Source organism: Periophthalmus magnuspinnatus, chromosome 20 (genome assembly GCF_009829125.3).
Source record: "Periophthalmus magnuspinnatus isolate fPerMag1 chromosome 20, fPerMag1.2.pri, whole genome shotgun sequence".
NCBI lineage: Eukaryota > Metazoa > Chordata > Actinopteri > Gobiiformes > Gobiidae > Periophthalmus > Periophthalmus magnuspinnatus.
In genome coordinates this window covers 18,763,452-19,898,136 of record NC_047145.1, presented here as the reverse complement: position 1 = coordinate 19,898,136, position 1,134,685 = coordinate 18,763,452, and the positions used below count along the sequence as shown (strand labels likewise).

At 39.9% G+C, this 1,134,685-nt stretch overlaps 22 protein-coding genes and 1 pseudogene across 38 annotated transcripts; 8 read left to right on the top strand and 15 right to left on the bottom strand.

Moving 5' to 3' along the window:
* Positions 1-182,353: 182,353 nt before the first annotated feature.
* hnf4g (hepatocyte nuclear factor 4, gamma) lies at positions 182,354-201,633 on the bottom strand. 2 transcript variants are annotated; one of them, XM_033986149.2, is made up of 11 exons: positions 201,299-201,633; positions 194,472-194,637; positions 193,592-193,686; positions 193,076-193,185; positions 191,178-191,327; positions 191,008-191,095; positions 189,455-189,607; positions 189,076-189,125; positions 186,196-186,382; positions 184,787-184,906; positions 182,354-183,241 (listed from the first exon to the last, which is right to left on the bottom strand). In XM_033986149.2, exons 1-11 carry the CDS (start codon positions 201,327-201,329, stop codon positions 183,120-183,122), a joined length of 1,272 nt encoding a protein of 423 aa, XP_033842040.1. In that variant the 5' UTR covers positions 201,330-201,633; the 3' UTR covers positions 182,354-183,119. The 2 variants fall into 2 exon arrangements, with proteins under 2 accessions (XP_033842040.1, XP_033842039.1); XM_033986148.2 differs by lacking the exon at positions 201,299-201,633 and adding an exon at positions 195,134-195,458 and having other exon boundaries at positions 182,360-183,241.
* A 635-nt stretch (positions 201,634-202,268) lies between these two features.
* Positions 202,269-205,503, bottom strand: LOC117388577 (probable G-protein coupled receptor 141). Its single transcript, XM_033986152.2, has 2 exons — positions 205,319-205,503; positions 202,269-204,596 (listed from the first exon to the last, which is right to left on the bottom strand). The coding sequence occupies exon 2, from the start codon at positions 204,594-204,596 to the stop codon at positions 203,691-203,693; it is 906 nt and encodes a 301-aa protein (XP_033842043.1). The 5' UTR covers positions 205,319-205,503; the 3' UTR covers positions 202,269-203,690.
* Positions 205,504-206,000: 497 nt separating this feature from the next.
* Positions 206,001-215,294, bottom strand: pign (phosphatidylinositol glycan anchor biosynthesis, class N). The gene is made up of 28 exons (XM_033986147.2): positions 215,012-215,294; positions 214,595-214,829; positions 214,393-214,514; positions 214,224-214,322; positions 214,051-214,157; positions 213,849-213,973; positions 213,224-213,354; positions 213,008-213,127; positions 212,893-212,933; positions 212,723-212,782; positions 212,552-212,644; positions 212,392-212,447; positions 211,679-211,757; positions 211,417-211,599; positions 211,195-211,334; positions 210,785-210,884; positions 210,606-210,698; positions 210,388-210,479; positions 210,067-210,281; positions 209,763-209,865; positions 209,580-209,682; positions 209,044-209,130; positions 208,863-208,918; positions 208,607-208,682; positions 207,097-207,170; positions 206,915-206,957; positions 206,779-206,831; positions 206,001-206,677 (listed from the first exon to the last, which is right to left on the bottom strand). Exons 2-28 carry the CDS (start codon positions 214,819-214,821, stop codon positions 206,554-206,556), a joined length of 2,802 nt encoding a protein of 933 aa, XP_033842038.1. The 5' UTR covers positions 214,822-214,829; positions 215,012-215,294; the 3' UTR covers positions 206,001-206,553.
* A 333-nt stretch (positions 215,295-215,627) lies between these two features.
* Positions 215,628-241,803, top strand: relch (RAB11 binding and LisH domain, coiled-coil and HEAT repeat containing). Of its 11 annotated transcripts, none has more exons than XM_055230324.1 (31): positions 215,628-216,157; positions 220,014-220,103; positions 221,703-221,774; positions 221,913-221,968; positions 222,086-222,199; positions 222,333-222,527; positions 222,766-222,860; positions 223,219-223,342; positions 223,440-223,594; positions 224,396-224,471; positions 224,551-224,646; positions 225,196-225,219; positions 227,090-227,202; positions 228,182-228,272; positions 229,585-229,656; positions 231,214-231,354; positions 231,438-231,602; positions 232,027-232,174; positions 232,247-232,403; positions 232,484-232,607; positions 232,702-232,750; positions 233,136-233,215; positions 233,377-233,483; positions 233,580-233,679; positions 235,520-235,602; positions 236,483-236,546; positions 236,632-236,770; positions 237,467-237,583; positions 239,227-239,315; positions 239,661-239,731; positions 240,786-241,803. In XM_055230324.1, the coding sequence occupies exons 1-31, from the start codon at positions 215,704-215,706 to the stop codon at positions 240,904-240,906; spliced, it is 3,582 nt and encodes a 1,193-aa protein (XP_055086299.1). In that variant the 5' UTR covers positions 215,628-215,703; the 3' UTR covers positions 240,907-241,803. The 11 variants fall into 11 exon arrangements, 9 of the variants coding, with proteins under 9 accessions (XP_055086299.1, XP_033842035.1, XP_055086302.1 ...); XM_033986144.2 differs by lacking the exon at positions 235,520-235,602 and adding an exon at positions 234,682-234,764; XM_055230327.1 differs by lacking the exons at positions 221,703-221,774; positions 235,520-235,602 and adding an exon at positions 234,682-234,764.
* A 5,018-nt stretch (positions 241,804-246,821) lies between these two features.
* Positions 246,822-262,440, top strand: tnfrsf11a (tumor necrosis factor receptor superfamily, member 11a, NFKB activator). Of its 2 annotated transcripts, none has more exons than XM_055230122.1 (10): positions 246,822-247,110; positions 252,904-252,979; positions 253,222-253,347; positions 253,435-253,569; positions 253,650-253,740; positions 254,908-254,984; positions 255,150-255,257; positions 255,359-255,408; positions 256,279-257,098; positions 261,431-262,440. In XM_055230122.1, the coding sequence occupies exons 1-10, from the start codon at positions 247,036-247,038 to the stop codon at positions 261,721-261,723; spliced, it is 1,851 nt and encodes a 616-aa protein (XP_055086097.1). In that variant the 5' UTR covers positions 246,822-247,035; the 3' UTR covers positions 261,724-262,440. The 2 variants fall into 2 exon arrangements, with proteins under 2 accessions (XP_055086097.1, XP_055086099.1); XM_055230124.1 differs by having other exon boundaries at positions 253,656-253,740; positions 261,431-262,419.
* Positions 262,441-264,582: 2,142 nt separating this feature from the next.
* Positions 264,583-269,300, top strand: si:dkey-73n8.3 (uncharacterized protein LOC100150965 homolog). Its single transcript, XM_033986088.2, has 7 exons — positions 264,583-264,643; positions 265,151-265,266; positions 265,333-265,488; positions 265,582-265,686; positions 266,470-266,679; positions 266,950-267,142; positions 269,072-269,300. The coding sequence occupies exons 1-7, from the start codon at positions 264,612-264,614 to the stop codon at positions 269,172-269,174; spliced, it is 915 nt and encodes a 304-aa protein (XP_033841979.1). The 5' UTR covers positions 264,583-264,611; the 3' UTR covers positions 269,175-269,300.
* A 583-nt stretch (positions 269,301-269,883) lies between these two features.
* On the top strand, positions 269,884-281,206 carry zgc:112332 (uncharacterized protein LOC553712 homolog). The gene is made up of 7 exons (XM_033986087.2): positions 269,884-269,958; positions 270,634-270,749; positions 275,835-275,990; positions 276,057-276,161; positions 277,754-277,963; positions 278,080-278,272; positions 280,976-281,206. Exons 1-7 carry the CDS (start codon positions 269,948-269,950, stop codon positions 281,076-281,078), a joined length of 894 nt encoding a protein of 297 aa, XP_033841978.2. The 5' UTR covers positions 269,884-269,947; the 3' UTR covers positions 281,079-281,206.
* A 1,248-nt stretch (positions 281,207-282,454) lies between these two features.
* sec61g (SEC61 translocon subunit gamma) lies at positions 282,455-284,431 on the top strand. Its single transcript, XM_033985961.2, has 4 exons — positions 282,455-282,563; positions 282,968-283,073; positions 283,181-283,283; positions 284,258-284,431. The coding sequence occupies exons 2-4, from the start codon at positions 282,980-282,982 to the stop codon at positions 284,265-284,267; spliced, it is 207 nt and encodes a 68-aa protein (XP_033841852.1). The 5' UTR covers positions 282,455-282,563; positions 282,968-282,979; the 3' UTR covers positions 284,268-284,431.
* Positions 284,432-284,494: 63 nt separating this feature from the next.
* Positions 284,495-393,595, bottom strand: tpk1 (thiamin pyrophosphokinase 1). 4 transcript variants are annotated; one of them, XM_055230126.1, is made up of 9 exons: positions 393,529-393,595; positions 391,313-391,397; positions 380,446-380,520; positions 366,187-366,256; positions 347,463-347,535; positions 339,536-339,631; positions 328,743-328,889; positions 319,024-319,135; positions 284,495-284,843 (listed from the first exon to the last, which is right to left on the bottom strand). In XM_055230126.1, exons 2-9 carry the CDS (start codon positions 391,353-391,355, stop codon positions 284,698-284,700), a joined length of 762 nt encoding a protein of 253 aa, XP_055086101.1. In that variant the 5' UTR covers positions 391,356-391,397; positions 393,529-393,595; the 3' UTR covers positions 284,495-284,697. The 4 variants fall into 4 exon arrangements, with proteins under 4 accessions (XP_055086101.1, XP_055086100.1, XP_055086103.1 ...); XM_055230125.1 differs by lacking the exon at positions 393,529-393,595 and adding an exon at positions 393,147-393,225; XM_055230128.1 differs by lacking the exon at positions 393,529-393,595 and adding an exon at positions 393,147-393,225 and having other exon boundaries at positions 319,024-319,132.
* A 109,666-nt stretch (positions 393,596-503,261) lies between these two features.
* On the top strand, positions 503,262-992,003 carry cntnap2a (contactin associated protein 2a). Its single transcript, XM_033985829.2, has 26 exons — positions 503,262-503,568; positions 692,076-692,186; positions 721,698-721,891; positions 751,640-751,787; positions 763,268-763,320; positions 763,807-763,957; positions 766,213-766,397; positions 773,073-773,216; positions 775,455-775,716; positions 795,450-795,599; positions 809,587-809,749; positions 816,544-816,650; positions 821,214-821,333; positions 826,046-826,161; positions 828,250-828,334; positions 893,649-893,805; positions 895,622-895,749; positions 918,097-918,267; positions 936,725-936,943; positions 946,385-946,621; positions 957,299-957,529; positions 958,407-958,540; positions 970,752-970,845; positions 985,761-986,036; positions 986,794-986,865; positions 987,896-992,003. The coding sequence occupies exons 1-26, from the start codon at positions 503,475-503,477 to the stop codon at positions 988,093-988,095; spliced, it is 4,002 nt and encodes a 1,333-aa protein (XP_033841720.1). The 5' UTR covers positions 503,262-503,474; the 3' UTR covers positions 988,096-992,003.
* On the bottom strand, positions 880,422-994,952 carry LOC117388392 (lipocalin-like). The gene is made up of 7 exons (XM_033985933.2): positions 994,787-994,952; positions 994,396-994,535; positions 994,238-994,317; positions 994,067-994,174; positions 993,896-993,997; positions 993,788-993,820; positions 880,422-880,431 (listed from the first exon to the last, which is right to left on the bottom strand). Exons 1-6 carry the CDS (start codon positions 994,880-994,882, stop codon positions 993,801-993,803), a joined length of 546 nt encoding a protein of 181 aa, XP_033841824.1. The 5' UTR covers positions 994,883-994,952; the 3' UTR covers positions 880,422-880,431; positions 993,788-993,800.
* A 9,239-nt stretch (positions 994,953-1,004,191) lies between these two features.
* Positions 1,004,192-1,005,467, bottom strand: LOC117388738 (lipocalin-like). The gene is made up of 6 exons (XM_033986322.2): positions 1,005,262-1,005,467; positions 1,004,864-1,005,003; positions 1,004,718-1,004,797; positions 1,004,541-1,004,654; positions 1,004,370-1,004,471; positions 1,004,192-1,004,305 (listed from the first exon to the last, which is right to left on the bottom strand). The coding sequence occupies exons 1-6, from the start codon at positions 1,005,355-1,005,357 to the stop codon at positions 1,004,286-1,004,288; spliced, it is 552 nt and encodes a 183-aa protein (XP_033842213.2). The 5' UTR covers positions 1,005,358-1,005,467; the 3' UTR covers positions 1,004,192-1,004,285.
* A 1,594-nt stretch (positions 1,005,468-1,007,061) lies between these two features.
* LOC117388508 (lipocalin-like) lies at positions 1,007,062-1,008,537 on the bottom strand. Its single transcript, XM_033986067.2, has 6 exons — positions 1,008,384-1,008,537; positions 1,007,923-1,008,062; positions 1,007,761-1,007,840; positions 1,007,570-1,007,683; positions 1,007,399-1,007,500; positions 1,007,062-1,007,331 (listed from the first exon to the last, which is right to left on the bottom strand). Exons 1-6 carry the CDS (start codon positions 1,008,477-1,008,479, stop codon positions 1,007,312-1,007,314), a joined length of 552 nt encoding a protein of 183 aa, XP_033841958.1. The 5' UTR covers positions 1,008,480-1,008,537; the 3' UTR covers positions 1,007,062-1,007,311.
* A 1,023-nt stretch (positions 1,008,538-1,009,560) lies between these two features.
* Positions 1,009,561-1,012,309, bottom strand: c8g (complement component 8, gamma polypeptide). Its single transcript, XM_033986065.2, has 7 exons — positions 1,012,065-1,012,309; positions 1,010,484-1,010,632; positions 1,010,232-1,010,302; positions 1,010,027-1,010,146; positions 1,009,848-1,009,952; positions 1,009,724-1,009,759; positions 1,009,561-1,009,643 (listed from the first exon to the last, which is right to left on the bottom strand). The coding sequence occupies exons 1-7, from the start codon at positions 1,012,236-1,012,238 to the stop codon at positions 1,009,624-1,009,626; spliced, it is 675 nt and encodes a 224-aa protein (XP_033841956.1). The 5' UTR covers positions 1,012,239-1,012,309; the 3' UTR covers positions 1,009,561-1,009,623.
* Positions 1,012,310-1,012,447: 138 nt separating this feature from the next.
* msrb2 (methionine sulfoxide reductase B2) lies at positions 1,012,448-1,014,505 on the bottom strand. The gene is made up of 5 exons (XM_033986066.2): positions 1,014,277-1,014,505; positions 1,013,657-1,013,754; positions 1,013,099-1,013,175; positions 1,012,804-1,012,951; positions 1,012,448-1,012,726 (listed from the first exon to the last, which is right to left on the bottom strand). Exons 1-5 carry the CDS (start codon positions 1,014,386-1,014,388, stop codon positions 1,012,604-1,012,606), a joined length of 558 nt encoding a protein of 185 aa, XP_033841957.1. The 5' UTR covers positions 1,014,389-1,014,505; the 3' UTR covers positions 1,012,448-1,012,603.
* Positions 1,014,506-1,014,768: 263 nt separating this feature from the next.
* armc3 (armadillo repeat containing 3) lies at positions 1,014,769-1,019,698 on the bottom strand. Its single transcript, XM_055230121.1, has 17 exons — positions 1,019,638-1,019,698; positions 1,019,344-1,019,461; positions 1,019,128-1,019,253; positions 1,018,982-1,019,050; positions 1,018,732-1,018,907; positions 1,018,457-1,018,651; positions 1,018,182-1,018,365; positions 1,017,940-1,018,092; positions 1,017,757-1,017,865; positions 1,017,408-1,017,657; positions 1,017,193-1,017,329; positions 1,016,825-1,016,993; positions 1,016,626-1,016,729; positions 1,015,987-1,016,073; positions 1,015,725-1,015,904; positions 1,015,065-1,015,227; positions 1,014,769-1,014,992 (listed from the first exon to the last, which is right to left on the bottom strand). Exons 1-17 carry the CDS (start codon positions 1,019,683-1,019,685, stop codon positions 1,014,813-1,014,815), a joined length of 2,448 nt encoding a protein of 815 aa, XP_055086096.1. The 5' UTR covers positions 1,019,686-1,019,698; the 3' UTR covers positions 1,014,769-1,014,812.
* Positions 1,019,699-1,020,311: 613 nt separating this feature from the next.
* Positions 1,020,312-1,042,593, top strand: pip4k2aa (phosphatidylinositol-5-phosphate 4-kinase, type II, alpha a). 2 transcript variants are annotated; one of them, XM_033986063.2, is made up of 10 exons: positions 1,020,312-1,021,232; positions 1,029,935-1,030,032; positions 1,030,996-1,031,092; positions 1,033,516-1,033,668; positions 1,033,737-1,033,883; positions 1,033,990-1,034,028; positions 1,037,755-1,037,868; positions 1,037,943-1,038,183; positions 1,038,268-1,038,371; positions 1,039,177-1,042,593. In XM_033986063.2, the coding sequence occupies exons 1-10, from the start codon at positions 1,021,092-1,021,094 to the stop codon at positions 1,039,255-1,039,257; spliced, it is 1,215 nt and encodes a 404-aa protein (XP_033841954.1). In that variant the 5' UTR covers positions 1,020,312-1,021,091; the 3' UTR covers positions 1,039,258-1,042,593. The 2 variants fall into 2 exon arrangements, with proteins under 2 accessions (XP_033841954.1, XP_033841953.1); XM_033986062.2 differs by having other exon boundaries at positions 1,038,265-1,038,371.
* A 3,379-nt stretch (positions 1,042,594-1,045,972) lies between these two features.
* On the bottom strand, positions 1,045,973-1,048,156 carry LOC117388737 (sperm-associated antigen 6-like; annotated as a pseudogene).
* Positions 1,048,157-1,054,946: 6,790 nt separating this feature from the next.
* Positions 1,054,947-1,058,450, bottom strand: spag6 (sperm associated antigen 6). The gene is made up of 11 exons (XM_033986068.2): positions 1,058,409-1,058,450; positions 1,057,584-1,057,679; positions 1,057,336-1,057,502; positions 1,056,999-1,057,182; positions 1,056,715-1,056,920; positions 1,056,322-1,056,495; positions 1,056,089-1,056,241; positions 1,055,766-1,055,957; positions 1,055,574-1,055,690; positions 1,055,114-1,055,259; positions 1,054,947-1,055,010 (listed from the first exon to the last, which is right to left on the bottom strand). Exons 1-11 carry the CDS (start codon positions 1,058,431-1,058,433, stop codon positions 1,054,947-1,054,949), a joined length of 1,524 nt encoding a protein of 507 aa, XP_033841959.1. The 5' UTR covers positions 1,058,434-1,058,450.
* Positions 1,058,451-1,059,726: 1,276 nt separating this feature from the next.
* On the bottom strand, positions 1,059,727-1,066,181 carry bmi1a (bmi1 polycomb ring finger oncogene 1a). Its single transcript, XM_033985861.2, has 10 exons — positions 1,065,807-1,066,181; positions 1,062,924-1,063,057; positions 1,062,709-1,062,805; positions 1,062,551-1,062,606; positions 1,062,345-1,062,392; positions 1,062,156-1,062,264; positions 1,061,676-1,061,715; positions 1,061,446-1,061,544; positions 1,061,246-1,061,326; positions 1,059,727-1,060,873 (listed from the first exon to the last, which is right to left on the bottom strand). The coding sequence occupies exons 2-10, from the start codon at positions 1,063,033-1,063,035 to the stop codon at positions 1,060,517-1,060,519; spliced, it is 999 nt and encodes a 332-aa protein (XP_033841752.1). The 5' UTR covers positions 1,063,036-1,063,057; positions 1,065,807-1,066,181; the 3' UTR covers positions 1,059,727-1,060,516.
* A 695-nt stretch (positions 1,066,182-1,066,876) lies between these two features.
* On the bottom strand, positions 1,066,877-1,069,246 carry commd3 (COMM domain containing 3). Its single transcript, XM_033985862.2, has 8 exons — positions 1,069,082-1,069,246; positions 1,068,287-1,068,398; positions 1,067,829-1,067,892; positions 1,067,711-1,067,745; positions 1,067,477-1,067,537; positions 1,067,354-1,067,410; positions 1,067,232-1,067,288; positions 1,066,877-1,067,008 (listed from the first exon to the last, which is right to left on the bottom strand). The coding sequence occupies exons 1-8, from the start codon at positions 1,069,218-1,069,220 to the stop codon at positions 1,066,949-1,066,951; spliced, it is 585 nt and encodes a 194-aa protein (XP_033841753.1). The 5' UTR covers positions 1,069,221-1,069,246; the 3' UTR covers positions 1,066,877-1,066,948.
* Positions 1,069,247-1,083,227: 13,981 nt separating this feature from the next.
* Positions 1,083,228-1,117,930, bottom strand: mllt10 (MLLT10 histone lysine methyltransferase DOT1L cofactor). The gene is given in 21 exon segments (XM_033985510.2): positions 1,083,228-1,085,188; positions 1,085,520-1,085,589; positions 1,085,958-1,086,208; positions 1,086,296-1,086,342; positions 1,087,289-1,087,438; positions 1,088,293-1,088,480; positions 1,089,517-1,089,595; positions 1,091,223-1,091,304; positions 1,091,306-1,091,341; positions 1,093,798-1,093,958; positions 1,097,183-1,097,596; positions 1,097,770-1,097,982; positions 1,098,924-1,099,266; positions 1,099,452-1,099,550; positions 1,104,283-1,104,372; positions 1,106,406-1,106,499; positions 1,107,179-1,107,282; positions 1,107,761-1,107,870; positions 1,109,773-1,109,827; positions 1,111,987-1,112,066; positions 1,117,533-1,117,930. Coding segments are annotated over 21 exon segments (3,018 nt in total). The 5' UTR covers positions 1,117,696-1,117,930; the 3' UTR covers positions 1,083,228-1,084,999.
* A 5,431-nt stretch (positions 1,117,931-1,123,361) lies between these two features.
* skida1 (SKI/DACH domain containing 1) lies at positions 1,123,362-1,127,976 on the top strand. The gene has a single exon (XM_033986094.2). It carries the CDS (start codon positions 1,123,732-1,123,734, stop codon positions 1,126,012-1,126,014), a length of 2,283 nt encoding a protein of 760 aa, XP_033841985.1. The 5' UTR covers positions 1,123,362-1,123,731; the 3' UTR covers positions 1,126,015-1,127,976.
* The last annotated feature ends 6,709 nt before the right edge of the window (positions 1,127,977-1,134,685 follow it).

The window sequence follows — 1,134,685 nt, the reverse complement described above, 5'->3', positions numbered from 1 at the left end:
TAATAGCGGTTTTCTGTAGCTCAAATGACAATGAGAGGAGAGAATATTGCGGATTATTTCACGTTTTTATCATTATTAACAAGAAATCATCGGATCAATAACGTTATTTACCTTCAGTTAAAATCCCAAGTACTTTTTATCAACTATCTGGATGAATGTAAACACACAAACGTACAATTCACAACCGTATAACCGTCATTGTAGCTTAAATATCCACATTTTGTTGAAGTAACTGCACGATTTCAGGGCTAGTTTATGCGTGTTGTTTTGATTACGCAAATAAACAGCTTGAGTTTACATTACAGATCCCGTTAGTTTAGACCCAGAGCCCGTCCTGCAGTTGTAAAGTCTCACAAACGCTGACCGGTGAGTCATCGCTGCCGCCATCGATTTCCGTTTCCCTGAGTGACCCCTGTCGCCACGACGATAGAGTGACCCATATTTCACCAGACCTGCTGCTCTTTCTCTCCTTTTTTTTGTTTTTTTTTTTTTTAACATTGCGTCTATACTGGCACTCAGCGGTTTTTGTTTACCGCAAATATTACTAGTTTGTTTTTTTTTTGTTTTTTTTACATTTGTACACACTGTTTTACCATATTTAATTTCAGAAATACTTTTTTTTTTTCCCCAATTTCAATCACATTTGTAATCAGTCAGGTTAAATTTTTAATTCTGGCTAGAGTGGACATAAAATATTAATTATCGCAATTATTTATTCATTTATTTTTGTGTTGTTGCGCTGTTCGGGTCAGGTCAGGTCTCTGGAACCGATTTTAATTTTGTGAGCGAGGGCCATTGAAGATTTGAATTTTCTGCTTAAGTTTGAGCTAACGCCAACAGTGCGTCTTTATGTATTGACCCTCGTTTGTGTAACTTTTACTATTGTTGATTATCTGCATTGTTTCCACTTTCATAACACAGCACTTCAGCTCATAATAACCAAATTACGCTCATGTATTTTGAACCAAACAGCAGTTATGCAGTCAGAGAAACAGGGGTTATTTAAGTCTGGCTTTAACAGAAATCATAAATTGAACTGAACAAGTGTTGTGTTTCTGTGTATCAAAGCGTTCCTTTCAAAGCCAATGACTTCCTGTGCTACTGTTACATCAAATATGTCTTTAGATGAAAGCCTAACTATCACAGTATTACCATAATCACATTTCAAATTTTACTTCTTCTTTGTAGGCCATTTGATCTTGTTAGTCTTGTTCTTCCTGATTTGAATTGGGTTTATTTATGCGTACTTGATCCTGTCATTGAAAATCAGACAAACATTGACCGGAATAGTCACTTAAGTTGTTGTGCGCTTTTTCATTTATCCTTCAGTTTTCCCATGATGCACTACGGTGTTTTTGTGGGCCAGAAACGCGCCGGTTTGTTAGCAATTAGTAAGTACGTCTCACCTTTCCCTCTTAACATCCTTTCAAACCTCAAATCAACTGGGCAAAAAAACGAAATCGTGTGATAATTAGCACATTTTACTTTTTAGATCTGCGATTAAAAACAATTAATTTATTCCTGTGTTTTTTTCCCATGATGCATTGTCAAGTTCACAGCCAGGAAAGGTGAAAAATTTAACTAATTAACAAGGCTTTTTTTTTGCACGGTTAGCGTCTTGTCAAAGCTGGACTAAAACGCACACTTAAAAATAATATGTGATAATTACCGCCTTCAGAGATCTCTAATTAAAACCAAAGCGCTAACGATATTGTAACAGTTCTCTGGTGTCGCCCGTAGGTCTCTGCGGAGAGGCTCGGGGCTGTGTCTCTATGCGAGCACGTTGGCCCCACAGCACACTGCGCTCACTGGTAATGTATTTAAATATGGTACATGCTTCTTGTGATAAATGTCTTGTCAAAAGTTTACTCTGCACTATTAACCAATGAACTAATAAGTTGCATTCTAATAAGTTCCTGGGTGGACCACACACCTCCGCGCTCGGCAGGCGGGTGCAGGGAGAGGTAACGGAGCTGGCCTCAGGGACTCCACTCTCCTCGGGGGAAGTGGAGGTCCTCAGGGAGCCTCGGCAACACCACTGTCCCTTTGGCAATATGCTAATACTTATATGATATCTCCCACCGAGCACCGCGCCAGCCCCTCAAGACTTGTTCTGTTTCTAGTTGATGGATTTCGTGGGGGAGAGAAATAGTTTTAATTTTAACATATACTTTTCAGCAAAATCATTGAAACTATCATGTTCTGAATCTATAATATCATGCATAAAAATGTGTTTTACATTTTTACTATGACAGTGAGACACCTGGACTCAGTTTCATATGAAAATCACTTACAAAAATCTGGGGTGGTTTTGGGAGAAAAAGTTATGTGCAATAATTAATTATACATATCCAGTTCTAGTCATAACTTTGCACATGAATTTAAAACATACAGTCAGCAGTGTTTTTGGTGCTGCTCACAGTTAAACAGATTTATGATCGGACAGAACTGATAACAACGTCTACCGCAAGCTTCTGAAATTAATTTAAATCATTTATTTTTTACCTCAGAAGTACAAAACATGAAATATATTGAGCTATTAAACTACAACAATGTTAGAAGTATTTGAAATAGTGTAATCCTTCTGCGCTGTGTCAAAAAGTAATCCAAAACAAAGGGACTTTATCACTCAGTCAATATTTTTATTGTCTTCCAGAACAGCAAGAGGGCATCCAAATATGGTGTGAACTAACCAGACAGTGGTTTGACAGCTTGTGGTGCAATTAAACCAAGCATCCAAGCAGAAAAGGCCCGGTCTGGCTCAGTGTGGCACAGCCCGTGTGTTGTGCGGCTGCTTTCCTCTTCACTCATACGGCGGCACGTTCAGGAGGGCATGATGGATCCTCGGTTAGGGCACTGACTGTCACAAACGCATAGATTTAACATTGCACCTGGAGCTCTTTAAATGGCTGTGCATGTATAATACAAAGTAAGAGGAGGTAAATGAAATGGGTAAATCAGGAGGAGGCAGATGACAGGTTGAAACGCTGGGTGAGTGTGTGTTGTTTGTTGCCACCAGCGTCAACATTAAAAACATCAGATTGAAGCCAGCCTCCAGGGTAGCATCACTCAGCCAGGTGTGAGTGTCTCTGTGTACACGCTAAACTGCTTTCATCTACTTCCCCATTCCTCACTTTTTGTTTATCCACACATTTATTTAAATATTTCCATTCAAATGCCTCACAAAACACACACACACACACATTGATCTATTGATGTATTGATGTGTGAGCGGATGTCACTTTTGTATTTTCCATCTCCCTCCAATTTTTTAATTCTTTTCTGCGAGTGTAATCTCCTGCAGAGTTTTTTATGCTTGAGTTAGCGTGAGCGCTGTTGCCAAAAGCACTCAAATGCTTAAAGTTAGTTATAGGGAAAAGAAGCTTTGACACAATATCCTCATTCTCATTTGGGAAAGGTAGAAACTTTTCCAGTCCTGCAGTGCCCCTTGGAGTATTTGACATAGTTCAAAAACTTTTCTGGAAACACAAAGATACATAAGAAGTAGACTGCGGGTTCATTACTGTTAGATTGTTGTTTAGCTTGTGCCTGCACTAGCTGTTTGTGTCGAGCTGTCACCCGAGTTTGCAGTGAGCTGACAGACTGTGCCCTGGACCGAGAGTGGCAATCAGACCTAACACCGCCTCATAGACACTCTCTAGTACAACATCATTTACAATTAACTGAATTCAAGTCATGTCAAGAACAAGAACCTTTTTATGAATTAGTTTTTCCACAATGATACATTCAGCAGTATGTACATATTTAGTGACAGCTTCTGTCAAATGCGCAGATGTCACACACTCCACTCCTCTCCAGACTTGTGCTTCACACCGGAGCTTCCTCCTGCTGTTCTCACAGCCCGAGCACTGTGACATCTGCAGTGCAGCCACATGGATAAGCAGCTGCCACACTGAGAGACAGAGGGGAAGGGAGGGGGAGAGACGAGAGGGAGGGAGAATGAGAGGAAGCGGGATAGAGAGGAAGGGTGGGAGAGAGAGGGAGAGGTAGTGGGAGAGGGAGCGAGAGAGAGAAAGAAAGAAGGAGATGGAGAGAAAGGGAAAAGGAAGCAGCAGAAGACAATTGCGGCACAAGCTGAGAGGGAGTGGACCCTGATAAGCAGCAACAGTTAGACGTACAGCAGGGTGACATGGAGTGCACCTGCACGTGTGTGTGTGTGTGTGTGTGTGTGGGTGTGTGGGGGTGTGTGTGTGTGTGTGTGTGGTGGCGACGTGGCAGTGTGCCAGCTGGTGCCATCTGGCTGCTTGACAGAGCTCTTCTCATTAACAGGGGGTTAATTGCTGTGGCAGCACCCAAGCTGTGTCAAACATCACCCTGGGGACGTGAGGCAGCAGACACACTGCACAGTTGTGTGAGCTCGCGCACGCTTCTGGGAGAAAACACTTGACATTAGAAGCTCTGTCTATTCTCCATGTGTAAATGGCTGACTACAATGAGCAGTGCATTAGCTTTGCCCTGGCATGTAAAAGGGCAGAATTAAGACCAGGCTGTTGTGTATGCATGTATGCCAGGGCACGTGGATGTTTATGAATTATGCCTGCTTTCTGTAATGATGTAGAAAGAATTAGGTTTACAGAGCCAATGTCTCTAGCCCTAAGGGCAAACGCAGACACGCACACATCCATGGGACAGGGAAAAGGGGTGGCAATTTGCATGTTATTACTGCATATTCATGACTAATTTTGTTAGCCTTGCCTAATAGGCCTGAGTGACAGCTTGAAAAATCGGGAGGCTGCTTTAATATCACACACACTTATGCACACACACTTCAGTCACGTTCGCCCTGCCATCTCTGTCCACACAGTAATCATAACAGCACTTATAGCTCTAAATAGGAATTCCCTGTTCATCTGTTGGCTTGACACTTTGTCATTTGTTTACGGCCATGTACATTACAATAGGGTAAAATATATAGCCTCATTTGTTACATGCATAATCATTACCTCTCACCGCAGGCATGGCATGAATATATTTGCATTTTGACCTGCAGATAATATACATCCGGATGTATTGCATTTTAATATGCATTTTCCAAAAGAAGCTAAAACATGAAAATAAATAATAGAAATTTATCAAAAATCGTTCTGTTTTGTGAGATATGCACAAATGTTTGGCTTTATTATGTGCACAGCTGCACTTTTCAAATGAAATGAATACTTTGTCATTACAAAATGATATTTCTTATCACAGTTAGTGGGGCTTAAGCAGCCGTCTGCATGTTGACACACACACAGAGCCACTACCCGCTGTGCAGGTGAAAATAGGGATGAAATTGGCTGCAGTTCCTTTCATTCAACACCTCTTTCCATTTTCAACCTGTTCCCGTTTTAGACCATTACGTCTCAAAAAATTACTTCCAAATTTTGGCTGATTCAAGTATTTTCTTCCCCAAACTGACAGGAAAATAAGATTGGAAATAGCTAATACTCAGGCAATGTTTTTGCCCTCTGTGCAAAGAGAAAGTTAACATGTTTTGTTCTTTACAGAAGTTTTCACACATCCTTGGTAAAAAAAAACATTTTATCTGCGCAGAGTGTATTGTTTTTGTATTGTTTAGTTTATTTTGAGATCACTGCTCTGCAAAGATGTAATGTACAGTGAGAGCGGTATGCTAAAACAACAAATCAACTCCCTTTACAATGCCTCTACTACACATACGTCCCTGCTCTTGTAAAGCCAGTTTTATGTATATTCTTTCTTTCTTTCAAAGTATTTTTTTCCCCCGTTCCAGCTGAAAGATTTAACTCAGAGCCCTCTATCCAGTCACATGTCACTTTTGTCAAATCTTGCCTTTCCTTCGCTGCTTGGTTGTGTAGACACGCTTGATCAAATGTAACTTTAACATTTTTAATCTGTGCAAAGTTTCATCAGAGTAACTCATCTGGCGAGGCTGGTAAATATGAGATCTGTGTGTGTGTGTGTGTAGTTTTTAATGTGTATGTTCCATCTCGGGTGTGTGACAGCTGTCATGGGTGACGCAGAAAGGTGTCTGGGCAGAGTATTTTCACCGCTGGGAAATACACACACAGACACACACACAGACACACAAATATATATGATACACCGACGTACACACTCAAACTCATATCTCCTCCTGCTGCTGTCACTAGGCACAAAATTCACCCGGCTCAGCATCTCTTTGCTCTGTTTAAATGAGATTTTTTTCATGAATCAAATATTACATTTTACACACGCTGCACGCTTTTTGCTTATTTATTTTCTTGTTTTGAATTAGAAAACCTCAAATATATCAAGCAACATCATATTTTTTGACATCTCGTCGTAAGGGTAGGTAAGGTAAAAGATAAATTGCGAAATTACGTTGAGAGCCCCTAATGCCACAGTCGCATTTACTTCTGCCTCCATCTTGACACACACCGTAACAGATTTAAAAGCTGTGGACATTTGAATTAATAGCAGGAGGATTTGAAATATTATTGCTGTTAATCATAATAATAACTTTGTGTTTTCTGTCGTCTATAGTGAGTTTTCTTTGGCTGAAATTACGACTTCACTAGAAGCCCTTGAAGTCCAATTGCAGACCAAGGACGTGGTCATCTGTGATCTGGAAAAGAGACTGAGCGAGAATGAAGATGAGCAAAGTAAAATGGTAATAGACTTAATTTCCCTGGTTTTAAGTACGGCATATACTAATTTCAGATAAGTGCTGACTTAGTCTCACACCTGTTAAAATTGGCAGCCTTTAGTAGAAGGTAATTTTCTTTTAGTCTTTCTGAAGTTAAATGAAAAATACTCAATCTGCAGCTTCCCCCAAAATTATGAAGTTTAGTTCTATAAAAGTCAACCTGATCCAACCAAGTTCATTCTGGCACAATATTTCAGCCTAAGTCTCAGATCACCTGCAATTTTAAACAACTTTTAAAGGGAGGCGTGCTTGTTATTGTTGTCTCTGAGGTGGAGAAGTCTTATTTTACGATATTGGTTTGGCAGCTGTGCTAGGAGCGCTCCGTGTGCAGCCAGGTTTAACAGGAAGCTGAGGCGTGTGTGATGAATTACCAGCATATCTCCAGGCCCTGGGTAACAAACATGGCCTCTCCGTCCGGGATTAGAAGAGACTTTTTACAGCCTTCCCACACCTCCTTATAGGGTGTCACTAAATTATACCGACTGCTGTTTTACTATCTGCTGTGGCTTACACTTACACTCACAAACACACATGTCCCGGGCTGCGCATGTGGTAAACCCAGACTTGTTGCTTGTTTACGAGTTGGCTGTGTTCTGTTTGTTTATGCCCTTTTGGATTGACTCTTTTGCACTGCTGCTAATTAGCGGTTTGTCTGATTACAGAGTCTCCCGGGAACATGACACTAAGTAAAGCGTACTTTTGAGGAGTGTTGATATATTTCTTCATTCAACACGTGTCTCCGTTTAAGCAGTTTGTGGAGAGACTGCGAAACGGGCTGCATTTTAAGCATCTACTCTGAAGTTTATTTCGCAAATATGGCTCATGAAGGCCCAGCTCTGTGTGTTTTTGAACTTCTGATTATAAGCAGAGTAGAAATTATTAATCACATTTATCATAATTAATTAATTAGTGAATTCATTAATGGCTATTTAAATGCGGTATAATCAAGCGTTAATACTATGTGCAGGTGAAAAATACTTCAAATAGATTTGGCCGCAAAGCCAAAATGAATCAAAATTGCATAAAAATGAATGCATATTTTCTGATTTAGATGTAAAAATATTCAAACTATATTTTAGTTGACTAATCAAACATCAAATAATCACTGAACTGTTGACTTCAAATATGATTATAAGGTGCAGCCCAATTTTCTAGCTTTTTTTTTTTTACTTTTAACAATTACTACTTCAATAATATTTCATGTAATATAACAAAATACTAATATATGTCCCAAGCAAACAAAAGTGGTATTTTTTACATACGCAGTACTCTTTTTATAAATGTAATATGTATTTTTCTTTTGCCCAGGAAGGATCCGTGCTGCTGGAGAGCGGTGAGATCCTGCCATACCTGCAGACACAGCTGTCTTGTCTGCACAAACTCCAGGAAGACAACATAAAGGAGATCGCAGAGAAAGACATCTGCATCACTAAACTGCGAGCCAACATGGAGGCGCTGAAACGAGAGGAGGCACACAGGAGCGCTCAGGTAAAGTGTTCACGAGCTGGTGTTTTGTGCTGTAATGGTTAATTATAATTGATTAGAAAATAATGAGATAGAATATTTGAAATTTTAGTTTAAACTCATGTTAGTTTGTGAAATAGTGGAGAAGCTGCAGGAGAAAGTGAAGAGGGAGCGTGGAAACGAGGTTGAGGAGGAAACAGGAGCAACAGGGGAGACACAGGGGAGCAAGACAATATGGGGGAAAGGAGGAGAGTATTTGAAGAGGAGGGAACGCCTCACAATCAGACGTGCAAAAGTCCAGCTACTACGAGCACAGAGGCAGTAGTAGCTTCATTCATACAATACTCCAGAACAGGTGTAGTGGCTTAGGCTTAATCGCACTCTTACCTGTCTCGAAATGATCTTTTTCTGGGCAGTGAAATATATTCTGATCTGTCTATTTTCCCACCATTTTTTAAACATCTCTCTTTCAGCAGCATTTCTTTTACTGACGACTCCACATGCTACAGTTTTGTCTACATATGTTTACTCATACCAGGACAGAACAAAATCTTGTTCCTGTTCTGCCAGACTTGTTAAAAACAAAAACAACAAAACACTTCACCTTAATTCAGACCTCAGACACTCGCCCCCTTCTCCTCCACCTCCTCTCCTCTCTCCTTCCTGCCATCTCGCCACAACCGCTCCAAATTAATCTGCAAAATATTGATTTGAGGAGCAGGGGGCGGGGGAGGGGGGCACACGATTGCGGCCGCATATTAATACGAACAGGCCGCTCTTCGTCTCTGCTCTATACTTTAAGATCCTCATATCTTCATAATTGATTAATGTTCCTTTGTGAAGTGGGGATGAATAATACATTAGTGGGCCTGCTGCACCCTCGGGCTGATGAGAAAATGTTTAATTTCAGTAAATGTAGCGCTCCCTCTCCCTTTCTCTCTTTCATTCTGCTTCCCTGCTTATTTGTGAGAGCTGGAGTGTGTTTGTGAGCTCGCACTTGTGAGCTAAGCATGAGAGGACTGCTGGTGATTTGCCTTTTTTGTGTTTACTACATGTTAGGCGCCACAAACAAAAGGCAGCGGCTGCATATGCAAACATGAAAGAAATAAATGAGGGGAATAAACTGGCTCTTGTTTTATAAAATAAAATCATAATAATAAAAACTACTTGAGTGACTACGTGTCTGTTTACCTTTTAAGCGGATCACAATATTGGAGATTTTTGCTCTTGCTCAACCCCAGTGTGCTGTCATCTCCATGTTATCTGTCAGTAATCAATGAAAACATGCAAATGTGCCACAGAGCCACCTGATGGGGACCAGGCCTCTGCCAGGCGCAGTGAGATGACATGTGTCAAACACTGGGACTGCCACAGCGGGACTCGACTTAGCTCATCTGGTTAACAATGCTAATTATGCTAAAAACAGCTTTCTAATAATGATGAGTGATTTAAGTGCCTAGTGAGCATATGCAGTGATTTGAGAGGGTTGAGGGCGTGTTTTAACAGACACCTGATGTTTGTGTAGACAGGAGGAAACACACACAAGTCTCACGTGCACACTTAGCGGCGCCTCATTTTCATATTGAACCCGTGCCAATGATAAAAGCGCTCTAAACAAGCAGTGCTTTGTCTATGCACACAGAGCGCTAATTGAATAAATAATACTTATCCCTTAACAAGGAGGCTAATTAGTTATGCTAATCAGCCTAGATAACCCAATTAACCTCATAGAGAGACGGCTGTGTGTGTTCAGCTGTGAGTTTCTGCCTGAGAGCGTATCACACACACTTAAGAGAACACATTTGCCTAATTAGTTTTCATTGACACAGATGAGCATTTGTGTTTTCCTTGTCCTTATTGTTGTTATTGAATACACAGTAATAGGCTTTCCACACTGTTCAAAATAAGTGGTATTGAAACCGTGTCAACAGCGCTCCTCTACTTGTGCAATGGGATATATACATTTACATGCATTTGAGCCCTCTCGCCGCCTGTCTCCTAGTTAAATCGACATGGGCATGTATATTTTTACAACTATTACGGGAGTTTAAACAGAGGTTGTATTTGTACTGAGAATGTCTGCCTGTTCCATTAGTTTATGTCCTTGGAAATAGAATTTGGCCTCAAGTTCTGTGCGTTTATTTAAAACCTTCAGTCAGCGCAGCCTCCTAATAGTGAGTCGTGTTTCCTCTCGTTTAGCTCCGGCACTCATTATCCGGGCCATGTGGAAGAGACAGTGTTTGGAGAGGGAGAGGCAGGAGGGGAGGGTGAGCGACACAGGGACCCGGTGAGGGAGCCAGGGAGCCAAGGAGTGAAAACCAGAGCAAACAGCAAAGAAAAAGACAAACGGAAAAATGAGCAACGGATGTAGATCATCTTTAAACTGGCCGCAGTTTCCTTTGCTGCAAACAGTGAGCTGAGGAGGCCCACAAGAATATCATTATGCTCTCAGATGGCAGAGTGTTGAGTGAAGTGTGTAGTTTGATAGGGCTAAACACTTTAACAGGCTTTGGTTCTTATATTGTTCAGTGTAATTTAACTGATCTATTTGATTTGCTTTGATGAGTAATCTGATATATTCTCTTTCTGTTATATAATTAATGATCAAACCTCAAACGTAAATATGACTCTGAGTCTGATTTACTGTAGATGACGTTTCATAAAAGTGTGCAGCAGACAGTGTGCTGTGTCTCCTCTCTAATTGGCCGGCTGTGACACATGACCCTTGTATCCAGTTCTTCCTATATGTCACATTTGTTCTGTGAAAGACTTTAATGAAGCCATTTAAGCAAAGTACCAACAGCAGCTCTGGGTATAACACATAGCCCACGTGCTAATGGGATTCAGAGCTGAGGCCTAAACTGCAGGTTTAACATCCCGGGGCTGCGCTGGATGCTAATGTGTGCAGCTAGGTCTTGAATGGGGTGAGATGCTAATATTAGCACAGGCTCTCCTCAGCTGAGTCATCTCCTTTGTGTCCTTGGCTTATTAACTCATTTAAGGCTGATTGGATCAGTATGAAAAAGCGTGCACTTGCACTCTTAGACATAGGCTCACCAAATTTGAATATCAAAATGGAATTGCTTGACCAGTGAAAACTAGATTAATTCAAAATGGTTGCATCAAGGTGTAAGTAAAACACATGAGTCTGCATATTTTTAATGCACCTTGCAGCATTTAAAGCCATTTATAACATTAACTAAAGCTCATGTTATGCAAACACACTTTGCAAGTCAAAGCCACTTATGATAAGAATTCCTGATGCTCTTTTGCTTCTTAGCCTCAATTTGACTTCATGAGATCATCAGCATACTACAGCTATTGATTTTGCACTCCATTTGATGGAGTTTAAGCAAGCTTAAATGTGTATTGGCCCCTGTAATAGCATGTAGCCTCTTCTCTCTATCCCGCTGTAATGTTCAGGCCATGTGCTTTTCATCACAGACGCACACTCACAACTGTGTAGATTGTGATTTGTTTCTTACCACTGCTCTGTTATTTCAGCCCCCTCTCCATTAAAGTCTCTATTTAGTTTTGTCAAGGTTATGTAAACTAATTGGCCAGTGTTCTGCCTCTAACACACACTGCGCTCTCCCTTTGTTTCCTGTAGTCTTCCACTGTCTGAAGATTACAAAGTGCAGACATGTTACGTTGTTGGGTCCAAAGGGAATCATTTTATTCTTATGCAATTGTGACGGCTGCTTTATTTACCCTCCAAAATATACGGCGTATCACGTGACCGAATGACTCCTCAGACCATTAGCATAACCAGACCCAGGTAAGACACTGCAGTATAGTGACCAGTATGACACACGCACGCATTTGTACAGCTCATTCACAGCGTGCCATATATTTGTCTGAGTCCGTTTTCTCTGGAGATTTTAATTCCTCTCCTCCGTGTTGTTGTCATGGCTCCACCGGCAGTGTCTGCGCCAGGGAGACGAAGACATATTGGTGTTAATGAAAAGCCCTCCTAAACTTTCCTCCCCGCATGAATGTTTAAACACGCTTGTCATAACATTCATTCGCTCACACATGACAGCTAGCATCTGCAGCTGCCTTGCTCAGCCTCAATATTTTATCATACCATCTCCCCTAACCCCATAGTAGCACAATGGCTGGGTGTTGGCAAGCCTAATGGTAATGACTTTCTACAGCCAGCAGCCCATAATGAATTCAGCAAAGCACAGGTATACACATATAACAGTGTAATTAGCTGATGTTATAGGTGGAAAAAAGACACATTTAAAACATGAAAACAGCTAAATTACATAGGGCTGCGAGAAAAATCACAATGGAAGTGCAATTTCTATAGTTACAATCAGCAACTCACACTGACACTCATTATTTGGGTTATATAAGCTGACGTAAAACAAAAAAAAACAACAATATCTGGGGTCTTACTTTGCGTCAAACCTGCAAATCCTGTAGTTTCCAAGTCTGTTAACCTGCTTTTAAATGCTTGTTCTTAACTGCGCTGTCTTATCTCATGCTTTTTTTAATATATATAATTGTTTTTATTTACATAATTCAAGAAATGCATGTTCAGGACAGCGTAGACGGAGCAGACGAATAAAAAAAACGAATGTACACGCTCCTTTATAGACTGGACAATAGTACGATTTAAAGACGTTCTCTCCGATGTCAGTGTGTATATAAATGAATAAGCGAAGTATGTCCCGAGTCTAGCAGTACTTCTCCGGAAATATTTTAAAACGATTCGAAGCTACGCATAAAAAGAACTAATATGATGACGTATTTATAGAGCAGACATAATAGAGCCCAAGTGCAGAAATAGCAGCGAAATCATCCTTCTCATATCATGGCTTTGTGCCGTTCTGAAGTCTTGTACCTCGGCAGGTCAGCAGTTGTGACCTTGGTGGTTTTTACAGAAGTGGTTCACCATGGCAACGGTTGGTCAGCAGCCCTCAGACACCCCCGCACCCCTCATCACTCCCCAGCTGCCTCTCTGCCCATTTGATTGGACACACAATTGAAATGTCATGCCTCAGCAACACACACGCACACGCACCCGATCAGCCAGCCTGAAAAGCAGGTCACTTTGTACAAGTCCAAATAAGAGAATTCAAAGACAAAAGTGGCAAACTCAGAGGAGAGGAGGGCTTTTAGTAGCGGGGGATTCATCTCGGCTGTACTGGAGTATTCAAAAAGCAGGAAAACGTTCTGTGTAAATGCGTCTCTGTGTATTCCTGCTTATACCGTTACACCGCTGCCGGACACTGGGATTTAGCCGCACAGCTTCAAAGCACAGCGGCTTGTCATAGGCTGTAAATACAAAATCAAATGAATATTTATGTGGAACCAATTACCTGAGGGAAATGTTGTCTGTAGGTTAGTTCTGCTAACACATGTGTCTCACCTTTAGCAAAGTGGAAGCAGCGGGGGGGTGGAGGGTGGGCAGCGTTGATGTATTCGTTTTCTCCTAACAAGCTTGTCTCGGCTACTAAAATAAAAATGTCCAGTTTACAGCTTTCTCCAACAACCTTTTTCTAAATTTAAGATATAAATCATACTTTTTTTGCAGAATTACAAAATATGTATCGTCAAATACACTTCGGTATATGATAGACGGGCCGATATTTGGACTTTTTAGCATATTGGATATCGGCGTTAAATCTCCACCGCAGGCTGATATTTAGTTTTGGGCGACCTGCAGCTTAAAAATACTCATAAAGCTTTACTTGAATACTTTAGTACAAAGAGATGACTCCTCAAAATGTGACTACGCAACTGTCTTATGGGTCTGTAGTGAAAAATGGGCTGTGGGTGAGTTTTTAGTGAGTTAAAATGACATAATTTGGGGGAAATAATCAAAATCAGCCCCACATATTGGCCCAAAATTATCGGCAGAGCTCATCAGTCATCGGTTGCTCTAGATCACATGTGTCAAACTCAAGGCCCGTGGGCCAAATACGGCCCGCCACGTCATTTTATGTGGCCCGCGACAAAGTAAATTAAAAGGTATAACTGTTTTAAAATGTGAGTTTATCATTAGACACACAGTTAAACAGCCATTTTTTCATATCTATGCAAATCCATATGCAGTATTTGTAACTTGAATGAGTAATAACTATAGAAACGGTTATTTAACAAGATTAAAACGCAGTGACATTTATCTTACAGTTACATCTGGCCCTTTAAGAGCAACCATTTTGTTGATGTGTGCTCTAGATTTTAAACAATCGGTATCGGCGTCGGACTTAAAAAACAACAACAACATAACGGTCGATCTTTAATATTTAATCATGCAATGTATTCATAATATGACCTTGAACTGAACGCCGACAGATTTAAATGTGAAATAATCTGCAGACATGTCCCGTAGACGTTTGAAGTACTACAGTATACTACAGGGGAGGCTCAGTGGGCAGTGCGGGTCCCTAACTGCTGATCTACATAAACGACTGTCCCACAGTTAAAGCAGCGGCTCCTTAAAGCCCTTCTAAATCAGTGTTAAAGTCGTGATAATAGACCTCACTGACCAATTGATTGGCCTTCATATGTTTACAGCTCACTTTAATTGCCTCAAAAATACCATTTATCAACCATGTGTGTCCATGTATGTGTGTGGGCAAGCAAGCCTGTCCATCGACAAAAAGGCCTATTGATTTATCAGCATCGGGATTTGTCCCGTTCACCGTACATAAAACCCCATGCGTATGTGCTGTTCAAAATGGGAAATGGCCCCATCGATTCCCTTAAGTTGGAGCCCAAATGCTAAAGATTTTTGGATAAGCTTTCTCATTACTTAAGCTGAAATCAATAGGGGAGAGCATGGGTCTAATGAATGAACGGGCCACAGATCAGATGGGGTGTGCTCAACCCTGGCCTGTCCTGGTCGATCTGCGTGTGCGCCTGCTTTCAACACGCTTTAGGTGTTTTATAAATGTTTTGTTTATGATGATTTCTGTCATATTGAGCTCTGTTCCCTTGATATCCTCTCTTTAGATGGAGGGGTGCAGGACGGAGCGACAGAGCAAAGAGTGTCAGCTGAGGGAGAGATGTCTTTTCACACAGGCACAAGAAAAACAGATATTTTCATAACTCTATTATCGATTGTTTCCATTTGCTCGTCTTTTTACAACTTAAAATTCAACAAAGTGGATGTACGAAGGTCATACAATCAAAAGGCCTCTACCTGGATTGTCTCCGCATCCTATTGGCACCAAAGGCAGGCCGTGTTTATAGCAGAATTGATGAAAAATAAAATAACAAAGAATGCAATTTAGGAATGGTGAATACTAAATACTGATGAATCTTTCAGCATTTCAACATTCCAAGGCCTTGCCCTTAAGTTTCTTTGTGTAAGAGAAGTAATAATAATGAAACATGCTCTATGGTGTACTACTATCTGCCCAATAACCTAAACCGATTGAAAAGTGCCAACTCCGTGACCCATAAGAGATGGGCTGTAGAAGACAAATAAAGACATCAAGCCTCAATTTGTGTGTATCAACAAAACCTGAGCAGCGTAAATATCACTAACCATCACAATATTGAAACATCAGGCTCCCCTGTTCTGTCTCTCTCGCCTCTAAGGTGTCCTGCCTTTCAGCTCATAAATATGGAGGGATCATGTTGAAATTCACGGACAAGAAAGGAATTAAAATCTATTGTTGCATGTCCTTTCCCGTGTAAAGTTTGGATTAAATGTCACACATTAGCATGTGAACTTTTAAATGAGCTTGTTTGCTCGCCTCGGCGCCGGGCATGTAAATACACTTCATGGGTGTAGAATTGGGATTACTCAGCCTGTGTGGGGTCCATCAGAATTGGAGAAGGAGGAAATATTTTGGAGCCGCACAAGAAATGAGGCCACAGAGAGGGAGTGCCAAACAGTTGTATTGACTGGTGGTGGCGCGCTGGTGTGCTCACCTCGAGTGGCAGATAGTGGCGGAGGAAAGCTCCTGACGGCTCTGGCTTCTGCTGATTGAGGGAAGGGAATGATTGACGGGTTTTCCCCAAATGCCCTGATTGACATGCCCTGCCAACGCGGAGCTGCTCACAGGTGCATTCTAGTTCAAGGTGTTTTTAAGCATCAACCCCCGAAATGGGAATGGGTTCTGGGAAGGCTGACACACTCGTACTGTAGAAAAAAACGACAAACTTACGGGAATGGTCAGCAGTAAAGTTTTCCGATTGGAACCAAATAATTTTAAGTTATTTTTGACAAAGTATCACATTAAGAGCGATACGAAACACGGCATATTGAAATGATTCAGTTTGTATAAAATTGTGCGTGCCGTGCCTCCGCTCTCATCAGATTGTGAATGCGTGTTCATGTACAATATTCCATAATAAGAAAACATCACTCTCCATTCCACGTGTTTTTCATCGACTATGATTCCCTTTGTTTTAAAACGTGGGGCTGTTTATTTATCGACATAATTTCCTCTCGGTGAAGGGCCTGTGTCTGTAAAACACATTAAAATCATAATGCAATCTTTGCTAACCCAGGAGCAATGTTATTGTTCTATTATATTCAGTGAACAACAGCATCTCGGCCTGTTTATCAATCCAATATCTCATAATGTGCCCTCTGTCTGGTCATTTTGAATATAAAAAGATGCTGCAGTGTTATTGTACTATATTTCCTATATTTAGTATTAATCTCTTGTTCTGACATGCATCTCACACTTGCAATATGATATTTGATTAGTTGTTTTTTTTCCCCCTCTCTTTTCATAGTCTCCAGGTGATATTGGCTACACATACAGCGCTGGTATTATGTTTGCTGTTTCATCGGGGTATAAAAATGATTTAGTGTGTACTCAGCATGCACTGTCATTTACTAGCTTTAATTTCACTGCAAGGGTGGGCTTTATTACTCCTCTCCTCTCCAAACATGTTCTCTCTTTGTGTCAGAGAAATAGACAAGGACTATAAGGGGATAGAAAGACCCAAATCTGTATTGTAAAAAAGAACACACTCACAATGAAATAGCAGAAGTAGCTGTTTAAATTATTTATCTGTTGTTGAATTTCAGATCTCGGGTATAGCCAGTGGTCCTTTTCTCTTGAATCTTCAAACTGAGTTATTATTATTATTAGTTTGTTGATATACTATATTTAATATTTAATGACATACTATACATGTACATGAGGATGAACTCCACACAGTAAATAAAAACAACTGTAAAAGGTAACTTATGTTGAGCTATTACAGTTGTTTTCAGACTCAGAATAGCTGGGATAAACTCGAGCCTTATACAATTGGAGGAAAATGGGCTGTGTAATGTCAAATTTGTGGAATATCAACTGTATGTTTATCTAGATGCTAAAAAAAATAAAATAAAAAGGTAATTATTAGTGCAGAATTAAATGTTTACTGGGAGGTTTAGGAATATTTCAGGATCTTGCTTATTTTGCAATTACTTAAAAATAAATAAATAAATACAAGTAAAAAAAAAAAAAAAAAAAAAAAAAAAATCCAAATAAAAAAAATAAATAAATCCAAATAAAATAAATAAATCCAAATAAAATAAATAAATATAAATAAAATAAATAAATACAAATAAAATAAATAAATACAAATAAAATCAATAAATACAAATACAATAAATAAATACAAATAAAATAAATAAAAATGGTAAATGGTCACATGTTTTTTTATTTATTTATTTATTTTTTATTTATTTTGAGCACATGTATCGGACACACTTTAAGTACATTTCACAAATTCATCCTTATATAAGCTCAAAAAGGAGTGGGAAGAAGAAAACTTATTAAATCCCTCCCTGTCTTCATTTAAGACATAAATTCAATATTTTGTTTAAGCTTCATGTTTAAGTGCGTTAAGTGTCTTGCCCAAGGACGCAGCAACACAGAATCGCACCTCCGACCTGTGGGTTAGTGGATCTGACCACTCGACAATTGCTGTATGTCGAGAGCGGGATTTTAACCGCCAACCTGCAGCTCACTAGACGACCACTCTAAACAACTGGGACCTGCGATGAAACGACAAACCGCACGTCTTCCCACCGTTTAATCCTTACATCCTTACATATCCAACCTCTTCCTCTTCATAACTTCCTCTGAACTTCCATTTGGAAATATTTGATCCGTGCAGTTCTGTTCAATGGCTCGTTGTACTACTTCTGCCTCAAACCCCAGTAGATACCGAACTTACTTTGTACTTTGCTCACTCTAGCAGCGTGAAGACGAGGGTAAAATGGTAAAATGCCCCCTTTTTACTATTCCGATATGTAATTCCCAATGCCTGGTTGACTTCGGCGGACCCGGGTGCAGACTAGTCCGGTCCGCTCTGGTGGTCCCGGTTGAAGAAATAGCGTGTTTTGGCTATGCAGTGACAAACAATACTCGTGATCAAATGTTACAGAGCCATAATCATGTTTGTGCCACTGAATTCTTTAACCTTTGCATGACCCCGTTGAATGCCAGCGGCCCAATCACAGAACCCTAATTGAATCTGCTCGGCGGCGCCCCCCGACTGATGAAAAAATAAAATTGGAGGTGAAAAATGAATATCGCAAAGCAAAGCAAAAGAAGGGAAAGAGAGGGAGAGCTGGTGGTTGTAAAAGAAACAGCGCTTTTGTCAATGCACAGATGTGGTCCACGACACACGCAGTCACGCCTCTTTCTATCCCGCAGGAGAACTGAGAGTCGGAAATTAGAGCGAGAGAGTTAGAGGAGGAAGAGGAGGAGGGAGGGAGGGGGCGAGCGGTAGGACCCAGGTTTGTCATTACCCCCTCGGCCCATTCGGAGGATATTTCTATAGCATAATCTGATTTATTTGCAATTTTCCTTTAAGCGGCTTAGTGTTTACCTCCAAGATTAATATTTTTCTCTGTTATTAATATCAGAGTGTAATTAGGAGTGATGTGTCTCGCACCGTGCCGTGGCCGTGAGGCAGTTCCCTCGATGAAAACTCTTTGGGAGCGACTTTGGGATCCTGTTTCGAGACAAAAAAAAAAGAAACAAAAAAAAAGAAGGAAGTTATAAAAAGGGCTTAAGGCTGTGGATGTTAAATTACAATAGCAGGTGCGTTTGTGTGTGCGTTACGATGGGCGCAGGGTCCTATGAATATGTCAGTGGGCCTGTTGTTTGCGCGTGTGCCACTGCGATGGTCCCCTCTGATTGATAAGGTGTCGGAGGCGGCTGCAGATTGCTCTCGCTGATTGCTTCTGAGAGCTCCAGCTGATTTATAATCAGAGCAGGATGAAGGATTGAGCCGTGGATTGCTTATCTGTTTAGCCCCCCTCCACAACATAAACTGACAAATTATCATGTTGGACACACACACACCGCACACATATTAAAGAGGAGAAATGCTATAACGATTCTCATCAAGAACACAATCATATAAACATAATTTCAGTGGCATTTTCATATTTTTGTCTGGGCTCAATCTGCTGTAATCATCCTCATTTGTTTATATGATATTTTGAAGATAACTCGAGTTAACTTCTAATCAATCAAATCAACCTTTTTTTGGACTGCGCGCCCCTCAAATACACTCATCTAATTCAAATATGTGTTGACAAAAATAATGACATTGAAATCAGAATAACCACTAGAGGCTGGTCTGGGCCAAAGCTGTACCGCTCTATTGTTCCAAAGGTATGTTTGTTTTATAATCCAGCCAATAAACAAATATCAGCCATGCAAACACCGTTAATGCATCAGGATACGTGGGGTATTCAATGTAAACTATGGATATAAGTCGTGTTACAGCAGGTCATGTGGCTCACACAGGCAAACAGTGTATTGAGCCGTACATCCAGGTATGCTTATGAATATTTGTGTTTATTAAGCACTGCACTGAGGCTTTGTATTTATTTACATTACCTATGGACAGCACCTTTGATATAGTAAGTTGTGTATTTTTGTATAAAGTTACGCTGAAACGAAATGGCAAAATGCAACAATCTTTAGCTTCACTTGTATAAGGAACCTCACCAGCGCTAACCCCCGTTTTATCCGCTTAATCCAGAGGCTTTCATTTCCTCCACATTACCCCTGTCTTTGTGGACTTCCTGGTGTTTTATGGCGTTTAAACATCCCATTGTTTGTCTATAGTCAGTGTTTGTTGTTTTCAGGCACATTATGTGAGACTAATTTCAGCTGGCAAGCCTGAGTACAAGCCAGCAGCAGGCTCCCACACTGACAGCTTTAGTATGCCCCATGGCACTGTGACATCTCTCCTCCGCTCCCTCCCTCCATTTTTACCTGTCCGTCTGATTATCCATAACTCTCTCTCTTTTCACTGCAGTTGTTTGTAAATTTGCAATGACAGAATCTCGAAAGGAGCCCAAAATACAAAGTACAGGAGCAGTTTGCGCGCACACACACACACACACACATGCACACACACTGACGAATGGCAGCAATTAGACGAGGAAACCAAGCATGTGAGGACAGAGAGCTGAGGGCTGGGGCCGTACTATAGAACGACTGTGCCAACAATATGTGTGAAATGAAACTTTATTTTTTGATCTGGTCCCGCCCCTCTCTCTAAGTATCAGCACTTGTGTGTGTCTATGGACAGTGACTGCGCTGCCTGGCAATGAAGCATTAACATTTTTAATCTTGGGCCAAATAAGAAAATAATTGGGTTACAACATTATCACTTTGATAAAACTAATTGCTCGCGGGACTCAGGCAGCAGCAGAAACCACTGTGTATTTGGCAGAAACCTCATTTTTACACAAAAACAATACTTTTTCTTCTTTACAAACTCCTTTGTTGGTGTGTAGAACCTGCGTACACCAACATGGCAAACTTTCCACTACTTACGTATATACTTCATAATAACTGAATATTTAACACCATGTATTGTATTTTTCCAAATGTATCTTTTTAATAATAATTTATTCTATTTTTAGGCACCAGATCTTTGTTTAAATCATCCTAAATCATCCTGCTTTGTATCACTGAATATGTACATAAGTCACTACTGGTGTGTCTCATGTTTCCTCTGTGGCGACAGTGGTGTACTGTATATGTACTGTACTTTATATGTGTATATGTACTTTATATTTACTGTATATGAACTGTATGTACTGTATATGTGTGTATATGTACTGTTTATGTGCTGTAGATTTACTGTATATGTACTGTATAAGTGTGTATACATACTTTATACGTGTTTGCTCAGGTACAGCTGTATTTATGAGCAAACAGACATGTGTAACATGGGACACAAGGGCTGATCATGTGCTTCACTTGTGATTGCTTACATCACAAATCATGCCCCTATTATAACCCCCCATGTAAATGAGTGAGAGTGTCAGTGTGCTGATACAGAGAGCAGGGAGAGGAGGCGTGCATGTGCTTATACAAGATAATGCCTCCGTTATATACATATAAAGTAAATGTACAGCGCTCCATAAATGCAGCTCGTGTAGGTGTGTGTGTACGGGCTGTGTGTGTGGTAACCCTGTATCGCTGCTGAGCTCATTTCTCTCTAAAATCAAAGTTAAATGGGTCATCTATCATGAGAATATGTGACTGGGACACTTGTCTCTGCCACGCTCCCACTGAGTGTGTGCGAATATGCACAATCCAAGGTGTTTGTGTGTGCGCTGGCCACTTGTCTGTGCCTGTGCTATGATTAATGGTTTACATTGGGCTGTTCAGCCATGCATGTTTCTTGGTTTATCGTTTTATGCTGTCTCCAATTAAAGCTCCATAACTTGAGTGATGGCTTCACGCCAGTGTCCATCAATAGAGGCCATCAGTGGCCTATGCATTCAGGATATGGAAGCCACACACTAACTAATATCCTTTGTTGTCAAAGCCATCCGCCGCACATGTGTAAATATGTAAATGTGACAGAGCTGCTTGTCTGCGTTTTTGTAGTGTCTAAAACACATTTTGTATTGCACTGAAAAGTCATAATCCATATAATATTTGGTGCAATTAATGACACCGGAGGAAACAATGCTGAAATAGGCTCCAAAAATCAATCACTTCATCACTGTAAAGATTGGACATGTTCTCCTCTGTCTAATTTGCCTGGTGTGATAAAAAAAGAAACATCCTTTTTCAATATGTAATTTGTGTGTGTAATTTGATGTGTGTCACCTTGTGTGTGCAGGTGTGTCTGTCTGAACATGATAGTGACATATACATTAACAGTGGCTCCTTCATACGTGCACCATACGTGCACGCTGCACAATATCATTTCACGCAATATTATTTCTCATATAGCTGTAATGACATTAGGCCGATATGTTGATTATACTGTCGGCAAACAGCAGCCAGCTGATTGGGTTAGCATATTACCTTATATCACATCTCTCCATTCATCCCTGTGTTTTTTATTGCCCTCATTTTTCCAAATCACTTCCCACTTCCTCAGTTTCCTGGGCGAGGTTCCAGGCTATGCAATCAGGTGATGTGGAGTAATATGAGAGAGGGAAGCAAACAAAGCAGGTTGGAAAAACTGAAAAGTGAGAGCAGCTGTTGATGCCCTTCATATGAGTAAACAGAGGACTTCTCCTGTTGGTTTGAATGCCCCTGAGCACTTTGTGGAGAAGCCCTTATCTAGGTTAAACTAAAAATAGTGTCATTTAGTGACATAGGACTGCCATGGGGCGCTGGATGCATTTAGATGAAATTTCCACTAAAGCCATTAGACGTTGATACTGGCGATTGGCCCTGTGTACACGTCGACAAAATATGGGTTTATGATAATAATAATTACATGCTTGTTCATATTTCAGGATTATTGGGAATCATTGCATATGGTTTTCACGTGATTTGCATTTATTCGCGTTTACATTGCTAATATTGCTATTGGATGTTACTGCCACACATATAGGCAATGCTTTAGCGATGGATACTCCGCAGCGTGACACCCAGGCAATAAATGAGGCAACGATAACAACTACAATAACTCACATGGAGCACACATAGGCAGCTCCTCCATGTCACAGCGCCATGACATGGGGAGAAAAATGAAGTGCGCTTATCTGGAAATTAAAAAAGGAACTGTTTTAATATTCAGCAGCCGGAGGTGGGGGAGGAGAGGTGGACATGTGAAAGGGGGGAGGGCCGGGACAGTGAAATTAATCAGTACTTTTATCTGTGTGGTAGTTTAGCTAACCACCGACCTTAGCCATTTAGTCCGCCAATAGAGGAGGGGCTAATATTGCAGCTAAAATAACAAACCCAACCAACCCAGTGACCAAGGAAGAGTTAATAATGAACATGAACAGTTTAACCATTAGGGAAACACAGATTATATTTCATAAACTGAGAAGAAGAGAATTAGATTTGACTAAAATGTTGTAATTCCAATATGGAGTTACCAGTAAATGTATGACGTTTGTACCAACTACCGTAAATTTCGGACTATAAGCCGCGACTTTTTCCTCACGCTTTGAACCCTGCGGCCTATACAACAGTGCGGCTTATTTATAGAATTTTACTGGATAACGGCCACCGGGGGGCGCTCTCTAGCTGTAAACGTAAAAGTGAGACAGACGTGGGGAAAGATTATGCTTATTTTGAACGGTCATTTTGCACATCATGGAAAACACACGAAGAAATGGATATGATGCAGTTTTTAAGATAAAGAAGGAAATAGAGCCACTGCACGTAAGTTTGACCATTAAAGAAGGAAAGAGAGCCACTGCACGTAAGCTCAGCATCAGTGAATCCAACTTGGTCAATGTAAAAGACGACAAAAGGAAATAAAAGCAGATGGCCCGTGTTGGTGCAGCTTTACTTTCTAAACCTGCAGGTGTGTTCATCCCGTGTTGAAGGCGTGTCAGTGCCAATTTTCAGGCACAGTTTAAAAAAAAAGCGTGTCCGTGTACTGTCTTTCTCACGTTACAATATAAAAACCTGCAGCTTATATTCAGGTGCGGTTTATATATGCACAAAGTTGTTTTTCTTTTCAAATTTAGCTGGTGCGGCTTATATTCAGGTGCGCTCTATAGTCCGAAATCTACGGTAATCTCTAACAGGAAAGCACATATTAAGGAACTATTTGCTTAACCATACAGGCAAGACATTTAAGCGTGTTGCCCAAGGACACAACAACAGTCTGCACTATTTGGGAGTAGTATTTGCACCATCGACCTGCAGAAACACTGAGCTAATGTTCCGCCGAGTGCCGCACATGTCAAAGCTTTACAAACAAAAATGTAAAAGCTAATCTTTCCTGGCAGTGGGGACCTTGAAGAACAGAAGTACATATTACTGAGATGCTTTGGAGCAAATTAAAAATTACATTGCAATGTGAAGCGTTGGCTAATTTTATTGGCTGACCCCTGGGATGCTGTAAGCTAATTTAACTATGCTATCATGGCGCTTCAATCAGTTTTCCACCCACTTATTTTATAGTCTTTCAATTATACAGGTTACTAATGCTGAGAGGAGTGTATTGAGCTGTACCTCTAATTCAAAGGCACACAGGCCCGTTGAGACGCACACATACACACACACACACGCACGCACACACCAACACGCTGTACTTGATCTGCATATCATTAAGCTTTTGATCGAATGCCAAGGTTTCAGCGAGAGAGACATCACAGTCAAATGGAGCGCGATTGTACACAACACCTGTAGGATTGTGTGTGCGCGCCCTCCCAGAGCCGCCTGGGATATGTGCACCTGCTTAATTGAATTAGCCTCGTTAATGTATTCACGCCAGCTGCCAAAAAAAAAGCACAGCATTAACAAGCTCGTTAGACCAATTAGTTAATTAATTGTCTGTATAGCAGCAGCTTCCCAAAGAGCTGTGTCTTCATTATCTGATGGCGGCTGCGTGTTGGATAGAGCTGATAATGCATTTCTGTCATATTCTGAGGGCATGTTTGTGCGTGTGTGCGTGCGTGTGTGTCCGTGTGCGTGTATGTGTGCGCCTTCAAATGTCACTTTTGCATTCACTTCTGATATAACTTGTACCAGACCAACAGTGTAGCTACGATGCTTGCAGATTTTTGTTTAGGTTGAGATCTAACTTTATCCACGGGCCTTAGGCAGGGTACAGTTTGAACAATGTCTATTTGCAACAGCTGACCTAGAAACATTCAGTCGTACTTTCATTCACGAGGAGCAAAATAGTTTATTGTTTAATTTTAGTTTTCAGAATTTTCGGCCCTTTGAATAGTATGAGATATAGAGCAGGTAAGACGTGACGCCAAGTACTTTGACACACTTCTGTACAAATGGACATTATATATAAAGAGACATGCTTTTTTGAGGTACTTAGTATTGAACTATACCATAATTTTACATTTTGTTCATATTAATCTAAAATATGTTCATAATAGAAATGGGTTCAATTGATTTCCTGTTCAAAATAGTGACATTTCACTGTAACAAGCAGCAAATATTCATTAACAAAGGTCAAATGCAGGACATCTGAGGATTACTCAAACCTGCATGAACTGAAATACTACTACAATACTTTGTGTAAGTTAATGATGAGGGAACACCATTAGAAGAACGTTAAAAGTTCATTAAAGCTGATTTTGGGTAATATGAGTACTTTAAAAAACACACATTGTGCTTGCGTCGGCTCTGTAGTTATAATCTATGACACCTGTGGATCATTGTTAGACTTTGCACATTTTAAATCGCAATATTCATCTAAAACAGGGGTGTCACCGAGGGCCATATCAGCAAAATGGCTGCCATCAAAGGGCCAGATGTAAAATAAATCTAACTACTTTTTAAACTTGTTAATTAACTGTTTCTGTATTTATTATTTTGTCAAGTTACAAATATTGCATATGGATTTGCCTAGATGTAAAAATATGGCTGTGTAACTGTATTTCCTGATAAAATGATGTTTTAAGACCATCATATCTTTCAATTTATCCTGTCGAGGGCCAGATAAAATGAGGTGGAGGGCCACATTTGGCTCGCGGACCTTGAGTTTGACACATGTGCTCTAAAACGACTTAATAAAAGAAACAAGAAAGAAACAACACGAGCTGACGTCACCGTAAACATCACCGGACAGCTACAAATCACACCACTGACTCCAACTTTTTGTCCAGTTGACAGATTTTACTTTTCACTTTTACTCAAACCTGGACGACTGAGGTATTAAACAGATACTGACGAGGGTATTTTTTTCCATTTATACCAAGACGACTACACAACGCTGCCAAATCCTATGTGTATCACCAGTTAAGAAAATAAAACTGGAGAACAAAGTAAGTACAGAGCAGTAGATGTGTGTCGTTAGCGGTGAAAACGGAGACAAATCGGCAAAATAAGCGATTAAAGCCACGCGCGAATCACTCCAAAAACAACTCCGAGAGCGTAAATGAGACTTTTCAGAGCTTTGAAACACGTTATAGCTGTATATAACATGTTCCAAGGCTCTGAAAAGTCGATTTTGCGTCATACGTCTTGACTGAATAATTGTCTTATTATTGTCTTGTTGCAGATATTCCTCGCTGAATGTCTGATGATCCATATGTGTGTCTTCAAATGTCACTTTCCATAGAAATACCATGTAGGTTGTCTGTCGTAAGTCAACATTGGCAGTGAGATTCCGGTGGATTTGTCTACGCGGTGAGATCGGAATATGCCGGCCAATATCAGTGTGCATATTGCAGTGAAAAGGTTATGTGGGGGCTGTCACTCCCACAGGTAAAGACACAGCCGTCCTCCTAGCCACTTTCTAATCTGTCTTTTATTAGAAGTTAATATCTCGCCTGCTCTTTCTCACTCTACACTCCCACCTGCTTAGAAATGGCCCCGCTCCATCTTTTTAATTCAATTATATTAGCCATCCTCTCTCTCCTCTTCCTCTCGCTGTACCCATAACTCCAGAACTCACACCCAGCCCCGTTCCCACCTCAACCCTCCCTCTTTTGTCCTCAACTCTTCTATTTCTATTCATAATCCGAGATGGAGGATAGTCTCGGGCCAATGAAGGATTTGCCAAAGCCACTCTTTCTTTCTTTCTTTCTTTCTTTCTAGTGCTTTAGTGGCAAAAACACAGGACATAAAAAGATGGCGGGAGGAAGAGGAGAGAGAGAGAGGCCAGCAGACCCCAGGGGCGAAACTTTGATTGCTAAAGTAATGAGACTTGATCAGATTGAGGTTTCTCTCAATGGGGGTTCGACTAATATGAAAGTCCAAGGCTTAAGCACTCATTTGAAATAAAATCACAAATCTGATATTCTTTTTTCCGGACCTCCAGCTAAGGTCCTATACTCCCCCACTGGAGAATTAAATCTTTACTCAGGCCACATGGGAACTTTTAATCATTTCTGATAGAGAAGGGTTGGGAAATGAGAGAAAAAAATCATAGTAATGTATTAATTATGTAACAATATTATGGAGTTCTGAAAGTCGGCGTGGAGCCAGAAGAGGTTTTCTGAGGGACGGAGATTTTGAAACCAGCTGATATGTGCGTGGACTCGATGCATTTACATTGGATCCAAATAAATCTATTGTGTATCAGTTTCTCTTTAACCTTTCCTTGAGGAGCTGCCATGACAAATAATCTGCTTCTCGATAACACATTTTGAAGCACGATACATCGCTACAGAGAAATATCACGATAAACGGATCTGATACAAAGCAGGATAATCCCAGTTAACCCTTTTTTAAAATAAACTGTGATTAAAAGGCCTAAGCTGCAACAAATGAATAGCAGAAGTTATTTATTCTACCATCTACAGCTCAAATCTGACTTTCTTACATAAAAATACCTCAAATCTTCCCTTTTTTCGAAGCGATAAACTGCGATAAATTTTGAGCCCTTATATATTTTCTTCCACCTTTCACATATTGAATAATCCATGATGTAGTGATTCCTGCGTTGATTTGTCATCTTTTTTCTACCAGATGCCCTTCCTGACACTCTTCATCCCATCTATCAAGGCTTGAACCATCACAAAAAAAAATATATCTATGTATTTTAGGCTGGATTAAAAACCTTTGCAAGTTTGATACAAAATCATGTTGACATTTATTTTTATACATTTGCTCATTATTTTGTCTCCCCATCTTCCCCGTGCCTAACTTCTAAAGCATTAAAATGCATGGTTCTGGTGTTGTGAAACTTATTTAATTTCCCAATAGTAAGTCTGAGATCTGTGGAACAGTCAGATAAAAGTATAATTAAATTCGGTGTCACAACACTGGATGCCTCACAGCTTGTAATTGTTCCAGCCATTAGCTATAGTTTGGATGAGTCGAGTCCATAAAAGAGAACCTTTAGCTCAGTGCTACAATGCATTTGATGATATATGCACTTTGGTGGAGTGTCTGGAGAGCGGAGGCAGCGGCTGTGACTGTGCCAAGGCAGAAATACATACACAGATACTACCACTGCAGTGAAGTTTAAGTGGAAAAAATGTTCACTGAAAGGTCCTGTACTGCACAAAAATGACTCCTGTGAGCTTTAACATGTTATATTCCCATTACCTTCTCAAAAACATAGCTGGAGTTGTGTTTTGTTTCACTCACACATGTTTAAATAACCCTTTATCATTAGTTTATCTAGATATTCAAAGCTCAAAATGCTCTGTTCCACCTTGTGACGTCATGAAACTACCTTTTAGTTTTGTTCAGTAGTGATTGGAAATCCCTGGGCTAAAAGTATCCAAATGATTCTAGTGAAGGTGTATGGAGTTTAAAACCATAGTGGAGCACTTCCTGTATGACAAAAACACAACTCCAGGTCTGTTTGTGACGAGGAAACGACAGTAAACCGTAATATGAGCCTTTTAAAAATGAGCAATTCCTTTTATTGTTTATTTTTGTTGTGAAAAAGTCTGTTTTGCTCGTCAAATATACTAATTTTAGTGTTGTTCCAGTTATTTTTTCTATTAATTAACTTACTATTAGGGCGTTGGAACACAGATACTAATTGACAATAAAACTAGTAGCGAATCTAGACACACAAACAGTTTTCTTAACAATTTAATCTTGATCAGAACTAGCATAAGATCTAAATAACTAGCATTGGTAATGTAAAGAAATCGGTATCGGGACAATTTGTGACTATATCCTCCTGAGACCTGGCGTCCTCATCTGTGGACAACACATTTTGGATTGTTTAGGCCACAGTGCAAATTTTTAGAAGAACAGCAACAGGAGCATTTTCAATTTTGACTATTTCTAAGAGTTTAGAATATTTGTTTTTTTGTTTATTTTTATTTTTATTTTTTTATTTAATTATTTGTATTTAATTATTATTATTATTATTTTGTTTTTATTATTTTTATTGCATTTTTTTATTTACTTATTTTTTTATTATTTTATTTGATTAAATCTCAGGTCTCAGGAGGTTAAACAGTTCTTTACCACTGTCAAAGGTAATAAAGACGACTGAACTAACGCGTTTGAGTCGAGCTACCATCATTTCCACGACTAGACATGGGACGATATTGAAATTTAGTGTCACGATTAACGATTATGTCACGAATTATTACAGTTTCAAATGTTATGGATAAAATGTTATGAAATATAATGCATAAGCTCCATGTTTAAAGAGCTGTTTTGTTATTGTACTTTGTTATGAGTGAAAACAAACAAGGAGAATATTCTAGACGAGCAGGGCCGTCAACTGAAATTTGGGGGCCCGGGGCAAGACATTCTCACGTGGGCCCCCCCCTGTAATACAAATTAATAGGAAGAGCGTCCAATTTTGGGCCCTTAAACCTCGGGATAACAGACCTCTCCTGTGGATAAGTAGCGTTTTTCTTTTTTTCTGCTCATTCTGGTGATCACAGTTCTATAAAATATCCCACGAACGATTATTGTCGACCCTTTTTATCATGATAAACGATATTATTGTTTATTAAGACCAGCGTTTGCAGATCTTACGCTTTAATTTTCATTCTATTTGTTCTCGTTTCTGTATCTTTTGTTCTATTTTTTATAATTTTACATGGACACGTTTATGTTTCTCCATATCCACGGCTCACGGCGCAGTAACTGTACGTATTAATCCGTGTTGTCTGTACAAGAGGCCTCCTATCTAATCTAACACAGGACTCATTTAGAGCAGTGCTAATGAATAGAAGCTTTGATTTGGGAGAGGAGGCCACACGCGCTCGCTCGCTCTCATGGACAGGGGTGAGGAGTTCAGCGCGTGTCTGCTCCAATAATCACAAGACTCCTCATTTATTTATGTTTTTGGTTTTGAAAAGTCCAACTAATACAATGCTGAATTCAAGTCGATATTCGTTCCTCGGTCTAACCCTAACTTTTTGGTCATTTCGAGTGTTTTTATGTTGAGGTTTTGATACGATAAAGCTACAATTATGTTTTCAAAAACGAATCACAAGTTAATCGCGTGATCTCCAACCATTTCTAGATAAAATTGCGCTTTATGTGAACTGTGCGACAAACAAAATGGAGGACAAATGAGTGAAAAATGCAACTTTTTTTTAGCTTTAAACGGCTCATGAGATGCTATTTTTTGGTCTATTTTATAATGTTTCTTTATCAAAAACATACCTGGAGTTGTGTTTTGTTTGGAGACTAATATTAAAGTGTTACTCAAACATGTGAATGAAACAAAAAACACAACTCCAGGTGTGTTTTTAAGGAATTAACATCATTATAACATGACTAAAAGCTCACGAGAGTCATTTTTTGCGTAATATAGCACCATATCCCTAAGATTTTATTCACCATCTTCTCATCACGGTATCTGTTTTCTATTAACAGCTGTGGGTGGAAAAAGCCTGAGCAGAGACTTTGACTGTGTTTATCTTGTAACAAAGCCAAGATTAATATAACCACTTACTTTTTACTTAAACGGCACATATTATGCAATTTTCTATGTTCTATATCTATGTTATAATGTTGTTTCCTCTTCACAAACAGATCTGGAGTTGTGTTTTTGTTTCATTCACACGTTAAACACACAAATCCTGCATATTTAGGCTGCGTTCTTCTCTCGAACAGAAAACACTCTGTTCCACCTTGTGATGTCATCATGTGGTGATACAGGAAGTGCTCCGCTGTGTTTTTAAACTTCATACACCTTCATTTTAGAATCATTTGGATAATTTCAGCTTTGGAATTGCCAATTTTGACTGAACAAAAGGTAAAAGGAACTTGAAAACTACCACTTAATGACATCACAAGGTGGAACGGAGCATTTCGAGCTTTGGAGATGTAGACAGACGAATATTAAAAGCTACTCAAACATGTGTGAATGAAACAAAACACAACTCCAGCTCTGTTTTTGATGAGATAACAACGTTCCAACATATTTTCAAGCTCACAAGAATCAATTTTGTGTAATATAGGACTTTTAAAGCGTCTTGTCTTGTATTTATCTTTATATTTATCTTACAACATGCGCAGGTTTTCAAAAGCTTGCACATGTGACAAAGAAATGGCTAATATCAAATCATATGTGTATGAAAGAAAGAGTATTTGTATATCTAAAAGTGAGTGATTGTGTGTGAATAAATTGGTCTGGTTGTGTATGTGTGTGTGTGAACTGAATGTTTTTAGAGATGTCGTATTTGAGGGGCGAGATGTGTTGTATTTCATGTATGTACAATATGTTTACACGTCTTTCAAGCACCTACACCAAACTGTTACTCTGACTTAACATGAGCCTGTCCAGGGACGACACCTGGAAAGGAGTATTTTTGCTATAACCTGGGACTATACATCTTTCCTGTTTTTTTTTTTTTTTTAAAGGTCAATTTATTGTTGTGCACTGTCCCTGTCCAAATAAAAACAGACCAGACCAGACCATCTTCCAGTTTGGTCCTCCGGTCTGTCCCACTGATGTTAAAGATGAGAAATGTATAGGGAATGTTGTCTTAAAAGAACAATGAATCCCTAGAAATCGCTTTAACCTCCTGACACCTCAGCTCTTGCATAACATGTTTTATTAATTTCTCTTTGTTATTTGGGCTGATTGGGACCTGATGAGTGTAAAAACAAATAATTATCTTTTTTACATTTTGTAGTTTCTGAAAAAGTGATGTAAAACTAGTATCCTCATATGTGGACGTTTTAATCATTTTGATAAAATATTTGAATAATGATTTGTAAAATCTATTTATTAAGACCCTGAACACAGCAACATTTGTCCTGAATGTAAAAACAAAATGAGAAACAGCAATTGTGCCTCTTGGAACAATGTGGAACAATGTGAAGTGCTGCTGACAGGAGCAGGAAGACGTATGCCTTTACAAAAAATAAAATAAAATAAAAAATATTCTGAACATTCTAAACCCTTAAAAATATTCTAAATTTAACCTTTTTGCATTGCGATTTTTATGCAATTTTTATGCGATTTTTGTGGGATTTTTATGTGATTTTTGTGAGATTTTTATGAAATTTTTCTGTGATTTTTGTGAGATTTTTATGCAATTTTTATGTGATTTTTCTGTGATTTTTTTTGCAGTTTTGATGTGATTTTTAAGCGATTTTTGTGAGATTTTTATGAGATTTTTATTCTGAACATTCTAAACCCTTAAAAAGATTCTAAATTGAACCTTTTTGCATTGTTGCTGTTCTTGTTTGCTGTTATTCTTCTTCTAAAAAACTGCATTGAGGCCTAGACAACCCAAAATGTGAGGTTAAATAATTAATTTTGTGTAATATAGGACTTTTAAGGTATTTTGTCTTGAATTTACATAGCTTTCTACATGCATAGTTGCCTTATCTTCCAGTTTGGTATTCCAATTCTGTCCCATTGGCATTAAATATGGGAAATGTATAGGGAATGTTGTCTTAAAAGAACAATGACTCCCTAGAAACTGCCTTGTGGTGGTGTAGTTGTGGTGTGTATATATATAATCCATACAATAAAATGTCTGTCTCTCCTTGTGTGTTTTCCGCAGCTGAACGCCCGTGAAGAACATGTGAGGCGTGTGAACCAGGAAGTGGCCACTCTCCAAAGCACCCAGGACGCTCTGAAGAAGACCTTAGCCGCCTTGAAGGAGAAACACGAACACGCGCTTTCCCGGGACAATGTAGTACTCAAAGAGCGGCTAGCTACTCTACAGAACCAAGTATTCAGCTCTTACACTGGCAGACGCACACACACGGCACAGCACTACTTAAATAAGAACAGGATTGGGCAAGCTTCTCTAAATCAGATCCAGTCAGGTACATGTGGGAATTGGGCTCATTTTTTTGACTTCCTTCACAGTTAATCATTCGTCTTTCTTCCCCTCCTCCCACGCCTTCTCGTTCTCGCCCTCTCTCCATATTTAATAACTCATCGCCACCGTCTTCGCTCCGCAGAGGGTTGGCTCATTGTACAATAAAGCAGCGTGTTCATATGAATATCACTTAGCAAGAAAGAGGAAGAACAAGGCCGGGGGAGGGGTTAAAATCTGCTTTTGTTATTCGCTTTGGTTCACTCATTATTTTACTTCAAATATTTGTTCTGTGTTTTTTTTTTTATCTCGTGTCTCTCTTGTCCGGTCTGGTCCATGCTGCGATGAGACGCAATGGTAATGAATGAGGACATTAAAGAGTCATAGGCATGATGAATTGAATGGCCTTTAGGTTTCTTCTATGTCCTTCCTTTTCTTCTAATTCGCTCCCTGTGTTAGTCTCACTACATCGGCCCTGTAGGAATGCTTGGTGGAAGTGATGTGTTTTAGGCCTGTATTAACCCATTTACCGTGTCCTTGACCAATCTGACTCATTTATTTGCCATTGGTGGTTTATTGCAGCCGGCCCGGTCGACTAAATGAAATACTTTCAGTGTAAAAGCATGTAAGTTACTCGAGTTAAAGAACACCTGAACGCTTCAACAGAAACTAGGTTATTACTTCCACTAGAACAAATGAAAATAGATGGACAAAGTGATAATGTAGTGTCAGTCTTCCTGAGAAACAAGCCCGTACAGTAAATAATGTATATATATATGTATATATATATATATATATATATATATATATATATATATATATATATATATATATATATATATATATATATATATATATATATATATATATATTTATTTATTTATTTATTTATTTATTTTCTATTGTATTTATATAAATATATAAATACAATAGAACCCTGTGACTCTGTGGAGCTCTGGGCACTTCCTGAACCTGAAAGTGGGTACTTAAAGGTTCCTGAAGTAATTAGCATTGACAGCTTGAAACCAACTAATGATCAAATAGCCTGCATTTAATTTATAACACTCTCAAATAGCCTACATTAAATTTAAAGAGTCTTTCTGAAATTTCATGAACTGCTAAATTCTTAAAAAGTTTCACAGATTTTTATGCGATTTTTAATGCGATTTTTGTGTGATTTTTATGTGATTTTTAATGCGATTTTTGTGTGATTTTTATGCGATTTTTGTGTGATTTTTATGTGATTTTTAATGCGATTTTTGTGTGATTTTTATGCAATTTTTGTTTGACTTTTATGCAATTTTTGTGGGATTTTTATGTGATTTTTATGTGATTTTTGTGCGATTTTCATGTGATTTTTGTGAAATTTTCATGAGATTTTCATGAGATTTTTGTGAGATTTTTGTGAGATTTTTGTGAGATTTTTGTGGGATTTTTGTGGGATTTTTGTGGGATTTTTGTGAGGTTTTTATGCAGTTTTTCTGAGATTTTTGTGCGATTTCGGTGTGATTTTTATGCAGTTTTTATGTGATTTTTAAGCAATTTTTGTGAGATTTTTATGCATAAAACAGCATTAGTTACTACTTAGCTGGTTAATCTTGGTTTAATTATGCCTTTAAACTCTTAATATTTGTATTTATTCAAAAAGTCTGGTGAAAGTAAATGGGAATTTTACTTCCGGATCCTCGACGAGCTCCGTTGTCCAGTGTCCCGCCCTCGATTCTGTTCTTACTTCACCAGAGAGAAGTGGAGGAAGAGAAGCCTTTCTCATTTAATGTAAATATCAAATTTGAAAAAACAAAACAAAATACTAGTCAAATGCAGGAGTAAAATTCTCATGATTTTGAGATGTCTCCATTATTAGGTTTATTAAAATGATACTGTTCAGTCTCATAGAAATCTGTGTTTGTAACGAACTACATGGAAACACTTAACACAACAAAACAAAACAACAGTAACAAGGATTAACATTCCTCAGAGTAGTAGTAGTAGTAGTAGTAGCAGCAAAAGTATTAGTAGTAGTAGCAGCAGTGGAAGTAGAAGTAGTAGTAGCAGCAGAAGTATTAGTAGTCGTAGCAGCAGTCGTAGTAGTAGTGGCAGTGGAAGTAGAAGTAGTAGTGGGAGTAGTAGTAGTAGCAGTAGTAGTAGCAGCAGTCGTAGTAGTAGCAGTCGTAGTAGTAGTAGCAGTAGTCGTAGTAGTAGTAGCAGCAGTCGTAGTAGTAGTAGCAGCGATCGTAGTAGTAGTAGCAGCAAATGTAGTAGTATTAGTAGTAGTAGTAGTAGTGGCAGCAGCAGTGGAAGTAGAAGTAGTAGTGGGAGTTGTAGTTTTAGTAGTAGTAGCAGCAGCAGCAGCAACAGTGGTAGTAGTATTAGTAGTAGTAGTGGCAGCAGCAGTGGAAGTAAAAGTAGTAGTGGGAGGAGTAGTAGTAGCGGCAGCAGCAGTGGAAGTAGAAGTAGTAGTGGGAGGAGCAGTAGCAGCAGCAGTAGTAGTATTAGCGGTAGTAGTTGCAGCAGCAGTGGAAGTAGTAGTAATAAAAGACATAGTTTAAATCTGTCAACTGGACAAATCGTTGTAAGTAGTAGTAGTAGTAGTAGTAGTAGTAGTAGTAGTGGTAGTAGTAGTAGCAGCAGAAGTATTAGTAATAGTAGCAGCAGTCATAGTAGTAGTAGCAGTAGTCATAATAGTAGTAGTAATATTAGCAGCAGCGGTCGTAGTATTATTAGTAGTGGCAGCAGTATTAGTAATAGTAGTAGTAGTAGTAGCTGAACAAACTGAAATCTACTTTACTCCAATCACTTTTACCCATTACATGTACCAGTACTACGTCCTACTTTGAGCCACTGAAGATAGTGTGGTACGACTTTATGTTGTGTAGTCCTGCTGTTTTATTAGTCCTGAGACAAAGTGGTAAGTGTAGAGCTCCCCAGATTAACACAAAGCTTTTATGACGCGTCCGTTCAGCGCTATGGAGACCGGCCCGGGCCAAACGCTCCGACTTCACACCTCTCCGTCTTCTCCTCGCCAAATCCCAACCGTCCCTGTCCATTTTTGGAAAACCAGTGACAACTCGAGTATCTGTTTGTGCGTTTTTTGTTGTTTTTTTTCCTCCACTTTTAGTTGCAAACGACGACCGAAACGAGCAAATCCCTGGGACGACGTTGGACGTAATCTGGAAGACCTTCTCCTCAATGCTAACAAAGAGGTGGAGCGTCTACAGGAAGAAGAACTAATTCATTTGCGCCTGAGCTAGGTAAAAAAAAAAAAAAAAAACGGTAAATTGGTTTCTTCCCCAAGGTCTGAATTCAAATATTGCTTTACACATTCAACAGCAACGCGTTTTACATATTGAAGAAAGCAGAAAGCGTGTTTTTACAAGTCGCGAAACGGCGTCATGGCCAGAGGAAATGTTCTTTACGCTCCGCATTTTTACACACAACTTAAAAACTATACGATTTTTAGATGAAACGTAATATTCGTTTTAATGTACTGCCTTGTCTTTGCCACAATAGAGCTGATAAGAGGGGTTGTACAGGTGATGGATTCATTTAAATATTCAATTTCCCTATGCAGTATTCACGCTGACAGGCTTTGTCTAGTCCTACAATACTGCAGATAATAAGGTTTTAGATAATGTGTAATGGGATGGTCTGATATTTAGAGTCTTATTAAACGCGTACACTTTTGATGAAGAAAAGGCTTTCGATTATTTCTCTTAATTCCTCCTTTCCGTCCGATAGCGTGTACTGCGCCGCTCCTTTTGATACTACGTTCCAAAGTGTGTGTTATGTGAACAGTGGCGTGAGTTTAACCTTCAATTAGCGAAGGTTGGGCAGATACTCCTCGCGCAGACGTTAGCGACTCGATTCGTTAATTAAAATGACGGTAGTTTGTGGAGTGTTTGGATGTGCAGTACTACGGCCGGTGATTGTACAGATTCAGAAGTGTCAGGGGGTTGGATTATGTACGAGTCAGAGCGGGTATTTGATATGAATACAGGAAGAGTAGAGACTGGAGTAATGGGAGTGAATGAGTTTAATGGAAGTAGTAGTAGTAATAGATGCAGTAGCAGTAGTAGTATTGGTAGCAGTAGTAATAGTAGTATTGGTAGCAGTAGTAGTAGTAGTATTGGTAGCAGTAGTAGTAGTAGTATTGGTAGCAGTAGTAGTAGTAGTATTGGTAGCAGTAGTAGTAGTATTGGTAGCAGTAGTAGTAGTAGTAGTTGCAATAGTAATAGTAGTATTGGTAGCAGTAGTAGTAGTAGTTGCAATAGTAATAGTAGTATTGGTAGCAGTAGTAGTAGTAGTAGTAGTAGTAGTAGTAGTAGTAGTAGTAGTAGTGGTAGTGGTAGTAGTTGCAATAGTAGTAGTAGTATTGGTAGCAGTAGTAGTAGTAGTAGTTGCAATAGTAATAGTAGTATTGGTAGCAGTAGTAGTAGTAGTTGCAATAGTAATAGTAGTATTGGTAGCAGTAGTAGTAGTAGTAGTAGTAGTAGTAGTAGTAGTAGTAGTAGTAGTAGTAGTGGTAGTGGTAGTAGTTGCAATAGTAGTAGTAGTATTGGTAGCAGTAGTAGGCGTAACAGTAGCAGTAGTAGCAGTGTTAGTAGCAGCAGCAGTATTAGCAGCAGTAGTAGTAGTAGTTGTAGCAGTAGTTGTAGTAGTAGTAGCAATAGCAGTAGCAGCTGCAGTAATAGTAGCAGTAGTCGTTATAACAGTTGTATTAATAGTACCGGTAGTAGTAGTGGTAGTAGCAGTAGTAGTAGTTGTAGCAGTAGCAGTAGCAGTAGTAGCAGTAGCAGTAGTAGTACTAGTAGTAGTAGAGTAGTAGTAGCAGTAATATTAGCAGTAGTAGTAGTTGTAGCAGTAGTTGTAGTAGTAGTTGCAGTAGTAGCAGCAGTAATAGAAGCAGTAGTGGTAGCAGTAGTATTAGTAGTAGCAGCAGCAGTATTAGCAATAGTAGTAGTAGCAGTAGCAGTAGTAGCAGTAGCAGCAGTAGTGGTAGCTGTAGCAGTAGCAGTAGTAGTAGTAGTAGTAGTAGTAGTAGTAGTAGTAGTAGTAGTAGTAGCAGCAGCAGTAGCAGTAGTAGTGGTAGTAGTAGTAGAGTAGTAGTAGCAGTAATATTAGCAGTAGTAGTAGTAGTTGTAGTAGTAGTAGCAGTAGTGGCAGCAGTAGCAGCAGCAGCAGCAGCAGCAGCAGCAGCAGTGGTAGTGGTAGTAGTAGTAGTAGTAGTAGTAGTAGTAGTAGTAGCACAAACTGAAAACTCCTTTACACCAATCTCTTTTCACCATTTCATGAGCAGTATCCACATCCTACTCACTGTTTTCTCGTGGCAGTACCTTCACTTGTAGTATCTCTACTCACAGTTTTCTCGTGGCAGTACCTTCACTTGTAGTATCTCTACTCACTGTTTTCTCGTGGCAGTACCTTCACTTGTAGTATCTCTACTCACAGTTTTCTCGTGGCAGTACCTTCACTTGTAGTATCTCTACTCACTGTTTTCTCGTGGCAGTACCTTCCCTTTCGCGTTTCCTCCACTTCAAATACATCCAAACTTACTTTAATTAGCAGAAATACTGGTGGATGTGCGTTTTTTGGCCGGAGCGTGGGTTTGCGTTCCATCTCTTATGTTTGGATTGGTTAAGTCAACCTATGGATCATTACACAGTGCGGGGGGATCTGGTTTCTGCCGCACATCTGGTCCTAGTTTAAACGCCCGAGCGCCGGTCCTCTGATCTACACACACGTACGCATATGTCGGGTTTGCCATCGTTTTGGGGACATTGTATTGACTTACATTCATTTCCTGGAGTCCGATTTTAAAATGAACCATAGTTACTACTTACCTAACGTGAACTTAAACCTTAAACTCAGACTATTTTAACTCATACGTGAACTTTAAATCATATTGTTGATCTAGTTGCGTTATGAGGACCTGATTGAGGAAGGCAGGTCCCCGTATAATTTCATTTTAATCCCCACAACGTGATAAATACGCATCACACACGCTCGTTTATATGTCGTCCTGAGCCGTTGTATGACAGTACGACTGAGAGAAAAGGGAATGTTCCTGCTTCCACTTGAATTTAAGTGAAACTGAGAGAAACTCACACTAAGTATTTTTGTGTGCCGCTTCAAATGTCCTAACATTAGCACAGCTGAACAAATACTGTCAACCCGCCGCCGAAAAGCTACTAGTGCTGACTCATTCTCTCACAGACGTTTCACAGACAAGTTTCCAGAGAAGAACAGCAAACCACTTCTTTAGGGAAATATTTAACCATATTCACTCAAGCCAAACATGAATCTGAAATATTATTTGAGTCAGCCAGAATGTATCGCGCATTTAGTGTGAGGATAAGAGGTACTTTTCAACCAAGAAGTACTCGTCTTTGTTATAACAGTTATGGAATTTGGTCACAGTAACACATTTTGACGTATGATATCGTACTACAGAGAAATACCCCGATAAAAGATTATATTGAAGCTACTTTTATGCCACTGACACTAGGGATGGGACGATAATATAAATGATAATATCGTTTATCATGAAAAAAAGGGTTGATAATAATCATTTAGGGCAGTGGTATCAAACACATTTTCACCAAGGGCCACAACAGCAAAATAGTTGACCTCAAAGGGCCAGATGTAAAATAGATCAAACTACTTTTTTAACTTAATTAACTGTTTCTGTATTTATTACTTATTCAAGTTACAAATATTCCATATGCATTTGCCTAGATGTAAAAATATGTCATTTTATCAGGAGATGCGCAGTTACAAAGACATATTACAATCATCATACCTTTTAATTTGCCCTGTCGAGGGCCACATAAAATGATGTGGAGGGCCACATATGGCCCACGGGCCTTGAGTTTGACACATGTGATTTAGGAGATATTTTATATAAACGTGATATTCACAAAAACAAAGATAATCACCATTATGTCACCAGAATGTGCAGGAAAAAGCGACTTATCCATAATGTGTCTCCATTACACTATAGTTTCAATTTCAATTTATTTTTGTAAAGCCCAAAATCACAACAGCAGTCGACTCTTAGGGCTGAACATGAAACGCTGTCGCCACCAAAAAAAAAAGTTCACACATGCTAATATTTGGTTGTTCCGCCTTTAGCTTTTGCTGTGGCATTGTTTCAATTTCGCTTCTGCAATGTTACAACATTTATTTCCATCCAGTGTTGCATAAATTTTTCACCAAGATGTTGCATTGATGCTGGTCGAGTCTGACGCTGCACAAAGCTTCTCCAGCTCATCCCAAAGATTTTCAATGGGGTTAAGGTCTGGACTCTGTGGTGGACAATCCATGTGTGAAAATGACGTCTCATGCTCCTGATCCACTCACACAATTTGAGCCCGATGAATCCTGGCATTGTCATCTTGGAATATGCCCGTGTCATCAGGGAAGAAAAAATCCACTGATGGAATAACCTGGTCATTCAGTATATTCAGGTGTCAGCTGACCTCATTCTGCTGAACCTAGACCGGACCAACTGCAGCAACAACAACATATTTGCTTAGTTGAATCCAGGTGGCGACTTTATTTTTGGTCAGGCAGTGTAATTGATTTAAGAAAATCAACAATGAAACAGAAACAGACAAGCAAATTAATCAACAGAAAACAAGAAAATGGTAACTGTCCCAGAGCGCCCCCTGGCCCTAGACCCTCTCAGCAAGGAAAAAAAAACATAAAAAAGGAGAACTCTCATGGACTAAACCGGGACTGAACCGGGACTGAACCGGGACTGAACCGGGACTGAACCGGGACTGAACCCGGACTGAACCAGGATTGAACCGGGACTAAACCGGGACTAAACCGGGACTAAACCGGGACTGAATCAGGACTGAATCAGGACTGAATCAGGACTGAATCAGGACTGAATCAGGACTGAATCAGGACTGAATCAGGACTAAACCAGGACTAAACCAGGACTAAACCAGGACTAAACCATTTGCAGATAGAGTTCAAGTCTGTAGGACCAGAGCCACTTAACTAATGGACAGAGGGGCTTGTCCACAGTGGGGTATAGAGGTACAGAGTCGTCCCATCAGGTGAGACGGGAGGATCCAGGTCCATGGAACAGGACACAGGGCACAGGGAGGGCATCTAATTGTTTTCATTGATAATAAAGTACAATTATACAAAAGTTCAATATTAAAACTACAAGTGTCCATATCCAGAACATTTTTAAACTGTCAGAAACTTTAATAATCATCGTGAAATAATCGTTAATCGCAATTATTTTGGCCTTGATAATTGTGAATTGTGAAAAATTCAATATCACTGCTACACTAACACAAAGCAGGATAATCCCACTAAACCAATTTTTAAATATATAGTATCATTAAAAGGCTTGAGCTGAAACAAGTAAATAGCAGAATGAAGCAATAATTAGCCATTAAAGTGACTGATTCAACCCTGTACAGCTCAAATCTTATTATATTACAACAAAAATAACAAAAATCTCCCATTTTTGCACAGAAAAAGTCCTCACGATAAATACTGAGCCCCAAAATATATTGTTCCAGCTTTTATGTACAGTATATGATCAGGGCTGTATGGAATCTTCCTTGTTGACAGAAATTGTTTTATATAAGGAGACCCACATAAATATGGCTAATCTGCTCTTATCACCAAATTGTGAATTAAAAACACACAATGCCCTTGTTTTACATCATAGCAATTTAGCTTTTTGTCTGATATTATGCCATTTTCTATGTCTTAATGTTGTTTCCTCATCACAAACACACCTGGAGTTGTGTTTGTTTCATTCACACATGTTTAAACACACAAACCCTGCATATAACTGACAGAAAACACTCTGTTCCACCTTGTGATGTCATCGTGTGGTAATACAGGAAGTGCTCCACTGTGTTTTTAAACTCCACACACCTTCATTTCTAGAATCATTTGGATATTTTCAGCTCTGGAATTGCCAATCTCGACTGATCTAAAGGTAAAAGTAGCTGTTAACTTGAAAACTACCACTTCATGACATCACAAGGTGGAACGGAGCATTTTGAGCACAACTCTAGGTGTGTTTTTGATGAGGTAACAGCATTATAACTATCTTAAACCTCACAAGAGTTAATTTCACATCATTTAGGACCTATAAGAGCATTTTCCCTGTATTTCCCTTATGTATTTGTGCAAATTTTGACTTCCCCCAGTGCAGATATATTGCATTAGCAGCTCTTTCTGTTAAAATACGATAATCAGGAACTGTGTGTTAGCATGCCAGCTGTTGTAAATCATAAAAAGAGCTCAGAATAAACTCACAATGTCACAGTTAATCATTAGACTGCTCAAAATGCATAAGATAACTGTGGAATAACTTTTAAAATGAACTAATCAGCGCCTGCAAATATAATTATCTATGGAATCTTATATTTTTCCATGCTTAAAACTTTCATGTTAACTTTTTCTTTTCTTTGATAAATACATAGGGACGAGTCACGACGACACTTTATAGTACCCTGGTCTATACAGTACTCCATCCCTGTACATCAAATGCCAATTACAAGGAGAAGTACATGTTTTCCATTGTAGCGTTTCATTGTGTAAAGATTGCTTTTTCATTTTCAATTCTATGCCGTTCTATTCTGTTCTGCGCAACCTGGAGTTTAAATAGTTCAGTTTATTCACAATGTATAGGGATTCAACAAGTCAGATTGCGTATTATGAAAGCGGTTTGAGCTTTAAGGTCACGAAAAAAACGCAAGGAAGTGTTGTGAAGACAGGTCAATTGTGGAAGAAGGATGTCAGAGTGTTCAAGGTAGGACTTGGACAAACACGAGTCCTGCTTTACATCTATCAGAATTACTTAGCGACTCCTCTCTCTGCCTCGTTTTTTTAACTCTTGATCTCTCTTATTGCTCATTTCTTCTGGTGCCTTGCCACTCCTGCCTTTTATCCCCCCCTCTGCCTCCACCCGCCGCCCCCCTCGACTGTTCAAATATTATTTCTACCCCTTCTGTAGCCTTCTCCCCACTTTCTTTATCTTGTCATTGCCTGTCAGTGGGGATTCTATCTACGCCGAGTGTTGTGTGTGTGTACGTGCCAACACATTGAGACTGCGATACACTTAAGAGCTCATTGATTTAAAAATACCTTCGATATTGGTGGTCCCCTCCTGCAGATTCGTTCAGCGGCTTATCACAACACAGGCGTAGACATCCACGTGGAGGAGATATGCATAAACCAAAGCTCCACTCCAAAGTTTTCTTCTTAAACTTTGTGATTGACCTAGTTAGCTTGTCGTTTTGACAAGTTGTCTGTTTTGACACGACATCCTCCAGTGTTTAGCAGCATCCATTCTGCCTATCACACACTCACATTGGGAATTCGCACACACACACTTAAAGATAAATCGCGCAAAGATCTAAAAAATTGGTAGGAAGTGAGGCTTGTATGTGCAGCGGGTAAGCGAAATGACTTCTATTTGGAACAAGAAATTACGACTGGGTCAATCTTTTGTGCGTCTCGACGTGTTTGTGCTTTCCACTCTGATGTGCGTGAAATCAGCTAGTCCAGGTTATTTTTATGAAGTTTTAATTCTGATTTCGGGCCGCGCTGCGTTGATGTCGTCTGCGGAGCGTGGCGGCTGTTTTTTTATTTTTTATTTTTTTACGTCTTGTGTTTCGATGAGTTCACCAGCTTTTTCTTTACCTTGCAAAAGTTGTTAAAATGTCCTTTTCTTTTACAAATTTGAGCTGCGCTAACCATCAGTCAAATTATTGCTAGTTCTTTGCAAAGATATGAACAAAAAGGTGTTTCGCTACCGTCAAAAAGTAAGACCAGAATGAATCATTTCGTCCTTAGCCTATTATGAAACTTTCGCAAATTTAAAATCGAAATCCTGTGCATGTTAAAGCTCTCTAGTTAACTTCGCTTTTGATTTTTCCGTCTGATTGAAAACTTTCAATGACAGAACCTTCCCCTTTCGTGTCTGTCAAACGCATTGTGCTCGTTTTAACTTTGGTCCGTGCTGTAGCAGTGTTTGTTTAGTTTTTTCCACCTTTTTTTTCCCCCCCATGTTATACGTCTTGTTTAGTGTGTTTAGTAAGCCCGGCCGCTGACAACCAGAGGTGAGGGGTCAAAAAGCCACGTTAACTCCATCAATCCCCTCGGACAGTTACAAACGAGCGCTCAACTTGGGTCAAAACAATCTGTGGATCATGTCACGCTGACGTCAGCCCGTGGAGTAAGAGAGCGGGGACTTAACGATATTACAGCATCAAATTAGGGTATTAGACAAATTAGATTAAAATAAAGGGATAAGCACAGGAAGGGGGACATTTTACCGTTCCAAATTTTACAGTCAATTATGATTATTTATTGATACAAATGTTAGTATCGCTAATAAATTCCCCTTGTTTATATTTTTAATAGATTATTTTTACATGAGCTGTTCAAATCTTTAAAAAGGTGGATATTCATTTGTGACCCATTGTAATTGTCAAATACACATTACAATTAGTTCATTTCCCTGATTTATCATTCACCAAACCATGACTATAATAATCCCTACACTGTTCTTATAGTAGTTTTAATTCAAAATACTAAAAATTAATAGGTTCTTTTTAAGTAAGATGTTCTAATCTTTAAAATTATATATTTCTTTGTAAAAAATCAGCATTTTTTTTAAGCCGAAAGATGACTTATCTTGGCAAAAGGTGTTTACCCATTTGTGACCTTTGTATATGTAGAATACACATATTTATTCTCTAGTTTATCATTCAAACCATGACTATAATAATCCCTACAATGTTCTTACAGTAGTTTTAATTCAAAAGACTAGATGAGAATATTTTCTACAAATATTGCTTTTTTTTTTTACCTGAACAGGAACAAATTCCTCTTGTTTATATTTTTAAGGTGAAACTAAACAGGTTCTACTTAAATAAACTGTTCAAATCTTTAAAACGATATTTCTTTGTAAAAAATCTGCATTTTTTTTAAACCGAAAGATGACTTATGTTGGCAAAAGGTATTTACCCATTTGTGACTCCTAGTATTTGTAGAATATACATTAAAATTAGTTTTTATTTCCCTAATTTATCATTCATCAAAACGACACTATAATAATCCCTACAATGTTCCAAATCTTAAAATAAAATATGATGATTTATCAGTTTAAATGTTATGATAAAGGTAACAAATTCCCCCTTTTTTATATATATATTTTTAAGGTAAAAATAAATAGGTTCTAATTAAATAAGCTTTCTTTGTAAAAAATCTGCATTTTTATTAAACCAAAAGATGATTTATCTTGGCAAAAGGTGGATACTCATTTGTGACCCTTATAATTGTAAAAATACACATTACAATTAGTTCATTTCCCTGATTTATCATCCATCAAAGCATTACTATAATAATCCCTACAAGGTTCTTATAGTAGTTTTAATTCAAAATACTAGATGAGAATATTTACTACAAATGCAGCTTTTTTTAACCTGAATTTGGTTAGATGCCGTCTTTACCGTTCCAAATCTGAGGATAAAATATGATGATTTATCTGTTCAAATGTTATGGCACAGTTAACAAATTCCCCTTGTTTATGTTTTTAAGGTAAAAGTAAATAAATTCTACTTAAATCCGCTGTTCTAATCTTTAAAACGATATATTTCTTTGTAAAAAATCACCATTTTTACTAAGCCGAAAAGGTGGATACTCATTTGTGACCCTTGAAAATGTAAAATGCACATTACAATTAGTTTAATTTCTCTGATTTATCATCCATCAAAACATTTGTATAATAATCCATTCATTTTTTAATAGTATTGTTAATTCAAAACACTAGACAAAAAGATTTACTACGACTCGTGCTTTTTCTCATCTGAAGGGGATTAGTTATTATTAATCTACTTGAAAAATGTAAGTAATTTTGAAATCTTCAGTTAAACTTGTGTTAAGATGCTCTATTAATTTTTACAGTGTACATTAGAGCAGTCAGGGTCTTGTTCTGCTTCCCGGGGCGAGCAGTGAATATAACTTGAAGATTTAGTGAGACGTTATTGCTGTCAAAAAGTCCAGTCTCAAATTAATAACCTCTTTGGCTTAAACCATGCAGTACATATTGGCAGATAAATGGCCAATTAGAGTGACCTTGATCAAAGCTGAGCCTGGAAAAGCACATTTTAAGTCAACATAAAGGAGAAACAAAAAGGCTAGGGGAAAAAAAATATGAAACCATTTCTCTTCAGCCAAAGCTATGAAAGCAAAAAAAAAAAAAGGCACATGCACTCAAAGGTGGGTAATTAGGGAAGGTCACCACGGTAACAGACAAACACAAGCAATCAGTCGACACACTGTATGCTCCAGGAAGGAATAAACAACAGCTCCTATAAGTGTGCAGACATCCGCCCACCGCCGTATACCTTCAAGACGCTATACAATCAAATGTGCATATATATTGTGAGGTTTCGTATGACATTTCATTCCCATTCACTGATTTATCATTATCTTTCGAGTATTTCTGATCCAAAACACTAGACAAGACGATATACGACTACGAGTACTGCATTTACGCACTGAAAACGGATTACCGTAAATTTCGGACTATAAGCCGCTACTTTTTTTTCGCACTTTAAACTTTGCGGCTTGTACAACAGCGCGGCTAATTTATAGATTTTTACTGCCTAGCGGCCACTGGGGGGCGCTCTAACAGTAAATGCAAAAGTGCGACATGGGGAAAGATTATGAACTGATGCTTTTCAGACACAATAAAAAAAGAAAAAAAAAGAAAAAAGCGTTTCCTAAATTAAAACTAAAAAAACCTTCAGTGTAACATGTTTCTGTGTAAATATCACATGTTACGACACAAAAACCTGCGGCTTATATTCAGGTGCGGCTTATATATATGTACAAAATTGATTTTCTTTTCAAATTTAGCTGGTGCGGCGTATATTCAGGTGCGCTCTATAGTCCGATAGTTCTACGTATATTGTTGGTTTCCAGGTGACGTCATATGCTCAGAAGGGGAGGAGGGACAGCAGCCATTTTCTTTTATTGACTACGCTGTACTCTGTCATGAGATTTTCATAACGTAAATTCATAAATGTTTGAACTTGATCTTTTCTATTAGTGGTTATGACAAAAAAACTCGCAATATTACGGCATAAATCTGCATTTTAACACTATTATTCTCAGTATTTTCCTCATTTTCGCCGCCCCGCATCTGTGTTAAATATTATTGGCCGGTAGAATGTTGTGATGTCAACTGAGACCCGTTAATACTGTTGGGTTTCACATGACATTACAAAATATATATATAAAATCGTAGAATATTTAATGCAGAATTTAGTTGTAGTATTGGGAGTTCTAAGGCGCAGTCACTAATATAAATGATCAGGTGGAACATTTGTGGGTTTTCCTTATAGATATTTCCTTTGAGAATAGTAAATACCACACGGATTACTACACTTTTTTATTATTTTAATGTAATTTTAAATCATCCTGGATGTATAATGAAATATGCATTTCTTAATAAAAATATGAATGGTTGGAAAAGGATTAGGTAGGTCACTTATTTTCAAAAGATTATCTTGTGGTACATAAAAGTCTTTGTATATATTCTTGGCCGGTAATAAAAGGTATGTTTTGTTCTTTCAGATTCTGCAGAGAGAGACTAAAACCTGCACTTTACTGAAGGATCTCACAGACTGTAAGACGCAGGTAACAAACACAGACTTTGACTTTACATATTTACCATCTGCCAATTTAAGTTCACCATTAGAAGTGAATAATAGAAGAAAAATACTTTAATCTTTTGCCTTGACACTTGGGAAAACTCCATTGTGCTAACACCGGTTAAGTGCGTTGTTTTTGTAGATATTTACAAAAGCAGGACGCTAATTTATGAACAAAACACTTTCACATCCTCCTTATTTTCTATTTCTATGTGTCTTTTTTTCCAGTTGCTCGGTAAAGACAAAGCTTCTGACAAACTACGTGAAGAGAGGGATGAGCTCAGAGCCAAGATGGCCGACGAGCACAAAGAGCACATTCACCTGAAGCACAGCGCGGCGCGACTGGAGGCCGATTTGGCTCTGAGCCACGAGAAACTGCACACCTCACACCTGGAGGTTCTGGCTCCCCATTTTATCTACGCTTTTCTTAGACACAAATAATAAATCAGTGATGTGTGCTGGCTTTTGTGTTTGCTTATGTTCAGGTTAACAGCCGGGACCAGCTAATTCTGCAGTTGAGAGGCGAAATGAAGACGGCCGAACAAAAGCATCACGCGGCATTGGAACAGGTGCCGTAACATCTACAGTATATAAGTATCTCATTTTACAGCGTATTCACTTCTCTCCGCTCATATCTTCAACCTCACATTATAACTGCATAAAACTCTATGGTTTAAAAGCTATGACACATTTATATGAAACTGAAAAATGTAGCTGAAACCACATGAGCCCGTAGAAACCTTTAATGGACAGTTATATAGTTACACTTTTCAACAATATATAAAAATCTATAAATATATATGCATTACAGTACTGCTTAAATGAAAAACGTCACATTCTCCTGAATTAATGAAATATGAAAAGGCTTTAAAACACCAAGGTGATTTTGTTTCATTGCCAGTTCCTCCAGCTACGCTCCACGCTGCATATTACAGTTACAGTGTTAAAGATACCTGTCTCTTCTGGTACTTTTTGTGTAGCTAAGTTAGCATTTCTTTGTCTTCTTCTCCCTGTTTCCCTGCTTCACACCCACATACCCCACACCAGGGAAGTGCCCGACTGGACCGTTTTACCGTTGGAAACTGAGCAGAACTATTAGAGCAGTGGGAGGCAGAACGTCTTGCTCAAAGGCTCCTCAAAAGTCAAAGCAAAAAGGAAAGAACCAGACAGAAGAAAGAAGCAGTTTTTACTCCTTCATGTCCAGCGTTGCCCACACTCTCCCCACTGATCCTCAGACTAAACATGGAAACTGAATCATACCTGTTTGCAGTTTTTAGATGTGCGGAAGACTGGATTTGGTGTTTTTAAAGGTACACTGTGTAGCTTTTCTGGTTAGTGGTCTGTCACCTGCTCCTGTCCTTAGAGTTATCGTTCATTTGGTGTTGCTTTATTTTACTTTTACTCAATAGCATTTTTCTTTTTGTCTTGAAGAACATATTTTTGTCACCTGCTTGTCCTCATGGAGATCGTTAGGTTTAATGCTAGTCTTTGGAACATTCTAGGCAAAGGAATAACACTAACAGGTGGCATTTAACCCTTTGTTGTGTGAAAAAATGCACACTGTAGACCATTATCGCTCGTCTAGACTTTTATTCTTTTTTTAGTCATACAAATCTTTGTGATCCTAATCCTCGCTGCACCTGCGCTCTGATTCGTCATCTCCGAGGGACAACGGAGGCAGATTACCGTAATGACAGTAACATATTTAAAGAGCCCCATGCCTCTGCTTGGAGACGCCCTTTGATTTTACTTAATAGCACAATTGGTTGTGAAGTTACGGTAATGGAAAGTCCGCAACCGTGAGTCTATCGGCGATGATAGGATCCGCCGCTATAGGGTTAAGTTGCTTTTTTTTATTCAATAGCATTTTTTTTTTGTCTTGAAGAACATAGATTTTTACATTGAGCCAGATTGCCTCTCCACAGATCTGACTTGTGACTTGCTTGTCCTCATGGAGATAGTTAAGTTTACTGCCAATCTGTGGAACATTCTAGGCAGAGCAATAACTCTAACAGATGGCATTTAAAAACAAAACATAGTGCTCTTTTAAATGATTGTGTTGTATCAGAGCGGTTAATGCACTTTTTTCATTTCATTTATTTAGTTTTTCTCTCTTGCACTGCCTTGTTCTTGTTGTTTTGTGTTAGCTTTTAGTTTCTTGTGGACGTACCTCTAAATTACCCCTCGTTCCACGCTCCAAAAATGCGATTGTCCATTATTTACACCTCCGTTTTACAAACTCAGACTCCTCTAACTTAATTCCTAAAAGGCCCAAGCAAAAGTTGATGAAACAATAATGAACTTTTTAATATTTTTGCCTCACCGTACGTTTGTGTCATTGTCAGATGGAAGCCCTGGAAGGTGAGGTTAGACGTTTGAACCTAAAGGTGAAAGGACACAGAGAGGAGACCTGTCAGATGAGTGAAGAGCGCCTTAAGGAGCTGGAGAAGAAGCAGGAACGACAACAACAGCTACACGTTCAGCTGTGTACGAGCCATCAGCAGGTAAAGACGCATCCTCCCTGTGCGCCGCTCTACAGGTGGGTTCATCTATAGATCAGTTTGACCTTTGACCCGGAAGCAGAGGAACACACACGGCAGATTGATGCGGATCGGTGGAGCTAGGAGAGCATCGGGGCTTCACACATGACTGAAGCGAGAACTACTCCGGGCTGCGCAGAGTTCATCTTAAGAGGTCAGAGGTCACGAGCTGAGGGGTGAGGAGCAGAGAGCAGAAGATGGAGAAGATAGATCCTTGTATTTGCATGTGTCACTCAGCCAAGCTATGATCCATTAGCGAAATCTAATAAAGTTTGTTATCCATGAAAACAGCAGTGGCGTAATATAAGATGCATTTACTAGATCTTTGTGTGAGCGAAAACCGCATGCTCTTCAAACACATTTAAATCAAACAAGCGACTCTCTGCACTCAGACAAGCCCTATTATGTGGAATACATCATCTGAATTAGAAGTTTGAATGAGGCCTTTGTTTGTCAGCCGCTCACATCCAGTCAAACAGGAAACAAAGAGAGAGAGAAAGATAGGCGAAGCATTCTGCTAAAAAGATAAATAAAGTTATTATCAAGGCGCGCTGATTTGGACAGTCATGTGACAATTGTAATTACTCAAAGTGCAGGCCGAATGAGGATCGTCAGGTCAGGAGGGTCAAAGCGATGTGTTTTCCATCATATTTAATGAGAGTTATTTGTTTCCTCAAAGCACACGCTCCCCATTATGGTCACAAGAAAACCATGGTGTTCTTATTAAGCCTTGTTATGAAGCCTTTCATCCAGCAACAGAAAAATCTACCATTAGCGTTGACTATGGCAGAGTGTGTGCAATAATTGAAGTTACGTACTGTATACTGGCGCGTTGGACCAGTCGGTATACAGTCCAGAACACCGTGAGATGATGAAACTGCTTAATATTCACAAGTTAATTCAGTTACATAACATTCAATTAAAAGTGCGCTACACAGTTTGTCCTTTCACCTCTCGCTTCTGACGTTTTCGCCTAATTTTCTACACAGTCATGCCATCATCCACTCAGTGTTAGCCTGCGCTGGGCCTTGGCTAATCCCAGGCTAAACCAACTGCAGCGAACCACTGAAATCTAACTAGTTGGCTGTCATTAGTTTTAAAGCCACGTGTTCTGATCCAGATTACTGCTGGATTATTGTGGATGAAGTTAAGATGAGCGTTAGAGCGGGTTTAACATTTTGAACCTCTCTCCCTGGAAGGTGTGCTGCAGTGGGATTCTGTGTGTAACTCCAGGATTAAGCCTGGTTTCTCTGCTTGGTTTTTCCCTTCATTATGGCTGAGGTTACTTCACAGAGACTGAATATACTGCAATACTCTGGGAACAACACTTCTTTGTAATACTTTTATTCTGCCATTACTATTTCACATGTGTTGGGTGTCTCTTGTTTGACAGGGATGGAAAGCTAATGGATAGATTTACTCAAATAAATAATTCCATTAAAAAGTTTCGTGACATGCCTATTACAGAGGACGCAGAGTTGTTTTTTTTTTTTTTTTTTTTACAATCCTCACGCTTGGTTGAATTTTATGTTATGTATACAGTAAAAGTTATAATAAAAATATTGGGCAAAAAATACTAAAATATTCAAATATGTAAATTGTAAAGGAAAAGTACTTAATTTTAATTTTCCTTTATTTATTTATGTATTTATTTTTATGTATGTATTTATTTATTTATGTATTTATTTTTATGTATTTATTTTTATGTATTTATTTATGTATTTATTTATTTATATGTATTTATTATTTATTTTGTATGTATTTATTTATTTTTAATTTATACATTTGTATTTACTTATTTTTATATATTTATTTATTTTTATTAATTAATTTATTTTTATGTATTTATTAATTTGTATGTATTTATATGTATTTATTTATTATTTATGTATTTTTTATTTTTATGTATTTATTTTTTATTTATAAATTTTTATTTACTTATTTTTATATATGTATTTATGTTTATTTATTTTTATGTATTTATTTATTTATTTATTTATTTTTCAAGCAGATTAATGAACAAGAAGTCATTATGCATGTTTTCACTACCCTTAATCAAGTATTTTTCTTATTTAAGCTCTAAAGTTCCCAAGGTTTATTATAGTAATCATCCTTGTTAGCACAGAGTATAAAACTGTCTGTAATGACTGAAGCAGAGTCCGGGTGGAGATAGTTTAAGTAACATTTGTGGAGCAGTAAAAAAATCTGTGAGTTAGTATTTATTTTTCTATTCAATCTATATCCACCTATGTCCTTAGAATCTTTAGAATCTGACACAATGAGATAAGTTTGAGAAATTGAGTAATTGTGCACGGCAGATTATATTGTATACATTTTGCAGTAACTCGTTCAAACTAATATAACTGTAATTTGCCGACTGTACAGAGGCCAAGAAAGCATCCAGCGCCGTAACCTCAAGACACCAGCGCACAACATCTATAGAACAGTTTGTTGTCCACGTAATTCAGTGTTTGCTTTCAGCTGGAGACATCTGAGGAGAGGCTAAAGACGAAGCGCGGCGGCGAGATCGAACGCCTTCATCAGCGACTGAAAGAGGCTAAAGAACAGTTGAGAGAGGCCGGTTTGCACGCCCAGCGCCGGGAGGAAACTATAGGCATTTTTAAACAGAAGTACGCCACGGCCATTGAGAAAGTTCACAGGGTGCAAGGACAAGTGGGAGTTTTAGAAGAGGAGCTGCGCTATTCAAAACAACAGGTAGACAATAAACGGTACTTTATTTCTCCTACAGATTGTTGTTCCTGTCATTGGAGTGGATGGATACAGCGGTCAGCCATAACATTATGACCACTGACAGCACAAGTGAGCATTTTATCAAGAAAGTCAATGTAATAAAACAACAAAAGTGATACAAACTACAAAACACATACAAAAATAATGTAGTTTGGATGATAAATGGTAAAATATATATCTCGGTAACTGAACATGGAAAATAAAATGTATAAAAAAAAATTGTAAATCGCATTAAATGACCACTGTGTAATATAACTTTTCAAATTGACGTATATTTACGACCACGAAATTAAAACATTATAATTTACCTTTTAAAACACGTGTCAAACTCAAGGCCCGCGGGCGGAATGTGGCCCTCTACATCATTTTATGTGGCCCTCGACAGGGTAAATTAAAAGGTTTGATGGTCTTAAAATCTTAATTCATCAGGAGATGCGCAATTACACAGCTAGTTTTTACATCTAGGCAAATGCATAGGCAACATTTGTAACTTGAATAAGTAATAAATACAGAAACAGTTGATTAAAAAGTTACAAAAATTTATTTATTTTACATTTGGCCCTTTGAGAGCAGCCATTTTGTTGACGTGGCCCTCGGTGAAAATGTGTTCGACACCCATGTTTTAAAATATAAGAGAACAATGAGCACTGGTAGGGGGAAATTTGCTATTTGCTTGTCTCCATAGTGATGTTATTGCTTTGACTGGAATGTTCCACAGTATCGCATTAAACACTTATCTTGAATTTATAGATAAGACAAAACATTGGAGAGAGGAGATGGATGTGCAGAGCAAAAACTGACTTTTTTATGCTTCAAACTAACAGATGAGCTAGTTTTAGTTTAATTAGCGTAACAGGGCGGTGGTCATAATGTTATGGCTAACTACGTCTGTATTTTATTATTTTATTTTTTAGCTGAGCGAGTCCCAAGTTGCGGGTCAAACCGTAAGAGATGAACTTGTCGAAATGGAACGGCGCTACCATGAGAAGGTTGAGCAGTGGGACAGGACACGGGACGCTCTGGACGAGTTAACGGACCAGCTCCGGTCGTGCCGCACTCTGCTCCACCGGAACCAGAAGACGACACGGACCCAACAAGACGCCATCCAGTCCCTGCAGAACCAAGTGAACTCGCTGCAACAACAGGTACGCACAAAACAGGAGAATATAGTGGATCTCGTGTGTGTTATCTAAGCAGATTTCCATCAGTTTGCACAAGTAATGAACAGTCCTAAACATTTTATTTCACCGCGACAGAATTATGACGCATCAGAGCTTGGCACGTTTGATTAGATTTCATTTATATTCTGCAGTTCCCCGTAATTTTAATGTAACAACCAATAAATTTAGCTGGAAGATGATCTTATAAACACATGGAGGTGATTAGATCCAGCTTATGGCTAATAAAGCAGTTTCATTGGAGCCAAGCAGAGGTCTCAAACACTGGATTTGTAATGTAATGTGTATGGCTTTTCTTTGAACTGCGATGACTGCGCTCTGTAGCTGCAATCAGGTGTTGGCCCTTGACGTGTTCGTGAATTATGAGGTGAGGGCATATTTCCTTTGTGTCCACGTGCACGGTTATGTACGGGGCATGTGCACGTGAGCGCTGGTGTGTGTCACTTAATCTTTTCTCCTTTTTTTTTCTTTTCTGTTTTATATTTACTACGTCAGGCAACAAATGAATCATCTTTATTACAGAGAAATTTAATTTGGATGAACTTAACTGCTGCCGCCAAGGTCAGACGGGCAGAATGTCATTTTAATCCAATCAGCTTTAATCTGTTGGTTATAAAAGAGTTAGGCTGTTGAAGAATGGCTGTATCTCGGGCCCTTTATTACGCTGGCTAATGACTTTGATTGTGAGGCGCCTATCAAGAGGTTAGGAGTTCTTATGGAGCTTTACGTCCCACTAATTCTCAAACTCAGGGCAGTATTGGTTTCAGCTAACCCTAAACTCAGTCATTTTTACATTTTTTTTGTTTGTTGGGAAAAATAATCGTCTAGTTAACTCATACTTACTTTACTATAGGACGACTTTATGTAATGTAGTGTCTTTTACAAAATGGTGGAGGTAAATGATGTTTTTATTAGTTTTATTGGCAGGTTTTTGATGTTTTATGGCGAAATATATTTAAAAGATTGACCTGTAAATTGTGAAAACTTCTGTATCCAGTTTGTTATAACTTTTTCAAACATTATAATTTACCTTTTAAATATAAGAACAACAGAACTGTGCAAAACACTGGGACATTCATTTGAACACAATCTTTTCGAACACATTTGCATTCAGATTGTGTAATGGAGAGATAAGCGTTAAAAGTGTAAGTCTTATAATGAAGGACATCATTTAATAGAGTGAACAGTGGAAACTGCCAATGAGCTCTGCAGTGGTTTTGTCTTGTTGTTGGGCCAAGACTTTGTCTCATAATAAAAAACACACTAATAACTGCAGTCGCTTTGAAGTCTCTTTAATCTGTTTGTTACAGTTAAAGGCCATGGCGCTGTGCTTAGTGCAACAAAGGAAAAGAAAGACAATGCATCTGTTATCGTGGTGGGAAACCAACATGTCCTACTGTCTATAATGAGATGAAAAGGATTTATTACAATGCGCAAATTCTGACCGCTGATATTCGTTATGCCGTTATATTACTTTAAACGATGAATTTTAACTCACAACAAAGAGTTTCAGTCTTTTTTAATTTTCTTTTCTCAGAAACTTGTGATTGAGGGTGACCTGAAGGTTTACCAACAAAGCCGTTTATATTCTGACGATGAGTACCTAAGTCAGCTAAAACAAAGAGAGCAACTTCAAAAGGTACATTCATTACTTGTTATGCATTCTCATTTTCCCTTTTATAATCACACACAAGACATGCCATTGTGCATGTTTTGACAGTGTTTTGTGTCTCTCTGCTTGTGTGTGTGTGTGTGTGTGTGTGTGTGCAGCGCTGTGCAGAGCAGGTGGAGCACCTCACTGAGTGTGAAAAGGCTATTCTTCAGATGAAGTCAGCGCTGGAGAGACAGTAATAACAGAGTCTATAAAACTCTCATTCTCCTTTGCTCATCTTGGATTGTGTCCTTGTCTCTCCTCCTTGCCCTTCCCTTTCGCCTCCACCCCCTTCTCAACTCTAACAGTCTATTGTACAACACAAGCAAAAGTCTTCACAGTTTGCATTTTTATTCTTTTAGCTTGCCTGTTATGCAGTTTATTTATTGGTTTTGTGCATTTTTAATAGTTACTTTTTGTGCCTCCTCCACACAGAGCCAAAGAAAAGATGGAGCTGCAAAAAGAGTTTGTTGTGTTGCAGCGCACACACCTGAACAGTCGCAGGCAGCACGAACAGGAAGCAGATCGACTGAAACAGGAAGTGGCCCGTTTAGAGCTGGAGCTGGCTGAGACCCAACAGGTCCATAAGACCACACTGTCCTTCGCTTACAGCACATACGTTTGTTATTGGACACGCTTCCTCTTTTGTTCTAATTCAAACTGCACCACGCATTGTTTCAGTGAGACTCTCGAGCCAAGAACATTAACTGAAGCTTTAGCCAAACTCTTAAGGACGAGTACCCAATCCACCTACACACCCTCCACTCATGTGATTGTCCCATGATTGCCTGGCAGAAACAAATTGCTTTGCCATTAATTAAAGCACCAAACGGTGCCAAGGCTGGTGAAATTGACTCCAATTAAGAGCTCAATGGGACACTAAATATTCAAATTACTCAAAGTGGTGACTGTAGCCTGGCAAAGTGCCAATTCTGCTGGCAGTCATAGACACATAATTCAGAGTGTGTATGTGCGGCCTTGTTAGTGCGCTGGAAGTGGGAGCGTTTGATTTTACACATCATTTGTGTGTCCTCTGGCACATACAAGTGAGATACATGTGACACACCTGCTCTTTGTGATATCACAAACACACACACATGTCTCTCTACAGCTGTCAGGACGTGTCCATTCATTTAGCCCTGTCCCTGTGGAATACGGCTAATGACTGTGTCATGTACAATGTCAAGTAGCGACATATGTAGCAAAGCTACTTTTACATTTCTTACATTCATTATGCATATGTCCTTTATTAATCGTTTTCATTATGCACATAATGCATAATTTTCTAATGTTTAATAATGGAGGGTTTTCATGTTCAGCCCGACACTTTCAGTCTAAGGTCAGGGCTTTGTTACTTTTCATGGAATCACAAATACAAAAATGCAGTATGTTAATTACAACCTTGTTGAACTCGTGCCTGTGGAAAACTGTGGGCATTTGCATTATATTGTATTTGGAGGGGAAAAAAAAGACAATAACATACGTAAATATGTTCTAGTTAGTCTAAAAGAGGCCCTGAATAAAATACAGTAGTAACTGCGAGACAAAGCAGAGATCTTAAATTCCTCTAAATGACTAAAGACACATCTGAGGCTCATTTGGATTCCGTGTGTGGATTCCTATCTCTTTCTGTCTGGTCTGTCAAAGCAGCTCGCTGATTTAGTTGGCCGTGTGCCGCAGGTGCATGTGACTCTGCTGAAGTCCGAGGGGGAGCTGCGAGAGGCGCGACACGAGGCAGAGAGGAAGACCAGGGAGGTGCAGAGGCTCACGGAGAGGCTACAGGAGGAGGAGCAGAGGAGGAACAGTGACCTCCAAGACAAACACAGGCTCAACGCGTATATCCATCGACTCAGGAAGGAGAGGGAGGAGTTACGTACTAAACATCAAATGACAGGTACCAATCGCACAAAGCATCATCACTCATCTGTCCCATTGTCACTTAGGGTATCTGTCCATCACTTCTCTAGTATTACAATAGAAATATGAAAAATAAAACCGTTTGTAGGAGTCACTTTATGTAGGATGACCAAATTTAAAAACTCAAAACTAGGATAAATTGTGAAACGAGTGCGTAACATTGTGCATTCTTGACTCACTCGTGTCAAATGTTACTCAAGTAAAAGTAAAAGTATCACATTTAAAAATCAGCTGAAGTAAAACTATTTAAGTACCTGTTAAAAAAAAGTAAAAGTATTTCACATAAGTGTTGTTAAAGTGTTAAATGTTGTGTTATTGATTTAAAAAATGTACATATTTTGGTCAACAGCAGTAATACGAATCAATTTCTGATTTTTTTCTTGTGAATTTTGTGTATTTATTTTTGTTTTGCTCAAAGCTGAAGCCTGAACTCGAAAACTTTAGTCAGGATGATGTAAAAATAGCCCTTCAAATCATATGAAAAGTGCTTTTTACTTTTCATTCCTGTTCAAAAATGTAGTGTAGTAGAAAGTACAGATACTGCTCTCAAATGTAGAGAAGTAAAAGTGAAAAGTATCCACTGTAAAATGTACTTAAGATACACACAGATACCTAAAAACCTTTACTTAAGTACATTACTTTCCTACTTTTACGTGGTTACATTCCACCGCAGCTTCTTACTGACTGCATTTTTTTGCCTTTTCTCATTTTTAAGCACGTTTTTATGTATTTTAGCGAAACAAATGACAATATTTTCCCCTCTTTACTGTTGTCAGGATCAAATTGGTCAAAAATAGAGACACCTGGGACATTTCTTGTATAAAACTGGGACAAATTAATGTTTTTTTTAGAGACACTATTATATTTTTGTGCCATAGTTGCGATGGGAGCTAGACAGATTGCGGAAAAACTGACTCTTGTGAGCTTTAAGTCATGTTATAAAGCTGTTACCTCCTCAAAAACAGACCTGGAGTTGTGTTTTGTTTCATCCACACATGTTTAAATAACCTTTTATTATTAGTTTGTCTATATGTCCAAAGCTCAAAACGCTCTGTTCCACCTTGTGATGTCATGAAGTGGTAGTTTTCAAGTTAACAGCCACGTTTTACCGTTTTATTCAGTACAGATTAGCAATTCCAGAGCTGAAATTATCCAAACGATTCTAGTGAACGTGTATGAAGTTTAAATACACAGTAGAGCACTTCCTGTATCACCACATGATGACATCACAAGGTGCAACAGAGTGTTTTCAGTTTGAGAGAAGGGGTCTGTTTGCGATAAGGAAACAACATTGTAACATAGATTAGAAAATTGCGTAATATGGACCTTTTAACCACCTTTTTTTCACGTAGAACTATTTATTACATTTACGACATCTCCATAAAAACAAGGCAATCAAGTCCAGACCTCTTTGAAGCTTTTAATTCAACGTTCTAATGGGAAAATCTGTGAAAGTATCAGACCAATTAATGCCTTTCAAATATATTATTGGGACTCCTGGACCCATGCAGGTTAGGGGCACGCTTCGGCTTGTGCGTCGCGTGCCTGTTGTTAGCTCGTTAGCATCTTAGCTTCCGCGCAGACTCTGGCGGTATAGGTTTGATTTAATAGCGCGCTGCTTTGGCTGTACGGTAATGTCATTTATGTATATGTGAGTGCACAACAGTGGCCTTTGTATCGCGGTGGATCTAGCGCAGGAATGGTGATAGCTGGGTCTCTCCGGGCACAGAAATGTCTCATTAAGAATTAACGTACACATCTATGGTCACGGTAGACACACACACAAACGCACATATACAAGTACCCACTGGCTGGACTCCCTGCGCTTTAATTAGCACACACACACACACACTGCGCCCTGTGAGGTACAAACACGCACACACAAACCACCTATTGTCCGCTGAGAGATGAATCTGAGGTCTCTCTCTGTGGCAGACAGTGGCTGGCTTCTGCGCTCAACACTGCTCATTAACAAGATAGAGACAGAAGGACAACGCAGTGGAGCTTGGCCTTTGTCTGTGATCAAAACGCATTCCCTCAACTCTACGCGCCACACAAAAGCACATATTATTCAGCCGTTACCTTCGGCAAATACAATCTAGCAATGTAGAGCCCATTGTGACGACTTAAGAAGAATAAAGATGCATTATTATAACAAAGGAGACATTGTTTACCTGGATATAGCAGTGGCTTGAATGGACTGGGTGAGGAGTCAGTTTGAAGAATTGCTGTCAGGTACAAAAAGGTTTTTATGAGCGCTACGCCCTTTTTGAGAGCTCTTTTTTTGCCAAACGAAAATATTACCTTGAGTGTTGATGATTCTTTTTGTTGCTCGATAACACGACGTGGGCCTACAGTCCAGTGTCAAGTGGAATGTGGCGGTAAACAGGTTTGACGCGTATATGTGGAACTGTATGGATGCTTGCACACGCAGAAAGTTACAAGGACTGGCTTTATTCTGTGGTGTTATAGTGCACGTTTTTGTCGCTTTACGGTGACGTTCTTTGGCTTTTCTGTGTAATGGCGTTAGCTGTTAGTAAATGGGACGTCCAGTTTGGAGAAAGTGAAACTAAAGACACACACAGACACTTTAACTTTTTTATTTCTCCTAAAAAATATAGAATTATTTAGAAATCATGGTCAGACAGTGCACGTGCAGTGAAATACATTATAAAAGAAATAAATATCACTCACTTTTTTGTTATACATTCACTTTACAGTTGATTTTTGACTTTTATTGTGCATTTATTACATTAATATTCCAAATCAGAAGGTTATTACGTGAATATGCAGCAATAACTTTCAATTTATCTGTAATTTTTAAAAAGGATTTGCCACATAAACGATTAAAATATTCACATACCACAATAAAAAACAATAATTTTTCATAGAATGTTATTTTAACCTGAAATAAATGTGTTTGTCTAAGATTAACATTCGCTTCTGGGCAATTAATTTGTGATTTTAATTAACATTTTGTTGCTAAATCGTGAAATCAAGGTTTATTATGAAACAGTTTTACTCCAGACTTTACTTTCTTTCTTACAAAGCAGCGTTATTGTGCAGTTAAACAAGAAAAATCTCAAAAACATAGTAAGAAAACTTGAAATTAGATTACATATCTGTACAAATGGAATTGAAAGCAGTTTAGATTTTCTTAAATAATAATAAGATATGGTAAGAATAAGAATGTAAAGAGCTTTCTCTGTTTGAAAGACTCCAGTCCCTGCTCTGACCCCAATTAAAATGGATTAAAATCATAATCGAAATCGACGTTTTATTTTTGGCCGTATCGCTCAGCCCTGATTCTGATTAAAGCTGCTGAGAAGACCCAACATTTTCTTATAAATCTAATGGTTTTCAGTATCAGTACTTACTCTGATTAGTCTAGTTTTGATACTAAGTTTAATTTCGAAATAGCACAGTGGTAGATTTTGTTACTCGTCCTATAAAACGCCATATATATCGATACTCCGCTGCAGAGTCTTCCAGCAGATGTGATGTTGAAGCTGCTCTCTGTGGCCTGTACTGTACATGAGCCTGTCAAGTGTCAAGCGCAGAGACAAGGGCAAGAAGCAGGGAAGTGTCATAAGAGAATCCTGAAGCGTCGAGCGGCAGCTGGATTCAATCAGGCCGTGTCAGGAGCCATGACGAGACCCAAAGAAGAGGGTGATTAAAACTCAAGTGAAAATAAGTCCTTTAACTTTACCTGTGACTCAATCTGTCACTTTCAGATAGTAGCTTCTCGTCCATAGGCTTTTCAGATTAGTGCTGTTCTGCTGGAAAATTATAGGCGATTAATGTAAAGTGAGTCGCAGAGCTTCGTTTCCAGTACTTTTATTTCAGCAGACGTGATGCAAAGATTTTAAAGTTTTACGCTTTTATGCAACGGATGTTTCTATACGAGTTGTACAGGGCAAGACGCCATTTCCTCCTGGAATTATGCATCAGATATTGCTTCAGTTGAGATTCATTTTTGCTTTATTATGTCAATAAAACCTCGTATATTTGTCTATTATTTCATTTGTTTCGAAAAAAGGCTTTTTTAGGTTGTCAGATGTCAATGTAAATGATAGAACTTTAAAATATTCAGATGACATTTTAGTCAAAGTCACTGTGCATCTCTGTCAAACGCGCCGTGAGGTCGGCCTTGATGTAAAATGAATTTGATAACTGCGCTGAAACAACCGAAACAAGCGCATAAACAAAAAACTAATATCCATATTTCCACCGACAAAAACAGAAACGCGATATAAGAACCCCCCCTGCCGCTGATGTGCATCTGCCTAAAGATGATGAAACCATTATCCTGTACAGCTCCATGCGCGATGTACTAATGTGTGTACGTGTGTGTGTGTGTGCGTGTGTGTGTGCGTGCGCCGGATCCCTGGACGCACACACGCACAGGCCGCTCTCCTCCAATTCACCTCTATTACTAGCTATAATCCCATTTCACACTCTATCGATCCCCAAAACTGTTGTTCACCGGAACCAGCAGCAAACACTGGCATTTCTCCCCATCATTTCACAGGCATTGTTCTTTATTACACAAAGAAGCCCCCCTCCCCTCGTTTTTGTCTTAGAGCAAACTCAACCCCAGTGAAATATGAATTATAAATGTATGGCTAATAAAAGAGAAGGAGGGAAAGAGGGAAGAGAGACAGAGATAGAGAGAAGTGGTTGGTAGAAACATCAGAGAAAATGACTCCTTTACAAGAGTCTATTGATCAGTTTCTATCAAAGGGGGATGTCAGACATGAGATTACCTGGCAGTTTGAGCATTAGGTGCCGTGTGTTATAGCCCGGGGCCCTTGTACTGCTGCCAGAGGATTGTAAATAAAGCAAAGAAGAGGAGAGAGCAAGAGGGGAGTGTGTTGGGGTTGTGCGTACCATTTTTTGATTCCATGTGTGCGTTAAGTCTTTGTTTTTCCTCAGCCCGCCTCTGTTGTGTTACTTTATTTTTATTCGTGATGATGTGCGGGCGTCTGTGCTCCTACACCTTTTGGCTCTTACCCAAAAGCAAGTGTTGCAAGTCCGCGAAACTTCAGAAGGCGAGAGAGGGAGTCGAGGGAGGCTACGGGACGTCTCAGAGGAACACCTTAGCCTGCTTACCAATCCCCCTACAAAGCCAAAGGAAACCCTTATGAAGCCTCGTGGAGCTGTTATAAGGGGCCAAGGCACGACCAGTCTAGCCCCATCCACTGATTCAGGGTTAGCTCGGTTTTCATCCTTCTCATGTTAAAGGTTAGCCGTGAGAGTGGGCTAATCTGACTCCAGATCGGTGATTATAGGCCTGATAATGTATGGTGCGCTTTGAAGTTAGTGAAAAGGGACAGGCCAAGTTGGATTATGGACTGATGTTGTGCCTTAAGTTGTGAATCTGGTTTAAACAAGTCAAGAAAGTCAAAGTGGCAGTTCAGGATCGGAGATTACGGTCACAACATGAGCCGTAGAAGGCCCGATAAACTCAAACTCAACAGTATTTCGATTTCATTTGTTTATTAATATCATTTTATTTAAAAGTTATATTATTTTTTAGATATTGCTGCACTGAAATGGTGTTTTATCTCACTATCAGACAGCTATCCACACTTTGTAGGAGGAAAAAAAGATGGCTGCAGAGTATATTTCTCACATTTTTTTGTTGTAAAAGTCAATTCAAATACGTTTACATGTGTCTATGCGTACATATATATAATAACTTTGGTTCTAGGACGTTCTTATGTTCTTATGTTAGTATTAGCAAGCAATCGATCAAATTACAATCATGTTTTTAATGTTGTTTTGAAGGTAGAGATGAATTTGAATAGTAGCAATATCGTTTATAGTAAAAATGCTGGAAAAAAAGATGATAAAACATGAAAATGGAACAATCTTGCATCTGTCAAATACGTTTTTTTCCTATTTCCTCTGATACTGAAACCTCAACCAATAGATTACCTAAATATCCACGTGAAATTTCGCTATTGTGCCATATTTGCGTTGAATCTTTCCGCTGACACATTGACTTAGATGCACTGACCTAATTCAACTAAATACACATAAATAAAATATACTTTGATTGACTGGAATACACTCCAAGGACAAGGAAACTGGACTCGTTAGTGACACAATCGCAATTAATAATCCGCAAACGAACTGTAATACACGCACCTGCACCTGTTTTTTAATGTTTTAATGGACTTGTTTACTTGTTTTTTGTTTGTTTTTCTGCTTGTATTGTATTTTAAACAGGGCGTCTACAAAAAAAAAAAAGTCTAAGTGCTGTCATGCGCAGAAAGATCATCAAAAACCCTTTAAATTACTGTGATTTTTGTCTTTGTCTCACTCTCCCCTTCACGTTTTTGCTATTAAACTACCATTATTACCTCTTCTCTATGTTTAACTATTGTGCATATGCCATAAAAAAGTTAAATATTCACAAAATCCTAACTTTTTCACGAATTATTACCGACAAATCGCCGTCTTCCCCTGATCGACCCAACCCGGCCGCGTGCGTGCCCTTGTCTGCTCCTATTACTATGTGTGTTTTAGCATAAAAGTCCCCATATTGTAGGTCACAGAGCTGGCAGTCTACATTTCCACTTAATTTTATACCGCTGTGTGAGTGTGTGCGTGCCTACCTTGGCCCATGTGTGTAGCCGGCTAGTGCATGCGGCTAATTGCCTCCCCTGGTGGGCGGTGTCACTGGGGTCACCTCAATCTAATGCCCTAAATGTGAATTTGATCCACCTCTCAAGTTTTCACATCTCGTCGGTATTGATTATTGAGATACATAGCAAACTCTCACCTTGAGGTTGAGAAAAAGCCAAGGTAGGGCAGGTCCACACACAAATATAGTGTTTGTGTATCGTTAAATATTTAGCATTTTCAGATGTGCCTTCAATTTTCCTAAGGCTTCAGTTTAAACAGTTTGAACGCTGCAAAGGCATAAATTAATCATGGTTTCGTTACATGTAGATGTAGATTTTCTTTTTTGTATTTATCTGCTTCTGGTATTGGTTTTTAAGCTTCCTTTATTCAATCTGTCCAAACACAAGCCTCACAACATGGCGCAGCTCTCTACAGCATTACAGCAACTCTCTTAACATTTCTGTATTTTATTTCACACACTCAGCGCACACAAAGCCAAGGTCCGGCCCGTAAATATTCAACACAGCTACATATTCAGTGTGCACTTCTCAATATTCACTCGCCATGGCCACCGACGGCTGACAGTTTATGTTATATTCAATGAATACTGAATTTGGTGAAAAGGTTTTAAGAGCTATGAAGAGACATTGACTCACAAAACAGCACAGAGCAGAAAAGAGAAGAGGGAGGGGGACCAAATTTTACATTTTAAAATTTAACCTGAAAAAGGGGCCACCAAAGCAAACCAAACCAAGAAACCTGACCAGCGTTTATTATGTATCTGCTCAATGTGCTAAAGCATTAAGTGTAGGACAATGGGGTTTTATTGCATGTAGATGGAATAGACGGCTGAAAAGGCTGTGTGATTGAGGGACCAGAGTCAGCAGTATGAACTCAAGTAGCCTGCTCAAGGTAAAGAGTGCCATCTATTGACTAAGCCGGGAACAGCGTCTTTTGTCTCCCAACAAAGAGCTGCTGCTGCCGCCGCCGCCGCCGCTGCTGCTTCTGCTGCTTCTACTGCTGCCCGGCCTGGGTGCAGAACGGTGCAGGCGCGTCCTCTTTTCTGAAAGCCATTCACAGCCTCCTCTCTGTCCCACTTTCTTTGGTTTTTCTTTGAAGGCAACTTGCTGTTCATATTTTCTCACTCATGCTGAACTTGAACAGAATCGATAATCACCTCTGTGTATGCATGTTTTGTAAATCATTCTATTAACCTTGGCCCGCTGGAGGATGTGTAAACCTTATATTTACATGTATATAGCCTTCTTTCTTTGAATACAATAAATAACAAAATCTCAGCCTTCTAGAGTTAACCCAGCGCCCTTTTTCGACAATACCACAAAGAAAAGGTTGGTTTTTATGTTGCGATGTGGGTATTTAAACTGGGCTAATGAATCTTAACGAGACCGTGGCAAACTGTTGCGTTTTTTTTTTTTTTTTTTTCTTCAAATCACACTTTTTTTTGTAACTCCTTTTCTTCTTATCCTGTCTTTGCTTAGTGGAGGAGTTGGCAGCCCGTGCAGAGGAGGCGAGGCGGATGGAGGGCTGCGTGAATAAGGAACAGCTAGCAGAGGAGAAAATAAGGTAAGAAAAGGCAGGGATTGAAGCTCTTTGCCTGTTACCCCATTGTCCCCAGTGGAAGCGCTATAATCAAAAACATTTAGATTTTTCTCTGGCGTACAGTAGGCCGTTTAACTCAACATGTGTTCAACAGATCAGTCCCTTTAAAATCCGAACCATGCAAAGGAATAACACTGACAAAAACTGACATATTTTTCTTATATTAGACGATGTGAAAGTAGTTATCGTGACCGGCGTGTACGGCCCTTTAAAGACATTTCTCGAGATTTATCGTCTGGAAGCAGATGCCGCGGGTCCCGGAGTTCAAAGTTCAGGGGTGAGACCTCTCGTTGACCCCTGTGTGTCACCGAGGCTGCGGCGATGACATAAGCTAGCACGTCTCACCCAGTTTGAGTGGCTGTTTTTGTTTTTTGTTGTTTTGCATACTTGCGGTTTGTGGTTTTGGGCTTCATGACTTCACTGACTGCAACGTTCTGTTTTTTTTTTTTTCTTCCTTTTTTAGGGAGTTTCTCGGTTAAGTTCAACCATGGAACATTTTTATCCGCAACCCAGCAATTTAGGACTCGGCATGCTCCAAACTTTTATAGCCTCCCCTCGCAATGATTAGCTTTTATGACATTTCAGCTAATTTTAAGTAGTTAAACCATAGTCAAGTCTGCGCATTACATCTCTGCATTTGCTGTTAACTGGGTATTATCTAATAAGTGCAAAGACATAAAGGGTTTTTAAGCAACAACACCACGCTGATGGCTTCCATGTGTGCGCCGGGAAATCCCCATGTTTCCGCAGGATGCCTTGTCTTTTTCACCGCTTTCTCTCCACAGCTCTGTCCATCCTATCATGTTCGGTCTCTGTGGCCCTATCTATCAGACATATTCTTTCCTCTTCACTTTCGCAGCTCCAATCTCAGCTTTTTACGACTGCCGAGTTCTCCCATTGTTCTGGCTTCATTTACTTTATTGTTAAAACATGTTGCCAGTGTACTCAGTCGGGGTATATTTCTCTCTTGTTATTTATGTGGTTTGCAATAGATTTAACTGTTAAGGGTTGTATTGTACGACACGATTTAAGACAATAGTTCATATGATTTTAACAAGGTTTCCTGTTTGTTCTGCGTTTTACCTCCTTCCGTTCCTCATTAGCGCTCAAAATACTTCAATTGTACAAAGGTGTTAGGTGTATTTTTGTATTTAATTTTGTATTTAATTAATATTTCAGCTCAATTACTAATAAAAACCCAATTAACATTCATTCGTTTGCTCGTTTTAAAAATGTTTGCAGGCGCGTTCAAGGCCCAAATGTTTTTACACTCTTCATAAACTTGCAATTTTTCATTTTTAATTTTTCATCGGCGCTATAGGTCAGCAGTGGGGGTGGTTTGTTTTGCCTGCTGTATATATATATCTATAGAGTTTGTTGGTGTGCGTGCGTGTGAGCGTGCGGAGGGTTGTAGGGGATGTCGAGGCTCACTGAGACTGTGCAGGGAGGTTTGTGGAAATGGTAATCATTTGTCGTATTGATCCGGCTGTAGCCAGGGCAGCCCCGCGCGCGCTCCCCCGGCCCGGCGTGCGCGCGCATACACACTCACGGTTACCCAAGAGCACACAGGAGCACAGTTGCGTGGCAGGAATAGACCCTTTTATATTGATCCCCTTCACATTCCCTTAGCTGGCCTGCCACACACACATTTATACCAACATGCTTACACTTTCTGGTCCCACACCGAGTCCCACAGCACCGCATTTTCTCCGTATTGATGGGTAAATTAAATACTTAAATCTATTTGTTTTCATCCATGCATTATTTAAGATATTTACAGTTTTAGGCGAGCTGAATGAGAGTTTAAATAGACGGATAAGCAATAAATGTATATAAGCTACTGCCCCCATAGTTCAAATCGTATTTTTTTTCGAACCCATTCAGTAATCACCTTTGACCGCAGAGGCATTGATTACATACTCAAGTCTTACCGTGAAATAAGTTTTTGTATGTGTCAAAAATCTATCGCCGAATGAATAAATACGACAAATAAATGAATGCGTGAATAAATAGAAATATACAGACACGATTTCACCTGGTTCCTACAGAGATTTTAAAAATATCGACGGTTAAATGAAATACTTAAACGTGTCAGCTGTTATTTATGTATTATTTAAAGTCAACGCGTTTTTGTTTTTTTTTAGACCGACTGAAGGTAAAATAAATATATAAGTGTGTATGTTTGTCTCTCTACAGGTCAGAGGTACTGAAGCTGGAGACTGAGCGGGCTGAGCTGAAGAGGGAGCTTCAGGAGGCTGTCCATCTCACGCTCAAAGCACAAACAGAGAAACAGGAAACACAGGAGAAGGTAAACAACTGCGCTACATACACAACAGCATCACCAACGTGCAGTACGCTTTAATAAACTCACGATTTGTTATGTACACGCTGATAAAACGGCAGATTAAGACTCATTAAGGTTAAATACATATGTTTATAGTTTGAATTTACATATTATTTCACTAATTAACTTCGCTGAAATGAAAAGATTAGTCATTGAACTCGTTGGATTAAACCAAAGTGGCAAAGCGAACCACATTTGTCACTGTAAATCGTATGGATTAAGTACAAAGAGTCACAGATCTAGCAATAGTGGCTCAAAAGGAGTAGAGTGACAAATAAACGTCGCTCTAACCAGTTCGTACTCACTGTCGTTGTGTCCCTGAGCAAGATATTTCACGGTCTTGTCTTGTGGTTTGAGTGAGTACAGAAGCGTTTGACTCGTGTCTGTTCAGTTCTCGCTGCAGAACAGTCTATGAGTAATGGACTATAATCGTGAAGTGCTCTGAGAAGCTTGTAAAGAGCAAATATAAATGTAGACCAGTATTGCCATGGCTGAAACGCATAATTTTTGATGTACCCATGTGTACTTTTTGATTGCATTTTTATCCTGCTAAAATAGTTATATTCCCAATGAAAAAGGATCTTAAAGTTAAAGCCAATGTGGGATTAAAAGTTAAGTAACTATATAATGTAACGGCTGTACCTCGCAGTGTCATTCAAACGCCATTGTGTAATAACCGTGGTGTAATTTCCCCTTGCTTTCGGCCTGCTCCGTAGACATATATAAAGGTGTGTTGTTCTCTCTACTCCAAGGTCTCCCTCACCTCCCTCCCGTACCTTTTTGATGATTAGTGGCATATATCCCGCGCTAGAGCCCGGATTATCTTGTCCAAATGGGGGGAGGAGGGGAGGTATGCTGCGGGAACCTAAACCTGGCAAGGTGATTTGGAGCATTAATTCCGGGGTGTAATATTCCCTGTTATTCCCTAATGTTCGGGATGGGAGAGGGGTGCTCGGCAGTGGGGCGGGGGGCAGCTCTCTCGGGGGAGCGGAGTTGTCAGAGCTGAGCTGCTGCTGTACAAAGGCAGAATGGGTAATTAAGGGTAAAGCCAGGACGGCAAGTGATGTTCATTTAGAATTCGACAAACTTTGAATTCTGTCTTAAGCTCCGCTGCGCAATAGTGCTCTTTCCACTCGGATCTTGATTTTGCATTTTGTTCAATTCCATCTTAAAGTTGGTTCCGCTTCCCTCTCACCCCGACGCTCATGTTTTTTCCAGTCTTTTTACTCCATGTGTCCTCCACTCTCTCACCTTACTTTTTTTTTGTCTTTCTGTCAGGCCTTGTGAATAATACATGGCACATCGCACTGCTCCCCCTCACATTAGTGCAGTAGGGTTTGACATCAGTGATTACGCAGGGCCAGTAGACACACCGACTTTAGCCAGTTAGGTAGCCAAGTAGCCAAGACAGTGCTTTCAAAAAGATTTCTTCATCTCCAGTATTTCTCAGCTGTGGAAAAGTGCCTTCTTTCATCTTTGGGCCTTTTTGCTGGAGCCTTCTTGCCTTGGAAGTACATTTTACGATCAAACAATGATGTCAGATATGTTTCTGTCAAAACTGAGTCACGCATTAAGAGACATGCTACACCTAACAGGAATGGCGTTACAACTGTACAGCGGTTATGCTAGGGACTATTTGACGATGGTATTTGAGAAAAAATACAAGCAAATGCAATGTAAGGACCTAGTTTGAAAGTGGTTAGTATGTACAAAGCCTCAAAGTGGGTAAAAGTTAGTTTAAATGATGAAAACGCTGCAGAAAAATGTAATATTTTGAAAAAGTATTGCAAATTAAAGTGCTATGAATAGTTAGCATATTCTGTACACACAAAATGAAAACGCAGATCTCCACAAATGCATTTTTTTGTAATAGCTGTCACTGTAATCAATCAAGTATCTGCAGAATAAGATTAAAAACTCCACCCTTGACCTTTGAACTGCCAAGAATCAACCACATAAACTAGTATTACAGGTGTTTTTGTTCCCTACGTCAGCTTATCTACTTCACATTTGCTTCCATCCCACAACATCAGGGGAACTTTTCGATAATTTTGCCGAGTAGTTAAACACCAGTGTGATGTCCTGGCTGACTATAACTCCTTCATTAGGTCCCGATCGCTGTTATTGACCAGCGCAAGATGAATTATCCGCTGGTGAAAAAATCAAAGGTTTTGAAATGGTAAATGGTACACTACAGTGGCCTATAGAGGAAATCTATATTACAAATTGCCTGGGTGCACAGTAGGTGAACCTCAGATAGCTGTGTCTTGTACATCTTACTGTATATGCTGTGTTTGTGCAAAATGTGTGTCTTTGAATGCGTTTAGTATCTGGGGAAACATAGATTATAATGTTTGCAATTTGGTGTTAGCATGCACGCGCCACGTCGCTCTGGCCCGTCCCTCTGCATGACTCCAGTTCAAATACAAATAGTGGTAAACACCAGGCATGTTTTTGTGACTTGTATTTCTTCAAACAGTGATCAGATCTCCACTCTTCTCCTCTGTCCCCCCTCACTCTCTCCCCTCTCTCAGGCGCACACACACACACAATCACAGTCATTAGCAGTGTGTTGACTTGAAGCTCTTTTAGCATGGAGTGAAAGATTTCAAACAGTTTTAATGAGAATTTGCAGTAAGTTTTCTGATGGCGAAAGTTCGAATGGGGTCCGTGTTTATTAACTTTTTGTAGTTAGTCCCTCAGATCTTTTGTAACAACTGAAGTCATTTGTTTCCGATATGTGATAGTGACTTTGAATCTAAACAAACTGTTAAAAAAGTGAACTTTGGTTCGTGAAGCAGGCTTGTTGATTAGATCTTGCAATGACACGTTTTTTTTTGTTTTTTTAGTTTTTTTAGTTTGAATATTGTGAAATTAATACCACTGCAATAAATCCCTTTCAGAGCCAGTTTGCATTGTAGGATTTATGATCAAATACTGCATACATACTCAGATAACGCCATTGTGACTGTAGGAGGCAGTAGATTTATCTTAGTTATGTTCACTTAAAATATGCCAAACTTTCATTTATTTAAACGTGCACTATGGAACTTTTCAGGTGGAGGCTCCTCTTGTCTTGTCTCATTTGTGATGCTATTGCTGTGCCTGGAATGCTCCACGTTATGGCATCATTTATCTCCATGGAAACGTGCAGGTGATATGACCAGGCTGGGGATCTTCTAGTGCATTTAGACAAATTTGAATTTTTTTTTAATTTATTGTATTATATTTTTTTCTTTAATTAAATTTTATTGTATTTTTTAAAATTTATTTTATGTTATTGTATTTTTTTCTTTAATTTTTTATTGTATTTTTAATTGATTTTATTTTATTGTATTTTTTATTTATTTTATTTTATTGTATTTTTTCTTTAATTTAATTTTTATTGTATTTTTTAATTTTATTGTATTGTATTTTTTATTTTCTTTTATTGCATTTTTTTTCCTTTTTTTAAATTTTATTTTATTGTATTTTTTCTTTAATATTTAAATTGATACCTCTGCAATAAGTCAGTTTTAGGGCCAGTTTACAATGTAGGATTTATAGTCTCTTACAGCATTTATACTCAGTGACAGATAACCGGGCTAAGTTACAGGTCACTTCTGTGGAAAGGAGACCATGCTCACATTATTGCTTAAATGCTAAATAGATTAAAAATGTTTGATGCCTTACTGTGGAACATTCCAGGCAACGTAATAACATTTCCACTGAGACATTTATTCTCTTTTCAACCAGGAAAGTGAATTGAAAAGCAGGTTTTTATTTACAATGACGTCCTTTTGTTGAAACTAAAATAAATTCACTTTCGTTCTAGTGTTTCGATGTGCGTCTTATTGTATATTTCCTTCATTTCATTTTAATTTGACGCCATGTCCTTCCATCGGTCCCACTCATTACAGTTACTAAAAGCCTTGTGTCCGGCCTAATTAGCCAAGAATGACCCAAAGCAGATCTCCATTTTTTACTCTCACAGGTCTGATGAGGGGGAAACAGGGACAGCCAAATGACGCTCATTTGTTTTGGTGATGAATCGGGAGAGGAAGTGCGATCGTCTGATTGTTTAAGCGTAGAATGGACTCGCTATTTGTCCAGTGAGTGAGTGCATATGTATGTTCAGGCATGTGTGGGCCCATTGTCATCCCACACAGCTCATTAAACCAGCGCACAGAGCTTCATTTGAGATTCACACATAGAGTCATGCAGCCAACCTGACCATTGTTTGCACTGGGACAGCATTTCTTTGTCTCTCTGTGGAGAAAGACCCCCTTTGTTACCATTTCCCATTTGTGTTTTATCTTTCTGTAATTTCTGAATGTAATTTTTCATTTGTCAATAGCTTTTCCTTTTGTCCGAAGATTGTCGAATAGTCTGTTTATTTAAAGCTACACCGTGTAATGTTCTAGGGATGGTTCCTCCACCTCGGCCTGTCAAGATACTATATCCACTTCAGTGTTGTGTTATGTTTGATGGAACAATCATTTTTGGCGGTCAGTATTTATTTTTTGGACTTTTTCTTAGTACTAGTCGGGAATTTTGTTATTTTTCTTGTTTTACAGTTAGATTTAAGCTGTGGAGGGTTGAATAAATAATAACTTTTATGACTTTTTATAGATACAAACTAACTACAAAAGTGTTTCATTCTGCTGTTTATTTAATGCCGTTGTTGAGGGATTATTTTACTTTAGGACAGGGGCGTCAAATTCATTTTTAAAAAGGCCCAAATCAACAAAATGGTCGCTCTCAAAGGGCCAGATGTAACTAACTGTAAGATAAATGTCACTAAATGTAACCAAATTTAATGTAAAATAAATGCAACTACTTTTGAATCTTGTTAATTAACCATTTCTATGTTTATTACCTATTCAAGTTACAAATATTGCATATGGATTTGCATTGATATAAAACTGTTTAACTATGTATCTAATGATAAACTGACATTTTAAAACAGTCATACCTTTTAATTTACTTAGTCGCGGGCCACATAAAATGATGTGGCGGGCCGCGAGTTTGATGTGCTTTAGGATTATTGTGTCAGTGGCATAAATTCATTTCAATATTATCGTTTATTGTGTACATTTTCTTTAGGAGTATATTGTACTTCATATTTGTTTTGGTAAGACGCCTACTGCTACTTGCTTTTCTCCATAAAGATCTGCGTAGAATGTTCCACAAAATTGCACACATACAAACAACTCGCAGTAAGAATGCTAGTTTTTCAACATATTTTTAGCATAACATAACATAACACATAACTCAAAATGCTCTGTTCCACCTTGTGATGTCATGAAGTGGTAGTTTTCAAATTAACTGCTCCTTTTACCTTTATTTCAGTAGAGATTGCCAATTCCAATATCAACTGAATTGTCCAAATGATTCTAGTGAAGGTGTATGGAGTTTAAAAACACAGCGGAGCACTTCCTGTATCACCGCACGATGACATCACAAGGTGGAACAGAGTGTTTTCAGTTCGAGAGAAGACGTCAGCCTAAATATGCAGGGTTTGTGTGTTAAACATGTGAAATAAAACGCAACTCCAGGTCTTTTTGTGATGAAACATTATAACATAGATCAGAAACTAGCATAATATTGGCCCTTTAAGAGTCCGCCACCTCGTGCACGTGTGTTTTGGCAGTGTCACAAATTTGGGATACTTTGGGCAAAGAAATGGGAAAAATATTTGGGTACACACTACAGAGAACATGCATAATGATGTATTTTGGGCTAACCACTGACGCACAGTAAGAATGGTACTTTTTCAAGGTATTTTTAACACATGGGTAACTGGAGTTTTGCGATCAGAACACACAAGTCGGCGTTTGGCTCCTTGCTCTTGGTCTCACACGTTATAATACATAAAGTAGTGTAAAGTAATGTGACGTCACCCGTACAGTTTGGCTCCAGTCAAACGAAACTCATCGACGCTAGCAGTTATTGGCGCTGAGTTTCATATTAGGAATACCGACAGTGCGTATCATAGCAACCAAACAGCCAATCCAGAGCGAGGCTGTTGAAGATAACGCCATAACACCCCTTCCCGCCGGCACTGCGCGGTTTAGCACAGAGCGGACGCTTAGTAACGCTGTCAATTAAACCTGATGCTAATGCTAACATCAGCAAAATGGTTCGTCTCAAATTTGCAAAGATATAAAAACTGCATAACTGCGTAACTCCTGATAAACTGACATTTTAAGACAGTCATACATTTAAATTTACCTTGTCGCGGGCCACATAAAATGACATGGCGGGTCGCATTTTGGCCCCCGGGCCTTGAGTTTGACACATGTGTGCTAACGGGAGCGACCTTCAGGAAGTAACGCGCCTTATTTATGTGTTATTAATGTTCATATCTTGATTTATGAGCCCAACGGTGAAATAAAACTACCAGGATCATGCAGAACGGGTTAATACAAACATTTTAAGACCAAAATGAGAGCGAGGGGTGACGTTTTTTCCAATGTAAAGTGAATTGGAGCCAGAGTCGTTGGAGCTGGAAGCGCGTCCATGCTCAATTTGCTTCCTATTTGGAACGTAGCAGCTAGCACGTTAGCTTTGTCCATTTATATGTACAATCTCTTGTCTCACAATTCAAATAAATCATAAATAAACCACACATTTGATTTATTTTTGTTTAGTATTCAAATATAAAAATATATAAATGCACAAGTGAAAATCTTTCACACAGCTGTACGTTTTTCATCAAAATGCCCATTCAAATTCACGGCTATTCAAGGTTTAACCACTTCACTGTTAATAAAGCTTAAGTATGGCCTTGATCTAAAGCATTCAGTACAATGTGCCATAAAATTGTCTTTATAAAATCAGACACTCACTTGGCACATGGGAAACGCATAAAAGTATGTGAAATGCCAGTATTCAAGGTAAAGTTTTTAATCATTTCACCTCAGCTGCCCTCTTAACAGGTTTTGAAAAGAGCTTTGTAAAATGGCCTATTGAAGGTTCCTCTTTAAGAAATCTTCAAGTAAAAGAACTAGTTACCTCTAAGCGATATGATCAACAATAAAAAGAAAAAAATTCAAATATTATTTTTCAATGAATGGTCCATTTTTACAGCCAAAGAAGTGTTCATGTTGAGCTCCACAGTACAAATATTCAATTACGGACAATAGGACATTCGACTTGATTAGATATTGTGTTATTGTATTCAGTATTAAGTTCCCAAAACGTGTATTAAAGGCAATTGCTTCGTCAAATTAATACGACCAGTTTTTTAATATAAAGTTCTCTCATTTTCTCACTCGTCATCTCACTTAAAATGGACTCTTCTGAGATTTAAGTCACGTTATAATGCTGTCACCTACTCAAAAACATACCTCGAATTGTGTTTTATTATTAGTCTGTAACATCTCCAAAACTCAAAATGCTTCGTTCCACCTTGTGATGTCATCAAGTGGTAGTTTTCAAGTTAACAGCTCTTTTTTTTTTAACCTTTAGTTCAGTACAGTCGGGCAATTCCAGGGCTGAAATCATCCAAATTATTCTAGAAATGATGGTGTATGCAGTTTAAAAACACAGTGGAGCACTTCCTGTATTACCACATGATGACATCACAAGGTGGAACAGAGTGTTTGAGTGTTGTGTTGATGCACACATCTCAAAAAAGGACTATTATTTAATCAAGATATTATTGGCAGAATCAAAAAAAGCCATTACATAAGGATGGCATAAGGAGGACGCCCCCTACGCTTGACAACTGGAAGGACATTGTGGAAGAAATTCACGTTATGGAGAGACTTACACATATTCACATGTGTCAAACTCAAGGCCCACGGACCAAATGTGGCACACCATGTCATTTCATGTGGCCCACAACAAGTTAATTTAAAAGTTGTGACCGTCTTAAAATGTCAGTTTATCAGGAGATACGCAGTTAAGCCAGTTTTTTTTTTATATCTATGGAAATACATGTGCAATATTTGTAAATTGAATAAGTAATAAATACAGAAAGTTTATGAACAAGTTAAAAAAGTTGTTACATTTATTTTGCGTTACACTGGGCCTTTGAGAGAGACCATTTTCCTGATGTGGAACTCGGTGAAAATGTGTTTGACTCCCCTGTTCTAAGGCTACAAAAAAAAAAAAAAAAAATGGAAATTGTATTTAAATGACAGCTGACCAATTGTTCATTTTTCTATTGTAGTGTCTTTCAAAAACAATAAAATATAAGTAAAAAAAACAAAAAAAAAAACAGTCCGCCACGTGCTTGTGTCATTGAGATGCTTTTGCTTTGCTTTCCCTGGAATGCTCCACAATATGGCATTAAAGCAGGGGTCTGAAACTCAAATTATCTGTGGGCCGCAGTCTGGGTGAAGCTGAGCCGCATCAGGTATTCCACAAAAAAAGCTTTATTAAAATCTTCTCAAACGTCATCGCTGTTTTCAACATACATGAGGAAATACGCCAATTCTTGTGGATTTTATGGATATACGTCGTTATTTGTTGAATCTTTTATGACGCGAGTACAAACAATCGACCACAGTGCGAGCGACACGTGCGTTTGGGGTTTACAGATTTGGAGGAAGATTCTACACGCAACATGGAAACGCCACACTAACATTAAACTTTCATATTGTCCTCTGCGGGCCACAAAATGTTGTCTCGCGGGCCGCAATTGGCCCCGGGGCCGCGAGTTTAAGACTTTTGCATTAAACTTATCTATCTCCATGAAGCAAGTGGCGCTTTCCGGCCAAGTTACACGTTAGATCTGTGGAGAGATGACGAAAACTCCAGGTAAAGCAATAACTCCATCTTCATGAGACAAACTGGCGGAACAGAAAGCAGAAAATATGCGTGGTCGTTACACCAGATGCCCTGCCCGTCTTTGAAAACCACACGTTATGTTTGTGGAGGCTAGATGCAAAAGATAACTTCAATAATGGCGGGTAAACAAGCCGGCAGCGTGCGTAGGAAGGAGTGGAGAGTGAGATGAGAGGACGCCGCAGCAGACCAAGGTAATTAAAGAAGCCATCATCAGCATCATTAATATGCTAGATCTGCTGTGGCCCACTGACTGGTCTAATGGGGAACATGTCATCATCATCACCATTAGACAGAGACGCACAAACACACGCGCGGATACACACACGCACACACACGCTTTTAATGTCGGGTCACGCAGCGATTATCACCATTAGGTCCAAAGGAAGAAGGGGACCTCATCTCCACTGGCACCATAGACATCCATGTACATGTAGTATAGATCTTTAATTCAGAGCCCAGTGAGTGATAAGTACGCATATTTAAGTGCTGTCAGGCCTGTTGAGTCTTTTAATTAGACAGAATGAATGAATGTTTTATGAAATCATGTTTAACAATAAATGTGTTCATTAATTTGATGAGGGGATGTGCTCTGATGGGCTGAGTGCAACAGCGTAATGGCTCCTATCAGCTTTTCCACTCTGCTGATGATGTTTTTTAGACAAGACATTTATTTTAGTTCTAGAGGTGGGAAGAGCGGGCAAAAATGTTTGTCTATAAGCAAGGGCAGCATCGCGTTTAGCTGTGTGCGTGTGAAGAAGGCAAGGAAAGTTGAAGAAAAGAGCTTTACAGGATAAGAAAGACGGTAAAATCACAATAAAAGCAAATCAAAACTCTAATAATCATCGTAAAATTAACATTAAAAGAGTGAAAGAGTAAAAAACGTTCAGAACCGTCTTGAGTCTGGATTTAAACGTGGTCGAAGTAGCGGCCTAGAGTACCATTTCTGCACAGCTCAAAAGAAAAAGTGTTGAAATTTGATATTATTTCAATGTTACTCAAGTAGTAAAACAGAGTGTTGCATCCGATAAATCAGCCAAATAAAAGAAACGTGAACCAGTGTTTCCCAAAAAGAGGTGGGTGATATCGACAAAATGAATATCTGGAGTATTATCTGGTTGACAATATTTATATGCGCTGTATACGTGATATTCAAATGTATCCGACAACAAGTCCAAGTAATATTATGTTTTTTGATATATCAGCGTTTGCATATTGTTTTTTTGTGCCAGATGCCATTCCCGACGTGATCCTCTTCTCTCCGTGGTCTCTGCAGAGTCCAGTCAGCATCATTATAAAATGAGTCACAGATTATTATTTTAAGTGTTCCTGGCCTCACCCCAAAACTGAAAGTTGAATTATGCTTATCCCATGACCTTGGTCTGTTTTAGTGAAACCGGACCGTTAATGTGCAATGTGAAGCCTGTCCGCCGCTCTATGGAGAACAGAATGGATGGAAAATCCATTAACTGCTAAAGTCCTCAAAATCATTTTTCTCTCTGCAGGTAGGCCGCGTGCTCTGTCATGAAAGTTCATTTAGATGTATAAGCTCTGCGAAAGTGCGCTGGTCTATTGTCGGTGAATATGGACCGCACATTTTCTGGGTTTCGTGATGGAATAATCAAAATGATCACTTTTGTCCCTGCTGCTGCTGAAACTATTCCAAATTTTTTACCAGCAGCTCGGTAATCAACTCCTAGGTCCAGCCATATCACTAAACTCGGGTTTAAGTGCGTTCCCAAATGCGTTTTGTTGGCCCCGTTACCCCCCATCATCTGCTAAAATATTTGTGCTACAAAACCAATCTAAATGTTAAGCAGGTGTGCCGCCGCCGCCCCTCCTCCCCCCTCCGCGCGTCGTCCTTCTACCTTTCTTTTTCTAAATGTCCCGTTCTTGTCAGCGCCCCCGCCTCCTGTCTTCTGGCCCTCTCCGGCTCCCCTGACACCAGTGGAAACAGGCTGATGGGGTGTAATTTAGTCCTAATCACAACATCGGACTAGCACAGCGATTTACATGCAGCAGCCAGCGAGCCAGTCACACAGTCAGGAGGGACATGTTAATATGGGACCACAGGTAATTACTGTCATTACGCCCTGCCACAGATCCAGCCGCTGTGTGTACGTCCCTAAGTGTGCCCAGATGCATTGTGGGTGCAGCGTTTGATTGGTATGATTTCATTTTTGTGTATATAATTAATATTGGTGGTGTCTTTAATGTGTAGTTTGGGCCAGTTAATTTACAACGCTGGCTGCTTTGGAATGATGATTTGTATGTGGAAAGCAGAAATGAATTCAACAAGGGATTCACCAAATGTATTTCATATTGACAAATATAATTACAATTGATGCTTTGACTCAGTTAAGGATTCAGAATTGAATGAGTTGCTTGATCTAATTTCTCATTCTCACAGTGCTTCTTGATTGCTTTGTTTGTTCAAATGCGGACACTGCTCGCAAGAAATCCAATTAAAAGTGGACTTGCTATTTTAATTATTGATGTGTCACAGGCTGGGTTCGATGCACATAAAAGTATTGCAAAACAAGTGATGTAAACAACAACCCAATTTTAAAACACTGGTAGATGCTTCAGGTGTGAATTATCAATAAACGGTCCAAATAAAAAGTGGTTTTGTTGTCATCCTTCTGGGGGGATTTGACTATTGTAATCGTCTTAAAGCTGCTGTAAATAAGTTTTACGCAAGTTTTCACCTGCTTCTCAATGGAATTATAATTGCTTTGGCTGGAATGGTCCACGGTATGGCATTAAACTATGGATCCTAATGGAGTCGAGACAGTTGCACCACCAGATCGTAGGAGCGCTTTTAGGTCCGATTCACTTTACGTTGAAAGTCGTCTGTAACTCAATGTGGTCTTAAAATGTTCGTATTAACCTGCTCTACGTGATCGCTGCGTTTTTATTTTGACATTTTGCCCATGAATCAAGATATGAGCATTAATAAGAGACAAATCAGGTGCCTTCTTTCCCCCGAGGAATTATTCAACTTCTTTGGAATTGGGGTTGTAGTTTTGAGAGTCGGTAACAAAAGTCTGATATTTGTTGAAGAATTTTGAGTGATTTATGGATTTAATCTGAAGATGCAGTGACACGTTGAACTGCTGAGGTCCAGTTTGTTTTTGTTACTGTCCATAGCGTCAGGGATAGACTTATGCCACTTGTTCTTGAGTCATAAATTGTTATAATCGGTGCAAGAATGAGAGAATTTATGGTTTGACTGTAAATGGATGGATACTTGGATGTTTTTAAATTGTTTGTAACCTGTTTGGCGACTGCAGATGGAAAGTAGCTTTAGTTAAATCTGGTGTAAAGCGTCTATTTGGTCTCAGTTTGGTCTTAAAATGTTCGTATTAACCTGCTCTACATGATCACCATGTTTTTATTTTGACATTTTGCCCATGAATCAAGATTTGAACATTAATAAGAGACAAATCAGGCGCCGTCTTTCCCCGAGGTCACTCCCTCCACCAGAAAAGTTTCATAGTTCACCTTGTATAAAATTGCCTAAAATAATAAAATCAGTTAATTGGCGAACACAGTCAGTTCGTTTATAACAGAGGCGTCAAACTCATTTTCACCGAGGGCCACATCAGCAAAATGGCCGCCATCAAGGGCCAGATGTGACTGTGCGGCAGGATAAATGTGACTAAATGTAAACAAACGTCATGTAAAATAAATGTAGAACTTTTAAACTTGTTAAATAACTGTTTCTGTATTTATTACTTATTCAAGTTGCAAATATTACGTGTCTGTGTAACTGTGTATTTCCTGATAAACAGACATTTTCAAAAGTGTGTATCTGGTCAGAACCTTCAGCTCTGCTTCAAAAACAGCCTTTTTTAGCCTTTTAATTATTGGACAATTTGTTGTTTTTCTTGAAGGTTAACTTTTTCATACTTGGCTCTGTGTTTGGTGTCAAAATGTCGACGTAGATTGTACTGACGCCGCCTCATAACACAAAAAACATACAGATTTTCTCCTTAAAGCACAAACTTGTATTCACCATCAGCACCTTTCTTGAAACTGCCTTCCACGCCGACAATTTTCCTCTTCCTGAACAATTTGGGATGATTATTTGCAAATATTTCTCAATGTCACTTGTTGGGAAAATCTCACATGCACACATTAAAGTAGTATAGACTTATTTTAAAATGACACTCTAGCTTTAATTTACCTTCTCACTGGCCACGTAAAATGACGTGGCGGGCCGCATTTGGTCCCCGGGCCTTGAGTTTGACACATGTGGTTTATAATAAAAGAACACATTCATAATAATAATTCATTTGTGTCTGCGTCTAGCAAATGTATCTGTCTTTACATGATCTTGATAGCCAGCTAGCTCAGAAAGTGCTAACACAGACGGTAAAAAAACACTAACCACAAAAAGTACACAACGCAGTCCTTCATTTTCTCCCAATTTGGAAACTAAAATATGTTATTTTCACATTTCACTTTGGGATAACCGCTATGAACGGGCATTTAGGCTTGCCACACGAAGTTAGGGACCTATAAATTTGTCAGTTTGGAAATTATCGCCGGAGTCACACTAGACATTAAACGCTACAGTGTATAAAGAGCCTATCTACCCAGTATTTAGCCTCAGATTCATATCAACATGAAATATATTGGCATATACAGTAGACAGCATTCAAAGGTCACATGCACATCATTTATCGCACACAGCAGTTGATATTTTTTTTCATTTTAGGTTAATCACATGCCATTTTGGGACTCTTCAAATCACCGCTCACATATTGGAAACTTTTTCTTAAAGCGGCTGCTCAAAGCTTTGTGGCGAGATGGTAAAAGTATATCAAGGTGTTACCATGGCGATAAGAATAATGTGTCAGGGTCCTGAGAGAGTTGAGGCCCCGGAAAGGTCCCCGTGATAAGACCCTGAATGTAAAAGTCAGCAGTTTGTCCGGTGCCAGCCCATCTCACTTTTCACAACACACACACACACACCACACACACACCTCGCAACTACCTCTGCCCCCCCCCCCACACACACACCGCTTCTATCCATCACTTACTGTCTGGTTTTGGATTTCACAACCTCTCGCGACCACTAGGGGGCTCTCCAAAAGATGAACGTCCACTTCTGATCATTACTTGTCCTAAACTACTAAAGTATTTTAACACAAGAAGCCTGTAATGTGCATTTAAGATGATGATAGTGGACAGAGTTGACACCTTTTATTGCTTTTGTATCTGTTTATATGTTGTTGTTAATGTATGTGCAAGGTTCTACTGTCTGTTTTGGAGACGAGTTTGGAGCGAGTTGAGACTTCTGCTGTCGTTTTGCTCTTGTTTTGGCGTGGGTTATGGCCTTCAGTAGCCCATTTGTTCAGAAAACAATCAACCAGAAGAAATTTGCTGTTTTTATTTACTCCACAATGTTAGTATGTTTTAGTATCCATCCATTTTCTTCCGCTTATCCGGGGCCGGGTCGCGGGGCAGCAGTTTAAGCAGGGGCCCCAGACACGTCCTCCAGCTCCTCCGGTGGGACCCCAAGGCGTTCCCTGGCCAGTCGAGAGACACAGTCCCTCCAGCGTGTCGTGGGTGTTCCTTGGGGCCTCCTCCGGGTGCGACATGCTCAGAACATGCTTTATTGTATTTAGTGTAAAAAATAAATAGGCTACATGTTGATCTAATAGTGCTTCAATCAAAATAATACAAAAATAACTTAATAATAATAATAGTTAATAGCAGTAAATCCTTCATAAACTGTATCTCCTTAGAAAAAGAGCACACATCACTGTAACCCATGTGTCAAACTCAAGGCCCGGGGGCCAAATGCGGCCCGCCACGTCATTTTATGTGGATGTAAATTAAGGCTTGACTGTCATTTAAAAATAAGTCTATACTGCTTTAATGTGTGCATTGACAATAAACTAATGAGATTTTCCCAAATAAGTGACACTGAGAAATATTTGGAAATAATCACAAATTGTTCAGGAAGAGGAAAATTGTGGGCGTGGAAGGCAGTTTCAAGAAAGGTGCTAAAGGTGAATACAAGTTTGTGCTTTAAGGAGAAAATCTGTATGTTTTTTGTGTTATGAGGCGGGGTCGGTACAATCTACGTCGACATTTTGACACCAAACACAGAGCTAAATATGAAAACGTTAGCCTTCAAGAAAAACAACAAATTGTCCAATAACTAAAAGGCTAAAAAAGGCTGTTTTTGAAGCAGAGCTGAAGGTTCTGACCAGATACACACTTTTAAAAATGTCTGTTTATCAGGAAATACACAGTTACACAGACACGTAATATTTGCAACTTGAATAAGTAATAAATACAGAAACGGTTATTTAGCAAGTTTAAAAGTTGTTACATTTATTTTACATGACATTTGTTTACATTTAGTGACATTTATCCTGCCACACAGTTACATTTTGCTGATGTCGCCCTCGGTGAAAATGAGTTTGACACCTCTGCTGTAACCCCTGAAGAGTTTCCGAGGCTCCACCACCTGCTTGCCTCCATGTTGCTTTACCCGAAATGTACCGCAGCATGACATTAAACTCAACAATCTCCATGGACAGAAGCAGGAGACTAGTCACAAGTCATATCAGTGGAGAGATGACCCCGCTCACTGTAAGAAAGCATGTTTTTTGACCAGTAAAACTCAAAAAACTAAAAAAAAAAAATCATAGACAGCTTAGTTTAGCGCAGTACAGTCCATGGAGACAACCCACCACAAAAACAGATAAACATTGAACCTTTAAAGCTCTAGAAGTCTCTATTTTACCAGATTGAGGCCCCCCACCTCCACAGCATGTTGCACGTAGCCCCGGTTAAACCCGTCTCCGGCCCTGTCCCCATCTCCTCTCCTTACACTCCTCCCATTCATCTATTTATACCCTGTCTGCAAAGGCCATCTCCTCCATCCTGCATTACTCTCAATTTACCTAATTTTGCCCCTGTATTATATGCTCTATTTATGACATTCATTTTCACCCTCACTTTGCTGCATATCGATTTGAGCCACACTTATTCTGTTTTAACCTTTTTAGCTCGCACATTTATAACCAGCCCGGGACGGCGTGTGGGGCGGACTTATACATCCATGTAATATAAAGTCTGTATCTAATATAAGAGTGTTTGTGCTCGCTTTTAAGTGGGAAGTTGCTGTTTGGAAAGACATATTTTTGCATTAATGTGGTTATCTTGTGTTGTTTGTATAGGTAGACTCGCTGAGGCTGGAGATGGACGCTTTGAGGGCTAATAACGCAAATCTACGCAGAGAGAGTCAGCTGGTGATGGAGAACATAGACGAGTGGATCACGCAGCAAAAGTACGTTTACGCAATTTGGTGGTTTCGGAGAATTGTACGAGTTGGGACAAAAAAAAAAAACAGAATACAATGATTTGCAGATCCTTTTCAACCTATATTGAACTGAATGAACTACAAAGACATGATATTTAATGTTCAAACTGATAAATATTCACTCATTTTCAATTTTTAGTTCAATATAGGTTAAAAACAATTTGCAAATCATTGTATTCTGCATTTTTTTTTTTTCCCCCTAAGTCCCAACTTCTTTGAAATAGGGTTTGTAGTTTTGAGAGTAAGTAACAGAAGTCTGATATTATATTTGTTGAAGAATTTTGAGTGATTTATGGATTTAATCTGAAGTTTCCCAGACATGTTGAACTTCTGAGGTCCAGTTTATTTTTGTTTCTGTCCATAGTTTCCGGGATAGACTTATGCCACTTGTTCTTGAGTCATAAATTGTAATAATCGGCGAAAGAACGGGAGAATTTATGGTTTGACTGTAAATTGATGGATACTTAGATGCATTTTAATTGTTTGTAATCTGCCCGGCGACTGCAAATGGACCCCATCTTAAGTAAAATCGGGTGTAAAGCATCTCTTCGTTTATGAGATTATTGGTTTATTTTAACAGGGACCATGTGCAAAAACATTAAACTAAGCGAAAACTAAACTAATAGATAAATGTGTTACGACCCAGCTCTGCCAGGGTTCACGAAGTAACAAAAACCAAGATGTTAAAATAGTGTAATTAAAGTTGTAATTTAATGAGCAGGATTATAAAAAGGCAAAGGAACAAAAGTGGTGTAAAATATTCACACAAATGTATAAACAAAATGACCTAAACTAAGAAACCAAAATCGTTTAATGTCTCAAAAAAGCTCGTCACGTCAGTCTATTAAAAACGACAATATCAAACTATGAGTGTTCCAAAAGAAACACGAGTTGCATAAACCTACAAACACAACCGAGTGATGAAACAATACAAAAACACAACTAGAGACACAAAAACAGAACTAAACTAGCAAACTAACGTCTCAAATACACAAAGTTAGACACAGATACAAACGAGTGACTAACAGACTAAACAAGACAGAGACACAAAATGGCAGGTGTGTAGAAAGTCCTTAAATAGGGGAGGCGGCTGCAGGTGAGACATGGGATTGGCCAGGTGGGAAAAACAGTCCACCAATCCGCAGCGAGGACTCACACAGGTAGAACTAGACAGATTCAATCACACACAAAACAAACTGATACCAAAATATGAAAGAGCTTAAGGACTTGGGCTGTAACAAAATGTACAGTTATCTTCACTGTTCTTTTCCATATACACATTTTGATTAATAAACATTCTTTACATTTTGTGTTTCTCCTTTTTCCCATCAGAGCGGCCAACGAGAGCGTGTCCGCCCAGATGAAAGTCCAGAGCAGGGTTCTTACTCTGGTCACTGAGGAGAAAGAGTGAGTATAGTCACTTCTACATATCTTTGATGCTCTGTAACTATTGATCTTAACCAGGAAGCTGCAAACAGAATAGCTCACATAATTGATAGCAATTTAAACACATAACTTTTGCGACCTTGCATAGTTGTTTTGAAGTTTTATATAAAGTCTCCCTGTGTCTTTGTTTGAAGAATCTATAGGGGCACTCTAGTCTCTGTAATAACGTTGATGCATTATCACTCAGACGTCTCCGCTCATATCAAAGCACAAACTACCTTCTCTCCTGCTCGATTTGCCCCCACCCCCAGAAAATTATGAAGGACTTGAGTATACTTTTACCCGATAAAAATATTAATGCACATTTTAGGAAGACGAGTCTTTTGTAAAAACATACTTTCACTTGTGGTACCACCAAGTATTATCAGCATCTCTCCATATAAGCCTTGTGTTACAGGGTTAAAAACTGTCATCCTAACATTCAATAAACACGAAAGCATTACAATAACTGAATGAAATAGTTAGTGTACAGCAAATAAAACACACTTTAGCCGTAGCTCCTGATGTAGATGTTTGCATGCCCGAGTTACACGGATAATGCTCGTGATTGTAGAGCTCATTGTTTAGGCACATTTTATACAACAGGCCTTGTTAACAAGAATGTAATGCTGCTCCGTTTGCCTTTATTTCTGTGTTTAACTGTGTCCCTGTGTCAGACATCTGCAGGAGGCCAACGATGCACTGAAGGCAGAGCTGCGGCGGCTGAAAGAAGAAGCAGAAGAGGCAACGAAGGAGAGAGGGATGGAAAGCTTGAAGGTACAAGGACAGCTACATGTGAGCGGATTTTTATATTCAAGGCATGTAGTAAAGGGAGGACAGTCAACTATTGTTACTTTTATCAATGCACTACTAATAATTTTACTATTAGAAGATGCTACAACTGCTACTATTGCCATTATTACTCTAATACAGGGCTGTCCAAACGCGGCCCTCAGACCAATTTTTGTTGACCCTCATGCCAACAAAACTGGCCCAATTGATCAGGAAGTATTTTTACTACAAATTGAAGCAATTCTACCTCTATAACCTGAATAACATCACATTGCATTGTGACACAGACCTAAAAATAATCTTCCAAGTTGTAACGGTACAGTGTTTCTCTCAAACCTGTGTTAAATGCACCATTTGACTCCCTGTATCGACACTGGTCTATGGCCCTCAGTTTTAAATATATTTCAGTATGCGGCCCTTGGGGAAAAAGTTTGGACATCCCTGCTCTAATAATAAAACTGCTAATCCCTCTGCCTGTCAGATCCTCTCAGTCTTTAATGCAGTTTAAGACTAAACTAAAAACCCACCTTTTCTCCCTGGCATTTAACACTAGCTACACAGGAGACCTTGGTTCTTATGTGTCGTGTTATCTGCATATTTGTTGTTTTTTCTTGAATTTTACGTGAAGCGCTTTGTTGTTTTAAATGTTCTATACAAATAAGCTTGAACTGAACTGATTTTAATCTACTTTTTTGATCGCAGGCCCAGGTCGCAGAGCAGGGATGTTGTTGTTGCTGCGACGACAGAGCGTGAGTGATCTGACGTGCCCACCCATACAAGCACGTACACTTCACCCCACCAGCTGAACGGGGCTAAGCATTCAGATCTTAACAAAAGCGTTGGCCACCGTGCTTCGCTCTTTCACACGCAATCTCGCCCGAACAAAGCTGATGATGATAATAACAGCGGGGAGTGCCAACTTGCGAATGAGACACCCCACGGGCCCAGCCACCTGTGTGTGCGCCCCCTTTTCAGTGTGTATGCGCGCGCGTTGTGTTTCCTCGCCAATCTGTATACGTGATTCATGCTGGGCCTTTAACAATGATTACACTCCAATCAAGGGCCCATCCTCTTCTGCGTCGCCACCCCCACGGCTGTCAAATAGCATTCATCAATAGAGAGGAGATATATTTATTATGTTCATTAAGGCAATGAAAATGAATGTGGCACAGATGGGAATGGGTGTACGTAGGACCGGAGTGAGAAGGCAGAGGCGGCTGTGGGTGTGATGGGGCACCTGCCTCCAGCATCACACCTCTCATTTGACCCCCCCCCCCATCCGAGGTCCCCCCCCCCACGTTAACAACCCCCACCCCTCCTCCGCACCTCGTCACCTTTTTACATACACACGCCCGTCCCAGGACCCCTCCCCTCTCAAACCACCCAGCTCTGTTTCCAAAACGCATCAGATTTGTTTTGACTAGCAAGGGCTTTCAATGCTATTCAAAGCTGTCAGTCATTTTAATGATATCATTAAGGGGCCGCGACAGAAAGATGAATCGCTTTTCTTTGTCTTTCCTTCATAATTGGGAATGAGCGAGCGAGAGGGAGCGAGAGAGCGCGGGACATAGCCAGGAAGGCAGTTCATATAGATGTATGCATAACAGGGGTTTTGATTGAGCGAATATAATAACACAGAATGAGATAAAAACAGTGAATGAAAGCTGCTTCAATAGTGCCTCCCCATCCGTTCTCCCATTTCTTTATTACCAGAATGCCTAATTTATTTCATTTCATTATTGCAACCCCCATGCCCTGCAAACACATCTACCCCAAAATGCCATATGCATGAAAATGATACATCTATATGGCAAAAGATGTGTCATAAGATCTCATATAAATCGAGTGAATAATCTCATTACTTGTGGCAAAAAGGATATCGCCAGTGTGTCTTTCCACTGCCACTATCACTGACAGCAATCAACACGGCATGCAGGTTCTGTCTTTAGATGTGCCTTTATTAAAGAAATGTATTATCATTACTCGGCCTAGTGTTCTACGGCCGCCTCGGTGTCACGACTTTACATCACGGCGGTTATTATGCGTCAGTGAGAGCAACATAAAGGTTACGGAGAGCGAGAGGAGGGACGGCGCCTGGTGTTTTCAAAAGTCTGTAAAAAGTAGGAAACGCAAGAGAAAATGTTATCGAGACTTTGTTGAACTGGAGGAAGATATTTTGAAAGTGATTGCGATTACGTAGAGTTTTTAGTTAGCACAATGTTAAACCAATGGGATTTTAAGATGCTAAATGATAGTAATAATGATGATCAGTCAAAGGTTTTGTGATTAAAGGGTCCGTATTACGTCATTTTGTGATCGTTGTTATGTTTCCTCATCACAAACAGACCTGGAGTTGTGTTTTGTTTCATTCACACACGTTTAACACACAAACCCTGCACTTTTAAGCTGTTTTCTTCACTTCCTCTGTCGTGTGGTAATACAGGAAGTATTCTAAAGTGTGTTTTTAAACTCCACACAACTTCACTAGAATCATTTGGATAATTTCAGCCCCATCTCTACAAAACAAAAGATAAAAGATGGAGATGTAGACAAACTAATACTCCAGGGTTACTCAAACATGTGTGAATGAAACAAAAGACAACTCTGAGTGTTTTTGAGGAGGTAACAACATGAAAACGTGCAGTGACATAACAGCAGATCTGGTTGTTCTGTGGGTCTTTTATTTACTCTTTTATATTATTTTTGCTAATGCATTTCTTTGGACATTCGCCACATCTGTAAAGTTTTTGACGTTCGATCTTGAGCGCTGTACTAGGGAATGAAAATCCAATACTTACTACAAAAATGATCAGATTTTACTCCACCAAAGCAGAAAACATTGGGTTTTTTATCTAATTTACAATTTTAGCTGTAGTTTGTTACTTACAACTAAAATTTTATAGTGGAATTGTATATTAATAGTGACAATTACATTTTATAAATATAGAATTTAAATTTCAGGGCTCAAATTTCAGGCTGGTCATGTTCAAGATCTGTCATTTCTTATACTTTTCTTTTTGTAAATCTTCCTCTTTACCAGTCGTAACCAAACATCTTCTGAAACTATTAGTCATGCAGCTAAAGACACTTACAGAAACAAAAACCAAATAATTTTTCAAATCCACAAAGGCCAAATTGTAGATAATTTTTAAACGCAAAAACAACAAACTCTCACCACAAGAACCACTTTTCCTGCTAGACTCAACTAAACTAACCCTGGATTAAATCAAGTGAGATCAGCGTGAACCATCCCCACCTGAAAACACCGCTAATATTATGAGGATTTGAAAACAAGTGGAGGATGCCGAGATGAACGCTTGTTTTGCTGGCGGCACCAAACTGACTGGGTGACTGGCTGACACAAGCCATCTGGGGCTGCTCATTAGGCATTAGGCTTCATCAGTCGCACCACTAACGACGTGTCTCCAATTAAGAGCAGCCCGTGATCACAGCGGAGGATTTCTACAAACACACATACGCCGATGGAGATAAGAAAGAGCCAGCTGCGCGAGGAGAGGCTCAAGTCTTGCATAAAATTTACAGCAAAACCAAAGCAATAAATAAGAAAGATGAGAGCGAGATCGGAGGGGAAAAGGGGGAAGCGGCTTCGTAGTAGTAGTTTATTGCCTGGTTTAGAGAGCATGCCATCTCGGCTTTGACACTAATGACTGTAATTATCCACAGCCTGATTGGGTTAGCTGCTAATTACACGCATCCATGTTAGCGTGTAAACACAGAAACACATGTTTACACAGCGTCATGCCAAGCTCCCCGCGCCTCACCGCCTCTGAACTGAAAGAGCATAAATCGCAGTTGTCTCGGTAGCAGTGATGGCTCACGATGTGCCCGAGACCACATTACCAAAGTCTTTAAATCACGTCACGAATCTTTTTTATGGACTTGAAGTTTCCTGTTTCCTCGCCTTAGGAAAACTCATAAGACTTCTGTGCATTTTTAATTTAAAAGATCAAAGGAAATTTCAGCATTTCTTCTTATTAATGTGCTTTGTGTCATTATTACAGTGTGAAATTAAAATATGTTAGAGGGGTCACTCGCAATTACGCTCAGTTTATGAATGTCGTTTTAAGGAAATTAGGTTTTCTTTTAAAATTACGTACATTGGCAGAGCTTATATTACTTTCTGGTAAACGCTGCTGGTTAGATGATGTTGTGTCAGCTGCTATGATTAATAATGCTCAGGTTGGGCTGTTTTTAAACTTGGCACAGTGTTCAAACATTTACTCTGCTGTCTCACCTGAGCCAGAGGTTGTATTTATATTATACATTTATTTAATCATTTGGCAACAGCAGCTCAGTTGGTAGAGCATCAAATCCGCTGATCCGAAGCTTGGCAGTTCGAAACCTGCTCTTGACGTAAACATCGCAAGTTGACGGTGCGATCCCAGCTCCCACGGGTGAATATTATCGTTGCGTCCTTGGGCAAGACACTTATCCTCCACCTCCACCTCGCCCTCAGTGTCTACGTAGACTGGTGCGTGAACGGGTGAGTCGTTCCTTGATGTAAAGCGCTCCGAGTGTCTGGAAGGTGTATAAAAATGTGACCGTTTACCATTAACTGTGAAGAAAAAGAGCAAAGGATCATGGTCTATGTCGTTGACTCCGCTTTTATGCTTGTCCACCGCAACCAACCGATGTAGGAAGTTACCGGATTTTATAGAGGTACAGAGCCTTTTATTGTATTTTTATGTATTATGATTTAAGGTAATACTGTTTTTACTGCTTGGCTCGGTATCTGTCCTTCAGTTCTGGAGTCAGGAGCAGAGGACAACTGCCGTGTAGCGTCTTAGCGTCCATCTCCAGATCCTGAGCTCGGTTTGGTCAGCGCCCGCAGCTGGAGGTTACAGCCCTTTTTAGGTTTATCTGTGGTCAACATTGTCACATCTTTCACGAACTGGTTTTTGACCCCTGTGGCTGGATTAAACCGCACCATGTTGCAGTTAATACTATTTTTGCATTAGCATTGAAGAGGAATCCCAAAAGAGACAATTTACTTTGCCGTTTTTGGTTTTTTTTTGCCGCACACCAACGCAGTCCTTTTATTTTATTGATATTGTCTCTTAGTTGAGGTTTCACAGTTAAAAACACGGGCTCTGTGTTGTGTCTCTAATGAGTCTCATAAAGTTTTCAGACTAAAATGTCAGTTTGCATATTAGCGCCTCCCTCAAGTGTCTGCTCACATCTTAAATGTTTTAAGTTGTGGCTAATAGGGCCCAAAGTCTTTGTATATTCATGCCTTTGACTGTGCACATCTCCTCGATATGCGGGGAACAATGATGCCATTTATTAGTGTTTTGATGAGCACTTGCGTCTTCTCAACTCATGCAAAACGAGGAGCGTCTTCCCTTTCGCCGCTCTGATAGAAAATCCCAGCTTGCTCTTTTACAAGAAAATTAACATTGGGGAGGTACTGCAGTACTTTAATGGGCTAAGAAGTCTTCAATAAAGTATTTAGAAGGTTTTTCCCCTCAATGCTAACTGGACAGGTTCAGTGGGGCATGAAAGAAAGAGCGCGAAGCGGGGGCAGCAGATCCTCAGCCCGTATAGCACGCCATTATACAGCGTCGTTAATTTAATAGACATTCTTTAGTCAGCCCTGGGTCGGCAGATAGCGGACCCTAACGTTTGTTTGTCATTTCGCAAAAGCATTTTTAATAAACAGTTAAAATCTTAAATGGCTTCTTGTACTCTTAATGTTCCCTGGCTGCGTTTTGTTTTGTTTCTTAGACATTATAGGGTCTTTCATATCTAATTTAATGATTTCTGGAAGACATTTGCTAACCCATCTTTGAGTTCAGTAATAACTTATTATGTAGATGGTTATAATGAAAACACGAATCAACTTCTTTATGTTGTAGGTTTTAAGGAGATATGATGGCAACTCTTAAACTCAAAAATGCACTTCACAGCAAAAAAAAAAAAAAAAAAAATCATCTCGAAGTCAATTGTAGCTAAAGAGTGTTTTTTTTTTTTTTTTTTTTTTTCTTTATAAGCGAAGTGGTCTCAGGGACAACAATTTTGAACAAAAACTAAATAAATCAATAAATAAATATAGGGTGTATCATATGAAAAGAAGCTCGAAATATTGTGTTCTGAAATGCATTTTATTTTAGGCGAAAATTGTGACACGCTAACCTAATTAGCCTAGTGCACATGGCAACAGTACTGCAGGTAGCTTATAGTCCAAATATTCTCAAAAAGCACGTGTCGAGTCTTATTTTTCAATAAAAATGATAAATATTAAACCTCCCACCTTTAAAAACACGCACATTGTCTTGCTTTCTCATTTCAGACCCGAACAGGAGACTTGCATCGCTTCAAACCCGCGCAAGATCGAGGAGATGCAGACCAGACTACAAAACAACCTTGAGGCCGTCCAGAAGCTAAATCAACAAGTGAACGCACACACACACACACACACAGAGATACACACACACGCACACAGATACACAGTTGCACACACATTACAGGTATATAGCAGATAGTTAGATAAACAGACACAGGGTCCTGACAGTCCTTTCTACACAAACTCACACCCACGCACTAGCCCACCTGCTGCTGAGCTCGCACACTAGAGGCCCCCTTTCAAGCGTCCAACTTCAAACACACACGCACTCGTACACAGGCATCCATTTCCTCTTCCGACGATGAAAGCGCCAAAAGCCGGGTTGGGGCATACTTTGGGCACGGGGAGGGAGGGGCGTGAAATCATATCGGGACAAAGCGGTGACGTTCCTTTCCACTGGTAAATGATTACCCTTTCAAGAAAGTAAAAGAGGGATGTATATCAATACCAGGAACGCTGATTTCTTTGTGACAGCGTAGGGAAATAGCCCGCTGTGATAAGACAATCTGAGGGAGGAAAGGAGAAAAAAAACACAGAGGAATATTCGGGAAGGAAAAAGCTGACATTTTTTTAACTTCACAAGAGTCAACAAATCACCAAAGGAGAGAGGAATCAAAAAAGTACTCGGCACCCGCCCTCAGTTCTCCAAAACTACAGAGTCTGGGGAACGGCTCGTCCGACTTTTTTGTAAAGAGTAGCCCGCTGATTGACGCGCGGTGAGGAAGTACTTGTTGAAGTTTTCATATGTGTTCCAGTGAGGAGAGGTTTGAATGGGGAAGATATGAGAGGTGTTGCTCAGGTCAGAAGTGGAACGACACCTCTAGTGTTCACAATGTTTATTACAGGTATAATGTGGTATTTTATCCAGAAACGCAGAGGTGAAGTAGTTGAGTTTGTACAAAGGTATTTATTTATAGTAGTATAAAATAACACATGACAATAGAGGTTTAATTCAAGTCTTGGTTTTGCCTTGGTTCTGCCTTGGTTCTGCCTTGGTCCAGTCCCGGTCCAGCCCCGGTCCAGCCCCGGTCCAGTCCCGGGTCATTCCTCATTTAGTCCTGGTTAATCCCTCGTTTCGCCCCCGTTTCGTCCAGATTCTGCCTTCTTCAAACCTCTGTTATTCTACGTATGTATTTTTCATTTTAATCATGATGTTAAAAGCCGTGGCACATTTGCTCGCTCTATTGATTGAGCTTGGACAGGCTACACAGTTCATTTACACCCAACAGTTTCCTTCACTGTCCACCAGAGGCACATTCAGATGGATTGTGTGCATTTATCTGAGAGCGGGGCCTCTGTATACATCACCTCTGTGTCTGTGCTTCAGATCTGTCTCATTCAGTCAAACTCACACCATTTAAACTCTTCTATTCTCCACATTTGATGTATTTTCACACACAACAAAATTCTGAATTTATAGTAGACGTTAAAGATGCCTTATGTATTTTCAGATGTGTGTGCTTTACCTGGAATTTTAGATTTTTTTATTTTTATTTTTTTACAATTCCAGGTGTTTTATTGAAAAAAAAGAAAAAAAATTGAAAAAAAAAAAGGATTCTTACTGTTGTAGGCTCGTCTCTCCACGGATCTGAGCTGTAACATGACCCGCGTTCAATGCCATACTGTGTAATATTACAGGAAAAGCTAGATATAGGCGTACACTCCACCCGAAAGGTTACACAGTTCACCTTTAAATACAACAAACAACAAAATAATAATAATAATCATAAAAGTACACATTATTCCAGGTCATAATTAAAGCTCCCATGTTACACAAAATTGACTCTTGTGAGATTTAAGTCAAGTTATAATGTTGTTACCTCCTCAAAAACATGTCCAAAGTCGTGTTTCGGTTCATTCACACATGATCCGCTCCACCTTGTGATGTCATGAAGTGGTTGTTTTCAAGTTACCACCTACTTTTTACGTTTAGTTCTGTAGAGAATCCAGGGCTGGAATGATCCAAATGGTTGAGGTGAAGTTGTGTGGAGTTTAAAAACAAAATGGAGCACTTCCTGTATTACCACATGATGACATCACAAGGTGGAACAGAGCGTTTCCTGTTTGGTCGAAAAACTCTATGCTGTATTTGTGTGTTAAACATGCGTGAATGAAACAAAACACAACTCCAGCTACGTTTGTGATCAGAAAACATTATAACACATCAGAAAACAGTGTAATATGTGCCCTTTAATAATCACGTCATGTCTGAAGCAAACACAATCTTTCCGTTAACATTTTTTTTTTACGGAGATTGTGCTAATTCTGCATATTAAAGTTTCCCTCCGTGATGCATCAACTTCGCTCTGAAACTTCAACTGCGTTTCCCCGTCGGTGTTCATAATTTGTTAAAATGGAAAACACGTCTTTACAAATTAACGAAACGGCAACATGCAACATCAAAGCGCCTCCTTTCTGAGCGCTTGTGTCTGTCTTACCCCCTTTCTCCCCCCTCCTCCTCCTCCTCCCCTTCTTCCCCTTCTTCCTCCTCCTCCTCCTCCTCTTCTTCCTCCTCCTCCTCCGTACACATCCTTTTCATCCCGACATATGCGCACCACCAGTCCACCACGTGAAAGCTGAGGAGACAAGCTGCGATTTTTAATTTTCCCCCCCCGCTTCCCTTCCCTCGTTTCTCCTCCTTTTTCGCAATTAATAACACGTCCAGAGCGGTAGCCAAATGGACAAGCAGAATTAAACAGGTCTGCGCGGTTATACAGTTAATTATAAATGTCATCTTCACTGTTTTTCATGTGGAAATTTTAATTCTTTTAAATGAAGCCGGTTGGAGATACCCCCTAAGCGTCTTAAGATGGTTTTTGACACATGTCGTCGGTGTGTCAGGGTTTAAGCTGTGCTATTTCCAGTCATCAGATGCAATACATTTGGGAAGATTTATTGAACATGTGGGAAATAGTAGCTCCGGAAGCATTTCTCTCTCTCTCTCTGTTTCTGTCTGTCTCTCTTCTTTCTTTATCCCTCTCTCTTTGTCAAACGACCAGACATGTTCGTGTGACATCATTCTTAAACCGCAGACAAACACGGAGGAAAAACAGATGTTGAGGAGCGCGACTGTCACCACACCGCCTTTAATTTCTTATTTTACTTCCACTTACGGCTAAAAATACATTATTACAACCTTTTATCTGCCGTATTACAATTTTTAGACTTGGCACATTTTGCATATAATTACCACCTCGCTACAACAAATGCTTTTAGTGTTGTTTTTTTTTCCACCGCTGTTTTACCCAAATGTCCTTGTCAAAATATAAAACACCCTTAATTTAGTCGCTGTGTAATTGTGTTTTTAGTGGGGCTCCAATCATGTTCTGACAATGCCGGATTTGTTTTGTGTCACGCATGATTTTGTGTCAAATCGACCTCTAATGATAGCCCAAAATTGGTTGTTTTCATGTCGAAATTTACACCATTGCATGACTCCCACTTGTGACCGTTTCAAACTGTGAGCACAACACTATCTCGGGGAAAAAAACCGCTTCTTGCAATTTCCTCCCCATTCATATTTGTGTTTCAAGAGGCATGAAAGCAGCTGTGAATCATGAATTAAGCATTTAATCGAATGCCGGGTTGCTTCATCAACGCGATAGCCGCTTGATATTTATTCATAGCTTCAAATTAACTTTTGTAATTTGGTTGATTAACCTAAATAAATATGATGTTTGAAACTTTTCTCATTTCTTGATTTTCACTGTCATGCTTCAGTGCAACCCCAATTCACGTTGGGACACTGTAAATAAAACTGGATGTAATGATCTGCAAATCTCATAAAGTCATATTTTATACACAATAGAACATAAGCAGCGTAACAGGAACTCGGATTTTTCTACACTCGATGAAAACTTGGGGCTCATTTGTATGTGCAACGCGGCAAGTAAACGCATTTTCCAACTGCGAATTTGAAGTGTCTATTTGAATTTAATGGGGCCTCTGTGTAACTTTTCCTCCACCCGTTTGTCTCTGTAGAGCACATGTGTCAAACTCAAGGCCTGGGGGCAAAATGCGGCCCGCCACGTCATTTTATGTGGCCCGCGAGAAGATATTTTAAAATGACAGTCATGCCTTTCGATTTAAGTCTATGCTGCTTTAATGTGTGCACTGACAATAAACTAATGACATTTTCCCAGCAAGTGGAACTGAGATATTTGCAAATAATCATCACAAAATGTTCATGAAGAGGAAAATTGTCAGCGTAAAAGGAAGTTGGGAGGAAGAAAGGTGAAGGCGAATACGAGTTTGTGCTTTGCGGAGAAAAACCCGCATGTTTTTTGTGTTATGAGGCGAGGTCGACACCAAACACGGAGCTAAGTGTGCAAAAGTTAGTGTGCAAGAAAAACAATAAACTGACCAATAATTAAAAGTCTGTAAAAGGCCGTATTTGAAACAGAGCTGAAGGTCTGAGCAGATGTGTCCCGACCAGAAACACACTTTTAAAAATGTCAGTTTATCACAGAAAACATTATAACAAGTTAAAAAGTAATTACATTTATTTTACATGACATTCGGTTACATTTAGTGATATTTATCCTGCCGCACAGTCACATCTGGCCCTTGATGGCGGCCATTTTGCTGATGTGGCCCTCGGCGAAAATGCGTTTGACGCCTCTGCTGTAGAGAATGTTCCACAGTTCAGCTTTGACTCTGTCCATAACGACGCAGCATCAGGTGAAGTTGTACATAAGGATGCACCGATGCCACTTTTTCCAATACTCGCCGATACCGAGTACTGATACTGATACCAGACTAGACATGGGACGATTCTGCAATTTTGTGTGACGATTATCATGGCCAAAATAATTGCGATTAATGATTATATCACAATGATTAAAGTTGTTATGGATATGAATAATTATAACTTTAATATTATGAATGAGTTCCATGTTTAAACTATTGTTATAGTCTTGTACTTTGTTATCAGTGAAAAAAACTACGATTTAACAGAATATTATGTATGAGCAGGGCCGGACACGGAAATTTTGGGGCCCGGGGCAATAAGCTTCACATGGGCCCCCCCCTCTAATACAGATTAATAGGAAGAGGGTCCAATTCTGGTTGTTTTTTCTGCACATTCAGATGATGTAACTGCGATTATGTTTGTTGGCGATTCTCACGATTATATAAAATGTCCCACGAACGATTATTGTCAACCTTTTTTAATCACGGTAAACGATATTGTTTATTGTCCCATCCCTATAGCGGACATTATTTTTACAGGGGTTGGATAATAGTGGTACATTTTAAAAGTATAGCCTCCTTTTGCATCTTAAAATACTTATTTGAGAGGCTGAAATCACTGTAGTTAGATATAATTCCAGTATAATACTATTTATCATACTTGTATCAGTATCGGTGCATCTCTAGTTGTGGGCGAGATCTGCGGAAAGGCGACCTCACTCACTGTATGACTGCATTTGTAAATTAATAAATGAAATATAAGTTTAACGCCAAATTGTGGAGCATTTTAGGCGAGGAAATAATATCACCACAGAGACAAGCAGCAGCAAAGTTCTATGATCCACGTTTAAATTGTCTAAAGAACATGGGACAGTGCAGCTGGTGGAAGAGGCGCCGTTTTGTGGAACTTTCCAGGCAAAACAACATCTACAGGAGGATAAAAAGTATGAGACCCTCCACCAAAAACGTACATATATCGGTTTCAAAAGCATGTGTCCTGCTTAAAGGGGCTGGTATTACTGTACGCCATCGTCTAATCTATGTCATAATGTTGTTTCCTCATTAAAAAACATCTGATGCCATGTGTTAATACAGGAAGTGCTCCACTGAGATTCTAGTGAAAGTGTATGGAGTTTAAAAACACTTAGATCAGGGGTGTCAAACTCAATTTCACCGAGGGCCACATCAGCAAAATGGTTTGTCTCAAATTTGCAAAGATATTCTGTTTTATTATTATATATTTATGTATTTCGAGCACATGTATTGGGTACACTTAATTTCACAAATTCATCCTTATATAAGCTCAATAAGGAAGGGGAGGAAGAAAACTTATTAAATCCCACCCCTGTCTTCATTTAGCACATATTTTAAGCACATATTTCAATATTTTAAGCTTCCTATTCTGCTAAAAAAGAAAAAAGATATAAAAAATATGACTGTGTAACTGCGTAACTCGTGATAAAATGACATTAAGACAGTCACATTTAAATTTACCTTGACACAGGCCACATAAAATGACATGGCGGGCTGCATTTGGCCCCCGGGCCTCGAGTTTGACACATGTGATTTAGATGATTTCAGCCGTGGAATTGCCCATTTTTACTGAACTATAAGGTAAAATGTAGCGGGTAACTTGAAAACTACAACTAAATGACATCACAAGGTGGAACGGAGCATTTTGAGCTTTGGAGATGTAGATAAACTAATAATAAAGTGCTACTCAAACATGCGTGAATGAAACAAAACACAACTCCAGATGTGATTTTTGTGGAGGTAAAAACATAACACGGCTTAAAGCTCACAAGAACTAATTTTGTGTAACGTAGGACCTTTAAATGAAATTAAAATGTTGGAAAATCCTGCCTTTTTCAGTCATGAATGAAGTGTTCTGTTCTGCCTTATGTGTTTTTTTTTTCTCTCCAGTTAAATATTCTGGCCCGGGAGAACAGACATTTGCATAGGACTCTGCAGGAGGAGAGGTCCCTGAGAAGACAAGGGGAACGCGTCTTCTCTTCTTCTACCTCCCGCAAGACCTCCTCCATCCAACCACTTCCTGTCTCCTCCTCCCTCTTACTCCACCCCTCCCGAGACCAGCGCGCCAGACGGGTTTCCGACTCAATTCAAAGACGGGGCGTTCACTTCGGATAGGCCAGTAGGGTCGCAAGTTTTTTGGGTAAAGCGCTCTACGTGAAGCCCACTCAAGAGCGCCAGACTTCCCTCAAAGAAGACCGATGGAGAGAGAGAGAGAGTGTGTGTGTGTGTGTGTGTGTGGATGTGATCAAATGAAAGCCCCCTGAAGAGTTTGACCTCCCGTGACCCCCGTGACCCCCCCACGTCCCACCGGGGAGTCTACGCACTATGAGGTTAATGTCCTGCAGGTCAATGTCACGTCCCACTGCGGGTTTAGCCTAAGGGGGAGCTCCACTTTTAGAGCACGGAGGAATTTTCTTACATCATCAAAAACGGAAAAAAAAAAATGTAAAAACTAAAAAACTTCAGACTGCGAAGACATTTTTCTAAAGCACTTAAGCACCGATAGACTCCGAACAGCATGCCCATTGTTTTAAGCACTGCGATAAATTACTGTTGATTATAACGTGTGACACAAATGAAATAATTGCAGGAAATGACTAACGCTGATGACTGTCTGAGAACAGATTAGCGCTAGCACATAGACCCGAGTGTTGGTGTAACGAGAGGAGCAAACAGCTGCTTCCCATGTGCCAAGAATTAGCTGTACGTCTGCATATGTGGGTGCTTTGTGCGGCCTGAAACCTGTTGAGGAAGTACTTAAATTACACTAAAATGTTGAATTATTGTAAAAGCCACTAACGTATTTCTTAACATGTAGATTTCATCCTTCAGTTTTAAGTGTTGTCTCAGTTGTGGCATTAAACTCGCATGTGATTTAAGCATTTACTCGGTGACTTTGTGTTCATTTTTAAATACAAATTCCTGGAAAAATACGCATTCTCGCTCTGACCTGCAACAGCTCGTGTCCATGGCGATACGTTCAATCCTGTTCTGCTTTATGTCCAATTGTCCAATTGTTTGCTTCTGATTTTTAGCCTGTCCATTAGGGTTGAGCGCTAAATCCACCCATCCATTTTTTTCCCCGCTTATCCAGAGCCGGGTCGCGGGGGCAGCAGTCTAAGCAGGGACTCCCAAGACTTCCCTCACCCCAGACACGTCCTCCAGCTCCTCCAGCGGGACTCCGAGGCGTTCCCAGGCCAGCCAAGGTCTTCTACCTTAACTTTCTGAACACGTCTCTGCAACATCGCGTGGCGGTCGGGGAGGGTGCCTCTGGACGGGCAGACCGGGGTGTTGGAAGAGGGTAAAGCGGCGGGTGCGTTCCAATTACAGGGCACTAAATCAATCTATCAAATCGGTTTGTTTGGAAGAAAATTTCCCCATTTTCTTGCATTGGAAATTACATAAAAATGCAACGAAGACAGTCATAGGGAGCAGAGTTTAGCGCAGGACCACACAGCGCTGACTACTTTGAGTGATCAGTGACGCCAAATGTAATGTTGCAGCTGCACGTTTGCATTATCTCATGCATAAAGTAATAAAAAAATACATACAAATGGGTTAATTGTGATTACCGAATGCAATCTTATCAGTTTTGACCATTTTCTATAGTTGGCCGAGCATTTTTATTGAAGGAAGGGGAAAAATTGTATAGAAAATGTAACTTTTGGACTTATATTCAGGTAAAATCGCCCTAGTGTCCATTTGTTTTCGTATATACTAAAACTACAACATTCTGTGAACAATCAATCACCATTTTCAATATTGTTCTATTAAGTTTTAGATATTCAAACTTCATCTTTTTAGCCCTCAAAGTGTCGCTTGAAGAGCTCTAGTGCAAAGGCCAGAGAGGATAGCACAGACTTAAACCTAAAGATCCTTATTCCGCTCTGATAATGAGAGTTGTGGTGAAAGCAGGTCTCAGGCCACAATTGGCTTCCTCCTCATCCTCGCTCCACCTGTCTCCCGCACCCCCACCTGTCTTTGAATACAAAACCCACTTTTTATCCTCCGCTGCCTCTGTATATATACATACCAGTCGTATAGTCGGTCACGTACGTTTTAATGATTTTTGAGCCCAACTGCATGTCCTTGTTAGCTTAGTTTTCCTCATTTGCCGTGTCAGACTAAAAAAAAAAAAAAAAACCACCATTCTTTTTATGTGCAATCCCACTCACACTCTCTCACGCACACAATTGTACATTTATATTCCTCCACAAATACACACACGCGCGCACAGTCATTAAAAACGAAACCACAGGCTTTTTGAAAACTCCCAGGACTGAGGGAAAAGTCAGCGGCGCGGCGGTGAAAAGAGTCCCCCTGGAAACAATGAGGAGAATGATCATTTGTTGTTCTTGAAAACCCGGTGAGGTTTCACAGAGGTTAAGCTTCCCTTTGATGTGTTTTTAACTCGTTTCAGCTCTTGCGGAGGGATTAGTCAGCCGCGCGCAAACACACATAAGCACCTAGCGACTCTTAATTTCCACACCACGCAGCTATTCTCCACACAAAGCCGGAATAAGCAAAGAATACCAGGCGCCTTCCCCATAACCTAATTTCATCAAATGAGCATGTGTGTGGTAGTTGGCCCATGTGTGGTCCTTTGGAAAGCTGTGGTAAACCAGCGGAATATTGCCACTCACTATTTTCCTTTTTATCCCAAATTATGGATAGAGACAAAGTGTGTTTACCAGCCAGGATTTGAACTTGATTTTCACATACAAATAATTGGGTTGCTTGTATTGTTTCCTGGCTGCTATGTTGGTCTAATGTTTAGTCGGGTTACTATAAATGCTCAGATTTGTAGTAGCTGGGATACAAAAGAAATTTCATTGGGTTTTTTCCCGGAGAATTCAAAGCTGAGACTATGAAATAAAAAGTGCATGTGATTCTAAGCTCACAGAGTTATATTTTTCAAAGTGGGTTTCCTTTAGTGCCTCAGGTCGTCGCTATATTGTTCCCCGTTCTAAAAGAAATGCGTATTTGGAATCTTTCGGCTTTTAAATTTAAATATAATGTAGATGTAATGGTTTTTATGGAGTACTTTTTGACCTCAGAGCTGCTTTACTATGTGTTGTATGTTTGTTGTCCACTATATGCTTTTTTTTAATGCTTGAGCGGGTTGAAAATCATGAATATTTAAAGGGAACATATTACGGCGTATTCAGATCTATGTTTTAATGCTGTTTCCTCATCAAAAACAGACCTGGACTTGTGTTTTGTTTCATTCGCACATGTTAAAACACACAAAGTTCTTCTCTCAAAACAGAAAACACTCTGTTCCACCTTGTGATGTCATCATGTGGTAATACAGGAAGTGCTCCACTGTGTTTTTAAACTCTATACACTTTCGCTAGAGTAATTTGGATAATTTCAGCCCTGGAATTGCCAATCTCTACTGAACAAAAGGTAAAAATGAGCTGTTAACTTGAAAACTACCACTTCATGACATCACAAGGTGGAACAGAACATTTGGAGCTTTGGAGATGTAGACAGCTTGATTATCCAGGGTTATTCAAACATGTGTGAATGAAACAAAACAACTTTAGACATGTTTTTGAGGAGGTAACAACATTCTAACGTAGTTTAAAGCTCACAAGAGTCAGTTTTGCATAATGTAGGACATTTGATTTTGACATGGAAGTTCACCACTGTGTTTTTAAACTCCACACGCCTTCATTTCTAGAATAATTCGGATAATTTCAGCCCTGGAATTGCCAATCTCTACTGAACAAAAGGTAAAAAGAAGCTGTTAACTTGAAAACTACCACTTCATGACATCACAAGGTGGAACGGAGCATTTTGAGCTTTGGAGATGTAGACAGACAAATAATAAAACACAATTCCAGGTATGTTTTGAGGAGATTATAACATGACTTAAAACTCACAAGAGTCAATTTTAAGTGAGATGACGAGTGAGAAAATGAGAACTTAAAAAACTGGTCGTATTAATTTGACGAAACAATTGCCTTAAATACACGTTTTGGGAACTTAATACAATATCTAATCAAGTCAAATGTCCTATTGTCCATGATTTAATATTTGTCCTGTGGAGCTCAACATGAACACTTCTTTGGCTGACTCATCAAAAAATACTTTATTAATCACTACTACTACTACTACTACTATGTACTGATAACTTAAAAAGCTCCTACACAATAGAAGCATTTAAAAAGAGATAGAAAACATTACTTTTTGAAAATTACAGGACTCAGGAATGATTCACATGAACTGTCACGTTTTGTAGTTTGTAGATTTTCTTTTGTTTATATATCGAGTTATTTGTTGTAGAACTGATGCTGCTTTTCTTGGAATTCTTGTGCGTTATTATTAAATAGGATTAGGCATTATAAGTACTTTTTACTTCAGCTTAAACCCTTTCGGTCATGATAGATGTTATGTACAACCTTATACAAGTTGAATAATGTTTGATTTTGAATTTAATGACTGAATAAACTACTAAATTACTACTAATCGTCATCACGTTTGGAGTATTTTGCCTCCATAGCCCTAAACTCAACTCGAATACAGAAGTAGTAGCGCACACACGCAGCTGTCTTTTTGTATAGTTTGAAAATAATGTTCTGTTCCATCCTTTGGCCTTCAATCTTTGTGCAAAGATATTGACTCTGGCCTCTTCTTCCACTTCAGCACTTCGCCTCAGTACACACACACTCAGGGCCTGCGCGCGCTGACAGCCCTACCCACTGTATATGCAACACCTCGAAAGGCTCCTTTGTCACTTAAATAAAAGCTTTACCTTTTACCTTGGTCCGGCCCCGAGTTTCCGCCACGTTTCCAATGACTTTCACTGGCAGATCTGTCAAAGCGGGACTGAAAATGACAGAACGGGAGACGCGGGTGCAGAGGAAACACAAGTGACAGGAGCGCTGGCAGTGTGTCACCTTTCAAAGTTAGGTCACTGTACAAAACGACAGGTATTCGCAATGTTGTGGTTTTTGAAAGACGTTTTGTTATAGGCTTACTTTTTTATAGTGCGTACGGCTACTGTATGAAGGAGGCTGACATTAAGATTGTGGAGTTAAATTTAAGCTGGAAGATTGATTTTCAGAATAACAAAATGTCACAGTGGGAGCACTCGTTCCCCCACGCGTTCTTCTACACAGTGGGTGAAATATATTGTGTAATGTAGCTTATATCATTATACAAGAAACATATCCTAAATGTGCCTTTTTACTCATGTGCTGAATCCATACTGCTTTTTCTTCTTTGTAATTTATATATAGGATGTATAAGCTGAAGCCTTAACCAAAACATATTTATCATCAGGGTTTGTAAGTATAATGGCGTCGTGTTATAGGAAAGCAGTCTTCTGTAGTAATATGCATTTATGAGCTTAAAGAGCAGATACCAGATTTCACTAAAATGTATAATAAAATAACTATTTCTACTACATGTTTTATATATATTTAGTTTCCCCTAGTTTCATTGTCTGCAGAATACACACTTCTTCAATACTTACGAGAATGTGAGTCCGGTCAGCGCTGAATTTTGTTTTTAAATGGGCGTTATTGACAGGTGGATTAGCCAATCAGGAGCCGGTATGGTCCGTCTGTATCAGAAAAAAAGAAAGAAAAGATCATAAGGGGCTGAAATACATGATGGATTTCTGCAGAATCATTGAGTGAAGGACTAAACTGAGGTGAGATACATCTGATTTTGACCAACGAGCTGCTTTGTTTCACGTGTGTCACTGAAATGAACAAATCTGACTGGACGATCACGTTTGAGGAAGTGAACCAGACTGATATCAAATAGTATATAACAAAAAAAAAAAAAAAAACACAAAAAAACCCCCAGATATATTGTTCTATCAACTTCGATTTTGGTGAAGTTTATAATTTGGCTCCCTGATTGGACATGGGAGACAGATGTAACTTGCACAGAAGTATTTTCATAACCTATAAACAATGGCCAAATCACATCTAATTCAGTCCTACACAACAGTTACTTGGCAAAAATACAAATACTAAAATACAGACTGCACACCTTTATTTTGTCTAATGAATCTTTAAACTGTCAGACCTACATTTCAGAAACTGTACTGATCCAGAACTCATCGCTCCTTGTATTTTTCAACATTCCCCCACAACATTTCTTAAAAAAAACTGCCCCGTGTCTGATGCAAAACTATGATTAAACATTTGAATATGCACTTGAAGAAAAACGGGTTGCAGGTTCCATCCTCATGTCTGAACGCCCATACAATTTACCAAAGACTCTCATACACATACCCCTTTCTACTGATCAAAAACATGCGCAAGAGTTGGATGAATTATGCCCGTGTGAATGAGTCCTGCTCCTTTACATTAATGAGCTGTAATATTCACGTCTGATTCATGTGGCTATTTTAGTAACTGATTCATAATTGACATCCATATCAATACTGTCAACATATGTTTATGCTAAAAAATAAAATAAAAATCTATATTCATAAATAAATGCCAACGGTAATATACATTTATATTCCATTTACACAACTGTTTTTGCCGATAACTAGCTTTGCGTTCTCAGTGCAAGGTCCTATATATTACGCAAAAACTGACTCTTGTGAGCGTTAAGTCGTATTATATCAAAAACAGACCTGGAGTTGTGTTTTGTTTCATTCGCACGTGTTTGAATAACCCTTTTTTTATCAGTCTGTCAACATTTCCAAAGCTCCAAAATGCTCTGTTCCAACTTGTGATGTCATCAAGTGGTAGTTTTCCCAAGTTAACAGCTACGTTTGACCTTTTGTTCAACAGAAATGGGTAAATCCGGGGCTGAAATTATCCAAATGATTTTAATTTTAACTGTTTAAAACCACAGTGGAGCACTTCCTGTGTTACCACACGATGACGTCACAAGGTGGAACAGAGCGTTTCGGGTTTTGAGAGAAGAACGCGGTCTAAATGTGTAGGTTTTGTGTGTTAAACATGTGCAAAATGAAAAAAAAAACACAACTCCAGGTATGACTGTGATGAGGAAACAAACTCACACCACAAAAATAGCGTAATATAGGAGCTTTTTCTATATTTCGTGCGCATTTTTCACGTTTTAATGTTCCTGTATCGTCTTAAGCGTGTGTACGAGCAGAGCAGCTATTGAACCAAGTCAGTGGATAGTGTAAAGTGTTACGTGTAGGAGAAGAAAAGTGGAGGAGAGTCAACCTCGGAGGGATCTCATAAAAATAGGTAGGACAGTGCTGGTGATAAGTGGGCATGTGGGCACTGTTTGCCTGCAAGGTTTTCTGCCTTTTCAGAGTAAAAGGCTTTAGCCGTGACTTAGTAAAACATTTTCTTAACCCAAAACTTAATCTTTTTTCTAAACTTAGCACGCGGTTTTAGTGCCTTATCCAGATCAAATTCCAGCTAGAAACGTAAGGTGATGTACTTTACACGTGAAGACTTTTTGAATTGGGAGAGTTTTGACCAGTTTGACCTTGATTTTAAAATAAATAAAGATGAAAGATTGAAGAAAGAAATGGTTGAGCTTCAAGTGTGAGACAAAATGGGTCTTTTGTTCATTCCCTCATCATTTTTCCATTTCCAACTTAACTACTAGACACAACTATCCTGCGTTTTTTTTGTTTAGTTATACTGTAGTCCGACTTTAAGTTAAACATGACACAAACGAGTCACTTTAAAGTCGTGATGTGACGTTCTGTATTGAGGGTTCGTAGCGTGTGCCGAGTAGGGGAGGGGGCGTTCCCGCGATGTGTGTATCGAGGCTTGCTTCATTTAGGGGAGGAGCTGAAAATGATGACGTCCGAGGCCTCGCTGCCCGGCTGTACCATGTGACTGATTCAGTAAGTGGTTCGGATTTTGCCGCATGTAACACCTGTAACGCAGGTAACAACCTGTGGTGTCGCCTGGATGACAGCGTCAGGCACAAACACAAACAAAAACATGAAAACAGACGCAAATATTGAGGTCCAATGCTACATGATGGAGCTAAATACGGCAAGACTGGAGGACCCTTCAATACTGGGAGAGACAGAAATATGTGTATCCAGAGCCCGTGTATATGTGTGTGTATTTATATAAGTTAGCAGTGGCATTCTTGTGTACACCATCTGTGCCCTGTGGTAAAAAACTGTTGAGAAACTCTTGTTTCTGAATAAAAATTCCCCTGTCCTGTACATCATTGTCCAAGTTACACAAGCATAATCTGTGCCCTTTTCCTAGTTCCACAAGCACTTTCACCGTCCTCTGCCTGATTACGCCCTCGCCATTTTAAGATAAACAGCTTAACCTGCCATATTATGATATTACCATTTGGGGAAAATGTACACACACAGAATACATACAGAATGTATTATACACATATGTGATAATATATGTACAGATGTTATTTGATCATACATTTTTTGTAATTCATAGTCATTCCCAACAGACACAAAAATTAAATGCATCACACATTCAGATACAGCTGCCTGTGATTATACACTTGGCCTGTAGGTGGTTTCGTGCGCACATGAAGCTTCGAGAAATGAACCCTTTTTCGAACCAATTGTCTCAAGTGGTTCAATGCCTCACGAGGCTTCATCTCACCATCACTACTTTAAAGATAGTTTTGTTAGTTAAACCTGTTAATTTCTGCTATACAATGCAGTCAAACACTTCCATTTTCAGTCTTACCTGAGTCTCCACGTGGTCTTAACAAAGAGGGGGCGTGTCCAATGTCGGCCATTTTAAAATCTTTGTGTGAGGCTGTGGACTGAACCATGTGGAGGGGAGAACTAGTTCCTCGTTTCTTTTTGTGTCACAGTTTTTGCATATTTTGGTTTCAATATTTCAGAGTTTATAGTTTTATTTTTAACACTTGTGCTAAAGAGACATAGGTCATTATAAATTAAACACTTAGGTCGAGATTTTGCAAAAGTTAAAACCTACTTGGCACCTGTGGACTGAGTCGTACTTACCTGGGGGAGGTACTTCCTGCTGGAGAGAGTATAAAAGTACTTCAGTGTAGTTGTGATGCAGAGCTAATTTAAGTGTTTTTTTTTCTGTTTAATTGTGTGAGTAGTTTGTTGTTTTCTTTACTTATTTCGCATTTTTTAATAAATTACATCTGGTAAAAGACATTTTTTGCAAGTCTGCCTTCTAATTTGACCACATCAGGCCAGCTTCCCCACATGGAGTACATCGAAAATATATTCTGTGTGTACGTTTTTATATTTTATACTGTATCATATCTACTTTACTGCATTATTTCTTCCTTTTATCAATATTTTTTTTTTAATTTGAAGATTCTCACAGGTGCAACAAAAGCTCTCACAGTATCACAATAACTTCTAAATGTTTTCCAAGTCACCTGCAGTGTCTCGTCTTAAAATAAAATCAGAAATAACAACTTGTGGTTTGACCCAAGGCGGCAAACTCTAGTCTCATAGGAGCCCATTGCGTGTACGAGCCATTCATCCCTTTTCTCTGTATAGGGCTCAGCTGAGTTCCCCGTCTCCTGCAGGCCCTGAAGGCACCGGCAGCATCAGCAGCAGCAGCAGCGATAAATGGACAGCGCCTTTGTAAGTCCAGGTAAGTTGGATGATAATCGCGGTTCGTCTCCGAGGGGAGGGGCGGGACAAAGACTCGACCGGTTTCTTTTGTCAATAACGAGCCCTGAACCCAAATATCCGAGCTCGCTTCCACTCTTAAGAATATTTAGCGAAAGAAATGTATTTGAAAGCTGATATTCGTTAGCACAACAGGCTTTTGTGTTGTTTTAAGTGGAGTCACATTAGCTTAAGACTCGGAAATGCATTGGAGTGTCGTAGATTAGCGTAGCACCATTAGCCCTGACGTGAGTGAGTTTAATGAATGGAGCAGTTCCAGTGGTATTCATGTAGAAGTAAAGGTGCACTTGAACCTCCTATGACATAAACACAAACGTCCATAGTAGCTGGTTATTATAAAAGACCATTAGCTTTCAAAGTAGGAATTTCATGCTTACTGGATCTTGATGTAATTATTTGCACACTGTGAAAGGTCTCAAAAAAAAGAGAAGAAAAACTCAAAAGACAAGAAAAGAAAACTGCAAAATATCCAGCTTGGTTATTTTAATACTTTATTTAAGTTATTCCTTTATGGTTAATAGCATTTTGTTGGCTTTTCACCTGCTTATTTACATAAAAATCCCCTTTTTTTTGCCTTCTCTGGAATATTCCACAGTACGGCATTCTGTGCAACTCCTAACCTTGAAAAGTGTGTATTGTTTCTGTGGTCACCTTTCCACAGATCTGACCTGTAACTTCGGCTTTTGGCATTGTCTATCTTGTTTTCCTGCAGATAAGTTTAATGCTACACAGTAGAACATTAGGAAGACGATAACAAGACAAGCAGGTGCAGGTCCAGTACATCAGAAAAGTTACATATTGCGTCTTTAAGGAATGACAATATGGGGTTTTTTTACGCAAAATTTACTTTTTTGAGCTTTTAGCCATGTTTATAATGTTGTTTTGTTTCATTCACATGTTTGAGTAGCACTTTATTATGAGTCTGTCACATCTCCAATGCTCAAAATGCTCTGTTCCACCTTGTGATGTCATCAAGTGGCAGTTTTCAAGTTAGTTTGTTCTGTCGAGATTGACAATTCCAGGGTTGAAAAATGATCCAAATAATTATTGTGCACGTGTATGGAGTTTAAAAACACAGTGGAGCGGCAGACCAGTCCATCAGAAAAGTTACATATTGCATCTTTAAGGAATGACAATATATGTTTTTCCTGCATTACAAATATTTAAAGACACTATATTGTGCAAAATTGACTCTTGAGAGCTTTTAGCCAGGTAATGTTGTTACGTCATCAAAAACATACCTGAAGTTGTGTTTTGTTTCATTCACGCATGTTTGAGTAACAATTTGTCTACTTCTCCAAAACTCAAAATGCTCTGTTCCACCTTGTGATGTCATCAAGTGGTAGTTTTCAAGTTAACATTTACATTTTACCTTTTGTTCTGTAGAAATGAGCAATTCCAGGGCACGTGTACGGAGTTTCAAAACACAGCGGAGCACTTCCTGTATTACCACATGATGACATCACAAGGTGGAACAGAGTGTTTTCTGTTCGAGAGAAACTCAAAAAGCCTAAATATGCAGGATTTTGTGTGTTAAACATGTGCGAATGACACAAAAAAACCACAACTCCAGGTCTGTTTGTGACGAGAAAACAACATTATAACATAGATCAGAAAATAACCTAATCTTGACCCTTTAAATCCCCGAGTACCGTGTTGGAGTTTAATGCCGACTCGAATCACTGTCTTGCCGTTGTTGTAATCAGTATAAATGTAGCCTCTTGTCTCACATATGAATGATAGCAGAAGGAGTCATGTGATAGATTCTGCGTCTGTGCTCTCATCTGTTAGTGGACCACCAGACTAATTTATCAAAAAACATGGCGCGTTCCCCCAAGGTATATAGAGAGTGGTGCGAGGAAATGGGAAAAATGGTACATTCTGAAAAAGAGAACCTAGAGGGAAGAAGAGATTACGAGACAATTTTAGGGGAAAGGAAAAATGTAGTTGGGAGATTTGAACTCTTGAATGAAATATGGCTGTAAAAAAGTTACAAAGAAGAGAATATGAAAGATGATGGCGGAGTAATACTTTCACTCAAATATGTATTTTAGTGCGAGAAAATGTACTTTCTATAGCTTTTCTACAATAGTTATAGTAAAATGTGATATATAGAGTTCTGTCTATGTTCATACGGACGAAAAGTGCAAGAGGAAATACTTTTTACTGCACTCTAACTGTAACTATTACTTAAAGAGCCCATGTTATGCTATTTTCTGATCTGTTATAATGTAGTTTCCTCATCAAAAACAGACCTGGAGTTGTGTTTTGTTTCATTTGCACATGTTTAACGCACAATCCCTGCATATTTAGTTCTTCTCTCAAACTGAAAACAGTCCATTCCACCTTGTGATGTCACGTGGATGAAGCAAAACACAACTCCAGGTATGTTTTTGGTGACGTAACGACATTATACCACGACTGAAAGCTCATAAGAGTCAATTTTGTGTAATATAGTGTCATAACGAATGACGGAGGGACCAACGATACAGACTCAGGGGAAACTCTGTTGAACTATTTGCAGATACACGAATGTGAATGAAGGTAGACAGAGCAGATAGTTGGGAACGGTGGTCTGGGAGCAGGTCGTGGGTCGCAGGGTCAGAGGCTGAGGTGTTCGTACCGGACGTAGGAGCCACTCTGCACCTCCGTCTCCGACCCAGCTCTCCAAGGAGTGGGATCACGATGGATAAACTGGAAGATGACAAGACGATCTGGCTCGGCGTGTTGGATCCTCAGTCCTTTTCGTACTCACAGGTGAAGGTTTGATTGTTTTGAGGTGGTGTTAGAGTCTCCGCCCAACCTCCAGGCTCAAACAGAGAAGGGAGATTGGAAAACAGCACAGGAAACGCATAAAAAAAACAAAAATCGTGACATATAGGATCTTTAATGCACAAACCTATCCCAGTTGTTACAGTTTACAACCTAAGTTTTAAGTAATTTGTTATGGAAAATAATATTATCAGCGTAAAATTGCAGGAGGACCTAATGAGCGCCGGACACAACGGCTCAGATGGGATGGGTACAGGGAAGTTATTTGGAGAAAGTTGAGAGGAAAAGCAGGACAAATGGACAGAGGGAAAACTCAGGAGAGAGGGACAAAATGAGAGAGGGTGAGATTTGGGTTTGGACCAGAGACTCGACCAAAGAGGAGCACATTGACCTTATCGGCCTGCTCCAGAAAGCCTGCTCCCTAATAGGCCTGGTGTGAAGGGGAATGAGTGCTAGGCCTGATGCTAGCTGATTAGCCATCGACTCACATCAAAGCCCTAGAGGAGAGAGAGTGAGAAAAGGGATGGAGAGAGGGACAGAGAGGTAGAAGAGGTGTGGGGAAGGTGTACGCCAGGCTGAAGGTGAGGCGGGACTCAGCCGGGGAAAATCAGACCGTGTTTTTTTTTTTGCGATGTAGAAAGGCAAAGCGGCTCAGAATAAGATCCTCAGACGGGGGAGGGGCTAAACGGTTGGACAAAATGAGCGAGCGAAAATGGAGGAAAGAAGAGATTAGACAATTTAAAGGGAAGGAATTAATAGATTTGACTAGTTGGAGATATTGATTTTGCCAGAGGTAGACTTTAATTTGGATTCCAATTTTCTGTGCAAATGATGGAGGCAGTTTAAGTCGGCGGGATAAATGGTACCTTTACTCGAGTACTAAAAATAAATATGTGTTTTTGTTTATAATTTAAAGGGACCGTATTACTCGTTTCTGATCTTTGTTATAATGTTGTTTCCTCATCAAAACAGACCTGGAGTTGTGTTTTTTTTGCTTCATTCACACATGTTTAACACACAAACCCTGCAAATTTAGGCTGAGTTTTTCGCTCAAACTGAAAACACTCTGTTCCAACTTGTGATGTCATCATGTGGAACAGAGCATTTTGATCTTTCGAGATGCAGACAGACTAATAATAAAGGGTTCAAACATGTGTGAGTGAAGCAAAACACAACTCAGGCTATGTTTTTGACAAGATAACAGCATTATAACACGGTTTAACCCTATAGCGTCGGATGCTATCGCCGCCGTTAGCCTTGCGGTTGCGGACTTTCCATTACCGTAACTCCGCAACCGATCGTGCTCTCATGTAAAAACAAACTGCGTCTTAAAGCAGAGGCGTGGGGCTCGTTAAATATGTTACTGTCATTGCGCTAATGCGCTTACGTTGTCCCTCGAAGACGACCAATCAGAGCGCAGGTGCCGCTTTGATTCTCCCAGTCCCAGTTATTTGATGCATCAAAGGAAAAATAAGGATGGATATGTAAAATAGAGGTAGTTGTGTGGAAAAAAAAGGCAAAAGTATGTGCTGATACTTTCTTTAACATGATTTTTATGGCTAAAAACGGAAAAAAAATGTCTAGATGAGCTATAATGGTCTATAATGTGCTCAGTCCTTTTAAGCATTAAAGTGCACAAGAGTCAATTTTGCGTAATAATATAGGACCTTTTAAGTAGTAGTAATAGTACCACTTTAGTTTTCATAGTGCTGTTGTTGCATGGGTAGAACTATCATAGTAATAACAACGATCAAATTAGCAACAGATGCAAATAGCTATCCAGTGATCCTTTTTAACCACGTGTGCCAAAATATGATGACATTTTTGGACACTTCACTTACTTTTAGTCACGGACTCAACCTGTACTTAACTCGAACCAAACCAGGTGGTAAATTATTTCGTAGTAATGATATTCGCCATAGCGGTTTTAGTCGTATTTGTTAAAAAATAAGAATAAGAATCAGACATGCAGAAGGGTAAAAGGTGGAGGGAGGGAAAGGACATCAAAAAGAGTCATCCTGTCCCATATTAGAGAAATAATGAAATTTGCCTTTTAGCTAATGACGTCTCGGGACAGCTCCGTTAGTTTCCACATCAATTACTGCGCAGCGTCTCCGGCTCGCCACAAACGCACAAAGCTATCAGTCAGCAGACACACATACACACAAACCTGGACAGAGGAGCGAGGTAGATCGGCCCCTGTTTGAAATTCAGCACTCTCCAAGACCTATATCCTCTTTCTATATTCTGAATTCATTACCGTCAAACACGCCCGCACACCTATAATCATATTCATCATAGCGGCCCGTGCCTCCGCGAGCCCAAATTTCAATCCAAGAAGGCCCCTCTATGACTGCCTATGACCTTCATTAGACTGTTCCACCTCTCCAATCTACACCCCACACCCCAGTCGTGCGGTTTTTGGGCCTATTTCTTCGTCACTAACACTGTTCTTTTCAGACGAGGCGCTGCAGGTGAATAGGGGAATAAGTATAACTAACTGATAGAGCGCGGATGTAAAGTCGATAACTGGCATCAAATGAATCGATATATAATATTTAGGGGAATATATGGGAAATGTAAACTATAGATTTCAGTTGTGTGGGGAAATAATTGATAGTGCAAATGTAGTCATGATCTGAAAGCGGTGGAAAACCAAAAATAACGTGGTGCAGTACTAATCTAGAACCAATTTACTCCTAAATAGTAGCAAAAGAAAAATTCTGTTTCGATTGGACAAAGTTTTACACTGAAGATGTTTCGTCTTTTACTGTTTTTTTTTTTTACTGCTTTTACTTTGTCAAATTACTGGTGGACTGCCTGGAATTTTGCAGTATGGTGTTATACTTTTTGGCATTACTGAAGTGTAATTTTTGCTGTTTGTAATACCGTAAAAAAACATGTTACTTTGGTTGATGGTGTCACCTGTTTATCTCCATGGACATATACGTTAAAAGCAAGACAGTCAGGGGTTTTTTCATGCGTTTTTGGACTTTAAGACTGGAAATAAATAAAAAATGCAAGCGATATTTTAGAACTTCTTGCTCCTTTTAGTACCTGTACCATTTTAAATTTACTCAGGAGGTTCAGTGGTGAAAGGTCCGTGTCACGTGCCGCTTTGTCCAGAGGTGGAGGCACGTAACGAAATTATGTTAAAACCGGGTGTAGAACCAAACGGGAGTGTGGAGACGTGGTCAAAAACGAGTTGGTACAAGTAGATTTATTCTTACAAAATAGTTTTCAAAAGTAGGTACGAATGAAACAACTAGACAATATAAAAATACAACAAAAAAATATACAAAATAACAAAAAAAGAAACAAACATTGCTGCAGCGAAGGATCCAACTGGTCGCCGATGTGGTGCGCACTCCGGGCTTTTATTCCCCAGCTCCAGGTGCAGCTCAACCGGTAGGGAGGAAATGGGTGGGGCGGATCTGGGTGAGTGAGTGGATCTGGGTGAGTGAGTGGATCTGGGTGAGTGAGTGGATCTGGGTGAGTGAGTGGATCTGGGTGGGACGGATCTGGGTGGGACGGATCTGGGTGGGACGGATCTGGGTGAGTGAGTGGATCTGGGTGGGGCGGATCTGGTTGGGGCGGATCTGGTTGGGGCGGATCTGGGTGGGGCGGATCTGGGTGGGTGGAGGCAAGGCCAAACAAACAGTCCTCTACCTGTTCGTCTCGATGGATCTGTGCCTGGAATGTTACTCAATTTAGTGTCATTTTGTTGTTCAAAAATACCTTGAAAAAACTTGCTTTCTTATTGCGAACCGGGTCAGCTCTCCACAGATCTTACCTGTAACTTTCCCTGATTGTGTCACCTGCTTATGTCCATGGATATACCTACATTTAAAGGTAAACTGTGGAAAATTCCAGGTAAAACAACATCTCCGGTGACAAGAAGGTGGTGGACCCTGCATCATCAAGTTACACAGTGAACTTCATTTAATTTCATATAGATTTACAGACTACGCATGGATGAAATGGAGTACGCAGTATCTCTCTGTGTAGTATAAGTACCAGGCCTATGGGAGACACAGGAGGGGCGTATCGATAATCAGGTGTGACACATTAAGGCTCCACGACTCCGATCGCTCCTGACAACCACGTACACCCGCCATGTTTGTGCTGCGGACCGCCATCGCCAAATACGCTCTGACACATCTGAATATGAGCTTCTCCAAAACGCAGGGCTCTAATGAAGACAGCTGCTTTGTTGCGTTTACGTTGGTTTGAGGTGTGTGTGGATGTAGTGGAGCTGATTGGTTGTTAAGGCAGGAAAAAGCAGACATTATGGTACTGTTAATTGGATAACTGGGTGAAAGTTGGTGCGTGGTATTTGTAGTTTGTCCTTGGGTAATTTGTCCTGCTGTGTTTGTGATGTTTGGATATACTGGAGCTCAGGAATAGGCCGATTTGTGGTAAATGGTTGCATCTGACTTCTGTACGAATGATGGTTTTATTCGTTTTTTTATGCTGCCAACCCTCGGATCAGTGGACAAACACTCTACCGATTGAGCTTCTGTCCCCTTTTATAGCTGGAAGATTGTCACATTCATATATTTTGAGAGAAAAAGCATAAAATTGACAATAGAAAAGTTGTATATACTCCCCAAAAGCTACAAACGACATTACTACAGTCGCTATTTTGTCATTTTGTTTATTTTACAGTTTTAGCAAACCAATAGTCACAGCAATTAGATTTGCCAACACTTTCTCCGCAACATTTTCCCCCAAAACTCTTTGGTCCACACATTTAATTTGAAAACATTAGCATACATTTTTAGCTTCATTTTAACGACTGTTCTATTCTCATTACGGCCGCCGATTTTGGGCTAACGATTTAAAGAGGAAGTGGAGTGTTGATCCATTTGCATCGATGCGTTTCAACAGATGAGTCATATTATCGAGCAGAAGAAAAAAAAACAAATCCGAGTGTTTAGTTCCTCATTATCAGTGCAGTAAATGTGCGAACAGGAGTCTTTGATTGCGTGTCGTCTTGATTAGTGTTTGGGTTGCGGCGCAGCAGTGGTCACGTAACCCATTGATTTTCCAATTGTACCTTTTTTAGTTTTGGCAATTAAAAACACAGCTTTTCCGCTCACATCTTTCAAGGTTTTCTCTACTTTTAATCAGATAAAAAGCTAAGTATTAAGAAGCTACAGAGCTAATTTCACCCCGTGACCCCGACTTCCATTTACTTGTCATCTTTTGTGTCGCTTTGGGAGACGAAATTGCGATGTACCATGACACTGTAGCCAAACCCAAATCATAAGACTGTGTTGATCTGTTGATGGCACCACACTCTGCCCCTTAATTAGAAATTATACACTTATTAATATGTGTGCCCGCTTGACAAGCCAAGTGTGTCGGAACAAAGTCAATCGCACTGGGCCCAGAGAGAAGAAACATTAGTGTATGAAAAACATTGGGGAGAGATAAAAAATGATGATGAGTGCTAACACAGGGAATAGGAGTGAGAGAGGGAAGAGACTGAAGTATGAATTCCCAGGAGGAAGTTGCATTGGTGTGAGGCTGTCACTAATAGTATCCCCGGCACGCTTATGAGAGCTGGAAATACTTTGGTGCTAATAGACAGATTATGGAAAGAAACGAAGCATGTCCTGAAATCCTCTTAGCAAGACTTCACCTTTTTATTTATTTATTTGCTGCCATATTTCCTTCTCTTTCTTCCCAGCTCCCCCTCTCTCTACCTCGGTGGCCTTGGCATTGTCTCGTTGTGTGCGTTTCATGTTTTGTCTGACACTTGGTAATGTTCCCCATACTCACTCTCTCTCTTCCATTCGCTCTCTATCTTTTTCTGTCTCACACGTTTTCAAAAGGCACTTTATTTATTGTCCCGGGGGAGCTCTACATTATGCATTAACCTGTTCAATTATGCATTCATTTATGCAGCCGTTGCCTTATGTAAATGCACTTTATGATTAAACAAATTGTTTCGCTGTTTGGCCGTGTGTTCACCACATTGAGTGTTTGCTGGTGACATCATGCAGAGGAGGGAAGAGACTCGTGCTTGGAGTTTATCTGAGCGTGTGTGTGTGTTGTGTGTGTGTATGTGTGTGTGTATGTCTGCCTATTTGTGATGTGTTTAACTGGTGAAAGGGCCTTGGAGATTGCAAGAAGACTCTAAGGACTTGGCAAAATGATACTAAACAGGCAAAAGCAAAGGTTTCGCTCAGCCGGTGTCAGTAGTGGCCCCTAACTCAAAGGCTAGCCATTGAAAATATAAATACCACAGCGATCTTTTAGGTTGGGCTCCAAGTACCAGCTACGTCTAGTGTTGGAGTGTATATATAACATTTTAAAGAAACTATTTTTTATACACAAGCACACACGGGCCAGAGTTGTTGGCCCTATACCTTTTTGTAGAGGGCTTATCCAGACTTGAACTAGAGATCTGAGGGTAAATGTCATATCCACCGAGTGACAGAGCAGCTCAAAATAGGAACCATAACCTGAAATTTGGTTCACTGAGTTTTTTCCGTATACAAATGTCCACATTTTTCTATAGCGCTTTTCCACTTTCATGACAGTCAAAGCTCTTTAGATCAAGAAACCACTCACCCATTCACACTCACATTCACACACGAGTTTACGCAGACACTGAGGGTAAAGTAGGTTAAATGTCTTGCCCAAGGACACAATGACAGTATTCACCTGTGCGAGCGGGAATCGCACCGTCAACCTGTGGGTCGGTGGATGTGACCGCAGTGATGTTTATGTCGAGTGCAGGATTTGAAATGGCTAAGGCAATAGCTGGAAGATTAGCCTTTTGTGGATATTCTACCATTCATATATTTAGTTTTTTTGTGGAACGTTGGTTTTTGAGCCAAATGTGTACGTACGTTTTTGGTAGAAATAAAACACGATCTTTTCAAAATCCATAAAATTAACAATAGAAACGTTGTATATAGTCCCCAAAGCTACAAAAACATTACTACAGTTGTTATTTTGGCGTAAGTGTCCGCAATGGTGTTTATGTCACGTGCAGGATTCGAATTGGCAACCTGAGCTTCTGCCCTCTTCTGTAGCTAGAAGATTAGCCTTTTGTGCATATTCTACCATTCATATATTTTGTTTTTTGGGGTTTTTGTGGAGCGTTCTGGGTTTGAGCCAAATGTGTACATACGTTTTTGGTAGAAATAAAACATGGTCTTGTCAAAATCCATAAAACTGACAATAGAAAAGTTGTATATACTCCCCAAAGCTACAAAAACGTTAGTACAGTTGCTATTTTGGCGTAAATGTCTTGCCCGAGGACAAAAACAGCAGCATTCACCTGTGGATCAATGGATCTGACCGCGATGGGGTTTATATCAAGTCCGGGATTCGAACCACAAACCTTTGGAAAGTGGAAAAAACGCTCTACCAACTGAGCTATCGCAGTTTGGACAGTTATTCACTCGTAGCAGTTGTGTAGGGATCTATGGAAGCATGTTATAACGTTTTTAGATTATTACGCAAAGCTCACAAAGTAATTTCCCATCATGTGAAGCTAAACTTTAGACAAACTTTATCCAGCCATGATATTTAGTACATTAAACTAACCACAAACACTTTAGCCCAGCCAAATTACAAAAAGTGTCACACGATTAGATCAAAAACATGCATTCCTCTCTCGAGCTTGGGCCAAAAACAACAGCTAATCTTAAACACTTCATAAGTACTTACTACATACCAGGCCTTTTAGAAGACACTTATTGACTTGAGAATTGCTCCAGACATCTTAATCACAGCTATATATAGACTCTCCCCTATCTGACAAGAAGAATGAGAAGCCGTTTAAGACAAATGAACTGAGTGGAGATGGCAAGTCAGCTTATAAACCACAGCCACACCTTTGATCTGCTCCACCATCGTCCACACATCTGATACAGCCGAGATCTGATAGCGTAGCGGGGATGAGGGATTTCCGAGGGGTAAAGATGAATGGAATATGCATTAAGACACCTTGAATACACAGTAGCTCTATTTTTCCGCCGTTTTGCCCCCCATTCTTCAACTCCTGCGGTTACTCCAGCGTGTCTCCAGCCTACAGTTCTTTGTGTGCACCTCTGCTTCCCTGTAGCCGTGCGCCGGGCTGGGTGTGAGTGAGTGATGGGGCTTTAGTGGACCCGGCCCGCTCTCCTGTGGTTTTCAGTGCCACACATCAGAGAGGGAGCATTAGGCCGCTGCATGCTTCAAGAGTTTGGCTTGGCACCGTACCAGGCCCTAACTACCTCCTGCCCTAGACAAACTACCCGAGCCCCTTTCCCTATATGCGGCAAATCTCGCTCACATCCCACTGTTTATATTTATATTCATTAACCTTTATAAGGTCGCATGTGTGGTTTTATTATATTAATTCAGAGTGTGTATCCTGACACACCGAATGAGCCCGGCCAAGTTTATATTGGATGTTTTGAAAGGAAAGTGGGTCCCTATCTGCATAATATACAGTAAATCTTCATTATCTGAGCCAGAGGTAAGATTGTACAGACTGAATGCTTGAGGAAACAAGTGTAATGAAAAGAATATGCAGAGCAATGCAAAGTTATACTGGTAATTTTAAACATTAATAATGCTGCTACCTGACTCCCATCTCGCTGCTATATTGGTGAAACATTTTATAAAGAAAAACATAAGTGCTTACCATATTTATGAAGTTCACAATACAATCAATTAGAACTGAGTCTGTGTAAAATGGAGCCACTGACCAACTCCTGCTCAACAGAACTTTATCTGTGTCTGCGAACATGTGCTTTTGACGATTGATTTAAATGAAGTGTCCTCATATGCACAATAGCCTAGTAATGCACAAAAAGGCAGACATTAAAATGTGCTCTCACTACTGTGTTCAGTCAGGCCAGATGCTGGGAGCCATAAGCTGAGAAGTCATGACTCACCTCATTGTAAAGGTCCATCCGCCTGTACAGTACTGTGTGTATGTATCAGTCCAAAGGCCTGGAGTCCTGCCCCTGTGCAGCGCTTGCAATTTGATGAAACTGTCTAAAGACGGACGAGTCTTGCTGGAGTTGTTTTTACTGCAGGGCTACGAGAGGATAAACATTCATTCATTATTTACTGCATATTAGTGAGATCTTGTATCTGGTCAGAACTGCAGCTTTGAAATGTCAGACATTACTTGTGATTACAGATATTCTTAGGTCATGTTGCCCTTTCAATTTTAATGCAGCCGCTCTCGGAAAATGAATATTGGCTCCCACCTTTGGGCAGCAGGTCCACACAACAGGCCAGTGTCTATGTAAAACGATCTGCTACATGTTTGGTGCGGTCGTGTTTAAAGCAGCAGTGTGTGAGTGAGAGTCTGACAGAAGCATCTCTGTGAGGACCACCACACATACAGCCTGAGGCAGGGCCACAGAGCCTGCACCTCTGAGCACGTCTACTCCGCTGTACCAGAGGCCACAAAACATCTCTTTAAAAGCAGAATTTTAATTATGCTGCTTTATTAATTAATAATCACAGAAAGGCTACATTGGCATAATTGATCACATTTCTAATGAAGAAAGGGGAAATATGCACACTCCACACATCATGTTGGCGCTAATTCCTGGACATTACATGTGGCTAATACACATTTGAAATTACCCTCTATGGTGTTGCAACAGAATAATTTATCAAAACAAATGCTCTGTTTTATGGTTCTCTCCAATTGAATGTGACCAGCATTAAAAGATGCAATAGTCAGGCATGCAAAATGCATGGAATTATGCTAATGGACAACACTATGTGTGCACATAAAGTATGCCTACACTTTCAAGTCCAACATTAAGTCATTAACTAGATCTATATACACAGGCAATGGACACAAGCAGACCACAACAGACGCACTTAGCATGGTACAGCTGGACAAATGATGCTCGTACTAATTTACCATGGACTTCACTTAAGAAGTTATTTTTTGATACTTTACCCTTAACTCACACATTAACATTAGCTTAACACATTCGCTTTTTGTTCCAGTGTCATTTCTTTCTTTTTATTACAGCTTAAAGTTTTTATTATCATCTCGGCAATGACAAAGACGTTGAAGTTTCCGTTGAATTCCTGTTGTCCTTTAAACATATCCATTGTCTCCTTCAACAGGGCTTATCTATATGTGGGGACTCTCGCCTCATCAGTTTCCCATGTTGAAGCATAAAGCCACTTTGTCAAAATTAAGTTAAAAGCTGCAGCCATATACTTTTAAATGGTCTTTAAATGGAGGTGGTTTGAAAGTGCACCCCCATACAATGAATATGTATATTACAAACATTCGGTATGCAGTGACACCTCAGTAGCTATATATCTGTTCTAATGGTTACAGCGCGGGTGATCAGAGCTATTTACTTTAAATGGGTCATTATGGGTGCAAGTCTGTACCTCGGGATGGTGATGAGGCTTCTGACAGATTTATTGCTGCCGTGGTGATGGTGGCGGCAGTGGAGGAGGTGGAAGAAGAAGAGGAGGAGGAGGTACACAAGTGTATTCTGCCGTTTTCATTTTCTCCCTGTGTCTCTCCCACCTCATCGACGCTTCACCCCTTTGTCCTTTGGTTCAATTTTCAAATCACAAGTCAGGAGCAGTCAAGTGCCCCCCGTCCGTCGCCGTTTTTTCCCCGTGCAACAACAGCGGAATACTAAAACCGGAGATACATAGTGTTTTTATTGAATTATGAGGAATTTATTATAGCGATTTGACTGGGTGTCTAGGCTCTTGTTCGGCATGTTTAAGATATAGAGAAAGAGAGGCTTGGGTATCTCTTTGGGGAGTTGACAAGGAGGGCAGGAAAGCTGGTGTCTACTCTGCCAAATCACTGCGTTGAAATAAAATAGCGGGATTTCATATTTGACACGGTAATAATGAAACTACTTAAAACTATAAAGCTCTCCTCAATTCCTTCATTTTTGTAATCCTGTGTATATCTCGCTCGTTTTAATTAGTAACTGGTATTAATTTCTGCTTTTGCTTTTATCACCTATCATTTACAAGTGCGGGGATGATCACGTTATATTGCAGAAATTATGAAATACATCCCCTGGGTTAATTAGGTTGTTCTTTTTAATTAGAATATGATTGTGATGTCTGTTCAAGAGAAACTGGAGGCCACTTGGTTTTTGATGTGTCTGAGACTGTAGGCAACAGTGCCCTCTAGATGTAAAAGCGGGAATTGTCTTACTTTGAATTGGCTTTTTCTTATTTCCTTCTCTTTTCTGTGTTTGTCAGGGTTGTACTTACTTAAAAATGACTTTATAAAAATCACACTTTGACTAGAAATCCCACATTTTTGAGACAATGCCTACCGATGTAAGATTTCTGATGTATTTATTATTGCAAATCTGTATTCAAAAATTATGCATTTTATTAAAAGTATGCAATTACTGATACTTGAGCAATGGTAAAGAGTAGTGTAGTAGTTCTGTTGTTACTTAGATACAAACTTACTACATTACTACAAGTACTTACTACACTGACACATACTTTTATTACCGCCCCACATAGCGTTTACTTTGTTCCCAGCTTGAGAGGGTATTTATTTTGACTATCCTAAAGTTCCACCAGTTTCTCACATTGGTGAGCATATATATATTCTGTAGACAATTAATACTCATTCTGTTACTATTCTTTTAATAGTAGGACTACTATAAACTACTATAAACATAGACAGACTGATAACAAAGTATGGTTATAGACCAGGGGCGGGCAAACTTTGACACTCGGGCCACAGTGGGTTCTATGGGCCCGAGTGGGTTTGATAGAGGGGCGGGGCCAGGATATACATGTGTGTATATCACATTAGAGATTTGGCCTGTAACAATACGCAAGGCTCATTGTACAAATTGTTTTCCAAGTGCATTTATTAAATTAATAATTAATGTGTTAAATATCAGTTAAATAAACACAGCAGAAAAACTGACATTCACTTTCATCAAATGCCAAAAGATCAACAACTTTTGAAAAGGTAAACTGGACAAGGTTTACCATCACCTATTTTAATATATTTTGGTCATGTTTGGCTAGATTAATAAGCCCAAAGGGCCATATGTGGCCCCCGGGCCATAGTTTGCCAATGTCTGTTATAGACTGACGTACCGGAATGTATTGATTCTCATGCTATATATATATATATATATATATATATATATATATATATATATATATATATATTATATATAAAAAAAATTTTTCTCAAAATAAATGTTTTGTTTTTTTTAAATCAGTTTTGAAATCAATTTTTTATATTTTAGTTTATTTGCACAATTCCGTTTTCAGATCAGCTCAAGGCGTGTGGAGCAACAATAATGATTCTTTTATATCAGACTCATATCATAGTATCGGTTCAGTATCTTACTACACTTGCCATAGTTCTACTTGGCATCAAATCAAACAAAAACAAAAATCACTAGTATCGCCACCACTACTACTACTACTACCACTACCACTACCACTACTACTTCAACCAATCCTACTACCACGTCTGTTCTGTTCTAGCTTCAAGTTTTCCTTGGTGTGACGTGTCTTATACATATTCCTCGCGACAGCTCTCCTGCTTTGTCCAGTGTGACTTAATCATTCCAAGCAGCCTCCATCTACCCTCCCAAACAGCAAACACAGACCCCAGGTAAACAGCCCTATCTCTGGGCCAATCCTTCACGTGGAGCCAGGCAATTACAAACTCGGCATGTCACCGCGCCTACCCGACCGACATCACACATATATACCCCGGCCGTAGACACACCCCTCGGTCCATACCTGCGCACTATTTCATATCTCTCTCTTGTACCCCCTCCCTCCTCCCTCCGTTACTCACTTCCTCACCCCGCCCCCTTCTTTCGGCATGCCATTCTCTGTCACTCGGCTCGTGCAAAATTGCGTTGAGGCGAGCTGCCAGAGTATTGAGGAATCGTGTCATATACTGGCAATTTCCTCCCCAGGTGTCAGGCATACTTTACCTTAATATGTCTGCAGCGACTCTTAATAAAACAGCCTTGTCTATATACATATCTCGAGCAGTGCCGGGCCCGTGCCGCCACACACCGCACTCAATAGCGACGCGGTTAAATATTTACCTCCACTGAATGTCAATGGGAGAGGGGTAGGCTGGGATAGAGGAGGAGAGACGCAAGGGGGGGAGGAGGGGGGAGAGAAAACGGGGGAAATGTGTCCCTAGTTGGTGGTTTAGCTGTCGGCATCGGTTGCAAGGGAGTCTGGGAGAAATTCCGTATCAGCTGGTGGTGTGTTTTAGGATTATGACATCAGTGTTTGCATGAAGAGGAAGAAAAAACAAAACACACACACATGAATGGGAAATGAAAAAGTACACTGCTGTTGGAAGTCTTGGTGTACTCGTGTAAGGTTTACTCGAGTACTTTTTGTTTACTGGAGTTGCATTGATGAGATATTTGGTCGTATAATATAATTTTTAATAGAATTCACTTCTTCTCCCTGGCATTTAACACTAGCTACACAGGATATCTTGTTTTGTTTTTTAGTTGTTTTTTTTTAATTATTTTTTATTGTTTTCCTATGTTTTTTTTATTTTTATTTTTTTTATTTTATGTAAATCACTTTTTAAATGTGCTACAGAAATAAACTTGATTAAATTGAATATAACAGCTGTTTAAATATGGAACCTATTCATAATGCAAAAAAAAAAATCTATAATTATTCATATCCAGAACCTTTTTAAACTGTAACTTTCCCCATTATCGTGATATAATCGTTAATTGCAATTATTTTAGCCATAATTTCACCAAATTTCAATATGCCTCATTAATAAGCCTAAATCATTCTTAATAAACTTCTTATAAACCATTTGTTCATTATGAAGTAACCTGATTAAATTATTGCCTCATTAACGTTTACCACTAACAGAAGAGCTCACTACTATTACACGCAGTAAAAGGCCTTGATAAATATGTAAATAATTAAAAATATATCGTTTTAAATATGAACTTTGCATTGACAGAGAATTTACAGTGATATATAGATTTGAATTTTAATTTTTTTCTAGAAATAAACATATAATTTAATAACTTTTTATGTTTTTTATGATTTTTTTAACTGATTCTTTTAACGGATTTTCCTAGTGATTCTTTATCTAGGATGCACGTATGATAACTAGATCGAAATATGCACGTTTAAAATCTTGCATCTTGTAAAAACTGGGAGTGATTTTTGTATTAGAATGAGAGAGAGAAATACACTGAATGAAAGCTGAGCAAATGCATCTGTAGTTGCAGTTTGCATTGTTTACCAGGAAGTCAGACAGACACATGAGCTGCTGATATCTTTCATATATTATAAAATTGTGCAAAGTGGGAACTGAGAAGCAGCAAAGAGGAAGTGTTTGGACGGCCAGGAATGTCTCTGCTTCTTCCTGCGTTGTGTCAGACCCGCTTTCGACTCCAAAAAGAACAGCCCCCCCACCGACGTCTGGGCAAATCTTAGAAACAATATGGCTGGATGGTCGTAGCCGCAGCTCAAGTTGAGATTTATTCTGCAAACCGTTTTTATTTTTGCAACCCACATATGCACAGCTTTCCAAACCAAAATGTCATTCCCGTAATATGGAGATCCGATATGAAAATACACTAGGCAATTGACCCTTGACCTTGTGTGGTAGAAATCCCTGATCTTTGATTTGTCGTACGCTATGGGTTTTTTAGCTTAGCGCTGTCTTTTTTTGCGCGGCTGCCATTTTGAAAGCTGATAAAAATGCAGTGTGCCATGTCCTACACAGGGGAGATAAGACCAGGTGTGGTGGCTGTGTGTCTTAAAGCTAAAGCTAATCCCAATGTACATATTGTAGCTCCTCAGGAAAACCACTAATGCTACGAATTATCAATACGTCCTCAGGTATCGCTCTGATTAGCCGCATGGAACCTAATATCTGTCTGTAGAGGTACTTTAAAGGGCCCGTGTTACACTATTTTCTGATATGTGTTTATAATGTCGTTTCCTCACCAAAAACATACCTGGAGCTGTGTTTTGTTCAACATTTTTAACGCACAAACTCTGCATATTTAGGCTGACGTCGTCTCTCAAACAGAAAACACTCCGTTCCACTTTGTGATGTCATGTGGTGATACAGGAAGTGCCCCACTGTGTTTTTAAACTCCTTCAATAGAATAATTTAGATCAGGGGTGTCAAACTCATTTTCACAGAGGGCCACATCAACAAAATGTAATGTATTTGTAAAAAATATGCAACTGCTTTTTAATCTCGTTAATTTGCCGTTTCTGTGTTTATTACTTATTCAAGTTACAAATATTGTATAGGGATTTGCATAGATATGAAAAAATGTCTGTGTAACTTGTGTATCTCCTGATAAACTGATATTTTAAGACAGTCATATATCTTAATTTACCTTTTTGCGGGCCGCATAAAATGGCATGGCGGGCCACATTTCGCCCACGGGCCTTGAGTTTGACAGGTGTGATTTAGATGATTTCAGCCATGGAATTAACAATCTTTACAGAACAAAAGGTAAAAAGCAGGCGTTAACTTGAAAACGACCACTTTATGACGTCACAAGGTGGAACAGAGCATTTTGAACTTTGGAGATGTAGAGAGACGAATAAAAAAACACGACTCCAGGTATGTTTTTGAGGAGGTAACACCATGAAAAAAAACATAAAACAACATAAAATCTCAAAAGAGTCAAGTTATAGAACCTTTAAGAAGTAATCTCAGTAGGATTATTTAACGATATATATATATTTTTGCTTTTATTTTCATTAATTCTCATATAATTCATATTAAGTAACTGAAACATGCGGGTAATTCTACTGTAAGTCATTCTGAATTAGAAAGAAATAACTTTAAAACTGAATGTAGTTCACTTTTACTTACTCGGCAGTATTTCATCACAGTTTGACCACAAGTTGCTCCATTGAGTTAGAGACAGTGAGGGACTTTCCCTACAACTAAAAATGTCTGAAGACTGTACATTCAAAGAGAGGGAAGCTTGTTCACAATAAGTAGCAAATGGAAACTGGTATAACGTATGTAAATGTTGTTATCATAGACTGTGTATATAAATGGACATAGCTAACCTGCTAGCCGCTACGTTCTAAATAGGAAGCGATCATGGACGCACTTCTGGCTGCATCGACTGCCCATTTCTCTGTAACTACTGCTCTCAGACTCGTCGTTTTGGTCTTAAAATGTTTGTAGTAACCCGCTCTACATGATCCTAGTATTTTTATTTCACTATTGTTTCCATAACTCAAGATATGAACATTAATAAGAGACAAATCGGGCCTTCTTTCCCAGAAGTTGTCCCGCTAGCAACAGGTTTGCTAAGTGTCCTCTCCTTGCTAAACCAGCGGAGCGGTGGGAAGGACTTTACTTTTAACAGTCTTGCTCCAGATTGGCTCTTTGGTTGCTATGATACTCGTCAGAATTCCTAATATGCAACTTGGCTCCAACTTTGCCCCTATAACTGCTCTAAGACTGAAGGCAAACGCTATCGGTCACATTAGTCGCTTAGTTTTGCTTCTTTATACAGTCTGTGGTGGTTATATTTATTTTGCTGCACGATACCAGCAAGGATTCAGTCAGAAAGGGCATCCTAAATCGTCTAAATCCATTGCCGTTAGAATATGTAACTGCCTGCACACAAGAGGCAGATGAGTCTCATGGTGACCCTAGAACGGTTTAAAGAGAGAGATTCATTTTGAAGCAAAGTTTTGGAAAAGTGTGACTAAGTACGTGGCAGCAGATCCTGATAATAATCATGAGCTTGAATTGAGGAAAGCTAACATCTCCTTTGAGTGCAGCTCCTCAGCTCCAGGAATACTCAGAGAAGCGAAGGGGGGAGCAGAAAAAAGGCCTGAAAACGGCGGCTGGGTTTTTTAATGACTTTCTGCACATTAGAATAATCTGTCATTTCAATTAGCCGGATTGTCATCTAGGAGACGTCTCCCGCTGCATAGACACACCCTCAGCGCGCACTCTCTCTGCTATACCTTCAGGTTGTCATCTGCACCCCTCATGGGAGAGACGCGGGTGTCAAAGCAGACCCCCCTCCTCCTCCACCACCACCACCTCCTCCTCTTCCTCACTGAGACACAGACACCGCTGCCATACCACTGCACACCCGCAACACCACACGCACCAGCCACAAAAAACAAAGCAAGGTTTCAAGGGAAATTGCTTGACAGCAGCTTAAAAGCCAGTCAGGAATAACTTATCAGGCGAGGGCTGCCATCGTGCCTCGCGGGGTCATTTCATTACGATTACCTTACCCTCCTTAACTCAAAGACAGAACAGGAGAGAGGAAGAGAGGGAGAGGGGTGGGTGCAGGTGGTAGCGGTGGAGGGGGGTAAACTCTTCAGGAGAGATAGATGGAAAGTTTCAGGAAGTGCTTAACTTTGACTTTTCTTCTGCCCTCTGTGTCTTGTCTTAGTAATGAGCTTACATGTTTTTTACCTGCTCCTTACACAGCGCAATACACGTTTATTCGACGATCAATACTGTGAACGTGAATAGAGCTTTTGTCTATCCCGAACGCAACAAACTATATTTATTACAGCTTCATTTTTATAAAGAGTGACCACTGCAGTTATTACTCATTTTTACTAATACTAAAATTGTGGTCAAACCTGCTTGTCCGTGCCCAAACCCGTCAGATCTCAGAAGCTAAGCTAAGTCGCGCTAAGTCCCGGTCTGATTAGTACTTGGACGGGAGATCGCTGGGAACGCCACGGGACAGCAGTGACTTTAGTGGAAACTGTTGTCGTGTCCTCGGGCAAGACACTTCGCCGACGTTGCTTCTTCGATCCAAAACTCCGCTTTTATTTCAACCACGAGAGGAGTCTTTACGTTATGCTTGAGCGTTGTATGCCATCTACCGTTTCGTTCTTCCGAGGCGACAGACGCAGACCCAGCTTCTGAAATGGAAAAAGGTGACGTGGTTTATTTGTTTGCGCCATATTGTGTCTGTTTTTAAGGTCAACATTTATGTACAGTCCAACATATTTGACCCTTTATTTCCCTCGGGGCCTTTTTGCTTGGCGTCTCTCCTCTATTATATATTGTACTACACACACACACAGCACAACCGAGCTGAGAAATAAACTCGCCCTCACGTCCACTCCGCTAACTTCATTAAACTTTTTTGTTTATTTGGGAATTTTCGTGACCCACTTTAAACTTCTAATTAGGATTTCTAGGCTAAGGAAGCATTCTTTTTCTCCAATTTTACTCTTCTTTTGTACCTCAAGGCAATTAAGTGGGCAGAAAATAAGGGAGAATGGCATGTAAGGAGGGATGATGTTATGATTGCTAATTACACTCTGATGCGGCCCTGAGAAATGCAGCGTACTCTGGCTTTTGTCCGGCCCAGCTTTGCCAGGCATAGATAATATTTATGAAATGTAGACATTCTTGGGGATTTTTTTTATAATGGGAGACAGATGCGGCCTGCTTTGGATTAAGAACATGTACTTGTGTCTATCTGTGGGAACACCTCTTCATTTATGTGTGTGTGTGCGCATGTGTGTTTGTGTGCGTGTATATGTGTGTGCACGTGTGTGCATATGTGTTTGTGTATATGTGTATGGGTGTGTGTGTGTGTGTGTGTATATATGTGCGTGTGTGTGCATGTGCATATGTGTTTGTGCGCGTGTGTATGTGTGTGTGCACAAGTGTTTGTGTACGTGTTTGCATGTATGTGTGCATATGTGTTTGTGTATATATGTGTGTGTGTGCATGTACATATGTGTTTGTGCGTGTGTGCATATGTGTTTGTGTGTATGTGTATGGGTGTGCATGTGTGCATATGTGTGTGCATGTGCATATGTGTTTGTGGGCATGCATGTGTTTGTATGTGTGTGCGCACAAGTGTTTGTGTGTAGTGTAGTGTTAGTGTGTGTATGTGTGCATGTATGTTAGTGTGTGTATGTGTGCATATGTGTTTGTGTGTATATGTGTTTGTGTGCATATGTTTCTGTGCTTGTGTGAGTGTGTTTGTGTACGTGTTTGTGTGTGTGTGTTTGTGTGTTTGTGTGTGCATATGTGTTGGGGTGAGTGTGTGTGCGCATATGTGTTTGTGTGTGTGTGCATATGTCTTTATGTGTGTGCATATCTGTGTACGTGTGTATGTGTTTGTGTGCATATGTGTTTATGTGCGTGCATGTGCATATATGTATGTGTGTGTATGTGTGTGTGCTTGGGCATGTGCATATATGTATGTGTGTGTGTGTATATGTGTGTGTGCTTGGGCATGTGCATATATGTATGTGTGTATATGTGTGTGTGCTTGGGCATGTGCATATATGTATGTGTGTGTGTGTGTATATGTGTGTGTGCTTGGGCATGTGCATATATGTATGTGTGTGTATGTGTGTGTGCTTGGGCATGTACATATATGTATGTGTGTGTATGTGTTGGCTGTGTCCCCCTCGTGCTCCCTCATGTGCGAATGTGTCCAATTGTCTTTGTCAGCCACACTGTATTATTTTTTAATGCGTTTCGGAGCTATGATAAGTATCGGTGAAACGGCGTATAGATTTGACAGTGGAAATGGGAATAATTGCAGTAAAATACTTCTCAATAACAACAGAAAATCCCCAACAATTACATAGCACAGAGTTCATTTGGGCCAGAACTCGGCGACTGCCAATAACCACAGGCTGTGTACACTGTAAAAATATGTACTGCATTATCTTCTCTTAGTTCTTCTCATTTCCACCATATATGACTGGAACTTAAATATCTATCTCCATAACCGTGGCGGAAGTACAAGTAGTAAAGTACAGTACAATTTTCATGTATCTGGACTTTACTTGAATAAATGTTACAGCAGACACTTTTTACTTTTACTCTACTACATTTTTAACTGGACTGAAAACTAAAGATACCTGCTCTTAAATGTAGTAAATTAAAAGTAAAAAGTACTTTTCATCTAATTTGAGGGGTTATTTTTACCAAGTTCATGGTAAAATCCTAACTAAAGTTTTCGAGGTCAAGTTTTGACCTTGAACAACAAAAATAAACACACAAGTCATACGAAAAATAAATAGATTTGTGTTGCTGCTGTTGACCTAAATATGTCCAATTTAAATCAATATCACTACATTTGCAGTTTAACAAATTAACAACACTTTATCAAAACCTGTGTGAAATGCTTTTACTTTTTACTTTTAACTGTAAGATAAATGTGACTGAATGTAACAAAATGTAATGTAAAATAAATGCAGCTACTTTTTTAATTGTGTTATTACTTTTTCAACTTACAAATATTACATATGGATTTGCTTAGATATGAAAAAATGTCTGTAACTGTGTATCTCCTGATAAACTGATATTTTAAGACCGTAATACCTTTTAATTTACTTTGTTGACGGCCACAAAAAATGACGTGTCGGGCCACATTTTGCCCACGGGCCTTGAGTTTGACACAGTACATTTTAAAACAGGTACTTCAACACTTTTACTTAAGTAGATTTGTTCATGTGATACTTTCACTTTTACGTTTTTACCTCCGTATCTGTACTTTTACTTACGTAACAGAACCGAGTACTTTATCCACCACTGCTCCATAATCTCTGTATATTAGACTCAAATATTCTTAGTATTTACACGTGTTTGTCTCTTGTCATTCTGGTCTAGTCACGTTATTTATTTATTTTTTTGCATTAATTGATTCATGTTATTTATTTATTTCTTTTTTTATTATTACAGATGACAGTAGCTCAGTTTGTAGAGTATTTGTCCACTGCTCTGAAGGTTTTTGGTTCAATTCTTGACATAAATCTCCTTCCTTGATGTAAAAGCGCTATATAAAAGTTATTTTTTTAGGGCAATAAGACCTACAGCTAAACTATAAAGCATGTCTCTTTTTGAACATGCTCGTTAAACAAAACCAAACACATTTACTTAATAAAACTGTCCTTAAATACTAACGAACTAACGAACATGTACCACAATATCAACTTTAAGTGTTGTGAAGTTTTTACCTTTTTATTCACAGTTTTACGCAGCACGGCAAAAATCTTTATGACGATTCTTTCATCTTTATAAAATCCAACTTTCTGAAGTGAAATCAAATATCCGCTTTACTTATAAATTTACTTTCTGCGCTATAGACTGAAATGAAATGACTAAAAACTCTTTTGAATCCTCACAATCATCAAATAAATGAATCATCCTGACCTTCCCGCTGATGAAGTTGCATCTGTACTGTATATGAAAACACAAATACGCGCGATTCGATATTTCTGTTGTTTGTTTGTACATTCTAAGTGTTTTTTCTAGTCGTGTTTTGCATCAGAACCTTTTGAACCTGTACCTCGTTGAGATGGAGATGAGCCAAACCAATCCGAAGCCAAATTACACATAATATTCAACAGCACCTATACGTCTGAGTGCGTTGTTTACATGCTAGTCTAATGACCTGGGACCAAATCACAACACTAATGACGGAAAGATCATTTGAAAAATCATCTGGATCCAGCGAGAGAAAAAGCTGTTTGTTTAATAATGTAATTTTCTGATAGCGCGAGGGAGTAAAAGCCTTGTATGTGCGTTTGATACATGGTACATTACAGTCATATATATACAATCCATAACGTGGCGTCTGGTGCATTTCGTAGATTCTCCTGCCGTGTAATGATTCTGAAATTTGCCCGCCATGTTTTATCCGTCTCCCATCTCTGCGCTTTGAATACGTCTTCATCTGTCCATCACCACTCCTGTCTCTCACCCTTTTCCCCTCTTTTTCCTGATCTGTCTATCTCTCTTTTTCAAACACCTTGCGTCCCCGTGGAGCTGGGGTTGGCAGGATAAGAAACATGTTCCAATAAGACGGACAGCGAAGGGAAGGATTGATAGGAGACAAAGGAGGGCTTTAGTGCAGTGTATATCTATATGAATACACAAGTGTATTCTGTATCGCGGTGTTTGTCTGTGCCACAAAAGCATATCCCTACATCGTACCCGCCGCTGTCAGGGCTGTACGCTGCGGTCTTTCAGCGAGAACAGACAGAAAATGGAGTAAAAGTCGGATGATTGCATTACCATTGACCCAAGTCTCAGATTTAACCAGGAAAAAACAGCTTCCATGAAATATGTTGGCTGGAATTCACAAGGACACTAACACTCCAGACCCGGGCACAGGATATTGATGTTTCTGAAAATATTTGCTCTTGTTTCAACTACTTTAGAAGTGCATGCCTTTACTTCTCACTGTTTTCTGAAGACTTTAAGGTTGTTTTTGTACAGAAATAAAGAAAATAATTTGCACAAAGAAATTTACTGTCATCTAAGTAGATCGTTTTTAGCAATATGTTGGCTAATTTCTGCGGGTTTTACTATGTACCATTGGAGGGTTCACCCATTTCTTGTTGAAATAGAAATGTTATTGCTTTAAAGTATGAAACTAAACCTAATCTCCATATGCTATGTCTTTTGGTCAGGTCTGTGGAGAGGCAAGCCCGCACGCAGGGTTATGGTTAGCGTGTTTTTCAATGTATTTCTTAGCAATAAAAACCCTTCTGAGAGGTTTCACTTTGTACCGGTTTACCTGTTGCTTGTTGCCATGGAGATGTTGTTGCTTTCCTGGAATATTCCACAGTTTGATATTAAACCTGTCTATCTCCAGATGCTGTGTCTATTGGTCAGATCTGTGGAGAGGCAAGCCTGCACACAGAGTTAGGGTTAGCATGTTTTTCGATGTATTTCTTAGCGGTAAAAACCCACTTTGGAGTGTTTGCCTGCTGCTTGTTGTTACGGAGATGTCATTGCTTTCCTGGAATATTCCACAGTACGACAGTAAACCTAATCTCCAGATGCTGTGTCTATTGGTCAGATCTGTGGAGAGGCAATCCCGCATGCAGGGTCAGGGTTAGCATGTTTTTCATTGTATTTCTGAGCAGTAAAAACACTTGTATTGGGTAAATGCAAGATGGATACATTTAAGGCCGTACTGTGACGCATTCCCAGTGAAAGCAATCAAATTTCCATGGAAACGAGCAGACCCCCTACCAGAAAGGTTACACAGTGCACTTTTAGAACCATATACCATGAAATTATACAGTCCATATTATACAAACTGCACAAATAAGTGGACTAAGGGAATGTGACGTCACTCATAGCGTTCAGCACTAGGGGTCAATTTGGTGCAGAGTCCCATATTTAGAAGTGTGATCACAAGCATCATAGCAACCAAAGAGCCAATCCGGAGTGAGGTTGTTAAAGGTAACGCCCCTTCCTGCACGCACTACTGGTTCATCAGGAACACGGGAGCTTAGCAACGCTGTCAATCAAACCTGTTGCTAACGCTAGCGGGAACGACCTCGGGAAAAGAAGACGCCTGATTTGTCTGTTATTAATGTTCATATGTTGATTTACAGACATAACAACAAAATAAAAATACCAGGATCATGTAGAGCGGGTTAATACGAACATTTTAAGACCAAAGCGACGAGTCTGACAGCAGCAGTTACAGAGAGAGGGACGAAAGTTTTTCAATGTAAAGTGATTTGGAGCCAGCGTCGATGGAACCGGAAGTGCACCCAAAGTCACTTCCTGTTTATGATAGAACTGTTATATTTAAACCCTAAGTTTGTTGTACATGTGATCAGTACTAGCTGTGGACCGTAGCCTCACTGGTAATAAATATAATACCAATGTGTTTTCACAATATCAACAATTTTGTTACGTACTTATACTTTTGATTGATTTTAATAACCAATGCTTTCACTTGAGTGTGCACTTGAGTTAAGAGCATACTCCAGCACTGCCCTTTGCTGACAGTTTGAAAGAGTATAGAGAAACAAGGTTGAACCAATCTGTTTCAGTCCATATTAAAACTCATTCTCCGACAAATTGAGCAGATGGAAATTAAGTGAATCAGCTGAGGCCATTTTAGTCCCATTTGGGTAAGTGTCATTGAAAAGACTGGGACCAGATGACACTTTTGGCCCAATGAAATAGGCACAGTGAGGATTAGCCCACAATGGAGGTCAGTTGATTACCAGTGTTACATACGGCGTAAAATGTTTAAATCAAAAGGAGAAGAACAAGGAGGTTTAGGGATGTGAGCCCTCTGCTAAAACGCTGTGGTCAGTAAGTTTTCAGTTTGCGGAACTTTATGGCAGTTTGATTTCTATATAAACAAGGGTACATTCATTCTGTAATCATGCTTTTTGTGCTGTGGTGACAGGGGCGGCGCCAGGAAAAGGATGGGGGGACTTAAGGGGGCCCCAGCCTCCTCTAGAATGTCCAGTGTTCCTCCATAGCTCCTCCAAAGATGGTTGCTCCACTTTAACACATGCATTCTTGACTAAAAATGTTGAAATGGTTCCAGTTTTGACTTTTAAAAATTAGGCTACAATTAAAAAAAGGTTTTATAACTCACTAAAAGGGCTAACTACATTTAAACTATATTTAAACCAGTGACTCAATCATGGTTGGGGGCTCCATTGTTGGACTTGATTTTTTTTTTTTCATTCTTTTCAGGCAAATAGTTTATCAATGATTATACCAATACGGCAATAACACATTAGCCTTATAAGGACAATTTGTTTATTAATAGTTATTCCGGCTTAGTAACGACTTAATTAAAGGGTTACAGTTGGGGTTTAGGGTCATGGTATTACAATTAAGACAAGGCAAGTTTATTTGTATAGCACAATTGGTATAAAAAGTAATTCAAAGTGTTTTAAAGAATAAGAAAGACATTAAAATCACAATACAAACAAAACAAAACGATATGATAAATAATCATCATATAAATAAAACAGAAGAGTGTAGAATAAAACCCTTTTTTAAGATGATTTTTACTGTCTTTCTTATTCTGTAAAGCACTTTGAATTCCTTTTTGTACAAATTGTGCTATACAAATAAACTTACCTTGCTTTTTAGTCATATGCACAGATACAAAACAGTTTGGAGCCTGGATTTAAACATTGTCAAAGTAAAAGCCTGTCAGAAAAAGACTGTCACAGGTTGTAGTGTTAGTATCAGTCTCAATAAACTATACATTAATTATGGTTTAAGGATAGTAGACAGGATCATGCATATATAAGCCTATGTGCGTCTGAAAACATCGATTTAACAGAGAAATGTATGTACGAATTAAACATGAGTTATACATTTATACATGCACAGTAAATTGTGGTTAGAATTAAAGTCCCATATCTTGAAATCTTGCATTACTAATATTTCGAATCCATACATTTTATAGAGTCTAGTTTGTATTTTGGTCATAAGATACTAAAGCAGTCATCCTCGTCATTACATTACATTAAAAATAACTACATTTAGGTATTTAGGAGACATATTTTAAGCTGAACCAGCCTCCAACGGCTCTGGAAGTAGCTTTTTGTCTTCTGTTTCGGTCACGTTTGCATAATCTTATTTCAGTGTGTTATGTTTGTGACTCTGAATATCAAAGAGGAGAATCTTCCCACTTTCATGATCCATACCTTTTATTTCTCCACCCTTCCTCCTTCCTATCTCTGCTGTCATATCCCATCTTTTGTTGTGTGTCTGGTCTCATCCCCCTCCCAACAATGGGGGTGAAAATTACATTTGAGCTGGAACGTTTCATGTTGCAAAGCACACCAGTCGCCGTAATCTTTTTTGCAGAGGTGAAAACATGAGGCTGTATTTGCTGCATTTCATGTATGTAAATCAGAAACACACACCTTGTTTAGGCTGCTTAAGGGGGACACTGCCACGTAAGCGCTCGTGTAGTGTTTAAGTGTGCGTGCGTGTGTGTGTGTAGGCATGTTTTTATAGCCGTTAGTGACAGCCTCAACCTAATCTGGTGTGCTCTACAGCCAGAGTGGGATGATAGCTCAAAATAAGAACGGGCTAACAGACATTAGGCCGTGTAAACAGGGAGTATACTCAACATAAGCCCTTGTTTGTTTTCTAGTAGTGGGCGAAGTACTCAGTGGCCGTGGTAAAAGTACTTTCCTTTATATGTCATTTGCTAATTTGTGTTTTTCATATTTTAGACGTGTGAGGACATTATACTCCCAGATCGAGGGCAAGAACCATATTCCTAGATTGGTTACATGGTATTTACTTCACTGTTGAACTTAATCATTTCTGTAAGTGACTCTATGTATTCTATATTGCAACGACAATATTCATTTTAGCTGAAATGTGATGATAAAACCCAGTAACCCATGCATTTTTCTCGTTAATTTGTGTCTATTTCCATGTTTTTTATAGCAGAAATTGCGCAAAAAGGACAATTGTGTATGTAAAGTTACTGTTTCTACGACTCTTACTACAAGTACCATTAGGACGTACTACAGACTGTATACAGAAGTGGACAAAGGGAGTGTGACGTCACCCGTAGTGTTGAAATGAAGCGTTTTGAGGCTAGCAGTTATGGGGCGAATTTGCAGCCAAGTTCCATACAACTGTCCCTCGCAGTTCACCTTTTGCGGTCTTGCTTTTTCGTAGATTTTTTAGTGCAAATTTACATACTTTTTTACAGCATATGAACGCGTCCTGATTGGCTAAGGGATTGTAGACCATGGTCCATCAGTCTCCTCCGTGCCGTGTCTCCTGTACAGTACAGAATGTGTTCAGCTTGTCAAAATTACATAAATGTTCAATCAACACTACAGCAGAGCGACACCAGGACGAAGAGGCGCGGTCAGAGGAACTGTGGAATACACATGACTCACTATTAATTAATTAAACAAGACAGAAATGTGAGAAAATGTTAACGCCTGTGTGAGAAAAGTGTATAAAGTGTGTGGTGAGGGGTTTTACAGCCAAAAACATATAGAATAATTGTAAAAATAAAGCTGATACTTCGCGGATTTCGCTTATTATTATTTTGCGGATTATTTTTAGAACGTAACCCCCGCGATAAACGAGGGACCACTGTATTTAGAAATCCGACCACGAGTATCACAGCAACCGAGGAGCCAAACCGGAGTGAGGCTGTTGAATGTAACGCCCCTTCCTTATTGCTCGCATCATTGGTTTAACATGGGGGCGAGCACTTAGCAACGCTGTCAATCAAACCTGTTGCTAACGTTAGCAGGAGCAACTTCAGCCTAAGAACGTGCCTGATTTGTTTGTTATTAATGTTCATATATTGATTCATGGACAAATAAAAACACGAGGATTGTAAAGAGCGAACATTTAAGACCAAAATGACGAATCTGACAGCAGCAGTAGCAGTAGTTACAAGAAAGAGGCGAGAGTTTTTCAATAAAAGTGATTTGGAGCTGGAAGTGCGCCTGTGATCACTTCCTATTTGGACTGCGGTGGCTTGAAGTTTGGCTATGTCCATTTATAGCCTATATACAGTCTATGGGGCCTACCTGTACTACTCATTACACTTATATAGCCCATTACAAGTACTACTTTTACACAACCCCAGTAGTATACAGCAGCGTTTCCATGTGTTTTAGAGAGCTGAAACATTGGGACCAGCAATTATCAATTCAACTCATGCATTTTGAGGGTTACGTTACAATTTATTAACCTCTACTGTTACTTAAAATATCACTACAACTACTCCTACTTTTACTACTGCTACTTCTAGGGTTACTTCTTCTTCTACTTTTGCATTCTTCCAGTGTGCTGGCTGTCCTGTGGTGTGCCTCGTGTCCGCTTGAATGTTCCTGGAGCAGGTAGAGGGACATTTCATTGTGTGACAGTGTTTGTCATTGGGCTGTGCAGGGGCAGGTGGGAGGCAGGAGTAATGATCCTTTCGCCTTATGGTTTAAACATGAGCATGGGGAGGATGGAGCCCAGAAATAGTTTCATTTTTGGACATTTAAAATACAAAAACACATGGAGGAACTTCAACAATAATATCAGAACTTCTGCAGTTGTTTTTGGTGGCAACAGGACACAATTTGCACATTTTTTTCATCATAATGTGGGAATATGGTACAAGAATTTTAAAAGTTTTCAAAGTTTTAGGACAAAAAATGGTGCTTTTCCAACTTTTGCGTCAAATGTTTTTGTTTCCTTCCTTCTCATGCAAATAGGTGACTTGTTTCCATGTAGCAATAGTGATGTGGCATAGGTTTGACATCATTTAACCTTTTGGAAGCAGCTCGCATTTTTGGGGAATGAGACTCGCACAAAAAGCAGCGTTTTGTCCAAAATTCTCTGCAAAAATATTTTCCATCAATGACGGTTACCTCCTGCATCTGCAAATCATCGGACTCAGAAAAACCTGTGATCAACATAAAATCCCGTTCAGTTTTGATACTTACAGACGCAATGATGAATAAATAAAACTAACAAAACTCCCAGAGAGTAAAAGTGGAACAGAAACACATTGAATTTTCTCACCCCTGTGTCATTTATTTTCACTTTTTGGTTGGAGTGAATTTGATTTCATCACTCAATATGATTTATTGACATAGATTATCTGTAAAGACAGGTAACAAATCCAAATCCAACACCTTTAGCCTACTTCCCTGCACCCGTGACAGCATATATATCAAGCCCCCATATCCAAACGCCATTATTACACCTCTGAATGCATTGATGGTCAGACGGCCTGCCCAAACCGGCCTCCCATTCCTCATCATAACTCCACGCCACATTTTTTATATCTTCTCCTCGTGATAGTGTCAAAAATCACTGGCGAGACATCATTCCCACACTCCGCTCTGCCTTTTTATGATTCGCCTTTTGTGCAACATACTTTTACACTTTCTGAATCCCCTTTCTCTCACTTTCTTCTTGTCTTGGCCTGCTTTTTATCTACCACATGTCCGGCACTCTTTCACTTATTCTGTTCTTTTTCAGCACCAAGACAATAGAAACAGTCCAGATAACCGCTTACACTAGAATTAATTATGTGCCCCTTTAATTCGAGGCCATGCTGATTAGCCCTGTATGTAAAGCGCAGGATGTATTAACATAATATTTGGCTATATCTTCTCTAAGCTGGGGTCCCTTGACCTTTTCCAGCCTCCAAAGTCCACCCCTCCCTCTGTTTTTCTCGTTCTCTCTCTCTCCGTCTCTCTCTCTCTGTCATCTCGTACTCTCCGGAGGTACCTGACAGTCCCAGCCTATGAATGTGATTTGAAGAGCTAAATTAGATTTTCTCTCTTCTTTCTTTCCCTGCCCGTGCCGCCCTCCCCTCTTGTGTATGTGTGCGGAGCTAACGACAGTTCATTCCGAGGCGCGGCTATAATTACGTGTGCTTTTCTTCCTCTATCATTGACTGGTGTGATGGCGACGCTGATATGCAGTGTTAATATAAACGTTTAGCTGGGTTATTATGAGCCCGGAGAGTCGTAAAGGACAGTGGAGTGGCGCACCTGCCTTGTCTACCCGCGTGTGACGTACCCCGCTCCCCGCCGCCTGTCACCGCTACCCCCCACGGTCTTTTATTGCCATGCAGCGTCTATCTGTTCTCCTATTTATTGCCATCTTGTGTCTTTTTTACCTTTGTCTCTCTAATGTAATGTCTCTGTGGCAGGATTAAAATGAGACAGGAGAGTGCTTTTAAATCATTGCTCCTGGATGGTCGGAAAAGATAGGCCAAGATGGCGGCGGCTGGGGAAACCTCGACACCGGTTCATTCATTCTGCTTCATTCTGCTTCATTCTTTCCTCTGCTTCTTCACTGTGGGGGAATGTGACACCGAGAGACTATCGCGCCAACTATGAGCGTTGGGCGGTTAATTAGATAAGAAAACCTTTAGTTCTCTAGCTATTGGAAAATGTTAGCGTTGCGATCATAAACTGTGTAAAGAAGGACTGGACTGAGTGTGACGTCACCCATAGCGTCAAATGAAGCTTATTGAACTGCATATTAGAAATTCCGACCTCGAGTATCACAGCAAACAAAGAAGCAATCCGGAGCGAGGTGAATTAACGCCCCTTGCCGCCTGCACCGCTGGTTTAGAACGGAGCGGGCGCTTAGCAACGCTGTCAATCAAACCTGTTGCTAAGGCCAGCTGGAGCGTCCTCGGGAAAGAAGGTGTCTGGTTTGTCTGTTATTAATGTTTATATCTTCAGTTATGGACACAATAGTGAAATGAAAAAAACCCAGGATCGTGTAGAGCGGGTTAATACGAACATTTTAAGCAGATTTTTAACATTTTGCGACCAAAATGATGAGCCTGACAGCAGCAGTTACAGTGAAAGGAGCCTCAGTTTCCCAATGTACTCGATGGAGCCGAAAGTGCACCTAGGAGCACTTTTTTATTTAAATCGCGGCGCTAGCAGGTTGGTTATGTCCATTTATATGTACAGTCTATGGTTGCAATAGCACAGAAAGTACAGAGAGTGCAGCATTAGGCTAAAAAGGTAAACTAAATATATTATAGATACGATTAATCTACAACAGAACCAATGAAACATCTTTACCTTTGAATAGACCCTTAAGAGATTAGGTAAGATTAAGAGTAAAATTACATTGGTAGAATAAAAACGAATATACTGAACAGTGAAGGTTAAGGGATAGACAGAAGAGCACAAACACACTAAAAGCAAATACTACAAGCCATATATTATTTAGTTATTAAGAGTCTGATCTATGATTTGAACTTTACCTAAGTTTGATGAGATTATGTTTCTTAGACGAGAGAGGTGACTCAAGCTGTCAGAATTAACCCGTTGACCCAGCGCATGCATGTTTTCACTTATTTTGAAGACAGAATATATTCATTTTCATTTGTTTAAAAAGGCCCTTTAACAATAACTACACATCTATGGAAAAATTATGTCACTTTAATGCGTTTTGTCCGCTCTGACATTTTAAGGAGCAGTGTAAAAGCATGCAGTCCAGAGAGCGGCTGTAAGTGACATTTATTGTTCCACTGTGATGCATTATTCTGCAGAAGAACTATCCCCTTTAGTTCCTGTTTTTGGCAGTCAGCAGAGAACCTCTTATTAATGGCCAAGTCTACCTCCTCGGCGAAGATGATATTTAAATGGTGATTCTAGCACCAACCGCAAGGGGTCAGTGACGAAACGGTTGGTTAGTTTTAGAGGATTCCTTTTGTTGTTGCTGAATTTTTACTCAAATTTTAACACATTTGCATAGATCAGATGGAAGGTTGGTTTCTGTTAGAAGTCCTGCTACGATGCGCCAACCTCACCTTTATGTTTTGGGGGCAGGAAGTATCAAAGACATTGCTAGAAATGGTAAACGGTCACATTTTTATACAGCGCTTTTCCACCTTCAAGGCTCTCAAAGCGCTTCACATCAAGGAACTGCTCACTTTTGCCCAAGAAGCTGGAATCACACCCTCAACTTGGGCTCCAACCTTCAATCGATCCTTTTTTTTTTTTAGATCAGATGGAAGGTTAGTTTCTATTATGAGTCTTGCCACACTGATCACCTCACGTATATGCTTTTGGGGGCAGGGGGAATTCAGAGTGCCCATTAAACGCATTGGTACAAATGGTAAATGGCAAATGATTTTCCACCCTCAAGGCACCCGAAGCGCTTTACATCAAGGCACCGGTCACCCATTCGCACGCGCATTTATATAGTGAGTCTACGCGGACGCTGAGGAGGGCGAGGTGGGTTAAGCGTCTTGCTGGAGGACACGTGGGAGCTGGAATCGCATCGTCAACCGCTCAACTAATGACGTTTATGTAGAACCGTCAAACTTCACATCGGTGGACAAACACTCGACCAACTGAGTTACTTTTGGCATTTGACCGATCAGAATCTTGCCTGAACAGAGATGTTATTTCTATCCGAAGGTGAGCCATCTACGCGCGTTACAATTTGTTTTTGTGTTTTTTCCACGCCCTTTATTAGCAATTGCTTATAACATTTACAATAGCAGGAAAAGGAAATGGTTCTTTAATTGCCCTGGCAGTGTGTGGGAGATTGGATAGGTGTGGCCTGTCTTCTCCTCCTCCTCAGGCCATTAGATACGGCGCGTGTTGTTTCGGCCTTGCGCAGGTAAACAGTCGGGAAGACATTAGTATCCAATCAACCTCTGCCATATCACCTCAAAGTTTAATTAATTTCACTCCATAGGGCATATATAGTGTGTGTATGGCCGAGTCTGCATCCGCAACGTTGTGTCTATTTAGAATGCCTTATAACCCCTTTCACGGCTTGGTTGTGTAAAACTGCTGGAAAGGTCAAGACATAATCGCTGTCTTTAGCCTGTCTTCCATTTTAATTGACTCCCACGTGCCCCCCCACCCTCACCCTTCAACCCCCTCCTTCACCCGCTCGCATAAACACAATAGCGCGGCTCATACATTGTACCCCCCCGTCATTATAGCCGGTATGGATCTCACTATGAATTGATGATCTCCTATCTAATGCCTAATCACTCGGCAGGACCTCAGGGAGACACGGCGATCCGTTCCCCCTTCGCCAAGGCAACGGGGGGAACTCGCGCTACTCTCACGCTGGGCCTGTTGATGAGTAGAAAATGAGCATCCGTACCTGCTTTAATACTGTACTTCATCACGCAGTCCGGTGGCGAAATTGGAACGGACGTAAAATGGCCGCCGGGAGACAGCCATCAAGATCGGCGAGATTGGTGGAAAGTGAAGGATTAGTCGGGAAGCACGCAAAGCGAATTTAGATCAAAAATTGCCAGATGAATTGGCTTTTATTTGCGAGCAATCATATGTAATAAGTGCGCAGAGATGTAAGAGAAAGAGGGAGAGTGACAGAGTGACAGTGACGTATGTAGATTAGCAGGGCTTTGTTGGTTTGTCTCTTCAAAGGCGCAGTCATTTGTCACGCCTGCATATTCATCAAATAAACACCCCGTTGAAAATATATCACACCTTGTTTACAATAGACTCATTCTTAAACCTGACAAGCGTAAGTTCTTCACAAGAGCAAGTGATCTACTGCTTTGTTAAGTCAAAAGATAAAAATAAAAAATAGGTTGTATTTTTTCTCTCAAGCTGACTAAATGTTATACCTTTCTTGTTTGTGACTTTCCACCTCAGAATCCGTACAGACACTTCTTGACCTTGTACTATGCAGGCATTCATATGGGCTCGGCATAATGTTTTTGTCCAAAACATATAGACAAACATGACCTTGCAACTCCAGCTGCAGCTGTACATCTGTTGTAGGAGAGTGGTTTTCAAGACGATTGTGAATTCAATCTGTTGTGAATTCTTTCTCCTCTCTACCCCGTATTCTAAGCCCTGTATGTTCTAGGGAAATCGAGTAGTGAATTTTGCATATACACCTTTTAAAGCCCATATTTGATAGACTCCAGCCACCTGTGACTCCCACTCTAATTAAAGAAGCACTATGTAACTTTAGAGGCATTTATTTCAAACTATTCAAACTATTTCAAACATTCAAACTATCTTGCAACAGTTCAATTCCAGGTGATTTAAACAAGTTTCAAAGTCAACCCTACAAACCTTTTGCCTCTTTATTTGTCAAAACAACTTGACTTGTCTTGACTGCGCCTGCGTAAAACTCAAAATAAATGTGAAACTTAAAGGTTCACTCTAACTTTTTCTAGTGGTAGCTGGTTTTGCAGGTTTTGTTTAAAAAGACAGTGTTTTAATGCTGTAACGTAGGCTGGCCGTTAGCGGTAGGATGTGGGACAGAAGACAGCAGGGCGGGTGTGGTCCACAATTATCAAAGTGCAAAGTGCAAATGGAGGTTTGAGTTTTAAAGAGCTAATGTTATTTTTTTAAACACCCTTATTAATTAACAGTAGTTTAATCCAGTGAGTGGCGCCTGAAACGATCGTACCGTGTTCTGCTGCTGGAGACGCTGCTCCTCTAACCTCCATTTGCACTTTGCACTTTGATAACTGATTAAAAAAGTAATAAAAATTGTGGACCACACCTGAGCTGCTGTCGTTTGCCCCACATCCTACCGCTAACGCCTACGTTACAAATGCCGGAATAAAGGAATAAACTCTCCATGAAGACAAGCAGATGGTGAAAATGTTGCATAGTCCACCTTTCAAACACAAAAGGTGATTAAGCTCATCTAACTATTGAAACTATTGAAACGCTTCACATTTACCTTTGTCATATTTTGTTGTTTTGGACACTCTGGTTCTGGACAATGACCTGGTTCCCAACGAAAAGACTTAACACCTAAACAAGCCCATCACCTACTGCATGATTGACACAAAGTGATGACCATCTTGTAAAAAAAACCCCCACAGCATTGGTGATTTAATGATATAATTATGAAATGGCCCTAAGCCGTCTGGTGTAAGAGCATGGTCACACCAGTCTTATTGTAATGGCTGTTCAATAAGTGTTAAGATGAGGACTTCTGGACAGATAGACCTACTTCTCACACAGACAGACCCTGGGTGGCTGCTATTCAAAACCATCTACATAATGCCCATTGACACACCATTTCCTGGACTCGACACTCGACAAACACCGCAATAGGACCGGCCCGCCTTTGTCTCAGGCTTTTGCAAGTGCTGAAAAGACGGCAGCGCGAAAATGAGGGTGCTGCAAGAGAAAGAGATACGGGATGAGGTGTGTTATTCAGTCTCACCGCGGGGGGCTAGCACAACCAACAGGCCAGGAGAGATGTCCCATTGTCCATACACGCCACATCCTAACGTGCACACACATACACACACGCGCGTCGGCAAACACAAGGGGTGGCCGGCGAGCAGCCTCCGCCAACCACCAAACCCAATATGTTGCAACATTTGCCAAAGAAAAGTGAAAATGAGTGTAAATTGAGGTGATTTTGTGGTGTGCCTCCCTCGCCGCCTCACACTTGTTATCCCTTGACAGCGATGGGGGCGTCGTTCTTTGGCCCTTGTCTGTACATGCAGGTGCCGCCGCGAGTCTAACACTGCTATATGGGAAAACTTCAAATACTTCTTCTTATAAGAAATGCATGAAATGGTAAAAAAAGAAACACGTAGACTTTTGTGATTAAACCAAAGCCGAGATTAACAATGTAACTTTTCCGGTGGGCAGTCTGGGCTCTGTTTTCTCCATGGAGATGTTAGTGATTCGCTTGGAATGTGACGCATAATGGCATTTAACTTATCTGTTTCCGTGGAGAATGCAGGTGACGCCTCCAGGCCAAGTTACGGGTCAGGACTGTGGAGTCTGTGCGGCGAGACTACTCACAGGGAGAATGCATGTTTTTCAAGGTATTTTTGAGCAATAGGAACATAAGTAACTGAATGAATAATGATAATAGTAATGTTGTGGATTTCGTGAAGTTCTTTCATTAATTCAAGCTACTACTGAAGCCATAGCTGCCCTGGGGACGATTAATGAAAGTGAAGCTGGCAATCCACAACGTCTGCCCTGCACCATCACCAAAAACCCGCACATACAACATTCAAATATAGGCCAGGAGGGTGATGACAGCATTAAGTACTAGAGCCTCTGTTGTCCTACTGTCCTACATGCTAAGTACTACCCACGCCCAACCCTGCATAACTTCTAACTGAATAAAGAAGTGGACTAAGTGAGTGTGACGTCACCAACAACGTTCAGCTCCAGTCAAATGAAGCTCATCGAGGTGAACAGTTATAGCGCCGAATTTGCAGCCGACTTCCATATTTGGATTTCTGACTGCAAATATCATAGCAACCAAAGAACCAATGTGGAGCGAGGTTGTTGAAGGTAACGCCCTTTCCTGCACCGACGGTTTGGCCGTAGGCACTTAGCGACGCTGTCAATCAAACCTGTTGCTAACACTAGCGGGAGTGACCTCTGGGAAAGAAAACGCCTGATTTGTCTGTTATTAAGGTTCATATTTTGATTTACAGACGCAATAGTGAAATAAAAACACAAGGATCATGTAGAGCGGGTTAATACGAACATTTTAAGACCAAAATGTCGAGTCTGGCAGCAGCAGTTTTTCAATAGAAAGTGAATTGGAGCCAGAGTTGATGGAGCTGGAAGCGTAAACATGCTCACTTCCCACTGCTAGCAGGTTAGCTGTGTCCATTTTTATATATTTATATGCCAAGGTCAGACAATATTTGGCATTCTCAAAGTGCCATCGCTGATAATTGCAAAAATAAATACGTTTAATTCTATACTGTGCAATATTCCATGCAAAGTAATGACATGTCCATAGATCAAGCAGGTAACATCTATCTTTAAACTTTAACTGGAATATTTTAACTCACAATGCATGTTTAAGCTCCACAAAAATATGTATCCAACATCTGACAAGAAAATATTGCACTAATTTTGAGATGTATTGTGAAGTCCTTCGTCTTAACATAATCAGCGGTTTGTTATTTCAAGGCTAAACTCATTCTGCAGCGGGCTTACAATAACATGAATCGAAGTGTATTGATCAGGGGGCGCCATGTTAAAGTGTTTAATGTCACGACGGCAGCACTCACAGGTGAACTGTTAATCACATATTAGAGCTCTATTGAAAACCTTTGAGACATGTACATGACACACTGCAGGAGGGCCGGATGACACAAAGTGAGGATGTTTTCTTTATATGAGAAATGCTGCAGGTTTTGTCCATCCTCATGAATATTTAACCTGTATTTGTTTAAAGGTCCTATATTACACAGAATTGATTTGCGTTTTAAGCCATGTTATAATGTTACTTCATCAAAAACAGACCTGGAGTTGTGTTTTGTTTCATTCACACATGTTTTAGTAACACTTTAATATCTGTCTGTCTACATCTCCAAAGCTCAAAATGCTCTGTTCCACCTTGTGATGTCATGAAGAGGCAGTTTACAAGTTTTTATTTATCTTTTACCTTGTTTATTGCCAATTGATTGATGATGATAATGATTCTAGTGAAGGTGTATGGAGTTTAAACACACAGTGGAGCACTTCCTGTGTCACCACATGACATCACAAGGTGGAACTTGACTGTTTTCCGACACAAACGCAGGATAAATATGCAGGTTTTGTGTGTTAAACGTTTGTGAATGAAACAAAAACACAACTCCAGGTCTGTTTGTGATGAGGAAAAATTATAACATAGATCAGAAAATAACATAATATGGAACCTTTAAGTCATGTGGACAGAGAGTAGAAATCAAAATATATCATATCTGTAGTTGTCTGTCCAGTATGATCCATGGCAAAAGAAAAGTACTTAGTGTAGTTCGACAGGCCTGGCTAACAAACAAACTGTGAACAAATAGGTGTGTTAGTTTGAGTGCAGTTAGCTCCTCCCTTCAGACAGATATAAACCAGTAATCTGACCAGAACTTGGATTATCAGCAAACGTCTTCACTCTAAAACCTCTGTCCAGTTGTCAGAATTGAATTTTTCTTTTGCGATATAACTGTAGTGGTATTATCTTGTATAGTGGCCACCAGGGGAACTGTAAATACATTTCTGCAGAAGTTGTTGCTTGTAAATACTGTATTGTGTTTTCAGTACACCTCAGATACACAAAAGCACGGAAATACATTTGAGTAAAAGTTATAGAATCATCCAGTTCAGATTTCTCTTGATATCAGTTCTTTCTTCATAGGGTTGGTATCATTTTAAAGTCCTTTAACATGTATTATAATGGGGTTTCCTCATCAAAAACATATCTCAGTTGTGTTTTGTTTCGTTCACACGTTTAACACACACACCCTGCATACTTAGGCTGAGTTCTTCTCTAAAACTGAAAACACTCTGTTCCACCTTGTGATGTCATCATGTGGTAATACAGGAAGTTTTATATTGTGTTTTTAAACTCCACACACCTTCACTAACATCATTTGGATGATTTCAACCCCAGAATTACCCATCTTTACTGAACTAAAAGTAAAATGAAGCCGTGAAAACTACCACTTCATGACATCACAAGGTGGAACAGAGCATTTTGAGCTTTGGAGATGTAGACAGACTAATCAAGTGTTACTCAAACATGTGTGAATGAAACAAAACACAACTCCATGTATGTTTTTGAGCAGGTGACAGCATTATAACACAGTTTAAAAGTCACAAGAATATAGGACAGGGCTGTCAACACATTTTCACTGAGGGCCACATCAGCAAAATGGTAAAAAAATGTAACTACTTTTTAAAATTGTTAAATAACTGTTTCTGTATTCATTACTTCTTCAAATTACAAATATTACATATGCATTTGGAAGGATGTAAAAAATAATAAAGCTGTGTAACTGCGTGTCTCCTGATAAACTGACATTTTAAAACAGTCATACCTTTTAAATTTACTTAGTCGCGGGCCACATAAAATGATGTGGAGGGCCACATTTAGCCCACAGGCCTTGAGTTTGACACATGTGATATAGGACCTTTACACCTGGACTAATAGACCTTATTGTTATTGGGAGATATTAATTTTTGCCAATATTTTTTACCTTTAGTTTAGGCATACAGTATGTAGTTTATGGTGACATATGTAAAGTAGAAGAATTGATTCTATACTGTAAGAAAAATCACTTTAGGACAACGAATAGGCTCCATTTTACAAGGTGAAATTTACTGTTGCAAGACGATCAACATATTCAAACACTCTATGCTTTGCTCTGGCTATTATAAAAAGATTATATCATTTTATTCACGTAAACTTGTTTTGCGCCTCAATCTCAAGTCAAAAAGAATTTCCAAGTAGCTGAGGTGTGATAAAACTTAAAGTACATCTTGGCCTAAATAATGCATAAACTTGTACTGATTTTTGTCAACTTTCAAGTGTTTTTTTTCCAGCGCTGTCAAATTTAGTTGAAAACCAAGAGGTGCAAAGTATTGGGAAGGTGTGTCTTCTCCCAGATACGGCCTGATCAAGAGAATCGGGATGAAAGATTCTATATTGATTCACCTTTATAAACCAGCTCTCTCCAGCGACTGCAGATTTAGATAGAAACACATGGGTCAGGAACAACATTTGCGAACTGACATGACGTGATTTGCTTGAAAAAAGATGTCATTTTTAATTTTTAGAGTGCAGCGTTTTGATTAGAGGAGCTAATTTTAACTATCTTTATGATCAAGTTAAAAGACGAGCTTGCTTTTTGCCTTGCCGTACAAAGTGGGGACATGTAAGGCACCGGCTGCCTTTGAACAGGGTTGATAAGGGTTGATAATGATATAGATGAGTACTGTGGGATCTGTCATCACGCCTTCTTTGTGGAGCACCTTCCAGTCGCACAAATCAAAACTCTATACCGGAGGCTTTTCATTTGTCTGCAAGTAGTTTTCATCTTTGCGTTGTATTAATTTCAAAGGCGATATTGTACAAAATCTGACACTCAGGAGGAAAGGGAAGCGTGAGATGTTGAGATGTCTTCGTTTGCTCATTACCACTTTTCTGCCAATTTATTATGAATTTTCCAACTGTAGAAAAGTTGACTAATTATGCATTAAAACTTGTACAGTAGTTCAAGAAGTGAATTTAGTTTATTATAGCGGGGTTTCAGATGACATCACAACATTGTATATGCCAGTATTTAGTACAGATGAAGGGGCAGTTAAAGTGAATATTGTTAAAATGCAGATTGTTTAGGTTTTTGTTTAGTTTAGGTTGATTGTTAATTTACTTTTTAGAAATTTCATGGTAAAGTACAATGTAATTCATAGGGAAAACTGGGTCACAGTCTAGTACCTGACACTTCTAGGGCTAAAGTTTCAATACACATTTTACAATACAATACACAACATTACATTTTAGTGAAGTTTATGTGTATTTTTCTATTCAGTATTAATCATACATCACCCTGTACTTAGTCTCTCCTACTACTTTGGCTAGTTGGGCTTGGTTTGTACTTGGATGGGAGACAACCGTGGCTCTAGTCCAGGGCCGGTCCCAGCTTTCAGGGGGCCCTAAGCTGGATTTGTCTCTGGGCAGTGGATCCCTCCTGGCTCAGCTATTGGTGATTCACATTTGACAACATTCTGACTCTGCTCTCATCACTTCGACCTGTTGTTTTTGTGTTTACCTGACCTACATCAGACTGAAAACATCCAGAATGTCACAACTACCACAGTCACAAGAACAGACAATAGACAAACACGTAAGGAGGGTGAAGAGTTTTGAAATTTTACATATTTTTCTTTGTTTCTGGTGGATTTTAATGTGTTAGTTGGCAAAAGTGGGCTTATATTTGCATTATGTCGGGTCCTTGCGCCGGTGTGAACACATAGCTGCCCTCACCTCTGCCCGACTCAAAAACAAACCTAGGCAACAGCAGATATTTTAATACTATAGATATAAAACAAATGTAATCGTTTGCAGCAGCCTAAAAATCCCTCTGAAACAAACAAACACCTACGTCCAATGAAACTTGATATATTATTTTCAGTATAAACATATGGGCTCTTGGGGGCCCTCTGGTGGCCTCGGGACCCCACGCAGCTGCTCAGTCTGCTTATAGGCTGAACCGGCCCTGCTCTAGTCCAGTCCATACAGTCGTTGTAGTTTTAGGAATAACACTTCACGCACCTTGCTGAGTACCAGTGATGATGTTGATTGCAGGAGCAAATGGCGTAGATTTGCAGCCTCGCTTGTGCCAGTCTACCCCAGGGCAGCTGCGGCTAAAATAGGAGCTCATCACTACAGAGTATGAAGTGAACAAATAGTGTTTGAAAATGTGACTTTGAGGATCTGGAAGAGTGACTTGATTGAATGTTCTTACTATTTACTTTTAGTGGCTACTTCCTAATCTGTAGTTTTATTTGTGTTGTTTTAAAGTGTGTACCTTGCAGCAAAAACCCTATGGACAACACCGTTCCATATTAGCATGCACGCATAGTAATCCTCTTATTTTTGCATATTATAGGAAAAAATACGTAGAGCCACAATACAAATAAAATCTCCCACCTTTTCATTAATTGTCCAGGATCACATTGTGCACCCATGATGCATTGCGTGTGCCGTGTCTTGTATGTTTATGAACACACCTTAATGATAGATTCACGAGGCGCTCCCTGTTGTAACCGCCGCGCCGCTGACATTTGACCTTGAAGTCTCCAGTCGGGTTTAATGATCCAATCCACTCGCACCCTGAATATGTTACCGTGGAAACCCAGGCTTTTTAATGCAGCCCAGTTCCTCCATCCGTGTCTAATTCAGTCTCGAGCCAAGTCCGCGGCCTCTCTGGAGATGTCGGCAGTCTGGGGGCAGGCGTTCTGTTGGCCGGTCTTAAGCTCATGTTAGGATTTCTCCAGGTTAAATAATACAGTGCACATAATTGCTGGTGACCTCTCTGCCGATATGCACAACAAGGGTTTCCCAGAAGTCTTAGAGTGGCCAGAAATGTATTTAAACTAAGAAGTAAAATTGGTTTGAGATTGGATTCAGTCTGCAACCTCTTGATCTAAATTGGCACCGTAGTCCTCTTCTACCATCATCATCGAGCAGAACTATGTCACTATTAGGGCTGCAGCGATTAATCGGAATAATCGCAAGTAATCAACTATTAAAATAATCGTAGTCGTATATATAAGTATAAAACGCATCGCAAATGACGTTTTATCATAAAGACTGTAGCCTTGTTAAACCCAAATGGCAAAATAGAACATAGAAATAGACCTCTCATGATAATAAATGTCACTAATTAAGATTTAAATAAAGTCAGATAACCCCAGTGAACCATTTTTTAATAGGCTGTTTCATTAAAAGACATGAGCAGCAACCGATAAATAGCAGAATGGGCCAATAATTAGCCATAAATGGGACTTATTCACTCCTCTACATCTCAAATCTTATCGTATTGCAACAAAAATACCCAAATGTCACACTTTTACATAGAAAACCGTGAATACTCAGCCCCAAAATGTATTGTTCCAGCTTTAATATATTGAACGATAAGTAGATTTGTTGATAATTGTGATTGTGACGAAGTGCGCCTTTGTCCCTTTTAATATTACCATCATTTTGTTTGTTCACACATATGTTCATTTTCAATAATTTTCCAATATAAAACTAAACAGAACTATCCCGGGTTTGTTCTGTTTAGTTTTTCAGTTTAATCACCAAACACACTTGTTAGTTTAAAGATATTTTATTTGGTTAAATGTAGTTAATTCAGTTATTTTGTCAATTCAGTTCAATACATTCATCCACTTACCTGAATCTCCACACGGTCCAGACACAGAGGGGGCGTGTCCTATGTCGGCCATGTTTATAAGCTCGGATGTGGTCGTGGGCCTGACCATGTGGAGGGAGAACTGGGTTAAGTTTGTCAATGTTTTAAGTGTTTATAGTTTATTTTGTTAAACACTATTTAGTTAAGGGACTTGGACCCTGAGAGATAGTTTAATATGAGATACAGCTAATGTTATACCCACCGCACCTGTGGAAAATATGGTGTATACCGGGGGGGAGGTGCTTCCTGTTCACGGGGTATTCAAGCAGGGCTAATTAGACATTCGAGAGAGACATCAGGGTAGCCAGGGCACACGTGGATTTTCCCTTTAGTTTCTTAGTTTCTGTTGCTTTGTTACGTTGAGCACAGTTAATGGTTTTGTAAATATGTATTATTTTTTTGTCCACGGTGTACCACGATGCTTCAAATGGGACTTTTCTGAGTCTGCCTCCTACTTTGACCTCGTCGGGCCAGCTTCCTCACAGAGATTATTGTGACAGGCCTATATACAAAATCAGAGTTAACCACGCTTTGTTCATGAATATCTATATGTACAAGACTTCTATCACGATATTTCAACCTTTATCTGGTTAATTTGTGTTTTAAAAATGTCAAATTACAATTAAAAACAAAAAAGGGGTGATTAATCAACAACTAGTCCTATCACAAGACTTCCTCACCACCATCTTTACCCCACCTCAGCAGTAAACTCTAATTCTTACCCCTATCGGTAACGTGTCACTTTTGACCTCCACCGATACATAAACCACAGTCCTTTCTATTTCAGAACAACCCCACCTCCACCACCACCTCCCCAGAAGAAGCAGCAGAAACGGCCCACCCAATTCCATCACCGCTTATCTCCTCCATCGCCATCTCAGGTTATAAACTCAACTAATTCTCCGCCGGCGCAGCAGCAGCACTAGTTAATTTGAGTGTATTTAATTTGCAATACATCACCTATGAATTTTGTTTTGTTTAGAATATAAAGTTCTTCACGCTAATCCATGCCCGGTGTTAATAAGGTGTTTCATCATAACTATCAATGCTAATGTCCTCCAGTGCACCCCTACATTACTTCACATCTGCATATTACAGATATTCTTATTACATTCCACATTAAAATAAAAGCAATAAAAGTCAGTGTAAAGTTAATGTTAGCCAGATAAAGTTAACAGTGTATGGATTCTCTGTGTCCGGCTATTGGAGAGGAGGAAGAAATGGGCCCTTTTAATCAATGTGAGTAATATTTGTGTCTCTGAGCGGGGGACTAGCCACATTATCATGTCAAGTTACAAATTAAAATGCTCGGCCGCTAACAGACTGGGGATACAAATGGACCATCATGGCCATCTAAGTGTTCTAATGACATTTTTTGCCTGCCAGACAATTAATTCTATCAATCTGCATAACCTTTCTCAAAGCTCGGAAAAACAATGGCGTTTTTATAGCCGCAAAATGAATGGGGGTCCAGTGGAAAAAGTATGCTTAGGAAATCATTACATTATTTAACAAATGGGTTTAATTGGATTTGGATGCCTGGGTGTCTGTTTGGAAGGCCAGAACGCCGACTCCAGCCCGGGCTAATTCAATCGGCTAAATGGAATCAGTGGAAATACTCTGCAATCATCACTGCATTAGGACGCTCATTCCCATCATGTAAACATTGCTCTGAGCGCCTCACATTTATCTTGTGCTCTCTCTCTGTTTCGCCCTTATTTCCACCACTTCTAAAGACATTCTTTCATCCCTCATTTAATCAAAGTTGAGTAAGAGTTCCGTTTTCGGACTCCAGTGAATTGACAAAAAGCAATTTACCCAAAAAGCTCGCACTTGGAGACGCGTGAACTGCTTAGCTCCTCACTTTTCATAAATTAGGGGTAGAAGGCTTCCATCAGACGGGGCCTCAGAGGGATTGCGAAGGTGCTAAGCGTGTCTGCCTTTAACGGAGGTGAAAAACACGCTAATTCATTAAGCATTGATCACCACAAATGACAGCAAAGTGCTTCGACGTTTAGCGGGCAAATAACTGACAAATTGGCACACAATTTTTGTACATTTCCAACTCTTTAATGGCTAAAGTATGGAGCAGAAAGGCAATAAAAATGTTAGCAGACAACCCGATGAACCCACGCCCAGCCCATTACACTCACCACTCCTTATCACTAAACTGTCTTAATGTCTTAAACTGTGGGCAAGGGCCGCTCTAATGATGCATTTTGGTGAGTGTTTCTTACTTTTTTGATCAAAATTACATGTTTTATTTGATTCCTTTAAATGCAGTTTGTAATAGGAGACCCATTATGCAGTGGACGAATGGAGCCATTACCAAGGGTTAGGCTTAAAGTACCTGGCTCTGTGTTTGAGCAAAAGTGCTTAATCTTGGATGGACTAATATCATTTCTATCAACACTTCAGCCTGTTCCGGCCTGTGAGATGAATACCGATATGACCTCATTATTGTATTATCATTGGCTGGACTCCTTGGCTACCACGGACACACACGCACACACAGACGCACACGAATGCACACACTTTTGTCTGTAAGATGTACATTGTAAGCAAGAAAGTACAACATCAGTTTTCTCTAAGTTCATGTGTTGGTGTGTAACATGGAGCCAAAAACAACAATCTTATATATTTATTTATTTCCAGTGGACGGTAAACAACATATCAGGATGACGTTCAATAGATAATAAGTATTTTTGAACTGGATTCTTGTTAAAGTGCTGCACCACAGTATTCAAGTGTAGGAGAGTTTGAGTCCTTGTATCATTTCTATCACTTTTATTATTCGGAAAACTTAAAATAAAGACTATCCAATTATTTTTTTATATGTAGAATACTTCAATTTGTGGTCCTCTGAGGCTCCCTGTCCACTGCCTGATCTTTAAATATTTATCTTTTTAACGTGACTTTTCAAAAACTTCATAGAGATAAAATTGGACAGGAAGTAGTGATGCTAACAGCAGCCCCCGTAGAGCTTTTTAGCCGATATAACTTTGTAATAATTGGAGTAAATACGGTGTAAGATGGTCACACTTTTCATTACTGCAATCAGAAATTCTATCTCCCTGGAGACAACCACAACAGGCCAAGTTATAGATCAGATCTGTGGAGATGTGACCACGCTCTGCACAAGATTACATGTTTTTCAAGGTATTTTAACTCACTGATTGTTAACCATAGCGCCAGGGCAAAAGTAGGGCCGCAATCACGCACCTAACGCCTGCAAAATCAGAGGAATATATTACATTTTGGGCCTGACATTCAGAAAATGTCGGGCCCCAAAGTGAAAAAGCCGAAGAACCCCAGTTTTAAGCGAAATAAACCTCTATAAATGAATGCAAGATAGATACACTTAATTCCACACTATGAAACTTACCAAAGTTCCATGTAAACAAGCAGACCAGAAAAGCTGCATAATGAACCTTTAAATTACTACATGGACAATGAAAGTCATATCAGATACCATGTTATGTTATGTTTTTGTTATGCTGTTCAAACATAACACGGTGAATGCGATCACCATAATGTACTCCATTATCTATAATCTGTCAACACGGCATTCATTTCATCCCAGTGGTCTGAAGGAAAAAAAATGTGTAGAGAAAATCTTGGAGCCATTTTAAAAGTTTGACAGCGCTCCCTCAGACCTTGTTAATCACGTTCAGAGCATGTGCCACCTCTCCGTCTGGCCTAAAGACTTTGCTTGTTGTTTCCGAGTGATGCCTCGTCTTGTTTGTCTTGTTGTCTCCTCTCCCTCTCTGTGCCGAATGCCCCGCTGATAAATTTTGCCTCTGAGAAGATCAGATAGCAGCGGTGGGATTTCAAAACAATACCTCTTCAAGCAGGGGCTCCGAGAGGTGGTATAATGATTTACAGCATTGCACCTGTGGGGACCCCGACTCCTCTGTGTCTGTGATTCATCTGTTTCATCTCCTCATTACAAGGCCACAGATGGTTTGATGCCTGTTACAGTTGTCTTTAAAAAACGCCCGTCTTCTGTGCTGTCAAAAGCCACGCTCGCCTCATTTGCACTGTTTTGTGCTTGTTTGTGATTAAGCTTATGCAGCTACCTGTGGCTAGTTAGCTGCGATCCTCCGGGATTTCTCTCAGTCTATCAGATTTGTGTTTCTTTTCCATAAACATGATATTTTCCATAAGCTCCGTCTGTTCTCTGCTTTTGTGAAACTTGAAAAATGTAAACACGGTAATGTGGCTTGATGACGACGTTGCTTTGCCATCTTTTCTGCATTAGATTTAAAGATTATTCCTAAAAGCAGGGGTCCATATGGCTCATTGTGGTCTGGAAATATTCAAAAATAACATTAATATTTAATCTAATAACATCACTCGATCATCGGTGAGCCAGGGAAGTGAAAAGTACCTTATAGTCTGGCTTTATACTGTGTTTTATGCTGTCTTTTTGTCTTTTAATGCAAATTTTATGATGATTATTTATGGTTTGATTAGTTTGTACTGTGGTTTTAACATCTTTCTTATCCTGTAAAGCACTTCGAATTACTTTGTGTACGAATTATGCTACAAAAATAGACTTGTCTAACTATAAACTCTACAGCTTTGGCTGTAATATTACCCATTCACAGAAGTTACATGTGTATATTGTGCTGTAATCAAATGCAAAATCACATTTGTTAAAGGCCTTTACAGTAGTATCTTCAGAGCCGTGCCACTTTAAATCCTTTGTAAAGTTGATGGAAGTTCTGAAACACTAAAGTTATACTTAGCTGAAACTCTTCCTCCTCAATATTGCTGACGCGATTTAAAATATAGAAACCGGTGCCCCAGTGAAGCACATTTCACTCCAGGCTCTCTCCAAATGACGCAAATAAAGCTGCGACAAATGATTAATGCGATTGCGTGTGTGATTGCATGATTGACTGATAGTTGGCCCCTTTTAATGAAAAGTTCTTGACAAATAAGACTCAAGACGGAGGAACAAGAGGAGCAGGAGTGCAGCGGAGTTGGGAAGTCTACCCAGACAAGTTGGTGCAATATTGACTGTGCCATCTGTGATGTGTGTGACTTCAAAGCTACAATTACTTTGAGCGGTTTTAAGACTGATACCTGCTCATGTAAAGAGACAGCCTCTCACCTCCGGAGAGCTCGCCTGCTAGACGAGAAATAATTCATTTTTAAGAAACTGAGGTAAGGGCAAATTCTACCGAGCAGCTCTCTTCACATCCATCTTCAAAGAGGAGCTAGTTCCTATATGAAACAATGGAATATTTGGCATCTTATTCATGTCATGGGGCTTTTTTAACCAGAGCAGGCCACTTTTAATTCCTCTATTGTTACTGGCAGACCCTAGTGCGACGGCCTAAGAGGCTTTCTGGACCCCACCGGACACTCTTAAACACAGACCAATCAGAATGCACAATAACAAGTTTACGCACATGCATTCCTTAGCGGCAGGATTTTTGTATCGCAGCTGATCTCCAGCTTTAATGCAGCGATACAAAAGTCCGAGAGGCATCCTGGAGATTTCACGTGAGACCATTTTGTTCCCTGCAACTGTTTTCTGGAGTTTTTAAATGGCAGCTTTGCATCCATTAACTTGCATTCCAGTGAAACAAGTATTGTCGTTTAATTCTTACCATGAAAAGCTTCCAAAGGACAAAAAAAAGCTGCCACGATACAATGGTATGGGTGCGGGGACAGGCGGGCTCCAGGGGCCTTATTGCTTGTGCGTCGCGTTGACTTAATGGCAAATGGATGTCATTGGAATTTCAGGCGAGGCAGCAAGATCTTATCGTGCAGATAAATGAATTAATATTTTACACTTCAGCTACATTCCTTCCTCGCTACAAGACGAGGGCTAGAGTTGAGGGGGAGTCAAGTAAATTAAGGAAAAGGAAAAGAGAATGGGAAAGAATAGGAGCAGGGACTTGTGAACTCTCCTAATGTTATTCAGAGCCAGTGAGTCATGTAAGAGAAAAAGCATCTTCTCTTGTACCAGTCAAGGACATTATCTTCTCCTGCTAGCAGTTATTAGCATTAGCATTTATATATTCAATGCAATTTTGAGGTCTGGTGATACTCCGAGGGGTCAGAAGAGAGCAAAGCGAAATGAGGAAGGAAGGATAAAAAGGTCTTTTCTCTATGTGCAATTGGCGCTAACCGGGACAGAATAACCAATGAGGTAAGACACAAGGACATTTTATGCTGGAATTCAATCTCTGATCGTGGCTCCAATTTCCTCTATCAACAGGGGGAGCGCGCACTGTAGAACAAAGCCAAATTATTACGGCACACCCCAGCGCTATCAAAGAGGCGATGGTCTGATCAGTTCACGGAGATCAAAAATATTATCAAAAAACGTAATTAATGCATTTTTTTTCAACATGTGTGCATAAAAATCGGGTTTATCTCCATACATAACAAAGTGGATCAGATTGTGGCCTGGCTTTTGCTTTGAATAATTGAAGATTTTGTGCTAAATTGCATTTTCTTCGGACGTAAAAGGGGGGAGGGGTGGCGGACACACACACATACACAGAGAGAGCGTCTGGACACAGCTAATGGGATATCCCCCTAGCTCTGCGGGGTCAAAGTTCAGCAGCATAAGCACTCACATGGTTGGAGGCACTTAAATGCATCATCTGTTCAATTTAAAGACAATAAAAACTGAACCGGACCCTGCTCGTAATTGGGAAATTTGGCCATAATGATAGTGGTTATTATATATTTTTCCTCTTTTTAAATCGTTTTATTCAACCTAACCTTACTCAGTTTGGCTGTTTAGTGTTGTCTAGTAACAAATTGAGCAAAAACCTGTTTCTAGTGTATTTATGAAATGTTTAGATAAAATATTACTCGAAGTTTGGAAGATATTGAATATAGAAATAGATTGTGTTTGTTTACCTTTACGAATTTCACTTTCTGGAACCTTCCTTAGCGTCACGTGATGGTGTAGTGACGTGTCTTGTAGTGACGTGGCTGCTAAACTACGCCCCCTACTGTCAAACGCCTTCTCTAAAACTGCATCCCAGGTGTGAGATAAAGTGCACGCTCCCTTGTCTCGATTCATGCTCCTTGGATCTCGCTTGCAGATCCCCATGACCTCTCTGACCTCTTTTGTTTACAGCACGGTCCGAACCATGTAAAGCAGCCTGCAAGACCCAGCATCACTTGACGCTTCTGAGGAACGCTCCAGGAAGCTGCCGAAATATGTAAAGCAGGTAAAAAAAACACAAAAAGAATCCTTGTTTCAAAGTTTAGAGCTGAAGACAGTTATTCCCTTAATCCTACTCCACTCTTTTTTTATTTTTATTGTGTCCTGTCATTCTACAAAACGTTAAAGCCTGAATAAACATTATAATCATTAAAATAAAAACAGTGGAGCTGTAATATTCTGAATAAAAAGGACTGCGTTACAACTATGAAATCATACATTATCAGGACATTTTGAGCCTCAGTCCCAAACCAGGATAAACAGAAATCAATCAAATCAGTATTCATTTGTACGCTGACGATATACTTTAAAAAATTTTCAGCTTAAAATTAGAGAACACATAATCGTGACTATATCCCATTCTTTACCTTACATTGTTATTTAATTGACCAATAGAAAGTTACTATTTCTAAACTCCATTATGTGGCATAGTAGTCTGTCTGACTTGAAAGACAATAGGTACTTTAACGTCTGTAACAGCGGCTCGTTTCATGCTCCGGGGTTATTTTGAAGGCAGATGGGATGTAATGCCCGTCATTTTCACTGGCATTGTGCATTAAAGCAGAAAAAATACTGAAAAAACTCTGAAAACAATACAGGCTGTTCCTCTATAGACAACAGACAGAGCTGACAAAAAAAGTAAAAGAAAAAAACTCAAACAGGTGCCGCACTTCATTTGACTACAGAAAGAGAATACGAAGCTGCGATCCATCAATCTTTTATAGGCATTCATATTTTAATATAGTATTATGCGGTCCCTATTTGAAATACCACCTTTACATAAATTTGTCCCTTCTGTGTCCACAAAAGTCGTCTAATCTTAGATATAATGAGCCTCTTCATTCTCATCATCTTTGTGTTTGTTCCTGGAGTAATTTGGAGGGGCCCTAAGTGTCACCCCCCCCCCCCCCCTCCATCTCCCTTTCCCTCCTCTCGCTCCACCACTCCCCCCACCTCCCCGATCCTCACAGGCACCCATAGCCCACCTTGTCCTAGACAGTCATTGTGCGCTTGTATTAAGTGGTAGGGGGCAGGAGAGGGGGCCACGGGGGTGCACATTCTCTTCTAAGGCTGACTTTGAGATTGTTATTATCATTTTCAAAGCATCAAAGCTCCTCTCTGGCGCTTTTCTCTCACTCTCTCTCTCCATCCGAGCTTAAAGAGATGAAAGTTTGCCTTTGTTCCATCCCCTGCTACATTACCTCTATGCATTAGGCCCCGTCTTTATCCGTGAAATTACCTTTTAGCTTTCTCATTCAGCGCAGGCAGTGTGCATGCGACGGCGATGGCTGGCACTTTTTTCATATCCCCCCCCGCGCACCTCTCCTGCCACTGCCGCCGCCACTAAAAAGATTGTTGCATTTGCAGTTTGATTTTGTCTACACCTCTTTTCACCCATTTCACTGTATTCCGCTTCCTGAAGGTCCGTCCGTGGCTTCATTATACGGTTAATGTTGTTCTTTGATCGTTGCATCTCCAAACAAACATGGACGTCTGTATCGCTGTCACGTGACGATTGGTCGACGCACGGCACAATGAGGTTTAAGATTTGAATTTGGACATGTTTTAGTGGTGCTTTTTAATGCAACACAATGGCTGAACTCATAGGTTTGATTCCCAGACTGTGCACATAAATGGACAGAGCTAACCTGCTTCCGGCTCCATCGACTCCATTGGCTCCAGTTCACTTCCTATTGAAAAACCGTCACCCCTCTTTCCGTAACTGCTGCCGTCAGGCTCGTCACTTCCGTCTTAAAATACTCTTATTAACCCGCTCTGCATGATCCTGGTGTTTTTGTGTCCGTAAATCAACATATGAACGTTAATAACAGACAAATCAAGTGCCTTCTTTCCCCGAGGTCGTTCCCGCTAGCGTTGGCAACAGGTTAGATTGACAACGTTGCTTAGGGGCCGTTACCTTCAACAGCCTCGCTCCACTGATAGAAGGATGAGTGAAATGTAGACAACAAATTTCCTGTAGGGACAATAAACTTTAAAGGGACCCAGTTTTTACTCAGATGTGAAATACAAAGTTGATTTTAAACAGTTTGTAGCTGTCACTTTATTAACACATTCGTTCACATGTTTTAGGGGCCAAAGCGGAGTATGGACACCATTACACTGCTAACAAAAACTAGCATGCTAACAGCGCCCTAGCATTACTTCCCAGTTCACACACGATACAGTTATCTCACTTTGACACTAAAATCCGATTTGACGTCATATACTAGGAGAAAAATACTTTAACTCAACTACCTGGACAAAAATTGTGTACAGCCCCTTTATTTGAGGAAATCACTCAAATAATGTAAACATAAATACTCCCTCGCCATTATTGTTTGTGATTATTTCACAGCTTTAAAAAAATATATTTTACTATAATTATTATTATTTTATTATTTACATTTATCCCTCCTTTTCATTATTATTATTATTATTATTGTTGTTATTATTGTTATTATTATTATTATTATTATTGTCATCATTATTATAATTATTATCGTCATCATTGTTGTTATTATTAATGTTTTGTGCAGCTGATCTGTAGTTTGTTGTTTATGTGTATGTGGGGTAATTTTGTTATTTTTTTTAATGTTATTTGTAAAAAGTTACACAATATACGTTTTGTACACTTCACTGACACTTGCTGCCTAATAAAAAGACATTTGAAAGAAAAAAATAAATAAATAGTACAAGGTAAACTCAAGAGAACTTGCCAACTTTGCTAAGCACATGATTTTAGACCATGTTTGACCTTGGATTCTCAGTCATTCCCAGTTTGCATAAGCCACTGGACTAAACCTACACACGTCAGTCCCTCCAGTTGTTCTTTGTAGTTGTATTTTGCTTACCCCTCTGTTTATGACTCCACTGTACCTCCCTCCTCACACTGTATAAGCCCCATCTGCCGCTCATTACATGGTTAGTGTTGTTCTTTGATGGTGTCCTCTCCAAAGCAAACATGAGCCTGTGTGTTGTTCCCTGTCACACTCGGAGGTGTAGAAGTCTGTGTTCTCTGTTGTGTAAGAGCCACTTTCCCTCCTCTTAAAGCGCTCTTTGAAGCCATCAGGAAGCACTCGGCGACAGAAAAGTTACCTTATCGTCAAGCAGAAATTCACTTTTCATCTGTGATTGGTCTAATGTCCCTTTTTATGTTTCCATCAATCCATCCGTCCATGTCTGCATCATAAAGGTGTGTGTGTATAACATCACATACAAGTAACTGCTTACACGGGGAAAAAAGTACCACGTAATAACGGGGCCAAGGCTATTGCTTTGGAAACTAAAAGTGAAAAACGTTTGATAGAGTGAAAGTGCTAGTAATAGTAGTAGTAGTAGTAGTAGCGGTTGTAGCAGTTTTAGCTATTTTAGTAGGAGTAGCTATAGCAGTGAAGTAGTAGTTGCAGCTGTAGTAGCAATAGTATTGGTAGTAGTAGAAGCAGTAGTAAATATAGCAGTGTCAATATCGGTAGTAGCAGAAGCAGTGATGGTAGTAGTGGTAGTAACAGCAGTGGTAATATTAGTAATAGTAATAGCAGTTATGATAGTATTAGTAGTAGCAGTTGTAGCAGTTTTAGTTGGAGTAACTATAAGCAGGAGTAGTAGTAGTTGCAACTATAGTACAAAGTATTATAGTATTATAGTACTGGTAGTAGTAGTAGTAGCAGTAGTAAATATAGCAGTATCTGTATCGGTAGTAACAGAAGCAGTGATGGTAGTAGCGGCAGTAGTAATATTAGCAATAGTAGTAGTAATAGCAGTTATGATAGTATTAGTAGTAGCAGTTGTAGCGGTTTTAGTAGGAGTAACTATGGTAGTAGTAGTAGTTGCAGCTGTAATAGTACTGCTAGTAGTAGTAGTAGCAGCAGTAGTAAATAAAATGGTATCAATATTGGTAGTAGTAGTACTGATGTAACAGCAGTAGTAATATTAGCAATAGCAGTTATGATAGTGGTAGTAGCAACAGTAGTAGTAATAGTAGTTATGATAGTGGTTGTAGAATAGGAGTAACAGTAGTAGTAGAAGCAGTGGTAGTAATAGTAGTTTTGATAGTGGTAGTAGTATTAGGAGTAACAGTAGTGGTCTTAAGATAAGATATGCCTTTATTAGTCTTGAAGTGGGGAAATTTCAGTATTAGTAGCAGTAGTTGTTGTAACAGTAGTAGTAACAGTAGTAGTAACAGTGGTAGTAGCAGCAGTAGTAGGAATAGTAGTTAAGATAGTTGCATTAGTAGTAGTAGTGGTTTTAGTAACAGTAGCTCTCACAGTAGCTCTTGCAGTAGCAGTAGCAGTAGTAGCAGCAGTACTATTAATAGCAGTTATGGTAGTGGTAGGAGTAGTAGGAGTAACAGTATTGGTCTTAGTAACAGTAGCTCTCGCAGTAGCAGTAGCTCTCGCAGTAGCAGTAGTAGTAGCTCTCGCAGTAGCTCTTGCAGTAGCTCTTGCAGTAGCTCTCACAGTAGCAGTAGCTCTCGCAGTAGCAGTAGCTCTCGCAGTAGCTCTCGCAGTAGCAGTAGCTCTCGCAGTAGCAGTAGCTCTCGTAGTAGCAGTAGCAGTAGCAGTCGTTCCACCTCTGCAAACCCACTGAAGTAAGTCATTTGAGTTCATTCCACACTCATAAACTCTAGAGAACACTTAGGAGACTCTGTTTGGCCTGCAGACAAAATTAATACACAAATGAGTAAAAGTTTAGACTTGCAAAGAGCGTAGCCGCACTGAGACACAGCCATCCACACAGCTGGAAAGGCTCTTCTCAGGCTAATGTAATTAATAGCTTTTTATCCATGTAGAATTTGAAATGAAGATGTAAATTGTTCGTTTAACATAGCCATAGGACATGGAGGCTTCTGCTGTCAAAGTCAATTACCGACTCAGCATAGTTCCAGACTTTATGAAAACCTAATCAAGATGGTGGTCTCTGGTCTGTGTGTGTGTGTGTGTGTGTGTGTGGAGAGTGGGGGTCTTTGTCTTAATGCATGTGTGTTGGGGGCTGCGTTGGAGTGGAATTAGCAGACGCTGGGCAGTTAGACTGATTTTAAATTATCTACAAACCAAATCTTATCAGGGACAAGATTAAAGGAGTTCTGTTTTTTGCGACTGTTGCAGAGCGGGTTCTAATCTCTGAAAAGTGTTTTTGATCAATTGCTTTCTATTTCTTGCATAACTTGGTGGATTTCTGTGTTTTTAAGTATCTAGCGTGATCTCGTCTCACATTGCAAGTTAGTTTAGTGTCTTTTTGATGCGTCTTTGTGTGATTTTTATGAGGTTAACCTATATTTGGTGCAAAACTGAGCCCAAAAACACGCATGGAATTCAAAATCTAAAGCTATTTCGTGTCGGTTAATGCTGTTTTCATTCGTCGGCGGTTCGAATCCCGCTCTCGACGTGAACATCATTGGTTGAGCGGTGCGATTCCAGCTCACACAAATAAATGTCTAAATGTCTGCGTACGCTGGTGTATGAATGCGTGTGTGAATGGGTGAGTGGTTTCTTGATGTAAAGCGCTTTAAAGAGTGACTTGAAGGTGGAAAAGTCATCGAAATGTGACAATTTACCGTATGATCTCATTATAATCCGGTAGAACTTCATCATGTAGGTTTAGATACACTGCCCGGTCAAAAAAAAAAAAGTCGCCACCTGGATTTAACTAAGCAAATAGGTTGGTGTTGCTGCAGTTGGTCCGGTCTAGGTTCAGCAACAGTCCCTGGTTTTCTTCATAAAAAAGGACTTCACGCTCTATTCTGATGTTCACACGGCCGATATTTATTCCTGTTCGCTCTTTCCACAACTTCAACCCCATGAAAAGTAAAAGACAGATAAAGGAAAATGTTCTTAGCTCTCATACTTTTAATAACTTTTAAAATAAACACAAACAAATCATGTTTACCGTGGTCGTCGTTATCACCGGCGGTAGTTAAGGAGTGTATTTTGAACTCTGACGTCTTTTCTTTGCACTTTTCTGTATTTCGCTCCATCATCTCTTTACACTTTGTCAAAAAAAAAGAGTCACCACCAGGATTTAACTGAGCAAATAGGTCCGAGCGTCCTGCAGTTGGTCTTGTCTAGGTTCAGCAGCAGTCTGTGCTCAAAGAATGAGGTCAGCTGACACCTGAATATACTGAATATACTCCACTTGGCCCGGGTTGCCATTCTACATTCTGTAATTTTTTTCTTTATCTTATTTATTTATTTATCTTTTCATGTATTTATTTATTTATCTTTTCATGTATTTATTTATTTATCTTTTCATGTATTTATTTATTTATCTTTTCATGTATTTATTTATTTATTTATCTTTTCATGTATTTATTTATTTATTTATTTATCTTTTCATGTATTTATTTATTTATTTATTTATTTATCTTTTCATGTATTTATTTATTTATTTATTTATCTTTTCATGTATTTATTTATTTATCTTTTCACGTATTTCACTTTTTTATTTTTTTATTTAACTATTTATTTTTTAAATCTTTTTTATTTATTTTATGTATCTGTTTATCTTTTCATTTATTTTATCTATTTATCTTTTTATCTATTTATCTTTTCATTTATTTATTTATTAAATATTCCTCTATTTCATTCTGGGATAGTACTTTATGAACCAAATATTAACCAAAAGAATGTGCACTACCAGTCAAAAGTTTGGACAAACCCGCTCACTCACTTTTTACTACTTTCTACATTTTATATACACACAAAAAACATAAAATATTTAACTTTTTTTCTACTACATAATTCCATATATCTTGCTTCATATAACTGCTAAATACACTGCCCGGACAAAAAAAGAAGTCGCCACCTGGATTTAACTAAGCAAATATGTTGTCGTTGCTGCAGTTGGTCCGGTCTAGGTTCAGCAGAATGAGGTCAGCTGACACCTGAATAAACTGAATGACCAGGTTATTCCATTAGGGGATTTTTTCTTCCCTGATGACACGTGGATATTCCAAGATGACAATGCCAGGATTCATCGGGCTCAAATTGTGACAGAGTGGATCAGGAGCATGAGACGTCATTTTCACACATGGATTGTCCACCACAGAGTCCAGACCTTAACCCCATTGAGAATCTTTGGGATGAGCTGGAGAAGCGTCAGACTCGACCATCATCAATGCAACATCTGGGTGGAAAATTAACACAACACTGAATGGAAATAACATTGACATTGCAGAAGCGAAATCGAAAATCAGAGTGTGTGACCTTTTTTTTTTGGTGGTGACTTGTTTTTTGACCAGGCAGTGCAGCTTGAACTTCATACACTTATCACATTGTATTCAAAACTCCAACTATCAACGATCCAACTATAGAAAAAATCTTGTCAAACTTTGTAAAATAACTTGTTCTGCTCGTGGACAACTGGCTCAAATTTTGTTGACATAAATAAAAAAATCCCAAATGAGCTTGTTGGACTGAGCCATGCATGCTGCGGCCCGCTTGTGTGGAAAGTCATTTATAAACGCCAAGGGTAGTCATTCATGCTCAATGATTTAGGACTTTCAAAACACATTTCTGGCTCATTTGAATAATAATGGTCATAAAAAACATTGCCCGAGGCGCGGCGAGCATACATCAAGCAACAACAAATGCCTTGTGAAGTTGTCGAAAAGACCGCAAACACGAAAACAATTAGGAAGCACAAGTTAATTTGAGAAGGACTGCTTTGTTCTTATGGTAATAAGTTTGAAAGAGGAGTCTTGTACTTTTCACCGCAGACTGATTGGTGCGGGCAGACAGACAGCTATTACATGTATAGGCACTTAAAATATGGCTTCCTTCCATTCTTTGTACTTGACTTAATCACGCCAGGTTACAGATCAAACAAGCAGATCCACATCACAACATCAAAACTAGCATGCAATTAAGGCTGAGTATAGTCTTCATCTGTCCACAGGCTTTCATTGTCCAGCTCACTTAGCGGCAAAAACATGCGCTGGGAATCAAAAGATGAGGGCAATTACCTATCACCACAGGAAAGAAAAGCAATCAAAAAAGGCCCAATTGTTTATTTTATGATCCAATCTAGTCCTGCCTCACTCCTTGTCATTACAAACAAAAAGGTAGCATAAGATTGCTGTTATAATATTATATAATTAGCATGGCAGCAAATGTAAAAATCAAAAGGGGGAGAAAATTACAACTTGATGTGTCTCTGGCGCTGTTCCTATTGTTGTCTGAATCCTTTCTCTACACCTGTGTTGTTATGGAGGGATTTTAATGAAGCAGAAATGGATCTAAACTCAGAATTAATTAAATTGTAATTGTGCATCCAACGCTGGTTTAAAAGGAGATGCTTTTAATTATTTGGAGACAGGAAGGTAAATTGAAAACATGAAACTTTTTTTTGTTTTGTTTTTGCACATATCCCGTTACGTTTGTGTTGTTTGGAACGATTTGGCGTTTGGCGTTTGAACCACCTTCCCAGACACAACCCTTTAATTTTACAGTACTCGGAGTAAACAACAATCAAATGTTTTTGGCAATAGTTTAACCATAATGGAAGCAGACGGGTTCTAGTGCGTGCTGTTGTTGTGTCCTTGGGCAAGACACTTTAGGGGTGACGGTAGTTCAGTTGTTGAGTGTTTGTCCACCGATCTGACGTTTGGCGATTCAAATCTCACTGTTATCATTAACGTAAACGGTTCAGCGGTCAGATCCATTGATAAACAGGTTGGGAGTGCGATTCCAGCTACCATGAATTAATACTGTTGTTGTGTTCTTGAGCAAGACACTTAACCCACCTCGCCCCCAGTGTCTGCGTGCACTGGTGTATGAATGTGTGTGTGAATGGGTGAGTGGTTCCTTGATGTTAAGCGCTTTGAGTGACTTAAAGAAAGAAGAAAATTGTATCATTTACCCACTTTGTCTGTGTATAAATGTGGTGTGGAAGTGAATGTTTGGTTGATGGTTCAAGTCCCCGAATGCAAACTCACTTCCACCGTCATACAGCATGGACTGAATGAAAAATAAACTAATTCTACTGCAGTTTTGAGCATGTAAATATGTTAAATTACCTCGCTATCTTATAAACCGGGACGAGGGGGCCTTTTTACTCTCACACACCTGGGATAGTGTCTGTGTCCTGAAGAAGTCAAACTGCAGATGGCGCTGTTGTCCTGCCTCAACCATTTGGAAGATAGAACCAAAACCTGTTTAAATTAACTGACCGGACACGTCACAGCGACATCACATGACCACTCTGAGGCGCTAGTGAGCAGAACAAACTGTCAGGGATGAAAACAAACTTAAAAAAAAGCATGGAAAAAAAAAAAAAGAATATTAAAATAAATCATCAGAAGACCAGTTGTACCTCGTTGGACTAGTGTTAAATAAGACCAAAGTATTATTAGTATTTGTAGATGTTATAAATTATGTTTTAGACTGCAGATTATGCCTACTACTACTACTTTTACTACTATTAGGCCTACTACGACTATGATGAAGTACTAAATTTTGTACAGATAGAGGTAAAACGTCAAGTAAAAGTATCACATGGAAAAATCTACTTACGTAAAAGTATTTAAGTACCCGTTTAAAAATGTACTTTAAAGGTAAAAAGTAAAAGTATGTCACAAAGTGTTAAATGTAGTAATACTAAAAGTAAAAATTATACATATTTTGGTCAGCAATAACAATACTTACGACAATACGAGTCAGTTTCTTACATTTTGTGTATTTAGTTGTTGTTGTTTTTTTACACAAACTCAAAGCAAAAACTCAAACTTTAGTCAGGATGTTACTTCAGTAAAAATAACACCTCAAATCATATGAAAAATACTCAATCCTGTATTTGTAGACGTGATGAATTACATTTTAGACGCAGATTTCATTTAGTTTTTTTCCTTTTTTTCAAATTTAAGCGACATCTCAAACCTTTTTTCACCCTTTTGCTTTCTGCACAACGCGTCTTCAATAATTGTTTTTATTGTTTGCTCGTGCCTCTTCCTGCTGCCTGCCTCCACTAGAGACCGCAGACGCACACACGCTGCCACTCCATGTACAGCGCACATGAAACGCTGCACCCTGACACACATCCTGGAACAACGAGGACAATCCCCCCCCCAACACAACCGCCCAGGTGGAAGAGACACAAACAAACAAGCTCTGACTAAAAAAGCTCCCAGCAAAACAATGCAAAAGATATTAATATTTAAAGAGATCGTTTGCAAGATTGGTATAATTAGCAGCTCATATGCATGTATTCACTTCAGGGATATCACAGCAAGACATGTCGACTTATTCAAATACAATGACACAGGGCGCGTATATGCAAATTCACATATGCGGCTAATTACGCATCGCCTGTCACTAAAAACCAGGAGAAATGTTCAAAGATGTCTGTGCTCTGTGCTCCGACTGTTCAGGTCTAATTAAAACATGCTCATCCCCAAGGCCTTATCAAAACCACTGGAAATATGTACATCTCAAATAACGGAGAATTAGCTAAATAAAGGACCTCCCTGGTGCTAACGCTAACGCTAACTTGATTGAAAGTGAGAGACCGCTGCAGGGATTTGAGGATGTTTTGACCCAAGGCGGGGAAACTTTTATTTTGACACCTCGTCCCACCGGTGCGGAGCAGGATTTGTGATTCTACTTGACACTCAAGATGGCGGTGTGTGTTTTAATGAGCCAGAAATGAGAGGTAAAGCTGCTAATTAAGCGAGCGCTATAGCCTATACGGAGATGACTTATGCTTCATCTGCGGCGTGCGATTGATTAAAGGGTTTATTTTAAGAATCAAAGGGAAATCAAAGTTTGGAAAGTTTGTAGTAAAGGGTGGAGACTTTGGTGTGGTAGTTGAGAATACAGGAGCTGAAGCAGTCATTTTGTCATTGTACTACTACTACTACTAATACTGCTACTATTAGGCGTACTATCACTACTACTACTACGCAAGGCAAGTTTATTTGTATAGCACAATTTGTACACAAAGTAATTCAAAATACTTTACAGAATAAGAAACACTTTAACATCACAATACAACAAATCAAAACATAAATAATCAGAGTGCAGAATAAAAACACTACTACTACTACTACTACTGGAACTACTAGAACTACTACTACTACTGAAACTACTACTACTGGAACTACCAGAACTATTGGAACTACTAGAACTACTATTACTACTGGAATTACCAGAACTATTGGAACTACTAGAACTACTATTACTACTGGGACTACCAGAACTGTTGGAACTACTATTACTGGAACTACTATTTCTGGAACTACTATTACTGGAACTACTATTTCTGGAACTACTATTTCTGGAACTACTATTTCTGGAACTACTATTTCTGGAACTACTATTACTGGAACTACTATTTCTGGAACTACTATTACTACTGGAACTACTATTACTACTGGAACTACTGGAATTACTAGAACTACTATTACTACTAGTACTACTGGAACTACTACTACTATTACTGGTGGATGAAGTACTCAGTTTTGTGCATATAAAGGTAAAAAGTTACTCAAGTAAAAGTAAAGTATCACATGAAAAAATCTACTTAAGTAAAAGTATTAAAGTACCTGTTTAACAAATGAACACTTGTGTGAAATACTTTCTTTTTACTCTTAAAGTACATTTTTAAAGTGTTAAATGTAGTGATATTGATTCAAAAATGATACAGATTTTGGTCACAGTAATAATATGAATCAGTTTCTTAATTTCTCGTATGAATTTTGTGTATTATTTTGTTTCATCAAAGTCGAAGCTTGAATTTGAAAACTTTAGTCAGGATGTTTCCACGAACACGGTAAAAATAACCCGTCAAACCATATGAAAAGTACTTTTAACTTTTCATGTAGTGAAGTAGAAAGTACAGACACTGCTCTCAAATGTAGTGAAGTAAAAGTAAAAAGTATCCATTATAAAATTTAGTATCGATACCTGAAAATTGTACTTAAGTGCAGTACTTCACTACCCTCCTCTTTATGGTGGTAAGCTATTACATCACAAAGGCAAGATGGGTGAAGTGTCTTGCTTAAGGACACAACAGCAGCATGCACAGTGTGAGGTGGGGTTGAACCAGCACTATTCTGAGTACTGAGTATTTCATATTTTAGTGTTCTGATGTTGTTTATTTTCCAAAACTTGTAACCCACGCCAAAATAAGAGCACAACAGCAGCAGCAACAACTCACTAGAGCCAATCTCCAAAAACTGACCAGTAACTGACCAATCGAACCTTCACATCAACGTGTCGTCATAGCAACCAAGTGTCACGCACAAAAGCAACACATAAACATAAGCAACGAAAAGTGTCAACTCTGAACTAAACTCAAAATATCAGATCATTCCACTATTTATAGGTAAAAACATTCTTCAGAAACTGTACCTCAAAAGTTGCCCTAGAAAAGTCGTGCTAATTGGAGCGTATCTTCCCATTGTTGTGTTTATGGGGACACGAAGCAGAGGTAACGTTGACTTTAGCGTCTCTTATTCAGTCGACTTTATTAACATGCCGCTTATGTCCCGCTGTACGTTCTGTAAGTACGAACCGCAGCTGCACCTTTTCCCGCCAATCGCCTCCGTCAAAGGTGACATGAAACGCGGCGTCATTTTAAACACTGCGGGTGTGTAACTGCCGCCTCAGTCAAAAATGATTGCCCCAAAAAAAGGACGTTCGCGTCTCACTCTTTCGCTTTCAAGTACCCTCGCTGTATACCTGCATACATAATAGCTCGCATTTGCATTTACGCTCGCAGTGGGGCCGACCGCCGCTCTTCGTTCTGTGGTTCGCCGAGGAGCTGTCCACGTCTGAAGCAAATGTATGCAGCTCAAAATCAAAGTGATGTTGCACACGGTAATCTTTCTCTATTAAGGATGTCACTTTTCGCAATCTTTCAGCAATCCCGGGTCTAATATCGTCTCCGCCACTCCAGCTAGCAGCACGCGCGCACACTGCTACACTATATGGCCACGCACATATATGTAGGTACCAAGCTAAAGGGAAGCGGTGAAGTGTAGCGCTTAGATAGCAGGCCCAGCAAACCTTGATTAGGACAGGAAGTCATGTGTGTAAATTTTTTTTTTTCTCTTCTCATAGCGGGGAGCGTGTACTTGGAGGCTGCGTCGTGCAAGAGGCAGGGCACGTCCTATAGCGATCATAATTAACCAACGTAAAGGTAAATAGTAATATGAAATTAATTACACGCTTACAGTGAATCCCTTTGTACCTTTCCGAAGCGGGCGGCGTTCTAATTTCGAGGTAAAATAATTAGATCCGGAGCTGTTTTGGATGAAAATGAAACGCCTCTGCTATGAAAGGCAATTTATTTACACTTGGTTTGTTTCTGATGATAAAATTCAAAATGGAGGCCCGACGGTCTTGTGAACTGGAGATAAAGGTGGCTATTGTCTAATTCCACTGATCTTCCTCAGGTGATTTTTTTCATTTTTTTTTTTCATTTTGATTAAACTTGACTCGCTCTGCAATGCCCTGTTGCACAAACCTCATCTTGAAGCAATTAGCGCACAAATGCACCATGGGATAACTTTATTTACATCTTTGTATTTCAAAGCAGTGGAGGAGTCTGACGCCGTGTCCATTATGTTTTTGTTTTTTTTATTACTTTTCTATAAACAAATATAGAGACACGGCAATTAATAAACGGAATAAACATATGCAGATGAGCCAGCAGCAAATAAACATGTTGATTTCATGATGTTAAATTAAAGTTAAAGGGCCGATATTACGCAAAATTGACTGTTGTGAGCTTTTAGTCATGTTATAATGCTGTTACCTCCTCAAAAACAGACCTGGAGTTGTGTTTTGTTTCATTCACATGTTTGCGTAACTCTTTATTACTAGTCTGTCTCCATCTCCAAAGCTCAAAACGCTCTGTTCCACCTTGTGATGTCATCAAGTGGTAGTTTTCAAGTTAACAGCTACGGTTTTACCTTTTAGTTTAGTAGACTTTGGCGATTCCGGGGCTGAAATGATCCAAATGATTCTCGTGAAGGTGTGTGGAGATGAAAAACACAGTGGAGCACTTCCTGTATCACCACATGATGACGTCACAAGGTGGAACAGAGTGTTTTCCGTTTGAGAGAAGAACTTAGCCTAAAAATGCAGGATTAAACGTGTATGAATGAAACAAAAAAACAAACATTATAACATAGATCAGAAAACAGTGTAATATGGACGTTAAACCCCAAATTCTACCTTGTAAGACCATCGTAAAGACACTATGTAACTTTTCTGGTGGAGCGGAACCTGCTCGTCGCCATGGAGATGTTATTGCTTTACCTTTACATATCTATCCCACATTAGCACAGCTGATTTTATTGCGAAAAACACCTAGAAAAACTGCATTTTTTTTATTTCTGTGAGTGAGCTTGCCTCTCCACAGATCTGACATTCGACTTGGCCCCGATGGAATATGCGTGTCTCCATGGCGACAGATACTTTTAAAGCCATACTCTGAAAAGAAATATAATGGTTACTGATGGAATTAGACATGCTTTTTTTTTTTTTTTTTGTTAAATACGTAAACTTTTGATTGTGCGGTCACTATTAATATCTATTTATTTTTCGTTTTTATTTTATTTCGTGCATTTTCCTAACCCTCGTTTCATCTTATCGCTAAGACAACGCGCACTCACAGCTTCGCCAATTACTCACAACAGAACATGTACCTGTTGCCGGCGTTTTCACATTATCCCCCGTTTGTATTGTATTTGCGTCATTGGAAAAAAAAACAAAACTGCTATTTCTTGCCGTTTCGTTTTTTTCCTTGATGTCTTTAAAAATAATTGGGTTTCTTTGTTATCTATTGACAAAGTTGTGTTATTTCGCCGCCTATACGTCACATACGTTTTCGAGAAATTCTTAACCTTGGATCCTTGCGTCTTAAAGTATAAATAAAACCTTGGACCCTTATTACGCGGCGCCATCACCCCTTATGGAAAAAACACAACCCACATACGCCACGCAATTTAGAACACATTTAGTATTATCGAGCACGGCCTACGTAGGAGCCTATAATTTCAGACACCAAGTACAAATTTCACGACGGGGATTCTAATATTGTTTGGATTGAAGGTGCTTTAGTCTAACGCCACACCGAACATTAGAAGGGGTAAAAAGGTGGGCAATACCTCAATGCAGATGGAGTTATCTGAAATCATGGCTCCGCTGTTTAGTTGCCAGCGCCCTCCTCGCTCTCCACCTCATCTCCTCGCTCGCGCCTTCCTTCTCAATTGTGTCCCTCGCCTCTGGCAAATGGGAGTCATTTGTTTGTGTGAACTTCCCATAACCCTCCACGCTGCAGACACTTATCATTCAGAGTGGGCCCGGACTTGTAATACCTCTTCTGTTTGGTCTGGTCCCGCTACAGCACTGCGTCTGCTCCGGCTCACGCTCTCTCCATGCGTCATCGCCGAGCACCGCCATCTTTCTCCAAACCTTTACCTCCACTTTGGTGTTTCTTCTGCCCCAATTTACACCTGTCGAGTCTGTGTACAGTACGGAGAGAAGTTACGCCGCGTCACGTGGAGATTGGCGAAAAGATAAATGACTGTTAGAAGATAAAGGCTAAAAAAATAAATAAAAAATCATGCACAGACCACAGACAAGGCAGTGTTTATATACTGCAACAGTGAGGGTCCAGTGTAAAAACTACAGGCTAATACACACAACCACTGTATCTGTACTGTAAGTACTGTAAGTACTGTAAGTATTTATATCTCAGAAATCTCAAAGAATGAGGGTATAAGTCAACATAAATGTACCTATATTTACTATGACTACTACCAGTACTACTAGTATTACTACTACCACTACTACTACTACCACTACCACCACTACTAATATGACTGGGACTACTATTACCACTACTACTACTACTACTGCTGCTACTACTACTACTACTACTACTACTTCCAATTCCATATAAGTAGCGTAACTACCTCACACTGAATAGACACATTCTACTACTACCACTACTACTACTCCTAATATGACCATGACTACAACTACTACTACTACTACTACTACTGCTACTAGCAATTTTCATATTGCAAATAAGTAACATGTACATTTTACCAACTATTTCATACTGAATATACACCTTCTACTACTACTACTACTACTACTACTACTACTACTACTACTACTACTACTACTACTACTACTACTACTACTACTACTACTACTACTACTACTACTACTACTACTACTACTACTACTACTACTACTACTACTACTACTACTACTACTACTACTACCTTTCATATTGCATAAAAGTAACATGCATTTTACCAACTACCTCACACTGAATAGACACATTCTACTCTACTACTACTACTACTACTACTACCACTACTACTCCTAATATGACAACAACTCCCACTACTACTATTATTACTTTTACTACTACCACCACTAGCTATTTTTGTATTGCATTTAAGTAACATGTACATTTTACTAACTACCTCATACTGAATATACACATTCCACTATTACTACTGCAACTACTACTACTACTCCTACTACTACCACTACTACTATTACCCAACTACTACTACTACTACTACGACGACGACTACCACTAGTGATTTTTGTATTGCACATAAGTAACATTTACATTTTACCAACTACCTCACCCCAAATACACACATTCTACTACTATTACTGCTACTACCACCACCACTACTCCTTACTACTACCATTACCACTACCACCACAACTACATCTGCTACTTTACATACTGCATATAGTAAGTATCGTGTACTTTCCCCACAGAGTACACACATTTGTGGCTGTTCCAGTCTTTTGTTTACTGGACATTTTGTATTTTCCTCTTCTCATAATCCACCCTGTCATCTTCTTTGTCCCTTTATTTCAGACATATTCTTTTATTCTAACAAGCCCCCGCTGTCCCGAGTGCTCCACCCCTTCTCATTTTCCTAATGTACCCCACTGTGCAGACACACCCTCCACCGGGCCTCACCCCTAATGTTATTGCCCCAACCGGTCCCCATTATAATGACAGGGACCTCCACCCTCTCTATGGCACAGTACATATACTTCCTGTACGCGCTTCTATACGTGTTTATCATCTCTACGGGCAAATTTAAACCTTAAAACTGGGATAATAAGAGCTGTGATTAAAAAAGAGAAACATCGCCCCAACACAGGGTATGAATAATTCCAGATTAAGACTATTAAAGGTGCATTGTGGGACTTTTCAAGTGCTGTATCTGCTACTGCTTGTCCATGGAGATATTATGATTTGATACGTTTTGCTTCGAATGTTGTCGCCTCTCCGCAAATCTGACTCGTGACTTGGCTTGGTGGCGTCACATGCCCGTGTCCGTGCTGTACTGCGGGACACGTTCTCGTAAAAACATCTCCATGGAGACGAGATGGCGGGTCCTCGACTAGAAAAGTCTTAGTAGTAGTACTTTTACCAGCGCTTTTTTTTTTTTTTTTTCATATCTAAATGTAACTGTATCTGCTAAAATTGGTCATGTACTGTAGCAAACGTATATTAACCTATAAAATACTTCATTACGATATGTTTTTATGTTGTAATAGCTTTACTGAAGTACATTTTTGTATAATTTCTTCCACTTTGGCTTCAAAATACTAACAAAACACATTGCAAATCATCCAGTACAGTGTGTAACCGAGAAAGACATGATGGAAAGAATCAACAAAAGTCACACTTGACTGTTACTCGAGCACGTGTACTATTACATGAAGTATTTTTAGGTGTAGTATGTTATATTTTGCAAGATATTCCAGTGTCTTCCTGTTTTAAATGACTTTGATTGATTGATATTATGAAAATAGGAGGAAACAGTGATTTTAAGCCTGTTTGTCATTGAAGGCCGAGGTGAGTCTTAACCTGTATTTATGTGAACTCAACTTTGGAAATGAAGCTGTCACTGTGTTTTCCTTTCACCCATTTTACAGCAGAGTCACATGTTCTCTAACACACACACACACACCCCTACACACACATACACTTACACACACACACACGTACATATATAGGTCTGGGATGGAGACACAGAAAATCACTCAGGAGAGGTCTTAAATTCATTCCCGAGTTAGAGACAGAGATTCATAGAGCATCACCTTGTCTCCTGGAGGAGGAATCATCGGATATGTGGGAGACAGAGGGGAATTATGGGTAAATGCACTGGTGAGGAATGATAGTCGGCAATCTCCGGCACTAATCTGGCATCGCTGACACATGCCATTCATTTCAGACCTGGCCAATATTCACATATAGTAAGTTGCACAAATGTAACTTCTGTAAAATGTTTTTGTGTGTGTATATATTGTCCAACTTTATTATTTTGTACGTTGAAGTGGAAGAAATGACGCTCGCACATGCACAAAACTTCATATCATTTATTTTTGATGTTTTATAAAGTGAAAACATGAACGTAAAAATGATAACACATGTTTAAAATATTCATGCCATGACGTTGACCCGTATGCTAATGCTCACAGTATCCCAATATATTTTTTTCTAACATTTAACTTTTCAAATTCATTTTCACTTGAAATGACAGAGGAAGGGCAAAGGAAATTGATAAGAGCCTCTGAGGGGATGTATAAGCGTAGGCGTGTACTGCCATCTAGTGGTCACATGTGTTCAGAGTGAGGAAAAGCAGATGGACAAATGGATGGATTTTTTGAATAAATTTAAAATATTCACATGGAATTATTTTACCTAAAGATGTTTTTTGTTGTATTGTTGCGTATTTTAAACATAAATCAGTGTTTGTCTCAACGAACGCCACTTTAATCCCATAGTTTTTTTAATAAGAAATCACGTTTGCGTTTGAAATTAGAGCGTATTGTTTTATCCTTTATACATTTCTACATAACTTTTTTGCTTGATTCTTTTTATCAGCTGATTACGAAACTAAAAATTAACCTGTCCGTTCATTTCTTCTGTTTTATTCATGGTTGAGTAGGCGTTAAATATTAAAATAATGACAGTAATAAAACAAAACGTGCAAATTTAAGCACAGATCAACCAACGCCAACTATTTATTTCCAAACTATTTTCCCCAAAACTATTTTTTCCAACCATATTTCCTCCCCCGGTCCTATCTGTCCCCCCTCGAGCCCGTCCTCCCCTCCTCTACCCTACCCTAACCCCCCCCTAGAGGTGCAGCCAGCATCATACCGACCAGTGTGTTTCAGATGAGATGTGTGACTGGCATGCTAACACACAGTTTTATCTAAGGGACACAGCGAGTCCACATCTCCTCACTACAGACCTTTGATTAAAGTACTCCGCGCCCCAAAACACACATATAAATATATATACAGGAATGTACACAGCCCCCCCTACAGATTATAAATAAATTGCAGGTAGAGACACATACAGAATAAACCTGTAAACATGCTGCTTCTTCATTGGCGAGTGGCTGTTGTTTTGACCCCGGTCTCCTCTCTGGTCCATTATGGTGTTGATAGTGAGGATTTGGTCATGTTGATTCTACACAGCGGCGCATCCACACTCTCCTCCATAAATAACCTGCATTGTTTGAGTCATAAAACAAAGTATAGTAGGCAGTGAGAGCTCCCGGTTTGAATGGTCGGTGCAAACAGCTATATTCGGACGATAGGAGGGGTTGGTTTGGGTTTAGAGGGGGAGTTTTACGAGGGTACTTTTTAGGAATTGGGTTTATTTGCAGGTTTTTGGAGCATTTGAGGTATGCTAGATGATATAGTTGCGCATTTTTCAGCCTCTCTAAATTCAAAGGTTGTGGTATTATAGAGTAAGGTTGTCAAAAAATCTGTATCTTTTATTAATATTAAAATTAGTATTGGAAAAAAAAAAAGAAGAAAGAAATAGGATAAAACTGGACCTTTTGTAAATTGATTTTGAACTGTCTTGGTTTATTTTATCTACTGTAAGACACATGGTGATATTAAATAAACCTCTATTTTATGCTGAAAATCAAATTCAGCCTTTTCTTTGGTGTCAGAATTTGTGTTTTAAGTTTTATTATTGTGATCACAGTAATAAAATGGACCCGGTGACGCTGGTATAGAAGGACAAATTGGTGGGTTAGCATCACATAAACACATTCATTATGACAGATGCCCTTCCTGAGTGCAACTGTCTACATTTTGCATTGCCTTTTAACCCAAGAACAGCAGTAGTAGTTGTAGATTTAGCGTTTTTACTTAGTTTGTGACATACTGCACATATACACTCGTAGTTGCAGATGGTGGCTGTTTTGTTGTCTTGACCTCAGCCTTGTTGTTTGCTTTTTAGTGTTAAAAATGAGAATTTGGCTGTTATTCCAAAAATAACTTGCATTGTCTTTATGTAAACACATCATTCAGACAGTAACGCCTCCCAGTTTTATTCCCACAGTTCAATCCGCAGCTGCACGTATCACCGAGCTGCAAACAAAATCACTAATTTTGAAGCTCACTTCCAGCATACAGCTGTACATTAAGATTTAGGGGCGTTTGTATTGGACAGAAACGGTTGTAGGCAAAGCTCCTTTTGATTTTAGATGAGCAGCATTATCCAGCCGTGCCGTCTCAATAGCCTGCCAATACAAGCGCTCCATCTCGGACCAGGGAAATGGAGGGAGCATGATGACTTCCATAAACAAAGTAATAGACAAACCACACTCTGTATTATTGCCGATGGGGAGGCCATATTGAAATACGCATCGGTCAATTTGACTTTGTTTTGGTCAAATTTTTGTTGATTTTGAGAATGTGAGGAAAAAGAATGCATTTAAAAACGATTTGATGTCTGACTGGCTGCAAATTGCAATGGGACGTCTCTTTTTCGATTTCACTATTTGCAGAGTTTTGGACAAAATAACAAAACAGTTGTTAACAATCAATGAACAAAAAGAGAGAAGGATGCTCCAGGATATTGTACATATTCAAAACTTTACTCAATAAAAGAATTAGAACGACAAGAGTAGAAATTACAGATTAAACTGGTAATAAATAAATTGACTATATTAAATATTTAAAATCCTGGTTACATTGTGTGTTTTTACGTTCAGGAAATTAATCTTTAAGCTGATTATAGGAACACGACAAGAATGTGGCTCAGTTCATAAGTATAAAAACACACAGCATTTGATTAACACCTGGTTTCAAATATACACGTGATTTTTACAGATTTAAGAAGAAAAAATAATAAACAATGCAAAAATACACCTATACCTCTGTTGATTACATTAATTACAAAAAAATAAACTCACAAATATCAAAAACAGGCGTTGAAATGCTCTAAAAAAAAAGTTGTAATCTCGTTTCCTTAAAGTTAAAAGTTTATAACAACAATAAAAGTATCTTGTAGACGTATATAATAAATTACGTAAGTAGTAGTAAGTAGGATTCAGTAGTTACTGTGTACCTCTGCTGTGAGAGTGAAACTGAGACGCAGAGTAGTGTTTTAGGTTAATGAGACCACAAAAATGTCTAGCTTGTTATGTTAAACCCTGGTGAGCTGTTCCATTATTCCCCCTCATTGAAACAGTGACATGCTGAAGTTGGGAGATTGCTACACATAGAAGCTTTAATTACATTTTACTTATTGTTGTGCGCCTGATGGGAGTCGCTGCATTACGACCCCTGACCGCACTCTCCAAACTCGCTTTACTTTCATCATTTTCCGCCATGACTGGGATGATAAATGAGAGGGGGAAATATCAGCGCGTTGGCAGAGAGCAGAGGAGAAGTCAGGAGTCGGTCTGAGCGGAGGGGGAGGGGCTGGCGGAGGGACAGAGGGGCGCGGAGAAGGGCTTGTACATCTCTGCAGTCGGACCCTGCGGAGGAGAGGGGATGGGCGTGTCCGGAGAGGCTGCAACACAAAGACAGTTTGGATTTAATGACAGCGGATGGAAAAGTAAAACGCTCTCACGACTTTGGGAGGTAGTAGAGGTAATTGTGTTATTATAGGAGTTAAAAAGTTGACTTCAGTAAAACACTTCTAACTGCTATATGTATGTCTGAATTTAACGTTTTTTTGTTGAGGCTGTATCTGGTTTTACAAGATACACACCAGCCCCGGATAAGAGGAAGAAAACGGATGGAAGATACAGTATCGTCACATTTTTATACAGCGTTTTCCACTTTCAAGTCACTCAAAGCGCTTTACATCAAGGAACTACTCACACATTCACACACACATTCATACACGAGTGCACTTAGACCACATGTGTCAAACTCAAGGCCCGGGGGCTAAATGCGGACCGCCACGTCATTTTATGTGGCCCGCAAGAAGGTAAATTAAGGCTTGACTGTCATTTTAAAATAAGTCTATACTGCTTTAATGTGTGCATTGACAATAAACTAATGAGATTTTCCCAATAAGTGACACTGAGAAATATTTGCAAATAATCATCACAAATTGTTCAGGAAGAGGAAAATTGTCGACGTGGAAGGCAGTTTCAAGAAAGGTGCTAAAGGTGAATACAAGTTTGTGCTTTAAGGAGAAAATCTACGTTTTTTGTGTTATGAGGCGGGGTCGGTACAATCTACGTCGACATTTTGACACCAAACACAGAGCTAAGTATGAAAATGTTAACCTTCAAGAAAAACAACAAATTGTCCAATAATTAAAAGGCTAAAAAGGCTTTATCAGGAAATACACAGTTACACAGACATGTAATATTTGGAACTTGAATAAGTAATAAATACAGAAAGTTATTTAACAAGTTTAAAAGTTGTTACATTTATTTTACATGACGTTTGTTTACATTTAATGACATTTACCCTGCCGCACAGTCACATCTGGCCCTTGATGGCGGCCATTTTGCTAACCGCTCAACCAATGATGTTTAAGGTGAGAGCGGGATTTGAACCGGCAACCTTCTGATCGGTGGACACTCTACCAATTGAAATACTGTCGCTCTGTGGTGTCAACGAGAAACATTTTTTGTACAGGCTTCAATTTTTTTTAAACTTTTGAACTAGAAAGTAATGCTGAATGATGTACCAGCCATGATTAAAGTGCATTATTCAAGTTTTGTGTAATTATGGGCATCAGACTGGGACAGAGGGGGTACCTGGGTACTTTTTACTCAGAATTCAGTGCAGGGAGGGGCCCCTCACAAAGTCTGTACAGTCTGACGACATGTAGCGCTGATCCAGCAAGATGATTTGTACCCAGAGCCTAAATTTTGGTTCGTAGAATAATCGTTTTGTGTAATAGAAGCTAGAGGAAGTGTCTGGGGTGGGAGAAGTCTGGGAATCCATGACTAGACTGGTGCCCCCGTGACTCAGCCCAAGATAAGCGGAAGAAGATGGATGGGTTGAGGAAGTTTTGTGCAATGCCAGTTCTACTCAGAAAAAACAAATAGCTTCCCATTTTCACAGTACACGATGTTAACTGTTCAATTCTTACCGATCTGTGCAGACTGTGTGACGGGCATAGCGCTGATGACCAACGTGTGTCCCGTTACAGGGTCCTGGGCCAGCTGGGTGTGAGCCGGGTGGTGCAGATGGGCAGATTCTGTAGCAAACCCTAAAAACAAACAGGAAGTGTGCATCAAGTTATAGATAATTCATTTGTACATATAGAATAATAAAGTTTAGTCGCAAATCATAACCTTCCCAAAATGGCCGCTTGAATCTAAGATATATTAACGTATTGTAACTATGCTGCTAATTATTGTCAACATTATAAGATCTATGTCAAACTTTTCTCATTAAGGGCCACATATAAAAACACAGACAAAGCCGGGGGCCAATTAAGGGCCATAGACTGGTCACAAATATAGTGAATACTTCAAATCTGCGTTATTATTACAAATTAGACTGAACCACTAGACCTTTATTCATGTTTACATACTCAATGGGACACATTAAATATTTGAAATAGGCTCATTAAAGTAGATTTTCAGAAATATACAGTAAAAAGAACAGTTTAAGGTAAAATGGGTCAATTCACCTGGAAGCTTGAGGGCCGAGAAAAATGTGTCTGAGGGCTGCATTTGGCCCCCGGGCCCCAGTTTGGACGTGACTGATCTATGTTAAAATGTTGTTTCCTCATCACAAACATACCTGGAGTTGTGTTTTGTTTTTTTTTTTCATTTACACATGTTTAACGCACAAACCCTGCATATTTAGACTGTGTTCATCTCTCAAACTGAAAAAAAAACACTGTTCCACCTTGTGATGTCATCATGTGGTAAACTCCGTACACCTTCACTAGAATCATTCGGATGAGTTCAACCTTGGAATTGCCAATCTCTGCGTCACTAAAGGTAAAACGTAGCTGCTAACGTGAAAACTACCACTTCATGACATCACAAGGTGGAACAGAGCATTTTGAGGTTTGGAGATCTAGACAGACTAATGGTATAGAGTTACTAAAACATGTACGAATGAAACGAAACACAATTCTAGGTATGTTTTTGAGGAGATAACAACATTATAACGCGACAAAAGCCAACAAGAGTCAATTTTGTGTAATGTAGGACCTTGCGTAGGAACATGCTGTACAGGAAGACTAGAACTGGGCATCTTCTAGTTCAGGGGTAACTGCTCTGAATAGTGTCATCCAATGTAAAGTTGTAGTTTTTAGTGCAGTAACTATACAATTCACCTGTTTACATAATAACGCAGACTGTGAAAACCTATTGTGCGTGTATATGTGCTATCTCTTCCATTAGAGTATCAGAAACACGGTTAGCTGGTGGTTGTCTGCTTTGGCCTTGTCCGTTTCCATGTCAATCACCGTGGCGGTCATTAGCCGTGGGTGTGCAGCTGAAGGTCGGCCATATTTGGAGAGGTCAGAGACAGCGGGCTCACCTCCCAGCAGCATCTCCTGTAGAAGGTTGTCTATCTTGGCCAGGCCACAGAGCTTAATGAACTGAAGCTGTTCGATCATCTGCCACGTGATGCTCTGTAAGGTGGGCAGCAGCAGTAACAGCTCCCCAAAGCGACCTCTGGAGTCGTACTGCCGGTCATTAATGTAGTCTTCCAGGCTCATCTGGACCTAGACACAACAGCAACAAGGCAAAAAATGTTTAAATTGCGTAAAAAAACATTGCTGGAAACCGCACTAGTTTAGTTTTTCTGCTGTTTTTTAGTTCATTTTTCCAGGTATCCAATTTATTACTGTTACAGAATGGTTTGTGCTGGGTTTTCTACTGCGACTTTGCATCTGCAGTCCCCAGACAGGTCTACACAGCAATACAAAAATACATATTTCAGTCAATCAATCCATCGTTATTTATAGGGCCCTTTACAACACTCACGGTGACCAAAGTGGCTTTCCATTCAAATCAGCACAATATAAAAACATGCTAAATATTAAACAATGAAAACAAATTGTGCAAAGTGTTACTGCATTGCTAAGAGTTGAAAACCAGTCTGTTGTAGGGGCAGAGACAGAGAAAGCCCCATCCCAGCCCAGTGTTTTGAGTCTGGCTCAGTACCACTTTGTTACACCTACACTTTAATTAGTCTTTGTTCATGCTTTGCCTTAACAGCATGAACAAAGACTCAATTCATGATGAACAAATAGTTTATTAAGAAGTATCGAGGCTTAGAAACAACTTAATTAAGGGATTGGTGTTAGGAGACTGTAGAAAGGAGAAGGGAGTCTGACGTCACTCGTAGCATTTAGCTCTAGTCAAATGAAGCTCATCGAGGCTAGCGGTTATAGCGGCTAATTTAGAGCAGAGGTCCATATTTGGAATTCCGACCGGCAGTATCATAGCAACCAAACAACCAATCTGGGACGAGGCTGTTAAAGGTAACGCCGCTTTCTGCCCGCACCACTGGTTTAGCAGGGAGTGGCCGCCTAGCAACGCTGTCAATCAAACCTATTGCTAACGCTAGCGGGAGTGATCTTGGGGAAAGAAGGCGCCTGATTTGTCTGTTATTAATGTTCAAATCTTGATTTACGGACACAATAGTGAAACCAAAATGACGAGTCTGATAGCAGCAGCAGTTAGAGGTAGAGGAGCGACAGTTTTTCAATAGAAAGTGAATTGTAGCCAGAGTCAGTGGAGCCGGAAGCGCAGTCACGCTCACTCCTCTTCGGAACGTGGCACCTAGCAGGTTAGCTATGTCCATTTATATACAGTCTATGGTTAGGAGTTAGGGTATTGGTATTTACTAAGCCCAAAATCAGTCTTAATAAGCAATGTGTTCATGTTTATTAAGGCTAATTACTAAAACTTTGTTCAAATATAATAGCACAGTATTACAGTATAACCATTGATTTGATTTCTTACTGTTACCATGGCGCCCGTGAGTATTGGACAGTGAGAGAACATTTTGTGCTCAGTGTTGATATATGTTGAAGTGTAACAACTTTTACATTTGCCAAATTGTGATTCCTAGACAACTGCATCAGATGAGAGCGGCTCTGGAGACGCGTTCCCGCTTTGCAGTGGTCAGGATCTTTCAAACAGTGTTGAACCGAAAGCAGGTGATGTAAGTTTACTGTAATGCAAGACTGGCTCGTGTCAATAAAAAGCAACTATACAGCACGGTATAAATAATAGAAGCAGGTAATTCTGTTTCTGATATAAAAGATTGTATCAGAATCAACAGTTTTGCGTAGATATTAAAGGGGTTATATTACGCAAACATGACTCTTTCGAGCTTTTAGTCATGTTATAATGCTGTTACCTCCTCAAAAACAGACGGAGTTGCGTTTTGTTTCATTCACACATGTTTGAGTAACCCTGGATTGTTCGTCTGTCTACATTCCCAAAGATAAAAATGGTCCGTTCCACCTTGTGATGTCACAAAGTGGTAGTTTTCAAGTTTGACATCTACCTTTTACATTTAGTTCAGTAGAGATCGGCAATTCCAGAGCTGAAGTTATCCAAATGATTGTAGTGAAGGTGTGTGAAGTTTAAAAACACAGTGGAGCACTTCCTGTATTACCACATGATGACATCACAAGGTGGAACAGAGTGTTTTCTGTTTGAGAAAATATGCAGGGTTTGTGTGTTGAATGTGAATGAAACAAAACACAACTCTGAGTATGATTGTGATGAGGAAACAACATTATTTAATAAAAAACATATCAAACAGTTAGTGATTACACATAATTAGTAGTGGAAGAAGTACTTTGTTACTTAAGTAAAAACGCAGATACCAGAGCAAAAAAAAAAAAAAAAAAAAAAAAACTCAAGTAAAAGTATCACATGAAAAAAGCTACTTAAAGTATTAAAGTACCTGTTTAAAAATATACTTAAAAAGAAAAAAAGTAAACATATTTCACGCAGATTTTCAGATTCAATAAAACTTCAAATGTAGTGATTTATTGTAGTGTTGATTTTTGTTAAATTTTGTTCAACAGAAACAATTCCATCGATCTCTCTCTCTCTCTCTCTCTTTTTTTAATGGCTGTTTTTATTGGGCATATTTATTTTATTCTTTATGACTGTTTTATATTTTTGTTTGCTCAAATTATGAACATGATAAAAAAAATAAACCCTCAGCCTTTTCAGCAGATCTCAAACAATAATAATAAAATGTTCAAAAATGTAAAAATGTAGTGAAGTAGAAAGTACAGATACTGCTCTCAAATCTACTAAAACTAATAAATATCCTCTGTAAAAATGGATTAAGCACAGGTACTTCACTACTTTGTTATATTCCACCACTGCACGTCACATTTTAACCAACGGAAAAAGCCGGATGTTTGTAATGACGGCGGATATTTACCTGCAGCCTCATGGCCTTGATTTTGGATGGGTCCCTTAGAGACTTTGCATCTGCAGATTAGAAAACAACAGGTTATACTAAGGAAATAAGAAAGGATTCGCAACAACGAAACCGTAATCCGAGCTGATGCCTAAAGTAATGGGAAACGCAATGTAAAGTTAAACAGTAAACGGTCACACTTTACAGATAAGACGAGGAAGGAATAGATACTAAACACTTTGAAATCCTTGCAAATAAGGGATCTACACCGAAATCGCCAAGGAGTTTTGGATACGACGCCTATAGGTATAAACTTTAAACGTATTGTAATGTAATCTACGAAGGATCAAGATATTCACATGGTTGTAACAAATGAATAATGTTTACTCAATGCTTTTACCCGGGTCGAAGAAGACGATGGCTTTAAGTGCGGCGTATTCGTTTTCGTCTATCTGAATATCTTGGAAAGGCTGGACCAGCTCATCCAGGACTCGATTGGCCACTCGAGAAATCTCCGCTTCGGGGCTGTTTCTTTGGATCACGCAGCCGTTTCCTGCAGGAGAACACACAACGCCGGATACTACGGTGAGATTTGAACGTAAAGCTGTGGAGTTAATACAGTTTGGATCAAGATGGAGATGCAGATATTTATAATTCTCCACGATACGCTCAGGTGTTTTTAATGAAGCGTGCGACATCCAATTATCAGTCAGTAAAAGTATGTGGTTTTGGACTTCACGCTTCACTTTAAGGAATATAATTTGGCTTTTGTGTGTGTTTGCGTGTACAATACATACTTATAACTTATAATCTATGATGTTTACGTTTTAGTTTTATGGTTTTTTTTTTGGTTTGTTAAGATAAAAATGGAAATTGTGATCGATCAATATGAAAAAAGTGTCATATTTTTGTTTTGTTATATCACTCAGCCCTGGTTGATGACAGTGGTGGAACATAACCAAGTAAAAGTAGTAAAGTAGTAGGTATCTGTACTTTACTTAAGTACATTTGACAGTGGATACTTTTCACTTTTACTTCTCTACATTTGAGAGCAGTATTTGTACTTTCTACTCCATTTCATTTTTGAACTGGACTGAAAAAGTAAAAAGTTTTTTGTTATTGTTTGAGACTTGCTGAAAAAGCGGAGTTTCCTTTTTTAACACTTTTGTAATTTGAGCAAATAAAAATATACGAATAAAAAGAGGTAGGGAAAAAACAATAGATTCAATTGTTTCTGTTGAAATAAAATTCAACACAAATCGTTATTAAAATCACTACATTTCAAACTTCATTATCTCAAAAATATCTGCAAAATACTTTTAATTTTACATCTTTAAACTGTCACTTTCATACTTTTACTTAAGTAGCTTTTTTCACGTGATACTTTTACTTTTACTTGAGTATTTATTTCCACTCCAGTATCTGTACTTTTACTTTAGTACCACTGATTGATCCTTGACAATATGTTTAGTTACTAGGCTTTAAGTTGAATTTAAAAGTTGATGTACTCTAGTCAATATAATTTACGTAACAAAGACGGAATACTATGAATCTGAAATACTACTACTTCTACTTATCCAACAATACTTCCAAATGTTTAAGAAGTAGAGGTTAAACCATTCACAATAAAGTAAAGTACATGGTTGTTTTTCCCCCTAGAACTGTTTTAAAAGTGTGAATCATTTACAATTCTACTTATTTATAGACACAACTGACAAAATGAAAGTAACAGTTCCATCACAGCTAAAAAAAACAAACCTGCTTTGTCCATGTGTCAGTGTCAGTTCTGCCCACACTATGATGTTGAGTAAATAAGTAATGCGTTTTACAGAATAAACTTTCGAAGTCACGGTGAAACTTTAGGTTAATAATTTCCCAGTAGAGCAGCGCTGAAACACCTGACTCAGAACACACACACGCACAAACACGACCGTTTCCTCTCCGCGCACATACCTAAGAGCAGAAAGTCCTTGAACGGCATTGACCTTTTGGCGACCCCGAGCAAAAGGTGTTCCCCCGCGCGAGCCCTGAGCAGGCTAACCTGGAATCAACAACATAGACATACATTAACCTTTAGGGTCAACAAGCCAGTGAGAAAACAGGAGATGGCGTAGAGTGTTAACCTGGTCGTCCAAAGGTAATTCGCCAAATGTGGGAATGTATTTGGCCCATTCCACTAACACCAACAGCTGCTGCCTCATAGATTCACACACGTCTGATACTGAGGCCGACTTCTGCTCTGCCAAGTCCCCCAATACAACCGGAGCTGTGATCTGCATGATACAGTAGTACAGGAAGGTAAAAGAAGTACAAGGAGTAAAAAACTGTACTTAGTAAAATACAGATCTTAAAATTCCACTTAAGAGCATTTGACAGTGGATACTTTTTAATTTTACTTCTCTACATTTGAGAGCAGTATCTGTACTTTCTTCTCCACTCTATTTCTGAACAGGACTAAAAAGTAAAAAGTACTTTTCATATCATTTGAGTTGTTATTTTTAGACATCCTGACTTAAGTTTTCGAGTTTAAGGTTCAGCTTTGAGCAAACAAAAGTATACATACAATTCAGAAATGGATTAAGAAATGGATTTGTTTTGTTAAGGTTGAGCAAAAATACTGTATGCATCATTTTTTCCTCAATGTCACTACATTTAACACTTTACCAAATTAACAACACTTGAAATACTGTGGAATACTTTTACTTTTTATAGTAAAAGCCCAAAGTAAAATCTGTCAACTGGTCAAAAACTTGTAGGAGTGAAGACGTTTCTCTGTTCTTCAGTTCTGGTCAGATTACTGCTGGACGCTGCCTTATATCTGTCTAAAGGAGGAGGAGCTAACTACTCTGAAACTGGAAACACCTTTTGTTTACAGTTTATGTATGTAGGCTTGGTTTATTGAGCTAACTAAGTGTGCACTGTGCCTGAGTCATACTTAGCATAGTCATTCAACTTTTAATGGGTTCTTCCACACCTATTGGCATCACGACTAGCTTCATTGTTCTCTTTGTTTCCTTTGTTTACTTTGGGTCGGAGGATGGAGTTATAGATGGGGGAAAGATGATGTCTAAGATTCCTGCTTTCTGTTCAAGGAAAGATAGGAAACTTTAACTGCTCTCAAGCCATTTTTTTTCTCTGTACCTCACCGTCTTCAAAGGAGTGGTTAGTGTCTTTGAGATGGAGATGAACAGCAGACTGGGGTCTCGAGGAGCTCTTCACACCTACAACTTTATGTCCAGTTGACAGATTTTACTTTTGGCTTTCACTATGGATCAGACCTGGACGACCGAGGGAAGTACATTTTTATGGGTACTTAAATACTTTTACTTAAGTCGATTTTTTAATGTGATACTTTTACTTTTACTTGAGTAGCTTTTTACCACTCTATCTCTACTTTTACTTAAATAACAAAACTGCGTACTACACCTCTGCGATACAGTAGTTTAGGTAGGTAACAGATCATTTCACTCAATTCACACAATACTAGTAACTCATCAAATGATACAGTGCTTTTTGGACACTCAGAGACGCCTTACGTACAAAGATACTGAGCGTTAGTACTACTTGCTATTCTCCATTGACTTGTTCCTTATGGTAAAACGGCCACATTTTTATAGAGTTTTCATTTTCAAGGCTTTACATCAAGAAACCACTCGCCTGACGACACACACATAAATACAGCAGTGTACACAGACACTGAGGGAGAGGTGGGTTAAGTGTCTTGCACAAGGACACACTGATAGAATTCAACTGTGGGAGCTGGGATCACACCACCAACCAATGATATTTATGTCAAAAACTTCAGATCAACACCTGAGCTACTGTCACATCATCACATGAAACTAATTAAAACGCATTTATACTATAGAGATACTTAAAAATATACTTATCCTATAGAGATATTTGCTCTATGCTTCAACTGAGGATTCAAATTCCTCCTATTAATTTAAGGTGAATGTGCATTATCTTAGCGTCTCCAAGTATACGGCCCATCGTTTGAGGTTTGACCCGTTGAAAGTACCTGCTGTGATAGCGATTCTGCCTGTGCCAGAATAGTTATAGGTGGAATGTCTTGGGATTGGTCTTGGATGGTTCTCCTCGAGCTTATCCGGTCTCTCTCATTCTGTACAGCTGTAAACAACACAGTATAATGATATGACGAGCGCCCGCAGACACGTTATCTATATCAGAATCAATGATAAAACTGTATATGCAGTGTTAAATTTGGTCGGCCATTGTACGATAACCGAGTTTAAAGAATGGAATCACACAGGCACCAGATCTATAGTACAGTTTTACCTCTGTCAAACGTTAACCAGTGACAATCTCCAACAACATGCTTAAATAACCCATGATTAGGCTCCATAAAAGCCCGTGCCAAGGTTATACCCATCATAAACGGGCAGCGCTCAGGCACTTTTACGGCTCGCATTTTTCAGGCATCTTAAGGCAGATTTCAGATTCCCCGACAACACCCTTTTGAATAAAGAACCACTCCCAGATCTCCAACAGTCATTTCATGTTTGAGTTTCTGTACCTTCTTTTTTCATCCCGGCCCTGAAGCATTTGTGAAGTCTGCAGAAACGGCACTGGTTCCTCTTATCTTTGTCTACGATGCACTGTCGGCTGAACCTATAAAGAGATATACCATTAACACTACTGTATATGGCTTTACGTGCTGCAAAATGTACACAATTAAAACAGCATTTGTAGCACAGATGAGTTTTAACAGCTTGACTAACACTTGAGATTAACTAACTCAGACTTATTAATCATTGATTGGGTTTATATTTAACCGTCACTTTGAGCTAACCAAGCACTTTTCTGCATTAATAAACACAACCGGATCATAAACGGTGCTAAATCTTGCTAAATGATATACGTTTTCCTGATTAATACTGTGCAATTTTTATACATTTCCATATTTACTTTGCAATCAGTTTATCACGAGTCTATGCGGTATGGGTTTCAGCTTCCTGTTAAAGGCAATTTCACTATTCAAATGATTTTTTAAATTGTTAGAACGCTCGGAAAACTTGTATATAGCTTGTAATGTTGGAGTATATTTGACCGTGTATAATCCAGGGGTGGATGCAGACATTTTTGGGTGGAGGGGCAATGCAGGTGCTCTCTTAAAAAGTTAATTTAAAGCCTTTAACAATGAAGCGTACCCCCATCTTCTAATACGTTTGCTGCTTTAAAACATGATTTATATGATGATTTATACACAGTTTTAATTTGAATACTTGCATTTGAACATTTTTAGTCGAAATCTGATGTGTTATTAAAGTAGGAAGTAGTAAAATTCTTTGAGGGAGCTATGAAAGTGCATTGACCGTTCTGCAGGAGGCTCGTGCCCCCTCAAGCCTCCCCCCCGGCGCCGCCCCTGGCATAACCCCATTACGTCTCTTCCGTACCTGCACGTGTAGATGTGGCTCTTGCGTATGGACCTTCTGAAAAAGCCCTTGCAGCCGTCACAGCTGGAGGCTCCGTAGTGTTTCCCCGTGGCCTTGTCTCCGCATATGGCACAGTTACTGCTCATCCCGTCCGCACCAGGCAGCCCCGGTTCTGTCGGCATGCTGTCTGCAACACGCACAAGTCCGAGCAACGTCAGCAAACGCACATATAACAAGAAAACACCACAAAGTCTCTGAAATATGCATTCTTATGGAGGAAAAGTCTCTGTAATTGATGCACACTCAATATTGGTGCAGTACTTAAACAAAAATATAGTGTTTTTTTCATTAGTCAGTCATCAAATTAGTTGCAATAAGGTTTACTGTTGGTTTTGGTGATGCATGCAGGGTTGAACAAACTACAACATACCTATACAACTATACAACTCACCACTTTGTCCATTAAAAAAAAATACATTTACGTTTTGAACTGATTTTTATGAGATTCCTCCCTCACAAATTTAACATTAATAGGTGCGTTTATCACCCCGTAATTCCAAATAGTCCTGTGTAAATGATTGATGAAATGAACGTGGTAAAAGTAGCCTGTAAAGTTAGTCAAACCTTGCAATATCAGCAACGAAAAAGTGGAAAAAGTAGCAAATATTCTGTCTGCATCTTACCTCCTCCATAGAGAACCTCTGCATTCTCAAATCCCAGTGTGCTGTACGAGGGGTCCAGGCCTTCACAATAGTTTGCTACTTCCATATCTAACAGAGATCTACTCTGAGGAACAGGGGGATACTTCATTCCTAGTTCAGTCTCTCACTATCCTCCTCTTTCCTTACAACGTCTCCTTTCTATTACATTTCCATCTATTTTCCAGTGGGGCTCAGCCTATTGTAATTGATGCAGACATACCTGAGGAGACACCTGGTATAAAATATCTATGAAGGTGTCTGATTGGCTGACAGACGCAGAGTGGGCGGGGCTACGGCCAAGACCTCTTGCCTTATTCCAGGTTACTTATCTTGTCCTTCCACCGCCTTATCACCGAGATAGATACATGATTGTGATTCTATTTGGATTTGTTATAATCATTCTGATAAATGGCTTGTATTTATGATCAAGTGAATTGTAGTGTCACATTTTTCAAGTATTGTCTTTGTAGCGAGAATAACAGAGGGTTCTTTAAGACTATCAAAATGCATGCTGTTGTAAGAGTGCCCTGGGCCTCCTAATCTAATCAATAGTGGAGTGATAGCAGCACTACCTCTGCAGATACAATCTATAAAGACACAGAGTGAAGTGGAAAACACTGATAACTTCCATTAACTCTTCCTCAAACATAATTCTTGGAGTCACAGCTTACTACTATGTACTTGTACTTACCTTGTCTCAATCAGGGGGCCTTACGTTTTATCCTACATTATCCTCGTGGAGTATTCACGTTTTGCTGTTTAAAACTATGGCACTGTGCAATGTGCGTAAAAGAAAGAAGTTGTGATTTGGAAGCAGTAGAAGTAGAAGTAGGACCAGGACTAGACCAGAACTGAAGCAGGACTAACCCAGGACTAACCCAGGACTAACCCAGGACTAACCCAGGACTAACCCAGGACTAACCCAGGACTAACCCAGGGCCAAAACAGGACTAAAACAGGACTAAAACAGGACTAAAACAGGACTAAAACAGGACTAAAACAGGACTAAAACAGGACTAAAACAGGACTAAAACAGGACTAAAACAGGACTAAAACAGGACTAAAACAGGACTAAAACAGGACCAAAGGAGGACCAAAGGAGGACCAAAGGAGGACTAAAGGAGGACTAAAGGAGGACTAAAGGAGGACTAAAGGAGGACTAAAGGAGGACTAAAGGAGGACTAAAGGAGGACTAAAGGAGGACTAAAGGAGGACTAAAGGAGGACTAAAGGAGGACTAAAGGAGGACTAAAGGAGGACTAAAGCAAGGACTAAAGCAAGGACTAAAGCAAGGACTAAAGCAAGGACTAAAGCAAGGACTAAAGCAAGGACTAAAGCAAGGACTAAAGCAAGGACTAAAGCAAGGACTAAAGCAAGGACTAAAGCAAGGACTAAAGCAAGGACTAAAGCAAGGACTAAAGCAAGGACTAAAGCAAGGACTAAAGCAAGGACTAAAGCAAGGACTAAAGCAAGGACTAAAGCAAGGACTAACCCAGGGCCAAAACGGGACTAAAGGAAGGACTAAAGGAGGACTAAAGGAGGACTAAAAGAGGACTAAAAGAGGACTAAAAGAGGACTAAAAGAGGACTAAAAGAGGACTAAAAGAGGACTAAAAGAGGACTAAAAGAGGACTAAAAGCAAGGCCTAAAGCAAGGACTAAAGCAAGGACTAAAGCATGTCTGTAAACTAGAACTAAACTAGCACTATATCTGGACTAAAGCAGGACTAAACATGGGGAATCAGTGTTTCAGTTTTATGCAGCTAAAACCTGGAACATTCTTCCTGAAGATGTGACACAGGCCTCGACTTTGACAATGTTTAAATCCAGGCTCAAAATGGTTCTGTTTATCTGTGCATGTGACTCAAAGGGGTTTATTCTGCACTTTTCTCTTTTAATGTTAATTTTATAATGATTATTTATGTTTTGATTTGTGTGATTTGAATGTCTTTCTTATTCTGTAAAGCACTTTTGAACCGATTGTGCTGTACAAATAAACTTGCCTTGCCTAGTAGTAATAGTAGTAATAGTAGTAATAGTAGTAGTAATCGTGGTACTGTTATAACTAATGCAGAAATGTTGCATATTTATTTACAGCCGAGTGAAAAAATGGCATCAAAATATCTCAATATCAGGGCAGGAGCAACAAAGGTGTATTAACAATATCAAAAATATAAAACTAAAACAGTAATGACCCATACAATATTAAACCGAATATGAGACGTGCTTTACTTTTTTACTCCTTAAATTTCATAAAGTGTCCTAACTTTTTTTTATTTTGCGTAAAATTGGGTTTGTAGCTGATTGGATTGTAAAAATCTTAACTGCAGCGAGATGTGAGGTAGAGCCCATCTAAAGGACGATCAAGTAAACAAGTGAAACTGCTGCCAGCTAGTTGCCTCCTCTGTGTTCGCAGAGCCATAAAAGGCCTAATTTACGAGCAGAAACCAGTTAAAATGTCCCCATCACAGCCCCGGTGTCATTGCACTAAATCTTATTGTGAGGCTTAAAGGTAATCACCTCACTGCATTGTGTTGGAGGAGGCTGTAAATGATAAGAGGTTGCACTATAGGAGACTTGATGGTCTGTATCAGCCAATCACAGAGGTGTTCCCAGAGCATGTGCTAAGATAATACTATCACGTATGGAGCAGTGAGAGTAGAACTATATTAAAACTCATTATGGAGATGATATGAGCATTAAAAGGTAATTAGTTTTAAGTGTTATGCTCGCAGTGGCGGAACGTGACGAAGTAGTAAAACACTGTACTTAAGTAGAATTTTTAGGTATCTGTACTTAAGTAGATTTGAAGCTGGAAACTTTTTACTTTTACGTCATTACATTTGAGAGCAGTATCTGTACTTTCTACTCCACTACATTTTTGAACAGGATTGAAAAGTAAAAAGTACTTTTCATATGATTTGAGTTGTTATTTTTACAATGTTTGTGGTAACACCCTGACTAAAGTTTTCAAGTTTAAGTATACATAAAATTAAAAATAAAATTCAGAAATGGTTTAAGAAATTAATTTGTATTGTTACTGTCGACCAAAATATGTGTAATTTTTTTCAATTTTTTTTTACATTTTTGAACAGGACTGAAAAGTAAAAGTATTTCTTATTACTGTCTGAGACCTGGTTTATTTTTATCAATGACAAAAAAAAAAAAAAAAAAAAAAAAAAAAAATACAATACAAATACAAAAAAATCCAACTAAAAAAATGATTGACGTTGTTTCTGTTGCACAAAAAATCTGCATAATTTTTTTTTAATCAAAATCACAACATTTGAAGCTTTATAGATATCAGAATCTGTGAGAAATACTTTTACTTTTACAGCTACTTTAATATTTTTACTTATTTTTTTCATGTGATACTTTTACTCTTACTTATGTATCGTCTTTACTGCAGTATCCACACTTTTACTTAAGTAACTCCACTGTATGTTGGTAACTTTTGTGCAAATAAAATAAAAGATTATAGTTTAACTAGAGCTTACTCCTGACACATCGCTCATGTTTGGACAGAAAAACTTCATACAGTCATAACTAGGAGCAGTTTGAAGCGTTGATGTATTTACAGAACCACATTTAGATTCTGAAAGTTGGTACGTATACTTCCGATTAAGAGTCAGCGTACTTACTTCTGTATTTTCTAAGTTCCAGATTATCCGCTGAGTAATTATTGGAGGAACATGTTTTAAAGTTGTGCTATGAACATTATAAATACACCTCCAATGAAGGATCTCTGATATTAGTAGGCGTATTAATAAAGTAGTACTAATACCAGTGTATTTATTGCATAATTTATATAGTACTTGTAGATATAAGATTAAAAATGGGGTTGTATAGTAAGTTCACATTATAGACACTGTGTTTGACTTGATTTACACAAGTTGTACCTACAGCAGAAGTACAAATCTTCAGTGGTGGAAGGTAATGAAGTAAAAGTAGTAAAGTACTGTACTTAAGTAGAAATTTTAGGTCTCTATTACTTTTACTTTACTACATTTGAGAGTAGTAAAGTACTTTCTACTCCACTACATTTTTGAACAGGACTGAAAAGTGCAAGTTTATTTTTTTTTATTATTATTTGAGATCTGCTGAAAAGGTTTATTATTATTATTATTATTATTATTGTTGTTGTTGTTGTTGTTGTTGTTGTTGTGTATTTATTATTTTTATTTATTTATTTTTTATAATTTGAACAAACAAAAATATACAAATAAAACCAGCTAGGAAAAAATACCAATTTAATTCTTTGTGACGAACAAAATTCAGCGCAAATCTTTATCAAAATCACCACATTTGAAGCTTTATTAGACCTCAAAATCTGCATGATATAGTTTTACTTTTTACTCTTCAAATACATTTTTAAACATAATACTTTTAAGTAGTTTTTTCATGTGATACTTGAGTGTTTTTTGCTCCAGTATCTGTACTTAAGTAACAAATCCGAGTACTTCTTCCACCTCTGCAAATCTTTTTTACTGAAACATATCTTCCTAACTCAATTGCTAACTGTTACTTCTATATGAAAATACTTTTAAAATGTGTATAGTCCTATTTGAAGTACTTCGTCTTTGCTGTTTGACATAATAATCATAACGTGTACCTCTAAAACAGAGTGGACTTACATAAAGACATTACCAGGACAAGATTAAGGTTAGCACGAGGTCAGTATTAATTATGCTAATGTTGACCCTAGCTCTAACATTTCTAGCCGAACACAAATTGAACCATGTGACGGGTGATGAGGAAGTCTCCATAGCAACAGAAAGCTTTTGAGTGCTCATAAACCAGGTCCTGGCAAAGTGTCTGTGTGAACTGCCCACTATAGGTCCAGTGACACATCTGTTTAAACAACACGTGAGAACTCATACAGACCCAAATGTTACGGCCATGATAGGGACAGGCATTTACTGAGGTCGTTTTTGGTTTTTAATGACGATAAATAAGCCAAACTAATAATAATGCGGTTATAAATAGACCTAACTATTGGTCAACCCTGGTTAAATTCACTTTATGTGTAAATAAGTGTGTAGATATGCAATAAAATCAAAAATAAAGGACTGGAAGATGTACTATCTGGCTGGTCTAAGGCAAAACATAGTTAACCAAAAGAATATTGCATTATTTGCTGATTTACTAGTAGAAAATAGTTGTTTTGATACAGTGCACTTTTTGTCTGTGAGGTCTTTTTGGTTTTTAATGACGATAAATAAGCCAAACTAATAATAATGTGGTAATAAAATAGACCTAACTATTGGTCAACCCTAATTAAATTCACTTTATGTGTAAATAAGTGTCTAGACATGCTATAATATCAAAAATAAAGGACTGGAAGATCTATTACTGGGCTGGTCTAAGGCAAAACATGGTTAACCAAAAGAGTATTGTATTATTTGCTGATTTACTAGTAGAAAATAGTTGTTTTGATACAGTGCACTTTTTGCCTGTGAGGTCTTTTTGGTTTTTAATGACGATAAATAAGCTAAACTAATAATGTGGTAATAAAATAGACCTAACTATTGGTCAACCCTGGTTAAATTCACTTTATGTGTAAATAAGTGTCTAGACATGCTATAATATCAAAAATAAAGGACTGGAAGACGTACTATTGGGCTGGTCTAAGACAAAACATGGTTAACCAAAAGAATATTGTATTATTTGCTCATTTACTAGTAGAAAATAGTTTTGTTTTTGGTTTTTTTCACTCCACCTTTGTTACAGTGAACTTTTTGCCCGTTCAATAGTTGGAATCTCTATCCTAAACCTTTGCCAAAGCTGTGCCTTTCTTTTTTGGGTGGAAGGGGGGGTCTCTTCTTGGCAGCACCTATCTTGAAGGTGAAGTGGAGTAATTGTGCGTAAAAGTGAAACGCATGACGCTATCACATGATCTTTATAGCACCGTCTGCGTGACATCTTATCACTGTTAAAACGCTGTCTGTGCACGGCGAGCGGGGCGAGAACACTGCCTCATTACAGCTCACAAAATCTTACAAGCGAGAACTGCCGCGCGTAAAGAGAACCGAGACCGTCGCCAAATTACGCACGGCCACACCAAGGCCTATGAGGATCACGTGACTCAACAGATCACTTTTCTAATAAACCCTGATGGTAAATGTTCAAGTTGGAAATAGAAAGTCTTACCTCTTCGTCTGTTTTCTTCTGTGATGTGCATTTAAACTCCAAACTGTCGCCAAAAAGGATTGCGCCCTGGGTAGGAACGGTTTAGCGCAACAAAAGTCTCACCTACCCAACATTGAGGAGCAGTGAGTGAGTGCCAAAGGTGTGCAAGAACATTGAAAGCAAATGTTGAGAGAAGTGAGTGGTCTATAATTCATGCTGCGACACATTTGATGGCGCCAACCATAGCCCCGTCATTAGATCGATTTACTAAACAAACTCAGCGCTGGGTGGGGATGCGTTAAACAGTAACCCGGTGCCATAAAACCTAAAGGAAAAGGCACGGCAGGTGAGGGTGTGCTGTGGGAGCAAGCGTGAGTGAAAGAAGGACTCAGCTATGGTAATGTTTTACAGTGAAACAACAAGTTATGAGTTGGACAGTTATTTCACTTCATATTCTTTTGTTTGTGGTAATCATTTATCAAAAAAAAAAAAAAAATCCGTGCTCAAAAATCCCCCACGTCCAAAACAGAAAGTACTAGCCTCAGTAGTTAGTTATTTTCTGCTAGAGATGTCCAGCAGTTGAGTTGCAGTACCAGCTCTAACCACAAGATGGCGCCAAAGACACACAAACGTATTAGATAAGTGTGTCATTACATCTATATTTCTACACATATTTAATTTGATAAATGTTATTAAAATGCACGCAAATACAGGTTTAAATGGATACCCACAATTAATTCAAGCTAACATAACATAATTAGTATGATTATTAAAACTAAAATAGCCTACGTGAACATTTACAGACCTTTAATAAACACTATTATCATTAGGCATGTTGTATTTTTAAAATGTCTACCCTGGCAAAACATAAGCATCGCACCACTTCCTTTTGACACTTCCTTGCGGTGACTTTTTAATAGCAGAGACAGTTTAAATTGAAGAACTGGCTTAGGCTTGAAAAGTGGTTTGAAAAGTACCCACGCTCCTGGATGAGTGAGAGGGATTACACAGGATCTTTATTGATATTTTTACACATTTAAAGTCATAGATCGTACATTTAAAATACATCAGTTGTTCCTCGTTCTATTGGTCAGCCTCCATGATGATCTGAGTGAGTGACAGGTGGATTGAACCAGTTACAGCAAAGTGCGAAGTGAACCATTTAGCCCATATTATTTCTTAAAGCGGCCATCTGTAAGTTTATTTATTTTTACCAGTAGCATGGAGGTATAATGAAATAAGGAAGATGAACCCAAGATGGTGCACTGTTGTTTTCAGTGGCTTGTGCTCATTGGTGCATGGGCCCAAAAATAAATTTCTCTTCCTTATTATTTTCGCAGTAGGAGCTAACGCCTTCCCCCATGTGACATCAGACACGTGCGACAGCTGCTGAAGCGGAGCTAGCACCGGCTCAGAGCGGGGCTAGGCTTTTAGCTGTTTTGAGGATTGTTGTTGAAATGTTCATTTTGTGAAAACAGAAGAATCGCTTCAATATCAGAGTTTTGTGAAACCTTTTTCTCAACCGAACACGGGCAGTTTGAACTCCTAAAAATGTGTTGTGCTTCATGGGAGACGCCTTTCTGGGCCCAAGCTCCTGGAAGCTGCAGTACTTGGAGCGGCCACTAGTTGATCTTGCCCCGGGACAGAGGGGGAGTGTCCAGTTTTTATTACAGATCCATGATGAGTAGATGTGAAACCTGTTCCCCCCTCACCAGGTCCTCTCTAGTCATTTTCTGTCAGGCCAAAGCTGACACACTACCAGCCCGCAGTAACATAGACGGCCTCTAGTGGTGACATGTGAGAATACAACAGGGCTGGGTCCAACGGTAGCAGCTAGTTCCAATCCGAAGGACAGTCAGTGCGACCATTTCCGGCGTAATGTAATGTCTATGAGGTTTTTGCAGAGTCGCATTAAAATGACTAAATCTTGACAGATCAGGGAGCTGCAGATGGGTTAGAGGTCAGAGGTCAGAGGTCAGAAGTTAGGAGGTTAGAATCAGACAGTAGACAGAAAACTGCAGGTGTCTGTCACTTTACAAATGCGGGGGAAGCTTCACCGGAGGACACTTCTGCTTTTAGAACGGTCGCTGCACATCAGAGTTAACGCTAATTCTAATTTCAGAGCCTTATAAATATTTAAATTACTCCACTGACTGATATTATCTACACCTAAGTGGGTCGTCCTTACAACACGTCGAATTTTCTTATGTAACATTTAACATTCTAATAGAAGTTAGCATTAACCTTAGCTCTAACACACAAAGATGTACCTTCTAAAAGCAGAATTGTCCTCACACATTTGTAACGTGGCTTTAAAGGGACTGTAAAGCTACACCTGAAAACAATAGTGACCAAGTCTAATAAAACTGCATTTTGAATTCTTTGGCTAATAGGATGAGCACCCAGTTAGTTATTAGCATAGTCTTTTACCAAAATAGCACCCAAAACACGTTCTCGTCCCCATGAAGGTGAGTGCGTCCAAACAGTTGAACGTGGTCAGACTTAAGAACACTTCATTGATGCTCTCCAGATGAAGATGCTCTATGTAATACAATCTGAAAAGATGGTAGGGGATGAAGGAAGCCACCATGATGAGCGCAAAACACAGACTTTTCAGCTGAGCACTAAACTCCTGCTGCAACGTGCACTTCTTCCCATCCCTCTTGTACAAAACCAGTAAGATATTTGCTTGCAGAGAGGTTAGCACAGCCGTTGCCAGAATAATGAATAAACTAACAACGTAGTTAATCGCTTTGGTGGATGTCGATTCAATTTCCCCCGCGAAGGTGAAACATTCGCGTGTTTCGTTCCCTTTTTGCCCTGCTATTTTACCATAGGAAAGCGTCACCACACAAGGGGTAACAACCAACACAATTATCCACACGGCGGCGCTGGCCAGGAGAGCGTGCAGCCTCTGAATTGAACGCATATTCTGTCCTTTGTAGAAACTCAAAAGTCGTGAGATTAAGATGATTAGATAGAAAATGAAGGACATGTACATATGGATGTGAATCATGCTGCTGACCACTTTGCAAAAGTCTAGGCCCAGGTTCCAGTAGTGAGTGGAGTAGTAGTAGATCCTGAAGGGAATGGTAAGGAGGAAGAGGAAGTGTGTGAACAAGAGATTGAAGACGGCGATGGAGGTGATGGAGGTGGCTGATGATTTTAAAGCATGCACGGCCACGCTGAAACATAACATCCCGCTGACGAAAACAAGACTGTAGATGCCCAGGAGAACGTCGTGGAACTCATGACTTCTAATGGTGGAGTTTGGAGAGACATTCATGGGTAGTGTGGCCTCAAATGTGATTGGATCCATCTTAAAAAATACATAACACAATTAAAAACAACATAAAACAATGACGTTAACCTTTAAATTATATCAGAAAATAGAGTACGATAGTTAAAAGGCCCATATTACAATATTTTCTCATCTGTTATAATGATTTTCCTCATCAAAAATATACCTATAGTTTTGTTTTATTTCAGTCACACACGTTTAACACACAAATCTGTTCTTCTCGCAAACAGAAAACACTCAGTTCCACCTTGTGATGTCATGTGGTAATACAGGAAGTGTTCCATTATGTTTTTAAACTCCATACACCTTCACTAGAATCATTTGGATCATTTCAAACCTGGAATTACCAATCTCTGCTAAGCTAAAAGGTAAAACATAGCTGTTAACTTAGAAAACTACCAGTTCGTGACATCGCAAGGTGGAACAGAGCGTTTTGAGCTTTGGAGATGTGACAAAACACGACTTTGGGTATGTTTTTGAGGAGGTAACAGTATTATGACATGATAAAAGCTCACAAGAGTCAATTTAGCATAATATTGGACAAATCAGTTAGACAAAATAATGTAATCTTTAATTTGTCACAATAATACAGCGTGTAAGCTTTTGGTCCACTTATCCAGATGTTCAAAAATGTGGATCAGTAGCAAATAATTAACATTAAAACAGTTAAAAAAAAAGTAATATAGTTAAAATTATCTTGCAATACCACATGCATGCATTTATTACAAGAGCTGACGTACCTTTTGGACAGTTCCTTGCAGAAAAAAAGAGTAGAAATCCTTTACTTATTATCCGATCATTGTCAGAAGTGTGGCACAGTTACAGCGTCCATCTTAAATACTTCACATATTCAAATCTCAAACCTGCAGCATCCTGTCAGGGGTTGGCATCTGCAGTTTGGGGTCTGAAGATCCTGTTTCGTATTGGGACAGTGTGGCTTCACCGTTTGTTCTTAATACGAAACAGGAGGTGATTTCACTGACGCTGGCCAACCATGAGTCTCTTCCTCATTCTTCTTGCCACAGTGACGGGCTATAGGAGGTGACAGAACATACAAACATACACACATGCAGCACTTTGACAGCACAATACGTAATCTTAAGTGACTTTAACATCTAACGCGTGTGGTGTTGCGTGTGTACTATCAGAATCTAAATCAGTTTTATTGCCAGTGTAAGCTTTAGGGTTAGAGTTAAAGACAGGACTTGCAAGTGAAGTAGAAGGATGTGGTTATTACCTATGTTGTCAGCAGATTATTTTTAAACGCATCACTTGCTTAACATTATATATTGTTCAGTATATACTCAGGGTCATTATGTACACGCTATGTAAACTCCTGCAAAAAAACGTTCAGAAAATGTTGAAAAAAATGAAATATTGTGTGTAACATTTATGCATGTATATAATAAAAGAGAAGAAAATGGAAGTATATCTCTTACTTTATTTAATCGTAAAGTCATAAAGTTTATTATCTTAGTAAATCGTAAGTTCCTGGTTTGTGTTACTGTTGCGTAAGTACGATTTTAACATTTTAGAAGTGTCAAGTCAGTCTGACATGGTGACCTGTCATTCATACATTTATTTAAAACTACTTAACACTATATGAAGACACATTTGCTTTTTTTTTCTCACTGTCTGACATGAAATCAAACTAAACTTTTGCTGTTTTAGGTCATTTAGGATTACCAAAATTGCTTCTATTTGCTAAATGTCAGAATAACAAGAGAAGGATTTTGTTTGACATTTTTTAAAATTAATTTCATTCATTAATTGACATAGCGCAGGAATATTTTTGTCTGATTTTATGTCAGACTGTGCAAAAAAAAAAGCGCTCGTGTCTTTTTATATGGTGTATGTAAACTTCTGGTTGTAACTGTATCTTAAACTTGCAGTGTCAGTAGAAAAAAAGTCCCTTTACTCTCACGTACAATACAATATAATTTAAAACAGTACTTGGAAAAATTGAGCATGTTCTTCATGGGTAATGTATTTTGGACTTCCTCCACAAAACAAGTCTTTGCGAGGTGAGAATGTGCGTGACCACACTGAGAATCATGAGGAAGATGGTCATAGACATCACAATTACATAGTGGCTGATGCTGCAAAAGAATAAAACACTTGTAAAAGTTGAGAAATGAGTCGGAACCCGGAAAAAGTATCTCGTATTGACACGTAACACAATCAAGTGAAATGAACTCACCTCGTGCCAATATCTAACCAGCTGCCGTAGTCTTGAACCATGAAAAAGAAATGCTAAGAGGAAACAGGAAGTTATAGACTGATCAAATCATTTATAAAACCTTAAGTAACAGAATATAACGAAGCCTGAATCTTACCAGTGCCATTATATCAGAAATGACAAGAACGATGAGGAACAAACTGAAACAGAATGACATAAGGAATTAATATTAGTGTTTTAAGATGTTTATGGTCGCGTTAGTTTATTACTGAATTATTAACATAGCTCAAATTAAATATTGATGGGTATTAACTAGTAATTGACAGATTCTGGTGTTACCTTCTTGAGGAAAGCTGTGTTGTGACTTGGATGGCCTCAAATGTGCACATTACAATGATGAAGGGAATAATGACCTAAGAAGAGACAACAATTGTACATATTTAAAAGAGATAAGTGTGTGATGGTAAATGTAGCTACAGAATATATTAAAACGTAAATTAGCAAAGGCAATACAAGTACATCTCTGATATGTTAGTGCTGAATGAACCATGAACTCTGAGGAACACAGGGACCGGCCTCCTGCTGGTGGACTGAGTCAGGACTAAAACAGGACTAAAACAGGGCTAAAACAGGGCTAAACCAGGACTAAACCAAGACTAAACCAGAACTAAACCAGGGCTAAAACAGGACAAAACCAGGACAAAACCAGGACTAAAACAAGGGCTAAAACCGGACTAAACCGGGACTAAACCAGGACTAAACTGGGACTAAACTGGGACTAAACCAGGACTAAACCAGGACTAAAACAAGGGCTAAAACCGGGACTAAACCGGGACTAAACCGGGACTAAACCAGGGCTAAAACAGGACAAAACCAGGACAAAACCAGGACTAAAACAAGGGCTAAAACCGGACTAAACCGGGACTAAACTGGGACTAAACTGGGACTAAACTGGGACTAAACCAGGACTAAACCAGGACTAAAACAAGGGCTAAAACCGGGACTAAACCGGGACTAAACCGGGACTAAACCGGGACTAAAACAAGGGCTAAAACTGGACTAAACCAGGGCTAAACCAGGGCTAAACCAGGACAAAACCAGGACAAAACCAGGACTAAAACAAGGGCTAAAACCGGGACTAAACCGGGACTAAACCGGGACTAAACCGGGACTAAACCAGGACTAAAACAAGGGCTAAAACCGGACTAAACCGGGACTAAACCAGGACTAAACCAGGACAAAACCAGGACTAAAACAAGGGCTTAAACCGGGACTAAACCGGGACTAAACCGGGGCTAAACCAGGACAAAACCAGGACTAAACCAGGACTAAACCAGGACTAAAACAGGACTAAACCATGGCTAAACAATGGCTAAACCATGGCTAAAACAGGACTAAAACAGGACTAAAACAGGATTAAACCAGGACTAAACCAGGACTAAACCAGGACAAAACCAGGACAAAACCAGGACTAAACCAGGACTAAAACAGGACTAAAACAGGACTAAAACAAGGGCTAAACTGGGACTAAACCGGGACTAAACCGGCACTAAGCCAGGACTAAAACCAGGGCTAAAACAGGACTAAACATGGAGAATCAGCGTTTCAGTTTTATGCAGCTAAAACCCAAAACAGTCCTCCTGAAGATGTGAGACAGGCCTAAAGGCCTAAATCCAGGCTCAAAACAGTTCTGTTTAGCTGCATACGACTGAAATAGTTTTACTCTGCACTCTCCTCTTTTAATGTTAATTTCAGGATGATTATTCATGTTTTTATTTTTTTTGTATTGTGATTTTAACATCTTTCTTATCCTGTAAAGCACTTTGAATTACTTTGTGTACTAACGTACCTTCCACATCATGAGTCCTCCCATGATGAACGGGTTAAAAACAGTGAGGAAACAGTAAACAGATGCTGGGTCAAAACTATAAAAAGAGAAAAAGTGGTGATGAAATTTACTGTATGTGAGGTCACATTCACAAATAATAAAAAAAAAAAAAAAAAACACAAAGCATAGCCAATTATGCCACAATGATTAGGTATTTGCCTGTCACGGTGCAACAATTTAACTTCCTGTCAGTGACCACAAAACACAAACCTTTCACCTGTTTATGGAGGCGATGTTTCCTGTGCCAAAAAAAGCTGTGATGATAAAAAACACCTTAATATAGGGTCAAGGATCAAACCTATGTCACAAATAAAACACATCTTTACTTAAATATAGTAAAAAAGCCTCTAAATGTTACAGTATTTTCTTTACTGCGCAACAAATAGTTTTAAGGATACAAAAAAATACGATCTCCGGATGTCATCCAACTTCAGCTGACGAATTTTGGTGATGTCAATGTTGGCAGCAAAATCAACTGTTGAGAGCTATTAAAAAGAAAGAAAAAAAAGATATAACTTCACTAAATGGGGGTTATAACATATATTATATTGAATAATGACATTGTACCAGAGCTGGATGAAGTACAACAAATACAAAGGTAAAAAAGTTATTCAAGTATCACATGAACAAATCTACTTAAGTAAAAATGTAAGTATCTGTTAGTTTAAGAGATACATATTTTGGTCAACTGTTAAAATATAAATGAATTTTACAGTTTTCCTTTTTTTTGTTTAGTCAAGATGTTACCACAAACACAAAAAACCACAAACCACCCCTCAAACCCCTCTGATACCTGCTTTCAAATGTAGACAAGTAAAAGTAAAAGGTAGCCACTGTAAAATGTACTTTAGTAAAGTACAGGTACTTTAATAAATCTACTTAAGAGCTGTACTTTACCACTTTTACTCTATTACATTCCACCACTGCATAGTACCTCTTGTCTGCCAGATACACGTTGGGTGAGCAGTGCTTCTTGTTCCATTTTGATCCATACAAACATTAACCACGATAAAGCTGGTGGAAACAAGGCTTCAGACCTGGCAACAAAGTTTATGTCATTTAACTGCAAAAAAAAAAAGTGTTTGTAGTCAATGAGATAGTAATAGTAATACTTTACCCTGTGCTAAGTAATAAGTAAGTGGCCGTGAGAGACAGGAGTATACTGAGGAGGCGATGGAAGAGACGTGTACTGCTCAGAAGTGGAATAAGTATCGAAGAACCTAAAACGTTTGGAGAAAAGTTTTGAAAATGCATTGAACTGATACATTTTAAATAAGCACAATAAGGCCTAGACTCTAACATAAGATTGATATTTTTGATAATTTCATTCAAATCCGACCATTATGTTTTGTGTTGTTTTATTAGAGATGGTCAAACTAACATAAAGCATTATATTCTCGTTGATGTAACCAACCACACACCTAACGTGGTCCAGCTGATGATCTGACTGAGCAGAGGTAAGCCCCGTTTCTGCTGCAGACTGGAGTGTGTGAGGGAGGGGACGAACGCACAAACAGCCACATGGATCATCTGAATGAGTAAAAGTCTTGTTTCACTGTGGTGCAGTGGTGTTCTCCGTCGTGATGACCAAAGGAAACAGAAGGAAGTGAAAAGGGCTAGAAGACCTGCACAAGAGCTGTTCAAATAGAGATTATTAATAGGAAAAATACAGAATGCTATTTGTATTGCTGTAGATTTTATCAGTTAGCGATAATTATAAGTCAGAATAAATTAGCACCTACACTAAATGTAAATTTGGCTCCCGCCCGACCACCGGCAACAAGGGGAAAACGGCCAGACACAGACAACTCAAGAACCAGCTCATGGAACGAACCTACGTGGGAAACAAAGTGTTATGTTCCACATTAGTTTATTTACACATGACCTCTGGTTTAATATTAAACATATCATAGTTATAAATCATGAACTTCCTGGTTCAGTGGAATATGAAAATTATTACCTTGGCTTTTTCAAACACTTCAGAGAGGAAGGGCCACAGTGAAAGAGCAGCCAGGCCCACGGACAACATGGCACGGTGGAAGAAGCTCACCACCTGGTGGCAGCAAAGCATCATTGATATAAAAATACTATAACATTATATTTATTAAGACAAAATATAACAAATGCATATTCGATTACCAGTAACTCTATTCCAAAAGCAACTAGAACAAAATAGCCCAAGCATTTCCACAGTGGCAAAGATGGAGCAGAGTGAACCAAATTCACCAAAGTTCCAAACCTAAAATGCAAAATAGCACAAAAGATAAGGTTTTGGAAAGACACAAACTCTTTGTTCATGTTTACACGTGTCGCATTAATGGAAACAAGTACAAATGAAAGGACCTAATTAAGCTGCAGCGCTCATACACAGATAATTGTGTCTGAGGTAAATTGCATCTTGTGAAATTGTGGGCGCTCGTGCAATGGGCTGCAGTGACGTGGGATGATTGATATTTTCGTCATTTGTTGAACATACTGTATAATCCACAACCGTATAATGAACTTGTGAGTTATTCTTGGTTTTTGCTGCGATTTGATTGAGTACTTACTCCTTTAGGACAGAATACCACACTGGGACTGGGAGTAGGCAGTAAATATAGTAAGTGAGTGGACTCCTTTGAATAAATAAAAACATGGCAATCAATAGTGCCACAACAACACAAAGCCTTGACAAATGAAAGCTGGATATCTGAAAACACAATACACTGTTAGAAGATAAATTCACTTACATCACACATTAAACAAACACATAGAAGCTCTTCTGAAATTACCTGTTTAGTGAGATTGGGATTTCTGTTAAGACTGGCATGAGTTTTTAGGATAACAAGGACAACATAGGAGGTCCAGCCTACAAAACCAAGCACAACGCTGCAACCCAAGAAGAATCTGTCATACGTGTGGTAGTAAACTAGGCCTTTTAGAGAGTGAGAGATAAGAGACTGGCAGAGAGAAATCTAGGGACAAAAAAAAAAGAGAACAAAAACATGAGGTTGTGACATGCAATTATTTGGAAATGAGATTACTAGCACTCACAACATCTTCATATTTCTCCAGCTGAAACATTATTCTGATCTGATTGACACGTTCTGCTTGTTCAGAGTCTGTTAAATATCTGTTGAAACAATAAAAATAAAACAATTAACAAGCACAGAATAAAACTACCAGTGATTGATGAAGTACTCAGTTTTGTTACTTAAGTAAAAGTATAGATACAAGTAAAAGTATCACAGTATCAAAATCTACTTAAGTAACAGTGTTTATGTAACCGTTTCAAAATGTACTTTAATAGTAAAAAGTAAGTATTTCGCAAGTATTGTTCATTTGTTAGAGTAAATGTAGTGATATTGATAATAAAATGATACATATTTTGGTCAACAGCAGCATTTCAAATTAATTTGTAATTTTTTCTGATGAATTTTGATTATTTATTTTTGTTTGCTCAAAGCCGAAACTTGAACTAAAAATAAAATAGACAGGATGTTTCCACGAACATGGTAAAATAACCCCTCAAATCATATGAATAAGTACTTTTTACTTTTCAGTCCTGTTCAAAAATGTAGTGGAGTAGAAAGTACGGATACTGCTCTCAAATGTAGTGAAGTAAAAATGACAAGCATCCACTGTAAAATGTACTTAAGTAAAGTACAGATACCTAAAAATGCTACTTATGTACAGTACTTTACTACTTTTACTTTGTTACATTCCACCACTGTTGGAATGCAGTCAATGTCTAATATTGTACTTACTGATATGGGGTAAACAGTAAGGATAATGTGGTCTCTTTTTTCTGGATCATTTTCACCTGTTAGTTAGAAGCATAGCAAAAATAAAATGTATATCGTCAATAGTAGTATTATATTTTTACCTTTATACCTTTGCATTACTATAGTACGTTACATATATTACCTTGTATTGTTCCAGCACTTGAATAGCATTAGTGTACATGCTTTCAGCTTTGAACCGTTTACTGTTGTTTAGGTATCGAAGAGGCAGCACACCCTAAAGAAAGCCAATATCTTCAAAAACAAATAACGTTATGTGCAGTTTATGTGTTTACTTTTTTTTTTTTTTACTTACAACAGAATTCACTGGGAAATTAACACCAATCAGAGATGCCATAAGTGGAGCAATGTCAGCCTATAAAAATATACAGATTTTTCACATTTCAAACTTAGAAATGTGTACAGCATTTTATTTATTTTTTGTTTTAATTAAATCAATTCTTGACCATTACAGTGATACCTTACCTGATTGACATCAACTCTACGAACATGCTCCAAATTCCAATCTACAGGTAACAGAAGGAATAACTTAATAACATAAACATCTCTTAGTACATTTACCGACCGAGGTTTACCTTACCTTTTAAATATCCATCACTGAATGTTTGTGGTTCAGTAACAGCGACGGGGCGGCTGACTCCCGCTCCCCAAACGACCAGAGGCGTCAGAGTCTCAGAGGGGTGACCTGCTCCGTGTGATCCTAAGAAAATAGAGAAATAAGAAGAGACTCATGGCAACGCTACATAAAAATAATACATGCAATTAATATAAAAAGGGTATTTGTTTATTTGTTTACCCCAGTTAGTCATGCCATGGTCAGAGGTGAAGACATAGGCTGTTTTCCCATCATGTCCAAAGAAATCTTCAACCATAGAAACAAGCTCAGATACACCGGCATCTACTAAACCTATGTTGTTCAAATATTCTCTAAAGAAAACAAAGAAAACACGATGGGTTAGTAGCAAATCAAAAAACAACAACAACAACATAATGCTCAAAGATATTACAGATATAAGACCTTATGTTTTGGTATGTGTATTCAAAACAGAGATACAAAATAGTGACTTAAGTATAGGCCTGTCATGATAATTACTGTATCAACTTATCGTTCAGTACATAGAAGCTGGAACAATATATTTTGGGGCTCAATATTTATATTTAAATGTGGGGAAATTTTGAGTATTTTTGTTGAGGGTTGAATGACTAACTTCTATGGCTAAATATTGGTTAATTCTGCTATTTATTTATTGCATCTCACTCCTTTTGAATGATACGGCCTATAGGAATTATCCTGCTGTGTGTCGGTGGTATGAAGTAGTTTCAATATTATCGTTTATCACAGTATTTCTCTGTAGTAATATGTTGTGCTTGAAAAAATGTTATCGTGACAGACCTACTGAAGTGTATATCAAACATCTTACTGTGACATGGGCCGATGTGCATGTCCATTTGTATCAAGGCCCAACAAATGGAGAAAGAAAACATTCTTGTCCTCATGTAAAGTGGCATTCAGACTGGAGTTATATTTGGCAGAATCAAAGAATGACTGTAAAAAGTATAATATAATGAAAAAGTTTTATGGATTTATACATGTTGGTGAACTTTTTGAAACTATTCCCATACTTTTACTTGGGCAAAGACCCAGCTGTCCAGCCTGGAAGCATCTGTGGAAGCAAAATCCTCCTCCACGGCTGGGTAAGTGTGGGTATAAACATGACTTCCTGTTGCACCTATAAGAACAAATGCTCATTTAAACCACAATTACAGCGTTATCTAAATCCATTCATGTTTTGTACCTTTGGCAAACATTGGCAGGATGTCAGGACTGCCCCAGCTCCAGGTGTGTCTGCTCTCATTAAACACAGAGTCAAATTCTACTGGGTTTTCCTTCCAACCTGAAAACACGCAAAGCACAAAGTTAAACCAAAGTTATTTTAAGTGACGAACCTGTACTTATATACCAACCTTTGGCAACTGCACTGACATCTTCATAGAAACCAGCAATAAGAGCTACATGGCCAGGTCGAGACTCAGTGGGCACTCGCGTATGTGACACACCCCATGTACCTCTAGTCTCAATAATATTCCTAAAAGAGAAAATACATTACTTGTACAATAGTTATTTAGAAAGAGAAATGTATTTAATTTATTCAGTCAGCGTCACAACCTCATAAATGGGGCTCTAGATGAACCATTTGGGAGCAGAGTGAACAGACTGTCAGCCCTGAGTCCATCGGCCACCATCAGAACCAGTCTAGAAGCAGGTGGTTCAAGTAAAGTAGCTTGTGGGGTCATGCCATGGACCAGGGGGGATGTGAAGTAGATGTCAAAGATGGACAAGAAGAAAACCACGTGGACTGTCAGCCCAATAAGGAAAAAGGTGATCATCCTCATCTTTCACCCTAAAAATAAACAAAATTAATGAATTTCTTTCTAATCGTTAATCAGTTAAAACAATGGGCAGTTAAAGATGGTATGACAAATTATTATATATAACCTATGTCTAATTGTGCAATATATTAGGTAAAGAAGCAAAAAGGCTAACAACACTACAGTGAAACTAGCAAGCAGCTACCAGTCTTACCTGTTATAGATTATCCTCTTCACTGCATGTTAAGGATGCCGTGGACTTAGAGAATATTTTTGCCTTCCATTCATTTAACATGTATTCAGTTTGTAAATCTTAACATCTCACTGTGCACTGTACCCTCTCCGATTATAAAAGAAATACCTAAAAAGCTGATAGGTCAACGACTTCTTAAGACAAGATTACAGCAGGAGCGTGCTTTACAAAACCCGATTTAAGAAGATTAAACAAGAAATTCAGGTGCCATGAGCATCCACTTCCTTGTTTTGCTTTGACTTGTGACGTTTCCGAAAACGAAATGCATTATGGGGCTTGTAGTTGGTCGTAATAACTGTCCATAATAATTAATTTAATATTTGTTTCAATAGATATATCCATAACTGTAATATATACGACCAATTTGATCTCTGAGATGTTGATTTATAATAAAATAGATTTAGCTGCGTTTTTATCAGCTGTCAAAGATGCCACGCCCATTTTGGACTAGCTGGCACACTCATCCAATCAGATCGCAGTTCTCTGTAAAGTAGGCGGGCTTAAAGGGAGAATTGTATCATCTTTGACCAATGAGAGCTGCGTATTCCTCCCTCTTGTCATCTCTACCTACCAGAACGAGGCTAACTAACCATTCAGGAAGAAATAGGTGTGAATAGCATAGCCTGTGTTGCTAAATTCATTATAGTGCAAAAATGGCGTCAGTCAACCCATTTAATCTCAGTGATTCTGACGAAGAGGCTGAAAGGCGACACAGTGAAACAATTGACACAGAGAGGAGCCCGAGCGATGGAGCCCCGGGACCGCCACCGGGAAACCCGTTCTCGCCTCCCGCGGACGCCGAGCCTCCGCCGCCGCTGTCTAGCAACCGGACAAGCCCCAGCGGCGGGGAGGGCATCTCGGTGTCTGCCACGGCCATCTCCGCTATGGCAGGCTCCGCAGAGACTCGGATATCAGTGGATGTCATCGCCGCTCAGCTTTTACGGGACCAATACATCCTCACAGCCCTGGAGCTGCACACAGAGCTGCTGGAGGCGGGCAGGGAGCTTCCGAGGCTAAGAGATTATTTTTCCAATCCTGGTAACTTCGAGCGCCAAAGCGGCACTCCTCCTGCCAAAGACCAGGCTCTGGGACCTGGAGGACCTCTGAGTAAGTAGCAGTAATGGACGCCTGTCTATCTGCTGTATGGTTCTGTCTGTCATGTTGGTGATGCTCATTAGCCCTGGAGCTAGGTGATGCTAGCTCTTCAGACTGTCTGTGTAATAATCGATGTGGATAGATCCTCTTGCTGCACCTGGCCTCCTCTTCCTCCTGATCTGAGGCCCACAGCCAACAGGGTCAGGTGTCACACAGCACAATGTCCTGTCCACTTTGTCTTCTACAATCTAAGGAATCCCTGGCTTTACAGTACAATAGACCTCACCACCTCTTTTAATAATTTATCCTTGAGGTGTAGGCAAAGCTTCCTTATACATTATGGTAAAAAGGTAGGTCAGAGGTGATGGGAGCAGGTCTCTTATGTCTTTGAAACACACCTACAGGATAATGATGTAAAATATGCTTTCACTTTTTCTATTACAAGTAACCACTGGGTATGCTTGCTGCAAAATAACACATTTTCCTTATTGGTTTGTTATTGGATGTGTATTATTATTTGAGATGGACCGACATGGGTTTTTTTCATGGCGATACTGGTACTGATTGTGTAGAATCCAGATCAACCAATGCCAATATTTTTGAACCAGTGTGTAAAGCCAATTTTGATAGTTGTAAAAAAAAAAAAAATGTAATTAATTTTAGTAGGAACTCGCCCACAGTCCTTTTTTGTCACAAATCCATAAGAGAGTTGTGTTGTCACGTTTTGTACAGTTATTTCTTCACACTTAAATGGTCAAGTAAAGATTAAAATTAAATATCGACCTGTGCTGTAGATTCAAAGCCGATATCTGATATGTTAATATGTTAAAAAGTGCCAATATCAGCCAATTGATCGGTCTATCTCTAATTATTATGTATTAGCCGGACAGATGTTATTGTATTACTATTGACTAAAATGTAATGTATTGCTTGAACTCTGAACCACACCATTCATCGCTGTGTAATGTTTGTGGCTGGTATCTTTGCTTTCACATCTACTTTATCTTAAACAAACAAAAGGGATGCTGTTTAGGTTATAATCTACAGCTAATAATAATTGTGTACTATTATGTATACATTTTTCTGTTGCAGCTGTTTATAAACATTTAATACAGACTATGGTTTATTGAAAAAGGGTTATTTATGTTTTTATTGCACCTCATTGTTGCTCTTTTTAATTAGATACCTCACCAGTGACTACATGTCTCCAGAGATATTAGTGGAGTCTTGAGTGTGAGCCCTGGCAACCCGCCTGAAGCTAGCACTAGCATTTAGCAGATGGCAGCAAGTCATAGTCAATGAATCAATTGTCTGCCCAAATTAAAGTCCAACCGATAAGAAAACACTGTTCACAATAAAACTATGTCAGACCGTATTGGCTGTATATGTAGACCTGTCACGATAACACATGTTAAAGCATACAGAGATATACGGCTACAGAGAAATATAACAATAAACGATGATATTTAAACAATTTTTACTGCTGATATAAAACAATAACACAGCAAACCATTTTTAAACAGAAAGTCTCATTAAAAGGCCTGAGTTGCAAGAAATAACAGAATGAAGCTGCCATAGAAGTCACTTTTTCAATAATGATGTTACAACTAAAATAACAAAACCTCACCACTTTTGCAAAAATAATTGTACACACGATAAATACTCAGCCCCAGTATATATTGTTCCAGATTTCATATACTGAATGATACATCAATTATTAGTAGTAATTATTTTGGCAGGCCTATGTATACACTATTATTACTAATCATTGGCTGTTGTTTCAAATAAAAATAAGCTGAAACTAAGTGACAGTAAGTGACCATATCCAGGGACATGCTGGCTTCTCCGTGCCTATTTTGATAGCGAGTACACCTGTCATGTGATCAACATTCTTATAGCATGGAAAAAGTGATTAGTTGTACTTATAATACATAGTTTTATAAGTCCATTCAAATGAAAAAAACGCTGGCATTTGAATTCCTTTCTATGCACAACGGGACGTTTTGTCTATTAATCCAAACAAATTATTATTATTTTTTATTATGATTTGTTGTGTTATTAGTTTATTTATTTATTTGTATAGCACAATTCGTACACAAGGTAATGGCTTCCCATCTGTCATTGCCTTTATTTGGATCAGTTGTTGAAAGCAGGAGCCGTCCCACCATCACTGCTGTAAATCACAAACACAATCTCATGAGTACACCGCCCTTCATAATGACTGGTCAGGCGGCTCCTTATTCCCATCATGTGAAGGGCAGTAATTGACTTAAAACTGAACTGATGCTGTGTCATAACTTTAAAGGAATCAAAATATTTATAATAGACAAAAATCTCCTGTAGTTGCTGCATTAAATCATACAAAGCACCGTGATTCCTCTTTAAAGGTCTGACATTTGTAACGTTTAAGCCATTTTTATGATGTTGTCACCTTCTCAAAAACAGCTGCCTTTTAACTTTTGCTCAGTAGAGATTGGCAGTTCCAGGGCTGAAATTATCCAGTTGATTCTAGCGAAAGTGTATGGAGTTTAAAAACACAATGGAGCACTTTCTGTTTTACCACATGACATCACAAGGTGGAACAGTATGTTTTCAGTTTGAGAGAAGAACTCAGCCTAACTATGCAAGGTTTGTGTGTTAAACATGTGTGAATGAAACAAAACACAACTAGTCCAGGTCTGTTTGTGATGAGAAAACATTATAACATCAGAAAACAGTAACAGTTATTTTTGCAGTTTAGTCGGTGCAGATGGATGAAGGTCTGAAGTCACATTTATCAGTCTGGGCAGTTCGCTCCAGGGGCGTTGTGCTTAAAAGGTCAATTTGCTCACAAACCTTTTCATATGGTCAACCTTGTTCTAGGCTGGTTTTCTTGTTTTGTCAAGTATAAACGGATTAAACAACAATAAAACAAAACATGTCAAAGTTATCTATGGCTAACAAAAGGCTAATTCCACATCTCTGGATCGATTGATTTGAACTGTATGTGCAAAACTGCTGATCACAAGTTGAATTTTCCTCTAAAATGTTCTTCTTTATGTTACTCATTCACATATAAACACTGAATTTGTTGAAAAGTTGTGTCAGATTTAAAGGCTAACAATGAACTTTAACCTCTATGACCTTCATCTTATCATTATAAATCGGAACGCAAACAAACGGATCTACCACTTGTTTTGCACCTGGGGAAAGCTAACACCATTGGCTTAGTTTTCAGGGCAGCTGAGCTCAATGTAATAGGAGCATTAGTTCTGTCAGCTTGAACAAAGAATTCCTATTGGGATTACTCTTAAGAGCTGTGTTTTTTAATTAAACGCCATTGTGATATGAGGATTTGTGATCACATACACCATAGCAGCAGCAACATTTGCATTGGACCAGTCTATAAAAAATCTGCAAAACAAGACATAATACCTAGTGTATCCCCGCCATACTCTTATTTGTGGTAAACAGTTGTATGCTTATCACCTCCTGTGGAAACTTGTTTGGTTTCTTGTCAAAATGCCTCATATTTACACCACATATCATCGTCATCCAGTTTTGTATTGTAATTGCATGTGTTTTTTCACCTGTTTTTATGTTTTTTAACTTGTTCTGTGCAGTTTTCTTGGGTGTTTTGAAAGGCGCTCATAATTTAAATGTATTATTATTGTTATTTTTATATTTTTCACTTGCCGTTTACATAGCAAAACACTTCACATAACTCTCAGGTACAATTAACATACTGCCTTCAAGCAAAAATACCACACTGGAGTGGTAGTTGGATACAGATTGAACTCTTCGAACTTGGCTACTATCCCACTGCTATAATAATGTAATAAAGTGTAAACAAAATGATCTCGTATTGACGGATTGTATGTGTGTGCAGATCGAGCGGGCAGCATCAGCACCTTGGACTCTCTGGACTTTGCCCGTTACTCAGACGACGGTAACAGGGAGTCGGACGAGAGGGTGGCAGGTAAGATGAGCGCAACCAGCAAAACTCCAAAACAGAGACCTCAGCGGCTAAATCTAATAGAAATGATGAGGTTTTTTTTCCATTAGAAGCATTTTTCAAGACGTTCTCATTTCCATAGTACTATTAAAAAGGAATGTGCCTGGGGAGTCGGTGCCTCAGTGATATCGTTGAGTCATTTCTGGTATTTTTGGTATGGGACCTGTCTCAGCAGTGTTGGAAATCGCACCTCCATCCTCTGTGGTTTGGTTGTGACATACCATTAGCTCAGTGCTAATTCATTAACACTCGAGTCTGGCGCTTTCACTTGTTGTGTGATGTATTGCACTGTTTACTCAAAAGAAAAAGTGACCTAATGTAACCTGGTGTTTTTATTTTCTATTTTATGAATGGCATGTCATTTACATTTGTGGTCATCTATTTATAAATTAGCCCAACAAGAGACTTCATTTTAATTATTTTTAACAATGAGATACTTTATTATATATTTAAAGAAATACCTGGGGCTTTCAGTAAGTAATCCATTCATGCAGCAGAGGTAGTGGTATTAAAAAAAACAACTATATCTATGTCCCGTTTCTCTAATTGGCTCCCACACCCCTCACCACTGCACTGCCACACCTGACCTGTCTGCCCCCAGCTGTCTGACTCTGGGTTTTCTGGCTTTCTCCTGACGTTGATCAAACCCCAGTGAAACACAACTGGACAAGTCACTCCATCAAACTAGCTTCTTTTGTTCTGTTATTTCCTCCCCCTTTTCTCAGTTTTTGTTTTTTCCATTATGTCGTCCTTGCATTTTGGGCATATTTAATCTGTCGGAACTCACAGGGAAATGATAAGATCGTACAGAAATACTCGCCCACGCAGATCTGTTTGAACCGTGGAAAGGAGAGGGCCAGTTCAAATGACAGATTGTTAATGCGCAACAATGCAACCACATTCTCCTGCTCCATTGCTTCTTACCTTTGTGTGCTTTTTAAATCAAACATGTCTGAGATTTTGTGTGTTTTTGTTAATCAATGCTTATAATTATTTGTACACGTTTGACAGAGTTAAAGTCAGAGAAATCAAATATCACGATTGTTTTGTTTGAAGCTTAATTTAGTCGCCGATTTCAAATAACCGACTAAGTGATATCCAAATACAATCAGCGTTTTGGCTGTTCTTGGGTGGCTTGAAAGCAAATATGTACCTGATAGTATTTTCAGTGCAAAATCCTTTGTCAGACAGCTCCTAGTTTAAACAGCTGATTTCAATCTGGATTTGTTCTCTTCAGCAGTGCCTTTGTTTGCTCAAAGAGAATGACTAATATGACCTAAAGCTCCTGTTTTTCCAGTCCCATCAGTAATACTATTGGGAGGCAGAAGAGGGCAGGAAATCCTCACTGAAACATCCGCTGCACCATGAGCCTCTGCTGCATGCGTTCTGTAGACCATGATTTGCATGCGTTCCTCTTTTTGTTGTGTTACAAATCTTACAATCTTTTGTGTGATTTGGTTTTGTTTGTTTTTCATGCCCATTTTTGTTTTATTTGTTTCTTTCCTGTCCTTGGTTGGATGCATTTCCTGTGTGCGTATGTGTGTGATGTCACTTCCTGTCCAGTGCTGGAGTTTGAGCTACGGAAAGCAAAGGAGACCATTCAGGCTCTGCGCGCCAACTTGACTCAGGCAGCAGGTGTGGCGTTCTTTTGACTTTTTCTCCATGTGAACCCTCATTTGTTACAGCTTTTTCAGTCTATTTCTAACTGAATAACTGACAACTGAAATATGCTTCTAAAATCTAATCTGTAAATCTAATATTTTATCTTTTCAGAAAGTGAAGTGCCCTCTCAAGAGAGGAAAAACTTCAAGTCAAGTCCTGAAATTCAGGTGGGAGAGCTTGGGTTCATTTTTAATTCCTTTGTATAAATTATATGAATAACTTGTCTCCAGTGAGAATATTTCTGTGTTTCAGAATCTTCACTAGTTTTACTTCTTTCACTTTAGGAACCTATCCGCCCACTGGAGAAAAGAGCATTAAACTTCCTTGTAAATGAATATTTATTAAAAAATGAAATGAAACTCTCCTCCATCACGTTTTCTGATGAGAATGACGAACAGGTAATGATATTATTGTTTTGAAACGATTCCTTACAGTTAGAATATGTTTAGGACATGTGATATTCATTGTGGTGAACAGTGCCCTTTTCTACATCACATGTGTTTGTAGTAAAATTTGATTCTGTCTCTCCAGGACTTTGAGGTGTGGGATGATGTAGGCCTTAATATCCCAAAGCCCCCTGACCTGCTGCAGCTGTACAGAAACTGTGGCGCCCCCTCGCCTCTGTCCCGGGACATGGTGGATGTGGCCGTTGAGGTGGATTTTGGGGATCTGCCTGGAAACTGCATCGCCCCCGAGACCCTCAAGAAGCCTGACCTTTCACAACAGGTACTGCACCTCACATAGATCAGTATGCAAAATGATCAGTTTGTTTTCTTATTCTGAGTACCATGGGTTGCAAATAAATAAAAAAAATCTGTGAAATATATGAACCAAACTATTGTGTTATTAAATTGTACGTCTTGACAAAGGGTTACTGTTACTTGCTGCTGCTACAAATTTGGATACTGAGTCTTATTGATTTTCTTTAAAGATATTCAGTTGTTTTTTTGTGTCTACTTTATAGCAACAGGCCGAACTGGTTCAAGAGTTGGAGTATCAGATCAGCCTCCTCAACAACGAGAAAGAGAGTTTAGCGGAGCAAATCAAGAAACTTCAAAGGTCTGTACTTATAAAACACATCTAAATGTCTAAATTTTGGGTTCTTTGATGCTCTGCAGCTGTAGCCACCATGTTGTTCCATGAATGTTCCATACTAACCATTAAAGTGGCAAGAATAGTATCGTGCAATAAACTCATATATATCTACACCACAATAGATAATTACCATGTCTGTGTCCAATTTGTCTGGAACAAGTATAGACATTTAACATAAGCATCGCTGGTGTAGGAAACTGCTACATTTTTCCGATGGGGGTCAAGTTCAAGTCACTATTTATGGTTGTAAATTGCTGCTATTAACCAGTAATGAGTAAATCGATTGCACTCTTTCTAGTTGTTCCTCTCATTTATTTCACAGTGAAATCCAGACACTAAAGAGGACAGTGTCGTCACCTCCTTCCACTGAAAGACTGTCTTTAGACCTGGGCTCAGAAAACACGCCCAATCCTTCGTCCGCAAACACTTCTTCCTCTGACCCTCTTGTATGTGCAACACTCAAAATACTTCACCAACTTCATTTATAATATGAACACCTGTATTATAACATAGACTACATAATAATATTGTGTTTTTCTTCAGCCTCCATCAGATAACGGCCAGTATCTGGACATCCGAGGCGTTTCCGAATCAGACAACTCGAAACCTCCCATCACACAGAACACGTCACAAACACACAATGAAATACACAATACCCTTAATAAGAGGCCTCCAGTCCAGTTTGACCAGCCCAACATGTGAGTAAATCTATAAATATTAATTAATGAGTAAGTGAAATGTGAAAAAAACGCTATGAAGCATTATTAAAACATGTATGCTTATTTAAACAGTGTTGGCTACGATAGTTATAGTTAATCGATGTTCTGTTTTTTATCTGTCATAATTTTTTCACCAATTTACATCCATTTATTATACATTTTTTTTTAAAGTTCTGGTAAAATTATGAATATAGTTAAATAGTAGTTAAACCTCATGAGATTCGTTTTAAAATAAGTGATAATTTAACATATTTCTTTCTTTTAAATACATTATTTTTAAACGTCTGCAACATAATTCTCCACTAGATGGCGCCAATCATCTGTGTATTCATAAGAACACATTGGCAGCAGCTTCAGTGAATTCCATGTCTGCTCCCACAGGACACAGGGTGGTCATGGGGCGTAAACTTTTGACTTTGGGGTCATATAAAACTTTTTTAAACACTGTCCCACCCAGACTGTTGTGTATGTAGCACACTTCCAGCTCATAAATCACTCAAGTCAATGGAGGCACTGTGAAGTCTATTTACCCCCGTGTTTACCTTGAATATTTAAGTCTCGAACTCAGATGATAAAATATTGGGATCTGTCATCATGTGATATCAAACAAGTATGGCCACTGTCTCAGTTTTGTTTATCCGTGCAGTTGCTCTCTTATTTACCGCCAAAAAAAGAGAAACATTGCCGGGATATGGGAGGGTGACGAAACCAGCGTGTTGGGTTAACTTCAGTCAGTGTTTTTAATTCCTGAGGTCAACTCTCTTTTTATTTTCTGAACAGAAAGTTATCCCCAGCCTTCCAACAGGCCCTCCTCTCCTTCTGTCGAATGTGCTCGGACAGCCGTCTAGGAGCAGAGGTTTGTGTGTACAGTTGTGTTTTTTTGCTAAATTAATGTCCACAAGAACGCACTTATCTATATATTTTCTCTGTTACAGGTGTCTCGTATCGCAGACAGTGAACAGAGTGTTATGTTGATGCTAGGCCGCTGTCTTCCACACATCGTCCCTAATGTACTGCTTGCTAAACGAGAGGTAAAATGCATTCTGTAATTTGTTTATTTTTAATTTTTTCTATGGTCATGATCACATCCTTCGTGTTTAATAGGTACACACATAACAGCAGTACTAAACTGGGTGACTCAAATCTACTCCCTTCAAATTTAACAGTCTTTTAACTAAACCCAAATATTTTCTTTGTAGCCTCAGCCAAGAAAAGCATATTGGAACAAATTTAAAGTGTTGATGACTCATTCATTTACCATCTGCCTGCATGAAAAGGGCCATGTATGTTTTTGGTTTTTGGCCATCCCAAAGACTTTTTTGTGATGTGTGGCTCTCGCTGGCGCATCCCATGTATAATTTAAATTTCAAATATTTTGATCCACTTAAAACCAAAAGAGCTGTTTTGTGTCGATCTATTTATGGCAGATTTTCTTTTCTCATGCCATGTTTGTACTGGTCTCATCATTGGTTTGATCTTCTGTTTGGTTGATCACTCACATTTGCTGGCCTCATGGCTGCTGACTTTAGTTTTGATTCTTCTCACTCATTCTCTCACTCTCATGCATGCCTCTCTTCTAGAGAATGGTTGCACATCTTTGCCAGGTGAGTCTTTCACGCACTCATCTGCATGTTTCCAAACTCACCCTTAGGCCAAAGCTACAGCTAATGCCCAGCTGCCATTAGCTGCAACCACTAACACATAGACTGTCACTTTATTAACTGAAGAAAAAAATAATAAGAGAAGAGGCAGTTATACCCTTGGGCTAATGCTAGCTTCTGCCACTGTTTTATTTGTGTTTTCTGGTGTATTATTTATCATGACAATTATTTTAATTATGTTTTTATGTTAATTAACAACAAGCTAATGTGAAGTGACTGCACCCCTCTGATCCTCAGTGTTTATAGTGTTTATTCTGTGCAGCATAAAGATGACTTTATTATACTCTTTAACAGTCCCCATTCTCTGTGAGTGCATGATCTTCTTATAATGACAGTAGCAGATTTTTCTTTGTAATGGAAAAAAAATGTATGAGTTTGCACATGAGTTTTGCATATTGTAATTATTGCGTTACATCGGTTTTCAAGACGGTCATAAAAACGCATTGAAAGTTAAACATTCAGATTTAATCTTGTTTGTCTGAAATGGACTTTGTACCATGTCCGTTATGTTCATTAGACGCCTAACCACATTTTAACCACCACACGGCACACCTTCACTTGTTTAAACATGACACGAACATGAACAAAAGGTGTATGACTTGAAACACAGGAATGAAGCATTAGGCTCTGCATGCCACCTGGCTGCTTATCACTCACAACTGTCCCCACTGTAAATCATTCATGGAGTTTTTCACTGTGTAGCAATGACCTACACATGTATTCTATGTGCATAATGTAGATTTATGAGTTCACTGATTGTTTTAACAGTAAACAGAGAACCTCTCATTACCCTATTACCTTCAGTCTTATCAAAACTTTTTGAACCAATTACACATATCGGTATCGTTTCATAGGACTTCTCTGAGAAATTTAGAAACCTCTCTGAGACGCCTGAGGTTTGGCGTCTTGCTGTCCACTTCCTGACCACCATGTTTATCCTTGCTCTGCTTTAGCCTCTTAAAGGTAAAAATAGAACTGGCAGTGTATGGACATTGTATTTCTAATTTAATCTCTACTCCTAATACTTATGAAAACATGATGACTTTGATTTAACTTGACAGCTAAATTGGCTTAAACAGACATTTTTCTGCCGTATTGATGTATGAGTTATTTTACCTACATTAAACAGGTCTCATAACCGTTCTCGAAATATCCCAGGAAATCAACCTGCCATATTTTTCCTTATGAATGGAGGGCCAACATGGCACTGACTGGTCCAGCAGCGAGTGGTGACTCACTGCAGTCTATCTTTACCCCGGGCTCGCAGCCTCTTCTGGGATTTTGCTCATGCATTTCTTTGACACTTGGCAGGAACATACGATACCTTTCTGGAAAACCGAGTTTGCTTGAAAAACACACACATTTTTAACTCTGTGTGCACTCTCTAATTTGGGTGTGTGTTGTGTGTGGAATGTTGGTCTGACCACAGTTTGGCCATGGAGTCTCTGTATCAAGGACTGTAGAGCTCCCTGTCCTTTGGATGGAGGTTATGTGAACTCTGTCTGAACTTGAGAAGATAGATGTGGACTTCTGGAGAATCGTGGCAGTAGGTGTAGGCCGAAAATGCAGCTGGGTGTGCACATGGAACTTCTGTATATAGAAACGTTGTACTTCTAGTTTTGATCTATATTGTATTGTATCCCATGCAGGTTCTCCTATGACTTCACCTAAATAACCCAACTTCTACTTCCTGGTTTCCTTTTCCCCCAGCCAGCCTGATTGTTGCAAACGTCCATCCCAAGTTTCTTTCTTAAATTTTGAACTATATGTATTCTAATATTCCTAATCCCATGTTTTTGACTTTCTCCTCTAGGAGTTAATCCCCCTTATCTTATGTACCGCATGCCTTCACCCAGAGCCTAAGGAGAGGGACCAGCTCCTTCACATACTCTTTAACCTAATCAAGAGGCCGGACGACGAGCAGAGGTGCGCTTGTTACTGTATTCCATGTTTGTTCTACGTCTGTTTGATAAGAGTGGGACTAGATCTCGTGCCACAAGATCTCGCAAGACAAATTTGCCTGAAGATTGTGCACACATGAGGAAAATGAACTTGCGAGATTTAGTTCCCATGTGTTTACATTTGGATTGGACAAAAAAAAAAATGTAGTTGACAAGGCTGGAAGTTTTGGTCTGGTTTTGTTACTTAAAAGTACAGATACTGGAGCAAAAAAAAAAAACTCAAGTAAAAGTATTACATGAAAAAATTGACTATAAAGTAAAATTATTCATGTATCCATATAAAATGCACTTAAAGAGTAAAAAGTAAAAGAATTTCACGCAGATTTTCAGATCTAATAAAGCTTCAAATGGAGTGATTCTGATAAAGATTTGTGCTGAATTTTGTTCAACAGAAACAACTGAATTTCTTTCTTTCCCTGGCTGTTTTTCTTTGTATATTTTGTGTTTGTTCAAAAAACAAACGTGTTAAGAAAAAACCCTCAGACTTTTCAGACAATAATAAAAAATACTTTTACTTTTCAGTCTAGTTAAAAAATGTAGTGGAGTAGAAAGTACAGATACCTGCTCTCAAATGTAGAGAAATAAAAGTAAAATGTATCCGCTTTAAAATCTACTTAGGTAAAATATAAATACCTAAACTTTAGTACACTACTTTACTACTTTTACTTTGTTACATTCCACCACTGAGTGTTAATGAGTCACACCTCCTTGTGAGCTGTAAAAAAACACAGCGCTATAATGATAATAAAACAAAAGTATTAAATCAAATATAAATACTAAATTGTGAACTGGATTGAACAATTTATTAATTACAATCTTTCAAAATCTCACTTTGTGTCGTTCTCATGGCCCCAATCTCATGTCTTGTTTTATGGGCATTGTTTATTTTCCTACCTGTACTGCTTGAGCTTGCATATTAATTTCTTTGTTTCACTGTTTCTTAGACAAATGATCTTAACCGGGTGTGTTGCTTTTGCGAGACACGTGGGTCCCACTCGTGTCGAGGCCGAGCTGCTTCCTCAATGTTGGGAACAGGTGAGAAACTTACTGCAGGTGGTTTATTGTCTTCAAAGATGCAGTTACTCACTAGAGTTTTTACTAACGCACAATAGCATTTATATTCAAAACCTCACAATGCTCCTTATGAATATAACATGATATATTACACCGTTTAACCTTGTGCTCTTTGCCAGTAACAAGTCTGGAAAAAATAAGACCAAAGGATTTATATGCCACTATTGTGCTAAATCAATATGTGAACCATTGCAGAATAGACAGGGAAATTATTTGCTAATCTCAAATCAAAGAGAGTCAATTTAACTAGAGCTGGATACCTTTCAATATTTTTCAGTACGCAAAGAGTGATTCATATTTCTGTATTAATCATTTTGGTAAAAGGCAAAACAGAATAATCTTGTTCATAAATTCCATCAAATACAGGAAAATTCCAGTTTTTTATTATTCACAGGCACCAAAACGATCATTATTTTGATACTAACATTTTGTCAATACTGGTATAACCTTACCTTTTTCTGGTAATATCCTGCTCTGGTGCCTTTTACCAGTGAACTTCCTTAGTGATTTATGTACAGGGTTTCCAGAAAGTTTTACAATTTATTTTTTACAAAGGCAATTGATAAGATCTTAATCAGAAATGTTCTATTGTACTCAGTGGTTTCCAAAGCGGTTTAGCTCTTTTAATACACATCTCTTACACTATGGATGTTTTCCTCAGATGTTTTTGGTCACCCACTTCTTTTTTTTTTTACCTAACATTGTCTCTGTCTCCATAAATTTCTTGTACGATGCACGAATTGACAGCCGTGATGGTGCGTCTCTTCCGTACTTTGTTCTGTAGTTTCGTTGAGTCTGTGTATCCGATTTTGTCTGAATAAACCAAGATACAGACTGGGTTCATTCTAGGATGCCTCTTTAATCAATAGGAAGCCTGACAAACAAAACTGCATTGTGATTAAAGACTTTTATAACCACTGAGTACAATAGAATAAATCCAATTATTACATCTGATCACTTGCCTTTGTAATTAAACTTTATGAACACTCTGTATGTTACTATTTTATGTGTTGTTAAAAGTATTGTTTTCATTGACACTTTTCACATCGTTCAACACAATGTAACTGTTGTTTTTTTTTGCAATGCCAGCGATAACCACTGAAAACAAATTTAGAGGCTGAGAATCTGCTTAGAAAGACAAATTGTGGTTTTCACAGGGCCAGAATGTTAATAATATTTTCATTGTTTCCATTCTTCTGTGGCTGCCTCTCTGTCTGCATCCCTGCTTATGTCCTCTTCTTCTTCAAAATATCCTCCCATTTTTTTTCCACAGATTAACCACAAATATCCCGAAAGAAGATTGTTGGTGGCAGAAGCCTGTGGAGCCTTAGCACCGTACCTGCCTGTAAGAAAATGCACGTTCATCCCATTCATTCAGACTCCTTTGTTTACTATTAATACCATAATGTAATGTCATGTTATTTTGTCATTAGAAAGTAACAACATAGACAAACAAAACCAGCGCGTTGAAAAGTAATCGGACAAGAAAACACTGCATTCTGTGAACCTCAAATATATATAAAACTAATAGACTTTGTCGATAGCAGCACGCTAACTAGCTCACTGTGCCTCAAAATGAACAGTCACTTTTATTAAAATTGAAAAACATAAAATAAACAACCTACTAAGATTCAAATTAATTAAAATAAAGACTATGCGATTAGTTTTATATATAAAATACTTCAGTTTGTGGCATTGTTTTAATATCCTGAACATTAGCATTAGCATTAGCATTGAGACACAAACATCTCTCTTCGTAAACATAAAAGTGTCCTCTGGTAGTTTTTAACATTTTGTCAGTGACATCCACCCCGTCCACTGCCTTATCTTTAAATATTTATTCATTTTAGTGTGACTTGGCCTCATACAGATACATTTGGACAGGAAGTAGTGACGCTAACACTGAGGTTGCAAGGTGCTATTGTGCACAGTGGCTATTGCATTGTTACTCTACATATAATAATAATAATAATAATAATAATAATAATAATAATAATAATAATAATAATAATAATGCCTTACACTTGTCATGCGCTTTACAGGTGTGTCAAAGCCTCTCAAAGCGCTACACTATAGTTATTATTTATTCACTTCCACACTTGAGACAGACTGACTCAATCATTCACACTCACTCACACACACACACACACACACAACACTTAGGCAATAAGGACACAATGACAGAACTTCATCTGAGGGACTCTGTGGGACTCGATCCTCTGACCTTCAGGTTGGGGGACCAAAGCTCTAACCACTCAGCCACTGCCCCTAATAATGTCCCTCTTCCTCTCCCTCTTCCGCTCCCTCTCTCTCTTCCTCTCCCTCGTCCTGTCCCTCTTCCTCGTCCTCTTCCTCATCCTCTCCCTCGTCCTCTCCCTCTCCCTTGTCCTCTTCCTCTCTCTTGTCCTCTCCCTTGTCCTCTTCCTCTCCCTCGTCCTCTTCCTCATCCTCTCCCTTGCCCTCTCCCCTGTCCTCTTCCTCTCTCTTGTTCTCTTCCTCTCTCTTGTCCTCTTCCTCTCTCTTGTCCTCTCCCTCGTCCTCTTCCTCATCCTCTCCCTTGCCCTCTCCCCTGTCCTCTTCCTCTCTCTTGTTCTCTTCCTCTCTCTTGTCCTCTTCCTCTCTCTTGTCCTCTTCCTCTCCCTTGTCCTCTTCCTCTCCCTCTCTCTCGTCCTCATCCTCTCCCTCTTCCTCGCCCTCTCCCTTGTCCTCTCCCTCGTCCTCTCCCTCTCCCTTGTCCTCTCCCTCTCCCTTGTCCTCTTCCTCTCCCTCTCCCTCGTCCTCTTCCTCTCCCTTGTCCTCTCCCTCTCCCTTGTCCTCTTCCTCTCCCTCTCCCTTGTCCTCTCCCTTGTCCTCTTCCTCTCCCTCTCCCTTGTCCTCTTCCTCTCCCTCTCCATACTTGCAGAAGGAGATCCGGAGCTCCTTGGTGTTGTCCATGTTGCAGCAGATGCTCGCTGACGATAAGGCCGACATGGTCCGAGAAGCTGTAGTCAAGAGTTTGGCGATTATTATGGGTTACATTGACGACCCTGACAAATACTCTCAGGTATATGTAGTTTTAATTATTAACAACATCTATTTTACACATAATTACTATAATCTCCTTACTGTGGTCAAATGTGCGTCCAGGGTTTTGAGCTGATGCTGCTATCCCTCGGGGACCCTTCAGAGCGGGTGGTCAGTGCGGTCCACCAGGTCTTCATCCCCGCCTTCGCTGCCTGGACCACTGAACTGGGCTCTCTGCACACTGCACTTATCCCCTCTTTGCTGGCACGGATAGAGAAACTACTTATGGTAAGAACTGAAGTAGAAAATAATCACTTTGGCGAGCAGTCAGCTGTTTTTTTTATTACTCTGTTTAAAGGGCCCATATTACGCTATTTTCTGATCTTTGTTATAATGTTGTTTCCTCATCAAAAACAAAACTGGAGTTGTGTTTTGTTTCATTCACACATGTTTAACACACAAATCTTGCTTCCTCAGCCATGGCATTTCCAATTTCTACAAAACAAAACATATAAGGTGGAACAGAGCATTTTGAGGTTTGGAGACGTAAACAGACTAATAATAAAGTGTTACTCCAACATGTGTGAATGAAACAAAACAACTCCATGTATGTTTTTCCGGCGGTAACAACATTATAACACGGCTAAAAGCTGATGAGTAAATTTCACGTAATATAAGACCTTTAATTAATATTTTTTTTTATACTTTAAAGCAAGGAGAGCATAGTCTGGATGAGCACAAGCTTCACGTGTTCCTGTCGGCGCTTCAGTCTCTCATCCCTCCTCTGTTCGCTGTGGTGCTGCAGAATGCACCTTTTACCAGCAGAGCCAAACTCCACGGAGACATACCTGCCATTGAAGGTACAAAACATTAACTTTGACTAAGGTTATTTTAGTTCATTATATTTAACAGAATTCACAATTGTTTCTTAGTTACACGGTTTCCAAGGCCAGCCTCCCCACTTCAGGATGTAGCAACAATTATCGGCAGCAGAGAGATGTTGAGCGCCCTTTTGATACTTTACGACCACCAGCTTGAACATGAAGGGACCACTGGTTGGGAAAGCCTTCTCTGGGTCGTCAATCAACTGTATGATACGCCAATGGCACCGTATTTTTCATCATAGATTAAACGTAATTGTTATCTTTAATGGTTTATTCATTTTGTAGCCTTCCTCAGCTAATAGAGATTGTAGGTCGCATCAACGTAACCTCGTCAACATGCGTCCACGAGTTCTCACGGTTCTTCTGGAGGTTCTGTCGCACATTTGGAAAGATTTTTACCAACACGAAGGTGAAATTGAACTATATAAAAAACATGTTCAGCTTTTGCTCTGTGATTTGCCTTTAGGTTTGCTGATTTATTGAAAAACTCTTCCTTTTTCCAGGTCAAACCGCAGTTCCAGGAGATCTTAAGACTATCTGAAGAAAACGTTGGTAAGATACAAACCAGTCTCTTCTTACTCATAGCTGTGAGTTGTCAGTGTTACAGTAATTTGCAGTCATTTATGGTTCTCCCATCCTGCTCTAATCCCGGATGTTTATAAATTCATAGAAGCTTCTTTGTCTCCACTGTCTATAAAGTGATTGAGTGGTGGTATTGTGACCCTTTGTGAAATGTGTTTTGTATTGAAAGCTGCTTTTGGTTTTGGATAATCACAACTATTATTACATTTTTGTGGCTAATACTTGGACAGCCACAGGTATTTTGTGTACTTAAATATCAGTATTAAAGAATGTTGGTGCAATGATTATTTAGTTGATTACTGAGTTACTGAGATGTGTCATTAGTGTTTTACTGTTCTGTCTGGATTCTTTGTAGATGCTTCAGCAGGAAATGGTATTCTCACCAAAGCTACAGTCCCTATCTATGCCACAGGAGTGCTGACCTGTTATAACCAGGTATGTTACAGCTGTGAAAATCAACTGGGGGATTGGAGTGGAGCTTATGAACTGCTCACACTGCTTATAAAAATATATTTCCATGCTTGATAAACGTTATAATCCACATCATATTATTGAAATTGGCCATCAAACCCTCTTATCTGTTTGTGCTTTCACAGGAAGAAGACCGTAAATTATTGGTGGGATTTTTGGAAGACGTCATGACAACCCTGTCTCTGTCCCATGCACCGTTGGACAGTTTAAAGGCCGCCTTCGTTGAGCTGGGGTGAGAAAACAATATATTACGCAATATAATAAGTCTATGACCCATCAATCTCTTATATTAATCTGTTTAATATTAATCTGTTTGTTTTTTTCCCAGTGCTAATCCAGTGTATCATGAGCTGTTGCTCACTGTGCTGTGGTATGGTGTGGTCCATACATCAGCACTCGTCCGGTGCACCGCTGCGAGGATGTTTGAGGTACAAAACACACACAGTAAAATTAGTAACTTTATTATGCTTTAAGCACAAATGGCATGTTCATGTTTCTAAATGATTGTTATGAAACTGAATATTAATCTACTGTAGTGAAGTTTGAAAATTGAATGTCTTTATTTGCTGTGTGCTAGCTTGGCTTGCTATTGCTGCTATTAACATGCATTTAATGTCAAGCTAGTTTGTTTTGCAAATGGAAGTTTAGCCTGTCAGCCCTGTGACCCTTAATACACTGGTCCTGGTTCCAAATGCATGACTATGTCTGAGTGCATGAACTCTTGAGTCAGCACTGGTCTGGAGTAGACTAATAATGACCGTGCATAGTTACTCTGCGCTTTGGAAATTTTAAAGATTATTATAAAAATAATAATTTATGTGCATTTTTCAGTACAGTCATTGCATTTTGAAGCCAGCTATGTGAATTACTGACCATCAATTCATGAGGCCTGTGTATACTCACAGTGGCAGAAAATGCATTGGAACTAGGGCCATGTGAACTTGAGCTAAAGGGAGGAGGAGTGGAAGCATATAATCTCATCTCATTTACTTCAATTTTCCCATTTCATGGTGTTAAGTCCACCATTATAACATTACTGGGTTTTATAAAAGTTCATCACATTTCCAGATGGGCTTTGACAGTTTGCATGATCAGACCTGGAGACGGGAAAGAGCTCGTTTAGTCACATAAGTGTTTAGCCTTTTGTTTTAATGGCGTCTGTGGTATTGCGTACATATCTGTGTGCATGTGTGTGAATGTCATGCGTAAATACAATTTGAACACACTTGCTAGATTTGTGCTGTGCCGTTCCATGCCTTGCAGCTAGTGTTTTGTGTTTACCACTTTTTTCCTTTTTTTTTTTCTTGTTTTTTTGTTTGTTTTTTTCTACTTTGCTTTTCTCTCTACCTATTTGGCGGTGTTGCTCGCTCTTGTCCCAATGCCCCGCCTACCTGTGTGACATCACGGCTGGCTGTGTCCAATCCGATCAGCTGCTGGTGAAGGGGGTGAATGAGACGCTGGTAGCTCAGAGAGTGGTGCCGGCTCTCATCACACTGTCCTCCGATCCTGAAATGTAAGTGCAACTCCGCTAACAGCAGCAAACAAACCCACAGACCGCCCGACCGCGTCTCTCTCCCCCTTCTCTTCGCTGTCTGATACCACACACCTGTCTGTTCCCACCAGGAGCTCATAAAAATCTGTAATAAATACATTTCTACTTATCAAACGGTTCTCAAAGTTGCCTGAAAGCTTAAATTAGGCTAAAAGTTTATCAATATCTCAAATAATGCTAGATTAACATGAGAAATATCTTACTTACTAAAGGCTAACCCAGTTCATACCAGAATATTAACCCACTAATGAGTGATATTTGCTTTGAGACTACCAAACGAGCCATTGTAGAGCTAATAAAGCATTATGTTTAAATACTTTTCTTTAGTGCTCCTGTTCGGTGGAGGCTAGTGCGTGGGTGTATCGGCAAAACCACACTATGCAACCCAAGTCTGCGTCTCTAATGCTCTCATTCCATAATTTAACGAAACATGAATCACCGTGAAGTCTGGTAGCTTTGTCTGTTGCATGTGTCACACTCCCAGCATGCTCCATACTTCCCTTCCTCCTCTCCAGCCCACTTTATTCAATTAAAGCCCCTCCCACTGGCTGATCACGAGCGAGTGGTTGATATCTTAACCCTGGCTTCCTCCAAATTCCTCCTTTTGGGTCTCCTCTTTCTCCCTCCTCTATCTTCTGTCTTTCCTTCGCCTCTGGCCCGGCCTCTGCCTCCCCTAACCCCGCCTCCTCTCATCCTGCTGTGTGGTGGGTTTGCAGTTGATTCTCCGAGGCATGAGTGAAGCATTAGTAGATCGCCGGGCGGCTCCGGCCCTTATAACTCTGTGCAGTGGGCCTGAATTGTGAGTCATCTGACACAGAACAACCCTGTAAACATGATCATTTTCTGGGCTACATTCCACAGAAAGCCAAAATATTATTAGAATTAGTAAAGCGATCATGTGATTTGAAAGTACAGTACTTCATATAGTTCTAAAATATCTTCTGTTGGAATGCAGCCCATGTTTTCACACCATTTTCTATACCATTTTACTTCACACAGATGTAAACTTAATTTGGATTAATGTCTTCTGTCTTTATTCACTGACCAATCAAACGTGATCATTAATAATTTCGCTTCCATTTCTGTGTTATCCTATGGCTACAAATAGGTCTGTCACGCTAACAGATTTTGAAGTGTGATGCTAAAGAAGTGTTGCTAAAGTAAATACAGACAATAAACGAGAATATTGAAACAGAATTATCCTTCAAAAGTGATTATAAATGGACAATATTGTTAAAAAATATGAATTGCAATAAATAAATTAGAGCTGTAGATCATAATACAACCTTCTACAGCTCAAATCTCCTCATAATACACAAAAATAACTCAAATTTTCCCACTAGTGCTAAGGTAAAAGTCCCCACGATAAATACTGACCCTGAAAAATGATTGTTCCATCTATCATGCACTAAACGAAAAGTCGATATAGTTTTTATCGTGACAGCCCTAGCTACAAGAACGTCATGGAGTCCAACAACCGTTCACAAATTTATGTAGCGAACGAAAACACCAAGTTTATGGGTTACCATCACCAGACTTGTTGTCTATAAATAATGTCTGTGCTAAGTATAAATATAAAAAAGCCTTGTGCCAAAACTGAAGGAAAACATTTTGCTTAAACGTCACACTACAGACTTGGTCCTGAACTGTCGCATTGTTTGCTCTGCTGCTATTTTTAGCTCGGTGAGGATATCCACTATTCCAGCATTTGGGACCATCATGGAAACCGTCACACAAAAAGAGGTGAGCCGTAACCGCATTACGCTTCCATCATTTACATTTTACACGGTTTAATTATTACGTTTCTATGGTTCTTTGTCAATGCTAGCTACTGGAGCGTGTTAAAATGCAGCTAGCGTCTTTCCTGGAGGACCCTCAGTATCAGGACCAGCATTCTTTACACATGGAGATCATTAGGACTTTTGGGAGGGTCGGGCCAAATGCGGAGCCACGGTTTAGGGATGAGTGTAAGTAAACCTATTTTTTTTATTTTTTTTTTATTGTAAATGTAATATTATTTGATTTATTTATTTTTATTTTATTATTATTATTTTTGTTTATTTATTTGTATGTATTTTTATTTTATTTTATTATTATAATTGTATTTATTTATTTAATTTATTAATTTATTTTTTTAAAGGCTCATTAAACCCCTGCCATAGAACATCAGTATCTGCGTGTATCAGTGGAGTAAACCTAATCTTAGTCATGGGGTTTCAATCAAAAAAATTCTTCCTGGATTTTTAAAATTTTAAAAAACATATTCCCCAATGCCTTGTTTGTTTTTTTGTATTTTTTTTTGTATTTTCAACAGGGCCCTCACGAAAAGGAGAATGTTTTCATTAGGCTCTCCCTGTATAAATAAAGATAAATAATTAAAATAAATTAAATACGCAGTTATTCCAGACCACAGTCTCTCTGCATTGCTAATACATTTATTTTACATTTTTATCAGGTTAAGTTTGGGGTTACGATTAGAAACGGGTATTTTGGTTAAGATTGGGGCTTTGGTTTTGGCAGAACAAAAATATGTGTATTGTGATTGAACCATTCTCTTTTCAAAATATGCAATTACGACCATTACCACAACTTGAAATCCATTAATATATTTAACATGAAACTTATTTTGCCTGTTTTTGTAACTTCTCCTTTTTTGCTTTTAGTTGTGCTACCACATCTTCACAAGCTAGCACTAGCAAACAACAGCCAGACGGTGGAGAGCAAACGCATCGACATCGCCACACAGCTCTTTGAGGCCTACAGCGCCCTCTCCTGTTGCTGTATCCTTTACTGTTATCGACACTAGTTTTTCATTTTTTCCCCGAAATCTCCTCCCTTTGACATTTTGCAACTACTGAGCATTTATTCCAGTGTTTTCAGTCTAACCGTGTATTATGATTGGCCTACGCTCAGATCCATTGCCGTAATAGTGAGTCAGTAACTATAGCGTAGCTCAAACGTTTAGCTACGTCCAGGTCCGATATTCTCTGTATCTCTGGGCTTGCTATGAGTGTGTGTGGTTGAGTGTGTGTGTGTTGGCACTGTTGGCTTGTCATTTGGCAGTAGGAGAAAGGAAAAACAAACAGTCTCCATTTTCAGGGTAATTATAGGGTTGGTTAGGCGAAGGAAAGGATGAGAAAGACACTGGGAGCTTGAGACGAGCAAAGAAAGTTAACACATCGGGTTTAATCTACAGTTAAATTTGCCAGGTTTGGGTAATTTACGTTGGTCCCTGTTGTGATTCTTTCCTCTCTTGCGAACCCCCTTTTCTTACAGTACCCTGCCCCACCCACCACACACACGCACACACCCACACACAGACATTGGGTTTCCATGTTTTTGGGGACATTACATTAACTTGCATTTGTATTTCATTTCCTGGAGTCTCATCTTAACCTCAACCATAGTTACTAATTACCTAAAATTAACCTGAACTCTAACCATAACCCATATTTGAACGTTTAAATCATTTTGTTGATCTAATAATAAAGAATTCATGCCATGGGGACCTGTTTTAGGCTCCGTAAAGTGAAAGTGCGTTCATATATTAGGCCCTACAATGTGATAAATACCTACCGAAACACACAAATGTTGGGTTGTCATGCTTTTTGGAAACATTACGTTGACTTGTAATTACCCTAACCCTACATTAATTTCCTGGAGACTGATCCTAGTTTTAAACATAGTCATTATAACCTTAACCTGAACCCTAAACCTAACCTATTTTAACACATATCTTAATTAATAAAGGATTGAGAGCCTGAGAACCTGTTTTTTTGTCTCCGTAATGGAGGCAGGTCCCCATAAAGCGAGCGTGTGTACATATTTTAGTCCCCACGACGTGATAAACGCTTGCAGACACATACAAACAGGACAGCTGGGTCAAGCCTCATTCCTGTGGGTCTTTTCCAGGCTGTGATTTGACAAGAGCAGCAGTGTCCAGGAGCTCCGGCCCTAACCTCAGGGCTCTACCTCCCACTGCCACGGCTCTCTTGTAATCAGTGAGACAGTCTCTGAAATTGTACATTCCCATCGCTAAAAATATAGATTTCTTCACCCAGTGCTTCGTATAGTTTCATTGGCTGTGACAGGTGGAGAAGACGTGAAGTCATGCACGGGAGGAAAAAGTGGAAAAAGGTCTAGATTGTCTAAAATTAGTTAAGTTTTTTATTTGAGGTGGTTATACTGCAATAATTCTACATTTACTTTTCATTTTCATTTATTCAGTCTTGGAACACACACCCTGGTGCTTGAGAACTACCACAACAAAATAGTAAAATGAAATGCTACGTAGTTTAAACTTAGCAATATTGGCTCATTCTTTCTCTAAATGATCAAATGTATTACGTAATGTCTGTGTCTGTTATAAGCTTGAATATTGTTCTCATTTTGTTGGTTAAATTTATCCTTAACATACTGTAAGTTATTTCTGAAGAGGTGATGGTGAACCACTTCCTGCCTGGTCTGAGGTGTCTCCGGGCAGACATGGAACAGCTCTCCCCTGAGCATGAGGTATGAAGATAGACACAGCAGATACACGCACACACGCACACGTACACTCCGTATGGGAATATTATTACACATTTTATATCAAGTGCCATTCCATTGTCACTTACTTTAAAGGTAGTCATAAAACTCCCTCAGACAGACGGCATGACTAGACTGTTGTATACAAGAGATTCACTCATAAACACCTGAGCTATTTTTATTTATGCCTCCAAATTGCAAAACACATTTCACATGAGCGTTTTCCTTTGTTGACCAACCATCAGCTGACTTTCAGTGTGAGAATTATTCAAAGCAGTGGTTCTCAAAAACAGCACTTACAAGCAACAAAAATAATGCTTTTCTTTTTAGGTCATCCTCAGTTCTATGGTCAAAGAATGTGAAATCAAAGTGGAAAACAGAGCAATGGGAGATCCACAAGGGTAAGAAAAAGCATCCTCTAGAACTTTTAATTAAAACAACTTTTGCTTAGCATTACATCAGAGACAGAGCTTTAATCTGAAGGTTACTTAGAAGAGAAAGGTCATTTAGTTCAATTGGTATAATGTTGTGGGTTCAATTCCCTGGAGGTTCGCTCTCTGAAGATGCAAAGTGTCAGCACCGCAATCATTATGTGGTTATCTTCATAGGAACGAAATGAGAGGAATAGTTTTGGTAAAGCTTTAAGGGTCTTGAGACGGCAGCTTCATAGAGGAGATTTCTCCCATCTTGTAAACATGTGTTTCAGGCTCATTAAAAGAAGCATGTAACGTCTCCACACATAAACTCATTTTTGAGGCGTGTTCCCCTCCAGCCTCAAGTTCACAACTGTAAACTTGTGCCAGCGCATATTTGTGTCTCAGAGCTTGGTCTATTAGAGTTTTCTGTTTAATTATTAGTTCTTTTTTTGGAGCCCAAATATTTCTCATAGCTAACGGTTACTACAGGGTATATTTAAAATTTTTGGGGAGTAGAATTATTTTCTTTTTGACTCTAGACTCAAAAGTCTCTTAATATACAATTACTTGGATATTTATTTGGCCTGGGCATAATAATAAGTCTAATCCCTCCTTACCGAACCTTTGTCGTGTTTATGTTATGTTAAGATTTCACTCTCGTTGCTGTATGGCCACATTATTCTCATCTTTATGTGCATTCTAAGGTAGTAGCAATATACAAACAAATGCTAAAACTTAACAGTCACAGACCCAACATTTTGGCCGTTTTTACAAGTGCTGTGATACAATGTTTGTTCTGCTGTTAAACAATACAACCCCTTCACAGATAGTATAACTGGTCTGGCCTCACTCTAAATCCAGCCATTGCTCAAAAGAGGAACTTCTGAAGCCGTTAGACTGTAAAAGTCAGGAGGGGCTGTGTTGGCAATCACATTTCCTCAAAAACTGGAGTAAAGGCCGACAAGCTCATCAGTGGAAATTATAGGTTTGTTGTGGGATTTTGTTTTGACTACACATGTGCATTTATTTTCTTTTTCAGATCTGCGTCGATTGCTTCCAGTTTAGTGGGCGAAGATGCAAAGACCAAGTTCTTGAGCAAGATGGGACAGCTCACGACGTCAGGCGCGATGCTAGCTAACGTCTTCCAGCGAAAGAAGTGATCACTACATTGACTATCACGTATATCGAGCTGGTTGTAAGCGATTTGCAGGAAAAAAGGCTTCAAGAGCGTCGAGAAAACCGGGCGAGAAGGTGAAATTATTATCAGACGGAGGTTATCAAGTAATGGGTAAATCTATTCGTAAATTTAAAAGTGCAGTTAGGGCGGGGGCTTGCTTTGCGCTGCCAGTGTTAGCGTTTGAGGTTGCTGGTTCAAGGAAGCTTTCGGACAGTATTGCAAATCACAGCAACGAACTTTGCAGACATTAGTAGACGCTCGATGAATGAAATAACATAAAATAAGCAAGGTCTTATCTATTTCATGGTGGTTTTTGATGGGGTTTTGTTGAGATGGGACAACAAAGCAGTATAAAATCAGCCTATGTGTACAGTTAGTCTGTACGGATCCAATGTATCGCCTACTTGAAACTATAAAAATGTTATGTCTTGCCTTTATTTCTTCAGAGTTTGTTTTGTTTTTGTTTTGATAGCTTCTATTTTATAATTTATTTATGTCTTAAATGAAGAAAAACATACTTTAACTTCCAAAGAAATTTGCACTTCACTGCTGTTTTGTTTAAAATATATTCTATTCGTTTTAACGCAGTCTTATACATGGACGACAACATCACTACTGTTAATTATTATTTTGTGGTTAATGTGAAGCTGCTGGAGAAATCTTTAATCTCTTCGTTGCACCTTGTCTGTATGTGTTGCAGTGTCTATCGATAATCGTATTTTCTAAAGTGGGGTCTTACGTTTCGTTTCCATTTTTTGAATATGCCCTGAGAGGAACAGTAAATACTTGTACCATACACTGAAATGAAGGTACTCATTACTATGTATATTTGAAATTGGTGTCGCACTGTAATAAAAAAAATCAATTGTGTACTCAAAAATGTTTACGTTTTATGAGCGCGTTTGCATACCCGAGCTGTGAAGTGATAGACAGAGGGGGAGAGCACGCCGGATTGATTATTGTTCAAAGTGTGGACAGGTGCTACGGGCAGTAAAAAAGCCATCCCACAGACAAACACTCACCAGCCCCCCTGTAACTCTTTGAAGTAGTCTATTGTCTACTACGCAATACAGCCATCTACCAAAGTCCATTTTGTGGGGCATTCCCGGCTTCTTATCCCTTATAAAATAAAAGCGCAGATCTGTGTCAGAGATTACATTATCACACAGTGGAGACACGATAAACTCGAGTATCTGAGGCAAAATATTACAGTTGTACGTTTTCATGCCTGTAGTTCGGGAACATGGATAGTACTGACATGAAAGTGGCTGAATAATATGACCTAAAATAGCATCTAGCTGTATTAGACTGACGTTACCATATTGGGTCTACGTCAGGACAAAACCAGAAATGGCAGCGAATGAATGTGTTAAATATTTCTCAAGGCTAACACTGATTTGTACTGTGAATGGAATTGGGCCATAACAAAAGCCCTGTACTACTGTGGTCATTCAAAGTCTCCAGATAGTTACCGCCCTTTTGATAAGAAGTCAAAATTTGCATATTCGGCTAATATACAACCACTGCGTTTGATAACTCCAGAGGGGTAAATAAAGATTGATCTGCCTCACGGTATCACAGAACCAGCCAGAAAGTTCAGTATTCACAAGAAATATAGTTGTATATTGCAGTAAAATCACAGTACAGTGCAGTAAAGTCAAGGTTTATGTAAATATCTTTCATTTTCCCCCAGACGTTTTGAAAAAATGTGAAGAGTTTACGAGACTAGTCAGCTATGTGGTAACTGCTGTCGGTAAAATGGTTCCTTTCAGTCCAAAAAACACATTTAAACCTGAAAATTCTGTTTTGTTTTGGGTTTTTTTTTACATTTTAACTGTTTGTAAAGCTAATTTGAATTAAAATGACAGATCTTGTGGGTATTGGGTACCACATGGTTGACTCAGATGTTTAAAACCAGGGATGTAGCACCGAATTCTGGGTCCTGGGTACAAATTATTAATTATGGGCTGCAGTACATGTTGTCTAATGAAAAAAATGCTCATTAGAGACTTTGTGAAGGACCCCCTCTCTGCACTTGGCCCCCGGTAAACAGTCCCATTTACCTCCATCCATTGCGACGCCCCTGTTTACTACTATTATTTTTATTATTGTACTTATTTATATTAGTAAAGTCCATGGGAAAAATGAAACGTGCATGCAGGTGTTGTTGTTAGTGTGTGTGTCAGTGCGTGTGTGGCTACCTGCATGTGCTATAACTGAACATCTCCGGTCGTGTGGGAATCACTGGCGTTTCATTTACCAGGAGCTCTTTATTCACAGCAGAGTGACCCGGGTGACTCAGAGATCACATCTGTTTCCAAAGCAAGCAGAACCGACGCAGATCCAGGCTCCAAACCACTGGAACATGGTGGCTCGGTCTTACCTTTTTATTCCACTGAGTGACAGAGAGGGCATGTGCATGTTGTTAGAGTGTTTAGGGGAAATAGCCTCAAACTGCGGAAGCTTCCTCCTGTCCAGGCCCCAAAACGGTCTGTGGCAAGTCTTACATTAATGATAGTTTAAACAATGTTACTCGGATAGAAGTAAAAATACACATACAGTAAGTAACGCTAATCGTGCTAATGACCAGTTTTGCAAGTGTACGGGAATTATCGCCAGTTCTACTACTACTACTTCTATTAATAATAATACTGTTTTTCTTTCTTTTTGTTGCCCTCTTATAGGATTTCAAACATGCCACGGTGTATTTTTCAACCTCGATGCCATTCCAGTCCCTCCCATCTGACTCTTTTAGTTGAAATACTGTATGTTTTTGCTGGATTTGAGCAGAAATTGAACTGCCAACCCTGTAGTAAGTGGTCAACGTGTTTAACCTCTTGTCTCCGCAGTACTGCAACTTATTATTACTGCCATTTGGGGATAAATAAAGTAATACTGATTGACTGAAACCAACTTATGCTACTAGTAAATGTCCTATATTGCACAAAATGGATTCTTGCGAGATTTAAGTCATGTTATAATCATCAAAAACGTCATGTTACGTCATCAAAAACATAACTGGAGTTGTGTTTTGTTTCATCACGCATGTTTGAGTAACACTTTATTATTAGAATATCTACATCTCTAAACCTCAAAATGCTCTGTTCCACCTTATGATGTCATGAAGTGGTAGTTTTCAAGTTAACAGCTACATTTTTACCTTTATTTCAGCAGAGATTGGCAATTCCAAGACTGAAATTATCCAAATAAAGGTGTTTGGAGTTAAAAAATACAGTGGGGCACTTCCTGTATTACCACATGACTTCACAAGTTTTGCATTTGAGTGAAAAAAAAAGCCTAGATGTGCAAATTTTGTGTGTTAAATATGTGTGAATGAAACAAAACACAACTCGCCGTATATTTCTGATGAGGAAAACTGCGTAATATGGGCCCTTTTAAATAAATATCGCTGCTACTACTATTACAGGCAGGTATTATTACTATTTCAATTAGTACAAATCCGTATTACATATTTTAAATACAAGTACACGGATTTAAATTACGTCATTACACATATTCATGAAATTCTCCTTTTGTTTACTCAAAAAAAAAAAAAAAATTCAAAGTGTTCTCCTTTTTGGCTCATGACTTGTCTGCACTAGGCTTCCTTCATGAACTTTGACCTTTCACGCATAGCAACACAACCCACTCACTACAAAGCACAAGTCAAACACAGGTCAGCTCCAGTGTGACTCTTGTAAAGCAGCGTGATGTCAAGTCATTGGCCTATTCACATTTTTTTTCACTTCTGAACCTACTGCATTGTACTGTTCTGTGTTCTGTTTGAAGTACAGCCCTTAGCCACTCGTCTCTGCTTTAAGGTGAGTTTATTTGACCTCCATGTGGCCGCCCAGACCCTGATTGAGTCAAGCCCGCAGCTGCACTTAAAAAAAAACGTCCAAACTGGCACTTAATTGCTACTGTGAAAAATCTGGAGCCTCCTACCACGAAACAGCTTCCCTCAGCACGTTTTTATGGGACCACGTAGAAAGACCGCAGAAAATATTCCAGCGTTTGCTCTTTAAAAATGCGTTTTACTGTGTTTTAACTCACAGACCTTAATTAGACCAAAATTAGTCTATATAACTAAGCCAGGACTGCTAAACAAGATGCTTAAAAGAGCCATATTACGCTATTTTCTGATCTGTTTTAGTGCAGTTTACCCATCAAAAAGCTACCTGAAGTTGTGTTTTGTTTCATTCATGCATGTTTAACACACAAATTCTGCATATTTAGGCTTGTGATGTCATGTGGCAATACAGGAAGTGCTCCGTTGCGTTTCAAAACTCCACACACACACGAGAAACAGAGCATTTTGAGCTTCGGAGATGTACAGACTAATAATAAACGGTTACTAAAACATGTGAATGAAAGAAAACGCAACTCCAGGTCTGTTTTTGAGGAGGTAACAACATTAGAACATAACAGTTTTGTGTAACCTAAACCTGCACTGCACTAAATCATGTCCAAAAAGCAAAAGTTTCAGTGCATAAAAGGAAACAAACACACACCCACTGACCCACAACCAGCACGGTTTATACTAAAACAGGACTAAACAGGTCTAAACCAGCACCACACCAGGATTAAACCATATCCAACTAATCTAAACTTAAGAATTACACTATGTTGAAACCAGGACTACACAAGTGAGCAAATCTTAAACACAACCAATAACCCCTGAGTACACACATCCAGGACTTGTTTACTTATCATAAAACTCAACACTTTTTTCTTTTTTTTTTTTTACTTTCCTACAGTCTTGTTTACCAAACCTGCTGCATTCATTTTCCATTTTTCCCTGCTTCCTTCTCATTTGTCATTTATACAAAACATTCCTCTGCGTTTTCACCTGGGCTGAACGGAATTTGCATAACTGTCATTTTGAAAAGAAAGGAGAGAAAAAGCTTTGCCTCATATGGAGCTGCGGAGTGGGTGAGGCCTAATGCCATGCAAATTCAGCGGCAAATCCATCCCTCTTGGCAGGTTTTTTAATAATCTTTTCCTGGAGGCAGCTCATGTTTTTTATGGCATTTGATAAAAAAAAAAAAAAGAGGTGCACCCCCATGGTTTCGTAATCAAATTTACACTTAAAAATGTAAATATTGGAACGTCAAGAGGAATGTTCCCTTTACGAAGTCGTGATATCATCGGGTAATCATTAAAACGTGACGGCGCAATGAGCAAACTGGAAACATAAACTTAAAAATAATATTAGGATCCACCGCTTGATTGTCTCCATGGAGATGTTAAAAAGCTCTACGGTATGGCATTACACCTATCTGTCTCCATGGAAACGAGCAGGTGGCACAACCAGGAAACCAAAGTTGCAAAGTTTATATCTGTGAACAGGGGAAAATGCAATGTTTTTATGGTATTTTTTAGCAACTAAGAACACACAGAATGCAATAAACACAACATTTTAATGCCTTACAGTGGGATATTCCAGGAAAAGCAATAATATCTCCAAAGGGACAAGCGGAAAAGTTACCTAATACTTTTCATCTATAGCAATTGTGATGGAAATATCTGTCAAAAGGCTTCGCAAATCGATTATTATTCATCAAAATTCATATAATTTCCACGACAATCAATCAATAATGGTCTTTTAAGTGCGGAAAAATCATATCTCACATTCATACGGGAGCACACAAAACTCCACACTCCAGATTCATAACTACTTCCTTATAATTCAGCCCATTACTTTGAAAATCATTCACTGAAACAACATCAGCTCATAGTATTTTCACACCTGGACAAACTTCTGTATCAGATTGCACAGCACATTTAGTAGAAGTGAGAACCAGAGCGCGCAGCCAAAGGGAGGGATTAACAGACTCTTGCCTTTTTACATAGTGGGAGGAGCTGGGCCCTTCCTCTTTACTCCTCAGTCAGACTTTACAAGCTGTTACACGCTGGTCCTTCACACACGCGTGGGTGAGAGCCGAAGGGAGATGACCACACAGCTGAGGTGGGGCGTCCCGCGGTAGAACAGAGCCTGTAACACGATGAGATGGTGCGGAGGTCAGAAGAAGAAGTGATTTAGACAAATTTATGGGAGGTAATCATAGACCGGTTTAGTTTTATATTTGGTGAGATTGCGTGAATTGCAAAGATGAAGTTGAAGTTGTTGACGAGTTGGATTTTCAGAGGATGGATAGTCTGTCTGGTTCTGCTGTTGGAAGTCAAGGTAGGGGTTTCTTCTTCTTCTTCTTCTTCTTATCCAAACTATAATTTCCTTTTAATTGCTCAGTTTAGCATCTAAAAATATAGATCTATGTCTAGAATTTATGCAGATCTAGAGCTGGTACCATGATTGACTCAATAAGACTGGATAAACCACTTTAAATATAAGCCACTGCATTGTTTAAGTAGTCCACTGATGTTTTAGACAACAATGGCAAGTCTATATCGCACGCCAAGTTCATTTGCGAGGGGGGCCGACACTGAAACGACTTTTGTTTGTGTTTACCAATCCAACTCTTACCACAGAAAAGTGTCATTCTTCTCCGTTAACCACCAGCACTGCATCCACTTCCAATGGGCGACCAGCGATGCCCAAACGCCCCATCGAGTCCTTCATATAGTTTACCCCAAATGACACGGTAAAAACCAAAACAAAACACAAAACTGATGTTATTGACGTAATACGCCTTGGTACATATTAGCTACAGCAATTTGTGGAGCTGATATGGATTTTATTTGAAAGGGAAAAGTGAATGGTCCATGACGTGTTATTGTCCGTAATGTTGTTTATCCCCGGGAGCTAACTCTGTCCAGGTGGAGCCGTTTACAAGTTGTGGTTGTGGTGGTGGGACTGTTGGGCACCAGGCATCCATCACTGCCTGTTTGCTTAGCCCTGTTACCGAAAGGCGTTTTAGTTATGGCTTACAATTGCGCCAGTGATTCTCAAATTTAGGAAATGTACCAGGACTAAAAAAAAAAAGCTGCAGAAAGTCTTAAATCGGACTAAACCTGGACTTAAAACTGCAAGACGAAAGCGTGGATGAAACTCGGACTAAACCGTGGACGACACGACACGTTACCTGAACCAAATTTGAGTCAAAACCAGGTTAAAATGCGCATTTAAACTCGCAAATTGGGACGAAACTGAAGTTAAAGGTCAAGGTCAGAACTACACTACACTAAGACTAGACCAGGACTGATGCAAACGAGTTCTCCAACATCTCCAGAAGGTTTAAACTTAACTAGAAACTAAACCATGTCCATGAAGGAGCTAAACATTCCCCACAAAAGTACTCCAAAGTCCTCAGAGTCCTGCTCGTTAATGAGATCCTTTAGTCAGTAGTAATCAATTTGTTATTACCAATTACAGCTAGAAAACGAGTGAACGTTCCAAGGGATTAAGTGTCCAGTCCCAGATGACTTTGCAGACTCCACTGTTTCGTCTCTCTGTCTTTTTCTCTCTTTCTCTGGCCATGGTCTCGGTCTTGCCGTTTCTGACTCAGAGCATCCCCTGAAAGAATTCCCCTTCATGTTTTCATCCGACCACCGTGCTCCACTTTTCTCCAAAATGAATTTCTGGCTGTCTGGGTGACGTTAAGCAACTGGAGATGATTTCAAGATGTCCAGGGCGGTAAAAGTCAACGAAACGTGAATGAATTAGGATTTGTTAAATGGACTCACATCTCCGTCTGAAGTACTTCCTGTGTTTGATTTGGACGGTATTCCTTATCGCTTTCACAGTCAGTGTCATTCCATGTATTACCCGTCTCCAAACTGCTTATGTAATCCTACGAAATCAAAGAGGGTGTGCTGGAGCTCCACGTGACTTTGCAATTGAAGGTTATGCCACCTGCTCGTCTCCATGGAGATGTCTTTGCCTTGAATGTCCCACTGTGCAGCTTTAAATATCTATCTTGCATTTATTGGATGATAGCATCTTTAATTGATAAAACAGGCTTAGAAAATGACCATGTTTCCTAGGACTGGGCTCACCTTTTCACCTGCTTGTCTCCATGGAGATGTTATTACTTTGTCTTGAATGTTCCACTGTACAGCTTTAAATATCTATCTTGTATTTCTTGGATTATACCAGATTTAATTGGTAAAACAGGCTTTGAAAACTTGCATTCTTACTCTGACTAGGCCCACATCTTCACCTGCCTGTCTCCATGGAGATGTTACTACTGTGAGTTGAATGTTCCACTGTACAGCTTTAAATATGTATCTTGTATTTATTGGATTATACCAGATTGAATTGGTAAAAAAGGCTTTGTAAATGCCCATTTTTCCTAAGAATGGGCTCACCTCCTCCCCTGCTTGTTTCCATGGAGATGTTATTACTTTGCCTTGAATGTTCCACAATATGCCCTTAAATATCGATCTTGCATTTATTTGATTATACCAAATTTAACTGGTAAAACAGGTTTTGAAAACTTGCATTCTTTGTGGGACTGGGCTCATCTCCTCCCCTGCTTGTCTCCATGGAGATGTTACTACTTTGTGCTGAATGTTCCATAGTATGCCCTTAAATATCTATTCCACATTTACTGGATTATAGCAGATTTAATTGATAAAACAGGCTTAGAAAATGCCCATTCTTACTGGGACTGGGCTCACCTCCTCCCTTGCTTGTCTCCATGGAGATGTTACTACTTTGCCTTGAATGTTCCACTGTACAGCTTTAAATATCTATCATGCATTTAATGGATTATACCAGATTTAACTGATAAAACAGGCGTTGAAAACTTGCATTCTGACTGAAACTGGGCTCACCTCTTCACCTGCTTGTCTCCATGGAGATGTTACTACTTTGTGCTGAATGTTCCACAGTATGCCAAAGACGTCTTTACATATCTATCTTGCATTTAAGGGATTATACCAGATTTAATTGGAAAAACCGGCTTTGAAAACATATATTCTTAGTGGGACTACTCACGTTTTAACCTACTTGTCTCTAGATATAGACAAGCTTAATGCCATACTGTGAAATATTTTACGCAAAGCAGATAGCAGACATGGCAACAGAAAATTTACATAGTGCACTTTTAATTAAGAATGTGTCAACAAATGTTTTCTTTTTTGTATTGTTGTTATGTAATTGTAATAAAGTCATTAACAGGTCAGGTTCAATCCAGACTAAATCTAAACTGCTTCAGGGTTTGTTTATTATTTTCCTTGTCAAACTGTTTTTCCTTGTTTGTGATTCAATAGAATAAACCTGCACCTCGCTCACCGTTGCGAGATAGGCCCGTTACATTAGTGGAGCTCTATACTGTCTATATGCTCCTCTCCTCCTCTGTTTTTTTCTCTTTTTTTCACACTGTAGCTACTGTCACTGAAGAACACGTGCACACATCAAAGAAAGAAAGACGCAGTTGTTGTGCAATCGTTTCTTTCTTTTTTTTTTTTTTTTTTTTTAGACCTTATCACAAATTATCACAAGAATCCCTGGAGGGCTAAAGGCAAAGTGACTGGGCGCCAGTGGCTGTGGCAGTTATGCAAAACACGGTGTACCCTGACGCACAGAGGAATGTAGTCAGCATTAGATTCCTGTTTGATAGGATCAGTCAAGCTGCACATAAACAATATAAAAAACACAGAAATGACATGAAACAACAGATATGTGAAACTCCTGCTTTTCACTAACTCGTTTCAGAAAGACGTGGTTATGGAGCGGAAGAGAAGAGATTAGGATTGAGCCAGATTGACATTTAAAGGCCCTAGATTACGTTTTGTTTTTTTTTTTTGTTTTTTTTTATCTACATAATAATGTTGTTTCCTCATCACAAACAGACCTGGAGTTGTGTTTTGTTTCATTCACACATGTTTTACGCACTGCAGATTTAAGATGAGTTCTTCTCTCAAACTGAAAACCACCCGTACCACCTTGTGATGTCATGCGGTGATGCAGGAAGTTGGACAATTTCAGTTCGGGAATTGCTAATCTGTACTAAACTAAAGTTAAAACGTAGCTGTTACCTTGAAAACTACCGCTTCATCACATCACAAGGTGGAACAGAGCATTTTGAGAAGGTAATGTCGCTGCTTTCTCTCTTTCTTACATAATAATCACCCCCCATTTGAACGGTCACTTTATATACGACACTGAGGTTACACGTTCTATCTTAAAACAGTGTAAACCTGTAATCATATAGGGTGGATCGCTTCTTTCCCTCTGACTTATATATTTAGTGAAGAAAAATACACCACTGTGCATAACCGGTGCTCAATGTTTAGATCTGGTGGTCAAAAACTACAATTCCCAGCATTCCTTTGGCTTGGCTGTTAACTCTCATCCACTTAGACAATCAACCGCTTCTTTCTGTTTCAAAATGACGTTGTTGTGTCATTTTGTCACTTTGTCTGCGCAAAAACACATGGATCTCGTTAGTGCTGCGGCCACGGCTGAGAGCTGCATCATTATCCCTCTGCTTTATTATGAGAGTGGTTTGCCGTAAAATTAAATGAGGCTAATTAAAAGCCAGAGCTGGAGTTGTGATGTTGTGAGAAAATGCTCCAGATATAGTTAAACCGAGACAGGACACGTAATTAAACTTCAGAGGTGGGACGTCGCATGTTTAGGCATAGAAATGTTGACAATAATATCGTTTATCGCCATAAAAAGTGCTGATAATAATCGGTAACAAAGATAATCGCCAAAATGTGTAGGAAAAAAAAACTACTTATCCACAGGGGAGTCGACAGTTGGGACAAAGAGGTCTGTTTTCCGGGGGGTTTAGGTAATTGCTAATTGTACTCTCTTCCTATTAATTTGTATTACAAGGGGGCCCATGTGAGATTTCTTGCCCCGGGCCCCCAAATTTCAGTTGACGGCCCTGCTCTTCCAGAATATTCTCCGCTAGATTGTAGTTGTTTTTACTCATAACAAAGTACAATGCTATAGGGTAATAGTAATAATATAAGTTCTTTAAACATGGAACCTACTCATAAGATTAAAATTATAATTATTTATATCCGTAACATTTTTAACTGTCAGCAACTTTAATAATTATCGTGATATAACCGTTAATCGCAATTATTTTGGCCATCGTGACAGTAAATTTCAATACCGTCCCATGTTTAATTACTATATACTATAATACAGGGGTCTTAAATGCAAATTATCTGGGGGCCGCATTAGCCGGAGTTTGGGTGACACTGTGCCACATCTGGTATTCCACAAAAAAAAAAAAGTTAGATTAAATCTTCTCAAACATCATCGCTGTTTTTAACATACATGAAGGAATATGTTAATTCTTGTGGATTTTATGGATATACATTGTTATTGAGTCTTTTGTGACGGGAGGACACAGTGCGAGTGACGTGTGTTTAGGGTTTTCTGATTTGACGGAACTTTCTACACGCATGGTAATGCCACACGAACATTAAACGAAATATTGTCCTGCGGGCCAAAAAATATCGTCTTGCGGGCCGCAATTGGCTCCCGGGCCGTGAGTTTGGGACTCCTGCTATAATACTTAACCAAATAATCAATCTATAAATAGTGTGAAACCTGGGTACATTATAAAGAAGCATATATTTCTATTTTATTTTATTTTTTTGTCGGCTGTAAAACCTGCCATACAACGCACAATCACAAAAAAGTTAAAGGTTAAATCATTTTAGCCGTTTATCATTTGTACCAGTTACTTAGTTTGTGTAACATGTTCAGTTACATTATATTTAGTCTGTGTGAAATTCTGAGATTAATAGAATCACATAAGAAAAGTAGTGGGTCAGTATTTTCTATATGTATATTTAGCCTCTGTGGCTTTGGCGAAGTTTTATCATAACATTAGCGTTGGCGAGTTCAGCAGAAGAACAGCAGAACAGCAGAACAGTCCAGAGACTCTTTAGACTGTGATCGCTCGGCTCACCTAACGGCACCTCTCTTGATTTATTTAAAATATGAATCATTATTGTGACTAGTGACAATCATTACAGTTAAAGTGTCTGTACCTGCGTTGGTTTTGCTGAGAATATTGCCTCACACAGCGTCTTTCTCTTTTCTATGCAGATGGGAGACTCCAAACCAACGTGTAAGAACGACCAGTATCTAATGAACTCCAGATGCTGCAGCAAGTGTGGACCAGGTAAAAGTCAAAAACACAGTCAGTCCATAAATGTGACGCACATTTAGGCCACAAGGATTACACATAAACACACACACACACTAAAAATAAACTTCTTAAGGCATAGGAGGAAGTCGAGCAGGATTAAGCCCATTCACACGCACTCTCTTCCTTATATGGGCATTAACTGTCTTTTTGTTATGATGGATGCAATGACATATGAGTTTCACAATTTTACAAATATCGTAACATTTTCCCATTAGGAAATCGCCTGTTTGCTGAATGCACGGAGACCAAAGACACCGTATGTGTCAAATGTAATGCTGATGAATATCAGTCTGGTTGGACCACAAAGAAAAGCTGTACACCGCAGAAGTACTGTGACCCAGGTCAGCCGCACAACTAGACCACAGATATCAAAACATCTCAGATCTGACATTTATAATAAGTCCTTACATGCTGAATTTTACAACCAGGCAAAGGGTTTCTGCCGAGGCGTCAGAACCTGGAGGCAGAAGAACCCTGCCCCTGTCGTCCCAACTTCACGTGTTCACCAATCAACTGTGAGTACTGCGAGAGGATCCACACCTGCAGCTTCGGCTTGGGACTGGGTAAGACAAGGCAACCGCACTAGAAATCTATCAGAGTGTAGAAATACTGCAGCTGTACATCAAACTACTTTACATTTCAGAAATAGTTGAGGAAAAGAAGACTTGCGTTCCCTGTAAGAAAGGATTTTTCTCCAATGAAGACAGTACTGACCAGTGCAAACCCTGGACAAAGTAAGTGCACAAGTATCACACGTCACAAAAACCTTTTCCAGGATGTGAAGCTGAGGCTAATTTTTAGATTATAACATTTATTGCACACTCGGGCCAAATGCATGTTGGTTTTTGCGTCAGCGGGTCCCTCTGTTGTGACTAACGCACACACCACTTCCCCTGAATATGGGTCCAGTTTGACACTCCGGATCTGAAGCTGTGATGAATGGCAGACAGATCCGCTCTCTTCACATCTGTGCGTGTTTACAGCAGTTTACAGATGAGGAGGGAACAAAGGCACGATAAACACGGTTACTGTCAATAGGCTGTTTTTCCACTAACTTGCAATATTAGATGGCATGACTTCCTATATTGGGACCAGGATAAACACAGCACAATTCTGAATAAAAACAAAATCTGTTCTTCTGACACAGTGCGATTAGATTTGTGTTGTTTGTGTTTAAAATCAAGATTCAGATCATCAAAGTGAAGTTATGAAAGACGAGTGAAATATGAACTGCAAAACGCGCACAAGAATCTCATTACCGGTGCTTGACCAGCCAGAACCACAAAGCGTTGACAAAACGAGTGGATCTGGAGCTTTATCGTGTTTTATCGATTTCAAAGAGCGTGATTGACAAGCGGGTTGACCAATCAGAGAGATGTATGGCCCGTACGGCGGTTTACATGTAAAAAAGAAAGAAAAAAACCCATAAACGACTAAGAAAAAGTGCAGATTTTTTGCAGAATCAACAATGGAAGCACGAAAATCTTATCTTATCTATCTATGCTCTGAATGTTACGAGAATTTTACAAAGGAGATGTTTTCTGCATTTGGAAACACGTGACCGTCTTAAGTTAGGACAGAGAGGATTTTCACGCCCTATTGTCCAGTTTCGGGCTGGTCAGACAAAGAATCTCATGCATTTCCAGTGTCCGCCAAGATCTAAACTACAAGATAAATCGGTTTTATAAAGCACATGACCCAACAGAGCGATTGGCTAATTGATATTTTAGTTCCAGAGTTTATTTTCACCAAAATGTGTAGACTATGAGACAATATAAATATGTTGTCAGAATAGTTTCATTACATAATCCATTTGCGGAAAGTTGCTCAGTGTGTTTACCCATATTTGTGAAATCCCAAACCGCTGAGTTAAAAACGATTCTTTTGTTGCACTTTTGCAGTTGTAAGGCTCTGGGCAGGACGGAGAACCAAGCTGGCACCGCTCAGGCTGATGCAGAGTGTGGACCACCTGTGTCTAGTAAGTTTGTCTGCAAAACACAATAAATAAATAACACAAATCATTAGAAAATAATAGTCCACCTGCCCGACATCAAGACGTTCACACAGACTAGTAAAAAGTGTTTGAGATTTATTGTGTGATTAATGTTTTATTTGGCTGTGAGTAAAAACACATGTCTGACAGGTGCAGCTCCTTCCTGGGTAATAGTAACGGTGCTGTCGGTCATCACTGTCCTCAGCCTCCTCATCCTCCTGCTCTTCTGCTACAAAGACAAGATGAAGCTACTTTCTGGTGTGTTCTTGTATTAATCCAATGAAGGACATTTTAAGGACGAACTAAAACAATGTTTGTTCAGTGAATTAATATGTTTTTGCCCGTTTTCTTGTGTCCAGTAAATCTACGATCCTGTGTCCAGAATTTGAAGAGAACGAGGATCCAACAAGTAAGAAATATATTAGTTTAAATGGTGAAATTTTGCAAGATGTGATTATATACAACAGATTAATGTACTTTTTAAATTCAAAACATCAAAATGTATTGGTTTTCTTTACAAAAACATAGCTTTTATCCCAGATGCCCTCCCTGTTCCAGTTATTAAGGTTAATTGTGACTATAGAGTTAATAAACAAACAAATAATGAACCACACACCATAAAAAAGTCACTGACAGGTAAAAAAAAAACCCTCATAACTCTTTTGTTTCTAGATATTTTTATTTTATTTTTTCAGAGCATTTAGAACGACTCTTCCCACATTAATCTGAGCAAATACAGCACCGAGGAACAAACCCTCATTGTACCGTGGCACTTTGAGTCACATGGGTCAAATTCATTACGTCGACATTTTAATACCAGAGATGCCCCGAGCGTAAACGCCATTAAAGGAATAATAAGTGGTTTTCAAAGACAGGGGGCAGTATGTGATCTCCACAGACCTGACTAGTCCAGATTTCTTCCTGTGGGGCGATCTTAAAGAAAAGGTGTTTGTGAATAAACCTCAGACAATAAACGACTTAAAACGTAATAATGATGATCAAATAAGAGACATAAGCCATAAGGTCATTTTTACTTCCCCTAGTTTAAGCAGTGATAAGTTCAAGTATAAGTGAACAATTATAACCGTATATATTGCCAAAAATCTCTCAAGGTTCAGTTTAACCTACTGCTAAAATTTGGTGAGTGTAACTTAAGAATTATAGGAGCTACTGAAGATTTAAAAGTGTCAGTGACTTTTGGGCCGCCCAGTACTTAATCTGCCTTAATTGCATTTGTATCTTTAAAAACAACTCAACCAAACTTTTTATATTATCTTAGGACACCTTGGCCCCTCTCTACCCCAGCGGAATGACCGGAGGCCTCAGCAAAGGCGCTCCATGTGAAACCACTAAACTCGTCTGTCAAGTCCCCCTCACCCCGACCGACGAGCCGCTGTACCCCAGCACTCCCCCCGCCAAAGACCCGCTCCCCCGCACGCTCGAGGTGATGGAAAAGGAAGCATCTCGAGAGAAGACCAACTCTGTCGACCTGAGCGAGGGGTCCGGGGAGCCTGAGGAGGTATCGGAGGACGAGGGGGAGATGGTCAGCGCGCCTACGACCTCGTGTGGGTGTGTGTCTTCTGTTCAAGAGCCTCTGGAGGTGGGGGAGAACGAAGACTGTAGCCAGGCCGTAGACCCTGGCAGCTTTGGGATGTGCTGCTGTGGCGGATCAGACGGAGAGGAGAGAAAGAAAGAAACCGATAGAGGGATTAAGACAGATTTTATGACGGGACTTGTATCTGTAGTATCGCTTTCATCGTCTAACCCGCCCCCTGAACTCTGCCTTCCCTTGTCCAGAGCTGACACTAAAACTGACTTAAAAACGAACAATTTAAAACTAGAAGAGCCGTACAAACTCAAATGCTTAGACTCAACTTCCATAGACAATAACAATAGCGTAACGTCAGCCGTGAGCTCGGTGGGGCCGCTGGTGACGTCCTCGTTTGTGGGGGACATTTATCAAGACAAAGCGGAGCCCTCCAGCCCGGGACCGTCCTGCGAGGAGAAGGGGCCGAACAAACTCTCGTCTGGGGACTGCGAAATCGAGTGCCCACCTGAGAGTCTCCAAAGTCAGCTGGTAGAGCCAACAAATACCTCAGGTGGGTTAGCAGAGAAATTACAGGGATTCAATGTGTGGAAATTGTGATGTGTTTGAACTTCCATGGGTACTCAAGGCACCTTACATCAAGAAAACATCAAACTACTGACACACAAGTCCAAAAAAATATTCAAAATTCCTTTTTTCGTGTAATGCTCAATCATTATTTTTTGACTTTTTCCTCATTAAAGGTCCTATACTATGGAAAATTGACTCTTGTGAGATTTTAGCCATGTTATAATGTTGTTATCTCCTCAAAAACATACCCGAGTAACTCTTTATTCTTTGTTTTTCTACATCTCCAAAGCTCAAAATGCTCTGTTCCACCTTGTGATGTCATGAAGTGGTAGTTTTCAAGTTAACAGCTACGTTTTACCTTTTGTCCAGCAGAGATTGGCAACGCTAGGGCTGAAATTAACCAAATGATTCTAATGAAGGTATGTGGAGTTTAAAAACGCAGTGGAGCACTTCCTGTATTACCACATGATGACATCACGAGGTGGAACAGAGCATTTCGAGCTTTGGAGATGTAGACAAACTAAGATTAAAAAGGGTTACTCGGGTATGTTTCTGAGGCGGTAACAACATTATAACATGGCTAAAATCTGTGTTTTCTGTTTGAGAGAAGAGCTCAGCCTGGATTTGCAGGGTTTGTGTGTTAAACATGTGTGAATGAAACAAAAAAACACAACTGCAGGTCTGTTTTTGATGAGGAAACAACATTATAACATAGATTTTTTTTTAAATAGCGCAATACGGGGCCTTTAGACAGAAAGAAACGCATCTTCCAGTGTTATAACTCATGAACATAAACAAGACAGACTTTTAATCATCGCGCATGATTAGGTGCAGACTTCAAGATTTAAAAAAAAGCATTTGTAAGGTTTGTATCTTGTTCCGTTTAAAATGTGATTAATCGCGTGGCCCTAATCAACGCTCAGTTTCACAAATGCGGGTTAAGTGTTTCACCAAAAGACACAAACGCTGCAAACATCATCGATCTCTCATCATCTTTACATCGACGTTCTTCTGCTGGTTCATACAATATTTAAGATACAAGTGGGTTGAAACCTCCCTAGCAACTATATAAGCCGCTGACAGCTTTATCCATTTGGGACAGTTTACGTTGACCGTTACTCCTGGCGCAGAACCGTGGGAAAGACTCCACAGAGAGATGAAAAGAAACGGGACGAGCTCACAAACTCCTACCTATCGCAAAATGGGACACATAACAGCAGCGACCATTACAAAAGGAAAAGTCTAATTACCACACAGAAGTACTGGCTGTTTATGATTCAGAAAGTTACACAATACATTTACATTTGTCATTGCAATCAGTGTCAAATATTTGTGTAGGCACTCACCGCTCTGGCAGCCTCACATGCATCATTTGGGATACAGCACGTCCTGTATCCCATTTCCTCAAAGTAGGTGGTTCTTTTCACCCAGAATAACACAAGGAATTTTCTTTTGGTTTTGATGGAAAGTTTTTACCGTCGCAGACTTGCATTATTCCCACTGTAGCCGTCGCTATCTCCTGCCAAGCAAAAAATACACGTCTGGGAAGCGTTTGTGTGTATTATTGTACTTTTCTGATCAGTTGTACAAGCACGGTTATGTCTCAACACTGTGGTAGTGGCTTGATTTTAGCATGACAATGAGTTCTAATTGCTTTTTCCAAGAATAAAGTTGGTAGCGATGGTTTGGGAGGACCACACAAGAGGAGAAGAAGAAGACGCTTGTGTGTTAAACTGTAAATGCAGCCGTAGAGTGGCTCCTTTCTACCTTCTTTCCGTCAAAGCGAGTGAGCCTATTTACCCAAAGCTTCAGAGGGTTGTGCAAACTGACCACAGCTTAAATGGAATCAAGATGTGCTTTGCTTGAGTAATATGTTTTAAAAGCCTTGCCCTCTCAACACAAACATGCAAACTCGTGAAGGTCCTTTTTAAACTCTTACTGATGACTGGACGCTTTAATTACACCTGGGTTAAAATAGGCAGCGTTTCCCATCACAAAGTGTTTGGAGATGATTAAAAGGGCTTCCCGCTCAGGTTAAAGCTGCTGTCAATGGTGTCACCTGTGAACAGACATGAAATAACAATATTAACCTATATACAAAGGTGAATGCGTGCTTATATTTTGCATTTGACCCATCATTCAAGGTGTAGTAGGTGCACATCTCCAGATTTTGAGCTAGTCCAGACGACTTTAGCTGGATGATTTAACCGTTTTGTGTGCGTGTTTAGGGTATTAAGCTAAAAAGTACAGCAAAAAGTACTATTAAAACCACAGTCAAAGAATCAGACGACTTTTATTGCCATTGTCAGTGAACACAACTCACAAACTAGGAACTTTCTGCAGCATAAAACACTGAATAACAATGAAATATAAGTAAAAAAGGATATGCGTAAAAAAAATAAAGAACAACTGTAAGAACTACAACCACATTTATCACTGAACTAAGACGTATTTAAGAGAAAAGGGGAAAAAAATAATCAAAACAAAGAAGTAAATTTATTTTTTTGAGGATTATTTTGCTGCGTTTTGCAATTCAGACTTATAATATTTATTTTTAATTACATGTAAAATGCATGTAAGATAAAAAGTACAACAAAAAGTACTACTATTGAAACCACGGTCAAAGAATCAGAATCAGAATCAGACGTCGTTGCCATTGTCAGTGAACACAACTCACAAACTAGGAACTTTCTTCGGTGATGAAGTGTAACATAAAACACTGAATAATAATAATATATAAGTTAAAAAAGAAGTTAAAAATAAATAAAGCTGCAAGAACTACTACCACATCTATCACTGAACTAAGACATATTTAAGAGAAAGAGGGAAAAAAAATCAAAACGAAGAAATAAATTAACATTTTTGAGAATTATTTTTGCTGTGTTTTGCAATTCAGACTTATAATATTTATTTTTAATTACATGTAAAATGCATGTAAGATAAAAAGTACAACAAAAAGTACTACTATTGAAACCAACATAAAACACTGAATAATAATAATAATAATAATAATAATAATAATATTTAAGTAAAAAAAGAAGTTAAAAAGAAATAAAGATGCAAGAACTACTACCACATCTATCACTGAACTAAGACATATTTAAGAGAAAATGGAAAAAAAAATCAATAAATAATAAATAAATTAAAATTTTTGAGAAATATTTTGCAATATAGACTTATAATATTTATTTTATGTAAATTATTATTTATGTAAAATAAATAACAATAAAAAAATGTGATCAATCAAAATGAATAAAAAAAAAAAAAATCATGACTAATTTTTTTTTTTTTTTCATATTATCCAGACCTTAGGAGCGTTTAGTTCCTCTGCACCACAGCAAAGCGCAGATGACTAAAAATAGAACGTGCAACTAAACAAAGCCAGAATTAAAAACCCCTGAGAATAACAAGCGGACAGATGTGGATCAAATTAAAGTAGTCCAGATATTTGTTCCGAGTGAATTGCAGAGGAGAAAGCTTCCACAGGTTTCAACAATGGTCAGTTTTGCTATTGTAATGCCTTCAGAAAATCAACTTGGCATTAGGAAAGAATAAACAACAAGAACCCAAGCAGATTCCACGCGGATCTATTTTCAAAGTTGTTTTTTTTGTTTTTTTCCCCCCTTCATCTTACCCGCAGTTAACTGGCATTCCAGGAAAAGGCTCAGTCACGGCTCTAATAGTGTGAGCGTTTATGATTTTATAGGTCTGGCTGCTGTTTACCTTCACTGTACTTCCATGACCGTGTGTAATATACGGTGAGTGTCGTCGGGCAGGAGACAGACATGCGCTCTGAGTCACCGTGACGACGTGTTTTTTCAATGCAAACAGACAGGAAGAGGACAAAATAAAGAGCCGATCGGGTCACGTAGGGATTTACTCACTCAACCCCCCCAAAGCCAAAACTGAATTTCATTGGTAGCTGTAAAGTTTAGAATATTCCTTTATCCAGCTTGTTTTTCAGACATATTTTCCTCATTATTCAGTCATGTCTATAAATCTTATGACCTTGGAAAAAGCCTTGTTTTGGAAGCGTTCACTTTTTCTCATGCTTTAAGTGCATGTTACTAAAACAATAAGGGAAAAGGGATATGATATGGTGGTATTCTGGATTTTCTGAGGTCATTCTGGTCATTCCTCCCACTGTACGTTGGTCAGATCGGGTTAGACCCAATTTAGTGACTACACTGTTGTATATTGTATAGGCACGCATACATTTTGGGTTGTTTTTGCATTTCACTTTCAGTAAACTCCACGGCGACACTGGGGATATTAAAATGCTTTCTAAATGTCACTACCTTTATATCTCGTGCAGGTCAAGTGTCTGGAAACCACAACACCACCTTCATCTCCAGCGGCCAGGTGATGAACTTCAGCGGTGATGTCATTGTGGTTTATGTCAGTCAAACGTCTCTTGGCAACGAGGAGGCGGGACCGGACGACGCCTTCGGGAGCCCCGTGCAGGAACAAGCCGACGAGACGGCCACGTTTTTCCAGAGCAGCTCAATGCAGGACTCGATTACCCAAAGCACTTTGCAGGAGCAGACTCTGCCAGTCCAGGAAGTGATGGATGAACGAGCGCCAGAAAAGAGGAAAGGGACAAAATAGCCATCTCACATTTCAAACCATATCAATAAATGTTTAAGTGCGCAGAGGTCCTCTCATTATGGCCTGGACAATGTCACACTTGCACAGGTGCATTCTGGAGGGAGTATTTTATATGGAAACCCCCATTTCCACTGGGGATTTTGCTGCAGAAGTGAGTGTGGAAATTATTGCAGGTCTTAATACAAAGTTTTAAAAATGTACCTGGCTTTTGCCCACACAGATATCAGGTTTTCTGTTCAGATCCACTGTGTGGAAATGTGGTGTGTCTTTTTGAAATACAGATACAAAATAACTTTTTTTTTCTTTTGCTTTTGGACCAAAGAGGTGCGGTACAGGGAACATTTAGTTCAAATGAATCTTTGTTGGTTTTCAGGGTCAAAAGTGTTCAGAGTCGGAGGAGTTCATGGTTTGATACTATGCATCTCTAAAGTTTGTACATGACTTTTCTCATTGTACTTAAAGTGCAGTTTGTGTGTCAAAAATGCTATGCATTTGATAAGCTATTTTACTACTGGTTTGTTTTGTTGAAATGATGAAATTTGTTTTCTGTGCATTCAACTTTAATGAAGACGATTTTAAAATATGGAGTTTTAAATAATTAGTTTGTGATAATTGCTGTAAATATTTCCAAAGACATATCATGTAATTGTGAGACAATGATGAGAAGGGACACTTGTACATATGAAACTTCTGCAGTAAATGACTGAAAAAATATTGACTGAATTGTGTTTTGTGCCTTTCTTTACTGACGGCTGACGATCTGCTTCCTGTCAACTTTCCTATTTTAAGACGGACAAATGATAATGACAGGGTCATTTATTGCCACAAGAAGATCTATAATTTAGTGAAGTTGTGCTAATTACACATGTGCTCTGTCGTTGGCCTGACAGACAGAGCCTTTCATCAGACTGTGGATGGAGCACAGCTGTGAGGCTCATCTAAGAGCGACCACATGAGAGCGCCGCCACCGCCCCGTCAGCCCACTGTGACCACGCTCTGTTTAGACCTGTGTGTGTGCATAGACCTGTGTGTGTGCATAGACCTGTGTGTGTGCATAGACCTGTGTGTGTGTATAGACCTGTGTGTGTGTATAGACCTGTGTGTGTGTGCATAGACCTGTGTGTGTGCATAGACCTGTGTGTGTGTATAGACCTGTGTGTGTGTGCATAGACCTGTGTGTGTGCATAGACCTGTGTGTGTGCATAGACCTGTGTGTGTGTATAGACCTGTGTGTGTGTATAGACCTGTGTGTGTGTGCATAGACCTGTGTGTACTCAGACCCGTGTGTGTGAGCGCCGCCACCGCCCCGTCAGCCCACTGTGACCACGCTCTGTTTAGACCTGTGTGTGTGCATAGACCTGTGTGTGTGTATAGACCTGTGTGTGTGTGTATAGACCTGTGTGTGTGCATAGACCTGTGTGTGTGTATAGACCTGTGTGTGTGTGTATAGACCTGTGTGTGTGTGTGTATAGACCTGTGTGTGTGTGTATAGACCTGTGTGTGTGCATAGACCTGTGTGTGTGTATAGACTTGTGTGTGTGCATAGACCTGTGTGTGCTTAGACCTGTGTGTGTGTGCTCAGACCTGTGTGTGTGTGTGTGTGTATATGTGTGTGTGCATAGACCTGTGTGTGTGTGTGCATAGATCTGTGTGTGCTTAGACCTGTCTGTGTGTGTGCATAAACCTGGGTGTCCAGACCTGTTTAGACCTGTTTGTGTACCTGTGTGTGTACATGTGTGTACATGTGTTTAGACCCTTGTGTACATATGTGTACGTGTGTGTTTAGACCTGTGTGTGTACATGTGTTTAGACCTGTGTGTGTCCATATGTGTACGTGTGTTTAGACCTGTGTGTGTGTCTGTGTGTTTGAAAACAGGAAGTTATGACTGGTTTTCACATGGTTTACATGAGACCTGCCCCACACAGGACCAGGCTGAAGACATTTATAATTTTCTTTTTGTGTTGAAAACTTTAGCAGAATTTTTGCTTAAGTGCGCCCTCTAGTGGCAAAGACTGATTTTACTGATTTGTAAAAAAAAAAAAAATCTGCATTACACTCACTTTTAATGAGAAGAAAATCTAATCTAAGTGTATTTAAAATGGATGAGAGTCAAACTTCTTCATCAAAAAGTCAAGTCCAGATGACAGCATTTGAAACCTCTGACACTCTGGAACATGGATGAATGAGGGATTACATGGGCAAGTATAAAGACGACTAAATAAACAGAGAAATTAGGGTTACCTCTGGAAAGCACCAAAATCTCACTTTAGGGAAGATAATCTTACAGTCGCTCACCTGTGGTCACGGGGTTTGAGTTTCAGCCTCGGCTCTTCTGCAGCTCACAGTGTAACTGAAGGGAGAGAGATTCATATTTATTAATATGCTTTGTTACTATGAGCACATTTTATTCTTGTTAAAGTCTGCTAAGGGTTAAAGGGTCACATTATAACATACCAGACTGTAGTAAACACACGGACAGACTAACATGCAACATGAAGTCATAATATTTCTTTCTCATAATATCTTCAGCCCCTATCAGCCTCACCGTTTCTCTGTGTCTTAAAATGTGTCCTCCGTCACATGTCAGCCCCTAAAGCAAATGTAAACTAGTGCATATTGATTCAGATGCTTCTTTAATAGCTCTTTAATACTGTACTTAAAAGCTTCCATTTAAAGATTACAAGGGAAACTCACAAAACACTGCACTAATTAATTAGTCACATTTCCACGGTTTAAACAGAGAGGAGCTTGTGTCAAATGTCTCCTGCTAACTGTCCCAGATCATTAGTTTTTATTCAATGGAGTCTCTGTAGTCCTTCAGTGCCATCTGCTCTGCAGGAGCCTTCAGCCTCAGACTGACACACACAGCCAAGGAAACAGCAGCTTTATGTCCCCAACAAGAGACATGGAAGTGCTCAGGTAAGTGTGTCTTTGTATGTTCAGCATGTTGTTAAATGCACAGTGTGTTCTTAACCTCTGAACTTTATAGAAACTGAATGTTTTCCTTTTAATTAAGGAAGATAAAAAAAAAATAAAAAAAATCACGTAGACAAAATAAGTGCAATGTTTAAAAGTGTTTTGAATAGAGGAGTCTTGAGGTTTTATTGGTGTTATTAAAAAAACATTTGTGTTTTGTTTTTAATGAAAGATGGGATCAGGATTTAAGTTTACCTCTACCCACTTTTTTTTTTTTTTTTTTTTAGCTTAAATAAAAAAAAACGGAATCCTTATTTAAATGTGCATAAGGTATTAAGTCTATTGGGTGTGTGCTTTTAACGTTCTCCTTGTGTTCACTGACTTGGTCTAAATAAATAAATACATGAAACTAGAATTATTTCATAGTGATGTTGTTGTTGTTGCATCACTGACACAGACACACCAATGCAGTTTGTAACACGACTTTTTTCACATCCTTCTCTTATCTAGGGCTCTGTTTGTCCCTAAATGGTCTTCAGATGTGCGTCTCGATGGAAAAACCGCCGTAGTGACTGGGGCCAACACGGGCATCGGCAAAGAGACGGCCAAAGACCTCGCCAGCAGAGGCAAGTCACACAGAAGTAGATTAAAAGCAAAGTATTAAACAGCCGTAGTAACCGTGATGTGCGCAGGAGCCAAGGTGATTATGGCCTGCAGAGACATGGCCAAAGGAGAACAGGCCGCCCGTGACATCCTCAGAGCTGTGAAAGGGGCCAAGGTAGTCGCCAGGCAACTGGATCTGGCCGACACCAAATCCATTTGTCAGTTCGCCGAAACGGTGTATGACAGTAGGTGGATGACACATGGCCCTATTATAAAGTCGCTCCTATTGTAACAGATCCACGAAAATGACCTGCTTGTGACTTTTACTTTTTCCTCAGCTGAAAAAAGCCTCCATTTCCTGGTTAACAACGCAGGAGTCGCCATTTGCCCTTATGTGACGACAGCGGATGGATATGAGATGCAGTTTGGAGTCAATCATTTAGGTAAAGTAAAAACAAGAAGTGCAATTGTTTTAGAATTGTTTTGAAGATCTGCAAGATTTGAATATCATGTGTATTGTAATAAGTAGGAGCTGCAAAAAGGTCCTTGGAAAGTGAATTTAATCTTTTAAAAATGGTGTACAGCTCATTCTGTCCATTCATACATGAACTTTAACCAAGAAATTAACTGTTACATTTGTGATTGATCAACAAAAAACACCAAAAATATAATATCTGATGGATGTTATGGAGGACAATCCCAAAAAAGAACTGCCTGGGATCTAGAACACACGCTTCTTCAAAACTATACGAAGATCTGAGTCTGTACATCAGTAAATCTCCTTGTTTTCAAATGGGCGTGATTGACAGGTGGATTAGCCAATCAGCGACAAGCATAGTTTGTCGTATTGGAAATAATAAAGGAAAAATGATCACAAGGGGCTGAAAAACAAAGTGGATTTCTGCAGAATCAATGAGCAAATCTCTAAACCAATGAGCTCCTTTGTTTCACGTGTGTTACTTAAAAAAAAACGGATCTAATTGGACAATCACGCAGAAATATTAGGGTAAAATTAGTCAAATAAAAGCCCAACGTCTCAAGAAAGTGACACTAACATGTTTTATCTACTGATTTTCTTCCGTGTTCAAATCCAGACTCAAACCCCAACTGGATTTCACTGTTCATTTTTACAAATTTTACGTGTTAGCTCATGTATTTTTATGTCATTCAAACCTTTTTAAAGCGTCCTTGTCCTTGTTATTATTACTATTTCCTCCAAATCTTAGGTCACTTCTTCCTGACGTTCCTGTTACTGGATTTACTGAAGCACTCTGCCCCTTCCCGAGTGATTAACGTGTCATCGGCCGCTCACGCCATGGGCAAGATCCAGTTTGACGACCTGAGCGGAGAGAAGGACTACCACCCGGTCAGAGCCTACGCACAGAGCAAACTGGCCAACGTCCTCTTTACCAGGGAGCTGGCCAAACGGATGGAGGGTGAGGAATAACGATGAAGCACTGTATGACTGCCTCTGTGTGTGTGTGTGTGTGTGTGTGTCTGTGTGTGTGTGTGCATAGAAAATGGATCTAAATGTGTTGCCAGTGTGACAGTCCCATGGCCCAACCACAGACGCCCAAAGCTAATACATACTTGTCTATTCTATTCCTTGAAAAAGAGGATGTATTGCTTCAGTCACTTAGAATTCCATCATTACTAAGAAAGAGTCTAAATATTATGCAACAACCACAGTTATGTCTTTCCCTCAGTGTTCGGTGTGATGGTTTACTCTGTGGACCCTGGGGCAGTCAACACTGAGATCACCAGACACATACGGCGCCCTCTTGTGGATTTATTCAAGACTTTCAGTTTTCTGATCAAGACTCCAGCAGAGGGCGCCCTCACCATTATCTACTGTGTGTGCAGCCCCGAGAGTCAGATGGTCAACGGTGGATATTACAAGTGAGTGACATGTACTGAATAAATAATAATACAAACACAAATAATAATAATAATAAATAATAATACAAATAAAAAAATAAATAAATGAAATAATGAACGAATAAATAAATAAAATAAAAAAATAAAATAAAATAAAATAAAATAAAATAAAATAAAATAAAATAAAATAAAATAAAATAAAATAAAATAAAATAAAATAAAATAAAATAAAATAAAATAAAACAAAATAAAATAAAATAAAAATAAATTAAGCTAGCACCAACATAGAAACTTCTAGATAATAAACACAGAGTCAGAGCAACAAACGTACCGAAGCAACGAGTCAGTGTGCAATTTTCACCCATCCATCTAAGTCAGAATGGAGCTCAACAGTGTCCACCTGCTCCGGTTCCAGAAGTAAATTTTCCATTCATTTTTCCCATAGGCTTTCCGAAAAATTCAAATATTAAGAGTTCTAAGTCATTGTGGAGGCTAACCAGCTACATGCTAACAAAAAGGCCATTTAAAATTAAAGATTCTGCAAAATGTTTAACAATAATTTTATATATTTATATGTTTGTAAAGATTCTGTATCTGACTATCGCTGAGCAGGTATTCGAATTTTTAATATGCTTTTTTATTTTTTTTTGTAAAGTCTATGAGTGAAATGAATGGGAACTTTACCTCTGGAAGCTTGAGGTGGCGTCACTGTTAAGCTCCAGACACTGAACTTGTGGCAAACCTAAAGGGAAAAAGCTTTTATTAAAACTTAAATAAATACATACATAAATAACTGAGCTTTAAACACTAAAACTAGTCAAAAACATAATTATAACAGTAAATGTTCATGAAATATATATTAGTATTGGTTTAAATGTGTTACTGTGCGTGTTATCATTGTACAACTCAAATTCTAGTAATATTTATAACTGTAAAATAAGAGGAACAGAGATTTATCTTAGCACATCCCGACCACACACACTCAGATAAACAGATAAACATATACAGCCTATGTGTTTCGACGATGCTCAGGCTGGTCCATGTCTCCATAAAGGACTTGTAATTGTTCGTATTGTTTCAGCTCTACTACATTCACATTTTTACATTGGTTTGTGCTAAATTAAATCTCTGTCCTTATCCTTGAAGATACACCTGTGTCCTACATCCTTCTACCTGACTCATTAGAGCCCCACTGAAGCATCTATCTCCTGTTTTTTATTAACTATAAACTAGGGCTATGCAATTAATCTCATTTTATTCCAGATTATATGACCCATTTGGTCGACAGTCAATGCTCTGACAGTTAAAGTATGTGGTTTAGAGTGTGAACTTTGAAGGAAAAACTTTGACTTAAAAATAGCACTGATTAAAAGTCTGTGATGTTCAGGAAGTTCATCTTGAAAGACATTTTTTATTTGTTTTAATAAGAACAAATAAAATAAAATTTAAATTGATGTATAAATAAAAAGAAAAATAATAATATAATTTAAAAATAAAATAAATGGAATAAAATAAATACAACTGAAATGAATGTATAAATATAAATAAAAATTTAAATAATAATATAATTTAAAAATAAAATAAATAAATAAAATAGAATAAAATAAAATAAAAATGGATGTATACATAAAAATAATAATATAATTTAAAAATAAAATAAAATAAAATAAATAAATAAATAAAAAATAAAATAAAAATTGAAACTTAAAGAGCATGAGGAATCTTTAGTGACTGTGAGAAGGAAAGAGGAGGTAGAGCTCTGATTCAAATCTTCTATGCAACTGGGGCTCTTGAGGAAAAATATGGTAATATGCTGTGACGTGTGGGAGGTAAGGGTTGTCTAAGGTTAAGGTATACTTAAGGTAACAACAGGGCTGAGGGTCTTATGTATGCGTTACGGACCACTACTCACAATTTTTATTCATGAGTCTGGTCTTCCGTTGTCTCCAGGGACTGTGCCAACGCCGAAAGCTGCAGAGCTGCTCAGGACGACGCTACTGCTCTGAAACTGTGGGCTGTGAGCTGCCACCTGCTGGGGATTCGCTGGAGATAAAGCACTGTTCAGTATAATAAACCATCTCTGGAAATAGATACAAAGCAGGACTGTATTAGAGCTGAACTTATGCGTAATGCTGGCGAATCCTTGGATGTTTTACGCACGTTTTGACTTGAAAAGGGGGAGGGGTATTACAAGTTTAAAGGCATGGAAGTGAACGTCGATCTTAGCTGGATAAAGTGGAGTTTAATTAAATGATTAAACTATATGTATTGTTCTGCTCTCATATTTAAGATGTTTTTCTGTATAGCTCCTTTAGTCGTTTCTGTGCGTAATTCTCTTATAACTATCATATAATAACAAACTGTAATAGTTTCACTTCAAAATCCTATCTGTAAGAGTGAAGTTAGGCCGGTCTGAGTTTTTTTTTTTTTAAATAAAAAATCTATTAAGGTGATGTTTGCAGTGTATTTCTTTTAAATTACCTCACGGTTCCATCAGAGGAGACGCTCGGGCACCATTTTGGTCATTGCGCAAAAGAATCTCCTTTTACGCACGTCTTTTGGCGCCAGTTCGTGAAACAGCGGAGGCAACAAAAAAAAAACTCACTGTCAATTTTGTCCCTCGCCCGGAAACATGTGGATCAATTACGCGCAGAGTGGAACGTGATTGGTCCGTGCGTAATATTGTGTTGACAAAGGGGCGGGGAGATGTGACAGACGAAAATCGCTTAATGAACTGTTGGAGAGGGACCGGAGCGCGCTGGAGTCCATTTCTGCCTCGAGTGGATTCGTGTTCCAGAGAGGGTGGCTTTTTACAGACGCGACACCATGTACTGCAGGTAAGAAAAAGCACAGAAATGTGGACAGGCGACACGCACCACTGTTTGGAATGCTGGAATTTTAAGGCGCTTAAACTTAGCACCTGCCTTGTTTTGTACTTTTTATATGTAACTGTTGATTTGATGAAGATTTTCTTATCTGGTCTTTTGTAATTATAGCCTCAGTGTTTGTTCTCCATAGGTTCTATTGAGGAGAGGTGGCACAGGCAGTTCTTATTTATTGTGTTTGTTTAAATATGTGATTTATTACAGCTTCTCTAACAATGCTGCACTGAGAGCTCTCACTGCCAGCTCAGTACAGCACAGAAATTGATTTTTTTTAACAATTACTTCTATTTAATCTTCGAATGGTCCTTTTTTTAACAGCAGAGATACTCGGGTAAGATATTGTGAAAGTTCAACAAGCAAAAGTAATACTAGTTTATTGTTGAGCTTGACTTTGGAGGAGAAAATGAGATTATGAGGGACCGTTATTAGTCTCCTCTGTTAATCTGAAACCTGTAACTTTGAGATGCATCACACTTTATCACGTTAAAACCAAATTTATAGTTTCAAAATCATATATTTATCTTAATTTGACTCTTTTTTTTACCTTGTAGGAAAGGTTATATGAGGTTGTCCGTAGCTACCTCACTGGGAAAAACACATTTGTGATCATTTCCTTGTGCGTTTTAGAAGCATGTGCTGCAATCGCTGGTCCTCTGATGAGCGACTGGAAGGAAAGACTGTCATCATCACCGGTGCCAACACGGGAATCGGGAAAGAAACTGCCAGGGACTTGGCGAGGAGAGGTACCGCACCGGCTTGTCACTCCGGCTGAGATAAACAATCTATTTCTAGCTCAGAGATATTGACTTTTGCACTCTGGCTTCCTTCTACGTTCACAAACTCTCAGTGTAGCTCCATTCTTTACTTAAGAACTAGTTTCTTTTGAATGCCCAGCTGGATTAAAAGCTAGACAGCGTGACGTGACCTCTGCTTTCAGACCTCCAACATTGCAGAATCCATGGCTTAACTCAATAATTCCTTGTTTCAATAGCTCAGTATGTTAAGTCCTGGCTCCCAGTTGTAATTCACGTACAGATATGGCATCAAAGGTTTTATGTCAGATGCCTTCACTGATGCAACCGTCCTTATCCGTCCTTATTATTATTATTTGCTCAGGATTGGTATCGATATGGTTTTATGCCTTGAAACATGATACCAGCTTATAACTACGATGTTGTTGTTTTTATTTATAAATGTCCAAACGTAAGATTTTTAAAGAAAGTAATGAAATACTTTGCAGAATTGTTTAAATTTACAAACAACTAATCATGAATTCAACCTAAAATCCTAAAAATGACAGGTTTATTATGAGTTTTATTTGAATATTTTGTTTTTTCACTTGGCAGATTCCATTGTCTGTGTGTGTGTATCTGTGTATGTGTTTGTGTGTGTCTGTGTGTGTGAGTGTTTGGTGTGTGTGTTTGTGTGTATGGGCAGGAATCCGCCAGGGTGAAATGGCCACGCTCATTACAGGACGGTGATGGTCATGGTAGACAGACGAAGCATCAAGAGGACAGACAGAGAAGGCATTGTGTATTCTGCTCCCCTCCCCACCCAGAGGGGCAACAAAGAGACACACAGGCACACACACACGCACACACACGCACACACGCACAAGGCTGGCTGCATGTAAACTGTTTATGCAGTTGAGTGTGTGCATTGGTCTGAAAAGCGCAGCTCCCCAAATGCCTCCTACGTGAAATATGACTTTGAATAGTGAAAGGAGGAAGGTGCTGTGTTTAGAGATGGGGCAATAAAATATAATATGTATATTTATAGTAGTAAAAAGGGTCAACGGTAATCATTCATGGGACTTTTTATGTAATTTTGATAGTCGCCAACAAAGATAATCACCATTACATCACCAGAACGTGCAGAATAAAACTACTTCTTCATAATGTTTCCTTCTAGATCAAAGTTGTTTCCACTTAAGACAAAGTACAATTATATAAAAGTTGTTTAAACATGGAGCCTATTCATAATATCAGAATTATAAATGCCCATAACATTTTTAAACTGTCAGCAACTTTAACTATTATCGTGATACAATCGTTATTCGTAATTAATTTGGTCGTGATAATCGTGACACCAAATTTCTATGTTATTGGATATTTATTTGATCTAATACGCAAATATAACTCCAGCGATAATTGATTATTGTGGGAGTAATTTGTAATCATAGTCTGTTGAAATGTAAGAGTTACCCGTGTCTTAGATAACTTTCAAATATAAAAACTGAGACGGACTGGGTTTGGGTGGTTTGTAATAATAAACTTGTGAAAAGAGCCGTTAAAGAGCCCGTGTTACACTATTTTCTGATCAATGTTATAATGTTTCCTCATCAAAAACAGACCTGGAGACATGTTTAACGCACAAACCCATGCATATAACACTCTGTTCCACCTTGTGATGTCATGCAGTGATACAGGAAGTCCACCTAACATTACTAGAATCATTTGGATGATTTCAGTCCTGGAATCGCCAATCTCTACTAAACAAAGGGTTAAACGTAGCTGTTAACTTGAAAACTACCACTTCATGACATCACAAGGTGGAACAGAGCGTCTGTTTTTAAGGCAGTAACAACATTATAACACGACTAAAAGCTCACAAGAGTCAATTTTGTGTAATATGGAACCTCTAAGAACATTATAAAGCACTCGGTCCAATCTCAACTCACTTGTGAATGAGTTTGTTACATGAGAGACTACTGAGTGCACTTTTTACCCTTCTGGCAGTTTCCAAGCTCAGTTGTATTGTATCTGAACAAAAGCGTTTGACAATTTAGCACCTTTTTTACTTTTGGGAAGGATCAAATAGGTCAAAAATAGAGACGACTGGGACATTTCTTGTATAAAACTGGGGCAAACCACTAGTTTTGGATGAATCCATTGGGACGTGGGACGAATGGCTCGAAACTGGGGCTGTCTCGGGTAAAAAGGGACGTCTGGTTACTTTAGTTTATCCTCAAATATTACAGAGTACTTATTATCGGTACCATAGATATGAGACATGCAGCTAATTTTATACATGTGGCGAATGTACAGATGGATTTACCTTAAAGAAAACAACAAAAGTAACAAAGAAACAAAAGCGAAGCAAAATAAACAACAATTTGCATATATATTTCTTTATGTACGTATAGAAAAACGCTGTAGCTTGAGGAGATCGCAGTACTTCACCCCACACACCGCCTACACAAACGCAAAATATGACTTCCCGTGGCGTGAGGGGAAAGGTGTTATATTCCACCGTATTTTTCCTAATCTAATAAACAAATATGAAACCAAGCCAGTGATTTATTATAACTAGAAGGCAAATAATAACACTGCTATCTCTATGTTGACTTATTGTATCACATTTTGGTAATGGGCTCTTGCGATAACACGATGACAGCGTAATTAGGTTTGCGAGGATTCATTAGACGGCTCCATCGCTCACGGTGACGAAACTTACCAGGGGAAATAAAATGTAATTGTACCTATCATTTGTCTTGTAAAAATATGAGTTTTTAGTTTGTCAGCGGCACTCGGCGTCAAAAAGTGAAGTTGAGAGGCAGGTTTTGACTCGAGAGGAGCGATTTTGGGTCATTTTTCTCCAAATTATGTCTTTAAATTTGGTTCAAACTCCCCTTAAGCCCCTTTTTCACCATAAACCTGTAAGAAAGAGCATATTTTGTGCAGCTATCTCTTCTTATAACGCTTTTTTGTGTATTTTTTTAGGCAGTAAATCGACCAAAACATAATATCTGCCTATGCTGGTACGCTAAAAAGGTCAAATATCGGCCCGGTATATCGGCTAACAGATATATATTGGTGTATTTCTAGCCTTAACACATTTGCATTGTGTGAAAAGTCACTATTCTTTTGGCCAATAATGTTTAACACAGATGGAAGCAGCTAAAACGAGCGAAATAAGAGAAAATCTGGCTTTTGCCCCCCCATCTGGGACTATGACATCAACACATCTCGTATTGGAAAACCACCCACTGGGATTGCACTTTACATGAGTTGTAATAAATCCATGATGAGATCTTCAGGCTGTATCTACGTTTGCTAACTGTGGAATTTAAATGAAGCTACTTATCATGTCGAGGGAATGCGTAAACAATTGGGTTTCTCCCTCATGTAAAGTGCAGTAGATAAAGAAACACGCACTGATGAGATGCGTGAGGGTTTCAGGGGGTTTTAGGGGGGTTTCTACTGTGAAAGTTGTCCTCCTCGACTCATCCTAATAGCCTCGTTAGGATATAATTAACGTGGGATGGCGGCGGATCTTGTGTTTGTGTAAAAATACGGTAAAAGAAAGGTTGACTGGCTGATTATGTAAGGCCGTTTTTCTGCTGGTTTTAAACGATGATAGAGAATAGACGTTTTTTACAAGTTTAGAATAGCTTAATAAAGTCAAGTTTATATTTATTTGGTGATATGTGGCCTGTATCTGAACCTATATAGTTCAAATTATCAGTTCAATTAACTCACAATGGGGTTAAATGGGAACATTACATTGACGATTGTGCTAAAATCAACTATAATTACTACTCGTCTCACCTTAATCTTAAACATAACCCTAACCTAAACTTTAAACTATGAAAGGATTATTACTATTTGACCTGAACTGGCTTTATTTACAGATTTCAGTCTCTACAATGCAAAAAAACTGGAATCCCACATTTATATCAAGTTTAGAGTCGCTGTTCACACTGACATAGAGCGAGATGTATGTAGTACTTTACTTTATGTGCTAGTAAACATAATACTTCTGTCATTTTGAGTGTATTTTCTGTGGATTCTCCTCTTGTCCCAGTCTCAGGTGCAGACCAAGCTGACTGAAGGTGCATTGGAGTTTTCAAACAGAACACTCTTCCGTTCAGTGGTGTTATTTTAACCGCCTGAAACGAGTGTCCCAAATCAGCCCCGTACTGTGACTATACGTGTACTGTACTGTATGCATAATACTACTGACCTGGGTAACGTGGGTGAAGGGATTAGCCTCGGGACTCATTGACAGTCCTCATACGGTCAGAGACAATCGATCTATTAACCCCTGCATAATGAAAACCTACTTAACTTCCTGCACGGCTGTCACCTCCTGCAATAAAAGTCACAAAGCGGTGAAGTTTGTGCCAGGTCTAAGCGCAGTTAAACAGAGAAAATGGAGGCAACATGACGCTACTTTGAAGACTTGATTGTGTATTTGGGTGTGTGGTTAATGCATAAGAATTTTAAACAATGCTGCACGTCGAACACTTAAGAGATTTGTCCAGCTTTGCTCTGAGGAGACGACGAGAACATCCAGGTCCAAAATGACTCCAGATTCCCCAGATGTAGCTCAACCTTTGCACAGACAGACTTCTCATACAAGAGCTTTAAAAAACAGAACAAGATCCAGACTTAAACTATGCTCTAACCTGAGGGACTTCTCTTATAATGTGAGAAAAGACCTTTTAGAGACTCAGCTGTGTCAACAATGACCATGCTGCAGCTTATTTGGTCATTTTTTACTTAACATTTTGGTAATTTTAAACGTGGAAATGTGGAGTGTGATGTTTTGAAATGAAAGAATAGGAGAATGCATGGTTTGATTGTAAATTAATGGATACTTAGATGTATTTTAATTGTTTAAAACCTGCCGGGCGACTCCAGATAGACCCTAGCTTTAGTTAAATCTGGTGTAAAGCATCTCTTCTTTTGTGAGATTGTGTTTGCACGTGATTCTTGTTCAAATGAACCAATAAACTCAGCTAAAAAGCATTAGAACGGAAACTTACAAGGATTATAAGTAGAAAAGTTGATGTTTTTATTGCACATTCATCCTATTTCTTGCAGGTGCTCGCATCGTCATGGCCTGCAGAGACTTGGAGAGGGCTGAGGAGGCCAAACAGGATATTTTAGAGGACACTGGGAATGAGAATCTTGTCATTAGAAAACTGGACCTGTCTGATACGAAGTCTATCCGAGCATTTGCAGAAGTGATCAACAAAGGTAGAGCTGACAACACAATATAAACCACAGAGAATGGATTTTAATACTGTTTATTTTGTGTTTTAGAGGAGAAACAAGTCAATATTCTCATTAATAACGCTGGAATCATGATGTGTCCTTACTCCAAGACTGCAGACGGCTTTGAAATGCAACTGGGGGTCAATCATTTGGGTAAGTTTTACATATTTCACTCTTTCAACGCTATTAAAAAAGTGTATAAGGCAGAACTGAGTAGCAATGTGTCTGATTTAACATAAACATTAGCAGCATCGGTGGGTGTTTGACAGAAAAATATCGTTGCAACATTTTCTAAGTTTGTAAAAAGAGGAAAAAAAAGAAGCGCCATTTCTTCAAGCTGTCACTGAATTTCTTGGAGACTGTTGACTGGTGGTATTTTTGTTTCTGTGCGATATGGAGAGTGAGAACAGCTTGTGCTTCAGCATTTTTATCCATATGTGAAGCATTTAAATTTATCTTTTGTCATTTTTTTAGCTTTGTGCGGGCGTAAATCACTAGACTTAACCAAATGGTCTGTGGCACTTAGACAGGAGTTGGTGCTTTAAGTTTGACTTGATGTAGATGGTTAAGAACAAAACAGGAACTTAAGAACAATAGAAAGAAATCTATATCTTTAGCACTTCCTATAGAGAATATATGGGACCTGCGGGGCTGTTTTTGTACTTCCTGTTTCAGTCTACTACATTCTTGGAGTCTGCATAGGATTTTCTAAAAGTTTGTACTGTAATGCAGCGGTAGATTGTTTGTAGTTGTAGTTTGTTTTTTTGTAAATTATCATTAATTTTTTCTCTTTTGAGCAACTTCTGATACCGGCTGGACTGAGTAGCTTTAAAATGGTCTTTATCTGTGGTAGATTTCGTATAAAGAATTACTGCACTACTAAATGAAAACCAAACACAAGGTTCCTAAGCTCGTAAGCTTTTATGAGTCCTGTAAGATCAAAAAATAGGCACAGTATGGAGGGGCAGCTAAAATGAATATTGTTTTATCCTGAAACAAAGTGAAGTCATAGTCTAATCTGTACTAAAATGCAGGTTTCTGTTGTAACATTCACCTTATTCTAGAAGTTGCCGTCGCTATCGTCATTTGGGTTGTAGAATCGGTGCAGTGTTGACTCGTTGTTGCACATAAACATTGAACATTTGACACAAACCAAACGACTTTATTTGATATTTTAGCGTCGAAACTTTTCCCAAATTCTCTATTGAAAGGAACAGGATTTACACTTAACGTGAAGAGCGCAAAGAAAAGAAAGCACGGTTTAAGATAAGATAAGATAAGATATGCCTTTATTAGTCCCACAGTAGGGAAATTCCAGTATTGCACCGCACAGTTCAAGAACAGCAGGAAAATGGTACATGCAATAAAACAAGATAATAGATAATAGCTTCAAATAATTAAAAAATAAACTAAAAATAAACTAAAAATTGTATGAATGTAACACACTGTTTCTTATTATGTACAAAAGAGTAACAGTGCAGCATATAAACAGGATAAATCTCAGTAAAGTAGTTGCATTTACGGAAAAAATGGATGGAGTGGAGGTCAATAAACAACAGAAATGATCAGGTTCAACGTTTGGACATTTACATTTTAGATATGAGACGACAAGTAAACTGTCATCAACGAGAAAAACCTTCTGTTGTCCTCCATCTGGGAGTATGACATCACCTCACTGTTGAATCTGAGAAACCTCGATGTGTGAGATTTGGAAATAATAACTGTGAAATGAAATGTGTTCCCAGGGCACTTCTTGCTGACACATCTCCTCCTGGACCTTATCAAACGCTCTGCTCCGTCTCGCATCGTCGTCGTGGCCTCTGTGGCTCACACGTGGACTGGACTTCGACTCGATGACATAAACAGCGAGAGGAGTTACGATACTATGAAAGCGTATGGGCAGAGCAAGCTGGCTAATGTCCTGTTTGCGCGCTCACTAGCCAAACGATTACACGGTAGGTTAAGAAACGTGCGTAAAATCGTATGTAAAAACATGCAAATATAAACAACGGGGTCATGATTGTTTGATGCTCCATATGTGGGATGATAATTTTATTCCTTGTGTGTTTAGGCACAGGGGTGAGTGTGTTTTCTCTGCACCCGGGAGTCGTCCAGTCAGATTTATGGAGGCACCAGCACCAGTGTATTCAAGCGGCAGTGAAAATATTTAGGATATTTACAAAGACAACGGTGGAAGGAGCTCAGACGACTATTTACTGTGCAGTGGAGCGCGGTCTGGAGAGTCAGAGCGGAGGTTATTTCAGGTAATCAATACATGTTGGAGTACTGTCCGACCTCGTGATGTGACGCTTTTGCTCACGTTGACCCTCAGTAGTGATATTAGAATCAGAATCAGAAGACTTTTTATTGCCATTGCCAGTGAACACAGCGCACAAACTAGGAACTCTCTTTGGTGCAACATAAAAACACTGAATAAATATAAATAAGGGCATGCACAAAGTTAAAAAAGATATGCTTAAAGATAAAATAAAATACTTAGAGGTTGATATATACAACAACATCATATCAACAGTGCAAATATGGCTTATTAAAGGTGACCGATATTGTAAAATGTCCAGTTTAGTGCAGATATGATCATGTTATAGTGATAGTGTGTTTGTATTTTAGCTTATTTTAGTTTATTTGTATAGCACAATTCATACACAAAGAATAAGAAAGATATTAAAGCCACAATACAACAAATCAAAGCATAAATAATCACAAATAATCATCTTAAAATTAATATTAAAAGAGAATAGTGCAGAATAAACACCTATCAGTCATATGCACAGCTAAACAGAACTATTTTGAGTCTAAATTTAAATATTGTTAAAGTAGAGCACATGTGTCAAACTCAAGGCCCTGGGGCCAAATGCGGCCCGCCATGTCATTTTATGTGGCCCGCGACAAGGTGAATTTAAACGTATGACTGTCTTAAAATGTAATTTTATCAGGAGTTACGCAGTTACACAGACATATTTTTTATATCTTTGCAAATTTGAGACAAACCATTTTGCTGATGTGGCCCTCGGCTAAATTGAGTTTGACACCCCTGAAGTAGAGGCTTATCTCACATCTTCAGGAAGTTTTAGCTGCATAAAACTGAATAAAACTGATGGATAAATTCTACATAATATTGTGCAGTGTCTGTGTAATCCCTCAGTCGTCCAGGTATGATCCATAGTAAAAGAAAAATCTAATTTTGTAGATGGACAAAAAGTTATTTGAGTGGATTCTATGTATAAATTAGCGATAAAAGGAGAGACACGTGAGTTGGCCTGTCACAATAATACATTTTGAAGTACGATATATTGCTGAAGAAAATATAGACGATAAACGATAATATTAAAAGCATTTATGCCACTGAGACGATCATCCAGGATTTCCTCAAAACAGCTATTCTATATGTGCAGTATTTTTAATTAACATGAGCTGCAATATAGCAATGAAACACTTAATGAGCCGTAGTTATTTATTCAAGCATTTCCTGCTCAAATCTTCAGAAAACTACAAAAAAAATCTGAAAGTTCCTCACTATTACAAAGAAAAAGTACCCAGTTACCCAAATAAGTGTTCCATTTATCATATATTAAATGATACGTAGATATTGTAATCGTGAGGGTGAGGTCATGGCGCGACCCTGGACTTGCCTCTAGAAGTTTCTTTTGAACTGAAAATATGTGGTATTAAAACTCATTTCCAGCAGTTGGCAGATTTAGAATTTATGTTTTCTTTTATTAATATTAAGTACGATACACACGGGTTTCACAATGAGGAGAAACAAGGACCGTTGCCATGGCGATGACCTTAATATTAATCTTTTGAATAGGAAAAAAAGTCCTACATGAATAGAGTAATAATTGTTAACAAACTATTTCTACAGTACAGTATTGAAATATTTTGTCACACTCCTACGAGACCCTGCACCAAATTCTCCTGTTTTTTAACCGTTATATAAGGAGCTAGTTAAAGGTCCCATACAATGTTCCCTCTAATTTTTCACGAGTCTGAGCAAACACACAAACTCCCATGGACCAGTGTGAGCGACATCAGACGTGCGCACTGTGGTCATGCTGCATCGCATCCATCCAAGGCGGCGCAGATTGGCATTAGCTAGATGCCTCTAGTTTAACTTGTACAAATATCCAGTGTCCTCGGTCGCGTACTTCCTTTGTTTTGTCCGTTTCCTCATGTCTAAAACGCAAAACTGCTGCAAAACAGTGCGTAACAGTGCGACCAAGGGCGGGCCGTGGGAACGTTCAGGGGTTAAACAATTAGAATCATGAGCGAGTTTTCACTCCACGTCGGCCACATCGGCAAAAACTCTGTCAATGACGTGGATAAGCTGCTCAAATACGTATGTGAATCACATAATTGCCTGGAGCAGCTCGTCCCCGGTCGCATTCACTGACTCACATTGAAAAATAGCGCAGAATTAATTTTTGTGTGTTTATTTTATTTTCAATTCCGGTTTGATTTTTTTGTGCGCTGCACAGATTTTCTGTGCGCGGAGACCGTGTCAGCAGTGCACAATTGCGCACGCGCGCAGTTTAGAGGGAACAGTGGTCCCATATTACGCTTTCTAATCTATGTTATATAATGTTGTTTCCTCATCAAAAACATACCTGGAGTTGTGTTTTAACATTATAACACGGCTTAAAACTCACAAGCGTCAATTCTGTGTAATATGGGACGATTAAATTGAAATTGTTAACTATAGTCCAAACGCATTTTTAACTTTCATAACTTCTGGATCTTGTGCATTAATTATATGCAAATCTTACTGTTCAACTCAAACTGTTTAGGAGCAAAGCAAAGATTGTCACGGCAGAAACAACTCTCAGCGAATCAGGTTTATGATTAAATAGAAACATTGTGCAAGTCTTTGACAGTATCGTGTGTAGGTACAACATAAACTCTGGGGCGTGTAGTTCTGCTGCAAATCACACTGGTTTGTTTGTGTTCAGTGACTGTGCTGCAGCGAGATGCTCCAGAGCCGCCTCCAACGACGACTCTGCCCAGAAACTGTGGGAGATCAGCTGCACCCTGCTCGGCATCACGTGGGACTGAACGGAAGAGGAAGAGTCCAAATAATGTGTATAGAGAATTCACACAGCACTCATCAGCACTTTCACTTAGCTTCAGTCCAGTAGTTAGAGCAGCACCAGAGAAGAAGAAACTGCTTTATACACACTGAATGAGATTGATTTGTATGTCAGAAGTCACATTTTATTATCGGTTAACTCATGCAGACTTAATGAGGGTAATTGCTGCTGATCTTATGTGAATGTGTGGTAAAAATATAAGTCACGATGTTCAACATGGCAAACACAGATGGTCTATTGTATGTACATAATGTATGTAAAGTAAACAGATTTTGAATTATCTTATTATGATTTTTCTCTTTTATTTGACCAGAAAGAAGGGGTTTAATTTGATCCCCCTGTGGGAGAACATATTTCCCATTCTCTAATTTTTCAGGGTTAAGAAAATATTTTGGAGGATTTGACTAATATTTGGGAAATAGTGTATTGGGATTGTTCCAGCAACTGTTTTGGTCTTTTCCCCCAGCTCATCATAAAACTCATTCATGGTCTACTAACTATTGATATAATTACGCACTGAAAGGAAAGCTACAATATCTTGAGAATAATCTCACAGCCATAATTTACCACACAAAGCAAACATTAAAAGAATGTGCTTTTAAAAGCTATGTATTAGAGTAAATCACGTGGAAGGTAAGGAGCTGAAGAATGTGGTGTAGGCATACTGCTTCAAAGACTCATGTGTTTTTTTTTAAAATGAGCTGTGCTTGTCCTCAGCCCTGTGACTAGAATGTATGACAGAAAAATAATTATGTTTATTCTTTATTATCATTTATCGTTTTTATTTAATACTTTATCAAATCGGCGCTACATGCCATCTAGAATTGTAGAAAAATAGGATGGATTAATGTGATGGGACATGGAGGGACTGAGTTAAGCTCATTGGAAAAAAAACAAAAAAACAAAATAAAGACACCATATGAATTTTTATTTTTATCAATGATAACACACAGAGACAGGAATAGCAATAATGTCAGTACCAGTATAGATTATTATTACAATCCTGGATGCCAAAACGTGTTGATTTGTAGGACATTTTAAAAATCATTCAGGCTAATCATCTAATTCCATCCAATCAATATATTTATTATTATTATTATTATTATTATTATTATTATTATTATTATTATTATTATTATTATTATTATTATTATTTATTTTATTTGTATTTATTTTATTCAAGTGGCATCAATGCAGTCGTGGCACATGCTCTAAATAAGTAGTACGAGGGCATAACTGTTTCTGCTGTGCGCGCTGATCAACAGTTACGCCCCCAGTCGGTAGGCGGCAGTGTGGAGTCCGACACTTTTTATTTACCAGCGCAGAGCAAGAATCTGACGCATGCGCGGCGTAAGGCTACGTCAGCTCTTCTTCACTGACGGAGCTGCTGCTGCGACGTGGCCTTCAGTGTTCTCCTGCCTCTCCATCAAACTAGACTCCAAAAAAACAGGTAAGGACCGGGTTTCTTTTACTCACAGCAGCTATTAAATATTATTCAACACAGTCAAACATGCAAAACAGCTTGAAAACATATTTGTAGCTTGTTTTTGTGAAGTGATCAGCTGATTTTCTGTTGGACACGTCGCCCTCAGATTTTATACCAAACCTAAGTCATAAAGTCAATTTAAAGCCATAATCTTAACCTGCTTTGCCAGAAACACTAATTTGATTCTTCTGCTGTCTGTTTTTTATTATGGAAAAGTTATAAGACAAGCCTAAAACAGCATCGAAGTGTATATTCTTGGATTTTTTCATGTAATCTTACTAGTGTACGTCAGCATTGGAGCTAGCATTCCCGTTAGCATTGATGAGAAACACTGATTTTAACACAGACTACTATATTTTTATTTGCAGACATTATTCACAATGGATCAAGTAATGCAGTTTGTTGAGCCCAGTCGGCAATTCGTCAAAGACTCGATAAGGCTGGTAAAACGATGCACAAAACCAGACAGGAAAGGTAAGATCATCAAGTCCTCCCATCAGTCTAAGTTTAAAAATAATATTACGTGCAATCGACAGAAATTAATGATGAAACAAACTGATAATGTGTGTTGTTTTTGACAGAGTTTCAGAAAATCGCAATGGCCACAGCAATCGGATTTGCAATCATGGGTTTCATTGGATTCTTCGTCAAACTCATCCACATCCCCATCAACAACATCATCGTGTAAGTAGTCTCAACTGATGACGTAGATCAGTGCTGATCAAACTTTTAAGACCCCGTAACATATTTGGATTTTCAAGTTCAAATAACAATGAATAATCTGGACCAAACCATGTCTAAAACAAGTCTAAAATGTACAAAGTGAGGAATAATCTGTGTCTAATACAGGACAAGCCCAGACAATTATGAAGGAGAAAAGTTTTTAAAATATTCTGTCTAAAAATGAATGAAGATAGAACTGCACAAGACTCTTGACTATAGACTGTAAAAAGACAAGTTTATATATGCAGTCTATCCTATCACCCGAATACTAAAAATTAATTCACTTATTACAGTTTGATGTCTAACCTAGATCATACTGGCATGTTTTTAAACTAGTTAAAAGAGTTACAGGTTTGTTATGTAAATTGTCTGGTGTGAAGTCCACTACTTGAAGTGGTTAACTCAATTGCAATGTCTTTGCTTTGCCTGGAATGCTCCACAATATGGCATTAAACATTTCTATGTTGCATCTATTAAAATACAGCTGTTTTTCCTGCTATAAAATACCTTATTGTGAGCAAGTTCGCCTCTTCACAGATGACCATTAACTTGATCGATTTGTGTCACCTGCTTGTCTCCATGGTGACGAGTTCAATGTCAAACTGCAAAATATTCTGGCGAAGTATTTCCATGGAGACAAGCAGGTGGCAGACCATCCCCTCAACTGAATAATGTGGATGCAATTGAAATGTTAGGTGAGGTTTTTATAAGTAAAACATTTGTTGGTGTGAAAGTTGAGTACAAAATCTATGATGGACAACACAAAAAATACTGACCATAGCACTTTTTTATTTGAAATTTAAGGCACGTTATAATTGCATTTGAAACAGTGCACACAGCAGCAGATAGTTCATACACAATTGTTGTTAATAAAAGAAAAAACTTGTATAGGAATATATTTTGGGATACTAAATTAACTGTCTTTTGTGTTGCAGTGGTGGATAAATCAAAACTCCAGGCTTCAAGACAACGAAATGACAAGGACTACGAAAAACGACGAGTGTTATTTGGCTGCTTTGGGCGGGAGTTAAAGGGGAGGCGATTTTTTTTTTCCATTTTTTGAACAACATTTTTATTCTGTTGTGTAAATAAAATCATGAAATATCAAATTGAGCTACTTATTTCTTCAATAAACAAGGCACAACATGTGATATAGTCTACAGTCTTAGAAAAAAAAACATGCTAAGGTTATTCAAGGTGGTCCACTGGGTAAAATGCTTTTTTTTTTCTTGTCTGGCAACTATGAGATTGGCTTTTAAGGCATTCAAACTGCCCACACTTTGGCCGCTTCAGAGATCGGCTTTTAAGGAATGCGGAGTAACTGTTCACACTTTGGCATTTTCACGCGAACAGGCCTCAATACAAAGGTTTATCTTCAGTCTCCTGGTTTGCGGATGGCCATGCTCCACAGTAGAGGCTGGTCCGTGGAGATCGTCACAGGGTTTCTTGGCTCTCCTGGGGGCTTTGGTTCGTAGGTGTTGGACGTGCTCACCAGTTTCCCAAATTGCAGGACCTGATTGTCTGCAGACAGAGAAGAGACAATAGTATGCAAAGTAAGACTGAATAAATATGTCGTCCTTGGTCATCCAGGTATGGCCCATAGTAAAAGAAAAAGACAACTTTGTGTCCAGTTGATAAAATTGACTTTTTCTTTCACTCCTGAATGAAAACCTGACCATTATTTCACCATATTCAGTATTAACTCAGCTCATTATTAGTTTTTGTATGCGCTCCAACATCTCGCAAACTTTTAATATGTGCATTTCCTTTTAAGTTATTCTGGACAAGGTGCTTCTTGAGAGATATTCTGACCAAGCAAGGTTGTTTAAGGGTACACAGGGTTCACAGCTATAACCATACACATCGAGAGGCCATTATGCAAAGGCCAGTGAGCACACTCCACATTTGAGGTTAGTGAGGTGCAGCAAATGCCCTTATAAAAAGATAAAATGTTTCTCTTTTAAAGGCACAGCCGCCCCTGACAGATAAGGTGACCAGTGAAGAGGAGCTAAGCAGCCTTTTATGTAGCGTCTTAAAAAGGACAAGATATGAGTCAACAAATTCTCTCAGGGATATAGATTTAATATCGCAAACAGCAATGATCTGATTGATAGAGCAGGTTTGTTATTTGACACATTCTGCAACAGATGCCAATATGGCCACTTAAATATGTGAGAAGAGTGACCTCGTGTGGACAAAGACGAAACTACACACATTTCCACTATTCCATGTATAAAAACAACCATCAGAAAAGCCTAAATAATACTTTTTTAAGGTACTCTGGATTAATTGACCTATTATTCTTTGCACTTTGACATTTAAGAAGCATTATATAGGGAAATGGGCTTTACTATTACACTTTTATCTTGATGTACTAATGTTAAAGTTAATAACAGTGAATGTCCAGTAATCTGCAGACACGTAGAATAACATAGAAAACATTGTTGCTTGGACTCAAGGACAGGACTGTGACTGCCTGTGGCCCTGCCGTTGCATGGAAGCTCACGAAGATAACACTCTGCTGACCAAAAGATCCTCCTTCACACACACTGATACAAACGCACACACGTATACACACTGATACACACTATAAAAACTGTAAACACACACTCCTCGGGGCTCTCCTTCTGTCCTTTCTGGAGGGTTCATTGCTACGCTATTCACTTTTGCCTGACTACGCCGTGTGTGACTCAATAAATCCTTTTGACTTTACATTTCAGGTTCATGGTCCTCTTTGACGCTTACACCTGGAACAAACATCCTCACATACTAAAGAAACGTTAACGGGCGATAGCAACACAATAAAAGAGGTAAATGTTGGTCTCTATCCACACACTTCTACTACTTAGGCCCTTCCTTCCTTTGTCAAATGCAAACTGAAGGCTGGATTTTCAGGTCAGAAATGATAAAAAACAGCTTTGATCATTCAATTTCTAATGTTAGATTTATTCTGTAAAGTAATATCAGTGCCAGAGTTTTTAAGTCTACACTGAGGCCGATTTAAATTGTTTTATCTACAGAACTGAGTAACAAGGCAACACTGATTACGATGAGTGAAAAATGCGTTAAATCCTGTAAACTTGATCCATACCAGATAATTCTTGATTCAGACCTGGCATCTTTTAACCTCTAGAAGACAGAAAGTCAATGACATAATTGCGAAACAGCATAATTTAAACACATTTCTCGTTTCTGACTTAAAGTTGCTAATTTTACACATGAGTCCTAATGCAGAAAACTATTGGGTAATCATATATTTCACAGAATATTTCACACTATTACATCAAACCAAAACTCAATGAAACTCCCAAGTGTATGGTTTTAATGTCCCCGAGATAAGACGAATTAGAGTTTTTTTCCCTATACACATTTTATGAATATGCAATAATGGTATGGCTTTAGTTTTCAAAGGTGAACACAAAGGAACAAAGGCGAGAAAGAACAAACCATATCATTTGTCCACAGGCTACAGCGAACACATCAAACAAGGACAAAAAACTCGACTTCTTCAAAGAGGCCAAACAAGCGTAGCATTAGAGCAGCTTGACACGGTCTGGGGAGAAAATGTGAAGTGTACTTAATAATGGAGCTGAGACAATATGCACTGTGCTGTTGGGCTGTGGAAATGGGGACTGGCACTTTTAAATTGCCGGCTTAAAGATCCTGCTCTCAGTGGGGTTCAAGTAAGTTCTGTTTGCCAGGTACATAGCTACTCACATAGATGTATATACTGAATTTAAGTGATGTCTGTGATTAAAACTAGTGCAATATGTTATGAAATCAAACTGTTATTTCATTTAACTGGCCAGTTCTGTCGAGATTATTCCATTTTGATTTATTGCTTTCTGTTTAATGCAGTATTAAAGGGTCCATATTACGCTGTTTTCTCATCTGTTATAATATTGTTTCTTCATCACAAACCCTGCATATTTAGGCTGAGTTCTTCTCTCAAACAGAAAACGCTCTGTTCCACCTCGTGATGTCATCGTATGGTAATACAGGAAGTGCTCCACTGTGTTTTTAAACTCCACACACCTTCACTACAATCATTTGGATAATTTCAGTCGTAGCGTTGCCAATCTCTGCTGGACAAAAGGTAAAACGTAGATGTTAACTTGAAAACTACCACTTCATGACGTCTCAAGGTGGAACGGAGCATTTTCAGCTTTGGAGATGTAGAAAAACAAAGAATAAAGGGTTACTCGGGTATGTTTTTGAGGAGGTAACAACATTTTAACACGGCTAAAATCTCACAAGAGTCAATTTTCCATAATATAGGACCTTTAATGAGGAAAAAGTCAAAAAATAATGATTAAGCATTACAAGAAAAAGGAATCTTGAATATTTTTGGCCTTGTGTGTCAGTAGTTTGATGCTTTCTTGATGTAAGGTGCCTTGAGTACCCATGAAAGCACAAACACACCGTACATACATAACATACCATGACAATTTTCACACATTGAATCTCTATAATTTCTGTGCTAACCCACCTGAGGTATTTGTTGGCTCTACAGGCTGACACTGGAGACTCTCAGGTGGGCACATGGAATTGCCAATCTCTACTGAACTAAGAGTAAAAGTAGCTGTTAACTTGAAAACTACCACTTCATGACATCACAAGGTGGAACGGAGCATTTTGAGCTTTGGAGACGTAGATGTAACGTAGGCTGGCCGTTAGCGGTAGGAGGTGTGACAGAAGACAGCAGCACGGGTGTGGTCCACAATTTTTTTATTTCTTTCTCCCATCAATTATTAAAGTGCCAGGTGCATTGTGCAAATGGAGGTCAGAGGAGCAGCATCATCTCCAGCAGCAGAACATGGTTTGATGGTTGCAGGCGCCTTTTATCCTGTTCCTCTAACTGGACTATACTACTATTAATTACTAGGGGTATTTAAAAACTAGCCTTAGCTCTTTAAAACTCAAACCTCCATAAAACCCAATAAACTCATAACCCAAATCAACATTATACATATTAAAATACATAAACCCTAAAACCAAACACCAAATGTACTTAAAACCCATAAACCTTTTAAAAATGCCCAACATGTCTCCCCTACCCCTCCCCCGCCTTGGTCCTGCCCCGGAACCTTTTTAAGGGAGCTTGTTTCCCTGGGGATCTCTTTGACACCTGGACACAAGGACAAGGAGGTGGTAAGTTAAAACATTTTAAAACACTTTCACTAAAAACACTACAAATTACAGAACACACCAACACTTCAAAACATTCAACAAACATTGCACTAATATTGCACATATCCAATGTATTAATTAGCTGTTAATTTTGTCCTCTTTCCCCTCCAGGACACGCAGCTTCAATTAAAATGCCACTGTGCCACCAGATCTAAAACTGGGTAAAATCAGACAAATTAAATAAACATTTTTAAATCCTTTTGTGCAATTCTTTTTTTTACAGTGCAAATAATGCTTAAAGTGCTGTGTGCTATTAAAGTGTATGTGCAATTTAAAGTGCATGTAGTGAAAGGTGCTATTAATCTAGTAACAAACTTGGCTGTTTGTTACATTTCCCCCCTCCTCTCAACAAGGTGAAACCTCAGTCTTCAGCCATTCTAGACAGACAGTCCGCTACCACGTTGGTCTTCCCAGGTTGGTACTGTACTGTAAAGTTGTAGGGCTGAAGAGATAGATACCAGCCTGCGATACGAGTATTGGCATCCTTCATGCGGTTCAACCACTGGAGCGCTCGATGGTCAGTCTCCAGGGTGAAATGACGTCCTAGCAGGTAGTACCTTAAGGAGTCGATGGCCCACTTCATCGCCAGACACTCCTTCTCCACTGTAGAGTATCGGGTTTCCCTGTCAAGCAGTTTACGACTAAGGAACACCACTGGTCTCCTCTCTCCATCCTTCTCTTGGAGGAGGACCGCCCCTAGTCCCACCCCCGAAGCGTCGGTTTGCAGGATGAAGGGTTTGTTAAAGTCAGGGCTGTGCAGAACCGGACAAGTGCATATCGCCTCCTTCAGGTCTCTAAAATCTCGATCACACTCTGCTGACCATCTCACCTTGTTGGGGGCAGAGTTCTTGGTGAGGTTGTTTAGGACAGCTGACCTCTCGGCAAACTGTGGAACAAACTTCCTGTACCACCCTACCAAGCCAAGAAATCCACGAACCTTCCTCTTGGTAGTGGGCACAGGGAATGAGCGTATGGCCTCCATCTTCTGTACCTGTGGCCTGATCCTCCCATAGCCAATGGTATAGCCCAGGTACTCCACTTCCCGATGGGCCACCGCACACTTGCGAGGGTTGATTGTAAGTCCTGCAGCTTGGATTTTCTGCAGGACTTCCTGGAGGTGGTGGAGATGTTCCTCCCAGGACCTGCTGAAAATCACAACATCATCCAAGTAGGCAGCAGAAAACTCTGAGGCATCCTTCAGCACAAAGTCCATGAGCCTTTGGAAAGTGGCTGGTGCCCCTTGCAGACCAAATGGCATCACCCGAAACTGGTACAAACCAAATGGCGTCCGGAAGGCAGTCAGTTCTCGAGCTTCAGGTGCCAGAGCCAACTGCCAATAGCCCCTTGACAAATCCAGTGTTGTAATGTATGAAGCACCTCCCACACGCTCCAACAGGTCATCAATGCGTGGCATTGGGTAGGGGTCAAAGTTTGAGATTGCATTCAAGTGTCTAAAATCAATACAGAATCGAAGCGAACCATCCTTTTTTGGCACAAGAACAACCGGGCTACACCATTTACTGTTAGACACTTCAATAATGTTAAGCTCCAGCATCAGTTTAATTTCTTTTTGCAGCACTGGTACCAACCGTTCAGGTATCCTGTAACTCCTCTGCCTCACTGGAGCATCTTTTCTTAGTCTGATTTTATGCTGCACCAGTGATGTGAAGCCGGGGGTCTCCTGAAATAGAGTGGGATCGAGCAGGTGTTTGATTTCCTCCTGCTGCGAGGGAGAGAGGTGAGAGAGGTCAACAGCAGCTGGCTCTGTGGCAGAAGTAGGAAAGAAACAGTCAGTCACTTCCTCATCCTTCACAGCACGCACCAAAAGTTGCTGTGAAGGCTCTTGCCGAGTGAGGAATTCTTTCAAAAGATTTACATGGAAAACCTGGTGCTTTTTCCGCCTTTCAGGCATGTACAGTTCATAGTTAACCTTGCTAATTTGTCTTGTGATGTTGTAAGGTCCGTGCCATTTAGCTAGCAACTTGTTCTCACTAGTGGGTAATAGCAACAGTACCTTCTGACCAGGCGCGAAGACTCTGTCCTTTGCCTTACGATCGTACCAGGTCTTTTGTCGTTCCTGTGCTCCCTTTAAGTTCTCCTGAGCCAGGACTGCCATTGCCTCAAGTCTCTCTCTCATCTTCAGGACGTAGGCAACGATGTTGTCTCTTTCTGACTCTGTACCCTCCCAATGGTCCTTTAGCAGGTCTAGTGGGCCCCTCACCTGACGTCCATATAACAGTTCAAAAGGTGAAAAGCCAGTTGATGCCTGCGGGACCTCCCTGTAGGCAAACAGGAGGTACGGTAGCCACTGGTCCCAATCTGCCCCTGTGGTAGAGACAAACTTCCGCAGCATGGTTTTCAGTGTTTGATTATACCTCTCCACCAATCCATCCGTTTGGGGGTGATAAGGAGTTGTCCTAATACCCTTGACCCCTAACAGCTGGTAGACTTGTTGGAGGAGTTTGGACAAAAAATTTGTGCCACAATCTGTGAGAATTTCTTTGGCGACCCCAACCCTAGAGAAAAGCTGCAGTAAACAATTGGCCACTTGTTTGGCTTTGATACACCTGAGGGGAAAGGCCTCAGGATAACGTGTAGCATAGTCACACAACACCAAAATGTATTTGTTTCCTGCAGAGCTTCTCTCCAGGGGACCCACAATGTCCATGCCAATTCTTTCAAATGGGGTGCCAATAATTGGTAGTGGTTGCAGTTGGGCTTGTGTCACTCGTTTGCCTGAGGTTAACTGGCATGTTTTACAGGATGTACAAAACTTTGACAGCTCAGCATACATTCCTGGCCAAGCAAAACGGCTACCAATTCTTCTTAGAGTTTTCTGGAATGCCATGTGACCTGCCCAGGGAATGGAGTGTCCCAGTTCCATTACCCTCTCTCTGAACTGCTGTGGCAAGGCTAAGGCTTCAATCTTGTCCTTTCTCTGGTAAAGGAGACCATTTTTAATGATATAACCCACTTCATCCAGGTAGCTGACCTTCCCTATGCTGACCCCCTCCCGCTCTGTGACCTTTTCAAACCAGGGCTTTAGAGTGGGGTCTTCTTCCTGAAGGGCACCTATGTCTGAGGGAATACTGAACTCAACTGGACTGAGGGGTTTGGCAAGTTCATTTTCTTGTCTTTGTGAGCCAGCAAACTTATCCCTTCTCTTTTGGGACTTTGACTTTCTCGTCTTTCCTGGTTGCACCTCGAGCTCCTCATCACAGAAAGGCAGCTCTTCTAAGACTTCTCTAGCTGACTGGGCTCTGGTAAGAATATTACAATGATTAGCAGGACTGGACTCTGTCATTGGGCTTGGGTTGCACATACTCTCTGGCGATGAAACATTTGCACCCTGGCTACTGTCAGACTGAGCAATTAGATCAGGAAGGGTTGGAATGTCGTTCCCTAGAATAACCCCATAAGGCAGGTTTTTAGACAGGGCTACAGTGACCAGGTAAGTTTGTCCTCCAACTGTCAAAAACACCTCAGCTGTAGGGTACCAGTGCTCATCTCCATGTATGCAAATTAGAGGGGTCTTGTCTGGAGACTGACGTTCAACTGGAACCAAACTAGACAAAACTACTGTCTGAAAACAGCCCGAATCTAAAAGAGCTTCATGCCGGTGGCCATTAACAAGGACTGGTGTTAAACGCCCCTTCCGCTCCCCTGTCTGCACTACTGCTAGTCTAGGTACGGAACATAGCAAAGATGGCTTGGCTTTAAGTGCCGGACAGAAGTGCTGTGTATGACCTAGCTCATTACAATTATAACACCTTATTTCCTGTGCTAGTGTTTTGGAGAATGGCTTTTTAACTGGACGGGACTGTTGGTTGAATGGAGATGGCCTACCACTGATATTACCCTGACCCGGACCAAACCTCTTATCACCCCCAAAGGACTTACTTGGTTGGCCTTGGGGAGATTCTCGGCCAAAATACATGGATCTGGTCCCTTTCCGAGCTGCTGTAAAGGCCTCAGCTAGACGAGCAGCTTCCTCAGCGGTGGTCGTATTGCGCTCCCGAATCCAAACCTCCAGCTCAGGATTAACCATCCGAAGGAACTGCTCTAGGATAAGTGTCTCTGCGATGGTTCGAATGTCTGACTTCTCCGGCTGTATCCATCTATAGAAAAGTTCCTTCAGCCGCACGTACAGTTCTCGAGGTGTCTCATCTGGTTCAATCTTCAGAGATCTGAAACGGCGCCGGTAAGTCTCAGCTGTGATCTCATACTTTGCCAAGATGGCTTCTTTCACCTTGTGGTAGTCTTCAGTGTCCGCAAAGTCCATTAAAACATAGGCATTCCTGGCTTTGCCTGTGAGGAGAGGAACTAGACGGACGGCCCACTCCTCAGATGGCCAACGTGACACTCGGGCCATTCTCTCGAAGGTGATGAGGAAATGCTCAATGTCATCCTCTGCAGTCAGTGGCAACAGCTTTGGTTCCCGCTGAGGCCTATAAGTGTAATTGTCCTCATCATCTGTTGGTGCCGCCGTTGGCTCTTCAATGTCATTTTGATGCTCAGATCGCTCTGAATGCATCCTCAATACCTGCTGCTGGATCTTGCTTACTTCCTCCTGCATGGCCTCCCAGCGCTGCTCCTGTACCATGCGCTCTTTGTCCCCTTTTTTGTCCCGTGCGACCTGGGAGTCCATTAGCCATTTCACCATGCCTGCCAGTTTCTCCAAACTGTCTTTGGAGCCACTTGCCTGAGCTTCCTGGTGGTGAGTAGACTCCACTCTATTCTCGTCTTCCTCATTTCTTCTCCCCCGTGTTGGCATTTTCTTCGTCTCACAGCGGCGAGGACACACTTCCGACACCAAATGTAACGTAGGCTGGCCGTTAGCGGTAGGAGGTGTGACAGAAGACAGCAGCACGGGTGTGGTCCACAATTTTTTTATTTCTTTCTCCCATCAATTATTAAAGTGCCAGGTGCATTGTGCAAATGGAGGTCAGAGGAGCAGCATCATCTCCAGCAGCAGAACATGGTTTGATGGTTGCAGGCGCCTTTTATCCTGTTCCTCTAACTGGACTATACTACTATTAATTACTAGGGGTATTTAAAAACTAGCCTTAGCTCTTTAAAACTCAAACCTCCATAAAACCCAATAAACTCATAACCCAAATCAACATTATACATATTAAAATACATAAACCCTAAAACCAAACACCAAATGTACTTAAAACCCATAAACCTTTTAAAAATGCCCAACATGTCTCCCCTACCCCTCCCCCGCCTTGGTCCTGCCCCGGAACCTTTTTAAGGGAGCTTGTTTCCCTGGGGATCTCTTTGACACCTGGACACAAGGACAAGGAGGTGGTAAGTTAAAACATTTTAAAACACTTTCACTAAAAACACTACAAATTACAGAACACACCAACACTTCAAAACATTCAACAAACATTGCACTAATATTGCACATATCCAATGTATTAATTAGCTGTTAATTTTGTCCTCTTTCCCCTCCAGGACACGCAGCTTCAATTAAAATGCCACTGTGCCACCAGATCTAAAACTGGGTAAAATCAGACAAATTAAATAAACATTTTTAAATCCTTTTGTGCAATTCTTTTTTTTACAGTGCAAATAATGCTTAAAGTGCTGTGTGCTATTAAAGTGTATGTGCAATTTAAAGTGCATGTAGTGAAAGGTGCTATTAATCTAGTAACAAACTTGGCTGTTTGTTACAGTAGAGTAATAATAAAGTGTTACTCAAACATGTGTGAATGAAACAAAACACAACTAACAACATTATAACATGGATTAAAGCTCACAAGAGGACATTTTGTGTAATATAGGACCTTTAAGCTATTTTAACAATTTGTTATAATCGACAAATCTGTGTATTTCTCACAATATTGCAAGTTAGAGCTAGTATTGTATTGTTTAGAACCAAAACAGTATCAGCTTTGGGCTAAATAAAATACTTTCTTATTTGGATTTAAAGTCAGAAATGACACACAAAACTTTCACTACTAAAGAATAAGAAGAATAGTCAGATTTAGATCAAGATTCCTGATAATAACTATAACCTCTCTGCTATGGGTGTATTAACAAAATGACCAAAATTTCAGCAGCAGACACTTAACGTTACATGTCAACTGTCTAAATGTTGTGCTAAAAGTTTTGTCAAAGTTACTCAAAAGCTCAAAGTTTGTCTGGGATTGAGAGATTGACCTTTTCAAGCCATGGAGCCATAAAATATTACTTCAAGTTTGATAGTGCTAAAGGGCAGCAGTTTAAAATGACGGAGATGTGATGAAGATGAAATATGTAGTTTTTCACTTGAGGAAATGTCAGATTTTATTTTCAGCCCACGATTTGCCTGTAAACTTGAAGGAAAAGATAAGATTAGGTCAAATGATGCTAATAATATGTGTATCAATCGAAAAATCCACTAAAAACTCAGAAAACGACACACAAAAGTGAACAGCTGGAATGATATTGAAGGTTTAGCAGACACAATAACAAAAGTGTCCACTAGGGGAACTAGAGCACCACGATACGAGCACACCAGAGGACGCTCAACAGAGAAGACAGTCCATTTACTAAAACACATTACCCCGGCTGGCCCTCGCACGCACACACTAACCACGTGTGGGTTCAAACTCTTTACCAGGCACAAAGGGCTTTCAGATGGCTTCATTAGTAATCCCCTCCTCAAAGCTGATACCGATCAATAGCGACCCCCCAGAGCTGAGGGGGGACCGAAATAAGCGTCGCACCCTCCAGTGATAACAATGGAGATGTTTGCTGCCTGTAATTGCATTTCCAGCGCCGCAGCCCAGAGGTTCCCGTCAGCTTTAAGTAGAGCGTATTTACACAACAAATTACCCAAGAGGGATGGCAGGGGTGGCGGAGGAGGTGGGCACGGAGAGAGGAGTTAGGAGAGGAGGCTAGCGGACAGGTAGAGAGGGGAATTATGGGTATCTAGGGTCATTTTCAAAAAGGGAAGAGCAGGGCCACTGTTGTGCGGCTATATTTGCTTCTCAATGGGTTTTTGTAAACACTTTCTCCAAGGGCATGTTAGAGGGGTTTTGGCATTCGAGGAGCGTTCTTAAACATAAACAGCGATGAGTAAATGTGAGGTATTTTTATCTGGAACAGCGGCACCTGTGTGGAACTTTGGTCTACATAATACAGTGTGTTTTCAGCGAATTTAGTATTTGAAACGTGGATCAAAGATGCAAACGAAATGAACAAATAAAGAGTTTTTGACAGTATACGGCGTACATATGTAATTTTTTTCACCGACTTATCTGCCTGGAGGTGTTGTTGCTTCGCGTGCGTCATCAGAGCTCCATGGGGACAAGCAGGTGGCGCTACCAGGTGAACCCGCTAAGAGTAAAAATACATGTTTCTTCAAAGAGGTATCTTACTTCTATGGGGTATTAACTGAAAACACATAACGTATTTAGATCGTCGTGTTACCTTTTATTTTGAAAATGCTGTATTTGCTGAAAACAACATAAATTTCACTTTTATTTTTAGCGCTCCGAGTACCCCCCCTGCCTTTGCTCCCTGTGTTAAGTCACTCCCCCTTCACAGCACTATCACAACACAGTCAGCGTGCGTCCTGCTAATGAAAGTATCGCGCATCACATCAGGTTTGTCAAGCTGTGTACAGTTTTGTATCAGATTTTTGTATATTCATGGAGAATTGTCGCGTGGGAGGGCGGGGCTTTGGACAGAATCCCGGGAGAGATCACTGGATTACTCAAACATGGATGGCATCTAAAACCTCTTGAGGCATGTTTTTGATGAGGAAATAACATTATAACATTGTAGAAAGCTAAAAAAAATACATTTAGGTTTGCATAATACTTCCTCTTTAAGAAATAAAAAGTATAACGACTGGATTTATATTTGTGTAATAAAATACCAACAGTTTAGCTCCAGGTAGGCACACTTTCCTGTACTCTTTATGCCAATCATGTTGATAATTTCATATGTAAAAGTTTGGAAAGACACCAGCTGTTAAACCTACACCGAATCAACATGCAAATCGCTGCACACAAGGAAGCTGATGATTGGCAGTGTTGACCCTTTAAGGTAAAAAAATAAATAAAAGCCTGGAGGAAAAGATACTAACTACAGAGACAAGTGAACTCTGCCAATTAACATGAAGTGATCCAACTACACGAGTCCACTCCATTGCTCCAATCCAGAGCAGCATCGAATCTCATCACGCTGCGACTGAGAAAATTATTTCCTATAAATCATGTTTGTCCAGTGCTGAGCTGTCCAATTACCAAAAGGAGCCGAGATCGGATTAAAGAGACGCCTGAAAAAGACTGCGTTCAGCCAGTTTGCTTAATAATAAAAGACGGTTCATAAAATATAATATCACTGTTGTACTTCAGAAGCATCATTTCTAAATCGCGTTACAGAACAGCCTTGGTTGTCGTGGGCTACGGTTCATCGCAGAAAGTGCATGGTGCAAGTGCGTCCTATTTACCTGTAATAAATAAAAGTGGAAGTGGCTCTAAAGCGCCGTAAACGCAGACTCCGAATATTGTTCTCAAGTGAATGCATTACGTCGGTGTCCTTCGCCATCTCGGGACATCCTCCGTATATTTAAGGCTATTTATTGGGCGTGACATCAGCCAAGGCGCTCTGTAGCCACGTTAGGACCATCTGCTGCGCAATGATAGCTGCTTCCATTAAATGTTTATGACGCTGTAAGGTTTGTCGAAGGGAGAAGACAAACATGGACTGAACTTACGGCGACCTTCAGAGTGAAACTTATAAGGATACGTTTTGAAGGATGTAGACGGGGGATTGATTTGACTGCTGCTACGGTAATACGCTCTAAAAAAGACGGGAGACGAGTCAATAGGAAAACGCTTACACCGATGAGGCAAAACTTTAAGAACACCTGGCTAAGATTGGTGGAGTTAGCTTCCTAAAATGTTGAATGCCGTAGAGCCTAGCATGTGAGCCCATTTTAGTAATATGATATACTGTATTGGTATTAGTGTGCGTTAGAAGATGACAAAAGGCATGAATATAAGCACGTTTTAAGCGGGAAAATTAGAACTGTGTGTAACCGGTTCATATATATAACAATTACACAAAATGCTGCTTTTGTTTATCACAGTTTTGTTCATTCCTTGTGTTTAATTTTATGTGCAGCCTTAGTCCTCCAGCCGCTTCTTCTGTGTTTTACTTTCTTCTTCGTGTGTCTTTCGCCTTTCTCCTGGTATAAATCCGGGGTTTGACTCCCGCCTCTTCCCTTTGCGAGCATTTCTTGGGAAGAGGTCAATCATCTATTGTGATCCCGATGTTAAAGTGTCCTCTTTTTTATTTTATTTACTTATTTTATTTGCATTTAAGTTAACATTTGGCTCATGTGTTGTTTTGTTGTTCTCGTTTGTTCGTGTTGGCAAGTGCGGGGAGATGTTGACTTTGTCCATTGTCTTCTCTCGTATAGTGTGGGCTGGACCGACGTGTAGCGGGACATGTTCATAAATATTGCACTTTTGTGGAACAGATTACAGGTGATTGTCTCCAAAAGTTCCCGCTGTGTCTCGTAGCTCCTTAGCGCCTCGCAACACAACGCAGAAGTCCACCGGTCACATGTGTCTCTGTTCTTTAATATCCACAGAACAAACTGCTATGAACCACGAAGAGTCAGGTGTATCAGGAGTGAAGGTAAGGTTTCGTATTAGGCAGCAGATGTTTTGCAATTGATTAATGATGTTTATACAGAAATGATGCCCTGTTGAGAAAGTGGATCGTTGCTAATCCATATTAAAGCCCAAAAACAAAATCTAACCTGATACCCCTCTATTTGTCTCCCCCTGGGGGTTGTAAAAGGGCTCACACCAGGTTGCTCTTCACCCCCCTCCCCTCTCCCCTCAGCGTCCACAAATCCATAAATAAAACTATAAAACAGCAGATTCTGCCTCCTGCCGCCACACTGCACCACTACAGAATACATCCACTTTTTATTACCCCCAATGTAGGACCTTGGCAAGCGAGAAGGGAGAGTGCACGAGGGGGGAGGGAGCAAGGGCAAAGACAAAAGTTGGCATTATGTAGAAGAGGTGTATCCGAGGCGGGTGAGAGAAAGCAAGATAAAAACAGAATAAATTAGTCCCTTTTGAGAGTGTCCCTGAGTGAACAAGACAAATACAGCGAAAGTGAGGACTGAAAACCTGCAAGAAATCGAAATAAATGTGGAAGGTTATGTTGCATTTGCATTAGAAAAACAGGACTGTGCGAGATCTAACTGTACAGATGTCTTCCCCTGGTATAGGACACCTCACTGACCCAGCATTGTCTGACACATATATCTGTTTGAATCCCAGATAAAATGCATATAGCACTGCCCTCCATTTCAAAAACATCCGAGTAACTTAGGCTGCTTTCTGAATACTGAAATGTGCAGAGACCGCTACAGGCTTATACGGATTCATCTCCACAGCGGCTTCCAACTTAAAAGGCTCTTCTGACAACATATTTAGAGATTTATTGCTTGCAAATTCATATCAAAATGTTTTTCCCTCGCTGTTTCGACATCTAGAAAATAAGATCCAAAAGCGGCACCTCGCTCTTGTTAATCAAGCTTCAAGCCAGACGCCACACTTAAAACTTCAATACAGAGACAATCCCTGCTGATTTTAGTCAATAGTTTTTTTCTTCTTTCTTCTTCTTGTGTAGAAAAAGACAGCAGAGGGAAGATTGTTTCACACATTCTGCACACCTGCACAGTGCAAATAGAGATAGCATGTTGAAGTATAGAAAGCTGTTTTTGAGGTGTACAGTATGGATTATCTATTCTGGAGCGACAGTAGCTCAGTTGGAGAGTGTTTGTCCATTGATCTGAAAGTTGGCGGTTCGATTTCAGTGCCAACAGATGAACGCTGGGCTTGTGTCGTTGGGCAAAACCATAGACTGTATATATAAATGGACATAGCCTACACTGGAAAACTGTTGCTGTCAGACTCGTCACTTTTGTCTTAAAATGTTCGTATTAACCCGCTCTACAAGATCCTGGTATTTTTTATTTCGCTATTGTGTCCGTAACTCAAGATATGAACGTTTATAATCGGCAAATCAGGTGCCTTCTTTCCCCGAGAAAGAACAGACTCGTTCAGGATTAGCTCTTTGGTTGATCCGATACTCTGCTGTGTACCCTGGTGTAAGAGTGTGTATGTGTGTGTGACTGGTTCCTTGATGTAAAAAGCTTTAAGTGCCTTGAAGGTGGAAAAGAGCGATATAAAAATATGACCATTATTTGTTAAATACTAGACAGACCGATAACAGCACTGGTTCGGTATTAACTTATGTAGGAATTATAGTAAACGTCTGTATGATAGTCAAAAACGCTTTACACTATTTAAAACAAATTTAAAGCAGTGGTAGTGTTTTATTCTACCACCTGCACGAGATTAAATACAAAGTGTGTAGGTCATCTGTTCTACTACCACCTAGAAATCATATCTAAATGAGTGATTCTCAAACTGTTGTACGTCGACCTTTAATTCAATTACAGTCAATCGTATCCACATTTTTTTCTCCTCTGGGTTATGTCTTGTTTTAAAAGCAGTTGTGTAGTCCTAGTTTAGACCCGGTTTAGCCCTAGCTTAGCCCGAGTAGTCCTGTTATGTGTAGTCCTAGTTTAGACCTGGTTTAGCCGTAGCTTAGCCTGGGTAGTCCTATTATGTGTAGTCCCATTTTAGACCCGGTTTAGCCCTACCATAGCTCGGGTAGTCCTGTTATGTGTGATCCGATTTTAGACCTGGTTTAGCCTTAGCTTAGCCCTGGTAGTCCTGTTATGTGTAGTTCTATTTTAGACCTGGTTTAGCTCTAGCTTAGCCCGGGTAGTCCTGTTATGTGTAGTTCTATTTTAGACCTGGTTTAGCCGTAGTTTAGCCCAGGTAGTCCTATTTTAGACCTGGTTTAGTCCTAGCTTAGCCTGGGTAGTCCTGTTATGTGTAGTCCCATTTTAGACCTTATTTAGCCGTAGCTTAACCCGGGTACTCCTGTTATGTGCAGTCATATTTTAGACCTGGTTTAGTGCTAGTTTAGCCTGGGTAGTCCTGTTATGTGTATTCCTATTTTAGACCTTATTTAGCCGTAGTTTAGCCCGAGTAGTCCTATTTTAGACTTGGTTTAGTCCTAGCTTAGCCCGGGTAGTGCTGTTATGTCTAGTCCCATTTTAGACCTGGTTTAGCCCTAGCTTAGCCCGTGTAGTCCTGTTATGTGTAGTCCCATTTTAGACCTTATTTAGCCGTAGTTTAGCCCGAGTAGTCCTATTTTAGACTTGGTTTAGCCTTATCTTAGCCCGGGTAGTCCTGTTATGTCTAGTCCCATTTTAGACCTGGTTTAGCCCTGGTAGTCCTGTTGTAGACCGGGTTTCGATCTCAAAAGCTTAAAATTGGTGGTGTGAAAAGTCTGAGAACCACTGATTTCAATTGTTCCAAACAAGTGGTGTCCACATTACTCCTCTCTCAACCACTCCATATTTGGCTGGCTGTTACATAAAAAACAGTGCATGTATTGCAGCTGTTATTAGCGTTGTCTCATTAGCATGCGTCGTGTTTGTGAACGGCTTACGCTCCATAAACACCATGCTCTCATTATCAGCGAGGGCAAGCTTCCTAATCTTACCCAAAGTTTACTTTTAATTAAGATTTCTCAATTGCTCGGGCTCGCTGTGAGACCGCGCCACCATAACCCATCTGTGCTCACGTGTTTGCCTTTATCGAACTCGGCACCTGTCCATGTTGGCGAAGTGAACGTCGGATTGTTTTCTCTGATTTGATTAGCTGCTGTCTTCAGAGTAGTGTTGCCGATGTATGTGATTATTTATGATTATATTTACAGGGTTCATATGGTAGGACTGGGGTTACTTCACTACTAATAATTTCAGATAATAGGAGTTTGTGCTGCAGAATGGACGATACTGACAAAAATCACATCTATATATTTGTTGGGAGTATCCTCATCATGATAATCTGACAGAAATCCAACTGAAGTGTGTTAAAATGTCTTTAAAGGCCAATATTACGCTATTTTCTGATCTGTTACAATGTTGTTTCCTCATTACAAACATAATTTGAGTCGTGTTTTGTTTCATTCACACATGTTTAACAAAAATACCCTGCATATTAAGGCTGAGTTCTTCTCTCAGATGGAGAATGCTCTGTTCCACCTTGTGATGTCATCATGTGGTAATACAGGAAGTGCTCCACTGTGTTTTTAAACTCCACACACCTTCACTAGAATCATTTGGATGATTTCAGCCCTGGAACTGTCAATCTCTACTGAACAAAAGCAAAAAGGAAGCTGTTAACTTAAAAAAAACTACCACTGCATGACATCACAAGGTGGAACAGAGCATTTTGAGCTTTGGAGATGTTACAGACTAATACTAAAGAATTAGTCAAACATGTGTGAATGAAACAAAACACAACTCCGAGTATGATTTTGATGAAGTTACATTTTAACATGGCTTAAATCAATCATTTTGTGTAATATAGGACCTTTAAATATCAGACAAATGAGAAAAGACTGAGACTGTACAATGTGTCACAAAAGTAAAAAAAAATAAATCACTTTGGAAAGATTGTTTGAAAGATTACAACACGGCCATGTTTGTGGTGACGCGCCCTGACAGCAAGGAGTCAGCATTTGTTTTGAACTGGAAGTGAAAGAACTTGTTTCTTTTATTAAGTTGTTTTAGATCAATAACGCAATTTAAAATGTCCAAAGTGTAAAAAATATGATCCATGTGTCATAGATTATAAATATATAGCAGATAAAAGCAGTTTTCAAGAGCTAATATTTCCTTAATGACCTACGATTGACCTTTTATAACAGCTTAAGTTAAGTTAGCCCACCTTGAATGTAACACCAGCATAAACACTACATTCTTAGCACTGGTAATTCTTCTTCTTCTCAGATTTAGTACAGAATATCAAACGTCAGATTATAAAATTTATATCCATGGATTTAGTGAGATCTCCCCTCACTAGTGTCACATGCCTTATTTGTACAGTGCAGTTAGCGTAACCATCGTAAGCCGCCAGAAAACTACTAATTCAGTCAGGCTTTGTGTCAGCGTCTGTGTGCCCTGGTGTATAAACGTGTGAAAGTGGAAAAACGATCAATAAAAATGTGGGAAAAGAAAATGTTAGGCCAAAATTATGAACAAAATCGCACAATTTATTACAAGTTCTGTCGAAATTTCATCTTGTTTGGTTCTCGTGGACCTCGTCTCACCTCTACGACTAACAATACGCAACTGTGCCCATACGAAACATAAACCGAAAATCCATTAATTGTAAAGGTTGACAGCTATTCAAATCATTCTTATTCACGGCTCGCTGTAAATATCATGATGCAGCAGGTTTGAATGCACACAATCACACGGGCGCGCACTAAAGTCATAACTCCTGCAGCGTGAAAGTCTTTTTTAATATGAAGCTGTCAGGTAAAAAAAAAAGGTGAGTCATAGAGAAATGACTAAGGGGATTTTCCATGCACTTCTAATCCAAACACTACATCTGCGCTCACACACACCTCAGACGGAGAACTGGGGTCTTAGTGACCTTATAACCACAGTGAATGGCATTTACCGGGAATCAAGTTGGAGGTGAAAAATGAAAAATGGGGATTTGTCAGGCTGACGGAGGCTCTCAACTTGCTGTTTTAGAACATGAATGTAAAATAAGGGATAGAATAGGAAAGTTCAAGTGTTTTTCCCCTGTACTTGAGCAAATGTGCCTTGCCCCACTGCACATATTTTGTATAAGCCGCTCTTGAGGTCTTGTGCGCTGTCTGCATCTAATTACAAAGCGTTTTACTGTCAGCGAATCATGTAATGCGCTGTTTGCATGCTAGTGTTGTTAACATTATCACATCCAAAACTACGCTCTGGTCTCTAAAAGCTGTGAAATGTGCTTATTTACTAGTTTTGGGATACTTGGAGTGCAAAAAGCAAGTGAGGAATGGCACTGGACCACTGCAAACCATTTTATTTTTCATTTTTTTAAGACAGTAAAAATGAAGAAACATAAAAAAAATATATAAACACTTTTAAAAGCGAAAGCCGCCAATCTCTGAATATATCAAACTGACAAGGAAAACCAGCAGTAGCCAGCATAGTTCAAGGCTTCTGAGAGGCAAGCCTGCCAATAAAAACTGACAAATGTAATTGAAGGACACATTTTGCAACTCTAAGAAGAGTCTCGGCAACAGTAGTCAACAACAAAGATTTGTCAACAATGAGCGGACCCGAGGTGTCCTTGGTGCTGTGCGAGGGACTGAAATCTCAAACAACACTCACTATAACTGTTGAACCAGGCTTACTACTGGAGCTTTTGACTCATTTCTACATTTTGCATGGGATAATTCATGCGCACGTGCATAGTGTATAACCTTAGACTGTATAAAAAAGTCGACCAAGGGAGTGTGACGTCACCTACGGCGTTCAGATCCAGTCAAATGAAGCTCGCTAGCAGTTATAAGGTTGAATTTGGAGTCTAGTTCCATATTAGAAATTCCAACCCAAGTATCATAGCAACTAAAGAGCCAATCTGGAGCAAGGATGTTGAAAGTAACGCCCCTTCCTGCCTGTATCCCTGGTTTAGCGGGGAGCGGGTGCTTAGCAACGCTGTCAATCAAACCTGTTGCTAAGGCGAGTGGGAGTGACCTCAGGGAAAGAGGCGTGGATTTATCTCTTATTAATGTTCATATCTTGATTGACGGACACAGTAGTGAAATAAAAATCACGTACAGCGGGTTAATATGAACATTTTAAGACCAGAATGATGAGTCTTACGGCAGCAGTTACAGAGAGAGAGGTGAAAGTTTTTCAAGAGAAAGTGAATTGGAGCCAGAGTCGATGGAATGTGGCGTCTAGCAGGTTAGCTATATCCATTTATATATGCACTCTACGTGTATAATGTAAAGAAAATTAAAATATTGTGTGATTATTTTACCTTTTAGAAATCACTTGGTCTTGTAAGTAAAACTCATTCGGTTTGGTCGTCAAAGACAGTGTTAGAAACTTTCCGTGTGAATCCTTTTGTTCCCTTTTGCTAATCTTGTCGAGATCTTGATAATCTTGACGCCTCCAGGAGCTCGTCTGACCACACCTCAGTAAAAGTAACACATCTTTACTTTGAAATGTGCGTCCTCTGGTTCATCTCAAACTATATAAACTTGTTGATTTACATCATTCAGGGTCTGACATCGGGGGGAGATTCTGTCGTACCTATTTTTTGCAAGAAATAAACGTCTCGTCTTTGCGTCAACATTCATCAGAGCCTGAAAAAGGAGTCTCATTTCCACAACATATAACTGAAGATATATTTATACATATGGATGAAAAACATTATATCCTGTTACCTAGTGTTGTAGAAAGGACAATTTAACCATACCTTAAACGCACAGGAAAATGAAGCCCTGTCAATATGGAAGAACAGGCTGTATTTTGCATCACACAAAACTCAAAGTCTTTATTTAACCATGAAGCACCGCTGCCTCCTTCTACCAGGAAAAAAAAAAAAAGTATTCATAAAAAGTGCTCTGAACTTCTGTCTGACTTCTATAGGATTCTCACAGATCCCTTTGAAGACCGCCAGGGAAGCCTTTATCTCGCACATTTAGTCGTCCAGCCACTGAAATAAAAGTATTCTTCAACTCTACAAAAAGGCCTATCCATAAAAGCAAAGGTATGTGAGAAAATATATAGATATGGAAAGTACAAAGTTTTAATGTCATGGTACAAAATAAAAAATGGTTGGGTCACTGGTAATAATTGTTTATGTACAATTGTAATAAGAAGGGATAGAGAGAATGAGAAGTGATTTTATTTTTTTTTTTTAGGTTTTTTTTTTGGAGGTTTTGTGGTTCAATTGATAGGACGTTTATTTCTACAATACCAAGGTTGATTATACATTTACTAGTATTTATTGGCTGGTTTATGTCATAGTCTGTACATACAAATGGACATAGCTAACCTGCTAGCTGCCGCGTTCCATACAGGAAGTGAGCATGTGCGTGCTTCCAGCTCCATCGACTCTGGCTCCAATTCACTTTACATTGAAAAACTGTCACCCCTCTGTTTGTAACTGATCTTAAAATGTCCGTACGACCCACTCTACATGATGCTGGTGCTTTTATTTTGCCATTTTGTATTTATATTTGTTTGATATGAACATTAATAACAGACAAATCGGGCGCCTTCTGTTCCCAAGATGCTGCTGCTCTCGTTGGCGTTAGCAACAGGCTTGATTGACAGTGTTGCTAAGCGCTAAGTCCCTGCTAAACCAGTTGCACGGGCGGGAAATGGCATTACCTTCAACAGCCCCCGCTCCGGATTGGCTCTTTGGTTGCTATGATGCTTGCGGTCGGTACTCAACTCCAAATTCCCCCCTGTAGCTGCTAGCCTCGGCGCTACGGGTGACGTCACACTCACTTAGTCCACTTCTTTACGCAGTCTATAACGGCCAATAACAGCCTAACATTACTTCTGCAACATAAAAAGTATATTTTGTATTTAAACATCGCTCCAACAGAGGACTGGCCTACACAGATAAGGCAGGTTATTACCATCTAAACCTCAGTATTTGACTCCATGATGTGACTTACGAGTTCGGGGGCTTACACGGGATTGGAGTCCTGCTTGGAGATTTATGACCAAACACAGCTAAACATTATAATCAATGTAAATAAATCCACAGCCGCGTAATAGAAATAGACACAGTTATGTTCCAATTGTAGGGCAGCGGTGTAGGTGCTACCCATGGTTTTCACTGGGCTGCTTCTCTTTTCTTTTTATGACTGGAGAGATTCAATGACATCCCTTTATACCAAATTATTTGACAGTGGTTATTTGCCATGGGCGGTCCACCCCAGTTATTTTGCACAAGGGCAATGGGATACACAGCCGCAGCGCTGAAATAAGTCTGACAGAGCAGAGGTTAGGACTTCTTTATGCTAATACATTGGCAGTGGGTTTTTACAATGCTGCTTCAGGCAACACCAATCAACAATCGGTGCAGCCAACAGCGGCCGCAAGGTCTGTGTGCCAGGGCTCGGCCAATCAGCGGTGCAAAGAGCGCAGCCTTGTTTTGCATAATGGAGGATATCACAGCGCAGTTTGAACATAGGGAGATATGAGAGAAAACATGGGAAAAAAATGTAGTTTATAGTCATATTTGTAATCAAGTTTGGACTGTTCTCCGCTGAAAAATCTGAGCTTGTGATCTGGCAAAATAAATTGATTTTCTGTGTAAAAATGCCAGTTTTTTTCTTTCAAAAAGTGTATTTAAAGGTGCTATGCTACGCAAACTTGACTCCTGCAAGCTTTTAGTCATGTTAGAATGTTGTTACCTCATCAAAACAGACCTGGAGTTGTGTTTTGTTTCATTCACACATGTTTGAGTAATCTTTTATTAGTCTGTCTACATCTCCAAAGCTCAAAAATGCTCTGTTCCACCTTGTGATGTCATGAAGTGGTAGTTTTCTATTTTTTTTTTTTTAATCTTTTGTTCAGTAAAAATTGGCAATTCCAGAGATAAAGTTATCCAAATGATGACAGTGTTTTCTGTTTGAGAGAAGAACTCAGCCTAAATATGCAGAGTTTGTGTGTTAAAAATGTGTGAATGAAACAAAACACAACTCCAGGTCTGTTTGTGACGAAGAAACAACGTAATAACAGATCAGAAAATAGCGTAAGTGCATGTGAGTACTATTTTTGCTTTGCTGTAGTTAAAATTTGTTATATAATTGTAAAGTATCGCTATTCATGGGTTCCCACTTTCTGTTATATGGAAAATCGTGAGGACTTTCTCCATTCAAAAGATATATAATTTTGTTTTAAAGTGTTAATCGCTACAGCAATGATCCTAATTTTCCATCATTGTAAAACCCGTGGATAGGGACAGCTGAAATAGTGTTTTTTGTTTTGTTTTTTCTTATTTATTTATCTAAACAGTCATACAAGCCAAATTATTATGCCCAAAAACCACATCACTGTAATCAACACACAAAATGATAATGTGTATTTTAAATTGCTGCCATCACTGAGAATAGCACTAGAAAACAGTGTTTCACATAAACTGCAGTACTTTTATTGGTGGGTTGGTCTAATGAAGTTTAAGCTCAGTATCAGGGGGACAATACGAGCATGAAGCTTTTTCAAGGGAAATGATTTTGTGGGACAATATCACCCAAAGGAACCATTCACATACGCAGTGTTTGTAGAATACACACACAAAATGCTTTCTGACAGTGTCTTAAAGGGACTCTGGATGTGACTGGAAATCGATATGGCCTAACGAGACACATTTGCTACTCTACTATTTGATTTGAGCCTTGAAATGATTGTAGTTTATCTTATTGTAGTATTGCACGGAGTATATTTTTACCACAAAGGAAAAGTGGATATCATCAGCGCACAAATTATGATCCCAATAGGCGTTTGGTAATAAGGGCGTTGTTAAGGGCAACTACTACGAGAACGGTAATGTCGCGTAATGGCTTACTCATGTACGAAAAGGCCGAACATCACACTAATAATCAGTAATAAGGATTTAATGAATTCATCGGGAAGTGTTACTGAGTCTAATTAGCATCAGAACCGGTGCGATTCCAGCTTGCACAAATTAATGCTGTTGTTGTTGTGTCCTTGGGCAAGACACTACCTCGAATGTATCTGTGAATGAGTGAGCGGTTCCTAGACGTAAAGCGCTTCGAGAGCCTTGAAGGTGGAAAAAAACATAACCATTTACCGTTTATCATGCAGGATAAGAGCTTAATGAGGGCGGAATAAGAGCTAATTAACATCAAATTACTCATTTACATATACGCTAATTAGTTCGATGTTAATAATGTACCATAAAATAAAGCCTTGACGTGCTCACCATAGAATATTATTGCTATTTTGCAGCTGATGTCGTCACCATTCCCTGGACGTGTGATGCTAACCGTAGGCACTGCTCTGTCTGAAGCTCGGTTACTCATGTCGGGCTTTAATCTGAGCGTTAATTTAACACAATCTGACCAGAAAGGACAGATTTAGATGGAACTACAACAACAGGTGAGTCTCAAATAATACTACGTCACAAGCTAGCTAGCATTAGCCAACAGTTTTTCAATTAGTTATTCTCACGTTTTTGGTTGAAAGCTCCTCAAACTCCTAAAAACAACCATGAACGCTTGTATTTCATTGTTTAAATCTATTTTGTAGTTTTCAAACTAAAACATATCAGATTATGTTTTTATTGCGTACAATGTGCCACTACGGTAACTGCTAAACATTCAGCCATAGACATACATGTAGAACGCTCGTATTTTATTGTTTAAATCTATTTTGTAGTTTTCAATCTAAAACTTACCAGATTATGTTTTTATTGTGTACAATGTGCCACTATGGTAACTGCTAAACATTCAGCCATAGACATACATGTAGAACACCTGCGTCGTAATGTCAATGCAAAGTATCGATTGTTGTGGTGGTCGTAACTGTGTAATAATTCAATTTGTAGAGAATTTGGTAGATGAGGTAAAAACATAAACTTAAATTTCACGTTTCTACTTAACTTAGATATTAAAGAAACGATACTTAAGGAGTATTTCTATGTCATACGCTCCATGTACATTGTTCCTCCACTGCAGCGTGTTCATTATTTAGTAGAACACAGCTCCGGTTTAGTGTCATTACCGCAGTGCAGTCCTTTCATTAGACACACATCTCCACAAAAAGTCTCCAGAGCCACGGCCAGATCCTCTTTCAAACAGTGAATGACACTTCTCCCTCAAACCAGCACAAGGAGAGCTCCCACGCTGAACCATGTGCACAAATATGTCTTTATAATATTTAACGAAGAATAAAAATACCAATGACTAAGGAAATTGTTTTATACTGATCCCCCCCAAAAAATTAATTAACCGAACTAAATACTCTGACAGTTACACTACTAAAAGTAAATAAAACTAGGTTAAAAAAGCATGTTCATTATTTAAAGAGAGTTTTTTTGGTTTGCCTGACATGCTCCACTGTATGGCATTAAACTTATATCTTGCACTGTTTTAATTGCTAAAACATGCAGCTTACTGTGAGCAGCATTGCCTCTCCACAGATAAGACCTGTAAGAGGGGGTATTTTTCTTCTGTAGGGTATTAAAGAGGCAGTATTTTACTTCTATTGGGTATTAAAGAGGGGTATTTTACTTGTGTGGGGTATTAAAGAGGGGGTATTTTACTTCTATGGGGTATTAAAGAGGAGGTACTTTACTTCTGTGGGGTATTAAAGAGGGGGTATTTTTCTTGAATGGGGTATTAAAGAGGAGGTATTTACTTCTATGGGGTATTAAAGAGGGGGTATTTTTCTTCAATGGAGTATTAAAGAGGGAGTATTTTACTTCTGTGGAGTATTACAGAGGTATTTTATTTATGTGGGGTATTAAAGAGGGGGTATTTTACTTCTATGGGGTATTAAAGAGGGGGTATTTTACTTCTATGGGGTATTAAAGAGGGGGTACTTTATTTATGTTGGGTATTAAAGAGGAGGTATTTTACTTCTATGGGGTATTAAAGAGGGGGTATTTTACTTTAATGGGGTATTAAAGAGGGGGCATTTTACTTCTATGGGGCATTAACTGTTAGCACATAACATATTTAGATCACCATGTTACCTTTTATTATTGTTAAAAATGCAATATTCACCCAAAACAATTAAAAAAAAAAATACATTTCATAATATATTTTATAAGTTTCACTTTCGTTTTGGAGCTCTGAATCCCTCGTCCCGTTGCTCACCGTGCTAAGTCACTCCCCCTTCAGAGCAGTACAACAACACAATCAGCTGCATCCTGCTAATGAAACTACTGCACATCACATCAGGTTTGTCAAGTTGTTGTAAACACTTTTGTATCTATGTTTTTGTATAAACAGAGAATTGCTGTGTGGGGACACGAGTGACGTAGACTTGTGGGCGGAGCATTGTACAGAACCGTACAGCTAACCGTGAGGAGGGTTCAAATAAGGCCCGGAAGAGATCGCAAAATTACTGACACGTGCACAGATTTAGACGTGTTTTAGGCATGTTTTTGATGAGGAAACATTATTACAACATGGTAGAAATCCATTTTTCACAATACCCCCTCTTTAATGCCATACTGTGGAACATTCTCTGCAATGTACAAGCATGAAAAACAAGCAAGTTGCAGTTCCTTGACAAAAGATACATAGTGCACCTTTAATATATTAATGAGAGTCTACAGATTCCATTGCAGTGTTTTTAATAATACTCCTGTTATGTGCTGCTTTAACTGTGTAATTGACCAACAAATAAACTCTGATTTACATAATAGAGCGTTATGAAATATTTATGCTACACACTAATTACTGTACAAATAATACATGCTTAAGCTGATCCTCGCTGTAGCTACAACTATATGAATTATTGATAAAGCAATATCAAGAGAAATAATTCATTTAAGAATATCTTGACTCATTAAAACAGTGGAGCGTTTCATGACTTATACTTTTACACTGTTTGTAGTAGTATTTAAACAGGGTCCATACACCAGCAGCGCCCCCCACAGGTCCGGCTGTCATTAGACTGTAATGGTTGACACGCGGCATCATGTATTTTTCATCAGAAAGTCTTTTGAGCACGAGAGAAAAGGAGGTTTTTCTATGGACATTTAAAGAGCCTTTGTGTCACTGTGAAATGGCACAGACATGATTCGGCCTTGAAGGAGGGATAAAAGAAGATCCATCCTCCAACTCGCTAATAGTATAAGGTCAAGAGATACAAACAAAGGCCGTAGCATTTTTATCTACTTTGGGTAAAAAAACTCTTATCTTTAAAAGTCATTTGGCATGTATCGTAACAGTATTATTCACAGTTGTATTACTTTTATGAACGGTATCTGTTTTGTCATGAAAATAAGGCGACTCATAAATCATTAGTATTTATTGATAACTAACAGCGGCTGCGTTGTGTGTCTCCATGGAAATATAACTGCTTTTCATGGAATATTACTGGCTTGAAACTATCTGTGTTGAAGTTAAATCAATTGCAGGTGTTTTTTGATACATAAATACCCTGAAAAACATTTACGCGGACTCGACGCAGTAATTTGACCTGCTTGTTTCCATGGAGATGAACATGTTTTATGGCCATACTGTGGAATATTCCAGGCAAAGTAAGTGAAACAAGCAGGTGGCATCAGAAAATTTACACAGTACACCTTAAATACTATGTTTAAGGATTGTTTTTTATAAATGTAACTGCTTTTATAATTTGACTACAAACATTTTTTTTTAGATGTTAAAAAAAAAAAAAAGACTAACTGCGTATCTCCTGATAAACTGAGATTTTAAGACATAAGTTTTAATTTACCTTATCGCGGGCCACATAAAATGATGTGGCGCGCCGCATTTGGCCCCCGGGCCTTGAGTTTGACACGGCATTACACTTTACACTTCTTTTACACTTCTTCTTTCTGCACATCTGACCCAGGGCCTTGTTAATGCCATAAAGTGGAATATTCCAACATTCTACAGAGGCAAGCAGGTAGCAGACCCTTCACAAGCTTTACCAAAAAAATACTATCTACAGCAGCAAACTCAATTTCTCCGAGGGCCACATCAGCAAAATGGTTCGTCTCAAATTTGCAAAGATATAAAAAACATGTCTGTGTAACTGCGTAACTCCTGATAAACTGACATTTTAAGACAGTCATACATTTAAATTCACCTTGTCGCGGGCCACATAAAATGACATGGCGGGCCGCATTTTGCCCCTGGGCCTTGAGTTTGACACATATGTTTTAGACACTTAGACACGCATGTTTTAGCGCATATTTCAGTGTGATATATTATTTTGCTATATTAAATCATCTGGTCCTTCTATATAAACTCTAACAGGAGAAGACACAGTCAGAACGGGTCCATCTGATGCTCCACCAGTGGCAACTTGAAATGAGATTTTGTCCGACGTGCGAGCGCTGATAAGCAGGTCTCAGTGTCCAATGAATTATTTACCAAGTCTGAAGTTCTATTAACAGCATCATCAAAGCGACTTGTTTTTGGGACAGTTTGTTGTTTTTGGTATTTCTTTTTATTCCAGCCTCAACTGTGCTAGTTTTCTGTTTTCTTAATAAAGCTGCTTTTTTGGCTTTGAAAGAGAAAGAAGAACTGGCCCGAGTGACAAATTCAAGACCGCTTCAAACAGCCGCCGGCAGACTAATTTGGGGAAGATGTTCTCAAGGAAAAGCACTTTTAATGACTGTGAGGCTACTGCTGCTAGTACTACTTAGACAAAAAAAAAAAAACTTGCTTTGTAATACATAGATCAGCCCAAAGGAAGACTGTAGGTAGATTGTGTCGTAAAGTGAAAATGAATAGAAGTTAGTATGACTAGTAGCAGTAAAAAGCAGCATTAAAGACGCCGTACCTGGTTTTTAAGCTCTTAAAAACGTGAAAAACTAGCTCATTTTAAACGGTTTGCAATGGTCCAAAGTTATTTCTACTTATCTTGTGCTTTCGGAACATCCTAATTAGTCAATGTGATGAGTTTACAAGAGCGTTTTACAACTCTCAGGGAACAGTGTGGAGTTTTGTTGTGACGCTAAAGCTAATAACAAGCACACTACCTGATTATAGGACAATAAAACGCTTTTTAATTAGATGTGGGCTGCACGCTTGTAAAATATATCTGTACTCCGGCATATTTTGCTCAAATACATGGGAACAAATGGACAGAGGATCGTTAAGATAAGAATTTCTCCACCGTTGACAGACTAACTTCTTGCACTGGAATTATCCCTGTAATGGACCATAACTCACTCAATATCGCCATAACTTCTGACAGATTACCTTGTCCCCACAGCTGTCCTCTTGTGTGTGGCTCAACCCAAAAAACGTATTCCAAAATGTTCGTTCCTCATTCTGGTCCCTGTTCACCTGTCCATAGGGAAATCATTGGGCCTCCTACATATGCATGCGATTAATTATGTGTCTTGTTATCACGGGCTAATCTGCATAGGACTTCTGTAAAAAAATCCCTCTTATTGCGATTCAGGAGAGGCGGCTCACAGGTGCGCTGAGTAAATATACAACAGGCTGGGGCTCATCAAAACAAGAGCCGCACACAAAGACGCTAGGTCCGCACACACAGACATCTTGGCTTCTTGAGGACAGTATATTGATAGCCCACATCTCCATTTGCAGAGACTTTGCAGGTATTTAGGTATATGTGAGCTTCAAACATGCACAATTTCTGTTCTTTATATGCAGGGTGGCCCAAAAGTCACTGACACTTTTAAATCTTTAATAGCTTCTATATTTCTTAAGTTATACTCACCAAATTTTAGTAGTAGGTAAAATGAACCTTTGATTTTTGGCAATATATACGGCTATAACTGTTCACTTACACTTGAACTTATCACTACTTAAACTAAGGGAAGTAAAAATGACCTAATTTTAAAAAGAATGTTTTTCAAGTGTCCACCAATTTCGGTTTGGCCCTGAACAGCCCGATCTAACACACTTTTCATAACATTTTAAATCATTTCCGGGCTTATGGCTCTTATTTGATCCTCGATATTACGTTTTAAGTCGTTTATTGTCTGAGGTTTATTCACAAACACCTTTTCTTTAAGATCGCCCCACAGGAAGAAATCAGGACTAGTCATGTCTGTGGAGATCACATACTGCCCCCTGTCTTTGAAAAACACGTATTATTCCTTTAATGTCATTTACGCTCGGGGCATCTCTGGTATTAAGGCAAGGCAAGGCAAGTTTATTTGTATAGCACAATTCGTACACAAGGTAATTCAAAGTGCTTTACAGAATAAGAAAGACATTAAAATCACACAAATCAAACATAAATAATCACAAATAATCATCATAAAATCAACATTAAAAGAGAAGAGTGCAGAATAAAAACCTGTCAGTCATATGCACAGCTAAACAGAACTGTTTTGAGTCTGGATTTAAACATTGTCAAAGTAGAGGCCTGTCTCACATCTTCAGGAAGACTGTTCCAAGTTTTAGCTGCATAAAATTTAAACGCTGATTCCCCATGTTTAGTCCTGACTCTGGGCACCAGCAGGAGGCCGATCCCTGAAGTCCTCAAATTGCGAGATGGTTCATATGGCACTAACATGTCGGAGATATACTTTGGACTTAGGCCATGGAGAGACTTATACACAAGCAGAGCTGCTTTAAAGTCTATTCTTTGAGCTACAGGAAGCCAGTGCAGAGACCTGAGCACAGGACTTATGTGCTCATACTTCCTGGTTCTAGTCAGGACCCGAGCAGCAGCATTCTGGATGTACTGCAGCTGTGTTAAGGCTCGTTTGGAGAGGCCAGTGAGCAGGCCGTTACAGTAGTCTAACCTACTGGAGACAAATGCATGGATAAGTCTCTCTAAGTCTGGCTTTGACAGTATACCTTTGATTTTTGCAATGTTTTTTAGGTGGTAAAAAGCTGCAGTTATTGATTTGATGTGGCTGTTAAAGTTCAAGTCTGAGTCCATTATTACCCCTAGATTTCTAGCCTGATTTGAAGGTTTTAGAGAGAGAGACTGGAGGTGACTGCTGACACTTTCTCTATGTTTCTGTGGGCCAAAGATGATAACTTCAGTCTTGTCTGAGTTTAGCAGAAGAAAGTTGTTTTGCATCCACACACTGATCTGTTGGATGCAGTGGCAGAGTGAATCCACTGGTCCATATTCACCTGCTGCTAGTGAGACATAGATCTGAGTGTCATCTGCCACTCAGTGTCATTAAAATGTCGATGGTGAATTTGACCCATGTGACTCAAAGTCCCACTCTACAATGAGGGTTCGTTCCTCGGGGCTGTATTTGCTCAGATTAATGTGGGAAGGGTCGTTTTAAATCAGAGGCGTCAAACTCATTTTCACCGAGGGCCACATCAGCAAAATGGCCGCCATCAAGGGCCAGATGTAACTGTGCGGCAGGATAAATGTCAATAAATGTAAACAAACGTCATGTAAAATAAATGTAACAACGTTAAATAACTGTTTCTGTATTTATTACTTATTCAAGTTGCAAATATTACGTGTCTGTGTAACTGTGTATTTCCTGATAAACAGACATTTTTAAAAGTGTGTATCTGGTCAGAACCTTCAGCTCTGCTTCAAAAACAGCCTTTTTTAGCCTTTTAGTTATTGGACAATTTGTTGTTTGAAGGCTAACTTTTTCATACTTAGCTCTGTGTTTGGTGTCAAAATGTCGACGTAGATTGTACTGACCCCGCCTCATAACACAAAAAACTTACAGATTTTCTCCTTAAAGCACAAACTTGTATTCACCTTCAGCACCTTTCTTGAAACTGCCTTCCCGCCGACAATTTTCCTCTTCCTGAACAATTTGGGATGATTATTTGCAAATAATCTCATTAGTTTATTGTCGATGCACACATTAAAGCAGTATAGACTTATTTTAAAATGACAGTCAAGCCTTAATTTACCTTCTCGAGGGCCACATAAAATGACGTGGCGGGCCGCATTTGGCCCCCGGGCTTTGAGTTTGACACATGTGTTATAAATGCTCTGGAAAAATAAAAGAAACTGACAGTGTACTTATAGACCAAAATATACACACTCTCTGTTTTTAGATAGTTGTAGTTTAGTTTAGTTGTAAGCACACACACAGACAGCTATGCACACACACACACACACACACACACACACACTCTTCGTTCATACATGCATACAGATATGTTCAAACAAGGGCAGAACAAGTGTGCGCAGTGGAGTGTATAAGAGACACAGAGAGCGGACACCCACCAAGAGGCAGGCACTTATGCACCCTCGCTGACAGAAGGTCCAGGTTCCCCCTCATACGGGTGCCACTGCAGTCCAAGCCAACTCATTAAGTACACAGCTGGTCATCAAGCTGGGAGCAGGGCCACGCCGCGGGGAGCCGGGGAGAGGGAATTTCACACAATGTTCAAGTTTAAAAAAGAAAGTGTGACGTTAATGTATGAGAAGTGCAGTTAAAGGAGCCGAAAGATAGTTATAAAGGTAAAACAATTTCCCCAGTATAGATATATTGTAAAAAACAGCACTTGGGGTCAAAATGAAGCCTAGTGTTTTTTTTATTGTCCGTGAACAAGGAAGTAAACGGGGGCGGAGCCAAGGGGAGGCTTAAGGCGGCATTGTCTCCACTAGAATAGCCCCCAAAACTCCCCCAAAGATCTATGCCCCACTTTCATAGCACATCCAATCTTGACTAAAATGTAAAAAAAAAATGAGACTACAATAAAAATAAAAATCCCTACAGGGTTTAACTACATTTAAAAGTGTGAAGCAAACATGGTAGAGGGATGGACTGCGCTTGGATCCATATAAGACTCTAAATCAGGAGTGTCCGACACATTTTCACTGAGGGTCACATCAGCAAAATGGCTGCCGTCAAAGGGCCAGATGTAAAATAAATCTAACTGCTTTTTAAAATAGTTAATTAACTGTTTCTGTTTTCTTTACTTCTTCAAGTTACAAATATTACATATGCATTTGGAAAGATGTAAAATATATGGCTGTGTAACTGCGTGTCTCTTGATAAAATGACATTTTAAGACCATCATAGCTTTTAATTTACCCTGTCGAGGGCCACGTAAAATGATGTGGAGGGCCACATTTAGCCCCTGAGCCTTGAGTTTGACACATGTGCTCTAAATTAACATGTTAAGTGAGCGCGTTTTAAGTGAATGTCATGCTCCGCCCCTTGAAGTAAGGCTGATGCGCTGTAAACATGCTTGTAGTATTTAGCATTACTGTGATGGCTTTTTTTCCCACTTTGGTCTCTGAAAGTTGCAAAAAGCTCTTATAAACTCATCACTGAATAATTTAAATGGTAGGAATGCGTTAAGAAAGTGAGGAATAAGTTTGGACCACTACAAACTGTTTAAAATGCGCTAGTTTAAGGGGATGAAGTATCGACGTAGTCTTATGAACACAGCAGAGTCGCCTGTTATGAGGGCAAAGATTTCAAATGCCCCCTGATACTGTATATATTCCACTCCCCAACAGGTTCCAGGGTGAGAACCTGTTTACAAGTTTACTTTATAAGAGCGAATAAATCATAGCTTGGGAATTGCAAGTTGAAAACATCCAGCAGGCAGGAAGGAAGGAAGTTGTTTTTAAGTCTTGTTCTTAAATTTTCTGTGTGATACAAGTTGAGAAGTCCCACAACATCAAAGACATGTTTTTTGCTCAAATGCTCAAGGGATGCATCTACATACTGTCAGGAAATAATCCAAAACATAAACATAAAGTGGGCCGTTTCATTTTACAGGCTGAGGATGTATCACTGTAAGGAAGCGGAGCTGGCTTTGAATTCAAGAAGTTTTTTTTACAACTTAATAGAGGTTAACAATGACCAGAGCCAGACCAGAGCCATTACGCTATTGTTTCTTTATAATTTAAGGAACAAATGTTGGCAGTGCAGGGTTTTTGAATATATTATATGTTGATTTGGCATTGGCACAAATGTTACACCGTCATAGAGGTGTAATCGATAATGGTGAACTTATTTGCGTTCAGTTTATACCCCCAAAAACATAGATAAACGTGAAATTATTTTCCTATTTTCTTGATAGTTGCATCGCCCCTGTTGTGCCGTGTTTTTATTAATAACACTTCTACGTGATGTGTTAGGCCCCATAAAAAGGTTTCCACTTCCTACACCCTGTCCCTGCTCTCGTGGCTCGGCTCCACCTGGCCACGCCCTCAGCCAATCACCACAAAGCACAATTTGCACATATTTATAATTTTTTTACAACTTGATAGAGGTTAACAATGACCAGAACTAGACCAGAGCCATTACGGTATTGTTTTTTTTTATAATTTAAGGAACAAATTCTGGCAGTGCAGGGATTTTGAATATATTTATATACTTATTTGTGTTGATTTGGGGTGGACACAAAAGTTACACAGTCAAGAATACTGGGTTAATTGATAATAGTGATTACGCAGGTCACAATATAAGTGTAAGAAGTAACAACTAATAATCGTGTTTATTTTAAAAGAAAAGTTATTTGTATTCAGTTTATACCCCCCAAAATATAGATACATGTGAAGTTATTTTCATATCTGTATAGTCGCACATTAATAACGATTCTACGTGACGCTTTAGGGCCCAGCGCATCCAGTTCCTACACCCTGTCCCTGCTCCTTTGGCTCAGCTCCACCTGGCCACGCCCTCAGCCAATCACTACAAAGCACAATTTGCACATATTTATAGTAATGTGTAAATAATGCTCCAACAGAGAACTTAAACCTTCCACGAGCCAGGCGGTAACAACGACACCGCTTCTCACAATAACTGCAACACTAAAATTTGAACATTTCTGGTTTGTAGCATTAACTATTGTGTGATTTGTGTGCATGTTTTCATTAGTGTTTTGGACTTTTATGTTGTGAGTCGTCCATCGGGGCCACCGTCCGTACAGCTGTTTCACATATACCCTTCTCCCAGTGATGATATAATGTTATGTGTGAGTTGTTTGGACTCACCCAGGTTCCATTTGAGTCCAGTGGTGCTCGTTTGGCAGGGCCCGCCGACAGGGATCAGGCTGCACCAGTCTCCCTCCAGCCCCGTGTCCACCTCCAGTCTGTGGCTGCCCTGCTGACACGAAACAAACAAACCCAACATGTGTGTGTGCGGCAATACACCGGCAATACAACAGCTACTGCAACAACAGGAGGACACATAGTAATCAGGAAAACAATCAAATCTAACCTCAGAATCTTCCCTATTTTGACAGGTTTTTACATTTTTTTAGTTATGGCAGATTCAGGACAAAAACATATCATGAAACTACACATTAGTTACTATTATATAACATTACGTAGCGATTATGAGACTATTATGAGGTTAGCCTGGTTATTATTCCATTTGTGACACTTTTCAGACACTTTCAACCAGTTAAGTTCAGGTTCATAAGGTTTAAGCCATTCACAGTGTTAATAATGTCTGTGTAATCCCTCAGTCGTCTAGGTACGATCCATCGCAAAAGAAAAACTGAATCCTGTCAACTGGAAAAAAGTTTTAGAGTGAAGACGATGAGCGGCGAAACGTTTTCACTAATAATTAATAATCTAGTAATTGAATTGGTTTTAATAAATATTTAACAGTGTTGGTTGAATGAGTAGATATTTAAATAAATGATAATCAGCACAGTAGTAGCACATTTTGTCACAGTTCTACGTTTGCATGTTTATCCCTAGTCCTGCTCCGTTTTCCTGCCTATTCCGGTCCTTCTTTTGTTACTTCCCTGTTCTCCCTACAGCTGCCTCTTGTTTTGCTGATCAGCCCAGGGTCGTCTATATGTTCTGCTTCTGTTCAGTCAGTCATTGCTAGATTGTCGACCAGTCAAGAGCAACACTCAAGCTCATCTGAAATACTCTGTTTTTGTTAGCGTTTCTGCAATTCTGAACCTGGATTTATATCTGTTTGAGTTGCCTGTTCCTGTGTTTATTTCCCCAGCCTGTGTCCCTTATTGAATCCCAGTGTGGAAGAGATTCTCGTTGATATTAAATAAGACAATATTCCTCAGTTGTTTAGTCCCTGATTTACCATATTCAGAATTACCTGTTTAAAGGACGCTTTCCGTTGTATTTTCAAAGACATTTGACTGTTCTTTGCGTTGCATTTGAGTCCAGTTCACCTGCACGATACATTTCAGAGCTTTTAACCATGTTATTGTTGTTTCCCCTTATCATTTACCCTCTTTTTTTAGTGATTTGTGCATGTTTGAGCAATCTTTAATCACTTATTTTTAAATCGTTATATTGCCGATCAGTTCCTGTTTTATCCGCCACTGGCACACACTGCGCTGTACTTACTTCAATCTACAATTTTACTTTCTAAACAGTGATACGCGTAGTTATTTTGGTACAAATCTTGTCAGCAAGGTGAAAAACTTGACTCAGGTGCAACACAAGAAAACCGCCAAACTCCTTGTCCCGGTGAATACATAACGTTTATTTGAAAATTAAAGAGCCTGCATGTCTTCCAAACGAACAGACAAAAGGAACGGACAATCCAGCCACTCGAAATGAACACAGGGAGAACATAAAGGCTCCACCCCTGATTAACAACTAACTTCAGGTGTGGGGAAAACAGGGAGGCAGCAAACAAAGGACTGGAACATGAAACTGGACCGGGTATAACCAAAACAGGCAGAACTGCGACAAATCCGCTACTTACTAATGCAACGTGCAGCTCCTCCATAGGCTTTTTGTTGTGATGATGTTTAGGGCGACGTCAGCTACCATTGTTTTCCAACGCGGGAGTCAGCGTACTCGTTTCTTTTATTGAGTCATCTTTACGTGAATATTGCGATTTAAAATGTGCAGATTATAACATCATGTGTCAGAGATGTATATATAACTATAAACAAACACAAGAACAATACATCTTTTTTAACGCAAAGATTTTTCTCCAAGATATTTGCACAGGACGGGGTTTCAATTATTGGGAGTGCCAAGCTGTCAAATAAATCTTTTAAAAAAATCATTATTACCTAATATTTGTTGCATTTTCCCCACCAAATACATTTCTATGCTGTTTGTATCGGCACCCTCTCCTGAGAAACCCCACACTCGTTCGGCAACAGACCAAGACTCATTACATTAAATTATTGCTGTTGTCAAGCTGCCACCCTATTCCCCATGCAGCAGAGTTAAAGAGCACACCTCGCCATTTTGAATCATCCTCTATTTTTACACAATGCAAAAAGTCAAAGGAGTTTTGTACTGACATCCTGTTAAGTGTAGGAGCAGCAGCTGAGAGCGTCGCCCTCAGTATTACCGAGAGGCGTAAATAATGCATTTTAAGAGCGTATAAAGTAACTATAGATGCGGGGGTACATTTTATACAAGTGTCAAAAGTCTTCTCCACAGTGTCTGACGTGCAAAGCTGATGTTGAAAGAAGCACTACAGAGAAAATAAACATGAACAGGTTTTCAAAATGTCATGGCAACCCTTTGAGAAAGCACGGCGAGGGGAAACGGGAGCATTATACATAGTAAAGGTGCAAGGCTGTGTCAGACTCCACGGGCTCAATAAGAGATCTGCTCTTGATACAGTGGTTCAATACAAAAAAAAAAAAAAAGGCCCGGCACAAAGGTCAAGACTGATTCTTGGGGAATCAATTTTCTGTTTGGAATTTTTAATTAAATCCAATGACTTTTCTGTTATCTTCTTGTCTCCGTGGATATGTTATTGCTTTGTCTGAAATATTCCGCAGTTTTGCCCGTAGTGACAGTGGCTCAGTCAGTACAGTGTTTGTCCTCTGATCTGAAGGTTGGCGGTTTGAATCCAAATGACTGCTGTCGGTGTGTCCTTGATCAAGACGCTTCACCTATGTAAAGCGGAGTGCCTTGAAGGTGGAAAAGCGCTATACAAAAAGTGACCATTTATTGTTAACCTCATCTATCTCCAGAGAATTATCCAGCTTCTCAGATGAGCAATACAACTACATGTGAAAATGCAAAATTGACTTGTTTTTGGTTTGATTCATGCATGTTTGAGCAATCATTAATCGCTTAATTTCAAGACGCTATATTGCCGTTCAACTCCTGTCCCCGGTAAAAGGCCACTGCTCTGTACTTACTTTGTTTTATTTTCTTAAACAGTGATACGTGTAAGATTCGGCAGCGTCACGTAGTAATTTTGGGACAGATGAAAAATAAAATCTACTATTCGCTAACGTAGTCTGTAGCTGTTTATTGGACGGGCCAAAGATCCAGGGCTCTTTGTTGTGATGATGTTTACAGCTTCCTCTGGGCACCACAGTTTTCTAACGCAGAAATCAGCTCACTTGTTTTAGACGAATATTGAAATTTAAAACGTGCACATTAAAACATAATGATCCATGGGTGTCATAGATTATAACTAGAAAGCAGACACAAGAATAATAGGTCTTAGCATGATTGACTGATGAGAAATTATTGACAATCAAGAGTTGTTCTCTAGACTATACACCCCAACATCTGTAAAATTAAACATATATATCTAAGAAAAAAATAAAAATAAATAACTGCACAATATAAGAACTGATCATTAATTGTACTAGAGCAATTATTTGGACTTATTTAAGTACATTTTGTTATATTCAAACTACAACCTCCACATAGACACATAGTGGATTTCACTCATAGACAGAATGAAAATAGAACAGCTAAATTACAGGTGTTTTTTTTGCTCACTTAGACAGGCTGCTACTACTGGGGGTCTTTAAAAAGTGACATCGTTTGAGCTGTGTGTCTTTGCCGGGCAGAGCTGCAGGGGGCGACGGTTGGAAGAGTCAAAGGCTTTGGAGTCTGAGGTGTTGAGGAAACATCCTGAGGATGTTTTTTATACATAAACCAGACGCTTTGGGAGAGAGCAGCGGTGAGGGAGCACAGGCTGACGGGAAAACGAGAAAGGAGACAGGCCAAAGGAAACAATTAGACACAAGCTGAGAGAGAGAAAAATATTTGAGAACAGCTGATCAAAAAGTGAAAATGAATAAAAATCATACTCGGAAAATTTGTCAAATGTCAAATCAATGTCAGGAAACACTTTTTAAACCAACACAACACAGATTTTTCCATAGCACAATAATGGTTAAAAGTTGAGAATTAATTTTTGTTCATTTATGTAACAGATAAATAATAAAAAATAAGTTATTGCAAAGAGACTTGAGTAATTGCTCTTTTGTTTTCTTCCCTTCAGAGGCTACTACACTGAACCATCTGCCTCACATACAGTATAGTGTAGTTTTTAATACAGATTTTTACATCAGATGCCCTTCCTGTCCCAATATCCGGGCTTGAGATTGGTCTAAACTTGCGTTGGGTTGTGAGCCCTGTGGATACATTTTTGTAAATAACATAATCTATTCTTCGATAGCCAGATTTTAGATTAAATAGATCATGCTCTGGGGAAAACTGCTGAAAACGCTGCAGGGCTATGTCTCTGGGCTGGCCTGGGAACGCCTTGGGGTCCCATCGGAGGAGCTGGAGGAAGTGCCTGGGGTGGGGAAGTCTGGGAGTCCCTGTTTAGACGACCCAGCCCGGATAAGCAGAAGAAAATGGATGGATGGATTAGTGATAAGCAATCAAACTTGTATAAGGAACATATTTTGACAAGAGTCTGATGGCTTTACATACAAAAAAGAAACTACTTTTTCTTTAGTTATTTCTATTGTTCTTCCTTTGTCTTTTCCCCTATTTGTAGATCCCTTGAAACAACCGACATGAATAAACTCACGAGGCTCTCTTCCCTCATCCATTCAGGAAACTATTCTTCTTCTTATGTTAAAAACCACACCAATTCTTTTCCCTGGCATCTCATTCTCTCCTCACCTTAAATCACTTTGCTTCCTGACAGGTTTCAAACGGGTATCAGGTAAACAAGCTCATAAAGCTCGCGCGTTTGCTCCGTGATATATGGCGCGGGATAGGGCTGACGCAGCGCTGTGCATTGTCTCACGGAGGAGACGTGCGCAGGTGTCTGGAGAGGCCTAGACCAGCACTGTGAATCAGCAACACAGAAGGCAATCATAAACAAAAAGATTAAGTCGGCTTGCACTGTCTCCTGGCTTTGCATTTCGGCTCAAATTGCGTAAATTTAGCGTCACCTTGGGATCCCGGCTGATTAAAGCATCCCCGTGTTGCGTTGGGATTGGAAATAAACAAGTCTACAGCCGCTAACAATGTCCCCACGCATAATTTAATAAGAGAGATGAGAATTATGCTCACTTCCAAGTCAGGTATAGGAAACGTGGCATTCGGTTTTCCCAGGTAGCGCGGTAACACTTTGACACTTCATCTGGGACGCGCTGGTGCTAAAAACAAACAGCCACAACCCTGATTAAGTCAGGGACATGTCTCCTGTGTGAAAGCAAAAGCTCATTTCCTAAAATAAGCAGGTTTAATGAAGCTGCTGTGGGATGTGATATAGAGGATCAGAATGTCACTTTCACTAAATGGTGTAGACGCTTCTTCATTTGCAGAAATATGTGGAATTACAGTCTGATTTAGCAGTTAATAAAAGCGCAATTTTAACTTTATTTGGAATTACATAGATACAGCTAGGAATATCTGATTAAAATATATTTTTAGGGAGGAAAAAAAAGCTAATTTAACATTTTATTCATATATTTTTAAAGGTCCTAAATCACACTAAATGGATTCTTCTGAGCTTTGAGTCATGTTATAATGTTGTTTCCTCATCAAAAACATACCTGGAGTTGTTTGTTTCATTCACACATGTTTGAGTAATCCTTTAGTATAAGTCTGTCTGTATCTCCAAAGCTCAAAATGCTCTGTTCCACCTCGTGATGTCATGAAGTGGTAGTTTTTCAAGTTCACAGCCACGTTTTAGCTTTTGTTCAGCAGAGATTACCAACTCCAGGGCTAAAATCATCCAAATGATTCTAGTGAAGGTGTGTGGAGTTTAAAAACATAGTGGAGCACTTCTTGTATCACCACATGATGACATCACAAGGTGGAACAGAATGTTTTTATTTTGTTTTGTTTGAGAGACAAACTCAGCCTAAATACGCAGGATTTGTGAGTTAAACATGTGTGAATGAAACAAAACACAACTCCAGGTCTGTTTTTGACGAGGAAACAAGCCAATTTGTCCCTATGGAGACTTAATTCCCTTCTCTAGAAAGTCCCACAATATGGCATTAAACTTACCTAACCTTGCATCACTCAATGACGTGTTTTTATTGAAGAAAGGTAATTTGAAAATCACACATTTTTGCTGTGAGGGGGCTCATCTTTCAACAGATCTGGCTCATGACTTGACCTGGTTGCATTTGTTTCCATGGAGATAGCTACGTTTAATGCCATACTGTGGGAAATTCTTGGCAAATAGCTTTTCCAAGACGACAAGCAGGGAGTGTGTATCCTCCCCTACAAAGGTTCCATACAGCATTTTTATATAAGATCCATAAAACCCTTCGTTACCTTTTTACAGCTTTGTTCTGCTCTTTCAAACCCTGCATTTTTATGGGTGTAAAAGTCGACCCCGTAAGTGTATTGTTAAAAACGTAGAGAAGATGATCACAAAAATACATCAGATTCTTATTAGGCTGAACAACGGTTTAAATTTACAATAAAACACATCAAAGCTTCTCTTGGTCTCTGCCAGTGTTGGGTCAAGTACTCCGTTTGATACTTAAGTAAAAGTGCAGCTACACAGACAAAAAGTTACTCAAATATAACTATCACATGAAAATATCAACTTAAGTAAAAGTATTTAATTTCCCGTTTAAACATGTACTTTAAGAGATAAAAGTCCAAAGTATTTCACACCAGTTTTGTTAATTTGTTGTATAAATGTAGTGATATTAATAAAAAATTATAAATATTTCAGCAGTAGAAAAATGAATCAATTTGTTATTTTTTTTAATTAATTTTGTGTATTTATTTTTGTTGAACCTTGAACACGAAAACTTTAGTCAGGATGTTAAAAATGGTAAAAAAAATAATCCCTCGAATCATATTAAAAGTACTTTTTAGTTTTCAGTCCAGTTAAAAAACATAGTGGAGTAGAAATACAGTAAAAAGTACTCACTTAAGTACAGATATCTACAATTTTAACTTAAGTACAGTGCTTTACAGCTTGTATTTACCTTCCAGTACTAGTCTCTGGTTATGGGTCACATTTTTATACAGCGCTTTTCCACGTTCAAGTCACTCAAAGTGCTTTACATCAAGGAACCACCCACCCATTGACACTCAACATTCATTTTGGACAAACGCTCTACCAACTGAGCTACCGTCTTTACACAAACTACCCATATTTCATGCTGTATCATCCTATATCATTCTGTATGTATCGCGCGCTGCTCCAAATCCGGAGGCTCCCCACGTACCCGAGTGGTAATTGCGCCGAATAGCCGAGGTGAGGAGATTTGGCAAAAGTTGTAAACACTTCAATTACACATGTAACTGGGACAAATAGCAGTGGGCCTGGGGAAGGTTGCAGTCACCTTCATGTAGTGGCATGCGCCTACATCTGACACCGGTGAATTGGAGGCGCGCTGACAAACGAGCTTAATTTACCTGCACTCAAGTAAGATTAATTGGACGTGTCGAGGTATGAAGCAGTAAATGACGAACACGCTGTTAGAATAATGACAAGACATAGGTACAGACAGAGAGGTTTACTTTAAGTGCTGCAAATCGGGACAGATGGATCGGGAGATGATAAAATAATAATGAATTCGCGTTTCATTTGTGTTTATGGCCAGTTCTAGTCACAGAGCGTAAAGGTTAAAGGTTAAATCTGTCACGAAAATCACTAAAATGAACTTATCCTTCAATATATGAAAGTTGGAACAGTATTTTTGCAGGTGCGTACATTTTCTTTAGGCTATTTTTTAGCAATACGACAAGATTTAAGCCGTAAAAGGTTGAATTAATAACTTTTATGACTCACTGCAGATGCAAACTCAGTACTAAAGTGTTTCATTCTGCTGTTTATTTATTGCAGCTCATGTCTTTTTAACAATATTGTAGATTTAGAATAGTTTTTGTGGTTTAAAGTTTCAATATTATCGTTTATCGTCTGTATTTATTTAGCGGTACAGTGGTCCCTCGTTTATCGCGGGGGTCACGTTCTAAAAATAAATCCGCGAAGTATCTGCTTTATTTTTTACATTTATTCTATATGTTTTGCGGCTGTAAAACCCCTCACCACACACTTTATACACTTTTCTCAGACAGGTAATAACATTTTCTCACATTTCTCTCTTGTTTAATTAATTAATAGCGACTCACATGTATTTCACAGTTCCTCTGACGGCGCCTCGTCGTTCTGGCGCCGCTCCGGTGTAGTGTCGATCGAACATTTATGTAAATTTGTCTGATCACATTCTGTACTGTACAAAATTGCAGCGAGACTACGAAAGGTGAACCGCGATATAGCGAGGGACCACTGTACATCGCACTTCAAAATATGTTATTGTGACAGGCCTATTAAAGACACACTTGTCACTTTTCTGGTGGCGAGTCGGCAAATAGCTTGTCTCCATGGAGATGTTAATGCTCTGCCTAGTATGTGCCACACTTAAGGCGTTATTAATCTTATCGTTTCTGCTTTTCTTCCAATTCAGATAACGTCTTTTGCTTGAACAAACCCATTCTTATCGTGAGCAGGGTCACCTCTCCAGTCGTCTGACCTTGACCTGTAAAATGTTGGCGTCACCTATTGATCTCCAGGTGGTTTGAATGCCATACTACGGAGCATTCCAGGCAAAGTGACAATATCTCCATGGAGACAGGACAGGTGTGTCAAATTCATTTTCACAAAGGGCCACATCATCAAAATGGTCGCTCTCAAAGGGCCTGATGTAACTATAAGATAAATGAAACCAAATGTAATGTAAAATAAATGCAACTACTACTTTCTCTATATTTATTGCTTATTCAAGTTACAAATATTGCATGTGGAACCGTGTATCTCCTGATAAACTGATATTTTAAGACAGTCATACCTTTTAATTTACTTTGTCGCGGGCCACATAACATGACCTGGCGGGCCACATTTTGCCCACGGGCCTTGAGTTTGACCCATGAGTAGACTACTTCTTAGTTATGACAGAATTAGACCTGGTAAAGTACTGGTTATTTCTCATTTTGTGCTGTTATTCCTGTTCCATTACACTGTGCATTATAGTTATTTTAGTCCCATAATCCCAACAGAATTTAATATTTTCTAAGACAATCGTTTTAGGAAAGGTTCTGGCTTTTTTTAATGTAACGAATTCTCCCTAATAAAATAAATGACCCACTTATGCAAAACTTCCACATTCAACAACCATCTGCCTTGGTAAGCCTTTTGCTCTGCTCAAATAAACAACACAGGAAACAGTAAATGAACCGGATGGTGCGACGGTGCCCTGTGCTAAAAGGCTGCTGCTCTCTGCACTTGTACTCCCAATAAAACGAGGCGCATTAGGAAGTAACCAATGCTGAGACTAGCTAAAATTGGAAGCATCAAAAGAGCCTGGCTCCCCATACCGCGCCATAAAAGCAGAAATGTGTCTGGTGCCAACACAGCCACCACAGTTAAGGTAAAAGCAGAGGCCGGAAAAAAACATGAGTGAAAAGGAACACAAAGGTTTTTCTGAAATGGCTTAAAAATAATGCATTGTTGCTTGGGGCGAATATAGATTTGAAGGAAGTGTCAAATTGAAAAGAAAGTGGCATTACTGTGCATTACTCACGGGCCGGAGCAGCAGGGCCAGGCTTGTTTCTTGGATAATGAAGACTGGGAGAGTCGTCATGTTGAGGCTGTGGTGCAAAGTCTCTATAGAGGCCATGGTTTGGTCGAATCTTCCACCGAGGCCTCCAAGGGTCACAATGGCATCGACCTAAGTAAGAACATCAAGTTATTATTTATTTATTTTATTTATTTTGATTAGGACAGTGCATATTAATCAACATGTCAACAAACAGCATCAATGTAAATATGTTGGAATTAGCACAATTATTAGCTGCTTTATATCCGTTGTCCTAAGGCAGGTCAGAAACAGAACATTTAACCCTCTGATGCATGAATTATGAAAGCCTTGGTCAAGATTTTTTTCTGAAGTGTTTTTATTCTTCTCAGGACATGAAACAACATTGTGAACTGCCTGTAAAAATGAATTAACTTGTGTTCTATTGTATATATATGTTTCTTTTTATGCTTTGAAAAACATTTCAACATTTTTTGGGGGAAATTTCAACACTGTTTAGGCGCAATGTTTAGCCTGAATAAGAAAACCAGAGGAAATTTACTTGCAGTTACACCAACTGACCACTTAATTGACCTCAATGGAGTGTGGCAGCAGAGAGCACTCTAGAGGCTGATGTGCAGCTCCACCATTTAAACCAATGCATTAAAGAGAAAGTTATGTTTTAGTAGCTGTCCACTGCAGTGACCGCTGTGCACCAGAGGGTTAAAGAAACACACAGACGAGACAAAAGTGCACATAGACATGACAACAAGTTAACCACAACCAACCATTCTCTGAGTTTAAGACGCCTGAAGAAGAAGATAATCTATCAGTGTGAGCATGTTTGATTATGTTTGAACCAATGTTTCAGAGTGTTCTTGAAGGTTGAAAAGGACCCACAGTTCCTGACATGGGTGGGTCATGTGTTCCATGACTGTGATCCTCTGATAGACGTCACCGTTTGCTCAAATTTGGTCCTGCGTCTGTGTTTGTTACAGTCTCCTCTGGTCAATGCTCTCGTGTTTTACTTATAAAATCCATTAATGTCCATTTAAAACTTTAAAAATAAGGTAAGCATCCACAAATATCTGATAACTTTCAAGATCCAAAATATTATACTTAAGATATTACAATAGTGATACTGTAGAGGCTTTTTTTTTTTTTGTCCAGTGTTTTCAATGGTTTTTTTTACAAACACATTTTACAAAAAACGTGCATCAATGTGTGCTTTTTGACATACGTGTAGGGAGAATAGTGTCTTCCATAAACTTTTAGCTCATTTATACAAGAACATATTATGATAAACTTGGTGTATCTGTATTTTTCTGTTTGAGCTTCCACCATCTTGATGTCTCCATGGAGATGTTATTATTTTTTTGGGGAATGTTAGCAAAAGACGACATTTAAATCTGTCAACTGGAACAAATCGTTGTAGGAAAAAGACGAAGACGTTTCGCCGCTCATCCAAACCGCTTCTTCCGCTTTTGTTATGGATCAGACCTGGACGACTGAGAGATTACACGGACGTCTTCTGGGAATGTTCAGCAGTACGGCATTAGGGTTTTCTACCTCCGTGGAGAAAAGAAGGTGATGCCACAAGCTTGAGATGTAATCAGATGTGTGGATAGTCAACTAGTTCATACTCACAAATCATTTTTTTTCAAGTTTAGCACAAAAAAAATGCAATAAATGAATAAATACAATATAGATACAATAAATTTCATACTGCGGAACATTCCAGGCAAAGCAATAACATCTCAAGTAATAAACATGCAGATGACAGAAAAGTTACACATTGCACCGTTAATCTAAAGCAGAGATATAAAACTAAAACTGTGCACATTTGAGTGTTAGAATGGATGCATAATAACAGAAGTTTAGAGTAAATGTCACAAAAAATCCATCTAATCTTAAAATTGACTGGTTCATAAAACAAAAAAACAAGTGGATTAACAGAGTTTAAGACTAGACTCAAAACCCACCTCTTCTATATGAATAAAACTGAACTGAATTGACAATTTAAACCAATATAATACCGATAATTTCAGAGCGAAGTCAAAACATCTCTGCATTCTGGAGCCACAACAGTTTGGCTTTCAGCGTTTGTCCCACAGCACAGAGCGAGCTAACAGGAGACGAGCAGCGCTGACAACACTGAAACCCGTAGAGTCTGGAGGGCAGAGGACCTGTCAGAGCGGCCACGGCACCCAAAATACCATCAATCACCCCCACTAGGCACTCTCTACACCAACGCAGACAGCTGACGAATTAGGAAAAACCACCCCGAGCCCCCCGGGACAGCTGTAATGTGCCCTGGCATTGATTCTACAACTGTGTGAACTTACAAATAAGAGTTTAAAGGAACCAACACAAAAAGCTGGAAGAGTCAGAATTTGAATGTTGTTTTAAATGACAGAAGCTGGGAAAAGTTCACAATGACGTCAGTGGATGAGAAAATTGTGGGAAGGTTTTGTAAAAGTTTCTAAGATAAGTAAAAGTACAGATATTGGAGCAGAAAAAAAAAACTCAAGTAAAAGTATCACATTAAAAAACGAATTAAGTAAAAGTATCACATTAAAAATCTAATTAAGTAAAATTATCACATTAAACATCTATTTAAGTAAAAGTATTAAAGTAAAAATATTTAAAAATGTACTTGTAGGAGTAAAAAGTAAAAGTATTTCACCCAGTGTTTGAGATCTAATAAAGCTTCAGATGTAGTGATTTTGATAAAGATATGTGTTGAATTTTCAAAAGAAACAATGGATTTGATCATTTTTTTCTGGACATTTTGATTTAAATTTGATCAAACTATGATCATATTAAAAAAAATTGTTAGCCTTTTTCAGAAGGTCTCAAACTTTAACAAAAAAAAAGTAAAAAAAAAATGTAGTGAAGTAGAAAGTACAGACACCTGCTCTCAAATGTAGTGAAGTAAAAGTAAAAAGTATCCACTGTAAAATTGTCTTAAGTAAAGTACATATACGTAAAATTGATACTTAAGTACAGAACTTTACTACTTTTACTTCACTATCTCAGTACTTATATTGCAAATACTTTTTCTTTAAAATCAAGCTTGGACTATTCTTTCCAATCTTTCTTCTGCATATCACCTGAAGCTGTTTTATCATGTTCTTTGTCTTCTGAAAGTCTTTCTGAGTGGAGTTTGCATGTTCTCCAGGTTTCTACGGTTTCCCTAGCAACCCAGAACAAGCTAATCCTACAGCTAGGTACTCCTGACCAAGTCCAGCTCAAGATCTGGAGGTGTTTCTCAAGGTGCTGCACTGCTCCTCCGCTGAAAGAACAGGAACACATTTCCCAACTGTAAGCTCATTAAAGTAAAGTCATTCTGAAAGACACTAATAAATCCAATAACAAAAATGACAAACAAACAGCACTCAAACTATTTCATTCAAAGAGGTTAAAAAGCACACTCTAAATATCATGTCCTAGTGATGTGACTAAACCTCCATGAAGAACATTAAAAACCATCCACCGCAGAGGTCACACACTTAAGCAAAACAAGCGACGACAAATCCAACGTATGCAACACTGCCCCTAACGTCCATTTTCATTCATTGCGTTTCAGCTGCTACGCGAGTCTTGTGTGAAAATGTCAAACGATGGCGGCGTCTGACAGTCGGATCACGCCCCCCCACACACACGCTCAGTCACTCGGATAACATTTGTTCTTTTATTTGTCCTTAAATATCAAACTAGTACACAGGGACGTCAAAAGTGAGCTTAAAACAACAGTTCTTATCCGTAAATCTATACTGTGTCACGCTGTAATTTTGAACGTCGCTAAAACCTTTATGTTTTGCTGGGGCCCATCAGTCAGTTGTGTGAATAGCGCAGGTTTTATTTGAATGTTTACTGATCAATCCACCTGTGGGCTCCATTTTCATCTATATTCGTCTATTTGGACACGCCCTTTTGATATAGAAACACTGAAAACATGACCATAAGTAATGATCTTACATACATATTGTGTTTTTGTCATCGCGTAAATCCATCCTGCTCCATTTACGTAATCAATATGAGACTGCAGCAATGACTGAAGACATAGGGACAGAATAAATAACTGTTTTCTTTGATAGATAACATGAGAATCTAATTTACTGTGCAGTTACTATGTATATGCAGGAGATATTTGTCGATATTATTAAAAAAAATAAACTTTAAGTTGCATTTCCAAGGTTACGTCGGTTGCTCTGTTGCATCTATTGGTGAATTGAGTGTGTAAATAAAAATATAAGGTTGAGAAAACTAGAAATCTGTTCTCGTGTCGGTACGGAAAGGATATATGGCTCAATGTTTCATATATTTACACTAACAGTCAAATTTCAGTGTTTTTTTCTTTATTTGTACGACTTTCTGCATTATAGACACATACAGAAGACATGGAATATATGAGGGAAGATATATGGAATTATGTAGTAAAGAAAAAAGTTAAAAAGCTCTACTAAACTTTTTTACATTCAAATCCGCAATATCCACCCTTTGCTTTGTCAAAATATATTTAGTAGAGTTATTTCAGTTTTTTTTCTTTACTGCATGATTCCATATATCTTGCTTCATATATTTGATGTCATCTGTGTGAATATTAAAGGTAGAACGTAGTATAAAAATAAATAAATAAATAAAAAATACAAAAAAAACCTGTAAAATATGTGAAGCAAGATATATGGAATTATGTAGACAGGAACAAAAGTTAAATAACTGTTAAATATTTTCGACAAAGCAACAAAGAGTGGATACTTTGAGGATTTGAGGATTTACTTTTTCATTGCTGCATAATTCCAAATATCTTCCTTCATATATTTCATGTCTTGTGCATGTATAAGAAATGCAGAAAAAAAAACCCATAAAAAAACAGTAAAATATATGAAGTAAGATATATGGAATTATGTAGTAAAAAAAAAAGTTAAATAGCTCTACTTAACTTTAAAAATATATATATATTTTATATTCAAATCCTCAAAGTATCCAGCCTTTTCTTTGTAGATAAATATTTTGTAGAGTTATTTCACTTTTTTTCTTTACTACATAAATCCATATATCTTGCTTCATATATTTGATGTAATCTGTGTGTATATCAAAGGTAGAAAGTAGTATAAAAAAAATAAAAAAAATAAAAAATACAAAAAAACTGTAAAATATGTGAAGCAAGATATATGGAATTATGTAGACAGGAACAAAAGTTAAATAACTCAATGTATAAGAAATGTAGAAAAAAAAACTACAAAAAAAACAACAACAACAACAAAAAAAACTGTAAAATATATGAAGTAAGATATATGGAATTATGTAGTAAAAAAAAAGTTAAATAGCTCTACTTAACTTTAAAAATATATATATATATATATTCAAATCCTCAAAGTATCCAGCCTTTGCTTTGTCGATAAATATTTTGTACAGTTATTTCACTTTTTTTCTTTACTACATAAATCCATATATCTTGCTTCATATATTTGATGTCATCTGTGTGTATATCAAAGGTAGAAAGTAGTATAAAAAAAATAAAAAAAATAAAAAAAACTGTTTAATATATGAGGCAAGATATATGGAATTAAAGAAAAAAAAAGTAGTAAAGAAAAAAGTTAAATTACTAAATATTTTTCGACAAAGCAAAGGGTGGATACTTTGAGGATTTACCTTTTTTCATCGCCGCATAATTCCATACATCTTCCTTCAGATACTTCATATCTTCTGTATGTGTAAGAAATGTAGAAAGTAGTGAAATTAAAGGAAGAAAAACACTGAATGAGAGGGTGTGACCAAACGTTTGACTGGTAGTGTAAGTTTAAACACCACCAGTCACATATTTGAAACAAGATATGTGGAACTAAAGAAAAAATGTGAAATAACTCTAATAAATATTTTCAACAAAGCAAAGTGTTGAGTCCTTGAGGATTTACCTTTACGTTTTTCACTGCTGCATAATTCCATACATCTTCCTTTCATATATTTGATGTCTTCTGTCTGTATATTGAACTGAGATGGTCCAAACTTTCGCCTGGTAGTGTGGGTCGGGTTTTTACTTTCATTATGCAAAAACAGCCCACGTCCTCTCATCCTTACATCATCTCTATACGACACAGCCTGAAGCCGGAGCCTTAGTGAGAGCTTTATGATCCCTAATCCTCATCATATCTTCTGTCCACATGTGCTCTGAGAGGAAATTTGCACTACACAAAATCTGGAGCCAAACAATGATTTGGAGTTTGCCATGGATAATAGCCTTGTCAGAATCCCGTCTGTCCAATAAGATGCTATGACAGGAGCAAAGCTAGTACAAAAAGAAATGATGAAAAAGGGGGAGATCAAATACGAAGAAAAGACTGGAGATTGTGTGTCAGATACAAAGTCACAACAAGTGCTCCCCAAAAAACTCTATGAAGAAGAACAACACGAAGCAGTAGATATGAATGCAAGAGAAATGTGTTCAAAGTCATGCTGTACCTCAATTATGTTTAGTCTTGTTGCATTTTCTACAGATTTTAAACCTTCTTATAAATATTTAATCTGTGTTTTAAGCTCTGGGGCGGACTAGAGGTGTAGAGCAGCCAAAATAGTATAGTATTATTATGAAGTAAGTAACTACTCAAGCAGAAGTAAGTACAAAGTAGTGGTCCAAGAAATTAGTCAAGTGGGAGTAAAATGGCATTTGGGAAACTACTCCTCGAGCCAGAGTAATTCTAAAAGAAACTGTCTGGATGTAACACTTAATGAATCGTTTAACATTAATTTAATTGGTTGGACAAAACATGAAATAACGCACGGAATCTGGTATTTTCAAAGTGTAGACAACAGAAAATAGAACCACAAGTGATCAAATATTGTACAACATAAAGAGATTGTCAATTGTTTTATTTATTTTCTTATTTTATTTATTTATTTCGAGCACATGTATGGGTACACTTAAAGTACATTTCACAAATTCATCCTAGTATAAGCTCAAAAAGGAGTGGGAAGAAGAAAACTTATTAAATCCCACACCTGTCTTGCTTTAAGACATTGTAAACTTACGTACAGTAGGAGTAACCATCATTTTTATTGAAATAAGAGGACTGTTAGACTGGAAAGACAAAGCTCGAAAAGACTGGAAAAGCAGACCTGTCCTGCAAAAACGACTTTTCAGAGCTTTTAACCGTGTTGTAGTCCAAAATTTCCCTCAAAATGTACTCATCCGAAGTTGTATTTGGAGTGATTCATGCATGTTTGAACAATCTTTAATCGCTTATTTTCAAGACGCCATATTGCCGATCAGTCCCCGTTCTCACTACCACTGCTTTCTACTTACTTCAGCCTCCAATTTTATTTTCTTCATCAGTGATACACGTAGGATTCGGCCGTGTTGCATAGTCATTTTGGTACAAATTGTTGTGTAATGTGCAGCTATCCATCAGAAGTGTCGACTCTTTGTTGTGATGATGTTAACAGCGACGTCAGCTCCCACTGGGCACTGAGTCAGCTGAGTTGTTTCTTTTATTAAGTCGTTTTAGATGAATATTGCAACTTAAAATGTGCAAATTACAACATATGATCCATGGGTGTCACAGATTATAACTATAGAGCAGACACACGCACAATAGGTCTTCTTTAATCAAGGTAAATGCTGTGGAAATGTAACTTAGTGCTTCCTGCCTCAGCTTTTTAGACACTCTGTAGTTACATTTGGATTATTTTCTCATTTTGTGTATTTCTGTAGTGGCACCACGGCCTCTCAGAACCACCACAATCACAGACTTATCCAGTCACAGGTGTTTAAAAGACTGAATCACATCATGCAGCGATGGTGAATGCACAGACCTTTTAGTAAGTGGGCGGATGGCTCTTCCTGTATTTTTATATAAACCCTATGGACCATATTTGCTTCCTCAGTAAACCGAGCCAGGCAAATTACATGGCTTGGTTCAGAAAATGTAACAAGCTGGCTCCAATGATCAAGTCCACGCACTGGTTCGTGATTGGCCAGGGGAGCTTCGCTGGCGCTGAGATCACAACACAAAAGCCTGTCTTATTATTGAGCCTGATGAACAGATAACAAAGGAAGAGCGAAATGAAAACTGTGCGCTGGTGCTACAGTGAAAGGATGACACAAGCTAAATAGGGCAGATACACAGAGCAGGTGCAGCCAATACACATTTATACAGCAATACATAAGAGCGGGAGGTAAACTAAAACAAGAACTACACAAGGAAACACATATATTTCCATGAACGTACACAAATAAGCGGCCAGAAGCTCCCTCTAATCCTCCCAAGCCGTTCTTTGGGATTTTAAACCAACAAACAGAGATAAATTCCCCAAATCAAGAGCTAAGCTGTGTGAAGCAAAACATTCAAGGACTAATATGATGAATGTTAAACAGACTGCGCGGCACAAAGGGACGCAAATCTGCAAATCACCCTTTTATTATTGGCTCTGCACTCTCTCTTTCATTCAAAAAGCAAATGACAAAAAAATATTTATACAAGAGATGGCAAGGCTTCCAATAGTTTTCCAAAAGTTTTTTTCATACAAGAGATTAAGGGAGCAGAAGTTGGGGGATGCGCCAGGTCAAAAAAGTAGAAAACTGCAGTAAGGAGCCAGAAAAAGATCATTATGCTTCAGAATAGCAATAACAAGTCATAGTTGAGCTCGTATCTCTCACAAGCAGACACAGAAGGGAGTAAATATTCGTCAGGTTTGGATAAAAGCAAGGACAAAGTATAGATAGTTTTCCAAAAATGATGGCATCGCAAAAAGTACAGGAACTGAAAACACCTAATCTGGCAACATACAAAATGAAGTGTGTATTTGTGTGTCTTCTTCATGGTCTTTCATCAGCTTTGAGATGTGTGATTCAAGTGATTGGGGCACTCAGTACTGATTGGAGCAACACTCAGCACGCCGCTCAGAAAGTCTAATAATGGAGAGAATGAAAAGAGGAAGAGGATACAGAGAGATTGACAGATCTACAGTGCTGAACTCAAACAAAATCATATATCTGTATTATGCCTTTTTGGGCTTTTCAAACTATTGCCAGATTTGGTATTTCCAACAGACTAACTTAAAATAATGTTTGCATCCCCAGTTGACATGACATTTTCCTTATAAAATGGCAGCAGAAGGTGCCAGAACTACACTTTATATTGAAAAGTGAATAAAGGTGTAACAGAAAGTCGGGTTCTAGCCTCCTGAATTGGGGCGGGCACTGGGCATATTGAAAATTTAAATGGGCAAATATAGACGTATATCTGTGTTTGTATTGGGCAGTTTGGGGAAGCAACAATTCAATTTGTCTGTAGCTAGAGCCGCCCCAGACACACAGTCATATACAAATAAAAATGCCAAACTGTGCTATGCCATTTGAGCATTATGATAATTTGTCTAATGGAGGTGTATGGACTTTAAAAATGAAGACGAGTTTAAGCGAACGAGTGAGATGGGATTATTTCTGATGACGACACAACATTACATAGTAAAAAGTCAGTTATAATAAGCCTTTAAATGTCGTCTGCCACCTAATTCACTTTTAGTATTATTACTATTATTGAATATATTATTATTATTATTGTTGTTATTATTACTGTTGTTGTCACTGTTGTTGTTACTGTTGTTGTCAATGTTGTTGCTACTGTTGTTACTGTTGTTGTTGTTGTCACTGTTGTTGTTGTTGCTACTGTTGTTGTCACTGTTGTTGTTACTGTTGTTACTATTATTACTACTGTTGTTGTTACTGTTGCTGTTACAGTTGTTGTCACTGTTGTTGTTGTTACTGTTGTTGTCGTCACTGTTGTTGTTACTATTGTTGCTACTGTTGTTGTTGCTACTGTTGCTGTTGTTACTATTGTTACTACTGTTGTTGTTACTGTTGCTTTTACAGTTGTTGTTGCTGTTGATGTTGTCACTGTTGTTGTTACTGTTGTTGTTACAGTTGTTGTTGATGTTACTGTTGTTGTTATTGTTGATGTTACAGTTGTTGTTACTATTGTTATTGTTGTTATTTTTTATTTTTTCCTTCTTTTCTTTCTTCCCATCTATATTCTCTATACCTTCCTTTCACACTTACTCGCAACTGTAAATAGCTGTTACGTTCACAAACCATGTTATGTCTTGGTAGGTCTTGGTATGTCTTGGTATGTCTTGTATGTCTTGTATGTCTTGTATGTCTTGTATGTCTTATCACCACTTGGGACCTTATAGAAACTGTAAGTCTTGATATAGATTTGTTAAACCGCGGCTGATGTTTTGTGAAAATGGAGGATGCATTCAGTCTCTGGAGCGGACCGTTGTGCGTCTGGCTAAGCGTGCGGATTTGCAAAGCTACACTGCTCATTTTTGCATTTCTGGAGGTTGTTAAATAAAATGTTATACTTTTAAAAATATAACAACAAATGATATAATCTTGTAAAGTGTGGGGAAATAAGAAGTTAGAGGTTGCGTGTTGTGAGTGGGAGTTTAAGCGGGTATTGTTTTACATTTCTCAAGGGGAAGTGAGCGCGAGAAAAGCAGGTAGGTGCTGTTTTATTTTTTATTTTTAGTTATTTTCTTCCAGAAGCCTGTTTTTCTGCATGCGCACGCCCACACAAGCCTCCACCTGGGATCTGCAGAGTCCAACACTATTGACCTTTGCGAGGCTCAGCTTAAGTATCTGACAACCGAATGCCTTGCTTATGGCATTAAAACTCTCATAAGCTGAGGGAAAAATAACCAGCCCTATACAGAGGGAGAGTTAGTCAGTGCATACAATAAAAATGTCAGGGTTGAGTTATGTGGAGATAATGGTGTATGTGGTGGGGCCTGTTTACCTGCAACTGCTGCTGTCGGATCTGCTCCAACATTATGGACAAACATTTGGTGAAATCGGTGAAATCCTGGTCAGCGGTTTCCAGGAGTTTGCATCCCTGTAAACACACAGAGTAAACAAAATAAGAGATATGTCATAGCTCCATTTAATATACAAATAAATTATATTATCATTAAAGGAGATCTGTTATGCAAAATCAACTTTTCAGAGCTTTTAACCGTGTTTTAGTTGTTTCCTTCTCATTTACCCTCTTTAAGTTGTATTTGGAGTGATTGTGGCATGTCTGAACAATTTATAATCGCTTATTTTCGAGACGCCATATTGACGATCAAACCTTGATTTCGCCGCCACTGCTCTGTACTTACTTCGCTCTCCAAATTAATTTTCTTCAGTCAGTGATACACATAAGATTGGGCAGCGTTGCATAGTCATTTTGGAACACATAAAAAAAAAATCTGCTACTCGCTAGTGTGATGTGCAGCTATCCATAGGAGCGTCCGACTCTTTGTTGTGCTGATGTTTACGGTGACGTCAGCTCCCATTTGAGCGCTGCAGTTTTCTAATCCGAAAGTCAGCGGATTTGTTTCTTTAGTAAGTGTTTGTAGCGACCTTAAGCCTGCGTCGCTTTGAGAGGAGTCCGGGTCCAGTACCTCGGTCTGACACGCTGCTGTTTGGAAGAAACAAACTGACTCACGTTGTGCGTTTTCTGGTGGTTTAATCAGTCGGTTCAAACGGTGTCTAAGCAGGTTACGCATACAGAGATGTTGAATTGTAGGCCTACACAAAAAAATGGTATGGTAACAAGCAAAAAACACCTCCCAGACAGCAGGAAACCCCGCCCCTCATGCATTGCCATAACAACCAACCACCCATATGGCTCCTACAGTGTTTTTAGATTAATATTGCAATTTAAAATGTTTAAATTATAACGTAATGATCCATGGGTGTCATAGATTATAACTATAGAGCAGACACAAGCACAATGGGTCTTCTTTAACAAAAAATCAGCATTTATCAATATCTTATGAAGTGAAAACTAAAACAAAATGGAGTCTTGTATTCACATTGTTGTAAACGTTTTTAAGAAAAATCCAAGATCGCATTTGATTCCTATTTAGAAACATGATTACAACTTCTATCATTACTTATCATATCTTACCCTGTAGGTGGATTCTAGATCATATATAATATTATTAATGGTATTGTTTTGACATCTACGTCATCTACATCTTTAAAAGCCAGTGTAGAACAAACAAATGGCTTTTCTCCACATTTTAACTGACAGAACAAGCACCCACATCATTCACAACCAAATTTAATTAACTGTTTTGTTTTGTTTTTCAATTACACCATTATGAAATAGATCAGAAAAATAATGTTTACTTATTGCACAGCCTCAGATGCCTCATTAACTTGCATTTGCTCCAAAATGTAATCCACATAAACATAATATCTTATAATGCCATCTTAAAATATCTGGTAGAAAATTGTCACGAAATACCGCAATATCACAAATGGCCTCTTTATATAGAACTGTCCTACTGCTGATGAAAGACGGTGTTAGAAGAAAGAAGATAAAAGCGAGGGACGGAAGTATAAATCTGTTTTTGTGTGCGTTTGTGTGCTTGTGTGTGTGTCTGTATTGTTGAATAATGTAGAGGTTCCAGTCTGTGGCCCTAAACTACACAATCCAGGTAAACAAGAACGCTCCGGATTTTCTTCACTCTGTCACTTTTTTTTTCCATTGACGCTCACACACACAGACACACACACGTACGCACACAAACACACACACGCGTACACAACAGTAGCACAGCCTGTCCATGCTTGTCTGCTGTGCTCTGTTTGATCCCATCTTCATCTTCCTCCTCCTCCCTAGCGGATGGCTTCTCTGTTCTCACCATTTATGCAGAATTATGCAGAGTTTCTGTCAAATCTCAGAAGGAACGCCTCGAACTTTTCATTGTTCTGCTTCTTAAGTCATTACCATAACAGTGTGTTCTCATAAGAAAGCAGCCTCCATGATATAAGAGGGACAAAGAGGAAGATGTACAGTACATACAAGCGCAAAGTCAATAGGGAAAGAAGAGCAATTACAGCTGTAGCATCATCTGTTTGTGGAGTTTTTCTCTTAGCATCAGTCCCATCCTGTGCGTTTATAGATTATAGCCACAATCAGAGACAGAACAGTCACTTGTGTAGCTCAGTAATTAATCACATAACCGCCATTTTGTTCATTGTTTGTACATTATATAACCAACTGACGTAAGAATAAACAAAACTAATATTGCATTTTTAAAGGTTGACAGTGTTATTGTTATGTCTGAAAGGGTCAGTGGTGGAACGTAACTACTACTACTACTACTACTACTACTACTACATTTTGAGCAGGACCGAAAAGTGAAGGTATTTTTATTATTGTCTGAGATCTACTGAAAAGGCTTAGGGTTTATTTTTAACACGCTCGTACAAATAATAACAGTTAGGAATAAAAAATAAATAAAAATAAAAAAATCGATTCAGTTGTTTCTGTTGAACAAAACTCAAATCTGTATCAAAAGCAGGTAATTTGAAGCTGTATTAGATCTGAAAATCTGTGTGAAATACTTTTACTGTTTGCTCTTTCTAAATGCTCATACTTTTCATGTGATACTTTTGCTTTTACTTGAGTTTTTGTTTTGTTTTTTGCTTCAGTATCTATACTTTTACTTAAGTAACAAAATTGAATAATTCTTCTAAACTTATCCATCTTACATTTATTTTCAATGGAAATACTTTACACCTCTCAACGGGTCTGACCTGTAAAATGGCCTGCGTGTTTCCATAGAGATAAGCAATTTCAATGCCATTATGTGTAACATTTCAGGTAAAGCAAGTTCATTTCCATAGGCAGATGACAGACCCTCTACCAGAATAATGTCTTGCCTAATCAAAACCATTTTACAATATAGAGTGTATAATCTAAACAAATGCTTGGTTTTGTTACCTGACCCCGGCTTTTGGGACAATGGAAATGGAAATGAGCCTTTGGATATAATCTGATGTGTTTACGTTCAGGTTGTATCATGTCTCTTCATTAGCATGCATTGTCCCGATCAAATAAATAAAAACAAATAAATGACACCTTATTAAAGAAGAACATTGTGCTATGTAGTTATAATCAATGACACCTGTGGATCGTTATGTTATAATTTGCACATTTTATATAGCAATATTCATGTAAAACAACTCTGCTGACTTCCACGTTAGAAAACTGTGGTGCTGGACGTCGCTGTAAACATCGTCACAACAAATAGTCCTATGAATACCTGTAGATACGCTAACAAGCAGTGGATGTTTTTTCTCATTTGTACCAAAATAACTATGCAATGCTGCAGAATCCTATATGTGTCACTGATTACTAAAATAAAATTGGAGAACAAAGTAAGTACGTCACAGTGGGCGTGTGCCGGTGCCGGTGAAAACAGGGATCAATCGGTAAAATGGCAATTAAAGATTACTCAAACATGCACAAACCAGTCCAATAACAACTATGGATGGGGGGAAACAACTACAACTGGTTAAAAGCTCTAAAAAGTCGATTTTGTGGAATAGGTCTGCTTTAATATGTCTATTTATTTGTATTAATTAACCAAAATGACATTATAATCACACATTCTTCAGCTGAGAGTTGTGGTATTTTTGAAAATTCGTCCCCGTTGTTTATAGCCACGATCTTGACACCTTAAATCGGCTTAACTGAGGGAAAGGCCGTTCATTACATCCTGATGACTTTTTTCTGTCCTACTTGAAATTACAACCAGGTTATAAAAGTAATTGATTGCGATTGAACTGGACCAAAGGCAGCATTGGACTGTGTGACTTTAAATACAGTGTGTCAAGAGTGTAACGAGTGGCCCCATTTTGCAGCCTCTTTGATGGTTCAGCCGTGTGTTCTTATCCCTGCAGGAGCAACTTCTGAAGACTCTCAAATATAAAAGGCATTTAACCTGAGTCATTTTGGATGGTCACTTATCCACTTAGGCAGCCTGATATCAGCTCCGTCACCCTCCCACGTCTCTCCCGCTAAGAAACTGAGGCCTTTTCAAAGACTCAAGCTGAGATGATGGAAGAAAATGTGCGTGAGGTACTAGATGTATAAAGACTTTAAGGTGTTTTGTAAAAGATCAGCAAATAAAAAATACGCTGCAGGAGTTTTACGCGAGAAAACGTTGGGAACCACTGTCTTATAGCAATGAGGAATAACTCAAAAACAACAGATGGCCGCCCTGTCGCTAATCAACGACGGAGATTACAATTCCTTCCAAAGTTACTATTGGCTTTTTCTTCCAGTCCAGATATGCAAGTTAAATGAAAACAAAACATAACAAAAATCACACCTTTAATTACTGAATAATGAATGGAAGAGATAAAAGACTGAATTATAGAAAGTGTTTCTGTCAGCGTTCTGTGGATTAAAGCATTATTTACAATATTTCTTTCATTGAGAGTGCATTTTAATGGACATACGTAATATTGTTTTATGCTCATTATTGTCGGCCAGGCTTGGGAAGGACTGTTTGAGGCCACACACCATAATAACACCATGCGACTTTGGCCCCAGCCATTATCTACAAAGAGAACATGTGCTGTTACCATCGCGCCGTAGGTCCTGTGTGCCCCGATTTAACCGGGTCAGGATCAGACAGTCCTTCATACATCAGTCCTTTCTGAAGCTAAATAAGGATCTTACGCCATAGAATCAGCGATGCCGTGATGAGCAGAAAGAGGTCTTTGTTAAACTGTCCCGTGTGTTTCTGTTTCTGTGTGATGTCTTTGTATTGTGAGTGACGGAGCTGCTGTTTCATTGCAAAACAAATTTCAGATGATCTAATATATACTGTATGCTGTAAACGCACCAGATTGTAGCCATGGACTGATTTTCATCTATTGTCCCACCTTCACACAAACGGCCTCTCAATCATACTCCTGCAAACATGGACAATGGATTCAAGGTGGGTCTTTCTCTAGGACACAACAGCCGAATGCACTACAGACATTACAGCACCTGGCATTCACAGCGGACTCCTATCCAGATAAAGACTGTGTAAAGAAGTGGACTAAGTGAGTGTGACATTACCCACAGCGTTCAGCTCCAGTCAAATGAAGCTCATCAAGGTTAGCAGTTACAGGGGCAAATTTGGAGCTGAGATCCATATTTGGAATTTCGTCCAGGAGTATCATAGAGACCAAAGAGCCAATCCAGAGCGAGGCTGATGAAGCCTCCTTTTCCCTCCTGCACCCCTGGCTAACGCTAGTGGGAGTGACCTCAGTGGAAGACCGATTTGTCTGTTATTAATGTTCATATCTTGTCACGACCCATGTCTGCCCTGTGTTTATGTGCAGCCTTTCCCACTACCTACTGTGTCTGAGACTGGAGCTGGGCGGAGTTTTTGGTACCTCCCACTAAACACCTGCAACCCATCAACAATCAAGCTGTACCTGTGGAGCACAAAGGCACCGAAGATCCAACACTCCTCACCAAATCGTCTGTGTATCCCCGTGGGACAGTTCCGCTTGGGTCAGTCCAGTTTTTGTACTTATGATCTCTCTGCTCGGCTGGATATTTTCGTTTTTCGATAGATCCCGCTCCCCGGAACTACTCTGCGCCTCCGACCCAGCTCACCTCGACCGGCACGAACACCCCAGCCTTTGACCCCGTTATCTACGACCTGCTCGAAGGCTTCAGCATAGGACACCGCTCTCAACTATCTGCTATGTACACCTACATTTACATTACCGTGTTTGTAAATAAACTTTATTCAATCTTTTACCCCGAGTCTGAATCTTTAGTCCGCCCAGACATTACAACATACCTCGATTTATGGACACAATAATAAAGTAAAATTAAAGCCGCAAGCGGCATCGAACAGCCCTCGCGGGCTGTGCTTCGCACTCGGCCGACCTGGCACTCCCTGTGGGTGGCACTGACGCGCCACTTGTCCCTTTTTTATTGCGGCTTTGGGCTGCATTTGTCACCAAACAAGTCAAAACACATTGGAAGTGCTGATGCACAAAATGCAAAAACAAGGGTTTTCCAGGCATCGCCATGGCAACACCGTGCAAAATACAAACTTGGCCCCCCCGGACTTTTTTGACGGGGACAACCTGAAGAATCACTGTGCCAAATTTAACATTCCTCAATGAAGCGAATAAGTCGTTATAACATTTTGAAATGTACGAAAATTTGGAAATTTTCCCATTAGGATAACATGTGCGCTTTCGCGCATTGCCATGGCAACCCAGTGAAAAATATGACTTGGGTCTGAGTAACTTTTTTGATCAGGATGACCTGAAGAGTCATGGTGCCAAATTTCACATTATTCCATGAAACTAATATTATTCCCATGAATGGGAAAAATTGTGAGGATTCCCATTAGGATAACATTGGCAGTTTGGCGCATCGCCATGGCAACACAGTGTAAAATACGACATAGGTCTGATTGACTTTATTGATTGGGATGACCCAATGGAATTTTGTGTCAAATTTGGTAACATTTGGGAATAATATTTTTTGTTCGGCATTACTTGAAGAATGCATGTACCGAATTTCGTGGCTGTATGAGAAAGTTGACGTCGACGTCTCCCATTGACGCTCTAAAATTTGACTTTTGCAGGGGGCGCTGTCGCGCCATTTTTTATGCCCAATGATGCAACACATAAAAAAATAAATTTTTCGCCAGACCTGAATTTTGGGCAAAATTTGGTGAGTTTTTGAATATGTTCAGGGGGTCAAATTACTGCTCAAAGAGCAGAAGAAAGAAGAAATTAAAAAAATATATATATATATTTTTTGTAAAAACAATATATCCGATAACATTAGAAACACATATTATACGTTTTTTGAAAGCTCTCAACTTTCCCCACGTCACCGTGGGGTCAATGGCGAATGACGGGCGCTGACGCACCCGTCATTTGCCATGACGTCGAGGTCCGCCATTGACCTCCCATTGACTTCCATTCATTTTAGCAGTAATAAAGATGGCCCATGCCTGCGGCATGGGGGCTTGGATAGGGCTTGATGCCAGGAGTGTGTTTGGGGACATGAGCGCTTCGCCCATTGACTCAGTGTTGACGCTGACATGCTAGCAAGAACAAATATGCATGTCCCATGTCTATGGCATGGGTTGCTAGGATACAGGAGTCTGTGCTGGGGGTGCCGGGGCCACGACGGGGCCACGACGGGGCCACGACGGGGCCACGACGGGGCCACGACGGGGCCACGACGGGGCCACGACGGGGCCACGAAGTTGCGTGCGAGGAGAAAACAGTCTGCAACGATGAGGCCCTACACCCTGTATGGGCTCGGGCCTAAATACAAGGATCATGTAGAGCAAAATGACGAGTCTGACAGCAGCAGTTAGAGAGAGGCGTGACAGTTTTTCAATAGAAAGTAAACTGGAGCCAGAGTCACTTCCTATTTGGAACATGGCGGCTGGCAGGTTAGCTAGGTCCATTTATACGCACAGTCTATGCTTATATCTCAGTACAGACAGGCTAGACCCAGCTTAGGTTCCAAGGTCAGACAAAATCGGACATTTATGGCTCTTGTTCATTCTTAGTATTGACAAACAAGAAGTTTTAGCTGCTCAATAATATTATGTATGAACTAATATATTCCAATGCTTGTAGAGTTTTCCAGTACCTTTGCACCAGCTAATTACACAGTATATTTTAGTGGGCAGGTGTGCAAAAAAGTAAACCTAACTCAAAATAAAGCATCGGTCCCAGTTGCTATAAACACAGCTAGTTATGCTGTGAGGGTTTTAGGATTCCGAATGGGGCATTTTAAATTAACCACCTGGGCTTCATAAGATTTAAAATATTTCCCGTCTGGTCTGTGGTTGCTGCAAATGACAAAGAATATCAAGAGTGTGTGTTGGGCTTACCTTGTCTGCATAGAAAGCTTTCACTTCTGCCGTAATAGAATCAAAATCCCCACTGATATAGTCGGGCAGGAAGCTGTAGGCAAGAACACAAGGAGAGCAGGTGAGTGACAGAAGGAGAAGGTTAAGACCGCTGGAGTGACATAGTGACACAGAGTGCACAGCGGAGATAAAGGGGGTAGGGGCTAGGGGGCAGCAGGGAGGTAGGGGACATCAGGGGCTATAGGGGACATTGAATAAGAATGCAGTGTGACTTTTCTGCACAGTGGCAGGAGAGGAGAGATCTAGCCAGGGGGGGAAACAGTGAAACCTGCTCTGAGATGGGGAGATTCTCCATGGTAACAGGCCTGTCACTTTTCCACAAAATACTATAACTAAAGGAAACCAGGGATATGGATAGTTTTCATATAAATGCATTGAAATACTAGGGTTGTCAATAAAAATACCCTGGTACTGCATCAATACTGTCTGTGAAAACTAGATCCTCCTTTGATAGTAGTGATGGGACGATATACAATAGTATCACTAATAATGATCCAAAAAGTCCGCAATGAATCGTTCGTGACATTTTTTAATGGTCGTGATCATCGCACATGATTATAATTGTCTTTACGGCTCCAGACTGCCTCATGTTTCCGGTTTCAATACGATGTTTAGATGTTAGTTCTGGTGTTTGCCCACAAGGGGGCCCTCTATCATAGCAATGACACGTGTTAGCTTGTGTGCTTATTCTGAATTGAGGACGTCACTCATTTATATCGTCCATTCAAGCCGGTGAAGTCTGATGTGTAGAATTATTATGGCTTTGATAAACAAGACCAACAAAATGAACCACCGATCTGCAGAGCCTGTCGACAAAAGTTGTGACTTCGAGAGCAAACGCGAGAAACTTACACGCACATTTTGCCTGACAAGCGAGCTGAAAATATCCATCGTAAGTAACATACCATCTGAAATAAACTATTGAATGTGGTTTGTATTAGTTTGGATTTGTATGAATAACGCTGCGTAGTGGTGTCAACTTTGCTATCGCTAGGTTAGCACTAGCTGAATAGAATTTTGCACAGCTGATGGTTGTAATGCCAGTGTATCCTTTATCTTATCCTTTTTGTTGGGGCTTTCTCAGGTTGCTTCATGTGTTTTTTAATAGTCATGTGTTTTTTAATAGTCAAGAGACTGATTTATTATTCATTGATTGTTAATTTCACTTTCAACAAAAAAAAACAAACAATAAAGGTTATCGCTCAGACACCTGCAAATTGTATGGTAATTGATGTTTTAGTGACTTAAAAAAACAAACAAACTGTAAACCTCGATTCAATAATTATCGTGATAAGAGCGATAACCATAATCGTGAATCTAAATTTTAATATTGTCCCATCCCTATGTGATAGTTATGCTGTTGACTGCAGTGTACAATGGGAAGCTTCTTATGGAGATGGTCAATGATTCTAAATATTAGCATTTAGACGTTTATATCTTGGTCATAAAGATAAGGCCTGAACTGGATATCAGTAGTGAAATGTGACGAAGTAAAAGTAGTAAAGTACTGTGCTTAAGTAAAAATGTAAGGTATCTGTACTTTACTTAAGCCAGTTTTAAGTGGATACTTTTACTTTTACTTCACTACATTTGAAAGCAGATATCTGTAGGTCTACTCCACTACATTTTTGAAAAGGACTGAAAAGTTAAAGTATTTTTCTTATTTTTGTTCGAGACCTGCAGAAAAGGCTGGAGAGTTTATTTTTTATCATGTTCATAATTTGGGCAAACAAAATATAACAAATAAATAAAAACAGCGAGAAAAAAATTGATTGATTCAATTGTTTCAGTTGAAGGAAATTCAGAACAAATCTTTTTCAAAATTACAAACTACATTTGAAGCTTTATTAGATCTGAAAATCTGCACAAAATGCTTACTGTTTACTTTTTACCCTTTAATCACATTTTTAAACGGGTTCTAGTATAGCAAAAGACAAAGTTTAAATGTGTCAGCTGGACAAATCATTGTAGGAGTGAAGACATTTCTGTAGAAGCTGCTCATCCAAACCGCTTCTTCAGTTCTGGTCAGATTACTGCTCCACACTGTCTTATATTTGTCTGAAGGGAGGGGCTAACCGCACTGAAAATGTAAACAGCTATTGTCTCCAGTTTCAGCATTAACAGCCTTATTCAACCTGTATTAGTCCTCCTATTGTTCTCTTTGTTTCTTTGTTTCTTTCTGTTTAAGGAAGGGTTATCTTTCCTAACAAAAATAGCTTCTTTAACCCCTCTCTCAAACCATTTATTTTCTCTGGCTAAGATCTGCACCTCACTATGTCCAACGTAGTAGTCAGTGTCTTTGAGATGGAGATGAACAGCAGACTGGGGTCCTGAGCTGCTCTCACGCTGGTGTTCGCACATTCTCTTATGAAGTGGCTGTTTAGTTTCTCCAGTGTAACGCTCACTGCTCTCTTCACTACACTGAATGGAGTAGACTACTTTACTTTGTTTATGGCTCGGGGTTTTGTCCTTTGGGTGAACCAGTTTCTGTCTTAAAGTGTTTGTAGGTTTGAAATAGACGAGAATCTCAAACTGTCTGATTCCCTGTTGTTCTTGTATACTTTTACTTAGGTAGATTTTTTTCATGTGATACTTTTACTTGAGTATTTTGTTGCTCCGGTATCTGAGCTTCTTCCTTCTTCCACTGCTGTTGGATATACTAATCTGGGGGTAAATGCTCCACCCACCAAAATGCTTCGCCCTTTGAGCTACTGCTTGTTCAAACCTATTGCACTGATCATAAACAATTCATTTTCCAGCCGAACTAAACAAACAGCGTACACTTTCCATCCTATATCGACCGTTTCATTAGTTCGGTAAATACAAGTGCATTTGTTTATTTACTACAGGTCAGGTACAGGTACACAATTACAAATTAGAGGTGTAGTGAAAGGATGCAATTAATCCTTCCCTGTGTTAGAGGCTGCTATAACAAGAGTTCAAGTGAGAGTAAGAAAAAGGAGAAAAAAAAGCATCTTTAAGAAAACATTATGAGGTATAACAGTTGTAAAAGATGCAATTATAGGTTGTGACATAACAGATATTAGAATACGCCACTGTTTGCTCGCTGGATAGAGAATAGAAGTTTTTTTTTCCACGGACTTGGCCTTGAGTCTGAGTCGGTCTCAGTAAAAACTCACCCACAGCCACCCACATCACTAGTGGCTTCATTTCAATGTGAATGGTGTATCACAAGGATGTTAGTGAGAGGTGTATTGTAATGTAAATCAGGTCAAGACTAGAAGGACAAACCAGGTGACTGCATCTCGCAATAGTGAGGACTGGAAACTGGAAAGAGAGTCCATTTAGAGCATTTAAAATATATAAAAAAAAGCTACTCGGTGACATTGTCTACTGATATAAAGGTTAGCGGTTCGAATCCGGCTATGGATATAAACATTGTTGGTTGAGCGGTGAGATCCACTGACTCACAGGTTGGCGGTGCGATTCTAGCTGCTGCAAATGGATGCTGTCAATGTGTTCTTGGGCAAGACACTTAACCCACCTTGCCCTATGAATATGTCTATGAATATCTGAGTTTTTCCTTTCTGTAAAGCGCTTTTTGAGTGAGTTGATCCTTTTCATATCATAAACTATTATTAAAATGTGAGGATATTTCTTTCTTTTCACCATTTGATTGGTTGCAGCCTTCTAGCTCTACAGGACGTGTACGTCTCCAGGATTCGGGGGCGAGCAGGCCGTGTAGCAGCTGACACTTCTCACCCTGGACATGGACTATTTGAGCCACTTCCCTCTGGCAGGAGGCTACGGACCATTGGGATCAGAACCTCTCGTCGTAAGAACAGTTTCTTCCTCTCTGCTGTTTGTCTCATGAACACTTTATAATATCTGTACCATTGACATTTTAGAATATCTCCATTAAACTGGACACTTTACAATCCAGGTCACCTTAAAAAGTCATGTTTGCACTGTTGTTATGATGATGTTGTTGTATATATCAACCTCTAAGTATTTTATTTTATTTTTAAGCATATCTTTTTTTAACTTTGCGTGTGCCCTTATTTGTATTTATCCAGTGTTTTTATGTTGCACCTAATTTGTGAGCTGACAATGCCAATAAAAAGTCTTCTGATTCTTCTGATTTCATTTACAACATTCATGATAATACAAAACGGCAGAGGCAAATAAAAATGCAATTGAGTCCTAACTGCAGATTAAACATGATCTTGAACAGTGGGTTGTACTTCTGGTGAATTTGAATGAACACATAAAAACAGCTCAAGTCTTAGATTAGCATCTGCAGATAGCCTCCTGTTGATCCCATTCATGAGTGCGGCTCCGTGTTGAACTCTGGACCACACTGGGACACAAGGGCTGGTGCTATCTCGAGGCATTAACAGCACTGACATTATGATTTCATGGCTGACTGCTATTGTGTGTTTGTTTGTGCGTTTATTCTGTGTGTGTGTGTTTGTGAGAGAGAGGGGGATAGATAGAGGGAGCAAGAGAGAGAGCGAGCGTAAATTTGTATGTTTTCCAAGCAAGAAGTGATGTTCCGGTCGGTTGAAGAAAGAGATACAGGAGGATTATTCCCTGGCTTCTCCTGCTCCCCCTCCAAATCAGCATCTACACCGGCGAAATACAAAAGGCTAACAGACCATCAATGGAGGCTAACCAAACACATTCCTGAACACAAAATAAACTTGGAGACAATAAACAACAGGAAATGTAAAGGTTATCTGGGATCTAAACTTTCTAGACACACTTATCCAAAACTGCAGTGGTGAAAGTAGTGTCCTAAAGTTTACTACAGAGACAAAATAAGAAGTGAATGCATGAATTAAAGGTCCTGTATTATGCAAAACTGACTCTTAAGAGCTTTAAACCATGTTATAATGTTGTTAGTTCCTGAAAAACAGACCTGGAGTTGTCTTTTGCTTCATTCACACATGTTTGAGTAACACTTTATTAGTCTGTCCACATCTCCAAAGCTCAAAATGCTCTGTTCCACCTTGTGATGTCACGAACCGGTTCAGTAGAGTTTGGCAATTACAGGTTTGAAGGTGAAGGTGTTTGGAGTTTAAAAACACAGTGGAGCACTTCCTGTATTACCACATGACATCACAAGGTGGAACAGAGTGTTTTCTGTTTGAGAGAAGAAGTAAATATGCAGGGTTTGGGTGTTAAACGCAGGTGAATGAAACAAAACACAACTCCAGGTCTGTTTGTTATGAGGAAAATGGTGTAATATGGGCCCTTTAAAGTTTATAATGTAGTACAGTTGTCCCTCGCTATATTGCGGTTCAACTTTTGTGTTTTTTTGTGTGCAATTTTGTATGAGCGTGCATTGTGTTCTGCGTCCTGAGGAGACTGATGGACAATGGTCTACAGTCCAACAGCCAGTTGGACTGTAGACCATTGTCCATCAGTCTCCTCCGTGTCGTGTCTCCTGTACAGTACAGAACGTGTTCCGACAAATTTACATAAACGTTGGATCGCAGTGTGACTCTGAAGTGCTGTATGTTTGCAATTTGTTTTCTCCCCGACAAAACCCACAATGTCGATGAAACGTTCTGCACTGACAAAGACGCCTACGAAGGTTTGAACTTTGAGAGAGTTTAAACGAGAGAAAAATGTGAGAAAATGTTAATGCCTGTGTGAGAAAAGTGTATAAAGTGTGTGGTGAGGGGTTTTACAGCAAAAAACATGTAGAGCGATTGCAAAAAATAAAGCTACTTCACGGATTTCACCTACTGCGGGTTATTTTTATAACATAACCCCTGCGATAAACAAGGGACCAGTGTAACGAGGTTAGTTCGTCATCAGCTCAGTCAAACATTATCCGTTGTATAATTCAAAAGTATATTTGTTTGAACTGTAGAATAGATTTGCTTGAATAATAATGCACACACCTTTGTTTCAGTTTACACAGAAGTGAATCCTCGTTTCATAAATCCACCCTTGTTGTATTATACCAACAGCTTCCCTCAGGACAGATCCTAAATGTCTACTATGTGCAATTTAAAACTCACTTTAATCTATTGCTGCTCCCTCGTACCTCCACAGAGAAACGTTGTGACAGCGGAAAATAAATACAAACTCCAACTTTGTTACATCTAAAAACAAGAATTGACAAAGAAACAAGTTAAGGATAAAACCCAAACTTTTAAACCGCGTAACACCACTATCACCGAGACACAAACTGCTCGTCTTTGATTCACAAACAGCCTTCATCCGGCAGACGGGACAAGACTCTGCTCCAGTGTCATTTGAGCTTAGACGCCCTCTACCCCCGTGACCCGTGTGCACCGCTCAATCGCTGCTTCGTAATTGACCGCGCGACTTTGACAATTCTCTGTTTGGGCCGCCGCTCGCTGGCTCTAAACGCTCTTTGCATGTGCGTTTGTGTATCCGCGCTGGTGTGTACGCGCAAACCCTGACAGTCCTCACTTGCACATTAATATTAACTGACACTTTAATTTGGATGGGAAATAGAGCATTTTACCAGCAGTTTGTCTGAGTGCCGGGCGGCGGTGATGGCGGAGCGACCTTTTTGCCAGTGTTTGTGTGCGTTCCTGTAATAGCTTGTGCTGTGCATCCGCTCCCCTCTCCTCACCAATCTCCACCTCTCCATCCCATGCTGGCTTCAATCACTCTGCTCCAATTTACCTTCACTTATATTACGCTGTGCTTACTTTCCGGCACAATTAGCGCAAAAAAAAAACCAAAACTTGCGTTGTACCGATTCGCTTTGACGTCAGACTGTCCACGCCGAGGTTTAATTAAAAAGATATAATGCATTGTTTATGTTTGTTTACAGATTTCAATGTTTCATCTTCTACCTGGACGCCAACACCATCCTCCTCCACGATGGTTTTCATCAGTGGAGGAAAAAAGCACTGATTGCGTGTCCTAGTTTACTCTCTCCAACGCTTCCAAAACCAGAAAAGAAATGAAGGCACGTTTTAGCTGTATTTATAGACTAAAATAAAAGAACGTGATTAACAACTTTGATGAACTTGTAACGCTAAGTACCCCATATCTTACTGCGTTAAAGTGTTGTCACGATAAAACTTGATTTTAATACTAACGAATTATTACCACGGAGGCGATAAAAAATTTCTATTTTAAAATTTTCAACTCAAAATAATGGTGTTTTCTGCTTAACTTCATGGTGTTATACTAGTTCAGACGATGCACAATTTCTTTTCAGTATCGATACTGACCCACAGGTTGGAGGTGTGATTCTAGCTCGCACAGATGAATGCTGTCCTTGCGTCCTTGGGCAAGACACTTAACCCACTTTGCTCCCAGTGTCTGTGTACACTGGTGTATGAGTGTGTGTGAACGGGTGAGTGGTTCCTTGATGTTAAATGCTCTGAGTGGCTTTAAGGTGGAAAAGTGCTATATAATTTACCACTTATTTATTTATTTATCTTTATTTATACAGGGGGACCCAATGAGAACACTTGGGCAAACTGAAAAAACAATCCCAAACAAATAAGTCCATATAAAACATCAAAAACAAGTGCAGGTGTGTATAAAAGTTTGTTATCAGATTAAAATGCAACTGTGTCACCAAAGTGTCCAGTTTTGCTTTTCCTTGGGGTGTATGTATTACTTGCCTTGTCAAACGAGTCTTGATATCAATTAGCGTCTGGGTATCTTTGACATTCCCGCTGAAAGCATGATTTATTTAGTTTCATTACTTTACTGTTAAACCTGGTGTTGAATACTGCGTGTTACAACATTGAGGTACTTGTTTCTCTGTAACAATGAGAAACGTGCTTACTGTAAGAATGGACACTGGCACTCGAATCTGCTACTTTGATAACATGATACTGGTATTCATTTTTAGGTCTTGTAATACATCTTTTCAGTGACTGCGAGCATCTGTTAGCGACGTATTTTAGCTCTCAGTGAACAGCTGAGTATACATCCATTTATGACCTTGTACGGACAGTATGTAAATTTAGTTTAAGGCATTATAGGACCAGCCTTCTATAGATAGTACCTTTCTTGGGGTATAGGTACTGGCTCCTTTACACCAACACACCTACACACACCAATGTACCACTTGACTACATTCATCTCTTTCAACTCTCTGCCTGGTCTGGAATCTCTTCCTTCATGATTACACCCACCAACATGAACTGTAGTTTCAAAATAACTTAAATGACAAAATGTTCTTCAGGTCTAATGTTTTCTTCATCATGGAACCACTCACTCATTCACACACACACTTCTCCACCAATGTTTTGCCCAAGGACACACCAACAGCATTCATCTGTGGGAGCCGGAATCGCACCGCCAACCTGTGCGCTACTGGATCTGACCGTTCAACCGATGATGCTTACGTCGAGAGTGGGATTCGAACCGCCGACCTTTGGATCACTGTACGAACGCTCTGCTAACTGAGCTACTGTAATCTAAAGGTATTAATTTCACATAATGTGGTCATAACCCTCCTCTTACACATTTGATAGTGACACTAGTTTGCTGAATAACCTTGACATTGTTAGCTTCTGTTTAATTGAGGCTACGATAAGAGTAGTGCCGCATAGGTAGCCAAGCACTCACGGCTAACAAAGAGATTATGATCCCGCTGGCACGCAAATGCTAATGAGCTAGCCCTAGGTATGCCACTCTCTGCATGCTGATGGGCTAATGTGGTTTTAACGTGCTCACGGGCATCTGTGTGATCTACATGATAAAGTCGTGTGTGCGGTGCTACGTCTCTCTGGGGTAATCACTAAACCGGCTACAGGTAGACACAGTAATAACTATGACTCTATAATATAAGCCTGTACGGAAAAAAAACTATACAATATATGAGCTGGAGAAGAAAGGACAGAACTATTACGGTAATTTTAATCAGCTTTAATTGCAACATATCTGATAAGTAAAAAGTAATGGGGGTACTAAACGTGTTATGTAATAGCCAACTCGATAAAGATAAGAACTTATTCACACTCGTCATCTTAACTCATTCAAGAGTCGTAAAAGCAAAAGTAACTCTGTGTCTGCCACTGGCCACCCACACTGAAATGATGCATCTTCTTAAAATTCAGCAGGAAATAGTGTAGCCCGCTGTGCAAAGCTTAGCAGATCTTTTTATGTTTTTTTTTTCACAATGGAAACTTCGAAATCCATGTCTATCCACAAAATGTCAAAATCTTCTCCTCTGTGATTTAAATCTGTATTTATTCTAATAATTTCAACTACAGTCATCAGTCCTTTCCTGGAAACTGCTGTTGCAAAACGGACTTGGAATGAGCTTTTAACTGTGTAATAGTTGTTTCCCTTTCTCATTTTCCCCTCGAAGTTGTATTTGAAGTGTTTTGTGCATGTTTGAATAATCTTTAATCACTTATTTTCAATATTTTTCAAGGTCTTATTGCGAATCAACCCCCGTTTTCACCGCCACTGGCACACGCCCACTGTGACGTATTTACTTCGTTCTCCAATTTTTTTTTACTTAATCGGTGATACGTGTAGGATTCGACAGCATCGCGTGGTACAAATTTGATCTGCAGATATAGGAGGAGCCGACAGCTACACGGCTCTTTGTTTTCCAACGTTTTTTGTTTTATTAAGCTGTTTAAGATGAATATTGCAGTTTAAATTTAGCAAATGGGACCAAATGGAACGCTTTGGGGTCCCACTGGAGGAGCTAGAGGACGTGTCTGGGGTGAGGGAAGTCTGGGAGTCCCTGCTTAAGACTGCTGCCCCCGCGACCCGGCCCCGGATAAGCGGAAGAAAATGGATGGATGGAAAATTAGCAAATGACAACATAATGATCCACGGTTGTGATAGATTCTAACTATATAACAGACAAGCACAATAGGTCTCGTTTAAAGTAGTTTTAGGTAACTTTTCAGGTGAAGAGATCGCCACCTGCTTGTTACCATGGAGATATTATTGCTTTGCTTAGATTGTTCCACCGTATGGCATCAAAGCATACCTATTTTTGCATTTATTCAATTACAGGTGTTTTTATTGCTAAAGAAACAGCTTGAAAAGTCTTTATTCATAGTGTAGTCGCCTCTGCACAGATCTGATCTGTAATTTGACTTGGTTGCGTTACCTGCTCGCCTCCATGGAGAGAGAGTAGTTTCATGTTATACTGTGGAATATGCCGGGTAATGCAGTAACATCTCCGTGGAGACAAGTGAGAACCCTCGATCAAAATGTTACACAGTGCGTCTTTAAGTATTCCTGTGTATGTTTTCTGTCCACCACCTGCTTGTCTCCATAGATATTATTATGAAAATATCTTAAAGGTATTACACAAAATTGATTCTTGTGAGTTTTAAGACTGTTATAAACACTTGGAGTTTGAGTAATCCAAAAGGTCAAAATGCTCCGTTCCACCTTGTGATGTCATGAAGTGGTAGTTTTCAAGTTAACAACTCCTTTTACCTTTAGTTCAGTAGAGATGGGAAATTCCAGTGAGCTGAAATTATCCAAATGATTCTAGTGATGGTGCATAGACTTGGATTGAGTTTAAAACACAGTGGAGCACTTCCTGTATTACCACATGATGACATCACAAGGTGGAACAAAGTGTTTTCTGTTTGAGAGAAGAACTCAGCCTAAATATGCAGGATTTGTGTGTTAAATGAGATGAGGCGACGAGGAAACAACATTATAACAACAGGTCCTTTAAAACATGCTGTCTTACAGTGAGTGGGCTTGCCTCTCCACTGATCAGACCTGTATCCTGGGCCTGGTGGAGTCGCCTGTTTGTCTCCATAAAGATCAATAACTTTGATGTCATACTTTAGAACATCTCCATGGAGACAAGCAATTAGCCGACCCTCCACCAAAAAAATGACAAAGTTGACTTTTAAATAATGTAGAGGTTTCAAAATATTCACATAAAATGCTTCTATCCAGTCCATTAAAGACACACTACTAAACAAGTCACTTTTTATACAATTACAATATGAACCAGATAAAAGGATTTTTCTTTTTTAACAAACAACAAAAAAGGAGAGACAAATTAGACTAAGCACTTGTGCAGGAATCTTTTTGATATATGCGGTATGAAATGGAGAACGCTATTTCTGTAGAGCGCTGAGTGCAATTAAGAGCAGAGAAAAATCATAACTCAGCACTAATGAGAAACTTTAAGAGCCTGATGCATTCACTATGTACACTGCCCATTTTAATTAGCACTGTAAAGCTCTTCATTTGCCCAGCTCTGAACCCACTCTGAGGTCACGCTTCTGGACTGACAGTAATTGCATTGTGTGGAGCCCAAGTAGCCATTTTAGGCACAGGCTGTGAGACTAGAGTTCAGAATAAACATGGAAAAAACTCATTTAGTTTCAGTGCGTCTGTGCAGTTTGTGCAACTATAGAAAATCTGTCTTAAAATAAGGCCAAATATATCAAAGACACATGCGTAATATGTGAGGTGAGATACATTTGATTTTATTTGTGAATCATAGGCGACCAAAGAGCTCCTTCGTTTCAAATGTGTCACTGACATAAACAGATCTGATTGGACGATCACATTTACCCCGGGCTTGAGACGCAACAGAGGACATAGAAAAAAAATATAGAGAGAGATCATTCTGAATTTACCAGGCAAATTTTACAGTTTTGGCGTTTAATTTCTGTAAAAGTATTCTGAGTTGTATATGTGCATAAAAGGTGCTCTACAAATCAGCTCAACTAAACTGAAACTCACCATAATCAACAGGACGTGTCTATTGGGTTTACGCTGGCTCCATTACAATGCACCATGTCCTGTAACCAAACACATTCACAGACTTACACTTAGTTGCTAATTTCATAAAGTCAGCTTCGCCACAATTACTTCCTCCCACCTCCAGCCGTTAGCCTGCACTTTTCATCCCCCTCCTGACTTTTATCCTCTCTGTGGATTTGATTAGACGCCCAAATTAGACAAAATGCAATATTCATTTAGCAACGGAGCAGATACTGGGCTAGAGTTGCAGAGAAGCCAGGGGTCCGACTACCACAAACGAGATATCCAGTCTCTGGAGAGCAATATGGAGGCTACTTTACTGTGAAGAGGAAATATGGACTTGGAAAACACTGCCGTAGACTCATCTAACTTTAGCTCTCTATTCTCTACTATTATGTCTAATGTGAGAGATGGTGGATATCGATAAGAACGGACCAATATAGATTTTATCAGCTGATCCCAATATCAGATAACCCTGATTTATCAACTTATGGCAAATCCAAAGTGGCTTTATACTTTTGTGCATTATTCATTCACTCCACACTCCCTGTCCTGGGGCAGACTGACAGAAGCACGGCTGCCAATCTGCGGCATCGGCCCCTTTGATCACCACCAACACTCACACACCACTTTCCAACTGGGCGAATGTCTTGCCTAAGGACACAACAACAATTTTTGCTACTGACCCCCCACTGTGGCCCCTGGCCCCAGCAGTCTCCCATCCAATACTAACCAGGCCAGGCCTGATCAGTCTCTGAGATCTGAGGTCAGGCTTTGGCCAAACCTCTTTGTCAAACTTTAAAAAAAAAGACTTTTTGCAGTAGTGATATGAGAGCATGGACATTATCAATGTTCTCACCGATATATTGACCATTTTGTGATCCATTTCACTGGAGGAAGCAGCCAGATTTGTTGTGTTTCTCTAAATAGATTTTAACTACAAGAACATTTTGGCAAGCTGTGGATTCATTTGAAATATCAAAATCTAATAATTATCATAAATTTGCACAATTTAGGAAGTTTAATTTGTACTGAAAAAAACAACAACTAATTACTCATCTTAAAAATCCCTATAATGGCCAACATTTGGAACACATCTCTTGACATATTTGCATATAATCTTCCATTTCAATAATGTGTTTGCTGTAACTCCTCATCCTTAGAGTGAGGTGCTATCAATTGTCATTTGACTCATCATGAAGAAAGCCAGAGCACCTCCTCCTAAGCCCATAATGATGGCCATTAAGGCTGTTTTGACAGAAAATTACATGGTACTTTTCTTTGAACTGTGGGAGGCAGTCCACCCACTCGCCTCAAAGAGCAGAGCGAGGACTCAGGAGGCTGACCGGAAAACTTATTATCCTCATTATTTTCCAATAGGAGCACAAGAGGCACTCTAATGAAATGTAATGGCTATAGCCGTCATCAGGATCAAATGTTCATAACACCTTTTAGTGATTATTTTCAAATTTTACATTAAAAGAACTTGGCCTAACTTCAAGTAAAACTGTGTAACCGAGTAAGATATGCATGTACTGCTGGAAAGAAGCTGACGAAAACATTTAGTAAAGTGAAATGAACTTTTCCTGAATAGTTTTAGAATGATCTTGATGTACCAGAACATAAGGCACACATAGATACGCCCATGGACAACTATGGAACCGACCTGGACGACTGAGGGATTACACAGACATGAGACCACGACAACACAATTATGATCTGTTTACATTCGATTCAACAGCAGGAATCAGTCCAAACTTCACATTTTAAACTCATCCAGGAGCGTTCACATTTTACAAAAGAGTAAAAAGTCAATCCCCAAACTAATCCAATGTTTGTACAGGTCCAGAACTACAGTGTTAGCAGTTTTCTTTACATAATAAGAGAGGGTAATTTATAACGTTATGGTACTTAAATAATTGATACAGCACTTTTCCACCTTCAAGGCACTCAAAGCGCTTTACATCAGGGACCCACACATACCCATCCACACACACATTCACACAACAATGTACGCGAAAGACAGTGGGGACACTCAAGGACACAACTACAGCGTTCGCGTTTGGGAGGTGGAACCGCAACGCCAACTTGTAGGTCGGTGGATCTAACTAAAATAGCGATGTTTACGTCAAGAGCTTCAATATAAACTTTCAAATTTGTGCCATATACAGACTCAAAAAGACATTTCCAGGTGTATTTCCAAGTGAATTTCTCATGGATTGCAAAAAAAAACATCATATAATTGTCAAGATAATCCTAAATTATATCCCGCTACGTTTTTGTCAGTATCAGCCGCACCATAGGGACCGGCTCAAATAGTGGTTTTTATCTTTACAGGCTTGTAGGGAGTAAGATAAGGCCGTTAAGTTTGATAGTAGAACAGATAGAGTAACTACCTTCAGCTGCCTTTGTGACCCTCGTGTCTCCTGCACTGTCAGCACCTTTCACAGTGACATTGACAGTTTAGCTCCTATACTTTTCTTCTCGCAAGGTACACACTGTCTGAGACGCTGTAAAGGACAAATAAAAAGTAGCATGTTTAGGGCCGGAGACAGCTAAATCAATCACAAGCCAGTTAAGACGTATTCATAGCCCAACATTAACATAATTAATAGGATCAACGGGATGCGGGAGGGGAGGAAGACGGGAGCGTGCGGGCCAGTCGTAAATGTTTTATAAGATCAAAACAGCCTGAGCCTCCAAGGACGTGCGAAATACATGGATGGAAATGTCAACGTAACCTATGAGTGGTAGAAGAAGAAGAAGAAATCTGAAATCTGTAAACTGGACACACGTTTTTAGAGTGAATCGTTTGGTACTAATCCAAGTAGTTGTAAAATATTGCAGTAATGAAGGGTTGTGTTACTGTCGATACTAAAGAAAAGGATCAATAACTAACTTCATCAACTTCAGTACCACGATATAATTAAACAGTACTTTCTTTAACGCACTTTGATGAAGATAAAACCCACTCCAAAATCTAAATCTATTCCGGAAAGGTCAAAGTTTCTCCTAACTTTTCCCTCATACCACTAACTTCTTTTTTAAAACTATTTGACTATGAAAGACTCGCCAAATGAGTCTTTTTAAATAGATTTTGCCACTTTCAATTCGAAAAAGTTACAGCAATCTGTCGCTCTCCTCCTCTTTAAGGCAATATTTCTGTGGATTAACGGCTTTGTTACACAAGAGTTATTTCTCCAAATCACTGCTCCAAGATTGACAGCTCATTTCAATGCAGCCATCAACCAAAATCCAAGTATATCTTTAGAAAAGCAGAAGAATGATCATTATTATCGTGTAGAGGACTGTTCAGACTCAAGCTTGGGTTCTTCCTGAGCGTTTTAGACCGTCTTTGATGCAACAAAATTATCTCTTTCATGTCTGCAAGTTTAAAAAAAATTCTGACGCTTAGGAACTCCGCATGTTGACTAATCGATATGCTTTTTTCAAAAACGCTTTAACTATAAATCTACCTCTGCTCTGTCCATGGCAAACGTTTTAGCAGTCGATATTTTTCAATTAGTACCAGGCAAACGATTATTTCTAATTTTTTTTTATCAAAGAAAAGATAAAAAAAGGCTTCTGCATAGACAATATTTAAGTAAATTGATTAAAATGGCAAAGTGTTTTATTCATTTCTTTACTTATTTATTTATTAATTTCAATCTCCATCTCAGAGCCACTAACCACTCGTTTGAACATAGTGAAGTACAGATCTTAGCCAAAGAAAAGAAATGGTTTGAGAGGAGAGTTAACCCTTTAAATCAGGGGTGTCCAAACTAAGGCCCAGGGACCAAATGCGGCCCTCAGACCAGTTTGTCTCGGCCCTCAAGCCTCCTGCTGAACCGGCCCAATTGATCATAAGCAGCACTTTTAACAGCAAATTAACTAGACTTTTATGATTTTTTTAGCCATAAAAATCATGTTAAAGGAAGTATCAGAATGTACTGCACAACTACCTCTATTTTAGATATCCATCCGTATTTTTTCTTTGACGCATCAAATAAGTGACTGCGAAAATCCCCGTGGCACCTGCGCTCTGATTGGTCGCCTTCGAGGGACAACGGAGGCAGATTACCGTAATGACTGTAACATTTTTAAAGAGCCCCATGCCTCTGCTTTGAGACGCAGTTTGAATTTACATGATCGCACAATTGGTTGCGGAGTTACGTTAATGGAAAGTCCGCAACCGCAAGTCTATTGGCGACGTTAGCATCCGCCGCTATAGGGTTAAAGAGGTGCTTTTTGTTAGGAACGACAGTCCATCTTTGAACGTGAATGTGGGCCTTAGTCATCCTTTATCTCCTATTGATAATTCCATCGTCAGACGTAAATCAAAACAAGGAAACAATAGTGATAGCCGGTATGCTAGCACCGATTAGAGGCCTGAGCGATGATGCAAAATATGACTCAGGAACACTTCACACTTAGTTTAATAGATGCAGCTAATAAACACAGACTGAAAACAAATAGGAGTGTTAGTTTTAATGTCGTTAGCTCCTCTTTAGACATGAGGCTTTGTCCACCAGGAATCTGACCAGAACTGAAGAAGCTGCTAAAACTTTCGTCCAATTGACAGACTTAAATGTTTAGTTGTCTTTGTTATAAAAAGTCTATTAGCATGTGCAGTCTGTACCGTCCAGATAACAATTAACGATTCAAACGTTCCAATTCACTGCAGCAAACTGTGCAGCATTTTCCATCGAGCCAACACGCAAATCATGTTAACTTTTCTCTATAAGACTTTATGAAGTCCAAGCTCTGTTCATTTACTTTAAACCTGCACATAAAAATAGCATGTGTTATAACTCATGCATGCAGATTACGGCACAATTTACAGCACATGTAATAAAAACCATCCATAAAATGAATCAAAAGGTCACCTTCTCAGAAATTATGGTTGGTGCAAAAGAAAAAAAACACAAAAAAAACACCTCTAGCCATTTTTCATCCTCCTCCTCGGTGCGTTCTAACAATAGAGCGGTAGACAGATGTATGTAAACAGGACTGGTTGTCACAGGCAAACATGAACAGGTTTTCTATTTTATAACACGGCAAATACGAACAGGCAGAACAGCACAAATATAGACAGGCTGAATGAACAGGCTGCATTTTTATTATGTGATCGGAATATTACATAAGAACATTGTCAAAGAAGATGGGTTCGTAACAGGAAAAAGGGGCAGAATATTATGGGTTTCTGCTTTAATGTTCAGGGAATAGGGACGATCACAGTTCCCACGAGAGGAGATGAGAAACTGGGTCCACGAGATGAGACTTTGACATAATTTATTCAATTGTGGAGTTCAGTTTGAAGTTTTGGACACACATTTTTGTTTGTATTTTATGTTAATTGTGCTGTTTTGTGAGATCCTGTGGCACGACAACTTGTCTTTTATGAAGGAAACGGAAGAAAATGACATTAATGAAAGCACCGTAACCATGGTAGTCCCGATGGTGAAAGACTGATTTTTGTTTTATTTCTTTCCTCTTAAACTTTGTGCATGTGCCTGTTGTCTGTACCTTCACTTTTATGATATCAGATAAAACTTTCAACTCTCTACCTGGTCTGCAGTCACTTCCTTCACAATTACAAGTAGCATCTCAATTGTTACTGTGAGGTGAACAATGTTTTTATTTATTTATTTTGTAATTATTTGACAGGGACAGTACATTGAAAACATTGCCACCATATAGGTCACCGATGTCCATGTACATAAGGCTTGTAGATACAGGCTAATTTGCAGCCCCCGTCCCTGGTTAGGCTTTTAAAGGACAGAGAACAACACAAATAACACACAGATACAGGACAAAAAACAAAACAAGAACATTAAAAGCATTGGTCCCACTTGTCCCTACTATATCCAGTTTTAGTGTTCACATTTCTGATTTTCTTTAAGCCACTTTTTTACTTTTGTGGAGAAAGTTGTCCGTCTGTGACTTGTGATAATATACAGCAGGGGTTTCAAACTCAAATTAGCGAGGGGCTGCAGGAGGCAGAGTCTGGGTGAAGCTGAGCCGCACCAGGTATTCCGCAAAAAAGGTTTTTGTTAAAATCTTCTCAAAAGTCATCGCTGTTTTCAACATACATGAGGAAATATGCCAATTCTTGTGGATTTTATGGATATACTTTATTATTTGTTGAATCTTTTGTCACGGGAGTACACAGCACAACTAACATTAAACATTAAGCCGCAATTGGTCCCCGGGCCGCGAGTTTGAGACTCCTGATATACAGTATTGCTATAGGTTTTTGACGTCCTTACATGAGAGTGATGAGTTCTGTTTTTTATTTAAATATTACACAAAATTGACTCTCGTGAACTTTTTGCCAAGTTATAATGCTGTTATCTCATCAAAAACACACCTGGAGTTGTGTTTTGTTTCATTCACACCTGTTTAAGCAATCCTGCATTATAATGAAGTCTCCATCTCCAAAGCTCAAAATGCTCTGTTCCACCTTGTGATGTCATGAAGTGGTAGTTTTCAAGTTAACAGCTACTTTTTACATTTTGTTCAGTAGAGATTGGGAATTCCAAAGCTGAAATCATCTAAATGATTCTAGTGGAGGTGTATGGAGTTTAAAAACACAGTGGAGCACTTCCTGTATTACCACATGATGACATCACAAGGTGGAACAGAGCCTAAATATACAGGGTTTGTGTGTTAAACATGTGCGAATGAAACAAAACGCAACTCCAGACATGTTTGTGATAATAGACAACATTATAACAGATCAGAAAACAGCGTAATAAAAAAAAGGAACTTTATTGCATTACACCTGCGACTTTATTGTTATTCATTAATATTACATTTTCTTACTATAAAAATACAGCTGAAATCACTGTCAGAATCCACTTTTCTGTTTTTTTTTTCTTCTTTTTTTAAGCGTGATGAATCATAAAAGAGGCAGAGGGGGGTGAACATAGTGTTGAGTCTGACTGAGGAACATAACCGCGTTCAATAGAGCCCATTTCCACAAACAATTACAGTGTGTACGCACCTGTCGCGGCATCCAGCGGAGACGTTGTAAAGGTGATTGGCAGCTCCATCAGCACAGGCCTTTAACAGCGCTGAACACAGAAACATCAACACATTATGAGGCCTGCTGAGACATTCGGTAAAGACGTGCATTAGGATTGAAGATCGCTATGGTTACAAACTTTGTTCTTGTTTCCGTCCATTTGGGAGCGCCCTAATCCGCCGCACGCAGGTATAGCTCCGACGGGTGTAATTTTCAACTCATATCTAAATAACACCATGCCACTGTCCCCTTCAAATAGTTTTTGAGAAACTTCACCGCTGACATGAAACACAATTCATATTTCTTTAAAGCGAAATTATACCAAAAAACGAGACAGGCTTCTAATCTTCTTGAGGAACACACAGCTCAGTTTTAAACCATTCTCATTAAGAAACCCATGACAACTAATTTTACGAATGCTTTTGTAACCTTGAAATCGTTAGAGCCCCTTAATTGAACATCAGGGCCAGATTAATTCACCAATTTTTTGAGTACGGCGTGTTAAAGGCTAAATAAAAGAGCGCTTTGCCTAACTTTAAGAAGACAAAAACAACAAAGCCATTAAATGGCGTGCATCAAACAGTTTTTCAAGTTTTCCTCCAAATGAGATGCAAAGTAATTGTTAATATATGCACTTTTGTGGCCTCTATTCTATTCAAATTGAGACGGAAGCTTATTTTAAGAGCCCCTTTCTGCGTTGCAGCTGGAGAGGTGCAAAGGGAGATGACTTCAAAGAACAAGCTGCCTGGTTTTCTTTAAAAAGCAACCAAGGTCTTTAGAAAATAGACAAGGAACGCTGCAACACGCCTCAATCCGAGCTTCCCTGACCCTCGCCATCGCAGACTATGACATACAGCACAAAGGAAAAGCGGGAAAGTTAGTTCTACTTCTTGGAAAACAGACGTACAGCGAATAAACACATGTCTTGTTTTGTTACAGGGAATGAATGAAAAAATATCTTCAAATAGACAAGGTTCATTTCATTTCACATCAGTATGATTCACTTCACTTACGAGACGCGGTGACTGTCTGACCGTTTCCGCTGTCAGACACGTTAAGTGGCTTTGAACAGTTATTATCTATAAACAATGTTGATTTATATAAGGGATGAATCTCTGCGTTTCCGTTTATTTAAGCTTCAGTAAAGTGAGGTTCAGTGTAATTTCAGGACTTATGTGAAGATGTCATGACTGAAAACAAAAGTCACGAAACACGAAACTGTTTATTTATGGACTATATGTCAATAAAATACTTTTAAAGAAGACAAATTATGCTTTTTTAAAGTATTTTGTATGAAAATATAACATAGATGGGTCAGTATTTGACATTATAAACCAAAATATTGATCTAAGTGGCTTAATAATAGAAACAGGTCCATTAACTTTCTCTTCAAAACCATGTAACCATCAATTCTACAACTTACAACGAGGAACCACATCCTCAGCCAAAAGTGCCACAGTGAATCTTTATGGTTGTACCCTATAGACATATTGGATCAGTCACAGAAATAATATGATGAGGTACAAACATGAAGCAAGATGATACAATTGTGGTTTCACTAGCAAAATTTTACCCAGTTGTTACAGCCCTTAAGTTCTTTTTGTTGTTTCAAGATTCAAGATTTCTGTATTTGTCTCCCTTAGGAGAAATTTTTCTTGGACCAATGGGCTGCTCACACCACAAAAAACAAACAAAACCATACCCAGGGTGCAGTACATCTCTCTCAACACACCATCCCTCATTTCTACATCATTTGTCATTTAACAGTTTCACTGAAACAGGTACAAATTAATGTTTATATCTATTATATCTACACAGTGGTGCCCTGTACCTCCTCCCTGAACTCAATAGTTCATATTCAGGGTACAACACATGTGTCGGGTCAGAGAGAATGCTCCCGGTCTGTCTCCTCATGGCCTGTTCGTAAAGTTCTTGAGGGCTCAGAGGGACAGCACAGCCCATAATTTTCCCTGCTGTCCTCACCAGATTTAAAATTTGGGTTTTTGATTTGACCAGCAAGTTTCCAAACCAGCTGGTGATTCCATATCTTAGCACCGACTCAATGGTAGCTCTGTAGAAAATGAGCATAATATTACTACTGACACCAAATAATCTGAGCCTGCACAGAAAATGGAGGCGTTGGTGTATTCTGCTGCAGACAGTGGTCACCTGTGTGTTCCAGCTCAGATCTCTGTCAATATGAACTCCCAGATACTTAAAGGAGCTCACCTGCTCTATGTTATGGCCATGAATGGTCACTGGGCCATGGTCACCAGCTGCTCTGGGGTCAATCACCCCAGTAATTGTAATTATATATTATATTGTGTTTGTCCCTGAGTCTTCGTCCTTCCCCATGATCATCGCTGTTGAAGCCCCTTGGATGTGATTGGAGGACTATTTTCCAGCCTGGCCAATCCTGGGGCCCACCTTCAGTCGCCTCATAAGTATTTATCAAGATTGCTGACACCCGTTTGGGGCTGCTGGCCTGAGTGTGGCTAGTTTTCCAATTCGTGCGTGTCTCTTTTGTTCAAGTTATTATAGGGGAAGTGACTTTTTGTGATGAGACACTTCGTCATCAGTACTGACCCTGTTTGTAAGATTTTGTTATTGTGAAATTTGTGTTTTAGTTACTTTACCTTTGTTTTTGGTCTAAATCCATGCAAGGTACCATTAGTTTATATATGTTTAGTCCTTTTTTAGTTTACCCTTACCATTCCTGTTAATTAAATGACTTCTTATTTTACCATTTCCCATCTCGTTTCATTTTGTTACTGCCCTGTCCCCACACGAGCTGCGTCATAACACCAGTGATTTCTTGTTTTTAGACATAGTATGTATATCCTTGCTGTTTATTTATGCTTGGGACTAGCACAAAGACGATGTACGGGTCTATAGCAAGCAGCACATTTTAATTTTCGGGTTTTTATTGTTGAAAAATGGCTTTGTGGCAGTTTTGACCCAGAGTCTGATGATTTCAAATGATAATAACAACAGAAGAAGTACAGAAAAGTGGGCGGAGACAGGGGGTATATTTAAACCCAGGTCTTAAATGCAGGACAATACCGGACTCAAACATGCAGAAATCAAACTAAATACGACTTTGGATGTGTTTATGATGAGGGAACACTGTTGTAACGCGACTAAAAGCTTGCGAAAGTTGATTTTTCATGATTTTTCCCTTTAAGAACATCAGCTCACATATCACTGACCTATATCTTCTAAAAAAAACGTACATTTCAAACACCTGCTTATCCACGTTACATGAGATAATCGTTCAGTCCCATAAAAGGGGGCATTTCCCTCAGTGTGCCCATGGGCGAACACTTAAAATGTCATAACGCGACTGAAAGATGTAAATAAAAGACTTATACCAGGAGCTCTCATATTCGGGAGCCACACCACCTGCTGTCTGCGTTGTACGTCTGCAGATGATTAGAATGTAAATGACTCATTATCTTTCGCCTCAGCGCAAGAGCTGGCAAAACTTTTCACAGGGAAACTTCTCCGCACAGGCGCAAACTCCTCTTTAAGCTGTGCATTGACAGACTGAGGAGGTATCGGTGATGATCTGAGGCTAAACAAAAGTGAAAACAAAAATATCCAGTGAGGAGGGTTGTGTAACTTTGCTCTGTCAATCTCGTTGTCAGTCATGTTTGGATACAGGACCAACAAAGACGCGGGTGATGTAATTCAGGGATGCCGTGCGAAGCTTTCAGTGAAACGCTATGCTCAAGTCAAATAATGCTTCTGCCATTTTGCAAAGAAAATACATATACTGAGAAGCACGACCTTATATTTACTACGATTGTGCCAGTTCCAAACTTAAGTAAATGATGATAATGTTGCAACAAGGCACAAGACGATACTGATGTTTGGTGTCACGATTATAATTGCCAAAATAATTGTGATTAACGATGATATCACGATAATTATTAAAGTTGCAGACAGTTTATGCTGTTATGGGTATGAGTAATTATAATTTTAATATTATGCATAGTTTCCATGTTTAAACAACTGTTATATTCAATCCAAGTTTATTCCAAGTTTATTTACGCTGCCTGGCCAAAAATTTAAAAAAAAAGTCGCCACCTGGATTTAACTAAGCAAATATGTTGGTGTTGCTGCAGTTGGTCCGGTCTAGGTTCAGCAGAATGAGGTCAGCTGACACCTGAATAAACTGAATGACCAGGTTATTCCATCAATGGATTTGTTCTTCCCTGATGACACGGGGCATATTCCAAGATGACAATGCCAGGATTCATCAGGCTCAAATTGTGACAGAGTGGATCAGGAGCATGAGACGTCATTTTCACACATGGATTGTCCACCACAGAGTCCAGACCTTAACCCCATTGAGAATCTTTGGGATGTGCTGGAGAAGCTTTGTGCAGCGTCAGACTCGACCATCATCAATGCAACATCTTGGTGAAAAATTAACGCAACACTGGATGGAAATAAATCTTGCATTGTTTCGATTTCGTTTCTCCAATGTTACAACAGTGAATGTCACAGCCGTAATCAAAGCTAAAGGCGGAACAACCAAATATTAGACTGTGTGACTTTTTTTTTTTTCGGTCAGTGTATATCGCAAATTTAAAAACAACTTCAGCTGCCCAAAGTGCTTCATAAAAAATCAACAATAATAATACCATACATAGGAAAATAAAAATAAAATACCAACATATCCTGTCTCTAGCTAATATTAAATACCAGGGAGAAGAGGTGGGGTTTTAGTCTTGTCTTAAATTGCGTTAAAGACTGAAAGGATCTGTAGAATTCTGCTTTGTTATAACTGAAAACAACAGTGATCTAGAAGAGACCATCATGGTGAAGATGTTTTTTCTTGCACATTCTGGTGATGTAATGGGGCTTATCTTTGTTGGCGATTATCACAATAATATAAAATGTCCCACAAACAACTACTGTTGACCCTTTTTATCACGTTAAACTATATTCTTGGTTATTTCCCTTTCCTAGTTGCATCGGACGGGCATCTAACTTTAACCCAATGTAAAATTAACATGCAAATCACTGCACAAGATGATACTGTGGAGAAGAAACCAATTACACAACAGCTGCGCCTTGAGCTACTATTTCAAGATACACCTACCAGTTTCATTTTTTAACTTCCTTCAAACTTAGTTCTTCAAACCTGGCATTTCTTTAATATTTTTAAGGGCTGTGCAGCTGCTCAACTTCTTATAATCTTCAATGATCAGTTTGGGTCTTTTAATCGAAAGGTTCAGACCCAACCCTGTGTCAGTAAAAGCAAATTTCAGATTTTGGAGGAATTAATTTGACTATTTTTGTGTTAAATGCCAATAATTAAACTTCTGTAGTGTTAATATTCAGAAAATTAATGTCTTTTTTTCTTTTTTTAGTATGATTTTTTTATGTAATCACAATATGAGAGAAAATATTAGTTCCGTTTTTTGCCACATTGCTCATTCCAAACACATTTATTGTCTTTTTCTGTCCTCCCTCCCGCCCGGCCGTCCAGGTAAAGCCATACACTTGAGAAAGACATAAATATATGGAGAGGTGTCTTCCAGCTGGTGACAGTGTGATGTGACAGGAGGCGAGGGGGGACGGCCGCCGCAGTCAGAGGAGATGACCTTGTAAATAAACCCTCCATCATAATCCTACCCCGCGGGCGCTGCTACCACTTGTCCTGTCTCTCACTCCTCTGTGACAGATACAGCCACTATAGTGCACCAGCTCCAAACCTGTCATTTCACATCACATTTTTAATCATCTCCGCTGCCTGGGTATGCTCAAATACTGGCTCCTGATTGGTCGTTTTGGGATGCTGCATTAATACCTGTCATACCGAGGAGCTATAGAGGCAGAGGTCACGCGGTCAAAGGGAGCAATGAAATGATTATTATCCTTATTATGATGCCTCCATAGCTTCCACTGCCATTTATTACTGCAGCTCCGGGTGTCTATCCATAAGTCAGCGCCTGTCCGTGGGGCCCAGATCTACCCCTGCTGCCTGGACTGATATATAGGGCCGATTTCAGACTTGGTTTATTGATCGGTTTAGCCTGATCAGTTTTAGCTTCTAACGTCATGAGCGCAAGAGCAATCTATCAAAACATAATCTATATTCAGTACAATTAATTAGCATAATGACCACAGAAAGTGATGTAGATAAGAGAAGAGCTGAAGTGACCTCATAAAATAACATTGAAACTAATATAGGTCACAACAGTGCTAACATTTAGGAGCATTGTGAGCTAAAATATGAAAAAAACAGCTAATTATTTGACTTAAGAGTGATTCAGGCTTAACTACTACTACTACTTAACTCATACCCTAGCCCTAACTCCTAACCCCTTAATGAGTAGTACTGTTAGAACGTTCATTTGAATATTGTGGTTTTGCACTAATTACACTGTTTTATTTGAATGCTAATTACAAAAAGAAAAATAAAGAAAAATGAAAGGGAACTATGTCTCCATCACTGAGAATCTGTTGAAATATAATCTATATTCAATACAATTACCTCATAATATAACATTTAAACGAATATAGGTCAACCGTTATAATATTTAGCTGCATTTAGGTCATGATAATCACTATATCGACTTATTATTTAATATTTTTGGGGTCAATATTATTCTTTTGTACATTTTCTTTGCACTACTGGGAATTTTTGGGTTATTTTTTGGCTTTATTATAACATTTAACTCATAAAAGTTTGAAATAATAACTTCTGCGACTCATTACAGATGCAAACTAAGTCCTAAAGAGTTTCATTCTGCTGTTTATTTATTGCAGCTCATGATTTTTAACAATATTGTAGATTTAGAATAGTTTTTGGGGTTTAAATCTGCTCTTGGGTTATGGTGTCTGTGGCATAAATTAGTTTCAGTATCATCGTTTATTGTCTTTATTTACGTCAGGAATATATCGCACAGGCCTAGCTCTTTTGTCAGCATAAATATGGAAAAAACAGCTAACTAGTTGTTGAATTAAGACTTGATTCGCAAATAGGTTATTATGAATGATTCAGACTTAATAACTACTTAACTTGTACCCTAGCCCTAACTCCTAACCCCTTAATGAAGTAGTTATTATGGAGTAGTACTGTGAGAACCTTCATTTGAATATTGTGGTTTTTGCACTAATTACACTGTTTTATTTGAACGCTATTAAAAAAAAGACAAATTTATGGGAACTATGTGTCTATGAATGGGAATAGTTAACATCAAATGTGTATTAAGTCTGATTGGACATTTGTTTTTGTATCAAAGATCATTTCAAGTATATAAATAAATATCATGATTAGCTTGTAGCAGAAAACATGAATTTCTATGTGATATTCGGATAATGCCTTTGTCTATTGTGGAGGAGTATTTTGTCTTGTACTTGAAACTGTTACACAACAAACCCCCCACACAGCCACACAGCCCTTGATTGCAGACAGACACTTGACAAGCTAATGGGCGATGTTCACAAACTTACATTTTAGCAGCTGCTATAGATCTGCGTGATGAGACTTGGCACTTGAGGGGAACAGTGGATTCTTTGGAGCCATTGTTGATTATGTTATTGAACTGCCGGCTTGTGTCGCATGTAAGTAAGTAAATGGCTGATTGACTGTTGTGTTGATTGAGCGCGCCGTGGGCTGACTATTTGAGCAAGTGGGTGCCAGATTGAGCAGCGCACCTGTGAATATCTTTGATCAGAGCTTCCTGCCGCTGTGGCTGGTCCCAGAGGTGATCAGGCGGGGCCCGAGGGTAGAGGCACGTAGGCAGGCTGGCAGGGGTGGAAGTCTGGGGTGGGGGGAGTCCTGGCTTACGTTTCCAGGTGGGATAAGCATCTGGAGACTGGGGAGAGTGCTCGCTAACACCCTAGTGGCTCGGTGCTGACATCTGCTATATCCAAAAACAAGATTAAAAATATATCAACAGGGAAATAGCGGATAAGCGCATGCGGGTAGCCAAAAGTGTAATTAAAGGTGTATATTTTTTTGGACAGTTTGCTTCCTGCTTGTCTCTATAAAGATGTTATTGCTTTCACTGGAATATCCCATAATATAAAACCTATAAAACCTTTCTCGATGCGCTGCAAGACTTAGAAAGTGCTTAAACCCAATGATGTTACAAGTTCTGCTACACCAACCTCAGACCTCTGTGGGTGCAAGTCCGGAGGAGGTGCTGGTCTGTGGCAAGAATTCGCAAGAAGTGTATTTTTGCCTTCTGTCTTGGTCAAATATGAGCCGCAGTTCGCTGTAGTAGTAAGTAAAACACGTCAGTTTGGTTCACGTGAGGTCATTTTGGCACTTGAACCGTCATTATAATGATTAAATCTCTGCAGCTCATATGTTTTGACACGATCATTCCTGTAATAAATGTAATAAATTACTTTTAAGGCTAAGATGTAGAAATGGTATGCAGCCAACGCTTGTTTACATCATCAAAAATCTCCTATTCATGTGCTATCATCATCTTGTCAAAAACTTTCTTCCTGTCCCGTGTGCATTACAGCCAAGAGCAAAACCAATCATCAAAGCTCCTCCATTTCACACATTCACAACACACTACTTCTTATGACACATCAAACCTCACAAATTCTCTCTGAAACCTGTTTTTCCTCTATGTTTCCTTATCTAAAAGTGTTCAGATCTGTCAGTATCGGGCCTGAACTGAGCGTCACACTACATTTCATACGTGCGTTTATCTCACATGCGCTGGAGCCGCTCGGCCGGGCAACTCGATCCAATGCTGGCGATGCAGTTTTGCTCATCTTTTTTCCCTCTGACATGAAAATACAGAATGGGATATAGATTTCACTTTATTAATAAAACATGCATTCCCCTATACGCCGATGCTACTGTTGTACCACGTAGTTAACATAAAAACAAGGATATTAAACTCGTAGCAATTTGTACTATCCACACGGGCTGGAAAATCTATTACAGGTATTACGGGGAGATGGTTTTCTTTAACAAAATTGCATTATTTTATGTTTCTCCCAGCGCTGTGCAACCGAAGGATTTATCTCAGGTCAGCAGACAGCTTTCTGTGTTTTTTCAGATAGCATAATTGCATTGTGTGAAGTTAAACTCTCTCCAAAGGTCTTTTAAAGAAAGTGTGTCCGGGCGTGTGGCTGCGAGGGGCTGCTTGCCTCCTGGTATTTGCTGTGATGATAAGAAAATCAAAGAGCTGCTTCGTTAAAATTCAATCTGATCTGGTTTTAATTAGACTTTACCTTCAAAGTTTTAGGGTCTTTTTTTTTCTGTGATTTTGAATAATAAGATAATAGCAAAATAGAGAAATTGACTTTTATAGTGAGGTTCAAACGTCTGTACATTATATGAAGTAGAATGAGGATAAATGTGTTGAACGATTACGCACAAAAAGGGAAAATTAAAACATGTAAAGTTGTCAAAGCTCTATTTCAATTGTAAATCATCTCCTAAATCACACTTTAAGAGACGTAAATTGGCTCTGTGCACAACAACGCCCAGCAACCACAACGTTAGCATCACTACTTCCTGTCCAAATTTATCTCTATGGTTTTTTTTTTGCCAAGTCACGGTAAAATGAGCACATATTTAAAGATAAGGCAGTGGACAGCGAGTTGCGAGCAGATGTCACTACACAAATAAAATGAATACTTCACTAAAGGAGACTTCTGTGTTTAGAAAGAGGGATGTTTGTGTCTCAGTGCTAACGTTAATGCTAATTCTGAGGCATAAGAGAGATTAAAACAACATCACAAACTGAAGTATTCTGCATTTAAAGATCAGGTTGTTTTTAGTTTAATTAATTTTAATATTAATAGATTGTTTATTTTATATTTTACACTTTTAATAGAAGTTGGCATGAGCTTTGAGGCACACTGGGCTAGCTAGCATGCTGTGCAAAGAGCCAATTCAACATTTTACACTAGTTTCTCTTTTATTTTTATGTGTTTGACAAGTATTTAAGCAAAATTCCTACATGTAGTCTTTCTTGCATGCAAATATACCGGATGCACAAGAGAAGATTAGCAACTAGTAGCAAAACTAGATACTCATATCAACAAGTATCAATAATGAACTGTACAAAATTGGACCTTTCTTCAATAGTTATATAATGGCTTTGAACTATATCCAAACTAGCAGACCACATGGAAATATTAAAGAAACTAATATTACACTGCTCGGCCAAAAAAAAAAAAAAAAAAAATCGCCACCTGGATTTAACTGAGCAAATATGTTGTTGTTGCTGCAGTTGGTCCGGTCTAGGTTCAGCAGAATGAGGTCAGCTGACACCTGAATATACTGAATGACCAGGTTATTCCATCAATGGATTTTTTTTCCCCTGATGACACGTGGATATTCCAAGATGACAATGCCAGGATTCATCGGGCTCAAATTGTGAAAGAGTGGATCAGGAGCATGAGACAGAGAGAGAGGGAGAGGGGGAGAGAAAGGGAGGCTGAGAGAGACAGAGAGAGGGAGAGGGGGAGAGAGAGAGACAGGGAGAGAGAGGGAGAGAAGGAAAGCAGAGAGAGAGTGGGAGAAACAGAGGCAGAGAGAGAGAGAGATGCACACAAAGAGAGACGGAGGGAGAGAGAGAGAAAGAGGGAGAGAGAGAGAGGAAGAGAGAGGGAGAAACAGAGGCAGAGAGAGAGAGACAGGGAGAGAGAGGGAGAGAAGGAAAGCAAAGAGAGAGTGGGAGAAACAGAGGCAGAGAGAGATGCACACAAAGAGAGACGGAGGGAGAGAGAGAGAAAGAGGGAGAGAGAGGAAGAGAGAGGGAGAAACAGAGGCAAAGAGAGAGACAGAGAGAGAGTGAGAGAGGAAGAGAGAAATAGAAGCAGAGAGAGAGAGAGAAAGAGGGAGAAACAGAGGCAAGAGAGGCAGAGAGAGATACACAGAGAGAGACAGGAGAGACAGAAAGTGAGGGAGGGAGAGAGATAAGCAGAGAGTGAGCAGCAGAAAGAGAGAGACAGAGAGAAGGAAAGACAGAGACATCATTTTCACACATGGATTGTCCACCACAGAGTCCAGACCTTAACCCCATTGAGAATCTTTGGGATGTGCTGGAGAAGCTTTGTGCAGCGTCCGACTCGACCATCATCAATGCAACATCTTGGTGGAAAATTAATGCAACACTGGATGGAAATAAATCTTGTGAAATTGCAGAAATAATAATAATAATAATAATAATAATAATAATAATAATAATAATGCCTTACACTTGTAATGCGTTTTACATGCTAGTCATAGCCTCTCAAAGTGCTACACTATAGTCATTATTCATTCATTTCCACACTTGGTGATGGTAAGCTACTATTGTAGCCAAAACTGCCCTGGGGCAGACTGACGGAAGCGAGGCTGCCAATCCGCACCATCAGCCCCTCCAACCACCACCTATCATTTGCACACACACCACTTTCATACTAGGCAATGTGGGTGAAGTGTCTTGCCTAAGGACACAACGACAGAACTTGGTCCGAGCGGGACTCAATCCTCTGACCTTCGGGTTGGGGGACCAACACTCTAACCACTGAGCCTGTCGCCCCGAAGTGAAATCGAAACACAGCTAAAGGCGGAACAACCAAATATTAGAGTGTGTGACCTTTTTTTTTTTTGGACTGTATTTATCCATCCATCCATTTTCTTCTTCTTATCTGGGGGCTGGGTCATGGGGGAAGCAGTCTAAGCAGCTACTACTATCCAACTACTGTTATTTTGTGTTTAAATTACATTGTATGAGAGCATTTTTAGCATCATCGTCGAAATTGAGCTTGAAATTCGAGTATCGTGACAACACTAGCTCACATACCATCCTCCTGGCCGATAGCAGTTATGAGACCCCCGCAGTGACCATGCAGCGGTCTGTGGTCCGCCGGTTTGTTTGTATCGACCTCATTGCCCCCCCTGCTGCGCCGAGTGGACTCTTCCTCCAACTGCATGTTATTTACCAGCCAATTATCTTCAGTCAACGAAAGGACACTTCAATGAGGCTCGCTGGAGTGACTGCACCTGCTACCTGCTGCTAAGTGTGCTTTCACCAACACAAAATGTCACTGTTAAAAGCAATTTGTACTGTGAATATGGTAAGTGGACTGGCCCTGGACAGCTTTAATTACAAGCTTTATACGACTGAAGGATGTATAGAAAAATAATAGCAAGACATGGATAGGCTGAAATGGACCTAAAAATCCCCATTAGTGCGTTGAATAAAACATACTGAGGTACAAACCAGCGGGGGTCTCGTCACCGGCTTGTCTCCATAGATATTATCGTTTTGCATGTAATGTTTCGCAGCTTCAAGTCATTCATTCAGTCACATCTCTCCACAGATTTGATATGGAACTTGGCCTTGGTGTTGCGGTTCAATTGGATGAATCAGAAAGAAGGACATTCACATCCCTTCAATTTACTGATACATAGAGTTTGCGTCATCTGCAATGTTTCTAGGTTCTCAGAGGTTTTTTTTTTCTCTTTTCTTTTCTTTTTTTGTACTAGTGATGGGACAATAAATAGTAACAGTCGTTTATCGTGATAAAAAGGGTCGACAAAAATCGTTCATGGGGCATTTTTTATATAATCGTGATAATCGCCAACGAAGATAATCGCCGTTACATCACCCAAATGTGCAGGAAAAGACAACTTCTTCCGGATGATTCCTTCTAGATCACTGTGGTTGTCACTTATAACAAAGAGCAATACTATAACAGTTCATATGGAATGGAAATATGGAACCTATTCATACTATAAAAATGTTGAATAACATTTTTAAACTGTCAGAAAATTTAATATTTATCATGATATAATTGTTTTGTAATTTGTGGGGAAGCTGGCCCGAGTGATCAAAATAGGAGGCAGACTCAAAAGAAGTCCCATTAGACAATATTTATTGTCTGTGTAGTGGTACTCCATGAATCAAAAAATAATACATATTTACAAAATTAACAGTGCTCAATGAAAACTAAGCAACCAAAACTTAAACAACTAAGAAAAAGGCCAAGAGTACCCTGGCTACACTGATGTTCTGCATCTGTCTAATTACTCAGGCTAAAATACTTTCCTGTACCGGAAGCTCCGCCCCCGGTCTACTCCATCTCTTGTCCAGGGGCGGTGGGAGTAACATAAGCACTATGTTCCATAAAAACATCTCTCGGGCCCAAGTCCCTTTACTAAAAGTGTTTTAACTAAATAAACTATAAACACTTAGTTCATGAAACGAAAATACACAAGACATTAACACAAAGAAATAAACAAACTTAAGCCAGTTTTTCCCCCTCCACATGGTCCGGCCCACGACCCCACTCAAGCCTATAAAATGGCTGACATAGGGCACACCCCCTCTTTGTCTGGATCATGTGGAGATGCAGGTAAGAGGATTATTGGATTGAACTGAATAGACACATTTAACTAAATAAAAAATATTTAACTAACAAATGTGTGGTGATTTAACTGATTACAACTAAACAAAACAAACCCGGGATAGTTCTATTTAGTTTAGTATTGAAGTTATTGAAAATGAACAGACATGTGCAAAAACCAAATCATAATACTATTAAAAGGGACAAAGGCCCACTTTGTCACATATATTTGCACATGCCTACTTGTAAGCCACCATGTTTGTTTGGAACAGTGGACCATGAGTTTGTCTGTGAATCCGCTTTAAATCCGCTTCAAATCCATTGTCAGTCGGTGGATACGATACCGTTTCAGACTTTAAGCGTCTGGTCTTTCCTGGCCAGGCATCATTTCATATGGGTGAAGAATAGGCCTTTGTCTCAATAATTACTAAATAGATTTATCCTTCAATATATAAAAGCTGGAACAATATTTTTTGACATCAATATTTATCGTGTGGACATTTTCTTTGCGCTGCTTAAAACTTTTTGGTTATTTTTGGCTACATAATAAGATTTAAGCCGTAAAAGGTTGAATTAATAACTTGTATGACTCATTACAGATGCAAACTATGTACTAAAGTGGTTCATTCTGCTGTTTATTTATTGCAGCTCATGATTTTAAACAATATTGTAGATTTAGAATAGTTTTTATGGCTTAAATCTGCTCTTGGGTTATTGTGTCAGTGGCATAAATTAGTTTTAATATTATCGTTTATCATCTATGTTCACTTTTTTGGACTGAATACAGCATCGTTTTGTTTCATTTTACATGTCTAGTAAGAGTTTTTGAATAAATAAAACTAGCTTATACAGTAAAATATAAGTGTACAGTTTGTGAAAATGTCTATAATGAGGGAAAATGCGTACCTTTCTTCCACAGAACGTGCAGGTAGTCTTCATCAATGGGCTGGTTGAGAATAATCAGGCAAATCTTCTGTTTACCTGCAAAGACAACAAAGAAAACATTATAAATACAGTTCAATGAAAGCTTAGACACAGACTGTTCCAAATGAAAGAACAGATAATCCTCAGAGCCAGCCCAGGTGAACGAGTTAGGATCAGAATCAGAAAGAGAAATTAATAATAAATCCATTATTAGTGAACAAACAAACGAAAGCGCTTCGGCGATGTGGTGCAACAAAAACAATGAATAAAACATAATAGTAAAAAATAGAATGTAGATGGTAGGACCGGAAAATCTCCAGCCTCATTATAGATCAAGGTGACTATTTAGAGTCCGATATTACACAAAACTGACTCTTGTGAGCTTTGAGACACGAATAAACAGACCTGGAGTTGTGTTTAGTTTCACTTGCACGTTTCAGTAATTAGTCTGTCTAAATGGTAAATGGGAACATTTTTATACAGCGTTTTTTCCAACTTCAAGTCACTCAAAGCACATATTTTCATACATCAGTACACACATAGACACGGAGGGCGAGGTGGTGGAAGTGTCTTGCTCAAGGACACAACAACAGCATTCATTCGTGGGAGCTAGAATCGCACCGACAACCCGTGAGTCAGTGGATATGATCTGCTCAAGGAAGGATGTTTATGTCGGGAGCAGGATTCATAAAAAAGAAGCTTGGAAACTATGACTACATGACATCACAAGGTGGAACAGAGCATTTTGAGCTGTGGAGATATAGACTATTAATAAAATGTTACTCAAACGTGTGTGAATGAAACAAAACACAACTCAAGGTGTGTTTTTGAGGAGGTAACAACATTATAACACGGCTTAAAGCTCAGAAGAGTTAGTTTTGTGTAATACACGACAATATCACATTGATGGATTTTCTTACCTTTTTATGGTTTGGAGTCAAAATTACAGTCAGTCTGATTTGATAATTTATTGATTCATTAATTAAACGTAGAACATTGATTATAGTTACTCTGTAGTTGGAGTTAAATGAAACTGATTGTACAAATAGTCCAAACCTTTTTGAAATGTGTATATTTTAAAGGTCCTATATTACGCAAAATTGACTTGTTACCTCATCAAAAACATACCAGGAGTTGTGTTTTGTTTCATTCACACATGTCTGAGTAACCCTGGTTTGTTAAGCTGTCTGTAACCCGTTATTATTAGTCTGTTTAACTCTCCAAAGCTCAAAATGCTCTGTTCCACCTTGTGATGTCATGAAGTAGTAGTTTTCAAGTTAACAGTTTAATTTTACATTAAGCTCAGTACATTGACAATTCCAGGACTGAAATCATCCAAGTGATTCTAGTGAAGGTGTGTGGAGTTTAAAAACACAGTGGAGCACTTCCTGTATCACCACATGATGACATCACAAGGTGGAACGGCGTGTTTTCGGTTTGAGAGAAGAACTCAGCCTAAATATGCAGCGTTTGTGTGTTAAACATGTGTAAATGAAACAAAACACAACTCCAGGTCTATTTTTGATTAGGAAACAACATTATAACATAGATTTGAATAGATTTGTGTAATATCTCCCCTTTAAAAATAAACAGTCAAGACTAGATGTGCGATTCTGGCGTCAAACTAACTCTTCTGTAACTTTCTGCGCCCTTTCGTGTCCCTTCGCCATCAACATCTCTCAGGCTCATTTTAATACGTTGACCTTGGCCGTGTGCAGCCGCTACAGTTGGCAACAAAAGCGCCAAACCCCTTGTGAAAATGACATGGAAAATAACCTGTCATCCTATAGCCCTCATGATCGCACGCCTTTTGTTTTTGCTGTCAGCGGCACCTCCATGCGTCACTGTCAAGCCCGTGTCCCAGGGTGCATCATTTCACAAATCTATTTCGTTCCCTCTTTCAACCCCCCATCCATCTTGCTCTTAGCTTTTCTCTTTTTGCTCGGCTGCTAATGCAAATCCCCTGACTAATACTTTAGAATTGTCATTTTTCTATCTGCGGGAGTTGGGTGAAAAAAACGTAATGGAAAACTCGGCATTGGTGAAGTAAAAAACACAGCGGCAACAAAAGCCTTAATGGACCAAAGACTAAAGCCGGAGATGCTTCCCTTTCGCCTGCACACGCCAATTTGATTTCATGCTGATTTATCGCTCCCTATCTCTATCCTTATGAATGATTGATAATCCATTTGTAAAAGATGTTGGCAAGTCAAAATGGCATATGCTACTTTAAAAACACTTTATAATTCCTTTCCAACCTGCTCCCCTAAACTGTATTTATGCAAATCTCTAATCAGCACGGTACATTTAAAACAGCCTTGTAGCAGTTCTGACACGTTATAAATACGGTAGGTGGGCAAAAAAGCAACAGCGTGCAGTTCTCTCAGTAAAATGTGGCGCATCTTGTGAGGGGGATAGGAGTTTCGCGAGGCTTGGCTCTGAAAGTACATAAAATATCGCCCTGCGTGCTGGTGACTTTGTTGCTTCAGCAAGCTTGATGTTGTTAAAAAGTTCACATCACTGGAAGGTCACTTCTAATGTGAAAGTCAACCCCAGCTGCGTGTGGTAAAAGCAAAGCGAGGGAAGAGGGGACAAGGAGGCGGCACAAAGGGAAGGAAACGAGGGAGCAGGCAGAGGAGGAGGAGATTTGTCAGTCTTGTCTCTTAATTGGCCGGAGGTGTACACAGAACAAAAGACAGGGCCAACCAGCCGTGACTCCTCAGATAGTCCTTCGCCATCGCTCCTCTCACCTGCCCCCATCCCCACCGCGAACAACACACGAGCATTAGGTACTCGAGAAGCAGGAACGGCCTTATACTGCGTTCCGCTCAAAGAAATGTCACCTTGGGGACTGTGTTTAAAGAGCCAGACGGCAAAAAATACCACACATACTCACTTAGATCCAGAGTCACGGGCGCGGTACAACTTAGGGCCAACTTAAGCAGAAAATGTGAGTCTTTAAGGGGTGAGCCGGAGCGTCTACTGGGAATAATTACTGCTAAGGGAATTACAAGACCAGTGATTAATCCCATTGTTAAACTGTCCTTAATCCATGTAGGATCATATTTGTTCTATGTTGACAAATGAACTAAAGATTGTATAGTTCATTATTATTCACACAATCTAAAAACATGTAGCTTAAAGGGCCTGTATTTCACTATGTTCAGATGTTTTGGATGAGGAAACGACATTATAACATAGATCAGGAGTGACTTTTGTTTTATTCACACATGTTTAACTCACAAATCCTGCATATTTAGGCTGAGTTCACACTCTGTTCCACCTTGTGATGTCATGGGGTAATACAGGAAGTGCTCCACTGCGTTTTTGAACTTCAAACATCTTCACTAGAATCATTTGGATCATTTCAGAACTGGTATCGCCAATCTGTACGAAACAAAAGGTAAAAGGAGCTGTTAACTTGAAAACTACCACTTCATGACTGTTACAATCCAGCTCGTGTGGGGAAGGGAAGGAACAAAAAGAAAACCAAGATGGAAAAGGATAGAGGTAATTTAATTAACAGGAATGTAAGGACGAACTAAACAAAAGGGAAATAAACATGTGTAAACAAAGGTTCCTTGCAAGGATTTAAACAAAAAAACAAAACAAAACTAAAGTAACTAACACGAATTTTACAATGACAAAATCTTATAAACAGACACACACGGTCAGTACTGACAATCGAAGAGTCTCATAAAACAAAAGCCACTACCCCTGCAGTGACCGAACCGAAGAGACACACACACAAAGGCAGACTGGCCACTCCAGGACAGCAGCCCCCAATCTTTTTAAATGGGGAGGGAGGCGGCTGAAGGGATGGGCGACACACGATAAACAAAATATATAAATACAAACAACAAAAAGGAACTTCAGGCCCAGGGTCGTAACAATGACATCACAAGGTGGAACGGAGCAATTTGAGATTTGGAGATGTAGACAGTCTCATAATATAGGATTACTCATGTGTGAATGAAACAAAACACAAATCCAGGTGTGTTTTTGAGGAGGTAACAACATTATAATTTAACATTATCATTTAAAGCGCAGAAGAGTTAGTTTTGTGAAATATAGGACAATATCACACTGATGGATTTTCTTACCTTTTCATGTGTGTTTTGGCCATTGGATTCAAAATTACATTCAGTCTGATTTGATTATTTATTGATTAATTAATTAAATGCAATAAATTGATTATAGTTAAATGAAACTGATTATATAAATAGTCCTAACCTTTTTGTGTATATATATTAAAGATCCTATATGACGCAAAACTGTGAGCTTTAAACCATGTTAAAAAGAAATTGGCAATTCTAGGGCTGAAATGATCCAAATGATTCTAGCGAAGGTGTGTGGAGTTTAAAAACACAGTGGAGCACCTCCTGTATTGCCACATGATGACATCACAAGGTGGAACGGCGTGTTTTCAGTTTGAGAGAAGAACACAGTCTAAATATACAGGTTTGTGCGTTAAACGTGTGTGAATGAAACAAAACACAACTCCAGGTCTGTTTGTGATGAGGAAACAACATTAAAACATAGATCAGAGAATAGTGTAATATGACCCTTTAACTTTATAACACATTAGATTTCTATAACTTTACGCTCATTAACTGGGATTATGAGTCAATTTTGCATGGACTTTAATCAATGGCTGAACTGCAGACTCCTCATGTTGATTTTTTGCTCTAATTTGTCACCAGCCTGTGCACATTCCTGGAAAAGGCATTTATAATTAAGATGTTAGAATTTAAAATGCCAACTGTGCACACTGGGGATCTAAACATGCAGACATCCAGGGGCTGTTTTTACACGCTGTGTCTAGAGCCGAGATAAGCATTTTCTGCAGATGATTCACATTAAAGGAGCCATATAAACACCATCTTAGATTAGTGAGGGCGCAAGTTTCAACGCTGGGGTTTAGATTTTGTTCTTAAAATGCACGAGGAGGTGGAAAATACACATCGCCTGTCATGACATCATTAGGAAGTGAGAATGTCTTTAATTGTTGAAGCTAGAAAAGTGAGTAGAAGTCATTTGAACAAGTTTGTCAAGGTTTGAAATGGATCAGACGTAAGCAACATGTGATTCAAAGCGCTTGTTTAGGTCGTCCAATTTAAACGATGGCTCAAATTGGAAAAATACGCAGACTTTACTACAAAGGAGTTGGTCAGAATGTTATACAATGGAATAGTCTCTCCAAAGTACATCTCCAACATGTTAGTGCCATATATATGTATTTTTATAAGCGGTTTCAGTTTTTATTTGTTCATTTTATTTTTATTTATTTATTTATTTACAGCTAATTTATGAAAGTATGTAACCAGCAGACTTAAAGCTCATTTCACATATATTTTTCTTATTTAAGCTCAAAAAGGGGTGGGAAGAACAAAGCTTATTAAAATCCACCTCTGTCTTCCATTAGAACATAAATTAAATGCTTTGTTTAAGCTTCTATATGAAACATCTCGCACTCGCACCAGGACTAAACCAGGACTAAACCAGGGCTAAACCAGGACTAAACCAGGGCTAAACCAGGGCTAAACCAGGGCTAAACCAGGACTAAACCAGGGCTAAACCAGGGCTAAACCAGGACTAAACCAGGGCTAAAGCAGGACTAAAGCAGGACTAAAGCAGGACTAAACCAGGACTAAACCAGGACTAAACCAGGACTAAACCAGGGCTAAACCAGGACTAAACCAGGGCTAAACCAGGACTAAACCAGGACTAAAGCAGGGCTAAAGCAGGACTAAACCAGGACTAAACCAGGACTAAACCAGGACTAAACCAGGACTAAACCAGGACTAAATCAGGACTAAACCAGGACTAAACCAGGACTAAACCAGGACTAAAGCAGGACTAAATCAGGACTAAACCAGGACTAAAGCAGGACTAAAGCAGGACTAAATCAGGACTAAAGCAGGACTAAACCAGGACTAAACCAGGACTAAAGCAGGACTAAAGCAGGACTAAATCAGGACTAAAGCAGGACTAAAGCAGGACTAAAGCAGGACTAAACCAGGGCTAAACCAGGGCTAAACCAGGACTAAACCAGGACTAAAGCAGGACTAAATCAGGACTAAACCAGGACTAAAGCAGGACTAAATCAGGACTAAACCAGGACTAAAGCAGGACTAAACCAGGACTAAACCAGGACTAAAGCAGGACTAAAGCAGGACTAAATCAGGACTAAACCAGGACTAAAGCAGGACTAAAGCAGGACTAAATCAGGACTAAAGCAGGACTAAATCAGGACTAAAGCAGGACTAAACCAGGACTAAACCAGGACTAAACCAGGACTAAACCAGGACTAAAGCAGGACTAAAGCAGGACTAAATCAGGACTAAACCAGGACTAAAGCAGGACTAAAGCAGGACTAAATCAGGACTAAAGCAGGACTAAAGCAGGACTAAAGCAGGACTAAACCAGGGCTAAACCAGGGCTAAACCAGGACTAAACCAGGACTAAAGCAGGACTAAATCAGGACTAAACCAGGACTAAAGCAGGACTAAATCAGGACTAAACCAGGACTAAAGCAGGACTAAACCAGGACTAAACCAGGACTAAACCAGGACTAAAGCAGGACTAAATCAGGACTAAACCAGGACTAAAGCAGGACTAAAGCAGGACTAAATCAGGACTAAAGCAGGACTAAATCAGGACTAAAGCAGGACTAAATCAGGACTAAAGCAGGACTAAATCAGGACTAAATCAGGACTAAAGCAGGACTAAACCAGGGCTAAACCAGGGCTAAACCAGGACTAAACCAGGACTAAACCAGGGCTAAAGCAGGACTAAACCAGGACTAAACCAGGGCTAAACCAGGACTAAACCAGGACTAAACCAGGACTAAACCAGGACTAAACCAGGGCTAAACCAGGGCTAAACCAGGACTAAAGCAGGACTAAATCAGGACTAAAGCAGGACTAAAGCAGGACTAAACCAGGACTAAAGCAGGACTAAACCAGGACTAAACCAGGGCTAAACCAGGGCTAAACCAGGGCTAAACCAGGGCTAAACCAGGACTAAACCAGGGCTAAACCAGGGCTAAACAGGACTAAACCAGGACTAAAACAGGACTAAAACAGGACTAAAACAGGACTAAAACAGGACTAAACCAGGACTAAAACAGGACTAAACCAGGACTAAAACAGGATGAAACCAGGACTAAAACAGGGCTAAAACAGGACTAAAACGGGACTAAACCAGGACTAAAACAGGACTAAACCAGGACTAAACCAGGACTAAAACAGGACCAAAACAGGACCAAAACAGGACTAAACCAGGACTAAACATGGGGAATCAGTGTTTCAGTTTTAAGTAGATAAAACCTGTTAGTCTTCCTGAAGATGTGAGACAAACCTCTACTTTGTTGTTAAATCCAGGCTCAAAATGGTTCTATTTATCTGTGCATACGACTGAAAGGTTTTTATTCTGCACTACTTCTCTCTATTGTAAATTTCATGATGATTATTTATGTTTTGATTTGAACATCTTTCTTATTCTGTAAAGCACTTTGAATTACTTTGTGTACCAATTGTGCTATACAAATAAACTTGCCTTACCTAGACTGTTTTATTAAAGGTTCACTGTCTAACTTTTCTGAAACAGTACAGGGACGCTGCCTGGCTCTATCGCTTCTTTCACATTACGGCCTTAAACATATGTATCTAGCATTCATTTCATAACAGGCCTGTCATGATAACACATTTTGATGTGCAATATATTAGAGAATATAAAAAAAATATAACGATAAACGATAATATTGAAACTATGTTAATGCCACTGATGGAACAACAATAATACAGTATAATCCCAGTAAACCAATTTTAAATAGACAGTATCATTAAAAGGCCTGAGCTGCAACAAATAAACAGCAGAATGAACCAATAACTCACCATAGAAGCTATTATAGTAGTTATTCAACCCTCTACAGCTCAAATCTTATTATATTACAAGAAAAATACCTCAAAATCAACAAAGAAAATGTAATCACGATAAATATTACCCCCCCAAAACATGTTGCTCCAGCTTTCATATACTCAATATAGTAATTATAATGTCAGGTTTACTCAATAATCGTGTATTCTCTTGTATTATGAGCAGACTCTCCACAGCTTTGACCTCCATCTTATCTCCAGCCTATAGCGGTTTCACCTGTTCGAATCATGAAGATGTTATTAGCATAGCATACCCTGTTCCTGAAAAGTTCCACACTGCACCTCTAACAGATTTTATTTCTCACAATATGCATGTGCCCTGATACGTTTGCGAGAAAGCTGTTTTGTATACGTCTATTAAAACACCACGACATCCTTTGAATGAATGGTTCTTTTGAAGAGTAAAGTGTGAGGTGCATCGCTCACTAACCCACAGGCAGCTTGAGGAGCGCTGCTGTCAGGCTCCAATCACAACTGAGTGTCTCACAACTGACGCTGGCCTTTGTGTTGTATTGATCTGTGCGTTGTATGAGCTCTGGAAATCATAGCACCTCCATGTTCCTGTAGAACTGTTCACAAATGCCAAGCAAATACTCACAGCGCAATTAGACTTTTTCCCTTTTTCACTTGTACAACCTCTTAACCTGTGTGCGAGAACAACAAAAAAACATACACGAGTTATCTATATTTAGTTGAAAGGTAAAGACGGAAAACAACTTCTACGTCTTTCTGTTGTCAGATCGTTTGATTGAAGCTAATTAAACGTCGGTGTATAATTAAGTTTAGGATGTCGCTTGAAAATGAATCGGTATAACGAGACTTTAAAGATAAACATTATAAGTCAAAAGTGTGGGTGGACAGTTGGTGCATTCAACACAAAGTCCATCTTCAATAACAAGTACTAAAGCAAGTCTAAAGGGATTATTTTCACCATTCAGAAACTGTTGAAATGAGCTGATTTTACCGCAGTCCCGCAGCTGTTACACAATGGACATCATACATTGAAATGAGTTGGCGTAACTGACGTCTGCTACATTTCAGGTCAAAATGATTGGATGTTTTTAATGTTTATGTTAATCCTATGATGATTGATGTGTTGTTTAATGTCTTTCTTATTCTGTAAAGCGCTTTGTGTACAGATCGTGCTACACAAAAACACATGTGAACCCAGATCGATGAGGAAGAACGGACAGACACATATATTGCTCCCTCCCTTTTTTCAAATTATACTTCAATGTCATGTATTTCAGCGGCTTATACAACGCTGCATCTCTTCAAGTTCAGGTAACTTTATTTATAGCTGCAGGTAGAATTGTTTTACAGCTGAAGTTGGCCTCCATACAAACATACAAGTCGCACAAATAACTAGTACAGACATCAAATCAATATGAAATATGAAAGTGCCCCACAGTGCTGGTCCAAACACCATAAAACAATGAAAGCAGCCCAATAAAAAGAGTGTCACGTACAAAACAGTTAAGGTGCCGTTAACAGTTTATTTAGCAAACAAACAGCTGCTGGAATAAAGCTGTTTTTAAAGCGTTTAGTTTTGCATCTTGGGATCGGGCACTTTAGATCTGATGGAAGAAGCTGAAATTCACTGTGCAAATGGGGCTTTGATGCCGAACTCCAAAACTGCTGGTCACACTGCTCTGTCTAGAAGAATAAGAACGCTATAGACTTGTTATTCTGACACATGCTTTTTGTTTTATGGTTGGAAGAGTCAACTTTTAGCTGGTAAATGATTTGCATTGCGTCTCCACTACCAGCTTTAGTGACCACGACAAGGCTCCGAACGGATCTGTTTATCTGTGCATATGACTGAAAGGTTTTTATTGTGCACTCTTCTCTTTTAGTGTTAATTTTATGATGATTATTTATGCTTTGATTTGTTGTATTGTCATTTTAATGTCTTTTTTTATTCTGTAGAGCACTTTGAATTACTTTGTGTACGAATTGTGCTATACAAAAAAACTTGTCCTGCTGTGCCTTGCCTATATCGTATAAAACTAATCTTTAAAAAGCAATTTCAGCTTGTCCCGCCTTTGTCCTAAAATGTCTGCTCGAAAACAGAGATGGCCAGGAGGAGGCGATTTTTAAAGTATTGGTCTATGGGAAAAATTAATTATAAAAAACTCACAGCATATTCAAAGATTGTTTATTTTATTTATTATTGTATTGTATTTTATTGTATTTTATTTTTTAATTTAATTTATTTTTAATTTATTTTATTTTATTTTATTTTATTGAATTTAATTATGTATGCATTTTTTTTTTTTTTTATCCTTTTTAGTAGTAGCAGCAGCAGTAGTAGCAGTAGTAGTTATATTTGTATTATGTTATATAAAATCTAAGATAACACATATACTTCAGTCCTACATCTGTTAAGCAAACACTTTTATTTAGCTCAAGGTCAAAGTGCAAACCCACCACACAAAGCTAAACAAAGATAAACGTGTGGTGAAAGTATTTATAGTTTTATCTTGCCTACATATATTTTAGTCATTGTTATGTTGGAGACGTTATGTAATACAATATATTTAGAAGCCTGCACTTCTTATGTAAAGAGCCTGAAGACAACACATAAAATAGTGAATGGAGCGCTGTTCTGAAAGTGCTTGTGATTTGTTTTGGAGTTTTATTTCCCCAAAGACAATTTATGTGTGTCAGAGTGAGTGGGAGAAAGCAAAAGAGCAGACAAGTGTGACAGTGATGCGGCTACGAATATGTTTTGATAGAAGCGAATGCGCATCGTCTATGTCTGTTTCCCAGTTTTTCTCTGAGTCTCGCGGGATGTACCATAGCTGGTGTTTTTAGAGTTTTGGGGGGTTTTTTTACCAGAATTTCAAAACGTGTGTGTGTTTTGGTGCGGTTTTCTGTTTGCACGACGGCTGTTTGACAGACAGTACCTGAGGGGAGCAAGCAGTCCAAAGGCGTCAACCCTTCATCCATGGCCCAGATCTACGGGAGTCTGCTTTCAATCAGCAATCTCACCTGGAAAAGAGGAGACATGCTGTTTCTACCACGCTTTTGAGTCCACTTTGAAAAGGCTGATCAGAAAAGTAGAACTACACAATAATCCAAGCCCAGGGGTGCAAAAGAGTGCATTGAAACTTCGTATAAAAGCGTTTGCAAAATTAGGCCTGACATGATAATCGCTCAACTTATCCAATATATCAAAGCTTGAACAATGTTTTTGGGGTCAGTATTTATCGTGTGTACATTTTCTTTGCACTATTGGTAAATTCTTGGTAATATTTTGGCTATATGACAAGATTTAAGCTGTAAAAAGCTGAATAAATCATTTCTGTGACTCATAGATACAAACTAAGTCCTAAAGTGTTTCATTCTGCTGTTTATTTATTGCAGTCTTCTTTTGGGGATAATCCTGCTTGTGTCAATGGCATAAATTGGTTTCAGTATTATCGTTTATCGTCTATATTTTCTTCAACAGTACATCACACTTCAAAATTTGTTATCATGACAGGCCTAACGTAAATTAATGACACTTAATGGAAAAGTGATGTCTTTGCACCCCTTTGAAACCCTGACACTCCCTCAGTCAGTTTGGTCGGCGCCCGGGCCTGTAATATTCATTCCACTAACTAAAACGATGATAAGCAATAACAATCAGCACAGATATAGAAACAGGTCTTTGCTTATGTAATGATTATTGGCCAGCTGGCTACACATTAGCTCCAGTGGCATGAATAAATCACTAGGTTTATGGAGAAAGGTGTTAAAATGTGTCAAACTATGTGATCCAGTACACACAGCCAAAAAAGACTTCAGAAAGGTAAAAAGTAAAAGTTATTTTCATTTATTCTAATACTTCACATGTTTTATTAAATATGAACTCTAGGACCTACTTTATCTTAGAGGTTTTTTTTGTTTTTTTTAATTAATAGTCATGAACGTTTTTTCACATTATAACATCACAACGTTAAGTAACAACTGAATGAAGGCATTAGGCGAAAAGGGAAAGCAGTTGAGCCTTTTTGCAAATGTTTCACATATATATTACTTATTGTAATCTGACATAGACATAGTATAGAATAAAAGCTGTAATGCCACTGGTTCAGTCATATTCACCGGTCAGCATTACACAGTGGCACAAGATAATGAAGTACAAGTAGTAAAGGAGTGTATTTAAGTAGAATTTTTAATGTACTTTATCCAAGCTAATCCTACAGTGGATACTTTTATTTAACTACATTTGAGAGCAGTATCTGTACTTTCTACTCCACTACATTTTTTAACTGGACTGAAAAGTATAAAGTACTTTTCATATGATTTGAGGGGTTATTTTTACAATATACGTGGTAACATCCTGTCTAAAGTTTTCGAGTTCAAGCTTTGACTTTGAGCAAACAAAAATAAACACAAAATTCATAATAAGTATTACTACTGTTGACCAAAATATGTAAAAACAATTTTTTATCAATATTACTACATTTAACACATGAAGAATACTTGTTTGAAAACTTTTAATTTTTACTCTTAAGGTAAATTTTTAAACAGGTACTTAAATACTTTTACTTAAATAGATTTTTTCATGTGATACTTCTACTTGAGTAGCTTTTTACCTCTATATCAGTACTTCCACTTAAGTAACAAAATTGAGTACTTCATCCACCCCTGGCATTACATGTTAGTGACAGATCCTTAGCAGTATTTGCAGTTAGAGCTATGTATTACCCCTTTAAAAAGAAATCATAAAATCTGCTGATCACATTGACTTACATACAGCTTTTGTGCATCTCCTCTCTTATCCTCCAGTCTGCAAACGTGATGTAGCTGCACTTCACTTAAAACACCACATTCCAACAACAGGACACGGGAAACTGGACTTTGGCATATTCCCAAAAAACAAAACACACACCCAAAAAAAAAAAAAAAACATCCGCTGCTGGGGCTGCTGTGTGTCCACCTGCTCCACTCCACACCCCTTTAGCATCATCCATTACCATCCATTCATTTAGCCACAAGATGCTACAACGCGCTAATACAAAACATTTCGCACACATAAATAGATCTTCAGTACACTCGCAATAATCCGATTGTAAAGTCCACGACTGTCATTGCTGCATTTTTAATATATATGGTACAAATTAACAAAACTTACAGCATCACGGGGCTTCCGCCTTCAGGACGTTTGTCATGTAAACAGTAGAAGAGAGCGGCGCAGGAAGCCACAGCAGAGTGAGAGGAAGCAGGGAAAACTATGGGGACCTCTAGAGGACAGAGAGGGAACTGCAGCAACAACGTCAAACACTTTTCATGGACTCTTTGTTTTTGTACTAATAAAGATATCGCGAATAATAATAATAATGTGGGAAAGGAGAATGTCTGGAATGTCTCAAAAAAAAAAAAGACATTAAACTAGTATCCACACAAAAAAACAACAACATTCTTTCTATGAGTGGGCTCAAGTTTGCAGAGATTTGACCTGTAACTTTGCCAGGCTGTGTCTCCTGCTTATCGCCATAATGGTAGACAAGTTAAACGCCATGCTGTGGAATATTTCAGGCAAAGCAAAGCAACAACATCTCCATGGAGACAAGCAGGTGATGGACCTTCCACCAGAGCAGGGCCGGCCCAGCCTATATGCAGACCAAGCAGCTGCTTAGGGCCCCGAGGCCACCAGAGGGCCCCCAAGAGCCAATACATTTATATTCAAATAATGATTGGAAAGTTTTTTTCAGAAACCAAATGGAGCTCAGGTGTTTACACTAGTCTAAATGTCCTTCTTAAATAATTAAATGTGTTTTATTTCCAGTGGCTAGATACATCGTCTACATCATCATCTAGGTGTGAAGGACCCCTCCCCTCCAGGTGCACTCTGGGAGCAGAGGGGCATTTGAATGAGTGTTTCACAGACTAATAGACTGAAAGTTAATGAAGTTCAGTTTAGCTAAAGTAGGAGACAGACAGGACGCACCTCAGAGGGACAGAGGACAGACAGGACGCACCTCAGAGGGACAGAGGACAGACAGGACGCACCTCAGAGGGACAGAGGACAGACAGGACGCACCTCAGAGGGACAGAGGACAAACAGGACGCACCTCAGAGGGACAGAGGACAGACAGGACGCATCTCGGAGAGGACAGCAGGTGAGTGTGTTTATTACACTGGCTGTTTATGGTTGTGGCTCATCTTTTTGTCTCTAAACTTGAGGTGATGTGAGTGGAGCTGAAGCAGGTCACTGTGTCATATTAACAAAGTTGATTATGACAGAAACCTCTTTGTTACATCTGCTAACTGCTAACGGGCTAACTGCTAACGGGCTAACTGCTAACGAGCTAACTGCTAACGAGCTAACTGCTAACGGGCTAATTGCTAACGAGCCACTGTTGGGATAACAGTGACTGTTTTACTTTTACCACGTCCACACTTTCACATATGTTCATGCTGTATGTCTTTTTAAAGCTCTGTTCAGTCGCTAAATGTGTTTTTTAAATTATAATAAGTTCCACTGCAGCACAAGCAAATAATCAACAGCACCACTTAGCAACGTTAGCTGCTACTATCGTAAACACATGCACTGCGCTGATATCTGTGAACTATAAACATCTTTAAGAATCCTAAATATTTCTTAACTTCATGTGACCGTCACATATGTTTACAGCTGGGTTTAATGTGCAGTGATCCTAAAATCCTCTTATTTAATGCTCAGTCTAAATGATCTGATTATTATAAATCTGATGTTATGTCCAGGCTGTTTCTCTTATGCAACTCTTACCTTGGATCAATACTTTGTACTTCTTGAGTGATATGATTTTGCAGTAAATGTACCCTTGCTTAAGTGCAGTGTTTGGCAACTCTGTCCAATTCTGCATTTTAAGACATAAAGAATTGATAAATGTAAACCCACTTTAGTCAACTGTAACACAGACCCCCTTCCTCACATATTTTTATATTGTTATACTCACATATTTTTATACTTGTGGCTCTTGCTGTTCTAAACCTCTAGAATTTTCTGTCATTTAACAAATGGTTGTGATGATGTCTTAATGTTGTCAAATATGAATATGTAGCAATGAAGTGGAGAGGGTCCCAGAGGGCGAATTCAGCTAAGGAGCCACCAGAAAGGTTACATGGTCCACCTTTAAGTAAACAAGGACTAACATATGAAGTAACAGTATTTTTAAACAGCACCAACTCTTCAGCCACAGTTAAGTTTGTTTAATATTAGCCAGTGCAGGTCCTAGCTCTTTTGGCACCTAGAGAAAACATCTGATGGCGCCCCCTGCCCCCACTCATGGTATAGTCTAATTTTGTGTACTTGTGTATAAGACCTTTGTAGATATTAATGAAGTGTCCTGAGCAATTAGTCAGTACTCAGACATTATGATTGTGGACTACTCTCGAAGATTCAAGGGCCATTGTTTATTATAACAACACTTAAAAATCTGCTCCAACACAACAGTTAAAAAGTATTAGTGTGTATCTAGCCACTCATGCTCACTTCCTATTCGCAGTAGCTAGCAGGGTAGTTATGTCCATTTATATAGTTTATACAGTCCATGGATCTAAATTATAACCCCCTTCTGTGCAACTTAATAATCAAAGTAGTCTATGCTTCAAATGCAGCGTCGTTCTTTGGCCTAATTGTGTCTTATGTGCTACTTCTACAGCAGTCAGTCATCACATTTTTTCTCTTTCATCAATCATTTTGTGCTGGTCTAACGTAATTATTAGGTATCATTTTTGACTTTTTATATTAAATTAGTGAAATGGAGCCTTAACATTGAAGCAATTAGCCGCTCCGGTGATTTCTCTGCTAGAAAATGCATTGGGTCTTGCTGTGACACTAATCAGGTAGATCGAGCATAAAGTTTTGAGATGCTGAGATATTTATTTCAGACGTACGGCAGTGCTGAGGTTATGGCCTATGTATTATTTCAGAAACGTGGGAGTTACAGCAGAGCAGAAGTGAGATTTTTATATATATTTTTAGAGGTAGATTCATCTATTTATACAGATAGAGCTTATATAAAATGCATAGACTGTAAGGTATAAAACTTTTAACTTTTACTGCAACTTGAGTCCCCAGTCTCATTAATGGTAATGTTATCTCAAAAAAGTAAAGGATATGAACAAACAAGAACAAGCCCTGAGATCAAACTGTCTCTGTATTGCTTTGTTGTTTTTAGACATCTAATGGCTCGCAATCAATAATTTATACAGAATTGGAACAAGAATACACACTGTCTTTGCTTTTTTCCCACAACCACTCGCTCTCAAATGCACACGCAACAATAGCTCAGAGGGCCACTAAGATGTGTTGTGTCAGTGTAGCCTCTATTGAAACAACACTAACGGAAAAAGAAAGAATCAAAACACTGTGTTTTATAAGATATCCTCCAGTCATGAAATGCTGCTTTAAGTCAGTGTTGGTCGTATTATGGTGTCGGTATGGTAAGTGGTATTATTAGTACCCATAGTTACTTTGTGTACTTGGAAAATACCGCAAAGGTCGATCAGATCCATGTTACTGTTACACAAAATGTTTAGGTTTTGCAGTAATAGTATTTTGATTGTATATAAAGCAGTGATAGAGTAGTAAAATGCGTACGAGTAATAGTAAAAGGTTAAAAATGTACTCAATTACTGCTGACGATTAAATACTTATGTGAAAGTATAAAGTAATCTTGAAAAGTACTTCTCAGAGCAGTTGGTATATTAATTTATACATATTAAAAAAGTGATTGATTGTTATGCTCTAGAACAAGAAAGACAAAAACACACATACAGTTTATACTTATTTTCATACTATTACCTCAACGTGAAAAGTACCAGGCAGTAGTCCCATACCTTTTCATTACTTTTTAGCATCTCCAGTGTTTTCTCTGCTGCTGGGGCCTCATGTCTCACCTGATCCCTGAGCCCTGGGCCCCGAGTCCTGGGCCCTGGGTCAGTGTTCTGGTGGCGGCGGGCGGTATGTCAGGCTCATTTTTTACTGTACATAGCCTCATGTATTTTGGTGTGTGTGACTGTGGGTTATCTGTGTAATCTCTCAGTCGTCCAGGTCTGATCCATAGCAAAAGAAAAATAAAATCCGTCAACTGGACAAAACGTTGTAGGAGTGAAGACGTTTTGCTGCTCATGTCTTCTTCAGTTCGGGTCAGATTACTGCTGGACACTGCCTTATATCTGTCTGAAAGGAGGCGCTAACTACACTGAAACTATTGTGCTACGCTAAGTGTGCAGTCAAACGTCTTCCCTCCTACAACGTTTAACCCACTTGACAGATTTAATTTTTCTTTTGCTATGTCTGTTTGGTTGTGTGGGCTCGGCCGTGCTGGGAAGTAACTGAATACATGTACCGAAGATACGTATATATTCTGAATACCGGTATATATTTTGAAAGTTAAAAACGAATACATGGGGGTACTTCATGCAATTTTGACTTTGAACTGCACAGTAATAGCGAGTATAAAGAAAACACAGCTCTTACAGTGTGCGCATGTGTGATTTTTGTCTTTAATTAGACTTAAATTTATGCTTAACCCTATAGCGACGGATGCTATCGCTGCCGAAAGATTTGCGGTTGCGGACTTTCCATTAGCGTAACCAATTGTGCTCTCATGTAAATTCAAACGGCATCACAAAGCAGAGGCATGCGGCCCTTTAAATATTTTACTTATTTTACCAAAGATTACAAACTCAGAAGCTGCAGAACTTCAGATATTTTTTTTTTATAGAAAGAGCTGTAAAAACCTAACTCTAAGTACAATATGCATAATCTCTTATATAAATGTTGATTATTGTTCTTATATGTCATTTAAAGTGTTTCTGAGCTGGCCAGATAGGTTTTTCCATTGTTTGCTTGCATAAAAGTTACTCAAAAGTACATTCGTTTTTATATTTTTCTTCTACTTAAATTGGTACTACACGCTTATTTTGACGCATCAATGGAAAAATAAGGATGGATTTGTAAAATAGAGGTAGGAATAGGGCAAAAGTACATGTTGATACCTCCTTTAAAATTTTTATGGCTAAAAAAAGAAAAAAAAAAGTCTAGGCGAGCTACAGTGGTCTATAATGTGCTCAGTCCTTAAAGGGTTAACAAACAGGGCAACAAAAATAAAACTATTTGTAATTATATGTCACATTTTATCATTTAAATGCATCTCGGTGTGAAAGTATTCCATATATTGAGAATACTGCACTCTGATTGGACCGTGTATCAGTATACGTTACAAAATACATGTTAATTTGGATAGTCCATGTTCTGTAACTAAATACATCTTCAAAGTATTCTTCCCATCACTAGGGGTGGGGCAGTTGTGGAGGGAGGGTGGTTGGCGTGTGGAAGGAAAGGTGGGATGTTGTTTTTAATAACAGTAAAGCACTTTGCATTACTTTTTTTGTACGGAAAGAGCTTTATAACTAAGATTTGACTGACTGATGCCTCTTTTCTGTCACTCTCAATCAGCTCCGGGGAGACCTTGAAACAAAATTCTTCTCATTACCGCCGCCCGTCTCCGTTCTGCAGCCTTTACTCACATCGTCAATAACAAACCTGGAAGAAGAATTCCTGTTCGGCTCTGATCCTTACGAGACGTCCGTTCTGTGAGTATCAATTATAAATGCATGTATGATTCAGTCCCGGGCTGAGTGCATTCTTCACTGCAGCAGCTTTTTACAAGGCCGTACCACCTGAATGTTTGATCATATCTATTTCTCCCCGCTGCTCGCGCTCGTTCATCAAACCAGCTCTGTCTGCTCCTTCACGATTTCCCCTTCCTCGGTTAGAAGCGATTTCTGAAAGCGGAAGAAACCTCACGTGTATACAATTAAAACTTTGCAAATGAACAAAAAGCTCTGTGTTAGTCATGTGTTTTGGCATTTGGCGACAGTAGGTCAGTTGGGAGAGTGTTTATCCGCTGAACCACAGATGAATGTCGTCGTTACGTCGTTGAGCAAGACACTTAACCCACTTCACTCCCAGTGTCTCGTTCACCGGTATGTGAATGTGTTGTTTCTATATTTGCACCATAAATAATATAAATCATTAATGTTGTTGAACTCTTTAAGCCTTTTTCTTAGTGCAATATTCGGTATTTGTTTTTTTTTTTGTTTTGTTTTTTGTCTGTAGGCACATTGAGTTTTCTTGCGCGGGAAATTTCTTCTGTGGGAAATAGTAGGCACATTGAGTTTTCTTGTGTGCAGTATGAATGAATATATTTGGCCTACTTCTGCCACCGTCTGTGCGCTACTACTACTACCAAGGGAACACAGTTATTTAGTCTATACCCTTGTCACAGATACCAACTCTTTTTTCGTGTACACTATTTGGCAGCGGTATCCAAGCCCGTGTGTTCTGTGAGTAAAAATATGAAATCTGATGTTAGGGTTTTGCGTATTTGACCTCGTAGGCATGATTTTTTTTTTCTTTGCATTTGACCTTGATCTTTTCACGCCGCGGGGGCAAACCTGTCAGGAGCGGTGGGCGTCACAGTGCGGCGCTTGGGGACGCATCTCCACACCTTGAGTTGGATTCTCTGACGGTGCTTTTCTCATTTGGTTTGTCTGCGCTCAGTCTCATGTTTTAAGCTGCCTCATGTATTTTAGCGTGTTAGCGTGTGCCTGTGTGTCTGTCTGTGTGTTGTTTGGTCGTGTGGGGTCAGCAGTGTAGAAAATAACAGAATTACTAGAAGAACTACTAAAAATACGTCTTTTGAATTCTAATTTTAAGCACCTGTTCATTTGGTGGTATTCAGGCTACAGTTACTTTTCTAAATTAAGGCAAAATTTTCCTCTGCATTTAACCCGTTTTTCAATGCTACTGGGGCAAAGTGTCAGGGGCAGTGGCAGCGCTTGCGGACCCATCTCCAGATCCCGCTACTTTCATCTGGAGGGTTATCGTCAGTAGTGCATGAAGTACTCAATTGTGTTTCTTAAACTTAAGTAGTACACATACAGAGGTAAAAAGTTGCACAAGTAAAAGTATCACATGAAAAAATCTATTCAAGCAAAAGTACCTGTTTAAAAATGTACTTTAAGACTAAAAAGTGTTTAATTTGTTGAAATGTTAGACGTAGTAATGTTGATTAAATTTAAAATGATACATATTTTGGTCAACAGTTACAAAACGAATCCATTTCTTTAATTTTTCTTATGACTTTGCGTATTTATTCTTGTTGCTTAAAACCAAAGCTTGAACTCAAAACTAAACCACAAACCACAAAACTAATCCATCAAATCATATGAAAAAAACATTTTACTTTTCAATCCAGTTAAAAAATGTAGTGGAGTAGAAAGTACAGATACCTGCTCTCAAATATAGTAAAGTATCCAGTGTAAAATACACTTAAGTAAAATACAAATATCTAAAAATTCTACGAAACTACACTACTTTATTACTTGTACTTTGTTACCTTGTCTCACATTTTATTCTAAACAAATGACAAACTTTTCTCGTTCCCATTGGCTTTACTTGGTAACTCTAGCAAATCAATTTCTTATACTTTCTATTCCTCCATCTGTGCATGTTCTTCGTTTTTGGACTCACAAAAAAAAAAACTGAATCGGCACAAGTGCGGCACACTGAATGCACAGCCTGAACATCCTCACAGCTGGCAGATGGCTATACACAAATACAGCCTTATTTCAGCAGCACCAGAGTATCAAGATCTCCTGCCAATAGCTTTTTTAATGATATCTGTGTGGAATATGCAGAGTCTCCAGGTTTTTACGCTTATCCGCGGTGTACAGCTAATTGCCTTCATAATTTCAAACATAAGGAACGACTGGGTTTTTGTTGCCAGTTCTTCACCTGTCTGAGATGGAGAATTATTGTGAGGTTATGGACCATTAGGTTTAAAGAGAAGTAAAAGAAACGTTCAAGAAAACTACTTAGCTAAGCCTGCTCCGTTTGGACTTTTCTGTTGAGACGTTGCGGGACAAATGCAGGATTTCTTACCAAATCTTATCAATTTCTGCTGTTACCAGATGAACTAGAATTAGGTACAACAGATAAAAGTAAATACGGAAACTAAGAATTGCCCAAACTACCCTCTACCTATTGCATCTTTCATATTTATAATAACTTTGCACATTTACATCAGATTAAGATTAAAAAAGGTAAATATGCAGTAAAATTACTAGTTGGTTAGTTACTTTTTAAATGGTAAACAGTTTTTATAAAGCCATTTTAAAGCGACTGACATCAAGGAACCACTGCTCTATTCATACATAAGTGTACAGACAAAAAGGGCGAGGTGGGTTAAGTGTCTTGCCCAAGGACACAACCACAGCATTTATCTGTGAGAGCTGGAATTGCACCAACTGCCAACCTGTGGGTCCATGAATCTGACTCCTAAACCAACCATTTTTTATGTCGAGAGCAGGATTCCAACTTCCAGTCTCGAAAACGCTGGACAAACGCTCTACCGACTGAGTCACCGAGCGACAGTACCTCAGTATCTATAGGTGTCAGGATGAGAAATGACGTTAACAGTTAAAAACAATAGTGAAAAGTCCTCAAAACGTCGCCTATAATGGGAAGTTGAAACCCATAACTAGCAAAAACTATGAAATTGAGAAAAACACATTTGTAATCATTGTAAAACTAACGCAATCCGCTTCGCCTACAAGTACTACAACTACGACTCCAAACAGTTACTACCATCACCCCAAACATTTTTTTTTTAATGCAAATGCGGTAAACTGTAACTTCTAAACTATAAAATAATATAATAATAATAATAATATAACTCACAGCACTATCACATGCTGACTATCTCACTTCCTCGTATATGCATCTTGTGTGTGAGACAAAGCACCAGCATGGGAATGTGTCTTTTATTTCCTTCTCAAGGTCATTGCTGTGTATAGTGACTGTGTTTGTCTAGCTTCATTTTCTTTATCAGCCTCAACTGGCCCAGGCATCATTATCCAGCACAACCCCGGCAGAATACAGCTGTTATTGTTATAGATAATAACACCAAAACCAGACGGGCTCCGACTGACATGCAAATCCACACGCACTTTTAATCCTCCCTATCATTAGCTTCCTGTCAGAACGCCTTCACCTGCGTATTCTCCCACTAATGCCATTTCTCTTTGTCTCCACCATATTCCTTTTATCTGTCCAACTTCACATCCCAAATGGTTTCCCGAGCGTTTCCTCAGTTTCTTTTAAAAGCATTTGTGCGTGTCAGACTGTGGCGCAAAACTTTTCTATTTGGGGCGGACATTTTATTACTTGAGTTCAGATTAGTTAGGTGAACTTTGTCGAATTCAGAGCCAGGTCGTAACCCCGGTAACTTATAATTACAGTGGGTATATAAGGGGCTAAATAAAGGAGAAGTAGGTCATTTTATTTTCTATCTGCCAATGTGGTGACTGACCTATTTTGATTGAACAAGACATAAGGGCAGGAGATAACGGCATGTTTTTGTGGTTGTTGCAAGCTAGGGGGAGAAAAAGTACAGCAAGTATCCTAATTACTGGCTACTACTAAAGCTAAAGTTAAAGCTAAAGCTAATTGTACTGTACTGTATCACTCCGTATATGACGTTTGTGCATACTCCTAGCCAACACATAATTGACTATTTGGTAAAAGGTCACGTTTTTATATAGTATTTTGACACCTTCAAGGCACACATGTTGTACGAAGACACTGGGGGTGAGGTGGATTAAGTGTCTTGCTCAAGGACACAACGCTTGTAATCATCTCTGGAAGCTGGAATCGCATGGGAGGCCGCTGAGTGCCTGAAATCTCCTTTCTTTTGCAGATGTAATCTATGTTTCTTGTGGTTTATTTCGATTAAATAAGAAATTGACTCGTCTGTGTCATTATTTTTCACTGTGTCCATGCTCCTCTTTGTCCTGTGGATTATTTGAGGTTGGATAACTGAATATTTTGGTAAATTTGATAGTAATCCATTAAAAATATCGTTAGTAAAAACGCTAGACACGTAAAATAGAGCAAGACGCGTGGATAATACGTGTTTTGTGTCCATAATCACGGTTAAAAAGCACTAGTTTCACATTTCCATCTGATGTTTTTTTTAAGGTCGAGGGCGGGATTCGAACCGGCAACCTTCGCATCACTCGACAAACTCTCTACTAACTGCGCTACTGTCGGCCTGTACAGTACTTAAACACAGATTAAACAAAACTGCACATTTTATTGCTCTCAACAGTATGATTAAAGAAAACGTTTCAGCAAATGCGTTGAGAAGGTATAGGTATAATTTAGCTGGTAATAACAATAATTACGCTTTAGCACTTTTCTAGACGCCAAAGTTTTTTACAATTTCATATATTATTCATTCACTCCCAACTCAGAGGTGCAAGGAACCACTGTGGTAATGCTGCCCTGGGGTACGCTGATGGATGTGAGCCTTCGAACGCTTTCAACCACCACTAGAAACTCACATACCATACACACAAAGGGATGAAGCGTCTTGCCCGTGTACACAACAAAAGAATGTCCGATCTCGTCTGATGTTGGTAGTTTGGGTTGGACCTTGTTTGTACAGTGATGGGAGGCTGCTGAGTGCCTGTTGCCGTGTCCTTGGGCAGGTTTTCACTCACCTTTTGGTCAAATTGGTAGATGGCGCAGATTGGCAGCCTCGTTTTTGTCAGTCTATCTCAGGGCAGCTGTGGCTGTCTAGCTGACAACCCCTGAGTATTTCGTGAATGAATCAAACACAGAATTATAAAGTGGCAACCTCCTTCTACCTGTCAGACGCTCTCAGCTTTTAACGCCGTTTAAGACGAGACTGAAAACCCACCTCTTCTCCCTCGTATTTAGCACTGGAATACACAGGATATTTTGGTGTTTTCTTGCTCTTTTCGTGTGTATTTCATATATATTGTAGATTTTTTCATGTGAAGCACTTTGGGAAGCTGAAGTTATTTTAAATGTGCTATACTGTACACATAAAATTTAACTGAATCTGTAAACACGCCTTACGACTAGTACATTGTCATCATTATTAATAGTACTATGCAATGGGTGTGTGTACCAGGAACAGGTCATATAAGAACAAGCAGACTTAAGTTGAAAGTTGACTTCTGGGTCCTGACAGTGGTTGTCATGGACACTTCTCCCCTGTGGAGTTACCAAGCTGCTCTTAATCCCACCTGGAGGCCACTGACTCATAAATCCAAGAGATGTCTCACGGTCACAATATCATTGCAGGAGCTGAGGGCTGGTGTCCCGTCTCTGGCTACAACGGCGCTCCCCCCAAGTTTTCAGGTCAATTCTACCTGAAACCTTTAAGACAATTTTAATGTCACTCACGGCGGCGAAAGATCGGGACTTCCTTACTAAGAGTGTGTTTTGAAAGTTTTAAATTCTGTAAAATGTGTTTGGTAAATGGTCACAGTTTTATACAAAGCTTTTTGATCGTTTACGCAAATATTGGGAAGGAAGTGGGTTAATTGTCTTGCCCAAGGACACAAAAACAGCATCTGTGTGAGCTGGAATCGCTTTGCCAGCCCGTGTGTAAGTCGATATGACCACTCAACCAATGATTATTTTGAGAACGTGATTCAAACTGTCAACCTTCGCCTCATTTTTCACAAAAAGAGAATATTAGTAGTTGCTATAAACCGTGTGGATCACCATAACATTGAAGCGTAAGGTCTTTGTAGTGGAATCAGTTAACCTTGTGAGATGGCACAATTTCAGCCGCTGTATTTTTGGTCCTACCCTTGCTCGTCTGACCCCCGCTATCTCCTGTAGAAGCCAACAGATGTACTCTTTAGAAGGACTGGGCGGCCATTTTTCCTCCAGAAGCCAAAATCCAGCACATTGGGTTATTAATCACTCACATATCTTTCTTTAGGACCTGGCAACCCGCTGAGGTGTACATTAGAGAACGCTGAAATAAATTTTAGATGTGTGAACGGAGATATGGAGCCAGCCTATCGTCCAAAAGAAATGAATATTTTGCAGTGTGCGAAATAGGCCCGGGGCATGACTTTAAGATGATGGCTTATATCTGTGAGCCCTTTGTCACCTTGGGGTAGGGAGCAGGACTGACCTCCCTTAAGCTGTCCTGCGGGGGGGTTAGCCGGTGGGGGTCGGGCCAGACACAGCGAGCGATGATACAGATGGCGCATGTGTTGCCACGGGGGGTTTTTTGGAGGTGAGGGAGCTCCCCACAGTGCAGTGTACCAGCGAAAGTGGGCTTTGGCTGGGGAAAGTGGGTGAGTCTCCGAGCGTCCCGGAGCCAGAGGGTTATTTTGAACTGAGACAGAGGGGGATTGTAAACAGCGTGCAGGCAGGTCAAGAAGACTGCCTGCTTTGATGTGGAGTGATGGAAATGAGAACAAAACTCAAGATGTGCCAAAACGGAGGCTGCGTTCGTTTGCATAAGCATCTCTAAACGTGTCATTTTTATAGTACACATTCTTCTGGCTTTAAATGACTCTTTAATTGTTTTTTAATTGCTTTTGATCACCTTGGGATAAGTAAAATAATGTCTGCATATAGAAAATGTTCTATATAAGCGTCACTTTCATTTCCATTTAGGCATTTAGGTGTTGGAGCTCCCTCTACTGTCAGCAACGGGAACGAACATGTATAAAGTAAACAAGTGAAGTTCTTTTCCTCCGTAAATGCTATGCTAATAGAGCCATGCGTTCATTGCTAACACCATTTGACCGTGAAATGTCCTGTGATAGTTTATGAGCTTAAAAACTGCACAAAAGAAGTCTGGAATTTTATCTATGACAAAACTAACTGAGCAATATGTGAACAGAGCATGTTTTTCAGAGAAGGCGACTATGGATTATTGGATTAATGAAACACACGTGAAGGAAACAAAATACAAATCCAGCTATGAATACCTCTGAATATCTAAAGGTGTTACGTACTAGAAAGTCTCAGGGTGGAGTGAATGGGAGAGTAAAGGCCACAGCAGCACATTTCTGCAAATCAACAACACATCAATAATTTGCACCTTTTCAACAAACATGATGACAGCTTTGCAACAAACCAGTACTAACAGAATGTGCAGATGGTTCTCTGACAAAATGAGTCTGACACATGACACTGCTGCCAACCAAGTGCAGGCAAAGGTGTATTATTATAGTTTTGACAGCCTGTTACTAATCCTGCGACAAACCCATCACAAGCACAGTGCATCTGGACTAAAAAGAAAACATGTGCCCCCACTGTAAAGGATTACACTCACCGTTTTACAAATGTAGAGACAAAGCAAGAGCCATGAGTACATTTGACAGACCTGCAGTTTCTTGTTTTTCTCAGTATAAATCCAGTAAAGATGCATGTGTAGCGCCGGTGTAGTCAGAACTGAACTCAAAACTCCTCTGACGTGAGACAAAGACCTGGCCAAACACATGTGCTTCAAGAGAATCAATATACTACTACTACTACTACTATACCATTAATCCAAACGTATGAGTCCTGCCCAGAGTTTAAGGCTGTTCCCTTGGATAATATACAGTAATCTAGTTTTTAAGGAAGTACTGTTGCAAATGTGTGTATTTTTACTGTATTTTTTGTTTTACAGTGCACAGCGGGAGCACTGTGAGCAGCGTGGGGCAGACACCCACACACAGACACACACATTCTCTCCTCAGACTACACTGTCTGACTGAAGGGTAAAGGAACAGCAAAAGCAAAATTTAAAACATTTAGTTCAACTTCAGACAGGTCTCTGTATTGTGATATGCCAATTAGCCATGTGGATCTGTACGAAGGTGTTATGTGCTCAATCCCCCCAGTAAAGTATGAAACTGAAGGGTGAAAGCCTCAGAGCCACTGACTGAGACTTTATTTCAGTGTAAATTATCTGCAGCAAATTTGTCCTGGTTTTGTGTCTCTGTGTGACTCTGACTCAACATGAAATAGTCATGCAATAGGTCTACTTTTAAAACATGATCTAAACATGACGAGGCAGGGCTGTCCTTTGTCCACAGTGTTCCCATAGAAAAAGTAATCAGGCATTTCATTTTAAAACCATTAATTCATTTGACAAACTGATTTCTGTGAGTCGACCTGCTACGCTGAGCTGTAATCGACCAACAGATACATGTAACTGTATCCTAAATTGAAGTTTCCAGTCAAAATTAAATAAAATAGAAATGTGTGTGTCTGAAGAACAACTAAAGGGGCCCCAAACTCAAACTCGCCTAGGGCCCCCAGACTACTAACTCCGCCACTGATCATAATTAACAGCACACTTTAATCAAGTCAAAATGATGTATTGTAGAACTTGCCAAGCTTCAAAGAACTGTCCAATTACACCACAAGACTCATTTTAAACAGATGAATTAGCATGATCCATATGCACGTAGTTAAGCTATTACAGCGATGAGCTACTCAAGGGCAGCTGGGCCTACGCGACAGAAACTTACCACCAAAATAATGTAAAGCTCTTTTAGTGTATTGAAAGGCACTATATACATCCATTGTATTATTAGCTTAATTAGCACAAAACCATATGGTGAAATGTATGATAATGGTTATAGTAAAAGTACATGACAAATCCTTCATGCATTTTGAAGTACTGTTTTCTACTCTTCCTCGTTCTGTTGTAGTTTTAACATAAACTCGACATAAAAATGATAAATATATAAATTGTGTCCCTGCTCAGACAGTCTCCATCCAGTTTAAGAACGTTAACATTATTCGACATGCTCCACTAAACAAGTGCAATATTCTTTATGCAAAACGATTATTGGATTTTCTGTTTTTCCGCCACCTTTGGGTGAAGCACAGGATAAGGCTGAGTGCTTGGGTTCAGGGTGCTAAAAGAGACGGCTTCAGAATGCCTCAGGGTGGAAGAGGAAAACTATTTTAGTCTTGAAATGATATCATCTCTCCCCGGCCCTGTGTTTGTGACTGTGGACTGGAGTCTATAGACTGGAGTGCGGGGGTCACACAGTTTGCATTCCATTGTCAGCAACTGGTTGGCTTTTGCTGACCGGGTGGATTTCTGCTTTTTCTAATAAAATTTGTCATGAGGAGTGTGTGCAGGCCATAGACTGTATAAAGAAGTGGACTAAGGGAGTGTGACGTCTCCCATAGTGTTCAGCTCCCGTCAAATAAAGCTCATCGAGGCGAGCGGTTATAGGGGCCAACGTGGAGCTGAGTTTCATATTTGGAATTCAAACTGCGAGTATCAGAGCAACCAAAGAGCCAATCTGGAGTGAGGCTGATGAAAATAACATCCTTTCCTGCACGGTACGGGGAGGAAAGGATGTTATTTGGTTTAGCAGGGAGCGGGTGGTTAGCAACGCTGTCAATCAAACCTGTTGCTGATGCTAGTGGACGCGACCTCGAGGAAAGAAGGCTTCTGATTTGTCTTTTATTAATGTTCTTATCTTGATTTACGGACACAGTAGCAAAATAAAATATCACGATCATGTTAAGCGAGTTAATACGAACATTTTAAGATCAAAATGAGCCTGACAGCAGCAGTTACACAGAGACGGGCGACAGTTTTCCAATGTAAAGTGAATTGGAGTCGATGGAACCGGAAGCGCGACCATGCTAACTTCCTATTTATCAGCTAGCGTGTTAGCTATGTTCATTTATATATACAGCCGAAGATTCCACTATATATTACCTACCGACTGCCATTTCCCACTACGAACTCATAGTTAACGTAATAGCGCTGTATTATTTTAGTTTTAAATATGAAAAACTAATTAACTATTTGGATATCGGTTCCAAAAATACAGAAAAAAAAAAAACTTTGTACTTACCAAAGACAAATATCAGTTTTTCTTTCTCATTTGGATTTGGAAAGAGCTTTCAATTCATCGCACTTCATTATCTCTCAAAATATCTTACCCATTTTTATATCATTTTGCGTAGTACTATAAGACTGCCTGGTGAAAACTCCATTGCTCCATTTCTGAGTTATGTATCTGTATGCTATGTTGTGTTTCCCCAAGATGGATAGTGTCTAATACTGTCAAAAACGGATCTTTCACCGGGCTCTCCTTGCTGTCACGGCCGCTGCCTTCTCTTTGCGTTGCCCTTAAAACAGCATTGATCTATAGCTTTGGTGGACACACACTCTGAGGCCAGTGTGATGTCTAAACACACAGCGACCCATGGCAGCTCTGACCACACATCCCTCACTTTAATGAATGGACTGTCCGCACACAGGGGCGCACAGCGAGACTTTAACACAGGAGGAAATCTGCAAGTCATTTGATTAAGAGCAGAACGTTGTACTACAGGAGAGAGCAGAGAGGGGAAACTGTACCTAAATACTTCTAGTACGATGTCTACTGCTAATAAGTGTACTTCTGCTATTATTACTGTTAGTGTTTCTTGTGCTATGACACTGCTGCTGCCATTACCCCTGTTTTTTAAAGCCACACCACCAAAAGAGTGACTCAAATAAAAGCAGATATTGTCATTATGGATGTTTATTGCGCAAAAAAACTTGAAAAAACATGCTTCCTTGAACTGGGGTTACACTAATTTTGACCATTTTTAAAAATCAGGCCAGATTTCGTCGTCTCCGTGCGTCAGTGTCGTACATCGTCCACAAGGTTAACAGCTTTGATGACCTGCGCACGATGAGTTCACGACTGCTAATCGTGAAATCGCATAGATATCAGACATGTTTGATATTTGTGGTGAGTTGTAGGGTGCGAGTGCTGATGTGACCAGGGGAGAGACGCTTGTGCAGGTAAAACATGGGTGCGGGTGATGTAAACACAGCTCCGGTGGCTAGATCGAGGTGCAGAGGTGAGCTGGGAGAATAAAGAGCCTCTGACACATCTCTGAACACATCACCGCACACACGAGACAGAAACATTTGATGACGGAAGCCTTGGACTTTAAACAAGCCAATGATTTGCTTGTGTACCATGATGTTTTGTGAGTTTAACCCTTGTGTGTTCCTCCCAGTAGACGTTGAAGTTCCTCTGGGTTCAATTTGACCCCAGTTTATTTTTCTTATAACTCAACCATAAAATAACATACTTTTAAAAAAAAAAATATATATATATATATATATATATAATTTGGAGCTTATTTTTAGCCTGACTTCAGACTAATGTACTGGTACCAAATGTATTTATTATTTTTTATTTTTTTTAATTTTGGCTAATAGGCCATATTTTAGTAAAAAATGTGCAGTTTTGGACCTCAAAATCTCCTGCAACTCATTTCCATCACTGTACTGTGTTTGTCAAGTACAGTGGTGGAAATTAAGTTGATCTGAGTTATAAGAGAAACAAATTGGAGTCAAATTGAACTTTAAGGTAACTTGTTTTTCAGACAGTTCTTATTATACAATCAAGAATTTTTTCAAACTTTAATTTTTGATAGAAATCATCCAAATGAACAAGTCGCCCAATTTTCAACCTATTTGATAAAGAAATGTCCACGTTCTGCTGTGAGTGAGTTATTTTTTGGGGTCATAAATTACCCAAGGACAACACAAGGGTTAAACGCGCGTACACGACCGTTGCAGTGTGAGAAGGTCAGCGTGTGCGACCATCTCTCCGTAGTGCGCACACTCTCGTCATGAGTTTCGTACGAGATTCAATTACACTGTGTGAGTCTGGAATAATTTGAAACGTCTTAAAATCGTACAAAATCACAGCCGGGGCTCCAACTTGTTTACATTCATGTGCTTTTATGTTGAAAAGTCAGGATTTTGTTGTCACCTTCAGTCCACACAGCGTTCAAAAGAGATAATCGCTAAGACTTATAGCTGTTAGCCTTCTCAAAACTAAACGTTATTTCTGTATTTTAGCTAGTTAACGTTACATTGGTAATTAATTAAACAGTTGTAGTCTCGAGTTGCCACGGAAATTCTATTGCTTTGGATGAAATTTTATGGTTTGAACTTTCTATTTTAGTCCGGCAGGTGAATTGCCTCCCCAAAAAGGTTACACTGTGCTGGTTTAAACTACTTTTGAAAGCTACTGTTAGAACAATTCTTGGTAATAAAGTTCTTTCCCACCGAGATCATAAAGGTGTTTTTTTTGGTCCAAACCCAATGAAAAGTAAAGTTTTGGAAAATGTGCCCAAAAAGTACCAAAAGACTTACCTTGAACCTCAGTGCGATGGCCCGAAACGTCATATCAAATCATTTTCCTTATGTATTTTTCAGTTGAGAGTGGAACATTAATATATGAGTGAAAAGCTTTCTTCTGTACAGTTTATGACCTGCATTATTAGAAAGTTAAAATATAAACTTATGTGTCATTATTACATAGAACTTCTTATTTCTGCCTTTACTGCTTCATCCTTAAATTCTTGTATCAAACGGACAGGCATATTATTATTGTCATTTTATTAAAACTGCACTATGTACCTTTTTCTGGAGGATCTGAAGCCATGTGCTTGTCTCCACGGATACAGTATGTTATTATTGACCCAGTATTGTTTACACTATGGCATTCATCTTTCTATCTCCTTTGAAACAAGCAGGTGAAGCTCCCAGACTAAGTTACAGGTCAGATCTGTGCAGAGATGGTCCTGGTCAGAGTAAGAATGGATGTTTTGGGGAAAATAAAAAGACCTGTAGGTGAAAGAATGCAAGATAGATTTGTTCAATAGCAAACCATGGATCATTCTTGGCAAAATTAGTGGCGAAATCCAAATTAGTAACGTTACATAGTTCACTTTTAAAGCCACTCTTAATTTTTCTGACTTATACGAACTGTAGGAGCCATATGGGTGGTTTGGTTGCTATGGCAATGCATGAGGGGCGGGGTTCACGTGAGCAAAGGTGAAGTGTAGGTAGATTCAAAGGCACCCGGAGTGGAGAGACGCCAGGCAGCTGTATTTTTCATTGACCACTTCGTTTTGCTTGTTACCATACAATTTTTTGTGTAGCCCTACATTTTTACCATCTATGTGTGCGTAACCTGCTTAAGCCACTGTTCATTAAACCACCAGAAAATACATTATGCGACTCAGTCTATTTCTTACAAACGGCAGCGCGTCAGACCAAAGCACCGGACCCGATCTCCTCAATGTCGCTACACTAACAGACGCAAAAAAAGTTAATATTCTAGTTGGTAAATAGTCACATTTTTATATAGCGCTTTCCCACTTTCAAACTGTTTACATCAGGGGTGCCCAAACTCTTTTCACCAAAGGCCATATCTTGAAAAAAACAGTGGTCAATACAGTGGATAATGCTTGAAATATTATTTTTTTGGTCTGTATGACAATGCAATGTGATGTTATTTAGGTTATATGGGAAGGATTACGCAAATTTGTCATAAAAAGTACTGATTATGATCAATTGAGCCTGTTCAGCTGAAGGTCTGAGGGCCGCATTTGGCCCCTGAGCCATACTTTGGACACCCCTGGTTTACATCAGTTAGTGACCAGTGTACGCAGACAACGAAGACGAGGAGGGTTAAGTGTCTCGCCCAAGGACACGACGACAGCGTTCATATGTGGGAGCTGGATTTGTTTGTCAGTGGATCGGTTGAAAGCGGGATTTGAACCACCGACCTTCAGATCAGTGGGCACTTGACACTTTACCAACTGAGCTATCAACTGAATGCTTTTTTTCTTCCTGCTCCATTGCACAGTTGCTAATCATTGTCAGCCACCGGTAAATGAACCAACACTAGCGAAAACATGCGCTCATAGGTGGAAATAAGTAACAGGAAATGGCAGTAATAACAGTTGGAAGCAAAAAAAAAAAAAAGAGTCTTCCATAGATTTCAACGAGCCTTTTAAATACATCGTCAGCATTCAGCGATCGTACGCAGGGGCTTGTGTTTATATTGTGCCGCCGCTGCAAAACATTCCACTGCAGTAATGCGTTTTCATTGTGTCCAATATTTGTAGAACATCACTAGGTTTAATAATTCACATTGACCTTCACGTCGCCATTCAACTCATTCTTTTCAATCCAGTCTCCTCAGATGAAATCATGTACAAATCCTGCGTATCAGTCCCACTGGTTTGAGTCATTACGGCGACGGCGTCTCCGTTGAGGTGTTTTCCGCGTATTAGCCATGTGTGCGTTCCGTGTAAGCGCTCGCTATGGGATGCCAACCGTTCATACAGCCAGTGTTTGGGCAGGGGGGCAGCGCGATACGGTATGTTAGCCTTTCAGAGCCGGGTACACTGCAGCTGCGTGGGGAATTTACTGTAAAAAAAAAGAACATAAAAGCAAACAAAAGGCGAGCGGAAAGATGACACCAGACGGGTAATGAGTTTTCTTATAAAAGGCCGGATTAACGCCACGGGAGATAGTGGACACAGAACACATATGGATTTGGCAAATGAGCCTCGGTGTAATATCGGCCTGCTGAGATAATGCTCCGCCAATGCACAATGTATTCATAGATCTGCACACACACAACCGTTATTAGGGCTTATGAAAATGCGTATCTAAGGTTGCAGTTCTTCAATAGTAAAGGCAGGTATAGAGAGAGGACTCCAAACTCACATCAGTGGTGCAACGTGACTAAGTAAAAGTAGTAATGTAGCGCACTTAAGTTTACATCTTAGGTATCTGTACTTTACTTAAGTAGTTTTTAAGTGGATGCTTTTTAATTTTACTTTACTATGCTTAAGAGAAGGTATCTGTACTTTCTACTCTACTACATCTTTGAACGTGACTGAAAAGTGAAAAGTGAAAGCATTTTTTTTATTTATTTTGTGACCTGCAGAAAAGGCTGATGGTTTATTTTTAACACGTTTTTACTTTGAGCTAGTAAAAATATACAAATAAAAAGAGCTAGGAAAAATATAACACAATTCAGTATAAATCTTTATCAAAATCGCTACATTTTAAGCCTTATAAGTCCTCAAAAATACATTTACTCTTTGCACTTTAAGTACATTTTTAAACGGGTATTTTGATGCTTTTACTAGATTTTTCCATATGACAGTTTTGCTTTTTATACTTCTGCTTTTTACCTCTGTATCTGCGCTTTCAAGTAACAAAATTAAGTACTTCTCCCACCTCTGACCCATATACGCAGCCCAAAATATTTTTAATAATTGTAATGTTGAAGTAAAGTTAATCAAACTGCGTGATACAGTCGCATTGTAAACTTGCATTATGTGGCATATCATCAATCACTGTGCTGCTTGTCCTGCTTCCAACTAAAAGGCTGGGGATTATGCAAAATACAGTGCAAAACTACTACTCAGCTACTTCTATACTGCTGCTGGGACTGCCACAATGTACTCGCCGTGGACTGTATAAAGAAGTGGACTAAGTGAGTGCGACATCACCCACAGCGTTCAGCTCCGGTCAAACGAAGCTCATTGGGGCATCGAGCAGTTGTAGGGGCGAATTTGGAGCTGAGTTGTATATTTGTGATTCCGGCCACAGTATCAAAGCAGCCAAAGAGCCAGTGCAGAGCGAGGCTGTTGAACGTCACACCGCTTTCCGCCTGCACCTCTGGTTTAGCGGGGCGCAGGTGCTTAGCGACTTTAAGACCGAAATGACGAGGCTCACAGCAGCAGTTACAGAGAAAGAGGTGACGATTTTTCAGTGTTTAGTGGATTGGAGACAGAGTTGATGGAGCCAGAAGCGCGCCCATGCTCACTTCCTATTTGAAACGCGTTGGCTAGCGGGTTAGCTTTGTCCATTTATATATACAGTCTATGGCGTGGACACTACTAAAACTAATTCTCAACTACTTCTACACTGCTGCTGGGACTGACGCGAAGTACTTGCTAAGACCCAAGACCTTAATACAGGGCAGATCCACTTGAGTAAAAGTCGTACGTTTCTTGCAGTAAATTTCAGAAATGGTAACACTGGAATGGGTTATTTTCCCGCCCACCAACCAGAGGGTCAGCGGTTCGACCTCTGCGTAAACTGTCTCACGGGCTAAAACAGTTCATTCTCATCGCTCAGTCCCTGCGTGTGGTTTGTTGAAACAGGAAATGCGTTTTTATAAACTCACTTAAACCTCACCAATTCACATAAAAGTGGCCTGTGTAGCTGGTCTGGGGGTGGCTCCTCAGAGATGTCACTGTAGTTGCCTGAATTGTTTCACAGTGTGGCGTTAAATAGATCTATTTAGCATTTATTTCATTGTGTGACGGACATGGTTGTACAAGTATAAGTACAGTATAAATAAATGCAACATCTTTGGATCCAAAGTGCAAAATGTCAAAGAATATGGGTGAAATATGTCCACGGGTGAAGTATGTAGTCCAGTTCAGTCTCCTAGCAGTTCTGCGTTCAAGTGTAATGTAAATGTAATTATAAACCATAATCATAATTTACATAATGTAGATATATGCTACACCACTTAAAATACCAATTATTTTTTCATAATACAGAAGAATACTGTCTAATAAGCTTTTTGAATGGCTTGAGGCTGAGGTTCACTTGTGCATGCTGTAAGTCTAATGGATTTGTTTAAATGCACAAACATACCTGGAAAAACATGCATTCTTATCCCTGCTTCTCCACAGATTCGCCTTGCACCTTGGCGACGCCTGCTTGTCGTTACCAAGGTGATGATTATTTATGTTTTGATGTGTTGTATTGTGGTTTTAATGTCTTTCTTATTCTGTAAAGCACTTTGAATTACTTTGTGTATGAATTGTGCTATACAGATAATCTTGCTTTGCCTTGTCTACATGGAGATTGATAGGTTTAATGCCATGCTGCGGATTTCCAAGGAGATATACAGATTGCAAACCCTCCTCCAAAAGTTACAGCAGCTTTACCTCTGAATAATGAATGCAGACTCAAAATATCTTGATAACAATAGCTCATGATGCACAAAAATACGGAATAATTTCTCCAAAAAGTGTCTTTCCTCAGACGGATATTAGTACTTGACACTTGGCACAGGGGTAATCAACATTTCAACTGCTTTTGGGTCTTAAACAGACTGGGGCTATGGTGTCTCTGACTTCTGAGGACATTCTAAATGATAGAAGGACCCAGGCCTCGGGCGCATTTTATACTGCCCATCTCACACTCAAGTCCAAATATACCTCTGGCTTTTTCTCTCTCTGCCCCGAGTCCAGCGGTCAAGTGTCTCGCCCTGGGACAGTCTTAAATGACACTTTTTCAGCTCGGATAAAGAACTTCTTCTCTGCACATGTCCACTTTACCCTGACTGTCAGAGGAACTTGTAATCTTTGGGAGCTAAGCTAATCTTCTGGCTAGCCCAAAACGTATGCAGTGAAAGTATCAGGTAAAGAGCCAAGACGTGTGAAATTGTCAGCATTGGAGAAAAGTCGGGATAGAAATGGCAATGTAATAACTTCTCTTCATAAAAAATGTCCTGGGGCAGTGACTTAAATCTTCGATCAATGTGTGCTGCTCACCTAGATTGAGTTTTAAAGTCTGCCAGGCGAGGTTTATTGGGACTTTTAGCTTACATTTTGGAGGTGTGGGCTGTGAATAGTGAAGGCAAATTTGCACCACACCAATCCACCGCTCTCCAAGTGAAAGCGTCAACATATTGTGCAGAGCTGAGAAGGATTGGGGTTTGAAAAGTGAAGATGCGCAATCACATCTGTCACAGTTGGAGTCGGGCAAGTATAAATAAAAGAAACAGAACTTTTCATTTGCACCTCTTAAGGTCTTTGGCTCTCACTACATTACTGCAAGTTCAACTGTGGCTGTGGCAACTCAGTATTTAAATAGTGTCTTATAGTATTTTTTCTATGTTATAATGTTGTTTCCTGATCAAAAACATACCTGGAGTTGTGTTTGCCTCATTTTATGTAATATAGAGAGCTGGTTTAACTGCATCATAGGTCATATTTTCGACATTTTTTAAGATTTTCTTCTTGCTAATGCTATAAACCTCCATTCCTGGTGGTTATAGTTCAGTTCAGTTCATTTCCCCAGTCGCTATACATTCAAGTTGATTTAATTATAAAGCGGACATCATTTACATTATGTAGCTATGTGCTATACTACTTCACATAATTGTACCAATTACTTTTTTCATAATACATTAGTGACCGATCAGCAGTTTTGAATGGCTTGGGGCTTAGGCTAGCTCGAGCATGCTGTAAATTTAATAGACCTAAATGGAGATTTTTAATTGCTAAACTAGCCAGTACTTTTTTTTTTTTTGCTTGGTTGAAGTAAATTAACCACGTATATATTATCAATAAAACAATACCTGACCTCAATCTGCTGTTCTGTTCTGTCTTCTCTGTCTCCAGAATCTCGCTACACTCCTCAAGCTCTAACATATTTATTTTCATTAATTATACTTTAATAATAATCTCTGTGTATTGTTGATATTGTATTTTATGGTGTAAAATCTACAGAATCAATGTGCATAACAAGAGCAAAAGGACAGATGAAGTACAAAGTTCTACCAAGTCAAAAGTAAAGAAATAAAACCCTTTAAGCCACTAAACTTTCTACACATCAACTAAATGCATTTTAAAATCTAAACTTGCCATTGGCACCACTGATCTTTGCCCTCAAAGGCCAAAAGTCAGAATTAGTCATGTAAGCAAAGTGAAGTTAACACCGCAGAGATGCTGTACGGCCCTCAGCGCTCTCCAAGTAACTGCTCTAAGCCCACTGCTTTAAGAATCTGCTGCTAAGCTCCACACTGAGGGACCATCGCCTCCACGGCCTCCACTGCCTCCACTGCCTCCACTCGATCTTATAACTTTGCCCTAACATCATGGGTTCACATTAAAGTTTACTTACATTATATACACTTTGTTTTCTTACGTCTCTGCTTAAAAATGACACAAAAGTAGTAAAGTGCTGTATTTAAGTAGCGTTTTTTCAGGCATCTGCACTTTACTTAAAGCCGATCTACTATGTAAAATTTACTTTTCAGACTTTTTAACCATTTTACAGTTGTTTTTGTCTTATGTACCCTCTCAGAGTTGTATTTGATGTGATTTGTGCATATTTGAGCTATTTTTTTCATTGCTTATTTTCCAGATGTCATATTGTGGTCAACTCCCGTTTTCACTGCCACCGGCACACGCCCACTGTGACAAACTTAGTTTGTTCTCTAGTATTATTTTCTTAATTGCTGATACATGTAGGATTCAGCAGCATCTTCATTTTGATAAAAAATAAGTAGAATTCTTTACTTTCTAGTGTGATCTGCAGCTGTCTGTAGGGGACGCCAACAGCTCCATGGGTCTTTGTTGTGATGACGTTTATGGCGTCGTCTGCTCCCATTGGGCACCTCTTTTTCTAGTCAATGGACTTGTTTATTTTATTAAGTCATTTTAGATGAATAATGAAATTTAAAATGTGCAAATTACAACATAATGATCCACAGGCGTTAGATTATGACTATAGTGCAAACTCAAGCACAATATGTCTTCTTTAAGTAAATTTTACAGAGTATACTTTTTACTTTTACTTCACTACATTTGAGACCAGTATCTGTACTTTCTTCTGCAATACATTCTTGAACTGGACTGAAAAGTAAAAAGTACTTTTCATATAATTTGAGTTGGTTTTTTGTTGGGGTTTTTTTGTTGGTTTTTTTTATCATGTTTGTGCTAACATCCTAAAAGCTTTCAAGTTCAAGGTTCGGCTTTGAGCAAACAAAAATAAATACACAAAATTCACAGGAAAAATTAAGGAATGGATTTGTATTGCTACTGTTGACCAAAATACGTATAGATTTTTTAATAAATATCACTACATTTAACACTTTAAGAGTAAAAAGTAAAGATATTTCACATAAGTACTTGAATACTTTTGCTTAAGTAGATTTATTAATGTGATACTTTTACATGAGCAACGTTTTAGCTCTGTATTTGTACTTTTACTTAAGGAACACACTGAGTATTTCATCCACCACTTCTTTTAAGTAAGTCTGCATGAAGAAAAATGTCCAATTAAAATCTGTTGCAGCGGTGAAGACAGAAACCATTTTCCGAGCCGCTTCTTCAGTTCTGGTCAGATTACTCGTGGACACAGCCGTAGTCTTTCAAGCCCCTAATGAGTGATTTCATCGGTGTGAAAGAACTCATTAGGGGCTTGAATGACTAAACAATATGTGTTTTTAGTTTCAGTGTCGTTAGCTCCTCCCTTCAGATAGATATAAGGCAGTGTCCAGCAGTAATCTGACCAGAACTGAAGAAACGGCTTGGATGAACAGACAAACATCTTCAGATTTTATATTTTTCTTTTCTATTTAATCCAAATCTTAATTAAACCTTTTACAGAGCCACATATACGCGGAGTTAACCACAGCCTAAGCCACAAAGCTCATGACATTGAGGAGTTGTTGTGCACCAGAGTAAGAAATGAAAATGTTGATAGTAAATTAGGTTTGTCAGTTAAATCAGCCAAACTGACAAGAGAAAATGGCTAATTAATTAAATCGACATTCAATTTATTACCAGAGGATTACAAAAATTAGCAACCTTTAAAACCGGCAGCGGGGCAATGATCTGAAAACAACTTCACAAAACCAGTGTGCGCTTGGATACAAATATGTGATCTCTTTCAGCAGACAGAGTTTTTGGATGGAAACTTTTGATCTTGGTTAAGTAGATTTGGTTTGGTCTCGTTTTAGTCGTAGTTTTTACCATGGTCTAGTCCAGGTTTAGTCCCAGGTTTAGTCCCAATTTTTATGTGGTGCGAGTGTGAACGTAGTCTGATACTCATGTTGTCCAAAACTAGAAGAACCAAACCCACAAACAAACAAGCAAAAAGTAAATAATAAAGAAATAAATAGACATTCAAGACATTTTGCGTACGACCAACACGAAGAATACTTTATATGCAATGGGAACACTCAGGAATCTTGATAACAAAAACAAAGAAAGTTCTAGATGTTTTGTCAGATAGCAGATTACAGATTAGTGGTTTGGATTTTACACATATCTTGTTTGTGTGTGTTTGTGTGCGTGCTTGTGTATGTATGTGTGTGTTTGTGTGCGTGCTTGTGTATGTATGTGTGTTTGTGTGCATGTTTGTGTATGTATGTGTGTGTTTGTGTGTTTGTGTGCATGCTTTTGTATGTGTGTGTTTGTGTGCGTGCTTGTCTATGTATGTGTGTGTTTGTGTGCATGTTTGTGTATGTTTGTGTGTGTTTGTGTGTGTGCTTTTCTGTGTATGTGTGTGTTTGTGTGCGTGCTTGTCTATGTATGTGTGTGTTTGTGTGTGTTTGTGTATGTTTGTGTGTGTTTGTGTGTGTTTGTGTGCGTGCTTTTCTATGTATGTGTGTGTTTGTGTGCGTGCTTGTGTGTGTATGTATGTGTGTGTTTGTGTGTTTGTCTGTGTGCTTATGTATGTATGTGTGTATTTGTGTGCGTGCTTGTGTATGTATGTGTGTGTTTGTGTGTGTTTGTCTGTGTGCTTATGTATGTATGTGTGTGTTTGTGTGTGTTTGTGTGTGTTTGTGTGTGTTGGGGTGTGTTTGTGTGTGTTTGTGTGCGTGCGTACATTCCACAGTCTCCCGGGGACGACCCTTTCATTCCTACTCCATCTTTGCAGCTGTTATTTAGCAAAACTCACAAATGCAAAAACACACAGACTGCAGTAGCTGTGTTTATATGATACTCACAAACCTCCAGGGACACTGTATTATAGTCTGTTTATTGCACTTATCTCTTTCCATTTTTTATTTATGCATTTAAAAACAAGAAGAAGAGGTCAAGTACTAAGCCTATGGTTAAGTTCTTAAAGATTATGTCTAATTACATTCTCATTCTTGATGTGTTAATGTCTAAATATGCAAATGCACACGTTTAATAATGTTGTTTCACTTGTTATTTATTGAATGTACTTTTTTAAGTGTGAATGTATCATCCAAAGTACAAACACTAAGTGCACTCCACAGAGCCAGCAGGATCATCCAGTGTGAGGATTCTGCTTAATAGATCATTGACCCTCAGGCTGCAGCTCTGAGCTGTGACTCATTTACCACTGGTTGTTTAGGTGTAGATTAAATAAAGTATTTATTTTTGAGTAAATTGTATTCACATATTTGCCCTCCTTTGGGTTAGCCCTAGGCCAGTGCTTCCCAAAAGGTTTTAGTTTTTACATTTTACACATTGACTTCACAAGGTTCCCAGACGTAACCCTGTATTGGTTTATGGTCTTTTGTAACAAATCATTAACAAGACACACATAGGAGTATTTTGAGTTGTTTGAACAGTAAACATGGATGTCCACAGTGAAGAGGATCCTTCTAAAATGTCGGCATGTTTCATCTGTTTGTTAATTAACACATGCATTTATTATGCTACCGGCCTGAGGCTCCACAGCATCATTTACACAGACAAAAAAAACAACTACTTCTTCCCCAGTGAAATGTCTGATGTATTCCACAAATGTAAACACTAGAGACATTATGAAGAATGACTGGGGGCATTACTGAGTGGACTTGTGTAGTTTGCAGGTGCTTGTTGCTTGTCCATTGGTTTGATTGACAGAGGTTGTGTTCAGTGGTGAGGCAAAGGAATTACAATGCTCTATCCCAGCCCAGGAAAATCAATAGCTATTCAGGAAGTGTAAATAAACCCCCGCTTTACAGTATTTTAACAAGTATGGATCTGTTTCTCTAGAGCTTAGTATTACCACAGCTACTAATTATACAGGAATATGATTGAGGATTCAGGATATATTTGAGGAATTTGTACAAATTTTTGCAGTATCCATGTCCATAATGTAATAATACACTTTGTACTTGTAGATAACTCACAGACTTCCATTTATTTACTATACAGGACAACTACGGCAACTAAGAATGGCTGCTAACAATAGTTCTTGCTGTGCGTTTGAGCAAGACACGTCACCCACATCGCAAAATGAAACACTAGCTTAATATTCAAATGTGCTTTACATCACCAACAACGAGATGCTAAAGTTTATACTGATATAGTAATAGGTACTACTCATAATCCCAGAACACACTGTACTTCAGGCAGCATCACCACAGGCACGTGTAAAGGAAAAAAGATCTTGATGTTAGACCCCTCGTCATTTGGCTTTAGCTAGAGCAGATTATGATATACACTTACAAACGAACCCATCTAAAATCTTTAGTCCTTGAAAAAGTTGTTTACCAGCACCTTACTCCTTCCTCCTAATGAACAACCCCCTTGATGTTTTCCAGTCAGGTTTTAGACCCCACCACTGCACTGAGACTGCTCTTATCAAGCTGCCAATTGACATCCGCCTGAACAATGATACAACAAAGTGTCCGTTGATCCTGTTAGCTCTGAGCACTGCCTTTGACACTGAGAGGACTGGGTGGGCATCCCTGCTACTTCCCAAAAATGGTTCAAGTCCTATCTAACAACAGGAAGTTCTTTGTGAAATTGCAAACTCTGTCAGATAAAATGTCCCTGACCTGTGGGATGCCCCAGGGGTCAATCCTGGGACCCCTGTTGTTCAATCGCTACATGCTGCCGTTAGGACAGTTAATACGCAGCAATAATGTGTCTTACCACAACTCTGCAGATGACCCTCAGATCTATGTTTCACTGGCAGCAGGTGAATATGGACCAGTGGATTCACTCTGCCACTGCACAGATCAGAGTGTGGATGCAAAACAACTTTCTCCAGCTAAACTCAGACAAGACTGAAGTCATCATCTTTGGCCACAGAACCAAAGAGAAACTGTTAGTAGTCACCTCCAGTGTCTCTCTAAAACCTTCAAATCAGGCTAGAAATCTAGGGGTAATAATAGACTTGAACATTAAATGAATAACATCTGCAGCTTTTTACCAAATATGCAAATATCAAAAGGTTTACTGTCAAAACCAGACTTAGAGAGACTTATCCTGCATTTGTCTCCAGTAGGTTAAACTACTCTAAAAGCCTGCTCACTGTAAGACACCTGCAGTACATCCAGAAAGCTGTTGCTTGGGTCCTGACTAGACCCAGAAAGTATGAGCACATAAGTCCTGTGCTCAGGTCTCTGCAATAGACTTTAAAGCAGCTCTGCCTATGGACAAGTCTCTCCATGGACCAGCACCAAAGAACATCTCCCACATGTCAGTGCCACATGAACCATCTCACACTCTGAGGACTTCAGGGACTGACCTCCTGCTGGTGCCCAGAGTCAGGACTAAACATGGAGAATCAGCGTTTTAGTTTTATGCAGCTAAAACCTGGAATAGTCTTCATGAAGATGTGAGACAGGCCTCTACTTTGACAATGTTTCCAGGCTCCAAATGGATCTGTTTCACTTTGCATATGACTGAAATGTTTTTATTCTGCACTCTCCTCTTTTAATGCTCATTTTATGATGGTTATTTATGTATTGATTTGTTTGTTATTATGATTTTAATGTCTTTTTTATTCTGTAAAGCACTTTGAATTACTTTGTGTATGAATTGTGCTATACAAATAAACTTGCCTTGCCTATAAATTAATCCCTGAATAAATTATGACTGTTTTTCATATCTGTGGAGGCAGTGAAATCACCAAAACTAACCTCTCAAATAAACACTACACTTGCAAATATGTCATCATCTCTTCATTCAGTTAATTAATTCCAAGCTCTACATTTGATCAAAGATTCCCATTTCAAATCCATCATTTTATCTTCTGTAATTCCCCATTGCTTTTCCAGTCAACAAATTCTGCGATATGGATACTTTCCTTTTCTTTCAAGTCCACTAAACAAGAAATGACAACAAGTGGGAAAATCAAATCTCTGAGTCATTTTCACAATTATGGCAGAGTACAGGCGCTCTACAGTAAGTGCAAAGACGTGACGCTGGCAATTTCTTCCACTAATGTGTGTTGAGTACTGTGCCGTGTCTGCTGTACATTGAATTACTATAGTCCTTTGGCGCGATGACAGTTCTGAGAGGTCCCTGTCTCCACTGTCAGCTCCTGTCTCCTCAGTGGAACGAGGACATACTGGACAAAATGGTGGAGTCCAAATGAGACTTTATTGCACTGAGGAATTGACATATGGATTTGTCAAAGCCTTGGAAATACTGTACACATCTCAACAGTTGTTCAAGGAAACGTTATTGAAAAATACAGTATAAATTATGACAAATGGAGACATATGGGGGCGGCAGTAGCTCAGTTGGTGGAGTGTTTGTCCACTGAGCTGAAGGTTGGCAGTTTGAATCCCGATCTCGTCAAAGTTCATTGGTAGAGCGGTCAGAGGCACTGGCCCACAGGTTGGTGGTGCAATTCCAGGTCCCACAAATGAATAGAGTTGTTCTGTCCTTGGGCAAGACACTTAACTCCACCTTGTCCCAGTGTCTTTAATGGTGTGTGAATGTTTGTGAATAAGTGAGTGGTTCACTGATGTAAAGTGCTTTGAACGTGGAAAAGCACTATATAACTATACTATAGGTTTTCCTTGTAGCTTTTTGGTGATAAATTTGCTCTAAAGATTTAACATCTTAGATCAGTCTGACGATAATTGAGTAGTCTGAGGCTATATTCATTTTTCGGGTGCCGGAAACATACAAACCTGAAAAATTGTAAATTAAAAAGTTTCTTCACAAAGTAAGGACATATATATGTAGATGTACTGTTAGAATTTATTTGAATTCTATGATTGAGATAAAAAAAAAATAGTGTTATATATAATCTTATATAATATTTATCTCCATGCTGCAGTGACCCAACATCGGGCTCTTAGCAACTGTCAACAATTCTTATCCATTTTGTCAAATTCAGCAGTTCTTCCATTCAAAACCATGTTTTGTACAGTACTATGGTCCTGTAAATGGAAAAATATCATTGAGACTCATAAGCTTGTATGAGGCGCCTAGAAAGGTCAGATGTCACGGCCGGTATTTATTAAAGAAGCTAGTGTTTATTTCGTCTTCTATCACAGCTGCTATGACTCTTGAATAAACCAAAGGGCACAACAATTTATCAAGAGGTATCGGTGAGAAAGCGGCTTCCTTATTTGTCATACAGTCCTTTTCAGATGCACCTCTTCTTCACTGGACACACGGGGTGCTCCTTCAGCAAAGACAATTTCACCTCCTCAGGGGCAGGTCAAGAGTTTTCAAGTAAAGATATAATAGAATGTGTTTATTCAATGCAGAACTTGGGCCAGCAGCTCTTGTTTGTGAGTGGCCAGGAGCTGTTACTGCATACTGAATGGTGTGGGAAGATAAGTCCCAAAAGATATTTTATTTCTTTGGCAGATGGAGCTTGACCTTTGGCCATTCAAGCATTATTCCAGTCAACTGCAATGCATTTCATAATGAGGGTTTGTGCTTGCAAAATAAATTAAAAAAATAACATTTATTACAGTGATTGCCAAAGTTGTCCATTAATCATGGAAAAAATGTATACATTAAAAAATAACTACTTTTGAATATGTTGTACTGCTTTATGGTTGAGAAAAGGTTAAAATTAAGGTTAGGACTATTTTAGTTGAAGATTTTACCTTTTGTGCAAGTGTTTTTGTGTTGATAGGGGAGGAAATCCAGCCAGACACTTCGAAAAACCTGCAAACTCCACACAGAAAGGTCCAAGCTGCACGGGAGTCAAACCCACAACCTTCTGGCTGACAAAAGTACTCCCCACTCAGCCACTGCACCACCACTGATAAAAACACCATCCTCAATTGGCCAGTGCAGATTAAACATTTGGATAGGTTCTTTGTCACTTGCTGTTTTAATGTTTCGGAAACCTCACTGTTAGCGTCACTACTTCCTGTCCAACTGTATCTTTGAGATTTTTGCAGAGTCACTCAAAAATGAAAAAATATTTAGAGATAACACAGTGACAGAGAGTTGTGTGTGTAAAAACTACACAAATGAAATAAATACTTCATCGTAGCACACTTCTTTGTTTAGAAAGAGACATATTTGTGTCTCATTGGTAAGGCTAATGCTAATTTTGAAGCATTCTACATAGAAGTATTCTACATATAAAAATAACTGGGTAGTCTTTATTTAAATTAATTATCATTTCAATACGTTGTTTTAATAGGATTTTTTTCCCATTTTAATGAAAGTGACTGTTTTGAGACGCAGTGTGCTAGCTAGCTTGCCGCTGTGCACAAAGCCTATTATGCTCAATATGTTTTTGTAGTAGAAAATTGGGATAGCTTAAAATATTTTTCATACAAAATCATTTAACCAGAAGAACAGAAGAAAGAACAGTGCCTCCGGTTTTATGTAGCACTTTTACACGACCTATGACCCATGAATACAAGAAATACAAATGAATGAAGACCTGTTATTTGAGGGGAGGAGAAGAGACATTTGCAGATTTTTACGCCGATTATTTTTTAAAGAACACGTTTGAGCATTTTCATAGTAAAAAACAATGGCTCTGTCAGGATGACCGTGCGTTCTGCTTTTCTTACGTGGTCAATAGAGATTAGGGAGGACCTCTGAAGTGGAACATTTTGGCCTTATCATCTCCGGTGCCCCTCCTGGCAGACACCACACTATTGATCTGTTTCCATTAGAGCAGAGCTACACAGGGCTAGCACACACAGGGAAAGGCTAACGCTGATCTATTGGGTTTAGTGTACATTTACAAACCCGAAAAAGTCCATGTCAGCTGATGGGAGCGAGCTGGGATTAGAAACAGCAATAACTGAACCCATTTAGCCTCGGCGCAATTGTGTAGTTTGTTCATTGCCAACCACTGAGATATTAACTCCCCACCGACTTGCATGCAAATGATCGTCCCAACCGCGCCCCATAATTTACTCGGGATTTTTTTTTCCGTATTTCCGTGAGGCATTAAACTGGATCTGTATCATCAACATTGCCCCGAGAGGCGAAGTCGAGATCATTAGAATATTTGGAAGATGAAAGATAAAATACAGAATGATGGTTCTCTCCTGACTCAACATATGAAGAAATAGGACGCAATATGCAAGTAATATCTGTTCAGCACATGGGATATTGCCAGAGCAAAAATATTGGCAAAAATACGTTGAATATTTATACATTTATATTGAAAGTGAAGGTTTACTTACAAAGTTGACTCAAAGTAAAGTTACTGTTAAGGAATGACTTTTAAACTACTGTTGTTCTTTTAGTTTGTTTGTAATAAATTTTGGTTTTGGTGGAACTTTGGGAAGTATAGATGAAAATAATAATGGTGTTTGTGCATATACAGAAGCAGCTAGTGGTGGAATATAACAGTAAAAATAGACAAGTACTGTACTCAAGTAAACATTTTAGGTATGTGTACTTTATTTACTGTAAGTACATTTTAAAGTTATTTCACTACATTTGAGAGCAGCTATCATTTTTACACATTCATAATTTGAGCAACAGAAATAAACAAAAGCAGCTAGAAAAAAAAAAGATTGATTCACTTGTTTCTGTTGAAAATTCAGCACAAATCTTTATCAACATCACTACATTTAAAGCCAAATAAGACCTCAAAATTTGCGTAAAATACTTTTACTTTTTATTATTTAAGCACATTTGTAAACATGTGCTTTAATACGTTTACTTAAGTCCGATTTTTTTTCAAGTGATACTTAAGTAACAAAATGATGTACAGTGGTCCCTCATTTATCGCGGGTGTCACGTTCTAAAAATAACCCGCAATAGGCGAAGTTCGCAAAGTAATAAGCTTTATTTTTTGCAATTATTATATGTTTTTTGCTGTAAAACCCCTCACCACACACTTTATACACTTTTCTCACACAGACATTAACATTTTCTCACATTTCTCTCTCGTTTAAACTCTCTCAAAGTTCAAACCTTCGTAGGCGTCTTTGTCGGTGCAGAACGTTTCATCGACATTGTGGGTTTTGTCGGGGAGAAAACAAATTGCAAACGTACAGCACTTCAGAGTCACACTGCGATCCAACGTTTATGTAAATTTGTTTGAACACATTCTGTACTGTACAGGAGACACGGCACGGAGGAGACTGATGGACAATGGTCTACAGTCCAACAGCCAATCAGGACGCAGAACACAATGCACGTTCATACGATGTAAAAAAAACAGCATACAAAATTGCAAAAAAAAAATCCGCAAAACCACTGTACTTCTTCTACCACTGGAAGCAGCAGCAGTAATAGTAGCAGACAGTGACAGTAGAAGCAGTGATTGTAGCTGTACTAGAAGTATTAGTATGAGTAGAAGTAGTGGTACAAATTAACTTGAGCAATTATATCATAAAAGTAATATATAGTCCAGCGTTTGAATACCTCTTCCTCTGAAATAGTGTGATTTGTGAGCTATACCGAGTAGTAAACCTCATATCTACACACTATCTGCCCACACTGACGCCCCTCTCATCAGACATTCATGACAGAATTATTTGCACATGTTCAATAGCTCATATGCAGTGAAAATTGGCCCTATAACACACTGGATGGCATATTGAGAACTCTGTGCAGATAACAGGAACGAGATTTGAATTTATCAGATATAAAAAGGAGAGGTGACATAAAGTAAGCAAGAGGAGAAGAATAGTGCACCAGACAGTCTTCAATATAGAGATATTCACTGGCGCGCGTGTGATCCGGGTATAATGGCATCGGAACGTCTCTGCAGGAAGCTATAGTTCCCTCACCCCAGAAACAAATCAGGTCCCCGGAAACTATAATGCCAATCTTAATGACACATCTCCACCAGGAAAATGCGATATATATGAACTTGTGGCTCTCAGAGTGCGGAAAAAAGACTCGGAAGGATTTTTGTCTCAGCAGTAGAAATATTACTATCGGCAGCACCAAGGCCTGAAAGGTTACACAGAAAGAAGTCGGTCACAGGGAATAAAAGATGGGCTGTCTGATGCCACTCACTAAAGGCATAGCCAAGCTGCTTGTTATTAGCGCACAAGATCTGAAATGTGGGTCGCTATACAACAAAACAAATAACTCTTACTGCAAAAACAGATATTCACTTTGTTGTTTCTGAAGCACAAGAATAAAGTGACTACAAAAAACTGATGAATACTAAAGGGAAATTCAGTAATAATATTGGATATACAGGATACAATATGAAATACATACCTCTGTACTATGTCTCTTGTGGACTTCTTCCTTCCCCCAGTGCACAGTGGACTCTGCCATGGCTGCCTTTGTCGCTGGTTCTGTTCGTTGTTTTTATGGACCTGGAGGGGGTCAGGGGCCTGGAGGGGGTCTGGTTTGGGGACCTTCATCAAACCAGGACTTGCAACATGCACTGAGGGTTTTGCAGCAGAGTATGAAGTAGCAGAAGTGAAAACAGCTCCTCAAACCCAAGGCCATGGTTCTCGGCTGGAAGAAGGTGGCTTGTTTTTTTCCAAAAGGGCTGAAGAGTCTCTGCTTCAAGTGGAAGAGTTCCCAGGAAGGATGGAGGTCGAGACTGACAGGCGGATCGGTGGAGCGTCTGCAGTGATGTGGTCGCTGTATCGATCTGTTGTGGTAAAAGAAGGAGGTGAGTCGAAAGGCAAAGGTCTCAATTTACCAGTCCGTCTACATTTCTACCTTCACTTATACTTATGAGCTTTGGGTAATGACAGAAAGAACAAGCTCGGAGTAGAGCTGCTTCTCCTCCACACCGAGAGAATCAGTTCTGGGGAGATGTTCTGAGTATGTCCCACCGGAAGGAGACCCCAGGGAAGACCCAATTTGTTTATACTGCTGTCCCCACTACTCGACCCAGGAGAAGTGGAACAAGATGGATGAGCCTTCCTTATATTTGTTGTCATGTTTTTATTATTACATTGCTTATATTTTCAGTGTACCAAGCATAATCTTTTGGGAGGTATTGGAAAATGCAAGTCGAGTTTGGACAACAGTACGACAAGACCAGAACGAAAAACTTACGTCAAACTAGATTTCTCAAGATCATTACCAAACTGACAACCAGCAATTAAGCCATTTGTGAACAGGCTTTTGGGCCACTTTGGTCATTCATGATTAATACTGGTCTTCAAACGACTATAATAAGGGTGGCATTCATGTCTTTGGCAGTTAAAATAGCTTTTTAAATTAAAACTAGAACAATTTCTCCCCTTTTGGGGATACAGAAGCCTATTTGAGGAGAACATCATAGAAATAAAACATGCTTTCAAAAGTCTTATCATTTTCAGTCAAAGGAACTTTTTGAGTTTCAAAATATGTTATAATGGGTTTCCCTCATGATAGTTTACTCATTAGCCTCATTTCCACTGGATCACTTTGGAGCAGATCGGTAGGGGCCACAAGTGTCCATTTCCAGAGCATAATGCATCGAACATGAGCCAAACCCAATGCATTAGCTGCATAAAGAGTTCAAAACGTGGCCAAAGGCACGAAAAAAATAGTGAAACAAGCTCACAAAAAGCTGACGATAAACCAGTTTATTTTTATTCCAGCTTTATCCACGTCTCACAGAGCCACAAATTAAATGTTTTTCTGTGAATTACTGAAATCGACCTTGTAATTATGAATATGATTTTGATTTATTTATAGTAAATGGTCACTTTTTTATATATCGCTTTTCCACCCATTCACACACACATTCATACACCAGTGTACACAGACAAGGTGGGTTAAGTGTCTTGCCCAAGGACACAACGACAGCTGGACATCTGAACTCTCTGCCAGTCATGTTTTTTTGTTTTGTTATTTTTTTTCATGTTGAGAGCAGGATTCGAACAGCCAACCTTCAGGTCAGAGGACAAACTACAAAACTGAGCTATAGTCGCTCATTTATTAAGACAACATTTGTGTGATGTCTGTGTCTCATGGAGCAGAGCCCTGCCCCTGGACCCGGAGCCCTGCCCCTGGACCCGGAGCCCTGCCCCTGGACCCGGAGCCCTGCCCCTGGACCCGGAGCCCTGCCCCTGGACCCGGAGCTCTGCCCCTGGACCCGGAGCTCTGCCCCTGGACCCGGAGCTCTGCCCCTGGACCTGGAGCTCTGCCCAGAGCATGAACCCACCAAACAGACCCACTCCAAGCGCCCCCAAGCCAACCATGCCACTGGAATAGTTGTATAGTTGTGTAGGGCAAGTCAGTTCTGCAGTTTTGAACAGGAAGTCAATTAACTGTTTCTATTAAGATTTTAGCTCAATATTGCAGTTTACAACAAAACAATATAAATGGACAACATATATATCAAAAATCACACTATACTTATTTAAAAGGGCCCATATTACGCTATGTTTGGATCTATATAATGTTATAATGTTGTTTCCACATCACAAACAGACCTGGAGTTGTGTTTTGTTTTATTCGCACATGTTTAACTCACAAACCTGCATATTTAGGTTTTTCTCTCAAACAAGACACTCTACTTGTGATGCCACGTGGTAATACAGAAAGTGCTTCACTGTGTTGTTAAACTCCGTCACTAGAATAATTTAGATGATTTCACCCCTGAAGTTGCCAATCTCTACTAGACTAAAAGTAAAAGATAACTTGAAAACTAACGCTTCATGACATCACAAGGTGGAACAGAGCATTTTGAGCTTTGGAGATGTGGACAGACTAATAATAACGGGTTACTCAGACATGTGTGAATGAAACAAAACACAACTCAAGGTATGTTTCTGAGGAGGTAACAGTATTATAACAGGACTTAAAGCCCACAAGAGTCAGTTTTGTGTAATGTAGGATTTTTAATAGTTTGGTAGGAATTTAATCCAACTTGGACCAACGCAAAATGAACATGTAATTTAACCAGCCACTTTATGTAACAACTGCAGAAGCCTCCAACCAAATGTTTTCTGAACTGAACAAGAGATATGACCTATTACATACTCCACTCGGTACAAGCTAATCCATAAGGAGAACACAAGCTCCCACACAACACGGAACAATGAGGCAGATTCCAGCTTGCACCCCGGGGTGACAATCTAACCACAGCCGCTGAAGCGTACCCCAGCATGTAAGGAGAACATGTATGCAAATCCTTGAGATATATATTGGGTAAGTAGCAATACTCCCACAGATGTTCACTCGGAGAGAACAGTCGCAAACCAAGTGCAGAAATCATTCAAGAATAAGAAGATGAGGCGACACTGTGAAACCAGCTTTGTCAAAATGTCCTCCGATCACACACACATACACGACTGTTGGGCTTCCGTGCTTCTTGGGGACATTATATTGACGTTTCCTGGAGACTGACACCCCTAATCTTAACAATAACCTAAACCCTATGACCTATTTAATCCATATCTGAACTTTAAACGTTGTCGATCTAATAAGGATTCATCACATAGGGAACTATTTTTTTGGAGGCAGGTCCCCAAAATGTGATTGTGTACATTTTTTTTTTTTTTTTTGTCCCAACAATGTGATAAATATCTGCTTCTTGGGGACAATATATTGACTTACATTAATTTCCTGGAAACAGAGAACCTTAACCATAGTCCAGAGGTTTCCAAACTTTTCTCATTAAGGGCCACATATAAAAACACAAACAAAGCTGAGGGCCGATTGAGAGCCATAGACTGGTCACAAATACAGTGAATACTTCAAATCTGCGTTATTATTACAAGTTAGACTGAATCACTAGCTCTTTGTTCACGCTCACATCCTCAATGGGACACATTAAATATTTGATATGGGCTCGTTAAAGTAGATTTTCAGAAATATACAGTAAAAAGTACTGTTCAGGGTAATATGGGCCAATTCACCTAATCGTGAGGGCCGAGAAAAATTGGTCTGAGGGCCGCATTTGGTCCCCGGACCACAGTTTGGGCATGCCTACCATAGTCACTATACTTATATATTACATAAAGTTGACCTAAAACCAACCTTAACCTTTTTAACCCACATCTTAACTTGAAACCATGTTATGATCTAAAAATACAACATGGAACCTGCATTTTAGCAACATAACGGAGGCAGGTGATGTGAATATATATATAGCAGGGGCGTCAAACACATTTTCATTAAGGGCCACATCAGCAAAACGGGCACTCTCAAAGGGCCACATGTAATGCAAATAAACAACTTTTTTAACATGCTAATTAACCGTCTTTGTATTTGTTTCTCAATGGAGTTACAAATATTACATATACATTTCCATAGATGTAAAAATATGGCTGTATAACTGTATCTCCTCATAAACTGACATTTTAAGACAGTCAAACCTTTTAATTTATCTTGTTGTGGGCCACATAAAATGAAGTGGGGGGCCACATTTAGCCCGGGAGCCTTGAGTTTGACACAGGTGATCTATAGATTTTAGCCCTCACAGTGTAATAAATACTCACCCACACCCACGTGCAGATATGTTGGGTTTTCTGGAAATGGATAACCTTAACCAACGTCACACAAACCCTACTTAACATGGTTTCAAGTTAAAATGTGGGTTATGCTCTAATAATAAAACATTTACGTTTAAGGGACCTGCATTTTGACGCCGTAACGGAGGCAGGCGATGTGACTATATACAGATTTTAGTCCCCACAATGTAATAAACACCCACCCACATCTACACCCCCTTAGCTGTAAGCCAATATAAGGATTTGTAATATATGGTGCTAACTGTTGCAGGCACTTTCATGGGAAAAACACAGCCTCTTTTAAAGTTATAAGTCAGTTAAATTGTTGGCTCGAGGGCACAAAGCAGTGCTGTGTCAATCACCGAGTGGGTTTATTATCCGTGCAACTCCACTAGGCACAAGCCATTAATGAAGACAGCACAGTTTAAAAATACACACCCTCTTTCCTCCAGCTCGCCCGCTTCAAAGCAAACCCATATGTGATGCAACTGGGGCTCTGACGCGGCGCAAAACATGGGAAGAATCTCACTTAAGGTTGTAGACGGAAAAACAATTATATGCTAGAAGTAAACCAAAGACGCTGCTAACGAGTTGATGTGTTTTACTGCAGAAACGTGAAATAGGTTTATCATTAATATGGAAAGAGGACTGAATAAATTCCTGTACATCTGTCCAATTTTAAAATTATGGTGCTCACATTAAATAACATATAAATAAAAATAAACTAATTGGTTCGGTGCACGACAGCGCCTGGCAATCTCACCGTTAGCATCACTATTTCCTTTCCAATTTTATCTCGAAGAGGTTTTTGCAGAGTCACGCTAAAATGAATAAATATTTAAAGATGAGGCGGTGGACAGGGAGCTGCAGGTGGATGTTACTGATGTTAAAAACTACACAAAATGAATACTTCACCGGAGGACACTAGAAAGAGAGATGTTTGTGTCTCATTGCTAATGCTAATGTTAATTTTGAGGCATAATAAATATTAAACAGTGCCACAAACTGAAGTATTTTATTTTTATTTTGTGTTTTCTGATTTTCATAAAAGTGACTCTTAGCTTTGAGGCGCAGTGAGGTAACTGCAGCTGTACACAGAGCCTGCTGCTGTATTACACGTTGTTATCCTTATTATTACTTATGTATTTATGTATTCATTCATATATTTTACTTGTTCATATTTTACAGGGGTTTTTTTTACATTTTTTTCGCAATATTATAAAGTTTACAGGTTGTATTGTCTCTGTAATCCCTCAGTCGTCCACGTCTGATCCATAGTTAATAGTTAAATATAACTTTATATACATATTTATTATTTTAATTTTGCTATTTGATTTTAGTCTAAATGTTGATTTACTTAACCAATTGTTTTTATCTATAATGTATTTGTGCAGCACTTTGGAGACTGCATTTGTTTGTGAAATGTGCTATATAAATAAAGTGGATTGGATTTAATTGGATTAAATCTGTCAACTGGACAAAAAGTTGTAGGAGTGAAGATGTTTGGCTGCTCAACCAAGCTGCTTCTTCAGTTCTGGTCAGATTACTGGTGAAGCCTAAACGAGCCTACTAACACTTTTGTTTTATTTGTTCTCTTTGTTTGTTTTGGGTCTGAGGATGGAGTTATAAATTGGGGATAAGTTATGTCTCAGGTCTCTATTACTTAACAAAAATAGCTTCTTTAACTCTCCTCTCAAACCATTTCTGGCTAAGATCTGCACCTCACTATGTCCAAAGTAGTAGTTAGTGTCTTCGAGATGGAGATGAACAGCAGACTGTGGTCCAGAGCAGCTCTCACGCTGGTGTTCGCACATTCTCTGATGGAGTGGCTGTTTAGTTTCTCCAGTGTAACGCTCACTGCTCTCTTCACTACACTGAATGGAGTAGACTATTTTACTTTGTTTATGGCTCGGGGTTTTGTCCTTTGGGTGAACCAGGGTCTGGCTACAGGTTGTATTATTTGTGTGAATCTGTTCCTCCTCCATAAGCTTATGTAAGTGAATAACATCGCCGACCTCATATCATAGCTGCCCAAGTCTTGTTTTTTGTCATTCTACTCTCCAGAACCTGCTGCATATGTAGGTGTCATTGGCTCTGTCCTTGGCCATTTGGAAAGACTTTTACTGAAAACATAAACCAGTCATCTATTTGACACAGGTGTTTTTTTGTATTTCTGCAAAAACCTTGAAAAAGGTTTTCAAGATCAAACTTGGGCGATTATGCTGTGAGGCGATTATGCTGTGCTGTGAACGATATGAGAGCACCTTCTAGAACATGAATACATATTTATACCCTGTATGTTTACAGTATGCGCTACATGGTTCAGAGTGTGTACGCATTGATTTGTACACACGTTCACATTCAGATTCATAGAGAGAGCTCTTCCAAGAGGAGAGGTCTCTCACCAGCGTCTTTTACAAGCTGCTAAATCACAAAAAATTCCACCAGCTTTTAAGTCACAGCTCGTCAGACGGGCGGTACGTACGTTGAGAATGCAGCCACAAAGAGCCCTTGGATGGGTGGGTTAAACAGAATGAAATTAGACAGAGGCTGGGTTCTTTTAAAATCCCATCTGGGACTCAGTCAAGCAGTCATGACACCAAATTAGCATTTACGGCGAGGAGCAATTACGGAGAGAAAAGCTAACTGCGCTCAGCGTTCTGCAACCGTACCTGCCTTTAAAACCAGGGACACACAAGAGCTCCGCCTCCACCCACATAACCACACTCGCACAAGCACGCACGCACACAAGCACGCACACACATCTGCTCTGTCACCCTTTTATTCAAGCAATCAGGGACCTATTCAAGGTTTAATTTCTCCCTCTGCGTATGTTGGTATATAGGAGTTTTATGAATGGTGCAATGTTCCGAGCATGTACATGTGCAGTATATGGGTAAGATAACAAAAACAGGACTGTACTGTGAATGCTGAGTTAGCACGTGGCTCTAGTCTGCACATACAAACAATTATAGCAACACTGGGAAAGTCTGCACAGAGAATTACAATGGGAGATTTTTAATTTTAGCTCAGTATGTATATTTTTGTTGAAGAAAAGCATATTATTAGAAAATGTGAAACTACTTCTGTAAATTTAGCAGTAAAAATGGAAAGTAGAAGAAGGTTGTTTTGCAGTTGTGCAGCTGATAGGTTTGCATAAAGGTTCTGTACACGACAGTACCCGGCAGCCTCACTGTTAGCGTAACTATTTGTTGTCCAATTTTGTCCTAAACTACATAAAATGAAACCAATGGACACTAGAAAGATGGATGTTTGTGTCTCAATGCTAATGCTAATGCTAATGCTAATTTTAAGGCATAATAAATACTAAAACACCACCACAAACTGAAGTATTCATCATATAAAAAATAATTTGGTAGACTTTATTTTAATTAATTTGAATTTTAATAGATTTTTTAATTATTTGTTTTCCACTTTGAGCTAGCTAGCATGCTTCTGTGCACAGACGCTATTGTTGCTAACATTTCATCCATGAAAGTATAATAACATCTGGAAGGTGAACCCAAGATGGCGTCGTATTGTTTGCACTGGCCTGTGCTCATTGGTGCATGGGCCCAAATATCATTTTCTCTTCTGCATTAGTTCCTCGGGCGAGCACCTCCTTTCATGTGACGTCAGAAACATGCAACAGCTGCTAGCGGAGAGGGGCTAGGCTAAATCTTACAAAGCTAACTTTTAGACACTCTGAGGACTTAAATTTTTAACTCTTCATTTTGTCAAAATAGAGAAAAATCTACAAAATCTGACTTCTGTGAACGTTCTGGACGCCCTGTCAGTCGAACATGGACAGTTTAAATTCCTAAAAATGCATCATGTTTATGGGAGAATTATTTCGAGCTTGGGCCCAGGAGCGGCCACTAGTTGACTTTCTGACAAAATGCAAAATTATGTAAAAACAAACGGCAGTATTTTTGTCTAATTTAAAGGAAATTCATTTTTTAACTGAGGAAAAAGAATGAAAGAAATAGGCCTGTCATGATAATTACTATACGGATTTATCGTTCAACACATTTGATAGAACAATCATTTTTGGGGGTCAGTTTTTATTGTACGTACGTTAACAATTTGGTACATGCAGAACACTTTTTTGGAAATAATTCTTCTTAATGGTGTGGTTTAAATATCATCCTCTATATTTACTTCAACAATATATTCAAAAATGTCAAAATTTGTTATCATGACAGGCCTGGAAAGTTAAAGTTCCTCCTACCCATCAATGTAAATGTAATTTGCAGAAGTGTCTTGACCTCTGCCTGGTTCCAGACTCTCCTGCAGAAGTTGTGTGGGTTGCTTTTGTTGACGCCATATGCTCCAGTCTATAGCACATGTTAATATCCTCACGCACAGTTATCTTCAAAGGTTATTTTTGCAGAATCCCAAGCGTTTGAATTCTAAGCGTCTCTAAACACAACCAGAACACTTGAAAAATATAGCCTACGATTAGCTCCTCTCCATGTTGACCGCCGCTGCCCTCCTAATAGCAATCACTGTTTATCTGCTCATTTCCATGCTGTCCACACGTGTACCTTTTGCATTTATATGAGTCTATTTCCTGGCCTCGGCCCCTTGTTTCGCGCTGTTAGCAGAGTTGCGAGTCACTGCTGCCAATGACAATTTGAAGTGTATTGTGGAAGTTTACAGCAAAGTTTATCCAGACGTTATCGTGTTTGAGCTTAATTTAGACAGCAGCTGGTGTTTAGGAGAAGACACATGACTCTGAGAGGGAAGAGAGAGAGATTGAGAAGTAAAAACAACACAGCTTCACCGTATGGTTTGGGGATTTCGACAAGTTCTTCCTAAACAAATGAAAATAAAGATACATTTTGGGGTAATATAACATTGACAATCTGGAGGTAAGGGTTGTACTGGAGATGCACACGTTGATTCAGGGAGTAGTTATTTCAGGTTAAGTCTTTGGAACAGGGCAACTAGCAGGTTAGTGAAACAGTAAGTGAGCATGATTCCAACGACTCTGGCTCCAATTCACTTTCTATTGAAAAACTGTCACCCCTCTCTCCGTAACTGCTGCGGTCAGGCTCGTCATTTTGGTCTTAATCTTGATCTTGGTGTTTTTATTTGACTATTCTGTTCGTAAATCAAGATATGAACATTAATAACAGACCAATGAGGCTCCTTCATTCCCTGAGGTCGCTCCAGCTAGCGTTAGTAACAGGTTTGATTGACAGGGTTGCTAAGCGCCCGCCCCCTGCTAAACTAATTGTGCTGGTATGAAGATGTAATCACCCGGATAGCAACATTTGGTGTTCAATGACGAACAGAGCAGAGCTGAGACAGTTTGTCCAGTGCAGACCCAAGTGCATTTATTTGAACACCAAAAATATTTACAAAAAACAAGAAAAGTTTTAAAAGAATCAGCATGGCACACACAGCACCCCCTCCTTAGCCGACTGAGGTTTGCTCCTTTTATAGAGCACCTCCCTAATTGGCTGAGCCCACTCTGCTCTACAGGTACATTTTGTCACATCCAATTATATTATTAAAAATTAGCTCTAATCAAACATTGTAAATATTTATTCAATCAAGTTGTTTGTTAAAATAGTGAACACCAATTAGATAAACAAAATGCTAAAATATCTGACACCCCTCCTTGTTAGGATCCAGTTGTCTGCCCCGGAACCTTCTTAAGGTGCTTCGGCTCCCGGGGGACACATTTGGCCGAAACACCTAATGCAGACAACATGGGTGAGTTGAAATTTGCAACAATTCAATTATAATCAATTAGCTGACACCAACATTTTCAACAATAAAACATTTTCAACTTGTGTGTATTGTCCTTTCTTTCTGCTATCCTCAAAGACAGGCCATGTATTACCTTCAACAAATACAGAACTCTGCTCCAAATTCTCCCCGATACCTGCGAGCCTCAATGAGTTTTAGCTGGAGCCCAACACTGTGGATGATGTCACACTTGGTCCGCAGTCTGAGTCTTGTGTAAACTTGTTCTGAACTAGTCTTGGTTTAGATAGTCCAACTAAGATAATCCAGATTTAACTGATTCCATCTTCCTTTTACCTGAGTTTATTTCTGTTTTTTTTCCTAAGAGGATCCGAAAAAAGACAAATATCTGACATTAAAGAAGACATACTATGCTTTTGTCTATAGTTATAATCTATGACATCTGCGGATCATTATTTTATATTTTTGGAAATGTTAAATCACAATATCAATCTAAAAACAGCTAGGAACAAGTCCACGAGTCGTCACTGCAAAGTTCTGTGCTCCTGGACCAGACGGATGGCAAACATTCACAGAAGCAAACAGCGGATTTATTTTCATTTGTACCAAAATGGCGACACGATGCTGTCGAATCCAACGGGTGTCACCGATCAAGAGAAAAGGCAGTTTAAAGAAGGTAGAGAAGGAAAACACTCCAAATACAATTTCAAATGGATAAATCACATGGGAAAACAGTTATATTATGCGGAAAAGGTCTCAAAGTGAAGTGTATATTACACAAAATTGACTCTTGTGAGTTTTAAGCCATGTTATAATGCTGTTACCTCCTCAAAAACATGCTGGAGTTGTGTTTTGTTTCATTCACACATGTCTGAGTAACACTTTATTGTCAGTTTGTCTACATCTCCAGAGCTCAAAATGCTCCGTTCCACTTTGTGATGTCATGAAGTGGTAATTTTCATGTTAATAGCTGCTTTACCTTTTGTTAAGAGAGTGGTACATCATCCAAGTGACTCTAGTGAAGGTGTGTGGAGTTTAAAAACACAGTGGAGCACTTCCTGTATTACCAGATGACATCACAAGGTGGAACAGAGTGTTTGAGAGAAGAACTTAAGAAGGGATTGTGTGTTAAACATGTGTGAATGAAGCAAAACGCAACTCCAGGTATGTTTTTGATGAGGAAACGTAACATAAATCAGAAAATAGCACAATATCGGCCCTTTAAATAGTTAAAATGTCCAACTAGAGGCATAACTCCACAAGATTTTCATTTTATTATAGCCTACAATAAAAAAAAACATAGCTCTTACCATCTCTTCCTCCCTGTTTGATAATCCAGAAGATGCATTAACCACAGTGAAGACAAACTGAGACTGTCCTTCCCCCATTACGCCGTATACAGCTCATGCATTTACATCTTTTACTCCTTATGCACTTTCAACGACTATAATAACGCGCTGCTCACCTCCCACTTCAAAAGCACTCACCGTGTTAATGCAGCCACTTCACTTATTATGTTTTCAAATGTCACTTTCCACATATGGATCTATCAGCTCGTCTGTCACTGCTGTTTATTCTCTCTCAAAGAAGTGCACAAGAAGGCCAACATTCAGGACAGGACACCTTTTAAAATCCTGGTCAGTGGTTGCATTTTTATGTACCTTCAAGGACCTTAAAGCGCTTTACATCAAAGAACCACTCACGAGAGATACTCCAAATATCGCCCAACCGATGTCGGGCAGATATTTGGCCTTTTTAGCTAGGGTATGAGCATCTCCAGCACAGAGCAATATTTAGTTTTGGTCGATTTGCTGTCTAGAAAATACACACAAAGCTTCATATGAACACTTTAATATGAAGAGATACTGCACAAAACGTGACTACACGGTTCTCTTATAGGTTTGTGGTTAAAAAAAGGCCTTGGAGGGAGTTTGTAATACAATGGTCCCTCGTTTATCGCGGCGGTTACGTTCTAAAAATAACTCGCAAAATATCCGCTTTATTTTTTACTATTAATCTATATGTTTTTGGCTGTAAAACCCCTCACCACACACTTTATACACTTTTCTCACACAGGCGTTAACATTTCCTCACATTTCTCTCTTGTTTAAACACTCTCAAAGTTCAAACCTTCGTATATTATATCCCTCTTCCTCGATGATCGCTTTAAATGTTTTGTTCTCGTGTCTCTGCTCCAGCGATATCCGCAGAGGCGCCTCTTCATGCTCAGAAACACTTTTAAGTCCAAATCGTTTCTGATGAATTTGTCGGCGCAGAACGTTTCATCGACATTGTGGGTTTTGTCGGGGAGAAAACAAATTGCAAACGTACAGCACTTCAGAGTCACACTGCGATCCAACGTTTACTGTACAGGAGACACGGCACGGAGGAGACTGATGGACAATGGTCTACAGTCGAACAGCCAATCAGGAACGCTCATACGATGTAAAAAAAAAAAAAAAAAAGCAGAATTACACACACAAAAAAACAACATTGCGAAACAGTGAGGCTGCAAAAGGTGAACTGAGATATAGAAAGGGACCAAAATGACAAAATCAGCCCTACATATCAGCCTAAAAATATAAACAGAGCTTATCGGACAACTGTTGCTTTGGATTCTAAACAAACGGTATCGACACACATTGATATACCAGCATACACGAGGTGGTTTAAGTATCTTGCCCAAGACACACAACAACAATATTCATCTGTGGAAGTTACAATCGCACCACCAACGTATGAGTCTTTAGATCTGACTGCTCAACCAATCCCACTTTACACAGAGAGCAGGATTTGAGCCACCAACCTTCAGCTCAGTGGGCAAACGTTCTACCAACTGAGCTACAATCTTCATCTTCCAGAAAAAAAGCTGCACTGGCCTCTGTAATGCATCTTCCTGCTTTGACTTAGACGTTTCTGTCGGTTTAGCCTCGAAAGATTTACAACATCTGTTAAACGCACCTTCTTACCCTAAGGTCCAGGCCACACGTTCCCCCATGTTTTTCAATGGTTTTCTATTTATTCAGTATCTTACCGACTCACACCTAAAATCCCATTCACCTTGTTGCTGACAAAAGCAGGGAGGATCACTCAGAGGAGCTGTTCTTTGGCTCGGGGCGACAGCTGGACCTTATATCCCAGATTTGCACTGCGCTTAATGGGTGCTCCTGTCGTTCTCCCCCGGGGCCCGCGGACTATCAGTGTCCCGGTCTTAGCCACAAGCTCCCATCCCGTACAACGTGAATCTCCGGGCAAAAATCAGTTTTTCTATAATGAAAATCAGAGGTAGGCAGAGTCAGCAGATTGTACAGAGTGTATCCTGCATCATCGCCGAGGGGACCGGTCCTAAGGCAGATTACGTATATCCGCTCTTCAAACGCATTTTAGTATTTTACTGTCCAGTCAAATCAAACTTAAAGGGCCGGTATTACACTATTTTCTGATCTATGTTATGTTTCCTCATCACAAACAGACCTGGAGTTGTGTTTTGTTTCATTCACACACTTTTAACACACAAACGCTGCATATTTGGGCTGAGTTCTTCTCTCAGACTGAAAACACTCTGTTCCACCTTGTGATGTCATCATGTGGTAATACAGGAAGTGCTCCACTGTGAAATTATGCAAATGATTCTAGCGAAGGTGTATAGAGTTTAAAAACCGTCCCGGAATTGCCAAACTCGACTAAACAAAAGGTAAAACGTAGCTGTTAACGAGAAAATTACCGCTTTGTGACATCACAAAGTGGAACGGAGCATTTTGAGCTTGGGGTTTGTGGACAGATTAATACAAAAAAGTTACTCAAAAAAGTGCAAATGAAACAAAAGACAACTCCAGGTGTGTTTTTGAGAAGGTAACATTATAACAGGGGTCACCAACCCTGTGCCCGCGGGCGCCATGTCGCCCCCAAGCCCCACATGAGTCGCCCGCAGACCGGTTCTAAAAAATAGCACAACTCACTAATGAGCTGCATCTAAAATTTAATTTTATTCTGTAGCTATTTTTTTTTATCACCCTTGCGTTTATATAGATTTAAAAATGACAATATCTTAAACATATGTTCATTATACGTGAAGTTTAGATAAGTTAATGTGAACTTTGACCTACTCACTTCCAAGGTCAGTATTGTGCGCGTGACAAAACCAGTGCTCCGCTCGCGAGCGCTGTGAGGATGCGCTGAAAGCGGTTTCTTACTCCAAAACATGGTAGAAAATAAAGAGATCACTTTCACAACGATTTAAGACTGTAAAAGAAACCTGCGTGTATCTCATCTGCGGAGCGACTGTGGTGACCGCAAAGCGACACAATGTGGAGGGACACTTCACTATGATAGTCAAATGACGCCATATTCACTACGTCTCACAAAACTCCACACTAACTACCCACGGGGACGCGCACTCCCTACGGGGACGCGCACTATGGGCAGAACAAGCCCAGAGCTAAACGCAGCTTTAGGTAAACAAAAGGCTTTTTTCACGACACCAGTGAAAACGTCACACAACGCAACCGAGATTTATTTAAAAATATGTAAGCTTATTTTTCTTTAACATTACATAATCGATAACTTTATGAAACATGGTGCAATGTATATTATTTATGTTTTGTTAAAAAGGTTTGTGAATGGATAGTGAAAATGGGACACTTTTCCTATGAGATGTAGTGATGTGTCATCTGGAAATTTAACAATTACTAAGATTAATAAAGTTAAAGTGCTGAATACTGATATGTTTCCCTCCTTGCTCATTGTTGATAATTATTTTGAGAAATCATTAATGTGATCAGTGTCTTGCAACATGATCAGTGTGTTCACATAGATGATTATCATTTATCATTATTAATAATGTATAACTAAAGGCAAACTGAGAAAATGTGTTATTTCAGAAGAGCGTCTCAAACTGGTAGCCCTTTGTATGACTCAGTGCCCATAAAGTAGCTCTCATTTTAAAAAAGGTTGGTGACCCCTGCATTATAACATGGCTTAAAACTCACTTAAAGCTCAAATTTGCATAAAATAGAGCCAAAATGTTACAAAAGAGATAAAGAACACTCAAAAACACTCAAAATAATGCTAAAACTATGCTCCAAATATGTATTCAAATGTATATAACAGATGTAATAAACTGTAAGATGTATTTTATTTATCCTTTCCTTTCCAAAGTTTATGTTTAAGTCTGCTTTTTCCAAATCCATATGTTATTGTAAAACTCTTTTGTCAGCAGTACGCACTACACACACCTAGCGGCCCCCGTTATGTAAGCCTAATACTGACTCAATATTCAATTTCAAAACTTGAATCTAGGCCAAAGTTGGTATAAGTTCCTTTGTGTGGGCCTGAACTGTATATTTTTCATAAATAAACCTATTTATGAGCTGTGAAGGCTCTTATAGATCAGTAATCAGAACACAATTACCCTGGATGAGGCTGTTTACAGACCTCGACGCTCACACACCGTTTGGACTTTGCTCTAGTTCAGTTACAAAATGTGTTGCCAAGTGATCAAGAGGTTGGTGGGTTGCTTCCAGCTTGAATAAGTCTATACTATTGAGGAGTCCTTGGGCAAGGCACTTGATCCACAGTGATTATTTGAGTTAAGTTAGTCTAATTTGGCACAAGAAAAGCTTACAACATTAGACTGGTGGTGTACTTAAATGACTTTATTTCTCCAGTTTTAAAGTTTAGACACACTCTCTCTTTATTTTATTTTACTTTATTTTATTTTATTTATTTTTTATTATTTTTATTTATTTTATTTATTTATTTTTATTTTTTATTTTTCCCTACTTTCTACATTTTATATCCAAACAGAAGACTTCAAATATATGAAGTAAGATATACGAAATTATGTAGTAAAGAAAAAAATAAAAATAAAAAAACCTCAACATATTCAAATTCTCCCTCAAAGCAGCCATCCTTTGCTTTGTCAAAAAATACACTGCCTGGCCAAAAAAAAAAAAATCACCACCAAAAAAGGTCACACTCTAATATTAGTTTTTTCCACCTTTAGCTTTGATTACGTCGCACATTCGCTGTGGCATTGTTTCGATTTCGCTTCTACAACGTCACAACATTTATTTCCATCCAGTGTTGCGTTAATTCTTCACCCAGATGTTGCATTGATGATGGTCGAGTCTGACGCTGCAGCTTCTCCAGCACATCCCAAAGATTCTCAATGGGGTTAAGGTCTGGACTCTGTGGTGGACAATCCATGTGTGAAAATGACGTCTCATGCTCCTGATCCACTCTGTCACAATTTGAGCCCGATGAATCCTGGCATTGTCATCTTGGAATATGCCCGTGTCATCAGGGGAAAAAAATCCCCTGATGGAATAACCTGGTCATTCAGTATATTCAGGTGTCAGCTGACCTCATTCTGCTGAACCTAGACCGGCCCAACTGCAGCAACACCAACATATTTGCTCAGTTAAATCCAGGTGGCGACTTCTTTTTTTGTCCGGGCAGTGTATTTAGCAGTTATATGAAGCAAGATATATGGAATTATGTAGTAGAAAAAAACTTAAATATTTTATGTTTTTTGTGTGTATATAAAATGCAGAAAGTAGTAAAAAGTGAGTGAGCGGGTTTGTCCAAACTTTTGACTGGTAGTGCACATTCTTTTGTTTAATATTTGGTTCATAAAGTACTATCCCAGAATGAAATAGAGGAATATTTAATAAATAAATAAATAAATAAATAAAAAGATAAATAGATAAAAAAGATAGATAAATACATAAATAAATAAATAGATAAAACATAAATAAATAAAAAGGTAAATAGATAAAAAAATAAAAAGATAAACATAAATAAAAAGATAAAAATAAATAAAAAGTTAAATAAAAAATAAATAATAATTTAAGTAAATAAAAATATAAATAGATAAATAAATAAATAAGATAAAGAAAAAAATTACAGAATGTAGAATGGCAACCCGGGCCAAGTGGAACTGAAATGTCTGATGGTCGTAAAGATGAGTCCGGCTGAACCATTTCAAATCGCACTTCCGGTTTATGATCCGTACGTCCTCGTTGCAGGTGTCCAGTGCGGAGGAGTGTGTGACAGATGCACTGTGGCAGGACTCTATATGTTCACAGCTTGAGTCATGCGCGTCCCCACAGACACCAGCTTAAGTTTTATTATTTTATGACGTCTCCATATGTGCAGCGCTCCATGGGAAATGCAGACGGGCCTTGAATGCACGGGGAGAACAGTGTCGCTCGTACATTATTTATAATCGTGAGTGTGATATTATGGCTATGTGACAGTATGGAGTATGGAGGCACAAAGCAGCTGAGTCGAGCCGAGTGCTGACTCCAGGTGTGTTTGTTTTTGTTTAGTCTACGTTAGTCCTGATGAAGATTTGGTTTCGAGGGCAGTGGTGGAATGTAACGAAGCAAAAGTAGTACAAATTTTAGGTATTTGTACTTTACTTAAATACATTTTACAGTCGGTACTTTTTACTTTAACTTCACTACATTTGAGTGAAGGTATTTGTACTTGTGTCTACATTTTTGAACTGGAAAAGTAAAAGAATTTTTCATTATTGTGCGAGACCTGCTGAATAGACTGAGGGTTTTATAGTTTGGGCAAACAAAAATGTAGAAAAATAAAAACAGCCAGAAAAATACTATTCAATAGTTTTGTTTCTGTTGAACAAAATTCCGCACTTATCTGTATTAAAATCGATGTATTTCAAGCCTTATAAAACCTGAAAATATGGGCGAAATAGCTTTATTTAAAAGTATTCAAGTACCCGTTTAAAAATGTGCTTTTTTCATGTGATGCTTTTATTTTTACTAATATTTTCGCTTTCACTTAAGTAACAAAATTTAGTACTTTTTTCACCACTGGTTCTAGACGTGATTTAGTCCTGGTCTTGTCCAGGTTTAGATCCGTGTTTAGTCCCAGTTTAATCCCAGTTGTGATGTGTCACATGTGCAGGCTTGAAAACAAATATTATCGCCGTCAAATGTATTTTTTGTCTCAGCAACTCTGGGTCTTGAATGGGATAAACCAACATGGCAACACTTCATTTCATGTATAATAATGTGCAGGCTACAATAACGTGAGCGTCCAACAGTCTGTGCTTGACCAACTCTCCAGAATAACGGGTTAGTAGTTTTTTCCCCCTCAGTAATTAGGGCTGTGCCAGAGTCCAAAACATCAATGGATCGTGGTCTAAACATTGGTCGATCTCGATGATAAGCTAAGCGCATTTTAATGGACACGTCTCCAGCCAATTCTGTGACCGTCAGAGCGTGTGGAGCTGAAGACGAGTCACCGCTCTCGTTTAAATCTCTGAGTCAGGGCCACAGTCTCTTTACGTCTCCTCACGTGTCCCAAGTTTGAATTTAAATCGAAATACTCAGACTAAAAATCCAGCGTCTCATTCCTTTTTGCCTCTGTGTGTGCAGTGTCGTCTGCTCCTCCTTCCTCTCTCTGATCCGGCTCCTCACCTTTTCTCCTCTCCTTCTCTTCTCTTTTGCGCTTTTGATCATTATAATCCAAGTTACAGAAAGCAAACGACTAATTTCTCTTTGTTTATGAGTGAAACTTAAGGTGTACAAATGCATTATATCCTTTAAATGTGTACTTTTGCAGAATTATTGGTCCTGTCAACACAAAATAAAAACTGCAGTGGACCTGACACCCTGAAGTCCACCTGTCTCTGTTTTTGATAAAATGGAAGACAACTGTCGAGGGACCAAAAATACAGAACTCGGGGAAGTTTTAACAGCGTTTATTTACATAGTGTCGATAGGCGAATGACGGTAGATCAGACGGTGTGTTGGGAGCGGGGAGTTAGCCGTGGTCCAAGGGTTGAAGACGGGAGTGCTGAGCTGGTCCAAGGAGTGAGATCTGGTGCGAAAAGCAAAAGGTAATCTGGTAAGCAACATAAAAAGCAGGGAAAACCATGAACAGAGCCAAGCAAGGTGTATTCACGTGAACACGCAGACGATCTGGTGCCGAGTGTCGAGTCCTGGCTCCTCTTATCCACCGCAGGTTCAGCTGATTGTGATGCCTCCAGGTGTGCACGGGAGGAGCCAAAATCTCTGCCCAGCTCCAGACACGTGAGGGAGGGGGAAAGGACAACAAACGAGGCAGGACAGACTGGGATCATGACAACAACAAATCGAAAATGAAGATAATTTTTGTCCTATATCCACCAGTAACAGCAGCTGAGAAGTAGAAGTAAAAGTAGAAGTAGTATCAGACATATTTGCCTGTTGCTATAGTCAAACAATGAGTATTTATGTGTTCTCCGTGGTCTGTATTTTAAACATGTAGATTGCAATCACCTCCCGAGTGTTTCAGTTTGTGGGGTTTCCTGTATTAGCTCTACGTGTAAACTGTGATGATTCAACGCGAGAAAACCACGGGTTAAATATAAGCGAGAGTCTTTACTGCTGCAGATGACAGGCAAACTGCTGACGCCACTCTCCTCTGAAAACTCAACTTCTGATAAAATACAATCTCCCTTTGAAAATGAGAGCTAAATCATGTGTGAACACGCGGCTTGTTTCTCTGGATCAGTGACCACAGAGAGAGGTGAATGCCAAAGGATAAGTGCCATTCAGTACAAGCTTCTGTCTCTTTCCTTTTCACATGCAAATATAAGAACAGCCACGGTGGAAGAAGTAAAAGTAATCAATTTTGGTACTTAAATAGATTTTTTCATGTCATACTTTTACTCTGATATCCGTATTTTTACTTAAGTATTAAAGTACCTGTTTAAAAATATGCTTAAAGAGTCAAAAGTAAAATAATTTCACATATTGAGATCTAACAAAGCTTCAGATGTAGTGATTTTGATACAGATTTGTGCTGAATTTTGTTCAAGAGAAACAACTAAATGTTTTTATTTTTGTAACATTTTTGTTTGCTCAAATAATGAACGTGTTAAAAATGAACCCTCAGCCTTTTCAGCAGGGCTCAAAAAGTACTTTTACTTTTCAGTCCTGCTCAAAAATGTAGTGGAGTAAAAAGTACAGATACCTGCTTTCAACTGTAGTGGAGTAAAAGTAAAAAGTATCCACAAGTTAAAGAACTTTACTCCTTTAACTTTGTTATGTTCCACCGTTGAAGAACGTGTTGTGTTTTTTAATGAAAACTGGGCCAAAAGAGGAATATTGATACAAATGAATGGCACAGTGTCGTAACGGTGGGTGTAGCGGACCAAAGAGTGCAGACTCGGGGCAGATTTACGGTGTTTATTTACAAAAGTGCACAAGACAGTTCAGACAGTACATTTATCACACACGGGACGTAGGTAGCGGGAGGCAGACCAGACGGGCGTAGTCCAGAGCGGGCAGGAGACATCCAGGGCCGGAGCACGACAGGACAAGACGCGGGAACAGGAAGGACCAAGCAGGAGTAATCCAGCAAGCAGGAGCCAGGGCAGGTGACGGGAAACAAGCCGGAGACCAAGACAGGACAGGAGGCGAAGATGCACGTAGGATCACACAGACAGGGTGAGGAAACGCAGACGATCACGCCGAGTGTCTGGCCCCAGCTCCTCTTATGCTCCGCAGCAGGTGGAGGTAATTGCGCTGATGAGCTGCAGGTGCGTGCAGGAGGAGCCAGGAGCTCAGCCCAGCTCCGGTAGGTGAGGGAGGGAAGGAGCAGGACAGGAGGTAAAACGTGGAGCGGACGTGGCGGGTCATGACACACAGATAGTAAAACTGCACTATGTAACATTCTTGCTGGAGGGTCTGCAACCTCTTTATCTTTACTGAATATTATTGTTTATTCTGTAATGTTGTTAAGGAGCCGTTCCAAAAGAGTCGACTCTTTCGTACGCGACTGAATCCGAATCTCATTTTTTTTTAAACAAATATTTTCTTTCTAATTTTTATGCATTTTTACACCAATTAACAATGAACTGACACAAAAAAACAGCACAGAAGCAGAGCAGGCGACACGGGTGAGAGCTTTGTGCACGAAAAACACATCTGACATCATAATAACAGTTAGTTTTTAAATGATTATTATTATTGTAGTGCAGCGGTTTGTTTAGATTATGCATAAAGGTTGTTAAAATGAGTTTTCACGTTGGTTTCTGGCAGATAAATAAATGACAAAAGAGCCGAGTCTTTTGAACGGCTTTCAGATCCCATAAAAGAGCCGAAAGAGCCATGACTACTGCCAATTTATAGGTCAGATCTGTGGAAAGAATGCATGTCGTTAGTTTTTGTTTAAAGCAATAAAAGCAAGCAAGATAGAGAAGTTTAATGTCATAGTGTGGAACATTCCTGGCAAAAAATAACAACATCTCCATGGAAATAAGCAGTAAAAGTGATAAGCAGGTGCTCCTAATATTGACGTTATTTTGCCCCGCCCCTTTTTGCTTTTAAATGCTACTAAACCGGGCTTTTTTTTTGCGGTGGAACTTCTGGTTAAGTGGGAATCCTTTTCATTTCAACGGAGGATTTTAGAAAAGTTTTGCTGTAAAAAAAATCTGATATAAAGTAGGTTTATTTGGGTAAAATGTTCTACGTTCACGTGCACTAACAAATCAACACTGCAGCGATTCTCAGAGGCTTTAAAACAGCTCTGTAGTTTGGAGAGAACTTATTCGCCCCGTGCAAAGTAATACAAACGAACTTCCATTTCTTTACAATATACCTTACAATGCATATGACCCATTTCTTTGTCTTTCCTCTGAAATCCAGAATACGCTTACCAAAAGAAGCTGTCAGTTTTATTAGTTCATGTATTCATCATTCCCACCAAAGTTCTCATTGGGTTGAAACTACTTTGTAATATTTTGTGTGGAGCCCACCAGCAGCCGAAACCAGGTCAGCGACGCTCCGTCTCTGCCATCACTCACAATAATGTCTCTGTATTAAAACTGCATTGACAAGGCACTGGTTTGGGAATGGGTCATTTATCATAAGATTTACGATTGTAGAAATAATAACGGGATAAAAACTGTTATCGATATCCAGCTTCCCAGTGCTCACAAAACATGCGAGTAAGAAGAAGTAGCTGATGATCACAACGTAAGGTGGAATCGGGTGGAACTTTACTTTACGAGCACAGGTACGAGGTTGTAGTTGTACTAGAAGGAAACTGGGTCAGGGAATGTACACCTGATCTGTGTCAGACAAGAGCTATCAACTGTAGTCTCTGGACAACCTAGAACCAGCTCTGGAACAGTTTTGACTTGTCTCCACCTTCTAATCTCCATGTAAGTATAAAATCGTAATCAATTTGTTATGAAACTAGTTTGTAAGTTAAGGCGGAGGGTGTTACGGCCGCAGTCCTTAAGCGGTTTCGTCTTTTAGTGTCTGTCTGTTATGTTTTGCGTGTGATTGAATCTGTCTAGTTCTAGCTGTAGATTGGAGGACTGTTTTCCCGCTTGGCCAATCGTGTATCTCACCTGCAGTCGCTTCCCCTATTTAAGGAGATTCCACACACCTGCCATTTTGTGTCTGTGTCCCATATTGGGCGTGTCTCAATTCAACGGTTGCACACTTAGAAGTACCGTTTGAAGGAGCAGCCGACGAAGGGTACTCCTCCACGTAGCCTCTGTCGACCGCAAAGGCCGTGGTGAAGTGGGACAGGCCTACACCACGGAGCGTAGTTAACCTGTGTCTGTGCGCTTACGTTACTTCACTTAGGTTAGGTTATGTCGCCTACATCACGTCGTCTAGCAACCGTGATGGCTGCTAATTAATGAGCTATACGCCTTATTATTTCATCGAAGAAGCGTCAAGGTTTCGTCGTCGCAGCCGTTTGTCTGTTTAGAATGAATGAAGTAGGGAATTAATCTTTCCCTTTGAATATCAACAGGCAAATATAACGTTCAAAGTGATTTTTTCCCAATTGCAGCTAGTATTACATAACAAATATACCTTGTTTCTCCCGTAGAAGAAGTCACGCGCGGTGCATGATGGGATACAGCAGTGCACGAAGTCTGCTCAGATGGACGCTTCGTTCATGGCCGATCTCCATGGAAATGGTAGTAACGCAGGGCATATTTGTCGGCCGCGTTCGAGGAGTGCATCGTCGAACTGAGACTCATTTGTATCTGTGTCTAACTTTGTGTGTTTGAGACATTAATTTGCTAGTTTTGTTGTGTTTTTGCGTTGTTTTGTCTCTCGGTTTTGTTTGTAGGTTTATACAACTTGTGTTCATTTTGGTACGCTCGTAGTTTGGCGTTGTTATGTGTCCCTTATTTCGTCACTCTTTTTTAATAGCCTGACGTGACTATTTTTTTAAGACACTAAACTTATGTTAAACTGTTATTTTTGTTTGTTTTAGTTTATACATTTGCGTAAATATTTTAGCCAACTTTTGTTACTTTGCCTTTTATAATGCTGTTCAGTAAATTACAGCTTTATTTATACCATTTTAACATCGTTTTTTGTTACTTCCCGAACCCTGGCAGAGAACATTCATCTCAAAACGTGAAGATTACTGGTTCAATACCGGCTTCATGAATACTATCTTTGCGTCCTTGGGCAAAACACTTCACCCACATTATGTATAAATGTGTCAATCTTCTCTTCTTCTGCAGATATAAAAGCACTGTACAAATCAAATTCATGATCATTATTATTACATATGCTAATCCACTTAAACACATTTTTTAAGCTGAAAAAGAAGATATCGCTAACCTCCATGCAACACCGTTTTATGTGATCACGAACAACATTTTTGGCCAAGTACCGAATCTGTCCTGTGGCTATTTGTTTTTATCTTGCAAATTGGAACTCATGCACAAAATCCAAGACAAGAGCCCTTTGGCATTTGAATAACAACACATGCTTGCATATTACAACCCCTAAACCGATCCCCTGCAAACACATATCGGCTGTGTGTCGGGCCCAAGGCTGTGATAATTACTATAGGGAGCGGCGCGGGAGAAACAGCGAGCGTTACCTGGCTTTCACTCAACACGGCTTATGGAGACATTAGGCAGAAGTCATTAACTACAGGGAGACAAGATGAGATGGGCCAGTCACTCCGGATGGCTCTCTCCGTGTTGAATTGGAGGAGTAAAAAGTCAGCGGTGCGTGGGCCGGCCCGCGTAAATGGTTCTGTAAGGGAGCATGCATCTTCGCTATGTGTTTGGCTGAGCGCTAAAGAGGAGAGCTCAGCGGCCTCACGCGCGTTTCGCTAACACGGATTTATGATTCAACCAGGAGACGCCACCAGATGGATTTTGTTTATGTGCGGAGATCGGCGAGAGTTATGGCGGCGGTGGTAGTGGTAGTAGAAGTAATATTATCATTATCAGGGGTTAGAAGTTTGCGTTTCTGATTTGTGGCATGTGTATTTGTATGTGTTTTCGGTTTGTTTTAGTTTATGTAAATATGCAGCGGTGGAAGGTTTGTGTAATCCTTCAGTCGTCCAGGTGTGACCCAATGTAAAGAAACATTTAATCCTGCAAACTGGACAAAAAGTTGTAGGAGTGAAGACGTTTCTCTGCTCATCCAAGACTCAATTTGGCTACTTAAGTAAAAGTATAGATACCGGAGCAAAAAATAAATAAAAGTATAAGTGTCACATAAAACAATCTACTTAAGTATTAAAGTACCTGTTTAAAAATGTACTTTAAGAGTAAAAAGTTTAAATATTTCTTGCATATTTTCAGATCTAATAAAAGCATCAAATGTAGTGAATTTGATAAAGATTTTTGTTAATTTTGCGCAGATTTTGACGTCTTACAAGGCTTCAAATGTAGTGATTTTGATACAGATTTGTGCTGAAGCAATTTAATCTTTGTTTTTTTGCTGTTTTTTTTTTTTTATTATACTTTTATTTGCTCAATCTATGAACTTGTTGAAAATAAAATGATGAATAATGAAAAACACATTTAGTTTTCAGGCGAATGTTCAAAAATGTAGTGGAGTGGAAAGTATAGATACTGCTCTCAGATGTAGTGAAGTAAAAGTAAAAAGTATCCACATCCAAATTTACTTAAGTACAGATACCTAAAATGTATACGTATGTGCAGTACTTTACTCTTTTTTAATATCATTTGACTTTGCAAACAATAAGTTAAGTGCGTGTTGTGTGTAGTTCCTTTGACTTGTCAGTATTAGTTGCTGTAATATTAATAATTGTAGTATTCATATTAACTGTAAAGTGTTAAGTTTCTCACGTCTCAGGCCGGATCTGTCACTCAGGTTGTAAACTAAACTCACCGGACTCACGTGTGACACAAACAACACAGCCAAAACTCCTTGTCTCAGCGAATACAACAGGTTTATTTGAAAAACTAGATCAACAAATGAAAAACTAGATCAACAAACGAAATGAACAAATGACAATCCAGCCACACAAACTGAACAGAGGGAGAACATATAGGCTGTTCCTCTGATTAGTAATGAGCGGCAGGTGTGGGACAAACAAAGGACCGGATACAGGAAGGGAAACGAAGCTGGACTGAGGATAAACGAGAAAACGGATCAGCCTTATCAGTCAATGATCTTGCGCCTTCGTACTTGTGTGAGATTTTGACTCCTCACCGACCCAGCAGAGCTCTACGATCTGCTGGAGGTCCCCTGGTCCTGGGGCAAACAGTGGGGTGATCGTTCTTTTGCAGTGGTGGGTCCAAATTGAGTTACGTTCCATCACTGACCTGCCTTTGTTCAAAGCCAAACTTAAAACCTACTTATTTAGAATGACTTTTAACACTTAGTAGCCCTGTGACACTTTCTTTATTTTAATGGTGTAATGTGCTTTGTTGACTTATTTGTATGATGTTTATTGTTTTTTAGCTTGTTTTTAATGTTGTACAGCACTTTGGTCAGCTTTGGTTGTTGAAAGGTGCTATAGAAATAAAGTTTAATTGATTGATTGATTGATTATCCTTTAAAGAAAGTTTCCAGGCTGTATTTATGTCCCCTTGTTCAGTCCGAGCTTGTGCATTGTCTCTTGTTTATGTTCATGAACTTTTCCCACATATGGAGTAAGATTCTCCACCTAAACTCATGTATATACGTAATTTTCATAATAAATAAGTACTGGTGATGTTCTTTGCAAGCAGTACTGTCATTTCTAAGGCGACAAATCCGTGGTAATTGTTTTATTTAAGTGTTTTCAGATCCTACAAAGTCCAAAACAACACTTGACACGATGACGCAAGGAGACTTTTTGTGCATTTAACTTGAATTGATTATTTCATTCACCTCATACTAGTAAGATAAGTGTTGTGTTGTTTTGAATAAATATCGCAAACTTTTCATCGAGTACTTCCTTGATCTCTGAAGACCTCGGGAGTGAAAAAAGCAGCACGTAAACACAGCAACCTTCTGTTTACGTAGAGATGAGATCGCTTCGAGTGATGTCAGGACTGCTAAATACATCCCGGTTCAATGTTTTCGAGTTTTAACCCTGCGCCGGGAAACACACACACGACAAGCAACGTGCCCCGTGTACGCTGACAGCTCTGCACGCTGGAAATCTGACTTTTCATATAAAAATAGGGTCTCAATACACATTTGCATTTGCTTTCATATTCAAATGTGCATTACGCTTTATAAGACAAAAACAGCTCTCGCAGCGTGGATCACAAGGATTTACTATGGTGAATCCTGTTTTATGAATACACACACCGAGGGATCAGCTATGCAGTGTAAATAAAATGTATGGAGGAAGTAGACGGAGGAGGAGGAAGGAAACAGACAATTTAAACAAGATACTATGCGTTTTACCTGTAGCGTTAAACTATAGCGTATACACATCATTATTTTGTGTTTTGTTCATTGTAAACAGCAGTGTTGATGCAAACGGCTTAAAAACGCTCAGAATCAGATTATTACAGATTTTTTGATGATATAACATGATGAAAACGACGTGTAAACAGCTAAATCAACTGGTTTCTAATCATGGTCCTGATCACTCACATCAGATTTTTCACTTTGCATCTTGTTTAAGTCATTTTTAAAGGTCCTAAAATACGCAAAAATTTATTCTTGTGAGTTGTGAGTTGAGTTATAATGCTGTTACCTCATCAAAATCATACCTGGTGTTGTATTTTGTCTCATTCACTCATGTTTAACCTTGTATTTTTAGTCTGTCTACATCTCCAAAGCGCAAAATGGTCTGTTCCACCTTGTGATTTTATTTTTCAGGTTAACTTCACTTTTAGTTCATTAGAGATTGGCTATTCCAGGGCTGAAATTATCCAAATGATTCTAGCGAAACACGGTAGAGCACTTCCTGTATTACCACATGATGACATCACAAGGTGGAACAGTATATTTTCAGGATGAGAGAAGAACTCAGCCTAAACTTGGAGCATTTGTGTGTTTAATATGTGTCAGTGAAACAAAACAAACTCAAGGTTGGAGGAAACAACTCAGAAAATAGTGTAAAATGGGTCCTTTAAATCATTTGTCGATTTTTGATATAATATGTCCCTTTTAAAGATAAATTCAGATCATATTTTAAGTCCCAGCTTGTGCTCATGTAGGTTTAACTCACCAGTGGAGAACTTTCGTCTTTTTCATTTGAATATCAAATGTAGAAATAAATTTAACTAAAACTATCCAGACATTTACAGTCAGTGTTATTCATATTTTTCATGATCCGTCTCTTTCCTCTTATCCAGGGCTGGGTCGCGGGGGCAGCAGTCTAACCAGGGACTCCCAGACGTCCCCCACCCCAGACACTTCCTCCAGCTCCTCTGATGAAACCCCGAGGCGTTCCCAGGCCAGCCGAGAGACACGGTCCCTCCAGCGTGTCCTGTGTCTCCCCACAGGGCCTCCTCCCGGTGGGACATGCCCGGAAACACCTCCCCAGGGAAGCGACCGTGGTAAATCAAGAGCTTTGCCTTTGGACTCCGCTCCTTCTTTACCACAACTGTCCATCGCTGTCGTAATGCAGGCGGATTGGACCAAGAGATGCAGGATTTGGGGAAAGGTTTACAGTGTTTATTTACAGTAAGTGATAAATTGAACAATAATGAGGGTAGAGCTGGCGATGAGCGGTGTGCGGGGTGCAGGTCAGGGTCCCGGGGCGGAACGTGGAGTGGGAAGTAGATGAGCGGGCAGTACAGGAGCAGGGAGCAGAGTGCGAGCCAGGGTCCGGGGTCGTGGAGTGCAGGGACGGAGACAAGGCGAGCAGAGCCAGAACGAGGAGCAGGGTGCGAGGCAGGGTCCAGTGATGTGGAGCGCAGAGGCGAGACAAGACAGACTGTACCAGGGCTGGGTAGCAGGGTCGGAGCAGAGCCTGGAGCGAGGGAGCTGGGACGGTCCAGGCAGCAAGACGTTGACACGCGGACGATCTGGCACCGAGTATCTGGTCCTGGCTCCTCTTATCCCGCGGCAGGTGGCGTTGATTGCGCTGATGAGTTCCAGGTGCGCGCGGGAGGAGCCAGGAACTCCGCCCAACTCCGGCTCAGGCAGGTGAGGGAGGGGAAGGAGCAAGACAGGAGGCAAAACAGGGAGCAGGAACAACATGGATCATGACAAGCACAGGTATTTTTCAGACGCAAAAACACGACAGCAACAAAAAATCTGATGAAATACGTGGGTTGTCAGAGCGAGCCCTCATGTCTATGGGCCCAAAATGAACGGGATTTAAGAGGCATTTATCATGATTAGTCTTTCATCAGTGGACCGGAGGAGAGGCCTTAATATCACAGACAGTTATTCCCTGCTTTTTTCCATCTTCATTTTTTATCCCTGACGCACTCGACCCCCACTCCGTTCCGGCAGCTCTCATCAAAGACGCTCAATAATCAGTTATGATCACGGCGGATCCAGAAGCCCCCCCCCCTCAAGCTTAAGAGCGCTCATTACGGTGACCTTGTTTAGCATCGGGGGTAAGGGGATGTTATCGGATCGGAACCTCAATACATCATGTGTTTACAGCCACGCAACAACGAGAAACAGCCAGGGTAAATCGCACTCAGGCCAGGGGTGTAAATCCAGCTCAGATTCTCTCATACATTATTGAATATCCAGTAAGCAACACCGAGTAGCAGGATCTGAACTCGTAAATTGTAATTTCAAATGGGAGAAGTTACGGCAGCGGCGAAAACACTGCAAGAAAAGCAGAATTATTCATTTTGAAGATGTAATAGAGCTAATATAGAGTAACACGTGCGACGTATCGACAAGGGAGTGCTAAAGATCCGTTAAATCAAACTCTATTAAACGTGAATTGTGTAACTTTCTGTGTATCTGTAAGTTAGACGCTGTAATTATCACGCAACTAATCACGAGAGTTGACTAAAACGAGGGTTCTCAAACTTTCTGAGGCGAGGGACCACTTTTCGGTATCAAAAATATCCCGAGGACGCTCGTTTGTTCTCCACGATGGCGTCACGATTCAATCCCGTTCGAGTTCAAAGCGTGTTTCTAACCACGTTCAGAAGAAAGATTTGTCTTCTTAGCGTTTAGGATGGTATATCAGAAGACATTTGCGCATTTAAATCATGATTTTTTTCTCAGGAATCGCTACTCCACTTTACTAATCATGAATAAAAATGAATGACGTGTTTATAAATGTTTACTAATCATGAATAAATCGGATGAATGGTTTAATAAACATATGTAAATGAGCAGGTCGTTGTTAGAACACGGTGATTATCAAACATTTATAGATGCTGTGTAGATGTTATATAAATGTGTAAAGGTCCCAGGCGCTCGTAGGAGGCGTGGATCTGATGTCATTTTTCTCCTTCATTTCTCGTGTCACTTGTTTGATCACAGTCGGGCGGCTCTTGTGCAGCGTTTTCACTCGTCTTCAGAGAACAGTAAAGCTGCAGGACATCGCCACGAGTTCACACAGCTCTGCCCCCTTCTCTCCCCCTCCTCTCTGCCTCACTTTCTCCCTCTATCCCCCCTCCTCTCTCGCTCCCTCATCCCTGTCTCTACTCTCCCCCACCCCTCGCTACTCTTTCTCTTTCTCGCCCCCTCTTTCTCTCCCCGCTCCTCTCGCTTTCTCTCTCTCCCCCTCTCTTTCTCAATCTACCCCCCTCCCCTCTCTCTCTCTCACTCTTCCTCTCTCTCTCTATCTCACTCTCTCTCTCTGTCTCTTGGTCTCTCCTCTCTCTCGGTCTTTCCTCTCGCTGCTTTCGCTCGTCCCCCAGTCATCTCTCCCTCCCCCTCCCTTTCTGTCTCCCCCCTCTCACCCCCCCACTCTCCCCCACCTGTCTCTCACTCTTCCTCTCTCTCTTCCTGTCTCCCCCTCTCTCTCCCTGTCTCTCTCTCTCCCCCCTCTCTCCTTGTCTCTGTCTCTCCTTTTACTGCTCTCTTTCGCCCCCCCTCGTCTCCCATCCCCCTCCTCCTCCTCTCCACTCTCCTCACTCTCTCCTCTCTACCTGTTTCCCCCCATCTCCCCCTGTCTATACTATCACTGCTCTCTCTCATCCCCCTCCTCCTCCTCTCTCCTCTCACTCTCCCACTTTCTCTTTCTTTCCCTCTGTTTCTCTCCCTCTCTCATCCCCCTCCTCCTCACCCTCTCTCTCCCTCTTTGTCTTTCTTTCCCTCTGTCTCTCCCCCTCTTGCTCCTTTGCTCCCTCTGTCTCTTTCTCTCCCTCTGTCTCTCACCCTCTCTGTCCCTCTTTCTCTTTCTTTCCCTCTGTTTCTCCCCCTCTGTCCCTCTGTGTCTTTCTCTCCCTCTGTCCCTCCCCCTCTGTCCCTCTGTGTCTTTCTCTCCCTCTGTTTCTCCCCCTCTGTCCCTCTGTGTCTTTCTCTCCCTCTGTGTCTCCCCCTCTGTCCCGCTGTGTCTTTCTCTCCCTCTGTGTCTCCCCTTCTGTCCCTCTGTGTCTTTCTCTCCCTCTGTGTCTGTCCCTCTGTCTCCTTCGCTCCCTCTGTTTCTCTCCCCCTCTGTCCTTCTGTCTCCCCCTCTTCCTCCCCCTCCCCTCTGTCCCTGTAAACCCGTGTGAGTCGGCATTACCCGCTCGTCTTCAGGTGCCTTTAACTGTCTCTCTGTCTCTTTCTTTCCCTCTGTGTCTCCCCCTCTGCCCCTGTGTGTCTTTCTCTCCCTCTGTGTCTCCCCCTCTGCCCCTCTGTCTCTTTCTCTCCCTCTGTGTCTCTCCCCCTCTGTCCCCTTAAACCCGTGTGAGTCGGCGTTACCCACTCGTCTTCAGGTGCCTTTAACTCCTCTGTCTGTTTCTCTCCCCCTCTGTCCCTCTGTCTCCTTCTCTCCCTCTGTTTCTTTCCCCCTCTGTCCTTCTGTCTCCCCCTCTTCCTCCCCCTCTCCTCTGTCCCTATAAACCAGAGTGAGTCGGCATTACCCACTCGTCTTCAGGTACCTTTAACTGTCTCTCTGTCTCGTTCTCTCCCTCTGTCTCCCCCTCTGTCTCTTTCTCTCCCCCTCTCTGTCCCTCTGTGTCTTTCTCTCCCTGTGTGTCTCTCCGCCTCTGTCCCCTTAAACCCGTGTGAGTCGGCATTACCCGCTCATCTTCAGGTGCCTTTAACTGTCCTTCTGTGTCTTTCTTTCCCTGTGTGTCTCCCCCTCTGTCCCTCTGTGTCTTTCTCTCCCTCTGTGTCTCTCCCTCTGTGTCTCCCCCTCTCTCCCTCTGTGTCTTTCTCTCCCTCTGTGTCTCTCCCTCTGTCCCCTTAAACCCGTGTGAGTCGGCGTCACCCGCTCGTCTTCAGGTGCCTTTAACTCCTCTGTCTGTTTCCCTCCCCCCTTCTGTCCCTCTGTCTCCTTCTCCCCCTCTGTTTCTCTCCCCCTCTGTCCTCCTGTCTCTCCCTCTGCCTCCCCCTCTCTTCTGTCCCCTTAAACCCGTGTGAGTCGGCATTACCCGCTCGTCTTCAGGTGCCTTTAACTGTCTCTCTGTGTCTTTCTCTCCCTCTGTGTTTCCCCCTCTGTCTCTTTCTCTCCCCCTCTCTGTCCCTCTGTGTCTTTCTCTCCCTCTGTGTCTCCCCCTCTGTCCCCTTAAACCCCGCTCGTCTTCAGGTGCCTTTAACTCCTCTGTTTCGTGTCTGGTTTTCTTCAGAGACAAAGAGGTGGCAAAGCAAATCCCTGGCAGTGATTTTGTACCTTTCCTCGGAGGGCTGAGAACATCAAGTGTGCTGTTAAATGTGATCCTGTCAGAGCGGCTGACGGCTAAAGGGCTGTGTAAGAGGCTTTGGCTGGGCTGCTGATGTGAAGTCGGAGGAATTTCTTTTTTAAATGAAAAAGACGGAGACAGAGGGAGAGAGAGAGTCAGATGGAAATGGCTTTGTCAGCGGTGAAAAAGCAGGAAGATTTGTTTAAATTTTCCTCATGGTATTTGGATTAGGACGGCGAGGCGTTGCTAGCACCTGCCGCGTTCATTTTGTAACGCAAACACTTGTACAAATACAAGTTTTACATACACTTTCTGAGGGTTTATATTATACTGTAGGACTTTGGGAAGAAGAAAAAAAAAATGATGAAGGTCGGTGATAATGTTTTGGAAATATTTTTATGGACAAATAAGTAATTTCTGAAATAAATAAATAACAAAAATGAATAAATAAATAACAAAAGTGAATAAAAAAATAAAAAAATGAATAAATAAATAAATAATGATTTAATAAATAAATAAAAAATGAATAAATAAATAAATAAAAAATGAATAAATAAATAAATAAAAAATGAATAAATAAAAAAATAAATAATAAATGAATAAATAAATAACAAAAGTAAATAAATAAATAAAAAATGAATGAATAAATAAATAACAAAAGTAAATAAATAAATAAAAAATGAATGAATAAATAAATAAATAATGAATTAATAAATAAATAACAAAAATGAATAAATAAATAACAAAAATAAATAAATACATAAAATGAATAACAAAAATAAATAAATACATAAAGTAAATAACAAAAATAAATAAATAAGGATTATGTGAATGAAATTGGTCATTATATAATTCAGAGGATTCCTTGTCGCTTTAAATATTTGATGCCCGGCAACCTCAGTGTTAGCGTCACTACTTCCTGTGTCTCAATGCTAATGCTAATGCTAAATTTGAGGCATAGATATTAAAACAGCACTACAAAATGAAGTATTCCACATATAAAAATAATTGTGTAGCCTTTTTTTATTAATTTGAATTTTAATATGTTGTTTATTGATGTTTTCCAATTTTAATAAACACAACTGTTAGCTTTGGGACACAGTGAGCTAGCTAGTGTGCTACTGTGCACAGAGTCTCTGGAGCCCAACAGTGTCCATCTGCTCCGGCTCCGGATGTAAATTTTCCATTCATTTTTCCCATAGACTTTTGGAAAAATCTAAATATGAAGAGGCTAAACAGCTACGTGCTAACTAATAATAATGTGGACGTTGTAAGCCCAAAAAAGCACATTTAAAATGCAAGATTCAGAAAAATGCTTTATAAAACAACAGATTTTAAATGAAACTATAGGTCTCGTGGTCGTTAGTTCACACAGAGCTAATCAGTCCTGAGGAAAGTCTACGGGAAAAATTAGAAATTTAATTCGAGAAGCGGAGGACGGGCGGTCACTGTTGGGCTCCATTGGAACACTGGAGTACATCATAATTCACATTTCTCAGTTGAAATAGTCCAATACTTTTACATAATACTGCATCTATATAACTTTGAAGCTCTCTGGCTACTGCTGTTTGTAGAAATCTCACTCTGCGTCTAACTAGGGGAGTCGTTAACCAGAGGCAGCCTGACAGATCGTCCGGGCAATTGCTTTTAACAAGCTGGAAGGAAAGTAGGGCAAAAATACTAATGTCTGGTCTCCCAGATCCATTCCACTTCAATACATATTTTCACTGCTCTGGCTATAATTACCTCAGCTAAGGACCCCCCGTTTAATTCGCCGTTTGTCTGTCTGCTCGGGCACCGTCCTGTCGAAAATGTGCACAACTGTGACACACAAAACTCCAAATGATAAAACATGCTTCAGATAAACACTGGAGCAAAGTGCAGACATATGAAGCCTGTTATTACACGAACTCACCTGTTACAATAGTATTAGCCTGTGAAAGTAGGAATAAGTAATACGTCTCACTGATTATGAATGAAACTTTGCAAAAAAAAGGTTGTGTTTAATCTATGATGTGTTTCTTCTCTCAAAAGTTCCTTCTTCTCACTGCAATATTTAAAATTTTTGCATTAATATCTTGGCTGACACGCACCAATCATGCAAGTTACAGGTACTAGTACAAATATTACAAGTTACAAGAGGTCATAACTGTGTATTTGTACTATTTACCTTATTCTGGAAGTTCATGGGCGCCACTATCGTCATTGGGGTTGTATTATTTTTCACGAGGCTGCCGATCTCCACAGTAAATAAATTCTCTAAGGACTTTTACGCCGTTTTAAAGCCTCCCAGAGAATCGGTGCAGTGTTGACTTGTTCGTCACATGAACATGAAATGTTTTACACAAATGAAAATACTTTATATCTGATTTTTTGAGGTGAAACTTTTCCCAGATTCCCGCTTAAACGGAAAAAAACGCTACAAAGAAAGCACAGTTTAGAGGATTTAGAAGGAAAAAGTGGGCGGGACAGAATAAAGTCAATACTACGCTCGTGTCCCAGGCCCCTCCTTTATTGACACATATCAGTATCACATGCCATGCCCCATTCGCTTAGCCCCGCCCACTCCCCCTTTCCTCTTTTTATGGATTTTATCTAAGCATGTCCTTCATTACAAAATTAGCAAACAATATATGAATCAAATAGGGCAATAGAGCTGCAGAGGTGTCATTTCAAATACTTTTCAGCAACTTAACGAGCTCATGTGCGTTGGTCTTAGTGCGGTTCAAGCCCTTCCTCAGACGTGTGGGGACATCGCTAACGCAGTTCCCCACCTGAAGTGAACGTAGCAGCAAATAAATTTCAACCAGCAGGACGACTTCTTTCTCTGCTGGGGGTGGCTCGGTTATAAAATGCTGTAATATTTTTGCTTACACTTGGATTTAAGGGTTATTTCGGGTGCGCGTATTTGCAAAAGTCCAAGATATAAGATCACGGCAAGAGAGCCAATTAGAACCCGAGTGCAGCGTGTAGTGTGAGACAGAGCCTGCAGAGTGTAGTGTGCCGTGTGGAAGAAAGTAACGACTCTGTTCATTTGTTTTCTCCACCTGGCACATCTGTAAAATGATACACTGACTGTATTTCGGCGTAAGAATTACAGAAGAATGCATTTGTTTTTAGTACACTTGCAGTAAGTATGGAGGATTTGCACGAGAGAGTTAAAAGTCAAGTTGTTCCAAATGTTAAAGAAGACAGTGAGTATAGTATAAGGAAGTATAAGTCGCACTTTTTTTCATAGTTTATCCGGGAGTGCGACTTATACTGTATGTGGAATTATTAAAAGATATAATTTCACATCTTTGTTACTGAGCGAGGACACTCTAGGCTCGTGTGCTTCATCTACTTCTACTTCATCTATGTAACGTAGGCTGGCCGTTAGCGGTAGGATGTGGGACAGAAGACAGCAGCACGGGTGTGGTCCGCCATTTTTATTTCTTTTTCATCAATTATCAAAGTGCAAAGTGCGTTGTGCAAATGGAGGTTAGAGGAGCAGCGTCTCCAGCAGCAGAACATGGTACGATTGTTGCAGGCGCATTTTATCCCATCGCACTCACTGGATTAAACTACTGTTAATTATTATGGGTGTTTAAAAAAATAACATTAGCTCTTTAAACCTCAAACCAATAAACCAAACCAAACTTTATACATATTAAACACATAAACCCTAAAACTAAACACCAAATATACTTAAAACCCATAAACCATTTAAAATGTCCGACATTCTTTCCATACACATTCCCTGCCTTGGTCCTGCCCTGGAACCTTATTAAAGGAGCTCGTTTCCCTGGGGACTTCTTTAACACCTGGACACAAGGACAGAGGTGGTAAGTTAAACATTTTTAAAACACTTTCACTAAAACACTACAAATTACACACCACACAAGCGCTTAAAAACATTCTCAAACAAACATTGCACTAATATTGCACATAAACGTTTTATTAATTAGCTGTAAATTTTGTCCCTTTCCCCTCCAGGACAAGCAGCTTCAACTAAAGTGCCACTGTGCCTCCAGATCTAAATTGGGTAAAAACAGACAAGTTTAATAAACATTTTAAAATCCTTTTGTGCAATTCTCTTTATTAAAGTGCAAATAATGTTCAAAGTGCTGTGTGCTTTTAAAGTGCACATAGTGAAAGGTGCTGTTAATTTAGTAACAAACTTGGCTGTTACAATCTACTTTAGTGATTTGGAGTGAGATCCAGAGTAAACTTTTATGCTTTATTATCTGATTAACTGCTAATATCTTACGTTAACATACAGACACGTTTTCAGTTCTGTCTATGTGTTAAATTAGCATCCTGTTGTTCTGTAGTTTATTATTATTATTATAACTTGCCTTTAAATATGAAATGTCTGTTCTTGGTCTCGGATTTTGTAAAATTTCACTGAAAAATGTGACTTATCGTTGCATTATATATATATATGTTATGTTTTTTTCTTCATTATTATGCATTTTTTCGCTGGTGTGACTTATACTCTGAGGCAACGTGTAAAATAGTCCTGAAAATAGTTGTAATAGTAGTTATAACCTACAAATCTGATAGATCATTATGTTAAAAATCGCAATATTCATCTAAAACAATTTGATAAAAGAAACAAGTCCGTTGATTTCCACGGTAGAAAAATTAGGTGCCCAGAGGGAGCTGACATCGCCATGAACATCACAACAAAGAGTCAGCACCTCTGATGGACAGATGCAGATCAGGATAGAGAGCAGAGGATTTTTATTTTTATTTATACCAAAATGACTATGTGACACTGAAGAATCCAACGTGTGTCATTGATTAGGCAAAGCAAGTTTATTTGTATAGCACAATTCGTACGCAAGGTAATTCAAAGTGCTTTACAGAATAAGAAAGACATTAAAATCAAAAGAAAGAACATTAAGAAAATAAAAGAACAAAATAAGAGAACGCAATGGGCGTACGCCGGTGGCACTGACAACGAGGGTCGATCGACAACATGGCATCTTGAAAATAAGCGATTAAAGATTGCTCAAACATGCATGAATCACTCTAAATACAACTTTGAGAGAGTAAATTGAGAAGGGAAAACAACTATAACTTTATTAAAAGCTCTAAAATTGGCATGGATCAAAAATATATCAATCAGATCAGTTTGCACGACGGGGCCAAGACTGAACTACGACCTTAGTCTGGACATTTTTCATCCGAACGTGGAGAAATATACAGTAATTCTGCACTTCCTCTGGTTCCATTTAAGCTCAATTCCACGTCCTTAAGGTCACGAATCACACTGAGAACAGAATAGCAGTTCTGCAGTGAAGCTGACAAAGTCTAAAATTATAATCATTCCATCTAATTTTTGTTCCATGGATTTGTCTGACGTCAAACACAAGAGAATGAAATATGCACAATTTTCATCTTGTCATTGTTCCGAAGGCAATTACAAGAGAATGTGTAGCTAGTTTAGATGCGTAGGCAGAGTTGGAAGAGTAAATATTTCTTTATCAGGCTGCTAATAAATGTTAAACCCTATGGTAACAATGTTCTGGTATAATCTAGCCTCTAATTATCTTGTTCAATCTCTTTTGTGCAGAACTTGACTAGCACACAATATGGAAAGTATTCTGAGCGGGGGAAAAAGATCGAGATCCCGGCAGCTGTTGCTAGGAGATCACCAGCAGGAGAACGGCTCTTCATTCATTAATACATCAGAAGTGAAATTTTATTTAGAACGGGGCTTTTTGTGCAATTTTCATAATTTACACTAATTGGACGTTTAGTGAAGGTTGGTAAAAGCCTGTGTTCAGATCCTAATGGGTAATCAGAGTCTCAAATAAAGCCTTGTTCTCGTAACTGAACAAGTAATGACCCCAGCTAAGAATCTTTAGATATACGTCTTGTGATTATATAGTCTTTGATCATTTCATTTGAGTTTCTAGAGTAAATAAATACACTTTTTTGGGCTAAAATATGTTAATAATGGGCTGTGGAGGAAAAACGTTCTGGGGAAATGGTCATATTTTTATCCAGCGCTTTCCCACCTTCAAGGAACTCACGTTAAAGTAACCGCTCACCCATTCGCACGTTCATACACCAGGGTACGTAGATACTGGGGGCGAGGTGGGTTAAGTGTCTTGCCCAAGGACACAACGACCGCATTCATCTGTATGAGCCACAATCGCGCCGCCAACCCTGTGGAACGATGGGTCTAACTGCTCGACCGGTGATGTTCTTATGCTGAGGTGGGATTGGAACCACTAACCTTCACATCCATGGACAAACGCTCTACCAACTGAGCCACCGTCGCTCCTTGTACCTGTAAAATAATGAAAACCGCTTCGAAACGACAATCAACGTCGGCGAAGAAGACGATATATTTAAAAGTCTGCGCGCCCAGGGGACAATCTATAGACTCTAAAAGTGAATTATGTAAATTTAATGAATTTAAATAGATTTCAATATTTAACGACTGAATTAATGTCCGAGTCAGTTCTGCCCGTAGTGGTTGGAGTGTGATCTCCTCTACTCGTGTTATAATTAAAAATAAAATATCAGTGGAGAGGGGACAGTGGCTTAGTTGGTTTGTCCACAGATCTGAAGGTTGGCGGTTCGAATCCCGCTTTCGACATAAACGTCATCGGTTGAACGGTTTGATCCAATGTCTCGCAGGTTGACGGTGCGATTCTAGCTCCTTTGGTTGAACGTTTTCATTGTGTCCTTGGGCAAAACACTTCGCCACCTCGCCCCCCGGCCCCAGCGTCTACGTACATTAACGTTAACGATCAATTTGAATTTAAATAACGCAGTCCGGATAGCGTGTAAACTTCGAATTTCTTCTAAAACATCTCCTTTTCTCCTTCGTTTTCTTCACCACTTTTTAAACTAGATGCACAAACTGTTTTTCATCAAACTTGGCGGAAAGGTTGACGACGGAGAAGCGTGATATTTATGCTGATTCATCCATTATGAATGCCGCGTTATTTGAATATGTATTTGTTTTATAAATATGATTATTTTTCCAATACTTTCCCACCCGTCTGCTTCCCACTCTCATGTCTTTCTTCTGTTTTCCGCTCCCTTTGACTCGCCCTCCGTCCCTGGTGTAGCAGTATCAATCCATGCATAAATGATTAGAGAGTTTTGTTTCGACCGGATTATCATTTCTATCCCCTTTGATCGCAAAAGCAGCCGCACACCCGCATTCAAACACACGCCCGCTTAAACCCAGCGCAGACGTACATAACAAGACCCGACGGCCAAAGCATTAACCTGGACGTCATGTGGCAACGTAAAGGTGAAACCCAGTCGTATAAATAAGCAGAGAAGCGTCTATAGGAGCTGGGAAAATACGCCGTAATCCATCCCCGCTGTCATTCACCCGTAGATTAAAACCGTGCCCCCACGTTGGATCCCGCAGTAAAAGAAGACGGCTCCCGCTACATAACTAATATATGGATTAATTTTGCGCTGCCGAATCACAGCAAACGACGCTCTGAAGATAACCAACTTCAAAACACTTGGAGGAAAACATCCAAATAGGAACAGCATGGGGTGGTGTCGCAAATTCTACATCGCTGCGAGAAAGCCAGCGTTTATCCGGCAAGATGTCGAGAGGAAGTATCAGCAGCCAAACATATGTTACGTCAAATCGTGCAGGCAGTGAAAGCTGGAGAAACAATGCTATACTTTCTTTGTACGTATATGGGCAGTACTTTTGACACTATTGGCCATTTTAACGGGCACATTTTACTCTATTTTCTGGTCTGTTTTAATGTTTCCTCATCATAAACAGACCTGGAGTTGTGTTTTGTTTCATTCGCACATGTTTAACACACAGATTTAGGCAGGTATAGCTATTTATTCACTTATTTTCTAGCACAAAACTCGTATCTTGATTTATTCATGCTAAGGTAAATTACATGTTCCCAACTGTGGATATGGAAGACATGAGGGATCATCAAGGCGCTGTGGAGACCGGCGTTGGGGCTTACGAGGACGTGTGGACAAGAAGATCACACTTATGTTCTGGTCTTTTGATTAAAGTCACTTCTTATCTGTGGCCACATCTCAGGAATGTGTGACCCCCGACCCCCCGACTCTGAGAGGGTCATAAAACACTCAGCCTGTTCAACGTTGACAAGAAGAAGAAGAAGAAGAAGGAGAAGGAGAAGAACGAGAAGAGGAAGAAGGAGAAGAACGAGAAGAGGAAGAAGGAGAAGAACGAGAAGAGGAAGAAGGAGAAGAGGAAGAAGGAGAAGAACGAGAAGAGGAAGAAGGAGAAGAACGAGAAGAGGAAGGAAGAGAAGGAGAAGAACGAGAAGAGGAAGGAAGAGAAGGAGAAGAACGAGAAGAGGAAGGAAGAGAAGGAGAAGAACGAGAAGAGGAAGGAAGAGAAGGAGAAGAACGAGAAGAGGAAGGAAGAGAAGGAGAAGAACGAGAAGAGGAAGGAAGAGAAGGAGAAGAACGAGAAGAGGAAGGAAGAGAAGGAGAAGAAAGAGAAGGAGAAGAACGAGAAGAGGAAGGAAGAGAAGGAGAAGAACGAGAAGAGGAAGGAAGAGAAGGAGAAGAAAGAGAAGGAGAAGAACGAGAAGAGGAAGGAAGAGAAGGAGAAGAACGAGAAGAGGAAGGAAGAGAAGGAGAAGAAGACCCGCCTCACACACACATACATTGGGAGACACTATAAAAGCTGTCACAGTCACATCTCAGGACTCTCTTCTGTCCTTTCCCGAGAGTCCGTTGCTTCATTGTTCACTTTATCTGTGTGGAACTCCACATATGTTTTTGAGGATTTAACAGCATTAAAACATGACTTAAAGCTCACAAGAGTCAGTTTTTTATAATATAGGATCTTTAACAAGTGTCTGAAATGGTAAGGATTAAAAAATATATACCTCTGAATTATTTCACCACAGGAGCAAGAACAAGTTTTAATTTATTACAAAATATATCACATCTTTGCTTCTTTACGATACATTTCTTTGGACTTTTTACAGCTCTGCCCAGTATCAACCTCATTAATTCTTCATACACGCTGCTGAAGGTTTTCACAAATATTAAATTAGGGGACAGTATTTTCTTTTCTCAAACTCATCTTCTCTTGTTGTGTTTTTACTTAGCATCGGTGAGCAGATACATTTTGGTAGATTTCTGACAAAACCAATTTCCAGTGTTCTGTAATGGAATAGATTCTACTTCTGGATCATTAGTGGTGAAACGTGTGGGCTCATCGTGGTGGGAGATTAGCGATCGTCTTGATACGTGCATGTGAACTGATGAGAACGAGCTTAAGTCGCCTTTCAAACTTAGATGTTTGATTTGACTGTTGTTGCAATCAATGTACGGTCATTATGGTTCTATTCAAGTAAACATATTGATCTGGTAAGTACTGCAGAGTGAAGTGATTAAAACAAAAGAAACTGTAGTCTTTCTGCGACCCCAAAGCCTGGATAAACTCAGTGTGCTCGGAAACAGACATTAAATCTACCATCGTACTTGTAGATTGGTCGACATAGCCCTGTTGCATTCTCACAAATCACCACTAGATGCCGTCTATGTTGCTGTCTGATAACTGTAGCCAGGTGTGCTTATGTCTAAATGTGTAGTGCAGTGCTGAAAGTTTGTTTTTGCGTCACGAACACAGCACTCTGCGCAGGTGTAGTTAGAGCCTATGGCACTGATGACAAACTCTGAAAAGCTTTGAATGCAAGTGCATCAGTTATTTCTGTTATGTTGGCTAACGACGCAAGTTTGTTACTCGTTTTGTGACTGTCTTCTCGTTTAAATAGTGATTGATTGTAATGTTTGGGTTAAGTGAGGACCAGGACCAAGACTAAATCAGGACCAAACCAAGACAAAAACAGGACCAAAGCAGGACCAAAACAGGATGAAAACAGGACCAAATCAGGACCAAAACTATGTTTGGGTGAAGTGAGGACCAGGACCAAATCAGGACCAAAACAGGATGAAAACAGGACCAAAGCAGGACCAAAGCCGGACCAAACCAGGTGATTATTGTCTTCTCGTTTAAATAGTGATTGATCATGTTTGGGTTAAGTGAGGACCAGGACCAAATCAGGACCAAAACAGGACCAGAGCAGGACCAAAGATGGACCAAAACAGGATGAAAACAGGACCAAAGCCGGACCAAAGCCGGACCAAACCAGACCAAACCAAGACCAAACCAGGACCAAACCAGGACCAAACCAAGACTAAAACAGGACGAAAACAGGACGAAAACAGGACCAAAGCAGGACTAAAACAGGACCAAAACAGGACCAAAAGAGGACCAAAACAGGACCAAACCAAGACTAAACCAAGACTAAACCAGGACCAAACCTGGACCAAAACAGGATGAAAACAGACGTTGCAAGTAGGTTTCTCGTTTTGTGATTATTGTCTTCTCGTATAAATAGTGATTGATCATAATGTTTGGCTTATATTAGCTAAAGGAGCGAGGTGACAGCCGTGTCTGGTTGAACATTAAGGTAAACTCCTTCACTCATATTATTGTTGTGGCTTAATACTGTCGTAGCACAGATTGAACTGACCCACGTTCTTTCCCCTACAGCAGAAGGCCCCCTTGTCGGGTTTTGCTCTCATTTCTCCCTCAGTGATATTCGATGTTAGATTTAGTGTTAGACTTGTACTTGCTGTAGTTTTATAGTTGCTTATTTATAACGTCGGGAATTAGTAGCGCAATAAAGAGTTCGTGCAACGCGGGATAGCCCGTTTCAGAGTTAGCACAAGACACTTTAGACCAGGTAGGCTCGAGCACAGTGCAATTTAAACATCTATAACTCAACACACTTTAATGTATAAAGTGCTAAAGTGTAACTGGACTAAAGACCGACTTCTGTATAGCACTTTAATTGTATTTTGCACAGTACTAGCACTTTGGTCTGGTCTACTGGAATATAGGATTTAACTTGTTGTCTCGGTTTGACTAATTTTGCAGTGATTTACTTTGGTAAGATTCAGTTAGATTCTATATTTCACCACTGATTTGTTGTGTTGTGCATTGATTTGATCTGTGTAGCTAGTCCAAGTCAACAAATTTAAACGCAAAAGCCTTTTATCACGATCGTCTAAATCAGGGGTGTCAAACTCAATTTCACCGAGGGCCACATCAGCAAAATGGTTCGTCTCAAATTTGCAAAGATATAAAAAATATGTCTGTGTAAATGACAGTCATACATTTAAATTTGCCTTGTCACGGGCCACATAAAATGACATGGTGGGCCGCATTTGTCCCCTGGGCCTTGAGTTTGACACATGTGGTCTAAATACATTTTGTGCATTTACCACTATTTGCCAGAGTTGCCTGTTTTTTATATTAAAGGGACATTAACCTCCAGCTTTGGCCTGACAGAAGACGACCAGAGAGCACAGGTCGATCAAATAAACTTCCAGATGGTAGCTTTAAACTAATCAGTCATTGACAACCCAAAAATACAAAACTTTTAAAAAGAAGCAGTGTTTTCTTGTAGTAAATGTGAGTTCATATTAGTGCAGAAATGAATTTGGAACAACCTTCACCCTTTATCAGGCCCGTCGACAGAAATTTGGGGGCCTGGGGCGAGAAGCTTTATACTGTTTAGTGCTTTTCTAAGTTTGTGCATTATTTATAACATTAAAAAAAATCTATTGAGACTAAATGAGGAGCAGTTCAGAAGTAAAGCCAGACCCTGAGCCAGGACTACAACAGGACCAAAGTAAACAAGTCTTCATCAGGACTAAAACAGGACCAGACCAGGACCACAACAGGATGAAAACAGGACCAAACCAGGATTAAACCAGGACTAAACCAGACCCAAAACAGGACTAAACTGGGGCCAACCCAAGACCAGACCAGAACTAAACCAGGGCCAAACTAGGACCAAAACAGGACCAAACCAGGAAAAAAAAACAAGACCAAACCAGGACTAAACCAGGACTAAACCAGGACCCAAACAGGACCCAAACAGGACCCAAACAGGACCAAACCAGGGCGAAACAAGGGCGAAACCAGGACCAAAGCAGGACCAAACCAGGACCAAACCAGGAAAAAAACAAGACCAAACCAGGACTAAACCAGGACCCAAACAGGACCCAAATAGGACCCAAACAGGACCAAAACAGGACCCAAATAGGACCCAAACAGGAACAAAACAGGACCCAAACAGAACCAAAACAGGACCCAAACAGGACCAAAACAAGACCAAGACAGGACCAAACCAGGACCAAACCAGGGCAAGTATGAACAAACCCAGAGTTCTTTTAAACTCTCAAAGTGAACAACAGAAACATACAGACTTTTCAATCAGACTGTGGACGTCGTGAGCACGAGTCAGAACGATGTATTTGAATATTAAAGACAGAAGGTTGGAGCGCTGAGGTGAGTGTGGATGATAGCAGATATGTGAGGAGACTGTAAAATGGAAAGGCTGAATAGACAAGGCCAAAAATGTGCCTCGTCAGGACCTTTCCGCGGCAGTAGCCAGAGGTGATCAGCCGTTAGCTCCCATTCAAACACATTTGACTGTGCGCGGAGCTATGGCAGCGTGACAAGACACAGACATTAGCATGAGAAGAGGAGTGCTTAACTCAACTAAACATTTGAGATGTTCTTCATTTTCCACATCAAATGACACAGATTTTCAAATATTACAGGATATTACTTCAGAAAATTAAACTGTTTTACGCCTTGACTTTATTGTACTAAAATGTTGTAAATTTGATTAAGAACATGAATTACCAACTAAAATTTCCACAGAGAGAGCACAGATATTCAAATAACTCTGAAATATCGACTCATGTTAAAGGGCTCATATTACGCCATTGTCTGATCTATGTTTTAATGTTGTTTCCTCATCAAAAACTTACCTGGAGTTGTGTTTTGTTTCATTCACACATGTTTAAGACACAAATCCTGCATATTTAGGCTCTGTTCCACCTTGTGATGTCATCATGTGGTAATACAAGAAGTGCTCCACTGTGTTTTTAAACTCTATACACCTTCACTAGAATCATTTGGATCATTTCAGCCCTGGAATTGTCGATCTCTACTGAACTAAAGGTAAAAGGAGAAGCTGTTAACTTGAAAACTACCACTTCATGACATCACAAGGTGGAACAGAGCATTTTGAGCTTGATGTAAACAAGTGGGAATGAAACAAAACGCAACTCCAGGTATGATTTTGATGAGGTAACGACATTATAACATGACTTAAAGCTCACAAGAGTCTATGTTGTGTAATGCAGGACCTTTAAAGTCAAGCTGCGTAACTTTTATAGTGGAAAGCACATCACTTGCTTATCTCCAGTAAGATGTTTTTCATTTTCCACAGGGTAGCACTTAAACATATCTATCTAGACAATGAGCAAACACCCCCAGGCCACGTTATAGGTCAGATCTGTGGAGAGGGGACCCTGCTGCTGGATAAATGCAACTAGTGTCCACACATTTGGTGCTAGAGGTTGTCACTTTGTGCCTCAATCTTGCTGAAATCAATAGAGGAAGCAAAATGGACAGACGCAAAAAAAGAAAAATGAGCAGAAATGGAAAAAATGACAGTCTGTAATTGTGAAAATCATGCACTTTTAGCCAAACTTATTGCTGCAAACTAAATTAAATTAAAAACACATAACCTGTATTTGCAGATAACATCTAGGTAACGCTATAGAGGTTTTATCATTATGGCCGTTTATTTAGTCCATTTTATGCTCCTATAATCGCATCTAAACCAAGATCAGGAGGTTCAAATCATCAAAGTGACCGTAGAAACCCCATCCAAATCTTGGAAGTTTCAGACTCAGAAGACTTCAGAAGTTTCCCTGGCACATGTTCAGCCTGTCTCCCTCGGCGTTGGCAAAAGACCCGGGAACTCATTGCTGCGTAGTTTGTTTTCTTTCCCAAACAACTAGATGCCACGGGCTAAAGTCTAATGAGCTAATGAGCTAATGATCCAGCTAAAACAGCTAGCTATAGCAGCACAGCCACCTAGCGCTACACTAGTTTAATGATAAACTGAAAAAATAAACAAGCACAGCAGAATAGCGGGGGACTTGACCAAAATAAATGCTCAACTCTACTGCAGTTTGTCTTACTTACTATTTACTTACTTACTTTCTTCCTGCTCAAAGTGTAAAGCAGCGGCAGCTTTAAAGTCCAACTGAGTTATACCATCGCAAAAATGTGAAAAACAGATTGAGTTCGTTGTATTCTCACTTTCCTAACGCATTCTAGCATCTCTGACAATACAGGGGCAGTGGGATTTGAACCGGCAACCTTCAGATCCGTGGAAAAAACACTCTGAGCTACTGTCGCTTCTTTTTTTATGTTTATAGCAGCACACAGTCGTCTCATTTTGACCCCAAGAGCTGCTTTTACAATATCTCCGTCCTGGGGCTAAACAAATTTTGCTCAATTGCAAAATCGGGTGCAGACACTTTAAATTCCCGACGCAGATCCGGGGCAGTAAACACATCACTCATCAATTTATTGCTCTTACGTTCTTTGGAGCAGCGTTAGAATAAAAGGCTGATTTGGATAGAGGGATAGATGTAGAAGCACAATGAGTCGTTATCAGAGCAGAGCAAACAGTGGACAGATGGAGCCAGTGAAATTTTCATCACACATTAAAGTCACAATGGGAACTCTTGAATAGATAGTGACACACGTAACTCTCCCCTCATGGTTTTTGCCCTTGAAGTAACTTTTCTACCTGCTGTGTAACAAGAAATTAACTTCTGGAGGATGTGCAGGATAGAGTTGGATAAAACAGCAAAATGGCCGCCATTTAGGTAAAGTATAGTGTCTCCTACTTCTGAATTTTTTATGAAGGGTTTGAAAACTGTGGTTTGGGTGACACTTTTACTTCAGTTTTAGTTTTAGTTGAGTCCGCTTTCAGTTAATGGTAATGTGATCCTGTTAAAGATCCATAAAGTGTATATATAAACAGACATAGCTAACCCGCTAGCCGCCATATTCCAAACAGGAAGTGATCATTGGCGCATTTCCGGTTCCATCGACTTTGGGTCAAATTTTCTTTACTAAAACTGCTTTACTGTTGCTCCTCTCTTCATAAATGCTGCTGTCAGGCTCAACATTTGGTCTTAAAATGTTTGTATTTGTCAAGATCTCAGTCTGTCCTGCCTTTTTTGTGCTGGTTTTCCCCCGTCCCTTCTGTGTCGGAGTCTGGAGCTGGGCAGAGATTCTGGCTCCTCCCATGCAACGCCTACACCTGCAACTAATCCACAATCAAGCTGCACCTGGGGAGGACAAAGGGACCCGGGACCTGACACTCGGCGCCACATCGTCCGCGTATCTATCTCATGTTTTGCGTTTGTTACCTTTTTCTAAGTTGCATGTTTTTTTGCTCCCTGGACCCGCTCAGCTCCTCTGCCTCCAACCCAGCTCTCCACATCTGGTACGAACCTCACACCCTCCGACCCATCTCACTTCTACCTTCATTTGCACATAAAAATCTGTAAATAAACATTGTTAAACTGTTCCCCGAGTTCTGTATCTTTGGTCCCCTGTCAGTCGTTATGACAGTATTATATATATAGTACCCGCTCAACATGATCGTGTGTTTTTTATTTAACTATTTTGTCTGTAAATCAAGAAATGAACATTAATAACAGACAAATCAGATGTCTTCTTTCCCTGAGGTCACTCCCGCTAGCGTTAGCAACAGGTTTGATTGATTAAACCAGTGTCGCGGGTGGGAAGGGGCGTTACCTTCAACAGCCTCGCTCCGGATTGGCTCTTTGGTTGCCGTGGGTGATGTCACACTCACTTAGTCCACTTCTTTATACAGTCTATGCGTTGGGACTAAGTTTTGTCTTAGGTTAGACCAGTTTGAGTCTGGAGATTTGTTCTGCTTGAAACATGAGGTTCAGTGAAAGGAGGAAGGAGTTAAATCTTTAATTCCTGGCTCTCACAACAATTTACTTATTTGCAAGACTAATAAAATTGTCAAAACTGCAGTATTTATAACAGAAGCAGTTGTACGGTCTAGTAATGAGTGTTTTTCTTCTGATTTAGACCTGCGCTAGGTCTACATGTAAGCCTTTTAGTCTATGTTGCTTTAAATCACATGGAATTATTGATATTTGCAGATTTCTCCGTGTGTGACTAATGTGTCTCTGCTGGTGGCACATTTACAATAAGCCGTCACCAGAGTTTGTGTTTTATTATTAATTGTATTTGACAGACTGTATTTTCTTCAATCTCAGCTCCAACTGGAAACATCTGTTTTCCATTTAAAGTCGAGTTTCCGCCACAGGGATAATTTGTGTACAGCTGCCAGCAAAGAACAGCTTTCTTCTGCAAGCAACGCAAGAGCACATGTTTTATATGTAGGGCTATACTGGACCCTTGACATCAGACAGTGCTTAATATAGTAAATGACTCTGTTCTATTAGTTACTTTGACACGTCGCAGTATTTTTACCATTCCCATAGGTCTCCTTGGGCTACCTAAAGATGCCAGAATAGTGTGTAAAGCATGAATAAAACCATAGACTGTACATAAATGGACATGGTTAACCTGTTAGCTGCGTTCCAAATAGGAAGTGAGTAGTTTTATGATGATTATTTGTCATTATTTATGTTTTGATTTGTGTGATTTTAATGTCTTTCTTATTCTGTAAAGCACTTTGAATTATCTTGTGTACGAATTGTGCTGTACAAATTAACTTGCCTTGCCTTGCCAGTATGAGCGCACTTCCAGTTCCATTGACTCTGGCTCCAATTCACTTTCTATTGAAAAACCTTCACCCCTTTCTCTGTAACTGCTGTGGTCAGGCTCATCGTTTTGGTCTTAAAATGTTCGTATTAACCCGCTGTACATGATCGTGGTATTTCTATTTCGCTATTGTGTCCGTAAATCTAGATGTGAACATTAATATCAGACAAATCAGGTGCCTTTTTTCCCTGAGGTCGCTGCTGCTAACGTTGCCAACAGGTTTGATTGACAGCGTTGCTAAACCTCTGCTAACTGCTAAACCAGTGCTGCACGTGGGTAATGGACGTCACCTTCAACCTCGCTCCAGATTGGCTCTTTGGTTGCTATGGTACTCCAAATTCGACGCTATAACTGCTCTAGCCTCGACGAGCTTCGTTTGACTCGACCCGAACGCTATGGGCGACTCCACACTCAGCCCGCTTTTTTTATACCGTACAGTCTATAGATGAAACATACAACTCCACAGAGCCTAAACTCGCCACTCAGGACATGAGAGCTACACTATCTATAGAAAAGTAACAAGTCGCACGCTTTTTCAGTCATAACTTTTGCAAAGAATTCATTTTCCGCCTCAAACTGGACGACGCTCTTACCTTTATATGTTGCTGCACTGGTGATTACATTCCCTTAGCACAGGTTGGCAGTAAACTCCTCTCTCTAAGCTGCTGATGGAGCTGTTTACTTCCTGTTCCAGGCAGATAATTACAGATTAATCACAGGCTCAAATTGGTTAGCGCACAGTGAACATTACGTATGGCTCCATTTCAAAAGCTCTATAGAGTTGGTCGGACACTTATGACAAAAATCGTCGGAAAAACAGCGTAGCATCTCGGACATTTCCAATCTTTTTCCCCTTCTATTGTTGTTGTATGTTACTTTTTCCAATCACAATCACATTCTTTACCAGATGGCCTCCCTTCGACTACAATAAATATATATAAAATGCCGTATAACACTCACACAAAAGGGTCATTTTCACAGTTCCTCCTCTGAGAAAATCAAGGACACATGAGAAATCCTATACGGCCACAACCAGGTGTTCTGTATGTATATGCTTTCATTTTATTGAATAGAAAGCCCAATGGATTATCAGGATCCTTCTATATGCCGAGACGTGAGTTTGCTGGAGTTGTTTAGAAATATAGGCACGAAGCAGAGATCTTTATCCCCTACAGGAATCACATAGGTTATATCTTACATTACTGAGCCAAATCATATGATGGAATCTTATATCGATTTGTCTTCCATCAAGTTGCCATCGGCTACAGTTAATTTCACCGCGCGCTGAACACAGAGCACACGGACACTTGACACACAGACGTAATCCTTATGGGAGTAGCACAAACACTGGTTTATGTGGACGAAGGTTAAGGGAATTTTTCTACTGAAGTTGTTCCATTAGAAGAAAACTATTACCAATTATAAACACTATTTCTGCAGTCTTAGTACTCGAGCAAAGAACCGCGTATTTTTATTGATCAAAAATACGTGTGGCGTTGCCTCACTGCAGATCTGACCAGATTATGTGCGAGATAGAAACGTTTAATGCTATGAGAAAATCCAAGTGCATCTTTAATGTGAGTTGAATGTTTATGAAATGGGTTAATTATTTTCTGATCTATGTTATAATGTTGTTTTCTCATTTTTAAAAAAAACATACGTGGAGTTGTGTTTTGTTTCATTCACATGTTTAACGCACAAATCCTGCATATTTAGGCCGAGTTCTTCTCTCAAACAGAAACACTCCACACTTGTGATGTCATGTGGTGATACAGGAAGTGCTCCACTGTGCTTTAAACTCCATAGACCTTCATGTGAGTGGAATGTGCAATATTTTGGATGGTGCAACTACGGGAACTGTGCAATGTGTGTAGTGTATAATTTTTATGTTGACCCTTTTGTGACCCCAACCTTTAGGACAGTGGATGGATATTGTTTGTTCATTAACATGTATTGTCCCAATCAAATAAATAAATAAAAAAAAATCAAAACAAGAATCATTTGGATAATTTTAACCTTGAAATATCCAATCTCTACTAAACTAAAGGTAAAATGTAGTTGTTAACTTGAAAACTACCACGTCATGACATCACAAGGTGGAACAGAGCATTTTGAGCTTTGGAGATGTAGACAGACTGATATTAAAGTGTTTCTCAAACATGTGTGAATGAAACAAAACACAACTCCAGGTCTGATTTTGAAGCGGTAACTACATTATAACATGGCTGCAACAACAACAGCAGCAGCAACAATAACAGCAACAACAGCAGGAACAACAATAAAAGCAGCAGCAACAATAACAACAGTAGCAACAACAATAACAACAGCAGCAACAATAATAACAACAGCGGCAACAACAATAACAGCAGCAACAATAATAACAACAGCAACAACAATAGCACCAGCAACAACAATAACAGCAACAACAACAGCAGCAACAATAATAATAACAACAACAGTAACAACAATAACAGCAACAACAACAGCAGCAACAATAATAACAACAACAGCAGGAACAACAATAAAAACAGCAACAACAACAATAACAGCAACAACAGCAGCAGCAACAATAATAACAACAACAGCAGCAACAACAATAACAGCAACAACAACAACAACAATAATAATAATAATAATAATGATGATAATAAACTATATACATGTGGATAAGAAATGAAGCTGACAGTGGACTATGAAGCAGGTGACGAACCCTCCAGCAATAAAGTTCCATACTGCAGACTTAAGCACATGATGAGTGTTGCAGTATTGAATGTCCTGTGGTCCCTCTTTCGATGCTCTTAGATGTGATGATGTAATTATGCTGCTTTACATTTTACCTCATGACGTTTTCCTGTGTTTTTTCCTCCTTTAAAGCCTATATTTAAAAGACGATATATTATTTGATTTGTCCCCGTTGCACTTTTGTATTCATTTATATCGCCCACACCTGTGCTGGCTTCCTCAGTGCTTCCTCTTGTGCAGTGTTGTATTCTGATAGCGTTACCAGTCGCCTGTAACGGCTGAAATTGTATTTGCTAATGGAGCCTTTTCGGGACAAGCTGCTCCGAGTGAAACACTGAGATCTGACCCAAGATAACACTTTTGTTTGCTGGCATTTTTTCCACTGCTGCACCTAATTCATCACACCTTTGGACTGTGCCATTTGCTCTCTATTAAAGTCACACAGCATAAAAAGGGTTTGTTTCAACACAGTTTTGGGTTGGTTCTCAGATCAATATTAGCAGTGTTAGCTCGGATTCGTGGTGAGTAAGACATACAGTTTAAACGTTACCACTTGGGGACGTCCTGTGGGTCTCCAATTTAACTAAAGTATCAGTAGCTCGTTCCTGCTCCATCAGTCCAGATAAACTCCCTTTATAGAACATATGTCGTCACATCTGGTACTGATAAACAACAGTGAGAACACAACACGCACACTGCATACTCATTCACACAACACTGATTTCTGACATACTCTCTAACTCAGGAGGGATGAGAAGAATGAAGAAGTGAAAAAACAAGTGGCTCATAGCGAACAATCTTGTTTCATGCCGTGTTAAACTCTAAAGCAATAGGTTACGTTACATTACACTGATGGTGAACTTGGTTTTGGTGAACACGGTTAAACATTAAACGGGGAACATGTCAATTATTGCACAGTTTGGCAATAAAAGCATCTGCAGTTGAATACATTAAAGGCCCATATGGAACTATTTTCTGATCTGTGTTATAATGTTTTTTCATTTCATTATTCAGGCTTTCTTTTCTCTCAAACTGAAAACACTCTGTTCCACCTTGTGATGTCATGTGGTGATACAGGAAGTACTCTACTCCACTGTGTTTTTAAACTCTGTACACATTCACTAGAATCATTCGGATCATTTCAGCCCTAAAATTACAAATCTCTACTGAACTAAAAGATAAAAAGTTGCTGTTAACTACCACTTCATGACATCATAAGGTGGAACAGAGCATTTTGAGCTTGATGTAGACAGACTAATAATAAAGAGTTACTCAAAAAAAAACAAAAAAAAAAAAAACTCCAGGTATGTTTTGGATGAGGTAACAACAGTCAAACATGAATTAAAGCTCACAAGAGTCAATTATGTGTATGTCATAATGTCTGGGGGGATCAAACATTTCGGACTTGAGGTAAAAAGTTGAACAGAGTATTTTTACAAACACAAAAATCTAAATGTAGATTGGCGGAGCTGAAAGTAGAGAGTGGGGATGTAGGCTGACGTCTTCGAGCAGGTCGTGGGTAGCGGGGTCGGAGGCTGGGGTGTTCGTACCGGTCGTGGAAAGCTGGGTCGGAGGCTGATGTGCAAGGTGGGTCAAAGAAACGGGATCTGGCCAAAAACGAGAAAAAACAGCCGAGTATTATGACCAGAGTCACAAAAACTAACTGTACCACGGGGGATACACAGACGATTTGGCGACGTGTGTTGGATCCTCGGTCTCTTTTGTGGTCCACAGGTGATTGTTCATGGGCTGCAGGTGTGTAGTGGGTGGTGCCGGAGTCTTTGCCCAGCTCCAGACACAGAAGGGAGGGGGGAGAAGGACAGCACAAAAACACAGAGACGGACTGAGATCTTGACAGTGTAATATAGAACATATAAAAGTAAATAAGTTTATACCTCACTGCGGAATATTCAAGCAGGTGATGAACCCTGTACACCACCTTTAAATGATGTACAAACGATCCAACATCCGACGTGAATACAGCCCACACGTCAACCTTTTAATCCATATACAGTATTTTAACACTATTCATTTTGAGTTATATACAGCTGCTAAATGTATTTCTTGTCATTTCAATAATAAAGAACATGGATATTAAACGCACCATCCAGTCAGGTGTGTTTAGTCGATCTTGGTTTCTAAATGAGATTATAAGATTATGGATTATCTGAAAATAATTCTGCAAAAGGACATTGAAGGTCTGTGTGGGGCATCGGAAAAAGTGACAGACCCAGATGAGACTTGAGACTTTCGAGGAGATACAGTTACAAAATGTATTTCCCATCATTTCATAGTAAAAAAACATGCATAATAAATACTTGCTAATTGCATTTATTTGGGAAAAGGAAAAGGTCTTTTCATTTCACGTCATTTGCAGTGATGTGTCGGCTCTTTTGGACGGTTCCTTAACATGAACAATCTCATCCTTTACCATTTCTTCTGCATTTTTTTTTTAGTGATTAACGCCGAACCATCACAAAAATCCGTAGAAGCGGAGCGAGCGACACTACTGAGAGATTTGTGCGCAGGGTAAACACACTCCCTCTCACAGTTTGAACCATTTTCAACACATCTGAGCCTTGGTCGTTTCTCTCTGATTAGTTTGTAGATAATATCACATCGGCTCTTTTGGATCCATTCATTTCCAAGAGCCGTTCAAAAGCCTGGCCGCTGTTATATAAATAAATAGAAAAAGATTCAGATCCCATAAAAGAGCCGAAAAGTCCCATCATCACTAGCACTTCATGGTTAATTTTTATTTTTAGAAAACCCAATTATTACACAACTGTTATAACTCATCTGCGAAAGTTGAATTGAGCCATTTCTTTGAACTAATGCAAAAAATGTTATAATATGAGAACTCCTAATCACCCACATATGGCAGTGATAACTCTGCAGTTCATCCAATTTCTCCTGTTTTATTCCTTATTGGAAAAGCCCTGCGGCGTTCCCACGAAGAAAAATGGAGCTATACGACTGTGGAATCATCGCACTTTCTCTGCTTCCAGATGATTATGCCGTTATTGCCATTCATACACAGAGCGGAATGAGTCGTCCTCTCACCTCTGTAGTAATTGAAACGGTCTCCATCTTTCTTTGGCGGTGGCCGTACACGTTCCCATTAGCTCCACACTTGCGCAGTAAAACGAATTGTCAGGCTTCCCAACTGGAATTACACAAAACAAGACATTACCATCATTGTAATTTCACATTAGCACAGTCTTAATATTACAAGTTCGCGTGCGGTCGTGGAGATAGCAGGAGGCGGCGATGATATAGCCGGAATAGGGAGCGTGTGCGGTGACTTTAAGTTCATGGTTGAAATAATGAGGGTCGAAGGTGAATTAATATTTTTTGGGGCGGCTGCAGTGAATACATGAATGTGAATGGAAAGTTGTTCGGAATTTTATGCCCACAAAATCTATGCATATTTTAAAATGTGATGAGGTTTGAGTCATTCGTCCAGGGAGTTATGGCTGTAACCCTAAGCGCGAAACTTGGACACTGCTGCAAAAGTCGTATTTCTTATTTGTGCATTTAAATCTAGACTATTTGTGTTGCTATGGAAATAATGGACAGAAAAACGTTTTTTTAATAATGCGATTTCACTTACAAACTATAAATAATACAGATCTGGTTAGAAAAAAGAGGAACAATGATCTGTTTGTGTAGCAATAAATCTATAACCGCCATTAAAGATGCACTATGTCACTTTTCAGGGGGAGTTTCAACCACCTGCTTGTCTAATAGGTGCATTGCTTGAGCGGAGTGGTCTTCATTAGATGAGTGGTCAGATCCACACTGGACAAACCCGAGGTGCGTTTCCTGCGTCAAATGATGAGCAAACTTCTGACGCACAGGTTGTCGGTGCGATTCTAGCTCCCACAGATGCTCTCGTTGTGTCCTTGGGCAAGACACTTAACCCATCTCTGCGTGGATGGGATGTAAAGAGCTTTGAGGGTCTTGAAAGTGGAAAAGCGCGATATAAAAATGTGACCTTATACAGTGGTCCCTCGTTTATCGCGGGGGTTACGTTCTAAAAAATAAATCTGTGAAGTATCAGCTTTATCTTTTACAGCTATTCTAAATGTTTTTTGCTGTAAAACCCCTCACCACACACTTTATACACTTTTCTCACACAGGCGTTAACATTTTCTCACATTTCTCTCTTGTTTAAACTCTCTCAAAGTTCAAACCTTCGTCGGCGTCTTTATCGGTGCAGAACGTTTCATCGACATTGTGGGTTTTGTCGGGGAGAAAAGAAATTGCAAACGTACAGCACTTCAGAGTCACACTGCGATCCAACATTTATGTAAATTTGTCTGAAAACATTCTGTACTGGACAGGAGACACGGCACGGAGGAGACTGATGTACAATGGTCTACAGTCCAACAGCCAATCAGGACGCAGAACACAATGCACGCTCATACAATGTAAAAAAAGCATGTAAAATTGCACTAACAAAACCTTTGAAACGAGGCCGCGAAAGGTGAACAGTGATATAGTGAGAGACAATTGTAACATTACCATTTAGAGAAGTTATAGTTTTGCTTGGAAAGCTCCACAACATGGCATTACAATGATCCATCTTGCATTTGTTTAATTAAAGATCGTTTATTGCTTGAAAAACATGCATTCTTGGGGTTGCCTCTCCACAGCTCTGACCTCTGTCTTGTCCTGTTGGGTGTCACCTGCTCATCTCCATGGATATAGTCAAGTTTATTGGAAATAGATAAGTTTAATCCTATTGTGAACCATTCTAGGGTAAATAAACACAGTACTACCTCGCCAAAGTCATAGTCTTAAGTACCCAACTTTAGCTATCCCATTATAATCTTATTTCAAAACCAAAACTGACAAAATACTCATAAGATTATGGATTATCTGAACAATAATTCTGCAACAGGACAGAAGAAGAAGGTCTGTGTGTGGTCTGAGGGCGATATTCTGTAGGAGGTGGCGCCGGAACAACTGCCAGACCCAGATGGGACTTAAGACTTTAGGATTTCACCACTAAGAGCCCAGAAGGTCACTGTTCCATATTTGGGCGCAGTCATGGCCAGCCAATCACAATGGATTAGGTGGCATCAAAACCTCCAGTCACCAAGTAGAAAAGCTTTCCCAAATGCAATACACACACTCGTGGCCTCTCGAACCAGGCATAAGTTGAGAGTAAGGACAAGCTGGTAAAGAAAGCCTTGGATTTGCTACTATAAATCCAGCTTATGGTCAAATAGCCAACACAAAAAGAGAAACTGCCTCAACAGCAAAACCATAAATGCCGCAGGCTAGAAAGAGCAGGAGAGTCAGTTTTTGGAGAGGACTGATAAGAATGCAACTATGACAAAGGAGGAGGTAAAGAACGGAGAAGTGCTGAAATGGCCAACGCTAACATAAAGTGGAGCATTATTCAATTTTAGAAGGTAAAGTAACGGCACTCTGAGGCCAAAACCGTGTGGGAAAGATATAGAAAGTTTTAGTCAATGTATGTTGTAAGTAAATCAACCAGCGGGGTGTTTTCGACTGAGAAATGTGTCTCCTGCAGCTGCGTTTGACCCGTTCTCCAATGTCACAAGGGCGAAACGTGAGGAGCAGAAGTAGCACCAGCGCGAGCAAACACGATTCTCATTTCTAAAGGTTTTTTTTGGAGTTTGTCAGTTTTTACTTTTTCAGATAAATCTTTTAGCTGCCAAGATGTCATACCATTAACGCTGATATATTTTGATAACATATTTAGTCGTGCGTTTTTGTCTCCATCAGGCACTTAAAGCTTTTTACATCAAGTAACCTCTGCCCCTGCGTTTAGACATTCAAACGTCGAGTACAGAGATATTGAAGGCAAGGTTGGTAAAGTGCCAGACACACAGTGAGGATTTAAACTGATGTGAGCAGGGAAGGAAGAACTGACCATTGCGTGGGTGGGTGAAGCCTCTACCAACTGGACCACTGCCACCTGTCTTGTCAAATTTCAATCGTATTAGAGGTGGGCGATGTTGATTGTTGGATTACAGTTGTCCCTCGCTACATGCTTCTTTTTTTTTTTACACTGTATGAACGTGCATTGTGTTCTGCGTCCTGATTGGCTGTTGGACTGTAGACCATTGTCCATCAGTCTCCTCCGTGCCGTGTCTCCTGTACAGTAAATGTTGGATCGCAGTGTGACTCTGAAGTGCTGTATGTTTAAAATGTGTTTTCTCCCCGACAAAACCCAGAATGTCGATGAAACGTTCTGCATCGACAAAGGCGCCGACGAAGATTTGAACTTTGAGAGAGTTTAAACGAGAGAGAAATGTGGGAAAATGTTAATGCCTGTGTGAGAAAAGTGTATAAAGTGTGTGGTGAGGGGTTTTACAGCAAAAAACATATAGAATAATTGTAAAAAATAAAGCTGATACTTCACGGATTTCGTCTTTTGTGGGTTATTTTAGAACGTAACCCCCGCGATAAACGAGGGACCACTGTAGCTTGATAACGATTTAGATTTCCACAATATGTTAAATTGTTGTGCTTGAGTCTGCTCTATAGTTATAATCTATTTTAAAACACAATATTCAGCTAATTGACTTATTAAAAGAAACAAGTCCATTGGCTTCCGCGTCAAAAACCCAATGGGAGCTGACGTCGCCATAAACATCATCACAACAACGAGTCACGGAGCTGTCGGCGTCTCCTATAAAAATCTGCAGATCACACTAGCAAGCGGCAGATTTGTTCTTCATTTGTATCAAAATGGCTACGAGATGCGGCCGAATCCTACGCGTATCATCGATTAAGAAAATAAAATTGGACAACAAAGTAAGTACAGAGCTGTGGTGGTGAAAACGGGGATTGATCGCGAGTATGGCGTCTTGAAAATAAGCGATTAAAACTCAAACGTGCACGAATCTCTCCAAAAACATGAGACAGGAAACGACAAAAGAAGAATAGGTCTGTTTTAATATGTGCCTCATCTTGCACAAAATGTCAGTGGACCATAGAACTCATGACCTCAAATGTAGAAAAATCACTGTAATCTTGTTTGGATTTACACTAGATGTTTCCGTCTCTTTTTAAGGTCTCATTTGAGGTCTCTTTTGAAGCTATAGTGTAATTTCCATATCTCCAAAAACAACAACTACGCTGTATAACTTGTTCAGTGTTTCCTTCACCTCCATTTCACGCACGTCTCTTTCATTTCTGACCTTCCCCACTGTAAACCAAACTCGATTGACAAGTTATCTCATTGCACCTCAACCCAAAGTCGCACGACCTCTTGTAACGGGAAGAAAACATTCCATCATTATCCCGTAACCTGGCAACGCATTCTCCAAACATCCCATCAGCCGCACAGCCCCAGATCGCTGGGTGCACGCTCATTAATTACAAAGCAATGAGATGGCTGTACATGAGGTGACACTTGGAATGATGAAGCAGCGCGCTAATGTGATCGGGCGTTAGCTTTTAGCAGTTAGCGGCGGAGATTAAACGTGATTTGTAATAAGGTGAAGTCGGTGGCGGTACAGTATGCAAAGTTATGCGGGTCAAAAAATCTACAGACGGAAGAAGAGGTGGGAGAGAGTGAGGAACAAGGACAAGATCAGAGGAAAAAGGAGACAAGGAGAGGAGGTAAGCGGGAAGGAAGGTGGAGAAGTTAACGAACGCAGCCGCCTTTTATTACCCGCAGGCTTCCTTACAGATCACTGGCTTATATACGGAGTTGTGCATTTTATGATACGCCGTAAACGCAATTAGCGCTTTCAATTTCGCGAGCTCTCCACTCAGTCAGAGTAATGTCCAAAACTGTCCACTTCATAAATATAATTGCTTGACGGAATCTGTGTTAAAAAAAGAAAAAAAATGGTTAGCGTCATTCACACGGGGAAGAACGAGAGGGATTTTACGTTTGGAATTACACAGCGGAGGATGGATATGCCACGTGAAAAGATAAAATGACATACCTCCCGCTGGTTCATCAACTCACAAGGCCAATTACCCACGATAATACAAAACACAGGGTTTTTGAATGCCGGCAGAGGGAGCGTTTCGGAGCTTGGATTGTCACACCGGAATGCCTACTTTGTTAAGCCGACGCACTCTTTTTATGAATAGTACACGGAGACTCGGAGGTGTAATTGGCAGAATGTGAAGGTGACATTTATTTATGAGGAAAACAAGAAGAAGAAGTAGTCACGGGAGGAGGAAGTACTCACTATCAGTAAATCATGTTTATAAGGAGAAGCGCGAAAGGAGCTGGAAGAGACTGAAGTCAAAAGGTGCATTATGTAACTGTTTTTTGGGTTTCCACAAATTATGTTTTATGCAGTGTTACTGTGAGGAGATTGACAGGTTTAATGTCATACTGGGGAACATTCGAGGCAAAGGAATAATGTCACCGTTTAAGAGGAAACTAGCTTCACAGATTACAGATGCTACTGGGAATGTAGCTAGGCCTGTCACGATAACACATTTTGAAGTATGATGCACTGCCTGGACAAAAAAAAAAAAAAGGTCACATGCTCACTGTTTCGTTTAGCATTAGCATTTTGTTTAGCGTTGTTTCGATTTCCTTTCTGCAATGTCACGAGATTTATTTCCATCCAGTGTTGCGTTAATTTCTCACCAAGATGTTGCATTGATGCTGGTCGAGTCTGACGCTGCACAAAGCTTCTCCAGCTCATCCCAAAGATTCTCAATGGGGTTAATGTCTGGACTCTGTGGTGGACAATCCATGTGTGAAAATGATGTCTCTGTCTTTCCTTCTCTCTGTCTCTCTCTTTCTGCTGCTCGCTCTCTGCTTATCTCTCTCTCTCCCTCCCTCACTTTCTGTCTCTCTCTCTCTGTGTATCTCTCTCTGCCTCTCTTGCCTGTTTCTCCCTCTTTCTCTCTCTCTCTCTCTGCTTCTATTTCTCTCTTCCTCTCTCACTCTCCCTCTCTCTCTCTGCCTCTCTTGCCTCCGTTTCTCCCTCTCTCTTCCTCTCTCTCTCTCCCTCTTTCTCTCTCTCTCCCTCTGTCTCTCTTTGTGTGCATCTCTCTCTCTCTGCCTCTGTTTCTCCCACTCTCTCTTTGCTTTCCTTCTCTCCCTCTCTCTGTCTCTCTCTCTCTGCCTCTGTTGCCTCTGTTTCTCCCTCTCTCTTCCTCTCTCTCTCTCTCCCTCTTTCTCTCTCTCTCCCTCCGTCTCTCTTTGTGTGCATCTCTCTCTCTCTCTCTGCCTCTGTTTCTCCCACTCTCTCTTTGCTTTCCTTCTCTCCCTCTCTCTCCCTGTCTCTCTCTCCCTCTCTCTGTCTCTCTCAGCCTCCCTTTCTCTCCCCCTCTCCCTCTCTCTCTGTCTCATGCTCCTGATCCACTCTTTCACAATTTGAGCCCGATGAATCCTGGCATTGTCATCTTGGAATATGCCCCGTGTCATCAGGGAAGAAAAAATCCATTGATGGAATAACCTGGTCATTCAGTATATTCAGGTGTCAGCTGACCTCATTCTGCTGAACCTCGACCGGACCAACTACAGCAACACCAACATATTTGCTTAGTTAAATCCTGGTGGCGACGTTTTTTTTTTTGACCGGGCAGTGTATATCGCTACAGAGAAATATTGCGATAAACGATAACACTGAAACTACTTTATACCACTGACACAAAGCAGGATAATCCCAGTAAATACATGTACACACAAAGAAATACTGAGCACCTTTCATATATTAAATGATAAGTCGATATAGTGATTGTCGTAACAAGCCTAAATACTGCTACTTTTACAAACTGTCAGGAGGAAAAAGTAAATGAATCTAGTGTTCAAAGTCTTCCTCATTTAAGTATTTGATTTTGAGATCACACGGGACAAGAGCTGATTTAGACTGTATTTAGACTGTGTTCTTCTATCAAACAGAAAACGCTCTGTTTCACCTCGTGATGTCATTAAGTGGCAATACAGGAAGTGCTCCGCTGTGTTTTTAAACTCCGTACACCTTCACTAAAATCATTTGGATCATTTCAGCGTTGGAATTGCCACTTACCGCTACTGAACTAAAGCCAAAAAGGAACCGTTAACTTGAAAACTACCATTTCATGACATCACAAGGTGCAACGGAGCATTTTGAGCTTTGGAGATGGAGACAGACAAATAATACGGGGTTACTCAAACTTGTCCAGGTATGTTTTTGATGAGAAAACAGCATTGTAACATGGCTAAACACTGTCAATTTTGTGTAATATAGACACACAATCACTAAATTTTACATTAGAAAGAAAAACAAAAACAGCACTACATCCCACTAGAAATCAGTGCACATAGTGTTCTCCGTTACGTCTGGCACAAAAGTCCACAGTTAAACGAGAACAAAATACACGGTTTTAATTGAATATGCAACTGTCAGTCTATTTTTACACAGGCAGAATATAACGGGGATAATTAAGTGTATCAAATTTCCTCTGAGGGTAAAAAACATGCGGCTAATTATGGTAAATATCATGTACCGTAGCCCCGCGTGCAAAACTGAAATGTCAACGAGCCGTAGCATCCTTGACATCAGCATTTATTCATTGTTTTAATTATGTGTTTATTTGATTGGGACAGTACGTGCTAATGAACAGATGAAACGACATGAATGTAAACGTAAACACACTGGACTGTTTCCATCTGCTGCAAGTATTTCTTTTACATCCACAGTAGAACATTTAAAAAGTTTTCATGTCATTTTAATTATATATGGTATAGTCAACACATAAAGGCTCTTTCTGACATTTTTCTTATCACATTTGGTCTCCAGCTTTGTGTCACGTCTAGTAAAAATGTTTAAGCAGTATTCTGGAGTTGTGTTTTTGTTTCATTCACACCCGTTTAACGCACAAATTCTGCACGTTAATAGCTGAAAACGACCGCTTCATGACATCACAAGGTGGAACGGAGCATTTTGAGCTTTGGAGGTGGAGACAGTCTGGCTCCTGTTTCATCTCTGGTGCAATTGAAAATGTTATTGTGTTTAAATATGTGCGCTCTATGGGTCCTTTTTATTTGAGGGAGTTACTGCAGCTCTGTACTCCACCCAGAGCCCTGAGGTCAGAGGTCATCCGAGCCGCTCTTGCTGCTGCGCCCAAAGCCAGGCTCAAGATCAGAGGTGACGGAGTCTTTTTTGTAGCAGCGTCCAGACTATGGAAACGCGCCCTCTGCCTGTCAGATCCTCTCAGTCTGGAGCAGAGTTTAGGACAAGACTAAAATCCCTCTTCTCTCATTTGGTTGTAGCTGGGCAGGACATCTCGGTGTTTTATTTATTTATTGTTTTATTGCTCTTTGCGTGTTGTGTTGTGTGTTTCATTTGTGTATATCTGTTTTTGTTGACTTTGTGTGAAGCACTTTGGGCAGTTTAAGTTGTATTTTAAATGTGCAATGTAGATAAAATTGTATTGCATTGATGAGTACGTGAAACAAAACACAACTTCATATAAGTTTTTAATTCTAACATGTGTTACAGCTCACAAGAGTCAGTTTAAAGGCCACAAGAGTCAGTTTAAAGCTCACAAGAGTCAGTTTAAAGCTCACGAGAATCAGTTTAAAGCTCACGAGAGTCAGTTTAAAGCTCACGAGAGTCAGTTTAAAGCTCACGAGAGTCAGTTTAAAGGCCACAAGAATCAGTTTAAAGGCCATAAGAGTCAGTTTAAAGCTCACGAGAGTCAGTTTAAAGCTCATAAGAATCAGTTTAAAGCTCATAAGAATCAGTTTAAAGCTCACAAGAGTCAGTTTAAAGCCCATGAGAGTCAGTTTAAAGGCCACAAGAGTCAGTTTAAAGCCCATGAGAGTCAGTTTAAAGGCCACAAGAGTCAGTTTAAAGCTCACAAGAGTCAGTTTAAAGCCCATGAGAGTCAGTTTAAAACTCACAAGAGTCAGTTTAAAGCTCACGAGTCAGTTTAAAGCTCACAAGAATCAGTTTAAAGCTCACAAGTCAGTTTAAAGCTCATAAGAGTCAGTTTAAAGCTCACGAGAATCAGTTTAAAGCTCACGAGAGTAAGTTTAAAGCTCACGAGAGTCAGTTTAAAGCTCATGAGAGTCAGTTTAAAGCTCATAAGAGTCAGTTTAAAGCTCGTTTAAAGCTCACGAGTCAGTTTAAAGCTCACAAGAGTCAGTTTAAAGCTCATAAGAGTCAGTTTAAAGCTCACACAAGTCAGCTTCACATAATATAGGACTTTAATGTAAAAAGTCGTGTTCAGTAAATGGAGCTGTCGTCTGGAAAGGGCACGGTGCTTTGGTTGTGTGGTTGAACACCTGAACCAGATTTATTCAGATCATTCATATTTTTAGGACATTTTGTAGAATCTTTTCAGCGCTGAGTCTTTGAATGTTTACAGACTGAGTCACCAACACCAAACAGTCTGGTCCATTCAAACGGGAGCTTTAATCTGGAGGGCAAACTGAGCTTCGGAGGTCAAGACATTCAAGGTAACTGTTAATAAGTTTTCTCGCTTCTCTTAAAAGCTGCAACTAATATTATTCTTGAATACAACTCTCTGCACTCTGCATCAGTAATGACAGTAAGAGGAAGATTAGTGTATTTTGTAGTTTTAGTAGGCAGCGGTGGAAGAACTCGATTGTGTTACAGATGCCAGGGCAAAAAAAAAAACAAGAAAAAAACAACTCGAGTAAAAGTATCATGGAAACATTCTTATGCAAAAGTACCTATCTGTAAAGTACCTCTTTAAAAAGTATTTAAAGAGTAAAAACTAAACGTATTTCACACATATTTTGAGGTCTAATGTATTGTAAAGATTTGTGCTCAATTTTGTTCAACAGACACATTTTTCCTGAGCTGCTTTTATGTTTATATTTTAGTTTGAGGGTTTTATTTTTAACTCATTTATAGATTGAGCAGGTCTCAGACAATAATAAAAATACTTTTACATTTCAGTCTAATGTAGTAGAACAGAAAGTACAGATACATGCTCTCAAATGTAGTGAAGTAAAAATAAAACCATCCACTAATTAAAGTATAAATATTGGATATCTGAACTTTACTACATTTCACCACTGGTAATAGTCTATGTGCTGAAACATTAGGACTATAAAAGTACTAAAATTACTGTGACAAGAGTAGTACTAGTAGTAGGACTAGTTTAGACTATCAGAAAGAAGTTTTATAAATATTATTTCCAGTTCTTCTCAACATGAATCTCTGCGTGTCTGCAACGAAGAGCGTGGAGAGTTTTCATTCTATTTAATAAGAAACAGCGAGGGGTTAAGATGCAGATATATTTATATTTAAAATCGATAACATGTATCAAGTACAGATGTTACTGTAGTACATTTCAGTGTTATGGTTATTGTGGGATCACGATATAAAAATGAAATGCATCATTTTCTTTCATCTGTAGTGACTAATAATGAACATTCAGTTTGCAGTACAGTTTGCAGTATTAACAGTTTGCAGTACAGTTTGCAGTACAGTTTGCAGTATTAACAGTTTGCAGTACAGTTTGCTGTACAGTTTGCAGTATTAACAGTTTGCAGTACAGTTTGGAGTATTAACAGTTTGCAGTACAGTTTGCAGTACAGTTTGGAGTATTAACAGTTTGCAGTACAGTTTGGAGTATTAACAGTTTGCAGTACAGTTTGCAGTACAGTTTGCAGTATTAACAGTTTGCAGTACAGTTTTCATTATTAACAAATCAAATGTCAGGGGTGAACCAGAGCTGAACCCAAAACCAGAGACAAATCCACAAGTTTCAAGTTTTTATTTAACAATTTTGCTGGAGGTAGTGGGTCCGAGGAGCAGAGGTGAGTCTTTGGAAGGACAGGACAGGTGCAGAGGGGCGGAGCAGGTCCTGGCAGGAGTGAGGAGCAGAGGTGAGTATTTATCGTGGCGGGGCAGGTGCAGAGGGGCAGGGCAGGTGCAGAGGGGCAGGTGCTGACAGGACCGAGGAGCAGACGTAAGTGAAGCTGGTTGGCACAGAAGACGACTGAACGTTCTGACAAAGATGTGGAGAAGGAACCAAACTTACTGCTGCTGGTCATTACTGGACACGTTCCAGCTGTGCCAATCAGACCAGGAACTTCCAAATAAGGACGTATTAAAAAAAAAAAAAAAAAAAAAAAAGAGGGGAGGAGAAACAGGCGAGAGGTAAAACGAAAAAACGAACACTGGACTTAGACATTAAACTTTCTGAATAGAAGTGTAACGTTAATGTGACATGAGAGACAGATAGTTTTACTTTTTTGGAAATATAGAAGGATAAATATTCAAGTTAACGTCATAAATTCTCACGATTATGATTTTTTACTTCTTACGAATATGAATTAACCAATTAACCATTACATCATAGCATCAAAGAAGGAATTGTATAGAAAGTACAATTCAAGACACATAATCTGACACGGACTTGCTTTTTAAACTTTTTTTTTTCTTCTTATTTCCACCTTCCCTGCTCTTATTCCTTGAGGCTCATTTAGTTAATTAATGCCATGCGAAATGTTTCAGAATCCTATTATGCAGTGACATTATTAAAAGCCCTCCCTGCCTCCTCTGAAGAGCAGATAGTGTTGCTCTCGTCGTTCTGCTGAAATGAAACTTGCCCGACCTAAACTGCTGCCGCCAAACCCGGATCCGTACGGCGAAAGGAGCATCAGCAACTTTCAATATCGTTTTTTTTTTTTTGTGTGTCATTTCTGTCATTTCTGTCGCAGCTCGTGTGCATTATGGGATTACGTGAACTATAACGTGACAATGACGGGCCGTGACATCCATTGTAAGCGGCGTTTGTGTTAGCGACGAGAAAGGCCGGACACGAGATAAGGCGTAATGTGTAAAACGATATCATCTCCAGTTAATATGGAGGATGAATGTGTAAAGGCTTTTATTCTGCACTTTTTTTTCTTTTAATGTCCATTTTATGATGATTTTTGTGATTTTTTGATTTGTCGTATTGTGATTTTAACGTCTTTCTTATTCTGTAAAGCTCTTTGAATGACTTTGTGCTGTATAAATAAACTTGTCTTGCCTTATCGTTCAATATATTAAAGCTTAAACAACATATTTTGGGGCTCAGTATTTACCGTGGGGACTTTTACTTGTGATAAAAAGTAACTTCTGTTGTTTATTATTTGTTCATTCTGCCATTTATTTGTCGAAGCTCAGGCTTTTTAATGATTCTGTCTGTTTAAAAATGTGTTTATCCTGCTTTGTATCACTGGTAAAAGTAGTTTCAATATTATCGTTTATCGCAGTTTTTCTCTGTAGCGATATATATACCGTGATTCAAACTGTGGTATTGTGACAGGCCTAACTATGTCCAATAACTGTGTCCTGTCTCTCTCTTGTTTCAGAGGTGTGATTGGCAGGTGGATTAACCAATCAGAGAGATGCATGGTTTGTTTGTGTCAAAAACAAACATAAAAAAGAGGAAAAAACTGCATAAATGAGTGAGAAACAGCAGATTTTTGCAGAATGTAGCAGAACTGGCTTAAATTAGACGCCCAAACCCTTCTGGATTCAATCAAAATATAGAATGTACGGGCTGGTACAAGCAAATATTATATATCGACTTATGGTTCAATACATGATGGAACAGACATTTTAGGGGTCAATGTTTATGGGAATATTTGGGAGGAGGCCCCGGGGAAGACTCAGGACACACTGGAGGGACTGTGTCTCTCGGCTGGACTGGGAACGTCTTGTGGTCCCACCGGAGGAGCTGGAGGACGTGTCTGGGGTGAGGGAAGTCTGGGAGTCCCTGCTTAGACTGATGCCCCCACGACCCGGCCCCGGATAAGAGGAAGAAACTGGATGGACGGAAGCATTTGGGTTTTATTTTTCTGTACTGTGATCAGATTTGAGCTGTAGAAGGTTGAACTCTGACTGAAGTGTCAAGTGTTAAGCTCATTTTTTAAACAATTTTGTACATTTAGAATAGTTTTTGTGAATAATTCTGCTGTATGACTTGGTTTTACTATTGTTTTTCATCTATATTTCCTTATGTGGTGATATATTGCACTTTAAAATGTGTGACAAAACTACTGTAATCTCAACAGTTCAAGGGAAGAAGTTTGGGAGAGAAGCAAATATACAACAGTTTTGCATCCCTCATCCACATGCTGTAGGTCAAACATATCTCAGCCATAGTACTTTTGATACTTTTGAACTGTGCCTGCTCCTTTTTGGTTGTTTTTTTTTTTTTGTTGTTGTTGTTGAAAATGGCGCTGACTAATCGTGACTGTTCAACCATAAAAGATAAACGTCATCTGAACTATTTGGACTCAAACACGCACAAAAAGACCTTTTTTTTTTATAATAAAGACAGTGGTATTATTAAATCAAAATGTCAAAAATGAATCAACGAGCTCTGGTTTTCATGAATAAGACGCCTGTTTGTTAATATTTCTCCATTTAGACTTTACACGGCTTTAGAGTTCAAATAAATACATTTTTGTTAATTACAGGCCGAGCAGGTTATTATTTTGAACTGGAAGGAAACAGAGAAACCCAAAGTAAAACAGTGGATTAAATGAATGTTCCGCAGTTTGGCTTTGGAGAAGTTGAGCAACACATTTAAAGGAAAACCTGAGGACATCTGGGTGCTTTTTTATTGCACGGTAAACAATTTTGACGTCATGTAGAAACCGTAATTAACTGTAATAATTAACCATAATGTCTCAGGCTGAGGAGGGCCGTATTGTTTGTCAGTGTTTTTTGTATAATGTCTGTTGGGAAACTGGATCGATGTGGTCAAAGCAAGAGACATGTGTAAAAAGTGTCTTTCAGCAGATAGAAATGTATTTAAAAGATGACTTCGGTTGGATGTCAAAATAGTTTAAGAAAATAACATAAACCATTCACAAAAACAGAGAACGAGTAACTTAAATTCAATCTACCAGACAACCACATGTACAACTACTCTGAAGTTTCTCTTTTCCCCCTGAAAGACCGACTGCCGTAAACATCGTCCTAACAGGAAGCACCTCCCCAGATTTATACCATCTACTTTACTTCACAGGTGCTTTAGGTTGAACTTTGAGCAGGATCTTCACATCAACTGCATCCTCTGAAGTCCTTTTAACTCAAAGTGTTCAACAATAAACTATAAACACTTAAACCCTGAAACAGAATACATAAAGACATTGAAACAAAATTAAAAAAAAGAACTTAACCCAGTTCTCCCCTCCACCTGGTCCAGCCCACGACCACACCCAAGGCTTTAAAATGGCCGACATAGGACACGCCCCCCTCTGTGTCTGGACCATGTGGAGATTCAGGTAAGAGTAGATGCATTTGTTTGTAGCTGAAGTAACAAAACTTAAATGTAGAGCAACTAAAATATTAAACAAAACAAACCCGGGATAGTTATGTTTAGTGTTGGAGGTGTTGGAAATGAACAAATGTGTGAATATAAACGACAAAATTAAGGTGACTTTAATGGGACAAAGGCCAAATTTGTCACATTGTCATTTTACGTTTCATCTTAATAAAAACATTTGTGGAAAAAAATCTACTTAAAGGCCTTCAGTTACTATATTTCAACCTTTATTTAGTCAAAAATGTGTTGAAAATCTAAATTTACAATAGTTTCACTAGTCGAGTTTCTACCATAGCTGAAAACTTTTACTCCACAACATTAAGTCTGCAACACATAAAATGCTTTAAAAACTTTTCTAAATAATCCACAGAACAGTGACAGCGATGTGTAGGCTGCAGTTGAAAAGTTCTGATAGAAGGAAAGCTAAATCGCTAAAGCATACGCCGGAGATGTCTACGAGACGTGCTCATGTTAATCGCATTCATAATGATTTGTAAAAACATGAATAGTCATTTGTCATTGTGCACGAGGCAGGAAGAGCACAGAGCGTCCCACTGTAGTGCAGATGTTGATTTTTCCTCTTCTGGAGCTATTTTCAGAGTATGCAAATAATCCCTGGAACGATTGACACCAAAGGTCGTTAATTAACATAAGTCAATTCGGCTGTGTTTCTTTTGGGAAGGAGGAGGAAACTGTATCTGCGTTTGACTTCCTACCCCCAGGAACAAGGCAGAGCAAAGCAACTGTTCTCTGGGGTGGAGGAGACAAAGTTTGAACTAAAATTATGAATAGTTCTTGAATAGCGGCAATAGATTAGGCAGTGGCTCAGTGACGGGAAATCTGATCTCAGCTCTGACCTACATAATGTTGTTGTGTCCTTGGGCAACACCATAGATCGTATAGAGAAGTGGATTAAGTGAGTGTGAAGTCACCAAACGGCGTTCAGCTCCGGTCAAATGAAGCTCATCGAGGCCAGAGGTTATAGCGTCGAATTTGAAGCAGCTACAGCAACGAAAGAGCCAATCCGGAGTGAGGCTGTTGAAGGTAACGCCCCCTTCCTCACACCACTGGTTTAGCAATCAAACCTGTCGCTAACGCTATTGGGAGTGACATCTGATTTGCCTATTATTAATGTTTACAACTTGAATCAAGGACAAAATAGCGAAATAAACGCACCAGGATCATGTAGAGCGGGTTAATACGAACATTTTAACCTCCTGAGACCTGGCACATTTTGGGTCGTCTAGGCCACCGTACAAATTTTTTGAAGAACAGCAACAATGCAAATATATTCAATTTAGATTTTTTTTTAACAGTTTAGAATGTTTAGAATTTTTATTTATTATAATTTTTTTTTTTTTGTAAAGGCACATCTGTCAGCAGCTCTTCACATTATTCCACATTGTTCCAAGAGACACAATTGTTTTTTCTCATTTTGTTTTTACATCAGGACAAATGTTGCTGTGTTCAGGGTCTTAATAAGTAGTTTTTGCAAATCATTATCCAAATGTTTTATCAAAATGGTTAAAATGTGCAGATATGATGACATAATTCTTAGTTTTTAACGCTCATCAGGTCCAATCAGCCTAAATAACAAAGATAATTTAATAAAGCAGGTCGTGTAAAGAGCTCAGGTCTCAGGAGGTCATGTCTGGGTCAGTCTGCCATCAGTCTGCCCCAGGACAGCTTTGACCATGGAAGTCGTTTACCACCACCCGGCAGTGTAGCGTGGATGAATAATCAGAAAATCAGAAGCGAAAGATGCTTAAGAAATGCGTCCATCTCAAAATACTCAAAATAAAGCAATACCCCTGTAGAAATAAAAGTAGTTCACGAAATTTGTCAAAAACTGAAGGAAGCTGCTTCACATGTAAGAGTTTGTGTATAACATCTGAATTAAAATGTAAAAATAATGTTATTGTACAGGAAACGCACATATTGGGTAATACAGACGTGGTCAAACTTTGGTCAAACTTTCCACCAAAACGCAAAACTTCAAAAACTCTGTGCATTATTCAGTCGTCGTCAATGCCTTTTGAGTGACACTAATAAAACAACCAAGAAAACGATCTTTGACCCGATGCATCATTCTGTCTGTGTACTCTGCGGAGGCTTCTGTTCCTATATTCTCGCTCTCCTGTAATGAACGACTGAATGCATCTTCCAGCTCGCGGACCCTGCAGCAGTAGTACAGTACTGTATGTAGGCTAGTTCATGTTGCTTCTCCTGGGATGGTGCAGACTTTAGCAACAGTAGAGGCAGAACACATCACTGTCTGGAGCTCCCGGCTTGTTAATAAGTCATAAAGTTTGGCTATATAAAGAATGCATCTGCTGCCACAACAGACCATTGATCCGAGCTTTACTTCAGACGTAGGCCCACGTGTTTTATTCATACGACAGATATTTGTTCTTTGTTGTTATCGTGGCATATGGCGTCCGGATATGGAGAAAACATCCTTAAAATCAGTTAGTTACAGGCAGCGGCTTTGTTTTACTTTGTTCATGAGGTGGACTACAGGTGGTTTAGGGGAAAACGGCGGCTAATAGTTCAAACGTAGAAGCTGATTTTTGTTGTTTTTCACGATGCACAACAACGCAAATGGTGAATTGAGAGAACAAACTGGTCATTTATTACAACTGTTAATTGTTCTGCGTCGTTATTATTAGATTTCTGACGTCGGTGAAGCAGTAAACACGTGACGTAGCTTAAATTGACTGGGCCACACGTTGTTTCCGGTCGCTTTTTGCTAAAACTATCGCTAAAAATGTGCACGTGTGTAATTTAAGTTGGCGTTTTAGATAGTTGTGGATGATCTACAAGCAAAAAAAAAGGAAAATGGTGGCACCTTTTGCTGTTTTTGAATGTTTAAAATTTGTTAAATGGGAAGCGCTACTGTCCTAATTAGCTCATATTAGTCTTATTTTAGTCTTTTTTTTTTTTTTTTTTTATCCGACTAAAACTGAACTGAGCTCATCTTCCATAAATATTTTTCAACTTTTTACCATTTTTGCATGTTTAAAATTGATTCTTTGGGAAGCGCTACTGTCCTAATTAGCCTATATTAGCCTTTCTTCACTCTTTTAAAAAAAAAATGTTTAGTCCGATACTTTTCATGTTGATTCACTAAAACTGAACTGAGCTCATCTTCCATCAATATTTTTCACCTTTTTACTATTTTTGCATGTTTAAAATTGGTTATTTGTGAAGTGCTACTGTTGAAATTAGCCCATATTAGCCTTTCTTTACTCTTTTTATTTATTTATTTTTTATTTTTAGTCCAATACTTTTCGTGTTGATTCACTAAAACTGAACTGAGCTCATCTTCCATCAATATTTCTCACCTTTTTACTATTTTTGCATGTTTAAAATTGACTCTTTGGGAAGCGCTAATGTCCTAATTAACCCATATTAGCCTTACTTTACTCTTTTTTTTTTTTACATTTAAAAATTATTATTATTTTTTTGTCCGATACTTTTCGTGTTGATTCACTAAAACTGAACTGAGCTCATCTTCCATCAATATTTTTCACCTTTTTCCTTTTTTTGCATGTTTAAAATTGGTTATTTGTAAAGCGCTACTGTCCTAATTAGCCGTATTAGCCTTACTTTACTCTTTTTTTTATTTATTTTTAGTCCGATACTTTCATGTTGATTGGTTGAAACTAAACTGAGCTCATCTGCCATAAACATTTTCCACATAACGACGGCAAAGAGTTGAAACGAGCCTTACGAGCTTTAAACGTTTTTACTTTTGCTTTGGTGCAGTTTTGTAGCTTGGAATTTGAACTTTGACCTCTTCAGTACTATGTCATGCTTTAATTGGACTCGGGGATCACTTTTTCCACTGCGTAAAGTGCTTTTTCGATGTTACGTTCTGTCCATTCAACAGGAGACGCGCCGCTGGAGCTGACCCGCACTTCGCTGACACTTTTATCTGTCCGACGTCTCCGAGGTAAAGCTGCTTTTATGTGAAATCTACCTTTACTACTGTTTACTACTATGACCACATGTTCGTTCATAGCGTCCAGTCTATTTGAAGTTACTATAGTCCCATTGTTTCCAACTGTATTTTCAGGACTGCAAAGTGTAAAGATGAACGTTGTACATGAGATTAAAGTATTTCAGATAAGGTAAGACATTTAAAAAGTACCGCATTTATTGTACGCAGCTCAATAAACAAAGACAGAAGGTAAACTATTTGAAATAAAACAGCTGCAGATCATTAAATGTGAAAATACTACAAAAGAGACTGATATTTGGCACCGATTGTACAGAACACGTCAACATTAAATACTTTTAGTTCACTCTTAAATGTTTAGCTGTTTATTTGAGGCGTTTGTGTTGTTTGCATTAGCCCATTAGATTAATTACCGCTCTCATCCGCGCCCATATCCCATCAGTCATTGCTGTTTACTTGTTCTACGTTGTGAAAGATGGTTATAAATGATTGTCCGTCACTTACTGATGTATCCTTGTGTATCCTTAAGGGAAAGAACAGTTTCACGTGAACTTGTCGAGAGGCTGGTGATCTGAGTGCACTTTAAACATGTTTTAACTTCAACTCAAGTTAATTTCGCATCTTCATTGCTGTCTCATATCGGACTGTCACTTTCTGTGCAGTAATGTTGCAAATAAACTTTAAAAAAAACTTTACTTCCTTAAAAATGGAGCAAATTGCTGTATAATAGTCCAAAAATATTGGTATCTAACTTTTTTTTTTTACCCATTTTAAGTTCAAATTAAATATGAGATGGCAAATTTTTATCTTCCAAACATTGACAATAACCGCAAACTGTTTCAATTCAGCACTGGAAAATAAATGAGACATTACTTCTGATGGAGCGCTCCAATCTAACTTTTCAATTTCCTGCTCCCTGCTGCAAAGAGAAGTCATTAAGGAGAGTATGTATAACAGAGACACACTGGGACAGACAATACTGTTCTGCTCTGTGTTTATGTTGAAGAGTTTATGGTCTGATATGATCCTGATGAAGGTGAAGACTGCACTTTTCAGCCCATATGATGCTACAGTAAATATAACAACGATAAAGTTTTATATGAACCAACAGGTGACATGTGCAGAGTTTTATCACTGAATTTGGGCGTCTCATTTTTTATGTAACTGTCACTGTTTATAGGACAGACATAGTCCCAATCCAGGATACCACCTGGAGAAGTAGGGGGGCACTGTCTGTCTAGAAACAACAAGGCATTAGTCAGGAGCAGAGTGACTGAGATCAGCACCACGGACAGCGCAGGGACGCAGCAGTTGGACAGTTCTGATCCTCTGCGCGCGGCTCTGCGCTGGAACATGGAGGGGAGTTTTCACAGGCTGTTGCTGGTTGTTGCTGGTTTACTCGAGGATGGCACAGTGAGGAATCTGCACAGAGTGTGCTCCTCTTATTTGCACGAGCAGGACAGTCTTCCTCTACGCGATCCTTACATCATCTCCCCATTGGAGGGAGCAGAGACTGAGGAGAGACTGAGGAGAGGGAGAGACTGAAGAGAGGGAGAGGGGCAGAGAGCCCGCGCACAGACTGAGGAGAGGGAGAGACTGAGGAGAGACTGAGGAGAGTGAGAGAGGCAGAGAGCCCGCGCAGTCGAGCTTCTCACACTGCTCTTGTGCGAAGCCTCTCTGACGGACCGCTGCTGTTTGCGCCGCTACGCAGTTTATTTGACTGACTCCCACTGCGCCCTGCGCGTCCACGCCGCGATCATGCACCGGCACCATCCTGCCCGGGGATTGTCATCGTTACTGCCGGTCGCTCTCTGGATATTCAGCGGGGTGCACGGGATTTTGCAAACAACCCGTAAGTTGTGATTTTCATTTCTGGCTGAGAAGGTTCGGGTCAGGACAGAGTGTGACTCCAGAGCAAAGCGGGGACGCTGCAGCTGCATGTGCTCCTGTACAGGCTCCTGTACGGGCTCCTGTACGGGCTCCTGTACGGGCTCCTGTACGGGCTCCGGTGGAGCCAAGCCCAGACCCAGAGCTGGAGATGTGCCGGTGTGGAGCTGTATCGCGGTGGAGTTCCACTGGAGTTTTCAGTGCATGCCTCTGGTGCTCTGAACTTGATTCATTCCATGTGAACATGAGCTGTTGGAGAGGGCTGTGGTATTTATGAAACGTTCGACTTCATTTGTCAGTGCAAAGCGTCAGAGTTGTGACATGTCCACGCGGTGCATGAGTGTTTAACGTGGCTCTGTTGATTTCCGTGAAGTCTTTTTGTTTAGTCCAATCACGCGTCAAACTTTGAGCTTTAATGTGCTGTGCGTAAAGAGGGACAGTGCCGTTTGTGTTGTCAGTGTGAATATCTCAGTCTTCAGCAGTGAGTACGTCAGGAAACACTGTGCAGCTCTGCGTAATGTTTATGTTGTCACGTGCACGCAGCTCTGTGCAGCGCGTGGCTCGAGCCTTCTTCACTGGACGATTGTCTGTCCTAATTGTCTCATTCATCCATGTCGTGATCGGGCATCCGTGTCGTTTTGCTGACTGCTGGGGAGATGGTGAAGTGCAGGTGTAAGTGAATCCCGCGGCGGTGTCCAGGGCTGCCCGGGTGTCGGCTCAATGTGTCCGGGGACGCGCCTCATTAATCATCTCAGACAGAAACAACACAGATGCGCGCGGAGTCTGAGCGCGCGCCACAAACTATGACACGAGCCAGAAAGTGAGAAGAGTCAGAGCTGTGGAGAGCGAGCTCCGCGCGGGCAGGTGTCCGCGTGAGCACGGATATATTTATAAAAGTGTATCGATCCCGCCATAAATGATCAGTCCTTTGGTCTCTGGCAGGGCACCCGGGTCACCCTGTGTCCAGAGCGAGTCAACAGCCCTCCAGAGAGAGACGCTGAGCACAGGCTGTAACTTCAGATGCCTTTGTTGGGAAATCAATCATCTTTTGTGATAAAACGGTGCAATAAGTTACTCAAGAATTAAGAGCCTCTAGAGACGCCTGGACTTTCACCACAGAGGAAAACTTAAACACAGTAATAAAACATGAATCCAGACATATCAACCTGTTTGATGGATAATATAAGACATTTATAAGGTGCTTCATTTTTTTTTATGTTATTGAATCATCATGGAGAGTTTTTTGTGTTGTTCCAGTAACATTTCTTATGCTGTTAAGTAACATTTTCTCCAAAAGTCTTGAGTGTCCAGTGTCAGAATGTTAACGCATTTGTGAAAACTTAAACTACTGTTGCTTCTGAGAACATTCAGACGATTAGGATGATTTACTTGCACATGTTAGCGTCACTGCGGGAGGCTAATCGAGCTTTTGAAATGAAATAACGACGTGTTTGTTGTCCCTTTAAACCCGTCTGCTCCAGTCCAGAGCTGCACAGGAGCAGAAAGTTTGTCCGTTATGTTCTTTAGTTACACTTGTCACTAAAACGCATGACCTGTTGCTACGCTGCAAAGTCTGAGATGCTTTTAGTGAAGATCTGCACTTGTGACTTTTCCGTGTGGCGACCCATTAGGAGGTTTTAATACGACGAGATGAGAACAGACGCTGTGAGCAGATCAGACTTTCGCTTTAAGGTTTGCACTTAAATAAGAGAATGGAGACTCAACCCTGAAACTGAATGTCAAAAGTAGTTATAACTTCATAACTATAATCACTCATTCATTCATTTTACCTGCTCAAGCCCCTCAACCCTCCCCAAGCTCTGATCAGTGTTTTATTTCTGTTTCTTATCGTTTGTTTTGTCCCAGATTTATCATTTTCTTGTCTGTTTCTTTGTCTGTTTCCATCTCTTGTCAAGTCCTGTTATATTTTGTACTGTTTTTTTCTATTTTTATCATAAATACAATAAAAAAGATAACAGATTTGCACTTATACTCTTCTGTAGGGATGCCACAATAAAAAATATCGTTTATCGTGATCAAAATTGTCTGCGATAATCATTTGTGGGATATAATCGTGAAACAAAGATACTCGTCATTACGTCACCAGAATGTGCAGAAAAAACAACTTCTGTGATGTTTTTCTTTAGTTCGTAGTTAAATATGAAACAGAACATGTGTAAACCGTCAGCAGCTTTAATAATTATCGTGATATAATCGTTAATCGCAATTAATTTGAGAATCGTGACGCCAAATTTCCATATCACCCATATATTTAATGTTAAATAACGGAGCTAATATACACGTTTTAAACTACAAAGTGCATGCATTTTATTTAGACATTTCAGCATTTATGAAAACCATTAAACCGCTTTTGATATTTCGTTTAGCGAGTCTTAAAAATGCTCTCACTTTTCTGAAGCAATAAGAGCCCATCTGAACTTTTGACTTATCCCCGGCGCTGAATAAATAACACTGCTGCCTTTAAATAAAAAAGGCACTTCAATATTCATTTGAGAGTCTTGTGTCACGGCGAACGACATGTTTATTTATTAACATAATAATGGCGTTTAAAACATTAAGATGCGCGGGTCGTCGTCGTCGTTGTGCGATGCCGGTGGAACATTAAAGGCTCTGGCTCTTGTAAAGCAGAGGCTGCGGCGGGGCTATCCCTTTCACCCAGGGACCAGGAGCCGCTGTGATACAAACGCACAGTGACAACACGCGCCGGGTAATTATTTTAACATCGTCGGTAACAAAGCACGTTCACACACCTCCCTCGCAGCCAAAGGAAGTCTACATGTCGTGTAGATGTGCTCGGCGATTACAGTTTATGATGGAAACTGTTGCGTGCAGTTTGAGTCATAGAAGTCTGGAGGATTGTATGAAACGTACGCACTGCCAAGTATCGATCTGGACGGCAAAGACTTTAAATATTACGCGTGCTCCGGGTTGTGTGGTCACTCATGTCATTCAGGATAAACTTTATTCGTTGCGGTTTTTGAAATTGGAACAGAAATCACTATTCAAATTTGCACAGCGCTGAGATACTTCTATATACTCTTATGTTCCAAGTGTTCCGCCGTATGTTGTTGCGTTGGTGCATTAATGTGGTTGTGTTTGGAGATAAAACTTCATTGGGGATGGCAGTGCATTGTTATCCCGCACAGAAAATGGTTCAGTGCCAGTTCTTTGGGTCGCTGGGCTTGGGTGGTGCCAGACATTTTTGGTTGGAGGAGCTACAGTAAGAAAATTCGAAGGTTTTTGAGTTAATTTAGAGCCTTTTAACATTAGAGCGTACTCCTCACCTCTTACCGTGTTTGAGTCTCTGTTTTAATCCAGTTTAAATGTAGTTTGTGTAGTACAGGGGTGTCCAAACTGTGGTCCGAGGGCCAAATGCGGCTCTCAGGCCTTTAGGTGAACTGGTCCAATTGATCATAAGCAGTTTTTTTTACGGCAAATTTGAGTAATCCAACCAATCCAACCTAAATCACATCACATTGAATTGTCATACAGACCTAAAATTAATATTTCAAGCCTTATTTTGGATTTTGCATATGTGAAACTTGGTATAGATGTGTGTTTGAACCGCATGTTTTTAGAAATGTCGTATTCAAGGGGCGAGCTGTGTTGTATTCGATGTGTGTGCCGTCTGTTTACACGTCTTTCATCCATCTACACCAAATTTTTTACTAAACGTCAGCCTGTCCAGGGACTACAGGTGGAAATTGGTACTTTAGCTATAACCTGGCACCAAACACCTGTTCAAATAAAAGCAGATCATACCAGACCATTTAAAGTATGAAGCCAAAACAATGTTAAATACATTATCTGAATTATCCACTGTATTGCGCACTGGCCCTCTGTGTCAAATATTTTTCAAGATATGGCCCTCGCTGAAAAGTTTGGGTCCCCCTGCTGTAGCGATTTATAAAACCTCGTGTGTAATTCTTTTTTATTGTAATCTCATTATGAACGTGCACAATTTGAACAGTTTTTGTCACAATTTGATCTTTTGGAGGAGTTATGGAGGAGTATTAGCTGTTCTAGAGGAGGCTATTACCCCCGAAAGCCCCCCCCCCTGGCACCGCCCCTGCTGTGTGTGGAGGTGTGTGTGTTGATAAAAAGTGAACAAGGCCATGGAAATACAGAAGAAAAGTATAAGATGAGGTAGCGTTTGTTTGAAATGGAAGGAGAGAGCAGGAGAATGTACAGCTTGTGTCTGACACGGTGCCACCTGAGACTATTGCTATGATTATTGTGCATTATGGAGCGTCACCAGGACACCCCGGACTATTGCGTTTCTCATCATTTTCCCCAGAAGTAAGGAAAACAAGAGACTTTGACTCATTCACATCTCTGCGATAGCTTTGGCCAGTATTACATGAAAGGTCAGTCCTACGTGTTTCAGAAAATGCGGTGGGTAAATGCCGTATGTAGATGTATAGTTAATTAAAAGGTCCTATATTAGACAGAATGGACTGTTGTGAACTTTAAGCCATGTTATAATGCTTTTACCTCCTCAAAAACATACGTGGGCCGTGTCCCAATTCGTCGGGTGCATTTGAAGGGCACTTGTTTCTCCCGACGAATGTGGCCGACAAATGTGCCCCGCGTTTCCATGGAGATCAGTTGTGAACGAAACGTGCATCCGAGCAGACTTCGCACACTGCTATATTCGATCATGCACCACGCGTCACTTCTTCTACGGGAGAAACGAGGTATATTGTCTTAAAGTTATGTAATACGAGCTACAATTGGGGGGGAAAAAATCACCTCAAACTAGTGATATTCAAAGGGAAAGATTAATTCGTTACTTTATTCGATCTAAACAGAAATGAACGGCTGCAACAACAACGATACCTTGACTCTTCTTCTGTGAAATAATAAAGAATTAAAAAAGCGTAAGCGCACAGGCAGCGGTTGAAGTGCGCTCCGGGACACTGCCTTTGCGGTTGACGGAGGCTACAGGGAGGAGTACCCTTCATCGGTCGGGTACTTCGAACAGTACTTCGAAGTGTGCAACCGTCGAATTGAGACACGGCTGTGGAGTTGTTTTGTTTCATTCATCATTCATTCATTTATTAGTCAGTCTGCATCTCCAAAGCTCAATATGCTCTGTTCTATCTTGTGATGTCATGAAGTGGTGGTAGTTTTCAAATTAGCAGCTCGTTTTTACCCTTTAGTTCAGTAGAGATCGGCAATTCCAGGGCTGAAATGATCCAAATGATTCTAGTGAAGGTGTACGGAGTTAAAAAACACAGTGGAGCACTTCCTGTTTTACCTCATGACATCACAAGGTGGAACAGAGTGTTTTCTGTTTGAGAGAAGAACGCCTAAATCTGCGTTAAACATGTGAATGAAACAAAACACAACTCCAGGTCTGTTTGTGACGAGGAAACGTAACATAGATCAGAAAATAGTGTAATGTAGATCTTTTAATTGTAGTATAATTTTGATTTGATGAAAAGTACCGGGACCAGACGAGCAGTTGTGAATCACCTGGAGCTTTGTGAATTCCGTCGTTGGTTTTTCATGCAGTTCCTTTTTTTTTTTTATAGTCCAGCCCCATTAACCCAGTGATCTGTAAATGCCCGCTGTCTGAGAGCTATGATGAAACCACAGATTATGCTTTAGAAACACGGAGGCAACATCTGTTCAGCAACTGTCTGTCACTCGCACGCACACACCCACAATGCAACACTGCAGCCCACCGCCGTTCGTTCATGTGGCTGTGGCTGTTATAGCTGTAGTGGGTCAGAATGAGGTCAGACGGCGCCGTGCTGCTGCTGCTGCTGTTGTCCAGTGAACTTACTGTACTGCATAAAGTTTAGATGAGGTGGAAAACAATGACTTCTACAGAGTTTTAAACGTAGGGATGCAGTTTTAGAGGTGTATTAGTTTAGAAATGCACTACCAGGCAAATGTTTGGACACACCCTCTCATTCAATGTTTTTATTTCGGTGTGGAATTACGTAGAAAAGAAAAAAAAACTTGGAATAGCTCTTCTATTTTTTTTGCATTGTATATTCAAATCCTCAATGTCACTGTTGCCGGCCGTCCCTTTGCTTAGTCTTAGTTATTTACTCTTAGTTAATTTGTAGTAGTTACTTTTTTCTTTACGACATAATTCCATCTGTCTTCATATATTTGAAGTCTTTCATCTGTATATAAAATGTAGAAAGTAGTAAAAATACAGAGATATGAGACAAAACCCTGACAGGTTAATGTAAAGGCACTGGAATCCATCACATTTGAGCACAGCACTTGTTTCAGTATAACATCTACAACTATAAAATGTAGAACGAAGGTACATAAATTCCATAAAAGTTAATTTCTTGACTAAAACCAGTAGTTTGCTTGAGCATCCAGTCCCTTCTACATCCTGATCAAATCCAGGACAGTCTGAAACTGGACCACAGAGGGTAAAAATTCTCCGTCCTAACTCGGGCCGGTCCAGCCACAGTCGCTCATTAGTATCAGGTGTTTCTCAAACGCAGAAGACGTCTCCTCTCAAAAACAAAACTAAGAAAGTATTTTTATTCGGTCATTACATTCAAAATGAAATATTCAACTTGTATGAGGTTGTACATAACGTTTCTATCATGACTGAACGGGTTTAGGCTGAAGTAAAAATGACTTATAATGCCTAACCCTATTTGATAATAACGCACAAGAATTCCAAGAAAAGCAGCATCAGTTCTACAACAAATGACTGTAAACAAAAGAAAAACTACAAACCACAGGAGTTCACATAACATTCACAACAAATACTACTTTTTACCTGAGATTAAGTGAATTTGGTGCTTCCGTTGTTGCCGTTTTTTGACACAAACAGACCACGCATCTCTCTGATTGGTTAATCCGCCTGTCAATCACGCCCTCTGAAATCGTTAAGACAGGACGTGGCTCCAGACCCACTCGTTTTTTTTATAAAGTTTTGTCAAAGCGAGTGGTTCTAGGTGAGGCAGCTGTGACTATCCAGTATGTCTTTGTCGTGTTGTTCTACCTGCAGATCCTGAGACACTTTTCAATACCAAATCTCTCCAGTGCTGTCAAACTGTTCCCAGTCCCATCGTACGCACACACTAAATTTCCTAAGAGTACAATACAACATCGCTTGTACAATGTGAAACCAGCGCCATAACACCATAACAAAGGCGTATCCTCTTTCAGTCTTAGTTTTTTTGTATATTTCTTCGTCAATATCTTCCTAAACATCACTCTTATATATTTTGGTGTGTATTGTACGTGCGCCATAATCACTATATCGACTTATCCTTCAATATATAAAAGCTGGAACAATATTTTTAGTATTATGTGCACTTTTCCTTTGCACTACTGGGAAATGTTTGGTTATTTTTTCGCTTTATGATAAGATTTAAACTGCAAAAGGTTTAATTAATAACTTCTGACTCATTACAGACGCAAACTAAGTATTAAAGTGTTTCATTCTGCTGTTTTATGTATTGCAACTCATGATTTTTAACAATACTGTGCATTTAGAATAGTTTTTTTGTGGTTTAAATGGGTTATTGTGTCAGTGACATGAGTTTCGATATCGTTTAATCCATATTTACTTCACCAATATATCAAACTTGTTATGGTGACAGACCTAAGACAGAGGCGTATGCTCGTTCAGTGTTTTTTTTTTGTTTTGTTTTGTTTGTATGTCTTTGTCAATCTCCTCCTAAACATCACTCTTATGTTTTGGCTTTGTATTGTATGTGCACATGGACCTGTCACGATAATCACTATATTAACTTCAATATATAAAAGCTGGAACAATATTTTTTTAAATCACATTAGTATTTATCATGTGCACTTTTCCTTTGCACTACTGGGAAATTTTTGGTTATTTTTTCGCTTTATGATAAGATTTAAACTGCAAAAGGTTTAATTAATAACTTCTGACTCATTACAGAAGCAAATTAAGTACAAAAGTGTTTCATTCTGCCGTTTTATGTATTGCAACTCATGATTTTGAACAATATTGTGCATTTAGAATAGTTTGTGTGTATTTAAATCTGCTCTTGGGTTATTGTCAGACCTAAAACAGAGGTGTTGTTGTTGAGTTTTTGTTTTTTTGTATATATATATTTCTTTGTCCATATCCTCCTAAACATCCCCGCTGTATTTTGGCCCTGTATTGTATCCATACAGCGGGTCAAATGTAGGTTACTTCGCTCTACGCTGGACCTATGGCAGCGTGTACGTCTAAACTGAGTGAGGAGCTGTCAAAACAGGCAGCGCTGCAAATCCGGCGTTCGTTCATGTGGAAGACTTCTGGGGAAAAGGGCATTGTGCTGCTGCGGCTGAGACAAATGTTGTTATTACTTTTCTGCCTTTGCATTCAATTTGTTTTTAAGCCGCTTGAATACCCCATTTACAGGCCGAGATTAAGTGAATTAATCTTTCGGCCGGTTCGATTGAAGAAACGCGCTGCTTTTCTCACGCGGCGCCTTATGGTATAGCCATTTTGAACACCTGCGCGCGTACGTTATTGTGAAAGATCCTATATAGTTGCCGCGAATGTACCTGTTTATTATCGGTTTTAACGCGCTTTTGGTATTCCCACTTGTAAGGTAGACTTGGACGCGCTCGGTTGGCCGCGTAATGGTGAAAACAAATGAATGCGAGGCGTTCAAGGGAAGACACAGTAGTGCGCAGTAATTGGGATGTTGGACAGGCCCCGTGCTGAAGTGCTGCCGGAGATTGCGTCCTATACAGATAAAACGGGAGTGATGGTGTATTCAGAGCCCTCACAGTACAGAGCCGGGGTCATCGTGTCCTCATCTTGAGCACACTTTCACTTCATTTGCTCCTATTTAAGTTAATCTCCCTCTCTCCCCCTCTCTTTCCCTCTCTATTTTCATATCCGTCCTTTACTTTCTCACTTGATGTAACACTATTTCTGTGCCGTGGTCCAGCGTTACATCACGTTTATTACTCTTGATTTGAGGGCGAAGTTATTTTCAAGTTCTTATCCGTCGGTTTCGGAGGAATAAAAATCTAGCGCCCTCACCAGGAATTCACTGTTCTGTTCAAAACCACTGCTATGTCTTTTTTGAATGGGCAAAAACGCTCAAATATCATTAACAGGGAGATGAAATCCATAAATAGATGTTTTTTAGATTATTTTCCAATACAAAAACCTATTCAAGGAGAGGTGGCAGCTATTAAAGTTTGCACATAACTTGGATTCTTCAGTTTTCACAGTGAGAAATGTGGGTTTATTTGTATTTCATGTATTTATTTGACTCATGTCACACTGTAAAGACATTGCTAATGACTACTTCAGATGCAAGTCCTGTTTTATTTGAATCATTTGCAGTTGTCTGAGTTCCTTTTGCAGTAAGACAAACAGAATGTGAGACTGATTATTTGGATCAGTTTATTAGGCTTTAAGTTCTTGTACAGGTGATGGCCAAAGTGTAAGTGAGATGAGGACCTGAGGGTTAGAATATAGAGCTTAAGGTTATTTGTATAGCACAGTTCGTACACAAAGTAATTCAAAGTGTTTTACAGAATAAGAAAGACATTAAAACCCCCATACAACAAATAAAAACATCAATACTCACAAATAATCATCATAAAATTAACATTAAAGAAGAAAAGTGCAGAATAAAATCCTTTCAGTCACATGCACAGATAAACAGAACCATTTTGAGCCTGGGTTTAGCTGCAGAAAACTGAAACACTGATTCTCCATGTTTAGTCCTGTTTTAGTCCTCGTTTCGTCCTCGTTTCATCCTCGTTTCGTCCTGGTTAAGATCTCTGTTCCTACCCTCACCTATGGCCCCTGGCTCAGTCCTGTTTTAGTCCTGGTTTAGTCCTGATTTAGTCCTGGTTTTCATCTGGTTTTCATCCTGGTTTTAGTCCTGTTTTAATCCTGTTTTAGTCCTGGTTTCATTCTGGTTTCATTCTGGTTTTCATCCTGTTTTAGTCCTGGTTTAGTCCTGGTTTAGTCCTGGTTTAGACCTGGTTTTCGTCCTGGTTTTCGTCCTGGTTTTCGTCCTGGTTTTCGTCCTGGTTTTCGTCCTGGTTTTCGTCCTGTTTTAGTCCTGTTTTAGTCCTGTTTTAGTCCTGTTTTAGTCCTGGTTTTGTCCTGGTTTCATCCTGGTTTTCGTCCTGGTTTTCGTCCTGGGTTTCATTCTGGTTTTCATTCTGATTTTCATTCTGGTTTTCATCCTGGGTTTCATCCTGGTTTAAGTCCTGTTTTAGTCCTGGTTTCATTCTGGTTTCGTCCTGGTTTAGTCCTGGTTTAGTCCTGACTCTGAGGACTTCAGGGACTGGCCTCCTGCTGGTCTCAGAGTGTGAGATGGTTCAAATGGCTTTAAAATGTGAGGTTTAGTGTGAACACATCAGACGCTGCAACGCTCTGCCTCTGATGTACATGTTTGAGTGATGTCTATATTATCCTGCTCCGTTGGTGTCGTATTGTGCTTTTATTTGGACAGGGACAACAACACACTGACCTTAAAAAAGAGGAAGGATGTATGTTGCCAGGTTACAGCAAAAATACTAATGTCCACCTGTAGTTCATTCATTAATATGTGAAAGGGCTTGTGTAATTTAGCAGTTATTACTCAGAAAGCAAATACACGTCCAATTAATTACATCCACTTTCATTATTTATTTGAAGTTGATGCTTTTCATCCAGTCTCTTCTGTCTTTGCTCAGTTTTTCGCTTGGTTTCTGCTGGTTCATATTTCTCTTCGTTTTGTTTTGCTTTGGATAGAGTCTCGTTTGGCTTTGCGGGGGTTTTTGTTAAACTTTTCTTGCAGTCTCTCCACATTTTTTGAACAGTAAATTCACTTCTACCCATGCTGCGTGGTCAGGCTCTGGTGACTCGTTAGCCTTTTCGTCCTGGATAATGGCAGACGAATTTTCTGACTCCAGCCTTTGTTGATAGATATGGGGGCTGTTTTAGAGAATCCTTCCATTTCTTTTTTTTTTGCTGCTTGTTGCTTTTTGTGAACGATGATGTGAAGAGTTGGATCTGTAGATTGGACCTGCTCAGACTGGGATGGCTTCTCTACGTCGACTCTGTATCGTCTCGTGTTGCTACGTCAGTTTTAACCACCTCAACCTCTGCTGTAGTGTCTTTAGGATTTGACGGAGTGGTTTCTGACTCCTGGATCTCGTCTGCTGGGTTTAAAATGGATTCGTGAACACTGAGGCAATGTCTGTTCAATATTCCACTCCTTGATCCGAGTTTCTGATTGAGAGTTTCCCATAAATCAGCTGATGTTTCTTCACAATCAGTTATAGCCATGTCAACGTCACTGTCTCTTTAGGCTCTGGTGGACTGACCTCTGACTCCTGGATCAATACCTCCATTGCTGGGTTTAAAATGGTCACTATCATGCAGTGTCAGTCGGATATAACGTTTCGAGTTGTTGAATTCTCAGGTTGCACCACTTCAGGCTGTCAGTGTTGCCTCTTAATCAGTATTTTGGCTCTGTTGGACTGGTCTGTGTATCCTCCACTGAACACTCCACTGTCGGTGGGTCTGGAGACATGTCTTCAGTCTTGTCGTTCATGTTTGAATCATCTCTAGACTCTGATGTGAACTTCTGATGCGTTGGAGACCTGAAATGCTGTTGGAGACTTATGGAAATCTGGGCTTCTTTAATAACAGTTGGCTGCTTTGCCTTTTTTCATACTCCTGTTTTATTGTTTTTCTTGTCCATTTGAGGGAGACTGTCGGCATCTGGTTCTTTTAGTGACTTCGGGCTGCGTTTCAAAAGGAGTTGCACTTGAGGCCACGGATTCAGAAATATTTACTTCCTCTTCTGCTGCGTTAGGGACAGTCGATTCCTTCTGGTCTCCGTGGGGCATTGCCATTTTTATTTCAGAATCTTGTGACTCTGAAACATTGTCCATAGAGTGGAGCTCTGCGAGGACGGCCACTACCACTGTATTCAAGTCTTTAGAAAAATGGGCCTCCTCCATATCTTCAGCAGTTGGAGAAGCATTTGTGACTGAGATTGATAAGATGGCAGTAGTAATTCTCAGGTTCAACACTCTCTGTTGGAGTGCTGAGCTCAATCTCAAACAGTTGAAGTTGGCCTTTGGGAGTGCTGACAAAGAGGCATCAGCATTAAGTGTAATTTTGTACTCTGAACTAAAGATATCGAAGCTTTCATCAGTGTCTATTGAAATGTTGGGCTCATTCTTCTCATGCCGTTGCTTCAAACAAAAGCTCCTCCCTGGTGTGACATCCCTGAGCCTTCTTTTGTTGGTTTTCAAATTTCTGTTTCCATATGTGTTAAACATGTGAAAATGAAACAAAACACAACTCCAGGTCTGTTTGTGATGAGGAAACAACATTATAACTTAGATCAGCCTGTTTTTTCCTTCTTCTCTGACCTGGAGCTCCAACAATGATAAAAAAAAAAACAAAAAAAAAACCCTCCTTGTTCTGCGTCTCCTGAGTGACTTTGCCCAACTCCTTTTGTTGAACGTCACATTTTTGTCTCCAGGCAGTTTGTGCAGGAGGCTTTTCCTTTCCTCTTGCAGCATCTCTTTGTAGACCTCATCTCTGGCCCAAGCAACTTTCTCAAACTTTTTTAGCTGGATCTCAAATTTCTGTTTCCAGTTTGCCGTCTCCAGGAAGCCTTTTCTTTCCTCATTGCAGTTTTTATAATTCCTCGTGGGCCTGATCTTTGGCCTGAGTGGCTGAATCAAACGGCATTTTCCGGTTTTGTAACTTTTGTTTCAAAGCGTCAGGGAGTTCTGGAGTTCCTCTTTGGTGCGCCGCTCTTGAACTTCTTTGTCAAAGTCCTGTTGTTGGATCTCAAATTTCTGTTTCCAGACATTCACTTCCCCGGAATCCTTCTAGTTAAATGAATTCTCTATTTTCTTATGACATTTCATGCTGTCACTGATTTCACTGGGGCTTTCCTGGTTAAATAAACAAATGTCCTCGAGCGAACCGAAGTCGAGCTTAAAATAAATCAAACGGGGCCTTATTTTAACATCATTACTTTTTATTATGATTATCTGATTTTCTGGCACCGCAGTCCATTGTCCAGATCAAATTGTGTCCAAAATGGAGATAAGCACACATCTGATCTGGGGTCAGTTTCAGCTCTGTAATCTGTGGGATAGACGGACTGCAGGATGTATCCACAGCACACCCACTCTCACAGAGGCAGACAGGAAAATCAGATGTCTTTTATAGATTTATCTATTAGTGCAGCAGCTTGTGTCCCTGCCAGCAGAAAGCTTTGTGCTCCAAAACACAACACCACTAGCACCAGGGCTCAGCGATCTGGGAAAAATATCTATTTGCGATTTTTCTGCGCAGCTTCGCGATTTTGATTAGATTTGCAATTCACGTTTTAATAAAAGGACTGTTCAAAGTTTTTAGATTTGTCCAGAAGAATTGACAAAATTATGAACTAAAATGAATGCAGGAATCACATTTCAGAACAAAGATTAAACTAGAGGGTTAGCAGTTTTTATTAAGACAGTATTTTTTGTTTGTGGAGGAAATTATGGTCCATTCAGATTGTGATTTTTATCGTTTTCATTAGATTAATCTTGCAGCCCTAGTTAGGAGTATGGAAGGAAGTAGTAGTAGTAGTAGTAATGGTAGTAGTAGTACATGTGCTTGTCAAAGTGTGGGGGAAGTATGCACATTCACACATTAAATTGCAGGTGAAGACATGGCTTTTTACTAAAGAGGCTGAAAAGTGGGCTATCGATCGGCAGCGGGAGCAGAGAGAGGACCCTGCTCTTTCTAAAGGACAGAGTGCAGAGTGCTGCCCCCAAAAGCTCAGCGAGGGGTCTTTTCATACTTTCAATACACTCAAAACGATGTGGTCTACGAAAGTGACGGACACAAAGAGTCAGCTGTGTGTCTTTTGTAAACATTTTTTCATAAATTTATGCAATGGCGTTCTCTGAAATACCAGAAGTCTTGAAGGAAGGAGTAGTGAACAAGAGGCATAACAACACGGACATAACAGATGAAATTCCACACTTTTATTTGATTTCGTCATGCACGTATGGCTGTGCTAACTTATTACATATGACAACAAGCTAACAATGTATTCTAAAAATTTGTAGGAAGAGTTTAGGTGACGAAAAATACGCCAATGTTCATATGACGTGTTGCGGACAGTCGAATTATCGCCTAAAAGGTACATTTGCATACATTCACGTCTCTGCATTTTCTTTTTTATATCATAAACTTGTCACTCTCCGCTCTCCTTTCCCAAACTCAATCGATCGCTTTTACAGAATCGCGCTCGACTCGGTTGCTTGTCGTCTTGCATTTTGTCTGAAGGCCCATGCGTTCAGTACAGCTTGCTATTTTGATCCGGAGCAGAGGAAGCAGAGGGGAGAGCAAGAGGCCAAGGGCAGTGGAAGTGCCGTGTTTACTGTGTCTGCTGCCTAATGGACACACAGGACACGCCGGCTCCCTGAACGGACTCCAAACGCATTAGCCGCTCTCACACTTCAGAGGCTGCTAATGGGAGACCTCGTGAAAACCTCCCTAATGTGCGCAGTGGATCTGTGGACAAAGAAACGTATTTATTATGTGTATTTTTCATCTTTTAATTTGTATAGAGAGCTGTTAATTATGGGCTAGTCTGTTCCAAAAGAGTAAACAGTGACCAAACAGTAGTAAAAATGAATAACAGTCAGGAGTGAGAATGTAAAGCAAGCCAAAGGTAAAATTATGTTATTATCCATAATGTTTAAACAGCCAATTTACAGGCACTCCTAACAGCATGGGCTTTATATAATTTAGCATACCCATTTTCTACATTTTCTACCTTTCCTCCTCTCCTGCGATCAGATCCAGACAAAAAGTATAAATGAAATGAATAAAACACATTTAGCATCTATATATTTGCTCAACACGTGGATATCTTGTCGCTCAGTTACACAAGAGTTCACGAAGATTATGCACGTCTACTGGAAGTTTGTGGAGGCAAAACGCAAGGTCAGACCGACGTGTTTGTGCTTTATAACAGTGTATTAATGCATAAATAACATAAAATGCATCGTTTTCAGCTTGCATTTCGCCATTCTACTCTCATTCAGATTAGTTTTGTTTACGTTGTTCATTCAAAATCATTGGTAATGCAGCTTAAACCCAATGCTAACACTTTAAAATCGCTAATATGATGAACAGATCAGTCCTTTATTCATCAAAACAACTTGTATTCACCGGTTTCTTATAGATCCTCATGTGTATATGGATCTTTTGTCCGTTTTATCCGTTCCCATGTTAACTGTTTTTACATTAAGAGTTCGTGGAAGAAATATGTTCCCGTCTTTTCAGCCTCAGCCCAAGGTTAAACTTCGTTCCTGTGAAAATAATCAAGAATATTTAAGCCTTGCCTGTTTTAAAAGTGTGAATTTAAAGTCTTTTGTGGAACCCGTCTTTTGTACCTGCTTTTGAGAAACTTTTTCGCCGTTAACTTCAAATCGGTGGCTTTGGGCTGAGAGTTTCCACTGAGCTCGTGTTTGTTCAATAATGCACAAGTGGGCTAATTATGAATAAAATATCTGCTATTCTTCAAAGTTACGCTCGCCCCACATTGATTAAAATGCCCTCTGCCTGTCCCTTCTCCGTTTTTGCCTCACATTTTATCTTTCATCATTGCCGGAGACTCCTGTCCTCTTTTGTCCTGCATCTTCTGCTCTGTTTAGCGGCGATTAATTACAGTTCCTTCCTTCTCTCTAATAAGGAGGCAGGGCATTGTGGCGCCCAAAATAATTATCTCCGCTATGATAAAAGATTCGACTAAGCCATTGTCATCACCTTTTTCAGAATGCACCCATTTCATGACTTGACCTCGTTACTGAGTTAAAAAGCCCTCACGGTCCTTTTGACTTGGTTTATTTCGTTGTAATTTTCTTGTGTGATTACGGCCCACTCGCCTCCTCTCCACGTGCCCTAATGTTTCAAAGTCTTTATTTTAATTTGGCCTTGGATTCCACTGCTGTTTCTGCTGCTTGAGCTGTCTTCTACTTTATATCACTTGTCACAAAGAGTAGATTAAACATTAAATCTGTGTACGGTCTTTTTCAAGGCCAGAGATGGACACTACAGTGAGGAGAAAAGAGGGAGAGACGAACTGAACCTGAATACAGACGTACTTTGTTCTGTGGCAGATGAAGTACTGCATTTTCTGGAGTATGTTGCACTGGAGTATAAGTCGCACCAGCCGAGAAATGCTCAATAATGAAGAAAAAAAACATACTCTGATGCGATTTATGTGTGAAATATAAGTCGCATCCCCGGGGAAACTATGAAAAAAGTGCATCTTATAGTTTAGAAAATACAGTACTCAATTTTGTTACTTAAGTAAAAGTAAAGCTGTTTTTGTACTTTTACTTGAGTAACTTTTTGCCTTTATCACATGAAAAAAAATCTACTTGAGTACCTGTTTAGTTTTACTTAAGTATTTTAAGAGGAAAAAGTAAAGGTATTTCACGTGTTGTTAATTAAAGTGTAAATGTATTAATCTGGATTAACTGTTTCCACGAACAAAAAATAAAAAAAATATAAAAATAGGGGTAAAAATAACCCCTCAAATCATCATGAAAAGTACTTTTTACTTTTCAGTCCAGTTAAAAAATGGAGTGCAGTAGAAAGTACAGATATCTCGCTCTCAAACGCAGTGAAGTAAAAGTATCCACTGTGAAATTTAAAGTACTTACTGCATACCTAAACATTCTACTTAAGTACAGCACTTTACTACTTGTACTTCGTTATTTTCCATCACTGGTTTTGTTGTACACATATGGTCAAGGCTGTTAAAAGTAGTACTGTAAATATACACTTCCTTTGCACTTTAGAGCAGATAAAGTTTGAAAAAAATGACTTTCTTAGATTCATTTCAAACAGTTGAGCGTACGTGCATCTAAACTACACAATCCAGTAGTGTTTTTTTCTTAGTTTCAATTAAGTTTGCTATTTATTATCAAAAGTTTAAATTACAATAACAATACGAGTGAAAAAGTACCAATAAATAAAGTCTACCAAATGACTTCAAACATCACTCTTACTCAAAACAAAACTTCTAGACTTGTGGCCGGACTCATCTTGTTTATACTTGTTGTTGTAGTAGTCGGCTGCAGACCTTCATCGTGCTTATTCATCATACAGAGGTCAGCTGATGACAGCCCCCGATGTCTCTGAGGGGGGACGAGTGTCATCGACGACGTGCACATGTGATGAATAAACCGTCTCATATACTTTTAAAATGCAGCGTGTGAAGCGTCTAAACCTTCAGCTGCTAAACGACGCTTTTGTCTGACGAACAGCTACTTCCAAAAACCCAGCCAACTTCTATATATATTATGTCATTCAATTAGGGCTGTGCAAGACTGTTTTTTTTAATCAAGATTGAGATTCACATTTCAAATCGTTAACGCTCGAGTCTTTTTAATCAAGAGGTCCACAGTCAATCCTCTGTCAGTTCGGAGCAGACGCAATTCCGAGGTGTAATCAAAAAGTACATTGATTTTATCCAAGACAAGCAGGTGGTGGAAACTTCACCCGAAAAGTTATAGTATATGAACGTCAGGACGGCATGAAGACGCATCCTCACCGACTTTTAGGCTGCACCATTTGTCAAAACTCATTTATTAGTGGAAAAATCTACATTGATACTCTCATCTTTGACTTTAAGCGACAGTTAAATAAAAATAGCAACTTAAAAGGAACATACAATCTTGCTTTGCACAAAAATTCACAACAAAGCAATGTGTTAGAGATTGCATTCTATTGCGGCACTGCGCTAGCTAGCAGGACGTTTCAGGTCAGGCCTACAATTCGGTAAAGGAAGAAGTTTTTGTCTACTGCAACTTTTGTGTTGCTCTGTCTGCAGACTATTGCCTCATTCTTTGATAGTTTTTTTCACACCAGAGATCCCATGTTTAGCTTATTAAAAATAGCACAATTTTAAGTATTTAGCTTTACTTTAGCGTAAGTTTAAAGCACAAGGGGCGTTAGCGTTTGGAGTAAATGCTAAATGTAAGTGAATGGATAGTGCAGAGAGGATTCACATTATCTGTGCAGCGGGCTCATTAGCACCGTGAGTGGAGCTGCTCTCACTGCCCAGGATGGACCCATGTGACCCGCAGAACCATATTAATAACCTCACCACTGCACTTCTATCGAAAAAAATCTACATTCTTGGCATTTGTCTCTTCATTGGTTCAAATTTAAAACTGTCCGATTTCTTCTGCGTATCTGGGGCTGGGTCTCAGGGACCAATCACCCGAGATACTTCCAGTTCCTCAAGATGTTCCCCAGACCAGCTGCAAAAGTCCTGCATAGTCCCTCCAGTGTGCGAAGGGTCTTCTCCTGGGTCTCCTCCCGGTGGGACGTGCCCGGAACACCTCCCCAGGAAGGCGTCAAGGGAGAATCCAGAACAAATGCTCACGCCACCTCAGCTGACTCGTCTTGACATGGAGAAGCAGCTCTACTCTGAGCTTCTGCGCCCAGCCACTCCATATGGAGGAAGCTAATTTCAACTGTTTGTATTCATAATCTTGTCTTTTCGGTCGTTACCCAAAGCGAATGTAAATTGAGAGTTTTGCCTTTCGACTCAGCTCCTTCTTTACCACTACAGCCTGATGCAGCGACCGCAGTATGAGGTGGTCGCTGCATCACCGAGCCGATCCGCCTGTTAATCTCACGCTCCATCCTTCCCTCATGAACAAAACCCTGACTTACTTGAACTCCTCATTTGAAGCAGGGACTGTCCACCCACTTGCAGAGGGCAAGCCACACGGAGCTTGCCCAACCACCTCAGAGAACTTCAGCCCCGGTTGATGAACGAGTCCAGCTCTGAGTCTCCAGCCTCTACTTCCTCCTCAGAAGACATGAGACCCTTGAAGTATTCCTTTCCACCTTCTGACAACATCGCCAGTCAAGCTCAGCGGCTCTATAACTGTATCGTAAACAGTGTTAGCAAAGCACAGAATTTCTCTGACGCCAACCGATAGTCCTAATCCTTGGCCTTCCTAAACTCCTCCTAACCCAGAGTTGTTGTTTTTTTTGCCTCTGCTTGGCCCATCAACTCAGAATAAAGAGTAATTTGAGTACCAGAGCTTCAGAGATAGCAGTGCCACCAGTTAGCATCACAACCCAAGAGAATGTTAATGAAATCAGCTGCGAAGTATCAATAAAAACACCTGGATTGAATAAGTCTAACAGGTAGCGAACCCCCTGCCTTTACACAAACAAACAAATGAATGTATTTATACTTTTTTCCTTTTAATTTACTCTATAACTACTTCCTCTTTTAAGCCATCTTGGGCGTTTTGGGTCTTTAATCAAGTTCCATCTGTGGACAGTGGCTGTTGTCAGAGTTGTAAGCCCCAAATCTCCTCCCAACTTCAAAGGCTGTCTCTGTGAGTGAACCCATAAAGGCCGTCTAAAACCCGGCTTTATCACTTTAGCTCTAACTCTCTCCTGCGCCTCCCTCACTGTCTCAGCACTTGCTCCGGTGCCCAATTTTATTTCCTTTAAAGATACTTGGCTGGATTTGCTTCTCGACGTGACCTGTCAGACAACCCCATTGTTTCGGCTTCATCTATAGCAGTCATACATTTCGAAAGTTATATCTCAACTTTTGGTGTAAGCATCACGCTGGCTCTCAGACTGTCGGGTTTAAGTTGAGTTTGATTTGTCAGTGAGGCTACAAAGATCGGAGGCTGATTGAAGTATCACATTAAGACGCACTTTTCTTTCCATTCTTTTACCGTTCTCTCCTCAATGCCATTTTCTGTCATTCATTTCCTCTGGTCTCATTTAAACATCTTTGAAATCTTTTAAAGGAAATGTCACTTGAATTGTCAGCATGTTTTTGAAAATGAAAATCGTCTTAACACAAATTCTATGCTTGCTACTTCTATTTTATTAAAGCAGACCTATTGTGCTTGTGTCTGCTCTGAAGTTATAATCTGTGACACCCGTGGATCATTATGGTGTAATTTGCACGTTTTAAATCGCAATATTCATGAAAAACACATGTGTCAACTCAAGGCCCACGGGCAAAATGTGGCCCACCGTGTCATTTTATGTGGCCCGCGACAAGGTAAATTAAAAGGTATGACTGTCTTAAAATATCAGTTTATCAGGAAATACACAGTTATACAGCCATTTTTCATATCTAAGCAAATTCATATGGAATATTTGTCACTTGAATAAGTAATAAATATAGAAATGGTTAATTAACAAGACTAAAAAACGTACTTTACATTTTGCTGACGTGGCCCTCTGTGAAAATGAGTCTGTCACCCCTGATTTAAAACAATTTAATAAAAGAAAAATTTGAAAACTGTGGTGCCCAATGGAAGCTGATGTCACGTAAATCGTCAAAACATTGTCATCAAAACAAAACAAAACATTGTCATCAAAACAAAAAAACTGCACCTCTGATGGATAGCTGCAGATCACACTAAAGTTTTTTTTTTTTTCATTTGTACTAAAATGACTACTCAACGCCGCTGAATCCTGCACATATCATTGATTAAGAAAATACGTGGCAGCGGCAGTGGCGTATACCGGTGGCTGTGAAAATGGGGATTGATATGCAAAATGGCGTCTTCAAAAGATAAAAGATGGCTCAAACGTGTACAAATCTCTTTAAATACAACTTCGGGTGAGTAAATGTTGAGGGGAAACAACTACACACGTGGACAAAATGGTTGATCGCAGTGATTGCCTCAAAAAGGTTGTGCAACAAAATATAAAGTTAAGGGAACCATCATTTTTGTCCAGGCCTGTTTCATGAGTTTATTTTTTTTAAGTAATTCTGATGAAACACGGTTGAAAAGCAACATCTGATTTTCATTGGCTAAATTTCATGGAATTTTTATTATTACTTTTGTCAGATTCAAGTTATTATACTCAAGTTATGTGAGTTTTTCTTTCATTAATTGAGGGGTACTAATAGTTTTGTCCACATGTTGATTTTACACAATAGATCTGCTTTAAACTTTTTTGAGCTTTAATTGAGCTAAAGGTGCACTACGTAACCTTCTTAGCGGAGGGAACACCACCTGCTAGTCTCCAGTCGGGGATTAAACATTATCTAGTGTTACTTAAATGATGCGTGTTTTTACAGCTCAAAAATATCTATCGAAATTCTTACTGCGGCCTGTGGCACCTCTCCACAGATCTGACCTGTAACTTGGCTTAGTGGCACCACCTGCTCGTCTCCGTGGAGATAAAGAAGTCTAATGAGAAAGACGGAGACAGATGGCGTTTGCGGCGCAGCTTTACGGAAGTTGAAGTTCAGTATTTACATCAGCGCTTTCAAAGATATATTTTCAGACACTTTTCCACTGGGCTAGCGGTTTATTTACTGTTCCTGTTTTCGTCAGTGTTTAAAAGCGAAAACTTGACTTCAATCGATAACGTCCTATACGTCTTTCTGAACGGGTAATGGATTTGAAAAGGTTTCTAAACAATTACCGCCTTTATATTTACGTCTACCGTTACTGAGTGCGTATAGAAACTGCACTGGTGCCTGCAAACATCTTTAACTTCAGGATACTAAAAAAAAAAGCTAAATCCTTGATGTGCGTGTTACTGCAATCAGCTTAAAAACACCAAGAATATATCGCTGGAGCATTAGTCTCAGTGGCGGCGTGGGATATAGTCGTTTTATGCATTCAGCTGTGAGACCAAAGTCCAATCATCCATGTATTTTCTGCTTGTAAACGTACTGCGTGTGTGAGGTACAGTACTTTTCTATAACGCAAGTGCACTTAGTCATGTACATATTGCGTCGTACGTGAGGTGACGTCGATGGTGTAAGATAAACCTGCTTAAAATGGGCACAACAGGACCAATTATTCTCTGCAGCTTGAGATAAATCGCAGGAGGAATCAGTTATTTGAGGCATCTTTGGAGCCGGTGCCGTCTCGAATGCTCAGTCTGTTATCAGGGCACTGTTTTGTTAGCCTCTCATTCTTTGTAAAGCACTTGATAACTGACTCTAATACAGTGTTCCAGCCCAATTCTCATCAGATTCTTTCTCTTCAACTCTGCACAAAGAAAATGGCTGCCGACGACAAAAAGAAATCAGTGACTATTTGAACAATTTGACAAATGCCGCCCTCCGCTACCGTTCACGTAACTGAAACTGGCTTATTTATCTTGATTTTTGTTTACGATTTGGCTAAAACGTGGACCAAAGTTTACTTCTATAGGCAAGGCAAGTTTATTTGTATAGCACAATTCGTACACAAGGTAATTCAAAGTGCTTTACAGAATAAGAGACATTAAAATCACACAAATCAAAACATAAATAATCACAAATCATCATAAAATTACCATTAAAAGAGGAGAGTACAGAATAAAAACCTTTCAGTCGTATGCACAGATGAACAGAACCGTTTTGAGCCTGGATTTAAACATTGTCAAAGTAGAGGCCTGTCTCACATCTTCAGGAAGACTGTTCAAAGTTTTAGCTGCATAAAACTGAAACTCTGATTCCCCATGTTTAGTCCTGACTCTGGGCACCAGCAGGAGGTCAGTCCCTGAAGTCCTCAGAGTGTGAGATGGTTCATATGGCACTAACATGTCAGAGATGTACTTTGGACCTAGGCCATGGAGAGACTTATACACAAGCAGAGCTGCTTTAAAGTCTATTCTTTGAGCTACAGGAGCCAGTGCAGAGACCTGAGCACAGGACTTATGTGCTCGTACTTCCTGGTTCTAGTCCTGACCCAAGCAGCAGTTTTCTGGATGTTCTGTTCTGTGTTAAGGCTCGTTTGGAGAGGCCAGTGAGCAGGACGTTACAGTCGTCTAACCTACTGGAGACAAATGCATGGATAAGTCTAAGTCTGGCTTTGACAGTTTACGTTTGATTTTTGCAATGTTTTTTAGGTGGTAAAAAGCTGCAGATGTTATTGATTTGATGTGGCTGTTAAAGTTCAAGTCTGAGTCCATTATTACTGAGATTTCTAGCCTGAGTTGAAGGTTTTAGAGAGAGAGACTGGAGGAGACTGCTGACACTTTCTCTATGTTTCTGTGGGCCAAAGATGATGACATCAGTCTTGTCTGAGTTTAGCAGAAGAAGCATAGCATGTTTAAAGACAACCGCAGTCAACCAAAGCCATAAAGAGTCACTAAAACAGTTCAAGTTAAGACACTAAATGATAAAAAATGTGTTTTTAAGTCTGGGAGATATCATAGAAAACCATCAAATGTTTTCATCATAAATTAATTTTCAATAATAAAAATAATAAATGTGTATTAAAAGCGAATAAAAAGACTTTCAATATTAATTTTATTTTATTAATTTAAACATGGAAACATTTTATCATTGTCATTTAGCTAAAAAAAAAACAAACACACTTCTTCGTCCAAAGCCTGAACTGTTCTCCAAACCACACACTTTCACAGACTGAGGATTGACGCTGAAACTCTCAATTAAAAATGATCGTTGACAATTAAAGGCCTAAATCCATTCTCGATTAAAAGCCCGAAAGTGTCACAGCCGTATTTATAATCACAGAGAGAAGATTGTCCTGAAGAAATGAGCTTTGACTCTGCATTTGTTCTTCGTTTAACGTCCAAAAAACAGAGAATGCGGCGCAAGTCGAGTGACGCTCTTGAGACAAATTTGGGTCAAAACTCATTTCGGAGGCGCACTTTTGAATGCTGATTCACCGGCCTCTGTCTGACCTCCGGGTTTCTGAAAGTGCAGGTTAATTGCGTTGTCGTGTGACTTCTCCTCAGCAGAATTAGGCCTCTCGCTAAAAGAGCTCAGCGGTGCACCTCCATGTCCCAGACGCCCTAAATGCACCACGTTTAGATGTGTTATTTGAGGAAATCAGTGTCATATATAAACTTTAGCGCACAAACTTTATATATCTGCACATTTCTGTAGGTTCAGTTTGTCTGTTTGCTTTTCAGTTCTGTTTGAGCGTTTTCTTTTTTCTATTAACAGTGCGATTCTGTTTACTGTGGCTAAGAGGATGTGCATTCAAAAACTAAGAAATGTATTTTTAAAAGTATTTTTCTGCAGTTGTTTTGTCCATAGAGGGCCGCTGCCTAATGGAACAAGTATTCAAAGTCTGTGCAAAGACTCGTACACACATGTGAACAAAAACAGAGGTTAGACGAGGTGCGGAACACTTTTACTTGAGAAAAATACACACATGGAACTTTCACCAAGGACCAGCTCTGTGCGGTCTGCCTATTTAAAATGTTTGAAAAGTGTCAAAGACGTCTGAATAAACGGCAGTGATAGCAAAAAGAAAAGGAAGTTCTCATAAACAAAACTAAAACTTTTGAGTTATAATTTAAAATAATGCAATTTTTCTTTTATAGTTATTTAGAATTGATTTAAGGAAAACAATGTTAAATTCAACTTTGGAACCAAGAGTCAAGCACATAGTTTTACTTCTATTACCACAGATTACAACCATAGAAATAAGGCTGTAGTATTTGTGTTGTATTTGTATTTTTTTCTGATTCGTTGATTACTCTTAACCTCCTAGGACACATTTTGGGTTGTCCAGGTCACAATGCAATTTTTTTTTACAAGAACAGCAACAATGCAAAAATGTTCAATTTAGAATCTTTTAAGAGTTTAGAATGTTCAGATTTTTTTTTTTTTTTTTTTTAAGTCTTCCTGTCTGCAGCTCTTCACATGAGACACATTGTTTCTCATTTTGTTTTTCCTCAGGACAAATGTTGCTGTGTCCAGGCACTTAATAGTTTTTGCAAATCATTATACAAATGTTTTATCAAAATGTAAAACCAATGTCCTCATATGTGGACATTGTAATCATCACTGTCTCAGAAACTACATAGTGTAAAAAGATCATTTGTTATTTGGGCTGATTGGGACCTGATGAATGTAAAAACAACTGAGATATTAATAAAGCAGGTCATGCATGAGCTCTCGGGTCTCAGGAGGTTGTGGCAGGTCCTTTAACTTGCATAAGGGGAGTGGAAGGGGCTGTCCTCATACCTGAAGGTCAGAGGGACGAAACGCTGTAGTAATAAAAGTGAACTAAGAGTGAGACCAAGTGTGTGGGAGTCTACTTAAAACCTTTCAGCCAAGTGTTTCGTGCAGGTGAACTAGACTCAAATGTAACAGAGTCAAATGTCTTAGTAAATCCAGCAGAAAGTGTCCTTTAAACAGGTAATCAGGAAATAAACAACTGAGGAATAATGTTTTATTTAATATCAACAAAATTCTCTTGCACTTTGGGGATTCAATAAGGGAAACAAGCAAACAGTATTTCAGATATAGAGCTTGAGTGTTGCTCTTGGCCGGTCAACAGTCGAGCGAGGACTGACTGAACAGAGGGAGAACATATAGACGACCCTGGGCTCATTAACAAAATGAGAGGCAGCTGCAGGGAAAACAGGGAGGGAACAAAAGAAGCACCGGAACTGGCTGGAAAACGGAGCTGAACTGGGGATAAACATGTAAATGGGCAGAACAGAATTTCACATGGTCATTTTCAATAATTTTGCAATACAAAACTAAAAAGAACTACCCCGGGTTTGTTTTGTTTAGTTTTTCGTTAGTTAAATCACCACACACTTGTTAGTTTAAACATATTTTATTTAGTTAAATGTGTCAGTTCAGTTTAATACATCAAGCAACTTACCTGCATCTCCACATGGTCCAAACAAAGAGGGGGCGTGTCCTATGTCGGCCATTTTTGTAGGCTTGGGTGTGGTTGCGGGCCAGACCATGTGGAGGGGAGAACTGGTTTAAGTTTGTTTCTTTGTGTTAATGTCTTATGTATTTTGTTTCAATGTTTTAAGTGTTTATAGTTATTTTATTCTGCTAATGTTACACCCACAGGACCTGGGGAGGAGATGGTGTGGACCAGGGGGAGGTGCTTCAGGTGCAGGAGACATCAGTGTAGCCAGGGCACACGTGGCTTTTCCCCTTAGTTGTTCAAGTTCTGTTGTTTAGTTTTGTTGAGCACCCTTAATTTTTGTAAATATGTCAGATTTTTTTTTTGTTCACGGGGTCTAATGGGACTTTTTTTGAGTCTGCCTCCTACTTTAATCACTTCGGGCCAGCTTCCCCACAAACACAAGTCATATTTAGTACTAATATTCACCGTCCAGCCTTGTGTTACTGTGGATGGCTTTAAAACTACCGTCCGTCTGACTGACCCACTGAACGAGGGGATTAAAACCATCATCTGTATTCCCTGGATTTACCCCCTCACCCCTCCCCTTCCAAGCACACACTACTACTATCACTACAAATACTACCCTCGCAGCTGTCGCCCCTCCCCCCCGCTTATGTAGGCCTATCATGTCTGCCTGGAGTAGTAAGAGTAGATTAAGATCGGATGTTTCGGTTTTGTAAATGGTAAGGATCAGGATTTGGCTTCTATAATGGATGTTTTAATGCCAGTTATTTAGATATGTAAAGATGTAGTACCTTTACTCCAGATATTACGCAAATATTAGGGGTTTATATATATATATTTCCAATAATAATGATGTTGAGATGATATAATGCATCAGGAATGAGCTATAATGTGTCTGTAAATGTCTTTAGTTAAGGTTAAAGTCAAGCACAGAACATGAATGGACCATAACATGAACCACATAAGAGCAGAAATATCACTTTTATACCACAGACTGTATAAAGTGTAACGTCACTTAAAGCATTCGGCCATTGGTTTAGCAGGAAATGGGCACTTAGCAACGCTGTCAATCAAACCTGTTGCTAACGCCAGCGTGAGCGACCTCGGAGAAAGAAGGCGCCTGATTTGTCTGTTATTAATGTTCATATCTTGATTTACGGGACAAAATGGCAAAATAAAAACAGCAGGATCATGTAGAGCGGGTTAATACGAACATTTTAAGACCAAAATGACGGGTTTGACAGCAGCGATTACAGAGAGAAGTGACAATTTAAGTTTATTTCGAAGGGTTGATGGAGTCAAAAGTGCGCCCATGATCACTTCCTGTTTGGGACGCAGCAGCTAGCAGGTTAGCTATGTCCATTTATATCTATTTATATCTATGCTTTATGCCATTATTTCTCTTTTTGAGGCAATTTTTAATAAGTTTAATTATAGGAGATAAACTTTATATTCCAAAATGACAATTGCAATACAGTATTATTAGTTTGTTTTTTTCATTATATCTTTCACCTTTAACACAAATTATATAAAATAGTATATGTAACAATATGATGCAAATGAAATCCCATGTTCCAAATCCCATTTATTTGCAGTTGTCATAACAATATCGGCTCAGATCTTGTAAATTTCATGATGGAGGGTCTGTGAGACACTTGGATCTGTCCTGAGTGCGCGCGTGAGAATGGTCCCTCATAAATCACCGGCTGCCCCCGTCAGTCCGGGCGCTAACACCGCTAACATGCAGACAGTGTGATCAGATTTAAGTGGCCTGGGCTGTGGCGCTTTGAACCCTGCCCGTGTGACCTGAATACTCCCTCCAAACTGGAGCGGAGGGGCGTTCGTGGGGGCTGCGGGGGCACTGGTGAAGGGAGCTCTGGGGGGGAAAGTGTGAACGCAAATGTTCCTGACTTAACTGAAAGCTTCCCAATGACTGTGACATTGAGTTTTTTTCCTGCAACACGCCTCATGTGAATAAAACATGTTGAGTAGGCAACTTGTGATGTGAAAACCTGAGAGGAGATTGAAATGCACGCTCTGAGCTGGCCCCGTGACACATGCAAAGTGCAATTGTGCGTGAGACGCTCTCATCATTGGAGAGGGCTTAGGGGAGCACATTGTCATTCTTACAATGGGGTCTGGAGTAACATGGGTGTAGCATGTGTGTGGATGTAGTAGTAATAGTTGTAGAAGGCGCGTGCATGGATTCACTGTAGATGGGAAGATTGTGTGTCTTTTCTTGGTCCTACCTCTTTTCGCTGTCAGCAAATCGCAGCGTTTCGCCTTTTGTATTTTACCGCCGCACACATCTCCTCCATTAGCTCCTTACACCATCTGCTATTAATTCAGTACTTTACCAAGTCTAAAACGCTAAAGTTTAACTATTACGACTTTAATAATGAAAATCTACAAACCTCACTCACTCATTTGTCTTAAACCGCCCCATTTTGCACCATTCTTAACCAGTAGAAACAGCAGTGATGTGACGCACTTTCCACTCTTACCTCGAATACTCTCATGATAAACTCAGATTTTCTTTGTGAAGACGTCTGCATTTAGGACGTTCATGTTATGGAGGCAGCAGGCGGATGACAGTGGCTCACCTTTTAAAGCTGTTTAGACTCTACAGTGTTCGCTGAAGCAGGGAAACGCTCCTGATGTTCCATATTAAAGGGAGGCTGGCACACGCGCTGTTGGCTGTCACCGACTCGTGCGCAGAGCAGACGGGACAGGAGCGGGCATCGGAAAAATATATACTTTGTTTTGGGATATGTGTTTGGGAGAGTTTCCACGATTTCTTTCTAACTAGAGGAACGTTTCATCTTATAGTATCGGGCGTAACTGTTGGCCTCTTCTTTGGACACATCTACCTACTGTTTTCAGTCAGCAGCAGCAACTAATCAGAAACATTAAACATTTTAGTAGTTGTTAATTGGGTCTGTGCACAACTGTTAGCGTAACTACTTCCTGTCACTACTTCCTGTCACTACTTCCTGTCACTACTTCCTGTCACTACTTCCTGTCACTACTTCCTGTCACTATTTCCTGTCACTACTTCCTGTCACTACTTCCTGTCACTACTTCCTGTCACTACTTCCTGTCACTACTTCCTGTCACTACTTCCTGCCACTACTTCCTGCCACTACTTCCTGCCACTACTTCCTGCCACTACTTCCTGTCACTACTTCCTGTCCAGTTGTATGAGGTTTTTGCAGAGTGACACTAAAATGAATAAATATGTAAAGATCAGACAGTGGACAGGGAGCTGTGGATGGGTTGGGGATCAGGGGTCAAAGGTTATGGGCCAAGGGTCAGGCAGTGGACAGGAAACTGTGGCTAGATGTCACCGACAACATGTTAAAAACTACACAAATAAAATTAATACTTCACTGGAGGATATTTCTGTGTTTAGAAAGACATGTTTGTGTCTCAATGCTAACGCTAATGCTAATTTTGAGGCAGAATTTATATTAAAACATCACAAACTGAAGTATTCTACATAAAAAAATAACTGGGTTGTCTTTATTTTAATACATTTGAGTTTGAGTAAGTAGTTTGTTTTCCAGTTTTAATAAATGTAAGTGTTAGATTTGAAACACAATGAGCTAGCTAGCGTGCTACGGTGCACAGAGCCTATTATCTGTATTTTTTGACACCTTGCCATTTTAAAATCAGTATATAGTCCAGTGTCACTTCTGTGTTTTGAAAGAGACATGTTTGTGTCTCAATGCTAACGCTAATGCTAATTTTGAGGCAGAATAAATATTAAAACACCACAAACTGAAGCATTCTACATTAAAAAAATAACTGGGCTGTCTTTATTTTAATACATTTGAGTTTGAATAAGTTTATTTTATGTTTTCCAGTTTTAATAAATGTAAATGTTAGCTTTGAGACACGGTGAGCTAGCTAGCGTGTTACGGTGCACAGAGCCTATTGTTATCTGGACTATTACTGATTTTAAAATGGCCAGGTGTCAAAAAATACATCTTTCCAATATATTTCCGGTTGATTTGTCTGATGACGAATCAAATCATGAAAAAATGATGAGCAAAATAAAGGCTGTCGCTCTGATTCAGTCCCACGTGTTGATCTGTCAGAAATATCAACCCTTTCACCATCTCGGCTTTTTCTTCCACCTCTTTGATTCTCATCATTTCAGACCAGGAATAGTTTTCGGAGTTGCTCTTTTTTGGCTTTTACGGACGATAAAAGATTCGAAGACGATGGTGTAAATCGTGTCAGATTGAGCAGGTGAGTTTTTAGGAGTGATCTGAAGTTCTGCAGTGAGGCCCAGCGGGTGTGAGGTCCAGAGGGCGACGGCGGCGGCAAAGACTCGGTCCCTGGAGGTTCATTTCTTCGTCCCAATGAGGAGCGAGGAGGTTGGCGTCGGCTGATCTGATGGAGGTCAGTGAGACGGGGCGGGGCCAGGTTATGGACTTGTAGGTGAGGAGGAGGAGGAGGAGGACTTTGTATTGGATGTGATATTGTCCGAGGAGCCGGTGGAGTCGTTTAAATCGTCCCTCGCACTCGTCTGTTTTCCCATAACGTGGCGCAAATCCTGGGACAAAATACTCCAGCTGTAAAACCGTGATGAATGTGTCTTTATCTCGTCACTTGTCGTAATGTTCTGCCCGATCTGACTCAGGGTTTATCATCCACTCTTCTGTTCTGAAATGTCAAAGGTCAGGTGAGATCATCTGAGCCGTCTCCGTCCTCTTAGTCCGGACTCGGGGTGGGACGGGACGGGGGGTGGGACGGGATCGTCTCCGGATCGTCTCGCTCTCTCCGCTTCACTCTGTTCAGCTTTGGCCGTTCGTGCAGATCTGGAGTCGGAGAAACAAAAGCTTGTGGCAAAAAGACACTGAGAAAGAATGAGGGAATAGAAGAGAATGAGATGAAGATGGAGGAGAGAGAAGAGAGATTAAGAGTGATGGAGAGAAATGGGGAGAGAGAGAAAGAAAGAGGGAGCGCAGGAAATGGAAGGCAAGGATGTAGACAAAGAGAAAAGGAGACAGAAAGAGGTGGAGAATGAGACAGGGTTTATGTGCATGTGTGAGAAAGATGGAGAGAAAAGGGAAGAAAGGGAGACAGCGAAAAAGAAAGGTGGAGAATGAGACGGGGTTTGTGTGTGAGAGGGCGAAAGAAAAAGATGGAGATGGACAGAGGTAGACAGAGAAAGAGGGAAAGACAGAAAGGTGGAAAATGAGACAGCGTTTGTGTGTGTGTGTGTGAGAGAGAAAGAGAGGGAGAGGGTGAAAAAGAAAAAGACAGAAAGGGAAAGAGGGAGCGCAGGAAATGGAAGGCAAGAGATAGATGTAGACAGAAAGAGAAAGGGAGACAGAAAGAGGTGGAGAATGAGAAGGTTTATGTGCATGTGTGAAAAAGACTGAGAGAAAAGGGAAGAAAGGGAGACGGCAAAAAAGAAAGGTGTAGAATGAGACAGGGTTTTATGTGTGAGAGGGCGAAAGAAAGGGAAAGGGGAAAAGAGCAAGATAGAGGGAAAGTGAGAGAGACAAAGAAAAGGAAGAGGCAGAGGGGAAGATGGACAGAGAGAGGGAGACAGAGGTAGACAGAAAGAGGGAAAGACAGAAAGGTGGAAAATGAGACAGGGTTTGTGTGTGTGAGCGAGATGAAGAGAGAGAAAGAGGGAAAAAAGAGGGAGATGGGCAGAGAGCAAGAGAGACAGAGGCAGACAGAAAGAGCAAGGGAAACAGAAAGAGGTGGAGAATGAGACAGGGTTTTTGTGTGTGAAAGAGAAAGAAAAGGAAAAGAGGAAGATGGGGAGATGGACAAAAAGAGGGAGAGAAAGAGGTGGAGAATGAGATGGGGTTTGTGTGTGAGAGAACGAAAGAAAAAGAGAAAGGGGAGAAGGGCAAGATGGATGGAAAGCGAGAGAGACAGGAAAGAAAAGGAAAAGAAGGAGAGGGGGAGACGGACAGAAAGAGAGAGGGAGACGGAGGTAGACAGAGAAAGGTAAAAACAGAAAGGTGGAAAATAAAACAGGGTTTGTGTGTGTGAGAGAGAGAGAAAGAGAGGGAGGGGTGAAAGAAAGAAAAAGGGAAAGAGCGAGAGACAAAGTGAGAGGGAGACCGAGGTAGACAGAGAGAGAAAGAGGGAGAGACAGAGGTGGAGAATTACACTGAGAGAAAATGAGACCGGGTTTGTGTGTGAGAGAGAGGGTGAAAGACAGAAAAAGAAAGGGGGAAAGAGGAAGACTGAGGTAGACAGAGAAAGAGAGGGAGAGACAGAGGTGGAGAATTACACTGGGTTTGTGTGTGTGAGAGACGGGATGAAAGAGAGAGAAATGGAGAGGTAGGGAATGAGACGGGATGTGTGCATGTGAGAAAGAGACAGAGGGAGAGAAAGAGAAAAAAAAGGGAGATGGGCAGAAAGAAAGACACAGGAAGACAGAGAGAGAGGGAGAGCCAGGTGGAGAAAAAGAGTGTGTGTGAGAGAGACCGAGGATGAAAGAAAGATAGAAAAAGAGAAAGAAAGAGGGAAATGGCGAGAGACAGAAAGAGAGAGGTAGACAGATTTGGAGAATTACACTGGGTTTGTGTGTGTGAGAGACGGGACGAAAGAGAGAGAGAAATGGAGAAGTAGAGAATGAGACAGGATGTGTGCATGTGAGAAAGAGACAGAGGGAGAGAAAGAGAAAAAGGAGATGGGCAGAAAGAAAAACACAAGAAGACAGAGGGAGGGTGGGACAGAAGTGGAGAATGAGACGGGGTTTGTGTGAGAGAAAGAAGCAGACAAAGAGAAAAAAAGGGAGATGGGCAGAAAGAGGGAGAGACAGGTGGAGAAAAAGACAGTTTGTGTGTGAGAGAGACAGAGGATGAAAGAAAGATAGAAAAAGAGAAAGAAAGAGGGAGGTAGACACAGAGGGAGAGACAGATTTGGAGAATTACACTGGGTTTGTGTGTGTGAGACGGGACGAAAGACAGAGAGAAATGGAGAGGTAGAGAATGAGACAGGATGTGTGCATGTGAGAAAGAGAAAAACGAGATGGGCAGAAAGAAAGAGACACAGGAAGACGGAGAGAGGGAGAGACAGAAGTGGAGAAAAAGAGTGTGTGTGAGAGAGACAGAGGATGAAAGAAAGATAGAAAAAGAAAGAAAGAGGGAAATGGCGAGAGACAGAAAGAGAGAGGTAGACAGATTTGGAGAATTACACTGGGTTTGTATGTGAGAGACGGGACGAAAGAGAAAGAGAAATGGAGAGGTAGAGAATGAGACAGGATGTGTGCATGTGAGAAAGAGACAGAGGGAGAGAAAGAGAAAAACGAGATGGGCAGAAAGAAAGACACAGGAAGACGGAGAGAGAGGGAGAGACAGAAGTGGAGACTGAGACCGGGTTTGTGTGCATGTGAGAGAGAGAGAGGGAGGGAGGGAAAACGAGACAGAGGTGGAGGTGCTGAGGTATAAATCACTCCTGCACAATGTGTCAGACCAAGGACGAAAACATCTCCAGCAGCCCTCTGGGAGACAGACTGTTGGAGCGAGATGAGAGGGAAGCATGGACAGCACTGAACGCATGACTTTTGAGTTTATTACAAAACAATAGGAGAATATTTCAAAAGTAGTACAACTTTTTCTGTAACTGTAGCTCCGTCGGCAGAAAAGTTTTAATTTCCAAACTGTTTCGTTCCAATCCAAATTCTGGAGAGTCGATGAGGAAGGACCAGTCAAATCATTTCTTTTATGCCGCACAATTACGACTTTTATCCAGCGTCGCAAAATGGACCGGTTGGACATTAAAGCTCCTATATTACACTAAATTGACTTCTGTGAGCTTTTAGTTTGAGTGACCCTTTATTATTCGTCCATCTCCAGAGCTCAAAGTGCTCCGTTCCACCTTGTGATGTCATGAAGTGGTCGTCTTTAGTTCTGCAGAGATGAGCAATTCCACGGGTGAAATGATCCAGATGATTCTAGTGAAGGTGCGCGGAGTTTAAAAACGCACTGGACGTTATTATTGATGGAAATTCTCAGCTTTTTATTGACAAATGGAAGACGCCACTGGGAGCAAACGGTTTTAAATGTCAAATAAACTCAAATGTGCAGACACTTTGGACTTGAAGTACCACAAATCTTGACTGATTGGATTCACACACGTCCCTGATTGTCGTGTATCGATGTCTTTTAGATGGGTCCATACTCTTCTTTTTTATATCGTTATTATTCAGTGTTTTTATGTTGCACTTTATCACTGGAGTAAGTTCCTAGTTTGTGAGTTGTGTTCACTGACTATGGCAATTCTGATGATTGTGGTATTGTGCGTTTGTTTGGTTTGTTTCATGTTGTGTATATTTATATATAAAAAAAAAAGTTGTATTACCACATGACATAACAAGGTGGAACAGCTTTTTTTTTGCTTTTGAGAGAAGAATTCAGCCTAAAAATGCAGGATTTTTGTGTTAAACGTGTCCGAATGAAACAAAACACAACTCCAGGTCTGTTTGTGATGAGGAAACGACATTAGAACATCGACCAGAAAATAAAGTAACTGTATGTAAAATGATATTACACATGTGTCGTTATACAAAACCATATGCCTGTCACGATAACACATTTTGAAGTATGATAATATTGAAACAAATTTATACCACTGACACAACAACCCTAAAGCAGAATTATCCCCAAAAAAACGATTCTAAATGAATGATATGGTTAAAAAACACAACGGTAACACATACATAGAATGACACACTTTGGTCGTTAGTTTGTTTCTATAATGGGTCATAGAAGTTATTTATTCAACCCTCCACACCTCAAATCTAATCAGAACAGGAAAAATAAAAAGTTCCCAACTAGTACCATATTTTTTGGACTTTTTTCATAGTCTGGCTGGCGGTATGTTTTTTTTTTCTTTACTTTTAAGCATTTTTTGGGTGGCCCGACTTATACTCCAGTGCGACTTATATGTGAAATGTTTTTTTCTTTATTAATATGTATTTTTTTGGCTCATGCAACTTGTACTCAGATGTGATTTATATGTGAAATGTTGTTTTTTTTTCCATTATTATGCATTTTTGGCTGGTGCGACTTCTACTCCGGTGCGACTTATACGTGAAATATGTTTTTTTTTAAAATTATTATTATGCATTTTTGTCTGGTACGACTTATACTCTGGTGCAATTTATATGTGAAATGTTTTTTTCTTTATTAATATGCATTTTTTTTGGCTCATACGACTTATTTCTCATATAAATTGCACCAGAATGTTTTTTTTTTCTTTATTTTGATGCATTTTTTGGCTCATGCAACTTATACTCAGATGTGATTTATATGTGAAATGTTTTTATTTTTTTTATTATTATGCATTTTTGGCTGGTGCAACTTATACTCCGGTGCGACATATATGTGAAATATGTTTTTTTTTTTCTTCATTATTATGCATTTTTGGCTGGTACGACTTATACTCTGGTGCGATTTATATGTGAAATGTTTTTTTCTTTATTAATATGCATTTTTTTAGCTCATGCGACTTATTTCTCATATAAATCGCACCAGAGTATGTTTTTTTTCTTTATTTTGATGCATTTTTTGCCTCATGCAGCTTATACTCCAGTGTGATTTATATGTGAAATATTTTTTTCTTGATTATTATGCATTGTTTGGCTGTTGCGACTTATACTCCAGAAAACACAGTACTAAGAAAAAGTCCCCTCGATAAATATTGACCCCCCTAAAATAATTGTTCCATCAAACATACATTGAACGATGAGTCGATACAGTAATTATCATGACAGATCTACAAAAGCAGCTTGTCTTTGTCGCCGTCGTGTTTTAGGCTTTTAATATTTCATTTCAGTTACACACCTCAACGCGCTCTGACGCAACAAAGCATCTGTTTGAGCAATCACTTATCGGCCCCTTCAGCGTTGACTCCGTGCTCTCGGCCCGGTGTGTGACGCTGCAGCTGAAGCCTGGAGACGTCTCTGCATTTGTTTTACGCCCAGCCCCTTAAAGTCGCTTGTGCGTTTCAACAAAATCTCTTTAAATATTCTTTGATCTTTGGCGACACGAATTGCGTTTGATAGGTTTACACATCTCAAATATCTTTTTTTTTTTTTTCTGTGAAGCACCTTGACACTACAGCTTATGAGGAAGGAAGAGAAGTCGTCTGTGTTTTGGTAATGCTGTAGGTTTAATTCATTCAGTAAACAAACTTAAAGGGGACATATGATGCAAAATGTACTTTTATTGTCCATATTATGCTATTTTCTGGTCTGTTATGTTGTTTCCTCATCACAAACTTGCCTGGAGTTGTGTTTTGTTTCATTCACACATGTTTAACACACAAATCTTGCATATTTAGGCTGAGTTCTTCTCTCAAAGCTCAAAATGCTCTGTTCCACCTTGTGATGTCATGTGGTAATACAGGAAGTGCTCCACTGTGTTTTTAAACTCCATACACACCTTCACTAGAGTAGTTTGTCATTTCCAGGGCTGAAATTATCCAATCTCTACTGAACTAAAGTTAAAAAAAGCATCTGTTAACTTGAAAACTACCACTTCATGACGTCACAAGGTGGAACAGAGCATTTTGAGCTTCGGAGATGTACGGACTAATAATAAAGTGTTACTCAAACATGTGTGAGTGAAACAAAACACAACTCCAGGTGTGTTTTTGAGGAGGTAACAACATTATAACATGGCTAAAAGCTCATGAGAGATAGTTTTCTACTTTTTACTTTTGTTTTAATTGTTTCTCTTCAATATTAAGTCACTCAATTTTAAGTTTAATTGTCCAGTATTCAAGGCGGCATTGCACTGAAGCTTCATGTTTGCACCATACCCCCCAAACACGCCCCTCTACTCTGCACTGTTGTGGAATTTCTAATAGTAAAACCCATAAAAAATATATAAAATCAACAGAGAAATTGTCTTGAATCAAAAAGTCTGACAAGTGATTCAATAAACCAAAGAGCTGTTGTCCCTAATGGTCTTGTCTCGCCCTCAGTTGACAAATGAACATACATACAGTGTATTTATACCATCAAAACGATCATATCTGTTTAGTCAAAGTGTCAAAACGCTAGACGAACAAACAAGAAATACACCTGTGAATAACAAACAGATGGTACTACAAAGGTTAGGTCAAAGAAATCCATAAGAATGCAAATAAAGACTTAACAGTATTTTGCTCCCATTTTATAATTTTTTTCTTTCTGAAACTGTTGATCCATGTTCAGTCGTGTTGTGTGGCCATTTTGGGACAAACATGATGTAAAACTACCAGAAAAATCATAATGTCTGTAGCTAACGCGAACAAAAACTCTACCTGACCAATTAATGTAAAACTTAAACCACATAAAAATACAGATTACAGTCAGAGTAAAAGCGAAACATCTTGGCTCATTACAGTGAAGATAAAGACATCTATCGCACACTACTTATAGTTTACTTAAACAGTTTCACTTCGGCGTTCTTTTCCCTTGTGGCTACAGACTTTAAACAGAGTTACTCCTAATGCAGGGATGATGGAGGGCTTAGCTTGTTATTGTTGACAAAGATACACATCGATCTTCTCCATTAGCACGGTGGCGGCTGCCAAACACCGCCCCATTATAGAAGCTCAGGAAAGTTAGCGTTCCAAAATAGTAAAATAATACACTCTGAACTATTTGAATGTAGGTGTTTTCAGGTTGTTTGTTCATGGAGGTTCACAATGTTCTTATGGAGGTACTTTTTTAGTCCTGGTCTTTGGTTTACTTCTGATTAAGACCTGGTTTAATGGATTACGTTTGGTTCTTCCCTGGTTTGTTCTGATCTAGTAGTAAGTTAGATTCAATTTGTGATTAATTGTTTAGAAATGTCACTTGCAAATCAAATATTCCGTGGTCCCTGTTGTCAAAAGTCTTCAACAGTCTGGCTCTGGTGCGTCTGTAAAACTGTGCGAACACTTCAAGTCCAAATGTAGCCCGGTCCTTTATTTATTACTACATCTGGGTGTGCACTTTAGAAGTATACGTGTCCATTAGCTCCTCTTATCCCGCCATCATTAGCGCATTACTCTTGTTTTTTGGCCCGCTCCTCTCTGGCGCAGAGCCGCAGGTCCTGAGTCAGCAGAGCTAGGCCCTGTGCACCTCGCTCTGTTACAGGAAGTCGAGCAAGTAAGCAAGTGCTCATGTTTCAGACACCCTATACTCTGCTCTTACTCTGTTGTGTTTAAACCGCCTGCAGTGTTTACACGGTGTCTACTATACATGGAGGTTAGTCTAGTAGATCTGAAAGCTGCGGTCTACACTTATGGCAAATTGACACGTTTTTATATAGCGCTTTTCCACCTTCAAGACACTCAAAGCGCTTTACATCAAGAAAACGCTCACATGTTCACACACACGTTCATACACTGGTAGGTTAAGTGTCTTTCTCAAGGACACAACGATGGCAATTCATCTGTGGGACCTGGACTCTCACCGCCAACCTGTGGGTCAGCGGCTCTGACCACTCGAACAACGATGTTTATGATGTTTATTCGAGCCGCCAGCCTTTGGATCAGTGAATCTGACACTCTGCCAACCAAGCTACTGTCGCCCACGAGCTACTGTCTATTCTCTTTGATTTTGGTCCTTATTTCATTATCGAGACAAAAACTTGCTAGAAAAATGACGCGTGGCTAAATGGTTACGGCGTAAGACTTTGTTGCTTATTGTGAAATTTGTGTTTTAGTTACTTTACCTTTTCGGTTTAAATCACATGTGTCAAACTCAAGGCCCAGGGGCGAAATCTGGCCCTCCATGTCATTTTATGTGGCCGTGACAAGGTAAATTAAAATGTATGACTGTCTTAAAATATCAGTTTATCAGTAGATAGGCAGTTACACAGTCATATTTTTTTTACATCTATGCAAATTGGTCCTCAGTGAAATTGAGTTTGACACTCCCGGTTTAAATCCTTGCAAGAAACCTTTTATTTATCCATGTTTAGTCCCGTTTTGTTTAGTTTACCCTTAAATTACTACTTATTTTTCTCCATCTTGGTTTTCTTTTTGTTATTTTCCCCACACGAGCTGGATCGCAACACAACTTTTCTGGAGATATATTGCTTTGCGTAGAATGATTGACTCAATTAATGATGTTTTGATTGCGACTTGTACGGGATAGTTTGCACGCTATATCAAACCTCAAACTGTCCACCTATTAAAATCGCGCGCGTCTGTTTATCTACACTTCACCAGAATCATTAATTGGCATTGGAGAACTTTGAAATGCCCCCATCGACCTCTGCCCACAGCAAACTGCTCCGTGCCAGGGTTCATAGTTTAAACTTTAACTGTCTAGACTCGGAGCTTTTGAACCTCAGAGCCGAGTGAACCGGGAGGGCAAGAGGTCCTCACCCGAGAAGCCAAACAGAGCCTCTGCAAATGGGCTGCATATTAAACACTGGCAGCTCAGACTCGTCCCAGTTTGATTGTGAGGAACGATGCAACGGGGAAGTCGGTGAAGAAGCAAATGGGAACTTAGTACGCTGCTTGAACCATGGACTGTGTATATAAATGAACAAAGCTAACGTGCTAGCTGTCGGGAATCTAAATACGGTCCTCGGCTTCAAATTCGCTCCATAACCGCTAGCCTCGATGAGCTTAACGGGTGACGTCACACTCCCTCAGTCCACTTCTTCATACTTCTTTATAGCTCGAACGCATTGCAGTTTGTCAGGTTAGCGATTGCAAGTAATTTCCCTTGTTGATCAGTAAAGTTTGTAAGTCCTAACTCTACGTAATGAGATGCAGCGACTTGAATAATTGGTTATACTTTTTGAAAACTTTTTGAGGACATTTGCAAGAACTGTAAGAACAAACACTCGACTTGTAAAAAGAAAAGTTTGATACTGATCTAGAAGAAAAGGCAAAACATTTCACAATCCACTGTTATTCTTTTAGATGTCCTTCCTGATGCAACTCTGTTTATTCATGGTTAAAATAAGTGATTTTTTAAAACGTTATCTCATTTTAGGTTGGTATTATTGCCCGTTGTACTGACTTGTGTTGTCAAAAGTGTTGAAAATTAGATGCTAAGTGAGGCTAAAACTAGGATCGAAGCTAGATACTCATTTGAGCAGGTATCGATGCTAAAAAAATCACATTCGCAGGTCAGAAATGAACTTGTAGACTAGTATACGCCCATGGACCGCTATGGAACAACTAACTGGACGACTGGAGGATTATGGGATTAAGAGTTCTGTTCTATTGAATCTTGAAAATCACGTTCCGGTCCTGTCCTAAACTTGCGTCTCTTGCAACGCACGAGATGTCTTGCCTTTTATGTCACTCATTGCAAGAAGTTATTCTACGTAACTGGAAACTACAATCCCCACCTACTTTCCCTAGATGGATGAGAGATGTTTTGTATTTTTTTTAAATTGGAAAAAAATTAGATACACTATTAAGACAACTACACAGCAATTTTTAGAGAACTGGACTCCATTTTTGAATTGTTTTAAGGGACTACAAACACCTCTCAATGAAGGGAACACTGATTTTACCTGTAATTTTGTTTTGTTTTTTTGTTTTTTTCTGGGTTATTTTATTTTATTTTTATTTTATTTATTTATGTATTTATATTTATTAATTATTATTTTTTATTTATTTATTTGGTAGCATTATTGATATTAGTATTTATTTATTTGCATTTATTTTCAGTACTGTATATTTCATCCTTGCTTTATTTGCAATACCATTTTTTTCTATAATCCAATAATAATATGACTGTAAATCTCTTGTTAACTCCTGAAAATTATGTTGTATAGAACGTACGATGTAAGGTACTTGAACATTGTACTGGAACATTGTTTTGCAGATAAATAAAAAAAAACAAAAAAGAAAATCACATTCTATGGACTAAAGTAAGCATGTTTTTTATTATGATCGTGGCATCACAACTGGTATTGCAACCACATCACACCCATCCTACAGCAACTTCACTGGCTCCCCATCTCACACCGCATCCAATATAAAATCCTGCTCCACACATTCAAAGCCATCCATAACCTTGCACCTCCACACCTCTCAGACCTCCTCCATATTGCCACACCCGCTCGCTCTCTCCGCTCCTCTTCCTCTCTCCATCTCTCTGTTCCCTCAGCCCTGGCTCGTCACCGTGGGGAGCGGGGCCTTCAGCCGCTCTGCTCCCCAGCTCTGGAACTCTCTCCCCCCCTGACCTCCGCAACACTGACACACTCTCACACTTCAAATCCAACCTCAAAACCCACTTGTTCAGACTGGCATATTCTTTATAATCCACACCTGCCCTGTCCTTTTTCAATGTTTTTTATCTGAATGCTTTTAACTGTATGTTCATAAATGTTGATTTTAACTGTCTGTATATGTATATATTGTATGTGAGGTGACCTTGAGTGCCCAGAAAGGCGCCCTATAAATAAAATGTATTATTATTATTATTATTATTATTATTGAGTCTCGAATCTATTCCTTAGTGTCGAAATTTTAGTGTAATTTCAGTACTTCGTATATTTTAGCGCTATACCCCGTTGGTACTTCGCTGTATCTTTGAGCAAGGCACTTCTCCCTCCTCTAGTGTATTAGGTTTGCGGCGGGAGAGGATTATTATAAAAGGCTTTGTTGCATAGACGTATAAGACCCACTTGCGATTGTGTGTCAGCTCCTGGTAGATCACCCTCGCAGTTCGGCTGTGATGAGAAAAGTTGAGGCTCGGAGAGAAAATGGAAGAGGCAGACAGTGAAGAATAAACAACTGCATAACAACAGTGAGATAAAACCGTAACCGAGGGAAAAAATCTGAAAGAAATTCCTCTAGAATAAATCCTCTATCCCCGAGCTGTTTGTGTGGGAAATGATGCACTGTAGATCTCCTTTTGCACAACGCCAGCTTTGTCAATATGAACCAGTGCAGCCGCCTTTGCACTTTACCTTCACTTTTGTGCCTGCAACACCATTCATATCCTCCTCTGGGTGCTGAAAAACTCCTAGTCTTATAGAGCTGAAGGACTGGACGAAATTGGTTTTAAACGGCTACCGGCTAGTCAAAATGATTAACGACAAAACCCGATGGTAGAAGTATCCAGTCTTTCTTGGATCATTATGTAAAAATCTGGCTAACTTTGTCGTTTGGAGCTCTGATAACCAGGGCCAGTCCTAGCTTTTACGGGGCTCTAAGCTGAATTTGTCTCTGGTGATTCACATTTGACAACATTATGACTCTGCTCTCATCACTTTGACCAGTTGTTTTTTGTATTTACATGACCAACATCAGACTGAAAACATCCAAAATGTCACAACTACCATAGTCGCAAGAACAGACAATAGACAAACGTGTAAGGAGAGTTAAGAGTTTTGAAATTCTAGGCATTTTTTCTTCATTTCTGGTGGATTTTAATGTGTTCCAGTTGGCAAAAGTGGGCTTACATTTCCATTTATAAAGGGGGGTCCTTGCACCGGTGTAAACACATAGCTGCCCGACTCAAAAACACATGTAGCAGCAGCAGATATTTTGCGATTATAGATGTAAAACAAATGTAATTGTTTTAGACGAATATTTAGGCAGCTGTAAACGCATAAACCCTGTATTATATTATATTCAATGTAAATGTTTGGACTCTTGGGGGCCCTCTGCTGGCCTCGGGACCCTAAACAGCTGCTTAATCTGCTTAAACGCTGCACAAACCACATGCATTTCAGAAAACTTGTACAGTCAATATCTGAACGTTCTCTTTGAAGTTTCCGCACTGATATAATTTATTTGATCACAGCTTATGACCAATTTGCAAATATATTTTCAAATGACTGAACCTTCACTTAATAATACACGGAATATGTTGAAACTCAAATGCTTTATGCTATTGACATTAATAAAGGTACAAGATGGTATGAAATGTTCCAAGGCTAATACTCCCACAAGCCCAGTGCTTCTGACTGCTTCTGACCTTCATTACAGCCATTTAAGAAAGCTGACATTTATAATCTTCTACAGTTAATGAGGTAAAGTACGCTCCAGAGTTTACCGACATTGTGCGAATAATGAGGAATAATGTAAAGTGAGCAGTGTTTACTCGTGTTTAAAGGTCGGGCTGATGTGTGTTTTTGAAGTAGTACAAAGATTGACATTTTAATATAATTCATAAATGGCTTTACAAAGTACAATACAAAAAAGAAGTATCTCATTAAGAAAAGGAACACCAGAAACGAAGGAAAGAAGTGAGGAATGTTTCTTCACGGAGCGTCAAAAAGAAAAAAAAAAAAAGTGCTAATTTTATAATAATGACTGACAACATAATTTGAAGTTTTGAATAAAGTGGAATTTTGTTTTAATTTTTAATCTAAAATGTAGTTGAGTGATTAGTTTGTTGTTTGTCAAAGAAATATAAAGGGACAAATCGCGTTGGGACTGTCATGTGAAAGCAACTGACTGCAAACTGAAAAATCACAACTGAAATTTGAAGGGACAAGTTCGTCCTTTCAAAGTGAAAGCGAGAAAAATCGTTCTTTTTGAGTTCAGTAGTTCACTGTGTAACATTTCAGGTGAGCATCTGCCTCCTGCTTATCTCCATAGAGACGTTATTACTTTCCCTGGAGTTTTCCGCACACAGCATGGCCTTAAACAAACAGGTGATGCCACAGGGCCAAGTCATGGGTAAAAGAGGCGACCCGGCTCTCAGAATGAAAAATATCTCGGGATACGTTTGAGCAATGAAAACAGCAGTTAGTGAATACATGATAGACTGATATGTTTGTGTAATCCCTCAGTCGTCCAGGTCTGATTCACAGCAAAAGACGAAGTTTAAAGCTGTCAACTGGACAAATCGTTGTACGAGTGAAGACGTTTCGCCGCTCATCCAACCCGCTTCTTCAGTTCTGGTCAGATTACTGCTGGACACTGCCTTATATCTGTCTGAAGGGAGCGGCTAACTACAATGAAACTGTAAACACCTATTGTGGCCAGTTTCAGATTAAACTACCCTATTCAACCTTTAACGCTTCTGCAATTCGCTTTGTTTGGAATCTGAGAACGGGGTTATAGATGGGGAGATTGTCTCAGGCCCCCATTCCCGTTTAAGGATTCTCTTTAACAAAAATAGCTTCTTTAACTCTCCTCTCAAACCATTTCTTTTCCCTGGCTAAGATCTGTACTTCGCTATCTTCAAAGGAGTGGTTAGTGTCTTTAAAATGGAGATGTACAGCAGACTGTGGTCCTGAGCTGCTCTCACGCCGGTGTTGGTACGTCCTCTTATGGAGCGGCTGCTTAGTTTCTCCAATGTAACGTTCACTGGACTCGATATCTGTGTAAATCTTCAGTCGTCCAGGTCTGATCCATGGCAAAAGACGAAGTTTAAATCTGTCAACTGGACAAATCGTAAAAGTGAAGACGTTTTCTGCACTAGATATAAGGCAGTGTCCACCAGTAATCTTACCAGAACTGAAGAAGCAGCGAAACGTCTTCACTCCTACATCGATTTGTCCAGTTGACAGATTTAAACTCCGTCTTTTGCGATAGACTGATACGTTTAACCCCATAATGTGAAACTGTCTAGGCACTGCAATAACATCTCCATGAAGCCCCCTCACCAGAAAAGTTACAACATGCTGTATACCTTTAAGTCTTGTCTCGACGTCTGACCTGAAAGCCCCTCTCTAAACACCTCTGTCCCCAGTAAGACATGATTCAGAACAAGTCATCTACTGAAGTCACTGCTTAAAAAGATGATTTTCCTCCTCCGGGCGATGACCCCACGTGGTTCTTTTGTGCTGCAAACTCTTCTGCTGTAGCAAAGAAAGGACTCTTGATTTTGGAGGGTGTTATTTATTATGACTCACTCCTTTATCTCTAAGCACTTGTCCATGCTAGCTAGCGAGAGAGCGGGCACACTTGCAGAGTTCTCCCGGGGATGCTTTGCTTGTCACACTAGAGCAAGAAATCAGAAAACCATTCAAATGGAGGGCCCTGCTGATTCAGCTTATACCAAGTGAGGCGTATGGGGGAATTGGCAGATAATACCTTCATTGTGTCAGCTTGTGTGGGAGTGAGGGGGAGACAAGTGGAAAAAGTGAAGAAAGAATTGGAAGTACAAAACAACACGAGGTAAAAATGGAAACACTTAAAGCTGAATTACGATTTTTGTTCCGGTTGTAACGTGATTTGATCGTCACTAACAGTGTTTTGAATTGTCAATCATGAATCTATATATATTCCTGTTGCACTCTGCTGCAGGTATAGCCGAGCCAGAGAGGATGAACGCAGCCAAAAATAATCTTAAAAGCGCCCCAAAACAGCTCGATTACTTTTGTTTTTCTCATAAACCTTTGCTAGCCAGTATTTGATGATGTTATCTTTGTAGTTTTTGCCTTGTATCCCCACGGTGCTGCCACTGCTTCCTCTGCCATCCTCTCTCCCTTCGATTTTGTTTTGTTTTGTTAGCTTGCCATCCACTGCGCTGGAGTTCTTATGTGAATGTGTGTGTTCATTTGCTCAGTGTTAAATTCCAACCACCGAGGAGACAGCCGCTGAGCTAAATGCTAATTTGTGCAAATCTTTGACATTGGCTACATGATCACACATTGGGTAGGTTGTGTTCTGTCTATGTGGAGAGAGGGGAGCTGCTAGCCCACTGTGGTACCGCTCTACTGTTACGAGCTTCCTGTGACTTAATAGATTTTGCCAGCTTTGATAGGCACCGAGGCCTGAGGGTTACAAATGAGAAGAAATAAAAGATTGGGGGGAAAAAACCCCCCGAAATCTACTCACCCGGGCTTTGACGAAATTAACATCTTTATGAAACCATCACCGAGGTTTTGCACATCTTATTGCAAAGGCTATAACAAGTTGTCACATTGTTTTCACTTGATAATTAGGATTTCTGCACATAGTAGCGTTAACACTCTTACTTCTCCGGGTGCTTTTCGCTTGTGCGCCTCTGGGTTTCTTCTGCAGAGCAATAAAGAGTGATGAGCGACCCATGGGAGGCACCACTCCGCTCACATTACAGATGATGCTGGCACTTGGCAGGTTGCTGTCAGTCCTGTCCTGTTAAATGCTGGCAGGACAGTCAAGTACGCCGACTCACACATCCAGGGGGCTAACATAATCACTCAGGTGGTTCCGTGCCAGCCGTGGACGGATATTATATTTTTTACTGGCTGAATGTAATCAATGCAAGCTGTTTTGTTCATCAGTGTCTGCGTGTGTGTCTGCTAACCCGTCGAAGTCTGGGGGAAAAAAAAAAAAAGTTTGATTCGCTAGTGCAGACTTTTCCCACAAACCGACTGACCTTACCTTGGAAATGGATTTTCACCAGACAATCCTCAACCACCTACCATGATTTGTTCTAGTAACAACCATCTAACGCGGCAAGGAAACTGCTCGGTCGATGTAGGACGCATCGGGAACATAGACTGTAGATACAAATGGACATAGCTAACCTGCTAGCCGCCGCGTTTCAAACAGAAAGCGATCACGGGTTGCGCTTTCGGCTCCATCGACTCTACATTCGAAAACCGTCGCCCCTTTCTCTGTAAATGCTCAAGGCTTTTCATTCTCATCTTAAAATGTTCGTATTAACCCGCTCTACGTGATCCTCGAATTGCTATTTCGCTATTGCGTCCGTAACTCAAGATATCAACATAAATAACACACACGAGCAGTACAAATCCGTAGCGTTTTGCAGTTGTTTTTTCCTGTATTTTGGCTCCATTGGGTTGTTTGGAGACACCTCACCAGTCACCATTTGCTGCACCACCTGTAATGCAGATGAAACCAATTGGCTTGAGCGAGACATGTTTTATTTTCGTTAAAAAAAGTAAAATTTTTAAAACAAATCGTGCAAGACTGGTTTAATATTCAAACAGATGCCCGTTTACTTCCACCGAGCTCCAAGGCCTATCCTGCAACATTCAGATTTTCCACTCAAATTCCAAAAGTATTAGTCAAATAAAGCGGCCGGTCACACTGGTCTTCCATTTCCCAGGCTGCTCCTCACTCTCGGATATTGATGTTGCTTTAAAGTTGTTGCTGACTAAAGCTAAACTGATATTTACTCTTTTTAGTATATTGGCTATTGGCCTTAAAGCTCCAGAACAGGTCGATATTTTTGGGGCTCACCACAGATTGAAAAACATTAAGTTGTATAACACTTGTGCTACGCCGGTGGTACAGAAATGTGACTACACTGCTGTTTTGTCAGTTTGCAGTGAAACAAGGCTCTGGATGTCTACAAATCAATGCTATAGATTATTTGACTTTTCTTTTGTGTAGCAGTGCACTGTCTAGACACTGACAGAATTTTATATTGTACAGTTTGAGTTGCCTGGAATCCAGAATACTGCACACACGTCTTCAATATTTTACGAAAAGTGAGTCTGGTCACCGGTGAATCTCCCCGTTCGCAAATGGCCGTGATTGACAGGAAAATATAAAGGAAAATATATCACAGGGGCTGAAAAATATTGGTGATTTCTGCAGAATCAATGGGCGAAACACTAAAATATGATCAATTTTCCTACCTCAGATTAACAGAATATCTAAAAAGGTCTTTGAGTGGAGTAAATCTGAGTCACCCTGAGCAGCGGAGCTAAGGCTGTTTTTGCTGAAGCACAACTTTAGTTTATATTCCGTAACAATTTGTCGAACAGCGTCAACAGAATAAGGGCAAAACTGGTGTCCAATTATGAAGAGCAGAGGCGGAATGGGATTTTGGCTAAACCCGAGTTGCGAAAATATATTCAATTAAAAGATACGTTTAAGACAAATTTGAGGAGGAATCAAAGATCGTTGATGGCAGAACTGCGACTGGGATCCTTCCTCTGGCTGCAGAAACTGGGAGGTTTTCTCAAGCCCCTGAAGAAAAGACTTTGTGAGTTGGGAGAAGTGGAAAGTGAAGTTCATTTTTTGTTGTATTGTCCATTTTATGATGAATTTAGAAATCCTTTATTTGATGAAACGTTCACCCAGTGCCCTGAGATGATCTGGTGTAATGACGACAACAAGATGAAATAGTTGTTTAATTCTAATGTTTAAGTCGGCGTCATTTCTCTGTAAAGCTTGGACGAAGTTGCAAATGAGTTTGTTTAAAAGAGTCAGTCGGTTTTTGTAACACACGTCTGGCAACTGCCCTATTGTGTTTTGTTAATGGTGTCTTATAAACCCTTTAAAAGACTCGGCATTTTTTTGTATGCAAGACACAATAATCAAATGGAATCAATCAGTTATGAACCAATGAGCTCCTTCGTTTCACATGTGTCGCTAAAAAAAAAACAGATCTGATTGGACGATCACGTTTGACCAGGCTTGAGATGCAATGGAGGACGTGGAGACCAGACTCGTCTCTCTGTATTCTTTACACAGATTGATATATCAGTCTGGATTTACAGGCAACTGAGATTATGAACAAAATATCTGTTTTACACACTGGTTTCAAAATATCAGACGGTGCTAAAAAAGGTACAGCATCGCCCATGAAAGAACATATCGCTCAGTCCGACACTATTGTCTACAGAGGACCCAAGACAACTTAAAGCGCAGTATATAGATTTCAGCCTTGTGTCTTCTTTTGCAGTCTTAGTGGAAGCTCAGTGAAGGCAACCATCAGCAGTTCAATTTGAGCTCTGATGGGAGAGTCAGTGGGGAGGCCTCACCGGGAGACAATGGAGACACAGGGTTTTGTTTGGACGACACAAAGCGAGGTGGTACGGAGTGAGAGGTGAGGGAAGGGAGGGAGGGAGGGAGGGAAGGAGACAAGGAAGTAAGAGATAGGAGATGGGACCGAGAGGTGGTGAAAGGCCAAATGCAAGAGGAAAATGTGTGAGGAACCAGTGAAGCCGGGAAACGGAGAAGCACTTTTGTACCGAGAGGAGACTGCAGTCAGACCATAAGGCTTTGGAATACAGCTGTAGTTTTGTATTGGTGCAAGAGAGTGGCTTAAAATGACTTTTTATAGAAGAAGCAAAAGTGTGTGGATCACTTTTTGTGCAAGACGCTGTAATATATTGCATATTTTTTTGTTAAATCAGTCTCAATCTCAGCTATATGCATCTTCAACATGGCAACCAGTGCATTCGCAAAGCCCAAAAAGTATAAAGAAACATGTTTTTTTTATTGCTTTTCATTAAAATAAAGCCTTCTAATTATGTTTCACAGCACGCTAGAACGTTCTAAACAGTCTGAACATACACCCTTTTAACATCATTATAAGTTAACAAAATTATTGACAACTTTGTGCTACGTAAACAAAGCCGATTATAGCGTTATTGGTTTGCCCTACATAATTACATTTCTATAATTAATCTCTTATTTTTTACTTCTTATGTATTTACTTTGAATTGAGGCTGATCTCTGTGCAGAACCAAAAATGACTCCCACACAAGTAGTGCACTTAAGACCAGCAATTCAGAAAACACATAATTGATATATTTGGTTGGAATTAACCGATTCGACACACACTCGTCTCCCTTTCACTAAATCCAAACATTCATTGAGTCTGGAGTTAATTGAATTTTGGGCAAAAGCAGAAAATGCACTCGGAACACACACAGTATAGCTTTTGCCAAGTTAAAAAACAACACAAACAGTACAATGCTTCTGGTGAAGGCGGCGAAATGTGTATCTGGCTCCTGAGATACACAATTGTACTCGGCCTAATTGATTTTTCTGCTGTGGCTCTATGTAAAATCCAATAAAGCTTAATTATAAATGCAATGAAATGACAACACCTCGCCTGAATACTTTTTGAATCGAAAGACTTGTATGTTTTTTTTTCTGTTCATTTGACTCTTTACTGACCTCTCGTGGCTGGAGTCACCGTTATTCAATCTGACTCGCAAAGAATATAACACAATTATAACAAAACTAGCAATGGTGGATAAAATATTCCATTTTGTTCAGTAAAATGACAGATACACAGGTAAAACGTTACTCAAGTAAAAGAATCACATGGAAAAAAGTATTGAAGTACCTGTTTAAAAATGTACTTTAACAAATGAACAAATATTTTTACTCTTGCTGTTAAATGTGGTGATATTGATTAAAAAATGACACATTTTGGTCAAAAATTCCAATCAGTTTCTTAACTTTTCTCATGAATTTTGTGTATAGTGGTCCCTTGTTTATCGCGGGGGTCACGTTCTAAGTATCAGCTTTATTTTTTACAATTATTCTATATTAATATATAAATATTCTCCACATTTTTTAACTGAACTGAAAAGTAAAAAGTACAGATGCCCATGCAAATATAGTGAGGTAAAAGTAAAAAGTATCCACTGTAAAATGTACTGAAGTAAAGTACAGGCCTAAAAAGTTTACTTAAGTGCAGTACTTCACTACTTCCTTACCTTCCACCACCAGAAACCAATACTTCAAACGTTAGTGTTATGTCATCTCAAGCGCAGTCATAGATGTTTCTCATTTTGCTTTTAATTCTGCTAAATATTAAATTAAATACAAAACGTCATGTCAAAATCTCCCATAAAACACATAAAGACGTCCTTTTTGTACCATAGTTCCTCTTCCTCGCTCATCAGCTGTACTTTTAACTCGACTCACACCAGACGTCTCTCGGGATTGGCCACTTTCTACAACGGGCCAAAGGTGATTGACAGCTTTTATCACTATTGACCAAACGCTATTAGCAGCTCGGCCCCTCGCTAATGCGCTGGTGCTATTTAGAGACATAAACAGCGTGAACTTTAAATACTTCACCTTTTCTCCGGAAAGTTAAAATAAATACAGGGCTACAGATAAAACTACAGCGGGTTAAACGTTTCGACCTTTACAAAAGACCCCTAAAAAGGAGTGAAAATGAAAAGCACATCGCATCGGACATTATCGGTGTTTTGTGGTTCGTTGGTTGCCCAGTAAGTTAACATTTCATTGGCCACTTATGACCAACGACCCGTTAAGTGGTAAAATGGTCAGTTTTCTCAGTTGCGACCACGTTGAGCTGGTTTTTACGGTGTTTGGAGCACTAGACGTCCAAGTGAGGAGCGCACGCGAGACTTGAGTATGTCTTCAACGCACAGCTGCCATAACATGCTGCCCGACTAATGAATACAATGAATTCTGATTAGGTTTGGGGCACTGGGACTCAGTCAGTGTTCTGGAATAATAATACAGCGAATTAAAGATGGTTTCTTTTCAAGTCAATTAAACTTTAATGCCAGGAAATTTCTACAGATTGATTATTATTTTATTAAATCTCAGATGCCGCCACACAGAAGGATTATATGCAGGAGAGAGTTTGTGGAGACACTATTGTTCTTTCGGGACCTTTGCACATGTTATAATGCTTGTTTTGTAGCTCCAGAAGTAACTAAATTTGCAAAGACACGATATTTTTCTTAGTTTTAGGTATTACAATAGTTTTAATATGTTAAATCTCTCAAAAAGTAAATATTCACACACTTCGCAGGTCCTTATCTACCACGTTTCTCATTTATACAAACATGTACGCTATAATATTCACATTTCGGCATCCAACAAAAGGTTCGTTCTGCCGTTGTGTCCTTCTGCAACACACTTTTAACCCACTTCGCCCCCAGTGTGTGTGTCTAAATGTGTGAATGTGCGAGTGGTTTCTTGATGTAAAGCGTTTTGAGAGCCTGGAGGGTGGAAAAGCGCTATACAAAAATGTGACAATTTACCGTTTACCAAATTGGCTCATTTCGCTGCCAGATTTTGTTCAAGCTGCATTTGCTAGGATGCGTATGTTCACTGGGCTGTGGAATTGTGATTGAATATTTCTTAAAGATGCAGTGCCTGATTTTTACCGTCCAAAAAAAAAAATAATAATAAAAAGTGGAAAAAAGAACTAGTCCATTTTAAGACATTCGCAGCAGTCCAAAGTGAATCCTTATGCATTCAGAGCATCCTAATTATTCACCGTGATTAGTTGATGACTACTTTTCGCAACTAGCATGCTAACCGTGCACTTCCTGATAACGACAATTGATGGTCAGTGGTCACAGTTTAACAGTATGTAGCGCTTTTCCACCTTCAAAGCGCTCAAACTGCTTTACATCAAGGAACACACTCGTACGACAGTGCACGCAGACGCTGAGGGTGAGATGATGTAAGTGTCTTGCTCAAGGGCACAACAACAGTATTCATCTGTGGGAGCTGGAATTGCACCACTGATACTTTATAATTTGATACATAACAGGCTTATTTTGACCACAAGAGCTGCTTATAAAATCTGCTGTGTGTCTCAGGCCCGGTCAAACGTGATCGTCCAATCAGATTTGTTTATTCAGGGACACACGTGAAACAAAGGAGCTCATTGGTCACCTACGATTTACAAATAAAATCACATTTAACTCACCTCAGATTAACCCTATGGCGGTGGATGCTATTTTCGCCGACAGACTTGTGGTTGAGGACTTTCCATTACTGTAACGCCATTTTCCTAGTCACTTATTTGATGCGTCAAAGAAAAAATACAGATGAATATGTACAATAGATGTAGTTGTGTGAAAAAATGCAGTACGTTCTGATACTTTTAACATGATTTTTTATGACTAAAAAAAGAATAGAAGTAATAAAAGGCGAGCGATAATTGTCCATAGTGTGCTCAGTCCTGCAACGGTTTACAGAGTTTAGCACGCCACACATTGATTCTGCAGAAATACGTAGTGTTTTCCAGCCTCATGTGATATTTTTTTTCCTTTTAATATTTCCGATAAGGACCGACCATGCCTGTCCCTGATTGGCTAATCCACCTGTCAATCACGCCCATTTGAAAACAGAAATTCACTATGACCAGACTCAGATCACCGTAAAGTATTGAAGAAGTGCGTGTTCTACATCTGAGGCGAGGAACGAGTCGTATTTCACTCAAATCCACGAGAACATTTGAGTTACAAGCCCTTTCAATTCAAAACAAGCTATTGCAATAATTTAGAAATGAATCCTAATACCTATAAATGGAATGAATTACCACCATTAAATCCTCCCTTTTTCATTGACAAAGCCCGTTTCTTTCGGTGTTCCTCCACACGTAACACCTCCTCAGTGCTGATGACTCAAAGCCCCCTGCTGGTGCCCACTGAGAGCTCCTTGAGAACACTACAACCCAGTGAGGGGCAATAACGCACAATTTTGCACTTTATGATTTGTTCAAATGTCAGCCTTCAGAAGTTCACTTTTCTGTAGGAACCGTGTCTCGCACATCGTCATCTTTTTCAATCACACTCACAGGATTCGGTCTTGGTGGTTGATTCATGGTTATTGTCTTTTACAGCCAGAATGAAAGCAATTTGGAGGATTTTTGTTTGATTCTGTCCTTTGGTATGTTGTACAAGGTATTACACATGGCTATAAAATTAGACGAACTGTATGCAGCCTGTGCTCTTACAGTTTTAAACATGGGACTACAATCACAACTGAACCTGAGCTGCCAGTGCATTAATCTACCTCATGTGAGAAAGCTCAGAACCTGCAGAATTCACTCTGATTAATGATTGGCCTCAGGTGCTGGGCTTTAGGCTTTAGGTAGTGACGATTCAGATCAGATAGTCTTTTTTTAGGTTTAAACCAACTGGATTTCAGCAATGAACCTGGCTTTCTGATTGGATAATTGTCTTGAACCACAGCAATTATAACGTCAACAACTTGGCAATCGTGTCCAGTGTTTTTGTAAGAGTAAATCAGTATTACAGTGGTCCCCTCGTTTATCGTACAGGTTACGTTGTAAATATAACCCACAATAACCGATTTTTTTTTGCTGTAAAACCCCTCACCACACACTTTATACACTTTTCTCACAGGCGTTAACATTTTCTCACATTTCTCTCTCGTTTAAACTCTCAAAGTTCAAACCTTCGTCGGCGTTTTTGTCGGTGCAGAACGTTTCATCGACATTGTGGGTTTTGTCGGGGAGAAAACAAATTGCAAACGTACAGCACTTCAGAGTCACACTGCGATCCAACGTTTATGTAAATTTGTCTGAACACATTCTGTACTGTACAGGAGACACGGCACGGAGGAGACTGATGGACAATGGTCTACAGTCCAACAGCCAATCAGGACGCACAACACAACGCAGGTTCATACGATGTAAAAAAGAAGCATGTAAAATTGCATTAAAAAATCAGCGAAAGGTGAACCACGATACAGCGAGGGACAACTATATTTATTTTTTGTATCAGTAACCGCTATACTTGATTTAAACATGTTCATATCTCATTTCTGGGGACATAGATGGGTCATTTTTCTAGAATTTAACGTGAAAATCCTTTAACCAACAGCAACAATTCCTTTAACCAATCTGTATTTTTATATATAGCAATTTATACAACATAGTTTTGTTGGAAAAGTGAATAAATTAGAGAAAATTAGAGATCAACCTTTTTTTTTTTTCTTCATGACCGATGCCGATACTGATTGTTTTTCCTGGGACTGCAGATGGAAAGCAGCAGTAGCTAAATCTGGTACAAATCATCTTTTCTTTTGTTAGATTAATGAATTTGTACATGGCCCCTGAGAAATAAAAAAAGTAAAGACAGATAGAATCCAGAGCAACCGATTGTCTACCAGCTCTGCCGATATTTTTTGGCCAATATGTAGGACCGATTTTGATTATTTTCCCCAAATTATGAAGTATAAATGTACTACAAACTCCCCCCAAGCCCCTTTTTTTTACCACAAACCTTTAATATGTAGAGACAACTGCACTAAATGTCACACGCAGCTCTTAAAGCGTTAAAATAAAGCTTTGTGTGCACGTTCTAAACAGCAAATTGATGAAAAAACAAAAATATTGGCTTATGCTGGATGCGCTAAAAAGACCAAATATCGGCCAAACTGATGTATCACTCCATCTAGAATAAATATATTAGTGGTAGAAAACAAATATTCATGAGCAGCGCTGTGTGCTTTGATTGACAGGCTGTTTAACCTTGTTGTTAGAGTCAGGCATGTCAAAATATATGTAGGACAATGCCATGTAGTCCGAGGTGCACAGGGAAATCGCCCAAGAGCCTGCCTTTCCTCTTCGCCTCAGGCTGGACTCACAATGCCACGTAATATACAACTTTCACATTTTACAATTGCGATTAAAACCTTCCACCACGTCACTAGTGAAAATATCACGCAGCGTTTGAAATGCCAAACACATTTTTGTTTTCGTTGGACTGGTGGAGCATTTCGAGCGTTTCCAAGCGTGATTCGAGAGAGTGGTCCGCATCTGTCTCCGCACATGTTCGGCCAAGTTTATGTATCCCTCAAAGAGATTAATGTGCGCGCGGTTTCAAGTGTCAACTCCAAAGACGAAGCTGGAATTTCAATGGACTTTGAGCTGATCCTTTGGCACAGTTCTCGCTCGTATGATCCGCCACCAACTCTCTGATGTTACTTCAATAAAGGCCTAACAACACGAACAGGTGAATAGCAAATCTCTTCATTAAAATGTTCACGGGGGGAATATATTTGGCAGCGACTCAAAGATGTGTCAAGAGGAAGAAAGTAGACAAGCGTTAGACTGTACCAGAGCTTATAGTTTGAAACGTATGCCTGGTCGGATAAAAAGACATGTTCTGCTGTATCGTTATAATCTACGACACTTGTGGATCATTTATAATTTTGCACATTTTAAATCACAATATTCATCTAAAACGACTCAACTTAAACAATTCCACTGACGGCGGGAGCTGACTTCGCCTTAAATGTCTTGACAACAAAAAGCCGTGAAGTTATCGGCCCCTCAAAATGACGACGCAACGCTGAATCTACACGTATCGCCGATTAAGATCATAAAATTGAAGGATTGGGTGGTTGGTGGAACGTCCCAGAGCCTGGCCACTCCTGGGGTTCCACCTGCAGCTGCCACGCCTTAAAAGTGCCCGCCCCCTGCCACTCAGTCCTGCTCGGTGTCGTCTGTGAACCGCACGCCATTTGTGACCTATTTTTGAGAAACCGTTGACCTTTAAACCCTGTTAAATTCCAGAAACTTGCAGCACTTTGAATTAGCTTTGAGACCGTTCGGTTTTGATCTTTTGTGTTTTACTTTGAACTCGTTGAACCTTATTTTCTTATTTTCGTTTGCTGCGTGATTTTAAAGTCGTGACAATTGCGTGACAAAACTCATTTACTTTAAAATTAAAAGAGCCGCTTATTATTTACCTTTTTACAACCAGGATCGTGTTACTTCCTTTCTACGCTAGGAACAGTTCGTAACATCAACATGGCGTCTTGAAAATAAGCGATTATAGATTGCTCAAACTTGCACGAATCGCTCCAAAAACGACTTCGAGAGGGTAAATGAAGAGGAATCAAAGCTCTGAAAAGGTCCGATTTATTATAACCTGTAGATGGATCTCTGTACGTTGCGGTTGTTTGTTGTGCGCAGCTGTTTATTAGAAAAGTTTTAGATTGTGTACTTTAATTTGGCTGTTGTGTATTGTGTCTGTTTGTTAAATAAAGCTATCTGGGTTAAGTGGACTCTTTTATGAATAAAGCTACAAGCAATTTCACTTTTGTCCACAACCCTCAGATGGAGCTAAATTCCAATTAGGTGATACAACATTTGTTCAAAAACCAATTAGGCCGACGTGGAGCTCTTGTTCGCAGGTAGTGGTCTGGCTCGGCCGTTTAAACCGTGGTCAGCCTCCGGAGACTTCACTAACTCCAGGTTAGCTTTGTCTCCGCGCTCCACACTCGGTTGCCTCTAATGTAAGCGCCGTGCCAGCAGGATAAACGCTTAGCTGCTCCGTCCCTCCGGGGGCTGAGGGGCGGAGGGGTTCTGGAGGGGTTGTGGAGGTGTTGTACGGGGGCGGAGGTGAGTGGCGGGGGGCTTGAGTGCAGGTAAACATCTGTGCCGTCGCTCTCACGTGGAATGACGGGATCAGAGAGCGGAGTTCGGTAGTTTATTACGTCGTGAATAGATTAAAATATCAACTGTTAACTGCGTTTGTTGTACTACTTTTTTATTATCGGGAAAAGAACGCATTGCAAAAGTCACATTGGGTGGTGCTCTTTTATGTTCTCCACCTGCTGCCACCGTCGCAACACCGTACAATAGAGTCAAAAATAATTACCTTTCCACATTGTCTGATTATACTGACATGGCCTTGATTACGTAACTCAAAATTGTAAAGTCGTAGACAAAAAACGCAACATTCAAACGTAAATAATCTTGACTTCGGTATACAAATTAATTGAAAAAAGAAAAAAAGAATGTTAATCCAGTACAGCGACTCAAACGTGACCTCTTTTGAATCCCCGTATCTGAATAGACAAATAGACGGATTCTTCCATTGAATTATTACGCCCTTGTGCTTCATCCGGGCGCTGCAATTTCCGACCTCATTCCCAGCACAATGGAACAAAAACTCTGATTTATTCTCCCTCCTGATTGTATCATTATAAATCCCACTTTTTGCACAGATTCATTCAAATTTTATGAGCTGTCATCACTGTGACTCATTTGGCCGTAAATTCCGCATTCAAATTATTCTGCTTTTTACTTCAGTGGTTCCTCCAGATACTTAAGTTTATTCCCTCTTCTGCTTTGCTTAATCCACCCAACAAGACTGTGCAGTAATTGTATTTTTAACATTTAGAGCAACAGAAACTACCAGCCTTATTTTCTCCGACAACCTCCAACTTGTTTGAGTCCAGCGTTTTATTCCGGTAGAAAATGTTGCCTTTTTGTCAGCGTTTGCCTCGCAGTGGTCGTGTCCTCATGTTCCTCGCCGCTCAGACGGTGACGGCCTTCTAACGCCGCTGTATATGTGAACATTTGAAATCTCTAAAGTGCGCTGTGCCTTCGCCCCACACGGAGACGCGAGTAACTGTTAGCTCCACGCTGCGTAAACGTAGACCGTGCACGAATGTCCGCGCCGTTCCCTAGTTAGAGCGATATTTAGGGGCACGGCGTTTTACCGGTGTCCGAATGTCCAGTTTGTGAGAATATAGCGCGCTCAAAATGTCCCACAGTGCGACTTGAAAGGTAGTGCGTATTAGACCGCTCAATGTACCGTAGACCACAATGCAATGCGAAAGTTGGAAAAACAACAACGGACAGAGACAGGGCTAAACCAGCACTAAACCAGGACTAAACCAGGAATAAGCCAGGGCTCAACCAGGGCTAAACCAGGGCTAAACCAGGACTAAACCAGGACTAAACCAGGACTCAACCAGGACTCAACCAGGACTAAACCAGGGCTAAACCAGGGCTAAACCAGGGCTAAACCAGGGCTAAACCAGGACTAAACCAGCACTAAACCAGGACTAAACCAGGACTAAACCAGGACTCAACCAGGACTAAACCAGGACTCAACCAGGACTCAACCAGGACTCAACCAGGACTCAACCAGGAATAAACCAGGAATAAACCAGGACTAAACCAGCACTAAACCAGGACTAAACCAGGGCTTAAACCAGGACTAAACCAGGGCTAAACCAGGGCTAAACCAGGACTAAACCAGGACTAAACCAGGACTAAACCAGGACTAAACCAGGACTAAATCAGCACTAAACCAGGACTAAACCTTAAATACACAAAAAACATGACTGAATGAAGCAGATAGAAGTGCTGTTTTTTGTTTATTATGAATAAAATACTCGCAAATAAACAGTTATGGTGTAAAGTTGCTAGCGTTAGCCACTTACCGTAACTCGAGCTGTCAAAAGAGCGATGATTTTCACATCTCAGACTAAAAAAATGAGCAATCCGATTAGTTTACGTGAGATCTATCTTGGCGAAAACATGTATGGTTATTATTAGTTGATATATAGTCGTGTGCCAGTCTAATCTGAGCATTGTTTATTACAGAAATCAAGTTTTGTCAGAGTTTAGTAGTAAAGTCTGCTAAAGAGTACAGGTCTATGTAGTGATTTAGGGGTTAGGGTGGACATTCAAACACAACTGTACCTTTCTGTCCTCTGCTGCAACCAATGTGTCATTTAAAAAGATCCTAAAGTCTAACTACTATTTTACCGACTATGTGTATAACTACTACATTGACAAGACGATATTACAGTGTCCAAATGTTGTAATTTCATGTTTTGTTGCAGATAAAACCATAATTGAACCTAACAACACCAACAGAGTAAATGAGCACTTGTTTCCAGGTGTGAAATAATTGGTGTATTTCAGTCAGATCAGTTTTACTTGTAAACTGAGTGATCGTGAGTCAACTAAAACCAAAAAAGCTAAAGTATTTTTTCTCTTAAAGGTGCTATATTATGCAAAATTGGCTCTTGTGAGGTTTAATCCGTGTTATAATGCTGTTACCACCTCAAAAACAGACCTGAAGTTGCGTTTTGTTTCATTTACACCCTGCATTATTAGTCCGTCTACATCTCCAAAGTTCAAAATGCTCTGTTCCACCTTGTGATGTCATGAAGTGGTAGACGCACAGTATTCAAAGTCAGTAATGTGGCATGCCGATCAGCAAACGAAATCAGGCAGCCAGGAGTGACAGGGGGCGGGTCCTTTTGAAACTGGAGCGGCCGCAGGTGGAGGGCGACGATTGGCCGGGCCTTTGATTGTCCGTCCAATCACACGTAGAGCGGGGCTGTCAATCAACTGCCAGGAGAGGCCGAGAGAAAAAGAAAGAGAGACACAGGTGCCGCAACAGTAGTTTTCAAGTTAACAGCCACATTTTACCTTTAGTTCAGTAACGATTGGATTTAGGTTTAAATTCCAGAGCTGAAATCATCCAAATGCGTCTAGTGAAGGTGTGTGGAGTTTAAAAACACAGTGGAGCACTTCCTGTATTATTACATGATGACATCACAAGGCGGAACAGAGTGTTTCCTGTTTGAGAGAAGCACTAAACATGCAGCCTAAATAGAATAAATATGCAGGATTTGTGAGATAAACATGTGTAAATGAAACAAAAAAACACTCTAGGTATATTTTATAATGAGGAAACGCATATAAATATTACATAGATCAGAAAATAGCGTAATACCGTCCATTTTAATCAAGTTACATCCAAATTATAGTATTCAAAACTTGCAGCCATAGTAGTAGTTCGTAGTAATAATAGTTGGTCGAGGTTTGTAGAGGTGGTCGTAGCAATAGCAGTCGTAGTTGAACTTTTGGACTGTAAAAGTATGGCTCTCCTGCTCTAGTTTTTTTACGAGAGCTGGAGCCTGGAGTTAAAGCATCTGGAGGTGTTGTTTGTGAGCGAGGAGGAGAGAGAGCGGCGGAGACTGACAGGCAGCTCACTACAGCGGCGCTACTACAGTTCAACACCTTTCCGACGCGCTGGGAAAAGTTGATGTGTTAGGCAAGCGCTGGGTTATGGCCAAAATAATCAGGTTTTATTCGCACACGTACTGTAGTTCTACCTCCTGCACCGTGAGAACGCACTCGGGTTTTCAAGATTTTATAATTTTAATGGGTGTTGGAAGAGTTTGGGAAGTTTTAGTATAATTTTTACCTGTTTAAATCCATTCTTTCAGCCTGAAATATTAGCATTTTCCTTTTGGATTCCAGGTCGGATTGTTATTCACCTTCCACCATGCACCAAATTATATCTGGATTTTGCATAATTCTGACCCAACCTGATGGCTATACCGGTTGGTGTGAAATGAAAACCAAACTTGAACTCAATCCTGTGTATTTAAACTACTTATTTTAATAGATTCGCTTTTAAGACCAAGGTTTACTGATCTTATTTAAACAGTTTTTGGCGCTGTCTTCTTACCGGTAGAGGCAGAAAGACAGCGGCATCTGCAGTCCGACTTCTTCAAGAACAGTATCCCTGCGGTGTGTGAGAGTAAAAAAGGCCCCTCATTCCAGGTTCATGGACATGTTTCCGTATTTAATGTCTCCTTAGTCCAGCGACGACATTTGTCTCTCCTAAACCTGAAAAATCTGAAAAAATCAAAATAAATTAACAGACCAGATCAACCTCATTCGATAATTTAAACTGCACCTGAACATTTGGAGTAATTATAATTTCATGGTTAAAGTTGCACTGTGTAACCTTTCTGTTGGATGATGGTCTATGAGCTTGTCTCCATGGTAACTCTGTCACAGTAATACATTTTGAAGAGCCATCAGTAGTATTCATTTCTTATTTAAATAAATTTTGTCTGTGTCTCTGAAAAGGAAATTGAAAGGCTACAATTTTTGTTTTTTTTTTTTTTTTTTTTTTTTTTTTCATGAGCCAAAAAAAAAAAATCATTCACTGAAAATTTGACAGAAAAAGTGCACAGAGAAAACACATTGCTATATTCTGATTTACTCTGTGCTCTGGTCTCTACTGTGCACCAGTGTTCTAGCAAAGCATTCTGGGATGTGTAGTATTAGTGGTGCATGTGCGATACACCAGCGGGTCAGCTCTAACGCACATTTGACATGATCTCACGGGCCAAATATAATTACACCATGGGCCTGAGTTGGTCCCCGGGCCTGAGTTTGATTCATGGTTTGGTTTCAGTATTAACGTTTATATCACGAGTTACTCACAAAAAAAGTATTGTAAATGTGCAAGTAATCAGTTTGTTTAATTTTAGTTCATAATTCAACCTTCTACAGCTCAAATCTGATCATATTGCAGGAAAAAATAACCAAAAATTTCCCACTACTACACAGAAAAATAAACATTAGCCCCCAAAATGATTGTTCCATGTATTATACAATGTACATGTATATAACTCCATATAGTTATGCATGTTTCCCCTTTAAGTTTCCTCCACTTGCACAGATGGTGTGCAGTTTATTATTGAGCATAAATCAAAGTATCAGGGCCTGTCCGACACTATCATAGCACCTCATCCTTTGCTGCCTCTCCTCCTCCGTCTCTGCTTCAGTCCCTGCTAATCCCCCTCTCATTTGGGCTTCGCTGACACTATCGGCCCTCACATCTCATCGCTCTTTCCCTCCGCTTCACTTTTACTTTTGCCTGAAATTACAATCTGACAGCGCGGCTCGCTTCACGGCCGACTCTCTCTCTCTCTCTTTCTCTCTCTTCACCTCAATCCCCAGCCCTCCGCCTATCCCACTATCCCAACAACAGATGGTCACCTCATCCCTCCCACAGACTCAGGGATAGACAGAGATGCAGAGAGGAGAGAGGGAGAGGAGAGGAGAGAGGAGGGGAGAGAGGAGAGAGGAGGGGAGAGAGAGGAGGGAGTGAGGAGGGGAGAGAGAGGATGGAGAGGGGGAGGGGAAAGAGGGATGAGAGAGGATGGAGACAGTGGAGGGGAGAGGGAGAGAAGAGAGCGGAGGGGGGAGGGGAGAGGGAGAGAAGAGAGCGGAGGAGAGAGGGAGAGAAGAGAGCGGAGGGGAGAGGGGAGGAGAGAGGGGGAGAAGAGAGGGGAGGAGAGAGGGAGAGAAGAGAGCAGAGGGGAGAGGGAGAGAAGAGAGCGGAGGGGAGAGGGAGAGAAGAGAGCGAGAGGAGAGAGGGAAAGGAGAGTAGGGCAAAGTAGAGCAACCAGCTGAATGTGCCTGACAGACAGAACAAGTGTTTTAAAGGGACATGTACAGAACTCCAGGGAGGGCATCAGTGACATTTTTGGCAACACTGAGATGTGCAATATTGTGTGTCGGTTTTTGCAAGACATTTGAGTGTGTGCATGTACAAATGTGTGTGTGTAGATGGATATAGATGTAGATATACACTGTCTGGCCAAAAAACAAGGTCACACGCTCTAATATTTGGTTGGACCTCCTTTAGCTTTGATTCACTGTGGCATTGTTTCGATTTCGCTTCTGCAATGTCCACACATCCCAAAGATTCTCAATGGGGTTAAGGTCTGGACTCTGTGGTGGACAATCCATGTGTGAAAATGACGTCTCATGCTCCTGATCCACTCTGTCACAATTTGAGCCCGATGAATCCTGGCATTGTCATCTTGGAATATGCCCCGTGTCATCAGGGAAGAAAAAATCCATTGATGGAATAACCTGGTCATTCAGTATATTCAGGTGTCAGCTGACCTCATTCTGCTGAACCTCGACCGGACCAACTGCAGCAACACCAACATATTTGCTTAGTTAAATCCAGGTGGCGACTTCTTTTTTTCTTTTTTTTTTTGGCCAGACAGTGTAGATGTAGAAATAATATAGAGCTGCTTTCCTAAAACTCATTGTCATTTTTAACAAGCCTAAAACAACATCACTATTTACAATTTCCAGTTATATCATTAAAAGCTTTGCAAAGTGGGTGGAAACTGCTGTTGGGTTCTACAGTTTAAAGTTAATTGGAAAATGTATTAAAAACACACACGTGGCATTTTTTAAATACATTTCATAAAGCAGATAGTTAACAGTTTAAAATACATGTGATCTGATGGTAACTCTGCTCATAAAAGTAAAGTATGTTTTATTCAGAGTGAAGTCGTGCATTATTTGTGTCTCAGAGGACGGAGGGACAGGGTTTCTCGGGCTCCTCTTTGGTCGTGTTTGGATGTTCTGTATAACCTTTGTTTCTCTATGAGCAGGTGGAAGTTTGGAGCAGGAGCGGGGACATAAAGCACAGGACGCTGCTCAGAGGAGTTTGTCTGGAGACACTGTAAACTTTTACCATCCTTAAATACAGAGAATAATTTAGCACTTCCAGTATTGTACTTTCCAAACAATTGTCCCGTTCTATTTCTGACCCTAAACCTCCACATTGAAACTGATGCATAGTTTGTATTCGTTCGACTGCAAATAGGATTAAGTTTATGGAATATTGATTGGTGTTGCCTGGCAAATCCAAACTGATATCGCTCTGGATTTTCAGTCTGGTCCCCACGTCCTCCGTTGCGTCTCGAACCGGGTCAAACGTGAACGTGCAATCGGATATTTGTCACGTGAAACAAAGGAGCTCATTCTCTCACCTCAGATTAACAGAGTGTAGCTCTTCTCTCATTGATTCTGCAGAAATCCGTGATATTTTTCAGCTCTCTGTGATATCTTTTCTCCAATACAGGCGGACCATGCTCGCCCCTGATTGGCTAATCCACCTGTCAGTCACGCCCATTCAAAAACAAGGAGATTCACGGATGACCACACTCAGATTGTCTCCGTAAAGTATTGTAGAAGTGTGTATTCTGGATCCTGCACAACCACATTGTAACCTGGTGTATAGCGTGTATTTTGTGGACTGTAAATAGAGTTAAACTTATGGATTATTAATAGTATTGTCAATAAGTTTCATTTTATATATTTAAGTGTGGATTTTTAAAGGTTTAGCACCATCACAGCTGCATTGATTTACTGTCCAAATGCCTTTTTTTTTTTTCCATTTTACTTCGTGTAAACTAGCTCCAGAAAAACATCAAATTGTTTTCCTAGTGGCGGTGGGCGGTACTGCGCGTCTAGTCCGTGCAGTCGACGCCGTAAAGCACTTACTATTCATAATACGCTCCGGGTCAAAGAGGAATTGCACTTTCTCAAATCCCTCCACAACACGCTGGCACCGACCGCGCCCTCGCCCCACCTAAAGCCAATAGGTCACTCCATTATTTAAGCATCCTTTAACATATGAATAATGATTAACAAACTGCCGGGGTGAAAGGGGAAGACGGGAGAAGGAAGGGTGAGGAAGACGTATTGACAGCGGCGAAGATGAAGAGGGACAAGCGCGGTAGTGGCAGATTGAAGTGCAGCGTAGTGTGGGATGAGATAGGGGGGGGTCGCACAAGGTGAACGTGCGCGCGGGCGGAGGGGAAACCAGGCCAAGCGCATGTCCCTCTCGATATCCAGTGTGCAGCTGCATTAGGACCACCCCTCCCCACCCTCCGTACCCAGTCTCCTCTTCCTCAAATTGGTATGCACGCTGCTTTGTGGTCAGTCTATAATTGAGCTGCTATCAGGGCTACAGAATGATGACGGATGAGGGGAGAGGAAGAGAGAAGAGGGGTAGTCAATCATCGTGGAGGATAATATAGATCAGAAATATTGGGGGGAAAATGATGGAAAATGTTGCTCAGTTCCCAGGTCAATTCCGTAATGGGGTGTCAAAGCCCCTCCCAAGCCTGGATAAATGAAAAGCGCGTTTTATATCGAGCATCCGGCGACTTAAAGTAAATGAAATTGAGATGATTTGCCTCTGAGACTCCTTGAGCAAAATGCCAAAAGACTCGCTTCCCAGTGGAACGCTAAAAGTTGATTATTAATTCTAAAAGATTGGTCGTGATAAAAGGGAGCAAAGAACTTTTCTAAAGACTCCAATCTCCACTTTAAAGAGATTGTGTAACCCTCGTGGGAAACTGTATATACCCCTCTGCCTCAAAATATAACTTCAAACTGTTCATAAAAGGAACAGTATAACCCATAAAAGTGAAGCATTTTCGCTGCAATCCGCACATCACTGATCCGTGTTTTCTTCATTATACCAATGCCAAAGAAATTTACATTTTGGAAGGGTTTAGTTGTTCATTTGTTCTCAGTATAAAAGTTAATGGTCTGATTTTGATGAACTTTTCACTAAAATTTGAAACACTCCACTGGCGTTATTTCCATGGCAGTTCCAAAAGCTGTGGAGAAATAGATTACAGTCAGACTCTGCTGTGGTGAAATGATTTTGTGGTTGATGAAGTTACTCAAGTTTGGGCCTAACATTGAAAGATAGGGTCTTTAATTTGTCACTTTTATTTGAAAGTTTAGTTTAAAATATATAATTTTCTTCAGTTTGCTAAACTAAATTGATGGAGTTTTAGAGAATTATTCTTCAGCTCTGTCCAGGTGGCTCTGGATTTGGCTTATGATCATGAGCTTTAGGTAATGACCAAAAGGACAAGATTGTGAATACAAGTGGTTAAATGAGCTAGAGATATGGTGAGTCACATGGGAGGAGCTCGGAGTAGAGCCACTGCTCCTCCACGTCGAGGGCAGTCAGCTGACTCAGACATCTGTTCAGGATGCCTCCTGGACGTCTCCCTGTAGAGGTGTTCTGGGCATGTCCCACCAGGAGGAGGCCCTGGGAGAGACGCAGGACACGCTGGAGAGACTGTCTCTTAGCGGAGGACCTGGAGGAAGTGTCTGGGGTGTGAGAGGTCTGGGAGCCCCTGCTTAGACTGCTTCCCCCTTGACCCGGCCCCAGATAAGTAGGAAGAAATGGATGGATATTCTTCAGGTCTTTCTCCACTTGAAAGCAGAGCTTGATATTTATAATAACCACGATTGTGTTAAACTGATCCAAATTACTTGTTTTTGTTTCCACCGCAGTAAAACATTTTGCATTCACGTTCCTATTTAAACACATCTGGACAAATATGTGAAGTTGCAGTTGTTTACTCACCATAAAACCTCACACAGAGCTGGATGTTTCTTTGCTTTGAAAAGTGCCCATGGTCTTTGCGGTTCCAGATGAGCAGAAACGACTGTATTGCTGATGTCAGTCTCTTGAGTTATGTTCTCCTGACGGAGTTCAATGGGGAATCTATGGGGACTAATTACATGGGCTTGAGATTGGGTATTGATAATGCTGTGGACCTAATGATGTGTGTAAAATGGTGATTACGTATTGGAGTGTGGAGGTTTCATGCATGTTGTGTATCTGTGTTTTGTCCCTTTCTTTTTAAACGGTGCAGATTTCCTGACTTGAGCCTCCCTGACGGACAGTTGGAAGTGGAAGGGACCAGTTTTAATTTGCTGCTTGGATACCCTCCTCTCTCTCTCAGGACACTGTGCTTACACCTACTCACTTAAACCAACTCATTTTGTGATCCAGAAAGCCCTCCCAATGAATTTTACACTGCTCGTTTCACTTTACGTATATAATCACATTGGATCTGTCCTGAAGGAACGGTTCTATTATGTTTTTTGAGTTTCTGCAAAGGATTCATTTTAAATATCTCCCAAGATTTGTATGTGAAATGATCAGACTATCACTATTAAGTACTACTACTGCTGTAAGTACCATTTTTTTTATTAAAGCTGGAACTACAGTTAATACGGTTACTACCAGTGTGCCAGAGTTACAACTACTACCACCAATGTCTGTGTTATCCCTCAGTTGTCCAGGTATGATCCATGGCAAAAGGAAATTAAAATTCTGTCATTTTAAGAGTGAAGATGTTTCGCTGTTCATCCAAGCTGCTTCTTCAGTTCGGATGGATCAGTTTACTGGTGAACATTGCCTTAGATCTGTCTGAAGCGACGAGCAACGACACTAAAACACACCTATTGTTTTTTTTTTGTCTAGGTCTACTGAAGTACACTAAGGTTGTTTTGAGACTGGCACTAGTTAGATCGATGTAAAAGAGCATTTGCTTCGAGAACAAATAGGGCTGGTGTGAACCCGACAGTCGCTGTTTACTGCTGTACAGAGCGTACAGCAGTAAACAGCTGGTCCGAGAGTGTTTGCAACAGGGGGACCTGCGCAGTCCACTGTGACAGTAAAAGTGCTTGGTATTGGGCAAAAAAAAAACACTCAGATCACATATTTGTATGAATGTGTGTTGCAAAGCTGCTGTTTGACACGTTTGTTTGACGAGGCAGTTTGGATCAACTTAATGTAAGTGTCTTCCTGCTTCTGTCTGCGTAGGTCAGTCTGGGTCTGTCTGCGCAGGTCAAGTGTGTTGTCTGTCTGCGCAGGTGAGTCTCGGACTGTCTGCGCAGGTCAAGTGTGTGGTCTGTCTGCGCAGGGGAAGTGTGTGGTCTGTCTGCGCAGGTCAAGTGTGTGGTCTGTCTGCGCAGGGGAAGTGTGTGGTCTGTCTGTGCAGGTGAGTCTGGGTCTGTCTGCGCAGGTGAGTCTCTGTCTGCGTAGGTCAGCCCACCTCTGTCAGTGTGTTCAAAAAGCTTTTTCTCCTCTGCTTCCAGTGCGTACATTCGTCCCAGTGTATTTAGCCACAGATGAAAGAAAAGACCACCGTGTATTGGGGAAGCGAGCGTGTGCATGTGTATTCGCTTAGTAGTGCGTTGTCATAGAAATAGGTTAGGTAATCAGCTGATGAACTGTCATGTGACTCATGGTGTCTGGGGTGAATGATGCACGGTGTTTGTGAACAAGACCAACCCAAAAGTAAAGCAAACAGAACTACCTCTAGTGCGCAGTACATGTGTGAAAACAACCCAAGTGTGAGCCGCGCCTGAGTCATATTTTGCATAATGGTTCAGGCCCTTAATGGCTGCTCTCACCCTGTTATCAAACTGGCGAGCACTATTGTTTTCCATGTTGTGATTTAGGTCTGAGGATGGAGTTATAATGGGATGATAAATGATGTCTAAGGCCCCGTTCCTGTTCAAAGATGGATTTTCTTTCCTAACAAAAATTGCCTCTTTAACTCCTCTCTCAAACCATTTCTTTTCTTTGGCTAAGATCTATACCTCACTATCTTCAGCTAAACTTTTTGTCCAGTTGACAGAATAGGATTTCCCTACTACTACCTATATTACTCCTCCTTTTCCTCCTATTTCTCCTACTACTACAGCTTGCTACTAATACTACTACGCCTGCAAATACTACTAGTACATTCAGCAACTCAGAAAACATTCTTACTTGATTCCTTCTTTAATAAATGGCATGGCTGATTTATAAAAAACAACAACTTAACACTAAAGTTTAAGAACTACTAAGGCTCTATACACACTTCTATAAGATATTTTTGAAGTACAAATACTGTCATACTGCGTTGTAAATAAATGTTTTGTATTTTCGTAATACCAAGTCATTGTTGGCATGAATATGAATGTTGAAATTGAAGTGACATTGACAGAGTGGCTTTTTGATAGAGTAGAACAAATAAACAAAGGTCAAAATTTCAAAGTCTTCAAAAACCACTTTGGATAAAACAAATGAACAATGAAACATTCCAGAGACAGTGACACCATCTGACACTGTTCTCAGTAGACACGTCTTCATATTTCTTTCATTATTATCACAATAACACGATTACGCTGGCAGTCCGGTGCACTGGGAATTAAAGATATTGTGCCATACCAGACAACAATGTACGCAATGTCAAATAAATGAACTCCAACGTTTAACTGAGAATAAGTGCATAAAAGAAGTGACATAAGTGTTTTTTATCATCTTCAAAAACAGCCTTGGACGCCTCCTGCCTATTATCAGGCCTATTGGATTGAAAGCTTTGTTCTTTAGTGGTACTTGACAGATAGAAATGAAAAATGGTGCCTGCTTCACATTTTTATAACATTTGGAATAATAGGTATACTCGCAGAACTTTTAAAAATATTTGTAAGTACTTTTAAAATTTCAGTTGATACAAGTGGTGAGTTTGTCTAAATTCTCTACCACCGTCCTGTGCATTTAGTACAGAAAATTATAATACTTTTATCAGTAACCCAGCTTACACATCCAAAGCTAGAGTCTTTTAACTTGCATTTAAAGGCAGAATGTTTGATTTATAGAACTTATAATAGGCCCTGTGCACAGTAGCTGCACTGTTAGCATCACTGCTTCCTGTGCGGTTTGATCTCTCTGGGGTTTTGCAGAGTCGCGCTAAAATGCATAAATATTTAAAGATCAGACAGTGGACATGGAGCTGCGGCTGGATGTCACTGACATGTTTAAAACTGCTCAAATAAAATGAATACTTCACCAGAGTGTTGAGAAAGAGGCATGTTTGGGTTTCAATGCTAACGATAAAGCTAATTTTGCAGCATAATATTAAAACAGCACCACAAACTGAAGTATTCTACATTTAAAGACAATTGGGTAGACTTTATTTTAAATCATTTTGAATTTTAAATAGTTTTATATTTTACACCTTTAATAAATGTTAGCATAAGCTTTGAAATACAACGAGCTAGCTAGTGTGCTGCTGTGTTGAGTCAATTAAAAACGACATTATTAAAACACTAAGGTATAATTTTGTTAACTAATATAATATGTCTCTAAACAGAACTTTAGCATTTACTATAGAATCCAAAGGTGACAAGACACAGCAAATCTGGAGCTTTGATCACAACATTTGACTGAATAAAGTATCTGGAGTATTACTTGTATAAATATTTTGTGGTTGCTCATGTTGGTAGAAATCCTTTATCAGTTTAAAATATTTGGGCATTTGTTATTGAATGTGACTTTTTCTGATACTTGGGCTGTGTCTTAATTTGCCAAATGCCCTGTTTGAAGTACCCTTTGATGTGCCGTTCGAAGTACTCGCCTGACGATGGGCACTCCTCTGTATAGCCGCCTTCATGCAGAAATGGGACACAGATTGTACTTCAACCTCTGTAGATGCATTTGTGGAGAATAACAGCTCATTCTCCTCCCTCAGGTGGATAAATTCCGCCGTCTGCTCGTCGCTCCCTAAAGACAAAAGAATATTCTTAAATAGGGACGAATATTAAACATTTTGATAGCTACACTAATATACAAGTGTAAAGGATAATTCCGCTCACCATTTGGTCAGTTATACAGCGATCTAACTAAGATTGCGTTGCCTCGTACAGATCTTTACTCACATTTTAACAGTTTCATGTCGCACTGTTGTAGGTAACATAAACCAGTACTTACATTTGAACGTGTGTTGCGTAGCGTAGGCGCAGTGCATGATGGGATATAGCAGTCAGATGCACGCTTCAGCTATGGACGATCACCACAGAAACACAGGGTGCATTTCTGGCCGCATAGTCGGGTGCGTGAAATGGGACAGCACTTGTCACTCCGGAAGTTACGTAAGCCCTTAAATGCACCGTTCAAACAGCGCATTTAAGGGCACTTTGGTGAATTGGGACATGGTCTTAGATTTGTCTGTGTATGTTAATTTGTTTCGAAACAGCTTTAAAACCTTAGACGGCTTAGATAGACCTGCTGCGTCCTGTTTATTTGCAGATTTCCATGTTGTTGCTTTACTAAAGAACACTGTTTTTACTATTACTAAGCTATCTTCCTTCCAGTTGCATGAGTTTTAGTGCTGCATAAAACCCGGCTCGCTTCTTCACTAAAGCCTCATTCACTCTGCGCCTGCGTCTCAAGTTTGTCTCATAATTGCATTCTGACACCTACTCTTCATCTCTGTTCACTTTTCTCCCTTTTCTCCTCCACTTCTGATCATTTCCCTCATGCTCTCTCATCCCGTAGGGTTTCAAAGCGGTGGCGGTGCATTCAAAAGCAGCGTAAAGTACCACACAGGACCCAGTACAGTGGGGTCCAATTAAAATGCGCCACGAGAGACAGCCGCGATCAACATCAGACGCTTTTGGTTTGCTGATTTGGGACTGTGGAGTTTCTTAAGATGCGAGTTGTGTGGGAGGATGCCAAAAAAGGAGCCACTTGAATGATTAAAACACCTGTACACAGACGCACTTACCTGGAGTACTGACTTTTGACTAATTAAACGCATGGATAACATTAGGAACTTACTGTAAATTTCGGACTATAAGCCGCTACTTTTTTCCCACACTTTGAACCCTGCAACAGTGCGGCTAATTTATAGATTTTTACAGCCACTGGGGGGCGCTCTAACAGTAAATGCAAAAGTGAGACATGGGGAAAGATTATGAACTGATGCTTTTCAGACACAATAAAAAAAAAAGACAAGAAAAATAGCGTTTCCTAAATTAAAACAAAAAAAAAACTTCAGTGTAACATGTTTCTGTGTAAATATCACATGTTACAACACAAAAACCTGCGGCTTATATTCAGGTGCGGCTTATATATATGTACAAAATTGATTTTCTTTTCAAATTTAGCTGATGCGGTGTATATTCAGGTGCGCTCTATAGTCCCAAATTTACTTTAAATTTCTGTTTTATAGTTATATTCTACTACGCTTTAGCCACAGCTGCCCTGGGGTAGATGGACAGAAGTGAGGCTGTCAATCTGCACGAGGGGCCACCAACCTACTTCATGGGCACTGAGTCATACGAAGGGCGACCAGTTTGATCCGCTCTTCTGAAATAACAAATCTGCTCAGTTTGCCTTTAGTTCTACATTATTAATGATAAATAATAATCATCTCTGTGAAGACACTGATCACGTTAATGATTTCTCACAATTATCAACAATCAGCAATGTGGGAAACAGATCAATATTCAGCACTTTAACTTTTTTCATCGTGGTAATTGTTAAATTTTCAGATGATCATTTACATCACTACATCTTATTGGAAAAGTGTCCCATTTTCACCAGCCACTGACAAACCTTTTTTCTTTTGTGATCAAATTTCTATTCAATTCATTCTATTCTATTCCCCCCCCCCCCCCAATTAGTTATAATAATAATAATAATAGTAATAGTAATAATAGTAATAATAATAATAATAATAGTAATAATAATAGTAGTAGTAATAAATGCACATTAAAGACAAAATAAATACAAAATAAATGTAAAAAAGAGTAAATCATATAAAAAGTAAAATAATGAAAATAACCCCATCCAGGTTTGAGTTCCTTTCATACAGTCATTACAGATTTCCTTCATCCAAAGACATGAGCAGAAATTGCATGATGTGTTTACATTTTGTACTATAAATAAAAAGGAACTGAGTGTAGACAAATTGCGTATCCTTCATGAATATACAGTTTGACAGATGTGTCCACATAGCGCAAAAAACAAAATTAAAAACTAAACGCAAAATATTCAGATCTCCATTTTGGCTTGCGTGTTACACCAGCTTTTGCTCCGCGCAACAAAAAACTCCAGCTGAATTATTTCTTAAGATAGAAGCCCTTTACCACTGACAAACTTTTAGAACAAAACAAACCATGTCGCACTGTGTTTCAAAAAAATATGAATTATGTAATGTTATAAAAAAAAACTCAACAACTGAACATATTTTTAAGATATTGTCATTTTTAAATCTATATAAATGCAATGGTGATTAAAAAAAGCAACAGAATAATTTTAATTCAGATTCAGCTCATTAGTGACTTGTGCTATTTTTAGAACCGGGCTGCAGGCGACCCATGTGGTCCATAGGGGGGCGCCCTGGTGCCCGTGGATACAGTGTTGGTGACCCCTGATCCACGCCATCAGCACCTCCGACCATTACCACTCGCTCACTGAAGTGTCTTGCCCAAGGACACAACATCATTACACACTGGTCTTGGTCACGCTTGATCGAACAGCCGGTCTTTGGGTTGTTTTGGTCTAACCACTGAGATACTGCCCCAAAACATTTGAAAAGCAAAGACAAAACAAAACTGCACCACGGCTCGGGCACAGCTTGACTTAAACTCGCTCAGTCTGAATGTTTTTCTTTATTTTATTATGTAACTTTACACTCGCGGTACATATGCATTCACAAATAATGGCCACAGTGAAGAGTACCGTAAATTTCGGACTATAAGCCGCGACTTTTTCCCCACGCTTTGAACCCTGCGGCTTATTTATAGAATTTTACTGGATAACGACCACCGGGGGGCGCTCTCTAGCTGTAAACGTAAAAGTGAGACAGACGTGGGGAAAGATTCTGCTCTGAAGAATTCACTAGTTTTGATTTTGAATGGTCATTTTGCGCATGATGGAAAACACACGAAGAAATGGATATGATGCAGTTTTTAAGATAAAGAAGGAAATAGAGCCACTGCACGTAAGTTTGACCATTAAAGAAGGAAATAGAGCCACTGCACGTGAGCTCGGCATCAGTGAATCCAACTTGGTCAATGTAAAAGACGACAAAAGGAAATAAAAGCAGACGGCCCGTGTAGGTACAGCTTTTATTTTCTAAACCTGCAGGTGTGTTCATCCCGTGTTGATGTCGTGTCGGTGCCAATTTTCAGGCACAGTTTAAAAAAAAGCGTGTCCGTGCACCGTCTTTCTGTGTAAATATCTCACGTTGCAATATGAAAACCTGCGGCTTATATTCAGGTGCAGCTTATATATGTACAAAATTGATTTTCTTTTCAAATTTAGCTGGTGCGGCTTATATTCGGGTGCGCTCTATAGTCCGAAAATTACGGTAAATCTGCTTTTTGCGTTACTTAAATACTCTGGGGCTGTGGTCGACTCCATATCCTGCACGTAACGTCTTTATCATCTCTGCAAAACCTCACAGTCAGAGCCTATTACCACTTTAGTCACGTCTGTTTACCTGCAGATATCTCGGTGCGAAAAGGTGAGAAATCGCATCAGTTTTTACAGCTCTAAAAAAACAAAACAACAGCTATGAAAAGTGCACACCTCCACCGTGATGGGCGCACACTCATCTCTGAGGCGAGACGCTCAGTGAAGGGATGATTGCGCACAGCTTTTAATTGGTTTGGGCAGGAGAACAGATGCGGGGACGGGAGCGCTGAAATTAGAAACACGGTAAAAAAGCAGAGGGGCACGGGCGCTAAGAGGGATGTAGAGTGAGATAATGTACACTGAGAATAAGGGAGTTAGAGATATGAAGAAGATAAAGAAGGAGCGTGGGCTGGGAGGTGAAGGCAAAGTCTGCCGAGGTTCAACGATGGAGTTGTTTGTATGGCTGGATTAAAACTGTTCATCGTCGGCTTTGCAAAGTCTCTGTTAATCTTTTAGAAGTACTTTGTTACTTTACATGTTCTTATTACCGATGCGGCTGCTTAACACTAGTACTACACATATTGTTACTGCCTCTGCTACTATTAGTACTACTTGTTTTAGCTGTATTACTTTAAGAACTTGTACTACTACAGTACTTCTGCTACTACTATTGACAACTTCCAACTATAACTTCATGCAATTATTATGGTAAATGGTCGTGGTTTCAGTTGTCCCTCGCTATAACGTCGTTTACCTTTCGTGGTCTCGCTGTTTCGCGGATTTTTTAACTGTAATTTTGCTTTTTTTGTTGTTTTTTTTACAAAGATGGATGTCATTTCCTGCATATTACTGAAGTGACTGACAGGAGTATGCTTATTTTAAGAGGCATGGATGGAAGGGTTTTTTAATTAAAGGAAAATAAATCACATATTGAGCTAAAAAAAAAAAAAAAAAAAAAAAGGTTTAATAACTATAATTCTAAAGCTATAAGAGTTGGAAACATCAGAAATACTGTATGAAAAGGGAAGGCTCCTAACGCAGTACAGTTGTCCCTCGCTATATCGCGGTTCAGCTTTCACGGTCTCACTGTTTCGTGGATTTTTAGTACAATTTTAGATGATTTTTTTAACAGTGTATGAGCGTGCATTGTGTTCTGCGTCCTGATTGGCTGTTGGACTGTAGAACATTGTCCATCAGTCTCCTCCGTGCCGTGTCTCCTGTACAGTACAGAATGTGTTCAGACAAATTTACATAAACGTTGGATCTCAGTGTGACTCTGAAGTGCTGTACGTTTGCAATTTGTTTTCTCCCCGACAAAACCCACAATGTCGATGAAACGTTCTGCACCGATGAAGGTTTGAACTTTGAGAGAGTTTAAACGAGAGAGAAATGTGAGAAAATGTTAACGCCTGTGTGAGAAAAATGTATAAAGTGTGTGGTGAGAGGATTTACAGCTGAAAACATATAGAATAATTGTAAAAATTCGCCGATTGCAGGTTATTTTTAGAACGTAACCACTGCGATAAACGAGAGACCAATGTGTTGCGTTTTTCCACCTTTAAGGCACTCAAAGTGTTTTACATTACGGAACCACTCACCTATTCATACACAACCGTACGCAGACACTAGGGGCAAAGTGGGGTTAAGTGTCTTGCCCACGGACACAACAAGTTGCACCACAACCTATGATATTTATGTAGAGAGCAGGATTCAAACCGCCAACCTTCAGATCAGTGGACAAACACTCTACCAACTGAGCCACTGTGGCCCATTGCTGCTAAACGTTCGGAAATTTAAAACGTTCATCCCTAAAGTACATTTTAATAGCTTGTTTATAACTCTCACAACTCCTGCAGTGGACGTGACACACGGCTACCAAAACAAAAAAAATAAAACAAATTGGAAATTGCGATTCATTATTTTGAGTTAAAAAAAAGTGAGTGGTTTGTACGGCTCGTTTGTCCGCCATCCCACCTGCGTTTGGTGTTTTCTTGGGCCTCTTTCCTTGATGCTCTCACACCCCTCTCTCCTTTCAGCGCTTCTTTATCCCTTCGCACATATATTCCTCATTGCACAGTGTGTACAAAGCGCGTCTTCGGCGGTAAAAGGCCGGCTCTGTGCGGACTCACGGGGGATTCTTCACTTCCATTTGCACTGGACTTGCATCATGTCTTTCTTCTGAAGGCTGCAGTCTGTGGCACAACACCTCCACAGCAGGAGCACAGCCGTGATGAGAGACCACTGGCTCTGAAGGTGCTTAAGTACACGGAAGGACGGAGTATTTTTTTTTACTTTGGCATATGCAGCGTTTCCCATAGAATTTGTTGACTTTGGTGGCATTTTTATTAGAATAATTTGCAGCTAGTGGCGTATAAATGTCCTTTACCGCCGACGTTCAAACTTTAAAGGTCCTATGAGTTTTAAGTCATGTTATAATACTGTTATCTCCTCAAAAACATACCTGGAATTTTGTTTTGTTTCATTCACACATGTTTGAGTAACTCTGCATTATGAGTCTGTCTACATCAACAAAGCTCAAAATGCTCTATTCCACCTTGTGATGTCATAAAGTGGTAGGATTCAAGTTAACAGCTACCTTTTATACTTTTACTTCAGTAGAGATGGGCAATTCCAGAGCTGAAAAAAATCATCCAAATGATTCTAGTGAAGGTGTGTGGAGTTTAAAAACACATCGGAGCACTTCCTGTATTACCACATGATGACATCACAAGGTAGCAACAGCAAATTTTCTATTTAACAGAAGAACTCAGGCTAAATATGCAGAATTAAACATGTGTGAATGAAACAAAAAAACACAACTCCAGGTCTGTTTTTGACGAGGAAACAACATTATAATTGTAATATGGGCCCTTTAAGCAGAGTGTTGTCAGGATATATTTATGATTTATATTAATATACACTGCCTGGCAAAAAAATAATAATAATAAGATGCCACCTGGATTTAACTAAGCAAATATGTTGGTGTTGCTGCAGTTGGTCCGGTCTAGGTTCAGCAGAATGAGGTCAGCTGACACCTGAATATACTGAATGACCAGGTTATTCCATCAATGGATTTTTTTCTTCCCTGATGACACGGGCATATTCCAAGATGACAATGCCAGGATTCATCGGGCTCAAATTGTGACAGAGTGGATCAGGAGCATGAGACGTCATTTTCACACATGGATTGTCCACCACAGAGTCCAGACCTTAACCCCATTGAGAATCTTTGGGATGAGCTGGAGAAGCTTTGTGCAGCGTCAGACTCTAACATCATCAATGCAACACTGGATGGAAATAAATTTTGTGACGTTGCAGAAGCGAAATCAAAACAATGCCACAGCGATATAATGCCAACATATAGTCCAGGTTATTTTAGCCAGTCTCGTGCGTTAATGAGAAACACCAAACGTGTACATTCATGGCTCTCTGTGATTGTTTACTTGTATTTTCTGTTGTAATGAAAGTATTTATCACGCTTTGTTTATTTTGGAACGGGCTGTTAACATCCATTTACAGCGGAAAGGGTAGATTCTTGTTGAATTAAAAGTATTGACCATTTCCGTAATCAATGCGTGAAGTTTTATTCCCCAAAAGAAGTGGATTTTTAATATTTTAGCACTTTAATTATGTTGTTTTTTTGTTTTTTTTCCGGAGCCATACTCTCCAGATATCCTCATTTGAAGCTTGTTTTATTCCGTGCTCCCGTGTATTGTGCGTGCTACTTTGATGGCGCTCTCGCTTTTCAACCTTTTTCACGACTTTGACACCGCTTGCCGGAGTTACCAATTAATATCAATCATTGGCCGTAATTGGCTGTTTTGCCTTTTCTTTATGTTTTCAGTTTGCGGCTCAGTTTGACACAGGAGTATTTCGTCTGTCGTCGTCAAAAAGGTTTATGGCAAAATAAAAAAAATCTGGCGTTTATTATAACGTGTCACCTCGCAGCAGAAACGGCTACGTCCGCACATTTTGACACGCGTCGCCAAATGGAGTTTGAAGCTCATCTGCGCTGATAGGAAGTGTCATACATACATTCATAAAGCCTCTGACGCCACGTTGAAGCTTCGACGAACTGTAGAAATCCAGCGACTCCTTTTGGACAGAGTCGAAGTCTGCATATAGAGGTCAGGGCGTAGGGGAGATGTTGTTGGCTGGAGGTCGAAATGACAGTTTGAAAAGAGTGTATCTGGGTTTATGCAGGGCCTGGATCTAACGAGGGTTCAGCACATGTGAGCAGAGAGGCCAGGGGAGAATCAGACGCTTTTGAAGTGCGAATCACAGCTGCAATTTTCTGCCAATTCAAACCATTAGGCCCTTTTCCCTCTCTCTTGTACGACTTGATAAAGAACTCAACCCCATTGGAATTTCAGCATAATACTTTCATCCAAACTAGCCCTGCCGTAGCGTTGTTCCTCTCTTAATGAACATCAACTTCAATAGAAAAAAGACCGTTATAGTCACACGCGGGGATCCACTGCAAGCCCAGGAGATGCTACAAGGATGTATATAGTCCACACACACACTCTATATGATCCATGGAACTCTTACGTACTTTGAACTTCTATTGACCCTACATTATAGACAGTTTGAAACCACGGAGAACTTCTTACTTTCTTCTATCCAAAGACGCGTTTATTTCCAGGCATAAAAATCTTGAGTTTAATTTAAGATTTTATCCCCGTCGTTCTGAGGGGGATAAAAGGTACTTGTTTATGGCAGGACCCAAAGCAGTAAATAGGCCCTCTAAAAGTCTGTAATTTCCATTTATCACCAAGAACATGTAGTGCAAGCCCACCAAGAGGGTTTGTACCAAAACCAAGAATTTTCCTGCTTCTGCACCACTGGGTCTGGCCACAAAATGTTTACCATTATCGAAAGCATGATTTTTGTTTTGTTTTACTCTTAAACCTTGTGTTGAATACTATGTAAGAATGTGACTCATACTTATTTTAAGATGTCTACACTGGAACCTGCTACTTTGGTGACAGGACACAGCTTGACACCTTGTAGTACATCTTTTCAGTGACTGTAAGCATCTTTTAGTGATGTATTCTACCTTACTGTAAACAAACGGTATATCCATTTATGACCTTGTACAGACAGTGTGTAAAATGAGTTAAGTCCTTATAGCAGAGATGCCCAAACTTTTTTTTTATCAAGCAGTGCAGTGCTTTATACACAGCTTTGACAGAGCCGCTGTAAAAAAGGGTTAAAACGCATTCATTTTAGGTCTGTAGCATGATGCAATGTGATGTTTGAGGTTATAGTGGTAGAAAGTTTAATTTGCTGTTAAAAGTACTGCATATGATTAATTGGGCCTGTTCAGCAGGAGGCTTGAGGGCCGGATTTTGCCCCCGGGCCATAGTTTGGACACCCCTGACTTATAGATAGTACCTTCCTCGGGCTATAGGTACTGGAAAAACTCCCTTGAAATGTTTGCAACATCATTCATCTAATCAGATTAACTTCTTTTAACTTTGTACCTGGTCTGCAGTCTCTTCCTTCACAATTACAATTCTCACAGAACTACAGCGTTTACATTCTAAAAATAACCCGCAATAGGCGAAATCCGCAAAGTATCAGCTTTATTTTTTACAATTGTTCTATGTTTTGCAGCTGTAAAACTCCTCACCATACACTTTATACACTCACATTTCTCTTTCGTTTAAACAATCTCAAAGTTCAAACCTTCGTAGGCGTCTTTGTCGGTGCAGAATGTTTCATCGACATTGTGAGTTTTGTCAGTGAGAAAACAAATTGCAAACATACAGCACTTCAGAGTCACACTGCGATCCAACGTTTATGTAAATTTGTCTGAACACATTCTGTACTGTACAGGAGACACGGCACGGAGGAGACTGATGGACAATGGTCTACAGTCCAACAGCCAATCAGGACACAGAACACAATGCACGTTCAGACGCTGTAAAATCGCAGTAAAAAAATCCAAAACAGTGATACCGCAAAAGGTGAACCACGATATAGCGAGGGACAACTGTACTGCCTTAGGAGCCTTCCCTTTTCATACAGTATTTCTGACATTTCCAGCAGTTATTAAACCTTTTTTTTTCTATTTTAGCTCAATAAGTGATTCATTCTCCTTTAATTCATTAACTCTTCCATCCATGCCTTTTAAAATAATCCTACTCTGATCAGTCACTTAAGTAATATGCACAAAATTCCATCCATCTTTGTCCACCACAGCCCAATACTACAGTTTTAACAGACTCCACTACGTTTTGGGTTTTTGAAAAATAACAAGATCTTTTAACTTTGTCTCGAAGTTGTTTGGAGCTGTCAAAGTTTGAGGAATAGTCTTCATAAAAGTAGGTGTGCCCTCCTCACCCTGAGCCAGCCTGTGTCTATATGTGACCCAAATACTGCGGTGGTGCTGTTATTATCATCTGCAGCAGACAGTTGGATAGAGGCCTCTCAACCCGCCTTTCCTCTGATTATGTTGACAGCGTTTTAGTGCCAGCGTGCCCGTCCGTGGGATAGTGCTAGCCCTTTTATGCACTCTGTATCCACTGTACTGTATATCTCCAGACAGCCGCTCTATAAGTCTGATAGAGCCGTTATTCTGTCCTTTCGCCAGATAAACTTAAACTCACTCACTTTTGAGAGTTTACTGTGCCCACGGGCCGCGTAGTAAAAGAAGACGGCAAAACCAATCGGCCCGGCTGAAATATCCTCTGAATGGATCATTGTATACCTTGAATCTTGAGGAAAATGACGAGTAACCACCACAAAAACACATGAACGTTGAAAGTACGTCGTTTGGTGTTTTGGTTCTTTAGACGATTATCCGACAAGAGCGCAGACGATTATCCAACGAGGACGCAGTAGGAGGCTCTATTGAGTGTCTCATTTTGGTTGCCAGTTCTTACGATTAATCCCTGTTGGAAATTAATGATCAGTTCATTAATACTTTATTTGTCCCCATGGGTTTGATTCAAAAGGCTCTTTAATCTGAATACGCTCTACCAGCACCTGCAGCCAGTCGTCCAACGCTGGTCCAACCTTTACAGCTCAGGCAGGGAATTCTAGAGGTTTCACATGAGACACGGCGCCTTCATATACTTCTTATATTGCTCAAGTAAATGGGATTCAAATGTACTAGTTAATAGCTAGCTAAGAGAGTAATAAATAGGGTTGGGACCAGATCCAATTTCCACAAGACGAGACAAAGACGTAAGACCTAGTCCAAGAGAATGAGACAAGACAAGATTTTAACATAAATCATAAATGGTGAGGCCAAAATCATGAACTGGATTACGAATTATGTGATTTAATAATATTTCTGTCTTTGTCGCACTGTTTTTTCGAAACTACAACTGCAAAAAATGTAACTTTCCAGAACTTAACCCTTATTTTGTCCAATCCAAATGTAAAAACAAGAGAAAAATGATCTTGTGAGATATTTTTGCGCACGATCTTGTAGTAATTTTGTCTCGTGAGATCTTACGGTACGAGATCTTATCCCATCCTTGGTAATAAATGCAAACAGTTTTGTATTGCTGGGTTTCAAATGGCATTAAACATTCGATTTGATCCAATAATATTTAATACAAATGGCAGGCAGCTAAAATGGAGTTAAAATGAGGATTTGTGTTGTTATACGGCGAGTTCTTGGGTCTACTCGCCTTTTTGAATGTTTAATGGAAATCTACAGCATAAACAATAAGAAAAACTGGCTCTTGTCGCTCATCTGGGAGTGTCACATCGTCATATCACCGACTACCTCTGTAGATTTTTACAATTTCATATCTACTGCTGCTCTATGGTTCCTGTTAGTCACAAGTCAACACCTCCTGTACATTGTGCCACTGTGAACGTGTTAGTGCTCTACAATTTGAAATCATTACGCAGTTTTAAATTATCCCTAAATAAGTTTTAAAAGACTCCAAAAGTAAAAGTTCTTTGATAATAACTATACCTAAATTACTTTTCAGGTCTGCAAAACAATTAAGTCTCAAATCTAATTTCCGTGTTGCATTGTTGAATTAGTCCTGAGTGAAACACAATTAGAGCTTTGATCACCTGGCAGTTGAGAAGGAGAAGACTGATGGCACTTTCAACTCATTTTCTGTGAGCGTCTGAACCTGATCAAAGAGTGTATTTGTACCAGAGCCAGACAGTGTATTAATATCACTGTCTCAACCTTTAAGAAGTGTCACAGGAAATCTACAGTGAGCCACTGTCTGATTTAACTCGGCTGGGAGACTGGCCCCGTGCGACGACTGCAGGAGTGTGTTATCTTTGTCAAAGCCTCATTCTGCACTTTGTACTTCATGTCTTATGCACACAGGGAGTCAGAGGGGAATGCATGTGTCTTTTACTTTAATGACGAAACAAGTAATTACTGTTAGTTTAAATGGGTATTGTTCACGTAAAGGTTATAGTCAGCAGTGGGTGGGATGGGGACGCAAACCATTTTGACATTCTGTGTCTGCATTTGAGCAACCAACTAAAATATTACTACACAAACTTCACTGAAGTATAATGCTTTCCCAATAGAACTTTTATATGTTCTATTGTTGCTACTTCCTTTTCCACACACATTTCCCCGGCTCTTCTGGGAGGATTGTGAGGCATTACCAGTCGAGAGACACAGTCCCTCTAGTGTGTCCTGAGTCGTCCCTGGGGCCTCCTCCCGTCCCAAGCAAGAGAAAGGCGTCCAGGAGGCTCGCCTGGAACATCTGTGCATCTGGAGGTGTCCAGGAGGAACAGATGCTCAAGTCACCTCAGCTGGCTCCTCTTGACGTGGAGGAGCAGCGGCTCTAAACAAAGCCTCTCCTGTGGGACTGAGGGAGCACACAGCCACTCTGTGGAGAAAACTCACTTTGACAGTTTGTACCCACGACTTTGTTCTTTCTCATTAGCTGAAGCTCATGGCCATAGGTGAGGGTCAGAGCATAGACTATAGAGGTTTGCTCCCTCCTCAGTCTGATACAGTGACTGCATCACTGCAGACGCTGCACCCGTCCACTGTCAATCTCACGCTCCATCCTCCTCCTACTTATGAACAAGACCCAGAAACTTAACTGCAGGCCCACATAACCAATATACAAATGTATAAAAACCAAAAAATGTGAAGGTAAAAGTTAAACCGAATGCTCGGATGTGAAGTATTACCTTGATCTGTGCTGAGGTCGGATATTCCCTCAGTAGTATACTCCAGTTCTTTGAAGTTGTGTAGAAAAGTTAGACATCAGTTGATAAGAAAACTCAATTTGAAACACTTTATGATCTTTGACTCATCTGTCTGTCTCTCTCTGTATTTCCCCTTCAATCCATCTTTTAGCGTCTATGTGGCCTTTTGTCTCTGAGCGCTTTGTGGGTGTGCATATATTACATATAATCCTGCTGCAAAGGAGTGATGCAAAAAGCAGCTATCCTCCGTCTTCCTCCTCCAAGAAATTACTATTCATGGGTTTCTTTTGGGCTCTCTTGTAGTGCTGTGTGCCTTCACCCACGGCCACACTGACCTGCATACAGAAAGCTCCAGGACTGAGAGAGACACAAGAAAATCAGCTCTGGACAATCAGGTGGCACAGGGAAGTTGAACCGGAAAAATACGAGATGGAGATGAAGAGATGGAGCAAAACATGGATAAAAGGAATAATGAGGGAGAGATAGGGGATCAAAGACGGTTCTGCCGGAGAGTTCAAATACGGATTCTGACCAATTTTGAGAAATATTTCACAGTTTGATTCGTTGTTTTGGTTTATTTTTCGCAAAAATGCACAATTTTTGAAGCTAATAAGGACCAAGGGCAGATCTGAAGCAAGATTCTTCTCTTTCACTCCCAGTCCAATTTGTGGCCACTCTGTTGTAGTCATCCATTTTAAGAATAGAATAACTTTTTGTTTGTGAAAAGTTTCAGTTCAAACCTTAGATTTAAAATTGAATAACAGTAAATCAAACAGTAGTGTTGTTTATTGCAAATCAAAAGGATGGACTATAATAGTTCATGGTACGTTTTGTGATGTAATGATCTTATATTTTGTGTTTGGTTCAGAGTTGACACTTTTTGTTCTTGTTCTGTTTGTGTTGTTGTTGTTAATGTGACTGTTACTGGTCTGTTTTTTGGAGACTGGCTCTAGTTAGCTGAGATCGCTGTTGTTTTGCTCTTGTTTTGGCGTGGGTTAAACTCTACACTAGACCCTTGTGTTCAGAAAATAAACAACCAGAAGAAATCCGTTGTTTCTTTACACCAGAACACTACAGTATAATCGTGATCATCTCCAACAAAGATAATCACCTTTATACTACCAAACTGTGGTAGCTGTTTAGTTTAAACGTGGAACTATGAAATTATACTTTTTCATTTCCATAATATTTTTAACTGTCTGCAATTGTAATTAGTGTGATATTATCATTAATTACACTTATTTTGGTTATGATAATCATGACACAACATTTCAGCATCGTTCTACGCCTACAGACTTGATGTACTTTGTATTTGACCTACAGAATACACACACACACACAATTTTACACAGTGAGGACCGGCCAAAATGTCCTCACTTCCCAAAAACGTCCTCACTATTTTGGTTAAAAAATGTTCTCGCTCTGTATTTGTGTGTCAGAACCATTCAGAATTTTTAAACAACAAACACACTACCACACACACAAGTACAAACACACACACACTCACAAGTTAACATAGTGAGGACCGTCCAAAATGTCCTCACTTTCCCAAAAACGTCCTCACTATTATGGTTAAAAACTCTCAATGGTTCTGAGAATGGTACAAACACACACAAGAACGCACACATACACACAAGTACAAACACACACACACACTTACATTGTGAAGACCGGCCAAAATGTCCTAACTTCTCATATGTTCTTGCTCTGTATTTGTGTGTCAGAACCATTCAGAATTTTTAAACAACAAACACACACAACCACACACACACTCACAAGTTAACATAGTGAGGACGGGCAAAAATGTCCTCACTTCCCAAATATGTCCTCACTTCCCAAAAATGTCCTCAGTCTGTCATTTAAAAACACTCAATGGATCTCACACACAAGTACAAACACACACTTTTACAAAACTTCTCACAAACTAACGCTCAATATTAGACTCTTTTGTATTGGTAACACCTCTAAGCTTCTACCTTTGTCATATTTCTACACAGAGACACAAAACGTCCAAACTTAATACAACACAAGCGGATAAATCAAAGAAAGTCTCCGCTGTGCTCTTGAGTGAAACTAAATATGGACTCCTCCGCTGCCTTTTGACCTGCTCGGCTGAAAGGTGGATCTGTGCAGCTCCGCCAGAGCCAGTCTCAATTCGTAATCAATATCTCTGTTAAGCACGCAATGGACGATCAATAGGAACGGAAATAACCAGCGTCTAATGCAATGAGGCCCATGCTCCCTGCTGTTTTATTGTGCAGTATCTCTCCTATAGTGCATGTGCTGACACTTTCCATTATCTGTTACACAAAGTCTCTGTTAGCAGCTAGCGTCACAGAAATATGAACGTGCTCCGGCTTCTCCCGCTACGCCGTGTCGTTGACTTTGTTCTGTCCCACATTAGAGAGAGGATAATGCAAAATTTAGCCTTTTTTTTTGTTTCTTATTGCTCTCTTGTATGTGATGTCTTTTATTATACAGTGGACTTATTTTAAATCAGACCTATTCTGCAAAACCTTCTCATTTACCCTCTGGAAGTTGCATCCGGAGTGATTCGTGCATATTTTCAAGACGCCATTTTGACGATTAATCCCCGTTTTCACCTCCACCGGGACACGCCCACTGCCTTGTAATTACTTCATTCTTCAATTTTATTTTTCTAATCGGCGATACATTTAGGATTCGGTAGCGTTGCGTCTTCATTTTGGTACAAATGACAAAAAAAAAAATCTGCTACTCGCTAGTGTGTCAGGGGGGTCAACCACTTCAAAACTGTAGCTTCTATTGGGCGCTACAGTTTTCTAACGCGGAAAAAACACCGGACTTGTTCCTTTTTATTAAGTCGTTTAAGAACAGTAGCAAGATAAAGATCCACAGCTGTCATAGATCATAACTATCTGATAATACTTTTCTTTGAATTCTTGTGCGTTATTACTAAAATGGGTTAGGCATTATACGTTTTTGTTTTTTTTACTTCAGCCTAAACCCTTTCGGTCATGATAGAAATGTTATGTACAGCCTTATACAAGTTCAGTAATGTTTGATTTGAATGTAATGACCAAATAAATAAATAAGTACATTTAAAAAACTACCGTATTTTCCAGACTATACGTCACACTTTTTTCATAGTTTGTCCGGGGGTGCGACTTGTACTCAGGTGCGACTTATATGTGAAATTATTAAAATATATCATTTCACATGTTCGTTGTTCTACTCTAGACTTGTGTACCAGTATGACAGCCACGTGGAAGAGGAAGCGGCTCTTTATTTACCTCTGGAGTTGGTTCAGATGTTCAGAAGCGACACCGAGGATCAAGAATTCAGTGGATTTATTGATTTGGAGTGAGATCCAGAGTAAACTCGTTGCTTGTTTTTTCTGCTTTATTTATCCGATTAACTGTTAATATCTTACGTTAACAAACCAGACACGTATTCAGTTCTGTCTGTGCTTCATGTCGCTGAATAAATATAAATGTGTTACGTTAGCGTGATGTACTGATATTCAGCCTGTTGTTCCACATTTTATTATTATAACTTGCCTTTAAAGATAAAATGTCTGTTCTTGGTCTCGGATTTTGTAAAATAAATTTCCCCCAAAATACGACTTGTATTCCAGTGCGACTTATATATGTTTTTTTCTTCATTACTGTGCATTTTTTGGCTGGTGCGACTTATACTCCAGAGCGATTTATAGTCCAGAAAATACAATCCCTAGCCAACACAAGCAGAATAGGTCTCATTTAAGTACTGGTTCAAACTTGTTCCTCACTTTCCGAACGCATTCCTAGCATCCTGTTTATTCACCGTGTTGAGTTTAGAATAGTCTTTTACAACTTTCAGAGGGCAGAGTGATTTTTGCAGTGATATTAATGCTAAAAACAGGATGCAAACAGCGCACAGACAGTTGATGTTAAGATGTTTTTTTACTGATATCGTCATGTATTTTGTGACTCTTCTTACGCACTTTCCGACGGTTTCTAAGTGTGTCGGAAAAAACTGAGTGAATACGTTTATAGCGACGAGATCTACAGCCATACGTTGAAGAATGCGTTGGTTTGAAGTACGCAGAGGTGGCAGAGGCTCTTTCTAAGGAGGTGTTGTGTGAGAGTAAATAGTAAAGAAAGCCGCCATGACACTGTTTCACACTGCTCTGCGATGGGCCCATGTGGTCTCATGCTCTCAGCAGCACTATCAGAGGCAGAACGGGAAAATAGTCTTGGGACCAACAGTTCCCTACAAATTGACTTGTTACTGGGTCATTTTGCCTCCTATAAAATGATCTGAAACAGAATTGGAACTGACAAGTCAAAGGAAAAGACATGGGAAGTCAAATAACGTAAAATAATCTCCTGGAAATTATGAAATCCAATTGTGATTTTGTAAGAAACGGTGAAATTTTTCAAAACACTTTCACTTCATATAATGCTGTGAAAATTGTGTTATCCAAACCACCCATGGCAGTACATAATAGCAGCACAAATCACATTTCTGTTAAATTGGTCTGAAAATAGTGAGTGTGCACACATAACGGCTTTCTGGGATTAAAGTGAGCGTCAGGTTCAAAGTGCTGGCTGTGACAAACCCTGATGCTCGAGTCAGCTCTGTCAGCCCTGCACCGAGCACAAGTTTGTAATAGACGAATACTCTAAAGTGGATGATGATCAGAAGGAGAAAGCTTAGCACTGCAGCTTGGCCAACGGGAGTTCTGCTCAACACAATCTCTCCAAGTAGTTTGTGCACAGTACTTTCTGCATTATGGGATTTTAAAAACTACGAGCGCTTCTGCTTTTATTAATACTTGTGTTACTTCCGCTAGTTTCGTCTAATTTTGCTTTTTGCTGGCAGGACGAGATTTGTAGCTTTCGAAAATCGCACAAATGTTCACGCTAATGTCCTTTGACTCCAATTCACTTTCTATTGAAAAACCGTTGCCTCTTTTTTCCAAAACTGCTGCTGTCAGGCTCATCATTTTGGTCTTAAAATGTTCATTTTAACCCTCTAGAATTGATCCTGGTGTTTTTATTTCGCTTTTCAGTCTGTAAATGAAGATATGAATGTTAATAACAGAAAAATCAGGCGCCTTTTTTCCCCTGAGTCCACTTCTTTATACAATCTACGATGGTACTGTTGTAAACCGTGCAACCGTTTGGGCTCGATTGGCTCATTCACTCATTTGCTACAGCAGCCAACATAAAAAATGTAGAAGAAAAATAAAAAAGTAAAATTGTTGCAGTAATTTGAATACTAGTCTATGCAACTTGTTAATTTAGTTCAGCCATTTCTCTATTTTTTTGTTTAAATCTGAGCTGACCCGGGATGGTGTCGGCGAGTTACATCATTGGGGTGGTATTCCAAAGCCTCCTTTATCCCCTCATCGAATATTAACCATACGAATCAAGATTGCACGACTTTATGAATAATATATCTTTTCAAACGTGTGAAATTGTATCTGTGAATTCAAATCAGGAACACCTACTCCTGTGTTTACGCAATGCATGTCCTTACGCACGCGTCTTAGGACATTACACGCTTTTCTCCAGCGCTTTCTTTTTAGGCCGGACTCTTGAGCCCTCCGTAAAAGCACGTTGAGGCAGCAGATGCACATTGGCACTTCTCCTTTGGTTTGCACTTTGCTTCCTTTGCGCTGTGCTGTCTGCTGTCAGCTCTATCTGTGACTGAACAGGAGGTCTGACTCCGCACCCTCGACTGCACGCATTCGCCGATACAGGGAAACCACTTAGCGCCATGGCAACGTTTTGGGCAACACGGCCAACGTAACATAACATTTGATCAAGTTATAGATGGAAACATGACGCGACGCCCATTTGTGTTGGTTGAACTTTAAATGACTTTTGAAATGATGCTGTTCTTCCTTGGAAATTAAACTCGGTGCACAAATATATAGTCTATAAATTACATTGTTTTAGAATGAAGTTGCGTTTTATTTCTGTATTTTAACACTGAAATCCCCCCCCCCCCCCCCCCCCCAAAAAAAAAAAAAAAAAATCTACAATGAGTTAGATGTACGTGTATACATAATTCTACTTTAAATAAAAAAAATTAAAAAAATGAACAGTTTAATTTACAGTCAGGATTTGTGTGATTATTTAAATTTTTTTGTATTATTATTATTTATTATTATTATTATTATTATTATTTATTTTAATTTTTTGTTTTGTTATATATAAAAAATAAAAAGGTGTGAATGCATTTGTTTTAAATGACAGTATATTGTAATATTTGTTCACACATTAATAAAAATATGAATAAAAAAACAATATGAACAGTTTAATTTACAGTCAGGATTTGTGTGATTATTTAATTTTTTTTGTAATATTATTATTATTATTATTATTTATTTGAATTTTTAGTTTTGTTATATATAAAAATTAAAAAGGTGTGAATGCATTTGTTTTAAATGACAGTATATTGTAATATTTGTTCACACATTAATAAAAATATGAATAAAAAAACAATATGAACAGTTTAATGCTGTAATCCAAATTGTGTCCTGTGGTGTGACATGAAAAATCATATACTTAAGCAAATAGTTACACAAAAAACAGAAGGAGTTCATCTGTGTAAACCAGGAAGAGTTAGGAGTTTAAGTTTAAGCTACAGGTCAAAATTAGTACTTTGAATTTTCTTATTTTTGTAAAAACCTGCAGCAGTTTGACGCCGTGCAGTGTCACAGCTGTGTTTCCTGATAATACCACTCTTAGCCCTGTTGCAATAATCATTTTATCAAGTTATTGTTCAACTTATGAAAGCTGGAACAATATATTTTGGGGTACAGTATTTATCGTGGTGTCTTTTACTTTGCAGTGGTGAGATTTTTGTTATTTTTGTTGTAATACAGTAAGATTTGAGCTGTACAGGGGTGAATGTGTCACTTCTATGGCTAATTATTGGTTTATTTTTTAATACTGTCTATTTAAAAATGGTTTTATTGGAATTATCCTGCTGACAGTCACATAATTATTACACTAACACTAGAGACATATTAAGTCATTATTAGAATTTTGTAACATGGAGCAAATGCAGTGAGTGTCCAATAGTGGAGGGACAGGAGACGTCACTCCACAACATCCACTGTGTCTGATTGTTTAGACATTTGAAGTTACCACAGGGCAACTTAAAATGTCTAAACTTAAAAGAATTACAGAAATGATTATGTAACGTTTGTGAAAAGGCTCCTTACAGTTGTTGTGGAGCCGATTTTCTTTTGTGAAAATCTTTTTTGTATTTTGCTACAAAGGCGTCACTCCACAGGACAGAAAAAGGCCTTGAGTGCTCAGGTGAATCTGACATTATACTTCAGCTGTATTTATTGTACATCAGGAAAACCGAGAAAACATGTTGTAAAAGCAGCTGTTTATGAAAAAAGCGCATTTTGTTGGATGAGAACCATATTGATTCAACTAACTGTGACCTGTTTCTCCTATGTATGCTGAAAAAAAAAAGGTTAATCCCTACGGCGACGGTCCTAATTTTTCATCATTTTAAAACCCATGGATAGGATTAATTGTTGAGCTGAAACATGTTCCTCTTTCACGGTTCGAAATGGGGTAAAGGAGCTTTAACGATCCAATTTATCAATACGTTTGTAAAAAAAAAAATTAAATTAGACGAGATAAAGATTGGAGATTGTATTCAGTCAGAGGTTATTCTGAAAAACATCAATGAATTTCTTTGAATCCTTGAAATATTTAGATTAATTTGACGTATTTCTGTATCGCTCTGATTCTGTCGTATTTGTTTGGGTTTTAAATCTTTTACACATTAACGTCTTGGTCATTTTCCGTTTCTCCTTTTGTGTTTCTTCCCTTTAAAGCTCCTACAGTGTTTGCATGTCTTACATTCTCTGCAGCAGACACTTGTCTCCAGACACAGGTTTAGCAACTTACTTCTGTGAATATTTCATTAGCAGCTCCTCTCTCTGGAGTATGAACCCGCTCTGAATAGGGGCTTTATTAAGGAACATGCCAGCACTTGTCTGATAATTGTGTTTTCTCCAACAAGCACCAGATCAGAAGGCTCGCTGCTGTTAATCACTGTATTCATATCCTCTGTAGGCCCTCACCTCCAGATTTAGAGGATTTAAGAAAATTACCACGGCACTTGTAGTAAAATTATTCAGGACGCGGATTTAAGAGGGCGACGCTGATCCTGAAAAGGTTTGAACAATAAAGATGTAAATAAACCAGATTGCACCCATTTGTTATGCATATACTATATAAAGATGACATCATATTTCATCCATCCATTTTCTTCGGGTTATACGGGGGCAGCGGTCTAAGCAGGGACGCCCAGACACTTCTTTAGCTCCTCCGGTGGGACCCCAAGGCGTTCCCAGGTCAGCCGAGAGTCCTACCAATGTTTCCTGGGTCAACCTCCGTCCGGAACAGATGCCCGAGTCACTTCAGCTGGCTCTAAAGTAGCGTCTCTACTCCGAGCTCCTCCAATCAGACCGAGCTCCTCACCTCATCTCTAAGGGAGCGCCCTGATACCCTGCGGAGGAAACTCATTTTAGCCGTTTGTATCCGCGATCTTGTCCTTTCGATCATAACCCAAAGCTCATGACCATAGGTGAGCGTAGGAACGTAGAAGACTGAGGGGTAAATGGAGAGTTTTACCTTTTGGACTAAGCTCCTTCTTCACCACAACAGCCCGACACAGCGACAGCATCACTACAAACATGATATTTTGCGTTTTGAAATAAATGACTGGATGTACACACACGTGGACAAAACTGTTGGTACCCGTCGGTTAATGAAAGAAAAACTCACACTGGCCACAGAAATAACTTAAGAAATATTAAGTTATTTTTATTATTCTGTTGAAGCCTGGTTGAAAAGCAATATCTGACTTTCATTGGTTAAATTTCATAGAATTTTTATTTATTATTACTTTTGTCAGATTCAAGTTATTTCTGACCAAAAAAAAAAAAATCAGACACTCGAATATTAGGTTGTTCCGCCTTCAGCTTTGATTACGTCGCACATTCACTGTGGCATTGTTTCGATTTCGCTTCTACAACGTCACAACATTTATTTCCATCCAGTGTTGCATTAATTTTTCACCAAGATGTTGCATTGATGATGTTAGAGTCTGACGCTGCACAAAGCTTCTCCAGCTCATCCCAAAGATTCTCAATGGGGTTAAGGTCTGGACTCTGTGGTGGACCATCTCTCTCTCACTTCCTCTCTCCCTCCCTCTTTCTCTCTCTCTCTCTCTGTGCATCTCGCTCTTTGCCTCTGTTTCTCCCTCTTTCTCTCTCTCTCTGTCTCTGCTTCTGTTTCTCTCTCTTCCTCTCTCTCTCCTTCCCTCTCTCTCTATGTGCATCTCTCTCTCTGCCTCTGTCCCCCCCTCTGTTTTCTCTCTCCCTCTCTCTCTCTCCGCTTTTCTTTCTCTCTCCCCCTCTCTGCTTCTATTTCTCTCTGTTCCTTTCTCTCTCTCTCTTCCTCCCTCCCTCCCTCTCCCTCTTTCTCTCTCTCTCACTGTGCATCTCTCTCTGTCTGTTTCTCCCTCTCTCTGCTTTCTCTCTCTCCCCCTCTCTGCTTCCATTTCTCTCTCTTCCTTTCTCTCCCTCTCTCTCCCTGTCTCTCTCTCTCTGCTTTTCTTTCTCTCTCTCCCTCTCTGCTTCTATTTCTCTCTGTTCCTTTCTCTCTCTCTCACTGTGCATCTCTCTCTGTCTGTTTCTCCCTCTCTCTGCTTTCTCTCTTCCCCCTCTCTGCTTCCATTTCTCTCTTCCTTTCTCTCCCTCTCTCTCTCTCTCCCCCTCCCTCCCTCTTTCTCTCTGTCACTGTGCATCTCTCTCTGCCTCTGTTTCTCCCTCTCTGCTTTCTCTCTCTCTCCCCCTCGCTCTGTCTCTCTCTCTCTCTCTGCTTTTCTTTCTCTCCCTTCTTCTCCTTCTCTCTCCCTCTCTCTCTCTGTCATGCTCCTGATCCACTCTGTCACAATTTGATCCCGATGAATCCTGACATTGTCATCTTGGAATATGCCCGTGTCATCAGGGAAGAAAAAATCCATTGATGGAATAACCTGGTCATTCAGTTTATTCAGGTGTCAGCTGACCTCATTCTGCTGAACCTAGACCGGTCCAACTGCAGGAAGTTTGTACCTATTTGCTTGAAAAAGATGAACCTATTTACATGAAACAGAAGAGACAAAGCGTTAAGTTTAAGTGTAACTTTTCTAGTAAAGGATTTGTCTCCATGGAGGCTGTTTTTGCACTATTCAAGAAACATGTCAGTATTTGAAAATGTGAGTAAAATCTTGCTGGGAGGCATCGCTTCTTAATAAAATCAGTCGACAAGATGTTTGAAAAAAGCGCGAGAGGAAGGGTGAGGTGTAGCTCGTGGCAAAACCGAATGTGAATCAGGGCAGCGAAGAAAGAACCAAAGTGAAATCTCTGCAAAACGTCAAGGTAAAGATGCCACCACGTCTGCGCTGGAGCATGTGTCAGTCGAAGAGTCGTACGGAACAATATTTATCTGGCAGCGTGGACCTGTTGACTTCAGAATAACAGGAAAAAAAAAACGTGTTGTGAAGTCAAGGTAACGGCTTTGTACTCGCAGTAAATCATCTCATCATTTGGAAAGGACGCCGCTGTTTTGGACTCGCGTTTGTTATGACGGACAGACGGAGAACCGCGGACCAAATGGGATCGTCCGATACAAACTCCCCGCGCGCCGTGTCACTCCGCCAGTCATTTCGAATTTGACTGCGGCAATTTGAGCGGCCATTTGCATTGATTGATTTTTTTTTTTTTCCCCCACTCAAGTCAGGAGCTGTCAGGGGATTAAATTTAGACGGCGTTACATGCAGCCGCCAGTGTTATTGCTTTTCCATTACGGTTCGCTTCGCTGCACGTTTACGGGGGGGGGGTTGTGTGTGGCCGGGATGTTGCGTTTGAACACTGAAGGTAGATCGGACATGACGTGAAGATATAGGAAATCGTGAAGGTTTGGTTTGCGTCATAGAACTGCCAGTTGGTTAAAATGGTTTTCCCGTGTTGAGTGACATAAGTTACATCTTTTCCTCTACGTTATCGAGCTTGACTGAGTCGGACCGCGCCTCAAACAACGTGTACTAACTGTTTATTTGAGGTAACGCGAATCACTACTTAGTTTTAGTCTAATATTATTACTGCCACAGCGGGTTACGGGTTTATATACTCTTCTTTAGGCCTTTCAAGCTCGAATAAACGCGCAAAATGAGATCAGGAGGGTCTTCCAGCGCTATTAAAACTGCAAACCACCTCACGCTATGCAGAGATTCAATTCAATTTAAGTTTATTTATATAGCACGTTTAAAACTATTTCCGCTGACCAGCTGCTTCACATAAAAGTTAACCAAAAAACCAAACATACAGATACACGATACGTAGGAAAAGAACAATGAAGCGCCAAGATATCCTGTCTAGCTTGAATTAAATGCCAGGGAGAAAGAGGTACGTTTTCAGTCTAGTTTTAAGACTGAGAGGATTTAATTCAGTTTGTTTTTGTAAAGCCCAAAGTCACAACAACAGTCGCCTCTTAGGGTTGAACATGAGAATTGATTTAACCAGCAGAAAGTTAGACAATCAGCAATGAAAAAGAAACGGAAAACAATCAAATGGATAATTTTCTCAGTACGCCCACCGTCCTTCTCGGATTTGACAGGCAGAGGGCGCTGTCGGGCTCTTTCATCTCTGGTTTTGAGTCTGGATCAGCTGACGTCAAAGCTCTGCGTGGAGTATAAGTCTGCGGTAACTCCCCTCAAATATAAAAAGGACCCATAGAGCGCACACATTTAAACACAATAACATTTTGATTTGCAGAAAAGAAAAGCCAGAGCCAGACACACATTTTAGCATCTTGTGCATAGAGTCGAATCATTTCATAAGTTGCAAAAAGAATCTTGCCTTAAAATATGTAACAGGATTTTCCCCCCAAACCCTCACATATCGTGTCTGATGGCGTGTTTGGTGGTGGACCCCAGTCTCCCCACGATCAAAGAGCCTTTGATCAAATCATGGCCTTAGATCGCCCACTTAGTCTGTGCAGCCAACACTGTAGGTCCAAACGCACACTGCACACTGAGGTCTCCATCTCCACACACACTCTCTCTCTCACACACACACACACACACACACAGTGGCTGTCATGGTTGTGCTAAGATGCCCTGCTTCAAACAGCACATATTTGACACTTCCCTCTGAGCCTTGCTGTTCATGACACAGCCTCTTCCCCCATGTGTGCCTCTCCGCTTCAGAAGTTAGACCCAACTTTCCTTTCTTCACACTCTACAAACTTGTGTCCCCTCGCACTTGCTCTCATTATCCACTCCCCCCCTCTAGATCGCCTCGGGTCCTTCTCCGCCTTTCTACCAAGTCAGTGCACTAAATAGGGAATTATCTGTTTGGTTTTTCATTCGGCCTTATAGAACGTCAGAAAAACCTCCTGCTGTGAGCAAACTAACTATCTGTACATGCCTTTAGTAATGAACATGCTTGAATACACGGATGTCACTGCTTTTAATCCGTGTGTTGCTACCGTGTGGGCGTGATATTTCTGCAGGATCCTGTTTTTTTTTGGGTTTAATCTTATGGATTTTACATTTAATGAAAGGCACAAGGAGAGCTAAGCTGCCATTTTGATTCATAGAAGTGTTACCATTTTGAAGCTGATGGAACTTAAATTGAGCAGAACCATCCAAGCCTGCTGTTTCTTTTACTGAGAATTACCTGTGTGAAGGTGAAATAGTATCATAAGAAAGTGCGCTGGCCAATTTCAAAATACATTAAATCTACGCTGTAACAAATCTGGAAAAATTGCAGTAAAATGCTGGGTAACACAGGTATGTTCAGTGATGGAAGATATGGCTATCTAAAAATCTTATATATAATGGACATTGTCTGGAACTCAATTTCAAGTTTTGCTTTTAAAAGGATGCTACACGACACAAAATAGAGCCGCGCAATTTGGGAAAAATATCCGATGTATGGACAAGCGTCGCGATTACATTTGGAGTTTATGTTGTATTTTATCAGTTTGTCTGGATGTGTTTAAAATGTGAAGGTTCAATCCTTTTATTACTTCAATGTGAACAGACAAAATAGCACAAGAATCACATTTCAGAACATGTTTGTATTGTTCTAAAGTGAAGAGTTAGCAGCTTTTATGCAGAATAACGTACAAAATGATAAGATATTTTGTTTGTTCGTTTGTGTTATTATGGTACTTCAAGAACTGCAGCCTTTGCGATTTACTATTTTCTAATTGCTAAACAGTTGTCTCTCGCTATATCATGGTTCATCTTTTGTGGCCTCACTCTTCTGTGTGTTTTTTTAGTGCGATTTTACATGTTTTTTTTTGTGTTCTGCGTCCTGATTGGCTGTTGGACTGTAGACCATTGTCCATCAGTCTCCATGCCGTGTCTCCTGTACAGTAAATGTTGGATCGCAGTGTGACTCTGAAGTGCTGTGTGTTTGCAATTTGTTTTCTCCCCGACAAAACCCACAATGTCGATGAAACGTTCTGCACCGACAAAGACGCCGACGAAGGTTTGAACTTTGCGAGAGTTTAAATAAGAGAGAAATGTGAGAAAACGTTAACGCTCGTGTGAGAAAAGTGTATAAAGTGTGTGGTGAGGGGTTTTACAGCTGCAAAACATGTAGAATAACTGTAAAAAATAAAGCTGATACTTCGTGGATTTCGTCTATTGCAGGTTATTTTTAGAACGTAACCCCCGCGATAAACGAGGGACCGCCGTATTGATCGAATTGCAGCCCTAACGCAAACTGCAAACACGCCCAGGAGTAACAGTGCTCCACATTTATCAGCTAACGCTCATATAGTAAGTCGTGATATTGTCTGCACTTTCACGTTCACTTTCAAGTCATCTTCAAAATGAGTAAAAACTAAAAAAAGTGTCCGGAGAGAGAGGCTCGAACCTGCCCACATCCATCAGTGAGCGTGATGAGCAGAGGCAGAGGATCTTAGCTTGTCTGTCCCTCCATGTGTTAATGGTCCTTCAGAACCTTTCTCCAAATGTCAGGCCGCCTGTGGGTAGAGACAGTGTAGCACAGTCTGACAGCGCCGGCGCCTGCTCTGACCTTTGGAATTACCACCTCAAACTTCCACAGCTGCCGATCTGCAACCTGTCCCCTCACTTTGGCTCTCGCTGTTCATGACCGCTCCATCATCCATAGAACTGGACAGAACTTCAAAATGATGTAACTACAAGGTTTGCAAGAGGAAACTACAAGATCCATTCCAATAGAAGCAAAATGGCTGTTGATAATGTTGTTTCCTCGTCACAAAAAGACCTGGAGTTGTGTTGTGTTGTGTTGTGCTTGTTTTGAGTGCTTCTCTCAAACTGAAAACACTCTGTTCCACTTTGTGATGTCATGTCGTAATACAGGAAGTGCTCCATACACCTTCACTAGAATCATTTGGATCATTTCAACCCTGGAATTCCCAATCTCCACTGAACTAAAGGTAAAAGGTAGAGCATTTTGAGCTTTGGAGATGGAGACAGACTTAAAATAAAGTGTTACTCAAACATGTGTGAATGAAACTGAACATAACCAGGCACGTTTTTGACAAAGTAACATTATTCTAACGTGATATCTTACCCCTACTTCTGCTGCCTCTGCCCTTTGCGTATTATAGGACCTTTAAATTGACATTTGGCTGTATGGACTTGAGGTTTGAGTTCTCAGAAAAATCGTTTTAGATCAATACTGCAGATTCTAATTAATGAAATATTAAATAACAATATATGTATGTAGTAGTTTAATAATAAATACTTTCAAAAAAACCAAAACGTGTCTCCAAAAACAAGATCTCAAAATCTCTTATATGCATGTGACTATAGTTGATAAAACGTCTATCTTCTCCAGTGTTAATGTTCTTGGAAGAGTTAAATGTGCTTCCTGAGCTTGTCCCAAAAAGTCCAAAATATAAAACATGGCAATTAGATGTTTCGCCAGATTGTTTTGCCATCGTTTCATACTATTCTTTACCTGCTCACATAAAGACTATCACCTTTTTTAAAAGCAAAAAACCATCCTGGCCTCTGCAACAATGTCACCGTGTGTAAACTGTGTGTGCAAAAGGAAGAGAGAGGGCTGAAAAAGAGTGAAATATGAGTGGATGACTTTGTAAGTGTGTGATATTTTGTATTTACTGCTTTTTCTGCAACAAATCCCACTGCTCTTTAGTGAAATCTGAACAGTTTTAAAAGCCCTTCTGGGGACTCGTGCTTCGAAAGATCCTAGGCTATAAACGCCGTGATACCTGCAGCAGATTACTGAATTATTAATCTGCGTTTATCGTATCTGTTCCTACTCAAATAAACAATAAAATAAATAAATTCAACACAGTTTCTTCAGTACAGCGTGTATCCTTCCAGTATGTCCAGTATGTCGATGTTGCAATACAAAAATCCATGTTTGTTGCTCAGTCCGCCTCTGCTGGGAGCGTGGATCAGACTGAGGAGCAGTTCGTCGATGAGCCCAGTTCAGATCCAGGGACTCGGGGGTTAAAGGAGCGGCGTCCCCTGGTGTTGTCGACGCTGCAGACTTCAGGCTCGCTGCGGCTAAAACAGCGGAAATGTCTTTTATGTCAGTGAGCGCCGCTGGTTCTAGTTTGTCTTATTAATGCAGCAGAGGTGCCCGTGTTAATACTAAGACTCTATTGATCCTGGCAGAGCCTCTGGCCAGAGATGAATGGCGCGCTCACATTATCACAGCTCCAGAATGGGCCCTCACAGATCTTTGACATTTCCAGCACAGGCGTCTGTAATTTCCCTAGCACCGACACACCCGTCCTCCACTCTTTAGTTCAACCATTTTCACTTTTCACTCCTCTCGTCTTATCCTACCTCTGCTGCTTCTGCTGCTTCTGCCCTTTCTCGGTTACAGCTCTGGGCTACCTCATGTGATCGCTCTCTCTCCTGTCTCCTCCGTCTTGTCTTTTCTCCCACACCTGCTTCTGTCCTTGTGATTTTTTGACTCGTCTCTCGATATGCCTGTCTTTATTGTCAGCGCTCACTGCCATTCTAAAAAGTTTAAACTGACTCTTGTAAGCTTTAAGACTTATAATAACGCTGTTACCACGTCAAAAACACACCTGGAGTTGTGTTTTGTTTCATTAATGCATGTTTAAGTAACCCTTTCCAAAGCGCAAAATGCTCTGTCCCACCTTGTGATGTCATGAAGCGGTAGTTTTCAGCTATTAATGTGCAGGGTTTGTGTGTTTAAACATGTGTGAATGAAACAAAACACAACTCCAGATATGTTTGTGACAAGGAAATGACATTATAGCATAGATACGAGCCCTTTAACGCTAATGCTAATGCTATTTCAGTCGTAGTTGTGTCTGTGCGCTCAGCCCTGACTCTCTCTGTCCATGCAAGTCTAATTTGTTTATTATTTACTTATTTATCTTCCTGCATCTTGTTTTTCTAATTCTCTTTTTGGATTTCCTCAGCCTCTCTGCTTTGTTTTGCAGCCAGAGACAAGGCTGCTGACAAAGGTGAGGGAGAGCATGTTTAAAATGTCACTGGCAAAGTGACAAAAGGTCATATGGAAACTAAGAGACTCCCAGCACAGTTTGGTCTGACTGCTAAACAGGGCGCGCGTGTGTTTTTGTTTGTGTACGAGGACGTTCACCCACATATTTATCACATCGCGGGGACTAAAACCTCCATACACGCTCACATCATGGACACCTACCGCGCTTGTTATTAGATCAACACGGTTTAAAGGTCTTATATCACGCAAAATTGACTCTTGTGACCTTTAAGTCATGTTATAATGCTGTCACGTTATACCGCCTCAAAAACATACCTGGACTTGTGTTTTGTTTCATTCGCACATGTTGGAGTAAGACTTTATTATCAGTTTGTCTACATCTCCAAAGCTCGTAATGCTCTGTTCCACCTTGTGATGTCATGAAGTGGTAGTTTTGAAGTTAGCAGCTACTTTTTTTTTAACCTTTTGTTCAGTTGAGATAGGCAATTCCAGGGATGAGATTATCCAAATGATTCTAGCGAAGGTGCACGGAGTTTAAAAACACGGTGGAGCACTTCCTGTATTACCACATGACATCACAAGGTGGAACAGAGTGTTTTCCGTTTGAGAGGAAACCACATTATAACATACATCAGCCCAGTAAAGTTAAGATATAGGTTAAAACTGGATAATTATGGTTCAAATTAAGGTTATAAAACTAGTTACTACGTTGAAGTCGGGGTCGGTTTCCAGTAAATAAATGTAAGTGAATGTAACGTCCCCAAACGGCCTGTAAACCCAGTGTGTGTGTGTGCATGTGTGTACGTGTTGTGTGCATTTCTATGTGAGCTGTTTATGCAGCTGCAGTGGGTAAATGTGAACGCCGCGCGCTGCCTGAGGTGAGGCCTTGAGCCGCTTCAATGATGAATCTTCCTCTAAACAAAAGTTGCCCCAGACTCAAGGCTGCACCCAGACGTCAGGCTGAGGGCTTCAGCAATGTCAGACGCTGCTTAAAAAAACATGACCCAAATCCACCACCTGCTTCTCATACTGTGTACAGGTACGAACGAGGCAGCGGATGGTGAAGTATTGTAATGATTCATTTTGTGTTTAGTTCATGGTCGACACCTTTTGTTGTTCTTGTGACTGTTTGTGTTGTTGTTAAGGGCTGTGTCTGTTGTGCTGTTTACGGGTTTTAGTTGTATCCGAAAATTGATTTGGTGAGAAAATGTCGCACTTAAAATGTTGAGTAATCCTTTATTATTAGTCTGTCTACATCTCCAAAGCTCAAAATGCTCTGTTCCACCTTGTGATGTCATGAAGCGGCGGTTTTCAGCTATGAATGTGCAGGTTTGTGTGTTAAACATGTGTGAATGAAACTAAACACAACTCCAGGTCTGTTTATGACAAGGAAATGACATTATAGCATAGATACGAGCCCGCTAATGCTAATGCTAATGCTATTTCAGTCGTAGTTGAGTCTGTGCACTCGGCCCTGACCCTCACCTTCCACGCAAGTCTCATTTGTTTACTATTATTTACTTATTTATCTTCCTGCATCATGTTTTTCTAATTCTCTTTTTGGATTTCCTCAGCCTCTCTGCTTTGTTTTGCAGCCAGAGACAAGGCTCCAAACTTTCCCACAATGCACCTTGAAAAGTAGTGGGCATCAGTGATCACTAGACGGGTCAATATAGACCACAATGCATTGCGAGAGTTGGAAAAACTCTTGCGGGGACAGGGCTTTAACTGGACACAACACGACAGAATGAAGCAGACGGAAGCGCTGGTTTGTCGCATTATTGATCGCTGATTATGGATAAAACGCTGTTAAATAAACCGTCGCTGTATAAAGATGCTAGCGTTAGCCGCGTACCGTAGCTCGAGCTGTTAAAAGAGCGAGAATTTCCACATCTCAGATAAATAAAATGAACAAATCCAGTCCATTTACATGAAATCCAGTCCATTTACATGAAATCCAGCTTGACAAAAACACGTATGGTCATTATTAGTCCATAAATACTCGTGTGCCAGTCCAATCTGATCATTATTTATTACAAAAATCAAGCTTTACCAGAGTTTTCACCCAAACGCTAGAGTCACATGACCTCAATGTAGTGACTAACGTGTCCCAATCGCTCTAAATGAGTGCGGTATAGAGTCGATTAAAGAGCGCAGGGCTGTGAAGTGAGTGAGCGAGGGGGTCAGGGGTTCGGGGAGACATTCAGACACAGCCAAGATAACTGGTTTTATATGCGACACTTGGTTGCTATGCCGACAAGTTGATGTGAAGGTTCGATTGGTCGGTTACTGGTCTGTTGTTCTTGTTTTGGCGTGGGTTATGTCCTACAGTCGCCCTTATGTTCAGAAAATAAACAACCAGATGAAATTTCCCATGTTTTCTTACACCAGAACTACAATATCTAATCAACTTTTCCGACTAATCTCATCTGAAGTTGTTGAAATGTCAAAGATTGTGCTCAAAACTAATTGCGGTGATGGTTTTGCTGGGTTTCAGATGACATCGCTACGCTCTATGGGCTAATAATATTTAATACACATGAAGAGCAGCTAAAATTAATGTTGGAAAGCACATTTTTATGTAATCGAGCAAGTTCATGTGTCTAATCACTAATAAAAATAATCAGGGGAGTTTATATTTGAATATTTCATGACAAAACTCAATGTAATCATAGGAAAATCCAGCACTTTCTCTCGATCTGGAAGTATTACATCATCATACATCTAGAAACTGGAAAAAAAAACAAAACAATGAGGTTAATATGAGTCTTTTCAAAAGCTTTGTTCCGTGCGGAGTTGACATAAATCCAGAAATGAATCCTTGAACCTGAAAGGAAACGTGTTTGGTGTGTGTTTTCCAAATAAACCCTTCCTCTTCTCCGTGTGAGCGTCTCCCTCCTTCTGTTTTGTCAGTCAACATAGTTATATTCTAATGAAGTGTATAATTAGTCCGCTTACAGAGGTGTCGTGTTGCTCTTGTACAGATAATTGTGAGCAAGACGCTGATATAAATGATATTACTGAACCCTGTGAGCGGAGTGTGTGTTCAGATGCAGGTGTTTAAACTCTCTACTGCTGCTGTACAATTACATAACCTAACTTTTCGCTGATGTAAATACTAAATTACTATGTAAAAGTGGCACCATGCACAGTTAAATTATGACAATTTTGCAAGTACTATTCTTGTTTTTTCTTTTTTCATATATATTTGTGTATCTCTGTCTAATCCCTCAGTTGCGTATGATCCATAGTAAAAGAAAAATTAAATTAAACTGGACAAAAGTCATCTTCACTTCTTCAGTTTTGGTCAGATTGTTGGTGGACACTGCCTTACATCTGTCTGAAGGGAAAAGCTAACTACTCTCACACCTATTTGTTTACACTTTCTGTTTGTTAGAGCAGCTCAATAGACCTAGCTAACTGTGCCTGAGTCATATTTTGCATAATGGTTCGGGCTCCTAATGTGTGCTCTTACACCTATTAGCATACTGGCTAGCACTGTTGTTTTCCTTGTTTTGATTTAGGTCTGAGGATGGAGGTATAAATAGGAGATAAATGATGTTTAAAGCCCCCATTCCTGTTCAAAAAATGCATCTTTAACTCTCCTCTCAAACTATTTATTTTCTCTGGCTGAGATCTGTACGTCGCTGTCTTCTAAGGAGTGGTTTGTAGCTTTGAGATGGAGATGTACAGCCGATTGAGGTCCTGAGCTGCTCTCACGACGGTGTTGGTACATTCTTTTATGAAGTGGCTGTAACTTTCACTGCACTGAATGAAGTAAACCACATTACTTCGTTTGTGGCTCGAGGTGTTGAACCAATTACTGTCTTAAATATCTATATTTTTACTGTCATTTTTATGTATAAACATGGGATTGCAGGTGTAGCATTACAACGTGAAACAGGCTTGCTGGAAATACTATTCTTAAAACTACAGTACATATTACCAACTTGCCCTGTAACTTTCCTGGTTGACGATCCGCTACCTGCTGGTCTCCATGGATACGTTATTTCTTTGCTTAAACTGTTCCGCAATATGTAGTAAAATGTGCTTATCCCTAGCGACATACAAACTGCACCACCAGGTCAGATCTGCGGAGAGCTGACCCCGCTGTTTTTCAAGTCAGTAGAGATTCCTGTAATTGCAAGATGGAACATTTTAATGCCATACTGTGGAACATTAACAAGCTGTAATCGCTACATAGAGAAAAGCAGGACGCCTTATCTGAAAAATTACAAAGTGCAGTTTAACCTTAGCTGATTTTAATACATTTAAGACACGTCCAACCGTAGAAATACCCAATACATTACAGAAGAAATGAATTTTTAGTTTTATTTTCACTCATTATTGCGTAGTTACTTACACGTCTTTAGCTTTTCTTTTACTTTTCGCATGATCATAAGCGACTACAGACATTAGGACCACACACCTGAGCAGAACGAAGCCTCTTAATCATCCTCTTCTTCCGTCTTTTACCTGTTAAGTGAGTTTGAAGAGCGCTCCCTTCTGCACGACTCGCTCCCAAATGCGCCCGTGGTTGCGAAACACTTTGCGTCACACTTTAAGTTGTCATTTGGAGACATTTTTGCCACCGGCGTTAATGTTGTGTGCGTCTCATTTGCTCTTTGAGGCTCTCTCCCTCGTGCTTGTATATATAGCCATCTGCTGCCTTCATGTTCGCTGCTCCGTCTCTCGCTGACACTGTACGGCGCCGCCTTAACTACGTCCCCGAATGAAAATAGAGGAGTTATTCGTTTCCAAGAGGGAAAAGTCAGATTCAGATAATAGGCGATTATTAGCGAATTCAGTCTCGGAGGCGGCCTGAGATGTGAAAACAAAAACATGATACACTACAGACACACAGCTGCTTCCTCTGCACTTGTAGTAGTTCCTGTTTTACGGTGCTTATTCCTTATTATAAAACTAATACGGAAAAACTTAAGTGCCAGGAAGAAGTGACCTGTTGGAGAAAGGAGAAGGGGTCAGAGGTGACAGTATCCCCTTCGATTACATCCATTATACCCCTTTGAATGTAGGTAACAACAACTTTACACAAATTACTGCACACACACCACCGTTCCTCGCGGTCAGGTGGTCAAGAACAATACGATTTTGGACGGCGACAGCTCGCAGGCCGTGTAATTCGACTCGCTTTGCCTCGAGAATTGAGATGGTGGTGTTAATGAATGAGGAGAATCTATAACTGAGCGTCTCCATCCTAAGCAGTAATTTTTTTTTTTAGGGAAACAAGGAGAAGAGTAGTTTTCTCCCCTGTGGTCCAAAGTTTGTGGTCATCTGGGACGTCAGTGCACCACAGTGGATCATGAGGTGCCATTTCAGGTCCATTCATACTGAAAAAAGCACAAATTAGACAAAATTGGCCCTATCGGAACTAGTATGATGCACGTATTGTCTATAATTTATATATGTATTGTACTTTTATAATTGTACGTTTATAATTGCATCATTTAGTCGCATTTTTTTTTTTTTTTTTTTTATATCGTGGTATCAGAATTAGTATATAATATTGGGCCTTTTCCTTAGTATTGCAATTGTTATTTTATTTATTATTTCATTAATTATTTTATCTATTTATTAATTTTATTTTTTATTTTTTTAACTTTCTTTTTTTAAGCAACAGTAGATCAGTTGAGCGTTTGCCCGTGGATATGAAGATTGGTTCGAATCCTGCTCTTGCCCATAAACATTGGTAGCTCGGTCTCATCCACTGACCCATAGGTTGGTGGTGCGATTCCAGCTCCCACAGGGCAAGACACCCTGAATGTCTGTGTAAACTGTATGAATGTGTGAGAGTTTCCTTGGTGTAAAGCGCTTTGAGTGTCTTGAAGGTGGAAAAGCGCTATGTAAAAAGTTATCATTTACTTTACTACGCTAACTTACCAAATAATTCCTATTTGTAGTCCTAGAAAAAATAAACCTCGCTTGGAGACTGTAAAGGAAATTAAAATATGTGATTATTTTACCTTTTAGAAATCACATGGTCATTTGGTTTGGTAGTTAAAGACAGTGTTAGAAAACCTTTTATGTGAACCCTTTTGTTCCCTTTTGGTTGCTAATCTCACGATGTGTTTGTAATGTAAGTGAAGATAGATGCAATCAGACCATACAGTTGTCTTTGAGATCTCTCTCCTTTGAAATATGTCACACCTTTGTATTGTTTTAACTCCACATGTTCCATCCTGAGGTGATCCAGCTCATGAAGCCTCCAGAAGCTCGTCTGACCACACCTCAGTTTTACTTTGAAATGTGCGTCCCCTGTTCATCTCAAACTACATAAACTTAGTGATTTCCATCATTCGGAGTCTGACATTAGGAGGAGATGCTGTCGGACCTATTTCTCGCGAGGAATAAACTCTTCGTCTTTGCTTCAACATTCATCAGAGCCTGAAAAAGGAGTCCATTTCCACACTTTCTTGGTGTCAGAAGTAAACCATCACACATCACAGCAATAATAAACAAGCCACTTTCCCACTTGCACATGTTTCATTTTGTTTTACACTGCGTCTTTGTGATGCATCCAAACGCCTCCTGTTTGTCGACTGTCACATGTTCCTCCTGTGATTCATCCCCGCGGGTCCAGCAGACGGATGACTGTGTCCGGTCAGTGACGGAGCGGAGAAAGATGTCAACAGAGTGTCAGCGTTTTCCCTGAGCTGATGACACCTTGTCCGGTCCGCCGATCACCCTCCCCTCTGTGCCCTCCCCTTCCTCCATGCGTGCCCCCTCTGCACCCATCTGTCCACGACATCCATCCATCCACCGCTGCCCAATCACCCACGCTGTCATCTCAGGATAAGGGTGCAGGGGACAGATGCGAGGTTAAAAGTGATTTGAGCGAATGTTTGTTTTAAAATCCCGTGGTATCGAGCTGTGACGTGCCTTTAAAGTGGCTACACCCGATTCCAACACTTTTTTTTTTCTTGCCACGTATATCTTTTGGTCAAAACGAGATATCTGTGTGCACCGTGTCGTCCGAAAACCAGGAAGTACGCTGTCACGCTAGCTGTTTTTAGCTTGATTATGACGGTAAAACTGCGCTCTGGTCTAAAAATTGTGGAAAAGTTCTCAAATAAACTCATCACTGTGAATAATTAGTGCGTAATTATACTCTATATGGCATTAAATACATATTTTTTATATTCAAATCCTCAAAATAGCCAGCTTTTGCTTTGTCAAACAGTTATTTAACGTTATTGCTTTGTAAATTTGAGGTTTTCTGTCTGTATATAAGTATAGAAAGTAGTAAAAATAAGGCAAATCAAATGTATAAAGCCAGATATATGGAATTATTGTGTAGAAAGTAGTAAAAATAAAGCAAAAAAACACACTGAATGAGAGGGTGTGTCCAAACTTTTCATTGGTAGTGCACGTCCTCGGTAAAAAACTTATATTGCTGTTTCTAATTCATTACCGCCATAAACCATAACACCTTCGGCTGCGTATATATTTCACATTTGCATTTTCTTTACAGTCGTCGACGTGGCTGTTTAACACCAGAGAGCGATGAAAATAACCCAAGAGAACGGCGCAAACAGACAGCAGATTGTTAGCATATAGCGTGTATGTTGTTATCGCTAACGTAAAGCATATACCGCGCAACCTGCCGCAGAGACCCTGAGCCACATGGAGCGAGTGCGTCATCTGTGTCCTTGTTATAAAACTTCTTAAAGAACATCTCGGAGAGGAGCTTGCTTAGCGTGTACTGTGATAGACACGCGATTGTTGGCAGACGTTTTGCATAAGTGTAAACGACTATGTAAAAATATTGTGTGAAGTTGTAGCACCTTGAGTTTGAGCGAAATCACAGACTAGACTCATTTGTTTATGTTCGGTTCATTTTAATCTCTGCTGCAGCATTAGCAACGCAGTGAAAGATTTATAGAAGCTGCTGACGAAAAAGTGTATGTCATCGAACGCTTAGGTATAATTCAAGACGCTACGTAAATCAAATGGTCTTTTGTCGTAGTATTGGGACTGTTAAAGTGATACAATGAAATAAGTTCAAGTATCTCGCCGTTATTGAGCTGTCGTCCATTGACTTGTGTCTTTTGTGTGTTTATTTTTTATTTTTTTATCGAATGCACAGCTACGGAGCTGCAATTGAATCACTCTTGGGGATACATCAAGTTTTCTGTATCTGAAGTAATATGTTTTCCGAAGCACTTTAAAGTTTTGCAGAAATACAATTGAAAGTAAAGTTATGTGGCCATGGTGGCGGATCAAAAGAGTGAGCCTGTCAGATCTCAGGAGCTAATCAAGGTCGGGCCTGGTTAGTGCGTGGATGGGAGACTGTGGGGGATATGGAGTGTGTAAAAGCTGGTGGAGGGCCCGTGGCACAGATTGGCAGCCTCATTTCTGTCAGTCTTTCCCAGGGCAGTTGTGGCTGCAATAGAAGCTTACCACTGCTGGGTGTGGAGTGAAGGAATAATGCTCCGTAAAGTCCCAAAAAAAAATTATTAAAATAAATCAGATTTATGTATTTATTTTATTGTATTTATTTTATTTTATTTGTTTTATTATTTTTTCTGTATTTTATTTTATTGTATTGTTAATTTTATTTATTTATTTTATTTTTATTTTAGATTTTTTATTTAATTTTTAATTTTTTATTTGTTTATTTATTATTTATGTATTTATATTATTCATATTATTATTCTTCCATCCATTTATCTTCTTCTGCTCCAAGGCCAGGTCATGGAGCTGCATCTAAATATCTTAAATCTAAAAATCCTGGGTTTTCCTGGAGGAGCTGGAAGTGTCGGAGGTGAGGGAAGTCAGACTCCCAGACTTCCCTCACCTCCGACACTTCCAGCTCCTCCAGGAAAACCCAGGAGGCGTCTGGACCAGAAACTCAGGCCTCAGCAGCGGCTCTACTCCGAGCTCAGTTTTGAAGATTTGGAGTCGATTATATTGTATTTTTGTGATAGAAGTAGAGATAATGTCATTTATAAAAACAAAACTTTCATAGCTAGACCCAAACCCTGTAAACTATGTAAATTGGCTGTTGGCTTCAAAATGTGGTACTTAAAATGCTTAAAAAGAGACGGTCCTTCATAGACGTGACAGCTGGGCACTCACTAGTTCACAAGTGCAGACGGGTCAGCACTCGTCGTCTTGGACCGGACGAGGGTGAACCGTGTCTGTGCGAATGTGATGCACCAAAAAAATAACCCAAAAATGAAAGCGGCGGAGTGACTGTGTCTGTACCGCTCTGGGATTTGTGTGACTGGGCTTATGACCAGGAAGTAAGTAATGAAGCTGAGCACCTGTTAATGAGCACGTCGCCATGGCAACCCGCAACAAAGTGATTCTGCACAAAATGATATTACATCACTGCGTTATTGCGATGGGGTTTTGTCCATTTGGTTTAAACGCATTTTAAGTCGATATAGATTTAATTTTTTGTTGTGAATACTTGAATGCGACTTGTATCTAATTTATAATCTTTGGTCCAGATTTGTTGTAAAAGTGTTGAAGAGTTTTGCCTTTTTGTGTATTTTATCTTTGCTAGAGTTTATAGAAGTCGCCCTTAACAAATCGGGAAATCGTTTTATATTATCGGTAGACGCTTTGAATGTGTTTTTGTAACGCCGTTAACAACACAGATAGAACAAAATATCAAAATTCAACGAGCCAAGTTCCAGCATCAGTTTGCCAGAATCAGTATCATGTGAAATGTTTGAAACTAAGCAAGTTAACAAAAATCCTCTTACACTCGATAACTGACTTTGGCAACGAACGCAGCAAGCTCCAACAGCGTCACCTTTTGCGCTCCGATTTTTACTAACAAAGACGTAGTTTATCCAGTTTGTATCTGCGGACGATGTTGATTTAATGAGCTGAGATGAGCTTGAGTCACGTTTAGTCATATGTGATAGAAGTGATGTGTGCGTCTTACATAAAGGTACGGGCGCAGATGGCGACGCAGAACGCCTTGCTGATGGTTACGACCCCTTTCGCATGTTGGCGGACAGAATGCACAGTTGCCATTGGCTGCGTTTAAGGGATTCTCGTGTTTAATGTTGGGATTTCAGTTCCAAAGCGGGGGATGTTAACGCTATGGACAAGTATAAAGACAATTAGTATGATCTGGTTTGCTTTTATTTGGACAGGGACAGTGCACAACAATAAAAAAACTAAAAAAAAAACAAAAAAAAGAAAGATTTTTGATGCCAGGTTATAGCAAAACAAACTCATTTCCACGTGTCGTCTCTGGACAGACTGATGTTTAGTAAAAGTAACAGTTTGTAGGTGCATGAAAGACGTGTAAACATATGGTTCGTACGTCTAATGCAGCACATTTCGTTCATTAAATACGACATTTCTAAAAACATTCAGTTCACACACTCGCATACACAACCGTACAAGTTTATTCACACACAAACGCACACAATCGCTCAATTTCAGACGTACAAATGCTCTTTCTTTCATACACATACGATTTGACATTAGCCATTTCTTTGTCGCATGTGCAAACTTTTGAAAACTTGTGCATGTTATAAGTTTGTTGTGTTTTTGCGCTTAAAAAAAAAAAACGGCTCTAATGTCTGAGGCTTAAAGCTACACTGTGTAACTTTGTCACTTCATGATTACATAAAAATAGTAAGTTATAGACGTATTTCGAAACATTCTCCGTGGAAATAGATGAGTTTTACGCTGCATTTTGGAATATTGCAGCCAAATAGTATTGAAAATGGAAAAAAAAAAAAAAAAAAAACGGCGGAAGGAAAAGGTTTTCATTCCAGTAAAAAAGTCCAAAATTAAGAAAAATAAATTGACTCTTTTGAGCTTTAAGCCATGTTATGTTGTTACCTCATCCAAAACAGACCCGGAGTTGTTTTGTTTCATTCGCACATGTTTGAGTCACACTTTATTATTAGTCTGTTTACATCTCCAAAGCTCGAAATGCTCCGTTCCACTTTGTGATGTCATGAAGTGGTAGTTTTCAAGTTAACAGCCACATTTTTTACCTTTAGTTCAGTAGAGATCGACAATTCCAGGGGAGAAATTATCCAAACGATTCTGGTGAAGGTGTGTAAAGTTTAAAAACACAGTGGAGCACTTCCTGTATCACCACATGATGACATCACAAGGTGGAACAGAGTGTTTTCGTTTTGAGAGATAAACAAAAAAAACAAAACTCCAGGTCTGTTTGTGATGAGAAAACATTATAACACAGATCAGAAAATAGCGTAATATGAGCCCTTTAAGTACATTTGTGGTTAAAAAGTTCCACGGTGTTGATTTAAATGATGTCATAATTAGAGCTGAGTTCATTTTCGCTGTGAGAAAACCTCAAACTTCATCCCAGTTTTTGCTTTCATGTGTTTAAAATCAGGAAGAGGAAAGGGCGTATACCTTATTACACATTTTGGCAAAGATAACGCTCATATTTTTTTTATCAGCTGACACTTTTCCGCTCCTGGGAGGAAGGTGTTAATATTGGATTTGCTTTTGAGTCACACTCTAAAATTAAATTCAAATCACTTTCATAAAATTGTGAATGTGATGATGCATTTTGTAAACTGTTAATTCATGATGTTTGATTATACAGAACAGTAAATCCTACTTAAGTCTAACCAAATGTGTGTTTTTTTTCTCTTCTCTTGTTGCTTCTCGGTCTCGTCTGCTGCCATCTATAGGTAAGAAATACTTTTTTATATATACGTGCATGTGGTGTGAGGTTGTATTAATTTGTGTGACGAAGCAGTTTGTGAATATTCCCTGATTTCCCATAGCGCGGCGTCACCCGTATCACATCTGAACATGCTTCCCTTTTGCAGCGTACATGAAAAGATCCCGTTAACTGTTATTTCGTCTTTTTAAACCGCACAGCACGCATGATTCCATAGCCGCTCGCTCGTCGGTTGTGCGTTTGTGCGGTTGTGTGTGGTTGTGCGGGGGTGGCTGGAGCCTGGTTTAATATTCAGAGCTTTTTTGGTGTAATTTCCTGGCTTCATTTAGACATCTGTAATTAACATCATCAGGTTTTTATCTTTTCCCACTTTCTACTTCTCTCTTTGTCCTTGTCCTTTTTGAAGTTTTTGTTTTCCGGCGACTTTGTTCTTTGCTTCCGTAATTTCATTTTTTCGTGCGATTGTTCTGTTCCGCAGTTACAATACAGCCCGAATATGAAGTCATTAGCATACAGAGAGCTGGCGTGTTAGCACTGTTCGCTCTCGGTTATAGTTTAACGTTAAAGGTTCGCTATGTAACTTTTCTGGTCTGATGCGCAAATGGTCACGATCGCGTTTTTACACAGCGTTTTTTTCGCTTTCAAGGCTCTCAAAGCGCTTTACGTCAAGGAACTACTCACATATTTACGCACCGATGTACATAGACACTGGGAGCGGAGTGTCTTGCTCATGGACACAACAACCGTATTCATTTGCGAGAGCTGGAATCGCACCGCTAACCTTCAGATCTGTGGATAAACTCGCTATCAACTGAGCTACTGTCGGTTCCCTGTTCCACAAAGCTGCATTAAACATAATTATCTTGCATTTGAGTTTTTATTGCGTAAAAAGACGTTAAACACCTGCATTTTTTTCTGTGACACACATCCGACCTGCAGCTTGACCTGAAGTGTCACCTGCTTGTCGCCATGGAGATACAGTAGAGCGTTTATGCCATACTGCTGAACATTAAAGACGACCTATCGCGCTTGTGTCTGCTATACAGTTGTCCCTCGCTATATCGCAGTTCACCTTTCGCGGTCTCGCCGTTTCGTGGATTTTTGTGTGTGCGATTTTTCATGCTTTTTTACATTGTATGAGCGTGTGTTGTGTTCTGCGTCCTGATTGGCTAAGAGACTGTAAACCATTGTCCATCAGTCTCCTCCGTGCCGTGTCTCCTGTCCAGTACAGAATGTGTTCAGACAAATTTACATAAACGTTGGATCGCAGTGTGACTCTGAAGTGCTGTGTGTTTGCAATTTGTTTTCTCCCCGACAAAACCCACAATGTCGATGAAACGTTCTGCACCGACAAAGACGCCTACGAAGGTTTGAACTTTGAGAGAGTTTAAACGAGAGAGAAATGTGAGAAAATGTTAACGCCTGTGTGAGAAAAGTGTATAAAGTGTGTGGTGAGGGGTTTTACAGCAAAAAACATATAGAATAATTGTAAATAAATCTGATACTTCGCGAATTTCGCCTGTTGTGGGTTATTTTTAGAACGTAACATCGTGATAAACGAGGGACCACTGTAACTGATTTATCTCTAATACAAAATAGATACATTTAATGCCGTACAGAAGTGGGCGATATTTTCCTTCATATCGATTGATCTTGATTTTCAGTTTTATTGTATTTAGACTTTTTAAAAACGTAATTAAAATAACTTGTTGTCTTGATTTGAGAAACAAACTTCGAATTCTGGAGAAAAAACTTTTATTTTGGGGGGTTAAACGGCGCTGTTTTGAACTGTGCTCCAAACCACAGCGTTTGTCTACTGATCCTAAGGTTGACAATTGAGAGAAATGTGAGAAAATGTTAACGCCTGTGTGAGAAAAGTGTATAAAGTGTGTGGTGAGGGGTTTTATGGCAAAAAACATAGAATAATTGTAAAAAATAAAGCTGATACTATGCGGATTTTGCCTATTGTGGGTTATTTTTAGAACGTAACCCCCGCGATAAACGAGGGACCACTGTAGAGCTGTAAACTATAACACCCGTGGAACATCGTTTTTGGACGTTTTAAATCGCAATATTCATCTTAAACGACTTAATAAAAGAAACAACTGCGGTGCCAAATAGGAACTGACATTATCACAACAGATTCAGCACCTGACGGACAGCTACTGATCACGTTTTTGCTTCATGTATCCCAAAAATGAATATGTAACACTGCCAAATCCTGCACGTATCACCAATTAAGTTTAAATAAAATTGGAGAACGAAGTAAGTGTAGACCACGTACTGGTGGTGGTGTAAACGGGGATTTATCAGTAACATGGCGTCGTGAAAATACGCCAAAAAAACGATTAAAGATTGCTCAAACCTGCACGGATCACTCCAAACACAACTTTGGGTGAGTAAATGGTGCAGGGAAACAAGTATAACATGATTAAAAGCTCTAAAAAAGTCAACTTTGCAGAATAGGTCCTCTTTAATACAGAGCCTTACCATCATTTACGCGTAGATGTATTTGTGTAGTAGTCTGCGGATGAAGTGCTGTTACTGTTTGGCAGGAAAGCAAGTGAAGCAGATGGTCTAATATGTTTTTTTAAATAGTCTTTGAGCTCTTTTTCTATATCGTCTCGTGCCTCTGTGTCCCATCTCCAGCTCAATACATCCCAACCCGTTTGAACTTTCGGCTTCAACTCCACTTTTCTAACTTATTAATGCTATTCATCACCTCTCCTCGCACTTAAGTCCGAGTCACCGCGCGAGACACCACCTTGAGCCTGTCCAGATCAAGCCCCCTTTAATGCCATTATACATTTATGGACACCTTGTAAGGACATTGCAGGCAGCGGCTTGTCAGCAAGTCATTACTGGAAACCGCCCGCCAATGGAGCGGTTTGATGTCACCTTCCCTCCCCCGGCCGCACCCACCACTCTAATGAGCCACATTTGCAACGTGAGAGACGAAAGGTTCCCCCCGCTCCATCCATAAGAACGTTGAAGGCCATTAGGAGGCTCGCCAGCTGCTGCGAGGTGGAGGTAGAGAAGAGTGCGAGGAGAGGCGATGACAGGATAAGTGGGGATGTATAGAGGGCGTTTACGGAGCAGGTTGAATGGAGAACATGTGGCGTCTACCATTAGAAAACGCTCTGCTCGGCTTTCGTTAGACACTATACCGTCTTGACGTAGGGGCGTTTAGGAGCGGCGCGCTGCAACACCGGGGAAAACGGGGATTTTTTGTGCGTGAAACTGCAGGAAAATGCTCCACGGATATTTAAGGGAACCAAAATGAGGCTTGAAAACTCGAAAAAACGGATCTAAACGGTCAGATTTGTTTGTAACGCTTTTCGACGTTCAAGACACTCAAAGCGGTTTACGTCAAAGAACCAGTCGCCCGTTCACTCGCGCGTTCATGCACCGGTGTACGCAGACGCTAGGGGTGAGGTGGGTTAAGTGTCTTGCCCAAGGACGCAACAACAGCATTCGTGTGATCTGACCGCTCCACCGATGATCTTTTACGTTTACGATTCGAACTGTTACCCTTCACTTCAGTGGACAAACGCTCAACCGACCGCGCCGCTGTCGTCCTAGCTCTTCCAGGTCATTTTAAAGCGTTTGCAGCCGTCCAGAGTTAATCCTCACCTCCCTAATGTATTCCCACCGTCCTAATTATTCACCACAATGACTTTATAAGCACTTTTCACCACTTTCAGAGACCAGAGCGTAGGTTTGATGTCAATGTTAGTGATTCTGTTAAAAACGAGAATGCTAACTACCTCCCAGCATCACTTCCTGGTTTGCTGTTGGTGAAAATGCTTTATATCTAGACCGTGTTCACATTTTGACCCCAAGAGCTGATTTTACAATAGACCTGTACATACTGGGGCAAGACTCATTTTGCTTTTTATTTTCTGATCTATGTTGTAACGTTGTTTCCTCATCACAAACATCTGGAGTTGTGTTTTGTTTCATTTACACATATAACACTCTGTTCCACCTGGTGATGTCATGTGGTGATACAAGGCAACGCAAGCACAATTAAATTCATACACAAAGTAATTCAAAATGCAGAATAAGAAAGACTTTAAAATCACCCAAATCAAAACATAAATAATCACAAATAATCATCATAAAATTAACATTAAAGGAGAAAAGTGCAGAATAAAAACCTTTCAGTCACGTGCACAGATAAAAGAACCATTTGAGCCTGGATTTAAACATTGTCAAAGTAGAGGGCTGTCTCACATCTTCAGGAAGAATGTTCCAGGTTTTAGCTGCATAAAACTTAAACACTGATTCTAACATGTTTAGTCCTGGTTTAGTCCTGGTTTAGTCCTGGTTTAGTCCTGGTTTAGTCCTCCTCATGTGAGATGGTTCATGTGGCTCAGGTGGGAGATGTTCTTTGGTGCTGGTCCATGGCAGAGCTGCTTTAAAGTTTATTCTCTGAGCCACAGGAGCCAGAGACTTGAGCCACAGGACACGTGTGTGAAGTACTTCCTGGTTCTAGACCTGAGCACAGGACACATGTGTGAAGTACTTCCTGGTTCTAGTCCTGACCCGAGCAGCAGTGTTCTGGATGTCCTGTTCTGTCTTAAGGCTCGTTTGGAGAGGCCAGTGAGCAGGACGTTACAGTATCTGACCTACTGGAGACAAAAGCAGGATAAGTCTCTCTAAGTCTGGTTTTTACAGTACAGTTTTGATTGTTGCAATGTTTAGATGGTAAAAATCTGTAGATGTTATTGATCATTGATAATACAGGAAGTGCTCCACTGTGTTTTTAAACTGACACACCTTCACTAGAATCATTTGGATAATTTCAGCTCTGGAATTGCCCATTTCTACTGAACCAAAGGTAAAAGGAGCTGTTTACATGAAAACTACCACTTCATGACATCACAAGGTGGCACGGACCATTTTGCACTTTGGATATGCAGACAGACTAATAATAAAGAGTTACTCAAACATGTGAATGAAACAAAACACAACTCCAGACACGACTTAAAGCTCACAAGAGTCAATTCTGCGTAAAAAAGGACCTTTAATAATCCAAACATTTGCACAGCGTAGAGAACAGCGTGTAAACAAAGTGCAACAGACTGACACGGTGAGATATTGACGTGGCAGGGTTTAAAGTTAAAATCCCCTACTCTATTGATCCTATGGGCACACAAACACGAAACGTCCAGTGTAAATCCATCCGCAGCAGCTCTCATAATGCGCCGCACTCATTAGTCCTGTCATTGGAAAGCTGCTCAAGGCTGTTGCCATCATTAGCAATTTAGACGAGGGTTTACAGCGAACAAAAAGAACCCAACAAAGGCATCGAGAAGGCTACGGGAAAGATCGGACCCACGAATGAACTTTGTGTGGACGAATGTGTGTCCTACAACCTCAAGGCAGGTTTTATCTATTTTTATTAGGGACAAAGCGATGATTGAAAAAGCCATTCAGAGACGTACAAAGAACAGTAACAGTAGGAGAACGTAGGAAGTATTTTAGTTTAGTTTGGGTATAAAGCCGCAGTCCGGAGTAGTGACAGTCGTTTGTGCTTGTTAATGGTTTAAACGGTGGTGGCGAAACTGTGTGGCTTTTGGGAGCGTAAACCGTAAGAGCTGAATGTGTTTTTTGTCGTCTTTTGTCCTTGGTGAGTGACGGTGCTGGTTTGAATGGGACATGAAGGCCACTGTGTTCTGTGGGTCACCAAACCAGAGCGGACACCGTGTTACGTGAACAAAACTGCGACATTTTTCACATTTTTTTAAGGATTGGGTTGACTTTTTTTTTACGCTTACAGTTAAATAGTACAGTGCAATAATGGTTTTGCCTGTCACGGATGTCAACAAAAATCTCTAAAGCGCTGGCCTGCCTTTTATCAGACTTGGACTGGAACAGGTAACGATTTAGACAGGAGAAATGCTTTTAACTCCAGTCTACAAATGATATTTTTCACACTTTGAAAGGAAGTCTAAAACTGTCCTCGTTACTTAACTGTTGTAGTATTTATGATCTTTTATTCAGCTTTGGAACAAGAACTTTGAGTATTCCAAAAAAACAACAATTTGGATTTGTTAGATGGATAGAGAGCATGTTTTTTCAGTGCAATAAGTACATCCATAATGAAAAAAAAACTCATATTTTACTACAAAAGCCTCTTTTTTTGCCATAAAAGCTGCATATTGGTGCTTTAAAGTGCTCATATTACACTATTTTGTATGTTATAATCTTGTTTCCTCATCACAAACAGACCTGGAGTTGTGTTTTGTTTCATTCTCACATGTTTAACCGATAAATCCTGCATATTTAGGCTGAATTTTCACTCAGAAATCACTCTGTTCCACCTTGTGATGTCACGTGGTAATGCAGGATAGTTTTTGTCCTCTTATATAATTTCTTTAAACTATTGTTCAAACCCAAAAGCCCTAAAAACAAAAGAGCTTTGCACCGAATCTGGAATTTAAAATGTACTTGTATCTATTTTTTTTATACATTTGTTTAATATTTTTGCACATCCTCTCGCCATTGTTCACTGTTTATGTATCTGTAATAAATTTGTAGTAAAAAAAACAAAAAAATATTAGCTAAAGATGCTAAACTGACAAACAACCCTCATCTTTAATCAAGTTTGAGAGCGACTGCAGCGAGGAAAGACCTCTGTATTGTGATTTGTAAGAGACTTTTAAACCGTGCAGACTTTGTGTTTATTAAAAATGCAAAATAAACTTCATAAAACACCAAATAAACCTCCAAAAAAAAGCAAAAAACACCTTCACTAGAATCATGTGGATAATTTTAGTCTTGGAATTGTCAATCTTTACAAAAAAACACAACTCCAGGTCTGTTTTTGAAGAGGTAACAGCATTAAAACATGGCTTAAACCTCACAAGAGTCAATTTTACGTAATATAGGGCCTTTAAATATTTAGAAATGGTAAACGTGCCACGGTAAAACACTTTTAAAGATACAGTAACAAAACCATTTCTGTAGTTATCACACCAGAGCAGAGACTGTTTACTGTAGTGAGACGGGGTAACCTCAGGGGAAAGCATAAAACTGGCCCACTCGCCCTCAGTCATAACTCTGTGATATTTAAGGCTAAAGTAGAGAGCGCTGTGTAATTTTTGTTCATCTGAGTGTCTGTGGAGCGAGTATAAATGTCAACGTGTAACCGACGGGCCAATCGTGTGCTCTTTAGCGACATTTGAGAGAAAAACATCAAATTTGACGCATTTTCGGAGCAGATTGCAGCACTCGGAGACCATCAGGAATGCGTCGGGTGATGAGGGTTTACTTTCCCAATCCTAAAGTCTGATACTGAGGGGAAACGAGTCACCAGCTTCCCCGCGTAGAGCCGAATAATGAGCACGCCGGGACGCAATGTAAATCTCACTATACGTTATTACCAAAGCTGCAAACAATTACCATTACCATTCATCACAGCGAGTTTCTGCAGCACGATGACGGCTCACCTGCCTGAGAGATGACAAGGCAAATTATGTATTAACTGTAATCATTTATGCTAAATGAAGGCGCCGCTGCGTGCTAGCTGCGGCGCTTTCCTCTCCTGTCACTCAGCAAACAGTGACTCATTCTATATTATATTTGTTTTCTCTGGCACTACCGCTGCGAAATGTTAAAGCCGACCTCGCGTTTAATCATGTTACAGTTGTCTCCTTCTCGTTTGCCCTCTCGAAGTTGTTTTATCGTTTATTTTCAAGACGCGATATCGCAGATCAGTCCACGTTTTCGCCGCCGTATGTCCACTGCTTTGTACTCAGTTTTACTTTCTTAATCGGCGATCTGCGCAAGATTTGGCAGCGTCTTGTAGTTAGTTTGGTACAAGTAAAAAAAAAAAAAAAATACACTTCTCAATAGTGCGATCTGCAGCTGTCCATAGGAGGGTCCCACCGTTACGTCGCCTTTTATTTTGATGACGTTTACGGCGACGTTAGCTCCCATTGGGGACTCCAGTTTTCTAACGTGGAAGACAGTGGATGTTTCTTTTATTACGTCGTTTTAGATTAATACAGTTGTCCCTCACTATATCGCAGTTCACCTTTCGCGGTTTCGCTGATGTTTTCTAGTGCAGTTTTACATGCTTTTTTTTACATTGGATGAACGTGCGTTGTGTTCTGCGTCCTGATTGGCTGTTGGACTGTAGACCATTGTCCATCAGTCTCCTCCGTGCCGTGTCTCCTGTCCAGTACAGAATGTGTTCAGACAAATTTACATAAACGTTGGATCGCAGTGTGACTCTGAAGTGCTGTACATTTGCTATTTGTTTTCTCCCCGACAAAACCCACAATGTCGATGAAACGTTCTGCACCGACAAAGACGCCCACGAAGGTTTGAACTTTGAGAGAGTTTAAACGAGAGAGAAATGTGAGAAAATGTTAATGCCTGTGTGAGAAAAGTGTATAAAGTGTGTGGTGAGGGGTTTTACAGCTGAAAACATATAGAATAACAGTAAAAAATAAAGCTGATACATCACGGATTTCGCCTGTTGCGGGTTAGTCTTAGAACGTGACCCCCGCGATAAATGAGGGACAACTGTACAACATACTTCTTTAACTGTCCTTTGTTAATGTACCTACCGATGGCCCATAGTTGTTAGATTCCTCATTATAATAAGGTCTATGTCTTTATGTTGTTTATCTTACCAAAATAAAATAACAAATCACCCCTTGAATAGTTGTTGGAGTTTATTGTTTCATAAAGATCCTGTTAGAGTCCCATTTAAAGGTCCACTGTGCGCTGTGTAACTTAACCTGCTGGCCTTCATGAAGCTGATTCACTGGGCTTGGAATCGGTATTTTAATTACAGCTGCTTTTATTGCTAAGTAAAGACATGGATTGTTAGTGTGAGTTGGGCTGGCCTCTCCACAGATCTGTGCTGCTGCACAGTGGCAGATGTTATACCATAAAAGTTACATAATACACCTGACATCTTTGACGGCGAGTCTTCTTGTGGTCTGTACATACACTGCCTGGCCAAAAAAAAAGAAATCGCCACCTGGATTTAACTAAGCAAATATGTTGTTGTTGCTGCAGTTGGTCCGGTCTAGGTTCAGCAGAATGAGGTCAGCTGACACCTGAATATACTGAATGACCAGGTTATTCCATCAGGGGATTTTTTCTTCCCTGATGACACGGGCATATTCCAAGATGACAATGCCAGGATTCATCGGGCTCAAATTGTGACCGAGTGGATCAGGAGCATGAGACGTCATTTTCACACATGGATTGTCCACCACAGAGTCCAGACCTTAACCCCATTGAGAATCTTTGGGATGTGCTGGAGAAGCTTTGTGCAGCGTCAGACTCAACCAGCATCAATGCAACATCTTGAAAAATTAATGCAACACTGGATGGAAATAAATCTTGTGGCATTGCAGAAGTAAGGCGGAACATGCTAGCTGTTGTGTTCCAAATAGGAAGTGATCATGACCACACTTCAGTCGACTCCATCCATGTTCTTCTGCTTATCCGGGGGCCGGGTCGCGGGGGCAGCAGTCTAAGCAGGGACTCCCAGACTTCCCTCACCCCAGACACGTCCTCCAGCTCCTCCAGTGGGACCCCAAGGCGTTCCCAGGCCAGCCGAGAGACAATTCACGTTACATTAGAAAATTAGCCCTTCCCTCTGTAACTGCTGCTGTCAGACTCATCATTTTGGTCTTAAAACGTTCGTATCAATTATTATTGTACTATTTTGTCCATGATTCAAGATGTCGAACATTAATAACAAACAAATCAGGCGCCTTCTTTCCCTGAGGTCGCTCCCAGTAGCGTTAGCAACAGGTTTGATTGACAGCGTTTCTAATCACCTGCTAAACCAGTGATGCAGGTGAAAGGGGCGTTACCTTCAACAGCCTGGCTCCGGATTGGCTCTTTGGTTGCCATGGGTGACGTCACACTCACTTAGTCCACTTCTTTATACAGTCACATGATCCAGCGTGTATAGAATGGCTCAATAAAACGAATAAAAATAACAATATAGACATTCAGAAAAGGCTAAACTCTAATAACAATAATTAACTCTGAAATAAACATGGCTACAAAGTGAATGGGTCTAATTCTGTGTTTTTGTAGTAAAAAGTTTCATATTAGATCACAGATTCTCTTCCCTGTTGCTCGCGTTGATGGAGCGGTGCATTTGTTTCGTAAAAGACCTGTTTTTTCTGTCACTTTATGAAGCTCCCTCTCTCGGGCATTGCTGATAAAACATTTGCTTGTCAGATAGCTGCGGTTAGATGGACACAAATGAATGTGCTGGTGTAATGAATTGCCTGGAGGATCTCATAAGATAAGGTAGACCAAAATGACTTCCCTCTGCTTTGTTTCACCGATATTTCGCGCCCGTTCTGCGATGTGCTGAACTCATCTGCTCGTTTAGTGTCTCAGTTTGAAAGGAGAGGTCAGGTCCAGCAAATCATGTTTCTTTCTCAGAGGAAAAACTTCACTCCGCTGTTACGCTGTTGTGCGGATGCGGATTTGCACATTAATTATCCTCGGCAGAAATGGGCTATGCGTTGGTTGACCTTGTGTGGCGCCGCAGTAAATGGATGAAAATTTCAATGAAAATTCATGTTGTATTATCATTAAAGAAAGTGGTTAAGCTGGTGGTTTGTGGAGCTTGACTTGTAAACAAAATCTGAACTAATTATGAACGATGGCGGCTGTATTCACATGAGAAAACTTCAGATATTTTCAGCAACGATGTTTTTTTTTGAAACCTTGATCTCGATTTCACGATTGTATTATGTTTTTGTGCTTATATTAACAACTAAAAAGGCTGCTAAAGGTATCTGCGTCTTGTTAAAGTCGCCATGTGCAAGTTTATTTGATTTTTTCACCAGTAGATGGCAGATGTGAAACCTGTGCTCTTTGGTCTTCTTCTCATAAGCCAAATGCACAATGACACACCATCAGACAGCAGTAACATAGACGACATCTAGTGGTGATATGTGAGATTACAACTGGAGCGGGTTGACCACAGTAATTATAGATTGTAGCGTTAAAGTTGTGACGTCTCATGGCAAAATAGGTTTATTGTCCATCCATCCATCCATTTTCTTCCGCTTATCCGGGGGCAGCAGTCTAAGCAGGGACTCCCAGACTTCCCTCACCCCGGACATGTCCTCCAGCTCCTCCGATGGGACCCCAAGGCGGGAGGAGGCCCAGGAGGAAGACCATAGGTTTACTGTGTTTCTGTGTAATCCCTCAGTTGTCCAGGTATGATCCATAGTAAAAATAAAATTAAAAATGTCAACTGGACAGAAAGTTTTCGCTGCTCATCCAAACCGCTTCTTCAGTTCTGGTCAGATTACTGCTGGACACGGCCTTATATCTGTCTGAAGGGAGGAGCTAACTGCTGTTGTGGGATTTCTAATAGTAAAAACCTTAAAAATATAAAACAGAAGTTGTCTTGAATCAAAAAGTTTGGTTTATTGACTCAACTGTGCATAATCGTCGTTGTCCCTGTTGTCCCTAATAGTGTCGTCTCGCCCTCAGCTACAAATGAACATACATACAGTGAAATTATACCATCAAAACTATCATACCCGTTCAGTCTTGTCAAAGTAACTGGAGACCATTAGACGCACAAACAAGAGATACACCTGTGCATAACAACAGATGGTATTACGAAGCTTAGGTCACAAAGATCCATAAGAATACAAGTAAAGATTTAAGTAAAAAAAAAGCCATAACACTAGACTCAAACTAACACACCTATTGTTTACAGGTTCTGTTTGTTGGCTAGAACTGATGAGCTACACTAACTGTGATCCAGCAGTGGCTTAGATGAGCGAACGAAACATCTTGACTTCTACAACTTTTTGTCCAGTTGGCAGATTTGAAGTTTTCTTTCACTCTGGGTATGTTTTTGAGGAGGTAACATTATTATAACATGGCTTAAAACTCACAAGAATCCATTTGGTGTAATATTTTCTAAGAGTAAGATCTGTACCTAAACAACTACCGTATTTTCCAGACTATAACTCGTATACGTTTTTGTTTTTTGGTTTTTTTTTTTGTCATAGTTTGGACAGGGGTGTGACTTTTACTCAGGTTATATGTGGATTATAAATCTCATCTGAGTTTATAATTTTACATCTTCGTTATAGTCACACTTAACCTGACAACCATGTTTTTTTCTTCATTATTATGCATTTTTTGACATATAGTTTGGAAAATATGCTACTTTACAATTGTACTTTGCTCTGCGTGAAAAAAAAACAAAAAAACAAAAAAGATCTAAGCTTTTTTTGCACAATCTGCTGATATAACTTATAATGATTAACGATATTTGTGTTTACCGCCCCATCCCCATTGACCAGTAGTGGGAAATAAGTTTAAAGCGTGATAAGTTTGTTGGTTTGTGGAGTTGTGCTGCAGTGGGCAGTTTTAGTGGTTCCAGTGTTGTTGCTCCTGTCACACGGCCTGTCCCATGCTGCTGCAGCCTCTGCTCTCACGGCAGGGGCAGTCCTGCACCATCACTGTGATAGATCACTGTTATTACCACATGTTCTCCATTACACAGAGCAGCGGGGGACTGGTGACTCGCACACACATAGACACAAACACACACACACACACACACTACACACTGTACCCCGCATTAACCCGGTCTTGATCTCACCCTTAACCCTCATATGCACTGATTTATGTGAAGGGGCTTCTGAGGGTCTGTCAGATTCATGTCCCCATAACACCTCAAAGGAGCAGAACAACAAGGCTCTGTGTGAGACTCTGTGCACTTTTACTTTTATTAATCAGGGTAAGTGAAGAAAATGGCATACCATAATAAAGCTGATTTTGTAATAGCAGCAGTCAACAGTGTTCTTCCACAACACTTTCCACACAGGGAGCATAAATCCTGCAATTACATTTCATAAGCCGTTGAGCACATAACCTTGCTGTGATTTAGGGCTGCTCGGACAAAGGGCCACACATTTATAAAGTAAATATATACTGATGCAGTCTGTGAGCACAATACACAGTACGTTTAGTTTGAACCTCCTCAACCCCTGTGTCCCAATAATTTACAAGCCCATGTGACCCAGGGTCGGGACACAGTCTGCACTCTGTGTGTGTCTGCGGTCAGTACACAACCAGGGGATGTTAGATTTGGAGCAGGGTGCACTCTCCTCTTTGGCACCGTTCACCTGATAAACATAAAACAGCCATAAATAAGGCCGTCCCTTCAGTCTGAGTGTGTGACTGCAATGTAAAACACTTGGCTTTAGGCTCCGTGTGTGTGTGTTTTTTTCAGTGTTCCCACATTACCATAACGTCCAGCTCAGCCAAACGCTGTCCATTATAAGTGAATGATGCAGAAAATGATACCTTGACTTGGGCTATGTTTTATCATAGACCATTTATTCTCTGTGTGAGGACTTTTTATGTAACTTTACTTTAGGCCTTTTGTAGTAAAATTCATTAATCATCTGGGTATGACATTTTCCCCATTTAAACGCTGTAAATAAATGCAGATTTGTGTTAACATCCTGACTGAATAACAGGCTGATTTAGACGAGCAGCGAGTGAGACTCCGACACACAGAGGGAGCCGAGCGGCGCCTCTTTTGGAAGTCGCTCCAGAACACGCCCCGGGCCTTGGCTTTACTCATCCAGATTTGTGCAAACGCATTTATGGCGCTGCGGGCGAGTGGCAGAGACAACTAAATGTTTTACAGCCCACTCTGCATTTGCACAATGACTGTCCCAATCCAGCTCCCGTACATTTACAATCAAAGCATCAATATTGGTATTAGGACATGAGTCACCTTTCCGGCTGCTGGGGAGAGATAAAGCAGACAATGGCAGAGCGCCGTCTGAGCGGAGTGGCAGATGGAGCAAGAGGCAGTGTACAGTCAGCAGGAAATGTAAATACAAATAATCAGCTCCTGGAGTCCTACTGTGTGCGTGTGTGTGTGTGTATATGTGTGAGACGCTGTGTGAGGCTCTGTGTGTGTGCGTCTGACTGTACCTCAACTCATTAGACGGCACACGGAAGTAATTGTTCACCCGTCATTATGTTTTACAATAGACTAACATGTACAGTGTGGTAAAAAGTCACATTTTTATACAGCGTTTTTCCACTTTCAAGACCGTCAAAGCACTTTACGTCAACGAACACACACACGTTTATACACCAGTGTACACACAGACACTGCGGGTGAGGTGGGTTAAGCATTTTGCCCAAGGACACAGCAACCGTATTCATCTGTGGGAGCGGGAATCGAACCGCCAACCTGTGAATCTGTGGATCTGACAAATCAAGCAATAACGTTTATGTCGAGAGCGGGATTCGAACCGTGAACCTTCCTATCAGTGGACTCAACTAGCTACTGTCACTCTACCACATAAAATAGTTTGTCTCCGTGATTATTCTTATTGCTTCGCCTGGTATGTTCCACAATACGGCATTAAACATATCTATCTTGTATGTATTTCATCACATTTGTTGCAGAAAAACATGAATTCTTACTACGAGTGAGCTTTCTTTCCACAGATCTGACCGATAACTTAGTCTGGTGGTGTAGCCTGATTGTCTCCATGGAGATAGACGCATGAAACGGCATATTGTGGAACTTTTCAGGCTATAGACACAAGCAGATAGTGAATCATCCACCAGAAAAGTAACACTCTGTACACGAAATGATGTTAATTAATATTATTTGATGAATCGCTTAGACGTACGACCGTGGGATTATTTGGGATTATTATCTGGGGAACAATAGTTTTGCAGGGTGACGAGCGATGAAGTACAGACCGTGACACAGAGAATACTATTGTTGTTGTTGTGGCGGCTCTGTGATTATGTTCAGTTTGTGATATCGATCCCCTTGGACTCATTTGTATTCTGTATTCAGATCAGAGAGTTTTCAGCAGAAAGATGTAAAAAAAAAAAAAAAAAAAAAGGATCTTTCAGAGCTTTTTATGGTTCTTTGCAAAGTTCAGTTTCACTTTGTCCTTCCGCCACCTTCAGACCCTTTGATCTTATGGGCAATTAATTTAGCCTTTTCACAGCTTCAGCCGAAATCCCACTGTCTCTTTGTTACAGGCTAAAGCTGGTCTCCTCTCATCTACTTTTGTGTAGGTGCACGATTTATAAAAAGGCTCAAATACGTTAGGTTTGGGAGTCATTTTTAAAAGTGGATTATGTAACTTCATTGGTAAAGAGTCCACCACCTGCTTGTCTCCACGAGGATGTTAAAGCTTCGACTAGATTGACCCATAGTATAGTACAGTTGTCCCTCGTTACATCGTGGTCTCGCTGTTTCATGGATTTCGTGGATGAACATGCATTGTGTTCTGCGTCCTGATTGGCTGTTGGACTGTAGACCATTGTCCATCAGTCTCCTCCGTGCCGTGTCTCCTGTCCAGTACAGAATGTGTTCAGACAAATTTACATAAACGTTGGATCGCAGTGTGACTCTGAAGTGCTGTACGTTTGCAATTTGTTTTCTCCCCGACAAAACCCACAACGTCGATGAAACGTTCTGCACCGACAAAGACGCCCACGAAGGTTTGAACTTTGAGAGAGTTTAAACGAGAGAGAAATGTGAGAAAATGTTAACGCCTGTGTGAGAAAAGTGTATAAAGTGTGTGGTGAGGGGTTTTACAGCAAAAAACATATAGAGTAATTGTAAATAAAGCTGATACTTCGCGGATTTTGCCTGTTGTGGGTTATTTTTAGAACGTAACATCGCGATAAACGAGGGGCCGCTGTAACTGATTTATCTCTAATACAAAATAGAGATACATACATTTAATGCCGTACAGAAGTGGCATTGGAAGTGGATATTTTCCTTCTTATCGATTGATCTTGATTTTCAGTTTTATTGTATTTAGACTTTTTAAAAACGTAATTAAAAGAACTTGTTCTTGATTTGAGAAACAAACTTTGAATCCTGAAGGAAAAAACATTTATTTTGGGGAATTAAACGGCACTGTTTTGAACTGTGCTCCAAACCACAGCGTTTGTCTACTGATCCTAAGGTTGACAGTTCATTGGTTGAACAGTTAAATCCACTGACCCAAGACAAGTTTATTTGTATAGCACAATTCATTCGTACACAAGGTAATTCAAGGTGCTTTACAGAATAAAAACGAGATTAAAATCACAATTCAACCAATAAATAATCACAAATAATCATCATAAGATTAACATTAAAGGGGAAAAGTGCAGAGTAAAAACCTTTCAGTCCTAGTCCCACAGGTTAGAGGTGCGATTCCAGCTTGCACAGATGATTCCTGTTGTTGTTTTGTTAGGGTGAGGTGGGTTAAGTGTCTTGCCCAAGTGTCTGCGTACACTGGTGTGTGGTTCCTTGATGTAAAGCACGTTCATCGCCTTGAAGGTGGAAAAGCGCTGTATAAAAACGTGACCATGATTTCACCTTTCTGTAGCATATAATTGCCGATTAGTTTGTTTCACGATCTCTCGATCTTTTGATTAACTGCCCGGCCCTAATGCCACGTGTAACGTTCCAGACAAAAGCGAAAACATTGTGGTCCTTTTGAATAAACCGTCGTTCAGCGTGGACTTTTGTTCTTTCTTTTGTCTTTCTACTTTCTCAGCAACCAAAAAAAAATTAACCTCACGTTCCATTCTTTCAAGTTCAATAACCTCATATTGAGAATCATGTTTGTGCAATTTTCCAATCAATTAGCCTGTACTTTTACATCTGAACAAAACCGTTGCAACCAAGTAACCGCATCATTAAATAAGGCCTACTTTCACAAGCCATTAATCACCGTTGTAGTGTTCACGAGGGCTTCTCAGCATCCACTGTGCTAATGCTACCTTTGACCCTGTGCGCTCGCTGGGAAGCAAGAAATATTCCCACGCAATTCTCATTAAAGCCACATGCCAAATTAAACACAAGATGTATAGAGTTTAAAGCAGAGCCGTCCAGCTGTGTTCTTCAACTTTGCTGATTTCCCACCTGAGAAGTTCTTAACGTTTTCTCTCAAAAACCTCGGCAGTTAATGTTTGACCACCGTAGAACACAAGACGCTCAAATGTCATAGTTAATCATGTCCTTTTTTAACTGATTGGAGAGGAAGGGACGAACGTGAACGCTGCAGGTTTTGGTTTGGCTCTTCAAGGTTTTTTTTTTCGTGCAAAAGAACGCAATGATTACAAGGTCTGAGCATTTTCTACATATGCTGGTAGTGAATAGAACTGGATAACGTTAAATAGTGCCTTTGTGTTGGAGTACTTCCTTTTGAGGGACTTATTATCAGAGGATTTGTCTGGGTATAATGTGAAAGTAGATGACCGATGTTGATCTAAAACTGCTTGACAATATAACAGAGTGTGTCATTCAACAGTTTATTTGCAGATATAGGAATGTGAAATAAAGGTAGACAGCGCGGACGGTTGGGCGCGGTGTCATAGGTATTAGTCTCGGAGCAGGTTGCAGGGTCAGAGGCTGAGGTGGTCGTAGCGGTCGTGGAAAGCTGGGTCGGAGGCGGAGGTGCAGAGCGGGTTTAGGGAGCGGGACCACTGAGGATACGGGGACAAATACACCTGAAGATGACAAGAAAATGCTGGAAGGTGACAGGACGATGTGGCCCAGAGTGTCGGGTCCTCAGTCCTTTAGCACTAACGGGTGAAGAAGCAGGTCTGTGGAGGTGGTGCTAGAGTCTACGCCCAGATCCAGGCTCAAACGCAGAAGGGAAAAACCCAAATCCTTACAAGATAACATTTGATTTCTTGTTTAAAACTGCTGATAGAAAAAGCTGATGCGTCCGGTCTTTTCAGAGAAGAGTTTCACCTGAGCAGACAGAAGATTTTCATTTGTGTTTTCAGTTTTGAAAAACGGCTGTGACAGTTTTGAATGCTACGACTCTATTGTCTGTAGTGATTTTGATGTTGATGTTATAGTTCAGGCAAATTCTAGGCAAGGCGCAAGTTTATTTGTACAGCACAATTCGAACACAAAGTAATTCAAAGTACTTTACAGAATAAGAAACAATACTCAGAACTGTACTGCAACTGTAAATCTGTTGCATATCCCTCTGTCTGTGGGTCCTGAGGTGGATACTCAGTCTCCATAAACTGCTAAAACAACTACATAAGAAAAACTGTATTATGTAACTGAACTATACTCACACTGCCCTCGACTTCACTGCGATTGTGTGTCTGTGTGCGTGTTTGTGCGTGCGTGCGTGTGTGTGTATATGCAGAAAAATGCTCTCGCTCACAGCAGCTCTGACTGTGCCCGCCAGCTCCGAGTCAACTGTTTCATCCACACTGCCAACGGGAAGCGCCTTGCATCTTCTTCTGTCACACTGACACAACAAGAGCAATGCAGAACTATAGAGGAGAGAGGGAGAGGGGGATAGAGAGGAGGTATGGAGAGGAATACAACCAAAACAAAAAGAGCTGGAGTGAATTCAGCAGGTCGCGATGTCTATATAAGATTTCAGTGTTTATACGGGTGTGAAGCAGAGGGGGCTAGTACTCGCACGGTACGTTTACTTGAGTAACTTTGATAAAATTGAAGCCGTTTCAAACACCATATTGCTCCTAATTACGTAATACATTTCACTATAGAACAGCACGATTGATTAAAAGGCTCCTCTTACCACTATGAGTCTATAAGTAACAAAAGCTTTAGGTGAATGACATGAAAAGATCTGAACATCACAGCTCCATATGTAGATTAATAAGACGTCATGCATTTTCGTAAGAACTCACTGTTGGTTGAAGTTAATCAACCAAAGAGACAGAACTTGGGGAACCAAAGAGACAGAACTCGGGGGACCAAAGAGACAGAACTCGATGGACCAAAGAGACAGAACTCGGGGTCCAAAGAGACAGAACTCGGGGGACCAAAGAGACAGAACTCGGGAGACCAAAGAGACAGAACTCGGGGGACCAAAGAGACAGAACTTGGGGAAAGGTTTAACAGTGTTATTTACAGATTTTCAAAGTGCAATATGACGGTAGAAGGTGAGTCAAGAGTGGGATGTTTGAGAGTAACAGAGTCTGAAAAGAGATGAACGGTACCGGTAGAGAAGAGCAGGGTCGGAGACTGAAGAGCTGAGCGCGATCTGGTGAGGACCAAAAGTATCCAATTCAACAGGAGTCAAAAAGCGAAAAAAAAAAAAAAAAAACTCACAAAGATACGCGGACGATCTGGCGCTGAGTGTCAAGTCCTGGCTCCTCTTATCCTCCCCAGATGCAGCTGATTGTGGATTAGGTCTAGGTGTGTATGGGAGGAGCCACAATCTCCGCCCAGCCCCAGACTCAGACACAGAAGGGAGGGGAGAAGGTGCAAAAAATGGCGGACAGGTTCAGGACAACCGGTCACCTTAAGTCATATTTGCACTGTTGTTCTGATGTTGTTGTATAGATCTACCAGTGTTTAACAGTGTTTTATGTTGCAATTTATCACTGAAAAAAGTTGCTAGTTTGTGAGTTGTGTTCACTGACGATGGCAATAAAAGTCTTCTGATTCTAATGAGCACATACAGTAAAGTCTTTTTCAATAAGCAAAAGACGTTCTAAGCAACGTGTAATAACATCCTGTGCTCTTTTTCGTAACTTCCACCCATGCAAATCAGTTCTAATTTGTTTTTCAGACGTGCACATGCCATGTTGACACTTTTAATGGGCTTCACTGTTAAGCAACACTCAACATGATAATTAACAGCGTTTATGTGCAATGCCATTTGTGCTTCGTCACTAAGCGAGCTCTAAAAACGTGGAATAGATCGTTGATGGGACTGAGAGTGAAATACAGTTCTATATGTATCGTATTTAATGAGGAAAATTGAGTTATTTTAATTAGCTCGCCTTATCCAGCTCTGAACATCGCGCTCGTCCCACTCAATAACACTTGAGAAGCTGTTCTAACTTTGAGATGCAAAACAAATATGTGTAATGTTTTTTCTCTGCGTCGTCCCTGTCCTTATTAGTATTAAGGACAAAAATAAAATGAGATTCTTATTATGCTAAACGTTTTAAGGAAAAATAAATAGCTGCTTCTCGCTAATGGCGCTTAGAAAACTTGAAATTCTACCAAGCGCTGAGTTCTTTTTTGTTTCTCTCACAAAAACAAGTTATAAAAACCCAAAGTAAAGAGCCCTTCTGTTCAAACTGCTTATGTTATATTTGATTGCAGAAATGCCTCATAACCTCTGTCAAACCGTGTCAGTCTGCTCGTAAAATGTCAGGGATATTTTTATCATTGAGTTGATCTGTGCTTAGTATTGTCATTGAGTTCTCAGCAGGCGGCTTTTAGTGCAAACATAACAGTACAATTTGCAAAATGTATTCGTCTGTGTGTGACTAGAAATTCATTCAAATCAAAATTAGTCGTAACGGCAACAGTCAAACCTCCTTAACCTCCCGTCTACTAACATGAGTGATGTATTTTCTACTCCTGATGCCCCGTTACAAAGAATTGAGTGTATCCGTGCTGCCAAAATCTAACAACTAACAAAAATAATCCATGTTAAAAATCACAAACAGTCCACTACCTGCTTGTTTCCATGGATACGTTATTAGTTTGCCTGTAATGTTTCGCCGTAAGGCAATAAACTTACCGCTAACTAACAAATTATTGGTGTTTTATTGTTTATTGGGGGAGTTTTTTTTAAATATGCATTCTTATATTGAGCAGGATCACTTCTCCACAGATCTGACCTGTACCTTGTCCTGTAACCACCTGATTCTGATTGCGATAAATATGTTTAAACGGCCCATTTTCTGCTATTTACTGTTATAATCTATGTTCTAAAGTTGTTTCCTCATCATGAACGCACCTGGAGTTGTATTTTGTTTCATTCTCAAACTTAAAACACGCTGTCCTACTTTGTGATGTCATCAAGTGGTAATACAGGAAGTGCTCCACTGTGTTTTTAAACTCCGTACACTTTCGCTAGAATCATTCGGATAATTTCAGCCGTGGAGTTGCCAATCTCTACTGAACTAAAGGTAAACGATAGCTGCTAACTTGAAAACTACCACTTCATGACATCACAAGGTGGAACTGAACATTTTGAGCTTTGGAGACATCAACAGACTAACAACAAATGATTACTCAAACATGTGTAAATGAAACAAAACACAACTCCAGGTCTGTTTTTGAGACGGTAACAGCATAACAACATGTCTTAACGCTCACAAGAGTCAATTTTGCGTAATGTAGAACCTTTAATGCCATACTGTGAAACATTTACAAGATAACCAGGTGCCATACCCAAACCTTCTACCAGAAAAGTTACATAATCAGCTTTTAATTTTGTATTTGGCCTGTACAACAGTCTGATCCTTGAGAATGATAAGCGGCCCATACATATTCAGTACATGTGGGTGAATACTTTGATCACTGCATATTATTTTAGTCGGCGTCTTCGTATATCGCCGTGTGTGTGTTTGTGTCGGGGTGTGTGTGTGCGTGTATGTGCGTGCATTTGTGTGCTTGGGTCCATTTCCGGGGCTGATGTGTTGCGCTGTAATGGAAAGTGTCCGGGAGCTCACAGTCTGGTGTTTGCAGCCGGAGCACTGTCATAAACAATCTGCTTCGGCGTCAGTTAGAGCGGCGCGTGGGACGACTACCGCGGCTCTATAGGCCACAACCAAATACTGCACTCTACAAATAGACCCATCCCATCGGCCCAAAGCACTGCCAAACCAAATGAGCACCCATCTGACACCGCAGCCATTACGCAACAGGTGGTGCAGGGGTGGGTGCTGACTGGGAACTGTCAGGTCGGAAAGGTGTTGACTTTTGACACCGGGGATGTAGAAGTGGGTGTACTGTCGTCTACAGCAAGACCGTATCGAAACAGTTACGCAACCACAGACTGTATAGATAAATGGACGTGGCTAACCTGCTACGAAGTGATCTCGGGCGCGCTTCCAGCTCCATCGACGCTGGCGCCAGTTCACTTTCTATTGAAAAACTGTCGCTCGTGTCTGTGTAACTGCTGCTGTCAGGCTTGTCGTTTTGGTCTTAAATGTTCGTATTAACCCGCTCTACGTGATCCTAGCGGTTTTATTTCACAATTGCGTCCCTAAATCAAGATATGAACATCGATAACAGGCAAAATAGCCGTCGCCTTTCCTCGAGGTTCCTCCCGTTAGCGTTGGCGATAGGTGTGACTGACAGCGTTGCTAAGCTCTCGCGCTCTATCACTATCAAAACTGATGAATACAAGGATATATAAATAAAAAATAAGTTAACTTTCCATGTAATCTTTCAAAATAAGGTATATTTCTGCACGTTTGTGATTCATTTTACAGTTCTTGTGCCAAAGGTGAACCGTAAAAGCATTCACGGGCGCATTTTATAACGTTTCTGATGGGTCGCAAAAATGGGATTATCACCAGTATAATGACGGAAAATATTCTTTTTGCATTTCTGTGTCCTTCTCCCTCTGCTAATGTGCAGCTGCAGCAGACGTGAAGAAGACTGAACATATGTCTCGTACAAGTCCAAATGATTCGTCACTTAAATGTGATGAGGTGGGGAAGAAATAGAATGTAGCCCTCAAGTCAATGCAGCCATATATCATAGTAAGTGCAGCTGGACACTTGCACTGTAGCACATAAATAAGGTCAGGCCTTGAAGAGGGGGAGTATTCATCTACCTGAGGCCGGGGTGAGCCTGAGGTGACGAGTGAGGACAGGGGCAGCTTCAGCTCTGGAAATATATGGTCTATTTCAGCTGAAAAAGAGTCTTCTCTGGACAGATATTCTGACTGCCACTGTCATCGTGCTGCATGACTTTACTGCAAAATCTGACTCTGAATTAAATTATTTGAAACCAGCAGTAGATCAAAATACATTACTAAGTCTGTACGTTTTATTAGTTCATTTCATAGTGTTCAAAGTAACTGTTTTCTTATTATTTTTATATTATTAGGGGCTGAGCACGAATGTTAACGACCGCTTCAAAGTTTAAAAAAAAAAATCCTTGACACGTTGCAAATATTTTAACATTCAAACTGCCCAATGTGTTTGTGTATTTTAATGACCTGGACATAATGTTATGAAACTCAAAATGTTAGTTTGTCATAGACTGATGAAATTTGGTACACACATCCTTTACGTAACCCTGAGCTAAAAAGTCTATGGGCGGCCATTTTGAACCTTATTATACAGATGTCCAAAATCGAGCACTCATACTTTAACAAACTGATCCCAGGGTTTTTATCCGACGGACTCCAAACTGAAGCAGCATCATCAGGACGTATCTGTGATCAAAAGGTGTTAAAAGAATTTACAAAAGTCTCAGGGTGTGGTCACGATGAGCAATTAAGAAGGAAGCCATTTTGAAAGCATAAAATTCCTGTAACTTTTGCAAACATCATCGGATTCAGACAAACCCAGTGTAGTGTCTGAGAATTTGAATCCACACATTTTGTCCAGCTAATCAAAATACAATCTTGAAAAAATGGCTCGCCGCTGCCCTCTGTAACGTGACAATGAGCTGCTGCTGTCAGACTGTACAATGAACACTGTTAACGCGGAACATGTGTCATTCAACCACACCTATGTGCAATACTCAAGTCCCTTTACGGAGATGTTACATTAGAGTCTATTTTTAGTTTATTTTTTAAGTCTATTTTCTTTTTTTTATTATTTTAAGCTATTTATCTATTATCTTATTTTATTGCATGTACCAGTTTCCCTCTGTTCTTTAACTATGCAGTGCAATACTGGAATTTCCCAACTGTGGGACTAATAAAGGCAGATCTTATCTTAACATTTATCTCCAACATGACACTGGAAATACACGCACACACAGCCCAGCGAAGGTTGATATGCAGCTGTTCAACTGTGGCATGTCCTTCCGCGGTCACAAGGATTACAATGGCCCTTTATCATTGATTGCAGTTTAGATTTTTAACTTTTAACTTTTGTTCATGTACTATCCCATTAAAACATGTATGAATTAGAAAAACATGAAAACCTGTCATATGTACTATCCATTATTGCTTTAATTGATTAAAACTTGGTCCATCAAACTCCACATCTACCGTGTTAATGTCTGTCATTCAAAGGCAATATTTGGAATTGTATATTGCTATGGCAACAGTCTCCGTGCCAATGACGCCGTGTTGCCGTGCCAATGACATTCCATCCTTTATGATGTCACTCAAAACTTTGTGGCATCACACCCCTTTGTGTGAGTGAAAGTATGTACTGGAGACTGGACACACATAGACAGACTCATCTAACAGAGACAATTTCACAAGCCATTGCAGAAAAGTAGATTTGCGGTTCAGTTAAAACTACAAGATGGAAACTGAAATACCTATGGAAGTTCACAAATCAGACTTGTCACGTTTGCATGAACTTGCTGTGTTGCACGATCTGGATGTGCAGTTTGATTTGGATGAAGAAGGCCAAGAACATGAAAGAACCTTCCACGCTGAAGTACGAGCGGGGAACTTTGTTGGCTTTGGCAGCGGACCAACAAAACAAAAGGCTAAATTAAATGCAGCCAAGAAAGTGGTGGAGGGTCTGATGCGGCTTCCAGTGCCAGAGAAGGTGACTCCGTATTGGCGTAAACTCCACATGGATCAGGTGGACCTTGTGGAACGCCCATACTATTTCTATAATAGAAACCCAATCACCGCCCTCTCAGAAATACTGGATGCGAGAAAACAAAGAGCCGCTGAGTTCAGGGTGGTCTCATTTGTCCAACATGACGCCTTCAGCACCACCTTCTGTGTGGAGGTAAGAGTGGGAAACATGTCCTGCCAGGGAATGGCCTCCTCCAAGAAAGCTGCCAAGACCAGGGCAGCACACAAAATGCTGGAGATGATGGGGTATAAGGAGCTCATGGAACTGCACAACCCAAGGCTACATCCTCACGAGGAGCAGATGTTCCAGCAGCATGTCGTACGGCAGCAGGAATTGTTCAAGCTGGAACGCATGCAAGCATTTAAAGCCAAGAAGGAAAGCCTAATGAAGACAGAGGATTCACCGGAGGAGACCAGTCCTGCACCTCCTCCAGCTCAGGATGTTAACAGCCCTAGTGACCCTGTCAGTGCAGTAGAGGATCCGATCCCACCAGAGGAGATGATGAAACCAGAGACCCCCACCCCTGAAGAGCACTCAAATGCTCAGGATATCACCAGCCCTGGAGGAGAACCGCAAGTACCTTCAGGTGCTGGAGAGATGGTCTCTGAAGCTGCCTCAGTCCATTTACCTGAGGTTAGCGAGGCTACCACACCTGAGGGAAAGGTAGATTTATCATCATCAGAGCACCAGGACGTGGCACCTGACACACTCCAGGAACTCCTGGAATGCTCACCTACAGTAACCCAACAAGAGGTACCTGATGTCACCCAGGACACCACATCCCCAATCAACGCAAAGGATGAGCCCCAGGAGAAGAGCCAACCTGCATCAGTGGACCTACAGGTGCTGCCTGTGGAAGTCCTGAGACAGTTGGCTTTCACTGGAGTTATAACCGAAAACGATGGCATCATAGAGTGGTGTGAATCAAACCCAACCACCACTCACCAAGAGGAGTCTGAAGATGTCTGCAGCCTGAGTCCAACTGTGCCTGAACAACATCAGAGCAGCACTTCACCAGCACCAAGTATCACTGAACATGAGCCAGAGGACAAGAGGGAAGTGGGTCCAGAAGAACACACCCCGCATCAACAAACAGAAGAAATGTCCACTGTTATAGAAACTATAACAGAGACGAGTGACCCGCCCGCGCCCCCCAGTGGACATGGAGTGCTGTACGTCCTTACAGAGGCTTGCGTCAAAAACATCTTTAAAATGGCAGGAATCCCCAGTCAGCACGACTCCAGCTTTATGACAGTGGAGTTGCATAGAAAGATCAAGGAGCAGCCCATTGTCGATGAAGATGGTGACATCAGCTTTGAGGACTTAGAAAAAATTGGCAAAAGAGCAGCCAAACATCTAAAAGTGGAGTATGGTTCTGCTGGGGCCCTCCTGAGGGCTGCTTGTGCACAAGATACTTCTGCTTTTGAAACAGCTGTTGCCACCCACCTCAAAACTGAGCTGAGAGCCTTCCACACCCGCCCCAAGTCCGCCCTGTCACGCTTCTTTTCTAAACTGAGGAGGCTGCTTCAGTAGGCCTGTAATTCAACCATTTCAATCGAAAGAACGTTTCTTTTGAAATGCGTTGATTTGCATTAATTTGCTGTGCATTGTTTATTTTGTGCACAATCGTTTTCTCTAGACTGAGGAGGCTGTTTCAGTAGACCTGCAATTGAACCATTTCAACTGAAAGAACGTTTCTTTTGAAATGCGTTTACATTAATTTGTGTAGAAAATAAACAATGCATAGCAAATTTGTTTTCTCTTGTGTATATTTGATTGTCTTAAATGTATTTATCACCGAAATCACTAGATTTGTCCCTGAGGAGCAATTTAATAGTAACACTTGTGTGCAGGTAGTATGTTGTTGTTAGCAGTGGTGTAAAGCCCAAACTTGTTTTTAAAAAGTGTCACTTTACAGGTGATTTTTAGTCTTAAAAACATGAAAAACAGAACTAGTTCATCTTAAATGATTTGTAGTGTTCCAGAGTTATTGGAACACTGCAGTTATATTTTAATTTTCAGATTATACTCATGACGTTGACTTTTCATCTTTTGTGATCGTCACAACAAACCAATGCTACAGCACAAATCAGCCTGTCACAATAACACATTTTGAAGCACGATATATCGCTACAGAGAAATACTGCGATAAACGATGGTACTGAAGCTCTCCTGTGCCACTGACAAAATAACAATAAAGCAGGATTAACCCAGTGATCCATTTTAAATCGACAGTATCATTCAAACGACCTGAGCTGCAACAAAGAAATCAAAGAATGAACCAATAATTAGCCATAGAAGTGTAACCCACTTCAGGATATGTACACGTCTCGCCTCTAGGTTCACAGGAGCTGAGATGTAGCAAGAACAATGGACATTGGTAATTGTAGTTAATAGTGAACTTTTAGTTATAAAAGTATAAAACATTTTACAATACAATTACACATATATGGGCCCAGAATAATAAAGTAAAAGTGTCCCTTGGGGAATTGTTCCTCTGAAAATTGTTGCCTTGCAACTTCAATGTTCGAGTCAGTTAGTCAGGGGGATAGTCAAGTCAGGGAATGTATCCAAAGGAGGCGTCCGTTGGTATCAGTCAGTGGGACCGATACAATCCTACCAAAGGATCCGTTGTATGGGTGGTAGAGTTCACAATTCAGCTGGGAGGCTCGTCATCAATGGATCTCGTCAACATCGGACATCAAGGCTGTGCATCACTTTTCCATGAAGTCAAAAAACCTGACCTGTATTTGCAAAACAGGTTTTACAATCCAATTCTCACATATGCAATTGCAATTAGATTCACATAAAGTTCCTATGAAAGGTTGTACAACATAAATTTATCTTATCAAATGGGAAATAACTAAATATAGTAAACAAGTAGGTAACTACAATTACTTTCCCAATAAATGTTTCCTATAGTTAAAATATTTTAACCCATAGTAATTCCAATTAAATGTAATATCATCACATTTTACCAATGCATTCACTTATGAAAACACATTAACTTTGACAGTTAAATGCATAAACTATATTTCTGTGTATCCATCTCACTTAGCAACCCTTTTTAACATAGGATTTTAGATAAAAGAAATAAAATGCAGTTTTAAATAACAAAAATCACAGCTTTGCTGGTTTTACTCAATTTAGATAACTTAGAATGACAATTTTATCTTCAAATGTTTTCTACTTTGACCGAGAGTCACATTTAGCGAGTGTGACTGTTCTTTTTCAGTGTAAAATTATCCAGACTGCACCTTTAATGGCACGTTACATATCACCATGAATTATCCTTCTTACACAATCAATGTAATGCTTTTAGCAATACATTTCTCTACAAAATGAACTCAAAATGTGCAAAGAAACCAAAATGATGAGCTAGCATGCTCAAAAGAGAGCGTCTTAATACAGTCTGAGAACACATGTGTGCTAGCTTACCAAGACGATTAACTCGGGTGACTCAGCAAATTAAAAGTGCGTCTTCAATGGTTCTTTCGCCTCTAAACAGGAGTTTTAATCATATTAGAACATAAACTTCAACATTTGTCATTTTAAAGACATTATATTTCAGCTTTCATACCTTTTTCTTTGTTTTTCAACCAACAATGGTGAATTTCCCTGGCTGGGGATTAATAAAGTATCTATCTATCTAACACATGAGACGAAAGGCTGTGCTCGGTGCGTGAGCAAAATCAAGCTATCTGCGCATGTTCATACTACTTCCGGTTTCCCATCAAAATAACTTCCGGTTTTCAAAATAAAACCACTTATGTATAACGTGAAATAAAATCATTTCAAAACAAATGAAATATTATTTTTAACTCTAACCAGGCGGGTTACAGAAGTTAGATATTCAACCCTCTGCAGCTCAAATCTTATTGTATTACAACAAAAATACTCCAAATCTCCCCACTTAAAAAAGAAAATGTAATCACAATAAATATTGAGCTCAAAATGTATTGTTCCAGTTTTCACACAGCCCAGTGAAGGTTGATATGCTCAACTGTGGCATGTCCTTCCGCGGTCACAAGGATTACATTGGCCCTTTATCATTGATTGCAGTTTAGATTTTTAACTTTTTACTTTTGTTCATGTACTATCCCATTAAAACATGTATGAATTAGAAAAACATGAAAACCTGTCATATGTACTATCCTTTATTGCTTTAATAGATTAAAACTTGGTCCATCAAACTCCACATCTACCGCGTTAATGTCTGTCATTCAAAGGCAATATTTGGAATTGTATATTGCTATGGCAACAGTCTCCGTGCCAATGACGCCGTGTTGCCGTGCCAATGACATTCCATCCTTTATGATGTCACTCAAAACTTTGTGGCATCACACCCCTTTGTGTGAGTGAAAGTATGTACTGGAGACTGGACACACATAGACAGACTCATCTAACAGAGACAATTTCACAAGCCATTGCAGAAAAGTAGATTTGCGGTTCAGTTAAAACTACAAGATGGAAACTGAAATACCTATGGAAGTTCACAAATCAGACTTGTCACGTTTGCATGAACTTGCTGTGTTGCACGATCTGGATGTGCAGTTTGATTTGGATGAAGAAGGCCGAGAACATGAAAGAACCTTCCACGCTGAAGTACGAGCGGGGAACTTTGTTGGCTTTGGCAGCGGACCAACAAAACAAAAGGCTAAATTAAATGCAGCCAAGAAAGTGGTGGAGGGTCTGATGCGGCTTCCAGTGCCAGAGAAGGTGACTCCGTATTGGCGTAAACTCCACATGGATCAGGTGGACCCTGTGGAACGCCCATACTATTTCTATAATAGAAACCCAATCACCGCCCTCTCAGAAATACTGGATGCGAGAAAACAAAGAGCCGCTGAGTTCAGGGTGGTCTCATTTGTCCAACATGACGCCTTCAGCACCACCTTCTGTGTGGAGGTAAGAGTGGGAAACATGTCCTGCCAGGGAACGGCCTCCTCCAAGAAAGCTGCCAAGACCAGGGCAGCACACAAAATGCTGGAGATGATGGGGTATAAGGAGCTCATGGAACTGCACAACCCAAGGCTGCATCCTCACGAGGAGCAGATGTTCCAGCAGCATGTCGTACGGCAGCAGGAATTGTTCAAGCTGGAACGCATGCAAGCATTTAAAGCCAAGAAGGAAAGCCTAATGAAGACAGAGGATTCACCGGAGGAGACCAGTCCTGCACCTCCTCCAGCTCAGGATGTTAACAGCCCTAGTGACCCTGTCAGTGCAGTAGAAGATCCGATCCCACCAGAGGAGATGATGAAACCAGAGACCCCCACCCCTGAAGAGCACTCAAATGCTCAGGATATCACCAGCCCTGGAGGGGAACGGCAAGTACCTTCAGGTGCTGGAGAGTTGGTCTCTGAAGCTGCCTCAGTCCATTTACCTGAGGTTAGCGAGGCTACCACACCTGAGGGAAAGGTAGATTTATCATCATCAGAGCACCAGGACGTGGCACCTGACACACTCCAGGAACTCCTGGAATGCTCACCTACAGTAACCCAACAAGAGGTACCTGATGTCACCCAGGACACCACATCCCCAATCAACGCAAAGGATGAGCCCCAGGAGAAGAGCCAACCTGCATCAGTGGACCTACAGGTGCTGCCTGTGGAAGTCCCGAGACAGTTGGCTTTCACTGGAGTTATAACCGAAAACGATGGCATCATAGAGTGGTGTGAATCAAACCCAACCACCACTCACCAAGAGGAGTCTGAAGATGTCTGCAGCCTGAGTCCAACTGTGCCTGAACAACATCAGAGCAGCACTTCACCAGCACCAAGTATCACTGAACATGGGCCAGAGGACAAGAGGGAAGTGGGTCCAGAAGGTCACACCCCGCATCAACAAACAGAAGAAATGTCCACTGTTATAGAAACTATAACAGAGACGAGTGACCCGCCCGCGCCCCCCAGTGGACATGGAGTGCTGTACGTCCTTACAGAGGCTTGTGTCAAAAACATCTTTAAAATGGCAGGAATCCCCAGTCAGCACGACTCCAGCTTTATGACAGTGGAGTTACATAGAAAGATCAAGGAGCAGCCCATTGTCGATGAAGATGGTGACATCAGCTTTGAGGACTTAGAAAAAATTGGCAAAAGAGCAGCCAAACATCTAAAAGTGGAGTATGGTTCTGCTGGGGCCCTCCTGAGGGCTGCTTGTGCACAAGATACTTCTGCTTTTGAAACAGCTGTTGCCACCCACCTCAAAACTGAGCTGAGAGCCTTCCACACCCGCCCCAAGTCCGCCCTGTCACGCTTCTTTTCTAAACTGAGGAGGCTGCTTCAGTAGGCCTGTAATTCAACCATTTCAATCGAAAGAACGTTTCTTTTGAAATGCGTTGATTTGCATTAATTTGCTGTGCATTGTTTATTTTGTGCACAAACGTTTTCTCTAGACTGAGGAGGCTGTTTCAGTAGACCTGCAATTGAACCATTTCAACTGAAAGAACGTTTCTTTTGAAATGCGTTGATTTACATTAATTTGTGTAGAAAATAAACAATGCATAGCAAATTTGTTTTCTCTTGTGTATATTTGATTGTCTTAAATGTATTTATCACCGAAATCACTTGATTTGTCCCTGAGGAGCAATTTAATAGTAACACTTGTGTGCAGGTAGTATGTTGTTGTTAGCAGTGGTGTAAAGCCCAAACTTGTTTTTAAAAAGTGTCACTTTACAGGTGATTTTTAGTCTTAAAAACATGAAAAACAGAACTAGTTCATCTTAAATGATTTGCAGTGTTCCAGAGTTATTGGAACACTGCAGTTATATTTTAATTTTCAGATTATACTTATGACTTTGACTTTTCATCTTTTGTGATCGTCACAACAAACCAATGCTACAGCACAAATCAGCCTGTCACAATAACACATTTTGAAGCACGATATATCGCTACAGAGAAATACTACGATAAACGATGGTACTGAAGCTCTCCTGTGCCACTGACAAAATAACAATAAAGCAGGATTAACCCAGTGATCCATTTTAAATCGACAGTATCATTCAAACGACCTGAGCTGCAACAAAGAAATCAAAGAATGAACCAATAATTAGCCATAGAAGTTAGATATTCAACCCTCTGCAGCTCAAATCTTATTGTATTACAACAAAAATACTCAATCTCCCCACTTTAACAAAGCAAATGTAATCACAATAAATATTGAGCCCAAAATGTATTGTTCCAGTTTTCATTTACTGAATGAGAAATCGATATAGTGATTATCACGACAGACCGAAGCCCACACTGAAGACTGAGCCTTATTTGAGGACGTTTATGTTTCTCGCACAGACTCATTTCAATTTTAACAACTCTTTTACAAATATAATTGCACTTACTTTTGTCTTTTTTCAGATGTTATCCTCATATGGATGTTCAGACTATAAAAAAAATAATGCAAAACCCTTGATTGGTTTGTTGCGGTCTCAGTTTCCGCAGTGCATCGCTTCATAGATTTTTCCAGCTAAAAACGTTTCTTGGAGAGTTCAAGTGCTCGCTGCAGGGTAGAGACCGCCCTGAGCCACTCACTGCTGTCAATACTCCGCTATTAACAGTAACTTTATCAGCACTTTTATATCGCTGCGTTTCCTGCATATTTTTGTTGAGTTTTATGTGGACTCTCTTAGTCTTGGCCTTTTATTTCAGTGTTAAACAAGGTGGAATAATGCAACCACATTATAAAAGCAGATTAAATATTTACACAAGCGTAGTTGGATTTCAGCTTTGAAATTACTTACATCAAAACATATGGAGCAGTGAGGGTTTTATTTAGCTGGAAGCATTGAAGACGCACTATGTAACTTTGCTTAGAATGTTCCACAGTGGCTTTAAACGTATCTATTCATAAAAATGTACTGAAAAACGTGAACTACAGCTGTTGTTTCTTCACAGATCTGACCTGTAGCTCAGCCTTGTGGCATCTCGTGCTCGTCTCCACTAAAATAGATACTTTTAATGCCTTATTTTGTAACATTCCAGGCTGAACATGACTCAAAATATTCCCTCTATCCTTTTCCTGTGAGGAGCGCCTGCACTTTGACACTATTTTGATGTATTGGTGCGAAAACCCACTCCACGGAAAAGTCCTTTTAGCGCAGCGTTTGAGTCAAAGCTGGTGTACGGTCGAAGCGCCGGCGTCTCTGTGCAGAAGCGGCTCTTTTTTAAACTACAGCTGTTGTCTTCTCTCTGACATGTTGGCGTTCCACATCTCCGAGGCTGGATTTCTGAGCATGCATTTGCACACTGCTTCAACGCTGAGCCATCTGTCACACTGTTCTTCTTCCTCCTACTGTCAAAGCGCAGCTGATAGGAGGAAGAACACGGGTTTAAGAGATGCTCCTTGTGACTAAATCTATTAGAATCTACATCTGCACGTTTGACTGTGTATCGGAATCATGCGTTTTGTTACGGTTATGATCGATAATCCTGGTAGAGCGTTTATCCATTGGTCCAAAGGTCTCGACATAAACATCACTGACCCACAGGTTGACGGTGGGATTCCAGCTCCGAAAACGAATACTGTTGTTGTGTTAAGCAAGGCACTTAACCCGCCTGTATGAATCTGTGTGAGGATGGGTGATGTAAAGCGCTTTGAGTGTCTTGATCGGGGGAAAACCACTGTATAAAAACGTGACTTTGTGACCTAATTAATGGTTAATATGTGTAAATCTTCTGAGCCTACTCACATGAAACCCTAAGTTAACCCTAAACCAGCAGGGCACTTACAAAAACGTCTTCTGACAGTATTATTCACGTTCACTGGACCCATTACTGGCAGTTGAACGGACATTAACTTTGTAGACTCTATGCTGAAGTAAAATTGTATTATTATTATTGTTTTTTTCAGCATTACATTCAAAATCAAACATTATTCAACTTGTTTAAGGTTGTACATAACATTTCTATCATGACTGAAAGAGTTTAGGCTAAAGTAAAAAACACTTATAACCCATTTTAATAATAACACACAGGAATTCAAAGAAAAGCAGAATCAGTTCTCAAAGATTTTTAAATAAAAACATCAAAAAAAAGTTAAATGTACTCGTCTGTATTGTTATTTTAGGTCCCATAGTGCTGTAGTACGCCCCATCTGACATATTCAAATCGCAAATTACAAATGTCTTCCCCTGTACGTTCACTTTCCTCACGTGAAGTTCCTCATTAGCTGCGTTTCTTATCGCCTGTTTGCGTGACTTTTCCTCAAAGTGCTTTATCACATGATCAGTGAACTCTTTGTTGACTTAAAGATGGCTCGTGTGTAATTATTTTTGTTTATCTCCGTCTCACATACTGGTACTTTACTGTCTTCGCTAATTAGCTCTCTTATTAAACCAGGTCCCTGCGCTGCGTCTGGGTGCTGTATGTGTTAGCATGTTGGTTGCGCTGATTAGCTGTGATGGACTCGTATGGCACCGCTCTGATTCTCACTGATCGTTCCGCTCCTAAACAACGACACGACAAACTTACTTCTTTTTTTTTCTTTTGTTTTGCTTTTTCTTTCTTTGCTCAGTCGTGGCGTTTCCTTTTGGGTGCACACCTGCTCCCCTGCTCCTCCCAGCTGGATGTCTGACAAACACATCCAGATTTAGAGCTCCCTGTTGTTGTCTTGCAGAGTCTTACGGGCTGCGGTTTCCACATGCAGTTTGATTAGTTATGTTTTGTTAAACTTATTCTACGCAGTTACTCACTTGCCGTCATGTTTGCGTAGCTTTTCATAAGTTAGAGCTCCCTATTTTTTATTTTTTTTATGGCAGACATTTTGAGGACATTTGGCCATTGAAAAGATAAATATTTTTACTATGCTAATGTTAGTGCTAATTTCTCATCACTCTATGTCTTTTGGCAGCTTTTCTTTTTACTTTTTTGTGGTGGTATTGGAGACGAGTCTGCTGCATCAGTGTCAATCTTCTAATTGTGTCAAACTCAAGGCCCCGGGGCCAAATGCGGCCCGCCATGTCATTTTATGTGGCCCGCGACAAGGTAAATTTAAATGTATGACTGTCTTAAAATGTCAGTTTATCAGGAGTTACGCAGTTACACAGACATATTTTTTATATCTTTGCAAATTTGAGATGAACTATTTTGCTGATGCGGCCCTGGCTGAAATTGAGTTTGACACCCCTGTAGAATCTAACTTAATGATGTGCGTTTCTGTAGCGTTTGTGTCCTTGTGCAAGTCACTTCTGATATTACTGACTTTACCACTAATTTGGGGGATCTGTGAGGTCAGGAAAATCCAAAATCAAAGCTAAATAACCAGTAAAAACATTAAATTCTATATAAAAGTGGTGCCTAAAGTGGGGGACTCACTGACTCACGGAATTTGATCATTTTTGATTAAGTTTTGTGCCGCAAAGAAGCCAAACCCGTCTATTTCCTTATATTTAAAGTACATATAATCACACATTCCTTTGCAGAAGAGCATTATATGAGCAAATTATCATCAGGCTTGACCTTTGACCTGCTAATGCGCTTTCATTTTGACCCACCGAGGTAAAAACGCTGCTATATACACTGCATTCTCTACCACTAAGCTATATCATACAACACATTTGGCATGTTTTATAACCTTCAGAGCTATAATGTGAATTTTAACCCTGATTTGACCCACTCGGTGCACCGTACATCTCCCACTTCCTGGAATGACAATGCTAAACTCCACACCTCGGGCTCTGCTGCCATGACGGATGCCTCGGACAGGGATGTGATGCTGATTTTTCCCACCCACCCCAACCTACACACGCTCCCGCACGGACAAAGGCAAAGACATTCCAAAAGAGATAAGTCATTGTTATGGTTTTCCAAAGGAGCTGACGTGCACGTTTCCCAGCGCTCCTGCCTGTAGGGATTTATAATAGAATGCTTATCATTATGCAGCTATGCCAGTGAAGATGGGCAGATTTGGGGGAATTAAATTTACACTAAAGAAAACCATCTGTCAGGAGTGTATCAGGTTTGAACTTGCCTTAAAGGCCCATCGTGCGCTACTTCCTGATCTGTTATGTCGTTTCCTCGTCACAAACATACCTGGAAATGCGTTTTGTTCCATTCGCGTGTTTAATACGCAGCTCCGGGTCTGTTTTTGAGGAGGTAAAAACATTATAACGTGTCTTAAATCTCACAAGAGACAATTTTTAGCGTCAAATAGGACCTTTAAGCGTTTTATCATTTGTAACTCATTAAGTAGTTAGTTTAATTATAGGTAAGAATGTTGAGCTCTGTACTTGAGTGCGGCGTGATTAACATTGAAGGAGGTGAGAATGAAATGAGACTTTATAAGCGAGAAGCATGAGTCCGTAGCAGCGCTCAGAATGAATGTTTAATATTAGGCCTGTCCGTGTTCAGTAGGTTCTTCACTGCGTCCACTGTGTCCCTGCAGGATGAGACACATGTGGGTCACGGTCATTACCAGCAACTGATAGAAACGTTATTATTTGATTTGCAGTTTGTTTGTGTTGTCTCCTGCTGAGATGTGGTGGAGTTAAACGTGATTCCAGCATCATTATAAAAAATAAACAGTGTCAGTAGAACGAGAATCACATTTTAACTATTGCTCTGTGACTCCAGTTGCACAATCTGGTCATTTTTGGGGGTTTTTTGCGTCGGTAAAACTGATAACTAACATGTTTTGAAACTTAAAAGTGCATTATTTAACTTTTCTTCTCGTGGACGTGTATTTCTTTGCTTGGAATGTACGACTGTATGACTTTAAACGCAGGGGGGGGAAAAAACTGTTGGAGGGAAGACGTTTTGCTGCATCAACCAAGTGTCTTCTTCAGCTCTGGTCACGTCACTGGAGGACACTGCCTTATAGCTTATGTCTAAGTCGAAGTGAGGCCCTAACTACACTGAAACTAACACACCTGTTTGTGTAGTTCAACAGACCTCGCAAACACAAACTGTAAACAAAGTGTGTCATATTTCGGTCATATTTTGCATAATGGTTCAGGTCCCTGTTATGCAAAATATGACTCACAGTTCACACTTGAATAGACCAAGCTAACAAACAAAAACAGTAAACACACACAGTACAGTAGGTGTGTTAATGTCAGTGTAGTTGAACTGATTTTTTTCTTTTACTCTGGATCATACCTGGACGACTGAGGGATCACACAGGATAAATGCTGGAAAAACCCTTGAAAAATGCGTTCTTATATTGTGCAGGATCGCCTCTCCACAGGTCTGACTTGTAGCGTACCTGTAATGCCATTCTTACTTTTTTAAATATCTGAAACATGATCGTAAAGCTTTGCTCTTCCTGTATTTCTAGTCCAACCAAAACTGTTTACTATTGAACACAGAGGTACAGTCTGAGTGCCTCTTCGCCACGCTCTGTCTCCTCTCTCTCTCTCTCTGTCCTCCCCCTCTCTGTCCCTCTGTCTCTCTGTGTGTCTCTCTGTCTCACTGTCTCTCTCCCTGTGCTTTACCGATGGGCCCCAGCCTCTGCAGCAGCACTGCAGCTCCATCAATCAAAGGCCAGTCTGAGCTCCAGTGTGAGCTCCAGTGCAGCTCACACAGAGATGGCTCTGTGATAGACACACACAGACACACACAGACACACACAGACACACACAGACGCACACAGACACACACAGACACACACAGACATGTCTTTGAGCTCCTTACACACACATTGTCCATTAATGAGACCAGGAAGGGCCCAGCAGGGAATTAATTATTTTCAAATGTGGCCGCGTTATTCAAATGAGTCCATATCCTTATAGATTTCTCAGCCTGTTAAACTTTCCCTTTGCGTTTCAGTTTGAATGACTGCACTTCTGCCCAGTATAGATTTATATAAAGTATTACAAAGAGAGTATGTCGAAAGGTACGGTTAAAAACAGCACCTTGTTTTTCATCCCCTAAAGCGAGAGGAGCATTTGGTGACTTGGCACAGCTCCTCCTCTACATTTGGACATGCTGGGCTGCCGTAGTGTGCAGTGACTTGGGATGAACATTAATATTTATAATCCCACCACTTTTTAGACCAACCACATTGCAAGTTAATTAATACATTGTTTATTTACATATTTAATGCAAAAGTACTGAGCCAATATGGAGTCATGTTAGAGAAGCTCAGACCTACAAAGTTTATTCATATTTGTACAAACAGGACGAGTCAGATGCTGCCTCCTCATCTACCAGTGCATCCATGGAACTGCCCCTGCCTATGTCACAGAGCTCCTCCCCCCACATATGACCTCACGCAATCTCCGCTCATCCACCACTCACTGCCTCCACCAGCCCAGGACCAGACTCTCCACTATGGGAGACAGGGCCTTTCAGGCTGCGGCCCCTCGATAGTGGAAAGCCCCCCAGAAGCGGAGCAGGTCCAGAACAACCACATGATCCTCCACGACTCATGCAGTCTGCTCCAGGACTGAACCGAGACTTTAACAGGACTAAACCAAGACAATAACTGGACTAAACCAAGACTATAACAGGACTAAACAGAGTCTACATCAGGACTAAACCAAGACTATAACTGGACTAAACCGGGGCTATAACAGGACTAAACCAAGACTATAACTGGACTAAACCAAGACTACAATGGGACCAAACGAAGACTATAACTGGACCAAACCAAGACTACATCAGGACTAAACCAAGACTATAACAGGACCAAACCAAGGCTATAACTGGACTAAACCAAGACTATAACAGGACTAAACCAAGACTATAACAGGACTAAACCAAGACTATAACAGGACTAAACCAAGACTATAACTGGACCAAACCAAGACTATAACTGGACCAAACCAAGACTATAACTGGACCAAACCGGGACTATAACAGGACTAAACCAAGACTATAACAGGACCAAACCAAGACTATAACTGGACCAAACGAAGACTATAACTGGACTAAACCAAGTCTATAACAGGACCAAACTGAGTCTACATCAGGACTAAACTGGGCCCTACATCAGGACTAAACTGGGCCCTACATCAGGACTAAACCACGCCCTCCTGCACCTGATCGCCCTGTACCTCCGTCCTGAGAGCAGAGGGATTAGATGGTCCTGGAGGGGGTGAGTGGCGTCCTGTGTTATGGCGAAAGCGACGCGTCCAATAGCCCGATTATTTAGATCTGTGAGACTGGGTGTGGGGAGTCCTATGATTTTAACAGATATGTGTGTCACTTTTATGAGTTTGGTCCGGGTTTTAACAGTAAGCGTGTTCTAGAAGCAGGTGGAACAGTACAGTAGGATGGGCTGAATGATAGATTTATACAACAGTAAGAACAGATGTGGAGAAACATAGAGTCCTTTGAGTTTAAGTGTCTTGCTTAACAACACAATGCCAGTATAAAGCGGTGGCAGTGGGATTGTGCATTAATCTTTGGATCAATCGACTGTAGTGACTCACTGCACTTGTTTACATTGATTATTGCCAATAATTCGTGTGATCTATACTCGTATGCAACTGAGAGTGTATTAAAACTTGATCCTGGTTTGCGCCCAGTCCAAGTCTTAACGTGGATTTGTTTTAGTCCTGTTCCAGTCCTGGTCAAATCCAGATTTAATCCCATTTTGAAGTGAAGATTACACAAATGCGAGCGCTCTCAGAATAAACCCTCACAGTGTGTCCAGAATGAAGATCGTTTTTGTGTCGGCTCGTGTTAAAATAAACAAGTTTACTTCACGTGGAGCTCATTAAGCGTACTCCCATACTGGCGTCACCGAGGCTTTTATTTCATGCCTGTTCGGCGCGTTAAATGCCAGGGAGAAAGAGCTGTTTTGCCGCGTGGTGGGACTCATTTCACATGAAAGCTTAAGCATCTCTGGACAATATTGCCAGCTAATGATACGGCATAATACTAATTAAAATCTTAACAATTCTCTGGTGGAGGATGACACAGCAGCAGTTTACTATGCACCATACCAGAGTACACAGAATGTTCCGTCTTCATAGGAAAAGACATAATACTCTTCCCTTGTTACTGCCTTTAATCATTCAGAAGGCTCTAATTGCTTCCTTTTGTCACTTTTCAGTACAACCTCGTCTGAGCTGCTTGTGTTTTATGGCCTGTTTATTTCTTATTTCTTAGTTTGAAATGTTAATGAGCGATTGGACAGGGCGCCGTTTGCGTTTGTTCCCCTCAGAGTTGCAGTGTTGTATTAACCAGGTTTAATTGGCGAAACCCTGAACATAATAAGATAAGTTGTACAGAGCGAGTGTGTGTCTACAGCGTGTACGTCGTGTTCCTCGTGTTCGTATTGTACCTTTGTGTAAGTTCTGCTCCGCTGGTGCAGCTCTGATTGTTCTGTTAAACCTTTTACACGCGACAAATATTCAAACTATAACTAAGAATCGACTTTTACATTTCTGTGACGCATCTGCCTTCAGTCCACAACTGCACTGTGGAGTTTTTGTACAAGAAGCAGTTGTAGTTGCATTCATAATAGTTGTGGTAGGTGTAGTAGTAGGTGAAGTTGTTGTAGTAGCTGTAATAGTTACAGTAGTTGTAGTAGTAGTAGCTGTTGTGGTAGTAGTTGTAGTGGTATTAGTACTAGTTGTAGTAGCAGTTATTGTACTAGGTGTAGTAGTAGTAGTAGTAGTTGTTGTTGTTGTAGTACTAGTTGTAATAGTAGTAGTAGCAGTACTTGTTGTAGCAGTAGCTGTTGTACTTGTTGTAGCTGTAGTATGTGTTGTAGCTGTAGTACTTGTTGTAGCTGTAGTACTAGTTGTACTTGTTGCAGCTGTAGTACTAGTTGTAGTACTTGTTGTAGCTGTAGTACTTGTTGTCGTACTTGTTGTAGCTGTAGTACTTGTTGTAGCTGTAGTACTTGTAGCTGTAGTACTAGTTGTTGTACTTCTTGTAGTTGTAGTACTAGTTGTTGTATTTGTTGTAGTTGTAGTACTAGTTGTTGTATTTGTTGTAGCTGTAGTACTAGTTGTTGTACTTGTTGTAGCTGTAGTACTTGTAGCTGTAGTACTTGTAGCTGTAGTACTAGTTGTTGTACTTGTTGTAGCTGTAGTACTAGTTGTTGTACTTGTTGTAGTTGTAGTACTAGTTGTTGTATTTGTTGTAGCTGTAGTAGCTGTAGTACGTGTAGCTGTAGTACTAGTTGTTGTACTTGTTGTAGCTGTAGTACTTGTTGTAGCTGTAGTACTAGTTGTTGTACTTCTTGTAGCTGTAGTACTAGTTGTTGTACTTGTTGTAGCTGTAGTACTAGTTGTTGTACTTCTTGTAGTTGTAGTACTAGTTGTTGTACTTCTTGTAGTACTAGTTGTTGTACTTGATATGGTCTTGGTCTGGTTCTTTTCTACACCTGCTTTATTTGATCTTGATGTAGATTCTTGCTTCAGTCTTTAGTCCCAGTGCAGTATTATTTGTACATATATACGTGTGAATATACATATTGATTCTTTAGTCCCAGTGCAGTATTAGTTGTACATATACGTGTGAATATACATATTGATTAGTTCTTTAGTCCCAGTGCAGTATTAGTTGTACATATTCGTGTGTATTTACACGTTGAAGTGACGTCTGTGTGGACCAGTACATCTCTTCTTCACTAAACGATGGTTCTGTATTTCCACTTTGACTCTAAATATGTTTAAATCCATATCATTTACTCTGAGTGAGCGTTTCCATATTTCTCTGGAGTATTTGAGCTGTTACCTGGTGAAGTTCACACTCGAGATTTGGATTGAATTAAACTATTAAAGTCATTATTGCTAATAGCTGCGGCGGAGGACTGGTGTTTACCGAAGTGTGGACAAATGTCAGAGCTCACATGGAAAAGCAAATGCCACCGCTCTGTCCCCATGACGATAAAGCATTAAACACAGAGCAGAAAACGTGACCACAGCTGTTTATACCGTAATATTCATATCTAAATAACGATTACTATAAAACTATTTCCTGACTGGCTTTGCCCTCAGTATTCACTTCCTCTCTTCTCCTATATCTGCCTTTGAGTGTCTCTTTTCTTCCTCCCTCTTTCCACTCAATCCACTTCCTCCATCGCTCTTTTCAAGACATAATTACCCAAAGATGGAAGTGTGCGCCCGGCGAGGGGAGCACAGCCATTTGAAGGCAGCAGTGCAACGGTAAAAAAGTGAATAAAGTCAGAGATGAGAAAATGTTTTACAGTAAATTGGCAAGTGAACAGAAAATATGAGATATGAAAGAAGACAGTTAGAGTCAGCGTGGTTAACATCAGATCTGGAGGAGCTGGAAAATAGACTCTATAGATCAGCACGTTTCAATTTCTTACAATATAATCAGGTTTTTTAAGTCAAATGATGAAGTAAAATTGATTTGCTTTATGTTGATGTGTGTAAATCTGCTCCATGTGCGTGAGCCGCTCTGACCGACACCGTCACATGTGTCATAAGTTTAAACCAAACAAAAAAACAGATAGGACTTGTGATTTTCCAATGTTCTAAATGAATAATAAACCTCATCAGAGTCACATGTCACTGAAGAATGTGTCACTTAAAATCAAGATAAACCCAGTGTGTTTTCGACTGAGCCAAACACGTCACTTCTCAGACGATTATGATCTGTGTTATCCAGGTAATTATGATCCCCCCTATGAACAATGTGAACATCCCAAGTCCCTGAAACATTAGTCAATAACAAACACAAACACAAACAGGTCTCCACTGCAGCACCGCAAACACAAAGCTAACCACCATAAGCCTCATTTTGTGTTGCTTGGCCACAAGCAATGCTAATTCCTGTTAGCGCTGCCAGGTATTAGTGACACTCAGAACAATGTGAAATCCCTGTTAGCCAAAGACACAGAGGCTCAGCTCAGATTCATTAGCCTGCAGTGTACACACACACACACCCCTACACACATATACATACACACACAAACACCCCCCCACACACACACAGATACACACACGCACCCCCCCGCACACCCCCACGCACATATATATATACACACACACACACACACACACACAGACACACCCCCCCGCACATTTATACACCACATACACACATACACAGACATACACACCCCCATACGCACACACATATACACACGTACACACATATTTATGCACATATACACACACATACCCACACATACATATGCACTTATACACACACATATACAGAGACTGACAAAGCCGTGTGCGTCGCGTGGCTGTGCGTCGCGTGGCTGTGCGTCGCGTGGCTGTGCGTCGCGTGGCTGTGCGTCGCGTGGCTGTGCGTCGCGTGGCTGTGCGTCGCGTGGCTGTGCGTCGCGTGGCTGTGCGTCGCGTGGATGTGCGTCGCGTGGCTGTGCGTCGCATGGCAGTGCGTCGCATGGCGGTGCATGGGGCGAATGTGCGTCGCATGGCGGTGCGTCGCGTGGCTGTGCGTTGGGTGCATGTGCATCGGTTGCATGTGCGTCAGTTGGATGTGCGTCGCGTGGCTGTGCGTGGGGCGGATGTGCGTCAGTTGGATGTGCGTCGGGCGGAGGTCTCTCTGGCTCAGCCCCCTGATTCCCATTAACCTGTGGGAGCCCCTGCGTGGCGGGGACACAGAGCCCTCATTTGTCAGCCTGCCGAGGGTCCTGGAACTAAAGGTCGTTAGCAAATAGAGTTCACCTCTAATTACTGCTGGACTTCCGCTGCACGAGAGGCCGCAGTAGAACATGCATTATATATAACTGCTGTGTGTGATAATGGAGCCGTAGGAGGACAGTGCCTTAGTCTTTGTGTGGAAAACATCAGCTCGGGATGCTATGGCTTTTTGATCAGTACAGAGGACAGTTTTCAGGAGTTGTCATGTTTTATACTGATAGAATGAGCATTTACCCCTCAACTAGAGCATGTACATTGACTGACCCCGCTCCAGATACCCCTGACTGACCATCGGACGCGTCGGTTTGTGACTATAACTGTGATTATATTAGCCAGTAAGCGACAATATTTAATCCTCACTGTGGTGGAGCTGGAGAACCAGAACGTGAATAATAAGGGTGAATAATTTCGGGAGGAAAAAGCTCTATTTCCAATTTATTTTTCAACATCAACATTCTAAACATGTCCAGGAGCGTCGACAACAGAGTAAACACAGAAATATGAACTGCTAAACTAACACAAGAATCCCAGGCGTTTCAGAACAAATGTAGAAATCCGAATTCGACCAGGTCTTGAACGATGACCCCTGGATTTTTCCGCGTGTTGCCAGGTTGCGGTGGTCAGCGTCCAAACTTTGCAAAGATCCTCACCGCTTGAACAGCCCCGCTACCCGCTACAGTACGGTGCACGCGGCGAGGAGCAGGCCGTATTGATTATGGAATTACAGAAGCGATCGTACTCGTCCTGCCCTTGAGACCATAAGCCCCCTCTTTTTTACCGTCCCGGAATCAGAGGACGGGAGACAAGTGGCACCTGTAGCTCTTTCTAATCGCCTACACCAATGTTTAACCCCTCTAATCACTGCACCGGGACGTAATATTTCACTTTATTATGATTTATGAAATGGGTACGAGGGCCTCAACAGCACTTGTGGGAATTCAATATTATTCTCAAGGACACTTTCGCAGGCGAGCTGATTGAGAATGTGGCATAATGGGCAAAAATGGATGGTTGGTCGTGGTGGTGCTGGAACTGCTGGAAAAATCCGAGTCGGTTTTTCATGTTTCGCATCAAGTTGAAGGATTTTACACAAAGATCCGCGCCATGCTGTGTTCTGAGCACTTGTATGCATCATTCCCTCTCTGTTTGTGTTCCAGTGTCATTCAGGACATATTGAGCAGCTCACAGAGGCAGAGTTGCGCGCTGACAAAACAGTGGAGTCAGTGGAGGGATGAGTGTTATGGGCTCGGGTTGCCAGATTGGTTGTAAATCATCTTTATGAGAATGTAGAAGGGCACAGTAAAGATCATGAGTTTGCAAGCATTTCCATAATGATTCTATAATGATTCATGCGGATATTAGGATGAAGTCTGAGTGGAACACCAGAAAGTCTTTATATTTTTTGATTATCTGTTGTTTTTAAAGGCGCGCTACGTAACTTTTCGGAAGGAGGGACCACCGCCGCCACCTGCTTGTCCGACAATTTGACATTAAACTAATCTATGTCGTCATCGCTCAAACGTAACTTTCACGTGAATTCGTACTGCGCCAGGTGGTGCATCTGCTCGTCTCCTTGGTGATATGTTTAATGCCACGCTACGGACTATTTCAGGTAAAGGTGCCAAGTGCCATCTCTATTCAGACAGAAAAAGTGACACGGTTTAACTTTAAATATCTCGAGTATTTCATTTTGTATTTCTTCGTTCCTTTCTGTTTTTCTTTCTTCTGTATTTCTCAGGGACCATGTTCAAATTCATTTTACAAAGGAAAAGATGATTTGTCCCAGATTTAGTTACTGCTACTTCCATCTACAGTCCCTGGGCAGGTGTAGTTCTTGGACAGATGGGGACCCTGGGCAGGTGTAGTTCTTGGACAGATGGGGACCCTGGGCAGGTGGTGTAGTCTCTGGGCAGTTGGGGACCCTGGACAGGTGGTGTAGTCTCTGGGCAGGTGTAGTTCCTGGACAGTTGGGGGACCCTGGGCAGGTGCAGTCCCTGAGCAGACCCTGGGCAAACACGGACCCTAGGCAGGTGTAGTCTCTGGGTAGTGCAGTCACTGGGCAGGTGCAGTTCTTAGGCACATGCAGTTCTGAGCCAGGTGTGGTCTCTGGGCAGGTGGAGGTCCTGGGCAGGTGGAGGTCCTGGGCAGGTGAACACACATTTAAAATACACATTTCATTACAATAACATTAAAAAACTGTTCATCATTTCAACATTAGCAGTAAAACATAATACAACACAACGTCACCATGTCCACTATATTATGTTTCCTGTCTGTACTTATATTAAAAATCATAATGTCCAACTTTGTGCACATTTCCTTTTCATTACTGGGAAATGTTTGGTTATTTTTTGGCCATATGATAAGATTTAAGCCATAAAAAAGATTGAATTAATAGATTCTATGACTCATTACAGATGCATCCTAAGTACTAAACTGATTCATTCTGCTGTTTATTCACAAAAACTAAATCTAAAATATTGTTTAAAAAAATTTGTTGCAATAGTTTAAATCTGCTCTTGTGTTGCTGCGTCAGTGGCATAAATTAGTCTCAATATTATCGTTTATTGTCTATTTTTACTTTAGCGATACATTGGACTTCAAAATGTCTTATCGTGAGACTTGATTCTTGATCTAAAATGTACTTTTTCAAACTTCTAGTAAAATGATTAGGATCTACAAACACTTTGAGAGTGTCTGGAGCTGCTTGAGCAAAGACGGAGGATCTTTTTTTTTGGAACTGTGCAGTTTGGATTCACAGGGGACCCGGTCGAGTTTGTTCGGAACAAAGTTTAATCTTTTTTTCAATGAAGGTGAAGCTACTGTATTAATATTTTTGAACAGGTTTCATAGATTTGAATACAGAATTGTCCAAACTGTGTATTTTTCTTTCATAAGATGCTAAAAGCACATGGCAACGAGTAGTGTAACTGTGCAAATAACTGCAATTATTCGTAGAAGCAACACGCAACTGTTTTTCTTCTTTATGTAATGTATAATCCCGAGAATTACCAGGAAACACGGTCAGTATTTTCTTGGTAATAATTATATGAAGCACAACTTTAAATGCTACTTTCATTACCGGGCTACTTCTCAACAAATCAGACTTCTCATTAGCTCTATTTGCCCTTTTTATGTTCTAATTTACACAGAAATTACAATTAAATATGATTACAGACTGTATATATAAATAGTAGCCTGCTAGCTCCCATTTTCTTTCATGGACGCACTTCCGGTTCCGTCGACTCTGGCTCCAATTCACTTTCTGGACTCATGATTTTGGTCTTAAAATGTTCGTATTAACCTGGCTACATGATCCTGGTGTTTTTATTTGGTCCTTTTGTCCGTAAATCAGGATATGAACGTTAATAACAGACAAATAAGGCACCTTCTTTCCCTGAGGTTACTCCCGCTAGCGTTAGCAACAGATTTGATTGACAGCGTTGCTAAGGGAAGGAGCCTCTAACCTCGATGAGCTTCATTTGACTGGAGCCGAACCGAACGGCTGACATCACACTCCCTTCGTCCATTTCTTTATACAGTCTCTGATTATGATTGAAAACGATCTAATAAAATACAGTTTCATTTATAGAGGCCATCTCACCATTACCGTGTGCTATCTATAGTGACACGGCGCAGATGCTTCCCAATGGCTCTACTTACTCTCTGTTTATGATGTACCAAAGACAATTTCACACATGGCATCTCCTGCTACGTTTGCAAATAACACAACCCATAGCTGTGGCATGTGCTGTATTCTGTTTGTTTGTACCTGCAAATAACAAAACCTGTGTGTGCAACATTACAGAGAGTACAGAATACATGGACACTTTGCTTATAATTCCTAGCATACTGAAATAGTGTTGCTAATTAAATCAAATAACTCGATGAGAGCAGATTGCGTGCTCTGAGGTCCATATTACTTGTGTTAAATGGCTAAACCTTTACCTGTCTGTGGGGATTATGGGGCCAAATGCATTTACTTACTCCAGACCAGCGTTTAATTGGAATCCAGTAGTTTAATTGAGGGTATATGCAGGTAAAGATTATCTCTCCATTTCACTTTCTGCTCATGATGGACTGCGCTTATCAAAGTAATTACAGCTGGCACTGACGGGCGTCCGCACATTCGTCCAGACACTTCTCTCAAGGAGGATCCTGTGGAGCGAGGCTCGTTTACACGCTTCTGTGTTTACGGCGATGTTTGTCTTCCTTTTACAACAAATTGGCTGTATTAATCCTAATAAATGAAAAATGCAATCCACTTCTTTCTGTATATTAATTACCAGTTTTGCTATTTAGCCTCTAATATGCATTTGTTTGCATAATGCGTTGTTGGACCTAAGCAGTTCTGTAATATCCACCGAGTATAAAAATAGTGCCGTACACAAGGAAACATTTGACTCTGATTAGCGTAAAGTTCTTCCACCTCTGTTCCATTTTAGAGGTTGCTATATTCAATTATCTCTCCATATCCTCTGTCCACATCATTATCGCTCTAGCTTACCTTATACGCTTCCCCAAATCTATACATTTCTATCGATCCCGCTCCAAGTATAAACCTGGCACCTCCACCGTCAGCATTCTTTTACCTATTCATCGACTCACCTCCTCTGAACTTGTCACTGAACAAATCCCTCTCCATGTGGCGTATATGACGTCATTTTCGTATCATCTTCGAAGCGCATTGTCTGGTCGAGATGCAGATTCCCAGTTGCCTCGTCTTGTCATGATACGGTTCAGATGCTTTTTATAATCGTTGAAGTTAAATGGTAAACGGTCACATATTTTTTATAGCAAAACTCAAAGCGCTTTACGTCAAGGAATCACTCATCCATTCACACTTTCATACACCGGTGGACGCAGACACCACGGGCGAAGCGGGTTAAGCGTTTTACCCAACGACGCGACGACAGCAGCGATGCGTAGGAGCTGGAGTCGCATCGCCGAACTGTGGGTCGGTGGATCTGATCGCTCAACCAACGATATATATTGAGAGTGGGATTCGAACCGTCAGCCTTCGGATCAGCGGACAAACGCTCAACCAACTGAGCTTCTGACATCAACACTGCCGCTGTTGATGTCTGTGGCTAATGCTACCGCTAACACCCAGAGCGGGTTAAATGCTGAAGGTGCAGACACAACAACAGAGCTAACATGACAACAGAGCTAACACGACAACAGAGCTAACATGACAACAGAGCTAACATGACAACAGAGCTAACACGACAACAGAGCTAACACGACAACAGAGCTAACATGACAACAGAGCTAACATGACAACAGAGCTAACACGACAACAGAGCTAACATGACAACAGAGCTAACATGACAACAAAGCTAACAGACTTCGTTTCCTCTGCATAATTAGCCATGTGGTACGAGGATGAAGTCTTTTTACACGTCTCACTGCTGTTTTTATTCACGCTCTGTGGTACAAAGTGACCAAGTAGAAAAAGTAAAAGTGCTTAAATCCGCACAGCTCATCATCAGGACTATCATACATTTGACTTTAGTCTGAAATTTGGACTTATTCCTGTAGATTTTTTTCAGAGAGAGCCGTAAAGTTTCTTCTCACAATAATTGTAACACTAAAATTTGATATTGTGACTAAGGACGGGACAATAAATAATAATATAGTTTACCGTGATAAAAAGGGTTGACAATAATCGTTCGTGGGACATTTTATTTAATCGTGATAATCGCCAACAACGATATTTGTCATTATATCACCTGAATGTGCAGAAAAACACGACTTATCCACGGGGGGAGTCAATGGGGGTGACAAAGGAGACTGTTGTCCAGGGCCCCAGAATTGGACCCTATTCCTATTAATTTGTAACAACAACCTCTGGGTCGGTGGGTCTGATCGCTCAATTAACGATGTTTATGTTGAGAGCGGGATTCGAACCGCCAACCTTTTGGATCAGTAGATAAACGCTCTACCAACTGAGCTTCTGGTATCAGTTTTTTGGACGATCCTTCTCCCACAATCTGCTACAAAACCACCTTTTTCTAATACAACTTTTTATGCTTTTGTGTATCAACCCAAAATGTTCGGTCGGTGTTTTTCCAAATCACCAGCCTAATTACAATTCACTGAAGATTTACAGTGATTTGCTCACATTACGACTTACCAAACACTGGCGCTAGTTATTGAAATACTAAATACTGGCCCAGTTCTCCCTTGGACACCTGTACCGGCGCTGGCCAATAAGCCGCTCCACAGTCCTGCTCTGTTTGCTTCTCTGATGGTATTTTAATGTCTTCGGAAATGAAGGCGTTCCCACCTGAGGAAGCAGAGGAAAAGACCACAGTGTGTTGTTATGAGCAGTGTGCAGCAGGATTTCATTCACTGCACAGAAACACAATGGACCACCGTAGTCGTTCTTCTTTTCTCCCAATATTAGCTCCAAATACAATCTTATTTACCCTGATCTCTCCCTGGGCTGGATTTGCTTAGCTGTTTACTTTCCGCACATATTGGTTTGTGACTGGAGAAGGCATGGCATGTATGGTGCATAAATCAAAATACTGGATGAAGTGGGAAGCAGTAGAATGAATAATCTAATGTACATGTGTGTATATATATATATATTTATAAAATGCATTCAAATAAGATGCATTTTTACGGATGCAGTAGTTCTTCCAGTACAAAGTAAACAGTGAGTACGTTTACATGCGCACGAGTATCCCGGTTATGACATTGTGGATATGACGTTTACGTGTGCGGAAAGAAACCGGAATACTCATATCCCTGTACACATCATGGACTGTGTAAAAACGTGGACTAAGCGAGTTCGACGTCACCCATAGCGTTCAGCTCCAGTCAAACGAAGCTCATCGTCGCTAGCGGTTATAGCAGCGAATTTAGAGACAGGGAACATGTTTGGAATTCCGAGCACGAGTATCATAGTGTCCAAAGAGACAATCTGGAGCGACGCTGTGGAAGGTAACGTCCTTTACTGCTCGCACCCCTGGTTTAGGCGAAGTCCTAAACATTTTGGTAACCATGCTAAGACTTTTAAGCCTGTTTCTAATAACAAAAGAACAAGATATACTTCAAAATAAAGGTGTTAAAAGGTGGTGGTTTGAAATGGTCTGCTTTTATCTTGTTTATAGGCATAAAATAATAATTATATAAATAGCACTTTAAATAGTTTTTAAAAGTTCTGGAAGATTTGAGTCGTTTTGGGAAAGTTGCTCCTACTGTATTTGTTACATCAGTTCGCACATGCTCAGTACAGCATCAATGTGAGAAATCAGGATACTGCGTCTACACGGCACAATATCCTGGATACTATCAGTATATCCCAGTGAGAGTATCCTGGCCTCTCATAACCAGGATACTAGCTTATCCAGGACACTGAAATCAGGATACTGTGTTTACATGGACACACACAAAACCAGGATACTCAAAAAAACACGATCATACCCGGGATACTCGTAGCATGTAAACGCACTCTTTGAATTACAATAGGAATATCAACGTTATTCAGTTCATAATGTAATTGTAAGAAGTCAAAAATAATAAGTATGAACTGTTTAGAAGCAAAAAAAACTATTTCAATTCAATCTACTCTTAACTTTTTAATTCAGAAAGTTTGATTTCATAATATTCACACAGGAGATGAAGGACGGTGTATTAGACAATGGCTAATGGAAGAGCTAAGGATTAGGGTTGTTCCGATACCGCACATTTTTCAGGTATCGTATGAGTGAGTACTTCAAATCACCGCTCCAAAACCACTTTGTATTTCCAGATTGAGGACCCGTAGATTACCACAGACATCAACACTGTCGCTGCTGCTGTGGCTAATGCTACTGCTAACACCCAGAGCAGGTTAAATGCAAACTGTGGAGACTCTGCAGACACTTAAAACACGACAACAGAGCTAACACGATAACACCGCTAACACGACAACACCGCTAACACGACAACGGCGCTAACACAGACTTTGTTTACTTTGCATAATTAGCCATGTGGTTTGAGGATGAGGTCTTTTTACAGGTCTCTTTGTACCACAGAGCATGAATAAAAAACGCAAAGTGACCAAGTAGAAAGGCAAAATCTTACTTATTCTTGTAGATATTCTTTAAAGAGAGCCTTTTACTAGTTATTGTTTGCTCTTGTACTGTAACAAAATTGAGTAATCTTAATCTACTTCTTCACACTGTGCAATATCGGAGTGGTATTGTTATCTACGAGTGCACCAAAACCAAGTATCATCATCGGATTGTATATTTAAAAAATGGTATCGAAAAAACACACTAAGGATTTCACTGTTGTTCGGTTATAGCGTCGATAATCGTACTATCGTGAAGTAATAATTGTAACACTAAAATTTGATATTGTGACCAAGGATGGGACAATAAACAATAATATCGTTTATCGTGATAAAAAGGGTTGACAATAATCGGTCGTGGGACACCTTATATAATCATGATAATCGCCAGCCAAGATATTTGCCATTATATCGCCTGAATGTGCAGAAAAACATGACTTATCCACAGGGGAGTCAACGGGGGGAACAAAGGGGTCTACTGTCCAGGACCTCAAAGTCTTAGGCCCAGAATTGGACCCTGGGGGGTATATCCATAATATTCTCAGTTAAAGTTATAAATCGCAGTTATTTTTTTGCCATGGTAATCGTCACACATAATTTCAGTATCGTCCCGAGCCTAACTGTGACTTTCCTAAATGACAATAACATTTCGAATTTGACCTGGATGATCAAAGTTTAGATCTGATCTGGTTTAAGTTCGGGTTTAGTCCAAGTTTAGTCTTTTTATTTGCTAGTAAACAGTTGTATAATTTAGATTTTTGCTCTATTTACCTCTCACAATCTGCAGAAAACTGTCACGGTTGAGATTAATCTAAAATCAACCTATTATCAATATAACATGGCTGCACAAGAGCACTTCTGACTCATACGTTACCACTGAATGATTTGTTCTGATGTGCTGGCACTTTCTTTAGTCAGAGATTCTTCATTGTAATTTTTCGTCTGCCGGTGCTGATCCTGTTGGGTGCAGTCCAGCCCGCTGACACAACCTGCTGACTTGGTAAATTTGTCCTAATTCCATGAAACTTACTTAAATGCAGTGTGAAAATCGTGCCCTCTAGAACTATTGAGCTCTCCTCTCCCAATCTTATATCTTATTTTTATCATTCCTTCAGCTCCCCCTTATTCCCCCTGTCCCAGCAACTGTAAAGGCGAGAGACATCCGCTCATCATGGACCATATGCGTATAACAGCTGACTCGTGTCGTTTTGTATTTGTATTTAACTTTTCTGACCATGGTGCAGTTTGTTTTCATACCTGACAGTTTCGATTGAGGCAGAACGACCGCGCCATCTACAGTCTTTCTTCAGAACAGTATCCCGGGCGTGTGAGAGTAAAAAGGCCCCTCGTCCCGGTTCATAGTCCCGTGGGCACGTTTCTGAAGTCCAATTTCCTCTTTCATCCTCTGTCCCTGTGATGTTTCCCCCGTCTCTGTCCGTAATGTGATTCTCTCTTTTACAATGGTCAGAAAAGGCGGATCTGAGTTGCTCTTGTTCTGCTTTGTTTGTTGCTTTCGCCGTTTCCTTCTCACATTTTGTCCTATGTTTCTTTTTCTGTGCACTGAAAGCCCTCCCTGTTTACCCAAATGCATGTTCTATTGTAAGACACACAGGGTATGTCGTATATGACATTATATTTGTGCTCCGGTTCTGTTTTATCCTTTGGGTGGATGAGTAGTTGCCTGAGTTTTCTGTGTGGTTTTACTTGTATGTTTATTAGAGATACACCGTTAAATTGGTTGGCCAGTAGATCCAGCCGATATTACACTTTTTAGCATATCAGCCTTAAATCTCCAACAGAGCCCGATATTTTGCTTTGGTCAATCTGTTGCCCTAGAAAACACACACAAAGATTTATATTATCACTTTAATACAAAGCGATATTGCACAAAACATGACTACACAGCCCTCGTACAGGTTTGTGTCTTGGGGGTTGTAAGATTGTAAAATTGTACATTTAAATTACCGTATTTTTCGGACTATAAGTTGCACTTTTTTTCATAGTTGGTTTGTCCGGGGGTGCGACTTATACTCAGATGCGATTTATATGTGAAATGTGTTTTTTTTTTTTCCTTCATTATGCATTTTTTTGGCTGGTGTGACTTATACTCCAATGCGATTTATACTCCAATGCGATTTATACTCCAGTGCAGCTTAGGTCATATTCACACTAGCACTGGTTAGTTCGCTTTAATCGAACTCTAGTTCTTTTGGCCACAAAGTCCGGTTCGTTTGGTCAGGTGTGAATGCAATCGAACTCTGATACGGTCCAAAAAAGCAAACTCTGGTCCGCCAAAAAACCTAGGTCTCGGTCCGGTTGAAGTGAACTCTGGTACCCTTCGAATGCATATGTGAACGCCAAGTGGACCACAGGCCGCTCCAAAGACAGGAAGCGGATTACATGCAGAGCATTCTGGGTAAATAAAACCAAAACAAACACGGGTGCAAAGCTAGTGGAGTGGAGAAATGGCTCGTGGTCAGACGTGGAGTGAAGAGGAGGTAAAAGCCCTCATAGAAATATGGTCTGACGAAAATATATGTCAGTTACTCGTGACCACGCACAAAAACAACGAGGTTTATAAATTAATAAGTGAAAAAATGAAAGCAGTAGGATTCCCCCGCACTGTAGCGCAGTGTCGGACAAAAGTAACAAAAAAAGTTACATTTCCCTGCGGAAAAGAAGTTGCGTTGTATTGACCAATAGACGAGCGGCGTTTCTTCTTCATGGTTTTTTGTCTCGTTTCCTTCCATGGTTTTTGGTACAGCGCCACCACATGTGAAGGATTAGACAAGCTTCTCAAAAGGTTTGGTTCGTTTGACAAAAAGCAGTGTGAAAGCAAACCGCTCCAGTTGAAAATGTTAACAATGTTTCAATTTTGGTCCCGAATCGAACCGAGTCTACTGGACTATTAGGTGTGAAAACGACCTTATACTCCAGTGCGACTCCAGTGCAACTCATACTCTGGAAAATAACAAAATTTGGGGCAAATAATCAAAATCAGCTCAACGTATCCTCCCAAAAATATCGACAGAGCTTATAAACAATTGGTATTGGTCATGAAAAAACATATTGTTGATTTCTAATGTTTTGTTTTTTTTTCTAATGTTTATATTGTGTTTCTCTGTTGTACCAAAGACTAGATGAGCCTCGTTGAATTACTACTGTCACATGTTGTTTTTATAATGAAAACCACTGAGAGGTAAGACGGCTAACCACTCTGCCACCGCGCATCTCTACCTATTAGCTATTTTTGTAACTCTTAACCAGTCCCAAACTTAGCACATAAATGAGAGTTACTGTATGTTTGTAAGGGCATCTGGCTTAAAAAACTATGACCAATCCCCGTTGTTGCAGCTTGTGTTAAGACCAGAAAGCCAAATGGAAAAAAACATGTTGTCAAAGCTTGGAATAATCTGTTTTATTTGTTAGAGAAAACCTTGAAATCGAACTTGGCTATCAATCTAGAAGAAGACAGGAGGGTGGTGCAGGAGATGACAGCCAATCACACCGCCTCAGGGCTGCAGACGGGGGATAAATACTGAAGGAACGGTGCTCATGAGGCTGTTATTTAGAGACAAGTGGAGCACAGCTTTTTCTCAATGGCAGAACAATATGGGCTGAAGGTGAATGTGCCGCTTCGTTTTTATAATAAGACTTTAATAGAGACTTAGCGCCGTGTTGTAATGTAGTTGTAATCATGTCTAAATAGTCTCTGCCATTTTGTTATTAATTGCCTGAACGGTTGCGTTTACTGTGTCGGAAAATATTGTTTTAAATGACTTGTGTGTTATGTGTCGATGTGGCTTTTGTGCGTAAGGTGTGGAAGTTCATTTAATCTCATTTTTAAATTTTAAATGTAGTTGAATTTCTCATTGCTATTTTTTTTTTTTAATCTATGTTATAAAGATTCTATGTTACGCAAAATGGATTCTGTGAGGTTTAAGCCTAATGTTAGAATGTTGTTTCCTCATCAAAAACCTGGAGTTGTTTTGTTTCATTCACACATGCAAAAAGAAAACACACTGTTCCACCTTGTGATGTCATAGGGTAATACAGGAAGTGCTCCACTGTGTAAAAAAAAAAAATATAATAATAATAATAACAATAATAATAATAGTAATAATAATAATAGTAATAATAATAATAAATAGTAATAATATAATAAATAGAAATAATAATACAATTGCAATAATAAAATACAATAATACATTGTAATAATAAATTCAAACTTTAAAAAAATATATACATAAATAAACTATTTTTAAACTCACCTTCACTAGAATCATTTGAAATTGACAACCTCCTACTGAACAAAAGGTAAAAGGTAGCACTAAACTACCACTTCATGACATCACAAGGTGGAACAGAGCATTTTGAGCTTTGTAGATGCAGACAGACTAATAATAAGAGTTACTCAGACATGTGTGAATGAAACAAAACACAATTTTGAGTATGTTTTTGATGCGTTGAAGGAGAGGCACTCGGCACTTTTAAGACGACTCCCGCACTCTGTTAGTACAACGTTTCGGTCACTGTACCTGACACCCGAGGAAGGTCAGAGGGATCGAAACGTACAAATAACAGTGAACCAAGAGCGAGACAGTGTGCGGGAGTCTTTTTAAAACCTTTGACGAGGTATCAACGTTCAAACACGACTTAAAGCTCACAAGAATCCATTTTGCATAATACTGGACCTTTAATTTTGAAATAAAACCCACCTTTAAATATTCACCACTTATATTTTCAGTATAAAATTTGCAGTAAAAAAAAAATCACAACTAGGATCAAAGATGTGGGGCCTCATTACTATTCCAATCTCTCTCTATGTGTGTTAGGACCGGTAAAAACTAAAACCACATTCTGTTTTTCTTCTATTTGAGCTGGTTGCCCTAATCCAGACCAAATGTTATTACAATTCCATTAAAACTCAGCTGTCTCGTTTTGATTCATTTCAACTTTTGCATAAAAAATAAACAAAAAAACCCTCCTATGTGACCGATGTCTTACCTCTGAGGGTTCGTCGTGGCCCATCGTTTTAAAGTGGACCTTCATAGATCAGAACGGACAGAGAGAATCAGTTACCCACAGCAGACCTTTAATTACTGTATAAATAATAAATGAAACTACAAAGACCAAAAGGATTTATCGAGCGGGCCAGAGTTACTCCATGTTCCAATGCCGACGCTAGTACACACGCGTAACAAGAATAGATCTACAAGTGCTGCCAGATTTGTCTTAAGACGTCGGATAGGACAAAGACGGCGCTTCTTTAGTTTGTTTCTGTTGTGTAAAAGTAGTCTCACTGTCACTTGTCAAACTTGTGAAAAGTGCCGTCTGGTATTTAAAGAAAAAAAAAAAAAAAAACACCCTGAACAAAACACTCAGCCAGTACAATCACTTCAGTTTTGTGTCCTACTATTTTGAAGTATGAATTTTTAATTACTGCTTTTCATTCACGTTCTCTTGTTCATGTTGGAGTTTGGCTCGTGTGGAAACGCGTCAACGACTTTGTGTATTTGCATGTATATGTCAAAAACACATTCAGAATATGTGCGTCCATTGTGCCAAAATGTAAATCTGTGCAGTGGAAGAAGCAGTCACGTTTTTGGTATTTAAGTAAAAGTACAAGGACCAGGGCATAGAAATACTCAAGTAAAAGTATCACATGAAAAAAATAAATGTATTAGAGGTTTACTTTGGTTTGAATCTAGTAAAATAAGAACTAATTTGCGAGAAAGATGTGTCTGTTTGAGGGATAAGACTTTGGAATGAGCTCGACGATCAATTTAAGCTGATTAAAACTGTCTAAATTCAAAAAAACTTTAAAATATGACTTCATTCACACAAATACTTTGGTGTAGGTTTATATGAGCAAAGACATCTCTGTTTAAAATATAGAGTTCAGTAAATACATTTTGTTCTGTGACCATTTTGTGGAGTTATGTGTTGATCAGGACAGTCTTACATAAACACGCCGCTTCAGCCTAATCATTTTTTTTGGTTGTAGTTAATGAAGAAAATGTTTTGTTTTCCATCCATCCATTTTCTTCCGCTTATCTGGGGCCGGATGTACTTAAAGAGTAAAAAGTAAAAGTATTTCACACAAATTTCAGATCTAATAAAGCTTCAAATGTAGTGTTTTTGATACAGATTTGTGCTGAATTTTGTTCAACAGAATTAATTGAATCGATCGTTTTTTCCAAGCTTTTTTTATTTATATATTTTTATTTCCTCAAACTGTGAACGCGTTAAAAATAAACCCTCAGACTTTTCAGCAGGTCTCAAACAGTAATAAAAAAATACTTTTACTTTTCAATCCTGTTCCTTCTCTACATTTGAGAGCAGTATCTGTACTTTCTACTCCACTACGTTTTTGAAAAGTAAAACATATCCACTTAAATAAAGTACAGATACCAAAATGTTTTACTTTAGTGCAGTACTTTACTACTTTGTTTCATTCCACCACTGAACCTGTAGTGTACACAGTTCAAACGTACAGTATACCCATGTATTTTTAAACACTATGGAAGAAATATACTGTTAAAACTTCACTAATAACGTCCAAAGTGATGGTAAATATTGTAAATGTTTTGTCTTTGCCCAAAACCTCATTATGCGCTCGGTCTGCGCTCACTTTGGCACCGGGCTCCGCCGCTGTTGACACAAATTGTTTGGTGAAGCTTCCAAGACGTGAAATGATTCCAGACCCAAATGTGCAGAGCGGAGAGAGACGCCGGGGGGGAGGGCTGTGCCGGGGGGTCTGGGGGACGTGTGGGGATCAGGAGGGACAGGGGACGGGTGGGGACGGGTCACGGGGACATGAGGGAAATGACTCTGAATCACCATTTTAAATAGACTGAGGAAGCCATTTTAACCCCAGCATTTAAGGCGCACGGTGTAACCTTTTCTTCTTTTTTCCCTGTAATGTTTCACAGTATGGCATTAAACGTATCTTTCTTAATCTCGGTGGCACAACCAGGCTGAGTTTACGGATCAGATCGGCGAAGACGCAACCCGCTCACTGTAAGAATGCGTGTTTTTCAAGTTTTTTGGGGTCGTTTTTAGCCAGTAACGCTTTAATAATTTGTGAAATGACTGATACTAGCTGAGTTTTTGAACAGCATCTCCACAGAGACGAGGAATTTGCAAAAACGTCCTGCGGAAAAGTTGCATAGTACAGCTTTAAAGGTCATATATCACACAGAATTGACTCTTTGGAGCTTTAAATCGTGTTATAAAGCTGTTACTTCCTTAAAAACAGATGTGGAGTTGTGTTTTTTTCATTCACACACGTTTGATTAACTCTTTATTATTTGTCTGTACATCTCCAAAGCTCAAAACGCTCTGTCCCACCTTGTGATGTCATGAAGCGGTAGTTTGCAGCACAGCGGAGCACTACTTCCTGTATTACCACGTGACATCACAAGGTGGAACAGTGTGTTTTCCGTTTGAGAGGAAAAACTCACCCTAAATCTGCAGAGTTTGTGCGTTAAACATGTGAATGAAACAAAACAAAACTCTAGGCGCATTTCGATGAGGAATAACATAATAACATAGATCAGAAAACAGCGTAGCACAGCCGCTTTAAAGAACTATAGAGGAACATGAGCTTTTCTTCGTGACCTGTAGAAAGACAGAAGATTTAGTATTTTTACATAACAATGGTTCGTACTTCCGCTTTTTCGACATAACGGCACGAGCTGATTTTCATTTTGTCTCTTCTGTTTGAAAACTACTGCATTTTTACATTTTCCGAGGTAATTTTGAGCCCTTTTTACTTTTAAACAAATTGGCCCCATGCCTAACAAGAGTAATGACCATTTTTAATTCCCACTGGCGTATTGTGCAAATGCAAATTGAACAGGCTCCCACCCTGAGCTGCTGGATATTGTTATGCTCCACACATGCTCCTCTATTTCATGGCACCAAGGCAGTGGAAGCCATGTGTACAGCGGTGCATAATGAGACTTTTAGTGAATTTACTGTAGAAGCACAACTGGGAGCGCGCTGATAGATACACAAGTCTGAGGAAACGCCTTCTGCATAGGGATGTTTACAGTTTCAGATGGCACTTTTTCATCTAAAACAAGCCGGCGAGAAGGGCAGAGAGTTGTAAACAAGCGCTTTGGTGACAAAACTGTGTTTACATGCACCTTCCCGATAAAGTCTGGAGCTGTAGACTTCTGTATTCAGCCCCGTGCTACATGTGCGGCTTTGAGATCTATGTGGAGGTGAATCTCTCTTATCAGAACAACCAGAGTGAGTCCTATTTTATCAACCGGGGCTCAAAACATTTGTTACTGTGTCTGTGTATGCTGTCGTGTTTGTGTCTGATTGGAAAACTGGATTTACAGTGTGGATTGCTGGGTAAAATGACTGATTTTTGTTTCAGATCGATACCTGGTAATAGTGTAATGGCTGTTAAGATACTGATCTGACGCCTTTAACAGTGAGTTTTGTATTAAAAATGCATTTAAACTCCTCCACTAGAGTTTTAACTTTGCGTAACTTGACCTTATCTTTGCTCCAGCCCAGATTGAACTGATATAAAAGTTAAACGTATTTGCAGATTAACTCAAATATAAACAATGCATTTCAAAACATAAATATCATTTTATTAAAGGGCCCGTGTTAAAAGGTTATTTTCTGATCTACTGTATGTTATAGTGTTGTTTCCTCGTCACAAACAGACCTGGACTTGTGTTTTGTTTCATTCACACGTGTTTAACGCACAAACCCTGCATGTTTAGGCTGAGCTCTTCAAACAGAAAACACTCTATTCCACCTTGTGATGTCATCATGTGGTAATACAGCAAGTTCTCCACTGTGTTTTCAAACTGTACTCATCGTCACTAGAATCATTTGGATCATTTCAGCCCGGGAATTGCCAATCTCTGCTGAACTAAAGGTGAAAGGGAGCTGTTAACCTGAAAACCACCACCTCATGACATCACAAGGTGGAGCAGAACATTGAAGCCTTGAAGATATCGATCACATGTCAAACTCAGACCCAAGGACCAAATCTGGCACGTGGTGTAATCATATTTGGCCCGTAACATCATATTAAGTGTGCGTTAGAGCTGACCCGCTGGTATATAGCGCATGCACCACTAATACTACAAATCCCAGAATGCTTTGCTAGTTCGCTGGTGCACAGTGGAAACCAATGTGCAGAGTAAATACAGAGTGTAGCAAATTGAGCCTGTATATGTTTGTTTTTTTGGCTTTAGAAAAAAAATATTTACTTTAAAAAGGAACTTAAAAGGCTACAGAGAGAGACATAATTTATTTAGTTTATTTAAATACGAAATTAATACTACGGATGTGTCTTTTATTTCAAATGTAATTATATTTTTGTAATATCAAACTTAAGTTGTTCCAGATTTTGTGTTTAAGCAAAACTAAGTGCAGTCAATTTTTCAGTAAATATTGAGTTTGTCACGTGAATTTGTCAGTTTAATTAATTTTTTTTTTTAATAAAGTGTGACTCAAACATGTGTGAATGAAACAAAACACAACTCCACGTGTGTATTTGATGAGGTAACAACATTATAACACGTCTCAATCGTCGTAATATAGGACAGTTTTTCAAAAGAGTTCATACTTTTCAAGCTCAGTCAGTATCAACACTTCCCCGTCGATCTGCCTCCGTCACTAATCCCGACAAACTCATTCCATATTCATATCGTTTTTGCCTTAGATGAGCTGTTCCACGTCTGGATGTCACGTTACTTTTTTGCCATTCTTCTCTCATTTCCAAGCTAAGACTCCGGAAAATGTTTACACCCACCATCTGCAACGCCAATTAGACGAGCTTTTACTATTCTGCACAACATCTGTTAATTTGTGTCCTATAGTTCTTTGCACAGCCCACCGGGGAGCGGCTGTCACGCTTCTCCAGGTGCATTCACTAACATGTATCCAATTACGCAGCGGCCATTTTGACCCTTAATGAAAACCGCATTCCAGTGACCCTCGAAACGGCGCGGGGCTTCAGATGATTTTCCAAACATTTTTATCCCGGTATTAGGGATGCATTAGCCGGCCGGGAGCACAGCTGGGACTTTGTTGTGTCAGTTGTTTGGTGCAGAACTCTTCAGTGGAATGGGATCGCTGTGTGGAATTTTAATTTTGCCTCCACGGGCCTGATGTTTCATTGCCAAAGGTGAGGCCGGGCTGTTTTAAGGCAGGTGCTGGGCTGAATACTGCGCGTTGGAGCTGTGTAGGAAGTATTGTTGTACGCGGGGAAGTTGTGTGAGCGATATATTTTGTACTTTTACTTCATTATGGAGGTGACAGCGGCGCAGTTGGTAGAGTTTGCGTTCGCTGGTTTGTAGGTCGGCGGTACGAATCCTGCGTTTGACGTGAATATCGTTGGGTGAGCGGTGAGATTCCAGGTCCCGTAGATGAATGCTGGTGTTGTGTCATTGGGCAAGGCACTTCGCCCACCCCCAGTGTCTGTGTGAGTGGATCCTTGATGTAAAGCTTTGAGTGTCCTGACGGTGCTGTATAAAGACCTGTGTGACCGCACTTTGACCTTTGACCCACTGTCTCTGTCCATAAGTTGACTTGGTTTGAAAAACTTGGAAAAACTACTATTACTATTACTACTACTACTACTATTACTACTACTACTATTACCAGAACCCCCCCGATGGTGACGAGACAGGCAGAGAGGACAGAGAGATGGAGAAAGGAGGAGCAAAAAGAGGGAGGGGGAGGGAGGAGAGGGAATGAAGAGTTGGAGAGAAGAGGAGGAGCAGAGAGGGAGAGAGAGGAGGAGAGGGGACAGAGAGTGAGAGAAAGGGGAGCAAAAAAGAGGGAGGAGGAGGGAGGAGAGGGAACAGAGAGCTGAAGAGAGGAGGAGCAGAGAGGGAGAGAGAGGGAGGAGGAGGAGGAGAGGGGACAGAGAGCTAGAGAAAGGGGAGCAAAAAAGAGGGAGGAGAGGGAACAGAGAGCTGAAGAGAGGAGGACCAGAGAGAGAGAGAGAGAGGAGGAGGAGAGAGGATAGAGAGCTAGAGAAAGGGGAGCAAAAAAGAGGGGGGAGAGGGAACAGAGAGCTGAAGAGAGAGGAGGACCAGAGAGAGAGAGAGAGAGGAGGTGAGGGGACAGAGAGCTAGAGAGAGGAGGAGCAGAGAGAGGCAGGAGAGGGAACAGAGAACTGGAAAGAGGAGGAGAGGAGACGGAGAGCTAGAGAGAGGACTAGGTGAGAGGAGGAGAGGGGACAGAACTGGATAGAGGAGCAGAGAGAAAGGAGGAGAGGGAAAAGAGCTAGAGAGAGGAGGAGAAGAGAAGAGGGGACAGAGAACTAGAGAGAGGAAGAGGAGCGGAGAGAGGACCAACGAGGGCACAGCAAACAGAGAAGAGGGAGTGGCAAAGTGGAGGAGATGAGAGAGATGCAACTTCTTCTGTTGGAGGATTCACACTTTGCTCACCTTCATTGAGATGTTGATGATTTGCCCAGAATTTCTCGGAGTATCCCTTTAAACTCATCTATTTCTATGGCGACAAGCAGACGACACCTCAAGTTACAGGTCGGGTCTGTGAAGAGGAGCCTAAAGTTATATTATGAAAGCACGTTTTCCCTTTTTTTTTTTCATACCTGTACTTGAGTCAATGCATTATAGACACATTTAATGCCATACTGTGGATCATTCCAGGCAAAACAATAACATCTCCATAGTGACGAGCAGGAGGCAGACCGTCCAGCAGAAAAGTTGCATGAGTTGACAGTTTAATCCTAGCTCCTATAACATCATATACTGTTGTTGTGTCTTTGGGCAAAACCATTTTAGTCCAATTCATTATTTATTAAAACTTTTCTCATTGTTTTTGGACATACCGGGTTATTTTTGCTCCATCCTGATCACCGTACTTTTACGTTGACAACTTCACTAACAATACTTGAATTTGGTGTTTTGCCTCGTCTACCCTCCTCTTTTTGTGCCATAACCACATTTTATTATAACAACGCTTTGGATTTTAAGGTGTTACACTGTCCTTCCTGTTATTGGCTCCACACTCACAGGCCTCTCAGTGCCTCGGCAACAAAGAGCAAAGTTGTACTGTATATTAAATATGCAGTATTTGGCTGCCTTTGCTACTCCCCCTTCATACATACAGACTACATACTGAATACAGATGACATGTCTTATACCACTGTTCTCCAAATCCTTCAGAACGCCTCTCTAGGACACAGGTACTCCAACCAAAATCTGGATGGAGATGGAACAAATGAAGTTTATAAATATTGCATTGTGCTGGGGTCACCGGAGAGGCGAGCTACTGCCTCAAAACACAGCTAAGTTTGGCTCTGCTTCTGCACACGCGGTGGCTCTTTCCACTCTACAAACAGCGCGGCGTAATACTTATAGACGCAGTGTGGAACTTTTCAGGGGAAGTTGCTTGTCTTCGTGGAGACGTGGTTGATGTTATTGCTGGTTTTCAGATTTTTAAATGTGTTGATGTCGTAATCCCAGATGGAGGCAAGAGACACTTTGTCCAGTTAATGATATTGTACGTTCATAACAAGTATCTTAACTGAATTATGAAAACTTTGGTCAAGATTTGTTTGATGATGTTTTTATTCTTCTCAGGACATGAAACAACATTGTGAACTGTAAACTGTAAAAATGAATTAACTTGTGTTCTATTGCAAATATACAAAAACGTTTCTTTTTATGCTTTGAAAAATATTCCAACAATTTTTGGAAAATTTCAGCACTGTACAGGTGTAATGTTTAGGTCTGAATAAGAAAACCAATCAGAAGAAATTTACTTGCAGTTACACTGACTGACCACTGAATTGACCTCAATGGAGTATGGCAGCAGAGAGCACTCTAGATGTTCATCTGCAAATCAATGCATTAAAGAGAAAGTTGTGTTTTAGTAGCTGTCCACTGCAATTTATACTCCAGAGCGACTTATAATCCAGAAAATATGGCAAATTCACCCACAAATTCACTGTATTACAACTAAAATCTGCTTCTTAACAGTATTAAGTTTAGCTGCCTCCATCTGTATTACATATTATGAGCCTATAGAATGTTGTCGTGTCGTCTGAAACCAAAGAATTGCCTAAAAACACCTAGAAAATGACACGTAACCCAATCGCTTTCTTCTTTACTTTGATATATTTAATGTTATTCTGTGCGCTAACATCTCCACAGAGACAAGCAGGTGGCAAACCCGCAACAGAAAACCTACATATTGCACCTTTTAAAGTTATTTGACTTATTTTGCGCAACGGATAAAAGCCAATTCTCAAAAATCCACATTATCTCAGTGCAGTTTAATGTGAACTCATTTATACAGTAAAAGACACAGTGAACCTGCTGTTTGCATCAGTATTTTCATCATGGTGCAAATGTATAAAGACAATTGTAGTCTTGTATAATCAAAAACACTAAATATTCTTTCTGAGAGACTAACAACAACATTTATCAACATTGTTTTTATTTTTACACTGATTTTTTATTGGATGGCGAGTGCACAATTCAGTTCTAACTCTAAATCTTTACCAAAATACCTGTTGTTTTTGAGGCAGGAGTAGAACATGTGAGATTTTACATGTTTGTTTTTATTTAGCAGCCGTATTCCTCCCGTTCAAACCCAGCTGCAGGGCCCTCGACTCGGGCTGCTGGAGTCCGTGGCACTTTGACAGCCCGTGCGCCGCGTTCATGACTGGAGTCTAGAAAAAGCCCCAAAGTCCCCAAACTTCAGTCTCCGGTGTTACGGAGTGGACCACCTTGACAACGCCATGACAACGGCATGACAACATGAAACTTCCGAACATGCGGCGCTGACAGGGCCTCCAACCGCATTGTTTTTTATATTCTCGTAACATTACAGAAACAATGCCTGTCACAGTCGCTATTGTTTGCTGTGTTATCGAGTGGGAGAGCGCAGTGTCATTATTTGCAGTGGTTTGAAGTTCCATTTCTGTTTCTCGTCTGTGATGTGGGAAAATGTACAGCTTGACAATTGATCACGCGTAACTTTATTTTGGGGTGTTATGTAGTGCGAGTAACTGGTGGGTGTGATATTACACAGGAAGAAACTGTTTTTTGTTTTTTTTTACATTGAGTTTAAGGGTTTTTGGTCAATGTAGCTGCAAAATTTAAAGGGCCGGTACCACATTTTCAGAATCAGACGACTTTTTATTGCTGTTGTCAGTGAACACAGCTCAACTAGGAACTCTCTTTGGTGATAAAACATAAAAACACTGAATAAGTACAAATAAGGACATGCACAAAGTTAAAAAAGATGTGCTTAAAAGTAAAATAAAATACTTAGAGATAGACAGTACAGTACCACGAATCACAAACAGTATGATTGGATAAAACTGTCTCTTCCTTTGCAGTTGCTTTTTTTTTTTGTAGTTCTCATCTAACAAACTGTCTTTTAGAATAAAGTAAGTCACAGCTGTTCAAACTACAGGCCCAGGGGCCAAATGCGGCCCTCAGCCCAATTTTTGTTGGCCCTCATGCCTCCTCCTAAACTGGCCCAATTGATCAAGAAGTATTTTTTTTACAACAAATTGATGAGATTCTATTGTGAGACTGTGACACAATGCACCGTTTGACTCCCGCCCTCCGCTTCACATATGTTTCACGTGTATGCGACCCTCGGTGAATAAAGTCTGGACACCCCTGGAATATGTAATATCACGCAATCAAAAACGATTCGGAAACAATTGGAGATTTTAAAAGCTAATCTTTGCAAATACGGCGAATGGTGTTTATATTGAGAGCGGGATTCATAACATTCGCCAAATGCCAAACTGACCGTACGTGGACAAAATGTAATACCTGATTATCTGGATGTCCCTGTGGTTTCCAAATATCACATCTTATAGACCGGTATTTTCCCATATCCTGCTTATTTGAATTCTAACCCATAAAGGCCACTGTAAGAATCTTATTTTGTTTGCTTCGTATTCCCTTTTCTTTCGTCTCCCTGTGTTATCTTTTTTTTCCCCTCCTTCTGTCTCTCTGTTTCTCTTATCGGCTTGTGTAAAACCATCTGTCCCCGCTCCCCAGTGAAAAGAGTGACATTTGCTCTTGGATATTGTAGTCACTTCTTGCCCTCAAGTACCTGAACATACAAGCAGACATGTGCAAACAGCAGACGCCGCACTGTCACTCCACCGCAGCCCGTTTGGATTCATTCGCGTGGAAGCTGCGGTTTACATGAGACATTAAGCGTGTGTGTGGTGTTGGCTATATCTAACCATGCATGTAACACGGTTAGCGGTGTAATTAGATTTGATTTAAACAGTAATGACCACTGGCTAAAGATGCAGATAGATACAGCGGAGTTTTAGAGTGCGGTGCGTAATCATCAGCTGATCTTTACAGGTCGTATATCGCACAAAACTGACTCTAGTGAGCGTTAAGTCGTGTTATAATACTGTTACCTCATCAAAAACATACCTGGAGTTGTGTTTTCATTCACACATGTTTGAGTAACTCTGTCTATATCGTCAAAACTCAAAATTCTCTGAGCCACCTTGTGATGTCATGAAGTTAATAGCTACGTTTTACCTTTTGTTCAGTAGAGATTGAAAGTTCCAGAGCTGAAATCATCGAAATGATTCTAGTGAAGATGTGTGGAGTTTAAAAACACACTGAAGCACTTCCTGTATTACCACATGACATCACAAGGTGGAACAGTGAGTTTTCTGTTTTGAGAAAGTATGTTTTTTAGGTATGCTTTTGATAAGGAAACAATATTATCCATCCATTTTCGTCCGTTTATCCGGGGCCGAGTCGTGGGGGCAGTGGTCTAAACAGAGACTCCCAGACTTCCCTCACCCCAGACACGTCCTCCAGCTCCTCCGGTGGGACCCCAAGGCATTCCCAGGCCAGCCGAGAGACATAGCTCCCTCGAACACCTCCCTAGGGACAATATTATACTAGAAAATAACATTAACTACAAAAAAGCGTAATATGGGCCCTGTAAATATTTCATCAACTATACAGTGCATTATGTAACACGTCTGGTGAAGAGTCACTCGCTTGTCTCCATGGAGATAATATTCATTTGCCTGGAAAGCAGCACAGTTTGCCATTAAAGGATCTTCTTGGAGCGTCAGATCTGTAGAGAGGCAAACCTTATCACAATTAGAATGCCTGTTTTGCAAGGTGTATTGGTGTGCAGTTGTCCATCAGTATATCACAGTTCACCTTTCGCGGTCTCGCTGTTTCGAGGATTTTTTTGTGCAATTTTGCGTTCTGTTGCATCGTGTTCTGCGTCCTGATTGGCTAAGAGACTCTAGAACATTGTCCATCAGTCTCCTCCGTGCCGTGTCTCCTGTACAGTACAGAATGTGTTCAGAAAAATTTACATAAACGTTGGATCGCAGTGTGACTCTGAAGTGCTGTACGTTTGCAGTTTGTTTTCTCCCCGACAAAACCCACAATGTCGATGAAACGTTCTGCACCGACAAAGACGCCTACGAAGGTTTGAACTTTGAGAGAGTTTAAACAAGAGAGAAATGTGAGGAAATGTTAACGCCTGTGTGAGAAAAGTGTATAAAGTGTGTGGTGAGGGGTTTTACAGCAAAAAACATATAGAATAATTGTAAAAAATAAAGTGGATTTCGACTATTGTGGGCTATTTTTAGAACGTAACCCCCGCGATAAACGAGGGACCACTGTACAACAAATCAAAACATAAATAATCACCAAAAAATCATCTCAAAATTAACATTAAAAGCGAAGACTGCAGAATAAAAACCTGGAGGTACTTGAAATGTTCCACAGTATGGCATTAAACTTTCTCAACAATAGACAAGAAGGTGTTTTTTTGTTTTGTTTTGTTTGTATTGTATTTTGAACAGGGCACCCAGGGGGAAAAAAAAAGTCAAAATCTGATTGGGTTTGTATAAAGAAAGATAAAGAAAAAGAAGACAACACCAGGCCAGATCTGTGGAGAGGGGAGTCCGTTCTATGTCTGTTTTTTAACAATAAAACTCCTATAATCACATACTGTATTTGCTGGAGTCGCATCAGCCAAAAAATGCATAATAATGAAGAAAAAAAAACATATTTCGCGTATAAAAGAGAGAAAGAAAGAGAAAAATGTGAGAAAATGTTAACGCCTGTGTGAGAAAAGTGTATAAAGTGTGTGGTGAGGGGTTTTACAGCAAAAAACAGATAGAATAACCGTAAAAATTCAACTATTGCAGGTTGTTTTTAGAACGTAAACAATGGCTCAGGGTAATGCCATACTGTAACGCATATTCTAGGCAAAGCAATAACATCTCCATGGAGACAGGGAAGGTGGCAAGAGTTTACATGTTACAGCTTTAATCCAACTGCTCCCAAGTCTGGATAGAAGATTCTAACAGGAAGGACAACTGAAATACAGCTCTAAAACGTCAGCTAAAATATAAAGTACTGAAAGTTTAGATGCAAATTGTCTCCTGATGATGTATTGATACTAGAGTCACACAAATATGTTTTTCTTATAAGACCATTTCCCCAAACCATTAAGAACTTACTGCAGAAAAACTCGCTTCTCATCGTCTCTGACCTATACATCATCCAAGTCTATTACTATTGTTGCTAAAGCAGAATTCCTTAAGGGCCAAAATAACCAAGGAAAACGGACATGGTTGAGATTTATTGCTTGTAATTTCAAAGCTGAAGCCAAACACAGATTGCGAGTCTGCTTTTAAAAGTCCACCCGTTTAGGAAGGCGCCGGGGCATCTGATATATCGTACTACTAACTCTACGCTCTTTTCATGAAGATTTCTCGTAGTCCAACGTTCTTGATATACGTCCACGTCAGATTTATAGGCCTGGACGCATTCTCTTTTTACGACAGCACTTAAACTAGTTTGATGGAGGCTGTTATAGTTTAGCCCTTCAGTTTTACTCAGTCGTTTCATCTGTCAACACTGAGCTCGAGGCGTTCACAAACTCAAAACAAGTTGGATGAGTGTAAAGCGTTTGTTATTGTCTAAAGCAAATCTATACATGTCTAGAGTAAACCTGCCTGGACAAAATAAAGTAGGCGAAGAAAAATATTCAAAATGTTAGCGTGCATTGTCTCCGTAGAGAAATGTTTAGGAGCTTCAGATCGTGAGCTGGGCGTGGTCAGGAGTGGACTACCTCAACTGAGCGATGTCTGTGGAATAGTCGTTCTTAGTCGTCCAGGTCTGATCCAAACCAAAAAAACGAAATTAAATCTGTAAACTGGACAAATCGTTGTAGGAGTGAAGACGTTTCGCTGCTCGTCCAAGCGGCTTCTTCAGTTCTGATCAGACGCTAACCGCTCCTTTTGAAGATCATGAGGTTCTGATCATAGCCAGAGAAAAGAAATGGATTTAGAGGGGAGTTAAAGAAGCTATTTTTTTTTTTTTTTTTTTGTGATCAAATTTTTACTCAAATATTGTTCTCAACTGCAGCCCCCACACCCACAATGGGCAAATACATAGAATAGAAAAAAAATGTTAGTAATAATAATAATAATAATGATAATAAATACACAATAAAGATAAAATAAATACAAAATAAAGACATAGAAATAATACAATGTAATAATAGTAAATAAACAGCTAAATAAATAATATAAATAATCTAAAAAGTAAAATAATGAAAATAATCCTGTCCAGGTTTGAATTCCTTCCATACAATAATGACATATTTCCTCCATCAAAAGACATCAGCAAAAATTGCATTATATATATATATACATTTTGTACTATATATAAAAAAGAACTGAGCGTACACAAAGAAGAAGGAAATAAGCTTCTTTTTTTTGTTAGGAAAGACAATCCTTAAACAGGAATGGTGGGCCTGAGACATAATCTCTGACCGATCTACAACTCTATCCTCAGACCCAAAGCGAACAGGAACAAAGAGAACAATAGGTGGACATTACAGGCTGAATAGGGTCGTTGAGGATGAAACTGGAGACAATATCTGTTTACAGTTTCAGTGTAGTTAGCCCCTTCCTCCAGACAGACATAAGGCCGTGTCCACCAGTAATCTGACCAGAACTGATTTAATTTAATATTTTACTAAACTGGAAGATTTGACCTTTTGTGTCTGTTTTGGGCTGACAGGGGAAGATCACAAGATTAGTCAAACATCCTTAGCTTTTCTGGTGATGACATCAACATAGTTTAGCTTCGAATGTTCCACAGTCCAGATACCTTAACAAACATGGATTCTTGCATTGAGCTCGCCTTTCTACAGATCTGACCTGTAACTTCTGGCAACACCTGCTTTTCTCCATGAAAAGCTGTTGGGAAAGAGGTTTAATGCCAGAGAAACATTCTTGGCAAAGCAAACATCTCCAAGCAGGTGGTGGCTCCTCCGTCAAAAAAGTTGCACAGTGCACCTTTAATGAAATGTGTGCATTGATATTTAAACACTGCTCAGTATAAATATGTAAAAACACTTTGTTCCGATGTCAAGTGTTGGCGTAAAACTATTTGTAGTCAATATTATGCCTGTATCCTAGGAGCGAGCACATCTTGTTTAGTTTCTCAGATGTTATTAAATGTTTTAGATATTACAATCTGGTAGTAAAGTCATTTTTTCATTTATAGTTTCGAGCTAAAGCCCATTTGATCTGTTTTATGTTTTATCCACTGAAGCCTGAGGGAACAATAATGTGCAAAGAAATACTGGACATACATAATACACAGGAGCCGTGACGACGTGGATCTGATTCATGACGACCTGAGAATTATGAGCCACATCAACACAGCACGTGTCAGAGGTACTACAGTGTCAGAGGTACTACAGTGTCAGAGGTACTACAGTGTCAGAGGTACTACAGTGTCAGAGGTGTACTACAGTGTCAGGTGTACTACAGTGTCAGAGGTGTACTACAGTGTCAGAGGTGTACTACAGTGTCAGAGGTACTACAGTGTCAGAGGTGTACTACAGTGTCAGAGGTACCACAGTGTCAGAGGGTCAGAGGTACCACAGTGTCAGAGGTACTACAGTGTCAGAGGTACTACAGTGTCAGAGGTGTACTACAGTGTCAGAGGTGGACTACAGTGTCAGAGGTGTACTACAGTGTCAGAGGTGGACTACAGTGTCAGAGGTGTACTACAGTGTCAGAGGTGTACTACAGTGTCAGAGGTGTACTACAGTGTCAGAGGTGTACTATAGTGTCAGAGGTACTACAGTGTCAGAGGTGTACTACAGTGTCAGAGGTGTACTACAGTGTCAGAGGTACTACAGTGTCAGGTGTACTACAGTGTCAGAGCAACAAGACAACAGCTGCAGTGAATTATGGGATATCAGTTTGGTGACCTCACTCTTCAGCTGTCACATGTCGACAGTTTTACATTACACTATATCTACTGATGCTCAGATACACGACAGGGTATATTTACTCCAAGTGTAGAAGTACAAGTAGCAGTAGTAGGACTAGTAGCAGCTGTAGTAGTAGTAGTGGCAGCAGTAGCATTAGCAGTAGGACAAGTAGTAGTAGTAGGAGTAGCAGCAGTAGCATTAGTAGTAGTAGGAGTAGTAGTAGGAGGAGGAGCAGCAGCAGAAGTGGTAGCATTAGTAGTAGTAGTAGGAGTAGCAGTAGTAGTAGCAGCAGTAGCATTAGTAGTAGAAGTAGTAGTAGAAGCAGCAGTAGTAGTAGTAGTAGCAGCAGTAGCATTAGTAGTAGAAGTAGCAGTAGTAGCAGCAGTACCATTAGCAGTAGGACTAGTAGTAGTAGCAGTAGCATTAGTAGTAGTAGTAGTAGGAGTAGCAGTAGTAGTAGCAGCAGTAGCATTAGTAGTAGAAGTAGTAGTAGAAGCAGCAGTAGTAGTAGTAGTAGCAGCAGTAGCATTAGTAGTAGAAGTAGCAGTAGTAGCAGCAGTACCATTAGCAGTAGGACTAGTAGTAGTAGCAGTAGCATTAGTAGTAGTAGGAGCAGTATGACTAGCAGCAGTAGTAGTAGTAGTAGTAACTGCAGTAGCATTAGTAGTAGGAGTAGCAGTAGTAGCAGCAGTACCAGTAGTAGTAGGAGGAGCAGCAGGAGTGGTAGTGGTAGTAGTGGTAGTAGTGGCGGTAGTAACGGTAGTGTTAGCAGTAGTATTGGCCGTAGTGGTAACAATAGTAATTTACAATACATTACCTACAATTACACTATAACTTATGTGTAAATAGTGGATATAATCTATACTTTTATATTAGTATTTTCATGATTTATTGGCGGTACATTCTCTGTAAATCATGCTGTTTTTATGTCATCCCCCTCTGTTATACTTTATTAGTTTTTAAGTATTTAAAAGTGACCATAACCCCTTGATCACAGGCGTCATGTGTGATGGTTTTATCAGTAAAATGACTTCCCCCCCTCACCCCACCTAAGAGGACCCAGTGGAAATAACCCGGCTCTCCTGAGATCACTGCTGCTTTTTTCCTTCACGCTTTCTCACCCCCATTCCAGGACAATCCACTTTCTCTCCATTAACTTCCCTCTTGTATTATATTATTCCCTGCCTGGAGTCTGTAATTCCGCCCTGGAAACCAATAGGGACATATCAAAAAGCACAGTGGCACGGTAAATAAAATAGAAGTAACTAGAAGGATCCAATCTGTGAGTATCAAGGTCATGCTCTGGTTTCATAGTAAAAATACACAGACCTGGCCTTGGACATGGGATGGTATAGTTTTGGGGGTTAATGCTTTTCTTCATGGCATCTCAAAACCATATTTTTCCAAGATGTATAACCAAATATTTGAGTTCCATTACTGACATTGGTCCACATTGGTTATTTTCTAAACCAATGTGGATAAAATACATCAGATATAATTACTTTTACTGTTGCTAAAAATATATAGTTATTAGTTAAAGGGCTCATGTTATGCTATTTTCTGATCTGTTATAATAAACCTGCGTATTTAGGGTCTCATTGAAAACGCTCTGTTCCAACTTGTGATGTCATGTGGTAATACAGGAAGTGCTCCACTGTGTTTTTAAACTCCACATGTTGAACTGACAGAGCTATTATTATTTTTATTATTTATATATTCTTTCAACTGACAGAGCTTCTTCTTCTTGTTGTTCTTCTTGTTCTTCTTCTTCTGCATTATTTTTTTATTTTTATTAATTGTATTTATTTATTTTTATTGCTATTTATTTTTATGTTTTTTTATTTTAACAGATAATTTTTTCATACCAGAGTTTAGCTTGTTTTCGTACCTCGCACTTAGGATTTCTCATTAGTGCTCTTCCTTACAGTGGTCATGTGACTACTGATCAGCTAATTTAACAACATTTTGGCGCCGTCTTCCTTTGTGGAGCCAGGACGACAGCGCCATCTGCAGTCCGACTTCTTTCAGAACAGTATCCCAGGTGTGTGAAAGTAAAAAAGCCCCCTCATCCCGGTTTATCTGCTAAAATGAATCAACAGACGACCAGATGAACCTCATTAGACTATTATATTAATCAAGAGAACTAGAATCATTTGGATAATTAATTTTATCCCTGGAATTGCCAATATCGACTGAACTAAAGGTAAAATGTAGCTTGGAAACTACCACTTCATGACATCACAAGGTGGAACGGAGCATTTTGCGCTTTGGAGATGTACAGACTAATAATAAATCGTTACTCAAACATGTGTGAATGAAACAAAACACAACTCCAGGTGCGTTTTTGAAGACGTAACAACATTCTAACATGCATCAAAGCTCCTAAGAGTCAATTACGCCTAATATAGGGATTTTAATAGTTCATGCCACCCAATATGTGTACACAAGAACACGGATCATTAAGCGTGTAATGAGGATATCTCCACTGTAACCACGGTGATCTCTCAGTGGACTCGAGTATAATAGAAATATAGGCACGACGGGACACACTTAATCTTTGACAAGGTCTAAATGTATTTTTCGATAAAGAAATCCTGTACTAGACAATTTCTCCTGACAGTACCCTCCAGTGAATTCGAGTCAGTCCAGTACCCGTGTGCCAGTTAGCTAATGACTGCTAGCGGATGTGCCACTGTGCCAGCTCTGGGTCAGTGGCCAGGGCGCTCATTACTTTGGGATGTTTATACAGGAGAACTAGAGTGAATCAGCTGTCAAAACACAAAATAACTACTCAGATGTCAGCGGTGAGGCTACAGTCTATTCCCTCTATTGCTTTTTACTCAACCATAATATACCCAAGGGAGGATCGGGTGAATCGCAATTACTCAAATGACTACAAGTAGGTCATTTATTGTCGTTAATTGAAATATAATTGAGTTTTTCTGCCATTACTTAGAAGGTATAGCGCGGAGCCAGTGCTGTCCCGCGGTACCGAAACGAAGCTGACTGTCCAGCTTCCAAAAAATCGCTTTCTCAATCACCTCGTTTATACGTAGACGAGGGGGAGTGTCTTGCCCAAGGACACAGCAGTAATATGCAACAGTGGAGGCTGATTAGACATTATAGTTCATTATTGTATAGTGTTTTTCCATTTTTCAAGGCAAGCACTTTACGCCAAGGAAACACTCACACATTCATACATCTGTTTACGCACACGCTAGGGTTGAGGTCGGTTCAGTGTCTTGCGCAAGGACACAATGACAGCATTAATCTGTAGGAGCTGGAACGGCGATGTTTATTGTAAGTTGAGAGCAGGATTTGAACCACCAGCTTTCGGATTACTGGACAAACGCTCCAACTGAGCTACGGTCGCTACTGTTGTATTGGTTTTAATCCCTTTATCTAACTATATTTGACTATATTTGTACGTTTGCATTCATATTGTACTTACTCAAAACTGTACGTACTCATTTTCATTACGTTTTTCACCTCTGAATTGAGTTATGTTTGATTTTGTCTTCTCCTGGACCACCAAACACCGCTTCTCCACGTCCAAACGGCGGTTCTGATAAAACAATGACATACCTGACGCACATCGGCTTTGATAGTAGCACCTGTCAGCGGATATCGACTCTGCCTCGGCCCCACTCTGACTGACCGCTCACAACAGCTCCCCGTGTAATGGATGTAATGTAGTGGAAGACTTTGATGCATTTGTGGAGTAAAAGCCAAAAGAATTGAATGTGGCGTGGATTTGTATTCTTACATCTGTCAAGGAGAGCTGTGCATGCTGGGTACTGAGCTGCGGAGGGAGGCAGCTGAAACGGGGCTGTTTGGGTTTGGATTGAGGTTTCAGGAAAGGTCAATCAACAGACAAAGAAAAGAAAGGGGGAAAAAAAACGTTTTCAGTGTAGAATAAACTGGAATATTGTCTGGATGGTTTGATTATTGTTTTGTTTTGTTTTGTTTTTTGCTTATGCACATGTTGAACTGATGGAGCATTTATTTATGTAAACATTTATTTATTTATTTAGACATTTATTTATTCATTTAGACATTTATTTATTTATTTATTTAGACCTTTATTTATTTATTTAGACATTTATTTATTTATTTAGACATTTATACATTTATTTATACATTCATTTATACATTTATTTATTTATACACTTATTTAGACATTTATTTATTGATTTTTTATTTTTTTATTTTTTTTACATTGATTTACATTTATTTTTACATTAATTTACATTAATTTATCTTTATTTTATTTTAATAGGTTATTTTTTTCAGACCAGGGTTTAGTTTGAGAGTAAAAAAAACCCTTTGTCCTGGTTTATCTGCTAAAATTTATCAACGGAAGACCAGATGAAACTCATTAGACTATTATATTAATCAATTTTAGATGAAAATGAATTGGTAATTATTAAGCATTATTAACATTTTGATTCTTCCAAACTTCCATTGTGTCAAGTCATTTCGGCCGTCTTGGTTCTATTGTTTGCATTCACCTTTTCATTTCATTCACAATCGGAGAATATTAGCTTAATTTAAAGTGCTTTTTGTGCCCATGAATTTGGAAAATCCTTCAATCTGACGATCTATTTACCATTGCGGCATAGCGCTAATGCCTTCGTGGAGGTCCCTGCTCTGAGTGCTTCTGGCGGTGTATTTATTCATGTATTATATGGAGTACGGTCCTGGTGGTTTGGCAGCAAGGTCAGCCTGGATGGAGTGATGCAACGCTGCTGATCTGCTTTCCATTTTCCTCTTGGCTACTCAGTGGTTTACACTTCATCTATTGTGACAAGTGGAAATACGGAGCATTTATGGAGCCACGTAAAATCAATGTTTCATGGTATAGAAAACAAAATCACAGAGGTAAAAAGGGGGAAAGCGTGTTTAACTGTGTATTTAATGGGTACGTTTACGTGGACGGTAAAAATCGGAAAACTAACAATCAGAAAAGCCAATAGTTACAGCAGATTTTTATTTTTTTTTATTTTTTTTGCATGTGGTGAAGAAATGTGATTATCAAAAATTATTGGATTTGAGTAACTAATTTTGAAGATATACGATAATATATTTTAAATGGCCCGTATTACGCTATTTTTACATCTGTTATAATGTTGTTTTGTTTCATTCACACATCTTTAACGCACAAACCCTGCATATTTAGTTCTTCTCTCTGTTCCACCTTGTGATGTCATCATGTGGTAATACAGGAAGTGCTCCACTGTGTTTTGAAACATCATACGCCTTCATTAAAATGGATTTCAGCCCTGGATTTGCCAATCTCTACTGAATTAAAAGTTAAAATGTAGCTGTAAACTTGAAAACTACCACTTCATGACATCACTAGGTGGAGCGGAGCATTTTGAGCTTTGGAGACGTACACAGACTAATAATAAATGGCTACGCAAACATGTGCGAATGAGCAAAACACAACTCCAGGTGCGTTTTTGACGAGTTAACCGTATTCTAACATGGCTTAAAGCTAAAAAGAATCAATCGTTTTAGCGTGATATCGAACCTTCTAAACCCACCACATTTAGTCGTCCAAGAAAAAACATCCGATCACGTCTCACCATGTGAAAAGTCAGCGCTCTCTGATTGATTCGTAGAGCGATAGGAGCCGATCCGCGCCTCCCCCGGGACCTCAGTAAAGTTGCGCGGTTGGTCCGTCGCCGCTGACCTCAAACTGCTGCACTTGTGTGTTTTCTGACTCCGAGTTCGATGGATTTACCCTGGAAACGCGCTGAACGCCGATCCGCCCGATTGTTTACGACGCCGATCTACGCAACAGCTTCACAATAACGGCGCGTCATATTACATTTATAGTACCATCGATTCTACGCGAGACGCACACTGACAATTACACGATCTCGTTTTCGCGCAAGGAAAATCTTAGTCTTACGTTATCAAACCCTTCAAATTCAGTTTCGCTAATACTTTTGTAGAGTGCGGTAACAAAAATACATCATTTTGGGTGAATTTTCCAAAAGTGAGATATAATTTTTATGCAAATGAACTCATGCTGCAAGTGTTAGACCGGCATCAAATTAGCCAACAAATTGAGTGCACCCTGCTAATGCACACAGTTCTTGGAATAAGCTCCAGTCACCCACACGTTTTCGTCGCTATCTCTGGCTGTCCCTTTATTACATTTTCAAAGCTTATTTTTAGATTTTCACTTTCATAATGCATTAGAGTATTTTTTTTCTTTCGCCCCCAAACGCTGTGATGTTTTGTTTGCGGCAGATACTAACCAAATCATTTCATCTCTTTCCTCCTCTTTCTCTCTCTGTGTCTCTTTCACAGACAAGTGTGACGAGCCCCTCGCGTCTCCGTTGTCGCACACCGCCTTCACCAGCTCCTCCGTGTTCTCCAATGGATACGCCCCGGGATACGCCAAGCTCAACAGAAGAGGAGGTACTCGCCCTACACCTCCAACTCGAATTTCATCACGAGTACACGAGCGCACGTATTTAAAGATGATATTTTTTGTTTTACGGGTAACATAAAAGCTGGTAAATGCCCTCGCCCTCGTACACTGACACGCAGCTGCACTCAAAACCACTTATATTTTTTTCAGTTTTCGCTTGTTTGTTTTTTTTTGTTTTTTTGTTCTACAGTTATTATCTGCATGACTCAGACGCGGTGTCACAGTTTCACCAATTTGCGTTTATGCGATTAATTATTTGTACATTACGGCCCGTATAGAGATGGCGCAGCTGCGGTGACAATGGCGGCAAATAGCGAGATCATAATTTGTAGTTATTTTGTTCGATTTGAACTTGAATGACCTAAAAGTATCTCGGCAATTTGTTGTTTTTTGCTTCTAAACTCTGTGTGCGGTGTGTAGCGGTCCCATTTAGCAATTTTAGAACAATCAAAGTATTTATATTTACAGCTTTCTGGTCAAAAAACACATTTGTGCGCTGCCTCCAGTGTCAAGTACTACATAACATCACACAGAACTGGTATTATCAAACACCTGGATGAAGGGGTGGAGTTTGAAGCGTGTTAGACCAATCACGCTGCTCTTATAACCCCAGACCCCGCCCCTCGTATCCCTCGTATTGAAACGTGGTTGTGTGAGGACAGTTTCACCAATTTGTGTTTACGCGATTAATCATTTCGTACAGAGACGCTGCAGCTGCGGTGACAATGGCGGGAAATAGCAATAGCGGGATCGTAATTTGTAGTTATTTTGTTAGACGTGAACTTGAATGACCTAAAAGGATCTCAGCAGTGGTGTAAAACTCGTGTAGATGTCACGTAGAGGTAAAATAACGAACTGGATAATGTCATTTATTTTTATCTGAACTTTGGAGAAGAACGGTCAAAGATATTGATCACCACAAAGGTTTTGCTGTGACTGGGTTATTCTGTTTCTTTTGTCTACCTCATCCACACCTTTATGCACAACAAAGTCTGTTCATTTGATGTCCTGAAGTGAATCCTTATACTGTATTTTCTGGACTATGAGTCGCACTTTATTAACTGTTAATATCTTACGTTAACAAAGACGCGTATTCAGTTCTGTTGTGTTTGTAATACCTGTAAGAAAATGTACTTGACTCGTTGTTGTTTTTTGTTTTTTTTATACATTTCATATTTAATTTCCCCTTATTTATTTACCCTTCGCTTATATGACCATAAAGGTGATCATTTTTCATTTGGAACAATATTTTAAATGTTTAGTTTAGCATAAGTGTTACGTTAGCATACAAGGCAGTATTCAGTTCACTGTATGTATTACGTTAGCGTGCTGTACTGCTATTCAACCTGTTGTTCTCTATTTTATTATTATTATAGCTTACCTTTAAAGATAAAATGTCTGTTTTGATTTTGTAAAATAAATTTCCCTAAAAAGTGCGATTTATAGTCCAGTGCAACTTATGTTTTTTTTTTTCTTCATATTCCGCATTTTTTGAGTGCGACTTATACTCCGAAGCGACGTATAGTCTGAAAAATATGGCAATTGAAAGGTTATAATTTTTAGCATAACATTGTGTCTCTCAGGTCTTTTAATGATAACGTCTATTTAAAATGGTTTACTGGGATTATCTCGCGTTATTGTTATTGTCAGTGACAGTTTATCACAGTAAATGCATCTCTGTAGCGATACGTCGTGCTTCAAACTGTGTTATCGTGACAGATCTAACGAGATGCATTGTTTTGTTTTTAGCGCTAAATGCTAAGTGCTAATTCTCAACACTTGTCCATAGAGACTTTCAAAGAGATTTAGCGTCCAGAAAGAAATGTTCATATTTATACACGAAAGTAAAACAGTTACATAAGACATAAGACAGACGCAAGGCATATTTCAAACATTATGTGAGCAGCTCTGACCCGACTTCAACCACAACTGAAGAGGAGGAAAGTGGGAAGGGAAAGTGAAACGAAACTTTTTGCTACTAAACTTCTGTATACGGCGTAATTCTATTGTTTACTTTTCCTATTTTGGTAATTTTAGCACAAACTGTGAAAAAAAAAAAAAAAAAAAAAAAGGATTTGCAGCTTTCTAGTCAAAAACCGCATTCGTGCAGCCTCCATTGTCCACTACAATTCCAAGCACTACATGACATCACATATGACTACCTTGATTAAAGCCAAGTGTTGCTGATCACAAACACCTTGGTTGAAGCGGTTAAAAGTGCGGATACTTATTAGACCAATCACACTGCTCTTACCCCCAAACCTCCTTTTCCCCTCGCTGTCCCCTTTACTCCTCCAGGTTCTGCCAAAATTAGCTCCATCTGAAACGTGGTTGTGGGAGGAGTTTAGGTGTCCCACTTTAAATATCTATAATTACATGCTGATTTGAAACAAGCTCAAAAAACCTGGGGCTGGAGTTACATGATATAGTGTTGCCCTGTAGCTTTTAAAAATGAATATTAATTAATTTGCTGTATTTTGTTTTCATCTTTTTGTTTCTTTCTGCATTTTGAAAGTCCTCGTTAGTTGCGTGTATCGCTGTAAGTTCACGGTACCTTTTATATTAGGTTCAAACATTGGGATAAACCTAAATTTCTAAAAATGCACATTCAAAAAAAAAGAAAATCTGTGTTACGAAACAGCACACACTACGGCTTTACAATCAAACGCGGGGTCGTGACAGCCCTCGTCTTACGCCGAGGCAGCAGCTGTAAATGTAAACTTCAACATTTCACTGTTTCTGAATTTAGCTCTGAATATTTTTGTCAAAACCCAAGTGCTCCGCTCTCCTTCCTCCATACACCACTTGTCAGTCTTGACTTGTAATTAGGAGCCAACACATAGTGAGCCCGGCTTTTCTGTCTCGTATCTGGATTCTGTGATACGCCTGACACCTCACAGACGGGACAGACAGGCCAATGGTTAGAGCAACAACATGGCGACGAGCGTTTTAAATGTCACAAAAATAGTTATGCATGAATCATGGCCATAGAAATACATGTCAAAGCAAAAGCAGAAAGGGCCATGATAAGAGCGCTCGCTTAATGCCTTGTGGGTAATGACTGTGTGTTCAAATACAGGGTTATCACCTGGTGGGCCACGGCACATGACAGGTGCACCAGGCTAAAATTAGACTTCTCTCTTCCCTCTTCCCTTATTGCATCTGTGTTTCTGTGCTGGATGCTTAGTAAAGACCTTATTTCACTAAAGGCATATATGTTCCTATGCAATATCGTCTTCTAGAATTATATGGAATCGAAGTTTGATTATTTTGGAAGTAAATAGTACAGTGATTACACATGAACTGGGAACTATGGGAACTGCAGAGCCCATCCATCCATTTTCTTCTGCTTATCCAAGGCTGGGTCACGGTTGCATCAGTCTAAGCAGGGACTCTCAGACTTCCCTCACCCCAGACACGTCCCCTAGCTCCTCCGGCGAGATCCCAAGGCGTTCCCAGGCCAGCCGAGAGACGTATTTCCTCCGGCGTGTCTTGAGTCTTCCTCGGGGCCTCCTATTGGTGGGACATGCCCGGAACACATCCCTAAGGGGGGCGTACGGGACCTCAGCTGGCTCCTCTCGATGTTGAGGAGCAGCGGCACTACTCCGAGCTCCTCCCGTGTGACCAAGCTCCTCAACCTTTCTCTAAGGAAGCGCCCAGCCATCCTGCGGAGGAAAACCATTTTGGCCGCTTGTATCTGCAATCTTGTCCTTTCAATCATTACCCAAAGTCCATGACCGTAGGTGAGGGTAGGAACGTACACTGACCAGTAAATCGAGAGCTTCGCCTTTGGGCTCAGCTCCTTCTTTACCAGGACGGTCCGATACAGCGACGGCATCACCACAAACACTGCACCCACCCAATGTCAATCTCACGCTCCATCTTTCCCTCACTCATGAACAAGACCCCGAGATACTTGAACTCCTCCACTTGAGGCAAGGAACTGGAGAGCCAACAGTCTGATTGGTGGAAAACCTCTTTTATATCGTATCATTATTTAACAGATAAGATTAAAGGCGTACTATGCAACTTTTCTGATAACTGGGGGTGCCACCTGCTTGTCTGCATTGAAATGTTATCACTTTGCCTGGAATGCTGCACAATATGACATTGAACAAGCGTATCGCCGTGTAAAAACAAGCAGATGACGTCACCGTGTCCACTTTCAAGTCAGATCTACGAAGAGGCGAACCCACTAACTGCTACAATGGATGTTTTTCAATGTATTTACTGTATTTCAGCAATAAACACCTGTACTTGAATGAATGCAAGATGGATAAGCGGATGGACAATGCCACACTGCGGAACACTACATCTCCGTGGAGACGAGAGCTGGTGTTACGCCCTCGACCGGAGAACTATTTGTAGTAGCGACGTTAACATTTGTCTTATTTTCACACAGCGTTTGTTCTGTTTGAGCTTACAGCAGGCGCGTCTTCACTTGTAAACACGTGCGCTTTTCTCAAGGACATTGAAGCAAATACTCAGATAATAACACCCCATAAACCAAAAGAAAAAACTTCAGCCGACAGCCTTAATTTCGACGCGCTGAAACATACCAATATACAGGCGGCTGAGTGTGTCCTGATGAGCCAATCTACTCCGATGGCCCCGTGCTATGGAACAGAGAAGGCACAAAATCAATGGGACACTGGCTGTTATTGTGAACACTGACAGCTATTATAGGTTCTGGCAGTGGACATGTGTGTCATAGTGTGGCTAGAAGCATTTTCATTATGTCACAGCGCGGACGCTCGTGGGTGTAGCAGAGACTGTATTAAGAGTCTATTACCAACTAATGTGACCACTGGTACGACGGTTTATGATGATCGTCCTATAGTATCCGTTTCGTTAACTTAATTTGAGGAATACTTGGTAAATGATTAATTCGTTTGGTGTTTTCTAAACTGTGAACCTTCGATGGGCGCAATCTACACCAACAATGAATAAATATAACTGATTTTTGACTGAGAGAAGTTGAAATGCCTAGATCACATGTGTCAAACTCAAGGCCCGGGGGCCAAATGCTGCTCACCGTGTCATTTTATGCGGCCGCGACAAGGTAAATTTAAATGTATGACTGTCTTAAAATGTCAGTTTATCAGGAGTTACACATTTACGCAGACATATTTTTTATATCTTTGCAAATTTGAGATGAACCATTTTGCTGATGTGGCCCTCGGTGAAATTGAGTTTGACGCCCCTGGCCTAGATGCAACATGTAGAGTCACATTTGAACCATATATTGTATATATAAATGAACATAGCTAACTTGCTAGCCGCCACGTTCCAAATAGAAAGTGATCGTGGGTGCGGTTCCGGCTCAAATTCACTTTCTATTGAAAAGCTGTAGCCGTCTCTCTGCAACCGCTGCTGTCAGACTCGTCAGTTTGGTCTTAAATGTTCGTATTAACCTGGTCTACGTGATCCTGGTGTTTTATTTTTTCGCTAAATCAAAATATGAGCATTAATATCAAATAAATATCAAATCAGGCACCTACTTTCCTTGAGGTCGTTCCTGTTAGCATTAGCAACAGCTTTGATTGACAGCGTTTCCAAGCTCCTGCTCTGTGCTAAACCGGAGGTGTGAGCGGGAAGGGGCGTTACCTTTAACAGCCTCGCTCCGGATTGGCTCTTTGGTTGCTTTGGTACTCGTGGTCAGAATTCCAAATATGGAATTAGCCCCAAAATTGCCGCTATAACCATTCGAATGAAGCCTCGACGATCTTCATTTGACTGGAGACGAACGTTACGGGTGACGTCACACTCCCTCTATGATTTGAACCCACAAACTCCATATTTAAGACTTGCTAAATGAGTACACATAAAAAAAAGTGTTTCCAAATCCTTATGTTGTATTGTATTGTATTGCAGGGATAGGCTGAGATTTGTAGATTCTTTCACTGTTTGCACATTTCTTTGAGAACCATTCCATTCCAAGTCTGCATAGCCTTTGTATATTGATTTCTCTGTCACATAAGTCAAGTTAAAGTTTACGTATCTCCAAAGTAAATACTAGACAATGTGCCAACTGCAGTGCACCGGTTTGACAGTTATAAAGACGCTTTTCCACCAGTTCAAGCCAAGGTTTCTTCAGCTCGTCTCTCCGTGTCCAAAGGCTATGGCCCATGCTTTAATTTTTAATCAAAGACAGTGGCGTAACCAGCGCACGGAGAGAGAACATCACAGCGCTGTTTGTAGTCCATAAGGAGGGACTGATATTCGACTCAAGACGACGGGAGGTTGACTGGAACAAATAGATGAACAGTACGGACAATAATCACAAACTGTCCTTAAAAGATCAGAGACGTCCCTATAGAATGATCGGAGATACGACTTGTACTATTAAAAATACCACTTTTATTTGTGTCTTGGGACCTTTTCTGCTCATCATCAAAAATGTGTTGCTTTGTGTGAAATGAGTTAGTTCCATAGCAGGGCATTAGACGTATCCAGCTTTGTTCACAGCTCAAATCTGTAGAGAATATTAAGAATTCAGTTTTTTAAGGTGTTGAGTGGTGGACCCCCTCATCAGAAAAGTCCCATCATCACATTAACCTCCTCAGACCCGAGCTCTTGCATGACTTTATTAATTTCTCTTTGTCATTTGTGCTGATTGGGACCTGATGAAACAAACAATTATCTTTTTATGTTATGTAGTTTCTGAGGAAAATGATAATGATATGTCCACTTACGAGGACATTCATTCTACGTTTTAATCTTTTTGATGGGACATTTGAATAACGATTTGTAAAAACTACGAAGTGCCTTAACACAGCAACATTTGTCCTGAGTAAAAACATTAGTGCCTCTTGGAACAATGTGTCTCATGTGAAGTGCTGCTAAGAGGTGCAGGAAGACATGTGCCTTTACGAAATAAATTAATAAAATATTCTGAACATTCTAAACTCTTAAAAATATTAAAAATTGAACTTTTTTTTGCATTGTTGCTGTCCTTGTACGCTCTTCTTTTAAAAATTTGTATTGTGGCCTAGACAACCCAAAATGTGTTGTCCTAGGTTAAAATGTGCAAATGTTTTTATTTTTTTGATCCACTCAGAAAAAAATAAAAATAAATTGTTTCATTAGCAGAAAAAAAACCCCAACACTTTTATAATTCTTTAACAGTCCTATATTATGCAAAAAAATGACTCTTCTGAGCTTTGCGCCATGTTAAAATGCTGTGATCTCCTCAAAAACAGACGTGGAGTTGTGTTTTGCTTCATTCATGTTTGAGTAATCTTGTTTTATTAATCTCCAGGTCTGTTTGTGACGAGGAAACAACATTATAACAGATCAGAAAAATACCATAATATTGCCCTTTAAACTGTGTGGTAGCCTGCGTAATAGTGCGATTTGATCAGTTTTTCATGTGAAAGTCAGCAGTCTAATATCAACGCAGGCTGTCACTACTTTTGCTTGTACCTCAAATTGCAGAAAAAAAAACTTTACAAGAGAATGCGAAATCATAATAAATTGTTTCTTTGTCAAAAAAATTGGGTTTGGGACTTGAATTTGTAGCTCACAATTACAAGACAGCTGCAGTTGTGCTTTCCGCATCTCACTATTTCCATGGAAACTGAACATGTAAATGCCGTAGAGTCACTCAGAATCCTTTTACTAAGAATGTCTGAAAGTAACATCGGGTTTTGGACAAAGCGCCGCACCTGGAGAGAACAATGAATCTCTTTTTGTAGTGAAAATGTGAGTATGTGAATCCCCAGCAGGCACACTAGCATGCACGCTATACCACGCCAAAGTGCCCAAGCATGAGATTGGGCAGCTAATCACAAACACGTGGCTACTGATCCTTATATTCCATTTTCCTGTCTCCTCCCTCTCCTCTCCTCTTGTCGTCTGCGTGCTCTGCGCTCGCCCTCCATCTCATCCTGTCTTCTCCCCTTCTCCGTCTCATTTTCTAGTTCTATTTTCTACAGTAACATTCGCAATCCCGCTCTCCATTTTCTCGCCCGGTCCCTTTTCTTCTTTCACTGCAGACCTCATTATGTATTTTCCCTCTCTCTCTCTCTTATCCACAATGCATACTTCCCTGAGTTATTCCCCCAAAGTTTTCAAAATGCACTTTCATTCAAGTCCGAAACACCCAGAGCCAAACCAGATCCCTCCCTTTTTTTCTGAACTTGTTAGATGTTCTACGGTTTCGCAGTCATCCATCGATAACGGGGGTTTGCTGCTAATTAAATTACTCCGTCTCCATCGGCTCTTGTTGCTCGATGACAGAAAGATGAAGCGCCGGCAGAGGGCTAACCAGCTGTTTTTGCTCCACACCCCTTTCCGGCATCTCTACGACTTCATTTATTAAGATGCTTTGTCTTGATGTTGTTTTTGGACGAGACGCAACCGACATATGCTGACCGTATTTGGCGTTTCGTAAAAAGCGGGCCGCGGTCAGGCTCTTCACGCGCCCGTTCAAACTCATCTATTAGATCTTAAGTCTTAATAAGCTCACACCAAAATCCACTTGAGAATATCTTTCTGCTCGTTCTGTGCCTTTTTATTTCCATGGCAGCGGGTTTCAAAAGCAGGAGTCGCAGCCTTGACAACGTGACTGAGCGACGCTAGAAACAATTAGAGACAGCAGAACAAACAGCTTTAGTTTGTTCACATGGAACTTTAAAGTGGGATTTTGCCCTTGTTTGAGGACATGCATTTCTCTATTTGAAGATCGCATAAAGATACTTGTTGTGTGATAAACAGCGGAAACGTATAGCTGTACAGAACGCAATTCGCTGGCAACGTTTTAAATATGGGTCCCAGAGGTGTTGTTGCTTTGTTTCATTGCCATTATGTCCCTGTGTATTTCCATTGCCGCACAACACCTTTTTCTCTAACTTGTTTTTTGCACAACTCTTGAATTACAGTAGCAGAATTTCATGTACAAGGTGTGTCGAGAAAGTTATTTTTCCCCAAAGCTGCGGGTCCAAACTACAAAACAGCGTTGTTTCTTCGAGAACATTCTTCGTTTCTGGGGAAAAAACGAAAGGGGTGCAGGCCGGACCGTGGACCTGAAGGCCGGATAAAGAAGTCCATGGTGTATTTTGAAGCCAAAGCGTGAGCCCGACTAAAGCCCGTCACACGCCACAGGATAATTTACCCGATTTAGGACCCGATTTGCTTCTCCCCAACTTCAGGCAGGCGTGACCCGACTTTGGATCTTTGAGTGCGTTTTTGAATCCGCTTTGCTCCTCGTGTGCGCGGCGTCTCAGTGCGACTCCGAGCTGCTCCTTCGTATCGTAACCCGCACAATCACCACGGCAACAGACAATAAAATAGGGCACCGGGGGCAGACGGACTCACGGACACAGAGGCGCGAGAAACAAGCTCAGGAAATTGTGAAAATAATTAGGCGACTTTATTACCCACCTCTTGTAAAGTTGTAAAGTTAAACTGCAGCTTTCTCATCCATATTGTCCATTAGAATTCCTCCTCCGCAAATAATGATGCCCAGTCCACAAAACAGAGCTATTAATCCCGTCTGAAGTGTTCTTTAAAAAGTAAAAAGGCCAGAGTAGTTCCTCACACGTGTCTGTTTACTTCCACAAAATAAGGATCAAGGTGAAGCTGCTGCTACAGTAAACACGACTCTAATTCTTGTGTCGTTTATCTCAATTCTTCTGTGCATTAAAATCATTTATCTGAACTACTGCAGCACATTTCACAAATAATAATGACACGGTTTTGACTTGCATTCAAAGTAGAAGTGCAATGCTCTGATCTTTGGAACATTTTGAAGCCTCAAAGCGAGTCGTTTTACTGTAGAAACGGCTGATGTGAGGTGCGTTCACAACTTTTAGCTTGTGGTGTACAGGCTCTTCGCTGACATTTCCCACTGCAGTCTTTAGGCTCGGGGGATTGTAAGATTTAAACTCTCATCTGATTCTCCTCGTGTCTGTGGTGTGGGCTTTTTGTCTAAAAGTTGTTTAATACTGAAAAATCCTGTAGTGTGCGGTGGAGTTTAGTTCATCTGTGGACATTCAAAACCTTTTTACTTTACGTGAATACATTATAAATACACAAATGTGATAATATTCTGGCACCTATAACATTCTATATTATTTTATGCAATTTTAAATATAGTATGTTTTATGGATGGCGCCAAAAAAAAGTCACCACCTGGATTTAACTGAGCAAATATGTTGGTGTTGCTGCAGTTGGTCCGGTCTAGGTTCAGCAGAATGAGGTCAGCTGACACCTGAATATACTGAATGACCAGGTTATTCCATCAATGGATTTGTTCTTCCCTGATGACACGGGCATATTCCAAGATGACAATACCAGGATTCATCGGGCTCAAATTGTGACAGAGTGGATCAGGAGCATGAGACGTCATTTTCACACATGGATTGTCCACCACAGAGTCCAGACCTTAACCCCATTGAGAATCTTTGGGATGAGCTGGAGAAGCTTTGTGCAGCGTCAGACTCAACCAGCATCAATGCAACATCTTGGTGAGAAATTAACGCAACACTGGATGGAAATAAATCTTGTGACATTATTGAAGCAGCGAATGTGTGCTGTAATCAAAGCTAAAGGCGGAAAAACGAAATATTAGTGTGTGAGACCTTTTTTTGTTTGGCCAGGCTGTGCATAAACAAGTCTTAAAACATCATTTGTATCACATGTTGCTTGTTTTTTATCACTTTGTCATTCGATATATACTGACAGTGAGTGAGTTTTCCCAGTATGACCCTTATAAAACTCAAATGTTCTCACTGTAACTCTCTTCAGGACCATATTCTGCCTAAAACTAAAATCATCCTCACCTCATCTTAAAGCGCAGTATAGAACATTTCACCTTCCGCCTGCTCGTCTCCATGGAGATGTACATATATGACACTGTATATGACACTGTATGTGACACCGTATGGCAAGAAAACCCCAGCTGAAGTTATTATTACTAAAAGAAATACTGTCTTTCTGTCGTCGGATCCACTGGCCTCGTGTCACCACCTGCTCGTCTCCATGGAGATCGGACCCTCCAGCAGAGAAGTTGCATAATAAAAAGTGTTAAAATTAGTATTCCCGGTCATTGCACCTCATTCGACCCTCCTAAAAACCATGATTTTGTTTGTCTGATTAAACCTGAGGGACGACACAGTTAACAGTAGAGTTTGTTTTGGTCCGGGGCTGTGTGCGGCTCCTCGTCTCCACAGTCCTCGGGTTATCTGGCCCGTCTTCTGCAGCGCTCATGGATCTCAGACTTGGAGTGCGTCCCGAACGTTGTTGTTTTCTTTGGCGGGAGTTTTCAGAGGAATCGCCTGCTGTGTGTTTGTAGAGCAGACCTTTAAAGGGCACTGGGGCTATTTCGCCAAAGTAGCATTTGTGTAGCTCATTATTGTACTTTCTGACAGGCGTTTCTGGGTTCATGTCTGTCTGAGGTACGTCCATAGAACTCTAGAGCCAATCTTTCTCATACATAAAGGTATTCAGCTGCTATATTCTACTCTGCTCTACTATACTCAAGTTTACCAGCAGTTTAACAGTTTAGTTTTTGATGGGGATGGTGATGTAGTTATCAAAAGTATCGGTACCGTGATATTGGAGGAACTCATAAAATACTGTGTTTAAGTGAAATTTTTAGGTATCTGTACTTTACTTCGTTAACTTTTGTGGATAATTTTTACTTCTGCTTCACTACAATTTTGAACAGTACTGACAGTAAAAGTATTTTTCCATATAGTTTGAGACCTGCCTAAAAGTCTGAGGGTTTATTTTTTTATTTGAGCAAGAAAAAATATACAAATAAATAAAAACAGATAGGAAAAAATGATAAATTCAGTTGTTTCTGCTGAAGAAAATCCAGCTCAAAACTTTATCAAAATCACTACATTTGAAGCCTTAAAATACTTCAAAATCTGCACAAAATACTTTTATACTGCACTATTTAAGAACATTTTTACATGGGTATTTTAATACTTAAATACATTTGTTTTGTTTGTTTGCTTTTTTGCTTCAGTACCTGCACTTAAGTGACAAAATCAAGGACTTCTTCCACCTGCTGTATTGGTAACGTTTCCTGATGTATTGGGCCTGTATTTATTTTCTACAGGTTTATAATGAAAATAGATGAGCACATTTAATTAGTTTGTACAAAGAAAAAAGCAAATGTGACCTCAACTTCAAATCTGCTTCACTCTGTGTCTGGATCTTTATTGTCAGATAAATGATACATTTGCAAACACGGGTAATTGGCCACAAGAGCAAGACACGTATTGTATGTCCCTGTGTTTCTGTGAGTTTAAGTTGTTAGTTTTGATATAGTTACAAATGATCTGACTTAAACTTAAGCTCATAATTTTCTGCGGTGAGTTGGAGTTGGACTTTAAAAGCCCTATTAAACTGTTTTCTGATCTGTTCTAATGTTGTTTTCTCGTCATAAACTGACCTGGAGTTGTGTGTTGTTTCATTCACACACGAATCCTGCATGTTTAGGCTCAAAAAACACTCTGTTCCACCTTGTGATGTCATCATGTGCTAATACAGGAAGTGCTCCACTGTGTTTTTTGTGTTTTTACTCCTTCACTAGACTCATTTGGATCATTTCAGCCCTGGAATTGCCAATCTCTACTGAACTAAAGGTAAAAGGAGGAGCTGTTAACGTAAGAACTACCACTTCATGACATCACAAGGTGGAACAGAGCATTTTACGCTTTGGAGATCTACAGACTAATAATAAAGGATTACTCAAACACGTGTGAATGAAACAAAACACAACTCCAGATATGTATTTGAGGAGGTAACAGCATTATACTCCGGCTAAACGCTCAGAAGAGTTGTTTGTGTAATATAGGACCTTCAAAAGCGAATCATAGCGAGTGCAGTTACCTAAACAGCAGCACTACAGAGTACAGCTGCAGTGTAACAGATGATGGTCGATACCACATCATTTCCCAAGTGAAATCCAGATTAGATCCTCCTCTGTTTTATCCTCATTAGGTCCAGTCGATCTGTCGGTCTAATAGGGCTTCAGTAGATAATTATGTATACATTGATCGATTACGGATTTAATGCGATAATATGTGAGTTAGTGCTGCTCATGGGTACTTTTTTCAGCGGGAGACTTCTCTATGTACTTTACTTTGGTGGTTAAGCAGCTCCAACTGTCAAAGTGTATAATTTCACATAACACAATTCCCTTATTTATTCAAACAAAACTGAAAAATGACAACCCCAGAACAAATGGCTAAGTGCTCTGGCATACATCTTGTTGATTTATTAGTCAAACACTGGTGATTAGAAACAAAACAAGAACTTAATCTATTGAATTATTTACAAGGTTTTAGTCAAATACAGTGTTGACACTTTTCTTGTATGGCCGATTTAGAACACAAATTATACAACTTAACATTCAAATCATCTCCGTACTTCACAACAAAAACCTTTATCAACAACCCCATGGGACCTAAATAAAAATATGGGATTTTAAAGCTGCATTCTGTAACATTTTAGATAGGGATTCGCCACTAGGTTATGGAGACGAGCTAGTGGCGAATGTATAATAAAAGGCTAGCAGTTTTTGGGGTCAATTTGGAGCCAAGTTCTATTGACCTTATTCAGCCCCGCCCACTTTTTCCACAAATGCGACTAAACTGCGCTTTCTTTGCGGCGGCACTTCCGATTAACTGGGAATCCCGTTCTTTTCAGTGGAGAATTTGCCAAATGTTCAATGTTTACGTGCGACAACAAGTCAACATCGCACTGATTCTCTAACTACGGTTTTGTAATTTGTGTAGAACTTATTTGCCGTTAACATTGGTCGCCCCACGAAAAATAATACAACCCGAATGACGATGACGGCGTCTACGGCAACTTCTGGAATAACTTGAATATTTGGAATTACGACCGCAAGTATCATAGCAACCAAACAGCCAGTGCGGAGTGAGGCTTCTGATAATGCCCCGTCCGGCTGGGAGAGGACGCTTAGCAACGCTGTCAATCAAACCTGTTGCTAACGCCAACGGGAGAAAAAAGGCACCTGATCTGTTTGTTACTCATGTTCATATTTGGCGTTACGGACAAAATAGTGGAATAAAAATATGAGGATCATGTAGAGCGGGTTAATACAAACATTTTAAGACCAAAATAACGTGGCTAATTCTGCAGTTACTGAGAAAGAAGTGATAATTTTTCAATATAAAGTGAATTGGAGCCAAAGTCGATGGAGCCGGAAGTGCGCCCATGATCACTTCCTATTTGGAACGTGGCGGCTAGCACTTTAGCTATGTCCATTTACATATAGAGTCTATGTTTAGTCTGTTGTTATGTCATGCAGCTCATCTATTTTGTGTTTTGTAGTTAGTTTGTTTTTTCACTTAAAAACCTGAATTCTTATAATGAACTGACTCGCCTCTCCACAGACCTGACCTGTAACTTAGCCTGGTCGCGCCAACTGCTCGTTTCCACCGAAATAGTCACGTTTACCGTTACACTGTGGAACATTCAGGCAAAGCATTAACACCACAAAGACAAACAAATGGAGAACCAGAAAAGTTCCATATTGCCCCTTTTCAAATAATTTGTTTTGTAAGAGCGTTTAGCACGTTCACTTCGCACTTTCACACCTGTTCCTCCTGCACATCTCTCTTTTTCATTTCGATTTCGTGCAACTCTTTTTCCTGGAGGTATTTCCTTTTGACCTTCCCTGCTCTCCGCTCACGCCCCGTCCTCCCGCCGCCGCCGCTCTCCTCCCCGAACATCTGCGTGTGTGACAGCCCGGAGAGCCACCGAGACCAATGGCGGTCCCTCCGGCTCCCTCTCCTCCTTCCTCACCTCCGTTTTTCCTCTTCTTCCCCGCGCTCCCTCCCTTCAGACTTCACCTCTTCCTCCTTTTTTTTCCTACCTCTGCTCAACCTCTGTCAAAGCGCTCGCCCTCCCCTTCACCTCTCATCTGTTCTTCCCTCCGTCCGTGACAGCATATGCCCATCTCGCATCGGCTCTGCTCGCGTTCGGAGGTCCCCTGTTCTCTGACCCCTAACGCAGCGCTCTTTGGCTAATGGCTCTATTTCGCCTTGATTTTTTTTTTTCCTCCCCCCCCAAAGTCTTCACCGAGCACCATCACTTCCCTGATCTTTTGAACTCTCGTCGTCACGGTGCTCTTTAATCCACGTGTCTATCTTTATCCCATCTGCCCCGTGTTCTGACCCCGGACACGCAGGTCACTCCTCCCTACTTTTTAAGCGTGGCACCAAACATCGTCTCGCTTTAGACCGCATCAAACTTTAACAGACACTTCCATTCTTTATTACGACAAGCCCGGCTCATTTGGGTTTGGCAGAAATGGTGAAGAAATAAAAGAGGCCATCTGTGTGCTTTGAATGGGCTGTTCTGACGCTGTACGAGGCTGCAATTTTTGCTCGTCGGTCAATTAGAGAGTGTACGCCCTCCGCAGGCAAAGGTCAAAAATGCACTTGCTTTTCGTGAAAAGGACGTCATTATTCTCATTCAGATAAATGTCTGGTTATAGATACATTTACGCTGTATAATAAGTCTGCTATATGGTTAACGCTATCGCAATTAGGATCATTTCAGTTGTATTAATGATACTGATAGTTTGTTGGTCACTGGCTGCCAAATCCAGACACTGGCCAAACAAAAAGGTCACACACTCTGGTATTTGGTTATTTGGCTGTGGCATTGTTTTGATTTCGCTTCTGCAACGTCATAAGATTTATTTCCATCCAGTGTTGCGTTAATTTCTCACCAAGATGTTGCATTGATGATGGTCGAGTCTGACGCTGCACAAAGCTTCTCCAGCTCATCCCAAAGATTCTCAATGGGGTTAAGGTCTGGACTCTGTGGTGGACAATCCATGTGTGAAAATGACGTCTCATGCTCCTGATCCACTCTGTCACAATTTAAGCTCGATGAATCCTGGCATTGTCGTCTTGGAATATGCCCGTGTCATCAGGGAAGAAAAAATCCATTGATGGAATAACCTGGTCATTCAGTATATTCAGGTGTCAGCTGACCTCATTCTGCTGAACCTAGACCGGACCAACTGCAGCAACACCAACATATTTGCTTAGTTAAATCCAGGTGGTGACTTTTTTTCATCGTCCAATCAGATCCTTTGTTTCAGTGACACATGTGAAACGAAGGAGCTCGTTTATCTCACCTCAGATTAACAGAAAACGGAAATCCACAATGTTTTTCAGCCCCTGTGATATTTTTTCCTTCTTTTTCCTGATATGGTGAACCGTGCTTGTCCCTGATTGGCTAATCCACCTGTCAATCACGCCCATTTGAAGCCCACACTCACATCTCTGTAAAGTATTGAAGTGTGTGTTCTGGATCCAGGGCAATCATTCCCCGGTATTCAGAATTACAGGGCACAGAATGAAAGTAGATATTTCTTTTCTCAAAACACAAATAACTTCTTGTATAAGTGGATTGAGAAAAGCAGTGTGTTTTTCGAGTTTTCTTGTTAAAACCAGTGTTGGACCAAAGTAAAAGTAGTACTGTATCTAAGATTTTTAGGTATCTGTACTTTACTTTAAAGTTGACTCTTTTTACTTTTACTTCAGTACATTTGAGAGCAGTATCTGTACTTTCTACTCCATTCCACATATTTTTTATTATTGTTTGAAACCTGCTGAAGTCTGAGGGGTTTATTTTTAACATGTTCATCAATTGAGCAAACTGAAATATACAAAAAACAAACAAACAGCTAGAATAAAAAGGTTGATTCAGTCGTTTCTGTTGAACAAAATTCAGCACAAATCTGCATCAAAATCAATATATTTAAAGCCTCGTCAGAGTAAAATCTGCGCAAAATACTTTTACTTTTTAGGCGCCTTTTTAAACAGGTACTCTAATACTTTTAAGTAAGTGATACTTCATGTGATACTTTTACTTGAGTAGTAGAAAAGAAAGAAAACATTTAGGTATCTGTACTTTACTTCAGTACGTTTTAAACTGTATATTTTTTACTTTTACTTGAGTACATTTCAGAGCAGCATCTGTACTTTCTGCTGGACTACATTTTTGAACTGGAAAAGTAAAAGTATTTTTGAAAAGGTTGAGGGTTTATTTTTAAAACGTTCATAATTTGAGCAAAACCAAAATATATAAATAAAAACAAGAAAAAAAAGTGATTGATTCAGTTGTTTCTGTTGAACAAAATTCAGCTCAAATCTTTATCAAAATCACCACATTTGAAGCTTTATAAAACTCAAAATCTGTGACAAATACTTTTACTTTTTATTTTATAAGTGAACGTTATTATTAAATACAACAACCAGGCAAAATGTGTGTGTCTGTGTGTGTATAAAATGTAGGAAGTAGTAAAAATACATTAAAAAAACATGAATGAGAAGCGTTTCCCTGGTAGCTGCATTTAATAATAATGTGCTATGACCTGGAATGTTCCACAGTATGGCATTTACCACATCTATCCAACATTTATTTTATTGCTATTTATTTTTTTTATTTTTTTGCTCTGGTATCTGTACCCATACTTGAGTACTTCTACCACCTTCTGACCTCTCACTTTGTCCGATAAAAGCTGAAAATTGTTATAATTTCTGTTGCAGGTCGTTGTCTTTTCTTTATTTTATCGGGGAAAACTTGAAAAAGCTCAAACACGTGCTAGATTCACACTAAAACCTTGAAAACCCATTAACTTAAACTCGAATTCACGTGAAATAACGACCGCATGAGCCACTTTGAACTTCTCGCACAAACCAAAGTTACTAAAAGTCTTTTTCAACTTTGTACTTTGCCTTCTCTATTAATTTTCATTTGGCATTTCACTGTTATAATTTGGCATGAGTACACCGCTGCAAGACGACCTCACTCTTGGTAGACATTACAAACTCTGCAATCATAGTCTGCCACAGTTGGGGGAAAAAAAAAAAATCAAATTGCTCTTTCTTGCTTTTTGGGTCTTTATTATAGACCCAAGCATCACCCATAACTTTTCCAATCTTCACTTTCTGCTGTGTATCATTTGGGCCCACCTGCCGCCTCCACCTCACTTGATGGACCCTGGCTGCCCTGGTGAACGAATCCACTCTACCCCCCCCCTTTTCTCCCGTCTCCTCTGCAGCTCTGAGTCGGAGCGTCGGCATCATCGATCTCCGTTTTACCCCGGCTCGGTCCCGGCTCCTCTGCTGTCCTCCTCTCACTACGATGGTGCGACATCTCATCTCCTCCACAACACGCTCATAAAAACGTTTTTCTTCTTACCTCATTTATCACGCCGCATCTCTCAGTCTCCTCACATTTGACGGCAGCGACTTTAAAATCCCGACGTGCATCTGCGTGACAATCTTTTCGAAACTTGATACTGGTCGGAAATATTTGCATACAGTGTAACTTTTATATGGCGTACTTTTTTTTTAACTTTCTGCCTGACTGGAATTCTGATTTACGAACCAATGATTTTAACTGTGACGTCTACTCTGATTTATATTTTATTATTGCAAAGTTGTATTAAATTTTTATTTTGTGACTTTGACTTTAGAAAATTTATCTGTAAGGGACTACTTCAAAAAAGAGCCCGGATACCTCACCTGGTTGTTAATCATTGATACGGGAACATTTAATACCAGATCACATGACTTCGTAAGGCTAAGGACGAGCTGCACTAAATCTGACATGGGAAAGAGGGATTTTAGCTGTTTTTCTTCATAAAAATGGAATACACTTCAAGGAATACTGGATACTTTGGTGTCACAATCGCAATTTAATAATCTAGTAAACTTTTATACACACGTCTGCTCCTGTTTTTTTATGTTTTATACTGACTTATATACTTATTTGTATTGTATTTTGAACAGGGTATTCATGAAAAAGAGTCATACACAGTGTCTGAATGTCTTGAGTTGATTTCTGTCGTACTGTCTCGTAGTATCTGGAAGGGACCAAAGATTCAGACTCGGAATTAAAAGTATAACAAAGTTTATTTACAGGAACGATAATGTGAATGAAGGTAGACAGAGCAGACAGTTGAGAGCGGCGTCGTAAGGCGTAGTCGTGGGTCACAGGGTCAGAGGCTGAGGTGTTCGTACCGGTCGTGGAGAGCTGGGTCGGAGGCGGAGGTGCAGGGTGGTTCCAAGGAGCGGGATAAACCGGAGCATGGCATGAAGGACGACTTGTGGAAATACCGGAAGCCGACAAGACGATCTGGCAGCTTCTCTAACGATCCTCAGCCCCTTTGCGCTCCAGAGGCTGAGGCTTGATTGCAGATCCGCTACAGGTGTGTATCGGGTGGTGCCGGAATCTCCGCCCAGCTCCAGGCAAGACACAGAAGGGAGGAGGGAAAACGGCACAGAACACACACAAAAAATCAGAATCCTGACTATTTCTGTCATAAATAATGATCAGATTCGACTGGCACACTCGTGTTTATGGACAAATAATAATCACATCCACGTGAACGGATTGGATTATTCATTTTTTTAACGTGATATGTGGAAATTATCTCTCAGTTAAAGGCTCGACCGAACGTAAACAGCTAACGCTAGCAACTTCACACCGTAACGCTTTATTTAAACGTTTTATTCACAATTATTCAGGGACCAGTAGTGAGATAAACCAGCGCTTCTTTTTGCTTCATTCAGTCGTGTTGCCTCAAGTTAAAAACCTGTCACCGCGTTGTTGTTTTTCCAGCTCTTGCAGTGCGTTGTGATTTAAATCGACTGATCTAGTGACGACTGATGCCCGCTAGTTTTCAAGATGCATTGTGGGCCATTTTCCGTGCAATACTTTTTCATCAACTGGACATTCAGACAACACTAAAAATGCCGTGACCCCGAAATATTTCCACTGTATAAATAAAGATAAACAAATGTAGATAGATTTAAAGGTGCAGATTGGAGGCTTCGTCACTCGCTTTTGGGATGCCATTACTTAAAATGTTCCACACTACAGTACGGCACAACACTCGCGCTCACAATCTCCATGGACGACGAGCAACTGCCAACACCAGTCCGAGCTACAGTTTTTTCTTTCCAAACGTGAGGCCTGTTTCCTCCCGTTCTGTCACGTCTCTTCGGTCTACGATCTTTTTCAAACCATCAAATGTCTTCGTCCCTCACATTTACATACTAATCTATATATCCATTTGCCTGTTTACTCATCACTACTGCCCCCGCCTTCCCTCAGAGTCCCGTTCCCTTCTTTTCTCCTCTTTTCTCTTTGATAGTTTTTTATCCCCCGAGGGACAGGCTTTGCTGCTTTTTGAGGTATTGACGTTTCCACTGATACGGCGCTGGTTATCTGTCAAGGCCGGGGCTAGAGTGTAATGGCTCTGTAATTGGATAAGATATAGGATTTTTGTCATGGCGACCGGAGGAGGCGGGGTCTAAAGAACTCGCAACCATCTTGAACATTCTCACCCGCAATTTTATCATACGAGTATCATTCTGCAGCGAGTTTGACGCTTGTACTGTCTTACGTTATCTAGGGCCTCATATCTGCCGGTCCTCCCCGTCATTTTTGGGATCAGTCGCCCTCCCTCAGCCTTCACTTTTCTTATCTGTATTTGTGTCCTTTAAGAAAAACCCATTACACAGAATCAAAGAACGGCCCTGACATGAGTCCAAGCACCACCCGCTCCTCCTGATAATGACTCCTCTCTGGTCCTGTCACCAGTGTTTGGGATCAGACCTCAGACGTTGCATGTAAATGTAGGCCTTGCGTTCAGTAAACCAATGCTATTTCACGCTCTGGTTTAATACCTCTGAACTCCTTTTAAGTATAAGCAATATGGTAAGATACTGTTGTGTTTTGGAACAGCATCGTCAAGGTCTCAAAGTGCAGTGATTTAGCTGTTCAGTATACAGTGGTCCCTCATTTATCGCAGGGGTTATGGTCGAAAAATAACCCGGAATAGGCGAAATCCGCGAAGTATCAGCTTTATTTTTCACAATTATTCTATGTTTTTGGCTGTAAAACCCCTCACCACACACACTTTATACACTTTTCTCACACAGGCGTTAACATTTTCTCACATTTCTCTCTCGTTTAAACTCTCTCAAAGTTCAAACCTTCGTAGGCGTCTTTGTCGGTGCAGAACGTTTCATCGACATTGTGGGTTTTGTCGGGGAGAAAACAAATTGCAAACGTACAGCACTTCAGAGTCACACTGCGATTCAACGTTTATGTAAATTTGTCTGAACACATTCTGTACTGTACAGGAGACACGGCACGGAGGAGACTGATGGACAATGGTCTACAGTCCAACAGCCAATCAGGACGCACAACACAACGCACGATGCTGTAAACTGTATATTTTAGTTTTTAAAAGAAATTGCCTTTACATCACATGACTTGCAATTCAGGGTTGGAATCTACACTAAGCAAATACCTCGTTAACCTTAGTGTCCTTTTGGTACAAACATGACAGAACAGCAATACTTAATACTATAATATACTTGACTGATACAAACACTGTTACACTAGTCATCACTGCTAATAATAAAACTGCACTTTGTAACTTTTCTGGTTGAGTTTCAGTGAACTGCTTGTCTCCATGGTTATGTTATTGCTTTAGATTTCAAACTATAAATGGGCTTGCTTCTCTGCAGTACTTACGCGCAACTTGGCCTAGTGCACATGTGTCAAACTCAAGGCCTGCGGGCCAAATGTGGGCCTCAACACCATTTTATGTGGCCCTCGACAGGATAAATTAAAAGGTATGATGGTCTTAAAATGTCATTTTATCAGGAGATACAGTTACACAGCCATATTTATGCATCTAGGCAAATACATATGCAATATTTGTAACTTGAATAAGTAATAAATACAGAAACAGTTAATCAACAAGTTAAAAAGTAGTTAGATTTATTTTACATCTGACCCTTTGAGAACAGCCATTTTGCTGATGTGGCCCTCGGTGAAAATGTGTTTGACACCCGTGGCCTAGTGGCTCCTCGTGCTTGTGTCTATAGAGATTGATTTAAGTGTAATGCCGTACTCTGGAGCCTTTCAGGAAAAGCAATAACATTTCCAGGAGACAAACAGGTGGCGTACTTTCCACCAGAAAAGTTACATAATCCACCTTTAACGCAGTTTGCCGTACTATTTGACTTATTGTGCTTGTGTGTGCTCTATAGTTTGCACATTTTAAATCGCAGTATTCATCAATATTCATAAAACAGCGTAATAAAAGAAACAAGTTCGTTGACTTTGGCTTTAGAAAACTGTGGTGCCCAATGACGTCGCCATCAAAGAGCCGTGAAGTCGTCGGCTCCTCCTTTGGACAGCGGCAGATCACAGCCAGTAGCGTTTTTTTTTTCTTTTTTCTATTTGTACCAAAATGACGACGCAACACTGCCAAATCCTACATGTATCACCAATTAAGAACAAAGTAAGTACAGAGCAGTTGCCGTACGCCGATGGTGGTGAAAACGGGCATTAAAGATCTTGAAAATACGCGATTAAAGAGCGTTCAAACATGCACAAATCGCTCCAAATACAACTTCAAGAGGAGAAATGAGAAGGAAACAACTAAAACATTGCTAAACCCGTGTTCACATAGGTCTGCTGTAACATACTACTGCTTATCTACTTCCTGCTGCGTAGAGTTTGGACCACTTTACTCCCTCGAACAGACTGTTAAGAGTATGTTCAAAAGCGTTGATACCCCCAACCAAAGCGAGCTTAGAGGAGGCTTACATCTGCTTAATAGATATGTGCGCTTTGTAGACTCTGGTTTCCCACAGTTAGCGCTGTTCTCATCCCACCCCACACCCACGGCTTTGTATTATTCATCTCACTCTTAATTGGTCGGTGAGTGGCGGTCAGCGGGCCTTGGGCAGTGTTTCCCGCTCTCCCCCTGCAGCGGTTGACCTCCTCTAGGGCACCAACGCCATTTAACCCTCCGATTATTTAACCCTCCGAGTGACGGGGCTGTTTATGGACCACGCCCCTGACCAAATGCACCAGGTTGTATAACATTTAACATTGGAATGGCATATATACTGTAGTTTTTTTAAGTTAAGTTTAAGAATAGACTGAAATCTGCCTCTTCTCCCTGGCATTTAATACAAGCTAGACAGGATATCTTTGTGTTTTGTTCTTTTTCTATGCATCGTGTCATCTGTATATTTGTTTTTTCTTGACTTTTACGTGAAGCGCTGTATTAGTCGTACCTGATTTCGACTCTTTTGCCTTAAAACATAAAAAAACAAAACAAAAAAACAGAGCTAGTTCGTTTCAAACTTAACAGGCTGTGGCTTGTTATTGCTATGTAAGTAATTAATAAGAAAAAAGTGATTCCTATGGGTTTGTTGTGCTGCTGGGCTCACCTGCTGCTGCTGCTTTGGTGTAAATTGCGGAGTGACGCCAACGTTGGACTTAAAATAAACATAATTAATAACAGAAATGCGCAATGACCATTTGTAACTAACGGCACTTTACACGTTTCAATATATTCACTTTAAATTGCAACAAACACAGCACTTTGAACTTTGTTTGCGCATTAAAAAAGACAATTTCACACAAAGGATTTTTAAATGTTTATTAACTTGTCTGTTCTTTTACTTAGTGTTAGATCTGGAGGCACAAATTTAAAGTTAACAGCTAATAATTAATTAAATATATGTGCAATAACGGTGGAATGTTTAAGATTTTTTATTTTTTTTTAACTTATATTTTATTGTTTTCAAAAGACATTACAATAAAACAATGAATCAGTCAGCTGTCATTTACATACAATTCCCATTTTTCCCAGTGTTCTTCATATTTTTCTTTTTGTGTTTCAGAATGTTTTTAAGTGTCATGTGCTGCGTGATTTGTAATGTTTTTAGTGAAAGGTGTTTTAAGAATGTTTAACTTACTTCCTGTGTCCTTGTGTCCCGATGTCAAAGAGGTCCCCGGTGAAACGAGTCCCCTTAAAAAGGTTCCGGGGCAGGACCGAAGCAGGGAACGTGCAGGGAGAGACATGTCGGGCATTTTAAAGGCTTTATTAGTGTCGTAAAGATTGACCAAAGAGGGACCAAAGATACAGACTCAGGAAACAGTTCAACAGAGTTTATTTGCAAATACATGAACGTGAATGAAGGTAGACAGAGCAGACAGGTGGGAGTGGTGTTGTTTGCAGTCATAGGTTGCAGGGTCAGAGGCTGAGGTGTTCATACCGGACATGGAGAGCTGGGACGGAGACGGAGGAGCAGAGTGGTTCCAGGGTGTGGGAACAAATAAACCGAAGCATGACATGAAGAAAAAACTGAAAATGACAGGACGATCAGGCCCAGAGTGTCGGGTCCTCAGTCCGTTAGTACTCTCAGGTGGAGAGGCTTGATTGCGTGATCAGGAGCAGGTGTGTGGAGGTAGTGCCAGAGTCTCCGCCCTGCTCCCGGCACAAACGCAGAACTGAGGGGGGAAAACGGCACAGAACACACAAAAAATCCCATTCCCATCCTGACAATTGGTTTTAAGTATATTTTAAGTTTGTTTTTAGGGTTTATGTGTGTATATGTATAAGGTTAATTTGGTTTAACGAGTTTTAAAGAGCTAATGCTATTTTAAAACTCCCTTTTTTAAATCCAGTTAGTGCAGAGGTGCCCAAACTTTTTTTTATTTTTTTTATCAAGGGCCACATCTTAAAACATATTCAAAGCGGTGGGCCACAGACTAGTGATCAGTGCAGTGCGGTGCTTTATACACAGCTTTGACAGAGCCGCTGTGTGTTAATAAGGTTTAAAACACATTCATTTTAGGTCTGCATCACAATGCAGTGATGTTTGAGGTTATAGTGGAAGAAATAGTTTAATTTACTGTTAAAAGTGCTGCTTATGATCAATTGGGGCAGGAGCAGGCTTGAGGACCAGTAAAAACTGTTCTGAGGGCCGCATTTGGCCCCGGGACCATAGTTTGGACATCCTTGAGTTAGTGGGACAGTATAAAAGACGCCCGATACAACAGACTGTACCATGTTCTGCTGCTGGAGGCGACGCTGCTCCTCAAACCTCCATTGCACAAGGCACTTTGCACTTTGGTAAACGATTAAAAAAGAAATAAAAATTGTGGACCACGCCTGCGCTGCTTCTGTCTTCTGTCTCACGTCCTACCGCTAAACGCCAGCCTACGTCACACCATTTATCCAGCGTTCTTTAAATGTAAAAGTGAGGGTATTGCACTTTTATGTGGTATTGGCCATGTTTTATCGGACTTCCCTTTGCTCTCTATACTAAGTCACTCCCCCATTAGAGCGCTGTCACATTACACTACACGCTTAACGAAACTACTTCACATCGCGCCAGGTTTGTGAAGTTGTAGCATATTGTTTTGTATCATGTTTTTGTATATTTATGGAGAATTGTTGAGTGGGAGTTGAGTGGGCCCTGGAGAAACGCTAAATTACTGAAACATGCACTGATGACACCAAACCTCTCCCTGTTTTTGATGACGGAACAACGTTAAAACATGGCGGAAAGCTCAAAGTCGATTTTGCATAAAGCCCCTCTGAACTTTGTTTCAACTCGTGAGAACAGCGGAGGATTGAAACACATGGACGACTTTGGTGATTGATGGTGGGGTTAAAACAGGATCATTTTTCAGTTTTTTTAAAATTCTAAATAAACAAAGCCGACAGAGGCCTATATCCTGGGAGAAAAGCTTTTATCTACACGCACTGATCATGATCTGCTCAAGGATGCTCTGAGTCAGGGCTTAGAGGAGCTCACATGTAACTCACACAAGAGCAGCCTGTTTGTGTCGGGAATATTTGCATTTATCTTCATTCTCACGTCTGCTAATATTCTATTTAAAGCCGATATTACGCAAAACTGACTCTTCTGAGCTTCAAGCCATGTTATAATTGTGTTACGTGCACAAAAACATACCTGGAGTTGTGTTTTCCTTTATTATGAATGCTCTGTTCCACCTTGTGATGTCATGAAGTGGTAGTTTTCAAGTTAGTTCAGCTCATTTTACTACTTTAGTTCAGTAAAAATTGGCAATTCCAGGGCTGAAGTGATCCGGCTGATTCTAGTGGTGAAAGTGTGTGGAGCTTAAAAGCACTTCCTGTATTACCGCATGACATCACAAGGTGGAACAGAGTGTTTTCTGTTTGTGAGAAGACCTCAGTCTAAATATAAAGGCTGTGGATGAAACAAAACACAACTCCAGGTCTGTTTGTGATGAGGAAACAACATTATAACGTAGATCAGAAAATAGTGTAATATGGGCCCTTTAAATGTGAAGTATTTCACTTTTTTTTTCCATTTTTTATTGATTTACGTAAAAGTTCCACAGTATAGTATTAAACCTGCCTATATTGCAAATTACTGCAGTTTGTATTTCTCAAAAAAAATTATCAAATCCTGCGTTTTTACTGTGGGTGGGGTCTCTTCTCCGCAGTTCTGACGTGTAACTTGACCGGTTATGGACACTAACTTATCTCCATGGCGATATACGTTTAAAACAATGGCATACTTGTTCCAGACAGCTCAGTGACGTCTCCATGGCGACACGTAGGAGGCGTGCCGTCCACTTTTAACATTTTCCCTCCAAACTAAAATCACTAAGTTTGAGTTTGGCATCTGAAACGTTATTCTTGTCAGTTTTTCTTTCGCTAGTTTCACTCAGTTTATCGTTGCCCTTGACAACACGAGCTTAAAGTGGGCAGTCGGAGCACATTTGTTAGATGTAATCCCCATGTGGTTTGACTCTATAAACGCTGGAAAAATATATCTTCATGGAGACAAGCAATTCAAAGCAACAGGCCAAGTTACAGGTCAGATCTGTGGAGAGACTGCTAACAGAAGAACAGTTTTTGCAAGTAAAAACACCTGTTATTGAACAAAAATGCAAGATAGGCATGTTTAATGCCATACTGTGGAACATCGTACAGTATCCACCGCCATTTTGCCATTGTCTGAGGTCTTTGTCAACTTCTCATCAGGTTTTTCTTTCACTAGTTTCACTGTTTATCGTTGCCCTTGACAACATGAGCTTAAAGTCAGGTACATGTCAGATCTGTGGAGAGACTGCTAACAGAACGCTGGATTCCAAGGTGGTTTTTGGCGAAAAAAACATGCGTTATTGAACAAAAATGCAAGATAGACACGTTTAATGCCATACTGCGGAACATGGTACAGTATCCACCGCCATTTTGCCATGTACCGTTGTCTGTGGTCTTCCCCAACTTCTCGTCAGCTTTTTCTTTCACTAGTTCCACTCATGAGTTTATCGTTGCCCTTGACGACATGAGCTTAATTCAGGTACAGGTCAGATCTGTGGAGAGACCGTTAACAGAAGAATGCAGGATTTAAAGTGTTTTTTTGCAAATAAAAACACCCGTTATTGAACAAAAATGCAAGATAGACATGTTTAATGCCATTCTGTGGAACATTGTACAGTATCCACCGCCATTTTGCCATTGTCTGTGTTGTTCGCCAACTTCTCATCAGCTTTTTCTTTTGCTAGTTCCACTCCTAGTTTATCGTTGCCCTTGACAAATCAGATCTGTGGAGGGACTGCTAACAGAAGAACACAGTATTCTTAGGTATTTTTTTGCTCATTATCGAACAAAAACGCAAGACGAACAAGTTTAATATCACACTGTGGCGCATAAACTACCTTTTTCTCTCTTTTACCACCATTTTACCACGCACCTTCGTCTACACTCTTCTCCAACTTTAAATTTTGTGCCTGCAGCGTTATTCTCATCATCTTTTTCCTCCCGTTAGTCTTGCACAGTTTACCGTCGCCCTTGACAACGCGACGGGCTTAAGACGGGGAGTACATTTGTTAGTTCGTTATAATCCCCTCGTGGGTTGACTGTATAAACGTTGCAAAATAAACTTGTGAATATCCCGAATCTCCTGCTCTGATACATCGCATATGAATTTTAAACTCACCCAGTATCTAATGGCATCATTTCTTACGCTTCTAGTGTCTGCGGTGACATTTTAATTAGATGATTGTAAAGTGGAGTTTATAGCTACAGGCCGTATCTCTCTATGCATAGCTCTTAATAAAATGGCGCTCCTGCCGGACTATTTAAGCTTGTGTCTTGGGGCAAATGTCTTGGCTCTTCTCTGCTGGACACTCACCATTAGTAATAGAATGGACCTTAACCTTGTACCCACATATCCCCTTTGTAAAATGTCATTATGTTGGTATCACGCTGCTCTCCGCCTCCTCTGCCTTGGATTTAAAGGCTACGTGCACGACTCCGGCTGTGCGTTTCTCGCTAATAAGATCATGAAGTGCTCATTGGCCAGGCTTGTATCTTACTATTTATAACAAAAAAAGTCACACTGTAAATATACGTATTACTTAGGGCAGAGGCGTCAAACTCATTTTCACCGAGGGCCACATCAGCAAAATGGCCGCCATCAAGGGCCAGATGTGACTGTGCGGCAGGATAAATGTCACTAAATGTAAACAAACATCATGTAAAATAAATGTAACAACTTTTAAACTTGTTAAATAACTGTTTCCGTATTTATTACTTATTCAAGTTGCAAATATTACGTGTCTGTGTAACTGTGTATTTCCTGATAAACAGACATTTTTAAAAGTGTGTATCTGGTCAGAACCTTCAGCACTGCTTCAAAAACAGACTTTTTTAGCCTTTTAATTATTGGACAATTTGTTGTTTTTCTTGCAGACTCACTTTTTCATACTTGGCTCTGTGTTTGGTGTCAAAATGTCGACGTAGATTGTACTGATGCCGCCTCATAACACAAAAAACATACAGATTTTCTCCTTAAAGCACAAACTTGTATTCACCTTTAGCACCTTTCTTAAAACTGCCTTCCACGCCGACAATTTTCCTCTTCCTGAACAATTTGGGATGATCATTTGCAAATATTTCTCAATGTCACTTGTTAGGAAAATCTCACATGCACACATTAAAGCAGTATAGACTTATTTTAAAATGACGGTCAAGCTTTAATTTACCTTCTTGCGGGCCACGTAAAATGACGTGGCGGGCCGCATTTGGCCCCCGGGCCTTGAGTTTGACACATGTGACTTAACCTCCTGAGACCTGAGCTCTTGCATTACCTGCTTTATTAATTTCTCTCTTAATTTCTTGTTATTTGGGTTGGCTGGGACCTGATGAGTCTAAATACAAAGAATTATCTTTTTACATTATGTAGTTTCTGAGAAAAAAAAAAAAGTAAATCAAATGTCCTCATATGTGGACATTTTACTCATTTTGATAAAACATTTGAATAATGATTTGTAAAAACTATTTATTAAGACCCTGAACACAGCATTGTTTGTCCTGAATGTAAGAACAAAATGAGAAACAACAATTGTGTGTGCCTGTTGGAACAATGTGTCTCATGTGAAGAGCTGCTGGAAGAAAAACAAAAAAATAAATAAAATAAAATATTCTAAACATTCTAAACAGTTAAAAATGAATATATATAATACATTTACATTGTTGCTGTTCTTGTATGCTGTTATTCTTCATCTAATAATTTGCACTGTGGAATAGACAAGCCAAAAAAGTGTTGTCCACATATGAGGACTCAGGTCTCAGGAGGTTAAGGTGTGTTTTTTTTTTTGTCTAGGGGCGGGCGGATGGTCACCTCTCGACAGTGATCATTACCAGTGGCTACAGGTCGACTTTGGTTCGAGGAAGCAGGTGAGCGCCATAGCAACGCAGGGCAGGTACAGCAGCTCTGATTGGACGACGAGGTACCGGCTTCTCTACAGTGACACGGGGAGGAACTGGAAACCTTATCATCAAGACGGGAACATATGGGTGAGTCTGCAAGCGTTACTTATGACACTGCGGTTAGAGCTGCGCAAAAAAAATGTGTTTAATCGTTTAGTTGAGTTTGAAATTCAAATCGATTTGTTGGAAGAAAGTCCGTGTGGAGAAGTTGGCCCGATGTGGTCGAAGCAGGAGGCAGACTCAGAAAGATTCCTCAATTATCTAAATTTATTTCAATAACCGTGGTAAACTGTGGATGAGACTTAAAACCAGAGGAGACAGAGCTTTTTCTGTGGCTGGTCCAAAGCTCTGGAATGTTCTGCTCCTCACGTCAAAACTGCTCCACTGTGGAGAGTTTTAAGTCTCGTCTTAAGACCCACTTTTACTCTGTGGCTTTTAACTCTGCGTGAGTCGTATGGTCCTCTGTTGTCTTTTATTGATTTGTTCCTATTGATCTGATTTGCTTATTTTATTGTTTTATTGGTAATTGTTTTATTGTTTTTATATACATATTTATTATTTGATTTTTGTTATTTGATTTTAGTTTAAATGTTGATTTACTTAACCAGTTGTTTTTATTTATAATGTATTTGTGCAGCACTTTAGAAACTGCATTTGTGAAATGTGCTATATAAATAAAGTGGATTGGATTAAATTGGATAAAGCGTGGAAAAATGATACATATTTACAAAAAAATAACTGTGCGCAACATAAGCAAAAAGCAACAGAAATTAAGAAACTGAGGAAACACCCCCACGTGTACCTGGCTAAACTGATGATCTCCCCGAAAGACTGACACTGACTCGCCTGTTTACACCCCCCCTCAACACAGAACATCATTTACTTCTCAGGTGCAGTAGGTACAACTTTAGCAGGATCTCATCATACACTGCTGTACTTTTTAGGGCGTAAGTCGCTTTTACTCTTAAGTGTTTAGTTTTTTTAATTTTATTTATTTAACTGTTATTTAACCAGGAAAGTCCCATTGAAATTACCCATCTCTTTTTTCAAGGGAGTCCAGTTACAGTCACATCACACACACATTTCAACACGTCACAAAACGGATTCTTAAAAGCAAATTACAAATCATAGACTTAATTTCCAAACCTTTCAACATAGATTTAAACTGAACTATTGAAGTCAGTCCTTGTAATTTCAAGACTTTTTGTAAGTTATCCCATGTTGAAGGGGCATAAATCGCAGAGAGGCATGATGGGAAATGGAGCCCAGCTATTTTAGTGCTTGGGTTGGGACTTTCATATAAATAACAAAATAAATAAAACTAGAAACACTTAAGCATTCCAAAATATAAAAAGACATTAAAACAAAAAGAAAAAAAAGACTTAACCCAGTTCCTTCCTCCACGAGGTCCAGCCCAGGCCACGCCCAAGGCTTTAAACATGGCCGACATAGACCACGCCCCCTCTGTGTCTGGACCATGTGGAGATTCAGGTCAGAGTAGATGATTATATTTAACTGAATTGACAAAATATACCCAAATAAAACATCTTTAAAGTAACAGGTGTGTGTGGTGATTAAATTAAACATAAACTAACTGGAAAAAAAAACTAAACGAAACAAACTCGGGATAGTTCTGTTTAGTTGTATATTGCAAAATTATTGAAAATGACCCAATGTGTGAATAAACAAAATTATGGTTTATTATTATTATACTTTCTTGCAGTGGAAATGTGAGAAATGCTGTTCACCGAAGTCACAGGGACCAAAGTTTGGCACTGGGCCAATCTGGGACTCCATGTTTAATGCAATAGTTTATTTTATCTCGTTAATTAAAAAATAAATAAAAATCCCCAAAGGCCACCAGGTTAAATATGATCACTGAATGGAATCTTTTCAGTTTTTTGTTTTTTTTAATCTTTTTTGTGTAGTTTCCAGAACATTTTAGTGGAGAGGGGGGAAAAAAGGGAGAAAAAAATTGGCAGTTTTCTTTTCAGCTAAAATCACCCAGCCCTAATCGTGTTATTAATCCAGTCGTGATGGTTGTGCAGCTGAGCACTGGTTTGTTTCGTGAGTTGTTTCAGGTGTATAGCGCTAGGTCATAGCGTTATGTCAAAGATTTAATTAGTTTTAGTTCGCAGATTGTAATTCTGGTCAGATTCCATACAAATGCACGATGGAATTTAAGATACTAACACCAACTTTCAGTAAAGACCAAAAATCATTTATTTTTAATTATGAGATAGATCAGGGCTGGGAGATATGGCAAAAAAGCTTCATATTTTGATTTGATCTTTTTCAAAAGTGGCTTTGAATATGGATTTCATGAACATAAATAAGTCAGACACGTCAGTTTCATTCACACAAAAATAGCTCAATTTCTTGCTAAGTCTGTCCTATCTCTGCTGCAGACTGTGTTTTACTGACAGTGTTGGGGATAACGGCATTTAAGTAGAACTGTGTTAGTGAAAGTGTTATTTTTACAAGTAACGAGTAATATATCGAATGACTCTTCCCTCTGAAACGCCGTCATAATTACTGTCAGTGTAATGGGGCTCGTTATGTTAATGTGAGTCTCAGCAGGTGACAAATCAGACTCAGCTCGTCTCATTTAGAGGAGCTGCAAAGTTTTCTCTTATTTGGGGAAGTAAACAAGACCGAGTCGAGGGATTAGACACAGTGATTGGCTAAAGAAAAGAGATTAACTGTAAAGGCGACCAATCAGAAGCAGCGTTAGGCGGACGTGAGACTTTCCCGGTGTTTTATTGGTTTAGCGAGAGGTCGAATACTCACTTTTTTTTTCAACACGCGTAAGGAAATCTGCAGAGTCTTGTGGATTTTATGGATGTACGTTGTTATTTCTTGGATCTTTTGTGGTGGAAAAACAAACAGACGATTACGCTAATTATTATAAGTGCAGTTAATGTCATAAATTTGGTGGTTCAGCTCTGGTTTTCCTCGTGTATCAGCGCTGTCATGCTTGTAATGTTCTGATACGTGTGCGTTTGTGTGGCATTGACAGTCTGCTGTGTAGTTTGCTGTACGTTGTTGTGACTCTGTGCAGTTGTGAGTCTGTTGGTGAGTTTGATCTCTGTGGAGAGGAGCCTCTAATGATGGTTGTGGGTACATTTGGTGTTTTGCAGGACAAATACGGCTGAATAAACACAATTTTTACTTGTAACTGCAGCTGGGGTCTATTTTTGAGCATTTTTTTGTTGTTTCTGATGAGTTAATAGTTACTTTATCTGATAATTTACTACTTGCATCACATAGTAACGCAATTACTTTGGGGAAAAAGTAACGGGTAACTACAACCAATGATATTTTTGAAGCCCAACACTGCTAAAAGGCTGTAAAACTCTCCAAAAATTCATATATAATTGGTTATTTCAAATGTAGAATACTCTGGATGTGCATTACTTCATTCCATCGCAGCATCAGAAGCACAAAATTATTATGACATATTAATATTCTCCATAACAGTTTGCTTTTGTTAACACTTTTCCAGTCACAAGGCATAAAAAGCATTAACATTACACCTTCACTGTTGGCACATATTTATAGGTTACAGATGCCAACACACGGGCTGTTATGAGTCCTCTTAAAATAAAGCCAAAGTCGTTAAGAATCTTTACGTTTGAGCCGTCAGCCGATGTCGTCCGACGCGCTGTCAGATAAAGAATGGCCATTAAGGGTAATTTCAGACGATTTATCACCATTATTATATCAAGGTTTTGACGTATCTACATATCTCTGTCACTGTATGTTTTAATATAGTGTAGTAGTGGTAATATAAAGTGCCGTACTGAGTTAGAAGTTCCACAATATGGCATTAAACTATCTGCTGATATATCTTGCGTTCATTTAATTATAGTGTTGTTTCTCCAAAATATCTCTAAAAATATGTATTCGTCTTTCCACTGAGCTGAGCTGTAGCTTGAGCTCATGGCGTTACCTGCATGTTTCCATGGAGATATACAAGTTTAAAACCCCTTAGCATTCTGGGCGATTTTGGTGAAATTGCCTTTGTTCTGACCTCTCCAAATAAAAAATAATCACCATTATTGAACCCTCAGTAGTAACTGCACTAGTTTGGGGTCTTTGTAAAGGTAACACCCTATAGTTTTACCCACAGGCGTCAGAATCACTGTAAGTTTGTCTGCTGAGCATTTATACACTTTGGAACACACATAAAAAAAAAAATTTTCTCATCCTCGCCAAAAAAAAATTGTGAAAATGAAGGTGTAGAAAGCTGCAGTAGGAGCTGGGGACAAAAATACACCATACCTCAACTGACAAGACTGTTGACCACTTACGTTTCAAATTTGAGGTCAATACCTATAAAAATGAGAGTTTTACAATCATTTTATCATGAGTAAGTCCAGGCCTCTCCAAACCGATCCGAATGAAGACATTTGGAGAACGTTTGGAAAAAGTGCAATAACTTTTGAATGTTTCAACCCACAGACATCAGTGAGGCTCTATTGAAAACTCACACTGAGAGGAATCTGTATCTGCACACCCAGCTGCTCTATTACTGTACATTTATATATCATATCAAAACACAATATAAAATGTATATTTGTATATAAAATACAGTCAAAACAAGTGCTATGGGTCAAAATAAATATATATTTACAAACCACACACTGCAAACAATCAACAAACACACACACTTCAAAATGTAAACAAACACACACCGGAAACTGAGAACACACTGTACATGATTGTACAGTGACAGTCATTCTGCAACAGTGGCTCAGTGGTTAGAGCTTTGGTCCCGCAACCCGAAGGTTGGAGGATCGAGTTCCACTCGGACCAATTTCTGTCATTGTGTCCTTAGTTCTGTCATTGTGTCCTTAGGCAAGACACTTCACCCAAGTGGTGTGTGCGTGATGATTGGTGGTGGTGGGGGGGGCGCAGATTGGCATTAGCTAATGCTAATGATTACACATGACCCACAATTAAGTGAATAGCAGAATAAACCACGCTTACCGATCAGGAAAAGCATCCAGTCCATCAAAACATAAGGTCCTCTACTCCTCAGTCCATCATGAGATCTTCACTCGGTTCCACGAACCGCTCCGGGTCCGAGATGCCTCTAGTTTAACTTGTACAAACATCCACAGTGTCCTCGGTCGCGCACTTCCTTTGTTTTGTCCGTTTCGTCATGTTTAAAACGCAAAACTGCTGCGTAAAATTACGCAACACGCGCGCGTAATTTTACGCGCGGATCTTTATATCCAGCCTCGTGTTTTTACGCGCGTAGCAAACTCCGTCTGTTTACAGTAAACCACTGCATGTCACGCGTCAGCGTGTTCCGCAGTTCATGGGCTTTAAGAGGAAAACATCACTAAACGTGTGTAATGTAACAGCTTGATTCTACAAAGGGGAGAGTGGGGCGTACTCTTTCAGTCATCTGTAGCTCTCATTCACTGTCCGCGGCTCCAGTAACCCACAGCCCCCACCTTATTGGCCAACTTTGGTGTCAATCACAAGCTAACAAGTTTGTTTTGCACTGAGGAATAAAGTTGGCGCTGTCAGAGGTTTATTATGCCTGAAACTGACAAAGGAAATGCAGAGAAGCGACGGAACAGATTTCACTTTCCTGCAGCAGATTGGACATGGAGGCTCTAACTTCCTTTGTGGACATAATTTCTTGACTGGATTATATTCTCTGGACCTTTACGGAACGAATGAGACCAATTTTGTGTGAATATGTTGATGTTTGACAGAACCAGACCGCTCAATGGTGTGCAGTGCAAATCCACATTTCTGACTTCTCTGTAAAAACGGCTTTCCTGTCAGCACTGTGGTGATTCGAGGTGTAAATGGTTTACATATTCAGAAAGATGAATGCCGTAGCTTTCATTTGATGTGTAGATTGTTTGTGTGGGTGACGCAGAAATACACGTACATTGCTGTAAAGTTGTAACGTAAAGGCGACGGGGGCGGGCCGTCGGAACGCTAAGTGGTTAAGGCCATAGTGTGGAACATTAAGGCAAAACAATGACATCTCCATGAGGACAATTGTAAGGTTAAAATTCTGTCTTATTAAAAAATGTTTTATTAAACTCCTGCTTTGACCTGCCGTTAAATCTTGTTTATATAAAAGCTACATTTATATATTTATTTCTGCCCTCCGTGTCTCATACGTACCTTACGTAACCGCACCCCTAATCACGTGACCCGAGTCGGTTCTTCCTGGTCAGAGTTTGTGGGGGAAGCTACCGAGGCAGCTGTGAAAAGGTCCGTCCCAAACAATTTACAATATTCGCTCTTTTCTGTGTTTCTAAGCTTCAACAAACTAAGTAGTTCCACTCTTAACACTGTAGAGCTAAACCTCCGGTCCGTGGGAGTCCGTGACGCCATCATGCGATGTTAAACTGGGGAATTGGTGAGTTTGAATGAATGTAAAGTGCTGCTAGCATTCGATGCTAAGCTAATTAGCTTAGCATTAGCATGCTCGGGCTAACGTTGTTTTCTTGTTTGTGCTCATTGTAAAACACATTTAATGCCTTTTTGGAGCATTTAGCACTTTGTTGTGAAATGACTATTTAATGTTTATGCTAGTAATTTATGCCATTTATTGCTAAATGTTTATTTTGAATGTGTTTATGTGAAAACCTGCAAGGTTAACACTGCAGCTATGGGCTACAGCCACAGCACCTTGTTCAAAGATTATTTATTTGCAATTAAGTAATTAATTGATTAATTGTATTTGAATGGTAAATTATTTTTGTGTACACACTGGAACTGATCAATGTAACTCAGCTAAGGTTAATTACTTTAGACATTTGATTTTTATTTATTCAAGTCACTTATTTAGTCCTGTTTATTCAAATACAGGCCAGGTGTTCTTGATTACGATGGCAAGCTGAGACCAGAACCTACAGCTTCATCACCCTACGGGTCTGGTAGGAGGCTGACACAGCCTGCCCCCCCACTCTTTCCATCTTTTGCTGACTTTTTAACTATAATCAAAGCCAATGGACACTATTCTAATGAACAATACAAATGGATACTAAGCAAAGACATACTCTCAAATACTGAAGTCAGTAATAAGTTGACGCCACCTGTACGGATTACTTCCTTTAATTTTTTTCCTTTTGTTGCAACCAACTCATCTCAACCAGAACTTAAAGTGCACTTATCACATCTTACCAGTTCAAATCTGCAGACTGTAAATATTCAGGGTTTTCATTGTTATTATTATTACTATTTTGTGTTTTGCTATTTTTGTTTCTGTAAATATTATTTTGTAATATAATTCACTTCAATATATGGTACCAGCACCAAACTTAATTCCTGCCTGCATTTCTTACTTACTACACCAGCTCCAGCAGTCGAATCTCAAACTCAGCCCAATTCACACAGTAACTTTTCTTTTTATTAATAATTAATAAAAATAAGTTAGCACGCAAATACATGCTACACAATCATATAATGGGGTCTCCACCAGAAAGTTGCATAATACAGAGGTCAATCGTTTATCGCGGGGGTTACGTTTAAAAAACCCGCAATAAACGAAATCTGAGAAGTATCAGCTTTATTTTGTACATTTATTGCTGTAAAACCCCTCACCACACACTTTATACACTTTTCTCACACAGGCATCAACATTTTCTCACATTTCTCTCTCGTTTCAACACTCTCAAAGTTCAAACCTGTGTCGATTTTTTTAAAATAAGTGCAGTATTATGGAATGAAAACAAAGAAAGATCTGTTTTCAGGCCCAATCATCTGTTTGAGTAATAAAAATATAAACGTTTCCTACACTGTAAATAAAAATGATAGCTTTTAATTTAATTTTAATGATCAACCTATGACATTCGACACATAAGATTATTTATAGTGACTCACCGCACCTCTTCAATCTGGTGCCGCAATGCTGTAGTGTCTTGGTCGGTGCAGAACGTTTCATCGACATTGTGGGTTTTGTCGGGGAGAAAACAAATTGCAAACATACAGCACTTCAGAGTCACACTGATCCAACATTTATGTAAATTTGTCTGAACACATTCTGTACTGTACAGGAGACACGGCATGGAGGAGACTGATGGACAATGGTCTACAGTCCAACAGCCAATCAGGACACAGGACACAATCCTCCGAAAAAAAATCCTTGAAACAGCGAGACCACGAAAGGTGAACCGCGACATAGCGAGGGACAACTGTGCATCTTTAAATAAAATGCATGTATATGTTAGTTTGTGAGCTAGTAGTAATAGTAGCAATCGTAGAAACATAGTAAAAAGAGATTACATTCTTTCAACTGGACAAAAGTGTTAGAGTGAAGACATTTCGCTGCTCATTCTTCAGTTTTGGTCCGATTACTGGTGGACACTGCACTGAAACTAACACTTATTTGTTTACACTTTGTTTGTTGGCTTGGTCTAATGGACTACACCAACTGTGAACTGTGCCTGAGTCATATTTTGCATAATGGTTCAGGCCCTTAATGGATGCTCTCACACTTGTTAGCGTATCACTATTGTTCCCTTATTTTGATGTAGGTCCTCAGATTTCAGACTTTGCGATGGCTCGTACCTGCATGACTGAAGAAATAGTGGTATAGTCCGTGAACTAGAAGTCAAATTGGGGGAAAAAACAGGAGATTTTATACTAACATACAAAACTTAATGCTGTACTGTTTGGTTTGCGAGACGATCATAACATTGAAATGTAGAAAGACTTCACAGTGCGTCTGAGCGAACTGTCCTCCCACACACTTACAGTAAACGCAAGGAGCCTGCGTTTTATGCAGCTTTAAACATCAAAACTTAAAGCCGAAGTTGGAGTTGACAAATGAATGTTCCAGTGTTGTATGCGCGTGTATGGAGCCTCCACATTACTCCTCTTTAGGCCGACGGGGAGCAGCGGACATGACAAATATGGATCTTTTACAGTGGGATTAAGCTGCTGTTTTTAGCCGCTGCATCTTAATTACTCTACAATTATTATTTATTCAGTAGTGTTTTTCTCCTGCCATTAACTTTGATTCATGGCCTCTTAGATTTCTGCAAATGCTCAAAAACACATTCATCTCGAGGGTTTTCTCCAACCGGGGCCAGCGTTTTGTTTGTGCCTAAATCTATGTGACATATATATTGCTTTTTTAATTTATTGCTACTGTATTTCAGAATACAGAATACTTATATAAACAAATGCCGAGCCAATAGTTCATGGGAGTGTTTGCCATCTATAAGGCCACCATTTTGTTTTCTCCGTCCTCTTTATTATTCAGTGGAGTTTGAATATTAACGTAATAAAGGCTTCAATAGAACAATTTGGTTTTGGATTTGATAAACTTTTATGAATGTGTTCATCACTTCCTTAAAAGAGCAGCATCCAGTCCGCAGTCGTTTGTGTGGGTCTACGATGGAGTTTCTTAACTATCTGAGCTTTTATCCATGTTATAACTGTGTTCTGTCACCATAAACTTGTGCTGTGTATCCAGATGTTACATAGATTCAGGCTGGTTTGAACAGTGCTGTATTGTCCTGTATTCAAGGTAATTTCTGTTTTCACTGAATCGTGTATCATGGTCAAAAGCTTTGACAATGATTGTTTGTGGGACATTTTATATAATTGAGAATCGCCAACAAAAATAATCACCATTATGTCACCAGAATGTCCAGAAAAAAAATACTACTCTAGATCATAGTTGTTTTCACTGATAAAGTACAATACTATAACAGCTGTTTACATAACACTTTTAAACTTTCAGTAACTTTAATCATTATCGTGATATATATGACATATGAAATATATTGTTATTGTTAATCGTAATTATTTTGGCCATGATAATCGTGACACTAAATTTCAATATTGTCCCATGCCTCCTCCTGTCTGTGTTTACTTTGTCTCTGTGCAGTTATTTAAAAAAAAGAATGAAAACATAAGGACAATACGTCCTCTTTAATATTGACAAAAACAAATGTATTTTCTTTCCTAAGATTCTTCAGTTTGAAACTGTTCTTTGTAGATTTTCCATTGCATTTCTGAGGCTGTAGTCCTACACCCTGTAGTCCTGTAGGCTGTAGGTCTGTGCACTGTAGTTCTGTAGGTCCGTGCACCGTAGTCCTACACCCTGTAGTCCTATGTGTCTTCATATGAACAGCGAGTCTCCTGCTCGTCACATGACTGGAGTCCATTAATACTACGGTCGGGTGATTTATGACGGGGGATAATTGGTAGTTGGACAATGTGGCGTTGGTTGGTGAAAAATAATGTTTTTAATGTCTCATTTAGAGCATGTACTCCTGAGGAGGTGCACTGGCATTGACAAACGACTGTGATAATTAAAACGCAGATGCTATGCCAGAAGATAATACTTAAGGAGCTGCCAGTGTTGGACTTAAAGCGTTTGCAGCAGAGGCTCTTTGAACAGGCGGAAGAGAGGGTTTAATACTGCGCCGTGAACGCACAGACGGGCTTATACTGTCTCGTGCTGAGGAGACGGCCTGCTGCCTTGTTTACAGCGTCTTTAATGGAGGATCCTTTTGCCTCAGAGTTTGATAGTTACTAATCTATTGAAATAAACATTGAGGTTTGTTGATGCTGTTTCCTGTTAAGTCATGAATCTGCAAACAACATAAGAATAACATCATATATTTTTAATGAGATCATTTAAAAAAGAGACCACGTTTTTGGACTGCACTTTTTGTTGTGACAGAAACACAATCTTTGTAAAAATCAAATCAAGTCTTTTTGTTGAGTTTTTCTTTGTGTGTCCACTTTTAACCACAACTGAAGAAGCACTCGTATTATCTCAAAATCGACAAAATCTTTCATCAAAACCCACAAAAAAAAAACAAGCTTCATTCATTCATCAGAGGATTTCCATTTTAAACTGTTGAGCTGCTGTATTTCAGTCTATTTTCCCAAACATCATTTCTCAAAGCTCAGAGGTCAGTGCGTAGACAAGTTGTTGACGTTCCGATGGGAGACGACTTGTCCTTTCTCCTTTAGTATTAAAAGTGTTTACAGCATCATCTGAATGGAACATTTAAAGTCAACGATGCTTTACAAACTGTGGTGTTTCCTTCCACTGTATATTTTTTCACTATAATTCTGCTATAATGGCCCTGGGGTCATAGAGATAATTCATATGAAGGAGGTGCGCGGGTCACCTGACAGTAATGCATGTATCCAATATACAGGCAGTGTCAGGCAGCAAATCCTCCACTGAAACATGAACGCACCGCGAGCTAACCTTTTATACTCCACAAATGGCCCTACAAATAACATGGGATAAGCTACTGCTGACCCAAAGCCAATAAATTCCACTCTCACATAAGCTTTCTGACGATATTGAAAGTTTAAGACACGACTATCACGGCTAAAATGATAATTGCGGTTAACGATTATGTCACGATAATGATTAAAGCTGCTCATAGTTTAAAAATGTTATGGAAATGAATAATTGTAATTGTAATGTTATGATTAAGTTCCATTTTTAAACAACTTGTATATGTGTTTACTTTGTTATCAGTGAAAACAACTACGATCTAGCAGAAAACATTATGGATAAACGGGGCAATTCACAGAAAATTACGTGACAGCATAAGGCTAAGGACTAGCCGCACCAAAATTGACGTGGATGAGGGTTTTTAGCTGTTGAAATTGGAATAGCCTCGAAGGAAAAGCAAAATAGGATACGTTGGTGACGCAATCGCACTTTAATAATGTAATGAACTTTTATCCTCACACCTGCGCCTGTTTTTAATGTTTTATATGGACTTGTTTACTTTGTTTTGTTTGTTTTTTATGCTTGGATTGTATTTTAATCAGGGCGCCCATGAAAAAGAGAACGCAAGCGCTCTCATTGGGTTCCCCTGTATAAATAATGATAAAGAAAGTAGAAAGAAAGAAGCTTCACAATTCTGGGCCCCTAAGACTCTGGGGCCTGGGACAATAGACCCGTTTGTCCCCCCCGTTGACTCCCCTGTGGTTTAGTAGTAGCTTTTTTCTGCACATTCTGGTGATACAATGGTGATAATGTTTGTTGGCGACTCTCATGATTAAATAAACTGTCCCACAAACGATTATTGTCCGTTTTTATCACGATAAACAATATTATAGTTTATTGCCCATCTCTTACTCATGTTATTTTATGGTTCATTTCTTTATTTCCTTATTCTGTATGACAAATTGTCCTTTTTTCTTTGTCATTTCCCGATATTGTAATGGATTTAGAGTTTGTCATGCAACTCTTAATCGGAGGTTAAACTGGAGGCCACTGCAATAAACCATCTTTATTCTTGTATTCGATCTAAATGTAAAGTCCAATTAAAAGTCCAGTTTTTGACAAATTCTTACTCCTCTTCTGTCAGTTCTGGTTTAAAAATTCACACCAAAGAGATTCACTGCTTCTATCGTAAATATTTGGTATCGTAAAACACCAGAAATGCCATCTGGTCTAAAATGTATTCCAAAATAATATGCAAATCACCGCACTCTGTTGGTAAAGGATTTGAAGTTCTTGAAGGATTTTTTATTTTTGTTCTTATTGGTAAAATGCATCATACAACATTGTTCCTCAAAGGCGCGTAACGATAACAAATTCTGAAGCACGATATATCGCTACAACAGGGAGTGTGACGTCAACCGTAGCGTTCAGACAAATGAAGCTAATCGAGGCTAGCAGTTATAGCGGGGGATTTGGAGCCGAGTTACATATTTGGATTTCCGAGGGCGAGTATCATAGCAACCAAAGAGCGAATCCAGGGCGAGGTTGTTAAAGGGAACGCCCCTTCCCACTCGCACTGCACGGATTGGGCGCTTACCAACGTTGTCAATTAAACCGGTTGCTAACGGGAGGAAAGAAGGCGCCTAATTTGTCTGTTATTAATGCTCATATCTTGATTTACAGACACAATAGCAAAATGCAAGCCAAGAGCGGGTTAATACGAGCATTTTAAGACGAAAATGACGACAGTTTTTCAATGTAAAGTGAATTGGAGCCAGAGTTGATGGAGACGGAAGTGCGTCCATGATCACTTATTTGGAACGCAGCGGCTAGCAGATTAGCATACAGTCTATGGGTAAAATACATCAAAAACACTGTTCCTCAAAGGTGCGTCATAGCAAATTCTGAAGCACGATATATCGCTACAACAGGGAGTGTGACGTCAACCGTAGCGTTCAGACAAATGAAGCTAATTGAGGCTAGCAGTTATAGCGGCGGATTTGGAGCCAAGTTACATATTTGGATTTCCGACGGCGAGTATCATAGCAACCAAAGAGCCAATCTAGAGTGAGGTTGTTGAAGGTAACGCCCCTTCCCGCTCGTACTGCACGGATTGGACGCTTACCAACGTTGTCAATCAAACCTGTTGCTAACGGGGAAAAAGAAGGCACCTAAATCGTCTGTTATTAATGTTCATGCTCCAGTCAAATGAAGCTCATCGAGGCTAGCGGTTATAGCGGCGGATTTGGAACCAACAATGAGTAACATAGCAACCAAAGAGCCAATCCAGAGCGAGGTTGTTGAAGGTAACGCCTCTTCTCACCCGCACTGCAGGTTTAGCACAGACTTGGCACTTAGCTAGCTGTCAATGTGAATTGGAGCCAGAGACGATGGAGCCTGAAGTGCGCCCATGATCACTTCCTATTTGGAACGCCGTGGCTAGCAAGTTTGCGTACAGTTTATGGGTAAAATACTTCAAAAACACTGTCTTTAGTGTATACGTTACAGTAATTAAAATCCCATGGTAAACGTGAATATACATTTGACCAGAACAAACTTTTTATTGCTGACAAAAGCTTGCAACATTTGTGGAGAAAATGTCAAATCGGTGCTACTTCTATGACCGGCGCTATTAGCACTTTAGCACAAGAGCCAGAGAAAAACACATCTCTGGCCTTGTTATCTTGTCCACTGGCTTGTGAGACTGTGGCCACACTTGAAGAAAACAGGCCATGAAGCGAGTGAAAAATGGTTAGCTCTGAGTCTGCGGCAGCCCTCCTAATCTCTCATGCAGCCCCGGCTATTTAGACATTTATCTCTGCTCGTAGTGTCATGAAAAAGTGGTGTCAACAGCCGAAGAAGTCTATACAAGTTTTGGGCTCATATGTCAACTGTAAAAACACATGTTGAGTTTGAAAAGGTCGTCTTTCTTCTTCAGCAACCCGCGTTTTTGTCAGGCCATTACAGCGTTTTGGACATCCAACCTCAGGGCTGTGGACATATTGCAAATTTTATGAACCGCCTGGACAAAAATAGGCACCACCTGGATTTGAAGGAGTTATGTAAGTCTGCTGGTGGAGTTTGTACGATGCCGGGTGTTATTGCTTTATGCTGGAATGTTTTTTTCAAGAAATATTACAACAATAAAATAACTGAGTAAATGCAAGCGCTCCCTCTGCTGATCAGGCACATTTAAATCTACAGAAAGATTTTAACGAAATCCAAAATTCCCCCATAAATCTTAAATTATCATTGAATGCAAATAAAACGTATATGATTTTTGGGGTGTGTGATTTGCAAATCTTTGTACACTAAATGGTACATGGATTGAAAATGTCTTGGGTTCTATGCTTGATGAAAATGTATCCTTTAAAAATGTATATCTCAGAATTATGTTTAACGTTTAAAATCAAAATGAACCTTTTACTACAGAAACAAATATCGTATCTCAGTAAAATGCAGCAAAGAAGTTGTTCAGGCCACATTTCTCTCTGTACTGGATTATGGAGATATAATAAACATGCAGACTTCAGCCTTTACTTTGAAACCGTTGGCTCTTTCACTCCTTTGTTTCGTTACAGATGATGGATTTGAAACACAACCCTGTTTTCTCTCTGGAAAAGTGGGTTGGCCATTGCTAATACCACATCTCATGACTAGTTGCAGCAGAACTGAGATGGAAAAAAGGGCTTTTGGCTGTTTTGCTTCACAAAAATGGAATACAGTTGTCCCTCGGTATTTATTTTTTGTGCATTGTGTTCTGCGTCCTGATTGGCTGTTGGACTGTAGACCATTGTCCATCAGTCTCCTCCGTGCCGTGTCTCCTGTACAGTACAGATTGTGTTCAGCCAAATTTACATAAATGTCGGATCGCAGTGTGACTCTGAAGTGCTGTACGTTTGCAATTTGTTTTCTCCCCGACAAAACCCACAATGTCGATGGAACGTTCTGCGCCGATGAAGGTTTGAACTTTGAGAGAGTTTAAACGAGAGAAATGTGAGAAAATGTTAACGTCTGTGTGAGAAAAGTGTATAAAGTGTGTGGTGAGGGGTTATACAGACAAAAACGTATAGAATAATTGTAAAAAATAAAGCTGATACTTCAAGGATTTCACCTGTTGCGGGTCATTTTTAGAACGTGACCCCCGTGATAAACGGGGGACCACTGTACATTTCAAAATCGAGCAAAACTGGATAATTTGGTGCCACGATTACTTTTTAAGAATCTGGTAACAAACTTTCCTGCGTAAACCTGTACCTCTTTTATTGTTTTATATGGACATAATGATATATTTATTTAGTTTTTGTGTTGTATTTTGAAAAAGGCACCCATGAAAAAGAAACTCTGGGTGCCATCGTTGGGTTCCCCTGTATATAGTTAGTCATACGGACATACAACTGGCTGATCTTTGCAAAAAAGGTTAAAAATTCTCCTATTGTATTATTATAAGCCCAAAGAAAGAGGTTTGCTGACTCAAGAAACTGAATGACAAGATTATTCCATCACTGAGTTTCCTTCTGTCCTGCATGGCACAGGATATTTCCAACACGACAATGCCATGAACCAGTGGGCTCCCGGTGAAAGAGTGGTTCAGGGAGCAAGAGACATCATTTTCACACATGAGCGAGCGACCGCGGCGACTCTACCTCAAATCCAACAAACGATATGTATTCATGGGTTTTTCCTGCTGTGGGCACCATTTTGAAGAGCGATGGCCCAATATGGATTATTTTCAGACGAGACCCATATCTGTTATCGATATTAAGATTTTAAAACACATCGCAATTTTTTAGACTGATTTTCTATTTCCATTTGAAGTCACTAGTTTGTTGAAAGAGAAACAAGCATAAAACAATCGTGTCAGATATTGGCTTCGTTTTCAGTCTTGTATCACCCCTAATTTTGAGAATCTTTTGACATTTAAAAGATGGAACAGCATCGTTTTGAAGTTAAATTACTCAAAGCAGACCTACTATCCAAAATGGACTTTTCAGAGCTTTTAATCATCTTATAGTTGTTTCCTTTTCATTTACCCTCCAGGAGTGATTTGTGCCTATTTGAGCAATCTTTAAACGCCTGGGACGACGGATGGAAATTAACCTGTGGCTATAATCCAGTGTGTTTACTTTCATGTTGAATTATGTCTGTTAACATTCATTATCATAAATAAACAAACAGATAAATAAATGGATAGTACATACATAAGTACATAAATACACAAGTACATAAATCAATAAATACACAAGTATATAAGCAAATTAAATAAGTGCATAAATACATTTAAATTAGTACATAAATAAATTAAGTTCATAAATAAATTAGTACATAAATAAATTAAATAAGTACACAAGTATATAAGTATTTTCAAGATGCCATATTAGTGATCAATCCCCATTTTCATTGCTGTGACATTCTACACTTTTCTTTTCTTAATCGATGATACGTGTAGGATTCGACAGTGCCATGCCACTCGCTACTGTGATCTGCATCTGTCCATAAGTGAAACTGACAGATACACGGCTCTTTACTGTCATGTTTACGGTGACATCCCATCCCTTCCCATCGGCCGCTGCAGTTTTCCGACGCGGAAGTTGCCAGATTTGTTTTTTATTAAGTCGTTTAGATGATAACTAGAGCAGACACAAGCACAATAGGTCTGTTTAATCATAAACCTTTCGTACTTGGTAGCCCACAAAGCAATTACTGATAAAACAGCATTAAAGTTGTAGCAAAAGAGCAGTGAAAATACATTGTGTAATACTCTAGCTTAACCTCTGGGGCTAACCTCAGTGTGTTGCTTCAGTCCCTTCACTGCAGACTGTGTAAGCTGGAGTTAATGGGGCTGAAGTGTGCATGTGCGTAGTGTTGGGGTTGTGTGTGTGAGCGTGCGCGAGGTTCTGTTTGTCCAAGTGTGCGTCTCCGGAGGTCTGAGCTCCTACACCGCGCTTCGTCAACTAAATGAATGGTGAAGCTCGCGTGTCTCCGCGGCAACAACTAATTCAGTTTAAGAGGCTGCCGAGCGTGCGCTGATGAATCATACACCTGGATTTATGCACCAGTGGAGTTTCGGTCTCAGTCTGCTGCTCTCAAACTTACTCAATACTTATTAAACAAGCTTTTGTTATTCAGGTTCTCGTACTCAAAGTGTCGGTGTAGTCCCTGTCAGCTAACTAATGATTTTCACATTTTGAGAAAGAACCAAATCACTAAGCCACGACGTGAAAAGAACTAGAACTGAGACGCGAAGAACAACACGGCGAGCATCACTGAAGCAGAATTTTGAAAGTTTTGCATAAACTCAGAGCTGTTTTTGTGCATGGGTTCGATGTGTCTGGGGAGAGTGAAGCACAGTTCCGCGTAACCCAACTGTGAATTTGATCGTGCCAAAAATACAAACTGCTGCATTAGAGAGTCCCCGTTTCGAGACCGATAACATTTTGCAATTTAACGTAGAAACAGTCACATTTCTTCCTGCACAGTGTGAACTCGGGTCTAAACCACAAGCTTTTACTGACACAGGATCAACTGAAGACCTCTCAATTGAAAAGCTTATCGTCGATGATTAGAAAATAATGAATCTGATATAAACTGCATCGTCTTACCGGGTCATGTTCTGATGGAGGCCGATTCTCTTCAGTTTCCTCTTAGGTTTTGTTGCGCTTCCCCCGTTTTCGAAGTAGATGCACATAATAGATTTGAAATAAGTAAACATCTTGCGCCGACAGCTTGTAATCATGTATAATCTGGCTCGGCTTCAACCTGGTGGACAATATGAGGACGTCCGATGTCGTTACTTGTAGATTGAAGCACAAACGCAGCAGGGATTGTGCAGTAGGGGGCAATATTAGCTCGGTTTGTAGAGCGTTTGTCCACTAATCCAAAGGTTCTTAACGTACACGTCATTGGTTAGCAGTGCGATTCCTGTGTTTCCACCTTCAAGTGCTTTAAGTGCCTTGAAGGTGGAAAATTGCTCTATAAAAATGTGACCCTTACCATACAGAAAGCTTTTAAAACCAAAGTAAATGGCAGAAAGGCTTTATAATTTATTTTATCTACAACTGTGACATAAATAGCTGTAATTCCAACTGTATTATATAGCCAAACCAGGGATTATCCAATTATTCACCATTTCTGCGACGCTTGCAAATAGAATTATCTGGAATATGCCATGTTTATGTATTTGTTAATGTCTTTTTTATATGTCAGCTGATGTTCAAATCCTTTCCTTGGGCAGCGTCTGAATACAAATGAGCGAGTGGGAGACGGTTGGCTCGCTGCGGCGATATGAAGAAGCGGCATAGGAGTTCTTATGTAAACAGATATATTTAACCGATGACTGTCTAATTATAGAAATCAATGTCACCAGCATCAACAGGACCGTCGAGCCTCTGATGTTTCACAAATAATAGGCCTGTATTATAAAGGCATTTCAGTCACGCAAAAGATCGTCATAGAGATGGAAATGAGAATATAATTTTGCATAGATTTTGTGGTTTTGTCTGTTTAAAACGCTCCTTAGATCTGGATTTTTGTGTTTTTTTACTGCTAAATAAAACCCTTCATATGTAAAAGAGTGATTTACTTCTATAATGTCCTCGCTGTTTTATGTTTTATTGAAAGTGCGCAGTGTAACTTTTTCTGGTGAAGTGTACGCCACCTGCTTGCCTCCATAAAGATGTTATTGCATTGCCTGAAATGTTCCACAGTATGGCGTTAAACTTAGCATTATTCAAATACTAATGTTTATAGTGCGCCAAAACACATTAAAAAACATGCTCGCCTCTTCACAGACATTTCCTGTAATGTGGCCTGGTGCGCAGATCGTAGACTGTATATATAAATGGACATAGCTAACCTGCTAGCCGCCGCGTTTCAAACAGGAAGTGATCATGGGCCGCACGCTTCTGGCTCCAATTTACTTTACATTGAAAAACGAGCTGCTGTCAGGCTCATTTTGGTCTTAAAATGTTCGTATGATCCCGCTCTTGTCAGTAAATCAAGAAATAAACATTAATAGGACAAATCAGTCCCTTTTTTCCCCAAGGTCACGACCACTAGCATTAGCAACAGGTTTGATTGACAGCGTTGCTAAGCGTCCACACCTCTGATTTAGCACAGAAGACACTTAGCAATGCTGTCCATCAAACCTGTTGGGGAAAAAGTGTTACCTTGAACAGCTTCCCTCCAGATTGGCTCTTTGGTTGCTATGATACTCACGGTTGGACTTTGAAATACGTAACTCGGCTCCGAAGTCGCCGCTGTAACCGCTAACCTCGACGAGTTTCATTTGACTGGAGCCGAAAGCTTCTTTATACAGTTTATGGTGTAGATGTTTGAGGCCATATTGTGAAAAGACAAGCAGGTTTTGGACCCTGAATCCAAAAAGTTTCATAGTGTATCTTTATATTCTTTACATAATCCACGGGAAAAGAAACCCAACAACTTTTTACGCCCACTTTGGAGTTCCGGTCTTGCCTTTCATATCTTTTAGCTCTGAAATTGGATCAGTATCAATAAAAGACTCCTATCTCGAATAAAACTACTGTTCCCCTGATAAGACGTTTTTGAACTAACGCTCTCTCAATATGAATTTCTCCCATAATTCATTAAAAAAATACACGGGTCAACATCTCGTTTTAGTTACCGTTGCAGTTCCCGAGCGTTCAGTTAGATGTGCCACTGAGATGTTACGCTGTTTCAAGCCTGAACGCCTCCTCACGGTTGATCCTCAGTTATCCGGACAAACAAACGCAGGATTCGAGGCCCTTCATGTGGAGTTGGAGGTTTGGTAGCGGAGCTTGGGCAGTCTCTCCTCACTCCATCAGCCCTGGTCCCTGGTGAGCGGAGGCTAGAGAAGGTGCCAAATGTTCACAGCCTGAGTAATGGGCTTTTAAAACTCTATTCTTTCTCTGTGTGTGTGCGTATGTGTGTAACATGGTGCAGTGAAAAATGGCACAAGCAGAAATGGCTTATGGCAGCGTGTGACAAAAGCACTCTCGATATAACTAATATACTATTACTTTGTTTTCCAAATTGCGTTTGAAAGATTGTTGCGTTATCTGTTATGTAACGGTGTTTGCAAAGAAGGTGAGACGAGGTATTTATTTTAACGGTGTGATGTTTGTGTTAGTCCCTGGCCTGGATAATAAAACACATGAACACATTTTTTTATTTTTATTTTTTTCTCAAGGTGAAAAGTTTTTATTCTGCACTTTTCTGTTTTTTGTGTGTGTTAATTTTATGATGATTATTTGTGATTATTTGTTTTTATTTGTGTGATTTTAATGTCCTTATTCTGTAAAGCACTTTAAATTACTTTGTATGAATTGTGCCAAAAAATAAGACAATTTTCAATTGAAAAAGGGGGAATTTTCTGCACACTCTCGTAAAAGGAGCAATGTGGTAAAAATAATAAAAATCTTGGCATTGTTATTTATTTATAAGATCATTAAAAGGGCCCGTATTATGTTATTTTCTGATCTACGCATGTTATAATCTTGTTTCCTCATCGAAAACATATCTGGAGTTTTGTTTCATTCAAATCAAGTCCTGCATATTTAGACTCTGAGTTCTTCTATAAAAGCACTGTTCGACCTTGTGATGTCATGTGGTAATACAGGAAGTGCGCCATTGTGTTTTTAATCTCTGCTTTAGATTATTTCAACCCTGGAAATCTGTGTAATCCCTCAATCATCCAGGTCTGATTCATAGCAAAAACGAAATTTAAATCTGTCAACTGGACAAATCGGAGTGAAGACGTTTCGCTGCTCGTCCAAGTCGCTTCTTTAGTTCTGGTCAGATACCTGCTGGACACTGCCTTATATCGGTCTGAAGGGACGAGCTAAACACATTGTCTCCAGTTTCCCCCTTAACGACCTTATTCAGCCTGTAATAGCTGCCTGTTGTTCTCTTTGTTGTTTGTTTTGGGTCTGAGGATAGTTTTGTAGATTGGTGAGAGATTATAACTTCCAATCTCTTCTGAACTAAAGGTAAAAGGAGCTGTTAACTTGAAAACTACCACTTCATGACATCACGAGGTGGAACAGAATGTCTTGAGCTTTGGAGATGTGGACAGATTAATAACGCAGGATTACGCAAACGTGTGTGAATGAAACAAACACAACTCCAGGTCTGTTTTTCATGAGTTAAAAGCGTCATCACATGGCTTAAAGCTCAGAAGAGTCAGTTTTGTGTCGTGTTAGGACCTTTTACTCGCAACCAAAATGTGGAGGTACGTTGTTAAATTGGGATTTGTGAATTTTTTAATCATCTTTCGTAAAAGGTCACATGTCCCCTCATCACGTCGTGTATCCAGGCGTGTGTGTTCTCCCAGTAAATTAGGAGCAGATGCTTACAGAGGTAGGGGTGATTTTGCTCATGACCAAAATAATAAGATTGGTTTGCAGGGCTTAACTGTGTAATGAAAGTCTGTTAGTGACACGCCGAGCTGTTGCCGCAGTAACTGTGTTTTAGGACACAACACGGCGCACTTCCTGCTCGGCCGTCTGGAGCTGTAGCCCAAGATCAGAAATCCATTTGAGTGGAGCCTGCAGCAGAACCGGGCCAGCCTGCTCCCCTGGTGGGACAGTGATTGATTGTGAGACCTGAGATTTTAATTTCATGAGCAAGTGTCAGGAAGCTGTTAGCCAGAGGAGATGGAAGATCTTTCCCCATTTGTGCCACTTTTTCTGTCAATAATGCATACTTGCAAACTTTGTGTAATCAAATTAGGACAAATTGGGTCAGTGTAGAGAGGAAGATGAACTTAGCAAGCAAAATGTCTGTTTCGTCACTGAATATAGAACAGCTGCCTGAGGAGTTGGTTGCTTTGGATCCAGTACATATACATCCATCCATTTTCTTCCAATTATCCATGGCCAGGTTGCGGGGGCAGCAGTCTGAGCAGGGACTCCCAGACTTCCCTCACCCCAGACACGTCCTCCAGCTCCTCCGGTGAGACTTCAAGGCGTTCCCAGGCCAGCCGAGAGTTACAGTTCCTCCAACGTGTCCGGGGCCTCCTCCCAATGGGACAGGCCCGGAACACCTCCCCAGGGACGCTTCCAGTAGGCATCCTGAACAGTACACACCACAAGTATACACACCTCTTCAATACTTTACGAAGATGTGAATGTGGTCACCGGTGAATCTCTTTTCAATTGGGTGTGATTGACAGGTGGATTAACCAATCAGGGACACGCTTGGTCCATATCATAAAAAATAAATAAAATATCATACGGGGCTGAAAAACGTCGCAGTTTCTGCAAAATCAATGAGCAAAGCACTAAACTCTGTTAATCTGAGGTGAGAGAAATGCGATTTTATTTGTAAATCACAGGTGACCAATGAGCTCCTTCATTTCACATGTCACTGAAAGAAAGTAGATCGGATTGGACGAGCACGGTTGAGGCTTGAGACGCAACAAAGGACGTGGACCAGACTGATATCAATCTGTATAAAAAAAATACAGATTGATGTTCAAGAGAATACAGAGAAAAATACACCAACTAGAACTACAACTATGTGGATTCATTTTTTATTATCCAGAACATAAACTTTTTGTCCCTTGCGAATTATTGGTTGTTGGGAAAAGGTTGCTTATTATAATGTTCTCTTGTAATCTACCAGAATGTGAAATACGCATGTTGTATTGTATGTTCAAGTCGTGCACTACAATCACCGGCCTCTGTCCCATCAGTGAAACTTGTATTAAATTAGCTTATACAGCATGTGTTGTTTTCCAGGCATGTCCCACCACCCACAGAGCTGAACAGAAACTCCCTCCTGGCCCATCTGTTTTGCCCCACGTGCTTGTCGATAAAAACAAAAGAGCAGAGGCCAGACTGATTTCCCCTGCCTCCGGCCCAAAGCACCACGCGCACTCCACAGACCTCCGCCACAACCATCTCCAACCAAGAGTCCAGCTACAGCAGCACTGAGCAAATGCCCGAAAATGGATGTTGTTGTTTGAGTATCTAGAGATGTGTTCCCGGGGAAAAGCCTGCCCGTGTCTTTCAAACAGAGGCACAAAAGACTCTCTTACACACTAAATGACAGGAAATGAAAACATGGGAGCAGGGGGTTGGAGAGTAGTGGAACATGCTTTGAGTAGAGAGTGGATGTGAGGAGACTGGGCAGAGCAGCCGGAGCAGTACAAGTCCCAGCTGTGGTGGATTGGCTTGTTGTTTCCTGAATGACAGAACGCGCTGATCTAAACACTCTACAAACGTACACCAGCGCTTGGCTTCCTCTCATTATTTCTACTTTTCCATCTCGGGCTGTTCCTCTTGCTGCTTGTCCCGCATTGATCTCCTCGAATACTAAATAATTTGACAGCACTGTTCCATTTTCCAGTTTTGTCCCAAACCCTATTAACATTCACCGTTCTGCTCTCAAACCAGTGTGAAGGATTGGTGCGTCTGAACATGTGAATTTATTTCTACAAAAGCCAATAAAATATATTACAAATGTCATTTATGGAATCTCTATGACCTTCCCCACACAGAATACAGTTGTGTTGGATGATTGGAACAAACGAGGACAGCAGGCCACTAAAGCAAGTTTACTACTCGTACACAAAGTCATTCAGAAGAAGACGTGCAAATCACAGCTCAAACAAGTCAAAACATAAATAACCATCATAAATTGAACATTAAAAGAGAAAACTGCAGAATACAAGCCTTTCAGTCATATGCACAGCTAAACAGAACCATTTGTGCCTGGATTTAAACATTGTCAAAGTAGAGGCCTGTCTGACAGCTTCACGAAAACTGTTCCACATTTTAGCTTCATAAACGCTGATTCCCTGTTTAGTCCTGACTCTAGGCATCAGCAGGAGACCGGGACTAAACCAGGACTATCAGGAGGCCGGTCCCAGAAGTCCTGAGTGTGACATGGTTCATATGGGGAGATGTACTTTGGTGCTAGGCCATGGAGAGACTTGTCCACGTGCAGAGCTACTTTAATGTCTATTGAAGAGACCTGAGCGCAGGACTTATGTTTGTACTTCCTGGTTCTAGTGAGGGCCCAAGCAACAGTGTCCTGGATATACTGCAGGTGTCTTAGAGTGAGCAGGCTTTTGCAGTAGTCTAACTAGTAGACAAATTAGTCTACTAGAGACAAACTCATGCATAAGTCTCTCCAAGTCTGGTTTAGACAGTATACCTTTGATTTTTGCTTGTAAGTAGATGGTAAAAAGCTGCAGATGTTATTGATTTGATGTGGCTGTTAATGTTCAAGTCTGAGATTTGTAGCCTGATTTGAAGATTTTAGAGAGATAATGACATGACATGTAGATATTAGATCAATAAGAAGCTTTGGGTCTCATTCTACAATGTGGTGTGTATTTACTTTGTTTAATTACATTACGTTTTATCATTTTATCAAGCCGCTTCTTCAGTTTTATTCCAGCTTTATTCCCGTTTGAAGAAAGGAGCTAACTACACTGAAACTTTGAGATGGAGATGTACTGCAGATTGGTGTCCCGAGCTGCTCTCTTGATGCTGACACGTTTTATTTTGGAGTGGCTGTTTTGTTTTTCCAATATAACGCTGACTGCAGTCTTTAAGATCAGTAAAATTTTAAAATGAATTCTAAAACGCAGAGGCAGCCGGTGAATAGAAACTAAAATAGGGCTGAAGTGTTGTCGTCGAGGTAGTTCAGACCTCCAACATGTTCTCAAAACGTACTGGGATTTCAGTCCTCTCTGAATAATTCACACTCTCTGACGTGTTTACAATGTGCACACGTATTAAAACTCATCTAGACTAGTGACCCTGGATCATAGCCTCGTGACATACGACCTTCTCCTGCGTATAGCGTCCATCTTTGGAGAAACACATTTGCAGACATGCTCGCACATACATAACAAAACAGCCCCCGTCGCCGGCAGCGCTTTGTGGCCTTTTCTGCTGTAAATTACCTCACTTCTTGATTAACCAAAACGTCAAAGTGTCTAAGCTCTTAAGTTACCAGCCTTCACACACACACGCCTTTAACGCAAGATCGCAATTACTTATTGGTTTGCTGGTTAATAATTTGACTTTGCAGAAGGGGGAATTAAATGGTTGACTTGGCCGACTTTTCTGTGTTCAGCATCCACAACGCCATTCCTCTCGCCGTCCTCCCTCTCTCCTTCTCTTTCTCTCTCACCTTATACCTGCTGCCCTTCACTCTGCATAGTAATGTCTTTGAATTGAGTTGTTCATTCAGCCAAGCCTAGATAAGGGCAGAATAGTGGAGGGAGCACAATAGAAGCATAAAAAGTGCTCCATACTGGGAGGAGAGGGGAGACTTTTAGGACCAATAATTATTTTGTTCTTTTACATCTCGGCAAGGGCAAGGAAGGGCGGCGGTTTATTATGATTTTATTTGAATCTGTTAAATGCTGCGGTGAAATCGGCTTAAAGGGATAACGGCTTTTTGTGGTGCAAATAGGTTCTGTGGCAAGGTGCGTAATGTCATTGTGTGCACATATACAGTATTGTGAAATTTGTGCCTTCTTGTGCAAAGTAGGGTGCTGGGACTTTCAAAACACCAAGATGAAGGCATCTGTGTTGTATATTTTAGTTTGTTTTTCAATTTTTAAAAATGTAACCTAATTTTGGAGAACTTTGTGGAAACTTACCAAAAGTATGTGACGGAAAATGTTTGCAATTTGAACACAAAACTGACTGACTTTTTATAGAAGCTGGGATTTAAAAATAAAGTCGCAGCAGTTTGAGCAAGGACTCCCAGACTTCCCTCACCCTAGACATGTCCTCCAGCTCCTCCGGTGTAGGATCCCTCCAGCGTGTCCAGTGTAGTGCCTCCTGCGTGTCCTGGGTCTTCCCGGGGCCTCCTCCTGGACGCCTCCGCTGTTCCTCTTCTCGACGTGGAGGAACAGCGGCTCTACTCTCAGCTCCTCCTGTGTGACTGAGCTCCTCACTCTATCTCTGAGGGAGCGCCCGGCCACCCTGCAGAGGAAACCCATTTCGACCGCTTGTATCCACGATCTTGTCATTTCGGTCATTACCCAGAGCTCATGACCACAGGTGAGGGTAAGAACGTAGATTGACCGGTAAATCGAGAGCTTTGCCTTTCGACTCAGCTCCTTCTTTACCACAATGGACCGATACAGCGACCGCATCACTGCAAACGCTGCACCGATCGGGGTCTCGGTCACCCCTGAAGCAGTCCCTCGCTTATAAATGGGACCCATAGCAATTAAAATATAGATAATACACCTACCTATTGTTGCCTACCTACTATTACATTGTTTTACTTTTCCTACTAATGTTTTAATCTCTTACTTGATTTTAGGCTTTTACATGTAAATAAAGACGTCAGGATATAAGATACACAGAAGAGCTTACATCATTTAGAAGCCATGAGCTGAGCAGCCTTTTGTTTTGTTGTAGTTTTTGCATTGATGTGTATGGCATTAAAGTAATCCATCTCCATAGAGACGAGCATCTGACACCACTAGGCTAGTTTATAGGTCAGGTCAGTGTAGAGGTGAGGTGATCCCACTCAAAACAGAATACATGTTTTAGGTATTTTTAGCAATAAAGGAATGCAAGGGAATAAAGAAAATATATGTTTAATGGCGTACTGTGGAACATTCCAGGCAAACCCAACAACATCTCCATGGAAACTATTCTGAAACAGTTTAAAAGTCAAAGCACTTATACCAATCAGACTTGTTACGCAACCAGACTGTTGTGTGAAATGTGACAACCAATTTGATCTTTACGCTTCACCGGAAACCAAATCTCCAAGACAAATATCACCTTTTCAAGTTGTGTTTTTGCTGTTGAGTTACCTTCAAAGACCCTGTACAAACATGAATTCTTAAACTCACCCTTGGGCCACTCACTTACCCCAGATCTTCAGGCCCGGTGCACCCGCCGAGACCAGAGCCTGCCTTTAAAGTCCACCAGCCCACTCCCCGGTGAGCCATGCGGCGGTTAGCATTTGAAGCGGCTAGCTAATACAGACAACAGTGTGTGTTTGTGCGAGCGGTTAACCTTTTCTGGACAAATAAAGATTAAAAATGAAAGTGGAGACAGAGGAGATGAAGCAGCGCTCACCTCGTGTCCTCTTCAGTGGAAGTTTAGTAGCTTAGAGCTGGCTGTGAACTCTTGACCATCTTCCTCTTTGCAGATAGCGTATCTTCAGGGGTACATACTTGGGTCAGCAAGGAGTCAACTCAAAGCACACTGTCTGAGAATAGATTTTTTTCATTCTTTTTCTTGGCACCACACTCGTACTGCCCAACCCACACCCTGTCTTATCTCTTAACAGCACATGGCGAGGTCTACTGTAGCGCTCCTGCTCTGGTCTATTTACCTGCGGAGCTATTAACAATACTTTCCCCTAATGGGCTGAGCCACGTGTCGGTGCATGTGTGGAGCAGAAAGCGGCGTAAATGTGTTTTGTTTTCAGAGCGGAGGGCTGTGCAGAAAGCAGATTATTGACTCCTCAGAGGTGATGTGCAAAATGCGCTGGGTCAAGTGAAGTGGGACTGAACCTTGAGAAATTCAAAATAGTGAATTTCTTTCTCGGCTTCCTGAATTTGACTCCAGGTTGTGGTCTCCTCACAGTACGGCGATGATTCTGGTGAAACGACTGGTTACTGACGTCAAAGTTGTTGGTTCAGTCGCTATTTACCAGTGGGCGTGGCGCTTTACCCATCCTGCCTTCTGTTTTTTTTAATGCACTGCTGTATGAATATGAGTTTAAAACATGTTTACGGGGGTTACGTTCTAAAAATAACATCAGCTTTATTTTTTACAATTATTCTATATGTTTTGCAGCTGTAAAACCCCTCACCACACACTTTATACACTTTTCTCAGACAGGCATTAACATTTTCTCACATGTCTCTGTTTAATTCATTAAATGGGCACTACGTAACTTTTTGGGTGGAGTACCTTACAGTCTTATATAGCACTTTTCCAGATGCTCTAAGTTGCTTTAGAGTTTGGTCCATTATTCACTCCACACTCGGTGGTTTTGAGGCTCTATTGTAGCCACAGCTGCCCTGAGATACTGACAGAAGTGAAGTTACTAATCTGCGCCATTGGCCTCTCCAAACATTACCAACACTCACTCACCGCTTGAAAGCATGATTTTTACTGTACTCTTAAACCTTGTGTTGAATACTGTGCGTTACAACATTGAGGTACTTGTTTCTCTGTAAGAATGTGTCACAGACGTATTTTAAGATGTCTACACCAGAACCTGATACTTCGATTACATGATACGGGTATTTATCTTCAGGTTGACAAGAGGTCTGTAATACATCTTTTCAGTGACTGCAAGCATCTTTTTAGTGATGTGTTCTACCTTCCTGTAAACAGTGAACGGTGTGTCCATTTATGACCTTTTTACGGATAGTATGTAAATTTAGTTTAAGACCTTATAGGACAGGGGTCTCAAACTCGCGGCCCGGGGGCCAATTGCGGCCCGTGAGAGGATATTTTGTGGCCAACAGGACAATATGAAAGTTTAATGTTAGTGTGGCTTTACCATGTGTCTCGCGCTGTGTCCTCCCGTCGCAAAAGTTTCAACAAATAACGATGTATATCCATAAAATCCACAAGAATTGGTACATGTATCATCATCATGTATGTTGAAAAAAGCGATGACGTTTGAGAAAATTTTAAATACCTGATGAGCCCAGCCTCACCCAGACTCTGCCTCCTGCGGCCCCCGGCTAATTTGAGTTTGAGACCCCTGTTATAGGACCAGCCTTCTATAGATGGTACGTTTCTTGGGGTATAAGTACTGGATGTAAAAAAACACACACACACGCCTGCTTCATTCATCTCAAGAGATAAACTTCTTTCAAAATTCTACCTGCTCTGGAATCTCTCATGATTATACCACTACTACGCAATGTGAATGAAGTGTCTTGCCTAAGGACACAACAGTTTTTGCCACTTGGTGTCCCACTGTTGGGACTGCTGATATTTCCAGCGCTCTCCCTTCCAAGTAGTAACCAGGTCCGGCCTTGCTTAACTTCTGAGATCTGACGAGGCTTTGACAGGGAGGTTTGGCCACATATTTATACATTTATCGTGCAAGATGGAATTTAATGCCATACTGTGGAACATCTTTACGGAGCAAATCCTTCCACAACACAGCACAATTGTCACATTTAACATGTTTAATATAGTTTCATTTTCACTCTTCCTTCAACAAAACAAGACATTAATAAGTGTTTAAAAAGACTTGGGGCTTCTATGCTTCTAATATGTATGCTAATGACAACATGAGTCATCTGCTCTTTGTATATGCAGTACTGTGCATAGACACCGCGGGCTAACGTTACCCGTGCTGTACCAGCTGGAGGCTTTAAGATGGCAAACTATAAAAAATAGCTGGTCTAGGAACACAGTGAATCTTCATTTACGTTGAAATGTGTGGATTTATGAACTGCAGGCAAACTTGGCATTTCTTTTCCTCAAGTCAGACACGATGTATTTTCCTCTACGAGCTCCCCGCAGCGGTGCATTATGAAAGCTGTTAATTATTATGTATGTGTTGTGAGTGTGCACCTTAAGGGCGAGATGTTACGAGAGAAACAAATAGCGTTGAAAGCCCGGAACAATGCTTTGATGTATTCCATTTCATTTGCGTTTTGTTTTTTATTCATTTCGCAGGCCTTTTCCGGGAATTCCAACTCCGAGAGCTCCGTCCGGCACGAGTTGCAGCAGGGAATAGTGGCTCGCTTCCTCAGGCTAATACCCCTGGACTGGAGCGAGGAGGGCAGGATCGGACTACGCATTGAAGTCTATGGCTGCTCCTACTGTGAGTGCACCCTCTATATACAGCTAACACTTACGGTCATGCTAATATTAACTACGCATTAGAACATTACGACAATCGCTCGTCTGTGATGGGCCCGGATTATGCCGTTTATCGATCTAGAATATAAAGTCGTGTCCTCATCACAAACAGACTTGGAGTTGTGTTTTGTCAGGACAGAAAAACACTCTGTTCCACCTTGTGATGTCATGTGGTAATACAGGAAGTGCTTTACTGGAATCATTTAAGCTCTGGAATTGCCAATCTCTACAAATCGAAAGGTAAAACGTAAATGTTAACTTGAAAACTAACACTTCATGACATCACGACATGGAACTGAGCATTTTGAGCTTTGGAGATGTTGCAGACGAATAATAAAAGGCTACGCAAACGTGTGTGAATGAAACAAAACACAACTACAGCCCTTGAAGACACACTTTGTGAAGCTAATTTGTTGTTGTACAGTTGTCTCTCGCGGTTCACCTTTCGCGGTCTCGCAGATTTTTTTTGTGCAATTTTACGAGCTTTTTTGTGTTGTGCATCCTGATTGGCTAAGGGACTGTAGACCATTGTCCATTAGTCTCCTCCGTGCCGTGTCTCCTGTACAGTACAGAATGTGTTCGTTTATCATGGGGGTTACGTTCTAAAAATAACCCGCAATAGTCGAAATCCATTTAATTTTTTACAATTATTGTGTATCAGGGCTGTCAAACTCGTTGTCACAGAGGGCCACATAAACAAAATGGTTGCTCTCAAAGGGCCAGATGTAACTGTAAGATAAATGTTGCTATGTCTTAAACTTGTTAATTAACTGTTTCTATATTTATTACTTATTCAAGTTACAAATATTGCAGATGGATTTGCATAGATATGAAAAAATGTCTGTTTAACTGTGTATCTAATGATAAACTGACATTTTAAGACAGTCATACCTTTTAATTTACTTTGTCGCGGGCCACATAAAATTAGGTGGTGGGCCGCATTTGGTCCACGAGCCTTGAGTTTGACACATGTGTTCTATGTTTTTTGCTGTAAAACCCCTCACCACACACTTTATACACTTTTCTCACACAGGCATAAAGTGTGTGGTGAGGGGTTTTACAGCAAAAAACATATAGAATAATTGTAAAAAATAAAGCAGATACTTTGTGGATTTCACCTATTGTGGGTTATTTTTCGAACGTAACTCCCGCGATACACAAAAGGCCGCTGTATTGTCCATTTTATGATGAATTTAAAAATCCTTTACTTGATTTAATGCTCTGAGATGTTCTGGTGTAATGACGACAACGAGATGAAATGGTTGTTTCATTCTAATGTTTATAATTTAGCATAATTTCTCTGTAAAACCTGGAAGAAGCAGCAAATTAGTTTGTTTAAATGAGTCAGTTGGTTTTTGTAACACACGTCTGGACACTGCCCTGTTGTATTTTATTGTATTTTGTATTTTATATGCAAGACACAATAATAAAAATAGATTCATTCATTCATTTATTCATTCCAGGTTTGTTTTTAAGTCGGAAAAAAAAACGCACAAAGGGACAATTTTGCATAATATAAGACCTTTAAAACTCCCTCAATCACAAATCACAATCTCTTCAGTACAAAAGCTTTATAGGTGAAAGTGTTTTGCCCAAGAACACAACTACAGCTCAGTAAAAGCAAAGGTTATTTCTCTATAACATGAGCTACTTCTGCCGTACATTATTATATCACAACGTTAATTAATACAAAGTTACTAAATGATTTTTGTACCATTGACCCACGTGGATCTGCTCTAACCTCAGCGTCTGAAATCCGAGTGCGGGTCCGTTCATTTACATACTATTAGTTCTACCTTAATTGGCAGTCGTGCTTCTTTCTATTAGCCTCTGCATAAAAAGGTGAAAATCCTAAAACACACTCGTGAAAACTCATGAATATTTATACTTACAGGAAACTTTGAGCTGTAAACTCGCCTCTAGCGTCTTCATTATGTGCTCATTCTGTGTAGGACTTAAATACATGAAAATAATAATCCAGCTCAAATACACATTAGTATAAGATTGACAAAATCCAGTGGTATTTGTGGACTCCATCCTTTAGACGAATGTATCAAGTGCAGTTCTGACTCCTCAGCCCCTTCGCTCTCGTCCTATTAAATTCTGCCAAATTGATTTTGATAACAATTTTCAATTAAAGTTCTGCATAAATTACTGTTATAAGTGACACACGTACATGTTTCATTTAGCAGATGTGATTAGGAGACGCGTCAATGGTGTACAAGTGTGTGTGTGTGTGTGCAAGTGTGTGTGTGGGGGTGTGCGGGGGTGTGTGTGTGCGCAAGTGTGTGTGTGTGTCATTGTGTGCGTGTTACTTGTTCGTCTGTGTCAGTGCATGGGTGTGTTTGTGTGTGTGTTACATGTGTGTCTTATGTGTGCTTGTATGTATGTTACATGTGTGTCTGTTACATTTGTGTGTGTACTTGTATGTCTGTGTGTACTTATGTGTGTAGCTGTGCGTGTGTATGTGCGCATGTGTGTCTGTTACATGTGTGCGTTGGGGTGTGTCTGTGTGCTTTTGTGTGTTGCATGTATGTATGTTTGTGTCTGTAGTGGGTTTGTGTGTGTGGATGTGCATTTGTGTGTGCTTCTGTGTGTGTATGTGTGTCTGTGTTACGTGGGTGCTTGTGTTTGCTTCTGTGTGTGTGTTAAAACGTGTGTGTTAGTGTGCTTATGTGTGTTACATGTGCCTGTTTGTGTGTGTTTATGTGTGTGTGTTTGTGTGTGCTTATGTGTGTTGCATGTGTGTGTTTGTGCGCTTGTGTGTGTGTAAATCCATGAGCAGAGGCAGTATTCCAGTCACTCTCTGCTCTTTGATTGTATTTTCCTTGTTTCATTTCTTTGCGGTGGTCAGAGAGCAGAGTGTCAGCGGGGGTGACGTGTCTGAGGGAAGGCGACGTGTAATCACATAGACTTATATATTCCTCTGGACTGAATGAAAGCATCTGTTTTACACCGCAACTGCTAACAGGAATTTCACTGTACATGTATTTCCACCCCCCACCGTCGATGTGACTGACAGTTTACACTCGGTCAATTTGAAAAAGGGGAAAAAGCCACTGAGCCTCTGACAACGAAATGGCAAAGAAATTCAAACTTTTATATGGATCATTTAGTCATAAACGCTACAGATTCAAGTTTATTTATGTAGTGCATTAAAAACAACTTCCGCCGACCAAAGTGCTTCACATAAAAGTCGACAAAAAACGTATTTACAGAGAATACATAGAAAATGAACAATAAAACGCCAAGATTTTCGGTCCAGCTAGAATTAAAGGTTCTATATACCAAAAAAATGTATTCTTTCATCTTTAAGCCATGTTATAATGCTGTTACCTCATCAAAAACACACCGCGTGCATTACCACATGACATCACAAGGTGGAAAAAGGCGTGTTTTCAGTTTTCCGTGTGTTAAATGTGTGTGAATGAAGCAAAACACAACTCCAGGTCTGTTTGTGATGAGGAAACTTATAACACGGATCAGAAAATAGCGTAATATGGGCCCTTTAACCCCTGCAACTGAATAAATAAAGACAAATCAGTTTAATGCCATACTGTGGAACGCGAGAACATCTCCACGGAGACCAGCAGTTGGTGAAAAGTTAGATAAAATAAACATATCAATAATTGGACAGTTTATGTAAACACATTTTCAGCTGGTTGAACAGTCGAACGTGCCTTTATTTGAGTAACACACATAAACATAACCAAAGCTATCACGCTAATGTTAGCTCTGTTTCCATTAAATGAAAGACGACAGGTAATTTGGTTGACAGTATGTGAGACAAATATTATAAAAAACATAATTTACCGCACCCTGGCATCTGTTAAATGGGACAATGAATAAATATACAGTCGTAGGAGAGAAGTTACAGCTCACATAGCGACAATAACAAACAAGCTAACGCACTTCTGTATTTGAAGTACTGCCGGGCGTTAGATGACATCACAGTCGTCTATAGGCCAACGATATCGAATACAGACACGGGCAGCTAAAATATATATTGTTAAAATGCAAACTTTTGTTTATCGCGGGGGTTACGTTCCAAAAATAGCCTGCAATACGCGAAATCCGCCAAGTATCAGCTTTATTTTTTACGATTATTCTTTGTTTTTAGGCTGTAAAACCCCTCACCACACACTTTATACACTTTTCTCACACGGGCATTAACATTTTCTCACATTTCTCTCTTGTTTAATTGATTAAGTCACTCACATGTATTTCACAGTTTCTGACCACGCCTCTTCGTCCTGGCGTTGTGTTGTACGTTCGTGTTACTCGTGTATTTTTACTGAAGAGAAAATAACTTCCGCCGGACTCCGATGTAAAAAAAAAAGAGTTACAAAATTTTAATTCACTGCTTTGCAAAACCCTTTTTTACAGAAGCAATCAAACCAAGTCATTCTCAAAAATCAGAATCCGAACACTTTCATTGCCATTGTCAGTGAACACTCGCACAACTCACAAACTAGGAACTTTTTCAGGTGATAAAGTGCAACATAAAACGCTGAATGATAATAATATAAAAGTTAAAAAAGAATAAGTAGTACTACGATAAAAAACATTTGGCTTCGTCTTTATGCGCTGCCTCAACTCAGCACGTTTCTCAAGCGTGTGCTCTTTTCCTCGTACGCGCAGTCGCTCTTAAAGTGACGGTAACATATTTACGTAAACTTAAATAACAGTTCTAAGTATTTTAACATCAACGTTAATGCAATAAAATAAATGTAGCTTATCTGTATAAATCAAATATTAAATCTTTCAATATTACATTATCAATGTAAACATAAAGCAGCGTTTATAACAAAATATCAACTTTCTATATGAATTGAATTGAACTTAAACGTGAAACAGCAAGACCGTGAAGTGTGAACCGCGATACAACGAAACCCAACTGTACAGCGACATCCAACAGAAACGATTTGCGCGTTTACATTTTGGATATTTAACGGGAAAGTACTATGTTTTGAAAAGTAAAAAACCGTGTCTGGAAGCATGACATCATCAAGAATCTGAAAAGTACCAATATGCGTGTCCATGTTTGTGAAGTACCTGGCAGTTGTGTTGTGAAATTCTTGACCCTCTCCCGTGATTGCGCTGTCACTGCCTCTATTTCTGTGTCAAAAAATAAAACGTCCCAGCCCACAGCGGTTCATTTAGACATCCCCCACCAATCAAACGCACCTCCGTGTAGAAATCGGGCCCTTCAAAATGTTTTCAGATTGCAAAAAAATAAGCCCTTGACAAGGAAAATAGACACTGATAAGTGGCTATTTGAACACATTTTGAGATTACAAGTATTTCATTCTTAATCTTTGTAATATTTTTTGTGTGGAATTGCTTGTTTTTGGGTTCAAATTATGTCTTTTCAAAACAATTCGTATTTTATTATTTTTTATTTTTTTATAGCGAGGTGCAATGTCAGGGCTGTCGTTTAGAAAAAAAAGCAGCCAATAACATCCAAGTACATGATTTCGGAAAGGAGAATGTTCAAAAGACCCTCTTCAGAGCTCACATTTTTTGCGTTTGTGCGATTCCTACGTCAGTATAATCAGCCCATTGATTGCAAATGATAATCCAGGGCGTTTTAATCCACGCTAATTAAATGTCCCGGTGTATATATGACTCATCAAGGCTGTACGTGGCCGTTCTGTGTGCGCTTATACGCCGCGCCTGCATCTCGACGGTCTTTCTGATAATGCTTGTTGCCATGGCTACATCAAACACCTCCAACCCTTGCATTGTGCATGTGTTAAGTGGATATTTATTTCCGCCCTATGGCACAGCTCGGAGCTAGGTACTCGGTTCATACAGGCTGATTAGCTGAGCAGCGGGGGGCAGGAGAAGGTGATGGTGGCACTAACTGCGTCTCTATTAAGGTGTGTCAGGGCACGAGAACCTGCATACTCTATGATTAATAATGAGGCTAAGGATTACTCTGATATATTCCAGAACAAACCGGCTGCCTTAGGGTTTGCTTTTTACCTATTCTGAGCATGTAAAACATACCGCGCTTTGTCTTCATGTGTGTTAAGAATTCATGACGGTATGGAACGGCTAATGCTATCGGTGAATCTGGAAGAACATTATATATAAAAACAAACTGTGTTAACTGAGAATTAATTGCGCCTCATAGAAAACTTGAGATTGAACGGCCCATACATGATTATTATTATTATTTTTTTTACAACTAATAGACATTATATACTGTAATTTCCACACTATAAGTCACTTTTTTTTCATAGTTTGTCCAGGAGTGCGACTTATACTCAGATGCGACTTAGATGTGAAAATATTAAAATATCTAATTTCACATCTTCATTCTTGTTACATTGACAACTGCACGAGGGAACTGTAGACTTGTACCTGAGGATGAAGAATTCAATGGATTTATTGATTTGGAGTGATGTTTTTTCTGCTTTATTTATCTGATTAACTGTTAATATCTTACGTTAACAAACCAGACACGTGTTCAGTTCTGTCTGTGCTTCATGGAGCTGAATAAATATAAATGTGTTATATTAGCGTGATGTACTGTTATTCAGCCTGTTGTTCCACATTTTATTATTATTATAAATTGTCTTTTCTTGGTCTTGGATTTTTTATGTTTTTTTTCTTCATTATATATATCATACATTTTTGGCTGGTGCGACTTATAGCCCAGAAAATACGGTTAGCAGCTCTTGAGGTCAAAATAAGTCCGCTAATTCAAAAGCATGTTATTGTCCTAATCAGGAAGTGTGTATTTGCATGTGGCTGTTAGTAGAAATTGACCAATGTTTTTTTTTCATGGCCGATGCCGATACTGATTGTTTGTAATACAGAGCAACCACTGGGCGATATTTTTAGGCCGATATATAGGGCTAATTTGTATGATTTTCCTCATTATGTAATTTAAGTTCACTACAAACTGACCCACTGCCCCTTTTTTTTTTTTACCACAAAACATTAAACATTCAGTGCCGTTGTCTCATCATATTAAAGTCTTAAAATAAAGCTTTGTGTGTATTTTCTGAGCAGCAAATCAACCAAAACAAAATACGCTACGAAGTCCAAATAAAAATGCGCCGTACTTAATTTTTACAGTCTTAAAAAAGTGATCAGAAGTTTCAGTTTGTTTCTAGAAAAATATGAACATGAGCATATACTGTATTGCATTAACTTATGTATGTGTAACCCTCTTGGTGGTGAAATGCTCTAATATTTATCCATACCATGTTGAAGGATGTGGAGGGTCCAAAAATCTGCTACAACATGTGAAGCTGGCAAACATTTCCCTATATGGACTACAATTTATCATTAGAGCAGCTGGATTACACACAGACTGTATAAACAAGTGGACAAATGGAGTGTGACGTCACCCGCTTCAGTCAAATAAAGCCCATTGAAGCTAGCAGTTATAGGGGCCAATTTGGAGCAAAGTACCATATTTGTAATTCCAACCGCGAGTATCATAGCAACCAGAGAGCCAATCCGGAGCGAGGCTGTTGAAGGTAACGCTGGTTTAGCACGGAGCGGCCGCTTAGCAACGCTGTCAATCAAACCTGTTGCTAATGCTAGCGGGAGTAACTTCAAGGAAATAAGACGCCTGATTTGTCTGTTATTAATGCTCATATCTTGATTTACGGACAAAATGGCAAAATAAAAATACCGGGATCCCTGCAGCAGTTACACAGAGGGGAGTGACAACTTTTCAATGTAAAGTGAATTGGAGCGAAACTCGATGGAGCCAGAAGCGTGCCCATAATCACTTCCTATTTGGAATGCGGTGGCTAGCAGGTTAGCTATGTCTATTTGTATATACAGTCTGTGGCAGGGGTGTCAAACACATTTTCAGCGAGGGCCACGTCAGCAAAATGGCTGCCCTCAAAAGGCCAGATGTAAAATACATCTAACCACTTTTTAACTTCTTAATTAAGTTGCTGTTTTTATCTGTGTAAACCCTCAGTCGTCCAGGTCTGAATTTTAACTTCATCTTTTGCTATGTTGCTGTATTTATTACTTATTCAAGTTACAAATATTGCATATGCATTTGCCTAGATGTAAAAATATGACTGACTATTTTAAGACCATCATACCTTTTAAATTACCCTGTCGAGGGCCACATAAAATGGTGTGGAGGGCCACATTTGGACCGCGGGCCTTGAGTTTGACACATGTGGTCTATGGGATTAATTTATGAAAGAATTGGTTAAAAATACCAACATGTTTTCAGGTCATATGTTTGTAAGAATGAGAAGAAGAGGTGACTGCAACTTTTACAACTCAGATGCTATGTAACTTTTTCTATCCGTACTCCATCTGAGGCTGTGGTAAAAGCATGTGTGATAGCATTGGGACAGAGCGAGAGCCATAGGGCGATAGGAGGCGTGACAATGCATAAGTTAATCCATATATGAGTTGATGTGCTTCTCCCTCTGCTCTGTTATCCAATCAGAGCAGAGAGACCCATGTGCCCACTCCACTCCCACTCTGTGATAGAGAGATGGAGAGCGCCTCAAGTACTGCACTTTACAAATCTCCTTCACAATTCTCTCTGCATTCTCCCCTGCCCTCTGCCCTACTTTGGAACTATTTAACAAAGTAAAAGTGTCTGGCAGATGTTTTAAGGACTAGTAGAAATGTAATTATCAGTGAAAAATCTGTGAAGTTGTATGTAGGTAGTTTTAGATGATTTAGAATTGAAAAGGCATAGAGCTGGAAATGTTGACATTCATGAACGATTATAAGTGACTCATGGGAGGTGTAAGGGCAGCCACGGTCGAGTCCAACATGCAATGGGAACAGGTCTGTCCTTTGTCACCGGTTCTGTTCAGGAGGAGGTCCGTTTCGGAGAACACAGGAGCTGTTTGCAGATGATGTTGTCCTCATGGCTTCATCAAACCAGGACCTGCGACATGAACTTGGGCGGTTTGCAGCAGAGTTTGAAGCGACTTGGATGAAAAGTGGCTTGTCCTCCAGGTGGGTGGAAGGTCTTTGCCTCAAGTGGAAGAGTTCAAGTATTTCAGGGTCTTCTTTATGAGGGAAGGATGGTGTGAGATTGGCGGGTAGATCGGTGCAGCGTCCGCAGTGATGGTGTCGCTGTATCGGACTGTTGTTGTAAAGAAGGAGCTGAGTCGAAAGGCGAAGCTCTCGATTTACCGGTCACCTACCCTCAACTATGGTCAGGAGCTTTGGGTAATGATCGAAAGGACAAGATCATGGATACAAGCTGTTAAAATGAGTTTCCTCCGCAAGGTGGCTGGGCGTTCCCTTAGAGATAGGGTAAGGATCTCAGTCACATGGGAGTAGCTTGGAGTAGAGCCACTGTCCCTCCCTGTTGAGAGGAGCCAGCTTGAGCATCTGTTCTGGATGCCTCCTCAACGCCTCACTTTAGAAGGAGACCCCGGGGAAGATGAAGGACACGCTGGAGGGACTATGTCTCTCGGCCGGCCTGGGTACGCCTTGGGATCCCACTGGAGGAGCTGGAGAAAGTGTCTGGGGTGAGGGAAGTCTGGGAGTCCCTGCTCAGACTGCTGCCCCCACAACCCGGTTTTGGATAAGCGGAAGAAAAATGGATGGATGGACATAGGAGGTTTACAGAAGACCCAAAATATAGATGTACTTAGATGTGCAGAAAGAGAATGTGGTTTAGGAAACGCAAATAGCAGAAGATGCAATTAATTAATATTCCAATAACTCATTTATCTGATTGTCAAAACATGTTAATCAGGCACATTCTGAAATAAATTCTTGTATTTGCTGTTCATATTTCAGTCTCCTCTCAAATCTGTTTGTTCAAATAAAACATTGATTTTACTGATAACAATTGTAATGTTGATTTATTCTTAGTTATAAAAACGTCGGACACGATGGACAAGATATTCTCAAACCGATTATTATCTCGTCACAAAGCAGAATGCTCATTTGTTTTGCCAGTTCCTACGACTAAAACCTAAGAGGATTCTCTCAGATCTGATCGCGCACTGCGTAAACTCACTACCTTGAACCGAATCCCAATGACCAAAATAAATGAGTTTTGGTGAGGTTTGGTGATGCCCTGGCGTAGAATGACAGGATGAGGAGGATTTGCAGAACAGCTGTGATGAAAAACACGTTTAGTTTGAAGTTGTACGAATGCAGAAGAAAGTAGCATGTTTTACTTTGTTAATAAACGACTTTTACTCAGTCAGATTAAACACGATGCCCCTCCCTCAGTCTGAAACTCCCCACAGCTGCACTCAACGTGGCGTCAACAGGAACTATCAAACGCACCTGCAACAGTGAGATCACACGTTTTAACACAGCGGCACAGACAGAGGACAACGCAAAAGAGATCGGATTTTTCATTTTCACTTCCGTTCATCTTTATTTATGCAGGGAGAGCGCACCGAACTCTCCATTTAAAGCGTTAAAAACAGGAGCAGGTGTGATTATGAATGTTTATCACCAGATTATTAAAGTGCATTAGAGGCAACAATATCCAGCTTTGTACGTCCTTGAAAAGTATGAATGAAGCGAGAGTTCTTTTTCCCATTTCAGTTCTAGTACAGCCAGTTTTTAGACGTACACCATCATGAGATATTGTATTAAAAGTTCAGATTATCAAAGTTCAATAAGTAAGTGAAGATATTAAGACTATCAAATACTCCCTTATAAATACACTTTATCTTTACGGTATGAAACTGTATAATCTAGTTTCAAAGTCTTTTGTTAATGCCGTACGTGTAGGTAATCACAAACTCTTAATCAATTTACTTCTGGATGAAATGGCCTGAAATCATTCACGATTGTTCACCGAGTGGCTTCAAAGTGGAAAAGAGCTATATAAAAGCATGACCATTTACCAAGAGAACACTTGCGATAATTATGTAATTGACAGTCTACAAATCTACTTATCACTTTCCATACTTTTTTAATTCGATTTAAAGGTTTCTTAATGGATTCTTGTCAGTTTTTAGTCGTGTTATGATGTTATGTTATCATGAAGTGGTAGTTAACAGCTGCATTTTACCTTTAGTTCAGTCGAATAGAGAGATTCCAGGGCTGAAATTATCCAAATTATTCTTGTAAAGGTTTAAAAACACAGTGCCACATGACATCACAAGGTGGAACGGCGCGTTTTTTTTTATATTTCAGAAAAGAACTTCGCCTAAATATGCAGGATTTCTCTGTTAAAAATGTGTGAATGAAACAAAACACAACTCCAGGTCTGTTTGTGATGAGGGAACGACATTAGCGCAGCGTAATATGAGCCCTTTAATCTATAAATTCTGCTTTCACTCCGCACGTTTTATCTGTTTCATTATCACAGTTTTTAGTGGTAGCGATTCGTCTGTAATTTGTCTACTTCCCTCGCAACTGAAACAACAATCACATTATAAAACATTCTCATATATATCACCAACGATGTAGTACAGCCCAGTTCTATCGTGAGTGAATCTATCTTTTTGTTTTCAGGGTCGGACGTGATCAACTTCGATGGACAGGGCGTCATCTCTTATCGCTTTAAGGTATGTATTTACTCATAAGATCTCTCCAATCATAATCAGTTATCTAAAAGTAGTACTAATTGATGGTCCTTTTTCTAATTGGATCATTTCTGCATTACGCCATCCCATAGAATCTGTATATTTGTGTGCAGTTATTACCCATAAAGTTAAAAATACTCACTATTCCTCTCTTTTCTCATGTACTTTCATATCAGTCACTGCTCTTGATCATGTACGTTGATTGCATATTTATGTGACAATTACCCAGGTGTGAACAAAATCATGCTTTTCAATTTCTAGCATGTAATTGGAAGAAGAAAAAAAAAACACGTACAAAAAAAAACGTACAATTGCGGAGGAAATTAAACTGTAATGGAGACAGAAATGGCAGAAATGAACCAAGCTTTGCCTAATTCTCAGGTTTGTCAAATAATTTCCCCGATGAAGGACCAGGCTGGTTATCGTCTGTATGAAGAGCAGATGTGTTACCACTCTTCATCTGTGCAGGTGAAGAAGATGAAGATCATTAAGGATGTAATTGCTCTGAGATTCAAGACTTCAGAGAGCGAGGGCGTGATTCTGCACGGGGAGGGCCAGCAGGGAGACTACATTACCCTGGAGCTGCGCAAGGCCAAACTTCAGCTGCAGATAAATTTAGGTAGGCAAAAGTACATGTCATTTTCTAGACAATATAAAACAGCAGCGGCTCCTCTGCCCGCTGGCTCAGACAGGTACTAAGTTGGAGGAAGACTTGTACGCTGGTGCTAGTCACAGAATGTTAATAGAGATAGTAGAGGAAGCGGCTTTTTTACTGTCCACACAGCGGAACAGCCACAGTAATACACCAGTCTGAGGGATGAGGCTAAATACTGGAGCAAAGTGTGGTCTGTCAAACGGCTGCTTATGTGTTTATGTACATATATATTTATACTTATATTAATATAGTGTGTGTGTGCGTGTGTGTGTGTGCGTGTGTGTGCGTGCGCATGTTTGCCTTGTCTGTCAGTTTCCTTTCTTTTTTCTTCTTTCTTCCTTTTCTTTTTCTTTCCTGTCTTCCTTGCTTCTTTCTTTTTCTTTCTTCCTTTCCTGTCTGTCTTCCTTCCTTTCTTTCTTTTCTTCCTTTCTTACTTTTTCTTTCTTCCTTTCCTGTCTGTCTTCCTTCCTTGCTTCTTTTCTTTCTTTCTTCCTTATTTCTTTCCTTTCTTCCTTCCTTCCTTTCTTCCTTTCTTTTTCTTTCCTGTCTGTCTTCCTTCCTTGCTTCTTTTGTTCTTTTTCTTTCTTCCTTTCCTGTCTGTCTCTTTCTTCCTTTCTTTCTTCCTTTCCTGTCTGTCTCTTTCTTTCTTCCTTTCCTGTCTGTCTTCCTTCGTGCGTCTTTTCTTTCTTTCTTTCTTTTTCTTCCTTCCTCCCTTTCTTCTTTATTTCTCAGGGACCATGTACAAATTCATTAATTTTACAAAAGAGATGATTTGTACCAGATTGAGCTGCTTTACTTTCCCCGTTCAGTCTCTGTTCACACATTAAACACATTTCATTCCGATTCCATTATAAGATGGTTCAGTTCATCATTGACATTAACAGTAAAATATAATAAACGTCTCCATGTCCAGTGCAGTCCGTTTCCTTCAGGTCAAACCAATTAAAAAAATCAATTATGTGCAGGTTTGTACAGTGAGACAGAACGTTACAAATGAACTAGACTGATGTGACATATTTGATTATCTGAAATGTACTTTTTCAAATTTCTACTAAAATTATTCAAATCTACAGACACTTTCAGTTTGTCTGGAGCTGATTTTTTTTGTCTGATGGTTTGAAATGAAAAAGCGACTGAGCAAAGGCCGAGGATCTGTTTGGACCTGTGCAGTTTGGGCTCACAGGGGCCAAATGGATCAGGGAGTTTGTTCGGAAGAAAGTTAAATATTTTTTTTCAATGTAGGTGGAGCTGCATTATTAATAACTTTTAATACATTTCTTAGATTTGAATACAAAATTAAATTGACGTAACTGAACATTGCATATTTACGTAGGATATTATTACAGTGGTGATAATGAAGGGTTTGTAGTTTTTTTTTATGTGAGAGGTTTGAGTTTGTGTGTGTATAAACAGTGACAGTTGACAAAATAGTGCACAAAACATTAAAGATGCACTATGTAACTTTTCTGGTGGAAAGACCTGCTTGTTTCCACGGAGTTTTCTCGCTCTGTCAGGAACGTCCCGCACATCCGTCGTGCGTTTACTTCATTACACGTCCTTTTATCGCTGCAGAAATACCTCGATAAACATGCACTTTCACTGTGAGCGGCTTCGCTTCTCCACAAACCTGACGTGTAACTTGTCCTTTTGGCGTCGACTGTTCTTCCCCATAGAGATAATGGAAGTTTAATGCCGTATTGTGAGAGATTCCAGACAAAATGAGAACTTCTCCATTGAGACACGCAGGGTTAGTTATGTACTGTACCTTTAAGAAGTCGCTGATTCGCTCGACTTTACAACTAGAAGTACGTGTGTGTCTTCGGTTTTATTTGCGTGTGTGTGTGTGTTCGGTTACCATTGATTTTCTTCGTTACTCCTGCCCCAAAGACACGTTTAATAATTTATCTGCAGATACTCAAACTGATTATAATTCTGTACCGTTTTATCCTGTCCAGAATCCACCATTCTCAAAGTGTAATACTGTCATTGTAGTACATGTACAAATTTACATACTTCATAGCAGTCTTGTTTACTCGCTCACGTTTTTTCCCCTCCTAAATGACTTTCTTAATTTCTGTGTTTACTTACAGCTAAAACATGTTCTCCTCCTTAAACAGGTGTCATCTTGTCATAACTTAGACCAAATACCAAACCATCTGTTGTGAATTCGCTTTAATGTTTTGTTTTTTTAAAATATTTTTTTCCTCTGGTAATTACAGGCAGTAATCAGTACGGCTCTATTCTGGGACACACCTCGGTTACCACGGGCAGTTTGCTCGATGACAATCACTGGCACTCCGTCGTGATCGAACGCTATCGGAGAAACGTCAACTTCACTCTGGACAGGCACACGCAGCACTTTCGGACCAATGGGGAGTTTGACCACCTCGACCTGGATTATGAGGTAGGAATATTACAGGGAAACGACTTTTAAAGCAGAACTATTCTTCAAAACGGACTATTCGGAGTTTTAAACCGTGTTGTAGTCATTTCCCCTCAACATTTACGCTTTACCTTGAAGCTGTGATCTTTAATCGATTATTTTCAAGACGCCATATTGCCGTTCAACCTCTGTTTTCACTGCCACCTGTACACGCCCACTGCTCTGTACTTATGTAGTTCTTCAATTTTATTTTCTTAATTGGTGATTTGTGTAGGATTTGGCTGCGTCGCGTCATTTTGGTATAAATAAAAATTTTTTTAAAAATGCGCCTCTCGCTCGTGTGATGTGCAGCTGTCCATCAGAGGTGAGCCTGGATTTAAACATTGTCAAAGTCGAGGCCTGTCTCACATCTTCAGAAAGAATGTGACAGGTTTTAGCTGCAGAAAACTGAAACACTGATTCAACAGGTTTAGTCCTGGTTTAGTCCTGGTTTAGTCCTGGTTTAGTCCTGGTTTAGTCCTGGTTTAGTCCTGGTTTAGTCCTGGTTTAATCCTGGTTTAATCCTGGTTCAGACCTGATTTAGTCCGGGTTCAGTCCGGGTTCAGTCCGGGTTCAGTCCGGGTTTAATCCTGGTTCAGTCCTGGGTTCAGTCCTGGGTTCAGTCCTGGGTTCAGTCCTGGGTTCAGTCCTGGGTTCAGTCCTGGGTTCAGTCCGGGTTCAGTCCTGGTTCAGTCCTGGTTCAGTCTGGGTTCAGTCCGGGTTTAGTCCTGGCTTTGTCCTGGTTTTGTCCTGGCTTTGTCCTGGTTTAGTCCTGGTTTAGTCCTGGTTTGGTCCTGGTTTGGTCCTGGTTTAGTCCTCCTCATGTGAGATGGTTCATGTGGCTCATGTGGGAGATGTTCTTTGGTGCTGGTCCAGGGCAGAGCTGCTTTAAAGTTTATTCTCTGAGCCACAGGAGCCAGAGACTTGGACACATGTGTGAAGTACTTCCTGGTTCTAGTCAGGACCCGAGCAGCAGTGTTCTGGATGTTCTGTTCTGTCTTAAGGCTCGTTTGGAGAGGCCAGTGAGCAGGACGTTACAGTATCTGACCTACTGGAGACAAATGCAGGATAAGTCTCTCTAAGTCTGGTTTTGACAGTTTACTTTTGATTTTTGAAATGTTTTTTTTAGATGGTAAAAAGCTGCAGATGTTATTGATTTGATGTGGCTGTGAAAGCTCCAGTCTGAGTCCATAACTATAGCACAGACACAAGCACAATAGGTCTTGTTTAATTAAGACGTCCTGTCGTTTATCAAGACTTAGGACTGGATTACAGCTTGTATAAAAGTATGACACTGTATCTCACTTGATCTTCTGTTCTAATCTTAACCGATTAAAAGTTGCCATCCACTTTCTAATGCTGCTTTCACAAATAACAGTTGCAGCAGGGGTAAATATTTTCTTACTAACACCATATCTGTTCTTAAAATGTTTTGCAAATTGGCAGTGAATTAGTAGCATTAAAATGTCTTAAATTTCAATACAAAAAACTTCGATTCGACAGCGCAATCAGATCGCTTCCTGGCGTCGTCCTCCGCTCTCAGACATTCAAAAAACAACATAAAATAGACCAAATGAAAACGGAAAAACGCTATTAAACATGTTGGTAAACTCAATGTGTTGTGCCAGGACAGCTTACATACGCTTTGGCAGTGATTCTGAGTCTTTTTCAGTGAAATACGAGTACTCCAGGTTCCTCTTTTCGTCCAAACATCGCAGGACGATATTTGGACGAATCAAAATTACCTCAAAAGCGAATCGGTGACTCAAAATTACCTCCTTGCGCTTGAATGTAATGTGATAATAATAATAATATGTGTCAACACTGTCCTAACGCCTGTCCAGGAGTTTCAGAATGATAAAAAATTAGGACCGTTGCCATAGCGATTGCCAATTTAAAACAAAATATTACACATTTCTGAATGGAAAACTGAAACGCACGAATAGCAGCTGCGTTGGCTTTAACTATTGGCCAACTTCAGCAAAAAAAAAGTTTATATTGTAGTATTTTGCGCTTTATAAATTGCTCTAATCCTGTTTTGCGCTAGTCACACTTACGGTTTAACGCTTTATGTTTAATTTCGTTGTTAGGCGAATGAAATGAAAGACAGATGAAGAAGAAAAAAAAGAAAATCCTCCATCTTTTTCCCTTCAAACTGGACTATCTCGACCCTTTGTTGCTCCATCACATAAACGCTTTTCTCTTTGCTATACATTGATGCCCACAGGAAATTAGATATCGGCTTTACACTCTGCTATAATGCTAATCCATGAAGCGTAATGACTGTGTGTGAGCAATGGGAGGCGCCGCGATTGGCTAATAATACTTACAGGAAATTGATTTCTGTAGTGTATAATTGCATAAATGTAGTCGGTGTAATTTAAACCACGTGTGCCGATATCCATATGTGCGTCCGTGTGCGGCGGCGGCTGCTGCTGGTACGACGGGTCTTTATTGGTACGACGGGGAGAAGTGGTGCATGATAAAATACAGGCCAATTAAAAAGAAGCTGGTTTAAGGATTCTCCAGGCGCATTCCCACTACAAGGTTGACCAGAAGGTTATGCGTTAAAGACAAACTGCTCACTTTTACTTATGTTATTCCAACCTATTAAAAACAGCTTTTCATATAGGGCTCTGCAGTTCATTGATTTTAATTGGTGATTATAACGATTGCCGCAGTCAATTGTGAAAATGTAAAATTGCAAATGTAATTAATTGCATTCTAATCTACACGTGTTGTGAAAACATGTAGCATCAACTTTCTATTATTTCTCTACAAGTTAATTTTGACAGTACAGTATATGCGGGGACGTACGGCGGAAAGTCGTGTCTCGCCGAGCTCCACACAGGGACTTTATTTTATTTTATTTTTTATTTATTGTTTATCTGCAAGACAATCTTCCAGTACAGTATTCAAGTACATCTGACCCTTACATCGTACGTTCAATACAACATCATTTTCAGGAGTTAACAAGAGATTTATAGTCATATCATTATTGTGTTACAGAAAAAATGGTATTGCAAATAAATAAAGCAAGGATGAAATAAACAGTACTGAAAATAAATGCATAAATAAAATAAACAATAATATCAATAATGGTACAAATACAATAATAATAATAATAATAAAAATAATAAATATACATTAAAAAAACATAAAATAACAGGTAAAAACATAAAATACCAGGTAAAATCAGTCAGTGTTCCCTTCATTGAGAGGTGTTTTTAGTCCCTCAAAATAATTCAAAACTGGAGACCAGGTCAGGGACATCCTCGTTTAACAAACATTTCACTCTGAAAATTGTGCAACAGGGTTTTGCTTGTCAATCGAAAATTGCGGTAATATCAAGTCACAGCCAAGATGCTCAAAAAGCAGATTAATAAAATGGAACATGTGGACGTGGGAGCTGAGCCGGTGATCAGCAAGTTCTTAATGCAATCACTGCACTTAGACAAGAGGAGTTTGACAAGAACTGAGAAGAAACTGAGACACAAGTGGAATTATGCAACTTTGACAGTATATATGTTTGTTTCATCAAGATTTAAAAAGTCTTATATTACACAAAATGGGTTATTGTGAACTTTGGACCATGTTATCTCATCAAAAACAGACCTGGAGTTGTGTTTTGTTTTATACACACTTTATTATTAGTCTGTTACATCATGAAGTGGTAGTTTTCAAGTCAACAGCTTTTTACTTTTAGTTCAGTACAGATTGATAACTCCATGGCTGAAATCATCCAGATGACTCTTTATTACAAATATACAAATATATAAACAATGAACAATGGCAAGAGGCTTAAGTATTACATTACATTACATTACATCCATACGGCACGTGCAAAAATATTAAACAAATGTAAATGTTTGTTTTTAGGTGTTTTGGGTTTGAACAATAGTTTAAAGAAATGATATAAAAGGACAAAAGGGATTTAAATACGGTAAGTTTGGGTTTCTGGTTAGAAAATTTACAACCATGAATATGATATTGTGAGAGGATTAGGATTAGATTCAATACGTATAACACATCTTTTTCGAAAACACCAAAAATGATATGTTTTGCAGTAAGTTGTAGGTTTAGTGGAGCACTTCCTTTATCACCAAATGACATCACAAGGTGGATATCTTCTGTTTGAGAGAAGAACCCCACCTAAATATGCAGGATTTGTGTGTTAAACATGTGTGAATTAAACAAAACACAACTCCAAGTCTGTTTTTTGACGAGGAAACAACATCGTAAGTTCAGAAAATAGCGTAACGTCCTGCCTTTTTTTGACTAAGCCAAACCCTATTTGCAGCTCAACAGTGATCGTACGTTTCCATTTCCGTTTTATTAACAAATCTCCGCCAATTTGCCACTTGAAAATACTAAATACTGTATGAGGAGTCCAATATATTGCACTTCACCCAATCTCCTGGCCTCTGTGTCTTGTGGGCATTTTGTTTCGTTCCCATTTAGACCCATAGACTGAATATCCGGAGCATTTGTGTTCCCCACGAGCAGTAATTACTAAAACTACTGAAGCAGGGCGGCGTTCACGCACACAGATAGACAGACACGGATCTGCTGGTAATTGAACAGCGCTCTCCACCAGCAGCCAGACCTTCCTCGGGCCCCGGCTCCTATGTGAAAGTGAACACATGTAGACACTGTAGAAGAATATGCAACACGTTTTACATTTTCATTAGTTCTGTGTCCTTGAGTGCTTCCAACCAGATGTCTGTTTATTAGCCTCTTCGCCTCCGTTCTTCTCTCATTGCATCTGTTTCAAGCATATTTATTTTTCTTACAGGTTTTACATAATATATACAAAGAATCAGAAGAATCTCGATGGCGGATGTGGGATGCGTGCGTTCCTTTTAGATCCGCGCATCTTAAGTATGTGTTTGGCAGGAGCTTTATAATCGCAGTTGAAGGGGGAACGGGAACTGTTTCTGCAGATGGAATTAGCAAATGTGTCAATCATTTTGTTTATTGTATAGTTTAAATTAAAGTTTTACATATAGATCGCATATGTCAAACTCAAGGCCCGGGGGCCAAATGCGGCCCGCCACGTCATTTTATGTGGCCCGCGAGAAGGTAAATTAAAGCTTGACTGTCATTTTAAAATAAGTCTATGCTGCTTTAATGTGTGTATTGACAAAAAATTTATGAGATTTTCCCAACAAGTGACAGAGAAATATTTGCAAATAATCATCCCAAATTGTTCAGGAAGAGGAAAATTGTCGGCGTGGAAGGCAGTTTCAAGAAAGGTGCTAAAGGTGAATACAAGTTTGTGCTTTAAGGAGAAAATCTGTAGGTTTTTTGTGTTATGAGGCAGGGTCGGTACAATCTATGTCGACATTTTGACACCAAACACAGAGCTAAGTATGAAAACGTTAACCTTCAAGAAAAACAACAAATTGTCCAATAATTAAAAGGCTGAAAAAGGCTGTTTTTGAAGCAGTGCTGAAGGTTCTGACCAGATACACACTTTTAATAATGTCTGTTTATCAGGAAACACAGTTAGACACGTAATATTTGCAACTTGAATAAGTAATAAATACAGAAACAGTTATTTAACAAGTTTAAAAGTTGTTACATTTATTTTACATGACATTTGTTTACGTTTAGTGACATTTATCCTGCCGCACAGTTACACCTGGCCCTTGATGTGGCACAGTTACACCTGGCCCATTTTACTGATGTGGCCCTCGGTGAAAATGAGTTTGACGCCTCTGCACTAGAGCCACTGTTGTCCCACTACCTGGTATCCTCAGTGTTCTCTCATCCCAGTCCTGACCAGAACCAGCCCTGTGTAGTTTGCGAAATTAGTCAAGATCGATCAACATTAGACATTCTCAAGGTGGTGTGGACGGTTACTGGTCTTTCAAAACAGAAAATCAAACAGGAACAGTTTGTTTTGAAGTCACAAAGCTGATTAGAAAAAAGTGTAAGTAGAAATACAGTCACCGTTTAGTAGTATTCAAAAATATATTTACTGACACTTTTAAATCTTCAGTAGCTCCTATAATTCTTTTGTTATACTCACCAAATTTTAGCAGTAGGTAAACTGAACCTCCGAGATTTTTAGCGATATATACGGTTATAATTGTTCGCTTAAACTTGAACTTATCACTACTTAAATGAGGGGAAGTAAAAATGACCTAATTTTTAAAAATGTTTTTTAAGTGTCCACCATTTTTGTTTTCGTCCTGAACAGCCCGATCCAACACACTTTACATAACATTTTAAAGCATTTCCAGATTTATGTCTCTTATTTGATCCTTGATATTACATTTCAAGTCGTTTATTGTCTGAGGTTTATTCACAAACACCTTTTCTTTAAAATCGCCCCACAGGAAGAAATCAGGACTAGTCGGGTCTGTGGAGATCACACACTGCCCCCTGTCTTTGAAAACCACTTATTATTCCTTTAATGACATTTACGCTCGGGGCATCTCTGGTATTAAAATGTCGAATTTGACCCATGTGACTCAAAGTTCCACTGTACAATGAGGGTTTGTTCCTCGCTGCTGTATTTGCTCAGATTAATGTGGGAAGGGTCGTTCTAAACGCTCTGGAAAAATAAAAAGTTTTGATTTTTTTTTTTTTTTTCAACCGTCAGTGACTTTTGGGACTAATGCTAATACTTTGTCTGTTGTTTTTCTGTAGTTGAGTTTCGGGGGGATGCCGTACAGCGGTAAACCGGTGGGAGGAGGCAGAAAGAACTTTAAAGGCTGCATGGAGAGCATCAACTACAACGGAGACAACATCACTGACCTGGCGCGGAGGAAGAAGCTCGACACTTCCAGCTTTGTAAGAAACGTTCATTATCTAAAACTAATGCGAAATGTCATTACACTTTTCCCAACGGTAACCGATCCACCAAGGAAGTAATGACGCCTGTAACTAGTGCCACCGTACATCATTACAGCGACTAGGTACAATTAGGATATGATAAATACCTGCACTTTGAAATGTCCAGAGAGCTCAGGATTTAAAGGAAGGTTTTAAACGTGGTTATCGCCATGGAGACAAGAGGATGACACCATTAGGCAAAGTAAAGATCAGATCTTCCGAGAGGCGAGTTGAATGCCACACCGCGAAAGACGCCAGGCAAAGCTACAATATCTTCCTTACACAGGCAGGTAGCAAACCCCGCGCCGGACAGCAGAGGCGTTATTAAAAGTTAGTTAGCTGGTTATGAGTTGTAATTAGTCGGTGGTAGTGCGTTTAGAAATTTTGCAGTGGTGGTCGTAGCTGCGCCGGTGTAGAACTTTCATAAGTAGCATTATTACTGCCTCTGAAGCTGCCTGCGTGTTGAGGTGCCTCATTATTGTCGCACTAACTCTGTTCCTGACCTGACTGAGAGGGCACAATATCCACCGCACCAGAAAAAGCCAAACGGATTCATAATTAATCAGATACAGCTGCCCTATCAGCTCCCCTTTGCATGTTTACCTCCTGTACCAACCCGCTCCCTTGATATCCGTGCTGGCATTTTCCCCGCGCCTCCAAAGACACCATTTAATTGCTACAATGGGTAACAGTTTGTTTTTGAAGCGTCTTAAGCAACGCTCTTTCCCGTGCTCATCAAACGCTCCACTCTCGAGGCAGACCGGTGGATGTAACCTTTGCTACGTTCGTTCCCGCGGAGAGGCTAGCCAACGCGTCTTCGATCCCTTTTCAACTGATTAGACAAATGGGGGGGCTCTAATCAAGTGCGTTAAAAGCCTCAGCGATGACTCACGCATTTGTAATCAAAGCGGATCCTTGCGCAAATTTCACACAGCCAAGCAGACGCAATTAGGAATCATCTATAGTTCAATATTGTACGTTTGATTTGATTTGATTAAGAGCGGGCTGAAGGAGCTCAACGGTAATTAGCGCGTAAAAGGCCACTATAATGTTTGTTTTTATCAGCGCTTATTTGTATTGGCAATATCCGGATTTTAACTCTTGACATTCTCATTTAAAACCACTTCAAGTCCGAGCAGCTTTTGTAAATAAAATACTGAGTGCGTTAGCGTTTAGCATTCATTAGCGCAGTCAGATGTAAATATGTCAGGTCTATTTTAGGCGTACGCAGGTGTGATGTCGTTTTAGTCGACCATAAACCCATTTTCTTCCCTTAATATTTGGTAGTGTTTGGTTTTGGTCACTAAATAAAGCAGCTTTATCTCATATTTTCTTTTATTTTTGATAGATCTGGCCACACAAAACTGACAAATTCCACTTTTTTTTTTAAGTAGAGCTATGATTTACTCTGTCGAAGTTGTTTTTGGAGCGATTCGTGCATGTTTCAACCTTTAATCACTTATTTTCAAGACACTATTTTGCTGAAAAATCCCCGTTTTTACTGCCGTCTGTACACGCCCTTACTTCATTCTTCAATTTTATTTTCTTAATCGATACCACGTAGGATTTGGCAGTGTTGCAGAGTCATTTTTTGTACAAATGACAAAAAATCCATTGATTGCTAGCGTGAAATATCTGCCGAAATCGTTGTTGTGATGATGTTTGCGGTGACATCAGGGCACCACAGTTTTCTAACACTAACACAGCAGACTTATTTCCTTTTATTAAGTTGTTTGAGATGAAAATTGTGATTTCAAACGTGCAAAATATAACGTAATGATCAACCAATGTCACAGATTATAAGTACCATATTTTCCGGAGTGTAAATTGCGCTTTTTTCATAGTTTGGCCGGGGGTGCGACTTATACTCAGATGTGATTTATATGTGAAATATGTTCTTTTCTTTATTATTATGCATGTTTTGGCTGGTGCGACTTATACTCCAGTGCAACTTATACTCTGATGTGACTTATACTCCAGAAAATATGGTATATAGCAATCACAATCGGTTGTCTATAAGCTAAACATCCTCAAAATGACCCACCGTTCTCATTACAATGCTCCAGTCCTCACATTTCAAAAATATTAGTATTTTTCTGTGTCATACCTTCCCACTAACACATCCCAAATAGTTGTTTTTAGCTTATAATGTTCAGTTTCCCTGATCTATGTTTTACTTTTTCTTTGTCCTAACAGCGTAACCTGTCCTTCTCATGTGTGGAGACTCATACCTTCCCCGTCTTCTTCAACGCCAGCAGTTTTCTGCAGCTTCCGGGTCGAGCCAATCACAACGTGTTATCAGTGGCGTTCCAGTTTCGGACGTGGAACCCTGATGGACTCCTGCTCTTCAGTAACTTAGATGACGGGATTCTGGAGATTTCGCTTGAAGAGGGAAAAGTCGTGGTGCATATCAACGTCACGACAGAGACTAAAAACTACAGAGTGGACTTGACATCAGGTAAGGCTTTGCAAAAGGATTTTAACATGCAAATTCTGTACTTTATTCGACAGGTTTTCATGATTTTCTAGTTTGGATATAGTTGGGAATGGATATTTTGTGTCAAGAAGCTACAAAGATACGGAAACATGATTTAAACGTCCCATATTATGCTATTGTTTCCTTATTATAAACAGACCAGGAGTTGTGTTTAGTTTCATTCACACATGTTTAACACACAAACTGCATATTTAAGCTGAGTTCTCTCAAAAAGAAAACACTCTGTTCCACCTTGGGGCCATGTGGGAAAACCCAAAATGCTCCACCGTGTTTTAAAACTTCCTACACTTTCACTAGAATAATGTGCATGATTTTAGACCAGGAACTGCCAATGTAAATGGAACAAAACACAACTCCAGGTGCGTTTTTGAGGAGGTAATGGCATTATAATATGACTTAAAGCTCACGAGTCCATTATGTGTAAAAGTTTCAAAGTCTACAAATGATAAGAGTGCAACAATGAGGTTTTTAGATGTTATGCGGGTGCCCAATGACGTAAACTTGAATATGGATAATTTGATTCACTCCTTCAGTCGCTCCCTCTTCAAAACTTTCAAAGGATGTACTCTGTTTTTCTGGCCACTGCTGCTTTAATAGGCCATTATGCCCTGGGGTAGAGATTATTACAGACTTACCCTGAAGGCTAATTGGGCTTGCACCTGCAGTTAGAATACAAAGACCAGAACACACAAAACACTTGTTTAATGCAACATCCTCTTTTCTGAAAAACAAAACTAGAATTATGTGAATGTGTCACCTTTGATAGTGTAATTCTTAGTCTTGGATGGTGGCTAGTATTCAGAACAACACAACCAGACAGAGAGAGAACGTACTGTTCCCAGTGGGGAGTGTTTTTATTTATTTATGAAACTATGTAGTAACATCCGTCTCAGGTGTTGCCAGGCTTTTCCTCTCTCACTTCCTCTGCAGCAGCCGTGTAATGTAACTAAAGGTGTGTAATGTAACTTAAGGTGGGATAAAATCAACCTTTTGCGTCTTTACTGCCTACAAAGCATTTACTGTACTTTCCAGAGTATAAATCGCACTGGAGTATAAGTCACACCAGCCAAAAAATGCAGAATAATGAAGAAAAAAAACATACATTTCAAATACAAGTCGCACCTCCAGCCAAACTACGAAAAAAGTGCGATTTATAGTCCGGAAAATTCAGATATTGTTCTGCTGTTGTGCATTTCTGACCTGACTCCTCCATCTGTGTCGTGAGCTTTAGAAAATAGTTCTTAGCTGAAATTCCTCTGATATAATTTGCAAATTCAGCAACTGTTTTCCGTCTTCTAATCACTGTAATTGTTTAAAAGCTTTTGGAAATGATGAGAGATTAACCATTCAGACACATTTAGAATCAATTTGTCAGGAGTTTTCTTAATACTAGCTGAACATTTTGCCCTATTGCATTTTTCTCCAACATTACACATCCTTATATGTTTCTCCTCTTAGGTCCAGTACAAGACACCGTCAGAAATACATGTTATCTTTAAACCGCAGTTCCCCATATTTCGTATACATACACATAATGTTTTCAATTTCAGCCTAAAGCAACTGCATCATCCCTGCAGATCCCTCACTGGCATTCACACACACACACACACACACACTAAGGTTATTTGAACAGTCCATATAAGAACTATACAGAATTATAATAGAAAAGCCCGCGGTGCTGATTTAAGACTGAAAACACACCAAGCTAGCTCTGTTTGTAACGTTCTAATGTTTCGATAGTGTGCAAAGTGCGGGTCTGTGCACACACTGTCCTTATGTGTAGTCTTTCCAGGCTTAATGTGTCGTACGGTTGCGTTTGTGTGACATTTGTGATGATGTGAGACGCTGCTAAAGCCACAGAGGAGCAGAATTTGCGCGGGCCGGGGCTGAGAGTGGAGTCATGAATGCCAAAAGATCCTATAAATTTCAAATGGGACTTAGAATTCATTTATATGTACATAGAAAGTTATAGTGGAAAGAGGAAAACTGGAGAATGGGAATAACATTAGAATAACAGTAAATGAGTAATGGTATTGATAACAGACACAGAGCAGACGTAACTGCCCTTATTAAAGAAACTAAATGTAAATATTTCACTGAATTTATCTGTGTAAATAATTCCACAGCTCCTCAAGGTTTGAAATGTTTTATGCAAAAGAGTTGAATTCTCATTACAGAGGTTATAAAGGATGTTTGCTTGCATATTATCCTCATGGACAAAACTAATGAAAACAAATGTTCCCTAAAATTGCTTGAAATATGTATCTGTGGCTTTTCTTTCTTTTCTGATATGGGTGTAATTGGTTTTCACCTGACCAGCTGCTCCCACCCACTGTCTATTAACTCAGCTCTGCCTCCCTAAAGATCCAAACACCCAGCGAGTTACCGTCCTCTGATCTATTATGAAGCATCTGTCTCTGAGCTCAGTCTTACGGCTTTTATACTGAATACCGTTTTTATAATTATTTATTTATATGTGTTATTCATGCTGTTCGAAGCAAAGAAATCCACCTGGAGACTGATGTAGAATTTCAATGTGTAGTAAGATAGTATAGTAGACGTGGCAAATGACACTGAAAAGTCTTATGTTCTGTGTTAACTCTTACAGTTTGTGTATTTTATGTTGAGCCAAAGCAAGTCTGTTTCAAAACTCAAGTTTAATTCTCAAAACTCAAGACAACAACATAATTTTAAATGCCTTGAATATAGTTACTTGAATCTGCTATAACCGGTTTGATCGTTTATGCACTTTTATCATGTACTAATATATAACAGGGGCGTCAAATTCATTTTCACCGAGGGCCACATCAGCAAAATGGCCGCTATGAAGGGCCAGATGTGACTGTGCGGCAGTGTAAATATCACTAAATGTAACCGAATGTCGATGTAGACTGTACCGACCCCGCCTCATAACACAAAAAACAGACAGGTTTTTCTTCTCAAAGCACAAACTTGTATTCACCTTCACCTTTCTTCCTTCCAACTTCCTTCCACGCTGACAATTTTCCTCTTCATGAAGATTTTGTGATGATTATTTGCAAATATTTCTCACTTCATTTCTCTCACTTGCTGGGAAAATCTCATTAGTTCATTGTCAGTGCACACATTAAAACAGTATAGGCTTATTTTAAAATGAGTCATGCCTTTTAATTTATCTTCTCGCGGGCCACATAAAATGACGTGGCGGGCCGCATTTTGCCCCCAGGCCTTGAGTTTGACACATGTGATATATAAGGTAAAGCGCACTCATAGCATAGACGTGGACTAAAGAAGTGTGACGTCAGCCATAGCAGCTCCAGTCAAATGAAGCTCATCGAGGCTAGAGCAGTTATAGGAGCGAATTTGTAGCTGAGTTCAATATTAAGAACTCTGACCGCGAGTATCATAGTAACCAAAGAGCCAATAGGGAGCAAAGCTGTGGAAGAAAACACCCCTTCCCACACCCCCCAACACGGGTTTGTCAGGTGATTAAACCTGTTGCTAACGCTAGCAGGAGGCAGCTGATTTATCTGTTATTAATGTTCATATCTTGAGTTATGGACACAATAGCGAAATAAAAACACTAGGATCATGTAGAGCGGGTTAAATTGAACATTTTAAGACCAAAATGATGAGTCTGACAGCAACAGTTCCAGAGAGAAAATGTAAAGTGAATTGCAGCCAGAGTCGATGGAGCCGGAAACGTGCCCATGATTACGTCTTAGTTGGAACGCGGCGGCTAGCAGGTTAGCTATGTCCATTTATACAGTGGTCCCTCGCTATATCGCAGTTTGTCTTTGCAGACTTTTTGGCGCGATTTTGCATATTTTGTTGTTGTTGTTTTTTACAGTGTATGATCGTGCATTGTGTTCTGCGTCCTGATTGGCTGTTGGACTGTAGACCATTGTCCATCAGTCTCCTCCGTGCCGTGTCTCCTGTACAGTACAGAATGTGTTCAGACAAATTTACATAAACGTTGTACCGCAGTGTGACTCTGAAGTGCTGTATGTTTGCAATTTGTTTTCTCCCCGACAAAACCCACAATGTCGATGAAACGTTCTGCACCGACAAAGACGCCTACGAAGGTTTGAACTTTGAGAGTGTTTAAACGAGAGAGAAATGTGAGAAAATGTTAACGCCTGTGTGAGAAAAGTGTATAAAGTGTGTGGTGAGGGGTTTTACAGCAAAAAAACATAATAATTGCAAAAAATAAAGCTGATACTTCGCGGATTTTGCCTATTATGGGTTATTTTAGGAACGTGACCCCCGCGATAAACGGAGAGCTCGTGGACCCATCTCTGATCTTGTTGCTAGGCTTGGTCAGAACTACCTTAGCCGAAGCGTTTGACCTATTTAGCATGTTTTGGTTTTATCTTCATCATCTAACCCTCATGTTTACGCTTTGACCTTTACCTCTCGCAGTGTAATTCGTATTCAGTCCAAGCAGCCACGGTTCACACTGTTTCAATAGTATTTAGGCAGTAAAAGTATTTAAGTGTTGTTGATGAAGTAGTGCCTGTGTATTGTCAGAAGGCTATTTCTCCCGTCACCACACTCCAGTGATCAGTGATTGGCCTCGCGGTCCCTAAAGTCATCTGCAGCGCACAGCCTCTTAACAAACATGCTTGGTTAGGACTATGGGGAAAAGAACATTAATATATAAACAATGTCTTCATAATGAGAAGTACTTGTGCAGAACCCAGTCGGAGAAGAGGCTTGAAGTCTCAGCAAAAAATCAGATCAATGACAACTGTTTAAACTTTAGCACCGTCTTGTCGGCTGTGGTAAAAGTATCGACATCAAGTAAAAAAACAAACAAAAAACTAGGAAAATATTAAATGTTATGTGTTATATTGTTGTTTCCTCGTCACAAACAGACCTGGAGTTGTGTTTTGTTTCATTCACACATGTTTAACGCACAAAACCTGCATATTTAAGCTGAGTAGTTCTAGCAGATAGAAAAACACACTGTTCCACCTTGTGATGTCATCATGTGGTAATACAGGAAGTGCTCCACTCCACTGTGTTTCTAAACTCCACACACCTTCACTAGAATCATTTGGATAATTTCAGCTCTGGAATTGATCATTTCTACTAAATAAAAGGTAAAAAGTAGCTGTTAACATGAAAACTACCACTTTATGACATCACAAGGTGGAACAGAGCATTTTGAGCTTTGGAAAAGTAGAAAAACTTATAATAAAGTGTTAGTCAACGTGTGAATGAAACAAAACGCAACTCCAGGTCAGTTTTGTGTAATATAGGACCTTGAATTTCGCGCATACTGGCCAGTGAGTAAGAGTCAGTAAAGGTGCACTATGTAACTTTTCTCATGGACAGTCCACTTCCTGCTTGTCTCCATGGTGATTGATTGATTAGTTTTTATTTCGAGTTTGTGCTAAGAGAAAAAAATATGTATAATTTACCTACTACATATACATTTTTTGTAGCATAAGTCGCACTTTTTTACATAGTTTTACTCAGATACGACTTATATGTGAAATGTTTTTTGTTTTTTTGGTTTTTTTCTTATGCATTTTTTGACTCGTGCGACTTATACTCCAGGAAATACAGTATCTATTACAAAAACCAAAACCCAAATGATGTTATTTCCTTGCCTCGAATGCTCCACAGTATGGCATTAAACATATCCATCCCCACGGCAACAAGCAGCTGATGCCACCAGGTTAACTTACAGGTCAAACACAACTCCAGGTGTGTTTTTTGATGAGGTTACGGCATTATAACATGGCTTAAACGTCACGGGAGGCGATGTCGTATAGAAATGTAATATACAACCTTTAAAAAAAAATCAAAAATGTACCGGAAAGAAGCATTATTATTTGTTTTTTTTTTAAAATATATGGCTCTGTTGGTGTGTGTTTGCGTACATTGGTCTCTGAATGTGTGTGGTTCCTTGATGTAAAGCGGTTTGAGTGTCTTGAACGTGGAAAATCGCTGTGTAAAAATGTAACAATGGTAAAAATAAACAAATTCTTCGCTTTTAAATAGTCATTATAACATATATATTTAAAAAAAAAAAAACTCTCAAAGCTCAGTCCTGCTCTCTGTTGTCTAGACACGGTCCCATTCCTATCATTTGCTGTTTATTTTTGGTCTCTGTGGCAAATGGCCAAAATCAATAATATACAATAGCCTCCTGAGAAGTAGATCAACACAAATACACCGGGCAAGTTTTGAAAACGCTCAAGAACTGCCCCGTCTAGACCACAAAATATCACCTTTAGATTTCTAAGGAGAGTCGCTTTCAAAGGGGCGTCGTGAAGCGCAACACGACGGCTGAACGGCCTCGCGTCTTTTCTAAACGTGGCAGGGACAAAACTCTTTTTAGTGTTGAGTAAAATGTTCCAAATGTAAACATAAACAAGAATAGATCGTGCAGGTTCAGAAAAATGTGAGCGCATCTGTCCTAGTTTCCCTCAGCTGAGTCAGACCAGTCCTGAATGAAGCACTGCCTCCTCCGTGAGCACAGGGCTAACAAAGAAATATCGCAAAAACACACACAAAAAAGCCATATTTTTTATCTATTCCTTTTCAGTAAGTTTTTTTCCTTTTATATGCTGCACCTTTAGTGGATTATGTCTTTACTTTTCATGGGTTTCAGGCAAATTTCTGTCTCATTCATAGGATTTTGTGAGGACCTTTCAACATTCAAGTATTTATTTATATTCCCCCAAGTATATAATATTTAGATTATAATAATATGGACCATTGCCATGTCAAATCATTTAAATCTGAAGGAATCCTTATACCTGAAGCCCGTGAGTTCTTGGTTTATTGCAAAACTGAAAACATTGGAGCAAATGCAACTTAATGATCTGGTGATGATGTTTTGAATTAACTTTTTTTTTTGTATTTTTCTGTATCTTACACTAGAGACTGGAAGATAAACGGTAATATTACTAATTGCGATCAGAAAGGTCTACAATTAATGGCTTTTTGGCATTTTGTGTCTGGTTTCAGTACAGTGTTTAGATGTTAATTCTGGTGTTTACCCACAAGGGGGCCCTCTATTATAGCAATGACACATGTTAGCGTCTGTGCCTGTGGTTGGTTGGCAGGCAGTGGATCTGAATCCGGATGATGCCACACATTTATCCACCTCCACTCAAGAACGTGAATATCCATCGTAGGTAACACCATGTGAAATAAACTATTGAATGTGGTTTGTGTTAGTTTGGATTTGTATGAATAATGGTACGCGTTTGTGTCGACTCTACAACTAGCGCTAACCTAGCAATAGCATAGCATTTTGCACTCGCGGTTGTGGACTTTCCATTACCGTAACTCCACAACCAATTGTGCTTCAGGTCAAATCAAACGGCGTCTCAAAGCAGAGGCATGAGGCTATTTAAATATGTTACTGTCATTACGGTAATGTGAGTACGATGTCCCTCAAAGACGACCAATCAGAGCGCAGATGCCTCGGGATTCTCCCAGTCAATTTAATATGTCAAAGGAAAAATAAGGATGGATATCTAAAATAGAGGAACTTGTGTGAAAAAAGGCAAAAGTACATGCTGATACTTCCTTTAACATGATATTTATGGAAAAAGAAAAAAAATTTAAAAAAGAGGCGAGGCGAGCTGTAATGGTCTATAATGTGCTCAGTCCTTGAAGGGTTAAAGGGGGCATCCATGAAAAAGTAGAGTCTGAGCTCTTTCATTGGGCTCTTTCTGTGTAAATAAATACTGTTGTTGTGTCCTTGGGCAAGACAGTTGACCCACCTCGCCCCCAGCATCTGTGTACACCGTTGTATGAATGTGTGAGCGGTTTCTTGATGTAAAACGCTCTGAGTGCAGTGAAAGTGAAAAACATTATATAAAAATCCAACCTTTACCATAAATAACATTCTTACAAATCAAGCTAGCCTGTTAGCGCTCTCCTGATGTAAACAGAAGCTGAACGCTAACCATCCAGGCTACGTTTTGACAGTATATTGCATGGGATTTCTATATTAGACGTACTGTATATGCCAGGCTATGTTTAAACCTGCTCGCACTTTTCTACAGCCTGACACTATGTATATCTGAGCCGAGAGAAGATAAAAGTGTCAAGCGGGCCTTATAATCACACACAGTACTTGTTGTGTGGATATGCAGCCAATGACACAGAGCGGTGTTGACACAGAGGCCCCGCCCCCCTCTCCTCGGGATAGGCCCAGATGTCAGCTTTAGTCTCCGCTGTGTCTCCCGTCTCGGCTAAATCTCACGTCTTTGTCTTTGGAGATTTTGTTTGACACTCGCTCTATTCCCATAACCCAGTGTTGTCGCTGCCTGGCACTGCAGAAACGTCTCCGTCTAAGTGTGTTTTTTCTGACGTGCTCGCGCCTGTTAAACATGGGCTCTGGCATATGGCGAGAGGTGCGAGGGACTTGGATGTCGTACGAGCGTTACCATGGTTACTCGATTTTACTTTTTTTTGCGGCTGCAGCTGTCACAAAATATGGCGCGTGATTTATTAAGTATTATTATTTTTGAGGTAAGTATCAAAAAAATGTACTTTGTATTCAGCCCTATGGATAGTTTGATGCTTTTGGCAAAAGTAATTAGTGTCCCACAGTGAAAAATGAAACTGCCCAGTGTTAAATCACTGTCAGTAAGACCTAATATGTCAATTAAAACAGGCTTCAAGTCCAGGATTTATACTAAGCTCTTTGAGTGTGGCTCCACTGAAGGATGTGAACAGCTATTAATATTAATGACAGATATTAATATTAATGTGTGCAATATTTAAATTAAAAACAATAACAGCAATAATAATAGTGATAATATAGAGATAATAATGATAATAGTGATGATAATAATAGAAATAATAGTAATAATAATAATAGCAATAATAGCAATAATAATATCGGTAATAATAGCGATAATAATAATCATAATAATGGAATAAATAAAATAACTTCTGTTGAAACTTGGTTCTGTTTAAAACGAGCACAAAAGAGTTGTTTAGCTGTGGAATGATTTTATTCTTTTTAATACATTTTATGACAATTATTCATATTTTTATTAGTTTGTACTGTGATTTAAATGTATTGTTTTTCTGTAAAGCACTTTAAGTTACTGTGTACAAACCGTAGACTGTAAAAAGAAGTGGATTAAGTGAGTGTGACGTCACCCGTAGCGTTCACTTCTAGTCAAATGAAGCTCATCGAGGCTGGAGCAGTTATAGCGGCGAATTTGTAGACGAGTTTCACCTTTGGATTTCCGACCGTGAGCATCATAGCAACCAAAGAGCCAATCCGGAGCGAGGCTGTGGAAGCTAACGCCTCTTCCCTCCCGCACTTCTGGTCTGGCATGGAGCGGGCTCTTAGCAACGCTGTCAATCAAACCTGTTGCTAACGCTAGCGGGAGCAACCTCAGGGGAAGAATGCACCTGATTTATCGATTACTAATGTTCATATCTCGATTTACTGACAAAATAGTGAAATAAAAACACCAGGATCATTTAGAACGGGTCAATATGAACATTATAAGACCAAAATGACGAGTCTGACGGCAGCAGTTACAGAGAGAGGGACGACAGTTTTTCAATAGAACGTGAATCGAAGCCAGAGTAGATGGATTCACAGCAGCTAGCAGGTTAGCTCTGTCCATTTATAAACAGTCTATGGCACAAACTGTATTGTACAAATAAACCAGCCTTACCTTGACAGTTGCGTTAGTTTATGTGGCCTTCATATATTTTTACCGTCGTTTAAGGAGACATGTTGTTAAGGGTTTGTCAATCAGTTCCACTTTCCAGCAGCCCAGAGTAGAGCTATACATTTAAGTACTTCTTTCTGCCCATCTGCTTCAATTTGTGGCCGGTTTGCTTCAGTTTTGTCTTGGGAAGCCCGGGTAAGAGCTGTCATCTCCCTCTTGCTCGCTCTCGCTGGCCGTCACTCCGGGAACCGAGAGTTGAGAGCGGCTTCACTTCTTCTCCAAAAACATGAAAGCCAGTCATTAGGTCCTCTCTTCTCTTTTCAGCACTTTCTGAATTCACCAGATTTTGATTTTGGATAATTACACAGAGAAGCTGGGGTTCTTCCACATCTGCCACTTGTCCATATGAATTCACTGCTCAGTCCGAGTTGCGGTGTATTGTGTGTAATTGCTGTCATTTTGTTTTCAGGGCCTGTCAGTCTGGGTTTATCAGTAGAATATCTGGAGGAAGGAGCTCTTTTAAGTCCGCCTGCCTCCACTAGAAACATGACGTCTTTGTATAAATATATGAACACGCTGCTGCTATATTTGACTGACCGTAATTCTCCGAGGAGTTTATTTGATGTCCTGTTGTAAACATTTGATATGAGAATATAATATGGGAAGTGACTGTGCCGGTTATTCTTACAGGTAACGCTTATTTTACTTTTACAAAATACTTGGAAGGGCAAAGCGATTATCATATTTGACTGATTATACGTATAAGAACTTGTACCAGCAGAGACAAGTCGCCTCAGAGAAGAAAAACTCTTCTTGTGATGAGGAAACAACATTATGACATAGATTAGAAAGTGTAATCTGGGCCCTTTAAACACTATTTTTATTTGTATTAAATCAAATGTCTTATTTTATGAACATTTTAGCCGATTTCTCCTCATGTCGTTGTTCTCTGACTCTCCTCGTCCTGTCCCTCTCTCCGCTCCATCGTGGACTTTCTCTTTATCTTTGGTATTCCTCCCTCACCTCTGCACTCACCAAACTGTCTCTGGAGCTGTCCACTCAGTCCACATCTCCTCGCTCGCCCGCAAACCGTCATCTACTCCTGTCTGTCTCTCTATTTCTCTCTTCTCTCTCTGTCTCTCCCTGTCTCTCCCTATCTCGGTCTCTCTCGCTCTTTTTCTCACTCTCTCGCTGTCTCTCTCTCTCTCCCCCTCTGTCTCACTCTCTTTGTCTCTCTCTTTTTCTCACCCTCTCTGTCTCTCTCTCACTGTCTCTCCCTCTGTCCCTCTCTCTCTCTCTTTCTCACTCTCTGTCTCTCTCTCTTTTTCTCTCTCTGTCTCACTCTCTCTGTCTCTTCTCCCTTTCTTTCTCTCTCTCACACTCTCTTGGTCTCTCTCTGTCTCTCCCTTTCTCAGTCCCTCTCTCTCTCTCACTCTCACTTCCTACCTCGATCTCTCTCTTTCTCTCTGGGTCTCTCTGTCACTCTCTTGTCTCTCTCTCTTTTTCTCAGTCTCTCTTCTTGAGTACACATCTCAAATCACCTCAGCGTTAGCGCTCCATCCCTCGTTCACTGGTCTCGCTCTTTCTCTCTCTGTCTCTCTGTTTCTCTCACTGTCTCTGTCCCTCCTTTTCTCAGTCTCTCTCTCTCTTTCGGTCTCTATCTCTCTCTCACTCTGTCTCTCTGTCGTTCTTTCTCTGTTTCTCTCACTGTCTGTCTCTCTCTCTCTGTCGCTCTCTTTCTCATCTTTCTTGAGCACATGTCCCAAATCACCTCAGCATTATCCCTCCATCCCTCGTTCACTGGTCTCCCTCTTTCTCTCCGTCTCTCTCTTGTTTCTCTCAGTGTCTGTCAGTCTCTCTCTCCTTGACTACACATCTCAAATCACCTCAGCGTTCTCCCTCCATCCCTCGTTCTCCAGTCTCAGTGTTTCCTCTTCCTCCTCTTCTACACTCGTCCAGTATCAGATGGACTTTACATTTAAGTCTTTGTGAAAAACTTGCTCTGAGGGAGGACTTACAAATGTATCGATTGATTTTAATAATAATGAGAAACGACTGAAACATACATTTAGAAAGAGCAAAAACAAAAGTGCAGTTTTCCAGTTTTTCTTGTGACAGACGTGTTATATTTTAGTATATTCGTGTATTATGAAACGTTTGAAATACTGTTGGGTTTTACCAGGACCTTTGGCTCTGGCCTCGCTCTCTTCATAGATTATCATCATTATGTCGCACTTTTCACCTGCTCTTCTGCAAAATCAGACACGGACAGATATAATGAGCATCAGCGGTCGTCTGATATTACAGCGCAGTATTAAAGTAACTGTAGGATAATGTACTTGTACTTTAAAGAGCCCGTGTCACGCTACTTTCTGATCCGTTATAATGATGTTTCCTCATCAAAAACACACCTGGAGCTTTGTTTCGTTCCATTTACGCAGGTTTAACGCACAAATCCTTCACGTTTTGACTGTGTACTTCTCTCAAACGTTAAATACTCTGTTCCACCTTGTGATGTCATGCAGTGATACAGGAAGTACATGACATCACGAGGTGGAACAGAGCATTTTGGGCTTTAGAAATACAGACAGGACTAAAAAAAAGTGTTACTCAAACGTGTGCGAATGAAACAAAACACAACTCCACGTCTGTTTTTGAGTTAGTTTTGCGTAATATATGAGTTTTAATGTTTTTGTCGTGCGCATGTGGTGCTGCGTTACATACACAACACACTCCCACTGTGCGGTTAATTATTGTATAAAAGACAAATCTATTCCGTTTCATTAACTACAAAAGCGTACAGCCCTGATAATAGTAAAAAATAAAGAAAAGCAGTTTCGCAATCAGTGTTTTGACTTGCAAGGTCCCATTAAGTATTTTGAGCATGTTTTGAAATTAAAGGGCCCATATTACACTGTTTTCTAAGATGTTATAATGCTGTTTCAACACGTTTAACACACAAACCCTTCTCTCAAACGTAAAACACTCTGTTCCACCTTGTGATGTCATCATGTGGTAATACAGGAAGTGCGCCACTGTGTTTTTAAACTCCACACACCTTCACTAGAATCTTTTGGATAATTTCAGCTTTGGAACTGCAAATCTGTACTGAACTAAAGCTAAAAAGGAGCTTAAACTATCACTTAATGACATCACAAGGTGGAACAGAGCGTTTTGAGCTATGGAGATATAAACAGACTAATAATAGTTAGTTAAACGTGTGTGAATGAACCAAAACACAACTCCAGACATGTTTTTGAGGACGTAACAACATTATAACGTGACTTAAAGCTACGAGAATCCATTTTGTGTGATATCGGACCTTTAAAATAGTTCTAATTAACACAAAGGACGACAAAACATAGAACAGACTTGTCTCGGTATAAAACAAATCCTCAAAGTGCGTAGTGGTACCACAATTTTATGTTTTTTATTGTATTCATTCCTTTTAACAGTAATTCTGCGCGTTTTAATTCACTGTTCTGTTTGAAATTTGCTCATTTTTCCTTCTTATTGCGACAGTTTTGTGTGTGTTGTGTTACTATGTGTTGTTGTGTGTCTGCAGGACTTAACGTACAAACACAGCTATAGTGTTAGAAACGAACCTCCTCAAACTTTATACCAGGGCACAGACTTTGAGCACTATTTCAGCTTTCCTCTTGGAGATCTACACAATTCACTGACAAAAACTACCACTTCATGACATCACAAGGTGCAACAGAGCATTTTGAGCTTTGGAGATGTGACAGACTAATAATAATGAGTGAATGAATGACACAAAACACAATTCTATGTATGTTTTTGAGGCGGTAACAGCATTATAACATGAATTAAAGCTCACACGAGTCAATTTTGTGCAATATAAACATGTTTAAATGCTTTTATGCGAACGACATTATATAATTTGTGCAAAGATTCATAGAGATCGTATATTTCTGTTCTGCCCAGACAGTGGACGGAAGTAGCCGGGCTCGTTCTGAAGCACGTGAGGACAAATCACAACTCGGCAGGAGATGAAATGGTCTCGTCTTTTTCAATCTGCCTTATCCTCCTTCTTCATTATCTGTCCTCTTTTTATCTTTGGCCGGGCGTGTGTGGCGCCCGGCTGCAGAATTTGAACGTCTTTTTTTTTGTTTTTTGTCCCTGCAGTTGGGGTTTTTGCGCTTGTATTTGGAGTAAGGATTCACTGACAGCAGCGTCGCAGATAAGCCCATCGTTCAGAGCTATTGCATGCGATGTAAAACAGATGAGAGGACACCAGCTTATGCCGTATCTATTTTCCATTACATTGAAGAGGTTATGGAGGGAGGGGGACCGGGGAGGGGCTGGAACGGCGATTACATCAAGCCAATATGCGGCCGGTTAAGGAGCGCATCAAGGTCACTTACGAGACAGGACTGCGTATACCGGCACACGCACACACGCACGCACAGACCTGATGGCATGTCACTGAGCGGGACCTCGGAATGCAGCGTTAAACAGAATGGAGCTCGGGAAACGGTTTGAAATGTGATACGTAAAGAGCTCGCATGGAAAAATATAACTTAAAGGGTAATATTATGCTATTTTTTGTAATGTTTTATACTGTAATGTTGTTTCCTCATCGCAAACAGACCTGGAGTTGTGGGTTTTTTTTTTTCGTTCACAGGTTTAACACACAAATCCAGCATATTTAGGTTGAGTTTTTCCTTCTCTCAAACTGAAAACTCTGTTCCACCTTGTGATGTCATCATGTGGTAATACAGGAAGGGCTCCACTGTGTTTTTAAAGTCCATACACCTTCACTAGAATCATTTGGATGATTTCAGTATTTGGAAGCACTGAACTAAAAGTAAAAGGAGCTGTTAGCTTGAAAACTATCACTTGATGACATCACAAGGTGGAACAGAGCGTTTCGAGCTTTGGAGATATAAACAGACTAATAATAAAATGTTACTCAAAAATGTGTGAATGAACCAAAACACAACTCCAGGTGTGTTTTTGATGAGTTAACAGCATTATAACATGGTTTAAAGCTCATAAGTCAGTTTTGTGTAATATAGGACCTTTAATCCGCTCATATTGGCCAGTGAGTGACTAACCGTAAGAGTCAGTAAAGGTGCACTATGTAACTTTTCTCATGGACAGTCCACTTCCTGCTTGTCTCCATGGTGACTGATTGATTCATTTTTATTTTGAGTTTGTGCTAAGAGAAAAAAATATGTATAATTTACCTACTACATATATATTTTCCGTAGTATAAGTCGCACTTTTTTCATAGTTTGGCCGGGAGTGCGACTTGTACTGAAATGTTTTTTTTGTTTTTTTTTTTCTTCATTATTATTCATTTTTTGACTGGTGCGACTTATACTCTTGAAAATATGGTATGTATAAAAAAACAAACAAAAACAAAAAACAAAACCCAAATGATGATATTGCCTTGCCTTTAATGCTCCGCAGTATGGTGTATAGCATATCTCCACGGCAACAAGCAGCAGGTTACCTTACAGGTCAGATCTGTGGAAAGGAGACCCCGTTCCCATGTTTTCCAAGGTATTTTTGAGCAGTAAAACCACCCACAATTGAATAAACACAAGACGAGTTTAATGCCACTGTATGAATAATGCCAGACAATAATGTATAATATCACCATAGAAACAAGCATGTGGCGTATCAGAAAAACTACATAGCGCTTCTTTAAGTATGAACAACAGTTTCAGTTTCTTCTTAAATACAACATAAAGCTGCTTGAGGTGCATGAGCTATGAAAAAATGTAATCGTGATGTACATTTTTGAGCCTTTCTCCCACCCTTACTCCAAAATGAAGGATAAATTAAAGAAACCTATGTCCAGTCAGGATGTGAACCGCTGCACAGAAGCTCGTGTCGTTTATTGTGGCCACCCCGGGCAAGAAAAGCCTAAATTAACGATTGAAGATTTGATTAATACAAACTAATATGCCATTGGGTTTTCAGTCCAGCTCTCCCCGTCAGGCCCCTGGACGCTGCAGCAGCCACCGCAGCTTCAGCAGGTGGCCATCCCCATTCCACTAGCACAGTCACCCTGCTGATAGAGTTTAATTAGTGTCACCCTCCCACCGAGATCCAAATCACCGCCTCTGAGTGCGTTTGGGGACAAAATACACAATAAATAAAGTCTCATATTAGCAGGGAAAGGACCAGCCCGCTCTGTACGCTCTGTATGATCTCCATATTTCAGCTTACTGTTATCGAGCGTATTCAGCCACGCCCACTTATGCTATAAATGTGACTAAACTGTACTTTCTTTGTGGAGGGATCCCATTCATTTTAATGGAGAATTTGGGAAAAGTTTGCTGCTAAAATCTCATATAAAGTAGGTGGATTTGTGTAATATGGTCCGTGTTTTGGGATAAGGTGAATATGGCGGCATTTTGAGCGCAGTTAAATGGTAAATGGTCACTTTTTATATAACGTTTTTCCACCTCAAGGCGCTTCTTTACATCAAGGAACAACTCACCCATTCACACAAACACAGTCATACACCATTGTACTGTTATGGAAATCTTTACTTACAGTGTTTTACCTAATTTGTTTTTTGTCATATAAACTGGGTTCTGCGATGGAGACCTTTTATTCCCAGTTTCTTCACTCTTAGTTCAGCTATATTTTCCGTTTAACCTTGAGATCCAGTACACTGTGGTCTATTGTCCACTGACTGTTACATATTAGACGAACTGCTTATCCAACGTATGTTCCAAGAAGAAGCGTTCTGGCCTTGTGCTGCTTTAACGGCTCCAAACTGCTTTTCTGGTTCATGTAATTTTCATCTGTGTGGTATAAATGTGCTGTTCGTACTGACACAGCTTCTCATTCATTTTATTATTTAGTTGTTTGCTTGTAGAAATTCCACAACACTACACAGACACAGTAGACCACATGCGTCAAACTCCGGTCCGGGGGCTAAATCTGGTCCGTGGTGTAATTATATTTGGCCCGTGAGATCATATCAAATGTGCGTTAGAGCTGACCCGCTGGTATATAGCGCATGCACCACTAATGCTACAAATCCCAGAATGCTTTGCTAGTACGCTGGTGCGCAGTTGAGACCAGAGTGCAGAGTAAATCAGAATATAGCAAATTGAGCTTGAATATATGTTTTATCTTTGCATTTTTTCTACCCCATGGCATGGACTGTTAATAGTTTGGAAGTAAAATTTTCAGTGGATGAAATTATTATTTTTTATGTATTTTTAACAAACAAAAAAATAAAAATAAAAAGGAACTTGAAGGGCTACACAGAGAGACATATTGTATATTTAAATGAGAAATGAATACTATTGATGTGTCTTTTATTTCTCATGTTTGTAATATCAAGCTTGAGTTATTCCAGTTTTTGTGTTTAGGCAAAACTAAAGTTCATATGAAAAGGTTAAACGTTAGTCAGTTTTCAGTAAATATTGAATTTGACCCGTGAATTTGTCAGTTTTTAATTTTGTCCCACTGTGAATTTGAGTTTGACACTGCGGCAGTAGACCATCGAAAAGATATAATTTAGTTTTTAATTATAGTGAAGACGTTTGGCTGCTCATCCAAGCCGCTTCTGCAGTTCGAACTGAAGATGGATCATACCTGGAAGACTGAAGGATTACACAGAAATTAGTTTTGAGTTGTTAAACGCTATGGCAACGGTCCTATGTTCTCATCATTTTGACACCTGTGTATAGTGCAGCATATTGTAGTACATGTGTATTGATTGAGTACATCCACTGAGAGTGATTCGGCCATACCTTGAACTTTGACACCCTGTCCCCTCTATTGATGCGTAAGTGAAGGAAGCGATGAACAGAAATGGAAAAGACGGACATTGCGGGAGGAGGATACAGAGGAATCAGAGGGAGAACTATAAGGAAGCCAGGGAAGGAGCGGTGAGCAGAGATTGGTGTCAGTGTGGAGGTGATGTATGGCGTTGTGGGTGATGAGACTGAGCGGGCTTCTCTCTCGGCTCCAGTAGTAATGTCCCTTTCCAAAACATCACTCATATTTAATGGAGAAGGGAGAGGGAAAGGAGAGAAGGAAAAAGCAAGGGAGCTCAAGGAGTGCATGAGCAATGACAAGCGCGAGACGCCGTAGACGGTCCCAGACACTTGAAGACGGTACGTACAGCCGCGCTTCTCCGCTACACAGATGCAAACAGGGTTCTCTCGGAGTTAATGGAGTTGAGACATAGGGGTCTGGAGACTGCCGACTGCACTCAGAGCTCAGAATGAGAGGAGTGCAGATGAAAATATAACTAAAGCAGGAGGAAACCAGGAAGAAACAGGGTCTAAACAAGGACTAAACCAGATCGTAGCCAGGACTAAACTAGGAGTGAATCAGCTCCATAGAGGTTGGTCTCTGAATGTTTGTATTAACTTGCTTTACGTGATCCTGGGGTTTTTATTTGGCAATTGTGTCCGTAAATCAAAATATGAACATTAATAACTGTCAAATCAGGCGCATTCTTTCACCGGAATCGCTCCCGCTAGCGTTAGCTACAGGTTTGAGCCCCCTGTCAAACCAGCGGCGCAGGCACTAAGGACTGTTACCAATGCTCAACAGGTTCGCTCCAGATTGGCTGTTTGGTTGCTATGATACTCCCAGTCAAAAAATATGTAACTCGACTCCAAATTTGCCCTTATAACTGCTAGCCCTGATGAGCTTCATTTGACTGGAGCTGAGCGCTATGGGTGACGTCACACTCACTTCGTCCACGTCTACATACAGTCTATGATCAGGTCGTAACTAGAAGTGGGAGATGTATCGGAAAAAAATGCATATTGAGTGATATATTTGGTAAAGTATATTGTTTATAACAGGGGTGGGCAAACTACGACGCGGGGGCCACATACGGCCCACTGGGTTTATTAATCCGGCCCACCGAACGTGACCAAATTATGGCGCACTTCAGCTGTATTACTCTTATTCTCTTATCAGCCCTTCAGCAAAAATTAGTTTATCAAAGAAAAGGAAAGTGGATAGTGAGCGCTGAGTGTTTAATACTGAAGATGAGTTTTTAAAAGAATGCATTTGGAAAACAATTTGTACAATGAGCCTTCCATATTCATACTTTGCTACATGTTACAGGCCAAATCTTTAATGTAATATAAAAATATACACAACCTGGCCTGGCTTCTCTGTCAAATTTTAGAACCCATTGTGGCCCATTTGTCAAAAGCTTTGCCCAACCCTGGTCTATAATATAACTAGGCCGCCAAATAAACATCTTAAGAATAAAAATATGACGCGCTTCCATGTAATATTTAAACTAGGAGTATAAACTGATACTTCTGCTCCTTTTTTGGTTCATTTGACTCCCCGTTCACGTGTTACGTAATGCTTGAACATTAACAAAAGACACATTTAGAGCATGTGTGATAATAATGTCTGTAACTTGTCATCCAGATAACCAAAAAAAAGTGTTTTAATTGTTAATATTGCCCACCCTTAGTCTTAAACATGACTTAACAGGACAAAACCAGGACTGAACTAAACCCGGTCAAATCCAGGACGTTATACAAAGAACTAACAATGTATAGAACTGAGGGCCAAAGGTACTCCCTGGACTATTGAAAGTTAGTCACAAGGTCCACACTTTCAGATTCTTTCTATCAGCTGTCTGTGTCTGGGTGCTCTCAGGGGTAATGACGTTAGGACATGAGGGCGAAGAGACTGGCAAAAACACTCTTTACTAAAAAATGAAAGACAGGCAGGGGGCATACATATGAAAGCGCACGTAAAAGGAACCTTGAACACATTTAAATTCAGTATTGAGTGTTTCTAAACTCACCCCGAAGGCAATGGCAGAACATAAATACAGACGTGACACAGAGGCACAGCCGGGGAGCATCATTCCCATGAAAACAGCACTTTGTCGGTAATGTAAACATGTACAGTAGAACGCAGTTTGTTTGCTCTCATCACCGCCCACTTTATGCTCCTCTCTGATTGAAAATGCATTAGTCCCATTGTCACCCCGGTTAACTTCAAGAGGTGCTTTGATACTCGCTTAGGCTGACAGCGTTTTTGTGTTATTTTTGCTCTGTGCAGGATCGGGCCTCAACGACGGCCAGTGGCACAGCATTCGCCTGGTTGCCAAGGAGAACTTCGCCATGCTGACCGTAAACGGAGAGGAAGCTTCGGCGGTGCGCTCTTCCTCGCCCCTCAGCATCACTACGGGAGGGACCTATCACCTCGGAGGTAAGGCGCTACCAAAACTGAACTGGCACAAACGCAAAACTCTTTTAATCAGCTGTTCCCCAAACTGTGCCCCAAACTGCTGCGTTCTTGCATAACTGTTTCTGCGATGAATAAGTCATGATACCTTTTATGTTTGTTGTTGGATCCCGTGGCCTCAAGTTTACAGTCTCATTTTGTTAAGTTCAAAAGGCAGGAGCTAGCTTGAAATCTGCACAGGCGAGCTTTTGGGATCTGGTTTGGTGTAACGCAAATGTACAGGGGTGTAGCACCGAATTCTGAGCCCTAGGGGGAGTCCTGCACTACATATTGTCTCGCGAAAAACCTATTTTACAGAGTTTGTGGGGGGCCTCTCCCTGCACTGGGCCCCTGGAGCTAGCTTGAAATTAGCACAGGCGAGCTTTAGGGATCTCGTTTGGTATAACACAAATGTACAGGGGTGTAGCACTGAATTCTGGGCCCTAGGGGGAGTCCTGCACTACATATTGTCTCAAAAAAAAAAAAAAAAAAATTTTACAGAGTTTGTGGGGGGGCTCCTTACTGCACTGGGCCCCGGGTAAACCACACTCCTTACCCCCCCCCAGTCCGACACCCCTGTAAATGCATGTACTCTATTCAGTTTGTTGAATAGGGGTCGGAAAAGGCATATCACGGCTTAAAGGAATCGTCAGCGGTTAGATTCTCTCTTCGCCAAAGTGTCGTTGAGTAAGACTGTAAAGATATTTAAGTTCAAAAGGCAGGAGCTAGCTTGAAACTAGCACAGGCGAGCTTTTGGGATCTGGTTTGGTATAAACAAATGTACAGGGGTGTAGCACCGAATTCTGGGCCCTAGGGGGAGTCCTGAACTACATATTGTCTCACGAAAAATCTATTTTACAGAGTTTGTGGGGGGCCCTTTACGCACTGGGCCCCGAGTAAACCGTACTCTTTATTCCCCCAGTTCGACGCCCCTGCACATGTATTTTATTGAATAATTGTCGGAAAAGGTATTTCACGGCTTAAAGGAATCGTCAGCGGTTAGATTCTCATTGCCAAATTGCCCTTGAGCAAGACTGTAAAGATATTTAGGTTCAAAAGGCAGGAGCTAGCTTGAAATTCGCGCAGATGAGCTATAGGAACAATCTGGTTTAGTATAACACAAATATTTGTATTCAGATTGTTGAGTGGATGGAGACGGTACATCACGGCCTAAAGGAATCGTCAGCGGTTAGATTCTTATTGCCAAAGTGCCCTTGTGCAAGACTCTGATCAGTATCTCACTCCTAAGACGCTGACTCTGTTCCGTGAGTGATAGTTTCAGAAAACAGATGGGTGAAATGGATACTTGATGCAAAGCAGTTTGGGAGGCAGCGATGGTGCGAAACTCTTAAATAAATTCAGCCATTTAACAGATGTTTCCAGTGTAACATTGAGTCAGCGTCTTGGGTTATTGCTTTTTGAATGAATGGCGTCACAATTTCCCTCTACAATCCAACAAATGCAGAGAGAAGTTGTTTTGAAATAAATAAATAAAAGTGTGAATATGAAGTGGATATTGTTCGACGCAAACGTAGTTGTTAGTGAGGTGTCTGTTTTAGATGAACGCGTGAGCAGAGTGGCGTCGCGGTGTTGCATCACTGCTTCGTACAGTTGGACGCCTGGTCCGTCTGAATTGGGGCGACGCCGAGGTTAATGATGGAAGACAGTGTCTGGATGTGAGCTGGCACCTGGATGACATAACAGCCGCTGAGTGAGACGGATCTCTGCAGCACCCGCCTCCTCTCTCACCCCCCTCTACTCTAGCTCTCACCCCCCCACTCTCTCTCATACCCCTCTCCTCTTTCTCATACCCCCTACACTCACTTTCACTCTCTGTCTCTCCCTCTCTACTTTGTCTCTCTTAAATCCAGGACTGAACTAAACCTGGTTAAACCCTGGACTATATAAAGGACTATTCACATGAAATCCTCTCTGTCTGTCTCTTTCACCCCGTCTACTCTCTCTCTCTCACACTCTACCTCTCTGGCTCACTCCTTCTCTCTCTCTGTCTGCTTCTTTCTCTGTCTTTATCGCTCTCTTCCTCTTACCCCTCTACTCTCTTATCTCCTTTACTACCACTATTTCTACTCTTTCTCTCTGTCTTCCTCAACCTCTACCTCTCTCTCTCTGTCTCATTCCCTCTATTCTCTCTGTCTGTCTCTCTCTCGCTCTCTCTTACCCTTCTACTTACTTGCCTCCTTTTCTACTCTTTTTATATCTCTCCCTCTCCTCCTCTCGCTGTCTTTCTCTGTATCCATCTCTGCATCCATCTCTGCATCCCTCTTTCTCACACCCCCCTCTACACCCTGTCTCTCTGTCTCATTCCCTTTTTTCTCTCTGTCTCTCCTTTTCTCTTTATCTCTCTTTCTCTCACTCTTGCACCCCTCTCTACACTCTGTGTCTCTCTCTCTCTGTCTAAACTGAACCTCCTCCCTAAACATGAAACCATTTCTCTACCCCTCTCTCTCTGGCTTTCTGTATCTCTGTATCTGTCTCTTACATCCCCTCTACACTCTCTCTCTCTCTCTCTCTTTCTCTTGCTTTCTGTATCTCTCTCTCTCTCTCCCACTCTCCTCTACACTCTGTCTCTCTCTCTCTCCGTATCTCTGCATCTGTTTTTTCTGTATCTCTCTCTCTCTCTCTCTCTCTCTCTCTCTCTCCTCTACACTCTGTCTCTCTCTCTCTCTGTCTTTTGCTTTCTGTATCTTTTTCTCTCGCACTCTCCTCTACACCCTGTCTCTCTCTCTGTCTTTTGCTTTCTGTATCTTTCTCTTTCGCACTCTCCTCTACACCCTGTCTAACCCTAACCCTAACCCTAACCCTGTCTCTCTCTCTCTGTCTTTTGCTTTCTGTATCTCTCTTGCACTCTCCTCTACACTCTGTCTCTCTGTATCTCTGCATCTCTGTTTTTTCTGTATCTCTGTGTCTCTCGCACCCCCTCTACACTCTCTCTGTCTCTTTCTCTCCGTCTCTTGCTTTTTGTATCTCTGTCACACTCCTCTCTGTCTCTCTCTCTCTGTCTCTATCTCTCTGTCTCTCTCTGTCTAAACTGAACTCCTTAAACATGAATCCTTCTGTTGTGCGAGTGAGGGATGAGAGCGTGTCAGACACATGCAGACTTCTTCTCTCCGTTGTCCATCTTAATCTGTGCCGAGTGAAAACCTCTTATGCTTCTCCCGTGACTTTTTATGTATGTATCAAGTTTTTTATGTATGTATCAAGTTTGTCTTAATGTGACGATTATACAAAACCGCTTTTTCGAGAATGACAAAGAATCCCCAGCGTTTCAGACTTGGATATTTTAGTGAGTGTTTTCATTACTCTGCAAAACGCCAAGTCAATAAGTAAATGCATAGTACAGGAGTCATTAAATCTTAAAGAATCGCTTCTTTCAAAAACTTTCTTCAACTTTCCAATCTGCCATATTGGTTTTCTGCACCTCTCTCTTCTTCTCTTCTCTCCTCTTCTCTGTTTTGATCTGATTGATGATTTATCGATCTGGGTAAGCTGAGTGTGGAATCCGTAGTGGCAGGTAGGAAACGATTTGAGCAAAGTGTTTACCTCTGATACATGTTGGAGACGGACAGGAACCGGCAGACAAACATCAGCTGTAGAGAGCGAGTATTTAAAGAGACGTGTGTTTGCACCTGGTACGTTACACAAAGGAAGGAGAAGGAATTATACAAATGTGTGTACAGTATAATAGGCAGTATACAGTTGTCCTCCTCCGTACCGTGTCTCCTGTACAGTACACAATGTTTTCAGACAAATTTACATAAACGTTGTACCGCAGTGTGACTCTGAAGTGCTGTACGTTTGCAATTTGTTTTCTCCCCGACCAAACCCACAATGTCGATGAAACGTTCTGCACCGACAAAGGCGCCTACGAAGGTTTGAACTTTGAGAGAGTTTAAACGAGCGAGAAATGTGAGAAAATGTTAACGCCTGTGTGAGAAAAGTGTATAAAGTGTGTGGTGAGGGGTTTTACAGCAAAAAACATAGAGAATAATTGTAAAAAATAAAGCTGATACTTCGCGGATTTCGCCTATTGCAGGTTATTTTTTAGAACGTGACCCCCGCGATAAACAAGATAAGATAAGATCTGCCTTTATTAGTCCCACAGTGGGGAAATTCCAGTATTGCACCGCACAGTTAAAGAACAGAAGGAAAATGGTACATGCAATAAAACAAGATAATGGATAAATAGCTTAAAATAATTTAAAAGATAGACTAGTAGGCTTAAAAATAAACTAAAAATAGACTCTAATATAACATAAGAGACCAATGTACAGTATTTTCGTCACTATAAGTTGCACTTTTTTTTCATAGTTTGGCCAGAGCTGCGACTTATACTCAGATGCGATGTATATGTGACTTTTTTTTTTCATTATTATGCATTTTTTTGGTGCAACTTATACTTTTCCGACTTATACTTTTACTTCGTGCTGCTGTTGTTCATGTAAATGTGGCTGGACTTAACAAATGCCAAGATACACGGAACAAGTCAGTCTGTGGTAAACAAAAGTATGAAGGCCACAGGCGATGCAAGACTTTCGAAACACGTTTGTTTTTAAATACATTTTCTACACCTTTCTAATGTGTTATAGAACAGCGGATATTTTATTTACGTCTCTAAACAGCCTAATACAAATGTTTTATAGATTTGAGTGATCATAAAATATAAAAATATATAGTTAAAGGGCGACAGAAGCTCAGTTGGTAGAGCGTTTGTCCATTGTTCTGAAGGTTGTCGGTTCAAATCCCGCTCTTGACATAAACGTCACCGGTTGATTGGTCAGATCCACTGATTCACAGGTTGGCGGTGCGATTCCAGCTCCCACCGTACGTAGCTGCATGAGCGTGTGTGTGAATCGTGAGCATTTGTGTGTTTTTGAAATGTAAAATCCTCAAATACGGAGTCACTTTGTACCATCCTGCCGTGGCGTCTTTTTTAATAAATTTTCTACTTGTTTGTAATTATTCCGTGCATTCCTAGAGCAACAGTTCAGCGGTTGACCTTGACATCATTATATTCCATCTAAACGTGTAGGCTTTTCACCGTACGTGCGTTCCATTAGTCCTCATTACATCCCGCACTTTTCCATATTTCCTCAGCTTTGTCAAAGTGACGAGCTAATTCCATCCATGTAGGAGGTAACGGAATACTATAGCGAGTGTACAAAAGCTAGTTTAGCCTTTAGCTTGGCCTCAATTACTCTGTGTGATGGCTCAGTCTGATGAGTCAGAGAGGCCAAGCGCATTAAGCTCCACTCTGCTCCATCAGCAGCTTTCCCGTGTAAGTAAAACTGCCCAGTGTTGAACGCAATTAGTGAATATTCAAATGGTTTATGTGTTTTTGCGTTTTATTATACAGACTGTTGTGCAGAGACTTTGCGCGGTGAGCCTTCTGCGTTTGGTAGGGTGTAAATAAAGCGGCGACGCAGCTTTTCCGCAAAATCGATATCAGGTGGAGCTGGAGAATGTCCCGCAGTATGGCATTAAACGTATTGATCTCCATGGACAAGCAGGTGTCACCATCAAGCCCAATTACAGGACGGATTTATAGAGAGTTGAGCCGTCTTACAGCTTGTTTTTTGTTGTTTTTTTTGTTGTTTTTTTTGCAGAAATATAAAAACCTTTAACTAAATAAATGTAAAATAAGTTAAAAGTCTTAGTGGAACATTGCAGGATTATTATTTTTAATATTAAATAAGCTGTGTATTGTTTCTTTGAATGTATTTTAACTGGCTCTTTATGTGAAGATTTTATTATTCAACCAACACAGTTTTAAGTGTTGTATAAACACAAACGCCATGGAGATGTGACTCACGGCTTCTGCTGGCATGTTTGTAATGAGGAGAATTAAAAGCAGTCAGCGTGAGTCAAACGGGTGATTTTGCTCCGGCCATTATGTGTCATGATCCAAGAGAATGGACAGTGTTATGGGACAGTGGGGGGTTTGAATGCCCTTTTAAAGTTGAAATAATGCAACCAGCAGGGAATATTTGTATTAAGTGGCCTTGGTGAAGCAATTCCTCCGTATCCTCTAGAACACATGTGTCAAACTCAAGGCCCGGGGGCCAAATGTGGCCCTGCACATCATTTTATGTGGCCCGTGACAAGGTAAATTAAAATGTATGACTGTCTTAAAATATCAGTTTATCAGGAGATGCACAGTTAGACATTTTTTCATATCTATGCAAATTCATATGCAATATTTGTAACTTGAATAAGTAATAAATACAGAAACAACAAGATTAATCTATAGTTACATTTATTTTAAATACATTTGGTTACATTTATACTGTCTTATCTTTACATCTGGCCCTTTGAGAGCAGCCATTTAGCTGATGTGGCCCCTGCTCTAGAATAACATCAGAGTTGTACCATCAGTTTTATGCCAGATGCCCTGCCTCAAACAACTTCCTTAATGTGGGATCTCGGTACACTTCTTTATACAATCTATGATATTAACAAAGTGAGCGTGACGTCACCTACAGCGTCGACTCCAGTCAAATGAAGCTCAATTTGGAGCGGAGTTCAATATCTGCGAGTATCATAGCAACCAAAGAGCCAATCGGGAGTGAGGCTGTTGAAGGTAACGCCCCTTCCCGCCCACACTGCTGGTTTTGGAGGGAACGGGCGCTTAGCAACGCTGTCAATCAATCAAACCTGTTGCTAACGCTAGCAGGAGTGACGTTGGGGAAAGAAGGCGCCTGATTTATCTGTTATTAATGTTTATATCTTGATTTAATGGCAAAATAGCGAAATAAAAACACCAGGATCATGTAGAGTTTGATGGGAACATTTTAAGACCAAAATGACAAGACTGACAGCAGCAGTTACAGAAAGAGGGGACACAGTTTTTCAATGGAAAGTGAACTGGAGCCAGGGTTGATGGAGCGGAAGTGCGCTCATGATCACTTCCTATTTGGAAAGCAGCGGCTAGCACGTTAGCTATGTCCATTCATGTACACAGTCTATGGTTAATATATAAGATTTCTCAACTTCATCTCCTCCCTTTAGTAAATCCAAACATTTTTACTTTTGCGTTGAAACTGGAGGTCCTATATTCTCCCAATGCCGCTTACCTTATCTTTATGTTTCCAATTTGTTTTATTATTCCTTCCCTGCCGCGGTCTTATTTTCGTCTCATCTCCACCCCTCTGTGTTGGGTTTTGGGAGCAGCCTGCAGAACCCAAAACCCATTTAACGGAGAGCGCTTCCTAAAACGTAACCCTGAGCTTAAAGAAATTAATAAGTGACTGACACATGACTGACACAGATTGGATTCTTCATTCACGCAAACAGGCCATGGAGTCACGCTGCTCTTGTACAGATAAACAAAAGTTCTCCTAACGAGCAGCAGGAATTAATTAGTTACAATAAAGCCTGTTCAAATTTAATCGTTTATTTTGGTTCTCTGGGCCTTGTTAGCTAGTTTAACTCGATTTGACGATTCAAGAGTTACATTTTTAATTGGATGTTCTGCCTTCGTTTTTTTTGTTTTTTTTAAATATTGTTTTTGTTGTTTTCCTTCTAAATTAAATTATTTTTGTTTTATCTATTATTTGGAGACAGGAACATAGACTGTGTAAAGAAGTGGACTGAGTGCATTCAGCTCCAGTCAAATTAAGCTAATCGTGGCTAGCAGTTATAGCGGCTAATTCATAGCCAAGTTCCACATTTGAAATTCCGATGGCGAGTATCATAGCAACCAAAGAGCCAATCCGAGCGAGGCTGTAGAAGGTACCGCTCGCACCACTGGTTTAGCAGGGAGTGGGTGCTTAGCAACACTGTCAGTCAAACCTGTTGCTAACGCTAACGGGAGCGACCTCGGGGAAAGAAAGCGCCTGATTTGTCTGTTTATTAATGTTCATATTTTGAATCACTGGCAAAATAGCAAAATAAAATCATGAGGATCACATCAGAGCGGGTTAAGACGAACATTTTAAGACCAAAATACGAAAATTACAGCGAGAGGGGTGACAATTTCTCCATGTAAAGAGTCGATGGAGCCGGACGCGCCCCCATGATCACTTCCTATTTGGAACGCAGCGTCTAGTGCATTGGCTATGTTCATTTATACACTTCCTGGCCAAAAAAGGTGACACACTTTAGTATTTGGTTAGACCGCCTTTAGCTTTGATTACGGCGCCCATTCATGTGGCATTGTTTCGATTTCGCTTCTGCAACGTCACAAGATTTATTTCCATCCAGTGTTGCGTTAATTTTTCACCAAGATGTTGCATTGATGATGGTCGAGTCTGACGCTGCTCAAAGCTTCTCCAGCTCATCCCAAAGAATCTCAATGGGGTTAAGGTCTGGACTCTGTGGTGGACAATCCATGTGTGAAAATGACGTCTCATGCTCCTGATCCACTCTGTCACAATTTGAGCCCGATGAATCCTGGCATTGTCATCTTGGAATATGCCCGTGTCATCAGGGAAGAAAAAATCCATTGATGGAATAACCTGGTCATTCAGTATATTCAGGTGTCAGCTGACCTCATTCTGCTGAACCTCGACCAGACCAACAGCAGCAACACCAACATATTTGCTTAGATAAATCCAGGTGGCGACTTCTTTTTGGCCAGGCAGTGTATCTAAAGTTTATGGATTGGACTCAAAGGTGGTGGGTCAGTGTGGATCAGTTTGTACTTAATAAAAAGTAATGATAATGGATTTTTAGGGATTTTTTTTTACATATCAGCCCATCTCTATTTGATTCAATGTTCTTTTTTTATTTTTTCAAAAACAGATAAAAAAATTTCTTAAAATATTAGTCTAATTGGGTTCATTAGGTCTTCTGTTATAATTACACTTAAGATTCTTACATACAAACCTCTACTTATTTCATACCTTGTAGTTTCGGCTGCACTCCGCTTCAGTAACAATACAACATCATCACTGCCATTTAACACAAAAATAATCACATTTATTCCTCCAAAATCTGAAATATGCTCCAAAACTTTTACGGACAGTGAACCTCTAGATTAAAAACCTCATAATTAACGATTAGACACGACTGCAAAAAAATTAAAATTTGATTCATCGCCCAGCTACCTGAGAAATATATTTGTTTGTCCAAGACCAAAGGGGAGATTTATGGATAGAGGGAAGGAGTTGGCGCAGGCAGATAATTCACAACAAATAAAGAGATCATAACTGTCTCAGACCTGTATATTTTCCATATAATGTGTTTTTTTCTCATTCAAATGTCACCGTGTTCTTTTTACGCAATAATGAAATAAGAATCTGGATTATATGATCTCAGACGAACACCCACGTGGTTTTATAACGCACAGACCCGACGCTACATATGGACCTTTTTTTTTTTCCCTCTTAAAGGTCGTGATGAGTTAGACGTGAGATTTTGAGAGACACATTTATCACACAGCCTGTTTCCCTTGAAAAGAGAGGGGCGTTTTTGTGCGGATTTGATGCGTGTACTTGAGCCGTCAGCGCTTCAAGGTGCCTGCGACTGCACGCCGTGTCGTCATGGTTTTTTAAAGAGGCGTTCTTTTCATGGTTACGGTACCGACGTGGATAAAGGACACGAGATAATGACCGGAGATGTCATTCCCTTTAAGAGTTTGATGGATTTTAGGCATTGGCATTAGCGTCCAAATTCTGAAAAATGTTGCTGGTTATCAGTTGGTGGCTTATTGTATAAAGTTATGTTTGAAAGTTATAAAAATACCGAAACTAGGAGTACGCTTTATTCTTAGATTTCAATGGCAAATGGTCACTTTTTATATAGCGCTTTTCTATCCTTGAGGCTCTAAAAGCACTTCACACACACATTCATACACCAGTGTACGCAGACTCTGGGGGACGAGGTGGGTTAAGCGTCTTGCCCAAGGACTAGGCCTGTTACGATAATTACAGTCGACTTATTGTTCAGTATATGAAAGCTGGGACTATATATTTTGGGGTGAGTACTTTTTCTTTACGAAATGGGAGATTTGGGGTATTTTTGTTGTAATATGATAAGATTTGAGCTGTAAACGTGTGAAGAAGTCCCTTTTACGGCTAAATATTGGTACATTCTGCTATTTAAAGTCTATTTAAACATGATTTACTGGGATTATCTTAATTAATGTCCTAAAGTAGTTTTAATATAAGTTTATCTCAACATTTCTCTGCAGCGATATATCATTGTTACGTGCCACTTGGTCCTGGGGTGGTGGCACGCAACGAAATGATGTTAAAACCGGTGTAGAACAAAACGGGAGCGTGGAGATGAGGTCAAAAAGTAAATTTATTCTTACAAAAATATTGTTCAAAAGTGAATACAAATTAAACAACCCCACTGGTCGCTGATGTGGTGCGCGCTCCAGGCTTTTTTTCCCCAGTTGATTGCTGGACCAGGTGCGGCTCAACTGGTGGGTGGATCTGCGTAAGCGGAGGCAAGGTCAAAACACGACTGGTGCGTAACCATCGTGCTTTGTGACAGGCCGACCAAGGACGCAACAACAACAGCAGCAGCATTCATCCGCGGGAGCTGGAATCGCACAGTCAACCTGCGAGTCAGTGGATCTAACCCCTTGACCAATGATGTTGATCTGAAGGTTGCCAGTTTGGATCCCACTATCGAGATAAACAGATACAACTGAGCTACTGTCACAAAATATAAAGATTTACAATTGTCCCTCGCTATATCGCTGTTCACCTTTTGCGACCTTGCTGTTTTGCATGCCTTTTTTTTTTACATTGTATGAACGTGCGTTGTGTTCTGCGTCCTGATTGGCTGTTGGACTGTAGACCATTGTCCATTGTCAGTCTCCTCCGTGCCGTGTCTCCTGTACAGTACAGAATGTGTTCAGACAAATTTACATAAACGTTGGATCGCAGTGTGACTCTGAAGTGCTGTGTGTTTGCAATTTGTTTTCTCCCCGACAAAACCCACAATGTCGATGAAACGTTCAAAGACGCCTACGAAGGTTTGAACTTGGAGAGTGTTTAAACGAAAGAGAAATGTGAGACAATGTTAACGCCTGTGTGAGAAAAGTGTATAAAGTGTGTGGTGAGGGGTTTTACAGCAAAAAAACATAGAGAACAATTGTAAAATAAATAAAACTGACGACGACGCGGGTTATTTTTAGAACGTAACCCCCGTGATAAACGAGGGACCACTGTAGTTCATTTCAAAAGCCGCTAATCAAACTGTGTTGTTCTAGATAAAAGAAAACGCTAAACATCTCTAAAATGGGCGTTGTCATTGGCAACCATTGTCTAATTTACATATTAGGTTCTTTTTGTATTGGTTTAATTTTGTACCTTTGAGCACTTTTGGCTGCTGTCCAGATGTGGCACCAGAGCAGCAGATGTAAGGAGAGCTCTGCCCATCATCCCTGAACGGAGGAGGGAGAGCTGAGAAAATGAGCCAGGACCATTAATGGGGATTTGAAACTCGTTATTATTTAGCTATATGGTTCATTAATTAAAGGACTGTATGAAAAATCGAATAAAAGAAAGAGAAAGTCGTCAAATGTAATGATTCTGAAGTCATTGCACTGTAAATTTGCTTTCATTTTGTAACTTTAAAAACTGCTGTATTTAACATTTGTCACGTTTTAGACAAATCAAAGCTTTTTAACAAGAAAGAAAACCCAATTATACTTCTTGAACATAATATAAATGAGAAAAAGTTTGGGTAGTTGATGACTATGACTCCATCTGCAAACTTATAAATCAAGTAAAGTGGGCTTCATTAGCGTCTTCTACCAAAACACCGCAAACATGAGTAGAGTTTTGTTTGCAGCACTTTGCCTCGAATCTATATCCTCCAAAGCTTCACTCCTCCCTGGTCCCTCACTCCCCCTGCTCATTACATCCACAGAGAAGGCTGCTGTATCTTCTGTGACTCCTCCGCTGCCGTCTCCTCCGTTCGCAGACTGTTCCCGTGTTTCATTCCTCTCCTCTGCAGCTCGCTCGGAGTGCAGACAGCAGACAGGTGTACAGCACAACAGGCAGATGGCACCGGTGACAGGAGCAACTTCTCGGGAGCAAATGGAAATCACAGCGGCTAAAGCGCAAGCGCGTTTTTAGCGACGTGTTCTCCGCCTTTTGCCTGGCGAGTCACCCAGGCATAAAGTACAATTATGTCCTCCATACACACAGAGAGGGTCCGCATATGCCCCGTGTAATAAGCCTCTTTGATGGTTTGGCCTTGGGGTGGATGGCCGCGCGGCAGCTTGTGATGGCTTATAACATCCGCGTGATGGAGATGCCATTGAGCTGTAGTGTTTTATAGCTGCTCGCTTCAGGCAAAGATCGAATTCAAAACGCCTGTATCCTCCATCCTATAGCGTATGTGTGACCGTACATACAGTCATTTACAGTATTTCTCCATCGTTTCTGCTGTACTTGTGCACGCAGCGGTAAAGGTCTAGTAGTGTCGGCACATACGTGTTCCTTTGAGGATATTAGCAGCAATTTATCTCATCAGTATTCCCTCTTTGTTTACTATCGTCCAATATATGCAGCATAAAAGCAATCTAGTGTGACCTTTTAAAAGTCGACCAGCCGTGCATTCATAACTAGTGCTATGCAAAAGCTCTTTGGAAGCACCGACCTCCCGAGGGGCATCGTAGTATCATGCAATTGTAGAAATATACATACACAAAAATGGGTTTTAGTTCCTGGACAAATGCTTCTATTATTATTATTATTATTATAAACTGTTATATGTGATGCTGGTAATTAGCATTTGATCACAGTAAAGACGACAAAGCAAAGGAAGCGTGTGACCTTCTGGAATAGATAAATCGAGCAGTTGGACTTACAGTTGTTGGAGCGCTAGCACATTTTCATAAAGTAGGCACTGGCTTCTTAAGGCTGGTTTCGTCCTTGCCTCGTCCCTGTTCAGCCAAGGCCCCGCGCTGGCTGTGGACGGCCCATTGCCTCTTGTATCTCATAAAGGTTCGTATAGTAAAGCCTATGTCCTCTGTGCGTTGTTGTGGCCTTAGTCTCAGCTGAAGGCTAATGGGCTCGTGGATGGGCTGTAAAGAGCCTTTGACGCAGCGGCTCTCTGCTCCGCTCGGCCTTATCAAGGATGATGTCGTAGTTAACTTTGATTTCTGCTTCTGCTGATGGTGCTCTTTTCAAGTGGAGGATCAAACCACAGCGACGTTCTCAGAGGGTGAAATCATTGATTACTCTTTTAACTTACAATTTTTAATCTGTTTGTGCTTTGTCGAATTTTAACGTCTTGTGCGCAGCGGTCGCCATCTGCTTTTTTCCATAGAGATGTTCTTTTCTTTGCCTGGAATACTCCACAGTGCAGCATTAAACTTGAACTTAAACTTTTATTAAATGACTGGTGTTTTTATTGGTCAATTCTTACTGTGGGTGGAGTTTCTTTTAGATCTGACCTGTCATTTGTCCTGGTAGCGTCTCCTGCTTGTCTCCATGAGGGGAAAAAAAAGAGAAAAGTTTAAGCTGTACAGTGGAACATTTCATGCAAAGCAACTGCATCTTATCAAACAGACCTGGAGTTGAGTTTTGTTTCATTTACACATGATTATCTCACAAATTCTGCATGTTTAGGCTGCATATTTAGTGCTTCTCTCAAACAGAAAACACTCTGTTCCACCTTGTGATGTCATCATGTGGTAAAACAGGAAGTGATCCACTGTGTTTTTAAACTCCGCACACCTTTACTAGAATCATTTGGATAATTTTAGCCCTGAAATTGCCAATCTCTACTGAACTAAAGGTAAAAAAAGAGCTGTTAACGTGAAAACTACCAGCTCATGACATCACAAGGTGGAGCATTTTGAGTTTTGGAGATGTAGACAGACCAAACAAAAGACAAAAAAACACAACTCCAGGTATGTTTTTGATGAAGTAATGACAGTATAACATGGCTTAAGTCACAAGAGTCCATTTTGTGCAATACTGGACCTTTTAAACTCATTTTTCCACTTAATTTTCACACTTTTTCTTTTTTTCTTTCTGTCTTTCAGGATACTTCCTCCAGACTCTATTCCCTCCCACTCAGAGGTCCTTCCAGGGCTGTATGCAGGCCATCTTAGTGGACGACCAGCCGGCCGATCTGCATGCAGTGGAGAGAGGCACCGTGGGGGCTTTTGAGAATGTCAGTCTGGATATGTGCGCCATCATCGACAGGTAAAATCAATAGAAAACAAGCCTGCACATGTTTCAAGGTAACAAGCATGGATCTTTCTCGTCTTCAGCAACAATAAGCCAGAATGTATTCGCTCGAGTGAATAAATGAACATCGTAAATCAAAGTCTTTACATTTGCAACAACATTCGAATCCTTAGCTAAAGATTTATGATACTATGATGCGGTATATTTCGGCACAAAATTCTCAAGAGCAAATGGGCTACGTTTATGTCGCTCTGATAAATGAACGTAACTAAAAGGAGAAGTTCTGAGCCCGGAGATGGTGTAAAACTCTATTAAATACAGGCAGTTTATGGACAAAAATATTGCACTTAAATCAAAACGCAAATCTGGTTCACTAAAATTGCAGCTGCAGCTTAACCCAATCCGATTTTAGGCTGGTTAATGGAAATTATATTCACGCTTCATGAATACGCAAAACTAAATTTGAGGTTTGGAAGGTAATTATGAAAATTTACTCAATTTGCTCAATTATGTTATTTAATTAACTTGTAAAACTCACTAAAATTGTCAGGTTTACTCGTTTTTCGTACACGTCCATGTCTGAAAGATGGAATCAGATCTCGTGGCCAGTATTGAGATGTTTTCAGGTCGTGATGCGTCGTCCTAGGCTCCTGCGCCCGATCGATACTCCAGACGAGCATAAATGGTTATCTGTAAACATCTCGTGGTAAGCATAACCAAAAGCCATAATTAAGATGTGACCTTGCACTCATTACAGCTTCCTCAAATCGAACAATTGCTTTTCTGGTCAGACGTGTCAGCTCCGTTTAACCTTATACAAATCTGATAAGGACACAATTGCAGCCATTTCCATAATTACAAGATGTTTTTAGGTTTTGTTTGTTTTTTCGTAACATGTCTAAATAATTTGTTTTAAAGAACAACTATTGTGCTTGTGTCTGCGCTATAGCTTTAATCTATGACACCCGTGGATCGTTATGTTAATTTGCGCATTTTTAAATCACAATATTCATTTAAAACGACTGAAACTGAGGTGTCCAATGGGAGCTGACGTCCCACTAAACCGGGGGCGTCAAACTCATTTTCACCGAGGGCCACATCAGCAAAATGGCCGCTATGAAGGTCCAGAAGTAACTGGCAGTGTAAATATCACTAAATGTAACCGAATGTCGACGTAGACTGTACCGACCCCGCCTCATAACACAAAAAACAGACAGGTTTTTCTCCTCAAAGCACAAACTTGTATTCACCTTCACCTTTCTTCCTTCCAACTTCCTTCCACGCTGACAATTTTCCTCTTCATGAACATTTTGTGATGATTATTTGCAAATATTTCTCACTTCATTTCTCTCACTTGCTGGGAAAATCTCATTAGTTTGTCAGTGCACACATTAAAGCAGCATAGACTTATAAAATGACAGTGACGCCTTTTAATTTAACTTCTCGCGGGCCACATAAAATGACGTGGCGGGCCGCATTTGGCCCCCGGGCCTTGAGTTTGACACGTGCTCTAGACGTCATCACAACAAATCTGAACTCCTCTTTGGAATTTTTTTTTGGAGACTATAATCTTAACTGGAAATTTTAAATATTTGGCGTTACGTATCTGTTGATTATTGTGTGAACATGATGACATTTATCATTAATAAAATATCTGAATAAATAAAGAGTCGGCAGTTCCTATGGATAACGGCAAATCAAGCTAGGAAGCAGCAGAGTTTTTTCATTTGTAACACAATCGCTACACAAAATTGCCGAATCCTACTCATATCACGGAAGAATGAAGTAAATATAGTGTAGTGGGTGTTTGGAGGTGGCGGTGAAAACTGGAGTTGATCGACAATAACGCGTGTTGAAAATAAGTGATTAGAGATTATTCAAACAAATCACTCCAAATACAAAAGTCACTGACACATTTAAATCTTCAATAGCTCCTATAATTCTTTTGTTATACTCAGCAAATTTTAACAGTAGGTAAAATGAACCTTCTGAGATTTTTGGCGATATATACGATTATAATTGTTCACTTAAACTTGAACTTGTCACTACTTAAACTAGAGGAAGTAAAAATGACCTAGTTTTTAAAAATGTTTTTTAAGTGTCCACCATTTTTTGTTTTCGCCCTGAACAGCCTGATCCAACACACTTTACATAACATTTAAAGCATTTTCGGGCTTATGGCTCTTATTTGATTCTCAAAATTACTTTTTAAGCTGTTTATTGTCTGAGGTTTATTCACAAACACCTTTTCTTTAAAATCGCCCCACAGGAAGAAGTCAGGACGAGTCAGGTCTGTGGAGATCACATACTGCCCCCTGTCTTTGAAAAACACTTATTATTCCTTTAAAGTCATTTACGCTCGGGGCATCTCTGGTATTAAAATGTCAAATTTGACCCATGTGACTCAAAGTACCACTGTACAATGAGGGTTCGTTCCTCGGTGCTGTATTTGCTCAGATTAATGTCGGAAGGATCGTTCTAAACGCTCTGGAAAAATAAAAGAAGAATATTTAGAGACAAAAGAGTTAGGCATTTTTTTTCAACTGTCAGTGACTTTTGGGCAGCTTCTTCAGGTGAGTAAATGATGAAGGGAAACAACTACAACGTGGTTAAAAGCTCTAAAAAGTCAATTTAGCATAATATGTCTTCTTTAAATGAATCTAGATACACATTTGAAGTGCGGATCTCAAATTTGAAAGTACGAGAAAGAATCCTGTATATTGAGCACAGCTGTGAAAAATGAACAGAATTTTCTGAGAGTTTTTGAACCTGGTCGGCTTCCGAAGCTATACCCAAAAATTTCAAAGCTACATTAGTTTTCATGGCTTTTTTGTAATTAATGGAATTGCCTGCAGCCTTCTGTTATCATTTGTGTTGCTTTGCTAGTGTGAGGTAATGTAGTATGAAATTATTATTATTGTAGATTGCATGCATTAGCTTTGCACGCTAACGACTCCAGTTGGAAGCTTTTGTCAAGGTCCGCCGCTGCCTGTATAGCGCTTTCCCATTGTTCCGTTATTGCCAATCTCAATTACTTTTAAATGTTGTGTATCCGCGGTGCAGTGGATGTGGGGGAGGGGCGGCGGGGGGGACGGGACGGGGCGGCTGTGGCCTGGACTGCCATGGGAAGACGAATGTGCGCACTGTTACCGTCCAACTAATCAGAAAGTCTTTGAAGGCCGTTCGATATCCCTGTCTGACCCACTTTTGATCAATGCGGCTGCACAGTGGGATGCTACGGCGCTAAGAAGGTGGAGGAGGCTAAAAACACCGACTCCGACTTCCCACTTTCTTTCAAATAGCATCGGAACTGTCACTTCTTAAGGGTATCCAGCTGATCACGATGATACATGAAACCAAATTTAAATGCGCTGCTCTCCGGTAATTGATTTTTCTTTCTTTTAAGCACAAAAGGAAGAGCAAGAAGTCGGTGTCCTTTAGCGCTCCCGGTGTGATTGTGGCGCTCGTCAATTGCTGGCTATTGTTAAAATACAATACGTTTTATCTGGCCCTTGTTACCTTACAGAAGCCAGGGACGTTTTGACATTTCAATACAATACAGTTCTTTAATTGAATTGATTTTTTTATTTTGGAAATGGTGAAATGTATCTTCAGAGCATCATCGTTTTTCTTATAGTTGTTATGAACCGTCCGGCGAGAGCAAATGTAAATTTCCTCACCTTGTAACCTATGCTATCATTCAAAATCAACTGTCGCCGAGAACGCATTGATTTGCTTATTGATTTTGCAGCAGTCAGATCTCTTTCCTGACACAGCCACTTGGGACTGATACAAAAAGCACACCGGCCTGTGATATCTTGTATCTGGAATACACGGATGTCACAATACTAAAATTCCACTGGATTTCACTGCTGAGGAAAATGCTCAACGCTTTAGATTCCACCATGATGCATTTTTATACAGCGTTTTTCCACCTTCAAGACACTTTACAACAAGGAGACACAGACTTTCATACACCAGACGCCGGGGGAGAGGTGGATTAAGTGTCTTGCCAAAGGACAACACGACAGCATTCATCTATGGGAGCTGGAATTCCACCACCAACCTGTCCACTCAACTATTTGAACCACCAACTTTAAGATCAGACGACAAACATTGGATAATAAAATACATTCTTTTTTTACACACCATAATATTTTTTTAAACCAAACACATACTTCATTTTCTTGTCTTGTTTACATGGTTTCATTTACATTGCTCCCTCGTTTATTCCGGGGGGTTACGTTCTAAAAATAACCCGCAATAGGCGAAATGAAGTATCTGTGAAGTATCAGCTTTATTTTTTACAATTATTCTATGTTTTTTGCTGTAAAACCCCTCACCACACACTTTATACACTTTTCTCACACGGGCGTTAACATTTTCTCACATTTCTCGCTCGTTTAAACTCTCTCAAAGTTCAAACCTTCGTAGGCGCCTTCGTTGGTGCAGAACGTTTCATCGACATTGTGGGTTTTGTCGGGGAGAAAACAAATTGCAAACGTACAGCACTTCAGAGTCACACTGTGATCCAACATTTATGTAAATTTGGCTGCGAAAGGTGCAAACGACAACTGTACACACAACTTTTGGGATAGATTATGTAAGACCTTTCTAAAACTATTCAGGAAAGGTCTAATTTAGTTTTCAGTTATTGTTTTTTTTTTGTATTAACACTATTTTTGTACTAGTTTTGGTTGCAGTTAGTAACAACGTATTGATACTTTTGACAACCCTACTGTCCGTGTATGTAAAATTACAGCTGTCGACTGATACGCTTTTGTAACATCTGTGCCGTCATAACCTTTAGAGTAATAGTGAGAAAATCTGACGACACCCCAGGATGCAGAGATGATAAAGGAGCAGTGACGTCGAGCACGTGTAGCGACAGTGAGACTTGAACCAGGGCGAACCAGAGAAACCTCAAAGACGTTCAGTGTCAAATCCAGATTTGTGTAAACAGAGATCTCCTCAGCTCCTCCAGACACGAACCATCTTTGGATTCCTCACAGCTCTACAGGACTTAATGCGTATCTCAGTGTTTAAAGGACTCCTGCAGTTACCCGTGTGACACTCGTTTTAACCAATTACGATCATTTGATACATACAAGAAAGACGGGTTTGTGTAATACAAGTAGAGTCTTAGGATTAGGTCCCAGTTGGACTTTCAGACAAATAAAACAACAAAGCTTCTATTTTGGCAGAATGATAAGGAAAGCAAACATTGGTATTGTCAGCTGTACAGAAAAGTGCTTTTTATGTTGTTTTTTTTAAAGTGCTGCATCGTCTGGTTGAGGGTCTGCTTTTCCTAGAAAGTTCCACAGTATGATATTAAACATTTTATCTTATATTATCTTGCATTTACTGTATTTTCTGAACTATAAGTTGCACTTTTATATGTGAAATATTTATATTTCTTCATTATTATGCATCTTTTGGCTGATACGACTTATACTCAGATGCGATTTATACGTGAAATGTTTTTTTTCTTCATTATTATGCATTTTTTGGCTGATGCGACTTATACCCCAGAAATACAGTATTGTTGATTTATAGGAGTTTTCTTGTTAAATACAGATGGAGAACTGGCTCCCCTCTCCACAGATCTGGCCTGGCGTTGTCTTTGTTTTCTTTATTTATCTTTATTTCTACAAGGGAACCCAATGAGATCAGATTTTGACTTTATTTTCTTGGTGCCCTGTACAATACAAAACAAAACAAAACAAAACAAAAAACAAAAAAAAACACCTTGTCTATTGAGAAAGTTTAATGCCATACTGTGGAACATTCCAAGTACCTCCAGGTTTTTATTCTGCACTCTTCGCTTTTAATGTTAATTTTATGATGATTATTTGTGATTATTTATGTTTTGCTTTGTTGTACAGTGGTCCCTCGTTTATCGCGGGGGTTACGTTCTAAAAATAACCCACAATAGTCGAAACCATTTAATTTTTTACAATTATTCTGTATCAGGGCTGTCAAACTCGTTGTCACAGAGGGCCACATAAACAAAATAGTTGCTCTCAAAGGGCCAGATGTAACTGTAAGATAAATGTTGCTATGTCTTAAACTTGTTAATTAACTGTTTCTATATTTATTGCTTATTCAAGTTACAAATATTGCAGATGGATTTGCATAGATATGAAAAAATGTCTGTTTAACTGCGTATCTAATGATAAACTGACATTTTAAGACATACAAGTCATACCTTTTAATTTACTTTGTCGAGGGCCACATAAAATGAGGTGGCGGGCCGCATTTGGTCCACGGGCCTTGAGTTTGACACGTGTTCTATATGTTTTTTGCTGTAAAACCCCTCACCACACACTTTATACACTTTTCTCACACAGGCGTTAACATTTTCTCACATTTCTCTCTTGTTTAAACTCTCTCAAAGTTCAAACCTTCGTCGGCGTCTTTGTCGGTGCAGAACGTTTCATCGACATTGTGGGTTTTGTCGGGGAGAAACCAAATTGCAAACATACAGCACTTCAGAGTCACACTGCAATTCAACGTTTATGTAAATTTGTCTGAGACTGATGGACAATGGTCTACAGTCCCTTAGCCAATCAGGACGCAGAACACAACGCACGTTCATACGCTGTAAAGCACTTTGAATGACTTTGTGTAGAAATTGCGCTATACAAATAAACTTGCCTTGTCTTTTCCTCCATGTGACACCTAGAAAAGTTACATAGTGCCCTTTTAACACATAATTTTGCGGCTCAGAGCGGAGAACATTCATATTTCATCCCCCGTCTTCTTTCGTCGCCATTTTACCTTTAATCCTATCCTTTCCTGTTTTATAGATGCATGCCGAATCACTGTGAGCACGGCGGCGGGTGCAGGCAGACGTGGGACAGCTTCAGTTGTACCTGCGACGGGACGGGGTACACCGGCGCCACCTGCCACACTTGTAAGTATCATGTCCAACACTGCTCTCTCCATAACACATTTCACTGTATTTTTCCCTTTGGCTTCCTCCCATCACATTTGAGTTATTACACTGTTTCTGCCTCAGTCACAATCCTCAGCGGAGGGACAGATGAACTTTAGAAGTGCTTGGGAACCCGGGGCCGCTCCATCTGCTTCTTTGTGTGTTTGGTTTGAAAAAGAGGCAGTACAAAGCTTCAGTACACAGTGTCAGAAGGCAAAGGGGAAGCATATTTTGACTTTAGATGGCCACTATACGCTCCCATATGTCCAAAAATAGCGGCTACTTTTAAACTACATGCACATAATACCAAGTGAAATATGAATAGTGTGAAGTAAAATGCAAGCTAAAGAGAAGTTTTTATACTTTATAGAAATTCTCAATGCCACAAGTTTCAAAGTGGGCCAAAACATAACACTATAACCTCCCAATGGAGCAATAAAGAGGCTCCGCTACAAGTGTGCAAGGAAAACACTTCTCAGGGCCAGTGCTTAGAATAAACTTTGAGGCAGACTTTTATCGGTTTTGTATCTTTTGTTTGGATCCTGATTAAAAAAAAAAAGTTTCTCTGTAAAAATTCTTTGGTTCCTGAAACTTATTTTCCCTTAACCCCTGGAGTTGTTAATGGAAAAGTCTTGCCGTTTGTTTGTGGTTCTCAAATTGTGGTGCGGGAACAACCAACGAGACGTAGCGCTTTAGCTTTTAGTCTCGTGGTGAGTGGTTCGGGTTTGGTTCATTTTTCTGATGGTAAAAGTCACGCAAACACAGCTCAACCCTCGTCCTCGTTTTATTCATGGGTTAATCAAATGTTAGACCTGATTTGCTCCTTTTATAGACTTGGTGATATTAAACTGGTTTTATGCAGAATCCAATTAAGCCAAAGTTTCTGAACCGCTGCTTTTCCTAGATATTGATCCACTTTGGTACTAGACCCATCACGATAACAAATTTTGAAGTTTAGTATATTGCTGTGGTAAATATAGATGATAAATGATAATACTGAAACTACTTTATACCACTGACACAACAACACAAGACTATTCAAAATTGATTTCATTTCTATTCAATTCTATTTTATTTTATTATTTTTATATTTTTTATTTATATATATATATATATATATATATATATAAATTTAATTTATTTGTATTTATTTATGTATTTATTTGTTTATATAGACGATAAATGATAATACAGAAACTACTTTATACCATTGACACAACAACACAAGACTATTCAAAATTTATTTAATTTCAATTCTCTTCTATTCTCTTCTATTCTATTTTATTTTTATTTATTTAATTTAATTTATTTGTATTTATGTGTGTATTTGTATTTATGTATTTATTTATTTATATAGACGATACATGAAAATACTGAAACTACTTTATACCACTGACACAAAATTTATTTATTTAATTTATTTATTTGTTTAAATTGTTTATATAGACGATAAATGATAATACTGAAACTACTTTACCGCATACACAACAACCCAAGACTATTCAAAATGTATTTATTTAATTTAATTTTGCTTTATTTTACTTTTATTTTATTCATTTATTATTTATTCATTTATTTATTTATTCATTTATTTATGTATTATTAATTAATTTATTTATTTCGAGCATATGTATCAGCTACACAAATTGTTCTTGTATGAGCTCAAAAAGGTGTGGAAATCTACAATATTGTTAAAAAGCCATGAGCTGCAATAAATAGCAGAATAAAACACTTTTGTACTTAGTTTGCGTCTGTAACGAGTCATAGAAATGATTTATTCAACCTTCTACAGCTCTAATTTTACGGTAAAGCAAAAAAATAACCAAAAAATTCTCAGTAGTGCAAAGAAAATGTACAAAAGATAAATATTGATCATATAACATATTGAATGATAAGTCGATGTCGTGATTATCATGACAGTTTACGTATCCCATTTATTAAACACATCTTTATTTTGTAGGTTCAAACTATACAAGAAAAAACACCAAACGCACAACCTTTTTAAAGTCATAATATGTAATTTTCTGGAAGTGGAAAGTCAACTGTGTGATTCCATGAAAATAGAAAGTTAAAACCATCAATACGTTTTATGTCGTACTGTGGAATATTACAGCTTTCCATAGAAACGAGCAGGAGGAGACGCACCACCAGGCCAAGCGAGAGTCAGGTTTGTGGAGAGGCGAGCCCACTCAGACTAAAGACGCATGTTTTTTCAGTGCAATAAAAACTAAACTTTTATTTTTTGGTGTATTTTTTGCCAAAAAGTGACAAACTGGGCCTTTCAGTAAACAGTAAACAGTATCATAAACATAGAAAATCAAAGTTTGGGTCGAACTTGGATCAATTTAGCGCTTAAAAAGAGTGCCGTGTTGCAACCTGTTTTGTATTTACAGACACACTTTCCTGACCCAGTGTCTCAGCACAATCCTGACCCATACATTTGAACCCAGACAAATCTCCCAATTTCCTGGAGTTTAGTGCAGCTCTTGTGAAAGTAGCAGCGCAGGGTCACTCCCACCAAACACAGTTTCCTTGAAGAACGTGCTTTCACAGCAAGTAACTCCATCACTAAAATCGAATGAGCCGCGCAACACAAAACTGAAAAAGCCCCGTAATCAAGCCGTCCCCAGATACAATGAAAAAGAATAGTAAAGTTTAAAGGAAGACAATAAAAAGAGCCAAATCAAAGGGTGGGATGGAAACAAAAGCAAGATGGCTGCCAGAGGGGAAGAGGAGATTTTTTTTAGCCCAGTTTAAAGCTTCATCGATTTCTTCTTGATCAAAACAGTCGCGCACATTTCTCTTTTCAAGTACCTCCTCTTTCTGTCTGCGCGCTCTTAAGGTCAGAGGTTTACATCAGCCGTGTGCAATCCATTCACTTCTGTTCAGGGCGGACTCAGCCGACATAAAAATCCCCCAGTATTTTCTAACGCGTTGGCTTTACATTGGTGTGGGAGTGCTTTTACATATGTATTTTTTTTGCCATAGTTCAGAGAAAGACTTGACCTAAAATGGAGCTAACATTTCAAAACCACTTCATTTTTTTGTGCTTTTGACCCTTGTGCGAAAGGAAACTGCGGCTGCTTTGTATCTGACTGATGTGTGGATTAGATTAAAGGGAGACTGAACACTAATAATAACAGAAATGAGGAATAATCAAATTAAACCGACTTAATGGCTAAAAAGATGCAGTACTTAAGAACCAATTTTGGCCCAGTTAAGGCTTGTTTAATATAATTTGGAGAAGGAAAACCATGCACTGTTACAAATGTTTTAGCACAATATACCTGCTGTATTCATCCCACAATCTGCTAGTTAAAGGTGCACTGTGTAACCTTTGTGGTGGAGGCTGCTTGTCTCCATCGAGATATGGATCTGCCTGGAATGTTCCACAGAAGAGCATTAATCCATTAATCTATGCACACAAGCGGGTTACTCCACAGTTTGAATGCTTTGTTTAGTGATATAAAAGGATGTAACTGAATAAACACATGATAATTTATATATTTTGGTGCTTAGCAAAAGACGACATTTAAATCTATCAACTGGACAAATCGTATGAGTGAAGACGTTTCGCTGCTCGTCCAAACCGCTTCTTCGGTTCTGGTCAGATTACTGCTGGACACTGTCTTATATCTGTCTGAAGGGAGGGGCTAACTACACTGAAACTGTAAACATCTATTGTCTCCAGTTTCAGATTAAACTACACTATTCAGCCTTTAATGAGCCCACTATTGTTCTCTTTGTTTGGGGTCTGAAGATGGAGTTATAGATGGGAGAGGGATTATGTCTCAGGCCTCCATTTCTGTTTAAGGAAGGATTGTCTTTCCTAACAAAAATAGCTTCTTTAACTCCTCTCTCAAACCATTTCATTTCTCTGGCTACGATCTGAACTTCAGTATCTTCAAAGTAGTGGTTAGTGTCTTTGAGATGGAGGTGCACAGCAGACTGGGGTCCAGAGGAGCTCTCACGTCGGTGTTGGTACATCCTTTTACGGAGTGGATCAGACTTAGACTGAGGGGATACACAGACATATTTTGGGGCTTAATATTTGTCAGGTTTCTTTCTAAAAATGGGGAAACTTGGAATATTTTTGTGGTAATCATAACATTTGCGCTGTAAAACGTTGAATAAATGACTTCTATGGCTAATTATTCATCAATAATAGTCATTTCTGTTATTCGCTGCAGCTCAGGCCTTTTAATGATATTTAAAATGAGTTTACTGGGATCATCTTGCATTATTGTTACTGCTACTGTAAAGTAGTTTCAATATTATCATTTATCGCAGTATATCTCTGTACCAACACGTCGTGCGTCAAATTTTGTTACTGTGACGAGCCTAAATTTAACGCCTAACTATGAAATATTCCTCGCAAAGCAATGACATTTTTATGGAGTCGAGAAAGTCGCAGATATTCTTAAAAAAGTGTCATATTTTAACGCTTCTTTAATGATATAACTCTCATTTACTGTTGTTTTTTATCGATGTAAATCCCACGTATAGGCTTTAACATGTAGTGCACTTGTTTTACACTTGCAGCGATCTACGAGCCGTCATGTGAAGCCTATAAACACTTGGGCAGGTCCTCGGATACGTACTGGATCGACCCCGATGGCAGCGGCCCCCTCAGCCCCTTCAAAGTCAACTGTAACATGACAGGTACGTGCCAGTCTCGTACGTGGGGGGTTCACGGATTAACACTGACCCGACGCAGCTGTCCTCCTCCCTCTTAACCTCACACGGCACCGCTTTTAACCCGCCATACCTGTCGTTTCTATGACAACGTGGTCACAGGGCTGAGATTTCTATTAAAAGCTGCTTCACAGGCACAATACGCAGCACAATATGGAGTATTTCTTTGCTTCAGTAAGGTCAGTCATGGCCTTTACAATACATCATCCGAGTACAGCAACAGACTTTTATGATAGCTGGCTGCCTTTGAACTAGGAATTTAAGTTATATACTCCAGGCAGAGGTGGAAAAGTAGAAAAAGTACTGCATATAATACTACCAGCAGTGGGGGAAGAAGTACTCAGTTTTGTGACTTAAGTAAAAGTACCGATGTTGGCTTGAAAAAATGCTCACGTAAAAAGTAAAATTTTCACATGAGAAAAATCGACTTAAGCAAAAGTTTAAAGTGCTTGAAAATGTACTTAAAGAGTGAAAAGTAAAAGTATTTTGCGGTTATTTTGACGTCTTATAAGGCTTCAGATGTAGTGATTTTTCTGAATTTGTGCTGAATTTTGACATAATTTGTTTGCTAATGTTTGCTATGTTAAAATTAAACCCTCAGCCTTTTCAGCAGGTCTCGAACTGTAATAAAATACTTTAACTTTTCACTCTAGTTCAAACATGTAATAGAGTAGAAGGTACAAGCATGTGCTCTGAAACACAGTGACGTAAAAGTAAGAAGTATCCACTTTAAAATGTACTTAAGTAAAGAACAGATACATAAAATTTGTACTTAACTATAGCACTTTACTACTTTTACTTTGTTACATTCCACCAATGACTAGCACTAACACTACTACTACAAATATTATAACTTTTCCAAACCTGCGTCACCAAAATAAGTAATGGTAAGATTATAATGTTGATGGGTTGTACCTCATTGTCTCCTTCCTGGGACCACTTGGACACGTCATGTGCAAATACACCTGTTTAAATTAACATCAATTCAAATATAAAATTACAATTAAATGACTCGATAGAAAAATAAGTGAATTCAGTAAACAAAAAGTAAAAGTATTTTTTTCTAACTAGACAGACCTGGGGCTACGAGCTCCCAGTGATAACACCCAAGAATCCAAACTTCATAAATATTGTCACACCCATTTGTTGGCACGTCCGGTTGTAAAGCAGCACTCGGGCACACGCACACACCCACATACACACGCAGACACACACACGCAGACACACACACACGACGGGAGTAAGTGGGCTGGAACAGGGGAGCACGCAGGCATAGCAAAGGCGACACCTTTAATGAAATGTCAGTGCACTCCGCTGGCTGGGGCCTTTAGTCACGCTGAATGGGAGTCTCACAGTCACCTGAGAGGAAGAGGAGCTGTGTGAGAGAGGAAGAGGAGCTGTGTGAGAGAGGAAGAGGAGCTGTGTGAGAGAGGAAGAGGAGCTGTGTGAGAGAGGAAGAGGAGCTGTGTGAGAGAGGAAGAGGAGGAGGAGCTGTGTGAGAGAGGAAGAGGAGGAGGAGCTGTGTGTGAGAGGCAGAGGAGGAGCTGTCTGTGAGAGGAAGAGGAGGAGGTGTGTGTGAGAGGAAGAGGAGGAGGAACTGTGTGTGAGAGGAAGAGGAGGACCTGTGTGTGTGAGGCAGAGGAGGACCTGTGTGTGTGAGGCAGAGGAGGAGCTGTGTGTGTGTGAGGCAGAGGAGGAGCTGTGTGTGTGTGAGGCAGAGGAGGAGCTGTGTGTGTGTGAGGCAGAGGAGGAGCTGTGTGTGAGAGAGGCAGACGAGCTGTATGTGAGAGACAGAGGAGGAGCTGTGTGAGTGAGAAAGAGAAGGAGCTGTGTGTGAGAGGCAGAGGAGGAGGAACTGTGTGTGAGATGCAGACGAGCTGTGTGTGAGGCAGAGGAGGAGCTGTATGTGAGAGGAAGAGGAGGACCTGTGTGTGAGAGGCAGAGGAGGACCTGTGTGTGAGAGACAGAGGAGGAGCTGTGTGTGTGTGAGGCAGAGGAGGAGCTGTGTGTGAGAGGAAGAGGAGGTTGGGTTGTGTGTGTGTGCGAGACAGAGGAGGAGCTGTGTATGTGAGAGACAGAGGAGGAGCTGTGTGTGTGAGAGGCAAAGGAGCTGTGTGTTGTGCGCCTCAGAGGACACCACACACACTCTCGTCTCTCCATGTGATGACTGTTGCATGTTTTAACGCCCCAACGTGTCTATTAAACCCTGGAGTCTGCAAACTGAAATTCACATTAGATTATTCACAGAGATTCTATGGTGTGACACTCAAACACACACATGCACACAAAACACACAAAACACACACTCAAACATATACACACACACACTCTTTGTATTCGTGTTATTATTATATGGACCTGTACTATTGTCTTTTTAGTGTTATTTTAGTGTTTAAAGGTCCTATATTACACAAAATTGACTCTTGTGAGATTAAACCATGTTATAATGTTGTTACGTGTTCAAAAACATATCTGGAGTTGTGTTTTGTTTCATTCACACATGTCCGAGTAACATTTTATTCTAAATCTCCAAAACTCAAAATGCTCTGTTCCACCTTGTGATGTCATGAAGTGGAAGATTTCAATTAAACAGCTACTTTTTACCTTTAGTTCAGTAGAGATTGTCGATTTCAGAGATGAAATTATGCAAATGATTCACGTGAAGGTGTGTGGAGTTTAAAAACACAATGGAGCACTTCCTGTATTACCACATGATGACATCACAAGGTGGAACAGAGTGTTATCAGTTTGAGAGAAGAGCTCAGCCTTAATATGGAAGATCTGCGTGTTAAACCTGTGTGAATAAAACAAAACTGGTGGACTGTTTGCTACCTGCCTTTTTTCCACAGAGAGGTCATGGTTTTGTCTGGAATATTCCACAGTATGGCATTAAACTTATCCATTTGGCATGTATTAAATTAAGTTAAGTACTGGTGCTAATACTATGCCATGCTGTGGAACATTTCTGGCAAAGCGATAACATCTCCATAGACACAAGCAGGTGGCACACTGTCCGTCTGAAAAGTTACATAGAGCAGCTTTAAATCCTACATTATTTGTGCACATGAGTTAGGTTGGACAGTGTGTTCAGAAATACCACTAACTAACTCAAAGTTTTCCCTTAATATGTCCAATATGTTTTAAGTTTGGTCCTGGTTTATACAAAATTCAGTTCAAATGAGAGAGAAAAACGATATATCGGGCCAATATTTGGACTTTTTAGCTTATACGTCATCAGCTTTAAATCTTCAGCATAGAGCGATATTTTGTTGTTTAAGTCATTTAAAATGACATAATTGGGGGAAATGATTAAAATGGGCAGAGCTTATGAGCATCAGTTGCTATTTATTCTAACCAATCGGTATCGACATCGGCTTTGAAAAACCTCATATCGGCTGATGTCTAGTCCTAATCATTAAAAGCGAATTGTCTCTAACCTTACTGTCATTTTAATAGATTCCTGCTTATTATAATACAAACCGACCTCTCACATATCGAGGTCAATCCTCCTCAGAATCAGAATCAATCCTTTTATTGCCATCATTTGTGAACACAGTTCACAAACTAGGAACTTATTTTGGTGATAAAGTGCAACATAAAACACACTGAATAAATACAAATACAAATAAGAGCATGCACGAAGTTAAAAAAAGATATGCTTAAAAATCAAATAAAATACTTAAAGGTAGAAAATATATACAACAGCAGCATCAGAACAACAGTGCAAACATGACTTATTAAAGTGGCCGGTGTTATAAAGTGTCCAGTTTAGTGCAGATATTATAAAGTGTCATGAGACAAACAGCAGAGGGGAAGAAACTGTTCTTATGACGAGAGGTTCTGGTCCCAATGGACCGTAGCCTCCTGCCAGAGGGAAGTGGCTCAAATAGTCCATGTCCAGGGTGAGAAGTGTCAGCTGCTATACGGCCTGCTCGCCCCCGAGTCCTGGAGACGTACACGTCCTGTAGAGATGGAAGGCTGCAGCCAATCACCTTCTCGACAGAGGCACAATGCGCTGCAGTCTCTGTCTGTCCCTGGCAGTGGCCCCAGCGAACCACACAGTGATGGAGGAGGTGAGGATGGACTCAATGTTGGCCGTGTAAAACTGCACCATCATCTGGACCAGCAGCTTGCATTTCCTCAGCTGCCGCAGGTGGAACATCCTCTGATGGGCTTTCTTGATGAGGGAGCTGATGGTCAGCTCCCACTTGAGATCCTGGGTGATGCAGGTGCCCAGGAAGAGGAAAGAGTCCACAGTGGAGATGGGGGAGTCCGTCAGGGTGAGGGGAGGCAGGGGGGCTGTGACTTTCCTGAAGTCCACGATCATCTCCACTGTCTTCTGGGCGTTAAGCTCCAGGTTGTTGCTGCTGCACCAGGACACCAGCTGGTCCACCTCCCTCCTGGTGGGACTCATCGCCGTCCGAGATGAGTCCAATGAGGGTGGTGTAATCCGCAAACTTAACCAGTTTGACAGAGTCGTGGCTGGAGGTGCAGCAGTTGGTGTACAGGGAGAAGAGCAGGGGAGAAATTAGAGAAATTTATTATAATACAAACTGACCTCTCACATATCGAGGTCAATCCTCCTCTGTGCATGTTTAACAGGACGTTTATAACAGTATATACTTCAATTTCGAGTAATAATAGTTTTGATATATGTATTTTTCTTCCTTTTTTTGCAGAAGAAAATGTGTGGACAACGGTCATGAACAGCCTGCCTCCCAGAACCTCAGTGACGGGCTCCAGCAGAGAGAAACGAACGGTTCTACAGGTGAACTACAGCGCCACCATAGACCAGGTGAGAACACACACAACACACACATCACACACTCCTCACACACTCCTCACACACGCCTCACACACTCCTCACACACTCATCTTTTGTCGTTACTGGGATTTTTCATCAGTTAAGGATCCAATTAGTCATCATTTCGTTTAATTTCACTTGAGAAGGTAACGTTCAGTCTCACGCCGTAATAAATGTGCTCTTTTAAGTTCAAGTACAGCCACATTAAAATGATGGTTGCCAGTCCTATCTCACAGTAACTATCCGCTGTAAAAACTAAAATAAAACGTTCTCGTCTCTATTTATTTTTGGCCAGGATCCCAATACATCTTTATCTTATCTCGCTCTATCTTTACCTTCTTTTATCTTTCCAGAGAACGCTGCTACTGCTGCTGCTGTTGTTGTTGTTGTGTCTCACTTAAAGGGCCCATATTACGCTGTTTACTGATCTGTGTTATAATGCTGTTTCCTCATCACAAACAGACCTGGAGTTGTTTTTTTTTTTTTTTTTTTGGTTCATTCACACATGTTTAACACACAAACCTGCATATTTAGGCTGAGTTCTTCTCTCAAACTGAAAACACTCTATTCCACCTTGTGATGTCATGTGGTAAAACAGGAAGTACTCACTCTAGCTCCGTTTTTAAACTCCATTCATCTTCACTAGAATCATTTGGATGATTTCAGCCCTGGAATTGCCAATCTGTACTGAACTAAATGTAAAACGTAGCTGTTAACCCTATTGCGTCGGATGTTATCGCCGCCGATAGACTAATTGTTGCGGACTTTCCTTTACTGTAACTCCGCAACCAATTGTGTGATCACATAAAATCAAACGGCGTCTCAAAGCAGAGGCATGGGGCTCTTTAAATATGTTACTGTCATTACGGTAATGTGCTTACGTTGTCCCTCGAAGACGACCAATCAGAGCGCAGGTGCCGCCGGGATTCTTCCAGTCTGTTATTTGAAGTGTCAAAGTAAAAATAAGGATGGATATGTAAAATAGAGGTAGTTGTCTGACAAAAGTACATGATTTTTATGGCTAAAAAAAGAATAAAAGTCTAGGCGAGCTGTAATGGTCTATAATGTGCTCAGTCCTTAAAGGGTTAAAGGTCCTATATTACGCAAAATGGCCTCTTATCAGCTTTAAGTCATGTTATAATGTCATTACCTCATCAAAAACATACTTGGAGTTGTGTTTTGTTTCATTCACACATGTCCGAGTAACACTTTACCCCAGGGCTGAAATGATCCAAATGATTCTACTGAAGGTGTATAGACTTTAAAAACACAGTGGAGCACTTCCTGTATCACCACATGACATCACAAGGTGGAACAGAGTGTTTTCAGTTTGAGAGAAGAACTAAAAAAAACTAAATATGCAGGGTTTGTGTGTTAAATATGTGCGAATGAAACAAAAACACACAACTCCGGGTCTGTTTGTGATGAGGAAACGACATAACAGATCAGAAAATAGCGTAAAACGGGCCCTTTATCGTGGGAGTATGTGATGAATTCATAATCATAATTCATGTGGTTGTTGTGTGAAAAAAGGCAAAAAAAAAGTACATTCTGATACTTCCTTTAACATGATTTTTATGGCTGTAAAAAAGAAAAAAAGTCTAGACGAGCTATAATGGTGTATAATGTGCTCAGTCCTTAAAGGGTTAACTTGAAAACTGCTGCTTCATGACATCACAAGGTGGAACGGAGCATTTTGAGCTTTGGAGACGTAGACAGGCTAATAATAAAGAGTTACTCAAACGTGCGAATAAAACGACAACTCTAGGTATGTTTTTGAGGACGTAACAGCATTATAACACGACTTAAATCTCATTTTTTAATAATATAGGACCAAAATATTTACCTGTGATATGCACCAACCAGATGAGATGACAGCACCGCAAAATAATTATGTCATTTTTGCAATTAACACGGTCGACTTCGCTTACTCTCCTCGCATTGTAAAAAAGAATTAACAACATTATCACTCACTTGTTCCAATTTGCAGCCTGATAATTTACATGAAATTGGCCTGTCCGTCTGAATAAGATAAAGCGAGGAAACATAACGTGTAATCCTTGGTTTTGTGTTGTGCAGATGACAGCCATCACCACCAGCGCAGAGTACTGTGAGCAGAGCATCGCCTACAGCTGCCGCATGTCCAGACTGCTCAACACTCCAGGTACAGGCCCACGGAGGCTAACACACTCGCTCTGACACTCATAAAAAGTACACACACAGACAGGTATCCAGAGGTCTTTTGGCACTTGTCATAAGCCGTACAAACTTTCGAACAGGTACCTGAATGTGAAGTACTCAGGAGAAGTTTGTTATATTAGCTGATTTCCATAAAGCGGAAGAAGGAAGTAGGTTTTTTAAATGTGCGTAACTTGTCTCTAGATCTTTACAAACCCTTTAGCGCAACGATAATACCCACGTGTACTCATTTTTAGACCGCAAAGTGACAGCTTCCGGGTTGACGAGAAATAAAAATACATTTTAGACACAGCAGTAGCCTCATTTTGTTTCATAGTGATGCTTTTACAAAAGAATCTAAGGAAAACAGAATGTGTACTCATTTATTTAAAAAAAAAGCCTAGTACTCCAGCTTTAACTGTGTAGAAATTCTTATGAAACTATTGGATTGTTTGTTATTTCTCAGCGTGTTACTGCAGTCAAATATGAAGTTAAACTATTAAAATCTGATTAGAGACTCTGCCAATCTAAAGAGTTTTAAATCGTAGTTGTATCTTGGTGCGGTTCTTTACAGCAGCTCAAACGCAGACTAATAATATTGAAGCTTTTTGTCACCCACTGCTCACATTATTCAGCCTCAGTGAAGTGAGTGACAGGTGAATTCAGCCAATCACAGCGCGGTAATAAAGACACTAATTGAGTCAAAGTTGTGGCCTGTGGGTGGTATGAAATTTATGATCTGATATCTGTCATATTGTTCACGTTTACGGTTCACTGTGAGGGTAAACGGATAAGAAAATATAACCAACAAATGACTAGATGCTAATATAAAATGCTAATACCAGTTGTACAAGGATATTTACTGTTTTAAAGGGCTGATATTACACAAAACTGACTTTTTGACCTTTAAACCATGTTATAATGCTGTTACCTCCTCAAAAACATGCATGGAGTTGTGTTTTGTTTCATTCACACATCTTCCAAAGCTCAAAATGCTCTGTTCCACCTTGTGATGTCATGAAGTGGTAGTTTTCAGTAGAAATTGACAGTTCCAGCGTTGAAATCGTCCTTTCTAGTGAAGTTTTATGGAGTTTAAAAGCGCTGTGGAGTACTGTCTGTGTTACCTCGTGACATCACAAGGTGGAACAGAGTGTTTTCTGTTTGAGACGTGTGTGTTAAACATGTGCGAATGAAACAAAACACAACTCCAGGTCAGTTTGTGATGAGGAAACAACATTAAAACAGATCAGAAAACATCATAATACAGGCTCTTTAATACATGGGTGTGTTATTCTACAGTTTTACCCAGATTCAGGGCCAGTTATTTGCTTGTTTTGTTCATTACGGCACCATCTGCACGTTGAACTGTTGCCTTTCACTCCCTTTTCGCCAGCGCTAATCTGCAGGCAGCAGTATTGAGGCGGACCAGTGGAACCACGGGCTGGCTCAGTCCATCCTGAGTAGATTACCTTGGATTAAATTCATTTGCATTACATTTGTTTGGACGGGCGCTCGGTAATGTAATGCTAGGAGGGGTTTGTGTCAGTTTGGTTTGGAAAATGGTGGAGTTGTAGAAGGATTAGGTCCATTTGGTTTACATTACAGCTGTTTGAATAAGATTTTTAGCGATGTGTAAGGAAGAGAGCTATCAAGGACATATGCCAGCAAGTGATAGTAAAAAGCTGAAAAATAAGCACTAACCAATGCCATTTGCTTTCATTCATTTTAAAGTGTTCATATTATGCTTTTTTCTGATCTATTATAATTTTTCCTCATTAGAAACATGCCTAGAGTTGTGTTTTTTTTATTTTCATTCACACGTTTATCGCACAAACCCTGCATATTTAGACAATGTTCCTTTCTCAGTGTTCCTTTTTCAAACATGTGTGAATGAAACAAAACACAACTCCCGGTATGTTTTTGATGAGGTAACAGCATTATAATATGACTTAAAGCAGGGCTGTCCAAACTACGGGCCCAGGGGCCAAATACGGCCCTCAGACCAATTTTTGTTGGCCCTCATGCCTCATCCTAAACTGGCCAAATTGACCAGAAAGTATTTTTTTTACTACAAATTGAAGAGATTCTACCTCTATAAGCTGAATAACATCACATTGCATCTTCCAAGTCTCATTAAAGGTACAATGTCGCTGTCAAATGTGTTAAATGCACCGTTTGACTCCCTCCCTCTGCTTCAAATGTTTCAATATGCAGCCCTCGGTGACAAAAGTTTGGACATCCCTGACTTAAAGCTAACAAGAATCCATTTTGCACAATTTCAGACCTTTAATTATTTGCTTTTTAGACTATTTTTTAAAAGAACAGCTCGTAAACTCCAAAAAACTGTCATCAGCTATTATGTGAGTATCTATTAAGTGCTAATGTAGAAAGAAACTACTACCACGAACTGCACAATACCTTGAAAATGTGTACCAAATACCCTCCCTTTCATCACTTACCCCCACTCCGTGTTTTTCTTACTAAAACAGTGACATCATCTTTTTGTTTTTTCATTTTTTTTCCTGTTATGTGGTACTAAAAAACATTACTTAACCCGCTTTGAGAATGAGAATGGTTTCTATTTAGGCTCACATCCTTTCGAGCGAGCCTCTCTCCATAGCTGCACTTGTGTGTTCTTTTCACCGCTAAAATAACAAGCTCACCGCCACATTCTGCTCCTCTTTCTGCCATTTTTCCCCTCAGTTTCTCAGAGCTACACACTGACGCACACAGACACACACACACACAGCCTCGCACATGCAAAAGGAAGGAGCCCACCTTTGGGAATAGCTTCATAAAGACACAACACTCGAGGCAATTAGACGCAGTGAGAGGAGATGGAAAGAGAGAGAAGAGATAGAGAGGTAAGGACGGAGAGACAGGGGAGGAGGGTTTGTTAGCTTGTGCAAAATTGTGCAGTTGTGTGCTGCTGTGTGCGGTTGTGTCCCTGTCCTCATCTTTGTCTACGGCTCTTGATTGACTGAATAAACTAGGTTGTTAGTAATAGTTATTAGAGCGGTCGACCACTGCTTTGCAATTACCCTCTAGCTGGTTTAAGACATGCCACCTGAGCACAAAATGAGAAAAAAAAACATGTTAATAGCAATTTTAGCTCTCCAAAAGTGCTAATGGAATAACCAGCGCAAAGACTGTCAAGAGGTCACATTTTACTAGTATCAGTCAGTGTTACTTCACTGCTGTTGGGGGGAATTTGGTTTACAGAAGAAGGCGAAAATGCGGCGAAATTGTGGAGTAAAGCGAGTAAAGTTTTTGCAGAAGACGAAAAATTAAATGAGTTTAGTTACTATGAGGCACGGGACGATATGGAAATTTGGTGTCACGATCATCATCATCGTCATTATCTAATTATTAAAGTAGATCAGCGGCAAAAATAACTCAACTGTTTGTCCGCTGATTTGAAGGTTGGCAGTTCGAATCCCGCTCTCGACATAAACATCATGAGTAGAGCGGTCGTATCTACTGGCCCACAGGTTGGCGTGCGATTCCAGCTCTCACAGATGAATAAATGCTGTTGTTGTGTCCTTGGGCGAGACACTTAACTCGCCTCGTACACAGGTGTTTGAATGTGTGTGTGTGAATCGGTGAGTGGGTCCTTGATGTAAAGCGCTTTGAGTGTCTTGAAGGTATAAACCAGGGGTGTCCAAACTTTTCTCATTAAGGGCCACATATAAAAACACAGACAAAGCCGAGGGCCGATTGAGGGACATGGACTGGTCGCAAATACAGTGAATACTTCAAATCTGTGTTATTATTACAAGTTAGACTGAACCACTAGACCTATATTCATGCTTACATCCTCAGTGGGACACATTAAATATTTGATATGGGTTTGTTAAAGTAGCATCAGAAATGTCCAATAAAAAGTACTGTTCAAGGTAATATGAGCCAATGCACCTGGAAGCTTGAGGGCTGAGAAAAATTGGTCTGAGGGCCGCATTTTGCCCCCTGGCCACAGTTTGGGAATGCCTGGTATAAACAATATTGTATGTTTATTGTCCCATTCCAAATTACTATACAGTTAAGTTGTTTTATTTCTTTGCAGTTTGCCAAAGAGATCTAAATACATAAATCTTACGAACGGGAAACATGATGCTAATATTTTTGAGTAAAATTTAACTGCTTAAACCTGCCGTGGAATCCTCAAGCAGGTTTGTTTAATAGGTTACTTGTTGTCTCATCTTTATTTCCTTACAAATAGTGTTAGCATGTCGGCACACAAACGTTCACACTTTGTCATCAGCTCTTCCAGGAACAAGTTTACTTCTACACAGAAACTTTGGGGAAATCCAATTATGAAAAACGGCTCCGAAAGTCGAAGCAGGAAAAAATGATTTACTCAAAAATATGCTCAATAAATTAGCTGTCAGCTCTCATCAAAATTACTCTGTCAACAGCATTTCCACTGCAGGGACTGAGGCGCACGCTCCCGCTCGCCTTTGTTCTCCCTGATCTCATCCATTACACCAGGGCGGCCATTTTGAGCCAAATGAAGCGTTAAATGGGAATTATGCTCTGCCACAAGTGACATGCCAAATTTGGAAGTTGGGCTGTAATTGCCCTAATTGTTTGACCGAGTCTTCACGTTTTTTTGTTTTTTTTTCTGCATATTTACAGTTTATTCTGGAGTTTTAGTATCCCACCTGTCGCCAAGTGCCACTTACAAATCAACGAGGGACTAAAGAACAATAAACCTTTTGAATTTTATTTAAATACATTTGAAAGAAAACAGGGGTAGAGCATTTCTCGCTGCGCAAATTGACAATTTCAAGACATTCGGCTAAGTTTTAAAGACACACTTTGTAACATTTCTAGTGGAAAGTTTGTCACGTGCTCATCTCTGTGTAGATTGTAACTGTTTTGCCAGGACTTTCCACAGTATGGCTTTAAACTTATCTTACATCGGTGACATTACAACTGTTTTAAATGCAAAAAAAAAACATCTCAAGAACATGTATTCTTACAGTGAGCAGCGTCGCCTCTCCACAGATCAGACCTATAACTTGGCTTGGTGTTTACTTGTCTCTATGGGGAAAATAGCACACTGTTATGTAACCTGGGTGATAATTTGCGGATTCCCTATTATATCAGTTCTCTCTCTCGCTCCCCTCCGCTATGTCCCTTGCAAATCCCACACGCCCGCTCATGTGACTCGTTGCGGCCAATCAGCGCCCCAGATTCGCCGGCAGCTACACACACCCGGTAGGTGCGAAGCTAGCGCGATTAGCATGCGACACGGGTAGGTTTAAAGTTCTCATTTACGTTCATTTCTCCAACTTCATCGAGGTTACTCTTTAAACATAGGTACTGATCATCGAGGCAAAGTCACATCAGGAATGAGATTTGATTTCGTGATATAAACGGGAGCTACAGATTAACCCTCGAGCCTAAATCTGGCCACCCCTACTTTAGTTTACCTCTGCAATCCAATCTACTTCTACGGACTCTATCATTGAATTTCACAGTGATTGTTTGTGTTATTTGTTGCATGACCATTGTCTGTCTATTGTGTTTATATTTTTTTCAATACATGATACCACTAAACTACAACATACTGTGTCCACTCTCTCCCTGAGTCGATTTCCTCGTTTTCTGATTCCAGCCCGATGCACTAGAGTCCAGGGGTGTCAAACTGAATTTCACCGAGGGCCGCATCAGCCAAATGGTTTGTCTCAAATTTGCAAAGATATAAAAAATATGCCTGTGTAACTGCGTAACTCGTGATAAACTGGCATTTTAAGACAGTCATACATTTAAATTTACCTTGTCGCGGGCCACATAAAATGACATGGCGGGCCATATTTGGCCCCCGGACCTTGATTTTGACACATGTGTACTAGACGTTAGTGCGCTATTGGAAGTAACGGTTTTGCAAATGGTAAAAAGACTGCTCTTCTTTGTGAATATAACTTCTTTGTGTTTTGTTTACTACTCGTACCTGTGTATTCCGCGCACACCCGCTCATCGTTAGCCTGTTCCTGTCAGCGTAATGCTCCTGTTTGATGTTGATCCATGCAGCTGCACTCACCAAACGAGCTAATACTTCCCCGTGTCATCCCCCCCTGCACTCCCTGTCCTCCTCTGCATCCACATTTATCAATTTAGGGCCATCTCCTCCGCCCGCTTACTCCTCCGTTACCTCCTTTGCACCGCTGTAGTTCTCGCTCTCAGCCAATTTAGCATTTCGTAGAATCCATTTCGCTACACCCATTCTTCACCTCCAGAATACACAAGGCATTATTTTTCCCCTTCGCCTTAAGAACTCTCTCAAATCTGCCTGTTTCCTGGGATCTGGCTGCAGTTGGGATTAGGAATAATGAGGGTAGTAGTGAAGTAGTAGCAGGTGTAGTTGTTGAGGTATTAGTAGCAGTAGTAGTAGTAAAAGTAGTGGTAGCTGTTATTGTAGTTGAGGTATTAGTAGTAGTAGTGGTAGCAGTGGTAGTAGTTGAGGTATTAGTAGCAGTTGTAGTCGTAGTGGTAGCAGTTGTAGTAGTTGAGGTATTAGTAGCAGAAGTAGTGGCAGCAGTTGTGCTAGTTAAGTAGTTGAGGTATTAGTAGCAGTTGTAGTAGTAATGGTAGTGGGAGCAGTTGTAGTAGTTGAGGTATTAGTAGCAGTTGTAGTAGTAGCAGAAGTAGTGGCAGCAGTTGTACTAGTTAAGTAGTTGAGGTATTAGTAGTAGTAGTGGTAGTAGTAGTGGTAGCAGTTGTAGTAGTTGAGGTTTTAGTAGCAGTTGTAGTAGTAGCAGAAGTAGTGGCAGCAGTTGTTGTAGTAGTTAAGTAGTTGCGGTAGTAGTAGCAGTTGTAGTAGTTGAGGTTTTAGCAGCAGTTGAAGTAGTGGCAGCAGTTGTAGTAGTTAAGTAGTTGCGGTAGTAGTAGCAGTTGTTGTAGTAGTAGGAACACTTGTAGTCGTAGTAGTAGTGGTAGCAGCTGTAGTAGGTGTAGTATTAGTTGTAGTAATAGTAATACTAGTAGTGGTAGTAGTAGCAGAAGTAGTGGCAGCAGTTATACTAGTTAAGTAGTTGAAGTATTTGTAGTAGTAGTAGGAGCACTTAGTAGTCATAGAAGTAGTGGCAGCAGTTGTTGTAGCTGAGGTATTAGTAGCAGCAGCAGTAGTAGTTGTTGTAGTAGTAGTTGTACATGTTTGCAAGAAAGAGTAGAAGAAACATTTATAATTATTATTAGTTCATTACTTTGGCCTCTTCTTGGTAAAATATACTTTAAATAAACTGTCACTTGCCTCTGTGTCCAGATACTGCAGAGAATTAGCACATGTCGCTAATGGCTAACTCTGCTTTTTAAACAGAAACTAAACCTTTATCTCTGCTAACAAAAAGCTTGAGTTCTTGGGGTGACTATGTTCTGTGTATGTTCCTCATATGGACAGAGTGTACACTTTTACTAAATCAAGAATTTCAAGTAAAGGAAAAAACGTGAATGAACTAAACACAACTGAGGAGTGTGTAGGCAGTTTCAGTGAACTTGACCTGGCGCGTAAATGGAAGTAGGAATGAAAGTTTGTGGAATGTCGAGCCCTCGGTGCTTCTTCTTCCAAAGACACGCCAGTCCCTGAGAAATCTTTCAGTTTTAGATACCGTCTTTTTTTCAAACGTTTCCTTGTCTCGGAACAGAAGTGGTTCAAGGTTACAGGGCACCTCGTTGGGTTTGCGGTGGTTGCTCCTGCCGCTTTTGTCCCAGCTGTAGTGACGCGCTCCGGTCTGCGTCGCACATCGGCTCCACATCTCCGTGCCGCTCCTCATCGCAGTGCCGTCCACGCTTCCCACTTTCACCATAAACTGTATAAAGAAATGGACTAAAATAGAAGTGAGTATGACGTTCAGCTCCAGTTAAATGAAGCTCATCGAGGCTAGCAGTTATAGCGGCTAACTTTGAGCTAACTTCCTTATTTGGAGTTCTGACCGCGAGTATCATAGCAACCAAAGAGCCAATCCGGAGCGAGGCTGTTGAAGGTAACGCCCCTTCTCACCCTGCATCGCTGGTTTAGCACAGAGTAGGCACTTAGTAACGCTGTCTCAAACTTGTTGCTAACGCTAGCGGGAGTGACCTCGGGGAAAGAAGGCGTATGATTTGTCTGTTTATTAATGTTTACATTTTGAATCGCAGACAAAATAGTGAAATAAAAACACCAGGATCATGTAGAGCAGATTAATACAAACATTTTAAGACTAAATTATGAGGCTCACAGCAACAGTTTTTCAATGTAAAGTGAATTGGAGCCAAAGTCAAAGGAGTTGGAAGCGCGCCCATGCTCACTTCCTGTTTGGAACGCGGCAACTAGCAGGTTAGCTATTTATATAAACAGTCTGAGGGGTCCCACAACTGTTTTTCCACAGCCTGTGACTCCCACTGTGTCCTGCTCTGATTTAAATCTTCAAATTTCACTCCAAGGACAGGTGTACTGACCAGCAGGGATAGGTTAAAAAAGTCATGTGGGTCGTCCTGGTAACAGAGGAGGAGCTTCATGTCCATTCATAAAATACAAAAGTCCAACGAATGCAAAAGGATGGGAAAAAAAGCAAATATAAAAATTAAAAGTTTAAAACACTATCCCTCCACCAACTAACACTTTTTACCGAAGGCCGTTCTTTTAATGCAAATGCACTTTATTCATTCACTGCTGAAGCCTTGTGTGAGAGAGAGTTTGAAAGCTCCCAATTGTTTGATATAAGTGATTTTTTTTGTTACATTTTCCAAGTGTCTGGCTTTTGTGGTTTGTTTATAAGTTCACTTTGATGTAAGTGGTCTGTAATAAGTGTCTTGAAAATCGCTCAAAGTGGATTCTGTGGATGATGAATATTAAAAGCATGTTTGTAGTGATGCACGGAGTCAGTTGCATAAATATGTGGTGTATTGCTGTAAAGAAATGATCTACCACATGAATTATGATTATGAATTTATCACATACTGCCACTATAAAGTACACGGGTATTTCTTTAAAGGGACCGTGTTACAATGTTTTCTGTTATGTTTCCTCATCACAAACAGACCTGGAGTTGTGTTTTTTTTGTTTCATTCGCACATGTTTAACACACAAACCTGCAGATTTAGGTTCTTTAGTTCTCTCAAACTGAAAAGACTCTGTTCCACCTTGTGATGTCATGTGGTGATACAGGAAGTGCTCCACTGTGTTTTTAAACTCCATACACTTTCACTAGAATCATTTCGATAATTTGTTTTGTTGAAGTAGCGACATTATAACATGACAAAGCTGATGAGAGTCCCTTTTGGCTTTTGACATTACAAGTGTAAGCCGTTATTATTATTATTTTGTGAAATATAGGACCTTTAACCCTTTAAGGACTGAGCACATTATAGACCACATGCGTCAAACTGAAGGCCCGGGGGCCAAATGCGGCTCGCCACGTCGTCATATGTGGCCCGCGACAAGGTAAATTAAAACGTATCACTGTCTTAATGTCAGTTTATCAGAAGATACGCAGTTACACAGACATATTTTTTACATCTATGCAAATTTGAGTGTAACCATTTTGCTGATGTGGCCCTCGGTGAAATTGAGTTCGACTCCCCTGTTATAGACCATTATAGCTCGCACTAGACTTTTATTCTTATTTTAGCCATAAAAATCATGTACTTTTGCCTTTTTTTCCACACAACTTCCTCTATTTTACATATCCATCCTTACTTTTCCTTTGACACATCAAATAACTGACTGGGAGAATCCTGGCTGCACCTGCGCTCTGATTGGTCGTTTTCGAGGGACAACGTAAGCGCATTACCGTAATGACAGTAACATATTTAAAGAGCCCCATGCCTCTGCTTTGAGAATGGTTGCCGAGTTACGGTAATGGCGGCGACAGCATCCGACGCTATAGAGTTAACAAAACAAGAAAACAAGTAGCAGTAGGCGTAGTAGTTGTTAGTTTTTCCACATAGGCTATATGAAAGTGAGTTTTTATTGTTTACGTCACGCGGCTTTCTTTTGACTGTTCTACTTTGCAGACATGCCCGGAGGACGATTATAAACTCATTTGTAGCATCCGGACTAATGATGAGAGAGGGTTCTATGCGCCATACTGTAAACGAGCTCATTAAACCAGTGAGCTGTGATGTTTAGACGCCTAATATGGCCATTGTGGAGCAGACTTTTTAGCACCAAATGAAAAGACACTTTGACTTTTACTGAAAACCAGCCACAGAAAATGATTGGTCCTGATTGATCCAAACGTGACGCCCGAGTGCTCCTAATGAACGACTGTAATGTAATTAATAAAAATGTAATCAAGTCGATGAAGTTATCAATTACTAACTGCAGATGTGGTACAAAGACAGAAGGGAAACTGGACTTTTACACTTTTACTCTTTGAGCGTCAACCAATTTATCCATAATTTTTACATAAAGCTGCAGTGAAAGACAACATGGCAGAATACAGTTTTATTCCAACACGTAGGTTATTCATTGTTTTTACTGGCCCTAAAGCTCACACTGGCTCTGTTCAATTAAGCATCGAACCAAAAGGACTTGCTCAGTACAGTTCGATTTAGTAGTAACAGTACTAAAGTAAAACCATAATAGCAACAAGTACCATAGTAGAGATGACTGTAGTAGTAACATCACTAAAATAAAACGATAAATGCACATTGTTTTAATACATTTTGTGAGAAAACATTTTTGAATACTTCAGGAATATACTGTAATGCCCTTTTTATTACTGTTTATAGCACAAATTTCCACTGTAGTAGTAGTAGTAATGGTAGCAGTGGTAGTAGTAGTAATATTAGTAGAGTTGGTAGTAGTATAAGTAGCAGCAGTAGCAATAGCAGCAATTTTAGTAGCAGTAGTAATATAAGTAACAGTAGTAGTAGCACCAGTAGTAGTAGTAGTAGCAGTGGTTGTAGTAAGTAGCAAAAGAAGTAGTAATAGCAGTAGTAGTAGCAGTAGTAGTAGCAGTGGTAGCAGTGGTAGTAGTAAGTAACAGTAGAAGAACTACTAGTACTAGTAGTAATAGCAGTAGTAGTAGTGGTGGTAACAGCAATAGAAATACTAGTAGTATGAGAAATGTCAGAAGTCGTGGTGATAAGAGCCATAGTCGCACTAATTGTAGTAGTAATAGTAATAGAATAAGTATAATGTGTATAATTACTCGTAACAACAGAGGTAGCACCGTTCATACTAGTTGTGCTGTTAGTAATGGTTTATGTGTTGATCCTCATTGATTTGATGTTAAATTTGAATTTCCAGTGAGGATCTATATATGATAATAAGAGCAGATGATGTAGGATTTGTCCAGGCTGTTTGGGAGCCGCTCGGGAGCCGCTCGGGAGCCGCTCGGGAGCCGCTCGGGAGCCGCTCGGGAGCCGCTCGGGAGCCGCTCGGGAGCCGCTCAGGAGAGGGAGCATTTGCAGGCGAGTGTTGTTGCTCCACACTCTGCAGCTCTCAGGACTCAGCTCTGGGTTAAAGGCCTGGCCTGTATCCAGCAGTCAGACAGCAGCCCTAATATCACAGTGTAAGTGCCCGGAGCTGTGGGTCACTCACCCACTACTGCTGCGAGACGGCGAGAAACACTCATATTTGCCACTATTTGAAGCTCGGCAGATGCGCAGTAAACTTGAAAATATGTTCTGTCTGGAGGGATAAGTATGTTTAAATGTTCAATGACTGTTCTTACCCCAGGATACAGTATGAGGCGGTCTGTTTGTGGTACTGTCTACTCTGCAAGGTAACGCTCAGGTAGTTTAGAAGTTTAGAATTTTATAGTATGTAGATAAATAGAAACTTGCCAGAAGGGGGACTTCAGACAAATCTTCTCAAAAGTCATTGTTTTCCACATACATGAGGAAATACACCATTTCTTGTGGATTTTCTGCATATACATCGTTATTTTGTTGAATCTTTTGTGATGGGAATACACAGTGCGAGTGACACATGTGTTTGGGGTTTGATCCGATTTGGCAGAACCTTCTACACACAACATGGTAACGCCACACTAACATTAAACTTTCATATTGTCCTGCGGGCCGCAAAATATCATCTCGCGGGCCAAAATTGCTCCCTGGGCCGCAAGTTTGAGACTCTTATTTAGAGCCTTGAGCAGTGGAGCGTACCCCCCACCCCTTTCTGTGTTGATTTTGCTGTTTTAAATCAGTTTAAATGTAAAGTAGATTTATAAAAGCTTTTTTTTTTAATGGAGTCTCATTTTGGACACTTTTAGTTGGCACCGCCCCTGCTCTCGGTACTAGTCGTGAAATCGTGGCGTTGTCCATCCATCCGTTTTCTTCTGCTTATCCGGGGCCATGTCGCGGGGTAACAGTCTAAACAGGGACTTCCAGACTTCCCGCTCCCCAGTCACTTCCTCCAGCTCCTCCGGTGGGACCCCAAAGCGTTCCCAGGCCAGACGAGAAACATAGTCCCTCCAGCAAATTTAACAAACGTCAGGAGTATAATATTGTACAGTGGTTCTAAAGTTTAAAGTAAAGTTTCCTATTTTATTTTCACTTAGCCATTTTGTACCATTTTTCTATACGTTTCCAGCTGTTCATCCCTGTGTTACGTCATGTTCCCTACAGCTTTTCCTCCATGAATGTGTCGATTGAACTGATATATTTAAATAGATTCTTAGTGAATAGTGGGTTATTACAGCGACTGTCCACTTTTCTGAATATATGTCTCTGTAGGCTTCTGTAACAGGCTCCTGCTACTCAAGACCTGTAAAGTATAATAATAATGAATAATGATATGTCTTTATGTCCATGGAAACGGTGGTCATAGAAATGGTCGTGGTTGTTATGCAGAGAGACTTTGAAATAAACGCCTGTTGTCCAGTGACATTCTGCATATAAATAATACAAGTATGATCAGAAAATAGACTTGAATCTCTTTTTTTACCAGAAATGATGAAATCCTTTGAATAGTTTTAAGTTATTTTTCCACTAACAGAAGACACAAGTTCTAACTGTTCACTAATGTGCTAATGTTTAAATTCAGGAAATAAAGTAAATATTTTAAATTGTGTAATCTCAAGTTGGCAGCAGTGTTGGTTCAGCTGTAATGGCTACAGAGTTTGTGTGAATGGAAAATGCAGTGTAATGGTTGTTTTTTCTTTTTTTTTTTACTGAAGTTTTGAAGTAACAGGAAACAATCTGGTGTGAAATACAGTGAGTAGAAACGAGGTGGAGGAGAAAGTTTTTAGGGAGAGAGCAGAGATGGAGGAGAGATTGAGGAGGAGAAATGGTGGAAAGACGGAGTAGAGATGGAGGAGTTATGGTGGAGAAGAGATGGAGAAGACACAGAGGAGACACGGATGAGAGACAGAGGAGAACTGGAGGAGAGCTGGAGGAGAGACAGAAGGGAGATGGAGGAGAGACGGTGGAGGAGAGGCGGAAGAGAGACAGAAGGGAGATGGAGGATAGACAGAGGAGAGACGAAGGAGATCTAGAGGAGACTCGGAGGAGAGTCTCCATCATCTCTCCTCCATCTCTCCTCCATCTCCTGAGTGTTCTGCTTTAACTGGTGCCTAATGAGTGTGTATACAGCTCTGTATACAGCTCTGTATCAGTTCTTCTCTGAAAACTCCTGTTCTCAATTATGTCTTGAACATCTCGGGGTGGAGCCGGTGCTAACACAGCAACGCTAACATGAAGCTAACTCACACATTCACTCAGCTTCTGCATCAGAACTAATGACTTTATCTGCAGCACCGGTTAAAGCGCGTGTTTACCCCGCGCTTCCTTTGTGCGTGCAGATATTCATCATTAACCTTTACAAATGCTACAGCGGCTCACACTTTCTCTCATCTCTCGCGCCTTCACCTTTCTTCTTTTGGCTGCTCTAACAAGTGCTACCTTTGATAGAACCAGGTGTAAACAGGGGCTGTCTGATGTCGGGGAGAGGATTAATTAGAGTGAAATATAACGAGGACAATAGGAGGCACTTTACAAGGAAGCGCAACAGTTGTGTTTAATCTTTGAGTTTTGAACAAATGTGTAATACTTTGTCACACATTTCAGAGTTATAATCTGCCGTGAACATGTCGAGGGGAGGTCGAGGAGTTCTGGTGTGATACAGAGAGGTCAAAGGTCACTAATGTAAAGGATTAGGCTCAGCATTTGGGGACTTTTCTTTTGAATATTTCTTATAAAAATGTTTCAGTTTCATGTTTATTCGTACCATTTTGTGTACATTTGATCATTCAGAAGTTATAATATTTGGTTTTGAATTGTTAATTGCTATGACATCACTTTTTGAAACCAAATGGATAAGGAAAAGTTGGTTTTGTCCCGTTTTAGGAGCGTGATATCACATTTAAGGATCCAAAAACCAGCTACTGTATATGCCAGGGTATGAAAATAACACTGTGAGGCCGATCTTCCACAGTGTGCGCGCATATGTCATGTGTTAAAACCGTGAGTAGAGTGTCGTACGTAACTGAGGCCCTGAGCAGCTGTGCACTAGACCTCGCTATGAAAATTATTACATCTAATATGATCAAATGGTAAACGGTCACATTTTTATTCAGCGCTTTTCCACCTTCAAGACACTCAAAGCGCTTTACATCAAGGAACCACTCACCCATTCACACACACATTCACACACCAGTGCACACAGACACTGGGGCCGAGGTGGGTTGAGTGTCTTGCCCAAGGACACAGCAACAGCATTCATCTGTGGGAGCTGGAATCGCACCGCCAACCTGTGGGTCAGTGGATCTTACCATTATTTCCAAGAATGTATTTCCGCATTTCTACACTACATCATTGCACTGCTATAAATGAAAAAAAAACAAACACCAAAGTGATACTGCTAAATAAAAATAACAAAATAAATCAGTTTGAATTAATAAAGAGACATGGAGTCAGGAGAGCAGAGCAGAGCCGTGGGTACTTGGAATGATTATATTTATTTATTTATTTATTTATAAGGGACAATGCACATTAATAAACACCAGTAAAAAATACATGTGTAAATGTGCCGAAGTATATATTTGAAAAAAGGTGGAATTATTTGTAATGTAGTATTTGAGTATAAAATGTTCTAGTAAGTTTACATCCTTAATAATGTTTGACTATGTTTTATTTTTTCTGATGCATTAACAAACAAAATTTAAGTTAAGAAAAAGATGAATGTTGTAAATCTGCAATAATCTCCTGGCACAATGAGAGAAAGGAGAGCTCTGATTGGCTGAGCGCGAGTAAACCCACCTGTGGATTTGCATAGAGCATTTTAAGACCAAATACACCAACGTTAAATTTACTACGTGCGTTTTGCTCGTTTGGACCAGCAAGATCGGGTATCTTTTCATAGACGTATAGCAGGTTGTTTTGAAAATTTAGTTATGATTATGATTCAAACACGTGCAGCTTACTGTGACGGGGGCTCGCATCTCCACAAACTTGACTTGGACTACTTGGCCTGCTTGTTTCCATGGAAATATTGCTCGTTTGGCTATACCACGTGTCAAACTCAAGGCCCGTGGGCCAAATGCGGCCCGCCATGTCATTTTATGTGGCCCATGAAAAGGTAAATTAAAGGTATGACTGTATTAAAATGAGTTTATAGGAGATGCACAGTTACACAGACATTTTTTCATATCTATGCAAAGCCATATGTAATATTTGTAACTTTAATAAGCAATAAATGTAGAAACGATCCATTAACAAGATTTAAAAGTAGTTGCATTTATTTTACATTACATTTGGTTATATTTAGTTACATTTATACTGTCTTAAAGTTACATCTGGCCTTTTGAGAGTGGCCATTTTATTGATGTGGCCCTTTTTGGAAATTTGTGCAGTTTGACGCCCCTGGACTATACATATCCACAGTACGGCTCAAAACATATTTGTCTCCATGAAGAATGTTCCAAAGTCTGGTTTTAACTTTTATTTCCATGGAATCGTGCAGATAACGTGCCATTTTCAGACCGTTACCTACCGTACCTTTAAAGCAGTGTCAGTGACTCTTTGTATTAGATACAGTTAGAATAATAACCTTTTCATAAGACATAATAACCCAGAAGACGCAGTGTTCTTCTAAAGGGGGCCAGTGAGAATAGAATTGCCATGTTTTCTCCCTTATTCCTCTCTCCTCTTTATATGTAATGTATTGTCTTTTTAATAGCCTCCCACACAGCTCTCAATTGTTCTCTGTCTTACATTACCCCACTAATGTTCTGGCTACAGCGCCATTAATTTGTTCAAACACTCAAGGCAACGAGCAAGTCAGAGAACAAGAGCTAATATATCCAAAAGACAAGAGGGAGAGGAGCTGTCAGGAGCGTCCCGGGGCAAAAGTCTCATCCTGGTGCCCTCCCCTTTCCCATTCTGTTACCCCCTCAGACAACATGCTAATTAAGGCTAAATTGTCCTCTCTATCTTTGCCGTTTAAAATGTGCAGATGGGGCTCGTGTTTAAGGTTGCAGGCGACTTTCTGGTCTATAAATAGCGCTGCAAATTACAATCGAAATTATCTGGCGACTTTTCCGCAGCCCCTTGGAAACGCTTTTCAGATGTTTGTATTAGCGATCGCCGTAACTTTTTGCACGGTTTTATTGGGACTAGATTTGGACAGATGTGTGATTTGTCAGCGGAGCGTGATCTTTTACATCCCATAATGGTCGCCGCGCTCGCTGCTGTTGCCGTAGCGATGCGTCGTTGCATCGGATAATGCCGTCGTATGTTGCGCTGACGGGCATGTTTTTTTTGCGCTCCTGTCTGTGTAGCTACAGCTTACTTCACACAGGTGTCACAAAGACAAGGCGGGTTTACACTACATTAGGCTAAAATAACTAGCTTTTCCTTCACACGCTCTAGAGTCGTGATGTTTTGTCTTCTCTAGATCTTTTTTTTTCTCTTTAAAGGGCTCATATCACTCTATTTTATCTGTTATAATGTTGTGTCCTCAGCGAAAACATATCTGGAGTTGTGTTTTGTTTCATTCACACATGTTTAACACACAAACCTGCATATTTAAGCTGAGTTGTTCTCTCAAACAGAAGATGCTATGTTCCACCTTGTGATGTCATCATGTGGTAATACAGGAAGTGCCCCACTGCGTTTTTAAACTCCACACATCTTAACTAGAATCATTTGGATAATTTCATTCCTGGAATTGTCAAGAAGAAGAAAAAGGTAAAAGGTATTTGTTAACTTGAAAACTACCACTCATACTCAGTACTATATACCGCCCAATACTCAGGCTTGAGTACAGGGCAGAAATGATGCGGGGAAGGTTATCCCATTATTCAATCAAAGGAAAAGGGAAAAAAGGAAAAGGAAAGAGGAAAAAGGGAACAAAGGAAAAAATCAGTAAAGTAGAATGGAGACTCAACCCTGAAACTGAATGTCAACCTTCATAACTGTACTCACTCACTCACTCACTCATTCATTTATTTTACCTGCTCAATAATAAAACATTAGCTCATTGTAAGCCCCCAGCCCACCCCCTCAACAACCCACCCCCTGAAACCCACGCCCTCAACCCACCCACCCACCCCAAGCTCTGATCATTGTTTTATTTATTTTTCTTGTTCTATGTTTTGTACCAGTTTTATCATTTTCTTGTCTGTTTCTTTGTCTCCTTTGCATGTTTCTATCTCTTGGCAAGTCCTGTTATGTTTTGTACTCAACAGTTTTTCTTTGTTTTGTTTTTTTCATAAATTAATTTTAAAAAGACGACATCAGAAAGAGGAACAGAGCATTTTGAGCTTTGGAGATGTGGACAGACTCATCATAAAGTGTTACTCAAACATCTGTGAATGAAACACAACTTCAGCTTTGTTTTTGATGACGTAACAACATTATAACATGACTTAAAACTCACACGATTCCATTTTTCATAATATAGACCCTTTAAAGGACCAAACCTGGAAGTGTAGACTTACTCCACCCAACCTTTTAACATATATAAGTTAAGTGTGTCTTCTTGGAGTTATCTTATTATGTATCTATTTTATACCTATTTTTTTTTTTATGTACTTTGGCATCCAGTGTGGACAGCAAAGTAAGAATTCCATTTTATAGGAAAAACATGTTTTTTAATGCACATATGACAATAAAAGCTTTAAATCTTCTTGAATCTTGGACGGAAAAAAATACCTTGAAGTGCACTGAAACTAAAGGTGCACTGTGTAACTTTTGCCTGCTTGTCTCTGTAAAAATGTTATTGCTTTGCTAAAAATGTCCCACAGTATGGAAATGTATCGTCTCCATGGAAACAAGCAGGTGACTCGTGTAGAAAGTATGTTACAGGTCAGATCTCTGGAGACGAGCCCACTCAGCAAAAAAAAAACACCTGTAAATAAAGTAACGCGAGATAAGTTTAATGTCATGTACTGTGGAACGATAATACCTCCACGGAGAGAAGCAGGTGGCACATCCTCCATCAAAAAGCTGACGTAGTGCACCTTTAATGTTGTTTTTGCGTGGGTGTTGTGTGTTGTTCGTAGCTACTGTACTCGCTCATATATCTAAGTCTCCCCCGTCCGTGACAGGAGGTTGCAGCCCCCCAGTGCATACTCAAATTAGCATGACTCAGACTCGAGCTGTATTTTTAGAACTTTGTGAACTTGAAAATGCTGCAACAACACAGCTTGCTATGAAAAGTGGAGTTTTATTTGTGAACTGTATTAAATAGGGATGCAACAACACTCAAACTAACCCTAACCATTTGAAATTACACAAGTGGCCATTATAAATCTGGATAGTGGCGAGATTTGTGATGTAGTTTTGGAAGATTCACTGAAATTTGACTTTTTCTGTCAGTGTTTTGGGAGAATTGTAACGTTTCCCAGAAAGCTTTTCTACTGTGCTTCTGCCAAAATGTTTTATTTTTCGGGGAAAGTGAGTGAACTGTAAGAAGTTTTCTCAAGCATCTGAACGAGTATTTCATCTATCTGCGTGTGTGCATGTGTGCGTTTGTGCGTGTTTGTGTGCATCGAAGCAGCGTCCGGACCAGCTGCTGCTAATGCCGGAGTTTGTCTGTGTTGTGTTGCTGTTTTTCCGTCCATATGCTTCACAAAGACTGCATTTCTCTTTGTAACTTGATGTTCATTAGCATTGCCTCAGAGTACACAGTGTGGCCGCTCGGTGCCTGCTGGAGCGCTCCCTCAGCATGGCAAGCACCCGGCTCCACTTCTTCACAGTGTGGATGTACCGTAAATAAGTCCCACTTTTACATGTTCGCTGAATTATTACTACAATATCATTTCATTTCAAAACCAGCTGCAGTTACTCTAAGAAATAGTACATTTCCCAGTTGGAAAGTGGTTCTTCCAGTTCAAAAACGGAGTAGCATTATCTTTTGAAGTCTATGTTTTTTAGCCCATTTATTGGTTTGGAACAGAGAAAATTCAAAAGACGGAACACATTTTGATGCTGATAGCTGCGTTCTAGCAAATAATTATAAACCTTTTAGACCTTACAAGTGATTGTCAAGTTGGAAGTTCTTTTTTGAGTTCTTTTCAGATGTTTTGGCACATCTTGTTTCACTCAAAATGAACATTTGAAGTGACATTAATGAAATGGTACAATTAAAAGTGTTTTGTTAAAATCATACAATGCTTTTTTTTTTTTTAAAGACTCTTACCTTTGTCATCCACTTTTTGTTTGAGAGCGACTCCAAATGGAACAGCGCTTCTTTCATAACGAATTAGACATCAGTCAATAGAACGAGCGTGCAAGGAAGTCCATTATGGCTGCAGAGAAGACGGCAGCACTCAGCTCACAGTCCCATGAACACCCTTCTAATGCGTGTGTTATGTCATCGCCTGCATTACAATTCAGCACAGGACATCACACTTGTTAATGGTCTTCAGGGACTGCGGCACAGGCTCCCGGGTGAAGGACGTGAGAGCAGACCCTATATTCAGTCCTTTTAGTTGAATTTATTACAAAATATAGAGAGAAACATTAAAGCAGACCTATGCAAAATCTGTTTTTCAGAGCTTTTAACCATGTTATAGTTGTTTCCCGTTCTCATTTAACCCCTCGAAGTTGTTTTTGGAGTGATTCATGCATCTTTGAGCAGTCTTTAATCACTTATTTTCAAGACTCCATGTTGCCTATCGACTCCTATTTTCACCAACACACGCTCACTGCTCTGTACTTACTTCGTTCTCCATTTTAATTTTCTTAATCAGTGATACACGTAGGATTCGGCAGCATCGCGTAGCCATTTTGTCACTTTTTTTTGTTTTAAATCCACTGCTATCCATAGGAGGAGCTGACAACTTCATGGCTGTTTGTTGTCATGGTGTTTGTGGCGACGTCAGTGGATTTGTTTCTTTTCTTAAGCCGTTTTAGATGAATATTACGACTTTAAATGTGCAAATTATAACGTAATGATCCACGAGTGTCGGAGATTCTTCTTTAAAGATTCAGTGTATGTAAATGAGACCTCCATAAACCAGTCCTTATCTCATAAATAGGGCCCATTTGTTGATCAATACAGACTTTCATGTTTGCCCAGTTCTATAGCATCTTATCTGAAATATGCTTAAAATGTTTCATACATATGCAGTATTTTGTATTATCTTGTACTGCTCCTTTCATCTCAGTAGTCCATCATCACATACAGCTTTTTCGCGCTTTACATTTGTGTTTTATCCAGCTGAAAAAATCCTTTGAAAACTGTAAGAATTCAAATCCACCACACGCCCAGTACATATATGTGAGATGTGTCTTTGCATGTAATATTGAACCAGCCCCATGAACGTATTGGATTTTGAGGTCTTCATATGCGTTGATGTGTTTGAAGAGAATGGATTTCAGAGCGGGATGGGGTGAGGGTCCCCAGTGAACGTCCAAGCTGCTGATATTACTGTGTGGAGATGCCATCAGCGGCTCCAGTATTAAAAGAATCCTCGTGGGAATAGGAGGTGCATGTTTTGCGCCCAAGCGGCTGAGTTTCAGACGTATGAAAAGTGCTTGATGATAAAATGATCTCCTATTGATCCCTGGTGGAAAATTCTGTCACGTTTTTTGGACTCGGAGGGACTCGGAACCTCGGGGGATACGTGCAGGCTTTAAGATATCCGTCAGTTGGAGCTCTTAGCCGCTAATTGAAAGTAAAGGAAAGGTCAAGTGTGGATCCCTGGGTGCATTTTTATAACTTTATCGTACAGTTTGTGCACACGGGAAGCACATACAGAGATATGACCTTTTAGCATCACTGAAGGTTTATTAATACTGTCCTCATGTCATGTGGCCATACAGACATACTGTGCGCGTTAATTAAAATACCACTTTTACATCTATTTCTTATTTAAAAGTTGACACGGTTTAACACGCAGTTGTTTTGAACGTCTCTTGATATGTTTGAGCAGCACGGAGACCTTTAAATGAACCGTTTAATATCATTTCTGTGTATGGTGTATCTGCCAACCTTATGACAGAAACAGCGATAAACACACGGAGACAAAGGAACAGGTAAATCCAGACTGATATCTCTCTATATTTTTTCTACAGATTGACGTCAGTTTGGTTCCCACACATCGTGCCAACACATCTTTTTTTTTTTCAGTGACACGTGAAACGAAGGAGCTCGTTGGTCGACCTTAATTTACAAATAAAATCAAGTGTATCTCACCTCAGATTAACAAAAACTGTGTGAGAATGTTCATTTCTGGTGCAAAGAGGATCAAGAAACTGTGTCGTAACGTCTGACAGGAGGAACCAAAAAGACAGAACTCGGAAGATTTAACGGTGTTTATTTACAGGAGCGCAAAGTGCAAAATAACTGAGTCGAGAGTGGGATGTTTGCCGTGGTTCTTGGGTAGAGTAGCAGGGTCAGAGACGGGAGAGCTGAGCAAAAGTATCCACATAAGCAAAGTCAAAAAGGGCAAAAACATGAACTGAGCCAAGCAGGGAGTACTGCAGAGATACAAGAACGATCTGGCGCTGAGTGTCTGGTCCTGGCTCCTCTTATCCTCCCCAGGTGCAGCTGATTGTAGATTAGCTCCAGGTGTGCGTGGGAGGAGCCAGGATCTCCACCCCAGCTCCAGGCTCAGACACAGAAGGGAGGGGAGAAAGTGCAAAAAAAGGGCAGGACTGACAGGGATCATGACAGACTGAAACATAAAGTCAGAAGGTTTAATGAGTTCCACACAGGTGAAGTGAACAATGAAGCAATGGACTCTCAGGAAAGGACAGGCGGAAAGCTCTGAGATGTGCATGTCGACAGCTTTTATAGTGTCTCTCGGTGTATGTGTGTGTCTTCTGGTCTGTATGGTGTTACACATTAAGAAACTTTAGGCAAGGCTGAACAGCGTGAGTGTTTTACAACCCTCTCAAAGTAGGTTTCACACACTCCCGCAATGTGACTTTAAATGCCCAGAACCTAGCCGTTATCTTATCGCCCACAGTCCTTGTAAGCCCCCACGCTGGTCTCCATAGCGTCTTGGTGATCCCCTATGCAATACATATCCACTGGTGGGCACATGTTATTTACCTTAGCAGTAGTAAATCAAGATACCAGTTTAGAGTAGTGCTGCACGGCTAGAAAATACCTTACACCTGTGATAGATATATATTTTTTGACTCTTTCCAAATCGGATAGACCATGCTCATCCCCGATTGGCTAATCCACCTCTCAATCACTCCCAAAGCTCACATATCTGTCTTCACTTGTTTGAAAACGGGGAGACCAGGCTCACATCTTTTGGAAAGTGTTGAAGAAGTGTGTATTTTGCTTCCCTACGGTGTTGTGACTATGTGAAGCAGGTACTAAAAAAAGAGACCACATCACCTCAGTTTTAGCTTAACTTTATTGTCTTACAGTGAAGTTTAGAAAAGATTTAAACATTTTAGTATTTATTTTTAAAGCTCTTAATGATGTTGCCCTGAGTTATCTGTCTGATCTTCTGGTTTCGAGCGTTCCTCCGTCCGGTCTCCAAACCAATGGCGATAGGACCTTCTCTATTTTATCTATTTTAGCCCTGACACTTTGAAATGAGCTTCCGATCTATGCAAAGAATGCCACATCTTGTGATAATTTTAAAACTCTATTAAAGTCTCACCTCTATGACCTAGCTTTTAATGAACACTACTTTTACACTGCTGTCTTGTCGTTGCAAATGTCTCGTTGTTGGTTTTATATCTTTGTACCATATTATGTTTAGTTTTTCTGTTTGTGAAGCACTTTGGTACGACTCTTTTGTGTTTAATTGTGCTATATAAATAAAGTGGCTTGGCTTCGCTTTGCTTGGCTACGACTACGCGCCAACCTTATGTCAGGAACAACGATAAGCGTGCAAAGATAAAGAAACGTCGTAGTAACTCGGTGCTGTTCGGATCAGACGAAATACAACGCAGTATTAATCAGTTGTGTACTTTCTAATTGACCCGTGCATCGCTGGAGCATTCCCCGTGTCTGCTTTGTAAATGTAGCACTTGTCAAGCATTGTGCGACACGTTTAGCTGCTGCGCTCCAGTCTGCTTGAGTTTGTTGGTTTTGAACTTATCCACTGAGAACAAAGCAAGCACCTGAATCTCCGTGTACACAGCACATAATTGGACCTAATCCTCTGTGTACTGCTGTCAAACCCAGACACATTCAAGTAGGCTGTGCTATGTTGAGAATTTGATTGTGGGGTGAAAAAAAAAAACTTGAACCTGAAGGTGTTTTTTTTTTTATTGTTCTACTTTTCTTACAGTTTGACAGCAGAAGTTGCCTCTTTATCTAAGCGCACTGAAAGCTAATTACTTTAATTGCACCTAGAGATAGAAACGAAGGAACAAAAGAATACGCCCGGACAATGGAAGACGGCGCTTCAATCTGGCGAGAGCATTGCAATGAGACGAAGGGGAGAATTGAAAGAGGGCTATACGTTGGACAGTGATTGATGCGGAGTGACAGAGGAGGGGGAAAACGCATAAAAGAGAGAAAGGGAGTAGGAGAGTGAGGAGATTAGTTTGTTTTCTCGCTGCTAGCTTTGACATTGAAAGATATGTCAGTACTAATGTCCCAGAAAGCCTTGAATAACACCGCAAACCAATACATATCCCTTTTAATGGGATTTTCCTTCTTCCCCGTATACACGCACGCAGCACATAAGCAGCCCACCATATGGCTACTGCCGCCGCGGAGAAGATAAAAGCCCATTGAAAAATACGCAATATAGGGACGCTAGAGGAGTAATTATAACATTGTCTTGTCATTTGCAAAAAGCTGAAGGGTTGATCACGCTGAGAAAGATTTCCGGGATGGCGTTTCATTCGTCCTGGCCAAGGTTGCCGGCGACATGCGACCAGTAAGTAGACGGCGAGCATAGAACATTTCAATGACAGAAGATCCCAGGCCATTATGAAGACGTACTTCTTCACATTTGCATATATACTGATGGTGCAGGGGAGGTGCTACCTGTCCCCTCCCCGCTGATGTATTTGCACTGTGGTTTATGCATGCAGCTATCAGTGCAAGAGTGTGGCGGGTGTGCGTGTTTGTGGGAAGGTGTTTGTCACTGTGTGGGGACTCAATTCTGTGCACGGACTCAATTCGTGGGAGCCTGCCTCTCTTAGGAGGATGAAAATCTGATCTCAACGTTGTAAATCCTGTATTAATAGATCAGCAGCATGGTTTAAAGTTCAGATGTGGATTCAAATAGGTATTCAAACTGTTTTGGGTTAGGTTAAGCAGCGATGTAACCTAAACTAATGCGACTTCTCCCTGGCATTTAATAGTAAATAGACAGGATATCTTGTGTTTTATGGTTCTTTCCCTGCGTATCGTGTCCGTATATTTGATTTTGTTGACTTTTATGTGCAGCGCTTTGGTCCGCTGAAGTTGTTTTAGATGTTCTACATAAATAAACTTGAACCGCTAATGGTTAAACTTGAGCTCGATCTCCAGGAAATGAGCGTAAGTCAACATAATGTCTCCAGGAAGCGTGGAAACCCAACATGTGTGTGTGCGGAGGGCGTACGGAGGGGCGGGGTGGGGTCCACTGGAGGCATTTTCGAGACAGCCCTTGGATTACAGCTGGATATTGGGGCACACAGAGATTAGGCCAATTGCAAAACAACAGGAGAAAAGACGCAGGAAATTTCACTCAGCGGCGCTAATGAAGCAACACGGGGAGAGGAGCTGATTATCTGGCTTGACCTTGAGGGGCTCGGAGCAAACCCAGGGAAAAGTTGGAGAGAAAGAAAGTTAAAGGAACTATCGATGCTTGTAGCGCTAGTTTTTAATATGAGTAAATAGGCACATAGCAATTACGTTAGCCTACCGAATCTTGTAACTAAATCAAGATGGTTTTGGTTGTCAGTCAACTTTCATAGACTGATAAGATGGTATTAACACATTTACCAGAGTTAATTAGTTGTTAGTTGTTTGGTGTTTGCAGCAGTGAAAATATCTAATTTGCTTATCAGTTATGAAAGATTTGAGCAGCATATTATAATGTTGTATTCTCATTAAAACCATACCTGGAGTTATTCACCTGCTTTTGTGCGCTTGTGTTCAAATAGCCACACAGTTTATCGTTTTTTCCTGAAGCCACTGTTGTTTTTTGCCGGATTTTTTCATACAGAATACTGATCTGGCAAATCCACAATGAGACCTCCGCATTTTTTATACAGATCGATATCAGGTCTCCACATCCTCCGTTGCATCTCAAACGTGATCGTCCAATCAGATCTTTTTTTTTTCAGCGACAAATGTCAAACGAAGGAGCTCATTGGTCGGCTGCGATTTACAAATAAAATCAAATCTCACCTCAGATTAATAGTTTTTCCTTCATTATTTCTGATACATGTGGACCATGCCTGTCCCCGATTGGCTAATCCACCTGTCAATCACGCCCATTTGAAAACAGGGAGATTCACCGATGACCAGACTCACATCACCGTAAAAAATATCAAAGAAGTGTGTAGAAGTTCCAGATCGTATTAAACAAAATACTGTCCAATGGGATTGAATTGGAAAGTTCAGTTCTCAAATGTTGGTTTTTATTAGCTTGTGAAGTGGTATTAGTTCCTTCTCTATTTCTCAGATATTATGGGGTATTATAAATCACACAAGTATGTCGTTGCCCGGTCTGTCATTAAGTTTTCTGAATGTGAGTCAGGCAGTGGCGGCGTTTTCATTTTGCTGATATTGTGCGCAGTTAATATCACCCGAAGACAAAAGGCAGTGTTTCACAAAGCGTTGACACATCTTGTATTTGCTCTCATCTGTCACACGGGGAACATAAACAAACTCTTGAATATTCATGGGGCGCTTCTTATCAAATGGTGATGTAGCGTGAGACATTGGCTTGTAATTACTGCACGCTGATTGTTTGTGTGGGTGCGTCTGCAGCTAAAGCCTTTGATTCCTGAGCGAGGTACAATGACAGCTTTGTGATCAACTGACATGGGCCTCATATCCCAGTCACTCCACAACCTCCTTTAATTAATATGCCTTTGGGAAACGAGTGCGGGAGAGGAAAGTGGTTTTAACTATCTCATCCATCAGTTTAGATACGTTTTACTCAAACTTTTTAAACAAATTCATTCCATTTTCAGCTTGAAGACTCATACTACATAGTTATAACCACGTAGCGTTATTAGCCTGTGTATTTTTTGCTGTGGCGTATAAAGATATATATTTGTAGTGGAGGCCTGTGAACTGGCAGTCGATACAGCGAGACTTTCAGATAGATGCATTTTACAGAGACACAACACCTTTAAAAAGTCTTGTAGCACTAATTCCAGGTCTAATTTAGGCCTATATCACAATTCAATGAGATGTTATTCAGGTTACATTGATAGAAATACTTGAATTTGCCTTAAAGTACTGCCCATGACCAAAAAAAATTGGTCTGCGTGCCGCATTTGGCCCCTGAGCCATACTTTGGAACACCCCTGGTCTAGATAAACAAAGGAGAATCTTGGCGGAGGTGTACTTTTTATGCTTTGAAATGAAAATGCAAATCAGACAAATGTTTTCAGACAAATTTACATAAATGTTGGATCAGTGTGACTCTGAAGTGCTGTATGTTTGCAATTTGGTTTCTCCCCGACAAAACCCACAATGTCGATGAAACGTTCTGCACCGACAAAGGCGCCTACGAAGGTTTGAACTTTGAGAGAGTTTAAACAAGAGAGAAATGTGAGGAAATGTTAATGCCTGTGTGAGAAAAGTGTATAAAGTGTGTGGTGAGAGGATTTACAGCAAAAAACATAGAATAATTGTAAAAAATAAAGCTGATACTTCGCAGATTTTGTCTATTGTGGGTTATTTTTAGAATGTAACCCCCGCGATAAACGAGGGACAGCTGTAATATAATTTCAAATCTTCAATACGGATAAATGTGTATGAAATTTAAAATGCTGGATAGATAATTTTAGGCCGTTCATTGTACAAAATATTTCTTTTAAATCCATGCAAAATTGTAATGTAGTGAAAGACACAGAATACAGAAGTTCTGCCAAAAGTTCCCTTGTAAAATGGCTTACTCTTCACAAATTCGTCTTCAATTGTTTCTTTTCTACGAGAAGTTTTGGATGACCTTTTCTTGAGTTGGATAAAACTTTTGGCTTATATATTCTTTATTTATTTCATGTTTCTTTTTTTGGCCTCGGCTGATGGAGAGCTGGCACTCGCCTCACAGCGCTGTTCTCGGCTCGGGATGACAAGAAAAAAGCTGGATCAAGTTTAAGCACATTTTCAATCTTACAGGTAGATGCCGGCACGATGCGGAACTTGGCAAAACGCTGCCGCAGAGACGGGGTGCGACTGAACAGGACATGACAGATTCTACTGCAGCCGCTGACCGTGTTTGGTGTTTACAAGATGGAGTCTCGCACCTGATCGCAAATGCTGTTTATTCAGAGAGGAAAAGTCAAAAAATCTACTTATGCAAGATGACCTGGGAGGTGGGCAATAGAAATGAGTAGAAATACAAGATCATTGGTTGGAAAATATCGTAATAACGGTGAAACTTTTCTGCTTTGCTTTCTCTATGGATGCAAGAACATGTTAGCAAAAAACATCTGTAATTGCAGAAAAAGTTAATGATATAATGAACGTTTTTTGCAGAATTCCTGTAGCTTTTAGGTTTCTGTAAAACAAAAAAAGTGTATGAACCTCATAATTGGTTTAACATTAGGTTAACTGAAAATTGTATTATGTGTGACGACACGATCACAATCTCTAAACACAAAAAAATAGTAGTAGATAAAATAACACAGCAGGTAAAATGAGGCAATCTTCCAACTTATCAGACTCTTTTGAAGTCTACGCCCACAGATGTTTATGAAGTCACTTTCCTTTCTCCTGAATCATGATTAAAAAACACATCTCGGGAGTCATTTTGTCCGAGACTTTTTAGTTGGGACCCGCTCAATCCCGGAGGGGTAGTGATTTGGATTACGATCAAAGATTTGCAGCACCTGGGCAACTGCTTCCGAGCGCACTCTTTGAAATCAAATAAACAACAGTTGATGGTTGGCTTTGCGCGTGCTTCGAGCTTGCATTTTAAGACGCTGGGTGGAGATTGCTTGGGTATGTGTGCCAAGTAAGTAATGGGGAAAAGACTGAGAGGAGATGGGTATTTGGATCGATTCTGCGATAGTCATTAACCTGTTATATGGAGGAACAGCTGGGCAACCACTACCATCTGCAGCGTGACTCCTCTCTAAAAAGACTGTTTAACCTCATAGCACTCCAAAAGCACCTCTGTATTCCGTGTCTACACCTCAGGAAGTTTAACATTACCTTTGTCAGCGGTAGTCGGCAGGCCGCATGCACACACGCAGTCACAGCGAAATCTCTGCCCTCGCAAGTCTTTAATTTTCCAGCTGTATAGGCAGGGAGCGGTGGGCAGTTTTTCCCTGCGTCAAGGGTCACAGACCTGGGATAGTGAGTGCGCGTTTCCTCCCGACTGCCTGGAAGTCTGGAGCGAGATAAACAGCGGTGAAGGTGGAGCGGGCGAGGGGGGGAAGGCGAACGGGTAGCACTTATAGCAAAAGGCGATAGAAAGGGTCAGTCTTTAAGGTGAGGTGAGCGCGAACATGGCGTCGGGGGCTTCCACTGATCCGCAGCGTGATGGATTACAACGTTAGCGGACGAGATGGGCGCCGCTTAGCCAGTCAAGAGCCGCTTCTGTCAGACGCGCACGCTGTCTCGACAAAGGACACAAACGAACGGATTATTTTTCCTTCTTTCAAAATATACGTAGTAAGATATCGAAACCAAACGAAGGTGAGGTGTCGTCGTCTGATTTATGCATCAAGGTGAAAAAGCCAATTTCTACGTCTAAAACACTAAACCAGTCCAGGAGATTTCTACCTTTGATGCTTTCCAGCGCTTGAGAGGGCACTGTTTTTTCCCCTCATACCTCCCTCAAATCTGGCGCACACACAAATCGTTGACCCGACAAAAGGTGCCAGCCATTTTCAATTTACTTTTTCATTGGGTTTGTCCCGGAATGATGCATTGCAGTGGGTGCTCCTTGCGTACCTTTCGCTCAGCCTCAGCCTTGGCAACAAAAGCCTGGTAATAGAGCTGAGGTGAAGGACGGTTAAGACAGTGAATGATTAAGCCTTGTACAGCAGGGCAGTCATGGAAGCAGCTGTTAAGAGTTCATATGAGCGAGTGCATGATGGATGGGGGCGGTGTGCAGAGCTTTCCAGGGTCTGCTCCACTGATTTTCTTTCATTTTACTCTGGCTCAACGTTTCGTACTGTGGGTAGTCATGTTTTTGGCCTGTTGGACCAACACCGATACAATGCAACGTCAGAATACTGTTAACGGCCGGTTGTAAATATTACTATGATTAAACAACTTTTTATCCAACCCATTAGTTGAAAAAGAAATAAAAATCATTACTTTGGATACTTTGGATAATCAGTTTACCTCAAAATCAAAATATCAACAACAATAAGTCAGTTTCTTATGTTAAAATTACACTGTGTAAAGTTTTTGGTAGTGGCTATGCTTTCAGGACCGCAGTGGGCAATATTAGGGCCCGATTTTCAAAATGTTATCGATCAGACAAGCAGATGACACCACTAGATTAAGTCACATGTCAGATCTGTGGAGAAGCAAGAAGCGAAGTGAGGATGCTGTTTTTTAGTTTTTGTTCTTTTAGCAATAAAGAATTTAGAAAGGGACTTGATACGTATAATCAGGTAGAAAACTGTCGAAAGATTGAGACTCGGGTGGAACGTTTGAGCGAAGTTTATTTACAGTCACAGTAATATGAATGAAGGTAGGCGGAGCAAACATTCGAAAGCGGGGGTTGTATGCAGTAGTCTTCCAGCAGAACGGGGTTAGAAACGAGGAAGTTCGTACCAGTCGAGGTGAGCAGGGTCAGGGGATGAGATGGTCGTACCAGTCGTGGAGAGCTGGGTCAGCGGCAGAGGCACGGTGCAGCTTCCGGGAGCGAGATCTGGCGAACAATAAAAGATATGCACCTGAGTACAAAAGTCATAAGTGCAAAAGAAGACGAAGCCAAGCTGAGCTATAGCACTGAGGATACGCTGACGATCTGGCGCTGAGTGTCAGGTCCTCGTTCCATTTTTCCTTCCCAGGTGCGGCTCGATCACGGATGGTTTGCAGGTGTGTGCGTGGGAGGAACCCGAATCTCCGCCCAGCTCCAGGCTCCGACACAGAAGTGAGGGTGGAAAAACAGCACCAAAACACAGATCAGACTGGAATCATGACAGATATACAGATATACTTAATTCTGTACTGTGGAAGGTCCAGGTTATCTCCATAGACTCAAGCAGGTGACATACCCTCCACCAGAAAAGTTACACAATGCATCACTAAGCCAAATAGAGTTAGCAGTAGTCTCTAATTGTTTCCCACCTCGTAGCCTGTTTTGTGTCTAAAAAGTGCCAGACTTTTTTAGCCTTTCCTCGGGAGTATAAATTAACACGGTCAAATCTGTCTGACCGTGACACGCAGCCCTCATCCGTGGCTGCCTTGATTACCTGGGCCTTACCTTTACCCAAATCCCCTCTGCTTCGTCTTTGTACTGTCTCGTTACAAACCCCTGCGGTTTTAAATTATGGAAATTGTGCGGAGGCTGGCTGTGTTTAGGGGTGCCTTTTCTCCCACTAATCCAGTCCAATTACTGAGGAGAAGGACCTGCATCATTTGTGAGTGTGTTTTTACTCAGGTGTGCGGAGCCAAGCCTACAGCTCAGATTAAGAACTGTATCAGAGCCACACGTCCAAGTGACTGCCTCAAGGAGAAACTCGCAAAGCACAACAGTCCAACAGGAACTTTTGTAAAAATGTAAAGCCTCTGTAAAATGCGTCTTTATGCGCAGATTCTGTGGATACTTTATAGATGAGTGTGAAGCTAAGTCTCATCTTCACACTAATGATGATGGATGATCAATGAAACTACTTTTAAATGTAGAATTTTGAACTAATTAAAAATGATAACGCATTTCTGTAAAATATTAATATTTATGAAGGCGGTGCATATTACACGTTCCATATAGATCTGCAGATTATACTCTCAAGTAAGTACATTGATTTGAGATTACTTTAATGTTGCTAATTGGTATTCAAGTTCAAAATGAAACTGTACTACTCGCATTGCCGTAGTTTTATAATCCAAAATGATTAGCCAAAATGACTCTTAACTCTTTAAACCAGGGGTGTCCAAACTTTTCTCATTAAGGGCCAGATATAAAAACACAGACAAAGCTGAGGGCTGATTGAGGGCCATAGACTAGTCTCCAATACAGTGAATACTTCAAATCTGTGTGTTTATTACAAATTAAACTGAACGACTAGATCTTTATTCATGCTCACATCCTCAATGGAACACATTAAATATTTCATATGGGCTTGTTAAAGTAGATTTTCAGAAACGTACAGTAAAAAGTAATGTTTAAGGTAATATGGGCCAATTCACCTTTAAGCTTGAGGGCCAAGAAAAATGGTCTGAGGGCCACAGTTTGGTGTGCCCGCTTTAAGGGCTGAGCACATTATAGGCCAGTATTTTTCCTTTGACGCATAACTGACTTGTAATATCTCTGCGGCACCTGCGCTCTGATTGGTCGTCTTCGAGGGACGACATAAGCACGTTACCATAATGACAGTAACCTATTTAAAGAGCCTCATGCCTCTGCTTTGAGACCCTGTTTGAATTTACATGAGAGCACGATTGGTTTCGGAGTCACGGTAATGGAAAGTCCGCAACCATAAGTCTATCGGCGGCGACAGCATCTGACGCTATAGAGTTAAGTGTCAAGTTTAAGTGCGCCAAAAAATAGAATGGTTCCTTTAACTTTCTTTAAAGTTAGAATGGATTAATTGTTTGTTTTTAATGGTGAAGTGTGAAACTTTTCACTAACTGCTTCCTTCTATGGAGATGTCATTGCTTTGCCTAGAGTGGTTGTTCCACAGTATGGCATTAGACTTTGGTCACATGATTACATTTTTATACAGCATTTTTCCACCTTCAAGGCACTCAAAGCGCTTTACATCAAGGAACCGCCGGGTTTTAAAAAATGAACAAGTGTGCCTAAAATATAATAATTCCTTCAACTTTCTTTATACTTAGATTGATAATATATTGACAATATCTCCAAGCACACACCAAACAGCACTTTTCACACAAACTGCACTAGCCTGTTTGCACATAGCCGTCCACCATTGGCTCCATGTGTAATTGTCTGGCTGTCCATGAGGGAGGGGCTACAGTAACGTCGTTTCTCTGTTTTCTTTTTCCATTTATTGTCATTTGAGCCGAGGCTTCTTTCGCCGGAGTGGAGTATTGTTGAGCGTTGGTGCGGTGAGTTTTGTGCCTGGTGGAGTGGAAAATGGTGCGTCATCACAACACTTGTAGAAATATTACAGCCACACCATCAGCGGCGCCGTGTCCTTTTCCATTCGTTCTGCCTCGATGTGAAGTCAGGAACGCCGCATTCATACAAAAGGCCCGGCTACACGACTCGGATGTTGTCACAGAGCTTTGAAAACAGCAATAACTCTGTGTTTAAAGCGGCGCCTGACAAAGAAGCCGGAGACGAAGATTAGCAAAAAGAATAAGTGCGATAGGGAAGAATGGAAAAAAATGCACAAGTACAAAACAAAGGCAGTGGAGAGCGGGTCTGAGTGTGTTATTGAATGTCTCCATAGACGCTGCCTGCTGAGCACCTCTGCAGGAGCTTACTGACTCCACTGATCCTTGCGCCAAACTCCTCCTCGCTCCCCTCCGACGCAGTTATGGAATTATCATAATCCATTTTCAGGGTGCACTGAAGACTGGAGCCATGCGGTGGGCTGTAAACTCAGATTAGATTCACAGCATGATAGCGAGACACCCCTGCGCCAGCGAATGTAGATGGGATGTCATCATTGTCCCATTTCCGAAGCCGCATCCTACAAAGGACTTCACACTGGCACCGTGGCTCTATAAGCTCTATTCTAACGCACGAATCAGGGCTAATGGCGTCTAAGGGTTAGCCCTATCAGCATGTAAAGGAATAGAATACAAGCGATACACGCTGGGGTCTCACTCGCGTTGGTCTTGAAATGGAGACTTCTTCTAAACAGCTTCTAAGCCCAAGTGTTTGTACGCCGCTATCTATGGAGTCTTTATGCATTGGCACAGCTTGGCTTCCACATAAGGGTACTTGTATGTGGCTCCCAGCATGCCTTGGGCCATCCTGTGGTGTTTAAATCTGTGTATCATCTGTCACATAGCCTCGCCTCTCTCTAATGCTTCCTCCTCACTCAATACTTCAGTACAATAACTCCAGCTAAAGGGTTTATAACAGCATGACTATTCCGAAGCCCAACAGTGGAATTAGCTTTTGTTGTTCAGTCGCGCCACAAAACCACCTGCCACTTCCTGTTCGCAATTGTTCCGCGTCAAACTTTTTTCATTCCTCCTTTTTCTCTTTGCCTCAAACGCTGCCCATGTGTAAAGCGCCTTATCCTACACAACCTACCTACGTATTTCAAAAGGTTTAGATCTATTATTTTTGTCAGCAAGTCATAAATTCTCACTATAACTCACTTGTTTTTCACGGTGCTTTTGGTTGTAGGTCAGCTAACTGTTTGTCTTTGCTTTGCCTGGATTGTTCCACAATACGGCATTACATTGCTAGAATATAATACAATGAAATCATGCGTTCTTATGTAAGCGAGGTCGTCTATTTACAGTAACTTGGACTAATGGTTGTAAAAGAAAAATGCAATCTGTCAACTGGACAAAAAGTTTTAGAGTAAAGCTGCTCATCAAAGCTGCTTCTTCTGCTCTGGTCAGATTTTTGGTGGACACTGCCTCATATCTGTCTGAAGGGAGGAGCTAACTACTCTGAAACTCACATCTATTTATATTCCGTGTATTTAGCTCCTCCCTTCAGACAGATATGAGGCAGTGTCCACCAGAAATCTGACCAGAACTGAAGAAGCGTCTTGGATGAGCTGCGAAACGTCTTTACTCTAAAACTTTTTGTCCAGTTGACAGAATTGAATTTCTTTTACTCTGTGGATCAAACCTGGACGTCTGAGGATTTACACAGACGTCTTGGCATAATGGTGTCACTTGCTTGTTTCCATGGAGACAGACAAGTTTAATGCCATATCGTTTAGGCAAAGCAATAACATCACCCAAGAGACGACCAGTTTTCTTTTCTTGACTTTCGACCCGAAAAGTTCTACAGTGCATCTTTAAACAAACAGTGTAATCGTGCTTATGGTGTTTGTTTAGTTTTTCCATCATTTAGCCTGGAGTTAACACTTGTGACACGAGTGTTCCATCCATAATGACAGTCCCACATTAACGACAGATGGGGATTAGACATGTCGATACGTCTGATTGCTCTGCGTTAAGTGCTTAGATTCCCAACGCTCCCATCATTTACAGAGAAGTGCCATTGTGACGGTGTGGAACGTTTCACAAAACCTACAGCTGTAGATCCTGAGTTTAGGAGCTTTTAATATATTTATGTCCTGAAGGAATGGTGCGTTTAGCAAAGTTGACCAACCTTAACGTTCTAAGTTAAAACTGTCTTGCCTGGAGATAGAATGGTCAATCTGCCTTGTTTATGTTCGTGACATTAACATTTAAAAAGAACTATGTAACTTTTCCTGCTTGTTTTCACTATTATTGCTACATGCCTTGAAAGTTTTACTGGCAGATGGCAGCACCCAGACTATGAAACAGCCTCCCTCCTCCAGCCAGAGCCTCTCAGTCTTTAATGCAGTTTAAGACTAGACCGAAAACCCACCACTTCTCCCTGGCATTTAATACTAGCTAGACAGGATATGTTGGTGTTTTATGGGTGTTTTATTGGTCTTTGATTATGTATAATATCACCTCTATATTTGTTTTTTCTGGATTTTTTATGTGACACTTTTTGGGAGCTGAAATTATATTTAAATGTGCTATATACATAAAATATCTTGCATTCATTCAATACCAGGCGTTTTTTCTGACCTGTACCATGGCGTGTCGGTGTCACCTTCTTGTCTCCATGTAGGTATATAATCTTAATGCCATACTGTGGAATATTCCAGGCAGAGCAATACCATCTCCATGCAGACAAGCAGGTGTTGCACAATCCACCTTGAAAAAAAACATATTTAAGTGTTTTAGTAAGAAAAGCCAAATCAAAGTCTTTTCAGTGATTTGTGTGCATTTTCCCGTAAAATGAATCAGGAATAAACCGCGTACTGTTTCAGACCTTCACCCAGACCAGCTGTCTCTGGTCTTGAGGCTCTATAACGTCTCATTCTTCTGGAGTAACACAAGTTGAGTTAACCAGTAACTTACTTTGTTGGACAGCTTGATTGAAGAAGGCCTGTTTTTCCTTCCAGGGAGCGATCGCTTAACTGCCCAGCTTGCCGTACAGAGGCGGGTGATGAATTGCAAAAGGGAGAGAATTGAAATAGCTCCTGCTCTTCCCCTTTCCCTCCCTGGTGGTTAGCTGCGGTCGCTAGAGTGGGGGTTAGCTGCGGAGGAGGAGGAGGCCGGCGGAGCGGACAATCACGCCTGCGATGTTCCCCCTCCCAAGGCCCATAGCGTCTCGTCAATAAGCCCCGTCTTTCAACAGCCGGAGAGGGGTGAGCGTTTGGGATTTGCGGCGCGTTCGGAGGTGTGCGGGGGACCAAAACAACAAAGATTTCAGGGATTTGAGCCACGGCAAAAGGTCATGTTTCATACTGTCCGTGGGACTACAGAGGATAGGAAGAAAAATAGACCAGTGTAAAGACAAATAAAGAGCAAGGCTAAAATATTATCAGATGTGCCCAGACAAGGGAGAGATGTTAGAAAAAGGAGAAAAATCTCTTTTTTGCTGGTTTCGTACAGTTTAGTGCAGTTTGATCAGGCAACACGCTGATCATGTTTGGAAGTCCACTGCTTTAAAGGCTGATTCAACACAGCGTCATAGAACATTACAAGAAAGATTTTCTTAAAAGTTGAGAAAACATTTTTGATGAATTTTGAATGTATGCATAAACAAAACTTTAAAAAATAAGTTTCATGTTTGTGTCGGAGGCTAGAATTAAGAAAGGACAATGGGGCTGATTCAATAACCTTCCTGCATGTTTTATGTTTTGATTTAACAATTTTTAGTGAAGAAAAGTCATTGAGCTGATTAGATTTGGGAACTAATCAGTGCATGAAAATATTTTGATTTTTTTTTAATAACTTTTTATTTTTTGAATATTGTTTGTCCAGAACTCTGTGCTATAATAACATAAGAGTTTAGCATCAAACAGTGAATATATATGGACTTCTACACAAGTCACTCATCAGTGGTGGAACATAACGGAATAAAAGTAGTAAAGTACTGTACTTATGTCAAAATTTTTGATATTTGTTCTTTAGCACATTTTAAAGTGGATGTTTTTTTTTACTTTTCCTTAACTACATTTGAGATCAAGTATTTGTACTTTCTACTCGACTACGTTTTTGAACAGGACTGAAAAGTATAAGTATTTTTTATAATTGTCGTAGATCTGCTGGAAAGGCTGAGGGTTTATTTTTAACACGTTCATAGTTTGAGCAAATAAAAATATACAAATAAAAAAAGGTAGGAAAAAACTGTCGATTCTGTTGAACAAAATTCTGCACAAATCTTTATTAAAATCACTACATTTGAAGCTTCATTAGATCTGAAAATCTGCACAAAATACTTCTACTTTTTCTCTTTACATGCATTTCTAAACAGGTACTTTAATACTTTTGCTCAAGTCAACTTTTTCATGTGATACTTTTAGTTTTAATTGAGTATTTTTTGGCTCCGATATCTGTACTTTTACTTAAGTAACAAAATTGACTACTTCTTCCACCACTGCTCTTCATTTCGGCAAAGAGTCAACATAAGATAAACATTTTTATTTTTTATTTGTGTTTCTCACTCCATCTATCCTACTTCCTGTTTTTATCTGAACAGTTTGAATATAAAAAACAAACCGTATAAAGTGCAAATATGAACAAATTGACCAAAGTTCAAAAGGACTGAGCAGAAGTACACATTTATGAAATAGTCACTGGACCCAATGTGCCAGAGTGAAGTCCTCTTTTGGCCCTTAAAGTTTTGACAAAGGAAACTCCAGCACAAAGTAAAGAAATGGACTAGAGGGAAGTAAAGAAAGTAGTTGATGCCTAGAGGAGCTGATATCACAGAGCACGGAGCAGAGGAGCAGACAGAGACAGCAAAGTCCTGCCACTAAAGCCTTTAAACTTGTACATTCTCCTCCCACTGTTTCCCCAGACCCTTTTTCATGTTAGAGGTCACTTCTGCACAAATGATAAGAATGTGTGGTGGAAGTTATATAAGAATCACGGCTATATACAGCTCCAAAACACCGGGCACAGAGGCTGTGTTGTCTGGGCTTGTTAGTGTGAGCCTTTGTTATTTGACAGACCCTCCACTGGTTTCATGGAAGTTTTTCCTCACATAACCCATCAGGTCAATACTGTAGACGTCAGCACTGCTTCCTGTACAATTTTGGTAAGTTTTGAAAAGCTACACCCGGAAATAGTGATGTATACCCCCAAGTGCAGGGATAAAACGTAACTGTCAGTTTTACTAAATAACAATGACAAAGCACTTGGTTATTTTCTGTTCTATTATATGTTTCTCAAAGTCAAACATAATTCCAGTATTTATGCACTTCTTCTACCCAAGGACACGAGGTAATGTTGATAGCGGTCATCCAAGCACCATCCTTCAGGTTTGATGAATGTCTGTAACAACTGATCTGGTCACACGGTCACATTTTTATATAGCGCTTTTCCACCTTCAAGTCACTCAAAGCGCTGTACATCAAGGAACCACTCACCCATTTACGCACACATTTATACACCGGTGTACACAGACACTGGGGGTGAGGACACGACCACGGCATTTATCTGTGGAAACTGGAATCACACCGCCAACCTGTGGGACAGTGGATCTGATGTTTTATGTTGAGAGATCGGCTTTCCTATCTGGACGTTTTTCATTTTATATTATGAAAAACGTATTGAAAAACCACGTAATCTTACTGTGAATGTGCTCGCCTCTCCATAGATCTGAACTTGTAACTTGGCATCAACTGTTTGCCTCTATGAAAATGGATATATGTAATTTCATACTGTTCTATATTGCATTCGAAGACAACCAAGAGAGCCTTTTACATTGTTAAAAACACAATGAAAACATGTAATCTTACTGTGAGTGTGCTCGCTTCTCCACAGATATGAATTTGTATTTGAACTTAACTCCGTACTGTTAAATCTCACAGGCAAAACACACAAATATCTCCATGGAGACAAGCACAAGGGCCTTTTACATTGTTGAAAACACATTGAAAAACATGTCTTCTTACTGTGAGTGTGCTCGCCTCTCCACAGATCTGAACTTGTAACTGAACTGCTTGTCTCTACGAAGATGGATATATTTAATTCCATACTGTTCAATATCGCAGGCAAAACACACAAATATCTACATGGAAACAAACAAGAGAGCCTTTTACATTAATAAAAACACATTGAAAACATGTAATCTTACTGTGAATGTGCTCACTTCTCCACAGATCTGAACATGTAACTTGACATCAACTGCTTGTCTCTATGAAGATGGATATATTTAATTTGATACTGTTCAATATTGCATTCAAAGACCACAAATATTTCCATGGAGACAACCAAAAGCTGGACAAGTAACAATATTTTTCCTACAGATTTTGGTCCGTTATTATTTATTATTGATTATTATTACTAAAACAGTAACCTTGCCCAATACTTTCAGTCTTTGTAGTACTACACTCATGTATCGTGTGTGCTTCAATGGGTTGCTGTGACAAATACTCTTTTTCAATATAGACAGGGGATATTAATTAAATTTTCGGTGCAAATGATCCTATTAAAAACAATATTGTGTGGAAAGAAATGTGATCACAGAGCCTGAAACGCTTTGCTTGCTCTCATTACGCCCTTCCATCACTCTCAAAGTGATTGTAATCAGCCCAGTCTTATTACATTCATTTTCACATCAGCTCTGCATTGTTTCTCAGCAGCAGTGGACTTTTACAGCCAGAGCTCTTTTTTTTACCCTCATCAAGACGCGTTGTGCAATAATGCTAATTTAGAGTGGATGCATCGTGTCCTCTGGTGAAAAGCAGAGTTACGTAATCTCGTTTGTAGGTTTTGTGTAAGTAAACCAACAGAAATATCAGTGGTACTTGTTGCTTTTTCGTCTTAGGATGTGGGTGGACAAGGGGAATCCCACTTGAAGGAGAGTATTCAGATTTTGGGAGCTATATATAAACGGCAAACATGCGATTCATAAACTAACACGCTTCGATTTTGTCTGTGTAATCCCTCAGTCGTCCAAGTCTGATTCATAGTAAAAACTGAAGTTAAATCTGTCAACTGGACAAAATGTTGTAGGAGTGAAGACGTTTCGCTGCTAATCTACGCCGCTTCTTCAGTTCTGTCGATGCAGCTTGGATTTGAGCAGCGAAACCTCTTAATTTCTACTACGTTTCGTCCAGTTTACAGATTTAGCTTCGGCTTTTGCTCAGTTTAATTTGCTATACAGTTGTCCCTCGCTATTACGCGGTTCACCTTTCGCAGATTTTGAACGTGCATTGTGTTGTGCGTCCTGATTGGCTGTTGGACTGTAGACCATTGTCCATCAGTCTCCTCCGTGCCGTGTCTCCTGTACAGTACAGAATGTGTTCAGACAAATTTACATAAACGTTGGATCGCGGTGTGACTCTGAAGTGCTGTGTGTTTGCAATTTGTTTTCTCCCCGACAAAACCCACAATGTCGATGAAACGTTCTGCACAGACAAAGATGCCTACGAAGGTTTGAACTTTGAGAGTTTGAGAAATGTGAGAAAATGTTAATGCCTGTGTGAGAAAAGTGTATAAAGTGTGTGGTGAGGGGTTTTACAGCAAAAAACATATAGAATAACTGTTAAAAATAAAGCGGATTTTGCCTATTGCGGGTTATTTTTCGAACGTAACCCGAGGGACCACTGTAGTACATTTAAAATACAACTTAAACTGTTCAAAAAGTCAACAAAAAAAATGAAAACACAACACACAGGGCACTAACTACTCTGATATTTTATACAAATATTAAAACAAGAGACTAGAGGCAAAACCCTTTTATCTAGTTGTAGTTTGGGGGTAAGTTTGCAACAGATGTTTCCTAAATACGTGCAATATGTCCATTTTTATAGATAAAATGCCGTATTAAATGAAGTTGCAATGACAGTAGCTCGTTGCTAGAGTCTTTGTGCGCTGGTTGAGTGGTTCCTTGATGTAAAGCCCTTTGAACGTGGAAAAGCGCTGTATGAAAATGTGACCATTTACCATTTATTTTCAGATTTATCGAATCAATCAGCATTTCATAATAAGACGTCAATGCATTTAAGTTTCTAAGTCAATTCAGTTTGAACGAATAGAGCGAGCAACACAATATACAAAACGGGACATTTTTTCACACTGTAACTGAATGTAAATATGCATCGTAAATGGACGTTTTGTAATCTCCGAGGACATCTAATTTGCTTAAAAACCAACTTAACGAAATGCACGTTGTCTTCTCCGTCCGCAGTGTAAGCCAAGGTAACCTATTCACTAAACATATGTAGCCCTATTTTGAATTACAATCAGATTGATTCCTCCGCGTCCTTTGCTGTCTGTGGGTAGAGTTAACCTTGTCCATTCTAACATTAACAATCACTGTCGCTCGTCTGCATCGGTCAATAAGGTTGAACTGTACGGCCTTATCTCGCACGTGTCGTTGTATTTGGCCATGTCATTTTCCTCTTGCATTCACTGAACCTTGATAGAAATATAAAACCAATCTCGGTGTTCCAAGGATGCCCTTAGATTCATCGCCTATATTTTTTTTCTGATAAGTCCCAAATGTCCTACGAGAATTATGACACATTTTTAACCGTTTGGGACTGTCACCGCCTTCCACATAGCTTCCTTTTAGCGGTTGGTTGGTGATCACCTCCCAATAAGCAATCATTCCCACCTTCTCCTTGCACTATTTCCCTCAAGCACCGAGAGAATTGCAGTTTCATTTTGCTGCTAGCGCCCTGATGCATTGCCGTAATCTGCCAAGTGGCTGAAGTGCGACCCACGCAAAGAGCAAAGCCGAGCCTGCGCCCAAACATCATAAGAGAACATAACTCCCCCTTTCATCACACTAAGCTTCTCAATATGGGACAATAACGTCTTGTCTTGCATATATATACAGGGCGGTAGCATCATGTTTACTCCTTGTTATTGTGGCTATGAATTACCAGCCACGAAGGTTATATTCTCATCATTATAGAATAGTACCATTGCGAGATAAGACTATATTTGCTAAAGTATTCATTGGTTTCAGGGACAACAGTTTTTCCTTTACCATTTTTGCAACTATTGACTATGCAAAACAGATCTATCGGAAGCTGGAACATTGTTTATTGCGGTGCTAATTTTATACGACTTGGGACCATAGACTGTATTAAGTATCATAGCAACCAAAGAGCCAATCTGGAGCGAGATTGTTGAAGGTAACGCAGCGCTGTCAATCAAATCTGTTGCTAACGCTAGCGGGAGTGACCTCAGGGAAAGGCAAGGCAAATTTGTATAGGACAGTTCGTACACAAAGCACTTTACAAAATAAGAAAGACATTAAAATCACACAAATCGCAACATAAATGATCACAAATAATCATCCTAAAATTAATATTAAAACAGAAGAGTGCAGAATAAAAACCTTTCCGTCATAGAAAGAAGGCGTCTGATTTGTCTGTTATTAATGTTCATATCTTTATTTACAGACACAATAGCAAAATAAATATAACATCATGTAGAGCGGATTAATATGAACATTTTAAGACCAAATTGACACTAGCAGTTACAGAGAGAGGAGCCACAGTTTTTCAATAGAATGTGAATTGGAGCCAGAGTCGATGGAGCCTGAAGCGCCCATGATCACTTCCTATTTATAAATACAGACTGTTCTTGAAACCCATGGACTTACTTCCGTGCTCTGATTTTTTTTTTTGTGCTTTTCCTGGAATTGATAAAATGGCATCAAATGTATCTCCATGGAGACAAAGAGTTGAATTGACTGGTCGGATCTGGAGGCAACCTCATTTAAAGTACGAATGCATGTTAAGGGTATTTTTAGCAGTAAAAACACCGGTAATTGAATAGGTGCAACGTCACATGGAGATGAGCAGGAGGTGAACCTGTTTCAGAAAAAGGGTAAAAGTAGTGTACTTCTGACATTGTATTTCATTGATGGTCATTTTAATTTGACAAAAATGTAAGATCTACAGGTGTTGGAAATAATTTATTCAGTACAATATTCCACAAAATGTAAATCAAATCATTACAGTTTGTATGTATCACGCTGAATCCATGCCTCTGCGTCTTATTTATTACAAATCTTTATCATTGTGCCTTGTCAAATTATAAGGTCAGATTTCTGTTTTGACGCAAAACAAAAGAGTTCAAATAACTGTGCTGGGTATAACTGGGCCGTGTGTCGAACCTGCGTATTATTTCTTTGAAACTAAAAATTGGGTTAGCCCGGGAAAGCTGTCTATTACAGTCGCGAGCAGAAGAAAGCGATTACTTGTAAAAGGAAAAGGTACATTGAAGATGTGTGGAAATGTAACAAGAAAAACAACAGGACTGAGGGTGAGGACAAGGAAACAGGAGGGGGAAACAGGAGGGCGACTGGAGGAACCGGCCAAACTGAAAGTCAGAGTTGTTAATTGGGAACATGCATGGCTGACCCAGGTTACAGCCGTACTCCTAAAGGTGTTATTAAGTGGGCGAAAAAGAGAGGCAGGGAGACTAACTTCCAGTAGGGAACACGAGCTGACGGCTACTTGACAAGTCTGCTTTTTTATGTCTTTGCCTGAATTCTTTAGCTCCGTCTCTAGCAGTATGAGATGTTCTTGCTGTTCTGTAATACGGGCAACACAGCAGGCCAACCTCAGTACATTTTTACTACTAGTACAAGGCTTCAGATGACATCACAACATCCTATAATATATAATAGAGATTGGGGCAGTGCGAAAATGCGAAAGTGTTGATTTTGTGATGTAATTTAGCTTGAAGTTCAGTGGTCACAGTAGAAATGATCAGGTTCAAAGTCCTAATTAAAGTGCTCTATGCAAAATGTGGTCAAAATGTGGTGGGTAGAATGTTTACCCGCCGTTCTGAAGGTTGGCGGTTCGAATCCCGCTCCCACAAATGATCATTGCTGTTCTGTCCTTGGGCAAGACACTTAACCCACCTCATTGTCTGTACATTGATGTGCGAATGTACGTATGAATGCTTGAGTAGTTCCTTGATGTAAAGCGCTTTGAGTGGCTTGAAGTTGGATAAGCGCTATATAAAAAAGTGATTAGTTACCATGATCATGTTATTGCTTTGTCTGAAATGTTCCACACTATGGCATTTAACATATATCTTACATATTTTCAATTATAAGCATCTGTTTTGCTCAAAATTGTCTTGAAAAACATGCATTCGTACTGTGAGTGTGCTACGTTCTTCATAGATCTGACCTGTAACTTGCCTTGAGACGCCACCTGCTTGACTTGAACTTACATAGTGCAGCTTTAACGATATAAAGAAACAGGTTTTGTCTTTAAATCCTGTTTTAACCCTCTTCGAGTCCTGGTTTAGTCCAATTTCATTTCAGTGGCTCTTCCTCTTTATTTTCCTCCATATGAGATACTACTCGCATAGTTAGAGCTGTTGCCTGCTCTAATAAGTGTATACTCAAACTTCTACTTCCAGGAGGCATCTCAAACTGACAGCTTCTTGACAACTCCAGATTTTTGGTGTTCTTGTATTGTTGTTATGCCTGAGTCTGCCCTCCCTCTCCAGCGGTTCGTCATGTAAATATAGCCCCATACTGAGTGACGCGCTGGTTTGTTCTGTCACTCATTACCGTATTTGACTGACAAGCGCTCCTCAGTACTCTGGGACGCTGATGGTGTGACCTCGCTACGGCATGGGTGCCCTCCGGCTATAAACGAAACACCACAGAAATAGATGAAACAACGAATCTGTTTCTAGAAGTCCAAATAAGACTCGACGTGTGTGTAAAGACATGTCCACTTATGAAACATGTTTTTGTGACATTCTTATATATTTTTCATAATATTTCTTTTTTTTTTCTCCTAATAATGATGATTTTCATTTGAATTTTGCCCTTCTTACTGCTTAACAAGCCTCTCAACGTGCTGCACTGTGCTGTACTATACATTCATTCATTCACTTGAGGGTGTGTGCTGCCCTGGGGTCACCTGACAGAAAAAAGGCTGCTAATCTTTACCATCGACCCCCGTCTGACCACCACAGTCTCTCTCTCAAACGTCACATTCATCAGCAGGGTGGGTGTCCTGCCCATTGACTGTGATATATAAATGGACATAGCTAACCTGCTAGCCGCCGTGTTCCAATTAAGAAGTGATCGTGGGCGCGCTTCCGGTTCCATCGACTCTAACTCACTGATTCACTTTACATTGAAAAACTGCTGCTGCTGCTCTCTCCGTAAATGCTGCTGTCAGGCTCATCATTTTGGTTTTAAAATGTTCGTATCAACCCGCTCTGCACGATCCTAGTGTTTTTATTTTGCTATTGTGTCCGTAACTCAAGATATAAAAAATATAATAAAAAACGAATCAGGCGCCTTCTTTCCCCGAGGTCTAGCATTAGCAACAGGTTTGATTGACAGCGTTGCTAAGCGTCCGCTCCCTTCTAAACTAGTGGTGTGTGGTGTTACCTTGAACACCCTGGCTCTGGATTGGCTCTTTGGTTGCTATGATACTCGTGATTGGAATTCCTAATATGCAACTCAGCTCCAAATTCACCCCTACAACCGCTTCGATGAGCTTCATTTGACTGGTTCTCAACGCTACGGGTGACGACACACTCACTTAGTCCACTTCCTTATACGGTCTATGGTCTTGCCCAAGGACACAATGGCACCACACCAACAAAGCTGAAACTGAACGGCTAATCTTAGTCTCTGTGTCGGTGGGCTTCTTCATTACATTTATATGCATTACAGTGATGCCATCTGAGACCCGGTATTTAAAATTACAAAGTATGAATAATGTCTGCAGCATCCTGGGGTTGTTTTCACATTAATCAGCTGCATATAAGGTCAGACTGTGAGTGCTCCCTGTGTCCTCAGACTATGTTTAAGGACACACGTGTGACGGGGGTCTGTCCCAGGAGACTGTCGGGGCATTTAGCGTGATCAGTGCCGCAGTCTTGTTCATTTTATTAAGCGTCTTCCTGATTACATGTGGCCCTGGGGTACGCTGCCTCCATTAGCCGGGTCATAGCTTGATTACACCCCGATAGATTAGCGCTCCATTTTCCTCGCGTCCAAACTGCCACGGACGCATAAGACCTTGAACGTAGAGACTTAAAGGTGAATGCAGATGCTGTGACACTGGTCAGTGTAGTTCGTGGAGCTGGGGTCGACTTTATTTTGAAGGCTTGGGCTGGGTTTTTGGATGCCAGAGTTGAAATATGGATCAGCTCTATCTTTAAACCCCTTTTCTAACATTCCTTTCTTGTTTTATTATTATTATTTACTTTACAAATCCATAAATTGTATTCAAAATGAAGACCAATCGATCAATAGTTATGAGTTTGACCTGGTGTTGTCTACAGCAGGGGTCCCCCACCTTTTTTGCACCACAGACCGGAATAACGTAGGTTTTATTTTCACGGGCCGGTCTTCTACGTGTGGCAGATAAATATGGCAAAAATCAGTTAAGTGACTAAAAATACAACTCACCATAGCGCTTATTTCTTCTTTCCCTCTTGTACACGTTTGTTTCTTTCAAAAAACTTTAAAGGCTTATCTTTTAATCCACGGTGCTTATTCTCCATGTGCCAAAGCAGTTGTGAAGGTTTCATTGCCCCGTTCGCTTTTTTCCGGCATATTACACAGAGCGGACTCGGCGCGTGAGACTCACCTGTAGCGACAAACCCATATTTTAAGTAGGACTCCTGGTATTGTCTGTTAAATTTTGCGTTCTTTTTCTTGGAGGACGTAGTCTCCTCTTCTGGCTCCTCTCTTGGCCTTTTCCTCTTTGCAAAACAGCTCTCCAAGGACTTTTGTTTGTGGCTCAGTTTCACTCGCTCGTGGCTCTACTTTTGGGCGATGCGTCTGATGTGTTATACGCGATACGTCATCACGGAGGACAGGAGCAGGTCCAGCACAGATATAATAACGTGTCATGAGGGACGGGCGAAAGTTACGTCGGAGAAGATGCGGTCGCTGATAAATTATTTACTGTTTTTGTGCAGCTTGGTAGCAAATGCGTAACGAACCGATACCTGTCCCTGGCCCGGTAGGCGGGGATCACTGGTCTACAGCGTTGATTTTTACTTAAAAGGCCCATATTACGCTATTTCTGATCTATGTTATAATGTTTCCTCATCACAAACAGACCTGGAGATTTGTTTGTTACATTCACACCTTTAACACACACATCCTGCATATTTGTGTGTTAAATATGTGAGAATGAATGAACACGACACAACTCCAGGTCTGTTTGTGATGAAATAGAAGAAACAACATTATAACATAGATCAGAAAATAGCGCAAAATAGGCCCTTTAAACAGTTTCAATGGATCTTTTTTGGATTAAACTTGGTATGAAAAAGCAAAGACTGTCCCAAAGAGTGGATGTGTGCTACGCTAACGCCTCTAGCTGAGCCCTGTCCAACACGGCTCTTATTAAAAATGTACAAATCCCCAACTGCCGATGGTCTCTATTGACTAAAACGCTGAACTTTTGGATTGATAGACACACTGTCAGTCCTTTACATGCTGCGGCCCAATAGGGATTTCCTGTGGATTGAAATTCAGATGGACAGATACATGTGACATTTCCAAACTCAATTTTCAATTATGGACGAAGCCAGCGGAGAGGCGGCCCGCAGCGCTCCTGACAGCTCCCGCAAATGATGAAGGCCTGTCCTGTGGTGATTGAAGCCTCGCCATGATTTGTACCAAGACTGGCCCCTGCAAACTGGCTCTCATTATCCAATACAATACAAACAACAAGCAAATGCACGGAGGTCCTAACTGGAATACATATGGTCTGCTTTCTGCGCTTATAAAAATGAAAAGGCACCCATATCATAATGACTTTTTAATAGTCTATTTAGGCTGGCCATTAAGGTAGTAAATACAGAGCGTTAAAGTCCCATAGTAAAGTAATGATAATGAACGGCTAATGAATCAAACTCGTGTTCCAACTGCACTTGTAAAAGCATTTAGTTATTGGCACGTATTAAAGAACACAGAATCATTTGTTTATGATAAAGGTTGAATACGATAAGTACATAGCAGCTACACGTTAATCCTGTGTTTGTTTGATCCCCAAAATTGCGTTTAGGAGAGTATTTGATGTAAACTATCAGATTTCCACGCAGCAGACAGCATAACATACTTCAAAACTAGATTATTTGCAGTGGCAGAGTGGTTAGCATGCTCTCAAACCCGTTCAATTAGGTTTTGTTGATGATTTTTTGTGTGAATATCCAAACTTATGCAAATAGATGCTTGGGGACTCTACGCCAGCTAAGTCCAAACTGAAATAACCAGTTTTTAAGGTGCACTTTTGAACATTTTGGCCGGGTTCTTGCATTTTTTCTTTTAATTACATGTGATTTTCTGCTCAAAAACACCTTGAAAACCTGCATTCTTCCATTGAGTAGACTCGCCTCTCCATAGATCTGATCTGTAGCGTGTCAGAGCGTTATCTGCTCGTCAACGTGGAGATAGCCATTAGCCATTAGCCATAAGGTTTAATACTGTACTATGGAAAATGCCAGGCAAAGTAATAACATCTCCTTGGATCTAAACATTTGCAGGACCTACCACCAGAAAAGTTACATAGTAAACCTTTAAATTGGTGCATTTGGTTTGTGCCTGTAAGCAAAGCAGCCATGTGTATAGTTTAATTGATTTTATAAATAGTGCATTTCTCTTACGTCAACATCTCGTTTCAAAGCCTCCGTAACTGTAGTCCGTGCAAGGCCAAAATAAAATATAGAACAGAAATGGTTTTCCTCGCCAGAAACTTCCCTGTTGGTTTTCTTTACATCCTTTTATCACCCCATCTCCGTCTCCATGCAAACTCCTCCAAACTCCAACAACTGGCGAATCCAATGAGCCCTCCACAGATCTCAGAGTGCAACGCTGTCAAATCAAACCCAGGTCCTCTCTCCGTGCCCTCGTCCTCCGCTGCATCCAAACACAGACCGGACCAGGAGCTGAAAAAGTTCCCTAATTACAGAGCGCCACATCATTAAGGCGCCGTAATGAGCGGAGATAGCGGCTCACCTGTCAGGCCTGAACTCATTATGACTGTGGTCACCGTGTCCCCCACACGTCATCCCCGGGTTATTACAGATGATAGACAGTTGGGCTACACTTACTATAGACCTAACACGGGATAAATTGCCAATTTGTTGTTGAATGCGGTAAATGTATCCAACCTGACTAGGACACGAGGACACGTTTCAGTACAGACTCGGCGTAGACACTTTTCACGGGCTGTCAATTTAAAAAAGATGGGGAAAAATGTTTATTTAAAGGTCCTTTTTTTCACACGGAACTGACTTTTGTGAGGTTTAAACTGTGTTATAATGTCATTAGCTTCTCAAAAACATGCCTTGAGTTGTGCTTTGTGTCAGTCGCACATGTTTGAGTAATCCTGAGCTGTTTGCATCTCCAAAGGTCAAATGCTCTGTTCCACCTTGTGATGTCATGAAGTGGTAGTTTTTAAGTTAGCAGCGACCGTTTAACTTTTGTTCAGTACAGATTACCAATTCCAGGGCTGAAATGATCCAAATGATTCTTGTGAAGGTGTGTGGAGTTTAAAAAAAACAGAGGAGCACTTCCTGTATTACCACATGATGACATCACAAGGTGGAACAGAGTGTTTTATGTTTGAGAGAAGCGCTCAGCCTAAATATGCAGGACTTGTGTGAATGAAACAGAACAACTCCAGGTCTGTAACATTATAATATAAATCAGAAAATAACGTAATATGGGCCCTTTAAAGATACACACTGGAATTTTTATATATGTAATAAAACCATTGCAATTGAATGAATACAGGATATATAAGTTTAATTCCAGGCAAAACACTATTTCCATGGAAACATTTTGTACAGTTGGCTGAAAGTTCCATGATGCATCTTTATTTTTTTGTGTTTTTTTTGTCATCTTCCTTCAAATTGCTCTGTGTTTTCTGGTATATTCTTTATTTTATTTGTATTAAAACATATTGTACGGCCTGATTTATGGACTCGTTTCAGTAATTCCATGCGCCTTAAGGGACTCTGCTTCTTAAGTTGGAGCATATTTAATTCTCCCACGTCTGAAGTCGAGGTGTTTTTTATTCTCCGTGTTGAAATCCCCTGCTGTGCTCCAGGAACGGGATTACATTTCCGTTTTAAGGAGAGACTTTATTTTCGTGAGACGTTTCGGCATGGTTTACAGACATTTCAAAGAAAATGTGTTTTAATTCATTTTGTTACTTTGAGCCATTGTTGAACAAAACACACACACAAACATATGTACTGGGCTTTTTTTGTCGCACATTAGGTTTTGTGTTTGTATAAAATCAAACAGTTTAGTCCAGATTGTTGGATTTGGTTTTATAATGTAGAAAACTGATGGACGATCATAGAACTGCTGCTGGATTTTTTAAGTTAAAGGCGCACTGTGGAACCTTTTGATGGAGAATTTGCTTGTCTTCATGGAAAACTTGCTATGTTTTCCTGCAATGTTTCACAGCATGGCATTAAACCAGATTTATTTCCCAAAGTCGACTGTTCAGAGCTTTTAGTTGTTTAAGTTTAAGTTGTTTCCTCTTCTCATTTACCTCAAAGTTGTTTTTTGGAGTGATTCGTGCACGTTTGAACCATCTTTATTCGCTTATTTTTTAAAACGCCATTTTGCCAATCGACCCCCGTTTTCACCACCACGGCACACGCCCACTGTGACGTACTTCTGTCTTTCTCCAGTTTTATTTTCTTAATCGATGATACATGTAGGATTCATCAGCGTCACTTAGTCATTTTCGTACAAATGAAAAAAATTACAAAAAAATCCACGATGTTATGACTGAAAGGTTTTTATTCTGCACTTTTCTGTTTTAATGTTAATTTTATGATGGTTATTTGTGATTTTTTATGTTTTGATTTGTGTGATTTTAATGTAAACCACTTTGAATTACTTTGTGTATAAATTGTGCTGTACAAATACAAAAAAAAAAAATACAAACTTGCCTTGACATGATGTTTACAGCGACGGCAGCTCCCATTGGGCACTGTAGTTTTCTAATACAGAAGTGAACTGATTTATTTCTTTTATTCAGTCGTTTTAGATGAAAATTGCAATTTTAAAATGTGCAAATTACAACATAATAATCCACGGATGTCATAGATTATAGCTCTATAACAGATACAAGCACAACACGTCTCTTTAAACTATTTATCTCATGTTTAGAGACGAGTGGGTGACGCCACCAGGCTCCATTCAAAGCAAGAATGCACGATATTTTCAGATAGTTTTGCGTAAGAAAAACACATTGAACTGAACAAACTGAAGGCCAGTAAGAACATTCCAGGCAAAACAATAGCATCTCCATGGAGACAAGCCTTAAAAGTTAGTGTTATTAGAATGTTCTTTAGGAAGAAGTCTTAGTGCTTCAATGGCTTTGTTACTTTGCATAGTGTTTTTTTTTTTTTTTTTTAAACACTAGTAGCCAAATCACATGAGGATTACTGTAGTTTCCGTCCAAAGTTTTGCAAAGAAAAGACCCAGGAGGAACGGTCAAGATAAAACGGGGAATAACGGCTCTGAATTTAAGGAGAAAGTGAACTTAAAAGACTGGCCTCGGTACAGGAAATAGTGAGACCTGGATGATCACGAAAAGGGGAGAGGGGAGATACAGCAGTCAAACTTCAGAAAAAATCGATAAGTCTGGGTAAGACAGGAGGCCAAAGATGCGAATGGGAATACGAGAAGGTGGAGGCTGGAATCAGATAGAAAAGGTCTGCGGGTCTCTGCGTGGAGGGAGAGTCCGGTGGGTTTTACGCCTGCTCCTGTCGGGTCAACCTCTTCACCTGTGGATCGTCGCTCCACAAAGGCGAGGAGGCGAGGAGGAGAATGCAGCACGCGCATGAGAGGGGGGGGGTCAAAGGTCACGTTTTGTTCTGCTTTTCACAATGTATACCTCTGAATGTGCTGGAAAAAAGACAGATCTTTTGTCACACAGTGGGGATAGTGGAGCGTTGAAGACGTTTCCAAAGCCTGTTGACATAATGGAGAGTTCTGTAGATAACATAATAATATAATATAAGAAACCAGGAGAGGCGCGTTGTGTCACACTCAAGGTCTGTTTGCATCAGTGATCTCAATACGCAAAATTCAGATACACAAATGTCTTTCTAAACGATTGTGAAGCATTCTTGGCTGGGCAGGAAGCTAACTCGCCGTTTAAGAGACAATTGACAAGGAAAAAAAGCACAAAAGCAAGTGCAGACAAATGTAATATTCTCCTGTTGGCAAAACACTTCTTTGCCTCGAAGAGCTAGAAGAAAAGCAAAGCGCTGTGAGGGATGTATATTTGAGTACACTGCTGCGTTATGTAGTCCTTGGAAAAAGCGGATTTTTTTTCCCTGAGTTGAAAATTGCACTTTAAATGCGCACAGAAACAGACAAACATTTACTCAGTTGCCAATTTATATCAAAGTTTTACCAGCTCTTTGACTAATCTTACTATATTTCGACAGTAGCTCAGTTGGTAGAGTGTCCACTGATCCGAAGATTGACGGTTCGAATCCCGCTCTCGACTTAAACATCATTCGTCGAGCGGTTGTCGGTGTGATTCCAGCTCCCACCGATGACTTTGAGTGACTCGAAGTGAACCATTTATAACAGAGGTGTCAAAGTCATTTTCACCGAGGGCCACATCAGCAAAATGGCCGCCATCAAGAGCCAGATGTGACTGTGCGGCAGGATAAATGTCACTAAATGTAAACAAATGTCATGTAAAATAAATGTAACTAATTTTAAACTTGTTAAATAACTTTCTGTATTTATTACTTCTTCAATTTGCATATTACGTGTCTGTGTAACTCCCTGGAACTTTGTATTTCCTGATAAACAGACATTTTGAAAAGTGTATCTGGTCAGAACCTTCAGCTCTGCTTCAAAAACAGACTTTTTTAGACTTTTAGTTATTGGGCAATTTGTTGTTTTTCTTGAAGGTTAACTTTTTCATACTTGGCCCTGTGTTTGGTGTCAAAATGTCGACATAGATTGTACCGATCCCGCCTCATAACACAAAAAACACACACACAAAAAAAAAACTTGTATTCACCATCAGCACCTTTCTTGAAACTGCCTTCCACACCGAAAATTTTCCTCTTCCTGAACAATTTGGGATGATTATTTACAAATATTTGTGTCACTTGGTGCGAAAATCTCATTAGCTTTTCAATGCACACATTAAAGCAGCATAGACTTATTTTAAAATGACAGTCAAGCTTTAATTTACCTTCTCACGGGCCACATAAAATGACATGGCGGGCCGCATTTGACCCCCGGGCCTTGAGTTTGACACATGTGATTTAGGGGTTCACTCTCAGTTATCACTTTCATAAGAGTTGCCACTACAGTTTTTACCGATGTAACGTGACCAAGCAAATAATGTTTTACGTTTGGAGAAGGCGAACAACCACATTAAAGCGATTTGAGTGCCTGGAAGGTAGAAAAGCGCTATAGAAAAATGTGTGTGTTACATTATGCATCTGTCCGTTAATACGTGCGCTAATATTGCAAGAGACACTGTAGAAAAGATGGTTACTATGAATTAAACCGGCATATTAAAACGTCTTTATGTAAAAAGCATAGTGCGATGATGAACGCCAAGGCCTTGTCAGCCGGAGCCACCTCCGTTTGAACAGTCAGACAAAAGCCACACATTTGTGACATTGATCGACACTAGAGAGAGCGAGTTTGTCTTATTTCCATTTTGTTTTTCTTGTTTAAGCATGAATCATGTTGTGATTTTTTGGGTCGTAGATGTGCAGCTTGGTTGTGTGGGTGCACATTATGGCTATTTATTCACAGTTTTCTGGAACTGGGTTAAACCTCGTCAATGTCATTTCTTCTTAAATAAAAAACACAAGCCAGTAAATTGTTCATCGCACATAAAAGTGGAGAAACAGAACAGCTTGGATGTATTATTTATGTCAATGTTTGAAAATAGCATCACGGGAATCTACAAGGTTTTACGCACAACAGTATAAATTGAATCTTTGTGCCTTGTATAATCCTAATCCTCTTAAGTTGGTCTTCATTAGCAGCAAACGGCATAACGCATAATTAAGAAACTAGTCTTGTGTCATAATATTGTTTTTAAAGCAAAACAAATTACACGGATGGGTTGGCTTTCGTGATGACGTCAGTAAAATAAATTCATGTTTTCGATTTAAAAGTTCACACTAAGAACAAACTGAGATACTTTTCCTGGCGTTCAGATATTAGTGCGCTCTGTCTAATGACTTAAAGTTCATGAGGTACAGCACAGTGTAACAGTAATTAACACGTTGGTTTTTACACCCTGTTTTTGCATATTTTGCTCATTACTCTCAGAGGTAATACACTTATGCAGTGGTTTGTTAAACTTGTGACTGTCACTGTCGCATAACTCCAATGTACTTCTACTTTTATATATATATATACTTTTAGAAATACATACTGAATTTACTTTGTGGTTGTTTTGTGGGGTTTTGCAATGCAGACAGAGTTCTACAACATTTGAGAAGAAAGAACATGCAAAATAAAGGCGCTGTACTGTAAAAAGTAGATGGAACAAATGCAAAACTAGTTGATTTTAAACTGTTGCAGAGGTCCAAAGTTATTCCTCACTTTCCTTATACATTACGAGCTTCCTAACTATTCATTACGATGGGTTTATAAGTATTTTCCACAGCTTTCAGAGACAAATAACAACAAGTAGCATGCTAACACACACTTCCTCATCAAGAGACATTAATACGCTTCATAATTAGATTTAGACGGTGACTTATTTTGATATTTCTGTTGCAAAAGTCGCTTGTACAATGTATCTCCATTGGGGGAGAGGGACACATTTTTGCTCAAACTCGTGCATTCAGAGCTTTTAATTTTCAGTTTTGCCAATAGTTTTCTATGTTGATCTTTTAAAAAACGCATTTTAAGATGTGTGTTTTGGCTAGAAATGTTGGTGCGAAGCTGGTGGTGCTGCCTACACACCACCATGAACAGAAATAAAAAACACACTCCCAGATGCACTAATGAGGTGTGTTTAGTTTCACTTTTAACTCCTTCTTTGCGCACATGAACGCAACACAGTGTTCAGATGTGTGTGATCATTAAACGCTGGCACATTTAGATGAGAGACAGCAGTCATGCCCCAAACCAGAGTTAAAAAACACGTCCGTTTCATTGAAGGAGTCCGTTTTTGTCCATGGCCCTGTGCACTCTGGGTGACTTATGGGCCCAAACAAGACTCTAATGATGATGATGGTTGTTTATGGTCCTCAGCCCACTCTCGTGTCGCGGGATGTGGAGGTGCGCTTGTATTTGTACATTTAATGCTGTGCCAAGTCAAGTGCATATTTTAAAGAGGCTCGCGCGAAGGGGGTAATTGCCATAGAGTTGGGTTATTGTGTCCTTTATCAAGCAGACAAGCCAATTAGGCCTACAACCATTGATATTAATTTTCTCCTCCTCATCCCCCGCTCCTCTCTCCTTCCTCCCCTCCCGCTCTACCCTTTTGAGGTGTTTTTCATTAAACGCTCGGTGATGACCTGTGAAGAGTTGCAGATGCGTGGAAGGAACGCTGAGTGAATTTACTGGAGCATAGGAAAGCAGGTGGGGGCAGAGGCTTATATATAGGGAGAGCTCTCAAGTAGAAAGTGTAGAAATAACTCATTATCGAGATGTAGACAGTGGGACGTCTCGAATGACTTTGGGGCCCCAGAATCCACCCACGGTTGGTCCTTTTAAACTCGGCTAATGGACACTGAAATTGGCAATAGGAAGAAGTTGGTGTTTGGACTCGGAGCTATAGATGACTTACAGTGGCTGAGTGTGAACCCAGCAAGACGAAGGACAGTTTGGACAGTGTCTAGTACATCGGAGGGCACAAAATGGCATTTCCACACAAGACGTAGCCTCGAGTCTTTTATAAGTGCAATATGAAAACTTTTATGAAGAAGTAAATTGCTAAATACATTTTAAATCATAAAAAAGTTTGCGAGATATGGCTTTATTGTTCTGAAAAGGAAATTCTGGTGTATCCCATATGAACCACAGGGAGATGAGTTGGCCATGGGGTATAGCTAATGGGGAGCAGTTAAATACACAAATATCACAGTATACGTAGTTTTCGGAAGCACTTTATAATACTGGACACTGCCCCTATATCTGTCGGAATAGAGGAGCTAACTACACTGAAGCTAACACACCTGTTTGTTTGCAGCTTCAGTTTGTTGGCTCAGTCTGATGATCTACATTAAGTGTGAGCTCTGCCTGAGTCATATTTTGCTTAAGGTTTCAGGCTCTTATTATGCAAAATATGACTCACAGCTCACACTTCATTTAGTCCAGGCATGCCCAAACTGTGGCCCGAGGGTCAAATGCGGCCCTCAGACCAATAGTTCATGGTCCGCAAGCTTCCAGGTGCATTGGCTCATATCGCCTTAAATGGTACTTTTTACTGTACGTTTCTGAAAATCTACTTTAACAAGCTCATATCAGATATTTAATGTGTCCCACTGAGGATGTGAGCGTGAATAAAGGTCTAGGTGTTCAGTTTAACTTGTAATAATAACACAGATTTGAAGTATTCACTGTATTTGTGACCATATGGCTCTCAATCGACCCTCGGCTTTGTCTGTTTTTATATGTGGCCCTTAATGAGAAAAGTTTGGACACTCCTGGTTTAGTCCGTTAGTGATCTGACCAGAAGTGAAGAAGCAGCAAAATGTCTTCACTCTCAATTTTTTTTCCAGTTGACAGATTTGATTTTTTTTTCCAGCCTTGATAAATTAATCTAGTTCATAACGAGCACAAAGTTTATTAACAGTGATTCAGGCTCAGTAACTACTTAAATACTCCAACCCTAACCTCTTAATGCAATACTTAGACTGAGACTGAATCTTTCTTACTAACTTTGTTCATTATAACTTTATGGGTTCAGTGTGTTTCCCAACTGTAGTTATTATAAAATGGCACCTCATTTTTGTATAATACTGTTTTTGTGTTGTTTTTCAGTATGTAGCCTTTAGTTAATCTGCGAGCACATTTTCTAGTTCCACTGATTGCCTCTACTTAAAATACTTGCATCTTATATTCATGCAAATTGTGCACGGAGACGAGGATCTAATGTTTTTTGGGTTTTTTTTTTTTCTTAAACTGGGGATCAGATTAAAGGAGAGGTTACAATTAACATGGATTAAAGGGCAGATTATTTAGTCTCTAATGAGAGCATAAAGACTTCAGATGAAAGACAGGCAGACGAGATGGACGGATACAGAACAGGAGGTAAAAGACCACTGGGGCCGCTGTATCAGAGCGTTACGAGAGGTGGGTGAAAGAGAAGAGAGAGAGAGAGAGAGGGAGGAGGAGGAGAGGTAAAGCAAGATATCCAGCACGAGGAAGAGGACGACATAATAGGACATGAGATAAAGGCAAAGATACTCTCGAGACAGACGGGGATATCAGAAAGAGAAAGACAGAGAGAGAGAGATGAGAGAGGTGGAGGTGGAGACGGGGGGGGGGGGGGGGTGAGGACTAGGACAGAAGGGTCAAGAATAGAGTCAAGAGTTGATTGACAGATTGGCAACCTGAGAGACGAGAGAGAGACGAGACGTGTAGAGTGTCTGGTTTAAGCGTCACAGTAGAACTTTTACTCAGCTCAAGTTTTCAGATTAGATCGTACATGCAGATTTTAACTTTATTACATTTTGTGAGCGTATATTTTGTCTAACATCTGTATTTTAATTTCAGGGGAAAGACTGTTTGAATGTTTACTACAGTTTTTCTCACATATTGGTTAGATTTTTTTTCCCCCCCCGACCATAAATTTGCAACTTAAAGGGCCCATATCCTGCTGTTGTATCCTCACCACAAACATATCGACTTGTGTTTTGTTTCATTCACACATTTAACACACAAACCCTGCATATTTAGGCTTAACTCTTCCCTCAAATGCAAAACACACTGTTCCACCTTGTGATGTCATCATGTGGTAATACAGGAAGTGCTCCACTGTGTTTTTAAACTCCACACACCTTCACTTGAATCATTTGGATGATTTAAACCCTGGAATTGCCGATCTGCACTGAAGAAAAGGTTAAAAGGAGCTGTTAACTTGAAAACTACCACTGCATGACATCACAAGGTGGAACAGAGCATTTTGAGCTTTGGAAATGCAGACAGATTAAAAGTGTTAAACATGTGTGAATGAAACAAAACACAACTCCAGGTATGTTTTTAAGCAGGTAACAACATTATAACATGACTTAAAGCTACAAGAGTCCATTTTGTGTAATATAGGATCTTTAAAGTGAAATTTCTTTCCAATTTTGTTATTTTTTTAAAGCCAACAAGATGCATAGAACACAACATATTCAGTATTCTTCATCACATATGCAAGACTATAGATATCGCCTGATTTACAGGTTAATAACTGAGGCGGTGTCTTATTTTAACCTGCAGTGTTTTGCTTTATGAAAAAGGACCATAACACTCGTGCATTATTGTGGATCTCCAGAGGGATCTCACTGCTTGGCTAATGTGGCTCTCCACCGCACGGCTATACAAAAACACAGATCTTAAGAGGATATAGGAGGCTAAAAAGTTCGCCTTCCTCAGAGTGCAAACAAACAAGGGGAGGCCAAGCCAGCCGTGCTCCAGCAAAGACCAATTGATCCAACGACTTGTAAAGGAACTCTCTGTGTGGAGAATATAAACATGTGAACTGGCTTTACACGTGTGCTAAAGCGCTAAAGGTGTTTTCTCGGTACAACACTCGGCCTAGAAGCGACGCATAGCTTTGTTTCGTTTCCTAAATAATACAGTAGGTGCCGTGTTAGACAGAAGAAAAAAAAAACATTCAGTGTCACACTCTGGAGATCAATGTGAAGAGCAAAGTGTTTATCCTTCCTTCTATCCCCGCTTCTTTCCTTCCTTCTACCCTGCTTCCTATCCTGCTTTTGTTGCACAGACGCACTGATCTGCACCTGTCAGTTGGGCGGGTGTCCAAAATCAGTGTTGTTTAATTAGCCGTGGTGCTGGTTAAGTCTATTATTAGGTGAAGTAACAACCAAGTAACCAGTGGATAGGCGTTTGCAATTATGGTTAAATTGTCACACTGCGTAATGCTATGCTTGATTGGCAGGTAGAGAATCACATTTAAAGGTCTTTTTTTACGCGACGTTGACTCTCGTAAGGTTTAAGCTTCGTTATAATGTTGTTACATCATCAAAAATATACCTGGAGTTGTGTTTTGTTTCATTCACACGTGTTTGAGTCACCATTTTGTATTAGTTTGTCTACATCTACAAAGCTCATAATGCTCTGTTCCGACCTTTTTGTCTGTTTTTGATGAGGAAACATTATAACATAGATCAGAAAACTGCGTAATATGGGCTCTTTAAGGTGTGGAACGTGCATTTGTGACATTTCTGCTGCTTAAAGCTATCACAGGCAGCACTGAGGCAACTGAGCATGTCGGCGGCCATTTTGGATCTAGCACGACCTTTTATTTCACGATTTGACTGGAGGTTATTCCTTTGCATCGATTAGCGGCTGATGTCTATGGAACAGTTTAAGACGAGGCTAAAGAAAAGCATATTTAGATGATGTAACGTCAGTCCATCGGAAATATGCTAAAATAGGTCAGTTAGTGTTGCGTTTGAGGTTCAAATATCGAGTTCTTGTTTGAAGCTTACCCTGGAAGTTTGGTTTATTTTTAAGCAGTTCTTATATAAATCTTCCATCTCTATATGCAAATGGGGTCACCTGGCTTTTGAGCCTTTTCTTAAATCTCTCCGAAAGTTTTAGAGATGGAGATTTTTGTGCAAAGATACTAAAAATACTTTCAGATATCCTAGCTCGTACATGTAACCCACACAGCTGGCCTTAATGTGGCGCTATTTGACATAAAAGAGCTACGACAGAGAACTCTTGTCTGATTGAACTTTATGTACGGCTTTGATATGAGCCTTTGTGTTCAGCGTCGTTTTGATTGAATATCTCTCCTACAGCATTGAGAGGATAAAACTGTCACTAGCCTTATCACTACAAAGACACTGCCACTCTCTATACTTTCATTTTTCCTTTTGTGATTCCTCTTATCTGCGGCCTCCCTGTATCTCTCCAGCCTTTCTCTTTCTTCTGCCGCTGATCTGTCTTTCCGCGGAGGAGAAACACTGGTGACATGATGAAGATGTAAGCATTAACCTCCTTTTATATGAGAAGAAAGATAGGTGCTGCCTGCGTGTGTGAAATAAAGACCGATAAAGTTATTCAGAGAAGTGCGGATGCTCGTGTCCCTCATGACATAAGTGTTTATCACATCGTTCGCTGACTTTAAGGAGCGGTCAGGCTTTAACGTTTGATTGTGCGAATAAGGAAACATGCGGTTTATGGTCACGTGCGCGCAGAACGGAAAACACCAAGGATCGAGCTTAATGCGTAACCATGGAAACTCGCTTTGATCCAAACAGACAAGAAGTGGGCGTAACTAATGATCTATAGTGCGGTCGACCTTTTCCAGATTTTGCACCAGAATGTCCTCACAGGGAGATGTTTACTGTTGTTAAAAGAGTAGCACGCAACTTTTCCGGTGCATCCGACGCTTGTTTCCATAGAGATATTATTGCGTTGCGTGGAATATCTCATAGTATGGCATTAAACTTTTCTAACTTTACTACAAACTGTGAAAGATTCCTGGCAAAGCAGTCGCATCTCCATGGAGACGAACATCAGCAAAGTTTCATAGTGCACCTTTATTATGCAAAACAGACTCTTCAGAGCTTTAAACCATGTTAGTTGTTTCCGCTCACCATTTACTCACCCGATGTATTTGGAGTGATTCGTGCAAGTTTGAGCAATCTTTAATCGATTATTTTCCAGACGCCATATTTCCGATCAATCCCTGTTTTTACCGGCATACGTACGCTCTCCAATTTTATTTCCTTAATCGATAATACACGTAGGATTCGGCAGCGTTGCGTAGTTATTATGGTACAAATGAAAAAAAATCCGCTGCTCGCTGCCATGATTTGCAGCTATCCATAGGAGGCGCCATCTCTGACATTTAAGGCGACGTCAGCTCCTGTTGAGCACTGTACTTTTCTAACACAAGTCAGCAGATTTGTTTCTTTTATGTCGTCATTTTAGATGAATATCGTGATTTGAAATGTGCAAATTACAACATATGATCCACTGCTGTCTTAGATTATAACTATAAAGCAGACACAAGCACAATAGGTCTTTTTTAAATAAGTTTCATTCTATTTGTAAAACTCAAACTTGTGAACTTTGGATTTTTTTTATATGGCGTCTTTAATTGAACTGAATTGTTTACTTTGAAAGAAAACACTCACAAAACACTGCAACAGCTGTTTTTGTTTCTATTAGTGCCGAAAACATCTCATTTGGTTTAAAAAGTGGGACATATTCCATTAGATCTCCAGCGCCATCTGCAGGCTGAGCGTTTGCTTGGAGCTGTCCTCTATAATTACCTGTTGACACTTACCAGCCCTGCCTTATCCAGCAGAAATACCCCTCATCCCTCCAAGCTTCAGCAGCAATCAGCGTGTGCAAGCAAGAGTAGTAAAAAATACAAAACATTTTCTCTCTTTCCACAACAGTGATTAGTTTTCTATTTGTATTTTGTATATTAACTACCTCACGGTGAATATTCCTGTTAATTTACCCCGGTGAGGTTTGTGGTAATAAGCGCACCTGTTTGTGCAGCCTGGGGTCTGTCTCTTACACTTTTAGCCCATCCAGACTCTGCACAGTTTGGGGCTTGCCGCTGAGCCTGCTCCTGGCATTGGTCTCTCTCTCTCTCTCTCCAGTCGGTGCCAGGGCAATGCTATCTCTCCTCCGTCACATCTCCATCCATCCTGCACCACTCATCTTCTCGCTCTCCACTCTTCACTTGTTTGTTTTGGCAGAGCTTAAGCCCAAAGTGCACTGGAGACTTGGGCTTAGTTCCCACACCGAGAGACTCTATTCCACCTGATGCCATCTACAAAACCTATGTCCTCGCCCTCGTCTCTGCTCCTCGTACTTCTATGGAATGTGAAATGATGCTATTAATATTTGAGCGTTAGAAAAGGCAAGTAGGCTACCCAAAACATCTTGAAATAAGGTGTTTTTTGAGGGGAGAAAATTAATATTTGATAACTTTCATAGAGAGAAACTAAAGATGCAGGGTGTAAAATGCATCATTAGCTGAAAAGTATTTAGTATAGACCTATTATACGGACATATTCATACTTTTGCAGCAAATGTCATCAAACTTCCCTGCGGATATGAAGCTAACTTGAGGAACTGCTCTGTCAGAAGCTATGTTACTCAAGTTTACTTTAATCTGAGCTTTGTTTTAACTCAATCTGTCCATAAAGAACTACAACGGGCGAGGTGATGTTGTACTGTTAGACAAGTCTGTAGTTGTGAAGGAAGCGATTGCAGAAACAGTTTTATCTGATCAGAAGAGAGAAGGTACAGACAGCAGGTACATGAGTGTTACATTATAAAGGAGCCTTCACTGTACTTATACACAGAGAAAGATACTATCTATCGAAGCTGGTCGTACGTGGACTTAACTTTACATAGTGTCTGTACAAAGTCATGAATGGATATACTGTTAACTGTTCACAGGAAGGTAGAATATGTCACTGAACGACTGACGGCGTGAAACGTTTAACAGTTTATTTACAGATAAAGTCGTGCAAATGAAGGTTGACGGAGCAGACAGTTGAGAGCGGGGTCAGAGGTGAACTCAGACGGAGGTTGAGAGGTTCGTACCGGTTGTGGAGAGCTGGGTCGGAGACGGTGGCGCGTTGCAGGTTCAGGTTGAGGTTGAGGGGATCGCTGAAGCTACGCAGACGATCTGGCGCGGAGTGTTCAGGTCCTCGGTCCCTTTGTCCTCCCCAGGTGCAGCTTGATTGTGGATTAGTTGCAGGTGTGCACGGCAGCTCCGGGCTCTGACACAGAAGGAGAACCGCGCAAAACACATGGAAGACTGTGATCTTGACAGTAACACAGTGTTCAACAAAAACAACAAAAATCATGCTTTCAAAATCCCTCTCAAATAACATTTCAGACGCAACTTGGCAAGTGTTAGCCTCGTGTTTATCAGTTAGTCACTCTCACCAGAAAATCCAACACCTCACATTGATCGCAGGCTCCTGAAAGTTGCACAAGTGTCGTTTAAATCCATTTTGTGTTGGAAAAATGCATCAGGCTGCGTTTGCTAATGTGTGCGTTGCGTTGTGAGGATAGTGTAACAGCGCTGTTGACGATAACCGGTGTGACTGCTGGCCTTTGGGGAGATGAGGCTAATATTCTTTATGAGCACGATAAACCCACGGGTCAAGCGGGCCAACTACAGCCGCGCTCTAAATACGAATGGAAAGTATACGAGTACGACTACGACTTTTGTCACCCGCTGCATCACACGTCGGGTCCTATTCCCCGTTGCGTAACCCCGATTCAATTGTCTTTGACCGAAGCCTGCTAAGCGATATTGACGGCACGGTTCTGTTCCCAAAAATACGGCAAGAAATGTTATTTATTTTGATTTTATTTCTTTCCAAAACAATTAAACTTTTCTCTATGTTAGTACTATGTCGCTATACGATCTATAAAGCAAAAAATATATTCCATTTCTTATTGAGAGTGGCAATCTTTCAGCGTCTATTCATTCCGGGGATATTGGCTTTGCTTGTGTGTTGAGAGATGCGCGAAGAAAAAGAAGCTGACATGTCGTAATGCAAAAGATGGATGCTGGTATTTTTATTGCCGTCTTAAAATCGCAGGTGTGATCTGTGACAAAGCATGCGTCGCCGTTCTGCTGCACGCTAACCACATAAAGTGAATTCCGCGCACATCTGCTGCTTGTCAATATAAATCACAGTGTTTCAAACAGTTAATGATTTGGCAATTAATCACTCCTAATGAGCTCAATATGTTTAATTTAACGCCACGATACAAGCCAGTGTTTCCACCTGAGTTTTACTTTTCTCAGTCTAACGTGGGTTTGCTTCGCTCTTTCGTTTTTAAAGGTGTATTGTGGGATTTTGTTTTTGGGTTTCGTGCAGCCAACAATGCTACAAGACTCGACAATCCAACTCCAACTGCGTCTCGTGGTTTGGGTTCCTGATCTAAGTCTGTGTTAACTGTGTAGTGATCAGTATCAAGAGTGTCTACAACATAAAGTTTCAATGTGTAACTTTTCTGATCTGCGTGATCTGCTTGTCTCCTTGAGCGATCCAGCCAGTCCCTTCTACATTTTGATCGAATCCACAAGGGTCTGGAACTGGACCACAGAACAAATCCTCCATCCTAACTTCTCGTAACATTCAGAACAAAATACAGCGGTCCCTCGTTTATCGCGGGGGTTACGCTCCAAAAATAACCCGCAATAGGCGAAATCTACGAAGTATCAGCTTTATTTTTTACAATTATTATATGTTTTTGGCTGTAAAACCCCTCACCACACACTTTATACACTTTTCTCACACAGGCATTAACATTTTCTCACATTTCTCTCTCGTTTAAACTCTCTCAAAGTTCAAACCTTCGTAGGCGTCTTTGTCGGTGCAGAACGTTTCATCGACATTGTGGGTTTTGTCGGGGAGAAAACAAATTGCAAACGTACAGCACTTCAGAGTCACACTGCGATCCAACGTTTATGTAAATTTGTCTGAACACATTCTGTACTGGACAGGAGACACGGCACGGAGGAGACTGATGGACAATGGTCTACAGTGCAACAGCCAATCAGGACGCAGAACACAATGCACGTTCATACACTTTGAAAAAAAAAAGCATGTAAAATTGCACACAAAAAAATCCGCGAGACCACGAAAGATGAACCGCGATATAGCAAGGGACCGCTGTATAACTTATTTTACCTGAGATAAATAAGAATTGGTGCTTCGTTTGATCATTCTGCAAAAATTAGCGCTGTTTCTCAGTCCTTTATGTTGTTTTTTCCCCTTTTTTTTTTTTTTACATGTTTCTGCCATGAATAAACCATGCATCTCCCTGATTGGTTAATCCACTTGTCAATCACACCTTCTGAAATCGAGGAGACAGGACACACGGCTCCAGATCCACTCGTCTTTGTAAAGTTTTGTCAAAGCGTGTGTTTCTGGCTGACCATGTGACTCATCTCCATGGCATGTTGCAGGTTAGATCTGTGGAAAGGCGTCCTACTCACCGTGCATGTTTATAAGGTTATGTCTTTAGCAATAAACCTACAGTTAGCCAAGTTTAACAAAAGCAGGATTGGTTTAATTCAATATTCCAAGCAAGGCAACAACATCTCCATGGAGACGAGCAGATTGCAGACTCCCATAAAAGTTACATACTGTAGTGCACCTATACGATGCAATACCATGCGTCTACAAGGTTCTCAGACAGGTTCATTCTGTTTTCACTGCGGTGTTTTTAGCTCAGGGTCTCGTTACATCAGCGTTTCAACCTGTGTATTTCCGCGGTATTGAGCAGTGTTGTGTTTGTGTGTTCTGTCCACAGATGGGACCCCCTACACATGGTGGGTGGGCCGGGGCAGCGAGAAGCACTTCTACTGGGGCGGCTCTGGTCCCGGGATCCAGAAATGTGCCTGTGGAATCGACAGGAACTGCACCGACCCCAAGTACGACTGCAACTGTGACGCAGACCACAAACAATGGTGAGTCAGACTGCTACTAAACTCACTGCTTTTACTGCAGATCAATACGCCGGTCTGGTCTTATTGTTGCAAAGGCTTTTAAAACAATCTTATATCAATATTACTCAGTGTCCAGTCAAGTGCGCACAATCATTCCTTGTCACGTTGAAGTGTTGCATTAACTTTACTTTAGACTTCAGGACGTTTAGACACTTTATTTCATTTATGATTTGAATGCAATCTGAGCAAGTTGCAACCATAAACTGTATATATAAATGGACGTAGCTAACCTGCTAGCGCACTTCCGGCTCTATCCAATTCACGTTCTATTGACAATCTGTAACTGCTGTCAGGTATTTTCATTTTGCTATAGTTTCCGTAAATCAAACAAATCAGGCGCCTTCTTTCCCAGATTTAATTCCCGCTAGCGTTAGCAAAAGGTCTGATTGACAGCGTTGCTAAGCGGTAAGGGGCGATATCTTCAATAATCACGCTCTGGATTGGTTCTTTGGTTGCTATGATACTCGCGGTCGGATTTCTAAACTTAGAACTCTGCTCCAAATTCACCTATAAATTGCAGGTTTGCTAGTAGGAGCAGTTGTTTTGCTAGCTGTTGCATGTTTTTCAGCATTAGCGTGGTAGCAGGATTAGTTGTGATTGTGGTAATAGTAATAATACCCTGAACAAAAATTATTATCCACATTTGGTAAACATGTCTTTTTCCAAAAATACCTGATTTGTGGAATATAATGAAGTCACCTGTAATTGCGTACCGTTTTAGTATGTTCAAATCTCCAGCGTCGGTGTGTAATTGGTCACTCTGACATGTTTCTATGTTTAAAAGGAACAGACTTACACCATAAATTGCAACATTTATTTAAAGACACGCTCGCCTCCAGAACAGTTTGTGCTTCAGAGCCTTTTAAGCCTCTGATGGATATTGTCATTAAAGTAGCTGTTGTGCTGTGCTGTGTGTGTATGTGTGTGCATGTGTGAGCGTGTGTGTGTGTGTGTGTGTGTGTGTGTGTGTGTGCGTGCGTGTGTGTGAGAGATACTGCATATTAGAAGACTAAGTTTATAAATGTCTCTGAAAATGATGTGATTACAAACCGTTCGTGTTCTCTCTAAAATAAATGTTGTATTTTTTTCTTGTTTGGATCAGTATGTTTTGGTCGTATAAATCTATTTTCAGTTGGTAACTACGCAGTACATAAAAGCTACTGCAAGTACATAACCGATCATGAACTATCATCTTTATGCTGCACTGTGGTAACTAGAGTTAGGTTATAGTGTCATACATTTTTAAAACTAAACTAAAAATGTGTACTTTGAATAACATCAGTCGAAAAGTGGATTTCAATTGCAGTAGTATCAGAAGTTTTAGTGTTGCGATAGTAGTAGTAGCAGCGGTAGTAGTAGTCGTAGTAGGATTAGCAGCAGTGGTAGCAGTAGTGGTAACAGCAGCAGTAATAGTAGCAGCAGCAGCAGTAACATTAGTAGTAGTAGCAGTAGTAGTAGCATTAGTAATATCAGTAGTAGCAGTATAAGTGGTAGCATTAGTAGTAGTCATAGTAGTAGTTGTACTAGTAGCAATAATAGTAGTGGCAACAGTCGTAGTGGTAGTAGTAGTAGCAGTAGTAGTAATAGTAGTTATATTACTCATAGCAATAATCATAGAAATAATACTAAGAGTATTTGAAGTGTTTAAGTAGTAGTGATTGCAGTACTACTAAAAGGTTTTGTAGTGTGTCTATTTTATATATTTTATAATTGATTGTGTTGTTATTAAATTTTAAAGTAATAAGTACTTTGTTCACTGTACTTTTCTTCTGGACAGGAGAGAAGACTCTGGTCTGTTGGTTTACAAAGACCACCTGCCGGTCAGCCAGGTTGCCGTGGGTGATACAAACAGACCTGGATCGGAGGCCAAGCTCACCGTGGGACCGCTGCGATGCCAGGGAGACAGTAAGTGAGGCGTATAGATCCATATGTACCCAGGAGAGGGGGCGAGAACATTTGGCAACTCACGAAGGATGAACTCAAAGCCAGGACACCAGAAACTAGGAAAGGAAAGACCTATAGCATATTCTGCATTAGTCTATGAAAAAGTAGATCAGCTGAAAATATAATAGTTTAATATAACAGACATATTATGGCAAAGGCGATGACAAAGATCTAAATGAATTACAGTACATGCTCTTACATAGTTGTGAGTTGGTCTAGTCCAACATTTTTTCAGTTTTATGATATCTTTTTAGTCCATTTATGACTCCAAACTTCCTTGTCTGTGTAGCCCCTCAGTCGTCCAGGTATGATCCATAGCAATACACAAATTCAATTCTGTTTACTGGACAAAAGTTTTCGAGTGAAGATGTTTTCGCTTCTTCAGTTCTGGTCAGAAGGGAGAAGCTAACTACCTGTTGGCATACTGGCTATCGCTATTGTTTCCCTTGTTTTGATTTAGGACTGAGGATGGAGATGAAATAATAATACATAATTGAAACTGTTCAAAGATGGGCTGTCTTTCCTAACAAAAACTGCATCTTTAACTCGTCTTTAACGCATCTTGAACAGCAGATTGGGGTCCCGAGCTGCTCTTATGACATTGTTGAATTCTGTGAGCAGGCTTACTATGATCCTTAGCAAAAGACAAATTCAATTCTGTTAACTGGACAAAAGTTTTAGAGTGACTACCCTGGAACTAACACACCTATTTGTTTAGAGTTTCTGTTTGTTGGCTAGTCTTATTGAACTACTCTATGTGTAAACTGTGCCTGAGTCATATTTTGCATAATTGTTCAGGCCCTTAATAGATGCTCTCATACCTATTAGCATACTGGCTATCACCATTGTTTCCCTTGTTTTGATTTAGGACTGAGGATGGAGTTATAAATGGGAGATAATTGAAACTGTTCAAAGACGGACTAACAAAAAATGCATCTTTAAGTCCCCTCTCAAACCATTTCTTTTCTTTGGCTAAGATTTGTACCTCACTATCTTCGAAAGAGTGGTTTGTGGCTTTAAGATGGCGATGCACAGCAGATTGGGGTCCTGAGCTGCTCTTGTGACAGTGTTGAATTCTGTGAGCAGGCCCTGCTTTTCCACAGATCTGCCCTGTAACTTGACCTAATGGCATCACCTGCTTGTCTCCATGTTGTAGATAAGTTGTATTTCTTCACTGTGAAACACTCCAGGCAAAGCAATGATATCTCCACGGTGAGAAAGCGGCAGACCCGTCATCAGAAAAGTTAAACATGCACCTTTAATAACATCAAAGCATTTTATGATTTTATTTTAATCTGCTGAGGTATGCCCTGAAATCGCAAGACCTTTCTCGTCTTCTTTTTCAGTGTAAAGATGGTGATTTAAATAACCGTCTTTAGCTACTAGTGTCCTGATTCATAATCCTCTACATTATCAGTGAATTAGCACTAGCTTACATCTGCAGATAGCCTCACGATGATTGAGTGTAATCTTTCTCATTATTGGAGGTGGAGTAGACTTCCCAGGAGCTCTGATAGGTCACGCTGAAGCCCCCCCTTTTGCCTTTGGGGTATTCAGGTGCGCGCCAAATGTGCGGAATAAAAAGGTCGGTAATGTAACCAGGGGCAAAATCACCGCGCGCTTTCATATTATCACTTGGATCTTTAAAAAGAGCCCGTGTGCTTATAGGCAGCCGGCATCAGGATAATGAAAAGTGCTGAGGGTTTGCTGCAGGTGCAAAAGACAGGTTTGAGAGAGGCGGGAGCGCTGGCCTAATTGAGAGGAAATATGTCCGATAATGACCTTCTAGCTGTGAGGGGCCCAGAATCATTCTCAGCTGGTTATGGGAGCGCTGCAGAGGGCTAACCTTTTTTTGGATGGCTCATCAAAGACTGTATCAAAAGAACTGCTCCAGTCTGTGTGATGGAGCTCTTAGCACAAACCCCTTGTTGACAGCGGGTGGGGGGGTCTTTCGTTGGCGAGGGGCAGGAAAAGGACATGTCAGACTGTGATGTTAAGCGCTAAGAAGAGGAGTACTTGAGACTAAAAAGTTAATGTTGATGAATATTGCTTCGGGCACATTATAAACATCAAACATTTCACTGCGGTGGAGTTTTCATTGAAAGCACTGATATTGAATGAAACTGCTGCAGCTTTAATTAGTCAGAGCAGACGAAGCTAAAGTTTTACAGTGTGGTTGTGTCAGTGTTGCAGGTTTTTTCTGACACACTGCTGGCAAAATTGTCTCATTGCAACGTTACAACAAACACATGTGAAATAAGAGCGCTACAGTGCATTACTATCTATTTTTATAAGCGCTCTACAGAAAAGTCACTGTGATCCCGCTGTGACCAGTGCATCTTAGCGACATATACCTCACCTGCTTGATACGGGAACATTTAATACCAGATTACACGACTGAATAAGGACTCGCCGCACTAAAACTGAGACTGAAAAGAGAGATTTTAGCTGTTTTGCTTCAGAAAAATAGAAAATGCTCCAAGGAAAAGCAAAACTGGATACATTGGTGACACAATCGCACATTAATAATCTGGTAACGAACTTTTGTACACACACCTGCACCTGTTTTTAATTTTTTATATAGATTTGTATACTTGTTTTTCTGCTTGTATTGTATTTTAAAAAGAGCGGCCATGAAAAAGAGGTCCCAAGTGCTCTCATTGGGTTCCCCTGCATAAATAAAGATGGATAAAGAGCATATACCAAGCTGAAATGTACTCCAAATAGGTTAAAATTAGCTTTGAGAATATTGGCTTCTCACTAAACCTTGATAACGAATAGTCCATGGTGTAATACGGTTAACATTGGTCTATGCACTGCTCTAAAGCCCCTAAAACACGCATCCTCTTTTACTCTCTTACTTCCACTCTGCGCCACAAAATCTTTCTCATTTTCTCTAGTGAAAGAAAAGTTATTACAGAAGATGTCAGGGCAGGTTTTCTATGGAAGAAGTGTTCTGTTTGCCAAAGAGATGATTTGAATAAACTGGATAACTTATAAAGAGTGTTAGTCTTGGAGGAGTGATTGCTGGCTACACGCACAAGCCTCCTCTTGACACGTGAATTGGTCGTATTAGGAGCGGAGTGCAGTGAGTACAAATCACTTCAGCTCTGCCAAGATCAGAACAGGCAGGAAAACGCTCATCATATTGTTTCTTATTTCTTATTTGTATTGTAGGTTTGTTTTCTTTTGTGTCACTGGAAAAATTAGCACCATATTTAAAGGTGCTATATCACACAAAAATGGATTCTCTTGAGCTTTAAGTCGTGTTATAAGGCTGTTACCTCCTCAAAAACATACCTGGAGTTGTGTTTTATTTCATTCACACATGTTTGAGTAACACTAGTTTGTTTTTAAGTTAACTTTAGTTCAGTAGATTGGCAATTCCAGGACTGAAATCATCCAAATGATTCTAGTGAAGGTGTGTGGAGTTTAAAAACACAGTGGAGCACTTCCTGTATTACCACATGACATCACAAGGTGGAACAAGGTGTTTTCTGATCCTTTAATTAATCACACAGTTTTTAAATATAGGATGATCATACCTTACGAAGTACATCCAAAAAACATTGTTATTTATCCATATTTATGCATCTTGCTGTCTAAAAGTGTACATTGCATTTACTACATAATAATAATATAGAATTCATTATAATAATCTTTATAATGAAATATAATTCTTCTACCTTTAAATTAGTTTTCAATAACATCTGAATTGCATAGCTGCTCGTCACAGGTAGCTCTTGAGTTTTAAAAATAACTCCTCAGACTCATCTAGTGCAGATAATTCAGAGAAACAGTTTTTTATCTCCACATTTCTTTGACTATTGAAATGAAATTGTATATTTTCCTTTGGATTGTGTTTGTGCATACAGGGCTCTGTCTGCTCAGATAAGAACCACATTCTCAGACGTCTCTGTCTTTTATTTGTCCATAAGGTCCTATAGCTTTTGTTGCTTTCCAAGTAAACAAACTTAAGCAGAGAACACACACCCACATTGTTATTTAATCAGAAAAAAAGAGTAACCTGGTGTATAATTTAAACTTATTTGGTGAAACTTTTGTGAACTTTTATGACAATTTTATGTTATTATTTAACTATTTATAATCCAAATGACACTTAGGCTGTTTCTTCTTTTAGAGGTTGGGCTTGCACTTCAGGGCCTGGCTAGGTGCACCCGGAACAGTGGCTTTGTTATGCCCATTCATCCACTCTGACTCCAATTCACTTTCTATTGAAAAACTGTGGTCTCTCTCTCCGTAACTGCCGCAGTCAGACTCATCATTTTGGTCTTAAAATGTTCGTATTAATCCACTCTACATGATTCTGGTATTTTTATTTCTCTATTGAACATTAATAACAGAAAAATCAGGTGCCTTCTTTCCCTGAGATTGATCCTCCTAGCGTTAGCAACAGTTTTGATTGACAGCGTTGCTAAGCGAAAGGAATCAACAGCCTCGCTCCGGATTGGCTCTTTGGTTACTATGATATTCTCAGTTTATAGTTATGGCAAATACATTTTCAACTTCCTTCCAATTAAAATGATTCATTTCTTGTTACTAAATGGGAACCACAAAAATCACCAGAATTAAACTCCAAATCTGGAAAACGGTAGTGCAAAAATGTGGGTGTTTTCTGTAGAATTGTATTTACTCAAATGGATGTATGTGTAGAGATAAGAGCCCTATTCACAGATCCCTCAGCCTTTCAATGGTGTCTCCGCAGTCCCGGTAGTTTTGGTCTTTTCCAGAGTAAACATCAGATATCGCAGACGCACACAGTGGCTTTCACAGGGCTGGTTAAATCCACTGGTGTTTCTCTATCTGTCCACTCTTCTAATCAGCGCTGGCACAGTGCTCTCCGCGGGGTTTCAGGTCAGAGGAAAGACACACGCAGCCTCAGCCCTGTTACCCCCTCATTCATAAAGCTGTCTTCTGCTGTCTGCACCAGCCTCCCAGCCCCCCCAGCCGTGTTCTCCCTCTGTCAGGTCCTGTAGGATTAATTGCACACTATAGGGCTTGCACAATATGGGACGTTAGTGTGATATGGCTGTTCAGGATTGTGATCATTTTTGACGCAATCTTTCCACTTGTATTAAAACCGAAAAGTACATGGAAACTGTGTCAAATAAAAACTCGACAGAGAGAAAACCAAGACTTAATAAAGAACATGTTTAATAAAACCACACTTTTTAATCTTTTCATCAAACCCACCATAGATCTGTGTCAAATTCAGTTAATTTATTTATACAGCACATTTAAAATAACTTCAGCTGCCCAAAGCGCTTCACAGAAAAAGTCTACAAAAAAATAGAGAATCATGGTGTTGCTGCAATATAATTTCTTGTTGCAATACTTATTATTGAATTGCATCAGATGCCCTTTTCGTTGCATAAGATAGGCTAAGGACGAATAGCGAGATAGACGAGATAGGAACTGAACCCCCAACCTGCTTAACCTGCTTAACATCCCTACTGTTCTGCTGATATAAATAGTCGTATCTGTATTTTTTTACATGGTGGTATCAGCATGTTCAGCCTCTCTGCATAATTCCTCTAGTTTCCCCAGGCAACCCAATAGATGCACAAGCAAAACTATGAAAAACAAATCTATCTTCATCGTACAGTCCTTGCTTCAGTTCAGACCAACCACTTTCCAAAATCTAAGTCTTCAATCTGTGAATCTGATCCAATCCAACTTTATTTCTAATGCAATTTCAAAACACACAGTTGACCAAACAACAGACTGGGGAATTTCACAGGCAGTGCACAACAGTAATTATAAATTAAAGCCGCAAGCGGCATCGAACGGCCCTCGCGGGCCGTGCTTCGCACTCGGCCGACCCCGCACTCCCTGTGGGTGGCGCTAACGCGCCACTTGTCCCTTTTTTATTGCGGCTTTGGGCTGCACTTGTCACCAAACAAGTCAAAACACATGGGAAGTGCTGATGCACAAAATGCAAAAACATGGGTTTTGCAGGCATCGCCATGGCAACACCGTGCAAAATACAAACTTGGCCCCTTGGACTTTTTTGTCGGGGACGACCTGAAGAATCACTGTGCCAAATTTTATGTCCGTCGTTGACGGTAATAAGTCGTTATAAGACTTTGAAATGTACGAAAATTTGGAAATTTTCCCATTAGGATAACATGGGCGCTGTCGCGCATCGCCATGGCAACCCAGTGAAAAATATGACTTGGGTCTGATTGACTTTTTTGATCAGGGTGACATGAAGAGTCATGGTGCCAAATTTCACATTATTCCATGAAACTAATATTTTTCCCATGAATGGGAAAAATTGGGAGGTTTCCCATTAGGATAACATTGGCAGTTTGGCGCATCGCCATGGCAACACGGTGCAAAAGATGACATAGGTCTGATTGACTTTATTGATTGGGATGACCCAATGGAATTTTGTGTCAAATTTGGTAACATTTGGGAAAACTAAATTTTCGGTCCTCCATACAAATTTATTAGATGTTCTGTAGGGGGCGCTATCGCGCCAATTTACTTTCTGTGATAATGATTAGCTTTAGGCCCGAAGGTTTTACAACTGATTCGAATTTGAGCAAAATCGGACTTTGCATGCGCAAACGGGAGCAAATTTTGAAATTTGAAAATTGCAAAAATTCCGATGGAATTTTGCGGCTTCGCCGCATGGAAACCGTAAAAGGAATCATCATAAATTGGATAACTTTAGATGCCCCACTTCTCTAGATGATGTACAGTGATTTTCAGCACAGCCGGTGAAGTGCCTTCAGAGGAGTTGACGAAAATGCGAGGTCAGCGAAAACGCTGACTTTGCATTTTGGAATTTTCAATCCAAGATGGCCGACTTCCGGTGCGTCAGAGGGCGTGGCCATAATAATCTTTTTTGTTTGGCATCACTTGAGGAATGCGTGTACCGAATTTCGTGGCTCTACGCCAAACTTGACGTCGCGACGTCTCCCATTGACGCAATGTATTTTGACTTTTGCAGGGGGCGCTGTCGCGCCATTTTTTTATGCCCAATGATGCACCACATAAAAAAATAAATTTTTCGGCAGACCTGAATTTTGGGCAAAATTTGGTGAGTTTTTGAAAATGTTCAGGGGGTCAAATTCCTGCTCAAAGCGCAGAAGAAAGAATAAAAAAAATTAAAGCCGCAAGCGGCATCGAACGGCCCTCGCGGGCCGTGCTTCGCACTCGGCCGACCTGGCACTCCCTGTGGGTGGCGCTGACGCGCCACTTGTCCCTTTTGTATTGCGGCTTTGGGCTGCACTTGTCACCAAACAAGTAAATTTGTGCTGATGCACAAAATGCAACAACATGGGTTTTCCAGGCATCGCCATGGCAACACCGTGCAAAATACAAACTTGGCCCCTCGGACTTTTTTGTCGGGGACGACCTGAAGAATCACTGTGCCAAATTTTATGTTCATCGTTGACGGTAATAAGTCGTTATAAGACTTTGAAATGCATGAAATTTTGAAATTTTTCCCATTAGGATAACATGGGCGCTCTCGCGCATCACCATGGCAACCCAGTGAAAAATACGACATGGGTCTGATTGACTTTTTTGATCAGGATGACATGAAGAGTCATGGTGCCAAATTTCACATTATTCCATGAAACTAATATTTTTCCCATGAATGGGAAAAATTGGGAGGTTTCCCATTAGGATAACATTGGCAGTTTGGCGCATCGCCATGGCAACACGGTGCAAAAGACGACATAGGTCTGATTGACTTTATTGATTGGGATGACCCAATGGAATTTTGTGTCAACTTTGGTAACATTTGGGAAAACTAAATTTTCGGTCCTCCATACAAATGTATTAGATGTTCTGTAGGGGGCGCTATCGCGCCAATTTAGTTTCTGTGATAATGAGTAGTTTAGGCCCGAAAGTTTTACAACTGATTCGAATTTGAGCCAAATCGGACTTTGCATGTGCAAACGGGAGCAAATTAAGACTTTTGAAAATTGCAAAAATTCCGATGGAATTTTGCGGCTTCGCCGCACGGAAACCGTAAAAGGGATCATCATAAATTGGATAACTTTTGATGCCCCACTTGTCTAGATGATGTACAGTGAATTTCAGCCCTGCAGGTGAAGCGCCTTCAGAGGAGTTGACGAAAATGCGAGGTCAGCGAAAACGCTGACTCGCCATTTCGGAATTTTCAATCCAAGATGGCCGACTTCCGGTGCGTCCGAGGGCGTGGCCATAATAATCTTTTTTGTTTGGCATCACTTGAAGAATGCGTGTACCGAATTTTGTGGCTCTATGGCAAAGTTGACGTCGGGACGTCTCCCATTGACGCAATGTATTTTGACTTTTGCAGGGGGCGCTGTCGCGCCATTTTTTTATGCCCAATGATGCACCACATAAAAAAATAAATTTTTCGCCAGACCTGAATTTTGGGCAAAATTTGGTGAGTTTTTGAAAATGTTCAGGGGGTCAAATTACTGCTCAAAGAGCAGAAGAATAAAAAAAAAAATAATAATAATATTTTTAGCAAAAACAATATATCCGAAAACATTACAATGGCATATTATACGTTTTTTGAAAGCTCTCAACTTTCCCCACGTCACCGTGGGGTCAATGGCGAATGACGAGCGCTAACGCGCTCGTCATTCGCCATGACGTCGGGGTCCGCCATTGACCTCCCATTGACTTCCATTCATTTTAGCAGTTATAAGTATGGCCCATGCCTGCGGCATGGGGGCTTGGATAGGGCTCGATGCCAGGAGTGTGTTTGGGTACATTAGCGCTTCGCGCTGCGTCAGCGTCAACATTGAGTCAATGGGCTTCGCCCATTGACTCAATGTTGACGCTGACATGCTAGCAAGAACAAATATGCATGTCCCATGCCTACGGCATGGGTTGCTAGGACACAGGAGTCTGTGCAAGGTCGCGGTGCTGCCACGAAGTTGCGCGCTTCGCGCGCAACTTCGTGAAGACAGTCTGCAACGATGAGTGCTTCGCACTCATCGTTGCGGAAGCAATAGGCCCTACGCCCTGTAGGGGCTCGGGCCTAATAAAAAAAATAATAATATTTTTAGCAAAAACAATATATCCGATAACATTAGAAACACATATTATACGTTTTTTGAAAGCTCTCGACCTTCCCCACGTCACCGTGGGGTCAATGGCGAATGACGGGCGCTTACGCGCCCGTCATTCGCCATGACGTCGGGGTCCGCCATTGACCTCCCATTGACTTCCATTCATTTTAGCAGTAACAAGTATGGCCCATGCCTGCGGCATGGGGGCTTGGATAGGGCTCGATGTCAGGAGTGTGTTTGGGGACATGAGCGCTTCGCGCTGCGTCAGCGTCAACATTGAGTCAATGGGCGAAGCCCATTGACTCAATGTTGACGCTGACATGCTAGCAACAACAAATATGCATGTCCCATGCCTACGGCATGGGTTGCTGGGATACAGGAGTCTGTGCAGGGGGCGATGGGGGACGACGACTCCTATTGACTACTGTTAACGCATGTCAGCGTCAACATGTTGACGCTGACATGCTAGCAACAACAAATATGCAAACCCATGCCTACGGCATGGGTTGCTAGGACACAGGAGTCTGTGCAAGGTCGCGGTGCTGCCACGAAGTTGCGCGCTTCGCGCGCAACTTCGTGAAGACAGTCTGCAACGATGAGTGCTTCGCACTCATCGTTGCGGAAGCAATAGGCCCTACGCCCTGTAGGGGCTCGGGCCTAAAGATAATAAAAACACACACGGTACATTATTTAGTTTAAACATTAATCACAATCAAACGCTAAAGAAAACAGGTTAGAACAGAGAGTGACTTGGTGTGTGTAGAGTGTGTAAGGTGCAGGGGCGGCACATTTCACAGTTTTGGACCCACGACAGCAAAAAAAACAACTTTCGTCACAGTTTTCTCGTTGATTTTGGGACCAGCAAGGAGAGATTCACCAACTATAAAGACGATTTCAAACACACTGCAGCGTAAATGTAAAATACTAGTTTTATGAATTTGTTTAACACAAATGCTTCAAATGTCTTGTCTATTTTCTCGCTGATCCATTTAACAGTGAGCACCAAATGGATTAATACATCCACGAGAACGTCCTGGCTTTGTATGGTAGGAAAACAGCACAGAGGTTCAATGAGAAATAAAATCCTGTAGAGAGAGAAAGCAAACATGGATTTAATCTTTAGCCGAGCAGCAGCTTGATTACAATAATAATGTTTCCTGTATCCTCTGCTGACTGCTCATTCGTCATACAGACCCACAGTGTGGCTGCCATTTTGCAGGGTCGCTGTTTTTTAATGTCCAGTTTTGTGTAGAAAACTGTGGCATACAGTCCAACGGGAAAGTAGTAGTATTCATGTAAAAGTATTTTTCAAAGGCAAAAGAAAGTTACAAACAATGAATTTATTTTACGTAGTATAAAAGGTATTGCCTGGGATCCAGAATACACACTTCTTCAATACTTTGCGAAGATCTGAGTCTGGTCACCGTTGAATCTCCCTGTTTTTAAAGGAGTGTGATTGACAGGTGGTTTAGCCAATCAGGGACAAGCATGGTCCGTCTGTATTGGAAAAAAATATCACAAGGGCTGAAAAACACGGCGGATTTCTGCAGAATCAATGAGCAAATTACTAAAGTCTGTTAATCTGAGGTGAGAGAAATGTGATTTTATTTGTAAATCATAGGTGACCAATGAGCTCCTTCGTTTTACATGTCACTGGAAAAAACAGATCTGATTGGACGATCACGTTTGACCGAGGTTGAGACGCAACGGAGGGCGTGGGGACCTCCGTTGTGTCTGAAACTGATCAATCTGTTTAAAAATATAGAGAAATATCAGTCTGGATTTACCAGGTAGTACAAAATACATTAAAGGTGCATTAAGAAACTTTTTGGTGGATGTGGTAGATGTGATATTTCAAAGTATGGCATTAAATGTGTCTATCTTGCATCCATTCTATCACTAACCGTAATTGTTACTGTGAGCTTGCATTTCCACAGATCTGACTTCTAACTTGGCCTAGTGGGGTTATGTGCTTGTCTCTGTGGATATACATGTGTTTCACGCTGTAGTGTTGCTCTATCAAGAAACTTTGTGTACCTTTTAAATGTACGTCCTAACACTACGCTGGACTCATTACATTCTAATTAATCCTTTATACATTTTTCAACATTTGTAGTCCATTTGGCAAATACGAAGTGACCTTGTTCTGTCGGAGTCCAAAACATGACAAAACACCTGCCTCTACTTTTCAAACTGGTGTTGCGCTCATTACGATCCCCCCATCAACAATCTGGTGCCGCTTCCTCTAATGTCCCTCCATCACGGAACTGCCAACATACCAACAAACCATGATTTAATGACCCGCGACTTCACATCTGGTCCTGTTGCACCACGGCAGGGACATTTACTAAAGATGAAGCCCACTTGTCTCTTTGTTTCCCATCGCAGCTGATTAAGACAAAGAGGCAGTCAGTTAAAGTCTTAATTTTAACCGGCAGTGGGTGGGTAGTGGACTATTATTGTTATATTAAGGCACCTGTTAAATATTATCAATGAGGAGACTGTATCCAGGAGTGTGTTCTGGGGAAAGTGGGTAAACGGAGAAACTTACACTTTAAAACAAAAAGACTATAGTAATAATTATAATAACGCTTTTGATTTGTATAGAGTTGTTAAGTGTGATGTCACTTCCTGGTCTAAGACGGGCAGAATAAAACAAAAGCTTATTGCGTGGGATCCAGAATAAATACTACAATATTTTACGAAGATGTGAGTTCAGTCACCAGTGAATTTCCTCGTTTTCAGATGGGTGTGATTGACAGGTGGAGTAGCCAATCAAAAACAAACCTGGTCCGTCCTTATTGGAATTAATAAAGGAAAAGAAATATATCATACAGGGCTGGAAAACATCGCGGATTTCTGCAGAATCACTTAACAATTCTACAGCGCTTTTTATTGCCCTCAGTGGTGGTAAGCTGGTATTATAGCCACAGCTGCCCTGAGGTAGACTGACGGAAGCAAGGCTATCAATCTGCACCATCACATTCATACTGGTAAAGTGTCTTGCCGAATGACACAACGACTGCTGCTGTTACCTGATATTCCCTGTGGTCTCCCATCCAAGTACTAACTATCCTGACCAGCCAGTCCCTTTTTTACGCGTAAGCAGCCATGTTTTTGACACAAACTGACCATTCGTTTCTCTGATTGGTTAATCTACCTGTCAATCACGCCCTCTGATACCATGGAAACAGGACACAGACTCAGATGCGTTTGTGTTTGTAAAGTTTTGTCAAAGTGTGTGGTTCTGGCTGGACATTTAAAGCACCAACCAGGCCCAGTGTTGTAGACTATATTAAATAGTAATACTCAAATAGAAGTAAAAATAAAAACACCTCTACTATGACTATTTCTAGACTACTACTACTACTATGTATATAAAACAATATTCGTGAAATGACCAAATGGACGAATTGACTCACCAATGACGATGACATTGAGCTATGTTGTTCCTACCAAGACAAAGAAAAAGAGTGCATATATTATACATTGGCCCATTAAGGCATATTAAACATATATTAAAGATTTCACACGTGAATAGGTATCGTGTCAATGATTGATGCTCCCGGTACCACAAATGGAGCACTGTCTCAGTAAGAGCAATGATGATTGGCTCCCGCATAATGGGTTTTCATAAGGCAGTGACTAATGTCTCGGGCAGTCATAAGAAAGTTTTAGCTACTTGTGTAAGCGCTGGGGAATTTGCTCAGGGTTTTTGTCTTTCTCCAGGCCAACTTTCAGAATGCGTGCCCTGGCATTAATGAAGCTGGTAATGACAGTCTATACAGTGGCAGGCAGACAGAGAGGAATTAGTCCCATTTATTGATGTTAAAAGGCTTTGGACAATTTAATAGATTGGAATGGAAATGGATGGCGAAATGAAGCCAGAAGCGCATATATTACACTATTAAGACCAGAATGTACCTTTTCAAAGCATCATGGCCGCCCATTATAGAAGCTGACATGGGATGGCTCTGATTGTTCAGTTTGTTAATGTTTCCTTTGTTGTCTGTGTAATCCCTCAGTTGTCCAAGTCTGATCTATAGTAAAAGCCAAAAGTAAATCTGTCGAGTGGATAAAAAGGTTGTACGAGTGAAGACTCATCCAAGCCACTTCTTCAGTTCTGGTCAGATCACTGCTGGACGCTGTCTTATATCTGTCTGAAGGGAGGGGCTAAATACACTGAAACTGGAAACAGCTTTTGTTTAAAGTTTCTGTATGTAGGCTACCTCTATTGAGCTGCACTAAGAGTGCACAGTGCCGGAGACATACTTAGCATTTTCATACACCTCCTAATGGGTGTTTTTCACACCTATTGGCATACTGGCTATCTCTATTGTTCTCATTGTTTCCTTTGTTTGCTTTGGGTCCGAGGATGGACCCATTTCTTTTCTCTGGCTAAGATCTGAACTTCACTGTCTTCAAAGGAGTGGTTAGTGGCTTTAAGATGGAGATGTACAGTGGAGTGGGGTCCAGAGGAGCTCTCATGAGGGTGTTGGTGCATCCTCTTATGAAGTGGCTGTTTATTTTCTCCAGTGCGAGTCTCACTGCACTCTTCACTGCACTGACTGGAGTAGACTACTTTACTTTGTTTATGGCTCATGGTTTTGTCCTTTGGGTGAGCCAGTTTCTGTCTTAAAGTGTTTGTAGGTTTGAAATAAACCGGAATCTCATACTGTCTGAAAATTCCCTGAAGCTTTTCAGACACGCATAGTTATGCCTTTCCTTCTAGATTCCCTGTTGTTTTTTTTTTGTTTTTTTTTTTACTTTCTTAGATCTATCCATTTGATTATTTTCTGTTGATTGATTTGCTTGTCTGTTTCTCTTTCATTCTTAATTTTCTAACTTTCTGTTGGTTAACTCAGTTTCATGTTCAGCCCTAAGAGGCGACTGCTGTTGTGATTTTGGGCTTTGCAAAAATAAATTGAATTGAATAACAGATCAGAAAGCAGCGTAATACGAGTCCTTTAAAATGCAGTACAGTCAAACTAATTATCAAACCTCAACTTCTCATAAATGGATATATTGCATGTACAGTAGTTACTGCCGACCTTTCTTTCATGAACATATTTGATTCGACTCGTTCCCAGTTGTGTGGAATGTGTGATGGTGCTTTAATTAGAAAGAAACCTGTTACAGGCAGAGACTTTGAAATAACACATCATTAATGAGTTTAAATGTGATGTTTTCCGTGAAATGTAAGATGAGAAAAATGACACCAGCAGATGTCACCTGTTGACGAATCTCATGGAGTTTGAAAAGATAAAGGTAGTGATGGTGAGAATAAAGAGAAATGGCTCTACCCTGAAGAAGACGCAGCTCTATCACCAGACAAATGCAAATGATATCGTTTGACTCAGGTGAAACTTCACGTTGGCTAAAAGCAAAGTTTATGAATTGAAGCAAGAATACACAAGTCACCCAGCTTTGTCCAGTAGTCATTAAATTCAGTTAAATTCATCTTTATCCCAAACTCATCGTCTATTTTTGAAACAGACAAGAACAGTCACAATACAAACATTAAAGATTTATGTTTTAAAAAGAACCAGACCAGTGTCTCCACATCAGGGACTGAAATGTATCTCACTGAATCTTATATTTGTGAGTAACATTATGATTTCTTTTTTTTTTTTACTTATTCAGCTGCAAATAAAACTGTGCATTAAAATCCTTAATGCAGTAAAGTGTTCACTCATGCAGTGGCAAAAACACCTCGGTCACACTAGTCTATCACACTAGTCTATTTTTGCTTTTTTTTCGTGGGTGTTTTCATTTTGGAGGTTTTATTGCACTGAAAAACAGACTCTTATTTGGCCTCCTTCTCCTTGTTTCCATGGAAATGTTTTGCATGTAATATTCCACAGTATGAAATAAAACTCATCTGTCTCCATGGAGAATGTTCTGTAGTTTTAACCTTGTATTTCTGTAGAATCGTGTGCGTAATGTTCCACCTCCAGAAAGTTACAGTGTTGATTCATTATTACTCAAATGAGACTTACTAAATTCATTTTTCCACCATATTGTCAGTTATTCCCACATAACTGAAGACCACACCTGACACGTGGCTATATTTAACGTTTTTGTTCCTTCTACAGCAAGTCAAGAACTAGTACTTAGAAAAACTCCACAGAACCACCTTCACAGCACCAGAGGTACCAACAATAATTAAATCCAAACACCCAAATCAAGTTAGTTTAGTTTAAGACTGAAGTGTGGCCAGGCCTCATCTCCTGGCCCTGACCATGAATGCTAATAGCTATGCTAATCGCTATGCTAATGTGCCCATGTATTTGAGTGGAGTGTGCTTGTTTGTCCTGGTAATGACCGCAGACAGTCAGTCATCCTTACCATCTGCCCGAGCTGGCTCCTGACCCATCTGCTGTAGCATGCACACATGAATCATCTCGTTGATCCTGGACCCAAACTCGACCTTTAACCTCCGTCTCTGTGCCGCGGACTTCCTCTCTACAGTTTTCATACAGATCCCCAGGGGGCGCACAGGGATCAACATCTGTTCACATCTCAGTTCATGCAGTTAATTTTGTCCATATGAAAGACTCTAATAGACCAGTCATAAAGAGGGTGAGATGATGAAAGTGGCTTGTGGTTCTAAATTCACCGTAACTATTTTGTGTCCTTGTAACTTTGTGTTATTTTACTGTACGGGTGTGTTAACGTTTATTTCACATTTATTTGCACGGACTAAAATCGGATTAAGTCTGGAACTAGAGGACTAAAGTACAAGTCTGCATGGTAACAGTAAATTAAAAAGGAACCACTCCCAAGGACATTACGGCAGGATTAATCGGTGAGCGCTAGAATCGCACCGCCAACCAACGATGTTTATGTCGAGAGCAGGATTCGAACCGCCAACCTTCGGATAAGTAACACTTTACCAACTGAGCTAGCATAAACGCACCCTGAATGCATAATTTTTCCGTCTTTTTCGTAGTCTCATTTTTATTCACGCCGTAAGTATTTGTTGTTGTGTTTACCATTTGGATCAAAGTACTCTGAAGGATACTTTTCTGTCAGTGCGAGCTTCCTAAAATGGCTTCGAGACTAAAATGGATGGTAGTCACAGAATAACATATATTACAAGGTCTTTGTCATCTTCTAAACAACTTCCCAAAGTACTTCTCTATACTCGGCAGCTCGCACAAAGATGTCTGCTTTAGTTGAATGAGTTTGTTGTTGTTCATCAGTGCAGGGATTGTGTCATTAAAAGCTGTTAACTGATTGTGGAGGTTTTATGCAGACAGCAGTGCGCCTTTGACAGAGCCAGTGTCAGTGGTTTCTTTGTCTGCTCTAATCATGTTGTATTGTGAGGAAGCCACAGAAGTCGACACATTCACAGATCTAATTAGTCACAACTAAAAATATGAAAAAAACTCGTCTAGCTACTTACCAATATAGGAGAAAAAGTCATTCGCTGCTTATATCAGTTTCCTGAACCTGATATTTTGGGTAGTTACTCTTAATTTTTACTTCTTTTTCCTTGCTGCTACTCTTTTTTTTTCCTGGGTTGAACATGCATTTTGAGTTTTGTTGTGTTTTGAACCTGTTGAAGCATAAAACACTGCAGTATCGCTTCCATCAGAGACATCAGTAGTAATCAGGAAACATTACAAAATGGATACCGACAAACAAAAGCTTCCCTTTGTTGTTGTGACAGTGCTCCACTTTAGCACGCGGCGCCTTATGTGTGTTGGATATGAATAGATTTACTATAGACATACTTCTAAGCCCTGAGCATCTCTCATAGCTTATTGGAACAAGTACAAGTCATAAACCGGTTTACGAGAATAACATTTGCTTTATTACAAACTGAACTTTATCGTCACGCATAAACAAACTGGCTCAGAAGACAGCCGTCCCGTTCTGTGGAGCAGGTGGCGTCACATAAGCGTTATTTGGTCGAAGTTGGATAATTAAATCGGAGGGATAAAACTAATTTGAATTGCTTCGAAGCACCAAGGCATCACTGGGTTTACTGGGGTTTAGTTTGGGGATGGCAGTTATGACTAAGAAAAACATTTGCTTGATAAACAGTTCAATATGGGAGTTATAACTGTGGAGCAGGACCAAGCCAAACCAGTTTCATCTGTGACTCTGGCAGCGGCAGAGGCCCAGGGTTTACGCTCCGCATCCTCACTTTCCTCATCCAACTCTCTGGGCTCACTTTCAAGCCTTAATTTTTGGAGCTGTCCACCAGACCCTCTCCCCTGCCCCTCTTATCGCTCTGTGCTCCAACAGTTTAAAGCAAATCTCTCAGAAACTCTTCTTCATTTTTACGCAAGTCAAAGGAGATGGATCGTGATGGTTTAAGTGCCATCACCAACTGTTGACTTCTGTAAAAATGTTCCACCAAGATCAGAGGGAGAAGATTTAGAATATCTTATCTACGTAGTGATAGTATATTAAAAAAAAATGTCCTCACTGCAGAGAAACTAACTCTATTTGCGCTGTTCCTAATGCATGTGACTTAAAGGTGCACTCTGTAACTTTCTTTAGTAACTTTTGGGCACCAGTAGCTCAGTTGGTAGAGTGTTTATCCACTGATCCAAAGGTTGCAGGTTCGAATCCCGCTCTTGACATAAAACATCATTGGTTTCCGGCCAATTTCCACTTTAATTTTATCTTGCGTTGGTTGATTTTATTGTAAATTAGCAGAACGACTTTATAAACCGTGCTTCTCCAATGTCGTCATACTACTTGAAATGCTTTTTAGATGCTTTGAAAATATTTTAGCAGTTTGTCTTAAGATCTAATTCGTTTTATACCTCCATGTTGTAGTTATCTGTGGTTTTACATTTTCATTACATTTAAAAACATATAACATCATCGGTTGAGCGGTAAAATCCACCGATTTACTGTGAGGTTGGCGGTGCGATTCCAGCTCCCACAGGTGAATGCTGCTGTTGTGTCATTGGGCAAGACACTTAATCCCTCGCCCTCAGTGTCTGCGTACACCGGTGTATGAATATGTGTGAATCGGCGAGTGGTTCCTTGATGTAAAGTGCTTTGAGTACCTTGAAACCATGCATTCTTACTGCGAATGGGCTCGCCTTTCCACAGATCTGTCCTGGAAGCGCCACCTGCTTGTATCCATGGAGAGTTTAATGCCTTTCTGTGCAATATTCAAGGTCCATAGTGGCAAAAAACCAACAAAAACTGCGTAATTCACTCGAACTACAACTAACTAAGTTCTTGAATACTTCCTCTGTAATAATGTACACAATATTTAGAGCAATATCAGAGCCCGTACACATTTCTTTCCTCTCGCTTCATTAAAGAAATAAACTTCAAAGACAGAAATCACAAAGCCAGCATCAGTTGTGTGTTGCGCTGGCTCGTATCCGGACTATTCCTCGGCGACCAGACGAGGCGCCGACTACACGGAGGAGGGGCCGGGAGCTATCATTAGGGAGCCGTTATCTCCACAAACCAGGATACCACACACACACATGTACTATCCTCATGTTTGGTCACTTCACATCGACTTGGACCGCGAACCGCAGCATTACAAGCTACAAAGACCACCCCCATTTGCATATTTGGGCTTATACGCTGTACTGTACTTGAAAGACTCTTTGAAATAGACTTACGAGAATGTACAAGAATGTATCTGTATTAAAGATTTTTACATGCTCGGTTTGAAGTCGTTAATGTTCACAGAGCGCCGCTAATTTGTGCTTTGTTTAATTATTAAAGCTCGGGATGTGTATTTTGACGTTGTAGTGAAAAGTTCTTGTTATATTCATATCAACTTTACCCTCAAATTTACCCTGTACTTGACCCCAGCGTCTCTGCCTCCCCCGGCGCAAATTGAACTCTGTGATAAAATTGTAGTACAGATCCAGCCGATTCAGCTGGTCAATTAAAACAAGATCATAAAAACGAATGCGTTATTGATGAAAAACTTAAATTTTAATTAAATCTTGATTGAATTTTTTAAACGTAAACCGTACACGCTCAGTTTGAACATCTGCTGGGATATGGAGCAGCTGAAAATATACATACAAAAGTCATATTTTTGATTGAGTAAAAGTAGTTTAATCATGTTTTTGTCTCATTTTCTGATTGGTTGGCGAACTTGTTTTAAAAAGCAACATGAGTGCATAGAGGAAATACTGTAGTAGAGCGTACTAGATCATGCATAATGGAGACAGAACCTTTTTAAATCTGTATTAATATTTTAAATGTACTTTTATGTGCAGTAAGTTTGAAATTTTTAGTGAGAACTCAATATCCCTTTACCTTGTCCTATGTTTTCTCGTAAAGTTCTTATATTACGCAGAATCACACATGTTTGAGTAATACTTTATTATTCTGTCCACATCTCCAAATCTCAAAATGCTGTGTTCCACTTTGTGATGTCATGAAGTGGTAGTTTTCAAGTCAACATCTACCTTTTACCTTTAGTTCAGTAGAGTTGGGCCATTTCTGAGCTAAAACCACCCAAATGATTCCGGCGAAAGTGTATGTAGTTTAAAAACACAGGGGAGCACTTCCTGTATTGCCACATAATGACATCACAAGGTGGAACAGAGTGTTTTCTGTGTGAGAGAAGAATGAATGAATGAAACAAAACACAACTCCAGGTCTGTTTGTGATGAGGAAACAACGTTACAACATAGATCAGAAAATAGCGTGATATGTGCTCTTTAATTTTGAAATGTCTTTTGAAAGTATTAATATAAACCAGCTTTTTAATTACTTTATTCACTAATTAAACCAGTAGTGTTAGTTATGTTCCCTTTTTGAATGTGCGATAAGGATAAACCATTTGCTTGCTGCTCTGACCTTTAAGAGAAATAGTATTGATATCGCATCACTCTCCACCTCCAGATCTGCTCTTACCCTGCACTTGCCCCCAGCTCCTCTTCCTCCCCCGGCGCTAACTGCCCTCTGCACGACTTGGCACTTCTCCCGCTCTCTCTCTCTTTCCTCCTCCACCACGCTTTCAATATTCGGTTCAACGATTTGGCCTTTTCTTGCTCATCTCCTCCTTTCTCTCGGGCTCTCCATCATTCCTGAGTGATGGTAGTGACTCAGTGAGGGGACGGAGGAGACGGCGGCGGAGCCATAGTCTGATCATTCATCTGCAGCTGTTTAGCATTCCCTCACTTCGTCTTCATTAGGGCTCGCCGCTCGCGCTTCATTCAAAAGTCATTAGAAAAGTTGTCCGCGAAAAGACACTACATTTTCTACCCTTGTCCTCTTAGAAAGTGAAAAGATTGATTCGAGATATCGCTGGATTATTCAACAGAGATGGAACGTAGTAAACCAGAGAACTGTTTGTGTCTGTCCCAAGCCTGGATAAATGGACGTCCATGTTTGTCGGAAAACACAAGAATTTGCAATGTTTTGGTGTTTTAATTTTTAGGAATGTTACGACCGACTCAGCTATGGAGGAGGAAAGTAACAATGAACCATGATGTTAAGATAAACTAAAAAAAAGTAATTTATTCATTGACAAAAAATATGATTAAAAATTAAATAAAAAATATAACAATAATGATAATAAACGAAAACAAAGCATCGAGTTTGTCTTAAATGAAGACGGGGTGGGATTTAATAAGTTTTCTTCCCACTCCTTTTTGAGTTTATATAAGGATTAATTTGTGAAATGTACTTTAAGTGTACCCAATACATAAAATAAATTGAAAAACAGATAATAACAGCAACAATAATAATAATAATAATAATAATAATAATAAAAAAAGTAGAGCATTTTGTCAGATATTTTCTACAGATTAAAAAAAAAATTATACAAAGGAATTCATTAACAAAAAAAGAAAACGAATAAACAACTGAAGCTTAACTAAATTGGATTTAACTAGTTACAATTACTATTACTATTTTTAAAAGTTATATAAAGTTTGTAATAACAATAATCAAGTGTCAATGAAAAATAGTACAAAAGTCACTGCAGGTAGTCACGTAACAAAAAACGAGACAATCACACGTGTGGCGGGTTGGTTACAGTTTGTTTTAATGGATGTGATTCCCGGGACTGGATTGGAAGGTGCCTGTCCAACCCAGCACAGAGACCGATACGACCAATTATAGCCCGGGCGTAAGTCGAAGCAGCCAATCAGGATTCGGGACTCACCAACAGAAGTTTGCAAGCACAGAAAGAAAAGCAAAGAGAACACGGGAGCAGCGGGTTACGTCATAAGAGACCCATGATCCACGACAATTCGAATTCTATCCCAGAGCAGTAAAATTAAGATTAGTTGTAATGTAGAGTGTTAAGTAAACCTGTCAAAACCTAAAAAGTGAAAACAACTTCAGGGCACAGATCTAAGAAACCCTTTTTCAAATTTTTTCTTCTTATAAAACATGAACTGCAGCAGAAAAATGAAAGTCTGATACTGTTTCTCAAATGAATCGACAATTAGCAGATGCAGCAATTATCAGAAGTATTATGCAGTAGTGGAATGTAATTAAGTAAAAGTAAAGTAGTTTAGGTATCTGTACTTTACTTTGTTTAAGTGGATACTTTTACTTCACTACATTTGAGAGCAGGTATTTGTACTTTCTACTCCAGTGCATTTTTGAACTGGACGGAAAAAGCAAAAGTATTTTTTATTATTGTTTGAGCTGAAACCCGAGAGCTGCTATACAAATAAAAACAGCGAGAAAAAAAAAAATCAGCTCAATTTTCATTTATTCTTTATTTCAGACACAAATATTATTCGGTCCAGTTGTTTCTGTTGATCAAAATTCAGCACACATCTTTATCAGAATCACCACATTTGAAGCGTCATTAGATCTCAAAATCTGCGTGAGATACTTTTACTTTTTAATCTTTTAGTGCTTCATTACTTTTAGACTTTTTCATGTGATGCTTTTACTTTTACTGTATGGTATCTGTACTTTTACTTAAGTAACAAATTTGAGTACTTCTTCTGTCGCTGCTATGCTAGATGTTCTAGTGTTAAACTTTTACTTTTTGTCTTTCACATTTTTTTACATTACTTTTTCTTGCTCACTGATTTGAGTATAAAAAGTGAATTATGGTTAACTTGGACTCATGATTGATGTGATTCATTCATTTTTATCAAACCACACGCATCAAACTGGAGACGTGTTTTATCCAGATGGGACAGCGGGGCTTTCAAATCAAATACTAAAGTCCGCGCGGTCGTTTATAACAATATGCAGCCCAAATCTAATCTCTCTCTCATCATTGATTGGACTGTTTGGTTCTTTTTGTTTTGTAATAACTGGATCTCTTTATCATTGTGTTTTGCAGCGGATTACTGGAACGCGGCGTCATTCACCACTCCCTCATCCTACCTGCACTTTGCCACGTTCCAAGGAGAGACCAGCGCAGACATCTCCTTCTATTTCAAGACCAGCGCCCCCTATGGAGTGTTCCTGGAAAACCTGGGCAACACAGACTTCATCCGACTGGAGCTCAAATGTAAGAGCGGTCTGGTTTTGTCTCATTGGCGTGTAGATAAATGTATTTGTATAGAAACAGAGGACGGTAGTACTCCATTTATATTTACTTAAGTTTTTCATAGTACTGCTCAGAGTAGTTTTCAGACTTCACACTCCTACTTGGGTAATTTAACTGACAGCATAACAGTACTCGAGTAAAAGCTTTGGTTACTCTTCCCCTGTTGAGTACGTCATGTGATGATGATTTGAACTTTTGTGTTTTTTGGGCATCTCCTTCAGATACGACTTAGGGTTTTTTCTCATTATTGTGGGATTATGGAACTTTGAATATCACATTTTATTCATTATCTATTTTTAAAAAGTCTCAAATTCACAGTGGGCCAAAATTAATAACTGAGACAAATTCATGGGCAAAACTATTTATTGAAAAATTGACTGCATCTGATATGTAATATTTAACTTTTTCATACGGAAACTTAAACACAAAAATCTGGAACAACTCAAGCTTGATATTACAAATAAAGAGAAATTTAATTAGAAATAAAAGACACATTAGTTGTATTTATTTTTTTAATTTAAGTAAATAAAATAAATAATGTCTAGTAATTAAGTTGGCTGAGGTGACTAGTAGCTTGGTTTCTAATGAGTATCAACAGAAAAGGAGGGGCGCTTGCTGGTCTCGACTGCGTACCAGTGCACTACCAAAGCATTCTGGGATTTGTAGTATTAGTGTTGCATGCGCTTTATACCCATGGGGCAGCCCTAATGCATTACATTTGATATGATCTCAATGGCCAAATATAATTACACTGTGGGCCATATTTTGACACGTATGATCTATTTAATAAATTATATTAACTTCACTTTATAAATCCAGACAATAACTCCAGGTTTGTTTGTTTTTTACTACTCTACCAACCTCTGTGCGGGAAACAGGGGTGTTGGATTGGGGGGGTAAAGGGTACTTTTTTCCTCACCAGGATGGTTTGTACCCAGGATCCAAATTTCCTGCTAGACTCCTGCCAAAAAGAAAAAAAAAACAACAACAATATTCCAAGTTCTTTTCACTACACAAAACTCTTTGAGTAGTGAACCATTGTCAGAGAGCGTTTTGTAGTTGTGTCAATGGAAAAGACACACACTTAAGTCATTCCATCCCATTCCTGTCACAGCAGTGTGTCTGGTTGTGGCAGAAAGGGCATCTGGTCTAAAAACTGGATATACACTGTGCAACTTGTTTACTAGAGCAATGCTAAAAGGATAAAGGATAAGATTAAATAAATAGAGGTAACTTGCCAACAAATGTAATCAAAGGTTCTGCTCCATTCTGCATATCTTAAAGTGTCTGCAGTGTATTATGTTATTTTCTGCTCTGTTACAATGTCATTTCCTCATCACAAACATATCTGCATATTTAGAGTTCTTCTCTCAAAACAGAAAACACTCTGTTCCACCTTGTGATGTCATGTGGTAATACAGGAAGTGCTCCACTGTGTTTTTAAACTCCACACACCTTCGCTACAATCATTTGGATGATTCAAGCCCTGGTAATTTCCAATCTCTACTGAATTAAAGATAAAAGATAGATGATGATAGATGGATTAACTTGAAAACTACCACTTCATGACATCACAAGGTGGAACAGAGCATTTTGAGCTTTGAAAATGTGACAGACTAATAACAAAACATGTGTGAATGAAACAAAACACAACTCCAGGTATGTTTTTGAGACAGTTTTGTGTAATATAGGACCTTTAAGACAAATTAATCCTTTCTACCAGTCAGTATCAGTCAATAAATATTAATACATTTTAGTAATTTATCGAGTTTTATTCAAGCAGTATTTCTGTCTGAACTGGAGCCTTTTCTGGAGCATTACGGCCGAAGTTCAAATATACCTGTAGGATTCTTGTTTGCATAAGGACATAAGCCCATTCCTCATTCACTCTCGTATGAGGTGTGCTAAATGCTAATAGTATTTGTAGTTCAAATACACACTCTAGGCACGACGTTTACTTTGGTGATTATGGTGCAGTACTTCAGGTGATTGCCACAAAGAGAGCAATCATTTATTTAGGGTAATTGCTGTATGTTTAATAATTATGTTCATTACGATGGCGTCTTTACCAAATTGCAGTTTTAATAGACGACAAAACGCAGCCCCGTGCACTTACAATAATTTGAGAAATACTGCCTTGTGATTATAGTATGTGAACATGTAAGTAGAGCATAGACTGTATAAAGAAGTGGACTAAGTGAGTGTGACGTCAGCCATAGCGTTCGGCTCCAGTCAAATGAAGCTCATCGAGGCTAGAACAGTTATTGGGGCGAATTTGAGCCGGTTCCGTATTTGAAATTCCAATCGCGAGCATCATAGCAACTAAAGAGGCGAGGCTGTTGAAGGTAACGCCCATCCCTACCCACACCAGAGCTTAGCAGGGAGCGGACGCCTAGCAACGCTGTCAATCAAACCTGTTGCTAACGCGAGCAGGTGCGACCTCAATGAAAGAAGGCGTCTGATTTGTCTGTTATTAATGTTCATATCTTGAGTTATTGACACAATAGCGCAGTACAGTTGTCCCTCGTTTATCGCAGGGTTTATGTTCTAAAAATAACCCGCGATAGATGAAATCCGCAAAGTATTAGCTTTATTTTTTACACTTATTCTCTGTTTTTTGCTGTAAAACCCCTCACCACACACTTTATACACTTTTCTCACACAGGCGTTAACATTTTCTCACATTTCTCTCTCGTTTAAACACTCTCAAAGTTCAAACCTTCGTAGGCATCTTTGTCGGTGCAGAACGTTTCATCGACATTGTGGGTTTTGTCGGGGAGAAAACAAATTGCAAACATACAGCACTTCAGAGTCACACTGCGATCCAACGTTTATGTAAATTTGTCTGAACACATTCTGTACTGGACAGGAGACACGGAGGAGACTGATGGACAATGGTCTACAGTCCAACAACCAATCAGGTCGCAGAACACAATACGCTGAAAAAATGCATGCAAAACTGCACAAAAAAACAAAATCCGTGAAACAACAAAGCTGCAAAAGGTGAACCACGATATAGCGAGGGACAGCTGTAAACACCAGGATCATGTAGAGTGGGTTAATACTCACATTTTAAGACCAAAATGACGAGTCTGACAGCAGCAGGTACAGAGAGAGGAGCGACAGTTTTTCAATAGAAAGTGAACTGGAGCTGGAAGCGCTGCCATGCTCACTTCTTATTTGGAACGTAGCTGCTAGCAGGTTAGCCATGTCCATTTATACATACACATTATGAAGTAGATTTCCAAATTATGAAATAAACCAATTATAAAATATTAAAAATGCTGATTGCTGTCAAAGTGCGCAGTCATTTATTTAAGGTAATTGGTGTTCGTATAATAATTACTTTCATTATCGCCCCATGTTTAGTAATGCCATGTAATCCTTTGTTCTCAATTTAACAAACAGCTGATTATAAAACATTAAAACTGTTCTTAAACTATTACAGTTAAAGCAGCAGGATTCCTATCAACTTTTCAGACTCAAAATGACCCGAAATGCAGTTGGCCATATCAGTTCATTTATTGTAAAAAGGCTCGTCTTCCCAGTTCACGGTTTCACTTGTTGTGAGTTCATTTGCTCCACAGCCCTGCCTCTACTTATCTACATTGCTGGGATATTGTGCCACCCCCTAATCTCTTTAGAGACAGATAATTTCTAATCTACTTTGGTTGCTTTTCTAAACTGGGCTCTTTAGATTGTGCTATAATGTGGTTTAGTGTGATTGGTCTTTGGGAGGCAGCGTTATTGCCAGACAAGCCTGAGATGAGGCTGCGAGGAAACGTAAACAAACCTTAATTATGTATCTATATGCCATGGGAAGACAGCTAAAGTGATTTTAATGTGATGGTGAAATGTATACGAGTATATAAACCGACAGTGGGGCGCGGAAATTAAAATATATATTTACACATGTATTTGTACCAGACTTCATATCATAATGAAATGTATAAATTTAGTATCTGTTGCTAGATTCCAGTTTCACAGCAAATGACCTGCATTTACTGTACACTCCTCTATTGTATATATCGTCTTAGTGTCCACCATTTAGCTTAAAGCGCCAAATATTACGCTGTTTTCTGATCTGTTATGTTGTTTCCTCATCACAAACAGACCTGGAGTTGTGTTTTGTTTCATTCACATGTTTAACGCACAAATCCTGCATATTTAGGCTGACTTCTTCTTTCAAACTCCACCTTGTGATGTCATGTAGTAATACAGGAAGTGCTCCACTGTGTTTTTAAATTCCATACATACAACATTTCAGCTGTGGAATTACCAATCTCTGCAGAACTAAAGGTAAAAAAAAAAAAAGTAGATTTACTTGAAAACTACCACTACATGACATCACAAGGTGGAACAGAGCATTTTGAGCTTTGGAGATGTAGACTGACTTGTATAGGATGACCCAGCTCGTATAGGATCAGGGAAGTAACAAAAAAACAGAATGGAAAAACGATAAAGTAAGGACGAATTTAATGACCACGGTTGTAGAAGGTAAACTAAACAAAAGGAATCGAAAATACTTAAACAGAAGGTAAGTTTCAAGGTTTAAACAAAAGAAACAAAGGTTAAGTTTATCTAAGAAGCTAGTTTTACAATAACATTACAGAATCTTGACCACATTAGTAACATAAAGAGATGCGTTTAAAATGACATACAGACCAGCAGCTCCGAACAGGTGAGCTGATTCTTCTTAAATAGAGGGAGGCGGCTGCAGGTGAGTCACAGGATTGACCAGGTGAGGAGACAGTCCTCCAATCACCAACAAGGGCCAACGCAGCCAGGATCTCATGGGGGAAAGGTACAGATTCAGCAACACACACGAAACATAATAGACAAATACTAACAATGACAAGAACTTAAGTCCAAGGGCTGTAAATAAACATGTGTGAATGAAACAAACCCAACTCCAGGTCTGTTTTTGATGAGGTAACAACATTATAACATGGCTTAAAGTTTTGTGTAATATAAGAGCTTTATTTTGTCCCCTTTTACATGCCTTTGTTTTCCTGTTAGTGCCAAATCTAACCTTACCATCGTGCTTCCTGTTCACTTCACCAAACTATCTCCAAAACTGTCTCTCTGATTTACTCACCCTCACAACTCTCAAAAATGATTTATTAACAGAACAAAACAACATAATTATTTCCCGTTAATTTAATCGTGCTATATTTATTTAGATTTATGACAGAAATGTGTTATTTATGTGACAATGGTTTTGTAATCTATAAGCTGCTGTCAGAAGTATGATTTGAGACGCCTGACGAAACTAACCATCTGTTCATCAAAATAGTCACGGCCCATTTGTTTGATTGACAGTGTAATTTATCAATTAATTAGATGCCGTTTTATTCACCAACACTTGAATTTACAAGTGCAATGTAAATGAACAACATGTAGGCCTGTCACAATAACCATTTTCATATTTTACAACCGAAAATACCATGATGAACTATACAACACATTCTTTCTTTCTTTCTTTATTCTTTATTCATCAGGGACCACGTAAAAATGAATTAATTTTACAAAAGAAGAGATGATTTGTACCAGATTTAGCTACTGCTACTTTCCATGTGCAGGTGAACACACATTAATAATACACATTTCTTTACAATTACATTATAAGACAAACAGTTCATCATTGACATTAGCAGTAAAATACAATAAAACGTCCCCATGTCCAATACAGTATGTTTCCTACAGTCCAAATCAATATAAAACATCATTATGTGCAAGAAACTCACTAAAAGCTTAGAGCTTCCATACACAAACAACACACTGATACACACTGTTGGTTATCCATGTTCAGTGATGGGGGAAAATACTTGTATGTACTTGTAGAAAATGTATTTAATTCAGTTTATCTTTATTTCAGACTCATGCTCCATTTTTAAAAACGGACAGACACAGTGACAATACAAACAATAAATATCTACATTTTAAAAAGAGCCACACCATTGTCTCCACATCCTGGACTGATAACAAATTGCACTGAATCTTATGCTCGTTAGTGACATTATTATTTCATTTTCTGACTTATTCGGTCTGCAGATAAAACTGTGCATTAAAGATCTTAGTACAGCAAAGTGTTCACACATGCAGTGACAAATATCTCAGTCGCACTCGTCCGTCGTGACCTCCTCAGTCGCACCCGTAAAGCATCATTATAATCCACCTGCAGCGTTTGGAGACAGACTTTTTTGTAACGAGTCCAGAGTTGTGCAGTGTATAATGGTGAACAATATGATTTAAACAACATCAGCTTTAAATCATCAGAACATGTACCAAATTTAAACAAAACACAACACAACAACACAACATTAGACAGGCAAAAATCAGGATATGTCATGTGTTTATGTGTTTATCCTCTTTGGTCCTACAGATCATGATCAGACTTTTAGTTACGTTAGTTACAGAATACTGAATACCTGCATTAAAATGTGTTGACATATTATGACACATGTGCCACAGGACTACTAACTGCAATTTACACTGAGTTGCGTTATATCATAGTGTAAAAAACATGACATATAATCACAATCAGCTTTATTTTTGTAGCCCTGTTCGTTATTAATTTAAGCCTAATTAGAGATGAAAACAAACATACACGCACACATGCTCACACTGTAAGAGCTGTGTTTTGTTTATTCTCACTAATACTGTGCAGTTCAGAGCCAAAAGTAAATGACAAAGTACCTCCATGTATTTTTAATTTATTTACTCTGAAAACCACCAAATAAAAAAGTAACTATATCAGAACACAGGTAAAAGGTCAAAATTAGTGTTCAGTACATGTATTCAGTTACAGTTCTGTTAGTTAGGAGTTATTTCTCCACAGTTCGAAACTTGTTCTACAAAAAATAAAAATAAAAATAAAAGGCTCACAAGTAAAATAAAGTTCTGTCACATATGAACGATTCTATCTATTGGTTTCAGAATAATGAAAAATTGCAAACTTTACAATAGCAATTAATAAAATGTCTTTTAAATGGAAAGGAGTCCTCAAAACATTGTATATAACAGGAATCTCAAAGCCATGAATACTTAAACATATAGAAAAAGAAGTTGGAAGTGGTAGAATAACTAAATTTAGGAGGAGATGTGCCAACAGTGAAATTGGCAGCCATTTTGGATCCAGTTTCTTATTGGGTCCCTTTTCAGAGCCGCGTGATTGACATGTCATTCAGAGCCCCCCGTGTGATCATGCTCCAGCGGCTCAAATGAACGTCCCATCGGCCCGGGCCAGGCGCTCTCTGATGAAGAATGTTAAAATCTCACGCCTCAATTTAAAGACTGAGGGCTTTTGTGAGGCGGTCCCTGGTGCTTCGGGGGCTGTCAGCGGTAATTGCGTTTCATTTGGATTGGAAAGGATTTGAACATTTGGTGTCAAAGGGCTCTCGGTGACCGTTTCCTGCTGCGACAGAACCAGTAAATAGACACAAAATCGACACATGATTTTGGAGCCAAATTGGTTTCTGAAGACATTGATTTAAGACGCACGAGCTGGTTTGCAAACTGCTTAAAAACTCCAATGTCTACTAAGTTTTACGCTTGATTTTATAAACCTGTATGCACCATTTTGGCGACATGAATACCTGCGGAAAATCCAAACTGCACTGAATATTCGTATACTTTTCTTTCAGCAGTGTGAACAACAGGAGTTTGTCGGATATTTTTTGTACAATTCACTATTTCTTGGACTTTTTTGATAGACACTGACTTTTTGACCCGATCAAACTGACAAATACATGTTTTTCCTGCTGCTAAAACAACAACTTTTACAACAAATGCTGAATTTCTGCTTAAGTTAAACCGCTCATACGCATTGACAAAACTGAGAAGATGATGTTTTCTGAGATGGAGATGCTATTCCTGAATATTCCACAGTATATCTTTAAAATAACTTTGCATCTACTTAATTAAAAATATCCAAATGCAGGTGCTCTTCTTGTAGAAATACAGAAGCGTGTTTTTTTTTACTGGAGCAGAGTCACCTCTCCACAGACAGATCTTACCTGTAATTTGGCCTAGTGGCATCATCTGCTCGTCTCCGTGGAGATTGGTAATTTTAATGCCACGCTGTCAATCATTCCAGGTTTAACAATATCTTCACGGAGACAAGAGACGAGGTTCTCCATTAGAAAACCTACACAGTGCACCTGAAAATGAGTAGTAGTAGTTGTGGAAGGAGGAGAAATAGATTAGAAATAGTAGTAAAAGTAATAGTTAATAATGATAATAATAATAGTATTTATAATATTATGGCTGATCAGTATATAACTAGGTCCAGACAATAGAAAAGTAACACTGTCTCAATTTTTTCAAACTTCCAGGATCATAAATAAGTCAAATACCATATTGTGGATCATTCTAGTCAGACAGAACATTAGAAAAGTTACATAGTGCACCTTTTTAAAATGAGGAAGCACAATGTCACGGCTAATACATGGTCCAGACAATAGAAAAGTAACGCTGTCTCAATTTTTTCAAACTTCCTTGATCTTAAATAAGTCGATTGCCATATTGTTGATGATTCCAGGCTTTGCAATAACACGAGACATCAGAAAAGTTACCTAGTGCACCTTTTTAAAATCAAAAAGCATAATGTCACGGCTAATACGGAGTCCAGACAATAGAAAAGTAACGCTGTCCCAATTCTGAAGGACAATTGTCTTTCAAACTTGCAGCGCAAACCCATTTCAGATACAGCGTGTTCTCTCTTTGGTCACAGCCACATCAGGCCAGAGGAGATACGCGGTCGAGCCGGTGCCCGTGAGTGTTCAGGGCCTCTACAATGCCCCCACATCAATTTCACTGTCCTCTCCCTTGCTATTTTCTTGCATTTTGCCCCTGAGCGCACACATAAACACACACATAATCGCTGCCCTCTCGCCGGAGCAGAAACTGTATCTGCTACAATCCAGTCAGCCCATGAAATGACTAGCTTTAGCTTCGGAACAGCAGACGTTAGCAGCGGCGCGAGCACAAAACACACACATATGCACCATCACCTTTGTAGTGTGACCTTTGTAGTCTGACCTTATGCGACTCAGAGCTATCAAGTTTGTCTTTGAATCCTAATAGGATGAATTAGCGCTGGATAGAGAGGCAGCGCTAGCCGTCCCGAATAGGCTATCCCGTTAACAGGATTGACAACAGATAAAGTGGACCGTAAGCTTGACTTCTGGGCTGCTCTGAATGTCACTTGGAACATTTGCTGAGTGCATTTTTACTCAAAGTCTCGCCCTAAAGCTTATAAATATTTTTCGCTCTGGCAAACCGGCTAAAAGTCCCTGGTCTATTAAATTGTATCCCTGTCATCCCGAAGTGAAGACCCCAAAACTTAATATGAAGTTTACTTGGATTGTCCTGCTCAGAAAAGGTCGTTTAGAAATGTGACCTAAATAGACATAAAGTGAATTTTATAGAATATTTTTAGAGTACTTTATTTCTGAAATGGTCTCTGCTGACAGTATTAGTAGTAGTAATAGTAGTAGTAATTGTTGTGTAGTTTATTTTAGTAGTAGTAGCAGAAGTAGCTGTGGAAGTAGTAGCTATGGAATAGAGATATAATAGTTGATAGTAAGTAATAGTAATGGTTGATAGTAATTAAACATAAAGATATCATTAGTAGTTGTTTAGTAGTAGTACGGGTAGTATTGGTTGCAGTAGTGATGATTGTGGAAGTAGTAGAGATGTACTAGAGACAGTAATTATAGCAATAATATATAATAGTAATTAAAGGGCCCATGTTACACTATTTTCTGGTCTATGTTATGATATTGTTTCTTCATCCCCATCTCTGTCTCACTCTCTCTTTCTCTCCCTCTCTCCCTTTCTTCCTCTCCCTCTCTGTCTCTCTCCCCCTCTCTATCTCTCTCCCCCTCTTTTTTTTCTCTCTCCCCCTCTCTCTGTCACACCCTCTCTCCCCCCCTTGCTGTCTCTCTCCTTCCCCCCTCTCGCCCTCTCTGTCCTTCTCGCTCTCTTTCTTTCTCTCCTCCTCTCCCTCTCTCCCTTCCTTCCTCTCCCCTCTCTTTCTGTTTCTCTCCTCATCTCTCATCCTCTTTCTGCCTCTCTGTCTCTCTCTCTCTCTCCCCCTTGCTGTCTCTCTCCTTCCCCCCTCTCTCCCTCTCTGTCCTTCTCGCCCTCTTTCTTTCTCTCCTCCTCTCCCTCTCTTCCTTCCTTCCTTCCTCTCCCCTCTCTTTCTCTGTTTCTCTCCTTATCTCTCATCCTCTCTCTCCCTCTCTCTCTCTCTCCCTCTTTTTTTTCTCTCCCCTCTCTCTGTCACTCCCTCTCTCTCCCCCTTGCTGTCTCTCTCCTTCCTCCCTCTCACCTTCTCTGTCCTTCTCTCCCTTCCTCTCTCTCCCCCTCTCTGTCTGTCTCTCTCCTTTCCACCTCCCTCTCTCTCTTTCACTCTTCCTCTCTATGTTAAAATATTGTTCCTTCATCACAAACAGACCTGGAGTTGTGTTTTGTTTCATTCGCACATGTTTAACACACAAATCCTGCTCTTCTCTCAAACAGAAAACACTCTGTTCCACCTTGTGATGTCATCATGTGGTAACACAGGAAGTGCTCCAATGTGTTTTTAAACTCCACACACCTTCATTAGAATCATTTCAATAATTTCAGCCCTGGAATTGTCCATTTTTACTGAACAAAAGGTAAAACGTAGCTGTTAACTTGAAAACTACCACTTTATGACATCACAAGGTGGAACAGAGCGTTTTGAGCTTTGTAGATGTGGACAGACTAATAATGCAGGTGTGTGAATGAATTAAAACACAACTCCAGGTATGTTTTTGAGGAGGTAACAACATGCTAGCGTGACTAAAAGCTCATAAGAATCAATTTTGCGGCATATAGGACATCTAAACGAAGATATCAGTAGTAGTAGGAGTAATAGTACTAGTAGTAGTAGCAGTAGAAATCATTTTACCTTTTGACTGGAGCCTCTTTATTGCCGTTATATCATAGCATGATTCTTACATCTTCAGAAGATGTTTTAAATTCCATTGGAGTCTCATCAGCAGGAGTCCGCCGACACATTAACGATGCCTTGTAGTTAAATCGGCATTTGCTGTTTTAAAAGAAATGCTTGTCTCCCCTAGGATCAAGAAGTTATGAAAAAAGGGTAAGAAAGCAAATGAGACAAACATCAGAGCGGTGCTGTGGTTAAGAGGATGGAGGATAGAGGGGCCCTGGATCCTAACATTAAAACACCGCGCACGTTTACGTAAGAAATGCACGCCCACACCGCACTGATCACCCACTAAAGACATACACAATCTGCTCCACTATTCATCACTGTAGGGTCCTGTGTGCGGATGCATCATTTAAGAGCTGCTCATTCCAGCCGCCAGTTTAAAAGATTAACACGAAAACAAATGCGAAAGAAACACTGGGATTTCTCCAGTTTCAAATGTAAATGCGTCCGGTCTGTCCTAGTTGTACAAAATATGGAAAATGATTCTGGTTGTTCTGGGCAACGTATACAATTTATAATGCATTAGTGTTATATAGTGCGTTTTCCTCACACTCAAAGTCGCTTTACAATTTCATGCATTATTCATTTACGCCAGACTCAGAGGTGGTGTACTGCGAACTCAACTGCACACAGATGTCCAGGGGTAGATCCAGGATAGACTTTCTTGGCTGCGAATCTACGCCATCGCCCCCTCCAACCGCGACAAGGATTTGAACCAGGATTTGAGCCGATGACTTTCAAATTGTTGGGCAAATGCTTTAAGAGTAGTCATAGTATTATTGTGAGATGGTGGACAAACGCTCTACTATCCCTTTGCCTGACTTGGTTGTGGTCTTTTTTAAATTCTTTTGCACATATTTGAAGTTATTTTGTACATTGTTACATCTTGAAACTGTTCCCAGACACTTTTGGAGTAGCATCTTCTGAATACTTTTCCTCCAAACTCTAATTAATGTAGAGCCGTCAGCGTGAGCCACTGAAACCATTATATTCCCTGTTTGTGGTTTTCTTCACTATTTTACAGCACAACCAAATCTAATAAACACTTAACCTTTCCTGTCACCCCTGTCTCGGCCTATTTAACTCTGAAAAACAAAGACTAAATGTCCTCAGAATCCCCTGGCATTGTCTCTGCCAACGCAAAGATGTGCTCCCTCTCTCTCTCTCTCTCTCTCTCTCACTCCCTCTCTGACACTCTCCCCCCTTGCTTTCTCTCTCCCTTCCTTCCTCTCCCTCTCTGTCCTTCTTCCCTTCTCTTTCTCTCCTCATCTTTCATCCTCTCTCTCCCTCTTTGTCTCTCTCTCTATCCTCCCCTCTCTCTCTCCCTCTCTCTCTCCCTCTCTCTCTGCCTCCCTCTCCCTCCCTCTTTTTTTCTCCTCCTCTCTCTGTCACTCCCTCTCTCCCCCTTGCTGTCTCTCTCCTTCCCCCCTCTCACCCTCTCTGTCCCTCTACCCTTCTCTGTCCTTCTCACCCTCCTTCTTTCTCTCCTCCTCTTTCTCCCCCTCCCTGTCTCTCTCCTTTCTGCCTCGCTCTTCCTCTCTCTCTTCCCCCTTCTCTCTCGCTACCCTACCTCTCCCTCTCCGCTTCTCTGTCCTTCTCCCCTCTTTTTCCCCCCTCTCTTTCTCTCTTCTTCTCCTTTCCTTCTCTGTCGCTCTTCCCTTCTGTCCTTCTCAACCTCTTTCTCTCTCTCTCCCCCTCTCTCACTCCCTCACTGTCCCTCTCTGCCTCGCTACCACTCCCCTCCCCCCCTCTTCCTCTCTGCCTCTCCCTCTCTCTCTTTCTCTTCCTCCCCCTCTCTGTCTCTCTCCTTCCCCTCTCTCCCTCTCTCACTCCCTCACTGTCCCTCTCCGCCTCTCCCCTTCCCTCTTTCCCCACTCCGCCTCTCCCCTTCCCTCGTTCCCCACTCCCCCTTCGTCTCTCTCCCCCTCTCTGCCTCTCCCATTCTCTCTCACCCTCTCTCTCTCTCCTTCCCCCTCTCCCTCTCTCTCCCTCTCTCTTCCTCTCTCTTCCTCTCTCTCCTTCCCTCTGTTTCCCCTATCTGTCTCTCTCTCCCTCACTGTCCCTCTCTGCCGCTCCCATTGTCTGTCTCTCTTCTTCCCCCTCTCCTTCTCTCTTCCTCTCTCTCCTTCCCTCTGTTTCCCCCATCTGTCTCTCTCTCCCTCACTGTCCCTCTCTGTCTCTCCTTCCCACCTCTCCCTCTTTCTCCCCCCCTTCCCCTCTATCTCTCTCCCTCACTGTCCCTCTCTGTCTGTCTCTGTCTCTCCTTCCCACCTCTCCCTCTTTCTCCCCCCCTTCCCCTCTATCTCTCTCCCTTACTGTCCCTCTGCCTCTCTGCCCCCCAATCTGTCCCTCTCCCTCCCCCTTCCTCCATTCCTCCCCCCGTCCCACACTGTCTCTTACAAACAGCGTGTCTCTCTTTTCCTCCCCCCCCTCCGTCTCTCTCTTCCTTCCTGTCCCCCTGTTTGTCCCCCCCCCCCCCGTCCCACACTGTCTATTACACACAGCTTATCCCCCCCCTCTCTTCCTCTCTGTCCTCTGTTCCTCTCATGTCTTGTCCCACCCCCCAGTCCCTCCTTCCTGTCCCTCCCCCCAGTCCCTCCCCCCGTCCCTCCCCCCGTCCCACACCGTCTCTTCCACACAGCGTATCACATTAGCGTTCGCGTTTACACTTATGACATCCATCATGTCCATGTAAATGACTGAGGTGCTCCGAGGGCACTTTACTTTCCATTCGCGCCCGTGGACGGCGAATAAAAACCAAAGTTGCCAGGCATCCATCTTGCTTTATTGAGCTGCTAACCTGACACACAAACGCACACTTCCGATTGCCGTTGCTTTGTTTCTATCGCTCCGCAGTGAAATATGTTTGGAGTCGGACCAGCGTTTAGAATAAGTGATGTGACTCCTCCCTGCCCCGAGGAGCCGAGTCGGGGAGAAGCTCATTAATTCAAGGTGCTAGCTCTTGTCAGAACGCCTTATATTGTGTGTACGTCCGCACAGGCTACCATCAGGCTGTCTTTTTAAGTGTTTTTATTATGGGGCTACAGGTATTGGATTTGTGAAGTTGTTAAAGGGGGAAAAAAAAACACGAAAATTGACTGCACCTATGGAATCTCTCAGGTTTACTTTTTTGTGGATGCTGTAGAAAATGCCGTATTATGCAAATTGTGTTATACTTCCACTTTCTTCCTTCTTTGATCCTGGTTTTCACAGAGTATATGCGCTCGCGTGTGACTGATTGGAGCCGTATTGCTTTGTTAGCGTCGTGGTTAGCTTAAAAAAAAATACTAGAAACAAACGAACACGGTGATTTTGTTGATGCAAAACCCAAACAAATCAAATACAGATATAGTTAGAAAAATAATACGTTTCTGTTTGTCTTTCCGTGGAGGTGTTTAACAGATGGCTTTGCCTCGAATGTTGCACAGTATGGCATTAAATACATCTTATCTCCATGCAGACAAGCACGTGACGCCACCTAGACACGTTACAGGTCAGATCTGTGCAGAAACGAGCCCCCTCATAGTAATAATGTACGCTTTTAAATAGATATTACGCTAATTTCTGATCTTTTAAAATGTTTCCTCATCACAAACAAACCTGGAGTTGTGTTTTGTTTCATTCACACGTTTAACACACAATTTTGTACGTTGTGCTCATGTGGGGACAGGGAAGTAGCAAAAGAAAACGAAGATGGAACAATGGGAAAGTAAGAAGTAATTTAATGAACAGGGATGGTAAGGGTAAACTAAACAATAAAGGACTAAACATAGATAAACAAATGGTAAAGAAAGATAAAGTCAACTACAACACAAATTTCACAGGAAGTAACAAAATCTTGAGGAACAAACAGTAATGACAACGAAGCGTCTCAAAACACAGAGCCACTATCCCTGTGGTGACTTGTCCACAAAAGAGACACGCAAATTGGCATCCTGGCAGCTCCAAACAGGTGTCCCCAATCTTCTTAAATACTTGGGAGGCGGCTGAAGTTGGGCCCCAGGATTGGCCAACAGTCCTCCAATCACATCCAAGGACTTCAACAGGCATGATTAATGGGGAAGGGTAGATAAATTCAGGGACATCCACACAAAACAGTGTACAAATACAAATAATTAAAGGAACTTAAGGCCTAGGACCGTAACACAAACTGAAAACACTCTGTTCCACCTTGTGATGTCATGCGGTAATACAGGAAGTGCTCCACTGCGTCTTAAACTCCATACACTTTTATAAATATCAGTCTCTCTCAACAATCTCTACTGAAGAAAAAGTAAAAGGTAAATTTTAACATGAAAACTACCACTTCATGACATCACAAGGTGGAACAGAGCATTTTGAGCTTCGGAGACGTAGACGGACTAATAATAAACGATCGCTCAGACACGTGTGAATGAAACAAAACACATCTCCAGGTCTGTTTTTAATGAGGTAATAACATTCTAACGAGGCTAAAAGCTCAATTTTGCATAATATAGGACCTTTAAACGCAATACTGTGAAAAAATTCCAGGTGAGACTATAACATTTCCAAGGAGACGAAGCCGGTAGCCAAAAAATTCCGCAGTGCACTTTTAAAAATAAATCACGCATATGGTCACAGATGATTAAAACACTACTCATCAGCCCGATATATGCAAATCTGATATGACTCCACATTAAACAAAGTGTCAAAGGGATTTAAACGAGACAGTTGTAAATGACCTCTGCTGCTGCTAATAATAAATGTCCTCATTGTTTCCTAGTGACGCTCCGCTCACAGTTTATAGCCTGAACATTTCCTTGACATTTAGCTGGCGATCATTCAAAGAGCATTTCTCCAATAAAAAAACAAGCCATGATATAATATACAAGTCAGACTGACCTTGTAAAATCATTATCGCACTATTTATTTATCACATGGGGGTGTTAATGGCTAAATATTTCATTATAATAAAAATCGATAGTTCATATTTAAAGTTAATTACAGCACATTTTGGGGAATCGAACAAACGGTGCAGGCGGCTTTTGTATCTAAGGCTTTGGATAAACTTAACAGGGAGCAGAGGAACAAAAGCATAAAGGTGTTGATATTTCTAAAACATATAACAGCGTTTAACATTTTAGTTGTGACGGTTGCAATTAATTTATACATTATGTTTTGTGTGAATAACATTTTCTAAGAAGCCGTCAGCTGTTTTATATTTCCTTTATTATCATAGAGTGCTTTTAGGTACTTAATGTTCAACAGTGGCCTCATTTGACGCATCTGAAGCTGTGAAACGGGGGGTGAAGAGTCTGGAGAGAACGTAGACTGTGTAAAGAAGTGGACTAAGGGAGTGTGACCCTTAGCGTTTGGTTATAGTGGGGTAAGAATGTTCGTTTCTGGTGTAAGCGTCAAAGAGGACCAAGAGACTGAAGCGTAAAGTCAAAAGGTTTAATGAGTTTCGCTCAGGTAAAGTGAACAATGAAGCAACGGACTCTCAGGAAAGGACAGGAAGACGGCTTTTATAGTGTCTGTCAATGTATGTGTTTGTGCGCCGGGTCGTCTTCTGAAACTTTAGGCAGTGGCTTTGTGTCTTATTGCCCACACATCCTTATAAATTCCCACGCTGCTCTGCATTTGATGTAGTGCTGCACTGTTAGAAAATACCTTACAGGCGCCATATTTGGAATTCTGACCGCGAGTATCATAGCAACCAAAGAGCCAATCTGGAGCGAGGCTGTTGAAGGTAACACTTCTTCCCGCGCTGCTGGTTTAACAAAAAGTGGGACTGTTAATCAGACGACCCCAGTGAAAGAAAATGTTTGATTTGTCTGTTATTAATGTTCATATCTTGATTTATGGACACAATAGTGAAATAAAAACACCAGGATCATGTAGAGCGGGTTAATACGGACATTTTAAGACCAGAATGATGAGCCGGACAGCAGCAGTTTTGGAGAGAGGGGCGACAGTTTTTCAATAGAAAGTGAACTGGAGCCGGAATGCAGCGGCGAGCAGGTTAGCTATGTCCATTTATATATACAGTCTATGGAAGAGAAATACAGATTGTTGGAGCAGGACCTCATGTGTCGTAGGCCAAAGTGCAGCAGAACTCATAAGTATCATAAGTATTTGATCGCAGACTGAGCAGCAGCAGCCGAGGTGGTTTATATCCGACAAAGCCAACCGTTCCTGGCATCTATCGGCCCGGTTTAAGATTAGAGCCGTCCAGAGCTTTGAGTAGTCATGTATTTCAGACCTGAAATCTTTACAATTCTAACAGGCAGCTTTGAAACGAATGAGCCATTAGATTAGAAATTGAACGCCTTTTACCTGCAGTGTGGGTAATGAGGGAGCGAAGACTTATGGCTTTTTACAACTTTTCCTGTTTTCGGACACACGTAACAAGAAATAAATATAAAGTTTCGGTAGAGTGAAATCAGAGGCTAAGGCGGGGAGGCTTAGAGTGGTATAGGCATGGTTTTCCTGATTTCGAATACATGGGTCACAATGGAAGAAAGTAGTTTTGTAGTTTCTGGTAGGTTAAAGTGTACGTCATTGAGAAATTTGTCCTTTTCATCCTTCAATTCTACTGGGGTAACCTGTCAAGAGCAGCGCCCGGGACCCTATATCCAAATTTTTAGCTTAGTTTGGTCAGAATTATCTTAGCTGGAGTTTTACCTTTGTGCATGTTTTACGTTTAAGTTTTTAGCCCGTACTTTATGTCACGGAAAATAAATGCAAATACAAGCCCACTAATGACCAGGAACGTAACAAAGTAAAAGTAGTAAAAAAAAAGTACTGTTCTTGAGTATAAATTCTGGGTATCTGTACTTTACTTAAGTAGGTTTTAAACTGGATACTTTTTACTTTTACTACATTTGAGAGCAGGTATCTGTACTTTCCACACTACTGCATTTTTGAACAGGACTGAAAAGTAAGTAGTAGTATAGTATATAGTAGTATTTATAAGTATTTTTTGTTACTGTTGGAAACCTGATGAAAAGACTGAGTCGTTCATAATTTGAGGAAACAAAAATATAGATTTCAGCACAAATATTTATAAAAATCACTACATTTGAAGCTTTGTAAGATGTGCATAAACTACTTAGTACATTTTTAAACAATTGCTTTAAAACTTTTGCTTACGTAGATTTCATGTGATGCTCTTACTTTTACCCTGAGTATTTTTTGCTCTGGTATCTGTACTTTTACTTAAGTAACATAATTGAGTGTACCACTGCTTATGATGACCCCTTCAGGAATCTACATTAATGAAATTTTCCTCCTAGATGTAAATAAATAAAACCCTTACACACACAAACCACTCAATGCTGTAATAATATAAAGAACCAAAAAGAAAGAACAAAGTATTAATTATTTGTAACTAAACATTCATTGCCGTACTGAAAGACATGATAACGTGTGTATATTTTAACCATCTAATCTTGCTTCTGTCCACAGCCCCTAAAGTCGTCTCCTTCTCTTTCGACGTCGGAAACGGCCCGGTCGAGCTGAACGTCCACTCGGCCACGCCCCTCAACGACGACCAGTGGCATCGCGTGGTCGCCGAGAGAAACGTGAAAGAGGCGGTGCTTCAGCTGGACCAGACGTACAGGGTTTCCCGCTTGGCTCCGACGCAGGGCCACACCAGGCTGGAGCTGTTCAGCCAACTCTACGTGGGTAAGACTGAGGACCGTCCCTTTCACACGCTGCATTCAATTAACCAAACAATTACGAGGTAGAATTACTCTGTACACACATTTGATTGCAATTTGAACATAATAACTGCCTTTTGAATGAGAGACAAACACGGCATAATTAAGGAGCCCCGAAGTCCGTGTCCTCGCAATTAGGGTGAACGGCTAATTAGAAAACTTTGAGTATTCCTACAGTTAGATACAGACATCTATTATTAGGATTGTTTTAAATATAATCTTTAAACCCTACCCACAGTGATTGCCTATTAACTCGGTGTTAATCCAGGACAGCCACGTGCACTGACACAGACTCTTGCTTCGCCGTATTTGATCTGTGTTTTAATGAGCACCTATGCAGACGAAGAGCATGAGATTTGAACTAACTTAATTCACTTCGCGAGGTCATTTTCTCTGAAGAGTTAATACCTTAAACGCCGCAATTATTTTCCACAGATTAAGTCTATAATTGCGCAAAGAGGATTTTAAACTGTCATTTGTGAAGCCGTATCGTATTACTAATCAGACGGGCTTTTTGTACTGGATTGACAATGCACCAATCAGGCAAAATGTTACGACCGAGAAGATTAAATGGCTAAAGTAGGTTATATTTTGGTAGGTGGGTGCTACGTAACTCCGAACATCGAGGGGCGAATTACATTGACGTAGCTAACCCAACAGGAAGTGAGCATGGACGTGCTTCTCTGGCTCCAATTCCCGTTACATTGAAAAACGTCGCTGTCAGGCTCGTCCTTTTGGTCTTAAAATGTCCGTATTAACACACACATTCACACACCAGTGCACACAGACACTGGGGGCGAGGTGGGGTAAGTGTCTTGCGCAACGACACGACGACAGCACTCATCTGTGGAAGCTGGAATCGCACTCCCCAACCTGCGGGTCAGTGAACAAACACTCTACCAACTGAGCTTATGCCGCCCCCTGACCACATGTGTCTGTAGTTAATATTTTTATACTTTCTGGGGGTTTGAACATCTTTTCTGATAAAGAAGTTGAGACACTTTATATCATCACTTGCCACTATTTTCTAAAATTTCAGGGTCGGATTATATCATTTAAAGACATGTCTGATCTTGCAGTGGTACCAAACTGTGAACTGAAGACACTGTTCACAAATAAACACCAATATGAACGCCCTCATAGTCTTTTATACTTTGGTTGTTAACATAGACTGCGTAAAGAAGTGGACTGAGTGAGTGTGACGTCACCCATAATTTGGAGCCAACATCCATATTTGGAAATCAGATTGCAAGTATAATAGCAACCAAAGAACCAATCTGGAGTCTTGACCCGTTCTACATGATCCTGGTGTTTTTATTTTGGTATTGTGTCCGTAAAGTCAAGATATGAACATTAATAACAGACAAATCAGGCGTCTTCTTTCACTAGCGTTAGCAACAGGTTTGATTGACAGTGTTGCTACTCGCCCGTTCCCTGCTAAACCAGCAGCACAGGTGAGAAGGGACGTTACCTTTTAACAGCCTCGCTCCTGATCGGCTCTTTGGTTGATACGAAACTCGCAGTCGGAATTCCAAATATGGCTCCAGATTCGCCCGTATAACTGCTAGCTTTGACGAGTTTCATTTGACTGGAGCCGAACGCTATGGGTGATGTCGCACTCGCTTAGTCCACTTCTTTATACAGTCTATGGATCTACATAACTTAACTATGTGTAAGCAGAGGTGAGGATATGGAAAAAATTGTCCTCAAGTAAGAGTACTATTACTGCAGGATAGTGGAAATGAAAGATAGACTCTAAAAAAAATAAAAAACTACAGAGCGAGTGGCCCGTAACATGATTTAAGTTTTATTTTTGATGTAATTAGACTGACAAAACAATGAATAATCCCATAACTATGCATACATTTTGAATATCTCAAAACGGTGGTTAAAATATAAACTTTTTTGCTTCTGTCATAGATTTTGTCTTATAGATTTACTTTGATACATTGATAGATTGGGAAGAATAACCAAGATTATTGAATATTCTTCCAACATTCTTGTACAATTTATTTTAAAAGTTAAATAAACGTTACATAACATAAAAGATAACAGCAAAGCCATTTCCTGCTAAATTTAATCATATTGTCTAAGAATGGACAGTGGACATTCTTTAGTGCTGAGTCCAAATTGCTAACATGACTTCAACATTGCAGATTATAATCTCATTTAGTCTTCTGTGGTAAACCCAATTTTTAAGATGAAATACTTTTTATGCTTTTAGGGATTTAGGATATAAATAAAATAGCTGAAGCGGCTCACAGACTTCCTCCTATCGCATTAGGAGGAAAAAGTTTCAGACTAGAGGAAATTGCTTCAAATTCCAATCATAACGTCGTGTTTTGTAGCATAATTTCGTAATTTTGCCAATTTGAACCTCGCAACCTTAGCATTTGTTTCAGACTGAACTACCTTTATTTAGTGTGAGGGCTGAGTCGAGTGTCAGTGCTGCTGGATGATGTGAAGGACTTAATGGAGGTCTGATAGCGCTGTCAGCTCATTTACACTCGTGTATTTTGTGTATTTTGTGCGGAGTGAAGGCGGGAGAAGGCTTAGCTTGGCTGTGTGTGTGCGCGTCTCAGAAACAACAACAGTGCAAGTGTCAGAGTGGTGACAAGGACGACTTATATCTGATCTATAATCCCTGAATAATCCACGCCCCGAAAGTACTTGGAAATAAATTACAGTGTGACACGCAATAACTCACCAACTGGAAAAATGGTGGGTGCATTTTGTGTTAACAACAAAGTGTGCATCATTAAGAGCGCGGGCAATATGATCATGAAGCTCTACCTACATTACAAACATTACACCAACGTTATATTTTATGTTTGATTATGAATTTGTTCATTTGGTACGTCAACTTTGTTATTGCACTTCATAAATGATTTGTAACTATAATAACTATGATAACTGGTCACATTTTTATACAGCGCTTTTTCACATTCAAGGCACTCAAAGAAGTTTACATCAAGGAATCACTCACACATTCACACACATTATACACTACTGTACACAGACACTGGGGGTGAGATGGGTTAAGTGTCTTGCCCAAGGACACAATGACAGTATACATCTGTGGGAGTTAGAATTCCACCACAAAAGCGGGATTCGAGCCACCAACCTTGGGGTCGGTCAAATGATGCCTTTAACAGTTTCGACAGAGACATTGTACCTTTAATAAAACTTGGAAGATTATTTTTAGGTCTGTGTCACAATGCAGTGTGATGTTATTCAGGTTATAGAGGTAGAATCTCTTCAGTTTGTGATTAAAAAAATGTTCCTGATCAATTGGGCCACTTTAGGAGGAGGCATGAGGGCCAACAAAAATTGGTCTGAGGGCTGCGTTTGGCCCCTGGGCCGTAGTTTGGACAACCCTGTTTTATATCATTACTTGCCACTATTTTCAAAACTAGATTTCAGAGTTGGATTATATAATTTAAATTCATGTCTGATCTTGCAATGGTACCAAAGTGTAAACTGTTCACAATTAAACCCCAATATGAAGGACTGCCTTGTCTTTTACACTTTTGTTGTTAACATAGACTGTATAAAGAAGTGGATTAAGTGAGTGTGACGTCACCCACAGCGTTCAACTTCAGTCAAACGAAGCTCATCGAGGCTAGAAATTATAGGGACCAATTTGGGCCGACTTCCATATTTGAAATTCCGACTGCAAGTATCAGCAACTAAAGAACCAATTGGGTAATACCCCTTCCCACTTAGCAACGCTGTCAATCAAACCTGTTGCTAACGCTAACAGGAGCGACCTCGGGGAAAGAAGGCGCCTAATTTGTCTGTTATTAATGTTCATATCTTGAGTTACGGACACAACATCGAAATAAAAAAAACAGGATCATGTAGACAGATGTTAATACAAACATTTAAGACCAAAACGACGAGTTTGACAGCAGCAGTTACAGAGAGAGGACAGTTTTCTAATGTAAAATGAATTGGAGCCAGAGTCACGTGGCGGCTAGCGGGTTAGCTATGTCCATTTCTGTTTCTAGAGGAGTTACATTTTCAGTCACCCACAAAAACTAAAGACACCACGTTAAGACCCAAATATAAAATCCACCTTGTAGACAAACCAAACATCTTTTTTGTATGTATTTCTATTACAATCCGCCATCTTGCGCCTCTGTTCCAACTTCCACCTGATTGATATTGATGCAGTTGTTTGAATGCATCACGGTGAGAACAAGGAACAGCGGCACAGAAACCTAACAGGGAATACAACTTTGAATTCGTCTTTGTTTGTAATATTTGACAGTAGAAGAGGCGCAGGGGAAAATAAACTAGCCTTCGAAATTACCTCTTTGAATAACGGCACTTGTAGATTTCATATAACATACTCGGCAGGGGTGTGCAACGGGGAGCGGCGTTTTGGCTTACCTTGTTCCCATAAGAGTGTTTGTATCATCCACTTGTCTATGCCTCAATCAATATGGGTCTTATCAAGCTGGTGATTGCTTTAGTGTTTACTGCACTCTGCCTCATTTGCTCTAATAGCCTTCTTAGTAAATGTTGTACCATCAGTCCTCATGTTGTTAACTTTGCTTCATACATGAATCTTCCATATCATAATGCTTGTAAAATGCACCGTGACTTTGTAATGATTGTTGCAGAGACCTTTTAAAACTTTGCAAACAGATGTATTATAATTTACAGAACGGAGGCGACTGGAGGCAAAGGTAAAGTGGAACATAATGTGATTCCAAAGGGATCGCAAAATATGAAAACTTAAGGGGAGGTTTGCAAATATAAACTTTTTAGATACAGCAGTAAAGTACAGATACCTAAAATGTATACTTCAGTACAGTACTTTAAGCCAATTTTACAGTGGATACTTTTTACTTTTACTTCACTACATTTGAGAGAAGATATCTGTACTTTCTATTCCACTACATTTTTGGACAGGGCTGAAAAGTAAAAGTACTTTTATTATTGTTTGAGACTTGCTGAAAAGGCTGAGGGTTTATTTATAACATGTTCATAGTTTGAGCAAATAAAAATATACAAATAAAAAACTAAAAAAAAGATTCAGTTGTTTCTAGTGAAAAAAATCAGTACAAATATTCTTACTCTTTTTAATCTTTAAGTACATTTTTAATACTTTTACTTAAGTATATTTTTCCATGTGATACCTGTACGTGAGTATTTTGTTTGCTTCGGTATCTGTACTTTTACTTAAGTAACAAAATGAAGTACTTCTTCTACAATTGAACACGTTTATTTATTAAACAAAAGACTAAAATGGAGACGTAGCAGTTTTGATAAAGGCAATATCCAGATTTTTAGGTTTTACTGGACAAATACTACAATAATATTTCTTTTTTTTTTTTACTTTTGTGAAGCTCAAACACAAATTAAGGCTAGAAGTTTGTGTTCCATTCTTTGTAATAGAAAAACTACCTCACATTTTTACTTACCTTTCAAAATGTACTTTTTGTACTTTTTTGTAATAAAGACTTAAAACCAAGCAATTCATCTTTGAAAATACATTATGGTCTATTTCATTTTGCCAACAGTTACCTCCATTCCAAATATTTGATCATTTTGATGACATTTTAAAGGGTCTATATTAGGCCTGTCACTAGAATTACTATATCAACTTATCTTTTAATATATATAAGATGGAACAATATATCATGGGGCTCAATATTTATGGTGTCTGCAGGTTCTTTTGCAGTAATGGGGAGGTTTCGTCTTTAAACGGTGAGATTTGAGTTGTAGAAAGTTTAAAAAGTAACTTCCTGAATGAGTTATTGGTTCTCCTATGCATTTGTTTCCTTTAATGATGATTTTATAGACACAAAGCGGTTTCAATATTATCGTGATATTCAAATCGTGGTATCGTGACAGGCCTAGTCTATAGATTTACCAGCAATGTTTTATGATTTTGCATGGCTTCTCTGTTGTTTACTCACCGCTGCATAACCTTTTGCCTTTTATTTCTGCATGCTTTTGTCTTTGTGGATCAACACCTCTGCATGTTTTGTCGCTCTCAACAGGAAAACCTGCCGCCATCACCTGCAAAGACAGTAGGTAACATTTAATGAGTACAGTGAAAAAGATGCAGACATAAATATCATGCGGTGTGTGTAAACATAACCATGCATAAAACAGAACCCCTACATGTGTTTAGATTCCTATTGTCACACATAAAGTCGTTTTTTTTTTCTTACTTCTCTTATGTGGGGACTGGATGCGTTACTGTTCTTAAACCCGTCACACACCACTGGATAATTTGCCCAATTTAGGACCCAATTTGCTTCTCCCCGACTTCAGGGAGGCGTGACCCGACTTTGGCTCTTTGTGTGCGTTTTTGAATCCGTTTTGCTCCTCATAACCACAAAACATCACCACGGCAACAGACAATAAAATATGGCACCAGGAGCAGACGGATTCACGGACACAGAGGCGCAAGAAGGGGAAAAAGATAGTAGAAATAATTAGGTGACTTTACTACGCACGTTTTGTTGTAAGTTGTAAAGTTAAACTGCAGCGTTTTCTTCCGTATTATCCATTAGAATTTGTCCTCTGCAAAAAATGACGCTCAGTCCACAAAACGGAGCCATTAATCCAGTCTGAAGCATTCTTTAAAAAGCAAAAAGATGACTGTTTACATCCATGCATCAGGGATTAGGGTGAAGCTGTTGCTACAGTAAAAACAACCCTACTTCCTGTGTAGTTTATCACCAGCGTTTTGCACTAAAAGCACTGATCTGAACTACTGTGCCACATTTTATTTTTGCATTTAAAGTAGAAGTGGAATGCTCTGATCTTTGTAACATTTTTAAGTCTTAAAGTGAGTTGTTGACCTGAAACAGCTGACCCCAAAGTATGCTATATTTTCATGGCTCACAACTTTTAGCTTGTGGTGAACGGTCTCTTCACTGCGGTCTTAAGACATCATAACATCGTAAGACTTAAAATCTTCATGTTCTCTTCATCTTTTCTGTGCTCTGAGCTTTTTGTCACACATTTAATAATCATTTAAGACTGAAAAATCCTGTAGTTACAATATACAAATCCATAAATAACCTTACAAATACACTAGAGTTAGATACATACGTGTAGATAAAAGAGAATTGGTAATGCAGTTTTGATAGAAGCGTCCACTCCTCATCAAAAACATACCCAGAGTTGTGTTTTGTTTCATTCACACGTTTAACACACAAAACCTGTGCAAAAATAATGCAGAGTTACTCAAACATGTGTGAACAACATTATAACGGGATAAAACTCTCACAAACCTTTAATACTGATACTTCTTAGAGTGTGAAAGAGAAATACATACCACCAACACACAAGAATTTAGTGCAATCTAACTGCTCAACTGTCTATTAAATGTGGTTCAACTTAAAATAATAATTGTGAGGAATGATCTCAAATTCAGAACCACTTTTCTCCCCGATTTAAATGCAAACTATGTATTTTTTGCAGCTGTATGCATATTCATTCTTTTCATTAGCACCATCCAAAGGTCTCAGGGTCAAATTTAGTGTCATTAACTTTTTGAAAGCTCAGCACTTAACTGGATGTTTTAATTGGTAAATGCAGATGCCCTCTATGTATGTGCAGATGCCCCGTGTGTATGTGCCCCGTGTGTATGTGCCCCGTGTCTATGTGCAAATGCCCCAAGTATATAAACGCACTAATGTGTGAATGTGTAAGGTAATGAATGCTAAATGTTGCTCATTAGCACTTAATTTCAGAGTAACTTACCCTTGGTTCACCGTACGTTTCACACATTTAAATAGATGCTGGTCTGGCTTTCAGTGTGAAGTTAAAGATTAAAGAAAAAATAGCACGTATTACATAGGATCACAATGTAGAACAGATGGTGATAAAGGTTTCTTCTGATGATAATATTTAATGATAATACCTGTATATGGTCCTTAAACTTGGATTTAGTCTGGTAAAGGCTGTTGTCTGTATATGTCACAAACCATTTTAATTAATAGAGTTCTAGATTACTTTTTTGTGGGAAATCTGCCACCTCTTTGTCTTCATTCGTATATATTATTGCTTTTCCCTGTATTGTTCTGCAATATGGCATTAAACGTCTATATCTTGCATTTAGTCAATTACAGGGGTTTGTATTTGTAAAAAAAAAACATTTGAAAAGCATTTTTAAAGTGAGCGGAGTTGCCTCTCCACAGATTATACCAGTAAATAAGCATCATATATTAGTTTAATCTAATAGTTTGGATCGGTTCAGGCAAAACAACGATGTCTCTTTGGAGAATTAGGTGGCGGATCTCCCTAGCTAAAAGGTTATATAGTAAACCTTTAAAGTGGCATTAGTTAAAATGCTGTTAAACTTATCTTGATGTTTGGTAATATTCAGCAATGTTCTAATCTATTTAACATGTTCCATTTGTTTTGTCTCCATATGGTTCTTTATACGTAATGTAAAATTCTCCTAAACTTTTACCCATACTCATTGTGCATGTTTCTGCAGCACGTGTCCATCCCCGTCTCCGCAGACCTCCAGACCGGCTGTCCGTTTAATCACGCTCTTATTTAGACCTAAGTAAACAGGCAGCCCAAACCTCCATCCAATCAGCACGACAAAATAGATTAATTAGGCACTCTACAAAAAGCCTTTATGGGGCCAAGAAGTGGGGAAGCGCTTGATAAAACCTCAGCTGGGTTTCCGTATACACAGTGAAATTATTGGCATGAAAGAAGTGCATATTATCTGCCATATTAAGACCGTGCCCTTAATGCTAAGCTAACAACAAAGGCTGCAACTGCGGAGCTCTTTAAAGAAAGCTATTAGCGTCACATATTGCTGACAAATGAACTGAAATCGACTCTGAAGAACACAATTAAAAGGTTTGAGTAACTAAGATGTTTAATCAGATCGTCCACGGGAATAACTGTATTTGCATCTCGACTCGATGTCCTCGCATCAATATCTATACCTGTGGGGGGGTGTTTATGCCTGTTTATTGCGCTGGTCGTTTAGGCGGGCATTAATCTATTTTACGCCCAGAGTCTGTCCACGTTAATGGGTAGTTAGACTGTAATGGTGCAGGGCCAAAATGACGGCGGAAGCACTTTAGAGGAATGCCGATTGACACCCCAAGGCTACAGCGTAATGCCCATATTGACTCATTACAATCAAGTATAGGCCATGTGCGGCGTCTATCCCCTTATATGTCATTTACACGCGTGCTTGGTCTTCTACCTTACCATACTCTGGTTCATTAAGAGGTGTAATTAGCAGGAAAAAAAGTTTAACAAGTTGAAGGTTGATTCAAGAACAGTGACGCAGTTAGAGCTATTACCGCGCTGTCTTCCTCCAGGCATTAACCAAAAAGATTATAAGTGACAATGACTTTGCTGTCCCCCCCCTGACTTTATCTTATATGACTTTTCCGTCTTGTTCCAGGTGCCGCGGGGGGCCAGAGGGGCTTCCTAGGCTGCATACGGGGGCTTAGGATGAACGGGATCACGCTGGACCTGGAGGACAGGGCAAAGGTCACGCCGGGGGTCAAGCCGGGTTGCCAAGGACACTGCACCAGTTACGGGATGTACTGCCGCAACGGAGGGAAGTGCGTGGAGAAGTACAACGGGTACTTGTGCGACTGCTCCAACACGGCCTACGACGGGCCCTTCTGTACTAAAGGTGAGGTTGGGGCTCGTATTTCAATATTAATACGGTGCATAAAATATACAGGAGAGTTGATAAGATAAAGTAGAGCCAAAATGTGTTATCCAAAGCAAAGATCGAGACTAGAGGTGACAGAGGCTTTTCTGTGGTAGCGCCCAGACTATAGAACAGCGCCCTCTGCCTGTCACATCCTCTCAGTCTTCAAAGGTCCTATATTACGCCACATTGACTCTTTTGAGCTTTAAGCCACGTTATAATGTTGTTACCTCCTCAAAAACATGAGCGTTTTCAAGTTAGCAGCTACGTTTTACCATTTGTTCAATAGACATTTGTAATTCCAGGGTTAAAATTGTACAAATGGTTCTAGTGAAAGTGAATGGAGTTTAAAAACACAATGGAGCACTTCCTCAGAATCAGAAGACTTTTATTGCCATTGTCAGTGAACCCAACTCACAAACTAGGAGCTTTCTTCGGTGATAAAGTGCAACATAAAACACTGAAAAATAATAATACAAACAAGTAGAAATATAGCTATTATAAATACAAATAAAGGTATGCATAAAGTTAAAAGATATGCTTAAAATAATAGTCATAGAGGTATTACCTGAGCTATTCCTGTATTACAACATGACATCATAAGTTGGAAAAGAGGAGTTTTAGAAGAATTCAGCCTAAATATGCAGGGTTTGTGTGTTAAATATCTGTGAATCAAACAAAACACAACTCTAGGTCTGTTTGTGATGAGGAAACAACATTACAGTATAACATAGATCAGAAATGGCCTAATATGGGCCATTTAACGCAGTTTAAGACTAGACTGAAAACCCACCTCTTCTCCCTGGCATGTAATACTAGCTAGACAGGATATCTTGGTGTTTTATTGTTCTTTTCCTGTGTATCGTGTTATCTGTATAATTGTTTTTTGTTTTATGTGAAGCACTGGTGAGCTTAAGTCATTTTAAATGTGCTATATAAGTAAACCAATTGAATATTAGCAGTTAACAGTTGTAGTAGCTTCAGTAGACAAAGAGGCTGTATAGTGGACACTTTGAGGACATTTCACCATTTAAAAGATATAATATTTTGGTTGAAACTGAATTAATCGCTATGGCACAATAATTTTTCATCTCTCTGAAGCCCATGGATAGTAGACAGTAGAGTAGCAATTGTGGTAGTACCAATATACAGTATGTTTGTTCTGTGTAAATACTAATTGTATAAGTACCATAAGGAAATACCTTTAGATAAAATGTATTTAACTCAGCTCGTAACATTATTGTCAGTCTGGAGTGTGTCTTCCTTTCCAGAGTCGCACCATTGTTATTATTTTGTCCACTCTGTGAAGCTTGAGTCGCTCGACGCTGTATTTTCTGCACACATTTTCCAATCAAATTAGTGAGCGCGTTTCTCAGACTTTTGGTGAGAAATATGAAATGGATTTTCCGATTCAGCAGTCTACCACTAGATTAGTTTAAAGTGACATTTGTTTTTACCTGTCGAGGCTTTTCGTCGACAGTCTTAAGCTTAAAGGGTCTATATTACGCTGTTTTCTTATCTGTGTTAAAATGTTTCCTCATCACAAAAAGACGTGGAGTTGTGTTTTGTTTCATTTATACATTTAACACACAAACGCTGCATATTTAGGCTGAGTTCTTCCCTCAAACGGAAAACACTCTGTTCCACTTTGTGATGTCATTTGGTAATACAAAAAGTGACTTAAATCTGATAAGAATCCATTTTCCGTAATATAGGACCGTTAAAATCCTATCGCAGACAAATATAGTCAGAGCGTTTCACTGTTATTCCTTTACAAGTATTTTTGTGCCCGAGTTCTGTGATTGTCCTCACTTCCTCTTCAGTTCAGTGGGCAGCGTTAAAAGTGTTTGGGCTTATGATAAAAGACATCGATTGGGTTTGATTTTGTGCTTACCCACCGATTCTGCCTGACTGTAGAGGACACCTGCTGAATACTAAAACTGGTGATACTCTGTGGACTGTAAACTGAGATCAGACTGGGACAAACAACAGGAAGTGCCCCGACAACAAGCAGGACAGACTAGAATAAGCCTGTTATAAGTGCTATTTGTAAAGAATAACACTCAAGTAAAAGTCATCAATATGTATTTCAGTGGTGGAAGAAGTAATCAGTTTTGTTACTTAAGAAAAAGTACAGATATTGGAGCAAAAAAAAAAAAAAAATGAAGTAAAAGTTTAAAAATGAGTAAAAGACATATTTTGCACAGAGTTTGAGATTTAATAAAGCTTCAAATGTAGTGATTTTGATAAAGATTTGTACTGAGTTTTGTTCAACAGAAACAATTGAATTTTTTTTCTAGCTGTTTTTGTTTTGCTCAAACTATGAACGTGCTAAAAATAAACCTTCAATCTTTTCAGCAGGTCTCATGCAATAATAGAAATACTTTTACCTTTCAGTCCTGTTCAGAAATGGAGTGGGGTAGAAAGTGCAAGTACCTGCTCTCAAATGTAGTGAAGTAAAAGTAAAAATGTCAAAAATGTGCTTAAAGATACTTACTTTTTTACTTAAGTACAGTACACTACTACTTTCACTTTGGTGCATTCTGCCACTGATTTCCTTCAATAAGTACATATAGTTTGTTGTTACTGAGGTATTTTGTGTTAGAATATGTAGTAACAAACTTTTTTTAAGTAGCCAACTGGACTTAAAGGGCCACTGTGTAACTTTTCTGTCAGATGGTCTTGCTTGTCTCAATGGAAATGATTTTGCCTTCCCTGGACTGTTCCAACTTGCATTTTTACTGTGAGTGTCTCCAAATACTTGTAACTTAACATCTGCTTGTCCCTATGGAGATAGATTAGATTAATGTCATACTGTGGAATATTTAAATGCATCTTCGAGAGTTGACGCCCATTTGATTCTTTAGAAAATGTTATTTCCTGTTAAAGACACCTGGATGAATCGGTAATGACATAAACATATAAGATCTATTTTTCTACCTCTAAAACTCCGATTACAAAACAAAATATTAGTGATATTATTTTGAACTTGAACGATGCTCCTCTTCAGTCAGAACTACACAACAAGACATTTCACTTGTTTATTTCTTCAGGATTCATTAGACGATGAGTTAAACCTGTTCTTTCCAGAAACAGGTTTGGGGTAACGCTCTGTGGGTGTGTGACTCTTTGCTCTTTCGCAGTACGAGAGCTGAACTGCGAAACGTGAATTCATTTCTTTCCTAGAGCAGAGTGCAGCTTTTCCGGGCGTTCGTGGCAGGAGGGTGACAGTCTGACAGAGCGGGGCCCTGGATCAGCCTGTTTGTGTGGAGGTGGTGGATGTAATGAGCTACTTAAAACACACAAATATCTCGTTTAAATGCAGTCACAGCTGATCAGGGAGTGTAGGATTCACAATCAGAGGTTAGAAACACTGTGGTATTGTTTTGTATGTGTCAGTGCAGCTGCAGCACAGGGACAAGTGGAATATGACGTCAAATTAATGAAAGATGGCGAAATTCAAATAATAATATCGCTACTGCTACTATTACTACTACCGCAAATACTTCTAATGCTATTATTACTGCTACTGCATTTTGGTTTTGGGTTTAAATGTAAACGATGCACTCACGTTTAGACACACAAAGATCTGACTTTGTGATTTAAAGTTGATCTATTCTGTAAAATCGACTGTTCAGAGCTTTTATCTGTGTTATAGTTGTTAAAAATTCTCACTTGCGCTCTCTCGAAGTTGTATTTGTAGTGATTCGTGCATGTTTGAGCAATGTTTAATCACTTATTTTCAAGGTGCCATTTTGTTTTCACCACCGCTGGCACACGCCCACTGCGATGTACCCACAGTTCTGCAGTTTTATTGTGTTAATTAGTGATACGTGTAGGTTTTAGGAGCGTTGTGTCGTCATTGCATTGGCACAACTGAAAAAAAATCGTCTGTTCGCTGGTGTGATCTGTAGATATCCAAACACGTGTGGCTCTTTGTTGTGGCAACGTTTACAGCGACATCAGCTCACATTGGGCATCACCGTTTTCTAACCCACCGTTTTCTAACCTTGCTTCTTTTATTAAGTCGTTTTAGATGAATATTGTGTTTTTAAATGTCCAAATTATAACGTAATGACCCATAGTTGTCACAGATTATAGCTCTATAGCAAACTACAACTGGTATCTTCAGATGTTGGTGCATATACGAATCTTTTTACAAGTTTATACAATTTAAGTCATGTTTATATAGTAATAATAATAGTACTGTATTTGATTTATTCAGCACATGGACACTCAAAATGGTAAACTATTTCTATAACCACAGCTGCTTCGTTAACCACCAGTAATCATTCATGCGCACGTCACATTCATACAACAGCACACACTGGTCCCAAACAGGAATCGAACCTCCAACCATGGGATAGTTATGTTGTTTGTTTTTAGTTGTGATGAAAGAATCACTTTTTTAGAATAAGAAGCAGTGATAATAATAATATTGAACAAGGTGAAAGTGGAGCATTACCTTCCTATTCCTTTTGAATAATGGTAAAGGTTAACAGGTTAAAGCAGGTCTGTTATGCAAAATTGACGTTTTAGAGCTTTTAACCTCACCATTTACTCTCTTGAAGTTGTATTTGGACTGATTTGTGCAATGTTTGATCAATTTTTTATCAATTTTTTTTATTTTTAAGACGCCATATTGATGGTCAATTCTTGTTTTCACCCCCTACTGTGACGTACGTACTTAGTTCTGTAGTTTTATTTTCTTAATCAGTGACAAACACAGGATTTGGCAGCGTTGCGTAGTCATTTTGACACAAATGTTTTAAAATCCTTTGCTCACAAGTGTAATATGCAGTTATCCGTTAGAGGAGCCGACTTTTTGTTGTGATGACGTTTACGGCGACGTCAGCTCCCATTGGGCACCGCAGTTTTGTAACGTGGAAGTCGTATTAAGTCGTTTTAGATTAATATTTCAGTTTTAAATGTACAAATGTTATCATAATGACCCACGAGTGTCACAGGTTATAGCGATGAAGCAAACACAAGCACAATATGTCTGGTTTCGGGGTTTTTTGGGGGATCAGGATTTGGTTGTTTAACTTTGCTACTCTCATATTCTGATTCTTGTTTTTTGTGTACATGGTAGACTACATTTACACTTACTCTATTCACCCTTTTTCTTCTGAACCATTGTTTTTACTGTACTGAAGTCACTTAATCTCGTTCCTCTGCAGCGCTTCATGAAGACGCCATTTGTTTACGTGTCTGGATAACCTCTGCCTCACTCTCATATTAATGCTTTCATTACGATTTTAGCCATGTTTCTTCTCTCTGTCCCTGTTGCCCTCCTCAAAATCACATCTTTTCTATGTTTAATCTCTTCTTGTCCTCTCGTCCTCCCAGTGAGTGAAAAATGCATGAACCCACTATAACAGCCCCTTGCATTTCCATTGTATCCATATTTACCCACAGCTCAGGGGATGCCTCAGTTTTATTATTACACTGTCTTTCTTCTGCCCTCTAGGGTCACGTGCAAGTGCTCCTGCATTTAGAAACGCTCACAGCTCACACCTGTTGGAGCTGTTTGCAAGAATTCACAACTTCACAATCTTTCACGAGCCAAAATAAAAACTCCAAAGCTCCGCGCGAGCCTCGGAGCAGATTTTCTCATTGATTCTTTTGGCTTCTAGACGCGAGCGTGTGTGCGGCTGTGAAACGCTGGGCTTGTTTTCGCAGTAGGAGAGGAAAAAGGCTGAAAAGGGCAAATGTGCAGTCCTCAGTTTGAATAGGTCCAAAACAAAGAGGCTATGGTAAAGAACAGAAGTAGAGATCAGCTTTGTGACGGCTGGAAAGGTTTCGTGAGGAGAGCGGAAACGATGGCGTCAGTGGTCTTGATTTAGCGGCAATGACTGTTATTTATGCTCTCTAAGTTTGACTCTTATTGTTGTCGTCTTTAGAAGGCTCAAGGGAGATTTGACGCAGTTTTCCTCCAACTAGCAAGACGAGAACAGCGCCATCTGCGGTACAGTTTCTTTGAGGAGTGTGATAACATCTTAAACTAACAAAATGATTATGTTTATTTGGCGACAGTAGCTCATTTGCCGGTTCGAATCCTACACTCGACGTAATCATCATTGGTTGAGCGGTCAGGTCCATTGAACTGCAAGTTGGCGGTGCGATTCCAGCTCCCACAGCTGAATGCTGTTGTTGTGTCCTTGGGCAAGACACTTGAATGGATGACTGGTTCCTTGGTGTGAAGCGTTTTGAGTGCCTTGAAAGTGAAAACCATTTACAATTAAAATACAATTACTGTATTTTCCAGACTATATGTTGCTCTAGAGTATAAGTTGCACCAAAGCAAAGCAAAAAAAATGCATAATAATGAAGAAAAAAACATGTATAAGTCGCACTGGACTATAAATCCAAGACCAAGAACAGAATTTTATCTTTAAAGGCAAGTTATAATAGCAGTACAGCATGCTAGCTTATCATATTTATATTTATTCAGCCACATGAAGCTTAGACAGAACTGAACACGTGTCTGGTTTGTTAACGTAAGATATTAACAGTTAATCAGATAAATAAAGCTTAAAAAACAAGTTTACTCTGGATCTCACTCCAATTCAGTAATTCCATTAAATTCTTCATCCTCGGTGTCACTTCTGAACATCTCCACCTGCTCCAGAGGAAGATGACGCACCGTTTACTCTTTATATATTTTAATAATTTCTTAAGACAAATAAGGTATAAATATAGAGAGTATGTATGTATAAACAGTAACAGTAAGTAGTTGTGTGTAGCTGTAGTTGTGTGTACTCGCCTGTTGTAGAATCCCTTGTGCGTTATAATGGATCAGGTTAGCACTGGCGTCGCTGCGTTTTCACACACAACCTTGGACTCTCCACTTTGTCTGAGTATTTATTCCAATTTCATGGACATTCTGTTTTGTCTCCCTGTAACTGGAAAGTGTGCGCGTTTGGATACAGACGAAGGGCTTAAGAGAGGAGCGGAAATGGGGCCCGTGCCATTTAACACTTGATTAGGGGATTGAATAAGCCTCCGGGACGGACAGGGATATCATTAGTTTTGTTAACGTGATAAACTAGAGCGGCTTTTACACACACCAGAATGTGGGTTGTTTAAAGTGCCCATGTTAACGCTCTTTTTATCTGTTGTGTTATTTCCTCATCACAAACAGGCCTGTAGTTGTGTTCTGTTTTATCCGCACATGTTTAACACACAAATCATACATGTTTAAGCTGAGTTCTTCTGTCAAAACACTCCGTTCCACCTTGTGATGTCATGTGGTAATACAGGAAGTGCTCCAATGTGTTTTTAAACTCCACACACCTTCACTAGAATCATTTGGATCATTTCAGCCCTTGAATTGCCAATCTCTACTAAACTAAAGGTAAAAAGTAGCTGTTTACTTGAAAATTACCACTACGTGACATCACAAAGTAGAACAGAGCATTTGACCTTTGGAGATGCAAACAGCTCAGGATTACTCAAACATGTGCGACTGAAACAAAGCACAACTCAAGGCATGTTCTTGAGAAGCTAATGACATTATAACACGGCTTAAAACTCACAAAAGTCAATTTCGTGTAAAAAAGGACCTTTAAATAAACATCTTTCCCGATCTTTTTTAAATTGACAGCCCGTGAAAAGTGTCTACGCCGAGTCTGTACTGAAACGTGTCCTCGTGTCCTAGTCAGGTTGGATACATTTACTGCACAGACATGCATAAATGAAAGAAAACACAACTCTGGCAATGTTTTTGAGTAGATAACAGCATCGTAACATGTCTCAGAGCTCACAAGAGTCAGTTTTGCGTATTACAGGACCTTTAAGTCGCTCATGAGCATGTTTCCTATGGGTTATGTTAATTCTTCTATACCTCTGCTGCCTATCCCTTTAAGCCTCTATATGCGCCGGTATTGATTCACTTCTCATTCCTGTATACGTGATATGGTTTAGCAGCCCAAGGCATCGAGCAATAACTTGTGGTCAATGGGGCATCTCATTATGTTTTGGTGCTGTTTAGGGTGCATCGTTTTCAATAAACTGTATATTTGTGCTTTTCCATAGATCAGGCCTATTCATGTAGCCCACAGCAAACAGAGAAGAAAAGTGACGTTATAAAACACTATTTATAAGCGTGAAGAAGTGTAACACCTGGTGCGATGCTCATACAATCGCTAGGACATTTGTATTTAAAGAAATAACAGTGTAGTAGAGAACTGGTGTATATATAATCTAATGATTCTCCCTTTCACTGCAGCTGATTTGAAGCCATTTGAATGATAAACGGTCACACTTTTATATAGTATTTTTACCCGTTCAAGTCACTCAAAGCGCTTTACATCAAGGAACCGCTCACCTATTCACAAACACATTCATACAGCAGTGTACGCAGACACTAGCGGCGAGGTGCTAACTGAGATGCTGCAACGTCGTCGACATGTTTCCACACTGTCTCACCTTAAACATTTTTATATAAAGTTGAGAATTGTTCAATTAATATGTAGAATAAAAACCCTATGGAAAGATAATTTGATGTGGCAGCACTTTACAGGAAACAAACACGAAGAAGTGATAATTGAACTTTGTTACAGATTACTTACATTATGACAGTTACAGAGCTGTGTGTGTGTGTGTGTGTGTGTGTCTAGTGCCTATTTTTACCCTATATTCCCATTTCTATCCTATATTTTCATGCATGCGTTATATTTGTTACATTGTCTTTTAAAACTGCGCTGTGTAAGGGTCCACCACCATTGCTTTCCTTCATGCAGATGTTATTCAGGGCAGATCTGTGGAACGGCAAGCCCACTCTCAGACACAATGGAACTTTATGAATACAACAGATACTATAAAACATCCCAGGTTAAGTAAGAACATCTCCATGGAGACAAGCATGGAGCGTACCCTCCCACATTTTTTTTGTTATTTTTCATTTATCTTTCCTTAATACAAATACAAAAAAAGAAGTATTTAAGTCCATTTAGAACATTAAAACAGGTGCAGGTCTGATTATAAGTGTTTGCTGCAGGATTATTACCGTAAATTTCGGATTATAAGCCGCTACTTTTTTTCCACGCTTTGAACCCTGCGGCTTTTACAGCAGTGCGGCTTATATATGGAATTTTACTGGATAACGACCCCTGGGGGGCGCTCTCTAGCTGTAAACGTAAAAGTGAGACAGACGTGGGGAAAGATTCTGCTCTGAAGAATTCACTAGTTTTGATTTTGAACGATCATTTTGCGCATCATGAAATGGATATGATGCAGTTTTTAAGATAAAGAAACAGAAAGGAAACAGAGCAGGGGTCGGCCTTTAACACGCACGCAAAGAGCCATTTGGACCCACTTTCCACATAAAATAAAACACTGGGAGCCGCAAATACTTTTTGACATCTAAAATGAAGATAACACTGTATAATAACAATAATGTAACGGAATAATGTAGGTTTTACTTTCACGGACAAGCCTTCTACACGTGGCAGATAAATATGGCAAAAACAACTTAAGTGCATTAAAAAAATACAACTCACCAAACCGCTGCATCATGCATCGCGCTGATTATGTGATTATGTCTACTCTACTCCGCAGTTTCTTTAAAAAAACAACAACAAAAAAACTCGTAGCGTATCGTTTAATCCCAGGTGCTTATTCTCCATGTGCCAAAGCAGTTTTGAAGGTTTCATTGCCTTATTTGCTTTTCCCGTATGTTACGCAGAGCGGACTCTGTGCGTGAGAGTCACCTGCAGCGACAAACCCAGATTTTAAGTAGGCATTGTCTGTTAAATTTATCTTTCTTTTTCTTGGAGGTCGTAGTCTCTTCTTCTGGCTCCTCAGTTGTCCTTTTCCCCTTTGTTAAAAAGATCTCCAAAGACTTTTGTTTTGGCTCATTTTCACTCGCTTGTGGCTCTACTTTAATGCGTCGTGTCTGATGTGTTAAACGTGATACGTCACCGCGGAGACAAGAGCAGATAATATACTTGCTACTACATCAAATAGATTTCTGTGGCGATTTCCAGCAGGATTTTCATGATACATCTACGGACGAGCTTATTAGTGTGTCATTAGGGACGGGCCAAAGTTGCTCCTGACCCCTGTGCGCACAACGTCTCAAAATCAGGGCTCTTTACGCAGGACTGAGCTGTGTCTGTGTTAGTTCCCAAGCCACGCAGAGCCGCAGTATGAGGCGGAAAGAGGCGCATGCGGCTCCGGAGCCGCGAGTTGCCGACCCCTGAAATAGAGCCACTGCACGTAAGCTCGACATCAATGAATCCAACTTGGTCAATGTAAAAAGACGACAAAAGTTTTCAGAGGAAATAAAAGCAGATTTTCCGTGTTGGTGCAGCTTTATTTTCTAAACCTGCAGATGTGTTCATCCCGTGTTGTTGTCGTGTTGGTGCCAATTTTCAGGCACAGTTTAAAAAAAAGCGTGTCGGTGCAGCGTCTTTCTGTGTAAATATCTCATGTTACAATATGAAAACCTGCGGCTTTTATTCAGGTGCGGCTTATATATGTACAAAATTGATTTTCTCTTCAAATTTAGCTGGTGCGGCTTATATCAAGGTGCGCTCTGTAGTCCGAAATTTACGGTAAATTGCATTCGTGGCACCAGTGTATCCAGTTTTGCAAAGAAGTTACGTAACAAACACTTTTATTGGCTGATTGTGTTTTTCCTTTCTCGTCCAGACATTGGTGGGTTCTTCGAGGCGGGCACTCTGGTGAGGTACAGCTTGTCCCCCGAGCCGGTCTTGACCAGCAGAGAGTCCCGGCTGCAGTCGCATCAGCTCTGGCCTCAGGAGGTGAACCTGACCAGGGAGGAGGTCACCCTGAGCTTCAGCACCTCCAACTCCCCCGCGGTGCTGCTCTACGTCAGCGCCAAGACTCACGACTACCTGGCCCTGCTGCTCCGACACAACGGTGAGAGACGGCAAAAATCTAAACTTTAAAGGTCCTATATTACGCTAAATTGACTCTTGTGAGCTTTAAGTCATGTTATAATGTTGTTACCTCCTCAAAAACATGCCTGGAGTTGTGTTTTGTTTCATTCACACATGTTTGAGTTACACTTTATTATTAGTTTTTCGACATCTCCAGTGTTTGAGAGAAGAACTCAGCCTAAACATGCAGGATTTGTGTGTTAAACATGTGTGAATGAAACAAAACACAACTCCAGGTATGTTTTTTCACGAGGAAACAACTATAGAACATGGATCACAAAATAGCGTAAGTGATCGGATTATTAATGTGAGTAATCTGATTTCTTTCGGATGGTTCACACCTCTGCAGAGTTTGAAATTCAGCAAAAAAAGTGAAAATTCAGCAAAAAAGGTGCCAAGTTATGTGGCATAGACAAAAATGTATTAAAAAATGTACCATTATTTTAAAATTACTTGTACAAAACTGTCTTTAAAATGCAATAGTTAGTCAAAAAATCCCTTGATTCACGCATTTTCTAAACCACTGTATGATGTGTTCTGATTTTTCTATGTTTTATTCATATTATTCTGTTATTTGGCTATTTAATTTCTTGACAACTCACAAACCACGTCCACTTCCCTTCATCTCCGCTCCAAACCTGAGTACATAAATGGGTTGTGAGAGACGACAAAATTAAGATTCAAATCGACGCTCACTCTGACTCAGATTCACTGTGGCAGCTCAGAGGCTAAAACCAAAGATAACGTGATGTAATAACTCCTTGTGAGGTGGACATCATCATTTATTAATCCTGTTTGGAGTTGGTGCCTTTTATGTGTGCTGCATAATTCATTCATTTTCATGTTTTGTGTTTTAGGCTCGCTCCAGGTGCGCTACAACCTGGGCGGTCTGAGGGAGCCGTTCGCCATCGACGTGGACCAGCGCAACTTGGCCAACGGGCAGCCCCACAACATCAACATGTCCCGAGTGAACCGGAGCATTAGCATACAGGTGTGCAGCTGTCTCACACACACACAGAAACACACACACACAGAAACACCTGAAGAAGACGTGTTTTGCTTTTTTTTGCTTTATTCAGTTTTAAAGGGCCGTATTACTCTATTTTCTGATCTATGTTATAATGTTTCCTCATCACAAACACATCTGGAGTTGTGTTTTGTTTCATTCGCACATGTTTAACTCAGAAATGCTGCAAATTTAGTTCTTCTCTCAAACAAAGAAAGCTCTGTTCCACCTTGTGATGTCATGAGGTAATACAGGAAGTGCTCCACTGTGTTTTTAAACTTCATACAGCTTCATCAGAATCATTTGGATGATTTCAACCCTGGAACTGCCCATCTCTACTGAAGAAAAGGTAAACGGTAGATGTTAACTTGAAAACTTCCACTTCATGACATCACAAGGTGGAACAGAGCATTTTGAGCTTTGGAGATGTAGACAGACTAATAATAAAGTTGCTCAAACATGTGTGAATGAAACAAAACACAACTCTAGGTATGTTTTTGAGGAGGTAACAACATTATAACGTTGCTTAAAGCTCACAAGAGTCAGTTTTACATAATATAGGACTTTAAGCAGTAACATACATCACATTTTGTTCATTGTAAACTGCAATATTGATCTAAAATCACTTGAAGAATAGAAACAGGTCAGATGGCTCTTTATAGTGGCATTGTTTTTGCAAAGTGGCTCTGTGACCTATAAGAAACATACATGTGTGACTGCAACTAACTAGAGCAGTGATTGGAGATAGGGGGTAGGTGAAAACAGGAATTTTCAAGTCTCTAACACAACAAAAAAAAAACAACTGCAACTTGGGGTAAGCTAATAATGAAGAAACAGCTTTATAACATGGTAAAAAGCTCTATTAATCTGACTTTACATAATAATTCCCCTTTGGAACGGTACTCCCAAATAACCCAAATACATCCTCCGCGCCCTTTAGCTGACACTTGGGGAAGATGAAAAATTTAGAAGTTGTCGGGATTGCAAAGAAGCACACAAAGTAGTACTAAACTGTAAAAAGCAGTGCGGGGTTATACATTAAGTCAAAGAGAGAAGTGGTTGTCCTGGTTTGCTCTTGCGGTGTTTTCAAACCGTTGTATTGATGTATTTTGTGTTTTCTGAGGCCCTTTCTATACATTAAGGAAGCTTCTTTTACAAGACTTTCACAGAAGTAACTTTATGAGCTGTTTTCAGATTATTTGTATATAAATAAATCTTAATCTAATCCAGTTGGAGACAAATATAACTGAACAGGCACTGGTCTGCATGTGCATGTAGTAACTGTGGTTCATTTGTTAAATATCTTGTATGTACATGTGTTTATGAGGGTGTAGCAGGTGCGTGGTGAACTACACAGCTTAAGTGCGGATCAATACTACCAAGGCTCTGGAGCTGTCGGGACGGAAAGAAAATTTGGCTTAACAATTACAGAGTGCCTGAAAGAAAGGCACTTATCTGGCTGCAGGTGGAGGGGAGACGTTCTGTTGTAAAAGGCAACGTCAAGATGTGAAACATAAACGTGGCCAAACGTCGTGTCAAAGCCTGATCTCGTCACATCTGAGAAGCTAAGCAAGGGCAGGTTTGATTAGGACTTGAATGGGAGACCGCTGGGATTATTAAGTGGGACGTCAGTGGGTCTAACGCACATGTGTCAAACTCAAGGCCCGTGGGCTAAATGTGGCCCACCAAGTCATTTTATGTGGCCCGCAAGAAGGTGAATTAAAAGGTATAACTGTCTGTCTGTCTGTGAGCAGATGTGCCCCAGCCAGACTTTTAAAAATAATGCAGAAATATGCAGTTACACAGACATATTTTTTACATCTAGTCAAATGCATATGTAATATTTGTAACTTGAAATAGTAATAAATACAGAAATAGTTAATTAACAAGTCAAAAACTAACGGAAACTGTTGTTGTTGTGGCAAGGGCACTTCACCCACATTGCTGAGTATGAATGTGGTGTGCGCGTGAGTGGTGGCTGGCAGCATTTTTACCCGGACACTGCGGTGGTCTGGTGCAGTTTTCAGGTCATTAGGCTTGTGTTATGACATGAACCCACATAAAACCGCAGTTGTTAAAAGGCAATCTGCACGTAACCCGCTCGAAGTACGCCCCAGACTCGCTGCGCAGTCAGTATAAACCCGCCGTAACTGTAAAGCGTCTTTGAGTATCCAAAAAAGCCCTTTATAAACCCGCTGCATTATTATTATTACATAAATACTGTCAGCTACGTCTAAAGCTGTAACCGTATATTTAAAACAACACTGGCACAATACTCTTTCAATTGCTTCTCACAATGTTTTATGTGTTAGTTCCAATATAATTTTAATCCTACAATGTTTTCAGATGAGCTGTGCAAGGAAAATCAACTTCCCTGAAAGATCTCTCCTAGTGGCCATAAAGAAGTTTCATATTAATTCAAAATAACATTGACTGAATTTATTGTCTTAATATCTTTTTCAACAGGATGGCCTTGTGTTATCTTGTTCAAGTAGTGTACGTGTATTTGTCTTCAACTTTCTGGAATTATTACCTCAAAGTTGTACAGTAATTTAAAGTTTCATATGTTAATAAATAAGACTACATATTCAATATTTAAAAACATTAAATTATGTGATTTCATCCGAAGCAGTAAAGATGCCAGCTTCGTATATGACAAAATCGTTCTCCCTGCGTCCCATAAGCCGTCCCTCACTGTGCTGGAGTCTACCGCGACGCAGCATCAATAGCAGAATCTCATCACCTTCCCCGCATTTGCAACCAGAGTGAAAAATTCAGACAGCTGCAGAATTAAACTGAAATATCTCACGAAAGTCTTCCTCATTTCCTGAACAAATCACGCCCGGCGGTCCCTGATCACTCCTCTGGGGCCACTTCACTGACACACAAACCTATAGAAGTCAATGGAGGATCCCTGACTCCCCATAGACCTGCACATAGGAGACGCTCGCTGCCTCGTACCCGCTAATGTTGACAGCCGTAGTATTGATGCTGGACCAAGTTTCACAGTGCATCTTTAACGGCACCTGCGGGTAAACACGGTCCAGCTTTGTGAAACAACTACACGTTTAGGCTCTAATGTATTCAAAGTGTTTTCTATAAAGGTTTAGAGCGTAGAGGTTTCTGGTACCTCCTCATTTCTTTGCCTTATATGTTCCACAGTATGACATTAAACTTATTCATATTCTATTTATTCAATTGCAAGCTGTTAAAAACCAAGAAAAACACTTGTTCTTATGGTACGCGGCGTCACTTTTCTGCAAATCTGATCAGCAACTTGACCTAATCGCACCTTAAATCATTAAAATGTATGAAAGAGCACTATCTCTCCTGGAAGCTTTTGTAAATCTGCAAATATTTACTGACCTCTGACCTCTGATGGTGCGTGTGGGTGTGTTTATTTTGTTGATTTATGAAGTTATTTTATTATCCTTTTGCCAGAGCCTTGTATTACACATTGACATGCAGTTGTCAGATGTTTATTGTTAAGATGTTTGTACATTTTGAGCATAGACTGTATAAAGAAGTGGACTAAGTGAGTGTGACGTCACCCACGGCATTGAGCTTCAGTCAAATGAAGCTCATCGAGGCAGTTATGGGCTGAGTTTGGAGCCAAGTTACATATTAGGAATTGAGTAACATGAGTATCATAGCAACCAAAGAGCCAATCGAGAGCAAGGCTGTTGAAAGTTATGCCGTCTGATTTTGTCTATAATTAATGTTCATATCTTGATTTACGGACACAATAGTGAAATAAAAACACCAGAATCATGTGGGTTAATACGAACATTTTAAGACCAAAATGACGAGACTGACAGCAGCATTTACAGAGAGGGGGCCACAGTTTTTCAATGTAAAGTGAATTGGAGCCAGAGTAAGTGGAGGTGGAAGTGGAACACAGTGGCTAGCGAGTTAGCTATGTCCTTTTATATGTCCATATACCGTATTTTCCTAAGTATAAGTCACACTTTTTTTCATAGTTTGGCCAGGGGTGCGACTTATACTCAGAAGCGATTTATAAGTGAAATATGTGGGTTTTTTTTTTTTCATTTTTATGCATTTTTTGGCTGATGCGACTTATACTCAGACGTGATTTATATGTGAAATATGTTTTTTTCTTCATTATTATGCATTTTTTGGCTGGTGCAACTTGTACTCCGGAAAATACCGTTTATATTTGTAACAGTTTTAACGACAAAGCAATAACATCTCCATGAAGACGACCAGGTGGCAAACCCTCCACTAGATAAACCTCAAAATTAAATCTAGATATGTGTTGTTTTGTCTTCTGATCTGGGTTTTTCAACATAAATATTCGAGGTGTACAGCTGTGAGTGATTGGCACAGGTGTAATCATAAACTGCTTCCATCCTGCCCAGATCTGTCAACTTCCCAACTTTGCTCCTATTTTAATGCAAGCTTTCAGACGCTATAATCAGTCTGTTTACAGTTATATTTACTAGACTCACTTCATCATTTTAGCCCTGAAATAGTGCAAAGAATAACGCATTAGCCATTTGGACTTGTTTTATACTTACATGCACATTTATATTTTTTATAATATAACCTCCTATTAGCTTTGATAATGTTGTTCTGGCCGTCATTTATGGAAAGCTCTTTTAGTCAGATCGAATGTGCAGATCTGTGCTCAAACGCCCGGGCCCATTTGCTTTTAGACGTTGAAGCAAATCATTAGTGAGTGGAGTGCACCCTGGCTAATTCCTCCCAAATTGTTGCATTATGCATTAAAGCCTGGAGCTGTTTGAGCCCACCATCAGCATTTAAAATTTAACCAAGTCATTATTATTTTGTTTACTCTATTCAAATCCCCTTTTGAAACTAGACGTAATGATGGCATTGAGACATGAGTCAGATGTCCACAAATCGGGCGTAGCATTGTGAAAATGAATGGTGGGGTTGCTTATAAAGATGATATGTTCAATGACCGTGGGATATTTTAACGAGCCCATTCTACGTTTTTTTTTTTTTTTTAAATCTACGTTATTATGTTTCCTCATCACAAACATACCCCGAGTTGTCTTTTGTTTCGTTTCATTCACACGTTTTTACACACAAATCCTGCGTTTTTGTCTCAAACAGGAAACACTCTGTTGCACGTTGTGATGTCATCGTGTGGTAATACAGGAAGTGCTCCACTGTGTTTTTAAAATCCATGCACCTTCACTAGAATCATTTGGATCATTTCTGCTTGAGACTTGCCGATCTCTACTGAGCTAAAGGTAAAAGGAGCTGGTAACTTGAAAACTACCACTTCATGACATCACAAGGTGGAACAGAGCAGCATTATAACATGGATTAAAGCTCAGAAGAGTATTTTTTGCGTAATATTGGACCTTTAGGGGGTTTAGTCCTCAGACTGATGCAGTAGGGGAAGAAAAAGTGTCAGTGGTGAGAACTAGAGACCCTCACATTGTTCATTGACTTATTTTATGAACAATTATTTTGTTTTTGATGTTTCAATTTTGGATTAATCAGTAATATTTCCTTGATTTTTAAATTGGTTACATGACATTTCTGCCAGCCTTCAAAATAATAGCTCAAATTAAGAAGATTTATCTAATTTCAAGCTATTTCTCTTGTTCCATTGACAGACATTTTAGATTGAACTACTGAGTGAATCCTATTAAATCAAAAATGAAAAATGTCCATGGATCTAAACTACTGAAATCAAGTATTCAGAAGTCATTTTTAGTAATCGAGCTTGTGTGAAATACACAGTTCTTCAATACTTTACAAAGATGTGAGTCTGGGCATTGGTGAATCGCTTTGTTTATCAGATGGGCGTGATTGACAGGTGGATCAGCCAATCAGGGACAGGCATGGTCCGTCCGTACTAAAAATAATCAAGTAAAAAAATATCACAGAGGCTGAAAAACATTCCGTATTTCTGCAGAATCAATGAGCGAAGCACTAAACTCTGTTAATGTGTTGTATTTTGCTGTCCATTACTATTGTTGTATTTATTGTCCATTACTATTGCTGTATTGCTGTTCATTACCATTGTTGGTATTTACTGTCCATTACCATTGTTGGTATTAATAACTTTCCTTACCATTGTTGGCACCTTATCCAATATGATGTAACACATAAGTTGCATGAGTTTAACTCATAGTCCCCAATGTAATCATGTAATACAATCATGAAAAGGAAGTAAAGTATGCTAAAATTAAGAAATAATAGCAGAGGGGGTGGGATTAAATAAGTTTTCTTCTTCCCACTCCTTTTTGGGCAATCGGAGATACTTTTTTTTTTTGTGTGTGTGTGTGTGTTTTGTTTGTCTGTTTTTGTTTATTTTTCCTTGTCTCTTGTATCATGTGTTGATTGACATCGATTGTGGCTGCCTAGGCTATGCAAGAGAAAAGATGTCTATTTGCCCAAGACAAATAAATAAATAAAAAAAAAAATAAAAAATGTGAGGTGAGAGAAATGTGATTTTAGTTGTAAATCTTAAGTGACCAATGAGCTCCTTCGTTTCATGTGTGTCAGTGAAAAAAACAGATCTGATTGGACGATCACGTTTGACCCGGTTTTGAGACGTAATGGAGGAAGTGGAGACCTTTATTTATTTATTTATTTATTTATTTATTTAGAGCACATGTATTGGATAAACTTACTCACAAATTAATCCTTATATAAGCTTAAAAAGTGGGAAGAAGGCTATAATTGAGCCTTGTTCTTTAGATCAAAATTACATTAAGACGATATTATGTCAGTACAAAACAATAAAAAAAAAAACTTTACATGCAATAGTTGAGGTTTTAGTATCAAACAAATGTGAAATAACCATAAAATTACCCAAAAAAGTGAAGGCATTTCCAGTTCTATCCCTATTGCGACGTTTACAACATAAGTTTTCCCATTTTAATTTTGAAACACTTAGCGTCTCCATTCCGACCATCCTGATTATTCACTGTGATGAGTTTTCAAGCACTTTTCGCAACTTTTACAGATCGAAGCGAAGTTTACCATAACAACAACTAACACGCACTTTCTGAGACCCCCGGGTACGACATTTGGATATATTACCCAGTCTTTAACGCAGGTAATGCTTTGTCAGCGTGCAGTTTTTGTAGCTGGAAACGTCGGCTCCTTAAACGTCCAGATGGTCCTGATGGTGAGACCAGAGATGTGTGGAGCAGAGATAGATCCAGGTAAATGAATAAAAGTCCACTCTTCTTCTGCAGTCTGTGGATCAAATTCAGTTTTGAGATGGAAGCACGGAGTCGAGTGTTTACCGGGGCCCGTTCAGGTCTCCCTTCGCCGCTATCAGGTGTAGATCTTAAAAGCTTTCAGACAAGTGACGGTGAAAGCCACGGCCCTGTTGGAGTTGGAGAAGTGTTGGTGGGTGGTAAGTGGAATCAGAGCGACAACGCGGCCAGAAAAGAGAGATAAAAAAAGTGAAAAATACAGTGCAACAAAACACTTAAACTTATCTGACTGCTTGCCCCGGCCTGTAAGCGAGTTTAAAGGTGCACTGTGGCACTTTTATGGAGGGAGGGGCGGCGTCTTGTCTCTATGGAGATATTGCTTTGCTTTTTTATAGTAGGGCTTTAGACGTATCTATTTTGCATTCATGTAATTAAAGTACTACTACAGCTACTGCTACTACTAATACTACTACTACTGCTACCGTTACTACTGCTACTACAGCTACTGCTACTACTAATGCTACTACTGCTACTACTACTGCTACCGTTACTACTACTGCTACTGCTGCTACTACTACTGCTACTACTGCTACTACTACTAATGCTACTACTGCTACTGCTACCGTTACTACTGCTACTGCTGCTACTACTACTACTACTACTACTACTACTACTACTACTACTACTACTACTACTACTACTACTACTACTGTTACTGCTACTGTTACTACTGCTACTGCTGCTACTACTACTGCTACTACTGTTACTGCTACTGTTACTACTGCTGCTATTGCTAGTACTACTACTACTACTACTACTAATGCTACTGTTGCTACTGCTACTGTAGCTACTACTACTACAGCTACTAGTGCTACGACTGCTACTACTACTACAGCTACTATTACTGCTACTACTGCTGCTACTAGTACTGCTACTACTACAGCTATAATAATAATAACAATAATCATAATCATAATCATCATCATAATCATAATCATTCTCTCTCTGAGTGGGCACGCCTCTCCACAGACCTGACCTGAAGCTGACTTCATCGCATCACCTGCTTTTGTCCATGGAGAAAGACAAGTGTAATGCCATACTGTGGAACATTCCAAACGCCTTACCCCTCCACCAGTACACCTGCAGTAATCCAAATGTGTGCAGTGTCAAATATATGAACAGCAGCTCTGTTTTGGGGGGGCGGGGCCTCGTCGGGTTCTTTCAGTATCAAAGACTCGCCAGGATCAAAATATGTTCAAATCTGTCCGTCTGCGGCTCACCCCATTCTCCTGAACAGTGGAAGTTTAAAGATGAAAGTGAGCCAGACCCCCAGGCTCCAGGCAGTTTGATCGCGGCGGCACTGTCCTCTCCACCCCCCTGCCCCCTCTCCTCCACCCCCCCTGCCCCCTCTCCTCCTCTCCTCCACCCCCCCGCCCCCACACGCCTCCAATACAATCAAGTGTAGCCGAGAATACTGAGACACGCCTTCAAAAGCTATTGGGTTACTCTGTTATCGACTATTATTTAAAAGTGCAATATGTTGTCTCCGAGAATGTTCCACAATATGGCATTAGTCTTGTCTATCCTGCAGCTCTTCAGTTACAAGTGTTCTTACTGCGTGCTGACTCGCCTCTCCACAGATCTTTAACTAGAGGCTTGATTGTGCCATATACTTGTCTTCTGGGCGATGTATAAAGTCAAACCAATCAATGCAATGACATGGAGAAAAAGAAAGAAAGAAAGTGATGAACCCTCCACTAGAAAAGTTCCGTAGTGCGCCCTTAATGTACAAGTCACTGACAGTTGGAAAAAATGCATGACTCTTTTGTTTCTAAATATTTTTGTTTTATTTTTCCAGTGCGTTTAGAGCGACCCTTCTGACATTAATCTGAAAAAATACAGCACCGAGGAACGAACCCTCATTGTACAGTGGTACTTTGAGTCAGATGGGTCAAATTCGACATTTTAATACCAGAGACGCCCCGAGCGTAAATGCCATTAAAGGAATAATAAGTGGTTTTCAAAGACAGGGGGCAGTATGTGATCTCCACAGACCTGACTAGTCCTGATTTCTTCCTGTGGGGCGATCTTAAAGAAAAGGTGTTTGTGAATAAACCTCAGATGACTTAATAAACGACTTGAAATGTAATATCGAGGATGAAATAAGAGACATAAACCTGGAAATGCTTTAAAATGTTATGTAAAGTGTGTTGGATCGGGCTGTTCAGGACGAAAACAAAAATGGTGGACACTTCCCCTAGTTTAAGTAGTGATAAGTTCAAGTGTAAGTGAACAATCATAACCGTATATATCGCCAAAAATCTGAGAAGGTTGTTTATCTACTGCTAAAATTTGGTGAGTATAACTTTAGAATTATAGTTATTATACTGAAGATTGTAAAGTGTCAGTGAGTTTTTAGTAGTTTGTTGTAGGATTAGCAGTGTGATGTGATTGGTAGAGTTGTTTTGTAGCCGTTTTGTAGCTCTTTCAGACTTGTATTGTGTTATGATAAAGACGATAGCAAGACCTTTTTGTCCGACTTTGGAGAAATTACACAAAAACGGTCTCAAAGAACAGACTTTCCAGCCACTCTACACAACATGGATACACTCGTTCACTGCCTTAAATCTGTCTAAAGGGAGGAGCTACACAGAAAACTCTGCCTTTCACACCAAAATGGAAAGGAATGTCTATTGGCTGGTAAAGTATTTGGTCTTTAGTTTACACAGAAAACATAAAAAGTACAGGAATAGAGTCCAAAACACAATGGACTTTATAGTCAATTTCCACAGTTTAATGGGATAAAGCTTCGACTCATTTAGCGTTGAAACCTGCCCTATTAAAATGCATAATAAAAAAAGAAAAAAAACAGGATTTCAAACTGGGAATGTTGGTTCTCTCCTGTAAAAAGCGACGCCCATAGAGTTACTGTGTATACCATAAACTAGATGAGATTGGACATCAGAAAACTACATTTCACCCACTGTTAATTTCACTTTGTTTTAGTCCCTGATGCAAACTGTACGCACCCCCTGAGACTCCTGAAGTATAAAGCCTAAATAGTCTTTTGTAAACGGTGCCATGAAATCGAAAAGGGATCCAAATAATTGAGGTTGTAATTGACGGAGTTTGGTGAAATGTTTTGCGTCTTGGCCGGGCTTTTCTTTCTCCGCGGACCTTTTTTGTGTGAGCCGCGGTTGCTTCGACAGCCCTCCCTGACTGTGCAGCCAATTTGTTTTCTCAGATAAAAGTAAATAAGCTGAGCGCGATTTAATTGTGCCCCATTATCCCACCCTCCAGTCTCTCTGCAAACACAACCCCGCTCTCCGCTCCTCCGAGACACGACTTTTGGAATGAATCAAATTAGGATATGCTGTTGTGTAAATAGAAACAGTGAGAGGAGAGGTGGAAAGGGAGGAAATCGCACTCGAAAACATTCAAATCTGAAACGGCTTGGGCAACCTTTTAGCACAAGGCCCCAACAGCGATTCAGCCAATCAATGAAACAAATTCTCAATAAATACAAGTCGTTGTTTTCAATCAGCCTTGCTCGTACTATAGGTTGCGCCGTTGGGATTGAGGGTGGGGGCAGCAAAAGAGACAAAAGATCTTTTCTTTTCTACCAACAAACACAAACACAAACCAAAAGCCATTGTGAATCGTTCCCGTCAGTAGCATCGGCTGTAGCCTTCAAGCTAATTAGATTCTTCAGTGGAACAGCAATAACAAGTTAATTATGGAGCAGGGATATTAGCGTAGTGTATTCCCCCCTCCCCTCTCTCGCGTTTCTCCTCCATAAAAACACTGGATCGTCTCTATCTCGGCCGTTTAAGTGATGTGGCTTCATTTAATGTTTGGTTGTTGAGTCGGGATAAAGAGGTTTGAAGTAGGACGTGCATAAAACAGTTTGTGGGAATTATTTCTGTTTCTCTATCTTTATTCATACAGGGGGACACAGTGACAGCACTTAGACGCTCTTTTGCAAAAACAAACGAGCGTTAAAGTCCATATGAAACGATGTCTGCGTAATCCCTCAGTCGTCCAGGTCTGATCTAAGAAAAATTCAAGTTTGTCAATTTTTCACTTCTACAACTTCAATTTTGTTGTATAAAACGTTAAAAAAGAGGTGCAGGAATGTGTTTCAAAGTTTGTTATCAGATTATTAAAAAGTGATTGTTGCACTAAAGCACCCAGTTTTGCGTTTTCTTGAAGTGTGCTCCATTCTTGTGATGCAAAACAGCCCAAAGCCCTTTTCCCCATCTCAGTTCAGTCCTTCGAGTTATACAGTCACGTGATCAGGTGTTAAATGTTCCCGTATGAATGATTAACACGCAGGTGAGGTATTCCGACAGTCTATGAACTAGTCCCTTATAGATACATTTCATACGGTGCTGTTTTATTCTAAAAGACGGTTATGGCCAACCCACTTTTCCATAGAGAAAACAGTGATGTGCTTCAAATCCATCACCTGTAGTGAAACGAAGGGCCCAGTGAAAGAGCAGATCCAACAATTTGAGCAAACAGTTTTAATTTATGCTATATACTAAGATTTATTTTGTGCATTGGATGAGCTGAACATTTTAATATGTGTTTTAATTATTTGTTTTAAGTGGGTTTAAACAGCAGCTGAATGATTTTGCTGTTTTTTTTTTATATATTTTTTTTTTCATGTATTACTATTGTACCATATTGTTGTTTTCTGCTATTTCTAAGTATTCTTCATATTTCACCTTGACCTCGACCAAAAGTTGTGTGATATTCTATTGTAATATTGTAATTTTGTCTCATTTCTCAGTACATCAAACTGCAGTTCAACTTCACACCACCAGAGGGAGACGTTGCTCTTCACTTTCTTCCACAGACAGCTCACTGGAGTATTACAGCCTCCAGTTTATCATTCTGGGCTCAGTGCTTAAAAGTGCTGATGTGGACCTTGAAGCTGCTCTTTAAAGTGCTGCCTCAGTGTTTTTGGCCTGTGTTTTAAATGCACTGAACCTTTATATGTGATGTGTGTGTGTGTATTTCAGCTGGATCATTACCCCGGGGTCAGCTACACCCTCCCTGACGCCTCCGACACGCAGCTCAACCTGGTCAAGACGCTCTTCCTCGGAAAAGTCTACGGTGAGTCCCACGGAGATGAATCGAGTTCAACCTCGTGAACGCCCAGTCAAAAGTTTGGACACGCCTTTTTTTAAATGTTTTTTTTTCTACCACTTTTTACCACAAGTTTACCACTTTTTACAGTTTATATACACAAAGAAGACCAAATATATGAAGTAAGATATAAGGAATTATGTAGCAAAGGAAAAACAGTTAAATAGGTCAATTGCAACATAAAAACCCTGAATAATAATATAAAAAAGTAGAAATATAGCTATTATAATTAAAAAATATGTTGTTGTATATATTTTTAATGATTATAGCTATATTTCTACTTTTTTATTATTATTATTGAGTTTTTTTAAAGTTCCTAGCTTGTGAGTTGTGTTCACTGACTATGGCAATAAAAGTCTTCTGATTCTGATTTTTGTATATATATGAGGGTCATTCAATAAATAAGGTGAATTGTTTATCTTTTGTTTACTACATTCCATATGTGTCCATTTGTAGTAAATAATCATGTATCTAAAGAAGAACCATGAACAGAAAAGTGTGTCCAAACATTTGGCTGGTCGTGTCTGTCATTCAAACTGCCTTTACATTCTAGTTCTTATTCAACTTATTTAATGCTATATTTAATCTTACAAATCAGCTGCCAAGTCCCACCCTGCACTGTGGCCTATTTAAAAGTAATTTACCTGGATTATAGAGATATAGGCTTAGACTTTACATCAAGTGGAGTTACACACATCGTCTTTTTCATGTTGTTGACATTTTACGTATATATTTGTTTGTTGATTTATAATATTCCATTGAGAAACTATGATTTGCAACTGAATGTATGTTTTTGTCATCTCTGAAGGTTCTAAGTGAAAGATTTAAGTGGAGCCTTATTGTCACTAGTCCTGCAGTATTTGACCACTGTCTGATGTGCATATACTGGTTGTAATTACGCATGTTGTCCACTAGAGGGCTCCAGAGCATTGTCTTCATGAAAACCCCATGACAAAAAGCCAGGTTTATATTTCAAAAAAAAAAAAAAAGCTTCTACTGTTTAATGTGGCCCTGGTGCAGAAAGTATCCAATATTTGCTATGTATGAAAAGAAGTTGAATTGTTTAGCACTATTTATTTTGACTATAATGACCACAGTTGCGATGGGACTAAAATAAGTCTATACAAACATCTGTTATGAGCAGGCTCCTGTAGTCAGCACTGTATATGTTGGTTTGATTGTGGTTAGCTTTTGCATTTCACAGTTTACACGCCCCATATTACGCTATTTTATGATCTATGTAATAATGTTTCCTCATCACAAACAGACCTGGAGTTGTGTTTTGTTTCATTTTACACACGTTTAACGCACAAATCCTGCATATTTAAGCTGAATTCTTCTCTCGGCTCTGAGCAGGTCTGTAGAACCACGCTTCACTTCTCTATTTCTACTTCCTCGTCTGTCTCCTTTGTCCTCTAACTCAACAAAGTCAGTGAGGTTGAAATAATGGCTGCCTTCACTTCACATGCCACAAGTATCGACTCCCTCTTTCCCCGCTGAAACCCCTTTGGGAATAAAGCGCACACACAAAACACATGGGTTCAGGAACACACGCATCGAGTAGGACCATCCATCTCTGCCCAACTAACTCAGCACAGATGCTCCCAGGACGCGCAAGCCAAAGTCACTGTCAACATGATTTCTGAGCTGTTTGAGACCCAGATTTAGAGGGAGAAAGCGCAGAACAGAACAATGGTAAAACACAGTAGAACGTACAAGGAAAAAAATCAACTGTTGGGTCAGTTTACTCTCCAGCCTGTTTTTTGTTCAGGGATAAATGCTCAGCTGTGTAAGACAGAAAGTGCACACGATACAGACACTTTAAAGAAGGGTTGTACAAGCTTTTCTCTTTAATACAGACAAAGCTGAGGGCCGCTTGAGGGCCATGACTGGTCGCCAATACAGTGAATACTTCAAATCTGCGTGTTTATTACAAGTTAAACTGAACACCTAGACCTTTATTCATGCTTACATCCTGGGAAGTAAGTAGATTTTCAGAAATGTACAGTAAAAAGTGCTGTTTAAGGTAATATTGGCCAACTCACCTGTAAGCTTGAGGGCCGAGGAAAAATTGGTCTGAGGGCCGCATTTAGCCCCCGGCCACAGATTGAACATGCCTGCCTTAAAGTGTCTATATTACACTATTTTATAATCTATGTTATAATGTCATTTCCTGATCACAAACAGAATTGGAGATACCAAAGCAAAAAATACTCAAGTAAAGGTAAAAGTATCACCTGAAAAATCTACTTAGGTAAAAGTATTTAAGTACCTGTTTAAAAATGTTTAAAAATGTACTTGAAGAGTAAAAAGTAGAAGTATTTTGCGCAGATTCTGAGCTCTTATAAACCTTCAAATGTAGTGATTTTGATAGATTTGTGCTGAATTTTGTCCAATAGAAACAATTGAACAATCACTTTTTCTTAACTGTTTTTATTTGTAAATTTTTGTTTTACTCAAACTACGAACATTTTCGAGATAAACTTAACCCTAAGCCTTTTCAGCAGGTCTCAAACAGTAATAAGAAATACGCTAATTTTTCAGTCCTGTTCACAAATGTACAGATACTGCTCTCAGATGTACTGAAGTAAAACTAAAAAGTATTCACTTAAAAATGGACTTAAGCAAAGTACAAATACCTAAAATTTTGACTTAAATGCAGTACTTTACAACTTTCACTTTATTATGTCCCACCACTGCAGTGTACCAGACTTATTTCAAAAAACAAACCATTTATTGCTAATACTGGCCCTTCTGAAAATCACTACACAAATCCAACTATTGCCTTTAAAGTTTTGTGCCAACACAGATGTTACTATTACATTACATTGCCCATATAAAGTAATGAGCTGCCTATCGTGTTGCAGATAAAACGCACATTGTAATCTAAACTACTGCTGACACAACTGTGAGCTTTAAAAACTGCAGACGCACAAAGATATTTATGACTTATTGTTTCCAGGCAATGTGAAACTTGAAGAGCATTTTGCGGATAATTTAGCATGATAACACTAAAATGATCCGTAAAAACAGCTCATAACAGTTGCTTACGAGAGCTTAGATGTATTTCCAGCTCCCGAGTACCCGTCTATTATATCCATCTATTTTCAAACGTACCTACGGCGTCACACTGGGTAATTGTTGAGGGCATATGGGGGGAGAACAATAAAGAAAAACAAACAAATTGCTTTCACACAGCGAGCAGCAAACAGAACAATCAGAACAAAAGCTGCCATTTTAGACTTTTGAATCTCATCAGGTCAGTTCCAGCTGGTTGTTGGCACCGCAGTGAAGATGTCCTCTCATTTGCACAAAGACGCACAGAAACCAGTGTCCGGGAATGAGTTGTTTTTTTTTATTGTGATTGCAAAAGTATGTTGTTACATTGTGCTATAGTGCATGATCTGTTTGCTAATCAGAGGGTAACAAGTTCAAACCTTAAGTGCAGGCTGTTGTTGCGTCACGATAGTACATTTTAAAGTACAAATATATTGCTGAGGAAAAGTAAGAGAGTCATGCAAGTTATTTATTCAACCCTTTACAGCTCCACTTAGAACCGTAGAACAGAAAAAACAGAAAATTCACGCGTTGAACCATAAGTCGATATAGTAATTATCACGACAGGCCTACACTCGACCCATATCCCCTTCACGCTCTAAATTAGTTGCAGCCCTACTTATGTCCCACTGCAGGCGAGGTATATGAGGCTGGTTACATCACACGGGGCATCCGATTCAATTTATTTTTGTAGAGCCCAAAATCACAACAGTAGTTTCCTCTTAGGGCTGAACATGAGAGTTAATTTAACCAACAGAAAGTTAGAGAATCAAACAGACAAAGAAAATTAATCAACAGAAAGCAAGCAAATTGGAGAACTGTCCCAGAACATCCCTTGTCCTTAGACCCTCCTTCTCGGCTAGGATAAACAAAAAAAAAAAGATCCACTCCTATGGACAGACAGACTGCAGATGTGTCAATTTGCAGATAGATTTCAAGGATATAGGGCCAGAGTCTCTCAAACCGAACACACTCTGTTCCACATTGTGATGTCATCGTGTGGTAATAAAGGAAGTGCTCCACTGTGTTTTTAAACTCCATACACTTTCACTAGAATCATTTGGATGATTTCAGCTCTGGAATTGCCAATCTCTATTAAACATAAGGTAAAAAGTACTAGAAAAAGTACCTCTTCATGACATCACAAGGTGGAACAGAGCATTTTGAGCTTTGGGAATGTGCAAATGAAACAAAACACAACTCCAGGTTTGTTTTTGATGAGGTAACAGCATTATAACATGAAAAACCCTTTACCTGTGGTTTGTTTACACGTTTACTTGGCTGTTTTGAAAATTAAAATCCGTACATTCAGAATGAGATGTGACGGACATGCATACAAAACGGTTATATATGTTATAATTTTGTCTGGAGTGAGAATATACAATAAAACAATATGCAAAAATATAACCGCTCGGAGGATTTGAAAGCATCCTGAATTTCATTTTGTAATAGTTTTCATCCCATTATTTGATTTAAACCAGCTGTCACTCCTTTATTACTTTCCTCATTCAAAAACATATATGGGAGTCTGGCACATGAATTTTAAAACCTCATTTTGAATCCAAACACTGCTCTAAACTCTCAACCTCCCACCTTTTTCAAACCAGTGATGCATAGCCAAGACCTCGGGCTGCATATCATTGCATTTATTAGCATAAATCAACCCACTGCTATACGGCTTTGCTATCTTTCCGAGCTAGAACAATGAAATATTAATGTTTTGTGGGGCAGCTCTTGTTTAGGGATACAAAGCGGCGTGGTTAGCGAACTGTGCTAGGCTAACGCTGATCATTTAGCCTGTCGTAGCTGTCGGCTCTGTTAGCATGGCCAGGGTCATAGGATTGAGTGTGTTTGCTGCCAAGAGCTAATCGTCCCAAAGTGGTATCGATCAGAGACGCGTGTTTGGATGATTCAGCACATGCTCGGACACTGAAACCGCTGCAGTCGGTTGCTGATACACAAATATACAGTGTGTGTATGTGTGTGTGTAATCTAAACCATGTCAGTACATCAATGGCTCTTGTACACTTTGCGACGCATGTATTCACCGCGGTCATGTTTTGAAATCTTAACTCAAAAGTGCATTTACGGTATCTCCATGGAAACGAGAAAGCGACGCAACCGGGCCAAGTTACAGGTCAGATCAGCGGAGAGATTGAATGCATGTTTTTTAAGGTTTTTGAACAATATAAACACCCATAAATAAATAAATGCGAGCTCAGTCTATTAGTTAAGCAATTATTGGTTGTACATAGAGCTTTACAGCGGTGGTGGCGGCAAGTTGGGGCAGACTCACGGAACCGAGGCTGCCAATCTGCGCCAAACAGCCCCTCCGACCACCGTCAACCACGTTCATACTAAACAATGTGGGTGAAGCGTCTTGCCTAAGGACACAGCCACTGTTTCTGCGACGGGCGCCCCCACTGTGGCGCCTGATTTATTATTATTAATCCTAAACTAGCCATTTGTTTATTCACGTGTCATAAATCCAGGCGCTGCATCAAAATCGTCATGGCAACAATCATTTGCCGGATGTAACTACTGAATCCGACGGCTCTATCTGTTCCCCGTGTGTTTAAAATATCACGTTATTATCCCCAGAGCGGAGTAATGTGCACGTGTGTGTAATCCTAGCCTTATCTCCGCTGTGTATCTTGCAGTTTGCTTGTCCACATTAGCTTTAGTTACACTGTGGATCTTGTACAGGCCTTGTAATGTATTGCCTCGGAGCTCCCTATAGATCACCGTATCCTGTTATAATAGATGGGGCAGATAGGTCGTACATCAGCAGAGGCACGCTCCCACCCAAACCCCAGGACCACAAATCTAACCCAGGACGTCCCGAGTGTGTGTCCCGCGGAGAGATATAGAGACACTGTAAACCTGCTATTAGAGACAGATAGTACTAACCCCCTGTCCTTGTTATAAAAGATCTGTGTATCCGGACCTTATGAGACCACTTTATTCTTTATTCTACCTGTTTGGCCTCCTGTTTAACACGTCATATAATTGCGTATACTTTTCCATTTGGGATTGTGCATACTCGTACAGGAACTATCTCATAATGGATGTTTTTATTGCTTGAAAGTTTATAGAAAAAGATGTACAGTGAGCAGCGTCGCCTCTCTATAGATCTGACCTGTAACTCTGTCATTGGTAGATAAATTTAATGTCATGGTGTCAAAAATTCAAGGCGACAACTCCACGGAGACAAGCAGGTGACATACTTTCCACTAGAAATATATCGATTCTTTAAAAAAAAGCTACAACCAGAATCATCTATGGGATTTTGAATGTGTTTTATTTTACGTACTTTCTCTGCAAGTCGTCAAGCAGAGCCAGGACATAAAACGAACATAAACACGTGTGTAACTGCAGTTAATCGATGATGCAATCAGTAAAGAGCGGAGCTTTGTTCACAAGAAATATGGACGCCACTGCCCAGCACAAGTCTATGGGATTTAAATGTGGTATTGAGAAAAAAAAACAACATCTTCTTGCATAGTGTGACTTTCCTGCTTTAGTTGTAATTGTATCTTATGTAATTCATGTGGACTGGAGTCTTTAATTGTTTGTTTGTGATGTTTTGTCATCACACATTACCAGTTGAAAGTTTCATTCCATGTTTTTGGTTTTTTTTTCTACATTTTATTGACATACGGAATACATCAAATATATGACGTAAGATTGTAATTATGCAGCAAAGAAAAAAAGTTGAATAACTCTACTATTTTATATTGAAATCCTCAGAGTAGCCACCTTTTGCTTTGTCAACATAAGTAGTAGTTTCACTTTTTCTACTTACTTCATATATTTGAGTTCTTCTGTATGGTACTCTAGTCTGATTCTGTATTTTTTTTTTCTTTATTTTTACTACTTTCTACACTTCATATATAAGCAGAAGACATCAACTATTTTATGTAGTAAAGAAAAAAGTGAAATAACTAAATAATACATAATATTTTTGACAAAGCGAAAGGCGGATATTTTGAGGATTTGAATATAAAATACAAAAAAAATAAATAAAATGAGTTATTTAAGTTTTTTCTTTGCTACATAATTCCATACATCTTACTTCATATATTTGACGTCTTCTCTGTGTATATAAAATGTAGAAAAATCTAAAATAAAAACACTAAATGAGAGGATGTGTCCAGACTTTTGCCTGGTCATGTAAATGGACTGGGTCGTGGTCGGCTTCTTTTGAGATGGCCGTTAATACTATTTTTAGCCTTGGCATATCTGCAGAGATGTCAGATGGCCTGGACCAGACATCTGTGGAGCATCTGAACTGCTCCCTGGGGATGTGTTTAGGACATGCTCCAGCAGAGGGGGGCCAAGAGCACTCCTGACACTGCACACTGTTGTTTGACCACAATACTCAAGGTGGTTTCTGCTCTTTTATTCAGACTAATGACAGGTACACAAGAGGAAGCTCCGTCACACTGCACTAGTGAATTACTTCTGTTTTAAATTTGTGTGTTTTATAATAGAAGAAGATGTTATTGCCAGGTACGGAATGGATTTGTGGCCTTGGTTTAGTTTTTAATTTAAAGTTAGCAGTTATGTTTGATGCTATTGTGGATCACATAATAACATAATCCCCTGTTACAGTATTTTGTTATGTCAGTAATGGCGCATTCACACTTGTTTCTTGTTGGGTCCTGGTTTGAGCCCTGTTTAGTCCAGATTTAGACTTGATTTGGTTCTTTTCTAGTTCTGGTCTAGTCCAGGATTCATTCTGAATTTGGTCCCAGTTTAGTTTTAATGTGGTTTATGTGCTGGTGTGAACAAAACCCTAAATTCTTATATTAAGCAATGCAAGTATATAATCATTTAGTTTGATAATTTGATTTCATTTTTTTATTTTTGTTTAAATTTTTTTTTGTCTTGTTTTGCATTTCACAGTTCCCATTTTCATAACCTAGGGTGACTATACATCCCTATTTATCCGGGACAGCCCCAGTTTTAAGCCCTGTGTCCCATGTCCCAGCAGATTTACCCAAAACCATTGATTTGTCCCAGTTTTATACATAAAATGTCCCAGGTGTCCCTATTTTTGACCAATCTCATCACTATCTCTCAGTATATATTGTCATTTGTTTAGCTACAATTCAGAGCACCTACTTGTGAATGAACATAAGAAGAAAAAAAATGCACCAAGAGAAGTCCCTCAGATTATATACTAACCCACAAGAATAGAATAGGGATGGGACAATAAACAGTAATATTGTTTATCGTGATAAAAAGGGTCGACATTAATCATTCGTGTGACATTTGGTTAAGTTGTGAGAATTGGCAGCAAAGATCATCACCATTAAATCATCAGTATTTGCAGAACCAACCTACTTGTCCATGATGATCTTTTACAAATCACTGTTCAATTCAATTCAGTCTTTATTGGGAACACAGAATACCAGGTTCATAGTGAATAGTAACCAAAAAAAAGCCAAAAAACAAAACAAAACCTACAGACATGAACTCCAATGTCTTAGCCAAAGTACAGCACTATAACAGTTGTTTAAATATAGAACAGAAAAATTATAATTATTAATATGCATAACATTTTAAATTGTCAGAAAATGTTATTATTATTGTGATATTATCGTTAACCTCAATTATAATCGTTTTTGTGTCACCAAATTTCAATATTGTCCAATGTTACACTTTTTATTAATACCAACCATCCCAACCCGAGTGTGTCCCTTTTTTTGCATTTTGAAACCTGGTCACATTATCATAACCATAAGTTTGCACTGTATTCACTTCCTTATCCTCACATTGCCAGGCTGGATAAGCACGTGCTAATTGTCCTTCACTCACTGTTTAAGTTGCTGCTCGCTCTTATCTACATAACAGCTTCATTTCCTTGGTCAATGCACGTCTTTTGTGTCGTGACCTTTGGGGCTGGAACAATCAGACCTCCTGACACTGATTAAAAGCCTTTCGGTAGATCCCTTGATAGCACAAAGTACATTTCCACCCTTATCTCTCCTCTGCCTTTGCTCTGTTTTCCTAATCTCCTCCATCTGCTCGTGCCTTTCAAAAGGACCTACCTGTTTGGGTCACTGCTGATCAGACATGGGATGACATCATGCTTTTATATCTGGCCTCTGATTAGCGCTATGCTACGCAACCGAGGTGAGTCCGGATCCGCGTCTGGTGTGGATCCACTCTCCGTGTTTGCTCCAGCTGCTGCGTTGGAGCGGGGGGTGGGACCGCAGTGCAGAGGCAGGGATGGTGAGGATAGAGAGGCAGACGAACATAGAGCTGCCCACTGTTTTATGTAGAGTACAGAGGTAACATTTGACGCAACAGCAGAGTAAAGGCACTAAACAGGTAACTACTATCATATTTTATACTTTATATTGTATGATATGTGTAAGCATGTACCAGGATTAACCAGAATGTAAATCACTAGTTTTTTTCTGTATGTAAAGGAGCTGCTTACTTCATCTACACCAGGTAATATGGATGTTATAGTGGGTCTAATAGCCATAGTATATGTCATTTTAGTATCCCAAGGTCATTTTCTTGTTTATTTACTTGTTGCTATGTGTCTAAACCATAACTAAGGTTTTGGATTGAGTCCAGATTAGTGTCCTGTTTTGTAGAAGTTGCCCTGATGCATACACATAGGTTTATGTTTGCTTGTTTGCTAGTTTGCTGTTATACCCAACGATATATATATATATATATATATATATATATATATATATATATATATATATATATATATATATATATATATATATATATATATATATATATACTGTAGTCCATGCTTTTCTTATGTTTTCATTATGTTCTAATGTGCATACTGTGTTTTTAAAATATTTTACTGAATATTTCCCATCTACCCTGTCTATTTTTGTGTTATTTTTATTTTTGATTCATTGAGAGTTCATATTTTATTGGATATTGCTAATCTCAACCTCTTGAACTTTCATATGCAGTACTGTATTTACATATTTTTCCTATACTTCATACCTACATATATATGTACATCTTCCAATCCTTTAAAAAATCCTACACATTTTTCTTAAGCATCAACATAAACCATTTCACATTATCCATGCAGGTGTAGCATCTATGAACACGCTCTTTTCCAGTCACCCTGCATCCATTTGTTACCATAGCAACACGGTTTTGATCTCCTCCACCCTGCCCCTGCTCCATTCAAACACCCCTCTTCTACTTTCTACCCCCCACTCCACCTCTGTCTGTCATCCCAGGGCTTTATCTCGTCTCACACCTCTCCGTCCGTCCACAGCCCATTTTATTTTACAGTTTATATTATATTATTTCACATTTGTGCATAAGGAAAGCCACGCCCCTGCCCCATCCAGCCCCGCAGTCCCTCCAAACCCCCCCAAAAACTCTGTCTTTTGTACCACAGATCACAGATTATGGCTGGTGATGTATTTTACGCGTTGCCACACCTTTGAATAATTCATGTCTTTGGTGGTGAATCAACACGCTGACCTTGTCACAGTTGTTTTTGCAGACGGGAGGCTGCATCGTCACAATATACTGATGGTTACACTGATAAAACCTGGTAATATATTTGAAAAGAGCTTATCTTTTCCTGTTATAGTCTGGGGATTTGTTGCATTAATAATACCGCCATTTTATTTGTATTTGCGTTAAGGAGGCTGCACTGTATAACTTTGGTAAGAGATTTTTCCAGTTGCGTGTCTCTATGTAAATGTCATTGTTTTGCTTAGAATGTTCCGCAATACGGCAATAAACATATCTGTCTTCCACTTTTTCAAACACGTAAGCCGTAATAGTTCACTTCCCCTCATTGTATTTGCTAATAGCTGTATTTATACTCTCCATTATCATATATGATTTGTGTTTGTCATCACGTCCTAATGGTGTGTGGTGCTTATTTTGGAGAAGTTGTATTGATTCGTCTGATAATATACTCTATAAGCCTAGCATCAGATGGAGGCTATTACCGCTAAAAGGTAAACAATGCAATCTGTGAAAAGGAACTGCACTGTTTGGTTTGTCCAGTCATGGTTTTCAATCTAAAATGTCAGATAATTTCACTGCATCAGGTTATTATTGTGCAGAAAGTAGGTTCTGTATTACGTAAAGTTGTCTCTTTTGAGCTTTAAGTCATGTTATAATGTTGTTACCTCCTCAAAAACATACCTGGAGTTGTGTTTTATCTCATTTAGTAACCCTTTATTATTATTCTGTCTACGTCTCCAAAGCTCAAAATGCTCTCTTCCACCTTGTGATGTCATTGAGGGGATAGTTTTCAAGTTGACAGCTACGTTTTACCTTTTGTTTAGTAGAGATTGGCAATTCCAGGTCTGAAAAGATCCAAATGATTCTAGTGAAGGTGTGTGGAGTTTAAAAACACAGTGAAGCACTTCCTGTATCACGAAATGACATCACAAGGTGGAGCAGTGTGTTTTCAGTTTGAGAGAAGAGCCTAAATATGCAGGGTTTATGTGTTAAACATGTGTGGTATGAAACAAAACACAACTCCAGGTCTGTTTGTGATGACGAAACAACATTATAACATAGAAAATAGTGTAATATGGACCCTTTAAATAACTGAAATAACTGAAACTGATCCTCGTCAAGCTGCTTTGAAACAAGAAAAAAACACGTAATCCAGGTCCATTTCGCAGCACAGATTTTCATACTTTTTGGCTGTAGGATTAAACTTCACATTTGCTCTGATTCCGGGTGTTGTTTGCGTTTAAGTCAAGCCTCTCGTGCGATACTTTGATTAAAATTGAAGAGTAGGTTTAGAATCACCGCCTTTCATTACGCCGCATGTATATTTATGAGACGCCGCACGGTCTAAGTGACAAAAAGCTGTTTTCTAAGGACTGTTCCCCAGAGAAATCAACAGCTTTGTGCAAAATCAGGACCGAGGAGCTGGCTAGAACAGTGGCTTCCTGATGGGGCTCCATTGTATGCAAACCAGCCCTGTGATAGTGGCAGGGTTATTAGTATGCAGACTGGGCTTCTGCAGTAATCAAGCCTGGCTCCGGTTTAGATTCATACAGTGGAGTCTGTACATATCAGTATTCTGCCCGCTGTGCTGATTGTAGTGCTAGTCTCTCACCTCTTGCTAATTCAATACCCCACGAATATGAAAATACAAGCTCATATAGGCGCACACAAGACCAGAGACATGTTTTAACTACTCAAGCAGCAGATCTTTAACTCTAAATAATCTAATATACGTCGAAAACACAGCCTACTGGACCAATTTGTGTATTTATTAAAAAAACTAAGTGGATGAGTAACCTTGCCATCATTATTTCAGTTTGAATCTGTGTTTTACGCTTTCAGGTGTGAACCCAAACTCTGCTTTTGGAGACGATGCTATGGCAACGCTGGCGATAAAAAGCCAAACGTGCAAATGAAAAAGCTCATAATTATAGCCTTGTTGAAGCCTTCCTGATCGAACGCGACCCGGCTTGTATCTTGTACTGTATTTCTTCTGATTAATGACTTACATAAAGCAGTAAACTCTATATAGTCTCTGTGTATGTGTTTCTCCAACAGCACTGCGCTATTTTCCTGGCAGTTTTTAATCAATAGCTGAGCAGCACAGACAGACAAACTAATGTTGAACCATCAAAATGGAATAAGATCTGAGGATTACATTATAAGCCCCGCCCGGAGACTCCTAACATGATTTATTAAGTGGGCACAGACACACACTCACACACAAACTGCAGTGTCTTGTTAATCAGCCAATGTTGTGCTGCAGTCGTGTCCAAACAGTTGCTCCTGGGTGCGGTCGAAAAACAGCAGCTGGGAGGCAAAATCTCACACTGTTCCTCTGAAAAGAACTGGATTTTGAGACTCGGAAGCAGCGAGGCGGAATTCAGGAAATGGGAAAACAGAATTATTCCACTAGCGTTGGATGGATGATGGTTCTAAGCTTTACGTATATGAAAAACAGCACAGTGGTTCAGTTGGGAGCTGGAGAGTTTGTCCTCTGATCTGAAGGTTGCCGGTTCGAATCCCGCTCTCGATAATACACATATTTTACTTTTTTATTGTTGTTTTTATGCAGTACAGTAATGAGCTTTGAATGTGTAGAGCAAATATAGTCAAACCAAGTGATTTAAAGGTTGTGCACTATTAACTTTTATGGGTTCTGCTCGTGTCTATGGAGATGTTATTGCCCGAAATGCTCCACAGTATGGCTTTTAACACGTTTAGCTAGCATTTATTTAATTGTGTGTAGTGTTATTGCTTGTAAATAGCTTCATAAACATGTATTTTTACTGTGAGCTGGATCGCCTCTCCAAAGATCTGACCGCTATCCTGACCTGGTGCTGTCATTGTCTTGTCGCCATGGAGATAAATAAAGTAAAAGTAAAAGTACCACAGAATTACGTCAAATAATTGTTCATGTTAATAACTGGCCAGAGGTAAAGAAACACCTTGAAATACCAGAGTGCAGTCAGAATTCATGTGCCTCTCTCTAGATTGTTATGGAGTTGGCGTGAACACGGTGGACTGTCACGACAACCGTCAAAGGATTAGTGTGTTACCAACGACGACAACGACAACAACAACAACAATAACAATGTGGATTCAAAGTGACATATATATCCAGAATGTGAAAATAATGAGAGAAGAAGCTGGATATAAACTTGTTTTTATGCGTCACATTCACTGAGATCTCACTTTCACACAAGAGAAGAGACGGGAACAGCACTCAAGAAGAGAGAGGGAGAGGAGGAGGAGGGAGAGAGAGAAAGGAGAGAAAGGAGAGAGAGGGGAGGAGGAGGGAGAGAGAAAAAGGAGAGAGAAAGAGGAGGAGGGAGAGAGAGAGAGAGAGAGAGAGAGAGAGGAGGAGGGAGAGAGGGAAAGAGGGAAAGAGAGAGAAGGGAGAGGAGAAGGGAGAGAAAGAGAAGAGGAGGGAGAGGAGAAGGGATAGGAGAAGGGACAGAAGGAGAAAAAGAGGAGGAGGGAGAGGAGAGGGGACAGAAGGAGGGAGAGAGAGAGGATGAAGAGGGATAGAGAAAGAGGGGGGAGAGGGGACAGAAGAAGAGAGAGAAAAGAAGGCAGAGAGAAGGAGGGAAAGGTGGTGGGACAGAAGGAGGGAGAGAGAGAGAGGGTGAGAAGAGGGGACAGAAGGAGAGAGAGCGAAGGAGCACGAGAGAGAGAGGAGGGAGAGAAGGGAGGTCAAAAGGAGGGAGAGAGGGAGGGACATGGTGTGAGAAAAGCTGCTGTAATTCATAATTATCTTCAAGTTTGGACAGCAGAGGTCAGGGGCACGGAATGTTCCAGCTCTGAGGCTTTGGTGTTCTTCTTTTTTATTCAGAAGATAAGTTACTAACCACAAATATTTAGTGATGAAGTAAATATAAAGTGTAATATTTATGCCTCACATCAGACTTGGTTCTAACAAACTCGATGTGGAGATGGAGCCCATCTTATAGTATATTTGTATACGCCCAAATATTATTGCTGCTGATATGTTTATTTTGAGCGTTGATCTCAGATAATGTTTCATACCTGTCCAAGAAAGTATAAAAAATGTCTTTAGACTTAAATCTCTTTGCTCAAAAAGGACTGGGATGAAGTAATACTGATTTATTTCCACCCATGTTGTGCAGGTAAAATATATTTCTAGTATGCTTCCTGTACATGGATTATAAAGTCACACAAATCTCATAATATTAATATTCACACAGACTTCAAGTTGATACTATACCATTAAGATTAGTAGCAGGGTCAACAGATTTTAAATAACACCACAAATGGGGTAATTAATATTTGTTTTTAATTTGATCCTCACCAGCGTGTCTTGTTTATTTGTCTGTTTGTAGAAACGGGATACGTGGACCCAGCAGTGATCGAGCACTACAACACTCCTGGTTTTGTGGGCTGTTTGTCCCGAGTTCAGTTCAACAGCATCGCTCCTCTGAAGGCTGCCCTCAGAGCCGCGACACAGTCCAAGTCCAGGTCCACAGACTCTCAGAGTGACCGGCCGCCCTCACCTGTGTCCCACCAGGGAAAACTGCTCCAGTCCAACTGTGGGGCTTCTCCTCTGACCATCCCACCAATGTCTGCAGCAACAGACCCCTGGCATTTGGACAACACAGGTACACGTCACATGATTCTGACGCGGCTCTGGTAAAGAAGATATTTAAGCCAGTCCTTTACCAGAGCTTACCATAGAAATTACTTATTTCTCTCTTATCGTACTACAAAAGTTCCCCACAAGTGCTGAGAAAACGTGCAAACAATAAACATTTTGAGCATACATATTGTTCTTTCTATCATATATTGAACAGTACGTCAAGTTAGTCAATATTTGTATCATGCATAACAAAATTAAAACCAAAATAACAACAGTACATTTCTATAATCATAAACATTTGTGACTAATACTTGCCAAGGCCGCAAGTATTAATAGAAAACACTCTTATGTTCTCACTAACCACAAACAAATAAGCGGCCTCCGTGAGCCTCCTGTTACTTCAGTGTTGAGTTTTTCATTATGCTGAATGCTCTGGCTCTGTTCCAACTGGGCCTTTGGGAGTCAAGACCTATTAGACATTGATCATGCGCATTGATCTTAATTTCGGCTTCTAACTTTCAATTGGCTCTCAACGCATCCATCCAATAAATAGATCTGACTTTTGTCTCCTTTACATTTGCACGCAGACATGTAATCTATATTTCATAAAACTATCAAATACTGTCTGTCTTTGATTGATTTTCTTTCTGTTGGGAGGTTTTCCTGTTCTCTGTAAAAATCCAAGCGCTTATTCATATTGAAGCCTCCAACAAAACAATATGAAAGCTTGCGTATGATTTTGTGTTGTGCGTTTTTTAATGAATGTTTTACCTTTTTAGATGCAGAGTTTCCCTTCAATGAGGAGAGAGTGATTCCTGATGGAGTCAACCGAGATTCGGCCATTATAGGAGGTACGTCATGTTCTGTGCTGTACTGAGGGCTCCACTGCCAGTTCAGTCCTTGTTATCTTAGCCTGCATCATTAGAGGTATAATACTCCCTACAAAGGAAGGATAGCCAGACTGGACTGCACTAGAGTGGAATGGACAGCACTGTTATCATGTTTTGAGGGTTCATGTCTCCGGGTCATGGGTCTCTTCTCTTCAACTACTACAATTTATTCTACAACACGGCAGGAAATTATTTTAGAGAACATATTACACCGCTTATGTGTCTTTATGCACATAACCACTTAACAAGATGAAAGCAAAGCATGTGTTTATTTCTATATTAGATGGTAACATTGATCATACAAAGATAGTTTCAAATACTGATATTGTAACTGTAATAACTGTTAAAATAAATCTAGGGGCCTATTATGTGTGAATGTCGTGACTTAAATTGTGAAGTAAACACAAAATAATTGTGGTAAAAGGTTAAATGACAAGTCACAACTAGATAGGGGAAGTTTGTCCTCTGCATTTGACCCTGTACAATGTCTTGGGCTTGGTTAGGACTACCATAGCTACAGGATTTAATCTATTTTGTATGTAAACCACAAGCCAAGAGATTATTAGGCCTGTCACGATAACAGTCTGAAGCACAATATATCACTACAGAGAAATATTACCACTGACACAGCAGGACAATCCCAGAAAAACATTTTTAAATAGACAGTTTCATTAAAAGACTTAAGCTACAACAAATAAATGGCAGAATGAATCATTAATTAGCTATTAGAAGTGATTTATTATTTATTCTACCCTCTAAAGATTCTATAAAAATTGCAAAAATCTCCCCACTTTTGCAAAAAAAAAAAAAAAAAATTGTACAAATGATAAATATATTTTTACATCGATATATTAATTATTGTAACAGGCCTAGAGATTATAGATTTTTTTTTTTATCTGCACACAAAATATATCTTTATTGGTCCATTTTAAATCTTATCTTATAATATTGAACATGGTAAATGAACTCATGACTGCCGTCTTGTCCACAGGGATAATAGCTGTCGTGATCTTCACCATACTCTGCACACTGGTGTTCCTGATCCGCTACATGTTCCGTCATAAAGGCACGTACCACACCAACGAAGCCAAAGGCAGCGCAGAGTCTGCGGCAGAGTCAGCAGACACCGCCATCATCGGAGCAGACAACCCAGAGACCATCGACGAGTCAAAGAAAGAGTGGTTCATATAACACCTGCTCACTATCAAGACCTTTATACGACGAAAGGTCCGCCAGACTGTCCCAAAGGCGGGCGAGATTTTAATTCAGTGGCCAATCACGCCACTTACTGAGACTCTCCCAGAGACGGCAGTGCTGTATACGATTTCCTTTACGATTTGTTTTGTTTTGTTTTTTTATATATCCAGTATTAGAGGAAGAAGAGGGGCCAGTGGAGCGCGACTGTGAGACTGTCTGTACATACTAAACTGGCTTGTCCTTCTTTGTATTGTGCTTGGGAGTTTTCAGTACTTTGAATACTGTACATGACAAATACTTACTCTTAACTGGGTGTGATAGCACACACAAATCTCTGTTGCAATTTGATTAGATTTTTTAAACAGAAATCTTCTATCTAATAATGTTCTATTGTTGAACGTTTAAAACCAGAATTGAGTTTGTCCCGTTGAGTTTTAGTCTGTCATTCATGTCCATGCAATGCAACAGATGTGCCACTTTGTACCGTGGTAATATAGTTTAATATGAATGCCAAAACTCACGTGTAAATATAGTTTTAGTTTTTTTTCAAAGCATTTATTCAGAGGTTTAGTTACAAATCACTATTAAGATTTATATAAAATCATGTGTCTATTGTGTAAACACCGCGTTCCAAATTATTATGCAAATTGTTTTTAAGTGTCATAAAGGTTAAAATGTTTTGTTTTCCAGTGAAACCCATGGATGGTTTTGTGTCTCAGGGCTCTTTGGGTCAGTGAAATCAATCTCAAACACCTGTGCCAATTAGTTTGCCAGGTACGTCCAATTAAAGGATAAAAAACTTAAGAAAGACGTTCCACATTATTAAGCAGCAATATGGGAAAGAAAAAGGATCTCTCTACTGTCGAAAAGCGTAAAATCGTTGAATATCTTGGACAGGGCATGGAAACCTTAGATATTTCACGAAAACTTAAGCGTGATCATCGTACTATTAAGAGATTTGTAGCTGATTCGAAGCACATGCGGATTCGCGCAGATAAAGGCACAATGAGGAAGGTTTCTGACAGACAAATACGTCGTATTAAGAGAGCAGCTGCTAAAATGCCATTACAAAGCAGCAAACAGGTATTTGAAGCTGCTGGTGCCTCTGAAGTCCCTCGAACATCAAGGTGTAGGATCCTCCAGAGGCTTGAAGTTATGCATGATCCTTCTATTCAGCCACCCTTAACCAAAGCTCACAAACAGAAAGCGCTACAGTGGGCCCAGAAGTACATCAAGACTAAACAAGGCTGCAACGTTAGCAAGGAGGTGGCGGAAGCATGTTTAGGGACAGAATCGTGGGGGGAGAGCTGGTCGGCGCCTTCACGGTCCCTGAAGGTGTGAAAATGACCTCTGTGAAGTATGTGGAGGTTCTGAGTGACCATGTTCTTCCATTAAATCAACTTCATACATGACAATGCACCATCTCCTCTGCATCATTGGCTGCTATGGGCATAAAAGAGGAGAAATTCATGGTGGTCTCTCCATTGTCCCTTGACCTCAACCCCACTGAGAACCTTTGGAGCATCATCAACCGAAAGATCCATGAGGGCGGGAGGCAGTTCACATCCAAACAGCAGCTCTGGGAGGCTATTCTGACATCCTGGAAAGAAATTCAAGCAGAAACTCTCCACAAAAGTTCGATGGCTGCAAGATTTGTAAAGCTCCCATCAAATAAAGCGTCCTATGTTAAACTGTAACTTGACCTGTGAAGATATTTTTGATTGAATTAGCTTTTGATTTCAGTAATATGTTAATGCTTTTAATTAAAAAATAAACGAATGACCATTTTCAGTTCTTTACAACAATAACATGGTTTGAAACTCTATTGTGCATAATAATTTGGAAGAGTGCAGTTTAGGTTTTTATTTTTGAAAAACTACTGTTATCATTGTGAGGTTCGTTCAATCATATTCAAATTGTACTCTAAAGGTTGATGAGTTGAAAACTATCATGTCAACTTGGCAAAATCGGAGAAAAATATAATTTGCATAATAATTTGGAACGCGGTGTAAATATATTTATGTTGTGGCGAGACATGAAAGGCAGGGGGCGCTCAGAAGGATGTCCCAGGGGTTGTGGTTGTGTTGGCTTAGCTCAGCTTGGCAGTTCGTTTTTTTACTTTACCACTGAGTGAAACAGAGCATGTATTCACTCAGCAGTCATGTTTTAGCCAAATACTTGAGTCCGTTTCTCTGCTCATATCTGCAACTGATGCATCGACTGAACTAATGTTGTAATTCAATTCAATGTGAGGCGTGTACAAGATGAAGTATGTTATGTACACAAGAGACAGTGAAGATTTACCAGCTTTTAACATAATTCATAAAACTCATATTCACTTTAATTATTTTATTGTCATCACTCAACATCTGCATTTTACTGCACGTTAGAATGAAGAACCACAGTTAGGAAATACTCAGAATATCTCATACTAATCAGTGGTGGAATGTAATGAAGTAAAAGTAGTAAAGTACTGTACTTAAGAATATGTTTTAGGTATCTGTACTTTGCTTTTTACTTTTACTTCACTACATTTGATAGCAGTATCTGTACTTTCTACTCTACTACATTTTTTTAACTAGACTGATAAGTATTTTACTATTATGTGAGACCTGTTATAAAGTCTGAGGGTTTATTTTTAACATGTTCGTGATCTGAGCAAACAAAAATATTCAAATAAAAACAGCTACAGCTCAACTGTTTTTATATCGAACAAAATTCAGCACAAACTTTATCAAAATCACTATATTATAAAGCTTTATTACATCTTCAAATGCGCAAAACACTTTTACTTTTTAATCTTTAAGTACATTTTTGAATGGACACTTTAGTACTTTTACTTAAGAAGATTTTTACATGTGATATTTTTAATTTTAGTTTGTGTTTTTTTGCTCCAGTATGGGTAAATTGAGTACTTCTTCCACCAGTGATGAATGAAGTTGCTCTTTGAATTGAATTACTAAATCAAACTAACAGCGTTCTTTGTCGTCCCTGTAGACAAATGTGTCCTGCATTTGACCCATCCTTCTATAAAACTGTTGTTATGAGTAGGCCTATTATTATTGGCGATGTCGGCTTACTTCTAACGCCCATTATTAGAAATACAATGTACCCAGGCAGAGGAGAAGGGATGGAAGAAATTGTATTAAATGATGCACTGAACTCTAATCGTTAAGTGATTTAAGCAGCATGAAATACAAAGTGTCTGACAAATGTAATTGTTCAAGGGTCGAGGTGATGGGATAATTGGCTTATTATTAACTTACTGTGCCTTGAAGGTGTTGAGCCGTGTCGTCTTGCCCTCACACTATTGAACAGATGACCTGCTGCATGGATCCACGCCGACGAGAGCTTTGGAAATGTCTTAGGATTTAAATGGTGCTCTGTTTAATCCCTCTCAACCCAATTTCCAACTTCTATTTCCAAATTGAAACATTCCTCATATGCAAAGAAAAGTGCAGTTTGAAAGATTGTGAATGGCCAGTGTATGTAAAGTGTGTAAAACTGCATGGCCAAAAGAGCATGAGGTTACCGGGGCGGCGAAAGGCATAAGAAGCAAGTATTTACTGTATTGGTGTAATGGTTTTGTCATTATCCTTATAAGAGTTGCCAACAAAATGTGAGGTTGCTTTTTGTATGTCTGCCCATTGACTTGTGCATCACTGTTGCATCATGGGTAGGTTTCGGTTTTGACACCCGGACAGCTGGTGAGCTCAGCCTGCCTTCAACCAGAGCCTCAAACAAGACTTCATCTCTCCACGTGGGGCAAAACCACTGATTTTTACTTTATTTACTTGAGTGTATTAACCACACAACCCTTGATGTGTGATTCACAGCCCACTCCCCATATTTTTGCTTTCAGTTTTGTTGAGTTCAATAAAGAGTGTTTTACCCTGGTTAAATCAGACTTTTTTCATGAAGCAAATCTTAAATTGAACCACGTGACTCTGTAGACATGAGACATCTAGTGGTGATAATGGAGAATAGCAGATTAACAAATGAAGACAAGGCGAGTTTATTTGTACAGCACAATTCATGCACAAAGTAATTCAAAGTGCTTTACAGAATAAGAAAATAAATCTAAAAAATGTAAATATAATCCTAAAATTAACACAAAGGGAATAGTGCAGAATAAAAACCTTTCAGTCACATGCACAGCTCAACAGAACCGTTTGTAGCCTGGATTTAAACCTTGTCAAAGTAAAGGCCTGTCTCACATCTTCAGAAAGTTCCAGGTTTTAACTGCATGAAACAAACCCAATACAGTCCTGGATGGCTTTGGTTATTAGGTACAGTGCTGGGAAGTAATTAAACATATGTACTAGGAATATGTATTCTGAATATTAATTTTGAGTAACTATTCTGGTATAGTTACTGTTGTGGAAAAATTACAGTTCTAGATGAAAAGTAATCCATTTACGAAGCTCAGAGAGTTTTGCAATACAGGAAAAAAGGTTTATTGTTTGTTACAACAGATACAGACAGGACAGGGCCCAGGCCTCTGCCCCAGTCTCCCTCTCACTCCAAGTCCAAGTCTAAACAACCCCCTGAGCATCTGAGCTCTGACTATTTTACACCAGAATGACAATGCTACATACATTTCAAAGCAGAGTGACTTTTGTTTCACACCCATGAGATAATGAAGTTAGCCAGGTATTAGAACAATGAGTTTCCTGTAGGATGGAGGCAGAGCCTTCACACATGTTCATGTCTAGTCTGGGTCTGACAGACTGATGTGATCTCACTCATGTGATCAAATGCATTACACAACATGAATATACTTAAATTTCTATCAGTTACTTTTTCATTTTGGTGGTTGTTAGAATACAGTTTCCTTTTCTAATCATTCAGAAATACATTACGGTATTTGATCATGTATTTTAGGCTTCAAACTGCACAGAATCAGTGAGAAAAAAGCAAACTCTGCTCTTAGAGTGAGGTATGTGTGATTTTTTGCTTCTCCAATGAGTGACAGGAAATACTTTAAAAACAGTGAGACAAACGTAAAGCTTGTCTCTTGCGTCTTTGGCCTACAGTTTACAGTGTTTAATTACACGGGTGCAAAATACGTGAATGATGATCAAATGGTGAGTTGGGAACGGGGCGTGGGTCATGGTCCAGGAGCAGGGTGTGTGACGGAGTCTGAGACAGGGCGGACTGTCCCGGCAGAGCAGAGCAGGTCCAGGGAGCAGGATCACTCAGGTGCCGAGTGTCAGGACTTGGCTCCTCTTCTCAGGTGCGGCTGATTAGAGATGAGCCCCAGGTGTGCACAGGAGGAGCCCAGCTCCAGACTCATGACCAAGCAGGAGAAAAAAAAAAAAAAAGAAAATGACAGACCAGGACCATGAAATTTAAATGCAACTCAATGTATAAGTATTTTGTGTATTGAATATTGAGCTCTGAAACTGACAATTTTGAAGACTGTTAAGCTTGTTTGAATATAAACATATACTTTAATATGTTTAAATAAGCTCTAGTAAATAGTCTGTTTAATGCAGTTTCCAGATAGGGATGCAATAACCAAATATTTTCATGTTTTATTGAATGTCAAAATATACAAGACAAACCAGCATCTACACTCAGTCTCTGCAAATCTGGCTTTTTTTTTTTTTTTTTCAGTATTTCAGTTTGGTCTTTAGCAGGTGTCTTTGCAGTGGAAATGGGTTGAATGATGCTTGTAGAGACGTGGAGTGGACTTCTTAGACTGTCGGGCAATCATCTGTGATAAAAAAAAAAACCCCAAGGTTAGTTTCAGCTTATCAATAATATGACAACGTGAAGACATTTGTTTTACCATTTGGAGGCAGAATCAAAATATTTTCCGCCAGTACACCAGTGTCAAGAGAGAACTGTCTGAACTTCTGCTGCAAGTCGTTACTGGCCTGGGTAGTGCGACCTGTAAGTGAATATGGTTAGATTTAACACCGAGTTTGGAGATTTGACCTTTTGCATTTATCAAACTTACTATAAAGTTTGTTAAGGACTAACTGCACGCCATTCTTGGTCTTAATGATGTGGACCAGAGCATAGTTGTCATAGACAACTTCAACAACACGCATGTCATTGTTCCATACTGCAAGATAGACAACTGTTAAATACAGAACTATGCAGTTTATAGTTTAAAAGAGTGGCTTACCTTCACTGTGGAAAATGAAGCGTCCCGGTGTGTCTGTTTTCTTAGCCACGTGAGTAGCCCTCAAGCATGAACCATCAGACCTAAAAATAGCAAAAATGTTTAAGTTATTTAGTCTAATTTTTAGTCTACAGTGTTTGCGCAATGGCACATCTATTTACTTTAGGGTAGAGAAGGAAAGTTTCAGGTTTCCAGTTTCAGTTGGGGTTATGATAGTAGACCCCATCTTCATGGTGTCTCTATGGTTCACACACCACTCCGAGTTACTGGCAAACCCAACAGTGTACCACTTTCCAGCCACCTACAAGACATGTGAGACTTGATAAGCTTTTTACAAAATCATTCCTAAGATGGTAAAAAACATTTAAATCTGTCAACTGGACAAAAGGTTTCACTCCTACAACTTTTTGTGCAGTTGATAGATTTGAATATTTGAGGACTACAACATTTGCATTTTGAAGTGACACAGGATTTACAAAAGTCCAGATTCGTTGCCTTGTGGTTCATTGCAATTCAAAAGAAATTCTCAAAATAAGATCTTGTTTTATGTACCTTTGCCAGGTCGAAGTCAGCTGCAGGAGCGATTTCTGCACAGGCGGCCAGCGCACACAGCAGGACTCCCAGCATCCTCAGCAGCATGTTCTCCATGGCGTCCTGGTGGTCTTTTTCCACAAACTGAGAGTGAGAAGAAGGATGAAGAACAAAAGCATGCAGACTGGGGGTTTCCTTATATTGTCCCAGCTCACTGAACTCCTCCCCAGTCCTCCTCAGACATTGATGCTGTGCACCTGTTCCAGACTGATAGCAGGTGTGGAGCTTAATGAGGGCCCGATAAATGGACCAGAGGCAGACAAGAAAAGGGGGGGGGGGGAGACAAACGAGAGGACAGAGGACAGAGGACAGAGGACAGAGGACAGAGGACAGAGGACAGAGGACAGAGGACAGAGGACAGAGGACAGAGGACAGAGGACAGAGGACAGAGGACAGAGGACAGAGGACAGAGGACAGAGGACAGAGGACAGAGGACAGCCCAACCCAAGTAAAGCACGAGGAACAGGGGAAAGGAAGGACGTTCGGGGGAACGAGATACGGGGCTGAAGTGCGGACGAGGGCAGCCTGAGCATAGGGTAGTGATGGTGAGATGAAGCCCCATGAAGCGTCGATACTTTCAGTCAACTGTGCCGACGCATGTACTGACACTTCATAAGGATTAATTTACTCTATGGCGCCATCAAGAGGTCAATAAAATGTACTGCAATCTATTTCCACTTCAGTGCCGTCAATTGAACAAATGTACTACAAAACCAGTGATAGGTCCACAGTGAAACACATTATTAGAAATAGGAATGCACTTGTGTTACTTGTAAGTAGTGCTTGTAATTAAATAAAGAAGTAAACCCCAATATTTTTCATTGTTTTTTATTCAAAAAAGTAGCTTCTCTAAAAAAGCAGGACTAAGGCGGTTCCGTTTTTTTGTGAGGACTTTGGAGAAAATCCTCTCACAGGCACAGATGAAGCTGGAGTGCAAAGGTACATGGTGGCCAGTGTGAATAAATGTGGACATTTATTTCTTTGTCATTCTCCAGTACTGCAGTGGGTCCTCCTGTCTGTCTGTTTGGTTCTGCCAGGTATTTCTGTACTTCAATTGTTGCATTTACTGTCAGTGATGTAGATGTGGGAGTTTTACTTTGCTGAATGGACGCATCTACTGGAAGCAAAAATATCAGTTTGCATGAATTTGAAGTGTGTGGCATTTTGCAGAAAGTCAATACACACACACACACACACACACACACACACACACACACATATATATATATATATATATTTGGTAACATCTTTTTGTATGGGTTTCACTTTTCACACCAGATACCACCAAGTTAATATTCAGTGCTCTGAGTGCCACCAGAACACCCAAACTTTCAGCTCTAATCACGTCTAAAATAGACTAAACCATGGATAATGTGGTTCAAAGAATAATTAACCCAAAAGAAGACGAACAAATGAATGATTTGTGTCTAAATTAAAATGCTATGCTTTATTGTTCATGTGCAGAACAGTGAGGGGGGTTGAGAGAGGGTCTAGATGCACAGGAGCCTCCTGTACCACTTCCTCTTCTTCTTCTCCAGTTCCTGCTCCAGTGCTATATTCATCTCATCCAGCAGGGAGCGGTGTTCTTCTGTGGTCTTCAGCTGTTGCTCCAACGCACTGCATCTTTCAATCTGCAAGAAGCGCTCTACCTTCAGCTCCTCACAGATCTTAAAGATGACTGTCTTCTCCTCCTCGAGTTCGGCTTTGATTTTCTTGTGCTGTTCTACCTCCTGCTGTAGCGCACTGTTCTTTATGACCAGCAGGGAGCGCTCTTCTTCTGCTCTTGTCAGTAGCTGGTCTGACACACTACATCTCTCCACCAGCAGGGAGCGCTCTCCCTTTAGGGCTTCACAGGTCCTCAAAATGGCAGCGTTGTCTTCGTATAGTTCAACTCTGCCACGTTTCTCCTGCTCCACCTCCTGCTGTAATACAGTGTTTCTTTCTGCCAGCAGGGAGTGCTCTTCCTGTGTTGCCTTCAGCTCCAGCTCCAGTGCACTACATCTCTCCACCAGCAGGGAGCGCTCTCCCTTTACGGCTTCACAGGTCCTCAAAATGGCAGCGTTGTCTTCGTATAGTACAACTCTGCCATGTTTCTCCTGCTCCACCTCCTGCTGTAATACAGTGTTTCTTTCCGCCAGCAGGGAGCGCTCTTCCTGTGTTCTCCTCAGCTCCAGCTCCAGTGCACTATATCTTTCTGCCAGCAGGGAGCACTCTACCTTCAGGTCTTCCACCTCCTGCTGTAGTGCGCTGTTCCTTTCGACCAGCAGGGAGCGCTCTCCTGCTGACCTCCTCAGTTGCTGCTCTAGGGTATTGCATCGTTCTTCCAGCTGGGAGCGCTCTACCTTTGACTTGCTCAGCTCCTCCTTGGTCTCCTCACAGGTCCTCAAAATGGCGTCCTTCTCCTCCTCCATCTTTTGGATCTGTGTTTCTTTGGTTTTCACTTGCTGGAACATCTGGACCGTCTCTTGTTGTTTGGTCTCCAGTTCCTGTTTCAGAGCAGACATGTCCGCTTTACGTCTCACCAGAGCACACTCCAGTTTAGCGTTCTGCTCCATCAGCGTTGCATTCTCCGTAGATTTCTCCTGCATTTTGAATTTCATGTCGGCAGCGTCTTTCCGCTTTTCTTTTTCCCACTTTTTGGATTTTTGGCGGGAATCTTTTTGACTTTGCTCTAATGTCTCTTTCATTTCTGCGACCTGTTTCTGCAAAGCTTCAATGGTGCCATCTTTGGACTGAAGCTGGAGTTTCAGTTCATCCGACTGGTCTATGAGTGCTCCTCTCTCCTCTTTCATTTTGTCTAGTTCAGCTTGGAGTTTTTGTGTTGTTTTGGCCATTTCAAATTCTAACATTATTGAGGCCATGCTCGTCTCATCTTCCTCCTCAGACCACTGTTGGGTTTGAGGCCCTAACTCCTCTGTCTCCAACTCCTCAAGAGTTACAGAGGTTTGGACCATCTCTTCAGATGGTCCAGAGGTCTGGTCTGGATCGGGGGAAGACATCTCCAGGTCATCCATGAAGTGGAATTCCTCACTGTAGAGGAGTTCGTCGTCTTCAGACGTATAGTCACACCAGTTTTTGGACATGTTTGCTTCTCTGAGTTGGGTCGCTGCGTGCTCGTTCGAGTGCTGAGTTGAAGTGAGGTTTGGTTTGTGCTGCACTTACACTTACAGACTTTTCATTTAGAATCTGTCGATGTCATAAAGAAATAGAATGTTCCGTTGCCACGTGTTGCTAGGAGATGCCAGATGATGTCACATATAATAATTCCATATATGAGCATGAGTGTGTTGCTATAGTTACACATGAATGCCAACATATCAATGATTTATTTATATAATTGTTTATTAAAACTGAACTAAATAACATGTTTACCTCATTAAACATCTCTGTAAGTCAATGTCATGGTTAAATATGTATTTTTGGGAGGTTTGAAGCGTCTGTCGTCTCCACCACCTCTGCAATATGGCCGACACCACCAAAAAAGAGCTATTCTAGGAAAAACTTAGCTTATATATATATATATATATATATATATATATATATATATATATATATATACATACACACACACACACACACACACACACACACACACACACACACACACACACACACACACACACACAGCCTAAAAACAAAGACCAAATATACTTAAAACCCATAAACCCTTTAAAATGCCCGACATGCCTCCCCTACACATTCCCTGCCTTGGTCCTGCCCCGGAACCATTTTAAGGGAACTCCTTTCACCGGGGACCCCTTTGACACCTGGACACAGGAGGTAAGTTAAACATCCTTAAAACACTATTCACTAAAACATTGCAACTTACACCACACACACAAACACTTAAAAACATTCCTAAACAAGTATTGCACTATAATATTGCACATATCCAATTGAATCAATTATTATCTCTTAACTTTAAATGTTTCTTCTTTTCCCTCCAGGACACACAGCTTCAATTAAAGTGCCACTGTGACTCCAGATCTAAAATTGGGTAAAAGGACAGACAAGTTAAATAAGCATTTTAAAATCCTTTGCGTGCAATTGTCTTATTTGTCAAAGTGCAAATAATGTTCAAAGTGCTGTGTGCTATTAAAGTGTAAGTGCAATTTAAAGTGCATATAGTGAAGGGTGTAAAGTGCTGTTACTTTTGTAACAAATGGCCTGTTTGTTACACTTGATTTTATAAAGCTTTTTACATTATAAGTATCAATCTCAAATGCTAACTGAGACTAACAAACAGTCAGCATCTGCAGTAAAAATAAAATAACAGGTCTTGCCTATGCTAGGTGCTTCTTTAACTTTTAATGCCATTTTTAGATGTCTTTTATGAAATGCTCATTTTTTTCTTCCAGAAAATTCACCGTCCCTTGGTTAGAGCTGCAATACATGAACCAACGCCAGACAAGATGGAGTTGACCTTTCACCTGCATCAGGACCTACAAAAGATATACTTATTACTCAATCTCACAATTTCAGGCGTAAAAACATCTACTCAATTTTCATTTACATTTGAAATGACCAATAATTATCAACAAAACCAACTATTGTTGTACAAACAGCATTTTGAAATACTGTAGGCCTCCTATCAAAACCGGGCATATTTTTGTGAAACGAAAAAAAAAAAAGATGTCTGCGGTGTCTAGTTTGGGATTTATACATTTGGAGTTTCAAATAAAGTATCAACATGGTTAGTTTGCTACAGTTTTATGGTAAACTTTGTTAACTTTAACAGTGCATGCTGTTTTTGTTTTTTTTTAAATACGTACTGAGCAAAAATGAACAATCATAGGCACATTACACCTTTAATAGAGTTTTATTGATTTTGGGTCATGTGTTTTGACCCAGATCCCACTGGGGCAATAAGAACCCTGACCACCTGCTATCCAGTGCCCAAAGAGTGGGACCCATCCGGGAATGGAACCCACAACCTTGTGGCTGGCAGCAAAAAGCCAACCATCCCTGAATGCCGAGGCATTTCACGTCAGTTGAATGGAGGCGGGTTTGGTGGAGACCGGTACTCTAAACCAGTCTCTCCATACACGCTTCATTCGTGCGGAGCCCGTCCTCATCTATGGCGAGGTACGGCTAGAAATCCATATTGCATCCGCATGGTGAAGGTGCGTAGACCGCTCGGCCACCGCGCCCCGAAGGTCAGGGCGGTTCGATATTGTATTTAACTATGACAATTCAAATGTAAACGTCACGTGACCGCCAGAGGCTCACGCATGACGTCTCCTAATGTAGAAATAAATGAATAAATACGTACATATATACATAAATAAATAATAATAATAATAATAAAAAATCATCAAATCGTGTTAAACCATATTAGCCTGAACATCATGGTTTGTGCACATGTAGGCTATAGTAGAGTTTAAAGTTTCTCACTTGATAGGCCAAAATCATTTAAATTAAAAATACATCATTACCTGCTGTTTTCCTGGATAAAGTGTCTTGGAACCAACGCCAAGCATCTCCAAAAAGCTAACTTAAGAGAAAGAAAATTGGTTTCTTTAGTGTAGTTTTTAAAATAGATCCTTGCATTAGCATAGCCTCGCCTTAGCCAATATTTGTGCAACGTTAATTTCCCTCCCAGCGCAACAACTTCCTCAGAACCAAAATGCTTTCACTTAAAATAGTTATGGATAATTCAGTCTGATATATAGAATTATTTGGATTGTTTTACTATTTAGTTTTTATTATATTTACATGCGTACAATCATAAGAAGAGTATTTCACTGGGTAAACCTAGAGTTTGACCTGTCCAAACAAATAGACACTGTTTCAAGTCATTTCCACTCACCCATGTGTTGATTATAGTGTAAACAGGAAGCTGCAGGTGCCATGGTGGGTGTGTTTGACCCAGATCCCACTATGGCAATAAGAGCCGTGACGACCTATCTAGTGCCCGAAGAGAGGGACCCACCCAGGAATGCTAGTTTTCAAGTTAACAGCTCCTTTTACCTTTAGTTCAGTAGAGATTGGAAATTCTAGGGCTGAAATCATCCAAATGATTCTAGAGAAGGTGTATAAAGTTTAAAAACACAGTGGGGCACTTCCTGTATTAATCACATTACATCACAAGGTGGAACAGAATGTATTCAGTTTGAAAAAAGAACTCAGCCTAAATATGCAGTTTTTGTGTTAAACATGTTTATGAAACAAAACACAACTGACATGGGCCCTTTAAATGAGGTCTGTGCAGCTTTATGAAAACAATATTTAAGTTGTAGATTCACACCTTCACCATGAGTATAAGAATACATGTACAAATAATTTGGCAACCCTATAGTTGTACACACAGAGTGTACAGTGTAACAAAAATATTTTCTTTGAAATATGAAGATCTCCTTGTTGATATAACGTAGGCTGGCCTTTAGCGGTAGGATGTGAGACAGAAGACAGCAGCACTGGCGTGGTCCACCATTTTTTTCTTTTATTTAAATAATTTACCAACGTGCAAGTGTATTGTGCAATGGAGATTTGAGGAGCAGTGTCTCCTCCAGCATCAGAACCTTGTGTGTTGGTCTCAGGCGACTTTTATACTGTCCCAGCAACTGGATAAAACTAGTGTTACTTAAGAGGGGTGTCTAAAAATAACATTAACTCTTTTAAACTCTTAAACCTCCATAAAACCAAATAAACCCATAAACCAAATGAACTTTATACATATTCACACACACACTTTTCTGTGTCTCCCAGTATTGAAGGGTCCTCCAGCCTTGCAGTATTTAGCTTCATCATGTAGCCTTGGATCCTGCTCACCTCCGCGACAAGCGAAAGTCGTGCACGTGAAAACCTCGCGCTCGTGCATGTCGACGTGCACACGCGGGCCTGCGACGCGACTAATGAAAGTTGAAAAATGTTCTACTTTTATCGCTGTCGCACAACAGCCAATCAGCGAGAGTTTGATTGACGAGCCAATGCACTGTCCACTTCAGAAACATCATGGAGGATAAAATTATACTCACGGTGTCGGATTTCCCAATTCTTTTTGAGATATCTCAAAGAGACTACCGAGATATATCAAAAAAGCAGCTGCCTGGGAACTCGTTGGTACCAGGGTGAGTATGAGTGGTAAGTGAACATGCGCAAATGTGTCAATTCAGATAAATTTATCGAGGCTAATAACCAAATGTATTAAAGACTGATTCAACATTAAAATATATATTTATTTAAGGTTTTTACATTAAACAGAATTAGCTGCAGAATAGGGTGGACCCAGGATCGCTTTTTTTGTTTTTGTTTTGTAGAGTGCAACCAATTGTAATATTTTAGTCAAATGAAGCAAAACTTTACGAGATTTCATTTTAGCGCCTTTTTCCCATGTACCGCTATTAACCTCAAAATTCCCTCCAAATAAACAGCCAATCAGATAAGGTGCGTCCAGTTTACATGTAAAGTCAATGGTGGACGCGCGTCTTGGCCACGCTGCGTTTTTGCGGCGCGCCGGCGCGGCGCGTCCACAGCGTCCAGGCCTCAAGACGCGTTCGACGCGCAGCTGCAACCAATCAGAGACCACGCTCCAGTGACGTCGAGAGGTTATTCTTCGGTACACCGGGAGCCACAAACACGGAGAATGGAGGACAGACTTTGTGGGCCGTTTGCCAGCGCCTTTTTTAACTTTATAATGTGACGTTGGCAGATTATAAAGACCGGGACAAAAAGGACCTTATCTGGAGGATGATCAGTGGAGCTCGGTCTGCCATTGTGCACAGACCGGAAAAACAGTGCGCGTCCAGAGCGTCCAAGACACGCCCCTAGCGCGTCCACCTTATGGTACGTTCACACCGGTGCGTCAGCTGCGTCGCGTTCACATGTAAAGTCAATGGTGGACGCGCGTCTTGGCCACGCTGCGTTTAACACGCGCGTCCACCATTGACTTTACATGTGAACGCGACGCACCTGACGCACCCCTTGTGAACGTACCTTTAAAGGTGCGTTCACACCGCTGCGTCAAGAACGCGCTGGACGCATCTATTTAGATGCTTGTAAATTTGAACGCAGACGCCTCCTCCGCGTGTCTTGGACACAGCAAGTTTCAGATTAGTTTCAGTAGGACTGGATCTTATCACTGTTGCTTCATAGGTAGGTTTCGGTTTTGACATCCGGACAGCTGGTGAGCTCAGCCTGCCTTCAACCAGAGCCTCAAACAAGACTTCATCTCTCCACGTGGGACAAACCCACTGATTTTTACTTTATTTACTTGAGTGTATTAACCACACAACCCTTGATGTGTGATTCACAGCCCACTCCCCATATTTTTGCTTTCAGTTTTGTTGAGTTCAATAAAGAGTGTTTTACCCTGGTTAAATCAGACTTTTTTCATGAAGCAATTCTTTAAATTGAACCACGTGACTCTGTAGACATGAGACATCTAGTGGTGATAATGGAGAATAGCAGATTAACAAATGAAGACAAGGCGAGTTTATTTGTACAGCACAATTCATGCACAAAGTAATTCAAAGTGCTTTACAGAATAAGAAAAAAAATCTAAATATAATCATCATAAAATTAACATTAAAAGAGAATAGTGCAGAATAAAAACTTTTCAGTCACATGCACAGCTCAACAGAACCGTTTGTAGCCTGGATTTAAACCTTGTCAAAGTAAAGGCCTGTCTCACATCTTCAGAAAGTTCCAGCTGCATAAAACAAACCCAATACAGTCCTGGATGGCTTTGGTTATTAGGTACAGTGCTGGGAAGTAATTAAACATATGTACTAGGAATATGTATTCTGTATTCTATTAATTTTGAGTAACTATTCTGGTATAGTTACCGTTGTGGAAAAATTCATGTATTTTGTGTCATTCATGCAAAATACATGAATAATGATCAAATGTTGAGTTGGGAACAGGGTGCGGGTCATGGTCCAGGAGCAGGGCGTGTGAAGGAGTTTGAGACAGGGCAGACTGTACCAGCAGAGCAGAGCGGATCCAGGGAGCAGGATCACTCAGGTACCGAGTGTCAGGACTTGGCTCCTTCTCAGGTGTGGCTGATTAGAGATGAGCCCCAGGTGTGCACAGGAGGAGCCCAGCTCCAGACTCATGACCAAGCAGGAAAAAAAAAAAAAAAAAAAACACAAAACATGACAGACCAGGACTATGACAAATTTAAATGCAACTCAATGTGCAAGTATTTTGTGTATTGAGCTTTGAAACTGACAATTTTGAAGACTGTTAAGCTTGTTTATATTCAAACATATATACTTTAATATGTTTAAATAAGCTCTAGTAAATAGTCTGTTTAATGCACTTTCCAGATAGGGATGCAATGACCAAATATTTTTTCATGTTTTATTGAATGCCAAAATATACAAGACAAACCAGCATCTACACTCCAAAAGTCTTTGCAAATCTGTGGCTTTTCTTCAGTATGGTCTTTATTTTAACAGCTAAAGTTTTGCAGTGGAAATGGGTTGAATGATGCTTGTAGAGACATGGAGTGGACTTTTTAGACTGTCCGGCAATCATCTGTGACAAAAAACCCAAGGTTAGTTTCAGCTCAACAATATGACACAACGTGAAGACATTTTACCATTTGGAGGCAGAATCAAAATATTTTCCGCCAGTACACCAGTGTCAAGAGAGAACTGTCTGAACTTCTGCTGCAATTCCTTACTGGCCTGGGTAGTGCGACCTGTAAGTGAATATGGTTAGATTTAACACCGAGTTTGGAGATTTGACCTTTTGCATTTATCAAACTTACTATAAAGTTTGTTAAGGACTAACTGCACGCCATTCTTGGTCTTAATGGTGTGGGCCAGAGCATAGTTGTCATAGACAACTTCAACAATGCGCATGTCATTGTCATCGTTCCATACTGCAAGATAGATAACCGTTAAATACAGAACTATGCAGCTTATAGTTTAAAAGAGTGGCTTACCATGACTGTGGAAAATGAAGCGTCCCGGTGTGTCTGTTTTCTTAGCCACGTGAGTAGCCCTCCAGCATGAACCATCAGACCTAAAATAACAAAGATATTTAAGTTACTTGGTCTAATTTTCTATGTCTACAGTGTTTTCCATTTACTTTAGGCAAGAGAAGGAAAGCTTCAGGTTTCCAGTTTCAGTTGGGGTCATGATAGTAGACCCCATCTTCATGGTGTCTCTATGGTTCACACACCACTCTGCGTTAGTGGCAAACCCAACAGTGTACCACTTTCCAGCCATCTGCAAGACATGTGAGACTTGATAAGCTTTTTACAAAATCATTCTTAAGATGGTAAAAGAAACATTTAAATCTGTCAACTGGACAAAAGGTTTTACTCCTACAACTTTTTGTGCAGTTGAGATTTGAATATTTCTGAGGGATTACCAATTACATTTGCATTTTGAAGTGACACAGGATTTACAAAAGTCCAGATTCATTGCCTTGTGGTTCATTGCAATTCAAAAGAAATTCTCAAAATAAGATCTTGTTTTATGTACCTTTGCCAGGTCGAAGTCAGCTGCAGGAGCGATTTCTGCACAGGCGGCCAGCGCACACAGCAGGACTCCCAGCATCTTCAGCAGCATGTTCTCCATGGCGTCCTGGTGGTCTTTTTCCACAAACTGAGAGTGAGAAGAAGGATGAAGAACAAAAGCATGCAGACTGGAGGTTCCTTATATTGTCCCAGCTCACTGAACTCCTCCCCAGTCCTCCTCAGACATTGATGCTGTGCACCTGTTCCAGATTGATAGCAGGTGTGGAGCTTAATGAGGGCCCGATAAATGGACCAGAGGCAGACAAGAAAAGGGGGGAGAGACAAACGAGAGGACAGAGGACAGAGGACAGGAGAGCCCAAGTAAAGCACGAGGAACAGGGGAAAGGAAGGACGTACGGGGGAACGAGATACGGGGCTGAAGTGCGGACGAGGGCAGCCTGAGCATAGGGTAGTGATGGTGAGATGAAGCCCCATGAAGCGTCGATACTTTCAGTCAACTGTGCCGACGCATGTACCGACACTTCATAAGGATTCATACACTATATTTCGCTATCAAGAGGTCAATAAAATGTACTGCAATCTATTTCCACTTCAACGCCGTCAATTGAACAAATGTACTACAAAACCAGTGATAGGTCCACAGTGAAACACATTATTAGAAATAGGAATGCACTTGTGTTACTTGTAAGTAGTGCTTGTAATTAAATAAAGAGAAGTAAACCCCAATATTTCTCATTGTTTTTTATTCAAAAAAGTAGCTTCTCTAAAAAAGCAGGACTGAGACGGTTCCGCTTTTTTGTCAGGACTTTGGAGAAAATCCTCTCACAGGCACAGATGAAGCTGGAGTGCAAAGGTACATTGGTGGCCAGTGTGAATAAATGTGGACATTTATTTCTTTGCCATTCTCCAGTACTGCAGTGGGTCCTTCTGTCTGTCTGTTTGGTTCTGCCAGGTATTTCTGTACTTCAATTGTTGCATTTACTATCAGCGATGTAGATGTGGGAGTTTTACTTTGCTGAATGGATGCATCTACTAGTGGTGATAATGGAGAATAGTAGATTAACAAATGAAGACAAGGCGAGTTTATTTGTACAACACATGTACAATGTAATTCAAAGTGCTTTACAGAATAAGAAAAAAAAAAAATCTAAATATAATCATCATAAAATTTATGGAAAACACATGTGCCAGGAATACACATTCTGAATATTAATTTTGAGTAACTGTATTCTGGTATAGTTACTTTTTTCATTTTTGTGGTTTTCAGAATACTTTTCTAATCATTCAGGAATACATTACAGTATTTGATCGTGTATTTTAGGCTTCAAACTGCACAGAATCAGTGAGAAAAAAGAAAACTGGTCTTACAGTGAGGTATGTGTGATTTTTTTGCTTCTCCAATGAGTGACAGGAAATGCTTTAAAACAGTGAGACAAACATAAAGCTGTTTTTAATCCTATGTTGCGTCTTTATCCTATAATTTAAATGCAACTCAGTGTGTATTCTGTGTATTGAATGCAGTACTCTGTTTGTCCCATGCATTAGAAAATGTTACAAAGTACATTTTTTTATACAGGTATTCAGTAACTAAATACATTTTCAAAGTATTCACTGATTATGTGTTATGCTATATGGAGCTCTGAAACTCTGACTATAGCATATGACAATTTTGAAAAAGACTGTTAAGCTTGTTTGAATATAAATGGTAATTTGTAACATATATATTTTAATATGTTTAAATAAGATTTAGTAAAATAGTCTATGTTTAATGCACTTTCCACGTGGGGACGCAATAACCAAATAATATTTTTTCATATTTTATTGAATGTAACAAAATTAACAAAACATACAAAACAAACCAGCTTTCCTAGAAAGAAAAAAAAGTACAAAAGCAGCATCTACACTCATTAAAAGTCTCTGAACTACTGAAAAAAATGCCACAGATTTGCAGTTTGGTCTTTGGTTCTTAGCTTATCTAAACAGCTAAAGTTTTGCAGGTGTCTTTGCAGTGAAAATAGGTTGAATGATGCTTGTAGTGAAGTGGAGTGGACTTCTTAGACTGTCGGGCACTCGGCTGTGATCAAAAATACAAGGTTAGTCAATAATAAGATACAACGTGAATGTGTTTTTATTTGTTTTACCATTTGGAGGCAGAATCACAGTATTTTCCGCCAGTACACCAGTGTCAAGAGAGAACTGTCTGAACTTCTGCTGTAAGTCGTCACTGGCCTGGGGAGTGCGACCTGTAAGAGAATATGGTTAGATTTAACACTGATAAACGCAAAAGGTCAAATCTCCAAACTCAAACTTACTGTAAAGTTTGTTCAGGACTTCCGACATACCATCCTTGGTCTTAATGGTGTGGACCAGAGCGTAGTTGTCATAGACAACATCAACAACGCGCATGTCATTGTCATTGTTCCACACTGTAAGATAGATAAGAACTGTTAAATACAATGTAAATACAGAACTATGCAGTTTATAGTTTAAAAGAGTGGCTTACTTTGACTGCGGAAAGTGAAGCGTCCCGGTGTGTCTGTTTTCTTAGCCAGGTGAGTCATCCTCCAGCATGAACCATCAGACCTAAAATAACACAAAAACTGTTTAAGTTATATAGTTTAATTTTGTCTACAGTGTTTGCGCAATGGCACATCTCTTTATTTACTTTAGGCTAGAGTAGGAAAGGTCCATGTCTCCAATTTCAGTTGGGGTCATGATAGAAGTCCCCATCTTCATGCTGTCTTTATGGTTCACAAACCACTGTGCGTTAGTGGCAAACCCAACAGTGTACCACTTTCCACCCATCTGCAAGACATGTGAGACTTGATAAGCTTTTTACAAAATCATTCCTAAGATTGATAGGAATATATATTATTACTAGGATGGTAAAAGAAAAATTGAATCTGTCAACTGGACAAAAGGTTTCACTCCTACAACTTTTTGTGCAGTTGACAGATTTGAATATTTCTTTTATTATGGATCATACCTGTACAACTGAGGGGTTACACAGACTTTACTACTTCTACGTTTGCATTTTGTAAGTACCTGGACTTTTGCAAAACCTATTGACTTATGGTTCATTGCAATTCAAAAGAAATTCTCAAAATAGGATCTTGTTTTATGTACCTTTGCCAGGTCGAAGTCAGCTACAGGAGCGATTTCTGCACAGGCAGCCAGCGCACACAGCAGGACTCCCAGCATCCTCAGCAGCATGTTCTCCATGGCGTCCTGGTGGTCTTTTTCCACAAACTGAGAGTGAGAAGAAGGATGAAGAACAAAAGCATGCAGACTGGAGGTTCCTTATATTGTCCCAGCTCACTGAACTCCTCCCCAGTCCTCCTCGGCCGTCCCACCGACTGGCCCGGGAACAAAGCATGCTAATGACAACTGTTGCACAACAGGCTTGAATTGGGGAATAGAGGAGGGAGGAGGCAGGCGCTGAGAGGGTGAAAGTGAAGTGAAGCTGCATAACAAGCCTCCACTACGCTCCCTCCTCCATCACAAATTCTCAGACATGCCTGGACTTTCAAAACATCAGTTTCAAATTACCTAACCACATGGGTCACACCAAAAGGCCTAAGGAATTTCTACCAAAAAACAAAACTAAGAGCAATTAGTTAACAAATAGATGCATTAATTTGAGGGTTTTAATTATAGCAAATATGTAGCTTATGTTCACAATGGCCCACATGACAGTGAAATATGTTTACTTATCCCTAAAGTTTGATAAATTTATATGATGAACTCAGAGAGAATCTTGCAGGGAAAAAACCTTAAAAACCAAATTCATGTGTGCATATTCGCAAATGAAAAAGAGTTTGACTGATGGGCACAAAAAAGCAAATTAATAAAGGAAGAAAGAAAGAAGAAACATGAAATCTTGCAGAAATCTTCTTTAAACTTCTTTCTGGTACTACATTTCTGTACTACACATTATGAAATTAACAATATTGCACTGGTTTGAGGCTCCTATTGTGTGCAAAGCAGACTTATTTATCAACAAAGTGTGTTTAGAAACTCGCTGATAGAATTTTATGTTCTGTTCATTGCCTGACTTGACCCAGCACGCAACCATCTGCTTATGTAACAGCACCCTCATATAATTCAGAAGGTGTGGGGGGAAGCGGGGGTTGCCTCCACAAGAACATTTGGCAACTCCTTTAGAGTTACCAAATGGTTCGTTTTGTAACCAAACTCAGTCGACCCACGTTGGCCCCTCCACATCTGGCTTCATTTTGTTCACAACCACAACGCTCAAGCACGAAATACAAAGAAGCAGTAAGGCCCTTGACAGATATTTTTTGCAGTAACCACTATTTATTTCATTTAACATTTTTGCTGATCTTGACTTCTTCAGGGCTGTGCTTCAACATGTTGGGATGCAATCTGTACAAAAGGGTACACTTCTCAGAATCGCATTGCACAAGATCAAGTTGAATTGAGTAAATCTTTAAAATCAAACTTACTGATGATATGTTCCTCATCCACAGTGTCACAATAACCTAGAGGCAAAATACATACATTAATATTACCCAAAGTGACGAATGCATCTGAAAAAGAGAAAAATGCATCTTTCTACTGGTGACATACTATAAGTTGGAAAGGGAAACATATAAGCGAGTCCAAAATTCCTGGTTGCAGCAGTGGTTTCAAACTTAAGCAGTGTTGGTTCATGCAGTCTTTCTACGCTCCTGGCTGCAAGACAGAGACATAATCCGACTTAGGAAAAGTACCAACGCCAACATTAAAACAATCCGAGTAATACTTACCAAATAGCTTCATGGTCGTTTTTCTCACTTTACTCATCTGCACCTCATAAACTAATATCGCATAGGAAATGTAATCCGTGTCCAGTATTGTCACTTTGATGTCGTTTTTTGGGTTGTTTCCTGATTCAGTGGACACATTTAACATTATTAATCTATTTAGTATCTACTATACTGAATATAACAGAAACCTTAACCTTATAATTACCTTTAAGTGTGAAGAAGCCGCTGTTGCTTGTAAAATCATAGTGCTGATGGATCTCCCAACATTGATGATTACTGCACAACCATATGATTTAGTTTAAGTAAGTTTAAGTCTTGTATGTTCAATCTAAAACTTATGTACGTCAGTGTTTTTAGTGATTACACAGCTGCTATTAAAACGAATAATTAAATGCTGTTTCTTCAGTATATCTCATGTGCTGGTTTGCAACATGTACTAGTATAATGCAGAACTCACTGTCTTGTTGTAGTTTTGACAGACAGCTTTTGTTCTTTTCCAAACGTGGTCAGGTCTAGTGTCACGGTGGTGGCCTCTGCGTTGTGTCCGTGGGTCAAGAGGTGAGAGCATTTGGAAGCCATGTTCAGCAGGTACCACTTCCCCAACATCTGAGCCACAAAAAACAGCCACAGAAAACAGCAGAGTATTATGTTTTATGTGTCTTTATTATGTTTTGTTTTTTTAAATTTATGTATTTTTATTATTTTTTTAAATTTATGTTTTATTTATGTAAGTATTATGTTTTATGTTTTAGTGGCCCAAAATTCGACCCTCTTTCTATTCTTGCCCCTTAACAGGGCCCCATGCACAACAGTGCAACCTCACTGTTAGCGTCACTACTTCCTGTGCAATTGTTTCTCTATGAGGTTATAGCAGAGTCACTGTTGTGGAAATTTTTGAAGCTCGGTGAGTTTTCAAATACAGAAAAAAAGATTCATTGTTTGTTACAGCAGATACAGACAGGACAGGGCCCAGGCCAGACTGATGTGATCTCACTCATGCGATCAAATGCCTTTAATTACACAACATGAATATAAATATAAATTTCTATCACAGCCACGCTAAAATGAAGGTGGATGCCACTGAAAACATGTTAAAAACTACACAAATAAAATGAATACTTGACCAGAGGAGACTTGTATGTCTCAGTGCTAATGCTAATGCTGATTTTGAGGCATAATAAACATTAAAATAGCACAATTGAAGTATTCTACAATTAATTCTACAATTATTCTACAAAATAATTGTCTTTACTTTAATTAATACATTTTAATATGTTGTTTATTTTATGTTTTCTGATTTTAATAAAGGTTACACAGCTTCTTTCTGTCAACAAGCCTGGGTGTTGCTAAAGTATTTTCTCTTCTGATATCTGAGCTCTCTCTGTTGTGACAGATAACAGATTTTAGCTAATATTGAGCAAAGATACAAATGTTTTACAGTCAGGCTTGTTTGATCTTTTAGCAACAATATGTATGACTTAATGGAAAAAGCATGTGGACTTTGCTCGGGGTCTGTATTCTGAAGATGTGGAGCCTTGGAGGAGGTGGGCTCTAAACCTTTAGCCATAAATAGTGTTTCAGATAGTGCCTTGGGGTCACAGACAGGCCTAGCATATGGTTTGCTATCCTTCTCTTTTTGAAGACCTTTTGGCACCAACATTCACAGCAATTTGCTTTGAACCACTTCTAAAGCAGTAGTAGCTCCTAAAGTCCATAGACTATGAGTCTCACAACATGCTAATTAATTCATTTACCAACTAAGATTTTTAAAAATAGATATGTCCGTGGAGGTATATTGAGGTCATGATGTAATCCATGCCATTTCCAGTCATCTGTGTTTGTCCGTTGAGTCATTGTGGTGCAAGCAGCTGCAGACTCGACAATGTGCAAAGGTCAAAAAAAAAAAAAAAACATGTCTTGAAATAGATTTACAAATGTACTTAAAGACAGTAATTTTGGCAAAGGTTGAAATGTTCTAGGTGCTTTTGCTTGAGGCTTAGCACTATGCCATAATGTTCCTCCATTGACTCTCTCTTACCTGATTGATGTCTATGTTAATTTCCTGTGGCACTGGGATCTCTTCATCTTCTGGATTTTTTTTCTTCTTAGGTCTTTGAGGGCGGGCTCGACTCATTTGTCCTTCTCCGACTTCACTCAAAACCCACAGCATCAACAGAACAACAACAAGCCTGTACCACCATCGTTTAGCCATAGTCACAAAATACGCTCACCGTGTCCTCTGCTCCTGTCTGTGTTTGAACTTATGTTTGATTCAAAGTGCCCCCCAAAAGTCCAGCAGTGTTTGACAAACCCTTAGTTCAATATTAGCACACTGCTCAGGCAATACCTACCTTGCATATAGGGGGCGACAGGGAGTGCACTATACACATTACAAATTTTTATTTAAGATGAAACACTACATGCATTCTGCGCATACAGTCAGCATCTTCTATGATTTCATTACAGCTTCATTTAATATCGGAAAAAAGTAAACTTGTGAGATGAGTTTCTGTAAAAATATAGACAAAGATGAATGAAATATGAAAATTGTCTTTTGCTTATTTAGTCCATGTGTGTTCAGTCTTCTTTAGGTTTGTTATTGTCTCTGGGTTTAAACTTTAGGGCCACACTGTTGATGCAGAAGCGGTGTCCTGTTGGGTCAGGTCCATCCTCAAACACATGTCCAAGGTGAGCGTCACACTGCAGAAAAACACGTAAAATACATTTGAAATATTAACTAAAAAACAGCAGATCTTATTTTACATAACAAAACTGACATTTTTACAAAGGACTTCTGTGCCAGCGCTGCCCAGACTGTTGTCAGGGCGACGGATGATAGAGGTGAGGCTCTCGTCCCCCTCCCATGTCCCATGAGCCTCTTTGAATGAGGGCCAGCCTGTGCCAGAATCATACTTTGCCTCTGAGCTGGAAAGGAAAGATATAAAAATACACAGAAAACATCATGTATTTTAACTTTCCTGTTTCAATAGATGGATATAGGAGGTTAAGTATAGTAGTCAGCACTAAACAGGTGTTAAAATAATGTCAATTATTGCTTGATTTGGGTAGTACCTGAAGAGTGGAGCCTCACAGCACACACAGTGGTACATTCCCACTTCATTATGGTTGAGGTAGAGGCCACTGAAGGGCTGAAAACACAAAACCGCACATTCAGATTCAAAAACCTGTTATTATCCAACACTATTATGATTGTATTACAACAAATTTACTAAAGAACTTGAACAATCTTTTGCATTCAGCTTTTGGCTAATAAGAGACAAGTCAGAGGACAATAGTATGTTGCAGGTCAGTTTCCCAATAGACATAAAGCTCTAGTGAATGATTAATATGTGGCATCTTATTTCTCTCTTTTCGTTTAGTATAGCTGAATTGGATTAAACTGTTTTGAATGCAACAGTTTATGTTTCTGGGGGAACTTGTCAGAACCTGGTTAAGCTGAACTTGGTCTCAGTCAATACAAAGAGAGCAAAGTCCACATGGGGTGTAAGCTGTTTATATGGGTTAGTTGGCTAAATAGGTTAGTTAGAGTGAGACAGATAACACTGGGCCCCTGTGAAAAGCTTTACTAATAATAAGTCACCGTTTTATGGAGCAACGCAGCCTAGTTACCTCCTCGGTCCCCTTCTCTCTGGTCACCACATACTCCTCTGGGCTCAGCTTCTTTTGCCAGTCTGTGGTCTCATTATAGCGAGTGAGAGAGTGAATAGCTTCAAGCAGAAAACCACAACACATTCATATATCACAGAGGTTGCCATAGCTCCACTTAACAATGTATGACCTACAGGCATAGTGCTGAATGTGGATGCTGCCAGTTCACCAGTGTAACCAATACACCTCTAAGAAGCTTTATCAATTAGGATTTTTTACTTGAAAGTGAATAAAAAAAGAGGATTAAGCCAGGTGCGTTGGAGAAGGCGTGCGTAATGCTAGTCAAAATCAAAAATAGAAAGACTCCTGCACTGTTTATCTGGCAAAGAAGTAAGTTTTATTTACAGTGGAGCAGCATTTTTTAGCAGCTAGGCCTTCATCATCAAATGTGTGCACGCTTTTTGCAAAATAGTACATGATAGTGCAGGAGGTTTTGTATTTTTGACTTTAAAATAAACACAGAAGATTGACGTTTCATGCGTAAAATCTACACAATAACAAAGATTCTGGTTACCAACAGCTGCACACTACGTTCAAAAACTTACTTAGTGCATGTAACAGACCAAAATCTTAAACCTTACCTTTATTTGTGCTTAAAAGACGCACCAATACGGAGTTTTTTCTTGGTAACGCAAAATTTCTAACCGGAGCTTGGGAAACGAGCGCAAAAAGACGAGTGGCGAATCGGGACATTTTTGTTGTCTGTCTGTGCAGTGAGTCGTCTGGGCTGTGGAGTCAAGTGCATGGGCTTACTGTGCCAAGTGCGCCTGCTGCTTTGAGTGCATAACGCTGCTAGTTTGCGCTGGATGGATCTGAAGAGACCGGGGTCAAAAATCACATGCATGTACCCTATATGTAGGTTAAAGTGGAGTGAGTGCACGTTTTATAGCTACTGGAAGTATGTTAATTGCTTTATTGTTTAGAAATGTATTACTAGAGTAGAGTGTGTACATCTATAGGCTAATCATTGGCCGGGTTTGTCACACCAAGTACATTTGTTCAAAGTTTTGTAGTAAGTTGTTTTGAATTAAGTAAAGTGAAGCTAAAAATAAAATAAACAGTTAGGATTCATGGCCAAATTATGATTTTTATTGTTAGTATTTCTTGATTATCTGGGTTATATGTTTTGATATTGTTCTGCAGCTGGTGTGTTGACTTTCAGGAGACTTCCAGGATTGTGCATAAGGTCCACAACATAACGCTGTGTTTGTCCATTCAACACCAGTACCTCATTCCAGCCCCTGTTATATTCTCCCCTGACAAGTGAACAACTCAGTCCAATGCAGTCTGCCAGGCACTGAAATAAAAACATTATTTACAGTGAAATAGTTAAATTATACAGCGCATATTTTCTTATGTTGTGTGGAACCTTGAAGAGAAGTGCCCTGTGGTAGTAGGTCCCTTGCTTTATCATGCCAATAGGAACTACATTAGACTGTAGTTCAAATTTCAGCTCGCTGATGTGAAGGGTCCATTCGAATGTGTGCATCTTTTTCCTGTCCACCTCTCCGCCCATGGCCTTGCTGACCATCCTGACACAGAAGGTTTAAGATATGTATCAGGTGATATCACATGTCGAAACAAAAGAATATAACTTTCTTGAAATAACAATAAATTATGGAAATGTGATGAAAGCTGACCTAATGAAAGAAAAACCTTTACTGACATAATGCTCATTTTTTATAAATATGAGTTTCAGTTAACTGTTTACATGTGCAATGTTTGGCCATTAAAAAGACATGAATAAGTTTTGAATAGTTAATTGCTATGGGATGTTATGATTTCCAACCAGGATGTACAATTTTAAACCTAAAAATGGCCAAACTGGCCAAGAAATTTTAAAGCTTAAAACACAAAATATTACTTAAATATAATGACGTTCACTATGTTTTAGTAAAATGAAAACCAGTTCTTTAACTTGTCATGGGCACTTTAAGCTTGATTAGTGCATCACCATGTAAAAGTCTGTAAGTTGTTGGATAAGTATAGTTAGTATAAGAAATAAAGCTATTTTAAACTAATAATTTACCTGGCCAAAATAGAGTACTGCGTCATGGCTTCATCCAGAAGCAGGACAGTTTCTTTGGCCTCCTGAACCAAAGCCTCCAATGCTGGGTCATTCAACATCTTAGAGTGTCTCTGAGGGGGGGACTGAGAGACTGCACAAGGGAGATCCTTATCCTTTGGTTTCTCCTCTTCCTTTTTCCTCCTGTTAGGAAAACACTCTTTTATTCATACACCTAATAGATTTTTCCTTATGTACTTTAAGAAAGTGACTATCAGAGACATACCCTAACCTCGGCGTCTCCCGCTTCACACTGTGAATGTCAGTTCCAGATAGATGGTGCTGTTTCTCTTCTGTACAAACAACTGTCTCCCTATGAAGTTTCACAGGCAAAATAAGACACTATTACAATTGTACTACTGCCGTTTTGTGTGACTTGTTTGAATGGTTTAGGTAGAAATATGAGCCAAATGTTGTATTGGGGGTGCTACTATAAAAGCTTAAAACATCTTAATAGCAAAATTATCTTATTTTCTTCTTGGGGCCTCTTAGACTCAGACAATGGTCTATTGTGGTTAACTTGCTGTCATGTCTATGTGCACTTTTGTCTCGTCTGTGTGTTTCTTTAAATGTTCTGTTTCTGACCTGCCTTAGGACAACGGATGTAAACGAGCTATTGTGCTAATTCTGGCATATTTTCATTGATGCTGTTTGTTGACATGTTGATTAATATGCACTGTCCTAATTAAAATAAATAAATAAATTAGATTAAATAAAATTAAAAAAGCATAATACAGAAGGGCTATACTTCAGAGCTAAGAAAAAGTCCATTACTTACAACTGAATGTGATAAAACATAATGAAGAGATTGAAAATGCTGTGTTGTTGTGATCTAAGTGTGTAAAGACATTTATTGAGGCCTTACTCAGCTGAATGCTTGGCCGTGTTAATTACAATAATGGCCCTTTGCCGGTTGACAGGCTGACAGTAGTGCTCCTCCAGAGACAGGACTCTCTGACCTGCCACAGCCTGAGGAAGCAAAACACAGGTGTTACACAGGGACCAGTTCTTTCACTGCTGGACATGTGCTGACACTTTGATTCCTTATCTTCAATCACACGCACCTTCCCAGCATCATAAAAACCATCCTTGACATGGTCAGTGGGAGACAAAAAGCCCATCAGGCTGTATTTAACTGGCAGGTTGGAGTTCAGCAGGCTCATCATTGCCATTTCACTAAAAACTGTTTTTTGGCTTTCTGATTGGTTGATCTTTTGAAGTTTTTCCAGGGCCCTGGAAACAAAGCACATTGGAATAAACAAATATACCACTGGATGGGTGTGACATGGGAAATCATTACGCTGCCAAATGCTGACATCTAGTGGCTATTTTGTAAATGACCTCAATTTGACACCAATGTTTCATTGATACACACCTTCCATAACATAGACTATATTTTATAGAGTATCGATAACAATTGTGTATATCTTACCCCAATACACACATCTCCACTGCACATGGCCCATCACAGGCACATGCCTTGACAGCTAAGGAGCCCATCTTCTGAACATCTTTGTATTTAGAGTCCAATAAATTGACCAGTGGTGGAAGACCTCCAGCATTTTTAAACTTCACCAAAGAGGGCAAGGATAAAATTATAACTAAACAATTATTGTTTTTAAAATACTTGTTTCTTAAATATTATACCTCTGTCCTAGATGCAGTGTCACAAGCCAGTGTTGCAACACAGAGTGCTGTGCTGATCTGAACATGAGAATCTTTGGACTTCAGAGGCTCCACAAGAGCTGGCAGAGCATTCTGTGATAAAATACTGTATCGGATGTCCTCCTGTCCCGCCATGTTGCTCAGAGTTGCAGCAGAATTGGCCACGGTCTCGGGGCATTCTTCTGTGAGCAGCCGGACAAGGGGCTCATGACCTCCGGCCTCATAAACAGCCCTTTAAGATAAACAGCAGCACGGATTTAACAGGGGCAGAACAGGTGCACATATACATATAGAGTACAGCGGCACTGCCATTGTATAACTTTTCACTCACATCACGTTATGGAGATTGTTCTGAGTAAGATCATAGAGTGCTCTTGATGCGTCCCTTTTTACAGATGAAGTCTCACTGCTCAGCAGCTCTACCAGTGCAGATATAGCACCTATAATGAGCACAAATTAGTCAGACACTAGATTTTAATGCGTGCTAATTGTTTGTTTGTAATTTCCCATGTACCAAGCTCCCTGAGGACTTCTTTACTGGCGAGGTTGGTGCTCATGGCAGACACAGCCTGGCTGGTTGCTCCTTTTACTCTGTCGTCGTTCACAGAGAGGAGCTCCACTAAAATCTTCTCCACATTTTGCTTATGAAGAATGTTGCAATTCTCTGCTGCACAATAAAGCTCATGTAAATATTCCTCTATCCACACAACCACGTAATTAACATGATTTACACAGAAGTGAGATGGTTGTGCTTACAGCTCTGAGCCACTCTGGCAACACATTTAACAGCATTGGCCTGGATTTCTGGCAGTGTTGGACTGAGGATAAACTCCATCAGCTGGGCCAGACCACCACCTTTGTGAATAAGCTGGAAACACTCACTATCATTTAAACAGTTCACAACAACGTGTAAGGAGGCAGCATGAAGGTCTTGTAGGTCCTGTGAAAAGACACAAAACTAAATGTTTGATTTTTCAAGGTAAAAATCTGTGGTGTGGCCATGACTGATCTGACATGGTTGTTAAACTTACCTTATTTTTAAGAACATCTATGAGCTTTTCAAACCCTTGCTCTTCTCTAAAGGTAACGCGTGTGTCTTTATCTATTGTGATATTCTGAAGTATTTTCAAAGCCAGTTGTTGAATGACAGGAAATTCTGACTTAAGCTGGGCTAGTAGGTGTGGTATGCCTCCAAGTTCATGTATGGCTGAGCGACTTGGGTAATCCTTCACATGCAACAATAGACAATAATTAGAAACATACAACATAAAGTGAGTTGTGTAGTCTGTATTAAAACTATAAAAACCTGAATTTGATTGAAAATGATCTCCAGAGAGTTTTTGACAACATCCGGATCAGGACTGGAGAGAAGTTGAATCACTGGGGGCAAACCATTATTGCTAAAGATCACTGCTTTACTCACAAAATCCACAGACAGCGAAGCCAAGCACAGGGTCCCAAACTCATGAACAACTGTCTCCTCTGCGGATTCATAGACTTGATTGTAGTTTGTATATATTATAATAATACAAGGTTAAAAGTGCATGATAACTCACCATGTGGAGACAGTTTCTCAATAATAGATGGAATTATGTTCAAGTTCTTCAATGCATTTTTCACTTCAGCTGTAATTAAAACAAAGGGATTACAGTCAGCACTCAGTATCTCAGTGTGTAGGTGTTCACTGATGTTCCTCACTCACAGTGGGTGGACATGACGCCCAGGGCCATGAAAGCAAAGCGTCTGACCAGCTTGTTGCTATGAGTGATGAGCTGACATAAAGGCTTCAAGGCCCCAAGGCCCAGGAGTGACAGCTTGTTTTCATCTCCTGACAATAGATGGAGACAGTGAGCCAAATATACAAAACTGCAACGTGTAACTAATATGTTTTATTATTATTACTAAATAAATATTCTACCTCTGTCTGCAAATGCATGAATTGTTTCACAAGCTTTTATAAGGATGTCTTCTTCAGGGGAGCTCAACAGAAGAACAACTGTTGCTGGAGTTTTGCCTTCAATTGCAAGTGGATCAAACTTTGTGGAAGTAATAAAACACGCTGTTGTGGTTATTAAGGAAGCCTAAAGTCACAGCAAATAATAGTAACAGTTACACTGATTATCGGTAATATAGCGTTTTACAGATAATTACTTCTATATAACAACCAGTGAATGCACGAAGGTTCATAATAATCAGAGTTTATTTAACTTACCGTATCTTTTGTTGGCGTTGCACTCTCCTTTTTACCCTTCCTCACCATTGCGCAGGTTATTATAGAAATAATAGAAATGAAAAAAAGTAGCGTTAGCGAAATACCAGTATAAACTCTACACACCGCCTCAAAAGGCCATGGAAACGCAACACGGTTCAAATAAGTTACTGTCTGATATGAAGCACAGTCGTCTCTTCATCTGAAACAGACATTTTGCAAACATAACAAGGTTTAGCTGCTAGGATCACACACACACCGAGCAGGAGCTAACCTCAACCCTGTGTTGAAGACCCACGCCACGTTGCTAGGCAACGGTACTCTGCTGCGCGAGGGCCACACAGGTCCCGTGGTGCAGGGTGGGCCTACCACTGTTTTTACTTTAATAATTATTGTAGGGTATTTAAAAAGTGCGAATAAGAATGCTACAATTATCATATAATGACACTGCTGTAAAGGGTGTAATAAACGTACCTCCAACCCTTTAAAGTATTTTCCCCTACTACAAAATATGTATAAGCCTGTATTTAAAAAAATCTTGGACCTGGTCGTAGTAAAAATATGTTAATTGTAATTACTGATTTATGACGTTTTGTGTGAAGCTGTGGGAGAGCGCACACGCCCCGCGGGGGGAGGGAGGGGCGCAGCGAATCAGCGCAGTGTGTCACCTCCCCTCTGTCCAGCTGTCACTGACAGCGGCACACATGAGCCTGGCACTGCCCACCGCTCTACACATCCTCCTGTCTAATACCACACAACAGGGACATGACGGGGCACGGCAGGCCACTCATCTTTGTCGAATGAGGACACCGTGCACAAGAAGTCGCTTGTTGTAAACTGCTAACTGTGATCTAGGTTTGATGCTAACCGAGACTAGCATCTGAACGGAGCCTGTTCTGCTTTGTGCGGTGGAGTTAGCTGACGGCTAGCGAAGGTCGGGAGGACTCACGGTTAGCAACGGGAGAGAAGTCTGTTAACCACTGAGCATCATCATCGGTCTGTTATTTAACCAGACCTGGCAGCTTTTTTATGGAAATCCATACATATTTTATGCTCATCAGCAAACGGACCCCACGTACAACCAGTACAACCGACTGAACGTTTTTACAACATTATCGTTGCTGTTAGCTATGTTGCTAAAGCTAACGCCAGCTCAGTGAGTCCTGCCGCGGCGAGGAAGGAAGAGAAGTGACTTATGATGTGGTCTGAGAGAAGTGGCAGACTGCCAGGCGAGGGAGAACAGCAGTGTTAGCTTAAAACTATTCTCACATCATTTACAACCGTGCCTGGCCCGTACAGCGAAGCCTGAATGAAGAAAACAACTGGGACACTCCAATTGCGTGAAGGCTAAATGCTTGTGTTTCTAACACAGTCGTGAGCTGGTGGTCAGTCCGAGCTGCGTTGGAGAAATACTATCTTGGCTATTACATCGACTTTAGTCACTGTCTTCTGTAACTATGGCATCGGCGAGCAGCATTGCAGCAAATATCGCCAGTAAAACGAAGACCAAGAAAAAACACTTCGTTGCTCAGAAAGTGAAGCTCTTCCGCGCCAGCGACCCTCTGCTCAGCGTGCTTATGTGGGGAGTCAACCACTCTGTAAGCTATCACCTCTATATCTGTGTTATTATCTGTGCGCTATCACCTTCAGATCTGTATGATTATCTGCACTCCATCATTATAATGCACCACAGTAAGCCAGGGCCTGCCTCTGCGCTTTTCTATTATCACTGATGATTGACAGATCACACATGAAGGCTCTGTCCAGAGGCTTTTACTTGTACCCACCGTAACATCAAATATGAACAGGTCAGATCTGTTGCTTTTCTGTTTGCTTGTTTGTTTGTTTGTATCTTTCTTTCTTTATTAGCACACATTCGCATAAACTCCATACTGTTCATATAGTGTTATATGGAGCAGCCGTGTCAGTATATGAAGCAGAGAGCAGAAACAGCTCCTCAGTTTCCTGTTGTGCTCAGGATAAGCTCCAAGGGCTCCATGTCATGAGAGAGCACATCTTCCCATGCACGAAGGCTTATCTCTGCTCTGCTTTACTTTCCTGTGCTAAGTATCAGCCGGGACTCCGGTCATATCTTCAAGATGAGTGAAGAGTTGTCTAGAAGCATGTCAGGGCTTTACTACAATGTTATTAAGTCAGCATTCTTCCTAAGTTATATTTACATGTTATAGTTTTAAAGTTGAACTAACCTTATGGAGCTAATTATCAGAAATGACAGACACCTGACTCCTAAGACAAATTTTAATTAAAGTTCTTATTGTTGGTGCATAGTCTACAGCAAACTATGTAAAATCCACCCAAAATTACTTAATAAGGTCCTATATTATGCAAAACTGAAGTCATGTTATAATGTTGTCACCTCATCAAAAACATACCTGGAGTTGAGTTTTGTTTCATTCACCCATGTTTGAGTAATGTTGCATTATTAGTCTGTCTATATCTCCAAAGCTCAAAATGCTCTGGTAGTGGTAGTTTCCAACTTAACAATTACTTTTTACCTTTAGTTCAGTAGAGATTGGTAACTCCAGGTCTGAAATGATCAAACTGATTCTAGTGAAGGTGTGTGGAGTTTAAAAACACAGTGGAGCCCTTCCAGTATTACCACATGACATCAGAAGGTGGAATAGAGTTTTTCTTTTTGAGAGAAGAACTCAACCCAAGTATGCAGGGTTTTGTGTGTTAAACATGTGTGAATGAAAGAAAACACAACTCTGGGTATGTTTTTGAAGAGGAAACAGCATAATAACATGATCAGAATATATGTGACCTTTAATACCATTAGTTTGACTCTTTCTTGTGTAAATTATGTAATAACATTTGAATATGGAGTCCTGGTCTGAGTTTCCCTGCACCTTCATTTCTGCAGGCACATTACACTTGTCTTTTTATCTACGTTCTACAAGTTCAAACACTGCTGAGGTTACACAACTCAAGCATCTCTTGTATTTCGGACGCTTTAGGCACTTGTGAGATTTGTGAGTTTCTATTACTCTTGGCTATAATTGTGTGAACTTGTTAACTTTCTAAGGTGTGAAGGTTATAATAGTGACAAAGGTAAAAAAGTCTAAAGGCCCCACAGTTTTGAGTTGTAAATAACAGAATCCTGAAGGAGTCAATGAAGGGTTAGCTCAAGAATGCAGCGCTGTCCATCCAACCTCCGCAAAAGACACTTATCTTTTTTATAATGATGTAAAAAACATCTGTTATACGTTGTTTTCAGGCCAGAGCCTCCAGAGCTCGGCTGATCGAGGCCATGTGGTTACTGTCAATAAGTATTTTAGAAACAGGTTTATCTCTTCAACATAGCAATAAATTGACTTTAGTCAAAAAGTGTTAAAAGTTATCTTGTGCGGTGTGTAATTGAACTGACAACCTACACCGAGATACGAGCATTTCTGTTCCGTGGTCGATCTCTGAGTAAAACATGTCAACTCTACATATGAAGATGGAGTTATTTAGTCTAGATAAGAATATGCTGAGCTGTAAATTTGTCGGAACAGAATGTAGCACTGGCTTGTCTATTCTTGTCGTGTGGGATCTGATTGCACTATTGGAGAAGTGTCTTTCACAATGTTTTACCACTAAATCAATATTACATTTGTGGCCTATTATTGGATATCGTCTACCACTGCTCCTGATGCCCTCCCTCCTTCTGTAGTGTATAGGCAGCTCTGATGAAAAACTCTCACTTAATAACAAATAGTGTATTCTGCTTCTTCCTCTGCCTTCAGTGTCTGGACCTTCACCCTCAAATCGTGTTTTCAACTAGGCTATGACACAAAAAAAAGAACCATGATATGTTTGCCTCCCTTGATCGATTTATAATTTCCAATTCAATTTTATTTTGGCTTATTAAAGGGCCCATATGACATTATTTTCTGATCTGTTATAATGTAGTTTCCTCATCACAAACATCCAGAGTTGTGTTTTGTTAATTTTCACACATTTACCAGACATTTAAACGTGGAGTAAAGCTCACAAGAGTCAATTTTGTCTAATATAGAACCTTTTAAAAAACAATAAAATGTTTTTCTTAAATTAAACAATATAGACTCAATTTAACACTTAAAAATAGTACATTTTCTTCCTCCAAAGTCTAAATACTCCAAACCACAAGCACTATAGGTTGTGGAACTCGTGATTAAAATGACCCAAGCTCATCATTGTCGATTTGAAATAACTGAATATCGATTAATTGCCCAATTCCTATCTTCAACCGAATATCTGTTTGTCTGAGTGGCAGTACCTGGTTTGAAGCGTCTATAAATACACCAACAATGCATTACTACAGGTATATGTGTTTGTTTATTCTTGTTCCTCTCTGCGCGCTTACTCAGAGGAACATGTTTTTGAGCAGCTTGACTCTGCAGGTCATACTCCTCACGCTCCGTCAGTCTGAGCTGCTTTAGCCTTTAATAGTCAGGCTTCATTCACAACAGGACTGCATATGAACACTACCATTATATACTATAGCTATCTTCAGGTAGCAGTCACTGTTATTTTGTATTTACAGCAGTGTAGTGGAGTAGCGGCTGTCATCATTCTGTAGTTATCGTCACTAGATATGCGACGATAACTGATATTAAGGCTTATTTCATACCATTCCTAAAGCACAACCCCCACTTCTATTTTACTACACTAGGCCCATCACTAACTCATTCAATATGTAACATTCATTTTATTTTTTAAATGTTCTCCTATAGTGCAGCAGCTGTGTAGGAACTTTTTCATTTTGGCTTCTGGGGTTGTTGTTTTCTTGTTGGATTAACATCGCATTAGGTATTTTATTTTGTTATATTTGTGCTGTATATTCTGTAACAGTATATCGTCCCTCAAAATTTGCTAGCGTCATCTGTGAATCCTTGTTTTTACAACTTTGATTCAGGATAACAATCTGTTTTGTCAGCAGTTATCCAGAATATGTAGTGGTGTGTAAAACTTTAAAAGCATACACTTATGTGAGTAGCAGTTACAAATGATGATGTTAATAATCAGCCAGCAGAGAGTGAGTCTATTCCTTTTATTGGTCCATTAAAAATATAAGCATCAACTCAATATCCATAACTCCCTTTGATAACGAAGCCCCTCCCTCTGTCTCCGCTCCTGCTCCACTCATAAAATCGCTGCGTCCTTATTACAGATGCCCTTCCCTTTCTGCAAAGTCTCCACAGCAGTAACACAATAAGAGCTGTTGACACTTAAGCTCACAGTTACACCTCGTGCACCTGGCCTTCACCTGACCACCATTACTCCTCATCAGCTAAATGCTTTCCTTCATGCGTGCACTAGCTTTAGTCTCCACTTTCAAGCCCCACCGTGTAACCTTTCAGCCCAAAATAGACTAAAATATAAGGATTTTGTATTTATTAAGTATTCTTTCATGTGTCATCGCTTGCATCTCCACAAAATGGACTCTCCATGGAAATGTTGTTCCTCTGACTACAGTTTTCCACAGCATGACATAAAAATCATCCATCTCCATGAAGAATGCTCTGAAGTTTGGTTTTCACTTTCTATTTCCATGGACTCACGCTGGTGACGTGCCAACTCCAAAAAGTTACATGATGCTGCTTTAAATGTCCCCGTAGTATGTTTTTCCACACACCCTCAGTATTGTATTATGGCTGTGATTCATCCAGGCATTTGGGTCATGCATGGCTGTTTCGGAGTGTATTGTTGTATGTAGTGAATAGGCCAGAATAATATGTCCAGAATAATATAACCAGGGCTTCTGCTAAAGGTCAAGTGCTTTAAGTAATGCTACAATTTTTGACATTTGTTCCCTGTGTAAAGGGTGTGTAAAGGTGACTGTGGTTATGTTGAGTTATGTAAACATCAGTTGTAAGTTCAGGGGTGGAGATGTTGTGGTCAGCCGCTGGTGCAGTTGGGAGATATGCAATCAACCAAAAGCTTTGTGGTTCAGTCCTCAATAAATATGCAGCGGTCTAGGCTTCTCTGACAGCAACAAACCACTGACAATTTTATGATGCAAAAAATTGGTAATCCATTCTTGTGGTCCTATGACTTTAATTATAAACTTGCACATTTTTTTAACTGGTTTATGGTTGATATCTTTGTAAATACCAGGATTGTTCACATGAAATAAAAACTGGCAGAAGGTTCGCCTAATTGTCTGCCAGCACAAATTTACTGAGGCGATATAATTTTTTTTTCTCTAGCGTCAAAAAATTGTGATTAATATTTGCTCATACATACACGACAGTAGCTTAGTTGTTAGAGCGTTTGTCCACTGATCCAAAGGCTGGTGGTTCAAATCCCATAAACATAAATGGTTGAGTGGTCAGATCCACTGACCCACAGGTTGGCAGTGCGACTCCAGCTCCCACAGATAAATGCTGTCATTGTGTCCTTGGGCAAGACCCCCCCACACACACACACCCCAGTGTCTGTGTACACTGGTGTATGAATGTGTGAATGCGTGAGTGGTTTCTTGATGTTAAACGCACAAAACTTGACACCACAAAATCAGAGGTGGGACCAAGCTGTTGTTTTGCAAGTCTCAAGTACATCTCAAGTCTTTGGCTTCAAGTCCCAGTCAAGTCTCAAGTCAGAGGCAGGCAACTGTCAAGTCGCAAGTCATTGGTCCACAAGTCGAGTCCAAGTCTACTTTGAGCTTCAAGTCATTTCAAGTCTTTAACACTTGAAGCTTGAAATTTATTTGCTTTTTTAACAAAATTGTACCGCTGAAAAAAAGGATGTAACAGTATCTAAATTTCACCGTGCAATATTTATTGCAATATTTTGGAGAGACTAAGATGACACATCCCTGGTAACAAACAGAGAAGTGGAAAGAGACGTGTTTGAGTTTCGCCCTGTAAAAGTAAGCACTGAAAGCATTAGTTGTAGTCTATAAAACGACTAGAGTCTAAAAACATCAAGTGATCTCAAGTTAAAGGGCTCAAGTCAAGTCCCAAGTCTTAGTTCAGTTTGTCAAGTCTCAAGCCCTCAAAATAGTGACTCAAGTTGAGTCCCCACTTCTATACAAATTGTGCAACCAATACATATTTTAACTCTTGGATCAAAACAGGACACTAAATTTATCAAATTAACAAAAAATGATATGCTAAACTGTAAATATGGAGGTGTAAATTGACTGAACGAGCCAAAGCCAGGCCACAGAGGCAGCAGCCGGGTCTGTAACTGTACATGTGTTGTGAGCTGTCATCATCTGTCTGTATCTGGTTTGCTCCGATCACATTAAGCCAAGCTCCTCTGCTGCTGACACTGCACACGCTCCCATACTACTTCCTGTCCACAGCTCAGGCGCGCACATGCTTCACTACGGGCCGGAAAACCAAAGCATGTCGCCATGGAGACACACAGGAAGTGGTGCTGCAAAAAAACGTATCTGCCAACTGATAGAGAAGAGGCTTGTTGGCTGATTAAGCAGAAATAGACACTTGCTCTTGAAATTATGAACAATACAGAATATGTTGGTGCTTTTGGAACTAATGGAATGGACAGTATTGAAATCAAAATTGTACTGAAATTAAAATGTTTTGTGATTACCATGACACCAACATCAATCAAACGGCATTCTTGCAATCTATATCAAATATTTTGTGAGCTTCAGGATTTTAAAAATATTTTCTTGCATGTGCATGTTTTATTTTTTATCCAGTTAAGATTGCGATTACATTTGCCATTTGCTAGTTTTAATTCCGGTAATCTCCTTCTGGTCAAAGTTCACTTTTTAAATGCACCAGATTAATGTGAAATATGAACAGACAAGCGGATGCAAGAATTTCTTAGAAGAAGAGCTCTTACAGACCTAAACTACAGGTAACAGTGTTTATGCAGAATAAGAGGGTTTTTTTGTTGTTTGTGGAAGAAAGCAGTCTTTACGATTTGCTAAGTGCATCCATTCAAATTATGAGTTCGCTGCCGTAATTCCATCATTCCATCAGCCCAGACCAACATTGTAAATAAGAAATTGTTCTTAATGCTTTGCCTGGTAAAATAAAGATTAAATAAATAAAAAAAGGTATATACTTTAAATTTTTTAACAGTAAAGCCTTCACACATTACATATTTTCAAAAACAGTCATTTTTATATTATGTTGCAGACTTCTCCATAGGCCTGTCATGATGGCACATTTTGAAATGCATCATATTATATAATAAAATATAAACGATAAACAATAATATTGAAAGTCATTTATGCCACTGACACAATAACCCCAAGGCATGATTTACCCCCAAAAAACTATAGTATAAAAAAAAAGTATATATAGCAGAAGAAAATACTGGAAACACTTGCATTGTAGTGAAGAAAAGCAGTTTCTATACATTTCCCAGTTAAACATATGTGTAATTGGACAGCCTTTACTGTGGCTCTTGCCTGAGGTGACTGGTTGAATTACCCTCACGGCCGCTCAGCTTGTGAAGACGAGACATTGTGTGGGGCCTCGTGTGAAACTCTGCTTTGTTAATGAGGTGACATCTCCTCTCTGGCGTGCTCTCCCATCATGCATTTGTGCCGCCGTAGCTTCGCCGTGACGTCAATGCCTGTCGCAGCGTTGCACTGAAACACGCTCACATCTGTGGACTGCTGCAACTGACCTTCTTTTGTCTTTCTATGCTACATTTAGCCACTTGTACCTGTGCAGTCTTTGGCTGAGTTTTTCTTTCAAACAAAAAACACTGCTCCACCTTGTGATGTCATGTTCTAATACAGGAAACTGTTTTTAAACTCCATACACCTTCACAAAAATCACTTAGTACTGAATTTGCCAATCTCTAATAAACAAAAGGTAAAAGGTAGCTTTTTATTTCATAACTACCACTTCATGACATCACAAGGTATTTTAAGCTTTTGAGATGTCGACAGACTAAGAAACCAAGATTATTCCAACATGTGTGACTGAAATAAAACACAACTACAGATATGTTTTTGCGGAGGTAACAACATTCTAATACGCCTTAAAGGTCACAAGAGTTTATTTTGTGTAATATAGGACTTTTAAATCATATTGAAATTGTGTAAATATATCGTCTGCATTTCATTTTCATCTTATTCTTTCCCTTTTGTCAAACATCTGGCTGGAACTATCTTGCGCATTTGAAATATTAAGGCAAAGCTTTAGCCCTCATAATTATTGACAAATCTACCATACAGAGAAGAATTGATACCAATATGTAGTACTCCAAATTTGTACAAAAAAAAAAAAAGATAGATAGATAGATAGACCCTTTATATGCATTTCACCTGGATTTTAAGTCCCTAATTGTCGAATTCAACAAATGCTACATCTAAATCTACAGTATGTCAGTCCAAACCAACGTTACTCCTCTTTATATTTGCTCTTAAAAGGAAAGAAAAGAAGACAAATAAATCTGATGTTCCTCTGTGAATAGCTTGTTTCTGCTTATAATGAGATTGGATCAGACAGCAGAGGCCAACACTACAGCTTCACAAAGAGCCCAGTTTGTTTAGACTCCATTGGGTTCAAAAGCAGTTTTAGTTCTAATGAGGTAAGTTTTAGTCAGGGTGTTTTCGGGAAAATCTGACTGAATGATAAGGGAATACTCATCACAGATTACACATACGTTGCTATTGTCCTTTGTCAAATCCAAGTCTATTAATAGCCTCATGAGACCTGCAAGAGGTCGAAACAACAGGCCACATTTGTCTGAGCGTGAGTCAAGCGTCTGCTGCTGTTAAACTATGTGATGTTTAAACTACAGCCTCAGCAGTTCACCTCAGGAGACCAGGCCACATGGGTCAATCATTCTACAAAGTTTATACAGAAACAGTGTGGTACTTTTTATAGCACAATTAGGAGCTGTAAAGTTAAAGATCCTATATAATGCAAAATTGACTCTTGTGCGCTCTAAGTCATGTTAAAATGCTGTTACCTCATCAAAAACATACCCAGAGTTGTGTTTTGTTTCACACATCTTTGAGTGATTTTCTATTATTAGGCTGTCTACACTCAACTGATATAATTTACCTTCTATTTAGCAGAGATTGGCAATAACAGAGCTGAAATTAACCAAATAATTGTATTGAATTACTACAGAACATCACAAAGTGTAAGGGAATATGTTCTGTTTGAGAGAAGAACTCAGGCTAAATATGCAGGGTTGGTGTGTAAAACATGTGTGAATGAAACAAACCACAACTCTGGGTATGTTTTGATCAGGACACAACATTATAATAACATAGATCAGAAAATATTGTAAAATGGGCTCTTTAAGCTATGTCGGCTTTATTTCATAACATTTTATAACATTTCTCTTTCTGCTTTTTTTTTTACAGATAAATGAATTGAGCCATGTCCAGATTCCTATTATGCTTATGCCCGACGACTTCAAGGCCTTTTCCAAGATTAAAGTGGACAACCACCTCTTTAACAAGTGAGTCAAGTTTAACATCACGCAGCACATTTCAAATATCTGGGTTGCACCTGTCTATAGGAATAATTGAGCCAACGCTTTTCAACTACTTGTCCTGGAGACTTGCTTCTTCTATATTTAGTGCAGATTTCTTGGAGGCAGTGTTATTTTTGTTCAGTCATATTCTGACCGTAGATTTTGTTAACGTAATATTGTTGTTGATGAGAAAATGCAATTAAAAATACCTGAGAAGTAACAAAAGTATGACTAAATGTCTGAACTTTCTCACTGCTAAAAACAAGTGAGCTCTCAGTGAAGAAATTCGTGGTTTTCAGAGTCTAGTATGTGATGATGTCATACTCCCAGATGGGGAAAAGAGACAGTTTTTCCTTCCTTTTCCGTTGCCATGAAATATTCAAAAGGTAGATTCCCAAATGTTGAACCTTATGTTTTCTATTATTGAAAAGACCCAAGAATGCCTATATTACAGCAAATATCTGCATCTTAACAATATTACTTTTACCTGTTTCTCATCTGTATTAAATATTACTGGCTTTAAAGGACGTGATCATCTGAAACCCAGCTATGTTTTATTTATTACTTTTCAGTCCAAGAGCACCATTTAGTCAAGTCAAGTCAAATTTATTTCTAAAGCACATTTAAAAACAACCACAGCTGCCCAAAGTGCTGTACAAACAATTTAAAGTGCCCTCTTATAAAACAAAACATGCAAAAACACGATAGAACAATACAATACAAGAGTCCCGCTCAGCTCGTGTTTAAAAATACGTAAAACATTTATACACAAGATTAATGTATTACAGATTTTTATAGACATTTTGTTGTTGTTATGCGTTTGTTTGTTTGTTTGTTCCACTTGGAAGTAATAAATCATCTGAGCTGATTTCTAATTTGTCTACGTCACCTGTCACTCACTGTACAGTCCTGCATGTTTTCTCCTTGCTGATGTTAATCTCCATGCAGGGAGAACATGCCCAGCCATTTCAAGTTCAAGGAATACTGCCCCCTGGTGTTCCGAAACCTCAGAGAGCGCTTTGGCATTGACGACCAGGATTTCTCGGTATGTTTTTTTCACCCCACTTAAACAAGATTTTACATAAAGATCTACTCATGATATACTATGGCCGTGTGCCCTTGTCCAGGCCCCTCCCACTTTTCCGTAGTGTCCATTGATGTATTGTGGCTGTCTCGTCTCCACGCGGGCAGTGACTTGGCAGGATTTGGAGGTCATGGTGTTCTGGCTCAGTGCAGCTGTCCTCTCTGTTTACATTAGCTGTGGCCTGGCTGCAGTCACTGGGCAGTTGGTGGTGTTAAGACTTTTGGCCAGTTCAAAGGCGTTCCTCGGCGGTCCTCATCCTGTCAATAAGCCTTATATTACTTGTTAGGAAGAAATACAGAGTGGTTAGTCTCACGCATATAAGATTCAGCCCATTTTGACAGAGATTATTATAATTTGTATGATTGGGGGTGGTAATATTGGGAAAAAAGTGATCGCAATATATTAGTTAATATCCTTATAACTATAATAAGGTGATATTTATGTAAACCACAAATATGTTAAAGTGAAGCCTGCCTTTAAAATTGGGCTGTACCTGATATTTTCGTGTATAAAGTAGCATTTGTTTTGCCTCAGTATAGATGCAGATAAAACAGCTGTGTGTCTAATGTAATTATAAATCCTTTTTATCATCCGCGAATGAACATGTTATGCTGGTGTGCTGCTAGCATGCTAATTGTTTTTTAGCACGGGAGTGACAAAACTCTGCTCTGACCTCGGAAAGTTGAGAAAGACAAAAGTACAGAAATATCACAATTGTTCTCATATCCTCAAACTTTTTACACCTCCTACACAACAATTTTGACATTAACCTGTAGAAACTGTGCCGCCCACCTGTAATTATAACTGCATTTACAGGACATTTTAAGGTATAAAAGTAATGACACTAAGACTGAGAGAAGGCCAGAGGACATGAGACATTCCTGGAGAATTAGGGTTTAACTAACGGATCGTGTAACTGGAACTGAGGTCTGGGCAGCAGCTGTCGTGTGTGTGTGTCTGTGTGTGTGCATTCTGGACACACTCTGGGTAGAAGGTTGTATCCCCATATGTTTATAGTGAGGAGCAGAAGGCTGTCTGACCTTGACAAGAAAGGTCAAGTTATGTTAGAGCACTGCCTGATTGACGAGATGATCATGTGCGTAACTGCGGCTTTATCAGTTATGCCACATTTTTATTGGTTGTATTGATTAGTGTACAATAACTCAAAGTTCATACATGGGCTGTGTGCTACAACCAAACAAAAAATACTTTAAAATAACAAGTTAAATTTGTATTTTAATGGCACAGTGGTGTGAGGGCTTTTCCTGCCTCGACATTATCAGGGCTTGGCTTGATTTCTGATTGCGGTGGGTCCTCTTTGGTTTCCCACATAAACCTAAATCCTGCACAAAGGACTAATCCTCCAGTTTACTCCTGATTATGAACCGTGCTCAAGATCTGAAGAAGTTTCCCCATAGGCCTGTCATAATAAGTACTTTATCAACTTATCGTTCAATACATGACAGATGGAACAATCATTTTGGAGGGTCAGTATTTACTGTGGGTACTTTTTCTTTAGACCAGCAGGAAATGTAATGGAAATGTTTGGGGTTTTTTCTGCACTATGATGAGATTAGAGCTTTTGACAGTTTAATTATGAACTTATATGACTCATTATATATACAAAATAACTAAAGTGTTGCATTCTGTTATTTAATTACTGCAGCTCATATTTTTTGAACAGTATTATAAATTTAGCATACTTTTTGGGGGGTGTTTCTGCTTTATGTTATAGTTTCAGTATTATCGTTGATTGCCTATATATACTTCAGCAATATATCACACTTCAAAATTTGTTATCGTGACTAGGGATGGGACAATAAACAATATTGATTATCGTGATAAAAGGGGTCGATAATAATCATTCATGGGACATTTTATATATTTGTGATAATCACCAACAAAGATCATCACCATTGTGTCACCAGAATGTGCAGAAAGAAACCTACTTATCTGCTGGGGAGTCGACGGGGGGCCAAAGTGGTCTGTTGTCCCGGGGCTTAGGGGCCCAGAATTGGACTCTCTTACTTTGTATTAAAGGGGGGAGACTTCTTGCCCCGGGCCCTCAAATTTCAGTTGACGGCCCTACTCATCCAGAATATTCTCTGCTAGATTGTAGTTGTTTTCACTGATGACAAAGTACAATACTGTAACAGTTCTTTAAACATGGAACTTATTTATAATATTAAAGTTACAATTATTCATATCCATAACATTTTAAACATTTTAAACGCAATTATTCTGGCCATTATTTGGTCGTGATACTAAATTTCAACATCGTCCCATGCCTAATCGTGACAGCCCTACCACTGCCTTCTATATCTTATTCTTTGCTTCCTCAAGGTGATCATGATGCATCTGTGCTGTTTTTCCTTCCTGTGCAGAACTCTTTGACTCGCAGTGCTCCTCTGAACAGCGAGGCGCAGGGCAGGAGCGGCGCCCGCTTTCACACGTCCTACGACAAACGATACGTCATCAAAACCATCAGCAGTGAGGACGTGGCCGAGATGCACAACATCCTGAAGAAGTACCACCAGGTAAATTCCATCACGAATAGACCTGTGTACTTGTGTAATTGCTCAAATTAAGCGCTGCTCTTTTGTAGTTTATTGTTGAATGCCATGGCAACACGCTGCTGCCTCAGTTTCTGGGGATGTACAGGATCACAGTCGACGGAGATGAAACCTACATGATTGTCACGCGAAACGTCTTCTCGCATCGCCTTTCTGTCTATAAGAAATATGACCTCAAGGTAGGAGGCGAATGCAGTATTTTAACTTAATTTGTGCATGTACAGTGTGTAATGAGCTTTGAAGGCAAGTATCCCACAATGATGACATTTTAATTTTATTTTTTAGGGTTCAACTGTGGCAAGAGAGGCCAGTGACAAGGAGAAGGTACGGTTACATGCTGATTTGAAGGGACAAGAGCACTCCGTACTCTTATAGATTTTGACCTAATACAGGCTAGTTTTGAAGTTAAATATAACATCTTTGGGCACGAGAGAAAGAACTGTTTGGAGTGGTTAAAATGTTCCTAGACTCACTGTCACTGCCCAGTCTCACTCCAACACATAAGAGTGACGTGCCTCTGGGTTGATGACAGTAGACAGTGTCCATCTCTTTCATTTAGCGCCTTCACTTCACCCCCCTCCTCTCTGCCTCGCTCTCTCCCTCTTTCCCTCCTGCACGCAGCTTCATCACTCTCTCCATCATTTGTCCCGCCCCCCTCCTGCTTCTGCCTTAGTGGTGCTTCTGTTCTGACTGAGTGAGGAGCAGTTTTAAACGTGCTGATAACATGTGACTTTGTTCTGTGCTGGTGTGCATGTGTGCGAGAGTTTTCTGTTCAATGTTGAGGAAAGTGTTTGTGATGAAATGTGGGCTGTTTTTGGCTGCCAGGACAGTGTCTAATTCATTGTCCTCTATTACATTAATAATCTGAACAATTTTAAAACACTTGAGCGGTGTCTTGTCACATTTTGTTCATGGTGAGTTTTGATGCTAAGTTCCTGCCGTTTCCAATGTCCATGTGTGGATGCTGGATTGACATGTCTGCTACAGCCTTTCTCAAGGTCCATGGAGCTTGAGTTTTGGGCACCGTGTGCTGGAGCATGGGAGACTTCAGAGATCTCAGGGAGTATATGGACTACTATAAACGGCTGAAGACATTAAACATGATTGGGATTAGAGGAGATGAGTGGAAAACAAAGCAGAAGAGGATTTAGCACACACATGTGAGCCGACTGTGTGACCTCTTTCTGACAGCGGCTCAGCTTTTGGCTCTAAAGCCACAGTCACAGCTCCTGGTCAAAGGAGGCATTTACAATGCTGTGTACAGGGATGTTTTGTATCAACATGAGCTTTAACTCTAATAAAGAGTAGAAGTATGTTCCTGACTGAAGTGTGCACTGTGATACCTGTAAAGCACATTTAACACAAACATAAAGACGGTTCCTCCCTGATTGCATGGCCATGTCCCTCATGCTTGCACCTGCATGTTTTATATATGATCTTTTAAGTCACTTTTCTGATAAGTATCAATCCCAGCTCTTCCTCCATTTTTGTTCTCTTCTACCAACACTCAACATGTATTTGTGTATTTAGTTTTTACTCCCTAAATATTTAGATTCAGCAGTTCTACCCTTCTTCTCGGATCATGACTAAAGCCCAGATGAGTTTTGTGTTCAAAGCCGGGTTTATTTTCCCGATTCTGTAGTTGCTGTTTTGTTGATGACTGTTTTGAATGGCTTTAATTGTCTGAATGTAATGCACTGAAGCTTTACGTTGTATGTTGCTAGCAGCAGTAGAACTTTGTTCAGTCAGTGCACATGCAGTTTCACACAGTTTCAGATCCCATTACTTTACTTCACTTTTAAAACGTAGAGCAAAAATAATTGTTCCTTGTTTTCCCTTTCAGCTCCTGCTTGCCTTGCAAAAATGTTTCCTTTGTAGATAATGCATGAAACTGCTGAGAGATAATTGAAATATTAAAGTGACAAATGTTTTCCTATCATGCATCTTTGACTTTAAATACAGAGACACTGACTGACATTGCGGCTGCATTAGATGTGGATTGTGCACATTTGTATTATATTTTAAAGTACTTAAACAGGAATGCAGGCTTTCCTCTCTGAGGACTGTCCAGTTACATTTACCATAGTTTGTCTTTACTTCCAACTGCCTCCTCTCTTCTCTCCTCTGCTCCTTTCCTGCGCCCCTCCCTAACTCCTCCTCTCCTAGCAGCCGCCCCCACCAGAGGACGCGCCCCCGCGGCCCAAATCTGGTAACGTTCAACAAAGGCTGCAAACACTGCGGATTGCCACGCGCTTTTACTGCGCCATGAAACACGTAAGAGATGTAAGGACCCAGGGCTCGTATCAGGCATGATCTATTCAACAATTCCTTTGATTTCTGCACAGATCATTTTCTTTTCACATCTTCCAGAAGGTGATGCACTGTTATTCACAGTACATAGTTAACACATTTGCTTATTAAAGTCAGAGTGTTATTTAGCGAGTACACTTCCTAATACTTGCTGTCGAACATTTGTCAGGTTGGCTTCTGCAAGGTCTCTAGACAAAAACAGTCTTTGGGATTGCACTGTATTTTCTGGGAAAAACAAACCATTTGCCACGTTTCCATACCACAAATGAGACATGCTTTTTGATACATTTTTACATGTTTCTTCCACTCAAACCCATCCCACTGCATCTGTAATAGAGGAAAATACCCTGGCTCTCTGAGTGCAAGTTATTACACAGTGTGTGTGTGTGTGGGTGTGTGTGTGCGCGTGCGGGGTGTGTGTGTGTGTGTGTGTGTGCGTGTGTGTGTGTGTGCGTACGTGTGTGTGTGCGCGCGTGTGTGCGTACGTGTGTGTGTGCGCCTGTGTGCACGTCTGAGCGACATGTGGGAGCAGGTGAAGTGTCAACAGGGCTGCATTTATTTTTGTGTTTCTCTTTTGTTTGAAATAAATGCCCATCTCATTTCTGGAGATCTATGTCTGTATATGTGCTCCGATGTCTGCTGTTGTGTGTGTGTGTGCTGTCGGCTCTGTGTGTGGAGTCCTGCTGCCATAGAAACGCTGTAGCGGCTAAAGTGCTGCCCGTTACCTCACCTCCTCTTGTTCCTCAGTGACCTGAAACCAGGCACCGTCCCGCCTCATGTAACATCTCTCCTATAGGCTGTCGCTAGTGCTGCTATGAACAAATGTACTACAAAAACATTTGACCTTTTGTAGAAACGTTTATTGGAGTGTAAGCCTAAAGATACGCTAGAGCTTTAGTGCTAATTGTAGTCTGTAGTCAATGGTTTCAAAAAGCACTGTATGTTTGTTTTCATAGTTATAAATATTTGATCAATTCTCTTTAAATGATAATGCTTTTTGGAATCATTAAGCTCAAATGACAAAAATATTTCATCTTTTATATTTTTTGTACCACAATATGAAGTGTATGGATCTGTCACATGCATTTAAAACAGAACAGGAAGAGGAACAGGAACAAAACTGTAATCTAATGGCCATGAGCCTGTGTCTCTAAACACAAAATCAGACCATAGCTTTAGCATAAGCATTTTTAACTGTTCAAACAGCCTTAGTTAGCGACTTTGTAAGCCATGATGCATTGGATGGATCTTTACACTGAGCATGCTGCATGACGTGTACAGTACAGTGGACAAATGGGCCTGAGTTTGGACTAGAGCTTGTGTGTCATTAACTTCTTATGGGTGATAAATGAGCTGCATTATATTTGGCAGAGACGGGCTTGTCTAACCACAGGTAAGAGGCCACAGCTCACGTGGCCAAGACGTCAACACGGAGCGGCTGCATTTTGAAATACCCTTTAAAGCCTTTGTGCTCCAGGATGAACTGTTAAATTTTGGGAAACTTACAAAAAATACCACTTTTGTAATTAGGGGCAAAACAGTGATTCAGTTTGCCTTATTCAAATTGGGCTGAAAATGTTGACCCATGAATGACAGCAATTAATAACGGTTGACAAGTTTAGTTTCTGTAGTAAGTCACATTTTTGCCCCAGGACTAGGTACAGGGCCAGTTCACAGCTCTAGTTTGTGTGGGATCAAATGTATTTTTTCTGAGTACTAATTTTGTACACTAATGGCCAGGCAAAGGAGTTGCCCACCTACAAGGACAATGACTTCATCAACGATGGCATGAAGATCTACATTGATGGAGAAAACAAGAAAATGTTCCTGGAGAAGCTAAAGAAGGATGTGGAGGTGTGATGTGTTGTGTCTTGTGTGTGTATTCCTGTGGGTGCAGTTTTAGCTCATTTTTCTGTTTGCTAACACAGTTCCTGGCCCAGCTGAAGCTCATGGACTACAGCCTGCTGGTGGGGATCCATGATGTGGAGCGTGCAGAGCAGGAGGAGGTGGAGAGTGAGGATAATGAGGCGGAGGAGGAGGGAGAGAGTGACGGAGGAGGCATCGGTACCCCTCCAGATAGTCCCAGTAACACTCTGGACAGCACCAAGCCGCTGGCACCAGGAGAGTTTGACCCAGCCATAGATGTTTATGCCATCAAAAGCACTGACAGTAAGTGCCTCCTAACTAGTGTGTTCTTATACTAACAGCTCCCTCTGCTGGACAAACTGTCATTAACATGTCCATGCTTAGCAGGCGCTCCCAGGAAGGAGATTTATTTCATGGCCATCATTGATATTCTACAACATTATGATGCCAAGAAGAAGGCTGCTCATGCTGCAAAGACTGTCAAACATGGGGTAAGTAACTAAAACGACACAATTAATGACTCATAATCTGTTACATAACTTCTTCTTCTTGATGGTTCAGACGCTGCCTTCCCAACACTGGAGAAATATTCCAGCCTTTAATAACATTTGATTGTAGCAGTATATTACTTAAAGGGCCCATATTATACTATTTTCTGATCTATGTTATAATGTTATTGCCTCATCAAAAACCCTGCATATTCATTTGGTGAGTTCTTTTCTCAAACAGAAAACACTCTGTTCCACCTTATGATGTCATCATGTGGTAATACAGGAAGTGCTCCACTGTAGTTTTAAACTCCATACACCTTCACTAGAATCAGTTGGATAATTTCAGCCCTGGAATTGCTCATCTCTACTGAACTAAAGTTAAAAGGTAGCTGTGAACTTGAAAATTATCACTGCATGACATCACAAGGTGGAACAGAGCATTTTGAGCTTCGGAGATGTAAACAGACTAATAAATCAGGGTTACTCAAACATGTGTGAATGAAACAAAACACAACTCCAGGTCTGATTTTGAGGAGGTAACAGCTTTATAACATGGCTTAAAACTCACAAGAATTAATTTTATGTAATATAGGGCCTTTAATCTCACATGTGCATATTATTTACTTTTTTGTTAACTAAATTTATTTCAACATTCAATAAATAAACTCTAGCAGCTATAAAATAAATACGACTATGCTAGCTGAGTGCATTTGTACATTAGGACTAAAGTAAATTATTGAATATAACATCTAAGTGAAGTCTGTCCCAGATTTCACTTGACTTTCGTGCCTGTGTCTGTGTCCAGGCTGGAGCGGAGATTTCCACAGTGAATCCTGAGCAGTACTCCAAGAGGTTTTATGATTTCATCACCACCATCCTGTCATAGCCTCCGTGCTCACAGAGCCACAGGGAGGGGGCAGACTGGCAGGGCAGTGGGTTACTGTGATGTGCACTCCCCTCCCTGGTGGTCTGGTCCCTTTCAAAGGAATATCTCTCTCTGCAGCTAAAACCATCATCAGTTTACATGTAACCTGCCCTCTGTTGAGTTTGTTCATGTTACTTTGGAGAATAAGGGTGTTATAAGCAAGTGTCCAAGTCATTGTGCATTTTTTTATGCGTCTGTATGCAACTGTCAGTTTATGTGGGAATATAGTAGCTTTTTAAAATTTCTAACATCCACTTCCTTTGGTTTTATGGTTTATACAGTATGTTACCATGCTTTTCTGTTTGTTCACGGGAGGTTGTTTAAGGGAGTTTCGCACATGTGAAACGTGGCTTGAGCGTGAAATTAAAACGTTTACGAAATGCAACGCTTCGTTTCAGGGAGGCAGTCTTCCAGTAGGCCAACAGCCACTTCCCCCAATCCAAAAAAACTCAAAGAGCTCAGCCAAAACAAATCTTCCCATTTATACCTTTACGTTTGTGATTGAGCCTGGATTCGTCTTGCCACATTTACTTTCAATAATTTTTCCTCAAAATGTAATTTATTTGTAAGCACCCGCTGCACTTGTCGTTTTTGCATCCTGTTTTACAAATTGTTTAAAGATTTACAGTGTATGTTTACATCAGTCAAAGAGGGATTGCTTTTAGTTGTTCTCAAATGTTCAGTAGTTGTCAAATGCAGCGTCGTGTGGCAGATGTCCCAGGCTTTCCGTGGCTAAGTCCTCATTCAGTCATCAGCAGCTCTTTCTTTTGCCATCAGCACCTTATGAATCAAACGTTTGCACTTTCATTTGTTGTTAGAGGTTAGGAGTCCTTGTTCTGTTACATGCGCTGCAACAAAAAGGCAAACAACTTTTAGAAAAACAGCACTGTGCAAAAGTCAAGAGAGGGCTGTTAAATAGACAGTACTGTTAGAACATTTCCAACTGATATTGCTCTTAAAATCATTTTTACAAAAAGCCAAAAAAAATCCATTGATTCACTGACTCACAAAACACTCAAACAAAAGACTGAAATGAACTATTAAAGTGTTATTCAAAGTGTTTTCAAATTCACTAAAACATTCATTTAAGCAGGTCTGAATTGTAATGTATTTTAAATCAACCAAAAATATATTACTGCTTTTTTTTCCTTTTACAAATGATTTAATGTTTTACACCTCTCTACGCTTGCACAGTACTGTTCGTTACAAGCCTGCTTTAAAACCTTTTGACTTCGACACCAGGCTGTGGTGACTATGCATGTAATTTCAGGGCAGAAGTTTACCTCCGGCATCGTACCAGCACACACGCGGTCGTACTAGTTCGTGTGTGCGTCAGTGTTCAAAATGGAGGAGGAGGAATGTTTTTTAAAATCTTTGCAGGTCATTTACTAACACCGTCAACTTCTCTAACCTCGCGTCTTGTTTTTGCATTGTGTGTTTTTTGATGACATTTTACAGTGGTTTTACCTGTGTTTGAAATTTGGCAGTTACTGAATTTATATGGTAATAATTTCTGTGTTTTTCTGTTCAATATTTTTTATGTATATTTTGCACAATAGGAAAAGGAACCAAATGTTACGAATAAGATCTTGATGAGTTGATACGGTCTTAACAAGGGAAATGCAATATACTTGTGTGAGTGTGCGTGACTGATGTTGTGTATCAATGCCCGATAACCAACTAAAACAAATTACTTTTCATTGAAGCTTCCATTAAAATATGTTTAGATGTATAAAAAAAATATATTCACATTTATATTTTTACATTGGTCATTAATATAAATCTATTTAAAAAAAAAAAAAAGGAGCCACTTTTCTGGATGAGTGTTTGTGTTACGTGTTAAATCCAGTTTGAATTTTTACAGCTTAAAATATAGGTGTAAACAAAACAAAAAAAAAAATCAAAAATTGCATGTTGCTGGTTGCCCTATTTCTGGTCATTGTTCAGGTGTCCACGTGTTGTTAATTATTCTCTATACCACGCTTTAAATAACTCGTTTCATTGTATACACTGTGCAACATGTGTGCCTTTATACTCCAAAACTATTTAATTTTATACTTCTTTTTTTAAAACAAAGATAAATGTTATTTTTAAAGTTCCTCATTTATGCCCCATTTTGTGCCGTTTTCTTTTTCTTTCTCCTATGTGTATTCGTTGTTGTGTCAGTAGAATAATACCATACTGATGATTGTTGAAACAAATTGGAGATTGGCGCATTGTAAAATTGAAATATTAAATGTGTTCAGGCCAGGCCCCCCCCCCCCTCGGTAAAGTCATGAATATACTACTAATCTCTTGTTTTGTTGATGCTAGTCCTGCCTTTGTGTCTGAACTTGTGGAGTGAGTGTTGTGGTTGTTTTGCTTTATTTCATTTTTTTTTTTAACTGTGCTTGTATTTTCAAACCTAACCATTTTAAGGCATTTGTCAGGATTTTCCTTTTTACCTGGCTGACAACACATGCAGCCATTTCTTTATTTTGCATTAATGGTTGTGATGTCTTGATGTGAATGTCTCAAAATCAGTGGTTAGTTGGTTCACCTGCTGCGCTGCTTTTCTGGTTGTAGCTCCTGTTGTCACAGTTGGAAAATACATTATTACACACGCTTTGCACGCTCACTTTGGCAAAACAGTCAGTGGTTATTTTTAGTTAAATCCTGGAAACGAATGGGAGGGAAACCCATACTTAAATGAAATGTTACACAATGTTTTTTGCTGCTGTACATACAAAACCAAGCTTTTTTGTGACTCTGTGTGCTCTGTCACCATGGTCTTTGTTGTCAACCTGTTGCCACAAACCCTGCCAAAAACAAAAGTACCCACAAAATGTCTCACTATGAGCCGAATGAACAGTGTGTATTGTATATTTCAACTTTTAAACTGTCTGGGTAAAATAACACCTCCTGCATCCCTTTTATGTGAAAATGTCTACAGTAACAAGCTATCACAAACAGACAATAAACTTTTTGGAAGCCACATATGGATCTGCAGGTCTGGGAATGGCCTTATTAACCACATTGTAGCATAAAATATATTAATTGGAGAGATGCAGGCCTAAACCAGCAGCTGAAGTGCCCTGTGGGGTTCCCAAATGTCCCCAGCTTATGTTATCTCTGTGTGCGTGTGTATGTGCGAGTGTTTGACGTGGCTGGTGGTGTTGAGAGAATTCCGTTCTGTGGCAAAGAGGCCAAAATGATGTTGTATGTTTATTGTTCATCACATGTAATGATAAAAGATAATACACTCCATTCCATAAGCGTTCTCTCAAACCAATAAAAGCACTTGTTCAGCTTAACTCATGTCTCCCCTTAATTTTATCTAGGCCATTTATTGTTTACGTTTGGAAGTGCGACCTTTGCGTAATCGTGCGTAATTTGGCACAGTCTACAGGTATCGACTGAAACTGAAATTATAAATTACGTCGATCATGTCGGACAAGTGGCATAAGTACCACTTTTAACTTCACAGCGGTCAAACCTGACTCTATATTTTAAATACTATTTTTTTTTTTTTTTTTACTATTTTTACTATAAAAAAATGAATAGACTTCCTATGAGCTTGATTATTAAATCTATAGGCTATTTAGGGCCTAAATCTTTTGCTACATTAAGTAGTTCTATATTGGATTTTTTGTTTGGTTGTTTTTTGGGTTTTTTGTTTGTTTGTTTTTTGTTTTGGGTTTTTTTGTGTGTGTGTGTGAGACCTACATCGTTCATTCCAAAAAAATCATAAATTGAAACGATCATTTAAAAATAATTGTACGTCCGTTAAATATAAAAACGTCTTCTCTCCTCGGGCGCAGATGTAAAACTCGGCGTCTTTGTACATTTATAATATTTTGGGATGACTTATTTGTTGTTGGTTGTATTTGTGGGGGACAGGACCCTCACTAGGAGCCCCTCGTGCCACGTGCGCCGCAGCTGCCTCAGGCGCGCGCCTGTTTGTGAAGCGCGCATGTGCAGTATCAGACTGTCACCGCCAGGGGTCGGTGCAGATCATGAGATTAAACTCCCATCGTCCACCGCCGTGTCCTCTTAACTGCAGCGGGCTGTTTTATCATTCAGCCTGTGGTTTTCACTGATCTGCTCTGCGGTATAATAGAAAAAGACCTACATTTAGACTGCTCCAATGTTTAAACAGAAAATATTAACGAGCCGCTTTTAACGTAAAATGTGAAATAAAACGACAAACGGCAATAATCGTGCAAATGGCAGCAGATCATGTTTTAGGCGACAATAAAACGGATGTAGAAGCACCGATTAACACTTAGCAGAGTGTCTTGTGCCGACTGTGAACTTGACCTTTGACCTTTGACCTCTTTATGGCAGGCAACAGCTTTAATGGCGCTGCCTCACTGGGGCAATAGATGTTTAAAACACAATGGTATATATAGCATTGTCCTACACACTTTTGAACTGTGAAACCTTTCAGAATTACTTTTAATGTGTAGAATAAAATGGATATTTTATAGAAAGCAAACATAGTTAAAAAGAAAAGGCTGTGAACAAAGATAGTAAAAATAATACACTATAAGCTTGTGTTTCTTTGTTTTGGGGAAGAAGAAATAACTCATGCATTGTGATTACTACTGCATTTTATTTCTCTTTAAAATGTTATATTTACAAAATCATTCCTATAAAATAGTTTTAGTGTAAAAATGTAGGTGGTTAATTAAATAAAATTTCTAAATGACATTTTATAGTTATTTTTTTTATTTATTTATTTAAAGGACAATGTTCAGTTACATTAAAAAGGTGGCTGCACCAGATTTAGCATAATGCTACTTTTCAACAACAATTAAACAATTTAAATAATTTAATGGCACCAGTCTTCTGTATGTGTATGAGGTTTATATATTATTATTTTATTATTATTTCTATTTCTATTATATAGTATAATAAAATCTAAACAAAAATAACAATAGTTGAATGAATAGTTACATATGGTTAAATACAAAAGACATCAAAGTTTCTATTTTTGTTCAAATTTACTAGTGTCTTGACTTTATAATCATTTCAAAACTTAAAATATGTCCCACAGCTTATTAACCCTGATCAATCATGTTTCACTAAAACTAGATATGCATCTGACAGTATTAGGAGATTTTTGAACATTATTGACCACTCAACCCTCGAAACAACAAGCATTAATTCTATCTTTAGATGCAGCGGACGCGTTCGATAGGGTCGAGTGGTCCTAGCTTTCACAAGTGCTAAAAAAATTTAACCTTGGGAAAACTGCATTAGATGGATTGAATCATTATATAGTGAGAAAAAAAAGCTCGAATCTTTATTAACGGAACCGTCACAGACTGTTTTGGTCTAATTCAGGGATACCGCCAAGGATGCACCTTGTCTCCCATTTTGTTTAACTTGGCAATAAAACCCTTCACTGAGACCATCAGACGCAACAATGAGATCCACAGAATCACAGTTGGAAAGGTGGAAAATAAGATTTCATTATACGCAGATGACATTTTTCTATATGCTAAAGAACGTGAAAAATCTGTTCCGCTAATAATAGAAACTATTAAGAAATTTGGAATTGTATCAGGCTACAGGGTCAATATTAAAAAAAAAACTTAAAGAATTGTTCCCTTTTTCCTGGACACAAACTGGCTTTAAATACTTGGGGGTAAACATAACATCTAATCTAAAGGAGCTATTAGAAATAAACTATATGCCACTGTTTACAAAAAATTCTGAAGAAATGGAAAACTGGAATCTCCTTCCCATTTCACTCGCCGAATGTAATTAAAATGAATACATTACCTAATTTCATGGACCTTTATCAATCATTACCATGTTACATTGATAAATCATCCTTTAAATTTCTGAATAAATATGCAACCCAATTTATTTGGAAAAAAGGTACACCTAGAATTGCCTACAAGATGTTATCCAAACCCAAAGATAAAGGGGGATTGGAGCTTCCAGGCTTCCAGCTGTATTACTGATCATGTCAAGTAAAAGCTGTGTTAGGCTGGTTTGATACACAAAGTGCTCCCCACTGGACACTCATCAAGGGAGATCTTTGCTCTCCTGCTCCATGGGCTTCATTGCCATTTATTAATAATATGAAAATGTTACCTCCCATTCAGAATATCAAGTTTGTGCACCTGCCAAGATGTTAAAAAATACCGTGGCCTTTCAACATCCATATCAATTTTATCCTCAAACCCTCCCAAGCTCAATCAGAAAATTGTTGTTGGTAAATTGGAGAAAACTTGGACTAACAAAGTTTCATCGATTATTTAAAAATAATACTATAATAATAATAAAACTTCTCAGATTTAAAAGAAGAATTTGGATTACTAAAATAAGTTTTTTTATAAATACTTTCAAATGTGTCACTGTTGATTAACCAAAAACGTTTGGCAATAGATGCTTCAGAGTTAGAGAATATGCTATTAAATTTCAAATGCTTGACGGGGGTTATTTCTAAGTTTAAGTCTTTAAATTCCTACCTAAACAAGAGGAGTCATCTCTCACTTCTCAAGACATATATGGTGAAAAAAACTTGCGTGTTTGGAATTTAAAGACGAGCAGTGGAGTAATATGATGAATAGTGTCTTTTTTTAAATGTCAAGCAATAGAATATTAGAACAAAATTATACATTTTTGCATAGAGTGTAATAATAATTAATTATAATGAATACCATTAGAACAGAACTGTCATTCAGGCCAGTTGATAGTTCTCCAGTAATTCCTCTGGGCATTCAGGAGAGCAGTATCTACAAACACAAAGACAAGCCTTTGTATAAAAACACACATACATATACATATATATATATATATATATATATATATATATATATATATATATATATATATATATATATATATATATAAAATTTATATTTATTTAAAAAATTGTAATAATGTAATTTTAAAACATGGGCACACACCTAACTATCTCCTCTGGGAAGCAGCTCTTGATGGCGTTGACGTGCTCCTGCAGAACAGACCCAGGTTCTGCATCAATCTCCAGCACTTTCTTCAGCCCTCCACTGGTGATGAAGAGCCGCCGAGCTTTACTGTCATGAGGCAGGACCTGAGAGAGCACAGAAGAGAGAAGGGTAACAAAAATATATAAATAATACAGCTGCTGGCATCCATGTAGAGCTGTAACAGTTTTGGGAGCAGGCTGCATATGGCCACAGCTTTGGCATGCTCCGGAGTGTGCTGTCCAATCTGGTTTATGGACCACACGGTTGCGGCTTTTATGTGGTGTTCCGGCTCCTGCGACAGGCATAAGGCGAGCTGAGGCACCCCCTAGAGGAGAGGGTAGGTACGCACTTAAGGTTCAATCCGTTTATATGACCTACATACCAAACCCCAAAGAATGCCTCCACTTTTAGATGCCGCTGGTCTTACGGTGATTAGGAGATTTTACACACACGCACCTTAGAAAGAATGACAGCCATAGCTAGATTCTCATTGTGTGTGTATCCCAGCATCATGATCCCAGGCAGACGCATCTGTCCACGGCAGGTCCGCAAGTAGTGTATAACAATGCCAGACCTCCACAGTTCACTATTAACTGAGCCAGCTGTAAATTTACATAAACACTGTACATTACCTTTTCATCTCTATGTATGCATCCAATAATATGTGTATCATCTGCTGTACCTCTGGCGTATGCTTGACCACCTCTCTCATAAGCGTAGTGACATTTTTCCTCACATATTCATCTGGGTCTCTAAAACAGGTGATCGCTGCAGGGAAAACCTCCGCTTCGATTACCATTTCAGCCAAACTGTAGGAGTGCTTACTGATCTGACTCAACGCTGAGAACACCCGTCTCTGGTTTAACAAGAGAATAAAAAGGTGGGAAGTTTTTTTTAAAAATGCTCATATTGTTGTTGTATTGTTTGTGGTTTAAAATTGTGTGAGCTGTGTGCTTTTTTTTGAAGATAAATACAATGGTAAACTGGACTGGTAGTCTCTAAAGAACCGATCAAATAAAGTAAATAAAATATGTGTGTATAAAATACATCAGCATTGTGTTTGCCTTGGGTCCTACCTTCAGTTTGGCGTCTGGATTCAGAATCATTTGTGCTAAATGTGCAATAGCCCCAGTGTCCACCACAGTCTGAAAACATATGACATATGAATTAGTTCTTCATCAAGTGTTCATCACACTGTCTTACATGCACTGTGTCGTGCGATGCAGCCCAGAGCCCAGGTAGCCGCCTCCTTCACCCCAGGGTCAAAGTCCTCGAGGCAGAGCACCAGAGCGTTGGCTCCTCCGGACAACACCACAGCCTCAGCAAGCTCAGGAGAGTGTTTGGCTACAGCCCGCAGCACAAACGCCGCTGCCTTTTTGGAAAACCTCTGTAGAAAACCAAGAAACTGTTGACTTTTTCCTCATTTATAGCAATGTAGTCTAAATGTACTAGGCCCTCTGTAGTATTTCATTCTCTCTTTTTCATCATCATTGGTTGATTGGTCTTATATTCATGGCATGTAAAAAGAGGTGCATACTAACATTCTATGAATCAAGAGAGTTGACAAGTTGGGGGAGGATCTCCGCCTTAACCACAGCTTCAGCCAGGTCATTATTGTGGTCTGCCAGGCGGCCGAGAGCCAAAGCTGCAGTCTGTTGAACGCTTGGTACTACATCCAGCGTAAGCGGGCGTAGCAAGGAGATCACACCTGTTGGGAAATAAAATGCTATAATGAATTATTTTAATAATACCTATGTTTATCTTTAGGCTTTGTTTGAATGTTTATTACCTGCTTTTTGCAGAATTTCTATGTTTTGTTGCCGGTTTGCAAGATCAGCCACCGTCTGAACAAACTCCAGTCGGGATCTCTGGTACTGTTCAAAAAGTACAACACAAGAAAGCAATGAATACATACAAAATGAATTGGTAAAAAATTTATATATTATGCAACCAGTAGAACTAGCTACTATCCTCTGAAGTAGTTACATTACTTATTATATTTTAATATTATTTAATTTAACTATTTTAAATATTATATATGTGCTTTCATAATTTATTAAATACATTTAAATAGAGCTAAATAACAAATGAGCTGTTCAAATGGCATAACACCAATAACAGAACATGATAACATCTAACTACACAGTGGGTGACATCTGCACCATGTTGCCACAGTCTCTGACATGGAGGTAGTACCCTGACAGCATGAGTAACATGCAGAGGTTCTGTCCTTTTTAGCACATTCAAAGTGCTCCTTGTTTAAGCTTATACTAGCAGAGGAATGTTACATAGACTGTATAAATATATACTATATATACAGACTACATATACAGTCTATGAATGTTACGATTTCTTCCCAAGCATTGTTGTTAGCGTTGCAAGACCATGTGTTTGACGGCAATTAATTTAATTACAGACATTTTCACAGGGATGCATTACACCACAACATGCTGTGATTATAAGTATTACATATATCAATATATTACTTTAACAATTAAGTAACATGTAGCTATGTCAGTTGCTACACGTAGCTATATCAGTTGCTAGCCTTATATGTTAATTCGTCTGACTACTGGACAAAAAGTTAGCTTTAGTATGCTAATCAAACGCAGAGTTTCTTACCTTTAAGTATTTGTAGTTGGCTCATTGTTTAATACTTATTTTAAGCTAATTTTTCCACTCTGTCTGAAACTGGCAAATCCAGATGAATCTGCGCAGCGGTTTCCGTCGGCTTGTGTTGTTTACTGTTGCCAGGGTAATCGCCTGAAAAACCTTTACTGCGCATGTGCACGCATGCGCAAATAAGCCGTTTTGGTGACACGGGTTGTTCTTAGGAACTTTGCATGGACTCCGTCTGCCGTGACCATCGCACGAGGCCAAGGACTCTAAACTTGACTTTAAGGCAGGTAAGTACATTTTTATACTTTTTATATTAACTTTATTCTTACTAGTTGTAATGTATTTGTTCTAATCAGCTGGTTGCTTTACTTCAGTCTTATAACCATGAAGTAGTGGTCATCAATTCTAGCCCATTTGTTTAGCAGTTTGCACTGGTGGTTTAGTAATGTGCAAAAGCTAGCAAAGCCACGTGACAGTGGAGCTCACTGTGGTTGTGGTCCGCGGCAGAGTTAGTGTCTGTGTCATACTAGCGTTGCTCGATGCTCTTTTACAAATAAAGATGGTTTAGCAGGTTAGCACCTGTCTGCCTCAGTGGTCAGATCTTCAGTAGTATAAACACAGTCATAGCACATGGTTTTCCCCAGTGAAGTCCAGCTCTGTCAGTCACAGCTCGCCTCCTGGTGCTACTCTTATCCGCTAAACAAAGACATCGCAGAGGTAATAGGAATGGTTTTGTTTTTTGTTTTGTTTTTTTTGCATTATTAGCTGTCACACACTAGTCTGCACACATGGTCTGGTCTTGGTTGTTGTCACGTAAAACGACACGGAGGGCGACCCCAGCTGGTCGGGGTCAGAGCAGCCCCTGCCCCGTGTAAAGAGAGGGGTTTCCCGGTCCACTTGTATTCACGCTTCCTGTTCTTTTTGCGGTAATTTCATGTCAAATTTGATTGTGTTTTCAAGCGAACTGTTAATGCAGACTTTATTATATAAAAGGAACAAGTCAAGATGTAATTTCCAAGGTTATTAATTACCCATTTTGAGTACAATTTTAGGAAATGTACTGTGCAGTATAAATGATGCACATTAATTTGATCTCTGCTTCTTAAACTCTATGTAAAAATAAGATTGCACATTCAATGACATACCTGTTTATTTGATAGTGTTTTGCGTGTATAATATAGACAAGTTGTGTATGGTGGACCACTGTAAAAATGGTAGATAAATAACATGGCAAAATTCTGTCAAATGGACAAAATTTAAATGTGTATATATATATATACACACACACACACAGGCATACATATACATATATAAATATATTTTATTTATTTTAATTATACACACTTTAATACACGCACATTTTAATTTTGTGGATGGGACAGCATCTGATACAGTGAAAGACCTGTATGACTACTGTATATATTGTCACTTCTTATTCCAGCTGTTGTATGAAGTGCCATTTCTGCAGTTTTGTGGGCTCGAACTAAGACGTTCTCCTAAGGCATCATCAACTTCGACACAGAGGAGGATTTCACTGGCCCTGCTGTCACTGTGTCTGTGCATTAAGATCTCACCTCAGCAGATCACACAAGAGGACGACGAAAAGGCAGGACATATTGACATTCTTTTGTGATTTCTGTGAATGTAAGGATATTTGCACACAAAACATCTATATTTCTCATCTCCTGAGACACTTAAAACAGAAATAGACTGTATGCTGTTCATTTCAACATTGTGATTTCACCATGAACAATCCAAGAACATTTAGTGCTCACATAAGCAAGAAGCACAGAAACTCAGTGGATATAAAAAACTGTCTTAGAGGACTATCTCATGATCATAATCATGAAAATTTCTCCTCTGAGCAGCCAGTAGAACGGCTGAGGAGGCAGAGAGTTTACAAAGTGTTTCAGTTCTACTTTCAAATGAGGACAGTGAACACAGGTTCAAAGGACTCATAATCTACACAAAGTAGCTCGGCTTTTATTGTGCATGCAAACACTGTTGCATATTTCAAAATGTGCATTGCAAAAGATTATTGAAGACATTAATGACATTTTAAACTTCTCTAAATTTCATTCAATTCAAAGACTTGAGGAGATGCTTGCGCAGCCAAATATTGAGGTAGATGATGGTGTAGTTAAAAATATCATTGATGCATTATTTAAAACCAATCCATTAATTGTATCACTGAAACAAAATTGTATCTTCTGATTACAAGAGAATCACTTCCCCGTAATTAAACCCACAGAGTACACTTACAAAACAGCTAGAAGGAATACATTTGCGTATGTCTCACTTATTGACGTTTTGGAGAGTTAATTGAAACAAGAACATTTTTACGAAGTTGTTTTTTGGGGAAAGTGATGAAGTAGGCCAATATGAATCTTTTAGAGATGGACAATATTGCAAAAACAGTCAATTAGGACAGCAAGCTGAATGCATTGCTATCGCCCTGTATATAGAGGATTTTGAGATATGCAACTCCCTCGGAACATCTGTTGTGCGTCCTGATGTGTGTTTATTTTCGTGGGACCCAGAATGCAAAGGACATGATAATTTCTGCTGGACAATTAAGAGGTCTGCCTGAATTCTAAAAGATACTGAACATTTTGATTGACTCAGAGAATGTCTTTTTTCGGTGGGAAGCTCTCATTTTGGTTTTATGGAACATTACAGACCTTTCAGCTTGACAGCAGCTACACAGATCTTCAACTACTGGATACAGAGGCATTAATCGACCACCATCCACTGACTGCATACTGTGTAGCTGGAAAATTGATGGTAAACCCCCATTACGTGCCTGCTGCATTGTGTTGTGTTTGTGTTGGAAGATCATTCTGTTGGATCATTCTCGCTGATCTGCCAGACCTTCCCACTGCCTGTGCCTACCTTTTTGTTTCTTTGTTTTTTGGAAGAAGAAATAACCCTCATGCATTGTGATTACTACTGTGTTTTATTTCTTAAAATTTTATATTTACAAAATCAGTCCTATAAAATTGTTTTAGTGTAACAATTGTATGTGGTATTAATTATAAAATGTTTGTAAAATGTACTTATTTATTTATTATTATTATTATTATTAGGAAAGGCAACAGACTACATTTAGACTGCTCCAGTGTTTAAACGGAAAATATTAATGGGCCGGTTTTAACGTAAAATGTTAAACAAAATGACAAACGCAATAATCATGCAAATAGCAGCAGATCATGTTTTAGGCAACATTAAAATGGATGTAGAAGCACCGATTAACAATTAGCAGAGTGTCTTGTGCTGAGTGTGAACTTGACCTTTCACCTCTTTATGGCAGGCAACGGCTTTAATGGCGCTGCCTCACTGGGGCAATGTTTAAAACACAATGGTATATATGGCATTGTCCTACACACTTTTGAACTGTGAAACCTTTCAGAATTACTTCTAATGTGTATAGTTAAATCTGTCAACTGGACAAAATGGTACAACAAAATGGCTATTTTAAAGAACACGAACATAGTTAAAAAGAAAAAATAATGCACTATAAGCTTTGTTTCTTTGTTTTTTGGAAGAAGATAAAACCCTTATGCATTGTGATTACTACTGCGTTTTATTGCTCTTTAAAAATTTTGATTTACAAAATCATTCCTATAATATTTTAGTGTAAAAATGTAGGTGGTATTAATTATAAAATTTAATTTAAAAATAATATAATTGCATCTATCTTCTGTATGTGTATGGGGTTAATATATTATTATTAGGCAAGGCAAGTTTCTTTGTGCAGCACAATTTGCACACAAAGTAATTCAAAGTGCTTTACAAAATAAGAAAGACATTAAAATCACAATGCAACAAATGAAATCACAAATAATCATCATAAAATTAACATTAAAGGAGAAAAGTGCAGAGTAAAAAATCTTTCAGTCATATGCACAGCTAAACCAAACGGTTTTGAGCCTGGATTTAAACATTGTTAAAGTAGAGGCCTGTCTCCATATTATTACTAAATATGGACTGTCCAGAGGAGCACAGGTGCACATTTGAAGCTATTCAACACATTTTCTTGGAACTGACTCCTATCTGCTCCCAGCGAGTGAGAAGCTTAAAAACTAAACTCTGAAGTCCAAATGGAAATGTATCTTGAGATTCTACATGCTGGAGCACTAAAAAAAAAAAAAAAAAAAAAAAAAAAGTGATTAAAAGAGGATACACTCTTACAACCCTCATTGTTTATATTCATAAAATTGCAGGGCTTTGTTCAAAGAGTTTGTGAAACTTTTATTACAGTTTGGTAGTGTGGACAGTGTAATAGTTTCCATAGCATATGCACAAATTTTAGACATTTATATTGTTCAAATATACAGTTGGGTGTGCATTTCATGTAGAATCATTTGGTACATTGTAAAGTTTGTTACTTGAGCTGGTTATGTTTTTATTTTATACTCAATGAAAACAATAGCAAACTAGAGAAAATGCATAGTGCAAACATTAGAAAATATGGGAGAGCAAAAGAAAATGCATTTTGATTGTGACAGTAAATGTTTTGAGGTAATGATAAAAAAAAAAGTCAGAGAAGCAAAATAAAATGCATTGTGCTCATAATGAATAGGTTCTGTAAGCAAAAAGAAATGATTTGGTCCAACAAATAAAAATAAGTCTAGGAAAACGTAAAAACAAAATAATTTAAGTTGGAGCAACTTTAATCCATAAGTTGAATAAGTTAGTTGGGCTTTTCAAAAAATAATAATAAACGCAACTTGTTGCCTCAAGATTTTTAGTTGAAATAGCCAATTTTTTAAATTTATTTTTTTACTATGTCCTTGATCTTATTTTTCGCTTGACTCCATATGATTGATTATTAAATCAAATCTATGGTCTATTTAGGGCCTAAATCTTTTGCTACATTGAATAGTTATATAGTGGATTAAAAAAATAATAATAATAATAATAATTTTTTTGGTGACCTACATCGTTTATTCCAAAAAATCATTAATTGAAACGATCATTTAAAAATAATTGTACGTCCGTTAAATATAAAAACGTCTTCTCTCCTCGGGCGCAGATGTAAAACTCGGCGTCTTTGTACATTTATAATATTTTGGGATGACTTATTTGTTGTTGGTTGTATTTGTGGGGGACAGGACCCTCACTAGGAGCCCCTCGTGCCACGTGCGCCGCAGCTGCCTCAGGCGCGCGCCTGTTTGTGAAACGCGCATGTGCAGTATCAGACTGTCACCGCCAGGGGTCGGTGCAGATCATGAGATTAAACTCCCATCGTCCACCGCCGTGTCCTCTTCACTGCAGCGGGCTGTTTTATCATTCAGCCTGTGGTTTTCACTGATCTGCTCTGCGGTATAATAGAAAAAGACCTACATTTAGACTGCTCCAATGTTTAAACAGAAAATATTAACGAGCCGCTTTTAACGTAAAATGTGAAATAAAACGACAAACGGCAATAATCGTGCAAATGGCAGCAGATCATGTTTTAGGCGACAATAAAACGGATGTAGAAGCACCGATTAACACTTAGCAGAGTGTCTTGTGCCGACTGTGAACTTGACCTTTGACCTTTGACCTCTTTATGGCAGGCAACAGCTTTAATGGCGCTGCCTCACTGGGGCAATAGATGTTTAAAACACAATGGTATATATAGCATTGTCCTACACACTTTTGAACTGTGAAACCTTTCAGAATTACTTTTAATGTGTAGAACAAAATGGATATTTTATAGAAAGCAAACATAGTTAAAAAGAAAAGGCTGTGAACAAAGATAGTAAAAATAATACACTATAAGCTTGTGTTTCTTTGTTTTGGGGAAGAAGAAATAACTCATGCATTGTGATTACTACTGCATTTTATTTCTCTTTAAAATGTTATATTTACAAAATCATTCCTATAAAACAGGTTTAGTGTAAAAATGTAGGTGGTTAATTAATTATAAAATGTAATTAAAAAATGATTTAATGGCATCCGTCTTCTGTATGTGTATGAGGATAATATATTAATATATTATTATTTCTATTATATAGTATAAGAAAATCTAAACAAAAATAACAATAGTTGAATGAATAGTTACATATGGTTAAATACAAAAAGACATCAAAGTTTCATTCAGGCTGGTTGATAGTTCTCTGAACGCTCCAGTAATGCCTCTGGGTATCCAGGAGAGTAGTATCTACAAACACAAAGACAAGCCTTTGTATAAAAATACACCTACATTCCATATATTATATTTTATTTTTTTTGTAATACTGTAATTTTAAGACATGAGCACACACCTAACTATCTCCTCTGGGAAGCAGCTCTTGATGGCGTTGACGTGCTCCTGCAGAACAGACCCAGGTTCTGCATCAATCTCCAGCACTTTCTTCAGCCCTCCACTGGTGATGAAGAGCCGCCGAGCTTTACTGTCATGAGGCAGGACCTGAGAGAGCACAGAAGAGAGAACGGTAACAAAAATATATAAATAATATTTTTTCAGTTATTTGTACACTTATTTACTTTTACTGTTTACTTACTTATATTTTTACACTATTCAATACTTTATTACTGTATCTAATGTGATGATTTTAATCTGGTTTTGGATTAGGAAGATGAAATGATGACAGTAAAATAGCTAGTTCTAGTTTAACATTTTGACTCAAACACACAGCAGATATTTACCATTTAATAATTCACAAAAAACAAAGGCTAATCAAAAATGTTCAGCATAAAACTTGTATAGCGTAAAGCTTGTACCTTGCTGAACTGGCCAACCACGTGCTTGAGTATATTGGAGGGGGCATCGTAGAGTAGGGGCTCTAGAGCAGGGAAATGGGTGCATTTCTGGAGGATGCTCTTCAGCGCCTTCTTACTCTGATGTATACAAGCGAATCAAACAATAATAATTTGTCATTTTTACCTTGTTACGTCATTGCCACTCAGCCGTACCTTGGTCTGCAGATCCTCAGAGCTGCTGGCATCCATGTATAGCTGTAACAGTTTTGGGAGCAGGCTGCATATGGCCACAGCTTTGGCATGCTCCGGAGTGTGCTGTCCAATCTGGTTTATGGACCACACGGTTGCGGCTTTTATGTGGTGTTCCGGCTCCTCCGACAGGCATAAGGCGAGCTGAGGCACCCCCTAGAGGAGAGGGTAGGTACGCACTTAAGGTTCAATCCGTTTATATGACCTACATACCAAACCCCAAAGAATGCCTCCACTTTTAGATGCCGCTGGTCTTACGGTGATTAGGAGATTTTACACACACGCACCTTAGAAAGAATGACAGCCATAGCTAGATTCTCATTGTGTGCGGCTATGTATCCCAGCATCATGATCCCAGGCAGACGCATCTGTCCACGGCAGTCGCCCAAGTAGTCTATAACAGCTGCCAGACCTCCACAGTTCACTATTAACTGAGCCAGCTGGAAAGTTACATAAACACTGTACATTACCTTTTCATCTCTATGTATGCATCCAATAATATGTGTATCATCTGCTGTACCTCTGGCGTATGCTTGACCACCTCTCTCATAAGCGTAGTGACATTTTTCCTCACATATTCATCTGGGTCTCTAAGACAGGCGATTGCTGCAGGGAAAACCTCCGCTTCGATCACCATTTCAGCCAAACTGTAGGAGTGCTTACTGATCTGACTCAACGCTGAGAACACCTGTCTCTGGTTTAACAAGAGAATAAAAAGGTGGGAAGTTGTTTTTTTTAATTTTCATATTGTTGTTGTATTGTTTGTGGTTTAAAATTGTGTGAGCTGTGTGCTTTTTTTGAAGATAAATACAATGGTAAACTGGACTGGTAGTCTCTAAAGAACCGATCAAATAAAGTAAATAAAATATGTGTATATAAAATACATCAGCATTGTGTTTGCCTTGGGTCCTACCTTCAGTTTGGCGTCTGGATTCAGAATCATTTGTGCTAAATGTGCAATAGCCCCAGTGTCCACCACAGTCTGAGCCAGCTCTGGTGTGTGTTTGCAGATGTCACTCAGCACAGAGGCAGCGATGCGTTTCAGGGCTATTTCAGGCTCCTGAAGAGACAAAACCAGCAGAGGGGCTGCGCCTGCATCCAGCACGGCCTGAGCTAGAGCTGCACAGAAGACATGTGTTACAAAAATATATGACATATGAATTAGTTCTTCATCAAGTGTTCATCACAATGTCTTACATGCACTGTGTCGTGCGATGCAGCCCAGAGCCCAGGCAGCCGCCTCCTTCACCCCAGGGTCAAAGTCCTCGAGGCAGAGCACCAGAGCGTTGGCTCCTCCGGACAACACCACAGCCTCAGCAAGCTCAGGAGAGTGTTTGGCTACAGCCCGCAGCACAAACGCCGCTGCCTTTTTGTAAAACCTCTGTAGAAAACCAAGAAACTGTTGACTTTTTCTCATTTATAGCAATGTAGTCTAAATGCACCACATGCTCTGTAGTATTTCATTCTCTCTTTTTCATCATCATTGGTTGATTGGTCTTATATTCATGGCATGTAAAAAGAGGTGCATACTAACATTCTGTGAATCAAGAGAGTTGACAAGTTGGGGGAGGATCTCCGCCTTAACCACAGCTTCAGCCAGGTCATTATTGTGGTCTGCCAGGCGGCCGAGAGCCAAAGCTGCAGTCTGTTGAACGCTTGGTACTACATCCAGCGTAAGCGGGCGTAGCAAGGAGATCACACCTGTTGGGAAATAAAATGCTATAATGAATTCTTTTAATAATACCTATGTTTATCTTTAGGCTTTGTTTGAATGTTTATTACCTGCTTTTTGCAGAATTTCTATGTTTTGTTGCCGGTTTGCAAGATCAGCCACCGTCTGAACAAACTGCAGTCGGGATCTCTGGTACTGTTCAAAAACTACAACACAAGAAAGCAATGAATACATACAAAATGAATTGGTAAAAATATATTATACCAGTAGAACTAGCTACTGTCCTTTGAAAGTAGTTACATTACATTATATTTTAATATTATTTTAATTAAACTAACAATTTTACATATTATATATGTGTTTTCATAATTTATTAAAGACATTTAAATATAGATAGCTGTTCAGATGGCATAACACCAATAATAGAACATGACATATAACATACACAGTGGGTGACATCTGCACCATGTTGCCACAGTCTCTGACATGGAGGTAGTACCCTGACAGTAACATCCACAGGTTCTGTCCTTTTTAGCACATTCAAAGTGCTCCTTGTTTAAGCTTATACTAGCAGAGGAATGTTACATAGACTGTATAAATATATACTATATATACAGACTACATATACAGTCTATGAATATTATGCTCTTTTCTCAAACATTGTTGTTAGCGTTGCAAGACCATGTGTTTTGACAGTAACTGTAATTTAATTACAGACATTTTCAAAGTGATGCATTACACCACAACATTCTGTGATTATAAGTATTACATATATCAATGTATTGCTTAAACAATTAAGTAAGTTCACCCAACAGTAGGTAGCTATGTCAGTTGCTACACGTAGCTATGCCAGTTGCTAGCCTTATGTGTTAATTAGTCTGACTACTGGACAAAAAGTTAGCTTTAGAGTACCAATCAAACGCAGTGTTTCTTACCTTGAATTATTTGTCGTTGGCTCATTATTTAACACTTATTTTAAGCTAATTTTCCCAGCAGTCTGAAACGTTTGACAAATGAAGACGTGCAGCGGTTTGCGTCGGCTTGTGTTGTTAACTGTTGCCAGGGTAACCGCCTGGCAGCGCGAGCCTCGTCAAAGATCGTCTTTTGAGAAGATGAGAGTCAGTCTCCAACTGCTCCTAGAGCCGCTTCAACGGTCAGTGTGTGCGATGCCAAATATCTGGTGCTATGTTCTTATACTTTTACCTTTCATTCTTGCTCTGCTAAATGAAGAGGTCACATTTGGCCTGGAGATGTAACTGTCGGCTAACATTACAAGTCTTGTGCTAAGACTCTTGTTGTATTTACTTTGCGGCCATATTAATTAGCCGTAGCCTACTGTGTGTAAGCCACTGTCACTGGTGCAGAGCTGCAAGACCAAATATCTTGGACTAATGAACACGTTATTAACACGTGTGTAATGTTAACATGGTGTAGCTAACTCTTAAACAAATGAAAGGTCATTTCCCGCCTCGCGCGCTTCTTCTTCGTTGTTGTTTTTTTCTTCTACTTCTTTTTTGCTGTGCCAAATAATTTCTGGAAACTTCACCTTGCATCAAAGCTGTATTTGATTTAAATATTTTATTCTTCAAATCGGTCTAAAGTCTAGGGAAGCTGGTATATTTTGGTCGATTTAGGCTATATTGTATAATTTGGTCAGTTGAACTAGTTAACGTTTAAACTGATTTTATTCTAGTTGATTTCTCTGTAGAAAGTTAAGATAAACGCCGGGGTTGGATAATGACACTGAACATGTTGAATTTTACTGTAGCTGTAGAAGTGTTTGTAAGGTTTATGTTGTTGCTTTATCGCTGGTTGAGTGCGTTTTGTTATTATTATTTATTTATTTTATTTTATTTTTTTTGTCTAAAGCTGCCCATTGCCCAACGCCCGCTCTTTTCAGGTAACTCACGCAAATCTGCACCATTTTAAAGTTATTTTAACTAAAATAACTAAAGTATTTTAAATTATGTACTGACTCTTTTCATCTGTCCAGGTTCTGCCTCTCATTAACAGTGTCCTGACCAGTCCTTGGTCTTAACATGTTTACAGCAAATAACCTTTTTTTCTGTTTTTCCTTGAATGCGTCCCATTCAATCCATTCGTTGTTTGTTTTATATTTTTTCAGTAAAATAGTTCAACGGGCAAAACTATTGAATCGAAATATTGGGACAGCTCTCATGACGTTGTCTCTGCTCCGTGTGACTTCAAAAAGTTCTTGTTGAAAATATTTTTTCCATATTCGACAGAACATAGTAAGTGTAAAATGTTTATTTAGATGTTTTTATACTGTGCAACAGTAACAATACAACAGGTTGTCCATACAATCGAGCGAATAAACACGAGACATTAAAACATCATAATGAGCGTGAAACTGAACAGCCCCAGACTTTGAGAGCAGAAGAAAACAATAACATGGTTGATTAAATAATTGTTTTTTTACAGCTGATTTTTGAAAATCAGCTAAAACAACATGGATTAAAAAAAAATCAAATTTTACAAAGCACTGCTGATGTGAAGGCAAACTATTTTCTCCCATAAAAAGCCTTATTTTTCGCCTTTACCGTCTTGACACAAGTTCTTTCATAACAAATTCCGTGATGGCTTTCCTCTACGTTTAACATTTCTAAAGATTACATAAATGCGTATTAAAAGAGTAGGCTATAAAACCTTTAAAAACCAAGAGATAATAAAAGCATGCACGTTTCATCCTGCGCTGGTGAAGCACGTGGATGATTTCGCAATGACATACGTTTAATTTGAACAAAACAAACTTCAGTCACTGTAAAATAACAGATAGGTTTGCACATCCTTTCTTCCCATTTTTTTCCAATTTTAGCAGTCTTTCATTGAGAATTTCCAACAGCAAACAACATCCTTAAATTGTTTATTTGAAATGTATCCGATCCCTCCAGTATAAACTTAAGATGTGATAATATATTAACAACAAATTGAGGGGGGAAAAGAACGTCGTTGTGTTGTCTGCCCCACTGGACTAGGTTGGCATAAAATGATAAACTGGATGAGGCGTTGGCTCTCAGGGGAGTCATCCAGAAGAAGATCCGTTCAGTGCGACCTTCCTCGGTTTGTTGGTGCCGCTGTTGCCGCTGGGGAACTGTGTAAAAGAGCGGCCGGGGGTGGGTGGAGCAGTTATTGACGTCCCGTTTACGTTATTATTGCCGTGTGTGGTCTGCAGGGGACGTGGAGACTGCGTGGCTGTGGCTGGGCTCGGCAGAGAGGAGGACGTGGATGGAGCCCCAGTGGGACTTCGTGCTTTGTCGCTGGCTGAGTCACTCTCTGGCCCAGATCTGCCGGTGCTGTTCTGCCCGTCCTGCTCCGAGTGACTCACCTTCATCTTCTTACAGCTGGGTCTGACTCTGTACTTGAGGGGAAGTGGACCGTTCTGTGGAGGCCAGGTAAAACTTTAACAGAAAACTAAAACTATTTGGTCAAGCTTCATTCAGTGACAATATTTAAAAAAAATTAAAAAGCTAAATAGTGGCACTTTTACAACTTTATTTCATCACTAACCGCTTTGGACCACTAATACCAATTTATAGATAGTTAATTTATTAAACAACTGAGTACGTCTATATAATCATCTAAAAGGTTTTTACAAGTTTTTAGAAAATATATGTTGGTCAAATATGACAAAAGAACAGCACACATACCAAATAGGTTAAGTTGGGAAAGCATAGCACTTTTAGAAATCATGAAACAAAGCAATATTTTATAGCACAATATTTTTATAAGTCATAAAAACAGTGATTCTTACCCTTCTCCATGTGTATATATAGGCTATGTCCATTAATGTGTAGTAATCTTTCAGAGGCTCGTCTTCATACATAACATCCACCTGGTAAAAATGTATATTTTTTATGTTAATTGTCAGAAATAATTAAATGGTATACACATTGGCAAGCAGACCTTTTGGGTACAGAGCAATGATTTCAAGGTAAGAATATAGTTTCTGACCTGATAGGAGTTTGGGATGTCCATTTTGCTGCGCAGAAACTTCCTAAGATGCATCACTGTCATTGCGGCTGGACACTGCAGGTACCTTTTATTTGCTAACTGCAATTACATAGAACAGTTAAATATCAGTTGTAAATTATGCTTGATTAAAATTTTAACCCTCAAAAAATATTAGAATAAATACAATAAAACACAAATTTCCCAATGAAAATTGAATGGAAGTAATATACCTGCTCCTTAACCTGCTTTCCTTCTGGTCCCAGTCCCATTCTGTGGAAACAAATTAAGAAAATTAACACAAAATATTTTAGCTTTTGCCACAATGGATTATTGTCAAACTATTTTCTCTATTGTGCACTGAGATTTTTTAAATAAATGAATAGCCATATTAAGGGTTTAAATATGGACTGAATGCTTCTAGATAGAGAATATTTACAAAAACTTTATTATTGATAAAAAATATTATTTTTTGGACATTTAGGTATAATACAGCCGCTGTCCTTGTCATAAAAGGTCTTTTTCCATGTGTTTTAGTCTGTATAGACCAAACGATCAAAATACAATAGTAGTTTTAATAGATTTTTCTGATTCATTGATGCAGCCCTAGACTTCAAAAAGTGTGGATACTACTATGATCTTTTCCTTAAATGCTAAACAAAAAAAACGTCCAGGAATGAAGAGCAATACCCTGCAGTTATATCAAAGTGTACCTGGTTGGATCAAAAAATTCAATAGAGAGGCTGATGATCTCATCGTCTGTAATAATTCGTTTTTCCTCATCTGCCACTTCTCCACGGTCCTCATTTGTTCCATTTGAAGCTTTAAGAACAAATAATTTTTCATCAGTTCAGAAGCCAGACTTGTAGCATGACCTTTATAGTTTCATCTTGAAGACTCACCATCTAAAGGGTGGTCTGCATAAAAGTCTCTTCTTCTCTTCATTTCATCTTAAGTTATTCAAGAAAGAGCATGAGAACATTAAACAGGTTAAAATGCTTGTTAGACACTCTGACAAAACAACACATGACAAATGTTTCAGATAAGATATGTATCAATCAAAGGTACTTTGAATCTTTGAACATAACAAATGCACTTAAAGCCTTACTTTTGAAGAGTCCAGGGACCAGTTTGTACACTATGTCCTGTAGAGTTTTGTCAGACCTTAAAACAGAAAAAGTAGGTTTAAGATTAAATTGATACGACTCATAAACGACTCAGAGAAATATAGCAACAATTGTAATGGTGTGTTCTGAAAAACCTTACCTTATGTTGAGCAATGGTTTGGTCTTGTGCACCTGTACATCACAGATGGGACAGTATTTGCTGGTTTCCAAGTAGCGCACTATGCACATTTTGCAAACTATAACCAAAGGGCAAAAAATAAGGTCACATTATGGTTTCTCAGCAAATGCAATTGAATGGAAAAACAGCTACCATTTTACACCGTGTTACATGAATTCAAACTTGTGTTTGCTTACAGGAGTGAAGACATTCAATGATGGTCGTGGCATCGATGAAATATCCCCCGCACAGGACGCACATCAGGTGAGGATTGAGCTCCGTGATTTTTATCCGAGTCGTCCGATGCATATTGACCAGAAATGCAATAACCCTGCAGAAAAAAATATGGGAAGCGTTAAACTGTCGCAAATCACGTCTGCAAGCACAACTGTAGACCATTTGGGATGGCCGTTTGTTCTGGGTGTCTTAAAACATAATCTTTTATGCTAATTCAGGCGAGCCAAAGGGCTGAGAGTTTGCACCGTGAGCTTAATGTCCATAAATCATCCTCACGCAGATCTGGAGATCCGCGCATCTGTTTGCGTTTACTTTAAATCGCCGTAGCAAAGTTTTAAATAGATATATTTTTAAATTCACGACCGCGGTTTATGTGACTGAGCTGTGGACACCGCTATTAAGTCACTGAGGACTGAGACTCAAAACCTGGTAGTTGTTTTAGATCAATCTTCCCTCAATTTCAGCAGAAAAGCACATATTTCGGGAACATAATTTGTCACTTAACCTGTGCAGGTGTAAACAGTCCACACGGACGCGGGTACAGGGGCTTTTATTGTTTTGACGCGATGCTCCCGGGTGAATCTTTAATAGGACGGGCGAACTACGTGTCAGGTGTGCCACGGATACAACGGGAAACCCCAGGGTTTCTATGGCAACCCGTTTGCTTTTTGTCACATGGCTGGACATCAGTGGACGGTAGTGAGGCAGGACTGTTCACCCAAACAACAGCACAGCCCTCTCTGCACAGTGTGCAGGCGCATGAGACCGCGGATCGCTCTCCAGGCGCACAGAGGTGGACTGCCAGGCATCCGACAACACGGCTGCCATTTTGTGGCTGAAAAATCAAGCAGTAACGGGCTGTGTGCTTTCCCCTTCAACCCAAGGAGCAAATACAACACGTCCGACTCATAATAATGCCCCTGCTCGCACATGAGCGCGGGCTGATCCACCTCTCACGATGTTCTCGGGGTTATTTTCGTTCATACTGTTCTTCAGAGCGTGTTGACTACAGCCAGCAGCGCTGTGCAGCAGCAACATGGCCAGACACAAGCGACTGCTGCACATATCTGAGCGCATGTTATCCTGCTGTTAGCCCCGTGCCAAAGCGGACAGAGGCAGGCGAGATTTAGTTTTTTTAATAGTCAACACCAACTCTACGCAGCCACATGCCCAAAAATAATCAAAGTAAACAAAAAGCGTCAAACCTTAAATTTCAGTCCTCTTAAAACAAAGATGGGTCAAACGAATATACATGGCCTTATTATCGCTTATTATCAACTGTCTTGGACTTAGAGGTTATAGGATAACCACATTTAAACTATTCCACTGGATGACAGCCAACCTGTACCGAGCCTTAAGCAGTTTTTCCCCAGACAATACTGACTGTCCACTTCAACCGCAGTAACGACCAACCGACTGGACACTGATGGACAGCAATACTGATGTGCCAAGTAAATGTATGAAATCCATGACCAAGATCTGATTATAGGCACTTTTACACTTGTGACCGATATAACAACGACTCTTCTCCAATGACATAATGACAAGCACCAGTGTGGAAACTCTGGGGAGGAAAAATGTAAATGTGTTTTTTGTGCGTCCACTATGAAATATTTCCCAAAAGAGTTTTAGGATTGGTACATCACACTTAACGAACGTGGGTTATGGGTTACATCCCGGGATGTCACATTAATGAACATGACACTGAAGGATGTGTTTGGTTTGATTAAACACGCACGAGCTGCAGTGTCAACAAAAAATATCAGGAACAGAAACATCCAACTTGAATTTGGGTTTAATAAACTTTAAAAAAACAGAGGCAGTCAAATACAGTGGATCACCTGCCTGTGTGGCGATTTCTAATTAGTTTAACAGCATTTATTTGTCAATGTCTGACTCAATGAACATGCAGCTTACATTCAATAAAAAAATAAATACAAATAATCACAGGGCGCCAGGTAGAGCCAATCAAGAGCCAAACACCGACTCGTGACTTTCAATTAAGAGGCTCCTGATAGACAAACTTAGCACATGGAACTGCTGAATGTTTCCTATAAGCTGAGCTAAAACAAATGTATAACCAGCAAAAAATACACAGACCTAATGGACAAACAGCAGTGACCAAAGTAAACGTACAACAGGGAATCTTCAGGCAACTGCTTCAAGGGGCGACTCAAACCTTGTATGTTTAAGTTAAAATGACAGAACAGGCAATCAACAACTGCGTTATAATCACATTTAGACCTCTGCTGCATTGTCTTCTTTGGTCCATACTTTTAACCTGTGATTTGTTATATTTTACGTGGATACATTACACTGGGCGTCTTTTGTCTCACACGACATCAGCCCAAGTTTAGTTTAAAAGTCCGTGATATTATTTTAAAGGCACAAAAAAAAGGTTTCACAGGGTTAGTAACAACACAAACTTTGCGTTTCTATAAAATGGCATTTTATAATGGAATGGTTTGTCGGTAAAGAGCGATAGAACAACTTGATGCAGCTCAATCTGAGACAATTCGGACCTGCTCGCCCGGGATCTTTACTTTTGCATAAATCCTTGCAGTGCACAGGGCACATCATCTTAGCCCAAACTTAAGAGGCTGCATCTTTAGACCTTCACCTAAGGAACACCAAAGGTCGCGGATCAAAATGTTCCGTTATGCTCCCGTGAGAACATGTTTTGCTGAAGCGGTGCAGACACAGAGCTCCACGTCGGTAACAGCCGCAGCCACCTCTCGAAGCTCTCCAGTGTGCGCTGAATCAGGGCGTGCAAACACACAATAGCGCCACGCTAAAGCATCGCGCGTTTCATCGTTTAGTTGGAGATGTCGTACGAGGCTTACCTGGTGCTTCGACTGGGGATCGGTGGGTCTGAAGGTGAATAGACAATGAAAGTTGGGAGGCGATCAGCAGCAAATGAATAGGAGTGGAGCCGCCATCTTGAAGGCTGCAGACGCTGTCAGTCGCGAAGAGCGCTCCGCGGAGCGAAAGGCATTTCAGATGTGCGAATAAGTCCTTTCTTGCTGCGTACGTCCCTTATGCAGATCCTACTCTGGACCCAACAACAACACAAACCGCAGATTACGACTCGGTAAGTTTTCGCTCTGGGGCCGTCAACTTTGCCTCCAAAATAAGCGCTTCACCCCCAGTAAAACGCAGCAGTGTGTGTGCTCAGTGGAAACTGACACCGTCCCCAAAATGGCTTGTAGTTCGACCGCCCCGCAGTGGTCACGTGGTTTTCCTGCTTAAGGGTGCCTTGGAATTCTTGTCGGTGTATGCTGTTTATCTTTTTACTACGTATGTTGAGAAATAATCTATCATTAGATTCACATCTATGCACCTTCCTCTGAATAAACGATGTGGACTTTAGAGTATGAGATTCAAACACGTCACCAAACCTTATTCCACATTTTATTCCACATTTCATTCCAGCCTGTTCCAGTGACAGCTGAACAGCCGGTGATGGGAAAACGAACTGGATGCATTTAGTGCTTTGGCTCAGCATGAAAAGCCTTGTGGACATTTAACAGACGTACTACACTGTCACAGCCCAAAGTCGTCAGGTATGGTCACTTATTCTGTAACTCCACGAGTTAAAATATAATCAGCAAACTACCACTGCTGCTCACTTATTTTAGACCAAATTAATTTCATGTGGAGTACAGTCGATGAATACTTTTGTGAACGTTATTGGAGCAAAGTCACCCGCTTGACCCGCCTGAGAGACTGGGCTGTAGAGCTATGGGCTTTTCATTGTCTTAGAAAATAAATCCAAGTCTATCGCCTGAGTGACCTAATTAAATGCGCTAAACAGGATGCACAGAAATGACCTCAGGTCATATTTAAGAAAAGAAAGATATAAAAACAGCATAGTTTGTACTTTTATTGCAAGTTTTCAGGTTTGCCTTACATAAATCAATCTAAACTTTACACGTTACAAAAAGTCCAAACAAAAGTCTGTGAAAATGGTCCGTGGCTTCAGACGTCACATCTGACCCGCTCTCTCCAGGCTCTTTGCGGCGTCTTTTAGTTTTCCAACCAAATCCTGCAAACATACAAACAAATGAATGCAATAAACGACAGACCTACACGTTTTTGGTTCACTGAGCAGTTTTTTTCTACCTCACCCGAATTTGTTAAGTCATAATCAACATAACTACAGCAGCATGATCACGTGACTCTAGATGAAGCTCAACAAGACGCGACAGTAATCAAAAGTCTAGTCCTTTATAAACGGTGATTATTTGACACACTTTAAGCGCAGATACCTGTAGCTGTTCCACTGTACATGAAAAGTTCACGTCCTCAGAAGATTCTGCTTCTTTCTAGTGACAAAACATTATTATTTGAAGCCAAAATGAAAAGTGCGAGGATAAAAGTGCACGTTTACCTCAGTGTTAAGAGTTATCAAGTAGAAAGGTTCATCCACTTTATCAACCTGCGCACTCTTCAGGAGAAAAAAAAAAGATTTCAGTTTTTGAAACAAAGCTGAAGTCCCAGACATTTGATCTACCTTTATCTGGTATTGTAGACGCCATGAGACATCGTTTATCTCAGGTAGTCGTCTTCCTAAACTAAACAAACAAATGATATTACAGAAAAGCGCGTGCACAGGTGAAACAAGTTTGTCTCTTGAGTCGTCTCTTGTTTGTTCCACAAATGTTGTCAAGCAGAACTCTCTGGCTTTGCTGACTATCAAATAAATGTATGGCAACTTAGAAAAAATGTTTTTATCACTTTAACTTACCATGATAATAACCTTGTAATGTCTGTTTTATGCTTCTGTAAAACAACAGCAGTTTATTACTATGGACATGACAACCCTGATACATTTATTAGAATTATATTATTTTTGCCCCTCTCACCTCATATACACTGTGAAAGATCTCTATTCTCTCTGCACTGAATAAAAGTTCTTCAAGACATGAGCTGCAACAAAGAGGAAGAAACCTCCATTACACAAGTACAAATGATAATTAATTATTAAGATAACAGGCAACATTTATCAGGATGCATTTATGCCCATAAGGATTTTTTTTTTTTTTTATTTAGGTAAAGGATACTCTTGGAGGACTAAAAAAAAAAAAAAAAAATTCAAAATCAAGTCCACTTTTTTTTATTTGACTTGTAAGAAGAGAGACATGACAGACGACTTGAAGTCAAAATACTCATCTTTTTTTTTATACAAGACATATATTCACTTTTTATTGACCATGATATTCGCAGGTGTCATTTGATTTTGTGATTTGTTTGGAGAAGAATCTGACTTCCACTTCAGTGTAAATACTGTTTTTATATTTTACACAGTTCAGTTCAGTTATACCTCAGTGTTGACTTATCCGTGTTTAGTTTGACACACTCCAGTATGAACGTGACCACGGCGGTGTGACTCTGTTTCACTAAAATCTGGTCAAGGTTTTTCAGCTCGGGGTGATCTAAAGCGAAAACGACAAGTACAAAGTGTAAAGCTCAGAAAAACGAACACATTTATGCATTTTATAAAAGCTGCAGATTGTCATCCATGCTCGTGCACTCAAACTGACGTTTCCAGTGGAAATCGATGATGATTAACATGTGAATTGGATCTTCTTCTGCTGGAAGCTAGTGCTCTTTGTTTATTTGAGTAGCAAAGTATTTTGCGATTGATATGACTCTTTATTTATAGAAAGTCCTGTAGTCCGTACACGGGCGACGGCTAAAACACTAAAACTGCTTTTATATTGAACTGAATGGATTTCAGAGTTAAATCTTACATCTACTGAAAAATGTGAATTCCCTGTCACTTTTGACTAATGATGGTTAAGCTAAACAGAATAACCTTGCCGAGCAGCCTGTTTAAATAACAAAAGGCAGTGTGTAGTGGCTGAGTCCAATGGCTAATGAATGCAAAGCAGCAGAAAAGGCTAACATAGCTCAGAGCTAATGCACGCACGTGTGCACGAACAACAGCCTCATTTTCACTCCTACACAACTTATAAACATACAGCATTTTGTTAACAGTGTCTAGACGCGGTGGTGTGTTTGAAAACACTACAATCTCAAAGCTAACGCTAGAAAGAAACCCCGGAAGCAGCGCGAGAACAAAGCATCAGCTCCAAACAGCCCCGCCGCAGCTCACCGAGCACCGAGGCGTCCCCGGGAGCCACGAGCACACTCCGGAAACACACGTCCAACATCACCGAGAAACTACGAGGCTCGAACACACACGGGTCTGCGAGCAGCTTCAGCCCTCTCTGCACTGACTCAGACAACTCCATTTTGCACAGAGTGACCCATGACACCGAGCACGTGACACATCAGCTGATGCAGAGAGAAAAAAGAAAAAGCTAAACGCACATAGCACAAACCCGAGGCTCTCCGGGCTTCAGCTTCATCACAGACCGAAGCGTTTGTGCATTTACCTGAACGCACATTATGTTTCACTCAGCCTGGTTAGCCTTGTATGTGACGTGTTCATATTGTAGTCTAACTATATCCCATATCAGGTGCTGTTTTATCTGTTTCCCAAACTATGAAAGTTTGATCACTAAATCCATGTCTTATCTGACCACATATAGAACCTACAACTGCGCCACAAACGTGGCAGCCATCTGACCTCTGTCTAAAGTCCAGCTCTTCTTATTCCATTTGCTTAGACTTAAGCGTTTTCCTTTTCAGCATATTTCTCATTGATTTACTTTGTGACCAGCCCAGTTCCTCCGGAGATTTGGTGCCACTTTATTCATTCCATGTTAATGATCGCAGTTAGATTGTGAGATACAGAATATCTAATAAATGAGGTTATGGGCTTTCATTGTGTTGTCTTCTCTGACAGAATCACTTTGTGTGCAATACTTCTCGGATATTATATGTTCAAAATCGGGATTACGATGTTTAAATGTGACGTTTGGACCTAAGAAAACACCTGTTTATTTTGGTTTGAATGTAAAAATAATGTGCACGAGGGACTGTCACAGACCAATCAGAGACAGTCCTCTATTTGTATTTCCAGTGTTTGTTTTATATTTTATAGTATTTTATTTTCGTCCCGCTAAATCCCTCTTATGTCACACAGCTTTTCCGTTTGTTTTTTAATTAATTATTCTGTGTACTTCCTGCTTCTTTAAAAGTTTGTATCCAGTTCAATATTATATTATTCCACGATTCCTTATGACTAAAAAACTAAACGATCGCTAGGTCCAGGTGCTCTCATCATGTTCAGTGCTTTCAACATAAAACAGTTTTCCTCACATTTCTGCTCAGTAGTGCACATCTACCATTCTTTTTTTCAAATGGTAAAATAAAAGGTCTGATTTATTTTCCTCCTTGCTGTTAGTTAGTTTACTCATTTAATTTATTTTACTTTTATTCCACAGTAAAACATTTTAATCAACTGTAATAGCTGTTGCCTACTTGCTTTGTGAATGTCAAGAGAAAATGAGAAAATTTAAATCTGAATGCCATATAAGAGAACCTAACACATTGCTCCATGTTAATGAAATAAATAAAATCTGTGAATTGACAAAGAAAGATTAGACTAGATTATCCCATGACCCAAAAGTATTTTCCACGAATATAAAGGCTGATGTGAAAGTAGGTAAGCTACAATAGAAAGCTTTTTAATTTATATTTATCCATGAGTATGAAGTGAGGAGGGATGTCATGTACAAAATCAAAGCATTTCCTTTGAATGGCAAAAATAAACCACTAAAACTCATGTGTTACTTTGCGTCCAAACCTCCCACAGACACAAACAGCAGAAACAGCGACTTTGTCTGAACCTCGTGATACTTTTGTCTCGTCCGGGACATAAGTTTAAAGGTTTTGGTTTGACACAGGTTTTGGTGGAGAGTCCAGCACCTTCTTGTCTTTATGAGGATGTTATATTGCTTTTCTTAGAATGTTCAGGATGTTTGCTGTCAGGTCAGACAGGCCTAAAGGATAATGGAGATACTTGTAATTTGACAGATGCGGCATGAATCATATTAATGCCATGCTACGGAATATTCCACGCAACGCAATAACATGGAGACAAGCAGGTGGCGAAACCCCATCCGAATTTACACGAAACATGTTATTGCATTATATTTGGGTGCACTGATTGTCAAATGAGTGATGTTTGCAGAGTGCGTGACAGAGCAGGGGCTCCCTCCTCTTCTGCTCTAGAAGGTCAGCACAGGGTCAGTGTCTTGCTCAAGGACACACCAGATACTTTTACGAATAGCGTGTGATGCTGCTCATTTAAAAATATATTATTATATTATCATTTTATGACTATAATTGATTTTATGATATACTTAAAGATCCTGTTTACACTCGAGCCCGTCTGTCGCGCGCTCGAGTCTTGGCGCATGTTACTCTTTGGTTTTGTGCGCATAATTTTGGTCTTAAATTGAGCCAGTTTTTCTCCTGATATAAACTTTGTTTAGTCCCGATCTATCAGGTTTAGTCCTGGTTTAGTCCCAGATTAGTTGTGATAATTGTTCGAGTGTGAACGCACCCTGAGTGGCCGCTGGGTGGCGCTGGTGTGATTTCTGTTGTCTGCGGTAAAGCAGACTCGTCAGAGGGGGACTAAAGACCGGGAGAGGGGGAGAGTGTTCCAAAAGGAGGGAAGGGGGCTCCCAGAGTCGGGACATGTGCAGAAATAACTCGTATTCACCGTGAGCAGAGTCAGAGTGCGCGTTGTTTGCTCTAATTCAACACAAAGCTCCGTCCATTTCCTGAGATAGTTTGGAGCGAGGAAACAAACCTTTTGAATGCCACACTTCTGATTTGTTAATGGAGACTCGTGCCTGCACACAGTGGCCTGCACATTGTTTCTAAAAAAAATAATAGGTGAATAATTAGATGCATTATTAATTGTACTGCGTTTAAACTTTAGGCCTAAACTGCACCACGAGCGTGTTTAATATGACGCAGATTTACACTGCACATGTTTTATTTTAAATGCAAATGTCACGTGACCTCATGTTCTATAATTGGCCTTTGTTTACTGCATCAGACGCGTAATGTTTTTTTTATGATTGTTGTTCGCTCCATGCACGTTTTTGACTCAAAATATTGGGTATGCGCGCGCTCATCCAGCCTTATAGATTACCTTATATATGTGGAGGTGATGTTGTGCTGTTTCCTCTCGGTAAAAAGTTGCTTTCTGCCGCCACTTCCTCTACTGTTATTGTATTTAAAGATACCCCCATGTGTCTACTTCAGGAGCGTGATAACAGTTGACCTGAGCGCTTACTTCAAATCCCAATCAGAGGCACAGGCCTGCATCAAAGTGCACGGTCAGTAATCCAACCCTGTGGTTAGAAATGTCACAGTTTGTTTGACCTGTTTCCAGCAAAAATCTCATTGCATTTGTTCCACCACGCATTTAAGAAAAAACACACCTTTAAATAGGAATTTCAGTGACATTATAGTTTGTACAATTGAGAAGAGCTTTTATGCACACTTTATTTTACTTTATTGTAGTAGTGGTAGTAGTAGTAGTAGTAGTAATAGTAGCAGCAGTAGGCCTATGACTAAAAATGTCTTAATGACACACACTCCATTTATTTTACACATTCCTGTTCCTGAAGCTGAGCACAAAGTTGGGACTTGCTTTAGTCCAAATGAAGAGTTTTACAATCAAGCAGGGTAAAGGATGGCCTGCAGGCTTCTCCGTTTCCTTGTACAGGGGTCTTAACCACGGATCAACTTTCATGCATGCGCAAAAAAAGGATGTGTCTTTGTTCTTTTTGGATCAATGTACACACACTGTCTCTGCCTGGCATGTGGAAGTGACCAAATTAGAAAAAAGCGACCCCATGTGAAGTAGAATCAAATCTATCAAATACAGCAGAAAAAAAGTAGCAGGAATTATGGGCTACAAAGAAGATGCTATTATCAGACCTGTTCACGGAAATGTCTATTATCATGGATTGTCTCACAAAAAACTAAATTAATTTTGTGTAATTATTCATAGTGATGCCAAATCTTGCTGATGTACACAAAAATGTCTTTTCTCTGAATGGCAGCTCTGGGGTTGTAAAGAAAGAATACAATGCTGAACACAAAAGGAGCACAGCAGAAAGAAAAGTGTCAATCTCCACCTGACTCAGAGCCCATTATAGGCAGTGGGAGGAGGCAGACATACTGTATACACTGTGTTTGTGCTAGTGTGGGGGTGAGCTGGGGAGGTCCAAGAGAAAAGGATGCCTAAAGGTGTATTAAGTGTGTGTGTGCATCTATTCACTGTCATGATTAGTGGCCATTATCAACTGCCCGTGAGGATGCCAATCATCCTGAATTATTCTGCTGTGAATTGACTAGCAGGCAGTTGACTAGCAACTGTGTCCTTACACAGTAAGAAGCCTAACCTGGCCTGGTCTCTTTTCATTTTCCATTCTGTCACTTTGTTTATTGATTTGCTCGAGCACCTGCTTTTCCTACCTGATTGTCTTTGTGTAATGGACTTGTAGTTATTTGTCACAACCGATGCATCCTCATAGTTTTATATCTGAGCAGTGGTGAAATCTGGGATCTCCATGGCATGTGTGTGTGTTTTGAGCCTGTCGATGTGTATGCAAGCAGGTTTAGGGGGCAGGGCAGTGAAAGGCTGATCCATACTAATGTTCATTGATAGAAAAATCAATAGCGCATTGATCCAAGACTTGGCTTGAAGAGAAGAAGGGAAGTAGGAAGTGTGAAGACTGCTGAAATGAGAGAGGAAAAGAAGCAGGAAGGAACAGAGGATTAGCAACACCTGAGAAAAAGTGTGTTAGAAAGTGGTTGGGATGACTGTATGTCCCTTTTCACAGAAGACAGGGATGAGATTGGAGCCCTGCTGGTTGCTGTTGGGGGTGGGTAAGTATATGTGTGAACAACCTGTCGTGGCCAAACTATTCTCTTTTCCCTTTCTGTCTCACAGAACTGCTCTTGAGAGTGGATGAACAAGCCTCAAATGGAACCTGAGATGAAAAAAAGAGGAGAAGAGGGGAGGGAGAAAATCAATTTTCCCAGACAGAGCCAGGCTGGTCTAATGGAGGGCTAAGAGAAGAGGAGGAGGAGATGACATATTTTCCTCTGATTACCTCCTGTAGTCTTCCTGGCAAACCTTCAAAGCCGGCATCGCTACAACACTCCCGCTCATCCAACCTTTTTGCTGCAGGTATGGACTCTTGTTGTCTCGTTCACTCATCGGCAAAGCGGACACGATAGTCCACCAGTGTCCACATGCAAAAGCCTAAACTGCCAAGCAGCAGTAAATGGCAATCAGGAACACAGTGACCACAGGAAGATCTCTTGGGGTCATCACCTACAACTATTAAATCAATCAGTATGACACAGTTATGTAACCAGCTCCTATTTTTATGCTATTACAAATGAGCTCAGGACTAAATAGATTGACTTTTGTATAAAATGAATCACTTTCAAGAATAGATGAAGAAATTAGTCATTAGTGTCCAATCAAATGATAAAGGATCTCTTTCTTGTAGTTTTCCTTACCAGAATCAGAATTACTTTTATTTATCTCCTAGGGGATTTATTTTCAGTAAAGACATGCAGCTGATCAGCAGAAGAAATAAAGTTATCAAAAATAAAGTTTATAAAACTATAAATAAAAATACTGTACCAATATTTGGTCCAGTCTGTCACAGAATTCTTGTTTATTTTCTATAGACTTAAATAAACTAATGGGCCATTTAGACATTTCTGCAATGCAGCAAACTTACTCAACTTTTGTGGAGAGCAACTAATATGTTGTTTCATGTGATACCATTATTTTTTTTCTGTGGAGCTGATAACCCATGATATTTTGAGGCTGATGTACAGGCAGCCCTATAATATATAATTACTAAAATATAATCTCTGGTATTTAAATTCGTCTGGCCTCTGCTGGAATAAAATATAAAATTTCAAAGTGGATGTATATGTGTGTGTGTGTGTGTGTGTGTGTGTATATATATATATATATATATATATATATATATATATATATATATATAATTTTTTTTTTTTTAATTTAGCTGACTAACATTCATGACATCCTAGTTTTTCCAGTATTTTTCTGTTGTAGTGTGTGGATGTGATTTGATTGAACTTTACTAATTTTCCCAGTCCACCTCCACTACTTGTGTTTTTTTTTCCTGCTGAAGTGATGACCTGTTCGGCCACAGTGGCTTGAGGGAGGTATCTGGAGCGTTAGTTCATGTCTGCCTCCCTTCTCTTGGTAGCTCTTTGTGATTTTCTGTCTCTCGGCCTGTCTCTCTCCAGCCTGTGAGGTGAAAGTAGCTTCCATGGTAACGGCACACTCTGTTTATGCCTCGACGTCTCACTTCATCAGAAGCTGTTGATGGCTTTGATTTGCATGGCTGCCAGTGTGGGTGCTGGAGCACGTGTGTCCCCCAGTTCTGTGAAAAACTCCCAGGGCATCATACAGGTGTTTGTGCCATGCACAGGACAGGTTAGATCAGGAATGAACAACACACTGTTTTTGCCAAGTAAAGAAAAAAATACTTCCAGAAAAGTTTGTAGAAAAACTTATTAAAAATGGCAAACTTCCCTCATGTGAAAATGTGTGGCTTTTGGATTTTGTAATTCTCAAACTGAAAGCATACAAAGGTAATTGACACTTTAGACACTGTTAAGATTAAAAATGTAAATTTAATCACTCTAATTTCCGCATTGTAGGAGCTGGTTTCATACACTTAACCACTTAAATTAGCTGCAGAAACAATGATTATGACTTCTTTTCTCTGAAACCAGGCATCCCCAATTAGTGGAGAGGGGGGCTTGGGGCTGGTTAGGGGTGCAGAGGGAATGAGGGATGGGAGGGGTGAGAGCAGAGGAGAGCCAGCTCGCTGGACCCCTGCAGGGCAGAGAGGGGGAAAAAATGGATTCCATACCAGGAAATCCATTAGAGCAGGGAACGCCGCGGAGCTGGCAGCACAGACCAGCCACCACATATTTAAAAAATCCTCATTAGATGTAATTTCTAAATTACAATCAGCATGGGCAGAATGAGAAGCTGTGGATCTGACCAACTCATCATGATAATCAGGGTAATAGCACAACTCGATGTGACTGCGAGCTGGAGCAGATACAGAGATGAAAAGCACAGAGCAGAGATGGACACAAGCATGCTTTCCGCTTTACTGTTAGCTTTGTTTTTGCCGTTTTCATGACAAACTGATTTGATAATTGCTGTGGGGGTTGGGTTCAGATTCAACCGGTGACTGAAGCAACAAGCTAATCAGCTCCTCCCTCTTCTGCTGCTCCCCACCTCTAAATATGACAGAGCCGGAAAATTGGCAAAAGTAAAGCTTGCTGAAAGAAATGGTGTCTTAAGAGGAAGGACAGAGAAGGGAGCATAGAGAGAGAGAGCTGAGGGGCCTCTGTGAGGGGAAAAGGAGGGGCAACACAGGATGGGAGGAGGGAGGAGAAGAGGTTAATTTGCACATATTAGAGAGGGCAGGATTTTTCATTAAAAAGAGATTGAAGTTGATATATGCCTGTGCGCTCCTGACACACTGTACACTCTGATTGTGTTAAGTCCTTGACAGAACAAAGGATTGCCCCCCTCGCGCTCTCTCTTTTCCTCTCCATCTATCTCCAACAGCCATTGCAGCCGGCTCCAGTTCTGGGAGCATTTTGCAGCTTTATAGGATGTTTCATGGTGTCATATCACTTCAGGAGCAGCCCACCATGCTATACTAAATGTATTTCACTTATACTACTTATTAAGTCACAATGTCACATGGACCACATCAAACAATTAACTTCTTTTTCTCCCAAAAGGACGTGCAGGCCTCGAACCGAAGTAACAATGCGGAACAACGCATTTGTAGAAGAACTCTTAGCTGGAGTGTATATTACTGCCTACGTATATGAAGCCTTCTATTACATTGTTCAAGGTGGATTTTCAGTCAGGTGAGATGCTGCCCACAGCAAATTTCCAGAATAAGTGATAACAATGGCTTTCTTTTTCTGATCCCTTGTTTAGGACACATGCAACTGGTCCAAAGCCTTCCCATTCTTGCTTTTCTCTCTGTTTCTTTTATCTTATTTACCCCAGGCCACATCTGTCATTCCACACTGCTGGGTTATACCTGATCTTTGACCTTAGTTAGCGCAGCCCTAGAGACCTGTTTGGCGCTCACACACACAAGCCGACGCACACAGAATAGGAGATATTGATTGGTGATAGATAGAGCAGGGCCCGTCTGATAAGGAGGCCATATTTGATGTTTGTTCTACCAGTGGGGAGGCAGACGCCAAGATTAAATCACAATAAGCAGCCGGCATCGTCCTTGGCTTTGTTCCCACTTAGGCTTTACTGGAGTTTAGAGGTCGAGCTTAAGGGATGAAGGTGAGGGATTGTGGACAAGGGACACCCGGTCAGTCTAAATCCACTGTGCTAAAAGCCATTGATTAACATAGCCCATTACGTTAAAGGGGTTACATGACTTCACATTTTTGACATTACTGAGGATGCTTTGCTTTACTTTCTTCAAAAAGAGAAGGTGATATCACAGCATATGGCCTTGAGACTCATTGTGACGTGGATTCAGACCACCATTGGTGTATGCAAGTTTTTGGGTTCTTTTTTAAAAATTGGGATTTATACTCACAATCTGTTATCCAATTTCTTTCATTTCTTGTCAATTTCAATCGTTTGTAATTAACTATTGCAAATAATCAATCTGGCCATACAAGACTTGTTCAAAATAACCACACGAGGAAGCTGGTTCACACATGAAAACACTTGTCTCCAAGAGGCACATGTGCTGTGGCTTTCCATATGTGACAGCTGCTGGCCTCAGGATGTCCCGACTCTGCACAGGTACCATTCAGCTGCAGCTGCCTCACATGTCGCACCTGTATACTGTATCATAAGTGAAATATTTCATCTCTGCATTCACATGTGTAGCAGCCCTGTTCTGTGTCTAAAGAGCAGAGCTACCGTGTCCTGAGTCAGTGCATGTATGTGTATGAAAGGCTGTGTATGTTGGCCGGAGAGTGCACGGTCTCAAGGGCTGGGAGATTATGTCCACAAAAGCAGCACCTGGTGCTTTAGATTGAGTTTCTCTCCTCCCCTCTGTCTTTCTATTCCTCTTCCATCCCCCTCACTCGGCTTCTTAACCCATCTTCAACGTTACCCTGGGACTTTTAAAAGATTAAACCAAAGCTTTTATAATTATGCCACTAATGTGTGTCAACAGCTTCAAATCAGAGGCCAGTGAGGGACTGTACTTTCCACAAGTCTGTATCAAAGCATACCTTTCATACTATAGCATTGGAAAACATAACTGTTTGAAACAGTTATATTTTATTTTGATATGAGACAAAATGCCTTCAGCTTGTTGATAATCTGTATGTCAAAGTCACTGATTTGAGAAAAGCTCTGGTATTCATCTCCAGTTGATGAAGGCCAGATGCAATGTGCAGTCAAGTTGTCACTTTTATGGAAAAAAACATTCAAATGTCTTATACAATGCTGATTTGTGTCCAAACACAGGCTCAAGCGTGTTTACAGTTCACTGGAAGAGGCCTTGGGGGTTTCTTCTCTTCAGAGACGTCAGGAGCAGTGAGTTAGCGTGGACGGAGCCTCCTTTGTATCTGCTTCAAGGTCTGTGTGACACAAGCAAGCTCATTTAGTCAAACCAAAAACAATTCGCATGGCTCTTTATTGAGCTAATACTGAATTTCAACCTGGAGGCGAAGCAACAAGTCCTTCACTCAATGACGGCGTAATCACACACACGTATGTACTGACTGTAGGTCCACACAATACTCCAGCCTCTCTGCTCTCCTCCTCTCACGCTGTAGAATAAAACTAAATCAGCTGTTTTTGTACCACATATTTACAAAATACACACATAAGAACACACAGCCTTCACTTCTAGCCCAAGGGTCTCCAGTCTGCATAATAAATGAGTTTTGCTGATAGGTAGATGAGGGAGGGAGGCGGAGGGCTTTTCATCACACACACACACACAGTGGAGTGTACCATTATGCTGCGCGGTCTATACCATTCAACAGCTGTTGCAGTTAGAGAAATCCCAGGTCTCTTTACATGCCTGTTGTGGGCTCATTTATCCTTGCAGTTCACTCATGTCTAGATTTGAATATTAGGAATCAGATGCAAGTCCCTGCAGGGATGCCCTCTCCGTATTGGCTACACTGTCCTTGAGCAAGGCACTTATTATTTGATTTGCAAGGCAGAGCTTCTTAGGGCAGCCCCTCGGTAAAAGTACACAGAAAGGATTCTCTATTTAGAATTTCCCAAAAACATGTTGGTAAATAAGAAAAACAACTTGCAGAGGTAATGTTTGCATAAAATGGCTTTGTGCGTTAGAATCTAAGCTTTCAGTAAACAGCATTTTAGATTTTGTCATGGCAGATACACACTGTTGAGGATAGTCTCACACACCCATTTAGTCCCTAACACAGCAGGGACTGCACATTCAAGTAAGAGTAATTATCAGTAATGATCCTCAGTGACTGATCTATTTTTACCTGATGATCAAACCAGATTCATCTAAGACCTATATCCTGTCACATTCATTATAGAACCAAGATCACATTCATTTTCTGCCAACAGCTGCTGTACAGCAGCGTTTCACCTTCTCACAATAAGTACAAATACAGCGAGCTCTGTGTTTAAGGTGAGAGCAGAGGCATCATTTTGCAGATTTGTGTGGTTCATGAGGCTTGTTGCGGTTTCTGGTTTAGTCGATTAGTTTTAAAAACAACCTATAGATTATCTGAAATTTAACGTTTATTTATTGCAGTTTTACACTTCATTTATATATTTATCAATTATTAAAAGTCAGTGATTATAGTAAATGTAATTATTACCAAATCAAACTGTTCCCTGTACTACATTTGAATTTCAGGATTAGATCCTAATGATGAACTTTGTTGTAATATTATTAGTTTGTTTATGATGTTAATTTACACAGAAACAGTGGCGCGTCGCGGTCGGTTTATTAAATATCACCCGGTTAACAAATTCATCATCTATAATATCAATAAACCAAATTAAATGGAGGTGTTGCAGGTATAAATGGTTGTATTCGGTTGTCTGTGGTGTTGTGACCGCAGCACAGCTCCACACAAGCCCCGAGAAGAGCCGAGAAGAGCCGGTGAGAGCCGTGCGCCTGAGCCTCTGCTGCATTTCCCCGCAGCGACAAAGGGGAAAAGCAGACAACAGAAAAGCACACGCGTTAAAACGCTCCTCGCTGTCGCACAATGAAGAAAAGAAGCGCTGCCAAGCAAAAAGTGCACAACCAGCCCGGATTAAACCCTAAAAATCCTCGTTTGACCCTCTCCGTGGCTCCCGCGGAACCCGAAGGCACCGGCAGCTACACGGCTGTGTGCCCGGGCCGCGCGCCTCCTGAGCCGGCTGCAGAGCGGAGCAGGAGCCGCTGAGTCCCGAGCAGAGCGCAGACTGTCGAGGCTCAAACAGACACGTTAACAAAGCCCCAGTGTTCTGCCCGTTTTCTCTAAATGTCACTTGATGGACTAAAACGAAAAAATGTCAACATTTGACGCATTTTAACAGGGATTGAACTGGATTAGAATGTTATTTTTTATGATAATCCTGAAAAAATAAGTCTGACACACACTTAAATATTTGTTTTGCTGATACAATTTTGGTATGGCGAGGGCACACATGCGCGTAATTAGGGTTTATTATTTAATGGACTGAACACAGCCATTTAACACAAACAAAGTATAAAAAAAAAAAAATCCTCAAACGTTGTTTATTAATGCCTTAATTTGCCTTTAGATGTAGAGATTGTGACCAGGCTGTAGAACATGTTTTGTCGCTGTAGCAAACAAAGCCAAACATTTGTCCTAAACTGTGTCCTACAGTGGAGAGGGACGCGTCTCCATTATCCACTGACAGGGGCAGAGCCATGTTAATGCACACAACACTGCCATGGGAACTTCCTCAGCTGTGTCCTGTCCCTCTCTCTGGTCTTACACACCTCTGTAGTCCCGGTTGTTGTGGTTTCTGTTTAAGATGAAGCGTAATGGCACCGCTCTGATGATTTACAGCGCGTTACTGGACACACTTTATCACACCACGGCTTTACTGCCCTCTGCTCTGCCACTGCGACGCGTTTTGTAATCAAAGAATTCCTCTAAATTACTTTTGACATATTCCTAAAATCTGCACTCCTAATGTCCTTTTAACAGTTCAATATTTTAATCGTATTCACCTGAGAACGATTGAATGTTCACCCTGTCCCATCAGAACCACATCTGTGCTGGGACACACTTATTTGTTTGTTCATGTCCCAATTTGTAAATTGTCTTCTAGGTAAAGCAGGTTGACTCCGGCTTTAAATGATCTCTAGCCAGCTGTCAGACACGTTTGCTCGATTTTTTCTCCTGTTATCGGTTATCAGTGTCGTCCATATAAACCACTTATAAAAATTGGTCAAATTCAGGAATCAAGATACAATCTTTAAGTGAATAACAAGGACTGTTTGCCACAATTATACACGTTTTGCACAGAGTTTGTTCCTATTACAGCGTAGACTGTCCTTTTGTTATAAAGGTGTAATAGATTTTATTTTGTATAGGTCTATTATAAGTTTAGCTGTAAGAGCAGTGTTTCAGGGTTCATGTTTCTAATCCTGGGAAGACCTCTGTGATAAAATCATTCATTATTATTTGATTGTTTGTTAAAAGCGGAAATGTTTAAATGTTTCTTTTAGTATAAAATACAAACACACAGAGACAGTACAACTTCCCAGTCCAACCTCCATCTTTTGAGGAAACAAAGCCTTTTTCCAAATAACATGTTCTTCTGTTTGTCCATTTACAGGAGGCTCATCACCGCCAGAGCATCATCTTATTTTTGGTCTTTGCGTCCTGTTTGGGTCTTTTTTGCAGACCGTGTGTAACGTTATCTGGGACGTTTCTTAGCAGTGTGATTGTGTCTTTGTTGTCAAGTGCTTAAACTGAAAGCACACCTTAAAAACAGAGGCGCAGGTAGCCCACATGAGCAGCGCGGGGCATTCCTGTGTGACAGCGGCTTAACCCGCTCCTAAAGCAGCGCATATCTGCCCTACATTTGTGTAATCATCCCCGGCTTAACCTCTCCTCTAGCCTGGTATCTGCTCAGCGCGCGATTGTGGCTCAGTGTCGCCTTGACTTTTGATCAGGCACCTGGTGTGGCCGCACACAGGGGTCCTTCATCAGCTGTACGCCCTCCCTCTCACCCCGTGCCCGGAGCCCGTGTAGCAGGCAGGCTTTAGGGGGAGTGTGATCGATGATGGACACAGCCGCTGTGCCCCCAGTGTGTGTGTGTGTGTGTGTGTGGGTGGGTGGGGGTGTGGGTGTGTGTGCTTTTAAGAGGGAAGGTGGAGGCTGAGGGGCAGGGGTGTAGCTGCCTTTGATTGACAGCTCTGATAGTGAGCGGATGGGGGAGGAGGGGTGATTGTTGTGAATGCAAGAAAAGGAGCGATTGGGGGCTGTTTTTGGGGAGATGTGGGGGTGCAGGGGCGCAGGAGGAAAGTGAGCTTTTAATTACTTGGGCAGAAGCAGATGTAGCAGGATGGTGCCCCCACCTCGGAGCGCGCACTGGCGTTTCTTGGCAGCTGGAAGTCATCAGCTCCGGGGTGTGCGCGCATATTTGTACGGACAGGAGCCTCGGAGCACAGTGTTTAAATGTAAGATGTTAAGCTCCTATTGGCATCCCTCAGCTCCATGATTATTCATTTCTCCTGGTCTTAATGAATAAGTCTGACCTGTTCCACACACCTCCACTGCTGCAAACTGCATTTAGCCTACTGTTAATTCATTTAACACAATTTTAAACCAAATACGCATAAATATTATTTCCTTTATCCAATCACAGACAGAATGACAGAATTTTTTTTTATTGTTCATTGAAATTATTGCTCATTTATTTCATATTGATTAAATTATTTTGGAAATGTGCAACATTAACATTAAATTTTGGTAATTATAAAACTATAATATTTATATATTATCTTTTATATAGACTGATGGCATAACTGAGACCAGAGTTAAGACTTGGATTTAAGTAACAGGCAGCTCTCCAAGCTCCTCTGCATATTTATTTTAAAGGCAGTCAAAGACACATTGAGCGTCATGTCTTCTTCTGTCCTGCGACACCCACCGCCTTCTCTGAGCGGTGCGGCTTCTGTCCCGGGACATCAGAGTGCTGGAGGGCCAGGAAGGGGTTGGCTGTGATGGTGCCCTGGCTCTGAGCGGAGGGCCCCTGGAGGTCCTGCCGCTGCGCCAAAAGAACACAGTCTAAATTAAAATTCCAGAGTGTTTCTTTATTTTGGTGTTCAAATACAATATTAGTTTTTTTTTATTGTACAAAACTTGATCAAGACGTGTGCACAGATGAAAGCATGGTGCCCACAAGTATAAAAAAGACTCAAAGAAAATGGTGCAAAACTTAAAAAAGAAACACAATGTCCCTGCACATATAAAAATAAATTAATACTTTGTATCCAGTCACTGTGAAAACATTTTGTCTGGTCCTAAGATCACACACACAGACTGAGGCTTCATTGGCTTTCCTTCAAACCAGAAATGGTCAGTCAACCATTTAATATTTACATCAATCACCAATGAGAAATGTACTATTTATTTACAAATTACGAGGTAAAAACTGTGTCACTGCCTCTGGACACATTATTTCTCCCATCTACACACAGCTATGTACAGCCACCCTCAGCCAATGATCAAGTAGCGTCTTCTAACATTTAAAAACAAACAGGTTATTAAAGGGGTTTTACAGCAAAATCCGACCGTATAAGAAATGAACAAAAAAAAACTATACACAGTAGTAGAAAATTTGAAATCACACTAGTTGGACTTTAAAATATATCATCTTACACAAACACTTTGAAATAAATAAAAAGCGCAATATAAAGTTGGCTTGGATTTTGAGAAATGCAGCAGAATAGTACTAGTACTGTTGTGTGTTGTGTAATTGTGTTGTAGCTTAATCACCAGTGGATTTTAGAAAAGGGCAAATGGGGTAGTTCACTTCTCCTCCGCCTTTAGGCACTTGGGTTTGGACCCTGACTGGCCAGTCCTGACTGTTGTGGGTCCATTTAAACGGGGCGCTGGTGTTGGCCCAAGGTCCTTGTAGGCTGGTCCTGCTGGAGAGGTAGGTACAGCAGGGGGCTCAATCAGCTCTATCAAATGTGATGATTTCCACAAGGTGAAACCAATGGCTCCATTACAGCATTACTTTCTCGTAGGAGTCTATTTATTTTTATTCATTTTTTTTTTTTTTTGCATTTCCATTTTGTTGCTGAGTGAGCCCCCTGTATCTTGCCCAAAAGCAGAAAAAGGCGCCTTCGGTGATGGTATAAGACTTGGCTCAATCACTTGAATACATACATACTTAGCCGAGGAGACAAAGGGAAAAGACTGCCGTGTATTTTTTTTTTTTTTTTTTTTTTACAAGCCTCTCCCTCAGTGTTCCCCTTGGGACAGCTGAGACAGATGTAAAACATGACGCTGCTACTTGTACGACCTGTCATAAGGAGCTGCATTTTCATATTCATGTAATACTTGACAGTTTTCCTTTGTAGTATTTTAGTGCTAGTGTGTGCTAGCTAGTGTGCTAGCTAGTGTGCTGCCAACTGCACAGCTCTGGTTAGCTGAGGCCCCTGAGAAAGTGAAGCAGCAGAGTAACCAGACAAAGTGATTTTAGGAGAACAGAAAATATGAAGAAATATATCAATACACCAGAAATTTAAAACAGACACATAATAAATGGGAGGTAATGGACAAGATTATGACTGGAAAAATGTCCATAGTAAATTTACCTGTTTAACAAAACAGAGACAGATATTACCAACACAATGACAAAATACGAAACTGAAGCAGCACTAAAACTAAATTAAAAGAAAATAAATAGTATATATTTCTCTAAATTCTTTCTAAACTGAAATAAACTATATTGATGTGAAAGCTTAGACCAGACTTAGGACTTGGATTTAAGCAACAGGCAGCTTTCCAAGCACCTCTGCATATTTATTTTAAAAAGTCAAAGACACATTGAGCGTCATGTCTTCTCCTGTCCTGCGACACCCACCGCCTTCTCTGAGAGGCGCGGCTTCTGTCCCGGGACATCAGAGTGCTGGAGGGCCAGGAAGGGGTTGGCTGTGATGGTGCCCTGGCTCTGAGCGGAGGGCCCCTGGAGGTCCTGCTGCTGCGCCTGCATCAGTTGGTAGAGCAACACCTGCTGCTGCTCCTGAGACGGGCACAAACGGAACCTTTGTTAGAATGGACGATGATGGAATTCAGATCAATGGACAATATTCAAACAGGAAAATATAATTTAAAATACAAGACAAATTGGATGGAAAAAATATTGTGCGTGTGAAAGTACAATGTAGCCTTTACATTTTTAGACTGAGGGCTGTTAGGTGCAGCTTATGCATCTCCACAGGCTTAATCCAAAAAACACATAAGAATGAGAACTCTACAGAACAAGTGATGCAAATATGAAAGAGGGTAAAAGAGGCCTTTGATAGAGCGGATGGCTGTGTGCAGTCTGACTACGCCCTGTGTGTGTGTCGTACCGCTGAAGGCTGTGAGGACAGCAGCTGCTGCAGCTGATGTTGATGCTGCTGCAGGAGGAGCCGCGCAGCGCTGCCAACAAAACACAACTTTAGAAACACGCACAACTGTCCTCACACATCAGCCCTCAGCAGAGGACGGCCTGCTTCCTATTCTAATACAAGTCACTACATTGCCTGCCATTGTTCACAACCCTCAAATGACATCAACACATACAGCTATGGCAATGACTACAAGTCATGGCTCACCTGGTCTTACTAGTGGCTGTGCTGCTACAATCCAAATCGTAAGCAAAGGGCAAAACCAGAACAAGAATGATTTCAAAAGGCAAAACACAAAACAAGGAATCTATTTCTACGACTGTCCTTTTTAGTTTGAACATAATACTAAAAGCAGTATGCGTACATGATATATCCAAAATGTTTCATTTCTGTATATACCTGTTGTTGACCGTGAGCGCCGCTGCTCCTGTACCACCTGGAGTCTGTATGACTCCATTCAGTGCTCCGACGATACCCCCCATGCCCAGAGCGGCCCCTGCCCCCAGTGCACCCATGAGCCCGGACACTCCCGTCCCTAAACCCCCCACCCCATTGATCTGAGGCTGGGGCGGGCTTTGAGACACTGAGGGAGGGGTGGACAGGGAGGAGGTGGAGCCACTACTGCTGTGGCCGCCACACGACGCACTGTCCTAAGGGGAAGACAGATACATACCAAACCCACTGTTAATGACAAACATTGACTGCAACCATACACACAATATACAGTCGCTCTGTACCTGAGCAGCAGCAGCAAGAGAGGAGTCAGCAGCTCCAACTTTGACATCTGTGAAACACATACATTCACTTTGCAGACTGACAGATATTGCATTTATATGCACATTTACATTTATATAGTACAATCTGGAATCAGAAAAACGTACTTGTTCTTAGACAAAAAGACAAATTTTTGTGCTCTTACATTGGTAGATTTTGGCACTGTTTTAAAATGCATGTTTATTATATTATATGGAATGTTCAATATGGAATGAACAAAGTAAACTCAAAATAATGCAAAACTTGCTTTAGATTTAAAACAAATTTAAATAGCAACCCTTTGCTTTTAACTCTGGTTTGCACTTTGGGCATATCTTGACCCTGACAAGGCACTCCTGTAAAGTGAAAACCATTTCAGACTTTATCAAAAAGCTCATTGTGAGAAAATCAAGGATTTGCAGTGCTGTTGACAAAGCAGAGTGGCTACTTTGAGCATTTCAATACAAATAAAACAAGTATTTAGTCGACTTATTATTTTTTTCAACTTTTTTTTTTTTTTACTACAGAATCCCTTCCATATTGCTTCATATATTTGCTGTGTTCTGTATGTATATAAAATGTAGAAAGTAGTAAACAAAAAAAAACAAAAAAACACTGAATGAGAGGGTGTGTCCAAACTTTTGACTGGTAGGCTATTATTATTATGATTATTATGATTATTATGATTATTATTATTATTATTATTATTATTATTATTATTATTATTATTATTATTATTATTAATAATAATAACAGTAATGATAACAATAATAATAATAATAATAATAATAATAATTATTATTATTATTATTATTATTATTATTATTATTATTATTATTATTATTATAGTATTATTCCCTACATTTTCCCAAAAATCCAACAATCTTGAAGCTGTAATGAGAATCCTGCATATTCCCACTTTAATACAGAACAACATGTGGCTTTAATCGCTACATGACATTGATGGAGTTGTTTACCGGAGGAGGCTGAGGACGGGGTGAAAGGCACTGATAGCTGAGCACTCAGGAGCTGCAGCCTCTCCTTCTTCATGGTCAGAGTTTTGATCTGCTCCTCCAGTCTGCGGTTCTCCTCCTGCAGTTGGTGCAGGGACTTCAACATGCCCACCACTAAGAGCGCAAACACATAGCAGTGCCTGAGTTAATACAACGCTCACAATACATTTTGTTTGGGATGAAGCAAAAAGGGCCTTTTGGAGCAGTTCATCCTTCAGGTCAAACATGATAATGTGCTCTTGTTTCTGTTCACAAACCTAGCGACTAATTAGACAGATGAACTCCACCAAGAGGTCAAAGGTCAAGATCAGCTACAGAGGCCTTAGCCCAAGCCTGCACATACTCAAGAACAAGTGGCCCAAAGGGGGAGGATTTAACCGTAGGAGCATAGACCTACTCCACTAAACAGCAGTTACCTTTGTAACAATTAGGTGACTGGTCTTTGTTCACTGTTCCCTTTATTGATCCTAAAGAGAAGTTCATGTACAGAAAAATACTCAAATGATTTATGCGTAAAATGTGCGTACATTTGGCTTAAGCTTGTGCTGATTGAAGTAATCTATTAACAGTAGCAGAAAGGGTCACATGACACATTAAATTAAAGTTTAATTTTTGTAGAACACTTTAATCTACGCAATTACTAAATGACACTAATAAAATTCAAATAGCAAATTTGAGTAATTTGCACAAATTGAAATTCTGACATGTTAAAGCATTTCAGGTGCCTGCATCTTTTTATTAGCTTGCTAGTTGTCACTTTTTGGAGCAACACGTTAACTGAAATGTTCTTAAAAGCTCCCATGGTTAAGGAGACACAGGAGAAGTGTGACAAATGACAAAATGGCTAGAAAACAAAAGGACTTCTAAAGTTGCACAATTTATGCAAATAACCTGGCTCATTAGTCTGCTGCTGTTTAGAATGTAGTAAATACACAGTCCCATTCCCTTCAGCAGTTTTGTGTTCTCACCGTCGCCCTGGGCTCCTTGCTGAAGCAGGAAGCTCTGACCCTCGTTCCACTGTCTCTCCAGGAGCTGCTCGATGCTGGTTGCCACCGGGGGCAGCGTCTCGCCTCCTCCCGCCCCTAGCAACCCAAGGCCCGGCCCCGGCAACGACCCCGAAGAGTCATAGCGGATCTGCAGGCCACCAATGGGAGAGCTGCATGGTGGAAGAGTGAGGGAGAGATGGAGAGGTCAATGGGGAGATTAACGACCAAACATAAATGTCAGACAAACATAGACACTGCTGGCTATAAAACTACATCAATTTGTTGTTACAGTGGCCCCTAATGAAAAGGGGCCAGGCTTTCTCTCTCTGTGTGAGAAAGAGAGAGCGACAGATCCAGAAACGGGACATTCAGGAGTGAGTGAGGCAGGAGGATGAAGGGACTGTTAATATACGATCAATTCTGCTACACTCAAGTTTGGACAATCTGCTGCGAATCAGGGACAACAGGCAGACACAAGTACACCACTGCTACAACTTCAAACAATGTATTCGTTATTCGTTTTTAACCATGTACTGTATTCTGGTCTAGGTTAACATTTTAAACCTATTTTAAATCTGTCAAGTGTTGCCTTTTCAAAAATTGTTTATTCTGATTTTATTTTATTTTATTTTTGTAGACACATTTGATTGTCTGTGTGTTCAAGATTTTTTTATTTTAATTTGTTTTGTTATAATTTGTTATAAGTAAAAATTTACACATTTTTGTTTTTACCTCTATGTATACAATCCCCTAACTGTATTAATTTTAAAATATAAACTGATGCAAATTAACAGTAATTTTAAAAACTAACCAACCTTGTTAAGTGATGGATCCCAAGCAAATCCATGCCCATAGACCCAAACCATGATGTAAAAAGTCATCAGGCTGTGCATTCATGTGGTTAATATGAACAAAAAAATGTAACTGGAGTTGAAGGATAGTTACCACCTTCAAAAACACAAGTTATTGTTGGCTGAGAGAGCGAGAATTGCCTGTAGCAGTGTGTGTGTGTGTGTGTGTGTGTGAGCGAGTGGTGAGCAGGCGAGGGGCCAAAGAGGGGAACAGCAGAGCGGGGGAGGGGTGACGGAGGGAGCTGTGAGGAATGTAAATGGGACCGGAGCATCTGTGTGTGTGTGTGTGTGTGTGTGTGTGCGTGTGTATGTGTGTGTGTGTGAGAGGGAGAGAGGCGAGTGTGCGTGGACGCACCGCGGGGTGGTCTTTGGAGAAGCTCTTATGGAAAAGCCCTGAGCTCCGACGCTGCTGCTGTTGTCTCCCACCTCTTGATCTGCAACAACACAACACACACAAAATCAATGAGAAATCTTCTAGAATATACAAAATAAAAGCATTTTTGCTCATAATAAAGTTTTTGTAAATTAGCTGTTTATTTATGGAAACAATGTCTATAGACATTGTTCTATCTTTCTGTGATATGCCAAACATTTCAAACTGTTATAAATTACATTTATTAATTTTGTTACAAATAATGCAGTGAAGTATATTTTTTATTTAAAATGCATAATTAAAAAAAACATCTAGTGTAGTTACAGACTGAACAACCCTATACTTTAGTAGAAATTTGAGAAAATGTAAACCTAATCTATACGTTTTATTTTTCTGTATTGCAATTCACTTTGCCAAGTGTACTGGTTGTTAATTTAAAATATAAACTAGATTGACAGTGCACTGTGCATAATGGAAAAAACTTGACATAGAACCCAAAAAACACACAAATAGCTTGGTGCGAACCGCTAATTCTACACAACGTCCAAACAGCTTTTCCTAAACTAAATTCACACAAGCTTCATTGAGCGTCTCTCTCGCTCCACTCTGTGTGACAGTCACTCGCCCTCCTCCCTCTGGGCCTTTGGCCAGACGCTTCTTTTCATTTTCTTCAGTTAAAGTAATGAATCACACATGCACACACAGCAGCACACACACTTTACATGTACACACTGCCACAAACTCCCCTCTACTTAAGACAGTCAATCCAGCTTTTAGCCCCACCGGGTCAGCACTCCAGCCCTCGCTCATGTCTTTGCAATGTCCTTTTCTCTTAAACTCTTTCCTCTGTCCAGATACTCCAGTGACAGAGAAAGTGCCAAAGTAAACAGGACACATGCACAGACACATGCATAGACACATGCACAGACACGCACACATGCCCTGGTAACACAGGGACAAAACTGCAGCTTATGTGGCTGCTCACACGTGCTGCCAGTCACTGGGTCCATCAGCTCACAGTGTCCATGCTGAGACCATCACATGATTGCTTCCCAAGAAATTCATGTGACACTGTCAAACCGTGCTAAATCACTTCTTCATTTTCAATTACCATCACTATGAACAATTCCCTTTTTAAATAGGCCAGTATGTACAGAACAATATACATTTTAAAACTTCAACTTAAATATTTACTTCCACATAGCTGGAGTAACTGGTTCCCTTTTACTGGTTTTACACAAAGCATCATTGTATGTGGATGCTCCTGTCTGTGTCTCTGAGCCGTGGCCTGCTGTCATTCAGCCTGATTAGTGAGTTGACCCCTGGGTCAGAGCAGCTCTGGTGACTGCTGACCGGCGGCAGGAACTACCAAACCTCTTCCTCCACCTCCTCCTCCTCACTCTCTCTGCTCCTCGCTTGCTCGGCACCAGATGTCTTGTATCAGGAAGTGGCTACTCATTATTGAAGCCATCTCCTACTCCCTCATCAGCCCTCCTGCACTGGACACACACAAACTCTCTCGAATGCTGCCAATAACAACACCAAGACAATAAGCTATAGAACTATATAACAACATACATAAACATATTAGCATGCTGTTTTTGTAAAGAGCAGCTCATGTAATTATGATAGATGTGATGAAGTGCGAGGGGCCGTGTATATTAACAATAGCAAGGCTTGTTCAATACCTGCAGGAGAGGCCTCAGACTGGGCAATGAGCGCGGCCATGGCAGAGTTTGGGTTGAGTCTGTTTCCGAACATGTGGGGGGGGGGCCAAGTTAAACACTGAACCGGGAAGACCACTCACCTGTGGACACATCAAATACAAGTTTAACTACTCATCAATTAAAACCACTTGTTCTATTTTTATCAACAGAAGCAAATACCACAGTTACAGTTTCACAAATTATATTTCAATGGAATTCACACATTAAATAATACATTACATTATTATAATTAAAAAAAAGAAAAAACATAATGAATGAACAGTCTAATAAAAAGCATGCTTGAATACGGCAGTGATTATTTACAAAATTATCCTCATAAATGTAAAAAAAAACCTATGATAAATATGCGGCTTTAGTAGTGAAACATACTATACTATACAAATGCAAATGTTACAAAATAAAAAGTAAATTATATCAGCTGCTCATTATCTGGTATCACATGGCGCTGCGAGCGCCTCCGCACCCCAACAGTACGTTGACATGCTGACAAAGTGTTTCTGATGCATAGCGTTTAATCCAATTAAGGCATTTCCCAAATAAGGACTGGGAAGTGAAGGGTGGGGTGTGAGGTGTGAGGGAAAAGGACCAGGGTGGAGCATTAAGAGGGAAAACCAGCTTTTAAATCATAAGAATATTTTACCTAAAAATGTCTATCTTTGGTCAGTAAAGATGTTTGGATTTCTCATATTATCAATATGAATTGTATGTAAATAATTAAAAAAAAAAAAAAAAATATATATATATATATATATACATATATAGTTGTGCGTATGTTATGTGTGTGTATATATATATATTTAAAATAAAGATAAAGATATATATATATATATAAACACACATATATACACACTTTTTTATTTTAATGACTGACACTTGCATGCTAAGACTAGTTTCACTGCTAATAATATTGCTCACACACTCGCTCACACACACACACACACACACACACCCTCACACACACACACCCCCCCACACACACACACACAAAGCTTTCAAAGCTTGTCAGTTATATGGCTGTATGGTTTGTATTTAGTCATACGGTTTTACTGTGCTTTGTTTACTTAGCAGTGCTTGTATTTGATCACATTTGGGGGGAAATTGCCATAATTTAGAGAAAATAAGAAAAAAAGCTAACAAAAGACACTACACCTTTATATGAATACCATTCATTAATTTGTACAAACATGAATTTAAATCCAAAAAAGATATGAGGCAAAAGATTTTTTCTAAATCCCCAGTAAATCAAGCACAGATGCAAATGCCCTGTACATGCTTTAAATAGGCGTGATATCCTATGCTTCCCTGGGCCTCTCCTGTTCGACGTATACTAACTGAGGGGGGCAAAAATGCACCCCTTCTCTCCCCTCCTCTCCCCTTCGCTCCATCCGTCCCACTGAGGCGCTTGTCTCTCGTCATTACATCACAAGACAACAGGGAGAGGGAAGTGAATGGGCTGCAGTTGGAGGGTCATGCAGAGCTTTAGAGCTCCATGTGTAAAGAAAAATATCCCAGTTTGTTAAATGTACTCAAAGGAAATTCATTTTCATTTACGTAAGAAAATAAAACCTCAGGCATAATTTTTGTCTTGTATAATAAAAATGACAAATAAAGAAATATCATTAAAAAAATTAAAAAATTAATTAAAAAAACACTTTATACATGTATTACAAATGTATTAATTGTAATGATGATTTATTTAATATTTCTGTCTTTTCACTGTAAATAACAATTATTTTAAAAAAGTAAAACACACATGTTTCCATTTGAGTGGAAAAGACACTCGGTGAGGTATTCCTCCCTATAAATGACCATTTATAAAAACTGCTCATCCTGGAGATACAGCACAAGGTGCTTATTAAAATGGGCTGCAGAATAATAAATACTTGAAGAAATGTGGGGGTGCTCTGAATTGGTTGCTCGGCTCGGCACAGGTGTATGCATCAGCCACACAAGAAAACACTTCACACAAGGTCAAGACTCACACGTTTCACACATAATTAACATGCACTGGATTAATAAAAGCATCGGAGATTTGGTGCAGGAGATGGCTAATTAGAGGGCTCTAGTTTATTTATGTTCCCACCGTTTGTCTAATGTAGAGATGCAGACGAGGTGTGGCTGAATTCCAGAGGTGGAATCAGTTAATTTATTATTAGAGCATTTTAGAATACTAATTAACTTTAATGACAATAATACATTGAAATTTACTACACTCTCACTGCTGAAATATTACATATTATATTGTAGTTTTCTGTGTGTATGTGCGTCGTGTTCAGATTCAGAGCATACTCAGATTACACTCATTGCCTGTTTCAACTGTTTTTTAAAAATAAATGAATTTGTAATTTGAAAATAATGTAATTTAAAATACATAAAAATTATCAACGTAGATCTGTGCACGTCTAAACACATGTGTAATAGTTACACAGTGGTTTAGTACCGTTCCAGTTAAATGCCTCTCCCAGTTGTTGTTTTTTTTAACTTGCAGTGACTATTTTTTGTAGCATGTAGACAGAGTGTATGTTTGTGGACTCACGTGTGTGGGTGCCGTGCTGCAGAGAGGGGCTGTGGCGCTGAATGGAGAGGGAGGGGCCAGTGAAGGCGTGGGCTGCTGTTGCTGTGACAACTCTGAGCCGACTCCACCCCCGGCGACAGCGGCTGCCCCCGACGACGACCCCTCAGCACCAGAGAAAACACCTGTGGAGAGGCACAGCCCACATCAGCGCTTCAGATATATTTTTAGACAGGGTATTTATTCTTTATCCTCTCAGAAGTGTGTCCTTGAAACAGTCAGAGCATTACATGAGAAGAGAATCATAAAGCAACTGGTTTGAATCGAGAAGACGTCAACGATATCATTGTCAGGGGGACTTATAACAACATGTTGTAAACATAGAGCTGCATTACCTGTGCCAAAGCAGATGGTACGATACACATAATACACTAAACTATAGACACACTCATCATAATAGAAAGAGGAGAACAAACATACTGACTGCGGTCTTGCCTATCACAATATTAACGGATTGCAGAGTTGTTACAAATACCTGTCTATATTTTCTCAGGTAACTACAGGTAAGATAGTCTGGTGAAACAGTTGCACACCATCCTGTCTCTTTGTGCTCCTATGGCCCAATGGAACATTAAACATTTAGATTAATGCAGATTTTTTTTTTTTTTTTTTTTTAGACATTTTCCAGTCGCTTATCTCCTGCCTTTCCTCGGCACAACCCGGTGCTTGCCCACTACCCAGGGACAAGCCCCCCCTGCCCCCCTTTGACCCCAACAGAGGAGGGGGAGCCAGGGCCCCTCGGTCCCACAAAAGCCTGAATGGCTCAGGGCAGCACACATTCACTGGGGAAACAAGAGATCTTTGTGCCAGGACGGGAGAGGCGAGCGAGGAGAGAGAGGGCGAGCGACAGAGGGGAGAGAGAGAGATACAAATGCTACATGGGCCGACAGACTATTTATAACGCTTTGTAATATGCACCAGAAAAACTGATACCAGCCGCAGCTGGATTAGAGCTGAACCAACAGTTAGCACAGTTTAACACAGTGCACAAAGCCAGCTCGTGCACTTCACAACTCCCAAGTTTGTCTTTTATTTGTTTACTCTATACATAAGTAATAGCATTTTTTACATTTTGTTTTAAAAATTCTCACAAAACTTGCAAATACTGCAAATCTGACCACTGTATAAAGGAATATAAATTTAATCGTAATTTAGAATTTTGTCTGTTTAATATAACGTAAATCAGAATAGTGAACTACGTATGAAATAGTAGTTTATACCACATTTAAATCTGCAACAAGAAGTGACCAATAGTCCATGAAGCCACATCACGAAGTAAAGAGAACTTCCTGGTCTCTTTTCACTCAGAGTCCGTTTCTGCATGTTTCAAGAATATTTACTGTGATTAGTTCAAGCTGGCTTTACCTCAACCGCCAATAGAACTTGTGTTTTAAAAACTTTGGACTAACAACTAACAAAAAGCTCCAATTCACTTTTACAGGGAAATTTCCATGTGAGTAGCAGGTCAATGCTGAATAGCAGGAGCGCGGCGTTTGTTTTCCAAATGCGGAGACAGTCATTTAATCACTGTTTAAAAGGGGAATGTGGAGACAAACAGTGTGGACATGGGGATACGTTTGGTATTCCCAGAAATGTGCATCTCCAGACACAAAACACACTCCACTGTAAAGAGACAACAGTGTGTCAGGAGCACATCACACAACTGTGTGTGTGTGTGTGTGTGAGAGAGAAAGCACGGCTCCGGTTATATTATCTCATATATTTATAGTATTTGAACAATTTACATCAAGTGGATTAATTCATTTATTTAATATTTTTATTTATTTATTTATTTTTGTTTTAAATAAATTGTTTCAAAATATGTACATATTAAAATATCTACATATGTGTGTTCATGTGTGAAGAAAACCGCAAACCAATTTAAAAAAAAAAAAAAGAAAGAAAATGAATACACACGAAGGGATTTAAATTATAATGAATACAATTTTACAGGTTTTCCCAATATCTCAAGTGTCTTTGTCATAAGCCGTCTGGAATTGGGTTAGAGGGAAAATTACCATATAATATTATAATCTAGAAATAATTGCAAGGCTTCACAAAGGAAGTATTCATAAAATTGATATTTGAAAAACTTCAGTTTCATAAATATTGTTTTAATATGAATATATTAGTTTTGTGTGATTTTAAACATACATTTCTGATAAAAACTAAATATATATTCTATTGCTACATTGTACAGACTGTTTACGCCACTGACTCTGCCAGCCCATCAGTGACCCCCCACAGTCAAACATTAACCTGGCCAAAATATAACCTCCACGGTAACACACACACACCCCCACACACACCCACACACACACACACACATTTATCATGTGGACCGTCTATGCTTATCCATCAGCACAGGGGACTCAGTGAATGAGACTGCGGAGGAGACGCTGAGATCCTCCCCATCACTGCCCTGCATTAACCTTGGGCTAAATATTTACAGTAGAAACAAGAAGCATGATTCTCACACACTCCAACCACAGCGCAGAACTGCTGCAGCTCCGTTGCACCAGATGTGGTTGAGACGTTTGCCATAGCACAAATACAATGGCACTGAAGAAACATTAAAGGCCCTAAATAACTCATTCTACTATAGAAAACAAGTGGAGCATAAGTGGATCAAAATATAGCACTAACCAGGCATAGATAATGAAAGTGTGCTAAATACAATGGAGTACATTATTTAAATTTTAGGAATTTTTATTTTGTCAATCTTGAGAAAGTCGTGAATAAGCCAACGCTTTTGCATATTTTCCTTCATAGATTTTGCTGAGAGAGATGCTTTGTCCTCCACAGACGAACTAACTGCATGTGCAATTAGGGCCGGAGATACAAAGTGTTGAGCAGCCAAAACATCAACAGGTTAGGATTCAGGAGGCAGGTAAGAGCACACAGGCGAGCCAGGGGAAACAAAAGGGTAATTCTGAAGAAAGAAGAGCTGTAGGATGTGGGTGCTCCAAGGGAACTCCGAAGCATAAAGACAGTTGCCAAGCAACTGAACACGAGGAAAAAAGAGGATATACAGACCACTTCCACGTGTGCGACAAATACCAGAGCTACGCTCACACAAACACCCAGTGAAAAGGTGTGTCCAATCCTACCATTTGTGATGGAGACGCTCAATGGTTATACCTTTCTGCAGAGAAGCAGTCTATATCCATTTATGTTTCATTCATCACCAGTCAATGGGGCTGGACAAAGAAGCTTGCACCACTGCCACTAATGTGCATTTGATCAAATGTTCCATGATCACACTCAGGTTTAGGGACATATATAACCGTATTACATAGGATTTAGTTTGTGCTTATGTCACAGCAGTGTGGTATATATTACACTTTACCTGGCACAGTTGTGGGGCCGCTGCTGTTCCTGAGGAGCGCCGGAGACTTCTGAATACCAGCGACACCCATGACCCCCAGCCCCTTCTCCCCTCCAGCCCCCACTCCTAATCCTCCGCTGGACGCTAAGCCGGGCCGGCCCGAGAGCGCAGAGGACACGGAGGAGGAGCTGTTGGCTGCAGACGTGGGCAGACTCAGGGAGGGAGCTGCTTCTGGGGGCTTCACATCTGGGCTGAAGCATGACCCAAAGCGGTTTCTCCAGTTTCCCTTCTTTTTCTTCTTCACTCCGTCGTCTGCTCCTCCCACCGCGGGACCAGAGCTGGAGGGCTGCGCGCGTTTAAAGCCCGTGGACCCACCGAGGCTTGTCGTCTCATTCGCTGAGTGACTGTGGGAATTTTCATACAGCTTCCCGCCCACTAAAATGATCAAAAAGCCGTTGTCAACAGCAATAACTAAACCTAAAACCATCAAATAAATCAGCAAGCATATATTTAACTACATCACCATCATCATTATTATTTAGTGTTGTATAATTGGCATTATTAGCTCCATCTATAATTATCTATACTACTGCATTGAGTCACAGCACCTGCAGAGGCAGTGGTTGCAGACATTAGAGACCCAAAGAGTGTGGTTGTCCCTTCTGAACCTGTGCTCTCTGAACTGGGTTTGACGAGGCAGCTGCTGAATGATGGAGGGGATGAGAACGTAGTGCCAGCTCCAGGACGCAACGAGGAGTCTGTGAAACTGAGGAAGTCGGATGAGCCAGACTGAGTCTTGTTGGCACTAGTCAACAGGAGTCCTAAAAGAAGAATACAGAATAGAATAAAATAAATATTTGTCAGAACATAACAAAATTGAGAAGAAGCAGAAAGAAATTAGGATGATCAAAGACAAAAAATTGCTCCATCAACAGAAAAATACATTTGAATAAAAAATGTCTGCCTTCTAGTAATAGATACACTTTAAATACTCCACACAGCATCTGCAGCTTTCTAGATCAAAGCGGCATGTTCAAAAATGAGGCAGAGGCAACATCAACCAACAAAAAAGTGTGTTCATTGCTCTACCCACTGCCCTGTGTGTAACAATGAAGACACAAATGTTCGGATCCCATTTCCACTCACACACCTGACAGGGTGTGGAGGTGGGGATGGTACAAAACACAGGGGTTCAGAGCGGCACAGGGCCCATTCAGGTCCTGACCTCCCCACATGGGCTATCTCTCACTGTCTGTGCAGGTCCACTGCCAGACGGCCACTGATTAGAGCAGCCTGAAGCACACCCACACCAACAGCTATCGCAACCAAACAAAAATAGACTGTTTGGACTAAGCCCAAAATGCAGTTGTATCATGATGATGGCACAGTGTATGTACTCACAAAATAGGTGTAAAATAAATTATTTTAAGTGCCATTTTGTGTTATATATTTTTTCAGTTGCTTCCATTTATTTTTGTGGGAGGTTTGTGTGACTGGACTCAATGAGCCTCACTCGGAGAGGAATATATAAGCAATAGCACAGTTAAAGAGCTGCATAGCTTTATTACATTTTAATTCACTTAAACAGTATTTGTGCAGAGGGGACTCATTTTTTCAAAATATATATTTTAAACAACTGCAGGTATCTCCAACTGCAGGTATCTCCAACTATTAACTGGAGGTTTACATTTCTGCTAACAGCAGGCTAAATCCCTATGGTAGGAAAATTTACATAGAGGGTCATTTACAGTCATTAATTCACCTTGATGGAAAGGCCCTGTGGAGGCCGACACAGATGTGGAAGAGGTTGCCATGGTGACCACAGCAGAGGGGAGGGGTTTCCCTGAGGAGGTGAGGGACTTGCGGCCACCCCTCTGTCCAGCCGCGTGAGTCCCAGTACTACTGCTGTTTTTCTTGTTCTTCTGCTCGGCAGCAGCCTTGCCTCCATCTGCACACAAACTGTCCTTGGAGCCACTGCCGGATAAGGTTGAGGAGACTTCCTGAAAGTTAGCGTTGGTGAAGCGTCCTGCGCTGTCCTCTAATCTCTTCTGAGAGGATGTGGGCAGAGAGGGCACTCCTCCACCTGCGCTGGTGCTGTTGTAATTCTGTGGGACCAAAACCAGGATAGACAAAGCGTTGATAAGAGAGGGAAGACAGGAAGGAATGGAACAAAGGCTATCTAAACAACAGCATCTGAAAAAGGAAGCGTCAAACATTCAAGGCAAAGAAAGTCATCCAAACATTAGATACAATATTTTAGTGACCTGTAGTGGGCAGGGTGCGCCTTTACCTTCTCAGGGACCATGATGTTTGGAAGAACCAGGGAGGGTGACATGTCCATGGAGCTCTTCTTGTGTTTGGGTTTGTGTCGGTCCCGTTCCTTGTGTTTCTGAACAGGGGGAGAAACAGAAGAGGAAACAGATGGGTGAAGCTGTCTGAGACATGAGTGCAGTTACGAGTGCAGACAGACAGACCTCCTATGAACTGCTCTTTAGACCTATGCTGCTAGTGTAAGAAGTGATCAAAAGAAGTTTGAAGAAAAGCTTACAATTTGAAATTTCATGAAAATGTTAGTGTTCACTCCATTACCACTATTCAAACAATGCCCAGGTAAAAGTTGAAAACAGTTAGTATATTGAGTGTCAATTTTAGGTGGAAAGTGGAGAGAAATGGGCCAAGGACAAAATATGTTTTGTGAATTTTAGCTCCAGTTTGAACATGTAGTTGTTACCATTGTGTGCATACGTCTGCACAAATCACACTGCTTCAATCTATGTTTGCCTCCTTTTCTATGATTATGTGTTGTTGTTGTTGTTGTAGTTGTGGATTAATCCATACTTCTTAAAGGCTTCTCAAAGACAGTACAGTCACATGACTCGAGCCAAGTATTTAAAAAAGCTAAAGCATGCGTTATTAGCTTATAGTTAGAAAAGGGCGCTAGTGTGAGTATGTGTGTTTTGAGTAGAGAGGGAAAGACGGAGCATTGAATTTCAAAGGGACTGTCTGAGATGAAAGCTTGAAGATCCACTAACACAAAGAGCGCGACGACAGACAGATAAAAAGGGGCAGGAGGCAACATGAATGCCGCACGCTGCAGTTTAGAGCCCACTCTAAGTGGCTCACGTGAGCCACACCAGGTCTCATCGATTCATCCAATCATATCTTCTTTCTTGGACCATCACAGCTCAATTTACACCTTCGCTCGCACCCCGAGGTGGCGACTGGGTGCCATTTGCACCTCATGCACCCATCCCGCACCATCACACCTCAGCGCACGTGTAGGGGGCAGGCAGGTGCATACAACTCACACACAAGCGCAACTGTGGGCACTCGAAAAGGAGCAAGCAGGAGCACATAGACAGTGAAAATATGCAGCAAGAGTCTGCAAGGGGCCGATCTGGAAGTGAAACCACCCCTCCCTCTCTTCCCCCTCCCCAGTGCTGCCCCAGGGTCTCAGTGTGGGACAAGCTTTCCAAGGCTGGTGACAGTTTAGCCATACTTCCTGCAGTTAACAGACACCAGCAGCTCATTGAGGAGATGGCAGCTCCAAAGCAACGCACTCCCTTTCTGTTTCCGCTGATGTGAGCAATACGAGTTTGGAGAGCAGATGGAGAAAACATGTTTCTCTGAATGTGTAAAATCATTAACTCAAGTTTAGTTTCTTAAAAAATGTGTTGAGAGCAAAATAAATTAGATGACAGCCAAATTATTGCCACCAATTTTCACAGCAAAGCAAGAACAGTTACATCTAATTTAACAGGTCTGATCCAGCCAAAACCAATTTCTTCTAAGCAATTCATTGAAGTCTATATCATACAAGGTTGCGTTTTGGAGAAAACTATGGTTATGCTATATTCTACTGGTGAATATAAACAGTAATCGTACACAAGGCTATAAATTAGGCCCCTGATTCGTTGCAAAAACAATGATAGTTGAGAGATCGAGGGGTCAGTTCTTGGGGATTCCCTTGTTGTTTTTCATTAACATTCCTAAGAAGGTGTTGACGGACGCAGGCAGCACAGAGGGGCTCGGGTAACGCACACGTATGCACAGAGCCAGAGCAGAAGCACCGGGCGTGGGAAACACAACAGCAAGACAATGTACCTCTGACACACCCTTATCAATCAGGTCAATTGATTATACAGGCAGGGACACTGGCTTTTAAAGTGTCCTCTGCCCTCTTTCTACACGGCTGACCATTAGCAGCCCCATCATTTGACATGTCGAAATGGCCTTTGAGGCAGGCCCGAGCTAATATATGAGTGGAGACAGGGGATGAGGGCCGTGTCAATTTATCAGCAATCCCTCCAACAATGAGCAATACAACAGTGGTCTGAACCCAGCTCTGTCTATGTCTAAGGCTGGTTGGTGGGCCCCCGGACAGGAGAAGTCCATCATCACCAGGAAATTTGTAACAGTCTTTCTCTTTGTGCTTTCAGGAGCCTATCAGGAGCAGAGGCTTTGTGGTGCTAATAACTAATATGAAACTAACTTTTAACAATTACACAGAACATGCATAAATACATTTGAAGTGTATCTCCCCTCCGGTGAAACTTCCAGCTTTTGACACCTTCTTCAGCTTCATTTTCATAAAAGGCAAAATGCTTTGACTAAAAGAACACAAAATACAGAAATAGTTGCCATTAGGGCTACACCATGAGAAAAAGATGATATTCGATAACTGCTTTGGTTTACGATAACGATATAAATGCATTTTAATAGAAAAAATAAAAAATAAAAATGCACATGCTTTCATTTACAAGAAAAACTGGGTCAAAATAAAAACTTAACAAAGACAAAACAAAGAACAAACCCAAGTCTAATGTAGAACTTAATCAGGAAAATCATGAATACAATTTTCTTTTTTTAATTAAAAAAAAGAAATCAAATAAATTCTAAAAACTTGTGGTGTTGTGATTAATTTATTTTCTTGCAATAACAATTACTAGTGTTTTAGTGATATAATGTGCAAACCTAGTCACCATTTTACAATTAGTCCAACTGGTGCCACTATAAAGCAAACGCTGCTAAAATGATTGAATATTGTGTATATTGTGTATATTGTGAACTGTCCCTGTCTCATTAAATAAACAAAACTGCGCACTGGTTACATCAGACCACAGTCACAGATAACCATTAATTTGCCTTAGATCAAGATGATTACAATAGCCTAAGAGCGCACATTTGAACACAATGGTAGTGAGGAAGAGGACGGGGTGAGGGTGCAGAGGGAGGAGGGGTGAGGAAGACTTGGGGAAACAGAGGAACAGGAAGTTAAAGGGAAGATAATCCTCCCTGGCCAGGCAGGAATTCCCCTGTGCTGTTTCCTGCTCGATTTTCTGACCATCCATTGTGAGTACGAGCGAGTGTGTGTGTGTGTGTGGGGGGGGGGGGGGGGGGGGGGGGGGGGCTGCTTCAGTTTGACTTGAGGGTCCACCACGAGGAGGGGATCCATCTGAGCCTCATATTTAGCTCTCTCTCACACACACACATACACACACACACAGATCTGCCTGACCTGCGATGTGGATACAGAGGCAGTGTGTCTGATTGAGTGAGAGGAGTGGGCTCTGACGAATGCAAATCAGCCACTATTAATAAAAGCCTGAGCCGCGACAGACAATAACCAATAAATGCCATAGAGCAGGCGAAACGCTGCATTTGGACCCAGCTAATTACTGTTTGAATCAAGTTAAATACCCATTGTTGTCTTTCATATTTACTTTGAAGTGGGTAAAATACCACTAAAATTGAGAAAGGTGGGGGGTTGTATTCTTGACTTGGTGTGTATTGTGTATGTGTATGTACTGTGTCTATGGAGTTCAAATATATAAAACTAAATTTGACAAAGATCAAACCAAAAATTACAGTTATGAAATGGTCAGTAAAACAACCTATTTTATTGATGATATTTTGGTTTATCAAGCAGCTACTACTGTCGCAGTTCCTACACGTCATGGCTGATTTTGCAAACACCGCGCCATATTCTTTTTACAAAGCTTAGGATGTACTGATCTGAAATATATGTGTGTGTGTATATATATACATATACACACACACAATATATACATATTTTTATATATTATAATACACAGCCAAGTTAAATAATACAATTAAAATAGTGACAATATTTTCACACATTCAAACACCCGTTCATCCTTTCGTTCAGTGATTTCTACGGGATATAGAAATCACTATGCAAAAAATATTTTATATGACAGATGCTCTTAAAGACTATACAATGACCAACAGAGCAGCTCAACTGAAATGCAAACCTGCACTAAAATAAATATGTACACACTGGGTAAAAATCATTAGAGGTTAATTTCGAAATTCTTTACAGTCTTGTCAGGCTTGAGGTTTGTAGTTTGAACAAAGGCCATATATGAACAGCGAATATTAAATGGTAAAAATATATGATCTAAGAAAATATTTTTACATGTCCGACAGGACTGATTAATGCGGAAAAAAAAATATTGTATCTGTCTTCAATTGTCACTGATGGGTAAAGATGCAGTGCCAACACACACGACTATATCATATTATACAAGTGAAAAGCTAGAACCAGATCTTTCATTGGGAGGCTATGATATCACCTTTCAACTCTGATTGAATAAATTCAAGGTCTTTCCTTTTGAATTTTGCAGCAGTATTGAGCAAATCCTACAGCCACACATGCAATCCAACTTCATAAATATAATGAGGGGCTACATGCATATCTTTGAGCTTAGAGCCTTATACTATTGCCTACAATCGTAAGATAAAATGATAATTATAACCATTTGTATACAATTGTGGTTGTTTCCACAAAAAATCCTTGAACGCTCCACATGCTTAAACAAATTCAAATGTGAAGTTATTATAGTTATTTAATTGCAAAAGCCATTTTTCTAAAAGGAAATACAAAATAAAAATAAATAAACACACAAACTTGTAAAATTACAGAAGGTGGAAAAGGCAGAAATGGTAATTCCGTGAATCGGGATGGACAATGGAGGACATGGATCATCTGATCTGAGTGTACCTTATGTTGGAGCCTACTGCCGCTTTGTGAGGCATGTAATGGGTTCTTGCAGAGGCACATTTATGGAGGGGAGGTATACACAGGACTGAGAGCTTACCTTGTTGTCCTTGTCTGAGGGTCTATCCAAACACTGAGAGGAAGAGTCACTTAAGCTTTGAGACCTACTACCACGGCCCCTGCTCCTTCGCTAAAAAGTAAAAAGGAACTCCACGTTACTGGATGAAGTTCACACATAAGAGACTTAAACCAAACCATTTAAGGATAATTTGAACCAAAAAAAAATACTTAAATAAAAAGAAAAATCAAATCAGACAAATAATAAAAAATATATAATTATTTTTAAAAATTATAGCAATTTTCAAGGCAACTGACATGTCAGATTACTAATATTTGAAAAACAAATTAAGATACCATATTATAATCAAGTCTAGGCATTGCACAAAATGAAACTGGGTAAAATAAAAGGCATCACTACTAAAATGAATGCATCATTTTGTGGTTTGCCTTTTCAATTTCAGCCAAGGCTGCTTTAATCTTGTATACAGTACGTTGCCATAGTGATAAAGAAGTGCATAATAAAATTATAGCTACATTACTTCCACACAGGTAATGGTTTTACACAAGCACACTTCCGCGCAAAATTACTTTTTTCAACAACTAGGAAGTCAATATTTCAGATTAACATAATAGGACTAAAAGTAATACCACTTTAAATTCAATAATTACACCACGTATAATTACGTTTATATGGCACAGATGACCCTGCCCCTCCTTTTTCCAACAGACCGATTAGAGTTTATCATACCATTTATTGTGTAAAAAATGTACTAAATTATGAATTATTAGGTAAAAGAAAATCTAATTGCAAAGGGGTATCTTAAACCATGAACACACTGCTCTCCTGAGTAGAAATGTTCTGACAAAAAATCTATGTACTCTATAGAACTGGAGTTTAAGCACAAAGCCAAAAATATTTAAACTGAAATGATTAACTTTTTTCAAAATGGCGTGTGAAAAAGTCAGGTCAAACGCCATATGTTGCTAACACGCCATAAACATCCATCAGGCTGATTTTATGAAAACCCTCAGCTAACAACATTGCTTTCTTCAACATTGATTCCCTCTCGTGCGTCGCTGTCATCCATACAATCCCAGCTTAATGACATTATGCCCCACCATCCAAAGCCATTCGCCCCGGATCAATATCTCAGCATGACTCCTTCCATCAGCATTTGTTAACATAGCCAAATGTCATCTGGCCCTCTGTGCAGTGTGTGTGCTGATAAAGCAAGTCCAGAGTCCCCATATGTAGCACAACAGACCAGGCATATTACACTGTGTTTGATATTGTCCCTGATCAAACGTGAATGATATTTTCACAAATACAGGTTGCATAGGTTTTAAATATATTGATGTCATTTGTTCAGCGTTTCACTTTGATGTTACACTGGCCATTGTCCAGAAGGTGCTCCACATTATGATACTTTGCATTCCCCAACACTCCTCAACATGATTAAAAACAAAATATAGGTTTTGTTTAAGTAAAATATGTCAGCGTGGCCATAGAAGAATGCTGTACAAGAGAGCAGAAGATCAGAGTAGAAAGAATAGCGTGTAATGAGAGATATAGGTGAAGTTCAACTGGGGAAGTGTAACAGAAATATGAAAAAAACAATAACGTGTGGAACAATAAATTAATATAGCCAACTCAAAATGGCGAGGCAAAACAAAAGCCCCTTTTACACAGAGCTCCGAGCCAGTGTGATTACAAGGCCACAGCAGCCAGCCAATAGCATGGATTCAAGACACCACTTTTTAGAAAAACAGTGGAATAAGAGCACCAGTTTGAAAAGCCTGTGTAAAAAGGGTTGTGCAGAAAAACTGGAGTGAACAAAGGTAGTGGAAATAGAAATGTATAAAATGAGCCTAGCCTTACAAAAAAGCAGTATATAATCCTAAAAATCTTCTTTTACAATTAAATGCATAGTGTTAATACAAGAATGACCTTCAAAATGGGCATAGTCTCATAGAAATTGTGCCCTTCCAATGTAATAAATAAAGCCAGTGGTCAGAGTAATTAAATTTTCAATCTATTCTTCAGCATTTGCAGAAAGAAGAAATAAGGCCAAACCAAAAATAATAGTAACATGCTTGCCTGGTTAGGAGCTATGTTATGTTTAAATCATGCCTTAGTAGATCACAAAACCAGGCGAAACTTACCAATTTGCTGTGGTGATATTTGCAATATCCACAATACTTGACATTGTCTGCATCTGATCCCTGCTCTTCACACAATAAGCCTGCGAACTGGGCGCTGTAGAAAAAAAGGCTAATTTCAACCAACAATTTACCGTGGATTTAGGAGTTTGTTTTAGTCAGTATAATCCATAAAACAAGATACAATGATAAAAGTTCTCTCAAGCTGTAGGCCACATCTGGACTAAACCAGGTATAACCCAGGACTAGAAAACAATTATTTATTACAATACAATGAATGGATCATATTATTGTATTTTTTGATCAATGTCATAATGTTGTTTCCTCTTCACACCTTAAGTTGTGTTTTGTTTCATTCACACATTTAACACACAAACAGAAAACACATACAGGAAGTGCTTCACTGTGCTTTAAACACCATATACCTTCACTAGAATCATCTGGATAATTTCAGCCCTGGAATTGCCAGTCCCCTATTAATTTGAAAACTACCACTGCATGACATCACAAGCTGGAATGGAGCATTTTGAGTTTTGGAGATGTAGACAGACTAGGTAGGTTAGATGAGGTAACAACATCATAACACGGTTTAAATCTCACAAGAGTCAATTTTGCACAATATAAGACCTGTTAAGTTGTGTACATGGGAAACTTGCACTACATGTATAGGCTGTAAATATCCATGACATTGTGGAGTCATGACTCTTGAGTGAGAGACTTCACAAACAGGCCTTGTCTTTGTCTGATGAAGTTAATGTGAAGCCAATGGGTCTCACCATGTGACGTGGAAGGCCTGCCGGCAGCCATGTTTGTTGCAGGTCATACAGGCTCCAGTGGCTGCTTTGCTCTCTCTGCCTTGGTCCTCACAAATGTAACAAGTCTAGGAATAGAAAAGAATATAGAGTACAAAGAATTAGAAAGATTAGAAATATTTCTCATTTACTCTGGTAAAGGTTAGTTCTGTCTTCAATTTTAAACTTTGAATTAGTGAGTCTTTTTGTCAGAGAGGAGTGTTTGTTTACCTGCTTCACTACACCATCATGTGACGCTTCTGAGGAGGGTTATGGGACGTGAAACATGTAAAGCAGGTAAACAAACTGTCCTGTGTGCAAAAACAACTGCTCATTCTAAGAGTTCAGTTAACCTTGTGCTTCTGCTCTTCATTTATAAATTCACCAAACTCCAACTAAAAAGTCAGAAATTATGTCATTTTTGTTATTTATTGTTCATTTTTTGTTGATTATTCTTCTCAAAAGCTAGACATGAAAGTCAAAAATAAAAAATAGAAATGTCAAAGTGATGGCCATTCAAAGTCCATTCTAAACTCTTATTGGCCTGTGATGTGAGTTTGTCATTACCTTATTGTAGCGGTCATGTGGCACTGACTGGAGCACAATGGGCTCCATAGTGGAGACATTTGCGAACTCCACTTCAGGTATGTAGAGAGCGCACACCACGTGGGCCCAGCCTGCAAACACAAGAGGGACCATCAGCTTTTTAGCACAAAAAAGGGAATAAATATCACCATAAAAAAGCATTAAACAGGGTCTAGACCTGGCATTAACATGCCAGTCATGGTTTTGACACCACCACATAATGCACATAAATATCTCGAGTTCAACTTTTCAACCCTGGAGTCGTAAAACGCTTTAATTTGTAAATTGTAGTTAATCTACCTAAGTAGTTGTTTATTGAGGCCTAACACACACACACACAGCTGCCTGTCAGGGAAGACAAAGTGGGGGCGGCGGAGTGACAGCAGGGCATGGCAAAGTGGCAAGAGAATTGACGACACGCCGAGGAGGAGTCCGCGGAGGTGAACCGGAGGTCAGCGAGAGGTGGGAGCCAGGCCCGAGGTGTCTGTTTTTTCCCCCATAGCGGAAACAAAAACAGGCTTAAACTTACAGTTGAACCCATGGCCTGCCTTTGACCTGGTGAACGGGACGGTGGGAGGAGGGTAGGGGGCGGGGCGGAGAGGAGGGAGCGAGTGTGAAATGGGGGCATGTTGTTGTTTTGAAGGCCCTCCAAGAATCTGGAAGAGGCCTATAAAACAGGACTATAAAAGAGGCAAAGGCTTCCTACTCTAATCGAGCATTCACGCTCTTAACCCTACAAGCGTTAGGCCTCTGATGACCTTCCCTTGGTCTCCCCTCAGTTGAAATCATTAACTCATTTCCCTCAACTGTAACCACAAAGACATGAAATATAGACAGAACAAGTAATATAAAATATGCACATTGATCTTTTGGCAAAAAAAAAGAAAAGTAATTTCATTTACCACTGCACAACCACATCACTCTTATCAGACAGACACCTCAATGAAACTCAACAAAAGCCAAAAGCTGGATGTGCTTCAGCATGTAGTTTTTCACTTATCATCATTTATCATTAACCATAAAAAATGTAGGTGTGATATTTAACTTGAAAGGCCTGGAAACATACCACAAAGTTGTTGAAAATTGCTTGCGGCTCTTAACAGCATCTTGAAAAGAATTTAGGGTGATGCATGTCAAACTAACATAGAACATTATTCTTAGGGGAGAAGTATTTGGTGCACCAGTGTCAATGGTATCTGCAACCCAATATTATCAAGTATTAAAACCAGGCCTCAGCGTGTCTTATATTTAAGTAGGTTTAAACAATTAAACAGAAATTTAGTTCAGACTTTGCGGAAGAAAATTTAATTTTTTTAAATGTATTACTTTAACCCAATAAAAAACATCATTATTTTATATATCATATCGCCTTGCCCTAAGTTTAAGTGTTATAGTCATCAGTTACTACCAACTTTCAATCCATCTCCCCACCACAAGTAAAAATGCAAGATCAAATGCCCGTTTCAAACTAATCCCATCAATCTACTTTATTACTGTCCCACCTGAAATAACAGACACTACCACACAGATCAACAAGTGAACTCCGGGTGCAGGGGAGAAAAGAGAGATGGTGATAGAGAGATGGGGAGCCAAAAAGGCAAGAGAGAGGGAGAGCGGGGTCATGGGAAGGGTAAAATAAAAGAGAAAGTAGTAAAACGGTGTGTGTTAGTCTTGTCCTGATGCCTCCCTGCAGGCCTGGACACAATCCCACAGCTGTGCTCCCCTCCACACACACATACGCACAGAATATTTACAGTCTCCACCGAGCTGACCCCGCGGTGAACCCTTAGAGACGACTCCTCACAGGCCACGCACTATACCCATCCCGGGACCGCCCCCTCATAAACATACACTCACACACACACACTCGTAAAACATGGACGGTACAGAGCAAGAGAGGAGGCATAACTCTAACCTGCGAGCTCACACCACTAAAAGTCCATAATGACAAAACAAGCCACAGTTTGTGAATGGGCAAGTGTGAGATGAGATACCTCCGTTATCCGTCCTCTTGAGGGCTCCATCCTTGTGTGGACACAGCTCACATCTCTGCAGGTAGAATAGCACAAGTTAGCGCAGAGCTATGACAAATATGCCACAGCAGGGGATGAAGCAGCAGGTTACGCACTACTGGGCACGGAGCCAGGAAGTTCTGCTCCACCTCTGCTACATGCTACATGCTACATGGCACTGAGGATGCCGTTAGTCCTGCGGCGATGACTTTTTTATGGTGTGAACTTCCCTAAACGGCTCTTTAGCTGCTATTGCACAACATACACTTTGCATTGTTAATGTGCAATAACATGAATCATTAGCTATTCTTCTTCTATTTGTTTTCAACACCTCTGTCAGGTTATGTCAGGGCGGTACATGTTGTGCAAAACCTGATTTGAAGTACAACCCAGTCTAAAAGGTTTTGTGTCTTTCACTCTGTCTGCTATGAATTTTCATAAACAATCACAGAAATGCACAGGAGTAAACACACTCGACCTTTAAGCAAAGACATGGTAAAGAAATACAAACACAAATGCAACATTGACCCAATGATTATTTGAACTGTAATTAAAGTTGGGGTACTTGTTATGGAATAAAATTGCATTAAGAGTGAGACAGTGTGCGGGAGTTTTTCTTTATTTTAACTGTAACAAATTTATTTAACGTATTTTGTGACTCTAGTCCAAAAATTCTTGGCTGACAAAAGACATGCGGACTAAAAGAGGGAGCAGTGTAGAGCTGGAAAAAGCTCCTAAAATTATTAGGATCATGTCTCACGTAAAAACTACAGTGTACACAAAGTATGAGCAAACAGCATCTTCATAATTGAAAAGGCAGATTAAACTGTCCAGTCACTCCCAAAAGCTACGGCTATCTCACTCCAGCCAAGCTCTGTTCTGTTGTGGTCCATATAAATCCTTAAAATCCTAATAAAATAATTAGTTGACTAAACCATGGACCAATTTCTTGACTAAATAATTTTAACATTCCTGTATTTTAGAATTCCCGTATTGTCTTTCTTTTTTGCCTAGAATTTTCTTCTCAAATGTGTTTGGGCTTAGCCTGACATGACTGCTGCACATGCACATGTCTGACAGTTCGCATGGATGCAGCATTCATGATAATCTTACAGAGAGCTTCAATCAGGATTAAAAAATATTTGGTGAAACGCAATGGAAACTGGATAAAGAGTGTCCAGACTGGACCTCTAGGTTTGGCTGAGGTAGAGGGGTGGGGGGTGGGGAGATGGGGGAGCGGAGGGGGGCACGGGTGACAGAAAATGTTGCGAGTGCAGTGCAGTTGTGAAAATCTGTGAAAGGCTGTGAAAACTGGCAGTCTTGTGTGTTTGACATGAATCCTCTGGTCACAATTCATTTGATACAGCAGCTTGTGCCAGCACCGGCCTGAAACGTGACTCGATGAGATAATCAACATGAGCTCGGCACAGCTTAAAGGGGCTGTACACATTTTCCATGTAATTGAGCGAAATTTGCTGTATGGCTCCAACATATTGTGAACGCAGCAGTTCAGAATCTTTCCACTGTGTGCTGTTTGGAGCCAATTCTAAATTGTTTTATTGTCAGAATCAGGAAGTGTGATGTACCCCACCGTCAAAACAAAAAGCGCTTATAAACTCACTGGGGTGAATAACTAGGATGCTAAGATGCGTGAAGAAACTGAGGTATAACTTTGCGCCTCTGCACAGTTCAAATGAAAAAGTTCTCTTTTTCAGGTTTGTAAGAGTAAAAATCAGGTGAATTACAGCGCATTTACGTGATATGTTTGACTGTGGTTGTGTAATTGGGACAGTATTTAGGTTCTATTAAATCCTGTTAGTTTTGGAGAAAAGGGTATGTGGGCAGTCACTAGACACAATAATTAAACTGGTTAACATTAAGTTGTACAACCCTTTTTGATGCTGTGATTTTTCTAATTCTTTGAGCAACAACCAAATAGACAAATCTAAAATTGGTGGTTAAATAATGCATTAGATATGTAGATTTTTGTGTCTGGGCAGATATAATTCAAATTTATTGCCAACTTTCAACATTAACTTTTTTGCTCTATTGTGAACATTTTAATTTTGTCGCTGTATAAAATGGTGCTCTTCCCTCGTTCCACAGGCATGCTGGTTTCATATTTTGCATTGTATCTTGTAATGTGAAGAAATGTAAAGAGGGGGGCCTAAGTGACATGCAGTGTCTGTAACTCACCACACGAGCCGCTCTCTCCTGAGACTCACACTTCCTGCAGAACCACGGCCCGGTGGGCACCTGCACGATGCCATAACACGCTGCAGACAAACGGTATCATCAGATCAACCACATGTAAGTGCTCTCAAAGTAAAGCTCACTCCTTATGAAACCACATCCAAGATAAGATCTCACACGCGCCACACCGAACAGAAGAACATAATTTTCAAAGACCGTTTCACATTTGCATTCCTAACACTAAGCTCACTAAAGAGACAACGAATCTCAACTGAAGTGTTGACTTTTCATCAGAACCGTTAAAGTGTAAATTAAGTGTTCTAGTAAAGAGGCAGTATTACATGTTTCTGGGGTATTAACTGCAAACACATAACATATTTAGATCACCATGTTACCCTTAATTGTTTTGAAAATGCTATATTTGTCAAAAACAACCTATTAACATGTTTAATATGTTTAAGGTTTGTTTTTGATGCTGTCTGTCTCCCTTCCGTTTGCTCTCTGGGCTCAATCACTCCCCCTTCAAAGCGCTATCACATTACAATCAAAGTGCATTTCGCTAACGAACCTACTGCAAAGCAAATTTTGCTAACAAGACCACTGCAAATCCCATCAGGTTTGTGAAGTGTATTGTTTTGTGTCCTGCTTTTGTACAAAAAATGTGTACAATTGTTGAGCAGGTGACATGGATGGATGACATTTAAAACATCTTCAGGTGTGTTTTTGATGAGGGGAAAAATGTTATAATGTTCTAAAGTCAATTTTGAGTGAAGCTTAATTTTACCCATTGTGTCATTCTCATGTCTGTCCGTACTTTGTCTTGTGTATTTTAGCGTGTATGCGTGTGTGTGAGTGTGGATGTGGGTGAGACTGTATATGTGACTGTCTGAATGTGGATTGTTTGGTTATGAGAGTAAAGCAGTTGTGGGGGTAGAGTGGCTGAGTGGAAGGGCATCTGGGATTGTTTTTAATGACTATAAAGCACTTTGTGTTACATTTTTGTAAGAAAAGCTCTTTATAAATAAAGTTTGATTTATTGTACATTTGCTCATGGATTTCAAAACAGGAATTATCAGTAAATTTGCCTGTGATCCAGAATACATGCTTCTTAAATACTTTATGAACATGTGAGTCTTTAGTCTGGACACAGTTACAGTAATCTCCCTAGTTTCAGATGGGTGTGCTTGACTGGCCAATCAGGGACACACATGGTCATCGAAGCAAGTATAAAAAAAAACATTACTACTACTTCAGGAGACTGAAAAACATCAAGGATTTCTGTAAAATCATTGCGCAAAGCAGTAAACTCTGTTCATTTGAGGAAAATTTCATTTAGTTTAAAATGATAAGATGACCTGTTTCACATGCGTCACTGAAATAAACAAATCTGATTGGTGTTTGAGCCTGGCTTGAGGAGCAACCAAGGGAGTGGTGACCAGATTGATATCCCCCATTATAAAAAATACAGAGATATCATTCTGGATTTGCCAGGCAATCACTAAATATGATCACACAACCAGTGGCTCCATTGCACCAAGCACAGTGGCAAGCGCACTACCATAACTGGAACTAAAAAAGACAATGAGCACACTTAAGTTGAGTGAATCAAGAGAGTCAAACTCTGTGCACTTTAGTGTCTAACATTATTGGCAACTGTCACTTTATTTTCATGACCTACAAGATTAAATGCTGTATTAACAGTTTTTATACAATTATAAGCACAGGAATACATTTGACGCATGTGTTGTGTTTTTGATTGATAGAAATGATAAGCAATCTACTAATGTAATGACCTGATTTTAGAGATGGGAGCGAGGCTGAGACTTTAAGTTGCAGCTCAAGCAGCACTCCGTAAATAGCCTACCTCTTCACATTTTCAGATTATGTCTGATCTGACCAGAGCTCATAATCCACTGGTTATAATCCACATTTCAGAGAACAAAATATCCTCAGGTTACAGAGTTCAAATGAAGAAACTCCCAACCAAATTAAAAAGCATAATTTTAGAAAGTTATGCTTTAATGTTTATAGATTTCAATTGCTAATCAAACAGTTCTTAACAGGCTATCAAAGAACTCACATTTTGAGTGTGTCAGGCAAGGTTATATTAAATATTAATACTGATACAGCACCATCACAATAAGCATTTAAATCGAGAGAGTGTTGTGTCCATAAATGTCTGGAGTTGTCTCTTTCACACACCTTTAACACCTCCTTCATCAAGAAAATTATGTAGTGCACCTTTAACTCTCTGAAGCCAGAGGTATTATTGCTTTGCTTGGAATGTTATACAGTAGGTGTTAAACATAATAACTATCTTGCATTAATAACATTTCAGGTGTTTTAGGACTCAAAAACACTTTGAAACTCTTACAATGAATATTCTTGCTGGGGTCTCATTAATGAAGCGTGCGCTCGTACAAAAATGTTACGTATGTGACTTTCCATATTTTGTGATCTACAAAAAATTACTTAACATGGAAATACGTGGTCCGGCCCTTATTCTTAATCTACAATATTGTTAAAAATCATGAGATGCAATAAATAAACAGCAGAATGAAACACTTTAGTAGTTAGCTGCCATCTGTAATGAGTGTTAGAAGTTATTAATTCAACCTTTAACAGCCTACATCTTATCATTTAGCCCATTTTCAGAGAACATAGAGAGACGATAAGTTAAGTTAAGTTAAGGTTTGAGGAAGTTTGTGTTTTGTCCAAACACTTTTTTGCCCTTTACAAACCTGCACATCCAGACACACTGCAGCCTGTGCAAGAATGTTTGTACACAGTCACGCCCCCTTTTCCCACCCAGAGGTGATACTACTATGACACATGGTGATATTATTTGTGTGTATATTGTCACAAGTGCGAAAAAGTCTGTTTATTCTATCAGCAATCCTTCCCCTTCTCACCCACAGCAGGGCAGGTTGCTGCTGCTGCATGTGCAATTCTTTGGACTAGATCTGTCCAGTGTCCAGCACAACCCGCAGGAATATAAATCTATCTCAAATTTGTGAGACTGTATAATTTGCTTCATGTTTGAGTTTTGCTAGTTTCCTGTGTACATAGAAAACTGTACTAAACTTCGTGCTTGGTCCCTGCGCAGAGGACATGCCGTGAGGCTGAAGTTTCTTTCCCAAATGTTTGCCAAAAAGCTTCAAATTAAATTATTTTTAAATGTTTTTCTTTTCTACAGTGAGTCATACATTTACTTGCAGTGATACATTATCATGTACTGCAAATGAATACATGTTTTACAGGTGCACTATGTAACCTTTCTGGTGGAGGGTCCTTCTTATCTCCATAGAGATGTTAATGTTATACCTGGAATGTTTCACAGTATGGTATAAAACCTACCCATCTCCATGAACAGAAAAGGAACTTTTATTCTTTTTCAATTATTGCCTGTAGTAAATACAAATGCAACTATATCAGCAGGTGCCGTCAGCTACAATCAGAAAACTACTACTACTATACTGCATCTTTTTAATAAACAATATTTTTGTGGATCGTTGTGTAGTATTTGCCACTTTAATAAAGTAATGCTGTCATAACACATAATACATGTGAATATATGAACTGTTTGGGTGCTATACATTGGAACTTCTAAACTACGGAGATCAGCCCCAAACAGAGGGATATCAGTCTGGTCTGGTGTCTGGTCCACGTCTCAAGCCCGACCAAACATGATCGTGCAGTCAGACCAGTTTTTTTCAGTGACACATATGAAACAAAGGAGGTCATTAGTCACCTATGATTTACAAATAAAATAAAACCCATCTCACCTCAAATTAACAAAGTTTAATAATTCTGCAAAATTTTGTTCTGTCCCTTTTTTACTGGTAAGCAGCCGTATTTGTTTTGATACGGACCAACCAAGTGTGTCCCTGATTAGTTAATTCACCTGTTCCAGGCCACAAGTTCCATCTGAAAACAGAGATTCAGATTTAGCATGTTATTCTACACTGCCTAGTCAAAAAAAAAAGTTGCCACCTGCAGTGCTATGATCTGGGGTTGCTGCAGTTGGTCAGGTCTAGGTTCAGCAACAGTCTGTGCTCAAAGAATGAGGTCAGCTGACACCTGAATATACTGAATGACCAGATTATTCCATCAATGGATTTTTTTCTACCCTGATGGCATGGACATATTCTAAGATGACAATGTCAGGATTCATCGGGCTCAAATTGTGACAGAGTGGATCAGGAGCATGAGACGTCATTTTCACACATGGATTGTCCACCACAGAGTCCAGACCTTAACCCCATTGAGAATCTTTGGGATGTGCTGGAGAAGCTTTGTGCAGTGTCAGACTCAACCATCATCAATGCAACATCTTGGTGAGAAATTAATGCAACACTGGATGGAAATCAATCTTGTGACATTGCAGAAGCGAAATCGAAACAATGCCACAGCGAACGTGTGATGTAATAAAAGCTAAAGGCGGTGCAACCAAATATTAGTGTGTGACCTGTTTTTTGGCCAGGCAGTGTATGTTAGTGCTGTTAAATGTTACATTGGCCATTCAATAAAATTATAGGAAAAACAGAAGTAGGTCACAATGTCAAAATTTCTCATTCATTTTTACTTAATTTTAATCTATTGAAAACTACTTTATATAGATTTTATATTATTTGCATTTTATTTTGTACATTTTGAAATGCTATTATATTTAATGCTAGATAAATTACAATGCAAGAGTCTGAGATGTATTTTTAAAAATAGCTCCAGGTAGTCATAACACTATAGGATTGGGAAAAGTGGACATTTTTAGTAGTTACTAAACTATAACAGTGTTTTCCATTAATACAGGAGTCTATGTATTAATGGTAAAGTATAAATTCTCCCCCAGAATCTAAGAACAACCTGGACTGTATTGGAAGAGCAATATTACTCGATCTGGCTTGACTTGATCATTGTATTATCATGTATTTTTTAAAAGAAACTAAAAAATGATTAAATTAAAGATTAAATATAGGCAGTAACACACATTTGTACTCCACAAATTAAAGGAAATTTAATTATTTAAAAAACTATTCTGCAATTATAATCTAAGCCAAATCTGTGGGAAAGGTTGTATAAACTCCTGCACCTGCTTGGAGAGTGCATGTGCGCACTGTGCGCACTGACTCTTAACTACTGTTTGTAAACACAGAGTATGGCCACGTTACTGTCACTGCACCTGTCAAAACACGACAGCTCGAAAGATCTATTATCTATTATTCCTCTTATTGCTTGTAGGTTATGCTGTGCAGCATAATCTATATCACTTATTGTGTATGCTTTGTCCTTAAATAGTAGTGTCATTAAAATGTGCATGTTTCTCATTTGAATAACACAATGATGCAGAGTATACATAGTCGTTTCAAACCTGGATTAAGTATAAGCACTAGATCATAAATGCCAAATGATGCAGAACTCCTGACCTCAGCTTGGCCTTGCTGAGGGCAGGCGGAGGCTGCACATAGCTCCATAACCTTGCAGCAACACAGCGCTAAGTAGCCTCTGAGCTAACGGCTAACCCGAGCCGAGCTAACACACAAACATCTTACCTTGGTGCACGGCGACGTTGCAGCCATGGCCGTCGCAGTAAACTAAAGGGTTTTCCGCCCAGCCTCTCTCATCAGAGCATACACAGCACCCGCCTATCATCTCCTTCATGTTATTCGTCGAGAAATCGTCGTCCACCGCCAGACAACGCTCGCTGGAAACCATCTACGAAGAAAGCGGACATGCGGAGGAATACGATATAAAGATAAGCCAAAACCTTGAATGAAGACGATTGCCTTTGAGATGCTACACCATATTAACTCCCACGCGGTCGACGTGTCATTTTTAAATCGTGTTTACATCCCTTCCAATACAATATTTTTACCAAAACATCCACTTCACTGCGCTACGACGAGTAGGACAGGGGGACGTCGTAGAGAACAGGAAATACGTAATGACGTATGGCACGTTGTGTACGTGAATCCTTCCAGGAAGTACAAGGCAAATGTGATTTGTTTTTAGAGTTTCATATTGATAACACATGGTAAGAAGAATAAAACTAAATGCTGGAAAAACTTCAGTAGGAGTACGTTTGCCCATAACACGTGTTTCATTTACACAGTCAAGTCTTGCTACTAACAGAAAACATGTCCAAATGACCAAACTGACGAAATGCAGACCTTTCGACTCTAAATAACTTGCATTATAAAAGCGAGCATGTTTTTTCCCAACGGTTTTAGCCAACAAAGCAATGTATAATACTATTACCATTAGGTTAGTACTCAAAGAACTGCATTGCAATAATCATTGAAGTGAAATCTTTATTTTATGTTAAATATGTGTTAATTATGTTAAATATTTTATAAAATACAAGTGCATGCCATAGAAATCATTTGTCTTTGAGTCGAAATATTTTCTGTTCAGTAGGCCAAATTGTAGACCTGTTCAGGGAGCAAAAGTGCAGTAATGTTTTTCCACAAAATAAGAGATAGCCTACAGAGATGTTGAACACAGTGGACCTGTCAATACTGTTGTTGTTTCCAAGGATGCTCCCGAGTGCACACGCATGTTATTCCAAGCACTCAGCTGCTGCTTGCATCACCGGTTCGTCTGAGCAAGCTCCCGCTCTCGGTTTCCAGAGAAACGTAATGACTTGCCAATAATGCGCAAGAGCACACGAGCGTCCTCCGTGTAATATGGTGAGCGAGAGGTCCCTGGGAGTGCCTGCCCATTGTTTGCTTTAATTTCAAATTGCTCAAATGCAGCATTCGACACTGGGCACTGCACTAAAAGGGGGTGTGGGGGATGGGGAGCTGAGAAGAGAAAAAGTGAATCGTGTGTGGCAGGGGAAAACCTATTAGAGCTGAAGAGAACAAAGGGAGGCGAAGGAGGGGGCCCCGGTTCTGTATGGGCCTATGGAGCTACGGACACATTGAAAATGGCAAATAATTTTTATAACTTGCACTTGATTAAGTCAAAATCTCAACGAACCATATAGTCTATGCTTCTTCGGGTTGTCAGAAGAGCGTTTTCAAGATGGGGAAAAAGAACATTATAGCAATACTGGCCAACTATGATGACTTCAAGACACGTACCGGCTACCACTCACTGCTTTTAGTCTGTATGACTGAAGGCGCTCACTATTACCTATATGCAGTCAACCCTTTTAGACGCTACAGTTTATGTCGAAGTCTATATGGTATATGACAGCCAACAAGACGGATGCTGTTGATGTGTAAGTAAAGGAATGAATTAGAAATAATAATAAGCTTTTGGTTGTGGTCAGGGAACAATAATACCAAACACAAATTTGGTGTTTTGTTGCAATGGCCTAACGAAGAAATATTTAAAGGAAAAATTAAAATAGCAAAGTTTTTAATAGCTTACTGTGATGGCACACTATTGATTTTTGGGTCTTGCCTGTGACGATAACCCAGGCTTATTACATTTGAACAGAACATCATATTTTAAACCTCACCTAACTGTGTCACCATATGTGTGTGAGTGAAGGTTTTTCCTACAGGAGCGGTTGGCTAGACTAAAGCCAGTCTCTCCTTAATTTCAGCACGCATGCTTGCAAGTTTTCCTATTTTTGCAATTACTCAAAATGGTTCATCCAAAGCTGAAATGAAACAATGGCCAAGAATAATAGGGCTGCTCCTGATGTGTATAGGCTATAACCTCGCGACTTAGTCTGATATTCAATAGATATAATGCTTGTGACTAACCCAGAGAATGGCAAAGAAAAAAACTTTTACGCATTTTTATTTCTTTAATTTGTTTTACTTTTTGTGTTTTCTGTTTACATCACATTCACGAGGATTTACCATTGGTTGCCTATTTGATGAGCAGAGGCCCAGAAAAAATATCAACAGTCCTAACACGGTGAGGTCAAAGGTGAAGAGAGCCCTCCCCCTACCCACTGTCCGCACACACTTCAGGCTCGGATTGCATAGGCTATAGACAGAATGCACCCGGGGTGGTGGGGGTGGAGAGGAATTCATTGTTTTGGCATGAAGCAGTGCGTTTGTGTCATAAAAGTCTATGCTCTTACAAGTGCTTGTGCCTTCTTGACCGAGTGTCTCCATAAAACTTGCAGTAAAACAAACGAAAACGGCCAGGGAACGCTGTCAAATCGGCCAAGTTTAGCACGTTGCGTGGCCCTGTTGCGTGGTTGAACTTCAGTAGCCTATAGGTCCTTCTACAATGGGGGCATTAAAGTCACCTTTGTCCGATACACGCGTCCAAACAGGTCGGATGTAGTATAAACTTTGGTGTTTGAAGTTTCTGCGTCCTTATCAGCTCATTGCGTGTATCATGAATGGAGAGACACACAGCCTACCCAGCCCTGTAAGTTTAGTTGCTTTAGATCTAGAAAACACACTTCTCTACTGCAGAGAGATATCATTCTGGACAAGCCAAGCAAGTAAAGTAACAGTTTAACACCTAAAATCCACACGCGTTCAACGTTCAGGATGCAATAGGATTCAAAATAGGAAACGCTCATTTTACGCACCAGGCTTATGCGCTACCCAGATTAGCACGAATATAAATAGGAAACGCTCTATTACGCACCGGACCTATGCGCTTCCCAAATGAACCCGAATATAACCTAAACCCAAGAACTACTGACTTCGTTTGTTGTCTCGTCCAAATGATCAAAAATGATTATACTGAATATTGTGGTGAGGTGAGCATTCTTCGTGGAGCACCTCGGACAGTGCGGTGTGCTGAGGAAACTTCCCCGTGCCTGGTGCGTCTCTCACGGCAGCTCGAGCAGATCTCCTCCCCTCTGGTCCCGGACCACATGCAGATACAGCAAGTGGCTTGAAGAGTGGCATCTGGCACCACAAATCTGCATGACAATAAGCCCGTTTTCTAATAGGAAATAAAACTTGAAGATATGGTCTAATATATTATGAATCTATTGATTTATTCTAAGTGTTTTATAGGCCACTATACTCATTGTTTTATAGGTTTTCAATGTGCATGCTTAGTGTAAGAGCCTCAAATGATCCTTAAGTTTACATAGACCAATTAACATCTGAACCAATGTGTGAAGAGCGTTTTTTCTGAAAGTAGATAAAATAAAATAAAATAAAATAAAATAAAATAAAATAAAATAAAATAAAATAAAATAAAATAAAATAAAACAAAACAAAACAAAACAAAACCAAATAAAATAAAATTTGTGTAGACGTCACACAAAAGTAGACAACAACAACTGAGAACATGATGCAACTTTCAATGCGTGAAGGAAGCCGTGGCTAAAATAATACAACACAGGAGGTGAAATAGATAAGTTTAGTTCCTGGAGAGGGTGCCAAAGTCGGATGTGGGATGACAGAAGTCTCGATGTCTGTCTCAGCTGTATCTTTCGAGTCGGGCACGCTGCACCTTGGCGCTGGGATCATGTTATTCCCCCGGGGACCCGTACCTCAACAAATTGCCCCTCCTCTCCTTCACTTGAGTGTGCTGCCTCTGCGAAAATCTGCCTGTTTCACACTAGAACACGGGGAGTTGTGACCAGAACTTGCTCGTATAAACCCTAAAAAATAAAAATAAAACATGTGACTGGCAAGCGTGCGTGACTGTATCTCCTAGGAGTTTAATTCGGGTTACGTAAGGTTTATTTGAGTGCTAGACTTTAAACTAGTAATGTTTTAGGCGTAATCTAGAAAAGAGAGACGTATACTGCACAGTAAGGCAGCAGTGACCATTCTGTAACAACGCTAAGATAGACCTACTGTAGCCTTGATCTACCCCCTGCGTGCGTAAAGGCTATTCAGAATATCTTTTGGCAAAATACACGCAACAATGAAACACACAGGCTGTACTGGAAAATCTTAATAGAAATTGCCCAGAAGAGTGAAAGACAGTGTATTTTCTTGTGTGTGCTCCATGCGCTTTGTGTAGTATTTGCGCTTTTCCCCAAAAGACTTATTACAGAAAACAGGGATTCGATGAAATTCAAACATTGATGCAGCGTAAAATGGCAACAAAGATTCATTTAATGGGATCCTGTTAAATAATGGCTATGTTCTATAGATGTGCATGCCCAGTCTTGAGTTTGGCCTCATGCGCGCAGCTCTGTTGGCGGAACGGGCCACAAGGGATTCACGTGTTTTAGAGATAACAAAGACTGAACGTAAGGCACGAGGAAATATGGCTCAGGGGCCACACAATAGTCAACGAGGCTGTCTTCATAGGCATGGGGTATTTCAGACGATTAGCCTCTAATATTCACTGTAGCTGGTCCACGTTGACGCAGCACTCTCTCTACGCGCAGTTCTGCACATCTGACAGAGCGCGTGTGTTTGTCATACGCGGGGTGCTCGTGACAATAGTGGGTATTTCTTAAGAGAAACCATGCACATTTCCACATAGTGTGTGAAGCTAAAACAAGAGAACAAGCAGCCTACAGCCTCGACGCTCATAAAACTAGAAACTGAAAAAGACTCGATGTGAGCACAGTGTCCACTGGAGATCGTGAAAATACCTGTTTGGGTTTTGAATTGGGCTAAAATGCAAATTATTGTCACAAACACTGTCAGTAATCTGTCAGTCCAAAATCCCGACTGATAAGTGTAGCTAAACTGTGTGTAGCCCATTGTGTGTGAGTAGTAGTCCTGTAGGCTATTCTCCATTGTTTTACTAAAGGGTCAAGCAAAGGCTAAATGTTGCCAAATAACACTGCGTTTAGGTAAGGTTTAGCCGTTTATTTCCAGATATCCAATTCCACCTTTTTAACACAAAAATGCATTGTTGTCGACGTTTGCCTTACGGTGTGAAAGACAATGTGTGAAGAACCAATAATCTAGAAGCAAAAGAAAGCTTTTATATGTTACAGTTGGTGGAACAGAATCTTAAACACGCACAGCACAGATCGTTTATGTACCTTATAATTGTTTGTTAAAATAGTAAATAAATAAACGGACAAAAAATGTAATAAAATTGAATAATCGATTATTGTATCAGTTTGTATTTGTGATGTGGATTGGATGGAGCGACACACTGCACGTCTGTAAATAATTTAAAAAGACAAAAAAAAACGAGAGAAAAATATTACAATTAGGCTATTAATCTGTGTATTAAAAAATGATTTACCACAAGAAAAGAGGGACAGTTATTTAACATTGTGATGGCGGTGTGAGGGAAGAGGTGGAGATGTGATATCCTTTTTGTTGCATCACCTGTCAGCGGCGTCCAATAGGCGTCCTCACCGCGGGAATTAATTGATGAAGGTGTCTCCAGACTCGTGCACCTCCCTCTCTGTCATTTTATTTGTGGCTGAACAGCAGCAGGAATAGCAGCTGCATTTTAGCTCTTCTTCTGCTTCTCTCTCTCTCTCCCTCTCTCTCTTTCTCTGCCTCTCCCTCCCTCCACCTCACAGCCCCTCTCTCTCCTCTCGCTATTTCATCTCTGTGACTGAAGCAGTGGTACACCTATAGCAGTAGTCCTGCTGCCGTCCAGAGAGGAGAGGAGCGGGCAGAAACAGCACCAGGTAGAGACAGCACTCCCAGCCCGGGTTACGCATCCGTCAGCATTCCTAAACCATGCCGGACCGCGGCAGGAGGCGACGCGTGGTTGCTGTCGGCTCATTAGACGCCGGTTGCTCCATTTAACTCTGCATGTCAAAGTTTGCAGTTTCATGACACAGCATCGGCAAGTGAGGACTTAAAGGTACGAGGAGGATGCAACTCAAAGGGCTTTTCAGACTAAAAAGAGCGGACACATGGATTAACAGTGAATAAACTCAAGATGGGAGACTTGGAATGTGGCTTTGAGGAAATGCAAGGAGTCAGGTTGGGATACCTGCTTATCAAAGGCAAGCAAATGTTTGCTTTGTCTCAGGTCTTCACCGACCTTCTGAAGAACATTCCTCGGACCACGGTGCACAAGCGCATGGATCACCTGAAGGTGAAAAAGCACCACTGCGACCTAGAGGAGCTCAGGAAGCTCAAAGCAATAAACTCTATAGCTTTTCATGCAGCTAAATGCACACTTATCTCGCGTGAGGATGTTGAGGCTTTGTATATCTCCTGTAAAACGGAGCGCGTTTTAAAGTCCAACAAAAGGAAAGCGAAAGTGGCATGTGCCCCAGAACACAAGGAGACACCCTCGGATCTCCGTCACCCCGACGCCGAACTGTGGAAGCAAAAAGTTTGGTTTAGTTTGCACGGCGTCCCGGAGACGGTGGCGCGTCACAACAAATTGAGCAGAAGGAAAGAGCGCAGCGACTCCAAACTACCTCAATTTTACCACAAATCCACGGGGCGTGAACAGCGCTCGGTTGCTCGGTCTAGTCATAAACACTTCAAAAACTATGAAAATGATAAAATAACAGGGAATCGTTTTACTTGGAGCCAAAGGCATGGGTTTTTCCGGAGCTCTGTGAGCCGGCAGCCGGTTTTGTTTCAGTCCGCCATAGCGACTCAGACCAAGCACTCGCGCTTCGCCGGCGACCTACTTCACAAAAGGAAGAGGAGGCGCGAGGGGGGCGGCGGCAGAGACAGCGCGAGACAACACTCGTGGAGCAGAAGCAAACAGGCGCACCACGTATCTCCTGTGCTTTTCCTTCACCCTAAAACCTCTGGATCTTCGTTTGGTAGTTTTCACCTCAGCCCAGAGTTTTACTTTGACCCCAGACCTCAACATTATCATAATGATCCACATGGAAGTTTTCCGGAAGGCTACACCAGCGACACTGAGTCAAGCGTTTACTCGGACCGGGACTACCAGGACTCCGACTTTGGCTCCGGTCTCTCTAGCACCAGCAGCTCCGACGATGAAGAGGAGGACGAAGAGGAGTCTGAAAGTTCAGAGGTCAGCACCGAGGAGGAGGACAGCTCATCTCAGTCAGACTCCAGCTCCGTCTCCAGCAGGGTCTCTGTTCAGAGCATTCGGTTCAGACGGGCCCGTGTCGGTTCTTTAGCCAAAACTCTCAACAAAGCACCTTTGGTCCTCCAGCCAACCTTTCACTACAACAATCAGGACAAACAACACAAGTCGGACCTCGTTGACCCTTCCCCAAGTGACTTAAAATGCAGTGAGGCTAAAAAGGACTTTGGACCTTTAAAACCACCAAAATTCACCCCACTTGTTCGGACAGACAGTTTCTTCATCGAATCCAAACCCGAAAAGTCTGATCCCAATAGGACAGTGGATAACCAGTTTGGGCTAAACCAGAGCAGTTTCTTTCCAGGCTTGGTTAAAGCACAAGGACTTGTCTCCACCAAAAATTCTCCAGAACTGCGTGAACATGGTGAACATGACAAGAGACCCAAATGTAACGAGAAACTAGATGACTTAAAAGTACCATGCGTTAAAGTGTCAGTTAGTCCACTGAAGAAAATCAAAACAGAGGCTGAAGAGCTTTTGGTCACGACTGCCCCCCACTCACACAGCGACAGGACAAGTAGTACACCCCCCTTTAACATCCACAATGTGAAAATTAAAGAGGAAAGCTGTGATGACTATGAATACCAGGACGCAGTTTTTGGGTGTAAACGCGATCTAACAGAAAGCCTAAAACACGTAGAAGTTTTTAAAAACGTAACCGAGGAGAGTTCTGATGTAGCCCCCACGTCCCCATGTGGCCCCCAGGAATGTAGAAGCACCCAAGACACAGCAGAGGAGGGGGGGCGCTTGAGGACTAGAAACTGTAAAACTGTGGCGCTTGGGAAAAGACCTATGATTCTCAGAACAAAACAGAGCAGGCCCAAAAGTACTCCTTGCTCTTCAGCATCATCTTCATCTTCTCGTTCCGATGATACACAAGTGCTGGATTTACCGAGCAGGCGTAAACGCAGCACCACATACACTGTAGTAGCATCTCCAGCAAAAATGCCTTTCCGTTTAATGGCAAATTTTCCGTCCACACCGTCTTTGGTTGTTGGCAGCGACGGGGATTTGTGTCCTGCTTACTCCCTGAACTCGTTAAGGGGCCTCCCCGGGCCTCCCCCTCAGTCCCACCCCGTGTGGAAGTGGCAGCCTGGCGGACACATTTTCCCTCCCCCACACGCTCAAAGAACGAGGAAATAGTCAAAAACAAAAGCTTGAGCCATGGCTATAACCCGTCAGATCGTAGCTCCTGTCTGTGCGTCATGGGCTGTTCTTAACGGTTTAATTCATGTTTATTCTATTTTATTTTTTGCTGTTAATGGATTTACATTCCACTTTTGATAAAAGTTTTACTTTGGAATATGGAGTTTCAGAAAGCGCGCAGCCGACTGTGAGACACCGATGATGGATCTGCTAAGAGTCTAATAACTTTTTAAAATGCTACCAATCCTAAGCAATATATTTGTATGTATTTCTATTATATTGTATTTACTTGACATGGCTTTTAAACGGCTTGACCTGGTGGATTGTATGTTGCCACTGCCAGATTTCACTGATGTGCTTTGTCTGAAAAGGGAAGAGGTTAACTCGCAGCGTTTGTGGGACGATATTAACTCAAAAAAGAAGGTTGTTCCATTATTTCGACTTTCTGAATTATGTTTTTCATTTGCCTATACGGCTGTCATTCTGGTTGAGCTGCGTAAGGGTTAAATAGTATGCTATACGATTCAAGTGGGTATGTCTGAGCGCGCTAATGCTTCACATAAACTTCTCTAGAGGTTGTATGGTTTATTTTGTGCCTCTATACCCGCGTTTGTATTTTCCATACAGTACTGTCAGGTTTATGATACAACTGCACTGGCCAGACTCGACCTATAGGCCTTATGTAGACTATGGACAATCACAAATAATAATCCTTAGATAGTACAAGCTTTCATTTCAGACACCCCGTTTCTACATGCCACTTTTACGCATCAACTCTGCGCGTTAAACCGTGCCAAGGTGCGTCTGTGCTAATATAGGCCTATGTAACAGGATTGATTGCTAAATAACATAAAGAAAGACAGAACCAAAACGGCGTGATACACCTTTTCTGATATCTCTAAACATCCACATAACCAAGCACTGCAGACACTGGCAGGCATTGCACTTTGTTGAGAGTCTAGTTTCAGTGTGAAAACACTGGACGATGTTAGATCGTTTAATTGTTCAATCACCCATATTTTAGCCTTAAACCACACCACAAAGAAGGTGCTCCTTTAGCTTTCAAATACAGCCTAGCAGCTATATGAATGTACGTAGTCCTACCCAAAAGCTGTAGCATCACCCTCAAGTCAAACGCACATATAGTGAGCGTTTTAATGGCAGCCTGACGCGGTGCTAATTGGCAGTCCTTCTGCCCGCGTGCAGCTAATGGCGGGCTACATCACAACAACCCTAAAGCCCTAAATGATGTGAGTGTCCTAATAACGGCGTGTTCATTGTATGGCTTGTACAAAGGAGTGATGTAAATGTATGAATTACAGGAGTGTGTAGGCCTACATGATTCGCCCTACAGCCCCCTCCCTTGACACTGAAGATAATTCATGACTTGAATTTTGATTTAACTTGTAAAAATCTCATATTTTGGAAGCAGTGGTAAGGGCACGTAATAGCAGTGGAAAAAGAGGGGGATGCACATGAAGGGTCGAGGGGGAGTCTCCGTGTTGCAAGACTTCAACCTTTAATCCGCGTGTCAAAAGCACAGGCTGCTCAGTGTAGGAAGAGGAGGGATAGCCCGTGCTTTGCCCCCCTGACGCACCAACCTATTCTCACGCACGATTCACAAAGACCCGTTCGACGGATACGAGATGGTATAACGGCCTGGGAGGCCCTTTCCATCGTTAAGACAAATACGTCTTTGGAGTAGACGCTATCAATGTAAACAATTGCATGGTGTAGCAGCAGCTCGGGGCCCTGCTCCCTCGTCCCTGCCCTTCTTGTTCTCTTTTGATAAAATACTTGAGGTCAGGTTTTTGACATGGATTTTTAGTCACTGGTTGTTTATATAAAACTGAATATTTATTTTTATGGATTTTCTGGGCTTTCCTGTTATGATTCTTGTTGTGAACTTATATAAAAGACATCTGCACTCGTGTGGAAACTTGAATGGCAGATTTCTGCAGCACTTTCTTTTTAATTATCAAGCTTTCATTAAACGAGACTGGGTGTGAATTCTGCCTTTTTATTGTTTATGAGTGTTTATACAAGTGAACAAATCGGTCTGTGGTTTTAATTACATATGACAAAAATAATAATGCATAGGCTACATATTAAATTGATTGGATGCAGTTGAAATGTTAGGCGACGTCACAACTAATTTTGACATTTCAGTTTGACCTATTGGAGCAAACAGTAGCCTATTGGATAAGCAGTGTTCACAGTTAAACGTTTAAAACAAACCACGGCAGAGTCACGCGTGGGTTTCACAGGTATGGTCAACAGGATTATTCTATATGTGAAGTGAAGCTCCATGAGGGAAACTGCAGACTTCTGCTCAAACCGCGTTTCAAGCAGCTTTAGTGACCTGAAAAATCACAGAGTAAAGCAGCTAAAAGTATAAGGAGCATGTTGGCAATGCGACACGAAAATAGCCATATAACACTTAGTTGATCTCTAGTTGAACAGACGGAGGTAAAGATGATAAACACACAGGGAAAAAAAGTTTTGCCCAGACCAATGCGCCATGTTTGACGTTATGTCCGCCTGATTAATGGCACCGTGCGTTCTGTCCAGGCCAAAGCCCTGAGGTTGATAAGGGAAGCCGGGGCTGGCAGGCTGTCTGGCCCCGGCTTGACTGCTGGAGCCTGGAGGGGCCGGGCTGGGAGCAGAGACAAGCCATTATTCTGCTGCTGGCGTTTCAGGGTTAAATTCCAGTGCGGATTGGGAACCAGCAGACTGTAACTTCTATAGAATCGCGACAGAAAGGATATGGGGAAATGACTGCGTTAGATCAAGGAAAACGCTGTTAATTATTCCACAGCGTCATATTGGGGACCAAAATTATGGTTAATGCAGACGCACAAAGCGAGCGCCCTGGGATCAGCACTTGGAAATGCACTGATCTTTGAGACAATCACAAACACAGATACCGATAAAAGCTGCCACGAGGTTTTTATGTTTAATCTCTCTACTGTAAAACATTCACCCATCACAGAAGGTCACTCCAGAGCTCACTATATTTGGTTTTGAATATCCAGAGGAAAAACAAGTCACCTTCAGAATAAACTGAGAACAAACTCCATGCGTAATGGCAATTGCTCAGATGAATCATTAAAAAACGTAGAAATGAGAAGTTAAAAAAACAAACACAAACAAAAAACATCAGAACTGCCTATGATGCGTTCAATGTATATATCTGTTATCTATGAGCGCGAGCGAGTGCTACGTTTCACCATCGGACTAAAATAAGCGTCTTTATTTTTCACCACGTCACAATAAAGTTGGAGAGCCATTTATTTTAGTGTAGTTCAAGCAGTAAACACAGGGTTGAAAAGCAATATTTTCAGTCCAGAAATGATACAAAATGATAACTTTATTCATTGTTAACTTGCGTGCGTAAAAGGTGCGTAAAGCAAATCTCAGTGCAGCCCACAAAGCCAAACCAGGTTCGGTTCGTGTACAACAATTAGGCCTGTAAATAGCCCAAATGCTACGTACAAAATAGGTTATTTACCCAACCAACCGGCTATTTAATGTGCTACTTTACTGACTTGACCGCTCATTTTGAAAGCAGGATCCCTCACCATTAACATGTGTCACATAATTAACACATAAACATTTGGTCCACTCTCCATCACAAGTTTGTATTTGGAAATTAAATTTAAGCCTAACATAATTCACACCTTTCAGTGACAAATTTCATAAGTTCTTTTGTTGGTGTAACCTTGCCTTTAGGTTCTCTTAATTAGAAACGAGTGATGTCAGTGCATCATATCATTAATATATTCACACTAGTCATCTATTATTCGCCCTATTTGAAAAAGTATAGGCCATATAGTAGTTTTGAATTTCAATGGATACTCTGCAAATAGATCAGATTACACTATTTATGGACAAAACTCTTTTGTTTAGCCTAAATAAGAACAGAAAATAAACATGTTACTGCATTAAATCCCAGCAGGCTAAAGCAATTCACAATTAGTTTTACATCAGGTTGTTACAGTTGACATTGGACAAGGCGCAGTCCGGGAAACAGCGGTGTCTCTGCTGAGGTTTAAACCGCACAACTCGCGCCAAACCCTGGGTCAGATCAAGCCCAGTGTTCTGGAAACTCGTCCTTCCTGTTTGCGTAATAATGAAAAGAATATTGGCCAACATACACAGCAAAGGTGACAGAAGTGTATTAGGCTGTAAAATATGTTTTGATCTGCGTGTGTAGCGCTGGTGAAGGCGGTTAAAAGTGACCGCAGAGCGCACAGGTCTGTGTGTGCCACCGACTCCAGATCCTGGGACCAGCGCTGGAGCCGAGAGGGAGGAAAGAGGGAAAAGCAGCAGCGGAAGACTCGTGCTCAGTCATGGAGCTCAACTGCATTTGTAATGGTTTTTCTGCGCTGGACTAAAGCAGATGAATGCAGAGTAAGGGAAGCAATAAACGTTTATTTCAATGTGATATAATGTCTAAACACAATAAAATCAATGAAGAATCATAACCGGTCGAGGTAAACAAGCCACATATGAACTCTGGAGAATTCTCTTTGGCCTATGTGCAACACAGACCTATTGTGTTTGTACTGCCTCGGGCTCCAATTAAACCTTATTATTTAAGCTTCTGAATAATGCATAAGCTTTTCCTAATTAGGCTATCACTTGTAAATTTTGTACATTTTTCAGTCAAATAAAATCTTTACATTTTCTAAAATTATTTTGGCAGAATAAACAAAATAGTAGGTATATTAATTGTTTGTGTTAACATTTTTTAATTTCAAAATTATTCAGAAGTAGCCACACACACACACGGCCGTTTGTAGCCTACTTTTAGCTCCACTATGAAAAGTTTGATTTTATTTTAAAAACTTATACTTCCAAAGCTTAAAATAAACCACTTCTAGATAGATAAATACATATAGTTTGAATATGTTCTCAGAAGGGTTAAATAAATCTGAAATGACAATAAATAAACATGTCTGACTTTAAACATGAAGCTTGTGCAGATCACACATTTGGCTCTGAAGATTAAAACATCCCAAAGTTTAAAGACAATATCTGGAAAGGTCCCTTTTTTAAATGACAGGTCAGTTGAAAACATTACACACCATAGGGGGATTTGAACGCAGCCACAAGCAGCTGTGACCTCTGACCTCTCATACCAGGGAGTTAGGAGCACAGCCAGGCCGGTCTGAAGCAGCGGATAAAAGCCACCAACACAGAAGCTCCTTAGACCAAACCTGCTCAAACCCAACTGCTTCTAATATAAGTAAAATGAGAGGAACAGCTTTTGAACTGAAGCGTTCGTTGAACATTCTTCACTCAGAGACACAACAGTGTCTGGACGTCTTTATTCAGGCTGTGGCTTGTTGATTATTGATTGCACTGTCAGGACGCCTGCCTATGAGTCGACAGATTCTTACCTACAGCTCTTCGTATGCAGTTAGTGCTATCTGTCAAAGTCAGACTAGTGAAAACCACGGCCTGATGCCTTGCTGTAGGGCACACAGGCAGGAGATATGATGTGTCAAAAGCAGGTCTGAGTGGACCAGCTCCTCCTTTCTGTTCTTCATGTGAACTTTCTTAAATTGGCTGAGTGAGAAATATAATAGGACTGTTTTTTAGGCTTTTCTGGGCTTTTGCCAGATAAAGTTACAAGTCCCACTTCTTTATATGGAGCATTCAGGATTTGGGACAAAGGGGAAAGCCGGGGACCCAAGCCTCATTGTAAGCAACTCATTTGAGCCACAGAGCCCTTATCTTTGGGATAAAAATAGAGGAACTTTGCTCCACAGAACACCAGGTGTTTGCAGCAAATGAAAGGTTATATAATGATACAGAGAGAACCTTTTGATTTGAACATTATCGAAGAGGAAATGGTGATGCATTTTCATTACAACATTGTTACAACACAAAAGGCTCAAATAAGATCTGTTTTTGGGTTATGTAGACCGATGGGAAAAATGTGAGTTTAGCCTTTGTCAAATGATTAAAAAATACTCAATATTTATACATTTTTATATCACCCTTTTTTACCAAAACTATTTACAGGTTTCTCTTGTTTGCTAATAATCAAATATTTAAAATGATTTCAAAGAAAACAGAGCTGAAGATACAAACTTTAAATTCTAAAGGATCGTCCAGTTTTTTCATTTGAATATAGCTAATGATTTAACCCAGTGACTGATCTAAAATATATTTTAGGGCGAAGATGCAAAAAGAGCTGATGACGTGCATTTTGTGTCTGCTCTGTTTTAGTTACTTAAATCATCTCGCTCAACACGTTTTGCTCTGCGTGTTTTGTCTGGCATTGTTGTGGAGTAATAGGCAGCTATGATTGCAGATAAGATCCGCGCGCTACAGTGAATCCTCGTTAATAATTTGACTTGATTGAGGCTTGTTTGGAGTGTAACCAGAGCCCCCGAGCTTTCCCTCACGTGCCCCCGGGGAAACGAGCGCCAGAGCGTCGTCAAAAGGCTTTTAAGAATAATTCACTTCAGTTTAACTTTAACGTCGTGACGAGATAACGCCACGAAACGTGCAGCGAATTATGAGTTGAGTCACAAAACAAATAAACTCCTAAATGACAGATAAAGGCGTGCGTCAGAGCTCGAGGAACAAGTCTGAAACAACTCAGTAATCTATAATTTATCAAGGAGGGATTCAATTGAACATCATTTTGGAGTCTCATTGTTCCCTTTATCTGAAAAATTCTATTAGTCTCTCATTGGATTAGTGATAGACTCTTTACTGAAGCTGCGCGCAATTACGCGCCGAATAGTATTTTTGAGAAGAGTGGCATGGGCGGCTTTATACAAAAGAATATTTGGTTTTCTTGTGAATTACCATAAGACAAATAATATCTATAATGTGTGGGCTATTAAATATTGAAACTCCTGTCTTCTCTCTTAATGTGAATGTTTTAAGCAAGACAGTCAAGTCTTCTATTGTGGAGTGTCTATTTTAAGAGGATCCTTAAGACCAGGGGCCACTAAATGAGCAGCTATGATGTGGATCCTAATAAAACACAAAACCGCAGATACTAATCATTTTAGGCCTGTGTAATTATTTTATCATTATTCATTGTAAAAGATGAGATCGAGGCGCGTGCACAGGTACACTTATAAAACTGGGTGAAGGTGCTGACACCGGAAAAACTGTACTTTTTAAGTGATGGAAATATTAGTTTTGATATAGACTTGCCTGTAGCGATTGACAAAAATAGAAAATGAATAAAAACTAAAAGAAAAAGTTGTGCTTTCAAAAAAGAAAAAATACAGCCACTTTTACACGAGGCAAAGAGTGTAATTGTGCAGAAATACGCAGGTTTATGAGCGTGATCGGTCACATTTATTTGATCTGCTCTTTATTTACGAGCACAGCGGATCACAGCCTTTTTCAAAAAAATATTTAGTCCATCTCCGGTCTTCACAGGCCACATCATCTTTATGAGAGAAGTTGCTTCATCAGTGACAATGATACCGATGCTTTAAAATCCTCAATATACCAAGAAAAATTAAATAAACACGGGATTAAAAAGTTCGTTCGTTTGCTTCACGTGCCGACCATCTACGCATCGACCTTAATTTAGAAAACAGCGCAGCGGTTCATGCGCATTTCTGTCTCAACGCGGCAGAGCGCGTTGGTGCCGCGTGGCGCAGACCGGGCGTTATATAACACACTTTCCCACCGCGCGGGAGCTTGGGCTGTAGTTTAAGATTTCGTTGAACTGAGCGTTTGTTTGATGCGACACGGTGCGTGTCGTCCTCAGACAAAGCGCACGTTTATCGAATAAGACATTTATTCAAGCTCAGTGCGGCCCGCAAGTATTTAAGCAGCGTCACGAGCTCGCGGCTGTGAAGAAACTGTCCACTTTCTGCACGGATCAAGGCTCAGCACAGCTGTTCAGGAGACCCACAGAAAAATACCTGAATGATATTAAATTTTAATCAAAAAGCCTATAGTCTACTCAACATCAGAGCCATGTTCGGTCTTTTGTTACATAGAAGCTTCTGTTTTGAACAGTCCACGTGTGCGTAAAACGTCTCTGGCAAAGAGCGGATGGTTCAATGTGGAGTTAAATCAAACCGACAAATCGAAGTCTCACCCGACAGGAGGGTACGCGCGCGGAGCGGGCAGAGAAAATGAATTTGATTACCCCCACGGTGCCTCTCTCTGGCAGCGGCTGCAGGAGGCAGATGTTGCGGTCTACAAGCGCCCCCTGTTGGCCCACAAAGCAACTGCGTGGTCCTCTTAAAGGGGAGGTCTGGAGATCCGGAAGGCGTTTTTAAGGTGGACCGCTGCTGTTAGCTGCCAGAGTCAATACGTTTTTAACAATGTAGACTAAATGAAAGTTAAACACTTACTTTCACATAATTGTGTTGATAAAAGATAGAATGTGTCAACCACATACTCACAACAACTCAACATTATAATATTATAAACATTATAAAACAGTCCACAAGCCACTAGTCTCATACATGGAATTAAAGGGATGTGTTGAGAGCTAGGGTAAATCTGTTTTGTGTTTTCTATGTTAAATTGACTTTAGTATGTCTACGTAAATACAAAACCATCAGATTAGTAAAAGTCTCGCATTGCCAGGCGCAGCACTGGCCCCGGAGCCTGGAGCAGCTCCTCTGACTGACAGCTCTGGGCTTCTCCATTTTCATATTTAAGGACTTCA

Bases quoted from the DNA above. Each gene is read 5' to 3' on its own strand.
- pign (XM_033986147.2), bottom strand. From the start codon at position 214,821: ATGAGGATGATCACCTTTTTCCTTATTGGGCTGACAGTCCACGTGGTT. The intron at 213,355-213,848 runs GTAAGATGTTTG...TGTTTTCTTTAG, and splicing joins GCACATCGGCCCATGTCACA to AGAATATTTGAACAACATAG. The intron at 206,958-207,096 runs GTAACACCAGAA...ATTCTGTTTCAG, and splicing joins ACACAGCTTTCCTCAAGAAG to TTTGTTCCTCATCGTTCTTG.
- pip4k2aa (XM_033986062.2), top strand. From the start codon at position 1,021,092: ATGGCATCGGCGAGCAGCATTGCAGCAAATATCGCCAGTAAAACGAAG. The intron at 1,021,233-1,029,934 runs GTAAGCTATCAC...TTTTTTTTACAG, and splicing joins TGTGGGGAGTCAACCACTCT to ATAAATGAATTGAGCCATGT. The intron at 1,037,869-1,037,942 runs GTGTGATGTGTT...TTGCTAACACAG, and splicing joins AGCTAAAGAAGGATGTGGAG to TTCCTGGCCCAGCTGAAGCT.
- zgc:112332 (XM_033986087.2), top strand. The intron at 275,991-276,056 runs GTAGAGCTGACA...TTTGTGTTTTAG, and splicing joins TGCAGAAGTGATCAACAAAG to AGGAGAAACAAGTCAATATT. The intron at 278,273-280,975 runs GTAATCAATACA...GTTTGTGTTCAG, and splicing joins CAGAGCGGAGGTTATTTCAG to TGACTGTGCTGCAGCGAGAT.
- sec61g (XM_033985961.2), top strand. From the start codon at position 282,980: ATGGATCAAGTAATGCAGTTTGTTGAGCCCAGTCGGCAATTCGTCAAA. The intron at 283,074-283,180 runs GTAAGATCATCA...TGTTTTTGACAG, and splicing joins CACAAAACCAGACAGGAAAG to AGTTTCAGAAAATCGCAATG.
- relch (XM_055230324.1), top strand. From the start codon at position 215,704: ATGGCGTCAGTCAACCCATTTAATCTCAGTGATTCTGACGAAGAGGCT. The intron at 222,528-222,765 runs GTACTGCACCTC...TCTACTTTATAG, and splicing joins AGCCTGACCTTTCACAACAG to CAACAGGCCGAACTGGTTCA. The intron at 236,771-237,466 runs GTAAGTAAACCT...TTTTGCTTTTAG, and splicing joins GCCACGGTTTAGGGATGAGT to TTGTGCTACCACATCTTCAC.
- c8g (XM_033986065.2), bottom strand. From the start codon at position 1,012,238: ATGGCTAAACGATGGTGGTACAGGCTTGTTGTTGTTCTGTTGATGCTG. The intron at 1,010,147-1,010,231 runs GTAATTATAAGG...CCACTGAATCAG, and splicing joins CGGCTTCTTCACACTTAAAG to GAAACAACCCAAAAAACGAC. The intron at 1,009,760-1,009,847 runs GTATGTCACCAG...TTTTGCCTCTAG, and splicing joins GTTTCCCTTTCCAACTTATA to GTTATTGTGACACTGTGGAT.
- tnfrsf11a (XM_055230122.1), top strand. From the start codon at position 247,036: ATGAAGTTGAAGTTGTTGACGAGTTGGATTTTCAGAGGATGGATAGTC. The intron at 254,985-255,149 runs GTAAGTTTGTCT...CATGTCTGACAG, and splicing joins GTGTGGACCACCTGTGTCTA to GTGCAGCTCCTTCCTGGGTA. The intron at 257,099-261,430 runs GTGGGTTAGCAG...TATCTCGTGCAG, and splicing joins AGAGCCAACAAATACCTCAG to GTCAAGTGTCTGGAAACCAC.
- msrb2 (XM_033986066.2), bottom strand. From the start codon at position 1,014,388: ATGTCCCGATTCGCCACTCGTCTTTTTGCGCTCGTTTCCCAAGCTCCG. The intron at 1,013,755-1,014,276 runs GTAAGGTTTAAG...TTCTGCTTGAAG, and splicing joins TCTTTTAAGCACAAATAAAG to CTATTCACTCTCTCACTCGC. The intron at 1,013,176-1,013,656 runs GTAACTAGGCTG...TTGTGTTTTCAG, and splicing joins GAGAGAAGGGGACCGAGGAG to CCCTTCAGTGGCCTCTACCT.
- skida1 (XM_033986094.2), top strand. From the start codon at position 1,123,732: ATGGGAGACTTGGAATGTGGCTTTGAGGAAATGCAAGGAGTCAGGTTG.
- hnf4g (XM_033986148.2), bottom strand. From the start codon at position 195,260: ATGAAGTATCCCCCTGTTCCTCAGAGTAGATCTCTGTTAGATATGGAA. The intron at 193,186-193,591 runs GTACAGAAACTC...TGTTGTTTACAG, and splicing joins GGCCGGGATGAAAAAAGAAG to CTGTACAGAATGAGAGAGAC. The intron at 191,328-193,075 runs GTACTTTCAACG...TGTATCATGCAG, and splicing joins CAGAATCGCTATCACAGCAG to ATCACAGCTCCGGTTGTATT.
- LOC117388392 (XM_033985933.2), bottom strand. From the start codon at position 994,882: ATGGAGAACATGCTGCTGAGGATGCTGGGAGTCCTGCTGTGTGCGCTG. The intron at 994,536-994,786 runs GTACATAAAACA...CATGTCTTGTAG, and splicing joins CTGACTTCGACCTGGCAAAG to GTGGCTGGAAAGTGGTACAC. The intron at 994,175-994,237 runs GTAAGCCACTCT...TCTATCTTGCAG, and splicing joins CTTCATTTTCCACAGTGAAG to TATGGAACAATGACATGCGT.
- LOC117388738 (XM_033986322.2), bottom strand. From the start codon at position 1,005,357: ATGGAGAACATGCTGCTGAAGATGCTGGGAGTCCTGCTGTGTGCGCTG. The intron at 1,004,655-1,004,717 runs GTAAGCCACTCT...TCTATCTTGCAG, and splicing joins CTTCATTTTCCACAGTCATG to TATGGAACGATGACAATGAC. The intron at 1,004,306-1,004,369 runs GTAAAATGTCTT...TTTTTGTCACAG, and splicing joins TTTGATTCTGCCTCCAAATG to ATGATTGCCGGACAGTCTAA.
- LOC117388577 (XM_033986152.2), bottom strand. From the start codon at position 204,596: ATGGATCCAATCACATTTGAGGCCACACTACCCATGAATGTCTCTCCA.
- LOC117388508 (XM_033986067.2), bottom strand. From the start codon at position 1,008,479: ATGGAGAACATGCTGCTGAGGATGCTGGGAGTCCTGCTGTGTGCGCTG. The intron at 1,008,063-1,008,383 runs GTACATAAAACA...CATGTCTTGCAG, and splicing joins CTGACTTCGACCTGGCAAAG to ATGGGTGGAAAGTGGTACAC. The intron at 1,007,684-1,007,760 runs GTAAGCCACTCT...TCTATCTTACAG, and splicing joins CTTCACTTTCCGCAGTCAAA to TGTGGAACAATGACAATGAC.
- bmi1a (XM_033985861.2), bottom strand. From the start codon at position 1,063,035: ATGCATCGGACGACTCGGATAAAAATCACGGAGCTCAATCCTCACCTG. The intron at 1,062,806-1,062,923 runs GTAAGCAAACAC...CTTTGGTTATAG, and splicing joins CATTGAATGTCTTCACTCCT to TTTGCAAAATGTGCATAGTG. The intron at 1,062,393-1,062,550 runs GTAAGGCTTTAA...GAATAACTTAAG, and splicing joins GGTCCCTGGACTCTTCAAAA to ATGAAATGAAGAGAAGAAGA.
- cntnap2a (XM_033985829.2), top strand. From the start codon at position 503,475: ATGCACCGGCACCATCCTGCCCGGGGATTGTCATCGTTACTGCCGGTC. The intron at 826,162-828,249 runs GTGAGAACACAC...TGTGTTGTGCAG, and splicing joins ACAGCGCCACCATAGACCAG to ATGACAGCCATCACCACCAG. The intron at 958,541-970,751 runs GTGTGCAGCTGT...TGTGTATTTCAG, and splicing joins ACCGGAGCATTAGCATACAG to CTGGATCATTACCCCGGGGT.
- si:dkey-73n8.3 (XM_033986088.2), top strand. From the start codon at position 264,612: ATGTCCCCAACAAGAGACATGGAAGTGCTCAG. The intron at 265,687-266,469 runs GTAAAGTAAAAA...TCCAAATCTTAG, and splicing joins GTTTGGAGTCAATCATTTAG to GTCACTTCTTCCTGACGTTC. The intron at 266,680-266,949 runs GTGAGGAATAAC...TCTTTCCCTCAG, and splicing joins GCTGGCCAAACGGATGGAGG to TGTTCGGTGTGATGGTTTAC.
- tpk1 (XM_055230126.1), bottom strand. From the start codon at position 391,355: ATGGATGAAGGGTTGACGCCTTTGGACTGCTTGCTCCCCTCAG. The intron at 347,536-366,186 runs GTGCGTACACAC...TCTTGCCTACAG, and splicing joins TCCGCTGGATGCCGCGACAG to CTTCCTGCCCGACTATATCA. The intron at 328,890-339,535 runs GTAAACAGGCCC...GTTCTTACTTAG, and splicing joins TCCGACAGCAGCAGTTGCAG to GTCGATGCCATTGTGACCCT.
- armc3 (XM_055230121.1), bottom strand. From the start codon at position 1,019,685: ATGGTGAGGAAGGGTAAAAAGGAGAGTGCAACGCCAACAAAAGATACG. The intron at 1,017,330-1,017,407 runs GTATAATATTTA...TCTTTGGTGAAG, and splicing joins ACACTGCATCTAGGACAGAG to TTTAAAAATGCTGGAGGTCT. The intron at 1,015,228-1,015,724 runs GTAAATTATTAG...CTTCTGTGTCAG, and splicing joins CAGTACTCTATTTTGGCCAG to GATGGTCAGCAAGGCCATGG.
- commd3 (XM_033985862.2), bottom strand. From the start codon at position 1,069,220: ATGGAGTTGTCTGAGTCAGTGCAGAGAGGGCTGAAGCTGCTCGCAGAC. The intron at 1,067,289-1,067,353 runs GTAAACGTGCAC...TTTTGTCACTAG, and splicing joins TGATAACTCTTAACACTGAG to AAAGAAGCAGAATCTTCTGA. The intron at 1,067,009-1,067,231 runs GTATCTGCGCTT...GTATGTTTGCAG, and splicing joins GTACAGTGGAACAGCTACAG to GATTTGGTTGGAAAACTAAA.
- spag6 (XM_033986068.2), bottom strand. From the start codon at position 1,058,433: ATGAGCCAACGACAAATAATTCAAG. The intron at 1,057,503-1,057,583 runs GTAATAAACATT...ATTTCCCAACAG, and splicing joins AGAAATTCTGCAAAAAGCAG to GTGTGATCTCCTTGCTACGC. The intron at 1,055,958-1,056,088 runs GTGCGTGTGTGT...CCTCTCCTCTAG, and splicing joins TGGCTGTCATTCTTTCTAAG to GGGGTGCCTCAGCTCGCCTT.